The 1,097,288-nt window shown below is 42.1% G+C and overlaps 4 protein-coding genes, 4 long non-coding RNA genes and 4 pseudogenes across 13 annotated transcripts; 5 read left to right on the plus strand and 7 right to left on the minus strand.

Annotated features, from left to right (window-relative positions):
* The first annotated feature begins 4,420 nt into the window (after positions 1–4,420).
* On the plus strand, positions 4,421–15,708 carry LOC125102888 (uncharacterized). Its single transcript, XR_007128222.1, has 3 exons — positions 4,421–4,531; positions 7,335–7,478; positions 15,124–15,708. It is a non-coding gene; the product is annotated as an uncharacterized LOC125102888 (long non-coding RNA).
* A 96,593-nt stretch (positions 15,709–112,301) lies between these two features.
* Positions 112,302–820,580, minus strand: CDKAL1 (CDK5 regulatory subunit associated protein 1 like 1). 3 transcript variants are annotated; one of them, XM_047732825.1, is made up of 16 exons: positions 820,483–820,580; positions 819,626–819,664; positions 803,689–803,870; positions 801,613–801,725; positions 716,238–716,322; positions 652,181–652,277; positions 628,361–628,409; positions 590,093–590,213; positions 514,622–514,725; positions 419,578–419,744; positions 386,950–387,095; positions 330,885–331,065; positions 291,613–291,675; positions 196,828–196,911; positions 193,442–193,606; positions 112,302–112,523 (listed from the first exon to the last, which is right to left on the minus strand). In XM_047732825.1, the coding sequence occupies exons 3-16, from the start codon at positions 803,856–803,858 to the stop codon at positions 112,521–112,523; spliced, it is 1,548 nt and encodes a 515-aa protein (XP_047588781.1). In that variant the 5' UTR covers positions 803,859–803,870; positions 819,626–819,664; positions 820,483–820,580; the 3' UTR covers positions 112,302–112,520. The 3 variants fall into 3 exon arrangements, with proteins under 3 accessions (XP_047588781.1, XP_047588779.1, XP_047588780.1); XM_047732823.1 differs by lacking the exon at positions 112,302–112,523 and adding an exon at positions 167,056–167,619; XM_047732824.1 differs by lacking the exons at positions 112,302–112,523; positions 819,626–819,664 and adding an exon at positions 167,056–167,619 and having other exon boundaries at positions 820,483–820,567.
* Positions 410,294–429,400, plus strand: LOC125102109 (uncharacterized). 2 transcript variants are annotated; one of them, XR_007128054.1, is made up of 3 exons: positions 410,294–410,374; positions 412,108–412,177; positions 427,691–429,400. It is a non-coding gene; the product is annotated as an uncharacterized LOC125102109 (long non-coding RNA). The 2 variants fall into 2 exon arrangements; XR_007128055.1 differs by lacking the exon at positions 427,691–429,400 and adding an exon at positions 412,442–412,564.
* On the minus strand, positions 417,714–417,793 carry LOC125103344 (uncharacterized; annotated as a pseudogene).
* Positions 623,748–624,602, plus strand: LOC125102108 (40S ribosomal protein S3a-like; annotated as a pseudogene).
* A 17,508-nt stretch (positions 820,581–838,088) lies between the features above and the next one.
* On the minus strand, positions 838,089–838,710 carry LOC125102696 (60S ribosomal protein L13a-like). Its single transcript, XM_047734116.1, has one exon. The coding sequence runs from the start codon at positions 838,686–838,688 to the stop codon at positions 838,089–838,091; it is 600 nt and encodes a 199-aa protein (XP_047590072.1). The 5' UTR covers positions 838,689–838,710.
* A 19,352-nt stretch (positions 838,711–858,062) lies between these two features.
* E2F3 (E2F transcription factor 3) lies at positions 858,063–934,103 on the minus strand. Of its 3 annotated transcripts, none has more exons than XM_047732988.1 (7): positions 933,044–934,103; positions 870,323–870,434; positions 868,886–869,087; positions 867,260–867,418; positions 864,342–864,456; positions 862,888–863,023; positions 858,063–861,751 (listed from the first exon to the last, which is right to left on the minus strand). In XM_047732988.1, the coding sequence occupies exons 1-7, from the start codon at positions 933,437–933,439 to the stop codon at positions 861,489–861,491; spliced, it is 1,383 nt and encodes a 460-aa protein (XP_047588944.1). In that variant the 5' UTR covers positions 933,440–934,103; the 3' UTR covers positions 858,063–861,488. The 3 variants fall into 3 exon arrangements, with proteins under 3 accessions (XP_047588944.1, XP_047588943.1, XP_047588945.1); XM_047732987.1 differs by having other exon boundaries at positions 868,886–869,105; XM_047732989.1 differs by lacking the exon at positions 933,044–934,103 and adding an exon at positions 931,830–932,212.
* Positions 926,403–926,519, minus strand: LOC125103475 (uncharacterized; annotated as a pseudogene).
* Positions 934,104–935,627: 1,524 nt separating the features above from the next.
* LOC125103336 (uncharacterized) lies at positions 935,628–935,717 on the minus strand (annotated as a pseudogene).
* A 34,259-nt stretch (positions 935,718–969,976) lies between these two features.
* LOC125102345 (uncharacterized) lies at positions 969,977–984,927 on the minus strand. The gene is made up of 2 exons (XR_007128110.1): positions 984,797–984,927; positions 969,977–970,025 (listed from the first exon to the last, which is right to left on the minus strand). It is a non-coding gene; the product is annotated as an uncharacterized LOC125102345 (long non-coding RNA).
* LOC125102344 (uncharacterized) lies at positions 972,350–984,945 on the plus strand. The gene is made up of 6 exons (XR_007128109.1): positions 972,350–972,866; positions 972,914–974,690; positions 975,528–975,645; positions 976,844–977,132; positions 981,953–982,162; positions 984,825–984,945. It is a non-coding gene; the product is annotated as an uncharacterized LOC125102344 (long non-coding RNA).
* A 54,207-nt stretch (positions 984,946–1,039,152) lies between these two features.
* Positions 1,039,153–1,039,989, plus strand: LOC125102343 (60S ribosomal protein L7). Its single transcript, XM_047733457.1, has one exon. It carries the CDS (start codon positions 1,039,173–1,039,175, stop codon positions 1,039,917–1,039,919), a length of 747 nt encoding a protein of 248 aa, XP_047589413.1. The 5' UTR covers positions 1,039,153–1,039,172; the 3' UTR covers positions 1,039,920–1,039,989.
* The last annotated feature ends 57,299 nt before the right edge of the window (positions 1,039,990–1,097,288 follow it).

Consider the following 1,097,288-nt stretch of genomic DNA (forward strand, 5'->3'; position numbering starts at 1 on the left):
AAGCTGAGCTTTCCTTGGACCCTGAGCAGTGGCATCTGGGATGCACAGCTATCGCCGCTGAGCTTTTGTGGCATTTCCATGGCTTTTCGTGTTTTTTTCCTAAGTTCTTAGCACTGTTCCTTTAGGTGCCTTCCCCTTCGCCAGTTAGAACTTCCAGACTCACACAGGCATTTTCTTCCATTTTTGTAGCCGACATCATACCTTGAAAAAGCAGGAAGAAAAATGGGATGAGTGTTGATAGTGGTTGGGTTGGAAGCGACTAGCCCTGGGTTTCTCCTTCCATCCCTTTCTTGAGTTCCTGATTCTGCACTACCCTCCACTTTATTTGGGGGGCTCATCTCTTCCACTTGGCTTCAACGTCCTCTCGGGTTACCGCACATGCCCTCTCTACCCTTCCGGGAACACTGGCCAGCTCACAGCCACTTCAACAGCGTTGAGAGGCTGTGTCAATTACTCTTTGAGAGGGAGAAGCAGATGCTGCTTCTCTTCTTGTGGTGCTCAGATACCTGTCATCTTAAGAGACACTTTGCTTCTTCTTGCTCTGATGAGGGTGGCGACCAGCCCGATCTCCTCCAGGAGCCACCTGCCCCTGGTACACAGAAGCTTCTCACACCTTCTGATTTCGTGGTTCAAAACATGTTTCTTGCGTGCTCTTAATTAAAGCATTTCTCTTATCACTCCCTGCTGCCGGGCAACTTAAACCAGCCATTATGTCAAAGGAAAGAAAATGAATTAAAAAAAATTCAGTTCTTTGTGTTTTATCTCCATTTTTTTTTTCTTAAAAGGAACTTCTCCTATTTGATTCCTGTCAGGTTAGGGAGATAGTAGCGATCTCTTCTGAACATGGGCTTGTCTTCTGTACTCTCTCCACACCTTCCTGTCATCTTTCTGGCAGTAGGAAGACTCGGATTTGTCTTGTGTTTAAACTCATTTTATGAGTGGGCCACAGAAAAGAGACTTCCTCCTGCTGACATAAGTATTCCCAGGATAAATGAACGTATCTTCCCATCAGTGGCCAGAAATAGATTATTTTTAAAAACCTCAGTGTCCAGGGGTGCCTGGGTGGCTCAGGCAGTTGAATGTCTGACTCATGGTTTTGGCTCAGATCATGATCTCAGGGTCCTGGATCCAGCCTTGCATCGGGCTTGCACTGGGCAGGGTAGGGGTCTGCTTGAGATTCCCTCTCTCTCTTTCTGCCCTCCCCCACTCATGTGTGCATGTGCACGCTCACTCTCTCTCTCTCTCACAAATAAGTAAATAAATAAAATCTTTAAAAAAAAACCCTCAGTGTCTTTATATAATGGGAACAGCATAGTATTGTGGTTGTAAGTGTGGATTATAGGCGATATGTGTCCCTCCTCTCTTGTAAGAGCTGTGTGACCTCAGGCAATGACCTAACCTTGTTTTTCTCATCTTGACAACAGGAATAATAATAATACCTCCTCCTTTGACTGTAGTGAAGACTAACTGAATTTGATATAAAGCACTTGGAATGGTGCCTGGCACAGAACAAATGCTCACTTACTGTTATCTGCTAGTCACATGATATAAATAGTCCATGAAGGGTCCCATTGGTAGAAGGCCATTCACCCGCTGTAACTCCAGGACGATTCTGGGAATCTCCAAGTAAGATCCCAAACAAAGAAAATGTTTTGCAGTGTATTTCTACTCCAAGGCATTTTCCTCTTTACTAATCAAGAATTCTTTTGATTCAGCACTGTCTTGAAAAGATACTTATCAAGATAATAGTTCAAGGAAGGGTGTTCTTTAAATATGACAACTGGAGCCAACCAGATAAGCGTTTGACTTGTAATGTTTGGAACTCTTAACAACCTTGGTTTAAGCCTTGTGTAATTGAAAGCCATCGAAGTGGTGGCTGTTGGCTTCTCCACAGAAACAAAAAATCGTCAGAGGCCAGAGGAAGTTAAGACATTTGTCTTTTTACTGAAAGAATTTATCATCTTACATATAAAATGCGGCTGATTACTGTCAATGCCTTAAGCTTTAAGGAAATTAGGATACGGCTTGCGGAAGGAATTAAAAAGTATTTATCTAGGGTGCCTGGGTGGCTCAGTTGGTTAAGCAATTGCTTTTGGTTCAGGTCATGATCCTGGGGTCCTGGGATCGAGTCCTGCATTGGGATCCCTGCTCAGCAGAATTCTGCTTCTCTCTCTCCCTCTGCCCTTCCTATGCTTGTGCTTTCTATCTCTAATAAATAAATAAAAATTTTTTTTTTTAAGTATTTAACCACGGGCGCCTGGGTGGCTCAGTGGGTTAAGCCCCTACCTTCGGCTCAGGTCATGATCCCAGGGTCCTGGGACTGAGCCCCGCATCGGGCTCTCTGCTCAGCAGGGAGCCTGATTCCCCCTCTTTCTCTGCCTGCCTCTCTGCCTACTTGTGATCTCTCTCTCTGTCAAATAAATAAATAAAATCTTAAAAGAAAAAAAGTATTTAACCAAAGAATTTGCAATGTTCTATGTTAGGAGTGGGGAGGGTGGGGAAAGGTCACTGTTTCTCTTACTTCCATCCCATCAAGATTATCCTCCAATCTGACATTTCTTAATCTGAGTTTATCTTCCAGATCATTACTTTGTATTCTCAATGTTTTGCAGCCTTTAAAATTCTCAGTTAAAACTGCATATTGACATTAATTATCATTTTCCCACCTCCTGTATTTTTTTTCTTTTCTCCCACTATTTTGGTTGACTTGTTTCTTTAGTCCCTTCTCCATCACTATCTTTTAATAGTCTTTGACATCTCTTTGCATCAACCCAAGCTAATCCAACTTAATAAATCAGTTCTGAGTCTCCCAAAGGAGACAAATGGAAAAACAGGCCAGCCTATATCCTGGATTGTGGAAACCAAAGGAACAGCAACATGGAAGCAGATATTAATCTTTGCAGTATTTTTTCCTGAAAAACCACAAACTAGGCTACCAACCAAACAGATAATATTACAAATGCAGAGCAGATCTTTTAAGAGCATCATGCCACCAACTTCTCTTTTATCTGCCATTGGAATTTTAGAGCTGAAGCATGTGGAGATATTTCTCTCACCACTGAACATGATCTTTGTGGGTATAAATAGAGCTTCTCTTGACTTCTTTTTAAGGTAAATCCAAGCTCCCAGAATACTGAAACCTCTAGGTGAACTGGGATTTAAATTCAGAAGAAAGAAAAATAATAACAAGGAGAAGAGAATTCCAGGAACTTGGCTGCCCCATTATCTGAAACAGAAGTTAAATTAGTTCAAGGGAATGTACTTAAGACTTAATATTGCAACTTAATAGTTCTATTGTCCAGAATCACAAGTTGAGGGCATATGTGCACATTTGTTTAATTACTATGTCTGCGTGCATGTGAAACGTTGGCCACTTAGCCAAGAACAGGCTTATTGGGATTTTCTTTAAAGGCACCTCCAACTCTCTGAAATTGCTTGCAACTTTCCATTATTCATATTGTCTGGTGTCAGGGAAGCCTTGACTATTTAACACCCACCTGGAGGTTCAGTGACCATTCCTAAGAGACCATTCCAAAGCATTTCCATGGCTTTCCAAAACAGAATGGATGCTTTCTTCTGCTATGTATCTTGAGGTTCGATCATCAATTTTCAGCATTTCCAAAAACTCCCTTTGCACATAAAGCCCATCATAAGCATTGTTGTCATGTGTTTAGGCATTTTGTGCTTGAGCTAATGAGATGTACATAAAGGATCTGGGTAGAAATATCTTTGTAAGGTTTTTCTCTGTTCTTGTTTTAAACCCAGAATGCATTTGCTTTTTCTGCAAAAAAGAATTCTTTAGGTAGTTAGGTTTCTAGGTCAGTCCTCTGAAAATTTAGTTAAACTTTAAGGCAGGTGAATTGGAGTGTTAAAATCATTTCTAATTGTTTCTTTGGGAAAAACAAAGAACTAGTCCTAATGAATTTTGAAAGCAGGGTGAGAACTCTGCCCTAAATACAGTTCTAGTCTCCAGAGTTGTATTTCCTTTATATTCCTCTCCTTTTCCACTCAAGGACAGATGAGTTCTCTCTTCCCCTTTCCTTTTTAACTCTTTCCCAGGGAATTAGAATGGATTTCTTCTTCCCCTTCACGTCTCCTCAAATAACAACAGGACCCTCAGGGGGTACTGCCTAGCAGCCAGAACAGTGAATCCAATAGTGAACAGTGACAACAGGGTCAAAGAGAATCTTCCCACAGCCCATTCCTAGAGAGGGAATGTCTGATGTCTGCTGTGTAGGCCTTAGGGACCACTGGTAATAAAGGACAGACATGGCAAAATGATGGAGACAGTAAAAAGACCAGTGGTTGTCAGGGGTTTGGGGGAAGAAGGGATGAAAAGACAGAGCAGAAAGCAGTAAACTCTGTATGATATCATAATGGTGGATACATGTCATCAAACATTTGTCCAAATTCACAGAATGTATCACATCAAGAATGAACTCTAACGTAAACTATGGACTTTGGGTTGTCATAACCTGTTAATGAAGGCTGACCAGCTGTAACAAATGAACCACTCCAGTGGGGGATGATGGTAATGGGGAAGGCCTGTGCATGTGTGGGGACAGGGGCGATATGGGAAATCTCTGTACCTTTTTCGCAACTTTGCAGTGAACCTTAAACTGTTTTACCAAAAGTAAAATCTTAATTTTTTTAAAAAAAGGAAAAAAAGGGTCAGGGGGAAAAATATAGTGGAGCAATTCTGGAAAAAAAAAAAAAGCCACTAACATTGTACAGTAACCATAACCTTTCAGGGTAGATATGATTTCGCCTCCCTTTCACAAAGAAGGTAACTAAAGCAATGACTTAAACAAGGTCACTTGGTTTATCAGCAGCAGAGCTTAAGATTCTAAATGCTGGTCACTTCACGATATCAGCTTAATCTCTAACATGCAGCTGTCATCAATTATGCTACAATATAGTTGAAACAAATATGCAATCGTCTTAAAAGCACAAGTACAGAAATGCAGTACAAACTACTTTTTGCTGTTAATAATCAACTTGCCTTTGTACATTTAAGTAAACCAAAGTGAATGAAACTTAGTAAGTGCCTTTCTTTTCTTTTTTTTAAAGAATATATATATATGCTATATATTTTGTGTGTGTGTGTGTGTGTGTATATACATAGTATTATATATATTTACATATAAATATATATAGTAGGCTCCATGTCCCTTGTGGAGCTGAACATGGGTCCTGAACCCATGACCCTGAGATCAAGACCTGAGCTGACATCAAGAATCAGATGCTTAACAGCTGAGCCACTCAGGCACCCCTAATAGCATTCTAAATTTTAAAACATATTATTCTACTTCAAAAGTTGAATGCTAAGGGACTGAACATTTGAAAAGCATACTTAAGAGCATGTAAAATAAGAACTTATTACAGATATCAATGAATGACTGAGCATTAGGACTTTTATCAATATAACCTATTCCATTAATAAAGTAAGGGGAAAATATAGGATTATACTTTTGCAACTGATGCAATTCAGTAGGCAATCATAGTAAACTTTCTAAGTAAAATAAAACTGAAAAGGAATTCCTAAACAAGATAGAATATTTATTAGAAAGTAACAAATAATGAAATATTAAAGAAATTCTCATTAAAGTCAAATAAGAAAGAGCTATCCAGTATTACCGCTATTGTTCAAAAAGTGTTTAAGGACAGTTGGAATTGGTAGAGGCATAGCCAGAGAAAAGAGGGAGCTATACAGAGCTGGGGCCCAAGAAATCTGCATGAAGATTCCCCTGAGATGTGCATGGACTGGTCTTGACTCTGTGAATCCTGCTGGTGGGAGGCTGAGGGTTGAAGAGAGATATCAGAGATCATACAGAGCTTGAAGACACTGGGATTGTGGCCCAGTCCAAGTGGAGAATCCTCACTGAAAGCAGAAGGTATTAGATCAGGAAACTACAAACCCCTATCTATAGAGTAAAATCTATATCCTAGAGGAAGGGCCATACCCTAGGACACAGAACTAAAATAGTAAAAGGCCACCCTAAGAAAACTTAAACAACATCTGACTAGATCAAGATTGACTAATTATGTAACTGCTACCAAAACAAAACTCAAAACCCTTTAAAAGAAGACAGCATAATTAATTCTCCCTAGGAGGGTATCCTCTACAATGTCCAGCATGCGATCAAAGATTAATAGACTTTCAAGGAAGTAGATGGTATGATCTATAATCAAGGGGGGAAAATGGGAACAGATCCTGAAGTGACTTAGATGTTAGGACTAACAGAAGTAGATTAAAAAAAAAAAAACATTATAATATGCTTAAGGATGTGAAATAAAACATAGATAAATGTGAAGTAAGAGATGGGGAATCTCAGTCAAGATATAAAAAGTATAAAAAAGGGGTGCCTGGGTGGCTCAGTGGGCTAAAGCCTCTGCCTTCAGCTCAGGTCGTGATCCCAGGGTCCTGGGATCAAGCCCCACATTGGGCTCTCTGCTTGGCGGGGAGCCCACTTCCTCCTTTCTCTCTGCCTGCCTCTATGCCTGCTTGTGATCTCTGTCAATAAATAAAATCTTTGAAAAAAAAAAGTATAAAAAAGAGCCAATGGAAATACTAAGCTGAAGAACGCAATATCTGAAATAAAAGATCCATGGGATAAGCTTAACAGCAGATTGGACACTATAGAAAAAAGTGCCAATGACCTTGAAGAAAGCTCAAGACTAATTTTCCAAATTGATGAACAGAGAAAGAAGACAAATAAAAATAAGCAAAGCTTCAGTGACCTGTGGGACAATATAAAGTCATCTAACATAGTATAAATGAAGATCTAACAGGAGAGGGGAGAGAATAGGGGGGGAAAAAAAGCAATAGTAGCTGAGAATTTTTGAAAACTGATAAAAAGACATTGATCACCAGGAAAATCATACCTAGGTATATTATAGTCAAAGAAATAAAAATCAAAGATAAAGCTGTAAAGCAGTCAGAGGGGAAAGAAAGAAACATTGGCTATCAGGGAACAGAGATAAGAATTATGTATGACTACTACTCCTAGAAAACAATGAAAGTCAGAAAACAATGGAATGAAATCTATAAAACACAGAGGGAAAAGTGGTAACCTAGAATTCTACAGCCAGTGAAAACAGCCTTTCATAAATGAGGTTTTAAAAAATTGCTAGAGGGGCGCCTGAGTGGCTCAGTGGGTTAAGCTTCTGCCTTTGGTTCAGGTCATGATCTCAGGGTCCTGGGATCGAGCCCCACATTGGGCTCTGTGCTCAGCAGGAAGCCTGTTTCCCCCCCTCTCTGCCTGCCTCCCTGCCTGCTTGTGATCTCTGTCTGTCAAATAAATAAATAAATAAAATCTTAAAAAAATTGCTAGAAAAAAGAAAGCTGAGAGAATTCATAGCCAGCAGATCCTCACTCCAAGAAATGCTAAAGGAAGTTCTTCAGACTAAAGGGAAATGATAACAGATGGAAACTTAGCTGTACAGAGAGAAATCAATACTACCAGAGTAAATATGTGGTAAGTTAAAAGAAAAAAAAAAAACAACTGCCATTTGAAATTCAAAAAAATTCTTTAAAAGAAAGTCGACTCTTTATAACAACACTGGGTTGTAAATTTTATAATATATATAGAAGTAAAATATGTGGCAATTCATAAAGAGCGGAATCGGGTATATGGAATTACACCATTGCAAGATTCTCATATTTTACATGAAGTGGTATGATATTAATTTAAGTGGACTGTGATGACTTAAGAATATATAATATGAACACTAGGGCAACAATTAAAAAAATACAAAGAGAGGGGTGCTTGGGCGGCTCAGTGGGTTAAGCCTGTGCCTTCAGCTCAGGTCATGGTCTCAGGATCATGGGATCGAGCCCCACATCAGGCTCTCTGCTCAGCAGAGATTATTATTATTTAAAAATAAAACAAAGAGAAATACCTAAAATATAAACAGATGCTCAATAAATGTTGCTTTTGCAATTGGATATCCATATGCAAAAAAAAAATGAACTTCAACCATTACCTCACACATGTACAGAATTAATCACAATGGGTCATAGACTTAAATATTAAACCAAAAGCTCTAAAACTTATAGAAGAAAACCGGAGGAACATCTCTGTGACCTTGAATAAGCAAAGGTTTCTTATCTTTTTTTTTAAGCAAAGATTTTTTTTTAAAGATTTTCTTTATTTATTTATTTGACAGAGAGAGAGAGAGAGAGAGAGAGAGAGAGCACAAGCAGGCAGAGAGGCAGGCAGAGGCAGAGAGAGAAGCAGGCTCCCCACTGAGCAAGGAGCCCGATGCGGGGCTTGATCCCAGGACTCGGAGATCAGGACCTGAGCCGAAGGCAGCGGCTTAACCCACTGAGCCACCCAGGCGACCCTAAGCAAAGATTTCTTAAGACACTAAAAGCAAGACCCATCAAAGCACAAACTGATACATTAATCAGAATTAGAAACTTCTGCATTTACAAGAAACAAATGAAGAGGTTAAAAACCTGAGAGAAAGCACTTGCAAATCAGATCTCTGGTAAAAGACCAGTGTCCAGAACATAAAAATCAGTAAGAATGCAAATTCAAATATTCCAAATTCAATATGGGTTTCAATAAGAAAACCACAACCTGATTTTCTTAAATGGTCAAAATTTGAACATTCACATCACCAAAGAAGATAAAACAGATGGAAAATAAGCATTTTTTAAAATGCTCAATCTTAGTCCTTAGGGAAATGCAAATTAAAACCACAATGAGGGGGCACCAAGCATCTGTCAGTGTCTTATAAAGTTAGAAGTCTACCTCCCTATGACTCAGCAATTCCATTGTAGGTATTTAACTAAAACCAACAACAAACGAACAAACCCAAACAATGAAAAAATGAGAAACTCCACAAAAACATGAATCCACAGCTCTGTTCAGGATGGTAAGGTAGGAAGACTTTGAATTCATCTCCTCTACACAACACACCAAATTATACCTATTAACAGAACAATTCCTCCAGAAGAAGAACGGAGGGCTGACTGAACAGCTTCTGAACACCCAAAGACAGAACAGTAAGAGAGACAGAGACACAGTGACAAAGGGAACCCTCATCTCTGACACCGTGAACTTCGGTTGGGAGGGACAGTACTCAGGGACCAGGAATGGATTCCTCTGTCCTTGGGCACAAAAAAGAAAAAAAAAAAGTCACAGTTTATGAGAGCAACTAGCATATAAAAGAGACAGCACCAGAACTCTGCCAAGCAGCAGAGGAGCTGCAGGAAAGCTCTTCAGATCAGAGGGGCTGGGGAACTACACAGTTAATGCCCCCACCCCACCTTCAAAGCCTAGACCAGGGCAGGATCTGGATACCACAACAGGTGGGTCTGGTCTTCACAGTGAGCTTGTGACCTCAGCAAGCCCAGGGTTTGCAAGTCTACACCAGCCCCCTTTTTAAAATTTAATTTAAAAGGCTTAAAATTTTTTAACTTGATTTTTAAAAATTTTCTTAATTTGTCTTGTCTTGTTTTATTTTGTTCTTTTCGGTTTTGTTATTTTTTCCCCTTTCTATCCTTTTTTCCTTCTCCCTTTTTCTTTCTCTTTTTTCTCTTTTTTACTTTTTTCTTCTTTTCTTGCATTTTTTTCTATTATTAGTATTATTTTCTTTTCTGTATTAAATGAGAAAAACAACTGTGGTTTAGAATAGTAACGAGCATATACATCCATAACTCTAGCCAGCCAACAAAATTTTGTAAGCTAGGAGGACGAGGCTGATACATTTAAAGTGCTGAAAGGAAAAAAACCTATAAGCAAGAATATTCTACCTGGCAAGATTATCATTTGGATTTAAAGAAGAGGTAAAGAGTTTCCCAAGCAAACAAAAGATAAAGGAGTTTATCACCACTAAACCTGCCTTATAAGAAATGTTAAAGGAACTTCTTTAAGCAGAAAAGCAATGGCTATAATTAGACATAAGAATATTATGAATAAAAAGATGTAAAATATGACATACAGAAAATCTGGAGAAGGGAGTAAAAAGGGAAAAGATGGGAAAAAGAAAAAGAAGCCTTCTCTCTCTTTTTCTAATGTCTTTGAACGTAAATGATCATGAAATTAATATAGACTTCTCCATTTAGGATGCTATATGAACATCATGGTAACCACAAACCCAAAACCTATGACAAAAACACAAAAAATAAAGAGAAAGAAAGTCAAACATAATACTAGAAACTCACCAATTACAAAAAAAAAGAGCAAGAGAAGGGAAGAAAGGAACAAAGAAGAACTACAAAAATAACTAGAAAAAAATTTTTAATGGTAAATAAGTACATGCTTATCAATAATTACATTACATTAAATGGCCTAAATGCTCCAGTCAAATAACACAGAGTGGCAGAATGCATTTAAAAAAAAAAAAAAAGACTCATCTATCTGCTGCCTACAAGAGACTCACTTTGGACCTAAAGACACATACAGACTGAAAATAAAGGGATGGAAAAATATTCACTATGCAAATGGCAGTGAAAAAAAAAAAGGTAGGGTAGCAATGTTTATATCAGACACAATAGACTTTAAAACAAATTCTGCAAGAAGAGACAAAGGGAGGCATTACATAATGGTAAAGGGATCAATCCAACAAGAAGATATACATATCTTCTTGTATGTACAACATACAGTTGTACATATCTAAATACCAACACTGGAGCATTTAAATAGATAAAGCAAATATTAATAGACACAAAGAGAGAAATTGATGGTAATACAACAATAGTAGGGGACTTCAACATCTCCCTTACATCAGTGAATAGATCATCCAGAGAGAAAGTCAAAAAGGAAACAATGTCTTTGAATGACACATTGGGTCTGAGGAACATAAGATATATACAGAACATTCCATCCAGAGCAATAAAATACAAAATCTTTTCAAGTGCATATGGAACAGTCTCCAGAATATATCTATATTAGACCATAAAACAATCCTCAATACATGTAAGAAGATGGGAATCATACCATTGTTGTCATCTTTTCTTATGACAACAGTATGAAACAAGAAATGAATCACAAGAAAAAAGCTGGAAAAAACAAACACATGGTGACCAAACAAAATGATACTTAACAACTAATGGGTCAACAAAGCAATCAGAGAAGAAATAAAAAAGAAAAAATACATGGAGGCGAAAGAAAATGAAAACACAATGGTCCAAAGTCTTTGGGACACAGTGAAAGTTGTTTTAAGAGGAAAGTGTATAGCAGTACAGGTCTATCTCAAGAAACAAGAAAACGCCCAAATAAACCCCATCTAACCTTATACCTAAAGAACCATAAAAAGAAGAACAAAGCCCAAGGTGAGTAGAAGAAAGGAAATAGTAAAGATCAGAGCAGGAATAAAAGACATAGAGACCAAGAAAAAGAAAGGAAAAGAAAAAAGGGGGGGGGGAATCAATGAAACCAAGACCTAGTAATTTGAAAAAATAAACAAAATTGAAAAGCCCTTAGCCAGACTCATCAAGAAAAAAAGAGAAATAAGTCAAATAGATAAAATAAGAAATGAAAGAAGAGAAGTAACAGCTGACACCACAGAAGTACAAAGGATTATAAGAGAATACTATGAAAAATTATAGGCCAACAAACTGGACAACCTAGAAGAAATGGATAAATTCCTAGAAACATACAATCTTTAAAAACTGAACAAGGAAGAAATAGAAAATCTGAGCAGACCAATTACCAGTAACAAAATTGAATCAGTAATCAAAAAACTACCAAAAAAATAAAAGTCCAGGACCCAGTGGATTCACAGGTGAATTCTCCCAGAATTTAAGGAAGAGTTAATACCTATTCTCCTCAAACTATTCCAAAAAAATAGAAGAGGATGGAAAGCTTCCAAACACATTCGACAAGGCCAGTATGACCATGAACGCCAAAACCAGACACTGCAGAGAAAGACACTGCAAAAAAATTAAACTACAGGCCAACATCCCTGGTGAATATAGATGAAAAAAACATCAACAAAAATATTAGGAAACTTCTTACAATAATAGAATAAAAAGATCATTCACCTCAATCAGATGGGATTTATTCTGAGGATGTGAGGATAGTTCAATATTTGCAAGTCAATCAAGTTCATGAACCACACCAACAAAACAGGATAAAAATAATATGTTAATATCAACAGTGCAGAAAAAGCAGTTGACAAGATTCAAAACCTATTCATGATAAAAACAGGGAACATATCTCACCATAAGAAAGGCCATATATGACAAACCCACAGCTAATATCCTAACTCAGCGGTAAAAAACTTAAAGGGTTCCCTCTGATGTCAGGAATAAGACAAGGACATCCATTCTCACCGCTTTTATTCAACATACTCCTGGAAGTCTGGGTCATAGCAATCAGACAAGAAAAAGAAATAACAGGCATCTGTATTGGTAAAGAAGTTAAACTGTCACTATTTGTAGATGAGACGATACTATACATAGAGAACCTGAGAGACTCCACTGAAAAACTACTAGAAGTAAAAAACACATTTAGTAAAGTATCAGGATACAAAACTAATACCCATAAATTGGTAGTGTTTCTATACACTGATTATGAAGTAGCAGAAAGAGAATTTAAGAAAACAATACTATTTACAATTGCACCAAAAAGAATGAAATACCTAGGAATAAATTTAACCAAAGAGGTGAAAGACCTATATTTCAAAACCACAACACATTGATAAAAGAAATTGAAAATGACAAATGGAAAGATATCCATGCTCATAAATTAGAAGAGTTAGTCTTGTTAAAGTGTTCATACTACCCAAAGCAATCTACAACTTCAATGCAGTCTCTATCAAAACACCGACAGCATTTTCTGCAAAGCTAGAACAAATAATACTCAAGTAGATATGGAGCCACAGAAGTCCCCAGATAGCGCAAGCAATCCTGAGAAGAAGAACAAGGTGGAGGTAGGTTTTAAGATATACTATGGAGCAGTAGTCATCAAAGCAGTATGGTGTTGGTCCCAAAACAGACACAGATTAAAAGGACAGAATGGAGACCCCGTAAGTAAACCCTCACTTTTATGGTCAATTAATCTATAACAAAGGAGGTAAGACTATACAGTGAGAAAAAGACAGTCTTTTTAATAAGTGATGCTGGGGAAACTGGATAGCTACATGTAGAAATGAAACGGGACCACTTTTTTTTTTAAAGAATTTATTTATTTATTTGATAGAGACAGAGAGTGAGCGCAAGCAGAGAGAGCTGCGGAGGGAAAGGGAGAAGCAGCAGGCTCCCCACTGAGCAGGAAGGCTGATGAAGGGCCCAGTCCCTGGACTCTGAGATCATGATCTGAGCTGAAGGCAGATGCTTAACCCACTGAGCCACCCAGGCGCCCTGAACCTGGACCATCTTCTAACACTGTACAGAAAAATAAGCTCAAAATGGACTAAGGAACCAATGTGAGACTGAAACCATAAAACTTTTGGAAGAAAACATAAGCAGTAATTTTTTTTTTAAAGATTTTATTTATTTATTTGACAGAGATCACAAGTAGGCAGAGAGGCAGGCAGAGAGAAGGGGGAAGCAGGCTACCTGCTGAGCAGAGAGCCTGATGCGGGGCTTGATTCCAGGACCCTGAGATCATGACCTGAGCCTAAGGCAGAGGCTTAACCCACTGAGCCACCCAGGCACCCCAGCAGTAATTTCTTAAAAAAAAAAATATATATATATATATATATATATATATATGTATTTATTTGAGAGAGAAAGAGAGTATGTGAGAAGAGGGAAGAGCAAAAGGAGAGGGAGAGAGGCAGGGAAGCAGACTCCCTGCTGACTGTGGAGCCTGACACGGGGCTTGATCCTAGAATCCGGAGATTATGACCTGAGCCAAAATCAGGAGTCAGAGGCTTAACTGACTGAGCCACCCAAGCATCCCAGTAATTTCTATGATGTTGACCTTAGCAACATTTTTTAAATGTCTTCTCAGGAAAGCAAAACAAAAGCAAAAATAAACTACTGGGACTACACCAAAATAAAAAGCTTTTGCACATGAAGGAAGCAGCAACAACAACAAAAAAGGGCAGCCTACGAAATGGGAGAAGATATTTGCAAACGGTGTATCTGATAAGGAGTTAATACCCAAAACATAGGAAGAGCTTATACAACTCAACACCAAAAAACCCAAGCAATCTGATTTAAAAATGGGCAGGAGGACCTGAATAGACATTTCTCCAAAGAAGACACCCAGATGGCCAAAAAACGCATGAAAAGCTGCTCACCATCACTCATCATCGGGGAGCGCAAATCAAAACCATAGCGAGCTACCGCCTTACACCAGTTGGAATGGCTAAAATCAAAGTGACAAGAAATAACAAATGTGGGTGAGGATGTGGAGAAAAACGAATCCTCTTGCATTGTTGATGGGAATGTAAATTTGTGCAGCCCCTGTGCAAAACAGTATGGGAGTTTCTCAACGAAAAGTAGAAATGGCATATGATCCAATAATTCCACTAGTGAATATTTACCCAAAGAAAATAAAAACACTTTTGAAAAGATACATACACCCCTATGTTTATTGCAGCATTGTTTAGCAAAGACGTGGAAGCAACCTAAGTGTCCATCAGTAGATGAATGGATAAGGAAAATGTGATACAAACACACACACACACACACACACACACACACACACACACACAGGAATAGTATGGAAGATAGCCATAAAAAAGGGTGAGATCATGCCATTTGAGAAGACATGGATGAACCTGGAGGGTTATGCTAAGTGAAATAAGTCAGACCAAGAAGGACAAATACTATACAATTCCATTCATAAGTGAAATCGAATACCAAACAAAACAAATCAACAAGCAAAAAACCAGAATCAGACCTTTCAATACAGAGAACAAACGAATGGTTACCAGAGAGAAGGGGCCAGAGGGTTGGGGAAAATGGGCGAATGGGACTGGGCGATACAGTCTTCCAGTTATGGGATGAGGAAGTCACAGGAATAAAAGGCACAGCATGAGGAACACGGTCAATGATACTGTCACAGTGATGTAACAGGACAGATGGTGGTTCCCCTTGTATGAACACAGCATAATATACACACGTATCAAATCACTAAGGTATATACCTGAAACTAATGTAACATTGTGTGCCAATTACACTTAAATAAAAAAAAACTTAAAAATATCTATCCATAGGAAGACTTGCCTAAGAATGTTCGTCGCAACTTATTCATAACAATCCCAAGCTGGAAACAATTCTACAGTCCACCAGCAGGAGAATGGGTAAAGTCGTGTCATGGTCACAGAATTGAATTCACTAAGCAACATAAAGACCACTACTAACACCCAGCAACACAGATAAATCTTAAACCCATTATGTTGTCAGACACAAATCACTGCACACCATATGAATTCATTTAAATGACATCTAAGAACACACAAAAATAATCTATTGTGATAGAATAGGATTTGCTTTTTGAAGGATGATTGACTGCAACAGGGCACAAACGAACTTTATAGGGTGAGGAAAATGTACATTTCTGTTAGGGTGTTGTTACAGGTGTCTATGTCTGTCAGAAGCCATTGGACTTGCACTCATTGATGGTACATTTCACTCTATAAATTTTGCCTATGTCAAAAATCAAACTCAAAAAATCATAATGATTGAGTGAATTCACAGCTTGGGCAGAAATTTTATTCTGAGTATCATATAAAAGGAAGAGATGTAAAATATGAAATAAATATTGTAAACTTGGCCAGATGTTATCATGTCGGGATGCTGGGGATATGGGGTGTTGAAATTTCATCTTCTGTGAATTTTCTGCATGTATAAAATATTTCAAATTAAAATAAATAAAATATGATGAAGTTTAAAATGTCTCTCCAACCAGGGTTGTATGTTTATAGTGAGGCTTCAGTCAGAGATCAGCAAATGATGCCATTGTTTTAAAAGACCCAGAAAAGAGAAATTCAAGCTTCATGACCCTGATTTCTGCAAGTAAAGAGTCATTATTCTATTACCACTTCACAGTATGGAATATCACCTTTGTCTCAACCCAAGATGGCAGTTTCCTAATTTGTTGGCTTTATTTTAATATTATAAATCTTATGAGCCAATGTTTCCTAGATGGGTTGATTTCTGCCCTGTCTTTTGTTTGTTGTTTCAATTTGCTCTAGAAATTTGGGCGTTTGCTTGTCTCACTCAACTGGAAAACCAAAACCAAGCCCTCTAGGTGATTTACACTTGCATTTTAAATGTAAAGAGCTCTCCAAGGGAATGGATACCATTGTGTACAATGCCATTCAATTGTTATCATTAAATTTCACTCAGTCAGACCTACCAGAGGGACCGTATCCTTGAGATTTCATTTTTGCACATTTCTCACATGGAGTTGACATTAAAAAAAAAAAAAAAAAAGATCAGCCGTGTAATTAGTGTTCTTACTTTATTACTCCACCAATTAGTGTTTGTTGAGTTCTCAGAGGGTGGGTGGTAAATCAGTCTAGCAATATCTGATTTGTTCAACAAGTCTCAGTGCTTTTTGCTAAACACAGACTCTATTCCATGAGGGAGGAGAATACGAAGATACGTATGAGAGAGCCACTATTCTCCAGGACTTTCCAATCAGAATAAACATATGATTCTCCAAAATAACTGGGATGAATATGAGAAACGCCTGAAGAAATGGACAAGTAAAGGGCTTTTGGAATTCAAAGGACCGAGAACCTTCTGGCACCTGGGAAGGAAAGTGTGGGTTATCAAGAAAGACGTTTCAATAAGGTTTTTAAGACCGAGGATTTCAGTAGCTGGGCAGAGGGAGGGAGTTATGGGGAGGCACTGACAGGGAAGCAAGGATGCCTCTGGCTGGGAGTCCTGGGGTGTAAAGATCCAGGTTGGAATTAAGCTAGAACAGAAAATGAGAGCAGAACAAGATTGTGTGCAATGCTCTTACCAGCAAGCGGTTGAAAAGCGGACTCTGATCTAGGATGAGGCGTTATATCAGATCATATAATATATCATGTCATATCATCATATCAAGTCATGTCACCGGAGCTGCAGAGGTAGAGCCAACATGGGAGTCACTTGCTTCAGGAGCTTGGGGATGTGTTAAGGACCCAGGTTCTTTCCATGTCTGGGCTCTTCCGTCCTGGGGGTTGGCTTATTTCCAGGAATCAGAGCCAAAGATGCGACATCCAAAGACAGACTTTGCCTCTCCCTGACACTCTCTGATAAGTAAGGAAATCTTTTCCAGAGGCTTCCAACACACTTTTGCTCACACCTCATTGGCCAAACTGTGTTCCCAGTGTATCGCAAAATGATTATTCTTAGACCAATCAGGGCCTCCCTCTTCTCCTGAGATGTGTCCCTAAGTGTGGGCTAAGTGGGACTTCTGCATGAAACAAGGATTCTATTAGAATAAAGGAAGGAGGAAAAGATGGAATTTGGATGGAAATCAGTCATATCCAGTATGGGGACCAATAGTTGTTACCTGCCTTCTATGTATAGGCACGGGGCTTGCTCTATATTTCAGTTTAACCCACGTGTGGACCTAGATCATGAAGAGCTTTTACAAGGGCAAGGCTGAGATCCTGGACAGCAGTCCACAGACAGGAAATGGCTTATGGGATTTTGAGCAGGGAAATGATATAATCAGAGTACGCTATTTAGAGACGGAGAAGAATTTGTGAAGATGGAGAAAATGCCATGTACCCAAATGCTATATAGCTACTCGTCAAAAATACGATGTCTAACTTTCATGCGCTTTCTTCATTCTCCATTTCAAGGAGCTCCCCACCCCCTGCATCCTTCCGTCTGGCACGTGGTCCGTTCAACCATGCACATCCCACCTTCCCGTCCTATGAAGCAGATCCCGGGGGCATACAGGATGGAATGGAGTAATAACCAGTGAAGTCCCATGCTACTCTGTCCGGCACTATTTCCCAGCAAAACCCGTACCTTTCTGTGCCTCGGGCACAGAGTCTGGTTCCGAGATTCTGCTTTTATCCACTTCATGGTATATTCAGCTCCCCCGAGTTCAGCCCCCACGTCCCTCTGCAATTTCTGAGCTCAGTTCTTCCAATTGTGTCATTCACTCTGGTTCTCGTCATCCCCTACGTCTACTCTTGCTCTTAAGACTTTCTCAGGGACGCCCTGTGGTCCCACCACGGAAGGTCTACCCTTCTTTTCGTTTGGGGTTTTCTGTATGCCATTTTGCCACTGCATCAGAACACACAACATCCTTGCTCCCCTGCACCAGAGGGAGTGAAGCTATTGAAATGTATTCTTACTTCTATTTGAGAGCACGAGCTGGGGGGCGGTGCGCAGAGGGAGAGGGAGAGGCAGACTCCGCGCTGAGCACGGCTCCATCTCACGACCCTGAGATCATGATGCCAGCCAAACTCAAGGGTCAGACGCTTAACCGAGGGGACCAGCCAGGCGCCCCAATATTTTTATCTTAGTACCACCAGACTTTAAAAGGGTCCAAAATAAATAAAATTTAGTGCTCAGGTCACCAAAGATGCTCAAATATAAACAGACAGAAAAGTCCTCAAGCAATGAGGTTGGTAACTCCTCTTTGAGGTGGTGAGTAACTGTTCAAATAATACTTTGGAAGTTATTTTGCAAATAACATTCTCATTTGCAGTCCAAGCTTTGTCAGTTATATCTCCCTTACATCTAGAGACACGTAGGAGCCGTCCTGTCTGTCATGCATTCTCTTTCTCTAGGAGCTCCCGCCCTGGGCCAGTCTCCAGTGGGAACTCACAGGTGGTGCCTTCCCTCAGGGAGGAAGGGAACAGGGAGTGAAGGCCAATGCCAGGTCCAACAGGAACCCTGTTTACTCCTCTTCCATGTCCCCTAAGCAAATCCATAGGCACTTGTGTGCTTGTTAGTAGCACTGTAAGTAGAAGCATGAGGAGAAGGTTCGCAGTGTTTCCAAGGGGCCACATTCTTGGAGACTGGGAATGAGTGAGGGCCATGGAAGAGAAGTGGGTCAGTGAAACAGAAGCTTAATGAGGAAACTGGGTGCTTTTCCCCGTCAAGGTCTGACTTCAGGATTTGCAAATGTAGGGTAACTCTCAACACCACCCCCCCCAACCATCCCCTTCTCCAACTCCTCATCAGCCTTTGGCCAGCCAACCAGCAACAGACGGAGCAGGAGGGGCTCTGTTTCAAAGAAGGATGGTCCCACACAGGGACACAGCCCTCGAATTAGGGTTCTGAAGCGATTCCCCCTGGGGGTATATGCGACCTGGGAAAAGTAGGTTTGTTGTGCTCCCAAGACGGGCCTGTCCTGATGGCACACAGTCTAGAAATGGAAACCCCAAGAGTCAAACCCTTTGTCCCAAACCAAAAGGCACAGAAGTTCCAGGAGTAAGAACCCAACACTCTACTTCAATTACTCCATTAGGAACGGACTGGCCTTTCCAGGGCACATCTGAGGCCCTGAACACGTCTGCTTACATCATCTATATGAAAGGAAAAAGTAGGTGGGATTTCCAGTGATCGGCTCCGCTCACAGGGTAAGGGACATCCTGTTCTGAGTGCTAAGTGTTCTTCACCAGCCTTTCCTCTAAATGCCTCTAGCATGTCTTCCTAGTATTGAACAAACACCCATTCTGCCTGGGTCACAGATTTTGTCAATACAAACCGAAAATGTGCAGTTTTTTTTTTTACCACCCCTAACAGCGTTCTTAATTAACCTGCTGAGAGGGTCAGCAGCACAGTTCACTGTTTGCTGTGTGCTCTCCAGCCACTCTAGAGTCAAGACGCTCTTTAAGAAGTACAGAACACTTGCCCCGGGTTGTTTTGTTTTCCAGAAAGAAGGAAAGAAAGCGGTGGAGGTGGGGAGGGATTCCTTACAACCACAGTGAATTTGACTTAATTGCTCAAACTTCCTTCTGATTGTTTTGCCCCGAGTAACAGCCCTTCCTTAACTAATAACTTTAATTAGAGCAACCACTAGATATAAAAGGGCACCTTTTCTCTTGACTTGGTCTGTTCCTGCAGACTTCTGATTATAAAACTGGGGACCGGCAAGTCACGTTCCTGGGTTCTCAGTAGATGGGATACGGGGTCCCGTTATGATACATGTGGTGTGTTTCACGCTCTGGACATTAGCCTGTCGTGGCTGAAATCGGTCTGCTGGTTTTGGTCTTTGAGGTTTGTCTGAGCCACTGGGGTGAGTGTGAAGCACACCCAGGTTCCTGATTCTCAGGGAACTCATCTTTAGAAAATAACAAAGTTGAGGACATTGTGTACCATCTTTACTATGAGTGTCAATTTCCCAACAGAACCCAAAGCCCTCTTTTCTTCTCAAGAAGTTTACCAGGATGGTGATGTTATTATAAAAAACCGAAAAAAAAAAAAAAAACCCAACCAGCTGTTTAACTCAAAGTCACCAAAACACACCCAACACAAGCCCGTTCTCTGGCTCTGTCCCCACAACATCTCATCTGACGGTGAAGGAAATAAACTTCTGTGTTCCGGGCTATGATACAGGATTCTTGTTACCGGCTGGTTCTCGGGCAAAGGCTCAGTAACAACGAGAAGCTACTTAAAGGATCTGTTTTAGCTGCGTGATTGCCAGGTGAGGCTGGTCTCGTGTTTGATGACGCATATTCAGGGGCTGATTGTGCAAGAAATGGTGATTTTTTCCATTTGTTTCTGCCTCCTGATGCACCATCCCCGCTCTCGGGTCCCCGAGCTGCCCTGCAAAGCTGACGTTTCTCTTGAAACTCACTCGGGAGTCCCACAGGCCCTCCCACTCTTCTGTAATGCTGTGGCAGCGGGAGAGGGGGTGCTTCTCACCCCCAGCCCAGCCTCCACCTCCCTCACTGTCGTATCCAATTCAGGAGCAGTGGGAAGGGCGGTTTACAGCATGTGGCCGCCATATGTGGAGGGCTGATGGGTGGGTGGGTGGGGGTGCACTTCCCATCCTTTCTGTCATGATGATGGACAGCCCCCCTGCCCACACACCACAAGACTTCCTCACAGCCTCAGCTGAAAAGCTGGATCCTGGCATCTGAGTTCCAATCAGTGACTGTATCTCCTTAACGAGATGCTGACTGACCGAAGTTTCACTTCTCAGAGTTCTTTCCTGGTCCCTCCTTTTATGACTGCTTTTCTCTTACTCGGGTTCATCATTTATAGAGACATATAATGGGAAATGGGTGCCTGGTTAGTCAGGATTGTTTGTGTTAATTTTTCAGTGAAAGCAGGTAGTTATTTAAAAATGTGCCAGCCCACTTCTTTATCCTAGAGATGGCAAGTCCTCTTGGGGGTCCCCTTGCTCTGAGAATAAGTTGACTGGAAATGGGTAAGTCTACACATGAGTCTCTGGGGGTTGAAGTAGACTGACTGAGATCTGCTAGCAGGGAAAAAACACCAAGGGTCACCAAGGGGGACTCACCATGATGGCAAAGGAAAGGTCTAGAAAGGTCACCCCAACCCCACCATCAGGGACTGGTGAAGAGGTGGTGCTGGTCTCGGGGGTGGGGGGACAGGGTGGGTGTGCAAGGAAATGCGAATCAAGACCTGTGGACCTTGACAGTGTGGTCTTCATCCTGCCTTAAAGACCCACTCAGCACAAAGATCCAGGCCAGCAATGGCATCATCACAGGAGAGGAGGGGGGAGGGCACTGAGGTGTGACTCTTCAGGTCTACAGTGAAACGTGGACAGAGCCAAAGCAACCACAAGTGGGCTACCTACTGGACTGGTCATCCACGGAAGTTCTCTCTCCAAAAGGGCTTCATTTCCAGAACTGAGTAATCTGGATCATGTATACAGAGGGATTGGATAGCCTGTCAAGCTCTGGGGACCCAAGCTAGATTTAATGCAAAAGACAAAAGGTTGCGGCTTCCTAGGTACCCAAGGCGGAACTCCCATTATTCAGGCTCATTTAGAACCAAAAGGGATCAGAGAGGTCCCTGAGCTCTCATTTTGCAGAGAAAACCTGATCATGAGCAAATCCGCATCACCCCAGCACAAAGCAATGAATGGGCAGAATGTGCCGGGAAGACACAGAGCTGACGGCTGCCCTAGGGCCGTTTCCATGGTCATAAGTTGTAACGTATGGTTTGCTTCAAACTCTCTGAGATTCAGGAGGGTGCAAAGTTTAGCTCTGGAATTTCCAGACGACTGAATTTTCCAGTTTTGCACATTGGTACAGATGTTATTGGGTTTCCTCTAGTCACTAGGATGGCCTAGGTGTTTGTTGATAAGGTAACTACAGACATGAACCTCTTATTTTTTACCCTAATCCTGGAGCTCTGGTCCTTCTTACATAACTTCCTAGATAATCATGCTTAAACCCTAACGTGGACCTTGAGCGCCACCCAACCAGCTTCCCCCCCACCCCAAGTAAACTCCATTCCTCCTCCTGAATTCTCTGTTTGGAGAGCAGCACCCGCCAGCCTTCCCCTTCGGCCCACACAAAGTCCCACACATTCCAGCCCCTCAAAAGCGACTGTATTTCCTCTTTTCCATTCCCACTGCTGCTGCGGGTCCTAGTAGGATCTAGCCATCTTCCACCTGCACTGCGGTAATTTCTAACTGGTCCCCTGGGGTTTGATCCCATTCCAGATCTTTTCCCATACTGCCACCAAAGAGGTTTTTCACAAACCCAAGTCAGAGGGGGTTATTCTTTCCATAGCTCTGTAATCCGTTAAGATAAGCTCCAAACCCCTTGGCGTGCGCCGAGGGCCCCCATGACCCGCCTTCCACTTTATTTCATCGAAGCCTTCTTCCGCCCGGTCCCCAGCCTTCCCCTTTACTGTCCGCCCAAGATGCCATGTCCTGCCACTCCAAGCTCTCAGGGGTGGCCGGCCACCTCTTTTTCACGGCCCCATTCTCTCACCGTGAGTTCCCCCCAACCGGGGAATGTCGGTCTACCTTTTAGCCCAGTGGCCACTTCCATCTTTAAAGACTCACTTCAGCTGCCGTCATCTCTCTGCAGTTTTTCTAACCTCTCAGTCCCCCTGGGGGGAAGATGGACGCTCCACCTTGTGCGTCCTGACGAAGCCTATGTAGGCGTCTGTTGCGGCGCCTCTAACACTGTGCGCAACGATTCGTTCCATGTGTCTCTCCCCAGGGTGTTGGGGACACCTTGATGGTAAAGAGCCTGTCTTAGTTACCACTGATTTTCCAGGACCCAGCACAGTTCCTGGCATACAGTGGGCACTTGGTGGTGTTTTCAAAAAGGAGAAAGGAAAGAAGGAGGGGAGGGAGGGAGGGAGGGAGGAAAACATAATGTCACAATATAACACCGTTCCACTTTTTTCATTTCCAGAAAAAAGACATGTGGGAAAACTTTGACTGCTATTTTTATAATATACTGAAGCTAATTACTACCCAAGGTGGTTCAGGAATTCAAATAATAGTGTGAGGAAAGATAAATATTATTCATTTTCATATTGTACCATGTGGCCATTGGTGGGATACCTCAATCTTTTTGTTTTTGTTTTGTTTTGTTTGAGCGAGAGAGAGAGAGAGACTCTCACACAGGCTTCATGCTCAGTGTGGAGCCCGATGCAAGGCTTGATCTCATGATCCTGAGATCATGACCTGAGCCAAAATCAAGATTGGGATACTCAACTGACTGGGCCACCCAAGTGCCTTGAGATAGCTCAATCTTAAGATTTAATATTAATCTTAGTGACTATGGTGGACATTGGTCATATGTTTGGCTGTCTGGATGCCCTTCCTATGTTTGGAGAATTGCCCTGTGTAGAAGTCTTTTGGGGAGGTGGAGTGCTTGACTGTCCACAGTAGCTGCAGAGATGGGCTACCCGTATTCTCAGCATCCCTTCCAGCTGGGGCGCAGACTTACCTGTGCACGGGGCTCGCTCATTACATATGCCCATTTAAGGATCGGGAGCTGCCCACAGTAAGGTATGGAAACAAGAGGATGATCCTTCTCTGGGGTCAGTCATGGTACCAGCAGCATCGGAGTTCAGCACCAGCAGCCACATGGACCACAGTGACCTGGAGGCAGAGGAGAGGGGGTCTGGAGCAGAGTCTCCATTGGCATGGTCTGCTGACAGACAGTAGTCAAGGGTCTGAGCTATTACTTCCCTCTGTTTCTGTCCAATTCCCAAATTTGGTCCTCCAGCTGTTCTAGTGGTTCTCTGAGCCAACTCATCTCAGTAAATTCCTTTTCTGCTTCTAGTCTTTTCTGTTGCAACTAACCCAAAACATCCATAACTCTTCGGTGATTCATCGATGCTTCTGGCTTCAAGGATTTGGGTCTACCAGTTGCATGATTTATATGAGTCTGGCTGATAAAATATCTCATCCACTGGTGAGTCAATGGTTAATTCATTCCACGTTATTAGAGAGATTTTTCCAGGCAGACTATTTTCCAGAAAAGCTTCCATGGGGCAGTTTTTCTTGCCCTAAATCACACTCCTTTGTGTTAGCACAGTGCCTGGCATATATTAAGCCCTTAATAGATACTTGCTGAAGGAACTAGTGAGTGATTATTTCAAATCCAGGAGGCTCATTTTGCTATATCAAATTTGGTATTGTTAAGGTAAAAAAACCCTACAGAAAGAAGTAGCAAAGATGGTCTTTTTTTTTTTTTTTTAGGTTTTCTTATTTTTGAGAGAGAGAGACAGAGAGAGTCAGAGAGAGAGAGAGCACAAGCAGGGGGAGAGGCAGCAGGAGAGGGAGAAACAGACTCCCCACTGAGCTAGGAGCCTGACATGGGGCTCGATCCCAGGACCTGGAGATCATGACCTGAGCCGAAGGCAGACGCCCAACCGACTGAGCCACCCTGGCGCCCCATGGTCTTTAAAGAGCATCTTTCCAGGGCACCTGGGTGGCTCAGTCAGTCAAGCGTCTGACTCTTGATTTAGGCTCAGGTTGTGATCTTGGGGTCATGAGATTGAGCCCCGCGTTGGGCTCTGTGCTTAGCAGAGTCTGCTTCTCTCCTTCTCCCCATGTGCTATTGCTCTCTCTCTCTCTCTCAACTAAATAAATCTTTTAAAAAAGAACCTTTTTCTACATGTGATTTGATGATGAGCCCACTCAAGAGTAGTGCTTACAGACACACTAGCAACTGGTTCGGTTCCACAAACGGTTATTGATCCTTCCGGATCCTTTCCTGGAACTGTTCTAGATGTTCCTGCTCAAACTATCTCTTGAGTTTAATCTCAAGAGATGAATCCCAGGGGTGCCTGGGTGGCTCAGTAGGTTAAGGGGCTGCCTTTGCCTCAGGTCATGATCCCAGGGTCCTGGGATGGAGCCCCACCTTGGGGCTCCCTACGCAGTGGGCAGCCTGGTTCTCCCTCTCCCGGTGCAGCTCCCCCTGCTTCTGCACACTCTCTCTGTCAAATAAATAAATAAAATATTCTTTAAAAAAAGAGATTAATCTCAAACTTAATCTCTGTGACCCTTGCTTTCCTCTTTAGCAAAATGGAAATGACAGTCCTTTCAGTCCTTCCTCAGAGGGATGTTACTAAGATCAAAATGGTATTGATGCTCGTTTCTTTGTGCCTTCACCGTTGCTGCTTATATTCTCAGCACCCCCTCCTCAATTTAGTTCAAAAAACCCTCATGAGTCCACAGTCTCTCATGCTTCATCTCCCACTCTGATCTGAGAAGCAAAGTGAGGGTTTTGGAGTGGAGGGGGGTAGGGGGTTGGGTAAGCCTGGTGGTGGGTATTAAGGAGGGCACGGATTGCACGGAGCACTGGGTGTGGTGCCTAAACAATGAATCTTGGAACACTGAAAAAATAAAATCAAATAAAAACAACAACAAAAACCCTCATGAGCCCGGTCTCTGCTCCACCACTGAATAAGTCACCGTGACACAAAGTTGAGGAAGGGGTGCTCTGCTCTCAAGGAGTTTACGGTGTAGTCAAGGACATGGATGGACCAAAACCCCAGGAAACACAGTGATAGCGGCAGACACGGCACTGCTGAGGAAGTACGAGGAAGGGTGACGAAAGGATGGAGACATCACAAATGTGAAAGGACTCCTGGAGGGGTTCTTGAGGGGAGTCTCTGAGATGGAAAGCTGGGCAAAGAGAAAAGAATGGACGTGCAAGAAAAAGGAACTACAGGGCAAAGGCGAACATGGAAGCCAAGTGTGTAGGGGGAGATGGGTCAGATCATGGTGACCATGTAGGTCAGGAAAGCGGCTTGGGACTAGGTAATAGGGAGCCTCTAGAGGGTTGTAAGCAGGTAGATATTCTTATTTATTTATTTATTTATTTAGAGCAAGTGTGAGTGGGGGTGGAGGGGGAGGGGAGGGAGAGAGGGAATCTCGGCAGGCCCCACACTTAGCAGGGAGCCCGATGCGGGGCTCGCACTGACGACCCTGAGATCATGACCTGAGCTGAAGGCTGATGACTGACTGGGCCACCCAGGTGCCCTCAAGCAGGGTTTAGAAGACATTAAACATGTTATGGGAAGTCCTGAACCTCAGGGTTCACCTTTGTTGTTTCCTAAACATCAAAACGGTACAAAGGGTTGAGCCGATGAGGATAAATGATCCCTCGGTACACACAGTCCCCGCCCCGCCATCTTCACATGGGATGGAGTCACCGCCGGTCAGACACAGTGCCCAGCACTGGGGTGTGATGTCATGATTCCAGACCACCTTTGATCCTTATTCAAAGAGCACACGAGTCATGGAAGGGCTTCTAGTATCTTCCCCGTCAGGAAACATTGTTGACCTGGTGTGAATTACTCACCTTTCTGGAATTCCTCAGATATCTGACCTTTTCCAGACAATCCTATTCAGCTGTTCAAAGGAAACTTTACCTAAGATTTCTCTTATTTCCACCCGACAGCCTACATACATCTAAATCAAATAGGGGGGGAAAGGAGCGAAGAGGATATTAGGGGTAAACCCATGATCGCACTGGCCAAAAATGTCGGGGGTGGCTGCCCCATTCTGCCGTATAGAAATGAGGCCAGACGGCTGTGGCACTGGGATTCAGATTGTCCACCCCCAACACATCTAATCTCACCCTGGGGTTCATGGGCTGGGCCAGCAGGAAGACTGTCTGAATGTGGAGTGTAGAGATTCAGACACGCTGGCCCCGTTCCCAGGAGGCCAGGTCAGGATGAGAATCAATATTTCAGTAGCTCAGGGTTAGGAAACACCCGTATCAAATCTTGTCCATTAAGGAAACAAACGCTAAACCTACAGACCTTCTGTATGTTGCACGGGCTGATAGGGATGGAGTGTTTGACTCGTCTGGAGAAACGGACCCCGTTATTCTTGTACTTTCTTGACAAGCAGAGGTTGTATTAAAAATTCTCAGAATGAGACTGAGGTTGCTTAAAGCCCCTGATAAGCAGCTTTTTGGGGTAAAGGGGAGACAGGGCAGGGCTCTAAATACGGTCAGATAGTCCTGTGTTATTTGGAAAATAAAGGTCACAGAAATCAAAAGAGGTAGAATTTGGCTTGGGTATGCAGTGGCCTTTGCTTGGATTTGACAGACCTCCCCTGGGGACCCCCTGCCCCAAACATTTGGAAAATCCAGGCAACCAACAGATAGTCCCAGCCAATTGGTACCTTTCCTGTTTGTATCAAAGGAAAAGCGTTGGACACACAGAATGATTAATATCAGCTCTCACACTGGGACATGCATCTGCAGGTCTAAGAGGGGGGATTCCACATTTATCCCTCTCCCCCTCAAAAATAATGAATGAAAGCAACTGTATTTAGAGAAGGGGTTTTCCTCCAGGAGACATTATGTCTCTCGTGTCCTAGGGCACACTCATTTCCTGTACCCACATGGGCTTTTCCTAGGGCACGCCTTGGTCTAGCACTTCCAGGTGTCCATGAAAGAGAAGAAAAGTGAACCAAAGGGTGGGGGTTGCAGGGAAGGGGGGAGTGGGGTGTGCGATGTGGGGTGTGGACAAGTGCAGAGCCTCAAAGATCTAATTGCAACTCTGACAAGCCTCAGATCAAAGGAGTCTCTCCTTGGCTCTTTGATCTCTTGATAACGACATTTAGCACCCTCCCCTGGCTGTGCCTGGGGCGGTCAGCCCTCCCTTCTCACTCCCTCATCTTTTTCTAGTTTAAATAATTCGACTGCTAAACATTTTCAAAAGGGTGGAAATAAGTAAGCGCTTTAAGATCCAACTCGTTTGCTAGATTTGGGAAAGCCTTGTTGCCGTACCAATGCCAGATTGGAGAATAAAAATAAGCACCGCGGAATCCTAGAAAAGGATGGTTATCACTTTTAACACCTTCTCTGACTCCCAGCTGGGCAGCCAGTACACAGAAATGGGGCGGTGACCACAACCTCACCTCCAGCGGTGCCTGGTGGGGCAGGAAGGGCAAGAGGTGGCCCCCGGTCCTTCTGCTACTAGAGGCAAGAATCTGAGTGGACCCCCACCACATCAATCCTTGCCCCTCCTTTCTCCCCCAAATCCCCAAGACAAGTAGAAGGGCCTCCCCCGTTGGACCCCACATCCTCCAGCGTCTTCCGGTGCTGGGTGCCCTCACCACTTGTACCCAGCACGTGCGGCTCAGAAGCAGCCTTTATTCTCAGGTCATGATCTTAGGGTTGTGAGATCGAGCTCCGGGTCAGGCTCTACGCTCATCGGGGAGTCGGCTCCAGACTCTCTCTCCCTTTCCCTCTGCCCCTCCCCACTGCCTGCGCCCTCCCACTCTCTCTCAAATCAATCAATAATTTTTTTTAAATGGCCTTTAATGAAACATTAGGGAGGGAGGAGAAAAGCCGTACCATGGAACTTGCTCCTACCATGAGATAATCCTAGGCTGCCAGGTTTAGCAAATAAAAATAGAAGACAACCAGTTAAATCTAAATTTCAGATAAATTATGAATTTTTTTAGCACGAGTATATCCTAAATATTGCATGGGACACATTAATAGTAACTAAAAAATTATTCCTTTACCTGAAATTCAAATTTAACTGAATGCCCTGTATTTTAAACTGGTAACCCTACTAGAGTCCTTCTGCCAAAAAACCTTGCTAGAGCACCTTGGGGTAGGCTGGCCTTAGAGTACAACAAAACTGATTTTTTGCCCTAGCCTTATACCTTCCGTGGTTGTGTTCAGGAGGTGGGAGAAAGGAAAGGGGCTAGTGTTTGCTGAGCCCTGTATATTCTGCGTCCCATATGATCCCCTCAACATCCCCAGAGGATAGGGACTGTAATTCCCCTTTCACCCTGATGCAACTAAAGCCCACGAAGGTCAAGGGGTTTGTCAGCTCAAATGACTACAGTCAGGATTCTAACCCAGGCGTCCCTAACTTCAGATCCGTGATCTGTCTCTAATTGCCAGAGTCTCCTTCTCTCTCCGCAATAAGGCACCACAGACCCTGAGGCTAATGGACTTGTTTCAACATAAACAGGCCTTTTTTCATTCCAAAGATATCTTTTTACGTTAATCAAAAATTCTAGATCTTATCCTCTAGAACTCTGTGTCCTGGCCTTCGAAACAGGGGTGTGGGAAACCCCACATAAGAGAGAGAAATTGATCTGAAAGAGGGTCCTAGGTGCTTAAGTGAATGGAAGACATGGTCACCTGTGATTTTCCTCACTCCAGTGAGCCTGTGTAAGCTGAATTCCAGCTAGGATGCCCGTATATTGTGAAACCCTGACTTCCTCGTTCCTGAGGGCAGTAGTTGTCAAATTTAAGGGGGCTTCAGAATGAACAGGGACGGCTTATAAAACACTCATTCCAGGGTCCAGCCCCCAGAGTTGCTGCCTCAGTAGGTCCAGGGGGAGGCCCAGGAATTGACATTTCTGACACGCTTGCAGGTAACTCCGATGCCCTTGGTCTGCTGGAGGGGTGGCAGGGGGAGGGGGTAGGTCCTCCTTTGAAAACCACTGCTCTAGGACAAAAATAAGACAGGTAGCCTGCACCCTTCACAAGTGTGCATTACGTCCCTTCGCTTTTTTGTTAAGACCTACATTCCTCCCTGCTTTCACTAACTGGAAGAAGCCCTAAGAGGATTTTCCCTTTTATGCAAAAAAGGCAAAACGTGAAAATTGTGTTCAGCATGTGTTTTGCAGTGAGCCCTCCTAAGGGAAGTGCACCCGGAGAGGTGACAGTGTCCCCGCGGAGCTCCTTACCCGGAGAACCATACTCAGCATCAGACCCCCAGAGCTCTGAACCATGTCTCCCAGCACCCGTATGTTATCTCTGTTTACTCTGGGTGTCCATTAGTGAGGTGTCCTAAGGCATCAGAAACGCCCAACAGGTAGTGGTCTGTGAATGCTCAAAAAACAAACAAACAAACTCTTTTCCTTATAAATTAATGGCAATTGCTTCTTTGTTTTACACCGTTTTCAGCTTATAAAAGGTTTCACAGGAATGGTCTACTTTTGAATAGTGGGGGAAACGTGGGTATGGTATTTGCACTTAAGTCTGCGTCCATGTTGGAATTCAAGGCTATTCTACGCCTGTCATTCCCATCTGTTGAAAGTCCCCTACAGTCCTCCCTCCTCAATGGAGTCTGCACCCATTCCCTCACTCTGTCATTCCCATGGTACGACTCAGGCGCCCACAATCTAGCAGACATTACGTGGAACCTCGGGGCAGACGGAGGAGGTGGACCCAGTTTCTGCCAGCACATGGGAGAGCCTCATGGAGACAAAGTGACAAAGATGCAGTGAGAGGTGTTATCCTAGAAGCAAGCGGAGAAAGGCTGTCACAAAGGAAGAGAGAAGAGGAAGGGAAAATTCTCGCTGGGCTTAGCCCTTGGGCTGAGTGTGAATTGTTGAAGACGGGGTTGCAGGAAGACAAAGTGGGGGAGGGACAGTCCGTGCAAAGGGAATAGCGTGTGCAAAAGTACAGAGGTGGGAAACAACAGAGCAAGTTCAAGAGCTGCAAGAAACGTATCATGACTAAGGTATATGGTCAACTTGATGGCAGGAGGAGAGGGAGTGGAGGAGGGGCCCAGCAGGCAGATCACGAGGAGGCGCTTGCTGTCTTTTCTTTTAAGACGATGATGAGGCAGTGGGTGGTCTGTAGGGAAGGGATGCCACTCAGGCCTACGATCTGGTGGGGTCAGGGGTGTCAAACGTAGAGGTGGTTGCCCTAGGACCCACTGGAGGTCAAGGGTGTGAATGAGGGTTGGGCTGTCGGAGCTGGATGGAGTAGCAAAGACTAAAGGTCTGAAAACAAAACCTTCATGTCCGCTCCTGCTGGCCTCCACTGCAGAAGGATCCTAGCTGAGTTTGGGGCACTGAGATGCATATTTCTGTGTGTTTTTACATTCCAAGTAAGTATGTGCCTTCAACCGAGCATTTCTGTCCCAGTAATTACCACCCTTCATACAGCTGCTTTAACTCTGCTGATTTTTCAGTTTTATTCTCCTCCTGATCGCCAGACACATTTTTATTCACCCCAAATCATTCCGGAGCTTCCTGGCTAGTAGAGGAGACAAGCAAATGAATGGAGAGGTGGGATTCAATGTAGTGCACAGAACAGTGGAAACATCTACAAAGACCTGTGAGGCTACAGAGAAAAGAAAGTTCGACCTAGAAACAGCCAATTGTACACAATTAATTTTCAAATTGCATTGCAATTAATTTGTGGACTTGAATAGAAAATATCAATTCATTCCCTCGATTGAAAATGACTTCCCAGAAGATTACAGATTTTTTTTCTTTATACAATGTCTCGCAGAACCTCTCTAGCACTGGCACTTGATAAATATATTTTGGTAATTGAGAAGATTAATTAAACTGTTTTAGCCTATTAATTTTCCTAGGCTATCAAAATTCTAAAATAAATAGAATGGCCTTCATTATCCAGCTTCCCCCCAAAAGCTAATATTTTATTTGATTTTTTAAAAAAATATTTTAACTTTTTAATTAAAGAATTAAAGAGAGAGAGAGTGCACAAGTAGGAGGAGCAGAGGCAGAGAGGAAGCAGGCTCTCCACGGAGCAGGGAGCCCAAAGCGGGACTCGATCCCAGGACCTTGGGATCATGACCTGAGCTGAAGGCGGATGCTTTGAGCTGAAGGCGGATGCTTAACCAACTGAGCCACCCAGATGCCCCTTACTTTTCCTTTTTTTTTTTTTCAAATGTTGTTTTGCTTGTGGTAAATGAAGGCGAGAGTATTCCATCAAATTACCAGGTACAGGAACCTGGCCTCCCAGGACAACTTGACTTTAAAGGAGCAAATGGGTGATGGCAGCCCTCACGGGAGGGCAGGAACACCAACATCCAAGACCTGCAGCTCTAGAAGATGAGCGCATTTTCAGAGCGCACCCTCACTCGTGGATGGGGAACGTGCAGCAGAACAATAAATCAATACAATCTCTTTAAATAAGGCAAGGTTGGAAAATCATCTTCCGGCAATTTGATGCCAAAGGCCTAACATGGAAACAAGACTTCACATGAAAGGCAAACCCTTCTCTGGGCGTCCTGCTGCCCATGAGGTCAGTGGCAAGTCCTAAGGACAGCAGCTTTCCCTCTGTTTCCATAGATGGCCTCTGCTGGGTCACCTCGGAAGTGCCTGCAAAGGGTCACTGTCTGCCTTGGAGAGCGGCCTGCAGCTCTCTCCATCGGGACACCGAGACCCTAAGAACCCTCCCCGGGCGCCGAGCCTTGACCTCATCACAGGGCCGGGGGGAACCCTCGCCTTCGCAGCCCAGGAAGGTCGAGGTGAAACTGAACTAAAATTAACTGTTAAAAAAGGAAGGAAAAGAAATCCGGTGGGATGATTTAGGATCTCCTCTCCTTTTGGCTCCTTGCACTGCATTAATGCACGATCGGTCGTGTTCCCAGTAAAGGAATTCAAGACTGGCCGGGACGGTCTTCGGCAGAGGGAAGGCAGCTTCCAGGCTTCACCTGCAGCTGCGTGAGGACCAGCCGGCCTCCGGGAGGGAACCAGGGCCAGCCACCGGCTGCCTGGGGGCCAGTCCCTTCCTTAGGCTCCTTCCCCTGCAGCCCCCGCCGGTCCGCACGCAGCGAGCATCCTCCTGGGTCACCCCGCCAGGGTCCCGGGGGTGTGTTTCTCAGAGCAGGCGTCCGTGAGGTTCCGTTTGCACAGCAAACCAAGGCGCTGGAGGAAGATGTTTGCAGCCAGGGCACCAGAGAAGTGGTCCATTCCGGAAATATTACAAAATAAATCGGCTTCATCTTGGCTGCCACCCCTTCCAGCTTCCATCCCCTGCCTTGGATCCCGGGGTCCTGCGTCCACCTGGGGCGCCCCCTCACCCCATGGTCAGGTTGTCTTCTGTCTCCACAGCAATCTGCACTTTGAACACCTCAGAAGCCTCTTTCCTTAAAGCCCGTGGTCCATCCAAAGGATCCTTCCTTTTCCCCGCCTTGGGTCTACTTCCTGGTTGTGTACCTGCCGAATTCCTTTCTCCCAGCATAACCGAGGTCCGGTGAGAAGCGCATCGATCAGTAATTCACACTAAAGTGTGAAGAGCAACCGCCGCTGCGGACACAGTTACTTGCTGGCCCCGCTCTTCTCTCTTGGAGCTGTAGTTCCAGCTGATGACCTGTTCCTCCAGCCTCCCTTCCCACCCAGGGTGACCCTGAGTTAGGGAGCCCCACGCCCATGACCGCTGGGGGCCTCTCTGAGAGTGCTATCCTGACAGAAGGGGACAGGCGCGTCTGACACTGTCTGAAATCCTACCCGGAAACACGCGTGTCCGCGGGAGGTGAGGACACCATGCTGCAGCCGTAAGACGGAAAGGGCGACAGGACAAGGAAAAGGCACCCACTGCCTGGCTTCCCTCATCTCCCTGTCTGGGACCTGGGATCTACCCAGGTCTACCCAGGAGCTACCATTCAGGCTCCATCCCTTCCAACGATGTTTAAGCGGAGGATGCAGTACTGTTAACTGGAGACACACTGTTGCACGCCAGACCTCTGGAGCGCGATCATATTAACTCTGAAACTTCGTCTTGAACAGCGACTCTCCCTCCTCCCTCCCCCCGGGGCCAGGCAACTGCCATTCTCCTGTTACCAGGAGTCTGATGATTTTAGATTCCTCCTGTGAGTGGAATCATGAAGGGGTTGTTCCTCAGTGACCGGCTTATTTCCTTTAGCTAAACCACCTTGAGGTCCATCCCCACTGCCACATAGGGTAGGATTTCCTTCTTTTCTTAAAGGCTGAATGGTATCCCACTGTACACACACATTTGATCTTTTAACCAGTTTTAGCCTTTCCCAGTCCTTAACTATGGCCAGGAACACACCCAGCCTTCCCTGTGGTGAAGGGAAGATGGAAAATACTGGAACTCGGTGACCTTCCCTGGCCCTCTCAACTCCTGAATCTTGAGTAACTCTGCTTTCAGGAACACTCTGTAACCTCTGCCTTGATGTTTCTTTCCCCCTGGTTATTACATAGTCAGGGTTCGAGTCTCTGTCAGAAAGACCTGGGTTCCTATCCCCACTTTGCCAGGACTGCTGGGTAACCTGTGATTTCTTTCATCCTCAAATTCTTTACTTGTAAAATGAAATCATGGCACATTTTATCACAGGTTGTTATAAAACACAAATGAGTTAATGTCTGAGTGTATAATACATTTTTTTTCTAACAGATTTTTGTTAGAGGGCGGATGAGCGGCAGAGAGAGAGGTGGACTCCCCGCTGAGCAGGGAGCCTGACACGGGACTTGATCCCAGGACCCTGAGATCATGACCTAAGCTGAAGGCAGATGCTTAACCCACTGAGCCACCCAGGCACCTGCATAATACGTGTTTAATGACTATGAGCCATTATTTTTCGGGTTTATAACGTCGGCAAAGATGCCTGTGCCGCCTGGGGCCAACCTTCCCCAACACCAGCAACTCACTCCCTGGGCTGACCATCTCCTCATCCCCAAACCCCCCCTTTATTCTGGAGAGGGAAAAGTGCATTCTTACAAAGATGGATTAAATTTGTTTCCAAAGGTTCAGTATTTTAGTGGAAGGAGCTGGGATAGAATGAGAACCAGAGAGCTACAGCAGAGGAGGGGAGAGGAGGCCGGGAACAGGGGGAGGGGGCTGAGGGCACGAGGGAAAGCGGAAGGAACGGGGACTAACATGTACGCTGGCCCCAGAGACAGCCCTAATTAGACTCTTTTCTTCTCTGTTGCTGTTTTTGCTTCCTTTGGTTTAAAAATAAAGTGTCCCATTTTAGCTCTCATTACGCCTTTTAATTTTCATATTTATAAGATTAAGATTGCATAACTTGCCCAGGACAAACTGTGATGTAAGGCATTTGATGTGTGTTAAAAAAAGGAAGGGGGGAAAAAAAGCCCCAAGCTTGACCCGAGGAGGCAAAATGCTTCTGTACTATGAGAACCTTACTGACTGAAGTTTCGGGATTGTTCTCTGAGGCAAGGAAAACCATCTTAAAAAACAAACAAGTTTGTATTCTGGGGCATTTCCCAGAAAAGACGCAGGTATGGTTTAGTAAGATGGGATTTGGTTTTGTTTTTGGATCTCTGGCTGGGTGGTAAAAGGTCAGCTCTGTGTTGTAATCCAGTCTACTGCCTTTCTCCCGTAATCCTAACCACAGCCCTCTCAAAGCTGGGCAGCGTGGCAATTAGTAAAATGAAATTTCGTTTTCTAAACATCTTCTCCTGGATACCTTAACAACTCTCTGCTGAGGTCTGAAATGTTCTGGAAAAACTCTGATGGTCGAAATGGTGGAATAATTTCCCTAGGAGAAAGTTGTTAAAACCCTTTCCCCTAAAAATCAGTTAATAAGATGGAAAGATGGGCCAAAACATGAGGTCTTGAGAATGGGTTTGGAAGAAAACGAAGCAGAGAGGTAGGGGAAGGAAGAGGTTTTTTAAAATGAGGGCTGTATCGTGTCTTGACCTGCAGATGGGCCTGCCTGTGGGGAGGGGTGTGAAAGCCCCCCAGCTCTGCCCCCGTCTGCTCAGTGCCCCAGAGCAGGTCTCAAGCATGGACCGCATGTCAGCACCATCCTGGGTCCTGGGCATCCAGACAGGGAGGCCCCAGCTCTGCTCTGTGGTCCAGGCATCCTCAGGTCAACGTGGAGAGGAAGCCACTACCCAGATGTCCTTGCAGGTGTCAGAGCAACAAATCCCAGGACAGCGAGCATTGTTAGAACAAGATATACGAACTCAGGGCCTCTTAACCTCCAACTGGTTGACTGTCCTTACTTCATCATTGCCATTTGTCATTAGTTCTGGCCCTTCTGGCCTCGGCCACCACCCTATTATCACTGTGAAGGGAAGCCACCTACACCCTCTATGAAATGAAAGCCTTGTTTTGACCCCCAACCTGTTTCCAAAGCTTTTGTGCAACAAAGTGAGATACACTGGCTTGCATTTCTTTCCTCTCTCTCTCTTTTTTTTAAAGATTTTATTTATTTGAGAAAGACAGAGAGTACAAGTGGGGTGGGAGGGGCAGAGGAAAAGGGAGCCGGATGTGGGGCTCAATCCCAGGACCCCGGGATCACGATGTGAGCAGAAGGCAGATGCCTAACCCACTGAGCCACCCAGGCACCCCGGCTTCTTTATTTATTAACTTTTATTATAAGAAGCCGGGAAGCAAAAAAACCACACAAAACAACAACAAAAACAGAAATGTAGCAGAGAAATGAAGAGCGTATATTGTCTATAAACCAGTTAATAAGCTCCTAAGTTATGGCACCAACTCTTGTTATGGCTGGAATTATGCTCCCCAACCCCCCAATTCCTAGGTTGAAGTTCTAGCCCACAGCACTCAGAATGCGGCCTTATGTGGAAATGGGGTCACTGCAAAGGTAATCAGTCACTGGAGTAGGGTTGGCCCTCATCCCGTAATGACTGGTGTCCTTATAAAAGGAGAAATTCGGACGCAGACACATGCACACAGGAGAACGCGGTGTGAACGCAAAGGCTGAGGCCTGGGCAGTGCTTCTAAAAAAACCAAGGAACATCGGAGAGCGCCAGCAACCAGCAGAAGCTGGAGGGGAGGCCTGGGGCAGGTTATCCCTCCCTGTCTCAGAAGGAACCAACCCTACCGACCCCTTGATCTTGGACATCCAGCCTCCAGACTGGGACAGTACATTTCTGCTATGGAAGCCCCCCAAGTCTGCGGGGTCCTTTGTACCACAGCCCTAGAGAACTCAAAATGTCCTTGTATTTAAAAATGCTGTGAACTATAAACAGGGCCCTCTGATCATGGAGAGTGTGGGGAGTGTGGGTGCCCCTGTACGCTGCAGACAGCGTGCTGAAGGCGTCACGACCCGCTCTGCACCTGCGAGATGGTGTGTGAGGTTCTCCTCATGTGAACAGGAATCTTCCTTCTGATTAAAAGTGAAATGTGTTTCTCAGTCATTTGCCCCTGGGTGAGTCTTGTCCACGTGAGGTTATTAGCAGGTTAATTTAGTCTCCAGGTTAATTTATGTTCCGCAGCTGTGGTCTGATGAAGACGAGAAGGGCCCTTACCGCCATTTCTAGCACTTGCTATTAGACCATCTCACCGTGTCCTTGGTGTCACTTTAATCTGCCCCACGCGTGCAGCCGCCTCCCTAAGAGCGAAGCAGATGTATGTGGAACTAAGGACAAACAGCTCCTGGGGCCTGGACATCAGCCTTCCCTCTGCCGTGCAATGGTCCTTCTGCACGAAACCCTTCCATATATTAAAATCTAGTACCAATAAGACGGTTACCGAGGGCTCAGTGGGAGTCCGGAAAGGCGGCAGGAATCTTTCAAAGCACCCACTGATTCCTTTGGGTTTTGTGACTGTAGTCGCCAGGACCGAACACCATTCCAGCAGACCCCAAATGGAACCGCCTGGATGTTAGCCAAAGCAGGCTGATTTGGGAAGGGTTCCTGCCTGGGGTCGCCCCCTCCTTGTGGCTCAGGGGCACTCGCTTCTGCGGGAAAACACTGACCTCAACAGGAAGGCCATACAGGTTGGGTGACTACTATCAAGCAGATTTTCTGAACTCGCTCTTGCCAAAATAACCCAGCCGGCTGACTACTGACAAGCGAGCTGCTCATGAATATACATTTCTTCTCGGAAATACGCATGAGGGGCGTCGGCTCTGCATCACCCTCTCCAGCCTCTTTCCGTATATTCCCTTCCCTCGCATCACCTCACTTTGATCTGGCTTTTTCCTTTCAAGCTCCCAAGCTGGAATTTCAACACAACCCCACCCCCAAAGTGGCTCCCTAGACGACCGGTCCTAATAATTTTTATAAACAGCAAAGACTGAAGTCGAGTACCACAGCGTTGAGCAGGGCAGACAATGACGGCTCTCCCTCCGTGTCCCCGAAGGCAGCAACTTGTGTCCAAGCTGCCAAGTGCCAAAGACAGCAGTTGGTGCTTAAAAGGAGAGAAAGGATGACCCCAAATGGGATCCAATATGTGGCGCCTCCCCGAGTGCCTTCCAACGGTCATCGCGGAACGGTGGGTTTCCAGGCAAGGTCATTGTAAGCCGTCGTTTGTGAGAAGAGAAGCTCTTGGGCCCCAATGGATGTGATTTGGCAATGAAATGCTGTGCGAGGGACCAACTCTTCGTGTCACACGGGCCCGCAGAAGATGCTTCTGAGCGTTCGGCCTGCGTTTTCATCCTCTGCGACTGCTTTGGCGTTCTTCCTGGTGAAGGCGAAGCCACACACGCTGGTCTGGGAGGGAGGAGAGCCCGGCGTCTGCAAGGAGAGAGGGGCTGGGTCTCATTCGTGGGGGCTCGGCCACCTTGCTCTCTGCCCGATCTTCAGGGAATTACCTACTCTAGACGGTTGCTGTGAGGGCCAAGGGAGCTCGTGTGTAAAATGCAAGCACTGACTGGGGGCAACGGCCCGGTGGGGACTGTTGAGCTGCCGTGTTTCAGACTGTGCTGGGCGCGCGGGAGACGTGGGTGGGGTGCACAAGGGCTCTTTGGCCGGACCCCTCTCCATTAGCTTTGTGGGGTGCAACCAGGACCTGAGCACGGGAGTTTGCCTCTCCTCCTTGTTGGGGTAGTTTTGTCACAGGCGGTCTAGTCAACATCCTAGTGGGTCCACACGTGCCTTTCCCTCAGAGCTGATGGTCCCCCCACTGCCCGCAGCTTCTCATACACGTTCCCAAATGCCATTCCCAGTCCTGTGGCACCACTGGCCTCTGGTGTCTTTCTCTCCAGCCCAGGCTGCCGGCCACTGTTGCAAAAAGTCAACAGGTGAATCATTCATCTACTGAACGTGTGTTTACTGAGCTCCCTCTCCGTGTGGAGGGTGCTTTGTGGGGAGGGACAGGGTGGTCGTGGTGGTCCTCACACCCCTCACACTCATGGCGAATGGGTCGTTCCACAGCGTGACGAGGGCTACGGAGGAAATGGCCAGATGCTGTGACTGAGGGTAACGGAGGAACAGGGAGACCATTTCACCAAAGTGGCCCTCGAAGGCCTTCCTCAGGAGGGACATTCAGGCTGAAACCCGAAGGATGAGCGGGGCCGCTGGAGGGAATGTGCCCGATGCTTGGGGGGACCCAAGGAGGCCTGTGTGTCAGGACTGAAGAGTGTGGGGGAGGGGAGCTACGACACAGGCCAGGGGCAGCTCACACGCTGGGGGCAGCTCACGCCAGGCCTGGCGGTCCGGGCACGCTCAAAATTTTATCCTCAGAGAAATGGGGAATCCCTGAGAGATTTTAAGTAGAGAAGGGACGTGAGAGGACTCAGATTCACCAAGACTCTCTCACATCACCCCTGAAATGGGGCCATTCTGGCACCCGGTCCTGTGGGCTTCTGCTGGTCCTGTCCTGTCTCGAAGGGGAAAGCTTCACCCTCGGAGGCCCCACTGGGGTCCCTCCCAGCTCTCCCCCTCTGCACCTCTGTGGCGGGAAGGCTGTCATTCTCTCCCTCTCTCATTGCGGTAGAGCAGACCAACATACCATTTAACCGTCCCACCATACCGAAGCGCACGGTTCGGCGACACTAAGTGCACTCACCGTCCTGTGCAAACGCCACCTGCTGCGCCCCCTCAGCACCATCCTTTCCGCTAAATTCTCTCCTCTGCGCCCCCATCAGCGGCTGCCACGCTGTCTCTGAAGGGACGCGGGGCCTCTCCCCTGCCCAGGCCTGTCCAACATTGATGTGAATGAATGAACGAACAAATGAATGTCTCTCTCTCTACATACACACACATAATACATGTATACACACATATTATATATACGTATATAATATACATGTATATATATTATATGTATGCATGTGTATACAGTAAAGATTTATGTATTTGAGAGAGAGAGAGGGAACATGAGTGGGGGGAGGGGAGAGGGAGAATCTCAAGCAGACTCTGCATGGAGCACGGAGTCTGATGTGGGCTTTGATCTCATGACCTTGAGACCATGACCTGAGCCAAAATCAAGCACCAAAGTTCAACCAACTGAGCCACCCAGGTGCCTCATTCATTCACTCATTCATGCATTTACAAATCCTTCCTTCAGTTATATCTTCCCTTGATGTGAGACTAAATCGCTCCTTCACTGCAATGCCTAGGTTCCCAGTTTCTCCGTGCTCTGCCTGTATGGCCCCTACCACCTGTCCCCCCAGCCCCAGAGCTCAGTCCCTGGCCCTGCAGCAGCCACACTGTCCACCGCCCCTTCCGCCATGAACCTCCTTGGTGCCTTGGCTTCCGTCCTGCTGTGTGGGAGCAGCCCCTCACACACGGAATGCTGCTCATTTAGGTCCTGTCCCCCCTCCTGTCCCTACACACAGACACCCTCACTTCTGTTCCCAGTCAGTGCTTTGACTCCCGGGCTCAGTGTGCCAGCTGGACATTTCCCCAAGGACGGCCCGCCAGCATCTCACACGCAACAGGTCCCAAACCAAACACATCATGTGCCCCCACCAGACCCAGCGTCACTTCTGGGTCACGTGTCCCAGAGGCCGTAATTGCTGCTGCCTTAGCTCAGGCCTTGCTGACCACGTCCCGTCACTATGGCTAGAGTCTCCTTTGTGTCTGACTCTGAGCTTCCCCTGCAGGAATCTGGCCTCTCTGTGGCTTCCAGCTTCATCTTCCTCAGACCTGGGCTCAGTCGCAGGGCTCCCCTGCCCCAACACATCAGTGACACACACACTGACATGCCTTCTGCCTGACCTCCACCCTCCAGCCCGCCCCTTAGTCTCACCAAGGACACCAGACTGGACCATGAGATGGTGGACATTCTAGGCCCCCTTCCCGGCTACCCCACCTGACCGGAGAGGCCTGTCGGTCTTCAAGTTCCTTCCAGCTGACGCTTTTCCTTCCTAACTCCTGCTCCGATGCCCTCTTCCCAAAGTGGCTCCTCCCTATCGAATGTTCTGGCAACTTTCCTGTTGACACCAAGCCTGTTCTTAGTTGCTCTGCCTGATGTTAATCCTTCCCCCTGCTCTCTTCTCCAAACCATCTTGCCTTGTCAGTAAAACTATGACCGGAAGCTGAGATGACTTCTGTGCCCTCCCCACCCACCGTCTCTGATCCTCTGGTTTCAGCAAAGGCCTGGCACAGGACGAAAACAATGGAGCGGGGTCAAAGCACCTGAGACCCGCTAGCTGTTCCGGAGGAACCAAGCACTTCAGCACCGAGACCTCACTTTATGGACCAAACTGATGATTTAGACACAGGAGTGTCCCCCAACGCCTAAGACAATGCCTGCTGTTCATAGAACAAGTTGACTGTTTCCACCAATAATGCTATTTACTTCCTAAACAAACAAACAAAAAAGTTACTTCCGGGACGCGACAGTCTTTTTCAAAAGGAGAAGTGTATATTTTCCCCCACTGTTTTGTTTTTTTTTTTTTTTAAATAACTGGCCACAACTCTGATTTCAAACCTGTAATCAAACGTGTGCTCTAAAATAAGTCACAGGGATGCCTGGGGGGGGCGCTCAGTTGGTGGAGCGTCTGACTCTTGATTTCAGCTCAGGAGCTCAGGTCCACGATCTCAGGGTTGTGGGATCGAGCCCTGTGAGGCCTATGTGCTCAGAAGTGAGTCTGCTTGCGGGTTCTCTCTCCCTCTCCCTCTCCCTCTACCCCTTCCTCCGCTCATACTCTCTCCCTCTCTAAAAATAAACAAATAAAAACAAATAAATAAATAAGTTACGTGAACGGAGAGTGATTTTTACACGCCGACTGAACTCCAGCTATAACCGTATGTCACGCAGACCACGGGCGTTCAGGGTTGGGATTGGCTTGTGCTCAACTGGAGCCCCTCAGCGGGGCCAGGGAGGCCTGGCCTCCCCATCTGCACAGACTCAGTCATTCGGAGGCTCTCGGTGGCCCTGGAAAGCCTGACGGAGTATAAACGTGGTTCCCAGTCTCCTCTGCCGACTTCCCAAACTCTCAGCCACATCTTCAGTCCCAGTCTTCCTCCCAGTGGAGCATCTGTGCCCTCAGACCTGCCGGGGTGCAGTCTCCCGAGGAAGGACAGCTGCCTCCCCCCCCACCCCCGTCCCTGCCTCAGCTTTCCTACAGGTTGTTCAGGGGAACATTCTCCAGATCAAACGCTGCTGATACTTGCTCACTGGATTGCAAGTGTGAAGGGTTCAAACCCCCTCGCCCAGTAAAATGCTGTCCCGGAACATGATCTGACCTACGCCATCCCGAAGAAGGCAGAGAGCTTTTTCTATTCCTTGTCATTTATTTCTATGTTTTAAATGTCTGCCTCGTACTGCTAACTCTCAGGGGCTAATCCTGAGGGAAAGGGTGAAGGAGGAGATGGCATGGACCCCGCTTCCAGATCCTTCTCACGATGTACGTGCCCAGAACCCCTCATCTTCTGGAGAAAGGATCCGACTTCGGGCACGTATACCTCAACGTGGAGCCCAGTGAATTCCCATCAGGGAGCCCTTGGGTGCCCGTGGACAGGGCAAACCCCTGGCCTCAGCCAGACCATGGAGTAAGAAGAGGAGGGAGGGGCGCCCGGGTGGCTCAGTGGGTTAAGCCTCTGTCGTCGGCTTAGGTCATGGTCTCATGGGATCGAGCCCCATGTCAGGCTCTCCGATCAGCAGAGAGCCTGCTTCCCCCTCTCTCTGTCTGCCTCTCTGCCTGCTTGTGATCTCTCTGTCAAATAAATCTTTAAAAGAAGAAGAAGAAGAAGAAGAAGAGTAGGGAGTACTGCTGGAGGTCTGTTTCTTGGGCTTAGCATGCATTTCAGTCCACGTGCTAACAAATCTCAGGGATTTTGGAGGTGGAAGGCGCTGTTCTCAATGATGGGCAGCTGGGGATTTGGGACCCGTTAGCATGCAGGGTATGGGAGGATGGAGATGGGGGTGTGTATGGGGGGTACATTTTGAAAACCAGGGGTATTGTTTCTAACGGTAAAGTCACACTGCCTTTGGGTCACACCACCTGAGTCTGTCCGTATATTCTCTCTTCTTGAACGAGCTGGCATATCAAATCTGTGCCAGTTTAGAAATTCTGGAAATAGTTCCGTCGCTGAGCTTTTGGAATGAGATGCTGGTGTCCCGAATGTGACAGCCCTCTTTCAAGGGCTTGAACTTCTTCCCACATTCAGTTATAACAACTCTACTTCAAGCACTGCCGGAGGAGCGGACGGCCGAGTTACACTACTCCGGGTTCCGCTCCCTCTCCTCTCCCTCATGTGCGCACAACGAATATACACCCCATCCACACACGGCTTCTTTATATAACAACATGGGCACGTTCTGCCACAAGGAGATGTCACGACAGATTTGAGTGATTTTTAGCATCCAGCTAAAAGAGTTTGTGGAACAGCCCATGCTGCATTTTTTTTTTTTACCAAAAATAATTCTCATATGATACAAAAATCCATCTCTTTCCTAAGGAGCATTAATATTTTCCAGCCTCAAGTGAAAGTTGGGTTTGTGTGTGCCTTAATTTTACACACACATGTATGTGTGTATATTTAAAATGTAAAAATATATTATACACAAATAGTATATATATATAGATCTATATATATATCTCTCCTTGAGGCTATCTTTCAGGGCATGGAGTATGAGAAAATCTTCTTAGCTGGGGCCCATCTCTCCTGCCTAACACTTTTTTGAAAATGATTTATTTACTTATTTGAGAGAGAGTGTGTACATGCGCATGAGCAGGGAGAGTGGCAGAGCGGGAGGCAGAGGGAGAAAATCCCAAGCAGATTCCACACCCAGTGCAGAGCCCAATGTGGGGCTCGCTGTGGGACTCCATCCCATGATCCCGAGATCACTCAGCTGACTGGCCCACCCAGGCACCCCCTCCCATCAAACATTTTTAATAGTTGAAGCCTGGTATACAGGAGGAAAGCTTTGACTGGTCGCATCCAGAAACCATGGCGCTCATGAAAATGCAAATTCCTGGGCCCTGTACCCTAGTAACTAAATCAGGATCTTGGAGCGGGGGATGCGAGCGTAGTCTGCATTTTGAACAGGGTCGCCAGGAGACTGTCACGGTCCTGATGCCCTATTCCAGAGCCTAAATATCACAGACCTCTTGTTGGAAGGCAGGCGCGTTCCTGCCAGGCTTAGGAAGTGCCTTCGTTGTCTGGCAAGGCTGGGTGCAAGGTAAGAGCCCCGTCTTCCCCTTCTGAAATATCTCACAGCATCTACAAGATGCTCTATACGGATATGTGCCTCCCGTTTCCCCTGCTTTTGATGGAGAGAAGAGAGGTCATGAAATGCCAGAAAAGAATGGGCAGGTTTCCCGCTAATAGCACTTCACCCTTTGACTCTTATTTAATTAGCCAGCTCGTGGTGATTTCTACTCCACTTTCCAGAGCCTTTCAGACTTCAGTTGGAAGGATGGTCCCACTTTGCTCTTCCACGGGCAAGTTACTGTCCCTAGACCAGCAGCAAAGAACTCTACCCTGAAGCTGAACTTCCGTCTGAACTTCTATGTCACCTTTCATGTTGGCTAAGGACACGCTGACCTCAGACTAATGGGAAATTCTTTCTAGAAATCAAACACTTGGTCAAGTAAGTGCAATAGGATGATTTGGTGCTGTCCACCCCCCACCATCCCGTCAGAGAAAGGGGATACTTTTTTTGTGCTACTTGGAATCACCCTCATTTTATTTTATTTCATTTTATTTTAAGATTTTATTTATTTATTTGACAGACAGAGATCACAAGTAGGCAGCGAGGCAGGCAGAGGGAGAGGAAGGGAAGCAGGCTCCCGCTGAGCAGAGAGCCCGATGCGGGGCTCGATCCCAGGACCTGAGATCATGACCTGAGTCGAAGGCAGAGGCTTCAACCCACTGAGCCACCCAGGCGCCCCACCCTCATTTTAATGAACCCTCCATAGCCAATGGAATTAAAAGTTTGGAAAAGCAGTATCACAATGTCTGTGGTGGCTGAAAACACCCTTCAGAATTGGAGGGAGGATATGGGAAGATAGGAAAAAGGACTCAATAATTGAAGAAGTAGTTTTTTGTATTGGTGATATAAGAACTATCGTCATCGTTACAAGGTTTTAGGGTTTGAATTCGGGATTTGTGCATTATCAAAACCACTGAGTTTATTGTCATTTTAATTTCTCTTTAATAGTCTAACTTCCATGCACCATCTAAAGCTGTATATTTCAAAATAATAATGCTGGGGCCAATTTTCTAACGAAAGAAATTCTTTAAAATGACCAATTTGGGGGCGCTTGGGTGGCTCAGTGGGTTAAAGCCTCTGCCTTCAGCTCAGGTCATGATCTCAGGGTTCTGGGATCACGCCCCGCATCGGGCTCTCTGCTCCGCAGGGAGCCTGCTTCCTCCTCTCTCTCTGCCTGCCTCTCTGCCTACTTGTGATCTCTGTCTGTCAAATAAATAAAATCTTTAAAAGAAAATGTTTAAAATGACCGTTTTTGAGTCACCAGCATTTGACAGTGCCTTATTTCAAATAAAAATCTCATTTTAGCTTCCCTTCATTGCAAGATTCTAGGCCTGGCTGGAGCTAAAATTTTCCTTTCCTGAGTTTGGTTGGAATTTCCATGAAGGTCAGGGTTGACCCCTGCAGCAGAGGGCTAGACAGGTCAGTGATCTGGCAGGAGAACAAAGGGCTCGGGAGGAACCCAGAGGCAAGATCGCAGACAATATTAAAGGACAGACCTACTCCCCCAAAACAGTTGAGCCTACCACGCCCGTACATGATGCAGAGTAACAGAAGGACTTAGAAACCGAGGAAAGGAGGAAAAACTGTTTTCTTTGGCTGCTTTTTTTGCCCCCAAAGATCCTCGAGGTTGCGCAAACACACCCGACCTATCTGGCTTGTTCCCAAAGCTCCAGACTCTTGAGCTGCTGTAAAAACAGCTAGGAGGGGCGAAAAGGCTTCTGAAAGGGACCTTGCCTGGATTCGGCCTGAAAGACTTTTACGTGCACCAACTCATTTTGTCCAGGTGGACGAGTGTGGCCAAGACGACAAGCACACGTGCGGGGCAGAGTGTCCCGTGAAGGAAAAGTCTCTGAGAGTGTTTGCGTTTTGAGGAGGAAAGAGAGAGAGAGAGTCATTCCAGATGTTGCTAACAGTGCTGAGCTATTTCCATAAAAAGCTGCAGGAATGGCATGAGCTCACATGGAAATAATGTTTTAACGAGCTGGGAGTGGTTCCTGGAGCTTGCCCCTCAGTTCTGCCCAGATCTAACGCACCCTGGGTCACCGGAGGAGCTGTCCTCAGGTACTGGGCTGCTTGGACCCGTTCAGCAGGACGCAGGTAGAAATGACCTCTGGTAGGAAGAGATGACATCACTGCCAGCCCAGGCAGGGGTAAAGATGCCTCCGATGGCCAAGAAGAGAACGTCTAGGGCTCTAGGTCACCAGAGAACCTCAGATGTCACCACTGAGATATGACCAGGGAGCCCAGATTCCGAGGACTTGGTGGAATCAAGTACATCTGTAGGCAAAGGAAGGCATCTTCTTTCCATAAACATCGGGTGAAATCTGCCGCTGTTTAGTTTTATGTGTATATGTGTGTGTCTGTGTGTGTGTGTATATATGTATATATGCGTGTGTGTGTATATATATATTTTATTCATTCTCTGTAATAAACAATCCTAGTGACATGCATCAATTTCACATGATTTCAGTGCTAATGAAATGTCATGATTGTCCGCTCGAATTAAAATCTTTTTATTTCAGGGTGAATAAATATGAAAGTGTTCTTTGAAATTAGGCTTTGAGCTAGAGTCTAGAGATCTTAAGGAAATTAGGTGATGCCCCTCCCCCCCAAATCCTAGTAGCGTATGATGACATAAAACTGTAAAAATACTCTCAGATGTGCCTATGCCTTAACCACATGATTACCAAGAGCTCCCACTCCCTGCAGGGCCTGTCCAAAACCCCCTCCACTGTGGACCCTGCAGAACTCAGACTTAAAGAGACAGCGCTCTGTCTTGGCCACTGTGGGCATGAAATTCTTCGCTTGAATACGTTGGGGAGGCTCTCTCCGATCTGTCCTGCTCCTGGGGGTGAGAAGGGTAAGAAGAGAACCTTCTGGACCAAAGTCCTAAGTCAGTACTACTGGGAAGGAGGCGAGGCTGGCTCCCTGCAGAGGGGTGTGGCGCAGACGGATGCACAGACGAGAGGAGGGCGCTGCTCTGAGTGCCAGAAACCGTCTGAAAAGCCAAATGGTGGGAGAGTGGGTAGAAGGAAGAGAAAACACTAGAAGAAAAGGTTGAGAATAGAAAACCACATGAAGGACGTCGTGGGTGTGGAAGGCGAGAATCTGGAATGGTTTGAAGCCTCAGTAGAATATTCAAGGGAAGGGAGATTTTACGGAGAAATTGGAGAGACACGTGGTGAGGCCACTGAGGACAGCACATCGGCTCTGAGGATGAGAGCGACACGTGGAGGGGCCCTTAACTCAAGTCCCTCTGAGGACAGCAGCAGGTTTTGTTGAGGACGTTGGCTATGACGACTCTAATGAGAATTAGCTTCGGCTTACGATTGTCCTATAAAATACAGGAGAGATGCTCCGTGGGACAGAGACACGCGGAAAGCTGTTATTCACCGTGTGTCTGAAACTCGCCTGTAGCCGGGTGTCCTGTATTTTTATTTGCTAAATCTGGTGACCCGGATTCAGTGCACAATGAGTGACTGTGATTACTCGTGCAAAACCAACTATGAAGTCTACGAAATGGGCTTCACGCCTGCCTCCTGATTCTTTTTCCTCCAAGGACCTGGGGGTGCGGAGGGGGATATGCTTTACCCTAATGTGGCTTTGGAAACAGCCTCTCCTGATCTCAGGTCTTCATGCCACTGTATTTACCACATACGGTGTATGGACCACAGGTCACACCAGCTGGGCTCTGGTGGCCCCTTCTCGTCCCCAGGCCCTTATTGCCAAGTCTCCCTCTCCCTTATGCATTTACTCAAAGTACAGTTGTTCAGTACTGAGTCTATAAATCACTGTAAGTTAACTTCTACAGGAGGCTTTGTTTGCCTCCAAAATATGCTTCAAAGGGCTTAATAACCTGTATTCCTCATTAACTTAGGAAAAGCTGCACAAAATTGCATAGTATCCTTTTTCTGTGCCATCATCATTCTCCCCATGGTGTGGCTTCCCAACTACTACAGCTTTTTCTCTCTCTTTTTTCTTTTTCTTTCTTTCTCTTTCTCTCATACACAGGAGACCAGGCCCTACGGAGCTTGCCCACACCTTCCAGAGGATTCAGGCCGCCGTGGCATTTTCCATCTCCCATCCCCTCAGCTGATGATCTTACCCTCTTCCGTGATGTCAACTCACAGCTCCATGGGGACGATCAGAACCCCTGTCTCCAGCTGTGATCTCTTCCCCAACTCCCAGACCTGCGTAGTCCACAGCTAGCCCCATCTGGCAGTATGTTGCCTCATCAAAAGAGCCAGAAAAAACATCTTGCGCCCATGGATTGTGGGCCATTCCTAAAAAGGCGGGGGATAGGAGATGAAGCCCCCTATAATCACAGGAAGTGGTTGACACTGGAAAGAAGAATGCTCTGCAGGTGGCCTTCTCCAGGCGCCCTTTGAAGGATAAAAGACCTTGGACTCGTGGAAGGGAGTTCCACTGCGAAGGGGAGATGTAGGGCAACAGCTCCATTTTCTGAAACAGAGGGGCCACGGGAGAGTCTCTGTGGTTCCAGAAAGAGACAGAAGCTCCCCCAGGCTTGACGGAGGACTGAGGGACAGAGAGGGGGCTGTCTGCCTGGGCTGTGTCTCCCTGAGGAGCTTTTCGTCCCTTCTTTTCTGTGGATGATGACAGGTGAGTTTTCATTTTGTTTCGTTCTGTCATGGGTGGTGACTGTAAGTCCTAGAGCATCCTCCTTAAGGATAAGAGTGGCGACATTTAGCCAATACTGTGACAGGCAGGGACACCTGAGAAGAACGGTCACCCCTGCGAGGTGAAGGTTCTGAAGGGGCAGATGGGGTCCGTGCCATGGATGGTTCTCACGACTCAGCACTGCACACCAGGTTATGGGCTAGGTTAATTTTCTGTGGGATATTGGATTTGGTTTGCATTTCAAAATCAGAGTTCATCAAATCTGCAGTGCAGTTGATTACCTCCCATTAAAAAGCCCGTCTTGTAGTCTCATCGCTGGGAAAGGTGTGTGTGTTGATACCTTCTTCGTGCCAATGCGAGGGATACAAATATAGGAGGTTCCTCTGGATTTCACTGAACTTCGCTAGGAGGCTGACACCCGTATTTTATTCTAAATCCTCACTCCAGTTTCTTGAAAAATGAGCCCCACTACCTACACGGAACTACAAAGAGGGGCCAGCCTTAGGAAAGTGTGGTTAAATTGTGCAGGTCCTTCACACGGGGACAAAGAGTAATGTAATGAATAAAGCTGCTTGAAACAGTATGTCTGCTGCTGACTCAGTCGCTCTTGAGGACAACTTTTGAGTCGACTTGGGAGCCGGGTTTTGTTTTTGTTTTAAATACCACCATACATATGCTGGTTTTTAAAGCGACATCACAGATCAATGACCCAGGAGTGGTACATCAGATCATAGAACCTGAGCTCTAGAAAACCATCACTTGAGACCAGCACATCGAAAAAATGAAAGAAGAAATGATCCTATGAAACAGCAAGTTGGCTTTGCAGAACTGAAAATCTCTCAGTCAACTCTGACTTTGGGTGATATAAGGTGACTCTGCCTTTTAAGGCAAAAGATTAGATTCAAAGGCAAATAAGAATTTCAGAGGAAGAACTAACAACTTCCAAACTTTTCCTCCTTCCTTCTTCTTTCTTTCTCTCTCTCTCTCTCCCTCCCTTCCTTCCTTTTCTTTCTTTCTTTTTTTTTAAACCTCTCACTTGCAAGAGACCAGGACCCCTGGAGGTTTTAAGCAAAGCTGCTGAGTTGTGGAAAGTTCTCATTCTTTTTTTTTTAATGGCCACACTAGATGGCCCATGCCTCAGGATAATAGACACAAAGTGGGGAAGGTATTTGTAAGGCCTAAGAGAAGTTTTTAAGCATTCACCCTGATTTCCAAATTCTAGAAGCCATACATTGCTCTTTTTGTTTTCTCAATGGTCAAATGAGGATTTTAGACAACACAGAGAAGGCCCGCAGAAGACGACAGATATTTTTTGCCTCATATGGAAAATTTACCTTATGTGGCAGTATGTTTGAGGCCAAGTGTGAACTTTGAGGATAGCATCTACCTGCCTGTTCCAAGGAGCACAAAATTTTACAACTGGAGTGATGTGTCTGAGTTGGAGACACAGTCCAAACACAAGCTTCTGGCTCCCTCTTGGGTCTGGAGCTCAAGAAGCCATGAAGGTGGCAAGAATCCTAAAGATACGTTTTTATAGCCTTGGGGTTGTGATCCCAGATGCTCCCATAACCACATGTCCTCTTAGTTTAATGTCTCCCAGCCAGACACTGAGAAGGAACCAGAAAAATCATGTCCTGGTCATTAGAATCAAAGGTTCCATGAAAATGCTTTTTTCTAGATCTTTCTCTAGAGGAAGCCATATTCAAGAAGGCCTGCAGAGGACAATGCAAGTTTCAGAGGCCAAGTAGGCATTAGGTTGGGGAATAAGACAAAAAGTCGCCAGAGTTTAGAACCCAGGAGGACTGGAGAGTCCATGCAAGGCCAACGCAAGGCGAGTCAACACAATGAAAGCATCACATAAACCCTACACGGAACCCAGAGGGAGACGCAGCTGAACAACGGCTCTCAGCTCTGGCCCAGCATTAGAGTCAACTGCGCCATGTGTTAATCCAAATTCAATACCCAACCGCTGTCCATCCAACTGATCTGCAGTTGGAACATGGGTATTTTTATGTTTAAAACAGGCAGAATTGAGAAGCACTACGCTAAAGATTTCTTAAAAAGTCAAGCTAGGGCAGATAGTGGTCTCATATCATGGTCAATAAGAGCTTAATCCTGGGGCACCTGGGTGGCTCAGTGGGTTAAGCATCTGCCTTTGGCTCAGGTCATAATCTCGGAGTCTTGGGATCGAGCTCCACATCAGGCTCCCTGCTCAGTGGGGAGTCTGCTTCTCCCTCTCCCTTTACCCTTCCCTGCTGCTCATGCACGCTCTCTCGTGATCTTGCTCTCAAATAAATAAAATCTTAAAAATAATAATAAGAGCTTAATCCTGAATGAGGCCGGGAACAGATCACACCTGGCTGGCAATGGACTGGGAGCAAGCAGATGAAAGTGGAACCAGACATAGCCGCTCAGGCAGCTGTGACTAGCCTCGTGAGAAAAGATGTCTGGGCCCAGGAACGTAAAAGAGCGCCTGATCCCAGTCTGCAGTAGTCATCTTGCTCTCATTCCCCAGGTCTACACACATAATCCCTTCAAAGTCAAATGGCCCTGCTGGCTCCACTCCTTCAGTGCCAGGCTATCCATCAGGATCATGGCACTGTAGTCTCCCATTAAACCCCCACTCACCCAAGGCCCCGCCACCTCAGAGGCCCTGAATCTGTGTGAGCTCAGTTACCGACCCCCGGATGTACCTGCACTCCCCCACCACTGTTCCCAGTCTCTATGGATTCAACACAAAGGTTTTCAGAGCTGCTCCATACCTGGCAGGAAAGAAAGTTACCACGTGTATGTTTCTTCCAAAAGTATCTTTGGGCATTGCATTCAAATCTTGTCACCTTCTTTCTTGTCCGATTACGCATACACTGAAAAGCACTGAGTTCTATCAAAGCCATTTTGGAGAAGTCAGTCACCGAGAAGAGATACATGAGTTTCTGGCCAAGTTCAAAGATGTCATGACTTCCTCCCAGGGTGGCTCAATGTATCTTCTTCTTCTTTTTTTTGGTAAAAGATTTATTTATTTATTTTAGAGAGAGAGAGCGAGAAAGAGAGAGAGAGAGAGAGAGAGAGTGAAAGCGTGAGCAGGGGGAGGGGTAGAGAGGGAGACAAGCAGACTCCCTGCTGAACAGGGAGCCCAGTGGAGGGCTTGATCTCAGGACCCCAAGATCACGACCTGAGCCAAAATCAAGAGTCAGACTGTCAACCAACTGAGCCACTCTGGCGTCCCTCAATCTACCTTCTAATAATAAACACAATCAATTCCCAGGTGATTTCTCTGTTTCATAATAATCTTCCAGGATTAACAGATTGTGAGTACTTTCCCACATAACTGGAACTTATGCTGTCGGTTATCATCACGCCTGCTGAGTATTTTAGAGTAAACCGACTTGGTAGTTGAAATTCTTTTGTGTGAGGACTCTGGGTTCTATTATTAGACCAATTTAGGAACCACCATCTGTTTTTAAAGCTGATGTCAGCAATTTCTAGGGTAGGGGGTATAATATATCCACCGGACGGATCCTTCAGGCTGTAACAATGTTCCCTGAATTGACCACTGCGTTAAGAAGACCAGCACTGATGGAATTATTTTTCCTTTGACAATCATACTCTTTTCCATGTTTCCCTCTTGCTTTTACTCTCTTCAATTCTCAAGAGCTCTTCCTGTTATACTCAAAGACACCCAGAACACAAAATGGGGACCTGCTCTCCCATTCCTTTAAGAAAGCCACTCAGAGCAGGCATGAACTCTTTTTTTTTTTTTTTTTTTTTTAATTTTATTGGAGGTTTGTGGCTTTGAAGGAAGGAGTCACACCGCAGACCACTGGGCCTCTGGCTACCTCCCTTGGCCCGCCTTTGTCCCCCTTCCCTACTATGCCACGCTGTAAAGAGTCAACGAAATTTTCCAAAAACAATGCTCTCCACGGAACCATAATGCAAACACAGGCTCTCCCTCTCATCTCTTTCATCTGAAAACTTTTACGAATCAATATTTGATGTATTTATTGGAAACAAAGGCTTTCAAACAAATTTTCTTTTTTCTTTCTTTCCTACCTTAAAAAAACAAAACAAAACAAAAACCATTTCTAATCACTCAAGGTCCAGAGTCTCCCCAAACCCACACTCTGAGTCTGGCTTTCATGGTACCCATCAGAAATGTCAAAGATCTGGAAGACGATTTTTCCCACCCTGGGAATGGCTTCCTTAGAACATGGATTTTTTTTTTTAATAGACTTTGTTTTTTAGAGCAGTTCACAGCAATATTAAGCGCCAAGCACAGAGAGTCCCTGTACAGCCTGTGCCCCGCATCACAGCCTCCCCGCATCAACGTCCCACACCAGGGGGAATGAATCTACACAGACGCACCGTTATTACCCAGTGTCCAGAGTTGACATTAGGCTTACTTCTGGTGAATGGAAGCATTCTTTTTAAAAGATTATTTATTTGGGAGAGACGGAGAATGAGTAGGGGAGGAGCAGCAGGCAGAGGGAGAAGCAGACTCCCCACTGAGCAGGGAGCCAGACGAGGGGCTCAATCCCAGGACCCTGAGATCATGACCTGAGCCGAAGGCAGAGGCTTAACCGACGGAGCCCTCCAGGCGCCCAAATGGAAGCACAGTTAGCACAGGACTTTATGACACCTGCTCTCTGGTTTGCACTCTGCTGGGTCTCATGAACTGAGGCTTACCCGGGATTCCCCATCAGAGGGCAGACCATCGGAGGGCAGGGACCTCAAGTCTGAGTTTTGTGCAATGCCAGCAGCCTTCAGTAATCTGCACAGCTGTTGAAATGGACTCATCTGAAAGTTCTAGAACGGAGAAACCTACGCACCTTCACGTTCCGGAACGGTTACAAGAATGATTTTCGACAAGCTGTCTGGGGTTGTTCTCGGGACGTCATGTGGGGGAGCTCTCAGGACAGGGATGACGGTGGAGCCTGACAAGGTCATGAAGCTGAACAGTGCCAGGAGCCGGGGGTTGAAACCGGACGCGCGGCGTGACGGTGTCAAGGAACCGGCTAACAAGGGACAGGGGTGTTGTTTAAAAAGGAGAGAGAGCTGTATCCCCGCTTCTTCTGTTCCATTTGGATCCTCAGTTTATTTCTGAAACAGTCTTAGCTCCAAAGCAAACACATCTCTGCAAATGTGCCCTGATGGGTGTGTCTTCACCCAACCAGGCAGTGACGGCCGCACGTTGTGGGTCCTCGGACACGGCCCCGGCTGCCGCGGACTTTCCTAGTATGTGGTTGGAAGCGGGCTGTGTGTGTAAACGATGCCAAAGCCTGAACTCACGTCAGTGGACACCTTCTCGGGGAGCTCACACACAACAAGTGGAGAACTGCAATGACGGTGGATCTTACTGTCTTGTAACCCCTAAAATTCCTGCTAACGCACGAAGTCAGAAAATAATCACAAGCTTTAGGACCTTGGAATCCAGGACGAGAGGAGGGCAATTGGCACTTGATCTCCATTTGTGGGAAAGCAGTTATTTTTTTTTTTTTTGAATCACTGCTAATTGAAATGCTCATTAAAGAATGAAGATTAACCTTTCCGACTGGCCTTTTCCACAACAAAGAAGGATCATTTTAACATAAGCAAGAGGAATGCTTCCCCTGATTTCCTTCCCCCTTTCCTTCCTCTCTTTTGAAGATTTATTTCAGAGAGAGAGCGTGGGGGTGGGTGGCACAGGGAGAAAGTCCCAGCTTACTCTGAGCTCAGCATGGGGCCCGACGCAGCACTCAGTCTCATGACCCCAGGATCACGACCTGATCTGAAACCAACACAGAGTTGGCCGCCCACCCTACTGAGCCGCCCAGGTGCCCTGTGGCTTGCTTTCTTAAAAATAAAGCTTCAGGGGCGCTGGGTGGCTCAGTGGGTTAAAGCCTCTGCCTTCAGCTCAGGTCATGATCCCAGGGTCCTGGGATCGAGGCTCGCATCAGGCTCTCTGCTCAGCAGGGAGCCTGCTTCCGCCTCTCTCTCTGCCTACTTGTGATCTCTGTCAAATAAATAACATTTAAAAAAAAAAATAAAGCTTCATCAAGCAATTTAACTTTGTAAAGTCCTATTTTAAGAATTATCCCCTTCGGAGGGTAACACTGAGGGTGATAACTTTCAGCATTTTTACTTCTCTGTGGCGTCTTAATATCCCAAAAATAATATGCATGGCTGTTTATAATTTTTAAACTTTGTTGGTAAATACATAAATATTGAAAAACACTAGGGTTCTTACAAGACAAATTAAGTCCTTTTTAAAAAAGATTTTATTTATTTATTTGAGAGAGAGAGAGAGAGTGAAAAACAGCATGAGAGGGAAAAGGGTCAGAGGAAGAAGCAGGCTCCCCACTGAGCCAGGAGCCCGACGTGGGACTCGATCATGACTTGAGCCGAAGGTAGTCACCTAACCAACTGAGCCACCCAGACACACCTAAATCCTTTCTTGAGCATCATTATAGACTTTTAAAATAGGGGTAAGTAGGTTGACTTATTTTAATGATAAAACAAACTATCTTAGACCAATTTGGCCATTTCATGGACACCCCCAGGTGTGGGAGGCAGTGGTATTATGGGTACGTGTGTAATGACCAGCTTTCCCACGGGAAGGAAAAAAGCCCCGATGTGTGGCATTGCTTATTTTCACAGTGGGTTTCAAGCTACTCTCTGATGTCATGAAGGCAGAGTTGGGGAGCAAGGTTCACGCTGACCTCTTCTGAGCCCCTATAGGCTAATGTGTACTCCAGCATAGCAGTGGGATGGCAGGTGCACACATGGGCACACACGCTCACCACCAGGGATGCATTATAATGCAATGACATCGCAGACAGACTCTGCAAAAATTTACCAGCCAACAGGCACACATATGGCACATGTTCTTGGAAGGGAAGTCAAGTCCCAGGTCGCTGCCCTTCTAGGCACTCCAACAGGCGCTTTCTGAGAAAGACTCATCTGAGGCACATAACCCCAAACCCTAGCAGCAGGATTCGGTTTCCCTTCCAGTGGCTATTAGGGAACAGAATCAGGGCCAAAAACGATGGCATTCCGCGGAGCGCAAGTGACCAGGCTTGCTGTGTCCTCAAGCCCCATCTGCGTGAGCACAGAGGGGCGGGGAGACCGGTCCCAGCCATCCCGTGTTTGTGAATGCCACTCGGCTGGCACTGACAAACGCTTTCTCACATCTCCTGTGCTGGGCTGCAGAGCTGCTGCTACTGGAGACAGCCAAGAAGGGAAGCCTTGGAGGAGCTACGTCGAGATGGGGGACGGAGGACTACCGACCGCAGTGAGCCCCCTCTGGGTGGGTGGTCCTGGCCGGAGTACCACACTACCCTGCTTCCGGGGGACGGGGGGCGGTGAAGACAGAAGAGAGCGGAGCAGCCCACAGAACATCCAGGGCTGAACGTCAGCATCGAGACACACGACGTCTGCACCAGTGCGTTCACGGTATCTCGGCCAATGTCCACAGCCACCGGTCCCTGACCTCGGGCAAGTCATCTACGCTTTGGAGTCTCCTGTCTCCTTGTCTGTAAGACGGAGACGGTGTGATTGAGTAGTAAGGGAAAAGGGCTCAGCGGTGCTGCCTCACACACTGCAGGCCACTCAGAATTTTTAAATACTTTTTGAGATTTATGTATTTATTTTAGAGAGGGAGAGAGCGCGCCCGAGTGGAGGGAGGGGCACAGGGTGAGGAAGAGGGAGAGAATCTCAAGCAGACTCTGCACTGAGTGTGGAGCCCCATGCGGCGGGACTCGATCTCCCGACCCTGAGATCTTGACCTGAGCCGAAACTGAGAGTCAGATGCTCAACCGACTGAGCCACCTGGGCGCCCCAGGGCACTCAAATTTTTAATATTATTATTAATCTTGACTAACTGACATCAGGCTGAAAAATCGTAGCTGATGACATGTGACAAGAAACTCTTTGAGGAGACCGTGCTTTATATCCCTCAAGTTTCCCCCTTCCTCCTCTCTCAATCCTATCATTTATTCTGAATCCAATTTCTTGAATCAATTTATCAATCTATCAACAATTGGTCTCCTTTATTTTGTTTCTTTTTCTTCTTTTTTTTTTTTACATTACACTGATTCCAGACTTGAGAACAATGCGGAGGCTCTGGGCAGGAACTGGGGGAAAAGGCAACATTATTATCATTTTTACTTTGAAAAAAAAAAAAAGCTAAAAACAGTTCATCGATTATTTGGGAAACGAAGATCTAGATTTGACAATCTCAGATTGTCACTTTTATTGACGATCGTGCCTCCTACCGTTTTAACCTAGTTTTTAAAATTCCTTTTACACACTCCGGAAGCATCCTGCCTGTCATGAGGAGCGTTTATTGCCATGATATGTCATGCCAAGAGATTTGCTGCTGCTGAGAACGTCTTTAGGGGATGACATGATTTAATGATTAAGCCTCCGTAAGTAAACATGGAAACACAAACATATGCAAGAAGGCAGCATCCATACACGCTCTCACGTTAACAAAGATTTTTCCAGTTCTGAGAAATTGGCCCAAATCTCAGGACTTTTCTTTGCTCTTTCCGTTGGTCTAGTTCCCTCTAATGCCCTGATCACACAAGCTGCAGAAGCGTCAAGTGGGGTGGGTCTGGCTGGCAGGCCTGTGACCGCAGTGTCCTTCTGCCCTGTCAGCACCAGCTGGCTGAGGGCCTGGGTGACAGGGCCTGGGTGACAAGGAGTGAGCAAGGGCACAGCACGGAGGCGGGCTGGCCATGGAGGGGAGGCGTGAGCTCATTGCTTCTCTGCTCCCTCTGCCCCGTAGGAGAAGGCTGTGAGGCCAGTGAAGGCTGTCTGTCCAGTCAGAAGACCCCCAGAGGCCCGGCTCTGAAGAATCCTTCAGGGCTGTGCTTGCTACGGATGCAGCCGTGCCTGTGTGGCCTTCCTCGGGGACGCCCCCCAGGTAGATGCCCCAAGGTTGATGGGCTGGCCCAAGTCACCAGTGACAGACAGCCTCCCACCCCAGGTTCTCCCCGGGGCATCATGCTAGGGTCTAAAGACCGAGAGGCAGGTATTAGGCTAATTCCTCTTTTATGTCAGAAAAGATATGCCCATACCAAATAAAGGGGAGGGGGGACTGCCCAGTGGAGATACTGAAAAGTCAGCTGGGCCAGGGGCTGGTGCCTCTGCTCTGCTCCACACAGTGCCGGGCAGGGGTTCATAGCAGGAGGGCACTCATGCTACCTGGAAGCTTCTTAGAATCTCCACCCTCTGCCCATTAGTGGGAGAGGGACAGTGAAAGAGCAGGAGGGGTTCCTACTCCACCTAAAGCTACGACAGGACGCCCTCCAGAGCTGGGGGCCATAGGGGGAGGGCAGATTCGAGAATGCCTCAAATGTGGAGGGGAGCAGAGCCATGCACCCTGCGGAGGTCCATCTCCAAGTGCACAAAATGGTGCCTCATTTTCAGAAGCATTTTTAGACCCTTCAAGAGCTGCACAGCTAGGGACACCGGGGTGGTGGGCGGTCTAAGCATCTGGCTCTCGATTTCGACTCGGGTCACCATCTCAGGGTCATGAGACCGAGCCCCTGCTGGGCTCCATGCTGGGCGTGGATCCTGCTGAAGATTCGGTCTTTCCTTCGCTCTCAGCCCCTCCCCCGCGCTCTCCCCGTCTCAAAAAGAAATAAAAAGGAAACGGTGCAGCACTAAAGACTGAGTCAGTGTAACTATAAATCCATAGATAACACTCTCTAAAGGAGAGAATCTTTTTCTTCCCCCTTAAGTAAAATGACTTGACCAGCTCCTGGAGTGAGGGAGAAGGGGTGACGGGGAAGCACAGATGGGGTCCGTGAGGCACCAAGGAAGAGTTCTGCAGAAGAAAGCACTGGGCGCCTAGTGTGGGAGGCGCTCAGAAGCGGGTAGAAAGGGAGGGGAGAGCTCCTTATGGTCTCCGGGAGGTCTGACTTCCCGTCTGTGTACTCAGGGACAGTCCCCTTGGCCTCTTTCCCTTGTTTAAGCTCCAGCTCCTGCCCCAGGTGTGTGTGTGTGGAGTGGGGGGGACCTTCCTCTGCTCAGACCCGGCAGCCAGTCAGGTTTCCAAGCTCCATCAGAGGAAATCCCTGTCACCTCCTTGTACTTCCCGTACAGCCCCAAGACAGTGTTAGAAGCACATGGAGATAATAAAAATGTCTAAATATGTATACAATAAAAGCATATAAGCCAATGGTTTTATAAAAATTTATTTTTACTGGGGCACCTGGGTAGCTCAGTTGGTTGAATGTCTGACTCTTGGTGTCCACTGGGGTCATGATCTCAGGGTCATGGGATCAAGCCCCGCAACCGATGCCATGCTCAGCGAAGAGTCTGCTTGAGATTCTCTCCCTCTGCCCCTCCCTCACCCCCCACCCCGCATGTGTGTGGTCTCTCTCTTTCAGATAAATAAATAATCTTAAAAACAACCTACTTTTACTGACTTTTCTCTTCAAGGGCTTTATTTCGCTCCGCCCCTAAAGAAAGGGCTGATACCGAAGACCAACCGTAACTCTATTAAAGATGCCTCTTGTTACGGGTTGAATTGTGTCCCTCAAGAAGATGTGCTAAAGTCCTAACACCCACACTTGTGAATGTGACCTTATTTGGAAATAGGGTCTTTGTGGACGTAATGGAGTTAAGATGAGGTCATTAGGCTGGGCCCTCAGTCCAACATTACTGGTGTCTTTACAAGAGAGGGAAGGACGTGTGAGACACAGACACCCAGTGGGGACGGTGGCCATGTGAGGACAGGAGCAGAGATGGGAGTAAAGCAGCCTCAAGCCCAGAATGCCTGGCTACCAAGAAGTGAGAAGCAGCAAGGATTCTCCCCAAGAGGATTCCGAGGGAGCACAGACCTGGCGACATCTTGGTTTTGGACTTCCAGCTGTGAGAGAACCAATTTCTGTTGTTTCACAGCAAGCAGCTTGTGATGCTTTGCTTTAGGCAGGCCCCTGTCCTTCCGAGGCGGGAAGGGGAAGTCCATTCCCTTGCCCGAACACCATGACCCTTTACTCTCTGTTCTCTGAGGATGAACTCCTTCCCAGAGACTCAATGGATCTTGGCGGGACCACCCATGGCCTTCCAGATACACCCGAGTCCTAGAATGGAGGACTCAGCCTCTTCAGCTGAAGCCTCTGTTATTTTTCTTGGAAACATGTCTTTTATTCCCTGAATGTTGTAGACAGAACGGCCCCCTCAAAACCTATCTTCGAAATTCTCATTTTCTTTCTTTTTTTTTAAAGAGATTATTTATTCATTTATAAGAGAAAGAGAGGACAAGTAGGGGGAGGAGCAGAGGGAGAGGGACGAGCAGACTCTGTGCTGAGCAGGGAGCCTGACAAGGAGCTCGATCTCATGACCCCGAGACCATGACCTGAGCTGAAACCAAGAGTCCGACACTCAACTGACTGAGCCCCCAGGCACCCCAACAACTTTCATTTTCTTTTTCTTTTTTTTTTTTTAGATAAAGATTTTATTTCTTTGAGAAAGAGAAACAGAGCATGAGTGGGGAGGGAGAGAGGGGGAAGGAGAAAGACCCTGACACGCATTCCATTCTGAGTGTCGAGCCCGACACGGGGCTCCATCCCACCCCCGCAAGACCAGGACCTGAGCCGAAACCAAGAGTCTGATGCTTGACCAACTGAGCCACCCCAGTGCCCCTAAAATTCTCATGTTCAACAGCATTTTCTGACCAACTGTCGTATACAACCCTTATTCTAGATCAGTGGGGGGTGGGGCTCAAAAGAACTAGAGGGTCTCTGCTTCCGAGAAGCTGACGTTCTTGCTAGAGAGCAGAGTTTATAGACGCGTGCGTGTTTGAAATGGGCTCTAAGTGACAGCATCTGATTCAATGCAAAAGGCAATGCGGGTCTTGGGCTCTGAGAACAGGGCCCCGAGATGCCAGGAGGGGCTCCCTGCAGATGGGCTTCAGGAACAGGAAGACAGCAGCAGGAGGGGGAGGCGGAATAGTTGTGGGGGGGGCAGTAATCCATCCACCTGCCTGCAGTGGAAGACCAGAGAGTCGAGAACAACAAAACATTCTCAAGATTGCAGAGGACTTTGCAATCTGAGCAGGAGGGGAACGTCCACTTGCCTTTGAATCGCTAAGGGACGTTGACGGCTCCACAGGGTCAAATGGGCAGAATGATAATTAGCTAGTCTGACCCTGAGCCTGAGCCTGACCCTATTTTACTCTCCAATTCTCTGAGTTTCTAAAATCCTTAGGGACTAGATGGGAATGCTCGCTTGTGAGAGCAACTCTCCGAAGATTAACAGGGCACTGGAATGTCAGGGCATCTCTCCAAAACATTTCGTCTCTCCTTGCCATAAAGAGAATCACAGCCTCCATGGCCGCACGTGGTGGGACGGCTGGGAACGCACGAGGTGTCTCAAGTGTGTTCCCAGAGACAGGCTCCGCAAATAGCTCTCCAAGCATTCCTCGGCCGAGAGTGGTGGATGCCAGATGCTGTTAGCAGCTCGAGACCGTGAGGACCAGAAACAGGGGCCTTCGCGATACCACCATAATCTAGCTCCTGGTGGGAAGGCTCCTATCACATGTACCCCCCTACTAAGGGGCGGAACAGTCTTCTTTCCAGGAAAGACTCTCTTGCTTTCGTGCTTTGCTGTTTGCCTGCATGGTCTGTGAGCCTCAGGAAGCTGAGTTGAGGGCACTGAGCTCCAGAAAGTCATTGAAATGGACTTGCGGAATGCTGGTCTCACTGAATGTTCCAGACCGTCTACAGGTGGAGACCCAGGGGTCCTAAACGCTAGCTCCCACACCAGCAGGACGTCAGGGTGAAACGTCTGGAAGGGTCACCAACAGGTCTCAGGGCTCTGTTAAGCTTTTGGGAACTGCCCTTGCAAGCGAGCACCTGTCCCTGAGGATTTTGGAAATACTCTGCCCTCAGCTGCGCTCGCAAGGATGCATTTGTGCCGAGCCGTGTGCTCTTTGCCCTTCCTTCTCCCCGGGGTGGACTGGGCAATCTTCCAGGATCTGCTGCCAGGGTCCAGACAGGTTCATCACCCCAGCGGTAATCAGAAGACAGTCCGTATGCACCTGTTCTGTCCCCTTCCTGCTTAGTCTGGAGACCTTCCCAGCTGATCTACCTGCTGAGGCCGGGCACAGCCACTTGGATACCCTGAGACAAGGACAAGAATCTGGGCCGGGGCCTCACCCCATTACCACTTCCCAGTTTCCCAAAAGGAAAGCAGAAACACACCTGTCTTTTCTCCTTCCACAGACATAATGTGTCCGTGAACAGAAATGGTTTTTTATTACAGAAAAGGAGTTAGCAAACTTTTTTTCCAGCAAAGGGTCAAACAATAAACATTTCAGGCTTTGTGAGCCTCACTGCCTCTGAAGCAATTGCTGAGTTCCCCATTGGAGTGCAACAGCAGCCGTAGACGATAATAAGCAAATGAGTATGGCTGTGTCCCAATAAAACTTTATTTACAAAGGGCCGTGCAACAGATTTAGTCAGCAGGCCATTCTCTGGGGACAGATGTACATACATAAGTCTTTTTGAGCAGCGTGTTATAATTTTAGGAGTGACTTCATGGACATTTTTGTTTCTCCTGACCCTGCCAGGCAGGGAGGCCAGGGTTATGTATACCCATTTTATATATAAGGCAGTTGAGGTCTCCTAATAATTTATCTGATGGCGACAGTTCGAAGATCACAGAATGCAGACGCAGACCCAGGCCTATTGTTTCAAAGTCCCAACATGTCTTCCACCGTGCCAGTGTGTCTCTCCCTATTAATAGGAATTACATGAAAGAGGAGTTCTGGAGTCACAGAAGTTTGGGAAACTCCACAGTAACTGAGGTTAAGGAGGCTTTTAATGTTTATTATGAATTTCCAAGTGGGGATTCCAGCATGCTGAGTTTTCTAAACTTATGAGACGCCAGACCCCCTTTATTCTCCTGACAAAGCAGCTTTTAGGACCCCATGCTTCTCGGATCAGAGTCTAGGAAATCCTTTACGAAGCATAAATGCAAGCCACGGAGAAGAAACGTCCGACTGGGAAATCAGAGAGGTTGAGGCCCCGTGAAGGCCACTCCAGACAGACCGTGCATTTTGACCAGACCCTGGCACAGCAGAGGGATAGCTGAACGGAACAGGGACCACTGGACCCCAGACCCAAGCTCAATGCAACCCAGGGAACCAAAACAAGCAAGGAGGCAAATGTGTTTTGTTTTGCTCACACCATATATGTCTCTGCTGCTTCTCCTTGCCTCGAGGAACCACTAATCTGATTAGTCACAGTCCAACTTGATGACTGGGCCTGTGCCCCTCGCACGAGTGGAGGGCACAGGCCCAAGCCAAGGTGCAGGCTGGGGTTTGGTTACGTCCGTAGCTCCTACAGAAGTGCTCCTTTTTTACGATGCCAGATGCCGGTTACAGCAAATACAACATTTCATCGAGCCGGTCGCAGACTGGGTGTCCTCTGAGAAAGGTTTAATGTTGTTTTCAAGGGATTTTGACTAGAAACCCAGGAATGCCTGAACCCCATCTGTAAACATCCTACCGCCCTTCAGAATCCTGGAAGGAGTGATACTAAAGGAACAAAAACAGGGTAAGAATCCCAATTCACGGGGCGCCTGGGTGGCTCAGTGGGATAAAGCCTCTGCCTTTGGCTCAGTTCATGATCCCAGGGTCTTGGGATCGAGCCCCGTATTGGGCTCTCTGCTCAGCAGGGAGCCTGCTTCCTCCTCTCTCTGCCTGCTTCTCTGCCTACTTGTGATCTCCGTCCGTCACATAAATAAATAAAATCTAAAAAAAAAAAAAAAATCCCAATTCATTTTTAATCATTGCACAAATGCTCCCAAAGAGGAAGCCCCAAAGCTGGCTTCCTATGGTCAAGCCAGGACTGGAGCCCACAGAGGAGGGTCAAGGTCTGAGAAGGCTTTGCTTCCCCACCATCATCAAATCCAAGAATCCAGCACATTCGGGCGTGCTTGTGAGAAGCTAGAGTTTCAAGTATGGCGGGGCCCCAACCGGGATCCTGCCTCAGTTTACTAATGATGCTGGACGTAGTGAAAGCAGACGTGCATGGAAGGAACGGCTTGCGAGCTTCGCAGGGTGGGGACAAGAAGACATGGAAGGGCGGAGCATGGCTTTCGTGTCACAGTCTAGGTCCCAAGTCCCACTGGAGCCCGCCGGCTGCACTCCCTGTTGCCAGCCAAAGAAGTTAATGCTTGTCACTCGATGTCCTCTGTCTCTTCATCGCTGGTCACCTCACCAGGGACTGTTCTGGGATACTGAGGACATTTCTCCCCTTAAGTCCTTAAGGAGCATGACTGAACAGGCAGTCGAAGAGTCTCTAACCGCAAGGAGGCAGAGGGTCACTGCCTCTGAAAGAGTGTCTGGGAGAAGCTTGCCAGGAGGTGAGGCAAACATGGGACGACAAGGTCCTTGATCGAACATGGGCAAGACAGTAGCAAAACCACCCTCCCCCTCCTTTTTGAATGGCTGCCCCTCATGCTCAGAGGCCCCTGAGAAGAGCTTGCAAGTCTCAGAGACCACAGGGTATATCTGCAAGAAACATGCAGATCTAGAGTACAAATTACTTCTTGTCATAAACAACGTGGGATCACATGCAGCTACCTTAAGACTTTTCTGGAGCAAAGTCAAGTATCCAAAAGAAATAAATGCATTTGTGCAATTCAGTCCGCCAATTTGTAATGATGTGCCTATTTCCAAACATTCTCCTGTGAGCGATCAAAGAGTTTTGGGCACTGTAGTGGCCTAGACGGCAGCCCCCTAAAGGGACGTCTGGGTCCTCATCCTTAGAACCTGTGATCTTTGAAAAAAGGGTCTTTGCAGATAGAAATAAGTAGTGGATCTTGAGATGGGGAGATGGTCCGGGAGTATCCGAGGGGGCCCTAAGTCCAATGACAAGTGTTCTCAGTGGAGACACATAGACAAAAAGGTGGGGTGAAGCTTGGGGCGGAGATGAAAGTGACGTGACACCAACTATGTCACGCCAGCAGTCCCAGCAACTAGAGCTTTGGAGGGGGCACAGCCCTGCAAGAAGCCCTGAAAGAATGAATTCCTGTGATTTTCAGTCTCCAGAATGTCATAATTTATTACAACGGCCATGGAAAAGGAATAAAAGCTCTCGGTTTTAAAGTGTATTTTTTTGTTCAATTTCAAACGTGTGCATGCGCACAGACAGGGTCACTCACACCGAGCTGCTGCAAGTCCACGCCTCCAGGTTCCAAGACCTCACGGGTGGCCCGTCACACAGACCTGGTCTCAGCTCCTCTCTCGGTTCTGGAACAGGCACAAAGCACCCCCTTGTTTACAGACGCAGCACTGTTTAGGCAGGAGGAGGGATGCCGGTGGAGAGGATGGGAACCTTCTCACTGGGACAAACGACGGGACTGGAGGTGGTCATGGACTTTCGCCAGGGACGTGACTTGTACTCCAGGGACAAAGTTAAGGTAATGCCACCAAACTCCTATCCGCCCTCCCGCTCTGCTCAGAACAGTGGGGACGACTCTGACAGCTCCTTTCTGAGCTACTAGAATGGGGCTCCACCTGGCTGCCTTCCTGGGTCTGCCATCCACTGTGCAGACCTCCTTATCCCCTCGCCCATTTAATCTAGGACGGTGCTTTAATTTGGTCTTGCTTCACCGTTTACCCAGAGTTGATTTTTGTCTCCTGTGAGAAACCACTGGGGCGAGGGTAGAGCCGGCGCAGGGGGGACCCAGGAGGATGGCTGAGCAGAGAAAAAATTATTTGGGTTCCCGACTTGCACAATTACATGGAAGGCTTTTTGTTTTGTTTTGTTTTAATCAATTAGGTCAAAAGGCATGGCAGATTTTGAAGGAATGAAATGACCGAAAGGCTCTTCCCAACACCCCCCACCTCCCTCCCCCCACCCCCAGTCAGGATTTGAATCAGCCCATTTCAATGAAGTTTCTGACAGGAAGGCACTTAATTTTTCTAATAAACAGGTATTTACCAAGAAGATAAGCCAATTCTAGGAAGCAAATTCGAGGCAGAAAGCAATAGGCAGCGTTCTCACCAGTCACTTTTCAAGTTTTTAGGGTCTGGTGCTGTATTTTTCCATTACCAAGGGGGAAAAAAAAAAAGACTATGCATAGAAAAAAGAAAAGGAAACTGGAAGTTACTGCCAAAACAGATCAGTTCCACCAAAAATGCACCAAAGAGCACTCTTTTCCCTGCCCTGGAAATTATGTGGCTCTCTCCACCCTTCTAAATTACACTGTCCCGATAGACTTTATTTTCCCACTAAATATACAGAATGGAGATATTAGCTGATAACATGGCCTGGGCTACTTTTGGCAGAACATGTATTATTATTATTTTTTTTTTTCTAAGAGCCACAACCAGGTTCTGGATCATAAGGCCTTTAGAGATTGTGGCCAGCAGTTCCCTGTTTTTGCAAAACTGTGGAGCCTGTCCCTTTTAGCATACCACAGATGGGACACAGAGGCTGCAGCGAGAGGCCACACAAAATTGTTTCAAAGGAATCCCAGCTCAAGAGGAAAGGGGTGCATTAATGCCGTATTGGATTTTGCCCAACGTGTGTGTCCCGTGATTCATGCCAGAGGAGAGTCCACCAATCATAAATATTCCAGACCCTTCGAGAAAAGAGGGACAGTGGAATCAGTCTCTAACTGAAAAGCAATGATAGGCTGGATTAGAAAACAGTAGCCAGTCGCCTCAGCATTGGTCCCAATGTGGGTTCAGGGTGTCCTGCTAAGAAGTCCGCCAACCTGAGAACCCTAGCGGGTCCCGACGCTCGCTTCCCGCTGAAATGAAAGCAGACGAGACTTCTAAACGGTGGTGTCGAATAAAGGCAGTAATTCATTTCCAGCTGGTACAATTGTTTAATAGAAGGCCGGCTGGGTCTCCTGAAGAAATACTCTCTCCTCGGCACCAAGGAAAATTACCCCGTCTTGAGGACCACTCACTCCATCCATACAAAATGTTCTCGACTTAAGGTACCGAAAGATTGTCAATGACAGTCATTTGCTATATGGAGGAAGGGGAAAAAGTTTCGGAGATACAGAGTAAAGCGAGCAGAAGGCTAAAGCCATTTTGCCATTGTAATAATTATTCTTGCAATGTTTTAATCAAAGGAAGCAGCCTGTCTCCCTCCCCTCATCTATATTCAAGCTGCCACACTCTGTAGGTGTGAATTTCCACGCCTTCAGGCTCTTACCCCTAGCCGCAGAGTCCCCGTCTGAGGACAGTACCTGGCGTTGCCCTTAATTATCTCAGTTATGCTAATGTGTGAGACCTGTCCCCAGTGGGAGAGATGGGTCTGTAGGTGACGATTTGGGCAAGGAGGGTTTCCTCTCTGTTCCGAATCTTTTCAACTTCAAAAAAATAAAAAAATAAAAAGGACTCTATACTGATGTGCATGGAAGAAGAAACAAAAAAATGACTCCGAAGCTCGGCGAGTAGGCATTTCCTTGAAGTCATTCGATCAATGGGGTTTCGGTAGTTTTATTTCTTCTTCCTCATAGGTGATCGAAAACAATATAAATATATAAAAAATATAAATGAATGGATAGACGAATGGTTTAAATGTTCTATACACAGAATACAGGGGATGAATAAATAAATAAATAAATTTTAGAAATTCAGCTAAATACGATAAACCAGGAGCATATACTTTCGAATGCAACAGGAGGGCATCGGGGGCTATCCATATAAAAGCAAATGGTGCTATTTGGTATTCAAAACCCTAAAACCAGGGGCGCCTGGGTGGCTCAGTGGGATAAAGCCTCTGCCTTCGGCTCAGGTCATGATCCTAGGGTCCTGGGATCCAGCCCCCATCGGGCTCTCTGCTCAGCAGGGAGCCTGCTTCCTCCTCTCTCTCTGCCTGCCTCTCTGCCTGCTTGTGATCTCTGTCTGTCAAATAAATAAATAAAGTCTTTAAAAACAAAAACAAAAAACCCTAAAACTGGTTGGTCTTTTGCAGAGCAGGATGGCAAAGCTTGCTAGTGTCCCAGGAGTCCTGGTCAGTTTTCCAGTTTTGTGAGCAGGACCTGCCGCTGGAACCCAGCCGAGTCTATCCAACCAGAGACTGACCATGGAAGTGAATTTGATCCGCTGGTCTCAGATCAAACCCAGGCAGGGTAGGTCCCCGTATCAGCGACAGGAGAGAGAGAAAAGTGTGTGTGTCGCTTTTCTTCAGCCCTGGGCTCCTCGTTGCCGGCCAGGAATTCGAGCTTTTCAGACGGTTTCCCCAGCAGCCTCATCGCTGGAAGGGGAGGGAGAGCACGAGGGCCTGCCTGAACGTCTAGGGTCTAAATCCAGCCCGTGTCCTCCCGTGCGCAGCTGCCGCTGATCAAACCGGTCGGTCTGCACCGGCCAGCTCTCACAGCCCGTGTGTTATGGCAGGAGGCAGAAGCCAGCGGAGCAGGGAGGTAAACAGGGGCCTGAGTAGAGACTGGCGTATGACCATGCTTCCAGAAGCATCAGAAGGCACCAGAACTTTCCAAAGCCCAGAGGGACCCTCTAAATGTGTGAGTCCATGTGCAAAGAGACCTCGCACAGCAGGGCAGCCGAGTGAAGAGGGCAAGGTCAAGGGTCAGGCTCTCCCCCCGACTAGCTGGGTCATTTGGATCTGTCACTACGTCCCAGCTGGGTGACTGGGGTAAGAAACCTAACGTCTCCAGGCCAACTTCCTCACCTCTTAAATGGAACGAATACATTAGCTCTTTCCTGGGGTTATCTAAGAATCACGGGATGTCAGGAAGAAAATTTATAAGCTACCAAATGCTGTACAGATGTCATTCCCTCCCACCCCCTTTCTAAGGCAAATCCTGTTTCTCTTTTTTAATTTTTTAAAAGATTTTATTTATTTGACAGAGAGAGACACGGCGAGAGAGGGAACACAAGCAGGGGCAGAGGGAGAGGGAGAAGCAGGCTTCCCGCTGAGCAGGGAGCCCGATGCGGGGCTCGATCCCAGAACCCTGGGATCATGATGGAGCCAAAGGCAGACGCCTCACCGACTGAGCCACCCAGGTGCCCCGCAAATCCGGCTTCTCGGTTCCGAGTACTCCTTATTTTCACCGCGGTCCTGGTCATGTCCCCCTCCCGGAGTGGATTTCAGTCCAATGTTCTGCTGAGGAAGTGACCCACCTCCTGGGTCACGTGTGAGGATTTAATTCCACAGAGAAAGAAAAAGCAACGGTCTTCTCCTCGTGATGGGGAGTTTTGCTTTGTTTTAAACAACAATACGGATCAGAAATGAAGCCAAATCAATGATGAGTTTGAGATTTCTGCCTAAAAAGCACTGGAGAGAACTATAGTTTGCAGTGTCTCTGATCAGAGACAAGCTGAGTGGGACGAGGGGACTTTTCGTGCCCCGCAGCTGGGGTGAGCCAGGGAGACGGCGGAGGGAGGAAGCGCGTGCCCAGGGGAAGCTTCTATGGGTTTCCCTGGGCCGCCGGCAAGGCCATGGAACTCGGGTTAGCCGCTCCCTTCCCCAGTGTCTGAACTGTTGCAAGATGACCAGATGTGATACGGAACACGCGGTTACATCCAAGTTTCAGATGGACAACAAATATGTGTTTTTAGAATAAGTTTGTCCCAAAGACTGCTCAGTCTGTTAGACGCCCCACGGTGACCCTGCAACGCAGTCTCATTTCATGTGTGTGGACGAAGCTGCTTGTCCCTACAGACAGCAGCAGAAGCAAGCCTAGGTGTGCCCCGAGGGGCTGACTCCCTGCAGACAACAATGCTAAGACTGGGTTTTTTGTTTTTTGGGTTTTTTTTATTTTCAAAAAAGCCATTGAACACACAGCACCCTGACTTTTTCTGAAAGCCTGTTCCCATCAACCCAGGAAACTACTGAGCCATGATTAGTGGTTGCTGTTTTAATACCAAAGCCTTTGTGTGCTTGTGGTCAACAGGAACAGCCAGCCCTAAAAGGTTAATTAATGACTCTCTCCACCTCCCTCCACTGACCACAGGATGTGAGAACAGGAGGGGACTCTGTCTGAGGTTGGTGATTTCACAGGATTTCCACCCTGACCTGACTTGAGATAATTAGGTCATCAATCCAGGAAGGGGCAGATTAAAGAGGGCTGAGGGAGAGGCCGACCAGGAAGAGACTTGGACCTCGGAACTCGGAATCCCAGCATATATGTTTGGTCACAGTCTCACGCTTTTGACCTCTGTCATTTGACCTCATCTACAATACAGCCCCAAGGATACCCTTGTCTTGTTCCACTTCCACAGCTGGGGCTCCTGTGGGGGGAGGGGGTGTCCATCCATCAGAGACACTCCATTTCTCCCCTAAGAAGGAGCAGGACTGGGAAATGTTTGCATGCAGATTTCTACGTCAAGGTTGAAGCAGACAACAACATCAAAAAAAAACCAAAAACCAAAAAACCCACATGGCAAAATTAAAGCCAGGTTGGAAAGAAGGCTGGAACGTTAGTTGTGTTTTAGGTGGATACAAGGGGATAGAGATAATACTCCGAGGTTTCAATTTCTATATTTCAATTTCTCAATTTCAATGACTATAAACCACTATTTTTTCTTTTTTCCCTTTCTTTTTAAATATTCTCACCTTGCACTATGAGACACTTGCACACACAGAGCATCATAAGAAGAACGCTAGGAGACAAGCTTTGTCTGTCGCTTTTTCCCCCCACACTTGGGAGCTGGCCAGAACACTCTAACTCTGTAGCTGGCCACGTCTCGATGCCTTGCAAAGTGTTTCTGGAACTCTTCATTGTACCCTCTTCTGTGACTTTCCTTTAACAGCACACACCAAGGGACTTTCCCCTCTGTGTTCGGCAGTTAGCGCTGAATCTCCCTGGCAAGGCTCTCAGTGACTGCACAATCTCACACCTGCCAGTGGTAGAAAGTTCTGGGAATAAGGACTCTGTGCCAGACATTCTTTTGGAGCACTTCACCTCAACCAGTCCCTCACTGTCCCAGCCATTAGATAAGTAACCCACGTTTTGAACTTGGTTAAACTTTTTGCAGCGACAGTGTGCAATAAGCACTTCCAAGATCTGAAGTGCGTGCCAAGGTCCTGGGGTTCTAACACTGGATCTCACACTGTCTTTCTTAATGCCTCAATTTTTATTTATTTATTTATTTATTTTTTGGTATCATGCCTCATGCTTTCCAGAGCGCCCTCACATCTGTTCCTCCTTTGTCCTTTAGGACAGCCTGGGCACGTTCAGATTAGGGTACATGTTTGCAGACTCTACCTCCTGCCAGGTTCTGTGCGAGGCATGTTCACGCATTCTCTCTCATGTGATCGTGCCGACAGCCTACGAGGTGGCTCAAGGGAAAGGTACCTACCAGGAAGACAAAACAACTTGAGGACCAGAGAGTGGCATGCCCGAGGGTTGAAAGCTCACCCTTTTCCATACTACATATAACCCGTTTGAAATTCTGTGCCTCAGTTACAATTCTTCCACTAACTATGGCAAGCCTAAGAAGTGGCACTTGAGCAAAGAAATAATATTCTACTGGCACAGATGTGCCTTCATGTTCCACTTAAACACGATAACCACAACCGGGTCCTTGTGCCCATTTGTGGCCTCTTGATTCCTGGACAAGAAATTGGCCTTTGTCCAGCGTGTGGGTGGATACTGCTTCTCCATGTTGTAGGAGCTGGGTGCCTCTGCTCTGAGCTCCCAAAACATCCTCATTTGTCTCTCTAGTATTTTATTAATAATAAAACTGCTACTATTAAAATTCTATATTCAGTATTTTACAAAAGTAATACAATATAAGGTGTAAAAGAAAAAAGCTAATCATCTACCCAATTCCATCTCCCCACAGTGGCCAGTATTAATTCTGTGCTAGGTCTCTGGACACACATTTCTCCCTGGTCATATACACACACAAGCCTATACTTCTATTTGAATTTGCTGGCTTGTCTTCCATGGAAAGAGATGCACACATTTTTCATTATTGCGAAACTCCTTTCTTCTTCTTCTTCTTTTTCTTTTCTTCTTCTTCTTCTTTTTTTTTTTTTTTTTGATTAATAATATCTCATGGATATCCCTAAATCTCATTCCCTAATTATACATACATAAACACACATACACAATGAGGTATCATATAAGAAGTGATGATAACATGAGAATTCCTGTTAATGATGATACCATAACTCCCCTTTTGATCTCTTTGTTTCTGGTTTTTGCCATGATGACACACAAAGCTGCAGTAAAAACTGTTGAAAGTGTAGGGGAGGAAAAGCCCAAACTTTTCCTCTACCCATTTAGGCTCTGTTCCTGAGGCCCGCTAATAAAGCTGACAAAAGACAGATTAACAGGAAAAGAAGTTTACTTCACATGCACACAAAAGGTTTTTTTATAGGAAAGAAGTGAGATGCCAAGGAGTGCTGAGGCCTGAAGGTATATATACTATTTTAAAAAAGGGTGAGGAAGTATGGGAAAAAATGACAAGACGAAGGCAAAGGGCTTTGGGCTTCTAAGAGTAGTAAGTTGTAGGAAGGTACATATCTGTAGAGACTAGTGGAAAACCGTGGTTAGGCTAGGCTTGTTCACACAAAATCAAGTAAATGTGGTCTCTGGTGACAAGTCATCTCCTCCTGCTTTGAGAGGGGGAAGTGGGAAGATCTTACCAAGGGAACATGTGCCCTGTTTTAGGCAGAAGAGGGGCAGGTGGGGTTCCTCTCATGACTCCTCCAATTCAAAATTATCCTTCTGCTGAAGAGGCATATTTTGGGGGTGGCATACTCTGGTCCTCTTCAAATGTATGTTCTTATATACTATTGCTGTGGGAGACATTCCCCAGGGTGCTGAGTGGAAAGTATATGTGTATTTTTTAGACATGTGGCCAGATCACTTTCCAAAAAATGGCAGCAACAAGTCACCATTCACACAGCAGTGTAAATCCACGAACACCCATCTCTTCCACATCCTGGCTGGCTTTTGGTGGGTGGCCCTTCCTTCTGTCCACCTAAAGGATGTACAGTGGCACCTCTTTGTTGTTTTAATTTGCCTTTTGTTCCCTACTAGGGAAGACTGAGCGTCTTTTCACATGTTTATTGACCATGTGCATTTGCTTTCTCTGAGTTCCCTCTAATTGTTGAATTGTTTTCCCTCTCTCCCTGGGGTGTGAGTTCTACCAGAGCAGGAACCAAGTATGTCTTCTTATTCTGATGGTTCTTTCTAGCTCCCGGCAAACAGTAGACACAAAATAAAGAGTAAGAGAATATCCTTCAACCTAGCATTTCTTCTCCCAGGACCAATATAGGAATGATAATGTCTATATGTAAGACTATGCCCATTAAAATACTCACTATAGGATTGTTTATCACTGAAAATAAAATACGTTGTGATATTTGATACAGAAGGAAGATAATTATGACGATAACTTTCATCTGGTGGAGAATCCTAGGTAGTGTGTTAAAAGTTTTTTTTTTTTTAATACTTTGTCCTGCTTAATCTTCACAATATATTATGTTTTATTTATTTTAAGATTTTATTTATTTATTTGACAGAGAGAGACCATACGTAGACAGAGAGGTAGGCAGAGAGAGAGGAGGAAGCAGGCTCTAGAGCGAGCAGAGAGCCCAATGCAGGGCTCGATCATGACCTGGGATCATGACCCGAGCCAAAGGCAGAGGCTCAGAGGGGCAGAGGTGCCCCATGCAGTGTTTTAATGGCTTTTTAAAACATAATATATTGGGGAACCTGGGTGGCTCAGCAGGTTAAAGCCTCTGCCTTTGGCTCAGGTCATGATCCCAGGGTCCTGGGATCGAGCCCCGCATCAGGCTCTCTGCTCAGCAGGGAGCCTGCCTCCCTCTCCCTCTCTGCCTGCCTCTCTGCCTGCTTGTGATCTCTGTCTGTCAAACAAATAAAATAAAATCTTAAAAGAAAAAACAGTGCATGCCCAATACAATCCTAACTGTTTAAAGAAATGCTCCTGTCTGCATAAATAACGGGAAAGATACACAGCACTGTTGACGGCAGCTTATTTGTGTGACTAAAAAAATACAGATTGTTTTTGCCTGTGTCTACTTTTATCCAAATCTTCTACATAAGAAGAAGCATGTAAAAAAAGCTTTCTCTTAATAATACTCTAGTATGTAGAGCTTTCTTATTTTTTATAAAGTGCATGTATGTATATGGATACACATATACATACATATACATAATATACTTTATTATATATAAGTATACATAAATGAATAACATAATAGATACCATGTATAATAACGTGTATATATGTGTGTGTATATATATATATATTCTAAATATACACAGAGACCTCTCTTTAGACACATGTATATATATGGATATAAAAACCAAATAAAGTCCTTTAATAAAAACTAAAGCTGATAAACACCCAGTGAAATAGCTCACTGGCCATCTCATTTTTCCTAGATAATATATTTCCCGGGGCTTGCTTCCCCATGAATGAGGTATATTTGTCTCCTCGGTCTTTTAGGGTTGGCCCAAAGGGCCATTAATCATTCTGTCTGGAGCTCAGAGAGAACCCTCTGGAAACAGGGAGAGGGGTAACAGGCGCGTCCAGGCTCAGCAGCAGTGATGAAGGTGCCCAGCCACTGGGATGGGACCAGGCACAGGCACGAAGGTAATGATGAAGAGGGTCATTTCCCGCCTCACTGGCCGGTGCTGCAGGTGAGGCCCCGCCCAGCCCACTCACGCCCTCGAAGGCGCTTCCAGCCCCTCGTGTCACATGAAACTGAATGAGATTTTCCTCCCAGTGGAAATCAAGGCTGGGACCCAGGCGGCAGGCCTGAAATGTGGTATAATGAGCGGCAGAACATGGAAACAATGAAGCAATGGACAAGAAAACATAAGGAATCTTTCCCTGTAGTGGCCAAAACACCCAAAACCCAAACAGATAAATAAATCAGAAATTTAAAAAAAAAAAAAAAGCCTACTCTGTTTGGTTTTGGTTCTCTCAAGCGTTTCACCCCAAATTCCCTCTCTGTGTATCAGTGACCTCAGCAGAAGTCCTCCTGTTCTCTGCCCCGAGAATATTCATGGGCTGGTTTCGTTTCCGGTAATTGACGCTGTTTCTGCGGACACTGTGGACATGCAGCAAAGCCTGGGCCTCCTACCGAGGTTCAAGGAAGCCTGTATGGAGACACAGTGCAAATGCCACAGGCCCATCCCCAAAGGATCGAAGTAAAAGCCGTAACGTAAGTACGGAAACTGGCCAAACCATGTCTTCTTCCATGGACTGTGGGTCCCTGGGGTCCACCACCCCCACCTGCTGGGCCTCTCTGACAGCTGGACACCAAGACACGACACGCCCCTTCTGGGAACAGTGGCAGGTGCCTGGGGGTGAGGCATTCATACACGTCCTCAGTAATATTCTGAAAATAAACTTCCTCTACTCAAGAGATTTGGATGTGCCCCAAACTAACCGCAGCCCCTCCACACGGGCCGCTATCCCCATAGAGGCGGGTCTTCACCTGGGGAAGAGGGACAAAGCGCCGCTGGGGTCTGGTCTCCATGAGCTCTGAATGGCTGTCGTCTCTTCTCCTTAGTGGCTGAGCCCTTCTCTCTCTACCCTTCCTACGAGAAGACTGTTTCTTACCCCACAGGTGTTCATTTGCCTAAGGAAGCCACCGTCTGTCCTACACCTGACCCAAGAGTGGACCTCGCCTGGTCCTGACTCTCTGGGCACAGCACTAGAACAAAGGGTGGGAAGTTAGGAAGCGGGGAGGAGGCAGGTGTGGAGGCTGGCGCAGCAGCAGCTAGCCCAGCCACAGGGGGTGATGGATCCAGGGGGCAGCACCCAGCACACAGAACCCCCTTCAAGGGCTGAGCAGGAAACTACAGAGATTCTGGCTGGAGCCGGCTCACATAGGCTCATGAAAGCCCACGATTCAGCTTTCTGGCAAGTTTGGGAGACAGCTAAGTTCCCATTTGGAAGTCTGAAACCCACCAGAGAAGGAGCACTGAACCATGGAAATCAGCAATACTCACTGCTCACAATGAGGGCTCTTCTGGGGTTGCTTGAGAACTGGTGGTTAGAACATTCCCAGGTGTTGGGCGAGGGGAGGCCTGGGTCCCCTCCTGTCTCGCCCACCCGCTGCCTGGAAAACACAGGGGCGACCCCAGCCTCCCTGCACCTCTGTTTGCTTCTCTGGGGGACCAGCACCGGGCCGATAAAAGGACACACAATAGGAGTTAATAATTTATGTAAAATGCTGGCAGTGCTGCCTGGCCCAATGTATTTTCCATTAATACGTATTTTTTAATACTTGAGGACACAGAATGGATTAAGACTAATTAAAAAACAAATTCACCCCCCCCACACACACACACACAACAAACCTGAAGGCTTAACCCACTAGTTTTAGGGTTCGAAGGCTACTTTACATGTAGGTCCCGGAACTTTTCAAGGACTCATCAGAGAGGCATAAGAGAGGGAAGAGGCAGCCGTTAAGAAGGCACGATGAGCGCAGTGGCTTCTTTGGCTGATGGCCGCTCTGACACGCACAAGCAGGGTTGGAGAGTCGGGAACCCGGGCCCAGCTAACAGACTTTCAGGGTCCACCCGAGAAGCCACATCCCTCCATCGCAATCAGTCCACGGTGCTGTCGCTGTCGCAAACACTCCCAGAGTATCTAATCTACAGATGCAAAGGCCCTCATGTGACTTCTCAGACGCGGGAGCCCAAGGTCACCGTGAGGTCCCAGGACGCATGTGGGGTTTCATCATGTCCCAGCCATCGCTCAGCCGGTGGCCACAGGTGGGGATTCAAGTGTGGATTCCTGCCTCCCCACGTTACTTCTGAGAGCCTGTGGCCCCCGACTTCCCTTGGACTCTGGTGACTCAGCTATTCATCACTTTGGGGGAGGGGAGGGGGTCGGCTTTGCCAAGAGTATCTTGGTCTCAAGCAGAAAACAAAAATAGATGCATTTCAAAACCATCCAAGGGTTGTGATGTTCTGATTTTTGAATCCTCCGCTCCCCACCCGCCTTCCCAGCCCATTTAAAAGAAATCCCTGCCATTTGAAATAACCACCTGACTCTCCTGAGAGGCTTTCCCTTGTGTTAGACAACAGGACAGACCCCTGCCCTTGCTCCGGCCACCTGCGTGTGACGGTCTCCCGCAAGCAAGAAAGTGGCGCCAGGGGGACCGGCAGGAGGATGTGGGGCAGGTGGCAACGGCACCATCACTTCCCCCAAGAAGAGACCACGTCTCCAGGGGCCGTTGGCCATGTCCCCATGACGTCCCGTCAGCACGATGCTCCCAGCACAGTTTTGTTGAGAAATGTCTTTTGTGCTGACAAGACCACGTGGGCTTAGACCCCACCCGTGTTTCCTCACGTTTCGTAAAGGAGAAAATAGAGCGAGAGGACACTGCTTCGGAGACACGCACGTCCTTGTCCATGATTACCGGCAGCAGAGCGGGCGCCTGAGAACACGGACGGCGGGCGCTCGTGGAAGCGACGGCCCGAGCACCAAGGAGCACCAAGCAGCGTGACATCAGTGGGCAGGGTTGCCGGGAGGCACCGAGCGGTTGATAAAGAGGCAGCATCACAAGGCACGAGGGTCCAAAGAATGCTCCAGCGTTAAATACGCATCGAGATGGAAGAGAGTCGTGTCACTTACGACCTGACAGCTCCTGTTGACAGATGCAGAAAGGCTGGCAAGGACATCGGAACAGACTTACATGGGCATAGGCGACAGGAGAACGGGGTCGATAGCTTGAATGTGTACAGGACACATGGGGGAGCTGGGCCATAGACCTCCAGACAGGCCCTCCAGAAGCAAAAGTGCAGTAGCTGGGCTACAGACTTCCAGACAGGCCCTCCAGCAGCACAAGTGACGAGGGAGAGACGAGCAGTGACAGGGACAGCAAAGCCACTGCGACTCTCTTGAGACCAGCCAGGAAATGAGTTTCAGGAAAGGGCAGTGGCGGAGGGGTGCAGGCGAGGCGGGTACACGAGATTCAGACCAGACAGGTTGGAGGTGAATGGACATGGGAAGAATTCGGGGCGGGAGTTAAGAGAAACCTGAACGAAACCAGAGGATCCTTCTAGATTTTGTGAGCCGAAAGACAGCACGCAGCGTGTTTGCCCCAGGCTGCGGGTGAGGGGTGAAGACAGAACAAGAGAAAGAACCCACTTTCTGCCCAGGCCATGGGTTGTAAGAGGAACACCTCACCCTAAAAATCTACTTTTAAGCAGAGTGCCCAGAATCCATATCCCAACAGATAACTTCTACTTCCGTAGTCCTCATTCCGTGCCACACATCGCAACTTTACAGCCTTCCAAGATTATATCCTAAAGAGGAAAATCCTTTGGATGCTGGCACTGGAACCCCTACTAGAAGAAAATAAAGAAAATGTCTGCTACATTTCAGGCATAAACAGCGATGAAAATCTGTCTCTTCGGATGGATGGCAGGGAGGGTGTGGAGAGAAGGTTTTCTCAGATTCTCGAAAGATGCTTTTAGACCCACAGAAGAGAAACCGTCAAATGTGGATGTTCCTGACAGCATCTCACAGCTTTACTTGGAGAAATGTTAGCAATGTTTTCTGAAATTTGGAGGATTTTCAATTACAGTGTATGGCTTTTTTTAATATAAAGCTATATTCTACAGAACTGGAATATGATTCTTAGGCTTTGTAAAAAAAATGAAAAAGAAAGAAATGCAACCATTCCACTTTGGCTGTTGTAGGTGCCTGTGTGGGGTGCACACACCTGTGGGAGGTCCCAGGACAAGTTCCATTATTGATTAGCAATGCCACATTGGGAAAATCACTCAAACTCTCCAACCTTCTGTTTTCCATCTGTCACCTGAGGGTGACGATAGTGTCTTATGGAAATCTTCGGGAGGGATATGGATCAAATCGGATGCAGGAGGGTGTTAAAGAGATTTAAGAACATAATCTCAAACTCCGGTGGCATAGCAGATGAACCTGATGTCGCCCGGATTCCTCCAGGGATGAAAACACCCAAACGACAGATAAAATAGAACATCTAAAAATGTAGAGGGAAAGGAGGGAAACGGCTGGGAGCCAGAGAGAAAAGAAAGCAGAGCCAGTGGAGTGAGTACGGGCTGAGGAGACACAGCCCCCCGACTTGACCATCGGGGTTTCCAGGGCCCACAAGGTAAGAGGTGGGAGCCTCTGCCTATAGAAGGTGGGGAGGGTGATGACAGCATCATGTCCTAAGTGAAGAGCCACCTCTGCCTTTAAAAGGGCTGTATTAGGGGCACCTGCGTGGCTCAGTCATTGAGCGTCTGCCTCCAGCTCAGGTCATGGTCCCAGGGTTTTGGGATCAAGCCCCATGTCGGGCTCCCTGCTCAGCGGGAGTTTAAGTTTCTTAAACTTTCTTCCTGGGTCTCTGAGCCTACACATGGAGCTTTGGGAGAAGCAGGCTGAGCTGAGCAGGGAGCCTGCTTCTCCCAAAGCTCCATGTGTAGGCTCAGAGACCCAGGAAGAAAGTTTAAGAAATCTTGCCCTGTATCAGGACCTTCAGTGGGGAGGGGGACAGATCACCCTCAAGAAAGAAAAGCCCAACCTTTTGCAGGCACCGGTGTGGGCTCTGACCGGATCTTTCCGCGTGGTATGGGAACAGGAAACTAAGAAAGTACCAAAAAGTGCTGGTTGAGGGCCACTGAAGTTTCTGGAATTCCACCAGAAATTTTAAAAAACTCCACCCCAAAACAACAAATTCGGGCAAAATTTTTACAAGTCAGGAAAGGGCACACATTTTACAAATCTTGCTGGAAATGAATATATATATATATATATATATATATATATATATATATATATATAATTTCACATGAAGAAAGTACGAGTCCTCGCACGGCATCAAATGCACTAGACCAGTGGTTCTCTAAGTGAGTTCCCTGGACCCGCAGCATTGCATCACCTTAGAACTTGTTAGAAATGCAAGTTTGCAAGTTTGAGATTATGTTCTTAAATCCTTTTAACACTTTCTGGCATCCGACTTGATCCATATCCCTACTGATGATTTCCATAAGGCAGACCTGCTGAATGAGAAACCTAGATACTCATGCCGACACACACGCTGTCCCCAGCCTTACACTGTTGGCATATGTTTAAAGCCCAGGTCACTTGCCTTCATTCCTAGAGGGACGTCCCACATCGCTTCCCCTCCCTGTGCTCTCCGTAAGGCTTGGCGTGTAGTTGGTACTCGGTACATTCTTATTGAATGAAAGCATAAATGAGAGCCGTGGGTGTCACTGGGCTACGTTCATTACAGAACAAACAAATCCTCGAAACCTACATTTGATATTTAAAATAGGGCTGGTGGGGGCGCCTGGTGGCTCAGTCGGTTAAGTGTCTGCCTTTGGCTCAGGTCATGATCCTGAGGTCCTGGGATCGAGTCCCACAACGGGCTCCCTGCTCAGTGGGGAGTCTGCTTCTCCCTCTCCCTCTACTGCTCCCCCTGCTTGTGCTTTCTCTTTCCCTGTCAAATAAATACATAAAATCTTAAATAAATAAATAAATAGGGGCAGTGGGCTGTTACCTCCAACAGGCTCAAATCCAGAGTGCATGTCTGTAGGGCAAAGAAAGCTGACTTTGCTTAAGGATCCTATAGCCTCTGCTAGGGCTGCCCTAACAAAGTCCCACGGGCTGGGGGGCTTCAATGACAGAAATGTGCCATCTCAGAGTTCTGGAGGCCGGAAGTCCGAGATCGAGGTGTCAGCAGCGTTGTTTCCTTGGGAGGGCTGTGAGGAAGAATTTGGTCCAGGCTTGGTCCCTTGGGCATCCCTTGGCTTCCTGGTGCCATTCCTTCCTCTACCTTCACATCACCTTCCCTCTTGAGGTGTTTCTGTCTCTGGCATTCTTTTCATAAGGACACCAGTCATGGGGACTCACCGCACTCCAGTATGACAGCCTTGTGACAACTAATTATACCAACAATGGCCCTCTTCTCAAAGATGGTCACATTGTGAGGAACCGAGGGTTAGGGCTTCAACATATGAATTTAGGGGGACAAAATTCAACCATAACAGATGTATCTGGCATAATATGTAAAATTTTAAATTACGTAAAAATTTTGAAATACAAAACAATGCAGTTATGGGCATATAAAGGCTTAGCGGAAGTATAAAAACATGTATGGGAGGAAAATGACCAACTTCGGCATAGTGCTTCCTTCCAAGGAGGGAGGAAAAGAAGGAAATGGTGCCTACAAGGGGTCTGGAAAGGGGATTTGACTATTTGCGCCATTCAGTTCTTTTATAATATGAAGCAAATATAGCTCAGTGTTAACATTTGCTAAATATCGATGGGGGGGTATTACTTTATTCTCTGTGTTTTTTTGCATATCAGAAATATTTCAAGATTTTATTTATTTAGAGAAAGAGAAAGAGAGAATGCAAGTGGAGGTGGAGAGGATGAGAGGGAGAGAGAGAATCCCAAGCAGCCTCCACGCCCAGCACAGAGCCTGGTGCAGGGCTCATTCTCACGACCCTGAGATCGTGACCTGAGCTGAAATCAAGAGTCAGATGCTTGATTGACGGAGCCACCCAGGCACCCCTGAAATATTTCAAAGTGTTTGTCTGTTTGTTTGAAAAGTAGCATTGAGGAAGAAGTGTTCGTCGCTGGGAGGAACAGGACATTAGGACAAACAGGACATTAGGACAAACTCAACTACAAGGCAAAACAACTTCACACAGGAGAAGATGACTTGCAGGGACAAATGCAAGGGCTTGAAACCAAGATCCGGGCCAGACTGCGGGAGGGTGGACATGTCCCATGTCAGGATGCGAGTTGCAGGAGGTGGGGGATGGGTCAGGTTCACACAGCCGAGATTAAGGGGACACGGCCAAGGTCAGGAGGGGAGGCGAGGCTGCCCAGTAGCTGAAGGTGACATCCAGGTGACCCAGGTCCAGAGCCGCCACCCAAACAGAGCAGCACCCGAGATCCAAACGTGCTACAATCAGTAAGCTAGTGCAACATCAGGAATTCTGTTCTGGGGAGCAGGACTGGATGAGAAATTTTGCCGTAGAACTCTAGAGAGAGAATTCTACAACCTCGCAACTGTAGCTTGGGAAGCGAATGACTGTCATTTAGCAGAGGTCCCCAAACAACAGGCGTCTGGGTGTGTATCGTTCTCCCTGCAATCTGGAGAAGACAGGCCTTGTGGGGGAGGGCGGGGTCTTAGCCTTGACCCTGTCTGCCTAATTCGAGAAGAGTGACTGTTTTCCAGGCCTGGCGCTAGGCGTGTGACAAGCAATGTCTCACTTCATCGTACAACAACCCCATGAAGGGGATACTATTATGTCCATTTCATAGATGAAGATGTGGAGGCCTTTTGGCACAGCTTGCTGGCGACCCAAGGCCAGGAGACGGCACAGCGGGGATCCGGTCCTGGTCTGTCTGGGCCAGAGCTCACCATCTCATTCCCTGTGTTCTGTGGTCTCCCGTCATTCACATGAAAAACACTTGCCTGACTGTGTGTCAGGCTGGAGGGCCGGCACCAAAGTCAGATAAAGGTCGCTGTGTTCACCGCACGTATGTTCTCGAAAGCCGCTGACCACCCCCACCTTAAGTAGCAAATGCAGGATCAGAGGTTTTTTAGCACATGCCCCAATGACCTTGGCCTGACTTTTTTTTTTTTTTTAAAGTAGGGGAGAAAGGCAGTTTGGGGAAGGGGGTGTAACCAAGAGGTTGTGAGGCAGGAGGTCCTGCTACATGGAAAGGCCAGGATTTCTAAAAGATACTTCTAATCGTTTTTGATGTGACAGAACTCTGACGATGACCTTTGAGCTGAGAGGAGGAGGTGGCCCGTCCCGACAGGGACGAAAAAAGCCTGGGGAGAAAAAAGCCAATTCAAAAAACTGCTTGTTCATGTCATGGTGAATCCTTAATGCTTTTAATGAAAATTCTTCTCCTTCACGAAATATTTTCTGTTTTAAAGAAGAACGGCAAATTAATACAGCATTTCCAATAGCCTTTAAGTCACGTTTAATTGGGGCACTTCCCTCCAGTGAATCGAAAGATGACATTCGTCTTCATTGCCTGGGCGGAATGTTAAACTGGAAGCAGGGATGAAATGTCAAGGTAAAATAATGCTGATAATTATTCTGAATGTTACATTCCCCTTGACCTTGGAATTTAAAGGGCCAAGATGAAGGCTTTTTGTCAAAAGTCAAGAAGTCATCTAGAGACGCTGCTGACATTTATGATTAATGTAATCTGGGATTATTAGGGGAGAAATGCAGAATATGATTAGCTTCTCGTATCTCGGTAATTCATTTTTATATCATTATAGAAACCATATAGTCTATGGACATAAGGAAAGCTGACATGCTGTGGATAATCCTAATCTCTAGGAATTTAAAAAGGAAACCTCTAGAGATAAGGAAGACTTTTTAATTAAAGCAGCAGTGACCAAATAATTCCATTTATAGGTCTGTAGTAAAAAGAGGGAAGAAAATGACCCCCATCTAAGGAAAGATAATGATTTCTTATGCATAATACACATGTGCACACAAAGGAAATCAAGCCTCTATCTGTCGGGTCCTGTCGCTTCAGAGAATTTTCTGGTTCATTTGCAGTGACAAGAGAGTGCGGCTCTGGGAAGGCTCCCCTGGCACCCAGCCCTGAGCTGGCAACTCAAGCGGCCCCTGAAAAATGAGACTCTGGGCGACGGCAAAGCACCTGACGGGATGGATGGCTTTCTATATTTGTTGAGGAAAATGCAAGCTCCCGTTTCAAATAAAGCTTTTGGCCCAAAGCTCTAGCTGGGAGAAGTGCAAAGGCGAAGGGGAAGGCCCCTCCCCTTGGTGACCCGGCTTCCCTGCCCCTTCACCCTGTCCCCTGCCCCCCACAGGACACAGCATCTCTGCCTGTCCCCTACTCCTTGCTCTGCCTGAAGCAGGAGTGCTTGCTGGGGGTGGGGGAAGGGATTGGTTCTTAGAAAGAAAAATAAATAAGACAGACTCACATGTAAATTAAAACCACATTAACGGGGCGGGGGAGGCTTTTGAGAGACAACTATGAAATCTCTCCCTTCTGGAATGGAAAACGGGATGTATGGCAGCTTTGAGCCACACAGTGAAGGCAGCCATACACTTCGCGCACCTGTACACGTGACATACAGGGATGTGATGTATAATATACTACATGGAAAGAAACGATCGCCTCCATTTCTCCCCCTGACAGGGATGGATGAGAGGTAGTGAGGTGAGGAAAGGCGAGGAGGTGAGACAGGGCGCAGGAGGCGGAGGAGGGGGAAGAGTGAGCGCGAGGGACAGAGGCCCACCTACAGGGGCTTCTGTCATCTCCCAGGACGGCAGGGGCGCTTTGGGCAGCTCCCGATCAGCCTCTGGCACCCGGGGTGCACAGTCTGGTGTAAAGACTCACTCTCTCCCGGACGCACCAGGTCTGCCGCACGCTGCTGGCTCTCGGCCGCGATGCCGGGGTCCGGGTGTCCCACGCGCCAGAGGCCGGATGGAGGCCAAAGGAAGGCTCGCGCCTGTGCACCTGCTGCCCCACCCCACAGGCACTTAGCGTCCTGACACATCATCGTTTAGGGGAAGTTAAGGGAGGCCTGTTTGGGAAGGAATCCCACGAGCATTTCTTAGGTTGTACGAAAGGTACCTGGGGAAACACATCAGAGTGACGTGCTTGCGAAATCCCAATCAGGTGGAGGAAACGGGGGCAGAAACTCCCCTGGACCAGTATCACCAGCTCGGGGACCGGAGAAGCCCTGGACGCCTCTGAGGCATGGTTCTGCTCATCCCAACCCCCTCGGTGTTCTGGTCCTTAGTAAGCACACTTTATTTATTGTAAGATTTTACTTATTTATTTGGGAGAGAAAGAGAGCATGTGTGGGAGGGAGGGGCAGAGGGAGTGGGAGAAGCAGACTCCCCACTGAGCAAGGAGCCCAAGGTGGGGCTTGAACTTGGGATGGCAGGACCAGGACCTGAATCGAAGGCAGACGCTTCACCAACTGAGCCACGCAGGCGCCCCCAAGAAGTGCGCATCAGCAGCACCTTGAAAAGCACAGTCATGGTCAGTCTGAAAGATGTAAGGGGAGAGATTCTCCGAATGTCAAATCTTGCCTATGCTGAGAGGCGGGCGGGAGCCATAACCGAGAGCACGACAACCTCACAAGTAGCTTCATTCCATCGCAACAAACATCACCGTGGAGCCCGTGCGGGAGCTGGTGAAGAAGCCGCCACAGGGGGTTGACCAGCAAACCCGCCAGCAAGCTGCTGCACAGGCATCCATGTGGGGGGCAGAGGGGGCGAGCTGGAGCAACCCGCATCCACCAGTCTCTGGGTGGAGGAAGAGGGGATAAGAGACCTCAGAGGAGGTAACTCTGGAGCTGAAGTTTCGCAGAAGGAGCAAGAGTTGCCCGCGTGAGGAGGAATGGGAGGGATGTCTGAGTGGGTGTGGGGGCAGGGAGGCTGTGGGTGCTCCCCAGTGGGAATTCCCACCGTGGGGAGACATTGGACAAAGCCCACTTCTCAACAAAGGGCACCAGTGTTCACCCAGTGGCTCAAGCTAAAGCCGTGCAGTCAGCCTTGATCTCTTATTTTCCCTCACTGTCCGCATCTACTCAAACTTTACTCCAGAATATGTCCCCAATCCATCTAGGTCCTTCCACATGGTACTTCCTAGCAGAAGCCCTGGCCTTTCTCCTCTAGACCCTGCAAAGGCCTCCTAACTTGTTCTGGGCTGAACTGTGTCCCCTGCCCCCATGCCCGGATTCATATATCGGAACTCTAACCCCCCCATACACCAGAGGGTAACTGCATTTAGAGATAAAGCCTTAATTAAGTGATGAAGTTAAATGAGGCCATTTAGGAGGCCCCTAAGGCAAACTGACTGGTGTCTTCACAAGAAGAGATTAAGATGCACGAAAAGATACCAGGGGATAAGAAAGTCTGGGTGAAGCCTCGCAGAAGGTGGCCATCTCCAAGCCAGGGAGAGACCTCGGGAGAAACCAGCCCTGCAGGCACCTTGATCTTGGACTTCCAGGCTTCAGAATTGTAGGATGTACATCTCTGTTGATTCACCCCTCAGTCTGTGCATCCTGCTATCCCGGCCTGAGCAGACCAACACACCTGTCTCCCTGCTTCCACTCAGGCCCTTTGAAATCCACGGCCCAGCAGCTAAACCACACCACACGACCACCCTGTTTAAAAACTTCCAATGGCTTCCCCTAGATTTAGAATAAAATACAAACTCCTTCTCCCGGTTCAAGAGGTGCTCCCGGTAAGCTGAAGTCCTTCTGATTTCAGATGCAATGTCATTTCCACAGAGAGGCTTTCCCTGGTCTTCAGTGTAAAGAGCCCATCACAAAATGTGCCTTATTTTCTTCATCATATCCATTCTGATCTGGTAGTTTCTTGCTTATGCAATGGTTTACTTCTGTGCCTCCCTCCTGGAATGTCAGCTCCTCCATTCTACTTCTACAACCTACATCTGTCACACTCTGACTCTTGAGCTCAGAACACAGTAGATGCTCAAATATTGCCCTGGATGAATGAACGGGGGCAGAGTGTATGACGTATCGGAGAGATGCAGGTAGTTCAGGGGTAGTTCAAGGAGGATGGAAAGGGAGGGGCCTGGAGAGGTAGGCAGGAATCAGGACATAAAGCATCTTACATGAGCAGAACATGAGGAGCAGGACCTGAAGTGTCTTATCTGCCCTTAACATCATGGCTGGGTAGAGCTGATGCCCCCCACCCCTGGCATCTGCTGAGCATTCTGGTCAAAGTTCCCTCAATCCCTACAGGATATTAGAGACAACTGAATAGTTCTGTAGCCGCAGACTGTGTTTTATAAGGGAGCTAAGGAGCCCCAGGAGAAAGGACCCAAATGTTGTCCACAATCGGGGATCAACACTCACAGACATGACTGATGGACCCTGGGGGTGGGCTGGGTCAGGGATGGAGCTGGCAGATGACGCAGGGACAGACAGCCACTGACTGGAAATTACCAAGCCGGGAATGAATCTGGAAGAATGGGTGAAAGTGCATGGCTGAACTTGAGTGACAAAAGGTGGAGAAGGTCAGGATCCAGTATAAGGTTCACATTTTCACCCATCCCCACCTCTCCCAGAGCACCTGGGTGCCATGGAGAGGAGGTGGTGAAAAGGAAAAGAGGTAAAATTTTCTCACTAAGGGCCTGGTCTGTCTTCAGTGGGACCTTTCCTCTCAAAGAGATTGGTACTTTCAGTGGGAGAGGGAGGCTGAGGGCCAGAAATGAGAGACAAATGGCATTTGTGGGGGAAAAAAAAATCCCTCAACAATGGGGAGTGAAGGTGAACCCTCACAGCCCTTTGCAGAAACCTGGAGATGTCAAGGGAGATGGAAGGGAGTCACAGCTGGAAGGGAGGAAGGCAGAGTGGGGGTGCTGGGTCCACATGAAGCCATCTTTCTCCTGCCGATGATGGGGAGAAATGAAGACTGGAAATGCTTGGACAAATGACCTACTGAAGACTCAAGTTCATAAAGCGAACAAGTATAAGCTTTTAGGCCTGGGGGAACTGATGAAAATTCCAAAGTGGGAATACACCCACATACCATTTTAAAGATCACTCTTGATGGCAAACAGAAGATAGACTTCAGCGAAGAGAGCTGGGGCTTCAGCCCCACGCAGCTAGAGAGCTCTGACTCTCTCCAACTCTGCGAGAATTCTGAAAAACTCCTCAGGGTGCCTAAATTTCAACTCAGTTTGACAATATGACTTTTATGATTTCAAATAATTGCATGGTAATTAATTGTGAGGCTAAAAGATTTCTCCCATTCAACGTCACTAGAATCCCCATCTCCATAAAGGAACACAGTGTTCTGGTATCTACAGATACAGCCGTTCATTAAAAGTTTGTAAATCACGTAAGTAAAAATCTTAGTAGTTAATTAGGATATTCTGTTTTTAATTAAAAATTATATGTTCCAACCTGATAAATCATCTTAATCATCTTAAAATTTGGCTCTGAAAGACTCCCAGTTGTTTCTGAACATCAAATCATCCCTCGTAGGGGAAAGATTTGCCAATTTTACCATTGAAAAAAAAAATCCTGAGACAGGTCCTGGCAGTGTTTATTTTAAAAAGTCAAAACTGGTTTGAGCAACAGAAATGTTTAGGCAACATTGTTTTAATAAGCTTATAGTCTCAGAAAGTGATGAGGTGGGAGAGGTCACTGGGATATAATTTCTAGCATGTGCATTTTTAAAAAAAAATCAGACTTACGATATTATATCATATATTTGTGTGCATTGGAGTGACAGAAGACAAGGCAGAGAATATATGTATGTATTTCATACACTAGAAGTATTGTCAAGATTCTAATGGAATACTCCTACAGTCTCATTATTCCTGAGATGGGCCAAACAAAATGTAATTACAACACATGCAAACTAGCTATATTATAATCAACCATTCTGTTCAGTTTCACTTTTAACAAAACAAAGGAAGTAAGGGAATTCCTTTGATTCTGTTTCTAAACTTCCACTGCTTAAAAAATGACACAAATTTGGACACGCTAATGCACATTTATGCAAGATCCCATTAAGCGGTCACAGAGGAAGGCCAATTACTTCTGATTCTGACAACACATCTCTTCCTGGCTAGCCCACCAAGGCTTCAACCAATTCCAAGAAGGACAAGATAATGGTTACAGTCTATAGAGATAATTCTCCTGTTCTCCACTTAATATATTCTCCTGCAAAGTTGCAAAAGGTCATTTCTAAAAATCTGCTGTGAAATTTGTATTGGGGGGAGGTGATAAATATTCTGTAAGAAAATTTATGATTGGAATGAAATATATTTCATCAGCGTCAGCACCAATTACACAATTACACAATACGTTTTGAAACAGTTGGCCGGCTACACGTCTTACTTCAGGATAAGGGTTGATGCCAAAACAAACCAGCATTTTAAACACCAACCAAAAGACTTCTTTTCTCCGGCTTGACCGAGATGTAATTGACATACAACACTGTGTTAGTCGGTGGTGTACAACGTGTTGTGTTATGTATTACGTGTTGTGCTATGTATTATAGGATGATTACTGCCGGAGCCTTACCTAACACCTTTGTCCCATCACATAATTATCCATTCCTTTTTGCGGTGAGACCACTTAAGATCTACTCTCAGCAACTTTCCAGTACACAACGCAGTAGTATTAACCTAATCACCATGCTGTACGTTAGAGCCTCACCATGTGTTCGTTCATCTTGGAACTGGAAGTTTTGTACCTTTTGGCCAACATCTCCCCATCCCCACCCAAACAAAAACAAAACCCAACAAAAAAACTCCTGGTAACTGGCACTATACTGTTTCTATGAGTTTAGCTTTTTTTAGAGTCCACATTTAAGTGACATCACACCGTATTTACCTTTCTTGGCTGACATATGTCACCTAGCAAATGTCCTCAAGGTCCATCCATGCTGGCGCAAATGGCAGGATCTCCTTCTTTCTCATGATGGAATAATATTCCTCTGTGTATGTGTGCATGTGTGTGTGTAAGCGTACCACATTTTCTTTATCATTCATCTATTGACAGATACGTTCTTTTTCCATATCTTGGCTATTGTGAATAATGCACTGAACACAGAAGTGCAGATATCCCTTCAAGGTCCTGTTTTCATTTCCTTTGGATATATACCCAGAAGTGGAATTGTTGGATCCGATGGTAGATCTATTTTTAATTTTTTTTTTGAGGAACCTCTAAGTTATTTGCCATGGTGGCTGAACTAGCTGATATTCTTATCAACAGTAGTGCACAAAGATATATCTTCTTAAGTAGAATGACTACTTAAATTTGCTGATTTTTAATTGGTTTTAGTATTTGGCTGTAAGAGTTTTAAAATATATATTATATATAAAAACTCCTGATAAGATTTGCAAATACAGGATTTGCATTAAGATTATATATAATATATATCGTGTGTGTGTGTGTGTGTGTGTGTGTGCGCGCGCGTGTGTGTGTGTGTGTAGTCTAGGTACAAGTGTTCTATCGGATTTGCAAATATTTTCTCCTCTGTGGCCTGTCTTTTAATTTTCTCACTAGTGTGCTCTGAAGACCAAAGATTTTTAATTTTTAATTTTGATGAAGTCTAATACATCAATTATTTTCATGGAAGGTAATTTTTGTGTTTATCTAAGAAACACTGGCTAACCCAAGGTCAAAAATACATTTTTCTATTTTTTCTAGATGTTTTAGAGCTTTAAATCTTAAATTTAAATCTATCATCCATTTTGGATTCATTTCTGCATATGGCATATGATTGAGATGGAGGTTTCTTTATTTCTATGGGGAAAAAATTGCCAACTGTTCTTGTATCCTTTGTTCAAAAGACTGTCTTTTCTCCCTGCCTTTATACTCTTGTCAAAATCAGTGGATAATAAATGGAAGAGATTATTTCTGGATACTAAATTTTTCCCCTTTAGTCTATTTGTCCTTTGTATGCCAATTTTATAGTCTTAGTTGCTATATCTTTATAGTGAGTTTTTAAATTGGGTAGTGTGTGTCAACTAACTTTGTTCTTTTTCAAAATTGTTTTGCTTATTCTAGGTCCTTTGCATTTCACATACATTTAGTATCAGTTTGCCTGTTCCTACCAAAAACACAAACACAAAAACAAAACCTGCTGAGATTTTGATACGAAGAGTGCTGAACCTATAGATCGATTTGGGGAGAACCATCATCTTAACAATATTGATTGTTCCAATCCATGAACATGGGATGCCTCTCCCTTTATTTAGACCTTCTTATATTTCTGCCAGAATGTTTTCCAAATTTTCAGCATAAAAGATTTGCTCTTCTTTGATTCATTTTTTTCCTAAGTATCTTACTCTTTTATTTTTTTTTTAAAGATTTTATTTACTTATTTGACAGAGAGAGATCACAAGTAGACAGAGAGGCAGGCAGAGAGAGAGAGGAGGAAGCAGGCTCCCTGCTGAGCAGAGAGCCCGATGCGGGACTCGATCCCAGGACCCTGAGATCATGACCTGAGCCAAAGGCAGCTGCTTAACCCACTGAGCCACCCAGGCGCCCAGTATCTTACTCTTTTAGAAGCTACTATAATTGTTTCCCAATTTAATTTTGGGATTGTTTGTTGCTAATACATGGAAAAATAATTGATTTGTGTATAGCTATTTTTTATCCTGGAACCCTGCTAAACACTAAACACTCTTACTAATTTGGTAGCTTTTTTGGTAATTTCCTTAGTATTTTCTACACAGAATTATATTGTCTCTGAGCAAAGACTTATTCCTTCCTTTCCATTCCAAATTTAACTTCTTTTTTTGTTTGTTTTATTTCACTAACTAGAACCCCCATATGATTTTAACAGAAGTGGTGAAAGCATTAGTTTACTTTTAAGTATTTTGTCAACTGTTAATTTTCCATATCTGCCATTTGTTAGGTTGAGGAAGTTCCCTTTTATTATGAGTTTTTATAATACCTGGGTGATCAATTTTATCAAATGCTTTTTCTGCATTTAATGAGATTATCATTAACAAATCATGTGAAGACTTTTTTTTGTCCTTTATTGTATTAATATGGTATGTTATATTGCTTGGTTTTGGGATGTTAAACCAATCTTGCATTTTGGGGATGAATCTCATTTGATCATGCTGTATCTTTTTTTTTTTTTTTTTTAGATGTTGCTAGATTCACTTTATGAGTATTTTTTTTAAGATTTTTTAACAATGTTAAAAAATTAACATTGTTAATGTTAATAGTGAATGTTGGCCTGTGGTTTTATTTTTTCCTTGAAATGTCTTTGTTGGCTTTGATATCAGGGCAACAGTGTCTTCAAAGAACGTTTTAGGAAGTGTTCCTTTCTATTCTATATTATGAAAGAATATGCCTAGAATTGTTCTTACTTCATCTTTAAATAGTTACTAAGATTCACCAGTGAAGACATTTGGGACTGGGATTTTCTTTGTGGGAGGATTTTTGTTATTATTTCAATCTCTTTAGTTGTTATATTTCTATTTAGATTTTCTACTGTTTTCCTACATTGATTTTGATAATTAATGCCTGTCTGATAATTTGTCTATATTATCTAAGTTGTCTAATTTATTGGCATGAAATTATATAATATTCCATTTATAGGGGCAGTGTTGTCCTTTCTTTCATTCCTGATTTAGATGATTTGTGTCTTCCCTCTTTTTTTTTTTTTTTTTTTTTTGGTCAGTCTAGCTAAAGGTTAATCAATTTCTTCATCACTTCAAGGAATCAACTTTGATTTTATTGAATATTTTCTTTTATGTTTTTGCTTTCTATTTCATTGATTTCTACTCTTCCTATTTCCTTCATTTTTCTTACTTTGGATTCAATTTGTTTCTTTGTTTTGTTTTGTTTTTTTGCTGGCTTACACTGGAAACTTAGCTTATTGATTTGAGAAGCTTTTTCTGAAATAGTTATTTAAACCTAAAAAAATTTCCTTTAAGTACTATTCCAGCTGTATCCGTGACTTCTTTGGTATGTTGAGTTCTCATTTTTACTCAGTTCAAATATTTTCTACTCAGTTCAAATATTTTTTTGCCCTTCTGATATCTTCTTAGATCCGTAGTATTATTTATAATTGTGTTAATTCCCAATAATTTGGGAGTATTCCTAAGTTTCTTTCTGCTATAGATTTCCACTTTAAGTCTGTTATGGCTGAATGGTTTCAATCCTTTTAAATTTAATAAACTTTTGACATTGCATATAGTCTATCTGGAAAATATTCCTTTTGCACTTGAAAGGAATATATATTGTGCTGCTCTTCAGTGGAATGTTCCATAAATGACCTTTTAGATCATTGAGGTCAAGCTTGACAGTGCTGTTCAAGTTTTCTATAACTTTGCTGAGTCTCTGTTTAGCTATTCCATCAATTATTGAAATGGGAGTATTGAAATCTCTAACTCTGATTGTTGAATTTGATATTTCTTCTTTACTTCTGTCAGTTTTTGGTTCATCAATTTTGGGGCACTGTTGTTAGATACATATACATTTATCAACAGTCATATCAGCTTGACTTATTGTTTTCTCATTTTGTCATCTTTTATCATTTATAATTCTCTTATCATTGTCTTCTACATACTAATAATTTTTGATAAAGTCTATTTTGTCTAATATTAACATAACTACTCAGGCTCTCTTAAGTTTACTATTTGCATGGTATAACTTTTTCTACATTTTTTATGTTCAATCTATTTGTGCCTTTGATTTGTTGCACACATCACACTGTTAGAGCTTGATTATTTATCCATTCTGGCAATCTCTGCCTTTTGATTGGGCTGTTTAGTCCACTCACATTTAATGAAATCATTTATTGGACTTACATTTGCCATTTTGCTTTTTGTTTTCTATGTCTCAAGTCTTCTTGTGTTTCTTTGTTTCTCTTTGACTACTTTATTTTGTGTTAAGTAGTTATTTTCTCATGTGCCACTTAATTCCTTTTTAAATTTTTTAACTTTCTTTTTGGGCTATTTTCTTAGTTGCTGCACTAGGGATCACAGTATGCATCTCAAATTATAACAATCTACTCCAGTATGATTCTGACCAAATTCTAGTAAAATACAGAAATTTGAGTTCAATCATTGTAGTTCCATTTCCCCCTGCTTCCTTTATATTATTGCCACACATATTACATGTATATATGTCATAAAACTAGCAATAGAGTACTACAATGATCGCTTTAAAAAATCTTAAATGCCTTTTAAGGAACTTAAGAGAAGAAAAGAGAAAATTTATTCAGTCTTTTATTTTTATACATACATTTGCTATTTCTAACCCTTGGGTTGTTTTTGTTTGTTTTGTTTTTCGTTTTCGGAGATTTTTTTTGTCATTGTTTTTGTTTTAGAGAGATCATGAGTGGAGGGACAGGAGAGGGAGAGCATCTTAAGCAGGCTCCATTCTCAAGTGGAGCCCAACATGGAGCTTGATCTCAGAACCCTGAGATCATGACCTGAGCTGAAATCAAGAGTCAGAGGCTTAACTGGCCGAGCCACCCAAGTGCCCTTCTAACACTTGGTTTTTTTTTTTTCCCTTCCCATATATTCTCCACCTCAACCTTCTCTTTCACTTCCCACAAAGTGGCCAGGCCATAGGCAAACACATGGTGATAATCACAGAAAACATCCTGAAACTAAAGACTGTCCAGAAGTCAGATTTCTGAGACAAATACGGAAAGGAAGAAACTTTTCCAAAAATGAGTCAAGTGCCACCTTCTTAAATAACCTCTTGAAAGGAATCTTCCTGTGTAAAACAAGAGTATCTCAGCTTATTGTTTCACATTCTTCTGTTTTGAGGGTAACTTACCACAACTCACGAATCTCATTCTTGAACAGTTGCTGATTTATACCTTCCCACAGATATTCCTTGCAATCTCGTTTGCTGTGCAGTTCTAAAATCCAGGTGTTTCCCTTTACCTCTCAATGAGCTGGTTCATTTCCTTGGTGTGATTACTTGGAATAGTCTCCCTCTGTATTTTTGAAAGAGAAGGTTAGCAGGAGGATATCTTTCTGACCAGCGGCCACTGAACCCAGACTGAAGTCTATATGAAACACCACCCTGGGAAAAAGAAATCCTTCTACATGCAAAATGTTTCAACTTTTCAACTCCAGGATAATTAGAACCCTTAGACTACTAAGTTTGTATTCTCAAAAGAACAGTAAAATAATTAGTCTTGGATCTATTAAGACTTGACTAAATGACTAAATGTTTCATTAAGATATAATTATGGTTTTAGGACATCACTTGGGAATTATTCCAACATGTCATTTCTGTTTGATTGTATATATTAACCTATGTATGCAGTTGTTTCATAAACATAAATATGTATTTGCTTTCTATTTTGTTGTTCTTGTTGTTCCTGCTGGTGGTTAAAATATTGCCGATAGAGCTTTTCATCATTTCAAAATAGGAATATAAGGTTTGGGGGCACCTGGGTGACTCCGTAGGTTAAGCGTCTGCCTTCGGCTCAGGTCATGTTCTCAGGGCTCTGGGACTGAGCCCCGTGTCAGGTTCCTGACTCAGAAGGGAGCCTGCTTCTTCCTCTCCCTCTGCCTACTTGTGCTCTCTCTCTCTCTCTGTATCAAATAAATAAATAAAGTCTCTCTCTCTCTCTCTCTCTCTCTCTCTATATATATATATATATATATATATAAGATTTGTAGATAATGAGGTCTCTGACAGTAGGGTCTGCCTAATTCAGTTGAAAGGGAAAAAAAAAAAGAAAGAAAAAGAAAATATAAGCTAAGACATGCTGGTGAGAATTGGGAAGAAGTCATCTGTGTCTGAAACCTTTGCTTAATCTGATTATTACCTGAGAGCAAAATCTTGGAGCTCAGCAAAGAAGGAAGAATGGAGAATGAGGTTCAGAGGAAAGTCTAAAGAAATTGTATATTAGTCACCAACAGGCTTTAATTAAAAAAGGTAAAAAGGACATTCTTCTCCTTCTAAACAAAAGGCCCATTGAAATGGAAACTAGTGATATCTTCAGGAAAATAGAAAGGGTTTGATGCAGAAAATAACTAACATCCTACACAGTAATATTTTGTTATTGCCAAACAGAAAGCAATAGTTCAAAATTTATCAAGCTTATCAGTTCCACCTAATTAAGGATAGAGCCAGGGGGTATCATAAACAAAACCCTAATAACTCACTTCTGAGCTCCTGGCCCCAGTGAAATCTAATATCCTTCTGGAAATGTGCTTGGTGGTCTCTGCCCATCTTGACCTCCGTCAAAAAGGCGACCACATGGAAACACTGTGCTCTGCTGAGGCCAAGGATAAAATTATTTAGAGATTACATTCTTGTCATTTATGACAGACTCTTGTCTCCAGCCAGAATATTGCCAGAGGATGCATGAAATTTGTATATGATTCTTGGAGAAAAAAGAAGGTCTATAGAACCTGGAGGAGTGTAATGTAGACATTTCTATTTCAATTCCTGTCACCATCTCCACTCCATTTGTTTCAAAATAAAGCCCAACATGCCCCCCAGAAAACCTCCCCTCTCGACTCAGAAGATGTTGCATGACGGAAGTTGTATGCTCATTAGGGTGCACGGACAAGGGTCACAAAAAGGTCTCCAAAGCTAAAATTAGGAACAGTTTAAATATTAGGGGAATGCAAATCTAGAAACAGTTGGACTCCTTACTGCACCTCATCTTCTACTCCTGCCCAAATTCTCTTTTTTTTAGAAGTCACTTCTTTTTTTTTTAATTTTATTTTTTATAAACATATAATATATTTTTGTCCCCAGGGGTACAGGCCTGTGAATCGCCAGGTTTACACACTTCACAGCACTCACCATAGCACATACCCTCCCCAATGTCCATAAAAGGCAAACCATAAGTGACTCTTAATCTCACAAAACAAACTGAGGGTTGATAGAAGTCACTTCTTATCCCCTTTCAGTCTACGGCCGGAGAGGAGAGTGTTATGGACTAAATGTGTCTCTTCAGATTTGCATGTTGAAGTCCTAACCCCCAATTCGATGGTGTTTGGATTAAATTATGTTTAGGTGTGATTATGAGGGGGGTGTTCCCATGATGGGAGTAGTATTCTCACTTAAAAAAAAAAAGAAGAAGAAGAAAGAAAGGAAAGAAAAGAAAAGAGAGAGGCCAGAGTCCCTGGAGAAAGAAATTTCTTTCTCCACCACGTGAGGACACAGTGAGAAGGTGAACATTTGCAAGCCAGGAAGAGAGTTCTCACTGGAACCCCACCACGCTGGCAGCCGATCTCAGACTTTCAGACTACGGAACTATGAGAAATAGATGTCTCTTGTTGAAGACCCCCAGACTATGGGGTTTGGTTATGGCAGTCCAAGCAGAGAGAGAAAGGGAGCTGGCCTTAAGAAGGGATGGCCACATCTCTGTGTCCCATTGAATGGTGGCCACAGGAGCCAGCAGCCAAGAGGAACAGGGCAACATGAGTCAGGCAGGCAAGACATCTCCCGCAAGAGTGCTTGTGACTGGAAGGGCCGGGTAGATAAGGGAGTCAGAGGCAGGAACTCCACTGTTCAAAGGAATCAAATGCAGCGGAGAGTAGGCAAGGACTGGGTCTACCTGGGGGTAAATCACCAGGAACGCTTTGGCCAAGAGCTCAGAGAAGCAGAGAGTGAACCAGAGAAGGGGAGAATGGGAGACACACACTGACTTGGGCGAGAAGTCATTCTGTACTCACAACAGGGCTGCAGATACATCCTGGATCTGCCTCCCTACAGGAGGTCAGGATCCTATGCTCTAGAGCTATGGAGCCTCCGTGATGCCTTCCAGCATAGGGAGCCTGACAAGTGATTCCTGGAAGTGGGACGGTCCCCACCTGAGGTGGTGATAAGCCCGGAATCCTAAAGTCTAGGCACTCAGAGGTAAGAGCAACAAGAGAGATCAGTGAGTTACCCTTCATTATGCAAATGAGGAAACTGAGACCCCAAAAGACTAAATGATATTTTCTCCCCAAGGTTACACCATTAGGAGTTACAAAACTAGTTCAGTTGCAAAACTTAATGCCCACGTCAGTGCTTTGCAGGTTACCCCCATGATATCTTCCCTTACACAGTGTCTGGAGACAATTACACATCATTTTGGCTTAGATCTCAGCATACTATCCAGCCACAATGTTATCTCAAAGAAATAATTCCTTAATGGAGAGGTACACTGGGGGCCAAATTATGGACGATCTAGAATGCAATTCATGGAACTGGATTTTCCTACAGGTCAAGTTTCTTCATATGAAAATTAAGGCTCCTGAAAATTATAAGTAAGGATGCATGCATGCACTCACACATTTTCCTAGAAAGAGCTTTTTTTGGAAAAGAAGAAGAAGAAGAAGAAATTACCATGTAGGTACATAAAGAACCACAGAACCACTGTTGTAGATAAGAGAGAGTAAAGCTGGAGAATGGCAAGACCCAGAATCTTTTCTCCCAGATTATAAAGTAGTTGGGTTCTGTTTATAAAGTTATGATTTTCAACAACCATCCTTACTTTTAAAGAAAGTAAGATTTTTTTTTTTTTCTGTCCCTTATACCCTCTCAAAGAAATACTATTTCTTCACTGTTAGAAACTCTTTGTGAACAAGTACTTCCAGGAATGTAACTCCCATTCTTCCTGATTGGAACCACATTGTCAGGATGAGGAATCCTGTTCCTAGGTCTGAGTATACCCAGGAGCTTCTTTTCGGGCAGACGGAGGAGAAAGCAGAGTTACCCAGTCTAACCCAGCATTCACCTAATGTTCCGGGAAACCATACGTCAGGCTCTGGTTTGCTACTCTGTCATTCTGCCTTTTCAGCATGCATGAGGGGAGACTTTCCTGTTCCCAGTCCATCTGCCGGGATTGCCCTCAGCAAAACTGAAGAGTGGGAAAAGTTTGCCTTCATTAGTCTCTGCAACCCTTCTAGCTTTGGGCTTCTAAAAATTGAGTCTGACAGCTAAGAACTTTGTGGTTTTCAAATCATATTGCCTGTCTCGCCATAAAATCCTACTTTTCACCAAGCTCTTTCTTCCTCTTTTCTGGACACCTTCAGCTCCTCCCCTCTGTCACTGCCACGCTGAGGCACAGAGTCACAATGGGGCCTGGAACATCTGTGCCTTTGGACATTTATATCAATGTGTGACATCTCCCAAAGCTGTAGAATTTATCTCTAGATGTAGAATAAAAGGCTTTATCAGGGAGTAATACTGTTAAAAAAAATTTATTTTGAGAGGTAGGGACATTTTCTGAATCATACCAGAGGGTCCTACCTGTAGGAAAAAGCTCTCTTGTCCTTATGCACCTGTAAGCTGGGCTACTGGAAATGTTCCTTTAACACAAAACATGTTTGGAAGGAAAATGAAGAGCCCTGATTCCAAAATAGTTACACAGGAATCACCACAAAATCTCCTCGAGTATGTATTTAAAATCTGTTGACAATTCTTCTCTAAGTACCAGTGTGCATATATAATGAATCAATCTATTTAGCACGGGGGAAAAAAAAAGGCTGAAGAAGAAATTTTCAGTTCTACATGCAAATGTTTATTTTTTTAAAAATGCACATGTTGCTTGGCTCACAGTTCCAGCCCGTATGTAGAAGATCACTTGACACCAGGACTCCCACAAGGAACTCTGAGGGGCCAGGAATTGTGGGCTCATTTTTCATACCAGCCAGAGAATTGTTTTCAATCCCTTCCACACAATTTTATTTGCAGAAGTCCTGCTAATGCAAACCATACTGTTTTGAGTTCAGTAAATAGCAAACACAAGATGACTAAGCCTTTTTAAAGATATTATTCCTCTGCTAACCTTGAGAGAGGAACCAGAACTCCATCTCAAATGCTGGAGGAACCCAAAGTCAACTTCCAGATCTCTCCCTTTCGTCCCTGGGGAATGCTAGCCTTCACCTTGATTGTTTTGAGGGAAGTGGCAGCGTTCTACCATCCCCAGTTTAAATCTGATGTGGTCATTCTCACTTTGCTCTGTCCTGATCAGTAGCACATTGCCAAGTTCTCTGTTTTTCTAAAGGCTGAGCAAGTATGGCTCACAAAACTTCACTCTGACAGGGAGTTTGAGGACTTCAAATCACATGGTATGTCTTGCCATAGAATTCTAACAGTGTAATAAAACATTATGCTTCCGTGAAATCTAATTTTGACCAACAAGTTACAGGCAATGGGTACTATCAAACAGGAAATTCCATAATCCAAAGAGACCATTTATCTATTTTTTGCATTTCAGAAAAATCCTTGATAGGATTTGAGTTTTTCCAGTTTTCTTCTATATCCATTGATCTGATGTGTGACATGCAACTTCCCTTTCCTGGCTTCGAATTCCATTATCTCGACAAGGGACTCAAAATACTTGCTCCTTATCAGAGAAGTAGAAAAAATATTCTAAAATGATCTTGGGTGCCACGGGATCCAAGATGTCAGAGTAGATGTATTTGTGACCCTTTTCTCTTGAAAGCAATCCCTAGAAACACCCCAAAACAACAAAGATGTAGGAATACAAAGTCTGTGTTTAGTGAATCCGGAAGATATCTATAACTGAAACAATAACACATAAAGACAGAAAGAAAACAGTGAAATGGTGGATACTGCAGAGGAGGTGAAGTTCAAACTTAAGTGTTGGTAGGGACAGCAATGCTGGGAAATAAGCCATTCTCTACCTCAGAAGTCCAGAGAAGGTACTGGAGATAACATTTTTCAGCATGAAGGAGGTACAGTGCGATAGGCAGTAAACACAGGAAAACTGTTTGGAATTCTGTTTGGGAAACAAGTCAATCCTGGTCCTCTTCTCAACCTTTATTGAGGAAAACTTCCAAAATCAAGAAAACTATAAATAAACACCCCCTCCCTCCAAAAAAACTCAGAGGAAATTAAGACAATGCAGGAAGCAGAAGATAACTTCAAGATATTACCTTTGGGAAACAAGAAGATACTGTTTAATAATAACAACAACAACAATAATAATCATCAGTCACATTTAAGAACTCCCAGAGTTGAAAATATGACTGCCAAAATTACAAGTTCAGTAAGGCCACTGGAAGATAAAACCGACTTTTAAAAAATGATAAAGATGGACAAGAGGAGGAAAAAAGGCAAGAAAATTAAGGGTTAGATGAGAATGTCCAACAATCAAATAACAAAAGTTCCAGAAAGAGCCAAGAGAGCAAACATTAGGGGAAAAAATAATACAAGACAAAACAATGTACAACTGAAGTAAGTGAAGCTTCATCTCCAAATAGAAAATGTCCATGGAGTGAGTATTTTTTTAAATGACATGATCACATTTCGGAGCTCTTGAAGCAAAGCACAGATCCCAAACACTTCTAGAAAGGGAACCTTGGTTATATACAGAAGAACGGAGTCAGAGTAGCATGGGGCATTGTGTTAGTCTGCTCAGGCCACCATAACAAAATAGTGTTGACTGGCTACCTTCAACAACAGAGATTTATTTTGTCACAGTTCTGGGGGCTGGAAATCCAAGATTGGTGTGGGAGCATGGTCAGGTTCTGGTGACAGCTCTGTTCCTGGCTTGCAGATGGACACCTTCTTGCCATGCCCTCACATTCTTCTGTACATGTAGACAGAGAAGGAGATCCCTCTCTTCCTCTTCTTATCAGGACACCAGTCCTATCAGATTAGACCCCATTCTTATGACCTCCTTTAATGTTAATTACCTCCTGAAAGCCATATCTCCAAATATAGTCATATTGGGGTCAGGACTTCCATAGATGAATTTTGGACAATTCAGTCCATAGCAGGCATCTCCATAGCAACATGAGAAGCTAGAAGAGGGGCACCTGGGTGGCTCAGTGGGTTAAGCATCTGTCTTCAGCTCAGGTCACGATCTCGGGGTCCTGGGCTCGAGCCCCTCATTGGGGTCCCCTGCTCGGTGGAAGTCTCCTTGCCTCTCTCCCTCTGCCTCTCCCCCCCGCCATGCTCTCTTTCTCTCTCTCTCAAATAAATAAATAGAACCTTAAAGAGAGAGAGAAGCTAGATGATAATGGACAAATACAAGGGGTGGGGCAGAGGTTGGAATTATCAGGCAGATAATTCCTCAAAAGCAGCAGCAGTGTTCAAAGGAAACCCTGCAGGTACAAAATACAACAAATTATCCATCAACCGTTTACATGACACGGTAACGAAAGTTTCATATATGGATTTAATTTTTTTTTAAGATTTTATTTAATTATTTGACAGACAGAGATCACAAGCAGTAAGAGAGGCAGGCATAGAGAGAGGAGGAAGCAGGCTCCCTGCGGAGCAGAGAGCCCAACGTGGGGCTCGATCCCAGGACCTTGGGATCATGACCCGAGCCGAAGGCAGAGGCTTTAACCCACTGAGCCACCCAGGCGCCCCTGGATTTAATTTTTTTTAAGTGATATAACTAAATTGAGACGGAAGAGAAAGGAGAGGAAGAGAAGTGTAAGAGCTTAAATACTGTGGATCAAAAAAGAAACTCAGTGCTGTCTGAAATCAATCGATCAGCTACAGCTCTATGGGTTGTGGCAGAGATACTCTCCGGTGACCCAAGTGTGAGATGCCTTTGGATGCCCCCTTCCTTTAAGTTAAAGTGGAAGCTGACTTGTTTCCAGCCCCCAGAATATGGCAAAGGTGAACAGAGTCTGCAGGTGCAATGAAGGTCCCAAATCAGTTGACTTCAAGGTAAACAAAAGGAAGATAATCCTTGGTGGGCCTAAATTAATCAGTTGAAAGTCTTTTAAAAGAGACCCCCCCCCCTTTTTTTTTTCCTGAAAGAAGTGAGAGGGCCGGGTGGCGGAGAACACCGGGTGGCCTTGAGGAGCTAAGGAGAGGCCACAGCTAATGCCAGCAGGAAAATGAGGATCTCAGTCCTAACTTCGGCCAGCAAGCATGTGAGGCTGAAGAAGGTTCTGAGCTCAGGAATGGAACACAGCTCAGCAGATGTCCTGGTTGCAGTTCCATGAGACCCTGAGCAGGGGACACCGGGAAGCTGTGCTTTGACTCCTGAACTACAGAATTAATGAGCTGAGAAATAGGTATTATGTTAAGCTACTAAGTTTGCAGCCACTTTTTATGCAGAATACTTAATACACAGGCACAGTATTTAGAAATATGAAGAAATGTGCCCAAAGGCATTAATATGGTTACCTTTGAAATGCTGGACCCAAGAGGGATGGGGTGGGCTGGCCGGTTGGTAGAGAAGGCCTATTTCAGTTGTTCTTGTCATAAGGTTTTTATTATTATTATTTGACTTTAAAAACTATATCCATGTATTACTTTGAAAAAAGAAAAAAAAAACACACTAATTTTCACAAAAGCTAACCTGAGGGAAATTTGAAGATTACAGGATGTCTTTCAAATGAAATGGGATAATATATGTAAAAGTGCTTAAAAAATTAAAAAGTACCGTACAAAGATAAGGCCTTCTAATTAAGTTTCAAAATCTCAGTCTGTTATTAACTGAATATTTGTGTTCATCCAAAACATCCATATGCTGAAATCCTAACCTCCGGTGTGGCTGTATTTGGAGACAGGGCCTCTGCAAAAGTCATTATGTTTAAGAGCAGTCATAAAGGAGGAGTCCTGATCCAAAAGGATTAGTGTCCCGAGAGAAGTGACACCAGAGAGCTTGCGAGAATGCCCTCTCTCTCTCCCCTGCACACACTGAAGAAAATCCATGTGAAGGCACAGTGAGAAGATGAGTGTCTGTGAGCCAGAAAGAGAGTCCTCTCCAGAAAATGAACCAGTTGGAACTCTAATCTTGGACTTCCCGTCTTCAGACCTGTGAGAAAATAAATTTCTGTTGTTGAAGCCAGCTGATCTCTGGTATTTTGTTATGGCAACAAAAGCAGACTAATGGAGAATCTGGTACCAAGACGCAGCTGCTATAACAAACACCTAAAAAACATGGAGATGGTTTTGGAATTGGGTCACGAGTAGTGGTTGGAAGGGCTCTAGGGTGTTCGCCAGAACAAGACTAGATTGCCATGAAGGGACCACTGCTAGAAACACAGCTGTTAGAGGTGACTCCGGTCAGGATGCAGAAAAGAGGAAAAAACACAGAAAGCCTCCATCTTTCTGAAGAATACATACATCATCATAAACTGAAGAATCCGGTAGGATCCTCCCTTTTGTTTGCCTTTGAAATAGGACTTGCGAGACCATTCTGATGAGATCTCAGACAGAAATGAGTAACGGGTCATGCGTAACTAGAGGAAAGGTGATGTTTGTTACAAGGTGGCAAAGAACTTGGCTGAATTGCGCCTGAGTGCTTTCTGGAAGGTAGAACTAGCAAGTGAACAACCTGGATATGTAGCTGAGGAGACAGCTAAGCAAGGTGTTGAAGAAGAGGCTTGGTTTCTCCCACTGCTTGCAGATAAAATGCGAGGGGAGGGAGATAAATCAAAGGAATTGTTTAAAAAGAAAAAGGAGTCAGAACTTGAAGATTTAGAACATTCTGGGTCTACCCGCATTGCAAAACTTGAGGAAGCACGTTCTGAAAACACTAAGGATGTGGTGGGACAACCCTCTGGTGAAACTATTAGGATGGGTGTGAACCACACATTTCGTCAGCTGTCTCAGAAGACCCCAGGATTACACCAGTGGAAATGCTGTTGGCTGGGACAAAAAGAAATGGAAGAGAAAGGAGTAGAAGGAAGGAAGGCTGCCACATGCCTTATCATTCAAGACGAAGGCAGAATGACCCCAGAGATGATTCAGAGATGCTCAGTCAGGGCTGCCATTCCCACCACTGCCCCAGAAGGCAAGATGGCTTCCACCTTGGTTTTTGGGGGGTCAGAGAGAGCTGCCTGTGCAGGTGGGGTGTTGGCAGAGAGTCAGAGCAGAAGGGAAGGTACGGGCCACCCTGAAGAGCCTACGGGTGCTCCCACCACCCTAGGGAGCCGGGGGGGGGGGCACAGTGGAGAACCAGAGAGGACCATCCTTGAACCTTAAGATTTCATGGAATTTGCCTACCTGGGTTTTGGACTCTCTTGGGGCTTGTCACTCCTTTCTTCCTTCAGATTTTCCCCTCTGGGAATGAGAATGTCTATCCCACTCCTGTGCCACTATTGCAGTCTGGAGGTCCATGATTTTGATTTCAGAGGTACACAGTGGCAGAGGAGTTCTGCCTCAGGACCAGTCTTACCTCTAGTCTCACCCGTATCTGATTCTAGTGATATCTAGATGGGACTTTGGGTTTTAGACTTTGAATTGATCCTGGAATAAATTAAGACTCTGGGGGCTGTTGGGATGGCATGAATGTACTTCACATGTGAGAAGGACATGAATTTGGGGGACCCAGAGGCAGAATGCTATGGCCTGAACTCTTGTGCTTCCCCCCCCCCCCCCACAATTCATATGTTGAAGCTCTCACCCTCAGTGTGACTCTGTTTGGAGATGGAGTCACTATGGAAATAATTAAGGGTAAGTGATGTTGTAACAGTGGGGCCCTGATCCAACAGGAGTCCTTAGAAGAAGAAACACCAGGGAGCCCCCTCCTCTCCATGAGTGTGTGGAGAAAAGGCCATGTGAGGACACAGTGAGAAAGAAGCTGTCTGCAAGCCAGGAAGAGAGCGCTCGCCAGAATCTGAAAGGGCCAGACCTTTCTTCAACTTCTAGCCTCCAGAACTATGAGAAAATAAACACTTATTCTTTAACCTGCATCATCTGGGGTATTTTGTTACAGCAGCCTGAGCTGACTAATACATGGTCCCATGTCCCGGCGTGTTTTGTAGATGAGCAGAACCATTTCTTAAGTTCATTCTAATTATTTAAATTTAAGAAGTACATTTTAATAGAAGACTTTATTTATTTACTTGAGAGAGGAGAAGAGAGAGAAAGCATGAGCAAGGGAGAGGAGTAGAGGGAGAGGGAGAAGCAGGTTCCCTGCTGAGCAGAGAGCCCAATGTGGGGCTGGATCCCAGGACCCTGAGATCATGACCTGAGCCGAAGGCAGACGCTTAACCGACTAAGCCACCCACCGCAAGAAGTACATTTAAAATGGAAAATACTCTTGTTCCATGGGTTGGAGTAAAAAAACAAAACAAAACAAAACAAAAAACAAAACAAAAAAAAAACAAGAGCTTCCTTAATATAATACACGAGTACAACTTGAAACCGCTATTGCTAAGTGAATATGGATGTATGGAAAAAGCAGCAAAAATGCCAAAAAGAACACAACAAAGCAATTATCTGCTAAGGATGTGCACGAGCAGTTTCACACAAGGATGCTCACCGTAGCACCGCTAGCCACAGTGAGAAGCTGGAGACAAGCTAAACGACCAATAATTAGAACATTAGCTAGATAATTTATGTCGCAGCCATCCGATAAAATATTATTTAGTCATTTAAAATCAGTTCTATGGGAATCATTAACACCTTAAGAAGTCATTAACAATATGGTTTAGGGGAAAACGTTACAAAGCAGTATGAGCAATACGGTCCAAAATGGGAATAGGTTTATATTTGCAAATGATCTATGTCCAAATGCCAATAGTTATCACCAGGTGGTAGGAGCAGAAATAGTTTTATTTTCTTTTTAGGGCTTTTCTCCATGTTCTAAATATTCTGCGATAAGCATTGCTTGCTTTTGTAATCTATACATGCACGTTTTTTTAAAATTTGGAGACCACATTATGATAATATTCTTTTCATTAGCTCTAAGAGAATTTGACAGGTCAGTTCCTATATTTTAATGCAGCAGATAAACTCTGAATTCACAGTTTTATCTAGCTCACGTTCTTCTTCTAGTCGATGAGAAACACCAGTGGAATTGCTCCAAATCACAAAGGCCAGGGAAGCTGCAGTCACGGGCAGTGGAGTGGACTGCGTGGGGCTCCGTCCGGGGGCTGTGCGGCTTCTCCTGTGCCCGGCTGCCCCCCATGTCCACCCCACGGCGCCTCCCTTCCAAGACTGGAAAGGTGTTTAGAACAGAGCAAATTCTTCGGCTGCGAACTCTCTGTTCTTCTAGGGACTCTAGGGGTTTGGGCAATGCTTTCTCTCCAAGATTTAAATAGAGTCTCCAAAGGAGAAAAGTATACCTCAGTTCTCCGAGCCTTTCTGCCTCCTGCATTCCTCCTCTTCCATGGCTTCTCCTTCGAGCAAAAAAATCAGGTCACTGAGAGAGGGAAGCACCTGACTCTCCAGGCAGTGGGTGAACCACCTCTGGGTGTGGGGCCGAGAACTGTGTGGCACTGCCCTCTTAAGGGCAGCAGATGTTCCCCGGGTTTGATAAAACTGTGGGACTACAGTAGTAATAATCAATTTGTTTCCATTTTCACTCACCAGCATTAGCGGAAAATACTCCAATAATCACAGATTTGACTCACTGATTCACAAAATTGTTTTAAAAAATGAACCATTTCCATGAAGAAAGGAAAGCGAATGGTGTAGACAATAATGGATAAGCCTGAAGTCAACTGAAAGTGGCGTTTTTTTCTCTCACGAACAAGGGAGGTGGATATACCATAATCCGGGTTACTCAAAAGCTTCCGAACCACCAAGCAAATGGGGTCTTTGTTCTAGACCTTCTCACTCAGCAGCAGCCCATGCCACCCCCACTTGGGACTTGTGTTCCTCCTCGGAAGCCCACCACAGAACGGCCCAGCAGATAACTCGGGTGATCGGGATATAGAAGGGATCCATGTCGATCATCTCAGGAGCCTCCAGGAACCTTCCAGATGATCCTGATGACTAAAGCAGTCTTCCCACTCCTTGCCTTATTTCCTACTGAACCCCCCCAGCCCCCGTCTTCCTGTCTCGCCACCATTCATCTCTTGTGAAGCAGCAACCTTAACTGAGTTGGTAGCGCTGCATCAGGCCTCATGTGTGGGATGGAATGCTGTGTTGGGGTGCAGAACGGGGGCTGCGGGCAGTCCCTCCGTGAGCTCTGCACTGATGGCTCCCTACAGCACAGCAGCACATCTTTACTTCAGTGAGTCTCAGGTGGTGGGGAAGAGTACATCCCCTGTCGGGAGATGGCATCAGAATAGAGACGCGGTGTGTATAAGTTGGCAAAGCACGTTTCATTGATCTAATGTTCATTGACAAAAACTCCCAAAGCCAAGTTCAATGACGTTGGTTTTGCTGGTGGCGATGCAGAGGATAAAGTAAGAAAGTATTACATGAGTCTGAAAAGGTGGAGAAACACAGCAGCATTGCAGCTCTAACTGAAGAAGAGAAAACCTAGTAAGAATAAAATAAAAATAAAACAGGGAATATATATGGGAATAAAATCAGAACACTCTGTGTGCAACCATCTAATCACCGATGTTGTACCTTTTTGCAAAACCTTCTGTAACGCCGCTGGGTATCAGATGAGAACTCCAGGTGACACCCTTACAGCTCTCTCGTGCTTACCAAGTCTTGAGACATCTTTTCTCTGGAGACTCAGCAGAGCTGAGTTCCTTTTTGACCCCAGAAACATAGATTAGTGGTGTTATAGGTAGAATTGCATCCTCCAAAAAGAGACATTGAAGTCCTAATCCTTAGTACCTCAGAAGAGAAAATCTTTGGAAACAGAACCGTTGATGATAGAATTAGTTAGGGCAGGAGAAAGTCATACTGGGGTAGCATGGGCCCTTCATCCAACATGACTAGTGTTCTTGTAAGAAGAGAGGACATACAGACACAAAACGTGAGAGAGCCATGTGATGCTAAAGGCAAAGATCGAAGTGATACGTATAAGCCAAGGGACACCAGGGCCGACCAGAAGCCAGGGAAGAACCCTCCCCTCAAGCCTACCGACAGATATGGCCTTGTCCACACCTTGACTCAGATGTGGAACCTCTAGAACTGTGAGAAAACACAGGTCTGTTGTCACAAGCTGCCAACTTTGTGAGCCTTTGCTCAGGCGGCCGGATACAAGTGGTCAGAGACCAATGGCTCCGTTGCCCCGACAGTCTGTAAGTAACACGGCCCACCCGGCGGGCAGCTGGTCTGGGTGAGGATCTCGGGGACCGATGGCAGGTGGTAAACCTCCAGTGCACAAAGTACCAATGCAGCACGTGGTCACGTTTAGTGATAAGAGCAGTGAGATTGTGCTGGTGAAGATGTCCAGACACAGCCGCGATGCCTGCTCTGCAGAGATGGGGAAAAGAAATGCAGTTTTCCACATGAAGATCTGGGTTCTAGAAAACACCCTGAAGCATCTCACCAAATGCAGCGCCTTCACCTGGAAGCCCCCCCACCCCCACGAGAGGCATCCAGAATCCCCACAGAATCACATGGAATCATTTTGATCACGTCTCTGTCGAGAATAAAAATGTTCTGCAGGTTGTGCCCAAAAGGCTGGAATATGCCTTAGTTGTCCCTATCTTCTCCACCTGGGAGATATTCTAGGCTTCCCGACACAGACTTCTGCCCACGCTTTCAAATCAAGGATCCTGTATTGAGCACGAACCATGTTCCAGATTCTACATTAGTTTTCTTTTATGCTTGCAGTCATGTTTAACTGTGCGCAGTCACTCATGTGCTGCGTTCCCGTGACTATGGTCCTGTGATACTGCCCTTCTAGAAAGACAGTGCAGCTTCCCTCAAAACCCATCCCGCGTAGTTAGGTAAGTCACGCTCGTGGTTTGGGAATCACTTGCACTTTGACCCACACGATGTTCCCTTGCAGGCAAGAACCAACCTGGGATCTTGTCCTACTGACCGCAGAGGTGGGCCAGGGAGAAGTTCCAATACCAGCCACTGGAGCGGAACTGGGAGACCACATCTGGGATCTGCAACCATGGAGGGAGCCAGACATCATTATTCAGTGTTGCTCATTTAGACTTTCCGGCAAGTGACACACAGACAGGTGCCGTGTGGTATATACACAGCGATCTAACTAAGGGTATGGGCTAAATTCTTTTTTTAAAGGAAAAGCAATTATGATCCATTTTAATTGCAATCCCTTAGCTTGTGCAGAACATTTCAAGAATCCATTATAAAATCAGAAGACACATATGAATTTTTAATAAAATCTAGAGAAGGCATAAAGACTATCATGCGACAACTAACACCCATGTTCCCACGTCCCCAGTTTAAGAAACTGGCTTCTCTTTTCCTCCTATGGTGGAACTACCAGAGTTTGAAAAGGACCTTGAAAGAAGACTGTGATGTAAGTCTCCGAAAACACAAGGCGGAGTTGATTAAAACTGGTCAAGACCGTGTAAATACAGAACTAAATGCGGCCCCATTCCTCTCGTCTGTGACACCTACAAACCCTCAGCGGTTTCTGAACCAGCTCAGTGTCAAACACAAGGTTACCGGTTGCCCATGGGAATATGGGTTAGCGATGCCTCTGTCCACGCAAACCCAGTCTCTTTATGTCAGACCCGCTGCCCGGCTCTGTGGCCGTGGGGTCTCCTGATCTATATTCCGTCCCAGCCTCAGAGCTCAACACTAACAGGGACATGCTGGAGGCACAGAAACCCCAACCCCAAAGTGTCTTTGATAGGGGATGATTGTTTGTGTGCCTGAGGTAGAATCATTCAGAAGCATCGACAAAACTCTAGCCAGGAAGGCTGAGGAAAAACACCTACACACACACACACACACCCCACACTCAGGAGACAGCTCCTAGACCTCCCTCCTAGAACCTCCCAGAACACCCTCCACAGGCCACCGGGACCAACTTTTCCGCACAATAACTCCAGCCTGCAAAAGCCAGAACCCATTTAAAAAAAAAACATCCTCCAGCATTTAGTAGATCAGTTTTCTCAGGATAATCACATCTTTCAAATAGACTTCTGTCAGCATTTTAAAGGATAAAGATGAATCAGGAATCTTGCTTTCAGAAAAAGGAGTCCATTCCTGTGATCTGCCGGCTGAAGAAAATCGTCCATTTCTGAAGTCTAGTCCTAAATGATTACTACCAATACAGTAATCTAGTAATCTGTCATAGATACTGAAAGTAGTTCTAGCTCACGTTGCTGCCAGTTAATGTTAAAAGCCTTTAACCTGTGTCTATCAGCTGATGAATGATAACCAAAATGTGGTATATCCACGCAATGGATAAAAGCCATCAAAGGGATTGAAACACTGATAGACGCAGACATAAAACCACATGTTTTCCATTTATATGAAATATACAAAATAGGCAAATCTGGAGAGAGTGCAGATTAGTGGTTGCCGGGAGTGAGGGGGGAGAGAAGTCGCTTATTTAATAGGTAAGGGGTTTCCTTCTGGGGTGATGAAAAGGTCTAGAACTAGATGGTGTTAACGGATAAGCAACATCACGAGTGTACTTCAGGCTGCTAAACTGCACATTTTAAGGAAGTCAATTTCATGTGTAGTTTATGATATTTATTTATTTGTTTATTTTATAGAGAGAGGATGAGTGGGAGGGGCAGAGGGAGAGGGAATCTTAGGCTGACTCCCCGCTGAGCACGGAACCTGACATGACACGAGGCTCAAGCTCACAACCCTGAGACCAAGACCTGCGCTGAAAACAAGAGTCTACTGCTCAACCGAACATGCCACCCCGATGTCCCTATGACAATTTTTTTAACCGCTGAGTTTCCATTTCCTGAGCTACATTCACTGATATATTGTCTTTGATACATTACGGGAAACAGAGAGAAACACTCTCTTGTGAAAATCTTTGCAGACGGAAACCTGTATGTAGGTGGAATTCAGGATCCGCCATGTTGACATGTAAGCGACATTCCAGAACCACTCAGCGGCCAGCATCGTTCATGACACCAGGCCACTGGGATGAGATGGTGCAGGTGGGAACTGTACTCCCACAACACACAGCAATCCCTGACTTCCCTCATTCTCTCTCTACCCCCACCCCTGGAGCAAAACTGCTCCCCAGATAAATTGCTAGTCACAATTTACAATCAGAACACTATTTAGAAGCATAAACAGGCAGTGCTGTTTGTTCCTAATGTATTCTAGGTACTTGATATGCTGCAAGCACAAGACAATTTTTTCACACGATCGAACTCCTTAGGGTCTGTCTTCCAGATCATTTTGTTGGTTTAAAATACACCATTGCTCAAGCATTGTGAAGTCTGCCCGTGTGCCTGGTGGGGAAAAGAAGGGCAACTCGGTTCACCGTGCTGAGATTTTTCTTTTATGTAAATTGCTTAAATTTCAAGCTACATCTTTTATTTCTTTCGACAACATCAAGCGTTAGCATGCCACTTGCCTCTCCGTTCCTAGGGATGAAGACTAGAAATCTTAATACAAAACATTAACTCAGTGGGCTGGTCCGGCAGAGTGATAGATCTTTGGAACTGCGGTGGCGAAACCCTGCCTGGGGTTCCTTAAGTCACAACGAGGCACTGTAGTTCCTTATTGGAACCAAGAGCATTTAAGTCACAAATATATCTAGGCGGAAAGCAGTTGTGGCAGCTCCTCAAATAGATGGTGGAGGGAACCACGGAGCACCAGTGCTGATGGTCCCTGACGCTAAAGGTGAAAATAATAGGTTAGATTAGAAAGACCTGCCGAGACCCCAAAAGCAATCAATGACACCTCAGAATTGCTTATGTGCACTGGGATCGCTCCTGTTTCACATGCAAAGCACACTACGTTAGCAACCAGATGGTATCTTCCTGATCCTGATGGACTTCCTAGAATTCCCGGAGACTCTTGCCTGAATTAGTTCACTTTCTCTGGCCAGCCTAATAAGATTTCAGCTAGCTGACAAGCCTGAAATACAAGGAAAAATGAATCCCAGCAGATAAGCACAACCATTTATTGGGCTTAATAAGAAGAGAGAGAAGGAAAAAGAAAGAACAGCTTCGACATCAATATAGTCGATACCTTTGAGTCTCATTTTTTTAACCCCTGAAAACTCATAAATCCTAGGTAAGGGGGGCGTGGATACCAGAGGTCAACTTTTCAACATGCTAGTCGCGTTATCTACCGTCACAGAACATATTACTCCAAAATGATGTGTCTTGAAACAGTAACATTGATTCTCCCTCAGTTTTTTAAGCTTCAGGAATGTGGGTGCAGCTTACCTGGGTCTTCTGCCTCAGAGCTGCTAACGGCTGCGATCCTGGTGTTGGCAGGGGCCGCAGTCATCCGAAGGCTGGACCAGGGAAGGATCTGCCTCCAAGTCGACTCAAGCAATTGTTGGCGGGAGTCAGCTCCTTGTGAGTTGCTGGGCAGGGCCCTCACTCTGTTCCTCCCCATGTGAGTCTCTCCATATGGCAACTCACAATATGGCAGCTGACTTCACTGAGCAAACATGGAGAGAACAAACAAACCAGAAGTCACGATCTTTTGCCCACATGTGTCAGAAGTGATATAGCATGATGTCATCCGTTTATCAGAAGCAAGTCACTAGGTTCGACGCACACTTAAGAAGGGGGATTGCACGAGGGCCTGAATACCAGGAGGTGGGGGTCACTGGGGCCATCTCAGAGGCTGCCTGCCGTCCCCCTTAAACACTTTTATCCTCTCCAGAGACTCCTTGCTGGCTTCTGCTTTAACTACTTCTGCCATGAAGAGCTAACTCAGAGTCATTTCAGAACTCCAACTACTTAAACAGTTCTCATGGCTGACACACCTGCTACTGTTTGGATCCATGAGATTCTGTTAAATACCCAGAAACTCTTATGAGACCCTTGAATTCAAGATATTTGTAAAGGGAGTGTTTGTTTGTTTGTTTGTTTTTAAAGATTTTATTTGTTTGACAGAGACACAGGGGATGGAACACAAGCAGAGAGAGTGGGAGAGGGAGAAGCAGACTCCCCACTGAGGAGGGAGCCCGATGCAGGGGCTCGATCCCGAGACTCCAGGATCATGACCTGAGCAGAAGGCAGTCACTCAACCGAGCCACCCAGGTGCCCCAAGGGAATGTTTAGAAATGGAAACTGCTCATTTGACAAGATCTGGGAAGTGCAACAGTGTAGTTATTATGAGGAGAACTTTTAACATACTTAGGACAATCTTCCGTGTCATAGCCATTACGGGCCAGCTGTGTAATGGAAAGCCAAAAACCATGACCACCCCTTGGCCAAGTTCCCCCAAATCAGCCCTATCCTGGGCTTTCCAAATCATTTTGGAGATGCATACAGTTTTGTTTGCTTATCCTTAAAGCTCTTAGGGGATGTTTAAAACAACTCTGGACCCGTGTTGTCTTTCTCGAGATTCAAAGGCATGGGCCAAGAGTACCTGCTTGGGTTCTGAAGCTTCCCAGAGCAAGCTGTAAAAGGAGCGGGGGCAGTGAGATAGCTCTGGTGATAAGTGGGAAAGGCCTTCCAATCAATCAGGAAAGAAAAGAGCCAAAGGACTATCACCCTGAGGAAAACAGTCACATCAAAAGCCTCAGAGGTCTTGATTTCCTGAGAGACTGGGTTGCATCTGGCTACAAAGGGTCAGACAGGCAAAGATGTGGACTGGAGACAGGCAAGTAGCGAGGGCAAGAGGAGTCAGAGGCCCGTGCCCTGGGTGGTTCCATTCACCCCGTTTCAATGGTCACAGTCGTCCTTTTGCCATAATGCCGAAAACCGCATTTAGGGTAAGGAATGCATGTGGGAGCTAGACGGGGTGGGAGGGGGAGGGGAGAATCGAGGGGAAACACATCAGTCTACTCCTTGCCCCACCCCTTCATGTTGTGTAAAGTTCCGTGACTGTGCCCTGAGCCTAAACTGGGGGGCAGTAACATTATTCATGATCTTAGAGGATTTAGAGCTAAAATCGAACTCGCCAACTTAAAAAAAAAAAAACAAACAAAAAACCACCAGATGAACCAGAACACTGAGTAAGTCAGGCGGGCATCGTGGTCAAGGGACAGCCGCAGCACTTGTACCCTGAATCTGTCCGCTGGGGAGGTTGTTTCCAAGGAGCACGACGCTAAGATCGCTGGGGGTGGGTTCCCGTCACTTTCACTTTTTAGCTTCTCTGTTGGCCGTTCTGCCCAGAAATGAACCACAACCTCCCCATGTGGCTGTCCGCAGCCTCCCAGATGAGCGCAGGCACCCACCTGGGCGGGGGTGGTCAATTTCTGTCTCGGGGTGGGGGGGGATCCTAAGCAGGAGAACCAAGAAGCTTGACGGCTGCGACAACTCTCGAATCGGCCTGGAGCAAGTTCAAGGCGCCCACTGCGCCTCAGATGTTGAGTCAGCACAGGACGAGCACAAATCCCAGCCAAGGTCGGGAACGCCCTCACAGAGCTGCCTACCACGCACAGGTGGGTTTCTCCAAGGTGTTCTGCGGGGAAGCGGTCGCTGTTGGCCCTTTTAGATACATCAGGGATGCTGGGTGCCGGCATAAAACAAACGTGAACCCCATCCTGCATGGTAACCTACATAGACACGCGAGCTGCAGAGCCAGGCTTCCAGAATCCAAAGAGCCTCCAGGCCAGTCAACTAGTCACCTCCAGCGAGTAGGAGGAATCCACATCCGTTACTTTGCACTGAGCACCTGCAGTGTAGGTCAAACACCAAGAACAGGCAGTTCCATGATTCCAGCTTAATTTCAAGGAACACGAAGGTGCCGTCTACCAGTCCGATCTGCCCCGGATCAGTCTCCCCCTGTTACCAAAGTCAGTGTTTCTTTTAGGAACGTCAGACTCTGTGGTTCACAGGTCACTAAACTGAGGCTCACAGGGCAGTTTGTACTTTCGGAAGGTCAATACTTTAAAGAAAAACCTGTTGCCCGATGAGGAGAAGGGAGCCATGGAAGGGTGTCCTCTCCAGTCTTTTCTACAGGAAGAAAAAGCAGGGTGGGCTTCTCCAAAGGGGGCTCCATAAATGTCCCCCGTGATCGGTCAGCTGGCATCGGAGGAGACCGGAGAGTACAGTGAGACCCCTCCACGCGTCCCTTTCTGGCCTGACTTAATAACTTGCTAATTATAATTGACTAAACACCAGGCTTCAACCCACACATGTCAAGACTCATTTCTATCACCCCTTTGGGTCTATTGTATACTACAGAGATGCATGCCGGGAAGAGTCCAATGGGTCACCCAAACATGGCAGACCTCAGGTCGATATCCCGATCCAGAATAGGAAGCCAGATGGTCCGAGAGCCTGGGGACGGGAGCAGGGATCTGAGGTCAAGCAGGCGCGGCAGGAGGCAGAACAAGGTCACTGAGCCCGGGTCACTGTGACTGTGCGCTGTTAGTGATAAGTGAGTGAGCACAATCCCTCCAAAGGGGGACTGCACTGGGGGTTGTCTAAACAGGGCTGACCTCACCCTTAGATAGACCTGCTGCCCAAACCATTTGAATACCTTCGTTTCTGGATGCCGCTGGTCTAATCCCCATAATTGGAGCTCGTGGCTTCGGGGGAGGAGGGCGGGGGAGCGATGGTGTGAGACAGTTTTCTAAAAATATGAATTTATCTAGGTGTAGGCATGATGAAGATGCAAAGAGGCAACAGAGCCTCCAGCAGTTTGATTAGCCTGTTGTCATTCTTGTCACCACCAAAGAGAACTGTCCTGGGAAATCAGCACAGGGAGAGGCCAAGTGTCTTCTCCAAGCGTCTTCTGAATTTGAAAGGCGGGCTGCAGACAGACCTCAGGACTTCTGAGCCCTAACTTGATGCCCTTTCCAGGTGTACCCAACTACCTTTAGATGCAAATTCTCAGGAGGTACACTTCTTCCCGTGGCCTTCCAGCAACAGATGCGAGACGGCGCTGTTTGGAAACACCCACAAAACTAGGCCCAACATTTCTTGAGATTGTTCTTGCCCTCAAGAAGCTTGCTCGGAGGGGTCACCCCTTCATCCAGACCCTGCTCGGAGACACACTCCCCACTGGACCCAGCTTTTTCTTAGCTTCTCGTGAACTGCCGTGGGGTTACCTGCTCAACCAGAGGACACCTAGTCATTTCCAAGCTTGGGTATCTCTGCCCCCTCCTCTCCCTCTGCCAGCTCACACGGGAGGGCACCGGACCCAGCCAACAACATTTGCCTCCGATCTTGTCAAGATGGAAGAGCCAGCCTGTTAGCAGTCTGTCCCCGTCCCCACGCATTTGCTAGGACAGATTTCTTCTCTCAACACTGTATTTATTACTGGGGCGTGAAACTCAAATCTGCAGATGTCTTTCCCACTCGCCTGCTGTTAAGAGTCTACTCAATAATTTAGCTCGCTCTCCCTAAGTACATTTGGTTTCTGCTGGCTGTTGCATAAGACGGTGTGGGAGGAATTCGGGGGTATCCTGCATTCCTCCCACCCTCTCTCCTGCCCCCTCTGTGCTTGGCTCTTGCCAGCGTTGGTTTGCAGCTGCAGGAGAAGCATCTTCTTAACTCCTGGGCAGCCACGACTATCCTGCCCTTCCACGGACATAGCACTCCTCTGTCTCCCCATCCAGAGTCTCGCAGCAAGTTGATGGTCACTTAAAAAAACCAAACACCAAAAACAAACAAAAAACCCCAAAACTGTCACAAGAGAAGACAAAACACTGGCAGCAGATAAGACAAAAGGAGGCACCAAGCTCTTTAATTGAGGTTCACGGAGGCAGGCGAATCCTAGCTTTTCGTTACCCCGCTGCGTCTGCTTAGCCACAATGCACGTGCTCGGCTTCCGGGCATCTATCTGTACTGCTAGAGGGAAACGTATTCGGGTCGCCCCGGTTCTCGATAAGATGGCTCAGAGGCATCAGCTGCGGAGAGACCAATGGTTACGCGTGTTGACAGAGTGCTTCCTGCACTCCTTGCTGTGTCGACATGCAAGCTCACACCACCTGGCATGTACCTGGGAGTGACCCACCGCCACACAGACAGCCCAAATGAAATGCCGACCCCCAGGAAACTCGGATTGTTTGGGGATGACTCGTTTCTCCACTCTAGCGTTTACAGCTGGAAATATCCCTCCATTGGCCGACTTTCTTACGGTACACCTATGGTTTCTGCAATGTCTTAAGCCATGAAAGGCCTCCTTTCCTAGATTAAAAAGACCATGAGAATTGGGCTCTTTCTACACATTATGACTTTTCATTTCCATGTGACATGAGCGTATGTTGGTGTATGCAGGATTCTTTTTTCTAAGAAAGAATCTAAGAAAAGGACAGCGAAACTTCAAGCGACCGCTCTTTGAAGAGGTGGGGAGAACATGGTGGCCAACTGAAGTTATGTTGGCCCGTGTGATGTTAATTTCCCCAGAGAGCTTACTTGCTTTCCTTACAAAAATGTGTAAGCACTATGTGGATCCTAAAATTCTTAACTAATGGGCCATTTTGTGATCCAGTAACACTGATCCCATAAACTCAGGTTCATAGAATCTGAAACAGCTGAGCGGACACTGGACACAAACTCAGACCTCTGGGACTTAGAAATATTTTCCTAAAAATGGTGAAATCCAAATAAAATCTGGGGTTGAGTTGCAAGTAATGTGTCAGGGCGCCTGGGTGGCTCAGTCGGTTAAGCGGCTGCCTTCAGCTGAGATCATGATCCCAGGGTTTTGGGATCGAGCCCCACTTTCGGCTCCTTGCTCGGCGGGGAGTCTGCTTCTCCCCCTCCCTCTGCCTCTCCCCCAGCTCCTGCTCTCTTTCTCCCTCTCTTTCTCAAATAAATAAAATATTTTAAAATATAAATAAAAGTAATGTATCAATGAAGGTTTCTTAGGTTTGACAAATGTATCACGATAATGAAAGATGTTAACATTAGGGGGAACTGGGGGACGGGTGTAGGGAATTCCCTGTGTTACCTTTGCAACTTTTCTGTAAATCGAGAATTGTTTCAAAATAAAATATTCATTTAAAACCATATACGTATGAGTGTGTATATATATATATATTTACATATATATATGTTGGTGTATGCAGGATTCTTTTCTCTAAGAAAGAATCTAAGAAAAGGACAGCGAAACTTCAAGCGACCGCTCTTTGAAGCGGTGGGGAGAACATGGTGGCCATGTATATATATATAAATTAATGGTATATATATATATATTTACATATATATATACACACACACACACACACACGTATATGGTTTTTATATATACACAATATATATGTACATATTATGGTAAAGACATAATCTTATAAATAAAAAATATACATATATTTTCCTCCATTTGGTATAAATAAAAGCAACACACGTTTTAAACTATGTATTACAAAGTAGCATCTTGCTATACCGCCTTCAGAAAAGACAAGGTAAGAAAGAGACACGATTCAGATGCTGCAGCCACCAGCTTGATGTCAGTACTCGTTAGAAGTTTCAGTCAGTCCCTGAGCACTTTATTCCCTCTGCTGTTGTAGGAAGAAACTCAGCCTTTGAAAGATTTCACATTCTTCAGAGAATTCCAGACTGCATGCCTGGAACTGTGAAGGCAGAATTGGTTTAAAATACTAGGGATAAGATAAACTGCCCGAGGAATTTCCCCTATAAAATGACCAAACCAGGAAACCTAAGTGCAAAGCTTTAGAAAGTCGGAGAAGTTGTTTCTTGGCAAGTATGGACCAAGCATTGTTTTATCTCCGCATACTGGATTTTCTGCTACTTGTTCACGCTAGCAGATCAACAAAGGCTGAATTTGGTGCAGTTATCATTAGTCTAGCCCTTTCTTTTTTTATCCCTACCTAAACACCTTACGGACTTCAACACGGTAGCTTCCAAAGGGTCTTGAAAATGGCCTGACCCATTCTTCTCGAAGCCCAGAGGTAGTTTTCAAATTAAACAAGGACACACAGGCGGAAGTCCTTGGAATAAACTGTGGCATAATTATAAGGTAGAATTACTCTTGATATCATGACCAGCCACTTGGCCAAGATCACCCAGCTGTTTGACCATGGAAGACGAAATGCCAAGGAGCCTGGCATGAGTCTTTGTGATTTAATTGTGGACAGTTCTGAATCCCACATGAGGAAGTGTTTAAAAAATAATCAACTGATTGCAATGTGGGCTCTCATCCCAAGCCAGACAGAGGGCACCTTCCCTTCTCAGGAAGAGTAAAGCCAGAAGAGAGAGCATTTGTTTGTTGGTTTGAACAGAGAGCAGAAAGAAGTCTGCATTTATTCCTAGGGGGGGATAAGGTAACTGCTATAAACTGCTGTGTTACATCAATTTAAAAGTAATTTTTCTGAATTAAGAGAAGACTGAGTGGGGAAAATGCTTCCTTTTGGAAATGTAATTCCTGACTGCGTATTTATATGCTGATACTCTTTGAAAGTGCACAAGCCGTCAGCTGCTTCATGTGCCAGCAACATCAACCAGGACAGGAGAGAAGTCATTCTTCAGTCAGTCACTTCCCTCTCGCTCGTGCCCTTCTCCCACACTCCTTGATCTCACCCGAATCCAAGCCAATGCCTTTAAAGACAGATAGGCATAAAATAATCAAGTTCCACGCTGAATATCAACAAAATCCATGGCCATGAATGGGAATGAAGGAGAACATTTCATTTCATATTTAAAAATGTTAAATTGGATGCTTGTAATTCCTCTGATTTAGTTTTTTTAATTAAAAAATTCAAGCTTTATTCAACATTTGCATATTCATGTCTCCATAATGTGCACTGATTGCATTAAAGGCGGAGAAAAAGCATGTAAGTGCAGCATAAATATAGTTACTCATCAAGTACGCCATCTATGTATGCATAGATAAATATTTCCAAACAAATTAACATACACCCGAGCACAGGTGCTCTGGCCTCACAACCCCACCCCCCAGCTACTTCAACCCTACTCTTCCTTCCATCAAGTTTCAAGAGCCAGAGCAGAGCACCAGCTTAGAAATCTCATAATTTGGCATTTTGTAGAATTAGTGAGTCCCTTTGCCAAAGTCTCTGATCAGTGACTGTCTCCGACCAGCAATAGTCAGGGGGAGCAAAATTCAACTGCACTCTTCATTAAAAACCAAAAAATACATCTTCCATAATTCAACAAAGACTTCCAATGGTTTGTACCTGCAAGTCATCTGGAAGGGCAGTGAATATCATGGGTTGGACATGGCAGACACCGTTAGTGGTCCTCACCCCCCACAACTTCTTGCTTATGGAATGAGGACTGTTGGAAGCAACAGCATGTCCATCTCTTAGAAGTAGGCTGTGTCCTATCTAAGCCAGAGGCTAGCAAACTACCCTTGGGCCAAATCCAGCCCACCACCTGCGTTTGGAAATAAAACTATTGGAACACAGACCCGCCCATTCATTTACTTATTGTCTGTGGCTGTTTTCACACTCCAAAGATTTGAGTAGCTGCAACAGAAAACGTATGACCTTCCAATTTCCTCCAACTCCCTTCTCCTAACTCCCCATGTCCTGCAAAGCCTCCAGTATTTACTGCCTGGCCCCAGACAGGAAGAATTTCCCAAGCCCTGGTCAAAGTCAACCCCAGCCAATGTCCTGGCCTCCCTGCAGCTAGGAGGATGTTGGATTGTATGCAGTAGGTGAGGAAGAAGTCACTGCCAGTCGCTACTTGGGGATAACAGGATAGATGATAGACACATTCACTGAAAGATGAATAATGGGAGAGCATCAGATTTGGGGACTGGAGTGAGGGAGGAAGATAGAAGTTCAGGACATAGGAATCTATGATTTGAGGTACTTTTGGGAAGTCAAGTAAACACGTCAATATACAAGTACAGAACTCCAAAAAGAGGTCTAGGGCTTTAACTTTAATTCAAAGGCTGCTTCTTGGGTCTTATCCCCTGCAAACTGGAATCTCCAGTTAAATCCTCTTACCCACTACTTGCCTCTTATGACTCCATCTTAACTCAGTTTTTACAGAACCGGCCTTTCTTGGTTCTCTGCCCACCTCTGTGGCTGCTTCTTTTATCTCCTTTGCCCACATTTTGTCCTTCATTCCCTAAATTGAGGGATTCTTTGGGGGTTTATCATCCCATGTTTTTGCTTCCCTCAATATCCTCGCCTAGAACAGTCACATCAGCCTCATAACTTGCAAGCAACTGACTTCCAAGTTGACATTTCTAACCTAGACTTCTCTCTTCAGCTTGACTTGTTGCTACCTGTAGTGTATCATGGCACCTGCCATGTTGGCAACTCATACTCTATGTATCTAAAATTTTCACTTATCTTCCTCCAGACAGAGAAAAGACACTGGCTGTAGAGTCAGAATTACTCATGTTGAGTCCTGGCTTTGAATCTTCCCAGCTGGGTGAGATCTAGCAATTGTCTTTTTTCTTCTTCTTCTTAAAGATTTCATTTATGTATTTGAGAGCAAGAGATTGAGAGTGCACGCATGTGCACACATAAGTTGGGGAGAGGAGCAGAGAGGGAGGGAGAGGGACCAGTGGGCTCTGCATTGAGCAGGGAGCCCGATGCAGGGCTAGATCCCAGGACCTGAGGTCATGACCTGAGATGAAATCAAGAGTCAGACACTCAATGGACTGAGCCACCCAGGTGCCCCAGAAGCTCCTGATTCAGAATAAATGGTGAGGAAGCCTAGAATGACTTTGAGAAGATAGCATTTGAGCTTGAAAAGTGGGGGAAAGTTCAGAAATTTATATGTCCTTCTTTTATAGGACCCGCCTGATCTAAAGCTGAGTATACACAAAATCAAACTAAAAGCAGCTGCCTCGGGCTTCCTGCCCGCTGTTGGGAAGCAGAAGATCGGAACACCATTTTTGCCTTTGGACCCCCCTCCAAACTTTATTCCATACTTGCTTGGTTCCAACCTGGTCCCGACCCCCGCTCCGCTGTCCAGAGCCCGTGCTGATTGCTGGGTGTCCAGCTCCCCTTATTCTTTGGCTGTGGCTGAAATCTGGGCTTTTGAGTTGGTTCAGATTTGTTCTCAGGTTTGCATCTCCTTTTCTTAGTCTTTGAACTCCTTGATTCAGAAAATTACATGGATGATGACTGCACCAAAAGCCAACTGTCAGTGAGCTTTACAAAGAGGTAGGCGTTTAAAGTAGGCTTAGGTCAAGTCGATCAGGGAACACAGACCAGGACACAAGGGACGGCTTGCAGGGGTGTTCAGTAGGACGGCAGCAGCAAAGCCACACCCTGGCTCTTCCTTGCCGTGGGGGAGCTCGGGCTGGGCACTGCGGAAGCCGACCTGACCATGTAGCAGAAGCGGGTGCCTGTTGCTCCTTTTTGGTTTTCTACGCTTTCTACTTAGTGTTTGCTCAGGGATCAGATACCAGCCTTCGTGTCTGACCTCAGATGAGTCCTTTTACCAAAGAATGCATTTCCTGACGTCATAAGCACTCAAAGGCCAGATTCAGGAAACTTCATTCATCTCCCTTTAAAAACCTTTTTCAAGGGGTTATCATTCCGGAGATCGACAATGTGGTCTATTTATTCCTACTCCTCAAGAACATGAGAAAGCAAACTAGATATTAGAAGGAAAAAAAAACAACACCACCATTTCTAAGCTGCCATGGTTCCAACAAACAAAGTGGAGAAGAAATTCCTTGTCGTTCTCTCACAGAAGCCAAACTCCCCTACAAGAGTCAAGGGGCAGAGTTCTTTCTCTGTAGTGATGACAAGACAGCTCTGCCAGTGACTGTGGGGCCACAGGCCTGGCATTTGAACAGGAAGGGGGGGCCAATCCTAAACGAAATCAAACTGTGAATAAAGGAGGGTTAAAATAAAAATTGACAGCACGGTTCACAGAGCTGGTGTGTGTCTCAGCTGCCTGAAAGTCGCTGCCATCATACGCCTTGGAGACAAGACATGAAAACTTGCCTAGAGAGCTATTGGCTGAGGAGGTTGTGAGAAGTGCACTTGCCTTCAGTTTTCGGGGCCCGTGACACGCGGAAGGTAAGAGGGGCTGGTGAGAATGTTGACAGGCTGATAAGTTTCTTTAGAAACAGCCTAGAAAGCCTGCCAGGAACGCAGGAAGCTTCATGTTCGGATTCAACAGCTCTACTCGCCGTCCTCTCTAACCGCAGCATCTGATTTGAAAAGAACCATTTCAGATGGGACATTGGGTTAGGAATCGGGAGCTCCGACTTCCTCTGCTAAGTGGATGTATAACCTTGACCGAATGCTTCACTCTCTGGGGCCCATGTGTTTCAAAGTGTATTTTCATCTTGGAGGAGAGAGGAGGGAGGCGGGAGACCAGGCTGGGGGGTGGTGCGAAGGGATGAGACTTGGTTGCTGGGTTTGTGGGCCTAGGCTGGGCAGACCCAGGGCCCAGAGATCACAGCCGTGCTGAATAGGATGTGGCCAGTGCTGCTCTAAAAAGGTTTTAGCTCCTCACCGCCCCCGCAACTGAAATATTTCCATCAGCTGTGAGCTGAGGAATGTCCAAGTCCTGGGCATCAGAACCTGAGAACGTGATCTTGTCCGGAAGAATGGTATTTTCATTTGTAATTAAGGGTCTCGAGATCAGATCATTCCAGATTGGGGGCGGGCCCCAGACCCAGTGACAAGTGTCCTTACAAGAGAAATATGGAGGGGGGATTGAGGGACTTGGACACACAGGGGAGACCACGTGAAGACAAGGGGAGGACCAGATTCTGCAGCCCCTGGTCAGAAACACCTGGAGCCACCTGAAGCTGGGAGCGGCAGGCAAGGGTCCCCCTCAGAGACTTCAGAGGGAGTGCGGCTCTGCACACCTTGACTTCACACTTCTGGCCACCAGAACTCAGAGGGACTAAGTTTCTGTTGTTTTAAGTCACACAACTTGGAGTGATTTGTTAGAGCGGCTCTAACAACACCCCTGGGAACAGAGCCGTCTAGCATCTCTTTAAAAATACTTCCTCACCTGCCCTGGGGTATCAAAGATGTTCCTCTAAACCAGCTCCAAACTAATGTAAACACAAACAGGGGCCAGGAACACAACTTTGTAACCCTACTGAGCGCCAAGCTATTCCTAGAAAGAAGAGAATTCACTGGCTTAATTCAGCTCCGAGACGAACACCAAAGTGGTGGAGGCCCTTCCCGCTGTTTGGTGACACGGACTGGAGGAGACCACAAGCTCTTGCTGAGAGAAGACAAGGTCCGCTGATGGCACAGAATGGCCAGGGAGGAGCTGGAGGCACTGGTCATTTGTGGTGTGAGTGCGTCTGGGTGAGCACATGCCCACCGCACACACTCCCCGACACAGCAGGCCTCCTTCACTTCCCCTTCCTTCACGGGGGTGCCCTTCATCCTCAGGTCTCATTCATTCTCTGACTCGTTAATAGGACAAGTGCGTTCTGAGCCCTGACAGGGGCTGGCCACCCCACATGCCCACCCAACTGCCCAGTGACCCACGCTGAGCACAGAGCCTGACTCAGGGCTCCATCCCATGACCCTAAAATCACAACCTGAGCCAAAACCAAGAGTCAGATGCTTAACCAACTGTGCCATCCAGGCACCCCTGTTTTTATTTTTAACTGCGGTAATATACACGTAACATAAAATTTGCCATCTTAACCATTTTGAAGTATAAAGTTTCATAACGTTTAGTATATCCCCAGTGCCGTGCAACCTGTCTCCAGGATGTTTTCATGTTGTAAAACTGAAACTCTGTTGCCACCCCCCTAGTCTCCCCACCCTCCCGCCCTGGCCACCACCATTCTACTTTCTGTCACAATGAATTTGCTCTAGGTACCTCATATAAGTGGAATCACACAGTATTTGTCCTTTTGTGTCTGGCTTCTTTCCCTTAGCATAATATCTTTGAGGTTATCCATGTTATATCATGTGGCAGGATCACTGTCCTTTTTAAGGCTGAATAATATTCCACTGCATGGACAGACCACATTTCGTTTATCCATTTATCCAATGATGGATATTTGGGTTGCTTCTACCTGTCCGTGCACAAACTAATTAAATCTGCTTACATCTTTTTTTGTGTGCCTAAAATCCTAGGACTTTTCTTTGCATATTTTCATATCTCATTTAGAACTATAATACATAATGTACTTGATCGTTATGAATGACCCTGAAGAGATTCCTGGAGGTGTAAACCAATCTTTCTCCAGGGGTTCCTCTTTTATCCAAAAATTCACCCAAGGGAACCCTACTGCACATTGATGAAACAATTTTTAGCAGCTGTATTCTTGTTTGGTCATGAAGAATGTACATAGCCTCTTTGCCAAAGGGTCTTGTTAATTATATACCTGAACTGAAATTGATTTCCACCTTCTACTGGCAGACATTCACTGACAAATACTTCAGTATTATAAGACATTGTTCTCTGGAGCTTCCAACTCCTCAGGTTGTTCTAATGGATTATTAATGGTATGTCTCTTATGGTGCAATCTGCAACAGGAAGGCTATATTCCTCATCCTTGAATTCCAGAGGGAAAGTCCTCTGTTACCTAAGCATGGCTTGAAATAGAGATTTGGGGTCCACATTTCCCCCAAACAGATTCTATAGATCTTATGTGCATTATAATGCTTGTATGTTGTCTTAATTTTTTAAAAGACAGTCTTTAATTTCCATTGAAAGGCTAAAGGGCATTTTTATGCCAGGCAGGTGGTCCCAGGCCAGATAGCATCTCAGAACAACCACTCCACTACAGAGGCCAAGGAGAACACAGAGACCACCACAGGAATAGAGGAACCAGGCCCTTCTCTGCCCTGACAGCCCTGCCCCAGATCTTCCTGGAAGTCACATTTGAAAAGACCAAAGGGAAGGTTGGAACTATCAAACAATGACCACTTCTCTGCATCATCAAAGAGGTTTCCACTCCATCAATTACTGGATGCACAACCTTGGCTCACCACGTAACCTTTGTATGCCTCAGTTTCCTCATTTGCCATAGGGGTTAATAGTGATACCTACATCACTGTGTTATAATTATTAAGTGAGTTGACATTCATGAAACTCTTAGAAGAGCATCTTGTACATATTTAGTTCTCAGCACATGTTAGCTATCATATTATTAGTAGGTTACTAGTTTGGACTGGATTAGAGCCAATCTCCTATCCTTTCCCCTCTCACTCCCTCCCTCTTCCCCAATTACCCAATGAGAACACACCGCGGATTTCACTAGTTTTCACTCCACTGGTATTTGTGTTGGCTGACACTGGCCCTCCAAGTTCCTCCTTACTCCCTATATCCCCACTGTTCCCAGCAGAGCTGATGGGGACCAGCAGCCAGCCCAGGCCTCTGCAGCTGCAAAAGGGCAAGACGCCAGCCCAGATCCCGAGGGCTGACCTCCACCTCCAGCTGCATGCTGGGGCTAACCCCTCTCTGCACTTGCTCTCCACTGGCCTGACTCCTCTCACCAGCCCCGACTGTCATGTGTGCACTCACGGCAACATCCTACAGCCACGGAAGTGCGTGCCAATAGCCAAGGCTCCTGTAGCTGCTTGTGGGCCTAGATTCAGCCCTGTCTCCTGTCACTGGCCTCTACCACTCAGCTCAACTACAACTAGATACCCTGCCCCCGCCGCTCTCAAGCCAACACTGGCACACCCTTGATCCAAACCCTGTCACTGGCCCCCACGGCCATGTGCATACCCGTGGTGAGACCGTGTAGCCACATGAGGAAATACTGATAGCCAGGGCTCCTGCGGCAGCTTATGAGCCCAATTCTAGCCTGTTTTCTGTCACAGGCCTGCATCATGGGGCTTACTTGCAACTAGGCCTACCAGCTGTATATCTGTGTGGCTTCTGGCTTGACTCCCAACACTGGCCTCACTGCTGGGCACCTGTGGCAAGAACCAGCAGCCATGGTAGTATAGGCTGACAGTCAGGGTCACCCCCCATGGTGACCACTGTGCCCTTGCTGCCTGCCCTGGTGCCCACCATTATGTGTGTGTCTGTACACCAGCCCCTGCCAGACCCAGGCACCCATGCTGACCCCCAGAGCCAAGCGTGTGTACACTGCCAGCTCTGGTCACCACTGCTGCCTGCTCTGATCCCTAGATGTTGGACTTGAAGGTGTTGCTGAGGACCTAATTAGTCTTTGCAGCCTCTTTGGACTCTCCCAGTGCTCACCAAGGACAAGGCAGTTTTCAATGCTGAGCTGATGAGGTACCACACCCTGTAGACCCAGAGCTGCCATATATCCTTGCACTTGGTGCCCTGACCCACTAGAACCTGTGTTATGGCACATTCCACCAAGCTGCCATCCACAGAGAAACACCTTAGTCCATAAAGTTAGTCCATAAAGTCTGTTAGAGGTCTCTGTTTCTTATAATGTGCACACACTTACTCAATGGCTACAGAATCATGAAGAATCAGAAAAACATAATTTCATCAAAGGAACACTGTGAACTTCCAGTAACTCACCCCAAAGAAATGGAGATACAGGAATTGCCAAACAAAGAATTTAAAATAATTCTTCAAAAGATGCTCAGAGAACTATAGGAGAATATAGATAAACAATTTAATGAAATCAGGAAAACTGTACAAGAACAAAATGAGAAGTTCAACAGAGACAGAAAACACTAAAAAGAGCCAAACAGAAATTTTGGAGATGAAGGAGTCAATGACTGAAGAACTCAAGAGAGAGCTTCAACAACACACTAGACCAAGCAGGAGAAAGAACCAGTGAGGGCAAAGACAGATCATTTGAAATTAACTAAACAAAGGGTCAAAAAGGAAAAAAAAAAAAAAAGAACAGGAATGAAGAAAACCTACATATTGGGCACTTTTAAGAAAACAATCTATGCATCACTGGAATCCCAAAGTAAGCAAAGGAGAAAAAGAGTAAAAAGCTTATTTAAAGAAATAATGGCTGGGGCACCTGCTGGTTCAATCAGAAGAGCATGGGACTCTTGATCACAGGGGTGTGAGTTCAAGCTCCATGTTGGGTGTAGAGATTACCAAAAAATATAAATAAACAAAAATTTAAAAATTAAAAAATAAGAAATAATGGCTGAGAACTTCCCAGACCTGGAAGGCTTGGATACCCAAGTTTGTGTAGCTGAAAGGTCATCCCAAAATTTCAATCTAAAATGATTTTTTTTAAATTTGTACTGCCTTTATTTCAGCAAAACTATTAATTATATTCCTATAATCAAAGTGTGCACATAATTTTTATTTCACCTATAGTATAACATTTCTTGAGTCATTGTAGTTGCAAATAGCTTCTTAGGAATTTAAAGGCAAAGAAAAGTTGTAAAACAGCAAGAGAAAAATACTTCTCTGACGTAAGGGAAACTCATAACAGCATCAGAGCTGTCAGCAGAAATCTTTGCAGGCCAAGAGAGAATAGGGTGATATATTTAAAGTGCTAAAGGGAAAAAGAAACCTGCCAACCAGAAATATTTTACCCAGAAAAGATGTCTTCCAGAAATGAAGGAGAGATAAGGGCATTCTCTAATAACTAAAAGCTGAAGTAGTTCATCACAGCCAGACCTGCCTTAAAAGGTACACTAAAGGAGTTCCTCAAGCTGAAACAAAAGGGCACTAGCTAGTAACTTGAAAACATATTTTAAAGATTTTATTTATTTATTTGACAGACAGAGATCACAAGTAGGCAGAGAGGCAGGCAGAGAGAGAGAGGAGGAAGCAGGCTCCCTGCTGAGCAGAGAGCCTGATGCGGGGCTCGATCCCAGGACCCTGAGATCATGACCTGAGCTGAAGGCAGAGGCTTTAACCCACTGAGCCACCCAGGCGCCCCTGAAAACATATTTTAAAAATGCAATACCAGGGACACCTGGGTGGCTCAGTTGGTTAAGCCGCTGCCTTCGGCTCAGGTCATGATCCCAGCGTCCTGGGATCGAGTCCCACATCGGGCTCCTTGTTATGTGGGGAGCCTGCTTCTCCCTCTGCCTCTGTCTGCCACTCTGTCTGCCTGTGCTCGCTCTCTCTCTCTCTCTCTCTGACAAATAAATAAAATCTTAAAAAAAAAAAAAAAGCAATACCAGCAGACAATACACTGGCAAAGTTGAGTATACAGTCAGATTCCGAACACTCTAATAATGTAATATGGATATGTGCTAACCACATAATTCTAGCAAAAAGATTAAAGGACAAAAATATTAAAAGCAGCTATAGCTATAATAATTTCACAATGGATACACAATTTAAAAAGATATAAATCATGACATCAAAAACATAAATGTGGGGAAGGGAAGTAAAAGGGTGGAGTTTTCACATGTATTCACATTTAAATTTTTATCAGTTTAAAATAAACTGTTTTTTTAGAAGATGTTTTAAGTAAGTCCTAGGGTAACCACAACCTGTGGTAGATAACATAAAATAAAAAGAAGGGAATCAAAGTATACCGCCATCAGCTCACAAAGGGAGATAGCAAGAGAGGAAGAAAAGAAACAAAGAAACTGCAAAACAGCCAGAAAACAATTAACAAGAAGGCAATAGTTGGGAGGGGGTAAGGGAATGGTGAAATAGATGCAGGGAATGAAAAGTACCCTTATCACCGTGAGCAATGAGTAACGTATAGAATTACTGAATTGCTGTATCGTATACCTGAAACTAATATAACACTGTACATTAATTACATTGGGATTTAAAAATAAATAAATAATTCTTTTAAAAAAGAAGGCAACAGACCTATCAACAATTATTGGAAATGTTAATGGATTAGTCACCAATCAAAAGGCATAGAGTGGCTGAATGGGGACAAAACAAACTATATGCAATCTGCAAAAGACTCACTTTGCCTTCAATGACACCACAGGCTAAAAGTGAAGGGATGGAAAGAGATACCCTACAAAAATGGAAACCAAAGAAAGCAGGGGTAGCTATACTTGTATCAGACTGATAGACTTAAGTCAAAAACTGTAAAAAGAGACAACAAAGGCCAGAGTACTAGGTGGCTCAATTAACCATCTGACCCTTGGTTTTAGTTCAGGTCATGATCTATGGGTCCTAGAATTGAGCCCCACACATCAGGCTCCCTGCTTGGTGGGAAGTCTGCTTTTCTCCTTCTCTGTCTGCCTCCCCCTTCCCCTAAAATAAGTAAATATTTTTTAAAAAGACAATGAAGGTCATTATTTATTGACAAAGGGGTCAATTCATCAAGAGACTATAATGACTGTAAATATATATGTACCCATATTGGAGCATCCAAATATATTAAACAAAACTAACAGATCTGAAGGGAGTAAAGGATGACAATACAATAATAATAGGAAATATCAATATACCACTTTCAACAGTGGATACATCATCCAAACAGAAAATCAATAAGAAAATACTGGATTTGAGCTTTACTTTAGACCAAAAGGACCTTTTAGATGTATATGAAACATTCCATCCAACAGCAAGTAGAATTAATTCTTCTCATGTGTACACAAACCATTCTTGAGGATAGATCATATGTAAGGTCATGAAATAAGTCTCAGCAAATTTCAAAAGACTAAAATCACACCAAGTGTCTTTTCCAAGCACAATGATATGAAACGAGAAATCACTAACAAGAAGAAAACTGGAAAATTCACAAGCATGTGAAAATTAAGCAACACATTCTTGAACAACATAAAATCAAAAGAGAAATAAAAAAGTATCTTGAAACAAATTAAAATGGAAACACAATATACCAAAAAAAGGATGCAGCAAAAGCAGTGCTAAAGGGAAATTCAGAGTGAAAAATGTGTGCCTACATTAAAACAAAACAAAGATCTCACATAAATAATCTGACTTTATACCTCAAGGGACTAGGAAAACAAGAATAAAACTAAGCCTAAACTTAACAGAAGTTAGGAGATACAAAGACCAGAGCAGAAATAAAAGAAATAGAGAATAGAAACATAATTACAAATATCAACAAAACTAAGAGTTGCTTTTTGAAAAGATCAACAAAACTGACAAACCCTTAGCTATACTTACCAAGAAAAAAGAGAGAAGACTCTAATAAATATTATTATAAATGCAAGAGGGCACATTACAACTGATAACATAGAAATACAAAGGACTGGGGCACCTGGGTGGCTCAGTCGGTTGAGCATCTAACTCTTGGTTTTGGATCAGGTTACGATCTTGGTGTCATGGTATAGAGCTTGCATTGGGCTCCATGCTCAGTGGGGAGTCTGCTTGGGATTCTCTCTCTCTTTCCCCTTCGGCCCCTCCCCACCGCTTGCACATGGGCTCTCTAAAATAAAATAAATCTTTAAAACAAATAATTAAATAAATAGATATACATCAGAAACTGCTATGAAAAATTATGCATAAACAAACTGGGCAACCTAAAAGAAATGGACGAATTCCTAGAAATATATAAACTACTAAATCTGAATCCTGAAGAAACAGAAAATTTGAATAGATAAATAACAAGTTAGAGGACTGAATCAGTAATTTAAAAACCTCCCAACAACAAAAAAAAAAACCAAAACAGATGGTTTCATGAGTGAATTCTAGCAAACATTTAGAGAAGGAGTAATACCAATTCTTCCAAATTCTTTCAAAGATATTAAAGAGGAAGGAATGTCACAAAACTCAGCATTACAAGGTCAGCAGTACTGATACTAAAATCAGAGAAGGAAACTACCAGAAAGGAAAACTACAGCCAATATCCCTGATAAATACAGTTGCAAAAATCTTCAACAAAGTGCCAGCAAACTAATTCAACAGCATATTTAAAGGATCATATACCATGATCAAGTGTGATTTATCTCTGCAATGCAAGGATGGCTCGACATTTGCAAATTAATCAATGTGCTACATTGCATAATAAAATGAATGATAAAAATAATACAATCATCTCAATAGATGCAGAAAAAGCATCTGACAACATTTAACATCTTTTTTTTTTAAAGATTCTATCAATTTATTTGACAGACAAAGATCACAAGTAGGCAGAGAGGCAGGCGGGAGTGGGGGAAGCAGGCTCCCCGCTGAGCCGAGAGCCTGATCCCAGGACCCCAGGACCACGACCTGAGCTGAAGACAGAGGCCTCAACCCACTGAGCCACCCAGGCACCCCTTAACATCCATTCTTAATAAAAACTCTACACATTAGATATAGAAGAAACATACTTTGACATCATAAAGGCCATATATAACAAGCCCACAGCTAACACCATACTCAATGGTAAAAGGTTGAAAGCGTTCTCTTTTAAGATTAGGAACAAGAAAGTTTGCTACTCTCATTACTTCTATTCTACATAGTACTGGGAGTCCTAGCCAGGAAATAAATTACTAGGTAATAAAGAGAAATAAAAGGAATCCACACAGGAAGGAAAGAAGTAAAACTGACTCTGTTTGCTGATGTCATGATATTGAATGTGAAAGTCCTAAATGCTCCAGCAAAAAAACAAACAAACCAACAAAACCAAAAAGACTGTTGATTAATAAACAAATTTAGTAAAGCTGCAGGTTATAGAATCAATACACGATTATCAGTTGTGGGGCACCTGGGTGGCTCAGTTAGTTAAGAGTCTAACTCTTGATTTCAGCTCAGATCATGATCTCAGGGTCATGAGATAAAGCCCTACATCAGGCTCTGCACTGGGTATGAAGCCTGCTTGGTATTCTCTCTCTCTCCCTCACCCTCTGCTCTTCCCTCTCTAATAACAAATAAATAATAAATAAATAAATATCATTAGCATTTCTATGCACTAACAGCAAACTATCTGATAAAAAAAGAAAGGAAATTCACCTTTATAGTAGATTCAGAAACAATAAAATATTTAGGGATAAATTTAACCAAGGAAATGAAAGACCTGTACACTAAAAACTATAAGATATTGATAAAAGAAATAAAAAGAGACATAAATAAATAGAAACATATCCCATGTTCATGGATAAGAAGAGTTCATATTGTTAAAATGTCCATACTGCCCAAAACCATCTATGGATTCAATGCTATCCCTATCATAATTCCAATAGTGTTCAGTTCTTCACAGAAACAGAACAAACAATCCTAAAATTTGTATGGAACCACAGAAGACCCCAAACAGCCAAGGCAGTCGTTAGAAAGGATGAAATTGGAGGCATCACCACTCCTTATTTCAAACTATATTATAAAACTATATTAATCAAACCATAGGGAACTGGCATAAAAACGCACACAGAGGTCAACAGAACAGAATGGAGAACCCAGGAATAAACCTATTCATCTAAGGTCAATTAATTTACACAAAGAAGATGTGAATATATAATGAGGAAAGGATAGTCTCTTTAATAAATGTTGGGAAAACTGAACAGCCATATGCAAAAGAATGAAACTGGCTTACACTATACACAAGAATTAATTCAGAATGTGTTAAAGACCTGCACATAAGACCCGAAACAATAAAACTCCGAGAAGAAAACATAAGTAGTAAGTGCTTGACATTAGTCTTTGTGATGCTTCTTTTGACTTTGACACCAAAGGCAAAGGCAACAAAAGCAAAAATAAACAAGTGGGGCTACACCAAACTAAAAAATTCCTGTAAAGCAAAAGAAACCACCAACAAAATGAAAAGGCAAGCTACCAAATGGGAAGTAATATTTGAAAATCGCATATCTAATAAAGGGTTAATGCTCAAAATACATAAAGATCTCATACAGCTCAACAGCAACAAAACAAAACAAAAACCAATCAATTAAAAAATAGGCAGAGGACGTGAATAGACATTTTCCCAAGGAAGACAAGCAATTGGCCAACAGGTACATGAAAAGGGGCTCAGTGTCATTAATCATCAGGGCAATGCAAATCAGAACCACAGTGAGACATCACCTCACAGGTGTTAGAAGGGCTATCATCAAAAAGACAAGAAATAACACGTGTTGGTGGGGATGCAGAGAAAAGGGACCCTGATGCACTGCTAGTGGGAATGAAAACCGGTGCAACCGCTGTGTAAAACAGTAGGGAGGTTCCTCACAAAATTAAAAGTAGAACTACCATATGATCTAGCAATCCCACTCTCTGCATCTAACTGAAAGAAATGAGATCAGTGTCTTAAAGAGATATCTTCACTCTCATACTCATTACCGCATTATTCACAATAGCCACATCATGGAAATAATCTAAGCAACCACTTAGATGAATGGATAAAGAAAAGGTATATATATACAATGAGATATTATCCAGTCATAAAAAAAGAGTGAAATCTTGCCACTGGTGACAAGGTGGATGGACCCGAGGGCACTATACTACGTGAAATAAATCAGAAAAGGCCAAATACTGTGTTACATCACTTATCTGCGGAATCTAAATGCATTGAACTCATAGAAACAGAGTAGGTTGGGGCTCCTGGAGTGAAGGAAGTGGGGAGATGTCGGGCAAAGGGTTCTAAGTTGAACACTGTATCGTATATTTGACAGTGGCTATGGAAGTAGAGTTTTGGTGTTCTCACCATAACAAAAACAACAAAATGGCAATTATGTGAGCTGAAGATTGTGTTAACTAACCTTATTGCGGTCAACACTTTGTTGGTACATAGACATGTACCAAATAATCACACTGTGTACCTTAAGCTTATACAATGTTACATGTCAATCAGATCTCAATAAAGCTATTTTAAAAGTCTACTAATCCCGCTCATGAGGACAGAGTCTTACCAGCAAATACCATCACCTTTGGGGATAAAGATTCAACATATGAGTTTCACTCAGACCAAAGGAGGGAGCAAGGCCAAAAACACAGGGAACCTAATGAAGACGCTGAAAATATGTGTGGCATAGGAGCTGGCTGGTTTTTCCATTTTGTCTGAGAATTGACGGTGCTGATCTGTGGGTACCACCTGGAGACAGGAAGACTGTGAAACCACACAGGCTTAAGAAAGAAAGAGGTGCCAGCCATGGAAGCCTTTCCTCACAGTGTCCTCCATCTTAAGCCAAGTCCCACATGAGCATAAAGAGTTAGTTCCAGAAGAAATAAACTGCTAAATCTTCTGTCCAGCCCCTTGTCTCAACACTCTGTCCCCCTTCCCATTATTCCTTCCTGCTAGACCCTCCCACTAATTCTCAATGATACCCTGCGCTTATCTCTCATCGCTTGTGTAAACAGCTTTCCGAGGTAATGAAGGAAAGATGTTGGCTCTCATGGCTCCTAAAGCTGCTTGTAGACAACTCCATTTTGCACAGCCTCCTTCCATATAGTTTGGCCCTTGTTTCACACCATGGTGATCTGAAATCTTCCACAGCAGTGATGAACCCAAAAAAGGATTGTAACGTGAAGAGGTGTGCTTGTAAATCAAAGGTTTGTGTCCCATGTCTGAAACCTGACATCTTTAGAAAATGACAATTGTAGCCTTTTTGAGCATCATCACCGAACAAATGTGGAGATGTGTGACATTTTCGGTGAATGTAATCAAACCATAAGGCCGATACGGAATCCCTCTTGGCTTCTGTTTTGTGACCTGTCAAATAAGAGGGTTGGAATAGTTGGTCTCCGAGTCCCTTATAGTTCTTACTAGTATAATTCTGCTAATATGGGAGGGCCTGTGGCAATGGTACCTGGGATTCCCAAATCTTTCACAAATTTGTATCCTTCGTCCCTGTCCACTCTTTAACCCAAGTCCTCCCACAACCTGCGAGGATGGCAGAGAACCTGCCTTTCCTCCAGGCTGCATGGTTCCTCCTCTGGGGCAAGGCCCAGGCTCTGCAAGAGAGGGAACCAGCTTCCATCTTTGAAGCTCAGGGAGCAGGAAGTCCATTTGGTTTAGGAAGTGGAGGGCACACGGCCCCCAGTTTTTCAGGAAAGGCATGCTTTGGAGAGTGACACTGTGATCTCTGTTCCTCATTTGGTCCCCAGTGTTTGTTCTTATTAACTGGACATTGCCATAGATGAGGGATGTGTGATGGATGCTTTGAGCATTCTAGCAACATCATGCGTTTACTGAGGACCTGCCAACGCTGGGCACTCAGCTTAGCTACACTTTCAATCTTGTTTTTTTTTTGTCAGTGCAAATGGCTTTCTGAGCCCATTTCTCTTTCTTCCCATCTCTCAGTCATGGGTTTCAAACTGACCTCCTCCATGAAGCCTCCAGAAATCATTCCAAGTCAACAGATACCACATCTCTACTTAGAATTTCCTTCTGTTTATAAATGCTATGTCACATACTCATTTTCAGTATCTTTAAATACACTTGTTATCTCCTTCAGATTCACCATTTCTCTCCAAATCTGTTAAAAGTTACATGTTTAGAAGTGGCAATTTTTTTTTAAAAGATTTTATTTATTTGACAGAGAGAGAGAGTGTGTGTGTACAAGCGGGTGGAGCAGGAGCGGGAGAGGAATCAGGCTCCTTGCTGAGCAGGGCGCCCGACGTGGGACTTGATCCCTGGACCCTCAGATCATGACCTGAGCCAAAGGCAGACACTAAACAAAAGCTACCCAGGGGCCCCTAGAAATGGTATTTTTTCCCAACATCTCTCCTGCTCTTTATAAACACCCTCACTACCTGGGTTATCTGATGGTTTTGATCCAGTGTAATTTTGTTAACTTATTCAGCAAAACTACTACTAAACTCCTACAACAGGCAGGCACAAAAGAGACAAATAAATGGAACACAGTCCCAATCTTTGAGGATTTCAAATTCAATTGAGAGAAAAGTTCCAGTAGGAAATACTTTCAGGGAAGTGTGAGCAAAGTTGTGAAAACAGAAGATAGAGCAACAGCAACACACTTTGAGAAAAAGTTAGGAAGGCCTGGCGGTAGGGTGGGGTAGGGGGGAATGTGTGAGTGAGGTTTTGAAGGACAAACAGGAGTGCCTCACCTAGATTAGAGGAAAATGTATTCTGAACAGAAGGCATTATATGTGCAAAGGCACAGAATCATTAGTCGTCCAAATTTGACCCAGAAAATAATGAAACCCTCAGAGGAGCTGGAAGGAGTTTACATGGAGATGACTGGCAAAGGGTTACTGGCTTGGCAAGGCAGATTGGCAACATGTAGTGAGAACTTTGTACCCTAAGCAGGGAGGTTTAGACATTATGCGCTCAGCAACCAGCAACCAGTAGTGATTCATAACACCACCTTCAGCTCTAAGGTTTTTAAAAAGATTTACTTATTTATTTGACAGAGAGAGTGGAAAAGGAGGGGAAGTAGCAGGCAGAGGGAGAGGAGGAAGCAGGTCCCCCACGGAGCAGGGAGCCAACTTAGGGCTGGATCCCAGGACCCTGGGATCATGCCCTGAGCCAAAGGAAGACACTTAACTGAGTCACCCAGGCACCCCTAAGATTTTTTTTAATAGAAATACACTTAAAATTTCTGGTTTGGAAATTATGGTCAGGATATGCACAATGTTCAGGATAATGTTAAGACATACAGAAGGCACTAAATCCATCCCCATGAATGTAAATTCAGGGAGTCAGAAGGAAGGAACCACGAAAAGAGAGGAAGAGGCCACATTTATCACTTTTCCAGATCTCAGCTGCCTTTGCTCATTCCACCAAGATCAGGAGGTTCTACAATGACACAAAGAGAAGCTATTTTTCCTCAAAAAAAACAACTCTGTGCTTCCAAGCACTGCGATGGCTTAGTTATCACTGTGAAGGCACTGTGAAGCACCTGGGGCGACCCAGGGTCGAGCTCGTCTGCTCTGCCCCCCAGCTCTCCCCTTGTAGCTGAGGGGACTGCGTGGAAGCCACACTCACACATTCGCTTCCGACCCGGCGAGGGCTGTTGCGATGCCCCTGTCTCATAGTGGCTGATGAAGTGACATCCCTTTATCTAGACATCACTGCGGAGGTGGAGTTATTATAGAAGTATATTTTGAAACAGGGGCGCCTGGGTGTCTCCGTCAGTTAAGCATCCTACTCCTGATTTTGGCTCAGGTCATGATCCTCAGGGTCCTGCGATGGAGCCCCGTGTCGGGCTCCGCGCTCATCGGGGGGTCTGCCTGAGATCCTCTCCCTCTGTCCCTCCCCCTGCATGTTCTCTCTTTCTCTCTCAAATAAATAAATATTTTAAAAATATTTTGAAACATGGGGCACGGATGGTTGAGCGTTTCTGCAACACTATCTCAGGTTTCGTCTCCTCCTCCTTCTCTTTCTTCAAAGAAAGAATGCAGTTAAAGGAATCCCTAGGGCGAGACCCGGTTTCAAGTCCCAGCTCTGTCACTTACTATCTGTATGACTCAGTCAAGTCAGTTTACTTCTCCGGGCCTCAATTACCTTTCTGTAAAATGGGTTGTTGTAAGGGTCACGTACAATAACGTGCACCAAGGGCCGAGTGCCTGTTACAACACAGTGCTTAATACATGGGACCTATCATTATAATGAACTCCTTCGAATATTCCAATCTCCAAAGCCTCTGGGTGACCTCCAAGAAAGACCAGAGGATACAGAACACGCCCGAGTGACAAGTGGGGGATTATCCAGACAACTCCCTCCTTGCATTTGGTTCCCCTGGACTCTGACGGCCAGATCTGGGTTCTCAATTTCAGAACTTCCTTTCACAGTGACTATCAGTGAGTCTCTCCAGTCTTATCCCTTTTGTCCTTGCCATAAAACTCATTGTGTTTCCCAAAGTGGCCTTAGCTTAGCCTATCCATAAGCAAGCTTCTGGGTCAATGGCTGAGCTCTGGAAATGCTTTAAAAGCATTTTAAAAATCCCTAACAAGTCCTCTGAAATGACATATTCTGCCATAGGTGAGACCATCCAGTTCAAACATAAATGAAGCAATCATGTTAAATTATTAATTGCTATTAATTATAAATGAGTGGAAGAAATAATCTCATACTGGCTATGACCTCTTTTTAAATTCAAAGCAGGCAGATCAAGAACACAACACACTTTCTTCACCCTTCCAGAATAAGCAGGAGAGCACGAACACAGGCAAGATTCACTGAGAAATTTTCACTGAGAAAATCCGGGCGCAAGAGCATGAACCACTCACAGGCCGGCCCCAGCAAGGAAACCGATCGAACCGGGAAGGGCTGCTTCCTCCTCCTAGCCAAGGCCCCCCACGCCCCACTCCCCACAATTAAAAGGTGCCATCTCACCCACCTGTTGGATGAACAGGGCTGGAAGCTGTAAAAATGTCCAAGGACAGAAAATCGCTTACTAGTCCTTCACAATCTGTATGTCAATTGCCGGTGTTTTTCAAGCCCACAGAGATGGAGGGAATTCCCTTCTCTGAGCAGCTTCTTGTCTGTGTCGTCTACAGGCCCAAGTGATAAGGACTCCAAAGTTCCAGCTGTTAAGATCAGGCAAGGCAGGGGTGCCTGTGGCCCAGTCCGTGAAGCGTCCGCCTTTGGCTCGGGTCATGACCCTGGCGTCCCGGGACTTGCTCGGCCCTCGGCTCCCTGCTCAGCCGAGAGTCTGCTTCTCCCGCTCCCGCTCCCCCTGCTTGTGTCCCTTCTCTTGCTGTCTCTCGCTGTCAAATACATAAATAAAATCTTTAAAAAGAAAGAAAAAACAAAGCACAGACAAGGCAGCCCACAGGGGTTCCCATCCGCGCACCAACGAGCCGGAGCTTCCCAGACACACGGAGCCGCGGATTCGGCGGTTTTCTCCGTCTGGCCGCACACTGGAGTCACCCGGGGCGCTGGCGAGACTCCCAGCACGCGGGCTGCACGTGGGGCTGGTGAGCTGTTTCCCGGGCGCTGGCGTCCCGTGTCCACGGCGCCCACAAGCTCTCAGGTGGCGCCGCTGTGCAGCCAAGGTGGAGCCCCCGCGGGCGACAGGTGCCGATGCGAGCGGTCCAGCCCGTGACCTGGCCTTGCTCCCAGTGTCCTGGGAGATGCTCGTGGTCAGAGCCCTTCCCCCGGGGGGAGCCCTGAGTAATGGGGTCATAGAGGAGGAAGGAGATGGTGCAGATCTAGACACCCCGGGGGAGGGCGTACTGCAAAGCGGAGAGAAGCCTCCTTGGCGATTCGGGGACCTGCGGTGAGGCCCCGCCCGCCTCCGCTGCCCGCTGTCTGTGCGAGAGCCGCGTTCGCGCCCCTTCTGTCCCGACAACACCGACAACACCGGCGTGGCTCCCGCCACAACGCGCCCAGCTGGAAACACGACACTCCCAGCTTCTTGAAAACAGGAGCACACCTGTGACGGATCTCCCACCAGGGAGATGTTAGCAGAAGTCATAGAGTGAGGAGCTTCTGGAACGCTCTGGAAAGCTCTTCACATACGTGTATATAAAATGAAATACATATGTGAACTATTTATGTATGTATTTATATATTTACACATAATTATATCACATATACATGCATATAGCCCTTTTCTAGAATATGTTTATATATATATGTATGTATCTAAAACAAAGTAAAAGTATTGTTTTTCTAGCATTTCAAACCCAGAACATTCCTTTATCCTCCCAGCCACCCCCAAGGGTATGTTTACGTGGGTTTCCCTTCCCTCCCCTCTCCTCTTCCCTCCTCTCCACTCCCCGTCCCTCTTCTCTTCTCAGTGTTTGTATGGGTTTCTTTCCCACCGAACACTGTGAGTTAGCTGCTTGTGGATAAGGCTGTGCCTCTGTCATCTCATGGCCCCATTACTCAGCAGAGCTTAGCACGTAAGAGATATCATTACATTACACAGAAGACAGGAAGGAGAAATGATAGATATGTCCGGAGAGGGACAGGAACCCTTCCTTGGGGGGACATTTTAATGAAGAACAGTTTGTAAACAACTTCTCATGCTAGCCACTAGGTCGTGAAGTGAGCTTAAGGCAGTCTTGTAACGCAGATTGTGTATAAAATGATTTATGACATACGGGGCATTTTAAATGTGGGCTCTTTGGAAGTAGTATGATTCATTGTGGAGTTCAATTCCTCTCCAGCCCTAGGTTTCCTCTCCAACCTTTATCAAGCAGCTCGATAATGCTTGTCAGTCAGCTGACTGACCCGCACAGCGACCAGAGGGGAGCATGTGGGACTCCAGGCACCTGTCTGGGGCCCCGGGGCTGCTGTCCTGGGAGGTTAGAAGAGCCCCTGCATTGGTGGGGATGGGCTCTGCCTCAGTCTCCAAGCAGAAGCCAGCCTCCTCTGGCAGGGACTAAACAGGGGGCTTTATTGAGCACCTACTGTATGCCAAGCCCTGTGCTAAGTGCTTGGGATGCGTCATCTTCTTCTGCTCTCACAGGTGTCCTAAAAAGAAGGTGACAACCATTCCCACTGTACAGACAGGAAAGAGTGGTTGAGAGGGACACACCTGCACCCTAGGTCGGGCTGGCAGCAAACAATGCAGCTGGATTCAAGGTTAAGGGGAGCCTCAGCCACAGAGCAGCATCCTTAACTACCAGGCAACACTGTCACCTGCACCTGACCTGATCTGGCCTCCTGAGGGAGTGGGAGCTCCTGCAACCAGTGCTACCCCCACTCACCGACTTCCTTCAAGAAAATACAGCCATCTGCAGTTTTCTTTGTCTAAATATTAGCAGGTCCTGTCTCAACTCTGCACAGCAAACTATTTCCACATTTTGATAACTTTAAAGACTGTTAATTATGTTTGGTGAGATGACATGTAAAATGCCGGCTCTCGTGCCCAGAAAAATGAAAAAGCCTATATTGGTCTCTTTCCTCCTTCCTTTGTTTAAGAACAATGCGTGTCCCCTGGAGTAGTACTGTAAGTGTTGGGTTTAGTCAGTGACAAGGATTGAGACAGTAAGATACTCTGTTATTCTCGCCATGTGTCATTTCAGATGCTTCGAGAAACTATCAAAAGCAATTGTTGGGGCTCCTGGGTGGCTCAGTGGGTTAAGCGTCTGCCTTTGGCTCACGTCATGATCTCAGGGTCCTGGGATCGGGTCCCGCATAGAGCTCCCCGCTGAGTAGGGAAGCTTCCCCCTCTGCCCCTACTGCTTCCACATGCTTGTGCTCCCTCTCCTTCTCTCACTTTCTGTCTTTCAAATAAATAAATTCTTTTTTAAAAAAGGCAGTTGTTGAAATTAGATAATAAATTGGAATTTTCTCCCCTATTTTCCAGCAGTTTCCTTTCCCCCTTCCTTACCTCCAGTCCTTTTTCTCTAATCCTTTATGACAACAAGATGATCAGTTATAAATGACAGTGTAGGGAGAAGGGAGTGGCTGAGAGTGGGGGGAAGGGGGGACAGTCCTGGTGTGACTTCCTGAACGACAGTGAGGGTCAGAGCGAGCCTGGGTCTCCCCCTCCTGTTCTTTGCTCCTGTGAACAGCCAGTGAACTTACGACTTGTTTTATCTGAATTAATGTTTTGTGGCTCTGACATTAGAAATGTGCTGATACTGAAACCTCTTAGGAAAAAGTTGACAATGAAGAGAAGTAAATCCATTATTTTGTAAATACCTGGAAGGATAGGAAGGCCCAAGAACCTCAGATCCTTGTAGGAAGCAGGTCGAAGAATTACCTTTAAATAAATTAAATGATCTCACAGATAATTCTCCTCTCAAAAAATCCACAGTTAGACAGTAATAGCAAATGCAACCTAAGTCTTTTTCTATATAGATATAAAATACAAATACTGATGTCTAAGGAAACTTACTTTGGAGAATCTGATTAATCTTAAGAGCTTATCAAAATAAATTTTCTGCCCAGCCAAGTAAATCGCAATTCAAAGCAAATCTCCACTGGTAATTTGAAAGTTATCCCCAAAGCTATTTTGAAGCTTTTATCAGTCCAAATACTTGCATTCATTCACAGAAGATGAAAAATAAGATTAGTGTTTGTTAAGTAAAATTATTTGACTGGGTGATTTGGAATGAGGCAATGATTTACTAAATTAAGAAAAGAACAATAGTTGCTAGGCAATTAACACCACAGCTTCATAATACTGAATGTGGTCTTGTTACGATACTCCAAATATAACATTATTTTATACATACATGATTACATACATTATTTTACACATAACGTGATACAACTACAATGGACCCTTGAACAACACGGATTTGAGGTGTGTGGATCCACTTACGCATGGATTGTTTTCAACAGATGCAGTAGTTTTGTAAATGTGTTTTCCCTTCCTTATGACTTCCTTCACAACATTTTCTTTCTCTAACTCGCTTTATTGTAAAAATACAATCTGTAATATATGTAACACCCCAAGTCTGTGTCAATCTACTTCGTACTTATCAGCGGGAGGCTATTAGTAGGTACATCTGTGGGGTCTTAAAAATTATGCCCGATTTTCAGGGACACCTGGGGGGCTCAATCGGTTGAGCGTCTGACTCTTGATCTCGGCTCAGGTCAGGATCTCCAAGTCGTGGGATCGAGCCCCGCATCGGGCTCCGCGCTTAGTGCGGTGTCTGCTTGAGCCTCTCGCTCCCTTTCCGCCTGCTCCTCCGCCCACTTGTGCTCATTAACTCTACATTCTCTCTCTCTCTCTCTCTTTAGAATAAATAAATAAATGGAACCTTAAAAAAAAAAGTATGCCTAATTTTTAACTACGTGGGAGGTCAGTCCCTCTGACTCCCTCATCATTCAAAGGTCAACGGTACACACTGCATTGCTGGCCAACGATGTCCAACTCCCCCAAACCACGGAACACTTATCCTTGCTAGTTTCGAACACTCAGAAAAGAACACTATCTATTGGTGTCCAAAATAAGGCATCCATTGTCCACACTGATTAACACAACCTATCCACAGACTACCATTTCTTTTAACGAGGAATGAGGGTGCAAATTAGGTAGCAACCTTGGTCACGCAGCTGTTGACTGAGCATCCTTTCCAGTGCTTTCTGATCGACTTCACACTGACATATGCAAAGACGACAGAAACAACCACAATGATTATATTGGGATGGCCTAGGGGGTATCCTGAGAAGCCAGGGAAGCCCATGCTTCTATCCCAGGCCTGCCCTATACCCTGCAAGGTGAGGAAATCACTACTTGGGCAGGCCCCCAGGTGGGAACCTGGTGTAACCATTTTAGTGGATAATGGAATTTGGGGGCAACGGACATGGTTGTGTGAGAGCAGGGAATGTTGGGTGTTTATTTTGGGTTTATCTAGAGTGGCACCCCAGAAGCAGCGTTCTTACTCACACTCAACTCTGGTTGCTAATTGTTAAAGTTCAGGAATACAAAAAATGACTTTGAAATCTATAAATGTCCATTCATTTGAATCTTTTCCTGTAGAACCAGAGCATTTTCTTTGATGACGACCCTAGGGACTGGAATCATCTCTCTTGTACAAGCCACATCGCTAAGCACCACCTTCAATGTCCAGCTTCTGCTTCTTTAAAGACAAGTGGGAATTTGGTCACTGTGGTGAAGAAATCTGGGTGCAAGCTCCTCCTGTCTTTACCTAGTTTCTCCCTCGATTGCAGGTATCATCCTCACCATTTCTATTAGTCACCTACATATCTCATCACTTATGGATATCATGTCTTCACAAAGCTTTCAATGTAGTTTCCAATAAAATCATGACCACAAGTCTCCTATTCAAACTCATGTTTCACATTCATAATATGATTTAAAGAAATTATAGAGCTATGGTAAGTAAAATGTCATTTTGGGAATGACCTACCCATTTCTTGGGAGTAGAAGTCCCAGTATAGAGCACAGAAGTTCCCAGAGCCCTTTCATGGCTTCCAGGGGAAGGATAGCTGGTCAGGGGTGTTCCCTAAGTCATGGCTTGCTGTGAGAGCATCTCCTGAACTTCCTAGTTTGGATATGTATGTTTTTGTTGATGGCGCTTATTGTGTATGGACGTTGCCTTCTACATGTTTCCTTCTCCTTTGACATTTACATGTTTCACACAGTGTGCAGATGATAGAATGATCTGTACTGTAGCTGCTCAGAGGGTACACACACTGGAGGAAACTGTGAAGGGCTGAGAGAACAGTGGCTCTCTGCAGAGTGGCTCAATGTTTTCCGATAGCTTTTCTTTGTGATTGGTTGTTCGTCACAGCACAAGAGACTATTATAGTGGAAATTGCTAGACAGGCTAAAGGAGCCACAGCAGGGGCTGGGGTGGGGAGTTGGTTCTCCTGTGAGTCTAGTGTGGTCTGTGATTTAGGACTATTTTCTTCCTTTGGGTATTCTGATATTTACTAATAAAATGTGTTCAGACATTTTTATATTAAATGCGTGCCACTGCCTAGACCTATTTAATAATAAGTTTCAATAGTAAGTTTTCCTTACAGATGAGAGTCTTCCTTGGTGCTATTTAGGGGTGTGAGATGGTAGAGAGTATGGGGGGGGAGAGCTGTGTGTGTGTGTGGGGGGGTCACATTCATATTGATTCAGTTTCCAGAACTCATGAACTATGGTGTCCTCTATGAAACAAGAAACAATTCTGTGTTGCCTCTTTAAAAAAAAAGAAAGAAAGAAAGAAAGAAGAAAGGAAAGAAAGAAAAAACATATAAACAGGAACACAATGCTATTATATAACTATTAGAATGCCTAAATTCTAAACACACACACACGAAACCACAAAAAAACAAACCAGAAAACCCTGATAATACCCACTGCTGGTGAGAATGTGCAGCAGCAAGAACTTTCATTTGCAAAATGCTGTAGCCCCTTTAGAAGATAGGTTGGCAGTTTCTTTAAAACCAAACATACTCTTATAATACATTCCAGTAATTATGCTTCTTGGTATTCACCCAAATAAGCTAAAAACTTAAATCCATGCTAAAACCTCCATGCAAATGTTTATAGCAGCTTTATAGGTGATTGCCAAAACCTGGAAGCAATGAAGATGTTCTATAATAAGTACATCGATAAACTGTGGTATATCCATACAATGGAAAATATTAAAAATAGTTGAGCTAGCAAACCAAAAGAGACATGGACGAATCATAAATGCATACTGCAAAGTGGGAGAAGCCAGTCTGAAGAGGCTACAAGCATATGATTCCAACTATATAACATTCCAGAAGATTCAATACCATAGAGATGGCAAACAGATCAGTGTTGCCAGGGAATCAAGAGATGGAGGACAGGACTGAATGGGTGAAGCCCCGGGATTTTCTTTTTTTGGTCAGTAAAAGTACTCAGTATGATACTGTAATGATGAATATAAGATATCATGCATCATCCAAACCTGTAGAAAGAAACAGCACAAAGAGTAAAACCTTAATGTATGCAAATTAAAAAAAATCATTTGGAGGTCAGAGGATCCCAGGAAGAAATGCAAAATATGGCAAAAGAATCTGAATGTATCCTAAATATATGAAACAATCTCATTGAAGGGGTAGTGGAGTAGTTAAGAGGTATCTATCTAATTAACTTTGGAAATAAGTAGAATCTGTAAAACTAAGGATTATGGAAACGCTACCAAAGAACTGTACTCTGGTTGACAAAGTGGCTTTCTGCAGGGATTCAGGTGATAATGCTATAGATGTATTCTGGAACAGATCAATTAAGTTAAGGGGCAGTGAATGGTGGGAGCCAGGTTTCTCACTGTTGGAACAACAGTTTATAGAAAAGCAAGGAGAAGATAGAATGATATGCATGGTAATAATTTACAGCTGAACACATCAGAATGAACTCACATTTTTTAGCTAAATATAGATACAGATGGCTACATATAGAAATAGTTATAGAAATTCCTATACATTTACTGGCTGACACACATTTCCTTGCTCTTATCAATGAGAGGGCTGAAAATCCATGACACCCCCATAACAAAGAGCACACATCACATCCACGTCTTGGTTTCTAAAACCATTCCCTAATCAAATGAACCAGGGCTTCCTGGAGAAACGACTGATTCTAGGACTGGGGCAGGAAATATACTAGATGATCCCAGAGCATCTTACAGTGCCAGAAAGTAAGGAAGTGCTCAAAACAAAACAAAACCCAAAACAAAATCCCGCCACACTGATGGGGATATTTCAAAGGCACTCAGGTGCCAAGGGGAAGATCTCCTAACAGCCAAAGCTTTGAGCAACAGAAAAAATGAAGTTGTACTGGATTATAGCCCAAAGAATAAAATAAGTATCCATGAGCCCATAACTGATATAAATAAATGACTGAATAAATAAATAAATGGGGAAGAAAGAATTCCAGAAGAATTCCAAATTATTCATGTAGGTACTCTGCTGTCAGGCGGTTGGAACATGACCCCCGTCCCCCAATTCCTGAAGTGTGGGCTGCCCATAGTGCCTTCTTCCCAGAGTTGGTAGGCCCCTAGCTCATCATGCATCATCAGAACGATTCCTGGCTGAGCTGGCCAAAGCTGGCCAGATTGTGAAGAGGGTGAAATCTCTTTTTGTCTTCTCCACTGGGCTCCAGGACACGTTTAGGGATCTTCTTCAGTAGAACAGAGCTGTTTTTCTCATTGTGGAGCAAAGCTGATCTGGTAAAACTCCAACACCGTAAGGGTGGGACTTCTACCTTGAAGTTAAGGACCACCTGCGTCCAAACTGCCTGAGGAGCTTGCTAAAGACACACATTTCTGGGTTGCAGCCCAGACTTCTTTAATCACTCTTGGGTTGCAAGGGGGAGCAGTGAACAGGAGGTTGGGAAAGAGTGAGTGGCACAAGGGCCAGGAATTTCTGTCTTTAAAAAAGGAGATGAGGTGGGGGGCCCTGGATGACTCAGTTGGTTAAGTGTCTGCCTTCAGCTCAGGTCATGATCCCAGGGTCCTGGAATCGAGTCCCACAGGGGGCTCCTTGCTTAGCGGGGAGCCTGCTTCCCCCTCTCCCTATGCCATTCCTCCTGCTTGTGCTCTCTCTCTAACAAATCAATAAATAAAATCTTTTTTTAAAAAGTAGGACGTGATTCCTACATTTGGTATTAATGCCTGAGAATGGCATCTATAGGAATCAACCAACCCCTCCTGCAGAAACAGAAGGTTTACTTTGAGAGAGGATGTCAACAATACCACAAGGAAGAAATCAGCCCATTTCAGAATAGGGACATTCCATAAGACACCTAGCCTGGTTTCTTTCGCAAGTCAGTGACATAGATAAAAAGAAAGTGATTAAAATCAACTTAGCAGACACTTCAGACATAAACTAATCAAATGCAGTGAATCTTGTTTGGATTTTGATTCAAACAAACCAACATCAAGGCAGTATTTTAAGACTATGAGGGAAATGTAAATATAGGCTGTGTATTGGTTGATATTAAGAGATGAGTGTTAATTTTGTTGCGGTGGTTATGTAAGAGGATACTGTTCCCTATTTTCAGTAGCATACGTAAGTTTCTTGGGGGTAAATTACATGATGTCTAGTGTATGTTTGAAAATGCTCTGGCAGGGGTTTCTGGGTGGGGCGGTCAGTTGAGCACCGACTCCTGATTTTAGCTCAGGTCATGATCTTGGGGTTGCGGGATCGAGCCCCTTGTTGGGCTCTGTGCTGGGTGTGGAGCTTGCTTGAGATTTTCTCTCTCTCCTTCTGTCCCTTCCTCTCTCTTTCTCCAATTAAAAATGATAAAATAAAATAAATAAAATGCCCTGATTATATGTAAAAGTGAAGCAGTGGGTAGGGGAAATACATGAAACAGGTATGGCCACACGGTCGATGGCTACTGAAGTAGTAGATGCACCGGTTTTGTTGCACTCAGCAGCTCCAGATATGTCTGGAGATTTTTATAGTAAATTGTTGGACATCTAAGGAAACAGGAATGCATAATCCAACGGGACGAGTTGCCAAAGATGGACTTCTAGGAAAACAGTTTGGCGGCTCCTCAGAAAGTTAAACATAGAATTCCCATACGACCCAGCGATTCCACGCTATGTACACACCCTGAAGAACTGAAAACAGACTCCACCGAATATGTGTACATGCGAGTTTGCAGCAGCACTATTCACAGTAGGCAAAAGAGAGAAACAGCCCGAATAGCCATGAGACAAATGGAACGAATGGATAAATGAAGCGTGCCATACACACTCACACACACACACACACACACACACACACACACACGTATTATTCAGCCATAAAAAATTATGCCGTTGTGATACATGTGACAGTCATTATTCCAGGTGAACTAAGCCAGACACAAAGAAGGACAAATAGTGCAAGATTGCACTCCTTGGAGGCTTGTAGAACGGGCAAATGCACAGACAGAAGGTCGAATAGGTCGCTGGGGGCTTGGGGCAGGGGTGAGGAAAGAGAACGAAGAGTTCCTCTTCCACCGGTGCAGTTTCTGTCTCTGGGATGAGGACGTTTTGGAAATAGAAGTAGAGGCAGTGTAGCATTATGGATGGACTAAATGCCAGCGAAACACTCACTTTTTAAAATGGTTAATTTTATGTTGTGTGACTTTCACTTCAATTTAAAAATACAAGGTGTAATTCTGACCATCAGGAGTAGGGATCCTGGAGGGCAAGTTCAGGTCCCTCGCACGCACGACCTCCTGCAAACATCAGCAAACTATATTGCCACATTTAGCCATTTTCTCCATGACCAATGGAAAGGATGTGTGATCAAGGGAAAATGTAACCCATGACCCCTCACATTTCCAGGACGCTATGTTTTATAAGCCTACACAACATTTTACTGACATTAGCTTCTTCGATTCCTCGGAGGGGAGTTTTTCGTGTGATTATATGCACTTGGGGCTGGAGTCCTCATTTCAGAAAAACTCCTGTTGAGGTTTAATTGAATTAAACCCACAGACTCAGACTGAATTTTAATACATTACGGATCATCGTTGACATCATTATTCTAGTTAACAATCAGATCTGTCTGATAGCGGAGTAAGGGTAGAAATAACTGTCAGCACAAATGGCTTCCCTGATACAAATACCTCGAAGACGGGAGAATGTCTCGACACTAAATTAGTCCAGAAAAAAGAAAAGAAATGGTTGAAAAATAAAAGGTGCTCTACCTCTGTACTTACTGAAGTAATACAGTAAGTAACCAGTACACCAGCTGATGGTTACTTAATCACTTCTCATTTTACATAGAAGATGAATCCAAGGGCTCCATTCCACTTCCTACTTAATCTCAATAACTCCTTTGTCTTTATACACCTTCTTGCAGGACAATCTTATTATCTTTTCTTCTCATCCCAAAACTAATTTTTATCCATGTTGTAATCACTTGGATCCCTTTGCACGATTATTTCCTCCTGGCTCACTTTGGGGTCGGACTGCAGACAGTACGACTCAGAATGAGCAGATGGTGCTCTCCAGGGGGTGGGCCTCTGTGGGTCACCCGGGGCACGGGGGGTGCTGGGGTATCCAAGAGGTGACGGTGTGGGGCGGGGGGACGGTGGTGAGAGAGACAGAGGCTGCAGTAGAAATTTAAATTTCTCATCATCTGAATCTTCCTTTGTCCCAGGAACACTGATGTAGCAAGCCTCAAGGTAGCCTTGGACTTTTGCCTGCAGATGATCATTTCATTAGAGTTTTTCAAATGTAGCTGGAGCAGGGCTCGTTACTCCCAGAGTGGATGCGTGCTGAGCAGGAACAGTGGGAAGAATTCTTTCAAAAGATGAAACTAGAGGTTGATAAATTCACACAGTGGGATTTGGTAAGTCCTGCTTCCTAATTTTCCTCCCCCAAATTGGCCAGAGCAAAAGTAACAAGGAGAAAATGAATGAAAAGCTTCCATGCTCCTGCCTGGGTCCCAGAGCTGGGCACTCGGGAAGTGGGGAGGACGCACGGGCCTGGGTGAACCGTCGCCCAGCTCCGCCCAGTCAAAGACCCTCATTCATACAGGCTGTACATTTCTTCACCAGAAACAAAGGAAAGGAGCTTTACTCCTGTGTTTTCCCTTGTAAGCTCCTATCAGAGTCCAGGGAATAAAGTGAAAAACACAGTCAAAGAGGTTGATGAATTTCTCCGCCAGATACTTCTTACCCTATTTTCAAATTCAAGAGTGAGGCTACAGGAAACAGAATAGGCATCCTCACTGAGACTGGCCAGGTCCCTAAGTATGGGGGTGGGGGACGCAGCCCAGGGAGGAAAGCTGACCCTGGAATGTGGCCTTGACACCTTTCCATTGATTCTTTTTTGGTTGTTTTTTTTTTTTTTTTAAAGATTTTATTTAGTTATTTGACAGACAGAGATCACAAGTAGGCAGAGAGGCAGGCAGAGAGAGAGAGGAAGGGAAGCAGGCTCCCCGCTGAGCAGAGAGCCCGATGCGGGGCTCGATCCCAGGACCCTGAGACCATGACCTGAGCCGAAGGCAGAGGCTTAACCCACTGAGCCATCCAGATGCCCCGGTTTGTTTGTTTTTTTTTAAGATTTTATTTATTTGTCAGAGAGAGAGTACACACAAGCAGGCAGAGAGGCAGGCAGAGAGAGAGGAGGAAGCAGGCTCCCTGCCAAGCAAGGAGCCCGATGCAGGACTCGATCCCAGGACCCCAGGACCCCAGGACCATGACCTGAGCTGAAGGCAGCGGCCTAACCCACTGAGCCACCCAGGCATCCCCCATTGATTCTTTTTTGTTTTGTTTTGTTTGCTTTTTAACTGACCAATGCAAGCCCCAGTCCACAGCCTTCGTCAAGCAATGCTAAGCAGAATTTCACACTTTTTTCATTTTTCTTTTTCAGATTTATTTATTTGAGAGAGAACACGTGCACAAGAGAGAGCATGAACAAGGGGAGGGGCAGAGGGAGAGAGAGAGACTCTCAAGCGGACTCCCCGCTGAGCACAGAGCCCGACTTGGGCTGAGATCATGACCTGAGCTGAAATGGGGAGTCAACGCCTAACTGACTGAGCCAGGCAAGTGCCCCCCCCAAAATTTCCTTTAAAATAGATACACTGGGACGCCTCGGTGGCTCAGTTGGTTAAACAGCTGCCTTCGGCTCAGGTCATGATCCCAGCGTCCTGGGATCAAGTCCCACATCGGGCTACTTGCTCGCCAGGGAGCCTGCTTCTCCCTCTGCCTCTGCCTGCCATTCTGTCTGCCTGTGCTCGCTCTCTCTCCCTCTCTCTCTCTGACAGATAAATAAATAAAATCTTTAAAATAAAATAGATACACTGGGGGCACCTGGGTGGCTCAGTGGGTTGAGCCTCTGCCTTCGGCTCAGGTCATGATTTCAGGGTCTTCGGATCGAGCCCCGCATCAGGCTCTCTGCTCCATGGGGAGCCTGCTTCCTCCTCTCTCTGAACCTGCCTCTCTGCCTACTTGTGATCTCTGTCTGTCAAATAAATAAATAAAATCTTTTAAAAAATAAAATAAAGTAGATACACAGAAGCTCCTGGGTGGCTCAGTTAGCTAAGCATCTGCCTTCCGCTCAGGTCATTATCTCTTGGCCATGGGTCCCTCTCTCTCTACTGTTCCACCTGCTGTGCTCTCTCTGTGTCTCTCTCTCTCTCTCTGATAAATAAACTCTTTAAAAAAAATAGACACATAAATAGATAAATACATAAAATAGACAAGTGTAAGTTTCCAAAGTTAACTGACTGAGGGCAAACTACTAAGGAAACAATTCTGCCGGTGGCTCTTGGCTGTGACCAACTCATGAACTCATGAGGGTTCCAGGTCGGATAAAGCCTTCCGTTGGCGGACGGCAGCTAATATTCAGCATCTACAATGGGAAGGTCACTGTGAAGGGCACTTTTCACACCTGGCCCCCTCCCAGCCCTGCGAGGAGGGTGTCATGAGCCCTAAAGGACAGAAGGAAGTTGAATCCGTGAGGTTAAATTTCACTGTGTAAGATGACCTAGTAAGAGAAGCCAAAATCTGAGTCCAGGTTAATGACCAAAGCTCTATAAAAAGTTATAACTCTCGGGGCACCTGGCCGGCTCACTTGGTGGAGGGGGCAACGCTTGATCTCGGGGTCATGAGTTCAAGCCGCACGCTGGCCCAAGAGCTTACTTAGAAACAGTTTTAACTCCCTCCTCCCAGCTTCCTCCTAGCACAGCAGGGCTGTCCCCTCTGATCTGTGACAAGGCCTTCGGGAGCCGCCGTGAAGGGCTCCTGCCCCGTGTCCATCTCAGAAGCGGTCCCCTACTTCCTTCTCTCCCCATCTGGCTCATCCGGGAGCTGAGCCCCCCACCCTTTTTTTCTCCATTTCCAGCCTGCACACTTCTCCTCTCTCTCTCCAGAACCCTTGAACTTCAGCTCCATCATTACGAAAAAACCCATCTTCCCCCACCTAGGGCCCTCACGCGTTCTGCTGGGAGCGGGCCGTGCCCACTGACCTCGGTGCGAATTAAAACGTATCAGAGATCCCAAGTTTGCAAGTTGTCGGACCTCCGCTTCCAGGAGGAGGAACTCTATTTTCGCTCATACCCCAGCAAGAGATTAGCAGCTTGAAATCGCTTTGACAGCAGTCAGCGTCTCCACTGCAGACCGCCGGGAGTTTTAATTCCAGCCTGTGAAATTGTAATTGCTTCTCAAGGAGAAGCACGGGATCCTGGGTAATGGCCACAGCCAAGCTCAGTGTCAGAGTTACCAGTTGCTGCCACATCAGATATTACTTGCTGTTATTCAAAAATCACTCCAGCTTTCCATATGGGAAGTAGAACCGGGGAGCGAAAGTAAATTAACAGACACTGTCAGCTGTTCGTAACATCACAGACAGCCGCGTGACAGGGGCGGGTGGCCTCCCATCGGAAAAGGTACCTTGTTTCTCTTCTTTTGGTGACGATAAAGAGTTTCACAAACAAATTTCATGACTTAAGGTGTGCGGCTAAATGATGTCATTGTTAAGCAAAAAAATGATCTGGTCCACGGACACGATAAGATTAAAGCTGCCAGTTCCTGTTCACTCCTTCCTGGAAAGAGCTGGTGGGGTGGGGGTGGGGGTGGGAAATGGTCCCGAAGAGCAATTACAATAATGGAGACAGCTAGTCCGTGTCAGGCTGATGCTCACGACCGATGAAAATTACCTGCAAAGGGAAGGACTTGGTCCCCGCCACCTCTGAAGACAGGGCAAGTTCTGAAGAGTGCGAAGCCGTTCTGAAATTAATTTTTTCTTCTTTCTCCTGAGGGTCAGACAGGGGGAAAGGGGGCGGAACACCATTGCTTAGGGAAACCCACACCATCCGTGGTGCTGCTTTTTTGTTTTAGTCATGACAGCAAATTCACACGTAGGCTTTACTTTTCCTCATTTCATGGTTTTTAGGGCAAATTTCATGTATTCGATTTTACTTTTTCAATTAGAGAAACTTTGCCCTTAGGAGGTCCTTCTGCATGGGATGTATGTCTTCTCTTAAAGACGACCCCACCGCAGTCATGTCTCCCTCAATCCTCCACTCCTGTCTCCCCAAAACTCCCCGCTGCCCCTTGGCCCGGCTAAATCAATCCCCCGCACCCATCTGATGATGTACTACTTGCTTGTTAGGTTAGAGGCGCCCCCTGTGCTCGGACAATTCCCTGTATTTTCTGCCTTGAGTGGTTAGAGCACAACTGGCTCCTCGCCTCACAAAGGTGGGGACAGCATCTGTCTTGCTCACGGCTTTTGTCCCCACGCCAAGCACAGCGCTGGCATAGACCAAGGACTCACCAAACACGTGCCAAGTGGTCTTGCCCCGTCAGAAGTCTCCGTCCTGCACCCAGAAGAGATTCCCTTTCTCCCCTTAGGCACCTCCCAAGGCTGAGCCACCTGTGTTCCTGGTCTCAGGGCATCCCGTGCCCCGCCCACCATCCATCCCCCTGCTGGACGCCACCTGATGTATGGGGCAGCCCCACAGACTCCAGTTTGAGAGTGGGAAAGCACACTGGTTAGCCACAGGACTCGAGAACCAGACTGCCTGGCTTATAGCCTTGGCTCCGCCAATTACCAGCTAATAACCCTGACACATCATCTCTCTGTGCCTCCGTTTCCTCGTCTAGAACAATAGTTCCTCCTTCAGGGGGGCCACAGGATTAAATATGCAAATATATTTATGGTGCTTGGGAAAGGGCCTGGCTCTGCATAAATGGTAGCCACTATTACGATGATGAAGACGAGGAGGGGGAGGAGGGGAATGTTACTACCACTATTACTGCCACAGGCATCAAAGGTATTTTGGGCTCTTGCTTTCTGTTCAACCTTGACTCCGGTGCCAACCATGCCTTGAACTTGATCTCTAAAACCAACAGTGGCAAATTTCAGTGACTTCAGCTTCCTCCCAAGTGGCCACCCAGGACCCATCTCCTTATTTTTGTTCCATTCCAGTCCTCCCGCCATGTCCGTTCCTGGATTTCTACCCTGGCTTCTGGTTCCTGCTCCAACAGTAGCACAGAATCTCCAAGGACTATGGCTTAGACTCTTTGTGTCACTACTCCCTACCTCCTGTTACAAAGGCCATGATCCTTAAGCCCAACGACTAAGTACTGATAAGTTTCCCTACCCACAGAGAGTGTTAGGATGTTTTCTCAAAGTCGCCCACAGTGAAAGGCGGCGCTTCTGGTACCAGAGTCAATGGAGTGAGGTAACCATCCCCGGGCACCCTGGGTGGTCCTGGGACCACGGGCAGTGAGCGACGCTAGTGTATGCTCTATAACCTGTGTGCTCTGAACAGCTACGAGCCGCTGCAGGGAATGTGGCCCAACTAAAGATCCCAGCCCGGATATAGGGTAAGTGGTGCCACTGGGTCAGATTTAGGAAGAGAAGGTGGAGGTCTGGGTGGGGAGAAGGCAGAGATTTCAGATCTGGTGCCCAAAATCAAGAATCGTGATCAGTATATTATAAAATATAACACAGTTGTAACAAGGAGTCTATAACTCAGAGTATAAGGAAAACGAATTCTTTTCATAATTCCACTCGAGTTTCTCTTTGTAACTCAACTTTTTAAAAAAGATTTTATTTATTTGAGAGAGGGATGGAGTGCATGAGTCGGGGGAGGGGCAGAGGGAGAAGCAGACTCCCCGCGGAGCAGGGAGCCTGATGCAGGCCAAGCCCAAGACCCCGAGATCAAGACCTGAGCTGAAACCAGATGCTTCACTGACCGAGCCACCCAGGTGCCCCATATAACTCGATTTTTATAACACTATTCCAGTGGAAAGACAAAAGTCAATCCGGGTCCATTCAGCACAGCTCCCCCACCCCCACCAATCTCCTCCCATTGCCTTCTCTTTGCCTTTGGGGCTAAGAAATCAGGGGATGGAGACAGTTGTAGGGGATACCTCTGGCCCAAGCTGACACTGTGCTCATAGACACTTTCTTAGCTGTGAGCGGAGCCTCCAGGAACACGCTCAGTTAGGATACAGGTCCGGACGGAGGTAGGTCTAGGGTTCTACCCCAAAGCATCTCAACGCTTAAGAGAACACTTACGTTCCCTGTTTAGAAATGCCCCCAACTAGAGGGATGGCATAGACAAGTCACTCAACTCGTTCTAACTTGAGTCTGTCCGACTATAAAATATGGGGGTCCAACTCCATGGTTTCCGTGAGCCCCTCTCGCTCTTATTCTAGGCTGACCTGTAGGTAGGGTTACCATCCCTGCCTCTTCAAGCAAAACCAAGGTCCTAGGCAAAGCACAGAGCAGCTCACTGATCCCTTTCTGTCACGTGCCGAGAAAGCAGTTTTTTTGTGCAAACTATTCAAGTCTCAACTCCAATTTCAAATATTTCTGTAAGAAAGTTTAACTCTCTGACATTAGGGAGAAACAGAGGCTGTTTGGGATTGATGAGCAGAAGAGGTCTGCTCACAGCAGAAAGAAGTGACTTTCTGGGAGTTTATGTTTGTGACACAGGTGTTGCTTTTAATATTAACTGAAGTTACTATAGCTCCTAGATAGACCCCTTGACTTTGCCACAAAGCCTGAGGAAAAGCTGGTGTTAAATTGCTCCCCTCCCTACTCTCCTACTTGTATGTGTAAGGCATTACATATATTCTTCAACCTGAAATACAACATTTTTAGCTACTGAATTTGCTTGCAGCTTGTCGAATTCTGATTGCCCAAGGCAATCTGGGTTGATGAGATTACATTTTTTAGACTGCTATCCAACCAACTCCTTCCTTTGGTAAGATTGCCTTGGAACTTTTCACCTAACTACAGAAATCTTGGGAGGATGCTGTGTAAGAGGGAAAGAGAGAAGAGGGAACTTAATTGGAGATGTCAGAATCTTATTTTGCACAGATGGGGGCAGAGCGTTTCCACACAAAAGGGATGTATGAGTAGAAAAACCACTGGAGAATCAGAGACAAGACATGACACGAAAATAGGAAAGGTGGGGAGTGGTCAAGGATGACAGACCCAACAGAATATCCTTCAAAGGTTTGCAGATCATTCTCTTAAACGAGCCAAAACCCAACCTATCTTGAGAACATGTAAAGGTAATTTCGGAAGATCCTTTACTTCCTCCAGATGGGACCTGGACTCTCTAAGCCCAGTCTCCTGGTTCATTTTCCGCCTGACTTCTGATTTCACTCTTGGAACCAAATGAGACACGAGATTAACTATTCACCACCGTTTCTTGGGTGAGAGACTGGGCTAGAGTCAGGTTTACTTCCTCATACCCAAAACAGGGATTGGAGACCAAATTATAGTCTAGTTTTTCTGGCCTTAAAACTATGACATGTTTTAATATGTCAGTGGGCCAATAACGAGGAATTTAGACTTCTCCTGTGAAGGTTGGAGCTGAGGGTAGCGAGCCATGACTGGGTGACTATGGGCAGCAGAAGGCCTCCCTGTGTATCTCAAATGACACCAACTAAGATGGCAGAGGTCCTGCTGGCTAAAAACAAACAAACAAACAAACAAACAAACAAACAAAAAAAAGAGAGACAAAAAGCCAGGAACGTTTGTTCTCGAAGGATCACAGCCTGAGATGGTTATCACAGGTGGCTTTTTGGTTAAGTCTTCACATCCATTTCTTGGGAAGAGAGCACATGAATCCTTAATGGAACAGGCGTACTAACAGAATCTGAGAAACAGGAGATCAAAACCAGAGAGCTGGAGTCACTCACTTGAATGGCAGTAGGTACCCAGAGAAGGAACAGGTGCTGGAGAGATAGAGGACTGCTAGGTCCCCAGATGCGGTTCAGTGTGCCAAAGATAAGATTAAGGATCAAAGATGCTCAACTACAAAGACAGGAGCTTGACTCTTAGTGAGGCATTTTCTTAATTAACATAATGATGGGGGGAGGTCCACAGACCAGATTATGTGTTGGGTGTTACAGCAACAGTCATAGGACAAAGCCACCCCCGAATCAGCAACACCAGTGTCAGTAACAGCAATGACAAGAACCATCGCCAACCAGCTGGCTAAGCCGAGGTATGCTCACAGTTCTCCTGGAAATGGACAAATTCAGAAGCTTAGCAGCAGGTGGAAAACTCATGATGAAGTGCAGAGATTTAACTGTACCTAAGCCTGCCTTCGTGGTCTTGAACAAGTGGGTATTACCTTGTATGTTTCCAAAAGTATCATCTAGGTTCAGGTTAAGAGGAACCCATTGGCTTGGAGCATCAACAGGAGAACCAGCTCTCCTCTGCCTTGTCAATGCTTATCTTTCCAAACAGGAATCTCTTTGGAGCCTACAATGTTTAGAAGACGGTTTAGAAGCCTGGAGTGGCTCTTCCTCAACTATCAGATGAAGTCTAGATTCCATCAAAAGTGGTGCCAAAATGCTTCACAAATGTGACCTCAGCTTATGTCTTAATTTCCAGTCACTTCCCTTGCGTATCTCTCCCTCTAGCTACATTTGGTCTCAAATTTACCACGCATTTCCATACTTCAGTGCTTTCTAGTCTTGGTGAAATACGCATAACGGAATAGTTATGTTCCGCATAACAACGCATCACAACAGTTATGTTGTTATGTGTATAATTCAGTGGCATTAAATAAATCTAGTGTTGTATGTATAACCATCAACACGATTTATAAAACCGTTTCATCACACCCAACATAAACTCTGTACCCATCAGGCAATAACTCCCTCTTTCCTCCTCCCCTCGGCTCCTGGTACCTTGCATCCTACTTCCTGTATCTATGTATTTGTCTCATCTAGGTACCCGCTGTAAGTGGTATCATACAATACTTGTCCTTCTGTGTCTGGCTTATGTCATGAAGCATCATGTCCTCAAGGTTCATCCATGTTGTAGCATGTTGTCAGAATTTCACTTCTTTTTAAGGCTAATATTCCATTGTTAACTACACTATGTAGTGGAGTTCATCTGCAGTGGACTTTTGGGTTGCTTCCACCTTTTGCCTATTGTGAATAATGCTGCCATGAACATACAGGTGTACAGGTATCTGTTAGAGTCCCTATGTAAAATTCTTTGGATATACATAGACACATATATACATATATACATATATAACTAGAATAGAATTGCTGGGTCATTGGTAATCCTAGGTTTAAATTCTGAAGAACTGCCAAGCTATTTCCTACCAGGGCTGACCCATTTTACATTTTCACAAGTAATACAGGAGGGTTCCAATTTCTCTATACCATCAACATTATTTTTACTATTGATGGCAGCCATTTTAATGGGTGTGAAGTAATAACTCACTGTGATTTTGATTTGTACATTTCTTTAAAAAAAAAAGATTTATTTATTTATTTGTGGGGGGAGGGCAGGAGAGAGAGGGAGGGAGGGAAAATCTCAAGCAGACTCCTCACTGAGCATGGAGCCTGACTCAGGACTCGATCCCAGGACCCTGAAATCATGACCCAGGCTGAAATCAAGAGTCAGCTGCTTAACTGACTGAGCCGCCCAGGTGTCCTAATTTGCATGGTCCTAATGACTAATGATAGTGAGCATCTTTTCATGTGCTTATTGCCATGTGTATATCTTCTTTGGAGAAATGTCTACTTAAGTCCCTTACACATTTTTTTTTAAGTTTATAGCACCTGTGTAAGTGGGAGGAGGAGTCTTCAAGCAGATTCCTCGCTGAGTGTGGGTTGAGTTATAGGACTTCTCTATATATTCGGGATATTAATCTCTTGCCAGAGATAGGATTTGCAAATATTTTCTACCATTCCATAGGTTGTCTTTTTGCTTTCTTGATAGTGTCCTTTGATGTATAAGTTTTTAATTTGGATGAAGTCCAAATTTTTCCTTTTGTTTCCTATATTTTAGTATCACATCTATGAAATCATTACCAAATCTAAAGTCATGAAGATTTTCCCCAATGTTTTGTTTTCTTCTAGAAGTTCTGCAAATTTAGCTTTCAAGTTTATTTTGGTCTTTTACCCATTCTGAGTTTATTTTCACATATGGAGAGCAGGATAAAAGTCCAACTTTATTCTTTGGTAGTAGATACCCAGTTTTCCAATACCATTTGTTGAAAAGTATGATCTTTTGTATTGAATGGTTTTGGCTCTCTTTTCAAAAATCAACTGACCATATACATGAAATGTTTTTTCCTGGGGTTTTTTCTACTCTGTTCTATTAGTCTATAGGTCTGTTCTTTTTTTTTTTTTTTAAGATTTTATTTATTTATTTGACACACACACACACACAGAGGGAAGATCACAAGCAGGCAGAGAGGCAGGCAGAGAGAGGAAGGGAAGCAGGCTCCCTGATGTGCAGAGAGCCCGATGCGGGGCTCGATCCCAGAACCCTGGGATCATGACCTGAGCCAAAGGCAGAGGCTTTAACCCACGGAGCCATTAAGGTGCCCCTATATGTCTGTTCTTATCCCAGTACCATATTGCTTTTATTACTGCAGCCATGTTGTCAGTTTTGAAGTTGAGAAGTATGTGTCAGTCTTTGAACGTTATTATTATTTTTAAAAGATTTTATTTATTTGACAGAGGTCACAAGTAGGCAGAGAGGCAGGCAGAGAGAGAGAGTGAAGGGAAGGAGGCTCCCCGCTGAGTGGAGAGCCTGATGCGGGGCTCGATCCCAGGACCCTGGGCTCATGACCCGAGCCAAAGGCAGAGGCTTTAATCCACTGAGCCACCCAGGCACCCCTATTGTTATTAATTTTTTAAAGATTTTATTTATTCAGAGAGACAGTGTGTGCGTGCAAGTCAGGGGACGGGGCAGAAGGTGAGAGACAATTCCAAGCAGACTCTATACTGAGCACAGAGCCTGATGTGGAGCTCGATCTCATGACCCTGAGATCATGACCTGAGCTGAAATCAAGAATCTACACAACCTACTGATATACAGCCTACTGAGTGACACAGGCAGTCTGAACTTTGTTCTTCTCTTTCAAGACTGTTTTGGCAATTAGGGGCCACTTGCAATTCCATATGTATTTGAAAGTTGGTTTTTCCATTTATGCAAAAAAAAAAAAGGCTGTTTTGATAGGTATTGCTTTGAATCTGTAGCTTGCATTAGGTAGTGTTTTAACAATGTTAAGTGTTCTTTTCAGTGAACATGGGATATATCTTTACATTTATTTATATATTTAAAAATTTCTTTCACCAGTGGCTTATAGTTTTCAGCACACAAGTCTTTTCTGCCCTGGTTAAATTAATTTTTCAGTATTTAAATGTCTAGATGCTATCGTAAATAGAATTGCCGTTTTTAACGGTTCATTGTCTGTGTATAGAAACACAACTCATTTGTGTGTGTTGATCTTATAATCTACAGGTATGCCAAATTTATTAGGTCTAACAGGTTTCTGTGAATTCTTTTGGATTCTCTATACATAGGACCATGTCATGTACAAATGTAGTTTTACCTCTTCCTTTCCTATTTGGGAACTTTTTATTTATTTTTCTTGGCAAATAGCTCTCACTGCACCTCCAGTATAATATTTTACAGAAGCCAGTGAAAGCGGGCATCCTTGTCTTGTTCCTGATCTTAGGGGTAAAACTTAAAGTTTTTTTTTTTTACCACTGAGTATGGTGTGAGTTGTGGGTTTTCATAAATACTGCTAATCACATTGAGGAATTTCCCTTCCATTCCTAGTTTTCTAAGAAGTTTTTGTCATGAAAGGGTGTTGGATTTTGTCAAATGCTTTTGCTGTGTCAGTTGAGACGATCAAATGTTTTCTATTTCCCCTCTAATTTATAACTGTGATATATAATGTTGATTGATTTTATGTTGAACCATCCTTGCATTCCTGGGATAAATCCCACTAGATCATGGTAAATAATGGTAAGTAATCCTTTTAATATGCTGTTGAAATCAACTTGCTAATACTTTGGTAAGTATTTTTGCATTCATATTCGTAAGGGACATGGTTTTCCATTTTCTTTTCTTGTGGTATCTTTATTTGGCTCTAATGTCAAGGTAATGCTGGCCTCCTAGAATGAGTTAGAAAGTGTTCCATCCTTTTCCATTTTTTGAAAGTGTATGAAAAGGACTGGTGTTAATTATTCTTTATACGTTTGTGAAGCGACTTGCTCCAGAACTTTTCTTTGTTCATGCCTTTTTCAGGGCAAAGTCTAGGGTTTAAGGGAAGAAAGTCTTACTGCAAGGCATTTTCTTAAGAGTGCCAAGGTCCACAAAAGAATTTTCCTAGGGACCCCTGCTGATACAACTAGTTCAATCTAATCTTCACCCACCATATATGATTTTTTTAAAAAGATTTTATTTACTTATTTGAGAGAGAGAGAGAACATGCACAAGCTGGGGGTAGGGGGAGAGAAGCGGACCCCCTGCTGAGCAGGGAACCTGACTTGGGGCTTGATCCCAGGACCCAGAGATCACGACCTGAGCTGAAGGCAGATGCTTAACCAACTGAGCCACCCAGGCAATCCTTACCAGATATGTTTAAATTACTTCCGGCTATTTCAAAACATATCATACCTGTAAGAGTAAAGGCATCACACAAATTCCTCCTGCAAGGGCAGAGACTCACAAGATAGCACCAGGAGCTACATTCAAAACTGAGTGTCATATCAGAGTCATTCCAAACTGACTCTTCAAGGGAGATAATACTCAATTTAAAAGTAAGCTGTAGTTTGTAACTATCCTCATTACGTATGCCTATAGTATGTGGATGATATACTTCAGTTCACAAAGGTTGGACCCAAGTATAACAAGTCAACAACATGCCTTATATCTATTTGAAAATCTCCAGGTCTCTTTAAGAACCACATGTTTTATTCCTCTTTATGTGAACTGTGGGTAAAAACAGAAGTTAGAAGTTTGAAACTTGGAATCAGACAGCCTGGAATAACATCTGTAGATACTAGATTAAGTAGGCATATTAAAAGCAGATTAGATAAACCTAAGAGTTAAAATTTTTAGTTCTTTAGGCTTTTCTGAATTTCAAGTTTTCTCTTACCTTAATCCAAGGTTGGGTTTTAAAAATATATTTATATATGAAATACATAAATATGTATATTTACATATGAAATACATAAATATATATATTTACATAAATAGATTTTTTTTTTCTGGGCACTTGCCTCATTAGTATCTATAAGTATATTCTGATGTCCATTAACTAGGAAGACTATAAGAGATTGAATGAAACTCTTTGCTTCAACCTCTACACGTTTGGGATATTTTGGCTACAGAACCCCAAGAAACAGTACTAGTAGGAAATAATTGACAGAAAACTAATGAAAAATAATAGTGTCTGCATTTCCTTTTACCCCCAAGGCAGGGTGGGGGAGGGCATGACTGCTAGGTCTCCCATTAATCTGCTTGCTCTTTTCATCTTTGGCCATGGAAAATCTCCTTCTTGATCTTAGACCGGCCACCCAAATCTGTGCCCCACACCATTCATTAATTTGATCTCCTCAAATACAGCTGCAACCCATTTTCTTTGAATTTTTCTTCCTTTGCTGCATTTGTTAGAATTAGACTCTATGTCCCTTGGGGCAGGACTCTTTTTATTCCATATATAATTCTTTTGGGTGGTCGTGTGTTAATATCAGAATTTAAAACCACCTAACCTTATTTATAAAATTGGTTTTCATGTTTAAATGGCTAAAGTAAATCATGAAAGGGGAAAAAATTATGGTTGCCAAGGACATACTACTTGATACATGTGATCTCATTTCATCTTTCAGTGACCCTGCAGGAGAACTGTCTCTCTATTTTACAGATGAGGCTCAGAAAGTGGCCTGGCTGCAACTTAAACCAAACGTTTGCTGATGTCAAAAACCTCTCTTTATGCTCTTTCCCTAAACAATCTGCCTCCAGTCTGTACTGAGGTCTGAGGAAACTACTGAGGTCTGAATCCAGTTGGTTCAGATCCTTGACTCCTTGATGGCTCCGTAACTCAAATTTTATAGTTTCTTTCCTTAATTGTTTTAAAGATTTATTTATTTGACAGAGAGAGCACACATGCTCATGAGCGAGTGGGAAGGCTGAGGTGCAGAGAGAGAAGGAAAGAGAGAATTCCAAGCAGACTCCCCACTAAGCACGCAGCCCCACATGGAGCTCGATCCCTGGGCCCTGAGATCATGAACTGAGCTGAAACCAAGAGCTGGACGCTCAACTGACCCAGGCACCCTAAATTTTACAGTTTCAACACCATAAATTCTAGCTTGGTGGTTAGGCAGGTGCAAATTTATTAAACATGTGCTATTAATAAATTAAAAAACGAAAGAAAAATATTTTGAGAAATAATTAGGACCTCAGCTTAAATATAAATTTGGCATGGGTCCTCTAAATAGGTCACACCACAGAACTGAAGTTCTCAAGCTTTCTTGATTCATGCCATACCTAGGCCAACCGAAAGAGCTAACCATCCTGTTTACTAAGTAGCAAGGTACTAACAACTTAATAAATACTTGTGTCTTAAATACCTTACAAAAATTTGTGTGAAAAAAGTAATACAATTAAATTGAAATAAATATATTTTTGTTTTATTCTAAAATTACCATCATTACGTATTAATGGAACATGTGCATCTGTTGGGCACTGCACAACTTCTCAAACCATGGTATAAGATCGTCTTCAGTTCCTGTTCCACATTTTCACTTGATACTTGCTTTTCTGTCACAGCAACTGCCTAAAATCCAGTCTTAGACACAGCATCATGGAAAAGTGTGCATTCCAATGTTGAAATCCAACCATTTTGAGCGACTACTTTGCATGGTATCTGACAGATGTCATGGTTTCCCTCAGACGTTTAAAATATCCTGGGGTGCCTTAGGGCCCAGGCAAATCTTAAGAATATCTTTCCACCCTCTTTCTTTTTCTCTTCTTTCTCTCTTTTCCTCCCTTCCCTCCCTCTTGCCCTTCCTTTACTTTCCTTTATGTTTGTGTTATGATGATAAAACTCGAGGTTCATTTGTAACTCCAATTCTCTCCCCATGACTGAAATCTTCAACCTGGACTGAAGTCAACAGGAAAGCATATGTTTTGACTGAAAGACATATGGAAATCTGATGTTTAGACACATTTCTCTAGCAACAAAGCAAAGTTTTCACCAAAGAATTTTTTTCCGTTATCCAACTGACTATCTCCCACTGGATGAACCAGGGAAGGCAGAACGAAAGAGGGAGAAGGAGGGAAGGAGAGAGGAAAAAAACTTGATTAATAAAACTTCTTTATTTAAAAATGTGATGTACGAGGTGGGGACTTTGAGAGGTGATTAGGTCAGGAGGGTGGGGCCCTCAGCAATGCAATCAGTGCCCTCACGAGACACGGACACCGTCCTTCTGCCACGTGAGATGCATAAGCATTCGGCTGTCTGTGGAACAGGAGGTGAGTCCTCACAAGATACTAAATCTGCCGGTGCCTTGACCTTGGCCTGTCTCGTCTCCAGAATTATGAGAAATACATTTCTGTGGGTTATAAGTCACCCGGTCGATGGTGTTGTTATAGCAGCTGGAATGAACCAAGACAGGTCTCTTCATAGCTTCCTTTTCAGCAGGAAGAGTCACTATTTAAAAAAAAAAAAAAGGAAAAAAAGATTTGGGCACTAAGGGAAAATCTGAGGCACATCAGCATTGCATTCACAAATGGCCAGTCAACCATCTTGTCATGGCTGACTCCGTACGCGTCAGGATGGTCTACGTCATTCTAGGCCGACAGCAGCTTCACACAAAAGAAGTTCCTTTCTTGTTTTATCCACTTCCAGCACGTGCTGGTGCGGGGCTCTGCTCCTCGCACTCCCTCGGAGGACTCAGGCCGAGGATAGCTTCGTCCTGATGTGGCGGGAAGAGCATATGGCGACTGTACCCTGGCTCTTTCAACATCTGCCTCGAAGATCTGACCCTTCCACTCCCCTTGCACTGGCCGACACAGGTCACGAGGCCAGGCCCAACTCCAAGGGGATAGGAGACGTGCAGGAGCACCGTGGGCAGGAAGGAGAGGAGGTAGAAAGGGGACGGCCTTCCTGATGACCACACTTGCTTGGAGGGCTCCCAGGCTCATCCTGTCCACGAGAGAACTGCACTGTCAGCAACAAACACACCCTTCCCCCTTCTCTCCCTCCTGCAGGAGGTCATGGGAAAAGGCAAGCTGGACGTGTAGACCCTAGCCCCCATCTAGCCAACTCTCACCAGGATGGCAAATGTTGCACATGACCTGGTTCCTGTTATGGGACTTTTGTATTTTCTGAACCTCTGAGCAAAATGAAGCTGCAGCCCAACTTGGGGTCAGAAACAGGAGAGGTGGCAGGGGTGACCCTGTATGGCTGAAACGATCCTTGAGAACCCCCACCACAGTGGGGGATGGGCAGTGGGGCTGTTGGATGGCTGGGTGTGCTCATCGTTCACAGGAAGGATGGCTCAGGAGAGCAGAGTGGAGGCAAGAACAACTTAAAGGGTAGGAGGGGATGAAATAGGGTATAGGTAAGAGGGAGACTGGGGAAAGGGTGAGATGGGGAGGACGAACACCCTTTTCATCTCTGGTCAGTTAGGGGCACAAAGCTCTTCTTATGTCCCACACAGTGTGACTCATAAGCATCCCAAATGCATGTCCCCCTGGGGGGCTCTGGGATGGGCCCGGGTAGGTCATCTGCATTGGAAATGTGAGTTCCTCTTAGAAGCACACATGTACTAACACTAGCTTTGTTTTGCTTGTTTGTTTTGTTAGCTCACCAACCGATGACATAAATTATAATTTGGATTCCTTAAAAGACACCTAAAAGGAGGAGCTGAATGGGGGTGTGGGTTTAAAGATGAAATGTCCTACGGTAACCAGAGGGCACCTGATTCCCCTGGGCCAATACGATCCAGATAACATTTAAATTCTGGTGTTCATAGGATCACTTAGTACATCGAATCCTTTTATTGTGAAATAAATCATTGTATTTAGTAAATGCCAGTGATATCAGGTAGAGAGAATCATTTGATGTCATCGATCAGAACCATCAGAGAAGGGGCACAGCTGGTGTGAGACGAATCCAGTTTTTGGAAGTTCGTGGCTGCCAGAGAAGCAGGTAACTCCCCACACTTCTCAAAATGTCACCGAGAGTCCTTTACTTGGTGACTCTCCCTGTGCATTCCGAGAGAAGTCTTGTTCTAAACACAGGTTTCCCTATAAACTTTCCAGGACCACATCTACTGTGGAAAATAAGCTGTTTGTGGCATTGGGACTCCACACAAAGCATCCAGAGAAAGATACATTTTTAAATGTTTATTGAAGACTCAAAATTCTTCCCACGTCAGGAAAAGATGACCGGATCCACTGTCCAATTAAGCTCTGACTTGAAGACTGGAGGCTTGAAGAAAAATGCAACCATTTCCTGCTGCAGATAAACTGAAAGGAGCTTAATGTGAAAGATATGCCATGGCAATAGTTAGTAGGTGTCATGTCAAATAACGGATGGCCCAACGTGATGGGAGACAGGGTAAGCCTCATAAAAAGTATGGCTGACTCGGGGGCAGAGACCAGTGTAAATTCCGGCTCCTGGAGGACTGATGTGGTTGCTTTTCTGTTCGGTACAGATTTTAATTAGAAATGTAGTCTTCCTCACAAATGGTTCCATTAGTTGTGCTTTAATTATAGACTTTGACCAAAAGAGCCAGAAGGAGGGCAAACAGAGCCAGGCCTACAGACACCCCCAGTGCACAGTGTCCACGGAGCTTTTGCAAGTGGAGCGCCATTCTGGAACTCGCAGGGTCCCGCCGAACCGTGGAAGTGTGGGGCACTGAGCTGAGGTGAGTCCCAAGCCTTTTTCTGAAGTCCTATGAAGATGGAAACATAGAGGGGAAAAACGTGATTTTAAGATACAGAACAGGCCTACTGTGACTATCAGTCAAGCATGAGTCTCTCAAGGAAGGTTTTTTGTCTTTACTGAGATGTAATTGACATAGAACATTGTTATTAGTTCAGGGGGGCAGCAGAAGGATCCCGTGTTTTATGGACTCCAAAATGACCCCCACAGTAGGGCTGCTTATAATGTCGAGAGCCACACATAGTCATAATCTTTTTTCTTTTGATGAGAACGTTTAGGATCTCCTCTTGGCAACTTTCAAATATGCAACATAGTAACTATAGTCACCGCCCTATGCTTGATACCCCCAGAGCTTACTCAGTGCTGTAACTAGAAGTTTCCACCTTTCCACCCTCTTCACCCACCTCGCCCACCCTCTCCACACCCCCACTCTGGCAACCACCAATCTCTTCTCCAGATCTATGAACTCCATTTTTTTTTTTTTTTTTTTTTAAGATTCCACATATAATCGAGCCCATATGGCATTTGTCCTTCTCGGACTTAATTCACTTAGCGTAATTCCCTAAAGGTCCATCCATGCTGTTGCAAATGGTAAGATGTCTCTCTTTTTTATGGCTGAGTAAGACTCACATATACAGACTGCACACACACACACACACACAGGATATATATTACACATCTTATTTGGATAAAGAGACCGGACATTTAGGCTGTTTCCATATTTTGGTTACCATAAATCATGCTACAACGAACACAGGGGTGAGTGTTTTCCCTTTCTTCAGATAAATATACAGAAGAGGAACTGCTGGATCATATGTTATTTCTGTTTTTAATTTTTTGAGCAGCCGCCATACTGTTTTCCACAGCGGCTGCACCAGTTTACATTCTCTTGCAACACTGCCCTTTTCTCCACATCTTTGCAAACACTTGTCATTTCTTGCCTTTTTGATAACAGCCATTCTGACAGGTGGGAGGTGATAGCTCACGGTGGTTGTGATTTGTGTTTCCCTGATGATGAGGGATGTTTAGCATGTTCTGCGTACCTGTTGACCAACTGGATGTCTTCTTTGGACAAGTATCTACTCACATCCTCTGCCCATTTTTTTATCAGATTGTTTTTTCGCTAGTGAGTTATAGGAGTTCTCTATATATTTTGGATATTATCAGGTATCAGATATATGATTTGTAAATATTTTCTCCATTCAGGTAGTCTGCTTGCTTTGTTGATGGTTTTCTTTGCCATGTAGACGCTTTTTAGCCTGATGTAAGAAGAAGCGATTGCGTAATAACTTCTCCAACATAGACACATTCAAACACCCACTGTGGGCCAGGTAGTCCCAAGTTAGGTATGAATAAATCACATTTCTTTGCCTTGAAGTATCAGGCCAAGTTCATGATTTTCCAGATAATACACAAAATATATATGAGAGGAAGAGAGAGAGAGTTAGTTTAAGGAGAAACATAACATTTATGTAGCGTGGAATCATATAAAAAAATGTACCTTTGGGAGATGGAACCATATCTACTCAGCAAAAAAAAGAGAATGACAGAGGAAAACTATGGAAGCTGTTTTATTCTGCAAACATATCCCTCCGGGTGGAGAGTCCCAAGATGCCCCAAACATGAAGAGGGAGCTGAAGGGTGTCGGGTGCCACAGGGACAGGCCCACCGCACTAATTTCCTGGTAGTTTGTGTTCCCTGATGCTTTTTACTGGGGGGGTGTGCAGAGGTGTGGGGAGGGGGCACCCGGCTGTCTCAAGACGGTTCTAGCTTTTCAAAGCATAACTTTAATTCTATTACATAAGATCTCTGTCTTATCTACAGGCTTTAGAATTGCTGCCTCCCCTGCTGAGACCTGAAACACTACTCAGAGATGGATATGGAAGCGGACAGGAGGGTGTGGACGCGAGGAACAATGTGGGGGGACGAGGGGGCAACCCAGAGACAGGACAGCATAAGGCATGTCTGCGGAAGAACAAGAAACCCACAGCAGCACAAAACATGTTTCAATAACCATTTTATTTTGCTTATTCTTGCTTCCAAGCTCCCTAAGACCCTCTTGTTGACACCTGCGTCCTCTGGGTGGGGACTGGGAGTTGCAGCTCACCGTGCACAGTAGATGCAAGGAAACCGTACCTTCCAGAAGGAAACAGTGGCCTGAAGGCACAGGGTACGCCAAAGGGAGGGAAGAGAACGGGAGTAGAGGATCCAGTGGTGAGTCGAGGCGGGTGGTGATGAGCATCTATGTTAGGATGGTGGCAGATGTACCCCTGGAGAAGGAGGGACCACGGACTTTTGATGGAGAACCCACAGGACCTGAGTTCAGATGAGTGAGTAACAAGAGGTATAGAGAATACGAAGGGGGAAATGAAAATAACTTTCAGAATCCAGTTTCCACCAGCTAATGCTTCCATGTGAGAGACATGCAAGGATTCTTGCTTTGATGCTAGGGGACTCGTTGCAAAGTCAAAATCAAAAACCGAAAAACAAACTGCTAACCACCGGATAAATCTGCCAATCCGGTGCCAGTCAAATTAGGGCTCACTTCTGCGCTCCACAGGTATCTGAACCGACCCCCTGCTCGTGTCCATCCCTTGAGAAGGGGACACGCAGCGGAACAGACGAGCTTTCTTCCCTGCGGGGGCGGGGACAGTCACCAGAGCTCACAGGTCCACCCAAAGCTGCCCCTGCCTCAGGGGACCGTTCTCTCGTGAATCTGGCTTTCTGTGTGACACTCTGGAGCTAAGAATATGCTGACAAACTTTTAGTTTGCCTAAAAGGAGTCTCAGTATCTCAAGGACAGCCCTCATCTGGACCCGGCAGCCAGCCTCGGGAGAGAACGTAGTTCTTCTTTGCTGCAATGACATCAGGGATGAGAGTTCTTCAAAGCGGCGAGGCTCTCTCTCTACTTCACCCTCAGGCTTGGCCCTGCGGCTGCGGGCATGGAGCAGGGACACAGCGGGGACCCGGGAAGTGTTTAGATGTGACCGAGTGAGTGAATGGGAGTGCACATTCCAGAGGACAGGACACATAGATGATTAAAAAACGTGCCTCTCCGTGTCTCTCGTGACCTGTGTGTCCTGTGATGGGTGCAGGGAACGAGTCTACAGGAATCCTAAGGTGTTTCCCCTAGAGATTAAAGCTTCTTAAATTTGGATTTACGAGACAGACCAACTTTGAGAGGCTAATTCATGTCTCATCGGCCCAAGTTTGAGATTTTTGAGACGCACTTGGCTTTGAAAAGCCAGTGAAGACTACAGACTGTACCCTGAAAAATGTGGGGGTGCCTGTGCCCATATGCACTCAGCCCCACTCACACCTCCACTTCAGAGAGCCCAGCTAGGAGTCCAGCCAGACAGTGTGGGGACTGACGCTTTCTGTTCAGGAAAAAGTATGAATACAAAGTTAAGTACAGGGTGTGGAAGGGGCCCCTCCCAGAGTGAGACCCTGAAACGCAGTCTCTCCTGGCTTCTGGAAGACTCCCCCTCTGTTCTGCCCATCGGTCTGCATGCTGGACCCTGGTTCTACATCTGCCATTCCAAACTGTCCCTTGGGGATCGCTGGCGCCCAGCCAGGGGTCAGGCGGCCCTGAGCAGGAGGAGGCCACGTCTTAAAGCACTGAGCATCTGTGTTTATAGAACCTTCTGCTTCCCAAAGCTGCCTTGTAGCTAATGTGTTTGCGTTCTCCACCTTGACCTTCGATGACTGTTCCACAAAATTTCTGCTCCTTTTTCTAACTCATCTATCATAAAATTTTGCTCCAAATATGAAAGTTACCTAGTGAATTACCAGAGTGGATGACCTGCAGATGTGTTCTTCCCTGGGCATTTCCTTATCCCTTTCCATACCCCTCCCACCACCCAATCCCAGCAAACAGCTAGTCTGTCTGAAGGTAAGGGACCCTCCCATCCCCAGGGGCCGGGCCTGCAGCACAGAATCTCACAGACAGCAGCGGGTGGGGCAGCTGCGCCCACCGGCCCCGCCTTCTCGGGAAGATCAAGGTGGGGACCTGACAAGCAACAGGGCAGGAGAAGGACGATGCCGCCTGTCTCTATCACACTGTGCTTGTTTTACAACGTCACCTTTTACCGATCCAAGATCTTGATTAAAAGAATTTGATGATACATTTTTAAATATAAGATTGAGAAAAAGACTTCTCAGCTGGCAGCGGTCAGCAGGGAGCTAGCTTTGTACATTTCAATCGTCACCAGCACTGTGATGCTGAAGGAAAAGTAACTTAAAAATTTAGGAGGGGCGCTGGGGGGCTTAGTGGGTTAAGCATCTGCCTTTGGCTCAGGTCATGTTCCCAGGGTCCTGGGATCGAGCCCCGCATTGGACTCCCTGCTCAGCGGGGAGCCTGCTTCTCCCTCTCCCTCTGCCTGCTACTCCCCCTGCTTGTGCGCTCTCTCTCTCTGACAAATAAATAAATAAAATCTTAAAAAAAAAAAAAAAAAAGGAAACAGAAGGACTGTCTCTTGAAGTCCAAGATATTCCAACATTTCAACATACAACTATGGCAGACCTCTATACAGTCAGAAGCAACATTCATGAATAGGAAATACTGTAGCATTTCTATGATGCAATTTACACAAAAAGTGCTCTTAGGTGATATGATGATAAGTAACCGATGCTAATATAAAAGTTTATATATGCACACACACAGATTTAGAGAAAAACTTAGTACGGCCAATAATTCCGGGAAGTAAACAAAAGGTGCAAACCTTCCCTAAATTTCTTAAACATTATTACCAAAGGTTATTAATTCTTGAAATTCAAGATGCACTTCCCTCTCTCACACTGTGACACGCCCACTATGGGAAATGTTATTGCTTGCTAAAACTAAGAAAACACCAACACTCAAACTTACACATTTTAAGAAATCAAACTCCACTTAGAAATGCCTTTTTCAAAACAGAAATTTGAAACGAGGCAGGATAGGACCATTGTTTGATCAAAAAGATCCCTGAGTGTATCCAGTTATAGCAAACTAAGGACAACCCTGAGAAAGTGTTCACTTTGATCAATATGGGCTATTTCTCCCACCCCCATAAATCTCACTGTTTCCTTGATTCATCTCTAAACATTCTTGCTAAGTCTTAAAGTATCCTACTAATTTTCAAAAGTATAGCTTATCAAATCCTACTGAAGTAATAAATCTGTTAAAGCAGAACCAAGTAGCTACACTGAAAACAATACCAAACAAAAACCACTTTGATGTTTAGGAAATCTATGGATCAGACTTCAACCAGGTGGAGATACATGAAGACTTCAGAAAAGAGAACGCAGTCCGGCTAGATGGTAACGACAGTCCATCTTGAATTCTGCTCCGTGAGCAGCTACCGGTGCATGGCTGGGAAGAGGCAAGGGAGCCCTACGACACCTGAGCACATGCGGTGCACTGAGGCCAAGTGGGACCCGTGCTGGGGCTGGGAGCACCTGGGTTCTGGACTCTAATCCCACCTCCATCTTAGGAGTTGGGGGCAAATGACTTAGCCTCTCTGTTCCCACATAAAATCGCTTAAGAAATGGAGCTACTGTTAGTATTTTCACATCACAGGGTGTTAGGAGGATCAAGTGAGATAGGCATGTTAAGTGTTTTGAGCACATAAAAACTCAAGGTTAACACATTTCGTGGTGTTCTGAGGTCCTAATGGAATTGGCAAACTATCTCAGATACTCTTTTTGTGAAATTAGAGTCACTATTTTATTTGCTTCTCAAATATGGTTAATTGATCTAGGCTATTCCTGTCCCTTCCCCATCATCAGGAGACACACGGTATATGACGAATGGGCACGGGCTCCAAATTCTGGCAGGGCAGACGCTGAATCCAGGGTCACACATGTGGCGGCTGTGTGACCTTGGGCAAGTGGTTTAAAGCCCTGAAGTCCTAGTTACCTCTTCTACGAAGCAGAGATATCAATATCTACCATAAGAGGATGTCGAGGGCGCCTGGGTGGCTCAGTGGGTTAAGCCGCTGCCTTCGGCTCAGGTCATGATCTCAGGGTCCTGGGATCGAGCCCCACATCGGGCTCTCTGCTCAGCAAGAAGCCTGCTTCCCTCTCTCTCTCTCTGCCTGCCTCTCCGTCTACTTGTGATCTCTCTCTGTCAAATAAATAAATAAAATCTTAAAAAAAAAAAAAAAAAAAAAGAGGATGTCGAGAGGGTTTGGAGTGATCTGCCCAGTGCCCAGGTCGGATGCCTGGAATGCAGAAAGTCCACATGAAGGGCTATTACATCCCAGGAGCGTGACCCGGAACATGGAGACGGCCAGAGTTCCCCACAGCACCTGTCACCAGCACAAAGACGAAGACGTCCTGTCCTGGGTACTCCCTTCGCGCGCTAACCCACGACGGAGAAGCTATGCCTCCTTCTTTGGAGTGAGCCCTCTAGACCGGTTCTTAACTACAACCATCTCATACATGAAGGTAAACTTGAACTCCACAATTTACGAAGAGGGGTTCACCATCACATGTTCCAGGGGCTCATTTTTTATATCTGCTTTTTCCTTTGATATTTAGTTTTGTTATAACTTTTTTTTTTCCCAAGGAAACTAAAAAGTAAAGGGGTCCCTCTTGATCCCACAAAGGTTTTATGTTCTGTGTCCTGCCTGAACCAGCCAGTTTCCCTCCGCCCTCTGTCTGCCCCTTACTTCCTCTTGTTGTTTTCCCAGGGCTCAGTCAGACGGGACCTCCTGTAGGAAAAACTCTCTCAACCAGCACCAGCCCCCCATGAGTGAGGCGCTTCCCCTCCATAGGGCTGGGCATCCTGCTGGCCGGCCCGAGTCATGGCACTTGTCAGTGGTAGTAAATGTCCCATCTGCTCCCACGTGATCCCACGTGCACTCCAGAGGAGCCCCACCAGCACGTGTCCCAGGCCCCACATCTTGGTGGTGGGAAGTGCTGGCTGTAAGGATATCTGCCTTTTTACCTGCTCCTTAGTACTACAGATGCACATTTTATACAGGGGTATAAACTGCCATTTATCTATCCTAGGATTTCTTACTAGACTGTGGGCTAGATGGAACAGAGGGTCAACCACCATCTATACCACATTGTATAACAATAAAATAGCACTAGAGGGGAAAAACTTGCCAGCAGAGAAGTAGCATGGTACACTGGTTTTCTATTGCTACTTCAGTAAATTGCCACAAACCTCAGGTTTTAATACAAATCCATTAGCCTGCAATTCTGGAGGTTGGAAATTCAAAAAATCAAGGTGCTGGCAGAGCTGCATTCTTTCTGGCAGTTCTAGGGGAGAACTGGCCTCCTTGCTCTTTATCTAGCTTCTAGAGGCTTCCTATATCCGTTGGCTTGGGGCCTTTTCTCTCGTTTCAAAGCCAGTAGTATAGGCTTTTCAATGAGGATCCTTGTGATTCACACTGGGCCCATGGGGATAACCCGGGATAATTTCTCATCTCGACCTTTGATTGAATCACATACCTGAAGTTCCCTTTCGCCATGTAAAGCAGCACATTCACAGGGTGCTGGGATCAGGACGTGGGTTGTCTCATGTGTGTGTGTTGTGTGTGTGCACGCGTGCTTGTGTGTGTCTGTGCATGAGCACGTTGCTGCTCCTGGCATATGTGATTTCCCCATGTTCTCACTGTCCCACCGGAAGGTGTGCTCAGTTCAGGCAGAGCTAAACCAGCTACAGGAGAGAATGCTCCAGCAGACCCAATGTTCTCCGTGTTACAGGGAAAAGGGGCACCAGGCAGCTCTGGGGGGACGTGCCGCTGGCCGGCCACGAATCCTCCTGGTGGAGGAAGACGGGGCCTCCAGGCTCAGCCTCTGCTCACGCAGATCTGCTAAGTCACCGTGTTTGTCCTGCTCATGGCTTTTTCGGCCAAAAGAGACAAGGACCTGAAGGAGGTGGTCAATGAGTGTTCTCTGAAGGGGTATTTGTTCTTCTGTCTGTTCCTTTCCATTCTATATTTATATTTTTGTACAGGTGCCAACATCCTGCCCTTTTTTTGGGAGCTGGCTGGGCTTGGCCTTCCAGGGGAAAGTCATGGTGCTCAGAGGCCTCTCCTGCAGTTCCTCCCTCAAGAATATTTATAACTTGCAATGCGTGAAACGGCCACAGCACCAGAAGCCTAACGATCCAGGAGGACAGGTGGACCACAGCCTCTATATAAGAACACCACGGAGACGAGAACCTTCAGGCGCTGGTCACCACGCGCCCGACACCGTTCTAAGTGCTCTAATGTGCAAACTCATTCCCCCCAAGTGCCCAGGGAGGCTGTTAACGTGACCCAATCCCAACCTGCCCACTGACGGGGACGGCTATGTGCAGCGAAGCCCATGCGAGGCTTGGCTTCAGTCCTGCGAGGTTCAGCCTTGGTGATAACACATCAGAGGTCCATTTCTAACGCCAGACAGAGAAGTGAGAAAACCCAGGGCACGGCACGCCACACAGTGATCGGGATGGGGATTCCTTCCAAGCCGACTTTACCCACTTTACCTGCCGCTGCATCTCACAGACGCAACGGTGTTGTTTTGTGTTTCTCGGCAGAAAGCCGTTCTAGGAAAGCCAGGCCAGGCCCAACGCCCTGCAGGGTCGCTGCACCCCACCTGTCCTGCAGTTGTGAGCCATGCTGACACTCTGTAAATGGGACCTGGAGGTGGCACAGTGCTGCATTTTCTCTGAAAACACACACACGCACGCACACTCTCAGTTGGTCTGCTCACATTAGAACATGTTGCAAAATGTGTTTTAATGAGGAACAGTTGGTCTGGTTCTGCTAAACCAAAAGATATCCCTGGAAGAGAGTCGCCACCTGTCTTCCCATCTTGCCGTGCCGCGTCTAAATGAGTTCTGCTGTCCCCGACACCTGCAGGTGTTGCCAGGTCGACGTGCCAGCTGCCTTCCACGGGTTGACAGACACCCTTGTCCCCGTGCTTCAGGTCCTCACCAGCTACGAGGACATACAGGGGAGTGAGGATGCCAAGCTACCCTTCTCACTACTTTTCCCGACGATTCCTCAAACTGGGAACATCGTAATATCGTATAATTAGGAGCGCCCGATTATCTCTGAACCAAAGATCTTAGTAGTTTCTAGTTCTTGAAGTCTCTGTGGAGAATGTTCTATGCGTTGTCCATCAGCCTTGTCGGTACACTGGCACGTAATGAGCTCCACAAATTAAACCCGGAATCAGTTACACCTTTTCATTTATTTGGGGAGAATATTTCCGGATAAAACATCTGCCACAGAGTTACATGCTGAGAGCACAGACCTGTCAGCCTTTCTATATCACTTTTGGGCACTGGCTATTCTAAATTTGACATTATTTGTATGTAATTTCCCGCACAACCTCTCAGCTCAAATGTGTAGTTGCTATCAGGTCATTAACATCACAAAGAAAGAAAAATTTAAATCAGAACACACCCGCACACGTGAAATCACTATGATTGTGTTTTAAGTCTTGTTTTGGTGACAGCAGAGTAAATACAAGGCTTTGCTAATAAGGCCAAAAATAAATTATTAAACTATCTGCCATATGATCAAACGCATTTCGGATTATATTCTGAATAATTCTACCTTCACATTCACCAAAGGAAGAGCTCACATGTGCGTCTGCCTGGTCTGGGCAACCCTCTCTTTCAGGACGTCCAACCCTCTGACTTGAACCCAGCCCCAGTGGAAGAAAGAGATACTCACACCAAAAATCAAAGCTCGGCATCGACGCATCACCTAATGATTATTTTCTGTGAGATCATAATTTGCCCGACTCAAGAGATTCAAAAACAACTCTTAAGCTCTGAGTGTCTTTTAATGGGTTCAAAATATTACGTGTAAATTTTTCTCATGGCTCAAAGGCATTGTTAGGGCTGGAAGGGGAAGCTACTGGGGATGAAGACAAAGCTGTCTGATAGCTCATAGCTCAAGAGAAATTAGAGTTTAGCATCACCGTCTTGTTTTTTTCCTTTTTTCAACTGAGCCTGCACATATGGCCTATGCAGAAAAGCTATCAACACCAAATATGTGATCAATGTAAGGAAATTATGTTAAAATATACATTCTGCAGTACAGTATGTTATCAGAAAAGACCCTCAAAATCTCCTGACTCTATAGAGTCTGCTTTAAATACAGTTATCTCTGAAAGTTATCTCTATTGTGAGTGCATTTTAATTCCCAAAATACATAGTTAAGGAAGCACCTCTTAATGTAAGTACCCTAATGTTAACTGTTGCCTCAGACCCCAATAATCCGGAATGAACAATGGTGGTTCCAGCCTTCGTAAGGCCTCCTCACAGTTGTAGGCTTCTACCTGAATTCTGCCATCCTTTTTGAAGTTCCTAATCTTTTTTTATCTTGACACCCTCTGTCCATTCACATGCCTGACTCTGGCCTAGTTCCTGGCTTGTTACATTTACCAAATAAATGCATGGGCCACAGGGTAGAAGAAGGGGATCTAGAATTAATAGCACAGCATAAAATCTTTGCCCATAGTGGGATGTTGTCATTTGTCTATATGTAACCTCCTTAGTTCTACAAAAAACAAGGGGCTGCGAGCTCTGCTTGAAGGGTATGTTATCAGAAGTCTGGCATCTTAGCCGGGGACGCATTTATTTTTGCTTCTTATCCACTGTTATTTAACTTTTCTTCTTCCAAGAGAAGGCACGTAGAGAAGACTTTCTTAATAGCCCCACTTAAAACCCAAGCTATTTCTTTACTATATCAAAATATGGAAATTAGGGGCACCTGGGTGGCTCAGTGGTTAAGCCTCTGCCTTTGGCTCAGGTTGTGATCCCAGAGTCCTGGGATCGAGCCCCACGTCGGGCTCTCTGCTTAGCGGGGAGCCTGCTTCCCCCTCTTTCTCTCTTCTGACTGCCTCTCTGCCTACTTGCGATCTCTGTCAAATAAATAAATAAAATCTTTTAAAAAAATATGGAAATTACTGTAGAATGTATATGTGGGTCTCTCTTTCATTAACTCAACATTAGCCATGGAGGTAAATGCAAGTACACACATGCGCACGCACACGCAAGGGACTGGACATAAAGAGGGGACCAAAAGGCTCCTGAGAACTGTGAAGTTGGTCCTCACCATGTTCATGATGATGGCGGGAATCTAACTCCTTGAAACACTGGCTGGAAGCCCGCATCTGCACATGCTAATGTGGCCCCACAGGCGAGGACAAAGCTGAAGAAAGGAAAGGTGAACTGGGTCCAGATGCTTTCCTGATGATGAAGTCTTTTTGATAATCTCTTAAGCTCCAACTGAAACCACCCTCGTCCCATGAAGTGTATACAGAAAGCTGTGAACTAGGATGTCGACAAACGGAACAAGCAGGTGTATGAAAGTTAATCTTTAAGCAAGCAATTCAACTCAAAATCATTACTCCCGAGGATTTCTTCCCACTGGTAACCGTGAGAGTGCGCTGGCAGACGTTTGTGCTTTAAATGAGAAAGAAGTCGTGGGTGATGTTAACCGCTGTTACCCTGCAACCCTCCCACTCTGCTCTGAGCATCATTTTCAGTGACACTGGGAATATGGTTCTAGCATCATTGAGCTCCATGAACTGCATACAATGAATAAAGGAGATGGCAGGTGCTTTGCCCTGTCCAAAGAATCTCATAAATGATGAGCTAACATGTAAGATGTTTTCTATTTGGAATAGGGATAGGTTTCAAAAAGTAAAAAATAAACGACCCTACCACATGTCACTGAAAATAGCAGAGAAGATTAATACAAGGAGATTTAGTTGTTTGTATCACTGTAGAAGTGTGGTGGGCAACCTCCAAGATGGCTTCCAGTGACCTCCGCCTTCTGGTATTCATATCCTGGTGTAACAACTTCCCTCTCTTCCTGACTATGAGCTGATCGGCTTTGCTTTAATTAATAACACTCAACATACATGATGGGATGCCACTTCTGAAATTCGGTCACCAAAAAAAATGTGGCTTCCCTGTTTCTAACTCTCTCTGCTTGCTTGCTCTGAGGAAAACCAGCTGCCACATGGTGAGGTGTCCTACGCCAAAGCCCACAGGAGAAGGGACTGAAGGAGGCCTCTGACCAACGGCCACGAAGGACCAAGATCTCAATCTCACAGCCCGTGGGAAACGGTACCCCACCATCCCCAAACAAGTGAACTCAGAGACCTTTCAGGTAAGATGACACTCCTGGTCAACACCCTGACTGCCGCCTCCTGACAGGCACCGGGCCAGAGGCACCCTAGCTAGGCCTGTGCCCAGAGTTCTGACCCACAGACGCTTGGAGATAATGAATGTTTTTTGTTTCAAGCTGCTAAATTTTGAGGCAATCAGTTACACAGCTTTGTTACACAGTAATGGGCAACTAATACAAAAAGACTCCAGATAGAGGGCTGGAAACTGATTCACATATATGTCGAAATGTGATTTTTATAACAGAGGCATTTCGGGCCACTAGGAAAGATGGCCTTTCAAAATTTTCTGGAACAATTCATTATACACACATAAAACAATGAAATTTGATCCCTACCCACCATCCTTAAAAATGAATTCCAGGTACATTGATTATTTACCTGGGAAAGGCAGAACTGGAAACATTTTAGGTAATATGGGCAGAAAAACCTTTCTAACCCACAAGGCAGGGAAACCATTCTAAAATCACAAAAATACATGAAGTTCTAAGGCGCCAATGAGAGGGTAAAAGACAAGCCACGAACGGAGAGAAGACACGCGCTTCACATACAGCGGACTGTAGATTGTTATAGTGTGAAGAAATTCTAAAAATCAAAAAGGTATCAACTCAACAGAAGAAAATGGGCAACAGACTTACACAGACTCTTGAGCAGAGACGAGATCTAAATAAATATCTCAAAGGAATCCAACAAATGTATATGCATATGCCGACCTCATGTGTAATTAAAGAGACCCAAGTTAGAAACAATGAGACACCAATTCACAGACGCTGGGCTGTCCAAAGGCAAAGCCATCCAACAGCTGAGATTAGCTGGCTTGCTCTAAGCTTTGTGGTTGCGTCATGAGGCACTTAGGGTGGTGATAGTTAACTGATACATAAGGTGGCCAGATAGTTGGTCCTACAATCCTTTTTGGAAAGGGACAGCTATCCATCTATCCATCTATCTATCTACGCATCTATCCATCCATCCTTCTCTCTTTCTCTCTCTCCATCACAAATCCAACACAAATACACTCATTTATTCACTCAGCAGACATTTCCTAAAGATTTGCTCTGCCCTGCCAGCCACTAGACATTAAAGACAAAGAAAGGAATGAAGCAAAATATCCCCGCACTTATGTTTTTTCCATTTTAGTCACCGGAGGCAAAGAAACACAGAAGTATGTGTTGTGTCTGACTGGGAGATTTTCCACAGAGAAAAATGGAGTAAGGATGGGGGAGGGGTTCTAGGTTGTGCTAGGGGTGGTTGTTATATAGAGACCTACTCCGGAAGGAATCACTGATAAGGCGGAATTTCAGCAGATGAATGAAGGAGATGACAGATGTGTCACACAGGCATCTAAAAGAGGCAGGTTCCAAGCAGAGGGACTGGCGGGTGGGAGTGACGCTGGTGTGTTCCATTCAAGGAGCAGCACAGAGACCAGTGTGGCTGGTCCAGCACACTCAAGGGCTAGAAAGGTCAATGATGATGTCAGAGGGACAATGGCGGGGCCAACATACTAGGCCTTACAGGCTGGGACTTTTGTTTCCACTGTGAGCATGAGGAAACTCAACATGAAAAAAAAAAAATTTATTATGGTAAGATATATAGAACATAAAATTCACTATTTTAATCATTCTCAAGTGCACAATTCAGTGGCATTAATTATACTCGCCACATTGAACAACCATCACCACTATTCCTAAAACTTTCTCATCATCCCAGAGACTCTGTATCCAATAAGAAATAGCTTCCCATCTCTACCTCTAGCCCCGTATAATCTCTAATCTACTTTCTGCTTCTGTAAAATTAGCCTATTCTAGATCTTTCATGTAAGTGGAGACATATGATAGTTCTCCTTTTGTGCCTGGCTTATTTCACTTAGCATGTTTTCAAGGTTCACATGGTGGTACGTGTCAGAAATTCGTTTCTTCTTATGGATGAGTCCAATTCCATTGTATGTATATATCACATTTTGTGTATCCATTCATTTGCTGATTGACACTTGGGTTCTTTCCCCTTTTTGATTATTGTGAATAACGCTGCTACGAATACTGGTGTACCACTATTGGCTCAAGTGCCTGCTTTCAGTTTTTGGGTACATATGCTAGGTCATATGGAATCCTTGATGGTTTTAAACATAAGGGAGACACGATCTGATTTATATAGAGGGTAGAAACAGGGAGACCAATTAGGCAGATTGTGTTTATTTTCAGATAATATAGTACAACACAGAAGAGGAAATTACCTCCTACAAGAATATCTACAAGAAACAGATCTGTGGCAAATAACACTATCTTGTACCATCGATGTTCGGTGATTTTCAGAAGAACGGACCTCATCTGAAGGGATCAGAGAAAAGGAACAGCTACTCAAAGTCAGTGAAAAGGGGGAACTTAAATCATGATCATGATTATTTATTTTAGGCAACTGGACTTTACAAATGCTCTTGCTGGTGATCCATGTACCTGAAAAAACAGTGACCAAGTCCTCTTCTCATGGTATGTATGTGATTCGGGCAAAACATAACCCATGCCCATGGACACAATACCATTCACACCCTGATTATTTGGGCCCAGAGAAATCTCTGCTATTACCATGGCCCCAACTTCACACCATTGATCTGTTCCTATGTGTCAGGTAATGCTCTGAGAGCTTCCCACACATCATCTCATTCAGCAAAACCACCCTGTCAGATAGATTCTATTACCCCCAATTTATGCAAGAGAAAACACACCAGAGAGGGTAAGTGATCAGCTGAGGACCACACAGTTAATAAGGAACAGAGCCAGAAGTCCAAATCCACACAGGACGACTCCACAGCTGGTGTGCTTAAGACATACTCCATCTTTCAGAACGGATGTCTGCAAGAGAGAAGCCTTGGGAGCCAGAAGCTTCTGGAAGGAAAATGCTAATCCTGATAAAGTATGTCTGCCATGGTTCTTTGCTTTTGTGGTCCTGCCTCAAGCAGGGGCAAATCTGGAGGGCACTGCATCCCATTTTTTTTTTTTTTAAAGATTTTATTTATTTATTTATTTGACAGGCAGAGATCACAAGTAGGCAGAGAGGCAGGCAGAGAGAGAGGAATGGAAGCAGGCTCCCCGCTGAGCAGACAGCCTGATGCGGGGCTTGATCCTATGACCCTGGGATCATGACCTGAGCCGGAGGCAGAGGCTTTAACCCACTGAATCACCCAGGCGCCCCACTACATCCCATTTTTATAGGTGGACGTCCTACCAGATAACTGCTGACTTGACATATGGCTTGAATATTTATGTTTCTCAATAATTTTATAGAATTGCACTGGGGAGACAGAGGGGCGGGAGAAAATTTATTTCTCCAAAACCCTTTACATTTAAAACGCTGTAAACTATGTTAGAAAAACAGAAACATCCGTAGTTCTATTATTTGAGGCACATCTCAGAGTTAGTCCTCTGAGTATGACAGGCTGTCAGATTCATATTTAGGAAGGAAAAGGGAAGAAAACGCAAATTTATGGTTAGAAGCATCCCAGCTCTAAAGTACTCATCCTTAGAGTTTCCACGAAAAGAACTTAAATTTGCAAGATTATTATCAACTTAAAAAGGGGCTTTTGCAATGTGCTTATCAAGACGTCGAATGACTTCCAAGAATAGGTTCTGTAGTTTGACTATAATTTTTCTTTTTTAGTCCTTGAAGAATATACTAATATCCCAAGTTGCAGTTATAGATTTATTCTCAACTTCCCTGCCTGTGGTGGAGAAACTCTCCATTCCATCCTGCATGTCACCGAGAGCCAAGTTCATTCAACAAACATGTGCCAAGTGCCAGCTACGAGCCAGCCGCTGTGCTGGGCCTGAGGGCTGGTGGTGAGCAAGACAGACAGGGTGGCCCAGTGCTCCTCAGTTTTTCTTCCCACAGATGATTTTCACAGTTCTGCTGGTGCTCAAAGACTTTCCAACCGGCCATGGCAGGCACTTCGAGCATTTGCTTGTATCTTCTCCCTACTTATTCATAAGTATATATTTCCCAAACCCTTGAAGTAGGTGGGGCCACGCGAATATTCTGGTCAATTGTCATGAACAGAAATGTGATCAGCCACTCTGGCGCTGAGGGATGGAAGAGTTGTCTCTCCAGCAAACCTCTGCTTGCCATCAGCCTGGGTCCCTGAGGGACTGCGTGGAACGGACTGTCCCTGATTCCCAACGGCCCCCCACGAGGTTTTCGATGTGTGGCAGTGTATGCAGGATGAAGCCCGAGGTTCTGGAGTTTATGTGTTCCTGTAGCAAAGCCCAACTTCTGTCTCGTGCTATTTGCCTTCAAAAACCAGAGGTCTCCCCCTCCCCAGGGGACATCATTTCCCACCGCCTCCCACCTGCCCGCATCTGAGTACAGATGCCCACATAAGGCCAGCTGCATTCCTGTGTTTTCTGTCCCTTGACTTGTGTTCCTTTCACACTGAGAAAAATCTTCTTCACTTGCTGCCTTGGTCCTTTCCACCCTCAAAGTCCAGTTCTAAGCCCAGCACATCCATGACAACCCCTGCAGGGGAAACTGTTCCAACAGCCTCTTCACACCACTGGGTCTCCATGTGGAGGATTCTTATCACTACAGACTCTGGGGACCATCTCCCCTTCTCCTTCATCCCTGGACGCAGGCTTGAGAGCCAGGTTCCACACCCAGTGGCCATGCCGGGAGGGACGGACTGTGGAACGGGCTCTGTGAGGAGGAGGATGGGCGTGGGAACTCTGCCATTGAGGTACAGGGTGGGGCCAGGAAAGACTTCTTACTGGCACCTTCTGTGTGGTTCTGGGTGTTGTCGTTCCAGCAGCATCTACGTGCCAGCCCCTCCCACAACTCTGTGAACTGTATCCCCCCTTTCTGTTTAAACTAGATGAACATTTTTCTGTTGTTTGCAAAGAACCCTGACCCACACATCCACCAATACCTCCAACCTTGAGAGGCTTCCTAGCTTCCAATTTCTTATTGAGCACTTGTTATCTTACATATTTTGTTTCAAACATACATATCTCCTCTTCCCCACTAGACTTTCCTCTCCCTGAGGGCAAGGACCACGTCCTAGACTTCTGCACCCCAAGCAGCGCTTAGAAAAGTACTGGGTCCACTTTAGAAATTGACGGGATGACCGTGTGATTCATCTTCTGAACCAGAACATGGTGGGGAGTAAAGAGAGGGGCACCACGATCAGTTACATCAGGACAACAGGTATAAAGCAAGACTGTCCCAGGCAAACTGAGACACGGCCATGCTGTGCTAGCTGATGGAGGAAGCGTAACATAGCCAAAGTGAGAGCATCAAAGTGCAGTTCAGGACACACGAGTTCAAACCATCGCAGCAGATACTCCTCTCCTGGATTCTCCCTCCTCCCAGTTGGTGGGGACAAGAGACTGGGCCTAGCTGACCTTTCATGTTCGGGTGTTGCCGAGATACCACTTTGGTTATCTAAGAAAGCTTTTTCTATTTGGTGCTTTTATGATGAAGAATACCTTTTGTTCTTAATGAATTCATTCTAGACTTGGTAAAAATCACCCATAAAACTTTCACCCCCAGAGCCATTATGTTGCCCAGGGCAGCTGGTGTACATACATAAGACCCCTCCCTGGCCTACCAGGGTCCCGATGGAAGAAGAGTATTACCAGAACCACACCCAGACTAAAACCTCCTCAAAGGCCAGGATGCTGTTTGTTATTTGTATTGCCAACATGTGGGCCGGTGCGTCGATAACATTAAAGTTGGTAAACGCTGAAACCCACCATAAGATGCCAGCATCAGGCACATGGCGCATGTGTGAACAATCCAGTTTCAGGGGGCCTAGTCTCTTTCCTTCCTTGCTCTGGGCATCTGCCTCTGCCTCTGACTGCAAGCTCGCTGTGCCTTCTACTCCCCCCTGCAGTATGGACGACAGGTCCAGAGGGGGGGCAGCACCTGCCCCAGTCCTCCCTCCGATGCCTCTTGCTGAGCAAGCATAGCAGCGCTCCTGTGTTCAGCTGCCGTGGCCGAGGCTACAGGAATACAGTGAGGGAACATGGGTAAAAAGGTAGCATCGGTAAACTTCATGCCACACGCACAGGAGAGGGTCACTGACTGGGAGCCATTATTGCTATGAAGGCACAATTCTTTCCGTGATGCATGCAGTTACCCTCCCCATGCCCCAGCACCAGGCCTCGGGAGGAGGAAATTATCGCCAGTGGTTGCACGAGTGGTGATGCAAGAGGCGTGAGAGCAGACTGCTGAGCAGCGGGACACTCAGGTGGTACTCTGGATGGTGACCAAACAGGTACACAAAGGTACAGCAGACACACCAAGTGCATCCTGAGCTGACATAATCACAACGACGAGTTCAGCTGTAATGCCAATAAAATACACAGCTCAGCAGCACGGAATAAAATCTACATATCGAGACAGCGACACCCAACCACGTCCTAACGGGCGGGCAGAAGACACTGATGGGTGTGGCATGAACGAAATGGACTTAATAGCCAGTGTACTGTGTTTTCACGGTGGGTGACACCAATTTAACATATGGGCGATGAAGAAGTCAATCTTATATCAAGTTTAAAAAGAAAAAAAAAAAGAGGAATGAGAAAAACCGCATGGGGTTGGAGCCAATATCTCAGGGCTGGAAGGAAAATAGGAAGGAACACACCCTCATTTGCTTCTAACACGGTTAGCTGATCTGTTTGAAATTAGATCCACTTTCAACTGTTTTAACTTAATTATTAAGCCATTTCTTAACCTCGTGAACGCAGTTTTCATGTGCTTTCAAATCTGGCCCTGAACTAATAGACCCTTTCACTTCAGTGGTTTTGGAAATGAATGTTAGATGGAGAGGAAAGCAGTTTTACGGTGCTTTTGTAAGGGTCAGAGCTCTGAAAATATAGTATGGTTTGTACATAAAACTCAGTCCACCTGAATATCCTGCTGGCCCTTTGGGAATGAAGGCAAACCGTGCCACCCTTTAAAAACTCCTGCTTCCTTTCCACGGGCAGTCGGCTGTGCTGGTGCTGAGCCATCTAACTGCTCAAGCGAATCCATTACTGGGATCAAAGTCTCAACGGATGAGAAACAGGTGGCAGCCAGGAACCCTGGGGGCAACCTTCCCATTGCGTCTGAGAAACGGAATGGTAGGTCCAGCTCTCCGTTCTAGAACAGTTGCCATTAGAAAGACACATAAAAAGAAAGAAATGTCCGTCATGAAGAACACCCGAGCTCTGAAATTGCTGTGGGGCCTCTTTCTGCTCATCGGTTTTTCTCATTATGTGGAGGGGCTGCCAAGTTCGTCTGTTTTCACCCGCCATTTTGTAGGAAATCGACGGCTGATGATTGCAACTATCTTTGTTGTTGTTGTTACGATTTATTTGACAGAGAGAGAGCACTCCCAGGGCGGGGGGATAGAGGGAAAGGGAGAGAGAGTCTTAAGCAGACTCCACACAGAGCACAGAGCCTGATGAGGGGCCCGATCTCTCGACCCTGAGATCATGACCTGAGCCGAAACCAAGAGTTGGACGCTCAACTGACTGTGCCACCTGGGTGTCCTGTTGACAACTTTTGAAATGATCAAAGGTTGGGCAATTTTTACCTTCTCTGTGTCACTGTGTGGAATGTATCACAAATTAATAATGATAACATTAAGAGGGGCCAACCTTTATTGACAAGCCATTTCCCCGTAGTCCCATGAAGCAGGTACTATTATCCATGTTTACGGAGGAGAGAAAGGCAGTGGAGAGAGGAAGAGGAGTTTACCCAAGGTCATACTCCTTGTAAGTGGTGAAACAAAGATTCAGACACGCGTGTTCAGAATCCAGCATCAGTGTTCTTAACTGCTGTACAGTACTGTAGAGTGAAAGCCAATGGAAGCAAAGTACCTTTTAAAAAAACACTGACGTTAAAAAAAAAATAAATTAAGACCCAGGAAATCACTGATTTTTAAAAGTACACTTACCGAATCCCTTTATCAAATATTAACACACCTGTGATACACCAGGCACTCTGTCCACATTATCTAATTTAATCCTCTGTGGCTTGATTGTGTCCGTTTTACAAATGAAGAAACTGTGATTTAAGGAAGTTGTACAGGAGCAGAGAAGCGTGTAATTCCGATCTGAACCCAAACACAAGAGACTCCAAATCTCGAGCTTCTTCCATAAATCACCACCCCCCACCCCACCACCACCTCTTCCTTATTTAAAGCAATCCTTTCCTACTAGGAATAAACTCAAAAAGAGAAAAACTTTGCAATAAAACTCACTACTTAAGTTTGGAATCAGAGAGAATTTTCTTCCGATTCAGGCACAAAATGGCTCTGACTTCTTAAGTATCGATCTCAGAGATGGTAGGATTCAAGTGATTTGTTAGAACATGGGCCACAAGAGAGGAAAGAGCATCAGGAGTAAAACTAGTTAGCTTTGATCAAGCAGGGGTAGTGTTCATACTCTCCTGTCTTCCTAACACAGGCTGGTAACGCGAATACCACTTTCCACAGAACGCAGAAAAGACAGTTAATACCGTCCATTTTCTCCTCATTTTTTCTCTGCATCCGGCACAAGCCCGCAGTGGTATGCAGAAGACAACTAACTAAAGCTGTGAAGTCATCGGTAAGACTCTTGCAACTCCAAAGGGAAAGGTGGTATGAGCCTGGGCTGAAAAACCTGGGCCTGACCTCACACCCTTCAGGATGGCCACTACTGAAACCCAAGAAAACACCACATGTTGGTGAGGATAATTACCTAACCACTCCTCACCTCTGACCGGTCTACTGTTTCTCTGGCTACCTAAATACTTTGAGGTCATCCCGCCTCTCTCTTCTTTGACCGAGAAGACGCTGGGTTTCGTACAGGGTAATAGTATTCAACTTAGAGACAAGAATAACACAGACTCTCATGTATTTTGCTGAAGAGCCTAACAAAAATCATTGTAAACATCCATTGAATTTTCATATACTGCTAGGCAGTAACTGTCAAGATACACTGTGAAAAACAGCAAAAGTGTCTACAATTTATCTAGGACGGAGGTGGCAAAAAACATGTACATGTATGTGTTTATATTCTTAAAGCAAACCCTTGGAAGAATAAGCCAAAAACTAAAGCAAACAAAATTCCTTAAATAGGTAAGAGAAGAAACAGGGTGGAGAAGACAGAAGGTGAACTTCTCAGAACATACTTCCGTAGATTTGATTTTGCTAAATATTTTACATGATTTTGAAACAAAACTAAATTTTTTAAATTCCCCCCAAATTTGAAAATAAAGTGGAACAAATGTTCCTAGCAGAGTAGTCACTGGCTGGTACAGCCGTACAGAGAGGAATGATTTCGGCTCACTTGAAAACCACCCTCTGCCCGTACATCCCTTGAGAGAAATACCCAGCAACAAAAACACCTGTAAAACCACCTCCCCACCACCGCCACCTCAACTCAGCTCCGTGCTCAGGAGTCACGCTGTAGGTGATGGCGATAGTACGGTTATTCGTGGACAGTTACGTGAATAGCACAGGACACAGCCCGTGAGTACTTACGCAAGGTGACGAGGACCTGGGATTTTCAGTGTGGAAGAAAATTAGTTACACATGTTAAAGGTGGGTGACAGGTATGTGAGATGTATTATGCTTGAAATTTGCTACAGTACAAATTTTCCATAACTGAGTTAAAACAAAACAACTCCTCGATGACGGCTCTTGGGTAATTTTTCATATTATCAGGTGGTCACGAATCTGGTGCAGTAGGCGCTGTTTCCCCACGGTTTTTCTTCAGGTGGCATGACTGGATGGCATGGCAATTTTCTGAGGAAACTTCAACTGTGTAAAACAATCATCGCACTGAACAGGATACGTTATGACACACTTGGGCTCTACGAGGGAGTGTGGCAAAAATATCACCCCTCTTCAACACCTTAAAACTTGTGCTTTTTCTCAGGGTTCCCATGCCTCTGGCCCTTCCCCCTAAGTATCCCCTCCCCACAGGCAGGTGACGTTTGCATGTCCTCACAATCATTTCTACAACCCACTTCAGGAGAATTATTAATACGCAGATGAGACAGTCTTCACCATCCAGGGGGATGCGGTCCCACGCTTTCTGAAGTTCGAAGTGTGGAAATTTGGCCTTATTACATTACAATATTAAAACTGCTTTTATAAATAGCAAACATCTTTCCCACTTGAGAATCATTTTCTTAGAAGAGTGGTTTTCAAACTTGAGCAGGCACCAGTATTACCCAGAGAGCTTATTAAGAAAACAGGTTACTGGGCCTTGCTCTCAGAGTTTCCGATTCAGGTCCAGTCTGAAGCCTGAGAATTCGCCTTTTTAACAAGTTCCCAGATTTGCCGATGATGCAAGTCTGGAGACCACACATGAGAATTATTATCCAAGAACATCTATGAAAACGTATGTGTCCCTTGCTTCCTCCTAAGAACAAAGCCCCCTGATACTTTCCATATAAAAGTTCATGATCTCCCCTTTCTTTGATTTATATCTGTCCTTTGAATTCCATGATGCTTTCCCCTGTTTAATTATTATATAACCTTTTTTTGAAATTAATTATCCTTAAAATGATACTTACTCAGAAATGTTCCCCATTAGCTTATAGGTAGCTGTTTGCTTCTGTATTCCTTAAAAATATTCAGACCAATTTTGCTTCTTTCCTATCACCCTCTCTTTCTAATTCTCTATTCCTTTAACCAGACTGAAAGGAAAGATGGGAATAATCATGAAAGATGTTACCATACGCTGTTTCCTAGCACATAATTTCGTAGAGGACAGTAACCTTTGACTTTATTACTGCTCGCCTTTTCTATCCTGTTGTGGTCACTCACTTATAACCTCAAAATAACAAGGCCTGATGTTTATTAATATTTATAGAATTCAATGCCCTGCCACAGGGTAGGCAGTCAATCCATTTTTGTCAAACAGAATATTTCCATCACAGAATCCCAGAGACAACTGAGGTCCAGGGAACCTAAGTGATACACAAACGGTCACAAAGTCTGTTACCACAAATGCCAGAATGCTATAATCTGGATCCCACGATGCCCACCTAGGTTGCGCTCCTTTCCCCAGTCTGTTCTACTTCTCACTACTTTTATCAGAAGACGCCAACAGGACCTAAAGGGGGACAAAATAACTCTCAAGGAGCGTCGGGCTAAATACTTAGAGAATAATCATAAAATTCTCAATGAGGATAAATGCATTTACTTCGGCCAATAATTTCTTAACACAATATTTTGCTTTAGAGGATTTGACCTTTTCAGATGTCTTTACAAAGTGTACAGGGGAGGTCGCCGTTCAAGACAAACTAAGGAAAAACCTACAACATGCAGAAACACATTCCAATGGGATGGGTCCTCTGGTCCTAAACAGACGATCGTATATAGAAATCCACTCCCCTCGCTTACCCTTAGACAGCGTGTACTGCATGATGAGGGCTAAAACAACGAAACACAACAACAATGATTAGTACCAGGTCATCTTCAGGGTTTGCTCTTTCTAGATGCAACTAGATTTATGGGAAAGGGACTTTTGGCAGCTGGTCGCTATGTCCCAGGAACAGTATTAGTTGGCTTACAGACACTACCAAAAGGACTCCTTTCAATGACCCTGCGAGTGAGACGTTAGTCTTCCCATTAAAATGAAGACCAAATGAAGCCTGGCAGTTGCATGGTTAGGGGAAACTGGCAAGTCCAGATGCAAACTCAGGTCTGTCGGACCCCAAGGTCATGCTTCATCCACAGAGGAAGCAGGCTGGTTCTGTCATTCAAGAGTTCCAGAACCTTTACCGGTGCTCAAAGAGCTTAACGAGTCTGGGACGTGATTAAACTTCTACCCACTTCTCTACTCTATAAAAGTGGGACAAGCTGTTTTCCTCCTGCTTAATTTATTTTGGCTTGTGTCATCAGCAAAAACATTTCTAACATCAGGACACATTGACTGAAGAAGGCTTTTTGACCCTGAGCTTGGCATATCTTTAAAAGCTGACAAGTAATGAAGTGTAAGGCCACGCTCAGTACTAACATACAGGAAGTCACAAACGGTGATGGAAGCCTGGCCTGATTTTCCCTCGAAAGTCCTAACCCTTCGAACCCTTGGCTTCGTGAGTGTGGCCCTGCCCCTTCCTAGAAACCGAGGAGGGCCAACACACAAGTGACTTTTCCTCATCTCATCCAGGATCTGGGATAGTCCCATGCAGAGAAGGTCTGTTGGCAGAACGCGTTTTCCAGGCTGGAGGGAGGGAGGAAGGGGGACAGGAGGAGGCTGCCCCCCAGAATTTAAATGGCGCTGTCCTTGTAGCAGATAACACGACAGTCAAGGAACTAACAAAAGGGTATTGCTTTTCTTTGTTGAGAATAATGTTTCAAAATGTTATCCTTTTCAATAGACCTACATCGAAGGAATTAAACAATCATTTGCCCACCACTGCCATTTGCTGTGAAATCCTTTTCACTGTGGCTATTTCAAGTCAACCTTGTAATACATACTCTGTAGAAAAACAAACAAACAACAACAACAAAAAGCCCACTTCCTTTAAAAATCTCTCAAGGATTAGCTAACACATCAGAAGCCAAATCTTTAAGCAAGAGAATTTAAATTCTGGATTCTAGTGTTCCTTCCTGGTCATCCATCCCAAATCTCTAGGACTTTTTTTTTTGAAGCAACAGCAATCGTTAATGGCTATGCTTATCAAGTACTAGAGCTCACTCCTGGCTGAGCGGGACGACACACAGTTGGCAGGGCCTGGGCGAAGGCGAGCCTGCGTCACTCCATGTATCAGTCCGAAGGCCGTGCGCGCTGATTCTTCACGTGCCCCTGTCAGGCTCACGAGAGGCGTCACTCATGTTTGGACCCCAGAGTCCATCACCACAGTGAGTGAGAACACAGATAACAGCACCCTCTTTGTCGCTACGCTCGATGCTTAATTAACATGCCCGGGCAGTTTATTTTGAGGGGAAAGATAATACACACATTCAAACAATCGTGGAACTCGATGGCCAGATAAATATCGCTTCTCATTTTTCCGTTCACAAAGTCATGGCTGCACACTTTTTTGTGGAGTGCTTAACAATTGTGTTGGAGAAAGGACATCAAATGATGCTTAGAAATGTGATACACATTTTCATTTCACACCCCATCAGCTTTTACAACTGTAGCTCAATGAAATGTAAGAGGGAGACTGGCAAACAGCCAGATTTGCACCGAGGTATACAAGAGGGGTCAGGTTACTTTTTTATAGAAAGGGAAAAAAACTGTTTAATTTTCACTCCACATGACTAAAGCAGATATTCAACAAACAGCCTGGAGAGAGGCACTCACACCACACACACCGACACGCTTTAGTGCCTGTTTAACTGCAGGCTCTCACTGTATTATCAACAGCTTCGTAAAGCAAGAAAACCTTCCTCTCCTCACCCTCTTCCATTCAGGATCTCCTGACACAGAAATGCCCTGGATCAGATGATCTTCTGCGTTCCACCTTCCACCTGAAAATAATGCCTTTTGCCCTCCACGGCTGGCCTAGAAGTAGGAAGGGCTCATTCCCTTTCCAGGAGGAGCAGCAAAGCTAAAGGCATCAGCAAAACCGCATCTTTCTAATTCAGAGTTCAGTCTGTCAGGAAGGATTAAAGCCTCATGCATACATAAAGAGGGAACTAGAAATGATAACAGAAACACGGTCTGGAATCTCTGTGCTTCTGCAGCCGCTGTTTTACTGGCAAGGTAGAGAGAAAAGCGTCTTTTACTCACCTCTGTTAAACCTGAGACTTCTCCCTTTGCTAATGGTTTGCTGATGGATGGCGTGTATACTTTGGCGTCTGATACTGGCTGCCCTTTCATGAAGTGTTTGCCTGATTCGTAAATGTCCACTTCGATCATTTTCCCCATGAATGTGGGGTTCTTTGGCACTAAGACCTTTAAAGAAAAATTCAGAAGGTTTAATTTTAACGAAATAAACTTGCCATTTTAGAGCACTGTTTTAGATTTATAGGATGACTGCAAAGGAAGCAGAGGAGTCCCGGATACCTCAGACCCCTATTTTCCTATTACGAACATCCTACCACAAGTACAGTACGTTTGTCACAATGAATGAACCCACACTGATGTATGACTATCCACTGCAGTCCATCCTTTATTCGGACATCCCTGGTTGCCTCCTCACATCTTCTCTCTGTCCTGAGATCCTATCCCGAGTAGGCTCCATCTTCCAGCTGCTCAAGGATCTGGAGATCTTGTAGGCAAGGAAGGTGTGTGTGGGAGGAGCCACAGGCTGGAGACAATGCTCCTTCCTCGGGATGCCTGCTGTCCTCAGGCATGTGGCAGGCAGACCCGGGAGAGCCCCCAGCAATCAAGCCAGTCGCTTTTGGACAGGCCTTTGATATGCTGCTCTCGGCTGTCCCATGCAATGAGGAAAAGTGAGACAACACTGATGAAAGCCTTATACTTTCATACCTGCCAAGTCAGCTGTCAGAATCATGGTTTGAATAGACACTTCAGATAAAGGACCGCATGTTCGTGTGTGCATGAGCATGTGTATATGTGTGTGTGTGTGTGTGTGTGAGAGAGAGAGAGAGAGAGAGAGAGCATGGGTGTGTGATTTGGGGGGGGCAGGGAGCAGAAGAACATTTAAAAGCCCCTTTTTAATGGCCCAAATGTTGGTGTTGGAGCTAAATGTCTCCTCTGACTAACAGCTCCCATTCCCGTCTCTCGCTCTGTCCTGGGACGGGCACGTTGGTTCCTTCTACCTCTCCAGATGATCGGCGGCTCTGAAGGCTCCTTTGGCTAGTTCACAGGGAACTGTCAGACAGTCTCTCTCCGCTCGAGATTTCTAACAGAAGCACTTGTTTACCTCGAGCAAACGTTCCCCTCCTTGGGGACCCGGAGGAGGTTTGCACACAGCGTGTCTCCCTCACGTTTCTGTGTCGGGACCTCAGCGGCTTGCCAGGCTTTTCAAGTCAGGATCCAAAACAAACAGACTCATTCCAACCTAGTAATACTGTCATTTCTAGATACCATCTCCACTTCTGGAGCTCATCTTATTTAGAAAAATCATTCCTCTGACATCTTTGATACGCTTCGCTGTAGAGACAGACAAGCTGGAGGCGAGCCAGGGTTCCACGGCCGACTTCTCTGGGAGGCGAAGTGGGATCTGGGTCTTTCTGGGTTTGATTCTTTTTATGACCACTGAGTCCATGGCCTCATCAAAGGAGAGGAAAAAGGTCACCTGGGCGCTGAATTACTCACAGCAAGCACATGAACTCAAAGAGCTTTAGTATCAGAATATGAAAGCCCCTTTAAATCGGTTTTTATAAAACAAGAAAATCTCTAGAGTAAACTGTCCCTGGGAGATGTGGTACCATTCTGGGGAGAAATAACTCTCCTTGATCTGCTGCCTTGATCTGAATGAAGGGCTCAGTGTTATTTTCCCCCTCCAGTTGTAATAATTGGAAAAAGCCCGGCTGCTTTAAATTGGAGGAAACAGCTAATGAGGCATGCCATTGCCTTTAAAATGAAGGGGAAAAAAGTTTCCTGCTGAGGCAGAAACCCAGATGGCAGAGAAAAGAGAGGGAAGAGTCGACCAAAATACAATCGAGTTCCTCCCCAGGGCCGAGCAGGTTGGCCTGAATAGGAAAATGGCTCTTGGGAGCCAACTAATGAGATGGAAAATGGGGAAGAAACTCGGCTCCGGCATCGAGTGCTGGGAACCCTTCCTCTGCTGTCGTTTCTGCCGGGTATGGAACAGGGCACGTTTAGTCTGGGCCTGGAAAAGTTCCTCCCGCATTTCCTGAGGACTCAAGGCCCAGTTTGGGGGTTACTCCCTGGGAAGCATCAGCATGGGAGGTCTCTCCAACTACGGCTTCCCTGCTTTCTGACAAGGGTGGGGGGTTTCCCTTGCCCCCCCTCCCCTGACTCACCCACCCTAGCCTGAAGAGGCTTCCCACACTCTAATTTCAGCCACAACCCACAGGGGAAAAAAAAAAATTCACTTCTTATTTAACGAGAAAGGAACAAAAAGTAGTAAAACACATTTGGTATTAAGAAAAGTTAATAGTCGGATGCTTGGGTGGCTCAGTCGGTTAAGTGTCTGCTTTTGGCTCAGGTCATGGTCCCAGGGCTCTGGGATCAAGTTCTCCCAATGGGCTCCCGGCTCGGCGGGGAGTCTGTTCCTCCCTCTCCTTCTGCTCCTCCCCCTGCTGGTGCTCTCTCTCAAATAAATAAAATCTCAAACAAAACAAAACAAAACAAAACAAAAAACCATTAACAGAGTCCAGGAGTGACCTACAAAATCCCTATGCCCATGGAGAGTCTCCTGTCGAGTTGGGGAGAGCCCCTCTCTTCCTGGGCCTTTTCCAGGGCCACGGCCCCTGAAGGAGGCACTCTGTATTCTTCAGTCGCTTCTGAACAGCTCCCCGTCTTGGGGGAGTGGAATCCCAAATGTTGAGAGAGAAGCTGGGCGGGCCGGCAGTGCGGCGAGCCGGTCCAGTTTACAAGGGAGGGCAAGGCCGCTGGCCGGTGGGCAGGCTCGGCCCGTGAAGATGATGCTCACAGTGAAGCTGGTTTGATCCTCATGCTGGTCTCCAGAGCTGGCCACATGAGCTGAATCCACAGAATGGACTCTTTCCCCTTGGCCCCCAGCATTCTCACCAAGGTGGAAGTTAAAAAACAAAAACAAAAAAACCCCCAAAAATCCTACAACTAAACAGAACTGAAAAAAACAATTGACCGACTGACCACCTGAGTGAGAGCCAGGGCCCCGGGAGGAAATCCCTGCCCTTCCCCGCCGAAGTGGCAGACATCCTTCCTGTTCCCTGGACAGAACTTTCCCCTCTCCTCTGCCAGGCTGTGGGAATTCCGGCAGCGAGGACTACCCATTCTCGCCTCCTAAAGCCCACGGCTGGTCCCGGCAAAGACGACTGAAGACGAAAACACACTTACTCCTTTGCAGAGGCATTCTGTGGACGAAACCACAGAGATAAGGCCCCTGTTCATCTAGCCAACCCGATGCTCTAAAATGCCCTTGCTATGACAGGACTCTACAACCCTTCCCTCCTTTCGGTTCCTTTTGCTTAAGGTGATTTGCTTCACAGCCCTCTCTCACTCCGGAGAAAGCATCAGGCCTCGGAAGTGTCGCTCACCTGCTCGTAGAATCGATTGTGGGCAACGTAAAACTTGGAATCAAAAGACTCTTCGGTCACTAACACTTGTTGTCTTTCGCCAATCTGTGGAGAGAAGGGGAGAGAAAAGGAAAGGTAAGGGCAAACACCTGAGAATCCAAAACAAAAGTGCCAGCCCAGACAGTCCTGACCCAGTAAGCGGTGTCCTTTCGGAGTTAAAGCGGATTCTGGATTGCTAGTTACTGAGCAGCTAATAGAAGAACCATGAATTCAAATTTCCTGAAAGACGCTATTATCTATGCACTAATATAAAACGAGCCTAGCATGAAATCTTACTTTCTTACATAACTATGAAACAAAACTTAACTTCCTCCTTCAGCATAAGTAAGATAATTAAGGCCTCTAACACACACAAAAATCTTCTAAGTATCACTTGGTTTCTCCAAGCAACGTTGCAAAACAAGCCAGAACAAGCTGCTTCTAATCCAAATTCATGAAAATATTTTGGCAATGGGGAAGAGTAGTAATAAACATTAATTTGAGTTATGAGGGATGTAACACTAAAGAAAATGCCTCAAAAACTAGTCATTAAGTCCCTGCATCTAGACATTTCACACATTGCATATAACTCTTCAATTACTGATTAATTCCTATGGCTATTTCCTTATTAAATACGTTTATTCTCTCATAAGCAACCGTCTCTTCTTTGTTGCAGCCATGACCCCATGTTCATGTTTTATTTTTTATTTTATTTCTTTTAGGAAGAAAGACAGCAAAGATATGGGACTGTTAATTCTCTACAGGATTGATCTACATTTACGGTCTAAGCACACATCTTTAATAACCAAGAAGTTAAATCAACCAAAACATTGGTTGAAAAATGTGAGCAGTCGAAAACATTCTACCACTTCCAAGTTTCGTCCACTGTGAAGTACAACATTTAAAGCACCAATTACTTCTTTCTAACAAGGTTGTCAAAATGTCTGATGTAGTAGCAACTAGCTACACGGAATGATTGTGCCTAGAATTATTTTTGCCTTCACTGCTTGATAAACACAACTCTCTGTATCAAAGCACATGGACAAGAAGATTTCAAAAAAGCCATCCCTAGGGGCGCCTGGGTGGCTCAGTGGGTGAAGCCTCTGCCTTCGGCTTGGGTCATGATCTCAGGGTCCTGGGATAGAGCCCCACATCGGGCTCTCTGCTCGGCGGGGAGCCTGCCTCCTCCTCTCTCTCTGCCTGCCTCTCTGCCTGCTTGTGATCTCTGTCTGTCAAATAAATAAATAAAATCTTAATTAAAAAAAAAAAAAGCCGTCCCTATTCTCATATGTAAGGACTTGTTACCGTAGTCGGGCAGTTAGGGTTTAGGAAACGTAAACACAGCTGCACTAAACAGACCACCTAACAATTAAAAACAAAACACCAAACTCTCCTCTCCATCATACGATGCCAAAACCTAAACACACCATAATTTACTATCTTTTTTTACTATCTTGTTCAAAATGTAGCCCCCTTAGCCAAAGGTCGTAAGGTCTCTAGGAGGATACTTACCAGGCACTTCCTTCACTCCCTGAAAACTAATGAACTTTCCTGCCATATTCACCCCTTTTGAAAATCGAGTGGCAACCGAAGAACATCTCCCCAACTTCTCCATTGAATGGGAATGGCTGTTTATTTAACAAGACTGATGAATATTGGTTTTTACTGAAGTATATTCTTCTGGAGGAAAACTTAGCATGTTTGTACACATTTCACAGTGTGAGTTGCTTATGACTTAGGCTAAGTATCTGTCAATGGTTCTTAAGGAAATCTGCAATTACACTTCATCTCACATTAAGTTTTCGGGAAACGAATCTAGCAACAATATGAGATTGTTGAGCCCCTGAGACGGTTGCTGCTGCTTCCGTCTTGTTTGAATGAAGGTGGACAGCTGTAGTGCGCACTGCTGGGCTGTCCTGGCTCACCTGAGTAACAGCCACGTGAGCTCACACAGACCCAGAGTCGCGGAGACTTGCTACGCGTGCACGGCAGAGGGCGGGGCTTCTGATCAACCACCAGAGAACTATTTACAGTTGAGTATTTAACTGTTATTTGCCACAAGGATGCAGGGAAATGGCTATGTGCGGTAATTTACGGTGGCAAACATCTTCCTGTCACCTCTTCTGTCCCCTTAGTCATGCATCCTGTCTCACCAGAGAGGTTCTTAAAGTTCCTAGAAAGACGCAAAGCAAAAATGAGCATGAGGAAGCCAGGACTTGGATGAAAAGCTGCTGTAATCTATTCCAATCCCCTTAAAAAACTAACTAAAATGAATAATAAATGCCCTTCTCGATATATATATATTTTTAAAGAATGAAGTTGCAATGAAGTGACTATCAGAAACAACCTTTAAGAGAATTGACTATTTCCCATAACCTTAAAAACACCCATGACATTAAGGAGCGGGGGTGGAGGGGGTAGGTTTCAGGTGGAACTCGGGGGGGAAAATTTAAAAAATGGACAAACTCCTAAGAATATGTGAGAGGTTGACAATGAAGTGTTTCATAAAGATTGTGACTGGTAGCACAAATTAGGATGCCAGTGGAATCACGAACCCAAAGAAAGGTCTAGAACTGGCGTCAAGACAGCTGGAACATTCAAGGACAGGAGGGAAGGGGATGCCTGGAGGGAGGAGGGATGGTCAAAGCAGGGGTGTGGCCTGCCCGCATAACCTGGCAGAGAGGAGTCTCAAGGAGGGTTACTTAAAAACACTAGCCACTACATGTTTGAAGCAGATGTTAGATGGGAGGACACAGGGTCTGAGTAGATTATTTTGAAGATAAAAGAGAGGTGAGTACATTTACTCATCGCAAAAAGGAGAGGTCAGGAAGTAGCAGGACATGGGAAAAGGAGAGAGTTCCAAAGTTCTAGGTCCTCCTTTGTGGTAGATTGGTAGGATTGGGACGGGTACGCCCACAAGCTTCCCGATGCAGGAAATATGCATTCTGAATCTAGGCTCACTTTCCCTGAAGTCAATGTAAGCTTCAAGCACACAGCTATTTTCTTGCTGCACTTAAAAGTAACATGATCTCGAATACCCACAAAGTCCTTCAAAAAGCTGTCGAGAGACCTGAACCCCAACAAGCCCACCAAAATCTTCCCAACAAAGCCCTTGTTTTATAATCCTAGAAAGATAACCCTTTTGTTTCTGATTTGTTTTACAGATGTATAATTTATAGTTGGTTAACTAAAATGTTCACTTAGCTTCCTCAACATTTTTGGGTGTAGGAAGGTGTAGGAACTTGGGATGGGAAGTTACGAATTTCAGGGGGAAACTGAGTTTCCTTTTGAGAAGTCTGACGTTGTGGAAGAAGTCAGGACTCCTGCCAAGTGGCGGTCAGTCCTGCTCACACAAGGTAGGCTTACTTCATCATTTATTCCTCAAATGTCCATGGAGAAAGCTATTTTTCTCAGGGCAAGCAGAACTTCACTTAGTCTATTTTAATCTAGCTTTAAAAAGATGTTTCATGAAGGGCACCGGGGTGTCTCAGTCGGTAGAGCATGCAACTCTTGATCTCAGGGTTGTGAGTTTGAGCCCTACGTTGGGCACAGAGCATACTTAAATAAATAAAACAATAACAAAAAAAGGATGTTTTATGAAAAATGAATGATAAAAATGGTCTTGTAAAACCATTCTTCTTCCATGTCACAGACTGTGTCCCCAAAGTGAGGCAAAGTGTAGGAAAAAGGCTTCACGGGATCCTGCATTACTGATGATCTCACAGAGCTGGATACGAAAGAACGCACCTGGTACAGTTTTCCAGGCCTTGTTGGAAAGATGTGACAAGGGGTCTTATGGTTAGTTATCTATTCATTTATCTATGAAGTCTGGAAATAAAGGCAGGAGTCCCATAAACGGACCAGGAAGTGAGCAGCTGAAGTGGGTTTGGCGATCTCAGGTTTCAAAGAGAGGAAACTGAGGCCCGGCCAGATGTGGTGATTTGCTCTGGGGCGTGGGCAGAAGAAGTAGTAGTCCTGGAGCCCCTCCTACTACCTGGGCCCTTCCACTTGAGTGCTCACTGGAGAAAACCTACACCATCAGAGATCTGATTCTGCAGTGCGTGACTTTTCCTTGAGCAGAGAAACATCTGCGACAAACAAAAAGGAATGTTTTTAAATTCAAGTTTTGGGCAGAATTTTCAGTACATTACATAATCAGCTAGCCATGTTATTTGTGTCACATCTATGCTTAAAATTTCCCAAGTGCCCGAAAGTTGTGAGAAACATCAGTTCTAACCATATGGCCAGATAACACACATAAAACAGCCTTGCGTTAACAAAGCAGTGGTTTCCGGCAGAATGTGGCTGCTGAATGAATGCTCTTTCGAGTATACTCTGTTTCTCCTTTGTCCTCAGAAAGTTCCTACCTGACTGAGTAAGGACTGAAGAGAGACACTGAACAGAACTGCTTTCAGGCCGGCACACAATACAACCTTAACCAAAGACCGTAGAGTTGGTGGCCTTCACTTACATCGGGAAGAAATGTTACTTGTGTACGACTCCCTTGCGCTAGAAGAAGTAGAAGGTTTCTTTTAAACTTCCACAGATGACTTCAAATATAAACTTCACACAAAGTTTATTTTTTCTTTCTTAGTCCCTCCCTAGCCCTCCACGTCCTCACTTCTGTTTTACTTATAGAGGAAGCCTGGGATAAGGCTTTGGAAAAAAATTCCAATTCAATCTCTACTGGAGGGTTAGGTTTGAAAGATCTCGGTATTTCAGTGTTAACGGCTCAGTATCCAAAAAAACATTCACAAAGGACAGATGCATATTTGAGTACCGGTATAAGAGAAATATTTCTTTCTTGCAACAGTTATAGGAAGGTAAAGAAATTATTTTGCTTCCCCTGAAGAGTTTCTAGAAATTAATTCTTCTGTCCAATAGCCTTAGGGGAAAAAAGGAGATTAAAACACATATATCAAAAGCTCTCATAATTATTTATATCACATTCCTAATAAACTTGAATATTCGTTTATCCTACAAAATGTTCTGACATGCAATTTCTGCAGCTAAGTTGTTGAGGGTTTCTTTCTTTCTTTTATTGTTTTTCTTTGTTTTTTTGGTTTTTGTAGAAAATAAAATACAATTTTTCTACCTGACTGGTTTCTGAATGCATGACTCTGGGAAATGTCAAATGTCTTTCTTTAGTTCCAGTCAAATTAGTTTTTTTCCCCCCTCCCCTAAGCCGCCTGGAACATGTTAAACACAAGGCTGTGACCTTAAACTCTGAAATAATATTTCTAGTGTCTGTGCAAAAGCCTGCCCTCACACACACCTTTAGACTAATTACTGCCGTGTAATGTTGCTGGTGAACCACTGTAATTACACTTGGAGAAAAGTATGGTCTTGTTCTTTCCTAGCTAATGAAAATGATAACCTTTCCATTTTGATTCATCATTCCCAACAGGCAGAGCGTGCGATGCTGGGTCTCCAGGGTATCCGGTAATTTTCCTGACTGTTTATACGCACTTCTGTTTTCTGGCCCTGCAGACGCTGGAACGAAAGAACCAGGCATCCTAATGCTAACAACAGTCAACACTAATAATAGCAAGAACATTAACATTTAATATCATCCTTACTCGACAATTCCATTCCATAATGAAAGGGCCATGACACAGGAATGTGTGTCAAAAAATGATGATGGTGCAGAAAACAAGTAATGGGACTCGAAGTCCGTCGTATTCAAAATGCTTGCTGTCCGTTTGCTGGTCTACCTAGAGATTCTTGAGAGACGTTGGCTGGCTTCTTCTCAAAGGGGCTGATTCGTATCTGACTCTAAGACAATGACTGAAAATACATTTTATCAGACTTTTTAAAAACAGTATCTTCTGGGTGAAAAAAACCAAATATTAATCTTTAGCTCTCCTTATTAACAGGAATAAATATATGCAAAAGAAAAAGAATGTTCCTTTGAGGTAGAATATCCATTCCCGGAAGTAACTGACCTATGCTATGAGTACCTCAGTGGTCCTATTGTTCCTCCCTCATATTTCAGAAGAAACACCAAGAAAACTGAAAAAAAAAAAAAAAAAAAAAGGCTTTTTGCAAAAGTAGGGATGCAATATACAAAGGCCAGATGCCAGGGATCTCTGGAATCCGATCAGACTACGGCATTTCTTCTAATAGCAGCCCTGTGGCCCGTCTTCTTCAGTCGCTGGCCGGCTTGATTTCTGTCTTGTGCCCACTTCAGCAAGAGAAAAGGGAGAGAAAAGGAAGTCTTTTCCCACTAAGAGGTAAAAATCCCATTCTAATAACAGAGCTCTTTTCATCTGCTGGGTGAGAGCCAACAGTAATAGTACAATAACCATGTTTTATTCATCTGGTTAAAATAATTCTCAACAGCAAACAGTTATGTGACAAATGCCAACCTGATCCCTTTGCAGTATTAGAAATGTATACCTGGGTGCTTACTGAACTGCCAATTCAAAAAACAGCCAAGTTTTAACCACCTGCCTGTAAATTTTCAGTATTCTAGAACATTCTAAGGTGTTGCCTACAATGCTTTTGTGAAGATTTTTTTTTTTAAACTGTGTTAAGAACACAGAACATGAGATCTACTCTCTTAACAAACAGAGATGAGTGGCCCTTTTTAATCACAAAACTAGCACAAAGTATGTTAGATCTATTTTTCCCACATCAGGTAAGCTTGACAATGCCCAGGCAGTGTAGGAAGGTGCTCAACAAACATTTAGAACTATCTCAAGTCGCAAAGCCAGATGCTGCCAGTAGTATCTATCCATGAGATCTTATCAATGGGATGACTAAAGGGGGCCATCATGAGATACATGTGCGGAACACTCTTTTATTAAAAGTTTGATTCTAAGATTAAATGTTAATCTCCACGCACTTCCACCTTCCCCATCTTTTCACATTGGTCTCTACCAATCATGACTCTGAACATCTGGGCCACTCTTCTTTGACGGGCTTATCTTGGGGCACAGAAAGTGACCACACTTACGACTCAGGACAGTTGAACAGATAACCCTCCTGGAAAGTGTCTTTAGGATTTGTGTTTAACTGATGACACAGTAAACTAGCTAGATTACAAAGAGAAAGAAAGAAGAAAGAAAGACCACTGGGTTTTAGATATTTGGTGTTTACGTAATTCTACTAATATGCAGTAATTACTTGCCAATCGTCTTCACATCTTCGATCAAAAGTACTGAGTGAAGATTGCTGAGAGCCTAAACACTACCACCACAAACAATACCACAAATGTATTAAAACAGTATAAGCCTCAGAAGAATTCAAAGAAAGGTCCAGACAGTTGGTGGAAGAAAGGTATGGGTATGGTACATAGGACAATTTTCTCTGTGGTGAGAAGAAGGCTTCTTTTCAAATACTAAATTAGAGGAAAGGACGGATAAGTTCTAGTATAACCAGGCTCTAGATATGAATTTTTGGAATCATGAATTTCAGAGTTGGCATGGCTGGAAGAATGAATAGATCATTTAGTACAAATATATCATTTTATAGATGAGAAAACTAGGGCTCATTAGAGACTAAGTGTCAAGGCCAAAGTCACACAGCTTATAATATCTTATAATAGTACCATAAAAAGTGGATTTCACCCTGACCATTGTTTTTCCGCAAGTCAATTGCTGAACTGCACTAAGCCTGCACCATCCAGTTCAGTGGCCACTAGCTCAAGGCTGCTGAGCCCTTCAAATGTGGCAAATCCCAAGGGAGAGGTGCTATAAAATACATACCAGTACAACACAATCACGGGATGTCAAAAATTTAACATGAATAAAATAATATAAGCTATTCCATGAATTTTATGCTGATTACATGCTGAAATATTTTTGACATATGGAGTTAAACATATTATTAATAATAACTTCATCTGGTTTTTTTTTTTTTTTTTTTTTTTTTGGTCTTTTTTTAGTGTTGCTACCAGAAAATTTAAAATACTGTGTGGTTCATAGGACATTTTTACTGGACAGGGCTGCTCTAAACCAGTATTGGCTAGTTTTTAAGGATTTCACAGAAATCCTCCCTTTTACTATTTCAGAAAGGACCATCCTAGTCATTTTTCAAAAACTAGTCATTTTCAAAAAAATTGTTTTTAACTCATCACAAACACTCATAATTTCAGTAATCATAAAAATACAACAGCTTAATTTTAGAAAAGAACGCACACATATCTATCAATTATAAAGGCGGGATTTTCCACCTGGTAAAATCCTCTTTTTGACCCTTGCATTATTCTTGTTTCCATTTTTCTGGTCGATCACAGTCTCCCCAAAAGCGAAGGCATGAGCAACTTGCTTGTTGTTTTTAGGGAGATTGAGGCAACCAAGAGGAGGTCATCTGAATTTTCCACTCTGTCCTTCCCCATTTTGGGTAGCTGCAAACGTGGCCTTTTCAAACAAACAAACAAACAAACAAACAAACAAACAATGGTGTTTGGACTAAAAAGGCAGAGATCGAGCTATTCACAAATTCATTTTTCAAAAAAGCCCAAAATCAATGTCCCACATACATACTGCCTTCGGTAGGAGACATCTCCCCCTTACCAACCCTGTTACCAAAGAACTCAGCATAGACGTGAGCAATAAATTACACCCACCATCTTTCAACCATTTGCCAGCCAGGATTGAGGCGGAGGGAGGCAGAAAGGATTAAGCAGAAATCAAAGACAGCCAAGCTCTAATGGTGTCTAATTAGCATTACAAAAGACGCTGCCCCAATCTTTCAGCAGCGGGCAATACATCTCATTAAAGAAGACTGAATAACAATTCTTCTCTCCTGCTCTCCTGCCCCCCTCCCCCACTCTCTTTCCCTACCCCCTCCCCCCCCCCCCCCCCCCCCCCCCCCCGCCCGCCCGCCCATACTCCTTGGCTTAGCTCCGGGAGACCCCGAGAGCTCAGTCCCAGCCCTTTTGTCTTATTGGCTGGGCTTTCAGGCTGCAGGGGAAAGAGCCTACTTGTATTGCTGTGCACCTGCATCTCAGTGATTTATTCTGATTTTCTGTCCTGCCATGAAAATGTAGCTTCTTCAAGCACATACAAGTTCTGCTATGCAGTTTATGGGTATAGAATATTATGGAATGGCAATGATAACCTCAAAAAAAATGGATACTAGTTCCCCCTAAAACGTCTTTATTTAAAGAAATTGATTTCTCTTCACCAGGTCTGTTTTCCCCCTTTAATATTACTCCGCCGTCTCAGAGTTAATGAAGCTCAACTGAAATTCTACCCAATTTTATTGCAACCGGTAGTTAGCTGCGAGTGTGCGCGTGCGCACACGGCTGCATACGCGCATCGGGGAATTTAAACTAGTCTGGTTCAACGCCATCCTCTGTCCCTCTTTGCTCTCGAGGATAGACAAGCGCAAAAATATGTATAAAATCCAACCTGAAAAAACTGAGGTTACAGATGAACACGGTAGTTTTTGTATAGCAGGTGGGTAGTTTTTATATAAAATGTAAAGCGCAAATAAAAGATCCTATGTAAACCAAGAACAAAAAAATATCCTGCCACGGTGAGCACCAAGAAGGATGGAAGCTTCAAGTAATCCTACGCACTCTTTCCTATCAAGCTACTGTGGGGGGAGGACTGAGTGGAGAGAAGAAAAGGAAAGGTCCCAGCCACTGAATCCAAACAATTCTGAGCTTTATTTTTTGATCAGGAACACCTTTCAGAAAGGAATCTAGTTCTGCGGGCTGCTTTGACTTCTTTTTCAATGGCCTCTTCTGCCAAACGCACTATTACATAGTCTACTGAAACCCGAGCATTGCCAGATCTGTGCGAGGCTCTAGTAGGAGCTCTTGATAGCTACCAACACTCCATGGCAGAAACCAAGCCAACTCGCCGCACAGCTGAGAAAACCTCACGGAACCTATCTGGTCTGTTTGGATCTTTCCAACTGATGCAAAGTTACTGTATTGCAGGAACGGAGAGACCTTGAGGAGTCAAGCCATTAATAAGAGCGCAGACCGCTGACCTGGGGTAAGACGTTTGAAGCCTTCCCACACCCGGCGCCTAGTAGCTAGGGTCCAGTTAAAATAAACCTAAGGGTATCACTTAAATCATAAAAGGCCTTTTTCTCTATCTGGCGAACTATTCAGCATTCACGAGCTGGTTTCCATCGTCTGTCCTACAGTTAGAGTGGGTTTTTAAAAATCCTCTCTCCCACTGAATTTTTGTTTCATAGATCACAGTGCATTTTGTTTTCCACTTCTTGTCTATTTCCACCTTGAAGTGTTACCTGTTAAGGGCACCCAAATGTATTGCATTAGTATGAATTCCATACTGCTTTATCTTTTAAAGCACAATTGTTGTGTATTTTAACCCACAGTGACCCAATTTCTCCTTAAAACCACAGCCCCAGTCTAGAACCCTGCATCTCACCAAAGGTTTCTGGGTACCATGCATGGTACAATCTCCTTCCCTTTTAAGATAGACCCTAGCCAACCGGAGAAGAGCTTGAGGAGGACTAATCAGGAAATCAGGATGCTTTCTGCCATTAACTAGCTGTTTTAAGCAAATCATTTCCTTTGTGGGGGGGCTCAGGTTCCTCCTCTAAAAACAAGGCAGGGGGATTTGAAATCAGCCATCTGTGAGGCCCTTTCTGGCTCGCATATCCTGTGTTTCTAAATTAGGAGTTCATGAAGGACGCAGGACTCGAGGAGTCCTGCAGTGACACAGAGGACCCCCGATGGACAGCAAGGTGCTTTTGGCCATGGCTGTGGTGGTGGCAGGTAGGCAGGGGCTGGGACCAACGGCTGGCTGTAGCCTGAGAGCCCAGACAGTCTCAACACCCCTGGGCTCCCTCCTTCCTCCTCCAGAGCTGACACACAGTCTAGGTTTCATGTTTGCCAAAGGGCAAGGGTGAATGAGGAACGGATAGGAGTTAACAATTCAGGGACTCGGTTCACCTACGTGAAAGAAATAATTAACACCATTACCTGGCTCGAGCCTTGAGTTTTCAGATTAATAACCCAGCTTCTGGGAGCCCGCGGATAGGCAGGAGGAGTGTGATTACTATCAGTGATACAGCTGATAGCACTCCTGCGTCCGCCAGGAGTCAAGGTGGAAATTTCCTGCACCTTCCATTTACTGGAAGCAGACAGCTCTCTGGGCTGAGACACGGTCCCAAGTTCACCATTACTACTAGAGATGGTTGATTCAAGCAGCTGGGAGACGACTTTAATTTCAAGTAGAGGAGTGTCTTGCGGCTCCATCCAATTATTGCTTCAGAATGGGCATAACTTCCCGAAAGCAACACTTGGAGTCCATGACGATTCAGAGTCGAGACTGTTGCTAAGTCAGCCAAAGGAGGAGGCAGGGCAATCAGGGTCCCAGCCTTGAGGAGTGCAGGCCTACGGGGCCTCCTGCCTCCTTCTGGAACAATCTTGCCTGAAAAGCAGAGATAACTCTTGTGGCTCCCCTTTGCAAAGCAGGACTCAAAAGGATTTCAGAGAAGGAAGACAAAGCATATTTAATGGGGAGATAGGAAGAAAACTGTCCAATATTGATAAATGTACAATTCACGTTTCAGGACCTATTGGAAAGATGAATTATGCTGAAAAAGATCCTGACCAGCTCCTTGTCATTTCTAAAACATGATCCTATGCCTGTCTGAAAGAGTTAAGGCTGTATAAATATTTATCATCCTTCTTTCAAAAGGATAAGAAAAATTCCTTTTGCATACATGAATTTCAGATCGCTAAGCAAACATCAGGATATGGTCAGAGGCCCACCATCTTAATGAGGATATGGTAATGATAATGTGTGTATGTGTGTGTGTATTTTTGCTATGGCTCGCTGATGTGTGATCCAAAAAAAACCTGGAGATTTTGATTTTCTACTTCGGCATGCACAGACCTGAGAAGAGTTAGTACTCTCCGGGGCATATGGGTGGGATGACAGGAATCCCATCAAGGGCTTACAGTGGGACTGGAGTGAAAGATTCATTAAAAGTGATAAATAGGATATGCTTTTCTTAATGTTTTGCAATTGCATATTCAATATAGTAGGCCAGTGACTACGCATTTTAACTGTCTTTATTTTTGCGAGAGCTGCCAGATTTTAATTACAGATTAAACAGTTATTTGCAAATGAGTACCTCTTCATTAACATATCAGAATCATAATAAACAATTCTCTGCTACAAAACAGCACACAGAACAGTGTGAAGTTGAAGAACAGTACATACAGTACATACAGATGGCGTTACAGCAGGGCAAAACACCCTCCTTGCCTTGGGCACACTGATCGGTTAAAAAAATTCTAAGGGCAATGACCTTGGAGAAAGCTGGCAAGATTCTGAATGTTCTGAGATTGGAGATTCTGTTTCTTTTGTTTGTGGCCACGCCTGGCTCATAGCAGGTTCTCAATAAATATTTGCTGAATGAATGAATGAAAGAGCCAGCGCTCTGGAGGAGTATATAGTTATATTTTTGGAGTTATGTGGTCACGTGCTGATACATTTTTTTTTTTATAACACTGCTAAGCTGCAATCAGATCATCTAGGAGGTTATTCTCAAGGGATTTAATTCTGTAATGTATTGAAGGGCCATGGGAGAAATGCTTTTCTCACTGCCTTCATAACATATAACAGCTGTAATAATCTTATTTCACATTATTCCTCATTTATTTTTATTAAAGACTTAATTTTGTTTTAGAGCAACACTGAGAGGAAGGTTCAGGGGATTTCGCAGCCTCTCCCTGCCCCGACATGCACAGCACCCCCACTGACGAGTCTGTGTAGATCTGCTCACTGTAACCAGGGCACCACTCTGGGGAAGGATGTCCACAACTATCCCTTATTGTTCATCTTCACGTATACTTTTGTTGCTTCTAACTCATAAACGAAGAAACACAGAGAAGCGAAGTACCTTGCTCAAGGCTACTTTGTGAGCTACAGCTCCCTGGAGCGCCTACCAGGCCCAGTGCTCTCCCAAATACACAGACTACATCCTCTCTTTGCTACATTATTTGTGTCCAGAACAAGGTACACAAACACACACAAACTCCTTAAAAAAAAAAAAAAAAAAAGAGGTACTCTAATAAGCACACACAACACAGTAACGCAGAAAAAGATGAGAAATGGAAAAGTCATTTTCGGCATCATTCCCTCCATAGAGAAAGATGGAACATAATTAAAATATTTTCTCAAAACCATCACAAGAGTTTCCTGCTTTGGTGATAACATATCAAATATAGAACTGCTGATGTCAAGATGCGCACCAAGAAAACCGTCTTCAAGGACTGACTTCAGGAAGAAGATGCCCTAGCCTTCCGCCAGTCAGAGATGGGAGACGTGGGGAAAAGGAAAGTCAGATGGGGGAGTTTCTCAAATAGCAGATCATCAGCAGAAGACAAAACCACAGAAGCTTCTTCAGAAGCTGTACTTGTTCCCCCATCTTTTTAGGGGACGTACAAGATAAGTACAAACTGATAAGGCAAATCAGCAGCCCCACGGACCATTCACACCTAGGCGAGAAAAAGTAACTCGGGTAGAAGTTTGAAAATTCAAAATGTTAACCCAGTTTCCTTAACAGTTATTTCAGAGGGGCTGAAGGGTTCTAAAAACCTTGGAGCTGTAGGAGCGGATCCTACTAAGCCCGCCGGCGTATTACTGCTGATACATTCCTTGGGATCATGAGGACTGGCAAGTGGTATAAAACTTAAAGTTCTCAGATTTACGGTTTCAAGGAATGGTTGGGGGTGGGGGGGCGAGTTATGATAAAGTCGGAACAATCAGATGAGGACAATCTCATTCTACTACTTACTTCTCACCACCAGGATGACAACCACAGACCTTCCCTACCACTGCTTCCCTTCCAGTGCTGGGCTCCCAGCTTTCCCCTATTTCTTCACCAAATGCCCTTGCTCTATAGATCAGGAGCCTAAGGCCAGCTGATGTGTTCTTAGCTGAAATCAGGGTTTATAATGGTGAACCTGAATGATTTTTTTTTTTTTTTGAGCGTTCTAAAATTCAGAGTGATAGTAATCTATTACTTGGAGTATATGTAAATGTAATTATACAGCAAATAGAAATGTTGTATGAAGGTGAAAGTTAATAGCTTAAAATATTCCATCATAAAAATTTTATTCCTAATTTAAAAAAAATACGAAGATATATTATAAATAAATGATGACTTTCAAAATCTGCAGCTTGCCACAAAGCTAGTAGGAAAAAAAAAAACCCCAAAAACGGATTTAATGCTAATTATTCACCCCCTCCCTCCCCAGCATTTCCTAGAAAACACAGAGGAAATGCCCCCTGAGGACCTACTTGCTCACCCCTAACTGAGCAACTTCACCTTCAGCACCTGACTTTGTGGAGTGTGAGTCCTGAGGTTACACGAGGCCCAGGCTGATAAATGAAGGAGGCATCTCATTATTAAGAAGTAAACCCATCATAATGGATTGCGGATTCAGGGCCATTAGTTTTATAAGCCTATTTCGGTAATGTTTCCATTCTGCTCTCATTGTCCCTCACTCTCCTCCCTCCCCTCAGCTTCTCCATCACCTCCCCACCAAGCAGTGCAGGCTTCCTGAACCCTCTTCTTTCTTGGAAAATCCCAGACCTTCTTGGCAAAGGTATTTCGGACTTCCCGCACCCTGAGAAGAGGTAAGGCAAGCCCAGCAGGGGCCGGCTCATGGCACACGAATTACTTCCCTTCTTTCACAATGACTTTAACAAGATCATCTTTCATAATGAGATCCTGCCCTTTCCTCCCATTGAAAAGCCTTATGTACAAGTGAAAATTAACATTAAAACAAGAAAACAAGTTTAAAAAAAAAAGCTAAAAAATAGGGTCTCCTCTTCATTATCTGAGTTCGGAATGACAGGGGGCATACATCACATTAACAGCAGGTCCATGTTCTGGTCACATATCTATCCGTGGGATTACCGCATCAATGTGAAACATTTACAGAGAAACAATGAGCCCTTGCTTTGTGAAATAATTTGATCTTATAAACATCCTTAAATATACAGCTCCTGCCATATAGCTCAGAATGACAGTAAGAAACACGACTGGATCCTTTTCCCTCCCACCTTCCCCTCTCCGCAGTACACTGCCCTTGCCTGGTACACTGTGATTGCCCCTTTGCATCTCCATTTCTCATCATCACTGCCCAAAGCTTGCAACACTGGCTGCTACTTTCTTTTTTAAGTCATGTTTTCTTATGTAGCTGCCTGACTGAAGCACCAAGGGATGATAAGACAGGTTGAGTTCCAGCGAGATTCTGACTTTCGTTTGGACAAGTGATTCATCTCAGCCATCTATAAAATGGGGCAAGCTTGAATCTAACCATCTTCGAATTTGAAAGCACATGAAACATCAGTGAAAACACAACAGAATACAAATTTCACTTCTCCCACTGATTTATTCAACATTTCTGGGTAAATTGTTAGGCTCTGAGAACATTTGTATCAAAAATAAACTATTACTCTATGTGTTTGCTTTCATTATCTTTTTGGGAAATCATCAAATACGATCAGTAAGTGATGATTCTTCAATTTCCTTATAGAACAAATGTTTGAATAAATTCAGTAGTCGTTTTTGAGATAATATATCTCCTTGCTACTAAAAAATAATAATAATAATAATAAGATCAGATGAAAACCTTAAAATAATACCAAGCCAGGTTAAAGATCATATCACACTCTTTAAATCAAGCTTTTGGTTTTGTAAATCAAGTGTTCTGGTTTTGTTCAAAACACCTACTTTTCCCTCATGTATCCTTTTTGGTAGCTAATGAAAAGAGGGTAGGAAAAAAAAATCACATAAAGTTTCCAAACAGAATTAGGCAGTTAAATCAAATCTATGAAAAATTCTTAATCATTACAAACTAGAACTAGGTCTTTCTTGTATTTGATAACAGATATGCCCTCTACAAAATGAAGCATGCGTGTGGGGTGGGGGGTGATGTTCAATTTATCAAAACAGTAATTATCATGATATATAAAAACTAAGTGTCATAAAAATGGAAATAAGCCAGCGTATTAAAGTGGAGGGGTGGGGGGAAGAAGAAAAACCTTCTAAAGTAAAAGAGAATAGGCCGAGTTTTAAAAACAACACAATATTTTATAGATTTGCATTCTGTTCTAGCCTGCTTAAATTAACTGAGAATACCCAAAAGTCTAAAATAGCATATTTCCGTGTGATTTTAATTTAAGAAGGAGAAGCCTTGCTTATGTAAATAATTCAAACGAACAGCAGAGTTGTGGATTTTAAAATCATAATTCTTCTCTAATAGGCAGGGGACAGTGAGGATTGCTTTACAATCCTGTGGAGACGTTCTCAGACCACAGGGGCGGGGAGAGCCTTTGCCTCGGCTCTCCCTGCGTCCTGAGATGTCCCATTCTAGCACATACGTGTCACCCTTCATTCCTTTATGGGCAGCTCCCTGCGCACGTGACTTCAGAGCAATGTTTCCGACTTCTTTATGGAGACTGTAATTTACAAAACACCCCCAGGCGGATCACACAGTTCAGCACCCGGGAGATGAGCCGTGTGTTCAGCACACCCACCTGCCTTCCTTACACAACACGTGGAGGGCAGCCTTTCACTTCTTTGTGTTTCGTTGCTTGGGCCTGCAACAGCCACACTCAGTTAATCAGCAGGAGCGCTCATCAACAATCTGGTTTTCGACTGGGGAAGGCATAGGGAAAGGTTACTTTCTTGCAGCGGTACTCTCCCATGAGAAACCAAGACCAAAGCTTCCAGACATTCATGCTTCTTTTATCACACAGTCTTAAATAAAATAAATGTCTGTTCCATTTCAAGAGGTTTGCTAGGAAAGAATCTTCATTTCGTTTTGTGTGTGTGCGTGTGTGTTTTGTTTTTTCTTAACAGATACCTATAGCAAGCACTTTACAAATGTTAGCTAGTTCGATGCTGGAAACCACCTCCCGCTGCAGGGACTTTGTCATGCGGCCACTGAGGCCCAAAGGCACCAAGTCCCTTGCTGGTAAGTGACAGACACTGCCTGAGTTCAAACCTGGAGGTCTGGGTCCGGAGTCTGAGGTTGTAACAACCCTGTCACACTAAGTCTTCAACTTTTTTTTTTTTTTTTTTTTAAGAGAGAGAAAGAGTGGGTAGAAGGAAAGGGAGAGGGAGACAATCTTCGGCAGGCTCCGCATCCAGTGTGGAGTCCAACATAGGGTTCCATCTCGTGACCCTGAGATCGTGACCTGAGCTGAAATCAAGGGTCAGACGCCTCACTGACTGAGCCACCCAGATGCCCTGCTACCTCTTCGATTTTAAAGATGTTACGATTTTAAAATTATTTTACTAATGCTTCATTAATCCTGGGGAGCTGATAACCACAATGTGGTCTGCCTTGGAGTTAAAGTGGGCCCTTTCTTATTAAAAGGTTTTTGCTGAATCAATACACAATATTCACAACTTTAGTAGGAGTCAGAGGTCAAATGACGGCTTTCACCAAGTCACCAAGGGATCAAAGGGACTATGCAGCTAAAATGCTGAGTTCGATGCTCATTTATTTATTAGTAATTTAAACAGGTCTTATTATTTTAAATGGACAATCAGTGTACAACAGAAGACCTACATAACCACGCAGCCTTTGGAAATGAAAGTAATGGGTTAAATCTTTCAGGGTAAGAGTGGAAGCTAATTATACCTTAAACCTAAGCTCTCTGGTCACTGCAGCTGGGCACTCAACCCGTCTCTGAGCTTCCTGACAATCAAGACCAAAACCAAGAGATGAGCTCCACTGTTTCCAGTTTGGAAAGCAAACTCAGTAAAACCCACAGATTAATACTTAGAACCTCTTAGGAAATAGATTTTCTAGTCAGGGAAACCTATCTCATTATTCTGTGAGCATTCTGTGTATTCCTTGCCTAGGAAAGTACTTTGTACAAAAGAGCTGCTCCACAAATGCACATTAAAATAGAAGACAAAAACGTCCTGCGACCTAAGAATATTTTTGGCTGTGTGACAACAGTTTCAGCTCTGTCATATCATGGGGTCTCCATTAATGTGCGACTAGATTAACAGCCTTGTAATGGGAACCTGGCCTCTACCTTAGAGCTCCCAGATCCATTCCCCATAATCCACCTGGAGAAATATTTTAAACACTCAAGTCTGGTCATGTCGCGCATCCACTTAAAACCCTACAATGGCTCCCACTGCTCTCAGGAGAAAGTTACCACATAAAGCCCTACTTAATTTTTTTTTTTTAAATTAGTGCACTGGAGGCCATCTAATGAAGATGTCATAATTTATTTAACTTCTTTCCTATTAATAATGTCTGGCTTGTTTCCAATTTTTGGTTATTACCACCGCCAACACATGCCTCCTTGGACACACGAGTATTTCTCTAGAAGGGGGATTACTAGGTTGAAGGAAGAATATTTAAACTTATGATTTTCACATGTACAACTAAACCGGCCTACAAATAAATGGCTTTATCAATTTCTACATTCCCACTTTGTACAGGAGGGCTTTCTTTCCTACCCTCAGCACATTGTCTATTATCAATTAAATGAAAACAAAACAACTATGCTAGCATAAAAGGTGGACAAATATTTTTGCTGTGATTTTCATTTTCCTAGTTGCCAGAGACAGAACAAACACCCTTCATATGTATTCTTGAACTCCTTGCCCATTTTTCTGTTGAGTCATAATTACTGAATTACAATTACTGCAAATATTTTTTTCCTGGTTTGCTGCTTATCTTTTAACTTTCAAAAAATTTTGTTTTTAATTGAAGTATGGTTGATGTACCATATTATATTAGTCTCAGGTGTACAACACACTGATTTGACAGTTACATACATTACGACATGCCCACCGTGATTAAGTGTGGTTACCATCTGTCTCGACCACTTATCCTTTATCATGTCATTCATTATATAGAAGCATTTGTTGTTTTGTAGGTAAAATTTATCAAGACACCCTGGTGGGCCTTTGACTGAAATTATATGGGCTCTATAGAATAATATGGGAAGAGCTGACATTATCATTATTTTAAATTGCTCTATCCAGGAATGTGTTGTTTCATAACTTAAATATATTTTGTGTTTTTGAGATAATTTTTTGAAATCTGGATAAAATAGATTCTACATTCTTTGAAACGACATTAGTTTTCATCATGAAGGTCTTGTGCATTTCTTGTTAGGTTTATATGTAGGAAATTATGTATTTGCTTAGTTTCTTTTGTGAATGAGGTCTTTTTCTATTACATCTATCTATCTTATGTATCTCTTTTAACACTTGTTTACTTTAAGTATCTCTCAGGCAGGCAAACAAATGTACCATATATTAAAGAATCAGTGAGTGATGGTGGGAGGCAGCCAAGTGAGAAATGCTTTTGATTTTTTGATTACTAAAGCATTATACTGACAAGGAAAGAAGCGAAACTAGAGTTAAGAGAAACTAATTCATAATTTTTGACTTTAAAAATTCCAGAAAATGACAGTGTCTATTTTTTAGAGAAAACAGTCTCCCAGAAAGTCACCTAAGGGTGTTTCCAGGTCTAACTTCCCGCTTAAGTCACCTGTGTATTTTGTAGACTCTTAAAAAAGACAAGTGGTTCCACAGCTTTCCTTAATTGCCAGGTTAGAATGGAGCAGACTGTTCTGTTGTATTACTAGTTAATTGTTCTTAATCTTTTACAGTAGTGCCTAATTGATAAATTAAGCTTTATCACAGGTATATCTATATGGAAAAGAACTTCATATATAAGTTGGTATTATCTGTGTGTCAGGCACCCAGTGGGGATTCTGGAAAGGATCGCCTGCGGATACGAGGGGGGAACTTCTAGAGTTGTTTTTCTGGTTTAAGAATGTATAATGAACTCAATGTATCATTACTCAGCTTCACCAATAAACTCATGACACCTCTTGTTTCACATAATGCCAACATGTTACCTCCCCAGATTTCTTTTTACTTTGGATGCTCTTCATCTACCTCCCTCGAAACATCACTTTGCTTTCTGTACCTATGAGCCCGTGTGAATATTATTTAAGATTCCCCATTGTAAGAGAGAACCGATGGGATCGGTCTTTCTCTGACTTAGTTTGCTTTGCATAATCTTTTCAAAGTCCATCCATGTTGTTGCAAATGTCAAAATTTCATTCTTTTTTGATGGCTGCATAAAATTCCATTGTATGTGTACATATGTATGTATGTATGTACACACGTACACACACACACACACACACACACCCCACTTCTTCACCTGTTCATCCACTGATGGACAGTTATGTTGTTTCCATATCTTGGCTATTATAAATAATGTTGCCATGAACGCGGGGATGAGACTGCTTCTTGAGTTAGTGTTCTCCTCTTCTGCAGGTAAATACCTAGACGTGGAACTGCTGGATTAATTCTATTTTTAACTTTTGAGGCACCTCCATTCTGTTCTCCAGAGGGGCTGCACCAGTGTGCATCCCCCCAAAACCGCATAAGGGCTCCTTTTTCTCTACATCCTTGCCTGACACTTGCTATTTCTTCTCTTTTTGATAATAACCATTCTAACGGGTCTGAGATGATATCTCAATATGGTTTTGATTTGCATTTCCTTCATGATTAATGATGTCAAACATCTTTTCATGTATCTCTTGGCCATTTGCATGTCTTCTTTGGAAAAACAGATCTTTTTCCCATTTTTAAGTTGAATTCTTTGTCTTTTTACAGTTAAGTTGCAGAAGTTCATTATGTATTTTGGGTATCAGCCCATTATCACCTATACGATCTGTAAATATTTTCTTCCATTCAATAGGTTGTTTTTCATTTTGTTGGTTTCCTTTGCTGTGCAGAAGTTTTTAAAGTTTGATATAGTCTTACTTGTTTATTTTTGCTTTAACTGCTTTTGTTTTCAGTGTCAGATTTAAAAAACCATCCCCATGATCTGTGTCAAGCAGCTTTTACCACCTATATTTTCTTCTAGGAGTTTTACAGTTTCAGGTCTCATGTTCAAGTGTTCAGTCCCCTTTAAATTGATTTTTGTGTATGGTATAAGACGTGGTCCAGTCTCATCCTCTTGCATGTGGGTGTTCAGTTTTCCCAACCCTATTTTTTGTAAACATTCTTTTTAAAGATTTTTATGTATTTCTTTGAGAGAGAAAGAGAGAGCGCGCGCGTGCGCGCGCACTCATGAGTGGGGGAGGGGTGGGCACAGGGAGAGAGGGAAGCAGACACCCCGCTTAGGAGAGAGCCTGATGCGGGGCTCATACCAGGACCCTGGGATCATGACCTGAGCTGAAGGCAGATGCTTAATCAACGGAGCCACCCAGGTGCCCCTTCCCAACACTGTTTATTGAATGGGCTGTTCTCTTCCCATTGCATAGTCTTGCTCCTTTCTGGTCAGTTAATTGACCATATACGTGTAAGGTTTATTTCCGGGTTCTCTAGTCTGTCCCATGGACTTATATGTCCTTTTAAACTGTCCTTTTCTGTTAATTTTGGTTTTGATGGGATCTTGTAGCTGGTTTATACTCAACTGTCTTATTAGTTTTTCAACTAATTCCATTGTATTTCCTGTAATTGTATACTTATGTTTTCTACTAGAATAAGATTTTCATGATAACAGAAATTATTTCTACCCTTTCACATTACCGTGTTCCTACTACTTAGCACAACTCCTGGCACACAGCAGACAATACATATTTGCCGAATTGAATTTAACATGTAAATTCAGATTTTTCATATATATATATATATATATATATATGAAAAATCTGAATTTTTCATTCATGAACATGAATTGATACATACATATATATATATATGAAAAATCTGAATTTTTCATTCATGTTCATGAATTGATACATACATATATATATGTATGTATCAATTCATGTTCATTTCTCCCTACAATGGTCAAACTTCTTGAAGGAATTAACTTAGGATTCAAACTTACCAAAAACTTAATAATTAACCTATGAAAATAACACATATGAAAATTAAATACACTTTTCTAAATAATCACTGAGTAAAGGAGGAAAGAAAAACTCCAAATAAGTAAACTTGAAAATGAAAAAGATCTGGGGCGCCTGGGTGGCTCAGTGGGTTAAAGCCTCTGCCTTTGGCTCAGGTCATGATCTCAGGGTCCTGGGATTGAGCCCCGCATGGGGCTCTCTGCTCCGCGGGGAGCCTGCTTGTTCCTCTCTCTCTGCCTGCCTCTCTGCCTACTTGTGATCTCTCTCTCTCTCTGTCAAATAAATAAATAAAATCTTAAAAAAAAAAAAAGAAAGTGAAAGAGATCAAAACAGTACATACTAGATATGGAAAAACTAGATTTGGAAGAATAAAACAAGTAACAAATATTCCACTTTAGAAATTAGAAAAACAAGAACATCCCAAGAATAGCCATACCCCAAGAAGTGCAGGAGAAAAGAAATAAATTAAAAACAGAAATAGAAAATGCAAAAATATGGACAATTAACCATGCAAGCATATTTGTGTATATATAAATGTGTGTGTACATGGGGGATGGAGGGGGTTCTCACAAAAACAAAACACAACACAGCACAACAACAAATCAATACTGAAGTACACAAAACTTCAGCAAAACCAATCATGGGGAAAAGACCATAAAAGACAAACTGGGGGAATGAAGACGGCATGAAAGAGAATATTGTACACAATGGTATGCTAAAAATGTGAACAAGAAAATCGACGTAATGTGTAGTTATTATAGGAATGTATTATAGAAATGGACTAAAACAGAACAAGAAAAAGGGGTGCCTGGGTGGCTCAGTGGGTTAAAGCCTCTGCCTTTGGCTCGGGTCATGATCCCAGCGTCCTGGGATCGAGCCCCGAGTCGGGCTCTCTGCTCAGCGGGGAGCCTGCTTCCTCCTCTCTCTCTGCCTGCCTCTCTGCCTACTTGTGATCTCTGTCTGTCAAATAAATAAATAAAATCTTAAAAAAAAAAAAGAACAAGAAAAAAAGAAAGCCAATATTCATACAAGTAATTGAAAAGGTTATAAAACGATTTCTTCTTCAAAGACTCCAGGCAAGAACGTTTCTGAACTCTTAAACTTTTAAGAAACTGATAACCTAATGCTCTATGAAACAAATCCAGAGCATAGAAAAAATACGGCTGATTACCCTACTAGGTTTTAGGAAGCCAGCATCACTATGACTAGAAACAACCGAAAAGAGAAACATGAAGAAAGAATAATAAAGATGAAGATTAAGACCTTATAGTAAAAAACATGGTTAAAAGGACAGGTCCTGGATTTGGAATCCCAGCTTTGCCATTTACTAGCTTTGTCCCTTTGAGTGATCACTTTCCTCTGTGAAGCCCCAGATCAGAAGGGTTAAATGAAATAATCCATCTAGCATACTTAGTATCCTGTGGGCAGCAATATTTTATAGTTACTATAAAATAAGGTCCCCTTAAAATATGTAAACATTTGCATCCTATCAGTGTGTTCATTTTCTGAGAGGAAGGTTCATGGTTTTGATGGGATTTCTAAGTGACTCATCTTCATCTGCCCCACTCTCCTGCTCAATTTAAGACCCACTTACATGAATCGTTCTTCTGAGTATAGATGCAGAACAAAAATCTGGATACAATATAAGCAAAATAAATACAACAGCACATTAAAAGAACCACTCCTCAATAACCCCCCACCCCCAGAATTAATCTTTAAAACTAAAGCTACTCTGGGGTGAGAGTGTACACAGGGCAGCTTCTCTAGAAAGCAATTTGGTAGCATCTATCAAACAAAAACCCTTTAACCTGATGATATCTGTACTCTTCAACCTAGTAATTGTGCTTCCAGGAATACATCTAAATAAAATGGCCATTGAGACCAAAAGATGTGTCTATAGGTGTGTACTATGGGATAACTTATAGTAATAAAACATTGGCAACAATCTGTCCAACAATAGAGGAATAGTTAATAAACAGATGCATCCATTCAATGGTGTAGTCTGTAGCCACTGAAAAAAAAGGGTCTTGAGAACTTCAGTAACACAAAACAATGCTCAAAATATGATTTTAAAAAATGAGTTAAGTCGCCTGCATCATAAAATAAATGAACACAGTCCAAAGGAAGGAAATACACCAAAAAAGGTCATAATGGTTTAACTCTGGGTGGTGGGATTATGGGTCATTAATATTTTTTCTTTCTTTTTAAAACATTTTCCAGATATTCTATAATAAGCATTTTATTATTTTGAAGTTTATTTATTACCTAAGTAATCTCTATACCCAACATGGGGCTTGGACTAATGACCCCAGATCAAGAGTCACAAGGTTCACTGGCCAAGCCAGGTGTCCCTATAATAAGCATTTTAAAAAGCAATCATACAAGAGCTATTTTGGGGTGTCTGGGTGGCTTAGTTGGTTAAGCATCTGATTCTTGACTTTAGCTCAGGTCATGATCTCGGGGTCATTAGATCGAGTCCCATGTCAGGCTGTATGCTGGGTGTGGAACCTGCTTGAGATTCTCTCTCTGCCCCTTCCCTCAAAAAAAAGGCTACTTAAGGGGGGGGTGCCTGGCTGGCTCAGTTGGTGGAGCAATCAATTTTAATCTTGGGGTTCAGGTTTAAGTCCCACATTGGGTGTAGAGATTACTTAAAAAAATAAAATCTTTTTAAAAAAAGTTATCTTGGGGCACCTGGGTGGCTCAGTGGGTTAAGTCTCTGCCTTCGGCTCAGGTCATGATCTCAGGGTCCTGGGATCAAGCCCCACATTGGACTTGCTGCTCAGCAGGGAGCCTGCTTCCCTTCCTCTGTCTCTGCCTGCCTCTCTGCCTACTTGTGATCTCTGACTGTCAAATAAATAAATAAATAAATAAATAAATAAATAAAAATCTTTTAAAAAGCTATCTTTATGGACAGGGTGGCTGTGTTATGGACATTGGGGAGGGTATGTGATACGGTGAGTGCTATGAAGTGTGTAAGGCTGATGATTCGCAGACCTTTATCCCTGGGGCAAATAATACATTATATGTTAATAAAAATAATAAAAAAGCTATCTTAAAATACTCTACTATTAAAGCTGTATAACCAAATGGATAATCAGAGTTACTGTTCCTCATGTTGTAACTTTTGCTTATAATACTATTTCAGCTTTCTATTTATTATTAAGAGAATTTAAGAATTCTGAGAATTAATGAGAGAGCTGCAGGCAGAGTATTACTTGATGTCTCTTCTAAACAGCTGAAGAGAGTGGGCTCAAAGCCACGCAATCCGTTTTGGTAATTCAGGGTACTGTCTTTCTCAGCTTCTATGCATGGTATGAGGTTTTCCCTCCCTTACATAGGAAAAGACCAACAAGGGCGCCCGGGTGGCTCAGTGGGTTAAGCGTCTGACTCTTGCTTTCAGCTCAGGTCATGATCTCAGGGTTGTGAGATCGAGCCCTGCACTGGGCTCCATGCTCAGTAGGGAATCTGCTGGAGAATATTTGAGAGAGCAAGCACGGGAACCCCTGCTCACACGAGCTCTCTCTCTCTCTAAGTGAACCTTAAAGAAAACAATTTATCAGCGAAAGATGTTCAAGGCCTCAGTAACATTTTAGAAACACGGTCACGATTTTTCGTTTCGTGCTTTCTAAAGAAAGGAGACCTGCACACGAAGTCCTTCAGCGGGTACTATACATGGAACAAGGTGACATCTTCTCTCCTAACTCCGGCACTTGCCCGGTCCGTCTTTTCGAACCTACAGCAGGGTCCCGGGGACCCCCGGGCAGCAGGCTCGCAGGCGTGCTCCCAGACAAAGCCGCAGACAGCAGCCGCTAGACTCGCTGCTGGGCTCCGCAGATCATTAGCTGTCTTTGCCATTACTGTGCTTCTCTCACTGGTCGGTATGAATTCATCTACATTCATCAGACATTTGATGGCTTTTCTATCATTTTTTTTCCCCCTCCTGTCAGACACCTGACAAATCCACTGAGGGTTACGCTAGTCGGTAAATATCACTTTTTAAATTATACAGGTTTTCAGTGGGGACCCAGGTGCGCAGTATCTGTAATATCTGCTCGTGCCTGTTACTGTCATGGGGTGGCCTTTGTAAAATATTCTAATTGTATATATATTTTTAATGTCCAAGTTGTGGACCATCTTATTTCGCTTCTTCTGGCTTTCCTTTCGTCTGATAAAAATGATCCTGCGTTGGTTCCTGCTTTCCCTAAATAAGTAATTTCTTCATTGCCTCTCACATGCATTTCTCACAAGTCATCACTGACCTGGAACCCTGTCTCCCAGCCCAAGAGGTCTGTCTACATTAAATCAGCTGCCTTGGCACTTACATATTTATGCTTTGGTGAAGGAGGATATTTATAAGGAGGAAGAAAGGAGAAAGAGAGAGGGATAAGCGGCGAGATGGCTGTAAGAAGGAAGATGGAGATACAGAAAAATATTAAAGCACTGTTGGTTTGGGTGTAAATGTATCAACTACAAGAAACTGCTAAAACCCTGTTATTTACACAGACTATGCATACATTAGAAATTTTTTTTTACGATATTATTTATTTATTTGAGAGTGAGATAGCGAGAGAGAGAGAGAGAGCATGAGTTGGGGAGAGGGAGAAGGAGGCTCCTCGCCAATCAGGGAGCCTGATGTAGGGCTCGATCCCAGGACCCTGGGATCATGACCTGAGCCGAAGGCAGACATTTAACCGACTGAGCCACCCAGACACCCTAGAAATTGTTTTTATAGTTCTTTAAAACTATGTTACTTGTACAGTATCTGCTCCAATGAGTTGTCTTTCCAGGCTGGCTGACATTTTAGGACCTTGATAATGACCCATCTTGCTCTAGTCTCCAGTGCCCTTCCTAAGAACACTGATGAGCTAGCTAGAGCACTGGGATGTAGCTCGTGTGGAACCTGCTTCTCACCAGGAGTAGAAGGCCGAGTTCACTGGCGTCATGAGCCATCACCTTCCCAGAGAACGCGCTGATTGACCTGATCTCGGTTTCTGCTTTTGTATTCACGTCACAAGTCACTGTGCTCCCTTGTGGTCAACCGCACTCTTGGGCTACGTACAGGGCATCCCGCCAAATGCAGCCTGGGGTCTCACCCACCACTCCCTGGGCTTCCTGTCAAACAATCATGCTCTGCCAAGTCTGCAAAGTGGCCTGTCATCTAGCCGCCTTCTTGGGGATGCACGTCTAGAGTCTGTTTATCAGCACGCAGCGGGTTTCAAGGGCTTCTGTGGAATGAGAGGAAAGCAGGCCTCAGAAGCTCAGATGGATATTCTCCTACTGGCCTGCAGGTCCTTGTGTCTCTGTGAGTAAGGCTTCTGAAGCCCCATATTAAATGAATTTTATCAAATTGAATGGAATCTGTGACAATCTTAATTTTCTTCACTGGCAGTGAAGAATAAGTTGGACAAGCTGCTGTCCGCTGGCCATCCACTTATAACATACCTTGAATCTTGGTCACTTGGTCAGTTTACAAGCTTTGCAGTAGTCACCAAAGACTGGACATTCCCTTTGTGCCCCAGGAAGGTCACAGAATAGAACACAGAGGCTCTTGCACTCTCCATAAATTTGATGTGAATAGAGTGTATATTCTTGAGCATAATGAAGTCTAAAATTATTCGATACTTTAGGTGACACAGGCTAAATGACAAAGTTGGGAGTTGAGAAGCCATTGTGAGATAAGATCCTCCTTCCATTTTAAATTAGTTGCTGTCTTTGTTTCTATGAATTAAATATTTTCTGATATTCACTAAATAGTCTTTGCATGGTTCATGTGACTAGGTGATGGTAACTTTTGGTAGTATTTTCATGAGAAATAATTAAGTCAATCAACTGTCAGCTTCGATGGTACATTTGCCAGGAACATTTTGGAAAGGCAACTTGAAAATTAAAATGTAACTGCAGGTCTGAGCCACTTTTTGCCTGCCTCGGTCCACCAGTCACTTTCTGTTATCCTCAGTCTCTCCCTACTTGTCCCTTTTCTAGCCTTAAAACTGGCAAGAGGATATTCTTTACAAAATCCAAATCTAAGCCTCTGAAACTTGTGAGTGGGTCCCATCACTTCAGCATCAGGTTCAAATCCCGCCCACGTGCACACTTTTCACTTCACTTCCCTCTTGGGTGTAAAACCTCCTTTTTGGAACAATGCTGAAAAGCTACACGAAGTTCTCTGAACATGACATGCTTTCTCATATATCTGTACCCTGACATTTACTCCTCTCTTCCTAATTCAATGATCAGGTCAACTCGTGCTAGTAATAAAAGCTAATTCTGGGGCAGGCACTCTTCTGAGTATGTAAATGTGTCACTAAATGTGGATGATACTTACAAAGACTCTATGAAGTAAGTCCCGCTTTTATCCTTCATTCAATGAGGAGGAAACTACCTGCACAGGCAGGTGAAGTTACTTTCTAAAGGTCACATGGGTCATAAATGGGAGAGCAAGGATATGAATCAAGGCAATCTGCTTCCCGAATTCCCTAAGCACTGATCTAGTCATTTTTTGTTTGTTTGCTTGCTTGTTTTTAAATAGGCTCCACACCCAGTGTGGAGCCCAAAGTAGGGCTTAAACTCATGACCCTGAGATCAAGACCCGAGCTGAGATCAAGAGTGGGAAGCTCAACCGACTGAGTCACCCAGGCACCCCAGCATTGAACTCTCTTTTAAAAAGTTCAGCTCAGGCTTCACTTCCTCTGTGAAACTGAAGTCATCCCCATCCTCAGGGAGGTAAGACCCCCTGTTCTCCATTATCACACTGACAGCATGCCACGTAATGTTCCATAATTTTCTTTTATAAAGATTTTATTATTTTTTTAAAAAGATTTATTTATTTATTGGAGAGAAAGTCAGCAGGAGGCAGGATGAAGGGCAGAGGGAAAGGGAGAGAATCTTGGGCAGACTGTGCTGAGCGTGGAGCCCGATGCGGGGCTCGATCCCAGAACCCTGAGATCACGACCTGAATCAAAATCAAGAGTTGGAGGCTTAACTGACTAAGCCACCCAGGCAACTCCGTAATTTTCTATAATGCATAATACTGACTCCCCACTAACCTCCCTGTCCAGGACAGTGATCAGTTTCCTCCTCAGCACCTGACACATGCCTGGGCATAGTCAATGCTGAAGAAATACCTTTTGACTGAATAACATGAAAAAGCTTATTAAAATGAGAACAAGACTGGCTCAGTTGGAAGAGCATGTGACTCTTGATCTGGGGGGGGTTTGAGTCCCCACGTGGAGTTTAGAGATTACTTAAATAAACAAAAATCTTTAAAACATAAAATAAAACAAAATGAGAACAATATGTCAACACAAAACTTTACTAATCTAGGTTCTTCTGATGGTTCTCAAAAAGAGTCTTTAACTTCAATATTTCTTCCCCATGAAGCAAAATAAAGAAAATGGGCTTATAAATAGTTTTTTTAAAACCCCAAAATGTAAATAAAAGAAACTATTAACTTGTTTGTTGTATTGTTTCAGAACTATTCTGAGTAAATAAAAAATAATTTCAACTATTCTCTGGCTCTTTATAGTCTGACCTTAAAACCCGATAATAATTTTTTAATAACATTAAATTACTGTAATATAATAAAACAAAAAAAATAAAAATTAAATTTTTCCTGTAGCACAGGAAAATCACGGCATCACATTTTAGGCGAGCTGGGGATAAAGCAGCTGATGTGAGGAGTGGAGTCACCGCTCAGAAACTCTCAGGAAAGCCTAGGAACTTAAATAAAGACAAGATGGTTTTTCTTCTCAGGAGGCATAAAATGTGAGGAAGGGGATATTGGAAGGTTGTCTTTGCTGCGGTCAAAGCTGTGGTCAGTCCCTTTGCAATAAGGTTTTGGTCAGGGAGAGGGTCGTTCTTCTGCAGAAACACTTGGGGAAAAAGGAAAGAAAGTGTTTTTTGCCTCCATACCGATTAACCACGTCATAGCTGTCTGTTCCGTTCCTTTCTGTTGAAAAAGTCTTTAGAGGGTGTGCTAGCTGAGGTCACGAAGACCAAAAAGCCAGATCCCTTACCTCGAGGAACCTTCCAGCTTAGGGATGGCGACAGACACAGAAAGAGATGCGATGCATTGCGTGCGTTCATGCTCTGGATAAAAGCAGCAAGCACAGGGACGGACCACAGGGGCTGGCGTGCTGATGTGCAGCCGGGAGCAGTTTTCCAGAATGGGTAAAAAAGTACTGAGGCGGGTCAGGCTGGGAAACCTGGTTTAAGCAGGAAAAGGCAATAAAAGAGGAGAGGACATCCTTATCTGAGACGGTGAGACTCCTCGGACGCTGTATTCACGTGGGTAGGCTTCTCAGTTTACCCTGTAACATTAGTGAAGCGTTTCTACCTGGCTTTCCTTTGAGGGATCAATGCCACCAAGACAACGTCCTTTCAGGACAGGAAATGGTGGGCGTGGATGATGGCAAGAAGACAGGGGCCAGTGCAGGCCTTCGAGTATTTTGTTCAAGGACGTGGACCTGATTCACTGTTGGTATGAGGCGTGGCAGTGATGTAGTGATATCTGTGTTCTGGCTAGATCTATGCTTCTTACTCTTTTGGATTCTAAATGCTAGTAAAATTGTATGTGTTGGGGGGAGGTAAAAGATGTTTTTATTTGAAGTGTGTTTATAAGGTTAAATACTTTTTGTTTTATGAGTAGGGACATAACTTTTTTGAAACTTTAGTATCTATGACCACATGAAATATTAGTACTTCATAATAAAAAGGGATTTAAAAGAAGTGTCTTTTAAATAGTGAATTTAAACTGACTGTATTGTATGATTCTTTATTTCTCTTATGTCAGATTAATGAAAACATCATTCTGGACCAGGATTTCCTAGTCCAAAAGTGAGGAGCCCTGGGTCACATCTTTCTGGGCCTGTAATTTAGACAGGGGTAGAGAGGCAAGGCTGTGGGCAGTGGGCGGGCAGCTGATCATTACAAAAGACAGCATCATTTTCAGATTACAAAGCTTAAGAATGATCGGCTTTGGGAGTCACCTGCATTTACCTTTTTTCTGAGTTTCCTCGAGCAAACGTCTGGGACCTAGGAGCCTCCACAGAACGAGAATGTTGGCTGATGGGTTAGAGGGTTTGAGAGCTGTTGACAGGAAGGAAGGCGACAGGGGTGGCCAGAGCCAAGGGGGAGGGCGGTGCCTTGAAGTCAAGACGCTCCAGTACTTCCCTCCCCATGTGGTGGCCTGTTCTCTCCCTGCCCCCGGCCAGTGTTGGTTCTGAGTTACTGGGAAGGCCAGGAGACCCGGGTCCAGTTTCACGTGGCCAACACACTGCAGACAGGTGCGCAGCGGGGCAGGGGACGGAACTGAACCCCAGGCAGGGGGCTGACGCTCCGGAGCCCAGACACGACCACCACCTCTTCCGTCTGCTCCGGAGAAGGGCCTCCGTGTGCGAGCTGGGTGGTGGGCCAGGGACCCCGATGCGTGCAAACAGATGTGCTCGGGGTGCCCTCACTACAAGGGGGGAGGCCAAGGCGGTCTCACTGCAGAGCCTGGACAGTGAACAAGAGGCAGGGAAGCGACGCACAGGGTGAAGCCTGATGGAGTCAGGTGGTTTCGGTGCTTGTTTTCAATATTAGGGCAAACTCTCTACTGAGCGGGATTTCCTCTAACTCTAACCACGGGGCCGAAGCTGCTTCCAGGGAAAATGGGGGAATGAGTCTTACGGTTCAGAGCCCCAGTTGCTCTTTTTCAATCGAAGGTCCAGTTTGGGGAAACGTTGGTTTTCCTGACCCCCTGCCCCCAATGATGAACCCTTCTGGGGAATTAGGAGTCAAGGTGAAGAAAAGATGGCAGGTGTGTCCTAGCTGCTGTCCTGACAACCAGGCAATGGTTCTGGGTGCGCCGCAGACTCTAGAACAGTAGATTAACGTTCCCTGATTACCAGGGATTACTTTTAAGGCAAAATTTGAAGAAATTCTGTGGGGTCAGTAAAGTTCAATACCTCGTAGTATCCACAGACAGAATTTCGGTACCAAACAAATTAATATTCAGGGGGGGAGAAAAAAGGATCAAGAATCAAAGATACCATACTTACTAATACATTTCAGACAGAATTTTTCAAAAAACAAAGATTAAAACTGAAAGGACACTGTTTGACCAGAAGACAGCTACTCACCGTTAGAAACCACTGCAAAATTCACCCTGCCGGGTCCTGCCTGGAACCGCCCGAGTCTGCTTTTTGAGTCAGTAAAATCAAACTGAAAACCTTTCTAAGATTTAAATGGATCTGGCAAATTAGTCACTCACAGTTTTGACATTTGAAACCAATCTTTCCCTTCCTATCAAGGCATTTCTCAATCTCAAGCCTCTCCTTCCTGTAATTAACACTGTTTCAAGAAAATATCTGCGTAAACAGACCCGTGGAAGCTGTGTCTTGTATTACTTTGTAAAAGCCTCACGCGAGGCACAAAGACATTGGAATTCAAGGGCTGAATTAATGAAAATGGCACTTTGTACTTTCCATTTGAACACATCTTTCCCTAGCACCATAGCTTAACTTCTTTCTAAATGTAGCTTTTAGTAGAAAATGACAATTATGAGCCCTTTGAGATTTAAAATCTGAAACTCAAATGATCAAGCCTTAATAAAGGCCTAATAAATTCCTTTATGTGTTATATTATGGCTGCTTAATTACTCCAAGCCCATAAAGAAAGCAATGTAGAAGCAGTGTGTGTGTGTTAGCTTTACAGACGAGTGATTTTGGGGACTCTTTCCTCTAAATTTAATTTCTATGTATACATTTAAAAACATATATTCAGAAACATTGTGAATCTAAAACACAGATCGCGCCTATAAATACACGAAGTGGGTAAGTTCTCTTGGAAGGCAGACAGTGATTACAACCACCACAGAGTTCTTTATCTCAGAACAGAATATTCCCAGTTCACTGGACATCTCCTTATTATTGCCAACACTTCATCTGTTACATTGATAGGAAAGAGAGATACAATTTGCTTGTTGGAACCATCATCTCAATACTGTTTTTCTGCAGAACATAAATAATCTTTTAATGAAGCAGGAGGAAGTCGCTGTTACTTAGAAAATGGGCTTTGCTTATCTATTGCTGTTTAGGAAAATACTGCAAGCAAGATTATTTTTATTCTGATAATGTCAATCTTATACAGCATCTTTGGAGGGGAGAAAATACGGCCTTGTCAAGTGCCTGAGGAAGATGGGCCCATGTAATAATAAGGTTTCTGCAAGGTCTTTAACTCGAGGGAGCAGGGAAATTACTCCCTGCTGACAGGCAATACTGGGCTGGGGTCACCGGGTCATCTTCCCTGGGCATCTTGACCTTCCCTTGACTGCACCTCCCCCCCCCCAACCCCAACAACAAAGGGGGCTTCCCGTATGAAAACTGACTCATAGTTTCCCTCAGTTGGCGTCTTCTAAATTTCCAGTAGCTATTTTCTGGGCTGAATTAGTTTTCAAGTAAAAATACGTATGTGTCCAAAAATTGTAGTGAATAAAAAACCGTTCTTCTCTTTCAAAGGTAAAAGACAGAAAGAAGACAAAAAGTTAGGAGGCTCACATACATCTGAAAGCCAAAAGGTTCCTAGTGATCCTTCGCTGAAACTTTCAAACCTGGGAATGTTTAGTTTCAAGTGGATCTGCCAAAATACGGGTAGGCCACGAAGATGTTACAGACGGACCAGAGAAGCGAAGTCTTTCTCAGAAAACTGTCCCAACCGGACAAAAGCAAACAGTAATCGCAAACCACAAAGAACAAATCCTACACATGTAGTGTCATAGTGTAGTGTTTTTGTTTTGTTTTGTTTTGTTTTAATGTCTCTTGCTCTGTAAATACACTGGTCGGAAATAATCAGGTCTCACCATGAGGATCTTTTTTAAGAGCAGCTGGGAAGTCACTAGTCTCCCTCTCTTGTGTAGATACAAACATATCCTGACACCCAATCTGCGCTCAGTGGAACTACAGGGAGATTTCTACATCTCCTCCTCGGGCCTGACACAGGGCTGTACATTGCAGACACAAAACCAAGGAGGCAGGATCTCAACAGAGCGGGAACTAAGTGGATTAGGGGTCACGGTCAAGAGAGGCTGTCTGTGAGAGATGTGTAGACCACGGCGAGTGAGGACATGCTTTCATAAAAGAGAATATATTATGGATGTGATTATCTTCATTTAATTTTTCCACAAGTCTTCACTGAGCCCGTGCCCTGTGTTAGGCACTAGGCTGGGCTCTGGGTTTAGTGGGGCGAGTCAAACCACACTGGGTTCCCGTCTGTATGGAGCCTACAGTCTAGCGAGGGAGGGGACTGTGACCAGAGCATCACACAAATGCAGGGGCACCTGCTAACGGATGGGTGTTGAGAGCAGTGTCACCTGTTGCTATGAGAGTGTAGGGACAGTGATTTGATCCACTCAGAGAAGTCTGCAAGAGGTTCTCTGAGGAGGCTCTGGGGTTGCGATCTGGCAAGGTGACCCGGAGCGAACGTGGTTAAAGATGAGCCGAGCATGTGGGGCAGGCAAACAGCAAGGAAAGGCCCCATGGTGGGAAGGAACAGCACTGCTGGAGTGTCTGCAGCAGAGGGAGCCAGCGGAGAGACTCAGCCTCACACACACAAAGGGGTTTTGCCTTTTTCCTAAAAGGAATGGAAAGCCGCTGAGGAGTTTTCAGTGGAAAAGTGATATAATCAGATTCGTTAGCACAGAAGAACATTCTTTTTTTTTTTTTTTAAGATTTTATTTATTTATTTGACAGACAGAGATCACAAGTAGGCAGAGAGGCAGGCAGAGAGAGAGGAAGGGAAGCAGGTTCCCTGCTGAGCAGAGAGCCCGATTCGGGACTCGATCCCAGGACCCTGAGATCATGACCTGAGCTGAAGGCAGCGGCTTAACCCACTGATCCACCCAGGCGCCCCAGAAGAACATTCTAGTCTCCCTTCAGGGATGAGGCTTGAGAAGGAAACTAGAATGAACTCAGAGCGAGCTGCGGTCCAGGCAAGAGAAGGGGGTTCCCCAGGCCAGAGATGGTTTTAAATAGAAACATGCAAATGTGTCCTGGTCTGTAATCAGTGTCGTGTTTTCCATTGGCAGATGTTTCTTTATCTGGACAAGAGATTTTGAGCTGTATCTTAGAAATGAGAGTATCTTTTGGCACAATGAACCTTTATCCTGGAAAGATAAATCATATGCAATCGTATGTATGACTGTAATTATAGAAAGCTAAAAATACATAAGTAGGTACATGTATGATTCTAATGGAAAAAAAACAGAGGCTAGAGGTTGAAGATTGAAGCAGGAAATTCATGTGCATGTTTAGTTACTCTGGACTGAGTTTTAAAGGATGCAATATTTCTATTTACCTAAATTGAATCACTCAGATTATAGACCACGTTATTTGCAGTTAGCGATGAAATTCACACTACGTTTCCAGACTTAAACTGTGAGTACTTCTATGAATACCATCATACATGATCTGCCTGTGATTACGCAAGTCTCAACTGAAGAAACATGGAAACAGATAAGGAACTAACACATATCCCTAAAACAGACTGCCTGTTTACGCTCCGGGAAGGGAAACTGCGGGGCAGAAACCCGTCCCAAGCTTTAGTAAAGAAGATAACTGGTGCCTGCAAGTATCTGGCCTGTAGTCTTCATCGGGATCATGTGAGACCCCCTCCCCCTGCACCCCTACCCCAGGAAAGCAGGGACAGCATATCAGGTCCTTGCAGATGCTGAAAGCTGAAGGAAACAGAAAGAAAACCTTTGACATTCTGTCACTGGGCTGACAGGACAAAACGAACTGTAATAAACACCAGTTCGAGCAGGATAATTTGATGTATTGGGTCCTTAAGCTTCTCCAGATGCTGAACTCGGCTTGGGACGTGAGATAAGAGAAGGGCATTTCCCTCCAAATAAAGTCAGGTTGGGTGAAATCAGAGAAAAGAAACCTCCTTGTAGTATCCAGAAACTGGTTCACCCACTCACATATCCTCAGATACCTGCATCAACCCACATACAGAAGGGGTACGATATTCACACGCTACACACACCTGTAAAACACTGTACTGACATCCACGTCTACAGGAGAACCCGCCCGCCAGCCTTCAGAACCACGGTCAGACCAGAAAGAAAATCAAAGACTCCCGAGGGCTCTTCCCTCGGAAATCGCACTACACCAACAGTAGGCTCCCTGAATATCATATGGCTCTACAACTATTACAAATAAAATGCTTCTGAATAACATTTCTTTTCCAAATAAACAAGCACATGCAGACACAGATTTTGACTGTGAAGATTTAATTCACAACAGAAGGATGTTGCTTCTGGAGTGAGAAGTGAAATCACAGTCCCTCTGGGCACAGCCAGGTGTCTGCCAGTTTCCCATAACAAGGCTGAGTGATGTGCTTGCATTTTCAAAGACTGTTTTGTCTCAGTAAGGCCAGTTTAGGTGACTGGTGGATGTCATAACGAAATAGGAGTACCACCAAACGACTGATTTTAGTTAGGATGACTCAGAACCAACCAAGCAGCTTGCTTTCTACTGGAGAAGCTTTTGACTTAGTTTTTCTTTACATTACCTAAGTTAAAAAAAAAAATTATAGAAACAAAAATAAGACATCAACAGAAGCATATGGTTTTGTAATTACAAGCCACACCGTGCTTGTGTAATCAAGAATGACGAGAAAAGACCATCTTAGGAACGACAGTGAACGGTGATTGGCTGTCTGTTGTCTTGTGGTGAAAGGTATTGAATTAGTGACTTTGTATACACTTATTTTGTTTGAAATCCTGGAAGGGGATTGCCATTAGTCTCATTTTTAACACTTCTATTTCAGAGCATCGAAACAAATTTGTCCAATGTCTTAGAGCTTTCAAGTGCCAGAGCAGGGATCAAACTCCTATCTGCTGAATTCTGCCGACCTCAAGAGCTCATCTCTTTCCACTCTACCCGCCATCTTTCCAAAATATCATTGCAGAAACAAAGAACAGGGTGCAGAGAAAGAAATCAATAAACACATACTAAGAGCCAAATTAATGCATAGCTAAAATGTGTTTCAATCCTAGGTGAAAAACCAACCCAGGCAGAGAGTAGACCCTTTTCCCTTGTCAAAGTATACCAGACATTCAGGGTTCTTTTCCCACCGACTGCAAATGGCTTGGTGCGATGGCAGGCATACTGACCCTGCCCCTCAGGGTCATGTGATCACTCTGTTCCTTTCCAGCTGTTTGATTTCTGTCATTCTCAGTCCACGAATGCTTTAGTGGCTGCTTCTCTTGCTAACCTAGCTGTGTCTTCCTTCCTGCACAATCCTTCCTCACAGGCTTGTCCCACCACTGTACAAATGACACCGGAAACTTCCCTTTCTTTCTCATTTCTTTGTTCTCACTTCAGTGTTTTAGAAATTAAAAAAAAAAAATAAATGTGCATATATATATATATATGGGCACACACACAGAAATAAAATCACCTGGGATTATGCCATGGATAACTACTGTTAACATTATGGTGTAAACAATTCTGTTTTTTCCTAAGTAGATGCATAATAATTACTATTTTTATACAATTGCTATCATGTAGATATATTATCTCATAACCCTTTCTCAATGTTTGATGTATCAAGGAATACATTCCCCATCATTCAAAATTCTTTTTCAACATGATTTTCAGTGACTGTGTGGTTTTATATCACATGAACGCAGCATGTTTAACTCATCACCTAGTACTGGATTTTAGGTTATTTATAATATTTTATTATTATAAACAGTTCTGCAGTGAACATCCTCACAGATTCATATTTACTGAGACTCGTGATGGTTTCTTTAGAACACATTCCTCGGCCCATCTGGAAGGCTCTGATACTGTCAGGTTGCCCTCCTTACACATTTTACGTATTAAGTGCTAACGCCCAGGAAACTGGTAACTTGAACGTAAAGAATAATCGCCACCTGCAAAGTGACTTATAAGTGAATCAACTAATCCACTCCCCAAATGTGCATTAGCCTTCTAAATGTTCTAAGTCTTGGGATGCAGCAAGTAGATACCGTCCTTGGTCTTAGACAGCTTTCATTATATCAAGACAGAAAATGAAGGAAGGAATAACAATAAACTACGAAAAGTACAAGAGCGGGAGGTCATGAAAATGGAGAAGAAGGGCTGGATTGGGAGGGTGAGTGGCGGAGGAACTGGAAGTCTTGGGATGGATGGGGTGTCCTGGGTGGGGTGAGGCTTCTCAGCAGCTCTTCAAACCAAGTTCCTCACCCTTCCTGCCGCCACGACTATCCCCCTTATCTCCCCATGCTTTCTATCTTTATTTCTAGTGTGAGAGGAGTCAAACAAAATATGTTATTTCCCAAATCCCCTCACAACTATAAAAGAAATCTCTATTAAACAGAACAGCTTTGTAACTCCCTGTATGCCCCACCCCCACATACACACTGATTAAAACAGAATAATTCTGGAGCAAAAGTAGAAAAATAAGGCAATTACTTGGGGGAAAGTGCTTTTCTACAAGATTAGGTAGATCAGAATTATGCTTTTTTTTTCAGAACTAAGTTTCTAGATATAATCAATACGGCAAACAATGTTCATGAACATAAGTGGCTACCAAAATTGGTCAGCAGCAAAGAGCTGGAAGGCTTTTAAAAGGAAGCAGGCAGAGCACACAGTAATTGTAGTCTCGAAATAACTTCATGACCTCTGCATTTTAATATTTAACACAGCATAGCATTTAGCAACCAACGAAGCTAACAACTTCTACGGAGCACGCTACTTTTCCACTTCGTATAGATGAGAGCCAGACAATTAAGACTTATTTAAAGATGATGTCCCATGAGTCCTGGGCACACCACTGCTCTAGAAACAGCACTCCCTTTTCTCCCAAAGAGCAAATGTATTAGGACTGGAAAATATATCAAGACTCTGATAACATTCTGGTCTTTTTAAATAAATACACAATAGTATTGGTACAAAGATAATAAATCATGCACCATTTGATTTGTTTAAGGTATAGGACACTTCCCATTTAAAGGAGTAATGTAGGGGTTAGAGAGAGGGGATACTGAATCATATGTGATTCCTTACAATGGTTTTACACGTGGTAGCTTCTCTGTAATTAACTTGAGGCACACACACAAAAAGCAAAGCCAAGCCTTCCATCACACACATGTATGCACGAGTGTGGCTGGTAACACAGGGCACTGATCTGGTGTTTACCTTGGAAAGTGTTTCTCTTATTTCTTCACATGTATTAGTTTCATCATTAAGAAAACCCAGTGGGAAAATGTATTTTTATGACTTCTCTTTTACGGATGAGGAAACTGAGACACAGAAAAATTAAGTATCTTTTCCAAGAGCATTTAGCTAGTAAAAGGCGGGGCTGGGCATTAAAGCCAGACATGAATATCCACAAAACTCAGATGGCAGCTGGGGTCCCACTACCCCTTTAGATCTAGGCTCTAACCTCCTGCACTTGGTCTTCTGTACAAAAAGCTCAGTGCACTTCCCCAAATGACTTCAAACATCAAGGAGGAAGGGACTTGCATTCCCAAGGTCATATGTAGCTCCCAATTTCTGGCCTTCTGACCGAGTTCTGCAGGTTAGTGCACACAGGGGAAAAAAATGCCAGCCACCTCAAATTGAATACTGGTTCCTCCCCCCACTACTTGTCCCTCCTTTATCACTTTCTCTCATTTACACTGAAAGAGTCCCTGCATTTTCCTCCTGCAGAGCAGTTAGTTCTAACCTCCTACCTCAATGCCTCAGGTTCTCACTTTGTCCGTTCAACTATTTATCAAGACGGTGTAGACACCCTCTAGACCGGTCCGCAGAAAACACTGCTACTGACGGTTATGCAGCTGCCGTAATGGAACAGATCTGGAGCATGTTCACGGACTTGTCAGAAGAGACGCAGAGGCAATCCAAGTTCAAATGACAACCAGGTTAATTCATGAAAGTCTTAAATAAATCCATACGGGAGCAATTATTTTTCTTTGTATTTGAGACTCCATGGTTAGAAATGACAATGCTTGGCGCTAAAAAGCAAGCACATACCTCCACCTGCCAATGAGGTTGTCGAAGTACAGAACAAACATTAAAAAGTCATGTCAAAACACTATTAGGAAAAATGGGTTAGGAATAGAATTGGGGGCACATACAAATTACCAAATCATATGTATTTAACTCCTATGAAAATGAATTCTCCAAACATCTCCTACTTCTGAACCTACTTCTGAATTATTCACATGCCTTTATATACTAGGAGCAGATTCCAAAGAATGGGGGCACGGAGCGAAAAAATAAATTTCAGAAAACGAAATGATGTTTCACAAACCGCTGGTATCATAAGACTCAACAAAAATATTCCTCGAGCATGGCTGCAAGGCCTCCTGGATTGAGACGTGTTCAATACCCTCCCCCCACCTGCCCTGTCCCCCACCGGCCCCGGAGCTGAGCAGCTGCATGAGACGCCCTGTGTTTAGGGCACTGTGTCGGACAATGACCACGAAAGAGAAAAAGTAATTCCGTTTTTGAGAAACAGTCTTTGCCTTCAAGACGGTTTCACAGCAACTGAAGAAAAACTGCATTAAGCATTATAGATGGATGTATAAAACCTACTCCGTAATTTTGAGCAGGAAATGAGTACAAGTTCTAAAGGAGAGGCATGGCTGGTACGGGCTCTAGGAACAGTGTGGCCCATGTGCTCCCTGAGAGCAAGGACTGCCGAGAGTAGTCACCGTGTCCCTTGGATTTACTTGGGGAGTGTTTGCGGGATGAAGGTCTCTGGAGGTGGTTACTTGTTGAGGACGCGGTCGTGAGCTGTTTAAGAGGACGGACTCTGTCTTACTCAACTGTATGCCCTTCTGACTTGGCCCAATGCCTGGTACCTGGGTGCTGCGTTCCTATTTAGCAATTTAATGGGAATTAGAGAAGGCATCAGGTTAAACTGGAGGCTATGCCCATGCTCATTTGGAAGCCCAAAGGAAGGAATCCCAAAAAAGGGAGACAAGGGCTTTGTCAGGGAAGACAGGAACCTCGCCTGAGAAAGGAAGGAAAGAGAAGATCATGTGGGACGCGCTTCCCGTGCATGCAAGGGGGAAAGAAATTTAAAAAAAAAAAAAAAAAAAGGTCACAGATGTCTTCATCTTCTCCCTGAACAGAAATGACCATCCCCATCTAAAAGTGCACGGGTAATTGCCGGCCGACTGTCAGGATTACTTCATGGGAGCAAGGGTGCTGCGGTGAGTGGGATGGAGCCTTGAAAAAGGCCGAGGCTGAGAATAATCATCGGGTGTTTCTGGGGTGCGGCTGGCATGCTGGAGAGGGCTAGAAAGTTAAAAAAAAAAAAAAGATATGAACTATATTTCCCCAAACCTACGCTTTAATTGTTCAGTCGTTATCAAGAACTGTGCTAGGCACCGTGGGGAATGCAGAGAAACAAGATATGGACCCTGTCCCTGAAAAGGTAAATAACAACGTGGAGAGATTTCATGGCAGGATGTGAACAGAGGCCAAAGCCAGTGGGGCAGAGAAGGGCCAAACGTCCCACGACAAGAACCATATTCGTTGTTCCTTCCCACACTGGATTCTACTCATTCTCTCCACTACTGTTTTTTTAGTGTTTATTTCCTGGCTTATAGTCAATAAAGTCATTTTCTGGCCTTCACAGTGGAGGAGTTATTTTAGTAGGTACTGGGAGTTCTTCTTTTGTTTGTAAAGAAACGGCTTGTCAGCAAGGTTCACCGAACGGAACAGGTCGCCGAGCTTTGGCTGAGCACCAGGTCGGTTCTTGGGTCCGCGGGATGGGCTATTTTAAGAACTACTCTGTGCAAATACAGACCGGTTTCCCGGGGCTACATGACCAACAACTGGAGTTCCCTGCTGTCCATCCCCACCAAGGCTGGGTTGGAGGGGGTTAAACTACAAGTCAAGTTATTGTTGCTTCTCTTGTGATTCAACACAGCTTTTCTGTAATTCTCCAGAGCTAGGAGGCTGACAGCATGGATTTTTATTGAAGAAATGCTATGACATTTGTTCTAAATGTCACATTTCTCCCCCACAAACTAAAAATAGCATGTCACCCTACCCCTACCCCTAATAAAATTGTTGGCTTGGAAATGACATTGATAAGCAAAATGAAGCATATAACCTTTTCTCCCCTTTTCTATAAATGTTTTATTTATTCCTGAGTAACATTTGGTATCTTTTGTGGGCTGAGATCAAAGGGACAGATCAGTAAATTTTACTGCTAAAGGAGTCTTTACGGTATGGGACTGTCATTTTTAAAGCGTGTTCCAGGCAGGCACTGCTGTCATTCGAGTAGCGATCTAGTGACTGACAGAAAATATCTGTAGAAATAATGTGCGCTCTCATAGTAATGTGACATTTTATGAGCAGTTTGACTGTTTTCATTACTCTGATTTCAGTCTGGTGAGGAGTAAGTTAGAAAGGCAGCGGTGGAATGTGGAAAGCCTGTCAGAACGGAGCCGATAGGACAACCCTGAAATTGAGCTGCTGTATTTAATAAGCTTTTGTGGCAAATTATCGGAAGGCGTTTTAAATATTAAGTGGACTTGAATGCTTAATCTGGTCAATTCCAAGGTCACTGGTTTTATGGATAAGAGTCCCCGGTGAGGGCGCCTGGGTGGCTCAGTGGGTTACGCCGCTGCCTTCGGCTCAGGTCATGATCCCAGGGTCCTGGGATCGAGGCCCGCATCGGGCTCTCTGCTCAGCAAGAAGCCTGCTTCCCTCTCTCTCTCTCTCTGCCTGCCTCTCCATCTACTTGTGATCTCTCTCTGTCAAATAAATAAATAAAATCTTAAAAAAAAAAAAAAAAAAAAAAGAGTCCCCGGTGAACCGGCCGAGGAGCTGAAGTTTTGAGCAAACTTGGCAGAGGCCACACTTGCCTTCACGACCCTTTACCAGGTACTGTTCCCAAGGTAGAGACTTACTTTATAGAGCACAGTGTTCAGTACAGCGAACTTTGTATCTGCACTCTTCTCTTTGGTGGTGGGATTGTGTAAAAAGAGCGTACTTCCAGGGGCACCTGGGTGGCTTAGAGGGTTAAGCCTCTGCCTTTGGCTCAGGTCATGGTCTCAGGGTCCTGGAATCAAGCCCCACATCGGGCTCTCTCCTCAGCAGGGAGCCTGCTTCCTCCCCTCTCTCTCTGCCTGCTTCTCTGCCTACTTGTGAACTCTCTCTGTGTCAAATAAATAAATAAAATCTTAAAAACAAACAAACAAAAAGAACGTACTTCCAGAAAGCACAGTCCTGAACCCCAGGCCGGGGGAGCAAGCTTGTCCCACAGTGTTTGCCCAGAAATCACCAGCACTTACAGCATGGCAAGTAGGGAACACCGGCTTATACAAACCACACACCCATTTTTTTTATCTTGCTCCTGGAAGCGTGTGCAGTTTGGTAAATGGGCGGTGAATGTGGAAATCCTATACATCCTTGCTACTCATCTGAACTGGGGAGTTCAGGGCCTGGACCTGCTGGCTATGTTAGTGACGCACAACCTGGAATTCCCAAAGCACTTCAGGATTGGTAGATGGGATGGATGCATTTATTTATTTATTTTTAAAGATTTTATTTATTTGACAGAGAGAGGGGCAAGAGAGCACACAAGCGGGGTTGAGGCATAGAGGGAGAGGGAGAAGCAGGCTCCCCACTGAGCAGGGAACCCGATGCGGGCCTGGATCCCAGGATCCTGAGACACGATGTGAGCTGAAGGCAGATGCTGAACTGACTGAACCACCCATGTGCCCTGGGATGAACCCATTTAAAGAATGAATTTAGCCAACTTTCCAGTGTTTACATCTTCATGTGGCTTCTCTATTGTCCTGTTCACGGTCACCTTCAGAAAGGCTAGAAGATGTCCCTCGACATGTTCAATTCCTTTAATTAGCATAATCTAGGGCTACGACTATAAACCGTAAGGTTGTGTGGGAATTTGAGGATTTACAAAGGCTTTAGGGTGCACAGCCAGCAAATGTGAAGACCACTAGATACAAATCATTGCAAGCAGACAACTGGAACCCTATTTCCATTGTCTACTAAACTGATTTTATTTTAGAAGTTCCCCTTTTTAAAAATGTCTTATACTTCTACATTTTCTATTTTGCCGCAACTCCTTGTCCCCCACATGCTTACTTATGCCCCAATTCTTTAAGGGAGGCTTAATCTTTGATCCTAAGATTAGTCTGTCTTAATCATTTGTACCCTAAGCACCCAGAGTAGAGCAGGGAAACCATACATACTGATACTCCCTTCACGATACGAAAGCCAATGTCTCTCATGATTCCAGATGCAGAAGGTCATCCTAGGATTCTAGGACTTGACTAGAAATTCAGTCTTCACCTTACCTAGTTTTTAATTTTCTTAGTCAGGAATAATTTTTTTTCTATCTGAAAAGTACGTGCATGCTGTTTTGGCTAATAGTCCGGAGCTCGCATTGCGTCTTATATGCCTGCACCACCCTCCCCCCCATTTATGATCGACTTCTGTGGACTTTTCATCAGGATAGCACAACTCTTTTGAAATTACAATCAGATGCTTTAAAATTTCTGATCATCCTCTCAAATTCTGAAAACACAATCAGTGTGCTCTTGAAAAGCCTACAGTAGGGGTTACTAGCAAAAAAGGGAAACCATATCCCAAAAATCTATATTAAAAAAAAAGATAAAAATAACAACTTATTTGGAACTAAAAGCTATTTCCATGATCTGTGTTCTGTTGAAGACCTACAAAACACTGAAAAATAAATGTCCGAGTTTTATAAAATAATTACATATTCTTCTGTGTATATTCTATTGTATAGGAAGGAGGCGACTTAGATTTTTGACTAGCTCACGGCCATGCTTTCTATTAGATCAGATTTTTTTTTAAAACAATGAATTAAGACTATTTTTTCCAATTATTGTAGCTTATAAAAGACAGGGCAGGGAAGTTCCCAGCTGTGGAAGTCCAGCATTTCCCTCCATGGCCCCTCGGTGAAGGCACAGTCTCCTCGTTTAGTTCACTGACTAACACTCCCACCTTCTTGTCTGCCTTCCCATCTCCCTCCAAAACAAAACATTTATTAACCGAAGCTTCCAACTGTGACAGAAATTACAGTCATGTTAATGGTACAGATGGTGTAAAAAATGCAATCTAAAAACATGATTAAAAAACTCAGGAGCTAGGTAACCCAAGTTCATCTCGGATATGGCTGACCAGACATCTATGAGGAAGGAAATACACGTTTTTGGTTAATTAATTTGCTTTTATCCATCCCTGTAATTAGAACATGCTTTTCCCCTACTTAATCCTAAAACAGTCATTAGATTTAATAAACCTTTCTCGATTGCCACAAATGAGAAAATGAATTAGTTTAAAAGTAAGTATTAAGCTGGTATTAGCAGTATGATTGTAACATGATGTGAGTAAAAATGTTTTTGTTTAATTATTCAAGATTAAATAATATTTTATAGCTTGTTGCAAAAGAGTATACAGGGTTTTCTTTTTTCCTTCTTCCTTATGTTGTTCATACAGTCATACAAAACATTACTGTTGCCTCCACAGATTACACTCTACCAAATGGAAGTCATTATTAACCGCTCTTTCCAAAAATCAACCCATAATTAGCTTCTTCGCAAGTCAAAGTAGAGACAGAATCCCACACGACCAAAGGAAGAGAGGGTGGTCTTGGTCACGCTAACTGAAAAGCTTGGCTTATATGACTTTCAAGGCTCCTGTGAACGGACGGTAGAAGCAGAGATGTAAAGGAGCCTCGTCATTCTTATTCTTCTAACCTCTAAGTCTTTGTGTGGCCTGTGCTCTCAGGGACCCCTGCATGGCCTCCAAACTCCATAGGTCCCCAGCACACTCTATTTGCCAACATGGTAAGAGAGTTCGTTATATGTGTGGTGGTGCTACTTTTCACATTTCAAACAAGTGAAAAGCAAAACACTATAAAGTTAAGGACCCAAGCCTTCCAGACTTTCATCTTGTTGAACATTCTCTGTATTAAATGAAGTTAGTCTTTCTTATATGTCCAGAATCCTGATGTTTCAGGAGCATTATCAACAATAGCCAAGTTATGCAGAGAGCCCAGATGCCCACTGGCTGAGGAATGGATAAAGAAGATGTGGTGTATACACGCAACAGAATATTGCTCAGCCGTCAAAAAGAATGGAATCTTGCCATTTGCAACAACATGGATGGAGCTAGAGGGTATCATGATAAGCAAATACTTCTTGGTCAAAGAAAGACCACAGGATTTTACTCTTATGTGCAAGTTATGTAACAAAATAGATGAACATGGTGGGGGGGAAGAGAGAGGCAGACCACAAAACAGACTCAACTCTAGAGAACAAACTGAGGGTGATTGGAGGTGAGGTGACTGGGGGGGAATGGGTTAACTGAGTGATGGGTATTAAGGAGGGCACTTGTGATGAGCACTGGGTTTTGTATTTAAATGATGAATCAGCAGGCTATGCACCTGAAACTAATACTACACTGTTTGCCAACTAACTGGAATTTAAATAAGAACTTGAAAAAAAAAAAAAAAAACCTGGAAAATTATAAGTCAGACCACTATAAGTTGGGGACTGTCTATAGATTTTTATTCTGCATTTTGGTCAATAGTAGCATATATATATATATATAACACACATAACAGGTGACTGCATATATATATATATATGCAGTCACCTGTTATGTGGTTAATTAATGTGGTTAATTAAAGAGAAGTATCAAATAACTACTAAGAAAAGAAGCATCTCAGTAAAATGACTTCATGCATTAAAACAACCCAAGGTGGTCCTCACCTGGATGGCGTGATGCCCTCATAGCAAAACCATTTGTTGGACGGCAGGTTGTGGGGCACTGACATTTCCCCCCGTCAACTCCCTGCCTGTGCCTGCTGAAGGGGCCTTGGGTCATGGCATCCACAGCTACTATGGCTTACGGGCCACGGGCGACTGTGGGCTCCCTCAGCTGTAGATTGGGACCAGGACTATCAGGTGGGAAAGTTCAGGAGACAGGAGGTTTATCTTGATCACTGGACCGCAGCAGAGACTTGAAGGAACGCTGCACAGGAAGGTAAGTTCGAGAATACATCAGAGGGACCAGTCTCTCCCAGGAATAACAGTAGAGGCTCTAGAAATGAGCCCACATAGTCTCCTCACTCTGAAACTCATAAGGTTAAGAGTGAAGGCAACAGGCTCCGGGTGGGTCTTGCTGCATTAATTTTGAACTGAACCTCCTTTGAATTTGTAGGATAGATTAGAAGGGTTAGGGTCAGAGATCAAAAACGTTTTTTCCTCCGGGGTAAGGGATATACACTGCAATATTTGGGGGAATGGCGCTCCATGGAGCTGTCAGTCGGTCATGGCAGCCCCCTTATTATTCTTACTTCCGAGTGGGTAAAAACCCAAGACCCAGAAGGTGCATGTTGGCTCTCTGGCAAAGGCCTGGTCCCTGACTCTCAAAGCAGTATTTGATGATAAATTTTCTCTTACTAGGCAACCATATTTCACACCGTCCAGACCCACTAAGTAGAAAGGTGCAACTGTGGATACAAAGAGTTTAGAAATGCAGAATCTCCAAGCTACTTCTCCTATGCATGTATTTTAATAAGAAATGTTACATTCCAGTCCTCCATAACTTTTAGAAAATACCACTGCGTTGCCTAGTGTCACTGGTACTGAGCTACAGGATCAGCCACAAACCAGCCATGTGATTTTAGAGATTTTCTGAGTGTCTCTGAGCCATGGCGGCCTCATGGCAAAATGAAGGTCAGATAAGATGAGCTCCCATGATTCCTTCTAGTACTAAAATGACTTGATTTCATTCTATTCCCTAATACCACAGATTGCAAAGTCTGATTTACTATTCTTTGTTGAGATTAACTATGAACGCTCCCTAAAAAGAAGCTGGGAATTAAGAATATACTGCTCCTTTATAAATGAGGTGGCAAACAAGGGATGTGTGTCAAGAAGGATGCTTGACCTAGGGGTTAATAGAGAATTCCAGTTTTCCGGGATGTTGCTAACACAGTTTCACAGGAGGGAAAAATATATATATATATCCTTTCTAATAATAATGTTACAAAGCTTTTGGGATCTTTTTTTCCCTTACTTTTTAAGGGGGTATCACAGAGGAGAGATATTTATTCTCAGTGTGAAAAGATCAGCTCAGTAAATGAAGACATTTACATGATTACTTTAATTTAAAATTTTTATAGACTTTCTGCTCTTCATCATTAAGAACAAACATGAAAATCTGCACACTTTGAACAGTCAGGACATTGTTCCGGGGAAGGAAGATGTGCCTGCCTGGAAACAGAGGCTGTGAATCGCATGCATGCAAATGAGCTGAACGCCTCGGGGGGCCCTGCAGACCTCAGAGAAAGAAGCAGAGGACAGGAAATCCTTAAGGCTCTGGGTAACCTAAGGGGACATGACCACCTAGAGCTCACAGCAACACAGGGAATTCTGGACCCCTGACAAAGTTGCAGTCACTTTGTATAAAGCTCTGCTTTAAATCAAATAAGAATACTTAAAACAGGAAATCTTCGAAAACAGATGAAGCTATCTCCCTTCTCCCCTCGCCCCAGCCTGCGTGGTCTCGCTTCCTTCTTTAAGAACAGGTGCAGCAGTCCGGACTGTCCCTTTGCAGAATCCATGCCTACTGTGTGACACAGGGCTCCTGGCTCATGGCACAGAACTTGCCACATGCTAGTTGTTTTAGAAAGAGTTGTTAATGGAACACACAGGACTTCACTCCTGGGTAGGAAAAATGCTGAACTCTTGCTTGGGGGAGCCCTGTTTCGTCTGGCCTTCCCAACTGTGGGACTGACGGGACAATTGGCAATTTTATGCCCATTTTCACCCATCAGAAAACTGAGGATCACGGAAATTGCTCAAGAGAATACAGTGTGGTAGTGAGAAGATTCTTAGACAAAGTGCTTTGCGTGAAGCACTATCTGAATGAAAGTGAGTAACATTTCCCTGCACTATGGCAGAATTTAAAGCTTCAAATAGAAGAGTATTTTAGTTTCTTTCTGAATATGATGTGCCTACTAAAATTTTGGTGTTTTTTTCCTTTTTTCACCTTCAAACTCCCTCTTCCGTGAGCTTATAAATAAGGAAATGCTCCCTCTATCCCAGAATAGGAGGCGGTTCAACCACAGTGAGATGCACGCTGATCTATGACCTGAGCTGGTCCAGACAGGCTGTCACTGGGCGTTCAACACAGAGCAGCGAGCTTCACAATTACCCTCCTGCCTGGGGTCCCCGGAGACACAGGTCTGGAGAATTATGGCATTCAAAACAGTGTTTGGTATGATCAATAGTCTTTTGGGTCGACTTAATGTGGAAAGAAAACAGTATTCAACAATTAGGCTGCCCACGAGCATTCTCTGTAAGAGGGCACAGTTGGTCATTTTTATGGTTTAATAAAACTGTATTTGCTTTTGTTTATGACAACACATCAGGAAACTGAAACATCTCATATGGAATGGCAGTTGGCAGGCAAGACGATACCAGCTTTAAAAAAGAGCCCAGTAAATTAAAAAAACAAAACATCAACTTCTATTTAAACAACATCAAGCCAACTTTGCTTAAAAACGAACAAAAAAACTTTTGTTGGAGGCTGTCATCTTCATTTTTTTCCCCAATAAAGAAATGAACAGAAGAGCTTCTGCGATGAAAAATCTTAAAGGTTTACATGGTTCTACCTTGCATTCATGAGACACATTTATCATGACAGACACAGTCGCTTTGATGATACAACGCTGAAGTAGAAAGAAAAAAAACAGCCTACAAAATAGAGATATGCTGAGGGAAAAACAAACTTGGAGAAATTTATCATTGCCTGTGTTTTTTAACTTTCCAAATCACCATATACTGACCTATATAAACTATTGGTTCCCTTTTGTTTTTGGTCTTCTTGAAAAATTGTGTCTTGGGCTTTGAGAAATAAAATATGACTAGATAAAATATGAACTTACAGATTGGTTTCACCAGCTGAGAATGAGGATTAGGCTGAATCAGCAAATTAATTACCTTCTTTACGTCTGAGGCCTGATGGTATGATCATTTGGCTACATGCAGCATAGATCATGCATTCTCCTCCGCAACAAGGCAAATTAGAGATTGATGCTTCTACTCCAAACAAAGCAGACACGCGTCTGGCAGGAATGTCTTCTACACTAGTTAGGACTCTAGTCAGTAAAGCTTATGAGTCTGATCATTTGACACTCCGAGGCCTTCTACATCCACCATCTTTACGAGGGTCATTGTGTTTCTTATTTAATAGTCAGTAAGCGCACTGCTGCCATGACCATGTCTAACTTCTTGTAATAATTCTGTAAAAATTACGTTTCCTTGCTCGAATCTGCACACAAACGAGTTCGTACTTATGCTTCAAGATGGCTTTACTACAACGCCTACTTCCCTTTCTTACTTAGGTGTTCTAATTGTATTCTTGCCTAAGCTTCTGAGTCAAAGTCTCAACATAACTGGTCATCTCTGAGGTCTTTGTCAGACCTGGCCCTGCCCGCACTCCTCATATCCTGGTCATGTCTTTGACGGCCTCCCAGCTGTGCCACCACACGTCCTGCTGCTAAAGTGAACACGGGCCACCCCATTTTCTGTGGCGCTCTCCCGAGACCCCTGGCGTACAGGCTTGATCCACATAAGCAGACTTCATTTTTGGTTTTCTGCTTGGTCCTGCGGTTCTGGTAAGGTGCTACAGTCTTATCCAGAGCTCGAGAGTCAGAGGGAACCCTAAACCTCACCACTTGCCCTTCTCTCAAACAGCCACTCCCTTCCCAGGAACCAAAGAAAGAAAGGAGAGAATTGGCAGAAGTTTCTGCTTCATTGGCCCCCAGTACGGAAGCTGGTGAGAAACTCATCATTCTACTGGACCAGGGATGCTCCAACTGCCTGTGGTGAAGACCAGCTATGGAAAAGAATGTTTGGAGTGCCTGGGTGGCTCTGTGGGTCAAACATCTGACTCTTGGTTTAAGGCTCAGGTCATGATCTCAGGGTCCTGGGGTCAAGCCCTGCATCAGGCTCCGTGCTCAGCAGGGAACCTGCTTGAGATTCTCTCCCCCACCTCCTCCTTGTGCGTGCTCTCAAGTAAATAAATAAATAAAATCTTAAAAGAAAAGAATGTTCTCTCCTTTTGTTCTTCTTTTCCTTTCTGAAAAATATTTCAGATCCACCAGAAACTGATTTACTTCTAAAATAGAATAAAAATTAGTGACTAGAAAAGTTAAAAAGCCTTTTTATTGTAAGATTCAAGAGACCTAAAATTATTGTCAAATCCCTAGATCTTACTCCAGCTTTTGCAGTTGCCTTATCTGAGACTGGCCGGGCCTGAGGACCATGTTCCCAACAGCCCTGGACAGGGCCCCTCTGTTTTCATGCCCCACTCATAGTCTTAGAGCTACTGTCAAGTCTGAGCCAGCCCCACGGTAGGGAGAATCTTCTATCCCTTCTTCTTACCTCGTCCCTACCTTTGCACAAGGCTTCTTTCCCATCCACAATCCCAGCGTTGCCAATATCCTAGCATGCCCCATGTTGGGACTCTTCCTAGGTATGAAAAGTGCATGGTTGATATTTGCTGAATGGACTAACCCTTGTCTAAAAATGTCACCGATTAATTGATTCATTCAAAACATTATTCATTAAGTGCTCAGTATGTGTCAGGCACTGGGTTAGTTCCTAGGACATCCAACTGGTTGTTGAATAGTTTTCAGTCTAGGGAAAGACAGAAAGCAAACAGACAACCTTAATTCACTGGTTTAAATGTCACTGTGTGCTTCCAAAGAACCTAAGAGTGCCTCTTAGATCAGTCTGGGTTTGTAACCAGCAAAAGCTTCCTGGAGGAGATGGTGCCTGAGCTGAGTCCTGAGGGACCAGAAGACATTCACTAGAAGAGAAAGTAGGACAAAAGCAGAAGAAACAAAATATACAAAGATAAAGAAGTAGACAGAGTTTGGCATGATCAAGAAGTAGCTCAGTAACGCTTAGACACAGAGTACAAGAAGGGAGTGGGAACAGAGATCTGAATAGCAGGAAAGGCAGAAGTTGTAAGGAACCCAGTGTTTCCTAGTGAGGTGTATTAGTGGTATTGCGAGTACGATTTTTTGCTGTGAAGGGCTGTGATGTGCCACATTCAAGATACTCAGCATTCCTGGTCCCTGGGCACAATCTCCAGGATACTGTGCTGGTGACATCAGCCCTACTGAGAACCTTGGGTAGATGGATGATTTGGTTAAAAACTAGACAAGTCTTGGGGGGCCTGGGTGGCTCAGTGGGTTAAGCCTCTGCCTTTGGCTCAGGTCATGATCTCAGGGTCCTGGGATAGAGCCCCACATTGGGCTTTCTGCTCAGCGGGGTGTCTGCTTCCCCCCCACCCTGCCTGCCTCTCTGCCTACTTGTGATCTCTCTCTCTCTCTGTCAAATAAATAAATAAACCTTTAAAAAAACAAACAAACTATACAAGTCTCTTAGGAAGATGCAGTGGTACCAATCTGCCTGAATTCAAGTGTTACCCTAAATGTCCAAGGAAAACCACATCAGTTATGCCCCAGGGATTTCCAAAGAAAATCACAGTGGACTCCGCTAGTGTTTATATCTGGCGTCTTACACGAGTAATTTGCAAGGAACTTTACCATGAATTCAATTCCACTTGGCAAGTATGTATTTAAAACCTATGAAATGTCAACTACCAGTGAGTTTCCTTTCAGGGAGTTTGAAAATAGAAGATGGAGTCTCTCCCCATGAGAAATTTACAGTCTAGTAGCTAAGACACAATTAAGTAAACACACGAGACAGTACATAATCCAGGGTTTGCTGGTGTATTATCCACAGGTTTCATGGGAACATTTAGCAATTGAGTGGATTCCTCTTTATTCCTGCTTCTTGATTTTTCATATCTGACCCACATCCTCTATCAGAAGAGTACAACAGAGAAAGACACGGAAAACTGGCAGACAGCTGAGATTCCTGACAATTAACCTGTGAGTCTTCCCAGGGTTCCCCTTAATTATGGATTCTGGAGAAAAATACTACTCTAGCTTATCTGGGAGAAACAAAAATATTTGTTCCTGTAACATATATCCTAATAATTGAGATTTTCATTCACTTTCACATATTTTCCACAAGTGAAGATTCTAAAGAAAGGCACAATAACACTGATCTTGCACTGAAGGTAGAAACTATTTTTCTCTAGTTTTCCCAGCCCTTTTATGTCTTTCTCAGGAGACGCTGATGGCCAGAAATACCCACATCTTTAGCTGTGCCGTGGGTTCCATCTGCTGCTCTGTTTCCAATGCCCTTCCTTGATGACACTATGCATTTGACCGGTCACAAAGTATAATGGGCTTCTGCCCGAAGGGAACAGTTTCCAGTGATTTGTGGGTCTCTTTGCTGGGGTCACAAGTCATCACAAGTAACCTCTTTAAAGGGGAAAAAGCCAACTCGAAGTTATAATTTTCAGGGACACTTATAATTGACAAGTTCCCGAAAGTCTGTTAGAAAACAGGAAAGTTCATTAATACATGAGGATCAACAATTAGTAGTTAAGACTTGGGCTTAAATCCTTTTCTCTTGAGTTAACATGAAAATAGCCAGGGAGATTCTCATATTGACCCTTTTCCATAATTTATATCTCGTAATGGAAGTGTTTATCACATTCTTTCCTGAAAGCAGTCTTGACCGTGGATGACTGGAGACAGCAAGAGGTTGTGGCAGTCACAGGCAATGAAAAGGTCACGCAAAGGGTAAAGGAGACACCGACTGCTGGAAGGGGCAAACTTTATTTCACAATTTTCTCCAGGGTTGGATCTGACTTTGACTTTATGTATAAAAATGGGTTTGCCTGAGCTAATCCATGATGTGTGTATGTTTTCATTATAATGTATTTTTCTCAACTGCTATAGAATTATGTGAGAAATAAAACATGAAAATATTTAATAATTCAGTATTTCAAAGTGTCTAGACGACTGAGCATATTAAATAGTAATTGTTTAGAAGGAAGGAAAAGGAAATGGGCAGGAGATTTTATGAGTACTTACTTGCAATGAATCAGTTGTTCTCAGAGGTTTATTTCTCCCCAAAAGTAGATACTATTTTCCCTATTTTACAGAGGACAAATGTGAGACTCGGACAGATTGGGAAGTGTGCCCCAAGTTTTAGAGCTGGTAAGTGAGAGAATGAATGAACATTCCATGCCAGGTTCCCCTGAGCTGGCAGACACCATGCTGCCTAGATGTTTTAGCAAATGTGGACCCCAGAAATGTTAGAAAGGAAACTATGTTCATGACAGAATGGGCGTTTAAAAAGCTTTGGGTTGTGGCTGTCTGTGGCTGAAATGACAAAACAATGGTTTCCCTAAGCTTACGCGCATGCGTGCGCACACACCCCGATAATGTTGGTGGCTATGGCTGAGCTACTCGATTTATCTGGAGGAACTGTTCTCTTTTGCGTGACAAGATGTAGATGGCTAAAAGCTTATTTACCCGGATCCTTGGGGATTGAGGGCCATAAGCATCATTTGAAACAAAAATATGACTCCGTAATACACGTGAGGGTGAACAGCTATGTTATTGTTCAAGGGAGAGAGGGGACATGAATAAAACACCCAGAACAAAACCAAAATGAGACAGAAAGAAGGTGGAAACGCAGAGTACCAGGCACATGTATGTGTCACCTAGAGAAGGGTTCTAGAGATGTTTATAAACAATACACAGGGACTGGACATTGAAGAGCTGTGATATTAAGACTTCTCGCTCTTGGGAAAAATACGGACACCATGGTGTCTAAGTCCCTGGATTCTGATAAGCATCTTCCCAACTCATCCAACATTTAGTGACATTAGCCGTTTAAGAGACTGTCCTTTCATGATACGAGGCCTCTGCCATCAGAAAATAAGGCACATAAACAGCAATCGTGCTGTCATTTTACCCCACAAACAGGTTCTCCTAATGAAGAATACTAATGAAATTATTGCTTTAGAGAATAAAACCAATTCACATTCTGTTTTATTAAAAAAAAATAACCCCACATCATAAAAATAATGACTCCTTCAAAGATAAGTATCTCATATACTTAGAAGAATATCTCATATATTTATCATATCAAGGCCTTTTCATGGTTTCACTACATTGAAAACTGTAACACACTGTGGAAAAGAAAGTAAGTTAAGAAGGGCAGATCGCCTTTGGCAGTGAGGGTCAAGTGCAGCTGGTAAATAACTGAAATTCTCATAAATGCTGGTACACAGGTTGATCAACTACTACTAAAAATAAATAGCTTTTTTTCTTAAATAGCAAGAACACTATCTTCAACTTCAAACAAAATTACTGCAGTGTCCTTGGTTAACTATGAGATGAGGAATTCTCAAAAGAGAATGTTCCCTCCCCATTATAAACGTGATGAGTCTTGGTGACCTTTGGTTCACATTAATCCTGCGAATTCTGCCTAATGCATGGCTGTCCCCCACTCCGGCCCCTTCCAGTAGCTTCCTGCTTTTATTCCAATCAGTGTATTCAATGGTTGCGGAGACGGGACAGGACACATCGGTAAGGAGGGCTGGAGTGGTGAGGAGATGGCAATGGTAGCCATCAGTCTTGACTGTCAGTAACCTTGGAGGCCTCTGGGAAAAGCAGAGGGCAAATAATTTATTATGGTATAGGAGAGATAGCTAGGAAGTAGCTCCTCAGAATTATCTTTATGATCGGAAATTGAGTCAAAAGAAATAATATAGGAGTGTGTGGTGTTATTAAGAAAAAAGCCCAGGACAGTTACTTGGACAGGCATGTGCTCAGTGTTTGGGCTCTGATTTAAGCCAGATGTGAAACCCAGAAAGGTAAGTTGGGACCATTACGTCCTTGGCGAATTGGTAGACACCTGTGATGGGTTGAGGGGGAAAGAACGAGCATGTTTAGGTCTTAGGGGAATGAGGAGTAAGTGTATCTGACTCAAATAATTAATTAGTCCTCGTCCACACAACTGTTTTCAGGTGTGAAGATAGTACCGCGTTCCTTGTGCTCTCCAAGTTTCAAATGACCTTCAGGTAAACTTTTATAATGGTGTTCCTTTAGAAGATACTCATGCACTGGTCTTAACGCTATTAGTGATGCTACAGTAACTGATAACTGGTGTTCGTGGCATCGGACAGGACTGGTAGAAGTAAAAATAGCTGTTCACCTCTGTTCTCCCCAACACACTGTGTGTTGATGCTGGGACCACGGGAGACCTTACTCTCTGTGGCTGAAAAAAACCAATGAATGCGCACTTTTGTCAAATTTCATATAATGACTAGCCCCACTGACAATGCTGACTTCAGGGCACGACTTACACTATCTCCAGACATAAAAATCTGCCCTGGGATACTAGGAATAGCATATACAGGATACCTGACTTCACCTAAAGTCAGAGGGCACACAAAACAGAGTCTAGAAATGGAAGCCATTTTCTCCAGATCTGAAGAACCATACATCTGCCCGGGTGTCCTTCCCGCAGTCCGGAAACATTAACAAATGTTTCAGATTCAATCATGATGGGAATGTCCATCTATTGATGCTAATGCAAAAATGCAATAGCGTAGACTCATGAAAACGTTACACATTTTAAAATGACTTGTGTTTTGCTATCTCTGTATTTGAACGAGGTGCATTTGTCCTTTTGGGGATTCGCTGTGTTTTGTAGGGAAGTCTAACGATGACAAGGTGTGGAAGAAGGGGGGAGCTGTCTAGTTTGCTGACTTGTCACATCTGTTCCTGCCCCCCGCCGCCCCCTGCGTGGCCCCCGTTCTCCTGTTCTCCAATAAGGAAGTGAGGCACCGGCCTTTGAAAGCTGTCGTTTTGGTGCTGCATCCCTGAACTAATAAAACGTTTTGGTTTAAAAGTCCACCCTCCCATTTCAGTCCTATCTGTCCGAGCCTTAGAATGAATGTCCTTAATTTTAAGGAAGCACAGTCTAATAGCTTCTATGTTGCCCAAAGAAAGAAATTAAATTATGCTGTATTTATTTCTCTAGCATATGGTCCTTTTATAGGGGAAAAAAAGAGTGTTCGGCTTCTGCTGTAAACTCTAGAGGGACCTCATACGAGAAAAGGACCTTCAGCAGCCCCAGGAAACACACGTATTCACCATCACGCCGCTTCTTCAATTTACTGTGATGGGCGGAGGCTGGATCCCAGTGCAAACATTCATGAACAGAACAGATGAGGTTCAGGGAAGTTCAGTGAACAAACGGGACAGCACCTACATTTTCACAGCATTTCTCAGTTTCTAACGCAGGGAGCTAACTCATTTGAGCCTCTGAGCACTGAAGGTGGCCAGCGCGGGGATGATGTCTGTCTTACGTAAGAAATCTGGTCTGAGGTTCTTTGAGATCTTCCTTTTTTTTTTTTTAGATGAAAAGCTCACTAGGACTATTACATCGCAGACGGAGGGCTAATCTGGAGACAGTCCAGCCAGCCTGAACTAGTCGAGTGTCAGAGCCAAGGCTCGAACCCCTGCTTCTCAAGGCAAACTCGGGGCTTTTTACAAAGTCCTAGAACTACACCAGGTTCTCATGGTCACTGGCCTGCCTGTTTGTATTATGGATTTCCTGCTCTCCAGCATGTCCATGCAGCTTTCTCAGCGTGAATGTATTTACAAACAAACAAACAAAAAATTCATAGGATGAATTAAGCAATGATGGGATGGAAAGTACTGATGAAACAGCTAAAAATACCTCCAAAAAAAGAAATGGATGAACTGAATATTTAATTTTACTGATTTTGCTCCTAAAGTGATCCTTGTTCCCTAGCGTTATACAGGCTGTCTTAATGTCTTCAACTGATAAAACATCAGTTTGTACCTGTGCATTACATTTTGTGGAGCGTCTGGTGGGGGGGGGGGGCCTCATTGCACGCACGTGACTAATTAAGCCTCCCTGAAATTATGTGTTAAACAGAAGCTGCGGTTTACTTATTTCTCAGCAAAAACTAGGATCATCTGCCTTGTTTCCCGTGCATCTTCCCATGATTGATTACTGTTCCAGTGCGGGCTGCAGTTCGCATTCTGCAACACGTGAGCATTAATCTGCACTCGTTCTTCAATAGTATAATTCATTAAAATACATACTTTGAATCTGGGACACATACAAGAAGATGGAACCACAGAGGGATATAGTGCTGTTACGACAAAACGTAATTAATAAAACAGAGACTGTGTTTTATGAGGGTATGGTTTTAATTTGCTACCTCAAGAAATCTGCTCTAGCAATTCTGCACAAGGTAACCTCCCATGAGAACTGAAATCCCCTTACCCTCCCTCCGCTAGGTACTGAAAGGATTATGATTAATGCACACGAAATCTCTCCTAACTGGGAAAGGTCCTACCCAATTTCTGAAACCAAATTGAAGCTACTGAGAAGTATGACGGTCCTAAAATCTGGAGCAAACTTTGACTTGTGAATTCTTCTCCTGCCTCTCCTGGTCTGTCTGTCTCTGTCTCTCTCTCTCCTTCGCTTCTGGATGTTATTACACAGCAGGGGACAGAATGTGTCAAAAGTGGGCCCAGCTGGGGACGGCACCAAAGGGCAGGGCCACACACACCCCCAGTGACCTCAGCAAACAGATGACCTACACTGAAGGCAAGCAGTTCACATGAGAAAAAGGGAATCTGTGTCACAGCTTGCATTTAACCTGTATTTTAAGAGGCAGTCAGAAATATAAAGTAAATATGGGCAGGAGAAATATTACAGACATACGTCACTCTAAATTCATTTAAGACAACAGCAAAATTATATATGTTCACGTCGATATGCACATGGTCTTCTTTCTCTTAATTCCTCAATCTTCATCAACAAATGTACTAGTGGGAGGTTAGTACAACTAAAAACAGCATTAATGGGTCGCATATTAATATTTATGTTTTACTATATAAAGACCTTGCATACATTATGACTCTGTTTTGCAAGCTGAATGAATAACTAATGTTACATTATGTATGGATACATATTAAACAGACATGTCTACACTTTCTTAGTTCAGGATATGATTAATGCAGCCTATCAGAAGCCAGATGGTGCAGAACCAGAACCATCAATCAAAATGAAAAGACCACTGCGTGCTATCCACAATGAGGTTCTCACAAATGGAGATTCTGTTCACAGACCCTAACTGGTAATAGGCAGAAAACGCCAAGAACATAGCTGTACTGTCCCACTGGGATAAAAAAGTCGCAGCTCAGGGTTGGCTAGATAAAAAACCTGGTACAGGAGCGCTCACTGCTGGGGCCCTGAGCGGCAGGGCTGAGGAACCCGAGTTAACCAAACAGCCTGTCCTCAAAACTTAAAAAAAAAAAATTAGAAGCTTTTAAAGTATTTTAATAATGTTTGAACTGATGACAGTATCTGTCAAACAGGACCCATTTCCCATATGATTTAGGATGGGACAGTGCCACATGGTAACAAGGCAGCTGCCACTGTCTGCCTGACTCGTGAGTTGGCATCTCGTCTCCCTTGCGCGCACTTTATTACGAATAACCCCAAATGCTTTAGTGTTGCTTTCCAGCCTCTCTCCCTGGAATCTGTGGGAAACAAGTTTCATCTCTGTTATGGTTAATACTAATGACTGTTTAGGGGGGAAGTTGTAGGGAGAAAGGTGGTCGAAAGACGTTTCCTGTTCCTTTAACAGCTTTACATAAAAATAACTATAGGAACACAAAGTGCTTTGTCTTTGTAAATGGATCGCGTGTGCTTAGAAAATGTTAAATAATCCCCATGCGCTGTGGGACCTGAAAAGAAAAAAAATAAATAAAACAAATATATGGGTTCCAAATCCTACTAGACACTGAAATACCATTTGGAATTCTGATTTTTGTGGAGTTTTGGGAGGGAGACAGATATGCAGGCAAGGAGAAAATGCCAAGGAACACAAACTTCTTTCAGAAGAGATATGTAGCAAAATGAGATAAATAATACATTAAGATCCACAAATATAAAAGACTAATAGGAGTGGAAATATTTGGAAAATCTAAAGATATTTCTGCTTTACCAAAAAAAATTATATTATGGCCTGCGTAACTTGATATGTAAGATAGTCTGGAAAGAGAACAGCCCACTTTACCTTTGTAGCAATGATGAAAACAGCAGTGACTTCGTCTATCGATATACGTTAAGACCTTAAGTGGAATCGTGGAGCTTGAGATTTTAAAAATCTGGGTACTTTTTTCTATTTTCGTTATGTTTTAAAATAGGACTGACCTCCCAATTTAAGTGAAATTTTGTTATCATCTTTTCCCTAAAAATCTGAGCATTTTCCACACTGTAATAAATTCTGTGCAAGTACTACTCATTGGTTGGGTACTACCCCACAGCCATGCACACTGCGACTGACATCATATAGTTAGTCTCCTCCGTGGTGGAGGTTTAAGTTTTTGTTCTCTCCCTCCTATTATTCAATAATACAGTGGACATTACTGTGAGAGGCGGCATTTTGGTCTTCAAGACTATTTCCTTAGAACCGATGTTCAGAAGCTGACTTGCCGAGCTAAGTAATACAAACTTTAAGGCTCTTTCTTACACTTATATTCTCATCTACTATTCAGTAGTCTAAATTTAAAAATCCTTAGTAATTTTATAGGTGAAAATAATACTTTGTCGTGAATTAAATCTACATTATTTTAATTACCAGCTAGGTTAAGAATTTTTCTGTGGTTAACAACTGTTTTCCTTTTTGAAGTCTTACTGATGTCTTAGAAAATGTATCATTTTTATCTCCCATAAAAAGAATTACAATGTACTTCTCCTTGGAATACTGAATTTGTTTAATTACCTGAAAACGAACTGAACTTCTTTAAAATATTAAAAAGTATTTTTCCTTAATTCAGACCTTGCATACATTAGGACTCTGATTTGCAAGCTGAAAGAGTAACTAACCTTACGCTCATTTACGAGTAAGTAGACAGGCCCGTGCCTTCTTAATTCAGGAAGTGATTAATGGAGTTTCGGGTCTCCTTTGACACTAGTTCAAATCAGTGAAGATTTAACATAAATAACTAAGTGCTCTGAACGGATCAATAGCGTTTTAGAGTAACCATCGGGTTTTTATGTTTTTTTGTTTTCTCGTTTCCAGTGTTGGGAATGCTAAAATGACAGCTGTCTTTTGCAATGACCCCCTCCCATGGAACACGTGTCCGGTTTACTTCTAAAACCTGCACATCAGGCAGCCAGCATCAAGTTCTTTTTGACTTGAGCATGTTAACTTTCTGAAATACATGCGCTAATACGGACCTACCAAAGTCATGAAGATGCATGTTATGAAAGAAAAGTATTTGTACCCCAAACAAAGAAGACCATACCATTAAATGGCTCAAGGAGACAGTCAAAATTAAACTGATACGGAAACTGCATTTCTTTCTAGAACTGGATGTAAACACCTTAAAGGTATTACCTATCATGAAGAACTGGTAGTTCCAAGCTTCGGTGACTGACTGACGGATTTTTTTAAGATTCTATTTTTTTTTTTTACATATTTTATTTATTTGACAGAGAGAGAGTCACAAGTAGACAGAGAGACAGGCAGAGAGAAAGGAGGAAGCAGGCTCCCCGCTGAGCAGAGAGCCCGATGTGGGGCTCGATCCCAGACCCTGAGATCATGACCTGAGCCGAAGTCAGAGGCTTTAACCCACTAAGCCACCCAGGCGCTCCCTTTAAGATTCTATTTTTAACGCATCTCCACACCCGATGTGGAGCTTGAACTCACCACCCTGAGATCCAGGGTCCCGCGCGCTACTGACCAAGCCAGTCGGGCGCCCCAGAAACAGTTATATTTAAAACAGAGAATTCATTTATAATTATCACAGCCAACCAGATTTTGAAAAAAAATCCAGAGTCATCCAAATTTCCTTTGGCCCAGTCATAGCCTTGTTAAAAGAAAGGAATATTTACTCGTTTTATTCTTCGTCACGGTAAATCCTAATATAAAACGCTGATGATTCAGAAACACAGACACGTAATATTGGCATCAGACTGAATATACCGTTGAGCAGCTGCTCACTGAACTTCGGCGTCTCACAAGCACTGCCCTGTACTGTTACGTAGTCTTTGGGCACACATTTTCTTAAGTTCTACTGTGGCAGCTAGTATCAAGGGAAAACCTCAGGCAAGAGACTTACAGCCTTGTGACAAAATAGTTAAATAGAGTTCTAACTGGCAGGTCTTTCTCATCCTGGCATTGGTGATTTCTGCCACACCAACCCTCGCCACTGTATTCCCTGGGTGCCGGATGGCTGTGGGAGGTCTGCCAGGGGGGAGAGGAATTACCACTAGCTGGGCCCGTTCTGTGGCTTTCTGCCAGTGGAAAAGTGAAATGGGAAAAGCTGCAGTTGCTTTCTTTTATACAAGCCCACAAGAGGTCTATATAACCCAAGAGTGGTGGTCTTCTCCTAAACCACTTTCACGTCTGCGATCTGTACGCCTGGCCACTGATAAAAACCAAATAAGCCAGAAATTCACATTTCGTGGAGCAAATCAAGTTTAAATCAACCTCAGGGGCTTCAAATGTTAAGTCCAGTTTGCCAAAAGATGGAATGTGCTGGAGTTCTGAATTGCAGAATAATTGGAAATAAAAGGAGCTTTCATTCTGTAGAATGAAAATACTGAAAATCAACAACAGCCGCAAACAGAAGCAAACAACAATGATCAACGTCCCCCCCTCCCCCCCAAAACACCTCGTGGTGAAATGAAAGGCCTAGGAGACGAGGAGGGAACAAATCTGATTTTAAGGTACGGTTTTATTATTAGCTAGCTGCCTGTGCTACTTAACTCCTGGGGGCCTTGGTTTCCATATCTAAATGAGAAAGAAAGAAAAAAAGAAGGCACTGAATTAAGCCAACCTCACAATTCCTACCGCTGAGAGACAGCACAATGCAGGACACTGTTGTGGGTGTAAGCGAATGCTGGCCCATGTCAATTTGGCTACAGGACACTGACGAGACGACACACACCTGAGCAGGTTAGATCCAGTTGAGGGATCCTGATGATAAGTTCTAGTATCCGATCACAGGCGTGCTTTATTCATAATAAAGTCACTTCACTGCTGGGAGTCTTTTATAGCTAGTTATAACAATAAATGTTTACTGATGACCTTGTAAAGATAACTACAGCAGCTAACATTCACTGAGCACTTACTACATTCAGAGCACTGTTCCCATCTCTCCCACATGCATCTTCCTTTTTCCTTCCTCCTAATAACCCCACAGGGTAGGGACTGCTTTTCAAAATCTCCGTTTTAGACATCAGCTCAGAGAAGTGAAGTAAATTGCCTACGTTATGCACAGCGAGTAAATGGCAGATTGAAGCCCAGGCGGGAGCACTTCTCTGTTTGAAAACTGCCCAACATAGTTTCAAAGCTTACTGGGTTTTGTAAATTTTATGGTACAATGGTCCATCATGCTGTTCAATGCCCCTTAACAGCAAGAGGGATGGGACACATTCTATTTAGAAATTTGCCTTAAGAAAAGGTCGTCACTCCTCTTGAACGAGACACTTCCCATTATTAGAAAACGAAAGCACTTGGCTGTTTATCTACCTGCTTTTGCTCCCAGAAGCCCTGACCGCTACTGTCACCGCAGACATGACTCCGATTTTGTGGGTGAACAACATGGTTCTTCGTACTTTGCTCTAAGATATAGTATCCTATACTTTGAGGTTTCAGACAAAAACAAAAATAAAAACAGAACAGGTTTCAAGTAATAAAGGCAATGTGTGAGTACAACAGAAGTACATTTTAATTATAATGATATTTTCTGTGGCCAGGCAAAGTCAACCTGGTGAGGTAGTGAAATAATAGATCACAATTACCTGTGCCTTTTTATTACATGCTTTAATGAATATTACCGCATTTGATAGAATGAGTGTCAGAAAAGACAGGTATTATATCTGCACCTAGCAGACAATAAAACTACTGATTAGAGAAAATAACTTCTCCAAAGTCAAGTGACAAAACGTCAATTTGAAGTTAGTTCTTCAGACTCTATTTGCCATACTTCTTTTTTTTAAAAATATTTTATTATTTTTTTTATAAACATGTATTTTTATCCCCAGGGGTACAGGTCTGTGAATCGCCAGGTTTACACACTTCACAGCACTCACCATAGCACATACCCTCCCCAATGTCCATAACCCCACCCCCCTTCTCCCAACCCCCTTCCCCCCAGCAACCCTCAGTTTGTTTTGTGAGATTAAGAGTCACTTATGGTTTGTCTCCCTCCCAATCCCATCTTGTTTCATTCATTCTTCTCCTACCCCCTTAACCCCCCATGTTGCATCTCCTCTCCCTCATATCAGGGAGATCATATGATAGTTGTCTTTCTCCAATTCACTTATTTCGCTAAGCATGATACCCTCTAGTTCCATCCACGTCGTCGCAAATGGCACGATTTCATTTCTTTTGATGGCTGCATAGTATTCCATTGTGTATATATACCACATCTTCTTGATCCATTCGTCTGTTGATGGACATCTAGGTTCTTTCCATAGTTTGGCTATTGTAGACATTGCTGCTATAAACATTCGGGTGCACGTGCCCATTCGGATCACTACGTTTGTATCTTTAGGGTAAATACCCAGCAGTGCAATTGCTGGGTCATAGGGTAGTTCTATTTTCAACATTTTGAGGAACCTCCATGCTGTTTTCCAGAGTGGTTGCACCAGCTTGCATTCCCACCAACAGTGTAGGAGAGTTCCCCTTGCTCCGCATCCTTGCCAGCATCTGTCATTTTCTGACTTGTTCAATTTAGCCATTCTGACTGGTGTGAGGTGATATCTCATGGTGGTTTTGATTTGTATTTCCCTGATGCCGAGTGATATGGAGCACTTTTTCATGTGTCTGTTGGCCATCTGGATGTCTTCTTTGCAGAAATGTCTGTTCATGTCCTCTGCCCATTTCTTGATTGGATTATTTGTTCTTTGGGTGTTGAGTTTGCTAAGTTCTTTATAGATTTTGGACACTAGCCCTTTATCTGATATGTCGTTTGCAAATATCTTCTCCCATTCTGTCAGTTGTCTTTTGGTTTTGTTCACTGTTTCCTTTGCTGTGCAAAAGCTTTTGATCTTGATAAAATCCCAAAAGTTCATTTTTGCCCTTGCTTCCCTTGCCTTTGGTGATGTTCCTAGGAAGATGTTGCTGCGGCTGAGGTCGAAGAGGTTGCTGCCTGTGTTCTCCTCGAGGATTTTGATGGATTCCTTTCTCACGTTGAGATCCTTCATCCATTTTGAGTCTATTTTCGTGTGTGGTGTAAGGAAATGATCCAATTTCATTTTTCTGCATGTGGCTGTCCAATTTTCCCAACACCATTTATTGAAGAGGCTGTCTTTTTTCCAGTGGACATTCTTTCCTGCTTTGTCGAAGATGAGTTGACCATAGACTTGAGGGTCCATTTCTGGGCTCTCTATTCTGTTCCATTGATCTATGTGTCTGTTTTTGTGCCAGTACCATGCTGTCTTGATGATGACAGCTTTGTAATAGAGCTTGAAGTCCGGAATTGTGATGCCACCAACTTTGGCTTTCTTTTTCAATATTCCTTTGGCTATTCGAGGTCTTTTCTGGTTCCATATAAATTTTAGGATTATTTGTTCCATTTCTTTGAAAAAAATGGATGGTACTTTGATAGGAATTGCATTAAATGTGTAGATTGCTTTAGGTAGCATAGACATTTTCACAATATTTATTCTTCCAATCCAGGAGCATGGAACATTTTTCTATTTCTTTGTGTCTTCCTCAAATTCTTTCATGAGTACTTTATAGTTTTCTGAGTATAGATTCTTAGTCTCTTTGGTTAGGTTTATTCCTAGGTATCTTATAGTTTTGGGTGCAATTGTAAATGGGATGGACTCCTTAATTTCTCTTTCTTCTGTCTTGTTGTTGGTGTAGAGAAATGCAACTGATTTCTGTGCATTGATTTTATATCCTGACACTTGACTGAATTCCTGTACAAGTTCTAGCAGTTTTGGAGTGGAGTCTTTTGGGTTTTCCACATATAGGATCATATCATCTGCGAAGAGTGATAGTTTGACTTCTTCTTTGCCGATTTGGATGCCTTTAATTTCCTTTTGTTGTCTGATTGCTGAGGCTAGGACTTCTAGTACTATGTTGAATAGCAGTGGTGATAACGGACATCCCTGCCGTGTTCCTGACCTTAGCAGAAAAGCTTTCAGTTTTTCTCCATTGAGAATGATATTTGCGGTGGGTTTTTCATAGATGGCTTTGATAATATTGAGGTATGTGCCCTATCCCTACACTTTGAAGAGTTTTGATCAGGAAGGGATGCTGTACTTTGTCAAATGCTTTTTCAGCATCTATGGAGAGTATCATATGGTTCTTGTTCTTTCTTTTATTAATGTGTTGTATCACATTGATTGATTTGCGGATGTTGAACCAACCTTGCAGCCCTGGAATAAATCCCACTTGGTCGTGGTGAATAATCCTTTTAATGTACTGTTGAATCCTATTGGCTAGTATTTTGGCGAGAATTTTTGCATCTGTGTTCATCAAGGATATTGGTCTGTAGTTCTCTTTTTTTGATGGGATCCTTGTCTGGTTTTGGGATCAAGGTGATGCTAGCCTCATAGAATGAGTTTGGAAGTTTTCCTTCTATTTCTATTTTTTGGAACAGTTTCAGGAGAATAGGAATTAGTTCTTCTTTAAATGTTTGGTAGAATTCCCCCGGGAAGCCGTCTGGCCCTGGGCTTTTGTTTGTTTGGAGATTTTTGATGACTGTTTCAATCTCCTTACTGGTTATGGGTCTGTTCAGGCTTTCTATTTCTTCCTGGTTCAGTTGTGGTAGTTTATATGTCTCTAGGAATGCATCCATTTCTTCCAGATTGTCAAATTTGTTGGCGTAGAGTTGCTCATAGTATGTTCTTATAATTGTCTGTATTTCTTTGGTGTTCGTTGTGATCTCTCCTCTTTCATTCATGATTTTATTTATTTGGGTCCTTTCTCTTTTCTTTTTGATAAGTCTGGCCAGGGGTTTATCGATCTTATTAATTCTTTCAAAGAAACAGCTCCTAGTTTCGTTGATTTGTTCTATTGTTTTTTTGGTTTCTATTTCATTGATTTCTGCTCTGATCTTTATGATTTCTCTTCTCCTGCTGGGTTTAGGGTTTCTTTCTTGTTCTTTCTCCAGCTCCTTTAGGTGTAGGGTTAGGTTGTGTACCTGAGACCTTTCTTGTTTCTTGAGAAAGGCTTATACCGCTATATATTTTCCTCTCAGGACTGCCTTTGTTGTGTCCCACAGATTTTGAACCGTTGTGTTTTCATTATCATTTGTTTCCATGAATTTTTTCAATTCTTCTTTAATTTCCTGGTTGACCCATTCATTCTTTAGAAGGACGCTGTTTAGTCTCCATGTATTTGGGTTCTTTCCAAATTTCCTCTTGTGATTGAGTTCTAGCTTCAGAGCATTGTGGTCTGAAAATATGCAGGGAATGATCCCAATCTTTTGATACCGGTTGAGACCTGGTTTAGGACCGAGGATGTGATCTATTCTGGAGAATGTTCCATGTGCACTAGAGAAGAATGTGTATTCTGTTGCTTTGGGATGAAATGTTCTGAATATATCTGTGATGTCCATCTGGTCCAGTGTGTCATTTAAGGCCTTGATTTCCTTGTTGATCTTTTGCTTGGATGATCTGTCCATTTCAGTGAGGGGAGTGTTAAAGTCCCCTACTATTATTGTATTATTGTGGATGTGTTTCTTTGATTTTGTTATTAATTGGTTTATATAGTTGGCTGCTCCCCAGTTAGGGGCATAGATATTTAAAATTGTTAGATCTTCTTGTTGGACAGTTCCTTTGAGTATGATATAGTGTCCTTCCTCATCTCTTATTATAGTCTTTGGCTTAAAATCTAATTGATCTGATATAAGGATTGCCACTCCTGCTTTCTTCTGATGTCCATTAGCATGGTAAATTCTTTTCCACCCCCTCACCTTAAATCTGGAGGTGTCTTCGGGTTTAAAATGAGTTTCTTATAGGCAACATATAGATGGGTTTTGTTTTTTTATCCATTCTGATACCCTGTGTCTTTTGATTGGGGCATTTAGCCCATTAACATTCAGGGTAACTGCTGAGAGATATGAATTTAGTGCCATTGTATTGCCTGTAAGGTGACTGTTATTGTATATTGTTTCTGTTCCTTTCTGATCTACTACTTTTAGGGTCTCTCTTTGCTTAGAGGACCCCTTTCAATATTTCCTGTAGAGCTGGTTTGGTGTTTGCAAACTCTTTCAGTTTTTGTTTGTCCTGGAAGCTTTTAATCTCTCCTTCTATTTTCAATGGTAGCCTAGCTGGATATAGTATTCTTGGCTGCATGTTTTTCTCGTTTAGTACTCTGAATATATCATGCCAGCTCTTTCTGGCCTGCCAGGTCTCTGTGGATAAGTCTGCTGCCAATCTAATATTTTTACCATTGTACATTACAGACTTCTTTTCCCGGGCTGCTTTCAGGATTTTCTCTTTGTCACTAAGACTTGTAAATTTTACTATTAGGTGACGGGGTGTGGACCTATTCTTACTGATTTCGAGGGGGGTTCTCTGAACCTCCTGGATTTTGATGCTTGTTCCCTTTGCCATATTGGGGAAATTCTCTCCAATAATTCTCTCCAATATACCTTCTGCTCCCCTCTCTTTCTTCTTTTTCTGGAATCCCAATTATTCTAATGTTGTTTCATCTTATGGTGTCACTTATCTCTCGAATTCTCCCCTCGTGGTCCAGTAGCTGTTTTTCCCTCTTTTGCTCAGCTTCTTTGTTCTCTGTCATTTGGTCTTCTATATCGCTAATTCTTTCTTCTGCCTCATTTATCCTAGCAGTGAGAGCCTCCATTTTTGATTGCACCTCATTAATAGCTTTTTTGATTTCAACTTGGTTAGATTTTAGTTCTTTTATTTCTCCAGATCCCGAGAGGGTTTCTCTAATATCTTCCATGCCTTTTTCGAGCCCGGCTAGAACCTTGAGAATCGTCATTCTGAACTCTAGATCTAACATATTACCAATGTCTGTGTTGATTAGGTCCCTAGCCTTTGGTACTGCCTCTTGTTCTTTTTTTTGTGGTGAATTTTTCCGCCTTGTCATTTTGTCCAGATTAGAGTATATGGAGGAGCAAGTAAAATACTAAAAGGGTGGCAACAACCCCAGGAAAATATGCTTTAGCCAAATCAGAAGAGATCCGAAATCGTGAGGGGGGAGAAAGGGGATAAAAAGAGGTTCAGAAAAAAAAAAAAAGCAAGAAAAGAAACAATTAAAAAAAGAAAACCAATAAAGAAAAAATCAAAAAAGGGAAATATATATATATATATACATATATATATATGTATATATATATATATTAGATAAACTAGTTAAAAAACGTTAAAAAAGAAAAGGGTAAAAGTTAAAAAAATTTAGCAGAAGAAGAGAAAAAAAATTGAAAAAGAAAAAAAAATTAAATTAACTGCAAGGCTAAAGAATCATGGGGAGAAAGCCATGAGTTCCGTGCTTTGCTTTCTCCACCTCTGGAATTCCGCTGCTCTCCTTGGTATTGAAACTGCACTCCTTGGTAGGTGAAGTTGGTCCTGGCTGGGTTTCTTGTTGATCTTCTGGGGGAGGGGCCTGTTGTAGTGATTCTCAAGTGTCTTTGCCCCAGGCGGAGTTGCACCCCCCTTACCCGGGCCGGGCTGAGTAATCCGCTCGGGTTTGCTTTCGGGAGCTTTTGTTCCGTGAGCACTTTCCGTAGAGTTCCGGAGGCCGGGAATGAAGATGGCGGCCTCCCGGTCTCTGGCCCGAAAGAGCCGAGAGCCCGGGGCCCCACTCCTCAGTGTGCCCTCAGACAACAGCGCCCAATTACTCCCGTCACCCTGGCCTCCGGCCACGCTCCAAGCTGACCGAGCCTGTGACCGGTTCAAGGTAACCCCGAGCTGAGAGTCACTCCTCGGCTCTGTCTCTGTAGCCGGCTTCCCCGTTCTAATACTGGTAAGCTCTGCGACACTCAGACACCCCCGTTCCTTCTGTGATCCTGTGGGACCTGAGGCCGCGCTGACCCCCCCACCTGGGCTTCACCCCAGTTAAGCCTCTGGAGCGATGTCCCTCAGTCCCTTTAAACAGACTTTTAGAAGTCCTGATTTTGTGCTCGGTTGCTCCGCCGCTCGCCGGGAGCCGGCCCCTCCCCCCACGGTCTATCTTCCCGTCGCTTTGGATTCACTTCTCCGCCAGTCCTACCTTTCAGAAAGTGGTTGATTTTCTGTTTCTAGAATTGCTGTTCTTCTCTTTGGTCTCCCGTTAGATTTGTAGGTGTTTGCAATCTTTAGATAAGCTATCTAGCTGATCTCCCGCTACCTGAAGTAGTCTCAGCCTGCTACTTCTCTGCCATCTTGACTCCTCCTATTTGCCATACTTCTAATGTTTAGTGGAGTAAGTTTCATTATGAGCAAAAAAATCAATAAATTCACAAATTCAATGACAAAGAGCGATTTCTTACATTGGTTATAAAAATATGTTGCTTAAGGGGCACCTGGGTGGCTCAGTGGGTTAAAGCCTCTGCCTTCAGCTCAGGTCATGATCCTGGGGTCCTGGGATGGAGCCCCGCATCGGGCTCTCTGCTTAGCGGGGAGCCTGCTTCTTCCTCTCTCTCTCTGCCTGCCTCTTTGCCTACTTGTGATCTCTGTCTGTCAAATAAATAAACAAAATTTAAAAAAAAATGTTGCTTAAGAACATAACTATTTTTTCTTGCATTCAGTTCACTAGAAATCCAAAATGGTCCGATATGACCTAGCAATTTCATTATATGTATTTATCACTATACATGTATGTATGACATTTTATATTAAAAGTATATGTTCACACGTTGAGGAAATCCTTACAGATAAATATTATGGTCATTTATATTATCATGAAGATTCACGCTGCTTTTTCTGTATTCATTCTTCACTCCTTTGGGTATTGGTTTGTGCCCCTTCCTCCCTCACTGTGTAGCCAATGTGGCTTAAGTGGGCTAACTGTACCCCCGGCTGCTGGGGTGAGAATCCTGGCTGGCTGAAGTCGATCAACACATTAACTCCAAATTCAGGGACGTGCATACAACCCACATCAGTCAGGTTTGATGGAAGTTTGGTTGAATCTCCCAGGCAGTGGCCTGCTCTCCCCTCTATATTTGGTAGCATGACGTGTGATGAGTGGGGCTGCAGCAGCCACTTTGCTAACTCTAAGGAGGTGAACCTGAGAATAGCTGACAGAGCAGATTGCCAAGCGATATAACCAAGATTGCTGGAGATAACTCCCTCTGAGTTCTGAATCAAGCCTTGCTTAATGCAAAATGTATCCTGATATTTTAATTAAGAAAGCCAATAAATTATAAATACAAATGATCTCTTTGTTGAAGCCAGCATGAGTTGGGTTATTCAGAATATAGCCCTAAATAAAATAGCCAAGAAGCCAATTAACTAGGATCCTTAGTGCTATATCATATTATCAGATTAAGAACAATATGGGTAAAACTAGAAATTCAAAATGGTAGACTCAGGTCTGCAGTTTGGACTACTGAAACAGAAGACCAATTCACAGGGGGTGTGCACGCCCACACAGTACAGGTGGGTGTATGGTAGCCGAATGATAAATGTTTAGGGCAAGTGCCAGAAGACACGGGGAAAGGACCTGAGAGCAATGCAAAAAAGGATTATGACCAAGGGCTCGGCTAAGATGGCAATGCATGACTTGATAATGACACCAATTATCATAATCTCATTTAGAGCATTTGGAAGTGACAGCACATGCACACACACACATACGCAAGTTGTGCAGACACATGGAACCCAAGCGTTGTATATTTTACGGCAGCCCACGTGATCCTAACATGCCACTGAGTATCGAAGAGGCATCGCTCCACTATGAGGAGCCTGTACACGTTCCTCATATGGCTGCGACAGGAAGCACGTCCTGCTTTCAGAGCCTTCTCCTTCACTTTCTATAAATGGAACATCACTGGGAATAGAAAAGATGGCTTTCAAATATGGACCATGGAAATCCAGTGGCACCACTGCTTCTTCACACAAGCTTCCTAATTTACCACGTGTGCAGGGAGTATTGAAGATGCCTCAGAAATGCATCTGCCAAATACCTGTGTGAGGGACAATCAGACCTTGGAAAAATATCACCTTCATTCTTTAAATTGCCCTTTACTGACCATCTACTGAGCATCTACTTTACTGAGCATCTGTGTCAGCCACCGCACTGTGGTCCTTCAGGGCCTCAGACCCTACTGACATGATGCCCGTCCTCTGGAAGTCCACAGTCAACCCGGGGAGAAAGACCAAGGAGGCTGGTGAAGGGACACCTCGCCCGGGGCAGATGGAGAGGAGATGACGCCAGGGAGGGCTTCCTAGAGGACATGGCTGGCTCTGCCTTCTGAAGGGGAGAGATGAAACTGATGAAGGAAGCAATAGTAGGTCCAAGAGAGAGAAAGCAGTCTATACACAGACACGGAAAACAGAGGCTCTGAGTGTGGAGTATGTGGGGTGGCCTATCATTTGGTAGGGCTAGAGTACGAGGTACAAGGGAAGGAGCTACTGGCCATCAAGGGCCTTAGGCATCATGCTGGGGCTTTTCTTCTGTGAGGAACCAACAGCTGGGAAAGTATTTTACACATGGGCTTAACACAACGTGCTCAGCATTTTATAAATATTCCCAGGAGAGCAGTGAGAGAATGCACTGGGGTTTGGGAGAACAGCGAGGGTGGAAACGGGGAAGTGGGTCTGAGATAGATGAAGAAACCCAGCAGTGGACTGCCGAAGGCCTGCCCAGAGGCAAGAGCAAAGAAGACAAGGCCTTACCTAGATGAATCATAGCACAGATTTGGAATAACGGGACCAAATCAAAGTATCTGGTGAAGGGAGAGGAAGTCCAGGATGCCATCATGGTTTAGGGCAATGGAGCCGGAAGGATGTGTTAATGTGCATCAAGGTAGTAAACACAACACCTGCAGAGAGAGAGGGTCGGGTCAGCCCCGCACACAGTCCATACCGCCGAGGCACCACCCAAAAGGAAACACCTGGAGTCTGCTGCGTGGACGCTCCAGGAACAGAACCCTGGTATGCCTGGGCTTGAAGAGGAGCAGTGCGAAGAAGTCTGGAGGGAGAGGCCAAGAAGGCGAAGGAAGAGCCGGGTAGAGATCAGTTCTCCAAGATGCATCATTGCCGCAGGAACTTAGTATCTGACCACGATGAGAATCTACACCAGGCAAGTGTTTCCGCCATCCCTGAGGGAAGTTCTAAATGCATGTCTCTTACATACTCAAGATCTGTTATTAAAAATACTAAATTTGGAAAAAAGATTTTTTTTTCATCCGTGAGTTAAAACCATTTATCTTTATTTAAAAACGAGCACTTCTATGTGTTATAATGAAAGTGAGAACTGGTGAATGCTTAGGCCTTTCAAGTACCTGAAGGGGAGGCTGGGCCACCAACGAGGCCGAGAAAGGGATCGCGGATGGACCTGAGGGTTGCCAGCCGCTGACTTTCCGGGGGCACGGGCTTAGTGTTCGTCCAGCCACCATTCTCATCTGTGGTCCTAAACCTTACTGCAGACTGTAACAGTATTCCAGTAGGAAAGATTAGGGTTGTCTCCCTTTTTTTTTTTTTTTTTGAGCAAATTTTCAGGAGTTGACCTTATCTTCTTCAAGAAACTGAAAGGTAGGTGAGTGTGAGCTTAAATAAACACATCTGCAGATAGATCTGTGAGAAAAGGGGACTTCTAGAACATGGGGAAGTGACCTTTGCTTCCTTCCACGGCAGGCCCCAGAGCAGGGACATGCTATACTGATTTTTCAACAAGACTCTGACTTGAATACTTTATCGACTAAATGCAAGGTAAAAGCATTCACATTTAATTTCTGAGTATACTGGAAACCATTCAAAGAATTTTAAGGCTAGTAAGAAGGTGGGAAAAATAATATCAGCCAGAAAACATGGGCTGTTTATGGAGAATTAGGTTACGCCAGCTGATCTATCAGCCGATTATATTTTCATCACAATGTGCATCTCTACCTGCATACGTTTATGTATCTAATCTACATATACGTACATACAAATATTTATTAAAACACACACACAAAGTCTGCATTTCACATCTTTCTTTTTAAAGTGACTAAGTCAATATTACATTTTAAATTCTGGAAGTGTCAAAACAGACCTATTTTGCACAGAAATATTCTAATGCCTGTAACCACGCTAAATAAAGCAAGGTCTTTCAAATCAATCAGTCTGAAGTGTGAGAAGGCTGAAATTCAAAAAGCAGAATGTAAAGGATATATACTTTATATAATACTAAAACCTTTCTGAAAGTCCACATCTGTAGAGCTAGGAAGAAGAAAAAGCTTCCAGCTCAGGGTCAACTAAAAAAGTACATGGTACCTTCAAAATAAAAGGTCTTATTTCATTATTCTTTCTGTAGCGGATGCATAAAGAGAGCCCAAGACTATCCAGCTGTAAAAAGAATATACTGTATTTTTTTTTTAAGATTTTATTTACTTGACAGACAGAGAATAACAAGTAGGCAGAGAGGCAGGCAGAGAGAGAGGGAAAGCGGGCTCCCTGCTGAGCAGAGAGCCTGATGCAGGGCTCGATCCCAGGATCCTGGGATCATGACCTGAGCTGAAGGCAGAGGCTTTAAACCACTGAGCCACCCAGGCGCCCCAAGAATATACTGTATTTTTAAAAGGCAAACTCTAAAATGCAGGACTTACATAAATCTTTTCACATTTATGACTAATTAATCTTAACAATACCTTTTTTAAAAAATCTTTTAAAATTTTCATTGTTATAGTCCTGTTTTATCCCTTCATTGTATCTAACCTTATTTTTTGTATACATATAGGTTTTGTTCTTTAAAATTTTGGGATACAATTTCTTCTAAATAGATCAAAATATACCCTAAATATAGCACATGGCTTTGTTTTAGTCACCAGCCTGATCACATTCTCTCTTTTTCTTTTTCCAACCACTTATTAATTCCTTTTTTAGAATCTTTTTTATTTCCATCTTTATAGTCATATTCCATCCCTTGTGTTTACCCTTTCATTCATATAAATACATATATATACACATATATATTGATATTTATATTTATATATATAAGTTTTCCTTTCTTTTAAATTTTGGGAGGTAGTTTCTTCTAACAGATCAGAATACACTGAAAATCAAGTGGGTGGCTCTGTTCTATTCACCAGTCTAACATATACATATATATATATATATGTGTGTGTGTTTGTGTGTGTGTGTGTATGTGTGTGTATAAATATTTTTTTAATTTCTTAAATTTTCGCTCCTTTCTTCTCCCCCCCATTTCAGGTTTCTTCTGATTTGGGTAACATATATTTTTCTGGGGTCATTACCACCCTTTTAGTATTTTCTTCTCTCATTCATATATTCCTAACTGGATAAAATGACAAAGTGGAAAAACTCACCACAAAAAAACCCAAAAAGCAAACAAACAAACAAAAACAAGAGGCAGTACCAATGCCTAGGGACCTAATCAATACTGACACTGGTAATATGTCAGAACTAGAGTTCAGAATGACGATCATCAAGGAGCTAGCTGGGCTCGAAGAAGGCATGGGATCCCTTTCTGGAGAAATAAGAGAACTAAAATCTAACCAAGTTGAAATAAAAAAGCTATTAATGAGGTGCAATAAAAAATGGAGGCTCTTCTATCTGCTTCTTCTATCTGCTAGGATAAATGAGGCAGAAGAGACAATTAGTGATATAGAAGACCACATGATGAAGAATAAAGAAGCTGAGAAAAAGAGACAAACACTACTGGACCATGAGGGGATGATTCGAGAGATAAGTGATACCATAAGACAAAACAATATTAGAATAATTGGGATCCCAGAAGAAGAAGAAAGAGAGAGAGGGGGGCAGAAGGTATATTGGAGCAAATTATAGTAGAGAATTTCCCTAATATGGCAAAGGGAACAAGCATCAAAATCCAGGAGGCACAGAGAATTCCCCTCAAAATCAATAAAAATAGGTCAACACCCCATCATCTAATAGTAAAACTTCCAAGTCTCAGTGACAGAGAAAATCCTGAAAGCAGCTCAGGACAAGAGGTAACATACAATGGTAGAAATATTAGATTGGCAGCAGACTTATCCATAGAGACCTGGCAGGCCAGAAAGGACTGGCATGATATATTCAGAGCACTAGAAGAGAAAAATATGCAGCCAAGAATACTATATCCAGCTAGGCTACCATTGAAAATAGAAGGAGAGATAAAAAGCTTCCAAGACACACAAAAATTAAAAGAATTTGCAAACACCAAACCAGCCCTATAGGAAATACTGAAAGGGGGTCCTCTAAGCAAAGAGAGAGCCTTAAAGTAATAGACCAGAAAGGATCAGAGAAAATATACAGTAATAGTCACCTTATAGGCAATACAATGGCACTAAATTCGTAAATTCTTATCTTTCAGTAGTTACCCTGAATGTAAATGGGCTAAATAACCCACTCAAAAAACACAGGGTATCAGAATGGATAAAAAAATAAGACCCATCGATATGCTGTCTGCAAGAAACTCATTTTAGATCCAAAGACACCTCCAGATTTAAAGTGAGGGGGTGGAAAACAATTTACCATGCCAGTGGACATCAAAAGAAAGCTGGGGTGGGAATCCTTATACCAAATAAATTAGATTTTAAGCCAAAAACTCTAATAAGAGATGAGGAAGGACATTATATCATACTTAAATGGTCTGTGCAACAGAAGTTCTAACAATTATAAATATCTATGCCCCTAACATGGGAATAGCCAATTACTTAAACCAATTAATAGTAAAATCAAAGAAACACATCGACAATAATACAATAATAGTATGGGACTTTAACATCCCCCTCACTGGAATGCACAGATCATCTAAGCAAAAGATGAACAAGGAAATAAAGGCCTTAAATGACACAATGGACCAGATGGACATCACAGATATATTCAGAACATTCCATCCCAAAGCAAAAGAATACATATTTTTCTCAAGTGCACATGGAACACTCTCTAGAATTGATCAGATCCTGGGTCACAAATCAGGTCTCAACTGGTCCAAAAGATTGGGATCATTCCCTGCATATTTTCAGACCATAATGCTCTGAAGCTAGAACTCAATCACAAGGGGAAAGTTGGAATGAACTCAAATACACGGAGGTTAAGAGCATTCTACTAAAGAATGAATGGGTCAACCAGGAAATTAAAGAATTGAAAAAATTCATGGAAACAAATGGAAATAAAAACATAACTGTTCAAAAGCCTTGGGACATAGCAATGGCGGTCCCGAGAGAAAAGTATATAGTGATACAAGCATTTCGGAAGAAACAAAAAAGGCCTCAAGTATACAACCTAACCCTACACCTAATGGAGCTGGAGAAAGAACAGCAAAGAAAGCCTAAACTCAATAGGAGAAGAGGAATAATAAAGATCAGAGCAGAAATCAGTGAAATAGAAACCAAAAGAATAGTAGAACAAATCAATGAAACTAGGAGCTGGTTCTTTGAAACAATTAATAAGATTGATAAACCCCTGGCCAGATGTATCAAAAGGAAAAGAGAAAGGACCCAAATAAATAAAATCATGAATGAAAGAGGAGAGATCACAACCAACACCAAAGAAATACAAAAAATTACAAGAACATATTATGAGCAACTATACGCCAGCAAATTTGACAATCTGAAAGAAATGGATGCATTCCTAGAGACATATAAACTACCAATACTGAACCAGGAAGAAACAGAAAACCTGAACAGACCCATAACCAGTAAGGAGATTGAAGCTGTCATCAAAAATCGCCCAAAAAACAAGAGCCCAGGACCAGTCGGCTTCCCAAGGAAATTCTACAAAACATTTAACGAAGAATTAGTATCTTTTTCCTGAAACTGTTCCAAAAAATAGAAATGGAAGAAAACTTCCAAATTCATTTTCTGAGGCCAGTATTACCTTGATCCCAAAACCAGACAAAGACCCCATCAAAAAGAATTACAGACCAATATCCTTGATGAACACAGATGTAAAAAATTCTCACCAAAATACTAGCCTGTAGGATCCAACAGTACATTAAATGGATTTTTCACCATGACCAAGTGGGATTTATTGCTGAGATGCAAGGTTGGTTTAACATCCTCAAATCAATCAATGTGATAAAATACACTAATAAAAGAAAGAACATGAACCATTTGATACTCTCAATAGATGCTGAAAAAGCATTTGACAAAGTACAGCATCCTTTCTTGATCAAAACCCTTCAAAGTGTGTAGGGATAGAGTGTACATACCTCAGTATCATAAAAACCATGTATGAAAAACCCACAGCATATATGATTCTCAATAGGGAAATACTGAGAGCTTTTACTGTAAGGTCAGGAACACGGCAGGGATGTCCGCTATCTCCACTGCTATGCAACATAGGACTAGAAGTCCTAACCTCAGCAATCAGGCAACAAAAAGAAATAAAAGGCAACCGAATTGGCAAAGAAGAAGTCAAACTCTCACTCTTTGCAGATGATATGATACTTTATGTGGAAAACCCAAAAGACTCCATTCTAAAACTGCTAGAACTCATACAGGAATTCAGTAAAGTGTCAGGATATAAAATCAATGCAGAGAAATCAGTTGCATTTCTATACACCAACAGCCAAGATAGAAGAAAGAGAAATTAAGGACTCAATCTCATTTACAATTGCACACAAAACCATAGAATACCTAGGAATAAACCTAACCAAAGAGGCATAGAATCTGTACTAAGAAAACTATAAAGTACTCATGAAAGAAATTGAGGAAGACACAAAGAAATGGGAAAACATTCCAAGCTCATGGGTTGGAAGAACAAATAGTGTGAAAATGTTGATGCTACCTAAAACAATCTACACATTGAATGCAATCCCTATCAAAATACCATCAATATTTTTCAAAGAAATGGAACAAATAATCCTAAAATTTATATGGAAGCAGAAAAGACCCCAAATAGCCAGAGGAATGTTGAAAAAGAAAGCCGAAGGTGATGGCATTAAAATTCCAGACTTCAAGCTCTATTACAAAGGTGTAATCTTCAAGACAGTATAGTACTGGCTTAAAAACAGACACACAGATCAATGGAACAGAATAGAGAGCCCAGAAATAGACCCTCAACTCTATGGTTAACTAATCTTGGACAAAGCAGGAAAGAATGTCCAATGGAAGAAATACAGTCTCTTCAACAAATGGTGTTGGGGAAATTGGACAGCCACACACAGAAAAATGAAACTGGACCATATCCTTACAGCACACACATAAGTAGACGCCAAATAGATGAAAGATCTCAATGTGAGACAGGAATCCATCAAAATCCTTGAGGAGGTCTCTCTCTCTGCCTGCCTCTCTGCCTACTTGTGATTTCTCTCTGTCAAATAAATAGATAAAATCTTTAAAAGGGAAAAAAAAAAATCCTTGAGGAGGACACGGGCAGCAACCTCTTTGACCTCAGCCATAGCAAATTCTTCCCAGAAACATCGCCAAAGGCAAGGGCAGCGAGGGCAAAAATGAACTACTGGGACTTCATCAAGATCAAAAGCTTTTGCACAGCAAAGGAAAGAGTCAACAAAACCAAAAGACAACTCAAAGAATGGGAGAAGATATTCATAAATGACATATCAGTTAAAGGGATAGTATCAAAAAATCTATAAATAACTTAACCAATCGCAACACCCAAAGAACAAATAATCCAATCAAGAAATAGGCAGAAGATATGAACAGACATTTCTGCAAAGAAGACATCCAGGTGGCCAACAGACATAGGAAAAAGTGCTCAGCATCACTCAGCATCAGGGAAATATAAATCAAAACCACAATGGTTAAAATTAACAAGTCAGAAACTACAGGTGTTGGCGAGGATGTAGAGAAAGGGGAACCCTCCTACACTGTTGGTGGGAATGCAAGCTGGTGCAGTCACTCTGGAAAACAGTATGAAGGTTCCTCAAGTAGTTGAAAATAGAGCTACCCCATGACCCAGCAATCACACTACTGGGTATTTACCCCAAGATACAAATGTAGTGATCCAAAGGGGCACGTGCACCCAAATGTTTGTAGCAGCAATGGCCACAATAGCCACAATATGGAAAGAGCCTAGATGTCCATTCATCCATCAACAAATGAAAGGATAAAGAAGATGTAATATATAAATAAACATGCACACACACATATGTATACACACACAATGGAATACTATGCAGCCATCAAAAGAAATGAAATCTTGCCATTTGCAACAACATGGATGGCCCTAGAGGGTATTATGCTGAGCAAAATAAATCAATCAGAGAAAGACAATCGTCATACGATCTCTCTGATATGAGGAATTTGAGAGGCAGGGCGGGACGTCATGGGGGGTAGGGAAGGAAAAAAATGAAACAAGATGGGATTAGGAGGGACACAAACTCTAAGAGACTCTTAATCTCAGGAAACAAACTGAGGGTTCCTGGGGTGGGGGAGGGATGGGGTGGCTGGGTGATGGACACTGGGGAGGGTATGTGCTATGGTGAGTACTGTGAATTATGTTAGCCTGATGATTCACAGACCTGTACCCATGAGGCAAATAATACATTATATGTCAATAAAAATAATTAAAAGAAAAGACAAAATCCCTGCTTGTATTCTAATAAGTATAAATTTGCATTAATAACAATAATGATAACAGGGCCATCTATTGAGAATGTCTTATGTGCTGGGTGCTAGTATTGGTGCTGATGTTTTAATAACTATAATACATAGCTACTATAATATATATTTTATATATATATATTATATATATGTTATATTATATATGCAGAAGCAAGCCTGAAGTCGAGCTGCCTTTCACAGCTCGACTATATATATATATATATAATATACATATATAATATATATAATAGCAGCATATATATACTATATATATAATGTATGATATATTATACATATAATGTAAAGGCCTGCCCCTCCGAGAGGAACTAGCTTGTGGACCCCGGAAGTAGGGGCGGGGCAGGCCGGGTGAAGACGTCCGATCGGTGTGGCATGGGTATATCCACTGGGTGAATTAGGATTCAATTGGCTACCTGTGTAGGAGCGGGGCTCAACCACCCCCATAAAGGCTGGTCTGCGAGGCTGGCGGGGAAAAAGAAGAAGGAGAGCTGTCAGAAGAAGAAGAAGGAAGAAGCAGCAGCAGAGGAGTCGGTGGGAGCAGCAGAGAGGGGAGTGGCGGGAGCAGCAGAAGAGTCGGCGGGAGCAGAAGAAGGAGAGTCGGCGGGAGCAGAAGAAAGAGAGCTGTGACAGCTCTTGTAAGAGCTGTGAGAGTGTGACAGCTCTTGTCAGAGCTAGACAAGCCGCCGGCAGCTCCGACGCCCGCAGCCCCGCCCACATCGCGGCTTCGGCAGCGGCGCCGCGGAGAGCAGTGGAGCCACCAGCACTCCAGCAGCAGTCCGGATGCCAGCGGTCCCAGCACTCCAGCAGCAGCCGAGCCGCCAGCGGTCCCGACGCCAGCGGCCCCGCCGACACACAGCGGGGAACGGCCTAGACGCCAGCAACCTCGCTGCGAACGGCCTCGCTGCCAGGAGCGGCCTTGATACCCTGAGCCGCAGCCTCGCTGGAGCTGCGCCATTCCGGGGAGCGGCTTCGTCTGGAAAGAGGCTTCCTCGGTGAGCAGCCCTGCGGGAGGCGGCATCGTCAGGAAAGAGGCTTCCTCCAGAAGGGCCTCTTTTTGGGAGCAGCCTTGTCCGAGGAGTGGCCTCGCCGGAGCAGCCCTTGTCCGGGGAGCAGCCTTTCCGGGGAGCAGCCCTGTCTGAGGAGCGACCTCATCAGCTGCGGCCTCGTCCTGGGAGTGGCCTCGTCCAGAGTGGCCTCATCTACAGAAAGGCCTTGTCCAGAGCAGCCACGTTGGGAGCGGACTTGCCGGGGTCATCGTCGTCACCTTTTCGTAAGAGACAGCCCTGACCGGTCAGTTTGAGTTTTGATGCTTGGTGTGAAATAAAGCTTTGTTTGATTTTTGCTTTAATCAGTCTCGTTCTTCGATCACGGACCCTAACAATAATAATAATAACTATAATTTTACTAAAAGAACAAGAATTCATTGAGCATTTACTATGCACTGGGTACTCTTCCAGAAGTCTTCCACTTCACCCTTATGATGGTCCTATAAAGCAGATACTAGCAAATTTCACTAATTCTAAAATGTGTATTTCTTGACATTTTTGCACCTCTTGGTTTGAGAAGTGTCTTCTAAATGAAATGGTGTCTTCTAAGATGGTGTCTCAACATTATAATGAGCAATGCTGCTTTCCTTCCTCAGTATTATATAAATTAAGGGCAAGACTTATAATTAATAGTGTTTCAGAGTCTATGAAATACAGTATTATTCTCATTTTATGGAGGAAACAGAGGTAAAGAAAACAAGTATCTTGGCAAGGTCACACAGCAGGGCAAGGTCGAGATAGCAATGTAAATTAAAGACCAAATTATTCTTTGTTGACTAAGAGGAGAAGATTTTAAAAGTTAGTTGACACAGCATGTAGGAGAGGGTGTGAGGAAACGCTGTTTTACCTTGAGGGTGGGAATGTACTTTGGAACATCTCATTGGGTGGGTAACCTGCTATCCTTATGATTTAAAACACACTCACCTATGATAGAGTCATTCTACTTCTAGAAATTCATCATATGGTTGATATTTACGCAGACATGAAAGGACACGTTCGTGAGATTATACACCACGGCACTATCTGTAAGATTAGAAGATCAGAAGCTACCCGAAGACCCATCAGTACGAGTCTAGCTGGATATGGCCAACACCTGGTACAGAATACATCCATTTACTTTTTCAAAAAGGGATGAGGCAGTTCTTTATGTGCAGGTTGAAATCATTTCCAAGACGTGCAATCATATGAAAGAGGAAACCTAAGAATTTGTATCTATGTTAATATTTGAATAAAAAAGCAAGTGTCTATATAAAACACAGATAGGTATGTGCTTACGTAGGTAAAAATAACCCTAGAAATAAACACATAAAACCAGAAACCGTGGTTGCTTCTGGAGAAGTGAATAAGGGTCTGTAACGGTGAGGAGGAGGCTTTCTTTGATACCATAGTAAGCGTTCTGTTACTGACTTTATAATCAAAAACGGAGAACAAACTTAGTACCCTCGCCCACAGCTGTGGCCGTTACTCCTGGAACATTCCAACTATGTAGTGACACGGGCAGAGCCTCAAACCGGGAATTAAGAAACTGGGTTTTAACCCTGTATCCTTGGGATGATGGGTAAGTGCTTTTGTATAGTTATGGTAGGCAGATCAAAAGAAAAGTAAAATACACTTCCTATATACAACACATTAAATTCTGATCCGGAATTCAGGGTCCTTCCTTGGAAAGGGGGAAATAAAAGCAAGATGTGATCTCCGTCCTGCAGACATCCACAGTGCAGCAGAGTGGAACAGTTAGGCCAATGATAATATGTAACAGAGCAAAGTAAGAAAATGCAGTGTTTGCTGTCATCTCCCTCTACTGCCCCGCTGGATTATGAGCATCTTAGCCCCGTCACTGTGCCTGTCCTCCAGGGAAAAACCCACATTTATTGGATGGAGCTGAATTCTCAGAGCACGACAAGTCAAGTAATAAAGGCCTATGTGCGTCAGAGTGGTAGCGTGAGATCAATTTTCCTGGGGCATCCGAGAAGGGGAAATTAAACTGAATTCGGAAGAATAAATTCAACAGGACAAAGGAACCTGTTCTCACCTACGCAGTGGAGATGGGATGGGGGTGAGGTAGGATCGCAGGAACTCTAACGGCGTTCCCAGCTCTACGGTTAAGACTGTATAATCGGAGGGCGGACCGCTGTGTCCAGCCGTCAGTGACTTGCTCCGGTGGAAGGGAAGTCCCAGGACTCAAGACCCCGCATCAAGACCCCAAGGAGACACATTATGGAGGGCAAAAGGCAAGAATATCTAAGAAACAGTGGAGAGATGCAAAAGTGGAAGGTAAGAAAATATGAATGCCAAGGATGGACAGGGGAAGGTAATCAGCCTGCACCTAGAGACAACTGAAAACAGGAGAGTGTGAAAAAGGCCTGGGACGATGGGGTGGTGGAAAAGATCAAATGAAACCTTAACCCGCGACAACTTAAAATTTTAAATTAGATCAGAAAAAGAAAGTGTTGATAAGAAATAGTGAGGGGTGAAGACAAACAAGCAGCTTTAAAATCATCCCCCTCAAAAGAAAAAATCTTAAACGGAATTAGAGATCTGTTTTATGCACAGTAGCTGGTTATTATACTTTATGGTAATTAAAAATGGATAGTCTCCTTTCTTACCCATGTGTGTTCCATACATTAACGGAGCTAAATTCAAAAAGAACTTGAGTTTTTAGAACTCTCTCATTTTTATTTGACACGTGTGCCTTTAAAATATCTCCGGAATTCTGAAAGGCACCCCAAGGTAGTGTTGAATAATGGAAAATATTAGCAGTCATTAGAAGAAGCTAGTTAACTTTTTTTCCCCCAGATGCTAAAATTCCAGTTTTCCAATTTCAAGATTAGAGTGTTAATGTATACACGAGAAAAACACCACAGATGCTAACTGTAATCCCGTTTTCTTAATGTTGCACAAAAACCCGTGAGAAAGTGAATTATTGGCCTGTGGAAATACTTGCATTTCACTGTTTTTGGCCAAAGAATTCTGGAAATCGTGCAAGTCTGACTCTGTATCGCAGGTTGGTAATCATATGAGAGGGGTGTACAGACCGAGGCCTTTCAGCCACTGTTAATGATGTGCTGAGGAAGACACAGGCCAGACCTGGGGAGCCCATTCCGCAAACAGCATCAACCCGCAGCCCACCAATCACAGGACTCTGGACAGTCTTAAAACTTGAGCAGTAGAGCTAAAAAGAGAGAGAGAGAGAAAAGAAAAGCAGAAAGAGCTTCCTCCTTCCTCTAGTGACTGCTACGTTACTTGCCACGAGCATCACCAGCATTAATGTTTTTCCGTACATCTCAACAGAAATAACTTCAGCTACGAAGAAGTCATTAATTATGTTTTATGATAAAATATACTTCCGAGAAACAAAGTGTGATTTTCAGGGGGGAAATGAAAATTCTTATTCCTTGAAAATAAGGTATGGGTATGTTTTAATTTAACTTCTGTTTGCGTCTTCCAAGCAATTTCCCAGACAGATTTCCCAGGGTAAAATGCTGTTATAAGATTTTAGAGAACTAAGGTCAAATAAATAAGTTGTTTTTTCTTCTTTTTAAGATTTTATTTATTTATTTCATAGAGACACAGCAAGAGAGGGAACACAAGCAGTGAGGAGGAAGAGAGAGAAGCAGGCTTCCCACTGAGCAAGGAGCCTGATGTGGGACTAGATCCCAGAACCCTGGGATCATGACCTGAGCCGAAAGCAGATACTTAACAATCGAGCCACCCACGCATCCCTTATCTTCTTTTTCTATTTAAGTGTGTATTTAAATCCTACTTAGTTAATATACAGTGTAATACTAGCTTCAGGTGTACAATATAGTGACTCAACACTTGCCAACATCACCATTGCTCATTACAAAATACCCTCCTTAGTCCCCATCCTCCCACCCACCTCCCTTCTGGCAGGTTCTATCTTCTTTTTTTTTTCTTTCTTTTTTTTCTTTTTAAGACTTTATTTATTTGGAGGAGAGAGAGAGAAAGAGAAAATAAGCATGGAGGAGGAGCAGAGGAAGAGGGAGAAACAGGCTCCCCACTGAGCAAGGAGCCCAATGCAGGGCTCAGTCTCAGAACCTGGGATCATGACCTGAGCGGAAGGCAGATGCTTAACAGACTGAGCCACCCAGGCATCCTAGTTCTATCTTCTTAATTAAAAATATCTGTCATATGTGTCAGTCTTTGAGAGGAGGCCAGGCATGGTATACAAATAAGGATGGGATGAGGAGTAGGAGCAAATATTCTTACGTCCTTAGCACCAAATGCAGGGGAGGTTTTAAAATCATTTTTTAAAAAATTTCATTCCATTTTGGGATTTTCTTTACTTTTCATCTTCCTGTCTCAATTTGCCAAAGTGAACTATGTCATACCTGTGCTGCCTGGGTTGCCAGATAAAAAGAGCACACCAAGGTGCATATTAATTTTAGATGAATGAATGAATTTTCAGTATATCTGCGTCCTACTATTGTGTGGGGCTTAATTCATATAAAAAAATGCTCACTGGGGTGCCTGGGTGGCTCAGTGGGTTAAGCCTCTGCCTTCAGCTCAGGTCATGATCTCGGGGTCCTGGGATCGAGTCCCACATCGGGCTCTCTGCTAGGCAGGGAGCCTGCTTCCTCCTCTCTCTCTCTGCCTGCTGCTCTGCTTACTTGTGATCTCTCTCTCTGTCAAATGAATAAATAAAATCTTAAAAAAAAAAAAGCTCACCGTTTAGCTGAAATTTGAATTTAACTGGGTGTGCTGTGTTTTATTTGTTAATTCTGGCAACCCTGGCATACCGACTGGCTACTATGCCAGACACCTGTGTTGTCCCAGTGGTAGTGGGAAAGGCTGGTAAGCAGTCGTGCACAGTGGTGATGAGACACAGTCAGGGTTGGGACAGGGTGCAGAGACTAATGACGGAGGACAGGCAGGGTGACTGGTGGAACAGTGTAGGGCAAGCCCAGGGGTGGCTGCAGGGCACCTTCAGCTCCTGGTACAATGCTGTTCCTCTCCCTGCCCTTGGCTCACTTCCGCCCTGTGCTGGTGAATTTCGTAGAGACGGTACGCAAGCAATGGCAGGAAAAAAGGAGACTCCTTCAGGTTTGAGAAATAATTTGAAAACACAGTAACTCCCGTATCTATGTAAATGTTCTTTTGATTATTTTTTACCAATACTTTCATGTAGTGCATGTTGGCAAAGGATTTCAATATGAACTTTGCTTCTTTCCCTATTACTAAGATTTCTGAGAGTGCTTGGGTGGAGAGGTGGAGAGGAGAGAGTAATCTACTAACTACGACGTTCTTAACCCCAGATGCAGGAAACTTCCCAATTTCTGCATCATGACCCCGCCTTCCCATAAAAGGAAGTCACAGTGCCAGCTGGGGTCCGGGTAAGTGGCCCAGGACCTCACCCTACCTGCTTCTAAGCTGCTCTGCTACTGTTTTCCCATGCCGACGTGTCATGGCTTCAGATGACTTTCTCCTCAACCTTTCTCAGTGGTTCAGACTCTGCCTTACCCTATTTCTCTGGCTCGGACACCTCCTACCCTGTTGGTCCTGAAGAAGGCAGGCAGGAGTGCGGGAAGGCAAGACGGGGAACAGAGAGCGGGGCCAGCCTGATCTGTTGGTCTCTGGTCATACTCGCCCTGACATCGGTTTTACTCAACACATCTCGGCCCCGGGCTGATGGTGAATCAGCCAGCTGGGCCCCGGACACTGGGGGTCAGGGTGGTGGTTTTCAGGATCCGGCCTGGCTGCTTTACTGTCTGCTTCACCAGCAGCTCAGTCCACGGACTCCTCGATGCTCTTCCCCTGCTTCTGACTTCGGTCCCTTTCATTCCCTCTCACACTTCTTTCTTCCTAGAGCTCACCTACCTAGAATTTGACTCTGAAATGGCGGGGGCCGGGAGGGGAGAGGCAGGGAAAGAAGGGTCACTTTGACCATGACCTTAAAGGTCAGTCCACCTTTTATTAGAGCATCTTACACGGTGACTCTTTAGCTACTCCTGGTACCACGGTGATGAGCCTGGACTCTGGAGCCTGACTGCTCTGTAACTTATGGGCTCTGTGACCCTGAGCAGTGAGGGGATCTCCCGGGTCTGTAAAATAGGGGATAACCCGAGTCCTCACCTTATAGGGTCGGTATGAAGAGTAAAGGACTTCTGCAGGTCTGTAAAGCTTTGGGGATAGTGCCAGTTACATGGTGTGCACTGTATACCTGAATAATAATAGTAACAACAACAATACTAAAAGGTCCCCTCAGATTCCATTCTCTTTGTCAGTCCTCAGGGTGCTGGCAAAGCAGGAAGCTGGCATCCACCAGGCCAGGATCTATGTCTGCCCTTTCCGCCTCCTTCCGTATCCCCCGTCCTTGCAGTTCCGGTCACATCATAAACTAACGTGTAAAAAAAAATGCTTGGGTTTTAGATCAATGTCATTTTAGAAGGAAAAGAGAAAAATACAGAGAGTGGCAAAGCGATGCTCAAGGAAAGCTGTTGAGTTAGACTCAACTTATCACTCGCTGCGGAGGGTTAAATATGAAGACGACGCCTTTGGGTCAGGCTGGCACAGATCAGGAAGCAGAAGGGTAGCCAGACGCATTTACTGCTGAAGGAAAACCCTGCTGAACTACGTCTGCACCTCGATCATGGCTCTAGGATCCCCTTGAGAGGGAAGACATTTTAACAAACGGGAGTGCAGATTTATAGCGGGATGTGCTTTAGTGACGCGCTTTGCTTTGAGGCTGAGTTTGTCGTTCGGCTTTAGGGTAGAGATCATGGGATGTGAACGGGGGTTTACTCCTTCCTGAAGTACTCACTTCCCCATGTCTCCCGGCTCTACAACAGTAAGCAACTCGACCAACTGGGCATTTATCCAGTCGTTCCTGATACTTAGCAACATCTCCCTCCCCTTTTTTAAAGAAGATTTTATTTATTTATTTGACAGAGATTGCAAGTAGGCAGAGAGACAGGCAGGCAGAGAAGGGGAAGCAGGCTCCCCGCTGAGCAGAGAGCCCGATGCGGGACTCGATCCCAGGACCCTGGGATCATGACCTGAGCCGAAGGCAGAGAGGCTTTAACCCGCTGAGCCATTCAGGCGCCCCAGCAACATCCCCTTTTTAAACATTTTTTGGTCTTCGCCAAAGATGGAGAAGAGAGTGAAGTGCACAAAAGGCTTTGGACAAGCTATGCAAAGCGTGGCGTCAACACGCCAAGTCAATAACTTGTCTCTCTGCCCGCGCGCGCCGTGCAGATCTGGCTATGGTAAAGTGCCGCATCCGTTAAAAACCGAATGTGCTATTTCCAGACAGCAGATAGCTCGAAGCTCAACAGGGCCAGCAGGCCGGGATCCAAATTCCCATCTCCCCTCGGGAGGAACCACCCAAACCGCTGTGTTGCGACATGTTCCTCGCAGTGCAGGGGATGACGACGGCTTGACCATACTGCGGCTGCCTTGGGACTGAGTCGAATGGCCGTTATTCTCCAAACAGAGAGAGCTGGGTAGACGGACTTCTGTTATCTTAAATCACTAGACAAATCCGACTGATGGAAAAATGTAGATCAATATGGGATTTCTAACGCGAAACTGCCCCTTTCGCCCCAGGTAGGACATATGTATTTATGGAATTCAATGCCGCAGGGACTATAGTCTCTCAGGGAAGGGAGGATGGTGGCATATCCCATGACTTTTTTTCCCCAAGACTTTAAAAATAAACTTTTGCTGTACGCTTCTGTCCACATGAAGCCACAGACAATATTTTTAAACATTTTTTATTAAATCATATTTCATTGCACACGGGGAGGCATGAATTCCCAGATGTGTTTGTATTAATAGCAGAGTTTAAGGTAGCCTTAGGAAGTGTGGGTTATGCAAATACAAGTCGGAATTTTTTGTACATTTAATATCGCACTTAAAAATGCACTGTACCGATAAGTTAGTCATAATTCTTCTACTCAAGTTATGCCTAGTGTACTCTTTAAGATAAAAATGTGGTGTACTTTGAGGTTTTTACAGTATCTAATGATATAAAAAAGTAATTTGGGGGAACATGGATTCTCTGCTCCTTTTTTCTGCCTGCACACAGTATTTCGTCCTTTACCCAACTATGTTCAACCCCTCTTACAATTTCTCTGTTATTAAACCACGTTCTACAGTAATACTTCATTCATCCAACCTTTAAAAAAACAGCTATTCCTAAGTTTCCAAGATAAATAATACCTATCCTTAAAATAGCAGTATTTCCAAAAATAGACCATATACGTCTCTACTATCCTCAAACATCTGCCTCTTCATGTAATTCAGGGCCAATTATTTTACTCTGGGACTCCGAAAATGGGTAGGGATCTTTGGGTATTTGGGTCCAAATTAAGTGGTCCTGGGTAGTGGCACTTCTGAGTTCCTTTGTTGATGACTTAGCGTCTTTATGGCCTTGGCCTTGCCCTCCTTTTAGCCTGCTGCCAGTTTTTAATGGAGCTCTGGCTTCTGGAAGCCATAACCACACTCTTTGTAGCTGCTGCTGGGCTGGATTATTTTGGGGGAAGCCAGACATGTACGCCTGTTAGAAGTATTCTTTTTAAAAATGGACTGCTCGTGGATGGGGGACTTGAAGAAGTAACGAGGTGGGGGAAGAGAATTAAACAGGGAGGTGGACAGGCTCCTGGGTCCTGGCTGGCGGGCGGGCAGGCAGGCTTTGAGCCGGGTTTCAGGCGGCGAGACTCCCGCCCAGAAGGCCCCTGGCTGTGTAAAGCACTGATGTCGGTCTCCTATCTGCTTGTACAGTAACTCATACACAGCTGCTTGTGGGGGCACATAGGAATTTGTGTACAGCTCAGCTGATGTATGTCTGTGTTGGTAGAAAAATTCTTAAAATAACACTAGTCCCCAGAAAAACCCCACAAAAAAGCCAAAAAGGAAAAGCCAATTCCACCAACATGGCTTTACAGTAATGTTTCTTCTCTCACATGTGTTTATGTATTTATGTCCATGAATATAGAAAATTCTGAAATAATAACAGTCATTCCAAGAACATGAGATGTTCACTTTATAAAATATAGAAACTGTAACAGTAACCCGTTTAAGACTCTCTTTTAATGGTGGAATATATATAAAGTTACAGAGAATAACTGTGTTTAGAGACTAAACTATCCAGATAATAAAAACCACCACAGGGGCGCCTGGGTGGCTCAGTGGATTAAGCCGCTGCCTTCGGCTCAGGTCATGATCTCAGGGTCCTGGGATCGGGTCCCGCATCGGGCTCTCTGCTCAGCAGGGTGCCTGCTTCCCTCTCTCTCTCTCTCTCTCTGCCTGCCTCTCCGTCTACTTGTGATCTCTCTCTGTCAAATAAATAAATAAAATCTTAAAAAAAACAAAAAAACAAAAAAAAACAAAAAAAACCCACCACAGACTGAAACAGAATTGTGTACTTTTTCTTCCAATTTTCATATTTTATAATAGCTTTTTAATGTTAGCAGATGATAAACATCTGTGTTTACCTAATAAACTGAGATATCCCCCCGAACACATAACTCTGATAAAAACCTAACAAGAAAGAAAAAAGGGGGGTAAGGAAGGAAATAAAGAGGGAGAGAGAGAGAGAGAGACATTTTTATATGCATGGCAATACTTCTTTCGGACCAAAGACAGAAAGCACATGCTAATAAGCAGAGTTTTAATAAAAACTGTTCTAATTATAGCCCTACTCTGCTTACCCGTAACTTATCCAAAGAAAATATTCAACCCAGATACATGGAAGGGCTCTGACCTGTAACTTTTCCTGGTAGTTAGGATGATGTGTTTTCAGAAATTACAAGCTATGTTTATTATGTGTTTATTAAAATAACAGAGGACAACATACAGAGCACAAAATAAAACCAAATTACCTGCTGCTTTGGATTCTCTTTACCAATGTTCCCTTTTATGAAGACAGAAAAATGGGAATTGGCTTTCATCAAGCCATTCTCTTTAAGTCTGTATTACAAGAACTGGAAACAGTTTTTTATTTTGTTTTTTTTTTAATGGTCATGGAACCAGAGATAACACTGCAAAATGAAATTCTTCCCATCTCCAGCCAAATTTGTCTTAGAGTATAAAAAATAAATCAGGTAATTTCCTTAAGACTCATTTGGAGCGCACATTTTGCTCTAAGCTTTATTTGCTTTCTGCAACAGCATTTAAGAGAAACCCAACTGACCATTTACAACGTAAACAGTGGCTTCAAAGGACGATCAAGAAACACACCTGGCCTCACTCAAACATCACTGGTATATTTAACCCGGTGACTCTACTGTGCCTGGGGTCAGGCAGGAGCAATCTTGGCTGGGCTGGGGGAGTTGCGGAGGAGAAAAGAGCAAACACAGCTGACTCACCACCGGGAAGAGAACGGTTGGACTCTCCTTTGTAATTACCACTGTTTTAACAGTTTCTAGCAGGCCGGGCTATCATTTCAGTGACCCACTATAATTTGGGATGAAACCCTGGGAAATGATGCCAACTTTAGAACAGAAGCTGCATTTCTGAGTTGACTCAGCATAAGGAACCCACTGAAATGCTGAGTGTTCCTTCTTTGGTATAACTTTACGTCAAGGGAAAAATTAATGATAAAAGGAATCTAGCTAGAGAGGAAACAAATACCACAACGTTCACTCCCAGGAAAATTTCCATCCATGTTAACAAAAAAAAAGAAAAAAGAAAGAAAAGAAAATATTCAGAATAGCATGATGAACCCCCATAAACTCATCATTCAGTTTCATTCATCATCGACACATGGCCAGTCTGATTTTACTGTATCCTACCCACTCTCTGCCTTGCATTCTTTTTTTTTTTTTTAAGATTTTAATTATTTATTTGACGGACAGAGATCACAAGTAGGCAGAGAGGCAGGCAGAGAGAGAGGAGGAGTCAGGCTCCCTGCTGAGCAGAGAGCTGGATGCGGGGCTCGATCCCAGGACCCTGAGATCATGACCTGAGCCGAAGGCAGAGGCTTTAACCCACTGAGCCACCCAGGCGCCCCACATTCTTTTTTTAAAAGCACGTCACAGACAGCCTATATTTTATTTTATATAAGCTTTCATTTATAACATGTATATATTTAATTCGAAGATCACTACAGAGATCTCACCGAGCACGGGATGCTTAAGCCAACTCTAACCACATCTTACAAAACATTCTATGTTAAAACCTATCTGCTTAGAAAGCTAATTTGTTGAATATAATTGGGTACTTAAAATGACAAAGTAACTTGAATCATGACCTCCTTGTTGTATTTTATTTATGGGGGCGGGGGACGATTCTAAGACCGAGAGAGCAGTGTCTGTTCCTCAGCCCCTGTGGTCCTAGTCGTTGTGGACATTGACCCACAGCAGGAAAGGTTGACAGTGACCCAACGAGACGTGTCTGGATGGAGCTGGAGAAAGGGGCAGGGGCTGCCTGGAAACTTTCCCCCTTTCCGTCCCTACACATGCAGAATGAAGTAGAATGCCAACAGGCCAAACCTTTGGAACTTCAAAAATCACTCACCAAGCAGTCCAGCTCTTTACAATAATTTATTACCGATCCTGAAGCAAAGATCAAAAGGAACTCCGTCTAGCACTTATACTCAACTCCTCACTGCCCAATGACTAATTGGTAGAGGAATGAAGTCTTCACAAGGGAAGCCAAAATAATCTGAGGTGACTTTGATACAATGCCACAAAGGACATGAAGAGGAAGCCGGTAGAAGCTGCAAATGGCTAAGTTCCATTTAGAGTTCTAATAAAAGAATAATGGAATTTCCCTTAACTGTGAATCAAAAAATGTTAGAAGTGGGCAAAATTTACACAAGTCGGGCAAGACCTTTGATTTTTCAAAGCCTTTTGTTGTTCCTGAATGTTGACTTTAGCCATTGCTGCATATCTGTTAATTAAATTAAATGGCTTCATCTAAAACACTACAACTCTCCTATCAGGAATCCGGCCAGCCTCCTTCCCTTTGCTGGCATGTTCCTTATCTGCCGGCACCTTCTCTCTCTACCGTCAGGCATTACTGGCTCTCCTGATCTCTTTCAAACAAATTGCCACATTCTGCAAAGGGATTGGTTTAACTTGGAAAATGCAACATGAAATGATATCATTTTTAGTACTGTAGATTGTCATGGTCACATGAAGGATAAACACAAGCTTTCACAAATTGTTGGTGCTTAAAGTCAATTGGTCACTACAGAAACACTAGAAGCTACTGAAAATCTTTCAACTTCTATGAACAACTGGCACAGTCTTTTCCTCCTGAATCCAGACATCTCCGTAATTCTCAACTGAGGAAAATAGTTTTCACACTACTTATTTTGGCTAGTTAAAAAATCCCCACCACATGTCTCCTTGTAAATTCACAGATCAAGATTGAAGTTTATATTAGCATTTCAAGTGTGCAAATTTTTTGTTCGCTTCTGAAATCACCTCGAATTAACAGATTTCCTGGAACCTTTACATGATGCAGAAGTGGTGCGGGAGCCTTGGGAACCCTGTAATATATTTCCCCACGATGATGTGGTGGTGAGAGTTTTCTTTAAAGACAGTCAGGTGTGCGTGCGTGTGTGTTTTTAAAGAGCTCTTATGCAAATAGATGGTGAAATGCTTACAAGTAAAAAGTTGTCTGGGAATTCTTCAAATACAGGGAGTGAAGAGTGTGGGGTACAAATGAAACAACATGGGCCATAGGTCCTTCAAGTTGGGGGACAAATACGTGGGAGTCTCGGCACTATCTGGTCTTCTGTGGGGCAAAACTTCTGGAAGCAGGCATTTCAGGTATTATGTTATATACTGCTCTTCCTTTGGGATTTTATCCAGAGAAAATAACTCTGTTAGGAGCAATGGAAAGCCAAAGCGTTGGTAAGGCCTATCTCAACTGTCTTTACCAATTCAAAAGTTAAGTTCATTTCTTCAGCATTTGGAAAGAAAAAACCAACCAAGTAAATAACACCCCCAAATCTGTCTTTGCCTCATCTTTGCGATTTCAGGAACAACGTGTAACTGGATTTTAATGTGAATAAAACGTAATTATTTTAGTTCAGAAATGAAGAATTTTTTGACTTCTTTAGCAGAGATAAACTGCTGACAAGTTAAAATGGAAACACAAATGTAATTGGAAAGCATACTTCAAAATCACTATCCGCTGGCGGGAACTATGCTCTATGTTCAGAAAGACTTGAATCCAACACACAAATAACATGTTTCTCTTACCTTGTGATCATACGGACTGTAAGAATGGAACACCCGGGAAAGGTCTTTCGTTCTTTGTTTTTTCTGTGGAAGAAAACACAAACACGTGAGTTGACAGGTGACGAAAATATACACGTGCATAAGTATCTAGATGTCTGTCTATGTATCTCTCTGTCTACCTATCCACCTGCACGAAGACATTGTTTAAGAGGTTCTTCCTTGTGCAGAGTGAGGGACCACAGTGCCAATCCGGGATACGGGGTTGCAATCAGAAATCATAGCCACTTGATGGCTTTGTGGGTCATTGTCACAGACCAGCGAGGAGACCTTTTCCTGGTGGTTTCAGAGTTGAAACAGTAATCATCATCAGAAACTCTATTTTCAAACACATGAGATTAAACAGAAGAGACAACACTGAAGAAAAAAACTGAGACGCTTGGATTTCACTGTAGTGCCAACTGCTGTTACCCGGACCTGGACGCCGATGTGCGTCCAGTGAAACAGGACACCTTCCCCTGGCTTCCTAGTCACAGCTCAGGCCTCTGCCTGAGACTGCCTTTGTTCTGTCCTGCCGTGTAGCCCAAGTGCCTTGCGTGGTGTCTCACACGCAGCACTCGAAGCTATTTGCTTAAGGAATAAACGAATTCACCTGACTTAGACAGGCATATCTATAATGATGACATAAGCCTCATAGTTGGTGATGAAAAGAGAAGCCTCTTTTCCTGCTAATGAGATGGTTTTCTCCAACTGAACCCACTACTTGAGGACCGTCTCTACCTCCTGCTCCCCAGTGTCTATGACAGGGGGAGGGGGGAGGGGGGGTTCTCTTCTGGTCGACAGGAAGAAGCAGCTTGTTTTCTCATACTGAGACCTGTCCACTCATCAGAACCACCACGGGAAATTCTGCATGTGGTTCTAGATCTTCTGTGCATGTATTTTCACATACAATTATTACTTTCAAAGAAAGGGGACCGTTCTGTCTACACTGTCCCAAAACTGACTTTTTCCAACTTCACAACTGGTCCTTGCCAAACTTAAAAACCTGTATAACCAGATCCGTAATCCCTTACACGGGGTACTGAAATCCAAAACTGCAATCTGAAATTTTTTTCAGCATTTCACTTCCATTTTTTCATAAAATGATCATCTTGGCACAAACATCTTTGCCAGCTTGACAGTGTGCACTTTTCTCAGAAATAATACATTGTACCGGTGTAGACGCAGAGTCAGATAGCCCGGCACGCTGATCACCTTGATGGATAATGGCGAACGGCCTCCTCCCTCCAAACCCTACCCCGATTTGCCTTCCCAGCAAGAGTGAACGAGAGAAGGGACTGCCGCATAAGTCGGAAATTCTTCATTTCTCTTTTCCATGTAGAGGTTAGGATGTTTCTCGATTCACTGAGCAGATGAAACCTCTTTAAAACAGAGATCGAACATCTTCCCAGGTGCCAATTACAGAACTGATTTCTTCTACGTCGTCGAGTTAGCCCACGACTGTATCCTGCAATGCTGGTGCGAGCGTGGTCTCCTGTCCTTACTACCAACCCCATCTTGCTCCTCGCTCCACTCTGCTGTTGCTAATCCAACTGCCAGATAGCCGAGTGGCTTCTGTCTTCACGTGAATGGATCCTTGCCTGGTATTCAGGTTTCCTAGGGAAGTCTTTCTGCATTTCCTCCTTTTAAACTCCAGTGTCTGCCTGAGCACATCTGTCTCACCTCCCCAGTGCCAGGGATCCTAGCAGACCCTCCAGCCTTGGGCTCTCCGTGACCTCTGGCAGCCACTCGGCTAAGCAGTTGAATCCCGAATTAGCTCGGATTTGAGATCAGAGTCATCTGTGCGCCCAGTTGCCCCATAGACCAGTTTTCCTATTTCCGAATGATTCCAGCTGGCAGGGCTGCAAGTCCCTTGGCTTTGTTTCCACGTCACCCACTAAACATCACCCCCCACTGCAGCCATCCCAAACCCCCACCTCCCCTGTCCACCTCGGAAGTGGGCTTCTGACCATCCCGACGCTGAAGCAACGTACGGCTTCTTTTCCCTCCGAGGGCAGGGCTGAGCCTGTGACTGACTGGGAACAGTCCCCTGACTCTCCAGGGGCCCCCAAATCTGTTCTGAACTAGTCACGGGCTCACCAAAGTTTTCCTTAGCTTGTGATTTTCTCTTTTCTTTCCATGTACCCCCTTAGCTGTATAAGAGTTCTTGGGTTATACTTCAATCAGAAGAAAAATGAAGGATACGAACATTTCCTTTGGTAGAAGACTCACTATAAAACATGGGGTGAAAATTTTTTCAGGAAGGAAATCATGCTAGGAAAGATAAAACACAGAGCATATCAGTGTTCAGTTCAGGAGGTGTCCGAGAGACTGGTTTGTCCCAAAAAAGCTGAGCTACCTGCTTGAGTTGGCGGGTGGAAACGGAATATTCAGAGGTTGTTTGGTGTAACATTTTCATGTGGTTGTGGTTTTATATCTCTGTTTTGACAGCTAAAACCTATACATGCTTTTTACTGTAAGCTACCTCAAATTATTTTGGGAAGGAAGTGGGGTATAAATGACAAGTAAATAACACAATTCGGATTAGCACCCAAAAGAAGCCAGCAAGGGAAAAAAATGCTCTTCTTTCTGACAACAATTTTAATATATACAAATATGGGGAAGTCTTGGCTGGGAATCCTGAAGGTTCTATGTGTTAGTTCGGTTAACTGGAAACTACAACTGTTTTTCCTGGGAGGTCAGAATCATACAGCTCAGTGGTATATGTTCAGGGATCCAGAATAGGGCTTGACAACGGGTGGTCCATGGGCCCATCTAGCCCTCCGCCTGTTTTTGTAAGTAACATTTTACTGAGACACAGCCACCAGCCTGTGTCTGTGCATTTGTTTCTGTGTATCTATGACTGCTTCTGTGCTCGAACAGCAGAGTCGAGGGGTTCCCACACAGATCCTATGGCCCGTTAATTCTAAAGTATCTACTCTCTGGCCCTTTACAGAAAGAGTTAGCCATCTCAGATCTCAAATCGCTATCTTGGACCATGTCTACTTCTGGCAATAGTCCCCTGACCCCAAACCAAATGAACAACCATCCAGCAAAAGTCCTCTCTCCTTCCACTGCATGAAGACAGCGTAAGAACGGATCAGAACCTATACCCGAATGCATCAGAATGAACCTACCAGGCCAGAGATCCGTTAGCTGTCTTGCTACCAGGATTTTACTTTTGGGCATTCGATGTTCAGACAGAGAACATTATGAGTTGGTTTGCAGAGCATGTGGACATAGATACGGGACTTTCAGAGCCTTCTGCATTCACACTGTGAACCACGCGTGACAGAAATGCTGAGATTCTTTTCTAAACTCTAGTGCCAAAGCCAAGGAAAAGCTTTCATGTACAAGGGAATGGCCATTACCGCCAGTGAGCCGGCCTCTCATAGGCAGACACTGCTACGAGTCCTGGGCTACAAAACTTGCTGAGCCTTGCTATCAGCAGTTTTAACTGAAGCTAAAAGCCGAGCCAAAAATGGAATAATTAGATACTTTCCTATTGCATCATAGTGTGTGTCTATAAACTACCTCCCACTTTTTAGCCTGTTAAAACAAACATCTCAGTCATGCAACCACCTGTTAATTCTCTGAGTGTTTAAAAAGTAAACATGTTGAACAAGGTGTGTGATGAACTTGAAACGAGGGTGGCCAAGTACAGTAAGTATGACAAACATCTCCCTCGGAGCTAGACAAGGGTCTTCGAGTCCCTTTCCCTGTACCCCCTGGGGTACAGGCCTCAGGGATGAGTCTGTGTGGGGTGTACCTGAGTCTAGAAGATGAGGCAGTCTGAAAATCTGGTCAAACTTGGAGATTCTGGAGAATTTCCATCCCAGAGGTATTTCCTAAACTGCTTTTATATTTCACACTCCAAGAACAGAAAACACTGATGACCCCTTTAAGACCCAAGTTTAAACTCCTTTTCAGACAAAACCAAACAAAACTAAAGGCCCCAGTGGAGCATTTTTAACAGTTCAGGTTTCCAGACAATGGAATCATTTCAATTTTTATCAAATGGATACAAGGAGTTAGATCTGAAAGATCATGCAATGAAAATCTGAATTTTGAAGGTGAGGTTACATAATCAATTAAATCGTAACAATATCCACCAGTTTAACCCAAAAGAATCCAGTGCTTTCTGTGCTCATTCTCTACTTGTAGATAATACAATATAAATGTTTCAGGACACTTTGTGGTAAGAGCAGGTTTGAGTTTCAATATACTAACTTCCTGTTTCCAGTTCCCCGTGTAAGAAGCTTGGAAGACACTGCTCTGGCCTAACAAGTAACAAGCGAACAGACTGAAAAACCAACTCTTTTTTGGATGCAGAAGGGAGGGAAAGACAGAAAATGCCCCCAGGACTGGGGGAGACCACTAAGTCAATATGGGGAATGTGGCTTCTGGAGCATCCGGAGCATGAGCAGGAAACCTGGAATGGTAACGGAGGGATTGCTGGAGGCTCAGTGCAGACAACTCTGTTAAGAACTTCAGGACGGGGTGCACCTGGGTGGCTCACTGGGTTAAGCCTCTGCCTTCGGCTCAGGTCACGATCCCAGGGTCTTGAGATCGAGCCCCACATCGGGCTCTCTGCTCTGCGGGGAGCCTGCTTCTCCCTCTCCATCTGCCTGCTTCTCTGCCTACTCCAGCCTACTTGTGATTTCTATCTCTGTCAAATAAATAAATAAATAATCTTAAAAAGGAAAAAAAAAAAAAGAACTTCAGGACGATACAGTCATAAGGCAGGAGTGGGTGGTCTATAATATCCTGAGATTTGCCTCTAAGAGCTCAACCAGGTTCTCATACTAAATATCAGAGGAAAACCCCCTGTGGCTGCAGGCACAGGAAGGGTAGGAAGAGGCACTTTGAAATACACCAGAGTACTCTGTTTTCAACAAGGCCTGCCCTCTGGGGGGAACTTGTTAACCAGAGTCTTATCTCCTGGGGTATTATTAGAGACTAGCTAACCTGACAAGGGCAATACCCAACTTCAGTCCACTAAGCCATCCTGTTTCACCCAAGAAGGGAGGAAAAACACTGAGAAAACCTGTTTATAGTCCAGAGGCAGAGTCACTAAAAGACTGAGATCTCATCGTTGGACTCTAAGATGCTTCTCCTGTCCTTACACCTCACCATATTACTAAAGGCCTATTTGCACCAGTTCCTTTTACCCAGTACATCATGTCCAGCTGTCAAGAAAATTTACAAGACATACAAAAGGCAAAAACACAATTTGAAGAGACAGACCAAGCTTCGGAACCAGACATGGCAGAATACTGGAATTTAGACTGGGAGTTTAAAATATGTTGAGGGTTCTAACAGATAATGTAGACAGTATGCAAGAACAGATGGAAAATGTAAGCAGAGAGATGGAAATCAAAGAATCTCCCCAAAACCCTAGGGATGAATACTACAGTGCAAATGAAGAATGCCTGTATAGGCCAAGTAGCAGATTGAATGTGTCTGAGGAAGGAATCTCTAAGATTGTAACAATAGAATCCTCAAAAACCAAAAAGATGAGAGAGCAAAGACAAAAAAAAAAAAAAATCCAAGGACTGTGGGACAGCTACAAAAGGTATAAAATATGCATAATGGGGACATCATAAGAAGAAGAAAAAAAAACACGAAATACTTGAAACAGTAACGACTGAGAATTTCTCCAAATGAATGTCAAACACCAAACCACAGATCTAGGAAGCTCAGACAACACCACACACAATAAATGTCAAAAAAACCTGTTCTTTGGTATATTATTTTCAAATTATAGTAAATCAAAGATAAAGAAAAATTCCTGAAAGAAACCAAAGGGGGATGGAATTCCTTATCTATAGAGGAACGAAGATAAGAACCATATCTAATTTCCCAGAAACCACACTGGCAAAAAGAGAAATATTCAAAGTTTTGAGGAAAAAAACCCCACCAACTCAGAATTCTGTACCCTGCAAAATTAGCCTCCCAAAATGAATAGATAAAAAACTCCTCAGAGAAACAACTGAGGGAGTTTATTTCCAGCAAGCCTTGTTTGCAGGAAATATTAAAAGAAGTTCTTTGGAGAGAAGGAAAATTTTATAGGTCAGAAATCTGGATCAGAAGGAAGAGCACTGAATACGTAGAGAAGAATAAACTGCAGGTAAAAGAAGTTTTATTTTTCTTTTTCTTAATTGATCTAACAGATAACAGCTTATTCAAAACAGTAACAGCAAAAATATATTCAATTATGCATGTTTATGTATATGTGAAATGAATGACAATGGCGCTAAGGGTTGGGGAAAGAAATTAAGATAACTGTGTCATTGGGGCACCTGGTGGCTCTGGTCATGATCCCAGGATCCTGGGACTGAGCCCTGTATCGGGCTCCCTGCTTGGAAGGGAGTCTACTTCTCTCTCCCTCTGCTCCCCGCACCCCCCACCCCACCAGGTTGTGCGCTCTCTCTCTCTAATAAAAAAATGAAATCTTTAAAAAAAATTGTGTTAAGGTACTCACACTACCCCAAAAGTTGAGTTGTTACATGAGATTTTATTTATTTATTTATTTATTTTATTTTATTTTTTGCTTGGTTTGATTGGAACAGCATACTGCAAACTCTAGGGCAACCACTAACACGGGTTAAATATAAAGGTATAACTGATATGCTAGGAAAAGAGAGTTTCAAGCCACTTATTCTTGTCCCCTTGTTGGCAGGGAGCCTGGAAAATGTTAACCAATCGACTAGCAAATAGCAGTGGAAATTAAGAGTGAAAAGACAAGAAGCCAAGACAACTCATTAAGTGGGCATGCAGGTTCTGAACAGGTTATCTTTGTGTCATGCAGGGGCCCTTAAGACAACAAGGTAATCGATGATGGGGGTGGAGTATCTAGGAGGGTTAGGTTCTAAACAAATTCCAAAAAGAGACCAGAGTCAAAATTCTAGGAAATAAACACCAGGGAACAAGAACTGGTCTGTTACTACTTGCCAGAGACAGACATTTAGCAGGGAAGTCAGGGAACCACGTCCTGAGGCAGAAGGGCCAACACAGCAAAGGTACAAGGTAAAAACGAATGACTCAGGGCTTCAGGGGTCCTTGGTGGGACTAGTCAGGAACTAGGAGAACTGCAGTGAGGACAGGGCTTAGCAAGAAGCACTGAGGCACTAAAGCCAGGGATAAGAAATGAAGTAGCCAGGAAACCTTAGGAGGTTAGTGTTAACTATCCAAACTGTGGTCTGACCATAAGGCAGGTCTGATGTTTGCCCTGGGATCTTTGATTATACTTCCTGCAGGAGCAGGTTCCCCGTGCCAGGGGTGGGCGATGCTGAGCTTATTAAACTCAGCCTGTGATGTGACAGCATTTGGTTGAAAAGGGAAAATACTGGAGAGTTTAGTTTTTGATAAAAGCAGAAATAAAAGAACTGGGTCTATAGACAGTGGATGCCATTTATAAACTGTAGGAAAGCAGGCTGGGTGTAGGTGCCCAGAGGGAGGAAGGAAGTAGCTGTGTGAAAACAGAGAGATGGCTAAGTGGTTAGAGCACATACTGTAAGGAACGGGACAAATGATCCCATTTGTGGTCCAAAAAGCGCTTCCTCATGGTGTTAGGGATGGAGCAATCATGCGAGGCTAGAAGCTGAGTGTGAGAGGCTGTGGCCATGCTTTAGAGAAAAGGACAACATCCCATCCCAGATTCAGCTAGGGCGAAGAGAGGAGGTGGGTTAGATTGACAAAAAGCAGAGCCAGGACAGATGGTGCTTGGCGACTCATTAGGTAAGGAGTACAGTACAGGGAAGAACAGTGGAGACTAAGATTTGGGGCTTGGCTAACCAAAGGGAGAGAAGTGCCCTGTATCGGTATAAGGAATCCAGGCAAAAGTAAGTCTTGAGGAGGAGGTTAGGGAGGGGAATTCAGGTTTGAAGGGAATGCGTTTGAGCGGCTGGCCACGAGACACCGGGGAGATAATAAGAGGAAGTCAGCTAAGGACAGGGCGCTGGAGGAGAGATGGGGCCACAGATGTGGTAGTCATGAGGCTGCCGGTCTAAATGAAAGCAGGAGGGGTGCGATCACAGGGCAAAGCCTCCAGAACAAAGGAGGCAAGAAGACGAGAGAAGGTTGGGGTTAATATTCCAGCAAATCACAGCTCTCTGACCTTGGGCAAGCAATCCGCTCTGGACCCCCTATGCGACCGGAGGGAGGGGAATACAGCCAGGGGTTCTCAAGCCTCATTGCGGTTGAAACCAATGAGGAACCTTTAGAATATACCAGTGTTCTGGTGTGAATCCCCAGTGATGCTGAGCTAATTGGCATGGTGAGATGCAGACAAGGGTAATACTGAAAAGTTCTTGGGTTTTCCAATGTGTGGCCAAAGTGGAGAAGCACTAGCCAATATAGGATCCCAGAGGTCTCTCCCAGCCTCTGCCTTCCAGGTGGGATCCCACTGTCCTTCAGCTTTTGCCGTTCTGGGCTCTGAATGCCATCAAGCATTTTCACTCTTAATCTCCATATTATGTCTGCAGCTTTGCCTTATTTCCCAGCCTCTTCCTTGACTTAAAAATGAACTCTGTGCAGGAATTCCTCTGGGGCACATTGGGGCTTTGGCTGCAGAGCACAGACTACTGTTATGTATTTAGTTCCCTACTTAGTGAGCACTTCTGAAAAATTAATGGAGAGCTAACTGAACAGACGTGGACTTTATTTTGTTATCAATGTATAAAACACCAGAAACTTAATTAAAAGCACTTGACATTATCAGCACTCAATCACAATCTCACTTTGATACTGGACATATTCGGATGGTGTCCCTAAGAGGATAATAATCATTCAAGATCAAAGAAGAAAGAACAGGTCCCTGGCATCTAAAACAAGAAACCTCAAAATTCAGAAATGAGTTAAAAAAAGACAAAAAATCAGTGATGTGAAATACACTTACTATACCTCAAATACTCAGCAAAACAGACAAACTTCAAAATGTCACCTGCTTTTCCTTCAGAAGGCATACATGTAATATTTTTGTGTTTGGTGAGAAATGGTACTGTGAGGAGAGAAGGGAAAATAAAGAAAAATCGGTTGCTCTAAGTCTATATACATTTTCCACCTCTTCTGTCCTAGTAAGATCTGGAAGGTAATGGACATGACCATAAAATGGTGCCAATTTGGACCGTACTCTTGAATTTCCTTTTCTGCCTCCAGTTACAGCAAAGTCAATGAACGTTTCAGGTTCTTTAGTGTTTGGAATCTATGGAAATTCCAAAGGGGCACACCGTGTAAGCATGTGTCAGAGGACATGAAAAACAGAATTCTCAGAGTGGATGTTAGCAAAGGGGCGAGTGACTGCTCACCCATTGTTAACGGTATTCAAAAAACCCCAACCAGGCAAATGTGGAAATGTACCACTGATCTCTGCCTTTATGGTTTCTAAAATAACCTTAGTGGAATTGTAGGTACAGTGATCAGTACGTCATTTTCATTGTGGGTATGCTAGAGGCACAGGGACACCATTTGTCCTGGAGGTCCTTGACTGGGCTACCAACGCTGGAGGAAAGTATAAACAGGGAACTCTGCATTAATTCAGCTGATAATATAAAGTGTTAAGTAGCCATATCTTCTTATATCAAGTTCACCTTATTTTCTAAAGAGAACATTTGTTTGCAAGGAAAGGTCATTCTTTGGCGACAAAGGCATGACCCAGCACCAGAGAAAGGAAGGAGACAGAACTATTCTCCCCTGGGAGGTGTTGCCAAAATGAGTAGCCATTACAAGCAGTTACTTCTTATCTGGATTACTGTAGTACTACTTTCTTTCCTGGCCTCTCTGGGTCCACACTTCACCGTCCAAATCAAGAGCTGATGGAAAATGCAGCTAACCACTGATTTTTGTACAGTCTGTGATTTGTTTTTACAATTTTAAGCTGGAAAAAAAAAAGAAAGAAAGAAAAAAGAAAACCTCCAAAGAACAAGAGTACTGGTGACATGTGAAAATGATATGAAATTCAAATCCCCACCAACCTTTAGGGAACACGGTCAACCACTCAAGCACTGTCTATGGCTGCTTCTGTGTCTGGTGGCACGGGAGAAGGGCTATGACAGAAACCATGCGACCTGTACGCCAAGCACATGGACCACCTGGCCCTTTACACATAGCTTGCAAACCCTTGCCCAAAATCACTGGAGTCTGACCCCAGCTGCACAGTGGAAATGCCTGTGGATCGAAATAATACGGATGTCTCGGTCCCCTTGCCATGTATTCTGATGGAACCGATCTTACTGGGGATCTAAGTAGTCTGACAAAGCAAAGCAAATAGGTTTTAATCTAATTCCTATTAAATGTTCTTTCACATCATTTTAGTATTGGTACACCAACTCATAGGTATAAAGATTACCCCCCTGTGAAAAGGTTTCCCTGTTATTTTTAATAAAACATTCCTTTAACAAAAGACAAGATCACTTTTCTTACAAGGATACTTTAGAAGAACTAGCAGTTACAATGTTGAAACTCTGGGAGCTCCTCCCACCATCACAACCCAGCAACAAATTTGTTTCCCTGAACTACACTGTATTTTTTTCTTCGGAGTTTTACTAGGTTCTAAGTTATCTGAAATTAGGGAGAGGCTGGGGACAAATGGTTTTATTTAACTTTTTCCTCCCTGCTTAATAATGTCTGGTACCTGTAAATTATTTTAAGTAGGGACCAACCGTACAGTCAAAAAAAAGCAAAAATAGGAAGCCTGATTAGAGGTGTGACTCGGGGAGGGTAATATTTTACAGGTGTCTCTAACACACACAAGGTGGGTTTATCTAATGAGTGCCCTGGAGGTCTCTGCACTTCTGTATTATCATCAAATGTCTCTCTTCCTTTTATTTGCAGGGAGGTGGTAATGGGCCTTTACGAACATTCCCCATGGACACACCTGGGAGTCCAACATCACGAAATACGGAGTTGGGCTGTCCGGGTCTGCACGAACTCTATTAACGTGCTGAGCCTCATATCAGCTTCCAGAAGCTAATCCGCAGAGCTCCCAGGGGAGAAATGATGAAAAAAGAATGAAGGAAACGAAATTTCTCTGACCTACAGATAAGCTGCTATCCAGTTCTAAAAACTGATCAAGACCAATGCATCTTCTTCATGACTCCGCATAACCCCTGGCGTCACCCCATTGGAAGAGAAGCCTGACAACTGTTCTGGGCCAGTGACTGCTGCCACTCCAGATAAGCCCACAACTCGTTTTGATTATGATTCCACGACTGGGAGCGGGCGGGTCAGACACGCCATCGTAGGGCCGATGACTCGCCTACTTTCTACATCTAATTTAGCACCTATTGTAAAAAAATCATTTCTATCAACGATACGCTACCACTGATCTCTCTCTCTGCCCCATCACACTGGTAAGAGTCTAAAATTCATTTCAGGGGTGGCTGGCTTTTTGACCTGTCTCCTCCTCCAGTCCTGTGTCAAAAATGGACTGATTTTTGTTCCATATATTAAACATATACATTTTCCTTTTTTTTTTTTTTTTTAATCTTTGGCCTTTATGATCACAGAGCCTGTATGTGATGACCAGCAGACAATTTAATATACAGTTCCATCTTCTCCCTTCTCTCGTCCTCACACCACTTCAGAAATTGGGGGATTCTTTTCTATCCCATGGAGCAAGGTTACTGCACAGAGAGCTAGGGGGTGAACATTTCTGAGGCTGGCGCCGTGCCCACAGGAAAGAAGGGTACAGGTATGCATGCGAGGGGGCGGGTGCCGGGGGAGAGATGTTGGCCGAGGCCTTAGGAAATGAGAACAAGGGCAAGGCAGAGGAATGTGAAGTATGAGGTTTCCCTTGAGCCCATTCCAACACCCCGAACAACCCTTGTTATTTATAATCCATGTTGTATAACAGCTTTCATGAAATTAACCTATAATTAGGTTTTCACACAAACAGGGGAAAGCTGCCCAGACGATGTAGGTACCAAACGACTGGCCTGACCATTTTAAGTCACGAGAAAACAGGTAGAACGGGATGCTGGGGCTCTGTCCACCACCAAGGCTCTGCCCCTCAGGGTATACGCAAGCCTGTCCACTCAGCCTCAGGTACCACCCCTGTCCCCCGCCCCGGTGCCTGTCTTCCCCCCTCTTCAGAGACGGAGAGCTAAGAAGTGAAAGGGCCCACCATCTACCTATTGCATGTATCCTATGCTTTCTGCTTTTTCATTAGGAGAGGATCCTAATGGGGTTTTTTGTTGTTGTTTTTCCTTTTCTTTTCTTTTCTTTTTTTTTTTTTTTAAGATTTTATTTATTTGGGAGAGAGCGAGCGAAAGCGAGAGAGATTGGGGGAGGGAGAAGCAGACTCGCCGCTGAGCAGAGAGCCCGATGCAGGGCTCGATCCCAGGATCCTGAGATCATGACCTGAGCCCGCAGGCAGTTGTTTAACCGACTGAGCCACCCAGACGCCCCTGCTGCTGTTTTTAAGAAAGGCCTACAGGCTTAGCACGTGCGCATGTTTGGGCTGCAAAAGGACAACAGTGCCTTGGAAAAAACTCAATCAACTACCAGGCCGTGAGGGTTAGAGAGGAGTTCTGCTTAAAGTAGCTTTCATCAATCCCAAAGTCTAAACAGTTTTTGGACATTTATAGAGTCTTTTCTATTTTCCTAGTGCTCCCAACTGTATTTTAACAACAGGCACTCGTGTACTCAAAGATTTCCTGAATGTCTGCTCTGTGCATTTGGATCAGCAATTAACCCCCCTCCTTCACCCGGTGCCTGGATCTGCTGGCTTTCTCCATCACAGGAGCCAAGCACCGTAAACTCCTTCCTTTTGTGTTTTATTTCAGAGCATTGTTGGACGCTATCAGGCTATTAACTGCGGGGATGTTGCTCTATGTCCTTGTTCAATGCCAGTGTCTTCCTTGCTCTCCGTACTCATGTGTACCTACAAACTCACCTCTGGGTTGGAGAGCATGGCTAGGTGTTTGTCTTGGGGTCCTTTGGGTGTTTATGTTGCTCGGTTTCAGTAACTCCGTTAATCCTAACCAGCCACCCCCCGCCCCCACTGCTGAATAGGCATTTGCTTATTTTTTTCAGTTGTTTACTAGAATCAGTGACGCACGCAAATATTCTAAAAGGGTCAACCAGCTCAACAGTTCCCAGCTTCCCGTCCCCCTCTCTGCTTCCTTAGAAATCATTCCCCTTCAGCTCTTTTAGTTTATTCTTTCGGTATTTGTCACCATATTGCTAAATAATGTGTCTTCATGGTGATTCTGAATTTTTTAGGACTAGATACTCTCCACTGGCTTTCCCATACAGCAGATGACCTTCCCTTCCCTCCCCCTCCTCTGCCCACCCCATCACCCGTGTTCCCCACCTCCACTTCCCAATACAACTACATCACAGACATGCCATTCAGCTCTCTAAGAGCTATGATTACATGTCCTTTCCTGTATATTTTATTTCCCTGGGAGTTAAAAAAAAAAAAACAACTCATTTTCTATTTGCTTGCCTATGTGCGTATCACTAATTCAACCTCAAATTCTCCTCCACATACCTGAATCACTCCTCAAGAATATAATTCCCACTAAATGTTTATCCTTTTCATTTTCTTGAATAAGTTTCTCCCAGTGCTTTGAAGCCTGCTTTGACTTAGTCCGGATGCTCCAGAGCTCTGAGGAACGGTTCCGTTCACCGTCATCCTGGAGACTCTGTTCTTCTCTCTGCGTTGTGTTCCGTTTCCTTTCTCTTACATCTTCCTGCTGAGTGTCCTCTCCTGTTCTGATGAAGTTTCCTGAGCAGGGAATGTGCTGATTGATGCTTTGGTGGGATAATAAATCCTAAGATGGAAAGTACTTTTTTCTTTTTCTTTTTTTCCCCAGAATCGAGAAGGCATCACTCATTTGTCAATCGCGTGCTGTTAAGACATTTGAAGCCGTTCTGATTCCTGGTCCTTGGAATGTGACTGGTGTAGCTCTCTTGTCTTGACGTGTGTTTATTTCTCCTTGTCCATGATGCTGGATCTAGGGTGACCGCTTTCAGTCCGGCCTGTCATGTCCCTCAGTCATAGGAAATGCCCTTGAATTAGTTCATTGACAGCTTCTTCCTTCCCTGGTCACTCTTTCTGGAACTCCCACTGTTTGAGTGTTGGGCTCTCGGGCATTGGTCCTTTGCTTCCCCTTCTTCCTCTACTATTTTCTACCTCACTTCTCTTTGTTCTGTTTCTTGGGAGAGTTCCTCTACTCTATCTCATGACCTTCTCTGAATCTTTAATTTTCCTAGTATTTTTTTAGTCTCTAAGTATTGTTTCTGTTCTTGTTTTTTTTTTTTACATGTCCTGATCCTGTATCATGAATACAATACCTTTTTGCATTCCTCTGAAAATGTCAAAGATACGTATTTTTCTAAAATTTTCTTCTCCCTGAGTAGTTCTGTTTCTTCCCCCCACCCCTTCCTACTCCTCTGTTTTGGTCCTGTCCTTCTTATTAGTTGGTGGCTTTGCTCAGACATCTGCAGATCCCTGATTGGGGGCTCTGTCAGTTAGGCACCTGACTCTTGGTTTCAGCTCAGGTTGTGATCTCAGGGTTGGGGGACTAAGCCCCATGCTGGGCTCAGTGCTCAGTCTACTTGAGATTCTCTCTCCCTCTGCTCTTGCCCCCGCTCGTGCTCTCTTGCTCTAATCAATCGATCAAACAATAATTTTTTAGGAAGGGGGGGTAAGGACAGTTACGGATTAAACTGCTTCTCTCCCCAAATTCCTATGATGAAGCCCTAACACTCAAAGGGACATATAGGGCCTTTGAGGAAGTACTTAATTGGTGGGGGGGAGGGCACCTGGCTGGTTCAGTCAGTAGAGCATGCAATTCGATCTCAGGGTGGTGAGTTCAAGCCCCACATTATGAGTGTAAAAGCCAACTTAAAAAAAAAAAAAAGAGGAGGAGGTAATTAAAGGTAATGAGGTCATAAGAGTGGGGCCTTAAATCCAGTAATGGGACTAGAAAGGGAAGAGAGACCCGAGACCTTTCTCTCCCTCTATGCACTCAGGAGAGGAAAGGCCATGATAGACACAGCAAAAAGGAGGCCATCCATAAGGCAGGAAGGAGGGTCTCACCAGAAACCAACCCTGCCAGCATCTTGATCTTGGATCTTCACACTCCAGAATGGTGAGAAATACATTCTGGTGTGTGAGCCACCAAGTCCGTGGTATTTTGTTACAGCCGCCCCTGGAGATGAACGGAGGGACTAAAACACTGACTGAAGGTTCTGAGCCGATGGCTGGGCTTGTCAGAATGAGCCTTACTATGGAGGTTCCTGGCTGGACTGTGTAATTCTGGGACGTCTGATGCCAACATCTTTCCAGTGTCAGACTGGTCAGGTTTCCCAAAGAAACTTTTCCAAATCCTTGCTGGGAGAGAAAGGCGTGCTTGAGTGCCAGCATCCGAGCTGCACGAAGGAACAAGGAGGGCATGTGATCTCTTCGTACACACAGACCGTACCTCGCCCTCAACTGTGCCTGGCGGCTTCCTGTCCAAGGACCTTCTATATTCCTGGAGTTAATTTTATGTGTCAATTTGATTCCACCAGAGGGTTCTCAGACATTTGGCCAAATAGGTGTATCTGTGAGCACGTTTCTGGGTGAGATTAACTTTTAAACCGGTAGACTGAGTAAGGCAGATAGATGGTGCTCCCTAATGGGAGTGAGCCGCATCTCATCTGCTCAAGGCTCGGACAGAAAAAAAGCCTGAGTAAGGAGAAGTCCTCCTGAGGGACGGACTGGGCTGGGCACAGGTCTTTTCTGACCTCTGGACTCGAACTGCACCCCTGGCTCCTTTTGGGCCTCCAGCTGTTAGCTCTAGCTGTCACTTACACTGCAGGCTCCCCTGGGTGTCAGGCCTGTGGATGTGGGAATGACACATAGGTTCTCCTGGGTCTCCAGCTTGCTGACAGCAGGTCCTGGGACTTCTCGCACCTCTCTCTCCCCCCATGTGTGTGTGTGTGTGTGTGTGTGTGTGTGCGCGCGCACGCGTGCACGCACACATACACATCCTACTGGTGGTCCTCTTTCTGTGAAGAGCTCTGGCACATTGCCCCTTCAGAGAACAAGCCTCTAGTCCTCTGTTAGGGAGGGGGAGAGGCTATGGCCTGGAAGCCTCAGCAGGGGAGGTGACGGAGAAATGTTACTGCTTCATACATGGTTTTTCAACAATTTCCCTTATTTTAGTCCCTTCCCTTCCTGGCTTGTTCTCCTTCCAGCGGTGAAGCCAATCCTTGGGCCGCGCAAGGATTCTGGGGCATATACATTAGGCTGCTTCTCGGTTTAGGTTTTGGCTTTTCTGTGCTGCTGGGCTGGTGTTTAGGGTTCCCTAGGGGGCTGAGGCCAGCTGTCGACCGTCCATCTATTTTCTTGCCACCACAATGTTGTTGTTTCCTCTCCTGTTTCCTTTAGCCTTGCGGGTTAATAATATGTGTAATGAAAGCCTCTGCACTGTAGTTTTAGAAGGATTTGGAAGAGAATGAAATTTCATCTATCTAGAACTTTCTTTTCAAACCTGAAGCCAAACTTATTCTTGGACAAACTGTCAGTATTCTTTAAAAAAAAAAAACCAAAAAACCCCAAAAAACCTCTTAATTCACTTAGTTCACATATTACGCATCTGGAATTTATAAGTTTCTCTTTCAAAAGAATCAATTTCAAGAACAAAGTAAGCGATGATCTAATGTTAGAACAACTGACATTAAATGTGAAGAAATTTGGGATAACACTAGAAGTTATTTTTACGTATTCTGTTTATTCACCTTTCAGAGATAAACAGCCACACACACACAGCATCCCTGGGTTCTGGAGGCTGTGTAAGAGTAAATAATCCCATAACCTACAAGATCGGTCTCTATCAGTAAAAGGCACCTGTGAAAGTGGCATTTACAACTCTTTTTTGTTTATTTCCCCCCAATACAACAGATTCTGTGTTTTCTGAAGACTATGTTCAAAGACAGAAGGAACTGTGTTCTAGCTATGAAAAGGTGTTAAAGTTGGGCCTTCCCTTTTGGCCCATTGGGCACTTACAGTCAGGCGTAACCTACAGCCTTACCATGCTGCCCTTTGTAGGGCCGCCATAAGATCAGATCAAATGTCAGCAAAATGCTTCACAGTGTCTGCATATAGTAATCACTCAATAAATGTCACCTCCTATTATCAACATGCAAGCTTCTTCTTTAGTCTTCTGGTGACCATAACTCTGTAATAGTTCAATAATATCTTACTGCAAGTGAAGATTTAACAGACGTCTACTCAGCCACAGTTACAAAGACGGGAGCCTCATAAACTTTCTTCATAAATGACCAGACGTGTGTCTCTATGAAGTCAAGGAACAACGACATGTTGTAGACCAACACCTGAAAACATCATCAAATTGTTGTTTTCTAACCAATGCTTCAGTTCATATGGAAATCTCCATTTCAGTTGGTTGTTTCTATATGTTTTCAAATTTTCAAAAGCAAAAAATAACTCCAGCATCCTCCGATCTCACCTTCCAGAATTAGAATTGCCTTTATGGCTTATTCTGTTCCACGTACCTCACTCTGGCTTATAAAGTCTGACCTGTACTCTGACCTTCGTTCATTGCGCCTTCCTGCATTTCCTACAGGTGTCCCTCCCTCCCCTACAAGACTTGAGCCATGATGTCTTCCCTTTGGTTTCTCCATGCTCATCTGTTCCGAAGGTCTCTGTGTGAAAGCCACGGCTGGCTCCTGGTTCTGATCAGAGTTCACACACCACCTCTACAGAGAGGTAGGTCTCTGCTGACCAACATAATAAGTCTCCCCAGTCTTTATTTATTATATTCATCTATCAATTTGCAACATAACCTCTGGTATTTTGCTGATTTTTTTTTTGTTTGCTGGTTTCCTCCCTGGCTAGAATATACGCTTCCTGGGAAGAGAGTCCTTGCCGATGTTGCCCAACACTGAGGAGTCAGGTGCATAGGAGAACTCAATAAATATCTGCTGAGCGAACGGCGGAGAAAAAATCATAAAGGCAGTCCTCCTGATTATATACACTTGGCAAAAACCTTTAAATCTGCACTTAAAAAATATGGGAGACAATTAAGTTTTCATGTCCTTATGTACAGTTTCTTGGGTCCCTTCTATCAGGCTTGGCAAGTCTTTGACATGGGGCCTACTGAAGAATACTGGGCCTGGAAACACAGTTTTTAAGGTAATGAAATTTTATTTTATCTAGTAACCAGGAAGTAAAAGCTCATTTTTAACTTTTATTTTTGGTTCATTTTTTAAACTATTAATATTCCGGGCCAAGATGAAAAGAGTACTAACCACTGATGATCTTAACAATTACACAGGTATTAAAAGCAAGACAAAGGGCCCCAAACAGAGTCGTTTGCACTAGGCCCCACATTGCCAAGCCAAGACATAATTACCGTTCTTGTAACAGCAATGTACTCTGAAGCCGGTCCGTCAGCAATCACCTGATCAGCACCAATTAGGTCATTTCCCCGGCAAGACTCCCGCCATCCCCTGAAGGAGAGTAACCTTGTAACACACATAACCCCCACTCCTGCTCCCTTCTGCCTCTAAGTCTCTTGTTTTGTACAGCTCCTCAGAGCGCCTTTCCGTCTGCTGGATTGGATGCTGCCCCATTCATGAACTGTTGGCTAAAGGCATTAAGGTCTTTAAAATTTACACAGGTGAATTTCATTTTTTTAACACATTTTGTATGTGTTTTTTTTTAACACATAATTTGTATGTGTTTTGTAGATACACATATACCCTATTTTTGTTTTCTCTCCCTGCCCCCATTAGTTTTGCTGGTGAATAGGTCTCTCTCTCAATCTCTCCTTTTTTAAGGCAATCTCTACAGCCAACTTGGGGTTCGAACTCATGACCCCGAGGTCAAGAGTAGCATGCTCTACCGACTGAGGCAGCCATACACCCCTTTATTTGTTTTCTTAAACTGAAGACATTAATGCCATATAATTGGTTCTTAACCTTTTGTGGGATAAGGATCCCTTTAAGAATCTGATGAAAACCAATGAGTCCCTCCCCAGGGGGGAAATACATATAGACTCTTAGACTGTTCTACACAATTTCAGTTTCCAGACCCTCAGAAGCCTTTGGGCACAGTAACCCAGGCCAAGAAACTCCTGTGTGGTTTTTAATTCCCTCTAGAATCTCCTCAAGGCATAGGGATTTTAGAATATTCATCTTACCACCTGCTAAGCTCAGAATGCCAGCTTATCTTTTTTGTTTTCTATTTTAAAAAATCAAGAAAAGTAAATGCTGCACTTTTACCTCCCGGAAACACGAAATACTGTAAAGCTCTGTGGTGATGGTTTTGTGCGCACAGATGACAAGGCAGGGGTGTCACTTAGCACTCTTTACATCATGCTGATTTGCAATACTCTTAGTAACACAGTTTCAATTCAAAGACAGAAACAGTGTTGTGGAGCCGAGTATTAATAAAAGCAATTAGTAAAATTTAAATGCAGTTCTTAACTTTTAAACATATGGCGCCCTATAACTTTGTTTTTAACTTGGTGGTTTGGAAATGGGCCATACTTTTCCATTATAAATGGTGGTTATACAGCAAAGGAAACGGTCAACAAAACTAAAAGACAACCGACAGAATGGGAGAAGATACTCATAAATGACATCAGATAGAGGGCTAGTATCCAAAATCCATAAAGAACTTATCAAACTCAACCCCCAAAGACAAATAATCCAATCAAGAAATGGGCAGAAGACATTAACAGACATTTCTGCAAAGACGACATCCAGAAGGCCAACAGACCCATGAAAAGGTGCTCAACATCACTCAGTATCAGGGAAGCACGAATCAAAACCACAGTGAGATCCCACCTCACACCAGTCAGAATGGCTAAAAGTAACAAGTCAGGAAATGACAGGTGTTGGTGAGGATACAGAGAAAAGGGAACCCTCCTACACTGAATGCAAGCTGGTGCAGCCACTCTGGAAAACAGCATGGAGGTTGCTCAAAAAGTTGAAAATAGAGCTACCCTACGACCCAGCAATTGCACTACTGGGTATTTATCCTAAAGATACAAATGTAGTTGTCCGAAGGGGCACATGCACCTCAATGTTTACAGCAGCAATGTCCACAATAGCCAAACTATGGAAAGAGCCCAGATGTCCATCGATAGATGAATGGATAAAGAAGATGTGTGTACACACACACACACACACACACACACACACACACACACACACACACAATATGGAATACTATGCAGCCATCAAAAGTGAAATCTTGCAACAATGTGGATGGAACAAGAGGGTCTTATGCTAAGCGAAATAAGTCAATCAGAGAAAGACAATTATCATATGATCTCACTGATATGAGGAATTTGAGAAACAAAACAGAGGATCATAGGGGAAGGGAGGGAAAAAAGAAACAAGATGAAACCAGAGCGGGAGACAAACCATAAGAGACTCTTAATCTCAGGAAACAAACTGAAGGTTGCTGGGGGGGTGGGGAGGGATAGGGTGGCTCGGTGATGGACACTGGGGAGGGTATGTGTTATGGGGGGTGCTGTGAATTGTGTAAGACTGATGATTCACAGACCTAATAAATAATATGTTACATGTTAATTAAAAAAAAATTAGAAGAAAAAAGAAAAAGAAAAAAAGTCTGTGTGACTAGGAACGAATTTAAAATGAAAAAAAAAAAATGGTGATTATCTTCTGGTAGACCTTTCAAGCTGGCAAAACCCAAAACAATAACACAACGACAACAAACAGTCCAGACAATTATTCAACCTGCAGAGCATTTGCCTTGGTTCAGCTATACTTAAGTGCCACTTACAACCTGCTTTCTGGGAGTGTTCTTCCAGTATCAGGCCACACTGGATTAATCTCAACATGCTCTGTCTCTGCTTCTGTCCCATATTCTGAAGCAACTGTCTTTGTTTCTGAGCTGACTTTCTCTGTAAGGTTTACATGACCAGTGTTTACTGGCCAGATGGTATAGCACGCTGTTCTCAAGAATGAACCTATTTCTTTAAGTTCGTGTCTTCATCCAGCCTTATTAGCAATTATGTGGTCAGCCTACACTTCGTCATTCACTCAACAAGCACTCACTGTTGGTGTCTCCATCTATGAGAGACGTCCAATGATGGCTGTTCAGTGGTGGTGGACAGAGAATAAACAAGGACAGGAGCAAGCCAGTCAAGTGACAGAAATCAGTCTGCACAGTGCTCTGAGAGCCCATGGACGGTTTTACACATGCACTCCAAAAGTATATTAACATTTTTGGACAAATCTGCTTTTTGGGGGGAAGAGTGCGTATGTATGGGTGTATGGCAACAAGCATTACATATAATCAGATTCTCCCAAAATGTCAAGAACCATTGGCCTAGAACTAGGGATGGGTGAAGGTCTCTTACAAACTAGTCGCCTAGTAACCATGGATGCCAAAGTGCTTTAAACACTCGATGTTCTCATAGGACTGGCCGAGCACTACAGGGAAGGAGTAGAGGACAGTGACACAGGGAGAGGTGTCCTTGCTTGCTCACCGCACCTGACAAATGGGAAGAGCAGAAGTGAGCCCGGCTCTCCCTCTTTAAAAGGCAGTTACACACGCACATCCTTTGGGGTCTGGAGCTCCATTTTAGGGGGTTTCTCAAAGTTTCAGTTATAATCCACATGTAGTTCATCTCCCTTACAAGAGTTTCAATAAAAAACTCTTTCCCCCACCTCATTCTCTTTCCAATGATGCTTAGCATCACTCGCTTGGTCTTTGATAGAGTACCAGGCACGTAACTTGCCCATAATTTCATGCAGTTTATACCGTTTTGCTTTGTGAGACCTAAATGCCGAGAGGGAAGACTCCACAAGACCTACTGAAGGATAAGCAGACAGATAGGGTCACGTTAAAGAACACCAAGAGATAATTAGCAAGAGAGTCAGTAGGCCACAGGAAACCACCCTAATCAATGCTTGGTTCATCAGTGTTTTGTTTCCTGAAAAATATACATATTTTTTGGACCATGACATCTAGATCTAACAAACTGGTTAAGAATTGAAGATGAGGGACTATGACGGCTTTTAACTTCTAAGTTTCCTCAAAATTTTCATTCTGTGTTTCTCCTGTTTTCAACAGAGATTAACAAAAAGGTCAAAGTGTGAAAGAAATTTGGGCACAGCAAGGGAGAGCTTACACCCTGGATCTCACTTGAAGCTGGTCTTGGGGTGAAAGACAACATGGCAATTAGTGGAGAGGCAAAGGGAGCAGGTTAGAGATGAGAGACAATGCCAGAGCTTGACCCTCAGCATGGACAGATACCCCATAGACAGCCAGAACAATACCAGTGTCAGCCTACGGCCCCTTTTCATTCACCCATTTTGCCCTTAGCATGGAGGAAGCACTGGGCCATCGCTTTCCCTCACCAAGTCTCAGGGAGCAGATTCCTACATCTTTAAAGCAGCCTTGCTGGTTAACGCATTTTGCCTTTAAATGAATAAGATTTTGGCTCTAACATTCTGTATTTAAAATAAAAAATCAAGGATTCTGTATTTTAATCAAGTCTCTTAGAGCTTTACTTTAGGCCCTGTTTTTCCTTCTCCCTGGCCCACTATAATTTCTTCTTCTAAGTGGTTAGGAAGCAGAGGACAGAGCCAGAATTGCTTGGTTTAAAATCCCAACTCCACCACGATCTGTGGAACTCTGAACAAGTTCCTTTTATTCTCCGTGCCTCAGTTTCCTCAAATGTAAAATGGAGGATACGAACAGTCATTCCCTAGGGTTACTGTGAGGATGAAAGGCATCGATATTTGTAAAGCACCAAGACTGCCTGGACTACCCAAGGGGCAAACCACCAGCATCGTCCAGCTCACAGGTCAGAGGCATTCTTCCTTCAAAGCCTCTCTTGTTCCTTCTTTCTACCTGATTTAGATCCACCACCAACCTCTTTGACCTCATAGCAACACTATTTCTTCAGCCGCTCCATTCCCGCCTGCAGCCTTTCTCCATTTTGATGAGCCCTACATGTGGTTTCTAACTTCATTTCCTCCAACACTACTGAAATCGGGCCACTCCTCTGCTTAAATACAGTGGCTGTTGCCTGTGGACTACAGGTGATGGCCTTCTGATGGCTCAGCTTGAGATCATTAGCTAAGAACATTCTCAAGGGCTAGCAAGGTTGTGTGTGATCAGAGAGTCAAAATCCCCTTGACGGGCCCCAAAACACTTCCCAAAAGGATCCTTCTCATTATTCACAACAAACCTTGCATTCTAGAAGGACTAAATTTCTCATCATTTTCTAGAAACACCTGGTGCCTCACTCTTGGTACCTCACCTTAAAAGTTCCTTTTCTCCTGACAGTGACTTTGATCATTTCACTCGTAAGGCTGAGAGTTTTAACTGCCCTTTGTATCATTATAGCCATCAAGACATACTGCCTTGTATTATCGCCCTTTATGCCATCCTTCTCCTCCTTTCTGGATTATATGCTGCTTGAGACGAAGGAACCACCTAGAATGGGAGCATGCCATTAATATGGGCAGCAGCACCCAGCCCAGCCCCTTGGTGTAGAAGTTTATTTGACATTAGGTAAATTAATTCGTGTTATCCCAACTGCATTTCTCACCATAATTTTTAATAAAATATCAGTAGTTCTGATTGCCAAAGTGATCAAGAAACTTAAACCATTCCCCCAAAGCCATGTTTTGGGTCATGATGGTCAATGGGACAGCCGTGGTCACTGTTCAGGAGTGAGGAGTTCTGCAGAGAACCCACTTCCCACTTCCCATCTGCCCTTGCACCACTAATGGCTGCTAATAGAAGATAAAATCAAATTAACTTTTTTTACAGTGGTCTTTACGTTCTTTACTAGGATAGGATTTCAGGTACCTGACACATTATTCATTTGGGTAACCTTTGTAAAACTTTGGAGAACACACTGATTTTCATTTTAATAGCATTTGAGTGACTCTGGGTTAACTTGGTAAGAAGAATGAAGAGTTCTGTTCTCTGGGGCCCTCTGTTAAGAATTAGTATCAAGTTAGTTGGGAAAAGGGCTGTCAGTTACTGCTTTGGATTAACTCTGTATGGCCTTAGTAATATCATTCACATGTTTTTGTGCTTGATTACAGAACCCACTGGAATTTACCTGTAGAATCTTTCCTTTACCTTTTTCCATTTGATTGTCCTAACAAAACACGTTCAAAGAACCCAGAAAGTGGTTGGAGAGGATACTCTGTGATTTCCTAGATAACAAAGGTTGAGAGGAAAGGGAGTAAGGGATATAGCAAACATGGAAAGTATTTCTGATTCCAACAGAATGTCTTTGACACTCAGTAATATTCAGAGAGTGAGCTGCTGAGTTGCCATCATAGCATTTCGAGAGTAACATTTCACTCATCGCCTATGAATTTCTCCTAAAAATTAAAGATACTTCATCCATTAATTTTTCTAGCTCCTCTTGGGTCACCCAAGTTTTGATCCATGCAGTTTTTGAGGATGAAAACTCTGTATGTACTGTCTGCTGTGCAAATATACAGATACTGCAAAGAAATAAATTTCCACCTTTCCAAGTTTACTTTTCCCAACATGTCACTGCACCCTCAACTGAAGCATCTCACTTAAAAAGAGAATAGTCTAACCATTAAAAACTGTTAGAAATAATACCAAGATTTAAAATGAATGAAAACTAAGGAATGAAAAGTCTTTCAGACTATGTTACTGTGGAGGCCTGTCCATTTTAAGACGGAAAGTGTGAACTCCACTAAGATTTCCGAGGTCTCGGGGCCTACTCTTTTCCTTCTTCCATGATTCCATCACACACTTGGGGTTAAAAATTCTTACCTCACAATGGGTAACTACAGAGTGGAGAGGCCAGCTGACCCCTTAACCAAGTGATCAAAGTTAGCAGCACCAATAGGGATGAAAGGACCCCAGGCGCCTCCAGATGTGACGTTCTGAGAAGACCAGAATATCATTCACGTAGTTAAACAGGAATCTAATCACGAGAGAAACGAAACCCAAATTGAGGGCCATTCTATCAAATACCTGGCCAGTATTCTTAAAAAATGTTAATAAATCATGAAAGATTTAAAAAAAAAAAAAAAAGCTGAGGAAGTGTCTAGGTTCAAGAAGATGATGAAAACTAGAGATGTGAAAACTAAGTTAAGACTCTATCCTGAACTGAGTCCTAGACTGGAAAATGAGAGCTTGGGAGGATGCTGCTAGGACTCTGGAAAGACTGGAATATAAACTGTAGGCTAAAGTCTTGTACCCACATTGAATTTCCTCACTTAGAAAACGCTATTGTGATTACGGAAGATTCTCGTTCTTAGGAAACACTCACTGAATCCGAAGCAGTAAAGGGGCAGGATATCTGTAATCTACTCTGAAATTGTTCAGGGAAAAATGTCAGCCCATCTGTGTATCTATCTAGCCAGCGATTGGGAGAAAGCAAATTTAGCAAAAATGTGGAAGCTTGGCAAAGGGTCTGCTGGAGATGTGCTATTCCTACCACTTCTCTGTTAAGTTTAAAATCATCTTAAGGAGTTTACCATTTTTTAGGGCCTATAAATAAAAACTCACTGCTATAGTAGAAAAATCGAACTTTGGAAACCAGTACTTTTTGGGTCAAAATGTTCTAAAATTATTTTGAATTTCTGGGATAAATGTTTATTTTATGGCTGATAAGAGCATGGAGCAAAAGGAAAGGAGAGCCCACATCTCAGGCGTTTCCACTTAACTGTTATAAAACCGGGGGCAAATTTACTTTGCTTTTTTTTTAAAGATTTATTTATTTATTTGACAGAGAGAGATCACAAGTAGGCAGAGAGGCAGGCAGAGAGAGAGGGGGAAGCAGGCTCCCCGCCGAGCAGAGAGCCCGATGCGGGGCTCGATCCCAGGACCCTGAGATCATGACCTGCGCCGAAGGCAGCGGCTTAACCCGCTGAGCCACCCAGGCGCCCCCAAATTTACTTTTCTTTGAGCCTCAGCTAGTTTGTCTGTAAAATTAAAAAAAAAACAAAAAAAACAGATACGTAAAAGTATGGTCAGAAGAATAACATGGGACAAAGTACATGAAAAGCACAGACTATGTTTCTTTCTGGCACACATTAACATTCAAACAAAGAAAGCTTCTTTCCTCTACCCACATAACTTTTTTTTTTTTCTTAATTTAATTTTTTTTTTCAGTGTTCCAAAATTCATTGTTTATGCACCATACCCAGTGCTCCCATAACTTCTAATCTTACAGACCACTTCTACTTTATTATGAATAGCAAAAAGAAAGCCTCAGGACATTCATCTTCCATTATGAGCTATCAGAACATAACTAGCACAGTGTATTTTATCCATTTGAATGCTTATCTGCTCATATATGATATTTTAGTCCTTAATTTTGAGATAAACATGGTTCTAAGAGGCAGGAATTAGAAAAGCATGTCACGTTAAATTGCCAAATATATTTTGTTGACCTACATACACATTTAATATTAGCTCTATTACTGGGAACTATACTGATAGGTCCTTTGGAAGGTTATAAATATGACGTTATTAATGAACCATAGTTATCACAGAAAAATAATAATATAAGATCAAAAAATAAGTTAGATCATTATAAGGTTCTTTTATCTCCAGAAGTTACTCCAAAGAGTCTACTCACTTCTAAAGTTGCTAATAAAAAGTGAATTCAAATTGAATATTACAATTTTAATAAATCAAGTTCATATAAAAGGCATAAAAGAATTATGTAGATCCTTGCAATTTTTCTGAAACTTATATAAAACAAGGTACGTAATCACCATAGGAAAAAAGTTAGAGTAAAATATAATAAAGATGACTTTCCAAAGGATAGAACTTATATTCACCTGATTTAATATGAATTCACTCAGTCCATCTCAACCCTATTACCTACCACACTTCAGCATCTGAGAGAAAAAAACCACCTATCTCCCTACTGTTTTGTGGCAATTAAAATTCATAAAAGAAGCAAAATAAAAATAAATGTCAACAGGAAAACCAAAAATTAATCATAAGAAACAAATCGAGTGTATTTTTTCTACAGAAGTTTTCTTTTTGAACAATCTTCTGTAAGCTGACTACAAAGCACAGAAAGATTACTATCATCAAATTTAAGGCTCTGAAATCATACTGGACTCTCTGTTGTCCTAAAGTTGATTTATACAAACCATGCGTCCAAAATATAGTCATCACTGATCTTTTTCTTACAATGGCTTGTAATTAACAGAAGAGTCCCATGAAAGGACTTTAGGTATCAACCAAAAACATCTGTATCCTTCTTATCTTTATCATCCTAAACAAAGAGCAAGTTCACGGAGACTCCATCCTGGGGTTAGAGGCTACCCACGCCCAGCACAGGTGTAGTCCCTTGGGTCTGATGAGGCGAAGCTTATATGCAGTGACTGCTCATCACTGCCGGTCAGGGCCCAATAAAACGTCGGGCAGTGCTCCGTGGTAGGCAGGCAAGGGTCAGATTTAGGAGACAGGAAACTAGGGGTAGCAGTGAGGGTACCTGGAGAAAAGCTGGCATTTTCTGAAAGAACGATTCAGGCTGAGAGGAATCAGGAGCATGATTTTTATTTTATTTTATTTTATTTATTTATTTGAGAGAGAGAGAGAGAGAGAGCGTGAGCGAGGAGAAGGTCAGAGGGAGAAGCAGACTCCCTGTGGAGCTGGGAGCCTGATGCGGGACTTGATCCTGGGACTCCAGGATCATGACCTGAGCTAAAGGCAGTCGATTAACCATCTGAGCCACCCAGGTGCCCAGGAGCATGTGTTTTTGAAAAAAAAAAAAAAAAAAAAAAAAAAAAAAAAAAAAAAAAAAAAAAAATCCCTTGTGGCAGGAAACAGAAATAAGGACGTCACTAGTGATGTCTCCCCGAGCTGTTCGCTAGGTCCCTGAGCAGGTTCCTGGATGGTGAGGTACCCCACCGGCCGATGGCCATGTCTGTCCTTTATACCCCAAAAAGACTCTCCTCTTAGAAACAGCACTTCATTTCTTTCATGAGATCCTGATAAAACATTCTGCTTTTATTTACTCCAGACTAATCATATTTGTCAAATTCTCTAATACTTCTATTTCAAGATGGAAGACAACCAAAGGGCTTAATAGTACTGGCCAGGCCAAGGTATTATCAACATTGGCCGACTTCCTGCTACATGACTAAGGCTGAGCAATTCTTGTTATTTTCACATTCTTCAAAGCTCCAGACATTATCACCCTGTTTTCCTTTACTCTTCCAGTGTGAGAATGTGATAAAAGGAGAAAGTACTCAGTTTTAAAAGGATTTAAAAAAGAATGCTCCCCCATCAGAGCACCAGCTTCTTCAAACACTCCCAAATTCAGAGTTTTCTACAGGTTCAAAACACACACACACACACACTCATGCACACACAGTTGATAAGCTTATCTTACCGCACTTAGAACAAAAACACAAAAAAAGATAAAGAGGCTACAAGGAAAAAGCCAATCCTGTAACCGCCATGTAGAAAGAGTTTGGGAAGAGATAAAAGCACGTAGGTGGAGGGACAGAGAACAGACAAGGGCAGGGGTCTGGAGGGTCTGGCATTTCTCCTTCTGAGTAGAAGAGGCCTAGGCCTGGTCTAGGAGAACACCAGCAGCGCCAGCAAGCACAAAGGCAGAAACAGGATGTAATGCCCTAAATTTCTGGCATGTTCAAGGGTCCTTATAAAATGTTCTGGCCTACCAATATTTGTCCGTGGGCCTGGAATCAATCAAAAACCAACAAAGTGACTTCTGGACAGCAAATTAATATTCTCCACGGAACACAAAATTACTTTGCTGACATGGAGCTAAGTCTAAGACTTGGAATTATTAAGTCCACAGGAAAAGTACTTATTGAAGGTCTCAGGAATAAGTCCCAGAGACTTCTTAAAACTGCCCTATTAAGTCTCCAGACCTGTCTTGTGCAATTTCCTAACTGGGCTTTCCAACTCTTTTATTCTTTGTCCACGGCACCGAGAATGAGCTTTCAAAAACAGACACATGACCACCGCTCGTCAGCAGCTCCCTCCCACCCACAGGAGAGGCTGAGGCCACGTCTTGTGGCTGATAAGGCCATTTAGTCTAAGGTTTGCCTGTGCCTCCCGGCCCATTCAGTGACTGTACTAACCTTACACTTGCAGGCTGCTCTCTAGCCCACGAAGAACAAACGGAAAACTGCAACACACCTCACTGTCCTAAATATCATGCATTTTTTGCTCAATAAATGATCCATGTTGTCTGTATTCCCAGGGCTCTTCATGTGCAGCTCCTCCTGGGGGGCTTGGGGCAGGGGAGATGAACATGGGGGCACGCTGGGAGCGCCAAGCCGCCGGGCACTGTGAGAGCATAAGGTGTGTTGGGTCTTGCAAGACCTGAGAGTGGAGAGGGGGTGGGAGCTTCTCTGTGAGATCTGGGTAGGTTAGGTCATTAGTCTGAGCCTGGGTTTCCTTATTTGCAAAATGACTAGTAAACTGTGAGAGTGAAATTAGGCAATCCCCACCAAGGGCTCGGAGCAAGGTTGGACGTACGCTGATCGCTAAATGAATGTTAATTCTTACCACTTTCTGTCCTGGCATTATAATGGTGAGGCCTATAGACACTGTGCCTGTTGGGGAGCAACAAGGGTTGGTTTGCACAGACCTCGGAACAAGCATGTGTCACCCATGACACAGCACAACCTGGGTAGCATAAAGCTGAAAGCAATGCATTTATCTGTCTCAAAAAGCTAGACAATGCCCTCAGTTCAAACTATCCCACTGTGGGCATATTAATTTCCTATTTATTGCTACAGTAACAAATTAGCAAACTTGGTGGCTTGAAAGAACAGATTTATTATCTTAACAATTCTGTAAGCCAGAAGTACAAAATGGGTCTTACGGGCTAATATCGAGGTATTAGCAGAGCTGTAGTCCTTTTGGAGAACCTGAGGGAGTATGTGTTCCTTGGCTTTTCTGGCTTCCAGAGGCAGCCTGCATTCCTGAACTGCTTGTCCCGCCCTGATCTTCAAAGCACAGGGCTCTGATCCTCTGCTGTGTCCTCATACCTCCTCCCTAGGACTTGAACCCTCATGCCTCCCTCTTCTAAGAACCCACCTGACTACACTGAGCCCACCCAGATAACCCGCAACCATCTGCCATTTCAAACGCATTAACTTAATCACATTCTCCAAGACCTTTTTACTACTGTGGTAACACGTTCACAGGTCTGGGGATTAGGATGTGCTGTCTTCCAGGGGCCCATTATTCTCCCTAGCACAGCTAGGCCCACGGCTGCCATTCTGAGCCCTCATAAACCACCAAATGAAGTATTACGTTTTAGTATCCCTAGTCAATTAATTGATTATGCAGGCAAAAAGTTTTCAGATTCATAATAGAGTAAAAGATAAAAGAATTGGGAGATGCAGATTACATACTTCGAAAAAGAAAAGCACTTAGACTTTCAAAAAAAGACTGTTTGAAAGTTGACCTTATAACCATATGATAGAGAATCAAAGATTATTAAGAATTTCAAGGGCCTGGGGCACCTGGGTGGCTCAGTGGATTAAAGCCTCTGCCTTCAGCTCAGGTCATGGTCTCAGGGTCCTGGGATCGAGCCCCGCATCGGGCCCTCTGCTCAGCAGGGAGCCTGCTTCCCCCTCTCTCTCTGCCTGCCTCTCTGTCTACTTGTGATCTCTGTCAAATAAATAATTAAAAAAAAAAGAATTTCAACGGCCCTTAGAGATATTAAATTCAATTTTCTATTTGTTAAATGAACAGCATCTCAATAAAAATTCACACAAGGTAGAAGGTTCCCAACCAACTCTCTGGCTTAGAATATAGATCATTCTTTCCTTCTATTACTACAGAGTTTTCATGAGAGACTAGTAAGTCATCTGCTGAAGTTGATACACAATAAAACTATGGTCAGGCTAAAAACTCTATCCAAAATGGAAGTAAAAAGAGAAATAATATGCCCAGAAAGTAATTTAAAAGATTAACTGTATTTGGAGGGATCAAATACAATTAATTGCAGAAGAATCCCAAGATATTCCTTCTAAAAAAAAAAAAAAAAAGAAAAAGAAGTTAAAATGAAAAGGATGTTGAGAAAAGGAGTGTCCCTCCAGGTGTGTTTGGGAATCGGTTTAGAATAAAGAATGCTAGACAATCTGGAGTGTGAAGAACCCTGAAAATATTTTTACCTCTCCCCCAAAGAAAAAAGCTTAGTTTAAAAATAGGAGAATGTGTAAACAATGCGGTTATCTTATCAAGTAAGGCAAAAAAGCTGGGATGTAAAAAATGGAAATTAAGGCAAGTTGATGTACCTGAACAAAGAATTTTAGCAACATCTAGAAAAAGTGACAAAGCTCTTTCTGCGTGCTGTGTTTCTGTTTTGCCTTTCAAGATAATGTCCTGGACTCACATGCAGCTGAACTTGGGAGAGCCGTTATATGTCACCGGATACGCTCTGTATATGATTCAGGAACAATTCCTTACTCAACATCTGCTCCAAGTGGTGGCCCTGCCCTGGTATGAGCATCTCCAGCAAAAACTCAGTCCCTCCCAGGGAAACCTTCTGTGGACACTTCCAGCAAAGCTGCCTCTGTCGACCCCAAGGGTAGCCCTTCTAGAGCTCAGGAACCCTAACCCACACTCCTCAGGGCTGAGTCCAGAAGAGTACCATGGCCTTGTCATCCTTGGGGTAAATATTCTAGAAACTGCAGCTAAATGAGTTATGGTTCTTTTTATGCTCACACATATCTCACACAAACTTACTCTCTGGTTCTAAGATGTGAGACAAGCAATCGGGGATTTACTATCACAATGTAACATTTTAAATCAATACAAACATTCTAATGGCCACTCTTGCCACCTAAAGAACTTTCTTTTTCCAGGTCACAGGCCTCTTAAAGATTTCAACCCAACTGCATTATTTTTCATCAAAATTTTCTTAGAAAGAAACTCTGGAATTGATAGCTAAGGATCCAAAGACTTTTTAAACTTAAGTGACCTTTTCTAGGCAGACTAAGAATCTCAGCAACAGTTTGAAAATACTGTTAGAGTTACTTAAGATTAATGAAGACTAATGAAGGAAGACTCAATCGAAAAGAAAATATAAACATGCAAATTTGACCTTTCATCTAAAAGTCTAAGGTCACTCTCGTTTAGCTTAGGGGATCTTACTATTAAATCTCTTATACATTAATAATCTTGCAAAAGCTAAGAAAAAAATAAATTTTAGTTTATCTTGTTCATGAAGATACACTGCCTAATTTATTTTCATTCTAAATTTAATAGAGTTATGCTCTTTTTTGGGGGCAGGGAATTCAAGATTAGAGAAAAATTCTCCCCTCCCACCAATGCAAATACAAAACTCGGTTGGGCTTTATCCATTTGGTGATTTAAGTGATTAAGAAATACACAGAATTTGGTTCATTTATCAGAGCTCTACCAGGAAACATTTAAAACTGGAATTTATTTATATTAATACTAGGAGTCATATAAAGGTAGTTATGAAAAAAGGGGAATTTACACTGAAATTCTCTATTTTACGTCATTTATGCCAGAGGGAGAACAGTTTCGGGGCTTAGTTTTGGTGAAAATACAGTACGTCTAAGACAACAAGAGACCATCACTGAGCGGCACTCTGCACCCAGAAGGAGCTGTGACTTGAAAACAGCAGAATTTTTTTTTTTTTTTCAATACTAGGTTAGAATCTACCTTTACTGTTGATTTTGTGGGCAGGAAAATGGGAAGTAAATTAGGTAAGAAGGAGCTGCTACCCATCGGCAGCTGTGTTTTACTTGAGTGAAGTCTGCTTGCTAAGCGGTTTCATCAAGTACCTGAAAGACGTAGACGCTTGCTCATGTTTGAGAAATTTAAGAGAGCCATGAAGAGTCAGTGCACATCCTATACCCTCTCCCAGACTGCAGGTCTCTAAGGTCTCACCATTAATGTTTAATTCCCCTTATTCAAGGTCCTGAATGTGGTAAGGTGAGCCTCTTCTGGCCACTGTTCTTACCTGGAGCAAAACTGCACGTGGCAGAGAAGGGCTGTGGACTGCCTTGTATCTCTGCTCCCGAAAAGATACTTGGAAGTACTTCACCCCCAACACCCCAGCATGTAACTTGATCTGAAAAGAGGGTCACTGCAGAGATGCCTCATTAAGATGAGGAGTCGGGGGGGCACCTGGGTGGCTCAGTCGTTAAGCACCTGCCTTTGGCTCAGGTCATGATTCCAAGGTCCTGGGATTGAGCCCTGCATCAGGCTCCCTGCTCAGCGGGAAGCCTGCTTCTCCCTCTCCCACTCTCCCTTCTTGTGGTCCCTCTCTCGCTGTGTCTCTCTAGCTCTGTCAAATAAATAAATAAAATCTTTAAAAAAAAAAAAACAAAACAAGATGAGGAATCGGGTGGGTCCCTAATCAAATCCAACTGGGGTCCTTCTAAGGAGACAGTCGTGGGATGACAGTTACATAGGGACACCATGTGACAATGGAGAGGAGGAAAGATTCGGCTATGTGGTCCCGAGGGAGCAGGCGGCCTGTTTCGACTTCTCGTTTCTAGAACGGTGGAGCAATCAATGTCTGCTGTGTTCCATAGAAAGACAAACTTAAACGCACGTTACTAAGCGAAATGAACCAATCCGAAAAGGCTACTTACTGCATGATTCCAAGTCTATGACATTCTGGAAAGGGCAGAATGATGGAGACAGTAAACGTCAGTGGCTGTTAGGGAGAAGGGAGGAATGAACGGGTGGAACGCAGAGCAGGAGCAGGGAAGGGCAGTGAAGCTAGTCTGTTCGACCCTCTAACAGTGGATACACATAATTACACATTATCTAAACCCTCAGAACGCGTGTGTAAGCCAAGAAGAGAATGTAAGGGAAGCTATGGAGTCGGGGCGATAATGATGTGTCAGTGTAGGTTCATCAGTAACAAATGGGTGGGATGTTGATCCTGGGGGTACGTGTGTGGGCAGGGAGTCCATGGGAAGTCTGTGTCCTTCCCATGCAGTTTTGCTGTAAACCTAAAACCCCTTGAAAATATAAAGTCTAAAACAGGACAAGAGGTTCTGCTATACCAGGACCAGGTTATTAAGATCTAAAAATGTAAGGAAGATGTTAAGGGGCTAGGTCGAAAAGAGAAAAGATAAGAGGAAAAGCAAAAGCATCTGAAAGGTGATTTTAAGCAGTGAGTCTTGCTTCTGGCGGAGGCAAACGAGCTGGTATCAGACCAAGGATCTTGCCAACAACAATTAGAAAAGGTGAATAAAAATGTATGATGTTCTGATTCAACATCAAAAACTAGCAAGACTCGAGAGAAGGGAAGTCCGTGAGCTTAGCACCTGGAGCACTGTTTCCTTCTATGTCTGTATTGGTTTGTAAGCAGTAGCCAGGAGGCCAAGGAACCGAGCAAAAGCTATGAGACCTAGAGGCCACGCAGAGCCTTCGTCATTCTCATGAGCCTGGGGAGACAATGATTAGAGTTGAGAAAAAGGCCTGGTAAGCACCACAGACTGTCCGATAAGGCCCTGAAGAGGTACACCGGTCGGTACGCTGCATGTGGCTGTCTACCAGCTCACGAGAGCTGACTATGTACATCTCTTTCCAATTCCACATTCATGCGGGCCACACAGGCAGTCGGAAACTGGCAGCAGTCGATGGAAATGAACAAATGCCACAAGGAAGAAGCCTTCCCACCGAGAGTCGGTCATGCACTGCCCAGCACATCACTGGCTGCATTCGAAAAGGAAAGGCAAACCAGAAATACACCAAACCTCAGAAAGGCTGAAAAAGAGATTAAAAAATCAATCTCAGACCAGTTACAATAATCAATCCTTAGAGCCTGGCGGAAGCACAATCAAATCCTCCTAGGAGGAAGATACATTACTGTCTAGAACCTATTGTTTAATTTTGTTTTTAAACAAACAATGGTCACCATTTAACAAAAATGATCAGGTACTTGGAAAGAAAAGGCAAATGAACAAAATGAAGAAAAAAAAAAAAAGAAAAAAGGACTACAGAAACAACCAATATTACAACCAGATACTGGAGAATTCAGAATGAGCTTTAAGATAACTGAGTAATATGTTCAAAGACTACAAAGGAAAATATGAGGAATTTTACCAGAACACTAGAATCCATGAAGAAAAAAACAAACTGTATTGCTAGAAGAAGAAATTAATTAACTAAAAATTAGAAATTCCATAGGTGGGTTGGACAACTGATTGAACACAAATGAAGAGAGGCTTAGTGAACCAGAAGACCACCTCACAAATATTAATGCACACACAAATTGCTTGGAGATGCAGACCATGACAGAAGGTCTGGGGTGGCAGCTGGGGGTCTGCCTTTGCAGCAGCCCCGTGGGGACAGCAGTGTCCCTCCCCGAGGGAACATGGTGTGCTACTAATGCTCTTGTTGGCCCAGTGACTGCTGTGAATATCAGGAAACTAAAAAATGGGAAAAGAGAAAAAAAATCCAGAGACCCAAAGAGAACAAAGAATGAAAAGTATAAAAAAGGATAGTGTAGACATTGGGGAACATAATGAAAATATCTAACATATATAATGGAAATCCCAGAAGGGATGGAGAATGGAGCAAAAGGAATCCCTGAAGACAGAATGGCTAATATTTTGCAGAGTTGATGAAAGAGACTAGGGTGGAGTGAAGAAGCCCCAAGAGTTCCAAGCAGGATAAATATAAAGAAAAGTACCCAGCAGGGGGCTATAGGAGAGAAGGGCTCATATTCGGAAAGCTATAAAACATCACTGAGAGAAAGAGGAGATTAAAATAAAGAAGAGATACTTTATTCAAAGATGGAGAATCAGATATTCAATGTCAATTTCCCCTCAAGTGATCTACAGAATCAAAACAATCTCAATCAAAATGCCAGCAAAATATTTTGGTGTAAGTTGACAAATTTCAAAAGGCAAAGGGCCAAGAATAGTTAGGACAATGATGAAGAAAAAGAGAGCTGAGAGGTATATACTGCAGTGTCAACAGTTATTATAAAGCTATGGTAATTAACACTGTGATCTGGTAGAAAGATGGACAAACAGATCAAAAAACTAGGGTAAAGTTCCAGAACAGGTGCACACATACAGACAGACACCTGATTTATGATAAAGGGGCCCAGGCAGAGAGTGGGCAAAGATGAGATTCCATAAGTCGCATTAACTCAAGTGGATATCCTTATAGAAAGCAAAACAAACAAAACAAAGCAAAACTCTTGACCTCCACACCTTATGGTGAAACACAGATACATTCCATGTGGATTAAAGATGTAAAGGTAAAAGGCAAAACAGTAAAATTTCTTGGATGAGTACACTGAGGTGTGTATTCATGGCGGTGTGGGGAAGTAACCTGAAATAGGACCCCAAACAAAAGGAAATCTAATAAATTCTACCATATTAAAACAGACTATGTCTGGTCTCCAAAAGACACCAGTAAGAAAGTGAAAAAACTGGTTAAAGAATGGAAGATCTTTAAATTACCATGACTTGAACTCCAAACTAACAAATAATTCCTACAAATCAGAGGAAGGGGAGTGGGGGAGAAAGGAGGCAGGCAAACCAATAGATAAATGGGCAAAAGGTTTGAATAGGGGCTTCATGAAAAACTATATCCAAATATTATATCCTTATATCAACAAATAAGTATTTGCTGTCATAAGTTAATAGGGAACTATAAAACCACCATTAGATTACAGTGCATTCCCATGAAAATGGCTACTAACAGAAACATAACAATGCCAAGTGCTGGCAAAAATACAGAGCTACTAACATGATTATATATCGCTGGGGGAAATGTAAATTTAGGCAACTATTCTAGAAAACTATTTGGCAATATAAAGCAGATCCACTGTATTTCTATGACCTAGAGGTTACACTCCTTGCTACACACCCAGCAGACATGTTTGCGTCGATGAGTCAAACCAAAGGTCTAGAGAAGAACACTGACAGCGGTATTGGTCACTGTACTGATACTGGAATGCTGAACATACTGAATTGTATTTCCACATCAGGATGGATAAATGTGCATGCGATAGAATACTATACAGCAATGAAAATGGATGAACTATAGGCACGTGCAAAGACAGACGAGTCTCATTGCCATAACATTGTTCAAAAAAAAAAAAAGAAAAATCTGGGGGCTGGAAGATGCCGCCCCAGGACAGCTGGTGACTGACTATTTCAGGGCAGATCAGAGGGACTGTCACAGCGCCTGAAATAAATACGGACAATCTCAAATGAGCAACAGGTTCAACTCCAGGAAGAGAGATGCACAGATTTTTCACATGTGAAATCTCGGGACATGTGTATTATCCTCAAAAGCTGTATAATAATAAACCACGAAGAAAAAGATGAAAAATTATTTACTGCTAAAGCTAAGTGTTTTATAAATTCAGTAGAAAAAGCCATCTCTTATTAACCCTGAACAGTGAGCCTAAAGACTTCAGGCAACACTGTGTGGCAAATATTACTTTCACTGAGAAGCAAAAATAATAAGAATTACATTAAAAACAAAACAAAACAAAACAAAAAACCCAGACATTCAAACACTGATAAATTCTTCCATTTATATCTAGTTGAAGAACAAGGCAAGCGAGTGTCTGGTGTTACTCTAAGGGACAGTGCTTTCTGGCGGGGAATGGGAGAGAATGGATGGGCAGGGTAGGAGGGGGAGCTCTGGGCTCTGGGCTCCAGTCATGTTCCAGGGGACACGGCAGTGTTCACTTTAGAAAAATGTGCAGCTGTACGTGTTTCTGCAGGTAGGTTACAGGGCAAGAAACTTTCTTACTAAAGAAGTAAAGTTTAAGTAAGAATGGATTAAACTATAAGGACAAGAGACCAATAGTTTCCAGGACCTGGGGAGGGAGGCAGCAGGGAACTACAAAAAAGGTAAAAGGACATTTTGGGGAGCTGCTGGAACTGTTCTATCCCTGGACTGGGATAGTAGTTACAGCAGTGGATGCATTTATCAAAATTCAAAGAACTGTAGACCAAAAAACAGGTGAATTTTGCCATATGCAATAGAAGCAATTATAATTTAGATATAAAAGTAAGGAATTAATTTGCCTTATTTTTATGTTTGTGAAAAGTTGACTTCCATGGTGCTATAATCTGTTCTTTTCATTGATTAAATTAGAAATAAAATTAAACAGTCTACCTGTAAAAGATTTTCTTACCTTTGTATACACAGAAACTTGTCAAATAAAAATGTCAAAATTTTTGTGAAAACAAAGAATGATATTCCCTACAGTTTTGGGGGGGAAACCAGACTTTAAAATATATTATATCTATGCAAATAAAAAATACATTTGGTATGTTGAAATAAAAAATCTGTATGTTTTAGGCTTGATATTCACATATGGCATAATAGAAAAAATAATAAGCTCCGGGTTATTCCTTTTAGTATTTATTCATGTAAGCTTTGAGGAAAATTAATGGTAGAGCATACTTTCTTTTAGTTATTTGAAACAAAACAAAAATTTCAGTTAAAAACCTATGACTTCCTCTTAAAGCTTATTAACATTTTTTCATCTTTGGCCAATGAATCTAGAAATTAAATTACTTTAAGAACACTAATTTCTGAGGCATTCTGAAAAACAGGCTGCCTTTACTGGATCTCAAACTTTTTCACATTCATTTTAGATTATCTTATTCTAATACATTTCTGAACATGGAAGGATGAAATTAAGTTGAGGTTCATTTGTGTGAAAGCAACACAAATCTGAACTAGACAGACAGATAGCAGGTACCAAATCTGTTCCATGGAAAAGGAGGGAAGATGTGGGGCCCCCAGTAAGGAACAAATTATGGTAATCAGGGTAAACATGAAGCTTCTTTTGCTCACAGATATCTAAATGTAAGCTTCTTTTCAAATATCCAAGGATTTCTCTTATCAACACAGGTGATACCAGATTATTTTTTCCCCAGTGTCATCAGAACCCCACTTCTCAAAAGAAAAAAAGGTGATATTTTAGGGGCCTAAAGTTACTGAAGTCATCCAAGGTCCCCTGCCCCAGCCCCCATCTTGAAAACTCTCCACACTGTTTAACTTAAAAGTGATACCATGAGCCAGCTGTGTTTATTTATTTGAGAGACAGAGAGAAAACACAAGCAGGGGGAGCAGCGGAGGGAGCTGGGCAGGGAGGCGAATGTGGGACTCGATCTCAGGACCCTGGGATCATGACCTAAGCCGAAGGCGGACACAACCATCTGAGCCACCAGGTGCCCATGAGTCAGTTGTGTTAAGCCAGGCAACAGAGTTGCATTTTTGTAGCTATTGGCTGACGAATCTATTACTTGTTACAAGAGAAGTATCTTACCACTTGGGCTGGAACTTGTGCCATTTTCGCAGCAGGAGTTCCGGGTCTTGGGTAAAACTGGTTAATAAAGAGGCTTGGAAATTTGTACTCTTCCACAAGCTTCACTGTTTCTTGAAAATCTTGATCTGTTTCTCCGGGAAAACCACAGATAATATCTGTGGCCAGAGTTATTCCAGGAACTCTAGAAAACAACACAACAAACATGTTGGAAGCTGAATACAATCCATAATTATTCTATTTCTTTGACATTCTAAATGCCATAATTCCTTTTAAAAATAAATTTTGTTTTTTAGGAAAGGGACATTTGCAATGAGTATTTATAGAGTCCTACATACTGAAAAAGTTTATGGGTAACAGTGGTCCCTGTCATCCTGAAGGGACACTCATTTTTAATTCTTTTGAATGTCTCTTTGTTCTTTTTTTCTATATTTTAAAACTGATGCTTATTCTGCTATTTCCAGACTTACTGATATTTAAGCAGCATTTTACTAACTTCTCTACTATGGTAAATGAAGATTTAGCCGCTTAAACTACTCTATCCATCCCCTCCCAATATAATCCCTGCACAGTTTTAAAATAATTGTATTTGCATTAGTATAAACTGCAAAGATACCATTCACTGCAGAGCCAACTGGTAAACCTACCACCATGTTTTCTTTTGCTACAATGCTTAATTTTTCTGAGAGTTAGTAACAGTCTCTTAAAAAATTTTTTGCTGCATTTCTAGGTACCTATGTTCATGTTTCCATAAGCTCCATCATATTGATCAAAAATCAATACTGTTTTCCAAACACTCAATGTGCTACACACATAAATCATGGATACTTTTTTTTTTTTTTTTCCTGCTGGAAATGCCATTCCTACTTTCTTCAAGTGTGTGTTGCTTTCATAATGAACTGGGTTTCATCCTTCTATGTTGCTCTTTGGTTTCCTTTTTTCCCCCCCATTTCCCTTTCTCCTGAATCCTATGTATTCTTATTTCTTGATTACTCTATTTTGCTTAATTCTTCTGGAGAATTCTTTCAGGAACTTCACCAAAAAGAATGCCAGGGAAATTTTGTTGTTACTGTCTTAGCATATCTGAACATGTCCTAATCCATACCATTGACTGATGGAGCGGCTGTGCACAGCACTCCATAGGGAAAAATACTGGCCATCGGAATTTCATACTCTTTTTTTTCTTCTTTTTTTTTTTTTCATGCTGGCAAGGTTCTGATGAGATGTGCAGATTCACTCACACAAACTATGTTCTCCACTTTCTTTCTGAAAGCTTTTAGGAGATTAATTTTATTCTTGATGTTTTTACATTTCATGATAATAGGCCTTGGATTAGGCATATAAATCTTTGTACAGGCACAGCCTGAACACTCATGGTCTTTAGGTCTAGCACATTTTCTTATGTTACCATTTAATCATTTGTTTTAGAGATGCAACCTCTTTTCTCATATTCCTAAAGATACCAATTAAGTTTTTTACAAGTTTTCCTCTGCTCACTGCAACAGTGCCCATTTCCTCCAGGTTCTTGTATGTTGGTCCCTCTCACTCATGGCTGAGATCTGCCATCAACAAAGAGTGACCCTGCCCTTTAATATTAAAGAATAAATCATCGAAAGCTTCTCATCACAGATCGATTGGGTAACAAGCTGCCTTTGTTTTTTGATAAGTCCACATGTTAGCATCTTGGATGTCTTTTCTCTGTGGCTCTGGAGTTTCTCCATACGTATGCTACAATATTCTACTGTGTAATAACAGTGTAACAACGGAATAAGATGAACACTATTCACAACTCCAATATTATTCTCAACCCATAAACAGGAAAAATAGCTTCAAACATCACAAACTGTAAGGAACCTGACTATGTCAATTTTTCTATCTCCTAAATGCAGGCCTGTATGGATGAATAAAACAATGTATCTCATTTAAATATGTTAGATATTTGGAGGCATAAAAGAGGACAAAGAATGTGGCGAAGGGAAATCAGATTATTGGCTGCCTAACACAAGCGGCATCATAAAAACAACAGCTTTCCATACCTTGTTTGGATAATACTTTAATGCCTGTGTGAAAGGAGAATGACACTTATTTTAAAAAATATTTCTTTCTTGATTTCTAGTTAGTGTTACTCAGCTGTTAATTTGGCTGACCTTGAATTAGTGAGATAAGTTCCAAAGGCTGGAGCTTTTCTCTGTGATGGTAAATAGAAAAAAGAGGTAATATGCATAAGAGAAAAATGAAACCATTTTTTAAGTTTTATTTTTTGTTCTGATACAAAAACATTCTTTCTCCTTCAAGGGTAATTTATCAAAATTACACTTGAAAACCATGAAAAACATGTTTTTGCCATAAGCTGTAGATTAAAAGACCTTTTTCTAGACTTACTAAAGCATGAGGAATAGAAAAAGTATGTCAATAACTTTAATCAGCAAATGTTTACACTTGACTTTTAACTACTCCTGAACAAAATAAATCCACAACTAAAACTATAAGTAACAGACCATAGCAGAAATGACAGAGTAGAATCCAGCTCCCCTAGGAAATTTAAAAAAAAACACACCTTAGAAACTACCTGTGAAATATTATAGAAACCAAGACAACTGGTTATTGTCCTAGGCTATGAATCGCAATGAACTTGGCACTAGATTATGGGGTATTCCCAAAGGAAAGTACCTTACTGGTTGCCCCTACCCCCAAGCTCCTTGATCCAGGATAGCCGAGCTCAGTATTACACAAGACATGCTTACTTTGGCATGAAGGTTGCCAGTGAGAAAAGACAGAACTTTACAGAAGTCATTTTATTATTTTTTTTATTTTTTTTTTAAAGATTTTATTTATTTATTTGACAGAGAGATCACAAGCAGGCAGAGAGGCAGGCAGAGAGAGAGGAGGAAGCAGGCTCCCTGCTGAGCAGAGAGCCCGATGCGATGCGGGGCTCGATCCCAGGACTCTGAGATCATGACCTGAGCCGAAGGCAGCGGCTTAACCCACTGAGCCACCCAGGCGCCCCCAGAAGTCATTTTAAATGTTAAAAAAGGGGACGTTCAAAGTGTGAATACATTTGATAATCTATGCAAAAGGCTGACTGGTATTCAAGGGAGAGGGTGAGTAAACTATGACTTTGTGACTTAGGTTAGCCAGTATTTAAAAGTAAAAGCAGTTTAATTGGTTTCAAAGTATGTAAGAATATAAACTGATTGCCTATAAAAATGTTTTCAAAGTGAAGACTACACTTTAATGTTAAATGAGGCTCATCTATACATTAACTTTATACATGCAAATGATGCTTCTTAAAAATACTTTGGCTTCTTAGGGGAACCAACTAAAAAGACTCTTATTTACACAGTTAATTTGCCTAAGTAAATAATTCTCTTCAGCTCATAAGAAAATACAGGAAGTCTGAAGTGGACCCAATTCTAAATTAATTGTATATGATTTAAGTGGCTATGAGGAAATTATTAAGGACTGTAAAATAGAACATCAGTCCAAATATTTAATATGCTAATTGTGAATAAATGCTGTTTTGAGAAGCAATGAATTTTCAAAATACCAAAATTTTAAAAAATGATCATTTCCACATGTATATTGAAGCTGTGAGTCTAATGAACATAATTACCAGGTATTCTATGCTTTTAAAATTTAAAAGAACTATATTTATTTTTTCATAGCAGTACTGGAGAATAATTCTGAAAGAAGATGAAAACGAAAATGTTCAATTAGCTTAAATAACACATACATTCTGACCCAATATTTTTTCTCATGTATACAAGCTTTTTACTGGCAAAATGGGTTCATTAAGTAACTTGGAAATAGAACAAATGAGGAAGATTCCAATTATGCATCCGCCTTGGCAGAGGTGGTGCTAGGATCAGTTATCCAAGTCTACCAAGAGGGTATCAGGAGGGTATCAGGAGAGTACAACCTCCTTGCTGGCCTGAGGCAAAGAGAGCCCCAAAATATTTCAAGACTTTATTATTTATAATGAATAAAAATAAACACAGACCTACACCTACTTTACATGCCGTACTTGAATCATCTCAAGACTTCCACACTTGCAATTTGGTGTTTTACTGGCAAAAAAAATGAGAAAAGGATGATTCTATTCATGCTTAGAACAATAAATGAGCTTCAAATTCTACATGTGAAAAAATTAATACTAATACATGTGCTATTTACCTCAAAAGAAAGACATAAAAATAATCGGAAAAAGAATCAAATTCATGGTAATGATGAGGCATAAACATATGATTAAAAGAAACATTTTTTTTTTTTTAGTTCTGAATGAAAGTAAAAACATACCTCAATCTATGGGATGCAGCTTAAAGAAATCCTTAGGAAGAAATTAATGGATTTAAATGTTTGTGTTAAAAAGAGAGAAACTCAACAATCTCAGCTTCCACCTCAAGAAACTAAAAAAGAGGAGCAAATCAAACTCAAAGTAGGACAAAAAATAAATTACTAAGTAAAAGTTAAAAAAAAAATCAACTAAATAGAAAATAGAGGGAAAAAAATCAGTTAAAGTAAAGGTGTCCTTTTTTTTTTAATTTTATTTTTTATAAACATATAATATATTTTTATCCCCAGGGGTAAAGGTGTCCTTTTGAGGAAAAACAATATAATTACTAAACTTAGCTAGACTGAGAAGAAAAAAGAAGACACAAATGACCAACTTCAGGCAAGAGGAAGGAGGCAGCAGCACAGATGCTATCAATATTAAAGAAATACTAAGGATATATGTATTACAACTTTATGCCAATAAATGAAAAATTTAAACTGAAATGGGCAAACTTTGTAAAAGACATAAATTAATAAGAGATTCAAGAAGAAACAGAAAATCAAAAGTCTTTTGTCTACTACAAAAATTGTATTTATAATTAAAAATCTTACCACCAAAAGAAAACAACACAAAACAATGTAGGCCCAGAGAGCTTCACTGGTGAATTACAGCAAACATTTAAGAAAGAATAAAACCAATTCTATGGAAACTATTTCAAAGATAAATGAGAAAGGAACTTATTGTATAAGTCCAGCAAGAGTCAATATAAAAACCAGAGAAAGAGATCAGAAATAAACTCCAAACCAAATCTTTTTTTTTTTTAAAGATTTTATTTATTTATTTTAGAGAACGAGAGATAAAGAGAGGATGCGCATGCACTCAAGCAGGGGGAGGAGTAGAGGCGGATGGAGATAATATGCAGCAGACTTTGCACTAAGTGCAGAGCCTGACTAGGGGCTCAATCCCACGACCCCAATATCATGATCTGAGCCAAAACCAAGAGTTAGACACTCAACTGACTGAGCCACTCAGGCACCTGCAGACCATTACCTTTTATGAATAAAGAGACACTTAACAAAAAATTAGCAAACTGGGCCCCAAAACATATAAAAAGGTTATTTATCATGATCAAGTTTTAATCCCAGGAGTGCAAGGTTGGTTTGACGAACAAATTGTAATTAATGCAGTAAGCCACATTAAAAGGATAAAACTTTCATGGTGATCTCAGTACATGAAGAAAACTCAGTTGACAAATCCAACACCCATTCATGATGAAAACTCTGTGTAAACAAAGAAAACTATCTCCACTTGATAAAGAGTCTACAGCTGTTATCATAGTTATTGATGAAAGACTGAATGCTTTTCCACTCAGATTAGTAACAAGGCAAGGATTTCTATTCTTACTTCTATGACTCAATATATTATAAAGATTCTAGTCAGTGCAAGAAAGGCAAGAAAAAGATATTACAGACATATGGATTGAAAAAGTAAAAGTAAACTTTTTTTTGCTGGTCTTGTATCTTGTTTGTGGAAACTCTAAGTAATCCAATGAACCTACCAGAATAAGTGAGTTTAGCAGAGCTAAAGATTAATATATAAAAATCTAGTGTACTTCTTATATTAGTAATGAACAGTTAGAAAATGAAATCAAGGAAACAATTCCATTCCCAATACCATAAAAAACACTCAGAATAAATTTGGAAAGTGGAAGACCTGTACTCTAGAAACAGAGAACTCGAAGAGATTTTCTTAAAACTTACTGAAATTAAAAAGTATCTAGGGATGCTTGGGTGGTTCAGTCGGTTAAGCATCTGCCTTTGATGCATAACCAATGATGCCCTGATGCCTTCAGATCATGGTCCCAGGGTCCTGGGATCGAGTCCCACATTGGGATCCCGGCTCGGCGAGGAGCCTGCTTCTCCCTCTCCCTCTGCACTCCCCAACACTCATGCTTCCTCTCTCTCATGCGGTGTCTCTCTCTCTCTCTCTCAAATAAATAAAATCTTTAAAAACAAATATATAAATAATATCTAAAAAAATGAAAAAATATATATATAGTTTTCATAGATTGGAGGATTTTACTGCTGGTAAGATTGCATGTGCCCTCAAACTGATACACAGATTCAATGCAACTGCCATCAAAATACCAGCATGGTTTTCTGTAGAAAATGACAAGCTGATTCTAAAATTATATGGAAATGCAAAGAACTTAAAGTGCTCAAAGCAATTTTGAGAAAGAACAAAATTGGTAGAATGGATGAATCTGACTTAAAGACTTACTATAAAGCTATGATAATCACAACGATGTGGTATTAGTATCAAAAGACATTAATAGAATGGAACAACAGAGTCCAAAAATATACCCATACATCTATACATTTATGGTTACTTAATTTTCAACAAAATTGCCAAAGCAATTCAGTGAGATCAAGAGACAATGTTTTCAATCAATCGGGTTAGAGCAAACGGATACCATATGCAAAAGCAAGCCAGCAAGCAAAGGAGCTTATTGGACCTTTACCTTACATTGTACACAAAAAGCACTTCGATATCAATCTCAGATCTAAATGTAAGAGCTAGAATTACTATGTTTCCAGAAGAAAATATGGGAAAAAATCTTTGTGACCTCAATGGAGTTAGGCAAAGATTTCTTAGCTCTAACACCAACACCAAAAGCACAATAATAATATTTTAAAAATTGGATAAACTGGGCTTACTGGGAAAACACCATAAAGAAGATAAAAAGATAAGCCATAGACTGGGAAAAAATATTTGCAAACCATCTATCTGACAAAAATATTTGTATCCAAAATACCTTAAGAATTCTTATGGCTCACTAACTAGAAGACAAACAATACAACTGTGCAATGGGCAAAGCATTTGAACCAACACTTCACTAAAAGAAGATACATGAGTAGCTGATAGGTGTAGGAAAAGTCGGCTCACATCGGTCGTTATCGGGGTCATGCAAGTTAAACCATGTAAGATGCTGCACATCCAGGGGAATGGCTCTATTGAAAAAAGACTAAAAAAATAACAGACATCGATGTGCCGCTGGAGAAACGGAAACCCTTATTCACCGTAGGTGGGAATTCAAAACGTTGCAGTCACTTTGGAAAACAGTGTGGCAGTTTCTTAAAAAGTTAAACATATTCTTACTGTGACTAAGAAAGTTTACTTCCTAGTTATCTACCCAAGAAAAATTAAAACATGTGTCCACACAGAGAATTTTATGTGGATTTTTTGAGCAGCTCTCCTCGTAATAGCTCCAAACTGGAAAGAGTCCAAAAGTCTGTCAACCAGTAAATGGGTCAACAAAACGCCGCATGTCCATACCATGAAAATTTACCTCCAAAGGAACGAGAACCAGCTATGGATACAGCACCACACAGACGAACCTTGAAGACCTTTCTTAAGTAAAAGAAGGAAGACACAAAGGATTACTTACTGTTTGATTCTGTTTATCTGAAATTTCTATCAGCAGTAGAACTACAGAAACAGAAAATAGGCATTTAGAGACTTTTTCTCATCACTAACTGCACGGTGATGATGGCTGCAGAAATTATTAATTTGCTAAGAATCTTCAGAGTATACACTTATATTGGGGGTTATATATGTTATCTAAAGTATACCCAGAACAAAAGTGGGTATAAAAAAAATCCACTCTTAAAAGTGGGAGGAGGAAAAAAAAAAAAAAAAACGCCCTTTGTGAAGACAAGAGAGATAGCAGGAATCCCCCATTAAAAACTCTCAAAAAAGTCCTAATAGGGGCACCTGGGTGGCTCAGTGGGTTGAAGCCTCTGCCTTCGGTTCAGCTCATTATCCCAGGGTCCTGGGATCAAGCCCCCCATTGGGCTCTCTGCTCAGCAGGGAGCAGAGAGCCTACTCTCTCTGCCTACTTGTGATCTCTGTCTGTCAAATAAATAAATAAATAAATCTTTAAAAAATTTTAAAAAAAGAAAAGAAAAAGTCCTAATAGCTGAACTTCTGACAGGATGTAGTCAAAGAATTAAATATGGCCAAATAGGAGGGAAGGGCAGAAACAACAAAAGACAAGGTTAAGGTAGAAAGGAAATTACCCAGAGCATGACATCACGAAGGACTGTGTCCCAGCTACCTACAGATGACAGCAAGGAATCATTCTGTTCATCCTGAGAGAATAAACTTAAAGAGAATCAACATGACACCTTCAAGTAAATTTGAGAAAAATCTCAGCAGTTTTAAAATGATCATCATGCATTTATGAAAACCAATTCTTTTTTAAGATTTATTTTATAGCGAGGATGCATGCAAGTGGGGGTGGGGGGTCAGAGGGAAAGAGAGTCTTAAACAGACTCTGCACTCGGTGTAGAGCCCCATGCGGAGCCCCACGCGAGGCTCGATCCCACAATCTGAGATCATGATGTGAGCTGAAATCAAGAGTCAGACGCTTCACCGACTGAGCCACCCAGGCGCCCCATGTGAAACAATTCTTAAAGGACCTGAGCTGGAAGAGAAAAAGCACCTAAGCATTAGGGTGAAGGGTGAAAAGCCAGAATGAGTCACTGAGACAAAGCAAGACTGGTGCGGCTTGGACCATCCCTCCTCTCTTAGCACGGCTACCGGGGAGAAAGAGCTTCCCCTTGCTCTGTGATGAACGTGTTGCATGCACTAGGGCTAACTACTTAGCTTTAGTCTGCTTTGGTTTCCTGGGCTACTGGAAGTTAGTGCACATACTGACTGCTCCCAACGGCACCTGCCACACAGCTATGTCCGATACGCTTTAGCTATTATTAGTGTAACCCTGTCAAAGAAGTACCTGCCACCTCTTTTACAATACTAAGTGCCAGGCGATGTGTTAGCAACTTACATGTTCTTTACTACAACCTCCCGGTACGGGAGCCTCTATTTCCATCTCTCCGAGACACAGGGAAAGTCCCATTAGGGAAACAAGAGGGAGAGGTCGATTGCCCCTGGTTGCAGAATCAGGAAATGATACGGCAGCCTTATCTCTACCCACGTTACTGAAGTGTCCGCAGAACTGAGGTCCTGTGAGGATGGGCTGATCCTAAATTTACATTAAAAATATTCTGTAATAACAATATTTGCAGAGCAACTTAATGCAGTAAGTAAAACGTGCCTGTATCTTTGGAACTGTGTTTTAAAGAGAGGGTAATTGTGGTCTCAAAAGGTTAAATGATTACCAAAGGTCACCAAAGCTATTGCTGGAGGGATCATAATTCAAACCCAAACCTTTCCACCTGGTCGGGGCTCTTTCTGCAACTCTACCCTGGTGAATACAGAGGCATTTAAAGCCTAAGTGGTTATGCGCTAAATTTATTCTTCATAAGACAGCTTCTTGTTTCTATCATTATCGTCACTCATCAGGACACAGGCAGATGAAATTATCCCTATTTCCAGACGGCTCAGAGAGAGGAAGCAGCAAGGAATAGTATCAGTAGAAAGAAACGAGATTTTAAATCCAGACCGATCTGAGCCCACAGCTTCTAGCCAGGTATCCCAATTTAAGTTACTGTTCAGGGCCTCGGATCCCTCTCTTCTACATGACGGGGATAACAACACATCCTTCCCGGACTGCTGTGAGATCAAGTGGAAGGTCGAATAGAAAGCATTCACAATAGCAGCTGGGACACAGGTGCTTCACAGATGCCAACCTGCTCTTGTGCTCCTTAAGGGACTAGTGCAGGTGAGGAACACCGCCACACCACAGACCTTGACCCTGGACTCCTTCACCTTCTACCAACCCCTGCAGCCTGTATCCCTCTCACGTTTCTTCTGCATTTTGTGCTGTGGGTAAGTACTAGAAGAAAACTATATAAGGACTATATGGTCAGCATGTGAGAGACAAATGAATGGCGCTCACATGACGCGATCAGTTTGATACTCTCTATCACGGAAAAAAAATCAGAAGACACCAACATTTGGTGAACTGATTTATGTGTTAAGTATAAAAAAAATCCCCAAATGCGCTAGATATGAATAATATTCTGGCTGTAGTGCAACCTCACAAAATTCCTAAAATATCTAACGAAGGAATTATACTAGTACTTAGTTTGCTTCTGGAATTTTAATATTAAAACCACACAAACGAAGACTGGTTAACACTAGATGAAAACTTAAAACTCACTAAATATAAATAAATAAAATAAAAGTAGCTCAGGTAAGTTTTTACTTACCTTAACTGGCGTAGTCAGGAGTTCTATATATAGTTTTCTCCTTGGTGAAGTCTGCTCAAATGAACAGATATCTGTCTACCTGTGCACCCATTTGTCTGTCCCATCTGTCCATCCATCTGTCCCTCCATCCACCCATCCACCCATTTATTTCTCTCTCTATGGTATTTGCCATTTAGGGACCCAGAATTACTCTCCTACTGGAAACTCGTGAGGGGGTGGTGTGGATCTACAGTGTGCATTTCAGGCAGGCACGCTTATAATGATAAGAGTTTAAAGAAACACAAATGAAATGCCAACGCCAGTACAGTCCTGTCTTTATGTCATTCTAGGGTTTCTTCTCTTGGAGTCTGTGGACTCCTTAAAATTGCATGCAGCAAAGAAAAAAAAAAAAAAAAGAATTGCAAGCAAAATTGTATGTAGATATTCCAGGGGGAAGGGACTATACATTTCTTCTGATTCTTAATGTCTTCTGTGACCCAAATATGATCAGGAGATACCTTGGTGAATGCTTCTGGATCCACCGAAAAGTATTAGGGAAAAAAAAGAATAGGTAACCTTTGACCTAATGATGGTGTGCATTAGACTTTTTTTTTCCCCCCCAAACAGAAAAGGTTCACCTGACTAATCTGAGTGAAATCACCCTCTTTGCAGTCTGGAAGCTGACTCACATTGCTGTTTTGTTTTGTGTGCAAATAAAAAAATGGTCAGGATGTTGTCAATTTCAAAAAGCTCAACGTCACAGAAAGTCCGTGATACAAACTGGGTCCCACTCTGTCGGTTACTGTATTACTTTGGACATGATGAAAACTGGTGTTACTCCTGCCATCTCTTAGCCTCGTACTTGCATATTCTTTATGGTGTAACGGGCTCTATGTCCAGAAAGTACATTTGGTTCCTTTGCAGTTGTGGCCCCTTTTAAGGCCTTGAGAAAGGAGGCATGACAGGAGGTCAGAGGCTGGGAGCACAGATATGCTTCAGTGTCTCTGAAAGTGGTCCCTTGCTGCCGGGGAGGTAGCAAGCCTGGGGTCGGTGCTCCCGGGTTCTAGGAACACAGACTCCGTTCCCCTGCCTCTCCTGGCAGTGACTGCTTTCAGTGCTTAGTCCTGTCTGGTTCTCTGTACTTTCCCAATCTTCTAACTTCTGTGCTGTAAATGTCCTGCATTAAATATCCTCCGGGAGATACACCTGGCATAGTTTATCTTCCTGAATGGACCTAGACCCAAAACATCAAATTCAACAATGCCCATATTCTGTGACCTTGATGAAGTGACATTGACACAGACCACATTGTCTTGGGATAAAGCAACTGACTGGAAATAAATGATAAGAAGATGGGGTTAGTAAAACCTCGATGCTGTTTGTTTGGAAACTGAATACAAAGAATATCAATGTATTCCTATGAATGAGTATCTGTGATCTTCAAACTAGAACACACAGAATGTGTGACCTTTAGAGAGAAATTTACATCTATTTGGCTGAAGAAACTGTTTTCAAATATTAGTCAAAATCTATAGGTAATTCACATATTCATTATAAGTGATATTTATAATCAAGGAGAGACTTTTAAGGACTCTCACTGAGAAAAATGTAGTAGCAATTAGATTTTTTTAAAAAATCTTTACCTCTCTTCAAAAGTAATAAAACTACTTTTAATATGCTGAAAAAAAATCCAGATGGCTTATTTTGTTTAAATGTGGCATACTTCTAGTTTTGGGAATAAAAAAAGGTAGTATGTCTAAGATAGGAAAAGGAAAAAGTATATGAATAAAAGGACAAATGACTTGCTAAGGCTCTGCAAATCTCTGGCTATTCTGAGAAAGCAGAATTTAAAATGGTAAAAAATAAATTATTAAATACCAGTGGTTAAAAAGTGATCAAGTATGTGGGAAAGTGCTTCTGAAACTCAGAAAGAAAAATGACCATCACGAAGGCCAGAAAAAGGGAGAGGGGGCCACACAGACGCACATGACACCAAAGAATTTCGTGTCACCCATTACCATTAGTAAATCCAGCATAAATCATGAATATATAGTTGGGCTTCCAGTGAAAAACAAATGAATCATCACTGTTAACTAAAAATTAAATAAATACTATGTAAAGTAAGTTTTTTATGCTGTAACACTACACTTGCATTCCACAGCAAATATTTTGGAATAAGCACAGAGCCTTACATAAGACCAAAGATACTGCTTTAAAAAGTGTAAGTAAGCATACTGGATAATATTGTTATAATATTTAAAAGGAACCATATTAAATCTCAAAGAATTTTTACACATCTGTTATTAAAATCATTTTATGATATTGCTGGTGGAAGTGAAGGTATTTACTATCTATGGTACTGTTAACACAATTCTTATATGAGTTTTTCTGTTTCTATGGTAACATGAATTATAAGGTTCAATGAAGCCAGATTCAGTAATGTGTATTTTTCTGTTATTCAAGGTGAAAAGGAAATGAAACATTTCCAACATTCATAAACTGCAGCAAATGTCTGAATTCCATTTAGAGATAAGATGATAATTACTAAAGTAATTAGAATTCTTCCTGGATGGAATTATTTTGCACACAGTGGAAATTTAGATTTGGGAATGAAAGCAGGGACTAGAGTATATTCAGCATCAGTAATTAATTACAACCAAAACCAATATGGTATTCTGATACCTTGGAACAGACTATACCTTCTTCTGTCTGCTTCTGATGACAATGCGAAAGAAGACTGTCCCCCCACCCCCATCCCTTAAGTCAGAAAGATAACATGGGCGAAATCATTTTATTCAAGAGAAAATCCAATTACAGAAATAATCAACTTTTCCTTCTTGCTTTATTTTTTTTTCATATTTGAAAGGGCATTCACATTAGCAGAACCAATTAAACGAATATCAGAACAGGGCAAAAATCATAAAGTTAGGTAAGTTTCTTAAATCTTTTAAAATTAAACTTTGAAAAAAAAAAAACACTTATTGAAATTTTAGAGACTCAAACCCAGATCATAGTATTCCTTAATAGGAAAGCGTGATTGGAAGGTGGCTAAATGTCAGGTCTTGGGAAGAATAATTTCTAAAATTATATGGTCATAATGTAGTTGCCTCTAATACCCAGCGCACTATAAATAAGAAATCAGGTAAATTTTTGCTTTTAACGAAAGTGTTGTCATCATCAAGAAATGGTACTCAGAGATATTACATTTCAAGTTTTCTGCCATCCTAAAATGCAATTTGTATAGTAGCATCATAAATAATACTAAAAATAATAGAGAGAGCGCGAGCGAGTGAGCATGGGACAGCAGGCATCAAATCAAAACACAGTATAGCATGATTAACAATTATATTCTTTACTCCTTATTAGTTGAACTCTCATTTTGTTTGGTTTAAATTCAGTCTATCCTAAATATCATTATCAAGGGTTGACACACTATGGCTCAAGGATCAAACTCAGCCACTGCCTGTTTCTGTAAATAAAGTTTTATTAGAATACAGCCACACCCACTCATTTACATGTTGTCTAAGGCTGCTTTGGCTAGAGGAGCAGAACTGAGTAATTGTGACAGCTGCAACTGAGACCATGTGATTCGCAAAGCCGAAACTACTTATTGTCTGCAGAGACTGTAGCCAACCAGGCCCATGACTCTGATTTTCATTAAGTACTCCCAGAGATGCTCCAGGGTGAGTTTGAGGGGACAGTGGGAGCATATGATGTTCCCCAAAACACAGCCGCAGCCAACACTTCCCACTGTCACCAAATACGCACCGATACAGTTCAAATCAGTACTTCCTCCCTGAGCGGTCCTGGTCCGTCACCCAGGAGCACCTATCCCTACAAGTCATAGCTGTAGCCTACCTCGCAGATGAAGTCTTCGCTGGTTTTCTCTCTGTGTCTCAGTGCAGTCACACTCCTTCCTATACACCTAGGATGAGCCTGTTATGATCTGCCTGGTACCTTTCACATCTGTATCCTTGTCTTATGCCTCCAAGTAAACCATAAGCATCCGTTGGTCAAGGATGGGGTCATGTTCATATTCTTATACTCTGCAGGAATGAGGCAGCACACAGAACTCATGGTGACCAATGGCTTAAAGGTGACGGGGAAGGGAGAACAGGGCAAAAAGACAGCGAGATGAATAAATGAACTCGAAGAGGCAACAGGCTATACTCATACCTATTACTGATTAATCCCCATTTTCTCTCACATCAGTCTTGATATTCTACTTACAGACCTAAAGGTGAGTTTCTAGCCTTCATCCATCTGGCAGCGGAAGAGAAGAGGCAATTCGGAGGGTGTTTTAAATGGCAGCCTTCTCCTTGGGACAAAGGCTAGCCAGCTGCCGCTTCCATACTACCTGTTGGAACTGGCCTATCCTGCTTACAATGAAGGCATTTTTCTCAAGTGTGTGTGTGTGTGCGTGTGTGTGTGTGTGTATTCGTCGTTTCACCTTAAATTTCTAGCTCTAGAAATAACTAAAATACTGACAGGGATTCAACGCTTATTTTAAATAACCTGAGTTTACTTGCAACTTTTGGTTTAAAATTGTGCAGAAAGGGGTACATGCTGGAAACCCAGAAGCTGAAGACGTAGGAGACTTGGAAGAAGAGTCTTCATTCTGATTCTACATCCCCGCTGCTCTCCTGTTTCTGGAGGTAATATAGCCCATCATTCAAACATCGTTTCTTGGCTAGATGATATGGTCTTGGCCAAGTTCTGGGCAGGCAAGATCCATGAGGCTGCCGTGGCTGCCGTGCCAGAGAAACAGCAGGTGGTCACAGTCCTTTCCTTACGAAACGCACAGGAAATGTGTCTGGTCATGAGACACTGCAGCTTTCATTCAAAGGACCTGTCCCTATCGGTGACGCGGCCTGATGGATCCCCAACTGGACGAATTCTCCACCTCCGAAAGGGCACTTCCAGTCTCACGCCACACCTGGCTAGCCGGCCAGTGGCAGCTGCTCGTCGCCCGGCCCAGCCACGCAGCCCTGCCCAAGGCATGCTGCCCCAGTCCTGAACACAGCCTGAGGCTCTTCCTGATTGTGCGTCGCCCAACAACCCAGTTCTTGCCGTGACAGCTCTCAGGGGGCAGCCCGCCTCTTACGACCCCCAGATCAGCGGCACTGGGACACTGGGCATCGCTGTGATGCTGGCGGTAGCTGATGCTAAACCAAGAAACGGTTCAAACACCCAAGTACAAAGTCACTATCTCAGGGACCATCGGGACACTGCAAGAACCCCCAAAGTCACCGTTTAGAGAACAAAACATCCACAAACTATGCACACATGAACGAGCTCAGTATTAGGTTGAAACGGCGGCATTTTTGACACCAGCCTCTCTGACCCACATCGAACACGTTGCCAGGCACTCATGCCAGTGTTTTTCATAATATCGACTCGTTCAATCCTCGAGGCAGCTCCTGAGATAGCTAATATATCCCCCATTTTATAGACGTGGCAATGGAAGCACAAAGCAGGTGTTTTCAGAGACTGGGATCTTGAAAGATAAACTGCCTCCCACCGATGCTGGGCAGCAGAATATGAAAAGTGCCAGACGGTATTCCAATAAGGCCTCTCTTCTTAGAAATGGTACCTGTCAGGTGTCCTCAGAGTAAGTCGTCTGAGACTCTCATCTAAGCAGTCTTTTTTTTTTTTTTTAAAGATTTTTATTTATTTATTTGACAGAGAGAAATCACAAGTAGGCAGAGAGGCAAGCAGAGAGAGGAGGAAGCAGGCTCCCTGCCAAGCAGAGAGCCCGATACGGGGCTCGATCCCAGGACCCTGGGATCATGACCTGAGCCGAAGGCAGAGGCTTTAACCCACTGAGCCACCCAGGTGCCCCGAGACTCTCATCTAGAAGCACGAATGCGAGCAGACTATCTCATAGCTACTTACCCACAAAAATACCCACTTAGCGTTATCTTCTCAGTCATTTCTCAGTTATTCAGTTACTTGGTCCTATGTTAAAAAGGTGCTCACATACTTATCCTTTTAGCCAGTGAGAAGAAACATAGAAAAAAATACCCTTACCAGATCTCCGATCTGTGCCTCTAGTAGCCAACGAAAAGATTCATGACAGCTCAGATTTTTATCACTTTTTCAGTGGTACCAAAAATGAGCTAAGGAGACGGGGCCCCATGAGACTGAGAAACATTAATAGACATAAGTAGCCTTTTGCTCCCAGAGGCAATGAGAAAACAAGAAATCCTGTTAATTTTTAACACTTCATGCTGTGTCCCAAGCCATGTCGGGTCTAGAAAGTCTTCCTGATGACATCACCTTTGGCAAGAGAATCTGAGGGATATTGAGACAACCACAGTGGGGTCTGATACCAAGTCCTGAGAGGTTCCGAGCCTGGCACGGAAGTCGAAGGATCTCCATCTTCCATACCATTCACACCCAACCAATGGCTATAAAGACCCATGAAGGTTCACATGCTGATACTCCTTTTCTGCTACAACATGGACATCGAAACAACCTTCTTAGAAGGAAGGAGGGATATGTTTACTTCGCAGAGATTCTGGGAGACGGAAGCATTGGCACAAAGAAATCAGGCTCTGAATACTGACTCCGGCCTCTCCAACCTGCTAAACTGAATTGTTCTCAGGAACGACAGCCCGTGCCAAAGATCTTGGTGCAACGCTGTCTGAGACACCAGTACAGGAGAAAAGTTTTGTCCGTGACCACCAATGTTAACAACAAGGGTGATGCTGTCTAGGAGGGGACGTTGTGGGAAGGTGCGCTAGACGGAAGCCTGATTTAAAGACGATTTGATTCAATCCAATGAACACAAAATGCACACCTACAAGTAAAGGGCCAAGAAAATGGCAGCACAGCCCGCTAGCAGGCTGAGCACCATTCCCAGCCACCACTAGAGGTGAATGGTGACGGGGCTGACGGTGTCAAGCTCAAAACAACACCAGGGTATGGGACAAGGATGGGCGGTGGAATACATGGGATTATGAGCTTTAAAGAAGGTGAAATTAGGAACCACACAGGGGTGGGGTGGGAGTGGGGACCAGGGAGGAGGTAGGAGCCACAAGGAAAAAATGTAGAGGTCTGAGGGCATGGTCGGGTCCACAGAGCCTGGACTGTCACCTCCTAACATGGAGTCTGCTGAGATGAACTGAAACGAAGTGTGGTATCGTTAGAATTTATATTCCACGTCAATCTATGTATGTGGCTCCAATTACAGAAAACAGCTCCTTTAGCAAACGGCTTTAAGAAAATCAATTTCTGATCAAAACAGTAAATGAAGAGACCCCAGGTGGTAAGAGACAGCCAATGACTCTCTCGTCACAGCTAAGTTCTAAGACGCAGGCTGCCTGAATAGAGCCCTCTCCCCCTCAAGACAGAGTCACATTCTCTAGGTACCCTGAATAAGAATTGTTTTTGGTTACATGATGATATTTTTATAAAATGTGCACATTAACAAGCTGACTATAACAGAAAATCACATGAGAATGATACTGAGAGGTAAACGCATGCACTGGCATTAAAATGGGGGGCGGGCAGAGTGATTCCTAGATATGGGAGCACAGGGACACGCGGTAAGAACATTCAGACACGGCACACTCTGAAATGAGTCCAAAACGCTTTACGGAAGGAAGGAAGGAAGGGAGGGAGGAAGGGAGAGAGGAAGGTCTTTGAGTATTTCTACTTGGAAGTATCTCTCAGGACGGGAAAATGGGATGAAGAAAGAACCATCATCACACATATTTGGGCACCTGAAAGGACATTCTATGTTTGTGGAGTTTATCTCTCTAGTGAAATCTTTTTTTAAAAGATTTTATTTATGTGTGTGAGAGAGAGAGAGAGAGAGCATTAGAAGGGGGTGGAAGAGGCAGAGGGAGAAGCAGGCCCCCTACTGGGCAAGGAGCCCGGTATGGGACTTGATCCTGGGATCCTGGGATCAGGACCGGAGCCGATGTCAGATGCTTATCAGCCTGAGCCACCCAAGCGCCCCAACATTATTTTTTTTTTAGTGTTGGCAGAGGAGTCCCTCTGGGTTTTGATGGCTTCTCAAGGAAAATTCAATTCCATCAATAGCATCAATTAAGTTGACAATAAATGTGACAGTCAGCTTAACCAGTATCCCAGAAGGAGGCCCTTCTCTGTCCGAGCCCTGTGCTACACAGAGACAGGGAAGTGCTGTCCGTGCCTTGGCAGATCGCAGTCAGGTGCAGCCCAGAGAAGCAGTAGCAGTGATATGAGTAGCTCCGGACAACGTCTACACTGCATTCTGAGTCAGGCACTGCTCTAAGTGCTCTCCCTCTGTTAACGCATCTAATCCCTCGGCAATCCTACACGGTAGGTGCTAATATCATCCTGATTTTACAGAAAGGAAATTGAAGCTCAGTAAAGGTGTGTGACCCCCCACCCCCCAGCCCCGGGGCCGTGAAGTGAGCAAAGGGCAGAACCGTGATGTGCATCACAGGCATCTGGGTTTCAAAGTCTGAGCTTTGCCCTCATTGCCACACTCTTTGTTCAGGAATCACGAGAATTCGCAGCCTGGTGCTTCCGTGCTACGTGGGCGCTGTAAGGAAATGCTACAGTAACACAATGCAGAGGGCAGAGAGATGCGAGCAGCCTTTAGGGACGTGGCTCGGAGGGCAGAGGGCAGCGGTGTCCACCAGAAATCGAAGGCGAGTGACGCGTAATTTTAAGTTTTCTAATCATTGTTTTAAAAGGAAACGGAAACATTAAAAATACATAACCCCAAAGACATAAAATATGATCGTTTCGACACGAGATCAACACGAAAACCAATGAGATGTATTTAGATTTCTTTTGCCATCCTCATCTTTGGAAGCTGGTATGTCGTTTCCACTTGGACTTGCTACCTTCCTCGTGCTCCGCGAGCAGACGTCCGCGGCTCCGGCACTGGACAGCACCAGAGAGAACGGGAGGAAGCATCACAACAGAAGGAAGAAGCCAGAGCGAAGGCATTCGGGCAAAAAAGAAAGAAACCGGGAACAGCACAGGATGTGGCATGCGGGAAGAGGAATACGGGAACCACGGGCTAAAAAGAAGGTTAGGACCAGCATGTCAAAGTGTGGCAGTAAGGCACTGCCAGAGGTTTCCAGAGGAGCAGCACGGTCACACAGTGCATCAGGAAGGGGACGGCAGCCGTGCAAGAAGAATGGCTCCTGAGACAGAGGGATGACAGGGCATGAGACAGCGATGGCCTTACCTAGGCCAGCAAGCGTGGGGACGGGATGGAGGGGGAAGGGGTGTGGCAAATGGACAATCCTCCATACGGGGACTGGGGAGTGGCCGACTTGGGTGGAGGCCTGTGTGGGTGGAACGGAGCAGAGAGAGTGACCAAGGGAGGCAGCGGGACTCTAGGACTGAGGCCTGGGGGTGAATGAAGGACAGGAAGGCTACTAATCCAGACACCGAGCACAGTACCCAGCGTCAGGAGAACAGTGCTCATGAGGGCAGGGGCCGGGTTGCATCCCCAGGGCTTGATTTATACTGAGGTTCTAAAAATACGTGCATTAGCAGAGGAGCAGGGATGGGGGCAAATACCCACAATGGTGGGGGTAGAGCAGGATGGGCAGGACATAAACTCAGGCTTAAAAGAAAAGCAAGATGACCAAGTTGTAAGAAACACCGAGGAGGCCATAGTATAACTTAAAATGGATTAAGACTTGAGCGCTTGGACTGAATTTTCCCTGGTACTGAAAAACATTCAAGGGATAAAAATAGTGTCAAAGAAAGAAAGAAACAAACAAAACTAGGAGGAGGGAAAAGACTTGCCCTGAAAAGCACATTCCATTCTAGGTGACTAGTCCCTTATTTAAAGTTGGAACTGCTATCCACGCAACTGATTCTATTAAAATCGATTTCACTGATGAACATGAACAATACGCAAATGTGTCTCTGCACATTGACTACCAGAATGTGATGTTTACAGTTCTGTGTGCTACTAACCACACAAATGATAACCTGGAGATACATTAAACATTAAGACCCTATCAGTAAAAAGTTTAAATGCTACAAAAATCTTTATCAAATTACGCAATGGGTCAATTATCAGAGGTGTTATATGTTGTACCTTATAGTATTTTAAAGCAAAAAATCTGAAATACCAAAAAAACATAAAATTTTCAGAGTTACAGTGAAAAAACCCAAGATAGAAAGGTAATTTGATGCAAAACCTGTATTTTGTGAAATTGGAAATTCAGTTTAAAGGAGTTACATGATTTTAAGCCTGAGTTTTTATTCAAGCCGTCTGTTTCGATTACTTTTTACAAATTTAAATCTGCTGATGATGTGCATATTTCCAATAAATACAACAGCATGAGACTCCATACTAGCAGGACACCTGCTAACATCTTTTATTCATGTACGTGTTCTCGGTGCAAAGCAATTATATTATTTCAAATATTTTAAAATGTTTTCTATTACTGACTAACATAACTGCAGGTCCCCTCACAAATCATCACTTTCCGTTTGCACTCCCTCTGTCTAAATCTCGGAGAAGAAGACTTATTTGCGGTGTTGTTTGCAGGAGTCCATAATAGCTCACAAGTGATCTCAGTCTGGTTTCCTTGCATCTGATTGTGGATGTGAGAATATAGCTTCTATCAAATGCAAGAAAAAGGCATGCATATATAGATTTTGTTTCTTATCCTTGATCCAGCTCTCTGGAAATGGTTCCCAGTGTCATGAATTCAGGAGAAAGCAATAAGTGTTAAAAGCTAGTTATTCTAAGTCCGAACACTGTGCAATTGTCACTCGTCTCCCAACAAGGGCTCCTCATTACAAGGGCAACCGATGGTCTTGTCAGCTTCCCATGTGCAGGTGTGGGCAGAAAGGTACATGGCGGGTGGGGGGTTGCTTCAAAGAGTGGGGAGGGGGACACGAGGCGTTTTTGTCATCTTTTTCTACATTTGTGCAAATGGCAATCATTTAAGTATAGTTCCTAATTGAAAACAGTTTAAACCTGAAGGGCGATGAATATGAATTTTAGTCACTTCATTATGGATCTATCACGCCATTCATTCGTAGTACAAGTATTTGGGGAGGGGGGAAGGTTAGCTCTGAACGTGAGTAAAGAAATCTTATTTTAGGCACTGAAATAATGACCCCAGTGTATGGAAATAATTTTTGATACATCTGAAACTATTCACTGACATATTTCTCAAGTGAATGGAGATTTTCAGTGAAGCTACTCTGTCTTTTAAAATCCATTATCTCTAGGACTTACAAAGTATTAACTGTAGCTAGTAGCTCATTGTTAATGCTTATTATTTCCCCCATCTCCTTCTCATTGAATTTTCTCAACGTTGGTGACTACTCAACACAAAGATATTTTTAATCTCAGTTTGACTGAGAGACTCTCATCTGAAAGAAATTAGTCTTACACGATGCTTTATCACATAAGGGGCAGAGGACTTCAGACCATTATTGTTTTATGACTAAAAAATGAGTGACTTAAGACAAAAAGCTCAACATCCTTAAACTTCATTTCTATTCATTCTCTAATAAATACCATCTGTTGTGTACTTTAGGGATATAATACCCGTCAAAAACTCCATCGTATTATGAGAACCGGCACCAAGTTGATCTGAAATGCATATTTGAACAGATGTGTTTAAATTACATCTCCGTCTATCCACATGCATAAATTCAGAGCAAGCGTGTGTTGATTTAAAATGCATAAAAAAAGGGATTTGGAGATGCATCAAAAGTGAACAGCATCTCAATGGATCAAGGCTCACATTACGAAAGGTCATTACTAAAAATAAAGTTTGCATTTATTAAGGGTCGCACCAGGGGGCTGCTGTTCGTGGGAACCGACTTAATGTTTGCTGCACGAAATCAGCCACTGAAACTAATTTTTTACAACTCCTCCGTGTAAAACGTTAAAACTGTCATGCATGGACAGAAAAAATGCAAAAGTAGACATCAAAACAGAGAAAATTATATGACACGTCTATTGACTGACATTGGTTCATATGGCTCAGTCCCCCCATGTTTCAACCAGACTTTGCATTTCTCTAAGGAAAAAGCATCTGAGCGATTTCTGTAGGCATAATACTGTTCTGATCCCATTTTTTACAGGTATGCTTTCAGAAATTATGATTAATTAAATCTTTTTGGAATTACGAAGTCCATCCATGTTTAGCAAGAAATTAAACACAGAGGAACACAAGTGTGAAGGGCCAGATCTTAAATGTTTTCTGTATTCCACCAGGTGCTAATTTCTACGCCGGCTTTTCAAAAGCATCAATATAAAGCTTCACGGCGAGCTGCTGAGAGCAGGGCCCGTGCTCCACAAGGTGGTCAGTATAATAGTAGAAGACAAGTTACTGAGTGAAATCCCCAGTTGTCAATATCACCAACAAACAGCAAACTGACTGATACTATTTCACGCGACAGCTTCTTCAATGAGGAAGTCGAATGGGAGAAGAAACGTGTAACACGCCTTTGGGAATATTCCTTCTCAGGTAAGACTACTGCCCAAACCAGTGCTCAGGATATTAGAGAATTAAGACTTTCTTGATTTGTAGATGAGGGAAGTAAGGATTACATCTAAAACCAACAGAAGAGAAAAGCTTTACATACTGGCCATCTTTCAAATAAACCCTTATGATGCTACAATACGGGAGGGCAGTGTAAGGAAAAAAAATGGAATGACCGTTTTGAAAGGAATTTCAGATCTGTACAAAAAGATCTCTGAAATGCAAAAGGAAATCAGCTTTTTCAGAGTGCCTCTTAAAGGTGTGGATGCACAGTTCTTCTTCCTGAGAGATTCAGAAAAGTCTCTGAAGCCTGAATCAGTCCAGCAAGGGACAGAAATGAAAGTGAGCATGGCTGGTCAGAAGTGTAATGTATCACTGTGGGAAAAAAATTCTTCTTCCTTTTTATTAAACTCCTAAATATCTTTTAGGTTATAATTTGTGCTAATCCTTCCATTGTTCCCCCACAGCCTCCCCGCCCCAGCCAGCCATGCGTGCTCTCTGTGCCCTGCTTCGAGCCCCAGAGGCTGACCCGATAGGGAACCTCACGCAGGCTCCACGTCTCACACGGTATAGGCCAGCCCCATGGAACTTCCAGTCCCTTCTCTGAAGACCCAGTGCCCTCTAGCCTGTAGTCATCAACACCTACAACATTCTCCCCAGTGCCCCTCCAAACCTGCGGGGCAGAGCTACCTCCCACTCACCACTGATGCTTCGACTTAAAGGGAGCACTTCCTCTAGGAAGGATTCCCTGAGCACAGGCTCTATGTAGAGCCTTTTCTGAGCTCCCAAACACTGGATTTCCCAATATGCTATTAGAATTGCTGGTTGTTTCTAAGGTTTCTCCACTGGACGTGGAACTCCTGGAGGACAGCGGCCACGTCTATCTCAGGTGCTATATCCCCAGGGTCCAGAGCAGTGCTTGGCATAAAGTAGGTAGTTAATAAATATTAATGAGTCAGTGAAAGACTCATCAGTTCCCTTTCAAGGAAGAGAGTCACATCCCATAAAAAATTTTTATTGAGACCTGACTGTCAACTTCTTAGTTGAAATAGGTGAACTTAAATGTGATACATTCAACAAAATATCCCAGGATAAATGTAAACTACGGAATAATCTTCCAAAGCAAGTGTTGAAGCAAGACAGAACCACGACAGAACAAATACACTTGGAGACTTACCCTACCCAGATGTGAACTTTCCCCCAGAGTAAAGGCTATCTACCTGTGGCTATTAAAATGAAAATAAATTAAAAGCAAATAAAAGTTAAAATTCAGTCCCTCATTTGCACTAGCCGCCTTTCAGGTGTTCAGAAACCACCTCTGGCCACCTTCGACCATATTCAACAGCACAGATACACAACATTTCCACCGCTGTAGGAAGTTCCACTGTCCTGTTCTAGAAAGTTGAGATCCTATAAATAACAGCACTCAAAAAACTATGTATTTGAGGGGCGCCTGGGTGGCTCAGTGGGTTAAAGCCTCTGCCTTCGGCTCAGGTCGTGATCCCGGAGTCCTGGGATCGAGCCCCGCATCAGGCTCTCTGCTCGGCCGGGAGCCTGCTTCCTCCTCTCTCTCTGCCTGCCTCTGCCTACTTGTGATCTCTCTCTCTGTCAAATAAATAAAATGTTAAAAAAAAAAAAAACTATATATTTGAATCTTTTCTTCATTTTATAAAATGGCACTGATACAGATCACGTTGCTGTGAGGATGAAACGAGGTATTTAAAAAGACTTAGCTTGGTGTCTGATACCTAACAGGTGATCACACAGGCTCCCCGCCTTTGCTCAGAGAACGGCATACCACGTGTTCCCCAGCTGGGCTAAAAACAATGGTTTTCTGTGTGTTCTGCATGAAACAGGCCACGGGGGCAGGGCCTGAGTGGCACCTCAGGCCTGTGGGGTGCTACGTCTCCCACCCCATGACTTTTGAAATGAAGCGACTCCAGACTGAACTGTTAGAGACTGGGTGTCCATTTGAAATTATTATTTTTTTTTTTCAATAACGGACTGTGAGGTTAAACACACGAACTTAATACATGTCAAAAACAAAAACAAAAACAAAAAAAACCCAAACAACAAACCAATCAGTGTCCTGTAAGATGTCTCCAGACTAATGAACGGCAAGCAAGTAAAGCCCATCAGAACCCAGCTCCTCTGCTCTCATCTCCTCCAACTACAGTGCTCTAGCCACAAAGTTGAGGACATTGGGACCAATACCAATGCCAAGAGTCAATAGAAAACCCAGGGGTGACTGGGTGGCTCAGTCGGTTGGGTGTCTGCCTTCGGCTTGGGTCAGGATCCCGGGGTCCTGGGATTGAGTCCCGCATCGGGCTCCCTGCTCAGCAGGAGCCTGCTTTTCCCCCTCCTTCCTGCTCATGCTCCCTTCTATCTCTGTCTCTCTCTCACATAACTAAATAAATACAATCTTAAAAAAAAAGAAAGAAAGAAAAGAAAAGAAAGCAAATGACTTTGAGCCGTAATCTCTGGCTCTGATGAATCAAGAGACGTTACTAATGCTGTTGAGTTATTTGTATTTGTGCAGTCAATGCCAAAACTGAAGTGCCCAAAATTAGCTCCTAAGAATAGTCTGCACGGAGCCACTGGAGGCAGGAACGTTGTCAAGCAAGTTGAGGAAACACTATTTCGTTACGACCTGAAGTGGAATCTGCTACGATGTGTCACAGCCAACGGCAGTGGAGACTACGTGCGGAACACACACACACAAAGGCTCAGACAGACTGTGAGCTTCTGAACCTGAAAGCCTGGGACATTAATTCTGCAGGGACTCTGGGGAAATGTCTGACTTTTACATGATACAGAGCCAATAGTGTCAACAGGGAATTCCGCACACTCTGTGGACTTAACTTTTATCAGTTTGAAGGGTCTTGAAAATTAGCTTTTGTTAGAGCTGCGATAACGTTTCACAACGAACGCGACCGAATATTACATGACAAACAATATTTTCATGCAGAACTTAAACTTCAGTAAGGTCATTTTTAACAGTTAAGATGTTTAAATCACAAGCAACATTAAGGCATTTTGTATACACTCCAGGCTGTCAACACTTAAAGCGTTAAGTGTACTTCCTCTCCATTTCCGCACAAATCTGCAGCATATTTATTTTTCTGAGCACAACCACAGTGCCAGCATTTTCCAGGTCTCAATGCGAGTGCAAAGGAAATGTCTATATTTAAAAAAGTCCATTTAACTCTGCGATTGAGGAGCTCTGACTTAACCTTCAGCTAGAAGGGACTGATATGCTAAAAGGCAAATATCAAGAAAAAGATCTAATACAATTCTTTAAATCCTTTTCACGTGACAAATATGTTCAGTTAAAACCATGAGGAACTGAGATCCTGAACTGATATCAATATTTGACATTCCTATCTGGATAAAAGGCATTTTCAAAAAAACACATAAGATCTCATCATAATTAACATTCACAAGGGAACACAAGCAATTGGTTTTGACAATAGGGAACATTAGACCATGAGTCTCAATAAGTGAAACGTTATCCAAATGAAGTAATTCCATTCTTCTTACAAGCAGATCTATATTTTAAACGTAAGACTACACAATTATATTTTTATCAATAAAAAATTTGTGGAAATCTGTTTTCCTTATAGATAGACGGTACATAGATGGACAGTTTATTCTTCATTTCGGGTTTTGGTCTATGAATTTGAAAATATCACCTGGTCCTTTACCAATAAAGTTCACTGACCCCCATGCTTCTTTAATGATTCTGAATAGTTTAAAAGATATATAAAAGTAAAGTTTTCCTCTCGAATATGAGTTACACTCAAAACAAACTCTATGGCTGCTGTATTTTTTTTAATAATAAAGAAATGCATCAGAGTATAGGTGATTCCCAGCAGGGTATGAGGCTTTACTTGGAATAATTCTATAAAGAGAATTCCAGTGGATTTTCAATAAGCTCCAGCTCCGATTGTGGGTCTCAGAGTTTTGCTATTGAGAACTTTTGAGGTAATATTTAATGTTAACTAAATATGATATGTTCCTGTGATTATATGTTCCTGTGATTGCCGAAAATTGATGTTGACAGGAAGATGCTGAAATAAAATCTGTATTGCGTCTCAAGCACAAACATCAAATGCACAAACAATAACAGAATATTTCAGCATGAAAAGTTCTTAATATGCTATTTCAATTTTCTCTATTTCATTAAAATAAGCACCAGTAAAAGACATTATGTATTCACGTGTGATGTATAGACAATCCACCAAATTGAAAAATTAATAGATTAAAAGATTTAGAGAGTAATTGAGTATACAATTCACAAATAAAATTCTTAAAATGAAATGTTGTGCCCTTGTGCCTTTTGTGTAGATAGGGAAAATGTCATTCATGAATGGCTCATATTTGATTTCTCTCTGTTTATCAAGTTAAACCAAAATTGGTTATTTTAAAAACAACAACAAAATAATTTCCTAAGATTAGATTATCCATTCTTTGCTTGGATGAATGAACAGTCGTACTAAACTAATCCTATGTTCACGTGAACAAGTCTTTCATGTGCTGAACTTGTAGGCAGTTTGTCTTGGCCTGATAACAAAACAGATGTTTTCCTTAGCGATTTCCCTAGCTTTATTAGGTAGAGACCCGCCTTGGGATCAAGCTACGTGTGTGCTTTAACAAACTGTGTTCATCTCTGTAAGACAAAGCCTATCAGATTAGCTCATCCAGGGAGCTGCCTTAATTGGCCACCTATTTTAAATCAAACAGGTGTGATTCTAAACACTTATTTTTATTTTATAAATATATTTTATTAAAAACGCATCAAGGATCTAAAAACCTCCAGAGATGAGACAGTGATGGCTCCCAGGGAAAGCTGGGGAACACACAATTAGGAGTAAGAGCTACAGAGCCAACAAGCAGTCACAGAAGATGACACGGAAGGTGGAGACCATCTGGGAGCACCAGAATTTTGTCTGTATCCACATATTTCACTGTCGCTTGGTTTAATTTTCTGTATCATCCTCCCAGATTCTGAGAAACACATTTGCGCTTTTCCTCATAACTGTGCTCTACATTTCATCCTTCTAGAACTCTGCTGGGCTTTCTTATCCTTCATACTTACTCCTTTCTCTAGCATTACCTTATTCTTCCCCATACTGGGGCTCACCTCTACTAAGGAACAATTCAACCAGCTTGTCTTGCCTGACTCCTCTCTCCCCTTTCCCTACCTGGTTCCAAATATTTTCCCTTCTTCCTTTCCCTTCCAGACTTCTGGAAAAATATTCTATCATTGCTGCTTCTGTACAATTAACTTCCTGATAAATCCTCTATAACTTGGCTCCTGCCCCAACACAGTGATGAAATGATCTCATCACTGGCAAATCCATGAATGTTATTTTCTGTCCTAATTCCACTTGACCTACTTACTGTATTTGACACTATTAATCATCCTTTCTTTCATTGTTCATTTGACAAATGATGTGATGGGGTGAGCTTAGGGTCCATGGGTTGTCAGTGTATGAACGGCATTAGGATGATAGAAAGAAGCAGCTGGGAAAGACGGGACTTGCAGGAGCCTAAATGGGAAGGACTGTGTGTCTACATTTACCCTCCAAACACAGACCCTGTTGAGTGGAAGTGAGAGGTGCTATTAATAAATATGGTAGGACAGCAGGCATAAACCAGGATGGTCCTAGGCAAACAAAGAAAAAGGTACTGGAGGAAAAAGGGCTAGCTGACTCCACACCATCAGGAAACTTTGAGACATTGAACTATTCTCCAAATAGTATTCAAAAATTATGCAAATAACGCATATAAAGAGATTAGGGCTTGGTATAAAAGCACAGGAGTGAAAGGGGTTGTTTGATCCCTACAGCACAGAGTGGACTCAGCCACGGAAACACTTTAACTGGGTTTCACCCACCTCCAATCCTGACCTCTACCCTCTAAGATGTATTTTTCTACCTTATCTCCTGACCAAGCTGAGTCATCATAACCCTAGATAAGGCATCAACTAAAGCATGGTAGGCAGAATTCTAACATGGCCCCCAAATTCCCCGGCCCCTGGTGTGTGGGTAGCTTCTCCTGGTTATGTAACCAAACACTAAACTAGCTGTTGCTGGGAAAAGATCTTGCAGATGTAATTAAGGTCTCAATCCACTGACCTTAAAGTAAAGGAGATTATCCCCATGGGCCAGACCTAGTCAGGTACCTTTTAATAAAAACCAAGAGATTTTTTTTGCCATTGCTGACAGAAAGGGAAGTCAGAGAAAGGCCTCAGGCTGGCCTAGAAGAAAGCAAATATCCACAGTAGGAGCCATCTCTGGGGACCGCACAGCCAGGAACTGTGAGTGGCCTCTAAGAGCTGAGGAGAGTACCCAGACGACAGACAGCAGAAACACAGAAAGCTCAGTCATTTAGCTGCAAGGAAATGAAGTCTATCCAGAACCAGTAAGGTCAAAAGAGAACCCTGAGCCCCAGAAAAGAACAGAGCCAACACCTGAATTTTAGCCTAGTGAGAGCCCGTACCAGACTTCGGATCTACAGAAACAGCAAGATAACAGATTTGTGTTATTTTAGGTCATTAAGTCTGTGGTAATCTGTTACACGGTGAGAGAAAATGAATACACAGAGAACAGAATGAGGAAAGCAGTAGACCTCTACCTCCGTCAGCTTCAAAGCAAAGAGAATGTGCGGAAGGAGGACTGAAATCAACTCTTCCCCCCCAGTTACGAGCACCCTGGTGGAGGGGAACTCGGGGGTCAGGCTAAGGCCTCCTTTTTGGTGTATCTCCTTTGTACCTCAATTTTCCCCCATGTTCCCTCTACGGTTTAGTCTGCACACTGAGGAGAACCGCTGACTGGCTGTGTGGGGAAGATGAAATGAGACTAACGTCTACATGGTACTATGACACCGCCCGGCACCAAGCCAACCCCTACATGGTAACTATTACCCTTGTTGGAAACGGGGGAGCTAAGTCAGGGCCAGGAAGCATACCTACGAGGAGGTTCTTTCAATAGTCCAGACAAGGTATTTTACTGACAGACCCTGTGGGTTTTTACCTTCTTCACAGGGACTCCATCCTGCCCTATCACCCCGCTGCCTTCAGACTCCCTCCTCTCTGGGCCCACCGGCTTCTTTCATGGACTCTCCAATTTATCCTCAGTGCCTGTGTGTAGCCCCCCTGTATTTCTTCCTCTCTGGCCCAATTTAGCACCCGAGGCCACAGATCTCCACCTCAGACTCCCGAGGCTTTGGCTGACTCTGCTCAGGCTCTTCCCCCAATGAACAGTATTTTCCAGAACACAGTCAGCATGGAACCCGGCCCTCCTCTCCTCTCTCTGACTGTTAGGGTTCCCTTCAGTCCGGCTAAAGAGAGGAGAGACACAGAGAGGCAGGAAAGATGTGGAAAATGGCCAGTATCTAGCCACATTCCGAGCATGGAGAGGAGGGGAATGGTGGTGGTCCTTGTTGGGAGGCCCCGTCCTGCTGCTGAGCAGGTCAGGTAAAGTCGTGGGACTATCCCTTAGATGGATGAGACTGACGGGCTGTGGCTATTATGAATATGGAGAAAGAGTCTGAAAAAGAAAACAGACACATGGACACCCCAGAGGGCTCCACAGAGATCCAAGAATAGGACACCTTTAGTCAGGTTTAGGCCAGGCTTCCCAACGCACGTATAGCCATGGAGGTGGGGGGAGAGGGAGCTGGTAGCAGGGCCAACGCTGAGGGGTGGGTAGGACTCGAAGTAAAGGAACGCCAGAGCTATTATCAGAAGACATCCCTAAAACCCAGGCCAGGTGGAAGCCAGGCGATTTGAGAATTGGGAGAAATTCATGATGGCGTTCATGATGAGGAGGGAGAACGAGAAACGGCTGAAATTCACTGAAGAGGTACGGTTCACCGTCTGGCAGCCGGCAGTCATTGTAAATGGACAAGACAATATATAAAGTCATGTCCAGCAAAAGATAAAGTGTCCAGAAATAAAGCCATTTTCTCTGATAACATCTTAATTACGACCGCGTATATGTCTGGCTTCATACCAGACCGTCTCCACTTTCCTCCAAAGTGAATTCCTGGAGAATGCATCATAAGTCTCTCTTTTTTTTCATAAGAACAATAAAACCATGGGTTGCTACCCTCCTGGTTGTGACTTGGCATTGATTATAGATAAGACCAAAAATAAATCATAAAGCAAAGACACAATAACAAACATGTATAGTCATTTAGAACAGTAAAACTACTCCAAGTTATTACAATGAAGAATTTTAGAGCAGAAGTGAACATTCGAGTTTGTGCAGCCTCTTCCTCTTAATCAAAAGATGAGACTCAAAACTACAACAACAAACTTATTTCCTGATGCCCAATCACATAAGAATCCCGTGAGGTGATACATTGTACAGAATACTTTGAACATGCAAAGATATACAATTTACTTACAGTGAATCTACAGAACAGAAAAATGTCACCTTACTGGATGAGAGTTTTGTATTACCTAACGTTACAGTATTACCTACAAATAGCTATAATAAATCTTACCTTGCTTCTACAGTCACCACTTCAAAAAAAGAGAAGGAATTTTTTTCTATTAATATATAATGTATTATTTGCCCCAGGCATACAGGTCTGTGAATCATCAGTCTTACACAATTCTCAGTACTCACCATAGCACACACCCTCCCCAGTGTCCATTAGCCAGCCACCCCATCCTTCTCCCCTCCCCGCAGCAACCCTCAGTTTGTTTTGTAAGATTTAAGAGTCTTTTACGGTTTGTCTCCCTCCTGATCCCATCTTGTTTCCTTTTTTCCTTCCCTGCCCCCCGTACCCCCCGCCCTGCCTCTCAAATTCCTCATATCAGAGAGATCATATGATAATTGTCTTTCTCTGATTGACTTATTTCACTAAGCATGATACCCTCTAGTTTCATCCATGTCGTCACAAATGGCAAGATTTCATTTCCTCTGATGGCTGCATAGTATTCCATTGTGTATATATACCACATCTTCTTTATCCATTTATCTGTCGATGGGACATCTAGGTTCTTTCCATGGTTTGGCTATTGTGGACATTGCTGCTATAAACATTTGGGTGCATGTGCCCCTTGGGGTCACTACATTTCTATCTTTAGGGTAAATCCCCAGTAGTGCGATTGCTGGGTCGTAGGGTAGCTCTATGTTCAACTTTCTGAGGAACCTCCATGCTGTTTTCCAGAGTGGCTGCACCAGCTTGCATTCCCACCAACAGTGTAGGAGGGTTCCCCTTCAAGGAGAAGGAATTCTTAGCCAACTCTTTACATGACAGAAATTGGAAACAATCCAAATGTTTAACAATGAGCAAAGAAGGGAATGTAAATGTAATGATACGTTACAGAAGCTCTAGAAATGATGAATACGTGCACAACAGAGAATCACGGAAATGTATATTCGGAAAAATGACGAAAGTGAATATAAATTAATAGGAGTTTTGCAGCAAATTCAGAGAACAATATAAACAGCTGAAAATTAACCTTTATTGTATATATATATATATATATTTTTTTTTTCTATAAAGTTGTTCCACGTCCATAATATAAACCAACAAGAAGCAAGCAGATAAATGAGCAAGCTGTTTCTAAAGTTTGGAATGAAGCTTTCTTGCTCTTGATGAATTTCTTTGCAGCTGGAAATAGGAGCAGGGATTTATAAAATCATTTTACTATTTATTTATTTTGAAGAGAATGATTAGAGCACTTAAGTATTCAAAGAATGCCCTAAAAACTTTCGTTTCTAGGCCCTTGAGAAAATAATCCTTTGAATTCTTTTTGTTCATTTCATTGCTCATTACCTTCCTAGTCCCTAAATAAACAAACCAAACTCTCTATGTCTCCAAATGGAAAAAGAAGTCAGAGGGGGTGGCCTGAAAGTTTTAAAGGAGGAAGAGTAAGGCCAGTCATCCACCTTTGCATTTCTTTAAAACTTACTTAAATTTATAATAAAACAAGTAACACCAAATCAAAACAAAAAAAACTAAAGCAGACAAATACGACCTTAAGAAAAACTGAACTGGGAAAAAAAGAAAAAAAGAAAAACTGAACTGAAAATACATTGAAAAGCATAAAGATAAGAGTATGCTTAATCAGAAAAAGTGTGTCTATTAATTATAATGATAAAAGATTTTATCTTAGCCCAGTTCTATAATCCAAAAAGCAAAAAAGAACTTGGGGAGGGGAAAGAATGGGGTGACTAAATGTACAACTGACAATTAACCAGAACCAATTTTAGGGTGATTTAAAATGTCCTTTCACGTCAAATTTATAAGGATTAAAGTTCTATCAGAGAAGTGGGCTTTTAAAGCTTGTTGATACATCTTTTTTTTTTTTTTTTTTAAAGATTTTATTTATTTATTTGACAGAGAGAAATCACAAGTAGGCAGAGAGGCAGGCAGAGAGAGAGGAGGAAGCAGGCTCCCTGCTGAGCAGAGAGCCCGATGCGGGGCTCGAACCCAGGACCTGGGATCATGACCTGAGCCCAAGGCAGCGGCTTAACCCACTGAGCCACCCAGGCGCCCCGCTTGTTGATACATCTTTAAGAGGCAACAAAATACATCTTTATTCTATGTATTCTTCAGGTAACACAATATTAAATTTTCTGCAATCCATGATTTATTGGTAGCACAGTTGTGAGTAATGGCAGAGGAATGGTAGAAGGAGGTGGAGCCATGCATCCCGGTACATGGCCTAAATTGATCCTCGCATTAAACCAGACAGTGAGAAGACTTTGTCCTTGGACTTTTTCTGAACGGTGACTGCCATTCTCTCACCTACACTGAAAAAAGAACGAGGAAGAGAGAGGTTCCACAGGCCACCGACGAGGGCATGGCGCGTTAGGAAGAGCATCGCAGCAGAATTTTGACACAGTCTCAGTATTAGGAACAGCTTCGTTCCTGGGACTTTTTAATCCCACACAGTCTGTTGTACATCGTGTAACTGACAGTGTTTCTGTCTTCGCACCGGCTTCTACAAAGCCTGTGGTCAAATACTCAGCACCAGTCAAACAAGCTTCTATGACTAGAGGACACATGGTTTTGATAGTAAGTTCACCATTGGCATCATCTTATTTTTTCTACTTTAACGTTCTTTCTCTGGATTTCTTCAAATGCATTTTTTAAGAATCCTGCATTCTGCACATTTGTCTATAAACCACCCAATTCCTGAGTGCAGGTATAAATAAATGAGTTGTGTTAATAATTAAAATCACCGACTCATGTCACATTATCAAACTGCTCCATAACGTTGTCCTAGGAAAAGAAAACTGCTTCTAATATTTATACTTTTTAATGGCTCATCTCTCAAATTTATTCTCATCTCATAAAGTTAGGTAAAACCCAGCAAGTCTAAGTACAAGAAAATATGTATATCTTCCTATTTTCTTGGTTAAAATATAACTGCCAAGTTGTTTTTTATTTACATATTAATAAAAAAGGAAATGCACAGACTAAAATTCATGAAACATTTTTCAACTGAAGACGGTTTCCCTCATTTGAAGATACCATGTAAACCAAAGAAAAACCATTGTAACTTTCTCTCCCGCATCCCACCACGGGAGTAACTAGCGTACCCCATTAACGTGAATGACACTGGGGAGAACGATGAAAGGGTCATGATGGGTCTGTTCCCATTCTGCCATGGAAAAGTGAAATGGGTACGATCCATGTAAATAAAAACATATTGTGCCATGCTGTTTATTGTTTCTATTCTCGTGAAAATTTGCACTCTGCTCTAAGACAAATGAAAACGAAACTGGAAAGTCAAATAAGAAACAGGGAAATGTTTAGCAGACAGTCTCTCCATGACAACGTTCCAGTCATCAGCAAATGGAACTGTCCATAACTGAGAAGCAAGTCACTGAAATGACTTGAAAACTTTCAAAGTCTTAACAGGGAAGAGACAAGGCTCTGAAGTTTGATAAGAGAATGAAAGAAGAGAATTTATTTAAAAGGGTTGAGCTTTCTGGCTTTCAGTACTGAGAACTAATTTACAGAAAGAACACAAAGGCCATCCATGAGGGAACTCAGCAGTTCAAGGTCTCCTGAGCCTCGGGGCCAGGCAGGAACAGGAGGGTGTGAGCTTACAACCGCCTTGGATCGCCCTGACATTCAGTTCCTCACAGCACCTTGTCACTAAATTAAGGTATTGTCTGATCAGACCTACTGAAACAAACATGCCCATCTAGGGCTTTAGATCACCTCCGAGTCAACACATTCAAACTGGTATCCAAGGGGTAACAAATTTTCATTTGGGTGCGTCTAGATTTTAAATCGCTACTCCTTATTTTCAAAGGCTAAAGGTGGGGGGAAAAATTGAATTGTGTATTGAGAAACACCTTCAAACTTTTTTTAAAGACTCACATTAAACAAACTGCTAATACTGTGCCCACACTTAACCTCATGCTTTTAACCTTAGATCACTCGTCAAACCAGTGTTTAACCTGAATGATCTCATCAGAAGGTAACAGGGATGATTCATGCTGATGTAATGTGATTCCTGCTCTGCTCTAGCCTCAAATACACAGGACAGCTGTGAGTCCCCCGTGAAAATAACACAATGTTGTGCAGCTCAACAGCACCAACACAAGTTGGAAATGCCTGGAAAGCGCACGGTCGGCATCCCAGCAGGCAGGCGGCTGGAGGAGCCCAGCTACACGCGAGCGCCGGGGAGAAGCCGGGCCCCCCAGCACAGTCCAAGTCAGACAGAGGCCACCAAGGCTGCCATGGGCAGGAGGGGACCGTGACCACAGGGATCACCCTCCCCCTGCCCCTCGTCACACATGGAAGAAGCTGAGTTTACTGGTAATGGCTCAGAGCTAAGCCAGCTGACCCAAACTGGTCTCAGGTCCAACTATGAGTCAAGATCTTTTGACAACTTAAGTCAACAGTCCGGGCGCAGTCAGCCCGCCACTTACCTGCGTTCCCGCCACCATCTATTGTTGAAACGAACTGAAACTGATTACATTCTCCCAGGACACTGGGCAGCGGCCAGGCCCTGAGCGTCTTAAAGATAACTTACCCCCTGGACACAATGCTCAAAATTCACTCTGGAAACAGGCACAAGCCTGTGGAATGACTCCAGACAGTATTTTATGTATTTATTCTTAAACAAACTGCATAACAAGATAATGTTTTACACCACCCAGAGATTAGGAAGTTAATTCTGACTTTCCATGCAACAGAATGTTATACATGGGGACCTAGAACCATTCCACACACTGGTAGCTTTTCTAAAATGTGTTGGTGGGTCCTGATGAAAACAGGCAACTTCTGCTCAGGGGCGACGGGGCTGAAATTTCTTTCTGCACAGAATATCTTGCCCACTGGCCTTTCAGAGTTCCTAACATATTCTCTGTTACTCTTTCTTTAAGATATCACAAAACCATGGCCGAAGGCAAATTTTATTTAGGAAAGAGGCCGACGGGCATAATCACCCAAGGACTCTCCAACAGAAATGACTTCGCGCAGGATTAAGCACCGGTGACAAGGGCTGTGAGGAACTCCAGGAAAGCAGGGGCTTACAAGGAAGAAGAAAGACTAAATAAAGTATTTGGAAGACTGACACTACTGGGGGTCAAATTAGGGTGTGGAGTGAATAAAGGAAGAAAGGACTAGAAAACAGTGATGAGAACTCTGGTCTGGGAAAAAGTGTCTAATTTCAACCCCGAGGACCCCAATTGGTAGCATCACTCTTGGAGACACTGGTGAGCATTGACCAAGATGTAACCATTGCTGGGGGTACGGCGGGTGGCTCAGTTGGTTAAACTTCCGACTCCTGATTCAGGCTCAGGGTTGTGATCCACGATCTCAGGAATGTGGGATCCAGCCCTGTGTTGGGCTCTGCTCTCAGTGGGGAGTCGGCTTGAAAGCCTCTCCCTCTGCCTCTCCCCCCACCCCCCACTCGTGCCTATACACACTTGCTCTCTCTCTCTCTCAAATAATTAAATCCAAAGTGTAACTGTGGCATACTCATTCTGCTCTCCCAATCTTCTGCATGGGCTCTGCCAACTGAACTATGCTTTTAACCTCAGGAGACATTTTATAAAAATCTGTGAGAAAGAAAATAAAACAGGAAAATGTTTTCAGTGGTTTTTTTTCCTCCTCCACACTGATCTTTTATATATTTTAGATTGAACAGAAACCATGTGCACTGGTTTCTGTCTTACAAGTATCAAATTTCTTTATTTTTTAAGTCTTGCTTAATGACTGTGTTCTGTGTTGAAGGGGTGTTTTGTTATTACTATTTTTGGGAGAAAAAACAGCAGCAATCATTTATGTAATGTGTGCCAAGCATTTGCGAGTTGTCTACCTTAATGCATATTATCTCATTTAAATCTCCCACCAGCCTTTACGAGAAGGGTATTATTATCCTCATTCTACAGATAAGAAAACCAAGGTCAGAGAGGTTAAGTAACCCGATCAATATCACAAAACTGGAGGGGATTTAAACCTCGTTTATCTGACCCTACACCTGTGCTCTCAATTACTGGGCTAAATTAAAGTCTCTATCATCAGTGCTCTGACTGTGATTACTCCCACACAAAAGTTCTTGCTTGCAGGAAAATTATGACAACACCTCACTTAATATCTCTACCAAAGTGGCCCAGTTCACAAAATACTTAAGCTTGAGCATTCTTCTCTTTCTTCTTTTTTAAAAAATATCATAACACCTTTGAATTTGCTAGAGTTGCTTTCTGTCGAAAATTGTAGAAATTAGTTGAAGGTGTGGGGTTATCTCCAGTACAACCAACTTACATAATTCTGTTTGACATTTTTGAGAGAAGCAACTTATGTAGTTATGTCTGACATTTTGAGAGAATGAGCCATGAAAGAAAACCAGAGAACCACGTGGCCATTAAATATATGTGGGGGGCAAAAATGAACTTTTCTGGGCTTTGGGTAAAAATGAGGGCAGGCAGGGCTACAATCTTTAGGCTGTCTTCTAACTCCATGTGTTATGATCGTATTCATTAATTTCTCAACCTTTTAATTTCTTTCTCATATCTCATCTCCCTGAATTGTTTTCCTTCCTCCCTCCCTCCCTCCCTCCCCTTTGTGCTTGCTTGCTTTCTGGAGAAAAGAATGAAAGAAGAAGAGGAAAAGAGAAAAAAACACGCTTGTTTCTGATAAGATTAGCACCCCAGCTTCTAAAACTCTGAGATAGTATCATTTAGGATACTGGTGTTAGCCTATTTTTACTGCGGAGATGAAACAGTTATTGGGTAAGGAAGGAAAAAAATGAGTTAATGCCACTATAAATATGATGCTTTGACAGAAGTTAAAAAATGATGCTAGGAGCAACTATGAAGATTCTTCCTTCAGTACAAGTAAATTAAATGGGCTATTTTGTTATTTAGCATCTCCTAGTGGCCTGCTGGTACACGAACCACTTTGAACATTGGCATGAACAGGTTACATACCACTTCCTGTTGTACGGATAATGATGCCTCTATCTAACTAACTAAGAAAATAATGTTTTCCTAAGCTCTCCATAATGCACCCTCCACACGACAGCAGGCCATCATCCCCCCGCAGCAGAGTCGTGGGCCGTGCTACCACCAAGGGGCTGTGGGGGCTCCTGGTCGAGGCGTTATTTAAATTTCCTGTAGGTAATCACAGCCCACGTCGCTAACATCTCTGCTGTCTAGCCTCTAGTCTGGATTGCTAGTGCAGAACAACACTCCTTCAGGAGCTCTGGTTGTACCCACAGCACCTGAGAAGGCCACAGAAAGAAGACCATGTGGGATCTCAAGGAGGAAAATGGAACGCGTACCCAGGGCTGTGACCAATGGGAAACCAGAGAAAGGGTTTCTCTTAAGAGAGAGAAGAGAAAATGAAAGGAGTAACTGGATGATGACAGCAGACGCCAATTAGTTACAAAATGAAACAACTCTGATCAAACAAGAAGTGTGACAGATGACAGGACAAAAGAGAGAAAATAAGGCAGGCTGGGTACAACCTCCCTTTGGCCGCTAAGAACATACATCTAGTTTATATGAGGAGAGGACTTCATTTAAATGACCTAAGAGGGAGTGTTGAACAAAAAGACTTCATATCCTACCTTCATGAGGAAAAAACTCCCCATAATAAGTAATAAAAAGTAACACCTGAAAACAAAATGCAAATGAGAAAGCTTGTTGTGTAATTTTAGCCCCTTAAAGGTTTGCTTGACCGAAGAGTTAATCTTTACCAAAAGCATCCAATGTCATAATCTTTGCGAAAGTGTAGCCAACCCTTCTATTTTACATTTAAATATAACTTCCATTTTTTAGAAACTTATTCCAGTACTTAATAACATTCAGGATTTCATTTTTATAAGAAAAAATTATTTTAAGGCAACATAAAATAAATAGGCATAAGCAAAATTGCCACACATAGATATTTATGCCTTAAGGATCAACTTTGGTTTTGGCACTTTGTTTTAGGTAATGAGCAGCAAATCAGTTCATTTGGAATTATCTTTTATTTTTCTCAGCAGCTCTTATAGCAAAAAATCAAAACAAAACAAAAATAAAAACAAAAAACCAGAAATCTGAAACCCTATCTTAAAACACACAGTATGGACCAAACAGAGGCTGTCCACCTAATGCTTGACTAAATTATCAGATTTATTTCTCTTGGCTGATATGATTTCTAGAAAAATAAGCGTGGGCTCTATGTTTAGCTGTCTCCACAAGAAGTTCTATTAATCCATATATCTCTTAAGCAGGCAATATTCTGGCAATTTATTTAAAGAAGGTGTAAATTCATTCTGCCCTTTCTGCCGGTGCACCAAATACTGCAATGGTTTCCCCAAGGGAGACTGTACAGAGAAAGCAGAGACTCCTGTTTGACCCCTGCTGGCAATCAATTTATGGCCTCGAGCACAAAGCTTCATAGCCCTTGCGATTCTATATTAGCTCTTGTAACTCTTGGTATTATTCTTATTCATATAAATGTCAAATTCCTATCAGTAACCTGACCCAAAAGTGTTCGTAACCTCAGTTTACACCCTTTAAAACATCTGAGAAGTGGAGGGACTAAATTAAATTTTATATGTTTTAAATTAAACACCCAAGAAAGGGAATTAAAAAGAATAGTTTTTGCTGCTAAACGTAGGATGCCACACTGTGTGAAGGTTGATAATTTAAGAAATACGGACGGCTTGGAAGAGTAAGCTGTCTTATGATAAAAACGGAAGAATCACTGTTTTTCAGTAAAGGGACAGCAGTGAAAAATTAAACCAGAGCATGGAAGGCAACTGATTCTCCAAGACTATTTTCTGTACAATTATTTTGCCTGAAAATACAGTGCACATCAGTGTGAGGCTGCTGGCAGTGGGCTGTCTGCACTGACCCAAGCCCCAGAGGCAGTCATTTCTGTCCATTTCCGAGTCCTGCTATACTAAGGTGATGATGATGCTGTCACAAGGACTGGAGAGAGGAGGCTGTGATGGGTAATGGGCCCTTTGGTTCCCTTGACCTGACCTGGGACGATATTCTTCCCAAGGCAGCCTGCTTCCTATAGGCTTTTCTACTATAAGATTCTACAAGATGCCCTACATTCTACAAGCGAGCCCTAAGATGACAACAGAAGTCATTCGACAATGAAGTAAGCACTATTCTTCATATGGTAAGCACTATTTTAGGTGCTGAAGATACACACACATGAAAAGCCTCACCAAGTTATATGGGGGAGGGGGAGTCTTTAGCAGGGAGACCATGTACCCATGCACAATGTGGTAAGTACCATAATGGAGACGAACTACAAGGAGGTAATGTATGTAAAATACTTGGCAAAATGGCGGACGGTACAAATCAGTCAATGTTAGGTGTATAATTCCTGCTGTTACTCCTTCTTTTAGTGAAGGTAATGGGGGAGCTATGGAAGAATTTTTGTAAAAGAAATACAAGGTTTGTATTTTAGAAGAAACATCTCTGGCAATGCAGTGAAGAAGGGTAGATTGTAGGGAGTGAGCCTGGAGTTGAGGAAGGGATTTGGGAGGCAACACAATTCAAAAGAACTTTCTGACTGAGGCAGCAACAATGGGATGGAGAGGCAGACATGAGTCACCTGGCCGACCAAAGTCACGGGACCTGGTGGCAGATTAGACTAGGTGGGAAAAGGCAAGAGGTGAGTCCAAAGAACAAAAAAGTGGTTCTGATTTGGTTGGATGAATAATGGGGACTTTTACTAAGATAAAGAGCATGGCGGAAAGAGCAATATGAAAGGTAGAAGCCCAAATGGAAAGTCCTCATTCTTCAGAAGCCAGCCAGACAGGCAGACGGATGGACGTGATGGACGTGATGGAGGGAAGACGGGGATGGAGGGGAAGAGGGAGAGTTGGGGGAAGGGATTGGGACAGAAAGTGATTGAAGGAGGAGGGGTTGGCCAACATAAGAGGGAAGAAAAAGAAAGATGGAAGGCTGCTTGCTGGAGCCCACAGTTGAGAATTTAACCAGAGCAGCAACAATGAAGGAGTGTGAGGAGAAATCAGACCAGAGGATCAAGCAGCGGAAGGACAGTGGGGAAGGCGGAGGCAGGCAGCAGAGGAGATCACTGTTCAGAGAAAGTGGGCTGTGAGCGAGAACACAGCACACAGAGGCAAGAGGGAAATGCAGGCTCAGTGAGGGGTTTCTGCGAACAGCAGCAACGGCAAAGTGGAAGAGAATACAACTCATCAGGAGAAAGCAAAGAACAGGTAAAGAAACCACAGAATTTTTGAGTTAGACTAGAATTTAAATCATTTCGCTCATCTTTTTTCTTAGAGACAAGGAAACTGAAGGAATCCCAACTCACATCCTGCCATTACGATTAGAAATAGCAGAAAAAGATTTGGACCGTCCATTCTAAAAAATATTTACTAACTAGGGTTGCCAATAAACATTGAAAAACCTGCCTCTCATAACTCACAATAAAAAAAATCTTTACAAAGGATTAATAAATGACCATATTGTATTTTTCTCTTTAGGGTTAAGGAGGCTTCAAAATTTTTAAATTTACTTACTCAACCTATGTTCTCTTTTATAAAGATAACTGGCCAAAAAGAAATGTCTTGAAAGGTTTCAACCGATTTATATCGGTAATTAAATGTTCCTTTATGGGGGTATCTGGCTGGGTCAGTCCGTGGAGCGTGGGACTCTTGGTGTCGGGGTTGTGAGTCTGACCCCCATGTTGTGGGTAGGGATTATTTAAAAAAAAAATTTTTTTAAATCATAAAAAAATATTCTAATATGAATGTCACTAGAGAATGTAGTTTTTATATTTTATAGAATAAAGATCAGACTTTGAATCCCAGATACACCACATATATTCCTTCTCTGATCTTTAGTTTCTCACCCTAAGACATAAAAATAGCACCATGGACTCTGCAAGGTTACTGGGCGAGCTAAATGAAATGATGAATTCCAAAGAACCTACCACCCCATAAAACGCACTCTACTCATAGTAGTGCTTCTTGAATTATTTGTGGTTAATAACCAGTCTTCCCTCTAATTCATTATGCACTGCTACATTTTAAAGACGACGATGAAAGTGAATTAAATTTGATGTCTTGCAAATGCTAAATTACTGGAAAAGTTTCTACGTGCTTACGTTTGGTTTCGGTGGCAATCTTGTATACTGATGACAAGTCTGCAGACAGATGGGCCCTGGCCACTGAGCCATTTTTGCACAGCACGTACGGTGGGAGAACACAGCAGTGAAAGGCGCCAGCTCCAGTAGGAGGCAACCTGGACTCCAATTCCCCTGGCCCACCTACTACCTATGCACTTTCATGCTTGCTGCTTCCTCATCTGTGCAATGTGGAGGTCAGTAAGTAACACCTCTTCCCGGGCGGTTGTAAGAATTAAATGACTTTCTCCATACTCACCAACCTGAACAATGACTGGAACGTTTTATTATTTATTTATTTGGAATATTTTAAATGCTCAGTATTAGAAATTAATATAATTGTTATTTGAAAGGAGTGAGCATGAGTGTGTGTGCATATCTGTATGTACACACACACACACACACACACACACACACACTAAGTCATGGCTCTAGGGTAAATATTTTTTTTTTTAAAGATTTTATTTATTTATTTGTTAGAGAGAGAGAGAGAGAGCATGAGCACAGGCAGACAGAGTGGTAGGCAGAGGCAGAGGGAGAAGCAGGCTCCCCGCCGAGCAAGGAGCCCTATGTGGGACTCGATCCCAGAACGCTGGGATCATGACCTGAGCCGAAGGTAGCCGCTTAACCAACTGAGCCACCCAGACGTCCCTTTAGGGTAAATATTTTTATGCTAGGGCAGTTAATTTGCGTATTTTTTTTTTGTAACTTGGAAAAACATGGAGATTTATTTTAGCCAAGGAAAACAGAAAATACTATGTCTTTTATGTACAAAAACAGTTTTAAAAGTCATTAAAATTTAATCAGCTGTTTTCTTCTTTTTTAAGCTCTCCAATGTACCACGATTCTGAAAGTTCTCAAGAGTCTTCAGTTGAATTTAGTTTCTTTTATAATTTTAAGTACAATTCAGGGAATTATACTATAAAAGTTTTTAAGATGCAATCTGACTTTTTTCTAAGTACAAAAATGCTCTTCAAATTTTAATTATATCAGGATTCTTGAAAGTACAACTTTTTTAAAAGGGAGAAGGGTTGCCTGGGGGTCTCAGTCATCTGCCTTTGTCTTGGGTCATGATCCCAGAGCCCTGGGATCAAGGCCCGCGTCAGGCTCTGGCTCTGGGGAGTCTGCTTGAGGATTTTCCCTCTCCCTCTGCCCCTTCCCCCACTAAAATAAATAAATAATTTTTTAAAAAAGAATAAAACCCAACCGGGACTGTTGATAAGAGTTAAAACTGAACAACAACACTTTTTCCAGAAAAAAATCCTCAAAAGAATAATGGTATTTTTCTAATCACACAATTAGTCATTATTGCACAGTTCAACTAAAATGGTATTTTCAAAAAAAAAGTTGAATGCTTGCTCTTATTTATATGGCTGGACTAAAACCAACTTACTCTAAATAAGGGAAGAGGAATCTGTTCATTTTAAAGGCTATTAGTAAGACACAGCTGATTTCATTGATCAAAATAGACTTAATTCCTCTTAAGGGACAGTTCTCAAACTGTAACATGAGAGCATTTTTAAAAGCACAAGTGGCAGAGACTGGTGGAGGCCATTCCCTTCCCTTCCCTTCCCTTCCATTCCCTTCCCTTCCCTTCACCTCCCACAGAGATTTTTAGCCAGATACATGGAGGTCTGGAAGAAACACTATGACTTCCCAGTTTCTCTGGCACATAGAAATAGCCATTTTCTACTCGAAGAGACGTAAGTGCAAGTGTCAGGTCAACTCCAAGACAGGAACTGTAAGGGTAGGGAAGGAGAGAGGTGCACCTTTCCCTTTCTCCTTTCTGCCAGCTAGGATGGCGACTTGAGGGACGGGTCGTAAGCAGTCACCAGGGACCATGGTGTGGGAGCTCGTGGATAGCTAAGCAACAGGACAGAGCTCTGGGTCCGCGCTACTGCGGACCATCCCACTAGGGCAAGACGACCACCTACTAAATGTTTTGGGGTTTTCCCACCTATCTTGTTTGAACTATTTTTTGTTTCTGGTCATTGACAGCCCAAACCAAATCGATCTACAGCTGAATACTACCGGTGCCGGAACCTGAAAGGTGGCACTAGCTCGGTCGTGCCTCAGGCTTCAAGTACTCTCACTGCAGACCCGAAAGCTAATTAGCGTCGTGTGTTGGCAAAATGCTTGGTCAGACTGTCAACCACCGAACCTCAGTAGACAGACCAAGTGTTAACTAAGTCTACAGCAGCAGAAGTGCTAGAAAAAAAAAATCAGAATGACAAAATTAGCCTGCTCCTTCTTATTGCTCTCAACAGAGAACTCAAGACTAGGAGTAGCCAGTTGCGAGCTGAGATTTAAGGAAAATCTCTGGGTTCGAGAGTTATAATCCAATTTGACTGAGAATCCTGTGATTTTTGTGGTTTGCAGGTTTGCAAAAACCCAAGCAAAGCAATTTTAAGGCTTGACTACAATGGCACCGCTCCCTAAGATAGATTAGTGCCTCACAGTATACTGACCCAGTTTCCTTACAGCCCTGGGATGCAGAGTGTTTCAGATGGCCTCCAGGAAGTTGTCCCGAAATTCAGAGTCAGGGTAGAAGGGCATAAGATTGAGGCCAATAAATAAAATATAGAGTCTTCATGTTCAAAACTATGTCCAGACATGATTTTTGACTAATTTGTTCATGGAACTGACAAGAAATATATAGATGGGGAGCATACTAAATTTTTTAAGGGAAGTGGGTTGCCAACGATGCATCAGGTTGGTCTGCATACAATGCATACGATGTGTCTGTACAACTCTTACAGCAATTTCCAGGTCTGACATCAGCACCAGAAGGAAGCAGGCATGGAGGTAGCAGAACCCAGCCAGAAGAGCATATTCTCTAATGCCCAACTCAGACATGGCCTTGGAGACCGGAGCAATGGAGGACGATCAGCCAGGAGTTTCTCCTATAGAAGGTTATCAGGGTTCATGGGATAGGGTAACAAAGAATGTCCTTCAGTGCTAGGGCAGAAAGTCTTCATGATTCTACCAAACAGGATTTGATCATTCCCACTGAACAACAGCTGATGTGTGTTTCCCACTCCATAATTTTTTTTATTAATTTCAGAGGTAGAGGTCAGTGATTCATCAGTTGCATATAACACCCAGTGCTCGATATATCACGTGTCCTCCCTAATGCTCATCAACCAGTTATCACGCCCCACCCTCCAGCAACCCTCAGTTGATTTCCTAAGATTAAGAGTCTCTTATGGTTTCTCTCCCTCTCTGATTCCATCGTATTTTATTTTTCCTTCCCCTCCCCTATGTTCATCTGTTTGGTTTCTTAAATTCTACATGAGCCAAATCATATGATATTTTTCTTTCTCTAACTTATTTTGCTTAGTATAATACACTCCAGTTCCATCCATGTTGCTGCAAATGGCGAGATTTTGTTCTTTTTGATGGCTCAGTAATATTCCATTGAGTAATATTTTATTCCATACCACATCTTTATTCATCCATCTGTCAATCCCATTCCCCCATTTTTAAAAGGAACTTTTAAAAATTATGTTCTAATTTCTACTCTACTTTAAATGGACTTTGGACCTTCTGAAAAGGACAGAGCATTGACCACAAAACATGCATGTACAAAAGGACAGACTAGACAGGGCTTGAGTTATCTCTCTTAGACAAAGGGTAAACTCTGTGTGTAGTAATAAGGTGGCCCAAAGGGGGAGACTGTGGCAGACTTCTAACCGTTTTCCAATCTCACCTCCCCTTATCTCCAACAGAGCCCTGGGTTTTCAGATGGGCAAAAGGTCACTCAAATTAAAGACTTCATTGCTTAGCCTTTCTTTCTGCTAAGTGTAGAACACATGACTAGGTTCTGACCAATTAGATAAAAATCAAAGTGATAAAACATGTAACTTTCAAACAGGGTTTAAAGGGGAAGAACACATATCATTTGTTTGTCCCTCTCCTCCCTACAGACTGGAATGCAACTGTGATGGCTGGAGCTGAAGCAACCATCTTGGACCATGAGATGAAAGCTATATCCTGCATCCCTGACACGCCGGAGATTATCACAGCTCTGTCGCTAGCTCTGGACTTTATTTTTTTTTTAAGATTTTTTATTTATTTATTTGACAGAGAGAGATCACAAGTAGAGAGGCAAGCAGAGAGAGAGAGGAGGAAGCAGGCTCCCTGCTGAGCAGAGAGCCCGATGCGGGACTCGATCCCAGGACCCTGAGATCCTGACCTGAGCCGAAGGCAGCGGCTTAACCCACTGAGCCACCCAGGCGCCCAGCTCTGGACTTTATTTCTGGGACTGAACAACCTCTACTTTCTTTATGCCATTACTTTTTTTCTGTCACTCTGAGACAAACCAAACTATAACTTTTATACACACAAATATACATATATACACATACGTGTGGTTAATTGAGGTAAAGCCTTTCCCTGTCAGTAGATTTTATATCATAAACAAATCAAAACAATAAAGTATAGTCATCTGATTTTCTGTGAGACCTGTAGTTCAGTATTTCCCTCTCGTCCATGGAAAGCCTATAATAAACATTTTTTATCTGCTCCCCTATACTAGAGTTAATCTTGGGGTTTTACTACACTTACCAACATTATGGCTATACATATTTGTATAATATGAACCATGATTTAAGAATGCCAGTCTCCAGAAGATAGGCATCAGGTTTTACTTAGCTTTTCATATTCTACATGTAACAAGTGTCTGACATATAGTCTATAACCACCAAGTATTAGTTGAATAAATGCAACTTTGGCTCCTTTGAAATTCATATCAATTCACAACAACTTTTTTGGTTCTATTTCCAGAATTTAAACTGGTCAGATCTCAATAATCCAAAATTCAATTTTTAAAAACAATGATGGGTTATATTACCCCGTCTTCTTCCTATTGTTTGCCGCTGACCTTGCCTTTCAGTTATTACTTCAAAGTCTCATAGAACGTTCCAAACTACATGCACTGCATATGCTCCCTTGATTTCTTCCTGGTTTTTGATAAGGACATAAGGTCCGCGAGAATCAGGAGGCCTCAGGAAATGGCCATCAGGGAATGACGACAGGGATGAGTACAAGGGGTGCGAGTGGCCAAGAATGGACTCTTCTTGTGGCAGCAGCGTGTGACGACATGGGTCAGTGTGAGGAACTAAGTCTGGTTAGGGGTGGGAATTTGAGCTGGGTATTAATATAGTTGGTTCCAGGAAGGAAGGATGAAAGGACATAGAAATGAGGACGTAATAAAGTTTTTGAGACACAGCAGACTATGTAGGACAATAGCTCTGCAACACGTAAGCCTTAGGACAGCGTTTTACTTGACTCATACACACACTTCATGAAGTCACTCTGTAGTGTATAGTTAAAGGTGTTGTTACAGATAGACCAGTCATTATCTACTGGTAGTTTCTCTCCCTGTGCTGACAATCAAAACTGCTTCCTTATCATCACCTCACTCAGGGACTCTCCAACTGGATGGGGAGTGAAAGCAAAAAGAAGGGGATTCCGACTACAGAAAGAGTAAATTTTTGGAAGAAGCTGTGTCTAATCTAAAATTTTCTATCTGATAATATAGCCCATCCCTAATTAGAAAATTACAATCATCCCAAATGTTTCTAAGAAGACTGGGAAGGCCAGATGCCATGGCAGCAATGAAAAAAAGTTTGGAGGTTGACATGCTGGCACGTGAATCTGAATTTGACCAGTTATTAGCACGGTCACTTTGGGCAAAGTCACCATATGCCTTAATTTGCTCACCTGTCACATGGGGTAACAATATTTCCTGTCTGGTGTGAGCCATTGTGAAAATTAAATGAGCTAATCTACATAAAGTGCTTAGCACATTGCTTCCAACATACTATACACTCAATAAATAATGCCTTATAATTATTGTTAGCTATTAGCCAGCAGGAGCTCACAGAACACAGACTCTCTACGAATGCAGAGGTTGATGGTCTACGAAAGGGAATATATCAGTTTCTCTGCAAAGAGCAGGGGATTTTCTTGTTTATGAAAAAAGAACTTTAATTAAAACAGACTGAGAAATATTCCCCTAAGCCTTAATCTCATTGGTTCCAGAGCGAGCACCATTCATGCAATGACTACACAGTATGCCTGCCTCCTGCTCTCCTGCCCCCAGGGCCGTGCGCACAGGGTAGCAGAGGGAAGAGAGAGGAGGACAAAGGGAACGCTGTGCTAGGAACCTGGAATGCAGTCAACAGAGGACCACGGAGACTGCTCGGACAGGGGACAATACAGTATCTCAACAGCTTTTGAACACTTACGGTATTGCGGACAGAATCTTAAAAATACCTTTTCTTTCCCCTCTAGCACCTGCTGACAAGAGCCAACTTTAGTTGACAGCTGACCCTTTACCATTTTCATTTTCCTTAACTGCTATGTCCCTTGGCTTCTGCGGTGTCATTTCCTCCTGTGTGTCCTCCTACCCCGGTCTGACCCCGCCTTTTCAATCTCTGTCACAGGATCCTCTCACCTTTACACGCAATCAGATACTTGTGTGCCCTAGTCCTCTGTTCCCAGCCCTCCATTTTCCAGCTCCAGGATGATCTCCCCACCCACAGCTTCATCTACCACTTAAAAGCTAATTACTTCCCTACATTTCTCTCTAGATCCTCACCTCCCTCCTGGGCTCTTGGCCCCTATTTTGCATAGCCTGCAGGGGCTCTCCCCTGGATCTTCTTTTCAAATTCATTTCTATTTTAAATTGCATTTCAAATTCAGTATGTCCCCAACCAAACTCATGCCTCCTACCCAAATTCCTCCTTCTTCTCGTTTCCCCTCTTGGTTACCCAGACCATCTTCTACTACGCCTTGGGATAAAATACCAAGAAGCCAACCTTCCGCATCCTCCCTCCTAAGCACACACTGTAAATCTCACCTCACCCACATTTGCTGAGTCCACCTCACTGGCTCCATTCCTAGGGTGACATGCCTTCAACGGGAACCAGGGTACAGCACGATGACTGGCTTCTGACTCAGACATCCCGTGGCCTTAGTTCTCACCAAGGTTCCATCACTAATCGCCTGACCGTGGGCAAATTACATAACATCCTTGGAACTGAAGGACTAAATAAATTAACCTATGCCACCGCCCTCACGGCAGTGCTTGGCACCAAAGTCAAACTCAAAAATATTAGTTACTGGTTTTGTTACCATGACCATATTAAATATTACCAGCGGTGTTGGTATTATTGCATTTATTACGGTGCTGAACACAAAACTGATAAATTTTTTAAAAAGTGATTAAATCAATCAGTAGAATCAGTAGGGAGAGAGCTACACGGCACAAACTGAAGATCTAGTTCTATTATGCATTAAATCACTGTGGGCTCTCACCAAGTCTTCTTAACCAGTATGAACCCTGACGTTCACTTTAAAAAGTGCAGGTTAAAAATACCTATCGTACATACTTGGCTGGGTTTCTGTGACAACATCATGACATAGTACATGAGCCCTGTGGAATATGAAAAGCATTCTATCAAAGGAGAAAAGCGCACGACCAGTATATGATTTCACAGTGTGCGATCTGACCCTTGTGTTTGTAAGAAGATGGAGAGAAAACGTAAAAAGGATTAAGGGAAGGCAGCTTCTCTGTTTCTGAAAGGAAAAACACAATTGTATCATAAAGGAAATATATAAGGTAGAGATTAGGAATGATGAGATTTCTCTCTCGACCGAGCTCAATGGAAAAATGTAAAGCTAAATCAACAGAAAATGTAATTACCTTCAAACTAATGAATCACATTTAGGGTAATCCCAAAATAATATGGTGTTTAGCACATGATGTCAGTGTTTTCCAAATATAAATATAATAAATACTATGGTCAAAAAGAAAAAGTAAATGTTTTCCTTGCTATATAACTGTTCAAATGACATGCATTCATTTTCTTGAAATAATGTAGAGTTAACTAGGAAGACAGAGAAAGAGAAGAGAACGTCACTATTTCAGAAAGATATCTGACAAGAGAGAGAATAGTGAGCAAGGCCTTAGGGACACCCAAAACATCCACATAGTTAAAGATATCAGAAAGGATGAGATAAAGCCAGAAAACAACTTTGAGGGAAGTATTTTCCCTACATTATTTGGGAGGTGGTTATTCAGTGAACAGAAACACATCTGGGAACGCATCTGGAAGGAAACTTAATTACCTAATCCTTGCCGAATCGTTTTTTTTGTTTTGTTTTGTTTTTTGTTTTTGCAATTTCTTTCCCTCTGTTCTGACAAATACTGTTGCTTGTGTTTCCAAGCCACTAGGAATAAAACTAGATATAAAAAAACGGAATAAAACACAAATTTAGCACAATTTGGCCTTTCATCAGATTCTGTTCCAGTACAGACACGTGGGTGACTGGAAACTCATGAAAAGAAGAAGAAGAAAAAAAAAAAAAAAACTCAGGATGTTAATGAGTTAGCATCTCTCTTTTTTTTCCCCCCAAGAGAGACTGGAAAAGTAGGTCAGAGGACAGGCTGTGCGGTAATGAGAGAACTCTGGGACTCATTGACAGAAACCACCCCGCCGAAACCAGCCCAACTTTGGGTCCCCGTGCCCCTTCACTGCCTGAGTATACAGTGGAGAGATCGGAGGACAGAACTTTCTCTGCAAGGCTGTCTGCCCCCCTCCAGTGAGCTCTCCCCACTAAAAGCTCCTTAGTTACTGGTTGTGGAATTTCACAGGGCAATCTCTGGGTACAAGAAGCTCGGGGCTGTGCACACATAGCATGATGCTCAAGGTTAATATTCTATAAGCAACATGACAAATTAACCCAGAATTACACAGCACGTTAACAGATGATAATGGCAAATGCTGCGGAGGATAATATTACAGCATTAAAAGTCTACACAAAGATGCCACAGTAAGGCACAACTTCAGATCTATGTAACTTGCAGGTAAAAACATAACCGGTCGTTACTTCATTCAAAATGTATTTACCAAGTGAGGGGAACGGATCTTGTCTCCCAAGTTTAAGGTCTGGTTAGCAAAAACTAAAAAGGCCGCTGGACTTCCAACAAAATAATCTCCGAAAACAAATAGGTCTTTTAATACATAAAGTGTTTCACGTCTTAAAATGTATCTATCAACAGGACACTCTTAGTATTTCTTTCACACTTCAGTGTGTGAATTTGAGGACTTAGAGTTTTTCTTACTTAGCACAAGAACATATGCTTGAGAGAACACCTCTGCATGTTGTAACTTTTTGAATATATGTGAATAACGGTTTTATGGTGGGGAGTGACTGCGTAAATTCAATGCTGTTCAAATGAGGGGAGCCCAATCAAAGTCTACCTCCAAGGTCCCAAAGTCCTAGGAACCCAAATTACATCATTCTCAAAACAGCTAAGTGAAAAATCCTCTCTTTGGGAAGTATCTCTTTCAAAATTACATGAAAAAAATAAGAATAATGATTCAAGTCTTATACTTAAAAAAAAAAAAATCCCAATAAGATAACACAAAAACCAGGGCACCTGGGTGACTCAGTGGGTTAAGCCTCTGCCTTCAGCTCAGGTCATGATCCCAGGGTCCTGGGATGGAGCCCCTATCGGGCTCTGCTCAGCAGGGAGCCTGCTTCCCCCTCTCTCTATGCCTGCCTCTCTGCCTACTTGTGATCTCTCTCTTTCTCTCTGTGTCAAATAAATAAATAAAATCTTAAAAAAAAAAAGATAACACAAAAACCAGCTCAGTGACCATTAATGAAAGCAGTTGCACTTAGGAGGTATTTATTAAAAATCACAAGAATGGGGAGGCTTGGGTGGCTCAGTTGGTTAAGCGGCTGCCTTCGGCTCAGGTCATGATCCCAGAGTCCTGGGATCAAGTCCCACATCGGGCTCCTTGCTCGGCAGGGAGCCTGCTTCTCCCTCTGCCTCTGCCTGCCATTCTGTCTGCCTGTGCTCGCTCGCTCTCTCTCCCTCTCTGTCTGACAAATAAATAAATAAAATCTTTAAAAAAAAAAAAACTTTAAAAAATCACAAGAACGTACATCTTTCTGAACCCAGAAATGCACCTTTGTGATGGCAGCTTCCTTCTTCATCCCTGCAGCTCCCATTAGGTGGTTCAAGAAACCATCTTCTCTGTTCATATGAAAATATCAACTTAGTTAATTTTTCAACTGGATTAATCAATCGGAATAGAATAATTTAAGTCACATGATTGTCTGCTCAGGACCAGCTGTTTTAAATTAGTATATTAAGTAATTTAGACACTTTCCTTCACAAAGGTAGCGTGATTTAATAAATTCCCATATGCCTCAACGTGTGCCAGAACCACTGGGTTATCTTCCATCCAGCTGCTGTTACGGTAAAGGCTGCCAACTTTCAACCAACTGAAGAGAATAATGAATCAACTTCAACTTGGCTCGTAAGTCAACTTCTGTTGCTCCCAGCTAAAACATGGGCCAGTTTCAACTGTAAAGAAAATTAATTAAAAAGATTTTACCTCCAGCATCTCAGAGACATGGCGTCACGGCCACGGCTGAATTCGGAGTTTAAAAGCCTGCAGCCCACAGTTCGGATGGCCGTGTTACATGTGATAGGTTGTTTTCAAAATTGGATTTTTTTGATGAAACAGATTAGGAAATGCCCTCTCCCTAATGCATAACATGAATATATAAGTCTCCCATTGATGGAGAGGAAAAGAAAATCAAGATTCTTAGCTGTTAAAGGCTCACTAAGAAAAAAGGAATAGGCTTCAAAAACTTCAGAAGAAACAAGACACTGGTTCAGGAGCCTAAAAAGCAGATATAAGAGGAGAGCGCCACACAAACCACTTTAAGTCAGAGTCATTTTAATGAACACACGAAAGCAAAATGACGGTATGAGGCCCTCTTTCCAAAAAATGACAGGATTTTACTGAATTTTGATAAAACGCTAGCCAAAACAATTTTGTGCTGGATCAGTTATCCAGATTAGCGGTTCTACCATAAAAATCCATGAAACTCTGGTGTTTCCTATAAGCCCTAATCCATTTGGCACAAAGCTATGCTGGTTTTTTACAGGAAAAGTAAGCAAACCGTGAGAGCAGAAACCTGCTAAAAAGACTTCATTTATTTCTAAGTTGGATGCAGTTGAAAATTGCTCCCTGGGTGGGTGGACTTCCCCGGAAGGACGGGAACACTTTTTCACAAGAGCAACAGTGGGGGGTGTATTGTCTGCACACGGGTGAGCGCGCGGAACTATGCGTCATAAGCAACAGGACAGACTGGACGAAAGACACAATTTCATGGTTCTGATGAACTGTCTAAAACCATGTAAGGATCACCTTATTAGTAGTCATAATTTGATTTCTTCTTGTTTTCCAAAGAGTCCCTATAAGTTTTATCAGGATTATCATATTGTCTGCCTTCTACATTTTTCTAATATATCCTATAAATTGTAATTTAAGTATGGAATTATATACCAAGGTTGCCTGAGTTCTCACTGTGCACCTCCAAGATAGAGTTTTAATAAACCACTTCTCAAAGATGCTATCAAGACTCACACTATCCCAGGCCGGTGATAATACACTTGAAACCGGTATTATGGACAGATGGGCTGTGGGATGGGGTGTCTTCTCCAGACATCTCCAATATCCTCTCCAGGGATCTCTGGTATTTCCAGGGCTAGGAATACTGGCGATCCTAGGGTGGAGCACCCGGTTCTGCATCTTCCAGACAGCAGAGTAGTTCTAGAAAAGCTACGCAGATGTCTCCGGGTAACTCGGAATCCAAAGAAAGGACAATGAGTTTCAGCCATGAACAAGGGCAAGAGACTACTCTAACACTTTGATGTGATCATCTTTTGACATCTCAACAGCTCATGGATGCTGTTGAAACTGTTCAAGATGCAACAGATTTAAAAGGTCCATCTTTGGAACAACATAAAAGGCTAGAACTTATTGTGAAATTGTTGTCCATTTAGAAGGCTGTAGTAATTCCTCAAACAACTGAGTCAGCACTCACCCAAGTAGAGGAGAAAGAGAGGTGTTGATTCCTTAACCTCACTGAATCACATTAATGCAACAAAGCACTTGGAAAGTGTTCTAGTCTATTCTGCACAATAGGATGCATGTCTACACTTGGCAAAATCTTGTGCAACAGGTATGAACTGTGCACATTATTTGCTATCGTCCTAGTAATAAGCAAGAGGCAAGAAATTTCACAGGTGCAACAGTATGTTTGCGATTTTGAAAATATTCCATTCACCAGTGCCAACGTGCCCAAAAGGACTCTCTCACATGAGACAAGTTCACCTACCACAAGCTAGAATAAATGCAAAGGAGGGATACTGGGCAACTTAACAGACATCGGACATAAAAATTCTTATTCTTTGGCCCTGACCTCAGTTCTCTTTAAAAGTAGAAAGTATTACAGATGGTAGAGATCTGTCATTATTCTGTTTTCTGCTTTGAAGGCTGTATATACTTAATGATTATAATTATGAAATCCTAGATTAAATATGCCTTCTATTCACTGATTTGAATATTCGAACAATTAGCTCTGTTTGTTTGAATGCACACAAGTGTCTTTATTTCTAGTGGTTAGGATAATCAAGAAATGCCTAGAGGTGAAAAAAAATTAGAACGACGTACAGGAAAGATGAGGAAGCAAGGAGAAAGTAAATAGAAGAAGAAAAAGATTTTAAAAGATTTCTATGTAGTCAGGATAAGTCACTAATTGAAGGTGGAAAAAATAATTGCTTACAATTTGTATAAAGCAATCATATCCATGTAGCACTTCGACATGGTACAAAGGTACATAATTATAAACAAGAAGATGGAAATAAAAAGTTGTATCTTAATTATGAAAAACAACAGAGGAAAAAAATTGTGGAAAAAAATTATGGAAAGTAGGAAGACCCATGCCACAAATATGCCAAGATAAATGTTCTCCCCCGAGGGGAGAACAGTGCCCTAGACTTGAGAAGGTTTTGTATGACCTTGGCCAGCCCTACTATTTCCTGCCTTGTATAATCACAGAAGGCAGTCAGTGTTTGGTGATGATGAGAAGTAGGATTCTAAAGAATATAATTATGGGCTGCAAGTGTTTTCTGTGGAAACAAAATGATCATTCATGTTTAAGATTGTGTAAATATGCCTTAATTTTGGTCAACAGCAATTTCAACCTTAAAAAACAGAATCCTTAAACCTTCTTATAAGTCACAATTCTCCAAGTAATCTTCAGGGATAAAAGCAGAGACTTTCCAGATACTCGTCAAAAAATGCTACTTGGTAGAAAACAGTCTATTCTGTAGTGACACGATTTGGCCTATCTCCACATCAGAACCAGCTCAGCACCTCGAAGTCCACATTCAGGGAGATTTAAGCAAAGCCAAAGCAGTTTTCATCTACTAGGTCAGGTATAAAAATGATCACAATGCACACTAGCTTAGAGAGACCGGCAATCTTACCCAGATTCATGGTGTGCCGTGCACAGATGGGAGGTGGATATAAGAAGAAACCACATGAAGGCTCCCTAAGGAAACAAAAAGCCTGGGGAAGCTTCGAAACTCTCGCCTTCTCACTGGTACCTTTAACTCTGGCTACAATTAGTGCATTTTTGCCACATGCTTTTGAAAGAAGAAAAGGAATGGTTATTTTCTTAAGTACTAACAGACTTACTTCTCTTTCAGGAAATCCACAACTCTTTTGAAGTCAGCCACGCAGTATTCTCTCTTCATTTCCATGAGTACAGTGTCAGAGGCAGACTGGACCGGGATGTGCAGGAAAGCATAGACTCGGGGATGATTAAGGATTTTTGCCATTTCCTTAAAAAAAAAAATGGAAGGAGAAAACATTAACCATTTTAAGGAATTAGGTAATGGTTTCCTTCAGAGCAACACTCACAGGGGCAAGCAAATAAACAAAGCTGAAAACGGACGCAGCCGCTCTTCAAGCAAATGATAATGGGTACGACTCCATGATGACTCCATGATGACTTTCAGAGGATTCCACACAAGGCTTACTTCCTCACGCTCATTGTCTCTCTTAGGTAACAAAACGAAGGTAAAGCCATAGAATCCCTGAAGAGCAAGGTTTCTGAGGGCTTCAAAATAACCACCACTCCTCCCTTGACTCAAAGAAGTTTCATATTCTGCCTTACTACATTAGCCGGGAAAGGGGCAGTAGTTAAACAGTTAAGACTCTGTTATCCTGGGTACTTGAATAAAATCTCCAAACTTGAGGCCAGTCAACAATTTTTTTTTTTAAATACTTAAGAAGAAGAAGAAGGAACATATAACCTGTTTCTTTCTTAGCTAGCCAACAACCACATATTTGTTGAGCATCTACAATGCAAAAGAGAGAGCATCACTCAATGAAGCTAGCCTGTTGGCCTTGGGTCACCTGCGGACATCCATGTAGAGTTGGGGAGAAGGGAAGAACAGGAAGAAGAATGTAGCTGGCAAAGTCAGAGCAAACTGGAGTGAAACAAATCAGGAAACCCAGAGGGTATTTTCTGGAATTCCTCAGGAGATACAAACGCAGGCAGGAAGAAGAACAGAAGGAGAGCTGTGGTAACGTGAGCATTTACAAAAGCAGTACAATACCAGACTGACTGGGCCCTTCTCCTCTGCCGCACTGCGGACTCACCCGTTGGAGGGCTGGGGAAGGAAGGGAGAGGACAGGAGCGCAAGAGAAGAGGGGCACAGGGGAGTGATGGGGAGAGGACGCCTACAAAGAGACCGAGAGGTAAGTATGTTGAGGAAGGAGCTCCTCTGTGATAACTCACCCGTAACTAGTGATTTTTAGTTTTTAAAGGACCGTGTTTTCCAATCTGTTACTTCATTTTCATTCTTGGAACAGTATTTTGAGGATCTTAGGTGGAGTGAGAGAACCAGCTAATTCCACAGAGTCACCTCCTAGTTATTCAGGGACCAGTCAGGCACACGTGTCAACCATGCCCTGTGTGTCTCTACCGACTGCCAACACGAGGGCTTTTGCCAACGTGGAAGAAAGAACAATTAACTCAGATCTGTCACCTTCTTAATAATGCCTTAGTTGTTGTTGTTGTTTTCTTAAGATTTTATTTTTTATTCATTTATTGGACAGACAGAGATCACAAGTAGGCAGAGAAGCAGGCAGAGAGAGAGGGGGAAGCAGGCTACCTGCTGAGCAGAGAGCCCAATGTGGGGCTCGATCCCAGGACCCTGGGATCATGACCTGAGCCAAAGGCAGAGGGTTTAACCCACTGAGCCACCCAGGTGCCCAGTGCCTTAGTTGTTTTAAAAAATCCCTTTGGATGACGAAATTTAATAGTCTAGTAATTTTACTCATGGATATGTTTTATCGATAATTTCTTTTTTTTTTTTTAAAGATTTTATTTATTTATTTGTCATAGAGAGAGAAGCGAGAGTGAGCACAGGCAGACAGAGTGGCAGGCAGAGGCAGAGGGAGAAGCAGGCTCCCTGACAAGCAAGGAGCCCGATGTGGGACTCGATCCCAGGACGCTGGGATCATGACCTGAGCCGAAGGCAGCTGCTTAACCAACTGAGCCACCCAGGCGCCCCTATCGATAATTTCTTTACTAGAAATTAATCGGTATATATGCAGCATTTTATACATACATATACGTATATATGGACAGATAGATACATATAGAGAGATACACATTCGAACTGGAGTCGCGTAGTTTCTTATTTAACAAAAAAATAACTGGTTAACGCATTATCTGTTCATAAAACTGTTACATTCCCTGGCTGGGTATCTCGCCGGGAGGCTCCTTCCTACCCTAACTCGGGACCTAACTGTGTATGAGGCTGCAAGGCAACGCTTACCGTTACGTACCCCACAGTAAACGTGCTGGCTTTCTGCCATGCGTCTGCACCTTTCAGGTCTCTCAGGCCTGAACATCAAGATTCATAAACAGTGTAAGACAAATCTTTGTTTTTTTAAGGGGCAGGACTCTGCATTTGCTAACTTTCAACATACCTACTGTGATAAATGATGATACCTTAACAAAAAAAAAATGATTTGGGAAATGAAATTTCACTCTCTTTCTCTATGCCTTGGTTTCCTTATCTGTGAAACAGAGACAGTGGTAGTACCTACTTCCTAGGGCTACTGGGTTATAGGGAAAATAAAATAAAATAATTCAGTATGGGGGCACCTGGGTGGCTCAGTGGGTTAAGCCTCTGCCTTCAGCTCAGGTCATGATCTCAGGGTCCTGGGATCGAGCCCCGCATCGGGCTCCCTGCTCAGCAGGGAGCCTGCTTCCTCCTCTCTCTCTCTGTCTGCTTCTCTGCCTACTTGTGATCTGTCAATAAATAAATAAAATCTTTAAAAAAAAATAACTCAGTATGTGCTTATCTGTAAGTACTCAAAAGACAAGTTATCTAATATTCTTCTTCTTCCTTGCAAAGTATCTGAAGTTCATAGTCACACATGTTCATACAGATTATTGGGAACCTTAAAAGAACAGCTTTTCAATATGCTAGTTCCCTTAGCTAGTAAGTGAAGGAGAGTTAACCTTTGCTAATTTTCATACAATAGACTGGAAAGGGGATCCCAGCAACCCTGAGCCTGGGCCAGACAGGGGAGTGCAGCTTTCCCAGAAACCCTCAGGGCGGCCACCACTGCCAACTACTACTACTACTACTACTACTACTACTACTACTACTACTACTACTATTATTACACCACACAGGATACTGCCCCGGATAAAGTCTTCCCTGTTACAGTATGACAATTTACAAATTAAAACTTTATAGCCAACAAGTAGGAGAAATTCGGTGGGTTTCCCCTTTGGCTCCCAAAATAAGGCTTCCCACTAGTCATTACCTTCAGCTTCGTACTAGAGACTTTGCAATTTTAGAATGGTAGGCACCAGAAGACAAAATAAAAATAACCCTGCCCCTTAATTAACGTCTATATTTCTCCTCCTAAAGGATTTAGGACTTAACATAGATTAACATACCCCAAAGAGACAAAGTACATATTTTTGGTTCTGTTTTTAGTTCTATTCCTTTTCATGAGAACTCAACGGGTTGGTTAAAGACCATTTGGTCTCTTTCCCCTTCGAAATTCTTTTCGTTTTAAGGGTTAGCTTCCAGTTACAAGTTCTCTGGTGTCAGAGATTACTCCCTCTATGATTCCTCAGCCGCTGTGCCTGGTGTGATCCGAATGAATTCTTGGTTCTGCCTTGCAATTGAATAGAGATTCAATCCCTACAAGGGAAGCTTAACAGGAGCAGGGGATTTGGTTCACTCCTCTCGCCGGATCCCCAAAACGGCTAGTACCGTGCTAAGTATATCACCAAACCATACATATATCTGGGTCAAAACCACATAGACATCCATACAAAGAGATTTAAAATATAAGTGCTATTTGATAGGAAGGCAAATTTTCAGTTAGTCACAGTTCAGTCTGGCTAAAGCAGGTAACACATATTCACGCAGGTAAACAAACATATGATTGACCTGCTTTAATTTTTGGTGGTGAAAAGTCACATGTTAATAGATAGCTAAGTACAAAGTAAAAATCAGACATTTCATAGGTAGCCACCTCCCCCATGGGTTATATTTCTAAAGTCTGTTGTAGCTGTATATTGGAATCACAATGTATTTTCTTATGCAAGTAATTTATAAATGACATGTGGGGTCAGTTTAACCAAAGGAAAAAGGAGCATTTAGTTCCAAAATGTGGCTAACAAGAGAATGGCAGTCATGAGCAACCCTGAGTTCTGAGCTGGTGGAGAGAGTCTGAGTAGTCAGGCAAGTCTGCTGGTTGGCAATGTGCCCGCAAGGGGTGTGCCTGTGTGTGTGCATGCGTGCGTGTGTGTGTGTGTGTGTGTGTAGCTCTGCTAGCAACTAGCATGGAAACAGTATCTCTTTTAATATAAGGTTATTTATAGTTTAAGGGCAAATGTATCAAGGCTGCTCAGCATCTAGACAGTGACTGCATTATAGGCAGAGACTACAGGATGGCTAACCAAATCGACGAATCAGTATTTCCATCCAGTGCTTTTACATGGAGTTCTCCTTTCATGAACGGTAACCATCTCAATGTTAAATAACATCTCAATGTTATTTTTTTATGAACTTAAAAAGCAAAGAAGAAATAACGAGTTGAAGAGAACAGGCTTAATTTTAAAAAAGCAATTCTATGTATGGGTACATTTTCATTTTTAATTTTATTTTTGAAAGAGAGAGAATGCCTGTACGTGTGTTTTTGGGGTGGTGGTGCGGGGAAGGTAGAGAGAGGGAGAGAGAGAAACAGGCAGGCTCCATGCCCAGTGGAGAGCCTGATGCAGGGCTTAATCCCACAACTGCGAGTCAGACGCCCCAATGACTGAGCCACCCAGGTGTCCCTGTATGGGTACATTTTTAAAAGAAATGTTCAGTTTCATTTTTGTTGCTCTGCAGTCATCAAATCAATCATTATATCCTACCTGGATTTGAATAGGTACTCTACCAGCTTCACAAGGTCATTCAGTGTGTGAGTGTGTAAAACGTATTCATACTTGCATTCAGATGCCTGTGCACTCATTTTGATAGTTAACCATCCAAAAGCCTTCTCAGAATACAGCTTCGTTAGAAAGTATATGCATATTTAAAATGCTAACCTTCACCATGCTATGTTTTCAACTAAACTAAGACATATGATGAAGCAAAAAAAATTACACCGTTATCTTTAAGCTTTGTAAAAAATAGCTTATTTGAGATAAAATTCAAATGCCACACAACTGACCTATAAAAAAAATGTATGCAATTAAGTGCTTTTTAGTATGGTCATAGGATGGTGCACATCACCGTAGTCTAATTTTAGAATGTTTTCATTCCCCGGAAAACAAATCCTGTACCCACCAGCAGGCTCTTCCCATTTTCCCCATTGCATAACCCCTTTCCCTGAGTGTGAAACAGCCATCAATCTACTTTCTAACTCTGTAAACTGCCTATTCCACACATTTCATATAAACAGAATCATTAGTCTTTTGTAACCGGCTTCTCTCACAATGTTCTCAAGGGTCACCCATGTTGAAGTATGTAGGTATTTTTTTCAATTAGGTAAAATACAGGAATTCAGAATTTATGAAATGTGCCAATTCATGCAAGAGTATTTCAAATGTTGTGAATATCATTAGCTTGATTAAGGCAGTAAAGCAAGTTTGGTCTACACTTACGGACTTTAACAATGCAATCTAATGGCATAAATCGAAGAGAGAAGAGTTGTTAAATACAGAATCTTACTAAGAAAAACTATAACAGATACTATAAAAGATGGAGGTGATGTTACAAAAATTTCTTTTAAAAAAACTTCTCTTAAAAATAGAAGAACTGGGGGTGGGACCTACAAATCATCATTTTTTGGTTCCCATTGTTTTTCGTTTTATGATGGTAAAATATATATGATATAAAATTTCCCATTTTAACCATTTTTGAGTGTACGATTCCATGACATTAAGTACCTGAACAATGTTATGAGTCCATCACCACTGTTCATCTCTAGAACTTTCTCACCTTCTCAAACTGAAACTCTACACCCACCAAACAATAACGCCCCATGCCTCCCTTCTCCCTGCCTTTCATACTAGTTTCTGTCTCTATGAATGTGACTATTCTAGGCACCTCACATAAGGGAAATCCTACAATACTTGTCCTTTTGTGCCTGGCTCATTTCACTTAGCGTAACATTTTCAAAGTTCACTCGTGCTGTACCAATATTATGTTATTCTAAATATTGCTTTTCCAGGCTCCTGGGAGTCCTCTACTCTCAGTGCCAGGGGACAACGTAGAGGCTTCCATTAGCACTTGTTTCCCTGTTCCCCTGTCCTGTAATTTTACCAAACATACTCCACCTCAATGATAGACCTTACTTGTCCGCATCTTGCAATTGCCTTGAGAATGCCTGAGCTTTTAAATACTTCAGTTATAGGTGAATGAATGAATGACCCAATTAATTAGTCAACATGGTTATATTACAGTAAGTCCTTACAACGACTTCTAGCTAAAGGTCAAAACAGCAATGCCTGCGTTCTAGGAGATCCTATTTCTGGAGTCACCTTCAACACTCGGAAAGTCATGTAAGTCAAGATAAAATAAGACCAGAGTCCTATTTCATCCATTACTTCATTAGTGACACTATAACAGCCACTAAGTGAATTACCAGCACCTACATTTACTCAGCAATCTAAAAATAAATTATCATTTAATGGCATCAGAAAGTGAATGAGGGAGCCTAAGAAGAGAAGAGTCCCAGTCTTTATATCCCAAGTGAAGAGGATTAGATAGTGAGAGCAGATTCTAAATCACATTTGGTCTGTAACTTAATTATAACATGGAATTCACTTCTAAACTGCAAAGAGTTAACATATTCAGTATTTGTGTTAAAAGAAGTTGAGACAAATATCTGTTCTAATTAGCCTTCACAGAAATGTTAAAAGGACTTCAATGCTCCTTTACCATTACCACTTCATCTAAGTGTCACAGTCAATAATCAGACTTTACATTACAAAGATAAAAATATACATTAATACTAATGTCAGGATGCTAAGAGTTATAATTATACACACATTTATTTTCAACTGATATTATCATTACTCTATTTTATAATTATGATTCTGCTCTGCCATCACCAAGAAATCAAAAGAGAGTGTTTGTATCCTGACGGTGGTGATGGTTACATGAATCTCTAGGTATGTGAGAATTCATGAAACTCGAACACACACGATTAAGTCCATTTTACTGTATTAGTTTTAAGACAAAATAGCAAAGAGGAAAATTTACAGTAATAAATCTGTTGTGTTTTAAACGCTATATGATATGAACAGGTATGTCCTAAAAACCAAAGGTATAATATACATATAGTTGTCTTCTTTCTCTTGAAGTTAGTCTACTAACCACTAAAAGAACAAATCAATACTTGATCAATTTAATGGGGAAAGTGCATCCCAGTTAGACTGAGCAGTCAGTGAAAACAATTCTATTGGCTTCTCTCAAGCCTGATATAAATAATTAAGGAATGTGATGGAAAGGCAGATTGCTAATTTTTTTTTTAAGATTTTATTTATTTATTTGAGAGAGAGAGACAGCATGAGCAGGGGCGGGGCAGATTTCCCTCACAGGCAGCCAGAAGCGGGGCTCCATCCTGAGCCTGGGAGGGGGGAATCATGATCTGAGCCGAAGGCAGATGCTTAACCGACTGAGCCACCCAGGCACCCCCAGAAAAGCAGCTGTTAAAGACTTATTTTAAAATATTTAATTTATTTATGGTCTAGTTATTCAAAATGAAGCTAACTTAAGAGAACTTTCGCTTCAAGCATTAGGTGGTCTACAGTAAAAAAGAACATTCTAGTGACTTAAGTGCTCTGGTCAGAACTGTCTGGTAGGGAAAGGATGCAGCTAAGCAAGGATTTATTAACCATCAAACTATGTTTCTGAGACCAGGGATGCCGAGAAGACAGTAAGCCCCTCTGCATTTTACACCCACGGAAACCTAGAATGGCGTCCCTCTGTGAAGGAGCCCGATGCCTGCATCAGGCGCTCTGCTGAGCAGCTTGTACAGACCTCATCTGTGCCCTCATCTCAGGATACACGTATTTCTATTATTTCTGTGGTAGACTGTGCACTCTTTGCCAAATACCCTGGTTCCCCCTTCCTCTGGGAATTCAGGAGCAGCTGTGGGACTTGAAAGGCCAGTGAAAGTGGGCAGAAAGGACAGGTGCTCCTTCTGGGCAGATGGCAGAAAACCAGGCGTTCTCGCTGGCTCTCATTCCCCCTTCTTGTTCGATCCAAGTTCTGAAGCAGAGCCTACCTGAACGGGGCTTCGGTCAAGCTATGACAGGTATTTAGCATGAGCAAGGAGATACATTTTTGTCGCTCTAAGACACGGACATTTTTTGAGATCATTTGTCGTACAGCAGAACCTGATGCATCCCACCGCCAAGCTGTCACTTTGTGGATGAAGGAAACAAACGTTCAAAGACATTCAAAATGCGTTCACGAGGAAGAGTAGTAAGAGGACTAATGGCACTCAGGACCCATGCCTTTCAGACTGCAAAGTCCTTTTTCTGAACCAGTTTTCAGGAAACACTGGAATGGAAGCGTGTATCCATTACAAAGGGAGAAATTAACTATTAACATGGGCAACAGACGATTTCATCCCAAATGGAGTTCAATTTTCAATGACAAACAAAAATTTTCCAGGCAAACCAGAAGAGGCAACACATAACATATCTCAGTATCTTAAGATACAAAGCTGTGTATTTTGTACAAGAACCCAGCAACCTGCTTTTTTTTTTAGCCTAATAATATCACTTATATCTTTTAAAGTATATTTGGGAAAAATAAGTACACTCGGGGACCACTTAATGTTTCTCTACCTATTTACTCTTTTATCAAATACACCAATTGTAATACTCTTTCCTGAAATCATTTTAAAGAGAGAATTGTTCATTGAAGGATTGGGTTTATATAGATCTTATGAAGCTGAAGCAGATACACACCTTTGGAAAAAAAAATGCCTAAAGTAATTCGCATAACATAAAATAACAAAAAACTCCACTTCTTTTCAAAAATGAACGTATAAAATGAATTTTTTTTTCTGTATTATGAAACTAATATATTTTCATTTTTGAGATTTTGGAAAACAGAAAAACAGAATAGGAAAAATTAACCATAGTTACAGCAATCACTGTTCAAAGAAAAACACTCCTCTTATTATCATCTTCAAACAATTAAATTATAAAATTTTATCTGTTATTACCCAGTGGGCTTGGAAAAACTGAAATGATTTTTCAAGCCCAACCAAAACACTAAGCTTAACAATATTTCTTAACAATACATCATTCCTGGGAGCTCAATTTCTTCAATAATGAAAGAAGAAACCTTTCTTCTAAGCAGGGTCCAAATCACCCAGGCACTTATACGCCAGGGGCTCATAATGCTGCCACATTAGCATAACAGGAGAGAGAAATCTGAATATGAAAACAACAAACAAAGGGGAATCAGAGATAACAATCAGCAAAACATCTTGGAATCATTCCTGAAGAAGTTACTACCATTAGAGCAATGTTGTCCCTGGAGCTAGGATAAGAGAGTGAAAAAAATAAATAGACATGAAAGAAATTTCTTTGTTTAAGAAGAACATAACAAATGGGAATGAAGGTAAAAGGAGAGAAAAGGACGGGGCACTCTTTCCCCACTCCCAAATTCACCTTAGAAGGCCTTTGAGAGGGGCACCTGGGTGGCTCAGTGGGTTAGAGCCTCTGCCTTCGGCTCGGGTCGTGATCCCAGGGTCCTGGGATCGAGCCCCACGTCGGGCTCTCTGCTCCGCGGGGAGCCTGCTTCCTCCTCTCTCTCTGCCTACTTGTGATCTCTGTCTGTCAAATAAATAAATAAAATCTTTAAAAAAAAAAAAAAAAAAGAAGGCCTTTGAGACCTTTGGTCTTAAAAACATGGACCATAAGCAGCATTTAATTGGAGTGATTATAAGGGGAACCAAAACCATTCCCACCCTCTCCAAATCACACCCCCGTGAGTGGTGAGAACAGCGGGAAGAGTGATGGTGATGATGCGGTGATGATAAAAACATAGCAGTTCGCATCTTCCTGGGTTAAACCCTGTGCTAAGTCACACTCATCGCATTTAAACTTCTGGACAAAGTTAGGAAGTGGCTTTACTCAATCTAATACTAAGAGAAGTGAACTACCTTGCCCAAGGGACAAGGGCAGAGCTGGAACGTACACACCGGCATGTTGACCCGGGAAAGGTACCAGAATATGACACCCCAAAATACATCTCTTCGGTGTATGAATTCTTCTCAGTTAAAGGCAATTAAGAATCAGCAGGCCCCCCCCCCCCCAAAAAAAACCAAACCAAACCAAACAAACAAACAAACAAAAAACAAGAATCAGCAGACCCAGGAAGAGCTCTAACAACCAGGGCCTTCATTTTCCTTTTGTAAAGGCAATTTCTACTTATAAAGGAAATTGTCATTTAAAAAAAATTTTTTTTATTAACACATAATGTATTATTTGCCCCAGGGATATAGGTCTGTAAATCATCAGGCTTACACATTTCACATCGCTCACCATAGCACGTACCCTCTACAGTGTCCATAAATTTGGAAAAAAGAAAAAGATGTAAACATGGACATTCCAAACTAGGAAGAGGAGGACTTTCAACACCCCTTACCAATGATGAAAACCCAACCTTAGATCTGCATTGCAAACTTTACTCAAGAATCCTTGTTAATCATACTTTTCCTGGTCATCTTCTCTTAATTTGGAGATTAAGCCTTGAAGCCCCAAACCCATTTTCTTTCCTTTTAGCATAGGATGGCATATAAACCCGAATTCCAAGCACCCATTTGGGTTGCTGATTGCCAGATGCTTCCATGCATACATGAGTGAGGCACTGTTAATTTCTGTTCTACTCCTATGAGTCTGCCTTTGGCCGGTCTAACTGATAGAGGCCCCCCTAGAGAACTTGAGATGGGTAGAGGAGAACCCCGCTCCATCAAATGTGTCTCACAAAGGCATCGTTCCTGCAGACCGATGTGTGATCATCCCTAAACCTAAAACTATTCTTGAGGAATAGCACAAACCAATTCACATGAAGATGTTAACAGTCCTCTCTGGAAGCAGGGTTAGAAAGAAGCAGTGAAGAGTGGGCTCTTTAAACAAGATGCAAAATATAGACAGAGATCAGTCTCTATATCGATATATCAAAGGCGATTTAAACTTTGTTAAGTTGCAAAATTTTCTTTATATGAAATTTATTAGAAATGTATGGATTTTTTTCAAATGTCTCAAAATGTATAAACACCTCTTATTATATTACTTGAAATTAGACAGTAATAAACAAGATCTTTGTAATCTTTTGCTGCTGAATGGTATGAAATTTGAATTCACTGATAAATGTGTATGGGTATATCATTTTTATAAGGCAACAAGGCAAGGCATATTTCCTCCTTGTTCTACTTTAATTGTTTTCACTTGGTAAAATTGGCTTCACACGTCAGTTCTTTAATTGGAACTGAAATGAAAGCATCTCCAGTTACTGCAGGGTAGGCTAGCTTGTCTAAGAACACCTTGTCAGAATATTTGATATTCTAACCTGCTGCTTTTTTAAGTACCATGGCTCCCAAGTTACAGAATCAGATTATCTAGCGTATAAAAAAAGATCAGGAAAAACTACCATTTGATGAACCGAATTTACCTTTTAATACTTGAGCTAATTTTTTACTGTTTTGTTATTTTTTTAAGCAAATAGAAGTTAATATTCTATGCAGTTGAAATAGATTTCTTCAAATGAGCAACAAAAATGAAGATTTATTATCCTCCTTTCTATCAAAGCCTATGGCCTTTACAAATAAAAAAATCTGCTGCAACTTTATTGCAAGTTTCTGGCTAATGATAATAGAAGCAATCATTTGATACAAAAGTATTTTCAGATCTTAAATTTTGCCATTTTTATAAGATTAAACTACTTTAAAAAAAAAGAGTATAGCTTCTGCAATTCATCTTGAGAAGATCCAATGTGTCATAAATAAAGATTATTAATAATTATGTTTACCTGCCTTTAGAACCGGATAAACGTAGGTCTATGTAACAATGATTAAGGAGATACAATGCACCAGATTACAGGCTAACAATTTCCTACTGTCTTAGGTGAGAAAAATGACTTCCAAATCAAGTACTCTGTCCTTTTTAAAAATATTTTAAAATTAGCTAGAGATTGAGAATATAGAAAACAGAAAGGAAAAGAAAGAACTATATCACAGATAAGTCTAACCAAATGCGTAATATCCTGAAAGACCCGGGATGGAGGATAATGGTCAGCATCAAGAGTTTTCTATATAATGTTGGATCATTTCTCTGGTCCTATCCTCAGAGGACTCCAACTCATCTCTCCTTAGAACTACGCAATGGCCACAGTTCAGAGGATATCTAGGAAGAACAGGGAATTATTGCGAAAGGTGTCAAGAGCTGGGAGAACACATTCCAGATGAAATTTATCCCAAGTATCCCCTGGGTGAAATTAACACTCTGGAATGTCTTCTGAGTGAAATGAAGAAAGGAAAGTCCAACCCTGTAGAGGTGTAAGAATTACACATTAAAACTACTCATTCGAAGCTAAAGCCAAATGGGTGTTTAATTTTATTTTTTCCTTAATAAACTATTGAGTGACTTCCCACAATCTCTGGCTGTATAAATGAAACTGGAAAATGAAATTTGTGGAAGAATGGATAAAGGAAATGTGATATATACTGCGTTTTATGTACACACACACACACACACATAGGAACATATCCAGGCACTGAAAAAAAAAAAAAATCCTCCTACTTCCAAGAATCTGAATGGACCTCAAGAACATTGTGCTAAGTAAAATAAGCCAGATCTTAAAAGTTCTCATCATAAGAAAAAACTACTTGTAATTATATGTGGTGAGGGCTGTTAACTAGACTCGCTGGGGCTATTATTTTATATTATATACAACCATTATGTTGAATGCATTAAAGTAATATGTTAAATGTCAATTATATCTCAATTTTAAAAATGATTCTGCCAATTGGATTGTGATGATGGTTGTACAAGTATACAAATTTACTAAAAAAATTATCAAACTGTACACTTAAAAGAGGATAATCTTCAAGCCCAAAATGCAGAAATTTAGGCATAAAATATTTAAAGTCGAAGTTTACTTAGAGGCACATACCAGGTCATTGAAAAAGCCAAAATAAGAATCACAAATATCAAATTACTAAAATACATTGCTTCTTGGTAAAATGAGGTGCTTGTATCAACTCAACAAAAGATGTCAAATCTTTTTTACATACGATGTGGAGGGTGAATGTGGGGGTGGGGGGTGTTAACTAAAATGTGGAATGTTGTAATTGTCTAGCAGAGGTATAAAGTGTCCTTAGTAAGAATTGAAAATATACTATTAATTCTTTGTGTACACTGGGAAAGACCCAATTGATCACTGAAGTGTGGACGGATTTTTAGTAGGCGGGAGTACCTTGGAGGTACCAATGGAGTTCCATTCTAGACAGAGGGTGACATTTGGCCAAGGGTGAAAAGTCTAGAGCATGTTCTGGGCAAAGCAGAAAGTCTCTTTTAAATGGAAGTAGGTTACTTGAACGTGGGTATACGGTAGAGGTGGGAAGGAGAGTCATCATCGGAAAATGAGATGGGAAAGGCAGGGTAGAGGATCAGCCTAAGGCGTAGGATTTTGTTTTGCAGACAAGTCAGTGGTTTCGAAACGTTTGCTTGGTATTACCCCGAAATAGTTTTTTGAAAAATCATGTGCCACTTCATACATTTTTTATTGACACTGAAATTTGTTTCACGATAAGTTTAAATAAGTTGCAAAGTTCAAATATGGAATTGTAAAATAAAACTGTTACATCACCCTGTTTAATGTATTCACTGAAATATAATAAGAAAATTGACATTCTCTTTTTTTCTTTCAATTTGAATTTTCTTTCTACTTCCTCCACAGAATTTTATCTAATATGTTCTTAAGCTTGAAAGTCTACTGATCATTCTAACCATCCTTCTCTGTATCAAAATATGTGTGTATGTTAAGATAAAAACATCACCGTAACCAACAAGGCTCTAAGTATTTCTAAAGAACACTTTTTAAAAAATTGAATTGTCATTCAATCACTAGTACACAATTCATCAAAACAGCATAAATATTTATTAAGCATAAATGTAAAATTTTATTATAAATGCATTCTTCAATGAAATGGTCTGTGAGGGCGGTGGGCCTGGGAACTCCGTGTGTTGCCTTGACAAAGGCAACTCTTTGTTTGGTGACGTTCCATAAAGGTGAGAGGGAGGTGTGGCAGGAGACCCAGCAGGAAACCTTCGCTACAGACAGATCAGGTGTAGGAAAGAGCACAAGTGGAAATGGATTCATTTTTAAAGACCCTTGCCTGCTAGTTTGTTTCCCTCTCGGAATACAGTACAGTCACTGGAAGACAGTATGGTTCGTTAGGAAGAAGTGTGTGACATGCACAGTGCAAAGGGACATATGGGACGTAGATACGGCAAAATATCTGAGACTTCTGAGGGCTGAGTGATATAAGAAACACACAGCAACTACTGGGGGATAGTGGATGAGTATAAGAAATTCACTGATTTTGAAACTCTGCAGGAAAAGGTTGTAATTCTTTGGCAAGGAAATGCTGAGCTTATTTTTTAAAATGGTGATATAACTACATATAACATTATATTAATTTCAGGTGTACAACATAATGATTTGATAGTTATGTATATTGTGAAATAATCACTACAATAAATCTAGTTAACACGCCTCATCAGACATAATTACAGATTTTCTTCTTATGATGAGCTCTTTCAAGATCTACTCTCTTGGCAACTTTTCTCTTTTTCATTTAAAAGATTTTATTTATTTATTTGAGAGAGAGAGAGAGAATGAGAGAAAGAGGACAAGCAGAGAGGAGGGCGGAGGGAGAAGCAGGCTCCCCTCTGAGCAGGGAGCCTGATGCGGGGCTCAATCCCAGGACCCTGGGTTCATGACCTGAGCTGAAGGCAGGCGCTTAACCCACTGAGCCACCCAGGCGCCCCTCTCAAAAACTTCCCACATACAGCACAGTATTGTTAACTACAGTCACCGTGCTGTGCGACACTCCACAGTACGTCCTCACGCCCTGTTTATTTTATAACCGAAAGTCTGTACCTTTTGACCATCTCCACCCATTTCACCCACTCCTTCATCCCCCATCTGTTCTCTGTATCCACGAGCTCGTTTGTTTCTTTGTTTTTAATCCCACATCTAAGTGAGATCATATGGTATTTGTCTTTCTCTGTTGGGCTTATTTGACTTAGTATAATGTCCTCAAAGGCCAACCAGATTGTTGCCAGTGGCAGGATTTTCTTCTTTTTTTAATGCCTGAATAATATTCCTAGTAGAAGGATAAAGTGTTACTGTATCTATAAACACATTTTCTTCATCTGTTCGTTCATTCATACATATCTTACTTTTTACACAGGAGAGTTTTTAATGAACAGTTAACCAGAAATAATTTGTCATCATTTTACATATGAAAAGACTAATTATGACTTCTGTTAAATTTTAGGTGCCTAAAACTCTTTTTTTTTTAATATTATTTATTTATTTATTTGACAGAGAGAGAGAGATCACAAGTAGACAGAGAGGCAGGCAGAGAGAGAGAGAGGGAAGCAGGCTCCCCGCTGAGCAGAGAGCCCGATGCGGGACTCGATCCCAGGACCCTGAGATCATGACCTGAGCCGAAGGCAGCGGCTTAACCCACTGAGCCACCCAGGTGCCCCCTAAAACTCTTTTTTAAAATAATCAAGGTATAAGGAGTTCATCTGACAGGTCAAATCCGTTGAAGAGCAGAGGATACTGCTCAAAAGCTATGCTAGTGTCCAATCGTATCTTAATTTTGCTGTCCAAAGTAAGACATATTTTAAACAAATGAAAACTCCACATTCAAGAAAAAAAAAATCCACACTCACTGTTTCTCACATTTTACTACTCAGGTCTCTAAATCAACAACAATAATAAAATGATGATTAAATTCGTTTTAATTTTTTACTGAACTTTAAAATGTGCAACATGATAGAGCGATTCCCACGGTCCACTTAAAAAAAAAAAAAAAGTACCATATTACATCACTCAGTAATAAAACTGTTAACTTGTAGCCCAAAGAGAATATGAAAGCTTGATAGTTTCAAAAACAGCTCAACTTTATAGTTATCTGTATGTCTACCTTCACATTTAGTTCCTGCTTTTATTTTTTACACAAACTATTTTGTATTACTAAATATAATAAATATTCTGCAGAATGAAAAACTATAATACAAGGCCTCCTTTAATCCCATCTGGATATAATAAAGGAATCGAATTTTGAAATGGCAGGACTGTGAAAGGAAAATTCTACCTTTAATCATAACAGAAACAGCTGATTGCCCTTTTTCCTAAACTCTGGCACCTACTAATAACTGTTAAGAAAAACACTAGCCTCATGTGGAACTCTGAGTCAGTGGGGGATCTGAAGAGCCACAGACTGGTTGAATCCGTTTCAAGCTGACTTTACAAAACCCAGTCCAGAGTTGAACCTTTGCAACATCATATGTGGAATGTCCTTTAGGATTCTGATTACGTAGTAGCTGAGTAGCCACATCTGTGATGCATTTACAAAACCAAAGCCGTTGCCAGTGAAGTTTTTAGTGTTTCATCTTTTAAGAACATACACTTCTGGTTTAGTAAAACCTACCCTGTCTTAATAGTCCAAATTTTTAGACTCACTTCCATGTCTTTGAGTCTGGAACTATTTTCTCTTCCTTGAGTGAGAACAGATTAATTTATTCAATTATTAATCCATTAATTATGTACATAAGGGAAAAACTTATTAAATAACTTTAGGTGACTTATTAAAAAGTCAAAGGATGAGAAAACTGGGAAAAACCTAAGAGATACACAGATCAAACTGCTCTCCCACCACCACAACTTCTGGGGAAAGATAAAAATTTAAAGAGGTTATATGACTTGCCCAAGGTCACAAAGTTAAACTGGGTTAGAAGAAGGGTTAGATTAGAACCAAGGTCTTCAGATTTTCAGAACTGTGAGTGCCTTCTTAAATGCAACTCTTATAAGTTAAAATTTATGACAGGTTTCATAATAAAACACTTTTATTACAGATTTAACCAAGGTTCACAAGAATATATTCTAACAGTATATGTGACTTACTGAGTCTACCATTATATAAATATATTTAATATAAATAAAACCACTACATTCCAAATGTTTTCATTCTCTTGAATAGGCATTACTACATCAACCACCCACTGGGGAAAACCAACCCCAATCCCAAAAACCAATCCCAAACACCTCCCCATTTGTTGAGGGATTAAATACTGGGTCATTCAAATACTGGCCATTCAAAATCTATTTAGAGGAACAGTGGCAAGTCTCATACACGGCTGGCAATTTCATTAAGGCCAAACATCTGCTGACTCTGTGAGCCAGCAACTCAGCTCCTAGCTATATACCCAGGAGAAATGAGTATATATGTTACCAAAGGACACACGTAATGTTCATGTAAGCTTTATTCTGAATAAGTGATATCCAGAAATCATCCTAATGTTCAACAGGTGAGTGACTGGGGAAAAAAATATGGTGTAGACACACCATGGAAGAAAGGCCAATTCCCCGAACACACAACAACATGGAGTCTCCCACGGACATCCTGTGGGGCGAACAAGATGGTGGCACTACAGCAGCGGCCCAGGAGAATACTGGCATACACCTGTCTCTGCTTACAGGGATTAGTTCCTGTGAGCCACTCCACCCTCCTCCCCGCTCAGAAAGCCTCCTACTGCCTTCATGAGTCCTGCTTCACTCCCTCCCTGGACAGCTTTCTCCTTCCCTAGAAGGACTTCAGATTCCGTCTGCGTCTCTCATCAGAAAATACTTCCGAGTTAGAAACTTCCTGATCCAAAAAACACCTTTGTTCAGGAAAATAAGAAACAAGTTCTGTACTTTCAGATCTGATGCACTGTTTTAAGATAAAATTCTATGCATATTCATTCGTTGTTCTACCGGTGTTACTCTATATCAGGCTAAAACAAAATACTAGATCTACAGAGGATCCCACGAAGCACTGTGGACACATTATTTAATATTCTTTGCATAGGGTAACTGCTATTATGACCCAATTGATATCTGAAAACATTAAAACCTGGAGAAATGTGAAAATCTGTCCAGTGCCCCACCCAAAGCAACAGCACAGCCAGGACAGTTATCAAAGAATGGCCCTGACCTCACCAATCAGCAACACTCAGTTCTGTTTTTACGGACTCCCTCTGAGTTCTCAAATCCAAGATCCTTGCTCAAGACAAGAGAACAGAGACTCATGAGCTACCCCACACTGAGGTCCCGGTATTAACACGGATAACACATGTTCCAAGCAGGAAATGTACCTGAAACTGAGGAAATGGACAGAGGTGAAGGTGGGGTAGGCTGGCAGTAAGAGCAAGAGGGACAGAAGTAGGTTAATGTTTATCCTGTTTTCTTTTGACAAGTTCTTTCCAGAAATAGTAAGGACTTTGAGAAGGAGAGACATACAAAGAAACTTACAGGCTTCCATCAGTAAAACTGAGAGTAAACAAAAGAGGAGCTGGTGCCTTGGGAAACTCACGAAGGCTCACTCAGAGTGTGGAGAGCACCCCAAGCCCGGTGTGACTGGGAGTTGATGCTAGAGGGGGTGTCCGAGGAATCATGGAGCCGGCCACCAAAATGACCCCCAATTCCTCCAGGGCCATAGGCGGGGAACGAACAGAGTCCATCTGCAGACAAATCATCTCTTGAACAACACAGAGATCGTTGTGATACAGTTTTCTGCAATGTTCACTTTTATACTGCATTATTTACAATATGAAAAGCATGTGAAAGTATGGAGGGCCATGCTATCCGAGGGAATGCTTCTTTCTCAGGTTTTAGATGGTGGATGCAAGTCAAGGAAGTAATTCCTCACACTCGCTACAGAAACTCTTTGTACTCATGGAGTCCATGTGATTTAGGCCTCACGGACAAAGTTTTCTATAAATAGGATATAACCTTGAAAGCAAGTGTTAAGATGATTAGTTCAAACCAAATACCAGATAATGAAATGGCACTTTTTTTTAAAAAATGATACTTTTTTAAAGTTTTAACCCACATCAAGTAAAATGAGTTTGAAAAGATTTCAGAAGGCTCAGAATTAGAAATCAAATGGAAAATTTTTAATGTCTCATTCAGTAAAATCCCTTCAAAATGGTGTTCCCTTTTCAGAAAGACTTTGATGTGAATGAAGTGATCAAGATTCAACTAAACGAACAGATTAATGACAAAACGGATTTAGACTCAGGTTTTCTACTTGTATGAACACTTTCCTACAATTATGACCCATTCACAATGGAAGAAGAATAAATAAAATCATATAGATATTTTAACAAAAATGTTGGTAATAAAACTGAGGCACTTTAAAGTCTTTGTTTCTTTTCATGATGGTGAAACAATGTGCTGCACATTTCAAAATGACTCATTAATCCCTGGTATTAAATATCTCTGAATTATCAGTATAAGCAAGTATTTTTCAATGGTTTATTGCAAATCCTAAAGTTTATAGCTGCTAGTTGCCAACTGGGTATCTTTTTAGTTTAGTAAATCGACATCAACAGCAAACATCTTCTTTCTGATTAACAAATGCTTAATCAATTGATATGCAAAGTTTTCTGGAGGGCTACACAGATGATGGAACATAGCCTTGTGAAGGGCACATCATTATCAAGAAAACAAAGCATTTTTAGAAATCAAGACAAACAGAAACTTCAGCAACATAAAAGATACTGATTGTAGAAGTTGAATTATCTATTAGAAATAAAAAAAAACTATTTGATAGAGTTTTTAATACAAGAATCAATTAAAAATAGAGAGCGAGAAGCAACCAACTGCCATAGTCAAGATTCAGTCTATGTATGCCACATTACCTCCTATGTGTTGCCCAGAGCTGTGAGTATCTAATGAGGTATACATTTTATCTCTGTGTTTTCTGTGAGGGTGATGTTTGTTACAGGCCACTGAGAGACTCAATTAATAGTGATCTTTTGCTGTCAATAACCTTCTAATGACATGAGCTCCTCCTCAAAAGCGTTAGGAGGACAGAAGGCACCATAAGTGATTGATGGCACCTTTGACATGGAACACAAAAATTAAGCAAGAAAATTGTCTAACCCAATACACTAATGGCCTGACAGATATATAGGCGGCCCGTTTCAAGGCATAAATAATATTTACTGACATCAGAAGGAATGGCAGAGTGAAGACCTCTGAAAATCCTCTCCTCCATAGAGGCAATGAAGATCGTGACAAAATGGTCAAAATCAATTTTTTCAGAATTCTGGAAATTAACTAAAGGCTTGTAGCTATCTGGGTAGCCTTTATGCAAGGAAAATGGAGGAATCCTGGTAAGAATAAAGAGCTATGAGGAATTTTAAACTTGCCCTTTCCTCTCCTCCCACTCCCCCAGTTCTGCGGTAGCCTTGAAAACCAACAGCCTCTAATCATGGTGAAAACCAGCAGCTGGGCAGCCACTGGAGGGGACAAAAGAGGGTCAGAACTCCTTCAAAGCCCTATTCCAAGGAAACTGTCATTATCTGATCTGTCTAGTGGTTCTATGGAAGACTCTACTCACTCAGCTTGCTTATTTAACTTGACCTGGCACTCACGTAGTGAAAAACAGCCTTTTTCCCAGGGGCATTTGTCAAAAATAATCAGCTGCAATTGTTCAACATCAGGGCCGCCTGGGGCTGTGAATAAGTTAGGGCAAATGATAAACAAATCAAAAAGCTTAACAGGAAAAACTAGGGAATGTGATGTCCAGAGGGGGCTTTGAAAAACCCTGACATATTGTGAGGACTCTAGAGGGCTACAAGCACGCAGAGGACTGACTGTGTGTGTCAAGGTTATACCTGGGCTCGCTAAAAACCCAACAAGGCCCTCAGCTCTCACCTCTGGCTCAACCTGAAGTTTTGCACAAACAGGAAATAAAGCTAAAGGCATAGCTGTAAGCATCCTGACCAAGCATTCAGGACATGCTCCAGTACACTCCCCCGTGAAGAGGGAGAGATTTAAGGTTGAGGCACTTAAGAAAACCTCTACCCATCAGCTGACCACTAAACTAAGGGGATACAGACTTCACTATCTACACATAACAAAAATACAGACTTTACTGAATTAAACTTTAAAAAGTCACTAAACAAACAACAATAACAACAACATACTGCAGGCAAAGGAGGACTATTTGATTTCCAGAGCTTCCACACTATACTTAAATGCCTGTTTAAATATCTGGTTTTTAACAAAAAATAAAATATAAAACATGCAAAACACACAAGGAAAAAAAGCAGCCAACAGAAATTGTCCTGGCCAAAGCCCAGATTGTACTTATCAGACAACAACTTTAAATCATCATTTTAAATATGTTCAAAGAAGAAAAATATATATGTTTAAAGAACCAAAGAAAGCATGAGAATAATGTCTTACCAAATAAAGAGCATCAATACTGAGAAAGAAATTGTAAAAAAGAGCCAGATAGAAATTCTAGTAAGAAAAGTAAAACAATGGAAATAAAAAAAATTCACTAAAGAGGCTCAGTGGGAGATCTGAGAAGACAGAAGAAGAAGTCAGCAAACCTGAAGACAGGTCAACTGAGACTACTTTGACTCAAGAACAGAAAGAGAAAAGAATAAATAAAAATGAACACTGCCTCAGAAATCTGTGGGGTACCATCAAGCATACCAACACACAAATAATATGAATTCAAGGAGGAGGCAGGGGAAAAAAGGCAGAAAGAATATCTGAAGAAATAATGGCAAAAAACCCTCACAACTGTTGAAGAAAAACGTTAAAAATTCTAGACGCTCTGGTGAGATAAATTCCAAGAGATCTACCCCAGGTGTTTCACAATCAACCTGTTGAGGGACAAAGAGAGAATCCTGATAGCAGCAAGAGAGGAGAAACTCACAATCCACCAGGGATGCCCAATCAGATTAACAGCTGACTTCTCATCAGAAATCACAGAGGCCAGAAGGCACTGGCATGACATAAAAGGGGCTGAAAGAAAAAGACTGTTAGTCAAGAATTCTAAATCTAGAGATGTGATCCTCCAAAAAAAGAAGAAAAAAATTAAGACATTCCCAGATAAACAAAAACTGAGAGACTACATTGCTAACAGACCTATGTTAAAAATACTAAATGAAGTTCTTCCGGCTGAAATGAAAGGACCCTAGAACAGTAACTACAATCTAAGATGAAAAAAATAGAGAGCACCGGTAATGAAAACTATACAGATAAATAGAAAAGACAGTATAAATGTGGTTTCTGTTTGTAACACTTGTTTTTTAACTTATGTAATTTAAAAGACAATGGCATAAAGCACTAATTAGAAATGTGTTGATGAGGGGGGCACGTGGGTGGGTCAGTTGGTTAAGCATCTGACTCGCTTTCAGCTCAGGTTGTGAGCTCAGGGTCATGAGATGGAGCCCCACATCAGGCTCTGTGCTAAGCATGGACTCCCACTTCCCTCTGCCTCCTGCCCTACCCCCGCCACTCACACTCTCTCTCACTAAAGAAAAAAATACAAGAAAGGTGTTGATGGGCATACGTTGTACAAAAATATAATTGGTATGACAACAACAGCACAGAAGGGGAGAGGGAACTAAGGTATACATAAAAGGAAAGTTTTTGTATACTAGTATAAAATTGGTATTAATTCAAAGTAGACTGCTACAAATTAAGGTATTAATTGTAATCATCCAGGAAGAAAATAACTAACTATACACACACACACACACACACACACGGATATTTACATAGATAAAACAACGGAATTAAAATGACATCCTAGAAAATGTCTGTTTACCACAAAACAAGGTGGTTGTGGGTTGCACTGTGTCTCAAAAAAGATATATTGGAGACATCATCCCCAGTACCTGTGAATACGATCATTTGAAACAGGGTCCTCATGGATATCACCCAGTTTAAATGAGGTCAAACTTAATTAAGGTGGGCCCTAACTCAATGACTGGTATCCCTATAAGAAGAGGAAATCTGGACACAAAGACAGAGAGAACGCCATGTGAAGACTGACACAGAAATTGTGGTGACGTGTCTACCAGCCAGGGAATGCCCAAGTCTCCCAGCAGCCACCAGAAGCTAGGACAGAGAAATAGAACAGATTCTCAGTTCAGAGCTTCCATAAAGGAACTGAGCCTGCCAACGCTCTGACTTTGGACCTTTGGCCTCCCAACCTGGGCGAGAGTAAATCTGTGTCATTTTAAGCAGCCTAGTCTGCGCGGTACTTGGTTACATCAACCTTAGGAAACTGACACATGGGCAGTAACAGAAGAATAGAGGAACAAAAAAAAAAGGCTTTGTTGAGGCGGGAAAAAAATGAAGGCTGAATTTTTTTTTTTTTTTTTTTTTTTTTTTACAGTTACACGTTAATCAGGAGACCAATGTCTGAAGTTTCAACTGATCAGAATCGAGGCTGATATTCCATATGACGCGGGGTAACAAGAGCTGATATAAAGCTTGCTTTTTTAAAGATACATTTTAACATGTAATTAGGAAGTTCTTTCTTGGTTGCCGTATATTAGAGAAAGACTTATCCACAGTATTTCTCCGTAATCATACACTGCTTTACATGTGGCAAAGTTTTCAGTGATTTTTAAAAACATACAAAAATACATGCTATTAAAAAAACAAAACCAAACCAGAATGGACTTCCCCCATAAATTAATGAACAATTAATTCAAAATTACTTTCAGCATTATAGTTTGATTTTCTCTGGACCACATACAGCAACTCTGATACTGAAAATGATTGATTACACAGGGACCACTCGTGCCCATTTAATCTTTTTGACAGTTTTGCTCCATGACATGCAAATAAAGGAGTTCTTAACAATAATAATAATTTAAAAACCCTTATGTTTCCAATCTAGGGCACAATCGTTATTTACTGTTAAATGGCATTACAGAATTTCAGAGTTCAATTTTGAAACTTTAACATTTTCATGCCTATTATTATTGTGGTACGCAAAGGAAGATGTGGGGAAAAGAACAGACGCACTCTGGACCTAGGAGAAATAATTTAGTAGATTAGACATGAATAGAAGCAAACTAAGAAACTTCACTCTCTGGAAAATATGCAGAATGTCACTGTAGCATTCTATGAACCATTAACTTCATTACCAACCCTTCTGTTCTACACCGTGAATCATCTGAAAATTCCATTACCCACCTGATATAAAATATGAGGATTTCATTTTACTAAGTGCTGAATTAGCAAGTGCCTAGGGTAGCCTTTCATAAGCTATCAGAGCAAAGAAATCAATAGAGAAATGATCCTAGAATCAAAAGAAAAATATAAAGGAATGACCGTTGATTGCCTTGTGTGTTAGCTGCTCTCTGTGCTTATGAAGGAAAGTCAAACGCAGCCTTTCTCAATGGTTTGAGCATAAGTGACTTCCTAAATTAATGAGGAAGATAAAGCCCACAGATGGTGTATTGTGGTGTTTGAACTATACTAATTTTGACAGGTGACAGGGAAGCCTTCTCAGCTACTCCTGTGAAATTAAGGATTCAGGGGAATGGCAATGTGAAATGCCTTTTAAGATGCAAATTAAACCACATACATATCTAATACCCTCCTTTATAAATGGAAATATACACAGGAATACTAAAAGATGAAATAGGAACATTTGTATGCCATGACTGAAATATGTAAATTTGCAGGCTTCTCAAGTATTCTAGAATATTCCTGAAGTATTCTAGAAAGTATTTCATGTATATAATTCTCTATATATCTAAAGTATACTATATTACATATTATATATATTTAATAAGTATAATATATATTATATAACTTCTAATATGTATGTTCATATATATACACAGAAGTCTTTTGCTTTGTTAAAAGATATCTATAGAGAGAGACATATTTGACCATGGTGTCACTTTCTTTACAGAAGCATTTGCTGGGGCCTTTTCACTTATCATCTTGACACATGTTTTATCCCTATGTACTTTCCCTCTCAGGAAATGTCCTCCCAGGAAAAATTCCCAAAAGAATAAATATCCACATGTTATTGGATTTCATGAGCAATATTCAAAATTTTAGGCCACTGGCAAGGGAAAAATGATATTAGAGATTGAGAAATACAGACAGATTTTACTACAAAGTGGATTAAAGCATCTTCATCGTAACCAAAGATGATCTGATCATTTATACTCCCACACAGGGTCTAGACGCCCGGCTGTGCTATCTGGTAGTTCAGAATGGGGAACTGAGATAGCAGAGAAGCCCACTGGGTAGGTCTCTATAAATCACTGATGGCCATACAAATAGAATTGTTAAACCAATGCATTTTCCATTGTGCTTCCCAGGAAGACAGACGTAACTAATATTTTCAACATGAGGAACGTTCATCCACAAAATGGTTCATTTTCCCCAGAAAACATGGGGACCATAAAATTCCTGATGAAACCTATTGAGTCTGTTGGGTGTGAGGGCAGCCACAAAGAGTCACTTGCGGAGATCCCGACTGTATGTTTCTGAGTTCATTTCTATTCTAGGGCCTTGGGACTGCACAGAAGCGCGAGGCTTCACCACCCAGAAGGAATATTGTAAACTGAGACTAGAGTAAGAAGCAACACGCTATGGAAGTTTTTCGGAGGGGTTGTCGGGTTCGAGAAAAGCTCAGGCTTCTTGTGCAGGGCTAGAGCTCAGAGGCTGGGAGATGACGAGGGATCAAGTGAGGGTCATAGTAATGACAGGGCAGAGATGAAAGGGTCTGAGACGGCCCCACTGAAGCTGTGCTGCTGCTCAGCCTAGGCCCATCCGAGGCTACAGACTGCAGCGTGGGAAAGGAGCCTGCATCACGCTTGCGCGGAGGAGTGTTTTAATTTCATCTGTCATCACAAGTCATCGAGTCATGTGGCAAACAGCGCTGGGCACTGCCCCACATCCTTCCCTGCCCTTCCCTCCCAGCACTCAGCATTAGGCTCCCAGAAAAGCCTTTCAGTATCTGAGGTAGGCTCCCCTCCCCTCGATTTTCAGAAAGGCACAAACTTTGGCTTCCAGTTTCAGACATGTCAGGGACCTCCTGAAATTCACAAATGCCAGGTTAAAAATGAAGCGCTGAGGATTATAATTGGCCGGAAAATGGGAGCCAGATATTTCTGCCATATCTGGATGGCAGACATAGATTTCTCCTCTCCACCTTCTTGCTTAAAATAAATCACCTGGCCTGTCCTTCCATTTATCAAAAAGGGGAAATATTTTATATACAACAGCACAAAGTCTGTTTGCATGTTTTTCTGTTACTCTGAAAAGCATAAGCCATAAGGAAAAATAATTTTAAGGGCCCCCGTGTGAATTACTGACTTCAGTTTAGAAATTCTGTATTGCTTTGACACAACAGAGATACAGCAAGTACGGAAATAAGCTATTATTTTGAAACCATGAGGAAGTTTTTAGAAGTCTGCAAAGCCAAACATATCATTAGTGCTCATAAATTACCATGTGGCATATTTATTGTCTTTTATCAGATAAATTAATTTTGATAAATATCCAATTAGGTTAGAATGCACGATCATTTAAGCAGAAGTAAATATATAAAAATCAAGGGTAGTGGAAAACTGTTGGTCATTACAAGATTTCTCAACCAAAAACAGATACAACACTTTAAATATCACTATTTAGGATCAATCTTACATAACATAACATAAATATACTAAATGTAAATCTTATAAAAAACTGTATGTTTTAACTGAAGCTAAATAAAATGTGGTATAATAGCAATGTGGATAGTAATTTTAGTGATATTTCCCAGAGTAATCTAAATTGAAAAGTAAGTAATCTGATTTGCTCATAACTCTGAATGTAGTTAGGTCCTTAATAACAAGTATTTATTTATGATCCAGATTAATCAACTTGCCCTCTCTGGACCAGGCTGTAAGTGATGTACTAAAATTCAGATACAATTTTAAGATATGTAGGAATCTTAAGGGAGATAACAGTTATTTTAGATTATTCATAACACAGGGAGAACCCAAACAGCTTAGATAAATAAAATCCATAGATCCTTCCCTTATCCCTGCCCGGTCAACAGCTTTAATAACTTTTCCTTATCAGCCAACCCATAAAATGAAAAACAAGACAAATTGCCTGATTTTAATTTCTCCTTCTTGACCATCCACTGCTGACTTCTCTGATGGGAGATTATAAAAAAAAAAAAAAAAAAGAAAGAAAGAAAACAAAATGGGAAAAAAACCCACAACAAACCAGTGAGAGCTAAGGAGCGGGAAGAAGAAAGAAGCTAAGAGCCTAGATGATCTATAAATTAAGTAATCATACAGTGAGCTCATTTGCTCCAGGTAGTTCTAAAGATACTATTTATCATCATGAATCCTAGCAGGGCAAATAAATAAAATGGATCCCTTAGATGGATCTTCCCTCACCATCTCATATCTCCTCAAAGAAGTATGACTCCTAAGCGAGAAACACACGTAACAACCATCCACAAAGTCTTCCAAAACCAGATGCCTGGCACAGACATGAAGCCACTGCCACGTTCAGGAGACAGGCAGTCAAGAAGAGCTAAGCATCATTCTGTCCACATTCATCAGGCCTGTCGTCACAGGCACCAAAGTGCAAAGAGGTGACCAAGATGGTCTCTCCCTAAAGGTGGTGACAGTTCTGTTGGGTTTACACGTTGAGTGAGGGATGCTAGAGCCGGGTGATGAGTGCCCACACAGGGATGCCAGACGGAGGCCAACAGAGCATGGCGGGAATCTGGGCGGCGGTAGAGAGGGCTCTGTGAAAGATGGAGGCAGCAGAAAGCGCCGTACAATCAGACAGGATAAGAAATAGTCCAGGGCGCCTGGGTGGCGCAGCGGGTTAAGCCTCTACCTTCAGCTCAGGTCATGATCTTGGGGTCCTGGGATCCAGCCCCACATCAGGCTCTCTGCTCAGCAGGGAGCCTGCTTCCCCCCCACCCTCTGCCCGTCTCTGCCTACTTGTGATCTCTGTCAAATAAATAAATAAAATCTTAAAAAAAAAGAAAAGAAAAGAAACAGTCCAGGTGCTAGCCAGTTATGTAATCTGACCAATAATTAAAGCGTTCTAAGATGTGGCTTCTATATCAATGAAATCAGGAGAATAACATCTCTATAGGTAGCTTGTTTTAAGAAGGAAAAGAATGTGTAGAAAGCAATCAGCGTGGTTTCCTGAAAATAACGAGCAGTCGACAAACTGTACTGATGTTATTATTAGGCAGTCTTGAAAAAAAGTCCCAGCGATTTCTGGTGCCTGAGGACAGGTAGCCACTGTGCCCCTGCCACTGGCCTCCAGACACCTTGTGGGGTTCACGGGTACCATGTTGCCTGAATTAATCCTTAGCTGTGGGCTACCTACAACCAGGAGGGCAACACGAAGCAACATGGTTCAAGAATGCGCAAGTTCACCAGTCACCCCGCCCTCTGTAAGGTCAGAGTTCACTCAAGAGGAATATGCCCAGGTTATTACCTCCATAATGTCAACAGGAGAGCAAACACAGCACAAAAACCTCTCTCATCGGCCATGGTGGGGGCCATCTATGCGTCAACGCACAGAGCAGCAAACGGCAGTACGTCTGATTCTGTCATTATTACCAACAGTCAACGCGTGGTGGGAACGGAAAGAGCAGAAGTTAAAGTAGAAACTTCAGGAGGATGAAAAAGCCACGGCATACAGGAGACATCGCAGGGTACCAAAGACGTGGGAACACAGGGATGCTTTGGTAGAAGGCATCCTGAGGCCCCCGTATGCCAAGCTAAAGAGCGTATCCTCTTCTTGTGGGTAATGGACAGGTCTGTAAGGTCTTTAAGATGAGCTAATAGGTTTCAATCCATTGTTTTATCTATTGTTTTGACCTCGTGTCCATACTTAGTAAGTACTGCATAAGGTTATACTTAGGTTTCTGCAATTCGAGGATGCTTTTCAAAGATACGTATATGTAAGTACAGTGTTTGAGATCATCTCTTTGTCAGCTATCTCATCATTTAAAATGCATCTCAAATTATTTTATTAAGGCAGGAATATGTTAAAATTAGGGTTTATAGATGTTCCGAAGAACACTTAACTACTTGCCTGTTAAGGATTAAGAATTTTCCTCCTTCCCTTTCATTCGCTACACATTTATTTAATGTCTACTATAAAGTGCCACACGTAATGCTAGACTTTTTTTTTAAGTAGGTTCCATGCTCAACATGGGACTTGAACTCGTGACCCCGAGTTCAAGAGTCACATGCTGTACTGACTGAGCCAGCCAGGCATCCCTAAACTCATGATAAAACCTTAAAAGTACATCCTATGTTAACTATAATATGAATCTTCTGTTCCTATTATCAACAGTCTATTTTTTTTATCAACTATTCTGTTCCTATCATCCATAGATCTATTTTTCCACATTGTACTTTTAAATAATCACAGAAACTTTGATATTTTCCTTTAAATGATTTCACCTTTGTGGGGTATGTGGGTGGCTCAATGGGTTAAGTGTCTGACTCTTGACTTCAGCTCAAGTCATGATCTCAGGGTTGTGAGATTGGGTCCCATGTTGGGCTCCATGCTGGGCACAGAGCCTGCTTAAGATTCCTTCTCACCCTCTGTGCTCCCCACTGCTCTCTTCCTCTCTCTCTCAGAAAAAAAAAAAAAAAAAGAAGAAGAAAGATTTCCCCTTTAAGCTGTTTAACTAAATACATATATACAAAAATAAGCAAGCAAGCTGGTAAGACATTTTAAGGAAGATCGCAAAGTCCAGTGAATGTGAAGTAAACAGAACAATGGAGAAGGAAAAGAGCCTGGTGAAATCCTCTATAATTAAAGTCTGCAGCCTGAAGCATCTTCAGAAACCTGAGAAGGCATTTTCCCACCAATACAATTCTCAAGGAACCCTCACTGTGAGGGTTTTAAAGCATGAGGAGTTGTTTCAAGAGTGGGTTCTTTCTATCCCCACAGTTTAAAAGACATCACCATCTGTCATTCACTGGTGTTATTTTTGTTTTGATTTTTTTTTTCTCCCGTTTCTTTTTTTTATCTTATTGGTGAACTCTCTCCAGCACTCTTTAGATAAGTCAGGTGATTTCAGTAGCGTGCCCTCGGCTTAGTGAGAGGAAAACGAGGAAGCACAATGTATTGGTGGGCACGGGCCGAGGCTCAGCACCGCTTGGCTCCCTTCCCTGACGTCCTGTTTCACATGGGGGGGCCGGGGAAGGCTCTGCAGCTCAGTTCCCTTTCCTGTTACACAATGAATGGTGTGTCTGGGGAACAGGGTGCGCTCTGGGCTCTCCCGCTCAGGGGAGAGTGAGAAGAACTGCCAAGGCCACGGTGTCCAGATGTCAAAGGAAGCTTTTTCAAGCTTGTACTTTCGGGTAGGCATGGGTCTTTTTCCTCTTGTACACTTCGGCTCGTTTGTTTCCTTTTCTCTGTTTTCCCTTGGATTGCTTTCTCCCTTGGTGTGGTGCGACAGGGCTGGGTGACTCCCAGCGTACCAACGGCAGAGGAGTGAGTGGTTTTTCTTCGGGACAAACTCTCATCCTTGAAGTTCACTTACTTTGTCATCTTCTGCAGCCTCTTCTGACCCAAATGTTAAGACTCAAAAGTTTGAGGCTATAGAGGGGGCTCTATAACTTATTTTTTGAAGAAGGCCCTTCCTTGATTCATTCTTGATTCACTCATTTACTGAACCACCACTCGGTCGGGTACACCTGGAGACGGAAATGATGAGGTCCCTGCCTTGTAAAGATGACAGTGGAGGAGGGAAGGCCAACGTGACAGATACCTGACAGCGAGAGGGTTCAAAGGGTAACATCATGACAATCAATTAGCAATAATCGCGCCTCGGATAAACCTCATTGGCTACGATACTGCCACTGCGCAAAGCTACATCATGACAATCAGAACTTGCTGTTACCCCAACCACGACGTATGAACTAAACATCTGGTGTTTTTCCAGGTGAAGTGTAAAGCTATGTTTAGCAACTTCCGCTGATTTCAGAAGCTCTCCTGGAGCATGCGTGTGGAGGTCAACAGCTCCGGCACTTCTTCAGATGCGGGGCAGAGGATCTACTACAAATGCAGCATTGGCTTCCGTAACCTTGCAATTAACAGACGTGCTGAATTCATTTCAAGATGTACTTTATTCAGTCATCTCAGAGCCTAGGCATGATTTTCCCCTTTATGTCTACTCCCTACTTGAACTTTGCTGATTCTAGCACTACGGTTCCCTCGGTCCTCGCTGAGATCTGTTTCAAACCACACATCTAGCATATCGCCCGGTAGGTGCCTCGCATTTACTTCAAATGGAGCAGGACTTGGCCATATTTGATTTTTACAGGAAAGTCACTTGCTTTCTTCAAGTGTTGGGTCACAGGCTTATGTGTAAAGTGACACATCTGCAACTTGCTTTTCAATAGCAAATCTTAACAGTCCCCCACTGTCCAAAGTACTAAAGTTAACCTATCATATCCCTTTACCAAATAGATCGGGCTGGGGGATATGTGAATAACAAAACTGAAACTGCTGGATTTCTTCGCTGTGTATTTGTAATTAACAACCAGATTGCTACTAAATCTGTTTTCAGAATTTCTAAAAGACGTTGCGGACGTAAAGGAGGCTTTTCAGCACAACTTCGACTAGTACAGGCTTCCCATCCAGTCAACAGAAACAGTCTTGCCATTGTTGACTGTTCATTGGAATCTGGGCATTAAATTTTAGCACCTATGCTTGCTTTTAGATTCGGGAATTTTTTTTCCTGCACGAAACAACTGTAAAGGACACAGCAGATAAAAATATAAGCCCTTTGTTTCTATACTTTGCACGTGATTTTCCAATAGCAGTTATCAGATTTCTTATCCAGAACTGTGGGTCCAATGTAATTATTTTATTGCTCAAATAGCTGTCATGAATCCTGGCATGCGCTTTTTCACTTAAATGTCCCTGTTTCTTGCTCATATTTACTGTGGCATTTGTCATCCGATGCCAGGTACTTGGACACGTGTCCATTTTTCTAGCTTCACGGTAAGCTCCTTGAGGGTAAGCGCCTGACCCGGAGAAGGGATACAAATGAGACGAGGCATCTCCCGTCCCCATGACCCCTTCGTGTTCACGGTGACCACGAGAGAATCAAGGAGAGGAATACCAAGCTGTGTCTCTCTAGGATCCCACTTCATCCCTAACCTTCCCCAGACAAAGGGAGGAGATTTAAAACACCCTCACACTTACAGCCCCACACCCTTACCGCCAGGGCGAACAGTGGTTCCGAGACCGTGCTCACGGCCGGATGCAAAATGAATGCAATGCCGTAGCGCGCCTGAACTAGACTAGACCAGGGCACCGAGCGGAGGAACCGAGGCACACTTATGCCACGGGAGTCCGAGGGGCTGCGAAGAAGAAACAAAGAACTGTGACGAGAGGGCGAGCGCTGGAAAACCCAAGCAACGTTAATCAACGGAGAGCAAGCAAAAACAAGATGTGCAGACTGACACAGAGGAGGGTCTGAAATTCTCCACTCATTCTAGTAACGCGGGACCACAGAAAAATGAAATAAAATAATAATGATCATGTGCAAGAGGTTTTAAATGTAACGGTACGATGCTGCTGAGGCTGCCACACTGTCTTGGGCTGGAGCGTGTCTGTGTCAGCAGGGAAATGGGGCGCTTTGCCTTACCTCCAGATGCTCTAAAATATAGGGTGGATTTGTCATGCCAAGCCTCAGCATCGCTCCCTCAGGGATCACTTCAACCAGTTTCCACAGCAGTGCGGGGAGATCGGTGCCAATGTCTCTGCCGTAAGCCCCCGTGTCTTCACTGGTCAACCATATCTCACAAACGCCCTCTGTGAATCAAAGGAGATAATGAACAAATCCGCTGCAGAGCTGTTTCCTTCATCATACAGCTGCTCGCTCTTTTTAATGCAGTATTACTCAACACCATTATGCGGGCAGGCGGGGTATTCAACTGCAGAGAAAAAGCAGCTTATCCCGTGGTGGCACTGGGTTATTAAGTTCATTTTACGAACACCAGAGAGTTACCACAATGCTGTAAATTATCAGTGCGTCCTATGGAGTGATTAACATTCACAGCCAATCAATTCAGCCGCACTTCCTCCGGAGCACTTTGATCAGGACGCAAGCGACAATCCCATCACAATGAAGACCTACTTTCTGGAGCACCGTGAGCCTTGGAACTGAACAGTCACGGCACAGGAGAGGTGCTACCAGGAGTTAACTCACTCATCAGTCAGTCTGTCGCCGACCCAAAGAAAAATGTCAAGTGTAGTTAAGGTTTAACTCACAAATTATTAATTATGAGGTACCCATTTCTCCTGCAGCCACTATTCTAATTTGTTTTCTTTATTCAATTAAGAATAGAGTGCTCTACATTGCGGTGTTCAAAGAAGTCGGTTGCTGTATCAACTAAGTATTTGTGCTGAAAAACCCGTTTACTGACAGCCTGCGTCCTGTTTTCCATCAATCAGACTTTAGGAGAACGCGTGTGTGTTTTGTTGTTACTGTTATTACGGAGAATCCTGACTTCAAATATTATGGCCTAAGCTAACATCCTTTCAAAAATCAAAAAGAAACACGTCTGGATAACCTAGTATTATTTAAATCGAGTAAAAGAGAGTTAGCAAGAGCCACCCAGGTTTTCAGAACCTTTCTGAAAGCATATTCGATTAAAGGATTAGCCTATTTTAAAAGGCCAAATGATTCACACAAAGCTAAGACCAACAGTCAAACAGGCCTGTGAAATTTGTTCATGCTAAAGTGATTTGTTGCTTCAGAAGAACCTCGGCACACGCACCAGGCCCACAAAGACGACAGCCTGACCCAAAAGTATACATTTCTAGAAAGAGTCTTCAAATTATAATTTTAAATTGTCCTCAGTTGATGGAAGAGAAGAATTAAAAAAAAAATACATTTAAATATTCCCAGCCAAGGGAGACAACAAACAAAACACATGGCTTTTGTGTGAATGTGAACCTAAAAACCTACAGAAAAGAGAAGCGGAAAGTAAAGACTTTTACTCTCTTTAATGCCTTCCACAGAGGTGGAAAAATACACATGAAGCTGAGATCTCCAATAAGTACTCTTTCCTCTAGAATAAGAGATATATTTACTTTACCCAAAACCAGCCAAACCACATAACAACATGTTTCACTTTTCCCTAGGGTCTATCTTTCTGAGACATGCACATCCTCAGACACACCCGTACAACACAGAAAATACAAGGATAGAAACAAAATTTTAGTTTCCTGCAATTAAAGAATCAATAACTTAGCATAGAGAACTGGAGGCATCAAGACAAAAACAAAAACAAAAACAAGAAAACAGCCCTATTTAAAAAGTTGGAGATGTTTTCAGAATCTGCAAATCAGTAGTCCTGTGAATACACCGGTTTTCTCTATTTCAATTAAATATGTAGTTCCAGAAATCAATAAACATTTGCTTAGTTTTAATCATTTAATAAAAACTTTTCTCTTCAAAAGGAATAGTCTGCCATGCTCATAGGTTACCTTTGTAGTCAGACAGTTTTATAAATATTCCCAGCACATGGAGTAAATATTTTTCTATTTTAAGAAGGGTTGCAATCAGTGGTATTATCTTTATTTGAATATTACATATGCCATCAGACAGTGGACTCCTACAACCTTTTTTCTCCCCCCGGTTTGTTTTTAATCTTATCACAAAATCCACTCCAGGAAAAGAGATGGCTAAGTAACAGCATATACGGATTTTAAAACACTCTGAAAGAGGTTATAAAAACAGGACATTATCCCTGATTTTCCAGTTACTGGCACTTGAGCAACACAATATGAATATTTTAAAATGAACAGAATAATTTTAATTTATAATTTTTCCATCCAAATGGTTCCATGTTACGCCTTATGTAGAGAGAGCGAGTTCCTGGAACAGTGCCTTGCTGTTGCTAGATGAATATAGAAGGGGGAAAAATCACTATGAATAGGAATGGAAATAACATCCATGCAGAAAACAGCAGCCAGCTCTTAAAGCCGCATAGGTGGGGACCAATAGCCCCCTGGTGGGCTGAAACTTCAAATTAAATCACATAAAGAGGAAGCAGCTGTAACACTAAATCAGAGCAACAACAGGAATAATGGTCTTGATGTCTCCAAGATCAAGGCTGCTAAAATGCTCTTTATAACAGCAACCTGGGTTAAAACATAGTGAAATGAGAGCACATGTGCAAAATGTGAAATCCCAGGACTTTTGGCAAAGCGGGCCTTGCCAATTCCCTCCCAAAACGTGTCAAAGTTGATTCTGCTCTTAATCAACGTGAGAAAGTCGGATTTTGCAAGGTTCTATCTCAAGAATTCCAATGAGTTCTGATCCTTCCAATCGTGAGGATATAGAAAGTCATCTCACACTAACGGTGAAGCTAAATGCGGAATCCACTCCCTGCCATCCTTTTCTCTGGGAAGTCTGGTGATTACTCACTGTGCAAGCGGTTCCTGTCAGGTCCGCTTGCATCTGAATTCACCAGGGGAAGTGCAGGCTGCAGTCTGTGATCACTAATGGAGGCTGGGACACATGCATGCTTCTAGTCGCACACTTAATTGGCTATACTTATGGACAGAAGGGCTTGCCTAAACAGCTTCATTCCTTGAGGACTTCGGTTATGAGCTATATTCCTTTGCACATTCGTTTCTTTATTGGTCTATCAAACATTTATTAAGCCCTTCCCTACTATGTGCCCTGCATCAATTCCAGCTCATGACAGATATGGATTCATCATTAAGCTTCTGTGAGCTAACACTGGCTATTATCCAGGAGCTGGCAAGGGGACATTAACAGACACCCTGGGAACTTCACATACATCCCTATCAGTGGTGGGGGCAGGGGGGCGGGGTGAGCGGGAGGCGGGGAGTGCGGGGGGGGGGGGGGGAGGGGGGGGGCGGGGACTGGAGAACACAGCCCCAGACACCAGAATGAGAGGCTAGCTGGGCTTACTCAGGGGGGAGGATGATGTCAGCCACAATGAGATAGGCCCAGTCTGCTCTCCAGCATGGACTGTGATGAATACGTGTCAGGAAAACAAACACATGAAAAAAAAAAAAAAAAGATGCAAGCAGGAAGAACTGAGATAAGAGGAATGAATGCCCAGTAGAAACTCCCAGGCCTGTAAAAATAAACACGTGCAAAAAAAGGAAAGTAGGCGGTGGAAAAGTAGGACAGAAATTAGCTTTTTATAAGCATCTGAGGAGAGATTTTACTTTTTCCTAAAACTGTTTATCCATCTGATTTTTGTTTTCCTGAGATTGTTCATTTTGCCTTTTCTAATGAACATCAGGCTCATCAGATCATCTATCTTCCATTTGTTGTTGTTAATTCTGGTGAAAAGATGAGCAAATACTAGGAAGGAATGAAATGTGTCTTACCAGGGAAAGTCCTCTAAAAGTTCAATTATTAGAATCCATTATCATTTTGCCCAAGTAATTACGGACCAGCCTACAGTTGAAATGCACAATATTTTGCCCGAATGGAGAACCACCCCCACAGCTGGATTCTGATCTTTGCTCCAGAGAAATCTGAGATGACAGAGGACAGAAAAAGGAGAAGACATAAAAGATTAACCAAAAAAAAAAAAAAAAAAAGATAATATCCTCAATAAAAGAGTCTCACGACAATGAAAATCCTTTTTGAAAATCAAACTTTGCCAAAACTCAATTTCAAAAGCTTAGGACTCACTGTAACTGGCCCTATGTAGGGGCTTCAATGTAGTAGATGCAAATATGGGCAAAGACTGATTTCATCTAATCAGAGAACTGATTTTTTCCTCCAGTGGCTCTGGCTTTATCGTTTGGAAAATTTCTACCACACAAAGGTGATTCATTTGTTCCACTAGGAATAGAGTCTCTAAAAGTAAGGATTACAAAAACAGGAAAACTGTAAACAGTGATTAATGGGATCAAAAGGGAACGACAGCAGATAGCCAGAAGATCTTTATCCACGACAAACAATTTTTAAAAAAAGTTCACCTCAAAATCTGCTAAGTCTTTCTTCTTCGGAACACGCTTACCATCCTCTTCTCCTTCTGTCTTGTTCCCTTCGTGCCTGCCTTTGCCCTTCCCTTCCTTCTCTTTTTCCACCAGCCCATTCCAGAGCTCAATTTCCATCTTCCTCAAAGGCCAATAAGGAATATGAATTAAAAACAGAGTATGTTGTATTTATTTAATATGCATTCAATTCTCTCCTCTTAATTCCAGATCCTCTGTTTTAAGGATGACAAGGGCACATTAATTAGATTTTTATGGTTTGTCTTTTTCTTAAAAAAAAAACTTAAAAAATTCACAAATAGGGGTGCCTGGGTGGCTCAGTGGGTTAAAGCCTCTGCCTTCGGCTCAGGTCATGATCCCAGAGTCCTGGGATCGAGCCCCGCATTGGGCTCTCTGCTCAGCAGGGAGCCTGCTTTCTCCTCTCTCTCCCTCTGCCTGCCTCTCTGCCTACTTGTAATCTCTGTCTGTCAAATAAATAAATAAATAAATCTTAAAAAAAAAAAGAAAAGAAAATTCACAAATAACTATGAGTCTCTGATTAAGCACTGGAAGGGTCATGGAAATTTCTTCAGTGGTGATGTTTTTAAGTAATAATATATATAGCCAGTCCTCCACCTAATCAATCTATTCACTTAATAGTGAATTAGACAATATAACTTCTTTGATCCCTCTAATCCTATTATTGGATGCTCAAGGGTTTTGTAAAACAAACAAACAAACAAACAAACACCGCTGAAATGACAATATTATTAAAGATAGCATCATAACAGGACCAACCATGACTATCCTGGATAGAACAATGACATACCATCAATTACCTCATTCTTCAACTATATTGTTTATACTATTGCAAACTAACAAAAGTTATCACAGGCATGAAGGTGTTTTTGCTAACTTTTTATTTTGAACAATGTTACATTTATAGAAAAATCTCAACAGTAGTACACCAAACAACTAACACACATACTTGGGTTTGTTTGTTTCTTTGTTTGTTTGTTTTTCCCTGAGAGTTAGTTGTGGACGTTGTAGCACTTTAAATCTCAATATGTCAGCATGTACCTTCTGAGATCAAGAACACTCTGTCTCATAATCACAACACAATCACCGTTCTCCGCAAACCTACCACCGGACATCACTCCCACTGTAGGTGAACTGAATTCCTTGTACTTCTTTGTGCAAGTCCTGCTGCTCAGGCCTCCGTGAATTCGCATATGCTGTTCCCTCTAAAGTGTCTTCTACTCTTTGCATAATGAATACAACCTTAAGAGAAATTTTCTTGACCACCCAGACTAATTTTGATGCTCCTGTTCTGTGCTCCCAAGCATCTTATATAAAATTTTGTATCACAATGCATTATAGTTAGTGGTTCGTTAGGATGGAAGCATCTCCAGACAGAGGTACCAAAACCTCACTAACAAATGAATGCCTAAGACTTACTACACTGCATAACACATAGGAAGCATGCGACAAATTTTGGTTCCATATACATATGGATGTACATGTGTACATGTACATAGAGTATGTGCACAGGGGTATACTACATTCTGTATCAGGCAGTAAGGAAATAACAAATTTTCTTTGGACAATATGGAAATGCAGCTTGAATGCGGCAAAGTGTGTTATACCGTCTCTTAAGTTCTCCATAAGATCAGCAGCCTTACTTAAAATTTCCTATTATCCTATAAGGACAACTGGATAGCACAGCAGGTGAATATAAATTTTTTTTTTAACCTAAAAGTAAGATTTTCCACTTATAGGTAAGTTCAGAGAGATCAACTATCCGCAAGACAATTAAACTTTAAAATTATCTTTTTTATTGCGTTAATAGCAAGAGTTGACAGAGTATTTGCAGAGCACCCTGACCTCTGTGATTACAATGCAACACAGAAGAGAAGTTGTTGACATAAATTGATCATGTTGTCGTTAAACAAAAGCAACCTGTTTAATTTATTTCTTTCGAAAGGTCATAATCAGAGAGAATACTGTTTATTTTCATACTTCTACAAGAATCTGGAAATAATGGAAAGCTAAAAGCAAACTAAACAACACAAAAGGATGACACACTTTCTGAAAACAAGGCATCTGACTCCCCAGGCTCCAGAACCCGCAGTAAACCTCAGTGAGGGAGATTAAGTTTATCCTAATCCCAGTGTGTTTTAGGCCATATATGGGCTTTTCTAATGCCCCTAGAGAGGACCCAGACAGGAGTGTCTATGAATGGGACCTCTGGTATTTTAGCAGGATATGCAGAGAGATGTTCTATGGTCTTTAAAAAAATCACAACCGCTTCAACTCCCAGAAGTCCAAACATTACAGATAGAAAAGGAAGTCAGAAGAGGGAGAAAAGAACAAGAAGTCCACAACACAGTATCCTGTGCTCAGAAAAAAATTAGTATCAGGTGATCGTAGAGATGTTTAAAAATTCCTCTAGATTCCAAGACGAAGTTCAAGAGTTACAGAATAGTTTAGAGCATAAAAGAAACTAAAGAAGCAAAGCATTTTGCACTACCTGGGCCAATGAACCCAACTACAGAATGAAGGACAAATAGAACTTAAATTTTAAAAGGACAGAATATCTTTATGACTAATGTTTTATGGTCCCAAATGTCTTTCCCCAAAGTGAACTACACCAAATCTATAGTCAAGTGGGACTAAAAATACTGCAGCTATCTTTACGGAAATTCGACCTTGAATGTAAAACTTAAAAATTAATCATTTCAAGGGCTTAAATGGCAGATACAGCTTTCTACTTTCTATCACATTCTTCGATTCAGTTTGGAGGTGCATGAGGAGGACAGCGTAGGTGTTCTAACACAAATAACACAACATCCATCCATTCACTCATTCATCGCTCATTCTTCATCTAGCAAGTATCTGTTGAGTATTTTAATGTACCAGACACTGTGCTAGATCTTGAGTGAAATTTATTCACATGAGGGATATAATAAACTAAAAGATGAATAATATACTGTCAAGTATGAGTAAGTGCTATAAGATGTCTAAAAGCAGGAGAAAGAATGAGTGATAACGTGGTGGGTCAGGACATTACTTTTGACAAGGAGTAGTTGAGGAAGACTCAGGATAACGCGAACCATGCATGAACCAAGGCCATGCACCACGTGCAATTAGCTGAAGGAGGGGCACTCGCAGCAGAGGGAACCTAAGATCCAGCATCAGCATGTTTACGGTTCCCAGGCAACCACAACGAGGTCAGTGTGGTTGGGGTGACGTGCTGTCAGAGAGGAATTTGTGGTGAGAAAGAATTAGAAGATGGGAGCCAGTGGGGGCATGAGGTTCAAGTTCACCAAGCAGAGCTAAGGAAACAAAAATTACATGTTGATAACCTATTCACTGTCATGGGCAATGAATATGCAACATGTATATTATACTTGCTAGTGAAAGTTCTCAATAACTCTGTGTTTTAAGATATTTTCGTGTGTAAGCTCATGAATATTCGGTGCCATTTCAGAATTCTCAAATCACTATATTTGGTAGATAAGAAGAAACAGGAAAAGGAGTAACAGTTAAGGTCAATGTCCAGTCTATCTTAAGGAAATTACCTTCTTTTGCTCTTTTTTGGGAGGGAGAATTTGTTATAACTGATCAAAATGCCTGAAATCAGACTCACAAAATTAAACAGGAACAAGTAAAAAGGAATCTAAGACCAGTGACGCATATAGGCCAGTAAGTTGGTAGCACCAAGAGGGAAAAGAGGGAAAGGAGCTGGTGCTGGCCTTTTTATCTATTCTGTTTCCCTTCAACAGAACCTAAAGATTACTAAGGAGACCCCAGCTTCTATCTTCACATCATTTAAGTTGACATCCAACAAACCAACATTTGCCAAAAACTCAGTCTCCAGAGTCTCAGCCACTGCTACAATCTCAGAAGGAGGAACAAATAAGAACAAGTACAATAAAATCCTTTGTTATGAGGCAGGAAAAAATTCATTTTTCCTTCATTAAAGAAAAAAAAGGATCATCCCCAAGAATCTACTACCCACACACCAAGTAACTATAGTGACAAATAGCATAATTCAGTTCAGTTTGGCTCCTTTTAGCTACTATACTTCGGCAACTGACCAAAAAAGTGGGTTAAAATATTCTTTAAGTGTACCTTTATCAGGTCTGATGTCATCGAAATCTGAAGATTTTTTTTCTGGTGAACAGAAAGTTAAAAAAAAGGCCGGGTGGGGGGCGAGGGATTGGATGATGAGAACTGTCCCTACATAATGAAAGATTGAGGTGCAACTCTACGAAAAGAAAATATTTTAAAGTTTAGAAGTTCTGTGGAAAAGCAAGTAGTTGTGTCTTAAGGAAAAAAGAATAACCAGAATATGAAGGTTTGATACATACCCCACTTATCAAAGATTTAATGGTCAGATACCTGTTCAATTCAAAATTTCTAAAAAGAAATTGCAGGTGGTATTAATAAAAGGTGATTTTACCACCTATTATACTAAAATAACATATATACCAATAATCAACTCTGTAACTTGAGCAAACCATGCTAATCAAAATTTTATCTACCAATGGGTATTTCAGCGGAGGAATATATAACATCCAGTATAAATTGTGGACTCTGGTCATACTGATGACAACACAAAATTTTAATTAAAAGGAAATATAGTGAGGACTCCCATTTCCACGCACAAAGAATTAACTATTACAGGAACTGCCTCAATGCTATAAAACAACTAGAAAAAGTGGTAACATGTATGAAATAACAATCACCAGATGAGTAATAACGGGCAGTAAGGGACTGTGATTTTTGAAAGAAGCAGACAAGGAGAATCCTATAATTACCCATCTTACTTCCTAAAGGCATTTTCTAGGCCACAGTGCAGGAAAGGGGAAAGCAAACAGAGCCCAAAGATCTTGCTGAGTTGAGAAGAAAGAGATTGAAACTCAGAAAGCTAGACTACACGGGTTTAAATATTATAGACAAAAGAGGTGCACAGAGATGGAGCTCCAAAGATCAGCTGAGGGCTCCCCTCAAGTTCTGGGCTGAGTAATATCTGGACATGCATGAGAGGAAACTAAATCCCAAGGCTGGCGAAAGAGCAAAGCAGTGGGCCACGCAAGTCTTAGGAGTCATGCAGGACCAGGAATGATTTGTGTTCCCAGAAGTCAACGGAAAGATCTTAGAATATGTGACTGAAGGGATAGAGTCCTTAGAAGGCTATTTTGCCTTCATGGTTGAGAAAAATTTGTGTTCTACTAGAACCTGCTCTGGACCTATACTAACAGACCTTAAAAGAAAGCCCCCCCAAATTAAAGTAATTTCAAATAACTGAATTCTGTGAAAGAACAAAGTCCAAAACTCTTTAATGGAAAACAACAAAATCTAATGTTCAACAACATGAAATTTAAAATGCCCAGCATCCAAACAAAAATTATCAGGCATGCAGACAGGAAAGAAAACACTGACTACATTTATAATCAGGAGAAACACCAATCAATAGGAACAGAGTCATAAATTACAGAGATGATGAAATTAGCAGACAAGGACGCTAAAACAGCTATTGTAAATGTGGTCCATATCCTGAGAAAATGTGAACATGATGAGAAAAGAAATAGAAGATATTAGAAAAAGACGCTACCGAAACTTCCAGGGATGAAGTTGAAAACAGAGCGACACAAACTATCCAAAATGAAGCAAAGGGAGAAAGAATGGAGAGTAAGAATGAGCAGAGAACAATACCAAACCAAATTACACACACATAATTAGATTCCCTGAAATAATGGCTCAATTATTTCCAAATTTGGTGAGAAGTATAAACCACAAATTCAAGAAACTCAATCAACCTCAGTAAAATAGAGATAAAGAAAAGCACACCAAAGTGCATTAAAAACAAATTGCTTTAAAAAAAGAAAAAGAGTAATAAAGAGAAAATTTTAAAAGCTATTGGGGGGTGAAAAGAGTGAGGACGACACTGCACAGAGGCTCAAACATAGCACAGAAAACTTTTTGTCAGAAACCGTGCAATCCAGAATGCAACAGAGAGACATCCACAAAATACTGAAAAACTACCCTAGGCTTTTGTATTCAATGAAAATTAAAAAATAGCTATTAATATGAGGGCATAATAAAGACTATAGACAAAGCTGAGGGAATTCATTACCAGCAGACCATTAGTCTAAAGAGTAAGAAAAAAAGATCTTTAAGCAGAAAAGAAATGATTCCAGATGGAAAGAAGAGCACCAGAAAATACACAAAGGAAAGGACAGTATCAGAAATTGGTAAACTTGTGGGTATATAGAAAAGCTGTTTTTCTCACTTTTTATCAGTTCAAAATATAATTGACTGCTTAAAGCTAAAATAACACCAATATATTGTGGGGTCTATATGCAAAAAAAAAAAAAAAAAAACACAAAAAAGAGAAGGAAGGAGGTAACGGAAGTATATAAACGGAAGTATATAATTATAAGGCTCTCATACGATAATGAAAGAGTGCCATATTATTTAAAGGCTGACTGTGTGTGGTAAGTCAAATGTGTATATATGAACCCTTGAGCAGCCCACAATCAGTCAGTCAAACAGAGGTATAGCTTACATGGGATTAGTGGAGATAAAATGGAATCATAATACTTAATCCAGAAGAAGATAGGAAAAGAAGAAAGAAGAAATGGTGGGAATTATAATAAACTATGGATGGAATCATGGAAAGATACACACAGGAGACTTCAATATTATCTTTAGTTTTTAAAAAGGTCTGAATTGAATATGATAAAATGTTAGAATTTGATACAACTAGTAATTTTTTAACTGTTAGCTTCTAACTAATTGTGTTAATTTTATATATTTTGGAAATGTTTTATAATTAAAATGTGAACAAGTAATAGTCCTTGTGATTAAGTAAATATTGGTAAAGTCCATCTTTTTTTTCTGTTTCATAAAACACTTGAAAAGAAGCTAAATCAACCAACGAAGTCAGTATGCTTTAATTTAAGTGGTTCTATAAGCATAATTAAGTGCAATGACCTTTATTAAATTCTGCTATCTGAGGCTACTCTAGATAGCTAATATTCAGTATTTAAAAATAGAATGTTAACTCTCCTCTAGCCTAAGGGGAAAATGTGAATGCCACTGAAAAATAACCATCTTGCAGGGGTAAAAATGATAATTTCTTATTTCTCCATTTTTCAAAGAAAGATAAAATACAGTTGTTTGGTGACACTGAGGAGAACAACAACCCAATACTCCAATGACCTCGTCTTTTTCCTTGCCCCAATTATTCCAATTCAGGGCTCTCTAATCTGTCTCCAGATATGATATAAGACTTTAATAATTCTATCCTTGAGAGTGAATTAAGATCACTTTTCTCTTCTCTTCGTGATCTACCAACTGGCCACTCACCATGATTCACTGAAAACAGATTCCATTCGATTTTTTTTTGTTTTGGGTACTATGCCTAACACAATGCATATTAGGATAATTAATCGATGTACTTGAGTAACAAACACAAAGGTAATTGTAAAAATCACATTTGTCCGGTTAGAAAATGCAAGACTTTATTCACCTCATTTTATAAACAGAGACTCTGAGGATCAGAAAGATTAAATGGACTTTCCCAAAGTTATATAAAACCAGTAGTAGAGCAGGGAAAAGAATTAATATCTTAACTACCAAGAAAGGAACTCGAACATAATGCCAATTCAGTGAATCAAAGACAACCTCTATACAACTTTGACTATAATTATGGCAATATGACAAGTACCAACTAAAATCACAAAAGAAAGAAAGCTTTAGTAGCATTAAAAATAAGAAATGACGGAAGAAAACCAAAACAAAGCATAAATAAATAATGAGACGCATTAAGAGTATCAGCCTGAGCTATCCAATATGGTAGCCATCAGCCATATGTGGCTAAGGAGCACTCAAAATACAATTAGTGCAGACTGACCTGTGCTGTACGTGTACAAATGCTGAAGCTATGAAAAAAGTATTTAAATATTAAGAATGTTTATACTGATTATAAGTTGAAATGATTACATATGCATACACTGGGTTAATTAAGAGATCTTCTAAAATAAATTTAACCTGTATCTCGTGACTTTTCTTAACGTGGCTAGCTAAACAGTTTAGATTACTTACATGGTTCACATTATATTTTTATTGGATAGCACTGTCACACAGCCTGTACAACTATCTACAATGAAGAACTGAAAGAATTAATATGAACTTCAACTTTAATTATACTTTCTCCTAAATAATCAAGAAAAAACTAAAAACTCTTCAGTTAAATAGCCTGATAGGTAAAAGATGTTATACCTTATATATTTTATATTTCATTTACTTATGCTTGTTTCGCTCTACTTGATTGTCTTGCTGTAGTTTAAGAAAACTGCAAAATACTGAAGTTAATAAGAAATGAGATTAAGAAACTCTCAATTCTATAGTTCTACGATTTTGTGTTATCATGTTTAAGTCAGCTTGGACTTGCACATTTTATATAGTTCACAATATTCAAGAAAATACCAAGATCATTAATCTATTTAAAACTCTACTCAGCAGCACCTGGGCAGCTCCACGGGTTAGGTGTCAGACTCAGGTCCTGATCGCAGGGTCGTGAGTTCAAGCCCCTCACTGAGCTCCAGACTGGGTGTGGAGCTTCTCACTACCGAAATATATATCCAGTAATGTAGTTTTTGCTGCAAATAGCATTTCCGAGCATGAGATATTCAAAGATCTACAAATTGCCTCTGATTGTAAACCATTATTTATCTTATAACTTCACCATGAGAAAACAAACATAGAAAATGGGTAAGATATGTGAATCGTATATTGTTAATCAGAACATGAGTTGAATAAGAAATTTTTAAAAGCTCCCAATCTCCAAGTCTGACTTACACAACTCTTCTTCTCTGAGAAAAAAGGAAATATCATCACCAAACCACTCATACTAACTTAATGAAAACTAATGTTTACTACCCCCAGTAACCCTCCATGAAACTGTTACAAGGAAACTCCCCACCTTTCCCTCCATTCCTGCAACCAACCTATTACTGTGGTATTATTGTCTAACCACGGAGAAATGATTTAAGAAGAAAACAGAGTATTTGCGGTAATTACACTGGCCCAAACTCAGCCCGTTACACCAGATTACTGTTATTTTTTATAAGTATGTTGGTTAAGTTTTTAAAATGTGTTAATTTAACTCTATCAAGTCTGACAAATCTCTTCCAGGGAAACCCATTTTGATACTTCAAACCTGAATTCACTTAAATATTCTACAAAACCCTTGTGAAAAACATTTTGTATTCTCAATTGGAAATTCCCTTATTCATTTGTGTTATTTCATGTGACTTCAGCTGGCGATGGATGAAGGTGAGGTCCCAGAGGGTCTCTTTCATTCATTGTTTATTTTAAAGATGTCCAACAGAATCCATGGAGAGGAAATTACTCAGTGAATATAGAAGGAAGGGGGACCCAGCAGAAGGAAAAATGGAGAGAAGTTTCTCATTCTAATATACTATATAATTTATTTCTAATTATGCTTATTGTATATTGTCTCTCCACACCACCCCTAACTAAGATGAAAGCTACAATAAGACTGAGATTTTCATTTGTTTGGTTTACCGATGTGTCTCCTGCAACAGAACGGTGTCTGAGACACTGCCAAATGGCCAATCTGGGACAATTTGAGCAACAATATAAATCATGATACTAATGGAATTTGAAGCACAGAATAAAATAAATATTTACACTTACATAAATAAATAAAGGGAAAAAGCACAGATACTCCTGATAACATAATTGCTCAATTTAAGAGGAGAGATAGAAAAATCCCTGTCTGCAAACACCGCGGTAATAACTGTTGGAGGTAAGAATCACCAATGCATGTTAAAGTTGGTGAGCAGGAGTTGAAGACAAACAAAGTAACTGCATGGTCTTGCAGTTTATCCCTGCAGGGTACTTACTGAGAAAAATAATGAACTTCATAAGGGAGAAACCTGGTGATGCAATTTTGATTGAATGATAAAAATGAACCCCCCCTGTAGTGAGCCATGTCAATGTCATGTACCTGGATGACCTGAAGAGTGCCCAACATCACTTTAACTGTGTTCCTGCCCAAAATACATAATTCGAATTTATTCATGCAAAAGCATGATACAAACCCATCTGAGAGAGGTTCTATAAATAAATGGCCAGTACACACCGTTCAAAAACATCAACGTTATGCAAGACGAGGAAGGATAAGATACTGCCCCAGACGGGGGGTTAAGAGACTGGGGGGACATAATGACTACATGTCAGATGGCTTCTTCAATGGGATGCTGGGCCAGAAAAAGGAACTCTGTGGGACAATGGGGAACATTTGAATAGCGTCTGCAGATTACACAGCAGTACTAGACCAATGTTAGTTTTCTAGTATTGATCATTGTACTAGGGTCATGGAAGATAATTCACTTTTGAGCAGGGTGGATAAGGGTAAACGCTAACTCTCTGTACTATTTTTGCAACATTATTGTAAACCTGGATGTATTTCAAAGTAAAAGTTAAAAAGAAAGAACACCAAGGGGCGCCTGGGTGGCTCAGTAGGTTGAGCCTCTGCCTTTGGCTCAGGTCCTGATCTCAGGGTCCTGGGATCGAGCACCGCATCAGACTCTATGATCAGCGGGGAGCCTGCTTCCCCCTCTCTATCTGCCTTCCTCTCTGCCTACTTGTGATCTCCCTGTCAGATAAATAAATAAAATCTTTAAAAAATAAAAAATACATAAATAAATAAAGGAAGAACATCAAGACAAGGAAATGGTTACCAGGACCCGAGCCAATATCTATGAGAAGCCTTAGCAATGGCAAAGAATACTCTATACTTGAGGTATTAAACTCAGACGTAATGAGGATAAAATATATCACACCTATGTTTATTGTTATATTCACTAATACAAAAAGAAATTATGGGATGCGGTACAGTGGTGGATAGGAATCAAACACAGCATTTATATCTGAGAAAGAAATTGCTGGCAGGTTGTCAAGAAGCTCTTCCAGGTCAGAGGGCGGGGAAACAGGTCTGGGATGTGGCCTGAAGACCCCCAGCTCTGCACCCAGATGGGACAGCTTTAACAGATGGAGGAAAGACAGTGGGAAGAGTGAGGGGGGGAAAGTGTCTGGCCCCCTAATGAATATACTTCAACGTTGCCTTAGGAAACCATACTTCTCATGATAGTTCTCACTTACAGAAGACTAAAGTTAAAGAATATTCATTACAAATTACAAGGCTATTAAAAGTCATTAGCAATTTAAAAAAAAGATGTTACACAGTTCATCTAAGAAAAAGCATGTACAAAAAGTGAACTAAATAAAATTTTTTTTAATGCAGTGCTTTATAATGTGCCTTAAAGATCTATCCAAGCAGTGAGTGAGACAAGGAATTTCACAAATGAAGAAAATCTTCAGAACGTGATCGTGGATTCCCTCTCGGTCAACATATTCCACGAACATTAACTGAGGGAGATCCGCTGGCCAGGCACCATGCTTCGAACACAAATATGAAGGCGGCCCCGGTCCTGCATCACAGAAGCACAGCGTCTAGCCTCATGTAGCAGCAGAGGCAACTTGTATTAACAAAAACAAAACAAAACAAAACAAAACAAAACAAAACAAAAAACCAAGCTTTGAGTGGGTGTCCACATCTAAAATTCTGCTCCCACCAGGAGACGATATCCCCTCCAGACCTCTTTCCAGAAACGGCCTAGTGATTGATACCTGCTATGATGTGCCAAGTAGTTACAGCCCTATCTTGCCAGGTGCTGCTCTCCCACACAGGGACTCTCCCACCCTCAAAGCTATTCATTTGTTTTACCGGAGTCATTTGAAATATTCTATTTTAAATCCACTTACTGATCCTTGGTCTTTTCAAGCTACTGTGATTAGTACCACGGTCCATATAATGCTCTGAACATTACTGGCATTCAGTAAATAACAAATTGGCCTTACTATTAAAAAAATAAATAAATTAAAAATTGAACAATGAACCTAGGTTGTAGAAATTGTTATTGACCACAGAATTGCTGTGACACTAAAAGCTATTTTACCATAAAAGGCCCTCAAATTATAAAATATGCAAAATACCTTTATGCAAGAAATGTACCAAATATTCTAAGACTCAGAGTGCTTAAAAATATTCACCCAACTGGGATGATTTCAGATTAAAGAAAATAAGGACTGTGTAATTATATACACTTACCTTGACAAATAGAAAGCAATCTGTGATTAGAACATAGCAATTAGTTACAAAATGCTTCACATGGATTTAATTACCCATCAGTCTACATGTAGCTTAATTACTTTTATCTCATTGCATCAGTAAAAGATTTCTGCCTGAGGCGACTGCCAGTCATATATTTATAAGGCTTCTAGACTTTACAGTGAATACATTATAACATTCAGGCAAATGTGCTAAAGTTACAGTTACAGAGGCATTCTTAATTTTGAGTCTCTGGTTTTAGTTCATAAATGTCTCGTCACTTTCTTAGAGTCAACTATCCTCAAGCATTCCTTCACACTGACACTGTCACCTTTTGGCTAAACAATGTTGTTGACATACACATCACCTTTGTTTATTCTAATCCTGTAAGAGCCCAAGGAAAGACGGAACAACAATCTTATTGCCCACGGCAAATGGTACTCTATTCTCCTGGGTAAGGTAAACACTTACATTCAGAAAGGAGATCACCCTTTTTCAGGACAGAGGAAGAAAATCCTTTTACTCAGTGCGACTCTGTGGATTATAAATTTGGAAAGACGGTGGCTTTGTCAGATTTTTTTGTGATTCAGAGTGGGAAGCATGGTCTTCCATTTATACAGTTTTGAATTCAGCCAACCAAAGTTTGATTCCTAGCTCCTTTGACTCGATGTCTTTGGGTGAGTCGACCTGAGTGTAAATAATAACCCTTTCACTTAAACCTGTTGAATTCAGTAACAAAAAATACCTAGTAGAGGGTTTGGCTCAGAGCAAATATACATATAATAAAAGTTAACACTGTTGGCTCACTTCCCCTAAGAGAAGTTTGTGTAGATTACAAGAATTTATCAGAAGAAGGGGCCTCTTTGGAACTAAGTAAAAATACTCTCCCACCATTTTTAAGGGAACATCTTTAGTGTTGGTTGGGAAATTAGGTTCTCTAAGAAGTGAGAGTGCTCAAGACTGGAATTCAGTGTAGGGGAATCCGGATTTATCCTACTTAAAGCCACTGAAGAAACTCCTGCTTGTTAAGGAAGGAAGGAAGGTTGTCCCGCCAGAAGGCATTGCATCAACTCAATTTACGGAGATCTATGCAGGCTTCCTACAGGGCTCACAAGGTATCAGGAATCCCTTCACAATTTCTTTTTTACCCAAACCAGAGTTTCTTCTGCTTCTGCTTAAATACAAACAAAATCAACAAGAAAAATGGGCGTCTAGTGCTACTGAGTTTAAGTATTCCCCAATGCATGTTAAAAATTCAAGAGAGAAGGGTGGACAAGATTCTAATGAAGTAGGTCCAAGATGTCTGAGATGTCCAAGACCACAAACCCTGGCGATCCTGATAACCGCACTTAGAGAAATGCTAGCTTAGGGCTCAGAAGAGTATACAGCAACTTAAATATGTTTAGTTACACAATCCTAAAAAAAAAAAAAAAGATTTCATGCCTTTACAAGACATTTAAAACTCCCTCCTTGAATTTAGTTAACTCTCACGCAATGATTTCATACTTCCCAATTATTAATCCCCAAAAGGAATATAAGCTCCAGATTTTTTAATAAAGATTTTATTTATTTATTTATTTATTTATTTATTTATTTATGATAGAGTGAGAGAGAGAAAACATGCAAGCTGGAGAGGGCGAGGGACAAGCAGACTCCGCACTGAGCATGGAGCCCGACGTGGGGCTCGATCTCACGACCCTGGGGATCACGAGCCAAGCTGAGATCAAGAGTCAGACGCTCAAGAGCATGTGACACAACGACAGAAGATTCTATGGGTATGGGAGTCCTAAGTACAGGGACAGAACGTAAACGCGTGGAGACAATCTATACTGTAAAATCGATGCCCTGGAGATTCTGTGAATTTCTCCTCCTTCACCTGCGGACGTCAAAGCGAGCTGGAGCTTCTCATAGGTCAGGGTGTGCGCGGTATTCATCTAGGTGCTCTCAGCTCGTCACACAATGACTACCACACACGGCAAATAGTTAACTAATATTTGCTGAGGGAAGGAAAGTCATGGGTAAGACAGGAGGGAAATACTTTACATATGCAACTTGATGGGCAACTGGGAATTTTAAAACAAAATTTTTTTTCCTATTTCTGTGGGTAGGAAATCACTTTCTAGAAAGTGTTCTAGAGATAATCTGCACTTTAATCTCCGTGTGGCTTGTCCGAATAGTTCCCGCCCAACGACGGCAGGATAGCTTTGTTTGGAGATAGCCAGCGGCCAGGGCAGGCTCACCACCCCAGTGCCGACACTTTACCAGCCAGAGGACAATGAGAAGATTAGTATCTCCTGAGACTGGTCTGTAAACGGGGCACAGTGACTTGGGATTGTTACAATTCAACTGTAACAACCGATAGATTTTCCACGTTGCACAGGACCTGATAACCTGGAGCAGGGCCAATTATTACAGTGTCTCCTCCAAGCTGAAGTAGCTTCAAAATGAGTTGTGACAAGGGGCACACCTGGGTGGATCAGCCCATTGAGCGTCTGGCTCTTGGTTTCCACTCAGGTCATGATACTGCGGGTTGCAGAGTCGAGCCCCACGTGTGGCTCCACACTCAGCGGGGGGTCTGCTTGAGATTCTGTCCCCCACCATCAGCCCCTCCCCCTGCTTTCTCTCCCTCTCCCCTCGCCCCTCTCCTTCTTTAATGTATGTACAAATAAATGATGTATAACTAGAAAAACAGTACATATATCCCAACAAATGTACATCCTTACATATCAGTATAGCACGGTGACCCGTGCTAGAGTAAGTTTAGTTAGAGGCAGCCTGGGTTAGAATCCTGCCCCTGCCATGCACTAGCAACGTAGCCTTGCATAAGTCAACTACATGTGTCTTAGATTGCCTCAACTGTGAGACGAAGAAAATTATACCCACACCTCACAGGGCTGCTGTAAAGATTAGATGAGATAATCCATACAAAACAACTCCCAGAGTAAACAACAAATGTTCACAATTGTTATGATTACATGAGATAACAAAGTAATCGTGAGGGGCTGTGGACCCATCCCAGGTCTCAACAAGGGTTTTGTTTGGTGGACCAGGGGCCATTGCCTTGGGAAATTGGAAATGACAATATGTTTACTAAGGCATATGAGTTACTCTGGAATTTCCATTTGGAGAAGAAAACTACTTCTTTGACAGTAAAGTTACAATAAAAAGGATAATTGTGGCATAGCCTGTTCAGACCTATATGCATAAATTGCCCCATTTGCAAATGGGAATTACCCAAGCACAGAAATAGAGCTTGATACAGGGCTTTAAAAACAATAAAGTTAATTAAAAGAAAAAAAAATACTTTTTATAGAGTTCAAAAACAAGTTAATTTTTCTCAGATTCACATTTATAGTGTTAACAGTCAAGGAGTTAAAAAAGCAATGAGATAAATGCTTAAAACCACTTCAACTGACTTCTCCTAAATAGCTTTCATTAGTTTGGTTTGAGTCTGCTTTTTAACTCACTTAAGTGTTTTTAAAAATAGATTTGTTGTTTTAATGAAGCTTTTCTCGGCTCTTTTTGTCAAGAAAAGAAGTTCAGAAATCACTTACGCTTTTGATTCAGAAAATCCAAATCAATTTGATATGGAAATTTTCTTCTAAACCAACTTCAGGAAGATGGGTCAAAATTAAAAGGAAAAAAGAAAATATGGTTTCATAGTATTTAAACAAGTACCAAAATCCTAAGCCAGGAGCTCACACCCTGAAAACAACTGTGCCAGATCGGTGCCTTTGGTCCTTGTATTTCTTAGGTCTGACAGTAGACGCTGACAAGGTGGTGTTTGGGGGACGTGCGGGTGCGGCTACGGTCTCAACAGCCCGTCTGCCATCTTGGGGAGCACACCTGCACTGACCTCTGACGCAGACAGGGGCAGATCTTCAGGACTTGTGTGTGCCGGCCACCATTAAAGACAAAAAGAATGAATCAGCCCATGCCAGGCCTGCTACAAAAATAAGCAAAACACCCTACTTTGATGATTATGGAAATAAAAGAATAAGTCAAAAAGCCAAAGTCACTACTCCTGATATCGAAATACAGAAAGATTATTCAAAGATGAGATAAGATTCAGATTCAGAGGAAACATCCAATCTGCCACCATTCCTTCCTGATGAAAAACTGCCCACGTTAGAATACTGCTATCTCACCGCCTTCTTGAGTAGATCTTATTTCTCCCACATCTGCTCTTGCTGGGGACCATCTCAGCCCTTCTGGGTTCTCCCTTCCATTTTCTCCTACATTATACTGCTCTGTAGACCACTATCCTTCCCCCAAGGCTAGCCTTTATTACCAGGATGAACGGGATACCTTTATGTGCCCCCTGTCCAAAGAAGACCTGGAGAACCCCCAAAGGAAACCAGGAGACGAGTGGTTGCCTACATTCAACCATCTGTTACTAATCTGCTCAGGAAAGCCAACCCCATCGAGTCTGGATCTTAAGTGAGGAACCTTTCACTGTCTACTGGGAACCCTCCACGTTGTCTGGAACTGCCAGGATTTACTCTAACAAATGGTAGAATAAGGAGAGGCTACATTTCTACTGCATAGAGTTAAAATTAGGTTGAGGAGGCATCATTTCACTTATAAGATGTAATGAATATTGACTGACTGAAACCATATTTTCTTCTTCTTCTTTCTATCTTCAAGCTAAGATGGAACGCAAGAAAATATGCCCTAGATATCATGAATCTGGGACACTGGTTCATACGTACTTTAGGCTGAATACATTTTTTGTATGGAAAAAAATTCATATTTTTTTCCAATTCCAGGATCAGGACATCTAAATTCTAAATGGATACTGGAAACCCCAGGGACAGTCCACAGTAAGAGAAAGGGTTTCTGCATCTGGAAAACAAGGAGATTAGACCAGGCTATATAGCTCAACTTGTCTGCATTAAACATCCCCTTTGACACTGATGGAAGTTTAAGGATCCCCTTTTAAAAGGAAGCCACATATAAAATACTTCTTAACAGTTCAAGGATTTCATAGATTCTTAGAAGCACATCTGTGGAAAACTTCCTGGACTACATTTTCAAATGAGATGCCACAGTCAGTGCACAGAACAAGGCTTCCGTTCTTTTTAAAATTTATTTATTTATTTGTTTGTTTATTTGTTTATTGAGTGTTAGCAGGGGGAGGGGCACAGGGAGAGGGACAGAGAGAATCTCAAGTGGACTCCACACCCAGGCCAGAGTCGGACGCAGGGCTCGATCTCAGGACCATGAGATCATAACCTGAGCTGAACCAAGAGTCAGATGCTCAACAGGTTAAGCCCCCCAAGTACCCCCATAAACAAGCCATGTTTGAAAATAAAGATCTATAATTTTTACCACTAGAAAATCAGTTTCTTCACAATCCCACTTAATAACTGCTGAACAATTACTTGAGAAGTACAAGTTTAAAGGAACTCTGAAATTATCAGACTGCCCAAGGCAGTCCAACGTACCCACACATTTCACATAATTGTAAAATAATTACTCTGTCAGCCAAGGATGGTCATTGCTGATTGTCAAGTGACGTAAGTAAGTACTTACTCCAAAAGCCACAACGTCTCTGGCTTGAGGTTCTGAAAGCTCTTCCCAAACTGAATGAAATACACACTTAAAGCAACTGTCTGACAAACCAAGAAACGGAACTCTGAACTGTAGAGAACACACTGATGGTCACTAGAGGGGAGGCGGGTGGGGGGATGGAGGAAACGGGTGACGGGGATGAAGGAGGACACTTGTGATGAGCACTGGGTGATGTATGCAAGTGGTGAATCACTAACTTGTACACCTGGAATGATTCTGTGATCATATACCTGAAGAACCATGCTAAAAAGGCAGGGAGAGGAAAAGTAACTGTCTCTGAAACTGCACTTTCAGAGACAATCATGTCCCTTTTCCATCAAATACAGACCATTTTCTTGGAAAAAACAGAACAGGGGCTTTTGGGTGGCTCAGTCAGTGAAGCGTCTATCTTCAGCTCAGGTCATGATCCCAGGGTCCTGGGATCAAGGGCCACATCAGGCTCCCTGCTCAGAGAGGACCCTGCTTCTCCCTCTGTCCCTCCCCACTGCTTGTGCTCTCTTTCTCTCTCTCTCCCTCTCTGACAAATAAATAAATAAAATCTTAAAGAAAGAAAAAACAGAATAGGACTGGTTAGGAAAGAAGCATCTTGACACTCAAGAGTCAAATGATACCATGAAGATTAATAAATAATCTTCCAAGAATTTTCAAAAACTTTGCAGATTTACTTTTTATATCCAAGAAAAGAGAGTAGCTATTAAAGACAGAGAGTAGTTTTTTTTTTTTAACTTTTTTTCTTACAATTTTATTTATTAGTTTGACAGAGAGAGAGCACAAGCAGAGGGAGTGGGAGAGGGAGAAGCAGGGTTCCCGTAGAGCAGGGAGCCCGATGTGGGACTTGATCTCAGGACCCTGGGATCATGACCTGAGCCAAAGGCAGATGCTTAACAACTGAGCCACCCAGGTGCCCCCAGAGAGTAGTTTTTATGATGATTACCAAAGAAGATAATATAACTAAAGATGTATAGTTCTTCTAAGCTTAACTAGAAGACACCATTCTGAGGGGAAAAAACTGTTAACGTTCCTAGATTTGGGCTCACTCGTTACCAAAGCAAACAGCAATCAGGAAAGTGAAAAAGCACATCCCTCTTCTAGACACCTAGGATGGGATTCCCAATGGAGCTTCCAAGCTCTAGAATTCCAGAGTCTAGGATAGATCTTCCTGTCCACCAAGGGTCAAAAATTGGATTTCTCCCTTTATTTTTGTTACCGTGGTTCAAAATCGATGGAAAGGTAATATTAATGCAAAAGTGGTGTACTCCTATTGAATTATTAATAGGCAATACAACTGTAAATGTTTTTGTTCACCATTCTTCAGTGCCCTTGCATAGAGTTTTAAGACGGGAGGTGCTGAAGCATGAAGCCTGTTTGCAGCCGCTGCTTTTTGCAATCACAGTGCTGGGAATTGGTGGAATTCTTGCCTCCTTGGGTTATTATCAGACATTGTGAACTTTCTTTGAAAGCAGACTATAAATTCACGAGAGGGTCCCTTTCTTTCAATCAAGGAAATGTTTAAAATGACCCCCATCTGCCATTTTAATGTATTCTTCTCAAAGACTGCCATAAATATTTAATATAAGAAAGGCACTGTTTAAACACAATGAATAGCTTATGAAATTAAAGTTGGCTGACGGATTACACTGTGTACATAATGCACTGTAAATAATGACAAAGAAAATATGAGCAGCATTGCTAACCTTCTCATGCTTCGCCTGACATTTTGTAAGGAATATTCAAAAGATACTTAATATGAAGGTCAGCTTAATTGACATCAAAGGGTGACGAAGTTTATAGAGTTGTTCTATTCTTGATCCTCTCCGTAACATCTTTTAGTGTGTTTCCTCCCCGTAAGAATCCCATCTAGGTTTTCCATTGCTCGGGAAGTTTCACTTAGCCTGCTAACTCCTTCCCAGAAAGCCCCAGAGCCAGGAGGGACACTTTCCATCTCCTCCCTGGAGCAGTCTCTTATATTTAAACGGGAATCAGCACCTAACCCTAGCCTTGTCGGCGGAAGATATTCAATACGTATTTACCAAATGAGTTCACACAGAAGTTTCACTTTCTGTACTTTCTCTGTGGTTTCAGCGGCCCGTTGTCAACAGTGATCTAGAAGCAGATGGTTCTCTTTCTGACATGTTGTCAGAGTCGCGAGTAGCCGAACACTGTGTCACAGTGCCTATGTCAGTCACTTCCCTACGTGCCACCCCACAGGCATTTTATTTTCTCACATCATCACAAGCAAAAGAGTGAATAATAGTATAATAAGACATTTTGGGAGAGAGAGAAACCACACTCATGTAACTTTTATTACAGCATATTGTTAAAATTGTTCTATTTTATTCCTGTTGTTACTTTCTTGCTAAGCCTAATATACGAATTAAACTTTATCACAGGAGAAACATAGTACATATGGGGTTTGGTACTGGCCACAGTTTCAGGAAGCCACTGGGGATCTTGGAGTATATCATTTGTAGAGACTATTATACCATTATTATCAGATGCAATTATACACCACATTCGAAATTCCTAAGAAAAGATGTTCCTTTCCTTTCTGGTACCATCACAACAACCAACCTGCACATTTTCCGCTCATTAATATTCATTTATTCTTACTCTCTGTTAACAGGAATGGGAGAAAAGCTGATACCTCTTTTCCTCATAACTCCTAATCTCTAGATTCTTCTGTTTAATCAAATGATTTTGATTTCTTTTAATTTTTCTGAGAGGTGCTACCCAGATTTTTCCCCTGAGGGGTTAATGCCAAGCCTCCATTCTTTACATAAACAACTCTATAGGCCAACATACCATGTGTCTATTGATGTTTTGACAAAACCTTCCACAGTTAATTCAGAATCTTTTATTCTCTTGACACCATCAATTTATCCCCTTCTATATTTTTTTACTCCAATTACTAAGTAAAATGAAGTACTGTTTCAAGCTAATGATATTATCTATAGAAAACCATCCTCGGGCTATTAGTGGAACTCTTTAAGGGTATCTTTCAACAATTTCCTAAAATTCTTCTGGTAAAAATATACTGGAAACTGTCAGTTTTTCACTTATGTCAAGGTAGTTAATGTGAATTTCTCTCCCATTTTCAGGTAGGCCATCATTCCATCATAAAAGAGAGAAATAAAATTGATCTGATTGCCAGTATTTTTCAAAGAGTCATAGTACTTACTAACCAACAGCACTGGCTTGGTGTTTTTGACAAGTGGTTGTGGTACTACTATCATCCCGATTCTTATCATTATAGATTAATAGATAATATCTACTTAAAGGAGGATTGCTGTATATAATGAAACCTAAAACATCAACAATGTAAAATACACCTTTTTTGTTATAGGTCAATTATACAATAAATCTGGAAAAAGGAAAATATACTTTATACAATGTACTTCTAAAGGGGAAAAAACACAAAATACTTCCAAATAATTTTAAAACTCCCTCAGTAATAAGACGTACCCTCATTTGGATATAAAAGTATCCCCATTTAACTGTAAAAATCAGTGTACCCTAAAATTTATTAAACAAAGTACTATGGTTTTTTGCTCTTATAACATTATATCCCATAGTAAGTACATTTCTGAACACCACTAACATAATATTGACAGCGTAACCCAGAGAGTTAACTATGTAACATAACAGGTGAGTATGTTAACCAATTTTCTCTATTAGGATTTTGAAATCTTAAATAGCTAAGAGTTTATATGCACATGCATGCTTTCGCCCCTCAAATCCCTTTTAAAATCACTTTGTCTTCTTTTGTAACTTCTCATCTGCCTTAACAGAACATTTTTAAGTCAAATACCACTCTACCTAATAAATACTCTGAATGCCTAGAGCTTAACTCAAGACATACATCTTAGACATAAGTTATGTCATCCCTTCATTTTACTACACAAAGTCAGATGACATACAGATGCGGTTTAAACTACAAACCATTTGGTAAATGCTGGAAATTTCCGTGCGTTATTTAGATTCACTAAAACAACTGATTTTCGTAATAAACAAAGGCTGCCTACACGAGAGAGTTATTGCTTGAATGAAGTTAAGCTCAGAGAGTCAAGCCCTACTTGTCTGCTCTCACACTGGTGTCGGGTCATGCTGGTATCAGGCAGACCTTATAGACGGCGGACTCCTGTTCTGGGTGATAAAGCGTGGAGGTGTCTGACTCAACCGATCACAGCCCTGTACGGATGCTGGGTACAGGGAAATAAAGCAGCCCTCAGTTTAACCTTATTTTCTTTTAAGGTAGCAGCTTGCTTCTACCCTTTTCCACAGAACAGTGGAACGCGTGCACGTTCTCATGCACACACACGCTACTGCATGTATGAAGACTCAGCGTTTTCATTCAGACCCTGCTCCCTCACGTGTCCTTCTCAGGTGAGGTCACGGGTTTCAGTTCTCCCTCAGCCCCACACCAACTTCTCGGCAAGTAGGGATAGCATAAGAGGGTAAAGAAAGAAAAACTTCAAAATCAGGATTTTTTTTGTCACCTCAAACACGGAAAGGTTTCTACAGTGCTTCCTTTTGTGTCTGCATTTTGAATATGTGACTAATTATGGCAAGTACAGCAAACCCTTTGAATGCTGGGGGGGCAATGATTTATTCAAAAACAGAGTCTGTTCCTCAAATAGAACCAGAGGATTTAAATAAGTTTGAAATCACTCTTCTCTCTGGCACTGCCTCAGAATGTATGCATTTATCGTAAAACCAGTTTGAATTATGTTCAAATAGCCTGTTACGCCTTATTCAAAATATTCTGTGCTTCTATGCACACAGTTCTGGAAAATCTATTGGCAGCAATCCTTCACACTTACAGCATGCAAACATATTAGGGCTTCTCAACTAGCTGCAAATCAGGCCCAGCATCTCCCAGTCTGAGAGGAAACGTTGAAAAGTTTGACATATTCCTCCTTCCTAAAGCAAGAAAATCATAGACATTACTGTCGTTACTGAGAAACAAGTCAAAGAGGGTTTAAATACTCCACTGGGCCTTCTCTTAGCCATGTGCTGCTTTGGCCAAGTATGAGGAATGGAAACCAGAGAAAGTAAAACTCATCTAGGAAAAGGACTTTCTCAATAGGGAGTGAAATGAAGTGAATGTCCAATGTCACCAGCTGCTAGAAGTTCAATAGCCTGTGAAATCAAGCCACAAAGCTGATCCAGGGGTTAAGAACAATTCTTGGGAGACCTAGATGCGGACGGGCCATGGGGCTTTTCCACTCAGATTCTATGAAGTTCAGGATAAGCAGCAATTAATGATTCCTAAGAAAAAAACCTTCGGCTCCTTCAATTTCCTTCAAAATTACTCTGAAACGTCAACGTAACATAGACCTGGAGAGCCATGAGAGAGTCACATGACCTCTCTGAGCCCTATTTTCTTTGTAAGATACAGGTAACAAAGGGTCTGGCTGTGTCGTCAAAAATCATTTGCGTGATACCCTGAACACAAAGACTGGACCCAGCACTAAATAAATGAAAGCTACTATTATGATTATTTTTTTATTTTTGTAATAAGAAATTTTAGGGAAGAAACTTTCAGTTTTATATGAGAGAGGCTTTAACTAAGGGAACCATCTGAATCTCAAGAAAATGAGGCATTTTGCAATTGGGATCCTATTACTAAAGGAACTTGGCCTCCTGACTGCCACATTCCTCAATCACGGGGTCAGTAATTCTCTAATTAAAGGGTAAGTGGGACTCTCAATATGAGAATGAATCTGCTAAACTAAGAGTATCTGAATAGTAATTTTATAGGTATATAGTTTCTGGAAGCATATTTCATTGTAAGTGCTTTCCTGGGAACACTGTTCACGAACTATTAGAAAATTAGCATCATTGTTTTAATACTAACTAAATGGAATTGTGGATGGGCATACACAATCCTAAGAACAATAAAAATAATTTTGATTTAGTTACTTCTGTATATAGTCGACAAAGAACCTGATTCTCTAAAACTTTAAGACTTATAGTCTTAGAAATAGGACAAAAGGCAGTCAGAACAAAAAAAAAAAAAATGGTATTGAAACCTAAAATTTTCTAAAACCAAGACAAAAATTACATATACTTTAACTTGTCAATCTGGCCTAAGTCTAACCCATCCTAGTCACTTCATCAACTTTGATCTGTACCCTCAGCCCACTCTGGAGTTCAGCTTTTCCCATAGTGGGCTCAAACCTTTAACCCGGGCTCAGTCTCCCTGCCTCGGTTATGTGCCTACCTCCTAGGGCTAGTCCTAAAAATGTTATCACTCATTCAAGTGTTAGCCTAGCTCTTGTCCTCTGCCCTGACCTGTCAGTGAAACGTGGCCAAACCAAATTTAGTCTGGGCGCCCTAATGAGCTGCTCCACGATGCCAAATGGGCATAGACAGCCTTCAACTACTTAGTTGTAAGCAACAGCAGCAGCTGATTCTGAGTAATCACACAGAAGACGAGTGTATTAAAAGGACACTGAGAATGAGGCTCAACATTAAGCTTCCAGGAACAGTGTATAATACAAAGCCAAAGAGGCCTAATGAGAAAACAATCCTTTTTTCTGCGACACCAACATGAGAGCCTGTCCACATGGCCATTTCCAAGAGCAGACACCGCTCCTCCTGCTAGCAAGAAAGGGATTATAGTTGGACCCTCCACCCGCAAGTTGCTCACTTCCAAATTCATGTTGGTGGAAACTAGGTCACATTTCTATGCTCTCCAGCAGAGGAGGTTAGCTTTCTGAGCTCTGTCCTGGGGACGTGGTTTCTGCAAGGTTGGAACCATGCTAATCATTCCAAGAGTGTTCAAAAGGTGCTGGGCAGCCAGAAAATACGACTAATGCCAACTGCACAGGGTTATAAACGGCCACAACCAAATAAACACCCACATAAAGAAAATGAGGAGTCTTTATCCCTTCATCCTAGAAAAGAGACATGTTTTGGAGCAAATAATTAAATCATAAATACTGCAAACCAACATGGTTTGGCTACAGCAATGTCTCCAATCATGATTTAAGTCTACCATGAACAATGGAGATGAAAACTCTACAATATTCTTAACTACCTAAGTGTCAACATTTCCAGTAACTCTTAGTTGTCCTTAACCTTTCCAAGTCACAGAGGCAAAGCCAACGCTTCAGACACCCTGTAATGACCTCTGCCACATCTTGGCTAATTCTGCACCCCTTCTTCCTCCCTTTCCTTTTACCTTCAGATACTCAGTGATTACTGACGATTTTGTTTTCGCTGAGTTCTCAAGGAACATCACTGCCGTCAATAAGCATGTGTGTTCAAGTAAAAGTGCTTCTGTAACATGAACACTTTGTTCTGACTCAGGAAGTACAGAATTCCAGGAACACACACACACACACACACACACACACACACACTATCGCTACTGGCCAATGCTAGAGTGTAGGAATGCTCATGAAAACTAAGCACCGGCACTCCTGCCTACGTCGGCATCACAATGTTTACTGGGATAAACACAATGAAGAAGGGCTGATCGCTATTTCTTCAAGCCCCATAACACAGCCTGACTTTATGTAGCTTTTCTTCTGCAAACTACATGTAGGGACAGGAATATGAGTAAGTAAAGAGACCAAGAAGTGGAAGTAAGAGAATTATCACTTGCAGGTTGAAGTCCAAAACAAACAAACATGCATGCTTATGCCTTGAAAATGAAGAAGACACACCCAAAATTTCAGTGCCTTCTAGCTAGGTAAAATTATAGAATAAGCACATTTGATTGTCCTTTGCATTTTTTTAATGCAAAGAATAGCATATTAGGTAGGAAAATAGGCAGACTTGTTGATTGGAGTATAGTCCCCTAAATACAACGCTTAATCATACCTTATCCCCAAAATTAATTCAATCAAGATCATGACTTTCATGGATAAGGAATGTGCAGTATATATACTATATACATAATGGACTATTACTCAGCCATCAAAAAGGACATCTGCCATTCACAGCAACATGGATGGAGCTAGCGGGTATGATGCTAAGTGAAATAAGTCAGTCAGAGAAAGACAAATACTATATGATTTCATTCATACGTGGAATTTAAGGAGCAAACAGGTGAGCCAATGGGAGGGGAGAAAAAAAAGAAAAAGAGAGAGGGAAACAACCCGTAAGAGTCCCGTAGAGAACAAACTGAAGAGTGATGAGGGAGGTAGGTGGGGAAATGGGCTACGTGGTGATGGGGATAAAGGAGGGCACCTGATGTGATGAGCACTGGGTGTTGTAAGTGAAGAATCACCGAATTCTGCTTCTGAAACCAACATTGCACTATATGTTCACTAAATAGAATTTAAATAAAGATCTGAAAAGAAAAAAAGATTATGACCCATTTTCTTTTCTTTTTTTTTTTTTTAAAGATTTGTTTATTTGAGAGAGAATGAGTGAGAGAGAGCATGAGAGAGGAGAAGGTCAGAGGGAGAAGCAGACTCCCCAAGGAGCTGGGAGCCCGATGCAGGACTCGATCCTAGAAGTCCGGGATCATGACCTGAGCCGAAGGCAGTAGCTCAACCAACTGAGCCACCCAGGTGCCCCTCATTTTCCTTTTAAAAGTAACTCTTTTGCAAGTATGTTTCCTGGAGGAAGTTTTAAATCAGGGAAAAAGCTTGTGATGTTTGAATGGCACAATCGTCTCTTTTAAAATGTATGTGGTCAGGACTAAGGCAAACTCTCTCACCATTCCTTTTCAACATCATATTAAAATTACTAGTTAATGCAATAAGATAAGGAAATAAAAGGCATATAGATTAGGAAAGAAAACATAAAACTGCCTTTGTTCACAGATGATCCAATCATCTATGTAAAAAAACCAAAAGAATCGACAACAACAAAAAAACCCTCTTGAAACTAATAAATGATCATAGCTATACTTTCAGACACAAGGTTAAAAAAAAGTTAATTTCTTTCCTATATAACAGCAAATAACAAGTAAACTTTGAAATTAAAAATATAATGCCATTTATATTACTAACCAAAAAAATAAAATACTTAGGTATAAATATAACAAAATATGTATAAGACCTCCATTAGGGGGGCGCCTGGGTGGCTCAGTGGGTCAAGCCGCTGCCTTCGGCTCAGGTCATGATCTCAGAGTCCTGGGATCGAGCCCCGCATCGGGCCCTCTGCTCAGCAGGGAGCCTGCTTCCTCCTCTCTCTCTGCCTCTCTGCCTGCTTGTGATCTCTCTGTCAAATAAATAAATTAAAAAAAAAAAAAAAAGACCTCCATTAGGAAAACTATAAAAGTCTGATGAATAAATAGGTATTCTAAATTCATAGGTAGGAAAGCTCAATATTACCCACGTTAGTTCTTCCCAACTTGATTTATGAATTCATTACAATCTCAATTAAAATCCCAGCGAATTATCCAAAAACTGCTCCTGAAGTTTATACGGAGAGGCAAGAGATAAACAGCTGGCTAACGGAGAACAACAAAGCTGGAGGACTAAAGACTTAACAGAAAGCAACAGTAGCCAACACAGTGCAGTATTGTAATAGATTAAAAAAAAAATCGATAAAAAAAAAATACAGAGCCCTCGACCCGCCCTAATTAGTCAACTAATTTTTGACAAGGGAACAAAGGCAGCACGATGGGGGGAAAATGGTCTTGTCAATAGACGGTGCTGGAACAGCTGGACATCCACAGCAAACACCTGTCTAGAAACACACACCACATTCTATTGAGAAATTAACTCAGAATGGATCACAGATCTAGGTATAAAATGCAAAACTACAAAACTCCAAGGAGATACAAAGGAGAAAATCTAGGTGACCTTGCATATGGCAATGACATTTTAGATACAACATGAAAGAAACCATTGATAAATTAGACTTGATTAAAATTAAAAACTGCTCTGTGAAAGGCACTGTCAAGAGAATGAGAAGGCACAGACTGGGAGAAAATATCTGCACAAGGCATATCTGATGAAGGACTATGATCTAAAATATATGAAGAATTCAACATTCCACAATAAGAAAATCAACAACCCAATTAAAAATGGACCAAATATCTTATCAAATACTTCACCAAAAAAGATACAAAGACAGAAAATAATTATATGAAAGGATGTTCCAAATCGTTATGTCATCAGGGAAATGCAAATTAAAACAACAAGTGAGATACCACTGCATATCTATCAGCATGGTCAAGATCTGGAACATGATAACACCAAATGCTGGGGTGGGTGTGTAACACTAGAACTCCCATACACTGCTGGTGGGAATGCAAAACAGTATAGCCACTTTGGAAGCCACTCAGCAGTTTCTTCCAAACTAAATGAATGTTTACCAGCAATGGTGCTCCTTGGTATGTACCCAAAAGAGTTGGAATTTTGTGTCCACACAAAAACCTACAAACAGACATTTAGAGAAGCTTTATTTTAAGATTTTGTTTATTTATTTGTTTTTTATTTATTTTTTAATTTATTTTAAAGGTTATTTATTTATTTATTTGACAGACAGAGATCACAAGTAGGCAGAGAGGCAGGCGGAAAGAGAGGAAGGGAAGCAGGCTCCCTGCCAAGCAGAGAGCCCGATGCGGGGCTCGATCCCAGGACCCTGAGATCATGACCGGAGCCAAACACAGAGGCTTTAACCCACGAGCCACCCAGGCGCCCCTAGAGAAGCTTTATTAATGAATGTCCAAACCAGAAAGCAACCAAGATGTCCTTCAGCAGGTGAATGGCCAAACTGTGGTCCATCAGACAATGGAAAATTATTTAGCATAAAACAGAAATGAGCTATCCAGTGATAAAAAGACCGGGGGAAACTTCAGTGCATATTACTAAGTGGAAGAAGCCAATCTCGAAAGAATGATTCCAACCATAAGACATTCCGGAAAAGGCAAAACCATGGAGACAGTAAGAAGATAAGAGGTTGCCAGGGGCAAGGGCAAAGAAGGGGAAGGGATGAACAGGCAGGGCAAGGAGGGTTTTTAGAACAGTGAAAATACTCCTATGATACCATAATGATGGATACAGGTGATTATACAATTGTCCAAATCCATGGAACGTACAACACCAACAGTGAATGATAATGTAAACTAGGGACTTTCCGTGGATGTGTCCGTGGAGGTTCATCAACTCTAAAAATGTACTACTCCGGTGGGGATGCTGGCTGGTACTGGGGGAGGCTGTATGTTTGGGAATGTGGGGGTTATATGGGAAATCTCTGTAACTTCCTCTCAATTTTCTTGTAAACCTAAAACTTCTCTAAAGAAAAAAAATTAAGCTTTTTAAAAAAGTAAAAAGATGGGAAAAGGTATATAAACACCAGTCAAATGAAAGCTGGAGTGGGTATAAAAATACCAGAAAAAGTAGATTTCAGAAAAAGTGTATTATCAGAGATTATGATACAGAAAAAAGCATTTGGGGGGAAAAATGCATTCCTCAACCATGATCAAAACTCTTAGCAAATTAGGAAGGGAAGTAAATCTCCTTACCAAAAAACAATCACAACATACATCATATTTAATGGGAACAGCTGAATACTTTTTTACCTAAAAGATTATGAACAAGTCAAGGATATTTGTTCAATCCGCTTCAATTTAACATTTCACTGGTAGTCCGACCTGGTACAGTAAGAAGGAAAAAGAAACAAAAGGCACACACATTGGAGAGAAGGAAGAACAATGCGTTTATTTGCAGACAACATGGTGGTTGTTATGGGTACTTTTGTCTGCCTCTCCCACTTTCCCCCCATTCACCTATTGAAGTGCTGACACCCAGCACCTTAGAATGTGACTACCTGGAGAGAGCACATTAGAAAAGGTGATGGAGTCACTGCGAAGTCTTTAGGGTGGGACTGAATCCAACCTGACTGCTGTCCTTGCACCAGGAAATCAGACAAACAGAGAGACACCAATGTGCGCAAACACGCAGAAGAAAGCGCCGTCTGCAAGCCAAGCAGAAAGACCTCACCAGCTACCAGGGCTAACACTTTGATCTTGGACCCCTAACCTCCAAAACTGTAAGAAATAAATTTCTGTTGCTTAGGTCACAAGATTATTAAAGCTTTAAGATATGTGAAGGAAAAATGAGCAATCGTGTAGCAAATATACACAGTATTTTAAATTTTATTCCTTAGTTCCATAAATGTATACCGAAGCCTACCACTGCAAAGGCATTCGATTGTATTGCTTGTACCACTGTATGAATTATCACCAGAATTCCTCCTTTCAAAAATATGTTACTCTGTGCAAACCTATGTTAGGACAAAGGTATGTAGAAAGTATACTTTCAAGAAGACACAAATGGACTAATGCTCTTAGAATACTCGAGTGATACCCTCACAGATAAGCACAGTATCATTGCTTCTTGATGTTTTTCATTTTTCAGACCTAACATATCAATGTCCTTTAAAATTCCACTTAATTTTTACTTTGTAAAAGATCCCGTGAAAGCTCCCTATTTCCTCCTTTGGAGATGAGGGATCAAATGCCTCAGGCAAATGGCTTCTACAAGGATCCACACCCTCTGCTTCTGAGGGTCCCTGCCTACTACTTCCCCACAAATAATCCTCTTCCATTAGCCTTTCTCCTCACTCCCCTTCACCTCCATGTTCCCTACAACTTCAGGGCTTTACTTGTGACTTCTTCTGCCTCCTTGCCCACTGATCTGCCATTTTCAGTGACTTCTCTACTATCTAAAGATCTTTCACTTCTTTCTGCCCTTTAGACAACTTGTAATTTTGAAATAGATTTTGATTCACACAGAAGTTACAGAAAGAGTAGAGTTCCCTTGTACCCGCCACTCAGATTCCCCGAATGTCATCGTATACAACCATAAGATCAATGATCAAAACTAGGAAACTGGCATTACTACAATTCTGCTAACTCAACTACAGGGCCTTATTTGGATTCCACCAGTTTTTCCATGAACTTATCGGGGTGGGGGGATTAAGAGGGGGAGGGTCTTTCACACAAATTCATGTAACCACCACCATAGTCAGCATACAGAACTGTTTCATCACCTCTCAAAACCTCCCTTATGCTATCCATTTATAATCATTACTCTGCCTACTCTTAAGTCCTGGCAATCCTGTTCTCCACTTCTATAATTTTGTTATTTCAGGAATATTCTATGTAGACTCTCACAGTATGGAATCATTTGAGATTTTTTTTTTAACTCAACATAATGCTCTTGAGATCATTTTATTTATCAATACTTTGTTCCTTTTTATTGCTGACCAGTGTATTCCACTGTATAAACTGGATACACCACATTGTTTGTCTATTCATGTGCTGAAAGACATTTTGGTTGTTTCCAGTGGGAGCTATTGCAAATAAACTTGCTAAGAACAGTACAGAGTTTTGGGTAAGCTTAAAATTTCCATTTCTCTAAGGTAAGTACCCAGGAGTGGGACTGCTGGGTCACGTATTACCTGTGCTGCTTAGTTTTTATGTGTCAACGTAGCGAGGCTGTGGTACAGCGTTGTCTGGTCAAACAGCAGTCTAGATGTTGCTGTGAACATATTTTTTAGATGTGACTAATATTTAAATCAGTGTAACTTGAATGGAGTGGATTATCCTACATAATGTGGTTGGGTCCCTTCCAATCAGCTGAAAGCCTCAAGACAAAAGACCACGGTTCCCAGAAGAGGAAGAAATTGTGTCTCCAGACTGCCTTCAGACTCAAGACTGCAACACAACACCTGCTGGAATTTCCAGAACGCCCTGGAATGCAGATTTCTAACCTACCAGCTTCCACAATCGTGGGAGGCAATCCCTCAGAATCAATCAATCAATCAATCAATCAGTTAATCTGCATATATGTGCGTGAGCATGTGTGTATATATGTGTGCATGTGTATAACTGGTTCTAGTTCTTTGGAGAACTCTAAGGACCCTAAGACTGGGAAGTGGGCAGGGATATCTGTCCTTCTAATTTTTTCCTCTTAGTTAATAATCTGTGATTTTCAAGATATAAATCAATTTATAATAAATGAGTGTATTTCTCAGATATCTGCATATTGGCTAGCCTAGGATTAAAATTTGATAGAGATTCAGTGAATATGGTATAAGAACATTTTATTATAAAGTCCATTAGTATTTCACCAAGTAAATGCTGTAAGCAGAGTAAAAGAGACTATCCTATCTCCAATTTTACTCGCTGTGGTAAACTAAGGACTATGTTTAGGTGTGCCATGTGAGTCTGGAGGTGAACAACACCTTCGACATACGTGGCAGGCAAATGTTCTCAAAGTAGGACAAGAGCTATGAGAAAATCTACACATGACAAGGTGAGAAAACGGACTACTGCAGACGTTTGCAGGGGGGGTTACATGAACCTACAAAAAGCTCATCATGCTCTACGCAGTAGTAGCAGAGTATTTTTAGAACGTGCCTTAAATCACAGTGCTTTAGAAAATAATGCAGGACTAGACAGGCAGTGTTAACATCTCTGCCAAGAGAACAGTCATCCAACAGAACAACAAATTTGTATTGAGTAGTTGTTAAGTTTAAGCATTAAGGATAAAGCAATAAAGAAAATGTCCCATGCAGGGCGCTTGGGTGGCTCAACTGGTTGAGCATCTGCCTTTGGGTCCAGTCATGATCCCAGAGTCCTGGGATCAAGTCCCACGTCAGGCTCCCTGTTCGGCAGGGAGTCTGCTTCTCCCTCTGCCCTTCACACCCTGCTTGCGTGCTCTCTCTCAAATAAATAAAATCTTAAAAAAAAAAAAAAAAGAAAAGAAAATACCCAATCCAAACTCTCATGAAATCTACACTGGGCTTGGCTGGGGTGAAGGGAAAAAAATGAACAGACATATACTAAATGAGACTGTGGTAAATTCTTATGAGAAAAATTAACACGAGGTAAGAAATGGAAAGATGGAAGCATGGGTAGTAGTAGGTGCTACTTTAGAGAGGATGGACATGAAGATGGCCCTGAGGAGGTGACATTTAGGGGAAACTTAGACTCCTTAAAGCCAGGAAATACCTCCCACAAGAGAAGATGGAAAGGGAGATCCTCAGAATCCTTGTAGAGAGGTTGACCCTCTGTTCCCCTACCTGACCACTTGAGTCTCCAACTTATTTCATGCTTATGGGGCTCTCTGGTTTTCGTAAGGTGCCTCTGACTTAATTCGGAAACACCTGCCTCATTCAGCCACCCCTCAGTGAGGACACCGCCCCCCTACTCCTCATGGGGCCGGACTCCTGCTTGCCTGACCCTCGTTTAGGAACTGAAGACCTGACCAACAGACCACTACCCTCATCAAATGACTCATCTGCCGAAACGAGGAGACCAACTTCACCCCATGAGGAGCTTGACCCTTTACCTAAGGACTCAGTCCCGAAAAGCCTGCCGCTTCTCCACCCAGGCCAGGAAAGTCAAACAGGTTTAAATGAACTCCAATTTAGATGAAGGCAATAGAAATAAATACTCATGAAATGGAAGTTGAGGTTTGAGGGAAGAAGAGTACTGGAATTTTTATGCATTTGAATAAAATAATAATAATAATAATAATAAAAACTGCCCAGCAGTTTCCTGGGAAAAATCAACAGCAGAAACAGGAGCTTCTTCATTCACATCCACTCAAAACAAAATGGCAGAGGATCATGGGTACATCAATCACCATGTGGCAGAAAAATACAAGAACTATCTAACTATTGGGTGGTCCTTCTCAAAGGAGAGTTGTCAGATCCATCTGACTTTGATCTCTCATTCACAGAAATAGCCTGGAGAAAGTTCTCCACCCCATAAAAATAATAAATCTCAGAAGCCACACACTCTGCAGGCCAGAAGTCACCTCTGGTGAGAAACCCTCTTTTCCAATGCACCAAGCAGACATTAACTGTTCGAATGCGGGGCTGGAAACACCACAGTGAAAACCTAAAGGGACAGAAGTTCCGCACTACAAAACTCAGGGGTTGGAAAAGACAGAGGAAGTGGAAGAAGAGGGAGGTAGAATCTACTATGCCGTGCTCAGAAAGACCACACTGCCAGCAATCCTTCGGAGAAACTGGCACGCATTAATAAGAGCATTAAACCCAGAAACTGAATCTGACTATGTCTGTTCTGGTCTCAGGGCAAAAACAAGAAGAGCATATAAATAAAAACGTCTGTAAAAATGTGAAAACCTTACTTGGATCCAATTCTTCCAATTCTTGGTAAAACTCATGAGCAAAGACATTCTGGGTGACCATGTACACGTAAAAGATCACGGATTCATAGGCACATATGCAAAATTAGCATGTAAACCAAAATATATCATTCTAGAGCAAAAACTAGCCCCACAAAGTAAGTAGCCTCCTTTCTCTCATATAGTTCTTTGTGGAGTTGCACAGCCGGTCTCGTCTGGTCGTAAAGCTCAGTGCGTGGGACCAGATGACTTGGCCTTGATTTTTAGCTCCACCACTTGGTAGCTACTGTTTGACTCTGCTAAGACATTTTCTCTTACTGAGCTTCGGTTTTCATTCGTAAAACGGAGCTGATCGACAGGACCCAGCTCACTAGCTATCTTGGAGATTAAATTAGATCATGGACATACAGTTCTCTGGCCATGGCAATCCCTCTGCACGGAGCGTTATTACAAATATGTGCACACACATATTTCATGTTTATGGTCCATATAGTCTCTATTTATATGGTAATAAATGTTGGTAAATGTTAACTTCTTAGTCAGGGACTTGGGTACATCATTTAAATCTCTCTGAGCTTCAGCATCTTGATCTGTAAAACAGATATTGTGCCATTTATCCAGCCTGCATTCTACAGATTTCCCGCCCAATGACAGAGCTCATCCGCCCAGTTTCCGTGGGGCTTTGCTCACTGGTTTGGTAGGGTTACTTGAACAAACTACCACAAAGCACCACCTGGCTTGAACAACAGAAGGTCCGGTTCCGGAGGCTAGAGCTCCAAGACCCAAGATGTTGGCAGGGTCGGTTCCCTCCCAGAGCTGTGAGGAAGAAGCTGATGCCACTTCTCCTAGCTTCGGGTGGGCTGCTGGCAATCTTTGGGGTTCTGTGGTTTACAGAAGCACCACCTGACAGCTGCCTCCATTTTGTCACAGCATTGTTGCCATGTGTCAACGAAAATTCCCTTTTTTATAAGGACAGTAGTCACACTGGACTAACGCCTGTTCTAATGACCCTGTTTTAACTTGATGACTTCTCTAAAGATACTGTCACCACATCTTGTCACACTTTGAGGTGCTGGCACTTAGGACTTCCCCATGACGCAATTTAACCCATAACACCATGATTCATCAAAAGAGCCAGGAAATCAGGGAACAGAGAGAGAGTGCGAAGTGGCCCCCACGTTTTGGCCCAAGAGAATTCTAATCCCTAGACCTCTGTGCAAGTCCAAATGGTTGTTTCTGCAACACAAGTCTGTTTTGTCCGGTGCAGGATGGCCAGATAGAACATCCAGTTCAATGTGAATTTCAGATAAACGACGAGTAACTTTTCAGCTTAGGTATGTCCCAGGATCCTCTTGTATTTTCACTTGCTAAGCTGACACGCGACCCACACCAATGGGCTGTTTGGTGGATTGCCACACTGAGCTAAGGGTCAGACAGCATCGCCTGAACTCTCCCAGTAAGAATGACCTATGGTGCTTGTGATCCACACAGATTCCCAGACTCCATCCCCGACCCAGAGAATCAAGACCTTCCATGGAAGGAGTCTGGAAAGCTAGAGGTTTAACCTGCAGCCGGGTGATTCCTGTTCCCAAAGGCATGTGGGAAGCTCTGGATCTGACAAGGACAAAGAAGAGTTCAGGAGCTGTTAGTATAAGAGCTACAAGGAAGAATGATCAAATCAAAACAAAATCTAGAAATAAACAGGTGAGAATAATAAACATTCTTCTAAGTTAGAACATGAGAATGCAGGAAATAGGAGGAGGTAACCACAAATAATTAATGCTTGCCTCCTGGGGAGCTGGGAGTGGGCACGATAACTGTGTGAGTCAGACTGTTTTCTCCCGGGCGTTCTCCGCCAGGTACAAACCTGCGAAACTCAGGGTGCCCGATAACCAAGGCTGTGTCGTGGTGGAAATGAGGAGCTGCTGTTCTGCACCCTCACCCCTGGCACGATACCTCTGCCTCCACCTGAGGCCCGCCCAGGAGTCTGTGCCCACTGCCTCCAGACACTTAACCTCCCTGGCACCAGGAAACTCTCCTTCTCCCTACAAGTGGAGGATCTGAGGGCAGAACGCTACCTCATCTGTGGGTGGTCTGGGTACAGCTCCAACTACCGAAACATGCTGCAAACAGGGAGGAAAAAAATAACAAGCAAAAAACCAGGGCAAATGCCACATTAAAATACAATCTGTGTTTTAAGTTGATTTAATGAAGCATCTAGATCATTTAAATATATCTCAATGACAACACACCCAATAATAGTTTAGAGATGAAGACGACAGGCCTTTTTAAGAAACGTATCATTGGTCCACAAAACCTAAGTACAGTGAATAAGATCTGTTTAACTCTAAAAGGTGCAGAACTATGATATATTCTTTGATCCCTTCATCAATTCTGATGACCTAATCCCAATTTTCATCTTGTATTAGATATTTGGGAATGATTCCCAGGCTCTGTGTAATTTGAACTTTGTCCCACAAAGCCTTAAATTCGATAAGAGCATCATGCACACAAATCACACACAAGACACAGACGTGCACATTTTTGTCACACGACAGCTAATTTTAGCTTTCGGATTTTAATTTACAATGTCTGACTTTTTACTTAATAGACTTTTGTTTGTTAGAAAAAGATGCAGCAACAACAAAGGAGAAACCACCAGAAAGTCTGAAAATTAAGACAGATCCATATCACATCTAATACTCATTCAGATATGTTGCAGCAAGACATCCAAAGATAGAATTTCTGTGACAAAAATGAATAATATTCTTATAACTACAGCTAAACCAGCACTATCATCAAAAATATAAATGAAGTTTCCTCTTCGAAAAATACCCAAGAACTAAGAGTATTTAAATTTTAATAAAAAGATTCTGTCACATTACAATTGCACTGAGACAAACTTCAGTGGAATCAGACTTAATATGTAACACAGGGAATCTACTCACCAGAATCTGTTACTCGGGATAAAAATGTTTATTGTAAAAATTAAGTTCTTGCTAACTGGAGAAAACCTTGTTCCCTAAGGACATGGTAATATCCGAAGATTGTAGAACGTTTCTTAGTTTTCACATACATTATTTCTTTTAATCTTCATAAATAAAGAATGTAAGGATAAGAAAATTAAGTATTTATATAAAGTCACACAGCTGGATTATGACACAGCCGGTACAAAAACCTGGATCGGGTGATGTCTACTCTGGAGGGGCCTTTTCGTTTGCTTACCAATGAAGATTCAAGAAGGAAGCCACTGTAATCAGTCATTAAACTTGTACCTATAATTCCTATGTATCTTAAAGAAAATATGACTTTTTTAACCAATACTAAATATTTTCAAGTAATTTTACTTAGACCCATCCAAATCTAATAAAGACATACTCAACTCTTATTAAATTCATCTTACATAATCAGGTCTGCCATTTGTCTTCTAGTGAAAAATACAGTAGCCTTTCTTTTGTCTCCATTCAGTAATTCTAATTAATGTGAAGTGCTAGGACAAAAAGGTCAGCTTTTAGGAGCGCCTGTTATGCAGATCCCATAGGTGGTGGTTTTCCATCTCCAAGGGCTCAGCTAGAATCCTCCAGAGGTTCTTCCGGGTTCGGTCCTGGGTTAAAGCTGGCCCAGGGAGGGACGCTCACGAGGGAGGGATGCTTCCCAGGTGAAGCGACACCACCACTTCTCTGCATGAAGGTCACCATGACCAGAAGGGGGGACAAAGACGCAGAGATGCCAGCGGGCACAGGGCTAGCCTCATTCTCCTCCACGTTGCTTCCAGCGACGTAGAGACAAGCTGGCCCTACTTTTACCCAACAGGAGCCCAAGACCCACCACTACATGTGGGGCAGCAAGCCCCCAGAGGCGACTTCCTCTTCGCCATCCACTGGGCCTGGCTTCTGACTCCCTGCTGTACCCTCCCAGCCCAGCTCCACCCCCTAACCCCAACACACTGTGGAAGTCCTAATTCCCATAATGAATCCCTTATCCAGTAACTCACAGTGGTTCCAGTTCTCTTGCCTGACCCTTAACTCATACAGTTACTGACCAGACCACAATTGTTGAGAGGATTAGCCTAGGATTTTTCCCGAGTTACTATTCTTGTCTTCATAGTCAACTCTATGAAGTCTAAGTCTAAGTCTAAGAAGACTACTTCTTCCAAACCTAAAAGGGTTTACGTTTTCATGAAAAATCAAGAAAGCCCAACCTGTCCTGTGATGTGAATCCACGGGGACTTTCATAGAGTTTCATGACTTTCTGGGGGGTGGTTACAAGCACTTTCAAATAAACCATTTTTTATTTAGAAGCACCACCTCTGTTACCAGCATTTTCTCCCCTTCTCTGTTACTATGTGCAAGTATACAGAAAATACAATCATGATTAAGCAATCAAACTAAAGCATATAGGAATAGAAACTCATCTCATCTTTTTTAATAAATATAAGAGGGCACCATAAAAGCAGCAAAGCTAAAAGAGGGAACATCAAGACCAATCTCTGAAGGCTTCTAAAATGATGCATATTACTAATGCTCAATTATAAAATCTCAAAGGAACTCGGGCTGAGTAAAGTAATGAGCATGCATTTACCGACTCCAGCAGCACTTTATTCAAGAACACATCTCCAAATAATGATGCTTGGGAAGATTAAAGGAGATAGTGTTTCAAAGACTCACATCTTCAGAAGAGCTTTGAAATAAAAATTAAGAGATTCAGCATTAAAGGGGTATGTGCGCGTGTGTGTATGTGTATCTTGAATCTGTGCATTTTTCTCCAACCTCACTGGGTCTAACACTAGGTCTAGCACTAGGTCTAACAACGTGATTTCATCAAATAGCCTCTTGTCTGATCCCTGCACTTAAACTCTGGACCCCAGCAAAGTGTTCTCCACACTGCAGCTTCTCATCTCTTAGAAATGCAAACCAGATGATGTCATCTCACTGCCTGGAGCCTTTGGATAAAACTTCCCATTGTTCCTAGGAGAAAGGTCAAAATCCTTCATCTGCTATCGGTTATAAAGGTAAGGCTGATTCACAGCGGCAGAAGTAAGGTGAGTGCTTACTCTCGGTAGATGACTGAAGTGTAAGAAACTGCTTTCTTAGCAGCTGGGAATGTCCTGTTTCTTAATCTGCATGCTGGTTCTGTGTTTCATGCGTCTTGATTTCAGTTTGTAAGAAACATGAAACTTGTACCATTATGATTTGTGCATTTTTTGGTATATATGTTCCATGTATAAAAATATTAAACAAGGGGCACCTGGGTGGCTCAGTGGGTTAAAGCCTCTGCCTTCGGCTCAGGTCGTGATCTCAGGGTCCTGGGATCAAGCCCAGCATCGGGCTCTCTGCTCAGCAGGGAGCCTGCTTCCCTTCCTCTCTTTCCGCCTGCCTCTCTGCCTACTTGTGATCTCTGTCAAATAAATAAATAAAATCTTTAAAAAAAATATTAAACAAAAATCCAGAGAGGGCAGAACCCAGACTTTGCAAATCTCGGAGGCGCCTGGGTGGCTCAGTGGGTTAAAGCCTCTGCCTTCCACTCAGGTCGTGATCCCAAGGTCCTGGGATCGAGCCCCGCATCGGGCTCTCTGCTGGGCACGGAGCCTGCTTCCTCCTCTCTGCCTGCCTCTCTGCCTACTTGTGATCTCTGTCAAATAAATCAATAAAAAAAAAATCTTAAAAAAAAAAAGGTAATCTCCCACACAAACCCCACCCTCGTTTCTGTACATCAGATAAAAGTACTCCTTAACCTGCGTATCTTCTGGACCACCCGCTGCCCACACACTAACCCTCCCTCCTTCCCTCAGACCCACCCACGCCAAGCAAGCACTAGTGAGGGTGTCCTCTCGTCATTTCAGGGGCACCCTAAACGTTTATTCCTATTTTAATACATGAGCCCAAACAGACATTACGTCGTCAGTTATGGGAGGACAGCGCACCGATTTCCAGCACATGCCCGCGACTTGAACTACTGCGGACGACACAAGCCCTTCCGGATAATGTGTTTTTTGTTTTTTTTTTTAAGATTTTATTTATTTATTTGTCAGAGAGAGAGGGAGAGAGAGCGAGCTCAGGCAGACAGAGTGGCAGGCAGAGGCAGAGGGAGAAGCAGGTTCCCTGCTGAGCAAGGAGCCCCATGTGGGACTCGATCCCAGGACGCTGGGATCATGACCTGAGCCGAAGGCAGGCGCTTAACCAACTGAGCCACCCAGGCGCCCCAGGATAATGTTTTTTAATTTAATTTTAATATTTAACTTTCAGAGAAAAACTACCGCATAAAGGATGGTATTCTACCACACATTCATAATTTCCTCAAAGAATGTTGTTGTCCCTTTTCTCACGTTTTTGCATCACATTACCTGAGCAGAGATGGAACAGTAAGATTTTGAAACCGTTTCTGTGTTTCCCTCTTTTACCAAGAAATCCATTAGCAAAAGCAAGGTGATTCCACGAAGAGAAAGTTGGAAAGGACTCTACCCTACAGGTGTTATTTAAAAAGTTGACAGTTCTGACAAGGGAGCAGATGTTTCGAGGGGAAGCTCTTTGAATAAGCGTAACAGTTAATGACACTCAGCCTCATCATTAAGCTCAACAGCAGCCTTTTTCACTCAAGTAGCCTATGGATGATGTGCCCCTAGCAATACCTACTTGTGGGGATGGTGCTTCAATTTGCATACTGCATCAGAGCATGCAATATTTAAACTGAAAACACGGGAGGCCACGTGACAGTGCTGATTAGGATACAAGTCTTTTTTTTTTTTTTTTTTTTTTTTTTTTTTTAAAGATTTTATTTATTTATTTGACAGAGAGAGATCACAAGTAGATGGAGAGGAAGGCAGAGAGAGAGAGAGGGAAGCAGGCTTCTTGCTGAGCAGAGAGCCCGATGTGGGACTCGATCCCAGGACCCTGAGATCATGACCTGAGCCAAAGGCAGCAGCCTAACCCACTGAGCCACCCAGGCGCCCCTAGGATACAAGTCTTGAGCTTTTCACCCTTTACTAAAGACTCGAGATCCGCACTGAAGTGTATTATGACAGCCGCTTGGAGGCTATCTTTTAAATAGCAGGGGATACCAAAAAATTGTTGTCATAACACCATTTTACCTACTTGGAAAACTGCGTTAGTGTGATTCTAGGTATGTGTTTACTTACAACTTTTCCTGAGTATTGGACCAAACACTCACCATCTGAGGAAGCATGACAAATTCTCTATGGGTATGAACTGAAGGGGAAAGGGCCGTTCAATCTTGAGCTTCTGAGAACAAAAGTTCTTGCAGTTAAAATTTAAGGCCTAGATTACTGGGAAGGTCAAGTATAACTTTAGCTGTTTCCCAGGGTATTAAGAACGGAGGGCCCAGGCAGCATCTCTAGTCACCTAACATTTTATCAGTGCTTAAAGCTAACACAGCACTTTGAGCATGTCTCCCAGGACCCCTCTGCTTCTGTTTCTTCATCCACAAATGCTGATGTTAGTAACAACTTCAAAGGATCATGGTGAGAAGAAAATTGAAATTAGTGCAATGTAAAAGACTTAGAGCATGAAACCTGGTAAGTATTATATCCCCAGGAAATGGTTTTTAAAAGCAGCCTGTTCCTAAGATTCATCGCACCAGGCACTAGATACGCTCTGCCCTGAAGAGGACACCCCATTAAGAGGATGTAGCGTGACGAGGCAGCTGGAGAACTGGAAGAGGAAGCATAGTTCCAGCAGACTGTGTCTTGTTTGTGTCCAGTTCACTAGAACTAGTTCTACAACGTGTGCAAATCACTGGGCCCCTCTTGCTCTCAATTTCCATACAAAGAATATATGGAATTTAGTAAGACCATGTCCAAAATACTCCTTGGCACTAGTAGTGTGAATGTGGGGAGTTCTGGGAGCCATATTTAATCTTAGTAGAAGTCACTCTGAGCAAACACGTATTAGGAGGAAATTGTTTTACAAAAAGTTTCATCACAAGATTAGTCTAAATACAGAATCTATCACTTATGAGAATAAGAAAATGCTTAGGTATGATTGACTTTACAAAACATTGTTTTATTCAGTAATCTTCAGGATGGTATTCTTTAAATACTGTTTAGTTTATCAGGACTCTCGGTAAGTGTTCCTAATCCTACTGAATCCAATGTACTTAGAAAGAGACATTGGGTTTCCATCTCAGATGCCAAGAAAAACAGTCCTTAGTCAAGAGTAGGCCACTTTAGAACAATTACAGTATTTCTGTAAATATGAGTTCACTCCTGAGAAGAACTTACGGAAGCCTAAGCAGGAGACCCCTCTCAGAATGAGTCACATTGAGGTCAATCTGCTCTGGTCATTATTGTCTAATCTGTCTAAAAAATCTCATTCAGACTAGCTTGACTAGAGAGGAATAGCAGGAGAGACAGGGGGAAAAAAAGGCGGGGGGGGGGGGGGGGAGAGACAGAGATATGAACAGAGAGCAAGGACCATAAAGGACCAAGACAGTATCTGGAGGTACAGAGAAGACGTAAGAATCAATGAAAGACAAAGGCAGAGATATGCAGAAGCAAATGAAGCAAAACCCAGACTAAGTAAAAACAGCAAAAAGAGCCCATGTAGTCCTCCACTGCAGAATCCAGGTGTCACAAACTAAAATATATCCAAGAGGAACTGGCCTATTCTTTCCCACTGGAAGAAAATGAGGAAAAAGCTGTTGATTAACAAGACTATACCCTACAGAGCAGCCACATTTTCATGGAATTCTCTGTAGATTCAGAAACTTAATTTCATCAATTCATCAGACCTTGACTGACTCATATAATCCAATCTTCAACAGACTGATGTATTAGTTATGAAGCCATTTAACTGAAAAATGAATAAACCACAGAAAAAAATAACAGCCACCAACATATCCTCTTACTGTGTAGCACTAAAACTACCAAGTGCTTTAACTAGGTATTATTTTTAATTATTTTATCACAGGGAGGGAGGAGGAATTGATTCATGTTAATTGTAAGAAAAAAAATTATGGACAATCACTATAAAAAATTCCATAGGATATAAAATTAAAATAACTAAATTTCACTACTGAGAGATAACCATTATTTTGTTTGAATCCAGTCTTTTTTTATAGACACATAGAAACACCATTTTTCCCTAAATAATTGGCATAAGATTTTAGTCGCTTACAATAAAATCTGATTTATCATTTGATTATAAAATTGAAGATCTGGTAGGAAAGAGACACAAAATGAAGAGTTATTTCTAGGAAGACTTTCCTAACAGATAGTTGTTTTGCTATAATGCAGATATATATGCTGTTGGAGGTACCTGACTGGCACCAGATTCCCAAGGTCAAAGAGGCCCTGGAGAAGGTCGACCGCCTCCCCTTTCAGGGGCACGGCATCCCGATCACTTCCTCCTCTGAGCCTGCCTCTGCCCACCCACGTGACTAGGCTGTTCACTTCACCCGGACATTAGCTGCTCTTCTTGGAAGCTCCATCTGACTCACGTCATTTCTGAACAAATGCCTCAGCTGAATCATCTCTAACGAAAGGCGATTCAGACTGGGGTCTTCTTGGAGACCAAGGCTCAAGGCAACAAAACAAAGTAACTGACTTCGTGTTTCCCACTCTTTTCTCAAGACTGGTGGCAGTAGGAGATGAAGAGGAGAGTGCCAGCCTTCACCCATATCTGCCCTTTAGATCCCACAGTTGGGTTTGGTCTAAGAAGGTCATCCTTTCCATAAAGAGAATCATGTCTCCAGTGGAAGCTGGTTTCTAACACTTTAAATTAATCGTCTGGACTGTTTCAAATTAACATAATTAGTGTAGTAATCCTGAAACCAGCAGAAGTTAAAAATCAGTTTCCAAATCATTAGATACGTTCAGCCAAGACAGTCAGACTTCTCAGCACTCTGCCTAGTAGGTCGTATCACATACTCATCCATCTTTTAAGTGTCAGAGTCAGAAGCGCCTGGGGAGCTCAATGGGTTAAGCCTCCACTCTTGATTTCAGCTCAGGTCATGATCTCATTGTCATGAGATCCAAGTCCTGCATCGGACTCCACACTCAGAGGGAAGTCGTCTTCTCTCCCTCTGCCCTCTCCTCCTACCACCAACTCACACGTACTGTCTCTCTAAAATAAATAAACCTTTGAAAAAAAAATAAGAAATGTCAATTTTAAACAGATTTTTTAAAAAAATTCACTACTGGGGCGCCTGGGTGGCTCAGTGGGTTAAAGCCTCTGCCTTCGACTCAGGTCATGATCCTAGGGTACTGGGATCGAACCTCACATCGGGCTCTCTACTTAGAGAGCCTGCTTCCCTTCCTCCCTCTCTACCTGCCTCCCTGCCTAATTGTGATCTCTGTCCGCCAAATAAATAAATAAAATCTTTTAAAAAAAGACTCACTGCTACTAATAGGAGTTTCAAGTCTAAAGTCCTATTTCTTTTCCTTTAGCGGTAGCATGTCTGAGTAAAAAACAATTTCTGAGACCCAGCCTCTGAACTCAGGAACATGTTAACCCGATTGAGTTGAACATAACTGATACTCCCAAGGCCACAGTTCTCTGAGAAGAGGGCTTTATTCTGAGAAAGGTAGGGAGTCATCATCATGGTGATTTCTCTGGCTCCATACTCCATACCCAACTTGGTAACATCTAAGAGCCTCAGGCTCCAACAATGAGGTAAAGAAGCCTAAACTATATTTAAATGTTAACTGAAAAATGAAAGAACCATGTTAATTTGATGAGTTCACAAATCAAACTCAACTATATACATTTATTTCTCAACCACAAAACCCAATCCATGGCTTTCGTTACTGACTTACGGTATTCTTTACCCTTCATTGAACAGCGCAAAACACTCGTCCAACGAATTGTGAAAATATGCATCTTATATCAAAGGGACATAATGTAAATATTTTACCTGAGGCTTTTACCAAGACGTCATTACCTATTTTCCCACATCCCACTGTTAAATTTCATAAGATGATCTCAAAAGGAACGAGATTACTTCTAAGTTCCAATCTCTTAATTTTGATCTGTCAGTGCTCCCTTTCAGTGGCTGCCCAGAATGCTGATTTTCCTTTCACAGAGCTCCAGGGGTACCGGAGACCAGGCTGTATGGGGCAGCCTATTGGAAGCTGTAGTGAAAACAGGAAACTAAGCCTTGCAGCTTCCTCAAAAGGGCCGCTGGGTAAAGGAAGTAGAGAAAGATGATTTTAAGGAGAGACTATGAAAATACGCATACTTCCCCAAGGCAGTCCTGCCTCTGAGTGTGTATTTGGGCTTGCCTTAGGGTAGGTTACTATGGAAAGCCATTCCCTTTCTTTCCGGGAATGATTATAAGTAGTGGCAGTTCAACAAAGCCAAAGAAAAAGAGACTTGACAGACCACCACAACTGCCAATGTCAGGTGTTCCTAGAGAACGGAAATATCCTAAAGGAAATGACCAACCCAGTGATGCTAAATACCTCCTTGAACAAATGCATCACTGCCTGTCTGTCCGTCTAGTTATCCACGCACCCATCACGTCACACACAAGGACAGAGAAGGTCTTTGAACTTTCCTAAGTGGAAAATCTCTGATTTGAGAGTAGCTTTTACAAAGCGGGTCGTCATGCAAAATTCTTAAAAAAAAAAAAAAAAAAAAAAAAACCTTAAATTTAAGACTTTTTAAAAATTTAAGGCATTGATGTGTTTTCTCCAATCACTATTTAAAGAGTTATGTACTATATATTTGAAAGCACAACAAAAAAAGAAAAAAGTATAAAATGTAAAATCAGAGATTAATCTTCCAATTTCTAATCACAGTTAATTTAAGACCATCTGAACGGTGCAGTAATAAAAGAATTTTTGTTAAATCTGTACACTGATTTACAAAACAATACTTAACTAAGAAGTAGTGAAACTGATTTTTTAATCCACTGAGCCACCCAGGTGCCCCTGTGAAACTGATTTTTTAAGGAATCAAATAGGTGAGGTCAGTAATACCCTGAACTAGGAATTACCCATCAGATTGATTCCAAAATCCCATTTGAGATACCCAGTACACAGCCAATAAGCAAACCAACTACTAATGTCCTTGACGACAACTGCATTCTCCTCTTGATTACAATGCACTTAGTATACGATTACATGTCAAGAAGTTTAAAACATGTTTCCTTTCTGTGTATTTACATTTCATTTATAATCACACCACCTGAATGCTTTGACAAGGATTGTTTTGTTAGCATAAAATAATGTTCATTTCTGTCCAGGTAAGAAATGTTCAAAGTCATATACCCAATCTTTTTGCTCACACACTACGACACTAGTCCTTCTCCCCCACCCCCACATCAGTTCTGAAGCACTTGGCCTGTTGTTAAGCCCTTTCCACACAATCTTCTCATTTGACTCCTACGATGAGTCCATTAGGTTGGTTCGGTCACTTTGCAGACAGGCAACTGAGAAGAGAGAGATTAAATAACTCATCCAAAGTCACGTAGATTCAGCAAACAGGAGAAGTGATTCACCCGACTGCAGAAGTACTTGAAACCATTATACATTTGACACACAACCAAAGAGAAAAGCCAGGAAACAATGCAGATAAATGCAACTAAGCACACAACAGAAAATTATGCAATATGGCAAATATGCCTTAAACCTGACATTATTTTCCCCCAGGGTCAGGTCCTCCCCACTCAAATAACCCAGCCTCCACATTCCATAGATCCTTTCCTCTTTATCGTAATTACTGAAAAACAGTTGCTACAGGCATAAGATCTGAACTGAATAAGCCAAGCGCCGTTTAGATACACAGTGTGGAGGCAGGTGCATTGAACCCTATTGTTCCTTTGCTCCGAGGCAAGCAGAAGGCCAGCACACACCTCACTGGCAGTAAGCTATAAACGGCATTCGGTGCAGCAACTTGAGTGCATCATGATTACCTTACGGACTCCAGTCAAAATCCCAAAGAATTTAGTACCTGATTAAGATGTCCTAATGTGCTTGTCTTGTGATGCCAAGTCAAAAACATCAGCCATTAAAAATGAGGCTGCACAAAGGGCTGCGTAGTTGGGATCATTCCAGACCCACCTACAGGGTCATGCTATTCTGCTCTCAGCAGCTGTTTCTCCTTACCTGAGGTGAGGCAGGTGCAGCACAAAAGCAGCGAGCGACTCTGCACCTGCTCCCGCAAATCCAGCTCAGGTAAATCAGTAACGCTGGCCTTTGGCAGCCTGTTGCCAAGAGCAGGTGTTTGGTGGAAGACCTGGAGATTCTCATCCACTTGACTTTGGCGCTGCTGAATTTCACTCAAATTACCCAATTTGATCAGACTCTATGAACACAAATGCTTGAGGCAACCTCTTCCTCAAGGTTTGCCTAGGAAGACCCCGTCAGAAGATACGGGGACAGGATCTTAGCAGGCCAAGAGAGACGTGGAGAGCGAGCATGAGGGAAATGAAAACTCCTTACATCAATTTTCAAGGAAGAACTGCTTTATTAACTCCGGAGGTTTGTGCAGATGAAAAAGGGTTATAAGTGTATATTGTAACTTTTTATTAGAGAAGAAAACTCCACATGTATGCCCAGGTAGACAGGATAGGACAAGGAGTCCCCAAGACTCAGGAACCAGCTTCAACAACTGAAACACGGGGCTGCCCATCCACAGGTCTACCCGCACACCCCAGCCCCCCTACCCTGGCAGCGGGTTTTTGAGGCAAGTTGCAGATTAGGTCGTTTCATCTACAACTACTTCATGATTACCACACCTCATCAGCATTCAGTTTTTTAATTGTCCCTTTTTCACACAGTCTGTTGGAGTAAGGATCCACGTATGACCCACACACGGCAATGTTCTCTTAAATCGGGTCATCTTCAACGTGGTCCTTCCATCTCTCCCTCTCCCTACCCTATCATCTCCCTCCCCCGACCCTCCCACCTCTCCTTTAGGAAGGAACTGTGTCTTTGCTTCTGTCAAGTTTCTCACGTCTGACTTCACTAAGAGCATCCCTCAAGTGTGGTTTAGGATGGCCCCTTGTCTTCTGCATTACCGTAAGCAAATCTGAGTTCAGCTTTTTGGTAAGGTTTCCTTATGGAAATTTTCCTTATGGAAAATTAACATTTTTGTTTATTTGAGAGAGAGAGAGAATGCAGGGGGAGCAGCAGGGAGAGGGAGAGAGAGAGAGAGAGAGAGAGAGAGAGAGAAGCAGACTCTCCACTGAGCAAGGAGCCTGATGCGGGACTCAATCCCAGGACCTCGGGATCATGACCTGAGCCAAAAGCAGACGCTTCACGGACTGAGCCACCCAGGCGCCCCCGGAAACAACTCTTTTTAACAGAGATACACAAGAAACAGAAGTCAGAAAAGTGCTGAAGAAAAGGAAAGACACGAAACAACAGAAACTCGAAGGATACGGTCAGTGAAAGCAGAGGCAGAGCTCGGGGGAAAAAAAACTCTGGAGGTTAAGATCAATTTTACAAAGAAAAACAATCATCAAAAAGGGGACGAGCCCCATAAACACCCTGGAACTCAGCAGGGCGGGCAGCACAGGGGGAAATGGGAAGGAGCACAGGGTGCCTGACACCCCACTTGGTATCACCTTCTGTGTGGCACACAGCGCGGCGGGTCACTGTCCCCGTGGTGAGGACAGGCTGCGGCACGGCCACCGGGCTGCTGGGAAGGAGCCTGCAAGCCAGAGCCTTCCAAGCCGGTTGCAGTTCAAGATCATGAGTGCCACACAACGGGTGACAGATCACAGGAGGAGGGACGCAGGCACAGGGCGACCTCGCACCTCCGTACTAGAGGAGACACCTGTGAGCCCTTCAGGAGAAGGGCTTCCCGAGAAGCCAGACTGCAGCCAAGCGCGTTCCCAGCCAAGGCGTGGGCTCTGTAGCCAGCATCTACAAGCTTAAAGCATGCCCCTGTCACTGCCTGTCTCTTTGACCGAGGGCAGATTACTTGCCCGAAACAGTTTCCTGATCCGTAACAGGAGAGAAGAACAGCACCTCCAGCTTTGGCGAGGATCAGACAAGTAACAGCCACAGCATTTTAGAAGGGTAATCGATTGGAAGACCGTAACTGATAGTAACATCGTACATTGTTTTTATTATTGTCGTACTGAATTAAGCAATTACTGGTCCCCACTAAGGATTACAGGAGTATTTCCTGTCTGGTGCCTTTAGTGACAGTCTGAAGGCAACATTTCCCAGCAGTTTGACACAATTTACTTGATATACTTGTTGAAAGGACAAATTTCATGACCCCGTCCCTCCCCCACTGAGACAGAATCTCTAGGAAGAGAGGGTAGGAAATCTGTATTTTGGACCAATAGTACAGGTGATCCTTATTTGAAGCAATATAAAAGAAACACTGGAGAGCTCAGGAAAGAAAAACCTGACCGTCACCAGACAGCTCTGAAGACAACTTTATTTCCCATCAAGAGTGTCTGAAGTTAAAATGGACATCAAGAGAGAAATGTGACTTTATGCATATTCTTTCATTCCTGAAAACGTATCAGAGTATTCATTGCACACTATTTCTTCAATCTATCTTGCTGAGGTGTTTTTTGTTTTTGCTGTTTTGTTCTTTTCACAACCGCTTACAATGTTCAAATCTGGGCACCAACAATGTTCTCATTACTCTAATGACATTCTGGAGAAAGGAAAGCTTACTAAGACACCATGCGCACAACGTGCTCAGGGTCTCCAAATTGCTAATCAGGCAGTAAGAAACATCAGGCAAGACATAGCTTCAAGCACATGTTACACACATCGTGAGGACACTGTACAACATGGGGCTCTACCTGCCCCAGGCCGGTGGTGACAGCCCCATAGGACATATGGTGGTTTTATGCCATCAAAGCCCAGAATTATTTTTTTTCTTTCTATCATGAAGTACATTTTTTTTTATTTGATGCAAAATTTACATAAAATGAAAAACGCAGATCCTAAATGAGTTTTGGCAAATATAACCTAAACTCTTCTCAAGATCCAGAACATTAGCACTCCTCTGAAACCCGAACCCACGTACCCATCAATCTTCACTACTCCCTCCCCCGCCATATCCCAGAGACAACAAATATATTGAACATTTCTCCATCACAGATGAGTTTTGTCGGTTCTAGAGATTCATATAAATGGAACCATGCCCTATGCACATTTTGTGTGATGCTTCGTTCATCTAGTATGTTTTTGAGAAAAATCCCTGTTATTTCGTATTCATGTCTTTTAATTGCTAAATAATTCCACTGAGGGCTGCCTGGATGGCTCAGTCGGTGGTGCTTCTGCCTTCTGCTCAGGTCATGATCTCAGGGTCCTGGGATCGAGCCCTGTGTCAGGATCTCTGCTCAGTGGGTGGTCTGCTTTTCTGCAAACCACCCCCCCCGCCCTTCCCCCATGTCCATGCTTGCTTGCTCTCTCTCAAAATAGTCCATAAATCTTGAAAAAATAATAATACTCTATTGTATAAGTAAACTACATTTTGTTTATCCATTCCTCTATTGATGGACACATGGACCATTTCCAATTTTTCTAGCTATTATGAATAAAATGGCTACAAACATTTCTGTTAAATCTTTTGTGACCATTTGTTTTCATTTAAGTAAAATGAGTAGAAATGCTGGATCTTTAGGATAAGTACATGCTTGCTTTTTTAAGAAACTGGCAGACCTCTTCCTAACTGGTTGGGACCCCCAACTTCCAGCAATAATATATGAACGTTCCAGGTGCTCCGCCTCTTTTTCAACACTTAGTGTCGTCAATCCTTTCAATCCTGGCGACTGTACTGAACGTATAGTGGTATCTTCCTGTCATTTGAATCTGCATTTCCCTGACGACTCATGATAATGAACACTGTGAAGGGGACTTACCACTCTTTTTATGTCTTCTTTTGTGAAGTATCTGTTCAAATTTTTATCTGTTTTAAAATTCAGTTGTCTTTTTATTATTGGAAAACCAATCCTTTGTTAAATGTCTTTTTTTTTTTTTAAGGTTATTTATTTTTGAGAGAGAGAGGAAGCAGACTCCCTGCGGAACATGGAGCCCAGGATCATGACCTGAGCCAAAATCAAGAGCCAGCCACTCAACGACTAAGTGACCCAATGTCTTGTAAGTATCTTCTCCTAGTATCTGGCTTGACTGTTCATTTCTTCAGCTTTTAATTTTAATTTTACATTTCAGTGACATTTATTATAATCACAACATTGTGCAACTTTTAACCATGATCAACGTCCAAAACTTTGTACATCCCAAACAAAAACTCTGTATCCAAAGCAAAAACTCCGTATTACTTCTTGCCTCAGTCCCTGCTAACCTCTAATCTATTTGCTGTCTTTATGATTATGTCTACTGAAGATACGGTATATAAACAGAATCGTACAGTGTTGGTCCTTTTGTATTTAGCTTACTTCACAGAGCGTAATGTTCTCAGGGTTCATGCTGTATACCATGTATCAGAACTCCATCCCTTTTTATGGCTAAATAATGTTAAATTGTATGCATACACCACATTTTCTTTATCCACCTGTATGCTGAGAGACAGGTTGTTTCCACCTTTTGGCAATTGTGAATAATGCTGCAGTGAACATGGAAACAAGTATATGAGTACCTGTTTCCAATTCTTTCAGGTATAGAGTGAGGGATAAAACTGCTACATCATATGGTAATTCTACATTTAACTTCTTGAGGAAGAGCCACGTTTTACATTCCCACCAGCCTCGTATGAGTGTTGCAAGTTCTCCATGTCCTCCCAACACTTGTTATTTTCCATTTTGTAAACCACAGACATTTTAGCAGGTGTGAAATGCTATCTCTCAAAGTGGTTTTACTTCGCAATTTTCTAATGACTGCTTTTAGGCAGCTTTTCAAGGGCTTATCTTCTTCAAAAAAAAATGTCTACTCAAATCTTTTGCCCATTTTCTAATTGGGTTGCCTTTTTGTGGCTAAACTGGAGGAGTTCTTTATATATTCTGGATATTCAATTCATCGAATTTATGACACAAGTATTTTCTCCCATTCTGAGGACTATTTTTTCTGTTTCTTGATAATGTCCTTTGTTGCATAAAAGTTTCAAATTTTGATGAAGTTCCATTTATCTATTTATTCTTTTGCTGCTTGTGTCTTGGTGACATATCTAAGACACCATTGATAAATCCAAGGTAAAGGAGATTTCCTTTATGTTTTCTTTTAAAAGTCTCGCAGTTTTAACTCTTTACATATGGAGTGAGGCATGGGTCTAATTTCATTCTCTGCATGTGGAAATCTGGTTGTTCCAGTACCATTTGATGAAGAGACTACTCTTTCCCCATTGAATGGACTTGGTACCCTTGTTAAAAATTAGCTGGCCATAAAGATACGGGTTTATTTCTGGAATGCCAATTCTATTCCATTGATCTATATGTCTATACCTACGGAGACACCACACTTTTGAAATGTAACTCTATAACAACTTTCAAAACTGGGAAGTGCGGGTCTTCCAAATCCATTCTTTTTAAAGATTGTTTCAGCTATTTGGGGTTTGTGGTTTTGTTTTGTTTTGTTTTTGCAATTCCACATGAATTTGAGAATCAGCTTTTTTATTTCTGCAAAAACAGCTGTTGGAACACTGATGGGGATTGTGTTGAATCTGTAGATTGCTCTGAACAATACTGACATCTTAATATTAAGTCTTACTATACATAAACACAAATATCTTCCCATTATTTAAGTTTTCTTTAGTTTCTTTCAGTAATGTTTTAAATTTTCAGTGTATAATTCTTTCACTGTCCTGATTAAATTTATTCCCAAATGTTTTGTTCTTTTAAATGCTACTACAAATGAAACTGCTTTCTTAATTTCATTTTTGGATTGTTCACTGCTAGTGCACAGAAAAACAACTGGTTTTTATGTACTGACCTTACAACCTACAACTTATTTTAGCTTTAGTTGCTTTCTTAAAGATTTTTGAGCTATTCTGAATACACGACAATTACATCTGTGAATAAAAAGAGTTTCGTTTCTTCCTTTCTAATATCGATGCATTTTACTTTTTTTTCTTTTTTGAACCTAATTGCTCTGGGTAGAACTTCCAGTACAATATTAAATACCAGTGATGGAAGTAAGGATCTTTGTCTTATCCCTAATCTGAGAGGGAAAGCGTTCAGTCTTTCATCATTGAGTATGATGTTAGCTGTGGGTTTTCATAAATGCTTTTTATCATCTTGAGGAAGTTCCTTTCTATTTGCACAGTATTTTGCTTTTTGTCTTTTTTAGTTTTTTGATCATGAAGAGGTGCTGGATTTTGTCAAATGCCTTCTCTGCATCAACTGAGATGATCATGTGGGGGTTTTTTCTTCATTATTTAATGTGGGTTTTTTTTCATTGAAGTATAATTAACACACAAAATTATATTAGCTTCAGGTGTACAATATAATGATTCAACAATTCTATGCATTACTCATTGCTCATCACAATAAGTGCACTCTTCATCTCCTCTGTTTCACTCACATCCATCTCCCCCTCTGGCAACTACCAGTCTGTTCTCTGTATTTAAGAGTCTGTTTTTGTGTTTGTCTTTTTTTTTTCCTTTGTTTCTTAAATTACACATGTGAAATCATGGTATTTCTTCTTCTCTGTCCAATTTATTTCATTTAGTATCATACCCTCTAGATCCATTCATGTTTCCATGCTGTTGCAAGTGGCAAGATTTCATCCTTTTTATGGCTAAGTAACCTAACACTCTGTGTGTGTGTGTGTGTGTGTGTGTGTGTGTGTGTGTGTGTGACTTCTTTATCCATTCATCTATTCCAGGACACCTGAGTTGCTTCCATATTCTAGCTATTATAAATAATGCTGTGATAAAAATAGGAATGCATACAGCTTTCTGAATTAGTGTTTTTGTCTTCTCTGGGTAAAAACCTAGTACTGGAATTGCTGGATTGTAGGGTAGTTCTATTTTTAACCATTCATGGAATCTCCACATTATTCTCCACAGCGGTTGGACCCCTTTCACTTTGCATTCCCAACAACAACACACAAGGGTTCCATTTTCTCCACATCACCACCAACACCTGTTATTTCTTGTCTTTTTTATTTTAATCATTTTGACAGATGTGAGATAATCTCACTGTGGTTTTGATTTGTATTTCTCTGATGATTGAGTATCTTTCCATGTGTCTGTTGACCACTTGTTATGTCTTCTTTAACAAAATGTCTACTCAGGTTCACTGCTGATTTTTAATCAAGATCATTTGAGTTTTCTGTGTTGAGTTGTATGAGTTCTTTATATATTTTGGATATTAACCCCTTGTTGAATATGTCATTTGCAAATATCTTCTTCCATTCAGTAGGTTGCCTTGTCATTTTGTTGATGGTTTCCTTTGCTGTGCAAAAGCTTTTAATTTTGGTGTAGTCCCTATGGTTTAATTTTGCTTTTGTTTCTCTTGCCTCAGGAGACATATTTAGAAAGATAATTTTATGGCCAATGTCTAAGAAATTACTGCCTGTATTTTCCCTAGGAATTTTATGACTTCAGGTCTCACACTTAGGTTTTTAATCCATTTTGCGCTTATTTTTAGGTATGGTGTAAGGAAGTGGTCCAGTCTCATTGTTTTGCATCTAGTTGCCATCCAGTTTTCCCAGCACCATTTGTTGAGAGACTACCTTTGTCCCACTGTATACTCTTGCCTCCTTTGTTATAAATAAATTGGCCATATATGTGTGGGTTTATTTCTGGGCCTTCCATTCTGTTCCATTGATCTCTGTGTCTATTTTTGTGCTAATACCATAGTGCTTTAATTATTATAGCTTTATAGTATATCTTGAAATCTGGGATTGTGATACCTCTACCTTTGCTCTTTTTTTCTCAAGACTGCTTTGGCTACTCAGGCTCTTTTGTGGTTCCATAGAAACTTTAGCATTCTTTGTTCTAGTTCTGTGAAAAATGTTGATGGTATTTTCATAGAAAGTGCATTAAATCTGTAGATTGCTTTAGGTAGTATGGACGTTTTAACACTACTGGTTCTTCCAATCCATAAGAATGGAGTATCTTTCCTTTTGTCTCTGTCATGCCCAATTTTAACGATTTTATTTATTTATGTGACACAGAGAGAAGAGAGAGCAAGCATGAGGGCACAAGCAGGGGGAGAAGCAGGAAGAGGTAGAAGCAAGGAGGCCAATGAAGGGCTCCATCCCAAGACCCCAAGATCATGACCTGAGCCAAAGGCAGATGCTTAACTAAGTCAAAGGGTGCCCCATACTCAATTTATTTAATTGATGTTTTATAGTTTTTAGAGTACAAGTCTTTAACCTTATTGGCTAAGTTTGTTCTTAGGTATTTTATAATACGTTGGTGTATTATACTGATCAATTTTCCATTTTTAACCATCCTTGCATTCCTGGGGTAAGTCCCACTTGGTAAGTCCCACTTAGTGGACTTACCCCAGGAATTTGAATATGCTATGGAATTTGATCTCCAGTATTTTTGCTGGTGATTTTGCCACTATATTCTTATGTAAAATTGGTGTGTGATTCTTTTCTAATGTCTTTGTCTGGCTTTGATATCAGGATAACGCTGACCTCAGAAAATGAATTAACAGAAGAAGTTCTCTCCTCTTCTACTTTTTAAAAGAGTTTGAGAAGGATTGGTGCTAATTTTTGCTTAAAATTTTGGAAAAATTCACCAGTGAAGTCATCTGGACTTGGATTTTTCTTCACAGGATATAATTAGTTTTTCAGTAAAATCCTTTGAAAGATTTCCTCCCACCATCATGTTATTATACAGTCTTATAAATACACAGAAAAAGCTGAAATAATTTTACAATAAATCCCATATAACCACCACCTAGATGCTGTAAGCAACATTTTATATATACTCATTTATGAATTTCAAAGTATGATGCAGATATCAGTATACTTCACACCAAATATTTCAGCAAGTTTATTATCAACTTGAACTGCCACTAGCTACATGTGGCTATTTATTTTTAAATTAATTAAAAATAAGTAAAACATTCAACTGTTCAGTTGTATCAGCCACACTTCAATGTTCAATAGCCACATGTGGCCAATGGCTACAAAAACACGGGAGGAATATGTCATCATATTCACAGAATTCTATCCATATTCAAGGGGAGGGGATTACATAAGTTATGTAGAGAAGCGGGTGAGAATCTTGGGCACATTTCAATTCTGCCTGCCACATGTAGGACAGATGCCTGGAATTAGTCATAATTATCTTGACTAAAATCCAACAACTGGTTAAAAAAAAAAATCAGAGAAATATGAGAAGAGGCACATGCCTGTAGTTCCAATGCAATTCCTCACTGCTCCATTTCCCATCCAGCCACCTACTGAAAGTTGGGTTTTGTTGTTTCCTCAGCATGGATTTGGAAAGCTTCTTTTGGAAGAATCATTGATGGGGCCATATACCAATTTGTGTCAGAACTCATGTAATATTTGAATTATCTCATTTTGTCTAAACCTCAAAAATGACTATAGACTTTTCTACTACAAAGAAGGAGCAAAGAAGCCACACAGCCTATACAAATTCAGCAGGAAGAGAGAAAGATCAAAAGTCCAAAAGAAGAGACTAATTCTCACAATATGAAATGTAAATCAAAAAAACATTTTCTTCAGTTCTGAAACTTGTTCTCAATAACAACGCAGAAAAGGACAGTAATTCTAGAAATCAGAGGAAGCCATTATGAAAAGAAAATACAGCACAGTAAGTGCAGACTACATGAAAATGAAAAACTGATGAAGAAAATCAGAAACTGTCTTAGAAAGTTCTCATAAAAATCTGTATGTGAATGTTTATAGTGACTTTATTCATAATTGCCAAAACCTGGAAACAATCCAAAGATCCTTCATTTATCTGGTGATCAGATAAGCAAACTGTGGTGCATTCATACTGTGGATTACCACTCGGTGATAAAAAGGAGCGAAGAGACCACAATATGGATGAATCTCAAACACACTATGCCAAGTGAAAGAAGCCAGACTCACCAGGCTCACTACTATTTTTTTTTAAATATCTTTTTATTTATTTATTTGACAGACAGAGATCACAAGTAGGCAGAGAGGCAGACAGAGAGAGAGGAGGAAGCAGGCTCCCTGCTGAGCAGAGAGCCCGATGCAGGGCTCGATCCCAGGACCCTGAGATCATGACCTGAGCTGAAGGCAGCGGCTTTAACCCACTGAGCCACCCAGGCGCCCCCCGGGCTCACTACTATTGATTCCATTTACAGGACATTCTGGAAAACGCAAAACCATAAGAGAAAACAAATTTGTGGTTACTAAGTCTTGCAGTGAGAAGAGGGTTTTACTACGAAGGGACAGGAGGACATTTTTGCAAAGGGTACAGCTGTTTCATATCTTGATTGTAGTGGCAGTAACAATTTCCAAAAAGAATGAATTTTCAAGTGTGTGAATTTAAAAAAATTTTTTAACTACTTTGGAAGCAGAAACTGGAGATTTGAGACTACATTAAAATGAATGGAAGATAGACTTAAGAAATAAAACTGTAACAACAACAACAAAGAAACAGCAACATGCTAGCAGATAGGAAAAACATCTCATGGAGAGCCAATTTAGGAATAAATGGAGGACCAAAAGAAAAATAGAAACAATATGATTGTTTACTTAGAAAGCCCAAAAGAATCAACTAAAAAGCTACAGGGTTAATAATGAATGAGAAAGTTCAATCAAATGTCTAGATAAATATAACAAAATCAATACCCTGCCCATCTACATGTGATAAAGTAGATAACAGAAAAAGAGAATCCATTCACATGAAGAAGAGTATGCTAACAATGAATTCTTAGTAAGAAATGTAGAGGATAGGGAGACAAAAATGAAGGTTTATAGATTTATATACCATATACACAGAATATATGCTTATAAATATATAAGTTAAGAAGGATGGAGCACCTGGGTGGCTCAGTGGGTTAAGCCTCTGCCTTCGGCTCAGGTCATGATCTCAAGGTCCTGGGATCAAGCCCCACATTCTGGGATCACATCCTGGGATCAAGCCCCTGCTGAGCAGAGAGCCTGCTTCCCCCTCTCTCTCTGCCTGCCTCTCTGCCTACTTGTGATCTCTGTCTGTCAAATAAATGAATAAAATCTTTAAAAAAAAAAAAGAAGAAGAAGAAGAAGAAGAAGGAATCTTATGCCAATGGAGAAAAGGTCTCTCTTCAGTGTTTCCTGAAGTATAATCCCAGACCGGCAGCATCATTATCATCTTGGAGCTTGAAAGAAATGCAAATACTCAAGGTTTTACTCCAGACCCACTGACTCATAAACTCTGTGGATGGGGCCAAGAAACCTGAGTTCTTAACAAGCCCTCCTGGTGACTGGGAACCAAGATGCTGCATTGTTGGATGGGATCACACTGGATGGAGAACCACTAGTCCAATGAATGAATAATCAACTTTCAAATACAATTTCAGACCCACATTACATATGAATCCCAGGGCTTAATGTATATTGTATAAGTTACAGGTCACGGAGAAATATACAAATAACAGAAAACCAGTATTACGATACATTATGACACCTTGGTTTTACATTAAAATGTTGTAAAAACTAGAAGAATTTTGTTTCTTTGACAGGGTTAAAAAAATATGCAGAACTACTATTACTTCACATTCCCAGTCTAAGTATTCTGGAGCCCTTGGCAAGCTTCTTCACATTGATGTAGGGAAGGGAATTACTTACAGAAATGCCAGTATAACAAAATATGCCTGAATACTTCCTTGTGTGATACGCAAGCACAGAATTTACACACACACACACATACACACACACACACATCAACTATTAAAAGTCACCACCTCTGAAATAATTAAAACTACCATCTTGGCACACAAAACAACATCTTCTGACAGGAAGACAATGGCAAGAACATGGTAGACAACCCTGCTCATAACATGCAGAAAGGCCTGAAACCAAGGAAGACAAGAGGCAGATAGATTTAAAACGCAGGAAACAAAATATTAACAAAGGTTGGAAATACAAAAAAAGACAATCAGGATCAAACTCTCATGCTGAAGTCAGAAAACGACAGTCAGGGTAAACCACTGACCAGGGTACACTCGGTCGTCCTCTTGGTTTGGGCAGGTGGGACTATCTTACCGAACATGACTCCAGGACACAGGCAGCAAACAGCAGGGACCATTGAACAGAATGGGAACCACAAGCCCAGGAGCTCAGGGATGACTGTTAGAGCCAGAGAGGTAAGAGAAGTCAGAGGAGGTTGGGAGTGAGAAGTGTAGGAAATCCACGAAGGATAGAAGGAATGTGCTGGTATCAGGTGCTGAAGGAGAATGAAGTTTAAACTTCAAAACCCCCAACAGAGACAAGAGTAAACCTGCCCCCACAAGAGCCATTCGTGTCTCCCACATGACTTTCTGAATCTCAGGTTCCTATCTATAAACGTAGGAACAATGTGTCTACCCAAATTGTTTTGAAGGTTACACGTCCTACAAACTGGTGAAGCACCTTATACACAAAGACAGGACATATTATTCATCAAGAGTCTTTTTTTAAGCACATCTGAGCAGTTTTCAACCACACCCTCCTCCTCCTCCTCCTACCAGACTGTTCTCTGCTGCTTCTAGGGAGCCTTGCATTGTCAGTGGTACAAGACACTCTGGGGCTCCACAGAAGTGGGGGGAGAAACCAGCAGCACGTGAGTCGAAAGACAATGCACACAGGTCTCTATCCCCTTAGCAGTGAAACTATCACTGATAGGAGAGATTTATTTAAAAGTGAGTCAAGAGATAGGGTTGTTGTGGTTGGGTTTAAGGATGTATTGCTCCAGCACTGAAGGAGTCCCAGACACCAGTGGAAAGCTGCTGCAATGCAGGAACGGGGGCAGGGGAGGCTCTGCGGTCAGTCAGCATATAAAGAGCAGAACAAAGTCTGTGGGGAACAGGGGGAAGCTTGGAGGGGCGCACAGGTAAAAAGGGCATTCAGTCTTGCGGTTCTCAGTTACTCTCTGAAGTCTCAGACCCCACTGCATTCCACTAGCAAAACTTTACTTAGAACCTAAATGACTACAACACTAGATGGGATCCTGACCACAACATCTAATAGTCTAGGAGGGGGGACAAGATGTAACGCTAGGAACTACAATGCCATGGGGAAGAGTGTCAAATGGGGAGAAATTATTTCTAGGAGAAATCATTGCAAGATTCAAAACCAATGCAGCAACTTTGAACTTGGCCTGAAGAAATGAAGGAAACCAGGGCAACAAAGACCCACCATCTTGGTAGAGAAGTCTGAAACACATACACAGAAAAGTATCTGTCCATGAGTTTGACAGGACAGCAGAAAGGGACGTGGCTGGGGCTAAGGCTGGAACGAAGGACCGCGAATGGCCCCAATCTCCAGGTCAAGGAGCTAGGGTTGGGATCAAACAAAACCAAACACAGACACTTCAAATAGTCCAGGGCTGAGTCAAAACAACGTTTAAGAGTTTCTGCTTCTAAGAGAAGGCAGGCTCAATTAAGAGTGACCCCAATCCACACACTGAAAAGGAGAACCGAGCCGTGAGTCATGGGTGGATGAGTAACACTAAGAAATGCACAGAGAACCGTTTAGGGTCACAAAAAGGTTCTCTGAGTTCACACTGAGCTACAGCTGAGGAAGCAGACTCAGGGCCAGCTGTAGTAATACGTGGTGAGTCACCAGCAAATCAGTGACACAGGTCTTAGGCCTAAGGGAGTGAGCTCAGGCTGGCCTGGGTAATGGTCGGACAGATACATCTCGGTCCTGCACAGCCTATAAGGACCCCTGGGAATTCTGTGATGGTGAGAGCAGAATGGCCATTTTGGACACAGGGAGATCTGAAAACTCACAGGGATCCTTCCACCATTATTGAGTAAAAACTCCTTAAGTGTGGTCAGGTCTTAGATTGGAAAGGTTTATAAGTAGCATGCACAAATCAGTCAGAGTCAAAATCGCGGTTCTCATTTAACCCCTGAGGCATTTTCATATCCCTGAGTCATAACTGCTCATACAAATAAATTTTTGGTAAAATGTTCCGTATTTTGTATCACTGCCTGTCCAAAAGCTTCCCTAGCCACACACGTTTTCCCTATCATAGCACGGACCACATCACAACGTTAGGCTTGTCTGCTCTGAATTCCTAGCGGTCCACACCAACCCCCTTCCAACCTCATCAGAACGTCAGTTCTGCAAAGCCAGAATTGTCACCACTGTGTCTTCCAATAGGTAGTACATACTGCAGACTAAACCAGTGTGTTGATTAAATACGTGTATTGACTTCTGGCTGGCTCTGGCTAGTATGTAAAATTTTAATATCTGGAAGTCTAATTTATAAGAAGACTGACAATAAGGAGGTAAGAGGGACACACACACACACACACACACACACACACACGGATACTCCAGCTTTCTGTTACTACTTATTGAATTAGAATATACTGAGTTTGTATGATCCTGACAATGTGAAGATGTCAAAGTGTTTCAGCTCCGAAGCAAACAAAAAACTTCCACTAAAAATTTTTCCTTTCAGTAAGTCCACACCAAGGGAGAAAATAATACTAAAAGCATATTAACCAGAAAAGTCATTTCATATCTATGAAATGAACACACTACCATTTGAACACAGTATTCCAGAGGAAATGGTAAGCTTTCACATCTATTTCTTAGTTGCTATTCAAAGTATCGCAGACCTTAACACCCTATGGGAAATCAACAGATCACCTGCATAAATACGTTGTCGCATTCTTCCCTGTATGTCCCCATTTCCTGGGCCAGATGGACAGTATCAGACTGAGGTGGCTTTCCATGGAGTATAAATTGTCTTAACAATTCTACCAGGTAGATATTATCCCTCTTTTACGGATGAGGAAATCTCAGAAAGCTGAGGCATTCTGTTTGACAAGATCACACACCTAACGAGTGACAGCGTCTGGATTCGTATCTAGGGATGTCTGACTTCCAAGTTCACATTCTTTCCAAGAAATCGTTATCTCCTCTGTGTTCAAAAATAAAAGTCCTTGTAACTGAAATACAAGGAGAAAAAAAAATATTAATCTAGAGCCCCAAATTTCCCAGCCATGTACAAATATTGTTACTGTGCCTAAAAATAGCTAGATAAGAGAAGACCGCTTGTTTTTCCTCCCGAGGAAGACCTCCATGCTGATGAGCAGTGCCGTCCTCAATGTTCTGGCCCCTTAGCAGCAAATCCCCCTCATTCGTTCTGGTAACATCTGTACACAAAACACACCCCTACTGCCTGTCCCATGTGGAAGAATCTCTGCTGCTTGAAACTCCAACGACTTCTCTAACCACCAATGCGGCCCTGTCCGCTGAAGCTCCTGGTTTCTTATATTTATCGGAAGCTCCCACCAGTGTGTTGAGATCCTGAGTCAGCCTCAAGAACCCCAGCAGCAGCTGGTAAAATGGAATGCTAATTCATTACAGATGGCAAAACACTGCCTCCATTTTCATTTATTTACATTTCCAGAAATTTTGAATCTACAGTTAGATTGCCAAATTATTTTAACATGTAAGTTTAGCCTTTTCAATTCAGTCTGTGCTCAATAAAAATTAATGTTTATATGTTAAAAATTCTTTCAACAAGCCCAATTAGTCCTATAGTCCCACAGTTTATATTATAAAAGCTATTTAAGCTGGTAAGCCTTTTTTGAATTTATTATACAAGCCACACACAGAGATGGGACAAAATTAGGCCAAATCAAACCAAAATTTTTCAAATATTACTGTTAGATTTAAGGATAATTTTCAGTACCTTTGTATTTTCCACAAGTGCTATGTTTAGTAAAGTGAGACTAATAAATTAATAATTATAGGATGATTAAATATCTTCATAAACCTTGTTTCTTTTTTTTTTTTCACTAGTTAAGGTAATAGAGACAGAAAACACATCATTACTTGATTTTTAAAAGCCAAGTGAACAGAGAAAGGAAATACCCAAGTAAAATGCTTATAGCACTGCTGCCCCCTCCTGGAAACAGTCTTCCAACCCCCCCCTCCCGCCCCCACCAACTCAGAAATGATAGTGAGGATGAAATATTTTAAATGTAAATACTGAAACATATTCTAAGAGCTTCTATCATTTCTTTGCCTTATCAATTTCAAAGGTCTACAAAGACATATAACTATCAGGTGATATACAACCATTCTCAAATCCCCAGTGCTTCCTGGGCAATGATCTTGCTACCTACTTACTACAGGGGCTAGGGAACATTCATTCTGAAAGGCTTTAACCTTGCTCCCATCGCTTCAAAATTTCTCCAATACTCTCCTTGCCCTTTTTTGTGTGAGAGTAGGAAGTGTCCTGCCTTCTGTGTCCTGACAGTCCTTTCCAACCTGCCTTGAAACGGCTCCCCCATCAAATGAGATCCATCTCTCTGCTAGGATTAAACTCCTTCCACTTCCTTTTTCCTTGTCATCTAGAAACATGCACAAAGAGTAAATGTAAAATGTAAATTATTCTCCAATGTGAAAATATTGTCCCTGAATATGATTTCATCATTTACCACACCGTATCTGTTCTCCTTTCCATGGCTGGGGGCACCAAAGGTGGAGTTCATAGGGTTGTGGCAATGTCCCCTGACGCCACTCCAAACCCCAATTATTTCCTCCTGCATCTTGGGTCCAATGCCCTTCAAGGCCATACAAATAAACACAGCTCTGAGTGAAATCAGTGTGTTTATTTTAAAACCACATGTCCCGACCTGGGACTGCCACCCCTTCAGCCCCTTCTCCATAGACTTCTGGACCAGACATGACTCCCTCACCTCCAAACCCTAGCCACTTTGATTTGTCCACCTCCCCTTAGCTACACACGTCACTGCAATCCAATGTCCCCCGCAATCACCCACCAGTGGCCTCGTGGAAGTTAAGAGAATCCTGGTTACTTAGATTTTTTTAAGTCTCCAACAGTACTAAAAATTAAGCAAGGTCAAAACAATGTTACAAGAATTGTAACATGAAACAGAGCTGTGCCCTTTAAAACGTCTACAGAAATAAACATAATGACTAAAGGCCTGCGAGGCTGGGTCTGCGGTCCTCCGGGGCCTGCCTCTTATGGGCCCTGCTCTAAGGCCCCACTTCTCAGCACCCACTTGAAGGACACAGTGCTACCGATCACGGACCACACGGCACTGATTCCTGGGCTACGTGAATTGGGCAGGTTATCTGGCATCTTTTTGATTCAGTGTTCTCACTTATAAAATACAAAAATTGGAGCATATACTTCACAGGGTTCTTATGAGACAACGGTTATAAACATAATAGGCTTAAAACTGTGCCTGACATAGAGTAAGTTCTCCTCCTCTCTCTCTCCCCCTCCCCTCCTCTCTCCCTCTGATCCTTCTGATACATACCTCAATTACTATTATCATTACCACCATCATCTCAGCGCTTCCAGGAGCAGATTCCAGGCCCTGCTCTGGTCCCAGACACCTGGGGTAACAGTTCCCACACCTGCATTTTTGAGAGGCTTTCTCAGGTCACGGTCATGCACACTAACATGTGGAAATGACTACCGTGACGGAACTGTTCTTCTAAGATAATCAGTGAGCTCATGTCACGTCAGCGACACTTTCTTAATCCTACTCAACCTCTGCAGAACAGCCCGCACCTCTTCAGCTTCACTGCTCCAATGTCTGATTCCCAAAGCTTTCATTTAAACTTGAACTTCATATAAAATATATATATATGTATATATATATATATAATCACTTACTGATTATATATATATATTGTCTATTTTAACAATTACCAATAGCAGCATCATTCACCCTATGTGTGTATACACACACACACACACACACACACACAATTTTTAAGTAATTTCCACACCCAACATACAGCTTGAATTTACAACCCCGAGAGCAGAGCAGTCACCTGCCCTACCGACTGAGCCAGCCAGGCGCCCCGAACCATGAACTTTTTAAGAGCGACTCAGATGAGAATTCGGAATGGGCAGTTGTATTTTTCTGCAGAGACGTCCAACGCCACACTGAGCCTAAGCCTACAACTATCCCTTCCTCTAAAGCAAGCTGCTCCTGTTTTGATCTCAATTTCTATTACTGACACAACCTTTTCCAGGCATTCAGGTTACAAATCTCAGCCCTTTGGGACTATGTGTGTGTTTTTTTCCCTCATTTTCCAATTTTTCAAAATCCATATTCTAAAATCTTTTCTTTCTTTCCAGTAATTACAAAATGATGGTGAAGCTTCTCAGCTGTGGACATAAGGCTTCCACAGTTCAGCCTTTACAAAATCCATCACATGTTGCCACGGGCCTGGGGATGCAGGCGGTGTGGCATTCCTGACTTAAAACATGCAAGCCCATATCTCTCTTCGCCAGCCCAGAACGGGAATGCCCTTTGTTCCATATCCATCTACCAAATCCTACATGTCCTTAGAATCCCATCTTAAAGGAACCTTCTCCATAGCCCAGTACCATCTTGAAAGCCAAAAACTCACCTTTCTCTCCCCTCTGATGATTCTTGCTAATCGTTATTTTTACTTAGTTCTGAGTACAATTTTGATAAACAAAACTATAGTAATGAATTAGCCTTTGGAAATATAATCAGAAATGTGCGTATTAGGAAAAGTAAGGTTTTTCAGAGAATAAAAATAAGTGCTGCTGCTCTAAAATACACATTTTGAATTAAAATATTGTCAACAACAAAAGATGCTCAATATGTTCCAGAAAATATGACATTTTTGTGATTATTCCCTTCTATGATCAAAGATACATAAAACAATGAAACCATAATCTGTAAAGAATAGGCATGGGTCTTTCCTGTTGCTCCATGCTTAAGCAAAGTAATTTTCTAGATTTTAATTTGGACATCTACTGCCTCTTGGCCACTGCATTCAAGAACTCCAAACCTATTACGCTCCTAAGCACTCACTGTTTACAGGTAAAGGGACAGATCAACCATTTGTAAACTGAGTCTTAGAGACCTGGGACACAAAAGACAGAATTAAGAGGAAATAATATTAATTTATGGGAAGCTCATATTCTAATTCAAATAAAACATGAAGTGTATTTGCAATCATAGTCAAGTGACAAGGAACTACTTTGTATAAAACTTTACAACATAACTAACCTTACAGAAGGCGATCAACAGAGGTAGAAATGAAGGGCCCAACGACAAGAGGTCTTGGTCAAGGCCAACATAACACAAACCTGCTGGTCTGAATCATCTTTGGATTATTTCGCTGGTGTTGATAAGTGGGTTTATTAGTTCTGTCATTGTTGGTGTTTATACCTTTTCCTTCATTAAGAAGGCCTAGGTGAAAGTTACCAGTACTCTATCAAGAATTCTTTTTTTTCCCCCCAAGATTTTATTTATTTGTCAGAGAGAGAGAGAGAGAGCACGCAAGAGAGCACAGGAGGGGGAGCTTCAGGCAGAGGGAGAGGCAGGCTCCCCCCGCTGAGCAGGGAGCCGGATGCGGAACTCCATCCCAGGACCCCAGGATCATACCCTGAGCTGAAGGCAGATGCTTAACTGACCGAGCCACCCAGGCGTCCCAGTCCACCAAGGATTCTTACCCTGCATACAGAAACCCTGAATGTGTTCGAGGACAGGCAAGGGGGTGGGGGGTGGGGAGCAAGAATGTCAGAACTTGGATGAGGAAAAAAACCTGTAACTCTTGGTTTTCACTAACCTTTGGCCAAAATTTGGCATTTCTCCAATTATGAATGTGGGTGACAAGTAATAGGTATCTGTGGCCCCCAAGATTTGATCCATAAGAAATCACAGTTTTATATCACATTAGTTTTTCCAGATATTTTGAAATAGTTAGAAATATCACTCCTGTAAAAATTATGAGAATCATGAGACACACAGCTGCATCTTAATGTACTGGTAAACATATACTATTATATCACAAAACTGTCCTTTCTTTATACTGATACTGCTATTTCAGTGTAGTTTGTCTTCTTATAATCCTACGTGTTTTATTTTATGCATTTAAAAATATCATCATGAGGCACCTGGGTGGCTCAGTCGGGTAAGCCTCTGCCTTCGGCTCAGGTCATGATCCCAGGATCGAGCCTGGCATGGAGCTCCCTGCTCAGTGGAGAGTCTGCTTCTCCCTTGGCCTCCCCCACTGCTTGTGCACGCTCTCTCTCTAGTGAATAAATAAAATCTTTTTTTAAAAAGTTACGAAAAATAAAAATATCATCATGAGAAGTAATACAAAGGTATTTCTCCCATTCATTAATGCCTTTCATCTGACATTTCTTGTCTATTAACCATCCTCGATCGGGGTAGGTATATACCCATCCTTGCCTTTGAGGAATATGTGGTACTAGTAGGTCCAGGATAATGACTTAACTCTGCATTTTCCTGTGTAATGGTTGCTATGAAGGAAACAGTATGGCACAGATTGTTAAACACATTTGCTGGTCAAAATAACCACCCACTGAGGGCCGCTGCACAGGCCTGCGCCAGGAATGCATTATGGTGAATTCTCCCAACTCACGCGAGGCAAGGAATTAGTATTTTCAGGTTACAGATGAGAAGACTGAGGCGTGGAAAAGTTCAATTACTTGCTCAAAGTCACACACCCGGCTCACAGCCAAGTCAGGATTCAAACCCATCACCTCACTGCCCAGGCCTGTACTAAGCTCACAGCCTGGAAAATATGTAATCTTGCTAATCTCTGTTCAATGTCCAAGGAAAAAAATCCTGGTATTCAAATACTCTGAACACGTACGAGTAAACTTCAGGAGAGGAGTCAAGTACTGCTGGCGTACTTTCTGTCCATCCCTGCACTGTATTAAATAATCATCAAGTAATTTCCCGAGAAATAATTTCGTGGAGTTTCCAGCCTCCTCTCATTTGCTGCCATAAATGAACTTATATAAATAGGAAGGAGGGGAAGATGGGATACAACTTATTAATCTTTTAATAAGGAACCATATTCAAGGTAAATGCGAGAAAATTTTACTTGGGCATCTTAAAGCACTCTCTCCCGTCATGGAGCCAGAGGTCTGTGGACCAGACTGTCGGAGGGCAGCCCGGTCGTCGACAGGAAACCTCTCCCAGACTCTGTGCCACCACCCCGACCAGTACGGACCGCAGAGACAGCCCTGCGAGCGAGCATTCATGGAGTCTGTGGAAGAAGCTCATATTCCTCCCCCCTTCAATTTCCATTTTAGGAAAATTCATGGAAACAAAATGACAAAATGCATGGGGATTCTCTTGGTGGAAAATTTTAATAGGGGTATTTTTACTGTTTCTACAAAGCTCTTAAAGAACCACTCAGACTGTACAAATATTATTTTGCATTTATTAAAAAGATTGTGAAATCACTAATCTAATGTCAACTAAATGTAACCACAGACTCCAGAAGATTGCCCAAATTATTCTGACACACTGTACTCTGCTACAGAAGGCATAAGATAAAAAAGGTGGCCATTGGATGTCACTTTATTATTACTCTTTGTTACATAAGTACATATTATAGATTCCATTAAAACCTTTCATGATATTAATATTCAGATTAATAAGGAAAACAGCCATATGTGAACTATACATACACTCTAGGTACCTTAAATATGCTATTCTGAATGTTATGTGAAAATATTTGTAAAAAATTAATTTAGCAGGTTTAAAGCATTTTACTTTGCTACAATATATGCGGGCTTGGATGTCATTTTTCTGGTTCTTTTTCTAGAAACCACCATAAACATTCCTAAGTGTACAGCCACCTCAGTGGCATTAAATACATTCACACTGCTGTGCAACTCTCACCATAATTTCATATTCTCCAGCTTGACTGAAAAATAAGTTTTTGTTCTATCTGAGGCAAAAACTAAATCAGCCTAGAGAAATAAAACATGCAATTTTTTAAAAATTACCAAAGAAAATGCACTTTTGTAACCATTTACTCTTTTGGATGGACATCCTACTGTTATTTATAGATTATTCTGGAGGACAAGGTCCATTTGGCCAAATTGAACAGCTACTCAGACTATTTTACTGAAAAATAACAACATAAGTGGTGACTCATTTAGAATCAGATGGTCATGTGGACATTACTAAGGCCCGTCAGCTTTACTCCAAACAGGGGGAAAAAAAATAAAAATCAACTTGATGGTTTGTTTTAATATATTTCACCCAGCTGAGATTGTGAGTAACATCGTATCAGTACCATTGCTGAAAGCAACTCCCCACTACACTGAGATGAGATACCGAACAGATGAAGTGCTGTTCAAAGTCAACGTAGCCCAGACTTAGGGGACAGAAGAATTAATGAGAAAATGAGAAGCTACCAGATGGTGCTGCCGGATTCCCCGCCGCACGTCCGCCACCTCAAGCAGCTTCTAGCCATGCGAAGCCCCAGGGCCCCACCTGGTAGCAGCATAATTACCCTAAATGTGCACTTATGTTTCATTACACCTTGGCCATTACCATGTGCACTGATTACAAGTATCAATCCCTTTTCATTTTCATACACCTCTGCAGTTCCACAGCATTCAACTGTGAAAACTCAGCACTCCACGAGCTCCTAACATGCGGCCCATGCTGATAAAACCACAGAGGGTAAATTATTTGTCACTCTACAGGGTGCCAATTCAGTTTGATAAGGATGACATCATCCCCATTTTACCAATAACAATGGCACTAACAAGAACGTGTAATCAACAAACCTCAGTCCTCCTCGAGCCGGAGCCCTGGCAGGTGCAACTCTTTTTATGCTAAAAATAAGCCAACATTAGCTTCCAGCTCAAAACTATTTCTTTTATCACAATGCTAAGCAGAAGTTGGCTTCCATAAGGCCCTGCAGCTGCTGCGGCCGCCGCTCGTGCAGATGCCTGCATTAATTGTATCAAGGACATACTGAAGTAAGTGCTTATTCAGCACAATGGCTATTGGGGAGCAGCTGGAGGCACAAGACAAACTGTCTTGGAGAGAATGTACCAACCCAGTGTGTAAATTACAATGATGAAGTACAAAGAGAGTCTAAGTTTAAGGGTCTCAGAGAACGGCAGAATAGCCTGAAAATTCAGCAGGATCAATGGAGTCCGACCCAAAGCGTTTTCTAAATAAGAAACAGACCCTTTCAGGTTTCACTAAAACCACTTTTAGGATGGGGGCTGATATTTAGTAAGGCTCTTTCAACACAGCAGAAATAGAAAGTCATCCTTAAAAACATCAACAGTGTCGATACTGCCCTTCCTAGAAGGATACTGTCGTAATGTAATTCCCCTGGGGGGGCGGGCGTGCGTGCGTGCGTATTTCAAAGAATTCAACAGAAATACAAGCGTAACATTGTTTATTACACAGCAGCAACATGTGGCTTAAAAAGAAAAGGCTAACATGGCTGCCTTTCTTCCTGACCCCCTCACTACTTACTTATTCAGGCCCCCTCTATATATCAGTTTTATGTTTTTAGTCATTTCCCTTCCACTTTCTAACCTTTCCATTAGTGAGCAGAAGTGAATTAATGGTGATTAAAGGCTAGCCCAGGTGATAGGTAATTATGGAGTTCTCAATCATGCCCATGTGGGTGGGGATAGAGGAAACTGATCGATGAAGAGACTGCTGAGGCCAAGTGTGCCCCTGGAGAGGAGGGGGATGCGAGGTGAGAGCAATAGGCTCGGACTTGAGCCTCCGGTCCCACATCACCAGCAGCCTTCCCTGAGGTCTCCCTCATAACACGCACCCTCCCCAGAAGGGGCTCTGCTGGCCACACTGCTGCACGGGTTCTGAGACAGGCCTGAAGTATACAGCGGGCTTACTACTAATACCTCTGTATGCCCAGTCCACCCGACTCGTAGTGGACAGCGTGACCAAAGTGCTTTCTCTTCACACCACAGGCAGCCCTCCCCACACAGAACACACTTCAACCAAAGAACGTGCTTTCTGAACTTTCACAGAATGACCCACATGCCTGGTAAAGAATCACACATTTACAAAATGCGAAATGACCTCAAATCGAAATAACTAAGTATTTGTGAGACTTTTCAAATTTTCTATTACTAATACAGTAGGTCCTTACCATCCAGAGATCTCCAAATTGACAAGGGTTATACATTAATAATCAGCTTTCCTTTAGGTGACATCTTGGACACAAAACAAAGATTGAGTAATCTACAACTAAAAAACCACACAAGACTCACTCTCCATTACACTGAGATATGAATTTTAAGTGCTGGCTACACTCACTGAGCAGACAAATGACTTGATCCACCATTCCAGTCTCGGCCTACAGCTATTCAAATACAAATTCAAGCCTCAGAAAATTCAAATTGCTTCTTTCCACAGATTTTCAGGTTATCAAGAAACAGTTAAAAACACGAGCGGTAAGTCTTGAATGCCAAAGGTCTACCATACAAGTCCATCATATGTGGCAAACGCAGTTGGCTTTCAGTTTAGCTAAATCGAGAAAAAAGAGTGTTTCCCATGAAGAGGCTGGGATGGACGGGTCCCAACACTGCAGGCAACAGTAACTGTACTTGTATTCAGCGCTGGGAACCAACACTTCACTGCCTCTGTAATAATTTCCATTTTTATGTAGCATTTCCTAGCACAATTGCCATGATGCTAAAACGTTATTACAATCATATTCAAACCATTATATCATCTGCAATCCCATAAAATAACAATTAACGGTATGTCTTCATTCAAATGATATATAGGTGAATTTTAAAGTTTCTAACCAATTTAATCATAACAGACACAACTCAAATGATTCCATTCACTTACCCATGACCTTACAATCTATAAAATACTATCTGCGTGAATATTCTAGGATTAGAAAAGATAAATTTTAAAAGAATAAAAAGAAAAATCGGGTGTCAACCATAAAGCAAGACAGCTCTGCCCAAAAGTCTTCGGGTTGGTTTTTTTTTTTTTTTCCTTTCCTGAAACAGTGTTTTTTTTTCTTTGAGTGTATTTGATATTTGACAGATATATTAGCTCTCAAGCATCATTTATCATGTTTATTTTTAATAGGTTTCCCTTAGAACAGCTGCCTAAGATGCTAATCTTTTCTTTTTTCTTGAGCCTTTTGTAAATATTTGAAATAGCCATTCATTAACAGTTGCACATTTATTCAGTCCTGTTGTACGGCCTGTGAACTGGAATTAGCTTTTATTTTATTTTTTCTATCTCTTGGCCAGACCAGAGAAACCCTGCTGTTTGGGTTCAATCTGTCAAGGTTCAAATTATCCTCCAACTGAGAGCTAATCAAGGGCGTCTGACCTGGTTTGCAAATAAACTAGGAACAAAAGTGGGTTTATTTTTTTCTTTCTTTGGAGCACTGGTTCTCAGAAAGTAAAGCAAAACAAGAGCTAGTCACAAATGCAATTTGCTTAAAATTAAAAACAGGCACAACTGGCAGCTGAAGAACTGGATTTACTCCGCGTTTCTGAAGTACCCCCTTTGGCTATGGGTCCATTTTCTTTCTTTTTTTAATAGGAACTGGTTTGCAAAGACATTGCAAATTCACATGCATAGCACACCTAACGACAGTCTGTGGCATGAGGGGAACACGGATTTTAGGCAATCAAGCTAATCTGATGGGTATATCGGAAGCTTTAAGTACTCCATTGACCCCAAGCCTCAAGTTGATATTTATTACATGTAGCGGAACAAATCTTTCGTGTACCATGAACATCATTACTATATCCATTTTATGTACATTTCTAAAATACGAAGTAGAGAATTTTCTTTTCTTGTCTTTAAATTTTTTTTAATTAACTAGAGTTTACCCAAAACCTGGCATTCCAACCCACGGCCCCGAGAGCAAGAAATGCACGCTCCACTGACTGAGCCAGCCAGGCGCCCCAGAATTTTCCTTTAGTTTGAACATATTTAATCTCCAAACTTGAAAAGAGTTAAATATTTTTCACAAATTAAGCAGAGTTAGTTTTAAACGTACCTTAACAAACTACTTAGTGAATGCACTTAAATAGAGTCTTACTCACAAACAAATAATATTAGAACACTTTCTCTTGTATGGTAGGGTTCCTGGAGCCTAAAATGAGTGCTGGGATCTGATTTTCAGCATTCTGTTGACTTTGGCAGGTTTCAATCTCTTGAAACCATAACGGCCAATGAAACTGAAGACCTGTGAAGTGAGCCAGTGCCGCCAGTCAAGACCACTGTGACTGCCCACCACCAAGGGCTTGTCTCAAAATGATCACACCTGATGGAATGAGCCCAGTTATCACAATAACCCACACAGCACTACGGTGAGCACTGCATTTGCAGTATCGAGTATCTGAGTACAACGCCTTCCCTGAGGCGCAGACGCTGCGGGCCAACGGGTGTGGGCCCACCCGTGAGAAAGTGTCCCTCACAGGACTCCTGCTCAGACTAGCCATGGAATCTCTCTGTGCTTCTGTGGAATGGGGCTGAGAACGCCAGCAGCTGCAATTCACTGGGCGAACGTAATGATGAAGAGGCAGATGTAAAAGCCCAAAGAAAATTATTTGGTGCCTACTTCTCAGGCAGTCTTATTAATAAAGGGCCCACAAAACAGTATAACATCTGAATTATACATATAATCCTACTTGCATTCATCAAAAAAAAGTAAGACAATAGAACCAATGATGTGTGAAAAGTCCATTTCATGTTTCTGGTGGTAGGATATAATAAACATTTTGCACCATATGAAATAAATTTTTTGTTTTCTTGGTGACAGCCATTCTGCTTCCTGGAGTCCACATTTAAGAATGATCAGCAATACGGTGGATGAGTACACAATTAGATGTCAACAATGAGCTGATGCCAAACTTGAGAAATACCTCACCTTATTTAAAATACACCTTACTTAAAATAATGGTCCTTACTCACCTTACTTAAAATAATGGTCCAAGTTTCTTCGTAGTTCTCCTTTTATCTAAATTAATCTGAACAAGCCAGCCATCTCTAAGTAGAACTTTATAATCCAGCAAGTTGTTTTAGTGAAGAAAAATACATATTTGTTTTATAATTTGTTATCAAGCCATACTTACAAATTACAAATTGCTTCCTTTAATGTTCCAACCTTCTCAACGGAAAACATCGAGTGTATACAGCATTTCGCTGTCACAAATCCTCCACTTAACAGGCACTTGACAAATGTTGGTTAAATAAATAACAGTAACAACAATTAAGATTAAATCGCACACTAACCTTGGCCAATGTGCTACGGGGAAAAAAAAAACCTCAACCAATCTCTTGTATTTACTCAAGGTAAACTATTTTAAATGTTATTACGTCAAGAAATATACAGTAAAATGCAAAGCATCAGTGAATCTCAGCAAAAACATTACAGATTTATAAAATTCACAGGTGGTATAATTTTCACGTAATTGCGGTATTTATGAATTTATAAAGAGCACTTGCTACCTGAAAACTTAGCTGCATAAATCATATTGCTGGAAACATTCAAATGCTGGGCTAACACACTGAAAGAAATTATTTTAAAAATCTATTCAACTTATTCTCTCCTTAGCATAGTACCAAGTTTCTCCTACCCACCCACCCCCGTTTTTTTACCAAAACTAATTACATAGTAAATCATATCTTCAAGTCAGTACAACTGTAAATGAAGGTCAGACTGTTATGTATAAATTATCTCAAGTCTGAAAAACAGAGCCTAGATGTAACCAGAGTAAACACAGATGTAAAAACAGGAATGAATTCACTTGTATCCAGTATGCAGCAGCCCGCTTTTTCAAAGAAAACAGCTATTACCTTTTTGGTTCCAGCTTTCTTCAACAATTCCTATGCTGAGCACTCACTTTATTTGAAATATTATCTAGTTTGCCACTGTGTTACTGTATTATAGGATGGGTATGCGTTACTATTCACCAAAAAAGAATAGTTTTAACTGTGCCCAATCCACATTATCCTCTCTAAATTACCTCACATCTGTGAACAATCCATCTTTCTCTCATTTCCACTCAAGGGCACTGGCTGACTAGTCCTTCAAAGTCCAGCATCCATAGCCAGACAATGAAGAGATTCACTCAGAGCATTTGCTACTTCCGCTCCGTAAGGCGAGACCCAGAAGTTTCCCGTCTACAGTCAAAAGGATCCTAAGGGCGTGTGCGCATGCATGCAAAACACAGTTACTGAACATTAGCTGCGATGCAAAGATAAGACTCAGGCAGTCCTCGTCACAGAGGAGAGAAAGTGGAGGACACACACACTGAAACAAATCACTTCACCTCGACCTGGCAAGCACCGTCCTGGATGTCTGAAGAAAAAAATTCTGTGACTGAAGAACACGTTATGTGGTACAGAATGCTGAGAACTGGTGGCTGAAGAGATTTAAGGCCAAAAGGCGAAGGGTCATGAATAACCTGCCATCTTACAGGCCCTTTTTACTCAGTGTGATCTCAGGCCCCACCCAAGTCCTAAGAGGATCAACCCGCAGGCTAACAAAGTCCCTGAGTGACCTGCGTGCACTTCAGGCGGGAGGAGCACATCCAGGGTCCAGCGTTTCTTCTGAAAAGCAGCCCAGGCATATGCTCGTGGAAGCAGGTGGAGTGTGTGAACAAATGCACAGAACACAGTTGCCAAGGGGAAAAAAGTCAACTGAAGTGCCAACAGCATCTTCTTAGGCATCGACTTCTTCTGTCCCTCCTCCTCTTTCTTGCTCTCTCATTATATGGTCAAGAATAACATATTAGCAACTGAGCGTTCTCAAAGTATCACAGACTTAGCACTACATTGGCTTGGCTCATACTCATGCAGATTGGCTAAAGGGGAAACTGAGGCTGAGGAAGAAGAAACCAAAGGGCTGTCTCAAGGCCACAGAGCTAACGAGCTACAGAAACAGCAGGTAACCTACTCCGTCTTAACCAAAATGCCACGGTACCTCAGGATTACCTGAGTCCAGTGACATAACGGCTTACATACTGGACTGTGAACGGCAAAGTGCTGATTTTTACTTCTCTCTGTGCTTAACAGCTCCTAGTAACACGCCAGTAATTGTTTAAACCATAATCCTATTATTACCACCATATTTCATTTAATGAGAAGCAATCCCGGATATACAGGGCTAATCTTTAAAGGTGTTCGAAATATAATAAAGGTATTATGAAATTTTTATATATTAAAATACCATTCTTACAAATATCTAACACAGTATCCTCATGCCTGTACAACACACTGCACTAAAAGTTAGTGGCTTAAACCAATAATTGATTAATACGATCCTGCTCAGCTAGGTGGCTCTTCTGATCAATGTGATGGCCCAAACACTCAACACGGCTCCTTCGCTTACAAGTCTGGGGTCTCCGAGGAGAAGCGAGAAGACCTATGGGCTGGCTGCATGTCTCTCGGCTCACAGGACACTGCCAGTAGGGTAGCTGGACCTCCGAACGAGGTTGCTCGGCGCTCCAAGCAGCATTCCACGAGAGTAAGCCCCAGTGCACAGGACAGTCAAAATCCAGTGGCCAAAGCGAGACCCAACGGCCCAGCTGACAGTCACTGTGGAAGGTCCCATCTACACCAAGTACAAAGACTAAGAAGTGGGATTAAATGAGAGCCACCAAGTTAACAGACTCCCAAGATGTTTCAATTGTTTATCCACAGGATTTTAGGGAGAAGAAAACATGAACTGTTAAATACTTCAGATAATTTTTATGCCAACAGTGGGCTTTGTCCACTGTACACACAGCCTTTAAACCCTGAGTCTAGTCAAGCACTCAGCCAGGGGCACGTAACACAGCCCTTTCTAATTAACTAGCTGGGACTTTCCCCCATTTGCTCTCCATGTGATTGCAGAAACAATCCACTCCCCTGGTTTCACACTCTTTGGCTTTGATCTCTGACTCTGATCATTCTGTTTTGATGCCTTTCTAGGCTCCCCTTCTGGGTCTCAACTTTGGGTTCCCACCATCATTCTGGGCCGTGATTGTTCCGTGTATCAGCTGCACGTGTGAACGCACAAAGCCTGTGGCAGGCATGACTCACGGACCACTGCTCCTATCCCAGCCCCAGTGCTGACGCTGTCACTCCACACCCACTGCAGAAGGAATTCAGAGAAAGCAAACAGGCTTATCCTAACAAGATGAGAATGCAGACAGCCATCTATTTACACATAGCTTTTGTTGCTTATGTTTTGCTCTAAGAAGAAAATAGCATACCTAAGAAAAGTGTTTTTAAATAGATCTAAATAGAATCCACTAATGTGTGTTATAATGTGTACTTGCCTCCATTCAACAAGTATTTACTATGGACCAGTATGCCTTGTGCTACACCATGCTCTAAAAAATCCAGGGATGAATAAAACAGTCTGTCTGTCTACTGTCTCAGAACTTTTCCTGAATCAAGAAATGAATAAACAAAAGGGTATAAAGTACAAATCATAAGTGCTTTGGAGGACATGTGTGATATGACAGAGAATTAGAAGGAAAGGGCTCCCTTAAATAGGGTGGTCAAAGATGTGCCCCATGAAGAGGAGACATTGAAGCTGATCCCTTATCATGAAAGAGACAGCCGTGCAAAGACCACAGGTAAACAGGTAAACCTTTTCAAAGGAAGGGAAAAGGCAGTGCTCTGTTCAAGGAACTAAGGGAAAAGGGTTGGATGGTAATGGGCTGGAGAGATAGGGAGGCAAGAAGAGTTGGGAATGGATAACCCAGCCAGATCACGTGACCCCTCCTGGGGGTCACATTGCTGCCGAGTTCAATTGTATTTTCCTCCAAATGCAAGCCACCTTCCATGGACTCAAGCAAGTCTCTGGTCTTCTGAAAGCTACCACTTAGTCTTCTAGTCCACAACTTTCCTTTCTCCTAAGCTTCTCCTACTCACAGGTCTTATCCCCCTCCCAGTCCCACCCTCTGAACTACCTTTCAAAGAAAAAGTTCTTAATGCCATTCCATGGAGCAGAAGCACCTGAGGATAGTGGTGAAGGAACGGCGGGGCGAAGAGGAGTTTAGGGAGGTTCCCTGTCCTCCTTGGGCTCCACATTCCTCATCTGAAAATGAAGGGTGAAAGACAATTGCAAAGGCTTACCCGCTAGCTGGCTCTTTGATTTATTCACAGAGCTGCCATTTCAACCACAGAGCTGGGCAGGAAGCAGATCAGGTTAAGCCAGGGGACGTCCAGATTTCTCCTCATCACAAACAGCTGATCATTTGTAAAAAGTAAATTCTCAGAATATCAGGCTAGTCTGTGCTCAAAAAGAACCCACCAAGTCCAGAGTTAGGTTCAAATAAGTTTCAGTTTATCAAGTGTTCCAAATGGTCATATTTCTATTTTCCATATCTCAGTCAAGAAATAAAAAGTGGCTCTATTTCAAATATGCGTGATTTAATTTTCTAAATGGAAAAACTCTGATAATTTAATATATGCGATTCCTTAAAAACAAAGTCTATTGTGTTTATGCAGTCTAAAAGGGCAGGTACTTACAGAAAATTCAGAAAATATTAAAAGCAAAAATAATATTAATATGCTTTTTGGGGCGCCTGGGTGGCTCAGTGGGTTAAAGCCTCTGCCTTCGGCTCAGGTCATGATCCCAGGGTCCTGGGATCGAGCCCCGCATTGGGCTCTCTGCTCAGCAGGAAGCCTGCTTCCTCCTCTCTCTCTGCCTGCCTCTCTGCCTACTTGTGATCTCTGTCTGTCAAATGAGTGAATAAAATCTTTAAAAAAAAAAATATGCTTTTTGTCCCTCCATTTAAAGTAACCTATGACTTAATTTCTCCTTTTTTCCTGTACTTAATTATTTTTGCTTGCTTAATAAAAAGTTGTGACTGTATAGCAAATATGATTTTACAACCATGTTTTTTAACCCAGTATGAAAAACTTTCCAGGTTATTATAAACCATAAACATTAACATTCAAAACTTTGTAATACTGCATCATGCAAATATATCACGGTTAAGTGCTTTCTGAACTACAGAAATGTGGATTTCAGCTACCAATATAGATTTAGCATTTCTTAAATTTATTCTTCTCAAATAAAGAAAAATAAATAAAGGCACACACATCTCGAGGAAATAAAGGTATTTTACAAACTACACAAATGGACATATTCTTTCTATTCCTATAAAAACGAATTAGCTAATTAATTATTTCAATCATGTTGCTACCAGCAGGGAATTATTTCCACAATATGCATATATTTGTTTTATAAAATATGTTTGAGAGTGAAATGCTCCTATGTGCCTCTAATTATGATAGTGTGATACTCTGCTTTGAAAGGCTCGACCCAAACTGAGTCCAAAAAGGGATATTTAAAGAGAGGAAAAGCAATACGAATTTCTATACCCAAAAGAAACATACTACACCCATCCTCCCCCCCTCGCCCCCAAAATTCTAGGCTGATGATTCCCAAACCTGTGCGGCTTCTAAAATAAATGTTCCCCGGCCTCCAACTAGCTCACAGAGCCAGGACCTTTGGAGGGGGAGCCTGGGAACCTGTATTTGGCACTCTGCACAGTACTGCGAGGGGAGGCCGGGGGTGGAAAGAGGGGCGCCCGTGCCCACACTACCTCTATTCTGTGGGAAGAACAGGCACAGAGTTTTAGTTTACCGCCTCACATCGACGGTGTGTTTCTTCTCCACTCCCAATGAATATTTTGATTCCATGACTCAGTGTATTTTATTTAACGAAGAAAGTTTTCTAGACAGAAGTTTCTAGAAGTGGTCCTTACCACATGCATCTGAGTCATCTGGACTGATTCATCCGAAAATCCAAATCCCTGGGCCTGTGGCAGACCTACTGAATTGGGAACCGGGCAGCATGTCTTCCTTCTTCTTTCTTCATTTTTTAGATTTAATTTATTGATTTAGAGAGAGAGAGCAAAAGAGAGAGAGTGTGGGCATGCAAGTGAGAGGAGGGGCAGAGGAAGAGGGAGAACCGCAAATAGATTCCTTGCTGAGCGTGGACCCCAATGCGGGGCTCGATCTCAGAACCCTGAGATCAGGACCTGAGCCGAAATCAAGAGTCTGACGCTCAACACTCTGGGAGCAAACCGGGTGCCCCACCCTTTTTTTTTTTTTTTTTTTAAAAGCTTCGTTTATTTTACAGAGAAAGAAAGGGGTGTAAGAGAGGGGAGGGGCTGAGGGAGCGGGTAAGAAAGTGCAATTTTAAATACATACCCAAAGGCCCAGGGTTATCCACAGAGACAGTAAAGCTTAAGACCCACATCCACAGATGATGGTTAGTGCACCGGCCTTCACTTTCCTAAACTAGAACCCAACAGATCAAAAAGATCTAAGTGGAGAATATGGTCATCTAATCGTTCGCTCTTTCCCTGATCCATCCAATTCATTCTTTCAGCAGATCTTGCTCATTCTTCCCCAAATGTATTTCCACAGGTTAAACCCTCTTACCCCCAGGTTCTCATCCTTCTTTTGTTGACACCAGAAATGATGGACTAAAGGGGGCTTATTCTTTAAAGGCAGCAATCCAAATCAAACTCTAGCTTTTTTATATTACAAGTAACAAGAAATTTGTTGAAACTCACCAAGAGAAACATATATATATATATATATATATATATATATATATATACACAAAACACAGAGAGCAACAAATAAAAAGAAGCACAGAAATTTATAACCTCTGCACAACAGCCAAGGTCCCACTAACAAATATTTTTTTCATGCAGAAAATTATGCTCGCCATACCTGACACTGTGCAAGTATGTTTATTGCAATTTAATATCCACACAAGCAGGAGAAGAGATTTAATAATTTTTCAGCTGGAATGAATTGACAGCCAGTGGTAGAAAACTGCAGAGTCCACAGAATCGATGAAAGCCACTGGTATCACAAAGCAGTACTTCTGCCCAGAAAACATCTCACAAAGGTCAGGTTTACAAACCACCAGGTAGCAGTATCACTTTCACATCTTTCCAGGGCTATTAAAATTCCATTAAACAACCTTCCAAAACTAACTTGCAGCCTTTAAAGTTCACCAAAATGATCCCAGAGACAGATCCGCCTCAGTTCAGATGCTGAAAGCAAAACCTCTGGTTAACTTCTATCCCCTGTCACCAAAATAATCTTTTGCAAAATTCCGTTCAGAAAAAGAAAAAAAAAAACTCAAAGCAAATATGTATTTATTTACAACTATATATGTGGACCTAAGTGGGATGTACCCACTTAGTGAGAATGATGGATACCCGTCAACTCTCAGGAAACAGTTTCCAAAAGTAAGTTATTTCTGTTGTAGATCTTGGAAAGCCGCCACCACGAAGTATCTAGTGTCATAAAATCACGCCTGCGTTATGAGACACAAGTACTCAGTTACGCCTGAACAACAGCTGAAACGAAGCAATACCCCTTGCCCACTTTAAAATTGAGCTTTTCCAGGCGGTATTTTCACTACAGGTTCCAAGTCACATATGGAATTTCATCAGGTCCCATCAATTCAGGATTAGCAACTCATCCAACATTTACTGAGCACCTACTAAGCCAACACGCACACTGCCACATGCGCCTGACCCCACACTCCCTGAGCTCCGGGCTCAGCCTTCCAGCCTAAACCACAGATGGAAGGGAAGGGGAAACGTGCCACGGAGGACGGGGGGTCTCTATCTCTGGGCAGAGAGACATGGCCAGAGTTTTCATTAAGTGCTTTAGTTTTCCTCCCGAAGACATAAACTTCATCATGTTTATTTGATCTCAAAAGCAGAAGGATTTGCACTCAAGCAAAACAGAACACAGGCACCTTCGGACCATAACAGAGAGCAGGGAGCTCTGCCGCCCTGCTCAGACCGACACCCGGCTGAAAGCGCTGCTTTACAGCAGGAAACAGACCATGTGCTCCTCTGAATCAGTGGTCTCTGCCTCTGGAAAAATCACTTTCTTGAATCCGTCAAAAAATTTAAGAATGCATCCCCATAGATCCAGATCATTAATTATATTCATGCGCTTTTGTACGAATGCATTATGTACAGTATGAAATATACACAAAAGGAAAATTCCAAGGAGGAGAAAATACAAGTAAACACAAATGTTACTATCTTCTTCCTGCACGCGGATGCATCATCTCCCAGGATGACCCAGGGTTTGTACACCCTGTCTCTACAGTAGGATTCCTCTGTGGTTCCTAAGGGCTTCGGACGTGGGACCAGGGCACCACAGAGGCACAGCTAGTGAGGATGGATTGTTTAAGCCTCCCCAGAAAGCCTTTCACAGTGTGAAGCTTTTCAGGGCTCGGCTACAAGTTTTAACCGGGAATGCCAAAAATATGCAAATTTAAGAGAGTAGAGAATGTGAATTTCAGTGTGAGAGGACCCTGCTGAGAAGTACCACACCTCTTGGCACTCTCTACACGAGCTCACATGTGAAAATCTTCCAGATCGAACACCAAGCCGGGTTTTTTCTCCTTATAGACAACAAGCTTTCCAGAAGTTTGGAGTCTACACAGCATCTGTGACGATGGCCTACTTTCGATGCAAATCCCGATGCAAATCAACACTTGACTTTTCTGTTCTCATTTGTTTTCCCACGTCTCGTTATTTTCAATATAATTCTTGATTATATTCAATACTTGCGTATTGGCAAGTTGTTTTGTAGAACACAATGGAGCCCCAAAAATACCACTCCCATAACAGCGGGGACTGATGACACTCCAGATTTCCTATGGACAGATACAAAAGGTATTCCCGGAAGCTCCCAGGTTTCTGTACGTTGGGCTGTATGTTCTCTGAACCAGGAAAATTCAGAGAATTATGAACAGATACCATTCTGCCCAACAGCCTCGGGACTGCATCCCTGTTCCCACGTAGAAGGTAAGCTGTTTGCTCAAGGGTCAGCAAACTTGACCCAGTGGTCTCCCTATCTTATCAGCAGCAGTAACCAAAGGCTGATTTTAAGAATGTACGTCATCCTCCCTTTTCTAAGGCATGTGCCTATTAGCAGAAACACGAGCTGTTTCTGACAAATGCTCAATAAATACTTGTCGAATGAATGGAAAAATAACAACTATATAGTTGCAACAGTTAACTTGAGTGAAGGAGTCACTGGCCAGTGTGTTTTTTTTCACAGACCATGACGCTAGCATCACAGAAACCCCAAGACTCAGAAGGGCAAGTGGATTCTACTTAGGACCCTAAGCGCGCTCCAGTGGCGGTGGCAGTGGCTGGCCACGGAGAAGGCTTGCGAGGAGAAGCCCTGGCTGACTGGTGACAGGGGCCCAGAGTCAGGGAAGGTACAGAGGTAACCCAGGGGTGGCCAATTTGTGGACACCGCCCCAGGCCCATAACAGACGTTCTGGAAATCCAGGTGCTTACGCATGTTAAAAGGACCAATGACTTTTGTTACCCGCTTCCTGGTTCTGGGGATTTTAGCCTTCATTAGCCCCACGTGCTATCCTGTCCTTCTAAACTGGGAGGAGCCCCTCAATGACAAGAACCATGTATTTGTTGTTTTGCTTTTCATCTTTTTATTTCCCAGACAGCACAGTAAACAATCAGCAAGTGTCAGCTGACCCTTTTGTGACACCTTAGGGGATAACAAAAATCAACACCCCTTTTAACTTAAATAAGCACCTTTGCATTCAGAAACCATCCTGGGGGTTGGAGGGTGTCAGCAAACTGACACTTGTGTTGCCCCTCCCACCTCCCTAAGTCTGATCCTTCCTTGCTTAGCAACCGGAGTTTCCTCTTCAAGATCCTTCTCAGTAGAGGGGAAGAAGGTGAGTTCATTTTACGGCTTCAACCAACAATTCTCAAACTACTGGTTCTCGACTCTAGTTCTCAGCTCTGGCACTACGCCAGACTCACCTGGATTCTAGAAAGTGCAGGGCTCCCCATCATAGGACGTGTGGCGCGACTGATAAAAACGGGAACTGCCAAGTGACTAAAATGAACAGCCAGACTGAGTACAACGATCTATTCTAGATCAACATTCGGCCCTCCTTCTCTGATGGATCTGTGACATATATTCGAATATTAGAAGCAACGGGAGGTTCTGCCAGTCTTCCCTAGTTTGTTTAGGTTAGCTTTCCCCAACGGTGACCAATGAACCCTGTCATCCCTAATTCCCGTTATAAATACAGCTTTAATGGAACACAGCCACGCCCATTCGTGTATGTGTTGTCTGTGGCCGCTTTTATGCTTGGGGGGCAGAAATGAGCAGTTGCCAACAGAGGCCTTAGGATCCACAAAGCCTAAAAAACTCACTAGCCAGCCCTTTCAAGAAAGGACTGGTGTGTTAAGGAGTTACAGGAATCTCCCATTGTCCCGAGGTTCACGTGAGGCCACTCTGCTTTTAGGAAAGACCTACATAACTACCTGTTTTCTGCTAACTGCAAGGCACCCAAAGAGGATTTTTGTTTTTACGCGCCCCCCCCGCCCAAAAAAAGAAGAAAAAAAAAAAAAAAAAGCCGTGCATGAACACAGCCGTCCGCACCGTTAGCAGCCCGGCTAACAGCAGATCATGAGCCGGGCGCCATCCTGGGGAAGGAGCTCGGAGGGCCACTGGCTGTCCGGCTCAACCCTGTCCTGAGCACCGGGGCTCAGCTCTGCTGACCCACTGGCAAAATGTGTCTGTGCTTAGATATCAGGAGAGCCTGGGAGGGCTTATGTTGGGGGTCCGGGAAACACTCCAGATTTTTTGCACATAAATGAACAGTAATTGCTTCTTTGCTTGACGCCCCCTCGGCTTACGGAGTGTTTCCCGGGCACGTTCTCCTTGCGCAGAGCGCGGCAAACCGGTGCCCCCAGAGAAATACCAACGGGAAGCCGGCCAGTTCGGGGTTCTAGAGGTTCCGGGGCCAGGCCTCCGAGGGGAGGGGCTCACTGAACAGGGCCTCACCTCTACTCTACTAAGACCGGGCTGGCTCGGCTTTTACTCTTCAAATTTCATTTGAAGAAAGGATTTCCCTTATTGCTTAAAAAAAAAAAAAAAAAAAAATAAGGACTTGAGCACCACTGTCCTAGAAACTCACAGATCCGAATAGACAAAGACCAGGTAAACTGTGCTCTGCTTTGCCAAGGACAGACGTAACTAGCATTCTCTGAAACTAAGTGATTAATGTCGGCTTATTTAAACTGAATGTCTGACACATAACCATTTAGGCATCAGGTCCTCCTATCCGGTTACAAGTATCATGCACACCACATATGAGTAGCTGTCCCCTTAAAATTTTTTTGAAAAGTTACAATTTAATATTATATTTTGGGTTTTTTAAAGAATCAACAGAAGACAAGGCCATGTGCAGACTATATCTTGAATTTCTATATATGACCAGCTAAAAGCAATTTTATACTTCTATATATATTTTATATGTTATATTTATATTTTATATGTAGTATTTTAATATATTGTATATATATTTTTATTACATTATTCAATGTCTCTTATGAAAGGAAAATAATTCTTCTTAGTGTCTACAGCCTCGAAACATGTACCTGACTCATTATAAACTATATACTTCCTTTTACACACTCATATCAAAGTATATAAACCGCTGTATTTCCTTATTCTTCTCTAGAGCCAGGATTCACCAGTTTGTAAAATTATCTTCCCTCTTTGCAAACATAATACAACATTTTATATCACTTTTATTTTCAGGATCCATTACATGCACAATCTTGTATTTTTTTTCTTTTTAAAGATTTTATTTATTTATTTGAGAGAGAGAGAGAGACAGCGAGAGAGGGAACACAAGCAAGGGCAGAGGGAGGAGAAGCAAGCTCCCTGCTGAGCAGGGAGCCAGATGCGGGGCTCGATCCTAGGACCCCGGGATCATGACCTGAGCCAAAAGCAGACGCCTAACGACTGAGCCACCCAGGTGCCCACATGCACAACCCTTTAATGTAAGCTGCCTAAAATCCTCCTTGGAAGTTGACAGTATATAACAAACACTTAAATTAAATTATTAATCCTACAGAAGAAAGAAATCTCTCTATGTCAACACAGCACAAATGAAACCAGGAGTAAACAAGACATTGAAATAACTGCCATATAAATTAACAGGATGTAGTTATTGGTCTCCTTTCCGATCTCAGATCAGAATCAATATACAGCAATCACTGCTAACAGCGATGAGTCAAACGTGGCTTGATAAAAACTGTAAAACTCGACGATCCAAGTTCATACATCCGAAAATCAAATACTGCTCATGTCCTTCCCTACATAAAAGGTCAGGAGGTAATGTCTTCTAGATGCATTTCATAATTAATCTTACACACAAAAAACAGCAACTTTGCAAGTCTCAAATAAAACAGAATTCATTTTTTTAAATTTCAACATTAATACTAAAATCACTAAACACCAAGAAACTCTCTCCCTGCTCTGAATATTTCACCTTAATTTATTTACCTTCCCATAACCGGTTTATGCCACTTACCCTGCAAGGGTTTTCAGATTCATGAGGGAGAAAAAAGTAGCAACACACAAATGAGATCTAGAAAAGCACACAATTGCTATAAAAATAGCTCATCCATCATCTCCACATTTTGATTCCAGAGGCAGCAGTGAAAGGTGCTGTTTCCACACCACTCACCCAGCACACTTTGAAAGGTTTGCTCCATCACTTATACAACTGAAACTGATTGATTAGCTGCTAGAGAAAAATCAATACAAATATCCTAGAAAACACTAGCTTGTAAATTCATTCTGGCCCCAACAAAGTCCTGGTCACAGCCTGACATGTTTTTCTAGATATCTAAAATGCAACCATGTCAAACCCCGGTCCCCGAACCCCACGATGCCCAGCAATTTTTAAAACCTGAATCTCAGCAGAGGTGAGGAGGTGAGGGGGAAGGTTTCCCCACAGGCTGTTAGAACAATGAGAGGAGAAACTCAAGTTACGTGATAAATCTTATACTCACATTCAGGACTGGCCACAAAAATGATAAACACATTGAGAAAGTGAAAATGTCAAGGGGACTGGGTTGAGAGAAAAAGTGGGGGGGGAAGGCAAGGAAATCAACTAACTATAAACTAAATACATACATATTACATATGTATTAATGTATTATACATATTAATGTAATGTACATATTAATCTATTAATATTATACATATTATATATGCATGTATTTCTTGTAAAAGGCAAACTAAAATTTCTATTTAAAAATATAAATAATTTTTATTTTAATGCTATCCATTCAAAATTTAATGAGCTCTCTCAGTTTCTGGCAGCTGAATGTATAGTAAGTATATTTTTGGTGCTTTGGGAATCCACTGTACATTCAGAATGATTCCACGATTATTTCAGAATCTCTTCTGAATGCTCCCTTCCCTTTTGGTCAGCCCTTAGCTTCTCCACTCATTAGACCACCATGAAATAAATTTATATGAATATAAAATGTTTCATAAATATGCTATTCAGAAAGAAATTGTGCTCTTATTCTATCATAGGCCAGGCAATCTGGGTTCTATCCCCATTCTACAACTGGTAAAGAGTTTTTGAAAGTCATTTGGTATTCCTGACACAAAGTCATCAAAAACTTTAAGAAAAAGAAAGGAAATGACCTTTCAGGATGGGAAATTAACTTCCACAGACAGAGTAGCTCTCATCAAATTTATTGGCAACATATTTAAAAGGGTCTTCATCTTAAAGCAGCCTTTCAAAGAACCACATTGTTTATTATTAATTATAGGGCCATTTAATAATAATGGTATCGTGCAGAATTTAAGGGGTTCTAGCTCAAAGGATATTCCTAACACCTGAATTATTTATAATTAAATATGCAAAAATCACAGAGATAAGAGAGAATTTCTTCTATTTACCTTCATAATTATTCTTCACAATTTTAAAAGTTCACATATAGAAAATGTGTAAGATCAGTAACATCCCAATGTCTTTTGCAGAAAAAAAGAAAATGAACTCAATCCCTTTAAAATGTAAGCTATCAACAGGCACCTCCTATAGTGGAAAAAGAGTATACGGCCATTTTCAGCACAAGTTTGCTTTTCTCAAATTAAGAGAATGAAAGGTAATGGTCACACTAAATAGTTTCTATCTACAGAGTCCTAAAATATGTTTTAGCATCAAAAGAAAAGTTGTCATTTGACTCTATTCGTTAATGCCTGTTACAGATTTTCAATATTTTCCCTCAAAATTAGACTTCTTGGGTTCACTTAAATTCTTTCAGTTTAAGCAGTTTCAGTAGCATGTCTTCTTCATAAGAAGAACACAGCCAATTACTTCCTGTAAGTTATCTCAAATTCTAACAACAAAGAATATGAAACGTCACAGTAACAAGGAAACCATGGCCTGGAGGGGGCAAGTACCTTCTTCAGAGTGGCGTGGCTGGTCAGCAGCAGAACACTTTCCATATTTAAACTCTCCTATGGCAAAGAGCATTGAATACCTAACTACTTAAAGTTCTCCTAACCATCCTGCCTTGCCTAGGAAGTTATGACCTCAATATTTTAGTAACACTACCATACATGAATCAAATGAGCTCACCAGTCCAAAAGTAGCAACTGGTTTCAACTCTAACACACAGATACCAAGACAATGGAAGTTACACAGCCAACATTCCAGGGTCAGGAATAAAAAGGCAACACACCTACACACACATACCCAAACACACGCTCATGATGATGAAAGCAATACTAACTGGATCTCTTCGAGTGCTTTCTCTGTGAGTAAACAAACACTACATCGCTGCTGACCTCGGATACAGTCTTTGTAACACTCACCTTAACTGGCTCAACCCACTTTGGCTATGACGATGCTAAGTGACAATAAAGTCTGAACGAAGTCACACCCTGTACTTCCACTGCTCAGAGGGCATTTCTAAAGATAAGTAACATAAATCAGAGAACTAAGTTGGATATCTTTAGGAAAAAAATCTACAATTAGTTTATAAAAACTGATTATTCCTTTCTGGTTTTCACCTCAAGTCAAGTGTAATACATAAATGTGTCCAATTAAGGAGGGCACGTGATGTAATGAGCACTGGGTATTATACAAGACGGATGAATCACTGAACTCTACCTCTGGAACTAATAATACACTATATGCTAATTAACTGAATCTAAATAAAAATCAATCAATCAATGTGTCCATACTAAGTCGTGAAACAATCACATCAAAATGTTAGGAGAGGTTATAGGTGAAGATAGATATAAGGGAGCAAAGAGAATACCTTCACTTCCTAGATGGTGATTTATCAGTTGTAGATCTTTAAAATAAATTTTCAGAGTCAAGTGAGAAGATGTTTTAAGACTTACATTTAGCTGCGGAGAGAAATGCATAATGTTGGAAAAGTACTTGGAAAGAACTAATTCATACGCCTACCAATTTGCAGTGTTTGGTGGATAGATCATAGAGTTTTAATATCCCCATTTTCTGACAGATACATGGAAAAATAAACACCAATTTAGAATGCCAGGAAAGGCATCATTTTTCAAATAGATGAGGTTTCTGTGTAAATGTATGCCCTTTCTGAACACGCCTTAATGTAGTCATGTTGTACAAAAGACAATCACTCAGACTGTTCTTCATATTAGATAATTACCTGGCTCTAAAACAGAATGCTGGCAGGAGTCAATGAGCTGCCTCTTGTTTCTTGTTCAATATAAGCTGGATGTGAATGAAGGAAGGGACTGAACTCAGGTTGTAAAAATAGAACAAATTTGTTGGGAGGTGTTCATAAATCAATCAAGGTACTTTTCTCTCTATTATGAAGAGCATTCCAAATTCATGTTGATAAAGGCTTTCACAGATTAAATAAAGAAATGTGTTCGGAACACATACTATCACTTCTAGGGTGTGAAGTACTGAAAGTAGCACTCCAAATTACTCGCTAAAAGGACAAGTACATTGCCAATAACTATTAACCCGCAAGATTATGAGACAATAGATTATATCATGTTGGGTGTAAAGACACACCAATGTTATACACACATATTATAAACAAAGACAAAAGAGAAAGTCTATGGTTTAAGCAGTTAGTGTCAACACAACTGTGACTCACATTAAAGATAAGTCTCATTATACACTGAGAGATACCTAAACAATCACATTTTCCAGCAAGTGATGATTTGGAAGCAGCTGGCCACCTACACAAAGAGTTATTCTCATTAGGTCTCTTTACCTGTACCACTCTTTGCTGGTCCACAGTTCTGCAGATAAAGAGGGTGATCTTTTTTCTTTTTTTTTTTTTTTTTGAGGGTGATCTTTATTGACCGATAGTAAAATCTACCTTTTTCAAGGCTCCTGGAAATACTTATTCACTCTACATTCCAAATGTCCAAAAACGACCAAAGAAAGAGTTGGAAATCTTGAAAAGTAGTTCACTCAGTCCGCAAAAGTCTTCATGCACATTAGATGGTCATGGATTTCATTTTTATTTTTTATTTTTTGTCTTTTCTACAAGTGACAGTGGGTGATGAAGTTCAAAATACATCATAAGAAAATGGAAGATGGAGGGGCGCCTGGGTGGCTCAGTGGGTTAAGCCTCTGCCTTCGGCTCAGGTCGTGATTCCAGGGTCCTGGGATCGAGCCCCACATCGGGCTCTCTGCTCCGTGGAGGGCCTGCTTCCCCCCCCCTCTCTGCCTGCCTCTCTGCCTGCTTGTGATCTCTGTCTGTCAAATAAATAAATAAAATCTTTAAAAAAAAAATGGAAGATGGAAAAGTAGTAAAAGAAGAGTAATATGAACACTAGAACCTGGTTGGTTGAATCTGGTAACATTTCTGTTACATAGGCTAAAATATTTATAAACTCTCCAGAAAGCTAAAGCAGCATCATGTATTTAAAGTGAAGGGTTGGGACGCCTGGGTGGCTCAGTTGGTTAAGCAGCTGCCTTCGGCTCAGGTCATGATCCCAGCGTCCTGGGATCGAGTCCCACATTGGGCTCCTTGTTCATCAGGGAGCCTGCTTCTCCCTCTGCCTCTGCCTGCCATTCTGTCTGCCTGTGCTCACTCTCTCTCCCTCTCTCTCTCTGACAAATAAATAAATAAAATCTTTAAAATATATAAATAAATAAATAAAGTGAAGGGTTATTTAGAAGAATATTATAATTTATTAAGAAGGCTAAAATCGCACATAATTCTAGAAAATCTTACCTTGAAAAGACTGTTTGGCTCTTTCTACTAGTTCTTCTATTGGGTAACTGGCCAAATTTCCTCTGGCGTGTTTAGTTTTGCAGTAGGTACAAGCATTGAGGCACCTGTTCAAATGAGGCAATAAATGAGGCTCAAATTTTTTAAAAAGATAGTACGCACTTAACATGGGAAAAGACCTAAAACATACACCAAGATGTTAATTTATAACACGTGCCACTTGAAATGAGAAACACTGAAAAACCAGTATCCATCATACTTCATACTTACTTTATTTCCACAAGGCACAGAAATTTACAACGTGCAATTCTTTTAAAGCTTCAACTATTCAAAAATAATTGCACAAATCACACAGTATTATCTCCAAATGAACATATCGATGAGGAACAAAGTTTATAAATGCTTACAGTGTTTAAGTAATCAAAACAAATTCAAGATCCACATTTTTTTCTAAGCCACTGACATTGCTTGGTCACTATAAAAGTAGAAATTTAGTATTGCTTATGTATACTGTATTACTTAGAAATAATAAAACATATTCACTCAACTTTCAACTAATGATATAAGAATAAATAGGCAACATAGCATTCTCACAACAAAATATACCCTGAGAAATTTTCAGATAACATTTTTCACTCCTGAAGTCAGAAAAAAATACATTAAAACAAATCCAATGAATACTCTATAGGATTACATTAGAGAAAGTAAACAAGGAAAATGACATTAGTTTTGAAAAATAAAAAAACAGATTTCCCAATTGTCTGTAGATATAATAAAGAATTATCTTTGAAAAACTAAAATATTGGCTCTACTCTCATAATTTTTAAATATAATTTAAATAGATTTTGTTAACATAAAAAAAAAATAGTTACAACATAATATAACAGTCCTATGCCAAAAAGGCTCAACAACATTGGACAAAACCAACAAGGAAGTAACTCTTCATTGACTCAACTGCTAAAATGAACAGCAAGGTTTTAAAACACCATTATAATATAAATGTTTTAAAATTTCAAAATGAGAAAAAAATGAACTTTTAATAACTGAACCTGACCAATGCGTAATTTTGTTAATATGGGACTATGAGATACATATGAATCACTGTACTCAGCGGCCAAATATGCAATGCTTAATTTCTTTTTTTTTTTAAGATTTTATTTACTCATTTGAGGGAGAGAGAGAATGAGAGAGAGAAACAGTATGAGCAGGAAGAGAGTAAAGGGAGCAAACGCCCCACTGAGCAGGGAGCCTGATGTGGGCTCAATCCCAGGACCCTTAGATCATGACCTGAGCTGAAGGCAGACGCTTAACCAACTGAGCCACCCAGGCGCTATGCAATGCTTCATTTCTGATAATTTTTGCTTGGCACTCTTAAGTAACACATATATTTTCAAATGATTTTTACTGTTTATCCAACCACATAACCTTAAAAAACTACCATTCTTTTCTTCCTAAGCTGTGTACATTTTTTTTTAAGATAAAACACAGATTGTGGTCTCTCGCTTAGGAGCACAAATTCTAGTCTCCCGGTTGTTAAAGGTCTTCTCTTCTCAATTTCCATCTGTTTTATAAGAGGGGAAAAGAGAAAACTGTTGCGGGCCTCTCTCTGAGAGGATAACACACTTTTGTTTAGTTTTGACTGAGTATCAGACACTATTCTGGATGTTTTATACCCATAATCTCATTCATCGTTCTAGAGTTCAGTGTTACTATCCCTATCTTACAGATGAAGAATCTACTTCAGAAATGTCTGATCATCACCTGACACCACAGAAATACAAGGAGACATAAGCTACAGAGCTGTTCACAGTAGGTAATGTAGAAGAAATCTAGAAGAAATGCACGAATTCCTAAAAACATACAACCTACAAAGATTAAGTCATGAAGAAATCGAAAACCTGAATAGATCAGTAACGAGTGAAGAGACTGAACCATATCCCACTGTGGAAAAGCACAGGACTGGATAGAGTTTTACTCATGATTTTTGTCAAACATTTTAAAAAGAATGAATACCAATCCTTTTCAAACTCTTCCAAAAAGCAGAAGAGGAGGGAATGCTCTCAAACTCATTTTATAAGGCTATTATTATCCTGATAGCAAAGCCAGATAAGGACATTGTAAGACAAGAGAACTACATGTAAACATTCCTCATGAATAGAGATGCAAAAATTGCAAGAGAATACTAGTAAACAAAATTCAACAGCATACTACTGGAAGAATCATATACCACGGTCAAGTGGAATTCATCCCTCAGAAACAAGGGTGGTTCAACACACACAGATGAAGAAGTGTGACACAACACATTAATAGAATTGAGGACAAAAATCACATGTTCATCTCACAGATACAGAAAAACTGACAAAATTCAACGTCCAGTCATAATAAGAACACTCAACCAACTGGGTGCAGAATACTGTACCACGGGACAATAAAAACCATACATGACAAACCCTCAGCTAACATCAGACTCAATGGTGTAAGGGTCAAAGCTTTTTCTCCAAGATCAAAAACACGACAAAGGCATCCACGCTTCCCATTTCTAGTCAATCACACGCATGTAAGTCCTGGCCAGAGGAATTAGATAAGAAAAATAAATAAAAGGCATCTTAATCAGAGAAGAAGTAAAATAATGTTTGCAGGTGACATGATTTTTTGAGAGAGGAAAAAAAGACAGCAAGAGAGAGAGAGGGAGCACAAGCAGTGCAGGGAGAAGGAGAAGCAGGACTCTGGGATCACGACCCGAGCCCAAGGGAGATGTTTAACAGATTGAGCCACCTAAGCATCATTACAGATGAAAAGATCTTATCCATAAGAAATCCTAAAAACTCTGCCAAAAACCTGTTAGATCTAATCAATGAATTCAGTAAAGGTAGAAGATATCAAATCAACATACAGAAACAAACAAACAAACAAACAAAAACAAAAACAAACAAACCCCTGAAAAACCAGTAGTATTTCTATACACTAACAATTTATCGGAAAAAGAAATACAGAAAATAAAGTCGCTTACAATAACACCAAAAACAGTAAAATACATAAGAACATTTTTAACCACGGAGATAAAAACCTCTACACTGAAAATAATAAGGCAATGATGAAAGAAACTAAAGAAGATACAAATAATTGGAGAAACAGTCCATGCTCAGGGATTGGGAGATTTAATACTGTTAAAACGTCCATACTACTCAAAGATGTCTATAGACTCAATACAATCCCTATCAAGATTCCAATGGCATTTTTTTACAGATACAGAGAAAATAATCTTACAATTTGTCTGGAACTACAAAATACTCTTAATAATAGCCAAAACAGTACTGAGAAATGGGAACACAGGAAGCATCACATTTCCTGATTTCACACAATATTACAAAGCTACGGTGATCAAAACAGTATGGTACTGACTTAAAAGCAAATAGACAAGTGGAAGAGAAGAGCCCAGAAACAAACCTGTGCGTATACACTCAAGTAATATTTGACAAAGGAGCCAAGAGTGTTCGGTGGGAAAAGATTGGTCTATTCAATAAATGCTGCCGGGAGAACTGGAAGTTCTCTTGCAAAAGAATGAAACTAGATCACTGTCCTATGCCACTCACAAGAATTAATTTGAAATGGTTTAAAGATTTAAATGTAAGACCAAAAACCATAAAAGTTCTAGAAGGAAACACAGGAAGAAACTTCCTTGACATGGGTCTTGGCAATGATTTTTCAGATGTGACACCTTAAAGCACAGCAACAAAATAAAAAGTAAGCAAATAGGACTACATCAAACTAAAAAGCTTCTTCACAGCAAAAGAAGTGATCAACAAAATGAAAAGGCAACCTACGGATTGGGAGAAAATATTTTCAAACCACACATCTAATTCATAATATAATAAGTGATTCAAATATTTGATTATTATTCCATAATAAGAAATTCCTAAAATCCAATAAGGACTTTATGTTCAAAATATATAAGGAACTCAATAGCGAAAACAAACAAACAAATAATCCAATTTAAAAATGGCCAAAGAATCAAAATAGACATCTCCAAAGAAGACATACAAATGGCCAACAGGTACATGAAAAAGGGTTCAACATTACCAGTCATCAAGGAAATGTAAATCAGAACCACAATGAGATATCACTTCACACATGTTATGAAGGCGATCATCAAAAAGACAAAAGATAACAAGTGTTGGTAAGGATGTAGAGAAAAGAGAGGGAACAGCTGGCCACTGTTGGTGGTGATGTACACTGGCGCAGCCACTACCAAAAAACAATACGGAGGTTCTACCAAAAGTTAAAAATACAACACGCATATGATCCAGCAATTCCACTTCCGAGTATATATATCCAAAAGAAAGGAAATCACAATCTCGGATGTCTGCATCCTCATTGTCAGTGCATTATTCACCAAAGCCAAGAAACCACTTCAGTTTGTCCAACAGTAAGTAGATGAACAAAACTACGGTAGCATGTGCACATATCCACACATACACAATGGAACATCATTCATCCATAAAAAAGAACATCCATTTCCAACAACATGGATGAACACTGAGGGCTTTACTACGCTACGTGAAATAAGTCAGAGAAACACAAAGTGTGTATGACTTCGCTTTGTGAAGATCTACAAACAAATGTGAGATCTACAAAAAGGTGATGAGATCTACAAACAAATTCATAAAAACAGAGAAGAGACTGGTGGTTGCCTGAAGTAAGGAGTGGGGATGGGAAATGGGTGAACACAATCTAAAGGTAGAAACTTCCAGTTACAAGCATAGTTAAGTTCTGGGAATGTAATATACAGCATGGTTATAATTACCAACACCGTATCTTATATTTGAAAATTTCTGAGAGCTAGATTTTCAAAGTTCCTATCACAAGAAAAAAAATGTTAACCATGTGCAGGGAAATCTGTTTACTAAACTTACTGTGGTAAGCAATTCACGATATAGACATAAATCATTGTGTTGTATACTCTGAACTTATACAATGTGATATGTCAATTATATCTCACTAAAAATGGGCGGGGGGGTAGTCCAGTAAGTAGCTTGCTCAAGACATGTAGTTGAGGTTCAAATCCAGGCCTGCCGAATTTCAAAGTTCATGCTGTTTCCATACAATCTGACTGCCCAGAATAAATGTGTGTCAAACACCCTAGTTACATACAGATGCAAATAATAAACTCGGCAATCATCTGACATGAGATGCAAGTAATGTAGCATATGGATTCAAAGATATGTGACCAGTACTATCATCCCGTATATGAAGTTAGTTGTCTAAAGCATGTGTTTCTCACCTTTATTCTTTAGAAATCTAAGACTAAGTTTCTTTTCTATCCACTGGCCCCAAGTTATTTCACTCTTCTTTACAAATTGTTTTTCGTCTTCTTGCTGGCTCTGGGGCAAAATATGTCATCTCATTTGATATGCCATATCTTTTTAAATTCTGTTGCTCTCTGAGGCACCTGGGGGGCTCAGTCGGTTAAGCGACTGCTTTTGGCTCTCAGGTCATGATCCCAGGCTCCCTGCTCGGTGGGGAGCCTGCTTCTCCCTCTTCCTCTGCTGCTCTGCCTGCTTGTGTCTCTTGCGCTGTCAAATTTAAAAAAAATCTTTAAATTCTATTGCTCAGGTTCTCTCTGCCCTTCTCAGGCACCATAGTAACATTCAACGCAGCAAGCCCTACCATTCCTTCATCTATAATATCCCCTTATGATGGGCAGTTGTCACTCAAGGTAAATCAGCATTCTTGCAGAGAATCTGCTCTCTTTGCCTCCTGAAACTACTTCAAGTCTCCTGACCCCTTTCTCTTATTTCTATTACCAATGGAAAGCTCCATAAATTAAGCAGACAATCTTAATAAAAGCTACTACTATTTCTGACTTGGGCTATTTCTTTTTTAAATTTTTTTTTTTAAGATTTTATTTATTTATTTGACAGAGAGAGATCACAAGTAGACGGAGAGGCAGGCAGAGAGAGAGAGGGAAGCAGGCTTCTTGCTGAGCAGAGAGCCCGATGTGGGACTCGATCCCAGGACCCTGAGATCATGACCTGAGCCGAAGGCAGCGGCTTAACCCACTGAGCCACCCAGGCGCCCCTGACTTGGGCTATTTCTTAAAAGTAACTATCTTGAGGGACACTGGACTGAAGAAGGGGAAGGAAAACAGAGGAAGTGAAGGGAAACATGTATTTGGAACATTTATAACATGAATGAATGAACACATGTAAAGTATTTAGAACAGTGTCTGTACCTAGTAACTGATTGGTAACTGTTGGCCACTGTTTGTTTAATGTGACTATACTAAACAATTCTATAAAGAAATAATTATGCATTATCCTGTTCCAGGTATACCTAACTTTATGGAACAGATGTACCGCTGATGGGTTGGCTCAAACCAACTGTGGAAACCAAATCGTGTTTTCCTACGTGCTCACTTAATAAAGGTGGAAGTATACCCCCATGGAAAACTCCCTATTGAAAATCCACTAGAACATCTTAATAAAACAGGGTGATATTTGGAAACACTTATAATAATCAAAATAAGCCAGTAAGTATATTACATTAAGAATTAAAAATATTCTTCACTAAACTGCTCCCCTAGGGTTAATTAGGGTTGTTGATGTGATATGTTTTTGAAGTTCTAAACTCTTTATTGTATAAGATAGGTTCATCCTTATCTGCAGTTATCAAAACATATTATTTTGATAAAGTGAAAATTTCTATAAAGTGTGTTTCTTCAAGCATGTTGTAACAGCACAATCTCAAGCATTAAATCTGCTAAGCCTTACATTTAAAAAAGAGAGAAATCAGTTATAATTCACAGGAAAAATAGGTACAACAAAATCAAAAAAGAAAGAATGAGTTTTTGATGACACTGAGGTTGAAAACAATTCCCTCCACCAACAGGAATTACAAGAACCAATTATTTCGACATGACAAGCTTCAAACAAAATAAAGGGATTCATCATAGAAACCTTTACGAGATACTTTCGGTTATCTGTAAACAATTAAATAATTGTCTGGGAGTAGGAACATCAAGCCAATTTCTTCAACCGTCAGAAAACAAAAGATCTTTGAAGGCTGACTGTTGCAAGCCAAAACCAAAAAGAGATGCTGTGAAACTTCGAGGAAGATGGAAAATCCTGAAGAGCCCTCAACTGTTCTGACAGAAGAATGAAGGGAGCACACCCCACCCACCACTCTGTGTACGGACGTCCCATGGCCACAGGCCAACAAGGAACTAAACACCTCAAAAGCAGAGACAGATTCAGCATCCAATTTAGCAGTGTAACTCGTAAGTCTTAAAAAGCATCTGTGGCAGAATATTTTTCAGTTACGGAAGCCAGAGAGATGAAATAACAATTTTCACAAATTAAAATATTTCAAAGGGCTCAAATGCATAACAAAATGTCAAATTTAATACCTAAACTACAGAAAGCAAATGAAAACTAAAAGTTTGAACATATTTAGTTTTTTTTTTCTTTTAAAGAGCATCTTTAAATATCACAAGTTCTGAAATAATTTAAAAATCAGAGTTATACTTCTAAAAAATTCCCCATACTGATACCGTTTTTTATGGGGAAGGAAGAAAAGCTTACGTGACTCAGAATTCTGTTTCTCTCTGTGTTTTAGGGTCAAAAATAAATTTAAATACCCCAAAATACTATTGGGGACTCAGACGTTAACACGTTAAAATAGCATATTCAGTTTCGTCCACATAATTCAATCCATATTTACTTTTAATCAATTGACAAAGTACAATGCTCCTCAAAGCTTCAACCTTACCAAATAATAAGCCCCTTTACAGAGCTAAACTTTACAAAAATCATGCTGTAGCACCTGCCATGTTCTTCCACATCGAAGTAAAATGAAGCTAACCAAACCAAACCAAACCAAAAAACTCCTCAAGAAACAAAAGGTTCACACAGGACAGGCTGTGCTAGACTTGGCTGTTCATAGCCTATTGTGAGCCCTGATCTTGGTTTTCAAAGTATTTCCAGGAAAAGCCTTTTGATCTTTTAAGCAAATGTAAGAGATAATCCTATCATCAGGATCTGATTAGATCTTCAAATGATAACATAATACCTGTTTGCCAAGCTCGAAATCCTGACCAAGCAAAGAAAAAATGACATCCTTAAAAACTAACAAAATACAGTTCAAAAACCTTAAGTTTCCTGTGGTCAGGAAACCTCCAACCTAGACTGAATCTCTCCACTGGGGTCACCAATTCCATCTTCTGTCCCCAACTCCAAGACCTTATTCTAACAATTACGGCCTCTCTCTTCAACTGCTACCTTTCTGAAGTTGCTTTTCCTTTAGAAAAAGAAAAGAAAGGAGGGAAAGAAGGAGGGAGCTTAGCAGCAGCCAAACCTTCTCCTACTTACACTGAATTCAAACACAACTGCCAACTCTATTTTTTTCTTCTACCTCCATTAGCTACGGGGCCACATCCTTTGCTTCAAAAAGATGTTCTAACATATATAAGCTCTATATCCTTACTTCCCATTCCTTTTAGCTAAAACAAATTACCTTTATCATCACTACCCATCAATCTGTGTAAAAAGCACCACACCTTTAAAATCACCTGGTTTGGGTAGGGGGAGGGGGGTGGGGAGAGGGTTGCTAACAATAGTAAAAGGTGGTTGCTTTCCATGGCTTCATTCAGCCTCACAGAAATCCTGATATCAGCATTTTTATCACTAACTTTCAGAGAGGAAACTGAAGTTGAAAAAGATTAAGAAATTTACCCAAAGTTACATAGGCAGCTCAATAAAAGATGAATCTAGCTTTTTTTTTTTTTTAAACTAAACTCTACACCCTACCTGGGGCTTGAACTCGTGACCCTGAGATCAAGAGTTGCATGCTCTTCCAACTGAGCCAGCCAAGAGTCCCCACAAATGCATCTATCTTATCTGAAACTCCTTTATCACTGATCGTACTTTACCTCCCTTAAGATGCAACTTACTGTGTGTAAGAACATATGATGGGTGGGGAGGATCCTAGGAGATGGTGGACTGGGAAGCTCCAGGAAAGGGTATCCTCACTGCACCCCCAGAATCTGTCTGATGGAACAATTTTGGAACCCTGGTGTCTGCTAACAGCTTGCAACTTACAGGGGAAGATCTGAATGGCAACTTTCGGGTAATTTCAGCTCTTAGCACAGGAGCAGCTACCCATCCTACCCATGCCTTAACCCTAGCCATGTGTTCCGACAGCAGCTTACACACAGCATGAGGGTGGTAGGGTGGGCAAAAAGGACCTTGCCCTCAGAGTATCAGGAATGATGCTCTGATTGCCACTTCTTATCACAGAGGCTCAAAATGAAGAGGTGACTGCCACTGATGCACCTGCCCACACTGTTAAAAGTCTCTGTCTCTCTAGCTGAAATGACTGTAAGGAGATTTAAAGGGCCAGCATCCCACCTATCCCTTCATTTTTTCGCTTTTTTCCCTTTGGGGAGCCCAGGTATTAATTAGGACACTCAAAAACAACTGCACATATGAGCAAAATTAGAAGGTGACCAGATACGCCCAAAAAAGGATCAGAAAAGACCCGAGAAGATCTTACGTTCATATTTCAGGCTGATTTTCACCACAAACAAAGCATACAACAATTAAAAAATACATAAACAATAACAAAACCCAGCAAAACCTGTGAAGGAGGAGAATCTCGTTTCCCAAATTACCACATTATTAGATTCAACTGTCAGTTGTTGGAAGAAAAAAAAAATCACAAGACGTACAAAGAAAAAGGAAAGTATGTCCCATTCAAAGGGAAAAAATATGTCAACAGAAACTGTCCCCAAAAAAGTCCTAAGGCAGATCTACTAGAAAAAAACTTTAAAACAGCTGTCTTAAAGATGCTCAAAGAACCAACAAAAAAATGTGGAAATCAAGAAAACAATCAATGAAAAAGTGGAAATGAAAACAGAAAGCACAAAAAAAGAAATTCGGAGCTGAGAAGTACAAGAATCAAAATGAAAAATTTACTAGAGGGATTCAGCATCAATAACAAAACACATGGGAATGAGCTGAAAAGGAGCACAGGTTTTACTGTTACTGACATTAAGCTGGTACACATTCAAATTAGTGTTAGAACTTTAGAATGTTATAGGTAACCCCCATGGTAACTATAATGAAAACAGCTACAAAATATAAACACAAGGAAATGAGAAAGTTACTTAAAACTTTCACTATAGGGGCGCCTGGGTGGCTCAGTCAGTTAAGCGGCTGCCTTCGGCTCAGGTCATGATCCCAGAGTCCTAGGATGGAGCCCCATGTCGGGCTCCTCCGCACTCAGCGGAGAGCCTGCTTCTCCCTTCTCCGTCTCCCTTTGCCGGCCGCTCTGCCTACTTGTGCTCTCTCTCTCTGTCGAAATAAATAAATAAATAAAATCTTTAAAAAAAAAATTTTTTTTTCATTATAAAAAATCAACTAAATGCAAAGGAAAACAAGAATGCAGTAAATTAGGGGCAAACCTTTATAAGGCATACAGAAAACAGCACAAAGACAGAAGTCAGTCCCTCATCAGTAATTAAATGCAAATGAATTAAACTCTCCAATCAAAAGACAGAGGCTGGCAGAATGGATAAAAACACAAGCTCCAACGATATGCTGTCCATAAGAGACTCACTTTAGATCTAAAGACACAAACAGGTTGAGAGTAAAATGATGGAACAAGATATTCCAAGCACTTATTACCAAAAGAGAGCAGTGGTTGTTATATTAATATCACACACAACAGGCATTAAATCAAAGAATGTAATGAAAGACAAAGAAACACATTATAAATTGATAAAAGATCTAATACCAAAAGAAGATATAACACATACAAATACTTACACACTAATGACAAACCATCAAAATATGAAGCAAAAACTGACAGAATTCAAAAAAGAAGTAGTTTTATAACAGTAGTTACTTTAATACCCTCTCAATAATGAACAGAACAACCAGAAAGAAGGAAAGCAGGCACAGAAAACCTAAGCAATACACTGAACCATCTAGAGGTAACAGAACATTCTACCCAACAGCAGCAGAATACACATGGCACATATTCCAGGACAGACTGTGTGTTAGGACACAAATTAAGTCTCCGTAGATTAAAAGTATCTTCTCTGAGCACAACAAATGAAGTCAGAAATCAGAATACAAAAATTCACAAAACTGTGGGCATTAAACAGCACATTTTTAAACAACCAATGGATCAAAGAAGAACATACTCACTAATGAAGGAAAACTAAAATAACCCCACACGAAAACTTACAGGATGCAGAAAAAAACGGTACTAAGGAGAAAATTTATAACTATAAACACTTTTCTCGTTTTAAAACAAAGGTCTCGGGGCACCTGGGTGGCTCAGTGGGTTAAGCCTCTGCCTTCGGCTCAGGTCATGATCTCAGGGTCCTGGGATCAAGCCCCACATCAGGCTCTCTGTTCAGCAGGGAGCCTGCTTTCCTCTCTCTCTCTGCCTGCCTCTCTGCCTACTTGTGATCTCTGTCAAATGAATAAATAAAATCTTTAAAAAAAAACTAAAAATAGGGGCGCCTGGGTGGCTCAGTGGGTTAAAGCCGCTGCCTTCGGCTCAGGTCATGATCCCAGGGTCCTGGGATCGAGCCCCGCATCGGGCTCTCTGCTCAGCGGGGAGCCTGCTTCCCTTCCTCTCTCTCTCTGCCTGCCTCTCTGCCTACTTGTGATTTCTGTCTGTCAAATAAATAAATAAAATCTTAAAAAAAAAAAAAACTAAAACTAAAAAAAAAAATATCTTGTATCAACACTCAACTTGGTAACTTAGGAAAAGAGAAAAAGAAGAAGAAACTAAAACCAAAGCTAGGTGAAGGAAATAATAAAGATTTGAGAAGGGATAAGTGAAATAGAGAACAGAAAAACACGAGAGAATGAGAGAAAATCAACAAAAAAGCTGGTTCTGAAAAGATCCACAAAACAGACAAACCTTTAGTTACATGGCCTGAGGGGAAAAAAAAAAACACTCAAATTACTACAATCAGAAATGAAAGTGGGACATTACTACCAAGTCTAAAGAAATACACAGGATTATAAGAGAGTACAATGAACAACGGTATACCAACAAACTGGATAACCTATTTGAAATGGACAAATTCCTGAAAACACAAAACTTAACCAAAAGCAAGTCTTGAAGCAACAGGGAATCTAAATAGGTCTATAACTACTAAACAGCTTGAATTAGTAATCAAAAATCTAACAAAGAAAAGGCTGGAACCTGATGGCTTCATTGGTGACTTCTACCTAACACAAAGAAGCAATACCAATCCTTCTCAAAGTTTTCCAAAAACTTGAAAAGAAGGGAACACTTCTTAACATATTCTAGAAGGGGAGCATTACCTTGATAGTAAAGCCAAACAATGGCACAAGAAAAATTACAGACCAATATCCCTTATGAACATGGATGCAAAATCCTCAACAAAATACTAGCAAACATATCTCATTAGCATAGTAAAAGGATTATGCATTAAAATCAAGTGGGATTTATTCTTGGAATGTAAGAATATTTCAGCATATGAAAATCAATCTATGTAAGGGCACCTGGGTGGCTCAGTTGGTTAAGCATCTGCCTTCAACAAAAACAGACACATAGACCAGTGGAACAGAGTAGAGAGCCCTGATATGGACCCTCAACTCTATGGTCAAATAATCTTCGACAAAGGAGGAAAAAATATACAGTGGAAAAAAAGACAGTCTCTTCAATAAATGGTGTTGGGAAAATTGGACAGCTGTGTGTAGCAGAATGAAACTCAACCATTCTCTTACACCATACACAAAGATAAACTCTAAATGGATAAAAGACCTCAACGTGAGGCAAGAATCCATCTGAATCCTAGATGAGAACACAGGCAGCAACCTCTTCAACATCAGCCACAGCAAATTCTTTCAAGATATGTCTCCAAAGGCAAAGGAAACAAAAGCAAAAATGTATTTTGGGGACTTCATCAAGATCAAAAGCTTCTGCACAGCAAAGGAAACAGTCAACAAAACAAAGAGGCAACCCACGGAATGAGAGAAGATATTCGCAAATGACAATACAGACAAAGGGCTGATACCAGGATCTATAAAGAACTCCTCAAACTCAGCATACACAAAACAGATAATCATGTCCAAAAATGGGCAGAAGACATGAACAGATACATCTCCAAAGAAGACATACAAATGGCTATCAGACACATGAAAAAATGTTCATCACTAGCCATCAGGGAGATTCAAATCTAAAACACACTGAGATACCACCTTACACCAGTTAGAATGGTCAAAATTAACAAGACAGGAAACAACGTGTATTGGAGAGGATGTGGAGAAAGGGGAACCCTCTTACACTGTTGGTGGGAATATAAGTTGGTACAGCCACTTTGGAAAACAATGTGGAGATTCCTTAGGAAATTAAAAATAGGGCTCCCCTAAGACCCTGCAACTGCACTACTGGGTATTTACCCCAAAGATACAGATGTAGTGAAAAGAAGGGCCTTCTGTACCCCAATGTTCATAGCAGCAACGGCCACAGTCAGAAGAGAGAGAGTCAATTACCATATGGTTTCACTTATTTGTGGAGCATAACAAATAACAGGGAGCACATGGGGAGATGGAGGGGAGAATGAGTTGGGGGAAATTGCAAGGGGAGATGAACCATGAGAGACTATAGACTCTGAAAAACAATCTGAGGGTTTTGAAGGGGCAGGGAGTGGGAGGTTGGGTGAGCCTGGTGGTGGGTATTATGGAGGGCACGGATTGCATGGAGGACTGGGTGTGGTACATAAACAATGAATTCTGGAACACTGAAAAAAAATTAAAAAAAAAAAAAAAAAAGCATCTGCCTTCAGCTCAGGTCACGATCCCAGGGTGTTGGGATCCAGCCCGAGTCAGGCTCCCTGCTCAGTGGGGAGTCTGCTTCTCCCTCTCCCTCTGCCTCTCCACCCCACTCATGCTCTCTTATGCTTTCTCTCAGATAAAATCTTTTTTAAAAAAATCAATCCATGTAATATGCCACGCCAACAGAATTATGCAGAATAACACATGATCATCTCAACTGATGCAGAAAAAGCATTTGACAAAATTCAACATCTTTCTTAATGAAAACAATCAATAAACTAGAAACGGAAGAAAACTTCCTTGGCACAATAAAAGCCATTATGTGAATAACAGTGAGGATCACAGTCAAGGTCAAAAACTGAAAGCTCTTCCTTTACAGTCAGGAACAAGGCAAGGATGTCACTTTTCCCTGCTCAACATAGTTCTGGAAGTTCTAGCCTGAGCAATTAGGCAGGTTCAAGAAACAAAAGGCATCCAAATTGGAAAAGGAAGAAGTAAAATCATCTGTTTACAGATGATATGATCATCTATGCAGAAAATCCTAAAAATATACCCTAACATACACTGTAAGAATGAATGAACCCAGCAAAGTATCATGAACAAGAGTTAATATATAAAAATCAGCTGCATTTCTAAACACAAACAATGAAAAATCCGAAAAGAAAATTATAAAAACAATTTCGTTTACAACCACATCAGAAAGAATAATATATTTAGGAATTAACTTGATCAAAGTGAAAGACTTATATAATAAAAACTACAAAATTTTGCTGAAAGAAACTGAAAAAGACATAATGGAAACATACTGCATGATCATAGATTGAATAAATATTGTTAAAATGTCAATACTACCCAATGTGGTATACAGATTCAAGGCAATCCCTGTCAAAATCCCAAAGATGTTTTTTGCAGGGGGGATGGATCTCAAGGGACACCAAATAGCCAAAACAATCTTGAGAAGGAATAAAACTAGAGTTCACACTACTGATTTCAAAACTTATTGCAAAGCTCTACTTATCAAAAATAGTTTGGTATTAGCACAACACAGACTTATAAGCCAGTGCAATAAAATGGAGAGCCCAGAAATAAACTCACACATACATGTTCAAATGATTTCCTCAAGGGTGCCAAGCCATTCAATGAGATAAGGACATTCTTTTCAACAAAGGATGCTGAGAAAACCAGATATCCACATGCAAAATAATGAAGTTGGACCCTTTCCTGACACCATATAAAAAATTAACGCAAAAATGCATCAAAAAGCTAAACGTGTGACCTAAAACAACGAAACTCTTAGAAGAAAACATAAGATAAAAGCTTCCTGACCTTGGATTTGGCAATTATTTCTTGGATATGACACCAAAGGCACAGGCAAGAAAACAAAAAAACAAACTGGATTTAAGAAAAATTAAAAATTTCGTGCGCCAGAAGATACTTTCAACAGAGTAAAAAGGTAACCCACATAGTCAGAAAAAAATTATAAATCATATATTTGATAAGAGATTAACAAATTACAGAGAACTCCTAAAACTCAACAACAACAAAACAACCCAATTCAGACATGGGCAAAGGACTTGAACCAACATTTCTCCAAAGATATACAAACGTCCAATAAGCACATGAAAACAGACCCAATATGACTACTCATTAGGGAAATGCAAATCAAAACTACAATAAAATGTCATCTCACACCCATTAGATTGGTTACCAAAAAAAAAAAAAAAAAAAAAAAAAAGGAAACATTAAGTGTTGGCAAATATATAGAGAAACTCGTGCACTGTTGATAAGAATGTAAAATGGTGCAGCCACTGTGGAAAACAGTATGGCAGTTCCTCCAAAAATTAAAAAAGTAGAATTTACCAGCAATTCTACTTCTAGGATCTAGCAATTTCACTTCTAGGTATATATGCCAAAGAACTGAAAGCAAGTCTTGAGGAGATATTTATACACCCGTTATCTGTAACAGCAGCATTATTTATGATAGCCAAAATGTGGAATCAACCCAATGGCCACTGACCAATGAAAGGATAAGGAAAACACACTGGACTATTATTATTCACCCTTAGAAAGAACGAAAATTCTGTGATGTGCTAAGATGTGTATGAGTTTTGAAGACAATCTACTAAATGAAATAAGCCAATCACAAAAAAAAAAAAAAACAAATGCTGTGTGGAGTCCACTTATATGAGGTACTCAGAGTAGCCAAATTCAGAGGCAGAAAGTAGAACGGCGCTGCCAGCAGCTGTGGGGAGGGGAGAATGTGGAGTTATTGTTTAAGGGGTCCAGAGTCTCATTTCACAAGATGAAAAGAATTATGGGAATGGATGTTGTGATGATTGCACAAAAATGTGAATGCATTTAATACGACTGAACTGTACACGTAAAAAGTTCAAAAGTTCAGATGATAAAATTTGTATTATGTGTATTTTACCACAACAACAAAATGAAAAATACATGATTGTGTGTTTAATACTCTTAGTGGCTGACAATTTACTTAGGGAACAGGCATTATTTTACTCATTTTACTGAGTGTCATAAAATCCTACACAGTGCCACGTACACAACTAGAGTATCCATTCCCAAAGCTATTGGTGATTTCATAATAAACCAGACCAGCTGTCAAGTCAGTCCCTGGCTACAGAGCCATAAAAGGTCGGCTGGCATTTATAACTGGATCTTCTTGGAAACAAATCCAGTAAGATACAATGAGGTGGCGAAAGGGAAACCAGGAATGGAGAAGACGCAAGGAGACCATATAGATCTTGCCAGATGAAAGGATGAGCTGCTTTCCTGTCTTCAAGGTCAGGCAGCTGGGAACAGGAAACGGAAGCTTACAGACTAGAAGGATTTGGCCAGAGACCATACACAGGATACAAGCACAACGCAATGTGTATACCATGTCAAATACACTAGCCAGTAAGAGAAATCAGAGGGCCAAAGTATTCATCAAAGACCATCCGTATTCAATGTACATTTTCCATCAGCAGTTCCAGACCTTGAGATGTCAAGAGACCTCAACTTTAAAATGCACGCACTTACACCTGCCCTACCAAATTGGGCGCCAACTTTTCATTTTGCCAAGTAAAGACATTAAAAAACAAAACAAAAGTCAAACTACCCTGTACTGTCATTATTTTATTTAAAAAGAGCCCATTTCAACACCAAAATAGGAGGAATATCATGATAAAAAATCAAATATTTAGCTGCAGGAAAAATTCACTGTATTTTCTTTATATTTCACCAGAGACCAGCAAAAATCCATCAAGGTCTACAGAAACCATTCCTGCAGATGATTCGATAGCATCTACCTAAGTTGCCTTACATTTCTATGATAACCTCTAGAACTGAAGATACACAGATAAAAAATAGAAAAGGAAAAAAAAAAGGCATCGCTGAATATACTGGCCTGGGTCAGATGACATACCAATTAATACACAGAAGAAATATAAGTAACAATAATTCCAGCTGGATTCTGAGCTTGTTCTATTTCTAGCCAGTGGTTTACTCCCTGGGAGACAAGGTCCCACACCCATAACAGCAACAACTGTTTTCTGAATGTATTGACCAAAATAGCGTGGTGGAAGATGATGAAATTCTGTCAACCGTAAGGCACATACTTTTCCAAAACTTTTCTTCTATTCCACGTACAATGCCATTTTTAGTTTCCTAAAACAATAACAGCAGTACAAAAGATTCATGTGAAGCTATTATCAGCACCGTTCAAAGAGACCACTGAAGATACCTGCGGCCACCAAATTGTACTGACTAGTGAAGTACAGACAGCTGGGCCATGGGAGCTGGGGAACCCCTACAAAGCGACTCTGTTACAGACTTGAATTAACTTATCAGTATCCACGCTAGGGGTGGGGAGAGGGGTAACAACAACAACACAAAAACAGGGCTCCTGAAGGCAATTATTTCTCTCCTGCCACAGTAGACTTTACTTAGGCACTGTGTGTATATGTCATATACAGCAATGTGTGATCAGATTAAGGCATATGTATTTGTAAGAAGTAAACATATGTGACTTATCCCTTAAAATATAATTCTGCCATGTAGGGCATATCCCCAATATACCTAAAGTCAAAAAGCAGTAACACACACTCTTTTAAAAAAAAAATATAACCAAGTAGATGTATATTTGTATATAAAGCACAAACACACACACACATACACACACACCCAGTTTCCCCTTCTCCCACCACTAAATGTTCTCTACATTTTGGAGGGGATTTTTGTTGTTACCGCTTTGTCTTGGTTTGGGTTTTGGTTTTTCCTTTGGGCTGCTTCTTCTTAGGTACAAATATCGGGGCCCCTTACCAACTACAACCACGGAACCAAAGAATGTGGATTTGTAAACAATGGTACTATTCTTATCCTCCTGAGCTGAAGCCAAATTCACATGATGATATCAGAAATATCATTTATTGGGGCGCCTGGGTGGCTCAGTGGGTTAAGCCGCTGCCTTCGGCTCAGGTCATGATCTCAGGGTCCTGGGATCGAGCCCCGAATCGGGCTCTCTGCTCAGCAGGGATCCTGCTTCCTCCTCTCTCTCTGCCTGCCTCTCTGCCTGCTTGTGATCTCTCTCTGTCAAATAAATAAATAAAATCTTTAAAAAAAAAAAAAAAAAGAAATATCATTTATTTACTTCCTGTGGCTCAACAGCTCACACTTGCTGCTATCAGCCTAAGGAACACTAGAACCCCACTTCCAAATATCCTAAAGGACAACACATGGACGGAAGACCGAGCTGGGGGGTTAATCCCCTGAAGGCTTCACCCCCCCACCCCCCTACACTAACCCTAACGGCAAGGACAACAACCCCTGATTCGTAGAACTCAGAATATATTAAAAAGTAAAGACCTGGGACGCCTGGGTGGCTCAGTTGGTTGGACGACTGCCTTCGGCTCAGGTCATGATCCCGGAGTCCTGGGATCGAGTCCCACATCAGGCTCCCAGCTCCATGGGGAGTCTGCTTCTCCCTCTGACCTTCTCCTAGCTCATGCTCTCTCTCACTGTCTCTCTCTCAAATAAATAAATAAAATCTTTAAAAAAAAAAAAAAAAAAAGTAAAGACCTGTCAGCAAAGAGAGCGTATTGTTTCTGCTTCCTCAGCGGCCCTGGAGGCTGACGTCTGCCAGGGTGAAATTTCACAGGAAACACTAGCCAAAGCTAATTCCATAACCTCTAACAGGTACCACATTTTGGCGCTTGGGATAAAAGGTATTGTTCTTTTTTTTTTTTTTAAGATTTATTTATTTATTTATTTGACAGAGAGAGATCACAAGTAGACGGAGAGGCAGGCAGAGAGAGAGAGAGAGGGAAGCAGGCTCCCTGCTGAGCAGAGAGCCCGATGCGGGACTCGATCCCAGGACCCTGAGATCATGACCTGAGCCGAAGGCAGCGGCTTAACCCACTGAGCCACCCAGGCGCCCAAAAGGTATTGTTCTAACACGGGTCAAAACATCCTGCGAAAAAATAAAAAAGAAAAATCTTATATTTCAACTGTGTTGAAACTAGAAGGCTAAATTCAGATAACTGTCTAACCTGTGTGGGAAAATAACAAATTGTTTGGGTCAAATAATGGTGTGAGTAATTATATAATGAAGAGAAAGGAGGAGTTTTAAATTGAAATGGAAAAGTAATGCCTCAGCATTTATGCAATTACCCACCATTTTCATTTCAACAAATTCTCCAAATTTGAATATTTCAACTCTCATTAGCATTAAAATAATCCAAGTAAAATTCAACCGCCTATCTCTAGCTTTTGGAGCTCACTAACTAAAGCAGGGCCAAGACAAATACCAGTTTATCAGAGATAAAATGAGTGAACCAGCAGGTCCTTAATGGACAGACACTGGCTGCCCACCCTTCCCACACCTCCTGGAAGAAAAGCTTTTCCCACTGGGGCCTCAAGGTTTAGTGCACACTCCCCTTCATATATATTACCCCTTATTTCCTCGAAAGACTGTCCGATTCCCTCTTGATTCGGAAACAACTCTTTTTCTTTATTGGGACAAGAGGGAGTGATTAAAAGCTACCCCCCCTTTAAATAGAGAATTCAATCCTTTTTAAAGAACTATTAGGCTGTTTTCAGAAACATGAGGACAGAAAAGGGATTCTGTGTCTCAGATGAAGGGAATCATGTAAATGCAAGAACTAGAATAGGAACATTAAAGAAAAATGTTTTTGAGTTGAGCAATATGCCCGCTGAGAAACCCCCTTTCCAAGAGGCAGAGGTATGCACAGGTTATACCCCAAGGAAGCTACCCTCTGAAGGAGGCAAAGGTAAGTCTTAAGCCGCCTCTGGCTCCCCAGCAGGCCAGAGTCACACAGGCAGACATCAAGGTATGGAATGTTTCCTTTGTTTTAAAAAAAATCAACCAAGGCACATACGTAAGACTGTTTATCCAAATATTATCAATCAGGCTAGGTACCTAAGTGCTCACAGCTCCCAAATAGTACAAAATAAACAATAGGAAATGCTGTATATTAGCATTTCCCAGAGTACATTCCTTGCTGTACCTCAAATGTTCACTTTCCTGTTTTTCAATAGATCGTATAGGAAAATCCTTTCTTATATTCCCAAATATCTCCTATCCTATTGGACGTTTTTATCTTCTAGATTAAATAGTGAAAACTGGTTCATGTTGAGATTTTTCAAGAGAAAAACATTCTAGCTTGGCTTCATAAGTCCATTTCTAGGGAAGCTCCCTGACTGCCAACAGGAGTGAAAATTGGTTCACTTCAGAACCTGTTAACAAGTGTTAAAAACCCTTATTGTATTTTCCCGAATATTCCCCTCTATTTCCAGTCTAATAAACATTCATGTTTAAGTGTTCAATTTGTATACACTGTATAAAAAAAATCTTTCCGGGGCACCTGGGTGGCTCAGTGGGTGAAAGCCTCTGCCTTTGATTCAGGTCATGATCCCAGGGTCCTTGGATCGAGCCCCGCATCGGGCTCTCTGCTCGGCGGGGAGCCTGCTTCCCCCCCACCGCCCCCGCCTGCCTCACTGCCTATTTGTGATCTCTATCAAATAAATAAATAAAATCTTTTTAAAAAAATCTTTCCAAGAACCCAGTCCTAAAAATAAAACACTCTGGACGGCAGAGTAATGAACAGTCAGCTAATAGTTGCACAACGCTTACTGTGTGAAAGGCACTGTTTTAAGCACTTTGCATATATGAAAGCACTTTTAATCCTTATATCAACTTCATAAAGTCTGCGTTTTTATTGCCCTTCTTTTACAGATGAAGAAACTGAGGCAGAATGAGACTAAGTAATTTATTAAAGGCTACTGATGAGTGGTGAGACTGGGATTTGAAACTCAGAAGCCCTAGGTTATGCTACTTCAGTACACAAATCAAAATGTGCTACACGAACACACACTGCTTCCACTGATATGTCCTGACATCCACGACCAAATGTCAATCCTAGGGCATTGGAATTTCATCATGACAGGGGCTCCTGGGTGGCTTGGTGGGTTAAGCGTCTGACTCTTGGTTTAGTTCAGCTCGTGATCTCAGGGTTGTGAGGTCGAGCCTCAGGCTCCATGCTCGGAGTGGAGTCTGCTTGAGACACTCTCTGTCCCTCCGCCCGCCCCCCACCACTTGCTGCTCATGCTCTAATAAATCAACAAATCTTAAAAAAATAAATGTACACTTTGATCACAGTTGCTATAGGAATGTATCTGTGAAGTCAAGAACACCGAAGGTTTCTTGTGTTGCTTCGTCATCTTTCCCTCCAGTCCCTCTGTCACCTCTCCACCCCTAGACACATCACCTGTCCCTTCTCTCCCTCTTCGTATACATGATAACTTAGTTTTGTAGAATTTTATAAAAATAGAGCCATAGGGTATATACTCTTTTTTGCCTGACTTCTTTTGGCCATCTTGCGGAGTGTTATCAACAGTGCACTGCTTCTGAGTCCTGAGCAGTATTCCACGGGTTCCATGTTTTGCCAACTTCTCCTCATGAGGCAGGGGTCAAAAGAGGGAGACAGAAAGCCTGGACTTGTTTTTTCTTATTTGCTTCCTGTCTCTTAGAGGCACCCGTTTCTAACCCCAAAAGAGAGGGTCTGTCGTCTGCACTCTTTTTTTTTTTTTTAAAGATTTTTATTTATTCGACAGAGATCACAAGTTTAGGCAGAGAGGCAGGCGGAGAGAGAGGAGGAAGCAGGCTCCCGGTGGAGCAGAGAGCCCGATGCGGGGCCCGATCCCAGGACCCCGGGATCATGACCCGAGCCGAAGGCAGAGACTTTAACCCACTGAGCCACCCAGGCGCCCCTATCGTCCGCACTCTTAACCAAAGAGCGAATACCTTAAATGATTATGATTGCTTCAAGAAAAAGAAAGGTAAGTATTATAAAAATTAAGAATGAAGAAATGTGTTGCCTGCTCTCTATAGCCTAAAAATAAACTTAGGCTGAAAGCGAGAGGAGAAAAAAAAGAGAGGTCCTCTCTGCCTCTATAAACCCCCCAAAAGCTAAAATTTCAGTAATGTGGACTCTAGCATGGTCAAAACACAAACCAACCCACCAACCCACCAGCCAACCAATAAGTCAAGTTGTGGAAGCCAAGCTAAGGCTTGAGAAAGCAGAGGCTTAGAAGTTAGAGATTCTCAGGAAGAGGAGAATGGAGCCAGGAGGACACCTAGCCCCCCACCCAGGGTCCTTTCCCCAGCAGCTACCGCTCTACCCCTCCTAACAGGTGTACCCTTGCCTAAAAATGAGGACAATAAACTTTGTTGTGAAAAGGCAGTTAAGATGCAGCCTAAAGGCAAGGAACAAGCCAAGGCCAGGATAGGGCAGTGGCTTTTATATTAAGAACCCGGGGGGCGCCTGGGTGGCTCAGTGGGTTAAAGCCTCTGCCTTCGGCTCAGGTCATGATCCCGGGGTCCTAGGATCGAGCCCCACATCGGGCTCTCTGCTCCGTGGGGAGCCTGTTTCCTCCTCTCTCTCTCTCTGCCTGCCTCTCTGCCTGCTTGTGATCTCTGTCAAATAAAAAAAAAAAAAAATCTTTAAAAAAAAAAAACAAAAACAAAATTGGAGTTTCCCCTTAAAAAAATAAATAAATAAATAAAGAACCCGGGGTAGGTGGAGACTTCATTCCCAGACAGGCAGAGAGCAGATGACCAGGCAAGGTCTCTGACTATGGTTACTGCAAATGCAACTGATCCTAAACCAACTGCAGTCCACTTAGTTTTTAAGGGAGTTGATTTGCCAATGAAACCACAAAAACCTGTTGAGCATCTAAGTCGATGGTTCTTAAACTAGAAGGTGCATCTGATGCTCTAGGAGGACAGATCGTTGGAGCGCCTGTTCTGATGCATTAGGTCTGGGGTGACACCCCAGAATCTGCTAAGTTTCTGGTCCGTGGACCACACTGAGAACCACTGCTCTGACTCAAGCTGAGGTCCTTCCCTTCCAATCCCGTGGGCAAGGTAAGAGAGTTACTAGAAGCTGCTCAGTCCTTCTCAAAGGCCACAGCAGATGTGCCATGAGGACAAGGGAAAGGAGACGCTCTCAGATATCAGCATCACTTGTTGTCAAATACGCGAGGACATGAACCTCCTGCCAGTCCAAGGGTACTCATCACTCCTGGGCCAGGAAAGGGTGAGCGTTGCTCACTGTGCATCCTCTTCCGTTATCTCCTTTACAGATGGAAACCTGTACTATGACCACGCTGCTCTTGCTTGAGCACCAGGAACAGACATGTTGTTGTTCTGCCACAGGGCTGCAGGTCCACGAGGCACTCCATCAGATCTGAGAAAGACAACCTTGGGTCACCTAAAGATCTTGGGTCTTGGAATGAGATGAGAAGCTGAAATGTCCACCTCTGGGGGAGGTAGTGAGAGTGTTTCATCTACGGGCAAAGTTTCATTCAGGACACACATAAGAGGAAGAATATATTTGGATGTTTGGGAGTGAAAGGCTGAACTATAGGGCATGCTGTTAGACCTCTGTCCTGGACGGAGTCCCATTCCCATCCTGAAGGAATACTGGTTTTGTCATCCATGAAGCTCAAGAGAAGTTATCTACAGCACCAATTCTAGAGTTTTCTAGGGCACGGTTAATCAAAGAGAAGTCCCTTTTCCTCTTCTAATGAATGGTTAGTCCCAGAACTCAGACCTAAGCCAATCAGCACATGGCCATTAGTTCATACATGGAAAAAGGGTAAAATTCAAGGAAATGCACAGAGAGTTTGAAGAACGCATTCTTTTGCTCTTAAAATACTGCCCCTTTTTTTTTACAGCGTAGGAACAAAAGACTAACGGACCCTGAGGCCAAAAGCCAGAGGAAGGTATAGCCAAAGAAATCACTGAGAAATGCAGACAAAGCCACTGGATTAAGGCGTAACTTTTAACCTTGAGTTATGCAAGTCATTATATTTCATTATCATTAGGAAATCTGTGTCTGCTGTTGAAATGTATGGATCCAAATAACCAACAGAGCCACCAAACCCCACTAAGAGTGCTGAAGAACCAGTTAAATAGTGTTTGCACAACAGTTTTGTACCTTCCTTAATCTGAACCATTTTCTTTGCATTTCCATGCTTTCTAGGTGCCAACTGTGAGTAACGCCTCGTACTGGGAGATTTTGAAATTTACAGGATGGACAGTCCTTCCCTCCAAATTAGAAAAGAATCACCGGGTTAGGACATTATAGAAGCTCTATAAAGGATGTTTGGGTAATTTGCCAGGTTTCTAAATCTGGAGAACTATTCTAAGACTCTGGAATCATAAACACCGCCATGTTGATCACCTCAGGGGGGGGAAATCATCCCCTTAAAAGATACATCCTTCTAGTTCAATCCTAATGTTTTAAAAATAAGAAATGGACACCAAGTGATTGAGCTAATTAATTTGAAAAAGCAAAAATCATGTTTTCTAAGATGTAACTTCAGCACTGGTTGTTCTCCACCTTTTCTCCTGCCCAAAGACAGTGCTGAGCTGTGCCCCAGTCCCACCGACGGCAGTGGCCCTGAACGGGAGGAGAGGTGCAGAAAAGGTGGGCTGTCAGAGCATCACTAGTCTAGCCTTACCAGACTTACTAGTAGAGTTCTATACAATTTTCTTTAGTTTGTTTTGGATTTTTAAATTTGGTCCCAAATTATAGGACTCCAAAATTCATTTACTAAAAAAATTCTTTGTGGCACAAATTCTCTGCCTTAAGGAATAAAATAAAAAGGTGCACCTGGATGGCTCAGTTAAGCATCTGCATTTGACGCTTGATCATGATCTCCGCAGCCTGGGATGGAGCCCTGCATGAAGCTTCCTGCTCAGCAGGGTGTCTTCTCTCTCTCTCTCTCTCTCTACCCCCCCCGCCGCCCCTCCCACTGCTCACTTTCTCTCTCAAATAAATAAATAAAATTTTTTTAAAAAGAAGCAAAATATAAATAGTAGAATCTTGAATAGTATTTTAAATTACCGTGTTCAACTTCATGTAATTTTAAAATGTTACGGGGCCAAAAGATAATGTTGAACTTTTCTTTGTCATTGGGTTTGTTTCACTTTTTTAAGGATGTAAAAGGGAGTCCTATTTATTTCTACTAACAATTAATGTATTAATTTTTGCTAGTTATCATTCTAAAGTTAGGTGAAAAAAACTCCAGCTATGATGATGTCATTGGTTGATAAGAATCCATTTTAAAGAACAACAAACCTATTTTAAAAATCTGTTTACATAAAGAAATCCATGATCATATTCACACTGAAAATAGTTTGTTCAAGTACGTAAAGGTGCACAGTAGCGTCTGCTGGCCTGTAAGCAAAGCCTCTTCCATATAGATGAGAAATCAAAACTAGCGCCAACCTACCACACTCTCAGTGCAGAATTTAATGCTGCTTGTTGTGTTTTGTCATCTCAGTCTTCTTGTGAGCCTGAAAAATAATACTGTTTTCCAAGGCCACGTGAACATCAGACTCTACCTAATGCTACAGTCACCTACTTTGCGTTAACCCAGGGAACTGAACTTAAAGGGCGATGCCTTGCATTTCATCTACCCAGAGAGGTTCTGGTGGAATGCGGAAACAGTGGATGGGCCTAAGTCACCTCTGTAACACATTAGTCACTGTATCAGGTGTGTGGGAATTAAAGTGAATCTGGTGAGGACCAAATAGATCACCTCGAGATTTTGATGAAATCTAATGACTGGTTCGTAAAATAAAAAATGCACACAACACAAAATTCTACAGACAGCAGGAGTGTAGCCAGTGTGGACAATGGTATGCTGGTCTCTCAAAATACTTGACATAGAATTACTATGTGATCCAGCAATTCTGATTCCAAGTACATACACCAAAGAAATGAAAGCAGGGACTTAGACAGACTTCACACACCAATGTTTAGAGCAGCATTCGTCTCAATGGTCAAAAGGTAGAACAACCCAACCATCCATCAATGGAAGAACACATAAACAAAACGTGGTATATAAATACAATGGACCATTGCTCAGCCTTAGGAAATGTAATTCTATACATGCTAAAACATGGATAAATCAGAAGGAAACACAGTGCATGATCCCACTTACATAAGGTAGAGCAGTTGTTGGGGTTAACATAGAGCATGAAGTCAGCCATAACACCCGACTTGCTAAAATGTGACACAGAGGCCGCTGGGGGCAAGGGAAGGTGTTGGAGGAGGACGGAGACTTTTGGAATGCCCAGGCCTGCGCGACTAGTCTGCCATAGGAATGCCGTGGGGAGCTACCTTCCCCAAAGCCTTCTTAGCCCCAACAGGTGCCCCGTGATCTAGGAGATGCATGCATTGTCCCCTAAAGCTATGTGGAGCAGAACTTGTAGAACAATCTGATCAGCACGTAGTATCTTTCCTATAATCAGACTCTTCTATTTTCTTTAAGAGCCCTTGCCACACATCACTTGCTTGAGAAACAGAGTAATAAAGACTGATGATTACCCTGAAGCACGAATAAAGGTGAGAGCAAAGAAGAGCAAAGGGTCTTCGTCTCGCAGCGTGGACCCCTTTGCCCTCTCCTCTCTTTCACAGCAAAGTCTAGAGTAGCCATTCCCAGCAAGCAGTCAAGTTCATAAAGAGGGAACATTGAAGAGAAGTTGCCAGGGCAGCGGGGTGTGGGGAGTTACTGTTTAATGGGTACAGAGTTTCAGGCTGGAATGATGATAAGGTTCTAGAGGTGGACAGTGGTGATGGACACACAAAAATACGAATGCACCTAACGCCACTGAACCAGACTCCTAAAAATAGTTAAAATGGTGAATTTTATGTTCTGTGTACTCTACTACAATATAAAAACAAAAGAGTAAAAGACTGGTTCATGACAACGATGCATCATAAAAGCTTCAAAAAAAAAAGTAAAATTCTATAAATAATTTCAAGAGTCCACAGATCACTTGAAGATCAAAAACAAATCCCAAGTTATGAACTCCTGCTGAAGTTCCACACAAATATAATGCAACAGGCACCGTAGGACTTTTTATAGACATTAGCTTTCTGTGATCCCTGCAAGGACTGCCAACAAAATCCCATGCCTAAAATATAATGAAAGTTGATTAAAACAGCAGAAGTTTTTCTCCTGCTCTGAAGTTGTCTTTCCCACACTAAAATAGAGCAACAGCAATCCACATTTGTTGTTTATGTTTCATCACTGTTTTCAGACAGAACAAGAGATCTGCTGCCTACACACCATTTCTCAGCATCAACACCCATTTCCTTATGCAATTTTAAGTTCTGTTGGCAGGTTAGAGACATTTTTTCCAACCACAGACAAAAACTTCTTTTGATATAGTTTATGTGAATGTTCAAGGAAATGTTCCCAATTAAAAAAAATAATACTATTTAAAACAATAATATGGAAGAGTATCCACAGTCAAGAAAACTTACTTAAGTGGTAATCCAAAGAAAACTAAAGTTCCAGAGATAAGACATACAAGACTTGGCAGTTACTTGGTTGAAAATCACCTGTCTTTATTTTTTCAACCAGGAACCTAGGAAATGTTAAAAGAAGTAAATCCACCCCCCCCCCAAAAAAAGCAAAACTCCACTACTGGGTCTTCCACACAGCTCTACAGATAACCTTTTTGTTTTTAGCTTGTTTTGGATGTTTTAAAACTGTACTTTGCCATTGCCCTTGATAGTGAAGTGTTTCACTTCAACTGTTCATTTTTTTTTTTTTTTTTTTTTTTAATTTATTTGACAGAGAGAGATCACAAGTAGACGGAGAGGCAGGCAGAGAGAGAGAGGGAGGGAAGCAGGCTTCTTGCTGAGCAGAGAGCCCGATGTGGGACTCGATCCCAGGACCCTGAGATCATGACCTGAGCCGAAGGCAGCGGCTTAACCCACTGAGCCACCCAGGCGCTCCTCAACTGTTCATTTCTTAAGAGTTATAGATGAAAAGTGGTGTCTCACTGGAAATTTTTAGTTTTGAAAATTTAAATCTTAGTACACTCTTTTAATATATGGTAAATAAATCTTTGTTGCTATTAACAAATTTTTGTAAAACTAGACAATCACAAAGGTGACCAATGACAGCTAAGACTCATATTCACCTACTAGCCAGTGCCAGGCCCTATGCATATATACACCTTTTTTTTTTTTTTTTTAAAGATTTTGTTTATTTACTTGAGAGAGAAAGCATGAGAGAGAACACAGTGGGGGGAGGGGTCAGAGAAGGAGGGAAAAGCAGGCGGAGGATGAAGCAGACTCCCCGCTCAGCAGGGAGCCCCATATGGGGCTCAATCCCAGGACCCTGAGATCATGACTGAGCTGAAGGCAGACACTTCACCAACTCAGCCACCCAGGCGCCCCCACCTATGCACTTTATATACATTAATTAAGTTAATCCTGAAAACAACCTTGGGAAGCAGTACTACTACTATTCCCTGTTTTACGAAGACAAAACTGAGGCCTGGAAAGATACAGTTATTTGACAAATAGCACAAAGATCATGGAACCAATTAAATGGTGGAGCTAATATATAAGCCCAGATCGTCTGCCTCTGACACACCTTCTCTTAACCATTACACATAGCACCTGTCGTAATATATGGAGAAAATAAAGATGATTTTGATAATGCTGAACAAGTTCTTTAATAATGTAATATAAAATATTTCAGTTGTCCCTTTGATCACAGTATTGTTTGCTCTCCTAAAAAAATACAAACTACTGCATTAGAGAGTATAATTCATAGGATTAAACACATTCGTGGAATCTAAATTTTTGGTACAACGCGTGACCGAGAAGGAAGTCACAGAGACTGAGGCCTACTTCTTTATTTTAATCTTCCCTTAACTTTGCAATCAATATCCAAGCACAAAAACAATGTCAGTGCCAACAGGATTGGCAGTTCCTCAACCAAGAAATTATCCCATCAGTCCATAAAGGGAAAGCATAGATGACTAATCAAACTTTCATAAACAGACACGCAGTTGAAATTTTTAATATATTAACTTCTAGATGTTGAAGTAGGTAAGTTGTCCAAAATAATTAGAGGTTTGGAGGAAGGGCTTAGTTCATGATAACGATGACTCACATGTGTCTCACAGCAAAACAAAAACCACCAGACGTTTATCTCTTAAAAAACAAAAGACACTGAGTCTGGCACCAGCCTGCCAAGCAAGAAGTACCACGTGCAAGTCAGACACTTGTGTGCCGTTTAAAAATAAAAAAGGGAGATAGGCATGTGATGAGTGATGACTTCTAAACCTGACCTTCTCTGAAATATACAATTCCATTTATAACTTCCCCCCCAAATCAAAACACCTGAAAATAGCAAGTTTCACAAAAGAAGCAAGAAAGAAAAACAAAAAGGAAGTTTTATGAGCCAGAGGATAAAATATCTTACAGTAAGAAACTACTGTATTTAGGGAGAAAGAAAGAAAGAGCTTTTGGTCAAGGTGGCTGTGTTCATTCGGCATTCACTCCCCATTTCCATGTAGAAGTACTCAGGGAGGCCAATGTCTCTCTCCTCAAAGTGACTAGGCTGAGTCCACTAGTAGGGGACTGGCTTCTGGTTAGAGAAATTCTTACTCAAAACTCTGGTTTCTGTCTCTAAGGAGAAAGGCTACACACAGATTGAAGGTTGCCACATCAATTTAAATGTAGATTCTGTTGGAAGAGAACATTACATCATTATATGTAGCAAGAACACGTCTTCCGAGACCAAATTCAGGTCTGTGAGTAAAAAGAAAGTTAATCTCCCCAAAATGTAATGCAATGTACTAATCTTCCAAAAAGGATCTAAAAAAATAAAATGGAGAGGAGCTATAAATCCAACAAGGAAATATCATAAAAAGAGACTGCAGGGGAGTAGGGGGCCTGTCAGTACAGTCTGCCTGGCCATATTTGGAACTTGGCAATACTTTCATTAAGTCACAACTAATAATAACTTGAGGATCAGTAAACTGGGATCAACTTAAAATTCATTAATTAGCCCTGAATTGTCAGTAACAGTTTTTAAAGTATTTATAGTAAATACAGCTTGTCGCTAGGGATCTGCTTTCATGTCACAAGTCCTGCCAAGAAGAATTAAGCCATACTTTAAAAGTTCATGAGAGCTGTCATAAAAGCACAGGATGTGATATGATGTAATACTGCTTACAACTAAAGTAACAAAATGAGAAAAACAAACAAACAACCCCCCCCAACCAGTCCATAGCATCTAAGCACGGACTCTCTGTATCTGGTCTGAGACTGGGAGCAGATCCTTCACGAAGCAGCACCGCATTCCGACTAGAGCTCTGGCTACTTGCTTTCCCACCGACAGCCCCTGAGGACCCAGCTTTGAAACCTCTGCCTTACTAGGTTCGAACTTAAGCCGCCTGCCATTTAAAAGACACAGTCAACACACACTTACTGAGCATATAAAAGTGATCAAGCTGTAACAGCAAAAAAGAAAATGATCCAGGAAAGGAAAATTAAGGAATGAAGGGGAAGAAAGGAGAAGAACCAGAAAAGGGCATACTTGGAGGCTAAGAAACAGGACATAAGGGGTAAGAAGGAATGACAATTTCAGGTGCATTTGAGAGGTCAAGATTTGATCCATGAGACAACTCCTGGGAGACAGAAATATAAAAATGAATTCGGCTAGAATTACTAATTAGTTACAACTTTTCTCCTAGAAGAGCTAAAAATCCTGCTTCTTTTTACTAATTATCAAATATCCATAGCATTTTAACAGTCAAGATTTTTTTTTAATTTTTATAACTTTTTTTAAGATTCCTTTTTTGCGTAATCTCTACCCGCCCCCACCCGGCCCAGTGTGGGGCTCAAACTTACAACCCTGAGATCAAGAGTTGCATGTTCTACCACCTGGGTGAGCCCAAGGCCCAAGAGTCAAGAATCTTTTAAGCAGAGATAAGCAAAACATATCACACCTTCCTCATGGGCGGCTCCAGGAAGAATGGGTTACATCTGCACGGGCCTCCTGCTAACAGACCGTAGGGGGGGCCCCCACAGTCCCTGCCCTCTGGTATTCATGCCCCTGTGTAATCTCTTCCCCTTAAGGATGAGCAGGATCTCTAACTTGCTTCTAATCCATAAAATATGGCAAAGACGTTAAGATGCCACTTGAATGATTATGTTAACTAACACCTGTACAACAAAGAGACTCTCTCCTCTGATGGCTCTGAAGAGGGAAGCCGCCATATTGGAAGCTGGTCTTTGGAGAAGGCCACACAGCAAGGAACTGAAGGTGGCCTCCAACTGATCATCAGCAAGAAACTGAGGCCCTCGATCCAACAGTCCATAAGAAACCAAAAGCTCTCAGCAACTGTGTGAGTTCACAGGAGGGCCCTTCCCGGTCAAACCTTCCAGTGAAAACTCAGCCCTCAGAGCCACCCTGGTGAACAGCCTTTCAGAGGACTCTAAGTGGTGCGGACCTCTGCCCTTCCAACGCAGTGAGACAGGAAACAAATGCTGTCTTACAGGCTGTGTTTGCAGGGACATGCCATACAGCAAGAGCTAGTGCAGGCCCTTGAGAATGGTCAGGCCCTCATACAATCACTTGAGAGTCAGAAGATCATGGTCCTTCTGACAGAAGATCAAGAGGGTTCACATGCCCTTCCCTACACTACAAACTATACAACCTAAAGCATTCGCAAGAGCCGTAGCAGCCATGGCAGCAATGGACAAGACTAACCCATTTGGTAAACTTGTTTCGCATTGAATCTGCTTGAGAGTAGACTCAGTGGCAATCCCAAACCTTAACATCATAACCATCCAGCTCGGCCAGCCACAGAAATACCATAGAGCACAGCTTTCCAAACCGTGGCTTGTAATCATCACTTACTTTAATTATTAAACTAGAACAGAAAATATTAGACTGTATCACATCAATTCAAATCAATTAGATCAAATCAATTCTATAATTATTGAGGACCCACTCTGTATAAAACACTGTGTCATCAGAACAGTCTAACGGGAGGAAAGAGACAAATGCACAAGTAAGTATACACAACAATACAACAAGGAGCAGAGGAAATGTCTAGACCAAGGAAGGAAGGACCCACAGGTGGAATGGGGACCAGGACACCCTCCTGAGGGAGACAGCATGGTAGACGGGCTGTGAGTAAAATGGTAGGATTTCACAAGTGTAGAGCAGGGGCTGGGGAGAGGAATGACACACTCTCCAGAAGGAGATAAGAGCAAAGTGCCTAAAGACATGGGGGGAGGAAAGGGAAATGAGAGTGTGCGTGTGTGAGTGTACAGGAGAGCAGGGGTTGTTGAGACAGAGGCAGGCTGGGCAGAAGACTGAACACCACAATGAGAAGTTTGTGTTGATCAGAAATGCACAGCAAAATTTTAAGTACACTGTGTCAGAGAAAGTGATGCTCTTTGCCTTTTGGTCTTGTGTGATGTGATTCTAGAACTGTTACCTGAGAAGCATCGCTAGGGCTAGACGGCTCCTGCAGCATCTTCTGATTACAGACAGTGGAACTAACACCATCCTAAAATTTTAGGTGTCGTCCTGCTACCTTAATCACTTATAGAACTTCCTTGTCCATTCTGCTTTTTGGTATTTTGTAAAGAAATCAATTTTGTGGAGATTGGTCAATATCGATTCATTCGCTACTTGCTTTCACAAACACTGCTTCATTGTAACAACTTTTAAAATGGTGCTTTGATCTATACCCTAAAATAGAGAACACCATCAACTCTCTATAATGCTCTGTATCAGGAGCTGGCAAGCTTTTCCTGTAAAGAGCCAGAGAATAAGTATTTTCGGCTTTGAGGGCCATATGGTCTCTGTCTCAAGTACTCGACTCTGCTGTGCAGTGAAGGTAACCACAGACTTTCTGCAAATGAGTGAGTGTGGCTGTGCTGTAATTAAACCTTATTTACAAAAACCGACAACAGGCCAAGTTTGACCCAGGGGCCATGGATTGCTGACCTGGATCTATATTTTCTTTCATTAATTTGCTTTCACTAAAGGGGGTAAAATGTAACTCTTTCCTGAACATTGGAATTAAATGACATAATTGTATCGATCTTACTGATGTCATATTGCACGTCAGGTACAAGCTAAGTCTGTGACCTCCGGTCTATCAGAGTAACTTCCAGAAATGCAAGAGATCATCCAGAAGAAAATTCTGTCAGCTCTTCCTTTGATAGACACCCACAAATCCAATCTCTCCTCACCCCTCTATCGCCATTCGACCCATCCATCCATTCGGTCAATATCTACCAAGAAAGACACACTGTGTCAGGTTCTGTCCAAGGGAAACATTAGAGAACGAAACCAAGAAAATCCCTGCCCTGGAGGAGCTTATATTTTGGCAAGAGATGAATATGAATAAATAACAACCCTAATAAGTAAAGGACATGGTATTATTAGAAAGTGAGACAGACAATGGAGAAGAGAGATGGGAGGAGAGGGGGAGCAGGGGTGGAGAGATGTCGGGGCAGAGGGAGAGTGGCAATTTCAAGCAGTGTGGTCAGTGATGGTAATCTTCCTGGAGGGGCTCACACTACGTGGGTCACTTCCATAATTTCTTCCCCAGACCAGTGCAGCAACCTTCTGGTTCTCTCTTCTCCCAGTCTGGTTCCACCACAGAAATGCTTCTGAAATGCCCATCAGGTGATGCCATCCCCCTGCCCAAGCCAATTCCCACAGCGAGTGAAGAAATGCCAAAGCCTGATCTGGTTCCTGATGATCCTCCCATCTCACCTCCTACCACTCGGTCTCCCCCTACCCTGGCCTCCTTGAGGTCCCCTGCCACACACCTTCCATTCAAGGTCTCCTGCCTCTGCCTGAGATGCACCTTCTCCATATAACCCACAAAGTTCACTCTCTCACTTTCTTCGTATCTCAGATCAAAGAGCACCACCTCAAAGGCCGTCCCTAAAACTCCCCTGTCCAAAACAGCCCCCTGTAATAGCCCTACGTCTCCACTGGCAGCTCTATTTTTCTCGTTACACTTATGTTACAGAATAAGTATCATAATGAGTGTACCTACAATGTTCCAAGCCTTTTCTAAGGAAGTTATGGATATGAATTAACTTGTTAATTCTCTGATAATTTTATATAGTCTTTGGTTTACCTGTTCGTCTGTTGCTTTCACTAGAAACTGAACTCCTGTGAAGATAGTGACTTTGTCCCCAGTATGACATCCCTAACCTTTCAAACCGTGTTTGGCACAGAGGAGACGATCAACAACATCTTGGAATGAATGCATGAATGGGGGCTGCTTTATAAAAGAGCGGTCAGAGCTTTCCCAAGAACCTAGTGAAAGAGCGACCAAGCCAAAACTTGAGTCTAAGGTGGCTGGAGCCCGGAGCCCACGCTCCTGTCCAGTAGCTCTTAAGGCATGTCCTGGTGGGACCAGAAATAAAGAGGTCAACGCAAAATCTATGCATACAGATGGAGCCAAATCACCTCACGATGCTGGTGGGAAGAATAAACAATATCCGCGCTTTCCTTAGAAAGGCCTAGGTACACTCATTATTATTTATTTTATTGTAAAATAAATTTATGCCCGTTCATCCACTTCTCTACCACCCTCCACTTCCCTCCCTCTGGCAACAGCCAATCTGTTCTCTGCATTTATGAGTTTTTAAAGAAAAATTCTACATATAAGAGAGATCATTATTTGTCTGATTTATTTCATTTAGCATAATGCCCTCAAGGTCCATCCATGTCTCCCAAATGGCAAGATTTCATCCTTTTGAATGGCTGAATCATATTCCATTGTAGGTCTCTACCACAACTTTATCCGTTCATCCATGAACACGTGGACAGTTTCCATATCTTGACTGTTGTAAATAAGGCTGCAATGAACACGGGCCAATATGCCCAAAAGTGAAATTGCCGGATTACTGCTCCATTTTTAAGTTACTGAGGCGCCTCCATTCTGTTTTCCACAGTGGCTGCACCAAGCTACATTCCCACCAACGGTACAAAGAGTCCCTCCTCCTCTACCACCAATACCCACCACACCACCATTATCACCATCATCACCACCATCGCCATCATCATTACTAAAAGGAGAATGGCTTCCAGCCATGAAAACCTGACTTCAGCCAGATTAAAGGTACTGGCGTAAGCACAGGCACAAGAGGAGGTGTGATGAGGGTGACACTATGCTTACTTTCAGGAGTTCTGGGCAGCACCAAGAGAAAGCAGGCACAAACTCTTAAAGGGAATCACTGGCCCCATGACAAGCTGCCCACCAGACTTCAGCCTTGCACAGTGGCATCCCCAGGGAGAGAAAGCCTCTTCGAGGTGGGGCGACGAGGGGTACTAAGCAGCCTCCATTGTGCACGGCATCAATGAAAGGGGCAGGCGAGGCCTGAGGAGTGACCTTCTTAAATACTGAACAAAAAGGATATCTAAAATTTTTCAGCATGGTTATTTACTGCTATCTTCCTGTTTCTATAATAAAAATCCACATGTGAAGCAGAATATAAAGAAAAAATATTCATACACATTTAAAAAATCTTCATACTTTGCATTTTCAAATATAAAAGAGTCTCCTTTGTTTAGTGATCAAAACTTTCAATACAGCGTAAGATGAATGTGTGTCATGATTTTTATAGTACTTCATGCCTGAATAGCTGGTCACCTTAGGACAGTATCTAGTCACTTAGCGTTTTCTGTCACTAAATGTATGAAGCAAAGTTTACATTATCAGTTTCACCATTAGGAATACAGAAGACAGAGTCTTAAATAAATAAAATTAAAAATGTATTTGCCAATCAATTAATATACTGCTACTTCTTTACAAAATTTTAAAAAATTATATTCGTAGCTACTTGGAGTCAGAAGGCACCTACAAAGCACACCTATCAGACACAAAAAAATTATACTTTAGTTCTTTTGCCTGTCAAATTAAAAGAGACATTTCCAGGGCGCCTGGGTGGCTCAGAGGGTTAAGCCTCTGCCTTCAGCTCAGGTCATGATCTCAGAGTCCTGGGATCGAGTCCCGCATCGGGCTCTCTGCTTAGCGGAGAGCCTGCTTCTCCCTCTCCCTCTCCCTCTGCCTGCCTGCTTGTGATCTCTCTCTTTCTTTGTCAAATAAATAAATACAATCTTTAAAAAAAGAGAGAGAGAGACATTTCCTTATAACTTACCTCAAACTTTTTTGTATAGCTATCATCTTGGCCAAACTATCCATTAATAAATAGGTTTAAAAAATACATTTTTTTTAACATCGAAGCACACAAAACATGGGAAAATAAGACAGCAAACATCTATAAATCAAAGTTTCGCTACAATGTGTGCTAGCTACAGAGAAGGGGGAAAACAGAAAACACCACTTGAAAACAGTACTAGCAGAAATGATTCTTAACAACAAGATTAAGTGAGTAACTTGTAAACACAAATCAAATACTCATTCAACTAAATGATGGTTTTAATATGAAGCATAAATCAACCAAGCATGTGCTCATTCATGAACTGAAGAGACACGTATCCCTCTGTCAGTTAATAACAGAGAGAGGATGGAGAGATTTTGAAGGCATTCTCTAAAACAAGATCCTAAGCATGTGCAGTCACCACAGGATGTCACAAGAGGGTGAGTGAGGTCCCTCTCTTACCACTCCCTCGTGGAGGCACCATTTCACTGCGGCTTCACAGCAACAGCGACACTTTAAGATATATATGTCCTAGACTGGAATAGCATAACATACTGATAAGAATTTCACCATGAACTCCTCAAGGTTTGTGTAGGTTTAGCACACCTGCTCTAACAGCGCCTACTCTTCTATTCTAAAAGAAGCCCGACGAAGCCAATGCCCTGAATGGGAACTTCTGTAATGGCGCTTCCTTTCAGGGGGCATAAGACAGATCTATAATTGTTTTTAAGTAACTGATTTCAACGACAAGAGATAGAAAAGTAGCATCAGTTCAATTTTAATGAGAAAAAAAAAAATTATCACTCTTCTTACACACAAAACAGGCCAAAAAAAAAAAAAAAAAAAGATAACCGGTTGATACTGGATTGCCCTAATACTGATGATCTGATAATGTGAAGTCATTGGAGTTTACTGCTCCGCCGTCTGTGAGTAATGATTAAGGCACAAATGTAGAGACGGACAACATTATTACCACAGAACAGATTACAGGACTCAGGTCAGAAACATTCCTCAGGTGAAGAAAATGTTAACTCCAGTTTTATACATGTTATCAGAAACCATAATCTAGCCCTTGATTGTGACAGCATGACATTTGGTCCCACAGGACCAAACAAGAGATTGTGAAAGATTCTGAAATAAGTCATCATCACAGAAATGACTCATGAGTTTGGGGAGAGCACGTCTGGGAAAAGCTGACACCACAATATGAACAATAATGTAAATGACTTCTTGGTAAAGAGCATTTATGGGGACGGACCGTAGGGCTGCAAGCCTCAGAAAAAAGAGTAAGAAGACCTTTTCTTTAGGAACAGGAAGCTTCCTTGAGAGCCAGGCACTTTACGTTATGATCATGTTCATCTGGTCTCCCATTATTTTCAAAAAGTGTTCCATAATATGAAGCAATATTTTCGCAAAAAAACTATGGTTAATTTCCACGTTGATGTAAAGCACAACAACCCTTAATATAACAGTCTTAATAAGTAATAATACATTTGTGCTTTGTTGGATCACATCAAGTTGATTAGAAAAATAGTGGGTCTGGCCCTTGCTGAAGATGAAGGGCGACTTTATATCACTACAACCCTTCAAATAACAATAACCAGTCAATTCTAATTCAATAACGTAAAACAAATAAGGAGTATTAAATAAAACCAGTTTGAGAATGAGCATGACACCTACCGTCTCTGACCCTCTGACAAATAGAGAGCTTTTTTAAACCTATAATTACTATGAATAGCTTGTGTGTGACTTGAGAATTTAAATAATTAAAAGGGGAAAAACTAGGAAAAATTTCTCTTCAACTCTTAAAAATGGGTTGCCTGACACAAGGCTCAATAGAGGTTGTTGACACACGTATTTACACTGGAGCCTGCAACTACGTATATTAACAAAAAGAACCAGAGCTGTAAGCAAAATCATGGAAATTCAGGCCTAAATTCTAGTTCCAAGTATACCAATTTTTCTGATAATTAAAATGGGTGTAGGGGCGCCTGGGTGGCTCAGTGGGTTAAGCCTCTGCCTTCGGCTCAGGTCATGGTCTCAGAGTCCTGGGATTGAGTCCCGCCATCGGGCTCCCTCCTCAGCGGGGAGCCTGCTTCCCCCCCCCCCCCCCGCCTGCCTCTCTGCCTACTTGAGATCTCTGTCTGTCAAATAAATAAATAAAATCTTTAAAATGGGTGTAATACTTACCTTTCAGACAGTTTGAGGAACTAAACAAAAGTAACATATATAGTGTCACACAGTGTGTCATTCATAATGTCCCCAAAGACTGTTGTTGGGTCCCTGCCCACACCCTGCCCTCCACCGTCCCCTAACTAGACCAATTAAAATGCAAAGTGTCAAACAGCCAAGGCCATAAGGAATTATGCATTCATCATAATACAGAAAAGCCTGCTGGGTCAGTCAGCTGAACACCCGACTCTTGATTTCGGGTCAAGGCATGATCTTGGGGTTGTGAGACCGAGCCCCGTGTCTGGCTTTGCGCTCAGCGAGAAGTCTGCATGAGATTCTCTTCCTATGCCCCTTGCCCGGATCTCTCTCTCTCTGTGTGTCTCTCTCTCAAATAAATAAGTAAATCTTTAGGGGGGAAAAAAAAAGAATAGCCATTGACTCTCGATATACAAGGGCAGCAGCAGGGTTGGCCGAACAACATTTGTTAAGGAAATGCGGAATACGACTAGAGCACACCACGAGATCTATGAGAACCAGGGTGGACGCCATGAAAAAAGTCCGGAACGGTTTGCTGATCAGACTAACCACCACCAACAATAAAACATTCAAGCCACTGCTACTTTCTTTTTAGTGTTCTGATACCATTTGATTAACTCTACCTGCTTTTTTATGATTCTTGATTTGAGTCTGAAAAACATCACTTTAATTCTATTCACTTATTTATGATGCAATTAAGTAATTTTGAAGAACGGTGTAAGAAAGAGCATTCTTGTCTTCTAAAATTAACTGAGAACTAAGCTCTGAAGAAATTTACTGAGCTCTGCTTCTCTAGTCTATGATAATGCTTTGTTAGGTAATGATGGAGATTTGTGTTGACGGTAGACCCTCCGTGTAGCTGGCTGCTAGTACATCAGAATGCTGATACACTCTAGTAATGATTTTGCCCAGCAGCAGACCCCAAAACTCCCCTGTAGAAATGACAGTACAAAGAAGGCCTTGAAATAAAGAGAAAGGAAAATAACAATACTGTACCAGGTTGAATAGTATACCCCCAAAATCCATACCCACCCAAAACTGTGACAGTTCTTATTGCAAAACAGGGTCTTTGCAGATATAATCAAGTTAAGACAAGGTCAAATGGATTGGGATGAACTTAATCCAGTGACTGGTGTCCTTCTTAAAACAGGAAAATTTGGACACAGACACAAAAGAAAGGCAGCCATATGAAGATGAGCACACTGGAGAGAGTTATGCTCAGAAGGAACATGGCCCTGTGTACACCTCGATTGTGGATTTCCAGCCTCTGGAACTGTAAGAGAATACACTTCTCTTATTTTTGGCCACCTACTCTGCGGTCAATTTGTTACAGAGGCCCTAAGAAACGAATACAAGTATGTGCACAGAATACTGATTTCATTCGTATTAGATTAATAGGCAATTATACGCACACCAACATATGAAATGTGGCCAAATTGTTAACAATGCCTATATCTGGGTGGTGAACTCACTGATTTTCACTGTATTATTTCTGCTTGATCCAAATTTTCTAAGCCTTTTTTCAATAAGCATGTTTACTTTTAAAATCAGAATAAAAGCCAATAAAGATGGCTATAAAAAACTAAACTAAACAAAACTAATCATGTAGCAAGGCATAAAGAAAAAAAAAATTAGACAGGGCAAGGAAGAAATAACCATGAAAACAGAGAACAATTTTAAAAATTAATTTAAATTTAATTAATTTTTAAATTTAATTTAAATTTATTTATTTAATTAATTTTAATTTAAAGATAAGAAACTACTTTGCACAAATGTAAAATGATTTTGAAAATCTCGATGAAATGGCTAACTTTCTAGAAAGATACAAGTTAGCAAAACTGACCCCAGAAAAGACAGGAAGACCCCCCCCCAAAAAAAATCCATCTACTAGAGCAGAAATAGTGAATCTAAAGTACTCCTTTCTCTACTGAGACTTTAAGAAATTCGATGGTACAAGTGCTATATAAACTATTCTTAAAAACAGAGAAACAATTATCCAATACTTCGCTTATTAAGCAAACATCACAATAATTTCAAAACTTCACAAAGAATCCCAAAAGGGAAGCTATAGCCATTCACAGGAATATCAATGCAAAAAATGCTAAATAAAACACTGGCAAAAAGGCTTCTGCTTCAGGACAAGATGGAGTGATGGGAAACCATATGTATTATAGGGTTTACAGAAAAGAAAAATGTAGGATGACAACTGAATCAAGAAGGCAGATATAACAGCATGCTGCTTATGAGGTTCTTAAGCAATGTGAAGTGATAGAACTTGGAGTTAAGTTGTAGTAATTTAAATATAAATACTGTAAACTGTAGAGCAACTACCAAGAAAATGAGATCAAAATAAAGAGACAGAATAATAAAAATTCACATTTCATGCAAAAGAAGGCAGGAGACCAGGAAAAAAGAAACCAAAAACACATGGGATGAACAGAAAACAGCAAAATGGGGCGATTAAATCCAACACACCAATAACTGTATTAAATATAAATGATGTAAACATACCAATAAAAACAATGAGGTCAGCATTTCCCGGATATAAAAGCTAAGTTTCAAGAAAACTACAGATTAAAATTTCCCTTAAACACAAATTTTAAAATTCTTTGCAAAATTTTAGCATACTTAATCCAAAAATCCATGATAGATAGTACGCCAAAAACCAAGTGGGTTTTGTACCAGAAAAGCAAAGGGGTTTACTATTTAAAAATCCACTGACGTGAGGCACCTGGGTGGCTCAGTCGGTTAAGTATCTGACTCTTGATCTCAGTTGAGGTCTTGATCTCAGGGTCACAAATTCAAACCGTGTTGAGCTAGCTCCACAATGGGTGTGGAGTCTACTTAAAACAAAACAAAAACAAAAAACCCTCTACTGATGTAATTCACTACATAAAGTGCAGAAGACTAAAAGAGAAGAAATAAGCATGTGATCATCTCAGTAAATGCAGAAAAAGCATCTGAAGAAACTAAACATCTATTTGTGATTAAAGTTTTAGCAAATTATGGGGTGCCTGGGTGGCTCAGCCCGTTAAGCATTTGCCTGTGGCTCAGGTCATGATCTCAGGGTCCTGGGATGGAGTCCTGCATCTGGCTCCCTGCTCTGCAGGGATCCTGCTTCTCCCTCTGCCTGTCACTCCAACTTTTTGTGCTCACTCTCCCTCTCTCTGACAAATAAATAAATAAAACCTTTAAAAAAAATTCTTAGCAGAGGCACCTGGGTGGCTCAGTGGGTTAAGCCTCTGCCTTCGGCTCAGGTCATGATCTCAGGGTCCTGGGATCGAGCCCTGCATCGGGCTCTCTGCTCAACGAGGAGCCTGCTTCTCCCTCTCTCTCTCTGCCTGCCTTGCTGTCTGGTTGTGATCTCTCTCTCTCTCTGTCAAATAAATAAACAAAATCTTTAAAAAAAAAAATTCTTAGCAAATTAGAAATGGAATCAAACCTCCCCAACCACAATAAAACCCAAAATTAACACTACCTTAAATGGTGAAAGACTGGTACTTTCCACCTGACATCAGGAGTAATTGTAGCATTCTTAACCTTCTATTCCACATTAGGCTGGAAGTCTTGGCCAGCGCAATCAGCCAAGAAAACCAGTCTAAAGAAGTAAAACCATCTTGTTTGCTGACAGCATGATTATCTGTATAAAAATTTCCAAAAAAAATCTACAAATCACTACCAAACTTAGTAAGTAGGTTTAACAAGATGTTAGAATGTATACAAAAATCAATTAAACTTCTATATAATAGTAATGAGCATTTAGAAATTGATTTTTTAAATGCTATTTATAGTAACACCCCCTAAAAAAACCTTAAAGGTAAATTTGACAAAAGATGTGTAACCCTTGTTAATAAAAACTACAAAACACTATCAGCATTAAAGACCATTAAACAGAAAATATACTATGATCATAGATTAAAACACTCAATATTTAAAGATGTCAATGGTCCCAAAAATGATCTATGAAATTAATAAATGTGATTGAAAATAATAAAAGAGGACATTTTTGGCAAAAGCTGAAAGAAGATTCTAAAATTTATAGAAACACAAACGATCTAGAATGGCATAACTGAGTTTTCAAAAGAAGAATGAAGCTGGAAGACAAGCTATGAGATTTCAAGCAACACTAATCAACGCTATGGGCGAATGATACTGAGGGAGACACAGGGGTCAGTGACACAAAATACGCAATCCAGAAACAGACATGTGTATACACCATCTGGTTACTGACAAAGGTTCCAAGACAAGGGGAAAGGTTTCTTCTCAACAAAGAGTGCTGGAACAACAGTACATCCAAGAGAATGAACTTCAACCCTTGCCTCACACAGCATGTAAAAATTAACCAAAAATGCATACATCATAGACCTAAATTTAAGGATTAACCAATTATGGAATTTCTAGGGAAAAAGAGAAAATGTTAACAAACATTTTCCAGTCCTCAAACTGGACACAGATTTCTTAAGTAGAACATAGAAAAGTATAAATCATATTTTAAAATATGATAAGGAAGACTTCATCAAAATTAAAAACTGTTGCTTTTCCAAAAAAACAAGGTTAAGAAAATAAAAAGACAAGTCATATAATGGAAAAACTATTTGCAAAATATGTATCCAATGAAGAACTTGTCTCCCACTCTTTTTTTAAGAGAGAGAGAATGAGCACGTGCAGTACGAGAGGAGGCAGAGGGAGAGGGAGAATCCTCAGCAGGCTGCACGTCCAGCAAAGAGCCCAAGCCAGGGTTTGATCTCAAAACGCTGAGATCATGACCTGAGCCGAAATCAAGAGTTGGATGCTTAACCAACCGAGCCACTCAGGCACCCCTCCAACTTTATATACATATAAATAACTAAATAGTATGCCAAATAAGCTAATAAGAAAGGACAAAAGATTTGAGTAGGCTTTGACCTAGAACGACATATACATATTCAATGTCATCAATCATTAGAGAAATAAAAATTAAAAGCATGACATATAATTATATGCCAGCTACAATAGCTAACAGTGACTTTATGAAGTGTGGGCAACAACAGAGAGCAACGGGACCTATCACAAATGCCAGTGGAAACATACAATGGTACAACCTGCTCAGCCCATTCCACTTCTAGATACTTAACTAATAGGAAACGAAAGCAATTGGACCCCGCATAACTGAGATCAGTCTGATAATTCTGAGGCTCTGGAAAGGTCCCTTCGCCCTGTCCACCATGTGAGGACATAGAGAAGCCAAGGGCTATGAACCAGGAGGAAGGCCCGCACCACTAGGTGACCATGCTGGCTGGTCCCTTGACCTTGGACTTCCCAGCCCCCTGAGCCGGGAGCAATAAATTTCTGTTGTGTATAAACTAGACAGTCGGTGCTATTTTATTGCAGTAGTCCAAAAGAGCTCAAATAGCACAGGTTAACAGAAGTAAGATAACTGGACGCAAGCACTCTGGTATGTTGCAACAAGTAGTACACACCACCTGCTAGCAAGTATTCTCGCCAAAATTCTGAACTCTAGATCTAATTTCCACTTTACAGCAGAAACCCAGGATAAAGAAACATATTAAATAACACTGTGAGGAGGCAATAAGCCAATTGTGGAATACGAGAAGTTCTAGGACAGGTGAAATGGTCTCCTCAAATCAGTTGTTAAAAAAGAGAGAAAGAAAAAAAGAAAGAAAAAGCAAGAGAAAAAACAAACAACAGGTGAAAAAATACTTAAGAGGCCATGTGAATAGTTAACATTGGCCTGAGCTGATGCAGATGTCCCTGGGAGTGACCTCAGGGTCCCTCTTCTCACACTTGTATCCTCCGAAACATCAGAGCTCAGGCAAGTGCAGAACTTGTCTGCCTCACTCAGATGGTATGTAGGCCTTGGTCCTACTTACTAGAATGGTCTAAAAATTAGTGAAAAATCAAGGCTGAGTCTTCACTGTGCCAAGCTGGCATCCATACGTCTTGGCTCCCGACCACAGCAGTCAGAACGCTCACTCCAGGTGACGGTCTAAAGAAGCTGTATATGAGGATATGTAGGTTAGGCTTCCGGATGACATGACGATGCTGGGACTGCTACGTCTCCTGCCCTTGTTCTTTCTGCGCATCCGAATAAAACCAGTATTGAAGCCATCTGAGTCTTGGGAGCCTGGTGGCCAACCTGGACACATAACTGGTGCTGCGGTGCAGACATGTCAACCAAAAGTAATGTGTGGCTCCCTTCGGGTCTTGATTCAAAAGAACCAACGGTAAAGACGGTGGGGAGGAGCAGAAAAGGGAGAATAAAAAAGAGCATCAACTCTGAAAGTTTTGAGACCGACAGGGTCTTTGTTGATAGTAAGAAAATCTATTAATTTTATTTTAGGTATGACAATGGCACGTGGGTTGGTTTCTCTTCTACTCTCTGTTTTTCTGTTAGCCCATAAAGAGAAGGAAAGGGGCCGCTGGGTGGCTCCGTTAAGCATCTGACTCCTGAGTTTGGCTCAGGGCGTGATCTTGGCGTTTAGAGATCGAGCCCTGCATCAAGCTCTGCGCCCGGAGCCGAGTCTCCCTGAGATTCTGTCTCCCCCTCCTTCTGAAAGATCTTTTCTTTAGGGAACATAGCTAACGTATTTATCAATCAAGCAATACGATGTCTGGAGTGTGCTTCAAAACAATCCAGTTGTGCAAGAACAAGAAAGGGGCAGGGGAAGGCGTAAGACAGATAAAATCGTGCGGATTACCCATTAGTTGGTAGTTACTGCGGCCTGGCGAGTACGTGAGGGTTCCTTATACCACCCTCTTTTCTCTTTGAAGTTTTCCATAATTAAAAAAATAAAGGAAATGTGAAAGAGTGAAAGGGGAAAAAGTGGATCCAAAACCAAGGATATGTCCACCTGTAAGTTTACGTACGTCTTCAAACTGACTTGCTGCTTCCTTTTCCATATGAGCTTTTCTTTCTTATTATATACAATTGGGATATGAAACATAGTGTATACTAAGACCTCAAAATTAAAAATATCTTTCTTCAGGGAGTTACATATCTTAAAAAAGAAAAAATCAGCTAAGAATACAATAACAAAGAAGACAGACACCTGGGTGGCTCAGTCATTAAGGGTCTGCCTTTGGCTCAGGTCATGATCCTGGGGTCCTGGGATCAATTCCCACATCAGGTTCCCTGCCCTGCGGAGAGTCTACTTCCCCCTCTGCCCCTGCTCATGCTCTCTCTTGCTATCCCCCTCCCTCAAATAATAAATATTAAAAAATAAATAAATAAAAAGCATGAGTCCCATCAATCCCCAATTCTCTGTCACTGGATAACTCTTCAAGAACTAGAATAACTCATCTCGAAGTGACTCTTCCTTTCTAAATATATCTATTCTTCAACTATTAACCCTCCAATTAGCTCATTTAATGTTCAAATGAACAAATATTTATGGAGCATTCACTAGGAGGCCCTCTGATGAGCACAAGCAAGGGCAGAAAGGAGAGTAGTTATGTCCCTCCTCAGGCCACAGACTCCAGATACAACGTTACTACTAATGGGTAAAGACACCAGTGCACTAAATCCTCTGCTCATAGTTGGCTAACAAAGAGATATACCTAGTCATCATGTTGGATTTCTAAACTTGGTTTCAGAAAAAGGCAAAAAAAAAAAAAAAAGTTAAAAATCATCAGTGATAAGAAATAAAACATCTTTCTTTCCCATATTAATTTAAGCTAAAGAAGGAACGGCCCCGATACTAAACAGCAATTTGAAAGGCACAGTGTATTAAGGAGGGGAAAGGGGAGGGAGGGAGAGAGAGAGAAAGAGAGAGAGAATGTGTGGAAGGAAGAGCCCTGGGAGTGATGGCTGGGAGTGGGAGCTCCAGCTCCAGCTGAAGAGTCTTAATTAGGAAATACTGACCTTAGATGTCTGTTACAGTAAGTTGTTTTGGAAAGAGTCCTCGGGCAAAAAGATCACAGATTTTGTTATGCTTTCCACTGTAAACAAGCTTTTGCTTTCCCCCTGATAAAAACACTGTGGTTTCTGCAAGCAGCATCGATGCAGCCAAAATGCATGTATGCTGTTTGCCTTCTAAAAAGATCTTCTAGATTCTACTGCAAGTGCTGTAGCTGAGAGTTAAAGTTATACACAGTGAAAGGGGATTTTATCACGCAGCCAAGAAGAGAATGTGAAATATTGCCCTTAGTACAAAATCTAAGAACATTAGTTTCTCAGTGACCAGTATGTAGTTCACCAACTCCATGAAACATTAGCCTTGCTTCTCAATAGGAAACACAGTAGAAAAAAGCATTTATTTTCTGAAGGAATACAGACTACATTAAAAACCACAACCATGGTTTCTATTACCCTCTCACACTACTGACAGCAAATCCAGCCCCAGTTTTTCTCCTGAAACCCAGACCCAAATATTTAACCGGCTGCTGACAATCTTCCACAGGCATCTCACACACACACACTCCCCAAAATTCAACTACTCATCTTTGTCTCACCACCAAACCTGTTCTCATTTGCACTCCCTGTCTGCAAGAATAGGGCCAAAATGCCCCGGCCAGAGACCATGGGCAGCATGTCTCTCTCTTTCCATCACCACCCCCTTTCCACATCCAGTCGACTAACAAAGGTGTGGCGATTCTTCTTGGTAAGGGGATAGATAGTAAATATTTTTTCAGGCCGGGCTTTCTAAGGCAAAAGGTAGTATCAAGGTTACTATGTATGTACTTTTATAATGAGAGAGAAAAAATTCCCCAAGCTTTTAATCAACAAAATTCAAAATGTATTAATAACAGAATACAATTAAAAAAAAAATACAAACCTCCTAAGGAGTAGAATGGAATACTTTCCCGGTGGGGCAAAACATTTTACTTAATTTGGGTTCAAAGTTAATGTCCCCCACCATCAAAATTTGGTTACAAACACTCATCTGGTTAATACTGGTATGTGAAGAGATGTTACTAATTTCATCTTTGAAAATGTCTTTTCACACAGATGGGTAATGGCAGATACTGATAGCAACACACAGGCACTGCGATTTTAATTGAGCAAATTCATCACTTGGACAGCATCCACCCAATTCTACTCTTGATATCTGCCTTGGAGCACATCATTACAACACAGATCAATCACTTCTAAGGAAGGTAGGTGGGAGTTCACTCTACACACTTAAATAGGTTTTTAAGTATAGACGTTTCCTTGGCTCTGGCACTGAGGTCCAAAACATGCTGCTAGAACTTGTAGTTTGAGCTCAGAAAATTTATCTGCTACAAATCTGGGTGGGACTAGAGTGCTTGCTTCTTCGTTTGAGTTTGGACAGCATGTGAAGTGTGGAGAGAAGCCCAGCATTACTTGTGATGTAAACACCAGTTGCTATCAAAATGACTTTACACACTAGGAGTTTCATTTGAGAGTTCCATTTCAAGTTTTTCTCTTTTTTTTAGACTAGGCTACACACCCAGCATGGGGCTTGAACTCACCACCCTGAGATCAAGAGTCTCATGCTCTACTGATGGAGCCTGCCAGGCCCCCCAACTTTTCACTTTAGATTAATTTCATTAAGAAGTATTATCAAATCTTTGGCAAAACCTAATTCAAAGCCACTTAGTGTTCGGTAACAGCAGTCGAGAGTGATTCTTCTCATTCAGAAAAAGTTCACCTGCAGCCCCAACAGCCTCCAAAAAATCACAGGAAAACTCCGCCCCTGCTGAGTTACCAACGGCTGTGTCGTAGGGCAAGTCAAGACTTTTAGCTTTAACCTCTGACAAAAATTCAGGGAGCTAACAAAAGCTAAATCTGTAAAGAAAAAAGAAAAAAAAAAAACCGGAACTGCAGTTCCAGTTCAATACACAACAGATGCAGGTATTTTCCTCCAAGTGTCTGCTGATGAATAATGAATGACTCTACATTTTAAACACCCCATTTTCCCAGTTTGTGAGTCTGAGACTTCTCCTGCCCCACACGTATTTCTACCGTTATCTGGTGTGACACATCATAGCAGATTCCGCTTCAGCTTGTACAGAATCACCGTCTTCTTCATTTTCTTGTCCGTATCCTCACCTGGAACTGCCCACCCAGGGCTGTTAGAGAACCTAATCCTTCCGCCACTTCACATTCATCACTCACCCCTGATGACTCATCAAGAGCCAAGGAAACCCGCCTGCAATCATTCGTCTAGTTTCTGAATGAACTGCCGACGGAGCCCCTCGTGTCCTCCACCCCGTGAGCAATTGCTCTCACCTCACATGTAATAACCACATTTATTTCCAATGGACGCACTTCTCCGGCTGCTCCCATCAAGTGTGACTCCGTGAAATCCCTGATAAGAGGCTTCCATTCTTGGCTTGCAAAAGCGCCAATCAGACACATTTGGTTGCCGCCTCATTCTCATTGGCTACTTTTGTAAAGCAATTCTGCAGCAAACAGGTATCCCATTTTAAATGGTGTTTTCCAACTGCTGCTTTTTCTGTGAACTGGGACTACTGTGATGGGTGCTTAGCCTTTCGGGGGCAGGGCACACTGAATTCTCCTAGCTCGGAGTGCCACTTCACAAACACAGTGCTCTGCCTTCTACTTTGATGACAAAATAATCCACATTCTGCCTTAGAAGTGAGATATTCGAAGCGTACTTTTGTCTTCTTCTGTTTCGGAAAGATGGTAATAAAAAATAAAGTAAAATTTAAAAAACACCAGCACTATACATCTACTCAATACGCTGTTGCGTGAGTTGTAAATGCAGTCTGTCATGTGCTGAGCAGCAGGGCAATGGCTGTGAGTTCCTTTGCTTCGGGGGACCTGAGGCCACCCACCTATCTGGCCACTAACTAGAAGGACTCACAGCCCTCGGGAGACTGCTGCCCTGAGGGCCATAGTTTTGCCCAGCAACCAGCAAGAGCCAAGGACACAGCAGAGGATGACTGGAGGGATCACGCACAGGCTTCTTACATTTTTCCTCTTGGGAGAGGCCTATGGAATGAACTCCTTCCTCCAGCAGAGACAGAGCAACACACATGTACCAGAGTTCAGCCTAGGCCAGCCCACTGGAGACACAAACGGCAGGATTTGTACTTTGGGCTGATCACAGACATGTCACAACTATCAAAACTACAGACTTCCCGTTTAATTAACTTGGGTAAAATCCTAAAACCAGGAGCCAGAAAAGGGTAAGCCCCACTTTCCATCCCCCTCACCCCTGGCAAGGCATCCCAAGACCTCCTACAGTCACTTTTTGCTGCACAGCACCATGTACATTCTCTGGCATAACCTCTCAACTCAGCCAGCACAGCACAAAATGAGTCACAGCCCACAACGTCAACAACAATAACAACAACAACAACGGAGTGATTATAGCTGTTTCCCATAAAACTTTATTTAGTGCTTGTTTCAGTAGCACATATACCAATAAAACTTTATTTATGTGGGTTGAAATTTAAGTATCTTGTAACTTTCATATCATGAAATACACTTGTGATTTTTCCAAGCTCTTTAAAAATGTGAAAACCATTCTTATTCTTGGCTCATGGGCTGTTCCAACAAAGCCAGTGGCTGGATATAGCCTGTAGGGTATAACGGTCCCATCCCTGAACTAACAAATCACCTGTGTCCTTAGTCCCAGTTACTCTTGCCACTCACCTACTGCCTCTCTCCGAGTTCATATGACCATATTTCCCTCCTGAATTGTTAAAATTCACTCACGACTTCTTTACTCGGCACTGCCTTCTTCTACCTAGCACTGTAGTTGACACATAATAGGCATTCAAGATAATCTTACTCAATGCCTCTATTGCCATTCCTAAACTTTTAAAGGTATCTTCCAAATATGTGGCCGTTCTAAAATGGCATGGTGTAGTTCTATTCAAAGATGTGACAGAATACAATAAATGTAAACAGAATAGAATAAAAAAATACGATCTTGGAAAAATGTGGCACAAAGGATCTAAATATCACAGGTCAAGTTTTTCCCTCCTAAACAAGACTTAAAAATTAAAATTCATTCATCTTCTGGTACCCTCCTGCCTTTGAGGTGGTGATAGATTATTCTTCTCGGTACTTCCACCCATGTTCTTGATCCCACACGCATTGGGAACTCACTTTACTGAAGAGGCTTGCTTCTCATTTGGATTTCCTTTATCTCCAACACTTATTTCTCCTGAATACAAAAATTCTTCTATCTCCCTCATGATAGTTCTTCTAGAAGTAATTTTTTTTTCCTTTTTCTATCTCCTTATTTGGTTGGTTATTTATTTTATAGGATGTAGAGGATGTCATGTATAGAACATGAATATATTTTCAGTATTTTAAAATAAAATGAAGAAAATCATTTGCTAAAGAAAAATAACTCACACTTTTTAAAGGGTTTGACAGCAAATACTGGTGGTAAGAAAATATCTTACTAAGTATGCTGTGTAACAGCACACTTAAAAATACGTAACACAGTTAAGAAAGACACCACAGAACCAGCTAAAGTAACCTATCATTTCCATCATTCCGTAGAGAGAATTCATAGCTTTTTTTCTTAACACAGCAAATCAGAATATTTACCAACACTTTATATTTATACAAATTTATATTTATAGAGAACACTTCCTTATAAATCAAGGGTGCTACTATATCTGCATTATGAATATTATATAAATAATATCAAAGCTACAGTTTATTAATAGATCCAAGTTACACAGGTATACATATGTTAAAACTCAGGAAATGTGCTCTTAAGATGTTCATATCCCATTGCTTCTACATTTTACATAAAAAATGCAAACAAATACTGACCTCTAGTAAGTGACACGTCTGATGAAGCATTTAGAGAGAAGTGTTCAAATGTCTGCAATTTAATGTGTTGAAAAAAATAAGTTGGATTGATACATGGTTAGAAATTGAGAGAAGAGTAAATATGTGATACATCAAGGGTAATAAAATGTTAATGATAGACTCTTCACTGTGAAATTCTTGCAACATTGCTGGTTATTTGACATTTTTCATAATAAAATTTGGGGAAAATGTACCCACGCCTCCGAGGGTGCCATCCGCAGATCCTCTTTACAAAGCCCGAAGGCCTATCTTGGCAAGCCGTGGCCTGTACTCCACTCACTGCCAAAAACAAAGATCTGGACACCCCCAGATATAGGTGGGGCAGCGGTGCCTCTCACAATTACATGTAATGATGACCCACTTTAACTGTGTTTTTTTTTAAGTCGTCCCCGTGAGTCTGCATTAACGTGGAAGCGTTAGTATCCATAGAGGATGACTCCACTAGGGGTCACGGTAGTCATGTCCACTAAAATGGAAAGCCAAGCCTAGTCCCCAGTGCTTCTGGAATGATGGGGAAGGCAGAAAGTGGTGTGGCTGAGCGAGACCAAGAGCTCACATCACAGAGATGGGGCTACTCTGGGGAGGGGGGGCCCTGGGACTCTCCAATGCACCTTTTGTATTGCCAAGTCTGGTGGTGAAAACTAACAGGAAGCCCCAAGGACCTTTCTCAGGCAAGCCCACCCAGGGAACCAATCCCTCAGAAGTGAAAGTCTGGGCAATCTGCGCCCTTGAAACTCTGGCCAGCCAAAGGAAAAAGGGACTAGGTAGAAGAGCAAGGACATCCTAAACACCGCCTCCTAGGCCAGCTTTTAACAAGAGTCCCTGAATCTCTAAGGATATATATATCTCTAAGAATATATATATATACATATACATATATGTATATACATATATGTATATGTGTATATATATGTATATATATATATATATAGTTTCAAGGATTCCGGAACCCCATCAAAATATACAAAACCCTTAAAGAGGTATGTACATATGTCCTCCCCGCTCACCCCGCCAATGAAGGTGTCTATGGCAATCACCAGTTGTCAGTTAAAACTGGCAACAACAACAACAACAACAAAATCACTGACTGGGGGCGCCTGGGTGGCTCGGTGGGTTGGAGCCTCTGCCTTTGGCTCGGGTCATGATTCCGGGGTCCTGGGATCGAGCCCTGCATCGGGCTTTCTGCTCAGCAGGGAGCCTGCTTCCTCCTCTCTCTCTGCTTGCCTCTCTGCCTACTTGTGATCTCTGTCTGTCTAATAAATGGATAAAATCTTTAAAAAAAAAAAAATCACTGACTGAACTGTATTCACAGATGTAAGTGTATTACATAATAAGCTATGTACAAGGATGACACCAGTAACTCCCTGTTGATAAACCAGTTGGGCTGAACTGCCTGTCACAGTAATTTTCCGCATTGTATCTTCCATTCTCTTACTTATATACCGTCTGACAAACACTAAAGAGCTCTGTTTTATGAAGAGTCAGGTAACGTGTGAAGTCAGATGATTCACAACAAATATAGATATTAGCCCTATGTTCCGATCACGTACCAGTAACTGCCAAGAGGTTTCAATACAAAAACCTCAAGAGTACATGTACACACACGCACGTGCGCGCACACACACACATACACACACGGTGCTAAAAAAAAAAAAAAAAAAAAAAGGAAAGCAAATTAAAAAAGGTGTTCTCTGGTAGCCTGTTACTAGCAAAATAGAATCTGGCTTATACTCTCTCCTTGTTTTCTTCCCTTTTCTTCTCCCTTCTGATTTTTCTTTCCTTTGTATTTTCAGGAAGATACTAAGGTGGTAGGTGAGCAAAGAAAATGTGTTAGGGGAAAAGGGAAGGAAAATTGTGGTATCATTAAAACATGTTTCAATTCCTATCCAGCATTATAAGAATTCAAGAAGCTGCTCAGGATAGTTTGAGAAATGTTTCACATATTTAAGAAAACATCTTTGCAATCAAGATAGAGTTTCTATGTATACCTGTGTGTCCCCTCCCCCCACAGGACTCTCTCGCCTGCGGGAACCACTGCTCCGGGAACCACCACTTTTCTAACTATAGATCTGTCTGCATTTTCTCTAATTTTATGTGGATGGTCCAATGCAGATATGTGTAATGGTTTTGTCTGAGTTCTTCTGCATAGTTACTCTGAATTTCATCCATGCTTTTGCACGCATCAAAAGCTAATTCCTTTCTTTGGCTAGGCAGTATCCTATTGTATGCCCGTGTCGTAATTTGTCCTTGCATCTGTGATAGACAGTGAGTTGATTCTAGTTTTTGGTTATTACAAATATTTCTATGATCATTTGATTTTTTTAAAAAATGCAGCAGCAACAGTTTGTTGTGTGTGTGCTGGTCCAACAGGTCCAGGAGAGCTGAACACTCCTAGGTACTATAGACTCTGAATACAGAATTCTCCATGCTGCTGAGCAGCCACCATTACACATTTTTATAGCCCCTGCAAAAAGGAGATTGCAATTCTTCCATATACATGATTAGATGATTACATGGTGAATATAAGGACCTGATTTTGCAGTATGTATTTAGACAAAAAATTCTAATTTAAACAAGTCATTATGATAAAGTAGCTACAAACTGTTGTACTTTTGGTAATCTTTAAAGAAGTATTTATGTATGTATGCATGTAAGTAATCTCTACCCCCAACATGGGGCTCGAACTCACAACCCTGTGATCAGAAATCACATGCTCTTCCCACTGCGCCTGCCAGGTGTCCCAGCTTCTGCAATTTTTATGGGCACAAGCTCCAAAGTGATAACAATTCCTTTCTTTATGCAAAGAGTAGCAAGAAAAACTGCAAGGTGGGCGTGCATGCATGCATACAGGTAACACAGACAGACAGGCATTGGCTTGTGAGCCAAAAACCCTTTCTTCTGTGACCGTGACCTTTGTGTCCTAACAAAATTCCATCCTCTCCCATCCCCAAACTCACACAACAACAGAATACTTCTGAAAGTTGTCTTCCAGTCAACAAATGGCAACTGGCAGGAACCACCAAAATGAAAGAGCATCTTCTTTAATGGGAAATGACAGCAGGTAATTAAAAAGTTTTATTTAATAAATCAAATCATGACATAATCCTGCCATTTAAGTGTCTTGTTATTCATCTCATCTTACCTTGAGGTTACAATATTCCACTCACCACTGAGGACAAATTCAGTAAAGACTTCACTTACCCTTAGAAGCTGTTCCAAAACTAAGTTCTTCTCAAATATACAAACCCAAACCGACCTCTCCCTTTGTCCGGATGACTTTGCTTCCTACTTAGATGAGGCGTAAATCTTTTTTCAAAAATTTCAATCTCCTACTTTGGTTTTCCACCTAAATATTTCCTAACATATTTTTTTCTTCACAGAACCAATTATTTTTTTAAAAAAACCTGTAATATGGTAATTTCTGTAATTAATTTCCTAGAGAGAGTATAGTTCAGTTCTATGAATTTTAGCACATGCATAAATATATGGAACCACCACAGCAATAAGAATACGGAAGAGTTCATTCACCCCAACACACTCCTTCCTGCTCTCCCTTTAATCCCCCCCCCACCTCTAAGCACTGGAAACCATTGATTTCTTCTCCATCATTACCACTTTCTCTTCCCATGAATGTCATGTAAATAAATCATACAGATAAACCTTTTTAAACTGGCTTTGTTCACTTGGCACAACGCTTTTGAGATGCATCCAGGATGCAAAGGGTATCAATCATTCATTCATGCTTCCACGCTCACCATCTACTGAATGGATGTAACACAGTTTATTTATCCATTCACCCCCTGAAAGACATACGAAATGTATTTGGTTTTGGACGATTTGGAAGGGAGCTGTTACAAACACCCGCGTACAGGTTCTCCTACGAAGTCTTCATTTCTCATCCGCACAAATGGGATCAATGCTCACGAGGTAAGTTGATGTGATACTTTTTAGAGAAACTGCAAAACTGCTTTACAAACTGGCTGTATCATTTTACATCCTCACCAACAATGTGTAAGAATTCTGTTACTCCTAAGCTCTGCCTGATACTGTTAGGTTTTCTTAATTTTACCTAGTCTAATATGTAAGTTAGCCTAGTAATGATGCTAAAAACATTCTTAGTGCTTATTTGCCATTGGAATATCTTCATTGGCTTAGCGTTTGCTCACGCCTCTTGCCCATTTTTTAAATGGGTTTTTGTTTTCATGCTGAGTTTTGAGAGTTCTTCTGGATCTTACTGCTATGCTTGGGTATGGTATGTAAATATTTTCTCCCGGTCTGCACCTTCTTCTTTACAGTATCATTCACAGAGCAAAACACATTCATTCTGACAAAGTCCATCCTTTTACCTTTCATAGGTCATGCTTCGGGTAACATATCAAAGAACTCTTTGCCTCACCACAGATCACAAAAATGCTCTCCTTATGTTTTCTTCTAGAATACTAAAATTTAAAATTTCACATGTGGATGGTTAATACCAGGGCTAATTGTCATTATCTGTGAGGTTTAAGTCAAAGGTTTTTTTTTTTTCCTTTTTTCATTTTCCATATGGCTAACTATTGTTCCAGCAAATTTGATGTTTTCACTGCTTTCCTGTTGGACAGACAAGGCACCTTTGTCAAAAATCAGCTGGCCATCCTGTGGGGTTCTCTTTCTAGACTTGCTGTTCTGTCCCCAATGAATTATGTGCCTATCCCTTCACCACTATCACATTCTCTTGATTGTTGCTGCTTTAGAATAGCTTTTAAATCAGAGTGGTGGGGGGCACCTGGGTGGCTCAGTGAGTTGAGCTTCTGCCTTCGACTCAGGTCACAATCTCGGGGCCCTAGGATCAAGCCCTGCATTGAGCTTTCTGTTCAGTAGGGAGCCTGCTTCCCTCTCTCTCTCTCTCTGCCTGCCTCTCTGCCTACTTGTGATCTCTCTCTGTCAAACAAATAAATAAAATCTTTTAAAAAATTAGGGTGGTGTAGGGGCGCCTGGGTGGCTCAGTGGGTTAAGCCGCTGCCTTCGGCTCAGGTCATGATCTCAGGGTCCTGGGATCGAGTCCCACATCGGGCTCTCTGCTCAGCAAGAAGCCTGCTTCCCTCTCTCTCTCTCTCTATGCCTTCCTCTCCGTCTACTTGTGATCTCTCTCTCTGTCAAATAAATAAATAAATAAATAAATAAATAAAATCTTTAAAAAAAAAAATTAGGGTGGTGTAATTCCTCCAGTTTTATTCTTTTTGAAAACTATTTTAGATGGCTCTAGTTCCTTAGTCTTTCCTTATAAAATCTAGGGTCAGGTTATCCATAACTGAAAAAAAAAAAAAATCCAACCGTAATTTGTGTTGAAATTACTTTAAATCTATAGATGTACATGGGAAGAATGGATAACCTTTACCACGTTAAGTCTTCCAAATCACAACATCATATGTCTATAATTTTTTTAGGTATTCTTTGATTTCTTCCATTGCATAGTTTTCAACATACAGATCTCAGTATGACGTGTTAGATTTATACCTAAGTACTCATACCTAAATAATTTTTCTTGGAGCTCCCGTGTAATTGTTTAAAATTTGGTTTACAATTGCACGTTGCTAGTATGTAAAAATAGGATTGCTTTTTGTGGGTTTACATGGCATTCTTATTAAAGTCACTCATGAGTGCCAGGAGGTTTGTTGTAGATTCCATGGGATTTTCTATAACTGTGCCGTAACATGTCTAATATTGACTCCTTTGGAAGTAAGAACTCAGATAGTTGCCAGTTTTAGAGGCCATGCCTAAAAACAAGGCTGACAGGGTCAACTGTGGTGGCCAATTCGGTGGTAACCATCTTCTGATCTACTAGTTCAGTCCCCCTCCTTTGCCCTTGGAACTGTGTGGTCATGGTGCTAGCATGTCTCACACACAAACCCAGCCAAGCAACAACCAGTTTGACATTCGAGTGACAGGTGCTCTACATGAGAAAGACAGAGCACTGTCAGAATCCTGTTACACACTTACTCCTTGTGTTTCTCTTTAAAAGATAACCGAATTAACTGTAACTTATGCAGCAAAATGCAAATTTCGCAGCAACCCATAGTAAAAAAGAAGTCAATGCAACGTAAGGAAACGTGAAGTGAAAGAAACAACCAACGTCAAAATGAAGTCAATTGGTGATGATCTTCCCACAAAACTAAGATTCAAGAAGGGAAATCAGGCAAAGAGAAGAAATCAGACTTTCTCAGCCAGTGTTCCAAGATAATTATCTACAGAAAATAATCTGAGCAGTTATTTTCTAAATTCTCCCAAGGATGGTACACAGGTATTTACCAATCTAGAAGTCTAAGAAAGAAGTTAATTCATTTTACACAGTGACTGCTGCCGAACATTCAAGTATTAGGTTCAGGCTTCATTCTCTCACAGAACACACCCTGAGAAACACTGAAAGACATACTGAGGAAACGAGAGAGACTTTAGAATGAAAATACACCACTGGCGTTTAGAAACTGAGTCCTAAAAAATTGGGGGGCGCTTCCATTTGCTAGTCACTATTAGATGTTAAGGATACAACACACACAAACCTACAGGGAAAAAGAAAGGTAAAGAGTAGAATCAGAGACACAGACAGGAAAGGCAAATAATGCACGAACAGAAGATGAATGTGAGGAGATACAAAGTCTGGAATTCTTTTTTTTTTTTTTTAAAGATTTTATTTATTTATTTGACAGAGAGAGATCACAAGTAGACAGAGAGGCAGGCAGAGAGAGAGAGAGGGGGAAGCAGGCTCCCTGCCGAGCAGAGAGCCCGATGCGGGACTCGATTCCAGGACCCTGAAATCATGACCCGAGCCGAAGGCAGCGGCTTAACCCACTGAGCGACCCAGGCACCCCAAAGTCTGGAATTCTTATGGAGGTTCTCAAACAACAAAAGAGAAGCCTTGAGTCGCAATAGCCTCTTTATCCCATTTAATTCAATTCTCTTAATAGAAAGATAATTTCGCTACGTTCCACTGTTCATTCACCAAACATTAATGGCCAAAGTGATACCATTTTCTGGTGTTTCAACCTATATATACTTCAATACAAACTAACATAAAATATCGATTATACGATGTCTCGCAGACAACAAAAGCTTCTACTCCTTCCCCAAGCTCTAAAATCCTGAAGTGAAGGTGTACCACCCATCAGAGTAGCCTCTTCTGTCTGTCACAAACCAAGCTCTCCTATGAGCGGGTGTGATGTGCAGGGCTGCCAGACTCCAGGGGGCCTCAGTTTCATCATCTACGAAACCAAAATTTTTAATCTCTAAAATCCTTTCCAGCTCTCATAGCCTCTGAATATATGAATCTGCCCAAAGGGTTTTTAATTATCCAAGAATAAAGTTGTAGGGAGAAGGTGTGTGGGCAGTTGGTATCTGGCCACAGGGCTACAAATAATACAGGAACTTATTAAATAGTTTGCAAAGTCTATCCCTAATTAAAAGAGGTTTTTCCCCTCATCTTTGACAAGAAAGGCCTCAGACCATTCTCATTAGTTGGCAAGAGGTCTCGGGCAATACAAACCACTAATAAAGAGTTTAGATCAACCTGCAGCTCCCTATGCAAACTGTCGTGTTATCCCACCATCCATGTAAACATTCAGCAAGCACATGTTACGAAGGACACACCTATATACTTTCAGTGGATATATTTAAATTCAACTAGTTCTTTCTCACCTACTGCACCAAAACAAGGAGGTTTTTTTGTTTTTTTGTTTTTAAGATTTTTAATTATTCCGGAGAAGAGCACACATGTATGCCAGCACACAAGCAGGAGGGGCAGTGCGGGGAGAGGGAAAGAGAAAGAAACCCCAAGCAGACCCCCCACTGAGCACAAAGCCCCATGCGGGGCTCGATCCCAGGACCCTGAGATCACCACAGGAGCCAAAACTGAGAATAGGACACCAACTGACTGAGTCACCCAGGTACCCACAAATGGCATTTTTTAATAAAACACCCTAATTATATAAAAGTCAAAGATGTGGGTTCCAGGCATTACTCCATCCATACACTCACTCATACAAGTGTTTGGATGGTTCAGTGACCTGATTACCCAAAATGGCTATGTTGTTTTAGAAAGAAGGAATGAACATACATGGGGTTAAAAAATTAAAGAAAACGCAGTCTAATTAATGATGAGAATAATAATAGCAATCACTTATACAGTAATTATGATTTGCCAGATGATATTCTAAACTATGCATAGATATACTTAATCCTCACGAGAAGCCTATGAAAGTTATTATTATATATTATGAACGTTCCCACTTCAGAGATGGAAACCCCGATGCACAAACTTGCTCAGACTTACACAGTGAGCAGCGGTGCCAGGATTTAGACCCAAGCAGTTTGGCTCCAAAATTACACTCCTTATACTATGCCCAATGGCCCTTTATATTCGGTATATGAAGCTTGCAATTTTTAGCTACATTTATGCTAAGATGGTAGCTCTGGGCACATTATTTAACCTCTTCAACATCAGTTTCCCTAAAATGGGGATAATAATGAAAACTTTTTAGTGGAATAAAGTATGTATCCTCTTAATTGTTAGCACTGTAAATGGCAATGTTTTAGAAAGCAATTTGAGGGGCACCTGGCTGGCTCAGTCAGGAGAGCCTATGACTCTTGATCTCAGGGTGAGTTCGAGGCCCATGCTGGGCTCAGAGCCTACTTTAAAAAAAAAAAGAAAGAAAAAAGCCAGTAGAAAGTGCTTTGAGTTTATATTATATTACCTTGTAAGAACCCCATGAAAGCACTCTTTGACATAATTCCACTTCTGTTAATTCATCCTAATGAAATATACTTGCAAATCTATGCTTTATAATATGCAGTAGAGGTGACCCTTGAACAACACAGAGGGGTAGGGGCGCCAACCCCCTGCACAGTCAAAAATCCACATAAAACTTTTGACTCCCCAAAAGCTTAGCCACTGTTGACCAGAGAAGCCCTACCAATAACATAAACAGTCAATAAACGCATATGTTGTTTGTTATGTGTATTATAAACTGTATTCTTACCAAAAAGTAAGTTAGAGAAAAAAACATGTTATTAAGAAAATCATAAGAAAGAGAAAAATACATTTCCAGGGCTGTATGAATGCTAATTTAAAAAATTCACATGTAAGTGGACCCGTGAGGTTCAGAGAAAAGGCTCTTCCAAACGTCCACTCTTAAAAATAAATAAAATCCACAGCTGATCATTCTATACTAGATGCAAAGAAAGAAACAGTAACTGATGGTACTGAAGACCGAAATGTCTAAGAAATCAAAATATCTTCACGATAATGGCCCCTCAAGGATGGACAGGATACACAAAGATAGAAGAATGATAAGGGAACTGAGCAATAATTTCGAGAAGACAAAGGGATTGCAAGATAAGAGACATCAGAAAATACGGGTATGGCAGGCTCAGTCAACCAAAGTGGTCCAGGAACCACTAAGATCTAAGCAGTGCCGGGTTAGAGAAAGCAAACTAAGAAATGAGGCAAGCCATAGCCATGCTGTGTCCGGTAAGTGCTGTGGGGTAGTACCAGGAAAATATACTATGTGTGAGTCATAGAACAGTCGTACCATGAGCACTGGATTCTGAATTAGGGCAGGTATGGATAAGGACTTAAAAATGAAACACCGAAGAAACCTGGGAATGCCTGTACTATTTTCTCCTCCGTCACCCACTTATGATAATCTACCCTGAGAATTCATGGTAACAGGTCACAATATGCCTCCAAGGAGCCACTAGTAGGTGTCTCTGAACGCCAATGAACCTCACGCCGGGGGCACGCTGAGCCCCACTCTCTCCTGGTGGACATCTGGCGCAGACAGACGTCTCTTTTTCGAAAATCAGTTCAACGTGTCAACACCAGCGCTGCTGTTGACAGTGTCTCTGTCTTTATTGATCTGCTTCTTATTTTATACATAATTGTAAAATTTAGGTAGGAAAATAAATAAACCTAATAGTGGAAATAAGAATGAGAAAGAAGCTAGGGTTGCCGAAAGGTGTCTGAACAGTTTCACTCTTTGGAAATAAGATCAGAGGCTCTTAGTTTAACAGAGTAAGCAGAGAATAAACGCTGAAGGGACCATAGGTTGCCCAAACTCTATAGTGAGAACAGTGTGTGACCACCGTGAATGAATTCTCAGAGGTAATCCATTAACCAAGAGGGTCCCACCAGCTCCCACATTCCATGTGGTGAACACTATTGTGGGACAAGCCCGTTTGGGGCCATCCTATGTTATTTTTCTATATATCTGTGGTCATTTCTAGGTACACGACCCTAAGTCACAGACACATACACTCCATGGAGACTAAAACAGAATTATTTACCAGTTAACTATGCTACACTGGGACTCTCAGGGGGCAGGGATAAACTAGGCAGGCCTTGCTTCTTTGCCTGCGCTCGGAGTGCCTGATACTTAACAGAGAGTCTGCGGATGTTTGCTGAAAAAATGAGCGAAGGAGCAAAGGCCAAACGCGTATACAGACAAACCAATGAATAAGGCAGACCACCAATCTTGAGGTCCTCCAGGCACAAGGTGCTACTGGTCCTAAATAAATCAGTCCATCCTTACATACCATTCTCATAAATCTGTAGAGGGACGTCGGGGGAAAGAACCAGAGAGATAGGGAAAGGGGGTGAGGGAGGAAGGGAACAGTCTTAAAATCCCGGTTCAGACAGTTTACGTTTTCCTCAAGAACTATAATGGGGGCGCCTGGGTGGCTCAGTTGTTAAGCCTCTGACTTCCGCTCAGGTCGTGATCCCAGGGTCCTGGGATTGAGCCCCACATCAGGCTCCCTGCTCCGCGGGAAGCCTGCTTCTCCCTCTCCCACTCCCCCTGCTTGTGTTCCCTCTCTTGTTGTCTCTCTGTCAAATAAATAAAATCTTAAAAAAAAAAAAAAAGAAGAAGAACTATAATGGAACGATACATAAAAGATACTTTACAGGGTAGAAAGACCTTCCTCAACCCATACTACCTCTCACAATTAATAGCTATTTCAAGGAGAACCTAAGAAGAACCATAAAATAGACATCACAAATCACGAAGCTTCATATGCTGTTGGAAAACACAGAGCAGGATTTTAAAAAATGACCTTGCCTTAAACCCAGGTTCCTTAGTGAATTTACAGAAAAACAGACATTCCTCACAGACTGCTTCATCAGATAAAGTAAAAATAAAAAACTATTGCCTTTTTAAAAAGCCAAACAAAACATTCTGCTTTGTCAGGGTTACGAAAAATAAAACAACTGGTGTTACCATGCTGAGATGTAGAAAAAAGAAATTTTTTTAAGTGGTTTCCGGAATAAGTATGAGACATGTATTATTTTGGGGTTGAAAAATTGACAAGCCTTTATCCACAATCATATGTGTAATCCAATTATCCTTAATTAAAGTTGCGCTAGACAAGTTTTAGAGGGTTTTTTTTTTTTCCCCTCCCTGATAAGGATTAGAAAGTAAGTTTTCTTGAAGCAACAGGAAAATTGACAGATGGAAGCTCTTTGGATATAGCCACAACCTCCACTCCCAACGTGCCCTTCCCAGTGCAACTCCTTTTCATGCACCCTAACTCAAGCACTGGTTAAAAAAGAAAAAAAAAAAAAAAAAAAGAAGAAGAAGAAGAAGAAGAAAGGAAAGACAGGCAGACAGATGCAGGAGACCTTAATCTCTAAATCTGTGTGATTTAAGTCCCAAACGAAAACATCAAACTAGGGAACCCACTCCACTGGACAGACCGAACGCACCTTGAGAGGCACGTGACCAGGATCCTCACCCACCTCCTTCTGACAGGACATTCTCCTTTTAAAAATCTGGGGCCCACCGCATCACCCCCAGGTTTAGTACAACATCCCCCCCGCCCCTCCCGTAGTCTCAAACTTCAGCTCCCACTGGCATTCCTTTCAATTAACTCAACAACTGCAGTCTGAATGGAAGGATAAAAAACTGAACCGGCCACCGCCGACCTCGGGGTCTACAGGAAAAAGAACTGGTCAGATGAAGGGGTTCAAGTCCCAGGCCTGCCACCGACTACTCCGTGGTCCTCAGCAAACTGCAACCTAATTAAGCCTCACATTTCTCTTCTGTTTCATTGCAAAAGTAGTAAACTTAATAATGATTACAAGGAATGGATGCTATAGGCTAGGCAGTGTGTTAATTACTTTAACAGATGATCTTTCAATTCTCACAACACTATGATTATCCCCATTGTGCGAGTAAGAGAATAGAGCCTGATGGAGGGCTTGAATAATTCACACAATATCACACAGCAAATGATGAAATGAGGAGGCCCAGATTAGAACCTAAGCAATCTCAAGCCCTCAAACCACCTCTCTCTTTCCTCTCCCTCCCTTCTCTCTCCTTCTTCCTTCCTCCCTCTCCCCCCTTCCTTCCCTCTCTTTCTCTCTGTCTTCCTTCTCCCTTTCCCTTACTCAGAACACCACCACACTTAACCGACTCATCATTCCCTGCAGAGGACACGGCCTGCACACATTCCCCATATGCGGCAACTCAACACCACTGTTCATGTGTGTTTTCCCACCAGCTGAAGTTGCCTTTGAACCCACCGAGGAGATAAACCTTGAGCCACAGTCTGCAAAGGCACTTTCTGTGAAAGTCCTTAACAACCGCCACGGTCCTGACCTAACGGTCTCCTCCCGTACTGTGGCACTGACAAGGCTCTAATCGTTCAGGACTCGTTTCACTCTCCCGTGGGAGCCTCCAGGGCAGACGCCAACACCAAACGGACGCATCCATCCATCCTCACCACGTAACTCACGTCCCACCACATCTGTTGAGTAAATAAATGTCCAGACAGGGGGCTCTTTGGTTTTCTTAATGAACAAGCAGAAAAGACATCCACACATGCCATAAAATAAAAAAACTTTCTAAACTGTAAACACATCTGTAACTATTTATAATTAACGTATCTCCTCGCCATCACAATCCAGGAACTAACCTGAAGAAAGTGTCAGCCATTCTACTCAATTAACCAAAACCTAAGGTTTTCTTAAGCTTCACCCAAATTTGAGTATTTTTAAATTTTCAGGTTTTTTTTACCTTCCTCAAACCGCATATTTGTGTTTAATTAGAAAAGTAGTAAGCAAGGTGTACTTTTTACTAAGAGCAATGGTATATCCTCCAACATGCTAGCATTTGAAATGCTTTTTTAAAACCAACCATTTCTTTATATATAGTTACTAGGACAGTTATACATTCATCCCAAAATTTTCATAAAACAGTGATAACATAAAGAAGAATTTACAAAATTTAAGATTAAATCCCCATCCTAATATGGCCTAAAATTTCTAGCTGGGCCTCTCATTCAAAGGCATTTATTACACGAGCATTTACATGTTCTACTTAAAGATAATTACTTCACAGGTGTGAACCAATAGTGCCATCCACTGTTCTTACGAGTGATCTTTCCCAAATCCAGTTTTATAAGGCACTAAAAAAGAGATTACTTTAAAATCTCATGTCAACAGTATTTAACTGAAAATAAGGTATTTGGGAATTTCATCGAAGATATCGACAAAGTGGCAAATTTCAGGACAACCAGTTTTTGGATAAAAGTAAAAATGTAACAAGTTCAAAATTGCCATAAATACTTCAATTTCACACATTTAATTGTTTGAGATAAGTTCCACTTCATTCATAGTCCAAATTACCATATTCTCTTTTTCTGCAAAACGATCGTCTAGAGCAAGAGAGAAGTAATTAGAATTACACTCCAGTTCAGCCAGAAAAAATGTTCTGCATTTGAGTAACACTGCTGTCACTAAAATACTAAAATATTTATGAGGTGAATACTGTGAGCAAGACACTATACCAAAAGCTATGGGAGAAACTAAGATTAAATTTTTCTAAGTCTGTCATTCACTTAACAGTGAACAAGTGATGTTGGCGATTGATAAGCGGATGAGGGACCGAATGAACTGCAGCCCCAGAAACGTCCTCTCCTGCACAGTACAAAGGATGAAGAGAGAGGCACCTGGGTGGCTCAGTGGGTTAAGCCTCTGCCTTCGGCTCAGGTCATGATCTCAGGGTCTTGGGTTCGAGCCCCGCCATCGGGCTCTCTGCTCAGGGAGCCTGCGCACCACCCCCCCGCCTGCCTCTCTACCTACTTGTTATCTCTCTGTCAAATAAATAAACAAAATCTTTTTTAAAAAAAGGATGAAGAGAAAGGAAACGGAGGAGGAGTCTCAGGGAATAGTGGTAGAATGGTAGAGCAACATCAAAATTCAAAGGAAAATACTTACTAAAGTACTCATACTGTGCCAGGTGACACATGTAATAGGTAGCATGTGTCTCCGTCAGCAAAGAGATCAGCTCCAAGAGGGATCTAATTTATCTGAGCCACCCAGCCAGAATCCAACACTGTCTGCGACTCCAACCCCAATGCAGAACTCTCTCCAATTCGCCACGGACTCCACTGCCTTCTCCAGGAATCAGCTGATGTCACATTCCAGGCTCGTGATCAGGAGATAAGGTTCTTGGCCTCCATAAGTTTAGAGAAGAACGAGAACAGTAACAGCTCTCTGCTCATCTGAGGGACATGCTAAAAGAGCAGTTACAACCTCTCGATTCAGGTCCCATATGCCACGTGAGGACTTCCATAGTTTACTTCTGAAAGAATCTAATGTAAAGAGCATCATCCAAAATGTGCAAGTCCTTTGAAGCTACAACTCCAAAGAACAGTGTCTCTTTTCTAGTGATTAATCAGCAAGACTACCTTCCAGAGATTACCTGTGGTCAGGAGCAGAGGCTTTGCAAATTAGCATCATAAATGACAGAAATAAGTTTTCACTTGTGAAAGTAGTGCCCAGCTACTAAGGACACAGGGCTAACTCCTAGCACAAGAGGTATTAGAAACAAGATCTAATTAGTGAAATCAGTGGCACTCAAGGTAAGCAGAGTGGCTAAAATAGTCTCCACAACATGGTAAAGGGTCTTTTTACAGTGTTTCTCAAACTATAGTTACAGGCAGGATTTTGATTTCCAATCTCCTGTAAATCATTATTTTTATAAAACACAATGAAAATTAATTCTAAGATATTGCAGCAATGGTAAACTATCTTTAAAGTTTCTAAGGTGTTTGCTCTCAATTTCTCCACCCGTCACAGAGCTGCCATCAGTAGTTAATGACCCACCTCTGGTCCATGAACCACACTTTGGGTCGCCCTGGCTTGGACATTAAGGATATTTTTCTGGCTTGGTCCCTCCTGGACCGTCACTCCAGACACTGGCAGAGGATTCTGACTGAGGCCGACCACACTGTCTCACTGGACTCTAACGAAGCTTTCATGCAAGGTGTGTTTTAATCACCCGAAAGGAGAGAGAATAAGGACTTCACCAGGCTTGTAAGAACAGCTGGACCGTGCCAGCTTGCTTAGTAAGTTCTTATTACAGATTTTGGACTGGGACTTGCTATCATTATAGCCTGACAGCTGGGTTATAAGGAAGCAACTAATCCCCACTGGTAGGGACTACTGTCTATCAAAAAACAAAACAAAACTAAACAAAATCCTAAGATTTAGCTGTACATAACGAAATTGGCTTGGGTTAATTTGCAGTCATCAGTGCCTGATACACAAAAAGCCAATAGAGACCCGTAATTTTTAAATAAGAGAATGACTATATAGTCTGCCAAATCCTTTCTGGGAAATGTCTTATCTTGGGATTCTGCCTCTTAGAGAGAGGTATTATGACCTTCTAACAGCTGTGTCTAAGGATGGCACCGAAGCTGAAGGAGCTATTCTCAAGACAGCATATTCAAAAGAAAGCCATGATTTATATCATCAGGACATTGGAACAACAGTCTAGCATGAACTAAAAACAAAACAAAACAAAAAAAACCTTAATCCTTTTACGCAATGCTAAGATAAAAAATTCAAATCATTACTGAATATACTAAAATATGCAGTCATTTTGAAGACATTTTAAGATTTTCCAAACCTTGTCCTCACACAATATGAAAAGGATTCACCCTAGTGAGTGTGATCCCACATATATTCAACCTTGTAATGCGCTTTCTTTAGAACCTTAATTAAAAGCTTTTTAGCATGCTTCTAATTAAATATCTAAAAATGTTTCTTTATACAATGTAATCTTCTGAAAGCTCTAACTTAACAGTAAGAGAAAAAGATGGAATTTGAGGTTTTATTTTCCGCACACGTACTGACAATGGCGTTAGTCCTGTTGGAGGTTAAAGGCCATGGAAACCGTTTTACTGGGTGGCCACCACTGCAGCTCATAGAGGGGCAGTGAGGAAGTGCCTGAGTGTCTCACAGCTCTCCAATTCAAGGTCTGCGGGTCCCTGCTGTGCACCCTTAGCCCCTAGAAAGATAGTCATACTGCGATCTAAAATCATTCCCTAAAATACAGAATAGAAAGAGACCCAAACCCTCCACATCCAGGAGCTGCAATAAAGTCTGTGTTTAGAGCTGTGTGTTTTGGATTAGTTCATTCCATGTAGTTACCTTTGCATATATGGTAATACCTAACACAATACCTGGTAATGTGTAAGCACATGATAATTGTATTTTCAAATGTGATTATGTCTAGTTAATAACGATTGCATGTTGGGGCGCCTGGGTGGCTCAGTGGGTTAAGCCTCTGCCTTGGGCTCAGGTCATGATCCCAGAGTACTGGGATCAAGCCCCGCGTTGGGCTCTCTGCTCAGCGGGGAGTCTGCTTCCTCCTCTCTCTCTGCCTGCCTCTCTGCCTACTTGTGATCTCTGTCAAATAATAAATAAAATCTTAAAAAAAAAAATACTTTAAAAAAAAAAATAACGATTGCATGTTGTAATCATTAGAACCAGAAAGGTAACAAAATGTTATTAGTCGTGATTATATTTCTCTAAAAACAACTCCACTTATAAAAAATAGTCATTCTTTCATTCATTCAAATTCAATTCATTCAAATTCATTCATTCAAATGTTTAGAAAGCACCTATGAATCTAGCACTGGGATAGAGAAAGAAAGTGAACACACTCAAGTTAGCTTTTTTCCCTCAAAGACATGATGCTACAGTTGGAAAAAAGTAAGATACTTTAAAAAATGATAATAAATTCAAGTATGTAATCTCAAAGAATATTAGGTGCCCCCATGAAGATTCCCATATACCATCATTTTATGTCTGACAGATGGCAAGTAACAAGAAAACTGAGATAAATCTTAAAAGAGAAAGTATTAGTAAAATATTACAGGGTCAGACAGTTTTTTCTTAGATTTGCTCAGCCCAGGGGAGGGTTATTCCCTTCAAACTAGGGATAATCTGATAATAGGACTTAAAAAGCGATACAACTTCTATCAGAACGGCAAAGCAACATCCAACTCTGGGCTTTGGAGGAGCAAAAATTGCCAAGAGACTGTCAAGACTGATGACTTTAATAGTGACAGAGAAGGCACAGATTTTCTTTATGGTCCACTTTCCAACTTCTGACTTTTTGTCTCTACAATACCTAGGACCTTCCGTCTCCACTCCTAGGAAAAAACAAGACAGTCACACACATGGGCCCCTAATAAAACCTGAGCTTTCCAACCTCAGCACACTACTTCTGTCTATGCACAAAATGACTCCTTATTATAGGGACCACAGTGTTGGATGGATCCTTTTTTTTAAACTCTACTTCAGAACTATAACCCCATTCTACCAATTTAATGAGAAAAATGAAGCACTTTGGCATAAATCTTCAAATTTTTATCTTTACCTCAGAAACTAGCTTATTTCCGGCTGGATATTTAATTCAAATCTAGCATGTGATGTCACTTCCAGTTTACAGAAAGTACGTGGCGTGGAATAACAACCGAACACCAACACCAATGGGAGGAGAAGAGGGGAGAGGAGTGCTGATAAATCCTCGGGAGGGAGCCTGCTATTCCCATGAAGAGCTCACCCCATCTCGAGTCAGGGCCATCAAAAGATCACAGTATACCAACAAAACATAAAGGGACAAAACACAGAAACACTACCCTCTATTTCACCTGCTAGCACAAAAGAACAGAACCACTTTCTATACAATCCATTTTTTTAGATCTTTAAGCAAAAGAACTCAGTCCTACCCTTAGGCTTACTCATGTCCTTTACTCCTCTGTCTAAGGAGGCACAAAAGTGTCCTTCATCCTTGCCAAGGCTTACCCTTCCATCTGTATACATGATCCTACTGAAACAGTTCCTGCTGTCAATATATTTCTGTTCCTCACCCCCTGCCTCTAAACAGGCCCAGGCAGAAACATCTTTCCATTCTCTAGAGTCCGCTTCTCTGCCTTTAAACTCCTCAAAAGAGTAATCTTCCTGAAGCAAAACTTACTAATTTTGAATCTGGTTTTTAATTTGCCCACTCTCCTGAAACGGTTCAGCTATGTCAACACAATTTCCCCTGAAGGGGCCGAAAGCAAGTGATGGGATGACGCTCCCTATTCACAAACCTTCGACTCCGGCTACTTCTAGTTCACAGATGACTCCTCCCATTTCCTATGCACGGGCGGGCATCGAGCACTCAACCTTCAGCGACTTACCCACTCACACCTCTTCTCTGTGGCCTTGTCCTCCCATCCCCCACCGTTCTTCGGAACTCCCAAATCAACGGTTACAAGTAATTCCACTGGGGCATGCCAAAGCCCATTTTTTAACTGTGACACAGTTCTGCCATCCTTACTCTTCATTCCTGGAACTACATTCGGGCCCTCAGGCCTCCCTGGCGGGCTCGCTGTAATGGTCGCATAAGTGAGCGCCCCGCACCTGTCTTCCAACACCAACCCACATTACAGGCTGGTACCTGAAACATCTTCCTACTGCCCAGCTACGATTATTTCTCACCTCTGCTCCAGACATCAGTGGCTCTCCTTATCCTTTACTACCTGAATTAAGTGTAATTTCTCACCCTGGGGCAATTACACTCTTCACACAAAAGATGATTTATCCCACTTTTCCTTGCATTGGAAACATCAGACTGCCTGGAGAAAATTACCTTCTTCACAAACAACTCCCATGGTCCACTCATACACCTTTGCTCATTCTTTTCTTTACCTACCACTTTCTCATCACACCTGTCCTACTCCCTGGAACTATGCATGCCAACTGGGAGTGAAAGCTGACATTAAAATATAGAGAGTATCCTGGATTATCCAGGTAGCTCCAGTGTAATCACTTAAAAGGGGGAGAGGGAGAGAGAGTCGGAGGAGAAATACAATACCGCAGGCTTTGAAGATGTAAGGAAGGGACCATAAGCAAGGAATGTGGGTGGCCTTCCGAGGCTGAAGAAAGGAAGTAAACCGATTCTCCCCAACAGCCTACAGAACGCAGCCCTGCCTATACCATGATGTTAGCACGGCAAGACCTGTGTAAGAGTCTGACTTCCGGAATGGTAGCATAATAAATCTGTGAAGTTTCAAGTCACCCAGCCAATGGTCATTTGAAACTGACTATACCTCCATCCAGAGTCATCACAATTCTACCTGTCCTGCAGGGCCCGATTCAAAAGTCTCTGTAATGCAAAGATCTTTTGGTTCCCACGAGCTCCCTCTCTGCCAGCCACCCTGGAGAGGCTTCCCTGCTCCTCTGCACCCACAAAAGTATCTGACGGACGTTAACAGGTAAGTCTCGATCTTAGCCACTTACCAGATACGTGACAATGTAAAGTCCCTTAACCTCTCTGCACTTGACTTTCGTCATCTACTGAAAACCAATCTGATGAGGCCGTTGTGAGGATTCAATACAGGAAAGAATATGCATTTCGAAGACTCGTGTCTGGCACACAGTAGGCACTCAGTTCGCATCAGCAATCACCATTAACTTCCTTCTCACCTGTTTGTCAGAGTCGCGGTCACATCCCTGTCTTATCACCACACCAGACAGACACGTGCCTCGCCACGCTTCCTCGGCAGGGCGTCTCTGCCGCACGAGAGACAGTCTAGAAACAGGGGCTGTACTAGGCAACCGGCAGCTAACCTCGAAAAGCTCGCCTCAGAAAACAAGAAGAGCGCTGGAAACTGCAGCAATGACTCGAGCGGACCAAAATTTATATACTCGACACAGCAGCTATAAACAGAGATGAGTAACTGGATGCCAGAGAGAGGGTTTAGGAGAAAAGATAAATGTTGTTGAAGAAATAAAAGGCACCCTCGTTATAGACACCGTGATCAACTACGCAATTCCCTCCGCTCCTCCAGAATCTCGCATGACCTGAAATATTTGACTTTTTCACCGGCAAAGCATTAATACAGTCCTTACGCTCCTTTAGAAATGTAACAAAGCATAACAACTTTGTAGACTCTAATAGTAACTTCACCAACTTACTAACATACACAATAAACCTTGCCGCTAATGTGAGCCCTTTCCCAAATGGAGAATGGACAAATTATATGAAATTTAAGATGCCCATTTTTAATTTGAAAGCAATAAAACTTTGACAAGATTTTGATGGAAAGGATTATTTTCTCTTGAAAGAAATACTTATGGATATCCCTCTTTCAAAACATCTGAATGTAAGTTTAAAAAAAAGAAAAAGCAATGAGCTGCACCAGAGGTAAGAAATAAAATCCAAGCTAAGATGTTAGGAGTGACACCGTGACAAATGCCCACGGGGATGCTCTCACCTGAGAGCAAATGATAAGGCCACAGCTGATTCAGGGAAGGGATTAGTAGTCAGGGAGGGCTAGAAACTCAGATCTCATCCAGAGATAGATAGTATGGACTAAATTCTCTTAACAGCAAAGGCATATTTGCTAATTTACTTACTAAGGGGCAGTTCTATATGGTAATATGAGAGAGTGATGGCAAATATCCAGTGAGCTTTAAAAGGTTTACAGTAGGGGCGCCTGGGTGGCTCAGTGGGTTAAGCCGCTGCCTTGGGCTCAGGTCATGATCCCAGGTCCTGGGTTCGAGCCCCACATCGGGCTCTCTGCTCAGCAGGGAGCCTGCTTCCTCCTCTCTCTCTGCCTGCCTCTCTGCTTACTTGTGATTTCTCTCTGTCAAATAAATAAGTAAAATCTTTAAAAAAAATAAAAATAAAAGGTTTACAGTATAGGGACGACTGGGTGGTTCATTCAGTTAAGTGTCCGATGCTTGATTTTTGGCTCAGGTCATGATCTCAGGGTCTTGAGATCCAGCCCCGTGCCAGGCTCTACACTCAGCAGGGAGTCTGCTTGAGGACTGTCTCTCTCCCTCTCCCGCTGCCCCAACCCCCACGCTCATGCTCATGGGGGTGCATGCCCTCTCTCTCTAAAAAAAATCTTTAAAAAATTTAAAAACCTAAGAGTTTATAGTGTAGCCTCATTTAAAGAAACACTAAATCCAAAAGAAAGGAAACCCAAATAAAATACCTCAAAATGTTTCACGTAATGCCATTTAAAATGACTACCTAAAGCAAATTTATCAACATTTCTTATGGCAACAAAAGACAGTGATGGCCTTAAAATAAAACATGTATAAATAAATAAAACAAATTATTGACTGCATACTCAACTTTGGACCAGACACTGACCTCAGAGATAATAATATAATGATACCTGAAATACTTCCAGAGCCCAAGTAGCCTACAATTTAAAATAGAAATTATGCAGTCTTACAGGACCATAACCAAGATAAATAGGGAATATGGTAGGTGCATAGTGGAAGGAGGGATGTATTCAACCCAATCACGGAGAAAGGAATAAGCAGTCACCCCAAAAGAGCACAGGGAAGGATTACCAACATGGTGAATGAGGAAAGGCTAAGACATGCCAAGGACACCAGAGGGAGTGCACAGGGGACTGCAGTCAAGACAGAGGAGAATCTTGAGTTTGGGAATCTCAAGCCGCTCAGTGTGACTGAACCCTAGAGGGTGAGGCAGGGAGCAACCACATGAAGACATACGGAGAAACTAGAAAAATAAAGCGTCTTTGAAAACCAACAGTTAAAAGCAACACTCCAGAGGTCAACAAGAGGGGCAAAGTCACCTTAAAGAAATCAAACGGATCTATTTGACAGACCCTAAAATATTAACATGCGTAAAGAAATGTATCTTGGCAAAAAGGGGATGATCAATCCTACATGGGGGGAAAAAAGAGAGAGAGAGAGAGATTCACACAAACACTTGACTTTGCCCTCCTAAAGACATTGTTCAGGAGAAAGCATGCTCAGCCAAACTCCAAGTATTACTGTCCAACTGGTAAGGCAATCTGTTTTGTGAAGAGAATTTAGCATAAACCCATTAAACTTTCAAATTATAAAAATCAATCATTCATTCATTCAGTAAGTAAATATTTATTAAATCCCTGCTGTGTATGTTCTTCCGTATTCTTAGGATACAGTGGTAGGCGAGAGAGTCGAAAATTCCTGCCATCTTGGAGCTTATGACATGCCAGTGAGGAGAGACGATTAAAATACAAATGAACTCGTATCTATTTCAATAATGAGAAGTGCTACAGAAGAAAATAAGGCAAATATGAACGATGGGGAATGTGGGGATATGGCGATTTTAGGTAGAAAATCAGGAGTAAAAAGAAAAACTGCGGTACAACTGAAAGGAGCAGGAGAATGGAGACAGAGGGAGAAGCAAACAGCCTTATGCCTCTGATTTGGCTCAGGCTCAAAAGCGAGAATATATTAGATGCTTCAGGCAATGTGGTAACGACATTTCGCACTACTATACCCTGATTTAATCACCGGTCTCTGAGCTTGAGGAGTGCAGGTTTCTGAATCTTCGGTGCTGAAGGCCAGACGTTGGCCCCAGACAAATTCACCAAGGCAAATCAAAGTCACCCCAGGCGGCTTTTAGGGAAAAACCAGATGACTTCTTCAGCCTTCCCTGATCCTTGGCAGTAGTGAGAAGGATTAACCAGAAGGTGATAAAACTAGAGAAAAGATGACCAGTGACGACAGAGCTGGGAGTGTGCGGGGGGGAACGGAGGCACTGCTTAGGGAGAGGAAGAACGATGCTGGAGAAGGAGAAAGGCAAGTTCACCGGCTCCCCACGGGAAACAGCATGAAAGATGCAAAGGACAGAGGAAAACAACACTAAAAAAGAGGGAAGGAAGCTGAAATCAGAAAGAAGCAGGACAGGGCTGCCTGGGTGGCTCAGCTGGTTGAGCGTCTAACTCTTCACTTCAGCTCAGGTCATGATCCAGGATCGTGAGTCTGAGCCCCACGCTGGGCCCCGGGGCTCCGCATACGGTCTGCTTGAGAGTCTCTCCTTCTCCCTCTCTCTCTACTCACCCCACCCATGCGCATTCTCTCTCTTAAATAAAATCTTAAAAAAAAAAAAAAATAGGGCAAGATAGCTTAAGCCTACGCAAGGCCGTTTGATGAATGGAGCGACTCCCATGATTTAAAGAACAGAAGGCCTTTGCCTCATCAGACTTTCAGACTACACTAATATTGACGACAAAGTCCATTAATGCAAATAAAACAAAGTACAAACGAGCTCACCAAGAGTCAATAGTAAGGTCAGGAACTTCAGACTAAGATATGAAATTAAGAGTGCTTAATATTCAGTTAACAATGCTTATTTTTAGCTCAAAGCTCATAAGGGCAACATTTTATTTTATTTTTTTTTAAAGATTGTATTTATTTATATGAAAGAGAGAGCGCACAAGCAGGGGGAGGGGCAGAGAGAGAGGGAGAAGCAGGCTCCCTGCTGAGCAGGGCACCCAACGCAGGGCTTGGTCCTAGGACCCTGAGATCATGACCTGAGCCGAAGGCAGACACTTCACTGACTGAGCCACCCAGGCACTCCAAGGGCAACACTTTAAAACATGAATTTCAGAGAGTTCATAATTAAAACATGGTTAGTATCTCAGGCATTATTTACTATAATTCTATTGAAAAAACAAAGATGATGGGTATATTAATCATTCCAACAACAAAACTCTTTTTAAAAAATATTTTAACCCAAGGGCATGGCTGGAAAATGAAATCCAAGTTTGTTAACAAGAAGATGTCAGAATAATATTAATCAAAGGCCTAAGACCCTGCTGCAAATCAATGTGTAACTTGTACGCAGGGAACCTCTAAGAGGGAACTATCTTCGTGTGATTTAGAACTTTTTGATTTTTTTTCTTTCCCGTGAAAATGTTCAACTGCTTTATCCTGTCCCATGTCCAGAGGTAAAACCTGAATTCACGGAGTATACTGAGTATTTTATGGGTAAGTCTGAGAGACACTTACCCGGTATTGATGGAAATGATTTCTATCAGCGGATTCTTCCTGATCTTTGGCAAATCCAATCGTGCCCCCCCCAGGCGCTTTCCATTGTCCTTTTTCTGACCCAGCAGTCTCACAGAGTGACCTCCAATGAAAGCATAAAAATACACGACAGCGTCAGCCACAGAACTTCAATTGACTGCTCTCAACAAATGAGTTAATATTTTCATGTACCTTCTGTTATGAGACAACAAAATATACATAAGATGGAGCCATTGACCTAAGAAATACTGCCAAAGGGAAAAACAGCTGTGTGCACATCCTGCAGTCAAAGTTCTTTGCTTAAAATATTTGCACATTTCTACTGTACCCATGATGGAAACAGAAACATCCTCAGAATGTCATTCCATAAGGTACGCATGCTCTCCAGCGGGGACCAAATATGTAATGAAGCAGGAAGAGTTTACCTGACCACCAGGCCTGCCAACCAACTCACTGTTGGGGAATTAAAAAAAAAAAAAAGTGCAAAAGCAAACTATCTGCTCAAAGCAAACAGCACATCAAAGAAATAAAAAATTAAAAGGCTGGGATAAGGTGATACTTTAGGGTCAGATTTTTTTAAGACAAAAATTTTTAGACTTATTTTTTAAAACTATTATGAAAGAAAAACAGACTCTTTCTAAGAGCCATGAAAAATTTTATAATTTTGAAATTTTGAATTGCAGTGGTAGAAAATACGGGAGAACATTACTAAGACTTCCCATCCCCTTCAGATTCTCCAATTATTATTTCTTCCATGCTTACTTTGTCCTTTGCTCATTATATATGTAGTATTTTTTTATAACTTCACTGAGGTACATCCTGTAAGATTCACTCCTTGCAAGTATACAACTTAATGATTTTTTTTTCAAAGACTTATTTGACACATAGAGAAAGCTCCCACACACAAGCAGAGGGAGCAGCAAAGAGAGAGGGAGAAGCAGGCTCTCCTCTGAGCAGGGAGCCTGACCCAAATCTCAACCCTAGGACCCTCGGATCATAACCTGAGCCAAAGGCAGACGCCTAACCAACTGAGCCACCCAGGTGCCCTCAATTTAATGATTTTAAATTAACACGTGCAGTTGTACAATCATCACAACCCAATTTTAGAACATTTCCATCACCCTAAGAATTCCCTCAAGCTTATTTACAGTCCATCTTTGCTTCCATTTCAAAATACATCACATCTGCTGACCAGCTGGCGGACATCTGGACTGTTTCCAATTAATACCTATTAGAAAAATGCTTGCGTCTACGAACATTCACATACTAGTCTTCACGGGGACATACGTTTTCATTTCTCCTGGATAGACTCCCAGGAATGGAACTGCTGGGTCATGTGGTCAATTTCTGTTTAACTTTATAAGAAACAACTGTTCTCCAAAGTGGTGGTACCATTTTATATCCTACCAGCAACGTATGAGGACTTGAGTTTCCCCACATTGTTAACGAAGTCCTTATAGTTGCAACTTTTTTGACAACAGCCATTCTAGTGAGAAGTAATCCAGTATTGTGGTTGGAATGAACATGCATTTCCATAATGACTAACGATGTTGAGCACCTTTCCACGTGTTTATTAGCCATCTGCACGTCTTGTGTGGTAAAATGTTGGTATGGTTAATTTTTATGTGTCAACTTGACTAAGCCACAGGGTGCCCAGACACTTAACCAAACATTATCTTGGGAGTTTCTGCAATGGTGTTTCTGGATAAGGCTGACATTTGAATCAGGAGACTGATTAACACTAGTGGGCCTTATCCAATCAATCCAAGACCTGAATAGAACAAGGAAACTAAGAGGAAACAACTCCCATCTGACTGCACAGCTGGGTCATTGCTCTTTGCCCAGCCTTCAGATTCTGACTGGGATACAGGCTCTTCTTAGTCTTCTTCTTTCAGCTGCAGACTGAAACTTACACCATCAGCTCTACTGATTCTCTGGCCTTTGGACTTGGGCTGGACCTACACATCAGCTCTCACGGAGCGGTGGCTTTCAGACTACAGTCTTTGGAATTCTCAGTCTCCAAAATATCTCCATAATAGTGTGAGCCAATTCCTTATCATACATTTCTCTTCAACAAACCCACCCACCCACACACCCTATTGGCTGTTTCTCTGGAGAACCCTCACTAATAAAAATGTCTACTCCAGGAGTCGACCAGTATTTTAACTGGAGTAGCTGCCTTGTTATAGAGTTCTAAGAATCCTTTATTCTGCTTACAAAACCTTCGTCGAGTATGTGATTTGTAAATATTTTCTCGCAGTCTGAAGCTTACAGTTTCACTTTCATGATAGTATCTTTTTAAAAGTAAATGTTTTTCAATTTAATGAAGTGTACTTTCTCAATTTTTTCTTTTCTAGCTCATGCTTTTGCTATTCTAGCTAAGAACTCCTGGCCTAGCCCAAGGGCACAGATTTCTTCTGTACTTTCTTCTCGGTGTCTTACTGTTTTAGGTCTTAGCCTTAGGTCTAGGATCCAATTTGTTACTTTTTGTGTATAAGGGTCTATACCCTTTTGTGTGTAAGGGTCTAAGTTCATTTTTTGCATATGGATATTCAGTCGTCCAAATGCCATTTCTTTTCCCTCCTCCCTCTTTGTGCTATTGTTGTCACACATATCAACAGCTGCATAAACCCCCAAAACACAGGGCCATAATTATTGTTCTAAACAACTGTATAGTTTTTGTTGTTGTTGTTTTTCGGGGGAGGGGGCAGAGGGAGAGAGAGAATCCTAAGCAGGCTTCACTCCAGCACAGAGCCCAACACAGAACTTGATCTCATAAGCCTGAGATCATGATCTGAGCCGAAATCAAGAGTCAGGCGTTTAACTGACTGAACCACCCAGGCGCCCCACAACTATTTAGTTTTAAAATCTTTACAAAGGACTTAATATTTAACCACATATTTAACCATTTCTAACAATCATTCCCTCCTGCGAATTCAACTTATCATTTGATACTACTTCCTTTCTGCCTGAAGAACTTTCTTTACTATTTCTTGTAAAGGAAATCTACTAGCAACACAGATTCTTTGCTTATTTGAGAGTCTTTATTTTGCTTAATTTGTGAAAGATACTTTTGCTAGATATAGAATTATTAGTTGACAGGTTTTTTTCCTCTGAGCACTGAATAGAGCTGATCCTTGAACACTGCAGAGGTGAGCAGTCCCAACCCCCACACAGCTGAAAATCCACATATAACAAAACTTACTGCTAATAGCTTACACTGTTTACCAATAACATACTCAGCTAACAAATATTTTATATGTCATATGTATTACACACTTCTTACAATAAAATAAGCTAAACAAAATGTTAAGAAAAGCACAAGGAAAATACACATACAGCACTGGTCTGTAAACAAATCCATGGAGAAGGGGACCACACAGTTCTAAAACTATGTCGTTCAAGGTTCAACTGTCAAAGGTCACTGCCTTTGACACTGTTGCATCTGATGAGAAGTCAATTATCGATCTTAATGTTGTTCCCCTTGTACATAATGTGTTACTTCTTTCTTATGCTTTCGTGGATCTCTGTGATTTTCCTACCTGCAATTCAGGTAGCTTTTTGGCTCCATAAAGTAATGGTGTTTTTTTTGTTTTGTTTTGTTTTTTTCATTTTGTTTTGTTTTGTTTTGTTTTAACAAAGTTTGGGAAGTTTTCATACAGTACTTTAAAAAAAAAATTGGGGAGGGGCACTTTTTCTGTATCTCCTTCTGTGGCTCCGTGACACACTAACTGGTCTGCTGGATGCTGCCCCACAGGTCTTTGAGTCCCTGCTGATTTTTCTTGTTATTCAGAGTGGATCATTTCTATTGATCTGTCCTCAAATTTACTGATTTTCTTCTGCCACCTCAAACCTGAAATTGAGCCCCTTGAATGAACATTTAATTTACTGTACTTTTCAATTTCCCCTTGGTTCTTTTTTATCCTTTCCATCTTATTTGTGATTCTGTATGCATCACTGCCATCATCCTTTCCTTAAAGGCTTTTGACATGATTTTACTTAGTACTTGGGAGTCTTTGCTAATTCCAACATTTTTGGTCAAAGACAATCTATACTGACCGGTTTGTTTTTCTTCCTGCATATGGGTGTACTTGCTTTCTCTGCATGTATCGTAATATCTTGTTTAATACAGAACACTGTAGATAATATATTGCGGCAAGTTTTAATTCAGACGGCACCCCACCAAGGACTGTTGTTGGTTTTCTTTACTAGCTTACCTGGAGTAAATCTATGAAATCTGTCTCTCTACAATGAAAGGTTGTCCTTGTCCCTTCTTAGTTCTCCATCCCCACTCCCCTCCACCAAGCCTGACTTCTTAGGGGTCAACTCTGTATCTGCATAGCTTTTTATTGAGGAAAGAATGGTCACGCATTTGTTCAAACACCACAAGCCAATGAGGTTTCTATCTGCTGATGGAACTGTGGATGAGCCAGTGAGGTCACTCAGAGTTAGGGCCATTTTTGGGTCCGACCCCACCTTCCCGGGATGTGCACGCAGGCTCCAGCAGGCAGGTGAGCGTGGGTGGCTGGGCCCACTCCAGACTCTGCTGTGCGTGTGCACAACCCCCAGTCAACTAACCGTCCGTGGAGACTTAGCAAGCCTCCTATCACTGCCGCACCTTCAGGAAGTTCCTGTTCAAATCCTGGCTAGTCCACCTGTCCACTCCTCACGCCAAACAGTCCCCCAGTTTCAAGAAGGTAGATCCACAGACCCTCCCTGTTACTTGCCATCAAAATCTCCACTTTAACGAACAGTTCTTCAAGTCAACTGAGCTGCTTGTTTTTAACTGTCCAGCTTTACTGCTGCTCAGGAGATCTGCTGACCTCCACACACGATCATGTAATAAGCAAATCAAAGCCAACTTTTTCAAAGCAATTATTTAAAATAACTTCAAATACATAATTAGTACAATTATATATATATAATGTATATATATATACATAATAGACAATTATATACATGTTCCATCACCCTTCGTTTCAGAAAGATACATTGCTTCCATGTCTGTCTTACAGATAGCTTTTCATGACCAGAAGTAATAAAACCATCAGTCACATCGTTTTTGCAGTAATCACTTTAATAAGAAACATTAAGTCCTTCATTCATTCTGAAAATTCTTGCTCTGCTGTAGAAACATAGCTGGAGTCAAGCAAGCATCTGGCACACCAGATTTCACAGATCTTCAAGATAAGTTCAACTCTTCAATCAAAAGTCCAGTTAATGAAGAGGTGAGCAAGACTGGCATGCTAACATAATAGTTCTCTGAGAGATGCCAAAAGTTCAATAATGACTATGCAAAGGCATGCTATCTCCACACTAGCATGAGACAAATTTCATTATATCCTGCTGAGATTTCAGTAAAATGCAGCCTGTACTAATAACATTAGATAAATTATTCATCTTCACTATCTACATGCAAATAAAGGAACATATCTCTGCCTGATGATATAATGAGTTATTTTCCAATCCAATGATTCATTAAAGAGCAGGAGAACTAACAATAGTCTGGGTTTTTTTTTTTAATTGAAAAATATAGTACACTGAAGACAAAGTAGGAAATAACATAAAAGTCCCTCATTATATCTGGCCAAAGATGAAAAGAAGAAAATTCAACCACAGAACAGTTGTTTTTTTTTTTTTTTAATGGACTAGAGGAATGAAACTTTTATTTGCTATAAACTAACTCATTTAAGAATCCTGTGCAAACAGACTGCTGTTTCAAATTAATTCCCTAAGTGTAGAGACCACAGACTAAAAACATATACTGCAAATCATTACCTCTCGATGCACAGTTATCAATAATGAAACCATCTAAAACAAATTGAAATTTGATAGACTAAAAAATAAAAGTGAGGTGATGTGTTTGGGAAGAATAGGAGAGAAAACAAGAACGTTGGAACAGGGAAACATGCTCAGGGAATAAAGATGTGAAAAGTAAAAAAGGAAATTTCTGGAGCAATTTGTGCTGCAAATGAACATGCCATTCTTACAACAGGACCACGAAGCAAGGAGCACAATTACACACTCACACATTGCTTCTTTGTTTGATCCCTTCTGGCCACTGAGGCCTCGCACTGTGATGGGGAAAGCATGCAGCTCAGTGAATACTGATTTATTTTGTGACTACCGTGAATTTCATCACCCTTCATGGCTAGATTGAAGAGAAAGGGGGGGGCGGTGTAATCAGGACAACAGAGTCTGAAAGAAAAACAGAGTGAAAATACCCGTTTTGACATCACTTCAATCACACAGAGGAAGAAATTAAAGGAGTAAGTATTAATAGGAACAGATGGGAAGAATGATGCTCAGTATGACCAGATCAACTGATAATAACAGGAGACCACCAAGGAGATGGTGATAAAGACATAAAGTGATTAAAACAGAGATAAGCAATTTTAATATGAAGATTTAAAAAAAAAAAAAAAAAGCAGATTGCCTTAATATGCAGAATGGGACACACTCAAATGCAGTATTTCTGAAATCTTTTGTCTTTTCCATTCTAAATGTAAATTTACATTTCATCTCCTATAAATAACGGTCAGATGTGTCTCAGTGGGTTTATTAACCATCTTTAATAAACATCTCCCTAAGTCGCTACTCAGCAATGTCACAAACTTCACCCCTGTTAAAAACAAATTTAATTTTAAGCCTGAGGCTTTCAGCGGTTATTTTTCAATCGGCTACAAAACCTTGATTCTGTGCTGGTTTTTACATTTGATCCAGTCCACAAAGAATGTTACTAAACAATTTTATGAGCTAAAATTATTATGTATTGCAAAATTTTGAGCCAGAAGCTAATTTTTAAACATAATCCATCATTATATGCATATTTGTAAATTCATAATAAGGAAAAAAATCTATGTGGGAAAAAAACGGGTCTGTTTTGTACAATAATCGCTCTATTAGTTGAATCAATATTCAATGCTGTGTCGAAAGCAAAATATCTTTCCCGAATTCCACAGTGCTAAACGTTGAGAACATTATGGAAATCGAGGGGTAACATTCCACCCATGTCTACTAGAAAGACAGTCTGTCAACATGTCAGGAAGGCAATTACAATGGTCATTCACAAACAGAAAAGAATCAACCTCCGGAATATGAGCACATATGTTAATTGAGTAATAGAAACAGGATTACCTACAAAATACATATTTATTAATTAAATTGTTTCGACTCGCAAACCAATCTTCCCTCCTTTGATTCTCACAGCTAAAGTGGGTTGTACAAATTAGCTTCGGGATATCATTACCCATCACAGAAGTACCAGTGAGCGGGTAACTTGGACGGCTGTCGTTTATTCCCCCTCTTTAATTTTCCCTGTTCTTCTAAAGGCTCTTTAAATGCCCAGACTTTGCTTCAATACTTTATTCAACCCACCAATTTTCAAAGGCCATTGTTTCCTTAACATGTGGCCACCCACCTTCTACCAGCACCAGAGAGGTCTCATGGCAAGTTTTCTTGGTATCTTACTAACTGCTCTCACCGCACACAAACTCAGTCCTATCAGCAATGCATTCAACGGACCTGTGTGAACCCCAAGCTCTGGGTCTGGCTACTGGAAAACTTCCTCGTGAAGCAACCCAACAAAATGCAAGAGGGAGAGGTAGGAGATTGGCAGAAAAATCAAGCCAGAAGAACAAAGGATAAATGTACTACAGATACCCATTCTCACTAAAATAAATGCAGTCACATCAATTTGAATATTACTTAAGAATATTAGAAAGGAATGCTCAAGGGGCACCTGGGTGGCTCAGTCATTAAGCATCTGCTTCCAGCTCAGGTCATGATCCTGGGGTCCTAGGATCAAGCCCCACGTCAGGCTCCCTGCTCGGCGGGAGGCTTGCTTCTCCCTCTCCCCCTGCTTGTGGTTCCCTCTCTCACTGTGTCTCTCTCTGTCAAATAAATAAATAAATATTAAAAAAAATAAATAAAAAGGAAAGGAATGCTCAATTTATTTATTTTTTTAAGATTTATTCACGGGAGAGAAAGAGAGAGAGAGCATGAGCAAGGGGAGAGGCAGAGGGAGAGAGAGAAGCAGACGCTGTTCAGAACAGGGAGCCGGATGTGGGACTCAATCCCAGCACCTGAGCTGAGGGCAGACACTTAACTGACTGAGCCACCCAGGTGCCCCAGGAATGCTCAACTTCATCTGTTCCTCTGCAAAATGTTTGGAATTATTACATGACATATCCTCCACAGGCACTTTCAACTGCCTAATTAATGAAGACAAACAAAAATGTGTCTCTGCTCAATCCAGTGTCATTCCTCAGAGGCAGGCACCTCTCAAGCAAGCAAGAATTGTCTGACGGTCATACTCGAGTGTGACCTTCCCTGGCAATAATTTCATTTTAAAAGGAGAAAGCGAAGTAAAACTTGGATTTAGTGGGAGTAACTTGCCACAAGGCGAAGCTGGAACACCCTATAGGAAGGGCCAGAACGGACTCAAACACACAAAATCCTTCCAATTCAAGCCCCAATTTCAGCTTTTAAGATTTCAAACAAGTATGAAGACTTTAAATGTGAACCAGAACAAGGACACCTAGGAAAAGATAATAAAAGAAGGAAAGATCAGTCAGACTCAGCTGCCCAAAGAGACGGAATTAGAAGCGTGAACCGAGTGTAAGTGGAGAGAGGCGGACTACGGTGCTGTATGGACATGCATCTCCAGGGGTGAACAAAGCGTAAGGGAAGCGGACACCTTACCCGACGGGCAGCTGGGTTGGAGAGGAAGCTAAAATGAGGTCATAAGACAAAGTTTAAATCCCTGCCAGTTTGAGGATCATTTAATGTCAAAACTCTTGCTGCACACAAAGGGTACCTACACTGTAATTAGAAGGATGTGAAATTTATGTATGATCCAAAACTACAGAAGATTTTAAAACAGTATTTTCTTCACTTTGCAGAGCACTGCTGGCACAACTGATAATGACAATCAGTGTAAGGTCGCCACATGAAACGAAAGACACACATCACAAATAATCCACGTAAGCAAAATGTCTTCTTACCCTAAAGGAGACACCTTCTGGGGGCAAGTTACCATAAGCGCTGAATGTTGTGTTTTAATGACATCTTTTGCAAGCTGTTGTACCTTTTATGACAGTGGGAGATTTGTGTGGTACCAATTTATTTTTCCAAATGTAAATTAAGTGTACATCAAAACATGCAAGGGTTAGTGGCAGTCTCACGTCAGTAATTCCACGTTAGCAGGACCCGTAAAAGAACTCCTTAGTTCACTGGCTGGCTGGCTATAACCGGCTCTTCCGAACTATAAATTTGCAAAACAGCTCCGAGGCTTTAGTGTTTACAGCAGTAACGCAATGTCTGCTTCAGTTTGGTATGCAGAGCAATCCACGGTCACGACACATAACTTAATGATAGCCCGTGCTCAAACCTACGTTCTGAAAGTACTGCACCAGGTGACAGAAGCAGAAATAACAGACCGTACGCTACAGGGCATCCAGGCCGCTAGGACACGAGAACAGTGAAATACAGACACACGGAACCTGTAAAGTACAAGCTCCTCGTGAACTTTCACAAACTGAACTTTTAAAAACTGAAGTTCAAATTCCCACTTTCAATCGCGAATGAAAATTTCAAGTTTCCTCCTGTTGTCATTCAACTCAAGCCCATGTGAAGCGTGACAGAAGAGAGACAGGAAGGGAAGGAAATTGGAGAGGTCCCGACTACGGACCTTGAAACAGACCTGGTCTGCGATTCACTTCCTCTCCCGCCATGAGCTGAACACACTTCTACTGTGGCTGTCTCACGGCAATCGATACGGGAGGAGGTACAAAACAGGGCACCTGGGGCGTCCTTGCTGGCTTTAAATTCACACTCTTAGTCCTCAGCCCCTTGGGAGAGGTGCTCTCACTGGCCTTCTATAAAATGATGACAATGGGCTAAGCACAGAAATGTAAGGAAAACAAAGATGCGTATTTTATAGCATAGCATAATACAGTAATGCATATGCCTAACAGAAACAAAAGTTCCGCGTATTACAGACAAGCTTTAAAAATGATGTATGCGGGGGGCGCCTGGGTGGCTCAGTGGGTTAAGCCGCTGCCTCCGGCTCAGGTCGTGGTCCCAGAGTCCTGGGATCGAGTCCCGCATCGGGCTCACTGCTCAGCAGGAAGCCTGCTTCCCTTCCTCTCTCTCTGCCTGCCTCTCTGCCTGCTTGTGATCTCTCTCTGTCAAATAAATAAATAAAATCTTTAAAAAAAAAAAAAAAAAAAAAAAAAAAAAAATGATGTATGCGGGGTGCCTGGGTGGCCCAGTGGGTTAAAGCCTCTGCCTTCAGCTCAGGTCATGGTCTCAGGGTCCTTGGATCAAGCCCTGCACGGGGCTCTCTGCTCAGCAGGGAGCCTGCTTCCTCCTCTCTCTCTGCCTGCCTCTCTGCCTGCTTGTGATCTCTCTCTGTCAAATAAATGAATAAAATCTTTTTAAAAAATGATGTAGGAAATATTATTTTATCAATATTGAAACACAACATAAAGACTTCCAAAATATACCTTTCCCATATGCCAAAAAAAAAAAAAAAAACCAACCCTATACTGTCCTTAGTACCGCCACCACTGACTTCTGTCCGAAAGCCATGCAAGGTCTCAAGGAAAACAGATTTGCAAAAATAACTGGAATGAAGCGACAGAGATGGGCTGACAAGTGTTTCTAGGAACGGCTGGGGACCGTGAGACTAGGGTCAACTCTCCCGGGAAAGATCCGGGGAGGCTTCGCAGAGAGCTGGCCTTGCTGGGTAAGCAAGATACAATTTAAACAGATGATTATACGTATCTCACAGTACCTCTGGACACAATACTACTAACACAGCGAGCAGAATTCGTTGCCGAATTCCTGCCTGTTGCTCATCTTCCACTTTTTAAAACCAATCTAGTTAAGAGCCTATCGCAAAAACCAGATTTCACTGCAAAGATTTATTAAGACTTGGCATGAAAGAATCCCACTGTGAACACCACACCTTCAAAGATGACAGTATTTCTAAATATGGTTTATGAAGGAGAAATTTTGTGGGCTTGAGATGCATTCTTAAATCTAATCCAAAGAGTGATCAAACGTTATTTTTGAAACTTAATTTTGAGAAATTACAATTAATGTTCATGACGGGATGCTAAAGACCGAAAGTTCAAAATCCTTCTCCTTACAGCTTCATTATTTATCTAGCCTAAATACAAAGCTGAGATAGAAAACACAGTCCATAACCTTAAAAAATATGGATTATCCTGACCCACCCATTTAAGAGTAAAAAACTATAAAGTGTACTTCAAATAAAAACCTTCAAAAAGTATCCCTAATATACACACCCAAGAGAATTTTCTCTGTAAAACCTTTCATTAGCTTTTTATTGGTTACATCGGCTTTGTATTGGTTGCTTAAGGTTAAAGTATACTTTCATTCTCTCATTTCCTAAATTAAGCACCTTTACAGAGAAGTAAGACTCAAGTATTCTAGTTACAATTTTTTTTTTTAAATGAAACAAATCTTGGGGGCACCTGGGTGGCTCAGTGGGTTAAGCCTCTGCCTTCAGCTCAGGTCATGATCTCAGGGTCCTGGGATCAAGCCCCACATCGGGCTCTCTGCTCAGCGGGGAGCCTGCTTCCCCCTCTCTCTCTCTGCCTGCCTCTCTGCCTACTTGTGATCTCTTTCTCTCTCTGTGTCAAATAAATAAATAAAAAGATTAAAAACAAATAAATGAAACAAATCTTTACTGACTCCTTACAAAAAATTACTTTGGCACAAAATGGAGATGCCTAGTAAAACTAAGGGAGGAGCGGGGGAAGAAACAGATCACAGAGGAAAACAAGAAATGGGAAGGAAGGAAATGTGTAAGCCGGGATGCAAAAGGGAATGAGAAATGGAGGAGCAGTGGCATTCAACAACAGGCATGAGGAAAGGAGATGAGGAACAGGCCTCACTTTCTCACTCCCCTCCAGTCAAGGTAAGCAGCTTAACAGAAAGTAAAGAACACGAGATTAGAGAACTAGGTTTCAAATATAACACACTGCTGCCTCGCTGTGTAATCAGTAATACCAGGGTTCCTGTGGAGTACAAATGAATTAATGTATACGGAAAGGGTGAGCTACAAAGAGCTAGACAGAAGTTAATTACAGTTGCTACTATAATTAATGCAATTGTAATCCTATCAAGATCTACAGCGCTAATGACGTTTTTCAAAAGCAAGGAGGAAAAGAGATTTTCGAAACTTACAAACACTAGATGTTAAAGTCAGAGCCCATTTATTTTTTAAGTTCTGGAGGGCTAAGAAATAGGTCACAAATAATTGCACTGATGATGATAATCAAATTTGCGAATGATTTTTTTTAAATATATAAATTAAAGAAGATTCAAGGTCATTCCTATTAAATCACTCATTTGCATCCTGATACAGTTTCTTGAAAACTGAGGGACGAGGAAGAAAGCATCAACAGCGTGCCAGAACCGCACAGGATCCTGGGTAAGTCTAAGTATCTACGCCTACAGACCAGTGCCTGTTGCCCCAACCCAGGACACCTAAGTGACAGGATCCTTATCAGGCTGCAACAGTGGCCCCCATAGCAATGCATCTAGGTGAAGGGCCACACGGCAGACCCTCTAAGCCTCGGTTTCCCCAAGTTCTGAGAATCCACTCTGCCAACCCCCTTTCTGGCTAGGAGCCCCTCTCAGCCTCCATTCTTCTCTCCGCAAACACACTCGACAGGCCCTGCTCCGGGTGATGTTCTCACCTTCCACTAAATCCCCTCGAGTTGCTTTTTTCCTCCAGCAATCCTAGTCACCAAGATGAAAATGGTCTATCCCAAAGCGCCCAAAATAAACACGCCCCAGGGCAGAAGTGAAAGTTGGTTCAAAGAAGCCAACAACTCTGAAGCAACATGGGGAAGCCCAGTGCCCATCAGCACCCAGGATGGGGTTACAGCAGAACGAAGTAAAAGCAGACGAGTCCCAGAACTGCCACTGCATGACTTCAAGACCCTCTTCGCTGGAGAATACAGAAATATACAAAAGAAAAAGGCATGGTATGTCCTTTACAAACATTTTCAACTTCATTTTTTTAAGGAGGAAGGCATAGGGGAAAAAAAGTAAAATCTGGCAGAAGGGGATTAGGATGTGAGAAAAAGTGTCTCCCATTCTAGTAACTTTGGCTAGAGATCACTGTCCAAAATGTCAACATTTCATTCTAATGACAGACTCTGAAAGTCACTGGTACAGTGCAGACTCAAACACTACTGGAATTTCAGAGCCAAAGGAACCTTCCATGTCACACAATTCATAACTCCAGAAACAGAACGGATGAGGTTGTATGGGTTGCTGAACACGACATTGTTAAAAGAAGAACCAGATATTTCCACACTCTTCATACTCTGAATCCAGGATTCTTACCTCTCATGGCAGCAGACTTAGAACAGTTTAAAGAAATGGTACATCTGAGTGTTGGGAGTTACGATAAAGATTTCATGTGTCAGAAACTACCTTAGAAAGACATTTCAATTACTACATCTTCACTATTCTATAAAATGTACGTTTTGTTGCAGAACAGTAGTTCTGATAAACCTCTACTTAAAACCCACCCATAGTTGATAGTCTAAATGGGGATTTTGCAAATGAGTTCCCTGACCTCGAAATAATAATTACAGGAAATTGGTAACTTATTCTCGAAGTCTCAGTAGTAATTGCTACATATAGGCTACATGCTTTGTAGAGTGTTACAGAATGAATTTTTTAAAAGAAAAATTTTTTTAAAAAATTTTTTTAAAAAAAAAATGACGGGCACCTGGGTGGCTCAGTGGGTTAAGCCTCTGCCTTCGACTCAGGTCCTAATCTCAGGGTCCTGGGATCGAGCACCGCATCGGGCTGTCTGCTCAGCAGGGAGCCTGCTTCCCCCTCCCTCTCTGCCTGCCTCTCTGCCTACTTGTAACCTCTCTCTGTCAAATAAATAAATAAAATCTTAAAAAAAAAAAAAATGAATATCCCCAAACATATACAAAATGTTAAAATCAAGAAGCATTCTTTCTCTATGCCAATTATTATCAACATTAGGTTTTCTTTTTCTTTTTTTTTTTAATTTATTTATTTGACAGAGAGATCACAAGTAGGCAGAGAGACAGGCAGAGAGAGAGGAGGAAGCAGGCTCCCCACTGAGCAGGGAGCCCAATGTGGGGCTTGATCCCAGGACCCCGGGATCATGACCTGAGCCGAAGGCAGAGGCTTTAACCCACTGAGCCACCCAGGCGCCCCAACATTAGGTTTTCTTTTTTTTTTTTTTTTTTTTTTTTTTTTTTTTAATTTTTTTTTTTTTTTCAGCATAACAGTATTCATTATTTTTGCACCACACCCAGTGCTCCATGCAATCCGTGCCCTCTACAATACCCACCACCTGGTGCCCCCAACCTCCCACCCCCCACCCCTTCAAAATTCTCAGATCGTTTTTCAGAGTCCATAGTCTCTCATGGTTCACCTCCCCTTCCAATTTCCCTCAACTCCCTTCTCCTCTCCATCTCCCCTTGTCCTCCATGCTATTTGTTATGCTCCACAAATAAGTGAAACCATATGATAATTGACTCTCTCTGCTTGACTTATTTCACTCAGCATAATCTCTTCCAGTCCCGTCCATGTTGCTACAAAACTTGTGGATTCATCCTTTCTTTTTTTTTTTTTTTTTTTTTTTTTTACAGCTTTATAAACATATATTTTTATTCCCAGGGGTACAGGTCTGCGAATCGCCAGGTTTACACACTTCACAACACTCACCATAGCACATACCCTCCCCGATATCCATAACCCCACCCCCTCTCCCAACCCCCTCCCCCCATCAACCCTCAGTTTGTTTTGTGAGATTAAGAGTCACTTATGGTTTGTCTCCCTCCCAATCCCATCTTGTTTCATTTACTCTTCTCCTACCCCCTCGACCCCCCATGTTGCATCTCCTCTCCCTCATATCAGGGAGATCATATGATAGTTGTCTTTCTCCGATTGACTTATTTCGCTAAGCATGATACCCTCTAGTTCCATCCACGTCGTCGCAAATGGCAAGATTTCATTTCTTTTGATGGCTGCATAGTATTCCATTGTGTATATATACCACATCTTCTTTATCCATTCGTCTGTAGATGGACATCTAGGTTCTTTCCATAGTTTGGCTATTGTAGACATTGCTGCTATAAACATTCGGGTGCACGTGCCCCTTCGGATCACTACGTTTGTATCTTTAGGGTAAATACCCAGCAGTGCAATTGCTGGGTCATAGGGTAGTTCTATTTTCAACATTTTGAGGAACCTCCATGCTGTTTTCCAGAGTGGTTGCACCAGCTTGCATTCCCACCAACAGTGTAGGAGGGTTCCCCTTTCTCCGCGTCCTCGCCAGCATCTGTCATTTCCTGACTTGTTAATTTTAGCCATTCTGACTGGTGTGAGGTGATATCTCATGGTGGTTTTGATTTGTATTTCCCTGATGCCGAGTGATATGGAGCACTTTTTCATGTGTCTGTTGGCCATCTGGATGTCTTCTTTACAGAAATGTCTGTTCATGTCCTCTGCCCATTTCTTGATTGGATTATTTGTTCTTTGGGTGTTGAGTTTGCTAAGTTCTTTATAGATTTTGGACACTAGCCCTTTATCTGATATGTCATTTGCAAATATCTTCTCCCATTCTGTCAGTTGTCTTTTGGTTTTGTTCACTGTTTCCTTTGCTGTGCAAAAGCTTTTGATCTTGATAAAATCCCAAAAGTTCATTTTTGCCCTTGCTTCCCTTGCCTTTGATGATGTTCCTAGGAAGATGTTGCTGCGGCTGACGTTGAAGAGGTTGCTGCCTGTGTTCTCCTCGAGGATTTTGATGGATTCCTTTCTCACGTTGAGATCCTTCATCCATTTTGAGTCTATTTTCGTGTGTGGTGTAAGGAAATGATCCAATTTCATTTTTCTGCATGTGGCTGTCCAATTTTCCCAACACCATTTATTGAAGAGGCTGTCTTTGTTCCATTGGACATTCTTTCCTGCTTTGTCGAAGATGAGTTGACCATAGAGTTGAGGGTCCATTTCTGGGCTCTCTATTCTGTTCCATTGATCTATGTGTCTGTTTTTGTGCCAGTACCATGCTGTCTTGATGATGACAGCTTTGTAATAGAGCTTGAAGTCCGGAATTGTGATGCCACCAACTTTGGCTTTCTTTTTCAATATTCCTTTGGCTATTCGAGGTCTTTTCTGGTTCCATATAAATTTTAGGATTATTTGTTCCATTTCTTTGAAAAAAATGGATGGTATTTTGATAGGAATTGCATTAAATGTGTAGATTGCTTTAGGTAGCATAGACATTTTCACAATATTTATTCTTCCAATCCAGGAGCATGGAACATTTTTCCATTTCTTTGTGTCTTCCTCAATTTCTTTCATGAGTACTTTATAGTTTTCTGAGTATAGATTCTTAGTCTCTTTGGTTAGGTTTATTCCTAGGTATCTTATAGTTTTGGGTGCAATTGTAAATGGGATGGACTCCTTAATTTCTCTTTCTTCTGTCTTGTTGTTGGTGTAGAGAAATGCAACTGATTTCTGTGCATTGATTTTATATCCTGACACTTTACTGAATTCCTGTACAAGTTCTAGCAGTTTTGGAGTGGAGTCTTTTGGGTTTTCCACATAGAGTATCATATCATCTGCGAAGAGTGATAGTTTGACTTCTTCTTTGCCGATTTGGATGCCTTTAATTTCCTTTTGTTGTCTGATTGCTGAGGCTAGGACTTCTAGTACTATGTTGAATAGCAGTGGTGATAACGGACATCCCTGCCGTGTTCCTGACCTTAGCGGAAAGGCTTTCAGTTTTTCTCCATTGAGAATGATATTTGCGGTGGGTTTTTCATAGATGGCTTTGATAATATTGAGGTATGTGCCGTCTATCCCTACACTTTGAAGAGTTTTGATCAGGAAGGGATGCTGTACTTTGTCAAATGCTTTTTCAGCATCTATGGAGAGTATCATATGGTTCTTGTTCTTTCTTTTATTAATGTGTTGTATCACATTGATTGATTTGCGGATGTTGAACCAGCCTTGCAGCCCTGGAATAAATCCCACTTGGTCGTGGTGAATAATCCTTTTAACGTACTGTTGAATCCTATTGGCTAGTATTTTGGCGAGAATTTTTGCATCTGTGTTCATCAAGGATATTGGTCTGTACTTCTCTTTTTTGTTGGGATCCTTGTCTGGTTTTGGGATCAAGGTGATGCTGGCCTCATAAAATGAGTTTGGAAGTTTTCCTTCTATTGCTATTTTTTGGAACAGTTTCAGGAGAATAGGAATTAGTTCTTCTTTAAATGTTTGGTAGAATTCCCCCGGGAAGCCGTCTGGCCCTGGGCTTTTGTTTGTTTGGAGATTTTTGATGACTGTTTCAATCTCCTTACTGGTTATGGGTCTGTTCAGGCTTTCTATTTCTTCCTGGTTCAGTTGTGGTAGTTTATATGTCTCTAGGAATGCATCCATTTCTTCCAGATTGTCCAATTTGTTGGCGTAGAGTTGCTCATAGTATGTTCTTATAATTGTCTGTATTTCTTTGGTGTTCGTTGTGATCTCTCCTCTTTCATTCATGATTTTATTTATTTGGGTCCTCTCTCTTTTCTTTTTGATAAGTCTGGCCAGGGGTTTATCAATCTTATTAATTCTTTCAAAGAACCAGCTCCTAGTTTCGTTGATTTGTTCTATTGTTTTTTTGGTTTCTATTTCATTGATTTCTGCTCTGATCTTTATGATTTCTCTTCTCCTGCTGGGTTTAGGCTTTCTTTCTTGTTCTTTCTCCAGCTCCTTTAGGTGTAGGGTTAGGTTGTGTACCTGAGACCTTTCTTGTTTCTTGAGAAAGGCTTGTACCGCTATATATTTTCCTCTCAGGACTGCCTTTGTTGTGTCCCACAGATTCTGAACTGTTGTGTTTTCATTATCATTTGTTTCCATAATTTTTTTCAATTCTTCTTTGATTTCCTGGTTGACCCATTCATTCTTTAGAAGGATGCTGTTTAGTCTCCATGTATTTGGGTTCTTTCCAAATTTCCTCTTGTTATTGAGTTCTAGCTTCAGAGCATTGTGGTCTGAAAATATGCAGGGAATGATCCCAATCTTTTGATACCGGTTGAGACTTGATTTAGGACCAAGAATGTGATCTATTCTGGAGAACGTTCCATGTGCACTAGAGAAGAATGTGTATTCTGTTGCTTTGGGATGAAATGTTCTGAATATATCTGTGATGTCCATCTGGTCCAGTGTGTCATTTAAGGCCTTGATTTCCTTGTTGATCTTTTGCTTGGATGATCTGTCCATTTCAGTGAGGGGAGTGTTAAAATCCCCTACTATGATTGTATTCTTGTCGATGTGTTTCTTTGATTTTGTTATTAATTGGTTTATATAGTTGGCTGCTCCCACGTTAGGGGCATAGATATTTAAAATTGTTAGATCTTCTTGTTGGACAGTTCCTTTGAGTATGATATAGTGTCCTTCCTCATCTCTTATTATAATCTTTGGCTTAAAATCTAATTGATCTGATATAAGGATTGCCACTCCTGCTTTCTTCTGATGTCCATTAGCATGGTAAATTCTTTTCCACCCCCTCACTTTAAACCTGGAGGTGTCTTCGGGTGTAAGATGAGTTTCTTGTAGGCAACATATAGATGGTTTTTGTTTTTTTATCCATTCTGATACCCTGTGTCTTTTGATTGGGGCATTTAGCCCATTAACATTCAGGGTAAGTATTGAGAGATATGAATTTAGTGCCATTGTATTGCCTGTAAGGTGACTGTTATTGTATATTGTCTCTGTTTCTTTCTGATCTACTACTTTGAGGGTCTCTCTTTGCTTAGAGGACCCCTTTCAATATTTCCTGTAGAGCTGGTTTGGTATTTGCAAATTCTTTCAGTTTTTGTTTGTCCTGGAAGCTTTTAATCTCTCCGTCTATTTTCAATGATAGCCTAGCTGGATATAGTATTCTTGGCTGCATGTTTTTCTCATTTAGTACTCTGAATATATCATGCCAGCTCTTTCTGGCCTGCCAGGTCTCTGTGGATAAGTCTGCTGCCAATCTAATATTTTTACCATTGTACGTTACAGACTTCTTTTCCCGGGCTGCTTTCAGGATCTTTTCTTTGTCACTAAGACTTGTCAATTTTACTATTAGGTGACGGGGTGTAGACCTATTCTTATTGATTTTGAGGGGGGTTCTCTGAACCTCCTGGATTTTGATGCTTGTTCCCTTTGCCATATTGGGGAAATTCTCTCCAATAATTCTCTCCAATATACCTTCTGCTCCCCTCTCTGTTTCCTCTTCTTCTGGAATCCCAATTATTCTAATGTTGTTTCGTCTTATGGTGTCACTTATCTCTCGAATTCTCCCCTCGTGGTCCAGTAGCTGTTTGTCCCTCTTTTGCTCAGCTTCTTTATTCTCTGTCATTTGGTCTTCTATATCGCTAATTCTTTCTTCTGCCTCATTTATCCTAGCAGTGAGAGCCTCCATTTTTGATTGCACCTCATTAATAGCTTTTTTGATTTCAACTTGGTTAGATTTTAGTTCTTTTATTTCTCCAGAAAGGGCTTTTATATCTCCCGAGAGGGTTGCTTTAATATCTTCCATGCCTTTTTCAAGCCCGGCTAGAACCTTGAGAATCGTCATTCTGAACTCTATATCTGACATATTACCAATGTCTGTATTGATTAGGTCCCTAGCCTTTGGTATTGCCTCTTGTTCTTTTTTTTGTTGTGAAGTTTTCCGCCTTGTCATTTTGTCCAGATAAGAGTTTATGAAGGAGCAAGTAAAATACTAAAAGGGTGGCAACAACCCCAGGAAAATATGCTTTAGCCAAATCAGAAGAGATCCTGAATTGTGAGGGGGGAGAAAGGGGATAAAAAGGGGTTCAGAAAGAAAGAAAAAAAAAAACTATTAAAAAAAAAGAAAGCCGATAAAAAAAAATATATAAAAAGAGGAAAAAATATATATATATATTAGATAAACTATTTAAAAAACGTTAAAAAAAAGAAAACGGTAAAAGTTAAAAAAAATTTAGCAGAAGAAGAGAAAAAGAAAAAAAATTGAAAAAGAAAAAAAAATTAAATTAACTGCAAGGCTAAAAAATCATGGGGAGCAAGCCATGAGTTCCGTGCTTTGCTTTCTTCTCCTCTGGAATTCCGCCGTTCTCCTTGGTAGGTGAACTTGGTCCTGGCTGGGTTTCCCGTAGATCTTCTGGGGGAGGGGCCCGTTGTAGTGATTCTCAAGCGTCTTTGCCCCAGGCGGAGTTGCACCGCCCTTACCCGGGGCAGCGCGGAGTCATCCGCTCGGGTTCGCTTTCGGGAGCTTTTGTTCCCTGAGCGCTTTCCGTAGAGTCCGGAGGACGGGAATAAAGATGGCGGCCTCCCGGTCTCCGGCCCGGAGGAGCCGAGAGCCCGGGGCCCCACTCCTCAGTGCGCCCTCAGAGAACAGTGCCAAATGACTCCCGCCACCCTGGCCTCCGGCCGCGCTCCGAGCTGACCGAGCCTGCGACCGGTTCAAGGCAACCCCGAGCTGAGAGTCACTCCTCGGCTCTGTCTCTGCAGCCGGCTTCCCCGTTCTAATACCGGTAAGCTCTGCGACACTGAGACACCCCCGATCCTTCTGCGACCCTGCGGGACCTGAGGCCGCCCTGACCCCGCCTGGGCTTCCAGTTAAGCCTCTGGAGTGATGTCCCTCAGCGGAACAGACTTTTAAAAGTCCTGATTTTGCTCCGTTGCTCCGCCGCTCGCCGGGAGCCGGCCCCTCCCCCCGCGGTCTATCTTCCCGTCGCTTTGGATTCACTTCTCCGCCAGTCCTACCTTGCAGAAAGTGGTTGATTTTCTGTTTCTGGAATTGCTGTTCTTCTTCTCTTCAATCTCCCGTTGGATTTGTAGGTGTTTGCAATCTTTAGATAAGCTATTTAGCTGATCTCCCGCTACCCGAAGTAGTCTCAGCCTGCTACTTCTCCGCCATCTTGACTCCTCCCCAACATTAGGTTTTCTAAGGAAAGGTTGATAGCATCACCTTATAAACAACATCCTACAACTGTCTGATCAAATAAATTCTCCTCTCAAACAAAATTTTCAAGAGAAAGAGAAAATCAGATTTAAATTTCCTGTGTACTCTGACTTGTCAAGTTTATATTGTCAGTTTTTTTCGTGTGGCTATGATATAATACATGATTTAACTGGCAAAAAAATACTCATGTTTTGGGACCCCTGGGTGGCTCAGTGGGTTAAAGCCTCTGACTTCCGCTCAGGTCATAATCCCAGGGTCCTGGAATCGAGCCCCACATCGGGCTCTCTGCTAGGCAGGGAGCCTGCTTCCTCCTCTCTGTCTGCCTCTCTGCCTACTTGTGATCTCTGTCTGTCAAATAAATAAATAAAATCTTAAAAAAATACTCATTTTAATAGATTTCTCAAGGATGATCATGATTTTTATGCATATTTTCCTTGGACACTGAAGTTCTTAAAAAAAAAAGATTTTTTATTTATTTATTTGACTGACAGAGATCACAAGTAGGCAGAAAGGCAGGCAGAGAGAGAGAGAGAGAGGAGGAAGCAGGCTCCCTGTGGAGCAGAGAGCCCGACGCGGGGCTTGATCCCAGGACCCTGGGATCATGACCTGAGCTGAAGGCAGAGGCTTTAACCCACTGAGCCACCCAGGTGCCCCTGAACACTGAAGTTCTAATACACCTTTAACATGACCTGGCTTTCACTTTCTATTTCTACTGGTTTCCACTTTCTCTGTCTTTATGGAAGCCAGCTATAACGTACTCATGGAGAATTACCAGTACAATTTACTATCGTGTTAGGAAAACAGAAGAACAGCACAATTAACCTACAACTTCACCCTCTATTTGAAAAGTGTAGTGCAGCTGCTAGTATTACTTAAGTTGATAGTCTCAACGATTCCTACTACATTTTGCCAAACAAAAACTGCATTCTTTAAATGAAGATTAAAACTCTTCCTAATGAATACAAAGCATGTATATGAGATGTGTGCTGGGTATTGAAAGCAGTGTGCCACGTGCTGATTCTCTTCAAAGGTAGCCATAATGAAGGAAGAACACTGGATGCAGAAAATTTTTTTACATATGTTAAAGTATTTTAAAATCATATTTGTTTTCATGCTTCTATGAGAGCTTCAAAAAAAGACTAACTCATCCACTTGGCATATTTTGCTAAATAATCCTATCACGGTAAATAGAAATTAGAATCTTTGGACTCAGAAACTGGTATACCTCAGAATACCAAATAGTTGAAATGAAAATGATATTCAAACTTAAAAATCAGGATGTTCAAACTTAGAAACTGTTTTCCATTAACAGTTTCACAAAATCTAGACAACGGTAGTATATACACCTTCAGAGAACTCGACAGTGTCTGTAGTCTCCCCTTCACGCAGTCTGCTAAGACGAGCTAAAGATCTCCGAGAGTGGGAGCCGGATGTCACCAAGATGGCGACAGGTCGGGCCTGACTTCACTTCCTCTCCCAAGAACAACCACTGTTCAAGAACAAGAAATCACGGAAGGAATCCTGGAACGTGGGATGAGGTGCAAGCATCCCACTGCGCTTCAGAGACCAAGACAGACTGCATATAAAAGAAGTAGCTGCACACGGATGGCACCGCCCCTCCCCCAGTCAGCGCAGCACCAAGAGGAGAGGTTTCTCAGGCCACCGGTCTCTCCAGGGGGAAAAGAAAACCCCAGAGGGGTCAATCCATCTCCCCCATATCGTGGGTCATTGGTGGGAGCCCCTACTCTCATCTCACACCACAGGGGTTGCCGAACAATCTGTGGGGCCCAGTCACTGGGAATCTTGACTATGACAGAGAAGGGGGAGGAAGGGCTTGCAACGGCCAGCACACGCAGTGCCCACGTAGTGACTCCAAAAAGCAGCTACGCTCAGCTGCAGAACAAACTGGCTGCACACGATGCAAGGGAACTAGGCTGGGTATAGACCTGCCTGATTCTCATCCTCAGATGAGGAATTCTGCTGGCCCTAGAGCCAGGCTGGCCCATGCCCGGGCAGGGTCCTGACTCAAAGCCCCACGCAGTAGGAAGTGCCTTCCGGTCCCATCCAGAACAGAAGGGCTGCTGACAAGACCTGGAAGCTACGTGGCCAGCGAAGAACAGGCGGACACACCCTGCTCAGTCAGGGAATGTGTTACACCTCAGCTTGAATGAAGACAAAAATCAAAGAGCTTTACTGGTTTTAGAGCTGTTTCTCCTGCTGTGCCTGGGTAGGAATCTAATTCAGAGCCCTGCTCAGGGCTGAATACAGCTTCAGCCTGTCTAACCACAGACACTACCTGGGCCACACAGGAAGCTGGGGGGCCCATTCAACAGTCCTACAGAAGGTGACACTCACACATACAACACAGCCTTTCCCCACCTGCCGAGCAAACCTGGTGGGCTTACCTGACCAGCAAATTCAGTGCACACTCAGGCCTGATCCAGACCCCCAAACAATGAGCTATATAGCTCCTAGGCCCTTCTTTGCTCTCTGCCAGGGCAGACAAGCTAATTCCTAGCCCCACCTATTACTGAATACAGTTCTAAGTCCAGACCATGGACTTAGGCATCAACAGAGCCCATTCTACAGATGCCTCAGATGGGGAGGTAACCAAGTCCCATCTAATTGTTCTCAGCAGGGGCACACGCCCCCATCCCCAGGCTCAGAGTTGCCTCAACCACAAAAGATCATATTAGCAGGCCCTGCAATTGCCAATGACATTATCACCAAACACACCCAGAAAACCAAACGGAGCTGACTGGTAAAGAACTATCTCTATCAAAGGAAACCTATAAGCATGGATGATAAGTCACCAGTTAAGATGAAGTGTTAAAAGTTTAAAATATTTTATTTAAACTTCACAGTAACCATAAGGAAAAACTGAATTACACACAAAAAAAACATGATATACAAGCCAAAACATACTAATACCAAAAGATATCAAAACACACAAAAAAGGAGAGCAGAATAAGAAATAAAAAAAGGTCTACAAAGCAACCAGAAAACAATGAACAGAATGGCAACAGTACATGCTTACCTATCAACAATTACTTCAGGTCAGCTGACAAGATGGCGCTGGAGGACTTAAAGTTCACCTCATCCCTCCAACACAACTGGGTAACACCCACATCAATGTGAATAACTCAGGAAAGGATCCAAAGATGGCAGAACACACTCCACAACTAAAGGCCGGGAAGTGGACACATCAAAGAGGGTAAGAAGGGCAAAGACTGTGATCTGGGAGCAAAAGGGAATGTGGCATCGCAACGGGGAGGGAACTGGTGGGGCTTGAAGAAGGGCAGAAAACAGACTCTCATATGGAGGCCCAGGAATGGAAGGACATGTCTCTGTCACATTTTTTCCTTCAAGGTGACAGGTGCTGAATAGCACGAGTTCTTAAAACCAGTGGGACTTAAAGCCCGGAATTTTACAAATCGGTAGGCTCAGCTCTGCTAGAGTCTGGAGGACTCTAGGAAACAGAGTCCCCACTTTTAAAGAGACAGCACAACAAACAGCCTGAGCAGATAGAGCGTGGAGCGAGCAATTTGAAAAATGGTGGTGGGGTCGGAGGGAGCATATGAAAGGAAGAAGGATTTGCTCATCTCAGAGCATGGCAGGGAGACCCCTCGAGAAACAAAGGAGCTGGCACGAGCCATTTCCCAACGCAGCCTCATCGGCACATAAACAAGGGCCACCTGCAGGAAGCAGTGCAGAACCCAGACTCCGTACTTAGCATGCTTGCAGAAAGCATCCCCCACCTGTACCCCACTTCAATGGTCCGCCCTTCCCAGTCACTTTCCCAGCACTGCAGGTCCCTCCTCCAGAAGACTGGTGCGAGTCCTGCCAGCAGCATGTCTCCTGACCTGCGCGTTTTGTAGGACCTCTGCTCAGCGCCAACTGAGCGGCAGGAGCGGTTCACGTTTCACAAGCAGACCAACCACACAACAGGCAAAGAGAGCATCTGCAGACCACTGGACTGAAGGAAAAAGAGGCCAAAGACTCAACAGCAAAGCACATGCAACACACATAGGAGACACTCCATGTAGAGCCAGGCCCTGGGGAACACAGGACACTGCACTATGGGACCTCTTCTCTTCTCTAGAGCCTATTATCATTGAGAGCAAGAGAAGTAGCTGACTTTCCTAACACAGAGAAACATGACATAGGCGAAGTGAAGAGACAGAAACATCTGCCAAATGAAAGAACAGAATGAAGCCATGGCAAGAAACCAAAGTGAAATGGATATAAATAACAAATGTGACTGAGAACTTCAAGAAGTCATCATAAAGATACTCATTGGACTGAAGAAAAGAGTGGAGGACATTAGTGAGACCCTTAACACTAAAATAAAAAGAAAAACCAATCAGAGATCAAGAACACAATAAATGAAATCAAAAATACACTTCATGGAATAAACAGCAGGCTGGATGAAGCCACAGAATTAATGACCTGGAAGACAGAGTAACGAAAAGAAACCAAACGGACCAAAGGAAAGGACAGAAAGTTATACAAATTGAGTTTGTATAAACAGTGTATAAATTCAGTTTGTATAAACAGTGACTCCATCAAGTGTAATTACATCCACATTATCTGGACCTCGAAAGAAGAGAGAAAGATAAGGGGGCAGAAAATTTATTGGAAGAAATAATAGCTGAAAACCTCCCCAATGTGGGGAAGGAAAAAGATATCCAGATCTAGGAGGCACAGAGATATCCCCCCAAATTCACATAAGGAGGTCCACACAAAGACACATAGTGATTAAAATGGTAAAAAAGTAGTAATAAAAAAAAATTTTTAAAGCAGCAGGAGAATAGAAGACAGTTACATAAAAGGGAAGCCATATAAGCCCATCAGCAATTTTTTAGGAGAAATTTTACAGATCATTAGGGAGTGGAATGATAAATTCAAAATGTTAAAAGGGAAAAATCTACAACCAAAAATGCTCTTCCCAACAAGGGTACCATTCAGGATAGAAGGAGAGATAAATTGTTTCTCGGACAAACAGAAACTGAAGGAGTTCATGACCACTAAACCACCTCTACAGAAAATATTAAACGGGACTGTGAGTGGAAAGGAAGGCCGTAAGTGAGAGTATGAAAAGTAAAAGAAAAAGAAAGAAAGAAAGACCACAAGAGCAGTATAAAAGTAAGTATTTCTGTAAAAATCAGTCAAGGGACTCATAAAATAAAAGTATGTAAAATATGATACCACAGACCTAAAATGTGTGTGTGTGTTTGTGTGTATCAGGGGAAAGAGTAAAGAATGGGTTCAAACTTAAGAGACCATCAACTTAATACAGAATGCTATATGCAGAAGATGTTATACACAAAACAACGGTAACTACCAATCAAAAACCACTAATAGATACGCAAAACATATAAAGAAAGGCACCCATATACATCACTAAAGAAAGCCAACAAATCATGAAACAGAGCAAGAGAAGGATCCGAGAAAATCTACAGAAACAACCACAAAACAAGTACCAAAATGGCAATAAATATCTATCAATAACGACTTTGAATGTAAATGGACTAAATGCTCCAAACAAAAGGCACAGGGTGACAGAGCAGATTTAAGAAGCCAGGACCCGGGGCACCTGGATGGCTCAGTGGGTTAAGCCTCTGCCTTCAGCTCAGGTCATGATCTCAGGGTCCTGGGATCGAGCCCCGCATCGGGCTCTCTGCTCAGCAGTGAGCCTGCTTCTCCCTCTCTCTGCCTGCCTCTCTGCCTACTTGTGATCTCTCTCTCTCTCTCTCTCTCTCTGTCAAATAAATGAATAAAATCTTAAAAAAAAAAAAAAAAAAAACCAGGACCCACCTATATGTGGCCTACAAGAGACTCATTTCAGACTGAAAAACACCTACAGATTGAAAGTGAGAGGATGGAGAAACATTTATCATGCAAATGGATGCCAAAAAAAAGCAGACAGCATTACTTATATTGGACAAAACAGACTTTAAAACAGTCTATAAGAAGAGACAAAGGAGGAGACTATATAATCATAAAGGGACCATCCAACAAGAGGCTATCACAATTGTAAATATTTGTGCACCCAACATGGGAGCACCCACATATGTAAAACAGTTAATAACAAACATAAAGGAACGGATCAATAATAATACAATAATAGTAGAAGACTTACTACTTACCTCAATAGATCATCCAAACAAAAAAATCAACAAGGACAGTGGCTTTCAAAGACATGGACAAATGGATATAACAGATATATTCAGAACACTCCCTCATAAAATGGCAGACTATACATTCTTTGCAAATGTACTTGGAAAATTTTCCAGAATAGGTCATAAAATAGGCCAAACACCAAGTCTCGACAAATTCAAAAAGATGGATCCATACCATGCATCTTTTTTGACCATAACACTATGACACTAGAAATCAACTCTAAGAAAAAATCTGGAAGAACACAATACTTGGAGGTTAAATAACATGTTATTAAAAAATGAAAAGGTTAAATCAAGAAATCAAAAATTAAATGAAAACAAAATGGTCCAAAATCTTTGGGATGCAACAAAAGTCATTCTAAGAGTTTACAGCAACACAGACCTACTTAAAGAAGTAAGAAAAATCTCAAACGACCTAACCTTATACCTCAAGGAGCTAGAGAAAGAACAAACAAAATTCAAACCCATCAAAAGGAAGGAAACAATAAAGATTAGAGCAGAAATAAATAATATAGAAACAAAAAGAAATAGAACCTATCAATGAAACAAGAAGCTATTTCTTTGAAAAGATCAACAAAATTGATAAACCTCTAGAAAGACTCATTAAAGAAAATGAAAAAGGACCCAAATAAACAAAATTACTACAGAGAAGAAATACAAACAACTGTAACAGAATCATTATGAAAACCTATATGCCAACAAATTGGACAACCTATAGCTGAATTCCTAGAAACATACAACCTACCAAAAATGAAGCAGGAAAAAATAGAAAATTTGAACAGACCAATCAATCACCAGCAATGAAACTGAACCAGTAATCAAAAAACTCCCAAAAAGCAAAAGTTCAGGACCAGACAGTTTCACAGGAAAATTCTAGCAAATATTTCAGGAAGAAATAGATATTTTAATTCTCCTCAAACTGTTCCAAAACAAACAGAAGAGAAAGGAAAGCTTCTAAATTTATTCTGAGGCCAGTTTTACCCTAATACCAAAATCGGATAAAGACACCATAAAAAAAGAGAACTACAGGGGCACCTGGGTGTCTCAGTCGTTAAGTGTCTGCCTTCAGCTCGGGTCATGATCCCGGGGTCCTGGGATTGAGCCCCACATCAGGCTCCCTGCTCAGTGGGAAGCCTGCTTCTCCCTCTCCCACTCCTCTGCTGTGTTCCCTCTCTTGCTGTATTTCTCTCTGTCAAATAAATAAAATCTTTAAAAAAAAAAGAGAGAACTACAGGCCAATACCTCTCACGGATATGGATGCAAAAATCATCAGCAAAATATTAGCAAGCCAAAACCAACAATATAGTAAATAATCATATACCATGATTTATTTAGTGAGATTTACTCCCAGATGCAAGAGCAGTTTAATATCTGCAAAATAATCAACGTGATACATCACATCAATAAGAGAAAGGATAAAAAACCATATGATCATTGCAAAAGATGCAGAAAAAGCATTCAGCAAAGGACAGCATCCATTCATGACAGAAACCCTCTGAAAAGCAGGTCTAGAGGGAACACATCTCAACCTAATAAAGGCCACATATAACAAACCAACAGCCAACATCACACACAATGGTGAGAAACTGACAGCTTTACCCTTAAAGTCAGGAACAAGACAAGAATGGCCAGTCTTACTACCTTCATTCAACATAGAACTAGAAGTCCTGGCTGCAGCAATTAGACAGCATAAAGAAATAAAAGGCATCCAAAAACTGGTTAAGGAAGAAGTAAAACTCTCACTATTTGCAGATAACATGATACTAGATATAGAAAACCATAAAACCTCCACCAAAAAACTATTAGAACTGATAAATGAATTCGGTAAAGTCGCAGGATACAAAATCAATGTACAGAAATTTGCTGCATTCCTACACACTAATAATGAGGGATCAGAAAGTGAAATTAAGAAAACAATCCCACTCTTCTCTTTGCTTCCTACTCTGGAAGCAGCAGTATTGAAGACAGCTGGTTGCTGTTGTGATGGGTTTGAGTGCATCTGACCATAAAACAATCTTATTAGAAAAAGTGGGGAGGAAGGGAACAGGAGGAGAGAGGAAGACCTCTTCTCCCTCTCACCACACACTGAGATACATCTCAATGGTCTCTAACCTTGTTTGTAGGGATTCTGTTCGTGAACACCTGGAAAGGCAAGTGGCCTTCAGATTATACCAGCTGAGCTAGCATTGCTGACCAACTATTGCAGGCTCTAGAACTAAAAACAACCCTGAAACCATTAAAAAAAAAAAAAAGAAAGAAAGAAAGAAAGAAAACAATCCCATTTATAATCACATCAAAAACAATAAAATATCTAGAAATAAACTTAGTCAAAGAGGTGAAAGGTCTGTACTCTAAAAACTATAAAACACTGATGAAAGAAATTCAAGATGACATAAAGAAATGGAAAGACATTCCATGCTCATGGTTTGGAAGAACAAATATTGTTAAAATATCCATACTACCTTTCATCACTGGCCATTAGGGAAATGCAAATTAAAGCCACAATGAGATACCACCTTTTGCCTGTTAAAAAATGACCATCAAAATATACAAGAGATAAATGATGGTAGGCATGTGGAGAAAAGGGAACCCTTGTGCATTGCTGGTAAGACTGTAAACTGATACAGCCACTACGGAAAACATTATGGAGGATCCTCAAAAAATTAAAACTAGAACTACCATATGATCTAGCAATTCCACTTCTAAAAATATACCCAAAGGTGATTAAAAACACATTCTCACAGAGATATCTGCACTCCCATATTTAAAGCAGTATTATTTGTAAGAGTTAAGATACAGAAACTACCTTAGTGTCCATCAATGGATGAATGGATAAAAATGTGGTATAGATTCACAATGGAATACTATTCAGCCACAAAAAATAAAGAAATCCTACCATTTGCAATAACATGGGGGGACCCTGAAGGTATTCTGCTAAGAGAACTAAGAAAGACAAATACTGTATGATCTCACTTATACGAGGGGTCAGAGACGTGGAAGAGGAGGAAAGAAAAAGCAAACTCCTAGTAAAAGAGATCAGACTTGCGGTTATCTTAGGCAGGGAGTCAGTGGAGGAGAAAAGAGGGAAATGGAGAAAGGTATAAAAGGTACAAACTTCCAGTTAGAAGATAAACGGGTACTAGGGATGTAATATACAACCTGATGACTACAGCTAACAGCACTGTATGGCATACAGGAAAGCTGTTAGGAGAGTTAATCCCACCACAAAGAGAAAAGTTTTCTTCCTTCTTTCCTTTTGATTGTTTCTATATGAGAAGGTGCAGGTTAGCTGAACCTGCTTCGGTAATCATTTCACAATATACAGAAATCTAACCATCGTGCTGCTATATGTCTTCAACTTACACAGTGATGTACGTCAATTATTTCTCCATAAAACTGGAGGGGAGAGAAACATCACAGAGATCAATGCATCCAAAACAGAATGAAAAGAGGACAGAGTTAAAGGAGGGGAGAGGAGGGAAACTGCAGGGGAAGCAACTCATACTGACCCCTAGAGGCCACGTAGAAGTTTACCTTTTACTCAGTTGGGGGTGGTTGGAGGGGGGAGTACCACAGAAGTTAGAGTAAAGGAGGGACACTGGGCCCATCTGTGTTTAAAAAAAAAAAAAAAATTGTAAGAGTTAACATGAACATCCAATTCTCAGGAGGCAATTCCTTGTTAATATTTAAACAAGGATGAGGCCACATTTCCAGACAGATCAGTGGGACCACTAATAGAAGGGTTGGGTCATGAGAAGCCGGAGGGGTTCAGGCTGAAAGTAATTTCCTTTCCTTGTTTTGAACAATTAAATCCAGTGAACCACTGTAACAGTGTGTTATGTGAAAACTCTAGTAAGATCGTCAAACTAACAAACTATTCAACACCATGTACCCTCCCTTGTAACCCCACCCCAGAATGAAGAAGCAGAGGTTAATGAAAGACCCAAGACTTCATAAAAATTAATTCCATTAATAATAAAAGGTGGCTTCAAACCCATATAAAAATTCATCTTTGAACAGAAAAGGAAATATTAAGTGATAGGCACACTAAAGCAGTGTAAAGACAAACCAAAAACATACAAAACAATTCTGAATCATAAAGCATAAGACTACCTGGGGGGGGCACACTTAAGTGTTTATTTTAGCTTTAGAAGCTTTCAGGGAAGAAAAATATTAGACAAAATGAAAGATACAATGGATTAAAAAATTCATTCTAGAAATACTGTATACTGAAGTATAAAGGGCAAGAAAGTAAAGTTAGAATCCTACTGCTAATCTAGGGGAACCATGAGAGGGGATAATGAGGTAAAGGAAGAGGAAAAGACAAACTGACACATTTAAGAAGGTGGCAAAATGCAATGTTTGCAAAACTATAATCATGTATTAACATGGCACTTAAAATAGGCTCATTGAAAAAAAAAAAAAACCTAAATAAACCACGGCCATAAATTCCTGGCTTCTTTAGTTATTACAAGAGAGAAGTTATCACTTATTTAATTACACCAGTGAGACTGGGAAGTATTCCCAATATGTAAAAGCAATGTGCAATACCTTCCAGCACATTCTGCCTACATAATAGCTGTATCAGCAATTACACATATTGAGAGGATGCAGAGAAGGGTCCCTTCAAAGCATACTTTGAAAATCATTTTACTGAATTACTTTATTCAAGGCAAATTTATTTTTTTTTTGGAAAATAAATTATTTTATTGAAAAACAAACCCTAAAAAAGTAGACGAGCTTTTGCGGTCTAATACCATCCCAGATGGACCATGTTGAATATCCACGCTCCAGTCACTGACTCATTAAGTTTGGAAAGCATCCTCATGCACATCTCCACGGGATGTTTGGGAGGCTGCTCAGTTATTAACACTTAGGAAAACCACGCTTGATGGAGTTCTGCCGTCCAGTCTCAATTCACAAAAAGTTCATACTCTGAATTCATACCAAAGGCAAAGTACAAAATCTGACAGAGTAAAGATGAACAGCAATGTGTTAAGTAAGAAGGAGCTATTTGGTGTAGTACCCTGGGAATTTAGGTCCGTCTAATCCAAGATTGCATCAATTACTGAGAAGTTAAGGGAATCGGAAAATCAATTAAACTTGCAGATTGTGCCATATTGGGAAAGTCTTGAATTACCGACACTGGAGGCATTTTGAATTAGACTGAATGAAATACCAGCAAAGTTTTAATAACAATGGAGACCTCTTTTATTAGAAGTTGACTGGGAAAGAAATATGACTTAATAACAAAAATATTTCTAATATCAACAAGCAATATTTACTTGCAATCAATTAAGTTATCCTGTAGTAATTGGAGGCCATAATGTACACATATCAGAAGAAATACAAACTTACACTCCCTTCAGAGCTTTCATACAAAAAAAAGTTTTAGTGACCCTGTAAACCCAGACTAAGACACATGAATACTTTAAAAGAAAGAATTACATATAAATCCTTTTAAACTATACTTCTTCCCTCCGAATTGGTTATATGCCTGGTTGGATTATCAAGATGATACAGAGGAAAATCCTAAATTCACTATAATCTGTTCTCTCCTAAAGCAAATGCTATAAATGAACGGAATTTTCAGGCCACTATTAAAATAGGGAGGATTCATTCAGAATAACTTGGAACTTTCCATTTTGTTCCAACCGAGACAGATACAAATGAATATGCTTTATATAGTTTTATGTTAATCACAATAGTTAAATGCTTTGGGCACCAATGTAGCTTATTGATACATTTTTAAAACATGACTTGGTATAACATAAGTAGTAAGAACAAGGCAAACAGGCTGTGGCAGAAGCTGTCCGTCCAAACCCCCTTCAAGGAAGACATATGAAGAGAGCCCAACAGGAATCCAATGCGGAAACAAGACAGTTGTGGCAAAATCCCCTTGTCAGGCTGTATTCCATCTGGCCCTTCTGGCCAAGACTCGCTTCTCCATGGAGCATTTATCAATCAGGGTCCCAGCAAAGCAGATGGCACACTGCATAATTGAAGAGGTTTTAATAAAGGGACTATTTACTAAGGTTTGGCAAGGTTAGGAACACCAGCAAGAGACAATGCAACGCTCTGAGGCTAGCAACAGCAGGGTGCTGTTTCCACCCCCGGGCCTGAAAAAGCAAAGGAAGGGAACAGAAGAACCCCAAGGAACAGAATAACAGAGTGGGCCACCTGACAGGACCTGACCGCTGAGGGAAGCCCAAAACTAGCAGAAAGAGGTAAGGGGAGAGTAGGAAAGCGTAACAAATACTCCTGTCTCACACTCGGGTCATACCTCCAACCTCCAGTGGGAAAAAACCACCTAGACACAAAATAGCAAGGGTCCTACTGACGTAATACACACAAGTCAGCCTCCGTGAACACACGTCAGGGTGGAGAAAAGATCTGTAAGAGTAGACAGAACCATCCACTCATGGGCAGGTCCCTCAGAGAAACATAGAGCAAGCTGCAAATTCAGCACCTGAAACATCAAAGAGCACATTGTTACAGGCCTTTTGGCTCCCCGAGCAGCACCATGGTGGCTGGGAAGAACAGACACCTTACAAAAGGCAGCAAAAAGAGAGGCAAGAACAAAGTGCTTGAGCCATCTTCTAAGAAAGACTGGTATGATGTGAAAGCACCAGCTAGCTTCATACAGTGTAAGAAATACTGGGAAAAAACACGAGTCACGAGAACTCAAGGAAGCAAAATTGCATCTGTTAGCCTCAAGGGTTGTGTTTTTGAAGTGAGCCTTGCTGATCTGCACAATGAAAGAGTTGCACTTAGAAAATTCAAGCTAATTGCTGAGGACACTCAGGGCAAAAAGTGCCTGATGAATTAGCACGGCATGGATCTTACCAGTGACAAGATGTGCTCCATGGTCAAAAAAAATGACAGACCGTGATTGAAGCTCAGGTTGATGTCAAGACTACCGATGGTTATTTGCTTCGTCTATTTTGTGTTGATTTTACTTAAAAATGTAGTACCAAGAGGTCCACCAAATTGAGAAAAAGATGATGAAATCATGACCTGAGATGTGCAAATGACTTGCAAGCAGTGGTCAATAAATTGATTCCCGGCAGTATCGGAAAAGACACAGAAAAGGCCTGCCCATCTTTTTATCCACTCCATGATGTCTTCGTTAGAAAAGTAAAAATGCTGAAGAATCCCTGCTTTGAGGGGGGAAAGGAATGTTCATGAAGCTTCATGGTCAAGGCAGTAGATCTGGATATGCTACTGGGGGTGAGACTGGTGTCAAGTTGAACAAACTGATGGATGTGAGCCACTAGGCCAAGAATCTGTTTAAAGTTCAGACATTTAATGGTGACAGATAAAAGATCTTGTAATATTTAAATTTTAAAAATTTCTTGGTATAGAAAACCTACACATTTGGTGTCAGAAGTACTGTCAGTATAGAAAAACATAGTTTACCTTTACCTTCTATGATTTCCTATAGAAATTCTATCTCTCAGAGCCATCTGGCACCCTTCAGAGCACAATATTACTATCTGCTGTTTTTTATTAGACTTTGTTTTTTAGATCAGTTTTAGGTTCATGGCAAAATTGAGCAGAAAAGTGCAGAGTTCCCATATACCGTCCCCCCCAAGCTGTCCCTACTATCAACATCCTCTGCCGGAGTGGAACGTTCGTTGTATCAATGAGCCTGCCCTGACACGTCACAATCACCAAGAGACCACATGACAATGCACTTGCAGCGCTGAGCATTCCCTGGGTCTGGGAAAATGCGCAACAACATGAATCCACTATTACAATATCAGACAGAATACCGCCAGCACCCCAAAACATCGCTTTGTACTCTGCCTATTCATCTTGCTGCCCCAACACTGGCAACAGTGATCTTTCTACTGGCTTTGCCTTTTGCAGAAGTCACAGAGCTGGAATCACACAGTGTGTAGCCACTTCTGATTGGCTTCCTTCACTTAGTAACGTGCATTTAAGTTTCCTTTATGTCTTCTCATGACCCCATAGCACATTTCTTCTCAGCACTGGACAATATTCCATTGTCTGTACGGACCACAGTTTATCCATTCACCTACTGAAGGACATCTTGGTTGCTTCCAACTTTTGGCAATTACTGAATAAACATCTGTGTGTAGGTTTTTGTGAGGACACGAATTTTCAGCTTCTCTGAGTACATGCCAGGGAGCATGGTTGCTGGATCGTACGGTAAAAGTGTACTAGTCTTGTAAGAATCTGCCAAACTGTTTTCCAAAATGGCCGTACCATTTTGAACTACTGCCAGCAGTGAATGAGAGCTCCTGTTACTCCACACCCTCATGAGCATTTGGGGTTGTCAGTGATCCAGATTTTAGCCATCCAGATAAGTGTGTGGTGGTATCATGTTTTAACTGCATTTCCTTGATGACCTGTGAAGTGGAGCATCTTTTCATATGCTTATTTTCTATCTACGTCTCTTCTTTGGTGAGGTGTCTGATGAGGTATTTGGTCCATTTTTTAATAGGGTTATTTATTTTCTTATTGTTGAGTTTTTTTTTTTTTTTTAAAGATTTTATTTATTTATTTGACAGAGAGAGATCACAAGTAGACGGAGAGGCAGACAGAGAGAGAGAGAGAGGGAAGCAGGCTCCCTGCTGAGCAGAGAGCCCGACGTGGGACTCGATCCCAGGACCCTGAGATCATGACCTGAGCCGAAGGCAGCGGCTTAACCCACTGAGCCACCCAGGCGCCCTCTTATTGTTGAGTTTTAACAGTTCTTTATATACTTTGGATAATGGTCCTTCACCAGATACACCTTTGGCAAACATCTTCTCCCAGTCGGTAGCTTATCTTCTCACTCTCTCAACAGTGTCTTTTGCAGAGGGGAAGTTTTTAGTTTTAGTAAGTCCAGCTTGTCAGTTACATCTTTTCTAGCTCAAGCCTTTAGTGTTGCCTCTAAAAAGTCATCACCACACCCCGGGTCGCCTAGATTCTCTCCTCTGCTAACTTCATCACCATTAACTGAGTATATATATATCCATACCGAGTAGCCATCATGGAGCTGGTTCTTACAACAGAAGATGAACAAGGCAACAAAACCCTCAAGCATCCTGAAGCACTGCTTCCAGAAACTCCGTCAACCTCGAACACAGTGACGCTCGGATGGGAGAGATGAGAGCGGTCACAGTACAGCGGCACAAACGTAGCATCAAACTCGAGCACACAGGCCCAGAGCACACCTGCCCAGCCGGATGCCAGGCCCGACCCTGCCACCACCAGCTGTGCGCCCCTGTGTCTCAGCTTCGTCATCAGAAATGTGAGGAACATATTTACACCCGCTTCACGTCCCAGTGCTGCTGTGAAGATTAGTCAATGTAACCCCCGTGGAAGGCCCCGCGTCCCGCCTCCCGCACCAGGACCCCACAAGAAATGCCGGCCCTTGTATACACTCCGAGGTGGGGACTCACGTACACAGTCTGACAAACTCAGAAAAATGATCGCTGCTTTATGTTTTTAATTGCTGTATTTCATTTTATTTTGAAATCTCAAAGAAGATTAAGGTGTTGTCTAATTCTCATGTTCTACGGCCAGCCAATACAGCAAGGAGCCAAAGGAAATGAACAACAGCACATGGAAGACGTCAGACTGAGCCAGCAGGGAAAGTGTGCGGTTAAAACCCCAGCGTGGTGACAGGAGTCCATTTTCTTTTTTTTTAAATACACAATTCCCACTTATAACAAAACAATTAAAATTTTAAGTGAGAAGCTCAATTCATGCAATATTTCAACATTGCATTACTGGTTTTCATTTGTACTAATCTAACAGAGGAAAACCAACTATGAGTATTTAAAAATTAAACCGTAGCACTGAGGATAACTTACTTCTCAGCGGCTTCAGTAAGAATCTGGTCTGAAGAACCATGGCTAATGAAACAAAGCATCAGTTCTATTTTCCAGTGTAACTACAAAAATTATACGCAGGAGAATATCAAAATGGAACACTACTTTTTAAAGTACTTGTAGGAGCACCTGGCTGCCTCAGTCAGAAAAGCATGTGACTCTTGATCTCAGGGTTGTAAGTTTGAGCCCCATGCTGGGTCTATAGATTACCCAAAAATTAAAAAAAAAAAAAAAAAAATTTAAGTACTTTTAAAAAGCATATGGGCAACTAATTAGGTGATTAAAAAATATGCACACAATGTCAACTGTACCTCAATAAAGTTACCCCCAAAACCCAAATAAATAAAATCATTTCCTTATTTATTTGTTTGTTTATCTGTTTATTTATTTAAGTCAGCTCCACACCCAGCGTGGAACCCAATACGGGGCTCAAACTCACAACCATGAGATGAAGACCTGAGCCAATATCAAGAGTCAGACATTTAACCAACTGCCTCACCAGGGCATTCTTCATTTCCTTATTTTAAAACTGATTAAATTATGTCTTCCTGACCTGAAACTTAAATGAAATCTATTTCACACCTGACTCACTTATAAGCCAATCAATATATGCCTCCCATATCAGATTGGTGAACACATGAAACAGTCAAGGACAAAATGTTAATCATTTTATGTGTAAATAAATGTTAAGTGATATTTTTATAATATGGTTCACACAATACAGTAGTTCCCCCTTCTTACCAGCCAGGGGATATGGTCCAAGACCCCCAGGGGATGCCTGAAACCATGCACAGATAGTACCAAATCCTATACATATTGTGTTCTTCCCTATACATACACACAGATACGACGAAGTTTAATTTATAAATTAGGCCCAGTAAGAGATTAACGGCAATAACTAATAATAAACTAGAAAAATTACAACCATAGACCGCAATAAAAGTTATGTGAATGTGGTCTCTCTCTCTCTCAAAATGTCTTATTGTCCTCTCTTCATGATTCTTGTGATGGGAAGCGAGGTGACCGAGGTAGGCATTCGGACACAGGGTCAGGCCACGATTGACCTTCTGACGATAAGTTAGAAGGAAGACCATCTGCTCCCGGACATCAGTCGACTGTGGCTAACTGTACCCAGAAAGCAAAAGTGTAGATAAGGAACAGGGGACCAACCACCATATACACCTGCTTATCCTACTTGGACAATTACCTTTAATGGTTTCCTCCACAACTTCTACCACTCGATCTATCTGTTGAACCTAAAAAGAAAACAAATTGTTAGACAAGCAATTGACATGGATGAGAAACATTAATTTGTGTCTACCCTTCTGCTTGAGTCAGTGTATCACATTTTCTAAGCACACAAATGTAGGTTTTCTTTAATTAATGCATTGGGAGATATTATAAAAAATATTCTGTATTAATGTTTTGTGTTACAGTGAAGTATGAAATTACTACTCTCCTGTCCTCCAATGATAAAGGAAGAAATCATAATACATTTAAATAAACTGCCTGGAGTTCTGGTAGCATAGCCTATCAACATAAACTCAACACATCCTGAGATACAAACTGACATTTAATTAAAACATGTCTCTTCACACACACATTCTCTTCTTTTCATTCTTTAAGAAAAATGGCATGAAATGACAACCCACACAAAAGGACATGCTGGTATTAAGGAAATCTACCCCAAATTCTAGGCTTTATTATTCTAACCCGGAAGTAAATGGATATTTACTGTGCGCTGGTCACTGCCCTCATGTCAATGGGAGACAGAGCCAAATAGTAATGGCTCCTATCCTAGACACCAGTGACTAAAGGAGAGCTCCCCGGGGTGCCATGGAAACACAGAGGAAAGGTAATAAATTGTGACTGAGTGATCTAGGAATGCTTCTCAGGGAACCAAAGAGGGCTCTTGAGGGATACACCAGATTAAGACAGGAGAAGCCCACTAAGGAGACTGAGTTAGAATGGCTAGGGTGTAGAAGGAAAATGAAAAAAACAAAGGTTGTAGTGAGAAGCTAAGGGAAGAGAGAAAGTCGAAACAGAGTAAGTCCTAAGTTGATACTACTCATGCCTTAAAATCTTCAAATCATTTGCTTTATTATAGAAGAAATACATGTTCATTGAAAAATTCAAACAAATTAGGGTGCCTGGGTGGCTCAGTGGGTTAAGCCTCTGCCTTGGGCTCAGGTCATGATCTCAGGGTCCAGGATCGAGGCCTGCATCAGGCTCTCTGCTCAGCACGGAGCCTGCTTCCTCCTCTCTCTCTGCCTGCCTCTCTGCCTACTTGTAATCTCTCTCTCTCTGTCAAATAAATAAATAATCTTTAAAAAAAAAAATTCAAACAAATGAGAAACATAAAAAGGAAATAAAGTTACCTGTATTATCATACATCCTCTATTTCTACTCCTCAGATAGTATCATTCATAATCCCTTAATAAGTAGGTACCAGACATCTTCCAATGCAGAACATTTATATATAGCTCTGCTCTGTCCTTTCTTACAAATTACAAGATAAATAGGTAGACAGATAAATGAGAGGGAAAATAACAGACCTGCCTCTTTATTTTTTTCTATACAACATCAATACATAGAGGTCTACTTCATTTATTTCACTAGCTGCCTAGTACCTCATGTATCGATAGACCATAATGCATTTACCCATTCCCCAACTGAGAGACCCTTATTTTTAATCTTTCATTATCATACAACGATGCTGCAATGAACTCAACTGAGTAAACACCTTTTTAAAAAGTGCAGTGGCAAGTCTCTTTTAAATATTCCCTTGGCCTCACTGTGCTATGGGAAGTGAGGAAAAGACTTGAGAGAACACACCCGGATTCCGCTCTGCCTCTGACCACTCAGCCCAGCATAAGAGTAGCAGCTTCACTAACTACTGAGAAACTGCCAAAGGCAAAGTAAATCTCTGTTGGATCGCAGATCCCAAACAAACCCACCTCACTGGAACCACTGGAACCATTAGGTTCTGGTTTTATGAAGAGAATTCATGTGGCTTCCTTATAGAATGTGATCAAAGCCAGAATAACGGGGTTCGAAGAGGAGGAAAGTACCCAATAGGGTCAAATGCAACAGAGATAGTAAGTTCACATAAAGACTGGAATATAAATGCCTGATCCAACAATGAGGGAGTCGATGAGCTTAGGGGAAGAAGTGAGGTCACAGTAATGAATCATAACTAAGAAAATACATAAATAGAGCCTACTCCTACAGATGGATGGAAAGGAGGAGACATGGGTAGGACAAGGAAAGAAGAGTTGACCAAATTTCCCAGTGGAATGGGTATGAATAACCAAGATATCAGCTGAGGATACAAGACAAAGAATAAAAGTAGCACAATATGAGAAAATCCAATGGTGGAACAAAAACAGCAAAGTGTTCCTATGTAGCTGGAGATCTAATAGCTCAAAGGGATCACTGCATCCAGTCTTACAACATACGGACTGGGAGGGAAGCAGTATTCCTAGAGAGTCAGAATTTCTCTGGAGCGGTTAATTACAGGCGGAGCAGTCAAAAAAATTACCAAGTTGGGGGCCAGCTAAAACTGTAATATTCTTAGAAGAAGACATTGTCATAAATGTAGGTGAACCTTAGGTTAGATGGTGATGTTTTAGATATTACACCCAAAACATAAACAATAAAAGGAAAAAGGTAAACTGAACACCATCAAAATTGAACACCATCAAAATTAAAACCTCTTGATACATCAAAGGACACCACTGAGAAAGTAACAAGACAACACAGAAAACAGGAGAACATTTTTGCAAATCATAAACATAGTATGACTCAGATTTGTATCTAAAATATGTAAGGAGCTCCTGTAATTCAATAATAAAAAGACAAATCATTTAAAAATGGGGAAAAATGAGTGGCTTAGTTGGTTAAGCATCCGACTCTTGATTTCAGCTCAGGTCTTAATCTCAAGGTTGTGAGTTCCAGCCCTGCACTGGACTCCACACTGGGCAAGGAGCCTACTTTAAAAAGTGACAGAATAAAAATTAAAGTTAAAATGGGCAGGGGAACCTAGGTGGTTCAGTTAGTTAAACATCCAACTCTTGATTTTGGCTCAGCTGGTGATCTCAGGATTGTGGGATAGAGCCCTGCATCGGGATCTGGGCTCAGTATGGAGTCTGTTTGAGACTTTTTCTCTTTCCCTCTCCCTCTGCCCCTCCTCCTGTTCACACACTCTTTCTCTCTCTCTCTCTCTCTCTCTCTCACACACACACACACACACACACACATACACTCAATTCTCTTTCTCTCTTTCTCTCGTTCTGTCTCTAAAATAAATAAATGAGATCTTTAAAAAAATGAAAATGGGCAAAGTCTATCTGAATAGACACTTCACCAAGGAAGATACACAAATGGCCAATAAACATATGGAAAAAAATGTTCAATACCATTAGTCAACCAGGGAATGCAAATCAAAATCACAATGGAAGAATAGGGAGCTACTATGTATTGGGTCTAGATTTTCAGTTTGTTAAAATGAAAACATCCTGGAGGTGAATGGAGGTGAAGGTTGCACAACCTTGTGAAAGCACTGAAACACACCTAAAATTAATCAAAGTAGTAATTTTTATGTTATATATATTTTACCATAATGAGATACTACTTCATACCCACTAGGGTGGCTATAATCAAAAGGTGAGATGACAAGTATAGGCAAAGATGCAGAGAAACTGGAATCGTCCTACAGTGCTAGTGGGAATGTAGTATAATGGTGCAGTTGCTTTGGAAAATAGTCTGAAGGAGCCTCAAATAGTTCACAGAGTCACAGAATGATCCAGCAATTCCCATTGTAAGGATACACCCAAGAGAAAGAAAAACAGACGTCTACACAAAACCTTACAGACAAATGCTCACAGCAGCATTATTCAAAATAAGCAAAAGGTAGAACCTACTCAATTCTCATCAACTGATAAAGAATCAAAAGGTGGTACAGCCATACAAGGAAATATCGTGATACCATCAAGGGGAACAGGAGCCAGAGTAGTCCCCCCTTATCCATGGTTTCATGTACCCGCAATCCGGAACCAGATGGTCCTCCCTCTGACATATCCTTAGAAGGTCCACAGACTAGTTCACGGTGCTACATCACTCGCCTCATTTCATCCCATCACGTAGGCATTTTATCATCTCACATCATCCAACGAGAAGGATGAGTACAGTAGGATGACTAGAGTACGTGAAGATATTTTGAGAGATAGACCACATCACATGTTACATTACGTAATACATTACCTTCCATTATATTATAGCACATGATTACAATTGTTCTATTTTATTAGTAGTAATTGCTGTTAATCTCTTGCTTCACCTATTTCTAAATTAAACTTTAGCACAGGTGTGAATGTATGGGAAAAAACCACAATAGATATAGGGTTCAGTATAATCCATGGTTTTAGTGTGCACTGTGATCCTGGAATACATCCCTCACAGATAAAGGAAGGGGCTACTATATGCTGAAACAGTATGCTAACTGAAGCCAGACCAAAAAAAAAAAGTCAAATATTGTATGATTCCAGGTATATGAAATGGCCAGAACAGGTCAATGTTCAGTGACAAAGTAGATTAGTGACTGCCTGAGGACAGGGCAGTAAAAGAAATGAAAGAAACTGCCAGGGAGTGCTGAGTTTCTTTTTGGAAGGATGAAAAAATACTACAATTGATTGTGGTGATTGTGGCATAATTTTGAATATATTAAAAACCATTAAATTACACACATTATGTGAGGTCACTGTATAGTATGTGAATTACAGCTCAAAAAAAGCGGTTATTTCAAAAATAATTATATGGGCCCACCTAGGTGGCACAGTCAGTTAAGTCTCCGTGTCCTGGTTTCAGCTCAGGTCCTGAACGCAAGGTCATGAGATCAAGCCCCATATCAGGCTCAGCACTCAGCTCAGAGTCTGCTCAGACTCCTTCCCCTTCTCCCTCTCTCCCCGCCCCCCACACTCTAGCTCTAAAATAAGTAAATCCTTTAAAAATAATAATAATTATACAGGTTGGAGGTACTCAAATGTTCTAATGCTGAGCTAATGAAACTCAAGGAAAAACTAAGGAAATATTCCAAATTAAAGGAGCCTAAAGAAACCTGAGAACTGAATGCAACTTGGCATCTGAAGTCTTTCTTCCCCTCTAAAGGACATTATTAGAAAACAGCTGACAAGGGCTGAATAAGGTCTGCATGCTAACTTATAGAAGTGTATCTTTGCTATAAAGTTATACTACAGTAGCATGCAAAAAAATCCTTCTTTTTGAAATATATATGTATTCAGAAGTAAAGGGGCATGTTTTCATCTTACCCTCCAAGGGATCAGAAAAAGAAGTGTGTGTGTGTGTCTGTGTGTGTGTGTGTGTGCGTGCATACATACATAAGAATTATAAGCAAATTTGGTAAAACAGAAACATCTGAGGAATCGGGGTAAAGGGTACATGGTAATTCCTTTTGTTTGCAACTTCCCTGTGAATGTGAAATTATGTCAAAATAAAAGTTTAAAAATATGTGTGTGTGTGTGTGTGTATATGTATGTGTTGAAGAAATAAAAAGATTTTCTTTTACACTGATGGTCATACAGAAAAAATATATCCTGATTTTTAAAGTACTGATTACATTTGCTTTATGGTAGAAAAATCGATGTTCTCGTGTGTGGTGTAAGGAAATGATCCAATTTCATTTTTCTGTATGTGGCTGTCCAATTTTCCCAACACCATTTATTGAAGAGACTGTCTTTTTTCCATTGGACATTCTTTCCTGCTTTGTCGAAGATGAGTTGAACATAGAGTTGAGGGTCCATTTCTGGGCTCTCTATTCTGTTCCATTGATCTATGTGTCTGTTTTTGTGCCAGTACCATGCTGTCTTGATGATGACAGCTTTGTAATAGAGCTTGAAGTCCGGAATTGTGATGCCACCAACTTTGGCTTTCTTTTTCAATATTCCTTTGGCTATTCGAGGTCTTTTCTGGTTCCATATAAATTTTAGGATTATTTGTTCCATTTCTTTGAAAAAAATGGATGGTACTTTGATAGGAATTGCATTAAATGTGTAGATTGCTTTAGGTAGCATAGACATTTTCACAATATTTATTCTTCCAATCCAGGAGCATGGAACATTTTTCCATTTCTTTGTGTCTTCCTCAATTTCTTTCATGAGTACTTTATAGTTTTCTGTGTATAGATTCTTAGTCTCTTTGGTTAGGTTTATTCCTAGGTATCTTATAGTTTTGGGTGCAAATAGACTCAAAATGGATGAAGGATCTCAATGTGAGAAAGGAATCCATCAAAATCCTTGAGGAGAACACAGGCAGCAACCTCTTCGACCTCAGCCACAGCAACATCTTCCTAGGAACATCACCAAAGGCAAGGGAAGCAAGGGCAAAAATGAACTATTGGGATTTTATCAAGATCAAAAGCTTTTGCACAGCAAAGGAAACAGTGAACAAAACCAAAAGACAACTGGCAGAATGGGAGAAGATATTTGCAAATGACATATCAGATAAAGGGCTAGTGTCCAAAATCTATAAAGAACTTAGCAAACTCAACACCCAAAGAACAAATAATCCAATCAAGAAATGCGCAGAGGACATGAACAGACATTTCTGCAAAGAAGACATCCAGATGGCCAACAGACACATGAAAAAGTGCTCCATATCACTCGGCATCAGGGAAATACAAATCAAAACCACCATGAGATATCACCTCACACCAGTCAGAATGGCTAAAATTAACAAGTCAGGAAATGACAGATGCTGGCGAGGATGCGGAGAAAGGGGAACCCTCCTACACTGTTGGTGGGAATGCAAGCTGGTGCAGCCACTCTGGAAAACAGCATGGAGGTTCCTCAAAATGTTGAAAATAGAACTACCCTATGACCCTGCAATTGCACTGCTGGGTATTTACCCTAAAGATACAAACGTAGTGATCCGAAGGGGCACGTGCACCCGAATGTTTATAGCAGCAATGTCTACAATAGCCAAACTATGGAAAGAACCTAGATGTCCATCAACAGACGAATGGATCAAGAAGATGTGGTATATATACACAATGGAATACTATGCAGCCATCAAAAGAAATGAAATCTTGCCATTGCGACAACGTGGATGGAACTAGAGGGTATCATGCTTAGTGAAATAAGTCAATCGGAGAAAGACAACTATCATATGATCTCCCTGATATGAGGGAGAGGAGATGCAACATGGGGTGTTGAGGGGGTAGGAGAAGAGTAAATGAAACAAAATGGGATTGGGAGGGAGACAAACCATAAGTGACTCTTAATCTCACAAAACAAACTGAGGGTTGCTGGGGGGAGGGGTGTTGGGAGAGGGGGGTGGGGTTATGGATATTGGGGAGGGTATGTGCTATGGTGAGTGCTGTGAAGTGTGTAAACCTGGCGATTCGCAGACCTGTACCCCTGGGGATAAAAATATATGTTTATAAAAAATAAAAAAAAATAATAAAGAAAATAAAAAAAAGAAAAAAAGAAAAATCGATGTTCCCCAGACATAAGTTAATCGCTGGGTGGTGGTGTGGAGGATCTCTAGGACTTTAAGAAGTATCTACCAAATATTAAGACAAAGAAAAAAAAAACAGCATTTGATTACAAACACGCAAAGGGATGGTTCAGTGAATGACCTAAAGAAAATACTGTGCTGTGCCCATTTCTAGTGAGGAGGATATTTGAGGAAGTAGTCGGAGAAAAAGAAAGAAAGGGAAGCAGAGAAGGATGGCGGAGAAGAGTCAGGAGAGGGGGAGTTAGAGGAAGAGGGGAGTTAGGAGGCAAAAAAAGCCCAAGCAGGAGGCAGGGAGAGAAGAAAAGACAATCACGAGAGAACAAACTCAAGATTCACACACAGTAATGAAGAATATATTGAATTCATTCTGGAGAGAAAAGGAAAGCTGTTCTTAATTAATACTATAAATTGTAGCCCTGAATACACAAGAGCTTAGTTTCTGGCATATAATTCAAATAAAATAAATAAAACCATATCTTGTGTCCTTCAGGCACTTGGTTATAAATATACAGAAAAAAAAAAGGCTTGCAGTATGTATGTACTGACTCCATATGTTCTCGACAAGGAAGAAAGGAGTCTGTGAACAAACAATTCATAAATAACATTAATGAGTCACTCTGCTGCAGAACTTTTAAAAGAAATCCATAAAGATATTTTATTCGGCTATTACGAACTACTCTGAATTTATAACTCGACACATACTGAAGAAACAAACCTATACCCAGTCACCTACAGCGAGTACAAGTGCTGTTCTGAAACGTCCTAAGTGATTGGAGCAGTGCTACCCCAGACCTTCCTGCAGTGATGGAGATCCGCACAGGCCAAGCTGGCCAGCACGGTGGCCACGAGCCCCACACAGCTACTGTGTACTGGAAATGTGGCTACCAAGACGGAGAAGCTAACCTCTAATTTTGATTAATTTATACAGTTCCGCGCGGCTCCTGGCAATCGCAGGTTTAGGGTATGGCTAAGACAGCCCCCCAGCTCATGGCAATCGGTGACAGCAGCTCTAGGAAACCTACGCACACCTCAGACACAATCTGGTCAACTGGGGTAACAAGTCTGAGTTAGGGTGCATTTGGAAGTATCTCTTTTTTCTGAGCGAACTGCACCACTGCATGACCAGGGGAGACGCAGGGAAAGCTAACATTCCCTGAGCAATTACTCCGTCCCAGGATCCGTGCTAACACGGCACCTGCATTGTCACATTTAATCCTCACGACATTCCCAGGCAGTCGACAGCACCGTTACTTCCGAGGCTAAGGGAACTGAGGCATAAGGACATCCAGCTAACGGCTCACCAAGGATTTTTAAGGGATCTTACCGAGGGATGGAACATGGGTGGCACGCTTCATGAATTTTCCTTTTCTACACGCATGGAGGTCATTCCTAAATGATCACAGAACGCGATACAACCAAACCAGGACTTTCAAGAGACCCCGGTAATAGCTACTCCTCCAGACCTTCCCCCACAGATCACCCCTGGCATGCATGCATTCCCTTGACAAATGTCTGTTAAGCGCCAACAAAGCACAAAGCACTGTTCTGGGGACATGATGGTGGAAAATACAAAGGCCCTGCTTCGGGGGGCCTTCCGTTCTAATGGGGGAGGGGGCAAACCATGCAAATAACTGAAATGTTCATTTCTGGTCATGACGGATGCCGTGAAAAAAATCAAGTCTGCGAGAGGCCGGAAGTGGAGAGGGCAATTTTGCTACAGTGGTCTGCATGAACCCCTGAACAGGCAGCGTCAATCCTGGGACCTGAACTCTAAGACAAGCATCAGCATGAAGCTCCAGGAGCTGAAACAGAAGGGATGGTGAATGAGGGGCACAGCGACTGGAGAGGAGGTCAGATGATCAGAGGAGGGAGATTAGGTGAGACGTTGTACCTCTTACTGTGCTGTTCAGATGCTATTACACCCGCGCAAGGGAGTCGCTTCAGGGTTAACGGAACTATTGCAACAGCACGGCTCAGGGTAATGCTATTGAAAACGTACAAAGACTACTGTTCACCTGTGTTTCTCTACTATTTGGTCTGAGTCTTTTTCTACTTGCACGCATCTGGCTGGGATTTTACTATTTCTAGACCTCATCCCAAGACACCTCAAATCCTTTTACAAGAGACGTTAATACATTATAGGTACACATTAATACAGATCCAAAGGAATTCTCTCATGGGCTCTCCTAATTCTGACTGTATGTAAATAGGGCAACCTGTCTTTACCATTCTAATTAAGAAATATCAGACCAAAACCTCAAAACCACCTAAAACTCCATCAACCTTTAAAAAAAAAAAAAAAGTTAAAAACTATGCTATATAAAGTCTTTTCATCAAATGTAGGTCTAAACTTTCCACTTGAACCATAATAGGAGTTTAATTCAATAATCAGCACCTGATAAGTTAAAGTTCAATATCGACTTCTCTGCAAAAAAGTAAGACATTTTTCTCTCTAAAATTTTTTCTCCAAGCTGTGAAGGAAAGTCCCTACTTCTATACATGGTGTTGTAAGAGAGCTCAATGTCCCAATCTCTAAAATTTGAGGAAGCCCATAGCAGTCACTAAGCTGACCATACTACCAAAAAAACGACTAAATTCACTAGTCTGTGAACAAGTTTGCTCATGAAGTACATAAAAAAATACTGGATGCTACACATGGTTTAACTTCTTGAACAAAATCTCATTTCCCAATATAGTTTTATCCCCTTTCATCTCTTCACTGAGAAAAATTCTTCCCCAATAGTAGGAGCAGCCCTTTCTCCAAAAATTACATGGCGGACATTCCACACATCACTAAAAGCTTATTTGCTACCTGAATGGTACCATGAGTGACTAACATTCAGTGAGAGATAAGATTTACTGATTGACAGATAAGGCCAGGCTAGAGGGATACCAAGGAAAATGGGTACCCATACCGGAAACTTCCTCCTCTTAAATCCAGTTAAAATACCAGTGAAATTTCTGTAGTAAAAAAAAAAAAACAACTCTTTCAGCAATTGTACCAAAACTCAACATTTGCTAAGCACAAGTGCACAGATACACATTTTGGAGATATTAGAATATGATAATCCTATTAAATAAGAGGACAATGTTAAAAAGTAAAAAAATGACTTTTAAAGTGACATTGGAGAGGGCACGGATTGCATGGAGCACTGGGTGTGGTGCAAAAACAACGAATTCTGTTACGCTGAACAGAAACTTAAAAAATAATAATAAAATTGAAAAAATAAAAAAATAAAGTGACATTGAAGTTAAAAAGAGATAACAAAACCAAAACACAAATGCACACGAGAGACGTAGAACATCAAGTAATAAATAATGCTGTCCCAGGCAAGATGTTCAAGTTCTAAGCCCCAGAACCTATGACTGTGTCCCCTGCCCTAGCAAATGGACCTCACTGATGTGATGAGACTCACCTGGATTCTCTAGATGGGCTCAACCCACTCACATGAGTCCTTAAAGGTAAGTGTCCCCTGCGTGGGACAGAGAGAGACACACTGATGAAAAGATCCGAGAGAGCACCGCTGGCTTTAAACACGGAATAACAGGCCCCAAGCCACGGCATGCATGTGGCCTCAAAAGGCTGCAAAGGGCAACGAGAAAGCCTCTCTCGCAGAGCCTCCAGAAAGAACGCAGCCCTGTCAACACCTTGATCTAAGTCCAGTAAAACCCGTATCCCACTTCTGGTCTCCAGAACTATAAAATAATAAATATGTGCTGTGTATTTATTGTGTATTGGGTATAAGCAACTATATTTGTGGCAATTCATTACATATGTGGCATACAAAACTGATGCATTAATTAAGAAACCAACATATGAGGGCGTCAGCACCATGAAACAGGAAAAGAGAAATTTAAAAACAAACGCTCTGGGAAAAACAGAACATGGAAAAAAGTAAGTTAAATGCATACCTTATATGTAACATTCACTCAACAAATATTTATTGAGCCAGACACCATACTGAGCACTGAAAGTCATGTAAAATATCTAAACATGTAAAATAATAAACAACAAAGTCCTTGGCTTTAAAGGAATGTCCATCAGAGTAAAATGTAAATAAACTGAGAAGTTGAATTAATCCTTTTCATACTTTAAAAAAAAAAAAGGTTTAAAACAGAGAGAGAGAGAAATGCATACTTTATCAGACCTGCTCTGGGTTCCTGGGAATATAAGTTTTAAGTCTGGAAACCACAGAAGAATCTCATTGCCGACTCATCACTCCCCTACCCCAAATTTCCAAGTTTCTAATATCACAAAATTTTAAAAAGGCAATGAAAAGCGATAAAAAGACAAATCTTTCCCCCATGTTAAAATAGGTTGATTTCCTACTGTTCGGTTGCAGGAGTCCTTTACATATTCTGGATATAAACTGGATATAAACTGTTTGAGAGATAATGTGTTTTGCAACTATTTTCCCCCTAGTCTATGGCCTGCCTTTTTCATTTTCTTAAGAGTATCTTTTGAGTGGGAGCAGCCAACTATATATATATTAATTATATATATATATTTTATATATTAATAACAAAATCAAAGAAACACATCAACAATAATACAATAATAGTAGGGGACTTTAACACTCCCCTCACTGAAATGGACAGATCATCCAAACAAAAGATCAACAAGGAAATAAAGGCCTTAAATGACACACTGGACCAGATGGACATCACAGATATATTCAGAAGATTTCATCCCAAAGCAACAGAATACACATTCTTCTCTAGTGCACATGGAACATTCTCCAGAATAGATCACATCCTCGGTCCTAAATCAGGTCTCAACCGGTATCAAAAGATTGGGATCATTCCCTGCATATTTTCAGACCACAATGCTCTGAAGCTGGAACTCAATCACAAGAGGAAATTTGGAAAGAGCCCAAATACATGGAGACTAAACAGCATCCTTCTAAAGAATGAATGGGTCAACCAGGAAATTAAAGAAGAATTTAAAAAATTCATGAAAACAAATGATAATGAAAACACAACGGTTCAAAATCTGTGGGACACAACAAAGGCAGTCCTGAGAGGAAAATATATAGCGGTACAAGCCTTTCTCAAGAAACAAGAAACATCTCAGGTACACAACTTAACCCTACACCTAAAGGAGCTGGAGAAAGAACAAGAAAGAAAGCCTAAACCCAGCAGGAGAAGAGAAATCATAAAGATCAGAGCAGAAATCAATGAAATAGAAACCAAAAAAACAATAGAACAAATCAACGAAACTAGGAGCTGGTTCTTTGAAACAATTAATAAGATCGATAAACCCCTGGCCAGACTTCTCAAAAAGAAAAGAGAAAGGACCCAAATCAATAAAATCATGAATGAAAGAGGAGAGATCACAACGAACACCAAAGAAATACAGACAATTATAAGAACATACTATGAGCAACTCTACGCCAACAAATTTGACAATCTGGAAGAAATGGATGCATTCCTAGAGACATATAAACTACCACAACTGAACCAGGAAGAAATAGAAAGCCTGAACAGACCCATAAGCAGTAAGGAGATTGAAACAGTCATCAAAAATCTCCAAACAGGGCGCCTGGGTGGCTCAGTGGGTTAAGCCGCTGCCTTCGGCTCAGGTCATGATCTCAGGGTCCTGGGATCGAGTCCCGCATCGGGCTCTCTGCTCAGCAGGGAGCCTGCTTCCCTCTCTCTCTCTCTCTCTCTGCCTGCCTCTTTGTCTACTTGTGATCTCTCTCTGTCAAATAAATAAATAAAATCTTTAAAAAAAAAAAAAAAATCTCCAAACAAACAAAAGCCCAGGGCCAGACGGCTTCCCGGGGGAATTCTACCAAACATTTAAAGAAGAACTAATTCCTATGCTCCTGAAACTGTTCCAAAAAATAGAAATGGAAGGGAAACTTCCAAACTCATTTTATGAGGCCAGCATCACCTTGATCCCAAAACCAGACAAGGATCCCATCAAAAAAGAGAACTACTGACCAATATCCTTGATGAACACAGATGCGAAAATTCTCACCAAAATACTAGCCAATAGGATCAACAGTACATTAAAAGGATTATTCACCACGACCAAGTGGGATTTATTCCAGGGCTGCAAGGTTGGTTCAACATCCGCAAATCAATCAATGTGATACAACACATTAATAAAAGAAAGAACAAGAACCATTTGATACTCTCAATAGATGCTGAAAAAGCATTTGACAAAGTACAGCATCCCTTCCTGATCAAAACTCTTCAAAGTGTAGGGATCGACAGCACATACCTCAATATTATCAAAGCCATCTATGACAAACCCACCGCAAATATCATTCTCAATGGAGAAAAACTGAAAGCTTTCCCGCTAAGGTCAGGAACACGGCAGGGATGTCCGTTATCACCACTGCTATTCAACATAGTACTAGAAGTCCTAGCCTCAGCAATCAGACAACAAAAGGAAATTAAAGGCATCCAAATCGGCAAAGAAGAAGTCAAACTATCACTCTTCGCAGATGATATGATACTATATGTGGAAAACCCAAAAGACTCCACTCCAAAACTGCTAGAACTTGTACAGGAATTCAGTAAAGTGTCAGGATATAAAAATCAATGCACAGAAATCAGTTGCATTTCTCTACACCAACAACAAGACAGAAGAGAGAGACATTAAGGTGTCAATCCCATTTACAATTGCACCCAAAACTGTAAGATACCTAGGAATAAACCTAACCAAAGAGACTAAGAATCTATACACAGAAAACTATAAAGTACTCATGAAAGAAATTGAGGAAGACACAAAGAAATGGAAAAATGTTCCATGCTCCTGGATTGGAAGAATAAATATTGTGAAAATCTCTATGCTACCTAAAGCAATCTACACATTTTGTGCAATTCCTATCAAAATACCATCCTTTTTTTTTTTTCAAAGAAATGGAACAAATAATCCTAAAATTTATATGGAACCAGAAAAGACCTCGTATAGCCAAAGGAATATTGAAAAAGAAAGCCAAAGTTGGTGGCATCACAATTCCAGACTTCAAGCTCTATTACAAAGCTGTCATCAAGACAGCATGGTACTGGCACAAAAACAGACACATAGATCAATGGAACAGAATAGAGAGCCCAGAAATAGACCCTCAACTCTATGGTCAACTGATCTTCAACAAAGCAGGAAAGAATGTCCAATGGAAAAAGGACAGCCTCTTCAATAAATGGTGTTGGGAAAATTGGGCAGCCACATGCAGAAAAATGAAATTGGACCATTTCCTTACACCACCCACGAAAATAGACTCAAAATGGATGAAGGACCTCAATGTGAGAAAGGAATCCATCAAAATCCTTGAGGAGAACACAGGCAGCAACCTCTTCGACCTCAGCCGCAGCAACATCTTCCTAGGAACATCACCAAAGGCAAGGGAAGCAAGGGCAAAAATGAACTATTGGGATTTTATCAAAATCAAAAGCTTTTGCACAGCAAAAGAAACAGTTAACAAAACCAAAAGACAACTGACAGAATGGGAGAAGATATTTGCAAACGACATATCAGATAAAGGGCTAGTGTCCAAAATCTATAAAGAACTTAACAAACTCAACACCCAAAGAACAAATAATCCAATCAAGAAATGGGCAGAGGACATGAATAGACATTTCTGCAAAGAAGACATCCAGATGGCCAACAGACACATGAAAAAGTGCTCCACATCACTCAGCATCAGGGAAATACAAATCAAAACCACAATGAGGTATCACCTCACACCAGTCAGAATGGCTAAAATTAACAAGTCAGGAAATGACAGATGCTGGCGAGGATGCGGAGAAAGGGGAACCCTCCTACACTGTTGGTGGGAATGCAAGCTGGTGCAGCCACTCTGGAAAACAGCATGGAGATTCCTCAAAATGTTGAAAATAGAACTACCCTATGACCCAGCAATTGCACTGCTGGGTATTTACCCTAAAGATACAAACGTAGTGATCCGAAGGGGCACGTGCACCCGAATGTTTATAGCAGCAATGTCTACAATAGCCAAACTATGGAAAGAACCTAGATGTCCATCAACAGACGAATGGATCAAGAAGATGTGGTATATATACACAATGGAATACTATGCAGCCATCAAAAGAAATGAAATCTTGCCATTGCGACAACGTGGATGGAACTAGAGGGTATCATGCTTAGCGAAATAAGTCAATCGGAGAAAGACAACTATCATATGATCTCCCTGATATGAGGGAGAGGAGATGCAACATGGGGAATTAAGGGGGTAGGAGAAGAGTAAATGAAACAAGATGGGATTGGGAGGGAGACAAACCATAAGTGACTCTTAATCTCACAAAACAAACTGAGGGTTGCTGGGGGGAGGGGAGTTGGGAAAGGGGTGTGGGGTTATGGACATTGGGGAGGGTATGTGCTATGGTGAGTGCTGTGAAGTGTGTAAACCTGGCGATTCACAGACCTGTACCCCTGGGGATAAAGATATATTATATGTTTATTAAAAAAAATAATAATAATTAATAAATAAATAATTTTTTTTAAAAGAGTATCTTTTGAGAAGCAAAAATACTTAATTTTGATGAAGTCCACTTTATCAACTTCTTTTCTTTCATACCGTAAGAAATAGGTGCGCGTGTGTGTGTACTGTCTCCTAAAAAAGTTTCCTAACTCAACATCACCAAAAGAGAGGGGAAGGTAGTAAAAGATTTGAACACTTTACCAAAGATCTACCGATGGCAAATATTCACATGAAAACACACCAAACATCATCAGTCAAGAGAGAAAAGCAAATTAAAAACTACAGAGAGCTATCACTACACAGCTAGGACAAACGCTGAGATGACTATACTGGCCATAAGAACTTTCAGTGCGGACACGAAGCAACTGGAACAGCTGGTGCAAAACAAGATGATGTAGCTGTTCTGGAAAACACTCTGGCAGTTTCTTAAAAGGCTGAGCAGATGTTTACCACATGACTAGAGGCAATACCACTCCTGCGTACTGACCCAAGAGAACACAGACACGAATCCACACAAAGATCTACATGTGAATGCTTACAGGAGCTTGAGCCTTAAGAACCCAAGATCGTAAGCAACACAAATTTCCATCACCCGGTGAATAGATAAACCATGGCACATCCCTAAAATGAAATAATTCTAGGCAATAAGCAGTAATGAACTATTAATAATCACAACATGGATGAAAACTGAATGCATTAGGCTAAATGAAAAAAAAAGCAAGTTATTGCTGTATATTTCTGTATTTCTGTAACATTCTGAAAATGGCAAAATTGTAAGGACAGAGATCAGAACCACAGTTGCCAAGGACTGTGGGTATTTGTGTCTGGCAGGGGGCGAGGGTGGGGGAAGGGAAGGTTCAACTACAACAGGACACAAGGAACTTTCTGGTGTAATGGAAACGGTCTCTCTTAATTGTTACCGTGCTTATATAATAGTGTACATTTGTCAAAATTCATCAAGGATAAATTTCTTTATTAATTATGCCTCAATAAATCTGCATTAAAGAAAAAAGATCAGTACAACTAACATACAAGAAAATATTTAACAAATAATGAGTACAGGGCATGGATCACACTGTTTCTAATGGTCAGTTTTCCAGGCTTCACGACGCCCCCCGTCTTTCACCCTGTCCTGCTGGGTCCCCTGTAAGCATTCCATGCGCTGCAAACTCCTCCTCTTACACTAGCCTATTCTTACCCCTCGCCTCCATTGCTCCAAACTACACATCTTAAACCCACCCCCTCCAGATTACACTCAGGTCAGGACACACTCCTCGCCATTCCTCTCCCTTCCAGGTGCCCTGGCCCACAGGTACTTTTCTTTAGATATGCTGTTGCTTCTGCTGAAAGCCTTTCCTCCTCTCTCCATCAAACCACTACTCAGGCTCTCAAGCACAAGTCCAGGATGGTGTCACCCTCGGTGTGCCCACAGGACTTTGTCCCTCTGCACATTTATCCATGATTATTTGTGGCTCTCTTCAGATTTCACGGTTTTTAGGGAAAGGATATTTTATTCAGCTCTGTGTCTCTAGCAAACACTTCTTGTCCCAGGCACAGAGGTGTGCTCAATGCTCATTCTATTAGCAAGTGAATGAAATAAAAATTAAAATAATAATAATAAAACTAAAAATTAACAAGTCGGGAAATGACAGATGCTGGTGAGGATGCAGAGAAAGGGGAACCCTCCCACACTCTTGGTGGGAATGCAAGCTGGTGCAACCACTCTGGAAAACAGCATGGAGGTTCCTCAAAATGTTGAAAATAGAGCTGCCCTGTGACCCAGCAATCACACTACTGGGTATTTACCCTAAAGATACAAACGTAGTGATCCGAAGGGGCACGTGCACCCGAATGTTTATAGCAGCAATGTCTACAATAGCCAAACTATGGAAAGAACCTAGAAGTCCATCAACAGATGAATGGATAAAGGAGATGTGGTATATATACACAATGGAATACTATGCAGCCATCAAAAGAAATGAAATCTTGCCATTTGCAACAACATGGATGAAACTAGAGGGTATTATGCTTAGCTAAAGAAGTCAATCGGAGAAAGACAACTATCATATGATCTCCCTGATACGAGCAAGTGGAAATGCAACATGGGGGGTTTGAGGGGTAGGAAAAGAATAAATGAAACAAGATGGGATCGGGAGGGAGGCAAGCCATAAGAGACTCTTAACGTCACAAAACAAACTGAGAGTGGCGGGGGACAGGGGAGGGAGAGGGTGGTGGGATTATGGACATTGGGGAGGGTATGTGCTATGGTGAGTGCTGTAAAGTGTGTAAACCTAGTGATTCACAGACCTGTACCCCTGGGGCTAAAAATACATTATATGTTTATTAAAAAATTTTTTAATTATAAAAATAATAATAATAAAGCTAATACAAAGAGAGCACTTACTATACGCCAGGCACCATGCTAGCCACGTGACATGTTAACTGATTTAACCCTTACAAAACTCGGAGTTAGGTTCTATTATTATTGCCCATCCAAAAAGGAAGAAACTGAGGCAGAGAGAGGTTAAGTGACTCGTATAAGGCCACACAGCTAATACATGGTGCCTCAGGGATATGAACCTATGCAGTCTAGTTCCTGAATCCATGCTCTTAACTACTACGATACACTATTTTTTACTCTATTTTATACTTGAATAACTGAAGAATGTGTACACATACAGGTTAAATTAGAAAAGACCACAAAAGAAATAACAACGTTATCTAAGAAGGTACAAACATCAGTGGGCTTTTAAATTTACATGTCATTCTGTTAAGATAGTGCCTTTTTGACAATTATAGGTTAAAAAAAAAAAAAAAGGTAATATAACAAAATGACATACGGGAAGCCATGAAGTAGAGACAAACAAAACACATTTCTCAAGCTTTGCCCTCAATATCCAAGCCACGATTACTGCGACATTGTTCCACTTCATAAATTCATTTGCCTTTTACAATATATGACAGAAATCTTCTCAAATATAGCCTCTTGCAAATGCTACTTTATTTATACACATAATTTCCAAAATTAAAGTGTCCCCATTTGAAATACCCGCCCTGCTGCTTGACTTTTCACCATTAGGGTAGCCTGCCTAAGATGTTCAAACCACTGTAAATCAACCTGGTTGACAGTCCCTGAGAGAAGAAGACACCTGCGGTAAGCATCATTGAGGTTCAGCTCTCCCAAGAAAGCTGTGCACCTACCTGCAGGGCTCACAGCTGGCAAATCAGGAAGTTCTATCATTTACAAATTTTTTGACATTAAATTATATATTCTGCTGTGAACTACATGTTTTCAAATGTTGTAACCTGTGTATTAATTCCGTTTATTTAGGATTTCTAGAGTACACAATCATAAAGATGAGCCTAATGAATCAAAAAGATCAAGTTCAAATGCTGTCCTTGTTTAGTAATTAGCACAGAAAATCAACATAAAATGTACAATTTAGTAAGCATGCTTTCCTAAACAGAGTATAAACCAACCTTCCTACTAAATGTCACGCATATTAATAATGACTCCTACAATAATGGAGAAATAACACTACCTTACAAAGAACTGAAGCAAGTAAATATTGTCTCACCCACCTATCCCCAACACCACTTCTAACTGATAGACATGAAGTATATTCTCTCAAAATATACCTCAGCCTTCAGAGGAGATTCCTTCCCAACTACCCAATCTTCCTCTGGTCTTAGGGACCCATCCCACCACATTCTCTAGGACAAGGGATGTTCTAGGCTTAAATCAGGTGTCACTAAGAACTGGAATGTAAGCTCTGTGAGGACAGGGCTCTTGGATGATCTGATATACTGGCATGTTTCCGGCACGTGGCAGCTACCCCCTAACAGGTCTTCAGAAAGTTCTTATTAAGGGGGAAAGGATGTGGCAGCCCAGGGATGTGAAGTCAGGCTTTCTGAGTCCCGAAGTCTACTCTTCTTTTTTTCTACCAGCCTTTAACAGAAAGCATCATGCTTTCTGGTTGACTCATCTAAAAGAAACTTTCCTGCCAATAAAGCTGAAGAGAAGGAAAGGAACATTCGAAAGTAGAGTCACAAGATCTTGGACCCACCTACAGCTAGACACAGAGTAACCAAAGTAAACAAATAACAGCAGTGACTTTAAAAAAAAAAAATGACACTGCATGAAAACTCTTTCCAAGGGGGATGGTTAACCATAACTATTTGCCCCCAAGAGACATGAAATTTTTCACTGTGACCTAAAATGTTTCAAGATCCTGAAAAAAATTAAAAAGGTCCTGATTCTATATGGGTTACCTATAAATACATGTGTTCTGGATATTAGATACAATTTCATTTAAGCAGTCTAGGAAAGAAGTTTTGGTTGCAAAAAGGTCTTTTTTATTGAAGACAGGGGTGTTTTTAAATCTTTTCTCCCTCTTCTTCCAATGTAAAAGAATTAGACATTTTTGTGCTCCAGAATGGGGAAAGTGTAGAGGTTACTGCCACCAAAGCCAGTTCTTCTGGACCCAGAGGCAGATAGGTTTTGATATTCTGTTATTTTCTTTTCATTCACCACCATACAAATAATATTAATTACAACTAGGTAATACCAGGAGACAGTAGGAGAGATGATAATAAAATGCCCAGGAGTCTGACAACTGACCGCTGCGTGCCCTCACTACACTGCTCTCTCTCATTATGAAAACAAATTAAACGTCCCATTTCTAAAGGCTGATACCGATGGAAATTCACATTACCATGGCAGTATTATCCTTCTTAATTATTAAGAATCTTCTTTTTTAAACACTTACGCCATGAGTACCTGCAAACATGGGAACAATATGTCTTTTGAACTCAGGTGTGCACTAAGTAGCTTCTCAGCCACTAATCCCCACCTTTTTATCTCAGTCACTTGGTCAAAAGAATCGACACAGCCTCCCTGGACTGTGGGGTGACATGAACAAATCCTGGCAGATGGGAAAAGCACAGAATGCAGTTACACGGGTTCTCTCTTCCACCTCTATTAAAGCCCCATGGCACACTTAGTCTGTGAGGGGAATTTTGTGAGGGAGTAACAGTTTTCACTCCATCTATTAAAAAAAACTGCAGTACAATGCCTAAAACTAGTTTCCTAGATCAATGAATTTAAATATCACTGTATTTCTTTTCACACTTCAGAACTTTTTTCTTTGTCTACATCAATATAATGCATTTCTTTATTTCAGTTAAACTCACTGTATTTCAGAAGGTTTCTGTTTCTGTAGCAATTCTAACAATTATCTTCAGAAACAGGTCTTTTCAGACACCAGTCATAGATGCATTTGGTTTCCTACTGCAGATTTTTTAAAGTCCAGGTTCTGTGGACATAACTTTTAAATATAAAGAGTCAGTAATGATAAATGTTATATAGCTACCACAGAAACAATTGCTCTATAAAATGATGATTACAAAGAATAATCCTGTATTTTAATAATAATACTAACTGCTGATATATAATTAGATTACAAATCAAACACTGTTACAAACAGTGTGATTTCGCTTTTTGGAAATTTTTCACAACATACTGATTTGAAATTAAAATAAAAAGCCATTTATGGGGGGCACCTGGCTGGCTCAGCTATAAGAGCATATGACTCTTGGTCTCAGGGTTGTGAATTCAACCCCCATATTGGGTGTAGAGATTACATTTAAAAAAAAAAAAAAAAAAAAACCACCACAATGGGGAAAAAAAAAGGCTGCAGGGAATCAGCAAAGTTGTAATTACCATGTTTCAGTGATGGAACTATGAATATTCTTTCTATTTCCATTTCTAAATATGTGATCTTAAGTTATTTCTATAATTATAAAGAAGGAAAATACATAAATCTAAAGAATTTTAGTGGTAATTAAGTGAGATTCAGTGACAGAACAAAGAGGGTGCTAGACTAAATGGGGGGGGGGATGTTATTTGCCAAAGCCACAGTTGCATATCATCACTGAAAATCGTCTTCCCCATCAGCAGCACTGGGCACGCTCCCTTAGAGTCTCCCCTACATTCTAACATACACCGAGCTCTTCAATGCACACAGTGGAGCTCAGGAAACTGTTACAATAACGTACACAAAGAAGAGGCTTTGCCAGACTAAAGAAATTATCCTATTCCAGTAACTGAACTCCTAGAGATGAAATTTAAGATGAATCCTATACTTTTGCCATATTCCATCCTCAAACAGAATTCTAACGAGTTTCCTGTTTCCCTAACACAGCAGGACTATGTTTATGGAGAAAGTTGGTCTCACATGAACAGATAACTCAGGAGTCCATATTCATGTCATTCCTTAAACCAAGAGAAATCAAAAAGTAAACAGACAAATGTGAAAACAAACTAAACTTCTCAAACATTCAGGTTCTGTTTAACATGAGAATGTTTGTTCAAAGATTATTAAATGTGCTATTGGGGCAAGGATTTGACAGCAGAAAACAAGTTCATTACACTAAGAATTCAGTATTAAAAGCTGTTAATGGCAGGGCACCTGGCTGGCTCAGTCGGTAGAGTGTATGACTCCTGATCTCAGGTTGGAAGTTTGAGCCCCACGCTGGATACAGCCACTACTTTAAAAAAAAAAAAAAAAAAAAACCTTTAAAAAAAAAGTTGTCAACATTACTGTTGTATATCAAATAAGGAAAAACCCAATAAATCTTATTCCAGATGTCAATTATTCATATTACTTTTCTATGAGTGTACTCTGTTATATTATTAAGATTTGTTTTTTGGTTTTTTGTTTTTTAATTAACAAAGTCTTTTTTAAAAGAGGATTCCTGGGACACCTGAGTGGCTCAGTCAGCTAAGCATCTGCCTTTCACTCAGGCCATGATCTCAGGGCCCTGGGATCAAGTCCCACATCCGGCTCCCTGCTCAGCCAGGAGGCTGCTTCTTCTCCCTCTCTCTGTCAAAAAATTAATAACGTCTTTTTAAAAAAATAAAATAAAAAATAAATAAAAGAGAATTCCTGAGCATACTGAGCACAGCCCTAGAAGAATGGCAGAAAGGAGGAAGTGCCACCACGTAGCCAACAGTGACTGAATGCCAACGACCTTTGCGCATTTTGTGAATAAGACCAGTAACAGGCAGCAAGTCTCCCGACTTCACGAGACCAAGAGCAGGAAGATTCTTTCCTTCAGTCAGTCACCGAACACTGAGTGCCTACTGGATGTCCGGCATCACGGGAAAGGTTGGAGAAACTCAGTCAGCTTAAAAAAAGACTGAAAAGTGGTCACTGTGAAGTTAGTGATGTAAGTAGAAAGGTGGCCTTTATCATAAAATTAGGTAAGTGAAAGTAAAATCATAACGCTGTGAGCTGCTGAGAGGGCAGAAGACCGGCAAGCACAGTGGGCACAGGGAACCGAGGCACGGGACGATGGGAAGACACGCGGAGTGGTCAGCGAGGCTTTACGGAGCGGGTAACACTGGAGGGTGACCCGGGGGATGAATGTAAGGGAAGGGGCACGTTCCACAAACAGGCATCTGTGTAGTGGGGAGATGATAAGGAGTTCGGTGGGATGTGAGAATTACAATCATATGGCAAGAAATGGTACTGGACAGGCAGACAAAGGCCAGGTATCAGGAAGGGACTTAAATTCCGTATGGCTTTTTATTGCGTTTGGTTTTTTTTTTTCCTTAAGGAGAAAATCAAGAATATATTTTTGTGGACGCCCGGGTGGCTCAGTTGGTTGAGCGCCTGCCTTTCGGCTCAGGTCATGGTCCCAGGGTCCTGGGATCGAGTCCCGCATCGGGCTCCCTGCTCCATGGGGAGTCTGCTCCCTCTGACCTTCTCCCCTTTCATGCTCTCTCTCACTGACTCTCTCTCAAATAAATAAATAAAATCTTTAAAAAAAAAAAAAAAAGAATATATTTTTGTGCCAAGGTGAAAAAGTTACAGAGACGTGACGAAATTTCAGCAGCAACGGGGCCGGTATGTTGAGGAGAGATCGTCAGAAGCGTAACATAGCTTGTAAGTGACACAGAAAAAGCAAATCAAATGTGGACCAAGGCCGTGTTTCAACAGCCCAAGATGTTCTTTTGTCCCCTTCGGGTAAGAGCTTACCCCTATGATGCTCAGTCCTTTAAGGTAGTCCTGCCGAGGCTGGGCTTGGGGAACGCATCCAGCTAGCACTATCTTCTTGTTCTCCTCTTGAGCTTTTCTGAAAGATTGAAGAGAAAACAGTGTGATCCTTTTGCTCACAAGTATACCCTTGGAAACTGATGTTAGTGCGTACAAGTTGTCCAAATCCTAAGAAGACCTTCCACCATGAAACTGGATTTTCTTACAACTGCACAAAGAAAACATATTATAATAAGACCCCTGCACTATGCCTCTACTGGTCTTACCACCAGAGAAAACAACATCCAACCTGATCATGTCTTTTGTTATCAGCCCATTACAAAACCAAAGAACTTACTCATACAGAATTCTCAAGGACATAAGTCATGCTTAAAAGCTACTTTCTATTGAAGGACATCTCAGCTCCTTCCACAATTTGGCTATGGAGGATAAAGAAGATGTGGTTCATGCATACAGGAGAATATTACCCAACCGTCAGAACGAATGCCCACCGTTTGCATCGACAAGAATGGAACTGGAGGGGATCATGCTGAATGAAACAAGTTGAGCAGAGAAAGACAAGTATCATAGGGTTTCACCCATATGTGGAACATAAGGAATAACGTGGAGGACCACAGGGGAAGGGAGGGAAACTGAATGGGAAGAAATCAGAGAGGGAGAGAAACCATGAGAGGCTCTGGACTCCGGGAAACAAACTTGGGGTTACAGAAGGGAGGGGAGTGGGAGGATGGGGTAACTGGGTGATGGGTACTAAGGAGGGCATGTGTGGTGATGAGCGCTGGGTGCTATACGCAACGAATGAATCACTGAGCACTTCATCAGAAACTAATGATGTACTATACGTTGGCTAACTGAACATAATTTTTTAAAAAGCCACTTTCTAGACAGACAAGTTACCCATTCAAATAAGTTATTTTAAATAGTAATGAAAATGTACCTAAAACTCATTCTATGACTTCCCAGTGCTTTGACCAACATAAAAGTAAATATATACTTTTAAACACTGAACAGAAGTTTAAAAAATAGAAGCCCATTTTAAAATGAAATTCTGAAGTCTTCCATTCTTTTTCAAGTATGTGGGCTTTGGGGTACCGTGTTTTGTTTCCTTTGTTTGTTTCTCTGGATGCTCGGTTCTAGGCTTTACGCACCATACTGTGTCGCTGGCTCCACCGGCCATCTTTACCTTTCTAAAACCAACTGAAGTTAAGGGTATCAGCAGCCCAGTTTCGGGACATGTAACTCTTAGAACACACCACCATGAAGTGAAAAGTTTCTACCCCTGGCACGCTCTTGTTTTTCAACCTTTTCAACCGTACAAACTCAGAGCCGGAGGCCAAAAAAAAACAAACAAACAAAAAAAAACCCTGGGATTAACAGAACTAGCTATTTGTGATCGACAACCACATCAAAACCTTCTGGAAAGTATGCAGAGAGCAACTAAACAGTAAGTAGAGAATAAAACATTATTTTAATATCATCTGTGTTTCATTTCAAAACTTATTAGAGACCTTTGGTATAATTCTTCCATTTGGAATCGGGGGGAAAAAAAGAAACTTGTTAATGGAATAAAAAAAAAAATCTGAGTTTGATAGATCGCTTTACACATCCAAGAGAATTACTGCCTCGCTCTACCACCTGGTTTTACTTTTTTATCCATGCCATGCACATCACTACACACAAACACCTTTCTTCTGGTAAATGTGAAACACCTTATCAAACAACAACAGATTTTTTCCATTTACAATAAATCTATATGAGGAAGTAACATCTGGTTTCCTCAAGACTTTTAACTATAACACCTAGAATCAGAGCAAACATCCAAGGGAGTCTCTAAGGTCACCAAGAGTTACATGCAAATTAAAAGGCCTCCCTCCCATAATGTGACTCAATTACTTAATTATTAAGCACATCGAAGACATGATATTGAGAGCTGAAGGGAACACAGTAAGGAAGAAGACACGCACTTTGTGCTCTACAAGCTCATGGTTTGTAATGGATGAGATGTAAAAGAACATCAACAACACAGCAGCAAATACAATGCCCCTTGTGACAGAAAGCTGCACAGGCGACAAACATCATGGAGAAGAAAGGAATATGCAGACAGAAAAAGACAGTACAAGGATCCCAAATAAACTCCTGCAGTAGTAGGAGAAGGTGGGACAGACAGCAGAGAAAGCAGCAGGCAGCTGTTCCAGCATGGACAAAGACAAGAAGGTCAAAAGTAGGAGGAAAGTATTATACTCCAGAAAGTATTATACTCCCTATTTTAGGGAAACTAGTAAAGCCTCTATTATGGAAGGAGACTTAAGAAAGAGGCTGGAGAGTTTCTGTTTAAGTTACTGGGCAATGGGGAAGTGTCTGATGGCAGCATGGACACAGAGTGGAACCAAACTTTAAGAATACGACACTGCTGGCAAGATATAAAAGGAAACACAAGGGGGAAAGAAACAAAGAGATGAGGAAATTCACAGAATGCTCTAGGCAGGGATGTGGCGACTGAAGGCATGTGGAAGATCCAAAAAAGGAAAGATTAAAGGAAAGGAAATTAGTTCTCTTGCTAGAATATACCTGAGGAAAACCCCAAGGAAGAATCAAAAGTCTAAAAGGCATCAGCAAACATCTTCTATAAAGAGCTACATGGTAAATAGTTTAGGCTTTGCTACTCACAGGTCCTCTGTTGGAAAAGTCTTAACTCTGCCACCTTAATGCAAAACAAACCATACATTTTGTGTGTGTGTGTGTGTGTGTGTGTGTGTGTGTTTTCCAAAGAAGCTTCATTTACAAAAATAGACAGCAGGTCAGATTTGGCTCAAAGCAGCAGCTGGCTGAGTCCTGAGATGGAAGGCAACAAATTCACAAAGGCCACACTAAATCCAAGATTCCACTAATGCCCATCCAGTTTCTGGAAATTCAAGTCACCAGCTGGAAACGAAGCTGGGGGAGATTTTCGCAACGCAGTCTAACGTGACCGTTGAAACAGTGGATAGAACAGACACTAAAGGAGTGGAGGGAATCCGACTGAGTACAAAACATTAAGCCTCTTTAGAGATGTAGAATAAATACACAGAATAAAAATAATAAAAATATTAGTGTGGAAAACGAAAAGGAGATAATATCACCACTGACAACCGTACTTCAACAACAGCAGCAATCATGGCTAACACTTAAAAGGCACTTCGTCAAGTTAACCATTACACCGTTAGCTGTATTTGAAAACAGTGCAGCCGATACGTGTGACAATCCAGGGAAAATCTTCTCGTGACATTATAAACACTAAATCAGGTCATAAAACAGTCCAAGGCTGATTTTAAGGGAGTAAGCAGAACACCAGAAAATTAAGAGGGAAAGTTCAAAATAGAGATGCTTGCGTAAGGAGTTTAGTTAGAATACTAGTTCATGCTCTTACAGAATTTGGATGTAAAATGCTAGGGTATACCAGAACTATAATCAAAGCAAAAATCATAGCCCTGTTATGGAATATTAATGTCACACTTTATACATGACCAAATAAAGTAGCAAAAGTTTCAACACAATTTCTCTGAGTCCTCTTGTTCTAAATATTCCCTTTTTACATCCTATTCTTTTTGTTTGGTGAGCTTTTGTTCAGGTTAATAAAAGCCTGTAAAACAATTTCTTTAGAAACGAATCCAGCACAGACACATTTTTAAAAGATTTTATCCTTCAAAATATGAATGTTGGTAACAAAAATACCTCAAGAAACTTTAAAGTAGCATGAATTTCTGTGTCCTCATTTTAAATAGCCTTGAAATGTTTTTTTTAATAGCCTTGAAATGTTAATTAAAACAAAAATTACATGTAAAGTTAATTCAACATAATCATTCTTATTTTCTTGAAATACACTTCTAAATTAGAGACATACCATTGACTAGAGCACTAACCTGAGCGATGCAGAAAACAAAGAAATCTTTTCCTCTTTTCTGCCAACTACTAAATACAAGAAATAATTTGTACAGAATCTTAAAATTCACAAAAGCATAGAAAATAAATGTGGTATAATATCATTCGCTTTATTTCATAAAAGAGAAAGTTAAGGAGGCACCTGGGTGGCTCGGTTCAGCATCTGCCTTCAGTCATGATTTCAGGGTCCTGAAGGAGTGCCACAGAGGGCTCCCTGCTCGGGGGTTGGGGGAAGGTCTGTTTCTCCCTCTCCCTCTGATCCTCCCCATCCCATTTATACTCTCTCTTTCTGTCTCTCCCTCTCACTCTCAAATAAATAAATAAAATCTTAAAAAAAAAAAAAAGAGAGAGAGACAGAAAATTACTATGATTCAAGAAGATAGTGAATCTTAGGGCCACAATAATTGTGGCCCTAAGTCCACACTTTGAGTTAGTACTGGAGCTGGGATGGGCGCCCAATATTCTCTGTTCCTTGAAGATCAGATCTCAGGACATAAACTTGGGTTTTGATCATGTAATAAATATTAGAGCAAACATTTCTTGATTGAACCACAAAGAAATTTACAGGATTATAAGAGATCAAACGTCTTCAAAGTAGAAACACAATATTGGACAGTTCACGTTTTCCTGAGTTTTGTGCACCGTCTAATAGGAGTAATAAACTCCTATATACATCAAGGGAAAAAACAGATCTCTACAAGCAGTGGGTTGGGAGGAAATGCAGCTTCTCTCTCTATGTTCTTTTCTCCTATTCCTAACATCCTTCCTGCAACATGATGCTTAATCAATACAAAAACACTCATGATGATGACTAGGTCTTCACCCAAAGTCTTCTTTCATGAAAAAGTATTTCTTAAATATGTATCTGACTTTTACATTTCGGGGGTGGGGGTGGTAGGGGCAGAAAGAAAAGGGGAGGGAGAGGGAAAATCTTAAGCAGGCTCCACGCCCAGCACAGAGCCAAACACAGGGTTCAAGCTCAGGATCTTGAGATCATGATCTGAGCCGAAATTAAGAGCTGGACTTAAGCGACTGGGCCACCCAGGCGCCCTAAATTTTTACATTTCTAAATGCATACTGATATAATCATGAAAACTCCTCCTCACAAGAGCACTAAAAAGAGAGTCACATTCACCTGTTTCTGTACACAGCAAGCGCAGTCTTCACTACTCTAGAGGTGAGTATTCTCTGCACTTAAATATTCAAGGAAGAGAGGATCTACTGGAAGTACTCACAGCAGGCAACAGTTATGGGAAACACATAAAACATCCCAGCAAATAAGGCTCCGTGTGTGTGATAAACCGCGATAACATGACGCCTTTCCTAATCCTGGAACAAGTCGCTGAGGCAGGTCATCTACAGCACTGCCACTGTCCACCCATGTGACTACCGCCACAACTAGGAGGGGTGGGCTGGGGGCTGCCGGAAGCCGAAAATCAATTACTCTAAGACTTGATGGGATTTTTTTCAATCTGAAAAAAATATGTAATTCAAATACGTAACTGGGGATAGCTGAAGACCTCCAAATCCACAGTAACCAGGGACAGAGTCAGGATCTCATCAGGATGAGACTCCGTCGTATGTTAACGAAATGAAAACTGGAACACAACTGCACATTTTATGCGCTGTAAGAATGTTATTGAAAGGGGAGGAGTCCCCGGGCACCTAGAAGAGTCCAAAGGGTAAACATGTCCCAACATCTGTAACGGCGACAAGCAAAGTAGGCCTCCACGGTGACCAGAGCCAGAGCAGTCATTTCTTCGAAGTGAATCCGGGCACAGCAAACGACCACACTGGGGTGAACTGACCATACAAAACCAGTCAGAGGATGCCCACTTGAGTTCACGCCCAGTGAGCTTGCTTTATTATGCTGACTGCCAGGACCAACAGGAACTTCTATCGATAAAGTCAATAATTCGGCATTTTATCTCTTCATTCTATCACCCCTTCACTCCCCACGTGCCAGACACAAGGAAAAAGAAAGACAAAAGGACAGTCCCTGATCTCCAGCAGTTCACAGTCTAGTGAGAAGAAGAAATGGGCCTTAGAGCCCAGGTTCTCTTCTGTGAAGAGGAAGACGGGAAGTCTGGAGCGGGCAAGGAGAGCCGCGAGAAGCCCCGTGGGAGAGTCAGCACGCACCCCTGCAAAGAGACTCCAGGACACATGGCTGCGAGGGACAGACGGTGTTCTTTGCAAGCACTGCTGTGGAACTCTGACACCCAACAAGGTCCCTGAGAGACGCAGTCAGGGACACAGAAGAGGCTGAGCAAAGCGGACCATGGTCCGCCTTCTCGTCCGCTGTAACTTGCTACTGTGCTTGTATGTGCTTCATGCAGCAAAGATCTGTGAAAGGTTTTATTTGAAGAAAGGGTTCGGTGACTTTAAATCAAGGGGGTGGGAGGGAGGTGAGCATAGGACACAGACTTTTTCTTAGCTCCACTGAGATGTAACTGCCAAGGGCAGAGACTTCCGTGCAGAGGTTAGCATAAAGAAAGTTGATTATAGAAAAATGGAATTTCAGTAAGGAGTGTAAACAAGTTTTTAAAAGAAGCTACAAGAGAAAAGTGTAGACAGAAGACAGAAGGTGAGACCAAAGACAGGAGGGATGGGAAGAAGCAGAAGGAAATCAGAAAACGGGTGCTGTGCTCGCACACTGGGCAGAGGCCAAGGGAGAGCACAGGAAAGAAAGCACCAGGTCGGCCTAACCAGCCTCATGGCTCCAGACGGAAGCAAGAGGTTTCTCTCTGAATCCTCCCAGGCTAGTTGCTACAAGTCACTCTCTCTGCAAGTCAGAAAATTAGCATTTTCTCAGAAATGGGGACCTCTGGGAGGAATTCTAATTCTGGGAGGTTGGCTGCTCTTGACCATGGTCAGGTACGCCTGCATTAGAAACTGAATGAGTGAGGCTGTTATTATGAATTTGGTCCCCAAGCCCATTTAACTCTAGGTCAGTCTACAAAAAGTCTAATTTCTGAATCAGCAAAACTAAGGATCGTACCCTGAAATATACTGACCACGCCTAGTTATGCCACATGGAAAGGCAGCTTGACACGACATACATTCCCGCTCAGTTGTTTTCCCAAAACTCACAGAATTATGCTTCCTACATCCTCTTCCCTTATACTCAATCCATCGGCAAACCCCGCTCCCTGGACCTCAAAGGGAGGCCCAGGTTCCAACCATGTTTTCACCACCTCCGGCTACCACCCTGGTCGAAGCCAGCAACATTTCTGCCCCGTGTCCTTCTGTCTTTGTCCCCATTATCGTTTCCTCTCACTCAGCACCGCTGTCGGAGGGATCTCTGTAAAATGTACACAGGAACAAAGCACCCCCTCCTCAGAATCTCCTTATGGCTCATCATCGGACAAAGATGAAAGGGCCAAGTTCTTCAAAATGGCCTCCAAGGCTCTGCTCCCCCCACCCCCAGCTCCCCTCCTCCCTTCCCTGCTTCCCTACGTCTCTAGTGACCCCCACTACTCTTTCCCAATCGCTCTGCTCCAGCTACGCAGGCCTTCTGCACCTCCCCTGTCGTGCAGAAGTCCACCTGCTCGCCTCCCTTCCTCTGCCGGGTCCTGGCGCGTGGACCATGTCACCAAACCCGTGGCACACCACAGCAGCACCATAGCTCCCTGCACTACTTGCCTGCTCACGCCACCTCTCACCTTCTCCTCTCCTACATAATTCTTAAAATTTTTTAAATAGTGCGTTCCCCTATCTGCCCCCACCACAAGAGTGTGATTTTCATAAAGGCGGGGATTTGGGTGTGTGTTTTCTTACAGAAGTATCCCCAGACTTAGAATCTGGTGGAGGCGCCAGGGTGGCTCAGCTGGTTAAGCGTCTGCGGCTCAGGTCATGATCCCAGCATCCTGGAATCGAGTCCCGCATCGAGCCCCCTGCTCAGCAGGGAGCCTGCTTCTCCTTCTGCCGGCTGTTCCCCCTGCTTGTGCGTGCTCTCTCTCTCTCTCTGACAAATAAATAAATAAGATCTTTAAAAAAAAAAAGAGAGAGAGAAGTAGAAGAAAGAACGGAACCTGGTATATTGTAGTGGCAAGAAGGGGAAAGGGGACACGACAAGTCCAGCCACAGAGGAGTCTATGAATTCCGACAGAGGTGTATGGAGGAACAGGACAGTCACCTGGGAAACACAGTAGCGAAGTGACAGAGCCCAGACTGAAGCCAGAGAGCCCAGATCCCCATGCTGGCTCGGTCACTGTGGACCGCAGGTGAATTACTTAACCTCTGGGAGCTGTAGTCTGTTCACTTGTAACAGAAGTAATTACCTCATGAAGCTGTGAGACTTAACTGGGGTAATACATAAAAAGCACTTTTAAAAAGTGCTGGCACACCGTAAGAGCGTTATAAAGCTCACTATTATTTGAGAGCCTTATGGAGAGCTACAAGGCTTGAGTGGATAGACGGTTACATGGTCGTGAAAAAACATCAAGTTAGAGAACAGGATGGAAACTATGTCCCATTTATACAAAGAAGGTATTAAGAAGACAATGCATACAATAAATCCTGAAAGGAAATGTTCCAACTTGTAAACAACCACCATGTCTGTGGGAGAAGAAATGAAGAAAACAAAGGCTGTGTTGAAAACCTGCCCCTATAACAGGGCAGGGGAGGGACTCCCCAGCAGCCAGACCAGCTCCTGGGACGGTGTCATCCCAGGATTAACGCCTGTCAAGGAAGCAATTCGTGGCATGTTCCTCCTTACATACTTCCCTAACTTGCCCTGGGTCACCTCAAAGAGCTCCCCAACATTCACAGAGCTCCTTCTAGATAGGATGGTTGCCCAACCGAACAGATTTTACCCAAATGGTCCATGTTTCTTATAGTATCCCTCACACGCAGTCATGAGGCTTCTGCTTTACTTCCCAGAGGCAGGGAGCTCAGTGTTTCACAGTTTCCTAAGTACTCACTGAACACTTGCTTTTGCCCATTAGTTCTTACTTGTAAAGTTCACTTCCAGACAGCGTCCACTTATTCACCCAAATTCGCCCTTTTTTACCCTCAAAGACTTATCCCCCACTCTGGCCTACATCCCAAACCATGTTTGGTCAAAACAACACATGATCACTGTAAAGGAAATGTCTCTGAAATATCTGGACAGCAGGCTCACAATTCCTATGGCACCAAATGCAGCAAATCTAATTGAACCTGTTGCTGATGCCTTAATCACTGCAGATACAGAATTTCACATCTGGGAGAGACACCCAAAACTTTCTAGCCCTCTCATTCACTTTGTAAAAGAGAAAACGGAGGATCGGAAAGATGCAGCAGCTTGCCCAAGGTCAAAGTAAAGACAGAACTAACTGCCAGTCATCCATCGCTGCCCTTTGCTTCAATCTAATGACGCCCGTCCCGGGGTTACCGAGATCAGTGAGGCGGTGTGACCCCATAATCAATAAGCTCAGGAAGCCAAACAGATGGATCCTTCTCTTTCGTTGGCTCTTACCTCTCAACATGTCAATTCTAACTTGTCTACTCAACTCTCCCACCGCCACTTCTAACTGCCATGCAATGAGTTTATGATGCTTCCGGGGTAAAGGGGGACCAACCAACAACCTCTTTCTATACATGATTTTCACAAATTCATTAATGAAATATTTTGCAGTATTATGGGTACAGTGCACGTTTAGAAGCTTGTCAGATATCAAGAGGAATTTGTGCTTCAAGAAATACAGATGAAATTGAAAAGAACAAAAAAAGAAAAACCCTAAAATATGCAAATTGAAGAGAAATACAAATGGACATTTAAGTACAAGGGTGGTATATTAATAAGTACAAATAAATTAACAGACTTTTTTATAATCTTAAAAAAGTGGCCACCAAAACTTTTAATCAAAGAACTCACCAATAAAAAAGGGGGGGAGGGAGGTAATCCAGATGTAGAAATATACACATCTGTATATAAATCATACACATGTAGTACTAGAACAGTATGTTGTATACATACAACAGTATGTTGTAAAACACACCTTAATAATAGGATTTCTGTAGTGAATTACTGTAAATCCGTGTTTTGAGTTCAAACAGGAAGAAGTGATTGCAGGCTCAAATAAAGGGTTAGCAAACCTCCTACAATCTGGTGTCATGCTAACAATCACCTCGAACCCTCTTTAGTCACTGAAGAGGACCAGAATATGCCACAAAAGACAGTACTTTGCCAGGAAGATTATTCTGAGCTGAAAGCAATTAAGAAACAGCAGTAACAGGAAAAGAGACCCCTCCCCAATTAGGCTAAGAGAAGGATGTAAATTTCTGCTTGTAAAGGCACTCGCCCCCTCCAGTACCAGGAAAAGAGAACGAGTATAGAGACAACTCAGACCGCTGGACTCCACGTGTCACCAACCCTTCTACACAGCCCTGATTCACCACACATTTCCTAATCACATTAGCATCCTTTCCCTTTCCCAAAGAAACCTCAAACCCTTTCTCCTTTGTCTAAACTCTTCTCTACTCCTTATCACCTTTGTTATGACGGTATATAATCTCCAAATTCTAGCCTCCTGCTTGAGTCCTATTTCTTTATGAATAACCCTGTATACCTAAATCTTCCTCCCCCCCCCCACCCGTTAATGCATCTTTTAGTAGATTGATTCCCAGGCCAATGAGGGGATTTTTTTTCCTCCCCTACATTAAGAAGTTTAAGGTCCTGATAACTTCCTGTGTAACTTTTGGATCCAAGGAAAAGTAAGAGGAGTGAGGCCCATGAAAATCTGACCGCTGGAGAGAGGATACTTCACAACCTTTAAAACTGCACTAAGATGACCAGCACTTACCATCTGAATCAATCACTTCCTTCTTGTTAAGCTAATCAAAACAAGTAAAACACTTACTTCTTCCTTAAAAGGATTAACACACAAAATTACCTAAGATTCTGACAGATATATTCCGATTATGGAGAACTCGTTTCATAAAATGAAAAGCAAATTAGTCCACCTCCCCTAAGATCACCATCCTGACACTCTTCACAGCAAACTCTTCCGATGGTAACGTCCTTGGACGGAGCAAAGACACAAAGAGAGGAAGGAAAAGGGGAAAGAAAGGAATCCCCAGACTCTGACTATATCAGAAGACCTTAATAAAGTGACACTGAGAAGAGACGCCCCTATCAGCTCTTCCATCTTTTCAATTTACTGTCCAATTTGCACATCTCACTGTACTTTAATTATCACACTGACTGAGAAAGACGAAAATTAAATTACAATAGGAATCTACATATATTGAGGAGGGAATGAGGGAAATACACACTTCAGGTTCCAACTGGGAACTGAACAAAGGGACCAAAGTTTGGAAAGAAAACGCGCAGCTGGGTTTATTTCTAATCCCTCCTGCATACCACGTGAGCCGAGCATCGTGAGATCGTGAGATCCCACCCTGGTTTCTAGGGGGAAACCAACTGCATTTAGAATTGGCCTATAGGGCCTGAACAGTTACCAGAAACGTATAAACAGTTCCTAAACAAGATTTCCACGTTCTTTTTTTCAAAGCCACTCTTCCCAAGAGGCGTTAATATAAAAGCTGATCCCCTGCAGAGGGGAACAGAAAAGCACTTTGTTATTTAAAAATCATATAATAAAAAGGGCACCCAAGTAAAAGTCAGAGTTGTCTCCCTGACTAATTCATACAATCATGGAATCCCTGCCCACAGACGCAGGCAAGAGAGGAGAAACTTCCTTCGAAACTGCCTTAACTGGGCTCCAGCAAGCTTTAACACCCGCGTGATCACGAAGTTTCACTGGAAGGGCAAGAGGCAAAGAATATGAGTATCTCAGAGCACTACCAACAACTCATTTGTAACATATTCTAGGTGAACTAGCTGATTTGGAAAAATCACGGTCCTACATTCTCTGTCCTGCTCCTACAGTAACAAAGGATTCAGAATGTTCAGCGCTGATTTATCGTACTGTAGCTCTTACAACAGACACCTCTCCTGACTATGTGCTCCTTGAGGGCAACGCCAGGATGGGATTCACATTAGAAACATTTTCGAAAGACTTCTTGAAATTTAACAAATGAAAGAAAAGCTAAGACTAGAAAATAACACTAGGGTCAAACATTAACTCGAGTTGTGACTAAGAAGCCATGCTTAGGTCTCTTAAAATTTCATAAAGCCACTGTTAAACAGGAATCTATCTTTTTCATTATCAGAAACAGATGATCCAATCAGATGAACTAACTAGGTGATCAGTGTCAACATCATTTATCTAAATTTGAATTTTATGGAAAATCCTAGTAGGATTTTCATTCACAGATCAAATAAACAGTTTATAACAATTATTATCATATTCTTAAGGATTATTTTTTAGTGTTTATAAACACTTAACTCTCTCCTTTGTCCCCTCCATCACTCTTTAAAAAAAAAAATTCTATTTAGTTTACATCTTCAGAAATGTAATACAGCTATTGCTTATAATTAATCTGACCTCAGATAGAAAGCTATTGGTAAAAAATGCAACTATTTTTTAACTTCATGAGGAAAAAAAAGTCCTTTTTACAGGAGCACCTAACATAGCTGGTCACAGACAAATCTTGGGGCAACTGGCTCACTTCTAGTTCCAAAAAGCAAAGCAGTGTCCGTGAAATAGACAATGCCCTAACACCAAGGTAAAAGGACAAAACATCACGGGGCGGTGGTGGGGATGGGGAGTGGCCATCAGGCTTCCACTGTTTGCAATGCCCGCCAGAAGACAAACGTCACAGCGCTCACACTGACTTCCATTCAAATTATCAAGTGGAATGAGCAAACGAATGGCACTCACCGTTTAGCAGCATAACTTAAAAAAATGAAAACATACTACAATATACAACAACAACAAAAAAAAAAAACAGGTTTTCTTCATTAATACCTCTGTCCGGTAGGAAGAAACTAAAGCTCAGCAGTCTATAAAAAGGGACTGGGTGCTCCCTCTAAAGCATGTAAGAGAAAAGAACGTGTTCAGACTGCCTCTTCTACGCTCACTGTCCCTAGGAGGAACAGCAGTAACAATAAAAAGGCTGTATGGGGGCACCTGGGTGGCCCAGTTGGTTAAGCAACTGCCTCTGGCTTAGGTCATGATCTCAGAGTCCTGGCATCGAGTCCCGCATCGGGCTCCCAGCAACATGGGGTGTCTGCTTCTCCCTCTGACCTTCTCCCCTCTCATGCTCTCACTCTCTTTCACAAATAAATAAGTAAAATCTTTAAAAAAACAACAAAAAAAGGGCTGTATGTATATACAAAAACAATATGTAGGACCGCCATAATTAAGTTTTTATACAATCAACTAATAGTTACTGAACAATCACAGTGTAGCAAGTGAAAACTATTTGGGATGCAAAGTTACATGTGCTGAGGATGAGAAGACTGGGTTTACTTTAACTGCATAATCGCATTAATTATCCATTTCACTTTACAGGTACAAACAAAGCATGTCAGTTCTTAGGATTTTTTTTTAATTATTAAGGCCAGAGGCAACATCTGTGGTTAATTTAGAAGTTTCATATATCCCTATGGAGATTTTTCTCTGAATTCTACTGAAATTAGTCAATTAATTTCTCCTTAAGTAACTGCATATTTTACTGGTGCATAGAAGTGAACATATACCTACATATATATGCATATACATGAGAGAGACAGAAAAACAACCCTCTCCTGCACTGAGGTCACCCCCTTTCAATCTCTGAACTAATAAACAAGGTACTTCATATTATCTGTATTTTTACACATACAGAAAATTAGATTACTATGGTGACATAAATAATATTTAAAATTTGTTCAACTGAAGTTAGAAACCAAAGAAATGGGACCTGAAAAAAAAAATAAGAAAATTATATTCAGAATGACTGCAGAAAATGACTTGCAGAAAAGCAAGTTGTAACGGGAACAACAGCTGCTGTCAAGAGGGGTGTGAATTACTATCTTCTGAGTCTTTCTAAAAGATAAAGCCAAATTAGGTAGTTTGATCCCAGGGCTGAGATAACCAAATGAACAGAAGCACCTTATCGCAAAATTCTACAGAGAAGAGAAACACACACACACACAAATCCATAGCATGATGGAGAACTGGGGAAAGGGACTGTAAGTAACCCAAATCATGGAGCAAACTGTATAAAACTTCAAAATGACAAGGTGATTTTTCCAAAGAAAATCTGGAAGTCAAAGGTGAAAGGAGCCGAGAAAGCTAACCTTCCTAATCAAAGATGCACAAACACTGACTGACGTCCCCCTGCCCCCACAGAGAATGGCTTCTAGAGTGAGCAGGAAGTTAAGGCCTGAGCACAGCTCTCAATATAAAGCAGCTCTTAGAGATGGGCCCATACATATCAGCACTGCGACCAAGCAGACATGTGCGACCAAATGACTTCAAGCCACCACAGGGCACCCAAATCACCACACCTAAAAGACCAGCATCTCCCCTATTCCCAAAAGGAAGCCACTCATGATCCTACCATCACTTCTATCACCCCCTAAACAACTAGGGTCAAAGCTCCTAACACATTTACCATATTAGCATGCTGACAAAGAAAAATCAAATTAGCATCTCAATAAAAGCAGAAAAAGCATCTGACAAAGTTCTACATCCATTCATGAAAAAAACTCTGCAAACTAAAATCAGAGGAGAATTTCCTCAACTTGAGAGAGACTATCTATAATAAACCAAGAGCTAACAGGTTTTCTCCCTAAAATGAGAAACAAGGCAAAGATGCCCACTCTTACCACTTGCATTCAATATTGTCCTAGGGACCGTGGCTAGTGCAATAAGGAAAGAAAAGGGATATAATCCAGCAAGGGGGTGGGGGGCAGTAGAGGAGCGTTTTCACAAAAGAAATGACTGAGTATATATAAACTTCCAAAGGAATTTACTAAAAAACTACTAGACCTTATAAGTTAGTTTAGCAAGAACACAGGATTCAGGAGAAAGTAGCAACTACTGAAGACAGGCAAAGACAAGCCAGCATATGAATAAGAAAAGCTCCTTAGATGGGGAGAGAGGGCGGAGGAGAAGGCAGAGGAGAAGAATACTAAGAAGAATACTAAAATTATGATACTAAATATACTAAAGTATACTAATATTTTATTATACTAAATATGATAGTTTTTATTTATCATACTAAATATGATAAATATTTATAAATACTAAATAAACTAAATTTATCATACTAAAATATGATACTAAATATACTAAAAATACTAAAAGAATACTAAAAATTATGATTCAAGAAAACTTACTCAGAAAAATTTTAAGAGATTTCACTTACGTAAAAAAATTAAAAGAGATTTAAGAGATTTCACTATTGTAAGATCACACTACATACCTGAGAATATTGCCCCAGAACAACCAACATCAAGACAAATCTAATAAAATCACTGGATCCTGAAGAAAAAGAAAAAACTCCTTGGAGCAACTAGGCAAAAAGAGCACATGAATTTTAAGAGGGAAAAATATTACACTGGACTTCGAAATGAGTGCACTGCACCAGAAAGAAAATGTGACCCAAGGATTTTATATCCAGCAAAATTGACTTTCAAGTATAAAGAGCACTACCATCAACATGCCATGCTCAGGGCCAACACGTTGTTCCCCGACACCTTTCCTGAAGAACCTACAAGGAATGCACTTCAAACAACCAAAAAATTAACTGAAAGGATATTTACATAAGGGTAACTCAGAAAAGACCTCTGGGTGGCTCAGTCGGTTAAGCGTCTGCCTTTGGCTCAGGTCACAATCCCAGAGTGTCAGGATCGAGTCCCGAATCAGGCTCCCTGCTCAGCGGGGAGTCTGCTTCTCCCTCTGAGGCTCTCCCCTCTCATGCTCTCTCTCTCACTCTCTCACTCTCAAATTTAAAAAAAAAAAAAAAGAAGAAGAAGAAGAAGAAGGCTATCTATATATTGTCTAGTGGCAAGCACTAACATATAGTTATTTATGGAATAAATACCAAATAAGGGTTAAGAGAGAAGAGTAAGTACGTAATGGCTACATGGTTTGAGACTGTAGATACAGAACACCCATTATAAATATTGAGGGGGAGAATGACGATTTGAGAAAGAGGTCTTTTCAACTTTTTCAGTAATCATAATTTGGTATATGTACATGTATTATTATTCCAAAACTATGTGGGATAAAGTAAAGCAGGATAAAATTCATGAGGACTAAAGGATAATTCCAGTTCTATCATCCCCGATGTCCTTAAGAACTACAATTCTTGATCAAGAAGTAAGGAAATTAAAACAAAACAAACCCCTGTAGTCTTAAAAGTAAACTGGAAATATCAATATGAACTCAGTGAAGTATTTTATCTTAAAATATTTGTGCGTTTGTGTGTGTGTTGTATGTGTGTGCACACATATGTGTCTCCACTGAAAAGGCTGAAAAGGCCTAGAAACAAAGATTAACACAAGAAGTAAAACACCCAGGTGTGGTTATGAAATGCCACTTTCCATTAAAGAAACCAGGGCCTCTTAGAGAAATGGCTGATCCCAGGTCCAGGATGGGAAAGGTACATGATGTGCTTGGAACATCTTCTCACACCACCCGAGAGCAAGGAAGCTATCAAAGAGCACCAGGGTCATGTCAAAAAGGACTCAAAAGCCAATCTAAAAGGGGCATGGTGGTCAAAGATGGGACAGTTCAAACCTGGAGGAGAGCTACAATTAACTGAAGCCTTTTTCATGCGTTTCTAATCATGTATTTTTTAAAAAAAAAAGCAGTTTTCAGTCACCTTCTGAGAATGACAGGAAACTAATTTATTATCTTGGAAACCAGGTAAATAGAAGACTCTAAAATGTACTGCGCCTTTCCCTGTGAACTGTACTAATGAACAAACAGTAAATGCGCGGGAATCCTCTTATAAAGTTATTACAGCCAATTTATGACAACAAGGTGATAAAATAAAATATCACCATTTCCACACTGCGAAGAAAGAATGAATCTGGATGTTAAGCATCTCTGGCTGGTGGCATCGAGAAGCCAGAAACACACACACAAGGACAGACTACAGTGCAGCCGAAAGCCCCGCCAGGCCCCACTGACTCCTCCAGGCTGCAGGACAGAGAGAGGACAAAGGACCGCGGCGAGCTGCACCCCAAATACACCAGCAGCGCACCCCAGACCCTGCAGGGCCCACATGTCAAAAGGCCCAGGTTCTTCCAATGCAAACTGAGGAGGGCACATGCAGATTAAGAGAGATTTAAAGCACGGATCAGGTTTTTAAACATGAGCAGGACTGAACTTTACTGTCTAAAAAGAAACCATGGGTGACAAAGCCGTAAGAAGTGATGACTACAAAAGTCAAGATGGGGGGGGAGTGGTTGGGGGGACCGCCTGTGGAAACACGGCAGGGTTACCAGTGTGGCTCAGCAACGGGCTCGTTCTCACTCAGGCCAGGGTTTACAAGGAGGTGGAGGTCTGCCTGAAAATAATGCACTGACCTCCCTGCATTTCCGTGATTTGTTAATCTCTGATCGCATTTTATAATAAAGGAGTTAAAAATAAAATGAATAACTAATTAAAAAAATACTCTAGAACTAAATAACCAGAAATTCCCCAGTCAATGAAAAGGGGAAGAGAAGTAACACTGTGGCAGCCGTCTCCGAAGTCTTTAGAACCTTCCTGTATGTCTCAGAAGCCACCCGAAAGTGGTTTTAAACCAGGGTGTGTGAACAGGATGCCCCGGTTAGCTGGAAGCAGCCCGATGTACGCTCGGAGAAACAAAACTGCATTCTGGCCTCCGACCATCCTCGTCCCAGGTCAGTGGAGCGACAGGGGAAAGACCCAATAATTCAGAATTACTCAGGAGGAGATTTCAAAGAGAATGAGTGTATTTTCTGTATTTTGTGGAGACTGACGAACATCTTTACCCCAGAAAGGACAGGGAGATTAAAAGCATGGAGAGTGCACAGAGCACACTTCTGTCTGCTCTGCCGCACCGTGTATGTGCGGCCTCCCTGGAACTTTCTGAGAGCATAAATGTAAGCTCCAAGAGGTCCAGGGAGAAGCACCCCGCGCTCACAGCCCAGGAACCTAAGCTCGGCTCCTGGCTGCACCTGAATGCACAGTGAGACCAATCTTCCTCCCCGAGCCTTATTTTCTCACAAAGACATGGAAAGAGTAAAAGAGGATCAACTCTGAGACTGACTGTAGCACTACAAATCCATGATCCTAACAGGGAATACTTGTCCCACAAAGTAGTAGTGCCCACCAGAATTCAACAAGGCTAACACAAAATACCACAGCAGCAAATGATGTCATTAGAAATTATTTTCATTTCCAAATATTTACACTTTTTATAAGAAAAACGTAAGATTTCTTGGAAACTGCCCCCCAAAGCTGCAATCTATGTGCGGTACTTTACACGTAGCTGATACACGAAGAAAGTTTCTTTAGTAGATTTGAAAATTAGCAAATAAAAAATGTAAGAAAGAAGTTTTATTGTCATATTTTAAATTCTGGTTCGTTCATGTATTCATTGTAAAACTGTGATACGAGGGAAACCTTGTGGTTTTTACAAGTTTGGATAAGAAACCATTAAAAAACAGGCAACACATTCAGCTTTCCTTTCTCGGACCTCCAGTTTGGAGCGTGCAAATTTCAATCCCTCACATCAAGGTCCTGAATATCCAGGTCACTACAACTAAGTCTTTAACAGGGGAAAAACAAACAAACAAACAAAAACAAAACAAAAAAAGGAAGGAAAAAAACAAATGTAAGATGACAGGTAGGAGTCTAAGGGGTGATCCTGTGCAACTGTCCCTGTTTCTAGAGAACATCCCACTTTAGATTTTTCCAGAGCGACTTTCACACACGTCATGGGCTGCCTTGTCCCGTCAATCCCTGTGAAGAATCTGGGTGATGCTCACTTTACAAACCAGGAAAATGAGGTTTGGAGAAGGAAGGTGGAAAAGGGAATACAAGAGAAAGAGACAAATTAACCTTGTTCTCTCCTACTTAAAGTCAAAAGAAGCATGTGGGAGTGCTTGCAGAAAACAGAATGTACAGAGAAGATCTCTACCTTCTGAAGGAGAAAAATGATTACTTGTCTTTAAAACCTGAACCAAGGGGCACCAGGGTGGCTCAGTCAGTTGGGCATCTGCCTTCAGCTCAGGTCATGATCCCAGGCTCCTGGGATCGAGCCCCGCATGGGGCTCCCCATTCAGTGGGGAGCCTGCAGCTCTCCACGCTTGTGCTCTCTCTCTCTTTCTCTCTCTGTCAAATACAGAAATAAAATCTTTAAAAACTTTTTAAAATAATAAAAAAGAAAACCTGAACCAAAAAAGTAACTCCACTCGGGTCTTTGTTAGAGAGATCAGCCAGTAGATTTTCATAACGTGGAACATTCTACTGTGTACTGAATGAGTATTTAACTACCCTTAAGTCCTGGAAGCAGCTAGATCCCACAGAATGAGCGAATGAGAATACTAACCTGAATGAAACCGTCCTTTCCTATTACATCCATGGAAAAATTAGAGAAATTTGGATTTCAGTTCTTAATTCAGTGCTTTCTTCACAATAGCATAATGCTTCCATGTGGCTTATTAAATATTTACTAAGCATTGTTCAACAAACAAAATGATCCATTACTGTATGTTCAAGTAAATCAGAAACCTTTTAGTAAGTTAAGGTAACAGATGCACATTACCTTATATATTGACTTATTTTTTTAAGTAAGCCTCACTATGTCCTCGCTATCTTTTTCCACTTTTCTAGTCAACAAGATTTCATTTTATTTAAATAATTGAGACATATCAATTGTTATCAGTGCAAACACACTTAAGGGGGCGTCACAGTTCCAACCAATTTCTACATAGCTACTTTCTACTTTACAAAAACAATGCCGCATGTCTATTTAATAAACTTGGGAAGACAGAATAAAAATTGTCACTTTTTTTTTTTATTTAAAGGCCGTAATTTCCCTAATGAAGTAATTATGATGATAATGTTGACTTCACCTAGCACCCTCTTGGTTATGAACCTAATTACTCTGGGAAGTCTTATCTTGGAGTTCAGGAAATCAACAGTCTTTAAAAATGTATTTATAAAGGTTAATTCACATGGGATTTTAGTGAGTAGTGCAGTTGATCCCAACATCTATCTCACGTGAGATGATTATTAGCCCGAGCCAAATGCTACAATTCCACCTCCTTTGCTAATGTTCAGGGGAGAGTAGTCCCAAGTCAGTTTGGACCAACGATACATAAAGAAGTCTCGCTCGAGTTGTCAAGGAACAGAAAGTCAGTCTTTTTCCCACTAGATATCAACAAGAACTATATGGACCTAACTGTTGCTCCCGTCCTCATAGTCACAGGAAGAACAAGCTGTAGGGATGAACCCAAGAGAGCCAAGGGAAGAGGAGAAAGAACAAACGAACTTGGGTGTCTCAGGACTCACTGAGCTCAATCAGCCCACTCTGGAACCTTCCTGGACTCGTGCGAATCACCCTCTTCTTTACTGCTTAAATGAGTTTCAGCTGAGATTTCTATTACTTGCAACAAAAAGCATCTTAACTGATAAAAGTAGTAAAATCAAGTCTAGGGACTATAAGTACCAGAAAGGAAAGAGACTAAAAACCTACATTATGGGGCGCATGGGTGGCTCAGTGGGTTAAGCCTCTGCCTTCAGCTCAGGTCATGATCCCAGGATCCTGGGATCGAGTCCTGCATCGGGCTCTCTGCTCAGCGGGGAGCCTGCTTCCTCCTCTTTCTCTCTGCCTACGTCTCTGCCTACTTGTGATCTCTGTCAAATAAATAAATAAAATCTTAAAAAAAAAAACAAACCTACATTATTACAAGAAGAATCACTCCAAAGTACTTCCTCCCTCATTAAATGGTTCAAATACCAGCCAAGGTTCAGAAGGTTTTCTATAGAGCGAAGGAGCTCCATGACTCTCCCTAGAAAGTATCTGACTTGGTAAACTATCAGAAAGCTACAGCATTTCTAGTCTTTCATATTTTTTTTTAAGTACAATCTACCCCTTAACGTGGGGTTCAAACTCATGACACCAAGATCACGAAGTTATATGCTCTACAGACTGAGCCACCCAGGTGCTCCCCCCACCTTTTGAAATTTATGTTAACCTATTCCTTTTAAAAAAAGAAAAAAAAAGTCACTGGGCGCCCAGCATACTTCCAGGCTCTGGGGATATAGCTGTAAACAAAGCAAAACACCTGCCTCTGGACCGTCCCTGCACCAGGGAAGGAAATATAATTAACAAGTAAATAAACAGTTCCTCGTGAATTTTGTCCTACTGTATAAAACTCATAAACACCCAAGCAAGTTCCCTCATGACCAATAAGTATCATGAACAATCAGGGTAGAGACAAGCAAGAGGACTTCATGAACTCTCCCAGTCAGGTGAAACAGGTAAGGCCTAGAAAACAAAGAAAAAAACTGATCAAGGGAAAGAAACCAGACCGGAATGGTGGAGATGCAAAAGGGAAAGATGGAAAAAGAACAAGACTATGACATCACCAAGACACACACGCACACACAAAGGATAAAGAAATGGAGGTGTAAACAGCATCTGTTTCAACTCTTTTGTAAAACACAGAGACCAGGACAAATGGGATGGTCTAGAACCCAAGATCTTCTGACACCTCGCTTTTAAAAACACCTACCTCAGACCAGAAGAAAACACCAAAGTTCCCAGCCCACATCGTGGAGTCCTTCAAAACCACAACTGGCTTTCCAAAACCCCCCAACACCATAACCCACATTCCAGGGTTGAGCTAAATCCAACTTGTCTCATGAGATGGCCAAATGGGCAACAAACACCCTTTTTATTACCTCAGACAGAAAAGGACAGAGACTCCTGCATCCTTTCCTATGTCTTATATGTAATAAATGAGGGCTTGTAAAGGGAAAACTGATGAAAGAAAGTTCCCAAACTGATAAATATCAGATTAAAACTTAACATTAAAAAAGTATCCAAAGTCTCAATCCTTCCATACTATGAAAGTCTCAAAGTACTATTAGACAATGAAATTGATTGACTTGGCTTCCTGATTTCCTCAGAAGAAACTTAAGGAATTGCTACTTTGCCAATGAATCACTTCACAACTTCAAGTAATAAAGAAAAGTAAATTAAGTTACCAGGATATGTCATAATAAACACTTGACTAAATGGCCCCCTCTACTAGTAGTCAGTTTGTATTATTTTAGAACAATAGGCCCCTGCAATTTTTAAGTGCTTCCCTACCCTTATAATATACCACATATTAAGATGATTTCCTTCTAATCATAGGGCAATAGGTAGCATCACTATTGGGAAGCCTGAGACCAATCCTTAATACCAAGAACAGAGTGAAGAGTTTTAGCCCAAAGCTGTTTTAAAATGTCTGTTTTTTAAGATATTTGGCAGGAAGCTTTAATTTTGACTAACATAACATAATAAAAATAAATAAATGTAAACATTTAATCAGTTTGCAAATATTGAATTTGAGCACCTACTTTTTAGAAAGGACCGTATCAGCCACAATTAATGCAATTTAAATATAGGAATTATCCTTAAATACATATGGGATATTTGGTTATTCTTGATCACAGAGGATGGTAAAAATGACCATGCCTTATAAACAGTGTGACCATATGTCCTTGCCTATGTCTCTCATCCCAGCATTATTATGAGTGGCTGTCACTCTCAAAGGTGTCCCAGGTTGGTCACTGAATTACAGGGTTACCCCACCACAGTGGGTAAGCAGACAGGTGCTATATGGTAGCTAGTTACCATAATGCCAAGTACAACTAGATCTTTTTTTTAATGTTGCAGATAAGACAAGGCTACCCCTAGATAAAATGCAAAGGCTCAGATGTTATATCAACACATTAAAAGCATTCTGTGATTGCTGAATAATAACTTTAAAAGGGATTTGTTTTCTTAATTCAAAAACCCAGCAGTCAAATATTCCATCATTCTACGCTACCAGATTAATGGGTTGCAACTAACCCAGGAGGATCTCAACAGACACGTGACCAAGGAAAGAACCAAAACACTGGGGCCACTTGCCAGACTGCCACAGAACAAAGGCCTAGCAGGTGGCCATCCACTGCTCCAAATTAAATCATGCTGCACAGAACATTATCTCCATCATTGTATAATGTTGTTTTTGTGTAATGTTACTCCTCACATCCAATTTTCAAAATTAAGACAAAATTGTTTTTGATGACAGGCAAGCCACAATAGGAGATAACAATGATCAAAATAACATTGTTCGAGACTCAGTGAAAAGGGCCCCTCCCAAGTCACAGGAGTAATCACCAAACCCTACCCACTCCTCACCCCAATATTTGTTCAATGAAGCAGTGCCATAACTGGAACAAATCCCGAGGCCTAGTTAAACACCAGGTGGTATACTAGGGTAGTTTTTTGTTTTTTTGTTTTTTTTTAAAGTAACAGATGGCTCAAACTTTTCATCTTTATGACAAGCAGCATAGGACTTATGCAAGTGAAACTGTCTTCCAAGTACTTTGTACAAGTAATACAATTAGTCGTGTGACTCATCGCTTCACATCATAAAGAGAACAGCAGGTAAGACAGATGCCGGACTCCTGGATTATTTATTACTTTGTGTAATATATATCAATAATATACATAAGCATAGACATACACATATATATTTAAATACAGTTATTTACCTGATGGTATTCTGTTTCTTCTGTTATGAGGGGGCTGAATTTAATGAATACTTAGGACTGAGTGGATAAAAGTAAAATGTTACAAATCTGAAATAAAGTCAGGACTAAGGAGAAGAGTGTGTCTAGTTTCACTAAATTTGAATTGTAGGATATTTTTCATGGAAATGTTAGAGTGAAAAGTCAGCAGAAGCTGGTTGGGTCAATGTAAGGGCATCTGAAAAGTACCTCAAATTCACCAGAAGCGGTTAAAAAAAAAAAAAAAAAGCATAACATCATAAAGCAAAAGAAGTTAGGTTGCACGATTTTTTTTTTCCTTTCTTCCCCTTCTCCCCCCGCGGCACAACATTCCAGCCAAGGCCCAGCCCAACAGCTTTGCCTGCCCACACTGGGCACGGCTACTGAGGGGGGTGGGTGTCCCTCGATCAAGCAGCAGAATTAAGGTAAAGGAATCTTCACAGGACAGCCACAGGGCTGTAAGTGGAGAGGGCCCGCCTGTCCCACCCCATTGTCCTAGCCTTTACTGCCTCCTACCGTCCAGTCCAATGGGGAACAGATGGGTGGTCAGGAACATGCCCTCCCCATCACCTCATTTATCCTGTGGCTGCAATCAAGGGCTTGGGGACCCACGGGTAAGACTTGCCGTCCTGGGAACAGCTAGTGACAGAATTAAATGTTGGAGGATGTCGATAATGGCCTCACCTGTGGGCCCAATGCATAAAGCAACCTCTCTTTGAGCACAGATCACCTAAGCCACCACATGGGTAAAGCAACGCAGAAAACAAACAGAGCAGTAATCCCGAACAGATTCGAGAAGGGGTGCTCTACTGATACATGTAGACCAAGGAAAAGCAAAGCCATAACTTTTTACTGGAAATTACATCTGCTTGAAAACCAGTACCAAAGTCCTCTAAAAATCCACAAACTATAGAGAGACTCCTAATACACTTTGGGTTGGCCTGAAAATCGAATTACCATAGATATTATTACTCCTAAGGAAAAATGCATCCTCAACTCCAGCAAGTCTTTGCAGAAGAACTTTTTTAACCGAACCCTCCTTCCATGTGGGCACCTGCCCTCCCAGTGAAATACTGCTCCGAATGCTACGTTTGCCTTGTTTTTGTGTGGTGTTTCAATAATCGTTACTAACTGCTGAGTTTCAGAAACGCATACTGTTTCGAGTACCGCAGACTTATGATAGTTGTGATTGATGGTGTTCTTTATAAAATATATATTTGGTGAATAAGCTTAATCATCCTCTTGTGCCAGAAAAAAAAATCACTTATTGACACCCATCTGTGTCAAAGTTGAAGGAATCACCACAAAAATGTGCTCGTTAATATTTTTTTTTTAAAGATTTTATTTATTTATTTGACAGAGAGAGATCACAAGTAGACAGAGAGGCAGGCAGAGAGAGAGAGAAAGAGGGAAGCAGGCTCCCTGCTGAGCAGAGAGCCCGATGCGGGCCTCGATCCCAGGACCCTGAGATCATGACCTGAGCCGAAGGCAGCGGCTTAACCCACTGAGCCACCCAGGCGCCCTGTGCTCGTTAATATTAAAATAAATTAAAACACCATATATATTGTCATTTGTGAAATGAAAAAAAAAAAAAAAACAAGTCAATTATTTTTAAATATCTACTTTTGCTAAAGCATATTACACAAGCCCTAAGTTAATTAGTTCACACTTGGGGTCAGGTACCTAGCATGCCTCACAGTTATAAATACCATGATCAGTGTTTCTACAATTTCAGGAACTTGACCGTTTTGTAAAACACTTCCAGGAAAAATTAACACTTGGAATAAAGCGGACTTTTAAATTTACAACTATTAATTATCAACCTACTTCTACTCTCCCCTTCACCCTAGTACAATGAAAAATTATTGCAGGCTATGCACATTTTAATTGAATGTGAATTGTTATTCTCATTTTAGTCAGACTTTCTGACCCATTTATTCCCAACCTCAGACTCTCTGTTACAAATTCATCGGACGGCCATCCCGTAACGGGTATTGGCACGCCATAAATTCAACAACTTATCCAGGCCTCCGGGCACTGGACTATACCATGCAGAATTCCTTTTTGAAAGAGTAGATGACAAAGAGATTCACAGAAGTGAGATTTAATTCGAGGAACAATGAGCAAATTAACTCTATTATTTCCTGATTTCCGGTCTACAGCATCTTCCATAGACCCTTACGCTCTACTTCTGTACTACTGTCACTGCGCAAAGAATTTAGCTTGGGTCCACGTGACTTCACCTCTCACCTGGAGGCAGAGCCTTGTGCATTGTGTAGAAAACAAACACATCTCCTCCCATTTCCCTCCGGCTCCTTGGACACCAACCACGATGGCTTCTCTTTGTTTTCCCTTCAACAACCGAGCACACACCCATTCCAGGCCTTTTACACTGCTATTACCTCTGCATGGAACATTCTTCCCCCAAACACCCCCATTGCCCATTACCTTATTCATCCAGGTGTCCGCTCAGACACAACCTTATCAAAGAACTCCTTCCTGACCACCTATCCAAAATAACACCCCCATCTCTCCCAAGTCCTTTCTTTCATTTTCTTCATGGCCTCTGTTACCCAACTGAACACAGTCTATCTCTTCTCGAACTACAACGGAAGCTACTTTTAAAAATCAAAAACTTGCTTTACTGACTGTTATGTCCTCAGGACTTACAGTGCACTTGGTGCAGCTCGATAAATGACTGAGTAAATGAATGTTTAGAGCTCAAAAGTGCTCTGTGTTTTTTTTCCTCCGGCAGCAACAGCAATTGAAGTGCTTATTTCATATTTTATTTTATCCGGTGCTTCAATCCCAGTGCCTAGAACAGTGCTTACTCTTGAGACATTCAATAATCATGTTAGATGAATCCTACAATACAGGCCTGCTACTTTCAAATGTTCTCCAAATTGAAAACAACAATAAAAACGTAGCATTATTAATGTTTCATGTGATCATTAGACGAAAGTTCACTATTTCCCTAATAACTAAAACTTTTGGCAGTTTTCAAAGTTTAAATTAACACCATAATGGACCATATGTGCACATCTGTGCATTAAATATATTCCTGAAAATATCATGTTTAAAGCTAATTAAATAACATCGTGTTTTTATGCTGTCATTATAATCTTCCCTCCAAAAAAGCTGTAGCCCAAATATAACCAATTTTTTTATTTTATTAATTTTTGCTAAAATTATATGTTTTGACTAACTATATTATTTCTTGTTTTCCCATTAGCTATATTATAATCTTCCCCAGAAACAGCTGTTGTAAATGACATAATAAAATCATAGCCCCACTGAAGTCCTAGGCATCATAAAATTTTCATTTCATTCAAATGGAACAGTAACTTATATAAAATATTTGCAAAATCATCAAAAAGCCATATAAATTGCGAAAATCAATCACACATCTAATTCCCTTTGTTTTCAACAAAAATAACTTAGACCACGTAAAAGGGGTTTTTTTTTTTTTTTTTTTTTGGTTTTTGGTGTTTTTTTTTTTCTTTTTTGGACAGAACCTTCTACATCAAAATCATCACTTTTGGGGCGCCTGGGTGGCTCAGTGGGTTAAAGCCTCTGCCTTCGACTCGGGTCAGGATCCCAAGGTCCTGGGATCGAGCCCTACATCGGGCTCTCTGCTCTGCGGGGAGCCTGCTTCCTCCTCTCTCTCTCTCTGCCTGCCTCTCTGCCTACTTGTGATCTCTGTCAAATAAATAAATAATTTAAAAAAAAAATCATCACTTTTTTTTTTCCTATAAAATGCCAGGTGATAAATACTTCAGATTTTGCAAACCATATGGTCTCTATCACAGCTCCTCCACTGTGCCCTTACAATGTCAAAGCAGCCACAGACAGTATACAAACTAATGAGTGCAACTATGTTCCAATAAAACTGTATTTACAGAAACAGCCAGTAAGCTAGATCTGTCTGCAGTCCAGTTTCCCAACTCCTGGTCTACACCACGCCTTCTGAACCAACTTCACTCAACAAAGCTCAGAACAGCCCAGCTCTGAGTCCACTATGTGCCAAGTCAACCTACAACAGGGGTGGATTTTTTCCCATATATTTAAGTAGTGAGATTCTCAGACAAATGAAACTCAACTCTTCCTGCTTCTCTCTTCCTAATTAGAAACAAAGAGAAAGCATAGAGCTGGGACACCAAACAGTACAAGAGTATCAGGAAGGTAGAAAAGGACCCTTTCTTCTCTCTATTCTAGGAAAATTTTAATCTCTGGGATCTTTCTACTTCTTGTCCACTTTGTAAAGGGTCTCGGTGCTGTAGGCTTCACTTACGTCACCCACCCTGGCATTAGGCCACGATCTGCCTCTCAATACGCCCAGGGCTTGAAAAATGTCTCTCTTCCTTTTCTAACTGAACTCTCATCCTTCAATAAAGCTGATCACTACTAAAAACAGGGAGACAAACTAGCTGACTACATTAAATCAAACAAAATGTGAATTAAAGGATGGGTAACCATCCAGAAAACTCCTCCTGCGGACACCTGGGATATTTCCTTTATTAAGAGTGGCTGGGGGAACATCACAACTCAAAGTTCTTGGGAGTCCCCAGTGAAGAGGAAACAGTGCAAGAACATGGAGGGAACAGAGCACAAGGCAAACCACCCCGACCAGATCAACACTCCACCAGTCTCTCCTCGTGTGGTTCTTTCTCCCCAGGTGTGTGCACTTGTAATCCCACACATCTTCCAGTCCGAGGGGCATCAACTCAAATGTGTGGAGGCAGGTAACAGAAGTAACTAAACCACGGGATGGTAAGGGCCGCAGCAAACAGAAGGACGGAGAAGGGGCGCCCGCCACCCAGCACCGTGAGCTGCAGGAACGCAGGCGCAGTACTGCCATATCGTCCGTGTTTCTAAGGAAGCTAGAAATACAGATTCTTATGTGTGGGTCTGTCAAACTTTCGGAACACTGTGCAAGCCAACGAAAACACGTCTGTAGGTTCGACAGGCCACCAGCCATCAGCTTTTTATTTCTGCTCTCGCAGAATCCTGTCCTTTCCAAACTGCAGCTTTCCGGGGTGAAAACACGGGGCGTGGAGCGGAAGCTGCCGGCAGTGAGGAGGATTCTTTAGGGATCAGTGACGAATCTGGTATTTTTAAGGTGGGCCACTGCCTGATGGAACCCAACGGTGATAAAATTGCATTAAAAATTCACTTTACTCTCTATAAGACCTAAAAAAATTACCACTCATGTATTCCCAGACATAACTTCATACAAAAGTCAGATATGCTCATAAACTAAAAAAATGTGATGTTTTAGAAGTAGGTACCATAAAAAGTAAAAAAATAAAAATAAAAAGCCAGCCCACCCTCCTCAGAGGTGACTGCTGAATACCATTTGGTGCTGGGTGATTTATTTCAGTCAGGGTGCAAATCAATTTTGGAATTCATCTATACAAGTTCCATCTGGCCCCGAAGTCGTATAAAAGGTGGCTCAGTGGGCATTTTCTTTCTCAATATACTGCATGTAGTCCTCCCTTTGCAGCTGGTATCTAGTCTGAATCACTAGAAACGTTCTGTGGCAGAAGGTGAATTTCATACTATAAAACAAATCTGAGCTTGCCATGAAATTTAGGCTACTTAGCTCAGGTCAGACCTGTCACAGGTCGGGCCTGCCAGCTGCTGTGCGACTTCTGTTCTAGCTTCTGCCCAGGCCTGTAATTATTTACAGTTTTGCACCTGTCAAAATCTTGAAACAATGACTTCCCTTGTTCCTCAGGCTTTACACACAGTTAAATGTACTGTTTCAAAACTGAACACTTAAGGCATACATGCGAAAGGGGTCACAGTCGTTGAGGGTTTTTTGAACTTTTTTTTTTTTAAGCAAAAGTAAAATAGAAATGAGGTAGAAAACATAAATTAGGTTTTGATGGTTAATAAAATAAAGCAGCTATTTCCAATTTTCACGAGTAAAGGAATTACCCATGAGTTGTTAAAAAATTAAAAATAATAACCAACACTTAATCCAAAAGCCAGACCTCCCTAATCAGAATTTAGAAATAGGGAGGATGGGTACATACATCTTTCACATGGGCTCGGGAAAACACGGTTTCTAAAAGTACTGAGTACAGGGGCTCCTGGGTGGCTCAGTGGGTTAAAGCCTCTGCCTTCGGCTCAGGTCATGATCCCAGGGTCCTGGAATCGAGCCCCGCATCGGGCTCTCTGCTCAGTGGGGAGCCTGCTTCCTCCTCTCTCTCTCTGCCTGCCTCTCTGCCTACTTTGTGATCTGTTTGTCAAATAAATAAATAAAAATTTTTTTAAAAAGCAATTTTATAAATAAAAAAAAGTACTGAGTACAAAAAATACAACAATATAACAAACTATAACCATCATAATAAGAGTGACTACTGTTACTGCTGCTAAATATATAATATGGGGGGGGCTAGTGCTTAATGATTCCGTAGATGGGTAAAATTAAAGTACTAATAAATAAAAAGGTGTATTAAAGAACTAATAAATCAAAAAATGTAAAGGCAATCAACATTGAGAAAGTGCTTCTCTGGCCTTCCTGACCAACCCCTCTGACTAGAGCTGATTCTGCAACCGAAAGAGACAGAGCTCCGGCTGGCACAGCTTCTCCTCTCTGGAGTTATGCAACTCTAGCCAGAAGGTGTGTATTTCTTTAAGAAATCAGCAGCACTGGGCAAACAGGGTGCATCTGGTGAACACATGTCCACATACAGGTAAACACATGATTTCTGTAATTACTTCCAATACCATCTGTCAGGCAGGTAGTTCAAAACCTACTCAACAAGAAAGGCAGTTTGAAGTAATTTTTAAGCAAGTATACTTTTCATCTGCCTAATAAAAGTAAAGATCAAAATACAAACCTAGAAACCTGTCTCCTCTCTCCTGACTTAACCTAGGGCAGAGGCAAGGCAGGTTCATTCTTGTAACTAAAACAGAGGATAATCCTACACTGGTTAAGAAATGCATGAATCTGATTAATTATCATCAAAAGAAATTTTCTTGTGATTAAAAATGGCAGTAATTTATTCATCAGTAATCAATAACTAACAAGACTAGTCTCTCTAATGCATTAAAGCGTGTCACCTATCTGCAAAACCACCTCACCACTAATTAAGGGATAAACTATTCCAGTGACAAATGCTTTGAAATGTTTCTCAATAACATTAACTCAGCTTGAAAAACATAAACCCAAATGCAAAAGAACACAGGAAAAGAAAAAAACACAGCAGCAAAGGAAAAGGAAAAAAAAATCCAATTAAAGATTTTTCCCACTTCAAAAAAACTGGTTATTTGAGAGGCTTGCAAAAATTATTGCAGTTCTGCCTTAAAGTGTATCTATAAACCACTGGCCTTTTCATTTGTCTGATTTATATCAGTCAAGCATTTAAATAAAGTAAATATTACCATCTCACAAACATCCAAAGGGAGGCATGACAGGAATACCAAGGGCTGAATTCTCCCAGAAAAATTTAAATTTTTTTAGATTCAGTTCCCTTACTTGTCTTTAACACAATTTCCTCCATGGCAAAACTGACTAATTTAAATGCTGCTTTCTTGCTTTCCCCCACCTCTCCATTCTGAGAATGAAACATTAGAAATAAAATTATTTAGTATGTACCTCTGATATAATGAGAGTGGCACTTCACTTCTGTGTCCTCCTCCTGAAAACCTATGACCCCACTCTAAATAGGAGAAAGACATCAGACAAACCCAAACTGAAGGACATTCTACAAAACAGTTGACCTTCTAACAAAACAGTGCTCCTCAAAACTGTCAAAAACAAGGGTACTCTGAGAAACTGCTACAGACCAAAGGACACTAGGACGACAAGATAATTAAATGCAGTGGAGCACCCTAGATGAAATCCTGGGGCAGAAAAAGGACATTCGGGAAAACCAGTGGAAAAAAAAACTGAACACAGTGCAGTGTTCAGTTAACAGTAATATACCAATGTTAATTTCACAGTTGCAATAAATGCATGTAGCGATGGAAAAGGTACCAAGAGGGTAAACTGGATGAAATGTATACATGAATTCGATCCCTGAAGCCTCTGTAGTAAAGTGAAAATTATTCTAAAAAAAAAAAAAAAGACTGTCTAAAAATGTGTTCACTGGGGACTCTGAATATTCATTCAACCAAAATCCACTGATCAGTCACTAAACTGCAGCCACATACAATACAAGGCGCTGGGGTCAATGCGAGCACACAGGACCACCACAACACTGAGGCTCAACTCCACTACTGATGGGAAAAGGATTACAAGCAGGTGTGTATGGAAGAGGGTGTCTCGATGACATCAAGAATACAAATTAGCGGGGTGTCTGGGTGGCTCAGTGGGTTAAAGCCTCTGCCTTCGGCTCAGGTCATGATCTCGGGGTCCTAGGATCGCGCCCCACGTTGGGCTCTCTGCTCAGTAGGGAGCCTCCTTCCTCCTCTCTCTCTCTGCCTGCCTCTCTGCCTACTTGTGATCTCTGTCAAGTAAGTAAATAAAATCTTAAAAAAAAAAAAGAATACAAATTAGTGTGTGCTGTCACAATACTGGGACATAAAGAAAGAAATGTTTATGTAGTTCAAATGTTAAAATTAAGGGCATTCGGTTGCTCTACTCAAGAATGCAAAGCCCAGGGCAGTCAAGTTAGAATCCCCATTCCAGAAACAGCTACTATAATTACTTCATTATCAATATCTCCAATAAGAACCTTCGGTTGCTAATTAGCATACTGTGTCAGAAATGAGTTCTTATTGGTAAAAATCATAGCTTGCTGGCTGGCAGAATTCTTGCTAAAAATAGATTTTCACTTACTGAAAGTAACTTGCTGGAGGGTTGGGAGAGGATTAGGGTAATGCGTGATGGGCATGAGGGAGGGCACGTGATGTAATGCACACTGGGCGTTATCTGCAACTGATGAATCACTGACCTCTACCTCCAAAACCAATAATACATTATATGTCAATTAACTGAATTTAAATTGTAAAAAATTAAATTAAAAAGAAAGTAACAGTATTCAAGAAATGTAGACTGACTAATATCGTCAGAGAAACTACACACTTCTGAGTGAAGAGGGCATAAGAATTAGTGAGCCGAGGGGCGCCTGAGTGGCTCAGTTGTTAAGCGTCTGCCTTCGGCTCAGGTCATGATCTCAGGGTCCTGGGAAGGAGCCCCATATCAGGCTCCCTGCTCAGCGGGAAGCCTGCTTCTCCCGCTCCCTCTGCTGCTCCCCCAGGCTTATTCTCTCTTTCTCTCTCTCAAATATATAAAACCTTAAAAAAAAAAAAAAAAAATTAGTGAGGCCTGCAGCCTTTACCCTTAGAGACGGCTCCCAAAACTTAAGCTCTAAAAGGTCCTGTGTCCAGTCATGGGTTTAGGAAGATTCTCTGCTGCTTAATGTCCAATATGCAGGTAACAGAATCCTACTTCTAAAAGGTCACTGGGTCGCCTGGACGAACCCTTCCTACAAAGTGGTACTCGAGGCACTTATGAGCACAGAGATCTGAGCCCTCAGCAAGCTGATAGAACAAACTGTACTGGTTGCTTTGGGCCTGCTTCCCCAATGAAAGATTAATATATATCTCTGTGTGGATGAATGTGATGTGAGCCTTGCAGATAAGATCCTCCCCCACCTTGAACTTGTTTGGCAAAAACTACGTGTTGTGAATGACAAGGCTCTCTTATGCCAAGTCGCCTTACGGAAAGAGCTTCAAACTTGACACCCAGGCATGGCCTTCCAAAACGGTAACTGAAATTGTGGGAAAACTTGAGTGTTTGCGTATGGGCTTCTTTTTGGTAGGGGGGAGAATGTCCTTAGGTTTTATCAGATTATTAAAAGAGTCTGTGACTCAAAAAGTATTAACAACCATAGGCCTGAGTAATGAATAACCAACTATTGTTTTTTTCTATTAAAAATCAGTTTTCCCTTAACTTATGCAATTTATATCCCTCCCCCCTTGCAAAAAAGTGGCCTTCCAGTTTCTTCTAAATACCACATCCAATTTTATCTGTTTTTGAAAGGTAACTATTAGGAAATACAATTCACCTGACATTTCAAACATCCCTCCCAAAGCAGAAGCCAAAACTTTCTTCGAGCAGCCGTTATTTGCACACAATGACGCACTGTGCCTTTCTTTAATGTCAGACCATTTTACCTGAAGATATAAATTACTTGTACACCTCAGTGGAGTTAGGTTTTTCTCTATTTTTTAAACACAGTCCCTTATTTCAGCCATGGTTTCACAGCATCTTCACGCTAGGGGAGTTTCCAGTTCAGCCAGCCCTGGGAAAGAATGACCTATCTTCTCCTTTTGGGTACCTCTTTGATGAATATTATTTCATCTCCAAAGACCTGGCACAAGGAAGCAATGTTCTACAGAGTCACCAGAAATGCTGCTAAAGGTGAGAGTGCCATCTCGTTAGCCGAACTTCTGATCAGGCAACACGCACACAGTAACTGTTTTTGAACCCTCATGAGCAGACATGGAGAATGTTGTAATGAATTACAACGGAACATCATGAAAAATGGCGCTGAGTCCTCACATCATACACTGTTCAGCACATACTGGCTGAGTCAGGTCCTAACTGGGGAACGCTGGAATGAAAACGGGCGGCAGAAAGGATCATGGATTACTTATCAGAAGTTAGTAAAAGGGTCACACAGCACTGACTCAAATGCTACAGAAGCTCTTATTCCGTGACAATACCTTTCAACCTAATAGATCTTCCATTAGAAATAATTTTAGAGCTACCTGGCCAAAATTTAGATAATTTTGTTAAAACATTTAAAACACTTTTAAAAATAAAACATTTTTTTTCCTTTACTCCAAGCATGTAACAAAAGGAGTTCAAAGCACAAATGTCTGTCTCCTTGCTCTAGAGACAGCCAGAGGAAGGTGTCCTTTTGTTCAGCAAACTAATAATTTTTGTTTTCTCAAGACCGGGTTTTATTTTCTTCCCTAATTTCAGATGCCTTTAGTGATGTGATTTCTTAAAGAATTCCTGGTCTGGCCTGAAGACCTCCTGGGAGCCTTGCCTGGGAGCACAGGTAAAGGCTGAGTAACCTGGAATTCTCTTTATTTTGTCAGGACAACTCTGGAGCCACGCAGGTTGTACGACTTTGGGGAAGAACACTATTTCGTTTTTAGGGTTCTCCTCGGGATCAGTCTTTAAAGGAGGAGGGCCCCTCGGGTGTGCCGGCCACAGAGCCGAGGAAGGTGGTAGCGGCTTTCTCAGGTCTATTTTTAAGGCATCAGTGAATCCACTTACAAGAGGCATGTGGAACTGTCAAACTGACAAAACAGAGAGTAGAAGAGGGATTACCAGGGACGGGGATCGGGGGTGGGGATGGGAGGTTATTGTTTAATGAGGGATGGAGTTTCGGTCTGGGAGGATGAGAAAGCTCCAGGGATGGGTAGTGGCGATGGCTGTACAGTAATGGGAATGTACTTAATGAATTTTTAAAAATGGTTAAAATGGCAAATTTTATGTTATCTGTGTTTTACAAGAAGGTATCAGTGAAAACCAGGAGGGCCTGCACACAGCCTCGTGCCGCACGGGCGGCAATCCAGAGTACACCTGCACGGCCAGTGCAAAGGGGAGCAAAAAGAATGATGGCGGGAGCAGGACTGATGGCCGAGAAGCGGGGTGGTGCAACTGGGTCAGCAGAGAGGGAGATACCAGAGCTCCCTACGGTGTAGAGATACTGCTTCCTCCAACTATAAACTGACCACTGAGCTCAGCTCAAAAAGAAAGCGGTGTGTATTTATGAACCTCTGGATGGACCTATAACCTGAGCAGTAGTCAAGGGCGATTCTGATAGCGAGCCCTTGCCCCACCTGGAACAAAAAGGAACATTATGGAGAAGAGATCCAACAGATGAAAAAGGGCCACTGGACGATAGGCCAAATGTCCTGGATATCTTCTAAGAAATAATTCTGGATATTGCTGTCAGTATCAAATTTCGTCTAGAAGCACGAGAACATCCAGTTCCGAAGGCACTGGACAACTTGATTTTTCTCCCCACATTCCTTAGAGACACACACTATGTAGCTCTAGCTGGAAAAGAAGCACCTGGGCATTACACAGGGACTTGAAAAGATTTTCTACTTTGCATTAGAGGGAAAAAGCACTGAAAAAGGCCTTCATTCTGGTTTTTATGTCTGTCACCACAAGGGGTCAGGACATATTTCGTTACCTTCATGGGCTGTTTGGAGAAAGGGCAAAGGATCATCTCTCGCCCTGGTTCCTATGACCTCTGCCCGGCTGATGCTTCACCACAGAATTAATATAAACATGGAGAACATGCAGACGATGTGGGAGTAGAACCTTCTCTGCACAACTCCAAGGATGGTATCCTGATGCCCGGGTAGAGGGGTCCACTCTTCTCTTTCTGTGGAACTCAAGGGGCTCTCCCTGCCTCCAGAATTCAAACTGTGCCTCCTACGAAAGTAGCCGCAGGCTCTCGGAAAAAACTCTTGCCAAGCATGACTGTTTACAAGTTAGTGAAACGAGGAACTCTCCTGAGGTTAGCTCCTCCAAGCTGAAGTGTAACTAGGTCTTATGAAAAGCTTTTAGGGTAGACTTCAAGCACCGTCATTAAATGGATGAGACGTGACAAGAGAAGGTAATAGCATGTCCGTGGTCTTGACCTTCCAGGAAGTCACGGGCGAGAGATTAAGGCTGCGCTTGCAGGCGGTGCTAGGAAGACATCAGTAGGAGGCACGGTAACTACGGAGAATTAAGTACAGAACATCTGTCTTGGAAGAAACGCATCTATCTGGAAAGGTAATTTGGTCATTTGTCCTGTTCTTCACTCTGTGTTTCTGAGAAAGAGGAAAATGGTGGTTGTTCTTCTTGTCTTGATGAAACCCACAGTTCAAATAGCTGTTGTTGTTGTTGTTCTAAGAAAAAGCCTGAAATCAATACAGCTTTTACCGCATCTTTCAAGTATCACAAATAAGTCTGAAAAATCAGCCGGCATCTTGCTGATTCCGGACGGCTCAGATCTTACTCATCAGCATGCTAAAACACTTGTTTTTCAGAAACATAGACACCAACCAAAATTTTTCTGATATCCCCGTTTTCAACTGTTGTGGCTTGCTGAATCAAAGTGGCTGAGTTTGATACAAGTTCGATGTCATTTCCTTCGAGCATTAACTCATCTCTCTGGGTTTGGGATACCGAATAAGCAACACCCGGCCTCATCCGAACCCCACAGATGTACTGTTGGCCCAAGAAATTCCAGAGTTCAACAGGAGAGCCATTCTCCTGAACAACAGCTCTGACGGGGAAGCGAGCATACACGGACCCCATCCTGTAGTGGAAACCCAAGGCACTGCTCTCAGCCATGTTCCGTCCTTGACTGGAGAGAGTGCAGACAGTAGCCAGCTCTGTTCTAGCCCCACCATTTGTCATCTCAGAGCCTCTTCTTCTTCCCAAGGAGACTGAGTTCTACGTCAATGGACTGATGTCCCTTCACAGGGTTCCTCTGGGGACCTTCAGAGTAACAGTGTGTCCCTTCAAGGTGATATGGACGTTTTCTGGAAATGTTGACAGTCTCACTGCTGAGAACGGGCTTCACTCTTGCGGTTGATGTGGCCAAGAGCTAGGTCAGAGTTCTATAAGTTTAGACTCAGAGGGATTTCAGTGACCTCATCTGAATAACAAAGAATCACCTTATCTCAAGTGGCTAAAGTATCCGAAATGATGTCTGACTGACCAGAAAAGGCATAAATATTTACACACTTAAAATATTTGTCATGGGAATGAGAAGAGAGGATGACATGCGAGAGGCTGCCCTAGAGCCTCGAGGGCCACCCCCTCCAATGGCACCTGAGATCTCACGCCTTGCTCTATGGCAAGTTCTTAACACTGTGGGCAGCTCCAACATCTCTTAATTGTGACCCCTCAAAATACTGTTTTTCCAAATTTGTCCAGAAGGTTTTTGTTAAAGGAAGACTTACCTTCTGGCCTGCTAAAACCACCACTAACAACACCCTAAAAAATGAAGCCTCAAAAAGTAAGGTGTCCTAAAGGAAAAAAGGCAAAATGATAATTACTATAAAGTCTCAGAGCCCTATTCCCTAGCAGTGAGCTTTCTACAGTGGCTTTCACTTTAGGCTTCATGATTTTCAAACCATAAGAATAAAGAAATTTCAGAGTTCCAAAAACAAACTAAGTCCTCTGTGACCCAGACAGAAATTCTCTGTAATACCAACCAAAAACCCAGAGCAGTTCTGAACATTATAGATAAGCACTTAAAAGAAGATGAACAAAACCAGAGACGAATTATACTTATTTCTTAGTTGTAGACAGAATTCACAAGATCCCCTGATGTTTGGGACTCCAAACAGAAAACTACCTAAAACAGTTATAAAACTCCAGGTGAACTCTGAGGGTAAGTAACAAACAGAGAATACTTCCATGCTAGTCATTTCAGAAGTCTTTAGTCATTTTGACACTTTTCAATTCAGAGTAAAATCCTGGCAAAGAAAGAGTGTAAAGTGTCCTTGACTTCATGTCATCATATGTTCTCTATGAAGGCTGACTTGGAGGACAAATTTTTAAAAAAAGGAAAAACTCAGGACACCTGGGTGGCTCAGTCCGTGGAGCACCCAACTTAATTTTGGATCAGGTCATGATGCCTGGGTCATAGGCGAGAGCCCCATGACAGGCTCTGCACTCAGCGGGAGTCTGCTGGAGATCCTCTCTCTCCCTCTGCCCCTGCCACTCCCCCTGCTCATGCGCTCGCTCACTCATGCTCTCTCAAATAAATAAATAAATCTTTAAAAAAATAAATAAATGTTAAAAAAAGGAAAAACTCCTAATAGGTAGACAGTAACCTTATGTAAACATCCCAGTGTCCTGGTATTAACAACAAAAGCAATACCTTGGCTTCTCTACTCTAGGGGTATGTCCTCCCCATTTTGGAGACAAGTAGGAGGAAAGGAAAAAAAAACAGAATGAGGCATATACTAAGCCACCCTTACACTGCCGTGGAGCCCACACTACAGTATGTGATACGCGTTAACAACAGGAGGGCTGCTGTCCCCCCTTTCCGTAGCTATGACTCTCACATCCCTCTGAAGATACACGGCAAGAGAGGTGGCAGGGAGACAAACTGGCAAGCGCTGAGGCCACTGCTTAAGAGCATTAATAAGGAAGTTTAATAAAACTACAGAGTCAATTAAGTGTGTTTGTTCTGCCAGCTCGGACTTTCACACAGGCTGGTCCTCCTGCTCCCCTTGCCTCAGACCATGATGCAGAGCAAGCTGTATTATCCATCACCTCTAGGGCCCCGCCAAGCAGAAGGCAGGCTGGCCCCGCCACGCCATCTGCACGCGCACCTGCGCCCAGCAGCAGCGGCTGCTCACAATCTGCCGGCCCAGAGATGCCCTGGCCCAGAGGGCACCACTGTAAACTCAGAGTTTCCGCAGGAACTAGTCCAAGGATTCAGAAAGAAAAGCAGGAGAGGGCCAAAGACAAGAGACAGGACGACAAATGGTAGCTTATATATGCAAACCACAAAACCTCTAGGGCAGGAGTCATAAAGCATCTAACTCACCTATAGTTCCTAAAGAATTTGAAAGTCATTATTTTCTATTCCCTTGGATAAATACTTCATTTTATTTTAGAAATATAAGTCATTATTTATGAGCTAAATAATTATAGCATACCACAATCTCAATTTCCTTTTTTTTTAATACTCACAAAAGTACTCAAGCAGACAATAGAGGGTACACAAGGATATTATTAAATTCATACTAGAACTGCAAAACCTGTTCTCAAAATTCGAAAGTAAAATTTAATCTTATTACTGTTTGCATGAGCATGATAAAGAAGTCCTAACTTTGGAAAGTTCTCTTATAGCTTATTCTCAATATACAAGAAGCTCATATGCGTATACTTGAAAGACATGAAATCTAAAATAAAGACAATACAAATGGTAACTAACCCAAATATAAAAATATTAATTTCACTGGTTATCAACGAGACAGATATTAAAACAATGAGCTATCATCCCAATCCCCATTAAATTAGCAAAGACAAAATTAGGAATTCCAGTGGCACAGGAGAGAAAAGCGTCTCCCCCTCACTCTCACACACAACTAGTAAGGAGGTTGATGGGTATATCTCGTCTAGAGAACAATGAGACAAAACATATCTAGAATTCTTAAAATGCTCATTCTTTGACCCCAAGTTCCACCTTTGAGAATCTGATCTACTTAGTATATAATAACCAGAAATGGACACAAAAAATTATACCCAAACTTGTTGATTTATTTGATGGTTATAATATAATTATTTCAGTAAGTGATATACTGGATAAAACCTAAGTACTTGGCCAAAGAATGTACATAAATAATAGATCTCTAAAATGAAACATTATGCAGCCATTTAAAATTAATATATCATGGGTTAAACTCATTTTTTTCAAGTACGATACAAAAATACTACAAAACAATTTCCTTTATGTCAAAGAGAAACAAATACAGAAAAAAGATTAGAAAGTCATATACCAACATCTTAACCATTGTAACCACTACGTAAGGGGGTACAGGTGACTTTTAAATTGTATTTCCCAAATGTTCTACAATCTGCAAGCTACCGTTTTATAATTGGCTAGTAAAATAGTTTGAAAAGTCTATGGATCAACAGCCAAAGGTATTTTTAAAAATCATCTATTTTAAACACTAAGATCAGCTTCATAAAACATGAGCCTTTATAATAAATATAGCATTTCTTATTCAATTCTGAATGATTCCTAGATAAAGTACCTATGACTTTGAAAATCAATGTAACAACATAAGCCTTTAACAAACAAAAATCAATGACAAAGAAAACACAATTTATCCCCAGATGGGATTATACAACAGTCATAAAATGGACATTATGGTTTTTTCCTCTGTGATTTCCTTTCCCTAGAAATAACTGTGGGAGGTGAAAGAACCATTTTATTAATTCCAACTTTGAAGAGGACAAGACACTATTCATAAGCAACTTTCTGCTAACAGATAAATCTCTAAGGATAAATACAACTAGGATTTTTTTTTAAATTTTTTAAAGATTTTATTTATTTATTTGACAGACAGAGATCACAAGTAGGCAGAGAGGTAGGCAGAGAGAGAGCGGGAAGCAGGCTCACCACTGAGCAGAGAGCCGGATGCAGGGCTTGATCCCAGGACCCCAGGATCATGACCTGAGCCGAAGGCAGAGGTTTAACCCGCTGAGCCACCCAGGTGCCCCACAACTAGGAATTTTTAACGAAATGCTGGATTTTAGGGCTCTCTACTGGACCTACACTAACTATAATGAAAAGAAAGCATCAGAAACATACCAAGTTTTTAAAAAGTGAGAGAGAAACATACAGAAACTGGTCTAAGTTTTACCATCTTCTGAACATGTATGGGTCTTTGAAGTGGGACAGACCCAGGTCTGAAAAAAACTCCGTCACTTCCCAGCCACGTAAACCTGGGGGAAGATACTTCATCCCTCATAACCTACGTGCTTCTGCAGGTTTATCGTAAGGCTAAGTAATCAGAGTATGCAGGAGTACTTCACACATTACTCAATAAAAGCTATTATTTTCCCTCAGAAGCAATGTTCACTGGGTAGAAGCAAGGAGTAAAGAGCATAATAGAAGATTTGAATCAATTCACTAGGCATCTGAGAGGCCCTGCAGGACACTGGGCACACTGAAGAAAACCGGAGCTCGCAGTGTGCAGGGAGAGAAAACACAAGCCAGCAAAACGTTACAGGGCAGCTACGGTAAGTACGGGCTGCTCTAAAGACCTGTAAGTTAGGAAACTTCACGGGGGCTGGAGTTTAAGGAAGACTTTGAGAGAGAAGTGCTGTTAGAGCTGGATACCAGAAAAATAAATGTTATCCAGTCAGAAGGAGGAACAGAACATCAGCCATGTGGCCTGCAAGATCGGGGAAAGGAGGCAGGATGGATGCTGTCCCAGCAGCCACACCATACGGTCCACACAGCCACCAGCCACGGCGCCTCATGCCGGGAAGGAGAGAGGAAGGAGGGCTGCACCCTTCCTGCCCCTCCCACCTTGCGGTTTCTCTCCGGCGCCCTCTACTGACAGAGCTAATACTGCAGAGACTAACAAGGGAGAATTACTTCAGGTTGGCTTCTGGTCCCATAAAGACTGTACAGGGGGCTGAGAAACTTTAAATTGGTAACTGGCATACTGTCTTTCCTCTCAAGTAAAAGACAGGACTTGGCCTTTTTTTTTTTTTTTTTTTTTAATCTTTGGCCTCTAACACAATGTCTGCCACAGAGTAGGAATTCAATAAATTTGCAGAGCAGGGTAAAATGGAAAGAACACAGAATTCCAATGCAGGCTGTCCAGTCACAGAGTAAGGGGGAAGGGGAAGTAGGAGGAGGAGTAAGATACCCAAATAAGCAGCAGGAAAAAAAAAAATGGATTTCCTAAAGGTGGGCATCCACAGAGCTGTTTCTACCTAGAAACATTTCAGACTCCAAATCACACTTTAACAGTGTTCTGTAATGTCCTTACAGGGATTCATCCACCCCGAGACGCCATCCTTTCACGGGACTGTAAGTGCATTCATGACAACTAAAACCACTGAGCTAAAGCGGGCCACCAGGAAAGACACTTGAGCTAAATATTCCCAATCACTGTGACGCAACAAACACAACTGAAGCCATGTACCCTTCCCAACCTGCTTTTTCATTTCTGATTGTTCATTTCAGGCACTAAATTGTATCCTTGGCATCAAAGACTGTTATTTTCTTAAAATCACATCCTGATGTTGGAAAACTTTGATGATAGAAAAAGATGCCTCGGGGCGCCTGGGTGGCTCAGTGGGTTAAGCCGCTGCCTTCGGTTCAGGTCATGATCCCAGAGTCCTGGGATCGAGTCCCGCATCGGGCTCGCTGCTCAGCAGGAAGCCTACTTCCCTTCCTCTCTCTCTGCCTGCCTCTCTGCCTACTTGTGATCTCTCTCTGTCAAATAAATAAATAAAATCTTTAAAAAAAAAAAAAAAGAAAAAAAAGAAAAAGATGCCTCTTTGCAGGTTAGTAAACAAGAAACACAGCTTTAAACACTGCCCTGTTACAAACAGCCTCACCTTGCTGAACAGAAACATCAGTGTTAAATTTCATCTTTCAGTGTTCTTTAAGGCAAAAGAGTCGATCCAAAACTGCTCTGTGATGCCAGCTTTCTACATAAAGCTACTTGCGGGAAGTAAAGATTTTCTTTCAGTCAGAATAAAGGGAATCACAGATGTAGACAGTGACAGACAACATTCACTGCTCATAAAGTCTTACTTATTGAAAGAACAATTCCAGACAAGTGACAACCTGCCCTAGTTTTAACCATCTTAAAAAAAAAAAAAAAAAAAAAAAAAAACTAGTCCTAGAATAGTCATGGTTTAAGCAATGAATGTAAAGAATCCAATACTGCTAACAGTGTTTTCTGGCAGGAAATTCATCCTCAGTTTTTCTTGGTTTGGCACACATTTATAAGAAAACTAACTTCAAATATAATGTCTTTTTTTTTTTTAAGTAATCTCTGCCCAACATGGAGCTTGAACTCATGACTCTTAAGATCAAGAGTCACACGCTCAAAAAAAAAAAAAAAAAAAAAAAAAGAGTCACACGCTCCTAACACGTGGAGACTAGTATTACAATTATTACAAAAGTTTTTAAAATTCAATGTAGTATATTCTAAAATATGTTCTTCCAATAAATTCCAAAAGCAATGTTCATTCATCTTTCAGGAACTACAAAATTTAATTATACCTGAGTCTGTCCATAAGCCATTCAACACAGAATAGAACTGTATCTAAAGATCTGGTCGAAAGAGGCTTATTTTCAGCTCTTTTTCAGAAAGGGTCCATGTCCCCAGTGCCTCTTACAGTATCTAACAGGAAAGAGCTGAGTGACAGCATTTGCTCAAGAAATGGCTAAAAGGATCTCTCCACGTGGTAGTCTATTCTACGAGGTGGCCAATGGCATGGACAACAATGCCACTCATTCTCTGCTTCAAATCCACAAGTTACTAGTGGGAAAATAATTCATTTATTCTATCCACCACTACTGATCATAATGAACCCTTTGTGAATTAGTTCCAAACAGAACAAAACACTACCCACATATAATTTCTATTCCTCATAATAAGCTACGTCTTGCCTGAATGGTAGCACTTAAGAATAAAAATTTAAAAAAAAAAAAAAGTTTTTGTTTTTGTTTTTGTGTTTTCCTGCTCTGTCTGGAATGTTCTTCTCTTACTGACTACGAGTAAGTATTACAGAACTCACCCGATGTCTATATTTAGACTTACGCCTTCAAAGGTCCTTCCCAACCAGCCCACCCCAAAATGACGCCATCTAAATATAAAGATCCATCCTCACACTCAAATAAAAATTTAATAGGGGGTATTGAAGAAATGCGGTAAAACAATCAAGATAATAAAAGTGAGATTAAAAGAAAAGTTAAAAAATAACATCAGAAGTGGTAGAATTAGAAAACAGGAAAGAAGGAATAACATTCATAAAACTGGAGTCCCAACAGAAAAGCGAAAAAAAAAAAAAAAAAGAAAAAACCACAGAGGGGGGTAAAACAAATATTTAAAACTATAATCCAAGAAAACTTTGCAGAAATAAAAGATCTGAATCTACATATTTGAAGTGCCAACCAATGCCTGGAAGAATTTACCTGAACAGTCAACTCCCAAATAAATCTTAGAAAACTCTTGGGTTTCAAACATAAAGATAAGCTCAAGGCCTCTAGGAAAAAAAAAAAAAAAAAAAAAAAAGACAAAACAGGGATGCCTGATGCCTGGGTGGCTCAGTCAGTTGAGTGTCTGCCTTCCGGTCAGGTGGGTCCTGGGATCCAGACGCACATCAGGCTTCTTGCTGAGAGGGGAGCCTGCTTCTCCCTCTGCCTGCCACTCCCCCTGCTTGTGTGCTCTCTCTCTCTCTCTCTCTAATAAAATAAATAAAATCTTTAAAAAAAAAAAAAGACACAACAATGAACAGAGGCAAACGAATCTGATTGGCATCAGAGTTGTCTAAAACAAAACACAATGCAAAGCAACAAGGGAACGGGCACTGTTTAGAAATTGAATGAAAGTGGGCTGCCTGGGTGGCTCAGTGAGTTAAGCCTCTGCCTTCGGCTCAGGTCAGGATCTCAGGGTCCTGGGATCGAGTCCCACATCGGGCTCTCTGCTAGGCAGTGAGCCTGCTTCCTCCTCCTCTCTCTCTCTCTCTACTTGTGATCTCTCTCTGTCAAATAAATAAAATCTTTGAAAAAAAAAAAAAAGAAATTGAATGAAAGAAAGTATGAATAATGGATTTTATATCCAACCAAGCTGTCCTTCAAGCATCAATGCCTTGTAAAAACTCTTTTAAACACAGAAGAATCACTATCCTTTCTCAAAGAATCTAGCTTAATGCACCTATCATATGAAAGGAAAAAGAGTGATAAGACCATTCATACACATAACTAAATCTATGATGAAAATAAAGGTAGAGACATTAACCTTTGAAAGTTGAGATTAATATGCAAATGTTATATGTCCTAACAAAACGGAAGTAATGCAAAAAGAACGGGAAGAAAAGGGGAAGGAGTTGAGAAAGTAAAATAAGTTCTTTGGTTGACAAAAGCCGGAAGTTAAAGGGTACCATTAAACTCTAACACAACAGAAGGTAAACAATTCGATGGGTAACAGAGGATTACAGGCATTTAAGAGGTACAGAGACAAAGGTAACCACAGAATAATATAAATGTTCCTAAATAACATGTCATTCATTTAAAATAAAATACATCTCCTAGAGAAACACAGCAAATACAAAATAATGTAGAATTATAAAATACGACCACACACTTGAGACCAAATGTATCAGCCATATCGACAGAACAACAAGATTTCAAATCTGGCTCGCAAAGCAAGACCCAACTCTATTATACATGTAAGAGACATGTCTAGAGCACAATTCAGAATGGCTAAAATCAAAAGGGTATACAAAGCAGTAACAAGCAAAAGAGAGCAAAGCAGAATTCAAGCCAAAAGACTTAACCATGAAAAGAGCACTTTAATTCTGAAGCTACAATTGACAACAAAATTGGAACTTATAAATATCCATGAATGAAATAATGCTGCAACCACCCCTTATAAAACTGAACAGCAGTTGGAAGTATGAAAGGATTTCAGTCTAACATAGAGCCGGATGATATGAAATAGAAAATATCCCAAAAGAACCCGCAGAAAAAGGGAGCTAGCTGAAAGACGTTTCCAGTAAATGCTGATTTACAGAAGATAGAGACTTATCTCCTGTCCAATGAATATCCTCCAAGAAGTTCCCCCCTCAAGCCAATGAGCTTACTGCCAATGTAATGAGGCAAGAGAGATAAATTAAAGGATAAAAACTGGTAAAGAAGAAAGGAACCTCTATTTGCAGATGAAGCGACAATGCATCTAGAAAATCCTTAAAAAATTTATAAAAATTGATGATAAAAAAATTAAGTTAAAATATAAAGTAAAAACAGCCTTCGCGGGCACAAACAATAACCAAGTTGAGGACAAAAAATAAAATCTTCATCAGAGGTAGAGAAAGCATTTAAGATAGCAAACAAAAACCATAAAATTCTTAGGGATAAACTTCACAAGCTATATCCCAAACCGATATTGGGAAAAAGACTAATACACTCCTGAAAGTAAGAGAAGCAGATCTGAATAAACGTACCCTCTTCTATCCTTGGGTGGGATGAATCAACATCATAAAAATATCGGTTCTCCCCAAGTTAATTTATGATTAATTTTTATTTACCCGGAAAAGTACCAACCGCTTTTGTCATGGAGTTAGAAAAGTGATAATAAAGTTCATTTGTAGAAACGGACATGCAACAATAGTGAGAGAAAAAAAAACATGAAAAATGAAAGACCACAAAGAGAGATTAATTCCACGAGATATCATAAATAAAACCTCCATAAACACAGAGTGGACGGAACATAAATAAAGAGACCCGTGGCATAAGGCGAGAAGCCCAAGTTAGACGTAGGTCAATCTGGAAATGTAACGTATGATAAAGATGGCATCTCGAAACGCTGGGGAAAAGATGAAATGTTCAATAACGAACGGTGGGACATTTAAAGAGCTATTTGGACAGGACGAAAGCAGAGCCATAGCTCAACAGTGTCTTACACACACACCCCAAACGGATCGGTGATGCAAACACGAAAGAATGATCCCAAACAAGCACTAGAGGAAACCATGAGTGTCAGCTTCCAGAAAGGCTATGGTCAAATTAGGATTCGATATCCAGGAGAAACTGGAGAAAAACATTTTATAACTGTAATGAAGTATTTTACGTGTCACTAAACACCATAAGCCTAGTCAAAAGGCAATTGAAAAACCGGGAGGATGTGTCTGTTGTGACACATATTACAGACAAATTATCTGTAATACATAAAAAACTTCCAAAAACTGAGACAGAGGATAAGAAATAAGAAAACGACATGAACAATTAACTAAGATATAAAAATGGCCAAACATAGAATCGGAGATGGCGAGAAATGAAAGTGGTCACCCTGGGACACCATGCTCCCCTACACTGTTTGAGGGGCTGCAGAACTGTCCAAGGTTCATACATTGCCCTTTAAGAATGCAAATCCGCACAACCCTTTTGAAGAGCATTTCGGTAATATCTCTACGTGCACTTACCTTTCAACCTAGCAATCTCCACTCTAGAAATGTATCCAGAAGACACCCCTCCAACAACATAAACATCTGTGTGCCAAAGTTTACTTGCTGCAGCGTTTTTCGGAATTACGAATTAATGGAAACAACCTAAATGTCCACACACAGGAATACCACAGATTAAACCCTGCTGCGGCCACAGTGGAGTAGGGGACAGCCACACGGAAGAATGGGGACAATCCCTTACCACCTGATACAAAGTTCATAGGCTGTAGTACAGAATAAAAGAATATCTAAAATATGTTATGTTATCAGTTAAGTTAAAAAAAAAAAAAAGGAATTTTTTTTTTCAAAAGATATTATTTATTTATTTGAAGATAGAGATCACAAGTAGGCAGAGAGGCAGACAGAGAGAAAGACGGGGACGCAGGCTCCCTGCAGAGCAGAGAGCCTGATGTGGGCCTTGATCCCAGGACCCTGAGACCATGGCCTGAGCCAAAGGCAGAGGCTTTAACCCACTGAGCCACCCAGACGCCCACAAAGGGAAATTTTTAAAAATTACATAGATTCCACATCCAGAATTTGGTACAATTTACTCTGTGAGATTATGACCCACAGAATAAATAATCATGAGTCCATACGGATATAAATAACTAAAATGAAAAAAAAAAAAAAAACAGTTCTTCACAGTAGAATTGCAGTTAATAAAAATAAAAGGCATGACAGAAATAGGAAAGTCACAACCTGACGTGTGCTTGTATGTGGAAAAAAGCAAGAAGCAGCCAGAAACTACTGGGAGATAGAGGGGATGAGGATGAAAAGAACAGAGTAATGGGGAGGGCGGGAGGAGTGACAGGGCAATGATCCTTCTCTCAGTAAACTACGTAGCATAGTTCTGAGGCTGAAAATCATGCTAATGTTTCACATACTAAAAAAATAAAAAATACAAAAAAATTAAAACCAGACAGGAAGTGGGCAGAATCCATAATGGAATACAAGTGGCTTCAAATGAACTTAATTGAATCACAAATTAATAACATAACCACATTCAATCTAACTTTGGAAAGTAACATTTTGGCTACATCTTGCAAGATGAAAGACAAAAAGGACTTAAACATTATATTCCAGTTAGTAAAATGTCTTTTTCATAGGAGATTGGGTTAGTAATTCCAAAATGACTTTATATGCTTAATAGGATTAAAGAAATAACATATACATGGTGGGAAATGAGAGGTTTGTTTCTCGCAGCTCTAGAATGGAGTTACATATAAGAAAGGAGGGAAGGCTAGAAATAAACCCCATGCAGTTGAAATAGAGAGAGTACTATGACCTCAAGCATGCTTCTCATGCTTCTTCTTAATACATACACAGATAAACAGATACAGATACAGTCTGTACACATATATACATCTCCTAACTCTGTCCACGAACATTGCCTAGAAGCAATGACACCCCGCTAGCAAAGAGCATACGAATTAGGGGTCTTTATACCAGTCGCCAGTGATAGGACCAGGATCCATGGAGAAATGGCTCCATTCAGGACTGAAGCTAGGTCTATCCCATGCACCAGAAAGGAGTCACTGAAAGGAATTTACACTGGTCAACGCCAGAACAATTCAAGGAATAAAATAATGATAGTAAGAGATTATTATGCTCCACAAAATAAAGAAATAACCTTGACTCTATAATGAAGTAAACAGAAAGGAGTCCATGCTCTTCCTTATAGCAAGATTCCAATTAATTAATGTAGACACATGGTGGAAATAGAAAAATCACCGCTTGATAAATACTATAGTATTAACTGTTGCAGGCAAGAATAATCAATGGCTAAATTTTATGGTGAAAGCATGATGAGAAACAGTATTTGCATAATCTCAAAGTATCACCAAATACTTATTCATTCCAAAGGGGACAATAATAACTGTATACTGGAGAATGGCAAAAGCCACCAACTTAATGAAATAAATTTAACAACTAGTTACTATATGTTAACGTTAACTATAAAGAGACATTACAGCACCCAGAATCTCCTCAGTATGACTGACGCACGGAGGACACAGGTCTGTCATTCTCGTAGTCTTGATCAAATGCACAGCTGAAACTAATCATGAGGAAATGCCAGAAAAGCCCCAACGAGGCAGCATTTTACAACATAACTGACGAGTAGTCTCCAAAAGTGTCACTGTCATAAAAGACAAAGACAGAGAAACTGTCCCAGATTGAGAGACATCGGCATGACAACTAAATGCACTATGAGATCCAAAATGGGGCCCCTGAACTAGAAAAAAAGACAATGGGTGCGTAAGAACTGTCTAACCGTTCATTGTACTGGATCGATATTCATTTCCTGTTTTGACAACTGTATTATGGTGATGTAAGACACGGGAGCATCACAGAACTGCAATGAGGGGTCTGGGGGGGGGGGGGTCTCTGCACTACTCCTGCATCTCTTCTCTAACTATGCTATCATTTCAAGGTGCAAGTTAAAAAAAGTTAGGGCTCTATCAAGTCCCAGTCAAAACATGTCCATAGACAATATTTACAATAACCATTTACTAGGAAAAACACTGACTGTCCATCAGAAGGTAAGTGGTTAAATAAAATATGTACATAAGATAGAACACTATTTCTAGGAATCCATGAATAAGAGCACAAAGAAGTATTCTATAAATCCATAAATGAAAGGATGAAGAAGCTTTATCTCTAGCTGTATGGAATTATTCCAGAATGTACCACTGAAGAAAGAGAGGAAAGAAGAGAGAGGAGAGAGCATGGAAGGGAAGCGGAGAGTAGATGAAGAGCTGTTGTGACGCTTCTGGCTGCTATCAACAATAATGTAATCGGTGATTATATCCCTATCCTTGCAGACAAGTCTCTTCCTATCAGTAGGGGAGAGGGTCATAAAACAGAATTGCTAAATCAAGGGGCATACATATTTTTTATTTTTATACCTATCAAAAAATTACTTTCCCGGAAGATGGTAGTAATTCAAATATACTTGGATGTACCAGCAATGTATCACATTTCCCCACAACCTTAGGAGCACAGGATCTCCTGGGGGAAGAAAATCCAACATACTCAACAAAATACAGCATCTCATTTTAATTTGTGTTTCTCTGACCACCAGTAAGGATGAAACTCTTTCATGTTTTCCTGCATTTCCTCCTCTACATATTGCTTATTCATACCCTTTGGAAATTGCCCAATTAAGCTGTTTCATTCAAGGAGCCCTTTGACATTATTCATTCATATATATATATATATATATACATATATATATATGAATACATATGAATAGATATGATTTTTTATATATGACTTTATATGTTCCTATAAATAGAAATCATTCATACATACATATAAATTTTATATCTTTAAAAATCTTTGGGTTTTTTTAAAATACTGATTTGGGTGTTTCAGGCCATACAGAAATTTAAACCATTAAGTCATTAAATTAATCGAATCTTTTTGATTATGATACTGGAGACTGCAACTGCCATTAAGTGGACAGAAGTCAGAGGTTCTATACGTCTTCTAATGATAGGTTTGTCCCATATAAAGAATTCCATATGTTCTGTATGAGTTCTCAATGTCTCACTGAACATTCAGGTAGATTAAAAAAAATACTAATAATATCTAGAATCTGCATCTATTTCACATATAAACACAATGCATTTTTTAAACAGTTTCAGGAATCCAACTTTTATGAAAAAGGAGGGGGGGGAAATCACACTCTGTTGCACTGAGAACTTTACCAAGACTAGTCATCTGCTTGAGAAAAAGGCACATCACTAGGGAAGGGCATTCTTGGTATTTAAGCTAAGAAGGCTATACATATACAACCCGCCTTCACTCCTCTCACATTCAGTGTGCTTCTAGATACACACATTCCTTGCATTTCCTATGGTATCTATGCCTGAACATTTACATTTTTAAAACATATTATTACCTTATCAAGATTTTGGTTTTCCCCTTTATGGTAATTCTATTCAGAGCAGTGTTGTTATTATGTGTATAGGTAGATTATATTATTTATGAATTTCACCTCAGAATAATAAAGGGTACAGTCCAATGTACTTGTTACACAAAAGGATCACAGAGCCTGCCAGGATCAGAACTACTGCCCTCAGATTACAGGAGAGTGAAGATTTCCCTAATTCCAGGTCTTTGGCCTTCTTCTTCTCCTCCATTAGGATAAGGGTCGTCCTACAATCCCCCTACACAGTGAACCTTCTTCCCAAGACCCAGTGTCTCAGTCCCATCAGTGCTCTCCTCACACATCCAGTTCTAAGGCTCAACCAGTTGCCTGAAGTTACGTAGGCAGTAGGACAATGAAGGCATCAGAAATACAAACTCAAAGCACCATGTGTCCGGGTTTGCTCAACGAATACCCATCAGTTCTATTGTAATTTTTTTAATTACCATTTTAAAATTAACTTGATCAAGCATACTAAAATCTTTGTTATTTATTAAAAATGGTAAAAATATCAAAAGAGTAAATTAACCTATGCTTCAACCCCGATGACCAAAAAAAAAACTATAAAATACGCTGACATTTTCTCATTCAAAGAAAATAAGTCTTTCTCTTCAGTAGCTATCATAAAACACTGACATGTGTTTAAGGAAAGCATCAAATTAAACTTTTTAGTTTTGCCATAAACTTTTCTTATCTAACCCCTTATAACAGAAAAGAAATTTTATGGGCTAGAAAGCCCATCACTGCCTGGCACAAAGGATGAGCTGTTGATTCTAAAACATACTGTAAAGGAGATCCCTGACATACACATTAATTTGTACTTTTCCCAGCACAGTTTCTATCATGGGATTCTGTCAGTTTCTTTCTTTCTCAATGCATCTACACTGAGAAAAGCAGACAAGCATGTACGCACAGACATTCAACAAAAGAAGAAAAATACTAAAGAATGGGTCATTAGAACATAAATTTGTCTGGGTAGTTCATAACAATGGTTCAACAGTGTATCTCTGCAAGGACACAAAAAGACACTGTTGCTGAATGTTCAGGGTACATTCCAGGGTGAGAATTTGATAATCCTTAACTTTCTTGTAATAACAGCCAATGGCTCCAACCTACAGAAACTCTACAAGTTTTATAGGGCTCTTCCCATTGGTTAGATTCTTTTTTTTTTTTTAACATTTTATTTATTTATCCGAGAAAGAGAGAGAAAGAGAGAGATCATGAGCAGGGGGAAGGCATAGACAGAGAAGCAGACTGCCCACTGCCCAGAAGTCCAACGCGGGACTCGATCCCAGGACCCTGGAATCATGAGCTGAGCCAAAGGCAGACGCTTCCCGGACTGAGCCACCAATGAGGTGCCCTCCATTGTTTAGAGTTTCAATGGTTACTTCTAATTCTCCACTTTTTTCACATTAGATGTACAACACTAAATTTCTATTTCAGTGAAAAACAGTATTGTTCTCAGCAGAAACAAACTTTTTAGAATTATGTAAAATAGTGTTTTCTAACATTTAATTATAGACTGTATTTAAGGCTCAACCTGTCTTCTACTTGGTCATTTAATTCGATGATATTGAATTTTAAACTCTTGTTTTCTATCTAAATTCTTTTAAACTTTCTAGTTTCTAAACCAGCTTTATAATTATTGTATCACAAAACTGAATCCTAGAAACAATGAGATACCTTCCTTAATGGTTCCATGTCAAGTATGTTACCTGCAGGTCCTAGGATCAGAAAGTAATTGAAAATCCCAGTAAGTCCTTATCATCATTACCATCATCATCATCGACAGTAGTAGTATCAGTATTAGTGTGTGCAACACCTAAACCATGAACTCCTCCTACATATTTTGTTAGTACCTCATCAAAGCCAGATCAGGATAACAAAAAAGAGAAGTTCTCAAGTGGCACCTATGTTGTTTCCTAAATGTTCTTAATAAAGAAAACAGGAGAAAGGAGGGTCATTTGTCTAAAAGTATATTGAGAAACTAATTAATACACGGATCCTGACAAATAAACAAAATCTAGGGGCGCCTGGGTGGCTCAGTCGTTAAGCTGCCTTTGGCTCAGGTCATGATCAGGGGGTCCTGGGATCGAGCCCCGCATCAGGCTCTCTGCTCAGTGAGAAGCCTGCTTCTCCCTCTCTCACTCCCCTACTTATGTTCCTCTCTCGCTGTCTCTCTCTGTCAAAAAATAAGTAAAATCTTTAATAAAAAAAAAGAAAAGAAACAAAATCTGTTTTTTGTCCCAAAGATTATAATCTACAGCAAAGATATCAAGTTAGCCCCCAGATAAAGTTCTCCCTTCTCCCTCCAACAGAACCCCAATTCTATTGGAGCAACAATGTAACCAGTCCAAAACAACAATCTATTTCCTAGCTTCCCTTACAGAGCAGTCATACGATATGGTTCCAACCACTGGGCTATATACACACAGTCTTGAGTGGGACTTCCTGTAAATCTTCTTTAAAGGAGGGACAAAGTCAAGGGGCACTGTCCCATTTGGTACTTCCTCATTTTTAGAAAATACATATAATGGCTGGACAGTAACATTCACTTTACACCGTAACAGAAAGATCAATAAAACTGCAAAGACCTAGCAAGTACATCCTTAAATTGGTAAACCAAAGCCGGCAGCTTCCTAACGATGGACTTCACACGTTACGTGGGGAAAATAAATGCCCCATCTTATTTAAGCCTCTACTTTTAGAGTTTTCTAGAACATGCAGCCTAACTTAATTTCTAAATGATGCAATCTATCAGAAAACAGGGATACAGAAGAAGTTCTATGAAAAGCTACAGAGGAAGATACCTGTTCTGACAGAGGCAGGGGAGAGAGGGGTCAAAGGGATAAACAGAGAAAGAAAGCAAACACATGACCCAGTTCATTCATTTGTTCAACTCTCACGGTCAAGCACCGTTACCAGAGCAAGTTCTTGAGGGGCAGCCACCCTGACATGAGGTACAGACACAAGAAGAGATGGTTCAATACAGGGTTCCCTATATAGGGCAGCCATCCACAGCCATCCACAGCCATGTGGGGTTGTGTCTACAAGGCCTGGCATCTTTTTCTAAAACCCACAAAGGTGCTCTCCGGTCATCAAAGCCTGTATTCAAAGGTGCCTTAAGGATTGGCCTCAGCCCTTGAGCTATAAAAACAGGAATAGAAATAATCATAAGGTACTTTGAATAGGATTTGCCTCCACAGATGAGGCTATCAGCCGAAAAGTGCAGTCGCATTTTACCTGTGCATTCTGTTTATTCTGCACAGCCACATGACCCAGTTTTCCATGGTCACAGACAACCAGGCCTTAACGTGGTCTAAGATCGAAGCAACCCTTCAAACTGGCCCAGAGGACACCTAAGTGCACCCGTCCACAAGGAACAGAAACAGTTAACATGTACGGTCTTGGTATCATGTACTATAGGTTTAAAGGTCAGATGGTTTTTTATTTCATTTATTACCAGTTATTAAACAATACCACTGACTGACTAAAAATTAAGAAAGATTATGTTTCTTACACTTAGAGCATACAATAAGGGGAGGAAAAAAACACAAGAGTCTTTTTCTCTGTTGTCTAAACACACACACCAAGAATAAGTAGAATGTCTTTGAAACCAAAACAATAGGAAATCACTCTTGGCTGAAAGCACCAGCTCAGATCGTGTTGATTTCTTCTTTAATCCTGCTAAAGCAAGTTTCTGCATGCTTTCCGGGGCCTCCACCTACAGAGCTGTTAGGACAACAGCCAACACATATATTAAATTACGTAAGTATTCAATGCTATCAGCCAGCTGTTGCCGGTACATAATACACTGACCTCTTTCACTCACTCTCTTGCTTAAAATGGCAAAAACAAAGCGACTGTTGATGTAACTGTCATCATGAAATATGCAAAATACGATTCACCAAAAAGACTTTAGATAACTGCAAACTTGGTTTTGCATTCTGAAGTGGCTTACTACACCTGAACTGCTTTTTCTCCTTCGGATTTGCAGAATAAGTTACTAATCCTTCAACTGTGAATTTAACCATTCCCTCCTTTGGTTTTGCTTAAGTCAACCAGAAGTTCAACCCCAAAATACACTTTCTCCTTTATTTGCAGTCACGTTTCTCCCTGGGATACAATACATAATAATCTCCCTGTATTCCCCTTCATCTCCATGTTTTTCCTTGGCTAGGGGACAAGCAACCTAAAGCCTGTAACAAGGAATGAGCCAAAATCTGCTCTAACCTACATGACTCTTACCCTTCATTTTAGGGATCAACAGAGAGCTCTTCATTTAGGTTTCCAGAAAGCATGTTGTTCCAACACCATTATTTACCCCAGACTAGCTGATGGGGAAAAAAACATATAAAGTCCTTGCAACAACAGAAAACAGACTAAACAGAACCATGACTTAAGGCTTGAATAATACGAATCACACCTGGCATGATGATAAGACCTAATGCCTAAACAACTTCTCCAGAGAAATGTGGTCTTCAACAGTATCACTGTCCGCAGAGATCTTACTGTGTGACTCCCTCACAACGTCCTTTCTCAAGTTCACCTTACCAACGCTTCTGCTTCCTCCCCTGCAATAGCCATGCTGATTTTTTTTTAATTTGATGGCTTATCTGATGTTTTTTTCTCATTCTGTGAAACTGAACAATTTGATACTCAAATGTAAAATAAATGTACAATACTAACATAGCTACATTATGTGTAACATACCTAACACAGAACAGTACACTCACAATGACATGCTGATGCACAGATAGAATGAGGCTAAACTCTCTTCCCCAAAAAGGAAGAATCAGTTCAATCTGACCGTACAAACATGTGTTGAGTAATTAGTTGCATGTCAAACTCAAAGCCAAACCCTACCAGGTTTTTATCTACAACTTTTTCTTCTCCTCTGACTCCAGATGAGATGCTTCAATTGAGCCAAGGGGCAAGGTCCTGAAGCTGGCCCAGTTCATTTGTCAAGGAGAACAAGGTCTTGCCATTCACAGCTGGACTTCTGCCAGCTTGACCAAGTGACCAGGTCAAGAAGTGACAAGAATTCCTACCCTACAATCCAGCAATGGCACAACTGGGTATTTACCCAAAGGATACAAAACTATTGATTCAAAGGGATACATGCATCCTGATGTTCACAGAATAGCAACAAAAGCCAAATTATGCAAAGAGCCCAAATGATGAATGGATCAGCCCAAGTGATGAATGGGTAAAGACGACGTGGGGCGTGTGTGTGTGTGTGTGTACATATACATAAAATGGAATATTACTCAACCATCAAAAAGAACACAATCTTGCCACTTGCAATGCTATGGATGGAGCTAGACTGTATTACACTGACCAAATTAAGTCAGAGAAAGACAAATACCATATGACTCCACTCATTATGGAATTTGGTGGTGGGGGGAGAAAAGCAAACCATAAAACTAAGACTCTTAACTACAGAGAACAAACTGAGGGTTACTGGAGGGGAGGGACAGGGGGATGGATTAAATGCATGATAAGAGATTAAGGAAGGCACTTGTGATGAGCACTAGGTGTTGTAGGTAAGTATGAATCTATAAATTCTACTCCTGAAACTAGTATTACATAAAATGTTAACTAAATGGACTTTAAACAAAAACTTGAAAGGAAAAAAAAAAAGATTTCTGACACCTTTTACTACTTCTCTCTAGAAAGAAAATGCAGGCTAACAATGATAAACACAAGTTTCTTACCTCACTTAGGACAAGGGTCAGGTTTCTTCCTAGTTTATAAGTAAAATATAAAAAGAAAAGAGCATGATTTCTTAAAAAGAGGCTCCTTTAATACAATATCTGAAAATCAGAATTCTGTCTCTCCTCTTTGCAAATATATACGCTGTCTCCGACAAGGGATTCACAACGGCCTTGGGGGACCATTCTTAGAAGAGTTGACAAGCAGTCTATTAATGATTTCTGTTTCCTAAGAAAAGGAAGATCAGAGGGTCAAAAACTCCATAAAAAAGAATTATCCTGAGATCAGTAACCTGACCTCAAGACTCACAATCTAGTAGAAGGCCAAATATGTAAACGGACAATAAAATGTAATATTCAACGACAGATGTTTGTATGGGATCAAGAAGTAGCAGAGAATAGAGGATGATTAACTCTGTGGACCTTGGAGGTAAAGGGTGGGAATTAGAAGGGAGATGACCTTACAGATGATATTACTTTTGATATGAGTTCCAAAAGCTGAACAGGTTGCCAGGCAGGACTCTGTGTGTGTGTGTGTGTAAGGGCACACACGGGCATACAGGCCTGCATTTGGGAGAAAAGGGAGCCTATTCCAGGGAAAAGGAAGACCATATGCAAACACGAAATCCTACCATGTCGGGGAGTAGAATTCTGTGAAGGAGTGGCAGGAAAATAAATTAGAGAGGGAGGCAAAAAAGAGATTTTGTACAGAGACCTTGTTACACTAAGAGATTTAATCTGCCTCCCGGGGCTGGGAAGGACCCAGCCCAGGGTGTGAAGGAGGGCAGAGCACAGACTGGCAGGAAAGCAGCGGAGAACAAGCCGGAGTTCTGCCGTGAAACGAAGAGCAAGAGATAACGAGGACCCGTAAGGACAGCGGTAACGACAGGCACGCACGAAAGGGCTCCCGCCAGATGTGTGTCTAGTTCATGGCACTCTGAGGAAAGATGAGAAAAAAGAGGTTCGCTGCAAGTTCCCAGAGAACGTTTACTACCACGTAAGGACCGTAACACTAATTAACATCAAACAAGAAAAAAAGAGGAAGTAGAAGTCTCAGAGGAGAAGGAAAAGGTAATTTTTTTAAAAAGATTTTATTTATTTGTCAGAGAGAGAGTGCACAAGCAGGGAGAGCAGCAGGCAGAGGGAGAAGCAGGCCCCCCGCTGAGCAAGGAGCGCAATGTGGGGATTGATCCCAGAACCCTGGGATGGATCATGACCTGAGCCAAAGGCAGATGCTTAACCAACTGAGCCACCCAGGTGTCCCAGGAAAAGATATTTTAGAAGTAAAGGAATCAAAGAAAACTCAGAGACTATCTAAAAGAGGACAGTGCAAGCCAACAGGACAGGCAACAGGAGGGGACACAGCAGCTGGGGAAAAGGTTCCGTGCGATAACCAGATGTGTCTGGGAGTCATCTGAATAGAGAAGGCCGGGAAGCAGTGGGATGCACAGGTCTGGATCTTGGACAGGAAGCTAAAGGGGTCGGAAACAGAAATGTGCAAGTGATCAGCACACAGACAGTATCTACACAAGTGAAGGAGATGAGCGGGAAAAATGATAGGAGGAAATGTAAACTCATGTCAGCACAGTGCTGTTCGGAGACCCACACCTGGTCTACGACACATACTCAGCCCAATGGTCCAAAACTCCAAACTAACATTCCATACGGAGGGAAACCTTCTGGCGAGCAGGGAAGACTGAAGCCACGAGGCTGTGACTGATAAGATCACACAGGGCCTCCGGTGGCTGCCACCGACAGTTTAAGCAAGGACCTAAAATACACAATGAACCAAAGGCATCTCATACAACTAGAGAAGCCAGAACTAAAACATCTAAGTTAAAAAAAAAAAAATTCCACAATGTACGGTATAAAAACTAGTTTAACAGAACAGCTTGCGTCACCTGATCTGTGTTTTGCAAAAGGCCCAACTAAAGCCTACTGTTACTTTTGCCTTTCAGTGCCAATTATTTTTATTAGAAAAAGAAAAAGATAACTGATTGCTAATGAATCTAGGTTAACAACAGAATCAGTCAAGTTTTTTATTTCCTTATAAGCTTGATAATTACTAACTGAAAGGCCAAGCACTTCTCTGTTCTTCCTAAATTAGTTTTAAAACATTTCACAAATCCAGTTTGAAAGGATACTATCCCAATGAAGAACTCCAGGTTAAATCTACGTAAAGCATAAAATTCATTTCATAATAAGAATGACCGTCCATTAACTTCTATGTTCTGTCAACAGAACATCCTATACCCAAAAGATGTTACTCAAAGTCAACACTCTGTCTCAATGCAAACTTTTCCTCTTTGTTCACTCCTCCTTATATCCTAACTGTTCTTTCGAGTAATTTCACTCAGATGTCTAAACCATCCCTTTAACATTACCATTTATTTCTATAGCAAAGGTGGTTCAAAGAACTAAGTGATTCTTGTCTACCCACTATCAGCATGGCTAAACCACACTGCCCATTTGGGTTAATAATGCCCAAGGTCAAACAGAGGTTGACAGTCCATGATCAAAGCAAGCTGGCTATTCTTTCTGTCATTTATATAGAACACACAAGATGTGTTTATTTTTACCAGCCTCTGAATGACCTCCTTTAGGTGGCACAGAAAAGATCCCACATCTCTATAAAGCATTAACCAAAGGAGTTTTCTTATTTGATACTCTCATTAAAAGCAAATTTTGTTTTTTTGAAACTTTTGATCTTTTTCATTTATTCAAGAGCCCCTCAAGTTAAAGGCCATATTGTCTAAATCAAATTGGTGTAATGAATAAAACAAGGACAGGGCAACTAGCAAAGGCTCAAGAAGAAAGAGTATACATCCAACAGGCTGCCATCACAAAATATGGGGCTCATTAGCGACTTTCTTCAAAACTACTGAAGGCAACAGCATCTAAGATTTCAAAGTTCAAAAGGCAGCCCCTTCCCCCAAAAAATCACTCAACTCCATTTTCACTACTAACACTCCTACTCCTTATCAATCTGAACACTAGTAACACAAACACTGTAAAAACCCTCATAATCCGATCAACTAGAAGAGAGCCAGTATAAAGCACTGAGCAGCCCAGCCTACAGACAAATACAGACGGCCATCTTCCTATCCAGTACGTTACTTTGCCTAGATTAGGAAATTATTTAAAGATGGAATATTTTATCATCAGCACTAGTTATAAAATGAAGACTTCCAAGTAATTTTAAGCCAATATTCTCTTTGGCCAGCCTTAAATAAAACTTCCCACAATACACAGCGTGAAGTTTGACCACCATCACCACCGGGGTCGGGGGAAGGGGGACAGGAATCAGTCCATGGCTACCTTGTCAGGATTACACAATTCATGGATCTGAATCAAGGAGATCAATGATTCAAGAATCTTGATACCAATGGTATCAATCACATAAAAGAGGGTAAATCCCTTAAAGATATCTTTCTTCGTTCCTGTTAAAATGAGATGGTTGACTGGCTGGTGGCTCAACAGAGAGAAAAATGAGATGATAAGTGATTAAAGACAAACTATTAAATACCAGACATACACTGGAAGAGACAAAAAGGCAGAAGGTCAGAAATGACGACACTCAGGAAATGAGTGGCAAAGTGACGCCATCATTATTTGTGCAAGATCTAGGCTCACCTTTGTGAATCTCTAAATTTGAGCTTAAGGGATTAAGTGAAGCAGAACAAGGAGAAGGGAAATAGTCCATCAGACTCTCCTAGAATTTCAGTGTTGTCTCACTACATCAGACTCTCCTAGAAATTCAGTGTCTCTCAATACGTTAAAAAAAAAAACCCACGTGAGAGAGGAGGCTTAAGGGAAAGGATACAGTGTAACGTAAGGTATGTGAGATTTTACAAAGTATCCATCTTCATTTTCCTTTGTGGGATGGTGATGACCAGGGAGAAGGCATCGGAATGAAGGGAAAAACTTGACAAGAGAAGGTAATCTATCACTGAACGTCCCTAAATGTACACATGTCCCTTGAATTTGACATTTTCTCAGTGCTAATTGTGTCTTTTAGCCGATTATACTTATTCTGGAAACAAAGCAAATGCTAACATAGGTGTTCTGTTAACAAGAACTAGTTGTGATTATCAAAAGCCTTCAAAACCATTAAAAAAAAAGAAGAAGAAAACATTTAATCACCTGTAACCCTGTTTTTACACTTCCTTTCAATCAAGCAGAAGAGCGCATTAAAGGAACCTATGCTGGCCGGCACCAGCTCTGCAGTGGTTCAAATGACAGCTCTCTTACGGGATCACTTCACCGAATCATTCGAACACCGGGTCATTACTGAGAACCACACTCACTGCCCGGTTCATGTACATGACAAAACCCACTGACACAAGCTATATTTGAGGTTCTAAATAAACTTTGAGAAACAGTCTAGCAGCACAGCCATTAGTTACATTACAAAATGGAGAATCCGAGAAACTAAATTCTCTGGATTCTGTACTGAGGGGGTATCAGCAGCACCAAAATATCTTTACATCTTATTTACCCTTCTCAGAGTTAAAGAGTAGATAACCCGGGGACATGACAGACTTCTCAGGAAATGAAAAGCATTCTTTCGAAAGGAGCAGCATCTGGGAATCATCATTTGCGGCTCGCTGTCACTCCTCCTCCTCCTCCTCCTTCTGACCACAACTCAACTCCCCTGTGCCCACCCTGCATCACCTCCACCTCTTCTGCTTCCCACCACAGTGCCAGTAAGAACTCTTCTCCATTCCTTCTGTAGTTTCTGACTTGAGGATGCCATCCCATTCAGCTATCACTTCTATGCAAAAAAATATAAAATCCTTATCTCTCAGTCCTGGTCTCTGATAACGGCTTACCTGACAGCTTTTCCTGGGAAGCACAGCAATAAAATGGTTAAACACAGTGACTCTGGGCTGCCTAGGCTAAAAGTCCCCACTCCCGCCTTTATGACCAGCCTTAGAGAACTTCCTCTGGAAAAGAGATGCTTAGTCTGTAGAAGCAGAATAAAACTGTCACCTACAAGTCAGGGACAGACTGAGAATTGCGCTGGGTGATGCCCAATTAAGGACAGCATTTTGGACGCACCCAGCACTCAGAAGGACTTGATAAGGATCAAACAGGACCATCACTTTATCGGAGTACTTAGCTGTGGCTTCAAATAACCAAAACACGTCTTCCCTCCAGCTGCACTCCCCATTGGGCACTCCCCACTGCATTCAAGCCAGTGGGTCTCGGAGTCACACTCGACAATGTTGAAAGTAGAAAGAATTCTTCCTTCTTCAGTCAACTCCTTCCTTCCAAATCCAAGTGCCTCTCCGGGAGATGAGGCCAACAGCCCCTCCACTAGCATAGCTCTCACCAGCCACAGGCCCCTGATCTACGCTCATCCCCGCATCCAAGCATCCTCGCACTGCTCCAGGAATCAATCCCAAGAGACCAAGAGAACAAACACAGCTAGAAAATGAGTATTTCTTTTAAATTACTTTGTATCGTAGTGTAACAACAACAAAAAATTACTGCACAGGTAAAAGGGGAATGGACAGATTTTAAAATAACAATAATAATAATGGTACTGGGACAATGCAGCTGTCCCTACATTGTTAGGAGAAAAGATCTGAAACATGTACAGATGCTAGAGGAAGAAATTACACACTTCTGGAGGGTCAAAGGAGACCTAAATACCTTATTCACGAACTGGAAAACTCAAAATGTAGAAAGATGCCAATTCTCCCCTCAAAGTCATCAAGATAGTCTCTCTAATGACAATCAGAATCACAAGAGTATTTTCCTTGAACTTCGAACCTGGTATTAAATTTATATAGAAGGACAAAGGACTGAGAAAAGCCAAGATACTCTTGATATCTACCAAATATTTTGGCTTAGTATGAATCTGCATTAATCACTGACTGTGTACAATCATGCCAGAATAAAGAAAGAGGTCAACGGAACCAGAGAGAGAGTCCAGAGACAGACCCAAACATCTACGGACACTCAACATGACAGAGTGGGCAATACTCAGAAAAAGGGAAAAGAATGGATTTTTAAGAAACAAGAAAAGATACTGAAGAAATTCAGTGATTACATGGAAATAAAATAAAATTGGACCTTCTTCCTGGGACCACACCACAAAAATTAACTCTAGATGGATTACAAATTTAAATGTAAGAAGTAAAAACCATGAGACATTTAGATGACAATGCTAGAGAATATCCTAACTTCAAGACAGAGAAAGTTTTCTTAAATAGTAAGAGCACAGACTCAAAAGAAAAAAATAAATTTTAACCCAGAATTTCTCTTCATCTTAAGATACCATCAAAGAAAGTGAAAAGACAAGTCACAATTGATGTTTGCAGCCTGTATAACACGGAAAGATTAGTAGACAGAATACATATAATAATCCCACAAATAATAAAAGACAACTCAACAGGAAAAAAATATTTAAAAAGCCATTTCACAAAAAAAAGTAAGTCCAAATGGCTAATAAATGTATGAAAAGATGCTCAACATTATTAGGAGTCACGGAAATGCAAATTAAAACCAAAGTGAGATATCACCTGTACCACAAGACTGCAAAAATTTAGAAATCCGACAATATGAAGAGTTGGCAAGAAAGCAGAACAACTCCACACATCCCTTACCACTCAGAGTAAACACTGGCACGCCCGTCCATGAGAAGGAGCTTGACATTACTAAAGTCTGAACACACACACGCCTGTGACCCAATAATTCAACTCTTAGGTACATAAACTAAAATAACTCTTGCACAGGCACACCAGAAAACACGTTCAAAATATTCACAGAAGTGTTCATAAAAGCAAAACGCTGGGAAAACTCTGATCAGTAGTAAGACAAGTAAATGGTAACAAATTCATTCAGTGAAATGTAAGAATGACCAGTGATCTCACATCCATCAAAGGATAAATCTAAAATCCTAATGAGGAAAATGTAACTTCTTACAGTAAAGCACAGTAAAGCTTCATTCTTTATCAGATAAAGTCAAACAGTATAATCTTACAAGTCCAACCTCTACTCTTTTTGATACATACTAAATATTTATATTAGGGAATTTTTTTTAAATGGATTTCCTGAACTTATCTTCACTTATATTTAAAAAACAAACAAACAAACAAACAAACAAAAAAAAAAACAGGAAAAAAAAACAACTTCCACTTACTTAATTGAGTTTCTAAAGTGGTCTTCAGCTGGATTTTTTACAGTACAACTATTCAGGAGCCATAAATCTGCGTCTGATGCATTTTCTATTAAAAAACAAATATAAAATAGAAATTTCAGTATCACACTTAATCACAGCTTACGTGCACAGCACTGAGACAGACAGAGGCCGTGGCAGTCACGTAAACCCATAACTGCCTGACACAAGGTGCCCACTAGACAGCATGTGGAAATATGTGTGAGAAATATAAAAACATATACCCTGCGCTGTATCTTTTCATTTAAAATATAAAGAAAATAAGCATTTTCTTCCCTTATATTCAATACTTGAGAGTATTTTATTTTATTTTATTTTCAAAGATTTTATTTGTTTATTTGACAGACAGAGATCACAAGTAGGCAGAGAGGCAGGGAGAGGGAGAAGAAGAAGCAGACTGTCCACTGAGCTGAGAGCCCAATGTGGGGCTCAATCTAGGACCCCGAGATCATGACCTGAGCCGAAGGCAGAGGCTTTAACCCACTGAGCCACCCAGGCGCCCCAATACTTGAGAGTATTTTAAAACTTCCAAAAACTGAAGTGGAACCGGCCTCACCTTCCTTCTGAGTAGGCAAACTCATTGCTCCCTTTTGGGCTGTGTCAGTACGTTTCAGGCACAGATATTTTCATATACCAAATATTCTGCAGGCGAAGAAGTTATTAAAAATATACTTTGCCAGGGCACCTGGGTGGCTCAGTGGGTTAAAGCCTCTGCTTTTGGCTCAGGTCATGATCCCAGCATCCTAGGATCGAGCCCCGCATCGGGCTCTCTGCTCAGCAGTGAGCCTGCTTCCCCCCGCCCCCGCCTGTCTCTCTGCCTACTTGTGATCTCTGTCTGTCAAATAAGTAAATAAAATCTTTAAAAAAATATATATATATATATATATGTGTGTGTATATATATACACACACACATATATATATATATATATATATACTTTGTCTTCCCTGAAAAAGTTAATGATTTACCTCAAAGTGAAACTTTCATTCCTCTCACCAATTTGATCAAATATTGTTCTGTATGTGGTCCCCCCCGCAACCCCTACTGCATCCGCAGGGACACATTCCAAGACCCCCCAGGGGATGCGAGTAACCACAGATAACAGGAAACCCTAAAGATGCTATAGGTTTTCCTGCACATACAGATCTGTGACAAAGTTTCATCTACAAATTCGGCACAGTAAGAAAATAACAGTAATAATGAAATAGAACAATTATAATCACATACTGTAAAAAAAAAAAAAAACTTATGTGAACAGGTCTCTCTCTCTCCCTCTCTGTAAAAATACCTTATTGTACTCTGCTCACCCCTCTTCCTGTGCTGCTGCGAGATGGTAAATGCCTGCGTGATGAGAGGATAAGACGTCTATGTGAGGAGACGAAGGGATGTGAACACATGCGCTGGGATGCAGCGGCACGCCGCTCCTTGACCTTCTAGCAATATGGCACGGGGGCGGGTGGAGGGGGTCACCTGCTTCTGGACTATGGTTGACCACAAGCACCTGAAACCGCAGGTAAGGGAAAGGGGCCGCCTTACTGTGATAAACTCGCCGGCAAAGCAACCAATAACCGCAACCCATCCAGTTTACGAAAGGCCTTTGTAAACGCCTCACGTGTTCACTGCTATTCCCACTACCTTGATGCCTAGCGGGACACACTCATTAAAACGGGACGACCACAATGAAAGGAAAACCAAAACTGAAAACCGCAGCACCTTCCATGTATGCCAATGTAGGAGCAGAAGCTAAGGTCAGCGACATGAAGAACCAGGAGGACAAACGGATGTCTGCGTGCACATTCCCCTCCTGGGAAGGGAACCCCAAGTGACAGCATGATGCCAAACGGAGGGCGAGCACATCAAAGCTTCTGGTGAACTGACAAAATTTTTTTTCCAAACATCTGATTATAAAAATCGTGCAATATTTTTATAGAGACAAGAACAAAAAATTCTTGAATCAACTAAAAGCAAGGGAAGGTGCTTATTACTATTTATCCCTCCTAACCTGTCTCACTCCTCCCATTCCTATCCCCCAGTCACACCTCACAGTCTATGTGCCCTCCCAACAGCCAGAGTGATCCTTTCCTTGAGAAATCTGGCCATGTCACTTCCCTGCTCAGACTCAGAAATGATGGGTACTTACTTCCCTCCCCTAGTTCCCTTCCAATCATTCCCCCCAATGGCACCTGAAGACATGCCTCTAATCTCAATCTTCTCATGACTTCCAGTGGTGTTTGAGGACTTTCCAGATTCCAACCACCAACCCCACGTCAATATTAACTTCTCCCTACATTCATCTGTCCAGCCACACCAAACCACCCGAAATTCCTAAGGCCTACACTACTCTATCCGGCTAGAGTATCTTTGTTTCCTACCTACCTGGCTCACTCCTCCTCATCCTTCAGCTGGAGCCTGAGGTCTCCAGCTACCTCTTCTCTGCACTCCCACGGCAGACTGGGCATAGACTGTGCTAGCACGTTACACTCTGTACTACAATAACTCATTTTTCCAGGCTATTTAAGAGACGCTGAAGACAACATTTTTATCTGCTGCTCTCTGAATGTACAGGGCCTAGCACAGTGATGGGCACAGAACAAGCATTCAGACATCCTGGGACGACAAACGAGCACAAGTAGGTTCAAGAAGAGAGAAGGGTGAGAGCTAACGTGGGACAGCATGCATACAGCACTTCCACCATCTGTTAAAGCTCTGCAGGCAATGCTAATCTTCAGGAATAAGCTTCAAAGTTGCCAGTTTATTTAATAAATACTTAGGGCTGAGACTTTATCTTGTTCACAGCTATACGACCAGCACTTACTATGTACAGCCCCAGCACCTGGTAGGTATCCGTTAAACATGCACTGAGTGAACGCTGAACTGTGAAAGACGACACTGAACTATGAGCAGCGTGTGGCACAGATAAGGAAGGGTCATGAATGTCTGACCAAAAACAGGATAAAAATTAAATAAATAAAGACTAGGCAGTTACTTAAAATAAACAAATAGGGGCGCCTGGATGGGTCAGTCAGTTATGTGTCCAACTCTTGGTTTCAGCTCATGATCTCAAGGTCGTGAGATCAAGCCCCATGTCAGGCTCCACACTCAGCTCGGAATCTGCTTGAGATTCCTGAGCTCAGCATGGAGCCTGCTTGAGATGCTCTCTCTCCCTCTGCTCCTCTCTCTGCATGTGCTGCCTATGTATGTGCGCTCGCTCGCGCTCGCTCTCTCTCTCTCTCTCTCTCTCTCTCCAAAATAAATAAATATTTTTAAAAATTAAAGTTAAAAAAAAAAAAAAAACAGCAAAAACCTAAAAACGGAACTATCTGTGCCAGATGCCAGCTTTGTATCCTGGCACATTCTTCTACTCAACCCAGCAACCTCTCACAGTACAGATAACGCTTACAATACAATACATACCACAACAAAGCCCTCTCGAGGAAAACTCCAGCAGTAAGTAAGGCCAATTATTCTACTTTGTCTGAAATGCTGTCAATGTTGGAACGTACAGACTTTCAAAACAAATTGAATGCTATGCTTGGTGATCTAACTGCCATCAACAGGGATCCAATGAATATACCAAAATGCCTATGAAATTACCCAACTTTCTGACCACCCCTCAAAAGAGAATGTCCTTTCCAATGAACACAAGAGTTTCTTAACCAATTATTTCCAAACTCAGTTTTCTGTTAGTATATCTTAACTTATTATTGTCAAAACACACTATCTACAAGCAAAAACCAGTCAGTAAACCACCATAACACAATGAGGATTTACTATACGCCAGGCTCTCCTCCAGGCACAGGGGAGATGGCCGTGAGAAGAGTTTATACCCTCAAGGAGTTTAGGTCTTGAGGAGGAAGTCTGATGAAAACAAACAACAGAAAAACAAGGTAATTTCAGGTACTGGTCAATGCTATTAAAATGATAAGAGACATTAATGGACAAAGAATAATTAGGTCAGAAGAGTTGAGACTCAAGTAATAAAACACCATGCAAAGACCATGCAAAGACCAGAAGAAAGAGCATTTTAAGAAGAACATCCTGCAAGTATAGAGGCCATGAAGTAAAAGTGAACTTGTCACGCTCTAGGACCAGAGAGACCACTGTAGCTGGACTGGACACTGGGAAAGTGGGGACAGAAAAGTCGGAGAGGCTGGCAGCGACCAGAGTATTTGGCAAGTTAAGAACTTCACACTGTATTATAAAATTACAAGAACTCACCATTGGGTTTCAAACACCTCACTGCTACTTTGGAAAGCCCTTTCTAGAGGTGCCAGGAAGACTACGGATGGGGCAAAAGTAAAGACAAATGGGGAAAAAGTAAAGGCAAGAAAACCAGTTGGAAGCTGATGCACGGGTGTAAGTAGGAATATGTGAAAGAACATGGAAAGTTGCGATGGCAAAAGCAAGAAGGCAAAGAGGGGCCTATTTCGGAGGCAGAATCAAGAGAATTCACTGACAGATGAGAAAGGAACAGTGCAAGGAGGCATCAAGTAGGATTCCTAAGCACATGGAAGGAATCTGGGCCTGAGCCTCAGTTGTTTGTGGCGCCGTTTACTGAAATGAGGAAAGTTTAGAAAGAAACAGATTTGGGGACAAGAGAACCAACAGGGCTCTTGGGGGAAGGGGGCACACTCTGTCTGAGTCCCTATAAAATATCCAACTAGAAATACTGATTGGCTTGGTATAAAAGAAACAGAAGCTCAGGCGAGTCTTTCAGGCTGCATAAACAAATGTGAGAATCAAAACCCTACAGAAAATACCTGAATTTACAGAAATGGATGAGCTCACCTAACAAGGAATTACAGGAGGTAAAAAAGAGGACAGAGAAAGCAGTGGAAGACAGAAAGATCTTGCAAAGAAGGGAAAAGGGTATTGGAAAGGAGCAGCACATAAAGAGCATTTAAAAAAAAAAAAAGAAAACATGGTGTTACAGAAATCCAGAGAAAAACGTATTTGAAAAAGGACTATGTTATATGTTGAAAGTTCGAGAAGGATATCTGCATCTCTGTGCCAACCCACAGTCACTCAAAGGCCCTGCTTTACTAAGTAACACAGAAAACAAACACTACAAAAGGGGAGAGAGGAGGAACTCTATATGGCTGTTTGCCAATAAAGAATGCAAGCTCTTTATTGTTTTGCCCCCTTACAAACACATTTTCTGGGTTTTCAGATGCCAACACCGATCAGAAACACTATCGACTTAGTAACAGCTCTTCAAGAGGCGTGGAAAACTGCAGTCACATTCTTATCAACTTTAAGCTATATCCCAACCTCAAATATTAAAATTCACAGGGTAGGAGTGAATGGCACCTGAAATAGAAAGAAGCTAGTTTAGCGTGGCTGCCATCTAGAACAACCAAGGAATGCCAGAAGACCTGCCTTCCCAGGACCCCATCACCCAAAATTAAATAAATGTTCAACCATACTACCACTGGTGGATGACTTGGTTATCAGATTAAATATCAGCAAAGAGAAAGTTAAACCTTATGGTCTGGCTTTAATCGGAGCACTCATGTCAGGTTCTCCAGTGCACTGGACGAGAAGCAGTTAGAGAAGAAGCAGTTAAGAAAAAAGCACTAGGCGAAGGGGCTAGAATGAACCAGCAAAGGGAAGGGCAGTCAGAAGACACCCAGCTTGGAGGCTTGAAGAGGATCCAAGAAAGATGTCTACCTTTCTGGGATGTGGCCTCCAGCACAAATAACCTGATATGCAGATGAAAATCATCTGCCCTTCAGTCAAATATCGCCAGTGCCACAGCTGCGACACCAGGGCTGGTCTGGAAAGGAACAAACGTCGGACCAGCCAGATGGAATCTGGGCACCAAGACTGGACAATTTTCAGGCTTCCACTATGACAAACAGTGCTGTAATGAATAGTACGGTGCAAATACCATCTTGTATTGTTCCCAGATTACCTTTGGAATCAAGTCCCAAAAGGTGGGATTGTTGTCCTAGGATAAACTCATATGTCAACCCATTACCCTTTCAAATTCCTCTCCAAAAGAGTGTGCCACCTTGCACTTCAGTGAGCTATGCACGAGTATGCCCACGGAGTGTGCTATCAAACCTCTGTACTTATTCCAATCTGCCAAAAAACTGGATCCAGGGAGGCTTTAATACGCATGTCTCTTATTATGAATGAGTTGAACATCGTTTCATATATTTCAGGGTTATTTGCAATTTTTGTTAATGTTTTCCATTTGTTCATGTCTTTTGCCCCTTTTTTTTCCTCGGGTCAAACAGTCATTTTTATCTCAAGTTTTAATTACTAATAAATACACACACACACACGAAATATTAATTCTTTGTCTATGATAGATTACATTATTTTTTCCAGTTTGTCAAATTTTTTATAGACTATCTTTGTATATTCTTATTTCCAGGACATCAGATTCAACAACATCTTCTCTTACTGCTTCTGGATTTTGAGTCATAATTAGCAAGTTTCCTCAATTCCCAGATTACTCAGGAGTTTGCCAATGTTTTCTCCTAATACACATATGGTTTTACATGTAGATCTTTGATCTGTTAGGAATTTATAATGATACACATTGATCTCACTCAATTTTTTAAATGCAAAATGAAATAAAACCTCATATTCTCCTATCACACTGGAAAATATTAGAAGGTATGATATTATTTAGAGTTAGTAAAGGAACAGAGAAACTGGCAACTTTGCTGATAACAGTCTACACTCAAGAAACTCTTTGGAATGCCAATGTGGGAAAAGCTCTCAAAAATTTAAATGTGCATCAGAATTTCTCTAAGACCGGCTTGTAGAGCTACTTGTACCACACACGTGCGTATTTACAGACACACATATATGTACACATACAAATATACACACATATACAGAGACCAATAATCAATTCTTAAAATCTCAGTGAACATAACTGACAAAGCAAAAAATCCAGAAAGCCTACATATCCATTACATGGAAAATGTTTCAATTAATTATGAGACTGCTAAAATACTACTGAGCTGTCTAAAAAGCAAGATACACCAGTAAATGCTGATTTATAATAATCATTGTTAAATCATCAGGTAAAAGACAGCAAGGTACAGACAGGAGATCTTGTTATTTGTTTTTTATGAAGGGAAATTCCATTCTAAGGAAAGAAAACTTCTGGAAGCATATACATGACACTGAGGTGTTTGCCCTTGGGAGCCAGATGAAGGGCGAGTTGTTCATGTACTCCTTTCCTATTCATTCTCTCTTCTGTCTTCAAGCTTCCATGGACGTTCCTTTTACAACTGTATAAAGTGTAATCCTGAGGAGGGGCACATGAATATTTCATTTATATCCATCTGTACGGCTTGAATTTCTAAAAGTATGTATTGCTTTTGATCAAACCTTTTAATTTTTTTTTAAGTTTCCTTTTCCAGAGAGCTTAGAATCAATAGTGTTCTTTCATTTTAAGGTGAGAATATAAGAAGCTATTCCCCTGCTGGGATCCATCATGAAAACAGTGACCTGATATACATTTTCTGAGAGACTTCTTTCCCCACTGCTAAAAGCTTTTGTACTCACTGAACCAAGGAAAATGATGGTCATTGGCATACCACCTACTTTGAGTGTGAGGAGAGAAAAACAAACCACTATTTGTTTTAATCAAAATGCATTACTTTCCAAACTATTTCTTTATATACACAAGAAAAATTGCTTTTAAATCTAAAGTAATAAAAATCTGATTAGCAGTAATGACAATAGCTAGCATTACTGAGTACATATCATGCATCCAGCAATGAGCCAAGCAGATCATACTCACTTTTTTCCCCTTAATCTTCCCAATTTGAGGTGGGTTCATTTTTACTCTAATTGTAGACAGGGAATCTAAGACTTAGAAAGGAAAAGTAACTTGCCTAAAATCACACAACAAGGGGTAGGTGGCCCAGGATTAGAACTCCAGACAAACTGACTCCAGAGACTATAAACTTAAGGAAATTAGAATGCCTCATTAGTGGCTCTTTGCCTCTTGATCAAAAATAATACAGACAATATCTAAAAACAAAATAAAGAAGTATTACATGGCCTTGAGGTTGCCTCATGATATTTCTAAGACAACTAATAATCAGGCTTCAAAAGGAACTGTTTGGTTATTTCCAAAATTTCCAAGATCTTGAACATGTCAGCTCTTGGCCTTCTATAATCCGTGGGAGACATGCAAATAAAGAGAGAATTAATGATGAGCACAGGATTGTTACTCCAAAGCACGGGCTGACTCTCACAGCGACAGATCTCCCCATCTCCCTGCAGGCTTGCGCAGAATGGCCACATTACAGAGGAGATGGCCATGGTTCGGTCAGCACTACTCAGAGCACAAGGTTTATCTTACACAACTGTTCCACTGCACAGTCACCTAGAGGGGCAGCAGGAAACGGGGAGAGGAGCCTATTCGTGGATTTAAGTAAGGCAGTTAAGCAAGCTTATGCAAAAAAAAAAAAAAAATTCACTAAGAACAAAATGAAGGGGGGGAATGTTGATTGTTTTAAACCCCGCAAGCATTTTGAGGGAGTCTCTTTACCACAGAAGTCTGGAAGACAAGTCGAAACAGTTTAAATGTCCATTATGCTTAATCATGCCCAGAGAGTTGTATTTTTGTGATACAAATCACTGGACGCCTACTACAAACTCAGAGAATACAGTATGCTTTAGTAAGAGAATTTAAAAGCACCGTTAAGGTGCACATTTAAAAATAATTTCTTAAAAGCAATAAAAGGCAAAATAAATTTCTGCAGAATGATTAATATTTTTCCTCTTCATCCCATTCGTTGTTCTCCATAGCAACTGTGTAATACAAAGAATGCAGTAACCGTGTTTGCAAAATCTGTTTTACAAAAGCAATTAAAATGATCCATAAGGGGAGCACCTGGGTGGCTCAGTTGATGAAGCGTCTGCCTTTGGCTCCGGTCATGATCCCAGGACCTTCAGGATCCTTCTCCCTCTGTCCTTCCTTCCCCCCACCCTTGCGAGGCTCATGCGTTCATTTTCTCTCTCAAAAAAATAAAATAAAATAAAATAAAAGCTTTAAAAAATATCTCCATGAGGGGCGCCTGGGTGGCTCAGTGGGTTGGGCCGCTGCCTTCGGCTCGGGTCATGATCTCAGAGTCCTGGGATCGAGCCCCGCATCGGGCTCTCTGCTCAGCGGGAAGCCTGCTTCCTCCTCTCTCTCTGCCTGCCTCTCTGCCTGCTTGTGATCTCTCTGTCAAATAAATAAATAAATAAATAAATCTTTACAAAAAAAAAATATCTCCATGAGATATCCTGCCTTTAGCCAGCTAGGGTTGGAGCAGTAGGAGGATGAGAAGAATAAAACGGGGAAGGAAAAGGAGGAAGAAGGAGGGGAGAAGAAGGGAGAAGGGAGAGGAGAAATGAAAGAAAGAGACAAACTATCTCCGGTCCCCAGTCGGAAACAGGGCAAGACCTGACGGTGTGGTGGGCTGGGGACTGCCCGGTGCGCTTCCGGGTGGAGCACAACACAGGCGATCCTATGGGGAAGCACTTACTCCCGGAGATGACTCATATAATAAGTTTGTTCTTTTAGAACAGTCCTGCTGAGTGTTTCACAGAAATAAGATGAAGCCACGGGTCAGCTTGAACTCTGTTTACTGTATGAAGGGAAAAGAACATGTTTTTTTCCTTTTTTTTTTTTAAAGATTTTATTTACTTATTTCACAGACAGAGATCACAAGTAGGCAGAGAGGCAGAGAGAGAGATAGAGGAGGAAGCAGGTTGTCCGCTGAGCAGGGAGCCCGATGCGGGACTCGATCCCAGGACCCTGAGATCATGACCTGAGCCGAAGGCAGAGGCTTAACCCACTGAGCCACCCAGGTGCCCCCTGTTTTTTTCCTTTTAAATGACAAATAATAGTGGCAAAACTCTACCAATAACTATTGAAAACTGATCTCCTCTCGGGAGATATAAAAGCCCTTTCTGGAAAAATAAGAGAACTAAAATCTAACCAAGTTGAAATCAAAAAAGCTATTAATGAGGTGCAATCAAAAATGGAGGCTCTCACTGCTAGGATAAATGAGGCAGAAGAAAGAATTAGCGATATAGAAGACCAAATGACAGAGAATAAAGAAGCTGAGCAAAAGAGGGACAAACAGCTACTGGACCACGAGGGGAGAATTCGAGAGATAAGTGACACCATAAGACGAAAACATAAGACGAAACAACATTAGAATAATTGGGATTCCAGAAGAAGAGGAAACAGAGAGGGGAGCAGAAGGTATATTGGAGAGAATTATTGGAGAGAATTTCCCCAATATGGCAAAGGGAACAAGCATCAAAATTCAGGAGGTTCAGAGAACCCCCCTCAAAATCAATAAGAATAGGTCCACACCCCGTCACCTAATAGTAAAATTGACAAGTCTTAGTGACAAAGAAAAGATCCTGAAAGCAGCCAGGGAAAAGAAGTCTGTAACGTACAATGGTAAAAATATTAGATTGGCAGCAGACTTATCCACAGAGACCTGGCAGGCCAGAAAGAGCTGGCATGATATATTCAGAGTACTAAATGAGAAAAACATGCAGCCAAGAATACTATATCCAGCTAGGCTATCATTGAAAATAGAAGGAGAGATTAAAAGCTTCCAGGACAAACAAAAACTGAAAGAATTTGCAAATACCAAACCAGCTCTACAGGAAATATTGAAAGGGGTCCTCTAAGCAAAGAGAGACCCTCAAAGTAGTAGATCAGAAAGAAACAGAGACAATATACAATAACAGTCACCTTACAGGCAATACAATGGCACTAAATTCATATCTCTCAATACTTACCCTGAATGTTAATGGGCTAAATGCCCCAATCAAAAGACACAGGGTATCAGAATGGATCAAAAAACAAAACCCATCTATATGTTGCCTACAAGAAACTCATCTTAAACCCGAAGACACCTCCAGATTTAAAGTGAGGGGTTGGAAAAGAATTTACCATGCTAATGGACATCAGAAGAAAGCAGGAATGGCAATCCTTATATCAGATCAATTAGATTTTAAGCCAAAGACTATAATAAGAGATGAGGAAGGACACTATATCATACTCAAAGGAACTGTCCAACAAGAAGATCTAACAATTTTAAATATCTATGCCCCTAACATGGGAGCAGCCAACTATATAAACCAATTAATAACAAAATCAAAGAAACACATCGACAAGAATACAATAATAGTAGGGGATTTTAATACTCCCCTCACTGAAATGGATAGATCATCCAAGCAAAAGATCAACAAGGAAATCAAGGCCTTAAATGACACACTGGACCAGATGGACATCACAGATATATTCAGAACATTTCATCCCAAAGCAACAGAATACACATTCTTCTCTAGTGCACATGGAACATTCTCCAGAATAGATCACATTCTTGGTCCTAAATCAAGTCTCAACCGGTATCAAAAGATTGGGATCATTCCCTGCATATTTTCAGACCACAATGCTCTAAAGCTAGAACTCAATAACAAGAGGAAATTTGGAAAGAACCCAAATACATGGAGACTAAACAGCATCCTTCTAAAGAATGAATGGGTCAACCAGGAAATTAAAGAAGAATTGAAAAAATTTATGGAAACAAATGATAATGAAAACACAACGGTTCAGAATCTGTGGGACACAACAAAGGCAGTCCTGAGAGGAAAATATATAGCAGTACAAGCCTTTCTCAAGAAACAAGAAAGGTCTCAGGTACACAACCTAACCCTACACCTAAAGGAGCTGGAGAAAGAACAAGAAAGAAACCCTAAACCCAGCAGGAGAAGAGAAATCATAAAGATCAGAGCAGAAATCAATGAAATAGAAACCAAAAAACAATAGAACAAATCAACGAAACTAGGAGCTGGTTCTTTGAAAGAATTAATAAGATTGATAAACCCCTGGCCAGACTTATCAAAAAGAAAAGAGAAAGGACTCAAATAAATAAAATCATGAATGAAAGAGGAGAGATCACAACGAACACCAAAGAAATACAGACAATTATAAGAACATACTATGAGCAACTCTACGCCAACAAATTTGACAATCTGGAAGAAATGGATGCATTCCTAGAGACATATAAACTACCACAACTGAACCAGGAAGAAATAGAAAGCCTGAACAGACCCATAACCAGTAAGGAGATTGAAACAGTCATCAAAAATCTCCAAACAAACAAAAGCCCAGGGCCAGACGGCTTCCCGGGGGAATTCTACCAAACATTTAAAGAAGAACTAATTCCTATTCTCCTGAAACTGTTCCAAAAAATAGAAATAGAAGGAAAACTTCCAAACTCATTTTATGAGGCCAGCATCACCTTGATCCCAAAACCAGACAAGGATCCCAACAAAAAAGAGAACTACAGACCAATATCCTTGATGAACACAGATGCAAAAATTCTCGCCAAAATACTAGCCAATAGGATTCAACAGTACGTTAAAAGGATTATTCACCACGACCAAGTGGGATTTATTCCAGGGCTGCAGGGCTGGTTCAACATCCGCAAATCAATCAATGTGATACAACACATTAATAAAAGAAAGAACAAGAACCATATGATACTCTCCATAGATGCTGAAAAAGCATTTGACAAAGTACAGCATCCCTTCCTGATCAAAACTCTTCAAAGTGTAGGGATAGACGGTACATACCTCAATATTATCAAAGCCATCTATGAAAAACCCACCGCAAATATCATTCTCAATGGAGAAAAACTGAAAGCTTTCCCGCTAAGGTCAGGAACACGGCAGGGATGTCCGTTATCACCACTGCTATTCAACATAGTACTAGAAGTCCTAGCCTCAGCAATCAGACAACAAAAGGAAATTCAAGGCATCCAAATCGGCAAAGAAGAAGTCAACCTATCACTCTTTGCAGATGATATGATACTCTATGTGGAAAACCCAAAAGACTCCACTCCAAAACTGCTAGAACTTGTACAGGAATTCAGTAAAGTGTCAGGATATAAAATCAATGCACAGAAATCAGTTGCATTTCTCTACACCAACAACAAGACAGAAGAAAGAGAAATTAAGGAGTCCATCCCATTTACAATTGCACCCAAAACTATAAGATACCTAGGAATAAACCTAACCAAAGAGACTAAGAATCTATACTCAGAAAACTATAAAGTACTCATGAAAGAAATTGAGGAAGACACAAAGAAATGGAAAAATGTTCCATGCTCCTGGATTGGAAGAATAAATATTGTGAAAATGTCTATGCTACCTAAAGCAATCTACACATTTAATGCAATTCCTATCAAAGTACCATCCATTTTTTTCAAAGAAATGGAACAAATAATCCTAAAATTTATATGGAACCAGAAAAGACCTCGAATAGCCAAAGGAATATTGAAAAAGAAAGCCAAAGTTGGTGGCATCACAATTCCGGACTTCAAGCTCTATTACAAAGCTGTCATCATCAAGACAGCATGGTACTGGCACAAAAACAGACACATAGATCAATGGAACAGAATAGAGAGCCCAGAAATGGACCCTCAACTCTATGGTCAACTCATCTTCGACAAAGCAGGAAAGAATGTCCAATGGAACAAAGACAGCCTCTTCAATAAATGGTGTTGGGAAAATTGGACAGCCACATGCAGAAAAATGAAATTGGATCATTTCCTTACACCACACACGAAAATAGACTCAAAATGGATGAAGGATCTCAATGTGAGAAAGGAATCCATCAAAATCCTCGAGGAGAACACAGGCAGCAACCTCTTCGACGTCAGCCGCAGCAACATCTTCCTAGGAACATCACCAAAGGCAAGGGAAGCAAGGGCAAAAATGAACTTTTGGGATTTTATCAAGATCAAAAGCTTTTGCACAGCAAAGGAAACAGTGAACAAAACCAAAAGACAACTGACAGAATGGGAGAAGATATTTGCAAACGACATATCAGATAAAGGGCTAGTGTCCAAAATCTATAAAGAACTTAACAAACTCAACACCCAAAGAACAAATAATCCAATCAAGAAATGGGCAGAGGACATGAATAGACATTTCTGCAAAGAAGACATCCAGATGGCCAACAGACACATGAAAAAGTGCTCCATATCACTCGGCATCAGGGAAATACAAATCAAAACCACAATGAGATATCACCTCACACCAGTCAGAATGGCTAAAATTAACAAGTCAGTAAATGACAGATGCTGGCGAGGATGCGGAGAAAGGGGAACCCTCCTACACTGTTGGTGGGAATGCAAGCTGGTGCAACCACTCTGGAAAACAGCCTGGAGGTTCCTCAAAATGTTGAAAATAGAACTACCCTATGACCCTGCAATTGCACTGCTGGGTATTTACCCTAAAGATACAAACGTAGTGATCTGAAGGGGCACGTGCACCCGAATGTTTATAGCAGCAATGTCTACAATAGCCAAACTATGGAAAGAACCTAGATGTCCATCAACAGACGAATGGATCAAGAAGATGTGGTATATATACACAATGGAATACTATGCAGCCATCAAAAGAAATGAAATCTTGCCATTTGCGACGACGTGGATGGAACTAGAGGGTATCATGCTTAGCGAAATAAGTCAATCGGAGAAAGACAACTATCATATGATCTCCCTGATATGAGGGAGAGGAGATGCAACATGGGGGGTTGAGGGGGTAGGAGAAGAGTAAATGAAACAAGATGGGATTGGGAGGGAGACAAACCTAAGTGACTCTTAATTCACAAAACAAACTGAGGGTTGATGGGGGGAGGGGGTTGGGAGAGGGGGGTGGGTTATGGATATTAGGGAGGGTATGTGCTATGGTGAGTGCTGTGAAGTGTGTAAACCTGGCGATTCGCAGACCTGTACCCCTGGGGATAAAAATATATGTTTATAAAGCTGTAAAAAAAAAAAAAAAAAGAAAAAGAAAAAAGAAAGGATGAATACCCAAGTTTTGTAGCAACATGGACGGGACTGGAAGAGATGATGCTGAGTGAAATAAGTCAAGCAGAGAGAGTCAATTATCATATGGTTTCACTTATTTGTGGAGCATAACAAATAGCATGGAGGACAAGGGGAGATGGAGAGGAGAAGGGAGTTGAGGGAAATTGGAAGGGGACGTGAACCATGAGAGACTATGGACTCTGAAAAACGATCTGAGAATTTTGAAGGGGTGGGGGGTGGGAGGTTGGGGACACCAGGTGGTGGGTATGGTAGAGGGCACGGATTGCATGGAGCACTGGTTGTGGTGCAAAAATAATGAATACTGTTATGCTGAAAAAAAATAAAAAATTAAAAAAAAACAACAACAACAACAAAAAAATAATTGACTCTCTCTGCTTGACTTATTTCACTCAGCATAATCTCTTCCAGTCCCGTCCATGTTGCTACAAAAGTTGGGTATTCATCCTTCCTGATGGAGGCATCATACTCCATAGTGTATATGGACCACATCTTCCCTATCCATCTGTCAGCTGAAGGGCATCTTGGTTCTTTCCACAATTTGGCGACCATGGCCATTGCTGCTATGAACATTGGGGTACGGAAGGCCCTTCTTTTCACTCCATCTGTATCTTTGGGGTACATACCCAGTAGTGCAATTGCAGGGTCATAGGGAATTCCGCTCTATTTTTAATTTCTTGAGGAATCTCCACACTGTTCTCCAAAGTGGCTGCACCAACTTGTATTCCCACCAACAGTGTAGGAGGGTTCCCCTTTCTCCACATCCTCTCCAACACACGTTGTTTCCTGTCTTGCTAATTCTGGCCATTCTAAGTGGTGTAAGGTGGTATCTCAATGTGGTTTTAACTTGAATCTCCCTGATGGCTAGTGATGATGAACATTTTTTCATGTGTCTGTTAGCCATTTGTATGTCTTCATTGGAGAAGTGTCTGTTCATGTCTTCTGCCCATTTTTTGACATGATTATCTGTTTTGTGTGTGTTGATCTATAAAAAACTTCTCAAACTCAACACACACAAAGCATTATTCTTAATGGCCAAAAGAGTGGAAAATGCCCAGATGCTCCTTAACTGATGGATAAATACAATGCGGTATATATCCATACAAGGGAGCATCAGCAGACAATGAAAAGACAGGAAGCACTCACGCAGGTTACAACAGGGACAAACCTTAACAACAATATGCTCACTAAGAGAGGTCGGTCACAAAGGCGCACAAGTCATAGGATTCCACTTAAATAAAAGATCCAAAGAGGCAGATCTATAGTGACAAAGTGGGTTGGTAGCTGCACAGGGCTGGAAGGCTGGGCAGACTGAGGGGAACAGCTGAAAGATGTGGAATTTCCAGATGGAGTAATAAATAGGTTTTAAATTGAATGCGGTGACAGATGTACAACTCTATGAGTAGCCTAAAAGCTACTGAATTGTACACTTTAAATGGGGTATAATATGGGAATTCTTAAACTAATACGGTTTTTTAAAAAATAAAAAAGGGGCGCCTGGGTGGCTCAGTTGGTTAGGTGGCTGCTTTCGGCTCAGGTCATAATCCCAGGGTTCTGGGATCGAGCCCCGCATCGGGCTCTCTGCTCAGCAGGGAACCCGTTTCCCTCTCTCCCCACCTGCCTCTCTGCCTATTTGTGATCTCTGTCTGTTAAATAAATAAATAAAATCTTTAAAAAAAAAAAAAAAAAAAGGAAATATGAAGACAAAAAACCCACTAGAGACAACCATGAGCCATATCCTCATTGCTCTCCACTTCTGGGCCCTCTGCCTTAATGTTTCCTCCACCACTCTGCCCCCAGGGACCTCCTACCCAACCCTTCAGAGCTTGGTTACATGCCACCGGCCCCGAGAGGCCTTGCCTACCCTCTTCAGAAAGAGGAAGGCACTGCTACATCTGTGCCCACGGACGAGCTTACAGCACACCGTAGCAAATATTCCCAGATGTCTCCCAGGACGTGACCTTTAATGGACTATTCATTCTAAATCCCCAGAGCCATCCTCAGAACTGCAAAGAGAGTATGTCCTCACTGTGGATGGATGGATGGATGGATGGGAGAAAGGAAAGAAAGAACAAACGAATAAACAGGGTAACAAAGGAAGGAATGAACAAAGGAAAAAAACAAAAAATGAAAGGAAGAATGGACATGCAAGCAAAGATCAAAGACACAGAAAGCCATGTAAATGAATTAAGCATCAAGACCAAACAAGAGACAGACTAGTTCCTGTCAGCAGTCAAAAAGTTAACATGAGGGACGCCTGGGTGGCTCAGCGGGGTAAGCCTCTGCCTTCGGCTCAGTCATGGTTTCAGGCTTCTGGGATCAAGCCCCGCGTCGGGCTCCCTGCTCAGCGGGGAGCCTGCTTCCCCCTCTCTCTCTGCCTGCTGCTCTGTCTACTTGTGATCTCTCTCTCTGTGTCAAATAAATAAATAAAATCTTTAAAAAAAAAAAAAAGTTAACACTTTGAGTAGAAGCTGGTGTCAAGCTCTGATAGAGAATCCAGTATTTGTCCCAGGAGAGCATCTTGTTCTAAAAGGAGCAAAGACCACGGCAACCTTTCAATCTATCGAACACTGTATACCAATAACAAAATTACACTTAGAAAAATATCACAGAAAATGCTTTTTTTATCAAACAGATATTAAGCAATTTATGTGTATAGTGATAATTATAGAAAAAAAGTAAAAGAAAACAAAACAAAACAAAAAAAACCTATGCATTAAAGTAGATTGAAAGGAGACATACCAAAATGCTAACAGCAGCTACATTTAAATAATGGAACTCCTATTCTAGAGAACAGGTCTTCCTAGATTCTAGAGGCTTTCACACGAGTCTGGGCCTGACAAGATAGTGCTTCTGCAGGCCTCATCTCTGCCATCTGGAGGGTCTCACAGAGACCCTCTGATCTCTGTGAGAGACATGTTCTCCATGTCTCTCTGGAGATTACAAATTTATTATTAAATTTGTCTTATTGTCATTATTAAATTTGTCCTATTGTCTTATTGTCAAATTTATTATTAAATTACAAATGTCTCTCTGGAGACATGGAGAACATGTCTCCAGAGACATGTTCTACAGCACCTGACTAGCTCATCCGGAAGGGCTGGCTCCTAGGCGAGCTGGCTCAGACCCCAAAAGTCTTCTTCATCCAATTATTCAGCAGCGGCCCAAGCTTAGACCTGGCAAGCTAAGGTTCCAATGTTGGCCTTGAAGAAGGCGGTTTCAATAGTTTGGGGATTAAGTAATAAGGGCCAAAGGTACACTGTTAATTATGGGAAAACAAGGGCTCGAATAGCAAAGAGAGTTTTGTAAAAATAAAAGAACTCGCAGCTGCCCAGGTATGGGAGATGACAGAGGGGGGAATTACAGGTTTCTGAATTGGAGAACTGACACGAAATGTGACATCAGTAACACAAGGAGAAGCGCCACGGAGAAGCAGGTCAGGGGAGGAGAGTGCAGCTTCGGACTGAGCCGTGTCCACTCCACGAGGACTAGTCAGTGATACACGCCAAATGACTGTGCTATGAGCAGTTGTGAAAGCATGAGAGAACTCATCTAAGGTCAGTGATGCTGATGTCACCAAGGATGACAGAGAGCAGGCAACGGGGTGAGGCGGACTACTGTACGGCAGGGGTAAAAATCACCAGAAGATGGAACTATGTCCCATAGACACCGTGAGTGGGCAGGACTTCAGAAGAGTGTTTGCCTGATTGAGTAATGGTGACAGAACAATGGCCCTAGCTCGGCAGCTCAAAACAACACTAGGCTGACCTCTCCTCCGCCTTATGAATCAGACGGAATTTGCCTACAAGTCACAAGTGCAATTAAAATGCTTGACTTAATTTCCTACAGATTTCAATTTGACTATGCAATAAATTAGAGCTAAGTAACCACATTTGCATAGCATTTTACCACTTGCAAAGCATTTTTAAATCCATTACCTCATCCGAGCTCCGCAACAGCCCCATGAGGTAAGTATTTATAATCTCCATCTTATGGATGAGGAAACAGAAGAAAAATGTGGTGACTTGCAAAAAGGCCGCAGAAGCGGGAAAGCAGGAGGCAGGGCCGGGATGGATCGTTGGCTCTCGAGTTACAGGGCAGCACTCGGACGCTGCACTAGTGACTTCCCGTCTGAGGAAGGGACTGTCATGTGGGTTGTCCTCGCCCCCAGGGACAGGGATTATTTCTTTCATGATGCCCAAAACAACTAAGCTTTGCACATTTATATATTATACTCACCTATTTTTCTCTAAGGAAAAGAAATTTTACATTTAGAATGTTACAACTTACCTCTAGTCCTCATGAAAAGAGCTATGAAGTAGAAAGAAGAGGTGAGAAAGCAAACAACGGAGGGCTGATGACGAATATAAAAACCAAGAGAAGGCTAGACTTCCGCGCACCCTCACCCCACTTCCCCTCCAGTTCCCTCCAGTCTTGCTGGACCAGGCAGGCGGTCATGCTAGGTGGCACGGAGAGACAGCGGGAGGAGGAACATCAGGGCCCATTCGCGGAGAAGAGGGCGTCAGAGCACAAGCAGAATGCGGAAGGCATCTGAGCGGGAGGACAACAGCACAGGCAGCAGTGCCCAAGAAACAGAAGGTGGGGACGGTATGAAAGAGAGAGGTCTGACCTGAGGCATCACAGGCAAGCACAGAGTGCACCCATCACGGCAGGCAGCCCAGCCCAGGGTCTGGGAGCCTGAGAAGAGCAAGAGGGGCATCGCTGAAGGGGACAGCCCGGCCTGGGCTGCCAGGGCTAGAGTCCAAGGAGTTGGGCAGGTGCATGCAAGGGCAGCCTGGCAGGGGGAGTCAAACCCAGGAGAGGGGAAGCGGGCACATACATGGGATGGTGCCTGTTGTCAGAGCATACACAGGGTGAGGGAGGTAGTGTGTGTGTGCAGGACGGTGGCCCCATACGGTTTTAGGAGAACGTATGCAGAAAGTGCTGGAATCCAGAAGGCACAAGCAGGCATCCCTGTGAAAACACAGCAAGGTGCAAGAGTACAGGACTTCCGGGGAGGTCAAAGTTTGATGAGGAATAGGAAACTGACATACTCCCCAAAAACCTTCTCACGAAATATATATTAAGGGACAAAAGTAACTGTAGTGTCAAAACTCAGCAGACAGCACCTTAACAAATTGATCAAAGTTACCATCAAACCAATAATGGGACAAATCAAAGTCTGGTCCCATGCGACAGGATGCGCAGAGAGGAAGCCAGCATCACTCTCAAAGAAATTCCAGCCAGAGATGCAAAACGTGAACCTACACATGAGAGCCATCAGAGCAACACAAATCAAGGGACAATCACCCAAATTACTGGCCTGTACCCCTCAAACATGTCAGAGATAAAAAGGCAAGGAAAGAGACCAAAACTGCTTCAGATTAAAGAGTCTTTGAAGGGTACCTGGGTGACTCAGTGGGTTAAAGCCTCTGCCTTCGGCTCAGGTCATGATCTCAGGGTCCTGGGATCGAGTCCCACATCCGGCTCTCTGCTCCGCGGGGAGCCTGCTTCCCTTCCTCTCTCTCTGCCTGCCTCTCTGCCTACTTGTGATCTCTGTCCGTCCAATAAATAAATAAAATCTTTAAAAAAATAAAAATAAAAATAATAAAAATAAAGAGTCTTTGCGAGACATGACAAGTCAGTGCAAAACGGCATTACAAAGTGGGTGCCTTGCTGTGAAGGGCACTACGGGACGAACGTGACCATGGACTGTGGATGAGGTGGCAAGAATGTGTAGCTTAACGTTGTGGTTTTGTGAAGAGTAACTCTGCAGAAACTCTGCAGACACTAAAGCATGTGGGGGTGAGAAACACTGAGCAAAGAGCTACCTAAAAAATGTTTCAGAAGGACAGCTTCAGTACTGCTCTTGCAACTTCAATCTAAACATCTTTTTTAAAAGTTTCATTTTTGAGGGGCGCCTGGGTGGCTCAGTGGGTTAAGCTGCTGCCTTCGGCTCAGGTCATGATCTCAGGGTCCTGGGATCGAGCCCCGCATCGGGCTCTCTGCTCAGCAGGGAGCCTGCTTCCTCCTCTCTCTCTGCCTGCCTCTCTGCCTGCTTGTGATCTCTGTCAAATAAATAAATAAAATCTTTAAAAAAAAATAAATAAAATAAAATAAAAGTTTCATTTTTGAAACAAGGAGTTTGGAGAAGCAGTCTGCTCAGCAATACAAGAATATATAGCTGACACCGAAGAAATTGCAACGGGAATGGAAAGCAGCATGAAATAAGGAAGAGGACTCTCTATCCACATGGAGGTATTTTTTTTCCCTGATAGGAAAATAAGTGTCAGGGTAATGGGTACAATGTCAGTGGCAGGACTAATAAAGATACTGACAATGTGGGTTTCTTTAATGTTTAGATTAAAGGAATATTTATTTTAAAGGTCCAAGAGGAAAAAAGAAAAGAATATTCACATGTAATGATTTTCATAAATTTTTTCCTATATAGAGAGAAATAAGTAAAGTTGATTCAGAGTCAGGTAATTTAATTTCTTTGGTGCCTTTATTACTGTTACGTATCAGATAACATTCAGACTTTAACATTTTACTATTCACATGCTACCTTACTGCCAATTAAAAAAGGTTAACCCAGTTTCTTTCATAGTATTTTTAAATATCCATAAGACATTCGACACATATGCAGGATAAAAATACTCATAAACGAGGGAAAAATAGTATTTTCCTCAAACATGAAAAAAGCATCTACCAAAAATCCTACAGCTGACATCATACCTAACGGTGAAAGACTGAATTCTTTCCCCCTAAGATCAGGGACCAAGCAAAGATGTCTAATGTCACCTCTCACATTCAACATAATATAGGAAGGTCTAGATGGTGTGGGAAAGCAAAAAAAAAAAAAAAAAAAAAAAAAAAAAAGTGACAAAATACATACCAATCAGAAAGAAAGAAATGAAACTCTTTCTGCAGATAATATGAATATGTATGTAGAAAATCCCATTATTTGCAAAAAAAGTTAAAAATTAAAAAATAAAATAAAATTCCTAGAAATAATAAGTGAACTCTGCAAGGTTGCAGAAGATAAGACCAACAAACAAAAATCAACTGCATTTGTATATACTAACAATCAACAAGGGAAATCAAAATCAAAAAAGCAATACCACTTACAACTGCCCCCCCAAAATGAAACACTTAGATTGTATAAATCTAACAATCTGTAGGCTGAAAATTATAAAATTTTGTCAAAAGAAATGAAAGGAGGCCATTGCCAGAAAGACTTGCTCCGGAGAGACTCTTGGATTAAAGGAGTCAGTAAAGATGCTGATTCTCCCCAAACTGATCTATAAGTTTTAACACAATTCCTATCAACATTCCACGAAGGTTTCTGGCACACGTAGATAAACTTATTCCAAAACTTACATGGCAAGGGAAACACCCTAAAAAAATAGCCAAAGGACAAATCAAGTGGAAGGAATTAGCCTACCCGATTTCAAGACTTCTTCTAGCTATAGTGGTGAACACGTTGTGACCTGGGGAGACCCTTCCCGGGAACATAAGCAGGGACAGCAGAAAGGCTCACTAGGAATTTAATCCATGCCAGAACAGGAAGTCTTCAACATTCACACTCCCCACTGTATGGTGTGTTTGAGGATCAGTTTCTAGTGGGGAGTTTCTACTTCACCTGTTTTATAAGTGGGAGGACTCGTCATAGTCACCTTGTTCCTTTATCTGCAGCACTTTGCTGGATGTACTGGGAGCAGAGACTCTCTATTAGCTGGCAGGGTCAGCAGAGAGCAAGCTACAACTGGACCTGATGGAGACAGCTGTACATCAGACAGACAGCTTGGACTCAGAGGGAGATGCAGTCCTGGAGAAGAACAGGGATCCTCCCCCTTGGAAAGGTGGTGCCTGTATCCCTGTAAAATGCGGTCAGAAGAAAAAGGATATATCTGGAGTTTGGCCAGCCAGAGTGGTAGATTTTGTAGATACTGTTAGCAAATACAACACCCATGTTCAAACCCCTTCTTCCCTTCCCAGATCTCTACGAGAGGCTGGCCAAGCTAAATCCCATCTTCAAAGCCTTCCTTCCAGGGGCGCCTGGGTGGCTCAGTGGGTTAAGCCTCTGCCTTCGGCTCAGGTCATGATCTCAGGGTCCTGGGATCGAGCCCCGCATCGGGCTCTCTGCTCAGCAGGGAGCCTGCTTCTCCCCCTCTCTCTCTGCCGCCTCTCTGCCTGCTTGTGATCTCTCTCTCTCCATCAAATAAATAAATAAATCTTTAAAAAAAAAAAAAAGAAAAGAAAAGAAAACAAAGCCTTCCTTCCAGGTGGGGGTGGCCATGTGGAACAGGTGACCTCCCACACTTCGGGGCAGGTCAGCTGTGCTGCACTGCTTCCAGGAAGGCTGTGAGGTAGAGATGTTCTAGGAAAGCTTTTGGTTTCCTGGTAAAATGAAGAGATGCCACTGTCAGTCCACGCCTGTCCACGGTGCCTCCAACAGAAAGCCAATGTCTCCAGCAGGAGCAACCACCTTGTGACCACGAAGAAGGCCAAGAGAACTACAGAACAGCCTTGACGCTGCTGAGCTCCTAAGTCAATGTCAGCAGGTAATGACCTCCAAACTTCTTTTTTTTTTTTAAGATTTTATTCATTTAACAGACAGAGATCACAAGTAGGCAGAGAGAGAAGGAAAGAGAGAGAGAGAGAGGAGGCAGCAGGCTCCCCGCCAAGCAGAGAGCCCGATGCGGGACTCGATACCAGGACGCTGAGATCATGACCTGAGCCGAAGGCAGAGGCTTAACCCACTGAGCCATCCAGGCGCACCCAAACTTCTTTTTCATGAGAAAAATAAGCCCTCGCGAGTTGAAGCCACTGCTGATGAGGTGTTCTGTTTCGTGCAATGAAAAGCATCCCTATGTTTACTGCAGCACTATTTACCACAGCCAAGCTACGGAAGCAGCCCGTGTCCATCCACAGGTGAATGGATAAAGAGGTGGGAGGTGTGTGTGTGGGGTGTGTGTGTGTGTGTGTGTATACACCTAGAGGGTATTACGCTAAGTGAAGTAAGTCAGAGAAACACAAATACTATATGATTTCATTTATATGTGGAATGTAAAGCAGAAACTGAAAGCAGGAACAAACCCATAAATACAGAGAACAAGCTGACGGTTGCCAGATGGGAGAGAGGTGAGGGGATGAGCAGATGGGTGAAGGCGAGTGGAGGGTTCAGGCTTCCAGTTATGGAATGAGTAAGTCACAGGAATAAAAGGTACAGCACAGATGCATTCCACATGTCAGTGACATGAAACAGCATGATATGGTGGCAGATGGGAGCTACACTTGTGATGAGCAACACATAATGTACAGAGAAGTGAAATCACAATGTTGTACACCTGAAACTAATATAATAATGTCTGCCAACTACAATAAAAAAATAAGAAAAGCATCCCTAATATATTAGGGTACTACGTTACCTTATAATAGATTATTAAAATATGAACAATGATTTACTATCACATGAACACTAATATTTCTAATATATATTGTACCTAATATATCTAGAGCCTTTCGGGGTACTTTCAAAACGAGTATTAACTTGATACTATGTGTTATAAAGTACATTTCCATGGATTATTTCACTTACCCTCTCAGGACCTCAGTTCCTTTCTCTCATGCAACATGTATTTTTAAGTGGCTACTACATGTTAAGCACCCCTCTAGAAGCCAGGAAAACAGAAAGTAATCAGGATTTAGTCAAGACCTCCACTTCCAAACCAGCTAACTTTCTAGCAAAAAAACTTAATTGCAACATGAAACAGACAGGAAATGCTCTATCCTAACACCAACACGTAAGGGACAACAAATCTTGGTCTGGCATATAACACAGGCATGGGGCAAGGGAGAGAAAGAATCCAGGAAGGGGGTTTCTGAATGACAGCCCTCTAAGTCAGTCAGCCTAAGAAGGAGATGAGGGGAGTAGTAACTGTGAATTTAAAAGTTAAATAAAAAAATAAAAGAGGTATGGGAAAAAAGCATACTTAATCCACATCCTCAAGCCTCCCACCCAAAGTAACAGCAGCAAAGTAAACACTGATCCTAACTCTAACTTTAATGGTTAGGGGTAGGGGAACACAATTAAGGCAGGTCTCAGAGACAGGGCTATTGTTTTAAGCCCAAACCAGGAAAAAAAGGCTAATAATAAGCTTAAATAGGTGAAAGGGGTACAGAATCCCCCAATTACAATTTTACAGAATCCGCTTAATTTTTTGAATGGAACAGTCCACATTTTCTTCTATTTCAGAATCTTCATTTCAGCAAAATCTGTTTGTGCTGAGCTCTACCCAGAAGCAATTCGTTGACTCTATGTGCCTTCCTTCTACTTAATCCCACAGGGAAAATAGATCTAAATATTACAAATCACTTAAGAGGGTTAAAATACACAGACTGCATTTGAACCAAGTATGTCTAAAGGCTTATTAAACTGTACCTTATAGCAATATATTGACTTTTTATACACGACCTATATAAGGGGACTCAGAAAGCCCTAATTTTCAGGAATTTATCATAAGCCACAAAGACATTAAAACTTTTCAATTAATTTAGTGAATCTCACACTTTTCCCTAGTGAGAACTGTGGGAAGGGAACATACCAGCCTAATACACTCACCTCTGGAATTCTTGTTCAACTGACCAATGCAGCAAAGATTAAGCAGGGGCGCCTGGGTGGCTAAGCTGCTTAATCGTCTGCCTTCAGCTCAGGTCATGATTCCAGGGTCCTGGGATCAAGCCCCACATGGGGCTCCCTGCTAAACAGGGAGTCTGCTTCCCCCTTTTCCACCCCCTCCAATGTGCACACTCCCTCAAGTAAATAAATAAAATCTTAAAGAAAAAAAGTTAAATAGACGCATACAAACTGAACACTTTAATTCACCAATAAATGTTTCTCTTTTTTTATATTTGCCAGATGGGAGGGAGGTGAGGGGATGGGCAGATGGGTGAAGGCGAGTGGAGGGTTCAGGCTTCCAGTTACGGAATGAGTAAGTCACAGGAATAATTCTTTATAAAGAATTTATATTCTTTTTTTTATATTTGACATAGAAGAGAACCCAGGTAAATAATTTAATATTCAAAAAGAGTTTGCTGAAATAGAACAGAATATGTAACTATTTCTAGACTACAGTTACAAAAAAAGATACTAATCTCATCTATGGTTTACTCTTGCAAAAGGCTATACCTTCCCCAATAGAAATAGAATCGTTTTTCCCAGGAATTAACTGTCTGTAGATCTTTATCCAAAATGCTTCAGTTCTATTTTTTTATAACCAGAGCAAAAACAAATATTGTCTTTTTATATTAGGTATGTTAAGTATTCTGGGAAATCATGTTACTACTCAGAAAAAAAGAGGAAGAGAGGATAATCGTAGGATCTATGCCAAAATCACAGAAGCATAAAAGACAAAATTTCGTTTCAACAAAATCATGATTATAAAAGAAACTGTTTCTATTCTATAACCCGCTCTAATACCACTTGCTGATGTGAATATAATAAACTCAATTAAACAACAACAACAAAAAAACTGGCTTCCATACACTCTGTAGAAATAGGGTGCCATACAGAACGAAGTACAAAAGCTGATGTAAAAAACGTTAGTACAAGTAATTTTATAATTTGAAATTCTTCATAAATTTCCATGTCTCATTTTTTTTCCCAGTACTTCCTTCACTTGTGGAAGTGGATGCATTTATCTATCAATTCTAGCCCTCAAATTCAATCCGCGCGATCACAGCCCTATTTCATGAGTCTGTGGGAGTCAGGATAGTAGTGAGGTGTCAGGAGCATGGAAGAAAGAGAAGCAGGGATCCAGCTGCATCAAAGGCAGGACTTCTGTATTGTGCATACAGGACAGAGCAGCTCCTGGACGCCCTAGTTCCTACCTGCCTACTCGCTCCTGAGTCAGATGACGAGAAGCATCTCTGGGAGGGAGGAAGTCTTAGCAAAAACAGTCAAACGAAAACCTATGAGCTCTCCTAACGAGTCCTCTAAACAGACTGCTGGGGCACCTGGGTGGCTCAGTGGTTAAAGCCTCTGCCTTCGGCTCAGGTCATGATCTCAGGGTCCTGGGATCGAGCCCCACATCGGGCTCTCTGCTCACAGCAGGGAGCCTGCCTCCTCCTCCTCTCTCTCTCTGCCTGCCTCTCTGCCTACTCGTGATCTGTCTGTCAAATAAAAAAAAAAAAAAAAAATCTTTAAACAGACTGCTGATGGGGACAAAACATCTGTGGGACAGGAGCTGCCTCTGTGGATCACAGCTCTAGGTCTTTGCCGTGTGCTGACCACCAGCTCCTCATCTTAGTGGTCACACCTTAGTGGGTACCAAATACCTATTCATAAATTGAAAACAAGCCCCTTGGATTCGGTAGTGAACTCTCCAGATTACAAAGATCTCATCTCAAGAAAAGAATCCCACAACAGGCAGCATGGAAAAGGTTTTCCAGTCTCCCAAAGAAAGCACATCAATAAGCCAATACTCCTTCTTAACTATATATTTAATCCCGACTACCATTTATTAAGCATGTTCCTTTGTTCCAGCTTATAAGAACTTAATTTGCATAAATTCATTCAATCCTTACAATAATTCCATGAGGCGGGTTACCTCCATTTTACAGATAAGGAACCTGAACTTAAGTAAACTTGACCAAGGTCACACATTACCAAGTGGTAAAACAGCAATTTGACTTTGGCAGTCTGGCTATAGACTCTGCAACCTTTTCTTTTTTCCCTTCAAGTATTTATCTAATTTTCCAGTTAGTCAACATACAGTGTCCTATTAGTTTCGGGTGTATAATTTAGTGATTCAACACTTACATACAACACCCAGTATGCATCACAAGGGCCTTCCTTAATCCCCATCAGCCATTTAATCCATCCCCCCCAAGCCACCTTCCCTCGGGTAGCCATTAGTGTGTTCTCTAGAGTCAAGAGTCTGTTTCCTGTTTGTCTCTCTCTATATTCCCCTCTATGTTCATTTGCTTGGTTTCTTAAATTCCACACAGGAGTGAAATCATATGGTATTTGTCCTTCTCTAATTGGCTTATTTCACTTTGCCTAATACTCTCTAGCTCCATCCACATCATTGCAAATGGCAAGATTTCATCCTTTTTGATGGCTAATATTTCTGTGTGCACATGTGCGTGTGTGCATGCGCGCGCACCACTTCTTTATCCATTATCAGTCTATGGACATTTGGCTCTTTTCATAGTGTCGCTATTGTTGATAATGCTGCTACAGCATCAGGGTGCATGTATCCCTTTGCACCGGTATTTTGGTATCCTTTAAGTAAATGCCTTGTAGCACAATTGCTGGATCATAGAGTAGTTCTATTTTTAACTTTTTGAGGCACTTCCACTGTTTTCCAGTGGAAGTGGAAAACAGCTTGCATTCCTACCAACAGTGCACAAGGGTTTCCCTTTCTCCGCATCCTTGCCAATACTCGCTGTTTCTTGTGTTGTTGATTTTAGCCATTCTGACAGGTGTGAGGTGATAGTTCGTTGTGGTTTTGATTTCTTCTCCCTGATGATGAGTGATGTTGAACATCTTTTCATGTGCCTGTTCGCCATTTGGATGTCTTCTTTGGAAAAATGTCTATCCCTATCTTCTGCCCATTTTTTATCTGGGTTATTTGTTTTTTGCATGTTCAGTTTTTATAACTTCTTTACATATTTTGGATACTAACCCTTTATCAGACATGGAGAACACAGACAGTAGCCTATAAGACATGGGATGTAGCAGCTTCTTACGAGATATATCTCCTGAGGCAAGGGAAACAAAGGCAAAAAAAAAAAAAAAAAACTACTGGGACTTCATCAAGATAAAAAACTTCTGCACAGCAAAGGAAACAGTCAACAAAACAAAGAGGCAACCTTCGGAATGGGAGAAGAGATTTGCAAACAGACTCCACAGCCCTAACCACCACTGCTGTCAGATGTATTTAAAAGCACATCAAAATACATCAGTAATAACATAAGCGTCTATTATCTAGTACTATTTTTATGTTAGACACCATGAAACCAACAAAACCTATCGTACTAAATAACTAACCTCTGCCTTGATTTACTTGGTTGAACATAGACAGCAAACATGTTGCACTGAATGAAAAATGTTTGAATCAGTGTGCTGATTTACTTCTGTAAACTATAGCAATAGACTTTATCTTAACAAGATCTGAACATAACATAGCAATTTCCCTTTCCTGTGAGTCTGGGATAGTATAATGTAAAGGATCCCATTTTAAAACCATTAATACCCTGAATAACTTAAGTGCGTAAGTCTAAGCTAGCAAGCTATGTTATGTCGTATCCCATTCCCCGTATTCCAAATGGACCACTGCATAAACTTACTACTTTTCTTTGCTTACAAAGTCAGCTTATAAAATGATTTAAGACTTGTCAAAAATTCTTCTTCTTCTAAAATAAGGGTATAGATTTCACTGCAACTTTAAACTGTTACCAAAAATTGAATGGGCTTTCTGCAATGAAACCTGACTGCAACAGTTTACATGAAGAGAAGTTATGTATCTGCTTTACCCTGGAAATGTACAGAGTTATATTTCATTGCCTTGCTAACAAAAAACAAAACGAAAAAACAATCCATCTTTTAATATACTTTTCTTCCCCCAAAAAGTCCATACAAAACCAATATAATTAGCCCCCACAAATAAGCTTAGGCACAAAAACATTTTATTGAAAAAGCCTAGCAAATGCAAGGGGTCTCTTCCAGAATAGTAAAAAATATATATAGGATGTCTGTGTGTGTCTGTGTGTGTGTGTATCAGTGTGTCAGTTTCTAATGCAAATGATATCTAATCTTCTTTATAAAATGAAAGCCGTGCTAGATAACAGCTAAGGTAATTCCAGATTCCAATTATACTTCAATGTAACTAGTAAATTTGAGGAAGCAGTAAGGTACAGTGGAAGTGACTTTGGGAGGAAAATGTGTTAACCAAAGTGAAAGAATAATATAGAAGCACTGAACCCATCTTTATCTTTCTTTTTTTTTTTTAAGATTTTTACTTTTTTAAGTAATCTACACCCAGGATGGGGCTACAACCCATAGTCCTGAGATCAAGAGTCGTGTGCTCTTGTGACGGAGCCAGCCAGGCGCCCCCGAACCTTTTCAAATCTCAATGAACTAAACAAAAGAAATAAAATAAAATTAGTAAAGAGAAACACCACAAGTGTTCTAACCTGGTAAGGAGCCAAACTTAATCTATCAACTTTTGAAGAATGTTACCTGGAAGTAACCAGTAAGACCAGTAAACAAATGAAACTGAAAAGAAAATATTTTGATAATCAACCCAATGCTATTCCTCACTCCCTTTGCTCACATAATCCCTGCAAAATCCAAAAGCAAGACTATGAGGATGAAAAGGAGAAAAAGAAAATTCATAAACACCTCATTAATAGAACCCAATTTTTGTTTTAATAAAAGAGAATTTGAAACATGTGAGTAAGAACTTAGGAAATTCAATATCCATGAACGTTTGATGGCATTCTTCAAATCTTCACTCCGCCAACACACTAGTTGTGTGACATTATCAGATCCTTAACCTCTGGAGCTTTGCTGTTTTCATCCATGATGTGGGGATAATCTTGGTGGTGGCGTCAAGATCAGTAAAGATGATCTGTGCAAAGTTGCCACTAGGACAGAACCAGCACTGTAGAAGCTTAACAACTAGTACATATTTTTTAATTCTTTAAAAAATTCTTTAAGAGGGGTGCCTGACTAGCTCAGTCAGTAGAGTATGCAACTTTTTTTTAAGATTTTATTTACTTGAGAGAGAAAGAGAGAACGATGAGGGGGTGCAAGGGAGAGAGAGAAGCAGATGAGCGGGGAGACCAATGAGGGACAAGATCCCATGGGATCATGACCTGAGCTGAAGGCAGATGCTTAACGGACTGAGCCACCCAGGCGCCCCAAGCATGCAACTCTTGATCTCCAAGTTGCAGGTTCAGGCCCCACATTGGGTGTAGACATTACTTAAAAATAAATTTTTTTTAAATTAATAAATAAAGAAAATTATTTGAGATTCTGGATAAATAATTATTTTCAACAGTTCTAAATTTCGTATTTCTAAAAGGATGTTAAATTTACAAATGAGAACATCTTCAAGCTACCTTGTTAAATACACACTGCCTGGGCACCTGGGCACCTGGGCACCAGTGGGTTAAAGCCTCTGCCTTCAGCTCAGGTCATGATCCCAGGGTCCTGGGATCGAGCCATGCATCGGGCTCCCTGCCGGCTCCCCCCCACCCTCTCGGGCTCTCTGCTCAGCAGGGAGCCTGCTTCCCTTCCTCTCTCTCTGCCTGCCTCTGCCTATTTGTGATCTCTGTCAAATAAATGAACAAAATCTAAAAAAAAAAAAAAAAAAAAAAAAAAAAATGCACACCACCTGGTTAATAATGTCCCAAATTTAACCATTTCCCTCCTATAGATTGAGATAGTCTTGTGGGTTTTTCTCCCTCAAATAGAAACTATGGTTTTTAACATATGAGAAATTAAGATTTTCAGCCCAAACTTCATTTTGCCTATTTAGCCAACACGTATGAATTAAAAGTAGGGCTGAAAACATACCAGAAGGATACTGAGAAATTCGAACATGGGAAAACTGAGTACACTTGCCATGGATAATTTACTTATTTTCAATACAAGGAGAAAAGAAGATTCTTTAAGTTTATTCAAGTCAAAGAAGAGAGGTGTGACTAGTTTTCTACGAAATAACTCATTAAGAGATCATGCTATAACATTTTCAAGTCAGTTGAACACACAAAGAAGTTAGGGAGATATTTATTTTTTAAGCCAGTTTATGGTATTTATTTTTTCAAGATCTTATTTAAATTCCAGTTAGTTAACATACAGTGTAACGTTAGGTTCATGTGTGCAATCACGGTGATTCAACACTTCCATGCATCACCCAGGACTCACCCCAAGTGCCCTCCTTAATCTCCATCACCTTTTTTACCCATCCCCTACCCACTTCCCGCTGGTAGCCATCAGTTTGCTTTCTAGAGTTAAGAGTTTGTTTCTTGGTTTGCCTCCTTCTTTCCTCTTTGCTCATCTATTGTTTCCTAAATTCCACAGATGAGTGAAATCATCTCATACTTTTCTTTCGCTAATTTCACTTATCATAAAACCATCTAGCTCTAGCCGTGTCATTGCAAATGCTGAGATTTCATTCTTTTTTATGGCTGAGTAATATTTTGCTATATATGTGTGCATGTGTGTACATATACATATATATATATATATGTACACACACACATCACATCTTTATCCATTCATCAATTAATGGGCACTTGGGCTGTTTCCATAGTTTGGCTATTGTAGATAATGCTGCTATAAACACAGGGGCATATGTATCCCTCTGTTTTTATATTTTGGGGGTAAATACCAGTAGTGCGATTACTGGATCAAAGCGTAGTTCTATTTTTAATTTTTTGAGGAACCTCCATACTGTTTTCCACAAGGGCTCACCAGTTTGCATTCCCACCAACAGTGCACAAGGGCTCCCTTGCCTCCACATCCTGGCCAACACCTGTTGTTTCTTGTGTTCTTTTTAGCCATTCTGACAGGTATAACCTGATATCTCACTATAGTTTCTTTTTTTTAATTTCCCTAATGTGAGCATCTTTTCATGTGTGTCTATGTCTTCTTTGAAAAATGTCTATTCATGTCTTCTGCCCATTTTTTAATTGGATTATTCATTTTTCACTATTGAGTTTTTAAGTTCTTTATACATTTTGGATACTAACCCTTTATCAGGTATGTCATTTCCAAATATCTTCTCCCATTCCACTGGTTGCCTTTTAGTTTTGTTGACTGTTTCCTTCACTGGGCAGAGCTTTTTATTTTGATGTAGTCCCAATAGTTTATTTTTGCTTTTGTTTCCTTTGCCTCAGTAGACCTACCTAGAAAGAAGTTGCTATGGCAAGTTAGGGGGATATTTAAAAGCTGAAGCGGAATATGGAGACTACTAAAACTCAAACAAATAACTAGACAGAAGAAACCAATGAGATAAACAAAAGAGCACCTTCTCACATCACTTTTTGGAACTGCAGGGCTCTGGAAGACCAAACCAGCCAAATACCTATGGGACTCACTAGACAGTGACATAATGTGACATATAAACACACTGAAATGGAAAAAAAAAAATCAGGGAACTGTGGAAATGTTCAAAAAATGAATTTCAAATTGGTGCAAATAGTAACTAAATGTGTGCAAATAGAAACTAGTGTGCAAATAGTAACTAAAATCTATATTCATTTTGTATCACTACAAGTAAATACCAGGTAAATTCTGGTGAATACCATGGCTATTTAATAAAAATAATTTCTCATTTTCAGAAGAATTTAATAGATGTACAAAACTGTGAACCGTATTTTAAGTTTCTGAAGCTGTCTTTGGAGAACAAATTTGAAGACATAAACGAATTATCAAGAATAAGCCGTATGAGGTTAGCTCAGCTTTAAGAAGATTAAATTGAAAGGAGACTATACAAACTATATACTATACACGCAATCTAATTGACAAAGTATAGTTATGCAAAATGTTGGGCCCATTTGGCATCACAGAAGTATATTTTCTCACATGAAACTGACAACATGAAACTGAGCACTAACTGTAATGGTACAATTCTACGATCAGATGGGACATAGGCCCTGACATCCTTACTCTCAAGACTGCAGTCATTAATTTAATCAAAACATTATTAATTTCTAGCATGAAGCCTTCTATTCCACAGTCAAAAATAGATTAAGCAATATGTGAACTGCCTGTGTAGCACACTCCCCTGCTCCCATCTACACATTTGGCTACATTTAGCCACTGCTCACAGTTTTGTTATTCATGCAGCCTACACACAGACTGCTCATGATGTGACCCATTAGTAAAGTCACCTGGACACCTCTGCACTAATAAAACATTTCAATACCCAGGTAACACAGAAGCAGGACCCCTAAAAACAAGTGCAGGAAGAAAGCTTTACAAGGACACAACATGGAACAGCTGAAAGTCTAATATGATATCACCTTCTATAGCAATTTACTACTAATAAGAATGCAAAGACACCAGATGTTAGCCCCGAAAGTGTCTTCCCTTGAATTTGGAATAAAAAGTCATATATTTAACTTATCTTTTAAAATATCCATATTTAAGAGCTGCATACAGAAATTACATAAGCATCAAATGACATGATACCTGAAATGACTTTAAAATCCTCAGCAAAAACAGAATAAGAGAAAAGGAAATAAATCTTAATTATTCAATCCGTTGATAGGTATGTGCAGTTCACTCACATATTCCCTCTACCTGTATGCTCAAGCTTAGCTCTTAAATATGAAAAGGAAATAAACATAATTCTTAAATATGAAAAGAGAATACAAATGCATATAGGAGTTTCATGTATGGTAGAGGTGGCATTTCAAATTAGAAGAAAAAAATAATGACTCAATAAATGGTATCAGAACTGGTTAGCCATCAGCAGGGGAGGGGAACACCAGGAGAAATGGTGAGTCATGGAGTGGGGGGGAAGAGAGTTGGGTCCATAAATCACAGATAACACAAAATAAACTGAATATAGGTCAATTTAAGTACAAGAAATGAAACCATTAGAGTAACAACAGAAATAATCAGAGAATTATAATCATCACTTTGAAGTAAAAACCAAACATTTCTGTCAAATGTACAACAAATAATTACTTTCTCGTGGCCAAAACTACCATAAACAACAAATACAACAAAGACTGGACGATCTGGAAATCGTGTCACAAAAGTTTACTTTCCCAGTTAGAGAATGCCTACAAATCAGTAATCATCATCTACTGAAAAGTGATAAATGGATATGGATAGGTCACAGAAAAGGAAGTAAAAATAGTTCTTATGAGAAATGCAAATTAAAAGACTGAGATACCACTTTTCATTCATCAGTCTAGCGAAGATGAAAAAAGGCTAATAATACACTATGTTGGCAAGGTTCTGGGGAAACCAACAAGCTCATACATTGATAATGGAAGTATAAATTAGTACACTCTCTACAGAAAACAATTAGCTTATATCCATCAAAATTACAAATTCATACACCCTTTAGCACAGCTATTTATTCTATATATGTATCTACACATGTGCAAAATGATACACACACACACACACACACACAGAAGTGGGTAGCCCTACAGCAGATGTGGTCAGAGAAAGACAGGAACAAAAACAAAATGCAGATCTAGAATTGAGGCCTGGTTAAATAAATTATCCTACATCCGTAAAAGAGAACACAGTTCTACTTTAAAAAAACAGAAGAAGAAAATTTGTAATGAAATGGCATTAAACGATCACCAAATCATATTGTTAAATGAAAATGGTGTCAAATCACATGTGTTGTATGCTAGCTTTTACATAAACGAAGGAAATAAAAAAATGTGTGTGTGCACACATGCACAACTGTTTATATATACAATTATTCTTATAAACCAAATCCTTCTTTTGTAGAAAGAGAAATTGCAATACTGGGTTTCTTCAGAAAGAGTTGGTAGCTGGGTCGGATGGATGGAGTCTTGTCAGTGTGCACCCTTTGGCTCCTTTAGAATTTTGTACCATGTGAACAAATTAACCATTCAAAAAAATTTTAATATTCTTAGTTTGAGCCAAAAGAGTGACAGCAATAGTAAACACCAGAGTCTTGATTACATACACCATCAATTTTAAACTGAAATACATAACAAATGTGTTGGGTCCTGAGTTACAGAGAAAGCCTTCCCTATCCAAAATATACCAATGAATTAGCCTCCCCAAAATATTACTGCTTCAAAATACTCTTTCATCTCTAATTTGCTCTCACTGAGACTATCAGAATCCCTCCTACATCCAGCGAGGCAGAAGGCCCGATCAACTGTCCATTACATTTGCTAGCCTAGATTATTAAGAAACAATAGTTTGCCAGCAATTTTTCTCTACACTAAAGTAAGATGAGGAAATGATCACAACTGGAAGAAAATTATCCCAGGGTGGGCTGATGTGAACTAATGCACTCTCTCTGCCAGAAAGGAGGCAACAAAAGTAAAAGAGAGTTAAGTGGTTAAAAGAAAACAATCTACAGCAGAGAAATGTGGGGAAATTCCAGAAAGGTATGAAAGACGAGCCCAAAAAGTTATTGATGATAAAATGAAAATGTGGTCACCCTAATATATACAACCAATATTATGTATGTGTAAATATTAAAAACTCAAAAATATATTAATAATCTGCACGAAAGTGTGAAATGCTAAGAATACAGAGTTCTTTAGGTACAGTTAATGTACATATGGATCTTAAATATGCACTAAAGTTAACTGCTACCTTGTATATTTTTAGGGTACCACATCGAGGAAATTCCAGAAAGTTAAGCAAATAAAAAATATGAGAGAAAACTTAAAAGACATAGATGACCAGCCCACAAAGGCTACCATATATAACAGGATCGACAGAGAGAAAAAGAGCAAGAGAGAAAAGATGAGAAAATAAAGAACAAAATTTTAAAAACAAACAAAAAAAAAAACTTCCTAGCAGACGTGAACCTTCTTTTTTTTTTTTAAGATTTTTATTCATTTATTTGAGAGAGAGAGACAGTGAGAGAGAGCATGAGTGAGGAGAAGGTCAGAGGGAGAAGCAGACTCCCCTGGAGCTGGGAGCCCGATGCGGGACTCGATCCTGGGACTCCGGGATCATGACCTGAGCCGAAGGCAGTCGTCCAACCAACTGAGCCACCCAGGCGTCCCAGACGTGAACCTTCTAACTGATAAGGCACAGACAGCTAAACATGGTAAATGAAAAATCATCCACACGTGGAAATACCCTTCTGCGATTTCAGACTGAGGCTAAAGTTAAGGTCCTATACATTTTCTAAAAAGGAAAAATACAAACTGATACAACAGAGAGAGAAAAGACTGCCGTCAAACTTCATACCTATTAAGTTGAACTCTAAAAGAAAAGAATGCCTCAAAGATCTGAGGGAAAATTATTTCAACCTCAGAAGTTAGACCAATGCCAAAAGATTAGGCAACATTTCCAGTCATGCATGTGCAGCGAGCTTTACTACCACAGACCTTTTCTGACACGATTATTCAAGACAGATTCTAGGCCAAAGTTAATTCTGTTGACGTATTTCCCCACCTTCTACAGTTTGCTCACTTTTGTTGTCATCATGTGGATAAGATTTACTCACAGAAGACAGAACGGGAGAAAGGTGAGGAGAAAAGAGAGGGAAGGAAATCTCTGATCTGAGTATCAGTTATTGGTCCTATAATGAGTTTCGGGCAGGAAAGCTGACTAAAGAGGAGACCACACGTAATTCCCAAGTCAAAAGTATTTAATAAAAATCAAAGTGTTTCAGGAGCCCTGGCAGAGGGAGCAAAAGACAGTGACAGCACACACCCACTGCCACACACGCAAGCACGCTCATGCACACACGCACACACACAGAGGCTATGAAGAACTGCCTCCGCCATCCCCTGGCAGGGCCCGTCATTCTGCAAGAGTCTCATACATGCTGCAGAACATTACTTCATAATACACATAAAGTCAAAGACCAGAAGAGGATCCATTATAAATGTCTAAAAATTTTTATTTTTTTTAAGATTTTATTTATTTGAGGGAGAGAGAGAACATGAGGAAGGGAGGAGCAGAGGGAGAAGGAAAAGAGTCACCCTGCTCAGCGGGGTGCCTGACATGGGACTTGACTCATGATCCCGAGATCATGACCTGAGCCGAAGTCAAACCCTTAAGACTGACTGAGCTACCCAGGCACCCTGACGTCTAATAATTTTAAGACTTATTTTATTAGTACAAAATCATCCCAAATCCAAAAGTCTATGAAAAATCTTTCTCGTTGGGGCACCTGGTTGGCTCAGTGGGTTAAAGCCTCTGCCTTCGGCTCAGGTCATGATCTCAGGGTCCTGGGATCGAGCCCCGCATTGGGAACTCTGCTCAGCAAAGAGACTGCTTCCTCTCTCTCTCTCTCTCTGCGCCTGCCTCTCTGCCGACTTGTGATCTATCTCTCTCTCTCTGTCAAATAAATAAATAAAATATTTTTTAAAAAATCTTTCTCGTAAAGGTGTTCGCATCCTTGCAAGAACACCTTTTCCAACTTTCATTACGCTCAATGCAATCACCAACCAAAACCACCAGCAGTGTGACAGCACTAAAACAAAGCATAACGTGCAAATCTTTTTGAATAACTTAATCATGTTATTTATTTTTTTTTATAAAACATCACCCTTGCTAAGAGTAGATAAAGACACTAAACAAGCATTATCCTGGGCTCTCCAGAGCGGGTTTCCCAAGGTAGCGCCAGTTCAGGTTGTTTGACCAAACCAGTTGTAAAGCACTGGGCCGCAGGCAGCCTCGGGCACGGTCTCATTTAGTCCACGCTTGAGAGCTAAAAAATAACTTGCTTCCTCTCTCTACTAGTATCAGTCAAAGTTTTAACAGATGGTGCTGTTAGATGAGGAAAGTATACTACTGAATACAACTAATGACTAACCATATGTCCGCAACAACATAGTGTTCTTATCAAGGATGTAACACACTGGATTTTGTTTACTTGTTTATTTCGGGATAGATGAAAACATCATGCCATGCAGTTGTATACACCGATACTAAGTTGGAACCAGGAACAAACCTGCAAAGTGCTAAAAGGAGGAGCAGACCCTCAAATTCTTAAAATTCCCAGCCTCGTAAAGAATACAGAGTATCCCAAAGAAAACAAGAGTACACAAAGTGCCAATGTCACCATCAATGCAAATTATTTTTATTAGTTCGAGAACACTCTCCGCTCTGGCCACAGACTGTTGACAGGGCTAGAAGTAAAACCACGCATGAGATCGACTTTAAACTTCTCCTTTCCTTAGTATCCTAGAATCTCCCATACACAGGTTCATTTCTCTCAGGAACCACAGAACACAGCTGGATTTAAACGACTGCGAGCTCTCTGTGAGGAGCTATCTCGCATACCATTATCTGTGGTATTTTTAATAATACATCAAAGCTGAAACAAACAAAATGCAACCCACACACATCCAGGCACTATTCTATTACAAACACCTCCACCCCCAGGAAAAAGAGCCAAACACCTGTAGCCACCATCCCCTCTATTAATAGCTCTGCCTCCATAGTGTTTAGATTGTGCTTTGAGCTCAGATGATTTTCTTGGTGAAAGGGGATGTTCTGAATCTTTCTCCTACAGTACTAAAGTTATGACTCCAAGTGCCACCTGATTAAAAAAACCTAGGACAGGCTGTGGATCATTTAATAAGAAGGCATAATTAAGTGATTAAAGTCTGCATTTAAAAATATGTAACAATCTTATCTAGAAACACATGGGGCCATTTCAACAAAACAAGTATGGGCATTTCAACAAATATAATAGGGAAAATGCAAAACCCGGGTGAAAAAGGCTTCCTGGTCCATACCATATGTTAGTTTGGTAACCAGAAGAAACTGATAACCTAAGAACTACTTTCAGTTCAGTTTCTGCTCTCTACCCAAGAAAGAAGGTAACAGACAAATAAACTTTCAGAAAAAGCAACTACGAACACACAACCTAGGCAATGGTAAGGTATCAAGAGCGGGAGTCAACACCCCAGGCACAATCCCCACTTACTGCCTAGCACTGACCCTAAGTGAGCTACCTAAGCCCCAAACCCTTCATCATTAGGATAGATTAACACTACACACCTCACCAGATTTGTCAGGAGGGCGAGAGGAAGACAACGTATGTATAGCACTGGCACAGAGTAAGGCAAAAAGAAGCCAAATAAATAAAACCTCACTTCAGAAAACTCACACAAACAGCCAGCATACCTTTTAAAACCTCAGTGGGAGACAGGCAGTTTTATTTTTGCCCAGAACGGAAAGAGATACTGTGAAGTTTCATGAAAGTTAACTTTCTTCCCCAAAGAAAGTTCAAGAACCTTCCCCACTTTTGCTCATGTCTAACTCTTCTGTAGCATTTTAGGATCAACTCCTTCAGACTGATAAGATTTTCCAACACACACTAATTTTCCAACACACACTAAGCAGACCTCAAATAAGTTGATAACACACACAGAAATACATCCTTATGACAAGACCTTAGGAATATTGTACTTTAAAGCTTCTCTTTTGATTCTTTGCTTTTCTCATTCTGCATTTATTCACAAACTATTCTTTGGCGCTCAGATAAATGACATCCAGACTTCTCTATTACCTGCTTGAAATTCTACACATTCAGCTTCTCTGTATATACAAACTTGCAGAGGCAATCAGGTCAATCTTATCTGCCTTTGCTCTTCCCCCATGCTCTCCAACTTACAAGGAAAAAGTCTGGAGAGACACAATCTTCAGTAAAAACAAATTATCTTGCCATGATAAAGAAGTGGTGATAAATTACCAAAAACAGGTTCCCATTATGCAGAATGCTTTCCTTTTAACTTTCTAAATAATCAACATGGGTTTTGTTTTTGTTTTTGTTTTTTGGTTTACTCTTAGCCTATTAAGTGTTCCATGAATACGTCATCTTAAGCATGATGCTAAAAGCTCCCATCTGAAACAACCAAAAAATTTGCCAATACATAAAACAACAGTTTTTAAGATATTGAACATCACATGATGGACAATGACCCCTGGGGGAAGGAGGGATACAAACCCCGTGGGTCCCAGCTTACTGCCTTGAGAGCATTTCCATGTCTGATTTGTAGCTGACCAGGACAGTCCTGAGGACTGCGCCATGAGAAGACTGGAGTCCAGAGTTCACGGGATCCGTGATTTGCTGGAGTCTGCGGGACAGGGCACTAGAGACAGCTACATGGTAAGAGAATTCCAGAGATCTGCAGAAGGTGCTCTCCAAATTCTCTGTCCGGGTCTTAATCAATGGGTAATGAGAAAGCTACCCAAAGCTAGGGGAAGAATGATGAGAAAGAATGGAGGTAACAGTGCCCAGAGCTCACTCAGGGCTGGAAGGAATGTCTGTTTTCTCCAGTCAAGCGGGAAAACCAGACTTGTGGGAATACTTAGTAGAGCACACAGAACTGAGCACAGTTCTGCTCAGGCTCAAAAGGATCACACTGTATCCCAGAACAAAAATGAAGAGTATTTATAGGAACAAAAAACTATCCAGAGCAATGTCAAACATCCAATCAGAAATTACCAAGCATAAAAAACTACGGAAAATAAAATCCCATAATGCAGAGAAAAATCAGTAAATCAAAATGGACCCAGAATTAACACAGATGTTAGACTTAGAAGACACACACGCTAAAAAATTATAGCTGAATTACATGCGTTCTAAAAATTAAGCACAGACCTAAAGATTAAAACAAAACCAAAACCAAAAACAAAAACCCCAAACTGGAGCACGAAAGACTACACTGTTTCAGCTGCTCTGGGTTCTTCACCCGGCAGTATGACCCTAACATTTACTCTCGAGAGATCGGAGGCGTTAATCATCTGCTCTTTATGAACTGCTGTCGGTTCCCACTAACCTTTAACTCCTGGGAATGGAAGTACCAAAAGGTAACTCAGAAAACCTCCTGAATTCCAGATTTTGTCTCCTTGACGCCACTGTATAACAGAATCCAGTTTCTCCTCAGTAATCAGGATCAATCACTCTGGCAAGTAAATTAGCCTTTTTCCCCCTATTGGCTCAGTGATACGAGGACCCCAAAATGGCCAAGTGGCAGCCTCATCTTCCAATCCAACATACCCAGTGTTGTGTCCCCTGGAGGAAACATCCTCCTTGCGGACTAAGATCTCCAAACCAGCAGAACCCAGTATTCCCAGGACAGGAAGCAAAAGTTCTACAAGTGGATTGTTAGGTATCATAGCGAGAAAAACCCCCTCTCACTTTCAGTCCTTGATTCCCAGAACCATGAACTCTGACTACGGGAGAGACAGCACCACAGAACTCAAAGTTCATCCTGTATCCTGTAAAAGAGAACCCCATCCTTCGATGACTGTGTCTCTCAACTGGTGCTATAATGAATTACTGAGTAATTACTGAGTAATCAATTCCACCTCTCAATTAGGCCGGCTACTTTCAAGTAACGGGATACACGGCACATGGCAAGACTAGTAAATTCCAAGGACATAAGCCCACTCTACACGGTCCTTGTTGTGGAGTTCATTCCAAGCAGAAGCAAAGCAATACAGAATGCCCGGACGGTGGGTAAGGTATATTCTGTGAATCCACGCACGGTGGTGCTAGCAGAAGCACCATAGGCAGAGAAAGAGAATTTGTGGGAAGAGTCTGTGGCTATTCCAGGGACTTTGAGGCTGTGATGGGCAAGGTCCCCTGCAGGGCAAGCGTCTCTTTTGCGGTGCAGGAGCACGCACAATCCAGGGGGCATCCAGTCTCCGCGGTCTGTGGATGTGAGGAGTGGGCCATCCACACACCCTCTCCCTACACTTCCTCGTCACCGTCTTCAGATCCTCTTCCTTCCAAGTCCCTGATCATCCAGACAAAATATGAGAAACTGCCCAGTAATCAATGTAGGTCTTTATCTCTGGTCACCTACTCAAAATACGGTAGGAAAACACACACACACAGCTCAAAGTTCTGCCCTCTAGATCTCCTTCATCACTGTCATTCATGGTCAGTCTTGAGTGGGGCTTGTGTGCTACAATGTTTGCTTCTGAGTGGTACCAGTATGTCATACAGACTCATTTGTAAACCAGGCTCAAGTTTTTTTCTTCTTTGTTCAACGGGTCATAAGAACTCCCAGGAGGCCACAGGCATGGTCTGAAGGAAAAAATGAAACAGAAGTTGGCCTCAAAGCTTCCTGAGCCACCTGCTCTTACAAGCCAGCCACCCCTTCCAGACCCACCCAAGTTTGGCCTGCTGTATACCATCTCTATTTGATAACAGAGTCTGGTGTCCATTCCCACCCTACGGTAAAATGGGTCAGACAAACACCTAATTCATGAAGGGAATCTCAGGCCACATGGTCACCTGATTGCTCACAACTGGGTATTCAGTCTCTAACGAGGCCTAGTACAAGCCAGGAGCTGTTTCTCTAAAGAAAAATCATTATCTGCAGAAGAGGACATAGACTTGCATCAAATTCCTCGAGGTCTGCACTGTGGCTCTCTTACTGGGACTTGCCAGAGGCAAATAATAGGGAGAAGAAGGAAAAGGTAGGAGGGAGAAAGTCATAGAATACCACCTTTGCTCACAATATCCTCCTTGTTTCTAAACACAGTGGGAACAGATGGATGCCACTCCCTAAACCTACACCCCTCTGAGATTTAATCAGTATAACAGGGCTATAGTCCCAAATAATAAAGGAGACCCAGAGAAAAGATTACCAGTGAGTTTCTCTTCCTTGCCTTGAGAAACTGGATGTGACCACTTCCCTCAGATTAGAAAAGAATACAATAAATATGGTTAAAAGGAGTTGGAGGCCAAGATGAGTAAGAATTAAGTGTCTCCCTGTACAAACCAGCCCAGGTAACTGATATCCCAGGGTAATGACAGGACAAGCAAGGGAAGCTTGCAGAACCTATCGGTAATCTCAGAGGAGAATCCCAGAGAAAGAATCTGGAAACACAAGATGTAGGCATGGATTCCAATTCTCTCCAAGCTAAGGGAAATTGGGTGACGTGCCCACTTGCCATCAATTCTCAAAGGACTATAATTACACCATCTTAAAGATGGTTTAAAACCACCACAGAAAGAAATCACTAGCCAATGAGGAAAAGCCTAAAATCCTAAGGCCCAAATAGCAACAAAGCTAATTTCAATTCTTCCTAAGAGTCGGGAGACCTTCCTGATTCAATGCTACCCCTCTTGGAAGATAGAGAGTAAACCAATTAGCTAACCTTGCATATTATAACTGAAAAGAAAAAAATTTTTTAGTAAGGGTTAAAATCCAACAGTCCCAGGGTGTTAAGAGTTGAAAAGGGCTTTGGATGTGTTGAAAGGCCTTCCCTTACATGCTGAATGACATACCATGGGAAGCTGAAGGGGATATGGTAATTCAAATCTGTGCTCCCACACTCAGTAGGTATGCATTTTTAGCACACTATTTCACCTCTTCACTTAGCTTTGGCATCCACAAAATAGTATAAGAAAGCTATCCACCCTCATCGCTCTCTTTTGAGAACTACATGTAAAGTACACGTGCCTCTCACACAGCAAGCCCTTACTGTTACATGAGATACTATTATTCACTGTCAGTGGCCTTGGTCTGCAGCAGGACTGAAACACACTTCTGCATTAGGTTTTCCCACCTCCCTTCTCAATCACAACTGTTCCCATCCAGTATCCCAGGAAAGTTCTGCGTGAGCCATCCGCACGGAAGGAGGACAGTGCAGACGGTGGTGCTGGGTCGAATAAACAAGATCTGGATTCCAGGCTGCCACTGATTCTTTAACTTGGCACAAGGTGAAGGTGTCCCATTCTACACAGGCCTCAGCTGTGTTAGCTATAAGACACGCGAGAGTTAAATGCTATCAAGAGTTTCTGCCTCCATTACAGTTCCATAGCGCATGTTAAATTTTGAAGGTTGGCATCATGAGTATGCCAGTACTGAATCCTCCTAGCTGTTTGCTCACACCGTCGTCATCTTCATCCCCATCGACTACCAGCTCACCACCAGAGAAGCAGCTCTGAGAGCCCTGATCTCTCATTCTCCGAGGACAAATGTAAACCAACTCTCAGTTTATTTTTTTTTCCTTCCACTCATTCAACTCAAAACTTTAATCACCACTTACTACCCTCCCTCCAAAGCAATCTTTTGTTAAAACAAAGTAAAAACTTATTATCCTCAAACATTAACTACCTAAAGGAAAAAAATAAGCATTATGATCTTTATCATGGACTCCCACGCGGTGCTACCCCAAGTGACCAATGTCACTGGGTTAATCTCCATGAACTCGAACTTTAAAAGTTGCCACCATTTGCATTTAATTATGTGTTTCTGCTCTTTCTCAGAAGTACTGGGACTTTTAGACTTATATACAAAGCATTTATCAGTAACACTGACTTTCTCAGTAATCTGACCAAACTGTGTGGGCCACAGGGAGAACAATGCAGAAAGAAAACTGAAAATTTAGCAATGCCATCCAAGGGAAATTGCCAGTTCCCTCAGGGGATCTGGGATCAATGGGACTAAGGACATGACTGTTTATCTTTGAGCACACCACAGAATCTGGGAGTGAAAATCATGCCAGGTTTCACAGAGGAATACCCTTCTTTATAGAACACATATCCTAATCTACTATTGTACATAGAGTGAATTTTACAAATCTAATACTTTAAATAAGCACTAAGAGTGCTTGCTAGCCAGACATAACTTATAAATACTGTTTAAAATACATACTCGCCATCCAGGTTTTTTGTACATCAGGAGAGTTGCTCAAGGCAACCAAAACTTTATAAGTAAAGTCAAATATCTTGAGTATTATTTAATTACCATCTCATTAAAATCTTATTTTAAAGGGCACAGACGACTCCCCTGATAAAAGAAGAAAAACTTTAATAGAAATTGTATTATTTAAGGACTGATGTTTGTTCAGTCACCACGCTGAAAGTGGTACCCTCCTGATTAAAACACCTTTGTTAGGACAAAGCATAATGACTTCAGTGAAACTGACAGAATCAAACTGTTCAAATACAGAGGCCTAGTCAATGGCCTAACACCCTTACCAATATATTGACAGGAGGTTTAACCACAGATGGAGAAAAGTAAAATAAGGGTGTGATTTTCCTCTGCTTTTGCAAATCTGAGGCAATCAATGTTCTAAGAAATAATCAACCTTTGTAAATAGCCAGGAACTTCGTCTGAAAAGATCTGTACCTGCGCTGCCCCCGGTAAACCATTCCACACGCATACCCACACAGCGTTTAATAAAAAGAAGCACCTTCCCCGAACCACAAATTTTTTTTTAAAAAGACCAAATAATTGGGAAGTTATCAGTTAAGGCCAGAAAAGAAAGCCTGCAACAAAGCAAGAACCAACATAAAAGGGATAAAGTTACTATAATTTCTTTCAAAATCATCAAAAAAATCACAAGCCACAAGCCCCTCCTGAATGATGGGCCTACCAAGAATGAGAGCCGCACAGAGAAATTTTGATAGAGCACAGCTGCTAGGATTTGAAATATGCTATCCACCATTTCCAGTGTGAAAAGGCAAACCGTCAGACATGTTTCTGACATTCTGACAGGATACCACAGTTAATTTCCAGAAAAGATTATCAGTACACCAAATGCGCTTAGATAATTTTTCACCACGACAGTGGGACTTGCGCTTACTACATAAGGAGTTAACGTCTGCTCACTATACCTTACGCTATCAAGACCAATTTTATGCAAACTTTCATCAACTGTAAATGGAGTTAGGTTAATAATCATAGGTGTCGATTCAATATGCAAATTAGATGTAAATACCTAAAACAGAGTTATCCTGAGAACATCGCCTGTCATAGAACCTTTTTATTTGGTACACACTATAATCTTTCATATCCACAGCATTTGAACTCTCAACAATATACAAAGCTCAATGAGCCAAGTCATTATGCAAATTTTACCAAAAACTCCTCTGAGAAACACAAACAAAAAATACAGGTGGTAGTATTTGTATAAAGCACCCAGTGTTTGCATGAGTGAGTAAGTTTGCATAGGATGGGTCAAACAGAAACAATTCCAGAAAGGGTAGGTCTTCTCCAGGAACTTTCTCTTCTGAAGATGAAGCAAACATGTACCCTCAACCTGAAATAACAGGGAAAGGGAAGGATACACAAAACTCAATGCATGGTTCCCAAGTACAAAAATACTGTGACTTTGTTCTTTCCAAGTACTTATCTAATATCTAATATTTACTATCTAGTACCTTATTATCTCTGGACTTCCACTTTTTAAAACATAATAAAGAAAAAATAAAACAATAGAATGTAATAAAGGAGAGAAAAAAGATACGTGGCTATATTTGCATTTTTACAAACTATGGAATGATACACAAGAAACTAATAAATGTTTTTACCTGGAAAGAGTAAAAGAACTGAGAAATTAAGGTATTCAGATAGAAACAAAACTTCTGCCTCTAAGTCTTTTTATATTCTAGGCACTTTAAACCATGTGAAAATGTGACCCATTCTAAAGATCAAATTAATAAAAATGTAAATAAAATGTGAAAATAAACCACAATAGCATAAAATATTTTTTTAACTGTAGAAGCTAAAGATGGAATTTTAACATTCCAACAGGCTGCGATTAAATTGAGGCAGACTAAAAAGCATTAAGTACATTTTATAATTATAGTTTTATAATAACAAAAATACTCACTGAGTTCTTTTGCTATATTCAAACCCCAAGAGTATAAAAGTAGAAATGCCAATGTTTAAATATATGAAAAATAAATGTCCCCTTTCATCTTCCAGGGGGTGAAATCATATAGCATGTAGAAGATCTATTTTAGTTACCTTTATTCTCAGTGCTAAAAACTAATCGTTAAGAGTTGATCAAATTAGCTATTCAAAATGTTTAATGTGACTCCAGTTCGTATGTATATTGTAATGAACACAACAGACATTTCTGCGTAGGCGGTCATTGATGCATTTAAAATGTGTCTGCGCTCGTGACAGGAGGTCACGTCATTAATGACTTGCTCTAGCAGGATGTGTCAGACACGGAGCACGTGCCACACTTAATGTAAAAGTTCAAACATATTCTCTCTCTTCAAAAATGGCTCTAACCTATTTTTCTGTCATCACCATACAGCCTTCAAAATCAATATTAGGCTCAGTAAGCTGAGGGTTCCGTTTAGAAACAATTTTGCCTTTTGGGGCAAAGAAAATCAGTATGTGACATTAGCAAGCAAATTTACTACAAAACTAGCTGCCAGCACAGCCTTCCCTAGATTCCCAATTATGCCAACGCTTTCGGTAACTAGACCCATTTAAAATATTAGAGTCTAAGGAAATGCAACTTCATCTTTCCAACGCCGCCTCCGAAGCTCTTTGAATCCATTAATGCCTGTGCGGCATTCTATGGTCCCCAGGCCATCGGGCTAAAAGAAAAGGCCTGCAATTCTTACTGCAGGCACTACCATGCCTGCACCGTGACTCCAGCTACCGTAACAACCTCAAAACAGATATTAATGCACAGAGGGAAGGGAGTAGCAGATAGGAGAGAAAAGAGGAAGGAAATGTTGGCTCAGCACTCACATCTTTTTTGGACACTCAGTAGTGGGACCCTAATGATCCCCACCATGTCTCTCTCAGCCTGCAATTAAGAGACATTTGTTTCAATCACGTCTAAAGCCCTAGAATCCCAAAAGAGTTCCTCCTTTTAGAAACTCTCTAGATATCCACTTAGCAGGATACAGTTAATACTACAATGTTAGAGGAAGGAAAAAGGAAAACGGCTATCAGGCAGGGTTTTCAAGAGGAAACAATTTAAAAACTACCACGAGGATCAGTAAACTTACAGCACCCCACCTACTCTACCTGATAGCAGGCCATTTACATACCCTATCTTTAATCCTCATGATGACTGATTAGGCACCACATTACACAGTCTTCCGTATGAAGATGGAAATCAGACTGCAAGTCAGGTAAGCTGGGAGAGTCACTCAACTATGAAAAGGACAAACCAAGCATTCGAACGCAGACCTAATCTGTTGATACTAACAAAACAACATCGACACAACAGCAGTAGCAGCTTCCTCCTACTAGGAGTTTCTTCTCAGTACACTGCTAAGTATCCTGAATATTTCCATTTAAATTCATTTCCTAATCGTAATAACCGAATAAAGTAGGTACTCTTTTCCTACTTTAAGGATGAGAAAACTGGGTACAGAGAGGGCAGACAATGTCCTCAAGGTCACACAGCAAGTAATGAAATGGCTCTTGCACATAACACAGCCTGGGACCATCACACACCCACTTACCTGCTTCCCTCTAATATCTTGCCAATGCTTCAAACAGAGCAATACAATTCTACAGTCAATGACTGACTCTGTAATACTTGCAAACATAAATTCAGGCTTTATCCTTCATATTTCATTGAAATGAGAGAAAAACTACCTAAAAGAATAATTAAGAAAGTGTTTTTCATGGTATAGTCTTCTGAAATTCAATCCCACTGATGTCAATGAGGAGGGCCCCGCTTTCCGAAAGAACGGAGAGGCAAGTCATGAATTATTTTCTAATCAAACAAGAAGTATTACAGGATCCTAGAATGTTCCATGAGAATACCCACCAAAGGAAACTTGAGAAACAATAATTATTAATCACAGAATTAAAGAAACAGAAACTCTACTTACAAAGTTAGGCCTTTCAATTTCATAGGCTTTCAGTAAGAGTTTCGATTACATCTAAAATCAAATAGGAGGCAAAATGAAACGCTTTCTCCTTAGCAGGAGTGTATGCATATGTATGATATTAAGTGAAAAGGAGAAAACAGTGGAGCCATCACTGAAGTAAAATCTCAGCATAAATATGCAAGAGAGTGTGATACATGTACTTTACTGGCTCTGATGCTATCTAGCCTGAACATTCATAGTATATGGATCGCATAACAAAAGGTGAAGCAAATTTCTTAACGTACCAGAGTAGGTATTTGGAGAGACAAAAAGACCACCAACAATTTCACACAAGACAACCTGAGCGAAAAAAACGAACAAGATACCCTTTTCTTGTAATGGTATTTTTACTATTATGGCCTGAACTAGACTCTGATTCACGTAAAGCCACAAAAGTCCAAAATTATATTTTCATTTCTAAATTTAAGTATTTAATCCTTTTTAAAAAAAAAAACATATTTATTATGAAGTGAAATTTTCTTTTTTTTCTTTTTTTTTTTGAAGATTTATTTATTTGACAGAGAGATCAATCACAAGTAGGCAGAGAGGCAGGCAGGTGGGGGGGTGTGGGGGAGCAGGCTCCCCGCTGAGCAGAGAGCCCGATGTGGGGCTCGATCCCAGGACCCTGAGATCATGACCTGAGCCGAAGGCAGAGGTTTTAACCCACTGAGCCACCCAGGCAACTCCAAGTATATAATCCTTTCAAACAAAAATGGATAGTAGCTAAACTATACTCAAGGCATCCTAATTAATTTAAGCTTCCTAGTCTACTCAAAGAAAATAACAAGTCATGCTTAGGACTATTATATCCACAAGAAGCAGCAATAAAATGTAAAATAGATGAAAATATTTTAAAAGGAGATCTCCTTCCATCCACAACAACTATCTTAGTAGAAAAGCAGAGCTTGAAAACAACAAACAGAACTCAAAGTATAATTTTACTAATTTTTGCCTCTGAACTTTTGAATGACTGCCAAAAAGACCTAAGCAAAAGGGGGAAAAAAATGTTAATTAAAAAAAAAAAAAAAAAAAAACCACCTCTGAGCTACTTAAAGTAGAAGTGCTAGAGGGAAAAACTGAAAATAGAAAGAAAACTTCAAAGAGATTCTGTAATCGAAGATGCCTTATTCTTGACTGCCTCATCTCAGAGATTAAAGAAGATTTTTAAAGCTGTTCCATGGACATAGAGATCAAACATTTATAAATGTTTATAATTTTACAAGTCCTAAATTCAAAGGTGGGCTTGAAGAAATAAGAGTAACACAGGCAGCTAGGAGGAAAGATAAATTTTCTTGGATGAGGGAGGGATGAAGAAAGTGGCTTTGAAGAACAGACTCTGTGGGTTGTAGGAAAGAAAAGAGTATTTTTGAAAAGCTCATTCATCACCTACAATACATGATGATGAACAACAACATGTAATGAAAAGGGAACTAGGGGGCAGTGTCAAATCTATTTCTACTGGGTTTTATCAGCATTAAACTCATTAAGTATTCACCTAGTATCTACTTTGCAGCAGTCCAAAATTATCATGTAATCTTGGTGCTTTTCTTTCAAAATGAAAATCCCAACAATTCAGATTTGTAATTTCTGAAAGTTTAAGGGCAGTTAATGAATTTTATTGTTTCAGCTTTCTGCAGAACACCCATCCCATAATGAGAAAAAGAGGACAGAAGTAGGAAAGAAAATTAGATCTCTATCAATAAAAACTGATAGAAACTGACATTTCTACTGATGCATTTTTTGCATATCAATCTCTTCATTATGAAATAATTAAACATACCATTTAAAGTCCTAGAAGAAATAGAGCTGTACTTGAACCTCCTACCACTTTTCTCTCGTTGCAAGCAGTAGACACCACTATATTACCATATATGGTACCCGGAGTTCCCTGAAGGAAGTGAGAGCATCTCATTCATCTTATTCTTTGCATCACCAGTGCCCAGCGTGGGACCCACCACACAGCAGAACTCATACACCAAATGTCATCATCATTTAAAACAAGGTAAAGCTAAAAAGAAAGTCAGTCACATAATTTTAATTTTTCTACTAAAATTAGACACATGTCTATTGCTCGTTGGAGGCCTAATTCCAACTTTATTGGCTCTATCAAGTCTTCCCAATTCCTGAGGCTGAAAGCATTACGGATTCCTCTGTAACTACAAGAAGCCTTCATTCATACACCAACAAAAGTACATCACCTTGACTCCAATTACTATTCATTAACTAAATATTGACTGAGTGCCTACTACAGGCTGGCAACTGCTCTCGGCTCCGGGGCTACAACCGTATCAACCACATGAGGCCCCTCCTCTCCCGGAACTCACATTGTCATGGGGAAGAAACTGATCATGAACCGATAAATACATCGGGTGGTGATCAGTACGCAAAGGAAATAAAGAAGGCTGGAGACAGAAAGTGAGGGAAGGCACCATTTCGTAGAGAGTGCTCAGGAAAGAACTCTCTGATGAGGTGACGTCTGAGCACACACCTGAAATGAGGGAACACAACAAGTGGATACCTTGGAGAAAGAAATTCCAGGCATAAAAACAGGATGTATGAGCACATGCTTGGGGATGCTCAAAGAACAGCAAGAAAATTAGGGTAACAGTGTTAGCAGGTGAAGTCAGAGAAGCAAGAGGGGTTCCACTTCTCTTCACACCTCTGTCGTCATGAATAAAAAGTTTGGCTTTCACACATGTGGCTATTTATATTTAAACTAATTAAAATTAAATAAAATCTAAAGTTCAGTTGCCCCCCTTGCACTAACTGGATTTTAAGTGCCTGACAGCCGCATGGAGCCGTAGCTGCCATAATAGTATAAAACAGAGCATTTCCATCCTGCAGAAAACTCCATTAGATAGCACTGGGAAACGGGAGCCGAAGAGTGAACTAATCTGGCTTAGGTATTCAAAGAATCCGACTGCTATGTAGAAAACAGACTGATGGGGGCCACAGGAGAGAAATCAGGCAACTATTATAATCTAGCTGACATGATGCTCAACTAGACCAAGGTGGTGGCCTAAAGGCACGTGATAAAAACAACAGGACTCTGGCTATCTCTTGTAGGTGGAGCCAGCAGGATTTGCTGATTCAATCTGGGAAAGGAAAACAAGAGTAGTTATCCTTGATTCCAGAATTTTTGCCCTAAGCAACTCACAGGACACCAATTTCTTCTATTGATATAGAAAGACTACAGAGGAGCAGGTCTGTGGGAGAGATTGGGACTTTTAGACATGTTAAATAGACACGCCGATTAAAGACTCAAATTCAGGGGTGCCTGGGTGGCTCGGTGGGTTAAGCCGCTGCCTTCGGCTCAGGTCATGATCCCAGGGTCCTGGGATCGAGCCCCGCATCGGGCTCTCTGTACAGCAGGGAGCCTGCTTCCCTTCCTCTCTCTCTGCCTGCCTCTCTGCCTACTTGTGATCTCTCTGTCAAATAAATAAATAAAATCTTTAAAAAAAAAAAAAAAAGACTCAAATTCAGATGATACATAAGCAGAGAGTCCGGGGTTCAAGCGAGAGATCTGATTTGGAAAAACATGTTTGGGTCGTGTCTGCATACAGAGAGTACTTCAGAGCTCTGGAGTTCCATAAAGTTCCAGCTAGTATAAGTGGAGAAATAAAACAAAGAAGTACCTGGGGGGCTGCAACATTTGGATATCCTAATCAGATATCATAATAATGAGCAGGAACCAGCAAGGATGACTGAAGGAGCAGCCAGTGAGATGAGAAAAGATCGAATAACCAAAAGGAACTTGAGTCCAGGAAGCCCAGCAAAGGTATTTCAAGAAGAAAAGAGTGTTCAGCTATGTCAAATGCTAACAGTTAAAGACTGTAAGACATGGATTCGGAAGTCACAGCTGCACTTGGCCACGCAGAGGTCACTGGTGAACCTGGCAAGAGCAATCTCAGTAAAGGTACCTGACTGGAGTAAACTGGAGACCGAAGGCGAAGCAGAGGGTATGAACACTATTTATGAGGAGTTCTGCCTCAAAAAGGAAGAAAGAAATGTAGAAGTTGCAGAGGAATATGGCATCAAAGAAGGAAATTATTTTAAGATCAGATACGTTACAGCATGTCTGATGATAGGAATGGCCTAGTAAAGAGGGAAAATAATCCAATAGAGAAAGGAGAAAAGCTTGCAGGAACGATGTCCCAGAGCAGAGAGAGGGGATGAGTGACAAGGGACAGCGCTGGTCTCAGGAACACACACCGTTCCTCAAGGGCAGTGGTTGGATCCCAACGTGGTTCATGAAGCAAATTCATGCGGGCAGGGAGATTCAGTTTGGGGAATGTATGGGTATTCTCTTCCAATGGTTCTACAGCTGTGTGATTCACTGGGCTGACCGCTTTTCAGAAGAATAGACTGTGTCTTGGTCCTCTTTGTGTCTCTAGCACTAGCAAGCTGGCACACATTACATTATTCAAGAGTTCCACTGAACAAATACATTCTCAAAACTACCCAACTATCCAGGGACCTCAGCCTAAGCCTTGATAAGTGCAGGACTTACTAGTCAGTTCTGTGCTATAGATGCTCAACGTTCCACAGAAGAAAAGGCATCACACTCTCCCCAACCACAGCCGCACCCATCCCCACCCCGCTCCCAATGCTGCCGCTCTCGGATGGAGTAGGAAGGATGTATCCATTTCCAACCTACATGTGCAGAAAATGCTTCCTGCCCATTGGACTGAAGTCCCCAAATGGCAACTCTCCACTTTGATTTTGACTGACTCCCTCAGACACTAGTCTGTTTACTCAGAACAGACCAACCGGTCCTACTCTTGCTTGGAACGTAACTGCGTTCCTTTTCCTTTAAGTCTACTACAGGGCACCTTCCCCATTGTGATCAAACCTGACTCCTGTGTGGTATTTCCCTCGTAGCCTCCCAGACTCACAGACACTACAGAGCCCTATTTACAAAAGCCTTTAGGAATTGTAAGGATTTTTAAAATAAGAATGAGATTAGAACTAAATATACAAGATGTAATTCAATTTCCTGAGCCCCTTTCTAAGAGTAAGGATATTGAAAACAAATCAAATGTGAAATATGAGTACTAACATTTAAAAAAACAAAAACAAAAAACAGCAGAACACTGCCAACATTACTGGTGTTCATTAAAGGGGCAAAGTCATATCCTCTAATCCGTAATACATCTGGGCTGTTTCCTATGCTTACTTTCCTAGCTTAAAGTAGTATTTTTAATAAAATTAAATCTGTTAAAATTTGACGATAAAACAAAATATCCTTAGTCTCTCAAAAATTTTGTGAGTAGCTAAAATTGAAGTCCCCGGTAGCTCGCCGTGATCGTATAGTGGTTAGTACTCTGCGTTGTGAGTAGCTAAAATTGTTCATAAGAACCATTCTCTGCAACGAGCATGCTGAAAACTAATGGGGAGGAGAGCTCTTTCTAACAAAAGTGTCTGATTAGATAAGATAATGCAATACATCTATTATATCTATTGTAACAATACCATTCACACCACTATAGCTAAGACTCTTAGCATTTCCATTATAAAAACCTGTTTTTCAACTCTGCCACCTGCCAGCCATTAAAAAAAAAAAAAAAAATTGCTCTCCCATAGCATTCAAGTGTTGATCCTGGAAACATTTCTACCACCACTCCTACTAAATGTTTTTGTTCTTAGATTATCATGCAAATATTTTTAGGAGTGTATTTTAGCTTTCCACATTATACAGGTCTGATATCAAATATTAAAGTTTAATCTGCAAGCAATAATCACTGAAACTTTCATTGCAGGAATACATCAGTCTGTACTAGAGATCAATTTGGTAGCCTCTAAGCCATTAGAACATTAGTCTCACACCCTGAATAAGTTACAGATATTTATGGTTTTGAAGACAGCAATAGTGGTAAGTATTCTTCACCTGACAAAAGGGGGAAAATCTAACAAGACAATATGAAACAGAAAAATGTGAAAATGAAGAAAGAGGTAAAAAGAGCTAAATTCATGGCAAGGAAAAGCAGTACACAATGGTGACAGTATACCAACGGAAAAAATAGGCTCAAGTACTACCTATCTATTCTCCCCAAGACGTGTTAGCTAGCTACTAAACAGATGCTCGAATGCAAGGCATGGTTTATTTTTCCTCCTAAAATTATGCCTCAGAAAAGATGGAACTGTTTTATATTTCTAATAAAATCCACGCAGAGATCTTTCTTATTACCAGGAGCTCTTTCTTACTCTTTCCATTCCCTTACTTTGAGTAACAGACTATCACTTGGAGAAGACATTAGCCTGAACAACAAGACCTCTGAAAGCCTAGAGAAGTCACCAGAATCAGTAAGAACAGCTGCAGTGAGATTTAACCCTGGTTTAACTCCTAGGGATATTACCTCACACTGGCAAGTATTGCATTTCCTTTTAACAAGTCTTTCGAAGATTAATTTTTTAAAAGCATAATAAATGGTTACACTATAGAGATCAACATATATGCTTCCACAGGAGGAAAGACAAAACCAACTGTTCTTTAATTTTAAGAACAGGTGCCTGGGAGAAATTTCTAGAGACCGTATCATGGATAGATTCTAAATATGCTGAATTCCAAACAAGTCAAATGGAAATCAAGTCTAGAAAACTGTGTCGGTCTAATCAAAAAGTGATTCTAGAGAGGAAAGGCCGGGAAAGTAACAACTTCAAAATCATTCCATTTAATGCCATTTTAACTATGCATATATAACTTAACTAAATGTGAGGCTATCTGACAATTTCACTGGACAATTTCACCTTCATTCCTAAAGTTTATACATTCCACTTAATCCAAACAGTTTATTAAGTCTTCTCATTGGGAAAATAAAGCATCATCTTATATTGGGGTCATCCATGTTTTGCCACCTTCGATGACTGAAAAAATAAAAACAATGACCAAATCTTTTCATTTTTAAAATTACTTCTTTCATCCCGTAGCACCGTATCTCAGATATGTTGAACAGTTAAGCAACATGTTAACATTTAGGTCACCCACACAAAAAGGTCTCTGCCAAATGTCTTGTGAAAGAAAGAGAGGACTTTGTGGGTCACATACATAAAGAAAATACTTCCTCTCCAAAAAGTAATTATGAACTGCTAGGTTTGTTTTTGAAAATAACTTAATCTGTATATCTGTATGTACATGTTTTTAAAGAAGGGGCGGAGGTGGGGACTGGACTTCCCAAACCCAGGGTCTCCAAGACGGCCCTGCTGGGTTTTTCCAAAAGGATTTAGTATTTATTGTTAAAAACCATGCTTAATCCTTAGGATGAAGTTAATGTATGTAAGCACTCAGAATAATGCCTAGCACACAGTAAAAGTTAAGTACATTTTAGATATTACCATGAATTGCTAAGCCAAAAACCAGGGTGTTAAGGTTCTAACATTATTTACTGACTTGTACTTTATTGCAAGAGGCAAAACCTGCAATTTCATGATATTTATGAGAAGTCGCAGATATGTAAAATACGGACTCTGGAGATCAGACTTCGACGATTACCAGAGGCACTCTGTATTGACTGTCAGTCTCTGCTGCTCCGGTCTGAAGGCTGCTGAAGCATCCAGCACTAATGACTCTGTCACATTACTTGGATCTATTTAATATCAGTATTTCATGAGGAGCAGCATTAAAAAAAAAAAAAAGATTAATGAAAGTTGCAATAAATTAAGAGCTCCATATAGTAAACTTTTTTCAAATACTTAACTAAACTCTAACAATAGGAAGTATATTTGGTGTGCCCAAAACATTAGCTTAACATCTTCAAAAGTCTTAAAAGGATGAATACTTTACAGGAACGCGGAACAGAACTTCATCTCTATGTCCCCCAGAGCATCAAACTCAGTATCTTCTACGTGGGAAGTGTACGCTCAACGGGCCCTATAAAAATGGCCCCTTCTGAAATTCAAAGAATTATAAGGCTTCTTACTAAATCAAGTATCTTATGAATCGGTGTATGAGAAAAACAGTCCTTCACCAGACAACTATGTATTTAGAATAACCATCACGAACAAGAAGATATAAGGCACATTTGCTAAAATATAAATATGTGATAACCCATTTTCTCCAATTATAGTAAAGCATGGTAAAATGGAAGTCTGGCTTAAAAAACAAGGGTGAATGACAATAACCCTATTTTTGAGGTTTTGGGGTTGTTTTTGTTTTTGTTTTTCATAACATCCACTGTTGGTGGGAAGCAAAGAGACCTATCAAGACCTATCAATGAACTTATCAAGGGTTGACCTAGGCTCTGGAGGCTGAGCTACAAAAACACCTTGGATCCTCCTAGAAATTTTAATAATGTATTTTAAGATGAAAAAAGTAAAAGGCTGAAAAAGTATCAGTGAAACCAACCTAACTGTGAGTTGAGGAGAGAGACGCAGGGGTGACAGCACAGCAATAAAGGGAAGAATAAAACCCAGAATGTTTAACCGGCAGTGGAGAAAGGTGATGACCATTAGTGGCCTATCTTATAGCCTGGAGAGGGGAGTCAATAATATAAAGGAACTTCATTTTAAAGACCAAACAGAAGTAAATAGTAACCACTCCATAAATGACAAGAGAGCAAAGCAACCCAGAAGGCCCAAGTCCAGAGAAGAAACCCCACAGGCCTGCATGAACCAGGAGTGGCAGCAACAGTGTCCCCTGGACATGGGACACACATTTGGACACCTTCCCAGATTCAAGAGTATCAGAGAGTGAAACAGACACGCGGGAACCTCTGCTAGGCTCATTCATGAACCAACTGACTAGAACTTACATTCTAGCCTCCTGATCGCTAACTTCTATATACATTATTTTTATTAATTCTCATAACCCCAGAGTTGTATGAAACTGATACTCTCATGACAAACTACTAAATGTCACAGATGTTCTAGGTGCTCAAAAATAACTGAAACCCCAAATGCTAAATTCACAAATATCAAGGACTTAGTGCACATGTGTTGAATCTTTCCGAGGACAAGGACCCCTCACGGTGATAACATACTTTCAACTGCCAATGACTAAGACAACATCCAGTATATTCCTTGCAGTAAATTCGGTGAGTCTCCCACCCCCAGGATCTACAGACAGCTCACTGAGAAGCTTCGATCCACTACACATACAGGCTTGAATAAGCACAATATTGGTCCCATGATTAGTTTTGCTGAGGTTTAAAATACTCATTTTATTACTGCACAGATTCCGTATGTAAGTAATGTAAGTAGTTCCTTCCTAAGTATCCTCCCCAGCACAAAAAAAAAAAAAAAAAAAAAAACCCACTAAAAACCCCACCATGCAACGTCAAGACCTACTTTATGAATCGTAAGAGTCATAAAAGTAAGCTCCAGTCATTACATCTGTTTGGATATCGTCAGTGCCTACTAGCCCCGCCAATACTCACCCAGCATCATCACTAGGATGAAAAAAAGTAAGAAACGTGGTTAGGTGTGGGGGGGTGTGGCGCACAGGGGTAAGTCTCTGAAACCAGACTGCCCAAGTAGGGATCCCAGCTCCACTCTTGCTACCTATGCGACTCTGGTCCAGTCCTAAAATCCTAAAATCTCTGAGCGCCTCACAGCCTCATGTGTGAAACAAAGATTCAAAAGGAAAAATCGGTGCTTTGCAGAATTATGAAATAGATGTGAAGCAGTTAGGAGAGTGTCTGTAGGTATTACGGAAGCGCAAGCAAAACCCACCTACACATAAAAATTCAGAGCTAGACTGATGTAAGTCTGAACACAAACAAGGGCATCACGTGGTCGGAAGCATCTCTGAGAAAGTTAACGTGACTCTTCCTACGTACAAAGGCGATCTCTTCGCAACCAGCGAGAGGGGAACCTGAGCTCAACTCCTGCAAAGCTTTTCCCACCCAGTGCGGCCTTCCCACTGCCGTTCCACGGAGAGTTCCTGAGGACCTGCCACAAACAGCACTCAGTCCTGAAGAACACAAGCAGAATTTCACAACACATGACAGCTTCTTCGGGCAAACATCAAGTCATCATCAGATGTCAAGACTCTCACCGAGTACGTCTGCCACAGAGAACTAAGCAAGCACAACCACGGCAGGAACCGAATATAACACAGGCCCAGCCCCTGGTTTAGGGGCTGCTGCTCCAGAAATAGGAGTTCGGGTCATTAATTCCATTAACAAAACTCCTAAAAAGGCATTCCTGGGGTTCTCAGCTTTAAGGTAAAACTAAACTTGTATTTGGCTGCTAATGTATACGTCTCCGTTGTCAGACGCAAATGAAACTTCCACCTGCAACAACATGGACGAATCCCAAAAACACGGGGAGGGAAAGCAGCCGAAGACGAGAGCATGCACACCATGTGACGCCGTTCATGTGGCGTCCGCAGGAAAGAGGGGGCAGGGTCAGCAAGTGGGAACTATTCCCCACCTTCTCTGGGGGGTGGCACATGGATGCGTACGGTGGGGATACACTCATGGAATGCTTGGGACCTGGTACATTTTATTGGATATAAATCATGCCAGAATTTTTTTAAAAATTTAAAAAGCAAATACATCTGTATATGCTCTGGGTAATTTCAAGGAGGAACATTACATACAAGTGATTTAGGAGAGGAAAGATGAGAATAATTGCTGGAGAAATACAGAGTCAAAGACTTCCAAGTTATGGTCCAGGAAGGACATGCACATGTATTTATTCTTTTTGTTAAAACCACACCTAAGAACAAAACCTACTCCCCATCCACCCTTTTGCCTTGCCTCTCGCCATCTCCTACCGTCTTACTTCTCTTCACTGGCTCATTCCTGCACTCGTGCCGGGAGTCCGGAGCCTCTGCTTACAGCACAATACGAACAGAGTTAACGAAAAGAAGGCCTATGAATGCTCAATCAAAACAGCAGTGTTTTTATTAAAGAGACCAGCAGCTGTGTGAGCGGGGACTTGTAAATGCATCTGTTCTACAGGATTTTATGTTTAATTCAATTTGCTCAAATGAGAGCAGCAAGGCCCTGGAACTATGGGCTAGACAAGGAAATAGTTTTGCTCACCAGAATCCTACACTGGAAGGGGGATGGTCAGAAAAGAATCGTACCTACTCATTCGTTCACGTATTCATGCCACCAGCCCTCAGCGAGCACCTAATCCAGCCCAGCCGTCGGGCACGGTGTTGGGACCGCGAGGCTGCAGCACAGCCCAGTGGAGGTGGCAGACATCCGAACAGATGGTTACAACACCCTGGCAGGTTCAATAACACACATGGGCCCAGGGTGGGTATGAGGAAAAGCACAGAGGAGAAGATTTCCTTTGCAGGCTGAAGCTCAGGCAGAAAGGGAGAATGGAAAGTGTCTCCCATCTACTCCCCACTCCGTACAGAAGGGAGCTTCAACATAACCATAATGTTGTACTTCTGACTTTGGGTAAGGGGTATACTGCTGTCCCTGATTTTATTTGCTTAGTCCCTTTCTCTATCATATAATTCATAATAAAAAAATTTAATGCCATCCACCACATACTATCTGCAGCCTTTGGAAACCTTCACCACCAGCAGCTCCTTCTCCCATGACAGATAGCTTAGAATTGCCAGGTTAGGCCACCAAAAAGAAAATAAACGGGGAGAGACAGACTAGGGAGTTCTCTTGTGATGGCCAAGGAGAAGGCCTGGGCAGGCACAAGGCAGTGGGCCCAAGATATCCGACTATACTGGGAAATTTTTAAAAAGCTACAAAATGGTTATGCAGAACATATTCCAACTTCCTTTTAAACACACACAGGGAAAAATCAGAATACAGCTCTGCCACAGAAACAAACAGTTTGCCACCACTCACTCCATTCATTCTGATCTCGCACCAAACACTCCCTGAGCACTCGCTCCATGCCACATACAGAGACAAGAAGGGGGCTGCCTCCAGACTTTCTACATAGAGTCACATGGGAGGAGAGAGGCAGATGAGCTGGCCTCTAGAGGTCAAGTGACAGCCCCCACGACAAGGACAGGCACAGACGCACCGCATGGTCCGCAACAGGGCTCAGAGGGAACCAGCAAGCACTAAGCTTCACAATATGTACCATCCTCACAGCTCACACCAATAAGCTTTGGAAATTTTGCAAAATACATACAGGGAAAGAAGTCAAATGTACCTTGAAAAAATTTTTAATTATTAAAAATGTATAAAAATTATAAAAACTTAATCATACAGAGTAATAGCTGATCTCAAAGAGTATGAAATTCTCAGTAATTATGATACAGCACTCATTCCCCTGTTTAAAACAAGTTCCACTGACCCTGAACACCGCAGAGATTAAGGGTGTAGAACCCCCACCCCTTGAACAGTTGAAAATCTGCATCTACCTTCTGAATCCTCAAAAACTTAACTACTAATAGCCTACCTTTGAAGCCTTATCAATACCACGGACAATTAACACATACTTTGTGATATACTGTATTCTTACAATAAAGTAGGCTAGAAAAAAGGTTATTGAGAACACCATAAAGAAGAGAAAAAAGACTTACAGTGCTACACAGTATTTATCAAAAAACATCTGAGTATAAGCAGACCCACACAGCTCAAACCCATATTGATCAAGGATTGACTTTTCAGATCAAGTTTTTTGAAATCTTTATTTTTCCATCTTAAAAAAACTGTTTAATATAAAACATTTTTTTAGGAAATTTTTTTAAAGACTCTATTTATTATTTGACAGAGAGAGAGAGAAATCACAAGTAGGCAGAGAAGCAGGCAGAGGGGGAGAGGGGAAGCAGGCTCCCCACTGAGCAGAGAGCCGGATGCAGGACTCGATCCCAGGACCCTGAGATCATGACCTGAGCCCAAGGCAGAGGCCCAACCCACTAAGTCACACAGGCACCCCATAAAACATATTTTTTTTTTTAAAGATTTTATTTATTTGTCAGAGAGAGAGGGAGAGAGAGCGAGCACAGGCAGACAGAATGGCAGGCAGAGGCAGAGGGAGAAGCAGGCTCCCCGCCAAGCAAGGAGCCCGATGTGGGACTCGATCCCAGGATGCTGGGATCATGACCTGAGCCGAAGGCAGCTGCTTAACCAACTGAGCCACCCAGGCGACCCTAAAACATATTTTAATGTAAATTTTATATGTATACACACACACACACAGACACACATATATGTAGCTAAGTCAATTTAAGGTACTTTTCAGATTAATTCTTTTTAGCTGACTTTCTTCTCCTTCCTGTACTCCTGCTATAATCCAGGGTGCTGTAAGAACAGTGCTGCTTACACACCTCTTCCACTTGAGAGTTTGAAGGTAAGGGACAAGACAGATATGTGATGTTTTGATAGAGTGTGTTGCCATGGAAATGACTGGCTTGTTCCTTATGAAGCACCATGACCTCATTGCAAATGAAAAAGGAAAAGGATGATTTCTGAGGATTCAACTGAGAGAAAAAAATAATAGCTAGAAAAAAGAATTCAAAAACTAAAGCGACCATCTGGAAAATACTGCAATGTCAAGTGCTATACAGATATATTTTCAAAGAACTTTTAAAGCTCGACCTCCAAAATGGGAACCCTATTTTAAAAAAAAAGGTTTAATATTATCATGAAGATAAACCATTTAAATAACATGGACCTGTGGTTTCTAAATAAATATGTGACAGCGTCAATCCTGACAGACTGTGAGCAAAATCCTGTGACTTTCTGTGGCTACATTATAAAATTAAATCCACATCAGACTTTTTCCTTCCTAAAAGCAGCCTGCTTTTCTCTCTCTCAATCTCTCTTTTTTTTTTTTTTTCTGATGCCCCTGTTTATACAGCTTATCCCTTATCACACTGACAAGACTGGGAACTACAGCAGATGGTCCCCCCAGACATAATTCTAACAGGTTTTTTGTGCAAACAAAAGATAAAGAAGGCTACAGCAATGATTTACTGATATCTAAAGTTGAAAACTGACAAAACACAAACTGCTTTTTTCTTACTGTTTGAACTGTTTATCCTTTAAACTACCAAGACAGATATGGCCAAAATTAAATATGATTTCAAAACTATAAAACCAAATACCCAGTTTTAACAGCCATTAAGTTCTGTCTTTGAGTTACCAAAATGTCCTAAATCACATGTTTTTTTAAACACTACCCACCATTCTCTTTGTAACAGCAGAAGAAGAAAATATTTGTAAATTTGTCTTATAAATCCTACTTAGTTGCTATGCTGTGAAATAAACTACTCATCTGGATTTTTCTTAAGCAAGGAAAATGCATTTGAATTAAAACCTCCAAAATATTTTCCCCCAAAAAAACTAACTGAAGAATGAATTAACTGAACCAAATCTGGAATCTCGGTTGTAGGGCTAAAATGTATCTTATTTCAAAAACATCTACCAATTGAATATAACACAAAATCAAATGGAAACTGTCCCCCAAATTCCTCATCCTTCAAGATGAAAGAATGTTTACACCCCACACAACAGAAGCACCCTCATGACAACCTAATGGCAAAGAGCGCTGTGTTTACGGTGTACCTGAAAATCCACCAAGAGCCCCAAACGATAATATATAATGAAACTGACAAGCATCTGAAATAAACTACCCAGACATCAAGCAAAAATACACCAGACAGACCCACAGGGCTCTTTTAATGTAGGTCATGATTGTCAGACCATAGCAAAAACATGGTGACCCTTGATAAAAATTAACCTTGATTATATGTAATCATGCACATATTTTGCTCTCAGTAACCAGCCCTCTGAACTAAGTCCATAAAACGGCAAGAAGCGGAGGTCACCGTCTGCTGTGCACCACTTTTCACCAAAGAAAATGTCTGCCCTGTCAGATTTCTATCAATGAAGGTACAGGGATAGCTTCCATCAAAATATCCCAAGACCTCTGGACTCCACAGTAACTCTTACTTTCCAAGAGGTCTTATTACTTCAGCCCGATGCACTGATTTTATAGTGTGTTTGTACAGATGTACAGATGAGTCCATAAAAACCTACATGTATACACATTTCCGCTAAACCCCTTCATCTTTCTAGAGGTATAACATGCTGGGTTTTGTGGCAGAATTATAAAAGCAAGCAAATTAGAATCAGATAACAAATAGCAGGCCGAACTATGGAATCTGGTACATAGTCTCTTTTTGTAGAATTCACTCACAAAGTCTCTGACTGGGGGAGAGGTGGTGTTAAAATGCTGATTTTCTAATTAATCCAAGCTCATACAAGCTTTTATGTAACCTTACAGGAGGACCAAAATTCCCCATGCAGCAGAACAAAAATGACTATGTTCACATGATCTAGACAATTTATCCACAGCTAGTTAATTCAGGTAGTGACAACATAACACTAATCAAACCTGCATTATAAATTTTAAAGTATGAGCCAGCTAGTTATACTGCCTTCTACAGCCACAAAGCAGATGTTTAATTTTGCCAGCCAATCATCACACATGAGAACTGAAAACAGGACCAAGTGACAGACTATGCTCAAATCAGTGTAAATCCATTACTACTGGAAGAGCAGTGGGTCAAAAGGTTCACCTCTGTAGGACATACATCATTCTGTGGAAACAATAGGTGTTCTCTGTACAATGTTTCCAAATCCAATCTAAATCCCCCATACCATGGGGAAAGCACAGATTTTCCTAATGTTAGGGATATCCAAGACTCAGGAAACTATATATGTATTAAGTATAAACTAACAGTTAATACCTGATGGTCTATATATACTAAACCAAATATTATATTTTTTTCTGAACAGAAAATAAATTCTATCAGACACAGAAGGAATCTAATTCTGATTTTTACAGCAAAAGTATGGCATTTGTAATGCTAAGACAAAATATCAAACGTCCAGGAGATAGAAATTAAATGCAGCACATGTCCTTTAAAAACATATTAGATTCATCTGTATCTGCCATCGTTTTGGAGAATGGAAAACCCCCCTAGCTGAAACATGTTGGTCAATAAATATAACTTGAGATCTTTCTTCGGAATTAAGCTATAAAAGTGTTATGAAACCTGGCTTGTTACACGTAGCAACAGCAGCATACTATTCTCATTACGGTCACTCTACACATATTCTTAATACATAAATAACCAACATCGACAAGCAAAGTAAAATAAGAACACCGCTGAAATCCACAATGGAAATTTTCAATCTGAAAAAGTAGATCTAACATACTTTCTTAAAAAGGCAAACAGGAAATGTGTAACAATGAGTTGTGCAACATGGGCCTTAAAATCCTGAACTCACTAAATGTCATCGTATTAGTAGGAGACTCTGGCTAAAAGCTAATTTAATACTTAAATGTTAATATAATTTCCCCATTACTACATCTGCCATGAATGTTTTTGCAACCAATAAAAGCAAGTTTAGAAAATGGTATGTAAGAAAAGAAAAATCCTCCAGTAATATCCTTGTTACACAGATAGCCACAAATACACACTATTTCCCAGCCTAGTTTATTAAAAATTAGTAGCATGCTTTCAAAAAGTGGTGATTATCTGAGCAGAAATAAAGAAAGAAATTAGCTTAATAAAAATATCTAAAAATAATATAACCAAAATTAGGCTACTGCCTTGCCAGACTTGAATATATAAAAAGAGTGTAATTTTATTTAAAACATGCAAAGACTAAATCCTAAAATAATTAATTTCTTCAGGCACCACAAGACAAGTGAGTCACAAAAACAGCACTGGATAAGTCTTGTTACAAATACTGCAGTGTGGACCCATACATATGATAAATAAAGTATAAGAAAGCACTCAGCATTTCTATGTAAACTGCTTCTGAAGGATTATTATGGAATGCACACACTGGCTGAACTTAGAGTGTTCGGGTTTTAAACATTAATTTACTTTGACTATGTGCATGTCAAAATGAAAGATTGCTGTCTGGATGCAGACGGGCCGTATTAATATTGAACACGGGCCTTCACTTCAGGTCAGCAGTCACTGCCAGTCTACTTGAGCAAGTGGTCAGAGTAATGTACTCATTAAAATGGATGTGTTACAAGGTTATCTCCCCAAAACAGCTCTCAAATAGAGGTAGCCTTGAAACTGAAGCATTAGATATGCTAGAACCAACCTCTAATTGTCACAAGTCTGGAGAAAATTGAACTTACTCTCACTACCTAATAACCAATAAATTCAGTTGCTTTCATCAGTATCTTGGGAGAAGTCAGAGTTTTAAATTATACGAAGCTAACCGGGCCGCCTCCAACAGAGTTAAATGCTCTTGAACCAACCTACACAGACTGAAGGATCATTTTAAATCTTGAAGCCAAATGCGGACTTTTCCTCATTTCGGATGCCTCACGGTGTTTCTTAATGAAGTAAAATGTTATTCCTTTCATTTTTATTAACTCTATTCAAATTATTTTCCACTTTAGTGAGACAATAAATTTCAATTCTCCAGACTAAAGGCTGACTTACCAAACAGGTTTTCCCCCCAGATTAAAAAAAATTACATCTGACCTTCAGTATATACAATGGCATGAGTAACCACCCCCCAAAAGCTCAAATACTTTTTAATTACTTTTCAGCATCAAGGATAAATCTTCCCCATTTATACCTGGTCCACTGAAACAAGATCGTTTTCTAGCTCAGACGTTCATTCCTCTCTCTCCCAAGTCACCCAATTATTTCCACTAACAGATAATTCTTCATTTTAATAACATTTTTAACATATATAAACTATGGTCTTTGCAAGTGTGTTTTTCCTCCAAAACATGCTGATTCACTTTGTACACAAAAGCAGGCAGGGTCCCCAAATTTGTAATTAATCATTTTGCAATGCTTCATTTCCTCATTATCCACCCCATTACTAGATAAGGGGAAGAAACGGGAGAAGGAAAGGTCAACAAAGACAGAAGTAGGGATCTTCTCACAGGTATGGGACCATATCTGTCTTTTTCGCTGACAAATACACAGCACCTAGCAGCAGGTAACAAATATCTAATGAAAAAGTGAATTTATAAAGAACAAGAGAACACTGAGGTTGAACTCGCTCATTTTATGCATAAGTAAACTGAGGCTCAGAAAGATTAAATGGCTTGGCTAAGATCCCCAGGCAGACTGGTCAACCTCAAACAGAGTCTCACTCAATGGATACTCCTAACCCCAACATTTTTCTTATTCATTCTCCCACCTATAGTACTCACTCTTCAAGATCAACACAACCCTCTTTCTAGAGATTCATAAAGGTTTCCCCTTTACAGAAATAGAGATGGAAAGTAATCCCTTCCCAATCAGGGGGCTAATTTTCTAAAACTTCCCATTGCAAAAGAATCTATTTGGGGGGAATTTTAAGATCTAAGGGAAGGACAGAACAGAGAGACCAAAAGTAGAAAAAGAGCCCACAGAGGAGCACCTGGGTGGCTCAGTTGGTTGGGCATGTGATTTTTGGTCTCCGCTCAAGTCTTGTTATGAGGGTCATGGGTTTGGGCACCACATACTTTAAAAAAAAGAGAGAAAAGAGAGAGAGAAAGAGAAAAAGAGGAAGAAAGGAAGGGAGGGAGGGAGGAAGGGAGGGAGGCAAGGAAGAAAGAAAGAAAAGAGAAAAATTCATGAAAGCCCCTAACCACCGACATGGATGGAGCTAGAGGGGATTGTGCTGAGCGAAATAAGTCAATTAGAGAAAGACAATTATCATATGATCTCTCTGATACGAGGAATTTGAGAAACAAGACAGAGGATCATAGCAGAAGGGAGGGAAAACTGAAACGAGAGGAAACCAGAAAGGGAGACAAACCATAAGAGACTCCTAATCTCCGGAAACAAACTGAGGGTTGTTGGAGGGGAGGGGTGTGGGAGGGATGGGGCGACTGGGGGATGGACACTGGGGAGGGTATGTGCTATGGTGAACGCTGTGAACTGTGTTAAGAACGATGATTCACAGACCTGTACCCCTGAAACAAATAGTACGTTGTATGTTGATAATAAAAAAATTTTTAACTTGCTACAATATAACAAAGATATCACACTAAAAGAAAGGACTAAGTGACATTTTACACTTTCCATTCATAATGATGAATACTGCATTTTTAAGGCCAATTATCCTTTGCTTTTGAGAAAATTCAGATCTCCCTTCTACAGTCTCATTCAAACATGAGAAAATTTTTTGACTTGCAACAGATAAAATACATTCTAAGATGCTTTAACTGTATGTAAAACCTTTGTAAGTCCAATCGATCCTTTCTTACTATAAGAGATTCCTATATTTCTGGGGTCCTACAAAGTTCCAAGGATACTTCAACACAGATCTCAACTGTCTCCAGGCTCTCAAATACAAGATGGTAAATACTGGGGCCCAAAAGTATCTCTGTCTTCAGGCTGAAAGGTTAAAACCTCTACCGTAGGACGTATCAGCCATTCTTCTTCCTCCTAAATTCCCAACCCTCAATTTCCTCTTTTCTAAATTATCTCAAAAAGAGGTGATTCAGATATACCTAAGGGGAAAAAAATCTAATGACCCTGAAAGATTACATAAACATCAATTTAATACAATCTACTAGAACTTCACACAAAGGGAAACTGTACTGGGAGTGGAGGAAGAACCTTTAGATTTGGTAGCTAGTTTCGTACTCAGATAAAGGATTTCTCCATCCTCTATAATACCTTTAGGTTTAAAACAACATAGCACCAGAATTAAAGCATTCGAGTGGCTGGCAGTCAATGCTAATTAGTATGACATGCTTAGACTTATCAGATGGCCCATGACCTATTACCATAAGGAAATCGAACTCCAAATGTTCTTGACCAAAGTAAAAAAAAGCATTTCTTTGGCAGGTGGCGGAAGGAATGATGAGTCAGGAAGAAATACTTAACACTGGCCAGATGCCTTAAGGTATCACCAGTAAGAACAGGAAAATTAAAAGAACCAATTGAAGGAACTAACAAAGAACAATGTGCCCATTTTATTTAGTCACTTTAAGCATGAAATCTATACTCACAGTGCCCATGAATCACAACATTTGTAAAGCACGAATAAAGCCATTTACTGTAGGGCAGGCTCATAAAAGAGTCCCAAAAACTTATAAAAGAACTATTCGAACTAGAAAAATGCGAAATTTAATTCTTTCACGTGGTAAGAAGTCGTCAGTAATTTACACCTAACAGTAAAAAAGAAGAGCAAAACGCAAAGGAGAAACCAACTCTGGACATAATTGTTCAGTACATTTTACTTGTTGCTCATGAATGACACGAATATGGATGTTACTTCATCAGCCAGCACTGAGAGCTTATTATAGGCCAAACATGGTAGTGGGTCTTATGAATAGAAAAGCTGTGCTCAAGTTCAGTCTAAACAGGACAGAGAGGGGGTTGTGAACACATAATCCCAACAGAGTCTAACAGTGCTACAAGCAGAGATAAAGATAACCCTGGTGCAAGGAGTATGGTAAGCTTGACTAGGGGAGGGGGTGATGGGAGGGAGGGAGCCGAGGTAGGGATGTCCAACAAGGATTCGCACCTGACGTTTCTTAATACAGCACTTTACCTCTTTCAAAGTACGAGAATGTGTGTGAGAAAAAAACATGACCTGTCCCTCACACTTCTGGAAAAGTCAAAATGGTTATTCCATAGATGAGAAGTGTAAAAATACGTTCACTGACCAAAGATAAATAAGTTCACTAATAACGTCATCTCTGAAGCAAAACCTCAAATCCTCCGACTCCCAATCCCTGTTCCTCCCATGAAATTACTCCCTTCTGCCTCGACGGGTCCCCAAGAAGCCACCTTTTATGTGTTACCTCCATATTCTCGTTAGCCTCATTTCCTCATTAACACTCACCACCAGAAAGAGATGTGCAAGAAACACAAAACCATTTCAGTAGGTTAAAATGAATGAAACGCACATTGAAAGTCCAGTTTGTTCCAGAGATTCAAATTGAAAACATTTCTATTTAACTGAGTTTTCTTTATTAATAGTTAATAAGAGCTAACACTTATCAACCACTTATGAATTTTCTCAACACTGTAACCCATTTTAGAGACGAGGACTCACAGGCTCAGAGAGGTCTGAGAAATACTCATTTGGTTATGCCAAGCATGCTAATTTAAAAATTACCCCAGGTTTTTCAGACATTTGAATGGGTCAGTGTCTTTCAGATCAAAGTGAGACACAAAAATGGGAAACAACAATTTCAAGGCAAAGCTAAAGGAGCATTACACTTGCAGATCAAGGGCTAAGTATAAGAAGCAAAAAATATCCCTCCTACAATAAATATTTTCCATGGAAAGGATAAATACTTTCTATGGAAAGGATAAAAATAATTTATAAGGAGTTTCTAGGAAGAAGAAGAATTAGGTGAATTAATTAAAGTAATATAAATTTTTATTTTCCTTCTACGAAATTTTTATTGTAATAAATTAAAAAATATATATTTTTTCGTTCTCCCACATGTTTCAGGCCTTGGCCATCCTTACCCCTTTTTCTACCATGAGGCCTTGAAATTCTCAAATCACATAGAGCAGTTTCCTGCCATGGGAATTTTGAGACACATAACGCTCAAAGTGTACAGAATAGAAAAAGTGCTATAATAAAATGGTTTACTTCTTAAAAACTGCCTATGCCGTCTATTTCCCATTCTTGTGATATTTTCTCATTGACATTTTCAAAGACTTTTTAAAAATCAAAAGGTATTAACAGGCCCTGCTTCATAATACCAATGACCCAATTCTCTTTCCTGATTAAAAGCTGACAGTATCTGGAGTACTTACTACTCTCAGTGTATATTCAGATGTAACAGTCTTATTAAAATTATGTCCATTTTATAATCCCTTCTATTACTAATGCATGCTTAAAGAAAAGGATTCTAAGATACATTTTCTTGTTCTTTTCCAGTCCTTGACACAGACTGGTGAGGGGTACTATGGACTAACAAGCACATTCATCCAACACAGATTACCAAAATTAAAAAGCTGTAACATATTAACATATCTAGGCCACACAGAAGTGTCACGAGGTAAAATCATCAGCATAAATTAGCACATTATTATAAGGCATCTACAGGAACCAGATAAAATCTCTATGATAGATCTTTTTTCATAACAAATATATAATACTATTTGATTGGATTTCATTTAATCAAAAGTATTATTTGCAGGAAAAGTATTGCTTGTATATCATCACATTTTACTACGTCAACTTCCCTGAGAAGGAAATTTGAAATTAGGGAGAGCCTGGGTGTGTGTGGGGTTGGGGAAGGGGTAGGGTGGAGAAGGGGAATTCTTTTTAAAGCATTCTGTGAACATTTGCCTTTCTCCATTTTACATTTTTGCAGAAATAGAGAGTTTTTTAAAAGTCATTCTCAATGTACTTTTCTAATTTCCTTACAAAAGTCTGAAAGCACAAAGTCATTTAGGAAAATAAACCTTTGTTATTTACCAAATCCACAGAATTTTACATCTACACACATACACAAAGGGGAAAGAGCAGATTCATTTCTTGCATTTTAAATAATTAAAACATTGACCTCTACAATAATGGTATCCTAAGAGTATGGAGGTATTAATGTGTCATACTACATTCCTTCTATTTCTCATACTATTCACAGGTCACGAAACAGCTGTCAAATACTGGAAGAAAATATCCAAATAATAGTCTTTAGCTATTGGAACAGTTGCTGAATAATCAAATCCTCCTCTCATTATGCATTTTTAAACAACTCAGACAAATCACATATGTATCATATTACTACATCAACAAAGGCAGCAACAAGAGTGAACACCTAAATGTAAGCACACACATTTTCATGAACATAAAACAAACCTCTAACTGCCAGGTGTGTCCTCACGTCCCCCAAACTACATACACTCAGTAACTGCGACAGTCACATTAAGTTCTCAGAATGACTTTTTCATGGAGAAAGAGGTCTCTTTAGTTCTAAGGCCTGCATCTAAGGAAGTGGTATTGAAGGAAAATTAATAAAACTCAAAAGGGCAAGTTCTGTTAACTCCAAACATTTTCTAGTTTTCAATCAAGGGAACAGTGGAAGCACACTCACAATTACCTTAGGTTTTTTAACTTTGCCCCTCAGGCAAGAGTCAAGCATTTTATAACATTAGTAACAGAGGTGTTCTGTGCTTTTCTACTTCCAGCAAATATCATTGATGAATTCTGTCCATACTGAAAACCAACTACAGACAGCTTCCACTGGACATGAAAACATCCTCGTTGTGTTCTCCTGCTCGGGCCATAAGCTACGGTAGCTGCACATGCTCCATGAATGAGCAATCAGGAGGTTCTCGCCTGACTGTAGGAGACGTATACGCCCCATCCTGCTGCATCAATAACCCTCACTTCTAGTCACATGCCTGTTACCTGATTTCTGCATTTCTCACCTGAGAAGCTATTCATAGAACCTAGATTCTCCTCTCATCACATTACTACCAGCAGGAAATTCAAGCAATGACAGATTCTGCTAAATTTTCAAAGGTACTTTTAACATAAAAGAACATTCCAGAATGGATAAACCTACATGGTGTGACCTAAAAGCCTACACAAATCATTTATTTATGGCTGTTATGGTTTAATCACTGGACTGTTTTTAGAGGCTTAAAAAAATTAATGGTTTTTGCTATACAAAAGCAACTATGTTTTCCATGAAACATTAGCTGTCACATTAATACAAGGTTTTATCATTAATTATACTGGATTATACAGGAATTTATGTCTACAAAATTTTAAAAAACTGAATTTCCAAACCATCTCAAAATAAAAATGAAACCTGGTCCTAGTAAACCCTACATGAATTAAAGATCCATTTACAAAACAGAAAATTAAATGTAAAAAATATAACCTCAATTTAATACATTTGCAGATAAAACATCCAACACATGTCCTCATCAAAAAGCAAATTAAAAATATTAAACATAGGTCAACAGCGCCACCTTTTGGTATATTTAGGAACTGAGCTCCTAAATTGTACAAAAACCTCTTTAATGCAACACAGATGAAAGTAAAGCAAGAAATTTAAAAACCATCCGTTTACAGTTTACTAAGAATAAAGCTTAATCAATAAATGAGTTATTTATCTTTTGAATTATAAATATTTTCAAAAGCTAAAACATCACCTCATGTTTGTTTACATTTTCATTTCAACTTTATGAGGTTGGTTGAACAACGCTTCATTTAAAAACAAAAAGAACTGTCAAGGCTCAGAAAGTTTTAATGACTGACCCAAACATCCCTCAGGTGAGAATGAGCCATCACTGGCTCAGAATTGCTAGTTTCTAAATTCCTACATTAATTCCTAAAACATTATAGAAGAAGTCAAATCCTAGAATTATCCTACGTTGCAATTAATGCATACAGTTCTACCCTGTGTAAGATTTTGTAAAGTGGTTGTTTTTACAACGTTTTTTGCAGACATGTGCAAATGGAAACATGTTTATAGTTACATTCCTCCACGAAGGATACACAACACAGACTACACTCCCGGAGCAGTTCGCACGTCACAAACACAACCACCAAGTCTTCATCCAACAGTCTTCTTCCTATCTCTATGCTGCTAGAAAAACCTTCACGGCAAACTGCAAAGCCTCCTCACTACCTTCTCTGCCCCACCCCAGGAGATACACAGCTTGCACGTGATTTGCAACTCACCTAAGTCACCTAAGATTAAAAGCTGCTCCTAAAGAGATGAAAATGATAATCTTCAAATACTCTCTCCTAAGCTTCTCTGCCTTAATTTGATCTCGTATTTAGAAGTCTCTATACCACTTTCAATGTCTTCCATTTTTACATCTTTCAGCGATTTCCTGACTGGTTTTGTTAGACCTATAACGTATGTACCCTGGAACACCCTCACAGGTCCTTTATTCTTCTGAGCTGGCTGACAGCTCGGCTCTCACACAAAGAGCACAAAATACTCCCAATGATCTTTGTCTGTGATTCACTTGTTACCATGAATTTGACTCCAGCTGCACTCATCGAGTACTTCCTTACAGAGACTTCAAAATCACAGTTCATAGGTAATGACTCTATCTTAAATGACCCAGCAACTCAATTTAAAAAAACAGCAACAAAGAAAACAATAGCTAATATGATGATGGCTAAAAAATGGTTGTGGAAAACACTGCAAGAGTCAGAGCAGGGAGGGAGTCAGAGGGAGGGCCAAGGGCACTGCTTCTTCCCTGAAACACTACGCCATGATCCAAGGCAACAGTTAGACCTTAACCCAGAAATGCATTTAGTGCAGGAATGAGCCTCTCCTCTTACTTGTAACATTTTCAAGAAAAAGGCACAGTGTAAGACACGGAAGTTGGTAAACTGAGCTATTTCTGAAAATGACTTAGAAGAAAGAATCAAGCAAAAACATGCGAAGAGTAAGTTTTTTAGAAGGATTTCATTTCACCCTATAGCTCCTTTCTCGTAATTACAAGGGCGGGCTGCGCACCCTCAAGAGCAAACGACATTCGGTGTCTTCTCTACAGACTCTTAATTGCTTTCCCCCTTTTTCTAACTGGATGAAAATCCCATTTTGAAGGCCCTTAGTTTTATTGCTCTCCCTGCTTTAGTTCCTGGGTAGAAAGGGAAAAAAGAATGAGAAAGGGCCTTTCCCACTGCCATCCTTAGACTATGTACCCTTACCAACGGTCACAAACAACTGAACATTTGAATACAAGTATTAGTCCAAGGTCACCTGTCTCTGTCTCTGCAAATATATGGAAATATATTACAACCAAACTTTACTAGGTATGAGGAAACATCGACATTTCTAGTACTGAATTCAATCCCATTAAATTGAAAGCAATTACTGCTCACAATTTAATAAGGATGGATTAAATTAGATTTCTGATTCAATATAATTTGTAGTGTCCATGTCAGGAAAAGCGATAGTATTAGGATCTTATCCAAGACCTGTCAAGACTACACAGAATGGACGTGACATAAACCTAAATAGATTCTACTTGAAAACTCAAGGGACTCACATACACACACAGACACACACACACACACGCACACCCCACATTTATTTAACCTTTAGGATATACATTAATATTTTGTCCTGCTAGAAAGATAAGAAGAATGAAGTTATTCAATATAGACAAAATAGCATTTTTACTGGTTCACTAATGCACTTAAATTAAATTCCTACTCTGTGCCAGGTCCTGTGCTTAATGATAATAATGAGAATCCATGGGGCGCCTGTGTGGCTCAGTTGGTTAAGCATCTGCCTTCGGCTCACGTCATGATCCGTAGGTCCTGGGATCAAGCCCCATGTTCTCCCACTCCCTCTGCCTACAGCTCCCCCTGCTTGTGCTCTCTCACTCTGTCAAATAAATGAATAAAATCTGTTTTAAAAATAATAAGGATAGGGGCGCCTGGGTGGCTCAGTGGGTTAAGCCGCTGCCTTCGGCTCAGGTCATGATCTCAGGGTCCTGGGATCGAGTCCCGCATTGGGCTCTCTGCTCAGCAAAGAAGCCTGCTTCCCTCTCTCTCTCTCTGCCTGCCTCTCCGTCTACTTGTGATCTCTCTCTGTCAAATAAATAAAAAAAAAATAAAAAATATTTAAAAAAAAAATAATAAGGATAATCCAAACACACACTGAACACTTTACACATACATATACATTTAATCTTTAGAAAAAACTACCACTGTCTTCATCAAGTAAAAAGGATACTGAGGCACAGAGATATTGTCGTTTGTGCAAAGTCATACGCTACTACGCACCAGTAGCTACTTTTACGGTCTAGCTTTAATAGCGGGCTACAGTCTCCTCCTAAAAATTAAACGACACTTGTCTCTGAGATGTCAAAGGCAAAGATGACTAAGACAGAGCAACACACATCCACTGGGAGAGAACATGTAAAACAGACAGGAACTAATGGAGGGAGGGACCACTTCCTCTCCGCCTCGAAGCCCAGGAATAAAAGGAATGCAGCAGTGGAATTATACACAAGCAGACTCCATACACTTATTAGAACTGGGACCGAAAATGACAACGTTAGCTGATCTAACAGGTATAGTCACAACTGGCTCACACACACACACACACACACACACACACGTATGACATACATGAATCTGTAACACCATAAAATTCTTAGAAACTCTTAAATTTGAGAATCACCAGGTTGCAAAAAACGAACGACCACAAGTAAAGTCTCTGCAAAGGCCTGGACATTCAAATCACCTCCCCTTCTAAATGAACCATCAAAAACATGTTGGTCAAGTGAGAATGGCAGGAAATTTTAAAAGGCTATAGTTTACGGCACTCTCTTTAAAAATTAAGCTTCTTTAACCTTAATATATGTTAAGAGATTTGAGGATTAACGAGCTACTCAAAATGCATCTTATGCAAAGGTTAGTTTTTAGGAAGTGTCCAAGCAATGTAATGGTAAAGGTAATAAATGTTTGTCCTCAGATCCAGAAACTTCCACCTGAGTAAGCTCCTGTGGGCAAGACGGCAGCCACGAGAACAAACACAGTCAGGGCCAGAGCCACGAAGATGTCAAGCAGTGAGTCAGTCCCTGAAGGAGCATTTCTTTTTTTTTTCACATCTGGTCTCCGGCATACATGTTGCAAGCAGATTGTACACGATCCATGCTGCTTCTGAGAAGGTCAACTTGTCTAATTCTCACATAAATACTACTACAAAGTTTAAAAAGTAGTACGTTAGAAAAAAATATGGTGTTAACAAAGTTAATGACTTCTGATAATTTTATGGGAGGACTACTTGTGACAAGAAATTCACTTTTCATCTATCTCATTACAGCCACAGTGATCACGCAATGGAATACTGCCATCTATTGTCCAAGAGCTAAAAATACATCATCTTTAATCCAAACCCACTGAATTGCTCAAGGCCAGAAAGAGCCCACATTGAGTTTACACACATTCAGGGGTCAACATCTCAAAAACAGTTTTTCCCCAAAACTCAAAAGACAATAACACAAAAAATAGATTTTTAAGTGAAGCGCCCATGGTTATTTATCAAATACCCTTTTCCTTACCAAAAAAAAAAAAAAAAAGAAAGAAAGAAAGAAAGAAAGAAAATTAAAATTTAAACAGACTATTTCTAAATAATTATCCAAACTAAAGTTTTACAAAATCTCAAAAGGTAATCTGGATCATTAAGCAATTAAGGAAATATCAAGTTCTGAAAATCTTTGGGCCTATGTGGATTTTTTTTCTCCTAAAAAGTCTAAAATATTAAAAGTAGAAAGTTGTTCGATACCAGAATGCCAGCAATTTTAAAAAGTAGTCATCTTCACACAAGTTAGCACTCCACAGCAATTTATTCACAAAAATACAACCACACATGAATTGAAGTATTAGTAATCCCTACATGGTACAAGACATACAAACAAGAATTAAGTAACCTAGAAAGGTCAGGCCAAAAGTGGAACAGAATGAAACATGATATTCAAATTCCCAAACACAAAAAGACAATCCTTTCCCGGATCTACTAGGTAAGAAAATAGAAAGAGTTCAAAACTTTTTTAGAAATAAGTTACCACATAAGTTTTTAACTATTACCGGTATTTCACTTTGGATGTAATACCAGGCTAAAGAAAATTATGACCTAGAACCAACACATGGTAGAATTCACAAGTGTGAATTAGACTATCTCTTTGTCTCTTTAAAAGGTGAAGATTCTAATCAACCGTGCAAGTTTACTCACAAACAGAAGGAGAAAATGCCTGGAATTTTTAAAAAAAAAAAAAAAAAAAAAGGTTGACACCTAATTAATTTGTACAGATAACCCACAATTTAGTACAAAATCAAAACTAGTGATTATGCCACTTAATAAAATGCTGATTCAAACACCTGTCATTTTGTGCTTCACATGATAAAGGGAGACTCTTGGGGGGCACCTGGGTGGCTCAGTTGCTTAAACACCTGCCTTCAGCTCAGATCATGATCTCTGGGTGCCGGGATCGAGCCCAACAGTAGGCTCCTTGCTCAGTGGTGAGTCTGCTTCAAACTCTCCCTCTGCCTCTGCTCCTGCTCTCTTTCTCACTCACTGTCTCTCAAATAAATAAATCTTTTGTTTTGTTTTTTTTTTAAAAGGAGACATAGTAAAAAAAAAAAAAAAATACACCCTCACCAAAAAAAAAAAAAAAAAAAAAAAAAGAGGGGTGCCTGAGTAGCTCAGGTCATGATCTCAGGGTCCTGGGATCAAGTCCCTCATTGGGCTCTCTGCTCGGCAGGGAGCCTGCTTCCTCCTCTCTCTCTCTCTGCCTGCCTCTCAGCCTATTTGTGATCTTTGTCAAATAAATAAATAAAATCTTAAAAAAAAAAAAAAGAAAGAAACTTTATGTGCATTCATACTTTAATTATGTACACAAATGTGAGTTCCAAAAAAATCCAAGTCCAAAACACAAAAATGTAGCTTTAATATCCTTAAAATGCTACTGACCCGTAAGTGTGGTCCTTGAATGTATTCCTTACACAAACATCTACATGTATCAATCTAATATATCCCATTAAAATTTAAAGATATTTCAAATTAAATGGCCAGGTCCAGGAAACAGGCTTTCACTTTGGATATTCAATTATAATATTAATTAATATAATAATTAATGTATAATATAATATAATTGATTGATATCATATTATCTCCTATACCATATAAACTAGTAGTACTTATTTCTACAAGATTAATTTTTTTAATTCAAACATAAAATGATATATTCTGATAGATGCAAAAATCCTCAATAAAATATTAGCAAACCAAATCCAACAATACATTTTTAAAAGAGTCATACACCACAATCAAGTGGGATTTGTTCCCCGGATGCAATGGTGGTTCAATATTCACAAAACAATCAACGATCAACACGACAGGTCACATCAATAAGAGAAAGGATAAAATCCACATGATCATTTCAATAGATGCAGAAAAAGTATTCGACAAAGTACAGCATCCATTTGTGATAAACACCCTCTGCAAAGCAGGTTCAGAGAGAACATACCCGAACATAATGAAGTCCATATATGACAAACCCATAGCCACCATACTCAGTGGTGGCTTTCCCCTACGATTAGAACAAGACAAGTATGTGCAGGCTCACTACTTTTACTCCACACAGTACTGGAAGTCCTATCGGAGCACTCAGACAACAAAAAGAAATAAAAAACATACAAATTGGTAAGGAAGAAGTAAAATTCTCACTATCGGCAGAGGACATGATCTAAATATAGAAAACCCAAAAAACTGCAACAAAAAACTACTAGAACTGATCGATGAATTCAGTAAAGTGACAGGACAGAAAACCAATGTACAGAAATCTGTTGTATTTCTTTACACTAATAATGAAGCAGCAGAAAGTGAAATTAAGAAAAAAATCCCACTTACAATTGCACCAAAGATAATAATATATCTAGAAATAAACTTAGCCAAAGAGGTAAAAGACCTGTACTCTAAAAACTATGAATCAGTGATGAAGGAAACTGAAGATGATCGAAGAAATGGAAAGACATTCCATGCTCATGGGCTAGAAGAACAAATATTGTTAAAATGTCTGTACTATCCAAAGCAGTCTACAGATTTAATGTAATCCCTAACAAAATATCAACAGCATTTTCCACAGAATGAGAACAAACAACCCTATAATTTGTATGGAACCAAAAAGGACCCCAAATAGCAATACAATCTTGAAAAAGAAATATAAAAATGGAGGTTTCACAAATTCCAGATTTCAAATTATATTACAAAGCAATGGTAATTAAAACAGTATGGTACTGGGGCACCTGCGGGGCTCAATCGGTGAAGCACGTGACTCTTGGTTTCAGCTCAGGGCACGATCTCAGGGTCATGAGATCAAGCCCTACAACAGGCTTCACACTCAGACAGAGTCTGCTTGTCCCTCTCCCTCTGCTCCTCCCCTGCTCATGCTCGCTCGCTCTCTCTCAAATAAATAAATAAATCTTTTTAAAAAAGTTAAAACAGTAAGGTCCTGGGCATGAATACACAGACATAAACCGATGGAATAGAACAGAAAATCCAAAAATAAACCCACAATTATATGGACAATTAATCTTCAAAAAAGGAAGAATAAATACCCAATGGGGAAAGACAGTCTCTCCAACAAATGGTGTTGCAAAAACTGGACAGCCACATGCAAAAGAATGAAACTGGACCACTTTCTTACACCATACACAAAAATAAACTCAAAATGGATTAAAGACCTAAATGTGAGACCTGAAACCATAAAAATCCTTATAGAGAGCATAGGCAGTAATTTCTCTGAGATCAGTAATAGCAGTATTTTTCTAGTTAGGTCTCCCGAGGCAGGGAAAATAAAAGCAAAAATAATTTATTAGGACTACATCAAAATAAAAAGCTTCTGCACAGCAAAGGAAACAATCAACAAAACTGAAAGGCAACCTACAGAATGGAACGAGACATGTGCAAATGACAGACCCAATAAAGGGTTAGTATTCAAAATATATAAAGAACTGATACAACTCAACACCCAAAAAACAATCCAATTAAAAACTGGGCAGAAGACATGAACAGACATTTGTCCAAAGAGGAGAGAAAGATGGTCAACAGATATGTGAAAAGATACTCAAAATCACTTATCATCAGGGAAATGCAAATCACAACTACAATGAGATCGCACCTCACACCTCCGAGACTGCCTAAAATCAAAAACACAATAAACAACCAGGGTTGGCAAGGACGTGGAGGAAATGGAACACTCTTGCACTGCTGGTAGGAATGCAAACTGGTGCAGCCACTGTGAAGAACAGCATGGAGAGGTTCCTCAAGAAATTAAAAACAGAACTACAGGACGCCTGGGTGCCTCAGTGGGTTAAGCCTCTGCCTTCAGCTCAGGTCATGATCTCAGGGTCCTGGGATCGAGCCCCGCATCAGGCTCTCTGCTTGGCAGGGAGCCTGCTTCCTCCTCTCTCTCTGCCTGCCTCTCTGCCTACTTGTGATCTCTCTCTGTCAAATAAATAAATAAAATCTTTAAAATAAAATAAAAAATTAAAAATAGAACTACTCTATGATCCAGTAATCACACTACTGGTTGGTTACCCAAAAAATATGAAAACACTAACTCAAAGGGACACATGCACCCCTATGTTAACAGCAGCATTATCTACAACAGCCAAACTATGGAAGCAGCCCAAGCGTCCATCAATTGATGAATGGATAAAGAAGAGGTGGTGTGTGTGTGTATTTACATACGAAATTTATATATGAAATTTATATATGAAAAAGAATGAAATCTTGCCATTTGCAACACAGAGCTACAGAATATTATGCTAAGTGAAATACATCAGTCAGAGAAAGACAAATACCACATGATCTCACTCGTATGTGGAATTTTTTTTTTTTTAAAGATTTTATTTATTTATTTGTCAGAGAGAGCGAGGGAGAGAGAGCGAGCACAGGCAGACAGAATGGCAGGCAGAGGCAGAGGGAGAAGCAGGTTCCCCGACGAGCAAGGAGCCCGATGCGGGACTCGATCCCAGGACACTGGGATCATGACCTGAGCCGAAGGCAGCTGCTTAACCAACTGAGCCACCCAGGCGTCCCTCGTATGTGGAATTTAAGAAACAAAAGAACGGAGGAAAAAAGAGACAAACCAAGAAACAGACTCTTAACTATAGAGAACGAACTGATGGCTACCAGAGCGGAGATGGGTAGGGGGTTGGTTAAATAGGTGATGGGCATTAAAGACTACACTTACCATGATTAAAAAAGTAAATGTTATTTCTGACTTGACATTACCACAAAGCATTTCTAAAACAGAAACAGTAAAAACTCTTCAAACAAAGCAGGTCCTACTTCACTGTATCATAAAAGGATACATTAAGAGCGTGACCATTTACTAAAATAACTTCTAACAAGTAACACACAATACGAAGGCTTTTCCTCTGCCAAAAAAACAATAAACTTTTCATCTGCTGGAATCCACATCTAGTTCGTTCTCACGTCCTTACACCTCCTAACACTATACCCTGTAACACACACCATGATCAGGCCACACTTATAGAATGAATAAATGATCTACAAATATATGAAGGAACTATTAAGAACCACAAAAGCCCAGCAATTTAGAAATGATTTCTCTGAAACTGGGGGCAACTAAACAAAATGCCTTATTCCAACCTATGTAAGCTTATCACAACACTCCACGTTTGTAACTCACATGCTTCTCTTACGCCTATGAACTAGAACCTCAGTCAAGGGCTGCACAATGGACTTTTTTCCACTAACCAAAAAGCACATGCTATGTTTATTCACAGCTGGCTCAGGCGTTAAGCATCTGCCTTCAGCTCAGGTTATGATCCCGAAGTCCTGGGATAGAACCCCATGGCAGACTCCCAGCTCAGCAGGGAGTCTGCTTCTCCCTCTGCCTCTACCGCTCCCCCTGCTTGGGCTCTCTCTCTTTCAAATGGATAAATAAAATCTTTAGGGGAAAAAAAAAAAAAAAAAAGAGGCATTGGACAAGAGCTAATTGCTCAGAGCCTCTGTCAGATTTCCCTATGGAATAATTACATTCCTGGGTTCACATAGTAAAAAGCAATTTTAAGTATATACCCACATAATCTCTCTTCTCCCCAAATAGTAAAAGCATCTATTATTGGTAACTGAAAGCTAATTCCGAACATCTTATATACTGTTTCCAGAGATCTGTGTATATTTCACATAACCTGTATTTTATACCTATTCACATCAATTATAAAGTTAAAAGAAAATATTTTCGGTCTACATTCCATCAATAAAACATGTCAAATTATTTAGCAATAATAGTTTTTATAAACTCCCACCATTCCACAGTAATGGAAGAGACTACTGGCACAGATAACCCAGAAATCATTCATCTCATATATTCAACCTAAGTATAGACTCTGTAGAGATTTCCTTTAGAGGTCTTACAGAAGCTCCTATTGTTCATTCTTCCTGGGCTACCGCATCTGACCAGGGAGAAAAGAGATTCCACAGTCTGGGGCATGCAAGCCAGACTAGAATTAAACACACACTACAACTTTCTAAAGTGGGGATAATCAACAGTACATAATGTCAATACAAATACATACAGACAATACAACTATATAAAAGTAATATACCACATTAAGAAAAATGAATTTCATATTCAAGTGATTGCTCCCTTAATCCTCCCTTTTCACTATTCCCAACTAAGCAGCTAAAATGTAACAAAACCTAGCATTCTTGTATAAATACACCAGGACAATTGTTTTACCTTTATTATTTAGAAAAGTACTGTAATAAGACCAAATACAATCTGCTAATAGACTAAAATTTAAATTAAAATGCATTAGATATTTAATGCCACCAAGGAAAAGTCAAGCTAATTTTTTTAAATGTTTCAGGAGATAATCTCACAGGCTACTGTCCGAATACCCAAACTGCACCATCAGGAAATACTAAGGCAAACCCACAAACTTACACTAAAAATTACTAATGAATACAGAAAAATAATCCCCTTTTTTTAGAGAAATAATTCTAAAAGCACATTTTGATACTTTTATCTAAAGAACAAAATTTAATATTAAGGATGATTTCACTGTCTAAAGATTAAATGACCAAAAACGCAGAGTAAGACATTCGGATTATTTAGTTGCTGAAGGATAGACTGCTAGGAAAGGAGTTTCCAATCCTCCCAAAATCTCACAGGCCCTCTTGAGGCTAGGACTTTGCCAATCACACAGACAGTAGGAGCTAGAGAACAGTGGTCTCAGTGTTTCGGAGCGACAGAGACCTCACTGGGTGATTTAAGGTAGGACACAATCCCTCCATTCTCGTTTGTAAAGTACAGATATCAACACTTCCTCATCGCCCAAAAACTAACTAAGGTAACATACAGAAAGCGCTGGGCCAGTCTCTGTAACAAAGCATTCAATTATGACCCCATTCAATGTACACGCCGCCAGCAACAGTAACATGGATGTGTGTACGCGCCGGTTACTACATACACGTATTTCCCAGCTCAGTCCCCAGAGAGCACCTAGGAGCACAGACACTTCATGGTGGTGATGAGCACACCTAGAGTCCACAGCCCTGGTGTGGCTCTCAACACCATCCTTCTTGTGAAAGCAATCAGAACTACCTGGAGAAGTGGCTGCTTCCAAGGCTACGGAAGGGGAAATATGAGATTAAAACATCTTGTGGTGTCAGAAAATAAGGAAGTGCTCAAAAAAATGGGCACATGTTGAGAAGACACGGGAACCAGCCTGAATGAGGCCCTATGGCCAAAGCCGGAACAATACAAGCAGCAGAATTAATAATGACCATATTGGACCATAACCCACAGAAGAGAATATTCAGTATGTAAATTCATACTGATACACATAAATACAACAGGGGAGAAAGGGTAGTCTTTCCTTCCAGAAGAATCCCGGTGAGTAAGTATAGAAGAAAAGAAAACAGATAATCACCACTCAACAAACAGTATCGTAATGACTGCTGCAAACAAGTTCCATGGACAGATACTAAAATTATCAAGATATTAAAATTAGTAGAGAAAAGGCTGAGGAGAAATAGGATATTTACTAATTACAATGAGAAAAAGTAGTAACTTTACTATGGAGAAATCTGGCAGACATAGTCCACTGGTAATAAGACATACTGATTCATGAGAAACTATGATCCATCAGGAACCCAATGGGCCCTTCTCGCCAAGACTGCATACATAACCTTACGCTAATCATGAAGGAACATCCGACAATGCAAGGTGAGGGGCATTCTACAAAATAACCAGTAACTCACTGGTTTTCCTCAGCAGTCCACAGACATAAAGAACAAGAAAAAACTGAAGAACTCTCACAGACTGAAGGAGACTAAGGAGACATTACCAATAAATATAAAGTGAGATCCTAGATTGGATCCTGGAACAGAAGAAGAGTGTAAATGGGAAAACTCGTATAATTCAAATAAGATAAGCAGTTTAGGTAAGCGTATTGCTCTAATGTTAACTGCCCAGTTTATTAAACACAGTATAATTATGTAAGATGTTAATATTAGGGAAGCTGGATAATGGACATATGCAACTATAATTTTACTACTTTTCTGTAAGTCTAAATTCATTTCAAAATAGTTTTTGGAAGTACTTTTAAAATAGGATATCTGTAATTATCCAGACAATGTGTAATAGCTATCATTTTGTTTTGCCTTAAAATCATTAAATTACGTTAAAATATTTTTTAACTGTTAAAACTAAAATACATATCTCTGAAAAAATTAGCTCTGAAACATTCATTCAATAAAATGCATTACAGATTTCATTACCTGTAATTTCATATCCATAAGCAGCTAGTTGTCCAGCCATATATTCTCCATCTGAATTATTATGAGAACAACCCCATGTTCGCAACCAAATTTTCTGTATGCCTGGAATGGTGCTGCAAAATAATAAAAAAAAAAAGTAAGTCTCATCAAGGGATTTTTGGAACAAAAAAAAAAACACAAGATGATTTCTGAGCATATCATTCAAAAACACAGCAATCTATTCACAATCTATTCATGAAATACACCAACTTAATCCAGAATCAATTGCTACACCAAGTCTATAATCAAAATAAAATAACCACGGGATTCTTTTTTTTTTTTTTTAATTTGACAGAGATCACAAGCAGACAGAGAAGCAGGCAGAGAGAGAGAGGGAAGCAGGCTCCCTGCTGAGCAGAGAGCCCGATGCAGGACTCGATCCCAGGACCCTGGGATCATGACCTGAGCTGAAGGCAGAGGCTTCAACCCACTGAGCCACCCAGGCGCCCCTAACCACAGGATTCTAAGTTAAGACTCTCTATATAAAATTAGATCTCCTTTTTCTCCGAATTATATTTTAAATTAAGTCTCTCTACATAACAAGATCTCCTTTTGCTCAGAACTGTGTTTTAAATTCAGTACTACTAATGTACTATTGCAAAGTTAAACTCATAGGAGGGTAATACAAATAACAACAGCAAAGAAAATGGTTCTAGCAACAGAAGCAAAGAAAGAAAAAGTAAGTATATCTACCTGCTCACTGACTCCTATATAATAGTTACAATCTTTATTTTATAACTAAGATATAAGCAGCTGACTCAAAACAGAAAAACTATCACCCTCTAGCAGAATTAAAAATATCCCATGTATAGAGTTATAAAAATGTAATATTTTTAGGAAGGGAAAAAAAGGACTTTCAACTTGGACTGCCCTAATAATTTGAAATTAAACAGAAATTACCTTAAAGACATTCAAAGCAAATTTGATAAACTTCAGTCATTAAAATATAAGGACAGTTTAAATTCACAGATTTTAAAAGCTTACTGTTCCAAACAAAATAACCAAGTGTATTAAAACTTTCAACAATTAACTAGCTAAACAAATGTAAGCATATTAAAGCCATAACAACTGCATAACCCTTTCTGGCTAGGTTGTCTTAGAATTTCACTCTACAGACCTAACATAATAAAACAGCATGAATTTATTTGTGCCCAACGCCTTTAGCTGATCCATAAGTATTTGTAAATTTCTTAAGAAAAATGAAGTACCCAAACCAACAAACCACCATCTCAAGAATTCAAAATTCCAGGAAAAGTTTGAATTTGGAAGTAACACAAGATTCTATACCAACTACAGTAGTGGAATCAAAGATCCTGGGGGCAGTGGAGCGGGGGCGGGGGGGAGATCCTGTTTGTGCCAAATAGTGCCCTTGGCCCTGTCTTCAAGAAATACGCCATCTCACATTTTTTTTTTTTTTTTAAAGATTTTATTTATTTATTTGAGAGAGAGACAGTGAGAGAGAGCATGAGCGAGGAGAAGGTCAGAGGGAGAAGCAGACTCCCCATGGAGCTGGGAGCCCGATGTGGGACTCGATCCCGGGACCCCGGGATCATGACCTGAGCCGAAGGCAGTCATCCAACCAACTGAGCCACCCAGACGTCCCTACATCCTTTTCTTTTTTTTAAGAAATTATTTTGCTAAATTTAAAACCATTCAAATAGGGGCGCCTGGGTGGCTCAGTGGGTTAAGCCTCTGCCTTCGGCTCGGGTCATGGTCTCAGGGTCCTGGGATCGAGCCCCGCATCGGGCTCTCTGCTCAGCGGGGAGCCTGCTTCCCCCGCCCATCGCCAACCCCCTGCCTCTCTGCCTACTTGTGATCTCGGCCTCTCTCTGTCAAATAAATAAATAAAATCTTTAAAAAAAATAAATAAAATAAAATAAAAATAAATAAATAAAACCATTCAAATAAAAATAAAAATCTACATATCTGCTCTCAAGAGTTCAAAGACTTTCAGAAAGAGACATTATGTATATCACATCCGGTAGTACCAGTTTCTTCCCTGAGCATACTGAATATAATTTCAAAACAAGAGCTTACCTATCACTTGGTGGACTGTTTTCCTCTTGCAAATATTTTTGGGTGTTTCGCTTTCGTGCCTTTGGAACAACGTGCTTTCGTGCAGAATGCCTATCTTGTGGCTTTAAATCTCCCTGTGACACAATATCTTCTATGTCATCCAGTAGTATGTCGCAGGACGCAGAAGGCATCTTCTCTATTATCTAAGAAAGTTATAAACGACAGCAGCACATGAGTCCCTCAGAAATCTGTTTAACAGAGTATCACCTATAAAATATTCCCGCTGATCTCGAGTCTAATAAAGCCTTTACATTTAACCTTAGGTTTACAAAAAACAAAAAAGATAAAGAAACACAAGGAAACAATCAGACAAATCCTACTGATAATGGGACATCCCAAGGTTCAAGTGATCTATCCCCTCAACAGATCAGTATCTCAGAGAAAAAAATAAGAAAGGGACTATTCGTGGTTAAAGAAGACTCAAAAGCCTAACAACTAAAGGTAATTCACGTTCTTGATAATATCATACTTTGTCCAACCAGCTGTAAGACATTTTGGGGACAACTAGGAACATCAGAATATGAAGTGGGTGTTAGGTAATATTACAGTATGGCTATAAATCATTAGACGTAAAGTACCATCCTTACGTTTAAAAATCTTATTTCTGACAATGTATACATGACTTTACTTTTTATTTATTATTTTTAGAAAATCTTCTTAGAGATGCTTATTAAGTATTTGGAGATTATATATCATTATGCCTATAATTTACTTTAAAACAATAAAAATACATAAGATATATGGAAAACATTTACAAGTCCTAAATCTAAGACATAGGTGTGTTGGTGTTCCTTATCCAATTCTAGTTTACTGAAAGCTCAAAATGTTTGAAATTAAGAAAAATGTGGATACAGCTTCCAGGAAGACAGCACAGACATACTTTTCCCTCCCTCCTCCCACTAAATACAACTAAAACTAGGGATATTATATATAAAATAAACATTAGAAGACTTTGAAAGGCAGAGAGAAGGAGGTAAACTGGCTAGGGACCTGGGAACCCAAGGAACAACACAATGGTGAGTCGCCTGGGGTTTCTTTTGCCTTCTATATCCCAGACTTGAAGCTGAAGAAGCCAGCAACCCAACAGATGCAGACAATAAAAGCCCCCCCAAAGGCTGTTCTCTTTGCAAAGAATCAGAAAAGGTGTGGCCTAGCGAGACAAAAATTTTCAGACAATAACCATTCTACTCCATAAAACAAAACATAAAAAGTCCCACAAAACACAAAACCGGAGTCCCACCTCCTGACTTCTACTGCTGTAATGAGGCACCCCAAAACACTCCACCAGGACAGAACCAGAGTAGGGACTCTGGACTTTCAAACCAACCAACCCACCAGTAAAGAACCTCCAGGCCCTCCCCACCCACTCAGTGAAAACCAAACTGGTAAACGAGTTTAAAATCAAATTCCTATCAAAATCCCAGCAAGATGTCTCATGGACATAGATAAGACTGTTCCAAAATTCATACGGGAAGATTAAAAAAAATTAAAATATCTGAAATAATTGTGAAAAAGAAATAGTGGGAGGAACTGGGCTGCCCAATTTTCAGACTCATCATACAGAGACAGTAATCGAGACTATGTGGCATTGGAGGAAGAACAGAAATACGAATCAAGAGAACAGAACAGAGACCTGCAAACAGACCCACACAAATATGCCAAGGGATTTTTCATGAAAGTACGAAAGCAATTCAATGAAAGAAAGATAAATTTTTCTATTAGTGCTGGAGCAACGGGACGTTTATAGACCAAAAAAAATGAACCTCAATCTATTTCACTGTTTACACAAAAATTAACTTAAAATGTATCACGAACTTAAATGTAAACACTGTAAGCTTTTGGGAAAAATCCTAAGAGAAAATCTTCTAGACTTAGAGCTAGGTGAAGAATTCTTAGACCTGACACCAAAGTGCAACCATAAAAAGAAAAATTAATAAATCCAGACATCACCAAAATTTTAAACCTTTGCTCTGCAAAAGATCCCTTTGAGAAGATAAGAAGTCAAGCTACTGAGTGGGAGAGAATGTTTGCAAACCACCTATCTGACAAAGGATGGTATCTAAAATTCAAAACACAATAGTAAAGAGGTCCCTGGCTGCTTCAGCCGGTGGAGCGTGCAATTCTTGATGTCAAGGTTGTGAGTTCGAGCCCCATGTTGAGGGCAGAGATCACTTAAAATTAAACTCTTTAAAGAAAAAAAATTGTTAAAAAAAATACAATTAGTAAATGGACAAAGAACATAAAGTCATTTCACCTAAGAGGATACAGAGAAGGACAAATGAGCACATTTAAAGATGGCCCACATTACTCATCACCAGAGAAATACAAACCCAAACCACAGTAAGGTATCACTACACATACCTATCGGAATGACTACAGGACAAACCAGCGAGAACATTAAAGCCGACAAGGATGGAGAAAAACTGGATCACTCACACACTCCTAGTGGGAACATAAAATGGCACAGCCACTCTGGAAAACAGTTTGGCATTTTCTTAAAAAACTAATCATGTGACGACCACGTAATCCTGCAATTACATTTGAGGGTTTATCCAAGAGAAATAAAGACATGTAGAGCCTCAACACAAATGGTGACAGCACAAATGTTTCTTTGTAGTAGGCGAAACCTGCAAACACCTAGATGCCCCTCAGTGGGTGGTATGGGCAAACAGGCTCTAGCACCCGCATACCACAGACCACCACCCAGCAACAAAACACCTACAACCGGTACCACAGCACCTGGTTCAGTCTCCAGGGAATGATAATGAGTGGAAAGAGCCATGCCCGAAAGGTTACATACTCATGGTTCTATTTATAGAATATATTTGAGACTGAAGTAACAAAATTACAGAAATAGGGAACACAACAGAAGTTAGCAGGGGTTAAGCAGAGGAGGACAGGGGAGAAATGAATGTGACTATCGAAAGGCAACAGGAGCGATCCTTGGGAGTGATGGAAATGTTCTCCATCCTGACTCTGTCAATGTCAGTCCCCTGCGGTAATACTATATTACAGTTTTGCAAGATGTTACCACTGAGGAAAACTGGATAAACCTTATAGCATCTCCACATAATTTTTATTACTGAAAGTGAATCTATAATTATGTGAAAATAATTAAGAAAAAAGTTATCTGGAAAGAAAAAGGAATATACGCTGAATGCACTGACTGAATACTACTACTACACTTATGAAGAAGTGCTTCACGGGGTCATTCATTAAGCATCTGCACCTCCATGAGTTTGGTGGTGTTACTGTCCTCACTTTAAAGAGCCACCTGAAACACAAAGAGCTAACTTACCCAATGAGCCCAAGCCTATTTGCTACTTCATGTAGCCTCGAATGCCTACGTGATGTAGGTATACCGAATGACCACTAGTCCTCATCTGGGTTGCCCAAACCAGTGTTAAGGATCCCTAATACTCCCTGTCGGTCTCAAGCCTCTCAGACAAATCTTCCCTCTCTTCTCTTGCCTCATCCTCCCATGAACAACTTTCAATTAAATGAGCAGTTTCCCGCCAGGATCATTTTGTGCCCTTTACTGTAACAGACTCTGTACAACTGTAACAAATTATGCCCAGTAAATCAGACAAACCTGTGTTCAAAGATAGTTCTACACTGGTAGTAAAAGCAAAAGATTAAAAATAATCTACTAAAGATTGGTTAATATGTGGTTAACATGTATACCGCATTGTCCTGGTGGGGCTGCCTATCACTCCTCTTTCCCTAGACACAGGAATGCACCCCAGGACCCAAGCCTTTAAAGTGACCCATCTCCCGGCCACAATAAGTGGTTCAGGGATGGACGTGACAAGCCCAATCACTGGAAACCATCAAGAGTACTTCTATGCCAGAGCTAACAGGAGAGACGGCTTCCCTTTCACTGAAGTGGCTAAGTAGGGAAGATGTCAGACTGAGGATGCTGGGGGCCATGCTGCCCACCATAGGGCAGAAACTGCCTAGGGAACAAAGCGTAATGGGGGCTGGAGAGAGAACACTGACAGTATTTAAACACCTGGATTCAAAGCCTGTTCTGCCCAGTTATGTGAGCCAGTAAATTCCCTCTGTGGCTTAAATTAGTTTAAATTGGGTTTTCTGCTCTTGCAAAGAAGAACCCTGGCCAACTCAGCAAATTAGGGAAGGAGAAATAAACTAAGTTAGTCTTTCTGAAATTGGTTCTATTTATTTCAAATATGAACGATCAGTGGGAAAAAATGGTTCTGTGGTCAAATAAATTTGGGAAACTCTGCCTCCTTACAGACTCCCAGTATTCATTAGTAGATCAAAGACTGTGAAAAGCTGCAGTAAAGAGCCTAAAACTCATTTATCTTAGGAGTTTTCCGAAAATTAATTTCTCACAGATCTCCTCTTAATGAGGCTAAAGATGGTACCAAAAACAGAAGGCCTGAATGAAGCAGACCCTCAGATCCCTTCCCACATTCTGCACAGATGGAGGACTTCCTTCTTTTACAGGGAAATGCTTCTCTGCCCATGTACTCTGCCTACCAATCTGTTCCTGTAAGTGAATGGTCCACCACCCCCCAACCAAGAACAATCCTTCTACTCTGACTTACTCAAGCACGGCCTCCCAGCAATCACTCCTCTTCCTGCAACATCACGGCCTCCGTACCAAATCATTACTATCTACATATAAACATGATGTTATTCCACCCGCTGAACAAACACGATGTTATTTCTCCTACTGTATCTGGACTCTGCTTGCTCCCCGTACTACCTCAATCATATCCCTCTCCCTCAAAGAAAAACTCCTTATCCATTTGCAACAATGTGGATGGAGCTAGAGCCTATTATATTGAGGGAAGTAAGTCAGTCTGAGAAAGATGAATACCATATGATTTCACTCATATGTGGGATTTAAGAAGAAAAAAAAAAAACAAGCAAAGGATTTAAAAAAGAGATAAGAAGACAAACCAAGAAACAGATTCTTAACTCTAGAGAACACACTGATGGTTTCCAGAGGGGAGGGGGGAATAGGTGATGGGGATTAGGGAGGGCACTTGTGATGAGCGCCAGTGATGTGCAAAAGTGTTGAATCACTCTACGGTACCCCTGCAACTAGTATTACACTGTATGTTAACTCAATGGAATTTAAAGATTTATTTATTTATTTGCGAGAAAGAGACTGAGAGAGAGAGAGAGGGCGTGCATGAGAAGGGAGAGGGTCAGAGTGAGAAGCAGACTCTCCGCCGAGCAGGGAGCCCGATGCGGGACTCGATCCAGGGACTCCAGGATCATGACCTGAGCCAAAGGCAGCCGCCTAGCCAACTGAGCCACCCAGGCGCCCTAACTCAATGGAATTCAAATAAAAACTTAAAAAAAAAAAAGAAGAAGAAGAAGAAAAACTCCTGTGAGTTCCAACTCAAGATGGTGCTGTAGAAAGACTCCAAGCTCACCTCCTCCACAGAACACACCAAATTACACCTATTAATAGAACTCCTCCTCCTAGGAACAGAGAGCGAGTGAGCAAGTATGGAACGACCACAGACGGCACGGCAGGAGAAGAGCAAGAGAGACAAAGACACAGCAACAGAGGGAACCCCCACCTCCAACACTGTGAACTGCAGTAGGAAGGAAGGGACAGTACTAAAGGACGAGGAACAGATCCCTCTGTCCTTGGACACAGGAAAAATAAAAAAATAAAAACATGGTTTAAAAGGGCAACTAGCAAGGGCACCGGGGCAGCTCAGTCAGGTAAGCATCTGTCTTTGGCTCAGGTCATGATCCCGGGATCCTGGGATCAAGTCCCGCATCAGGCTCCGCAGGAAGCCTGCTTCTCCCCCTCCTGCCTCTGCCCCTCTCCCGCTCCTGCTCCACCACTGTCGCTTGCTCTCAAATCAATAAAATCTTTTAAAAGAAAAGAAAAAAAAAGAGCAACTAGCATGAAAAAGCAACAACCCTAAAACTCTGCCAAGCAGCAGAGGAGCTACAGGAAAACCTCTCCAGGTCAGAGGGGCTGGGGGACTACAGTTGATGCTCCCACCCCACCTTAAAAGCCGAGACCAGAACAGGGTCCCGACTCCATGATGGACAGATCCAAGCCTCCCAGTGAGACTGTGACTTCAGCAAGCCCAGGGTCCATAAGCTCACACCAGCCCTAGATGTACCGGGGCACACAAAAAAAAGCCTGGGTTTAAAAAGGCCAAGGAGCTACGGGAATTCTCTCTGTCTCCTCACCTCAAAAGGCGAACTGAAGAAGGGTCTGGCTGCCCCTAAGAGATAGATTCCAACACCATAACTGGAGGGTCCCAATGCTGTAACTGGCAGGTCCAGTCGCCACAGGGAGCTTGTGACCTCAGCAAGCCCAGGGTCCACAAGCCCAAACCAGCATCCCGTGGTGCTGGGGCAAAGCAAACAGGCTGCAGTTTTGTGTTTTGTGTGTGTGTGTCTGTTTTAATTTTTACTGTTTATCTTTGTAAAATTTGACTTATATAGCTTATATTTTTTTCTTTTTGGTTTTGTTCTTTTTTCATCTTTTTTTCTTTTTTTTTCTTTTCTTTTATTAATTTCTTTTCCTTTAAAATGTTTGTTCTTTATCCTTTCTGTAAAAAGCCACAGTTTAAAAGAGTAACTAAGCACATATAGCCACAGCTCCAGCCAGTCAGCAAAAGTCTGCAAGAATACACGGTCTGCACAGGAGTCATCTTTCTTTCAACTTTTGGAGAAGGAACCCTTTTGCCTAATTCATAGAAACAAACACAAAGGTCAAGAAAAATGGGGAGATAGAGGAATATGCTCCAAAAGGAAAAAAAATAAAACAAGGAAAAAACCTCAGTAAAAGAATTAAATGCAACTGACTTAAGCAAAATGCTTGATAAAGAATTTAATGTAATGATCATAAAGATACTACGTGGGCTCAAAAAAAGGAATAGAGGAACTCAGTGAAACCTTCAATATAAAGATAGAAAATACTAAAAGAACCAATCCAAGCTGAAAAATACAATAACCGAAATAAAAAAACACACTGATGGAATCAAGAGTAGGTTAGAGGATCTGAAGAACATATCAGCAATCTGGAAGACAGGATAATGAAGAGCACATGAGCTGAACAGCAATGAGCAAAGAGTTCTTATAAAAGGAGAAAATATTAGGAGATCCCTTGGATAACATGAAGTGAACAAACATTCACATTAGAGGGGTCCCAGAGGGGCGCCTGGGTGGCTCAGTGGGTTAAAGCCTCTGCCTTCGGCTCAGGTCATGATCTCAGGGTCCTGGGATCGAGCCCCGCATCGGGCTCTCTGCTCAGTGGGGAGCCTGCTTCCTCCTCTCTCTCTCTCTGCCTGCCTCTCTGCCTACTTGTGATCTCTCTCTCTCTCTCAAATAAATAAATAAAATCTTAAAAAAAAAATAAAAAAATAGAGGGGTCCCAGAAGAAAAAGAGAGAAAGGTACAGAAAACTTATTTGAAGAATAACTGAAAACTTCCCTAACTTAAGGAGGGAAATAGACATCCAAGTCCAAAGAGCAGAGTTCCAAAAAAAAGAACCCAAGGAGGTTCATACCACAGCACATAATAATTAAAATGTCAAAGGTTAACGATAAAGGGATAATCCTAAAAGCAGCAAGAGAGAAACAAAAAGTCACCTAAAAGGGAATCAAGGTAAGGCTATCAGCTGATTGTTCAACAGAAATTTTGCAGTCCAGAAGAGGAAGGTATGATATACTCAAAGTGCAGAAGGAAAAAGCCCACAACCAAGGATATTCTACCAGGCAAGATTATCATTCAGATTTAAAGGAAGAGAAAGAGCTTCCCACACAAACAATAGATAAAGGAGTTTATCACCACTAAGCCAGCCTTAAGAAAAATGTTAAAGGAACTTCTTTAAGTGGAAAAGAAATAGACATAATTAGACATAAGAAAAAGTTGTAAAATATGACAACATATATACAAATGTGGAGCAGGGAGTAAAAAGAGAGGAGGAAAAAGAAAAAGGAAAAAGATTTTTTTTCTGTCCTTTTCAGACTGTGTTTGAACTTAAATGACCATCAAATTAATATGAACTGCTCTTTACTTAGTATGTTATTTATGAATCTCATGGTAACCACAAACCCATGAGAGATACACAAAAAACAAAGAGAAAGAAAGCCGAACAAAACACTATAGATCTATACCAATCTCAAAGAAAGAGAGCAAGAGAAGAAAGGAAGGAAAAACTACAAAAACAACCAGAAAAAAAAAAATTTTTAAATGGTAATGAGTACACACCTATCAATAACCACTTTAAATGTAAATGACCTAAATGCTCCAAACAAAAGACACAAAGAATGTTATTTTTTATTTATTTTTTTTTTTTTTAAAGACCCATCTGGGGTGCCTGGTTAGCTCAGTCAATTGAGCATCCAACTCTTGGTTTCAGCACAGGTCATGATCTCAAGGTCATAGAACTGGACCCTATGTCAGGCTCCATGCTCAGTGCAGAGTCCACTTGTCCCTCTCCCTCTTCTCCTCCCTCTCAAATAAATAAATAAAATCTTTAAAAAAAAAAAAAAAAAGACTCTTCTATATGCCACCTGTAAAAGACTCACCTCAGATCTAAAGACATGAACAGACTGAAAGCAAAAGGATGGAAAACATCTGCCAAGCATACAGAAGCCAAAAAAAATAAATAAATAAAGCTGGGATAGCAATACTTCAACAAAATAAAGTCTTTAATAAGAGACAAAGGGCATTATATAATAATAAAGGGATCAATCCAAAAAGAGATATAACAATTGCAAGGATCTATGTACCCAACACAGCAGCACCTGAATAGATAAAGCAAATACTAACAGACATAGAGAGAGAAATTAATGGTAGGTAATACAATAACAGTAGGAGATTTTAACACCCCACTTACAGCAATGGAGAGATCAGCCACAGAAAATCAAGAAGGAAACAATGTATCTGAATGACACAATGGACAAGATGGACGTAACAGATCTCCATCCAAGATCACAGAATACACTTTCTCTCCAAGTGCACATGAAACATTCTCCAGAATAGATGACATATTTGGCCCAAAATCAAGCCTCAATAAATTTAAGAATACTGAAATGATACCATGCATCTTTCACTACAATGGTATAAAACTAGAAATAAATCACAAGGGAAAAAAAACTGGAAAAAACATAAACACGGGGAGACTAAACAACATGATACTAGACAACCAATGGGCCAAGAGTCATCAAAAAAGAAAGTTAGGGCACCTCGGTGGCTCAGTCAGCTAAGCATCTGCCTTTGGCTCAGGTCATGATCTCAGGGTCCTGGGATCAAGCCCCATCTTGGGCTCCCTGCTCAGCGGGAGTACTTCTCCCTCTCTGCTTGTGTACTCACTCTAAGAAATAAATAAAATCTTTAAAAAAAAATTTAAAAATACATGAAGACAAATGAAAACGAAAAGACAACAATTCAAAATCTAGGAGACACAGCAAAAACAGTTCTAAAAGGGAAGTATGTATCAATACAGGCCTACTTCAAGAAACAAGAAAAAAAAATTCAATCTAACTTTACACCTGAAGGAACTAAAAAAAGAAGAGCAAAGCCCAAAATGAGTAAAAGAAAGGATATAATAAAGATCAGAACAGAAATAAATGATGCAGAGACTAAAATAACAGTAGGGGGAAAAAAAATCAATAAAACCAAGAGTTGGTTCTTTGAAAAAATAAAAGTGAAAAATCTTTATGGAAACTCACTGAGAAAAAAGGCAAAAGGACCCAAATAAATAAACAAGAGAGAAGTAACAACTGATACCACAGAAATACAAAGGGTTTTAAGAGTATACTATGAAAAACAATATGCCAACAAAATGAACAACCAGGAAGAAATAGATATATTCCTAGAAACACACATAATCTTCTTAAACTGAACCAAGAAGAAATAGATAATCTGAATAGACCACCTACAAGTAATGAAACTAAGTCAGTAATCAAAAAACTACCAAGAAATAAAAGTACAAGACCAGCTGGGTTCATTAGTGAATTCTACCAGACACTTAACACATAAATAATTAATACCTATTCTCCTCCAACTATTCCAAAAAATAGAAGAGGAAGGAAAGCTTCCAAATACATTCTAAGAGGCCAGCATTACTCTGATACCAAAACCAGAGACACCACAAAAAAAGAACTACAGGCCAATATCCCTGATGAACATAGATGCCAAAATTCTCAACAAAATATTAGCAAACCCCATAAAACGATACATTAAAAAGATCATTCCCCTTGATCAGATGGGAATTATTCCTAGGATGCGAGGATGATTCAATACTCATATACCAATCCACGTCATGAACCACATCAACACGACAAAGGATAAAATTCATATACTACCTCGATAGATATAGAAAAAAAAGCATATGACGTATAAAAAAAGTATATGACAGAATTCAACATCCATTCATGATAAAAACTCTCAACAAAATGGAATTAGAGGGAACATACCAAAACATAATAAAGGCCATATATGAAAAACCCACAGCCAACATCATCCTCAATGGTGAAAACTTTCCCTCTAAGGTCAGGAACAAGACAAGGGTGTCCACTCTCGCCACTTTTATTCAACACAGTGCTGAAGTCCTAGCCACAGCTCAGACGAGAGAACATAAGTACATCCACACTGGTAAAGAAGTTAAGCTGTCATTATTCACAGATGACACGATCCAGTTTTGGAAGACTCTTATGTTTCTAGATACATCCCCTAAGACAAGAAAAACAAAAGCAAAAACAAAGTACTGGAACTAAATCAAATAAAAAGCTTTTGTACAGCAAAGGAAACCATCAACGAAACAAAAAGGCAACCTACTGAATGGGGAAGATATTTACAAGTGATATATCCAAAAAGGGGTAATATATACAAAATACATAAAAAGCACATACAACTCAACACCAAAAAAAAAAAAAAAAAAAGCCTATTAAAAAATGGACAGAGGACCTAGATATTCTTCCTAAGACAGATGGCCAACAGACACATGAAACGATGCTCAATATCATTAATTATAGGGAAATGCAAATTGAAACCACAATGAGCTATCACCTCGCACCTGCTAGAATGTCTAAAACCAAGAAGGCAAAAATGAACAAGTGCTGGAGAGGAAGAGAAAGGAACTCTGTGCGCTGCTGGTAGGGAATGTAAATTAGTACAGCCACCACGGAAAACAGCATGGAGGTTCCTCAAAAAATTAAGAACAGAAACACCAAAGGATCTAGTACGTCCACGAACTGGGTATTTACACAGGGAAAAGGAAAACACTAACTCAAAGATACATGCACTCCTGTGTTTACCGCAGCATTATTTACAATACCCAAGACATCGAATCTTGCATGGATTATTGCCAATTAGTCTCCCTATGTCAACCCTTAATTCCCAAAGGACATTTTCAGCACCAGAAGCCAGGGATTCCTTTAAATCCTAACTTCATCTCAAGCTTCAGACTGCCAATGGTATTCCATCTCAGTAAAAAACCAAAATCGCGGGGCGCCTGGGTGGGTCAGTGGGTTAAGCCTCTGCCTTCGGCTCCGGTCATGATCTCAGGGTCCTGGGATCCAGCCCCCGTCTCTGCTCAGCAGGAAGCCTGCTTCCCCCTCTCTCTCTGTCTACTTGTGATCTGTCAAATAAATAAATAAAATCTTAAAAAAAAAAAAAAAAACAAATCGCTGCAAAGATCTGCAAGGACATGTACGATCAGCCTCTTGTCACCTCTCTGACCCTCTTTCCTACCATCCCCCTTCTCCTTCCACTCAACACACGAGCTTCCTCATACCCACCAGTACACACTCATCCCACAGTCTTAGCCTCGTCTGGGATGCCTTCTGGACTTTGTTCAAGCGTCACCACTGAAACCATTATGAGCAACTCCCACCTCACTGTGCACGCGTGCGCGCTCTCTCGCGCTCACTCTCACACACACACACACACACACACACTTGCTCTCCCACTTCCCTGACTTGTCTCCTTACCACAGCAACTTCATTACCCACTCAGAGGTTCTCATTAATTTTTAATCTTTTTCTACCAGAACATGTACTCCACGAAGGTAAAGGTTTATTGTTTTACTGAGAGAGAGAAAGATACAAGCGCGCATGGGAACCAGAAGGGCAGAGGCAGAGAGAATCCCAAGCAGGCTCTACACTCAGCAGAGCTGGCCACAGGGCCCGATCTCATGACCTGAGACCATGACCTGAGCCGACATCAGGAGCTGGACATTTAAGCAACTGAGCTGCCCAGGTGCCCCAAAGGTAAAAGTTTTTGTGTGCTCTGTTCACTGCTTTATCCCAGCAGTACCTAAAACTGCAGCTAGCACATCACAGGTTCTCAATAATTTTTTTTTTTTTTTTACTGTAGTTGACCAAGTCTAACAAGATATGGCCCCTGGCTACTCCCTCTGTCCCAACTATACTAAACCTTTTAGATATTCGCTAAGTATGCCAAACCGGTTTCTGACTTGGAGGTCTTCACACCTGTTTTTTACTGACTGGATTATCATGCCCCAAATATTTGTATGGCTCTCTGGCCACTTCTCTCTTCAAATGACACCTCCTTAGAGAGGCCTCTCCTAACCACCGCATCCAAAGTAACCACACAGGGACGCCTGGGTGGCTCAGTCAGTTAAGCACCTGCCTTTGGTTCAGGTCATGATCCCAGAGTCCTGGGATCGAGCCCTGCATCAGGCTCCCTGCTTAGCAGGGAGTCTGTTTCTCCCTCTCCCTCTGACTGCTGCTCCCCTTGCATGTACACGTAAGCTCTCGCTCTCACTCGTGCTCTCTCTCTCTCTCTCTCTCTCTCTCCCCCTCTCTCAGTCTCAGGCAAATAAAATAAAATAACCACAAAGAGACCAAGCACCCACACACACTCAAAATGACCTCTAAGCCGACACTATAACTGCAGAACATAATTCCATCGTTCTCACTGCAGTGTAAGCTCCATAAGGAAAAAAGGCATTACCTCTTTCTCACCACAGCATCTATGACACCTGTAACAATGCCTCGCCCAGAGCAGGCACATGGTATTTGTCGACCGAGTGAATGAATTAATAAAATGCTTAAGGTAAATTTAGCTAGTCTCTCTATAACATAGGAGGAAATTCTGACACTGGATGTGAAGTTGAAGCAAATATCTAATAACCCCCAAAGTTTCTTCTATCGCTATTCGTCCATGAAATAAATAAGGTGAGTGACAAAAGCTAAGACCAGATAGTACCTTCAAATGTTACTAAAGAACGCCTGAAGGATTCTGAATTGAAAACCATATTTCTTAATTACATATTTTTTTTGAAAATTGGGCTGAGTCTTTTTTTTTTTTTTAAAGATTTTATTTATTTATTTATTTGACGGACAGAGATCACAAGTAGGCAGAGAGGCAGGCAGAGAGTGAGGGGGAAGCAGGCTCCCCCCTGAGCAGAGAGCCCGATGTGGGGCTCGATCCCAGGAACCTGGGATCATGACCTGAACTGAAGGCAGAGGCTTAACCCACTGAGCCACCCAGGTGCCCCTCTTAATTACATTTTTAACATCCCATACAGCATTGTGTATGGACCCAAAGAAGGGAAAGAGAACAGAGAAAGAGAGATGAGATGGGCCCACTAAGAGAGAGGCTAAGCCTCTCCTTTTACAGAACTGAAGTCCAGAGAAAGAAAAAGATTTGTGCGCCGACAGAGCTAGAATTAGAACCCAGGCCTTCTCTCAGCACCACGCTCCCCCATAGCTGCGCCTCACTGGCAAAGCCCGGACCACGTGAGAGTCTAATGCTATGCTAAGAAATAAAGACACTCCAGGAAAAAAGGGATAAAGGAAAAACCGGCACGCAAGAAATGCAAACAGCCAATAAGCAGCAGAAATACTGCTCGAGCACAGTAACAGCAAGTGTTGAAACAATAAATTACTTTTGTCTACCCACTGCTTAAAAAAAAGAAGACTGTCAAAAGCCCTACTGCTGGCTGAAAGTATGGTAAAACTGTTATATCCTTTCTGGAAGGCTTTCTAGCAATACCGACCAAACTTTAAAACACATATATCCTTTGCCCAGCAATTCCATCTCTAGAAATTCACTTCAGAGAAACAAAGGAGACAAATACAAAAGCAGGGGATGGTAAACCTGGCCGCTTATCACAAGCACGTTAAAACAATCTCACTCTGGGCGCTGCCCTCGGCTCTGCTCATGATCCCAGCATCCCGGGATTGAGCCCCGCATCAGGCTCCTTACTCAGCAGGGAGTCTGCTTTTCCCTCTGCCTGCTGCCCTCCCGCTTGTGCTCTCTCTTTGTCACATTAATAAATAAAGTCTTTAAAAGAAAAAAAAAAATCTCACTCATCAATAAAGTTTTTACTTCCCACAAGCTGGTAGGAGGAATTGTTAGCCCTCAGAAATTTATAAATGAGTCTTGGGACTAAGAAGAAAGCAAGACAATATTTAAAGGTAACAACAGAATCATAAACTTTTTTCTCAAAAGATAAAGGAATTCAAGTTCGATAAAGGGAATAAAAATCATCAGTAAAAAGGGAGATACTAAAAATGATGAGAAGAAAAAAATATCCTACAGTAGTATGATTTCCATGTGTGATTTATTAGGAGAGCTTTTATAGTACCAAATATCCAGGTCCCATTCTGAATTAGTATCTACAAGAGTGGCATTTAAGAATGTTAACGCAGGGGCGCCTGGGTGGCTCAGTGGGTTAAAGCCTCTGCTTTTGGCTCAGGTCATGATCTCAAGGTCTTGGGATAGAGCCCTGCATCGGGCTCTCTGCTCAGCAAGGAGTCGGCTTCCTCCTCTCTCTCTCTGCCTACTTGTGATCTGTCAAATAAATAAATAAATAAAAATCTTAAAAAAAAAAAGAAAAAAAGTTAACGCAAATCCTGCCCAGGTAATTCCACTAAACATTCCTGATTGAGATCCACCATTCTCCTGGACAGATGTTCTCAATCTTGAGTGCTCACTGTATTCACCTGATAAGCTTTTGAAAACTATGTACAAATGAGGAGCACCTGGGTGGCTCAGTGGGTTAAGCATCTGCCTTTGGCTCAGGTCATGATGTTGGGGTCCTGAAACCCAGGCCCTGCATCAGGCTCCCTCCTCATCAGGGAGCCCACTTCTTCCTCTGCCTGCTCCTCCTCCTGACTATGTGCTCTTGCACATGCACTCCCTTTCTCCTTTTCTCTCTGACAAATAAATAAATAAAATCTTTAATAAAAAAAAAAATCTTAGGCTTCAAAGGACACCATCAAGGAAGTGAAAGGACAGGTCATACAATAGGAGAAAATATTTGCAAATCATATGTCTGATAAACATCCAGTATCAGAATGCAATAATTATCGAAGTCAACAATAAAAAGACAAATAACCCAATGTAAAATATGACAAAAGATATGAATACATATTTCTCCAAAGAAGGTGTACAAATGGCCAACAACCACATGAAAAGATGTCAACATGATTAACTATAAGGGAAATGCAAATCAAGACCACAATGACCTACCACTCCACACCCACTAGGAGGGCTAAAATTAATTAATTAAAACAGCATTCACTAGGATGTAGATTAGGCCACCCAGAAAGAAAGAGAAAAGGATTAGGAACCAAGCCTTAAGGGAGTCCAAATTTAATTGCCAAACGGAAGAGAACCAGCCTATAAAAGAGACCAAGAAGCAGCAACCCCAAAAGGGAGAAAATCTGTAGGTGACAGAAGGCAAAGAGAACATGTCCAAGAGGCCAACAATGTCAGTGCTTCTGAATGTAGATGAAAAGTACAGTGAATGAAAAGTCTCTTAGATTTGGTGATATAGCATGATACGCAGAGAATGATATTTCCATAGGCTGATGGTGGCAACATTACTAAGAAACTAGGCTGCCTTTCTGAACTTTCTAATGTGTGTAACACTTCATGCAAGCATAAAAAGTTTGAAATAAAGGAGTACCTTGATTATCTGCAATTGGTCTCAAATCCTCTGGGAAGTCTGGAAAATAAAAACGGATTAGAAAAAGCGTGCTCCCAGCAAGTTCACAAACCCACAGTTAAGAACTCCTTAAGACTAGCTAAAAGGGATTAGACTTCATTAAAGACTGCCTTGTGCAGCAAGGTGAATGATGTTCCACACTACTTCCAACTTCGCACCGATCTTACGGGTCAGGTGTGTTTACATCCACCATTATTTGCCATTTCGGTGGTGGAGCGTCTGGCCACAGTTATAAACATCACCCGAACCCAGCACTACAACACGTCTGCGTTATTCGAGTAATTCCAACTACAAAACGGAAACTAGGCAATGAGGTAGATATACAGATCACCATCCACGAGAAAAACACTGTTGCCCCGAGATTCAGAGGGAGGTTTTATGAGTAAAAGGAACAAAACTGAAAAACCACAAGACATTGGCCCCTGTAGCCAACTTCAGTTTAAATTCAGGAAATACAGCTCTGTTAAAAGCTACGTAACCGCGAAAGCCTCGTCCCATCCCACAAATTCGGCACAGAAAGTGGGAGAACGAATGAAATTAGATTTGACAATAAGGAACGAGGCCCCTTAAATATTTCTTACACCCTTCCAGCACCTAACGCCAACGACTCGGTCCTCACTTCTGGCAGCGCTCCACGCCTCCCAATTCCCCCCACCCCAGCTGGCAAGTCCCCTTTCAACTACGAAAACAAACCAGCAAACCGCCCGAGAAAGACCGAAACTGGAGAAACAGGCTCCACCATTAAAGAAGCTCTAGCCACGCTCTGCCTCACACTGATCCACCCGCCACCCTGAGCCAGAGATCAGGAAACAATTTACCAGCCCAAACAGAGAGAAGCACACGCTGTTCTGCGGCTACGGGAAACACTTCAGATGGAGCTCGCCATGACACATACGTCCCGCCACGTCTATTTGCGCATGCTCGGCGACGGTGGCCCGAAGAGGTCAAATTGCATCATCGTTGAAAGTGCGAGTTCAGGTCTAACTTGTTTTGGTAAAGATTACAGTCGGAATTCCTTTGATTGCAAGAGTGAAAATCGACACCAAAACCTGAGGTTCTTAAAAGCAGTTAATAGTATCTTCTGCTGAGCTTTTAGTACGTGACAGACACCGTATTAAGCGCTTAACATAAACATTATCTCCCAACTTCTTCTTATTATTATTGTTATTGTTATTTTACAAAAGAGGAAACAAGGAGTGTACGTACTTGACTGAAGTTACTATACTAGTAGTAGCAGTCCCCTGTGCTGAATTCAATTTTGCCCAGCTCTGAAAGAACCCATTCTTTTCATTACATTTTACTTACTCCCTCAACCTTTTGTGAAAAGAGATCATATTGGAGAAGGGGGTAGAAAAGGGCAAAGATCGGTTGAATTAAACAGTATAGATCATTTAACACCAAGCAAGGGGTTTTCTTAAGGCTTGGAAGGCAGCTAAACTGTAAGGCAGTTTAGCAGAAAGAACTTTCATGGAGTATACTGATTCTGACCTAGTTGCCTTCCATGTGTTTTCTCACTTTATTATTTCTTACTCAGGACACTGTGCTTGACCTTGTTTACTGAAAGAGCATCTCCACTTTAAAAAACGAAGACAATTAGCTATGAAGAAGACAGAAATCATGAGCTTTATTGCTAGTGTAATTCCTTCTAATTACAATGCTACCCTTTGCTCGCCATATCCATGAAAAAAAAATCCAAACTGTGACATAGAGCCCACTGCAGTCCTCACCCAGCTGAATCAGAATTGTACCTTTACGCTGCCCCATCTCTTTCACTGTAATCCCACTGCCTAGCACATAATCTTCCACTTAATGGCCTCTCCATAGGCTATCTTAACTAAGAGTGACTGACCCCCAAGATCTAGTTGAGTTCACGAAAGAAGTTTTACTGAGTACATACCACATGATCTCAGGCAAGACGCTGGATGCTAGAGCTAGAAGGGGGGAAAAAGACAACTACCTCAAGGATACTTCAAGGATATAGTTTCAGTAGAAAAGAGCAATCACCAGGCACCTGGGTGGTTCAATGGGTTAAAGCCTCTGCCTTCGGCTCAGGTCATGATCCCAGAGTCCTGGGATCGAGCCACTGGGATCGAGCCACTGGGATCGAGCCCCGCATCGGGCTCTCTGCTCAGCAGGGAGCCTTGCTTCCTCCTCTCTCTCTGCCTGCCTCTCTGCCTACTTGTGATCTCTGTCTGTCACATGAATAAATAAAATCTGGAAAAAAAAAAAAAAAGCAATCACTTTGGAAGAGGAATGCCCAGGGACCTGTGGAGCACAAAGGAGAGATTCCTCCTCTTACATACATAAGGAGGTCATGACTCCTCATGGGGGAAAAGAGCAGTGGAAGATGTTCCAGGTGGGGAGATAGTAAGAGTGAGTGCGCGGAGGCCTGAAGTATAAACTCTTGTATATTGTATCTTGTATATATAAACTCTTGTATATTGTATCTTGTATATATAAACTCTTGTATATTGTATCTTGTATATATAAACTCTTGTATATTGTATCTTGTATATATAAACTCTTGTATAAAGGGGGGGTGATAGGAAAAATGCAGGGACCACATGAAGGTGAGCCTTGTTTGCTACAATAGACATTGGACCTAATTTTGGATGTATTAGGTAACATGAAAGTGTCTGAGCAGATGATTCTTTCAGGAGGATGGGTTTGAGGACAAAACTTCAGACATGAATAAATATTGAAAACCTAAATGGAGTTGTTGGCTGTGAAGAATAGGGAAATGGAAGGGAGGACGCTTTTAATAGGAATCATTTGAAAAGCCATTTGACCCTACCTCTAGGAATTTATCTTACAGAAATGTTCACAGTTACACCAAATGGCATATGTGCCAGGTTATTCTTTGAAATGTTGCTTGTAATAACAAAATACCAGAAAACCTCTTTGGCTTCTGAACAGGGAATGGTTAAATATATTTATGGTATCTATACCTCTCTTAAGAAAGAATAAGGCTGCTTTTAATGGACTACCCAAGTCATTGTTAAGTGGACAAAGAAAGTTGCAACGTAGTGTTTACAGTGTATATACACACCTGTGTGTGTGTGTGTGTGTGTGTATACACATTGACTACAGGAAGATTTACTTTTCCCTGTATTACCTTTCTTAACTTTTATTTTTGTATCATGCCTGTGTACTACTTATTCAAAAAATAAAGATACAGTATGTAAATAAAATCAAAATGGCACTTGATAATTTATAATTTACTGGTTTATAAATAATCCTATAAATTAGTAGTACTATTATTATTGTATCCTCCTTTTTTAAGATTTATTTGAGTGAGAGAGTGAGAGAGAGCATGGTGGTAAGGAGCACAGGGAGTTGGAGAGAAAAACTCGAGCAGACTCTGAGCTGAGCACATGGAGCCCTATGCAGGGTTTGATCTCACAGCCCTGAGATCATAACCTGAGCTGAGACCAAAAGTCAGCCACTTAACCAACGCCCCACCCAAGCAACCCTCTCTTATCCTTTTTTCACAGAAAAGAAAACTGAAACTTAGATAGTCCTGCTCTGGTCTTTCTTAACAACTTTATATGAATACTTCAAAAGAAAGAAACTGTATACTATCATTAAAAATGCAAAAATTCACACAGAGAAAAACACTAGAGAGAAAGCAAAAATAAGGGAAATGTACAATAAAATCTGTAAGACTTCAGTGATCAATTCCATTCTTTATGTTTGTCTTTACAGTGAAAATTGAAAAGAAAATGTAGACAACAATGAGGTTACAATCTTTACTATCTCAGCCATTAACCAAGAAAGAAAGAATGAAACATGAAAGTTATGAACACTTAGATCCACATATTTTATTTAGTGTTAGCTTACAATCTGAGTCTTTAGTTAGTATACTTACAAATTTGTCCCAGTCGATGTCTTTTCATGAGAAATAATTCTGCACTTAATTCGCCCTTGAAAAATACTAAGAAGTATAATGAAGTTTTCTGTGTAGAATATTAGATAAGTTTAGTGGAATGAGATTTAAAATGTATTTTTTTCAAGATTTTTATTTATTTATTTGACAGAGATCACAAATAGGCAGAGAGGCAGGCAGAGAAAGAGAAGAAGAAAAGCAGGCCTCCTGCTGAGCAGAGAGCCCGATGCGGGGCTCAATCCCAGAACCCTGGGATCATGATCTGAGCCGAAAGCAGTGGCTTTTACCCACTGAGCCACCCAGGTGCCCCAAGATTTAAAATGTATTAATCTATTTCCTACATGAGATCAGAAAAGTATGAGTGTTCTCAGTTTTTAAAGTTCAGCGGGTCAACACGTATTACGTGAATGTATTATTATTTACATTAGCTTCCCATCTCCTGTGACAGAAAGCTAGCTGTAATTTCATCAGCAAAAAAAAAATGAAAGGAGGGGCACCTGGGTGGCTCAGTCATTAAGCATCTGCCTTCAGCTCAGGTCATGATCCCTGGGATTGAGCCCCACATTGGGCTTCCTGCTTGGCAGGAAGCCTGCTTCTCCCTCTCCCACTCCCCCTGCTTGTGTTCCCTCTCTCACTGTGTCTCACTCTGTCAAATGAATAAATAAAATCTTTAAAAAAAAAAAAAAGAATGAAAGGAACACATGAAAATTGAGGCTAGACCAGGGTTTTTGGTTGGATCTGATTAAGCGTCAGAGTAAACTCCCCAGCTGAAAACTATACAACTAATGCAGTTTTTAGGAAGGCTTTTCAGGTGTTGGTTTTCCTAAAGGTTTGAAGATCAGGAAATAAGTTAGGACATTATCACAACATTTAAATACAAACCCAAGGAGAAAGATGGTGACAGTTGAGATAGAGAAGACAGAAAGTGTGTCAAAAGAAATTTTGCCCCATACAGGTGACGGCTTCAAAAGAGAGGACAGAAAGGAAGGACACTGATATTCTTAAGTAAACTGAAAAAAGATGATATGAAAACATGATGTGAAATAAATGAAGCTGCTGTTGGCTTTGAACAAATGCTGAATTTTCTCCACGTCATCTAACCGCTAGGGGTCAGAGCGCTGTCCTTGCAATAATTCAGCTATTTCTATTCTTTCGGTTTGCACAAATAGGTTTGACTCAATTCTGTAATTAATTTTCTCTTTTGATTCTTCCACTCTCAGTATGAGTGGTTTGGGGGCTGTGCCTGTGGGCCAGCCCAGAGCAGCAAGAAGCCCACATCTCTTTGCTGCTGGGCAGGTAACCCACACTAGGACTTGCAAGGCTGGTAAATTCTGCCTTCTCCGTCTGCCAAGAGAACCTGCAACTGGAAGTTTCTGAAACTACCAGGTGGAGAACACCTGCCTGGGGCCCAAGCTGTTTCACAAGAAAGTAGATCTGGATGATGAAGGGAGAAATCAGTAAATTCTGAGGACAGCTATTAACCCCCCTAATATATCCAGCTTGCTTGAAGCTAGGTTTACTTGTGAGTTGTTTAGTTCTGTGAATAGGTAAATTCTCCCTTTTTATTTCTTAAGCTAACTTGCAACTGAAAGAGTACTAGCTAAACTTCTTAGTTTTACATATCCTCTTGATTTAAAAAAAAAAAAAAGCAGAGAAAGAAAGATAATTTGTATCTGTTGCCTAACTCCCTGATTGCTTATAAGTATTTGTGGGAATGCGTGCAGGAGGAACATAGAGGGAAAAGGGATCTGCCAGTGCAAAGGCTCTAAAAGCTCTAACACATGGCGTGTTCAAGCGACAGCAAGACGATCAGAAGGGTTTGAATGGAGTGAGTGTGTGAATGCATGAGTAATAAGAACGGAGGTCAAAGAGTCAATGAAACCAGATCATGTATACCTTCATGGGCCATAGCCAGAACTTTGGCTTTTCCTCTTAATGAAATGGAAGTCAACAGAGGGTTATGAAGAGAGAAGTGCCTCGAGGAGGTAAGTTAGAGATAACTGTAATAATCCAGGGGAACACAGATGGTGTCCTGGACTAGGCAAGTAGCAGTAGATGTGATAAGAAGTAGTTAGATTCTGGACATACTTGAAGACACAGCCCATAGAATTCCCTGGAGATTGGATCTAGAATATGAGAGGGGAAAAAGAGAGATTCAGGATGATCCCCAAGTTTTTAGCCTCAACTATAAGAAGGATGAAATCATCACAATTTGGAATAGATTACTGAAGGGGGAGATCAGGAATTCAGGGCTTGTTTCTTTCCCATTCTTTTTTACCTTTTATTATCAGTTTTTATTTTGAAAGAATTTCCAAATTTTTTTAATTTGGAAATTTAAATTTTAAAGTTTAATTAAGTTTTTAGTTAATTTTAATTTAATTAATTTAAATTAAATTAAATTTTATATTAAAATTTAAAGTTGCAAAAAATAGTACAATGAATTTATGAATAATCTTCACCCAGTTTCCCCAGATGTTAACATTTTATATAACCCAAGTACAACAGTCAACACCAAGAAATTCACATTGACATGATACTCTGAACTGTCCCAGTGTGGGACACTTCCTCATTCTTTCTCTGTCTTTTTTGACCTTGACACTTTGGAAGAATTCTGATCAATTATCTTGTAAAATGTCCCTCAATTTGAGTTGGTCTGATGTTCCCTCATGACTAAATTCAGGTATGAAATACTGACAGTACTCCTATACAAGGGATGCCATTTCCCTCTCAGTCCATCACAATCAAAGAGGCACATGATGTTGGAATATCTCTCTACTGATGATGCACTTTGAACACTCGATCTCTCCAATGGAAAGTTACTATGCTCCCCTTTGTTATTAGTAAGTGCCTTGTGTGAAGATCCTTTGAGAGTGTATAAGTATCTTGTTTCTCAGCATCCACCCATCCACTAATTTTAGTACCGCTTAATGATTCTTATAAGCAACAATTATTACTGTGGTGTTTGCCAAATGATAATTTTCCATTTCCATCATTCCTTCTACCTTTATTATTAGATGAGCTGTTCCTCCCCATCATTTATTTATCTGCTCAATTATTTATTTATATTAATATGAACTCATAGATGTCTATTTTATTTTTGGCTTTTAATCCATTACTACCATTATTCTGATTCTCCAATTATCCCAGATTTGGTCATTGGTCTTTGGGATGGCTTCTGTGTTCTTTTGACAAGTCTGGGTTTTTTTGTTTGTTTTTGGGGGGTTTTTTAGCACTTACTTATTTTTTTGGAACCACAAGATTCTCCAGGCTCATCTTGTGCTTTCTCTACCCCTCCGAATCAGCCAATTCTTCAAGAAGGAATGGCTCCTTTTAGTGAGAAGTGATATTCACAAACCAAGATGTGAGCACCAAGTATGCTCATTTTTAATAGGTGCCGTTGCTTCAGAAGCTCAGTTTTGAACTTCTTAAACTCAAGATACCTTTGAGACATCCAACTGGATTGTTAATTTGGCAGTTAGATAGATGATTCTGAAGTTTAGGTGAGAAGTTTGGGCTGCAGACGTTAATTTGGGAGTCATTGGCATATAGCCGACATATAAGGCCAAAACACTCAATGAGATTAGCTATGGAATGAACATAAATAATGAAGAGAACCAAAGACTGAGGCCTGGTGCACTCCAATATCAAGATGAGGGAGGGGGTGCTTAGCTGGCTTAGTTAGTACAACATACAACTCTTTTTCTTGGGGTCATGAGCTCAAGCCCCACATTGGGTGTAGAGATTACTTAAAAATTTTTTTTAACTTTTTAAAAATAAAAAAATTAAAGATGAAGGAAAAGAGGAAGAGCCAGTAAAGAAAACTGAGAAGGAGCAACCAGGGAGGTAGGAAGAAAACTAAGAATACAGTATCCCAAAAGCAAAATGATAAAGGTGCATCACAGAGGAGAGAACGATCAACAGTATCAGATGGTACTGATAGGTCAAGTAAGATGACTGAGAATTAATGATGGGTCTGAGCACCCCGGGAGGACACTATTGGTAGAATGGTGTGGGTAGGAGTTGAACGAAGTGGATTCCAGGGTGAAGGATGGAAGAGAACCGGAGATAGAAGGTATAGAAAATTCTGCAAATGCTGCAGAGGAGCAGAAATGTTGGACTGTAGCAGTGGAGAAGGTGGGTTCATAAAGAAGGACTGTTTTACAAAGCACTGTATGTTAACTATACTGGAATTAAAATAAAAAAAATAAAGGAGAAGGGAGTTGAGGGAAATTGGAAGGGGAGGTGAACCATGAGAGACTATGGACTCTGAAAAACGATCTGAGAATTTTGAAGGGGTGGGGGGTGGGAGGTTGGGGGCACCAGGTGGTGGGTATTGTAGAGGGCACGGATTGCATGGAGCACTGGGTGTGGTGCAAAAATAATGAATACTGTTATGCTGAAAAAAATAAAAAATTAAAAAAAAATAAAGGATTTTTTTTTAAAGATAGGAGAAAACAAAAGATTGCTATATGCTAAACAAGAACAAGGGCATGGAGATGGAGAAATTGATGATATAGTACGAAGAGGTGGAAACCACTGAAATGATATTCTTGGGGAAAGATAGTGGCTTTTCTAAGCATTGTCTTATCACGGTGCTTGAATAAATAAAGGTTGTTCACCTACTTTAAAAAATCTAATACATTTGGCTGATGTCATTTTAAAAGTCAAACTTTAAAAAATAAAACAAAGCTAGCGCTCTCTAAGGAGACATTAGCAGTGACCATCAAGGGTGAGGTGTCTGGGTGGCTCCGTTGGATGAGCCTTGGGTTCTTGATTTCCACTCAGGTGATGATTGCAGGGTCCTGGGATTAGAGCCCTGCCTTGCCTCCACACTCAGTAGGGAGTCTGCTTCTTCCTCTCCTCTCCTCTGTCCCTCCCTCTCTCCTTTCTCTGTCTCAAATAAATAAATCTTTTAAAAAAGAAAGGTCAGGGACGCCTGGGTGGCTCAGTCGGTTAAGCCGCTGCCTTAGGCTCAGGTCATGATCCCAGGGTCCTGGGATCAAGTCCCTCATCGGGCTCCTTGCTTGGTGGAGAGCCTGCTTCTCTCTCTGCCTCTTCTGCTCTCTCTCTCTCTCTCTGACAAATAAATAAATAAAATCTTTAAAAATTTTTAAAAATTAAAAAAAAATTAAAAAAAGAAAGGTCAACTAGGAGTGCCTGTCCAGCTCAGTTGGAAGAGCATGTGACTGGATCTCAGAGTCCTGAGTTTGAGCCCCACATTGTAGGGGAGGTGGGAGATTACTTAAAAATAAATAAACAAATAAACTTTTTTTAAAAAGTCAGCTAAAATAAAGGTGCCTGAGTGGCTCAGTGAAAAGAACATGATCTTGATCTCAGGGTTGTGAGTTTGAGCCCCAGGTTGGGTGGAGAGATTACGTAAATAAATGAATAAATAAATAAAATCTTAAAAAAAAAGAATCAGTTAAAATATTATGCTGAAAATATATTTCCCTGGCAAGTATCAGAATGTGGTCACTTCCAGGAAGATGTGGAAAAAAGAAAATCCTTTTTTTTTTTTTCTTTTTTAACCATAGGACATTCATGGCTTGTGTTTAAAAATAAGAAAAATGCATCATTAATGCTATTAGCCACATCTCTCACTGGCTTCTTTCCAAATATTTTCTTACAAATGACAAATCTATAGGGGAAATTCAGAGATTTGCAATTCCACTGAGAACAAATCTCTGTGAGTGTGAATAGTAGAAACAACAAGGGCCACTAAGGGTTTTGCTCCTCAGAAACTCGGCCAGAGAACAGAACACTTGCAGCCCCTGATCTTACGAGAATTTTACTCTCTGAAACTGTAGAGAGACCAAGTTTACATTGAAGCAGCTAGGAGGAGAAGAAGGAGAGGGAGTATTTCATTTTATTTTATTCAGTTTTGGTGTATTTGGTTTTTCTCAATTTCTCGAATACTCCCATTAGGGTTGTTGCTCATTCAAGGAGAGTAAGAGCCAGATAAAAAGAAAAACTAAGCCAGGACAAAATAAAGGAAACAAGTTTTTTACTTTTTGTGTGTTCTCGTATTTACCCTCTATGATTTCTCAATAAATAATTTGTAAGGAGGCAGAAAAAAATATTTAGTAAAAAGGTACTCAGTGAATAATTATAGCATTTATATTCAAAGCATATTTAATTATTTTATGCATAAATATGGGCAGAATTCATATCTACATGAATTTGCTCAAAGTAAAACTATACTCGTGAAGCTGATTTGTTTTTACATAACTATGATGTTTATTAGACAAAGAACACATATAAATTTATTTTGATTTTTTAAGTTTATTTATTTTTATTTTTTATGAGTTTATTTAATTGATTGTTGATTATCTTAACTAATGGAAGTAAACAATGCAGTGATTAACCCAAAATTATCTAACGTCTTTTACATTTGACTTTGAGAAAAAGTTTAATATTTAGCAATGACTGTGGAAATTTTTAATATTCTAAGACTTTTTTATTTTTTATTTATTTATTTTAAGATTTTTATTTATTTATTTGACAGAGAGAGACACAGCAAGAGAGGGAACACAAGCAAGGGTTGTGGAAGAGGGAGAAGCAGCTCCTGCTGAGCAGGCAGCCAGATGTGGGGCTCAATCCCAGGACCCTGGGATCGTGACCTGAGCCGAAGGCAGACGCTTAACAACTGAGCCACCCAGGCATCCCTCTAAGATTTTTGTAAACTTCAAATACAGCAGCAAAAACATACTGAGCAAAACCTTACTTACCTCATAGCCTGGTCCTACACAAGCTACACTCATAAGAAATAGATGGTAATTAATCACCAAGAAATTTGTCAGCTTCCTTATCTATCATTTAGCAACTATGTCAGATAATCCTTGTTTTTTCTTATCCAGAAGAACGTACTCTAATTCCTTGTAGTTCAGGTAGCCCTGGACTAGTTCAGCCTCTACTGGTGGGCAAGAGAGTGAGACCATTTCCATCAGCACCGCCTATTTCTCTGACCTCAGTACTGGATTTCAGGAGTACATTCAACTCCTGCCTAGTCCATCAGTTCATCCTATCCTCCCTGGCCATAGGTTCATAGATGGGTGCTACGCATCACCTGCTGCCATTTTTATAAAAGACGACTATGCACTTCTGGCCCTAGTTGACCTGGAATTGACTTCTGACCAAAACTGGGCCAATCAGAGTTCTTTCCCCATGATTTCAAAGTTGAGACTAAGAATATCCAGTCCACATGGTCTTCCACGTGACTATAGGAGGACAGAAAACCTTCTAGAAGAAAGAAGCTGTCAGGAAGAGAAAAGCAGAGATGAAAAATGAAGAGAGAAGTCGTGATTCTGGTCCTCTCAAGGCCAGGCTGCATTGGCTTTTGTTTTGTTTTGTTTTGTTTTGTTTTGTTTGGAAGAGAGTTAGAGCAAACTCATAGGCACACACAAGCAAGGGGAGGGGCAGAGGCAGAGAGCCAGGGAGAATCTTAAGCAGGCTCCGCACCAGAGTGGAGCCTGACACAGGGCTCAATCTCATGACCCTGAGATCCTGAGCTGTGCAGAAATCACGAGTCAGATGTTTAACTGACTGAGCCACCAGGTGCCTCGGGTAGACATTCTTGACCCTTGGTCCTCTGAAGGTACACATTAGAATCTTCAGGTTAGTTTCTTTCTTTGAAGCTAGCTCCAGCTGGTTTCTCCTTGTCAGTCAAGAATCTTTATTAAATTCTGCATCCCCTGAAGGTAAGCAGAGGAGAAGGCAGATGACTATAGCGACCGAGGGTTGGGAATTTGTAGGACAGATTGAGTAGAGAGGGATAAGCAGGAAAGGAAACTGAAGGTACCAGAGAGAACAAAGTTGAAGTGACTGAAAATGAGGGTCGAGTTGAGTTTGAGAAGAATGAGAATCCAAAATGGTTTAAACCCAACTAGAGGAAGGGAAAAGCCTGGCGAGCTGGAGGGCAGGGTTAGATGAATTTGCTGCTTTGTGGGAGTCAGGAATGGAGAGGAAGGATGTGGTCTCAAAGTGAGATACCAAAGGTAGAAGAGTCCCAAACTGTAACAAGGTCCAGGATGTGGCTAGGAGAGGGGGTTGATGAAAGGAGTGAAGGGTTGGAGTAGAGGTTCAGGAACTCTGGCAGTAAGAGACAGAATGTACAATCTACCTAGGAAAGTGGCCGTAGTTAGGTAGAGAAGAATGTGAACCAAAGCCCTATGTGTACGTGTTTGTTAGAAATACGGGAAATTGACAGAACGTAAATTATATTGGAGATTTTAATTCTCCACTGTCAATAATGAGAGACTGAGAGCATGAAGTATTGTGCAAAGGGTTGAGATATCTCCAAATAGAGAATTAATTGATATTTGGAATCAATTAAATGAAGCTGAAGACCTCTATTTGTAGTACATACAAAATGTCCTCTAGGCCATCACTTGTGATAACAACAGAACTTAATAATACCAACATAAAACAAGAAATTTAATTACATGAAAAAATTTAAAATTTTCCTAAATAACAGACTTACTAAGGGGAAAATTGAGAACATAATAAAAGTCTATTTTAAAATAATATTAAAAGGACTTCAATACTTATTCACGATGTTATTATGTAATTCATTGAAAATAATAGTAAAAAAATACCTCTCAAAAGCTTTGAAATGCAGGAAAACTCTTCTTAGAAAAAAAGCAGGCTTTTAAATTAATTTATTACTAATAGACACCTAAATAAACATTCAATTTAAGATCTTAGAAAGAAAATTTATAAATCCTGAGTGAAGTAAAACTAAAACAGATGTAAGTAAATCAGAAATTAAAGATGCATGAGGGGTCTGGGTGGCTCAGTTGGTTAAGCGTCTGACTCTTGGTTCCATCTTAGGTCATGATCTCGGGATCCTGGGATCCAGCCCTGCACCAGGCTTGTGCTCAGTGCAGAGTCTGCTGAGGACTATCTCCTTCTCCCTCTGCTCCTCTCCTGCTCTCTCACTCTCTCGTTCTAAAATAATAAATAAAATCCTTTAAAAAAACGAACCATACACTAAAAACCATGAAATTTATTGTATGTATATAATACATGAATAACGTGGCTTTAAATAAGTTTTTTTAGGGGCGCCTGGGTGGCTCAGTGGGTTAAAGCCTCTGTCTTCAGCTCAGATCATGATCCCAGTGTCCTGGGATGGAGCCCCGCATCCAGCTCTCTGCTAGGCGGGGAGTCTGCTTCCACTTCTCTCTCTGCCTGTCTCTCTGACTACTTGTGATCTCTCTCTCTCTATCAAATAAATAAGTAAATAAGTAATCTTTTTTTAAAAAAAGGGGTTTTTTTAAAGATTTTATTTATTTATTTGACAGAGAGACAGCAAGAGAGCGAACACAAGCAGGGGGAGTGGCAGAGGGAGAAGCAGGCTTCCCGCCGAGCAGGGAGCCCAATGCAGAGATCAGAACCTCAGACAGACGCCCAACGACTGAGCCACCCAGGTGTCCTGGCTTTTAAAATTTTTTAATAGAGAAACTATTAAAGAATAATGCTAAAAAGAGCAAATAAAAAGTGCTTTTACCAGAAAATATCACATAACAATAAAAATTTAAATACTGTGTTAATGGTCTGAAAACAAAAAGCAAGATTAAAAGACAAAAATTGGAGAAACCAGACACAAACATCAGTATAAGTAATAGTTTATTAGTAACTCTTCCTTTTCCTCTCTTCCTTCTCTTCTCTCCTTTTGTCTTCCCTTCCTTGTTCTGCCTTCCTGAAAGACCTGGTTAAAAAAAAAAAAGTCATTAGACTGAGGAGTATAAAGTGAAAGAGCCATTGCGGAAAAGAGTGCGGCTGTTTCTTAAAAGATGAAACTTGACCTTACCGTATAACCCATCAATCTCATTGCTGGACTTTCATCCCAGAGAAATGAAACCTGTGTTCATACAAAAATACATACACGACCATTCATAATAGCTTTATCCGTAATACCCCACACTGGAAGTAACCCACATGTCCTTTCATAGGGGAACGGCTAATCTATGGTACCTCCACCCCGTGGCTACCACCCAGCAGTGGTGACCCCGCGGAGGATGTCCAAGTCAGTGTTGGGTGAAAAGGATATCGACGCAGGATGGCACCAGTATCAGCCAGGCACAGAGTACTGAAGCCCAAGGGGAGTAAGAACAGTGTCTGCTAAAGCGGGGAGGATGTCAGACTCTAAGTGGGGTGAGGAGGGCTCTATGACGGGAACAGGCACAGTGGCCATCATGAGAGACCAGCTATGTACAGGAGGATTAAGCAGATAAATTCATATACACACCATAACAGGAGGCAAGTCTCTTACTGTCAAACAAAACGATTAGAAAGAGGAAAATAAGGGCACCTGACTGGCTCAGTTGGTAGAGCATGTGACTCTTGACCTTGGGGTCATGAGTTTGAACCCCCACACTGGGCATAGAGATGACTTAAAAAAAAATAAGAAAATAAGAATGAACCCTGTGGTATTGGATTTGAACTGGAGATTTCTGTATAAGTTTGTTGTTAACATAACAGTAGACACAGAAGTAAATATAAATGTGTACAGATGTGTGTATACACAACGTATGTATATGTACCGATTTTCTTAGGTAAAACATGTTCAAATCCTAGGAGGGATCATACCTCAGGTAAAAATGGATTTAGAACCTCAAATAGTTTGAGCCAGCGCCCACCTCTCTCAGCCTCTTGGCTCTGTCATTCATGTTGACTTTCATCTTCATTCTCAGACTCTCTGCAAGGGGTCAAGTTGGCTGTCACCGCTTCAAGGCCGATTTCCCGATTCCGGTCCAGAAGAAAACGAAAACATGTGCTTTTCACTCAACAATCTTAAGACAAACAAACAAACAACAAAGAAGTCTCACCGTGTATTATTGACTCTGGATCTCGTGCCTGTCTTTGCATTATCAGGGGCATGGAGAATGCAATGCACTGATTGGCTAAGGCCGAGCCACGCCCACCCCCGGAGGCGGGGCTGGAACCAGCTGCTCCAGAAAGCCTCGGGGCTGGTCATGCAGGACAAAGCGACAACAGAGGAAGACAGGGACACTTTTGCCAGAAGAACGATGAGCGGGTGCTGGGTAGCAAAATGGATTTTCACGATTCAATTTGTTTCTTGACATTCCCACATACCCTTCTTCCCATTCACATGCTTTAAAACCTGCCCACACCTCCATACCCGAATACCGTATGTAACCAAAACACAACCTCACCGCCCTTAAAACAGGACGCGCAAAGTTCTGTCTCGTGGCTCCCCTGGAATACTTGTCGCAGCTCTCCGGGTGACTTCACATAATCCAGCAAAACCCACCTCAAACGATAAAAGTAACAGAGGCACCCACCAACATACCTGATGTATTATGATAATAATGGTAATAAAAAGAACCAAGAAGTGTGTCGGCTGTGGAAGAACGACCATCAGGTCTGCTCTCAAGGAAGAACATGCTGCCCAGCTGGGAAGAGGGCAGCTCGCTAGCAGCCTCCTTCAGCAGCACCTTCAGGACTCAGCTGGGTAGCTTCTCGGCTGAGGCCATGCTCTTCCTGGGCCACCGTCCCAGGCAATGATGAAGCATGACAGGCTTATTCATATCTAGCCGTTTCTGTGCAAGGCAGGCTACTCTAACTGCAGTTTTGCTACAGAACCATCCAATGCACTGACTTGGGCTTTGTATGATCTGCACGGCCCGAAGGCTTCACCCACCCACTCCAGCTTGCTCCCCTTTTATCCTTTACAGATATTACTCCTGATAAATCTCTTTTTTAGAGTATCAGATGTCCTGTGGATACTTCCCCACTGCCTAATAAATGTTTGCATTTCTAACTTCACCAGCATCTGCTTTCCAATAGACTGGAGTTGACACCACGCTATTCCCAGCATCAGAATGCCCAGGGAACAGAGTCAAGAATAACAGCGAGGGAGTGAGGGGCACATGACCGGTTCAGTCAGTAGAGCATGTCACCCCCTTTTTTAAAAGATATATTATTTATTTGAGAGAGAGAGAGAGAGTGCATGTGAGTGGGGGGGGTGGGGAGGTGGGGGGGCAGAGGGAGAGGGAGAGAAAGGGAAAGAGCAGACTCCCCGCTGAGCTTGGAGCCCAACGCAGGGTTCAATCTCATGACCCTGAGATCATGACCTGAGCTGAATTCAAGAGTCGGATCTTTAACTGACTGACCACCCAGGTGCCCCAAGCATGTGACTTTGATCTTGGGATTGTAAATTCTAGCCTCATGTTGGGTAGAGAGATTACTTAAAAATGAAAAATCTTAAAAAAAAAAAAGTAATAATAAAGTGGAGTAGTGATCTGCCCATCATCTTGGTTTTTTTGTTTCCCAACCCCCATCAACACTTCTTTGGAAAAAAGACAAGTAGAAAAAAACAGAGAGTTGTCTCCAATCCATAGCATGTATCATATACTACTGATAGGAATAGCAAAGTCCCGAATCTTGGAAGTGAAGTAATTGGCCAAAACAGTCCCGTTTTCTCCAAGGCCACATTTAAGATGGACACTGGGGAGGGTTTCCCTTCCTGAGGTTATACTTTCTCAGCTACTAATAGTATGACAAGAGACTTAAGGGTGAAATGATCACTAGTCTTTATGCCAGACTTGGGGTTTAGTTAGCTCTTGCTTCTGTGCAATTCTCTGAGCTAATAACCAAAGCCAGACAACTAGTTGAGTCTAGAACTGGACCTATGGGATTCTGTTTCTTAGCAACAGAGTCCAGAGCTCTGTTGTTCTTAGCTTAAGGGCTTCATCTCTACATCTATCTTAAGAAACTTAAAATAGTGTTCTTGGGTAGGTAGATGAGGCTAATCTGCTCCAGGCCTGGGTCCCTACCACATTGTTGTAATTGGGAATTGCCCACTTTGTCAGGCAGAAGTGCATTAGGAGAGCTGGTTGGATGGGACCTGTAGGATTAGGAGTGTTTTTTAAATATTGATTCTAGCTCTTAGATATCAGATTGAGCCACTATCAACCTAACCTCCTCCTTTTTGGAGCACCATCACATAGGCCACAAGAAACAGCCAACACACTCTAAAATTCTTCCATGTTGTATCTTTTAACATTCCATCCTTTGGCAATAAATAGTTCTAGTCCCAAGATAAAATACATGATAGTCATCTAACCAGCTCTTTCTTACTTTAAGTTAAGGGCTATAAGAGTGGCCAACTTTCCAGTCTAGGAAAGAAGGGTGTCCACTCTTACGAAAACTATCCTTAACTTAGCTAATTCTACAGTTGAGTGTCTTTTACACTCCAGTTTTGGTATGAGCTGTGTAATCATTTAGAACTTCTTTCTAGTTGCCAATAACAAAAACCACAATCCACATTGGCTTAAGGAAAGAAAGATAAGCTATTGGCTTATGGTACTGAAAAGTCTTAAGATCTTCAGGGGCACGTGGCTGACTCAGTCAGTAGAGCATGCAACTCTTGATCTCAGGGTCATGAGTTCACACTCTACATTGGGTATAGAGATTACTTAAATAAATAAACTTAAAAAAAGAAAAGAAAAGAAAAGAGAAAAGATCTCGCTTCAATCAAGGCTGGGTTCAGCAGAAGGTTAAACCAAAACATCATCTGGAAATACCATCTAAATGTTTGTCTTGAGAAGGTTGGGCTTATTCTCTGACCCCATGAGAGAACTATCTCTAGAATCATCTCCCCAGTTCAATTCAGTAACAAAAAAATGTGTTAAGGTGTGACTTTCAACAATCCCAGCAAAAGCCTCATTTCTTTTTGTTAGCTTGATTGGGTTACATCACTGTCCGTGAACAGATTCACTCTGGCCAGGAGAATGTAATATTCTAATTAGCCAGACTGAGTCTCATGAATTTCATTTTTTTAAATAACAGCTTTATTGAAATATAATTCACATGCCATAAAATTCACCCCACATGAACTCTTTGGAAGTAGAACACTGAATTAATACCACCTAGAGCACCTGGACTAAAAATTCAGGAGGCAAGCTCTCCTAGAACAAAATTCACACTGTTATTAAAAGAAGGGTGAAAAGAGTGTGGCCACCAAAAACTGAGTTTAAGTAATGTGAACCTATTTTCTAAGGATCCCACCTGACATATTACAGCTTTGCAAGGTTCACTCCTGGGTTATCTCCTGGGTTGTTCCCTATGTGAAACATCCTATGAGATTTGGCCCAAGACAACTTACTCATTGCTTTTCTACAAATGTTTAAAAAGTCTTAGGTCCAGGTTTATATCCACAACTCTACCTGGTTCCATGTTTCCTGTATTATTGACACAAGCTAAAAAAAGTCTTATGAACTTCCTTATTTAAGACTCACTTTGGGGGCACCTTGGTAGCTCAGCTGGCTGAGTGTCCAACTCTTGGTTTCTGCTCAGGTCATGATCTCTGCATTGTGAGATTGAGCCCCACCTTGGGCTTGATGTACAGTGCCCAGTGTGCTTAAGAGATTCTCTCTCTCCCCGTCCCCCTCTACCTCTTCCCCTACTCATGCAACTGGTGACAGCATGTATGACCTCCCCACCCCGAATAAATAAAATTTTTTTGAGGAATAAACAGTTTTATAATGTTGTTTTAATAAACAGCATTTAATGGGCTCAGACCAGGAATCCGTGGATCTTGAGGTCCTCTGAATATTTATCAGTTTTCCTCTCTACATTCTTTTTGGTCTGTATCTGTAACCTCATGAGCGGCTTTTTCTTCTGGTAACGGGTCTTGGCCTTCTCCTTCCTCTTCTCCTCCAGGGTGGCTGCCACTGCCTGGTATTTCCAACCAACCTTGTGAGCCAGGCGCCCCAAGAAAACCAACTTCCCTGTAGGCTTCATGTGCACCGCTGTGAGGGTAGCAGGAAGCACCATCTTCTTTTTCCTGTCATAAGGTGGTGGGATTCCACCAAACACCTTGAGGAGACCCAGGGCAGCCTGGCCTCGCTGGGTCCTGTGGGGCAGCAGGCCTTGCACTGTCTGCCAAAAGACGCGGCTGGGTGCTCGGAAGTGGTGGGGGCCGTGGGATGGGCTGGTGTTCATGTGCTTGTGGAGGAAGGCCAAGTACTTCAACTTGTTTCTGTAGAAATTGCCAGAAATGTTGATGCCCTTATAGTGCATGACTACAGCCTTCTGACTCAGGAACACCTGTTTGGCCATGATGGCTTCCAGGTGGCCCAGGAGATGGCCTTGGCCATCCAGCACCAGGGCCATCCTGCCCCTCTGCCATCTTCGGGAGCCGCCTGGGAAAGTTAAATAAAGTCTTTTGGCTCAGTCACTCATAGACTGAGTCAATGGCTCAGCTGGTTTAACATTGGACTCTTGATCTCAGCTCAGGTCTTGATCTCTGGGGGGTGAGTACAAGCCCCACATTGGGCTCCACACTGGGCATAGAACCCATTCAAGAAAAAAAAGTGGTGGGGCGCCTGGGTGGCTCAGTGGGTTAAGGCCTCTGCCTTTGGCTCGGGTCATGATCCCGGGGTCCTGGGATGGAGCCCCGCGTCGGGCTCTCGGCTCAGCAGGGAGCCTGCTTCCCCCCCCCTCTGCCTGCCTCTCTGCCTACTTGTGGTCTCTCTCTCTGTCAAGTAAATAAATAAAATCTTTAAAAAAAAAAGATTTTATTTATTTATTTGACAGACTGAGATCTGAGTAGGCAGAGAGAGGTGGGGGAAGCAGGCTCCCTGCTGAGCCGAGAGCCCGACGCGGGGCTCCATCCCAGGACCCCGGGATCATGACCCGAGCCAAAGGCAAAGGCTTGACCCTCTGAGCCACCCAGGCGCCCCTAAATAAATAAAATCTTAAAAAAAAAAAAAAAGAAGTAGAAGAAGAAAAAAGTGGAAACTCTCTCCCCCCACCACCGAAAAAAACCCAGAAATATCCCTGTGTCAGAACAACAGGAACATCAAAGGGAAATTTTTTTTTTTTTTCAGATTGTTTGCTTCTCATTTTCCCATGACATCTATAGTAAAGTCCCTTTTATTCACTATCGGTTTATGCAAGTAAATTCTTGAAGGAGATGAGGACAAGGACACAACTGCCTTCTAACTCCTGACAAATGGTAGCAATAATTGTCTTTATTATTCATGACAACCATAACAAATGGCGCCTTTTCTTCCCCCATGAGAATGCTAATGCAGCCGCCTTCCTCAGGTAAAACAGATTTCTTTTTACCTGCTTCTTGGCAGAACAAAGCTCAGGACCCCCAATTATGAGAGGCCATGGCTCCGTTTGAGTCCCATGTGAGCGGGGACACTCTCTGAGGTAATGACAAGGAAGCTGAAGTCTAGAATAAGAAGCCAAGGGAAAGAAGGAGTGGGAGGAAGCACGAGAGAGCATTCCAGACAGAGGCAACTGCAGCTTCAAAGGCTCCAAGGTGGGGAAAAGGACAGGGGAGAGTAGAACTTATGAGTGGGCAGAGAATGGTCAGGGATGAGAAACAGAGATCACCTATGCTGGGCCTTCTATACTACTCACCATCATGGGAGGCTTACTGCCCTCAAGGAACTTGTCAGGGATTACGGTGTCAAACTTCCTGATGTTCAACATTGACTAAAGCTTGGTTGACAGATACAGTATTAATAAAGGATTGCCTTCAGGGTATGGAGCACATGCTTGTCTCTAAAAATCTATCCGTCAGTTAAGTCAGAAGAATTGAGAGCCAAACTGCACTGTTGAAGGTACTGTGACTTAATGCCACACAGCCAAATTAAGGGACACATGGCAGCTGGTATCCAAGATGACTCCCATGATGCTCGTCTCTCTCCATTCTCCTCCAACACTGAATCTGGCTGAGAGGACACTGAGGAAATGACACTATGTGATTTCTGAGGCTAAGACATAAAAGATATTGTAGCTCCCATCACTTTCTTTCTTGGATCATTCACTCTGTGGAAGTCAGCAGTCATGTCCTGAGGACAATCAAGCAGCCCTATGGAGAGGTCCACACGGGAAGGAACTGAAGTATCCTCCCAGTCATGGCACCAGTCAGCCAACCATGAGAGTGCACCATCTTGAAGTGAACCCTCCAGTCCCAGTCAAGCCTTCGGATGACTCTCGCCCCGGCGGACATCTTGATTACAACAACATGAGACATTCCAAACCAGAACCACCTAACTAGGCGGCTCCTGAATTCCTGATCCACCAAAAAGGCGTGATATGATGAATGTTTATTGTTGGTTTAAACCAATACCTTTTGGTATTTTGTTAGCAGTAAATTAAAGCAGACATGAGAAGAAACAATCCTAACACGCTATTTGTTACAATGACAATAATGAATTTTGGCAAGTTACTTGACCTTGCTACAACTCAGTTTTTTTCCTGTTGTGACTATTATTTTTTAAATTTTAATTTTAACCAAATCTGCTTCTGCTCCCATTTTTCAAAATCAATTAGCAACACAATGATCCCGAAACCTGGATATTATCCTTGACTGATTTTATCCTCATTCCTTACCTCCAATCTAATAATTATGTCCTAATGATTATATCTACTGAGTACTTTCAGACTATTTTCTTTATCCCATATCTTAGTTCAGGCCTCCATCAAATCCCATCTGGACTATTAAATATACCTCTAAATTGTTTCCTGCCTCTAATCTTATTCCTCTCAAAACTGTTTCTTACACTGCAACTGGTGGCCCACCTATAACCCAAATATGATAAAGCCATTATCTGGTGGAAACCTTCTCCCAGCCCTCTAACAACTCCATAAAGTCCGATCTCCTCAGCATTACCAGTAACGCCTGTCAGGATCTGGCCATTGCCTGCTTCTCCTCTTATTAACATGTGTCTCAAGTGTCAGTTCTCTTATTTGTTGCCTTTGTTGTCTCTGTTCCACAGCATTGATTTTTCTTAAGAGTTTGGTGGTTCTTGCTTTTGTTTTTTTCTTTCTTGCTAATATTTGTTTGTGGTTCTAGATTCAACAGTTTTTTTCCATGCCCAAATCAGGCTTTCTGGTCACCTATCCCAGTGAGTTCACGTTTTGTTTTGTTTTGTTTTGTTTTGTTTTATGGGGGGGTATTGAGTGATGAGGAGGAGCAGAAGGAGAGAGAGAGAGAGAATCTTAAGCGGGCTCCATGCCGGGGAGTCTGACGTGGGGCTCAATCTCATGACCCAGAGACCATGAGCTGAGCCGAAACCAAGAGTTGGACCCTGAACCACCTGAGCCACCTGGGCACCTCAGTGGGTTCAAGTTTTGATCACAGAACACTGATTCTGATGATTGTAGGTGAGAGGTGAATCATGTGACAAAGACGAAGCATGGGGGCATCCACACTCTGAGAGCAGACATTAAAGGCACTGCACAAAAATAAACGGTTAAAGAATTCATAGGTGCCTTTTCCACTCAGGCTAGGCACTTGGTCCTGGCACAGCGAGATCTGTACCCTCTCAACACATGCTCCCACTGCTAACCCCATTCAAACCCCAGAGAAACGCTTCTCTTCCCTTGTGTCCACAACCTTGAAACAAAAAGAGACTAACCTGTCCCAGTGCCATGAAGGTTTGTGAGTTGTGCCCTTTCGAGTTCAGAAATAGGTACTGTTTCAGCACGGAAGATTTGAGAGGCAGAATCACTGAAGGAAGAAAAAATACAAATTAATTATCATGACAAATCCTTCCTCTCAAGATGAATGCAATAGTTTCTTACATAATGCAGAATTATTTTCTAAGAAGGCTGGACATCCATTTTCTCCCTTGCCTTTGTGAATCTGGAGGTTCTCTTGAATTAGATTTTTATTTATTTTATTTATGTAAAGATTTTTATTTATTTATTTACTTATTTGAGAGAGAGAGAAAATGAGTGAGAGAGAGAGCACGAGAGGAGAGAGGTCAGGGGGAGGAGACTCCCTGCCGAGTAGGGAGTCCGATATGGGACTTGATCCCAGGACTCCAGGATCAAAATTAGCTCAGTATTTGAAACACTTGTACATGACAGCTGAATAAAATTTAGCAATGTTGAATAATTCATATTGCTTTTAAATTTCTATACCTATGTTTAGAACATAATAGGCATGTAACATGATGCTGATTCTTTCTATTGACAACTAGATGGACAGTGAAAACTAAATTTTTAACTAGCTTTTGGTGTATTTTATTTAAAAATTAATAATGGTTAAACGAAATTTTTAAAAATTAAATTTAAATTTCAGCTCTAAAATAATTTGAGTAAAAAATCCAATACTCATGAACTTTGTAGTTTGTCATTTAATTCTGACAACTGAAAATATTTTAGAAGAAAACAGCATTTTTGAAAACGTATGAAAAATAATGATCACATTTACTTTAATTTACACATTTTGACAAAAGCAATGTAAATTTTGTACATCTTAAAGATTACATTTTATTTTTACTGGTTTCTGCTCAGTTCATGCTTTCAGAGTCATGGAATCCAGCCCTGTGTTGGGCTCTGTACTCAGCATGGAGTCTGCTTGAGTTTTTCTCTTTCCCTCTGTGCCCCCACACCTCTTTCTCTCTCAAATAAATAAATAAAATCTTTAAAAAGTTAAAAAAATATGTTTTATTATTCAGGAGGATTTGTAAAAGTAGAAAGATAATATATATACATGTACATGCACATATAAAATATATGTACAGAGAGAGAGCAAGTAGTTATGAAGGTAGCTTACTCTTAGCTGGGGCCCTCTACCTATCCCCTAAAAAGTAGTTGGGTTTTTTTTTTTTAAGATTTTATTTATTTAGGGGCGCCTGGGTGGCTCAGTGGGTTAAAGCCTCTGCCTTCGGCTCGGGTCATGATCTCAGGGTTCTGGGATCGAGCCCCGCATCGGGCTCTCTGCTCAGCGGGAAGCCTGCTTCCTCCTCTCTCTGCCTGCCTCTCTGCCTACTTGTGATCTCTCTCTATCAAATAAATAAATAAAATATAAAAAAAAAGATTTTATTTATTTATTATTTATTTATTTATTTGAAAGAGAGAGAGCGCACGTGTACAAGCAAGCAGAGCAGTAGGCAGAGGGAGAGGGAGAAGCAGACTCCCCACTGAGCAGGGAGCCCGATGTGGGGCTCAATCCCAGCACCCTGAGATCATGACCTGAGCCAAAGGCAGATGCTTAACCAACTAAGCCACCCAGGCACCCCCTTCTCTTTAGAGAGTAGTGTTCATGACTTTAGTTTGGAATTTACCCTCCTGCATAATCTTGGCCAAAATCTAGAGTCACCAATGGCTCTCCCTTTGCTTTCCAACCCACAATTCTAACTTGGACCCTTCCCTGACAGGCTTAGGAAAAAACATCCTCAGGCCTTTATGCTGGAAGCAAACTCTTGGCTAGCAGCATGGGGAGGGGAGGGAAATCCAAGAAATCCAATGATCTGTTCCAGGTCAGATCATTCAATAATTGTAATAATGCCGTGTCCAGGCTCTTCTCTTTTCTCCTATTTATTGACAATGAACTTGGGGTTTCCTTAGGAAAATCTGTTCTTACCCTTGAGATATCACTGAAGTGACCCTCTCCTGTAAGTATTTTGGCTACAGTTCCTCTGTCTTATTTCTTTGTTAATCTGATGCTATCAGCGGTCTATTTTCCAGGAATTCTTTAACTCTTTTATCTGCTGCCTACAGCCCTTCTTAGATTTCTAGTGTCATGAATTAACTGCTTTTAAAATATCTTTCCTGACATTCCAATGGGCATATGCACAGGAAGGGAAATCATTGTTTGTGTTTAGCATGTCATCTTAATTCCAATATGTTTACTGACATTTTTCATCCCATTGCCTAGAGCTCGTGACCTTTAGCGATACCAAGACGCTGGAGTTTTCTGCACGCACACATGGCTGGGCCATGCTTCTATGCCTTTGGTGGAGTGATTTTCTCTTTTTTCACTCAAAAACCCTTACCACCTTTCTTGATCTGGTGAACTCTTACTTATCCTTCAAAACTCAACCCAAAGCACTCTTTTCTCCAGGAAAGAACTAACCAACCAACTAAATAAAAAAAATAAAATAAAATTTCTGAGACATCTCACGTTGGGTTAAGCCCCCCTTTCCCTGACATCTGTGTACAGTATATCTCTGAGGTTGCCAGACAAAATATTTGAGGACCACTTCTACTAAAAATTGTCTATTGTTGATCTGAAACTCGAATTTAACCAGGCATCCTGTTTTTGTTTTTCTTTTCTGAATCTGGCAACACTAAACATTTCCTCACTCGTTATACTGTATGGGATTTATCTGCTGACATGTGTACCTCTCCCTTGGGTACTGAAAGTTTCTTACAGGAAGGAACCATGTCTTATTTTGGTGGGGAGTTAGTGCAGTGGGAGTGTGGCATGGAAACCATATTTTTTTTTTTTTTTTTTTTTAAATCTCTGTATCCTTAGAGGCTGACACATTGTGTGACCAGGTTATATTCCTTAGGCTCTTTGGGTGGCAAGTAATGGAAACAACAAACTCAAGCCCAATTAAGCAATGAAACATTTATTGTAAGGAGAATTCCTGGGCAGCTGGCTGCAGGAAGCATATGGAACTCATTGCTCTCTTCATTTCTTATCCCTGCTTCTCTAAACTGCTAGAATTCTCTCTTCTGTAATTGCAGTGGCTTTCTCTGCTACTCAGTGCATGGGGTGGATGACTATACAGTACTCCAGAATGGTTACATTATCAATGCTCCATCAACATTTGCTGAATTGAATGACTTTTGTTGTTTATGACATTTACACAGTGTTATTTCTGTGAAGATTCTCAGAGAGACTGTGATTTCAGGATCTTAGAACCGAGGAATAGCTAAGACTTCTCCTGAGCCCTGGTTTGCTTTATCCTATAAACCCTGAACCATGTAACTGTTTGCTCTTTTTTTTTTTTTTTAAGATTTTTATTTATTTATTCGACAGACAGAGATCACAAGTAGGCAGAGAGGCAGGCAGAGAGAGAGGGGGAAGCAGGCTCCCTGCTGTGCAGAGAGCCCAACGAGGGGCTCGATCCCAGGTCCATGAGATCGTGACCTGAGCCGAAGTCAGAGGCTTAACCCACTGAGCCACTTAGGTACCCACTGAGCCACTCAGGTTTTTCTCTTTGTCTTGGTTCTAAAGATGTTGGAGTTGAATTAGTGTTTCTTTTCTAGCAAACATGCAGCGCTCAACAGATGCATCATGCTTGCTAATCTCATCGCTATCTACATATTATCTTTAAGACAACTCTCATTTTATGTTTTCTTTCTTTCTTTTTTTTTTTTTTTTTAATAATCTTTGTGCCCAACATGGGGTTAGAACCCACAACCCCAAGATTGAGAGCTGCAATCTCTACTGACTGAACCAGCCAGGTTTGTCTCTTTTTTCATTTCTTAATTGCCTCTCTTTTCTTGTTTGTTTTTTAACTTAACTATTGTCAACATGCTGTACATTACATCCCCAGAACTTATTTACTTTATAAATAACCCCCTTTCAACCCCCTTCACACAAGTCACCCACCTCCCCACCTCCTGCCTCTGGCAACCACCAGTCCGTCTCTGTGTCCATGAGTCTGGTTTTTTCCAGATTCCACGTATAAGTGAGATCATAACTGTATTTGTCTTTCCTTGTCTAACTCATTTCACTTAGCAAAATGCCCTCACATGCCATCCAGGTTGTTGCAAACGGCAGAATTTCCTTCTTTGTTAAGGCTGAATAACTTTATGGCTAAATATATATCACACTTTCTTTATTCATTCATCCATCAATGGGTTGACTCTTAGAGATTTCCATGTTTTGGCTATTGTGAACAATGCTACAGTGGGCCTGGGGATGCATATGTATTTTTTTTAAGATTTTATTTATTTATTTGACAGAGACAGAGATCACAAATAGGCAGAGAGGCAGGCAGAGAGAGAGAGGAGGAAGCAGGCTCCCCGCTGAGCAGAGAGCCCGATGCGGGGCTCCATCCCAGGATCCTGGGATCATGACCCCAGCCGAAGGCAGAGGCTTAAGCCACTGAGCCCCCCAGGCACTCTGCATATGTATTTTCAAGACAGTGATTTCATTTCCTTCAGATAAATACGTAGAAGCGGAATTGCTAGATCATATGGTAGATCTATTTTTAATTGTTTGAGGAAACTCCATACTGTTTTCTGTAACGGCTGTGCCAATTTTACATTCCCACCAGCAGTGCAAAAGTCTTCCCCTCACTAATTTGTTTTTCAGTTTATTTTATTTAACGGCACTGTATGGAAAGAATATGAATTAGTAAGGAAAGGAAGCAAACACTTGCAATATTCTTGATCCACTACTTCTCATAGAGCAAAGACCAACTTCCTTCATTCCTTCCTTCAGTGATTCTGAAATGAGCAGTTTGTTTTCAGGAATCATCATATGATCTGATTCCCACACCCCTTCCATTGTGGCATTTCTGTATATGGTTTTAGAAGAAACTCAGCCCATATTAATCTCTCACCTTTCAAAGCATAATGTGAGTCAAGTACTCAACGCTCCAGTATGTTGTTAAAATACCTCTGGGCATCTTTTCTTTTTTTTTTCCAACCAGCTTAAAACACTCTTCTTCTACCATCTTAAAATTTACGCTATTGGGGCACCTGGGTGGCTCATGCGGTTAAAGGTCTGCCTTTGCCTCGGGTCATGATCTTAAGGTCCTGGGATCGAGCCCTGCCTCAGGCTCCCTGCTCAGTGGGGAGCCTGTTTCTCCCTCTCCCTCTGCCCCTGCTCACATGTGTGCACTCTCTCTTTCTCTCGAATAAATTAATAAAAATCTTTGGAAAAAAATAAAACTTAACGCTGTTTTCCTCAGGTCTTCAAAAACTTTCACTCCTGGAAGAGGCCCTTTGTCTAGTGGTGGCAGAGCTGAAAAGTGAGGCACAGTAAGAAAGAGTTACTGAAAGCCAAAACAGAGCCAGGAGAAGGGTCTTTGTGGTAATACCTGAATCTGTGCAAAAAACATGGCTGGCATTAGAATTTTCCTGAACAGTCTGGAAAGCCTCCTTAATTGTGCTGCTATAGAATTAACTTCGGGAGGTTGCCTCGAAACCACTCTATTTTGGATAATTGAAGCAATAGAAACTTTATTTTTATACTTAACTTTGAGAGTTGAGGCTTTCTTGTGTTCCTGCAGTATCCTGAAAGTGGTCCAGGGCATGGCAGCTTTGAGTGGTGGGAGAAGGGAGAGGACGGTTTCTTTTATGTCACCCCCTTGCCCTTGTAAGGAAAATAGTCATCCTAAAACAAGAGAAGCTTTCATAAATAACGTAGAATTCCATTATAAGGTTAGCACTATCTATTTCAGTTATGCCAAATATTTGCCAAAAGAAATAGGAGAGATAAATATTGGTAGTTTTTCCATCAAGAGAGTATCTTTGTAATTTTAATTTAAGAAGCTAAATAATTAAAAGACGAAAATACGTATATTTCCTGAAAATGTTCATACATTCCCACTACGTATTTCCCCCCAAAGTGCAATAAACAGGATAGAAAAAGGAAGGTTTTAAACTGAGTTGGGGGGGTATTTCCACAAATACTTAATAGAATATTGCTTTATTGTCTCTGTTCTTCCATGAAGCACGTACCGTAATGTTCAGAATGGAAACAGCAAGGACCAAGATACCAACTCCTAACACTGGGTGGTGGGAGGGAATTGGGCTTGGGGGACTGGCAGGGTGGGACAGCTGTATTTAAGCCGTGTTCCCACAGACTGTGATAGCCCGAGACACAGGGGGCCCCAGAGAGGGCAGGAGTAAGAGAGAGCAAAGATGCTGCAAAGTAAGCCATGGAATTTGGAGGTGAGACTGAGACAAGAATAAGACAGCAAGAATGGCTCAGGAAAGTCTTTCTCACTCCAGCCTCTCCCACTTCCTGGTATTTTCATGAAATTACCGTGGAAGTGGGGTGCCTGGGTGGCGCGCCTGGGTGGCGTAGACAGTTGAGCAGCCCGCTTTTGACTTTGGCTCAGATCATCATCTCAGGGTCCTGGGATGAACCCCACATTGTCAGGCTCCGTGCTCAGAAGGGACCCTTCCGTCCCCCTCCCTGCTCATGGGCGTGCACGTGTGTGTGCTCTCTGTCAAATAAATAAATCTTTAGGGGAAAAAAAGAAAGAAATGTCTATGAAAGCAGTAGAACACACAGGGCAGATCGCTGTTCCTCAACTCTTCCTGCTATCACCAGGCTCTCCCTTGTTGGCACCTCTCCATGAGCAAGTGGAGCCTGGGGCCTTTGAGAAGGTGGCTGAACCCCACTGGACAGGGCCCCGGAGGAGAAGCAGCTTTCATCAAGGACAGTTCCTAGCCCTCTGTCTGCACCCAAGAGCACTTCAGAGAAGGGTTAAGCACAGCACTCTATAGGCCTGATGTAGTAAAACTAAATTTTTTTCTGTCTCCTTGCTTCTCTTCTTCTTCTTCTTCTTCTTTTTTTTTTAAACGTTTCTGATTTATTTCTTGGCTTAGAAAAATAATAACAATTGTAAAGCTTTGCCTTTCTTTTAATTCTACCAAATTCTCGACATTTATCTATCAGAGGTCCTCACTGCGGTGCACAGCAAGCTAAAGAAAAAAAAGATGGGGACGCCTGGGTGGCTCAGTTGGTTGGGCGGCTGCCTTCGGCTCAGGTCATGATTCCAGCGTCCTGGGATTGAGTCCCACATCGGGCTCCTTGCTCGGCGGGGAGCCTGCTTCTCCCTCTGCCTCTTCCTGCCATTCTGTCTGCCTGTGCTCGCTCTCTCTCACTCTCTCTCTGACAAATAAATAAAAAAAAAATCTTTAAAAAAAAAAAAAGAAAAAAAAGATGACTTCAACCTGCGGTGTGTTATTCCTCTCTATTAATGAGCCATACGACGGGCTGTGAAATACCCCGTTTGGTATTCTGAAGACCAGTTCATTGTCAAAGACCCGGTCGATCCCTTACCTGATCTCTTCTTGGGCATTTTGGGGCTCAACGTTAAAAACATTTTAGATATGTAATAATTTTACATTTAAACAGGTACATAGTAGCATGAAAGTTTTGATACTTAATAATAAAACAAGACCTGTGAATTCACCAGGTAAGGTAAGCACTATTGATATTGATTGATACTGTCTTTCTGGATCCTGTTTGGTGTTGCATGTCAAGGGTCGTCAACAAACCCCAGGTGACCTAGATTTTCTTCTATATCCTTTTCACATCTTATGGATTTGTGTTTCATGTATTTAGGCCTATGATTCATTCTGAGTTAATTTTTGTGAAAGATGTGAAGGCCAGGTCTAGATTCTTCTTCTTCTTCTTTATTTTTTATTTTTTTTTAAATTTTGCATGTGGGTGGCTGGTCATTCCCTCATCATTGACTACAAAATCTGTTCTTACTCCATTGAGTTGCTTTTGGGCCTTTGTCAAAGATCACCTGACTCTGTTCTCATGGATTTATTTCTGGACCCTCTATTTTGTTCCCCAGATCCATTTGTCTATTCTTCCACCAGTGCCATACTGACTCGATTACTATAGTGTGACCGTAAGTCTTCAAGCTGGATAGCCTCAATTATCCCACTTTGTTCTTCAGTATTGTGCTGGTTATGCTGGGAATTTTGCCTTTCCATATAAACTTTAATTACCCACTTTTGCTGCTATCCACAAAATAACTTGCTGGGATTTGTTTGCAACAAATTCTTTCAATATTTATCTGTCTGAAAAAGTTCTTTTTCTTTTTTTTTTCTTTTCACTTTTGAAGGATAATTATTCTGGATATACGATTCTAGGTTGCTAGTTTTTTCTTTCAACACTTTATCATCAACACTTTAAATATTTCAAGTTACTCTCATCTTGCCCACATGATTTCTGAAAAGTTCAATGTAATACTTATCCTTCCTCTTCTACAAATAAGGTCCCCCACTCTTTAGCTTCTTTCAAGATCTCCTCTATGTCTTTCATTTTTGGCAGCTTGTATATAATGTACCAAGATATGGATCTTTTTTCCTCCTCGATCCTATAAGCTTCCTGGATTATGGTTTGGTGTTTGTTGTTACTTTTGGAAAGTTCTCAGCCATTATTTTTTTTTAATTAAAAAAATTCCCATATAATCAAGATACGGTGTTCTTTTAGTTTCAGCCATTATTACTTAGACTTTTTCTTCTGCTCCATTCTCTCCTTCTCCTTCTGGTATTCTTACTGAGTATACGATGCAACTTTTTATATTCTCCTACTCTTCTAGGATCATCTGTTTCTTTCTTTCTTTCTTTCTTTTAAAAGATTTAATTAATTTATTTATTTGACAGAGAGATCACAAGTAGGCAGAGAGGCAGACAGAGAGAGAGGAGGAAGCAGGCTCCCCACTGAGCAGAGAGCCCTATGCAAGGCTTGATTCCCGGACCCTGGGATCATGACCTGAGCTGAAGGCAGAGGCTTAACCCACTGAGCCACCCAGGAGCCCCAGATCATCTGTTTCTTTTTCTCATTCTCTTTTTGTTTTTCAGCTTGAGAAGTCTCTAGTGACCTATCTTCAGGCCCAGTGATTCTTTCCTCAACCATGTCTAATCTACTAATGGGTCCATCAAAGATGTACTTCATTTCTGTTTCAAGTGTTTTCAATAGCATTTTTCTAGCATTTCTTTAAAAAAAAAATTATTTATTTATTTGAAAGAGAGCATGAGTGGGGGTGGGCGGATAGAGGAAGAGGGAGAAGCAGGCCCCCTGCTCAGGATGCTGACACGGCTCGATCCCAGGACCCTAGGATCATGACCTGAGCTGAGTGCAGACACTTAACCAACTGAGCCATCCAGGTGCCCCTCTAGTATTTCCTTTCTTAGAACTCCCATCTCTCTGCTTACATTGCCCATCTGTTTGTGTTAATAAGGCCCATTTTTTTTTTTTTTTTTTTTTTTTTTTTTTTTTTTTTTTTTACCTTAAAGCCCTTCCATCTTAATCACAGTTATTTTAAAATCCCAGTCTCATAATTCTCAAACTGAGTCTGGGTCTGATGTCTCTTCAAACTTCATTTTTTTTTTCTTTTAACATTCCTTGTCTTTTTTTTTTTTTTTTGCCAGAAGTCAGACATTAGGTATAGGATAAAAGGACCTGAGGTAGAGAGGCCTTTAGCGTGAGCTTTTATGTTTATCTGCTTAGGAGTCCTGTAGTCTGTGGTGCTATTTCCTATAGCTGTGGTGTCAGTGGCTAAAATTTCCTCTTGTGTCCTTGTTTTTGTCTTTCCTGTTGTCTTTCAGTTTTCCTAGAGACCCTCCCTTTTAGATAAAGGCTGTGGTTTACAGGTCTTTCCATTGTAGTTCCCTATTATTATACACAGTCCTGCTGATGTGGTGGTAAGGTGTGGGAGATGGAAAGCATCCTATAATCCTATGATTGGGTATCATTCTTTCAGTGTCCCTGGACTGAGACCTCCACCAGGATCTCAGGTATTTTTGTTGTTGTTGTTGTTTGTGTTTCTTCATTTTTTTTTTCCTGCCCCTTAGGTGGGACAGGAAGACTAGAAGTGGCTGGAATTGGGTATGTCCTTTTCCCCACATCATTTAGGCTCTGACCAAACTGTTTTCCTCAAGAGCAGGCCTTTGTTAAGGAGACTAGAATGCTCTGGACATATTTCAAAATAGCTAGTTTTCCCCTCCACCTGCTAGAAGCAGAAAGGAAACATTATCTGATCTTCACTCAGAACCTGGTGGGGCTCCTAAAGGAAAAACTGGTATAAGTGGGAAGCATCCTCCTAAGAGTGGGCCTCAGGGGACTTTTATCTCGATGCTCAGACCCCCACAATTAGTCACTTGATTTTTAGGTTTTCATACTATTTGCTGGTTCCAGTGGCCATTTGTGTTCTGGGTATGCTCTGGTTCTCTGTATTTCCCTTTCTGTCCAGTTTTCAGGGCAGGAATTTGTTCTGGATCTCAATTTTCTGATGAATCCAAGGAGAATTATTGATTTTCACATTGTTCTGCTTTATTCTTGCTCTGAGACAACTTCCACACTCTTAACATGTTGGACCAGAAACCACCCACTGCCTTCTTTTGTACAGCTGTGAGCTGAAAACAATTTTTCGCATTTTTTAAATGGTTGAAAAGAATCAAAAGAGAATATTATTTCACGACTAGTAAAAATTATATGAATATCAAGTGTTAGGACCCATCATTGTTTTATTAGAATACAGCCATGCTCACTTATGCACCTGCTGCTTCTGGGCACTTTCATGCTGTACAGGCAAGCTGAATGGTTCGACAGAGACCTTGAGGTCACAGTGCCTGAAACATTTAATATCTGGCTCTTTACAGAGGAAAAAAAAAAATCTAATTCCTGCTCCCTATCGCTTATTTTTTTCTTTTCTTTTTTTTAAAAGATGTTTTATTCAAACTGCAATGTCACCTTTTGGAGTGTCCCTCCTTTTTAAAAAAAGATTTTATTTATTTATTTGACAGAGAGAGCGAGAGAGCACAAGCGGGCCAGGGGATGGGGGGGCAGTAGAGGGAGAGGGAGACACAGACCAGGAGCCTGATGTGGGGCTCCATCCCAGGACCCTGGCATCCTCACCTGATCTAAAGACAGATGCTCAACCATCTGAGCCACCCAGGTGCCCCTTAATATTTCTTTACATATTTTTTAATCTCCTTTTCTCCCTGTGCTACATTCTTGGTAATTTACTTTCCAGTTTATTATAACCTCCTTAGCCGTATCTAATCTGCTGCTTTAGCCATCATCCCCCCCCCTTTTCTTCCAGTTTTTTTTTTTTTTCTAAGATTTTATTTATTTATCTGACAGAGAGAGATGACAAGCAGGCAGAGAGGCAGGCAGAGAGAGGAGGAAGCAGGCTCCCCGCTGAGCAGAGAGCCCGATGCGGGGCTCGATCCCAGGACTCTGAGATCATGCCCTGAGCTGAAGGCAGCGGCTCAACCCACTGAGCCACCCAGGCGCCCCTCTTCCACAGTTTTATTTAAAAGTTTTAACATTGTATTTTATCCTTTCTCTAATCGATGTGGCAGGTTTTGATCATCTCTTACTAAGCTTTGAGTAAGTAATTTCTGTGATACCGTCTTTTATTTCTTTACACATTTCATGTATGTTTATTCTATATTCTGTACCTGATAATTCCGTTGTTTGAATCCCTTGATGTCTAAATCTGAGGTCCCTGCTTCTGCTCCTGGTGCTGGATCGTTTCCTTATGTATTTGATGATTTTTGGTTGTGAGCTCAGATTTGGTAGATCGAGTCTGTGGTCCTATTTAAGGACCTGTCCAGAGAGGATTTTGCTCTGCTGGAAGCCAGGGGGATGATTAGCACCTGGAGCACTAGAGCCTTCTTCTAATTTCTCTGGCTTAATCTGGGAATCTGAGGTTCAGTGCTTCAATTTTTCTCTGTTGACCCAGGACATCTTTCCCTCCATTCCAGCATCAATATTGGCGACTAAATTGGTGACCGTCTTTAGGCACACCTGGCTTTCCCATGTGCATGCTCCTCCATTTTTTTTTTTTTCCTGCTCAGTTTTCTTTTTTATTCTTCTAGCCAATTAGGAATTTCCTGTAATCTCAGCAAAATTTTTTTCTATGCAATCTCAATGTTTTATAACATGAGGGTTTCCTGGCTATCTAATCTGCCATATTGGTAGGGCAGGAGTCCTATCCAATTCTTTGTTCTACACTTATGACTAATTTTGGCCCCCACTTGTTAGTTTATCTACTTCCTAGGACAAGGTAAAGGAGTTATTTCCATACTTTCTACCTTCTCCTTTCCTTAGTGACAGCCCTGTGTCTGCCCGTGTCTTCAGCACTTATTTTATCCCCTTAACAGACACCCAAGCTCAGAGTCAATAATGATGGTATCTTCTCTTTGACCAGAGAAACACCTATTCTTTGGTTTCTTGCCAAGGACAGAATTTAGCTGTGGCTCTTTTCAAGCATCTTGGCTCTCCTGCCTCCTCCCATTTCTAAACATACACAACGTCTATTCTCAGCCCTAACCCACTTAAACACAATCTCTTTGTTGGCATGGTTCAATTTTTATTCACTGATGTCATTATTTCAGGTCCTTCCTGTGGAACCACAATGTTCTTTCTTGCTCTTTGGGTCTCCACAGAGTATGGCTTAAAGCTAAGTGCTTTTCTTCCTCAGTTTACATCATGGCGCATAGCTTGTTCTGATACTTTTAGGTTGATTAGATACTTCTGTCCTTGTCGCCATCAGTTATGAATAGCTTTAGATGAACTAGACGAGGTATAGGAAAATACTCTGTAAACTATAAAGCTCTGTACAATGCTGAGGATGGTTCAGGGATAAGACACACAATATAGTTTAGGTGTTAGCTGAGGCAAATGCCCCTGACTTTGGTTATTTGAAAAAACTGTCTTAAGTCCTTCTGAAGCTGAAAAGTGGAGAAAGGGAAGAGAGGTCTGAGTCTTTCAAGGGGGAAATGGGACATCCTATCTAGAAACAGGCACCTCTGAAACGTGGTGTGGAAGAGTAGAAGAAATTATAGTGCTTGTGGACAATCTGGATGAGGAAATCTCAGAAGCTATGTGAATTCAAAATGACGAATTAACCATGACAGCCAGCCTATGGTTCCAGGGCTAAAAGTTGGAAGAGGCAGGTTTGCGTTGTGCATGCCCGAGTGGGGCAACTAAGCCTTATGGACGTAGCAGAAAGAACCTTGGACTAGGATGCTGGAGACTTTTTTTTTCCCCTGATGAAAAACAATTAATTGCTGTACTGTCACATGATGAAACCAGTTCCTTCTTAGGAGGTTGCCTTGCAGCTCAAATTCTGTGATGTGATCATCATTACCAGTTGACATGGTTTTGTCTTGAGTCAAAACATGAGGGCTTGAGTAATGGTTGGCTTTGTTATTAATTCCCTGGGTTCTAATTCTTGTTTCTGTGGTCCTGACTTGTATGTAGGCAGTCCCTGAAGGTGATGAAGGAATGAGAAGACACAACCTCTTTCCCCTCACAACTACTGCCACCTTCTCCGTGATGTGGTCCATACCCAAGTTGCAAAATCTCCCAACAGAAGCACGAATGTCGTTCCTGAGGCACATTCCTGAGAACGTGAGACTTTGTTCCTTCTGTTTCCCTTAGCACTTCTCAGACACTTATGCATCAGGAACTCCAGAACTTTTTAGATAGTGCTCTTCACACACATGAAAAGCATAATCGTAATTTTTAGTGTTAGAAAATATTTTAGAATATTTTAATAAATTGCTCTGTTCGTCTTTCTGCCTTCAAGTCGTAGATTTAAGGGCACCGTGGAAAGTCTTCTCTGTGTATTTTACAGATCATCTCAATCTGCTGCTACAAAGGTTACTTTTTTTTAACTTCTGATTGACTCCTGGCTGATTCATTCTCAAAAGCCTGTATGAGAATTCTCACTAAATGTCCCAATGCATGACCTACCATTTACACTTGTTTTCCTTCACGATTCGGGGTTGTTGTCCTGGTTTAGATGGAGGTTCCCCAGTTCCTAGGAAATGAATCCACTGGTTTATTCACATTTGAGTCATGCTTACCCGGGCAATGGACTGTAACCACTCCCACATCTGGATGCAGAGGTCCAGGGCTGGGAATTGCCCCCACACCATCCCGGATCAGAATCTCCCATTTCTGTAAAGCTCTCCATAGTAAGGCTACATCCTCTTTCCATTTCTGTTTCTGCCTCTATATCATCTGTCCTTCCAAGTCTTTTAAATATGGCTTCAGAAAGAAAAATTCCTTATTCAAGATCTGGGCTTCAGTATTTACTTCCAGCTAAAACTTGCTTCTCCCCCAACAAGACTGTAAGCTTCTTCTTGCTAATAGGATCTGTGCCTTTTTCTGTGTGGACTCCAGAAACTACAACAGTGCCTGGCATATAGTAATTGCCGAATCCTTCAGTGACTAAGTGAGTTAATGATTTCTCATAATGGACCCTGAATGAGTGAGTTCAATGAGCTTCTCTATTATTTCCTATCTCTTAATATTCCTGAGACTGACTTCAAACTTTCTCAAGTACAACCCATCTCTACAACAATATTTAGGGTTGCCTGGCTGGCTCAGTCGATTAAGCATCTGACTCTTGATTTCAGCTCAGGTCTTCATCTCAGGTTTGTGAGTTCAAGCCCCAGGAAGTACCTCTCTTCACTGAGTTTATATTTTAGAAGTAGAGAAACAACAGATATATTAGCTAGTGATGCATGCTTCAAGAAAACATAGAGCCCTCGTATAAAGCACTTAAAATGGTACCTGGCATTCCAATAGCCAAAAGGTAGAAACCACCCAAACGTCCATTAGCTGATGAATGGATGAACAAAATGTGGTCTATCCACACCACGGAGCATGAGTCAAGCACTAACAAAAGAATGAAGTACTGACGCATGCTGGGCCATGGATGAACCTTGAGGATGTTACGCTAAGTGAAAGAAGGCAAATACCAAAAGGCATTTATTGTATAATTCCATTTGCAGGAAATATCCAGAATTGGCCAATCCATATTGAAAGAAAGCAGATTAACATTTGCCGGGTATGGGGGGTGGTTTGCTGGATGCAAGTGTATGGGGTTTGGTAATGGGTATGTGTTTCCTTTTGGGATGATGAAATTGTTCTGGAACTAGATAGTGGTGGTCATTGCATAAGACTGTAAATGTACTGAATGTCACTAATGGTAAATTTCATGTTATGGGTATTTTGCCACATTAAAAAGAAATAGTGCTTGGCATAATATAAGCATTCAATAAATTCAAATAGAAAATAACCTAGGGGTGGGCTGGCTGGCTCCATGGATTAAGCATCTACCTTCGGCTCAGGTCATGATCTCAGGGTCCTGTGATCCAGTCCTACGTCAGGCTCCCTGCTCAGAGAGGAGTCTGCTTCTTCCTCTGCCCCTCTCCCTGCTTGTGCTCTCTGTCTCTCAAATAAATACATAAAATCTTTAAAAAAATTACCTGGGTAAAATAAATTGTTAAATAAATTTTTAATCACTGGAACACTACGCAGGCTTTGAAGACCGTGAACATGGTCTGTAAGTACAAACATGGAAAGATGTCCAAATCTACAGTGAGAAAGAAAAAGAGCTGCGGAGGAGTCTACATGGTACAACTTATGTGAAAATACACATGCGCACACATGTGTCATATGCCTGGAGAAAAGTGGATTGGAAGTAGACGCACAGGAAAAATGAGGATAGTGGTTTCCTTCGGGGTGAATAGGTTGTGGGGGCAGGGATGGCTTTGTTTGCGTACTTTATACCCTTGCGTATCGATTGCCGGCTTGCGTGTGTACGTACCATACGTAATACGCTGGAATTTTAGATGATGAGCTCAGGCTGAAGAGGGCACGATGGCCATCCAAAGATCCCAACCTGCTCAGAGGTGGCATTTCCAGGAACACGGAATCCAGGACAAGGGTGGTTAATTACCCATCGTGAGAATTAAAATGTCTTGGCTTCATAACTCATTATGAAAAATAAAACTGGACTTGCCACGGAGAGTAAAAATCCTTCTGCATCTGAGAGTGGTTTTTGCTGCTGGTCAGAGACGTGGCGAATTCTTCCACTTCTCCAAGGGCCGGGCACACCGCAGGTGCTCGGCAAATGTCTGGGCACTGTTCCTCAGGTCCCACATACAGGTGTGTTCTCAGGCTTTGGGGCCACCTTTCTCCATGCTGAAGCACGTCTTTAAGAATGAAGTTAATGCAGGAATGTAAGATACCATTAAGAAAAGCCGTTTACAAGTCTGAACTCTTAAAAAAAAATCATTTTATTGATCCTTTAACCATACAAAATTTATTCAAATTACACCCATTTGAAGTGATAAGATCACAGCTAGAGAACAGGTTACCCTGTAACAAATCTATTTACAAAATCCATCATAAAAGCTTTTTTTTTTTTTACATTATATTACATATTTTCTTTTTTTTTTTTTTAACTAGCATACAACACAAAGCTAAACCGATTAGTAGTTTGCCTACTCCCAATTTTGGGAGAAATACTTCCTCTTGACAAAAATCACGTACCCCGTAGGAAAAGAAATTCCCACAATCTGACAATTGCCACTCGACTCACTCTGCAAGCCATGTTCCTTCAAATCCCTCCTCTCACACGCAGGCTGCCATGCACGCATCTGAGTTCTTATTTTCTTTTTTTCCTGAAAGCTAAAGCTTTAAATACTGCAGTTTTATTTACAGATCTACACTTAAACAACAAAAACGGAAACGAGAACCACAACAACAACAACAACAACAACAAAAAAAAAACACCCAGAAACAAAATAGAACAACTCTTAAAAAATTACAAACCCGCTAGAAAATATTCTGGCAGTGTTTACAAATTAATTGCTGTTTTTTTCTCTTTTTTTGTACAAAATCGCTAGATAATGAAAGTGTGAGGAGACTACGTATCAACTTAAATAAAACGATCGCTATGCACAGATCTGTACATGTGAACACACGCCTAATACTGTTTGACAGCTCATGTGTTGCCCTTTGTACACTTTTTCTTTTGTAAGGCTCACGCAGTCATAATTCGCACACGTGTAACTTTTAGCCATTTCATGTGTGAGCGTTAATAGCAGCAACTCAATGGTACCAGAAAAACCTGCATACTTAGTACTCAAAGTAACACAAATACTGTAGCACTAACCCACTTTGGGTGCCAGATACTATGTCAGAAAGGAAAAATGGGCGATGCGAACAGAACACAGCATGGACGGCTAATTCACGGACACCAAGCTCAGCCCACTAACTGGAAAAATCTTATGCATGAAGGAACTCTTAAGACTTATTAGTATTCCTTTCATCTCCAAAACAATAAATACGGCATTATTACATTACGGAAAGGCGTAACGAGAAAGTCAACAAAACACACAACAACCTAGCCAGGTGAGAGCTCAGTCTTTAGACTTTGGAAACAAGTCAGCTTCGTGCAGCTGGCAAAGAGAATCGTTACAGAGCTGGAAGCAGAGGCAGCTAACCAGATGAGATAAATATGGGAAATGGGGAAAAGCTTGGCATAAATGGTTTCCCATACAGGAAAAAACCCCACAGTGCATTTCCAGTAGGCACTTGACACAAAGCTCCCCCTCCCTCCCCCACCCCAAAGCTTCATCACAGACCACACTGCTGTTTGTACCAAAGCCAGTGTGTGTGAGGGAGGAGGCTGGGGACAGAGGCCGAAGAAGAAAAAGGAGGATAATGTGCACCTTTGTTTTTCTTCCCAAACATACACCCACGCATACCCACACAAAGAGTTTAAAGTGCTGGTGTCATTCGTTTTGACCCCACCACCACTTTGCATATTGTGGAAATCTACCTTGAGTAAACTGGCTGGGGCTTTCGTGGTTTTTTGTTTTGTCTTGTTTTTGTTTCGTTCTGTGTTTTTCCTAAGGGATTATTTTCGATTCCGTTAAACGCACGAATTGAGTGCTACGGTGTCAGGCACATAGCATTTCAATTTAACTGTTTTCGTTTTGAGGTTTTTTTTTTTTTTTCCACCTGACTCCCTCGTTTCCGTCGTCTTCAGGATCCAAGCAATGGACCTGAGGTTCCATGCCATGTGCCCAGTGGGAGAAGGGTGCCTCCCCAGGGCCGATGGGAAAGCCATTCTTGGACCTAACTGGTAGGATTTGCAGCTGACACGAAGCCTCCAACTGGGGGACACCGTTCCTGAAGAGTAAAGTGGGAGACGCCCTGGCTTCTATCGCTTCTCCTTCCGTGTAATGACTTCCCTTGGTCCAACTGACTCCTTCGTAGAGGAAGGGGAATGGGTTCTGGGCCAGGACGATCGCAGCCCCCGATGCAGTGGGAGCGCCCTGTTCTCACCAGCTTTTAAGTAAATGCCACTGACACAGTGGGGATATCTTTGTCCCCAGAGGCCTCTCCTTCTGACCCCATCCTGAGAAGTGGTCTCCCTGAGTGCAGAGTAAGAGAGCCCTTGCCCCAGTCACAGGGCCGGGAAGCCCAAGGACGGAGGGATCCACACCTGCTGCTCCTTGGGACTGCTATGTCATCTGACCTGGTTCTCCTCTCAAATGGGCCACCCGTGTCCGCGAGCGAGCCCCAGGACCGGCTGGCTCCGAGCTCCCGTCCTGGGAAAGGAAGCAAGGGGGGGTGACACTTCTTGCAGAGGCTGTTAAACCTTAGATCACACACGTTTAGATGCTCTGATCAGTAGAGGTCCTCTACGTCTCTGCTTAAATAATGTGAATTAGCAAAAACCGTTTCAAAGTAAACAATTACATTGAAATGGTGCTGGGGGCCACAGGAATGCTTAAATGGCAGCTAAAAAAAAAAAAATTAAAAAAGAATAAAAATAAAAAGGCGAAAACAATCCACGGAAAACTCCTAAGTAAGCATTTGCTACAAATCAACTTTAAACTAACAAATACGTTGGGGGCAGGGGAATGGGAGTGGTTAATGGAGACAGGAAAATCCACAACAGCTTCCGAGTGGCAGAACTCTACTGTTCTTCTGTATCTGCAACAAATATCGGAAAACAGGTTCTTCGTCCGCAAGGCTGTGCAGGTTCTCTTGACCTCCTACAGGACACAAGGTCCATAGCTTACACTGAATTATGACAGTAATTTAAGTATTCCTAAGAAGAGCTGAAGAAATCCATTTCATACTTTGCATGACTTCAAGTTTACAGTTTCTGCCGTTCCGTTCCATATTAGCAGACCCCAAAGACATGCGATCCGCGGAGAAGGCACGGCTTGAAATGCTATTAAGGAAGATTGCTGTTCTCGAGTGGGCCAGGTGGCCAGACCCCATTCCACAGCGCATCCGTCAGGCACAGCAAGCCAATCCGGGAGGGAGGGAAGAAAAATACGGGTGAGAGACACCTGATTGCACATTTTCTCAATTGCTGACTCATCCAGGAGATTTTTGGAGCCTGGAGCAAAGCAGGGCTTTCCCAAGGGAGCCTGCGACTGTGCGTTTAGACAAAAAAACAAAAACAAAAACAAAAAACTCCCCCCCCCAAAAAAAGGCAAACACCCCCTCCCCCCTTTTAAATTCATTAAAATGTCAGCTTTGTTCTGAAGTTTGTAGTTTACTTCATGATACTATCTCGGAGGAAGAAGGTAGGAAGGGACAACACTGCATGACAGATGTTCTGGTTCCATAATAAAAAAATATCGGTTTATAAGGGGAGGTCACACAAAGCATAATCAACTACACATGAAGTCTTCCACAAGCGGGAGCTTCTCCAAATCATAAGCATCAAAGAGATCGCTAATGCCTTCTTCCTCCCCGAGGCTTAGGAGATAGTCTTCTTGGAGCAGGGGAGGCAGTAAGTTCACAAATGGTCCTTCTAGGTTGGAAGGAATTTGGTCCTCAGTCTGCTGTAAGAGGTTGGCTGGGGAGGCCAAAGGAGAAAGGTTTGCCATAGAAATCGAACAATCGCTATGTCCTGAGTTGGTTGAAGCCAAGTCTGAAGGGGAAAAAAAAAAAAGAAATTGGAGGAAACCGAAAAATAAGTTAGGAGACAAATCACACCAACTTGTTGGAAGACTATGCACGGGGCTGTTATAAAAGCCGGGACCTTCTGGAAGGACAATCAGATGCCACTGTGGTCCAGCCCATCTCATGCACAGTGACTGACAGCCTTTCTCTGTTCTCGTCTACCTCACTCAACTTTTGGGATGCCTACGGTTAGCAAACAAGAATACAAATCGTTTCAAAGATTAGAGGCTAACAAGTTCAAACACTTCTCTCGGCTATCAGCTGGTCAATATTTAAAGGAAAACAAAACAAAACATACATGCTGAAAAGCTGGCTTCGTCGTAGGGATTCAATGGATTTTCACTTAGTCTTTTTTGAACAACTAACTTTTTTAAAGATACTTCTTAAAAATACACGTAATAAGACATAGCCACTTTGAATGTCTGTGGCGAAAAAAGGTGATCTTTCATTTTACCATCTGAGCTGCCATGGCAATTACAGTGCTCAGTGTTACAAATCAGACCCGAGTCACTTAAATCGCTCCAATTCCTGCGGCTATATTGGGAGACAGTAATGGGAAAGGCTGAAGACATATCCCCAGTCTGAAAGTGGAAAAAGGGGGAAGAACTTAAGATACTCCCGGGGTCTTCCTCCCGTAGCTTGTCCCCAGCATCCCAGGGGGTGGGAATGAGGAGGGGAGCGGAAATCAAGTTCAACTTCTTTGACAAAAGGCTCTTGGCTCCAAACTCGTTCCCTTTTGCTAACATGATCTCAGAGGCATCAGGCGAAGGTGTGTGGCCAAGTGTAGCTGATGATTCATTCAGACAGCTCACAGCTTTACTCCGCGCCCCAGCGGGCTTTCCAAAACACCGTAAGGGAAGCGATTTCTGCCCATAGCAAAAGCCTGAGGGACTCCGTCTGTGGGCGGAGGAGTCATTGGCTCAAGACCATGATTTGATTCTGTAACTAGTCAGACCGTCTTTGAAAAGAAAAAAAAAGTTACCTTAATAGAGCTAAATAGCATTAGTTTTTGGGTCTTGCCTAGGCATGTGGTTCCGGCACCGGATCCTTCCGGTCACCTTCGTTTTTAATATAGTTTCCGAATGACAAACGTGGAATTTTTACCTTTGGAAGGGGGTTTCGGGATATTCCCATTGTGGTCTTGGTTGTTTGTTTTCATTGGACTGTGTGTTTCTGTCTCTTCTGGACACAAATAAACCTCAATGGGCCCTTGGGTACTTGCCAAATGTATTTGTAGGCTCTATCGACAGAACAAGTGAGAAAAGTTCAAACTGAGACATGAGAGCTATAGTAGTTTTCATCCAGAAATGGGAAATGAGGGTAATTTTCATTGTTCATTTTGCTTCTTCCCCGGTAGCCTCTTCCCCGCTCTCCCCCCATCAAGTGATGACTGTCACCCTCTAGAGGAGGGGCCGGCAAACTGCAGCCCGAGGCCGAATCCAGTCCATCAACTGGCTTTGTAAATAAAGTTTTATTGGCAGAGAATCATGCCCTTTCCCACTGTTAACGGATTGCCTCTGGCTGTTTTGTTTTTCTTCTCTCGGGCTCCAATGGCAAAGTTGTGCAGTTGAGTAGAACCAACAGAGACTTATGGCTCACAAAGCCAAAGATATTTACTCTCTGGCCCTTTAAAGATAAAGTTCTTCGACCCCTGCCCAAGAGGAGGTGAACTGTGTTCTTTAAATATATTCCTCCTATGCAAACTATGAAAAGGTCCTCCAAGTGTTTCAAAGACAGTATCTCCATATTGCTATCACCTTTACGGTGAACTTTAATAACCACTGGATGAAGAGTATTAAGTGCTAGGAGCAGTGTTTAATAAGAGAATGCAGCACACTAACAACTAAAATTCTTCTTCATCTGGGTCATAGTTCTATTATTATCATTTAGGTGAGAACTCTACCCTAGATGGGAGCTTGTGACTCTCACTCTCTTTTTATTTTCTACGCATTTTCTGTTTGCTACATTTCTTTATCTTATAGTTAGGGTCCAGGCGTATATTAGCAAAGATTATCAGAGACTAATCACAAAAATATGCTCCCTACTTTCTTATAGTATTCTTGTCTACCAATTCAGCCAAAGTCATATGTGATTTCTTAAAAGTAAACATGTTTTAAAAGATAAATTCTTAAGATGTGCTACGATAAGTTAGGGAGATACTTTTTTTTTTTTTTTTTAATTAAAGTTAGGGAGATACATTAAAACACTTATGTCTCTATTCCTGGTGGGGAAGAAATCCAAGGCAATCAACATGAAATTCCCCAACGGTTGAAATCAGTCAGAACCTCCAGATACCAAGTGTTGAGAAAGAAAAAGTACTAGAGGGACAGGACACCATACCCTGCATTCAAGGCCCCACGATGTTAAAATTAGACTTTTGAGACACTCGATATGTACTGAACTGTTGAAATGTTTTTGAAGTTCTAGTTAGGTAAAAGGGATGGGAAAGAACTATCGAGTGTCAGGAGAATGCATACTTTGACCACGCGTCAATGATTCTTCAACTTCGGGCACTCCAAAAAGATCTCTGCAGATGAACAAAGATGTTATCTCCTTACCTCTATTGGGTCAGGCACTTCAAGTCTTGTTTCTGGAGGGGCTTTGACAACTATAACAGTTTGGTCTTTAAGGCCACTAATTTTTCGAATATCTTGATATGTAACGTAAGCTAACGTAGTAACTGTTAAGGAATGTAACCTTTTATAAGACTGACAGAACAGATGCATGGAAAAATTTTCAAGTATTTTATGACTTGTAAGAATATACTGGTCTCTCTGTCTCGATCTTTAGACACATGGGATCTCTAGCAAACCTTTTCTGCTTGATACTCAAAACAACAAGACAAATCGATAGCGTTCTCCTACTCATTTCTAAAAAGCCCATGGTGATGTAGAATGTTAAACATGGAAATAGAATAGTTAAATTATCAGAAGAAAACCCAAACCCAGTTTGGTGGGGATTTCCTAGCACGGACATTCTGTGAACTTTGGTGAAGTGGTTCTATCACTCAAACTGAAAGATGGCGGATCTCAAGTTACAGGGGGAAAAAAAAAAAAAAAAAGGTAAGCTCTATTTGCCCTTATAATTTTTGGAACTCTGGTAACTTCTGTCTGCTGCTTGACCATTAGCAAATGTCTGTAGCCACGCACATGAACACACGAGTAGCCAACAGACACTGTGGTGGAAGAACTCAGAAAACGGGTCAGGCAGACAGCTTGTTTTCTTAAGGGCACTTGGGCTGGTTGTGATTGCATACTGCCTACTGATAAGAAAGTCATCATTTCTGTTAGAAAAAAGTTATCCTTTGTACGATATCACTATCACTATTTCAGTGTTCACAAGGAGGGAAGGCAGCTTCTAAGTGCTCTGCAACCTGAATTAATTTGAGAAACACTGTCGCAGGAAACGAGAGTGAAAGAGTATTTCACTACCCTTGGTCATGACTTCTGGGTGCTGAACAATTCTTTTAAGTGTCCTGGTGGCCGAACCTAAGAGGATATCATGAAAGACTATGGTACTTACTACATGATAAAGAATATTCATGCAAGCTTGCCTGGAGAGACGAGTTTTTACTTGGCACTAAAGGAGCTCACATAGTTCTCTTGTAAGAGTCACATAACTCTCTTCTATAAGGGACACAGAGTGACATAAATAATGTACAATGTCTTTAGCCTGTTGTGTTTTTTATGTTAGCCCACAAAAAATGCCTAGGATAAAACAGCAAATTACATGACTCAATGAAGACCTTTCTGCAGGTAATATAATATTAGAAAATAGAGTCTGTGATCTAACACATTTCATACAGAAATAAGGTTTAGAGAGTTAGGAGGAAATGCTTCTCTTAGAACAGTGGCTTTTAATTAGAAATTGATGGAAGCTAGGAACCCTACTGTGCAGAAAAAAAGCACATTCACCCCAGATCTGTATGTATTTTTAGGGATATCTATCACAGATTGTCTTCTTTAAGTCTTAATGGTTGAGATGACAACAAATTCAGTGCTGAGCTTGACAGGACAGCTCAGGCAAGAGTTTGGGTCTTAGGTCACCATGTACTTCATCAAGGAAGCCAACTGTTGCCTCGATACGAGACTTGACAGTTCTGAGTTTTCACTGAGAACATGGAAAAACTGATAACCAGGTACCTACCCCATAAGTCCACTGTCAAAAAGCTACGTGACAAGTACTTATTAAAATAAAAACTCATCTACAGTTACTCAACATCCTGCAGGAAGGAAAATTTCAACACATTTGTGAACAAGCTGTACCACATTGGGAACCGAATGGCAAATTGAAATAAATTGTGCAAACACGTTTTCTGATCTTACAAACTTAAAAGTACTTCCACTGTGGCTCCCTCCTGAATTTGCTTTTTTTGGGTTAGCAGCTCCCCGCAAGGAAGCTTTCAGTGTCTGCAACAAAAGCCCCAGAGGAAGCTGATGTTGTCGACGAGGCTGTAAGCTGCACATTCCAGAGAGCTGCCAATCACATGTAACCACCCTGTCTCGTCCTCCACGGAGCTCCCAGCTAAAGGGTGAATGAAACAGCTCGACTAGAGTATTCTTGTTTATTCCCCCATAAGCCCACTCTGGCTGCCACTGGGGGTTCAAATCACCACACCTCTTCTCCACCTCACTAATCATCGGTGGGCAAGATCAATCCTGTGGTCGACAGAAAACGAGTAATCGCGGTTTCAAAAAACAGCCTCAATTGAACAATAAATGTCCCCCTACCCTCCAAGGGAAAGCCTCTCAGACATAAAAGGTAATGTGGAACAATCAGAAGGGGGGACACAACTTAAGAGGTAGGGTTTCTTAAAATACGGGCTTCATCTTCTATGCGTAACTGGGAATATTGCAAAATCTTCTCGTCAACGCGACGAAGTCATCTTTCTCCCTTTTTGTCGGAAGTGAGATGATGAGCAGCGAGTTCTCCTGTGACGGCCAACAGATTGACAAGAACTGGCTTTTAAAACTATTTCTAAGGACCAATGTCTGTAAATGGATGGATAGACTGAGACGTCTCAGCAATCGGGGGTGGGAGGGTGGGTGATTCAGAAATCAGTTTCTGGTGTTGAACATCAGCATTAACGCATGGTTAGAGGCTACAGAATGATTTTTCTAGGCTCTTCGTTCCTTCAGCTATAGCTCAGACAGATTCAACAAATTCCCATTGCTCCAATATCTGATGAAAAGAAAATAGAATGTGAGAACCCCAACAGTGACAGCGAACGCCCACCAGAAATCTGGGGAGACAGAGAGGGAGCTGCTGGTTGTTGTCATTAATATTAACGCTGACACCTTATCTATCTTAGAACAGTGCTGCCCGACGCGCTGCGTGTATCCGTATGTCCCCAACCACACGTGAAGAACATGCGTTAACGAGAGTAAAATTCTACCTGTGCAGAAGAGTCAGCCTGTCAACACTGGCTGTGTTCTAGAAGGCACTAACCCCCAAGGAACAGGTGCACAAAGGATATCTTTGGTTCTCTGAGTCTTCGGTTAGCAGTTTGAGGTCCAGGGTGCAGCTTTGGATCAGTTCATCTAATTTCTTCTCTTCCTGGCTGAGCTCGGTCACTTCCTTGGACAGGCCTTGACACTGGGCCAGCATGCCCCCATCTTCAGACAGACTGCAGCCCCTGGGAACCCAAACACAGACTCTTCGTAACTGCTCGGGGTCAAGGGGGAGAGCGTGTGGGGGAGGGGCAGTGAGAAATGGTCCTTTTTTTTTTTTTAAATAAAGATTTTATTTATTTATTTGACAAAGAGAGATCACAAGTAGGCAGAGAGGCAGGCAGAGAGAGAGAGAGAGTGGGGGAAGCAGGCTCCCCGCTGAGCAGAGAGCCCAATGAGGGGCTCGATCCCAGGACCCTGAGCCAAAGGTGGAGGCTTTAACCCACTGAGCCACCCAGGCACCCTGCCCTAGAAATATCCTTTTGAGTAAGATGTTCCCCCTTGACACAGGAGGACACACTTGTTAGCCAAGTGTTAACATCAGAACATTTATACTTTTGTATTTACTTTTTGTCCACACAGTCCTTCACCTCTCACACTACAGAAATTAAGTGGAGGGCAAAAAAAACCCAATAAACCCCCAACACTGTAATTTCCAGGTTTCCTTCCTCCAGGAGGCCTGTTTTTTCAGAAGGCTCAAATTCAAAGGGCAAAAGGAGGAGCCCCTGCCTGCCACATGCCCCCCGGGAGGAAAGAGAAACAACGGGTGGAAAAAGAGGATAAAGAGATATTGAGAGATAGAAAAATGTGAAAGAAAAGAGGAGTGGTTCAAATTCAACAGAATATCATTCGGGAAGCACAAAAGACCTAGGTAGTTTCTGCGGGTCTTCTAGCAACCACGGAGAAGGAAAAAGGAGGTTAAGGGAACAGATGTGTGCGCTGTACACATGAACAAAGACCACTACCCAACAGGTTTCTCTAAACCACAGGCCAAAATGGGTCACTGAATTGTCAGAAAATTCCCTAAAAGTACAAAAAGTTCCCCATACTCAAGTCATGTTTGAGGGAGTCTTTTCTCCAAGCCAGCCTATAACAGATTTGTTCCTTTCCACAATGCCTTCATCGTTCCTCCTAAAATACCGGCCACACGAGTGCTCCGTCCGCAATCCACAAACGAGACTAACCATACCCTGGGTCACACGTGTCGGTGGACAGGGGCATGTGTTATCATCCCTGCGTTCCAGAAGGGACTGAGGCCTCTAAGTCTTGCCTCTATTTATGCAGAAAGCGAGCTGACCCGCCGTTAGAGCCACGGATGATGATACGTGGCCATGGGACAGCTACACGGCTGTGTTCATACAGAGCCGTGGTTCATTTCCAAACCCCTGTTAGAGATGAGCCGGAGACATGGGCCATCATCCTTCAGGTGACACACGTGAGCACACGCGGCCTCCCGGGTGCAGAGGAACAGCACCTTCATGGAGTGGGCAGGGACCCCCTTGCCTGAGGCCAACTCAACGTCTCCGACCGCATCTAGAGGGCAAAGAGCCCTTGGACTTCGGCTGGGGGCTCAGGGGCAGCGGGGAGGAGCCCACGGAAGCAGCGTGGGCGTGAACGTGGTGCCGGGGCCCGGGGTCGTGGCTCGTACTCACATCCACTGCACGTTGTTCTTCGACTTCTTCTTGATGAGGTGGATGCCTTCTAGCACGTTGGTGATGTCGTAGATTCTCCTCTTCTGCACCTTCAGCACCTCCGCCGCCTTGTTCAAATCCAAGACCCCGTCGGGGGACTGGCTCAGCAGCTGAATGAACTTCTTGGTGAGCAGACCAAGGGATGTGTCATACCGTGTTTTTTCTGAGGGAGATTTTGGAGCTTAAAGAAAAACAAAAGCCGAGCGGGTGGGGGGGATAGGGGGAAAGGTAAAGAAATGAAGGGTTTCTCCGCAGGTAGGCGAGCCCTGTTTCCCGCTGCAGCCCAAGGATTAGCATCCAAGCAAAGCCACGGCCAGTGTTCTCGGTAAGTTACAGAAAGCTAGGAAATGGCTTTATTAGAAAAGGAAGGGACAGTACGAATTCACAACGCATGAAAGCGTTGTGCTGTGATGTTCCCAGGAGCTCCAACTTGGCCTCATCCTCCTCCCTGGGTCTAGGGAGGTGTCCCGCACATGGCAGGCCTCAACATTATCTGTTGAACGAATGAAAACGTGCTATGGTCTCCAAGCACCAGCACGTGCAGAGCCCAACCCACGAGGGCCGGGGCTGCGAATCTCTCCTGCATTTCATTTTCATGATGGGGGTGGTGGGGGGTACTCAGCCCAACCCCCCACAACCAGCTCTGCAGGGTCCATGGTCTGTGTGTGGCTGGGACCTGGGCACCAGCATTCATGTCAATGAAGAATACCCAACCAGCCTTTCCATCGACTCGCCCCATCCCTCCTGCATGTTAGGTCCTCATTCAATACCATATTTAAGCTGTTGGGCAGGTGTTCATTGCACAGGGTTTGGGACGGCCCGATTCGTAAACTCCAGGAAAGGGGAGAACAAAGTCTAATTTAGCATCTCTGTTAAACACCAGAGACATAAAGGGCTATTTCATTGTTTCCAACCTATTTCTCTCTCTCTCGTCAAAGAAACAATCAGTGGAAAGGAAAACGAGCTGCCATGGTTAGGTTTCAGTCCATTCTGACAGTGCCTTGTGCAGAGCCACAGGACGAGGCGGGCGCAGACCTGACCGACCCTGGCACCTTTCTACGCCCAGGGAGCCTGGTCTCCAAAGTGATGTCCATGAAGGGAAGTTAAAATTAAATTTGATTATAGAATGGTGCCAGGGAGCTTGTATTCTGAGCTGAAAAATGACACTGCACACATTTAAAAAGGCCTCCTCCCGAGTCAGTATTCAGGGACCGAAGGGACCCTACAGTGTCTGTGGGGTGTCTGCAGATACTGTTATTTTCTGGATGGGAACAGAGAGAGAAGTAGAAAAGGACACAACGTGCCACAATTATCCCCACCTTGGCACCCTCTCAGCCAGCAGCTTTGAAAGGTGGGAAGCCCACACCAAGGAGAGTACGAGACCAAAGGGATCCTTACTTTTTGGACTATCTGGACTTCGCAGGGCGGCTCTTCCTTTGCCCTTGGGGGTTTTTAAGCCATCAGCGAGGTACTGATGACCGCTTTCTCCTAGCTCCAGCCTTCGCTTTGCCTGCAACGGGAAAGTGCAATCGTTCATCACCGGTCACGTGGGCGATCACAAGCAGTGGGGCTGCCTGGGACCCAGACCAGCCAAACAGCCTGCTGGCCCCTCTGCTCTGCCTCACCCAGGACCCTGTCATGCCCCCTGGCCAGCTGCTGGCTCCAGGTCTGCGCCGGCGCCGAAACGCTCTTCACCTGCAAGGGATTACCTGTCTAGGCTCAGACGGACCCGTCCACTGGTCCTTTAGGGTTAGGTCACGGGCCACTCTGCTTACCCCTTTCACTGATTCAACACTATGTGCCAGGCGTGGGATGAGACAGTCAGACCACAGCAGACACCCTGGAACGTAAATTCGCTTTTCCCTTGCGACACTCAGCCACCGACCTTCACTCATCTCTGATCTGGGTTGGACTCTTTCCTTATGCTCCCTGCAAACCCTCTGTGTTTCTGTGTATTATAACACTTATTGGCTAGAAGGGTTATTTTACTTATCTGTTTCTCATTTCCTTTAAGGCAGGGACTGTTTCCCATTTATCTTTGTATACCTAGGGTTTGGCAAGCAGCCTGGGTTTCTGTAGGTATTCAATCACTCTCTCTCTACACATATATTTATGTTTAAAGAAAGAGTGATTAAACAGTAACACAGCTAGTCACAGACTGCAAATGGTCATTCATCAGAATAACAAAAATGCAAATGCTCAATCTTGGGTTTCCACTAGTATTCCTGTCTCCATTTTTGTCATCAAACCAGACCAATGAGGAGTCTTCATTCAGTTTTTTCTTTTATTTTAGGGAGGGGCAGGGCAGAGGGAGAGAATCTTAAACAGCCGCCATGCCCAGCATGGAGCCCCCCCCATGGGGCTTGATCTCAGACCCTGAGATCATGACCTGAGCTGAAATCAAGAGTCGGACGCTTAAGCGACTGAGCCACCCAGGCACCCCTTCATTCAAGTTTTTCATCTAATTTAATTTTACTTAAAAAATATCCATTTAGTGTCTGTGGACTGGGCACTGGTCTTAGCGAACAGAGGTAAAGCAAGATGGGTAAGTGCGTCTGCCTCCCTAGCCTGTAGAGTCCTAGAGAGGAGACAGATAATTAAGTAACTGTTGTGTACTAACTAACCGTACGGTGGGATGGGTGTTTGGACAGGAAGGCCACTGACTAGACACCCGGCATGGCCACGTTCTTCTCGTGAGGGGACGCACAATTCCAACATAACCCCTCATGACATGGAAACGGAGGGATAACTTATCAGCTGAGGACAGAGATGCAGCCTCTCTATAGAAAGTTACCCGCGAATCTTGCTCTGTTCTCTCCACCAGTCCCCAGCCGCGTGTGGCCTCCCCGCAGCAGCATGTGCTCGAAGTAGGAAATACACGCTGGAGGTCGAAAACTTAGCACAGGAAAGGGTAAAGGATCTCACTAGTCATTTTTACACAGATTACATGTTAAAATGATACCATTTTGGCTTTATGAAATATGATTAAATCAGATAGTATGAAAATTAGTATTCTATCTATGTATAGAATTTTTACCCTGTGGCTTGCCTTTTTTCTGTTGGGCAATGCTGGGCTGAACTTCACTCTAAAGGCCTAGGAATGACATCTGGCAGATTTCTTAACATCATTTTCCCCTCCCAAATATTCGGTCAAATCCTTGTGTGAGGCTGTTGTGACGGTTGGCCCACCAAACATGCCCTCTTCATGAGGCAAAATCTCCCCGATTGTTTTGGGGGAGCAGTCCTCCCCGGTGCTAGCCCAAGTGTGTTGTGCCCCGACGAGACCTCGGCCTGGCTGATCTTTGCCCCCCCCCAAAATGGTGACGGTGAGCTGCATATGACCAAAGCGGGGTAAAAAAACGCCAACCCGGGGCGCCTGGGTGGCTCAGTGGGTTAAGCCGCTGCCTTCAGCTCAGGTCATGATCTCAGGGTCCTGGGATCGAGACCCACATCGGGCTCTCTGCTCAGTGGGGAGCCTGCTTCCTCCTCTCTCTGCCTGCTTGTGATCTCTCTCTGTCAACTAAATAAATAAAATCTTAAAAGAAAGAAAGAAAAAAAAAGGCCAACCCCAGGGATTTTTCTGGAACTCCCGGCAAGGAGGTGTTGTGCCTTCCCCAGAAGGCTGACATCAGCCAGAAGCCATGGAGAATGGAGGGCCCACAGGGGCGAGTGGAGTGGAGAAATGGAGAGAGAGGGTCTGAGTCTGTCCTTCAAAAGTCTGAATCAAGGTCATATGCTAGGAGCCACGATTGGTCTTTGCCTCAGATTTCTCCGTTGCATCAGCCCATAACATCTCCTTTTTGCTTAAAGCTCTTCGAGTTAGGGAAATGGAAGTGTGGTGTTGCAAGTGACAGCCTGTGGGGCGGGCTGAGTCGAGCTGAGCCCTGGTGCAACGGGGAGCTGGCAAGCCTCATTCCGGAGTGGCAGAGTGGGTGGGTCATTTCTGGGGCCTTCAGGAAATTACCTACAAGAGACCTCATTTGAAGCTTGCCTGAAAGTCGAGGGGGGAACAGCTTTGCTAAGGAGGCCTTTTCTCTCCATAGAAAGCAATCGGAGAGATACAGAGCTGTATTCCCTCCAGGTGAAGGGCCCCGGAAGGAAGCCGAATGGGGAAAGAGCTTGGGACCTAGAACTCTTGGGCCCCGGAGTCTCAAAGTCTATATAATCTCTCCGAACACTGGCAAGAAAGAACCACCCACAGGCTAGCCGCCTGGGGGCACATTACTTTTGTCTTCCCATCAAGGCTATTGTTCCAAATTGCTTTGAGGCAAAGGCCTATGGAAGCAGTAAACTGTAGGCTGGGGAAATTCCCGGAGATCTGTTGCTAAGAGACAGAGGTCCAACTTCAAGGACCAGGACTAGGCAGGTTGTGTGCCTTTGGATAGTTGATCCGATCTAAATACACGTAGAACATCTACAAAATCTTAAAGGCAATTCTACTGCCAGAGAATCTTTAAGTCCAGAAAGCAAAGGTCTAAGACAGCTCAGCCTCTAAGGGAATCAATCACCAAGCCCCTATGTCTACAGCAAGAAATGAGCAGTGGAGGGAGGTCAGCCCCAGCAAATCCTCCTGGAGGGTAGAAACTGAGGCGGTCCTATGGGCTGCACCAAGTCTCCCAGTGCCTGGAATTTACTTTGGTGCAGGAGACAGGGCACGCTTTGGGAGGTGATCACTGTGTCATCTCCCTTCTCCCACTGGACGCTTCTGGTAGGGCTATCCCATGAGCCTTCGTCCAGGGTGCAGTGGTAGGGGCTGAACGGATTTGAGAGGAACACACAGTACTTACTACCTGTAGCTCCTAGACCTGGGGACGGACGGGCACAGTAACTGGGCTCTCTCTTGGAAAAGGGCCAAACACTCTGGTCTCTGATGGAGCAGCGTTATGTCAACGCTTACCTTAACAAAGGCAAGTACGCATGCCTGGTTAAAAAACCCAAAAAACTGGTTGGGAGGTTTTAAACAGTCCAGGTGGTCTCTGCTCACACCAGGGCAGATGGAAATCTCTCTCAGTCAGAGAGAGATGTTTGTTTGCTTAGGGTGACCATTTCCCTGAACTGGGAGTTACCCTGTTTACAAAGAGACCTTCATATCCCAGGGCCCCAACGGTAAAGCAACACATCTACCTGGTGCTCAGCAGAAGGCCAAGCCATCGGGTCCTCACTGAGAGTAAAGGCTGGACAGGAGGACTGTGCCGCGGGTCACCCCCACTGTTATGTTCCTGAGGCATTATCAGGGGTGGCTTTTATTATAAAGGAACCATGTGCTAATTTGAGAACCTCAGCTCAAACGGAGATGACGTGCTATTGTAATGAACAGTTGTACTGTTAAATTTCTGAAAATGTATATATAAAAATAATAGGAATAACTGTCAGGCAGCCAAGCGGTGGGCCGTGAGGGGGAACATGCAGTTTCTGCCAGCCTGGCCCTGATTTTTCCCTTCGGGGAAGAAACTTCTCCACAGTCTTTGGTTCAGGTGGTTTCTTTGTCTCTCAGCCTGACAAGCAAAAACCCTGATGAACAACATCTTAGCCTGACCCTTCCCATCAGGGGCTCAAAGGAGAGGACTGCAATCTGGGTCCACCAATCACTGCATTCCAGTCCCTTGGCTAATGTGCCTACGACCAAGGCAGGAGAATTAGCCAGTGCAGGGACTTTGGTTAGAAACGGTGGGTTCTCGTCACTGGGAGTTCGTACAATGTAAGCCTAGAGCCACCAGGGTAATGAACCAACATGGAAGCAAAGAGATGGAGAGAGACTGAGTCCCAGTACCTTCGAGGGAGGTGCTAGATAGAGCCATGCCCAGAAGCAGGTCTACCCAAGACTTCCATTTGTGCGAACCAACACATTCCCTTTCTTGCCAGAAGAAGACTGAGTTAGATCACCGCCATTTGCAACCCCTTGTCCCTAAAGAGCCAGCCTGTCAGCATTAGCCAGAACACGAGAATGTCTGAGGACGACACATCGTCACGCACCGTTCATTGCTTTCCATCTCATCATGCGATCTCATTTTCACGACATCCCCAGAAGGTAGTTGTTATTATGATGTCCTATCCTACAGGAGAAGGTGGAGGTTTAGAGCGCTTAAGTAACTTTTCCGAGATCCCACAGTCAGTAAATACGCATACTCCAAGGTTGGTGCCTACAACAGCTTTACGGAATGACTGTGAAAACCTGCCACGTAAGAATATTTGAAAAGTTTCACTAAACCGATGTCACCTTACTTTATGGTAAACATAGACTTTTACTTGTTCCATAATTTTTAAGAACTTTCCTTTACACAATAAACACACGAGGAAATTCAAAGAGCGCAAATGCGTTTATGAGAAATGCACGTCTCTCTCCCTGCTGCTGGTCCTGTTCCCTTTCTCTAAGGCAAGACTGTTCAGTTCCTTCGATAACCTTTTATTTATTTTTAAAAGATTTTATTTATTTGAAAGAGAGAGTGAACACACAGGTTGGGGAAGGCACAGAGGGAGAACAAGAATCAGACTCCCCACTGGGCAGGGAGCCTGACGCGGGGCTCGATCCCACGACCCTGAGGTCACGACCTGAACTGAAATCAAGAGGCAGACGCTCAACCAATTGAGTCACCCAGGCGCCCCTCCCCACCCTGATACCCTTTTAGACAGACTACAGAATTACAAGTATGTATATAGGTGCACACCACTGTAACCTATAAAGAAATTGTACACAAATGATAGTAAACCACACATTACTCTATTCACACATCTTCAAGTTTGACCTGTCGGTACACAGAATGACTTTATTTGTCATAGCTACAGAATACTGGATTAATTTGTACACCATGATTTATTTACCTAACCAAACACTTACCAAACGACACCCAACGCTCTTCTAGAAATGACTACATTTTCCCAGTAAGCATTCATGACAGCATTTTGGGGTAGCTATTACCATATCCACCTCGCACCGAGTTAGAGAAGGTAAGGATGTACCTATTGTCTCCGTGAAGTCACAGACACCAGGATTGGAGCCCATGCCTTCCCTGGACTGATGGAAAGGTCCCTCCTCTGTTGCCATAGCAATTTTCAGGGCACCAGGGCCTCATTTTGCCATCATAACTCACGTATATGCTACCAGTTTCCTCACTGGACCATGAGCTCAGGTCTTAAGTAGCCTTGCACTGGGCATGCACTCAGTCGAGTTTATGTATCTATTTTGAATGAACCAAGCAATAAATTCCCAGTCACTTGGCAGGTATGTTGTAATGCATGTGTCTAGGTAGACATGTGTCTGTACACATATACATATGCTGGAGATTAAGCTCTACCTATTTGGAAAGGTTTTCAAGAAGTGCAAAGGGGGAAAATTAAAGGTGCAGAAGGATACATAAAATGGGATTTTATAAGGGTAAGAAAAACTATAAAACATACACTTTGCTCTAAAAATTTCCAAGTATCCAGAGAGGAAGAAAGTCTGGAAAGATCCACATCATATATTAATGGAGGTTATCTCTGAGAAATAAAATTAAATACAGGGTAATGATTTCATGTTTATAGTTCTATAATATTTGATTGTATTTTACAAAGCAATGTGTACATATTAAAGCTATACCTTCTAAACTAGCAACTTAGCTCTTTGGAGTATATTCGGAGAACATTTATGTTGGTTCTAGGGTTTGTCTATTAAAAACAGCACAGCCAGTTTCTTGAATATTTTTATGTTTTGCCACATATGTCCAACATGAACACCCAATTACAGGAGAAAAATTCACTAAGTTATTGTACATTTATATAACGGAACGTTATGCAATTAATAATGACGTACATCTATATATAAGTTTAAAAGAAAAGTAGGTGTGAGTAGTAAAATTTTATTTTTGTGGGGAAATTATATGCATAGAAAGAATGGATATCTAAGGATATATAGCAAGTAATTTAAGGGTATTAATCTTGGGGTGGTAGGATTACAGTGGTTTTGTTTTTGTGTGTGGGTTACTTGCATCACAAGACAAAAATCACTTCCATTTGCCATTTGAGGTTAGACAAAAGAAAGCTGCTGGCTTGTTCTTTAGGCTGTTGAAAATCTTATGTATCATTCAGTAGGTATGGCTCTGAGTTCTCAGCAGAAATGGGATGGATACACTATCAGAAAGGCATCCTAGGATCATGATGGGGAGGGAAGTGGTGTTCTTATCTACCATTAGACTGAACCACAGGAAAAAAATTAAATCGAGAAAAAGGCATAGCCTGCTGTAGTTCACAAACTGAGCCCTAAAATAAACTCCCTTTACCCCAGTTCATAAGAGACCCAAGCAAGGGAAAGAATGGGATCTACAATACATTCTGTCTCACGGCCAAAGACGAAACAGGGCATTTTGAACAGAGGAAGAGGAGAAACCGACGATGGAAATTAGATAAAAAGAATGAGGGCCAGGTTAGGTTCATTAGTGAAATAACCCAAAGGACAGACTCTTCATCCAGCTCCAGACCAGAACACAGCTGAATCTTCCTTGGATTCTGGCCATTAGGTCGATAGGTTAGGGCAGGAGGATTTTAAGAAAGGACTACAAAGCTTCCCGTTCCTACATAGGAACTCAATTTTTTAAAAAAATTTTATAAATTTTATTTATTTTTATTTGACAGAGATCACAAGTAGGCAAAGAGGCAGGCAGAGAGAGTGAGGAGGAAGCAGGCTCCCTGTCAAGCAGAGGGCCTGATGTGGGGTCGATCCCAGGACTCTGTGATCATGACCTGAGCCGAAGGCAGAGGCTTTAACCCACTGAGCCACCCAGGCGCCCCGGAACTCAATGTTTATTAAGTGCCTGCTGTGTACCAAGCCCTGCACAGGCAGATAATTGACTGTAAAAGGCGATATGGTGGCCCCTGCCATAAGGGACGGCACGCAAACCAGGAATGGGAAATGCATGGTTTGGACAGCAAGGAGCCCGTGGCTGGGGGCAGGCTGGCAGGGGGGCTGGATGGACAAGAAGAGGGTGGAGGTCTGGAGAGGGTGGTTAGAGGGGGTGGAGCTTGAACCACGACCCGGGAGACAACGGGCTCTGTCCTGCACAGAAGGGAGTGGGAGTCCAGGACCATGAATGTGCAGAGGCGCAGAGACGTGGAGGGCCCCGGGTCAGGGGTGCTGGTGGGTAGGGAGGGGCTTGGGTGAAGAAGGAGCCACATCGTCGGTCCCTTCCGCGCCGTGTGGCTACCGAACCACACTCCGTGTCTCCTTTTCCTGGAGATGAGGGTACCTAGGACGAACAGCTCAAGGTCGTCCTCTCCAGCCTCCCTCAGCCAAGGCCACGTTCAGAATCCACGAGAGCTGGGTCTGTGTCTGAGCTATTAGGTGGGAAGCGGATCAGAACCCGAATTCTCCCTGAGACCTGCATGCCACACGGGCATGCAGAAGGCCCCGACCATGCATGTGGAAACAGAAGTAGCAAGCGTGCGTTTTACCTCGAGGAAGAACGCCGCATCCATCATGCATGCCAGCCCCACCGGTGGGGAGCGGAGGTCTCTCTCCTCCCCACGCCTCCGCCCCCGCCAAATCCCCCCACCACTGGGGACCGAGGATGGCCCCCAAACTTGGCCGTTTTTCTTCTTTTCATCTTTAAACTACAGATCTAGGGCATCTTAACTTCACCATAACTTATGTTTGTGGGCTGGTCTGGGAATCTAACCACATAACGTGCGAGGGCTTCTCAGGGAAAAGAAAGCCTGACTTGTGGGACGGAATCCGTTGACTTAGACACTGGTCACGGCATCCCTTTCTAAAGGCATCTGCTTTTTTAAGAGTAACTGGAGACAGGGAGCCTGGCTGGCTCGGTTGGGACAGCCCAAGACTTTTGATCTCAGGGTCGTGAGTTCAAGCCCCACGCTGGGTGTGGAGCCTACTAAAAAGAGAAAAAGAATAATTTAAGACAATTTAAAAGAAAAATCAGTGTACATGATTTTTTAAAAAAATCCACTAGTTCAGGCAGCTTCTAGTGGCTCCCTCCCCAGGGAAATCAACTTTCCTCTTTCTCTAGGCGGTCGACTCAGCATCTCTAAGGAATAAGCTTGGCTAGCTACTTCTGGACAAAAATGTCCAGCACCCAGTGATGACAATCACCCAATCAAAGATGACCTCACCTGTGTACACCCATCGTAGCTTTTTCTCCGTCCTCTCAGGTGTTCAAGTCAAGTCCCCACTTTCTCTCCACCTGAAACTCTTGGACCTCTGTCGAGACTCTTGACTGTTCTGCAAGCTTGTTGTAAAGCTGTCGTGCTGTGATCTTCCACTCCCTGTACCGTGTTGAAGCCTGACGAGGACACCTGTCACTTTGACTGCCCAGCCTCTGAACCTTCCCTCCTATGGTTAGCAAACTCCCGACTCTATCAGTCTCGGTGGGAGGCATAGTGGCCTTTCTATCTCAGGTGCTGAAGGCTCCGCGGACTTCCTCCTTGCTTGCCCAGAACTGGGGCCAGGCCCGTTACCTGTGTGGGACTGACAGACACATTGGCCCCGGGACCTGGAATCTGGATTGCTCTGGTAAACCAGCAGGCTGTCTGGTGATGGCTGCTGGCGCCCGGGAGAAATCACTGGGGTTGCTGGACTCGTTCTGGGGCTTGACATCTGGGCTGTGGCTCTGGCTACTGATCCTTCCTTCGTTCCTGCCTGTTCTCCAAGTCTGGTGCTCTCATCCTCCATTCCTCCAATAAACGCCCTTTCTGCTTCAGTCACGTAGGGCTGTTAACCGATGGCTTTCCGAGAACACACCCAAATGATGGTACGGAAGAGAAAATCCGAGTCCTTGCAGATCTGAAGTGTGAATTTCATGCCCACGCTCCACGGGTCAGCTAAGTAAAGGACTTAACGCGGAGCACCTATTGCCCTCAGAACCCAGAAGTCACTGTTCTGGTGGTTTTTAAACCCAGTGTTGATGATGAGAAACCTGCAGCCACTGATTCTCATTTGGCTGAAGCTATTAGATTTCTAACCTCCCTGAAAGCCTCCCGGCCTGTCTGACATTCATTGTGACATTTCATAACAGCGACTCAGCTGTGTACCTTTTCTTGCTCATGGTGCGAGGGACTCCTGGGCTCCTAGAACCCACACACGTGGCCTTCAGCTACAAGAAATATTTATGTTGTAAATCATCTCCTCCCGTTTCCTGTCATCTCCCTGGAATTCCCATTCTTCTTAGAGTGATCCTCTAAAGCTCATATTTTCTGTTTTTCCATTTCTTTGCCTTTTTGTGCTACTTAGCTGTTCTTACATCAGATTTAGCTGCCATTCACTAATTTTTTTTTTTTTAAAGTTTGGGCAACTAGACTTTTAATATCCAAGAGCAATTGTTTTGCTTTTGCTCTGTGATCAACCTATTTTTATAGCATCTTGTTCTTTTATGAATAGGAGAGTCTTTCCTTCGTCACTCATTATTTCTTTTAAAGTTTGCTTTTGTTTCCTATTCAATCTATTTTCTCCACTGTCCTCTTTTCCTGCTTAAAGAAAAAAGAAATCTTGGCCCGACTCGATTATTGCAGTCCTTTTTCAAATGTCTAGTCCCTATTTAAGTGACACCTGCAGGCTGTGTGACTCAGATTGAGGTGATATCCTTAAATGCCAGAATGGAGCTAATCCGTTTATTTCAAGAAGATTTCTCAAAACCTATCTGGCAGAGGAAGACTCCTGGATTCTACACAAAGTCCTTCCTGTCAACTCCTGTTTTTACCTTTGGTTTTGTCATACCTCAGCTTTTCCAAGGCAGACCAATGTTCTCTCTGGCCCGAGCTTCCTCTGTTTTTTTTTTTTTTTTTTAATGATTTCATTTTTATTTGAGAGGGCTGTGGGGAGCAGCACAGGGAGAGGGAGAAGGAGAAGCAGGCTCCTCACTGAGCCAGGAACCCGATGTGGGACTCGATCCCAGGACCCTGGAATCATGACCTGAGCTGAAAGCAGTCACTTAACCAACTGAGCCACCCAGGCGTGCCTATTTGTTTCTTTTTTAAAGATTTTATTTATTTGACAGAGAAAGAGTGCACACAAGCAGGTGAGCGGCAGAGGGAGAGGGAGAAGCAGGCTCCCCTCTGAGCAGGGATTTTGATGTGGGACTCAAATCCAGGACCCTGTGATCATGGCCTGAGCCAAAGGCATTGGCTTAACTGACTGAGCCACCCAGGCGCCCCCTCTCTGTTCTACTTTACTGACTTCCACTCCTCCATCCTTTCTCTGTGTTCCAGAAATCTGCTGAGTGATCTTGTCCACTACAAACCTCACTCTCATTTTCAGTGATTTTTTAAAACTGTTTACTATTATTTTCATCAGGCTTCCAGGGAAAGGAGATATCTCAGTTTGACAATGTGCCTTTCTGAACCAGAAGTGTCTGTGTATTTAATTCTCGTTTATCAGCAGGTGATACCGACTACTCACCGTGTGTAAGGCACTGAGCTAGGCCCTCCCCATGATAAAGGCAATGGCTCCTTTTGCATGCAAGGGGAGCTGAAGCCCAGACATCCTTCCTACCTAAGTCTCTACCCCAATAATTGAATATGGATTATAAAAAAGCAAAAATCTCTGAAAGCCTTTTACAGATTAATTCTGTATCTGTACCAAATAAAGAATAAGTGAATAAGAAGCTTAAGAGAAGGGCCTGATTAATAAATTAGATTAAATGTTATGCAAATGAGGTGAAAATAAGTACTATTTTTAATAATGAGAAATACAAGTGATGACCTTTCCTAGCATAACCATCGTGGTCTCTAGAACAGAGAGGGCAAAAGGTTTTGAATCCCCCACACAACGCTCAAGCTTTATTATTCCCTTTGAAGCCTGCACCTCACATGCTTTTGCAGGAATGCAAACACGGCCAACTGCAATTAAAGCACTACCTGAGAAGAGAGTTTTAAATTCAGTCACATTACCCAGTTCATCATGTGTTTTTCTTTTAAGTTATTGCTAACCTTAAGGATATAGTTATTGCCCATAAAACAGAATTTAAGAATTCTTCTCTTCTGACAGCCTCATTTCCAGGTTGGATGTTGGCACAAAGGATTCACACTAGATTCAGTAATGGCCAGTTACAAAGCGTAGGCTCTGCTGCTCAGATATCTCCCCAAAAGGGCATACTTGAGTCTCCCACTGGGGTACTATTCAGTTTATCTCCACTTTCCTTTCCAACTCCTAGTTTTTGGTCTTAGGAATTTACCTCATTTCAACACCAATGGAAAAAAACCAGGAGTTGATGTTTTTTCTATACAGGGCCAGGTAGTATATATTTAAGACATTGTGGGACACGGTCCTGTTGTAGTTCCCTTCACTGTTCAAAGTAGCCATAGTTCATAAATAAATGGAAATAAATGGGCTTCCTTTTATTCCAATAAAGCTTACTTACAAAATGAGCTGGGAGCCAGATTTGGCCCACAGGCCACAGTTTGTGGACTCATGGGATAAACCATTATCCTTGTACAAGTTGATTTATGTTTTTCTTAAAGGGTATTTATACTGCTCATACCAAATACTGAAATTTTATGAAGAAAGCCAATCATCTTTTTGGGTAATGGAATTTTGTCTCTGTCATACTTTGTGTTATATGTGATACACACACACACACCCCAAAGTATATAAAGCATATATAAAGTATAAAATATATATATATATATATATATATATATATATATATATATATATACATACTTTGGGTTATATGTTATATATATATATATATTTTTGTACTTCCTTGATATATATGTATATAAATGTGTGTGTGTGTATATATATATATGTACATATATATATGTACATATATATCAAGGAAGTACGAAAAATACAAGCAAATTTGAGCTATCCGTTTGAATAGCTGAACCTCAGCAGGAAACAATGATAATTAAACACACGAACATACTTTGTTTTATGCCCGCAACCTTCAAAGCTAAAGAGATAATTTATAGGTGCAATGATGAGCTATAAACAAATTCTTACTATGGGTTTGACAGATCAATTTTAGAGAAGATTAACTGCTTCATGACTTAAATAAATAAAAAAAAAAATCTCTCAGCAAACTTCGTCCCATTGAGTTACTGTAGAAACATCAGACTAACTGTTCCGAATCTCAACCAGACTTCAGAATGTAGTTGCTAAAACAGCTTGCAGGACAGTGTGAGCACCTTAAATCTCAGAAAAAGGGCACACATTTAATGATCGCTGTGGCTCCAAAAGACAGGGCACTTGGTCCTGGTGGACACAGTTTTACAAACTGTTCCCTGGTACAGAAACATGATAAATGGACTCCAAGAAGGAAGAACACTTTTGAAAGATTTATGAACCGAGGAACTAAGAAGTTCCTCTTAAAGAGGTGAAGTGTTACTATCCGATCTTTGTACAACTGACTTGAAGACCAAAGACTGCTACTTACCATGCACTCAACTTTCGTTTAGTGGCAAACTTAATTCCTGTCTCTGAGAGTTGGGGAGTTTCTGGGTTGTAACACAGTAAGGAGGAACCCGGTTGGAGGCCAATAAACTCCCTGAGTTGAGAAGATGGAACAGAGAGTCCAGGGAGATCAAAGGAGCTCAAATTTGGACAGAGCCCTAAAAGGGGAGAACTGGTCAGAGGCACAATCTTGAAAACCTGTGGAGGGTCCCTCTTGAGAATCCAGCAGAATACAGTGTATGTGTGTGAGGAAACTCCCTAAGGCCAGGAAACACACCTGAAACAAATAAGAAAGAGAGAGTGCCCAGAGTTCCCATGGGGCCTGGAATTATAAAATTGTAGGCACACTGTTCCTGCAATTGTTCCTAGCAGACAGACTTTGTGGGGGGAGGGGATGGACGATGGGACAACACACCAAAAAGTGAAACCAAAACAAAAAGCAGCCTCATAACACAGAGGCACAGGTAGAGTACTCAGAAGGGTGTTGCTGCATTGGCGAGGCGACATTAGCCCTAAAATAAATACTGCTCTGGTCCCAACCTACAGAGCAAGAACTGAAAGATCAAACTATTTCTAAGAAAACCTAAAAGCATCTCAGAACAAAATTGAAGAATATTTACAGAAATACAAAAATGTCCAGCACACAATAATGACTATCAATCAACCAAACCTGGCTTCCAAGGAAGCATGAAAATATGACCCAGATTCAAGAGAAAAATCAATCAAAACTGACCTAGAACTAACACAAATGGAAGACTCAGTTGACAAAGACAGAAAAAACTTACAAGTTAATATGACTATATTCCATATGTTCAAAAATTTAAGGGGAAGTCTCAGTGATTTAAACCTACAGATACAATGAACTCAACGAATCCCAATTACAAGGAAACACAGAGAAAACTGTAACAAGGCACATCACAATCAAATTCCTCATAATCAGTAATAAAGAGACAAATTTCCAAAGCCAGTAGGGGCTAGTGGAGGAATAGGTTACAAAAAAAACAAAACTGAGAATCCTCATTTGTAACAATGTAGCCAGAAGGCAGTACATCTTTTTAAAAGTGAAAGAAAAGAAACTGTCAAACTAGAATTCCATACCCAGCAAAAACATCTTTGGAAATCCAAAAGCAAACAGATACATTTCCAGTGATACAAAAGCTGAAGGACTTTTTTCTTTTTTTAAAACCAGAGGATCCACAATAAAAGAAATATTAAAGGAAGACCTTCAAGGCAGAAGGAAATGATGCCAGCTGGAAATATGGATCTATACAAAGAAATGAAGAGTCTCAAAAATTGTAACTACATGGCAAATGTGTGACTTCTCCCCTTATATTTAAGTCTCTGTAAGACAACTGACTAAACAAAAATATAAATTACATCATGGCATTTATAATGTATGTGTACATGTACATGTATACATGACAATACTAGCATCAAGGCTAGAAGGGGAGGTAAGTGGTATACTCTTAAGCATACCTAAATGAGTAGGGGTAAGAACAAAGAGCCAAGAATAACCAAGACAATTCTGAAGAAACAAGAAGAAGGTAGAGAGACCTTGTATTGTATCCAAACTTGTACTGCAAAACTACAGTCATTAATGAAATGTGTACTGGCACAGGGAGGGGCAAACAGATGAAGGGAATAGGAGGGAAAACCCAGAAACAGTTCCACATGTACATGGAAATATCATGAATTCCAGACTGCTGGAAAGGATGACTATTTTTGTTTATGTCTTTGTTTTTTTAAATAAAGATTTTATTTATTTATTTGAGAAACAGAGAGAGAGAAAGAGGGAGAGCACAGGGGAGTGAGAGGGGGGAAGTAGACTCCTGCTGAGCAGGGAGCTCAGTGTGGGACTTGATCTGAGCTGAAGGCAGATGCTTAACCCAGGTGTCTGAATGTCTTTTTTTTGTTTTTTTAAATTGAATTATATTCAATTGACACACACCACAACATTAGTTTCAGGTGTACAACATAGGGATTCAACAACTCTTTACATCCTGCTATGCTCACCACAAGTGTACCTACCAAAGAAGGACTATTTAATAAAGGGTGCCAGGACATCTACTGATCTGAGAAGAAAAAATATAAAACTGGATCTCTACCTCAAACCACAGACAAAATTCCACTGCAGATCTAAATGAAGGGACTAAACTTTACAGCTACGAGAAGAAACAAAGGAAATATCTGGCTTCAGGTTTTTCTTAAGAAAGAAATGCACAGATCATACATGTGAAAAACTACATTAAAATTAACTCTGGTCATCAAAAGACCAAAATGAAGGCAAGCCACTGGTTAGGAGAAGATACATGGAATGCACATAACCTCCAAAGAATTATAATTCAAAAAAAGATAAAAGAATTAGTAGAAACTGGTAAGGAAAGGGAATATAACCCAAGAGAAAACAGATGTAAGACAAGAACAGTACTCAGAAGAGGGTACTAAATGGCCAAAATATTAAAATACATAATCAGGGAGATGTCAATTAAAAAGAAAGAATCCTGAGTGCCTGAGTGGCTCAGTCAGTTAAGCATCTGGTTTCGGCTCAGGTCATGATGCCAGGGTCCTTGGATCAAGCTTCACATCGGGCCCTCTGCTCAGGTCTACTTCTCCCCCTCACTCTCTGTTCTCCCTCTCTCTCAAATAAATAAATAAATAAATAAAATCTTAACAAAATAATAAAATAAAAAGAAACTTTTCACACTTGTCAGATTGGCAAAACCTACAAAGTCTGGAAATACCAGGTGTTGTAAACATGCAAAACTGTTACACCTTTTTAGTGGATGGGGGTGTGGGGGTTAGGGGGTGCACGGGTACCCTGTGAATGCAAGTTTTGTCCATACTTAGTGAAAACCATCAACAGCTCAGTATGCACCATAAACTCCTGCACTCATGCCAAGGAGGCGTGGACAAGAATTAGTACCGGGCTATTGTCATCAACATGGGTAAATCACACAAATTTTGAGTAAAAACAAACAAACAAAACCCACTACAGAACAGACATGGTCTCCTTACATAAAACTGGAAAACATTGAAAACCTTATTAAATAGCAATACGGTACTCCATACGTAGTATGATTATACACACAAAAGGCACAAGTAGAATAGAATAAGAAACATAGAAAAGAGAGAGGAAAAAGAAAAAGTCATTAGGGAGAGAAACAAGAATCTTCAACTGCATTGTTGTTGATGTCATTATATGGTGCTATTCTCTGAAATATTTTCTAGTAGAATTTTAAAAATGTAAGACGAGTAGGAGTCAGGGAGAAGTATGGGTGTGTGACCCACTACTTGGAGGGTAATCTGGCAATATTATTAACACATTTTTTTAAAGATTTTATTTATTTATTTGACAGACAGAGATCACAAATAGGCAGAGAGGCAGGCAGAGAGAGAGCGGGAAGCAGGCTCACTGCTGAGCAGAGAGCCTGATGCGGGTCTTGATCCCAGGACCCTGGGATCATGACCTAAGCTGAAGGCAGAGGCTTTAACCCACTGAGCCACCCAGGCACCCCAGAAATAATATTTGTAAACATGCACATCCTTTTGACCCCAAAATTATATTTCTGGAAATCAACTTATCCTAGAGAAATACTATAAAAACATGCACAGGGAGGCATGTGCAGGATGTTTATAACAGTATTCTATTCAATGGGGGAAGTTAAAAAAAAAGCCAACCCTCAATGTCCAGTGTCCATTAACAGGAGGATATTTAAGGAAACCACTCTGTATTACACACCCACGTTGGAGAACACTGTAGCAGTCTATGGTGAGAGCCATCTTTGGCTTTATCTAGTGACTTGCTAGTAAGAACAAAAAGCAATTCACAACAGTATTGGCGGTAGGATTGCCTCTGGAAAAACAAAACCAGGCAAGGCAAGGCCTGGCAAGAAGTCTGTCAGCAAGGAGGGAGGAAGTCAGTGTCCTCTACTGATGGAAGGTGTGCAAGAATACATATTTCGGGGCGCCTGGATGGCTCAGTCCATCAAGCATCTGCCTTCGGCTCAGGTCATGATCTCAGGGTCCTGGGATCGAGTCCCGCATCGGGCTCTCTGCTCAGCAGGGAGCCTGCTTCCTCCTCTCTCTCTCTGCCTGCCTCTCTGTCTACTTGTGATCTCTCTCTGTCAAATAAATAAATAAAATCTTTAAAAAAACAAACAAACAAACAAACAAACCAGAAAACAGATTTTCTGCCTTTCCTTTTAAATTGGTAAAAATTGAATATAAACGGAGGAGGGTTCCTGGGTGTGGCTCAGTCCATCAAGCGGCCAACTCTTGATTTGGGCTCAGGTCGTGATCTCAGGGTGGTGAGACCAAGCCCTGTATCAGACTGTGCTCAGCTGGGAGCCGGCGTGAGAGTCTCTCCCTCTCCGTCTTCCTCTGCCCCTCCCCTTGCTCGTGTGCTCACTCTTGCTAAAATCAATCAATCAAGCTTAAAAAAAAAAAAAAAAGAATAGAAACAAAGGAAACACAGGTTAAAAACACAGTAACTACCTAGGCATCAAAGAAATGATGAGAAATCAGATGAACCAGAAGTTGAAAGTAGGGAGAGTGTGGGAGCGGGGGGGGGGGCTCCTCAAAGAACAGCAAAGGACAAAGTTCAGTGAAAGAATGAATGGATGACCACAAGGAAGGAAGGAATGGGGGTGGGAGCTTTAGGATTTTAGAATTAGTGGCCGTTTCTATAGTCTCACTTCTCTACACCTCCCTATAATTCGATTAACTCCCAAATTTTTAGAGAGGAAACTAAAATATATCCAGTGCCTACTGTGTACTTCCGTGTATGATTGACCCTTGAACACAGGGGCTAGGGCACCGACCTTTCCCACCTTTCCTTGTGCAGCCAAAAATTACATATAACTTCTGGCTTCTCCAAAACTTTACTAATAGCTTACTGTTGACTGGGCGCCCGAGAACACAGAGTTGATTACTACACAGTCTGTAGTCATGTGTACTATATACTGTACTCTAACAATACAGTAAGCTCCGGAAAAGAAAAAAATCGTAAGGAAGAGAAAATACATTTAAAAGTACCATACCGTATTTATTGTAGAAAAATCCACATATTAGTGGGCCTTTAATTTGTTAAGAGGAAAATTTCTTTGTATTTGAAAAGATTAGTGTATAGGCAAAGGGGATTAAAAGGTATAAACTTCCAGGTACAAAATAAGTAAGTCCTGGGGATGAAAAGTTTTGATGAAAAAAACAAAACAAAACTGATGTCAACATAGTGACGTCAGTCCTCAGACACACGGACTATTTGGAAGCAATATTTAACATAGTTTGTTGGTAACAGGAGGATTGTAGATTCGTCTCTTTGTCTAACGGTAAGAATGATAGTTGGCTTCCACAGCTGGTGTTCCTGGGATCAGTGAGTCCCCACAGATAATCCCTGTGGGTCCAGTCCTCTCCCTGGGGTCTTCCTCGAAAATCACGGAAGAGCAAACAACTGGAAAACCTGACGTAGACCCCAAATCATTTGATCCTCAACACGGTATATAAAAGGATTAGGCCACTCTGGTAGTGGGCGAGTCACCACACAACACCCAGGAGTGGGGTAGATGATGGACCTTCCATTATCCTATTTGGTTTTTCCCCAATAACTTCCAGAGAAGCATCCTAGAATTCTCTTTCCAGGAAAAAGAATATTAAAAAAGCACCAGCCACACAGAGAAGCAAATTTGGCTCCTTGGTTATGGCAGGCTTTTACCGACAGGCCGACGGCCATTTTCAAGAAATCTCCTAGAGTTTCAAGGATGGAATGGAACCCAGACAGGGGAATCAAGTTACACTGAAAAGACATGGATTGGCCCAAAGACAAGACTTCAACTTGTAAAAAGCAACAATTACCAGGGAATAGAAATTTGCCTCCCAATGGGACCACCATGAGCTTTCTGAGGCTGAGGAGATGGTCGAGGAGGGGGGAGTGGAGAAGAGACAGACCAGGCCGGGAAGGTAGGTAGGCAGGGCCAAGGATGGGCTGCTGTGGCTCCCAGGGTTCCTGCACTAGGACTTACTGCTTCTGCTTGACCCAAGACTTAAAGACCCCTCAACCCAGAGAACTCAAGGGTGGATGTTCTTGGTCTACAAGGCAAAACAACACCACCATCAAAGCAGAAGCAGTGCAGGTCTCTGAAAGGAGCCACATGGCTCCACTCGCGTCCCGTACTGTGACGACGGATTCCCCAGGGTCCGATATGTGACTTGGACGTTGACTCCTCTTGGACTAAGGGGGCCAACATTCTGATAGACATCATGACTTGGGAGCCTCTGACTTACCTACTAAAGGTTCACGAGAAGGTGCTGGCTTTTTTCCTACGTTGTAAGGAGCTGCAGCCTTCGAGGCAGAGAAAAAAAATCCGACTAGAAAGGCCTACGACTGTGACTGCTACTGAATGCCTATGAAATCATGTTCATTTTCCAAACGCATGGAAGATGGTCCTGGAAACATACTAGGAGTAAATGCTATGAAGGATGTAGGATGGGGGCAGTGATGGTACAATAGCTTGGAAGAGACACAAACTGGGTAAAAACGAATTAAACAAACATGCAAAGAAAAATGTTCTTCAAACGAGTTTTGAACAAAATGCTAGGTTAGTGTGCCATAGGAAAGGGATGATGACCATGTTAACTTTATTAATAAAAAAATTTAGTAACGGGGGCACCTGGCTGGCTCAGTCGGTGGAGCGTCCAACTTGGTTTCGGCTCAGGTCATGAGATTGAGCCCCACGTCTGGCTCCGTGCTTGGCAGGGAGTCTGCTTGGCATTCTCGTTCTCCCATTCCCTACTCATGCTCTCTCTCTCTCTCTCAAATAAATAAATCTTTAAAACAAATCGGTAACAAGCTAGAAAGTTTATCAAGGACCCGAGTCTATCCAGCAGCTCTGTGATTACGGGGAAAGCAAGAGTTGACCTGAACAGGGTTAAGGTTAAGCCACATGGAGCCAATGAGACCCTGTCGGGGGACACTGACTGAGTGGCAGGTCCAGCAAGGGGACCGCTCTGATGGCCTGCCTCCTTTTTAACAGGTGCGTTTTTTCCCCTGCTCATTTACCTCTTTGTCCTTTAGCCTATATACCTTAGAATCATTCCAGGCAGGGCGCCTGGGGGGCTCAGTTGGTTAAGCCTCTTTGTTTCAGCTCAGGTCATGACCCCAGGGTCCTGGGATGGAGGCCCTGTCAAGCTCCACGCTCAGAATGGAGCCTGCTTGATATTCTCTCTCTCTCTCTCAAATAAACAATTTTTTTTTTTTACATAACTATCTACATAAAAAAAAATCTTAAAAAAAAAGTCATTCCAGGCACCAGATGTTACCTCAATTGATATTTGTTAACTGGGAAACTGAAGAGAGATCTTAGGACCCCAAAAAGTAGTCCACTTGAACCTGTCCCGCTGGAGAACAATTTCTCCCTAATCTATACTTACTTCTAGAGGTAGGCAAGGGGTGGGGAGCACACCAAGGAGAAACTCCCTTCATCTCTGAAACCCCACATCCATCAGATCCTCCCACCGTCTCTCTACCTGGAAAGCTCACCTGCAGGCAAAGGGAGTTCCCGAACTTGACATGCACGGCTTTCTTCATGAATGACCCCAAGTAAACCTCAAAGACCTCCACAGGAGGTCTCACCTGAGAATTCATCTAGAGTTTTCTATTGCCTGTGTCAACTATTTTGCAGTTAATCATTACAAATGCAAAATAAGTGCCTACTTACTGAAAAAAAAATAATGAATGCTTATCTGTGTGATAAATAAAACTTCAAGATCTCTACAGATCAGCTGACATTTACTTATCTGAGAATATTAGCTTTATAAAATAAAATTAGACAATCAAAAAAAAACCCTACCTCAGTAGTTTTATTAATCATGATTAATGAATCTTGTAATTACCTTGGCACTTCCCTCAACTAATGGACTGACAATCTTTTATAAAACCTATTTCTATTTCTACTCATATGGTGATAGTATTGCTCACTAAAATGCACACACACGTAGGCAGTGACTTCATAAAAATCACGGAAGAAAAGAGGACTGTATGAACTACCTTTCAAGTTAGGAGAACACTCTTTATGATGATATTCTCAGAGTGGTTTATAAAGGTGAGCAAAAAAGAAACTAGATGAACAGATACATTAAAATGCATGTTATTTCCATCATATTATATAATTCTCTTTGACAGTTTGCAAAATGTAACTTAAAAAAACCCCAAACAACCCTTTTTTCCACCTGTCAGGCTGTGGAGGAATGGCAAGACTCGGAACCTTCCAGGGCCTCAGCTTCCTCATTGTACAAAGTGTACAGAAGACCAGGCATATCCCCGAGAGTCTCGGGAAGCCTCGCCCATCAATAAAGTTTACCTCTTGTTCACATGCACTTACCACCTCTGAGCAAGACGCCCTACCCCATGGTGTACAGACCAGAACCTGGAAAGTGTTAAATTCACTGGAAATTTGTACTTGATTAGTTACCAACATAAGGTTAAGGGAAATCGATTTCAAAAACCATTGCAGAATCCTAAGGAAAAATCTCATACTGCAAGTCTCTTGATCTGTGGCTTAGTTTGTGGCCAAACACAGAAGCTCCTGGTTCCCCTGCTCCTTGCCCAGCTTCTCCTGAGGTGTGGCCAACACACGCACCCACCCCAGATCCCTGTGAGCTCTGGGTTCCTAAGAGTCTGGTTTTGGAGTTGACAGGAGTTGTAAAAGGGATGACAGACTCTCCTTCTGTCCCCACCTCTATGACCACAGTGTTTATGACCAGACGGCACCTTTGTCAGAGCAGTTGGGACACCCTTGCCCCAGGGCCACTGTGAAAGAACACTGACATTTTTTTTTTTTTTTTTTTTTTTTGAGCAGTGCCCTGTCTACAGGGAAAGCAGGATGTTTAGAAAGTTTTGCCCTTCATCCTTCTCTCCCTTTCCAGCCAATTCTGACTCACTATGAGGAAACGGGTACAGCAGGGTTCGATTAAGAGAATCACCAGCCGTTAGGAGGGGCTGTTACCTACTGCTGTGGACAAAACAGTATTCCAGAGCAAAAAAGGCAGGAAAAGGTCCAAAAAGGACCACAGCTTAGATAGCAGAAGGTGCTGGGGCTGGAAAGTTTCCAAGAGAGGGTCTGAATCCATCTGCTTAATGCATCGAAGTAGAGCCAGCGGGACTGCCTGATACCGACCCCTGCGCCCCCCACCCCTCGTCACTTCCCCTGCAGCTAACAAAATCGGCAAGACTATTATAATGAAATACAGAGGATGCAGAGAGGAAAGCTTGCCTCTACACGGGTTCTCCAGAAGATGAGAAAGTCATCCAAAAAGGAGGTAATTTGTTTCAAGCAAGTTGCTATTTCAACTACAAGGGTCTCATTCTAATCGCATTTGCCGTTTTCAGGACCGTTTCCTAGCACATGCTGTCTGCTCCCTGTCACAATCAAAATCACTTTAAGACAAGCGCATGAGTCCTGCTTCTTGAGCTGGGTGAGATATGCACGGGAATCAGTAGGAAACTTTGAAAAGTCTGATGCCTGGGTCCCACCCTGAGATCCTGGTTTAGGTATATGGGTGTGGTCTGGGAGGCAGGGTTTTAAAAAGCTACCCACCCCGCTGATTCTACCATCCAGCAGTTTTGAATCACTGCTCTAAGCTGAACCCGGGTTGGCAATTAGGTCCAGAAGGTACTGCTGTTTATGCCAAAGCCCGCCTTCCCCTGCCAAATGTAAGCATAGTTATGGTGTGGCTAACAGTTATCAGAGGCAAATATGAATTGTGTTCAGATATCAAATTATTTTTAAAGGCAGACGGGCAAAGAGCGACAAGGAACAATGACCCTTTTGTGGAGGTAAGACAAGTTTTCAAGGCTACAACACTTCCTAACATATTATAGAAACCAGTTTTGCTGGTTTTTTATTATAGGACAAAGGGAATCACTGACCCAATCGCAGAATTTTGGATGTAAGATGTTCTCATCCAAAGCACTAGTGAGATATCTCTGTGACTTCTGGAAAAACCCAGGGAAGTTTTCTACTTGAAGAACACCGCGGATGAAGAACAGACGTCGTTGTTTGGTGAGGGCTGTTCTGTGTTTTCCTATCAAGAGGATAAGGACCCAAGCCCATCTACCAGGAGCACAGCACCACGGGGATGTAGGGCTCCATCAAGAGATGAAATGTAACTTGGAAGGCCACAGGTCTCAAACTTGGGCCAGCTCAGAACCTTCTGGAAGGTTGGTTACATGCAGAGTATCAAGATTACTCTGGTCTGTAGGTGGAGGACAGGAGTGTGCCCTCCTGACAAGTCCCCCCCGTAACGCCGAGCCTGCTGGTCTGGGAGCCACCTTCGAGAACCCTTGTTTTAAGGGCTCATGAGCCACATGTTTCTTGAGCAGTATCAAGAAATGTTTCTGCCCTGCTTCAGGCTTTGTGATAGATACCAATTACTTTGAGTGAAATGACACATTGTCTTAGGTTAAATCCTAAGATGCCAGGAGGCAAAACTGTATCATTTCCCTAGAGCAGATGGGTTCGGTTAACATCATTCATTCGCTTGTGACTAAACATCACTTTGGAGGAGAAAGTGGAAGAATTGTCTTAATTGTCTTAAGAAAGGGACCTAAACATTCTCCCCCAAATACGTTCATGCATGGTTTGTTTCACAGGGCAGTGGGGGCTCTTTTTCATTGATAAAAATGTTTATTTTATAATGTGGCATTTAGGGGGAGGCAAACGTGGGCTTTTTAACTCAGAGATTGGAGCAACTGAGATAACTGGACAAAAAAAAATAATGTTGAACCCATACTTTATAGAACAGGGCATAAACCTCAAATGGTGCAAATATTTAAATGTAAAAAAATACCCACAGAAATTCTGCAAAAAAAAAAAAAGGGGGGGGTCAACTTCTATAAGCATGTGTGGAAGGGGCAGAGTAGAGAGTACTTTCTAAGGGACTCCGAGTCTGGGAGCCGTAAAAGAAAAAAAAATGCAGAAACTCTGCTCATGGAAATCACTGTATGGGACATATAAAACCTCAACGACTAAGAAAACTAACAGAACAATATTTGGGGATCGTATCAGGGACTTAAAGCTAATTAGCCTCCCTATTATAGAAAGAGCCCTACAGATCAATAAGAAAAAAAATCAACAGACCAACAGAAGGCTAAGTACAGGGACATGTAGTTCACACACACAAATACCAGTGGCCCTTACACATAACCGATGTCCAGCCTCATACTTTAAAGGAAGCATACGCATTCAGACCGTATCAATGATCTAGTTTGCATATCAGATTGCCCAAAAACCAAAAGGGGAATGACCCCCTCTGTTGGTGAAGCTCTCCTGAGTTGTTGGTAGGAATGCAGAATGATCTGGGAAGGGGGATCAACACCACCCCAGAGTCCCACGCACACATCCTTTGGCCAGAATTCCGAACCCCTCGCAGTTAATGGCCACCCAGATACACCTGCTCTGTAGGAATGGGCAGATGGACCACTTTGTTAGGAACAGCCGAAGGCTGACAGAATCCGAGAGTCGGCTCACAGGAGACTGACTTGGTAACTACGGTGCAGCCATACAATGGCAGATAAAAAATACCAGGCAGTTCTGCATCGTCTAGAAGGCTCCTGAGAGCGCACACTGGATGTAAGAGGGAGGCAGAGAAGAATGTAGAGTTATCTTTTTCTAAGAGAAAGTAAGAAATATTTAATTTTTTGAATTTGCAGAAACAGTGGATGAATTCACAATAAAGTAAGGGGAATGAGGCACAGGAGGAAAGCCTCGGGGGAGGTGGGGCATGGGCTGGAGAGCAGGATTTTCCAGCACACCTTCTTAGCAAGTTCCTTTATAACAGCTATCGAAATCGAACTGTTAGCTATTTCATCAATGAGAAAACGGTATATCTGAACATTTTTTCCTTTACATGCTTTCAGCACCAATTCAAAGCCACACACACACACAAACGCACGCACGCACGCACGCACGTCCCTAAGTACTTAGTAAATACCAGTCAAGCGATAGGGCTTGGCCAAAGTTACTGACCTCCAGGAGGCCAGACATCCATGGCAAAGTCCACTCTGCATACAAGAGCTTTCCCGGACAGCATTTACGAGGGCCTCTGAAGAGGAAAGAAGCCAGGCTTTTCGTTTTACTGGATCATTCAATTTCTATAAATACTCTCTTCCAATTAAGCCAATGAATTTACATTTCTTTGGAGCCTATGCTTTTAAGTGAAGCTCGGATATTGGCCCTAGAATGTGTCTCACTTCGCGGTTACTTTCCACCCCCACCTTTGTTTTAATAAATAAGCCATCAACATCGGCGCCTGATTATAGACTTCAGGAACATAAAATTCCCCAGATCAGACAAGAAATACGATCTGCCCTTCCCCCACCTCCCCTGCCCGTCTCTTACCTAACTCAGAGTGAGGAAACACCTTCGGACACCCGTACGAAGTACAGCACGAGGAGTGTACAAATGTCACGGTAACTGATGCGCGCTTTTACGTACTCCCTAAAACATCCTATTGTCCTGTCATTCCCTATATTTAGGCTGTTATATATAAAATATATAAAATTTTAATATAAGCCTTATATAAATGTTATATAAAAATTTAATATAAATCTTATATAAATGTTATGTAAAATTTTTTAAAAATAAAGACAAACACATTTAACTCACTCTGGGCACACGCCAAGGCTCCGGAGTTACAATTCTAGGACTGTTTGTCCTATCATCAATGAAGGAAAACAAGTCTGCTGACCTCCCCAGGACTGACGACTCCCGATGCCAGGAATTTCCAGGAGCATGTATGCCAGGGGGCCAGGAACATGCCAGTCCCGCGAGCGCTCCTTGGAGACCTGATTATCATTCCTCTGGAGATGTTTCTAAGCTAATGCATGGAGAGCACCCCTGACAACCGGCCAAAGAAGCCCACAAACTAGCTCTTCGGCCTCCCTTGTGCCGCATCTGATGTTACCGCCTGTGATCCCCCCAGAAAAAGAGAATGGGCTTGGACAAGGGAAAAGCTTTCCCCGTCCACCTCGGGACTGACACTTGAGTAAAACCCTAGCTGTTGTGTCACCAGGAAGTGGAAAGGAGTTTTCCAGTCCTCACTCGGTGTGTGACCCTGGGCAAGTCACTTCCCCTCTCTGGAGGGGCCTCCGTTTGAGCTTTCCCAAAGGCAGGGGTGGCACCTGAGGTCTCAGGAAGCTCTTTCCCAGCCACACGAACAGAGACCGGAACTTTAGGTGGCTTAATTCTGCTAGCGTCCTCCGTCACTTGAAATCCCCAGTTACTGGAAGAATAAATTCTGTCAGTGACTGTGGGTTCTTCTGCGGGTGACTGTTTGCGATGAATGGGTGTGTGGTCACCCAAAGTGTGCATAAAGTGACTTCAGAGTCTAATCCTTTAGATTTCTGGCTCCTGATTATACAGCAGTCTCCACACAAGATGACCTAATATAAAAATAAATTCTCTATTTCATCCTGTCCCCTATCCTGGGAGACTGGATCAGTGCAAATCACGGACATTCTAGGGGAAAAAAACCCCAACTCCCAGAAGATTGCTGTGGTTCGCCATCTGGTGTAAGCGCGAATTGCCTCCATGACCTGTTCACGTTTGGAAACCCAACAGACAAAGCAGTAGCTTGGAGTTAGGATTACATTTCTGGGCTGGGGGTGGGTTGTCAGAGACAAAGCAAAATGTTAAGACTTATTGGTTCTGCCTCTGTTTGTGTGTGTGTGTGTGTGTGTGTGTCTCTCTCTCTCTCGCTCCCATACATACACAATAATGCAATGTTGCTTGGCTCATTTGTCCCTTGGGCAAGAAACATCACAAGAGAGGCGATGCCCTGCCCCCACGTCTGCAGACCACCAGGCATTGCGAGGAGCTAGTCCCCTTCAAAATGACATTAAACAGGGCAACAGGGAGGTTCCTCTGTCCTCTCTGCTCTGCGGGCCTACCTCTTTCGGCCAAAAAGAAAACACAAGCTAATACATAAATCTAACTTATTACACTGCTTCCTGATATTACCCAAGGAAGACAGTTTAGAAAGCAGTCATCTTTGGGTCCAAGGTGGCTGCATTTCTTTATAAAGATGCGGTATAACAGAGACATTATAGGAAACTGCTTTTTCGTGATTGATTATTTATCTGCTTTCACTTTCCAGTTTCCCTCTAACCGCATGTGTTGTCTATCCCGTCAAAAATACTACAGAGTGTGGATTACCAATGTCACTTTCCATTTCCTCGTCCAGAAATGGACATTTTCCATCGGGGCTCAGCAGGGATTCTGACCCTCAGTGCTGCCCATGGAGGTGTCCCGTATGCCCTCCTCTCCCCGTGCCTTCAAGTAGAGTCCCTGCCCTTTTGGCAAAATGATCACAGGTGGTACGTGCTGAGCCTCTGTTGAGAGGGAGATCGCTGTGTTAAGTTACACTGTCCCCCACCTTCCAAGTCACAGATGAGGAACCCGAGCATCAGCTGCAAAGTGGCAAAGTGCAGACTCGAACCCGTTGTTCCCAAGACTTAGAATAAAGTATTGAATGGTTAAGAAAACGTGTTTTCTCTGCATCGTGTTTTTTTTGTTTGTCTGACATAAACTTTCATATTTTCTAAGGCTCTTGCTTCTGGGTGGGGATGTGGGGAACAAACCATGATGAGCGATGGGGTCAGCACGCAAGCCGCCTGCCCCCATCGGGGTCTGGGCACCGCTGCAGGAAGGAGCTCACAAGCGAGGGAAGACAGAGGAACAGGGCCACAACCTGCCCTCAGGTGGAGGCGGAGGGCCCCCCAGGGACCGTGCTGGATGCTACATGTTCTTCTCTCGTGAAGGAACTCAGAAACGGGCAAGCCTCTCATCTGTCTAAGGTGTCCACTGTGCAGCTCTGCTGAAAACAATGGACACCTGGAGGATTTGAGTGAGCTTGTCTCACAAAGACTGAACTTGGTATGAATCATGAGTAGCTAGTATTGCAAATCTCCTTACCTAAAAGCACTGCATTGAATCATAAATACGTGGAAGGGACCTACGATGTTGGAGACCCCACGGGCATGCGAATGTGTAGCTTTTAGCTCTAGAAAGCTTACGATCTAGTGGGGAGAGTGTTCTATCATTCTAGTTTCTTTTTTTCTTTTTTTTTTTTTTTAAAGATTTCATTTATTTGAGAGACAGAGTGAGCAGGAGTCGGGGGAAGGGATAGAGGGAGAGAGAAGCAGACTCCCCACGGAGCAGGGAGCCCGACTCAGGGCTCGATCCCAGGATCTGGGATCATGACCTGAGCTGAAGGCAGAGGCTTAACCCACTGAGCCACCCAGGCGCCCCATTATTTTAAAAGCTAAACAAGGATAAAGTGGCAATAGGAAATTGAAGTAAAATAAATAAAATAACTAAGTTTTAGTTGGATGGAAGACATACACTATTGGAGGACACAGTTAATTGTTATTAACAACTAATTTCTATAGGCGATCAGGCTACCGGAATTCCCACGGGCTGAGAGAGGATCTGGAGTGCCACGGTTTCCAAGCAATGATCAATAACCACGCTGGGGATTTCAGAGGCACAAAGTGCACGTTCTGTGCAGAGCTGAAGGTCTGGGCCAGCCCTGAGTTAGGGTGCAGGGTAACCGCGTCCACATGCGACCCGGTATCTCCAGGAAGAGAGGAAGAATGAGCACAGGGATGTGCAGACATCTCTGTCCCCACGTGGGTCCCCCCTCCCCTTGTGCGGAGCTCCGAGGCTGTCCAGGCTCCCCCGCCCCTCCACACTGCACCCCCACGGGAATTCTTGGGCAGGTCCCAAGTTCCTCGTTGACTGGTTTCCTTCTCTGCCCAGAGAAGAGAATGGTGCTCATGAGTCAGCTGCTTCCCACCGATGTTTCAAAGGTTAAATAAAAAGCGGATTGAGGTTTCTAATAAAAATGATTAATCGAGAAACCGAAATGTTTACTAAAGGTTCTCCCTACGTTGGTCAGCGAGAACACTTGCGACCAGATGTAAATACGCAGGTACACAAACACATGCATAATTTAACGTGTTACAACTTTTCAAATAATTCTACACTCTGCTTGATTTACTGTTACTACATAATGATAAAAAGGCATAAAGAGCCGAATGTTAGAGAAACTCCAGTAATTCCAAACTTCGCTTTAAGAAATAAAGAAACAAAGAGCACAGAAGTTTCCAAGATAATGGGTAAAATAATATCTGACACACGAGGAGCCTTTCCTTTGGTAAGCAGCACAAGATAAATTTTTCATTTAGATGAACCAGCAGCTATTAAGAAGCTGGTTACCAGGATAATGAAAAGACTCACGGGCAGATTGCTTCTGGAGGAGGCGGGGGGAGCACACATCAGGCCGGCTCCCTTTACAAGCGAGGAGTGCAAAGAGCATCCCCGCTGAACCTCACAGCCACGGGCAGCCTTCCGGCACCCCAGGAACAGGCCATCATATTCAACCAGTAAAGGACAGAACAGGAATGACCCCTTCCCCCAACCAAAGCCAACCTGCCAGTGAGCAAAAGCAGTCACTCCTGGGAGACCCTGCGACAAATGAGGCCTGGCAAGCCCACGGGTTAGGTGAGAGCCAGAGGGGGTCTACACAAGGGTCTCCCCCTCGTGCACCTGCTGCTGGGAATGGGAAATGGGGTAGGCCTGTGGGGGACAGTGGGGAGGCTCCTCAAATCCTGAAACGGTTAAACACAGACATAGCCGACGGTCCAACAATCTCACTTCTGGGATTATACTCGAAGGAACTGAAAGCAGAGACTCAACCAGATACTTCGATGCCAATGCTCACAGCAACCCAGCGGTGGAAACGACCCTTCGAGAGAAGCACGGATGAACAAGGAGGGTATATACACACCACAGAATGGCATTCAGCCCTTAGAAAAGAACCCAATTCCGACACATGGTAGGACACGAACCAACCTCGAAGATGCCAAGTGAAATAAGACAGACACAAAAGGACAAATATTCTGACTCCCCTTAGACAAATATTCTGGAGTAATCGGGTTGCTCGACAGTGAGCGGGACGGTGCTTGCCCGGGGACTGGGAGGAGAGCGGAATGACCGTTCATGGAGTGCTGCAGGGGGTCGGGGAGGGATGGTGGAGAAAAATCTAAACATGGACACTGGGGGTAGCTGCACAACATTACAAATGTACTTAATGTCACCGAGTTATACATCTAAAAATGAGAAGTTACCACAATAAAACAAACCAAACAAGGATTCCCGAGGGATCTCCTCACCCCTGCCTGCCCACACTGGATCGCAGGGTCTTCCCACCCCTGCCTCCAACCACCCTCCTTCTTCTTCCCCGACACGACGAATCCCGGCACAAGTAGCTCCAATGAATCTGGGAGCCAGCGTTTCAGCAGGAGGCCTGGGATCCTCGCTCCTGTGTTCCCCTGGTGGCCCCAGCCTATGACCTCCCCTTCCAAAGGAAACTAAGTCATTCCTGAATGAATTTTCACACAGACGGTAACTACCAACACTTAAGATTATTTTGGAAAGAAACCTTCAGTTTCTCCAGAAGGTTCCAGAGAACAGAGCAAATCCCAAGTAGGAAAAGTGGGATTTTTCTACTGGTATCATTGACTTCCTTCCAAGAAGCCAGGGAGACAGAAAAGGGGCCAAGCCTCCCATGAGCCCTGAGAGAATCGTCCACTCTCCCCAGCTCAGAGGCCACACCTCCTCCTGTCTTCTTGGGGCGGACGGCTATGCTTCGCCAGCTCTCACTGCCTTGATCGCAAGTAGGCAGGGGCCGAGGTAAAAATTCATGGCGGCCATTTGCTTCCACTGAGGAATTCTGGGAAAATGTCCAATGGAAGATACTAAGTTATTATCATCTTTTTGGGTAACCCACAGACATAATTCTGATTTCTTTGGTAGTAAGAGTCCTATCACAAAATACGGCCTGGGTAAGGATTTGCGGGATAAAGACAGTGAGAAAACAACTCCTTTCAACAAAATGTAATGAGGCCCGCAGTGTAATAACATGGATAAATTGGAGGGGGTTCAAGGAGGTGCAGCGAAGGGTCAGGAGACAAGATTCAGGGTAGCGTGTGCCCCAGCGAGGCTGAGGAATGGACAGCTCAAACCCAAGCACACCGAAGGAAAAGTATGAGGTGGTCAGAAGTTTAAACCTCTCTATTATGCATGCTTAAGTAAGACATGCTTGTGAGGTGAGTGAAATGTGTACTCTCTCTCTCTCTCTTTGTGTGTGTGTGTGTGTGTGTGTGTTTGTTTTTCCTTTTTCTTTTTTTAAAAAGGAAACATGAGGTGGAGGGGGATGGTTGCGGAGGCCCACGTCACTGCATTTGCCATCAGTTGTGGGTCTATGGAAGGAATGGCGGTATTCAAGTCAGATGCACCAGAGAAATGGGCAAATAAATCAAGACAGAAAGACACAAACAAAAAGGAACATCAGAGCAAGCCTGTTCCTCCTCCCCCACGGGCAGCCTGCTTCGTCAACCCATGCTCAGAGGTGGTCTCTCCATTCTAGAACTCGGTTCCAGAATCACAGCCAATTTGCGTTCTGTTCTGCACTGGCAAAGTAGTTCTTCACTGCTACTTATTTATAATTTAATTCCCCCGATGGTTCTAAAAACAAGGGAAGAAATATTTCCAAACAAAAATCATTATTTATACAGCTGGAGTCTCCATTTAGTGAGGAAAATTAGTAAAAAAATGTTTGGTCAGAATTTGAGATAAGTTTGAATGTTTCACAGACCCTCCTCCCATCAACTTCCAAACCTCCTTCAGTCTATTTACGTCTTTCCCCAAGTCAACAAGGGAAGCCCCCAATCAACTAAATTAATGGCTGCTGATCTGGGTAGCTCCTTTGGCAAGGGATGGAGGACTTCTGAATCAGCAGTAAAAATAGCTCCATTAAAATACCATCCTGATATGTAAGTTCGTTTTTGTTTGAAAATGGAAACAAGCAACGTGCTTGCATGAGGAAATAGAAGACAATTAGTCAGGCCGGGGTCTGAGAGCAGAGGGCTGAGGAGACAGTTGGCAATTATCTGGCTAACTTAACCAGATAATCCATGCCTAAAAATTCACTCTGGTGCCCAAATTGCCCAGACTGGCTATATTCATAGAAGAACTAAAGAGTATAATTACCAACTCTCCCTCCAATCTGTGCTGTCAAGGCTGTGCCGAGGTGGGTTATTCCCAGGTGATGAGTGTATCACATACTGTCCCGAATCCTCCCTTTCCCGCAGTGCGGAACATGCTTGGATTTTCAGTGTTGAGCCTGAACATTTGCTCAAGTGTCTCATGGCCTTGTAGGATTCAGTTATCCTACACACTGAAAAAAATATCAAAAATTTCCAATAGGCCAAGGGATTGACAAAATATACTGGAGGTAATGCTTTAAAAGTATACATGTGGAGACAAAGTTTGGATGAGGAAAGGGAGATGCTCTAACGCCTCGCAGGAATTCGAAAGGAAAAAAAAATATCAAGAGTAAAAATAGGGAAAGAATTTGCAAGATTATGCAAATGAGAGTCAGCCCAAATTTGAAAATGTGCCTTTTAGCTTTTCACCAAAGTGTGAGACAACTCTCACACTCCGGTAGCACTTTGTGTCTTTTTTTTTTCTTTAAACCAGGCCCTCCACCATTAATCCTCACCACTGTGAGGGGAATGGTGTTATTCCCATTTTATGGATTAAGAAAACAGGGCCCTCGGATTTGCTGATGCAGAGCTAATGTGGAGGCTGAAACTTGAACCCAAGTCTTCGGAGTCCAAGTTGAGTGCCCTTTCCGTCGAGCCGTGCTAAGGGCTCAAGTTCACGCAAATAAAAATGATCAGGTTACCCGGTCAAATCTGTGGTATTCGCCATCCCGGAGAATCTTAGAGTCAACACATGCCACTAAAGAAATCGTATAAGCAGGCCCGGCTCGAGAACACAGAGAACACAGACTGTAAGGGAAGGTGGGCTCACGAGGGTGGCTCCCCACTAGCTCGGTCTGCACCTGGACTCGGTTTCCTAATCAGTAAAGAAACGACCGACTAGAGAACCCCCCAAGTCCTCTCAACATCAAGCTGATGAGAATGTTAACTGGCTTCAGTTTTTTTCTGTTCCCACCTACCCAGAATTTGGTGTCAACCAACATTCTAGCTCCTTCTGGACTAATACACGTGTGCCCAGGTCAACGGCTCCCGACCCACCTTGACTACATGAAAACAGGGTTCCAAAATGCATTTGACCAACTTTTGCCCAACGTGAGACGTAAACACTGTACAAGCACTACAGAACAAACACGCTTAGAATTATTCAGTGTTTTCTGTAGGTGACTACGTTCGCCACGCCTCCACACTTGATTTGTGCTGGCCAAGTTCAATCCTGTTCGGGTAGATCTAGAGACAAACACGACTCCTTCTCACTCAACGCCGTTTCCATTGCTGATAATTTCGACCCAAAAGCACCAGTCACCTGTAATGGGCATCAGCATGTTGTCGGGTCCAGCCAGGAGACCCCAGGAGCTCATCCCACCTGGGAATATAGACTTCTGTTATTTTCAAAGAGTACAGAAGATGTTCCCACTCCCTAATTGTTGTACTTGCTTTTAAGTCTGTATTTGAGCTTTGCTTGAATTCAAGGGCTTAAAGGGTGGGCAGTGTGCTCTCCTCACCTTCACGCTTTCTCCCTTCTGCCTGGTACTTTTGTGTGTGGCGGGGGAAGGGCTACTCCCATCGAGGGAACGCATCTCATGCACGGATAAAGAGGAAGAGATAGGACCTCCATTTAACCCTAATAGGAAAAATTCAAACACTCCTTTTCTGTGAAGACGATTCCTCAATATACAATCTTTGTTTGGTAAAGTGCTCTTTTTCCGCAGGGGAGGCTGAGAGGCACAAGTGAAAGAACTCTAATAATTGCTGTTACTGGGGTACCTGGGTGGCTCAGTGGGTTAAAGCCTCTGCCTTCGGCTCAGGTCATGATCCCAGGGTCCTGGGATCGAGCCCCGCATCAGGCTCTCTGCTCAGCGGGGAGCCTGCTTCCTCCTCTCTCTCTGCCTGCCTACTTGTGATCTCTGTCAAATAAATAAATAAAATCTTTTTAAAGAAAATTGCTGTTACTATTATTGCTCTATAATAACAAAAGGAGCCCATGATTCTTACCTCCAGTCTCCCTTGAATTACAGTATTTGGTAACTCAGTGAGTGTTAGTGATGTTCATTGCCCCCCCCCCACTTTTTTTCTGTTAGCAAATGGGCTTGGTGAAAGTTCTTTCTTGATTACACTTGATTACACTCAAGTGGTCTGGGCTCACCATCCCTTCGAAGGCCAAGCAATACCCACGTTACCACCTATTGGGGGCTCACTGTTAATTTTATACATGACTTTAGGCAAGTTATAATTGACCCAGGTCTCAAATTCTTTCTCTGTAAAAATGGGGCTACTCCACTAAACTACTTCAAAGTGGGAAATAAAATAAAATAAAATAAAAACGACCACGAAATACTCTGAACTGGTCCATCCCGACCTCACCTATCCAAGGCCACCCCCAATTGCACACCTGTGCTGTGCAGAACGTCCAGGGCAGGTGTCCACTGATTTGGCCCTAGTGCCATTTTCTTGAACCTGCCCCTTCATCACCTGACCGTCACGCCTCATGCCAGCCCCCCTTCCGATTCCCCGCCCCTCTTCACCTGCTGTGCTCTGGTTATATGCACGTGCCTTTGCTGATTTCGAAGACCCACTGCTCAGTGGGTCGGTCACTCCTACCGAGCATCATCAAGCTTGTGGCCGTTGAATGGGGTGTTTGGACAAGAAAGGAATGATCGGCTCCCTGACCCCCTTCTGGTCTTAAAGAAGTGGAGCTCCAAGGTCCCAGAACTAATAACTCCCTAAAGGCATTCTGGAAGAAACCCGGGTCTCTCGACAGACTTCCCAGTAACACAGCAAGCAGCACGCTTTGGGTAATGCTGAAAAGCCCACCGCCACATGCAGACGCTTCCAGCAGGTTCAGGGGCACGGAAGTGAGGCTGATACATGACTCGTGCATTTTCTCCCGACACTCTGATATCACAGTATAAACGGTATCTCATTACGCCACACATCACAGTGTCTTCAGGTTCAGAGACTCTTAGATCTCAGTGACCAATCCACCCCCTAATTACATGGATCACAAACCAACGGACCCGTTGGGAGGTTTGCCTGCTGCTTTGTGCCCAGCGCACCAGAATCCAAGCCTTCCGACTCCCACTACTGTGCTCCTTTCTTTAAACCACACCAGGGACCGGCTCATGGTTATTTTCCTTTAATAAATTCTGGCCACAAGTGAATTGAGGCTGTTTTTAATTACGGTCTTCACCAAGAGATGGTTTGGAAAGCTCTGTCCCTCCCACAAAGCAGGACAGGCTTGTTCTGACCAGCTGTCCCCCGATTTTCCTGCTCGTCACTAAGGCTTGTGATACCCTCGTACGGTCCTGACAAGTGTGACCACACTATGAAAAAAAGAATCTTGCGCAGAAAGTCCATCTCAAAATTTTCAAAAGAACAGGGATGGGGAAACAGGTAGAGAAGAGGAAGAGGAGGAGGAGATTCTAGAGGAATCAATAAGCCTAGAGCAGGGGTGGGATGTTTTCTCATAGGAATCCTCACTAATACAATGTAAGCCAACGTGATAGGACCTCCCTATTTTTGCATAATTCCACCAGGGATCCTAACCTTTTTTTGGTGGCATGGACTCCTCTGGCATTCTGGTGAAGCCTATACACCCCTTCTCAGACTAATGTTTTTACAGACCTAAAATAAAGCACATAAGATTGTAAGGGAAAACACTCTGTACTGAAACATAGCTATTCAAAATATTAAAAAGCAATTCATGATACAGTCATCTATGTACTTTTTATTAATGCAATAAATAAAAAGATTCAGTAGCAGGTTTAAAAAGAACTGTAATTTTTTTTTTTTTAAAGTAGGCTCCACACCCAACCTGGGGTTTGAACTTGTGACCCTGAGATCAAGAGTCACTCACTTCACCGACTGGGCCAGCCAGGCGCCCCCAAATTACTGTAATTTTGCAATGGTGATGAGTGTGCACAGAGTACACAGTATTTCGAGGTTATCTGCCAATAAGTGATAGCAAAACGTGATACGGAGAGATCTGTGATTTCTGTGGGTGGTCAAGACACAGGCCAGTCTTGATTTGGAGGAAATGCAACATTTCAGTTGGAGGGTCCTAATAGAAAGAAGCAAGATCTAGAATCCAATTTGGAGACCCAGGTGAAGGACCCCACACTGGACAAGGGTCCCCATGAGGTCTTACTCACCTACGATTCCTGAGATCTAATGAGCAGGAGACACGGCACAAAGTAGACACTCAGTGAATGTTGGAACCCAGTCAGTAGATAAGTCTGACTTATCTGCTGGGTGACGTTCCAAACTCCAGACCTCAGCTGGTGCACCAACGGCCAGCCGACTTCAACCTCTCCGTTCCTTTAGCAAATACACGGAGCAGTCAGTAAGGGTCAGGCAGTGTTCTAGGCACTGGGTGGATGCGAGATCCAAACTTCAGACAGGGATTCATGTTCGGAAAATAAAACACGCCAAGAGGATAAAGTGTGATGGGCGGGGGAGAGGTATCTTAGACTGGATGGTGGCAGGGGCCTTTCTGAGGTATCAGCAGAGTCTGTGACGACCAGGAGCCAAGGTCGCATGGGAAGTGGGGCAAGGCCATTCCAGGAGGAAGGAACAGCAAGCGCAAAGACTGTGAGGCAGGAAGAAACTAGGCGCAGGCCCTTCCTACCTCGGAACTTGCCCTCTGAAAGGCTGCTCTCCTCTCTGGCCCTGGGTTCTCAGCAGCACAACACGGCCCAGTCCATCCTCCTCCACGGGTTCGGTGCTCTGGGCCCCTCACTCAAATACAGAAAAAGTTCCCTGTTCCTCAATATGGCTAACCATACCACACCCTGTTTAACATTTCCCCTGACTCCCCTCCCTCACACAAACCCTCTGGCTTCTTCCAAGACCCTGGAAAGGAGGCGGTGTTCACTTCCTCTGGGCCCTTCCCTTCTTCCCTTCATTGCTCACATTTTCACAAACTCCAGGCCACACTGACCTCTCACATCAAAGGGTTTCAGGGCAGAGGTTCCATAAACCACCTCATTCAACCATACATCTAATAATCTGACCATTCCTTCAGTGACAGAAAACTGAATCAATCCCCCTGAAGTGGCCCATCTGCCCTAAAGTTCTAAGTTCATGATCTGTATCGTAGTTGGTCTCAAACGAACTTCACACTGTTCCCTGCTGACCTATGCCTCAGGGTCTTGTCTTCTTATTTAGCCTTTTGGCTCCTTCCGGCTAGCAGCTCCCTTGCCCTGCCTTCTTCTCCAGAATGTATGGAGACGGGCTGCTAGGTGAATTGAAAGGAAGACAGCCAGCTAATGTAATTATTCCCCTCCAAGCTCACAGACCCACCTCTCCAAAGCCCTACAAGCCAGGAAAGTTTTGTGGAAACAGCCACAAACTTGAGACCCACTATGACAGGGTAGCCTATATTCTAGATAGCAGTTTTTCTTCCTCACAGGTGTTACCGGCTCAATTTGTTCCCGCCTCAAAATTCGTATGTTGAAGCCCTTAACCCCCCAACACCTCACGATGGGACTGCGTTCAGAGACAGGCTCTTTAAAGAGGGGACAAAGTGGAAATGAGGCTGTGAGTGTGGACTCTAGGCCAAAGAGACGAGTGTCCTCGCACGTGTACAAGGGACCATGTGGAGAGGCAGCAAGAGGGGGACCATCTGCCAGCCAAGGAGAGCAGTCTTGAAGGAAACCAACCCTGTTGGCCTTGGTTAACCCAACCCTGATCGTGGATTTCCTGGGCTCCAAAACTGTGAACAATAAATTTGCCGTGTAAGCCAGCCGGTAGGTGGTGTTCTGTTAGGACACCCCAGGTAAGCTCATGTGACAAGTGTCTGAATGTAGACGTTTCTGGAAACAGAGACCAAGACAAGGACTTGGGTGCAGGCAGTTCATTCAGAAGTAATCCCAGGAAGCGGGAGTTGGGGCACAGGGAATGTGAGGCAGGGGTAGGACTTCAGGGCGTGTGAACCCAGTCATGGCTGTGGGTGATGGGGGCTTGACTCAGCAGTGGGGCCCCACGAACTGTTCTGGAAGGCAGGGAGATTAACCCACTGGCTTTCTCCCATGCCCACAGGGTCAGGGTTGCCTCCAGGGATGCTAACGCCCTCCACGTGGGGGTTGCGGTCTTTGCACCAGTGACCCTAGAGAAGCTCCTTGGGAGAAAGCAGAAAGTGACACTCAGTGGAGGGGAGAATCTGAGCCCGAAGGACGCTGGCTGACGCACTCAGATGTGACTGAAACTAGAGGCAGGCCACTGCGATGTGCTGTGGGACCAGAGGGAACGTGCAGGTACTTGACCGCAGCTGGCAAAGCAGAAACATCGTTAGGGCAGCTCGGGGCAGCGGGAACCTGGAATGGACCCACTTTGAGGCCACAGAGATGGGAAGACGCTGGCATCTGGAACAACAGCTTTCCTCCCATAAAGATAAACTTGGATGCTACCCCATAACGGAGAGGGGAGCCTGAGGGCTCCTTGCTCGGGCACACCGCCTTTCAGCAGACTCCTACAATTCTGCATTTTTCATGAGAATTCTTGTTGGGCTTTTGGGCCATTTCCTAAAGCTAATCTAGTTCTCTTGTAATCAACCCATTCCCTTGGTTGCAATCAGCCTTTGAGCTCTAACAAGAATTCTGCCCACGATGAAGAGAACATGCTTAGAAACTCTATGATCTCACTTAAGTTTTAGGTAATGCCTGGAAACCAAACCAGAAAAAGGATTTTCTCTCCCATCCAGATTCCACCTCTGGAATCAAGTTCTTAGGTCAAATACAGGGCCCTTCTGGAACACGAGGTATGAGATTTCTAACTGGTGGATTCGAGCCACCTTCGAAGACCAAGGAATGTGATCACAGAACAAACTTTTTAAAATTCCCTTCAGAAATTTCGTTCATTCTTTAATCTCTGCCCTGGTCATTAACTGTCCCATGTTATGGATGAAGGGACTGAGGGCCTTAAAAGGTGAAACCATTTGCCCGAGCCCCCAAAACTTCTGAGCCAAATTATTGCCTCAGGTTTATTATTGAACAGTTTCATGAAGTCCAACATCCAAGATAAAGTTATGCGGGGAGATGCCAGACATGAGTGGTATTTCCTGGTGTTTTCCAGTCCCGAGTCCTATCTTTGGGGTTGCCAGATTTAGCAAATAAAAATGCAGAACCCTCAGCTGAATTATAGTTTCAGACAAACAACAAATAATTTTTAGTATACCTCAAACACTGCACAGGACATACTTATATTAAAGGCATTTGTTGTTTATCTGAATTTCAAATTGAACTTGGCATCCATGTTTTCTACGGCAAGCCTACCGATCTTAATATTCCAGAATGGAAAATTAGCAAAATTAGAATTTTAAAGTAGAATTTCTATTTAAAATACGAACTTCCTGTTTTCACTTTGATAAAGCACAGCAGAATGTTCGAAGCATGAGTAGCTAGCACAGGCTGCTATTCTAACAGTCAGGATTCATTCTAGAACTGAGGGTTCACTCCAACAATTGGGTCGCTCAGTTTGAAAGAAATAAAAGTTTCAAAACACATTATGAAAGTTCCCTTAGAAATCAGCGTGTGTAAGAACAAGAAGTCACGTATTATTTGTATAAAAAAGAGTAACTGACAGTGTAAGAAGAACATATTCATATAGCCTGCCACGGTTTACTTAACGCTCCCAAAAACGAAAATATCAATGACGCTGCTGGGGGGAGGGCGGGCACACCAAAAAGAAAGCTGTTACAAGAACTTCTGAGCAGATCTGAGAGCTTTCTATACCTCACGCTAGAAGACAGAACTAAACCATTTCCTTTCCAGCTTCCTCTGCCCCTTACAGTTTGAAAGATGGTCCTAGATTTGTAGGATTCTGAAGATTTTTCATATGGAAAACCAATACACCTTAGAAAAGGAAAAGACTGAGGACTTTGCAGTAAAGGGGAGGGGGTAAGCCTGCCTCTGGCTGGAAGAGAATCACCCCAGGGCATGGCTTCACAAATTTAGCACTAAGGATGTTTGGGCTCCAATAATTCTCTGTTCTGTGGGGGGCTAAACAGCCAATACCCACGAGATGTCAGCAGCACCCCCGCCTTCCCTCTGCTCAGTTACGACAACCAGACACGGGAGCAGACTTGTCCCCAGTTGAGAACCACTGGCCTCGGAGAACCTTCGGCGTCCTGGCTCTCCCCTGGCAATTGCGCCGTCCTGAGTTCCAGCAATTTTTAAAAATACCATTGCAGGACAGCTTAGAATAACACGAGTGAAAGACAGAGAGCGAGAACCACAACAGAATTTGCGCCAAAGCCGCACTGATCGAAATGGTTCTAAATGTAAGTACGATCTAATTAAAATAAACAGGTCTATCAATCTAAAGATGCTTCTGGATGTCTGTATACACAGGGAGTCGTGTGCTACCATGACGTTTTGACCCGAGACCTGTTCTTGGCCTGTCTCTCCAACTTCCTAACCATACAGAGTAAGCGCGAACCTTTCTGCTCACTTTCCACATCCCGGGCCTGCGTCCTCGTTCATTCTTTAATCTCTGCCCTGGTCATTAACTGTCCCATGTTATGGATGAAGGGACTGAGGGCCTTAAAAGGTGAAACCATTTGCCCGAGCCCCCAAAACTTCTGAGATTAGACCAAAGTCTAATCCTACCTCAGCTTAGAGGGGAAAAGAAAGTCACTGGCTGCCTCTGACCTTCATTCTGTTTCCTCACCTGGAACCTGGAAATGACATTTCTTAGTATTTGTCATAATCGTTGTAAGATCTCAGAGGCCGTTTCCTGGGTAGTTGGAGGGAAGGGACCAAAGTCCTGGCAACCGGCAAGCAATGAGATTCAGCGATTTCTGGGTGAGTGTAACATTCACCCAGTCTCGCTGCATTGGCCTGGGGCCCATCTCAAAGGCCAGGAGAACCACGCCCTGAGTATGAGATCTACTTAGACTTGAAAATGAACCTGTGCCACTCACTTTGAAAGAGCACTATCAGGAATGCAAATGTAAATAGTAAACATCATAATTAACCCTTAGGACTTTGAAAAGTGGAGAAGTCAGAGACACCAAGTCTGGAAGGGGAGGGGTGTGGCGAGTGGTGAGAGGGAGGCAACTCGCACTCTGGGGCTCCCCCCTTGCACAAGGTCTGAGTCACCTCCAGCGGGGCCCCAAATGCACAGCGGCAGACGAGTGGCCACCTGGGGCAGCGAAACCTCCCTGAGGCCCCCAAGAACCCCGGGGCCACGGTGGTGGGGTGGGTGCCTGTGGCTTGAGTGGACAAATCACACAAGGTCTAAGTAGAAGGAGTCTTTGAAGATGAGTCACATTTGACAAGGAACAGGATCCTAGAGGTGTAAGGCTGACTGACCTTGTCCATTCAGGCTGTGACCCCTGCCAGACACCAGGTGCCCCGAGTCTGAAGACACAGCAAACTCACGCACCTTGGCGCACCTCCCTGCCCCCCCTGTAAGCCATCACCGCGTACTCTGGCCCGCCTCCAGCCCAAACAGAGTCACATTTGTCAGGTACCGATTTTGCAGTAGTTTCTGGACCAAATTACTGTTTTGAACCTTCTAAGAGAAAAAGGACCACATATAAAGTGTGTCGGTAACCCAGTCCAGGAAGCCGAAATAAAACATTTAATCTTTGGGTTACAAAGTCTCGTTAGGGTTAAGGAGTAGCTGTGGGAGCAAACCCTGGGAGGTTCTGGATTCCTTTTATATGGCCAGAGATGCAATTAGTCTGCGGTCAGCTCACTGTACCTGGGGGAGGCAGGCAGCCTTGGTGGCAAACGTCGCTCTACTTCATTACAGATGTGAATACGGCTAACTCGCACCTTCTTTGGGACTTGTGACTCTAAACCACTTTCAGACACAGGCAACCCCACTCCCCCCACGCGTCACAGCGGAGAAGGTACAGTTGGGTGGTCTGGGTGCCTGAAGACCACGGACCATCGGAAGAGAAAAATGTCCCACCCACCGTTTCCTGAAGTCACATTTAGATTCTGGGTCTAATTTCAACAGATATCAGCACGGGTGGAACTACAGTTACAGTGAGCGGACAGATCATTTGTCAAGAATGGAAAAATCCAGGATGCCAGGGCAGTTGTATTGGAAGAAGTGAGAAGACATTTGGAAGGCAACGAGGACGACCACTAAGGGAGCAGGCAGAGCCGAAGCTTAAAGCCTGGGAGGGACAGAAAGCCCAGGTCAGAGGAGGTGAAGCCACAGTTATGAGTGGCAGCAGTCACCACCAACGCGACCCCGGCGGGCGCACCTGCAGCCACACGTCCCAGCCCTAACTGCGGACAGAAGGAGCAAGGCCACACGGCAGGTGCTGAACAGATAATAAGATGATTATACATTCACCTCTCAGTCGCAAAGGAAACCTTGCCGACTTCCACAAAATTAAGACGGCCGTTATGCAGTGAAAAGGAGAATTCTTTGATGAGGTGCCTTCTGTTTTATAATATAAGATCGGGGAACACAGACGGGACAGAGAAATGAATGACGAAGGCACGATGATCTATTTTTACAAAGGCCTGTAAGATTTAATAGCGATTCCTCTCTCCTTACCACCGGTGACGGTGACGGTTGAAGAAGAAAAAGTAAATGAAATGATTTAGGATATGAAAACAAACTTGACCCACCAACTGCCAATTTAATTACACGTACACGCGAAATTCACCGCGCACCTAATCATTTACATTCTCAAGTAGTATTTCAGCGCGGCTCGTCTGTTAGGTATTTTAAATGATAATTTCAGATGGACTCACTGTCACAGGCCTCTGGGTCCTTCTGACACACAGAATCAATATACTCCTACTAATAAATCAGGATACTCTTCCAAGGCTCCCGGTGGGCGCTCAGCCGGACTTCTGTTTGGGAGGCTGATCTGAAGTTCTCCAAAGAAAATTACTTCCCTGATGTTCACCCTCAAGAACAGGAGGCACCCGAGAGAAACTGAATCAAGGGGCAGCCGCCTGCAAAGGCAGGATCAGCCTGGCCGGGAGACTGATTTAGACGTGGAGGAAAAAATGCCCCAGTTTAAGTTCTCCTCTCCAGCCACGTGTTTCCAGATGCGCCAAGACCTTTGTTCCTCCCGCAGAGCTCACACGTGTTGCCTTTTCTTTGAAAAGGTAGTCAATGGCTGTTGGGGGCGGGGTGGGGGACGGGGAGTGTGACGAGGGCCCTTCCCGCCAGAATGCCCTGGAATGTCCTGGCTGAGGGACACGGCGGTTCAACAACTCCAGGCCCAAGAAGCATGGAGCTAAGCCATTTCCCCCTCCTCTCATTTCTGTGTTACACCGGGGTCCCGCCGTGACCCATGTCCTGGATGGGAACAACTACCCTGAGCGAGGCCGGATTTTTCAACCCTTGCTGCCCCACCGTGGGAGTGCTTGGGAGGGCTCTCGTTGGCTGGGACCAAGTGCTGAGCCCCACCGAACCTCCCTGTGCTCGTCTACCAGTGAGGAAGGTTGCTCTGGCAGAAGCAGTAACACGCACAAGATGCTCAAGGCCACGGCTGGCATAGAAAACTATTCAATAAGGCAGACAATTGTTATTTTCTCGTTACCTGAAATTCATAGTAGATGGGGGCGCAGAGAGGCCTGGTGGTAAAACTACAACAAAGTATAATGTTGAAAACTGTAATTTTAATGAAAGGAAAAAAAAAGGTATAAGATGAGAGGGGGTGAAATTTTCCCTATTTATAGCAAAACATACCATAAAGCTACCGTATTTACACCAGTGTGCTCAAGGGAGCAGAGAAGGTCCAGAATCAGACCAATACGGATCCATGTGCGTGTACACACACACACACACTTTTGTAGGATAAATGTGGCATTTCTTTCTTTTTTTTTTTTCTTAAGTAATCTCTACTCCCAGTATGGGGCCTGAACGCACAACCTGGAGATCAAGAGCTGCATGCTGTACTGACCGAGCCAGCCGGGTGCTCCAAAAGTGACATTTCAAACTCATGAGGAAAGGCCGAGCTATCAACAAAGGGCACGAGTCTGACTGGCTGTCCGTTTCGGAAAAATATAAAGTCAGGTCCCTAATGTACACACACAACACGCCCCCTTCCAATCTTCCAGTTTAAAGATCCAATCTTTAATCTTCCAGGTTAAAGATCAAAATAACAAAAATTATGAAGTCGGGAGGAAAAAAAAACCAGAATATTGTTATCATTTAGGGATTGGGAAAGACTTCCCAAAACAAGCCACCAAACTCATAAACTGTTAAGATTATAGTTTTATATGTTTAAAAAAATGAGCAAAACTTTGCTGGAGAGAAATATTTCATAGGCAAAATAGGAAAGTGACAAAAAGGGGAAACTATTTACTACACACACACACCTGAGAAAGCCCAGTATCTATAATGCATTAAAAATCCAATAATTCCAAAGGAAAGTTATAAAGAGCCTTGTAAACAAGAAATGATAAAGCATTACACGAGGCAACTCACAGAAATACAAATCGGGTCACAGACGCTTCACTTTATCTGGAAAATGAGGACGATAATCCTACCCAATTCACAGGGACGCTGAAGCCGAAATTAGTAAATTCCCTGAAAAGTGCTTACAACCATCCCGGCACAGAAATACACTCCATAAACATCAGACGGTAGCAGTAACGGAAGTTGCCGAGGTGGAGGTAACTAGTATCCATTTAGAAAGAAAATAAATAAATAAATAAATAAAAATCAGAGATCGCCAGTTAGCATCCCGGGCAAAACTGCAGAAAGACTAATGTTATACCAATATTGGAAAGAGTGCAGGAAAACAGGCATGCTCCGTACCTGCCCGGAGGAGACACACACTATGTACAAAAACACAGGCACAAGGACAGTTAAAACTGGCAAGGACAGAGAGCACAGTGGCACGGGAGGAACTCCATTCACTGAGCAAGCAGTGCGGCCTGGCAGGGAGTACTGGTGCGGGACTGGGTGTGCTGCCCCACTCGGCCGAGACTGTAAGCCCCAATTTGCACCCTCGTATAAAATATATATTTGCAAATGAACAAAAAAGGGACAGGCCAAGCTGTTATTGTGGTTACATCCAGGAAGGGAAGCAGGACGAGGAGGGAGGACAGGGTATTTAAAGTTTAACCTCACGGACCGTCTTTGATTTCTTTAAATAAGCAAGCATGTACTAAAAACAAGTATTTTCTTCAAACAAAGGAAAAAAGGCAACAAAGTCAGTGTTTCACAGCAGTCATCAGTGGACACCTGAGTAAAGGACAGGGTCCGTTAGGTTCCTTCAAGAGCTGGGCTCCAGAGAGGGGTTACCACAGCTGGACACTAACTAACAGGATCATTCAACTTGAACCTGAGGTCTCTAATAACCTCGGGGTCAGGAATGCCAAGGAACAGCGATGCCAGCAACCGGCCATTCCATGTCTCAGGGAGGGCAAATGAGTTCCCATACTAACTGATCAGTCTTACAAGTCTGGTTTGCACAGCGAAGTTTCCCAGGCAATTGATCGGAGGTCCTGATCATGCCAAGTGGGGGCCTACACAGATTCCTACTGAGATCCCTTCTTGGAGGGGCAAAAACAGCAGGAGACTGTCCTGACCTGAAAAGGACAGCCAATAAATGGGCCATTTCAACACCATCATCCTTGTATTACAGCAAAGGTAAAGCAAGACCCAAAAGAGCTCACGTCTGGGCAACTCGGACCCATCAGATGTGACAACGAACGTCTGGGTCCGTTTAAAAAACATTCGTGAAACTCAACAACGGTAGACAGCATGGCTAACTTCTTTTCCCCCTCAAGGCGGGACAGGAGGACCACACCCGACCTGGTTTGGGAAGGATGGTAGCAGCTGAGTCATGCTAGACCTTCAGAAGCAGCAGACGTTGAAGGGCCACACCTCGGCCACCCTCACAACACCGAGCAGCAGACATTGGAAGTCAAGGGCTTCAGAAAAGCTAATCTTCACACTCTGGAGCAAAGCAGGAAGCAAGAAATGAGTAGCGCCTGCCGTATTTTCTCGACCTCTGTAATGCCATCGACCGCAAATGGCAAGCTTTAAACTGTCAAACTTAGAACCGTCCCAGTCCCCAGAAGTTGTTTTGGCTGCAGGTGGATGGAAAGGGGGCGGAGTTGCCCACCGAAGGGCCAGGGAGACATTTTTAGAAAGAGAACCACCAAGACAAACCTGGGCCATAATCAAGCCACATGACCCTAAGCAGGCATTTTCCAGACATTCTGTCCTCAAAAGAAACTATCGTTCCCTCCCAAACACTCCTTTTAACATGGGTAGCAGGTGATTAGAATTTATTAACTGAACACAGGTTTATTTAGAAGCTGACCCTGGTTTGGGCTGGTGCAGAAGTAAAGAATCCCTCCTCATGAAGGGAAAAAAAAATCAGGTTAACATCTTTTTTATTTTCAAGTTTCTAAGTTTTATTTTATATATGTGTATATATATATATTTATTTGTTTTATTTTATATATACATACATGTATATATATATGTGTGTGTGTGTGTGTGTGTATCTATATATATTTTAACTAATCAAAATTTCTGATTCCATGGTTTTGATTATACTTTATACGATGGGGAATCATACCCATTTCAATCTGGGGGGGGGTTTCAAACTTTCCACACAAAGAAGTGTGCCACCTGTTCAATGCCTTTCCCGGGGAAGGGGCAGGAACGGTGGACAGTAACTGAGTGCCCGGCCACTCCGTACCCAGCTCCAGGCTGGACACCTTCCCGTGGTCTCTCATTTCATCTGCTCCTCACAATATCTTTAAATACCCAAATTACCAGACATGGAAGGAGAGCGACCGTTTCGTTTCCAGATAAGTCCTGTACATCTGGCTGGCAATTTGGTTATAAAGATTTTTAATGGTGCTAGATAAGAGGACCATCAAGAGGGAGGGAATTAAAAGGAGGAAAATATTTGTCAACCAAACATGTCAACAGTCTCTGGAGAAAAGGGAGGGAAGCAGTTTCCCTGTTTGCTGGATGATGAAAAGCCCAAAGAAGGCTAAGAATTTCTGTTGCTGCGTTCTAGGCCGGCGTCGGGCAGGATCCTCTCGGAGTCCTCCGGTTTCAGGGAGGGATGCCAAGCCCAGGGAGAGATCAAGGGGTACTGCCAGTTTCGAACGGTCTTGATACACCCAAGACTATGGTTTGTAAGCTCGGCTGCCGTGAGATTGGCACTCAGTGAGCAACGCTGCCGCACAAACAAGGCCCTAGCATTCCCCGGCCCGTTCTTGTGGAGAGCTGAGAGCTGGCTTTTCTCTAACGGTGCCTTTCAAACTTGGTGCCCCAGAATGATGGGGGCGGGGGCAGAGGGGGCGCTGTTTAACCCCACACTGCGGGTCCCACCCCAGAGTTTTTGACACGGGAGGTCTCGGCTGTGACCGGAAAGCCTGCAGTTCTAACATGCTCCCAAGTGTTTGCCCTGGTCTGACACCCTAGAACCCAAGAACCACTGTTTGTTTGTTTTGAAAGACCAGAATCCATCAAAGATGGGAACAGGCTATTTATGATGTGGAAAAATCTTGATCAGGTCCGATCTGAGCCCCCAAGGGCAGGGGATTTTGTCTGTTGCTGTATACCTAGCGCCTAGAACAGGGGCTGGCCTACAGCGGGTGCCCTACAGAACCCCCAGGAAGTCAAAGCAGTCGGTAGGGCTCCACGGTGGGTGCGAGTGAGCCAGGGAGAGAGGCTGCAGACGCGCCAGCTACAAAGGGAATGGCTGCTGGTTTGTTTTTTTTTCCATGGTCACAACAGTATACATTTTTAAGTATTTCACAACCAGCTCTCCAGGAAAAAAAAAAAAAAAGCCTGAATTTGTGGCATGTGCCATGTTCCCCGGCCTAAATCCTTCCTCCATGGTCAATTACCAGCCATCCTCGTGGAGTCGCCGGATGTGGAGTCGGGAGGGGTGAGCACCCCTGGGGTACCAGTGCTGTGCGGAGCCCACGCCTGGCCGCCCAGCATGCTCTTCTCGGCATGTTCCCGTCCTTCCAGCCCTGCAGCCCAATACTACTTCAGAACGTGAGGTGATTGATATGCACATTCTTGCTAAAGCATTTGATTCTGAAAACCCAGAACTCAGATTTTGCATGTTTCAGCAAGCAAGTCTGAACGGAAGACTGAGCTATATCATTTTTTTTTTTTTTATTAGTAGAAAGGAAAATTGGGTCACTTCTAGGGGATGGAGAGCTTGACTTATTTCTGTTATCTCCTCCTGTGTGCACCACAGTTAATGCTGTCACGTGCAACATATAATAAACAAGATGTTAAAAAGAAAAACCACCAGGTTTTTCTCTTCATTTACAGATGTAATCTTGTCTTCAACAATGTGTAAATTTCCTGGTGGCTGATATATTTCAGTGTTTGGATTGCACAGTTACTACATATGATGAAAAATGTATATTATGCATTTTTTCTTATTAAGTATTTGATGCAAATTAATATTTCTCAGTTGACATTGATTCACGTCTGCTGGCTTATTAATAACACACGAACAGATGTTTCTTAAATCTCTAGACTCCCAATTCTTTTTTCCAAGAGTTTTACCTTTCTAATTTCTTTTTCGATAGGCACATTTAGGATTATTTTATTCCGAGCATTTATTTTTATTTTTATTTATTTGTTTTTTTAGAGAGGCAGGTGAGGGAAAGGCAGAGAATCACAAGGGATTCATGCTGAGCACGGAGATCATGACCTGAGCCAAACCCAGGAGTTAAGACGCCTCACTGACAGAGCCACCTGGGTGCCCTGTTATTTTCATATTTAATTGAATATAGTTGGTACATATGATGATAGTTTCAGGTGTCCAACACAGTGACTCAAGAGTTATTGGCGCTGGGAAATGCTCACCACCAAAAAGTGTAGCTATCGTCACCGTATGAAGTGGTTACAGTATCACTGACTATTCCCCAAGCTGTACTTCTCCTTCTAAGTTAGTCCTTCTGACTAACTTATTTTATAACTGCAAGTTTGTACCTCTCAATCCACTTCACCTTATTTGCTAACAGCTGGTCTGGGCTGGAAGGTAGCCTTCTACTTAACAATGATGGTACTGCTACCAACAGCCATACAATGACGGCCACCACTCCTGAGCTGACCAGGTGGCCAGCCCTGACCAGCACTTGACACACATCATGGCATTTGACCTTCATTCACAAGAGCCCCTGAGGTAGGAACCCCACTTCGGGTGAGGGAGATGGGGGTGAGAGGGGAAATTATGCGCCCAGATCATCAAAGAATGGTGCGGTCGCACAGGGACCAACAACCACGCTGAGAAGGAGGTCCTGAGGTCTGTCTTGATGACCCTGGTCAGTACGTGATAAATGCAAAACTTCCTCGGCCTTCCCTGAGCGGCAGATTTTGATCCTTTCTTCTCCAAGTTATGGGGAGGCTTTGAGGGGCCGATTCACCGCACACTGGGCGAGAAACCAGACAGGGTTTCTGCAGGCTACGCAGACCGTGTTTTCTCTATATCCTCTACCGAGGGTAGGAGCACAGCTCTGGGGTTCACGGGAGGGCAGGCACCCCAATATTAAAATCAAGCTATGAGAAATCATTTGCTTTGAAAATCTCTACCATATTTTAGAGCATTAATACACAGAAGATGTATCTATCTGCGTGATTCCATTTCTGCCTTACCTTCAAGCTCTAGTACAACAGTTCTCAATGGGGGTGGGGTCGAGTTTGCCCCCAGGAGACCCTGGCAATGTCCAGAGACAACCTTGACCATCCTAACTGGAGGGGCTGCTGGCTTCAAGTGAGGGAGGCAGTCTCCCGCCAAAACATCAGTGGTGCCTGAAATCCTGCTCCATTTTCAAACGCCCTCAAACTTTCTGTCCTCTTCCAAGTTTGGATACCTAAGAAACCCCACTGATACCATCGTCCGGCCTTCACTGTCTTTTATCTTGCCTTAATGACTGAAGAACATGTTCCATCTTGACTTTCTCCTGATGAGGGCAAGGACGTCCTGGTTGCCTCTGAATGCCTCAGAACACAGGGGACTGTAATCTGCACAAAGTGGGGGTGTGTATCTGTCCAACACTCTGCTTTCCCTGGAGTGGGGTAAAGATACCGAGACTTCAGACTCACCAACACTCAGGAGTTTCTACTGTGGAGGCGAAGGCGCGGCACAGAAGAAATCAGGAACACACGTTTCCTATAAACGCTATCTCATTTAATCCTTCAAACCACGGAAGGAGACAGGAAACACTATTTTAGGTACCTTCAGCTCGGATGTCTAATTTGTAAAAGGTCACATGCTGGTAAGTGACAGAGCCTGTTTCTGAGGCCACATCTTCCAGCCTGTGCTCCTTCCGTGCCCCACCGCCACGGCCCCGGGCTCTGGGGCCGAGAGCCTCTTCTCCTACTGAGTCCCGCATTTTTAGGGAGTCGGAGATACTAACAGGGAAAACAGCAACGTGAAAGGTTGGAAACTTTACATTATCAGTGTGATCGTCACCAGTGTTGCTGCCCGATATAGCCACTAAATTGGTCAGTTCACGGAGTGCTGCAAATGGGCTTAAGTGCACGTTACATATTTAAAAATTAATTATAAAGATACTTAGAATTTACAGGAGTCTTTCCTCCAGAAGAGTACTCAAAGACTCATTTTTAAATGCTAATGTGCTAGAGCTTAAGAAAGTTCAAGATTTTTTTTTCTTTTTTTAATCAGCAAAATCAGAGAGCCTGGGAAATGACCGTCCAAAGAGGCATCTTAGTTCAAGACACAATTATGTGACCTTTCTTTTTATGCGCAGCACTCTCTAGCTGGGTCTCGCCTTCGAGAGGGTGCAAACTGGGGGCTTTCTCAAAGCAGCCAGGATCCAGGCCCGGACCTGGTAGAGACAGGATAAATAACGTCTGATGGCTGGTCTCTGGGAGCCTGACAGTATTGATCCCCGAACCAACCTGATGGATCTGTCTCGTTTTCATATCACACAGGGAGAAGTGAAAACAGAGAAAGGTTTTTGTGGCACCATATTCATTTTGGTTGTTGTTGTTTTTTTTTTTTAAAGTGAGGGAGACCAGCTTTTGGCTTGACATTGTTCTTCAAGACACCCATCGTGGCCTCTTTTCCGAAGCCACGTTTCCAGTGCATGGCCCTAGCCTTGTAGGAAAACTGGATGGCCTGTGGTGTCACTCATAGATAACCATTTCCTCCCCACAGCGTGCGGCGCGATGGAAGACACACTCAGCCCCATCCATTCCACAGTCCCAGGAGCGAAACCTCGGGGCAGTCTACAGTCCTTTCCTTTCTTTTTTTTCAGAATCGCCCTCACTTTCATCCTGTCTACTCAAATGGTCACTGTTGCTGTCCTGCTCCCAGACGCATGAGATCTACAGCACCCCTGCCCTAAATGGTGTGACCTGGTTCCCTTCCCAGGGAAGCTTCTTGGCTTTGGGTTCCCTTGGTAACCTATTCCAGGCAGCCTAGACCCAAAAAAGCCTTCCTACTACAGGGTCAAGTAAATCCTCCGAGGGCACGACGTGCAGCCTATCGCACGGTATGCTATGTTCCTAGCCTGCGCTGGCACCCGGCGTGCGGCAATCATACCCACTCAGACCTCCCGAGACAAGGTTCTCGATGCTTTGGAGCCCCTTCCAGTTTCACCCACTTTGGGGTTTGGGTCATCCAGATGGTCTGCCTCCGCAAGGACCTGAAAATACAGGTGAAGGAACCACAAGGGGCGGGCCTGGGATCCAGTGCACCTGGCTCAGGTTTCCGGGGTCTGCTGGGCTATTCCCTCCGACTGCGGAAGGAGTGGAGAGGACCCTAGAACACTCGACATGGGTTCTGCAGGCAGCTTTAGCCCTCGTCTGGCCGTTCCAGCTTCCAGAACCTTTGCCTGTGCTCCCCTACTTCCAGCGGTCTTTGCCAAACATCCCAGAAGATCAGGAGATCTTGGTATTTCTCTCTAATTGAAGAGGGCAGAGGGAAAAGCCTGGAACACGTGCTACAGGCAATTCCTACTATCAGGTAAGCTTGGAAAAACACCAGGCGATTTCTTGGGGACAGGCATCTTGAGTTTCTGCTATAAAATGAAAACTGCATCGGGAGACCGTGGAGGATAAAAGCCAGGAATGAGCTGAGACTTTGCAGGCAGGCCCTTCGGGTTCCGTTTCCACGGCTCCCCTCATTAACCCCTCACGGTCTCTCCCCGTGCAGAACGAGCCTGATGATAATACCCACTTCACAGGCTGTTATGTGGATAATGTGCTAATGTGGGGAAAGCACTTAGTTCAGCGCCCTCCACACGCGGGCACTCAATAAACATTAGCTATTATTATCCCAAAGACCAGAGACTGCTGAGTGGCAGCCCTTAAGCCAAATCTGTCCTAGAGACCTATTTTGTTTGGCCTGCACATTTTCCTATTTAATTGAGCCAACATTTTAAAACTGGTAGATTTCTGGCATTTTAAGAAGGTTGCAGATACGGCAACACGCAGGGCCTGCCTTCCCCTCTGGCAGACACTGCTTAGGGCTGGGTCCCGGGGCCCCCCTTTAGATAGGGCATTTCTTCTGTGCTCAAGCACAGCCCCCCCATCGCTCATCCTCCCCCCCTCCCCAGCCACGACCGCCCTGCCTGACCCTCTTAGGAAGGCCGGTCCCTATGCTAGACCAGGACTACCAACACGGCCAAGGTTAGGTCCTGTTACTCCGCCATATTCACTTCAGCCCAGCTGGTCTCTCCTTATGTGACCTATATTCCACTCCCTGCCTTTTGCCTCAGGATGCGTCCCCAGCCACCAACAACCTCCTCAATGCTCCCTCTCCACCGAGCTCCGTAGTTCCAACTGACAGCACGCAGCAAAACGAGCTGGGACACTGATAAAAGGAGAAAAGTTCCCATGTCTGGATCGCAACTTCAGGGATTCTAATTAATGGGGGGGCAAGTTCTCGCATTTTTTGAAAGTGCCCAGATGAATCGAATGTGCAGTGCACCCTCGGGTGCTCCGGGGCCGATGGCCCGAGAGCTCCCTGTCTCTGGGCCCGGCCAGCCTCGCGTGGACACCGCACCGCTGAGGACCAGATGAGTCTTGTTTTCCTCCTGTTCCATCCTGCTCGCGAGATCACCTTGTGTTGAAAGCCTGTCTCCCCAAACAGACTGTCAACTCCGGAGCGGGCGGCTCACGCCTCGGACTTCTGCATCCCCCAGCAGAACGGCCAGGGTGCAGAGCGCACCGGAGCGTCCACCGCAAACGCGTCACCGCAATCTGGGTCTACGGGGTGGTAGGCGCTGTGGGGACGACGCGACCAGAACACCACCTACACCACCGACCGGTTTCCTGGGGCCGCAGGAACGCCGCTGAGGAGGCTGCAAGGAGGCGGTGGGCCGGTGGGAACGAGGGCAGCAGAGAAGCGGGGTGGAGTGGGAGGACAGAGAACCCATGAGCAGACGAAGGCACCCGAGGGAACCCTGCAGCCAGCCGAAATGCTGTGCCGGGCCAGCCGCTGAGCGGGAGGAATGGGAGGCAGAATGGGAAAGGTGAGATTTCACCGGACCTCGAACGCCGGGAAAAAAGGTTGTAATTAACCTGGTAAGTCCCAGGAGCAGCAAAGAAAGGCAGCGATCCTGGCATCCTCCTAGAAGCCAGCCAGAGGGAGGTGAGAAGTGAGGCGAGCTGGGGAGGGGACAGGGAGGTGCAGAGGCAGGCTGCCTGACTCTGGAGAGCAATGCGACCCTCCCCCCGGCCACTGGACAGGGCCTCCATGCTGGCCGGGGTCTGGGGTGCTCAGACACCCCGATTTCTGCCATTCAGTCTCAAGCCATGGCTTACCGTGCAGAAGTGAAATCACGCTAACGGTGCAATTCATGTTAGCAGTGCAACTTTATTAACACATTTAATTGGAGAAATGAAGATTTTCGTCACGATGCTACTATGATAGTAGTAGAGTAGTCACGATTACTACTCTTATAGTAAGAAGCTTATTATTCAATCCAAGTCGATGCATGGCTTATAAAGACACAGACCCTGATGACCAGGTCAGGAGAAAACTGCCCCGTGCATCACGCCTCCTCCTCGTCACCACCTTTTGTGGAGGTGTAACTGGGTTTAAGGGAACACTGGGCTAGTTAAGAAAACAGGCCACAAAGGACAGTCCAGAGGATGGCCATGGAAGGGGAGCCAGGTCCTGCCGTGTAGCTAGGGAACACTCTCACCAGCGCTCCCTAAGCATTTCACAAATAGAAACTCATGCAGTCTTCCTAACCCCCCAGGGGTTAGGAACTAGGTACTATGATCTTCCCATTTTACAGGTGAGGAAACTGAGATGCAAGGGTTGGTGCTAAGCCCCAAGTCACAGAACTGGTGCGCAGAGCCAGAGTGAGAACCCAGGTGCTCTGGCCTCCATCATCTGACCCTCATACCTCCCCTTCTTGCCTGGATTCAAGGTGAGGGTGCCCTCTGGCACACATGAGCCTCCCCCCCCTCTCTCCTAAGGCCTGCCGGACCCAGCGGGGCTCAAAGGGGATGGGGTTTGGACCCCCAGGGCTACAGCTCTGATTTCCTAGCTCTAGAGCCTCGGAGCATCAGAAACAGCAGTGGGCAGAGGGGGTGAGCCCTCTGGGCTGAGTTCCCTTCCTGTGACCCGTGTCCGGAGCCACAGCCACTGGGGTCATGAAAACTAGAGCATGCCCACAGAGCCAAAAGGCTTTCCGGGACAGCCAGGCATGGGCTGGCCTGGAGGACCAAGGGCATTCGGCTTCTCCCTGCCTGGAAGACGGACTCCGTTTACCAAAATATCTTCTGGGAAAAAGTTTCCCTGACAAGCAAAACTGCTGTCTCGGTGCTCCTGAGCACTCCCGGCCTCTCGGCCATCTCTGCACGCAGCCCTTGCGGGTCTGTGGGTGACACACAGGCCACAGATCCCAGCCCCTAACGAAGGGATGAACTACAGCCCCACCTCAGATCAGGTTTCACTTTTAGGCTCCAGGGCTTGAAGTGATTCTATTTTTAAGTTTCCTCAGTTCCACCCGTAAAAGAAGACATTTTAATGAAACGTTCTGGGTTTTAGGGGATGGGGACTTCCTCCGAAAGCGCTAACTGACCAGCCACTCGGTTCAATCAGGAGTGTCTCCTGCGGGAAGAGCCTCTAGTCCCGCGTGACCGGGCAGGCGCCTCTGAAAACCTGTCCAGTAACTCCGGACGTGGACGGCCCCGGACGAAACTTCCAGCACCAGAGCCATCTGGTGCCCCTGCCCTGAAGAAACTTTCAAAAGTCCTCTTAGCTTCTTGTCTCTGTACGTTTCCCCTTTCCAGAACCAGAAATGTCAGATACACGGAGAACGCGCTTGTCAGTAACAAAGCTTTAAAAACACTATCACGTTGTTGTAAGAGTCCGTCATTCCTTCCATTTAAAAAAAATTCCCTTTCACTGAACATCTAAAGTCGCTTCGCTTATTCCGAATAGTTGACAATGAGTTGTTACTCCAAGACCAAGTGTTCAAAGGATACTTCCATATGTGCACATTTACCAAAAAAAAAAAAAAAAAAAAGTAACCCCTCCTGAAGGCCACTAAAATGTACTCTATACATCCGATTTTTCCCATAGAGGGCACCTGAGACATCGTTAACTTTTTCTTGGTGAATGAGGCTTCCTCTAAGAATTCAAGTCTCCAATTTCAGTCCTGGCTTGGCCATGAGCTAGCTTGTGACCTTGGGCAAGTAACTGAACTCCACTGGGGCTGAATTTCTTCACCTGCAAAATGAAGGGGATCGGGTCAGAGAATGACTCTGTCGCGTTACAGCTCTGAATGTCACGAGTCGAACGAAGACCATGGGAACCATCGATTATTGCCTGGGCTAACCTGGAGCCTTATTCTTCGGGACTGTTGAGTTATCAGAATATTCCCTGGACCCTACAGCTAGCCCCAGACAGTTGGGCCAAAGGCAATTACAGTTGACCCTTGAACAATCCAGGTTGGAAGCACATGGGCCCACTTCTACGAGTTTTTACTTATTTCTTCTTTGCAGTGCTAGCAGTGTCTTTTCTGTTCCTCGTGATTTTCTTAACATTTTCCTTCCTCGGGCTTATTTTAACACGGTGTGTAATACACGGGCAAAATCCATGTGAACTGTGTTATTAGGGAAAAGTTTTCAATTAGCAATAATCGCGCCTTGGATAAACCTCACTGGCTATGATACTGCCACTGCGCAAAGCTTAAACTGTGTTATTAGGAATCAGTTATTAACTATTGATAGTTAAGTTTTGGGGGGAGGAGTCAAAAGCTATACTCAGATTTCTGACTGCGTGTGCGTGTGCGCGCTCTGTTCAAGGGTCAACCGTACTTTTCTTTCCATCCCTTCCCTATTCCATCAGCTGTCCATTCTCCCCATCAGCCTCCAGTGGGCACAGACCCCCGCCTTAGTTCACAAATCTAAGTAATGGTCTGCTTTGCTCAGGTTCTCTCCAGCAAAGCAAAGGGCATGGCCTTGGTGATACAATCTGGCAGTCAGTGGGCTTTATTTCCTCTTATTCAAAGCGATACTGCAGGTGACTGTGGCCGCCATGGCCACAAGACTGACCCCCCAGTTAAGGTCCAGGGAAGACTAAGAATGCATTCTTGCAACTCGTACATTCCTGGAGTTCTCAAGACACACTGCTCTATGGGGGTGGGGGGAGCGTTTGAAACAAAAGTGACAACAGAAAATGAACCAATTTCCTTCTTATTAGAGCAAAAGCGCTGTGCGTTATTCATCGACATTAACCCCCCTCCTGGGTTTCCTGTCCCCACCTCAGCTGTTGCTTTTCTAAGCTCTCTGTTGTCTAACTTTTCTTCGTGTAAGATACATTTTCCAAGTCACTCTATAAGCCAAAAGAGCGGATCAGAGGAGGAGGAAAGAGATAGCATTAGTGGTTTCCTATATTTACTGCTTTCCTAGTTTATCTTCCCTTCTTAGTCCCATGAAAAATGATTAGTAAAAAAAAAAAAAAATGGTTCTTAGTAATTGTAAATACAGTCCCTAAAACACTATTTTTAAGCTGCTAACAAGCATGAAAATACGCATTAAACCACATGCTTAGTACCTCCAAGAATTCAGGAAAGTTCCTCTCTTTAAAAACCAAATGGAAACAGAGAATCTGATAAGAATTGAAATCTGCTTCTACGCTTTGCACTCTTTGGGGTGGTATCATGGGCACGGAGACGGAACTCGATATCCCAAGCACAGGCCCACTGCTGGCTTTCTCTCATCTTGGGTTCAAAAACGTTAGCGAGAAAGAAGGTGGATGCAAAGGAATGGGAGCTTGTGACCTTGGCGAAGGGGACAAATGGAGGACAAGTCAGAAAATCAGAAAAACGAACGATGGATATCTGAAGCTTTGCCAAATGGGTCCCAGTCCTATGGAAAGGGGGGTGAAGGCACGGGTGGGATATCTTTGGGGAAGGCAATCAAGACAGAAGAGGTTTCATTTGTCTTGTTTTTTGTTTGTTTTTTTTTTTTAAAGATTTTATTTATTTATTTGACAGAGAGAGATCACAAGCAGGCAGAGAGGCAGGCAGAGAGAGAGGAGGAAGCAGGCTCCCTGCTGAGCAGAGAGCCCGATGCGGGGCTCGATCCCAGGACCCTGAGATCATGACCTGAGCCGAAGGCAGTGGCTTAACCCACTGAGCCACCCAGGCGCCCCTGCCTTGTCTTGTTTTTAAAGTAGGCTCCGTGCCCAGCCCAGTGTAGAGCCCAACACAGGGCTTGAACCCAGAGATCAAGACCTGAGCTGAGATCAAGAGTGGGACACTTAACCAACTGAGCCACCCCGGCGCCCCAAGACACAAAAGCTTAAAGAAAACTACTGCCTGAGATCTCTGAGAAATGAGAAAACAGCAACTCCCCACCTCCACCCCCCTCCGCCTTTAAATCTCCAGGTGCTGCTGTTTATTCACGCCTAAGCTTTGAGTATTATTTTCTGTTTTCAAGTTAGCTTTACACCGCACAACATTAATCGCAGAATCTACTCTTCCAAGAGTTACACAAGGTGACGACTTATAGGGGAAAAAAAAAAAACCTTTCCTGTTCACGAGCTTGGGTTCCTTGGCTCACAGTGGCACAGTTAAGGGTGCTTTGTTTCAGAGGATGATTAGAGGGGCACCCTTGGTACTGATTATAGAGGAGCTATTTGTACTGTCCAAGTCTGGGCACTGCGTTATGTTAAAACTTCCCTTTTGGGGTATGTAGTGACTAAAAATTCTCTCCTAGTTTAAACTTGGCACCAACCATATAGCTCAGCAGAAGCAAGATTATTGAGTATAGAACCACAGGAACCCGGCGTTTTTCTTTTATACTTGCACAGGAAAAAGCAGACCCAGCTACAGCATCTCTGGTTTGCCCATTCCCACACCGAGATTTCAAGTGCTGTGGGTTCTTTCCCCAAGTATAATCAGGAGGCTGCTGTGACTGCTTTAAATTAAATCAGATGTGAAAGGCTACTAGTCTCTCGCATGAATAGATCCCAAATTTTCTAGGAGGAGGATGAAATAAATTGCACCTGCTTTTTTACAAGAGGTGGAAAATGATGAAGCCCCTTCTGCTTCAGAAAATAGCACTCTGGGGCGCCTGGGTGGCTCAGTGGGTTAAGCCGCTGCCTTCAGCTCGGGTCATGATCTCAGGGTCCTGGGATCGAGTCCCGCATCGGGCTCTCTGCTCAGCGAGAGGCCTGCTTCCCTCTCTCTCTCTCTCTCTGCCTGCCTCTCCGTCTACTTGTGATCTCTCTCTGTCAAATAAAAAAAAAAAAAAAAAAAAAAAGAAAATAGCACTCTGGCTCCGGTCCTCGACAGCGCTCCCATCTCCCATGGTCCACCCGCTGAAAATGAGGTTACCTAGAGCACAACTCGGCCTTGCTGACAGCTGAAAGCCAGGGGGCACAGACGGCACCCCCAAGGGAGCAGGTCTGTGGGGTCAGGGGAGAGGTGGAGGCCCCGCGAAAAAGTGAGGATGAGTTGATCTCAATTTATCACCACTCGGGGCACAAGATCATGTACAGGCCGTTCAACATTATCTCTGTATAGTCCTGTCCTACGGACATGTCCCTGTTTTACCCATGGATCAAGAGCCAGGTTCTGCGGATTTAAATACCCAAATAGGGGCGCCTGGGTGGCTCAGTGGGTTAAGCCTCTGCCTTCAGTTCAGGTCATGATCCCAGGGTCCTGGGATTGAGCCCCGCTTCAGGCTTTCTGCTCAGCGGGGAGCCTGCTCCCCCCCCCCCCCCCCCCCCCCCGCCTGCCTCTCTGCCTACTTGTGATCTCTGTCAAATAAATAAATAAAATCTTAGGGAAAAAAAAAAGCCTCTGCCTTCGCTCAGGTCACGATCCCAGAGTCCTGGGATCGAGCCCCACATCAGGCTCTCTGCTCTGCAGGGAGCCTGCTTCCTCCTCTCTCTCTGCCTGCCTCTCTGCCTACTTGTGATCTTTGTCAAATAAATAAATAAAATCTTAAAAAAAAAAAACAAATGAATTCGGTATTGTTAATTACATATCACCTTAGAAAACTTTCAACCCTTTTACTCTCATATGGAAAGAAGGGAGTGTATGCAAAGTCTTGAACTATTTCTCTAAGTTATAAAAGAAATAACATTTCTGAATGCTGATTTTGTTGGATATCTATTTGCCTGGCACTGTGTGAAGAGTATTACATGCATTATCATACTGAACCCTTCAAAAGAAAAAAGAACCTCAGTCTTAACCTTGCTATTGTTCCTATTTTACAGAAGAGGAAAGCTTTGCAGAAATTAATTGATTTGCCTAAGATCATAAAACTTGTAAATAATAGCAGCAAGATAGCTAGTAAGCTATCATATATTTTCTCCCACTAAAAAAAGGTGAGGATCTGTTCCTGTAAAAAGTTGTTACACGTCCTTGAGAATTGGAACCAGGTGGGTCTGCAAATCTGGCCAGCAGAACAGAGTTCTCAACCTCTTCTTGGACACAAAGTATTTAAATGGTTTCTGTGCTCAGCCAACCACTTAGCTATCCCCAAGCTATCTTCTGCCTCAGGGAAAGAAGATGAACAAAATTTCAAGACTTAAATAAAAGTCTAATATAATTTTGATGAGAAACTCAAACCTTATCTTCAGCGCTCATGGCTTTGGAGTAATAATCTCATGGAAAGAAAGAAAAAGTTTTGAAATAACTTGGAAGACAGGATCGTTTTTATACTTTAAAGACAACGAACTACATGTAAGTTTGGCTAGACAGTTTTGGAGCCTTGACAAGCAGGCTAAGATTAAAAAAAAAAAAAAGAACCCAGCAATCTGGTGGTCTCATAATCTCATAATTTCCCATTATCAAAACTCCTCTTCCATAAATCTGAATGCAATCCAAGAAACATGTCAATAGCGGGCTGTTTCAGATTAGGTTTATAATGCAGTAAGAGAACTGTGTAAGGGGCCAGTAAGCTTGAAAAAATATGCTAAACGTGTTGAGGTGGTCAGACGAAGTTAACAGCATTTAATGCTAAAAGCATGGAATATTCTTGTGCCTGAGATCCAGCATCCTGGATACAGTACATGAGCAGGCACTGCACTCTACCTCCCCCCTGCTGGCAGACCCTTGTCACTAAAAAACGATGAGCTGCTCTGAGACTATATGAGACTATATCACGCATCCTCAGCAAGTATCCACCGGGCTGGAACGCAGTTAGGATCCAACCATGGGAGAAATTGGAAAGAGTAAGGGAATTACAAAATTTTCATTATCCCACAGTCCATCTCATTTCCCAAAGTACTGTCTAGGTGCTGACTTCCTTAAAGAGTCCTGCAAAATCCCGATTCTCCAAAAAAAAAAAAAAAAAAAAAAAAAAAAATACACCCATTTGGAACCGAGATAAGGTGAGGTCAACGACTGGTATTATCAGCCACAGGCGACTCGGGTTCGTTTCTAGTCTCGTGGGGGCCCAGCCTCACCACGAGGGTGAAGACAGGAGGCATGGAGGAAGGGAATGAAGGAGAGAGAAAGGGAGAAAGGGGAGAGACCTCCGGGCCACACTTCTTTCTAGTATCAACAAAAAGAGAAGCCGCATACTGACCTAAATCATCTCTCAAAGGCGCTTTATAAATTACAGGGACAAAGGGAGGGGGTGGCGGGTGGCCTGGGAATCCTACAGACACCCTACCCTCTGACCCGCCCCCTCCCCCTCCAGCACAAGGGAAGCAAGACAGAAAACAGAGCTCAACTCGGCCATTGGCGAGAAGCCCCCCCTCCGCTTTTCGATCGCCCATCCATCGGCCCCCTGGGAAAAAAATACACGTAAACACCATACCCACCCCCTGGGGCGGACACTCCCGGCCCGAGGCTCCTAGAACCGGAGGCCGGGGCATTTACTTAGTTAGATTTTTCTTGCTTACTCATTTCCCTCAAGCACCCAACCCCCCGTTCCCACTCCAAAACCCCGCTCAACCGCCTACCCCCACGGCTTCAGCCCCCAACAGAATCCGGTGCCCCCGCGGCGGCGGCAGCCCCCGAGCCGTCCCGGTCACTAACCTGCTGCTGTAAGGGCATTTCCGAAACCAGCCTGGCTCCGGGGGAGGTGGGGGGGGCCGGCTGGAGAGGGGGCCCGGAGGGCCGAACAGACCGGCGGCGCCGGGCGAGGGCGGGCGCCCGTGGCGGGGGGGGGGGGTTAGGGAGAGCAGAGGGAGGGTGGCCGTGCCGGGGGCGGGTGCGAGGGCGCCGGGACCGTCCCAGGCCAGGGAGCCGGCGAGCAGGAGGAAGTGGGTGCCCCCCTCTCCCCCTCCAGCGCCCCCTCCCGCCGCCGCCTCCTCCCCAGTCACAGGCGCGTCCTCCGCGCACGTGTGCGAAACGTCACCGGCGGGTCCCGGGGAGAGGGACAGACCCAGGCGGCGGGACGGGAACACGGCTGCCCCCGCCCTCCGTCGCCGGGGGGCGGGGAGGGGGACAGGGCGGGGAAGGAAGGGGCAAGGGGAGAGGCGGGTCAAGGGCAGGCCCGGGGCCCGGCGAGGAAGGCCCGGGCGCTCGGGCCACGCGGGCGCCGCCGCGGCCGCCGCTAGGATGCGCCCAGGCCGGGGCGCCTGGCCGCGAGTCCCTCACCCCCGGACAGCCCACGCCCCAGCTCGCACCCGGCTTCCAGCCCCACCTCCCCCGCCACCCCTCTCCGCCTCCCCCAGCCCCTTTGTTGCCGGGAGTTACAGATCCCAAAATGTGTCAAGCGCCGCATGGCAGAGCCCCTGCGCCCCGAGCACGCCTTAGGGACCCCCGGCAGCCAACGGGCCTCCGAGGCCGGCGGGGGGCCATCACCCCAACAGTCTCCGGGTTTCCAGCCCCCAGAGTCCCCCACTCCCCAGTTCACGACTCCCTCCCCCACCCCCTTCTCCATCCGGGGCGTGACCCCTTCCTACGCCCGAGAAAGAGGAAGCTTCGAGTTGGAGGGGAGGGGAGGGGGGGGTAGGGAAAAGTGCAGGAAAAGAAGGGGGGGCCGCAAAAAGTTTCGGAGTGTTTGACGTGGTCCGCGCCAAGGCACTCCCCGCTGCCCCGCGCGCCTGGCGGAGCCCCCCGACCCTCCGGGCGCAGGGGGGAGTGCACAAGTCTAACAATAAAACCCAGTCGGAGGGGCAGCCGCCGAGGCCCACGACGCTCGGCCCCGCGCTGTCCCGGGGCGGCCCGCAGCGCGCCCACCACCCCGCGCCTTGCGAGCCCACCTCCCGCCCGGGCTGGGGACGGTGGGAACGGGAGGGCATTACCGGAGGGCCGCCGCCGCCGCCGCTGCCGCCGCGTCCCAGCGCTGGTGGCTGCTGCAGCAGCCCGGCTCTGCTGGAGGGTCCGTGCGGCGTGGTGTAGAGGAGGCTGCCGGCGGTCTGGTCCGCGCCGGGGGCACTGGGGAGGAGGGGGCCGGCGGCGACGGCGCCGCTTTGGAGGGAGGAGGTACAGGAGGTGGTGGAAGTGTTCGTGGTGAGGATCTGGATGTACGCGCCCGGGGCGGCAGCGGCGGCGGCGGCGGCGGCGGGGAAGCCGGGGCTGGCTAGCAGTGCCCTTTTGTCCATGGAGGCTGCAGCGGCGGCGGCGACGACAGCCGCCCCCTCCCCACCCCCGGCGGTCACCAGGTACTGCTCCAGGGCGGGCTGGATCCCCTTTCTCATCTCTCGCTCCTGCTCTTTTTATTGCTATGGTATATTAATGTATTGTTTTCAATTTCTTTATTATTTGCAGTCGGAGTTTCCAAGTCTCTCCTCCTTCTCTCCTCCCCGCCCGGCGCTTCCGAGCCCCTTCTCTCTCTTTTCTTTTTATTTTTCCGCACCGCACGGGCCCCGGGGGCCAAAAATAATCGGGGCTCTGGAGAGAGGAGGGTCCCGGCCGCACGGATATCGGGCCCCGAGGGGGGATGGAGGCGTCGGGGGCGGCCGATGCAACGGATTGCGAGGCGGCGGCGGCAGCCCGGGTGCTGCGGCCGGCAGCTGAAAAATGGCTCCAGGAAGCTGCTGCTGACAATGAATGAAGGGATACGGTTTACGCGCCAAGGTCCTCCCGCGAAACTCAGATTTCCCGCCGGCTTTTCAAACCATATTTGCATATCCCCGCCCTCCAACGCGCCGAGGCCCGTTCCCACAGCCCATTGGGCCGCTGCCTCCTTACTTAACTCCCAATCGCGGCGCAGGGCCGCGACTTGCCGGTTTCCGTTGGCCACCGTGCATCATGGTTACCGGGGCTACAGAGGCTCTATTTGCATAAGTCTCCTTGATTGGTCGAGGGAGAGCAGGGTTTTTAGGAGGTGGGGCCAAGCCTTTCCTTCTCTCCCACGGAAAACCACGCCTTGTCCAAGCTCCGCCCGGTCCCCGCCCGCGCGTCGGGCGGGGGCTGCTGACCTGGGCAGGCGCTCAGCGCCCCGCAGACTCAGTGAGGATCTGGTCTGGAGCGTAAGTTTCGCTTTTAGAAATCGTCAAGGTGACCAAGGGGACACTCGCCGGAATTCTCCTTCCTCTGGCCAGTCAGTGTAGTAGATGTGCACGAGCTGGAGGTTCTCCCAAATACGTTCCAAAGGCAAGTTGGACCACGCGGACGATGCCCGGCAGGTGGGCACGGAGCCCTTTAAATCGTGGGTTTCTCTTTTCCTGAATTCCAACCAATGCCGCGGCGAGAGCTGATCCCGAGGCCCAGGCTGATCGACAGAAGCATGTGGGCAGACGGGATCGTGGGGGCAGAAGGTTCGGCTGACGCTATTGCGGGCACCACTTGAGTTAGCGTTCCAGATCCTTCCTGGTGGCTTCATTAGGAGCCTGGATGGGGTCGAAGTGACAATTAACTCTGCAAGGTTTGGAGCGAAAGCTTACCACGAGTGTTGGTTTGAGTCCCGCGGACGCCCCTCCCCCTCGACCCCTCCCGGCCCAGGAGCACCCAGGGCATTTAATCAGGGCTAACCTAGGGCTGATCTGCGGGTTTCCAATCCGCCAGGCAGGAACCCGAAGAAGTGCACGCTTCCCACGATGACGTCTTGCTCCCAGCCAACGCTGCGCGCCCAGACACCGGCGCTTGACAATCTCGGTTTCCTACCAAGTTCTCCGTCAGAAAGCAAACGCGACGATTGAGACTCATTCCAAAACATTTTTAAAGACTTTTTTTTTTTTTAAGCATACCATAAGCGGTTACCAGAAGTCTTCATGGCCGAATGGACTAATGTATGGAAGTCCTTCTGTATGGAAGGGGAATCGAAGATTGCCCCTGTGAGACTGGACAGGAAAAGGGACCCCTGCAGGAATGTAGGGAAAGGTGTACGTGTCAGTCGTCATTTACCATTCCAGTCGCTGAGAATTGTACAAAACAGCCGCTAAGCCGGTGTTCACGGGGTGATGAGGGTTGCGATTCTTCGTGTCCGGATCCAAAACTTTATTATTGTTATGATTCTTATTATTAATAATAATTTCCAAAAACGCATATACTCAGTATTATGAAAGGCCTGGACAGATAGGTCAATGGAGGCTCGGACTCCTTAATACTTCAGTCCTGTTACCTGGTCAAACCTGGCCTCTGGCTCAGGAAGGTTTTGCGCTTACGTGCCAGCTATTTGAGGACACGTGGCCTAGTCCCCAAACATTTACTGACACCTATCATAAAACTGACGCTCTCTTTAGGGCAGATTAGATGGTACTCAGAGGTACTCAATTCTTTTGGACTAGAGGTGTAATGTATTAGCAATTTCCCTGATTCTGTTCCATGGATGCCACTTTCCACCGTGGGTCACTACGGAGAACCCTAGTACTGTAACTACGTGGATATTACCCGCTGTGGGACATGGCTGGCGGCATGCTTGTGGTGGTGGCAGTGAGGGTTGTGGGGGAGTCGTGACGGACCTGCATTTTCAATTAGCAATAATCGCGCCTCGGATAAACCTCATTGGCTACGATACTGCCACTGCGCAAAGCTTGGACCTGCATTTTCATGATTAGAGACAAGCCCAGGGTTTGGAACTGAAGGCAAAATCCCAGCTAGAGCACCCAGCGAGTTATTACGATGACATTCACAGAGGACTGTGTTCACAATCCAGATCCACACTGGTGATTCTGGTTTAGAAAGCTTTGACATCCTTCTCCTTTAGCCAAGTTATATTTTTAATATAGGGTATTTGGTAGAAAGCAAACGTTTTGTCCTTTTAGGTCTCACGGCAGAAAATAAGATGCTAAAATTTGAGGTAGGCTGTTGATTTGTAGACAGGGAGCATGTTTTGGTAGAAAGATAACGGGCTTTGGAGCCACTTACTAGTTACATAACTTTAATCTCTAAAAGCCTGTTTTCTCGTATGTTCTCTGGGAACTCCTATTGCAGTGCCCATATTACAAGGTCATGATGAAAGAGGCAATAGTAAATGTAAAGCACCGGGCGTAGAGCATAGCAGGCATTCGATAAGTGGGAGCTATTTATGATTCTGTTTATTTGTGTGACTGTGCTTTGTAGCTCTGTGGAGTCCAGTCTGACTCCCAGCCTCAAATCTTCCCTTTTGCCCTTGGATGTCCACTGGCCACGCAGCTTAGCTTTGTCCCAGAGTAGGAGCACAGGCATGTTCTTGTTAGTAGGGATTCTGGAATCCCGACCCAGAAGTTCAGGGTAATAAAGTCATCTCTGCTGCTCGTCCGACTCCCATCTCAGTGGCTCTTGGCTAGCTCCTAAGTCTGAGACTTCCTATCCTTCTCTGGAAGGTCAGACTGATCTAGACTAGAGCCAAACTGCTCTTGCCAATCAGCACCCTCTTTCTCTTGCTTCAACAGTGGCCCAGGCAGCTAGCTGTTACAAAATGGGCCTGCATAGTTGGTTTGAATGGTGGCCTCTCAAAAAATCATGTCTTTATCCTTACCCCTAGAACCCATAGTGTGAACATATTTGGAAAAAGGATCTTTGCAGATGTAATTAAGTCAAGAATCTCAAGATCCTTTTGAACTACCTGGGTGAGCCCAAAGTCCCACGACAAATAAATCCAATGACAAATATCCTTGTAAGAGACACCCAGAGGAAAGACACAGAGGAGAGACTTTGAGAAGGTGGAGGCAGAGACTGGAACCAGCAGCTCCAAGTCAAGAAATGCCAGCAGCTACCAGAAGCTATAAGAGGCAAGGGATAGAATCTTCCACAGAGCCTGTGGCGGAAGCAGAACCCTGCCGACACCCAGATTTAGGACTTCTGCCCTCTGGACCGGTGAGAGAATAAATTTCTGTTGTTTTGAGCTACGCAGTTTGCGATAATTTATTATGGCAGCCCTGGGGGACTAATTCAACCTGTTAGCCTGCCTACCCGAATCTCAAACTTCTTCACGGCTACTCACATGGTTTTGTGCTGATGCCAAGAGACCATTCCTTGCTGGATACCACCAGTGACACTAATTGTCAGCCAGGGCTCGAGCCCCAGTTGAAGACTTTCCAAAGTAGACTTATTGCAGACTTACCTAAGGAGTTCGTAAAAATGCAGGTTCCTGAGCTCTCCCCAGTCCTAATAAGTTGGAATCCTTTGAGTCAGGACCCAAGAATCTTATTTAACAGGTCCCTCCAGGTTAATATCTTCCAAGTATTAGAGGTTGAGAGCCAGAGTCAGCTGTGTGACTTTGGCCTTCTTCCCCTTATTTCCTCTTCTGGCTACAGCTGGAGTTGCCGTTCCTGTGCTCAAATGCCTTGATGGGGCTTTCTCATCCTCCTGCCCCTTCTCATCCTGCCAGTTAATGTAACAAGTTTGGAATTCCTAGTCACTCACGTACACACACAAATACATACACATACTATATATATTATATATATATATATAATATATATATATATAACTGGATGTCTAATCCTCTCTAAAAGTCCTCATTTTCTTTTTTGTAATTTTTAAATTTTTAAATAAACGTATAATGTATTATTAGCCCCAGGGGTACAGGTCTGTGAATCGCCAGGTTTACACATTTCACAGCACTCACCATAGCACATACCTTCCCCAATGTCCATAACCCCGCCACCCTCTCCCTACCTCCCTCCCCGCAGCAACCCTCAGTTTGTTTTGTGAGATTAAGAGTGTCTTGTGGTTTGTCTCCCTCCCAATCCCATCTTGTTTCATTTATTCTTTTCCTACTCCCAAGCCCCCCACGTTGCGTCTCCACTTCCTCATTATCAGGGAGATCATATGATAATTGTCTTTCTCTGATTGTAAAAGCCCTCATTTTCAATTTCAAAATACAGTTTTGCCCACATCCATCAGACCGATAGAAGTAATTCCCAAGAAACAGTACCATTAAACAGTTTTGTGGCAATTCGATATTGAATCTTCAGATAGAAAAAGCGTAGGCTCAGGAAACGAAAGGAACTGCTCCTAAACCCAGCAAGTCTTTGGAACAGCGGGAGGTTTAAATTGTGCCTCTAATCCCAGTTCTGCCAAACCAGGTTGCCACATTGTGTTTACAGTATACGGCTTTAAAATTTGAGGGTCTGGAGAAGACTAGTTTAAGAATTTAGGGATTTTGTAGTGCAGTTCGGTTAGTTGCCCACATAGAAATAACATTCTCTGTTTTATCTTCCTGGTTAGGAAGAGCCTGTCCAAAAGCCATCACCACATCCCACACTAATAACGAAATTTCTAGGTGCTTATCCTAGAAAATCGACCATTATGGTTATTACAGATTGTGGGTTAGATACCAGCATCGAGTTTCTTGTCTTCAGCTCTTTGTCCAGGAAGGTACTGTTTGGATTGATCTCTTGTGTTTTTATTATTTATTTATTGAAGCTTTTATTTAATTATTTGAAAGACTGTGTGTGAGTGGGGAGGGGCAGAGGAAAAGGGGGAACAGAATCAGAAGCAGATTCTGCACTGAGTGCAGAGCCCAGCTCCAGGCTGGATTCCACAACCCGAGGGCATGACCTCAGGGGAAACCAAGAGTCAGATGCTTAATGGATGGACCCACCGAGCCGACCCTTGTGTGTTTAAATAAATCTGGGATGAACTTCGTTACAGAGCGTGGCTCTCAGTCACCTCTAGTGAACCTGTCTCTCCGACTGGAGCCCAGGAATGTGCCTTATTATAAACAGGCTAATTGGGGTGCGGGCAGTCCTCAGGACGCAATTGGAGAAACACCCACAGGCGTCCATCCATGACCTAGCAATCTCTTGCCCTATAAATTGGCTTCTTGGGCAACTGTGACATCAACTTGCAGTCCCTTTCATAACCTGAAAGGATATGACCACAGCCCCCGGCCTCCCACCAAAACTTAACCATCAGCCTGATGTTTTTAAAGATTTTATTTTATTTATTTGTCAGACAGAGAGAGAGAGAGTACACACAATCAGGCAGAGAGGCAGGCAGAGGCAGAGGGAGAAGCAGGCTCCCTGCTGAGCAAGGAGCCTGATGCGGGACTCGATCCCGGGACCCCGGGATCATGACCTGAGCCGAAGGCACACGCTTAACCGACTGAGCCACCCAGGAGTCCCCAGCCTGATGTTTTTAGTCTTTACTTCCCTTTAGGTTTTTTAAACTTTCATCATTTAAATATGCATCTTTAGAAACGATAGTTTCATCTTGCCCATTTAAAGAAAATGCTGATATGTCTTTTAAGTCTCTTTTGATCTATGGTTCCACAACCATCCTTTTATTTTCCTTAGGATTTATCTGGGCGCGTGGAGTGGGTTGAATGGTGGCCCCTGCCACAAGATATGTCCTTTGGGACCTTTGATTTTGACCTTTGACCTTTAGCAAAGTGGTCTTTGCAGAATAATGAAAGTAAGGATCTCAAGAGGAGATGACCTTGGATTAGGATGAGCCCTAAATCCAAGGTCAGTTAGTTTAGAACAGAAGGGGAGAAGAGAAAGGCAGAGGAGATACGGGAGCAGAGGCAGAGAACGAAGGGATGTGTCCACAAACCAAGGCACACCAAGGACTGTCTGTAGTCACTGGCAGCTGGGAGGGGCCATGGAGCAGATTTTCCCTCAGGAGCCTTCAGAAGGAAACAGCCCTGTCGCCATCTTGATTTCAAACCTTGGGCCTCCTGAACTGGGAGAGAATAAATTTTTGTTGTTTTAAGACTCCTAGTTTGTGGGCGTTTGTTATATCAGCTCCAGGAACTCATTCAAGGAATTTGGGCCATTTAACCTCAAGGCCTGAATTTGGCAGAATGCGCCCTCTCAGTGCAGTTACCCCCTCTGCTCTGTCTCCTGCATTTCCTGCAGATTTTGCGGCTGGATCCATAGTATGGACCGGACTCGGGTTTGATTCCTTTGGCAAATCTGAGGCGCCCAAGGCCATTTTAGCCCTTGTTTTGTCCTCTTAGCGATCATTCATGCTCCTTATGTTCTTTTTCCCACCGTATTTGTCCTCAGTACTTTTCTGTCTGTGAAATTTGTTTTCTCAGACTTGAGTGAGAAGGGTTCAGATAAGCTTGTCTGTCTTCACAGAGCTCCATACTCCATATTGTCATGAGGAAGGAGGCTTACTTTCTGAGATTTCCTTTGGCGACCCATCCACCCCTATTCCAGTCTAGTGTAAACCTTCCCTTTTCTTCTTCTGCCTTGTGCCTGTCCTGGTCAGTTTTTGTTTTCTTTTCTTTTCTGTTTTTTTTTGTTTTTTGTTTTTTTTTTAAGAGAGATCGAGCCTGTGAAAGAGGTTGTGGGAGAGGGAGAGAGAGAATTTTAAGCAGCCTCCACGCCCAGTGCTGAACCCAACTTGGGGCTCGATCTCATGACTCTGAAATCATGACAGGAGCCGAAATCAAGAGCTGGACGCTTAACCAACCGAGCCACGCGGGGACCCCTTTCCTGGTCAGTTTTGTATCCACCCTAGCCCGCCCTACTTGGTGTCTCCCCGTCTTGAAAGGGAACCCTGACGGTTTTGAGAGGCAGAGACTAGACTGTTCCTACCAGACCATCCTACCACGGTCCTTGCTCTCACCTGCTCCTGGGGGGCAGAACCTCCCCCCCAATTTCAGCCACTGTTACCATGCCACTTTGCTCACATTTCTGAAGTTCTGATGGCTCTTTGGGCATTGTTCAAAGGTCCAACAGGCACTACCCTGTTCTTTCTTTCTTTCCCAGACACAGGTGCTGATACCATGCAGCTCTCAATGGCACTTGGTGGTCTGTTCCCTCTCATTTCTGTTTTGGGACTCGTGGGGTTACTCTGTCACCAAAGTTTGTCATAAACATTGCTCATGGGTTTCTGGTTTTCCTCTGTAGATGTCCTTTCTCTTTTCATACGGGCGTAAAGGGGAGATTGAAGAACAATGCTGCCTCCTCACCATCTTCCGATTTACCTTTCCTTTTTTTTTTTTTTAAGTTTATATTTTAATTTTAGTTAACATACAGTGTTATATTAGTTTCAGGTGCACCATATAGTGATTCAACAATCCCCATCACCTACATCACCTATCTTCCATCCTCCCGCCCTCTGGTAACCACCAGTTTGTTCTCTAGGATTAAGAGTTTTTCTTTCTTTCTTTCTTTTTTTAAATAAGAATTTTATTTATTTATTTGAGAGAGTGAGAGAACATGAGAGGGAAGGTCGGAGGGAGAAGCAGACTCCTTGCCGAGCTGGGAGCCCGATCAGGGACTCTATCCCAGGACTGAGCTGCAGGACGTTGCTTAACCAACTGAGCCACCCAGGCGTCCCTAAATTCAAATTTAAATAGCCATGCATGGGCTAGTAAATCTAGTATAGGCTAGTGAATGGGCACATGCTTATAGGCTGTGGCTTTTCCCAATTCTCTATTTGCAACCTGGCCATTTTCCCTGAGTTTCAAGTATGAAACTTCCACTGTGTTTCCATGAACATGTCCTTAATTTGCATGGTCTTTACTTTTGTGAACTCTTACCGCAGGCTCCAAATTCAGTTCCTAACGTGAAACTGGCACCGGACTCCAGTCAGTTCTACTGCCAAGATGATCTTGTCTACTTTATCTCAGACACTTTAATTGGATCTAGACTACCTCCACAGGCAATGAGATCTAAGTGAAGTTTTTAAAATGTCAATCCAACCAACTTTGTCTTTCTGGGGCTCCCCATGACCTGAGGAATTAAGCAAGACTGATTTTCTTATCTCAGCCTACAAGTTCTCAGGTTCTCTCTCTAGTCCCACCCCACATCATTTTCCCACTGGTGACAAGCACTCTGGCCAAACCAAACTACCTGGAGTTCCTCAAATGCTCTTTCCCTCTTCCATGACGGCTACAGCTGTTTACTTGGAAATGCCTGTCCCTTCCTGTCAAAGTTATACACTCTTACTCATCTTTGAAGACTCAGCTCAGGGAACACCTCCTCTGCTCATATCCAATGTTTTTCATCCAGCCAATAAATGTTTATCAAGCATCTACTTGGTGCCAGACTCCAATTTAGAAACTGTGGCTGTGAGAAACAGACTTAAACGTGTCTTCTCCAGGCTTGAAGATAGAGGCTAGCTAATAAAGAATAATAATGATGTCATTATAACTATATGTAATAATACATTATAAGTCTGTAATGCAAGGCAGTACATGGTGCTTTCAAAACACTACAGAAGGGCACCTCATGTGGGCTTAAGGGAGAACTTAGGGAAGGCTTCCTGGAGGAGGAAATAGAGGAATGAGTAAGAATTAATTATGTAATATAGAATGGGAGCAGGGAACGTGAACGCATGGCTTCTTAAAGGGAATGGAAGAGGTTCACCAGTATCAAGATATTTGGAGTTTATCCCGAGGGCAATGACTAGTTACTTAGACAATGTGTGACATGAGAAGATCTGGTCTAAGGAGGGCCCCTCTGGTTGCAGTATGGGTAATGTATTGGAGGAACCAGGACTATGGCAATAATTTAGGTCAGCGAACCCTGGCTCCAGGTCAAATCTGGCCTAGGTCTGATTTTATATACCCTGCAATCGAAGAATGATATTTTAGCTTTTTCTATTTTTGAATGGTTGAAAAAAAAATCAAAAGAGTATATTCCATATCAAAAGAATATATCCTATGACACATGAGAAATTAAATGGAATTCGAAGTTTGGTTTTTGTTAATAAAGTTTTATTAGAGCATCACCAAGCCCATTTGTTTATATATTGTCTATGGCTGCTTTGGGGCTCCAAGGGCAGTGTTGAGTATAGTTGCAATATAGTTTAACCCACAGAGCTGAAAATATTTGTCTGGCCCTTCACAGAAAGAATTGGCCAACCTCTGATCTAAGTGAGACATCATAGTGAACTAGACCAGACCACCCAGGCAGATGGAGATGTCTTCTCTTTTCCATAACATATGACTTAAAATGATAATCTGTTGATTTCTTTTTTCTTTTTTTTTCTCTTCCACTGAACTGTGAACATCTTGAGAGCTGATATTTTTTCTTCAGTTAACTTTGACTTTTGGTACTCACCACACTGTACCTGCTTGGTCAGTGTTTGCTGGAGAAATAGATGTATGTAGATTTACATCGGTGTGGCTTGTAGATATCAGAAAGCATCCACTGCTTTTGCTTGCTGACCCCTAGTCCTCACTGCCAGGAACCATGTGATTTAGTTGAAGGCAAGCCCTTTTATCCCCAGTCTAGGGGTAGGAATGTAATCCAGGCCTGTCCAGTAAGTCTTTTTAGGCTTTGCTTTCAACGCTTGGAAACTCATGGGGACATCTTTCCTTTAATTTAGTGTTGCCTAGAGTTGACCTTAACTTTCATCCTGCCCCAAATTGGAAGAATATCCATGAGGAAAAGTGAAGGTTTATCCCTCTGGGTACTCACTAGTCTTGTTCTTAAGTGGTATGCACACACACACGTAACACCCAATGTCAAGGGTGAGCAGGTAGGTTGGAGCATCCTGTGTGCTCTTTGGAATGCCGTTGGGTGGAGAAGGAGCTCTAAGAGAAAGAAACAGGAAAAGGAAAAGAAGAGCAAATGCAACAAGTGGAAGGCAAGAGGAAGAAAAGAAAGAGGTAGAATGCAGACCTATGGCAGTGCCCTGTACAATTGTCTCAAATGCCATTTATTTGCACAAGCAAAATCTAAGATAAGCAGTAGGTACTTTGGAAGCAATCTGAATATTTTTAAGACATTGGTTATGATTTATCAAATAAAAAATATCTTAATTTGTGAGCACTTTACAATGATAAAGCCTTATGCTTTTATATTAAAATATTCTTATTTTACAAGCAATATACAGATACATTCTTGTTTAAAGTTTAAGCAAATATATATTCACGATAAACAGCAAGGCTAGGTGCTTCTATCCTCTAAAAACCTAGGGGTTTTTACCCTCTCTAACACAGCGGATGACAGATATATTATGTCAAGCACAAAGCGTCATATGTGCTAGATGGCAAAGTTTCTGATTGGGGGTTCATACTCTTGATTCAGTGATCCTTCTACACACCGTGACACTCTAATGGGGAGCGCAGTAGCCTATAGACACGCTCTGAAAGTGGAACGCTAGTCTAACCTGAGAAGCCAGCTTCTCTAGAGAGCAATGCCTGGTTTCCAAGTCATTCTCAAATAAAATCACAGATCCCAAATATCATGGGTTGAATTGTGTCCCCCTAAAACAGATGTGTCCAAGTTCTAACCCCTAAAGCCTCAGAATGTGACCCATCTGGAAATGGGGTCATTGCAGATAGAATTAATTAAATTCGATGAGGTCATACGGGAAGAGAGTGAGCCCTTAATTTCATATGACTGGTATCCTTTTAAGAAAATGGCCATATGAAGACACAGAGGAAAAATGTCCTCTGATGATGAAGGCAGAGATTGGGGCGTGTAACTACAAGCCAAGGAATGCCAAAGCTTGCCTGCCGACTACCAGAAGGTAGAAGAGGAGTTTTAAAGTTTTAAAAGAGGAGTGTGGTCCCAACAATATTTTGATTTCAGACTTCTAGCTTCCAGAACTCTGAGACAATAAGTTTCTGTTGTTTTTAACCTGCCAAGCTACAGTGTCTCTAGATACCACTACACCAGGTAAATTCTACATAACAGAGGTAAAAGCTTTGCTAACGACTTACTTAAAAGGTGATCATATTCTCTTGGTCAGGGTGACATTTCCTGTTTATATCTTCAGTTGCTCAAAACAAAGCAAAAGCTCATTAAGAGGCCAGAAATGGTATGATTTTTATCTTTCCAGTACTCAACGAGAATTTAAGAGGTCAAAGAAAAAAGAATACATCCTTGGTTTAAGAGAAAATAGTCGATCTTTAATCCATGAGGTTATTTTCCTCAATATCTTATAAAAATTTTTTAACTCTGAAGTTATTTTGTTGAAAACATATAAAGAAATATTTACACATTATTGTTGTATGAGAACATTTACAATTTGAGCTACGGCAGAAAATTTACAAAACATGAATGCTACTTGAAGTGTGTATTATTTTTTTTCTCTCCTTGCGGAAGAGGGCTTGCAAGAAGGTCCCTGAATTTTTTTCATTGAGCTAGTTTTGTGCTGGGGATGACCTGTATGTAATAGTATGAGGGAAAGGTCCTTCTAGTTTTAATGTATCTCCTATCTTAACTACCGTGGCCTAATATTCCTTCCCTTAGAGTCATTTCTTTGGGCTAGAGAACAAAGATGAGGGGATTCTCTGCAGAGATTGTAATAATTAGGACACCTGAGAGAGGTAATAGATGAGGGCTTCGATTCTCCATGGCTCTTGTCTCATTAACTGGTAAGCATGGAATAATTTACTTGATCTGCTAAAATTTACCAGCAATGTCAAAGAATCTGGATTGGAGAGACTCATTTTGGTGGTAGAGAAGGCACAATAATAAGAGCATGGAGGGTTGTTGGAGAGACTAGTAGACTCCTTATTTGGACAACGTCCTTAATGTGGATAATGTCCTTCGATGGATGACATTCTTACCTGGACAACATTCTTACTTGCACTTACCTTCACTATCTGGAAAGGTCATCCCCTCCCTCGGGCTAACCAGCTTTAGGAATGATGTTCCAGAACAAGTAAGAATGGAGGTCCACCCGCCAAAGAGCAGATGGAGCCATGCCATTGATGAATGACGGTGGGGATGGGTACGAATGCTATCTTCATACCGTAGTGAGGAGGCAGGACACACAGTGGGGCCTTGAGTAACAGTATTCTAGGAGTAGAAAGATGGGAGTTGGTGCTGATGAGCGAGGTCAGCAGAGAGGGAACAGGGAGAACAAAGGAGAAAGAGACCCTCAGAGGACCACCTTCCCTCTAGTTGGTTTTATCTAGAGTTAACCTTTTTCATCCTGCCCAAAGCTGGTGAGATATCCACCAGGAACAGTGAAAAGTTGATTTCTCTAGGTACCCATTAGTCCTGTTCTTGCAACACACACACACACACACACACACACACACACACACACACACACTCAGAGGACCCCCTGCGAAACTGTTCACTCTGAGGTAGTCATCCTTTTGAATGTGAACTACAAGAGGAGATAATCTGCCTGTCTCCTTTAACATCTTTCCTTCTCTTTTCAGACGACCACAGGGAGGGGGGTAGGCCTGTGGGATCCTTACAGAGCTCCCCCTCACAAGAAGCTGGAGGGGCTTGTTGAGAAGAGGACCTTGTTTTATACATTCAGGAACGTCTCCAGAAACATCTGCCGATGGATTGATTATGTCTACACGGCCCATCAGGTCAAATCCATCCAAAGTATGTACATATAAACATCCTGCTCTAAGACCCATTTCTGACATGTCATGTTGAATATAAAACAGAAGGAAATCAAGCCAGGCAACAAGCACAAGTCCTTGTGTCCTGCACCGCCGGCTTCAGAACCAACGGCACAGATATGCAGGGGCTAATATCCTTCAGATGAGCAAACGTTAAAATCTGTGTTTGCAAAGAAATAGAAATGACTTTCTGGAGGGAGAAGAGGGTGGTGGAAAGGGGGGTGGAGTAAGAAAGAATGTGAATTATGGGAGGAACATCTGGTTCTCTTAAAGAATAAAACCTAGAAAAACAAAACCTGGGGGGCTGGAGGTTCGGTTTCTGTGGATGATAGCTTCATGAGAGCTGGGACTTTGTCCTTTGTCACAGCTGAGACCTGGGATATCTGGTGATATCCATCACCAGAAATGTGTATTTGGTCTCTGTCTCTGTTCCTGGCACAGAGCTCCTACTCAGCCCTACCCCTTGGCTGTGGGTTGAATCAATCACCAGTGGTCAATGATTTAATCAATCCCGGCTAAGTAACAAAGTGTCCAGTAGAAACCCACAAGGATGGGCTTCAGTGAGCTTCTGGGTTGGTGGGCACGTGGAGATTTGGGAGGAGTGGGAGGCCTGGACTCCCATGGAAGCTCCATGCCCTTTCCCCACACGTTGCCCTATGCATCTCTTCTATCTGGCTTGTTCTGGGTTGCCTCCTTTTATAATTAACCAGGATTCTAGTAAGTAAATTGTCTCCCTGAGTTTTGTGAGCCACTCTAGCAAATTAATGAAACCCAGGGAGGAAGTTGTTGGTCAGAGGCAAAGGGGAGAACCTGGGTGTGTGATGGGCATCTGAGGTGCGGGTGTGGGGGCAGCCTTGTGGGACCGAACCCCGTCTCCCTCCACGTTGGAAGTGGATGTACACTCTTCTTAGACCCTAGTGCCACAACAGGCATACGATAAATATTTGTGGAAGGAACAGAAGAAACTCTGGAAATGATTTCCTGCTTGTGAGGAAACCCATTAGACCCACGTTTTGTTTTGTTTTGTTTTTTTAAATCAAAGGGTTGTTTTGTTTTGTTGTTTTAGATGTTGAATTCTCTTTTCAAACAACATCTTGCTGAATGTAAATAATGGCAGAATCACACTCGAATACAAGTTCAAATGGGACATTCAGTGCTGTCATCTAAGCTCCTCTCCCGGTCTGCCTTCTTCCTTCCAGACGCTCCAGTTCGCTAGACCTGGGGAGAGGCAGATCTAGGTGTTTGGAGGGGATGGAGAGGCAGGTTGGGAAGGTGCAGCTCCAAGACTCCCCTGGGTGCTAGACTGGATGCACCACAAGAGCAGGGAGTCCTCACCTTTTATCCCTCACAACTCGAGGGCCACGTTCACTGGAGTTGCCTACACTGTGTCCCCTGTTTCTTCTACTGCCGCTGTAGGTTCATGGTCTTCCAGGCTTCCCTCAGAGCTGATTTTGGATTCCAAGGATTGTGAGAGTCATCAGAGATGTCCAGTGAATGTCTATTGATGTAGTCTAGCATTCTCAGAAAATTTGGGGACAGGGCAGAAAGGTTTTTTTTTTTCTTCATCCAAGATAGAACTTTCCCCCTTTGAAACGTCTCTTTCCGACATTTTTCTTCCCAGCATTCCAGTGGATGGGGAAAGACAAGTATTTCTTTCCCTTATTTAATAGATGGGGAAACCAAGAACTAGAAAAATAGATCCGTTTACTCCTTGCCAAAAAGACAATTCAAAGCAGAGCTGGGACTGGCTTCCGTGGACATATTTACAGTGATTGGCTCTCCTTGAGCCATAAAAAGGAAGATCTTTTCTCACAAGAGTACATTAGAATCAGCCCTAATATAAATGTCTTCTACTCCACAGATAGCTGGTAATGTATAGTTATGATACGATCTTGTGATTTTGTAGAGCAACAAACACCATCTTATATTTTATTTCAGAGATGATAAACTTTACAATCAGATAATGTTATTTTATACACTTCGGGTCCCTCAGCCCCTTTCAAAATGCTACTTAGACTTTTCCTATCAACAGTATTTATATACTGCATTTCCCATTTATTTTCATCAAGCCTGTTCTCTCAAAGATTCTAATAAGCTTCCTTTGTAACTGAATTCCTCTATTTCCTTTCCAGGACCTATTAAAGAACAGACCTCCTCTGGAAGGCACAACATTTAATGTATTAGTTTACACTCTGATTCTCAGACTTCTCAAGATAACCTTGAAAGGGCATCCGCTCTATAGCGTTCTCTAATGAATATCATGGGAACGTGCACATTTTGACCCAAAGCACGAGAGGAGCTCCTTTGGAAGTTATCCCAGATTTGGGTCTGCGGGATCATAAGAATGAGTTTATTTATGGACAATGATTATGTGAAATCTTCTGTAAAAATACAGAAAATTCTAATCATTGCCTTACTCTCAAGCATCTCTCCTCAATCTGAGCATAATTTCTTTCAGTTTTGATCAGGATGTGTGATGCATAACTAATGGGCTTCCCACTGCCATCTGGCAGACTATGTAAGTTCACAGCTCACACTACGGCAGAAGCAATACCACAAGCCAAATTTAAAGTAGAAGTGGGTTATAGGACAGTTGAGTCTGTAAGAAAAATTCTCATGTAAACTCCGGAAATTCTTTGCGGTGGGACAGCCGTTTGTAAAGTGTGTGTACATTTCCATAGCCTTCCGATAGGGTCCTTCACCTGTACTGACAAAGGTAAATCTGAGCTTACATTTGGTTTACCCAAGAAAAGTTTGCTCATTTGTGAACTTTTGAAGCTTTCTTCCATTTAAAGCGCTCATTTATCACTAATTAGAAAACAATTTAGTTATATTAGGAGGGTGGATTCTAAGGACTTGCTAACTTCTAGCTTGAGAAGATGCCCATGTATATTAACCAATCTTCAAAATTGTAATTATGAATAATAATTATAGGAAAGCACCTTAATGGACTTGCTTGACACTATTGTCACTGTCAGTCTTTCTTCACCTCCAGGTGGGTCGCTCCACAGTGGTGGAATAAAGGAGAACACTGGCAATTTCCATTATTTTTGAGGTGATGTATGCTCTTTGTAATTCTTGCATAATATCATTTTTCCCTGAAGAAGTACTTACTGAGGGGCACCTGGGTAGCTCAGTCAGTTAAGCCCCTGACTCTTGATTTCAGCTTGGGTCATGATCTCAGGGTCGTGAGATCAAGCCCCGCATTGGGCTCCACACCGGGTGTGAAGCTTGCTTGAGATTCTCTCTTCCTCTCCCTTACTGCCATGTCTTTTTCACATTATCCTGTTCCCAGGTCAAAACCTATCTTTCCATTGCATCCACCCGTACTTGCTGTGATTGTAACTTAAGCAAGCCAACTTATATTTGCTTAAACTCCAAGGAGGAGTCGAATAGCTACTTCATTGGTTCTAAAATTTGCCTGACAATTTTTAAAAATATTTCTGCAATAAAATGAGTCTACCACTCGATAGCACATTATGGTTAACTGCAACTGTATTTACATAACATTCATACTAACGAACTGGTACATCTTTTAATTGATGGCGTCTTCAACTTGATCAGATAGGGGCAAGTCACCAGGAGAGTGCAAGGTGCTGAGTCTCAGGAACTACTTGAACCAGAAGCCCAAACCCTACTGGAACTCTCTGTCCAACTGTCTTCCCTCATTTGGATTGGCTACATTTCTTTCACTGCAGACTGGCTTCCTTGGCATGGGAGACACTGGGCTACCAATAGCTTCTTAGTTTTGTATCTTCTGGGTTCTGCAGACTGAGACACAAATTCAAAACTACTACGAGAGGAACTCCTTGTCTTCATTCGGGTCAGGTGCCTGTCCTGAGACAGCCACATTTGGCGGGGAATATGTAGTGAAAGAATCATCAGGAGAATAAGTGAATAAGAAAGGTCCTAGATAGAAGTCGTGCAGACGGGAGGGGTGGTGGGAAGTGCACTTTTCAGGAGCAGAGAAGTCATCTATATGAGGATGTGATCAATCATCTTGCTTCAAGAATGTGAAATCTTTACTGGTCCCATTCTTCTCGTCATTCCCTTTACAACGTGACCCTCTATTTCTAATCCTGCCCTCATGTTTAGGACACATTGCAAGAGGGAAAATTCAGGAAAAATAAAGATACTTCTAGATCACATCTACCCCCTGCCCCCTTATTCACAGAGGGCAAAACTTTATTGAATCCCTAGGGAGAAAAATGTGTATGCTTGTAGCAGAATTAACCGTTCATGTAGGACGTACTCCAAACCCTTCTAGACTGTACTGCCGGGGCAAGCAAGCTAAACATCCATTTCTCAGGCTCCTTTGCAAGTAGCTTCCACCAGAAACTTGGAAGGTGGTATGAACAAGATGAACTAGCAGCCCATCGGGAGCTAGGAGCTTGCAGTGGGGACTGATAGTCACAACTCTGTCGTCCCAAGTCTTCAATAGCAGCCAAGAGGTTCCCTGGTGTCGGACGGGTTCCTAGGGTGGTTGGCTATTCCTCCTGGTGGCATTGTTTCTGGCTGTGTGCCCACCAACTTCTTTCTGACCCTCTCAGAAATTCAACAAGCCCAGAGAGCAAACAATAAATCCATTTCTGTTGAAACTAGCTAAAAAAACTGGACTCCACTGTTGGCCGCTCAGATCCCTGACTGATACTCTCACCTTGTCAGCAAGAACATTAGAACTTTTTCTTTCATCACTAAAATACTAAAGCTTCGGTCTAGTGGAGACGTAGCTGCATGGAATCAGCTTTCTAATCTTTTATCCTTCACATCCACATTTGAGCTCATATGGTCTGTTCACCCACATTATCTCCTAAGAGATGGACAGAAGTGCATAATCTGAAGATTATTTGAAGATGTAGGATAGCAGACACCCTTCCTTAGAGAAACACATGCATAAGGACATATGGTCTGGAGTCCAATTTACTAATCCATGACTTTGGTCAAGCTGTTTGACTTGTTTATGCTTCCATCTCTACATAAAATGTAAAAAGAAGACAGAAGTACCTATCTCAAAGGGCTGTTTTAAGGAATAAACTAAGCAATCCATGCAGAATATTTGGGAAGTTGCCTTGGGTACAATAAACTCTCAGTCAACATTGGCTATCATATCATTTACCTTTGCTGAGTGTAAATCAGTGTATCCTTCTCAGAGGACAGTTTGGCAGTATCTTTCAAAGCATCTATGTACTTTGGCTAAGCCATTGTGCTTTGTACCTACAGAAATATGCCTGCCAGAACGTTCTTCAGTGGGGAAAATAGTTGAGAAGATGGTATCATATCATAGAGCACGGGGCTGCCAGTTAAAATATCATGGGAGTCTGAAAACTCTACTGGGAAAGATCACCCATATATGGTCCATTGACTCAACAAATATTTATTGAGAACTTGACTTAGCCTAAACTGTTCCAGGTGCTGAAAGTTAAAACTATTAAAACATGGGATAGGCCACCCTTCTAACCCATGCGTTAGACAATTATGTTAGAAAATTATCTGGACTTGTGTGCAGATGTCTCCTGGGCTATGGTCGCCTCTGCCAGGTAGTAAAGGGGTCTCAAGCTGGCTGTCCTCAGGCCACCCTGTATGGAGGCAGGGGCTTGCTTTCTGACATCACAGTTCCTTATGTATCCTGGCTCCATCTTGGAGGTCTATAAATGTCCTGAACCTTTGGAAAGGGCAAAATTCTAAGGCACAAACAGCCACCATAGCTGCTGGACAGTTGGTGGCTGTCCAGCTGGCTGTTGTTTATAGAAAGCCCTTGCCGCAGGAAAACCAGAAGAACAACTAGAGTGTTTGTTGGCTCCGTTTACTCAAAGGGTTGCTGAATCCTCTGCAGACGCGGAGACCCTCCATGGCCCCCAGGAACTCTCTGTTGCTCACAAGGGAGGAAGATGGAATCTCTCCTCTTGGATGGATGTGGTGGCTTCAGGTCCTGCCCTCATCTTGACTCCCACAGACCCCCTGTCATGTCCTGTCCCTTCTGTCCCCCCAATTCCTAACCAGTCTCTGGTGGCAAAGAAGTTGGCCTCTTCATGCATTTTATATCCAAACCCCTGTTTGTGCTGCAAATATTTCAGGGATTTGATTAAGACACACAACATCAAGATTTGGGAATTGGGAATTTTATTTCAGGTCTTTGGGATTCACAGCTTTGATCATGTGTCATCTTGATTCCTGCAACCTCCTTGCCTTTTAGTCCTGCTTTCATGCTGTGTGTATATGGGGAGTAGGACCAAAAGAGTAAAAAAATCCCAGGAATTAAAAAAAATCAGAAACTACTACAAATATTAAGGACAAAACCACACTGATTAATATACCAAAATATTATTTCAGCACCCACAGAAGAAAATCCAGGAAACCTGCCTGGGTGTTAGTGGGATTTACCTGTGAGGAATGGAGGGGGTTTGATAGTGAGGAGAAAGCAGACTGCTTTCACTCTGAAAACTTGTTTTGGTTTCTTTAGATTATTTATGGACATATTTTAATGATATCTTTTGGGGGCATCTGGGTGGCTCAGTTGGTTAAACGTCCAAGTCTTGGTTTCAGCTCAGGTCATGATCTCAGGGTGGTGGGGTCAAGCCCATGTCAGATTCCACGCTCGGCATGGAACGTGCTTAAGAGCCTCTCTCTCCCTCTGCCCTCCCTTCTCTCTCCCTCCCTCCTCCCTCCCATCTCTCTCTTTCTCTCAAAAAAAAAAAATATATATATATATATATATATCTTCATAATTAAAACTAATGATAAAACACAACAGTTTCCCACTCAGGTCACAGTGTTTAGATCTTGAGGCAGATGTCGGGTGTGTGGGTCCTGTGCTTCTCACCCCTTTGATCTTCTCCTCTGCTCATTCTTTTTACGCCCAAATCTAGGCCACCCTTCTTCGCCTGGCTGACTCAAGATGCCTCTCCTAGCTCACCTGCTCAGGAAGTCTTTCTGGATTTCTGTCACGCTGCCTCCTCCCCCAGGCTGGGCTGGATAACCCTTCCTGAGTCTGTCTGTGCTCTCCACAGACTGTCATACTCACCAGGTGGCCTTAAAGATCTGTTTATGAGTTTGTCTCCCTCTCTCTACAAGGATAGAAACTGTCTCATTCATGTCTGTGACTCCAGATCCTACCACAATGCCTGCCACGTGGGAGTGTTCAGTACAATGTTTATTTGAATTCTGTTCCTGCATCCAAGCCAGAGAATTGCTGTCCTGACCTACTATAAATATATGCAGATGCAAAAGAAAAAAAATTCTAACATCAACTCCTCTTTCCCTGCGAACAGACACTTGTTTTTTCTCTATCTATCTTTCACATCAATGGCTCCAAACTTCCTCACGTTCCAAAGGCGAACTTCTGTTCTAAATTTACCAGAAGATTCGGACCCTCCCCTCATTCCTCTAGTCCTAACCAATTGTTGAGGCTCATCCCCCTCCAGTGCTTTTGGAAGCACCTTCTTCTGTCTTCCCTTGAACCTATGTTCAAGGATTTCATTCATTACCACTACTTTCTGTTACCTCAAACACAGCTGGGTTGGGCACGACTTGGTAAACTCCAGCAAGATGACACATTCTTTCGTTCTACCATTATCGAGCACCTGCTGTATGCCAAGTTCTATGCTGAATTTGAGGCTCCAGAGATAGATAAGAGGCATTCTTTGTCCTTGTAGCAGTTAGAATCCCAGCAGAAAAGAGATGGCACTGTGTATTGGGTCATCTGAGGAGAATGTAGAGTTTAGGGAAACAGCATGGGATAGTGTAGTCCCCTAAGGCTGATAATAGTGGGAATTACCATCCTTAGACCTGAAATGAGGGGAGGATGGGAGGCATAGCTGCTGGAACATGGGAAACAGAGAAGTACCAGCAAGCTATGTAGGGACAGTGCGGCCTTAGTTCAAGGGCATGGTCAGCTGATGGCAACCTGGCAAGGAGGACGCTGGGGAATAAATACCTTGACTTCACTCTCCTCACCCTGCAATGCCCTTTCCCAACCAATTGGAAACCAGTGGAAGAGGAAGTCAGTGGATGCCGTCTACACATGGGCCTCCTGGAACAGAGCAGGAAGGAGGAGGGTAGAGCAGACCTGGACGGACAAATAAAAGGTATCCTGTGGGTCTTCGAGGAGACCAGTACCTAACTGGGGAGGGAAAACTAGTACCCAACTGGAAAGGGAATCAGTATCTAACTGGGGAGGGAAGCTAGTCAGGAAGGATCAGATAAGTTTTTTAGAGAAAACAAAGTAGAGATGGGTCCTAGAGTACAGGTGTGAGATAGTTGGGCCAAGGCTTGGTTTAGGGAGGAGGCAAGAGCCAAGATATGGAGAAATAAAATATTGTGATTGGAATCTCATGAAGTTCATTGCTGAGTTTGGGGAAGGGAGCATCAAGACCATATTGAAGAGGGAAGCAGGGGTTGGATGATGGGAGGCCCACATAAATTTATCCAATAGATCATGGGCAGCAAATGGACAATTTTTTTTCATTAAGATATAATTGACATATAACATTATATTAGTTTCAGAGGTACAGCATAGTGATTTGGTATTTGTATATATTGTGAAGTGATCCATCACCATACATAGCTACAGATTTTTTTCTTGTGACAGAACTTTTATGATCAACTCTCTTAGCAACTTTCAAAAATGCAATGCATTTGCTATTGTACAATTGTACAATTTGCTGATTGTACAATAGCATGTACAATTGCTATTATACATGCAATACACCATGTATTGTTGTGTACAATGTACACCACACTGTACATTGCCTCCCCGTGACTTTTTTATGTTACAATTGGAAGCTTCTCCCTTTTGACCTGTTTCAGCCTCTTGCCGCCCTCCCCCATTTTGGGCAACCACTAATCTGTTCTCTGTATCGATGAGTTCATTTTTTGTTTTTCAGATTCCACCTATAAGTGAGATCAATGGTATTTATCTTTCTCTGTCTGACATTTCACTTACCATAATACTGTCTAGATGCATCCATGTTGCTGCACATGGCAACATTTCCTTATTTTTTATGGTTGAGTAATATTCCATCATACGTAGATACCCCATCTTCTTTACCCATTCATCCACCAGTGGGCACTCAGGTTGTTTCCATAGGGTCCTTGGATGAGGGACAGCAGATGGATGGTTTTCAACAAGACCGTGAAATGGTGATCTCGGCCATCAGATGACTTTGAGACTGTGGGAAGCATGGATTGAGGAAGGCAGGACCAGAGATGGGGAGATCAGAGACGGAAGACCAGAGTGATGGTAGAGGAGAGAGATGATGCATCAGGAACCTAGGCTGGAAAGGGGGTAATGAACGCAAGGAATGTGGAGGAACCAAAGTGGCACATCTCAGGGATTGGAAATGCAGGTTGGAGGGCAAGGACTTATCAAAGATGACACATGGGTTTCCAGCTTAGGTAACTGTTAGATGATGGTGAGTCCCACCGCCCATCACTGAATAAAGGGGAGAAGGAAGGTTTCAGTTTTGTCCATGGGACATCCAAGTGAAATTGTTTAGCAGGTAGTTGAAAGACAAAGAGTCTATACTGAAGGGAACAGATTTAGGAATTAAGCAGGGAGTGCTGGCGAGAGAGAAGGAGGGAATGTGTAGGATCCAAAGGGACCTTGTTTCTAAAGGAATATATGTTTCAAGAAGCTTGATATTTGGATACCTTTAACTCTCCCCTTCCTTCTTGCAACGCTACTGTTACAGTGTCCATGGACTTGTTTTCCCCTGGTCTTTCTTGTTTTGTCACTCTACTTCTTTCTTCCCATGATATACCTCCATCTCTGTCCCCTAACCAGGCACACCCCTAAAGTACCTATAGACCCGTCATGATTCTAAATTGTAGTCATTCTTACTGACTTGTTCTAAACCCATCTAAACACTCATGATGGCCTCAGGGGTGGCCTCAGAAGCTCCCAAGATGTGAGATTGTTTCCTCTCTCAAGCCTATGTGCCTTGGGGAGGGAGTTCTAGCTGTACCAATATGGCTTTCAGGCGCTATCCTCCATAGGAGGGCCCTGGGACCCTCCCCCTTCTTCTCTTCACCATTAACACCTTCCATGTACCAGCAGGTGGGTGTGCTGTAGATAAAGCATTGATGATGATGACGATGAAGAATAAATATTTATAAGTAATAGACCATTGGAGGTAGGACCATCATAGACTTCTTCCCCTCCTATTCTCACAAGTTTTCCAGACATGCATACATTAAAAATTTAGAGAAGGTTTTGGGGAAGTTTGATACAAGTGAGTTGCTTTCTTGGGGCTTTCAAAATCCATCATCCTCCCCATGTGGGAATTATTCTAGGGCAATGAGCTGTAGAACACAAGACACTGAGTCCAGATTGAAAGCTTCTAAATCACTGCTTTGTAGGCCAGATGGCTCTTTGGAAGCAATATTGGGGCTTATTATTGGGCTGATTGTTAATTGGAGGAATATTGCACTCCCCACAGTAATCTAGTGACTACAAGACAGATCCCTCCCGTCAGGAATTCATTACAATAAATGGCCCATTCTGCCTCCTGTTAATTTAATCTCCAATCCACTATGCGTCATGTTTGTGCGCTCTAATAGAATATGGAGGACATCCATGCTTATGCTACGTCTGGCCGAAGTTATGGTCCAGCTTACTCGTGAGTCATAACTGTGTCTGTGTTAAAACTTAGCTGCGAGCCGTGTGTGCCCGTGTGGGTGTTTTATGTATGGGTGTTGTCCACGGCCTGGGAAGTTAAACCTGTTGGGGAAGGGATTTGCACTTACCTGTGAGAAAGATCTGGAACATTTCATAGAAACCGGATTAATTGCAACTGGTTCTTTACCTGTAAAGCAAGGTTTGTGAACAAAAGAAAGTATAAGCAGATGGCAGGCCCCTTGCTGCTCGCTAGCTACTCTCTGGGGGAGAGGAGTGAACAGCAAAAATCAAAGAATTCTCCCTGGATGGGAAGCTTGTGGTTCGTTCTCCTGTCTACCTGAATGGGTATAGAATGGGCTTATCCTGCCTCAGAAGAAGAGCAAAATGTTTTCCCCCCCGCCTCTTTCTTTTCTTTTCTATTTTCTTTTCTTCTCTGTCCTTTTCCATTCCTTCCCTTCCTTTCCCTTCTCTCTTTTCTTTTCTTTTCTCTTCTCTTCTTTTTTTTTCTTTTTTTCTTTTTTTTTTAGTAAAAGCTAGCAAGTAGTATACTAGATGAGAGAATGGATTCTGGAACCAGACCACCTTACGGGCTGTGTGTGCCTTGTGCCATTTGTAAAACGAGATGATAATAGTGACTGTCTCATAGGGCTGCTGTAAGGATTAAATGACTTAATACATTAAAATAAAACTTCATAGCTTGCACAGTGCTACTCAAATAGCCATCTTCTCCCTGAAAGGTTCAGCAAGGATCCTCAGCCTGGAGATGCCCCCCTTGCTTGAATCGCACAAAGGAATATGGACCGGGACCTCCTGGGCTGAGCCTTTAGAGGACGCCCCCGTGGGTGTCCTCACTGATTCTTCTGAAGGCCCTGATCACTGGGTGGCTCTGTATCGCCTTTGAGCCTCTGGCAAGGGCAAGTCTCTCTTTCCCTGGAGTCAAGTGCTCATGCAGTCTGCAGTCTGCGGTGTGTTTGTCTTTTGTTAGACTCCGTTTTTGTGCCCCCTCCTCCCCTAGCCCTGCAGGCCCCGGGGCCTCTTTTCATCTTGCTCAAGTTCAGGCAGCTCTGTCAAACCCCGTGTTTGCTCTGAGGGAGTGTGGGTGACTCCGTGACTGCCTTCCGACCTTATCTGAGACCAGTTTGTTTTCCCCAAAGTGCCATAAGGGGCAGGCTGCGTGGTTCCCGTTTCTCTGCGCCCCGCGGGCATGGTGGGGGCTCAGCACGCATTCTCCCATAGAACCCCGGAGCTCTGCGCTCATTTCGATTTCCCAAAGTTCTTTCCTCCTGGTGGGTTTCATTTCCACAGGCTTTGGATCCCTCTGTCGTTAGGAGGGCAGGCCTGGAGCCCTCCCACCAGCGCTGTCCCTGTGGAATGTTTGACCGAGTTGTCATTCCCTGCTATCAGGGAACATAGCGACAACAACGCGCGGATGGGCGGTTTGCCGATTGGAGGGTTGATGACAATGCTTAGCGTTTCGTATCCTCGGGGAGAAGGAGCCCGCGTTGGGAACCCTACCAACAAGCCGCCCTGGTGAGCTCCCGAGTCGTGTGTCCATCCCGGACCACCTTTTTTGAAGTTGATGACATCGGAGTGTGCCTCTTTCCTCATTGGCTGCTGGAGAATTTCTGGAGGGCTTGCTTTGACTTTTTATCATTTTCTTAGGAATTAGCAATGAGGCAGCTTCTTTGCTTCATAGTTGTCCAGAAGTTATATTTTTCCCTTTAAATAGGAATGGGACCTTTTCCATATGCAGTAGAAACCCTGACTTTATCAGGCTATACCCTATTTGCCTCTTTTCTGACCTGGCTTTTTTCTTCACGGGGGTCCACACACAAGCCAGCAACACTTCGACGTGAGCCATCTGGGCACGTGGCACCATATATTATCTCCATTTCAAATCTCTCCCCACTAACCGGGGTTGTGGTGGAGCAGAGAGTCATTTCAGCATCCCATACAATCCCATATAACCAGCCACAGACGTTGGTCTCCCTCAAGAGCGGTGATGTAGTAGAGTGATGACCCCATGGGCTTTTGGAGAAACACTGCTTGGGTTCAACTTCTGTCTCTGCCACTTAGTAGCTAGCTGTGCAAACCTGAACAAGTCACTTCATTTCCCGGGCCTTGATTTCCTCATCTGTAAAATGGGATGATGGTAATTCATCTTACCTACCTATTAGAGTTCTGTGAAGCTTAAATGAGTGATTATGGGTGATGTGTTTAAAATAGTGCCTAGCTCTGGCGCCTGGCTGACTCAGTTGGTAGAGAATGCAACTCTTGATCTTGGGGTCATGAGTTCAAATCCCACATTGAGCAAAGAGCTTACTTAAAAAAAAAAAAAAAGAAGACAAGAAAGAAAATGGGGCCCTTGGATGACTCGGTTGGAAGAGCATCTTTCATCTTTCATCTCCAGGTCATGAGTTTGAGACTCATGTTGGGTGTAGAGATTACTTAAATAAATACACAAGTTAAAAATAAAATAGCGCCTAGCTCATCGTAAACATTCGGGATGTAGTAGCTACGGTCTCCTTCTCTATTCCATTGTTGTCGACTGTCTGACCTAGCTATTTCCAGCAAGTCCTGGTCTTCACGGACCGAGAGGAGCAAACATACTTTTACTGAGGAAGAGTGACGTCGAAATATAACCTATTTCTGCTGATAGAGATGGGAGTAGGCAGGGGAAGAGATGAAATAAAAGTGGGAATTATAAAATGGGTGATGGGCACACAGAAGTTTTGTTCCTCTATTATTTTCTCATTTCCATGCGTATTCATTGTCCATAGTAAAAAGGTACAAACAAGAGGAGAGGTGAATTCTGAACCGTATCAGTGTGGATAGAGTGCAGCGAGCCGGGAGCCCTACTAGCGTCTGGGTGGAAAGCCAGAAGGCTACAAGCTGCCTGGAAAATAGTCTGACAGGATATATCAAGAACTCTAAAAACATTTGTTCTAGTTATAATTGCTGCATGAAAAATTACCCAGAAACTTGGGTTAAAACACCGTTTTATTATTAAAACAAAACAAAACAAAACAAGAACAAAAACAAAAACCCACACCATCATATGAAGCTCCCAGATTCTGCGCATCAGGAATTCAAAGAGTCGGGACGGATAGTCTGTTGCATGGCGTGGGGGGGCCTCAGCGGGTAAGATCCACAGGCTGGGTGGGGGTGACTCAGCGGCTTGGGCTGCAATCTTCTGACTGTATGTTTACTCCCAAGTTTGGTGCCTAGACTGGTGTGACCCAAAGAGTAGGGCCTTACTGGGCCCCTATGTGGTCTGGCCTCCTCTTGGCATGGGGGCCTTGTGGTTGTCTGGTTGGTCGTGCGGCGGTGGTGGGGGCGCCGAATGTCAGTGCTCTGACCATCAAAGTTCAAAGCTCACACAGCCTCACTTCTGCTCGGTCTGTTGGTTGAGGTTGTCACTAGCCTGCCCAGACCCCAGGAGAGGGGGGAGTAGACCCCAGCTCTCTCTGGGAGGGGTGCCAGAGAATTTGGGGGTCTCGTTTCGAAACTGCCTCAGTGCTAATGACTTCTGATGTAGTGATTTCACTTCGAGGAATTTATCTTAATGAAATTATTCAAAATGTGAACCAAGTTTTGTGTGTAAATAGATATACGTATACATAGAAATTTCAGTATAACTTATAACAATGAAGTATTAGCAATAAACCTAATGACTCACAATAGGAAAAGAATAAATAAATGTTGGCTAAGGGCAAAGATCATGTAAAGCCTTTAGTGATTTAGTACATGGGGAAGTGTTCATATTTTAATTTAAAATGATAAATGTGAGATTCATTCATATAAATCTAAATAACATTTAAATTTAAGTAAACATTAATTTAAAATGATAAATGTGAGATTCATTCATATAAATCTCATATAACATTTAATCTACCATGTTTTAAAAAACCTGAATTGCTAGGGGCACCTGGGTGGCTCAGTGGGTTGGGCCGCTGCCTTCGGCTCAGGTCATGATCTCAGGGTCCTGGGATCGAGTCCCACATCGGGCTCTCTGCTCGGCGGGGAGCCTGCTTCCCTTCCTCTCTCTCTGCCTGCCTCTCTGCCTTCTTGTGATCTCTCTCTGTCAAATAAATAAATAAAATCTTAAAAAAAAAACCTGAATTGCTAAAAATTGCATAGACAATGACAAGAAGGAAACATATTAAATATTAACAGTAACTATCTCCCAGCAGTGAGATTATGGGCACTTTAAATTTTTTTCTTTATCATTTTCTGCTTTTCCAAAAATTTCAGCAATTGGCACGTATTGCTTTTGCCATCGCAACTAGAAATTCCAATTTATTGGGCACATTAAAAAAATAATACTGACTCTTAACCATTATGCTTGTTACATTAAACTGGAAGAAAACACTTGCTGCCTTGATTAAAACTTGCATTTATATCACCACGCGTACACCCTCGGGGATGCCAAAGGGGGATGGGTGAACCGAACAGGATGGGCAGCATTTTTCAGAATCCGGTTTCGGCCGGTCTAGGTCTCTTCCCTCACCCTATCCCCTCCATTTTTAGGACTGACAGACGTTCTCCTCTCTGCTCAGAGTAGCTAAGATCTGGCAAGAGAGTGTGTGTTGCCCTCAGGACATTTGCACATTCCCTATCTGTTCAGAAGACAGACGACCAGGAAGCTAGACCCCAGCCCCCAAGCCCCAGCTAGGAGTTTTCCTCTGCAATGAACTTTGGTTCTTCAGTAAGTCTTCCTGGCTTTTTTTTCTAGGACACATCCTCCTCTCTACCCCACATGCATAGGTCCTTCCATGCCCAGATCCTACTACGTCTTTCCCTGGGTTTCAGGGAGTCCTCTGCTCTGCTGACCGCCTGCTCCCTTTTTCAAGGGCTACAAACTGCTGGCCCTACAGTCTTATCTCTTTTCATCGCCTCTGCGTGCTGCACCTTTACCAGTCAGTTGATGAGATTGGTTGTAAGTGAGCCTTGGTGTCTAGACTCATCAGAGGGCATCCCTGGCACCTATCTGCCCTGAAATCTGTAGCTTCCAGTACCGCTCAGACAGCTACCTTTGTTCCCATCTCAGCCTCCAAGCAGATGACTGTGCTTGGTTCCAGTGGTACCTGGGGGCTCAGGTGAACCTCCCATGATGACCAATGCCATCTCTCTTTCCCCAAGACTACAAAACCCATCAGTAAATGTAACAGATGGATAGACCTGAGTCCCATCATGCAGTGTGGCTCCAGATGTAGTTTTCCCATAGTCTGTGTAATAAATGACTTCTTTAAAAAGATTGCGAACATTTAATCAGTTAATACATTCAGTAGGCAACACTTGAAATAAACTAGCTCCAAAGCTATGTGTTATTACTGGTATTATCTTCCTAACAGTCTCGTGGTCGGACTCACTGATAATAGTGCTTTCATTTTAATATAAAATTCCTCAGGATAGTTTTTAAAACAGTTAGAGTAATCAAACGTACTCTATTTTGTTTTAGATCACCTAGAATTAATACCATTGGGCATTTTAGCGTAACACAAAATTGTCTTCTGTGTGAAGAATCAGCTGTCCGTGTCCTTACTTTATGGTTTGTTTGATACTATATGAACAGAGGATTAAGGGGAGAGACGAAATATAGTTTAGGATAGAAAGGGAAATGGTTTATGATGCAAACGCTGACTAATATGGTTAAATCATTTGATCCTCTTAAAGGCTTTGCAAACTGGGAAAGATTTTACTCTCTATCCCAACCCAGTTTCGATGACTGAATTGTTTACACACTCAAACAAACAAAGTGTCATCTTTGCTACTTGGCACCACAAATGTTCTAGTTCTTCTGGAGGTACGGTAAGGTGACAGGATTGCTGCTTTGGTGATAGTTTGACCATGAGACTTTCGTTGGCTGAGGACTTGTGAGTAGAAATAACAAGATGTATCACTTTTGGATGAAGCTTGGGGAATGGGGGTGTACTCTGCCACATTTTATGCCTCTGATGGGTTCAGATGGAGGTTTTATGACCTGGATGTTTCCAAGTACCTGGATGAGCAGAGTCTCCCCAACCTGCATCAGACATGGAGTGAGATGGAGAAATGTACTTATGAAGCCATTGAGATTTCAGGATTGTTTGCTATTGGCACATAACTGAATCCATCATGACTGGTAATAGAGGTAGCTAACTAGCTGGTGGGTAGGTGTGTCCGTAGGTAGACAGATATGCAGAGAGATAAACATTCAGATATCCTGGTAGTAGTTGTTCATGGGTAGGAAAGTCGGTCTAGAAACCATGACTCCAAAATTCCTACTCTCACTTTGACTAATTAGTCTACTAGTCACTATCTTTGATTACAATTCATTTGAATCCCCTTTCTCTGAGTTAAAATTATATTTCAATCCTGTTGATTATTTAGAGTTTTTGCAAGGTATTTTCAGTGGGGGGGGGGACAAATTATAATGCAGGGTGCACAGTATGGCTCGGTTTTTGCCAAGAAAAAACTTATATGATTAGAGAAATGTCTGAAAGGCTGTATTCCAAAATATAAACTGTAGGGGGAATGCAGGTGATTTTCATTTTCCTTGTGTATCCCATGTTTTCTACTTAAAAATAGAAGCACCTGTCATGAGCTTCTATTGCTTTTGTTCTGATCAGTGTCCATGACTTCAGGTAAATACCCTATCTTTGGTCCATGTGATTCTGGATGTCCTGACAGCTAAGCATTTCTCCCTTCCCACCTCACTGCCTCCGCACCCCACCCCACCCAGTGTGAAGTGGTTACATATCATCTGGCCTCGGCCAGTCACATGCTCTCCTGGAATCTGAACCTCTGTACCATACTTGGAATGATTTGTGGCGCTGTATCATCTGGTGGCAATGTCAAAGAAAGATTCTTTGGAAATTTGTTGGGTTCTGTCTTTCTTGAGGTTTTAGGAGTTACTTTAATTTTAGGGTTATACAGTTTCTTCTGTTCATTTTTCTAAAAGTTTTATTTTAAGTAATTTCTACACCCAACGTGGAGCTCAAATGCATGACTCCAAGGTCAAGAGTCCCATTTTCTACCTACTGAGCCCACCACGTGCCCCTGTTCATTTTGTCTTTGGTCTGAACTGATTTGGGGGTTTGCAATGAAAATATTTTTACTAACACAACGTGTATTACATGTTTGGTTTACAAGATTAACAAGATAAAACATAAAGAACGAATTTGTTCTGTCCTCTTGCCCATGAAGAATTAAGTCACGGAAACTTTTTAGGCTCTTTATTCTTCCTTCTTTCAAGCCGGTTGTGAGTTTTAGTGAGCTTCTTTTAAGAATGAGCAAGACATTTATAATCAGCTAGGGCTGGGTGTATGTGTGTGCGTGCTTATGGGGACACGTGGTGTTGCGTGATAATCGGAACGTAAGCTGAACTTATGTGAACTCAGACGCACTGGGAGTACATGAGTCAAGGTCATACAGGCATGTGTGTGTGATGCTAAAAATGGTGGGTCAGTATCCTTCCATTCTAGCTAGCCACCCACCATTTCATCCACACCTCCTAGTTCTATTATACGAACATATTATTTCTGGCTCCTTTCATGTAGTGACTTGGACTGCCCCAAGCAATGGACCTTCCTAGCAATTTGGTCCTATGCTCTCTAGTACCTTTATATCAAAGGGACCGTATTTCCTCCCTCATTCCCCATTCACTAAGTATTTGTTGAGCAATTGCCATGTGCCAACAGATGTCCAGTTGCTGGGGATCCAAAGCAAGTAAGACAAGACTCTGTCTTAAGTTTCTGGGTTCATAAGGACCATGGGAAACATACCTAGACCCCTTTGGAGGCTAACCAAGATAACTCTGGAGACTTCCACACCCCCTACTTCCACAGGAACAGGAGTCTGGTAGTCATTAATGTTACTCCCCAATATTTCCGGCTCTCCTCCTTTAGCGCACATGGTACCATTGCATACCCATTCCTCTGGAAGTTAAGAGCAGTCATGTGACTTGCTTTGGCCAATAGGAGGTCAGTGGAAATAACATGTCACTTCTGGGAAAAAGCCTTGGTGAACAAGTGCATAGTTTTCTATGTCAGTGACTGGCCATGTTCTAGATGTTGAGGCCCTTAGCCTGGGTTCCATGATAAGGATGATTTGGAATAGAGCCCCTGACACTGACCCAAGATAGACAATTACATAAACGTGAAAAAACTTTCTTGTTTTAAGCCACTGAGTTTGAGAGTGTTTATTACCTCAGCAGAACCTAGCCTTCCCTGATAGATACAGTGGGCATTTCCCAGACCCGGCAAGAGGTTTTGTGGCCCTGAACCAGGCTATCTAGTATGAGTTGGGACGGGGCGTCCTGGTGACCCTGCAACACTAAATGAACAAAGGTAACACTGAACTTACTGTAGCTGGAATTCCCAGAAAGAACAGTCCTTTCAAGTTGAGTAATTCCTCCTCTGCTTCAAAGGGGCCGCCTCACCTTGCCATCAAAGTCTTTGAAAGAGTAAAACCCAAGGGCAGACCTACTTGGCAACAGTAGGTCCATACCTGATGAAAAAAAAGGGACCACCCCTGAGAACCAGGATTAGAACTGTGTGTAGCAAAACAGACCTAAAGACAGTGGGCAAACTGGCGTGCCCTACTGAGAGTTTCTAATCTTGAAATCTGGGCTTCCCATTTCACTCTGCACTTAGAATTTAGAAATGGCTGAAGCCATTTCTGAGATGTATTTCAACAGAAAAAAAAAATGGACCACATCTTTCTTATCCGTTCGTCCGTTGAAGGGCATCTTGGTTCTTTCCACAGTTTGGCAACCGTGGCCATTGCTGCTATAAACATTGGGGTACAGATGGCCCTTCTTTTCACTACATCTGTATCTTTGGGGTAAATACCCAGTAGTGCAATTGCAGGGTCATAGGAAAGCTCTATTTTTAATTTCTTGAGGAATCTCCACACTGTTCTCCAAAGTGGCTGCACCAACTTGCATTCCCACCAACAGTGGAAGAGGGTTCCCCTTTCTCCACATCCCCTCCAACACATGTTGTTTCCTGTCTTGCTAATTTTGGCCATTCTAACTGGTGTAAGGTGGTATCTCAATGTGGTTTTATTTTGAATCTCCCTGATGGCTAGTGATGATGAACATTTTTTTCACGTGTCTGATAGCCATTTGTATGTCTTCATTGGAGAAGAGTCTGTTCATATCTTCTGCCCATTTTTTGATATGATTGTCTGTTTTGTGTGTGTTGAGTTTGAGGAGTTCTTTATAGATCCTGGATATCAACCTTTTGTCTGTACTGTCATTTGCAAATATCTTCTCCCATTCCGTGGGTTGCCTCTTTGTTTTGTTGACTGTTTCCTTTGCTGTGCAGAAGCTTTTGATTTTGATGAAGTCCCAAAAGTTCATTTTTGCTTTTGTTTCCTTTGCCTTTGGAGACATATCTTGAAAGAAGTTGCTGTGGCTGATATCGAAGAGATTACTGCCTATATTCTCCTCTAAGATTCTGATGGATTCCTGTCTCACATTGAGGTCTTTTATCCATTTTGAGTTTATCTTTGTGTACGGTGTAAGAGAATGGTCGAGTTTCATTCTTCTACATATAGCTGCCCAGTTTTCCCAGCACCATTTATTGAAGAGACTTTTTTCCACTGGATATTTTTTCCTGTTTTGTTAAAGATTATTTGACCATAGAGTTGAGGGTCCATATCAGGGCTCTCTACTCTGTTCCACTGGTCTGTGTGTCTGTTTTTATGCCAGTACCATGCTGTCTTGGTGATCACAGCTTTGTAGTAAAGCTTGAAATCAGGTAACGTGATGCCCCCAGTTTTATTTTTGTTTTTCAACATTTCCTTAGCGATTCGGGGTCTCTTCTGATTCCATACAAATTTTTCGATTATTTGCTCCAGCTCTTTGAAAAATACCGGTGGAATTTTGATCGGAATGGCATTAAAAGTATAGATTGCTCTAGGCAGTATAGACATTTTAACAATATTTATTCTTCCAATCCAAGAGCATGGAATGGTCTTCCATCTTTTTGTGTCTTCTTCAATTTCTTTCATGAGTGTTCTGTAGTTCCACGAGTACAGATCCTTTACCTCTTTGGTTAGATTTATTCCCAGGTATCTTATGGTTCTTGGTGCTATAGTAAATGGAATCGATTCTCTAATTTCCCTTTCTGTATTTTCATTGTTAGTGTATAAGAACGCCACTGATTTCTGTACATTGACTTTGTATACTGCCACGTTGCTGAATTGTTGTATGAGTTCTAGTAGTTTGGGGGTGGAGTCTTTTGGGTTTTTCATATAAAGAATCATGTCATCTGCGAAGAGAGAGAGTTTGACTTCTTCATTGCCAATTTGGATACCTTTTATTTCTCTTTGTTGTCTAATTGCTGTTGCTAGGACTTCTAATACGGGTGAATGGATAAGGAAGATGTGGTCCATATACACTATAGAGTATTATGCCTCCATCAGAAAGGATGAATACCCAACTTTTGCAGCAACATGGACGGGACTGGAAGAGATGATGCTGAGTGAAATAAGTCAAGCAGAGAGAGTCAATTATCATATGGTTTCACTTATTTGTGGAGCATAACAAATAGCATGGAGGACAAGGGGAGTTAGAGAGGAGAAGGGAGTTGAGGGAAATTGGAAGGGGAGGTGAACCATGAGAGACTATGGACTCTGAAAAACAATCTGAGGGTTTTGAAGGGGCGGGAGTGGGAGATTGGGGGAACCAGGTGGTGGGTATTGGAGAGGGCACAGATTGCATGGAGCACTGGGTGTGGTGCAAAAACAATGAATACTGTTAAGCTGAAAATAAATTAAAGAAAAAAAAAGAAATAAAATGGTGTGGACGTCACTAGAAACTAAGAAAATGCAATGCAAAACAGCACAATGATCATTTTCTTCCATTATTAATTTGATGAGATATTTTAAAGGTCTTGTGCGGCCAAAGGGGATATAAATTCCTATAGTCTTTCTGCAAACTGATAAGATAGCAGATATCAAAAGCCTTAAAAATAAAAAAATAATAGTAAAATAAAGAGCTTTAAAAACATGTCTGCTCATTAATCCCTTCTTGCACGGTAATAGAATTTTTAGCTGGGCTACTCGGACTTAAGATGATATTCCCAGCTTTCCCTGCAGCTGAGAATGAGCACATGAGTAAGTTTTGGCCAATGGGACGAGAGCAGAAGGGATGTGGTGCCCTCCAGGCTGAGCTGTGAAGGGACACAAGTGGGGTCTCTCGTTTCCCTTTTTTTTCTTTGTCCTACTGTCTAGAATTCAGATCACTTGGACAAGAGCATCATCTAGGGATGCTGAAGCCTCAAGAAAGAAAGAGCCTGGGTCCTTGATATCATGGAACCAAAACCACCATCCCAGCTCTGACTTTATCCCAGATATAAATACATGTATGTTAATTAAATCCCAGCATGTCACATAAGTGGCCAAAAATATCCCAACTAATGCAGCAGAATCCCTACTTTTGGAGATTTATCCTCAGTCAGTAATTGAGGGTATGTGTAAAGATGTAAGCAACAGCGAAAGCTATCACAGACCTTATGTGAAAGTTGCAAAGAAACTACTAATGGTTCAGTTAAAGAAATGATACTGTATTTGTAATAACTTATTATAGTTTACAATGGAATACTAGGGAGCCATTCAAAATTATTACATATAAGAATATTTATTGATATAGAAAAACATCTATTTTTTAACTGCAGGTGTAAGATGAGAAAACGAGCCTGTGTAGAAAATCTCAGCTTTGGGGCACCTGGGTGGCTCAGTGGGTTAAGCCACTGCCTTCGGCTCAGGTCATGATCTCAGGGGCCTGGGATCGAGTCCCACATCGGGCTCTCTGCTCAGCAAGAAGCCTGCTTCCCTCTCTCTCTCTCTCTGCCTGCCTCTCCGTCTACTTGTGATCTCTCTCTGTCAAATAAATAAATAAAATCTTTAAAAAACAAAAAAAAGAAAAGAAAATCTCAGCTTTTCTCTCTCCACCTGCAAAGAATTCTGAGTCCTGCAGCTTTATCTCTCTCCCTCATTCTTGTGGAAGGACAGGTCTTGCCAGATGAGCTTTCTTAGGCTTCTGTCTTGAGAACTGAGAGGAAAGAAAAAGGGGGAGAAAGATATAGGCACATTGCTAGGGCTAGGAAGATATTTCCTGAAGGGTTTTGAGAAAGGAGAGGTGAGCTGTTGCATGTGGGAAAGTGGGTGGGAGAAGAAAAAGGGGATTTTGAAAAATATGCCTGTGGACCATATGCCTCTTCAAGGTGTTTGGGCTGAAATGACTTCAGGCTGCTATGAAATGCAGGCATTGAACCATGAGGTCTCCTATCGTGGACATAGAAATGGGTCCTGAAGATATATATCGAACACTCAGGGTTTTTTCTTTTTTGCTTTTTAGCTAAATTTTTCTCTGGGTAGGTAAAAATCCATCTTCTGCTTTTCAGTTTTCTGCTAGCACTTCTCCATTTGTAATGAAAAACAAATGCTTAGATGTATTTTTTTAAATGGCTGCTGAGCCTCGCTAACAGAAGCGGAAACATAAATTCATCCTGTCCTTTTCCCTTAGCACAGGGAGAGGTGAGGGGAGAGGAGGGGGTAAGTTCTCACCTCCACTTCTCAGCAACACACACCCCTGTCTGCTAGAACCTTCTACATGTCTTCTTCTGCATGCTCTGAGCCAGTTAGAGTCAGGCCAGGTGGGGCATGTCCACAGTTCGCCAACCACCCAATGGTGGAGAGGATGAGGGAGCTTGGTAGCAGTCTGCTGCCTTGTTTCTGGGATGATGGGACCGTAGACACCCACCTGGGCATCTGTGGCAGGCCCTCTCACTACCTTACCAAGTCCCCACCCTACCCAACAGACCTCCTGCTCCCATTCCTCGTTTTTATTTTGGTAGGATGGAAACGCAGCTGGTTGGAATCCTGGTCACCATGACTCTCTCTAGAAAAGAAATGAACTCTACCTGTGGAATTCGTGATCTATAGCTGTGGCACAGAACATTCTGGTGCCCCTTTTTCCCCCACTTCAGGGAGGATCTATGAGAGGCAATGGAGGAGGTCCCAGGTTCTGGTAATCCCAACATAGGAAGGAAAGAGAGAATGGTGTTTTGTTAGTCCACATCAGTGAGAATTGATTAAATCTCTTGCTTGAATATTTTTAGCTATTCCTGTCCCCAGGGAGATGTCCTGAAGTCTTCTGGGCAGCTAGAGAGATAAAATATAAGGAGTATGGCAGGAACGCTTGGGCACCATTGGTGGGAATGCAAATTGGTACAGCCACTGTGGAAACCAGTATGGAAGTCCCTCAAAAAATTAAAAATAGAAATATCATATGCACTACTGGGTATTTACCCAAAGAAATACTAATTCAAAAAGATATATGCACCCCTATGTTTATTGCAGCATTATTTGCATTTGCCAAGGTATGGAAGCAACCCACGTGTCCATCGATATATGAATAGATAAAGATGGGATATATACACATCACACATGTAAAGGAATCTTAAAAAAGCCACAAAAAAGAATGAGATCTTGCTATTTATGACAACATGGGTGGACCTAGAGGGGATTATGCTAAGTGAAATAAGTCAGCAGAGAAAGACAATTACCTTCTGACAGCACTTACATGTGAAATATAAAAGAACAAATGAGCAGAATTAGACCCATAAATACAGAGAACAAACCGATGGTTTCCAGAGGGGAGGCAGGTGGGGGATGGGTGACACGAGTGGAGGGGAGTGGGAGGTACAGACTTACAGTTATGGAGTGAATAAGTCGTGGGAATGGAAGGCAGAGCACAGGGAACACAGGGAATACTGTGTACAGTATTGCAAATCTACTTGACCTAGGCAATACAGAGGCAGGTATTTCAAGTCTACTCTGCGGTGTATGGTACAATGACACTGTGACAGCATTGCATGGTGACAGATGGTAGCTACACTTGCCGTGAGCATCACACAGAGACTTGTTGAATCACTACGGTGTACACCTGAAAGTAATGTTACATTGTGTGTCAACTGTGCTCAGATTAAAAATTTAAAAAGAGGGTGGCAACCGAGGTCATTCCATCTATAGAGGACCCCCTTTTAGCGAGCTGCACTTGCTGGAGACTTCATACCGAGCCTTTGTTCCATGACGTATGTCCCAGTGACTGACCTGGAGCGTACTCTACACGTACAATTGTAGCTGTGGGGGAGATGGGAGGATGAACAAGAGAATCCATAATTACTGTGGGAGGACTATTTCAGCAGGTCACATGGAAAGTATTAGTCAGCAGTGGGCCACTAACCTGCCCAGTCATCTGGGGGACGTGGGGTATAGTTCCTGGGGAATTGATTCCCAGCTCTGTGAATGCATTTGACCTTCCTGGGGCAGGTGCGGGCCAGAGGACCCATGGACCTGAATGGCACAGTTTTAATAAGGGTCTTCATGAGTCTCTCTGGGTTTGCAATCATTCCAGAGAGCTGGAAAATTCCCAAGATGGAGAAAGCCACCATCTTGACGGCCATCTGAGGATGTTATAGCACATATGACAACATGTGCTATGCTACTTCAAAACAGAACAGAATGCCCTTGAAGACCCATGGGTAATGAAAGTCCACGTTTCTTAGCACTGTATGTGAATGGGTCATGGGAGCAGAACACTTTTTAGGCAGGACCGCCTGTTATTTGCAGGAATCAGTGCAATATAAAAGTGAGGCCCTTTGTTTAAAAAATATTACGAATTTTAAGACAGAAACAGGGGAGCATTAAATCAACCATGGAGTCCTTCTAAGCATGAGGTCCTTGTGTGACTCTACAGGTTGAACGCCCATGAAGCCGGCTCTATTTTAAACATTCCCAAGAGAGTCTTTGAGATTGGCTGAAGAGGGAGAGGGCCAAAGCAGGGTTGAGCTATACAATAATTACTGATACTATTCTCTTTCCTGCTTTAATCTCTATGGTTTTACTAGGTATTTCCTCATGGACTATAAAATTTGCCCATAGGCACATTTGCCCCCCAGCTACCAATTCATTTCTCTCATTCTCTTCATAGCCTAACTTCTCAGACGCCCAGGCTACAATAGCTATTTCTGCTTTTATTCTGATTAGACAGTCAGCAACATTTAAAAATCAAATTTTGGGGGCGCCTGGGTGGCTCAGTGGGTTAAGCCGCTGCCTTCGGCTCAGGTCATGATCCCAGGTCCTGGGTTCGAGCCCCACATCGGGCTTACTGCTCAGCGGGGAGCCTGCTTCCTCCTCTCTCTCTGCCTGCCTCTCTGCTTACTTGTGATTTCTCTCTGTCAAATAAATAAAATCTTTAAAAAAATAAAAATAAAAATAAAAATAAAATTTTGCCCCCCACAAATCTACCAAATCTTACCAGTAGGGCTCTCGTGTGTGAGTTAGGGGTACTTCTAACAAGTAACAGATAATCTGGCGTTCAGCGGTATAGACCAACAGGAGTGTATTAATTTTTCTCACATTTCAGGAGGTCTGGAGATAGGCAGTTGCAGATGTTGGTTTAACAGATCAACCTCATGAGGATCCACATGACCCTTTCACCACATGCTTGTAAGGTTTCCCCCACTCCCACCCTGCTCAGCTCCCAGAATCAAGGCTGGAAGGGGAGAGAAGGAGTAATGTCAACCATGTCCTCAGTCCAGATGGAAAACAACCCCCCCAAAGCTAAATGGCATCAAAACAACCATTTAATTATGCTCACAGATTCTGCAGCATGGGAGCATGTACAGAGCACAATGGGGAAAGGTGGTCCTAACCCACCATGTCTGGGGTCTCAGCTGGGAAGACTGGAAGTCTCAGTTCAATCATGGGGCTGCAAACCCTGAGACACATCCTTACTCCTAAGCTTCATGGTTGGTGCTGTTGGCCAGAATGTCTAGACCCAGTCTCTCCATGGAGTGTCCTGGTATAGGCTGGTTTGGGCTTCCACACAGCATGGCCGCTGGCTTCCAGAAGCAAGTGTACTGAAAGAAGACGTGGAGACGCACAGCATTTTTGTGATCTAACCTCACACGTCACGATGTCGGTTTCGGTGCACTCCGTTGGCTAAGACTAAAGAAACACCTCCCTCCAGGGTCAAGGGAAGAGGACATTGACTCCACCTCCTCCTGGGAGTTCTACAATCACTCTGTTGGAAGAGCACCCCTGGTGGGAGATACTTTTGCGGCCATCTTTGCAAAATACAATCGACCCCAAATTCTTTTATCAAGAAAGCAACACTTTCCCAGAAACCAGGCTGCAAAGTGACACTTTCATCTCATCGAACCCATCTAGGTCACATGGGTGCTTAGTGCGGAGGGAGGGTGAGGAAGGCAGCATTTGACTTTCAAGTCTCTTCGGTGGAAGCTGGTGTGGGGGAGGGGAAGGGATGATCTTTAGGTAGGGGATCAGCAGAGTCTGTCACGCTCCCACCCACGCTCCCTTCAACCACTCCCTCCTCTCTGCTCTTTGTTCTCCACACAGGCTTCTAGATAGCGCCTATAAAATTTTTACTGCATTTACTTATTTGTTTCTTTCGGCTATATTCCAAGCCCTTTCTACACAGACTGGGAATTATTCATCTTAGCCTCTCCAAGGTCTATGCTCTGCCTGGCACAGGGGAACGTTGAATACAACCCTTATTGAAGAAATGGCAGGTAAGGTTCCAGAATTTCCTGAGTAGACTAACTACTAGACTTAGATGTTTTGGGTCCAAGATTATGAATAGTTTTAATGGAAAGACAGAAAAAAGTCCATCTTGAGTATCCACGATAGCTAACTCGCCTGGCGGCTTATAGATACCAAAGGAAAAACCCAAAGGTCCAGAAGATTCTTTTCAGTAATGATAATCCTAACTCCCTTGTTTTATGCAGAGTGGTCTTACCAACACCATCCTATTTGTTTCTCATAACCAACCACTTCGAACATTCAGAAGGGCAGATATTCCCATTCGGTAAAAGTATCTTGGATTTAAGGCTAAGTGAGTTGTTCAGGCTAATATGTGCAGGAAAGCATGGTAATCTCTTTTTTAAATTAACCACACATACAGTTTAAGTCTGGAAGCCTGTGTGATAGATTGTAAGCATTTAGTGCCTACTCGGAGTTGGCTCTGATTGTGGTGCAGTTTCTGAAAATAACCATGAAGTTTAAAATTACAAGTTTGCATACACACATTGAATATATATATATATATATATATATATATATATATATAGGCATTAGGATAACATACATACATCACACATAGAAATATATATAAAACCAAGTACCATTTACCTTGAAGTTATTTGACAGGATTATGTACGACGATATTCTAGAAAAATAGCTGTGATTTTCCTTAAACATAATTTTCTCTCCAACGTTTGGGTAGAGTGAGGTCTGTTTGCAAATTTGGTTTCACCCCACTCTTGCATGCCTGGCTTCTGGCCTTGGCAGTGGCGGAAACATGGAAGAACAGTAATTCTTCTTTTTCTCAGGAAGAAGGAGCGGGACAGAACTGTTAAGAGCATTAACTCAACAACATGTTGTCTTTGCCAGGGGACTAGGGAGCGTCCTACGGAGCAGAGCCAAGGAAAGGAACAAAAGCTACCCTGGGTCATCCTAAAAATGTTTCTGCACTTCCCTTGGAGATAACCCCTCCTCTGTGTACGTTCAAACAAGGGAGTTGGAAGTGGTGGTACGAGAATGATGGTTACCGGGAGGACACGTCAGGGTTAATCATGAAGGAAATGAGCGAGGTACCTAATACCAGGTGAGTCAGTATTCCCTAGGCTCTGTTTGAAGAACAAGTGCTTAAAAACCTATACGTAGAGTCATTCCTATTTCAAACAAACAATTTGGATCTTTACCATTTCAACCCAGTAATTCACGGTGAATGGGGTGACAGATCTCTCCGTTTCTTTTACAGTATTTATCTTATGTTCCTGTGTAAGAGTATCAGTATATAAACCCTCAAGGTTCCAGGACCAGGGGCTGCAGGGCTCATGGTGGAGAGGGACAAGGTCTTACTTATCTCTGTGTCTAGCAGAAGCCCCGCACATAGCTTTGTACTTGGTAGCTTAGTAAATGTTGTTTGAATTGAATAGTTCTGGGTAGAGGCTGCTAAGACAGATAATAGAGACTTAATTAGGTTCAATCAATATATCATAAAATTCCTGGGGAAATTCAATTATAGGTCCAGGCTATGAAGGTAAGAGCAGAGTCTAAAATGGCCGGGGTTATGATCTATCGCTTTTGGCATTCAGAAGATCTTGACCCCCACATCCTGGTACTGCAGGAAGTGAAACAAGGATCCGGCTAGCAATTCGAGGGGCAGCCTTAAAATGCTTGAAATGCATTTTCGAGAATGCTCCATGCTTTGGGCCGCTTTTTAGGAGTAGCAGTATCCAACCAAAAAAGCACATTCCCTGTAGACCAGATCCTGGGTATGGCACAAAATATAATTCCCAGTGCCCAGAAGTCAGGCATGTCACATGCAGAATATCTTTATGCCCCTGATGGACACTTATTGTAATGTTGTATGACAACCATGATAAGGGTGAATGAACCTTGAACCAGATGGCAAATAAAAATTACTTTTCGTTTTCAGCAAGCCCTGGGTAGACGACAATGGCTCAGACTCCTGTCTTCTTCCTCATTTGATGATTATGATCCCTGACACCTGAATGGGAGGTCAAAGTTTAAGAGTGTGCCTCTCTAGAACTCAGGTTTGCTAGAACCTCCCGTTCTTGCGACATCTGGCTGGTAGCAGATCAGACAGCCACCCCCTTCCGTCGCGCTATTTACCATGGCATCAACTCTTATCTCCAAGTGGCCTGCCTGCTCCAAGCATGTCATCCCCAGCCTGAACCTCTGATCTGAGCTCAGTTCCATTCAGTGATTCATTCCAAGTTGATTTACTGAGCATCTACTAGAGGCCAGATAGTCTCTCTGGTGGTTGAGCTAGAATGAGATGTGATCTCTTCCCTTAAGGAGCTCCCAGACTCTTAGGGAGAGAGAAAGGCCCATATTCATGATATAGGGTTAATGGGGCTACAATAAATCATAGCCAGAGGGGCGCCTGGGTGGCTCAGTCGATTAAGCACCTGACTTTTGGTTATGGCTCAGATCGTGATTTCAGGGTCGTGAGATCGAGCCCCACACTGGGCTCCATGCAGGGTGCGGTGCCTGCTTAAGATCCTTTCTCTTCCTCTCCCTCTGCCCGTTCCCCCACCTGCGTGCTCTCAAAACCAAACCAAACAAAACACAAAAACAACAACAACATTAAAAACATAACCAGAGGATTCTAGAAGCACCAGCGAGTTTGGGATGGGACCTTCCATAGGAGACAACTTTCCTAGTGGTCATCTCCACCTACCTAAGACTCAATATTTCCTAATTTTCTCTCCAAAACTTTCATTGCAGGCCACCTGGGTGGCTCAGTTGGTTGAATAATCGACTCTTGATTTTGGCTTAGGTTATGATCAGGGTCGTGCCATCAAGGCCCACATCAGGCTCCGGCCTCAGCAGGGTGTCTCCTGGAGATTCTCTCTCTCTCTGCCCCTCCCCCCGCACTCGCACTCTTTCTCTCTCAAATAAATAAATAAAATATTTAAACAACCCTTTCATTGGGGCGCCTGGGTGGCTCAGTGGGTTAAAGCCTCTGCCTTCGGCTCAGGTCATGATCCCAGGGTCCTGGGATCGAGCCCTGCTTCCTTCTCTCTCTCTCCGCCTGCCTCTCTGCCTACTTGTGATTTCTGTCTGTCAAATAAATAGATAAAATCTTTAAAAAAAAAACAAACCCTTTCATTGCTTCCTAATTTTTTGCACTTTGGTCCCTAGTGCTACTATTTACCCTGCCCCCCACACCCCCCCCCCGCCAAGCCATCAACCATTAGGTTTTATCAGTTCTTCCCTGCATTTCAGCTCAGAGCCTTTGTTTTCTGTGTCTCCCCATCACAATCCCAAGCACCTGGTGTTGTCAAAGTTAGGAAACCCAAACAAGCTAACCAGCTCCAGCCACCCACTCGTCCACGCCCCACCGCCTTGCTCTCGGGCTTGCGGAACTAGCCTCCTAGCTAGCCCGGGTTTGCCCAGACGGGCCCCCCGCTGGATGTGTGCCTGGCACCTGGCTGGTTTGATCATGTGGCTTGTGGATGAAGGGGGCAGGAGACAGAAAAAGCTCCGCAAACCTGGGAAACAGGATGCAGTCCAAGTGAGTGCGTAGCACCTAAAGAGGCAGGAGAGACCAGTAGGTACCTAGGGGTTTCTGGGAAGGCCAGCCGGGAAGCAGCAGTGACCAGAGGGACAAGATGCTCAGGTGAAGAGTAAGGTAATTGTATTAATTTGCTATGGCAGTTGTAGCAAATTACTGTAAACTTGGTAGCTTACAGCCACAGAAATGTATTCCGTCACAGTTCTGGAGACCCAGAAATCCGCGATCAGTGTCACAGGGTCACCCTCTCCCCAGAGGCTGGAGGGGAGAATCCGCTCTCACAGCCCCCAGGCTCTGGGGACTGCTGCTCGGCTCAGAGCTGTGTCGCTCCCATCTCTGGCTTCGCCGTCCCACTGCTGTCCTCATTCTGGGTCTTTTCACCCTCTGCTTCTCTCCCATAAAGACACATGTGGTTGCATTTTAGGACCCATCCAGATAATCCAGGATAATCCCATGTCAAGATCCTTAATTTAGTCTCATCTGCAAAGACCGTTTTTTTTTTTTTTTTTTTTTTTTTTTTGCCACATACAGTAATGGCCACAGTTTCTGGAGATTAGGATGCAGATGTCTTTTTTTTTTTTTTTTTTTTGGTAGGATAGGGGAAGTCATTATGAAGCCTATTTCAGTGATAAAGTAAATTTGAAATCACGATCCTGGCTTATACATCTCACCTTGCGGTTATTTTCGGACTAGAGCTGGGTTTGGGCCATGCGGATGAAGCACATGGTATTTCTTTCCCGGGGAAACAGCATGAGCAAAGGCCCAGGGGCAGCTGTGCAGATGTAGGGAAGAGACCAAGGACTAGGCCAACTCCACTGGAAATGTCATGTGTGTTTTGTCAGAGTGCGTGCTCAGACTGGCTACATAATTAAAGAGGGACGAACTAACATAAAAGCAGGAGCTGTTGAGGGCTGAGTCCAAGTAAGGGAGAATGTTGTTGCTTCCTGCACGGGAAATGGCATCTTGGAAGCCTTGTTGCAGGAGGATAAGTCTGCCCTCTCCTTGTAAAAGCCACTCCCTTCCTAACTGAGAAGCTTTATGCAGAAGCTTAAATTAATGCTCCAGATGCCCAAACGCTATCTCTGGAGGCCACGTCAGACCTTCCTCTCATCATGTTACTAACATGTGGAGCCTTACACAAAACTATGAATAAAAATCTAATTTCTTCAACAGCCCACCCCACCCTTGATGATTTGGCCTCTGAATGGCTCAACATCAACTCCTATTTTTCACATTCCCCGCTGGCCCCCTTTCAGGTCTTTGAAGATGTCTAATTCATTCCCGCTAAAGGGTTTTTGAATGTCCTTCCCCCCCACCCCTTTCAAATGGTCTTCCTACCCTGTGTGGTGCTGGCCCTATCCCATCCTTCGAATCCTACCTAAATGCCATGGTTTCCAGAAGATCCCCTCTGGCCACCCTATTTAAAATGGCTTCTTGGGGCGCCTGGGTGGCTCAGTGGTTAAAGCCTCTGCCTTCGGCTCAGGTCATGATCTCAGGGTCCTGGGATCGAGACCCGCATCGGGCTCTCTGCTCAGCGGGGAGCCTGCCTCCTCCTCCTGTCTCTCTCTGCCTGCCTCTCTGCCTACTTGTGATCTGTGTCTGTCAAATTAAAAAAAAAATAGTAATAAAGTGGCTTCTCTGTCCCTGGACCAGTCAGCTTCCTCACAGCACTCATCACTATTTGTAATGGCGTGCCTTTATTCTTGTACGTGTTTCCTGTCTGCCTCATAGCTTTCATGAGGGAAAACCATTTCTTCACCATCATGCACTCAGCAAGTGTTGTTTTAGCACTTGTAGTGTGTCGGGGGCCATGCCAGCTGCTGGGAGCCAGCAGTGAAGGAAAAGGCCCCTCTGCTGTCAGAGGGCTCCTGTTCCAGTGGGAGGGAGGCAATAACTGTGCATGTAAATATATAATGTACCAGGTGGTGATGAGGGCCAGGAAGAAAAATCTAGCAAGAATAAGGAGGTACAAAGTTCTGGTGCAGAGAACTGCCTTTTAACATTTTTTTAAAAAAGATTTTTGTTTATTTATCAGAGAGAGAGAGAGAGAGAAGTGAGCAGGGGAAAGGGCATGAGGGGAGGGAAAGGAAGGGAGAATCTTAAGCAGACTCCACACTGAGCATGGAGACCCACACGGGGCTCAATCTCATGACCCTGAGATCATGACCTGAGCAGAAACCGAACGCTGGAAAGTTAACTGAGTCACCCAGGTGCCCCCAGAATACTGCTTTGACATCTGAGCAGAGAGAGACCTGAAGGGATTGAGGGATCAAGCCACGCAGATATCTGGGAAAAGCTTTTTCTGCATAGAGATAAGAGCAAATTCGAAGCCTCTGAAACAGGATTAGTTTGGCCCGTGTGCTCAAAGAAAGCAAGGAGGCCAGAGTGACTGCATGGGAGACAGCAAGAGGAGAGTGTGGTAGACCTGATAGATGCAGCAAACACTTTGGATTTTGCTTGGAGAGACATGGAAGTTGTTGCCCGATTCTGAGCAGTGGGATGAGAGGCTGCAACTTACATTTTTCAATGGCTGCTCTGGCTTTTCACCTGAGAATAGACTATAGGGGAAGGCGAGAATAGCAGCATGAGACCCATTAGGAAACTATCGCAAAAATCCCCCATATACAATGGCAGTGCCTTGACCCAAGGGAGTAGAGGTTGGGTAGGTTTAGGGTCAGAATGTGGGTATATTTTGAAGTAGAGCTGATAGGACTTGCTGACAGATTAGAAGTGGGATGTGAGAGGAAGAGGAATCAAGAATGATTCAATTTCTTTCTTTTTTTTTTTTTTTTTAACCGGAAGGATGTGTTCTCAGTATTCCAAGTCAGAGCAGATTTTGGTCGAGAGACCAGAATTTAGCTTTGGATATGTGGCATTCGAGATGCCTAGGAGATATCCAAGTGGAAATGTTGAAGAGAGAGAGGAATTTATAAGTCTGGGGTGTGAGTGAGAGGTTGGGACCAAGCCAGGTCACAAAGATGAGGTGTTCTCGGCGCACAGCCATTGGAACAGAGCAATAACATGGGGACTTTGTGACAGTTCAAAACATGAGGTCTAAAGACTGAGGAAATGCCCGTATTCAAAGATCAGGGCCAAGAGGAGCTAGGTAGGATGAAGGACTGAACAGTCTATTGGGAAGAAGAAAGATAAAGTCATGCCTAGGGGCCAAATGAAGCTAGTGGTTCAAGAAGGAAGGAGCCATGGGCTCATCGAATATGCTAGAGAGAACCACACATCTGTTTTGTTAGCTCTTCTCTTCAGTGTTGGGCATGTCATAGATGCTACGTAAACGTGCCAAGAGATGAGGTGAGGCTTGTATCCTTATTATTCTAATGAAGGACTAACTTTCTAGTTTCAGAGGTGGAGATGGAGAAGGTTTTTTCATCTAGATGAGACCCGATCCCTCCATAGTGCCAGCTGGTGAAAAAATAAGGAGTTAAGAGTTTCTGTTTCTCAGGGAGGGTGCATAGGTGGCTCAGTTGGTGAAGCTTCTGACTTCAGCTCAGGTCATGATCCCAGGGTCCTGGGATTGAGCCTTGTGTCAGGCTCCCTGCTCAACAGAGAGTCTGCTTTTCCCTCTCCCTCCACCCCTCTCCCCTGCTCGTGCTCTCTCTTTCAAATAAATCAGTAAAGTCTTAAAAAAAAAGCGCCTATTTCTCAACACAGGGAGGAACCATAAAATGGTGATGAAGAAAGGACTAGGAGAGCTTCTCAGCTGCCGAAGTGAGGATAAGTGCCTGAAGGGAAGAGGGACAGCTCTTCCTTGACAGATCCAACAAGGGGTGAAGGGAATGTTCATGGTTTCACCAAGAGCCATCACCCTCCCTCTCACCACAGAAGCTGACCCCTCCATGACCTGCCAGAGGTCAGATTCCCGCCCAACTGACAAATCATAGCGGGGGTGGCTGGTCCCTCAGGAGCTAGAGCCCCTTGAACAAAATTGACTCATCAATTTGGCCTAAAACAGTGCTGTCCCATAGGACTTGAATATGAGCCATGTACGGATCTAAAAGACTTAGCAGTCCCATCAAGAAGTAAAAGGAAAAAAAAGTGGAATTAATGTTAATAATATATCTTATTTAAGCCAACATATCCCAAGTATGATCATTCCAACAGGCAATCAATGTACAAAATATGGAAGAGACATATTGCATTCTTTTCCCTTTTTGTCACAGTCTTTCAAAATTGGTATGTATTGTACACTGGCAGAACATCTCCATTGGATCCGGCCGTGTCTCCAGGGTTCGGCAGCCCAGTGTGGCTAGGGGTTACTATCTGTCGCCCACCAGTGGTCAGACACGTAATCCAGCCACTCACCTACATTTCCAATGAGCTATGGGTGCTTCAATTTGAAGCTGCCTTAGCAGACTTATGTCCATACTTACTGGTATTAGCTTCTTCAGGGGAAAGCTGGAGACCAAAGGACGAAGATCCCGGAGGTTGGGGCCCCAGGGAGGGGAAACTGTGCACACAGCATCCCTCTCCGTACCTTTCGTTTCTTTCTTTCTTTCTTTCTTTCTTTCTTTCTTTCTTTCTTTCTTTCTTTCTTTCTTTCTTTCTTTCTTTCTTCTTTCTTTCTTTCTTTCTTTCTTTCTTTCTTTCTTTCTTTCTTTCTTTCTTTCTTTCTTTTTTTTTAGATTTTATTTATTTGAGAGAAAGAGAGAGAGAGAGAAGCAGACTCCCCATGAAGCTGGGAGCCAGATGCGGTCTTGATCCCAGGATTCCAGGATCATGACCTGAGCCAAAGGCAGTCGCTTCACCAACTGAGCCACCCAGGCACCCTCTCCGTACCTTTCTAAGACCATCTTCCCCATATCTAGATGCCTGCAGTTCCCAGACGCTAGGACCCTCGGATCCACAAAACAGAACTGGATGTCTTAACTAGCACCCGTGAAACCCCAGGGTCAGCAGAAAGAAGAGAACAAACACTGTGTGAGCTTCCGCCTTTTCCTGATTCCTTCCCGAGGCTTCATAGTCCTACAAATGCTCCCTCTCCTTCCCTCGCGCTGGCTGCCCCGTGTCTGGGGAAGGTGAGTCCTTTGGGAGAGTTGCAGGCTCTCCGGAGATGGAGGGCTGGACACATGAGTTATGAGTGAGGGATCCAGTGTGTTCCTTGTCCTACAGCGCTTACATTTAAACAGTGATGTCTGGGGAGAAGGATGTTTAATTCAAAGAAATTGATATATAATGGTGGAATTTTAGGTACCATGGATTCTCAGTCTAAGGAGAGGGGATATTTTTTGCAGAGTGTCTACCAGTTCTCAGTGTCATGTGCTACTTGGTTACCTAATCCCATATTCCTTCCTTCTTTCTGCAAAGGGTGGTTGGACCTTGCCCGTAGGCTCGGTGTTCCTTGAGCTGGAAATGAGGGCCAGGAAGTTGGCACGTCACAGCTGGTCCTTCTCTGAATCTGAACACCTGTTTTTAGAAATCGAGCCCCTGTTTTTTCCATGTTTTTTCCATGGGACCAAGGCCACCGCTAGTCTATGCCTGTGTCTGCACCACCCAGCTTTCAACCTGCAGGCTGAGCGCTATCCCTTTTCCCGTGGTAATCTGGGCCAGCCTGGCCATGTATTAAAACTCCCCCGTTTGCCTCCCTCCCTATAAGTGTGGTTGGGATTTAGTCTTAATGGTAGTAAAGTTCTGTTTATGAGGCATCTATAATGGTGGTGGGCACGGAGGGAGCTTGGTGCCTCATACACATTACGTCACCTAATTTTTGTGCAACTGTTCCAAGTACACGTTGTTATCCTCATCTTTAAGATGAGGCAACCACAACTCAGAGATATTAATTAACTGACGATCTCACAGCCAGCACACGGTAGACTACTTCGTCTGAGTCCAGAGCATAAACCAGATCCCGCCAGCCCACGGTCTTGCTGTCCAGGCTGGTATTTGGTAGGGTTGGGATTGATCCAACATGTTCAAGTTTTCCTTCTCATCTTGCGTGGGTGTGCCTTGTCTCTGTGGCTGGGCTTCTGTCCCGGATCCTGACTTTTACTCCTGGGACTGAAGCTCACCCTGACCCCAGTGGACTTCGGGGAGACCCCTGCCTCCTGCACCAGGGCTCGGCTACCTCCTGTCCCCCAGGGCCGCCCCTGTTCCCTCCAGCTGCTAGATGGACTCTTGTGAACCGCGTACAACCCTCCTGCTTGACTACATTCACGATCCCGACCTGGAGATGGTTGTGGCCATGTACTATCCTCTCCTCTTTAAATGGCTCAAGCCCATGTATGTTAACCCATGATGGGCCTGCTAGAGGTGGGAACCCCCATCGGGACCCACACTTTGTAATGAAATTGCTATGAGAGGGGTCCTGTGTTCCCCGACCCTCCACTCTTCGCCCCTTTTGCCTCATTTCATGATCTCCCTTTGAGCTCTTTAACTTAAAACATAGTCTCAGTCCAACCCCTGTTTTCTGACCTAGCATTGGATTTGCTATCTAAGATTTCATATGATTCCCAGGCTCTGCCTTCAACCGCGCCTCACGGAAACACTGCTGGGAAAGATGTGCCGGGCCCCGCGACCTACCAGAACGTGTGGGATTTTGCCCCAGTGCATTTTGCCTGGCTTCTACCCATCGGAGGAGGCAGGGATCAGGCTCCTGCTGGCAGATTTGAACACTGGCACCGACCCATGTTAGACCCTAGTTTGTGGTTTGGACAGCTGGCTCCTCTCCTTGGGGCCATGCCCAAAACCAAATGAATCCCTCTTGCTTGGTCGCTGCCAATTTTCAGCTCATTTTTCCAGTGTTCACCTACCGCTGAGATCCTTGCATGCCCTGTAGCCAAATCAGCCCAAAACATAGCATCCACTTTCCCCCGACTTTCAGAAAACCCCCGCCTAAACTCCTGAGCTCTGCTCTCACTTTAGGACTCCCTGTCGATAGTGCTAGAGACTGCGTGGGCTTGCCAGCACCCAACGTCTGGCTCTCGCCTACCACACCGCCCTCCCTGCTTTTGGTCCGTCCACGTAGGGACCTCGCCAACACCCACTGCCTGCGCGGACGGCTGCCGAACGCCTCCTCCAGACACCCAGCCAGACCCAGCCTCTGCCTCCCCAACACTCACCACCCTATAACCCCCGTGGCTCCAGTCATGGGTTCCATGGGCTGGTCTGTCTGGTGTGTCTGGTCCTGCCCATTCCTCATCTGGCTTCTCTTCTTGGCTCCGATGTTTAAAATCCAATTGCCATGAAGGCACTGCCTGCCTGCAGTCCAGAATATGTGGGACCTGCCTGGCGCTCTTCTCATTCATCTTCCAGCATCCCCCCTGCCCCCCACACTGGCTTGTATTGATTTCAAGAGGCTTCATACATGTACATCATCTCCTCAATTAGGTTTTGAGCTCCTTTAGGTTAATAACTGTGTCTTATCCTGAACTAATGTAATAGACATCGAGCCTACTTGTGTCTTTAGCCCTGCGCTGGCTCCTAGGGTGGGGGTGAGTGGGTCACGGGGAGTGGGAGCGCGGCCTCATAATTCCCAAAGTAGCCTTATACCTGGAATACACCTGTGAAAAGAAATTTGTCCTTGACACTTGTATCTGGTATCAGCACGAGACCGCAGAACTTGCCCCTGACCTTGACCTTGTATCTTGGCCTTGGCCTTGTATGTTCAAGAATACCCCTGCCCCCTTGGTATATGTTCGGTAGCCGGCACTTACCTTTGATTTAAACCCTTTGTCCGTGTAGCTGGGTCGCTTCATGGCTGCAGGGGAGAACGTGTGTCTGGCAGAGAGATCCATTGGTTTGAGAAGCTGCGAGACCGTGAGGTTCTCTGTGCAGGGTCTTAATGTGTGAGAGCTGCCTGTTCCAGAATTTCTCCAGAAGCTAGCAAGAGTCCTGAACCAGTCGTCATTTTCGTTTTGCCGGTCTGACAGGATTGGGAAGGTCCGAGAGCCTTAGGACCAACTTTTCTTTCTTACCTGATGTTTTCCTGCCGGCACGCGGTGGGCTGTTCATTGCCTAGAGTTGGAAAACAGTTTGCGTGTACAACTGTAAATTTATTCATCCTTTGAATTTATGTAAGGTTTTTATACACAACTTTCAATTCCTTAAGAGATTACAACAAATTTTGGTTTGCTCCTGTCATGTGAGAACATTAGGCCTGGCAACGTGTCACTGGGTGAGGGAAATAAAGTGCTTTAGCGGGGGAAAAAAAAGAAAAAGAAAAGGGGCCTTATATAGAGAGGTCATGTGATTGATCGTTCAAATCGGGAGACTTTCGAGAATGAAAGGGGTCCTAAGAATAACTAGTGACGGTAACTGGTCTCCAGCAAGTGCAAACCAGGACTATCATGAGAACCTGGGAATTTTGGCACACTTTTTACACATGGTCTGGTGTGGCCTTTGCAGGCTCAGCACACTGAGCCGTCTTATGTGCAAGGTCTGGTGGGTGGCAGTGCCCGGCTCCTGACTCCCAGGCCTTGTTGTTTCTCTTGCCTTTCATTTGAATCTTTGTCCTTTAGAAATCTGTAATCTAGTAACCAACGCACAAGAATCAGGGGGAAAAAAAACAGACAATGTATGTCAGTTAACTGCCAAGTAACTGATACGGGCAAGCACTTTTCAAATGGTGTTCTAGAATACCCCACTGTTTCTCAGGCTGTCCACAGAGGGATGACAGGGTGACCATATCCCCACTTCTATCTACCAGAGTCCCTCCGCTTAGACCTGCTTTCCATACTGGCTTCTGTTAGATTTTTGTGCTCAATAAGTTTTATGGCCTTCAAAAGCAAGGAATCTTTTGGTAGATAATAAATAGAATGAAAATACAAGGAGGGAGAGACTCTTCCTGTGTCTGTAGGCTTTTAGAAGCCAGGGTACTTAACTCAGGGCTAAAATGATGGGTGTAATTTAGATACTTCTAATGTTCTCCCAACCACATCCAACTCGATATTGTGACCCAGGTTGTTGCTAAATAGATACTAGTTGACTTTTTTGGCCCTCCCGTACACACAAACACATTTTGTGGTTTAAAAAAGTGCTATGATCATAGCTAACCAACATGACCTCATACTTTTTTCTTTGATTCCTGCTACCTGAATCATTCCACATCCTTACTCTTCCTACGTGACTCCTAACACACGCACAATAATGATACACACACAATAATGATAGTTGGAGGATCTTTGTCTAGTAGCAGGGCCTACTTTGCCCACCATGATGGAGTCCAGCTGACTTGATTCACGGTGGCGGTGATGGCCGCTGATGGGGGTGTTGTGGTGCAGCTTGAACACAGACAGGTGGGCCGGGGGAGGGGGTCAGTGATGCAAGGCTGGTTATGGGTCTGATGGCAGCTAACTCCCACCCATGGAACACCATGGGCTTGTCCCCATTCACATAGGAAATGGAATTGCTAATGAGCTCCTTCCATGCTGGGAGCTCTCTGTGCACATCTCTGTGCAGGGCTCTGTTACACCTGCAGCTGAGTGAGCCTGCAGGGAACCAGGGAGGCTCGGAGTCAAGACGGACTGGGGCAGCTGCTAGTAATCCCAGCTGCCTTGATGGATGTAAAGAAGTGCAGACGGGCCACAGGGTTCTCCTGCACCAGACAGAGGAGGAGATGGAAGAGAAACTGGTTTAGGTCACGTCCAAGTCCTTCTGGCTTCTAGGGTCATGGTGGTGTCAAAGGACACCTAATAAGCTTCGGCTCTAGCACAGTTTTTAGTGAGATCTGTGTGCGCGGTGCGCCTTGACCCTGGAGCTTCACATTACAGCACTTGCAGAAATTGTTGAGTTCAATTTCATCCCATCTACAAAGGTTTTCTATTTAAGAAAAGGTAACCGATGCAGTTCTCGAATCTTCAAAGATCCACCACTCTGTCCCTCTGGGGCCCTGGAGGAGGTGGAAGGAACTCTGCCTCCCTCCTCTTTGTAAAGAGAGGAAATCAATGCTCTCCTTTCTTACAGGCGCATAAAGCTCTACCACATGCCGACCAGAGAACCAGACTGCCTGTACTCATTCAAATTATAAATGGACACCTGGTGACTTGCCACTTAGTGCCTGGTATATTATGCCAATGTACATAAAATAAGCAGAACGCTTGACGGAGGTCAAGTTATCGCCCATCATTAGTGACAAATTGCCTTGAATTCTCTCTTGCACCCACAGGGGCAATAAATAGCCTTACTTATTTATATTTTAAGAATTTATTTTTAAGCAATCTCTACACCCAGCGCCAGGCTAGAACTTACAACCCCCAGATCAAGACGTGCATACTCCACCGACTGAGCCAGCCACGTGTCCCTAGCCCTCTTTATTTATTATTATCATATAATGCATTGTTTGTTCCAGGGGTACAGGTCTGTGAATCATCAGTCTTACGCAGTTCACAGCACTCACCATAGCACATACCCTCCCCAGTGTCCATCCCCCAGTAGCCTTTATTTATTTATTTAAGATTTTATTTATTTATTTGACAGACAGAGATCACAAGTAGGCAGAGAGGCAGGCAGAGAGAGAGGGGGAAGCAGGCTCCCCGCCGAGCGGAGAGCCCGATGCGGGACTCAATTTCAGGACCCTGAGATCATAACCTGAGCCAAAGGCAGAGTCTTAACCCACTGAGCCACCCAGGCGCCCCAGCCTTATTTATTTTTAAACACACCTTCAAATAGTTGTTATTCCTTGAGTATAACAAGCACTTTACATACCTCACCTCGTTTTTGGCTTTACCTGGATGCTAGGAAGTGGGGATCCTGCACCATTTTATAGGAAATCGAGTGACTCTCAAGGCATCAGAGCTGAACTCTGAATCCACGTCTCCATGAAGCCCAGTCTCTTTTTTTTTTTTTTTTTAAGATTTTATTTATCTGACAGAGAGAGATCACAAGTGGGCAGACAGGCAAGCAGAGAGAGAGAGAGGAGGAAGCAGGCTCCCCGCAGAGCAGAGAGCCCGATGTGGGACTCGATCCCAGGACCCTGAGATCATGACCTGAGCTGAAGGCAGAGGCTTAACCACTGAGCCACCCAGGTGCCCCTGAAGCCCAGTCTCTTGACCAACACTCTCTACCTCCTACCAAAGGCTTCACCAAACATTGACTCTTTAGTCTCAGGACTTGGTTTTCACAATACTTTTTTTGGTTCAGGAGAGAGCACCTAGGAGACCCTGCATCCTAAAAGGTAATTAACGCTAAATAGATGCTCCCCTCGAAAAAAATGAAACAAGATGGGATCGGGAGGGACACAAACCCTAAGAGACTCTTCATCTCAGAAAACAGACTGAGGGTTGCTGGGGGGAGGGGTGTGGGAGGGATGGGGTGGCCGGGTGATGGACATTGGGGAGGCTATGTGCTATGGTGAGCGCTGTGAACTGTGTAAGACTGATGATTCACAGACCTGTACCCCTGAAGCAAATAATACATTATATGTTAATTAAAAAAAAAAGGAAATAAATGCTTCCCCTCTTGGAAGTTGTGATATGTTTCAAGAACAGATGACATGATCAGGAAGAGTCTGGCATTTAGTGCAAGCCATAGGAGCTGTTGTGAACATTTTATTATTGCCCACCAAAAGCATAACTAAGGCCCAATGATTCAATTTTTCTCTCGCCTCACCGTGACAAGGCATTGCAAAGACATTTCATTATAACCCCTAAGGGAAGTTACACTCCTGGGAAATGAATAGTTATGTAACACTGGCTAAAAAAATAAAAATAAAAAAATTCACCAAACTTAGACTTACATCAGGGTAGGGCAGACATGCCTCCTGGAAATCAGTGCTGAACAGCATCGAACCTGCACCCTGGGCACCCATCAACCTTTGTATTTTGATTTTGCAATATTTTGTGCTCCACTTATCAACTTAACTGCGTTTCAATGTTATGTCACAAGAATCCTGGCTCATGTCTTTTAGCGAGTAAAATAAATGCATCTGTGAGCCTCAGGAACACAAACGGGAAATCAATTTATACAGAGAGCCAACAAAGAATTAGAACAAAAAAAAATTCTGGTGTCAGGAAGAGAACCGACATCCGGTACAAAAATGAGAACAGGAGTTTAAGGAAGACACAAAGAGCAACAGCTTGTAGAACAAAGGTTAATAACCAAACTGGGTGGGTCTGAGCTTCTATAAATACGAGTAAGTAAAATTCTGAGCTGACTGAGAATTGACATTGGACTTGATTCCCAGCGCCCTCTTTGATGTGTGCGACTTTGAGAAACCCAATTATTCTGTGCCTTAATTTCTTTATCTGTAAAATGGAGTCATTGACTGCCTACTCAACTCCCCTTGTGGTTATAAAGATTACCAAGATAAGGGTTACAACACCCTCTGAGGAAATGTACTGCACAGATCCAGAATACTTTTGTTATTAGAAGCAATGCTATATTTCACTTTCAATTTCCTCTGACTAGAGTGTGCAAAAGTCATATTCTAAGACAAATCATCAGGCGTTCTTTGGCTCTACCTATCCTGGTAATTACTTCCCCATCCTCTTTGTCAGGATCTTGTTTGGAATGCATGAGAAATCAGAAGTTATTAGTTACTCCAAGGTTTGCGTCTGATGCCTCAATTGGAGTACATGTCTACATTTAGAGTCTTAAATTTCAGGTTTATTTAAAAAGCGCATGGGTGGTGAAAATAGGAAATTGGATATTTTATCTTGTGGAGCACACTCTTTGTGATAAAGATCAATCATGGTTACGTTCAATGTAAAATTTTTAAGGAGTGCATTGATTAGGAAGATAGGAAAAATTAATTATTGTAGGAAAACAAAGAGGATTGCCAGCATCCTATTAGGCTAACTTGGCATCTGAGTTTTATAATATAAGAAGATTCAGCAAGCTGCAAGTTCTTTTGGGGAGTGATGGAACATGGCCTTCAGAACCACAGCAGCCCGAATTAAGTGTGTCTTCTCACAGATACGATACAGGGCTTAGCTACTGACTTACTCTTTCCGGGGTATAACATTTTCTGGTCAATTAGTACAATACTCTGAGATGAAACGTTACCAGGGCAGCCATAACTTGTTGGAACAGAAACTGCTGCCATCTTGAAAAACCACCGGTCCTACTCTCAAGATATCCACGAGATACATGGTGGAAAAGAGGCCACAGGCTCCTTGGGAAGAGGATGGAGTGGGGCACCTAGAAGATAAGGTTTCAGTTCTGGCATTCTTTTCCTTCCTGTCCTCCATCCTGGTGAAGCAAGGCACCTGGCCCAGTTAGTGTCTCACCCAGGACAGCTCAGGTCCAGTTGAGTTCTGTGGACCCAGCTAGGAAGGCCTGGGCATTGCCTTCTGAAGAGCTCTACCTCAGCGGAAAGAGCGTAGACTGGTCAGGGTAGGAGAATAGAAGGCATGTTGTATGAGAGAGGAAATTATCCAGCCTCAAGTGCAGCTTACGGGGCTGGAGTCAGAACTCAGAGAAGAGGAGCCAAAGGGAAAAGAAACCCAAGTCAGGCCTCACTTAACCCATACCACCAGGTGCCTGGGGCAGGGCACTGCTCCAAGCACAAGTCTGCACCAGGCAGCACCTCCTCCTTCAACGATAATTTGAATAAAGACTTTTGAGTTCCTGAATGTGCCAAACGCTATGTTGGGCAGTGAGGATCCCATGTTATTCTTGGTCTCTTACTCTCCAACCCACTTTTTCTTCTGGTAATAACAATATGAAGTTCTTTTAGGGAACCACTCCCACCATCCTTGCTCAACCCCTGTGGTTTAGAGAGTCTCCACCCCCTGCTCCAGGGACAGAGAAGGTGCCTCAGGGCTGGCCAGTCACCTGCACTGAATCCCCCAGCTGGTGATTGGTTCAGAGATGGCAGAGTCACTAGGGTTCCTCCAATCAGAATAGAGCCAGAACTGAAGGTGGAAGCACTGGGAATTACTTCCTCCTGGGATTACTAACAGTGAGAATGAAGTGAGCTGGAATTGCCAGGACCTACCGCGTAGCTCCTAACCTACATCGTGGGAGGCAGAGCTAAGATGGAGAAAAATGGAATTCCAAAGATATTATTAGAGCTTCTGGATCCAGGCCAAATCAGTGTGACACTAACCCTGAACTTTACAATTGTATGAGCCAATGGTTTTGCTTTGTTTTTTTTTTTTTTTTCCTTTTCTTTTTCTTTCCTTTTCTTTTCTTTTCTTTCTCCTTCCTTCCTTCCTTCCTTCCTCTCTTTCTTTCCTTCCTTCCTTCCTTCCTTCCTTCCTTCCTTCCTTCCTTCACTCTTCCTTGGCTTAACCCAGTTTGAATTAGTTTTTATATCCTTTGTCACCAACAGTGAAAGAATTTTGATAGAGACACAGAAATGAAAAGACATCATTCCTGATATTGAGACTGGAGAACTGTGGTGAGGGCAAATTTAGAGATACATTCCCAGTGTGGGGGGTAGAGCAGAGGGAGCACCTGATTCTGACCAGGGAGTAAGTTCCCATGGCCTGGGGAGGGTGATTAGCCCACACTCCTCCTGACCATAAGACATACAGTCTCTCTTCCTACATGCCTCAAGTTAATTAGTTTTAGGAGGACCCAGTAGTCTGGAAAGAATTTCTGGCAACTCCTTTTCTTCTCCAATTTCCCCTAGTCTGTGTATTTCATTAACTGGTAGATATTACTGAAGACCCTATGGTCAAGTCAAAGATTGTGCTGGTGAAAATGACAAGGGGAAATATATTTTTCTTTCTGTGGTGAGGCAGAAATTGCCATTAAACCCCCTCCAGAGCAAGAACAGGTCATATAAATTACCACCACCAACAAAAAACCCATAACTTATGGCACTGTCTGGTATTTCTTATGGTGGGATAGAATCTTGGAGATACTTCTGAAGCCCATTAAATTCTTGGATGCATACAGCTCTTGTGCTCTCCTCCAAGCTGGACAGCCTCCTTCAGCCTGTGGAATGACTGCTGTGGCCATGATGTGAATTGACAAGATTTGCTTGATAAAGACTGGCAATTATCTCTAGCACACAGTGTCTCTGGAGTTGCAGGCTGGCATGGAGGAGGCGGATAGTGAGGTGGAAAGAATGTGACCTCAGAGTCAGATGGATCTATTTTGATTTCTTACCATGCCCAATCAAGATAATTAACTTCTGTGAACACTGATCTCATTCATGCAACGGAGATAATAGTAGCTCACTCCCATGGTCTCTGCGAAGCGTGAACAGGACTGAGGGCCTCACACTCTGCTGGTCACATTCTGTACCACAGCTCAGCTTCCTTGCAGCGGTCCCACTGGAGTGCAGACTCCCGGAAGAGAGAAACTGATCTTTCACTCCTTGCTTGCCCTCAATGCCTAGACAGTTCCATGGCATAAGGTAGATGCGCCATGAAAGCACTGTGTAAGCAAGTGGATCCGGAAGCTTAACTGCTTTCCTTTCCTCAGCATCTGCCTAGTGCTCTTTCCGAATTTGGAAAAACATGAAAGTGCTGATTGGAATCCCCTGGCCAGATTATAGAGCTATCCCTCACCATCTTGTCTTGGCTACACATCTGGAGGTCTTAAACTGGCTCTGAAGGTGGAGGAAGATATTTCAGTGGCTCAAAAGACATTGTTAGACTGGCAGGTGAAAAGGCTAAGTTGACTTCCTAGAGCTAAAAACACTCAAAACATCAATTTCCGGCTGGGATATCTTTTTTTTTTTTTTAAGATTTTATTTATTTATTTGACAGACAGAGATTACAAGCAGGCAGAGAGACAGTCAGAGAGAGGAGGAAGCAGGCTCCCTGCTGAGCAGAGAGCCCGATGTGGGGCTCGATCCCAGGACCCTGGGATCATGACCCGAGCTGAAGGCAGAGGCTTTAACCCACTGAGCCACCCAGGCGCCCCAGGCTGGGATATCTTATTACATTATATTTGTATTACGAAGGGGCAGCTTTAAACTCTTGAGAAGTGAGACCCCCAAATCACAGTAGCGTATGCAAGACAATTTTGTTTCTCAAAGAAGGAGAAGGCTAGAGGAAGGTGGTCAAGGGAGGACAAGATGACACCACAAAGGCATCAATATCCAGCTTCCATCTGGCTTTCTCCTCCGCCATCCTTGGCATGTGGCTTCCAACTTCACAAGAGGCTGTGGGTGCTAAAAACCTCACATCCCAGTTGGAGGGTGGACAGAGGAAGAACGAGTCCTTGACAGCTGAGCATACCCCTTTCGAGAGCTTTTCCAGGAGCCCTGTGCCAAGTCTTCCATTTCCACTCCTTGGCCATTCATGCTGCAAGGGAACACGGAGATAGAGCATATGTTTTTAAAGCATGACATATTTACGCTTCCCAAATATAGAAGCAAGGGAAGAACAGAGTGAATGCTGGCAAGGCAATTAGCAGTCTCTGACCGATTATTGTATCAAAACGAGTGAACGACGATAACAGAATTCATCCATCCTGTTAATTTATGGAAAAAGTCTTGGACGGATGAAAACGCGGGCTTGGGGAGGCTCTGCTTGGCCACCAGCTCCCAGAGCACCATTGCAGGACTGGCTGCTTCGTCAGCTGCTGCTTCCAGAACCCCCAAACCATGTGGCCTCTGCGCCAATCAGCGTGCTGCTGGTCTCCGAATCACCACACGTCTCCACGAGTGGGCTTGCCAGAAAAGAAGCCCCCTCCGTGTACATGGCTTCCTTCTCGTGTGGCTTCCTTCCTCCTTCCAAGTTGCGCAAAGCGAGTCTGTCAGGATTAGTGTTCTGTGAGGAAGCCCAGCTTCCTACCAGGTAGAAAGTAGGTTCGAACACATGTTGAGTAAACCAACTGGCCATTTTTGCCCCAGTAATTTAACCTGCTGATACCATACACGAATTTGCCATTTTCAGGAACTGCATGTCCTTCCCTTTAACACTCCTTCCTTCATTTAATGATTGACTTAATCAACATGATCTGGTACATGCTTTGCGTCTGCGTCATGGAAGGAGCGAGGCATAAGAGATGAAGTTATGGTCTACACTGGGGGTGATGTGATGGCCGGTAGTGAAGTGATTTGTGGAGACCTGGAAGATGCCTGCAAGCACTTCTCATGGTCAGCCCTTAGTTTCCAGAAAAGACCGCAGTCTCCATGCTTGCACATCTCCCCACACGTCAAGGAAAGCCAGAATTTGAACTTTCATGCTAATTCTTCACGTTCTTAAAATCAAGGATTTTTTTTTTTTTAACACTAGCTGGACTTCAGAATAACCTTGAAATCTTAAAAAAAGAAAAAAATGCTCCAGTCTAATCAGGAGATAAACATCACACAAATCCCAAGGGAGGAACATTCTACAAACACCTGATGGGTATTTGTCAGGACCAAGATGAAGGTAAGTCTGAGGGACTGAGATGACCAAGTGAAGCCTCAGGAGACAGGACAGCCAAATGGAACATGGTAACCTGGGTGAGATCCTGGAACAGAAAAAAAAAAAATCACTAGGGAAAAATGAAGTCTGAATAAAATATGACATCAGCGAATGATACCGGGTCAATACGGTTCACTAATTGCAACGTAAGATGTTAAGGGGGAAAACTGGCTGGCCGTGTGATGTAGGAAAATAGTCAGTACTATCTGCAATAATTCTGTGACTCTCAAACTCTCCTAGAATGGAAAGTTTATATTCTGATGTCTGTATTCTGATGTCCTTCTCGGACACGTTTAAGCAGAACCACTTAGAGGGTAGGACGGAGGCAGTGACATTTTGGGGAAAGTTTTGCAGGCGGTTGTAATGTACAGTCAGGGTTGAGAAGCAGCCCGTTGCATTTGGCAACTGACTCATGTATTTTAAAAACACTGTGATGGTAAAACAAAACATCTGTGGGGCCATATGCAGCCTGTCACCACCAGTTTGGGAATTCTACTCTACACTTTCAAGAAAATTATAGTATAGTTAGGGAGAAACACATATAATCAAATACAGAAGTAATGGCTGAAATTTGTAGAGCATGTGAGCCTCAAAGAAGCCGTGGGGTTCAAGCGGGAGAGGGAGGGATGGTGGTGGTTAGGGGAGCTGAGCTCCTGACATCTTTTCCCATTGTTCGTCTATTTCCTTTCCCCGCGCCTTGTCTGCTATTACTGTCCCAGGGAGGGGGAGCGGGGGAATTACTTACAATCCAGTGGCTAATCAGACCGACTTCTCCAAGAGTGGTCATTGGCCATCCTGGCTGGTGTTACCTGGGAGCTTCTTACAAATGCTGACTCTTGGGCTCCGGTCCAGAACAAATTCAATTGGAACCTGCATTTTAATAGCATCTGTGGGTGATTTATATTCACATCAACTTTTAAAAAAAGATTATTTATTTGAGTGATAGAGAAAGAGAGCACGAGTCGGGCAGGGAGAAAGGAGAAGAGGAAGAAGCAGACTTCCTTCTGAGCAGGGAGCCCGATGCGGGGCTCGATCCCAAGACCCTGGGATCATGACCTGATCTGAAGGCAGACACTTAACCAACTGAGCCACTCAAGCGCCCCTATATTCACATCAACTTTTGAATAACACTGGTGTCACTAACTCCTCTAAATCAGGAAGGGCAATTAGAAACTTATTCCAGCACTAAGAAGAGGCACGGAGGAGAGGGGAGAAGGACAAGAATTTAGTCCTGAGTGTTGGACTCTCTCTTCAAAGTTGGCAGAGGGTGTAGGAACAGCCAGGCAGGGTTGAGGCAACCCCGAATACTGGGGTAGATTCCATGTTTCCTCGGGTGTTATCTGGGAGTGATTCAGCACATCATCACTTCTGCCATGATGCAGGAACAATAGAACAGCACTGGCGGAGGTGGGTCTGCATTTTTGAGGGTGGGGCAGGGGTCCCCAGCCTGCACACGGCACCGAGGGCACCCGGAAGCTCTACATGCCTCAGAGCAGGGCTGCTCATGGGCCAGAAATCCAGGGACTGAGAAGGTCCCCTGGTCTCTGAATGAGGAAGCTTCAGAACGTGGGGACAATGCCAGACATCATGGATTTCTGCAGTTGGTATCATCACAGCGTCCAAACAACCAAGTTGGACAAGACCTTATCTCAGCAGCAATGAGTTCTGTGCATTCAGAAGCTTAATAAGGCAAGTGAACTGCACACAGCCAGGCAGGTGACAGACACATGTCACCTCACAGCAAGAACGAGCCGTATTTCCTTGCATGCGGTGCCGTCTTGTAAAGTGGTGGGGGTTGCATGAGTTCCTATGAAGGGAAAGAAACCATCTGATGGGGAGCTGGAACCTTCCCTATCTTCCTGAAAGTAGCAGCATTCAACCTAAAGAGACTGCTTTACCTTTCACTGGCCAATTGGGGTACTCCCGCTCCGCTGCTGCCCTCATTCGCAGGAAAAATAGAATACAGAGAAGAGAAACACGGCAATGTATTTTTGTGTATCTGAGCCGACGTGCGTGCATTTCCTGCTCTATCAGGAAGGTCTTATAGGGCAGGGAACCTTGAGTTAAGGTTAAAAGATGAGGAGTGTTTTTCAGGAGGACAGGAGTGTGGGGTGGGGCCTTCTTGGCAAAGACACACATCATGATGGACTTGACCTGCAAATCGTCCAGATGGTTAGAGCATGGGGTGTGTGTGAGGGAAGAAATACACTGGTAGGTAGTGTCAGATTTTGGAGGACTTTGGATGTTAAAGTCCTTTGGATCTTATTTCTATGGGTCATTCTGGAGAGGGGGACGTAGATTGGGATTTCAGAATCAGCACCCTGGCAGCACTGAGGAAAGCGACTTGGAGGAGGAGGATGAAGGCCCTGGAAGCAGAGACCAGTTAGGAGGATCCTACATGGGAAAAGGGCTGGAATAAGGTAAAGAAAGGAGTCCTAGGTTTACTGTAGGGGCGGTGCTGTCCTTTTGGGAGAGAAGGCCTCGCAAGAGAGAGGCGGTACGACACGTGGCATTTGCCAGCAGCTGCCTAAACATCTCCCCGTTGGCAGGCACTCAGACTGTTTGGAATATCTTGTTATTAAAATGCCACCATGAACATTCTTAGTTTGCTTTTTTAAATTTATTTATTTGAGAAAGAGAGAATGAGAGCGCACAAGCAGAAGGAGGGACAGAGGGAGGATGTCAAGCAGGCTCCTCGTTGAGTGTGGATCCCGACTGGGGGTTGGATCTCATGACTGTGAGATCGTGACCTGAGCCAAAATCGAGAGTCAGATGCTTAATGTACTGAGCCACCCAGGCCCCATGAACGTTCTTATATAAATTCTTATTTTTAAAGTTGAGACGTTTTGTTTTCTAAAAATAAATAATAAAATAAAGCTAAATAAATGAAATTTGGAGGTTTGAGGAGATGGATTCTCCAAGTTATGACTCTTTTGCTCACGTGCAAAACAATTTCGTATTGTTTTTAAATATTGTCAGATGGCTTTCTGGAAAGATACACCACTTCATAGTTGACCCGATATTGTTAGTACACCTGTCTGCATACAGGTCTGCTGTATTGGATTTTTATGATATAGATCAACTTTAGGTAAGTTAAAAAGTGGATCATAGAGTTATTTAAATCCTGATTTTCACAATGAATGGTAAGCCTGTGAGTTTTGTATATATTTTTGGCTGCATTTTTTTAAGGCTACTTGTTCATCTCTTTTGATACTTGTCTTTGCTTGAAAATAGTGACACTATTTTCACACACACTCCATGGCTACAAAACTCTCACAGCTTAAGTTTTTAAAATAGACTTTCTTTCATTGTACAACAGAGGTAGTTAATTCATGATTCTTTTTTTCTTTTTTTAAGATTTTATATATTTATTTGACAGAGATCACAAGCAGGCAGAGAGGCAGGCAGAGAGAGAGGAGGAAGCAGGCTCCCTGCTAAGCAGAGAGCCTGATGCGGGGCTCAATCCCAGGACTCTGGGATCATGACTTGACCCGAAGGCAGAGGCTTTAACCCACTGAGACACCCATGTCCCCAATAGATAAATCTTTAAAAAAGTAAACTAACCATGGGCCACTTTTCTAGTATGGTGTTAAGTAAGATTAATGACAGAGAAATTTGACATGTTCCTATATTTAAGCTAAACTTTTCTAATGTTCTGCACTAGGTGTAATAGTTACTATCCACTTTAAATATGCACTCTCGGGGCGCCTGGGTGGCTCAGTGGGTTAAGCCGCTGCCTTCGGCTCAGGTCATGATCTCAGGGTCCTGGGATCAAGCCCCGCATCAGGCTCTCTGCTCGGCGGGGAGCCTGCTTCCCTCTCTCTCTCTCTCTCTCTCTGCCTGCCTCTCTGTCTACTTGTGATCTCTCTCTGTCAAATAAATAAATAAAATCTTTAAAAAAAAATAAATATGCACTCTCTATCAAATTAAGAAAAATTGCTTAACAATCAAGAAAATATTTTGTATTGAAACAAATACTTTATTTATATCTATTCATATCATTATGCAATCCTTACTCTATGATACAATGAATCATCTTGATGATGTTTTATGTGTTATATTAACCTTGCACTCTTGGACATCCTCAGTGATAATTTGTTTTTGGATGCTTGGAAGAATCTAATTTTTAATTCCTTCCTACCTTTGGTCCCTCATTTCCTACCTCCCTCCTCCTTTCTCCCTCCCTTTCTCTCCTCCTTTCTCCCTTTCTTCCTTTGCATCTGTGCTGATAGTTACAATTGTCTTCTTTGATATTGGCCTCCAGCTAGGGAAACACATGCATGTGTTACTTGCAAAGTCAGCTCAGAAGAGTGTTGTCTTTCCTGGTTTTCTGAAACAATACACGATCGAATTGTTATTTGAAAGATCTGCTGAGTGAGGTGTCTTGTTTCCTCCTGTTCTTATGTTTTTATTATGGTGGAACAGCTTTTCCCAGTTTTTATAGTTAGTTCTGTTGGCTTTTCTCCCCTCAGTGATAGTAAGTCTTTTCTAATAAGTCATCTTCTTTTGCTAATAACCTCTTACAAAGGGTCTTGGGAAACCTCATGAGATGTTCTTCCCAAGGCTGCACCGGTGGGAACGAGAGCCTGCATTTCTGCTAGTTCTCTTTGCTTGTGTATTTTGTGTTTTTGAAAACTCCTCCATTTCATTTTGGTTATCGACTTTTTAAAAATTTGATGGAAAACAATAGTCCTCTGTTTCAGCAAAACAGAGAACTTTGGTTCAAATAGCAATCACTTCTTTCTTATACGAATAGTACTAGTTTGGGTTTTCCTCTTACTTCCATGATTAATACTTTTAAAAAATTGTCAACTGGGGTGCGCAGATGGCTCAGTTGGTTAAGTGCCTGACTCTTGATCTCAGCTCAGATCTTGATCACAGGGTTGTGAGTTCAAACCGGAGTCAGGCTCCTTGCTGGGGTGTGGAACCCAATCAATCAATAAATCTACAGACTTTCTGTTATTGATTTTATTGCTTTTCCCTATTTTAATCATGCTCAGTTTATTTGTTCTCCATTTCTTTAGTTTCTTGTGATGATTTTTTCCATTTTAAAAACAGAAAATTTATAAAATAAGAAAGATTATGACTCAGTCCCAGAAACCAAAGACAAATATGATTATTTTTGTGCATTTAGTTGTGTATTATTTCTATAATTTTGTGTCAGCTGTATATACAACTTTATATATTGTGGATCATGTGTGTGTGTTATACTGTATGAATATATTTAAAATATATTGAAATTATGTAGTAGATTTTGTCTGATTTAGGTTATTACTCAAGAGATTGGTTTAAAATTTCAATCAATTCTACTATTGCTCCTTATTTCAAACTGAACTCCTTTTTAGTTTGGGAATGTGGTATACAGAAATCTCTCTTTTTTTCTTCATGTAAAGAATTTTTTGTGCCTTCTTTGGTTGATATTTCTGATGACCCATTACAATGGAAAAAGTGTATTAATTTCTTCTATGATTCTGCATGTCTGTTAATTCCACCTAATTTATTATACTAATCAACTCTATACTTTTTTCATTAAATCCAGTTCCTACTGATTTGTCATGTGGAACATTGACATTTCAAATTACAATTCTAATTTCTGCCTATTTTCGTCCTTGCATGGTGTTCTGGTGTCCTCAGGCTTCTGTTATGTATTATACCATTTACTATTATATAATGACTTTATTCATTTCACTTTGAAATCAGACAGTGAGATAACCACTCTTACTTTTCTTATCATCAAACAGGCAAACCATGTCAACCCCTTCCGTGGCGTTTTTCCCAAGCATGTTCCTTGGCATATGTATTGATTTCCTGGGTCTCCAAGAGCAAAGTACCACAGGCTGTGTGGCTTAAACAACAGAAATTTATTATCTCACAGTTCTGGAGGCTAAGTCCAAGGTCAAAATGTTGGTGGGGTTGGTTTCTTCTGAGGGCTGTAGGAGAGACCGTTCCATGCCTCTCTCCCTGGCTTGTAGATGTCTGTCTTCCCTCTGTGTCTCTTCAACTTGTCTTCCTTCTCTGTGTGTTTTGGTGTTCAAATTCCCCCTTTTTATAGGAACACCCGTCCAATTGGATTAGGGTTCATCTTCATCCCCATTTTTTTTAAAAGATTTTATTTATTCATTTGACAGACAGGGATCACAAGTAGGCAGAGAGGCAGGCAGAGGGGGAGAGGAGAAAGCAGGCTCCTCGCTGAGCAGAGAGCCCGATGTGGGGCTTGATCCCAGTACACTGGGATCATTACCTGAGCCGAAGGCAGAGGCTTTAACCCACTGAGCCACCCAGGCGCCCCTCTTCATCCCCATATTAACTTCATTACCTCTGTAAAGACCCTGTCTCCAAAGAAGGTCACATTCTAAGGTCCTGGGCATTGGGACTGCAACATATAAATTTAAAAAGTAAAACACTCAGTATATGATGTTTGGGGGGATACTCAGTTCAATTCTGTCCCATTCAACAATCTTTATGAAGTATTCCGTGTGCAGTGGGTCCAATAACTGACCTCGTCATACTCTTTTCTTTCTTTTTTTTTCTTTTGCCTCTCCTTGTACAACGTATTTTTATTTTTACTGTTCTTCACTCATTCATAGGCTTTTAAAAAGTGTGATTGGAACTCTATATCTTCTTGAGATGATAATAATGATGATGATGGTCTTATTTAGTTATTTTTCTAGCATTTTCTAATATTAATTTCTTAACACAGTGTTTATTATTTATTTCTATAAGTTTCTCATACAAACTGATGAGCTTTCTCTCCTGGGGATAAGAAGTCAAAAAGTTTTCTGTGAAGGTGCCATCCATCAGCGGTGTGTTTGTGTGTTTTCCTTTACATCTATCAGTCTTCTGGATAAGCTTTGTTTGAAGAAGCCATGGATGAGTTCTCTGTCTAGATTCTTGTTACTGGGCCTGGTGCATCCATCCCCCAGCTGCTGGGAGCATGGGCTGCTTCTGACTCCTGGCTGCCCCCTTGTCCAAAGAATTGCTCTTAGCATGGGGCTGCCTGGAGGTTACAGCCCCACTCAGCAGCCCTCAGCCAATGGTCAGCTGTTAGGATACAAAAGGCTGGTCCCTTGCCTGAAGGGTCATGGACTCTGAAGTATAGATTGGCTCCTGGTCCCTGGGGATGAGGATGAAGCTAGAGCCAGGCTGAGACCACATCTTTGTTCAGTGTTTCCACCTTGCCCTGTCCCTCTCCCTGCCCCCCAACCCCCGCTCCCCATCCCGCCACCCCACCATGCCCTTGCTCCAGGAGCATTTCCTCCACAAATCATTTGCACAAAAATCTCCATCTCAGGTTCCATTTCTAGACCAAGGCTTCCTTAGAAGGGTTCCACAATCAGACACTATGTAAAAACTCATGGATCCAATTCAGTTATGTTGTGATATATCTACTAGGGTAAATAGGACTTCTGGTGGCTCTAAGGAAAGAAGTTAGAATTCATCTTTCAGTGATTTTCTGGTCATTCTCTTAGAAAGGTCCCACTGGAGATGGATTTTGATCTGCTTTTATAAGAGGAATAGCAACCATGATTTTGGAGAACCTCCACCCAAGGGGACGTAATCCAACTGAAGCAGATGCCTCGGACTCTGATGTTAAATTGTTCAACGTCTTCTCTAGGGAATACTACAATATTAATCCTTCTTGTTTGTTTCTTTTCTTTTCTTTTCTTTTTAATTTTTATGTGCTTTCTCCGAAGGAAGACCAAGCTGGGAGACATCAGGCTCAGGCGTATACGGAACAAGGAAGGGAGACGATTGGGTCAGAGGAGCATGGAGGGAGGTGGTCAGCTCTCTCCCCTGGGCATCATGGGTCCCTCAAACTCAACACGTATGACACAGAAATATCTTGTCCATATATCATTCTCCTCCTCTTCCCTAGTTGGATAGATGATGTGACCATCTACCCACTTCTCTTGTCAGACTGTCACTCTGCCCCTTTCTCCCCAGAAGACAACCTAACATTACCGTGCCAACTGTGCCTTCTAAATATTTCTCAGCTGCATTCACTTTTCTCCATCCCCTCTCTCACTAATCCTGTCTACACTGCCATCACATCGTATCTGGGCTGTGTGACAGATTCCTGACTAACATCGTCCATCCATTCCCTACAGTAGCCACAGTGTTTACTGAAACACAAATCTGAGGGTGCCTGGGTGGCTCAGTCGGTTAAGCGTCTGCCTTCAGCTCAAGTCATGATCCCAGGGTTCTGGGATTGAGTTCCACATCGGCCTCCCTGCTCAGCGTGAGCCTGCATGCCTTCTCCTACTTAAAGCCATTTATGGGGTCTCCACTTGCCTCAGGATCAGCCTTATCAATGCCCATGTGACCCCACTTCTGCCAAGTTTCACTATAACTTAATCTCCCCCAAGGCTCATCAAGGCCCCCTTTCCTCAGTTGCAACCTGTTCCTCTCCTTCCACCTGCCACCACACAGGCAGGTCCCTCTTCCCTCACCCTGCGCTCTTCCCCCAGCGGACTCCCACTCAGCATTCAGCTTCCAGCCTCTGCTGACACCCACCTGCCCACCCTGCTGCTGGACACTTTTTTTTTTTAATTTCAAATTATTTTTTAAAGTTTTGATTTAAATTCCAGTGAGTTCACATACAGTGTAATGTTAGTTTCCGGGGGTACAGTGTAGCGATTCAACACTCCCCTACATCAGCCGGGGCTCATCTCAACGAGGGCCCTCCTGTGTCCCCTTCACCCACCCCCCCATCCCCCACCCCTGCCCTCTGACAGCCATCACTTTGTTCTCCGTAGTAAAGAGTCTGTCTTGGCTGCTCTTTGTCTCTCTTTTTCCTTTGCTCATTTCTTTTGTTTCTTAAATTCCACATACACGTGAAATCATATGGTATTTGTCTTCTTGGACTGACTTCTTTTGCTTAGGATAATACCCTCTAGCTCCGTTCATATTGCTGCACATTTGCCTTCTATGTCTGAGTAATATTATAATATTACATTGCATGTATGTACCTCGTCGTCTTTATCCCTCATCTGTTGATGGCCACTTGGGTTGCTTCTGCAATGTGGCTATTGTAAATCGTGCTGCTATTGTAATCATGCTGCTATTGGGGTGCATCTATCCCTTTGAATGGGTATTTTTGTATCCTTTGAGTAAATTCCTAGTAGTGCAATTGCTGGATCACAAGTAGTTCTATTTTTAACTTTTTGAGGAACTTCCATCCTGTTTTCCAGAGTGGCTGCACCAGCTTGCATTCCCACCAACAGTGCAAGAGGGTTCCTTTTTCTCTGCGTCCTTGCCAATACCTGTTGTTTCTTGCATTGTTGATTTTAGCCATTCTGACAGGTGTGAGGTGATATTTCATGGTGGTTTTGATTTTTATTTCCCTGATGCTGAGTGATGTTGAGCATCTATTCATGTGTCTATTGGCTACCTGTATGTCTTCTTTGGAAAATTGTCTATTCTTGTCTTCTGCTCATTTTTTAATTGGATTATTTGTCTTTGGGTGTTGAGTTTTATCAGTTCTTTATTTATTTTGGATACTAACCCTTTATCGGATATGCTGTTTGCAAATATCTTCTCCCTTTTTGTGGGTTGCTTTTCAGTTTTGTCAATTGTTTCCTTCTCTGTGCACAAGCTTTTTATTTTGATGTCATCCCAGTAGTTTATCTTTGCTTTTATTTCCCTCGTTTTAGGAGATCTATCTAGAAAAACGTGGCTATGGCCCATGTCAGAGACGTTACTGCCTGTGCGCTCTTCTAGGATTTTTATGGCTTCAGGTCTCACATTTAGGTCTTTCATCTATTTTGAGTTTATTTTTCTGTGTGGTATAAGAAAGTGGTCCAGTTTCATTCTTTTGTATGTTGCTGTCCCATTTTCCCAACACCATTTGGTGAAGAGACTGTCTTTTTTCCATTGACTATTCTTCTTGCTTTGTCAAAAGTTAATTGATCATATAAATGTGGGTTGATTTCTGGGTTTTTTATTCTATTCTGTTGATCCTTGAGTCTATTTTTGGTCAGTATCATGCTGTTTTGATTCTACACATACGTAATATAACTTCAAGTCCAGAATTGTGATGTCTCCAGCTTTGCTTTTCTTTCTTAAGATTGATTTGGCAATTTGGGGTCTTTGGTGGTTCCTTTCAAATTTTAAGATTGTTAGGTCTAGCTCTGTGAAAAATGCTGTTAGTATCTTGATAGGGATTGCATTAAATATGTAGATTGCTTTGGGCAGTATAGAAATCTTAACAGTATTTGTTCTTCCAATCCTTAAACATGGAATATCTTTCCATTTCTTTGCATCATCTTCAGTTTCTTTCATCTGTGTTTTATAGTTTTCAGAGTACAGGTCTTTCACCTTTTTGGTTAAAGTATTCCTAGGTATCTTATTGTTTTTGGTGCAATTGTGAACAGGATTGATTCCTTAATTTCTCTTTCTTCTGCTTCATTGTTGGTATATAGAAATACAACAGGTTTCTGTACATTGATTTTGTATCCTGCAACTTTACTAATTCATGTTTCAGTTCTAGCCATTTCTTGGTGGAGTCTTTCAGGTTTTTGATATAGCGTATCATGTCATCTGCAAATAGTAAAAGTTTTAGTTCTTCCTTGCCTATCTGGATGTCTTTTATTTCTTTTTGTTGTCTGATTGCTGTGGCTAGGACTTCCAGCACTATGTTAAATAGCAGCGGTGACAGTGGATGTCACTGTCTTGGTCCTGACTCTAGAGGAGAAGCTCAGTTTTTCTTCATGAAGGATGTTATTAGCTGTGGGTTTTTCATATACAGATTTTATTATGTTAAGTGTATGTTCCCTCTAAACCTACTTTGTTGAGGTTTTTTTTTTTTTATCATGAATGGATGTTATACTTTGTCAAATGCTTTTTCTGCCTCTATTGGAAGGATTGTATGGTTCTTATCCTTTCTTTTATTAATGCAATGTATCATGTTGATTGATTTCTAAATATTGAACCACCCTTACAAACCAGGAATAAATCCTGCTTGATCATGGTGAATGATTTTTTTTTAACATGTGTTTGGATTTGGTTTGCTAGTACTTTGTTGAGGATTTTTGTATCTATGTTCATCAGGGATATTGGCCTGTAGTTCCTTTTTTTGTGGCATCTTTATCTGGTTTTGGCATCAGGGTAATGCTGCCCTCATAGAATGAATCTGGAAGTTTTCCTTCCTTTTCTTTCTTTTTTTTTTTAATAGTTTGCAAAGAATAGATATTAACTCCACTTTAAATGTTTGGTAGAAAAAAAAATAAAAAAAAATAAAAAAAAATAAAAAAAAATAAATGTTTGGTAGAATTTACCTGTGAAACCACCTAGTCCTAAACTTTTTTGGAAGTTTTGGATTCTGCTTCAGTTTCATTGATAGCAATTAGTCTGTTCAAATTTTCCATTTCTTTGTATTTCAGTTTTTGTAGTTTATATATTCCTAGGAATGTATTCATTTCTCCTAGGTTGTCCAATTTGTTGGCATAGGGTTTTTCATAATAATTTTCTTAGAATGATTTTTATTTCTGCCATGTTAGTTGTTATTTCTTCTCTCATTTATGATTTTATTATTTTATTTATTTAGGTCTTTTCTCCTTTTTTTTAAAAATAAGTCTGGCTAGAGGTTTACCAATTTTATTAATTTTTTTCAGTGAGCCAGCTCCTGGTTTCATTGATCTGTGTGAGTGTGTGTGTGTGTGTGTAAGTTTCTGTATCATTTATTTCTGCTCTAATATTTATTATTTCCTTCCTTCTGCTGGCCTTTGTCTTTATTTATTGCTCTTTTTCTAGTTCCTTTAGATGTACATTTAAGTTGTTTAAGAATTTTCTTGCTTCTTGAGGAAGGTCTGTATTGCTATAAACTTTCCTCTTAGCACAGCCTTTGCTGCATCCCAAAGGTTTTGGACCATGTGTTTTCATTTTCATTTGTTTCCATGTATTTTTTTATTCCTTTTTTTTTTTTTTTTTAAAGTAGGTTCTATGCCCATGTGGGGCTTGAACTCACAACCCTGAGATCAAGAGCTGCATGTTCAACTGACTGAGCCGGCCAGGTGTCCCTCTTTTATATCTTATTTTATTTCCTGGTTGATCCATTCATTGTTTAGTAGGGTGTTACTTAACCTCCAAGTGTCTGTGGTCTTTCCTGAATTTTTCTTGTGGCTGACTTCTAGTTTCATAGTGTTGTGGTCAGAAAAGGTGGACAGTATGACTTCAGTCTTTTTGTATTTATTTGTTGAGTCCTGTTTTGTGGCCTATATGTGATCTGTTCTGGAGAATGTTCCATGTGCACTTGAGAAGAACATGTATTCTGCTATTTTAGGATGGAATGTTCTGAATATACCTGTTAAGTCCATCTGGCCCAGTGTGTCTTTCAAAGCCAGTATTTCCTTGTGGATTTTCTTTTTCTTTTTTTTTTTTTTTTAAAGATTTTTTTTTTATTTATTTGTCAGAGAGAGAGAGGAGAGCGAGCGAGCACAGGCAGACAGAATGGCAGGCAGAGGCAGAGGGAGAAGCAGGCTCCCCGCCAAGCAAGGAGCCCGATGTGGGACTCGATCCCAGGACGCTGGGATCATGACCTGAGCCGAAGGCAGCTGCTTAACCAACTGAGCCACCCAGGCGTCCCATCCTTGTGGATTTTCTAGTTAGATCATCTGTCCATTAAAGTAAGTGAGATATAAAAGTCCCCTATTATTATTGTATTATTATCAATTAGTCTTTTTATGCTTGTTATTAATTGTTATGTATTTGGGTGCTCTCAGGTTGGGTGAATAAATATTTACAATTGTTATATCTTCTTGTTGGATTGTCACCTTTTTATTATATAGTGACCTTTGAATCTTGTTACAGTCTTTGCTTTAAAGTCTAGATTATCTGATATAAGTATTGCTACTCTGACTTTCTTTTGACATCCATTTGTAAAAAGAAGTTTAGAAAAAAAAATTTTAAAAAGAAAAAATATTAAAAAGAAAATATATAGGGCACCTGGGTGGCTCAGTGGGTTAAGCCACTGCCTTCGGCTCAGGTCATGATCTCAGGGTCCTGGGATCGAGGCCCGCATCGGGCTCTCTGCTCAGCAGGGAGCCTGCTTCCCTCTCTCTCTCTCTCTCTCTCTGCCTGCCTCTCTGCCTACTTGTGGTCTATCTCTGTCAAATAAATAAATAAATTCTTTTAAAAAATAAAAAGAAAAAGAAAAAGAAAATATATATATTAGACTGGTGAATAGAACAGAGTCACCCACTTAATTTGGGGAGTATTTTGGTCTCTTAGAAGAAGCTACCTCCCAGAATTTTAAGGAATGAATACACACACACACACACACACACAAAATAAGGGTAAACATGATGAAGGGATGGAATATGACTATAAAGACGAAAAATTTTTTAAAAAATTTCTTAAAAAGGAGTTGATAAGATAAGTTGGCTGGGAGAATAAAGAAAAAGAAAGTGGAGGGATTTTGCTCAGGCTGGACACTAGAACAAAGCCCAGTGCTAGGTTTAGGGTATATTTTGATCTATTAGAAAAAGTTGTATCCCAAATTTTTTTAGAAGAAAAAACCCTATGTGTATACAAAAAATAAAGTTAGATACAATGAAGGATAAAATATGACTATAATAATGAAGTTTCAAAAAGGATTTTTTTAAATGAAAGATATTGTTAAGATAAACTAGTTAAAAAACGTTAAAAGAGAAAAGAGTAAAAGTTAAAAAAATTTTAGCATAAGAAAAAGAATAAAATTAAAAAATTAATTAACTTTGCAAGACTAAAGAATAATGGGGAGAAAGCCATGAATTCCATGCTTTGCTTTCTCCTCCTTTCGAATTCCGCTGTTCTCCTTGGTAAGTGAACTTGGTCTTGACTGGATTTCTTGCGGATCTTCTGGGGGAGGGGCCTGTTGTAGTGATTCTCAAGTGTCTTTGCCCCAGGCGGATTTGCACCGCCCTTACCCGGGGCCGGGTTAAGTAATTTGCGCGGGTTTGCTTTCAGGAGCTTTTGTTCCCTGAGCGCTTTCCGTAGAGTTACGGGGGACGGGAATGAAGATGGCAGCCGCCCAGTCTCTGGCCTGTAGGAGCCGAGAGCTCGGCCCCCCACTCGTCCATGTGCCCTTGGGGAAAAGCACTCAATCCCTCCCGTCTCCCTGGTCTCTGGCCGCGCTCCGAGCTCACCGGCCAGTGACCAAGCGTTTCTGTCTCTGGCACACAGCCCCGCCTGGAGTCTCCAGACCCAGCAGATCCCTGCACACTTCCAGGGCGTCTCCCCAGATCTTGTGGGGTCTCTGCTTACAGAGCAGTGGCCTGACTGTGCCATGGACCACAGTTTAAGGTAACCCCGAGCTGAGAGCTCACTCCTCACCTCCATCTCTGTAGCCGGCTTCCCCGCTCTAATTTAACCTGTGAGCTCTGTGACACTTAGACACCCCCGATCCTTCTGTGACCCCACATATCTGAGACCACACTGTCCCCGCGTGGGCTTCACCCCAGCTAGCCTCTGGAGGGATGTCCCTCAGTGGAGCAGACTTTTAAAAGTCCTGATTTAGGGACGCCTGGGTGGCTCAGTTGGTTAAGCAGCTGCCTTCGGCTCAGGTCATGATCCCAGCGTCCTGGGATCGAGTCCCACATCGGGCTCCTTGCTCATCAGGGAGCCTGCTTCTCCCTCTGCCTCTGCCTGCCATTCTGTCTGCCTGTGCTCGCTCTCTCTCCCTCTCTCTCTGACAAATAAATAAAATCTTTAAAAAAAAAAAAAGTCCTGATTTAGTGCTCCATTGCTCCGCCGGGAGCTGGCCCCTCCCCCGTCGTCTATCTTTCCGTGGCTTTGGATTCATTTCTCTTCAGGTCGTACCTTTCAGAAAGTGGTCAATTTTCTGTTTTTTTTTTTTTTTAATTTATTTAAAGATTTATTTTTATTTATTTGACAGAAATCACAAGTAGTCAGAGGCAGGCAGAGAGAGAGGGGGGAAGCAGGCTCCCCGCTGAGCAGAGAGCCCGATGTGGGGCTCGATCTCAGGACCCTGAGATCATGACCTGAGCCGAAGGCAGAAGCATCAACCCACTGAGCCACCCAGGCGCCCCAATTTTCTGTTTCTATAATTGCTGCTCTTCTTCTCTTCGATCTCCTGTTGGAATTGTAGGTATTCAGAATGGTTTGATAAACTATCTCGCTGATCTTCTGTTACCTGATGTTGTCTCAGCCTGCTACTTCTCCGCCATCTTGACTCCCCCCCTCTTTTGACATCCATTTGTATAATAAATATTTCTCCAACCCTCACTTTGAATCTATAGGTGTCTTGACGTCTAAATTGAGTCTCATATGGGCTCATATAGAGGGACATATAGCTTGGTCTTTTTCCAGCTATGCATTCCATATAGGAACATATCGTTGGGTCTTTTTTTTTTTTAATCCAGTCTGACATCCTAAATCTTTTGATCGGAATGTTTACTCTATTTACGTTCATAGTAATGATTGATCGGTATGTATTTATTGCCGTCTTATGACTTGTTTCTTTTTATTGTTTCTGGAGGTTTTCTCTGATCCTTTCTTGTCTTTGTCTCTTTCATGTATTGTTGATTTTCTTTATTGGTACATTTGGATTTCTTTCTCTTTATTCTTTGCATATTTATCAGTGGTTTTTGGTTTATGGTTACCACGAGGCTTGTGTATAACCTCTTCTGTATATAGCAGTCTATGTTAAATTGATGGTCCTTTATGTTTGAACCCATTCTAGGCATTCTTGTCCTGTGATCCCAGAGCCTCGGTGTTCTCCTTCATCCCCATAGTCACACATCATTGTTGGCTGTCCTTCTGCCTCACAAGACTTCAAGAGCTAGGAAGTCAGGAACATGTGTCTCCTTTCGTCCACCATCTCTCTAGTGCAAGGGCTATAGTGAAGACACTGAACCTTTGTGCCAATCAGAAAAAGGCCCCCCTCCATGCAAGGGTTTTTCTCTTTCATTTTAGCAGGAGCCGCATGCCAGAATAGTAGAGTTTGGGCTAGATTGGGCATGCCTTTGCCCTCCTTGGTCAGGTACTTTTGTGCAAAGCACAGACCACACAACCATACACATTGATCTTGTAAAGCAACAACCCAGTGCTTTGTGGGACCTAAGAAAAGAAGAAACCCACAAGTAAATTTGGGTTATCACTGAGATCTGTGTCAAAGGATTGCTTATCCTCCCTCTATAATGGAATGCATATCTGGAAAGACAGGAAAACCCTTCAGAACCAGTGAAAGAAATTTCAAAGCAAGAAAGGGAGGTCTTGTGACCAACTCACATATCTAATAGGGCTGTCATAGCATTGTGTTATAGTATGATTGGTAGCATTTTTTTATTAGTAAGTTATGCAGAAAATAATGGTGCATCTTACAACCTACAGCATCCTGGATTTGATAATATATAAAAATCAGTTAGGGGATATATTCAGTTGCATGTAAGAGAAACTGTACTCTACTGGCATAACCAAATACAGTTTATTTTTCTCACATGTCAAGAAGCATGGAGACAGGCAGTCCTGGGCTGGTCTACCAACTCAATGATGTACTCAGATTCTGTCTCTTTTCCTTCTGTCCTCAGCATGTGGCTTTCTCATGGTTCCCTCAAGGCTCACAAGAGTGGATATTGAATTAGCAGCTAGCAGTGTCTGGTGCACAGTGGTTTCCATTATGGCCTTATCTATTTAGTCTTTTTTTTAATCATCCTTAAGTTCTTATTCTTTATTTTCTGTTTACCATTTGTTTTTCATTCTTAGCAATTGCTGTGTTATTTAGCTGTGATTTTTGTTTGCTAAGTGGACCATCAATGCCCCACTAGTCCTATTCTTTATGAGTTCCTGGAGTTGTTTTGTTGTTTCAGTGTTTACACATTTGTTGAGACCTTTCTGTATTGCTGTATATCCTTTTTTTTTTTTTTAAGATTTTATTTGTTTGTCAGACAGAGAGAGAATGAGAGAGTGTGCGTGCACAAGCAGGGGGAGCATCAGGCGGAGGGTGAAGCAGACTCCCCACTGAGCAAGGATCCCAATGTGGGACTCGATCCCAGGACCCCAGGATCACTACTGGAGCCGAAGGCAGACACTCAACCGACTGAGCCACCCAGGTGTCCCATGTTTGTTCTTTATTTTATACTCCCACTCTCTTCTTTATCTCTCATAGCCTAGTTAGTACCAGATGATTTCTTCTCACATTGGAATCTTCGGGGAGTATCGCCAATCCCACCATTGTGCATAGTCTGTCTTCTGCGATTTTGCTCTCCCCTTCAGTTTTATGATGCTTTTTATTTGATTTTTATTAAAATATTTAGACTTGCTTATTGTTTTGGAAGCTTGTCTTTGTTTTTGTTGTTGCCATATTTTCCTTTATGGCCCCAGAAATTATAACTCGTGTGTGTGTGTGTGTGTTTTAAGGATTTTGTCAGAAGCAAGTAACCTGAACTATTGCTCATGGGATTTGTATGGCTATCTAACAGGACTAATTGTGTAAAAACACAGGTATTGAGAGCAAGATTGGAATCTTCAATTCTTTTCTTTTCATCTAGTGTCAATTAGCTTAATTAAAAAGACTGTGCTTCTGGGGTGCATGCCTGGCTCAGTGGGTAGAGTATATGACTCTTCATCTTGGGGTTGTGAGTTCAAGCCCCACATTGGGTGAAGAGATTACTTTAAACATTTTTTTTTAAAGGCTGTGTTTCTTACTATTATTATGTATCATCAGGGATTAACAAATAATGGCTTAGGAACAAACTCCTGATCATCACTTGTTTTGTGAGTAAAATTTTAGGGGAACACAGCTATAACCATTCATTTAAACCTTTTGTGCCACAAATTGGGGTTAAACAGTTGCGACAAAGACCATTTGGCCTCCAAAGGCTAAAATGTTTACTATCCGACTTTTAAAACAGCTTGCTGACCCCTGTACCAATTTAATTCTACAGTAGTCCTTTGAGGTATGTATCATAGCATCATTTAAGCTGAGAGAGGTTATGCGATCTGCTGAAAGTCCTATAACATGTAAACAGCAATGCCGGGATCTGGTCCCAAATCACTATTTATGCTATGCCTGTTTTACATACATAAAGCCATTTTATTCTCAAAAAAATCCTCTCATTCCTCTTTTGCAGATGAGAAAACTGAGGCTTAGTAATTTGTCCAAGTCCATATAGCTGGTGAACAGAAGAGGCAAGATTGGAACCCACGTCATCCTACAGCATAATGGCTCTGCTCTTTGTACCAGGCTGCACTGCCTCTAAATATTGTATTGTTAGATATGTTGTATTACTTCTCAAACATTCCTTGAGCAGCAATGATTTGATCCTAATTTTTAAAAATTGTGTCGTGGAATTAGGGTCCAGGTCCTTTCAGAATTAAAAGGAAAACTGCTGACAGGGGTTGACAGGATTTTTATTTTTATTTTTTTTTAAAGATTTTATTTATTTATTTGACAGGAAGAAAGAGAGCACGAGCAAGAGGAGTGGAAGGGAGAGGGAGAAGCAGGTTCCCTGCTGAGCAGGGAGCCCCACGGGGGCCTGATCTCAGGACCCCAGGGTCATGACCTGAGCCGAAGGCAGACACTTGACCAATTGAGCTGCCCAGGTGCCCTGGGGTTGGTGGGTTTCAACAGGTCCATTTTTGTCCCTTCAGCACCAGGTTTTTCTGATTCTTAAGGCATTTGGTGATGCCATTTACCTAACAAAGCAGTCACTACAGCAACTTGCTAAGCCTGAGCTAATTTGCTGCGTTCTAACACTACCATTCCCTCTATTTTTTTTTCCCCAGATTATCAGGCAATAAATGCAAAATTACTCCTTAAACAAAGTCACTATGTAATCCCATGAGTTTGATTGCAAGCATACAGTTTAAAAAGGAAACTGGATTCTCCTTCCATATTCTTTTGACCTTTGAACATGTAACATTAAAAGGTAATCGTCACTTTATGGTGTTCAAAGATTCTTGTTTTATCAAAGTACACATAGGATGCATGAGACAAGTAGGTACCCACATTCAAACTGTGCAGGGTTGGGTTGTAATTCCATCTGGCTTCGTGGGAAGGAATTGGCCGCCAGATGGAAGTTAGTAGAACTAGAGAGACAGCGTCAGCAGCAGAATAGGAAAAGAGGCTATGATAAAGACAGAGAAAGAAACAGAAATCCCCCTTGCAGATTTCCAAGTGAGTCTTGCAGCACAAGCAAGTGACACGACGGACATAGAGACAGGACTGTGGGGCCAGTCCTCACTGGCACACCTGATGTGTGAGGTTATCATTGTGCTTGTGTTACACCTGGGAGGGTAGAGGCCTCCTCCGGAGCCTCACCAGGAAAGCACCTGGTAGGGGGGGTAGCTTGGAGAAGGGCACACAGCAGGACTGAAGTGTTTGCGCACCTGCCATCCTGTGACGGAAGAGCCTCTAAGATGAAATCTTTCATCCATGACTTCCTAGGCCTGGTAATGCCTTTTGTTTCCTTGTCGGTTTGCTTGTGTCCCATAAGAACAAACAGCGTGGGCTTGCTTTGTAACACAGACAAGAGTGCATTTACCCATTCCTTGTTAGGCACCTTCAAAGAGGCAGCATTTTTATTTTTTTAATTTTTTTTTTAGGCTGGGAGTCCATTCTATAGAGAGCGAGCAAGAAATAGAAAAAATACTTGTGGGACAAGGGGGTCCCCTTCTAATTATATTTCTGCAAGTCTCCTGTTTACTTTCCAGGCAGCCCTGAATCCAGCCCCAGGGCACTAACAAGCCACAGGTGAAATTCACACCAGGCAGTTTCCTGGGGGGTTGGAAATTGACACCAGTAATTCCCAACGGGCTATTTTTGCAAAGGTGTAAAGTTTATTTTCTTAAATTACTTGGAATACACTTCCCCATGATTTTAAAGGACCAGAAAGGTCTAGCAGAAGGTATGAGGAGATTGTGAGTCTAAAGACTTTTTGAAATTCGTCATGGCATCGGTCCTGAGTACTCAAAACGTTGCTATTGTCATTGTCCACACTGCAACAGGACAAATATTCAACAGATCGCTGCTTCTGCCAGCTTCCACGTACCACTGAAAAAAATAATCTGCAGAATTGGTGGGGGAATCTAATGATGCATTCAATGAGAAAAGAACCAGGTGTCCTTTCGTTTGTATTAGACAAAGAAACAAAGAAATTCATTCATGAAACAAAAATAGAGACTAGGTCATAGCAGAGAAAATTCATGCTCTGAGAGACCAGCTGGATGACCCTGAGTGACCACGGGAGAGAGCCACTGATCTGAAGGAAAGTGACCCAATGGGCTGCTTTCCTGGCTCATTTTTAACAAAAGGTTTTGCCTGTGGGTGCTTAGAGGGGTATGGTAGAAGTCAGCTGGTTTAGCAAGCTTCTAGGATTTTCTACCACAGAGAACATTGACGCCATTTTCTGACTTACATGATTAACAAAATAGAAGACATGATTTAAGAAATAGGTAGCAGAAAGAGGACAAATTGGGGGTGCCTGTGTGGCTCAGTGGGTTAAAGCCTCTGCCTTCGGCTCAGGTCATGATCCTGGGGTCCTAGGATCGAGCCCCTCATCCGGGAGCCTGCTTCCTCCTCTCTCTCTGCCTGCCTCTCTGCCTACTTGTGATCTCTGTCAAATAAATAAATAAAGTCTTAAAAAAAAAAAAAAGGCAGGCTGGGTCTGGGCATGCTGGGGTTGGTGTTGCCACAAACTGCCTCCCAGCAGACCATCCCTGGAACCTGAAAGAGTGGCACCAGCTTCATTGTTTTGGGTTTGGGTTGGTTATTGAAGGACCAGTGCCCAGACAGTATAAGACCTTAAGTCTAGCCTAGCTTCTTCACGAGGCGCTGCTTTCCCCAGTGTGGAAACGATCAGTTGGCTGGGGGTGCGAGCGTAGAGACTTTCTGAGGGTGGTTCTGGGCAGGCAGATCGTCACCAGGTGGTGGCCGGGAGAAGAGGAAGCTCCGAGGGTGCTAAGGGGGGGTTCTAACAGCCCCGGGGAAAGCCAACGTCACCTGTTTCATAGCGTTTCCTGGGCTGGTGGTAATTTCAAGAAGGAGGACAAAATACTGTTGACACATCTGCAGTGCTGTGTCCTGCAAAGCTAGGGCAGCGAGGGGTGCCTCCGGGTTTCAAAGGCCTGCTGTCTGTATTATTTGTAAGACCGGGAGGAAAACCGCGAAGCGTCTAAGAAACGACCCATTGTCAGCAAGACCTTGACTTTTGAATTGATTCACACTGTCGCTCGGGGGAGCTTTGCCCTCTGTGTGGTGGCACAGGCTGGACCGTGATCTCTGTAGAATGACGGAGACAGGCAGAGCCAGCAGATGGTTTACAGGGATGTGGCCAGGGCGCTAACAGCAACTGAGCCCAGGGCTTGCACTTGGCTTAGTCAGCCAAGACCTTTCCAGACCAGGGCCAATAGGGTGTTCCAGGGTCGTGTGAGGACAGGAGCAGAGCCCGAGTCCTGGCTGGACTAAGCAGATTTCCCCTAATCTCCTCAGCACGTAGTCACGGGGGAGCAGCCCTAGAGAGCTGTACCGATTCTCCACGAGTGTCTCTAATGCTTTGTAGGATTTCGGGCCCCGAGGAGAGTTTCTGTCATCTTTTGGTGATATTCGGAGCTTATCAAATTAGAAAAGTTTTCATGTGGATGGAAGTGGTCTTTGTATGCCAAAGTTCTAGGGTTTTTTTTTTCCTTTTTTTTTGTTTTGTTTTGATGTCAATCTTTTTTTTTTCTCTTAAATTCCAGTGTAGTTAACATACAGTATTATATTAGATTCAGGTGTACAATATAGTGAATCAGCAATTCTATACATGACTCAGGGCTCATGGTAATAAGTATACTCTTAATTCCCATGGCCTATGTCCCCCATCCTCCACCCTCCTCCCCTCTGGTGACCACCAATGTGGGCTCTAGAGTTAAGAGTCTGTTTCTTGGTTGGTCTCTGTTCTTTTGTTTCTTAAATTCCACATGCGAGTGAGATTATATGATATTTGTCATTCTCTGATGGACATATTTTGTTTAGCATTATACTCTCTAGATCCATTCATGTTGTTGCAAATGGCAAGATGTCATCCTTTTTTATGGCTGAGTACTATTCCATTCTTCATCCATTCATCTATCCCTGGGCACTTGGGCTGCTTCCATATTTGACCATTGCAAATAATGCTGCTATAAACATAGGGGTGCATGTATCCCTTTGAATTAGTGTTTTCATGGTTTTTTGGGTAAATTCCTAATAGTGTGATTGCTGGATCAGGGGTAGCTCTATTTTTAACTTTTTGAGGAACACCCATACTGTTTTCCAGAATGCACCAGCCTGCATTCCCACCACCAGTGCAAGAGGCTACCTTTTTCTCCACATTCTCGCCAACACTTGTTAACTGTGTTTTTGATTTTAGCCATTCTGACAGGTGTGAGGCGAGAACTTATTATAGTTTTGATTTGCATTTCCCTGATGATGAGTGATGTTGAACATCTTTTCATATGTCTTGGCCATCTGGATGTCTTCTTTGGAGAAATATCTATTCATGTCTAATGCTCATTTTTAAATTGGATTATTTATTTTTTGGGTGTTGAGTTTTATGATTTCTTTATATATTTTGGACTAACCCTTCATCAGATATGCTATTTGCAAATACCTTCCCCCTTCTTGTCAGTTGCCTTTCAGTTTTGTTGATGGTTTCCTTCGCGGTTCACAAGCTTTTCATTCTGATGTGGTCTCAATAGTTTATTTTTGCTTTTAATTCCCTTGCCTCCTGTGACATATCTAGAAAAAAATGTTGCTACAGCTAGGGTCAAAGAAGTTACTACCCACATTCTCTTCTAGGATTTTTATGGGTTCAGATCTCACATTGAGGTCTGTAATCCATTTTGAGTCTAATTTTGTGTGTGGTGTAAGGAAACGGCCCAGTTTCATTCTTCTGCATGTTGCTGCTCAGTTTCCGAGCACCATTGTTGAGACTTTGCCCACTGCATATTCTTCCCTGCTTTGTCAGAGTTTAATTGACCATATACCTGTGGGCTCATTTCTGGGTTTTCTATTCTCTTCCATTGATCTATGAGTCAATTTTTGTGTCAGTGCCATACTGTGTTGATGACTATGGCTGTATCTTGATATCTGGGATTGTGATACCTCCAGTTTTGTTCTTCTGTTTCAGGATTGCTTTGGCTATTTGGGGTCTTTAGTGGTTCCATACAAATTTTAGATTATTTATTCTAGCTCTGTGAAGAGGATATCCTCTTGGTATTTTGATAGGGATTGTATTAAACATATAGCTGGCTTTGGGTTTTAACAATATTTGTTCTTCCAACCCATGACCATGGAATATCTTTCCATTTCTTTGTGCCATCTTTAATTTTTTTAAATCAATGTTTTATAGTTTTCAGAGTATAGGTCTGCCACCTCCTTGGTTAAGTTTCTTCCTAGGTACTTTATTTTTTTGGTGCAGTTATAAGTGGGATTATTTTTCTTAATTTCTCATTCTGCTACTTCATTGTTAGTGTATAGAAATGCAACAGATTTCTGGATATTGATTTTGTATCCTGCGACTTTACTGACTTCATTTATCTGTTCTAGAACGTTTTTTGGGTGGAATCCTTAGGGTTTACTGTATATAGTATCATGTCATCTGCAAATACTGAAAATCTTACTTCTTACTACCTCTGTGCCTCTTACTTCTCTCTTGTCTGATTGCTGTGGAAAGGACTTTCAAAACTACGTTGAACAAAAGTGGTGAGAGCAGACATCCTAGTTCTTTCCTGACCTTAGAGGGAAATATTTTCCCCATTGAATATGATGTTGGCTGTGGGTTTTCCATAAACAGCATTTATTATGTTGAGGTATGTTCCCTCTAAACCTACTTTGTTGAAGGTTTTTATCATGAATGTTTTAGGGTTGTTGTTTTTTTTTTTTTTCATAGTTGATTGTCACTGTATAAAAACTGAACTGATTAAGAAAACCTTATACGAATAGTTCCTAATTGGAAGAGAAGGTGTTGAAGATGATTTTATATATATATAAACTGGCCCCAGCCATAAATATTATATATATAAAATATATAAATTGTATATATAAAACTAGACCCTACCCATGGATGTAGTATAATATAATATATAAATATATAAATTATGTATATAACTGGGTCCCACCCACAAAGATTCTGATAGATCTCATCCCATCCCCCAACCCTTTTAACTTGAGTTATGGTTACAATTGCATTTAGATGTGGGAAACAGACAATACATCTACAATGGTTTAAACAAAAAGAGAATAATTTTTTCACACAATAAGAAATGTGGAGTTGGCGGATTTGGTTCAGAGGTCAGACAATGGCAGTGCCTGTCCCCTGTGGTGCCCTTGGCTTTTTCCTTCATAAATGCAAGGTAACTGCTATCTTGTTCCATTCTTCCCATTAGCAGGAGAGGAGAACGCGAAGAGGGGCATGCCAGCTTTCAAGCAGCTGCCTGGGGAGACTTCTGCTTATGTCTCTTGGGTCTGAACCAGGCTGTAGGGAAGGATGTCTAGCAGGAAGGGGACAAGAAGAAGACACTGGGAAGGGTTGGGAGTAGCCATTCTGTGAATCCACCAGAATTAGTTTCTGGGTTGGTGAGAAAAACCAGCAGCTCTGGCTGGTTGACTATCACCAGTGAGGTGATCCTTTATTCTGCCTCTAATGTAAAATTTTCATTGTAGGAATTGGTCGTTAAATTTTGGTCCTTACGGACCCCACCTAATAATAGTTTTCCATGAAATAGGAAACTCATCCAAGAGAAGTCTGTGCATGGTATCAGAGCCTGGACTTTCAATCTTGAGGCACCAGTGGTCATAGGTTTTAGGAATGTGAATTCTTGGATGTCAGATCTTTATTCTCAAGCAGTTCCTTAAATACTCAAATGAGAGATAAACTGTGCTGAGATGGAAAAAAGACAGAAAACTCAGTATCTGACAATAGCTTCACTGGGTGGAGTAGAGTGTACCGGCAGGATACGCAGATGGCTCTGTTCTTGGTCACCTTCGGTGCAGTCGTCGTGAGCAATTTTTTTTAAAGGGCCTCCACTGAATTTATGTATATATGTATGTATGTTGCGTATGTATTTCTATTTTATAACGGTGTAGTTAACATACAATATTAGATTAGTTTCAGGCGTACAATATAGTGATTCATAAATTCTTGGCATGACTCAGTGTTTTCCCTGATAAGTGTCCTCTTAACCCCCTCAACCTACTTCGCCCATCTGCCCACCCAGCTCCTTGCTGATGACCATCAGTGTGTTCTCTGTTAAGACTCTGTTAAGAGTCTGGTTTTTGGTCTCTTTTTTCCTTTGTTCATTTGTTTTGTTTCTTAAATTCCGCATATGCCTCAAATCATACGGTATTTGTCTTTCCACCATGAGCAATTTTGAAGGAGTCCTTCCAAGGATAGACCAAAAACAGAAATCAAAACAATTGCACGTAATTATGAACTACTTATGCAGATGTAGAGGAATCTGTCTAGTTCTGCTTCTGCCGCTGTCCTGCGGTGTGACCTTAGGCACGTCAGTGATGTCTGTGGGATTTTATGTCCCCACAGGTGAAATGATGAAGCTGGATGAAGAGATCTCTTGTAACTATAAGGGGAAATGATGTTCCCATAAAGGCTGAGAAATTATTTAATTATTAAATTAGATGGATTACAAGGGCGCCTGGGTGGCTCAGTGGGTTAAGCCGCTGCCTTCGGCTCAGGTCATGATCCCAGGGTCCTGGGATCGAGCCCCGCGTCGGGCTCTCTGCTCAGCGGGGAGCCTGCTTCCCTCTCTCTCTCTGCCTGCCTCTCCGTCTACTTGTGATCTCTGTCTGTCAAATAAATAAATAAAATCTTAAAAAAAAAATAAAATAAATTAGATGGATTACAGAATATATGGCTTAAGGTTTGGATAACATCCCTTAAAATTGACCCAGTTACAGTGACATAAGAAAAGCAGGGGGTAGCATTATTTTACTTTTTAAAAATAGTTTTTTTTTTTACCACAGGAGACTCTTAATCTCACAAAACAAAACTGAGGCTTGCCCGGGGGAGGGGGGTCGGGAGAGGGTGGCGGGGTCATGGACATTGGGGAGGGTATGTGCTATGCTGAGTGCTGTGAAGTGTGTAAACCTGGCGATTCGCACACCTGTACCCCTGGGGCTAATAATACATTATAGGTTTATTTAAAATTTTTAAAATTATAAAAACAAATAAAATAAAAATAGTTTTTTAGGAGCACCTGGTGGCTTAGTTGGTTAAGCATCTGCCTTTGGCTTAGGTTATGATTCCAGAGTTCTGGGGTCGAGTCCCACACTGGTCTCCCTGCTCAGCAGGGAGCCTGCTCTCCTTCTGCCAGCTGCTCCCCCTACTTGTGCTCTCTCTGGCAAATAAATTTAATAATAATAATAATAATAATAATAATAATAATAATAGTTTTTTTTTAAGACTTTCCTGCCTTCCATACACAGTTTTAAAAACATGACCACCTTGGCTGAATAAAACGTATGAGTCTGAAATTAATCGGTAGCATTGCACATGCACATTTAAGTTCTTCACTTTTTAAAAAGATTTTATTTATTTATTTGTCAGAGAGAAAGAGAGAGCGAGCACAAGCAGGGGGAGAGGGAGGCAGAGTGAGAAGCAGACTCCCCTCTGAGCAGGGAGCCCGATGCAAGACTGGATCCCAGGACCCTGGGATCATGACCTGAGCTGAAGGCAGCTGCTTAACCACCTGAGCCACCCAGGACCCCATAAAATTTACTATTTTAACCACTTCTAAGTGTACAGTTGGGGGGCATTACCTACATTCTCACTGCTGAGCGCCACCAACATCCAGGTCCAGAACGCTTGCATCTTCTCAAACTGGAACTCATTAAGGACCCGTTACTCATGAATCCCCATTAAACATCAACTACCAACCCCTTCCGCCACCCAGCATCCTACTCTGAGTCCCTATGAATTGGACCATTCTAGGTATCTTATAAGCAGAATCGTATTTTTGTCTTCTTGTCTCTGACTCATTCGCTGAGCAATAATGTCTTCAAGTTTCATCCATGTGGTAGCCTGTGTCAGGCTTTCCTTCCTTTTTAAGGCTGATTAATATTCTCCCGTTGGACTATACATTTTGTTTATCCATTCAACCATTGGTGGACACTCGGGTTGTTTCCACCTTTTGGCTCTCATGAATAACGGTTCTGTGAACATGGGGGGACCAGTATCTCTTCAAGTTGCTGTGCTGCTTTCCATTCTTTGGGGTAAATGCCCAGAAATGGAATCGCATGGTCACATGCTAATCCCCGTGGGTCTATTTCGAATGGTGGATATGGCAGGAACCTCTGTAGCTCTGCTTAACATTTTTCAGTGGTTTCCTTCTGCCATCAGGACAAAGTCCAAAGTCAGGTGGACACAGTTCAGACATTCCATACAATCTCACCTTGGGCCATCTTTCACAGTCCCCGCCACCTCGTTCTAAATTCTAGTGAATTTCTTCAAATTCCCAGAATAGGCCACACTCTTTCCTCTTCAGAGAATTGTCCCCTGCTCTCTCTGTCTCTTTCTCTCTCAAATAAATAAAATCTTAAAAGAATAAGGGGGTGGTGGCTTGGTCGGTTACACATCTGCCTTTGCCGGGCTTATGATCCCAGGGTCGTGGGATCAAGTCCTGCGTTGGGTTCCCTGCTCAGCGGGGACTCTGCTTCTCCCTTCCACTCCCCTCTGCTTATACTCTGTCTCTTTCTCAAATAAATAAATAAACTCCTTAGGAAAAAAAAATTGCCCCCAAGCCCCAGCTGACTTGTACTTCTTAGTTCTCTCCCTTTTGGGGAGCTTCTCATCCCACCAAGTTCATGGTTAGGTTTCTTAATGCCACCACCCTATGAGCTCCCTAAGGACCTTGCTTTCCCTACCATGTGGATGGCCTGTCCATACAGTGCTGTCCTCCTGTCATGCTCCGTGTTGCCCTAGAGGAGCTACGTTCTGGGTCTGATACAGACCTAATACCTCCAGGTAGAGTGTTTATTGAGTAAATGAACAAATGTGGACACACAATAAAATGACAACCTGTCCATTTCTTGAGACAGTGCGTTGAAGCATGACTTACAAATGAAAACACCTCCAGGGGCCTGATACCCCAGATTGTGTGATGCTGAGGGTGAAGGTAGAGTCATGTAGAGAATGGGGGTGGGGGACCCGTGGCTTTCCAGACCTCCTCTTCTCGAGTTCAATGCAGTGGGGTCACCACTAGCCATGCATGACTATTTAAATGAAAATTAATTAAAATGAAATAAAATTTCAAGTCAGTTCCTTCACGAAACTAGCCCCATTTCAAGGAATCAATGGGCAGCCACACGTTTGTTGGCTACCCCACTCCACAGGCCAGATATGGAACATTCTCATCATGGCAAGAAGTTCTTTTTTTTTTTTTTTTTAAGATTTATTTATTTGACAGAGAGAAATCACAAGCAGGCAGAGAGGCAGGCAGAGAGAGAGGAGGAAGCAGGCTCCCCGCTGAGGAGAAAGCCCGATGTGGGGCTTGAACCCAGGACCTGGGATCATGACCTGAGCCGAAGGCAGCGGCTTAACCCACTGAGCCACCCAGGCGCCCCAAGAAGTTCTATTCAATGGGACCATTGTAAGGAGTATATGTCCTCCCCAGAGGCATTCAAGTTTAAAAGTGTTGAACACCGTGCTGTCTGAGCAGCTGGCACTCTTGTTTTAATCCCCCACTCTCAAAATTGAATCTTCTTTAAAAAAAAAAAAAGACTGTATTCATTTATTAAAGAGAATGAGCAGCGGGAGAGGGAGAAGCAGACTCCCCACTGAGCAGGGAACCCGATGTGGTACTCTATCCCAGGATCCTGGGATCATGACCCAAGCCAAAGGCAGACGGCCAATAGACTGAGCCACTCAAGCGCTCCTCAAAAATGAATCTTTTTTTTTGCATATTTAAAAAATTAACATATGATGTATTATTTGTTTCAGGGGTACAGGTCTGTGATTCATCAGTCTTACACAATTCACAGCACTCACCATAGCACATACCCTCCCCAATGTCTATCACCCAGCCACCCCACCCCTCCCCCCACCCCCAGGAACCCTCAGTTTGCTTCCTGAGATTAAAAGTCTTTTATGATTGGTCTCCCTTTCTGGTTTCATCTTATTTCATTTTTCCCTCCTTTTCCTATGATCCTCTGTCTTGCTTCTCAAATTCCTCATATCAGGGAGATCATATGATAATTGTCTTTCTCTGACTGACTTATTTCGCTTAGCATAATACCCTCTAGTTCCACCCATGTCGTTGCAAATGGCAAGATTTGGGGGGTTTTGATGGCTGCATAGTATTCCATTGTATTTATATACCACATCTTCTTTATTTATTCATCTGCTAATGGACATCTGGGCTCTTTCCATAATTTGGCTGTTGTGGACATTGCTGCTATAAACATTGGGGTGCACATGCCCTTTCGGATCACAACATTTTTATCTTTAGGGTAAATACCAAGCAGTGTGATTGCTGATAGAAATCACACTCTATTTTCAACTGTATTGAAACTTTTTGAGGGTAGTTCTATTTTCAACTTTTTGAGGAACCTCCATGCTGTTTTCCAGAGTGGCTGCACCAGCTTGCATTCCCACCAACAGTGTAGGAGGGTTCCCCTTTCTCCGCATCCTCGCCAGCATCTGTCATTTCCTGACTTGTTAATTTTAGCCATTCTGACTGGTGTGAGGTGGGATCTCACTGTGGTTTTGATTTTGTATTTCCCTGATCCTGAGTGATGTTTAACACTTTTTCATGTGTCTGTTGGCCATCTGGATGTCTTCTTTGCAGAAATTCCTGTTCATGTCTTCTGCCTATTTATTGACTGGATTATTTGTTCTTTGGGTGTTGAGTCTGATCAGTTCTTTATAGATTTTGGGATACTAGCCCTTTATCTGATATGTCATTTGTGAATAGCTTAGTGTCTGGACTAGTTGTATGTTTTTACATCACAGTCTAATTCTGTAATTGATCAGATTTTCATCTTTACGCTGGTGTCTAAACATTAAGAGCCAAATGTGACCCAGTGGTAGCAAGTGAGCCAGACCTCATTCTGTGCATAAAACCCTCAGCAGAATCTTAATTTTCCTAGTCCTCCTCCCTTAAGAAAAACCCAATGGCATGTGTTTTGTAAATATGTTTTTCTCCTTGTGAATCGAATGTATTTATTTGGTGCTGTAGCCTATCCCGTCGTATATATGCACTAGAGTTTAATTCTCGGTCCCATTATTGATAGGCATTTGCGTTGTTCCCAGTTTTCCCTGTTACAAACAAGGCTAATGGCTGTCCCTGTGTGTCTGTCTTTGCCCTGGTGCATGACAGCATGCCGAGGGATGGAACCACTGGGCTGTAGCCTGGGCTTATTCTCTAACCTAAATGACTTCCCCACCAGCTCTGTTTGAGAGTCTCACTCATGCCTTCCGCGATCATTGGGACCTGTTATAATACCCATCAATAGAATGGGCTGAAATGCTCCACTGTTGTTTTGTTTTGCGTTTTCCTTAGCCTCTCGTCATACTGTGTGTATTTCCATATGTATTTGCCTGATTGTGTTTCCTCCTTCATTGAGTTTCCAGGACACATCATTTCAGCCCATTTCCTTTTTTTTTTTTTTCTCTCCCCTGGGTGTTGAGTGCATTTAATAAACATGTAGAGAAGCAAAACTTTCTAATTAGCTCATAAACTAATAACAGAAAAAAGAGACATGGATTGGATCAATTTTGATAAAAGCTTTTGCATAATTGGTAGATGTCATTTGCCCATTTTCTGGGTTGTTTATCATCTTATCGATGGAAGGGAACTTTGTAAATCTGCTTTCAAAAGTCACAGCTTTCTTGGGATATTATGCACATAACCATAAAACTTAGCCTTTTTAAAGTGTACAATCTAGAGTTGTGTAACCACCGCCACCATCTAATTTTGGAACATTTTCATCACCCCAGAAAGAAACCCTGTAAGCACCAGCGGCCATTCCCTATTTCTTCCCACCCCCATCTCCTGGCCCCAGGCAACTACAAACCCGCATTCTGTCTCAATGCATTTGCTTATTTTAGACATTTCACATAAATGGAATCATATAATAACATCCATTTGGAAATAAGATGGGGGTATAAATGAATACTTCGATGAGTTATAAGACAATTTCGCCTTTTTGAATTATGGAAGTGGCCTGCCATGCTTAGATGCATTTTCTTTGCATCTAAATCTATTTTTTTCCTCTAACCTAAGTTAGAATGATAAATATATACATTTTACAATCTGCCTTCCTGATTCCTGGCACCTTTTCACCTTCAGGGATTTCCAGAGATCAACATCTTCCCTTTGAAAAGGCTTGGCCTGAAGCAATTCGTAGTCTAAACACAGCTCTTGGAAGAGCAGAGCTAAAATTCAGTTTTGTTTACATTTGGCTGAACTAAAAGGGGTCATTTTAAGAAAGAGTCAAGGACTGGAAAAGGAAATGGCCCGGAATGAGTCTAAAAGATTTGATGTTTAAAAATTAGGGAACTTTAAGGGAACTTCCAGCTACTACCAACCGCATGATTAAAAAGGAATCCCACAAAGTGTTAGGGTAATGGGTCAAACCAGAGTTCTTTAGGGGCAAACATCAGAAAGTATATGTTTCTATGTATATGTAATACCACATACAGGGCAGAAGTGAAAACGCAGACCATAAAGTTCTTCTAGGAAATAACATTCCTTGAGAGTTGAAGATGGGGCCCCGGAAAAGAAAGGGCAGGTCGTATTGAATGAGCAGCTTACAACCAGAAATTTTCAGCCCGTAAAACAAGAAGGACTGGGTCAAATAGAACTGAAAGTTTAATCTAACCATTAAGTCAACTATAAAGCTCACATGTTTTATTTTTCTAATTTTTCCAAAGCAAAAAATGGTGGTGGCCATTGATTTTCCCTGTACGTTCTGAGAGGCACAATGGTGGTTTTAATGTTATGGATTGAAAGTTCCATATCGTGTCATTTTCAGTGCACGTATCTTCCTGTTTCTCTGCTGGGTTTTAGAAATCCAAGTTATTTGAACATGTCTTTCCACGTGAAGCTGGTGTTATTTCTTTCCCCTAAAATATAAACTCTCACAGAGGCTTTGTAAACACACCCAGCACTTCACACATGCCCACAAGGGCCTGACAAATGCTATTTGCTTCCAGACACAGGGAGGGACCCTGGAGACTGTTATACATACATGTGTATCTTCTCCCAGGAAGCATATGTATATCAAGACCTCTGGGGCCGTGTTAGATTTCAGCATAAATAGGATTATAGACTAAATGCAGTGTATATATTTGACTTGAAACCTCCACTTCTTTCTCGCTGGTTAGCCTCTTCTATTTATGTTGCTTTTCAAGAGAAAATTGTCCAACCCTCTAGTGGTTTCCTGAAGAAAGAATAAGGAGATTCAGGAAACAGAGTCTAACACTTCAGTAACCTCCGCTAACTGTGGGACCACAGTCCAGACCTGAGCGTATTTTTAGGAACTACCGTTTGTGATTTTCAGGCGCGTGTAAACTTGGGCTGTGGGACCGGTGTTTCCAAGCCAGGGACCTCCTGGTCTGTGTTTATGTCTCATTCGTGACGGACAGTGCAGACACTAACACTCAGAGCGCCAACGCACGCCCAGCAGATCGTTTGGGCAAATAGACCGGAAAACGTGATCAACATCTTTTCTTTACTAATATGCTCATCAAGAGTTTTTGAAGGGACGAGCCTGAGCCTGGGTGAAGCTTCTTTTGCGGGCTACCATACTTCAAAGTATTTAAATTAGAAAGATTCAGTCAATAAAGAGAAGGTGTGTTCCCCAGGCACTTTACCAAAGAACTCAGCTCTTAATTGGCTGCCAAAAAGCACACTGGGAGCAATTAATAGCCACAGAAGCTGTTTAAAGGACATGTTAATTATTCATCTTCCTAAATCTCTCCATTTCTGTTTCTGCATTCTTACATGGCCTACGAGCAGCCATACTTCTCCATACAAGTGCTTCCTAAACTTTCCTGTACCAGATACCTGGGCTCTGTTCTATGCCTTCCCCACCCCTCTCACCCACCATTTTGATTTTATTGGTCTGGGACAGGACTTAGGAATTTGCATGCATGTCCAGTAGCCCTAGACGATTTTGACCCCCATGATACTGACCACCTTTGAGAAACTGGACCTGAACACATCAAAATTTTCTATGTGTTCCATAGATTATGCTGCAGATGGATTACGAGGCAATTTCCTATGGGGGCACCTGGCCAGCTCAGTCAGAAGAGCATGTGCCTTTTGATCTCAGGGTTGTGAGTTCAAGCCTCACACTGGGTGGAGAGATGTCTTAATCAATTATTATTATTTTTTTTTAAATAAGACAATTTCCTATGAAGAAAATTTTGCATCTCTTGCCAAACTATTGTTTTCATGATGTTATTCAGTATTTTTATGGGTCTTTTATATAAGAAATGATGTGACAAATTTTTTCAAAGATTAATTTATTTATGAGAGAAAGAGAGAGAGAGAGAGAGAAACCCAAGCAGACTCCTCGCTGAGCCCAGGACCTGATATAGGGCTTGATCTCACCACCCTGAGGTCATGGCCTGAGCTGAAACCAAGGGCAGACACTTAACCAACTGCTCCCTCCAGGCATTCTCTGTGAATTTTCCCACTAACAGGAAAAAGTTTTCCTCTCCTGAAAACCTGATTTTCTTCCAACTAACAGCCAAAAGAATAAAAATTATCTCGCTGCTCCCCACCCGTAGAATATCCCGGGGAAACTCAAGAGAACAAAAAAGTATGTCATTTGAGTTCTCCACTGGATATTTTCTTGTTCTCTTCCTCAGTAGGCTTCTGAACTTTTTTTTTTTTTCCCATTTAGGTTTTAGCTATTCTGGTACAAATCAGTTTTTATTGGTTATAATGCTTTCTGAGAAGTAGGGAAGAGAAATTATAAAAATGTAAGTAAAATATTTAATATAATTGTAGCTTCATAATGTTACCAGTAATTCTCTTGCATTCAACTGGAAACCAAGGTCCTGGGTTGACCTGGGCTGCCTTTCTGGTTCACCACGATGCTCATGCCCATGGGCTTCTGTCATTCCCTGAGGGCTCATTATCCATTATCCTAACTGAGCTGGCCCCATGGTGGTCTTTCTGTCCACTTTGCTTGTAACCCTTCTTCACCAGCTTTCTCAAATTTAACAATGTTGCTTAAATCTGCTGTCTTCAACAATGTCTGATATTTTGTCTTTATTCATCAAAAGAATTGCATTTATTTTCCCAAAACTTTTATCACCCAAAAACTGGAAACAACTTTAAATATCCTTTAGTGGGCAAATGGGTAAATATACTGTGGTATATCCATGTAATTGACCACTGTTCAGCATTATAGTAAGTGAAAGAAGCCAGTCTCAAAAGATTATATACTGTAAGATTGCACTTGTTCGAGATGTGGAAAAAGGCAAAACTATAGGAACAGAGAATAGGTTGCCAGAGATTGGGGTGGGGAGAGGGTCTGACCAGAAGGAGAACACAAGCAAATTCTTTAGGGTCTTGAAAATTTCTGTGTCCTGTTTGTGGGGGTGGTTACAAGAATCTGTGCCTGTATTAAAATTCACAGGATTGGAGATGCCTGGGGGGCTCTGTCGGTTAGGCATCTGCCTTCAACTCAGGTCATGATCCCAGGATTCTGGGATTGAGTCCTGCACTGGGCTCCTCGTTCATGGGGGAGCCTGCTTCTCCCTCTGCCTGCCATTTCCCCTCCGTGTGCGTGCTTTCTCTCTCTCTGACAAATAAATAAAACACGTCTTAAAATAAAACAAACAAAACCTCATAGGATTGTACACAATGTGAATTCTATGGTGTGTAGAGTATTTAAAAAAGGCAAGCCACAGACTAGGAGAAAATGTTTGCAAAACATATATTTATTAGAAGACTTATAACCAGAATTGTAATGAATTCTCAAAAGTCAATAATAAGAGAACAAAGCAGTTAAAAACAATGGATGATTTTTTTTAAAGATTTTATTTATTTATTTGACAGAGAGAGAAGAAGAGAGAGAGAATAGGGAGAGGGGAGAAGCAGACTCCCCACTGAGCAAGAAGCCAGATGTGGAGCTCAGTCCCAGGACCCTGAGATCATGACCGGAGCCCAAGGCAGACACTCATCTGACTGAGCCACCCAGCCACCCAAAAAATGACGAACGATTTGAATAGACATTTCACCAAAGACAATATACAGATGGCAAGTAAACACATGAAAAGATGCTCAACATTATGGTTAGAGAAATACCAATTAAAACATCCATGAAATATATCTGTTCCCATTGTATTGTTGTATATGTATATTAATAATATTAGTAGTAATCATTAATAATATTATTGTATTATTGTAATAATAAAACAAAATAATAATAATACAAAATAATAATAATAATACAAAATAATAATAACACAAAATAATAATAAAAAAGAAAAGAACTGACAATACCAAGTGCTATTGAGGGTTCTACCTACCCTGGAACAGTCCTACCTGCTGGTGGGAATGGAAGATGGTTACAGCCACGTTGGAAAACAGTTTGGTGTTTCTTCAAAAACTAAGCAGGGCACCTAGGTGGCTCAGTCAGTTGAGCATCTGACTCTTGATTTCAGCTCAGGTCATGGTCTCAGGATTGTGAGATGAGACCCAGGTTGGGGTCTGCAAATGGGCATGGAGCCCGGTTAAGATTCTCTCTCCCTCTGCCCCTCCCCACTTGCTTTCTCTCTCTCTCTCTCTCTCTCAAATAAATAAATAAATAAAATAAAAATTAAGCATATCGCATGCTCCAACAATTCCACTTCAGTGCCTTTATCCGAGGAAAAATGAATACAGATGTTTGCATTAAATCCTATACATGAAGGATTGTAGCAGCTTTATTCATACTTGCCCCAAATTAGAAACAATCTGAGCATTCTTCAGCCGGTAAGGGGATAAATAAACTGGTTCATCTGTGCAGTGGCCAAAGAACAAACTATTGATACATGCAACAAAACGGATGAATTTCAATCACAGGATGCTAAATGAAAGAAGTCAGGCTCAAAGCTCATCTAACTGGATGATTCCATTTATAGGACAGGCAGAAAAGGAGAAAAGTATAGGAACAAGAAACAGATCAATAATTGCTGGGGGTGGAGGGAGGGGTTGACTAGAAGGCACACAAGGTAATGTTTCAGAATCCTCTAACAGTTCTGTGCGTTGATTACGATGGTAGTTCCATAACCATGTGCATTTATCAAAACTCAGAGAATTATACACTGTAAAGAGTAAATCTTACTGTGTGTCAGTTATACCTCAAGGACTCTGACTTAAAAAAAATCAATATGGCCCTCAGAGCTGGAAGAACTTGGCATGATGTAAATTTCACTCTCTTTTCTTTCAGTGTTCTTTTCTTTTCAAATCAGTTCAGTCATGTATCACTCGCCATGCGAAGCATTTCTTGAACTACAACAGAAGTTTAACACTAGGTTTCTGATCTCCAGTTGTTAATAATTAGGAGGACAGGCATTGCAATTTAGACTTTATCTGGTAAGTAATAAATGGTCCTTACAGAGTCCTTAAGTAGAGAGATGACTAATGAATGCACCATCTTAGGTCAATCAGAATGTTTTGCATTGTATACATTGTAGCTGGGAGGTACTGAAGGGGGATACTCTTAAGAAAAAATTCAGCTAACCTACAAGAAGGTGGGTGAAAAGCATGTAGAAGGGGGCGAGGCAGTGTTGGATACCCCAGAGTCAGATCAAGCACACAGTCAGGGACAAAGCAGGGGCACCTAAAAATGAGAAATACCCAGCTTTGTGAAATTGCACAGACCTTGCCAACCTATAAAGAAGGGCACCATACCTTTTTCTGTATTAGGGCCAAGTTGTAATCTGTCTCTTTGTTTCTTTCCAGCAGAGATGGACAGGAAAGGATAAATCTAAGGACACTAACAACAACAACAACAACTAATAATAATAGTAGTAGTAGTAGCAATAATATAATGTCAGGAATGAAGTAGAGAAGGAATAAACAAAGTTATGATCTCGGAAGAATATACGGGGGAAGGGGAAAGATGACGGGCTTGAAAGGAGGAGGCTCCTGGGTTTTGTTTTGGACCTCGTGTCGTTTGATGTGAGAATGGGTCATTCCGTTTGGAGATTTTCTCTTTTTTCCAGCAGCCCTGGGCTCCTTTGTTGTTCTGGAACAAGCCAGGCATATTTCTACTGCAGAGCCTTTGAACTGGCTATTTCTCTGCCTTCAAATGCTCTCCCCACCCCCACATGGTATCTCCCACACTTTCTCTAATTCTTTCCTTAAGCCCCACCTCTGAATGAGGACTACGTGACCACCCCATTTAAAACTGTAACTGGCTTTCTCAAGTTCTATATTCTGCTTTCTTGTCTTCTTTTTCCTAGTGCTATTATCTGCCTTCTAGCTTGTGTTATGTACTTAGAATGCCTTATTTGCTGTATGTCTTTCATTGCTAGCATGCAAGCCCATAATTGCAGGGATCATTCCCAGTTTGGTTCAGGGATGCATCCCAGGCACCTAGAAAAGTACCCAGCACACCATAGGTGTTCAATAAGAATTTGTGAATAAATGAATTACGATAATGAATGTTTATGGGACATATGCTTGGTTAAAGCACTTTACCAAATGCTTTACATTGAATCCTTACTGTCATTCTTGGGCAGGGGGTTGGGGGGTCCTACTCTTTGTCCCATTTTACAGATAAGGACACAGAGGCTCAGGCAGATTACAAAACTAATCCAAGTTTACATAAAGCTCACAAGAGGTGAAGCCAGGGTTCAAACATAGAAATGCCTGAGCCCAAAGCCTGAATCTGGCCTGCAAACCCTCATACCACCTCTTCACTGGGAAGCGCTTGGAAGCCCAGCACATTCTTGGTTGACAGATCGTATCTGCAGGACGGATTTGCAGTGGAAGCCATTTGAAGGAATGAGTTATCCAAGAGAAACCTTGTCCCAGTGGCCTGGAGAGACAGAAAGGCTGAGGCAGCTGCCATGCATACTTTCGAAAGATAATAAAACTGGAATTTGAACCCAGAGTTTTCCCTCTTCAGCGGTTTATAAGGATGACAAGGTTTAAATCCACATTTCCCCCTCCCTTCCTTTCTCAAAGGGAAATGCAGGCTGAATCCCTTTTATCCGGCAACTTTCGGCAAAGTCCACCAAAAATAAGATTCCCTTAATGCTGGCACTTACTGGGATTGTTTTATGTGAATAATTCGTTTTGTTTCTGTTTCACCAGACAAGACCCCTTTACCATTCTGTATACCGTAGCTCTAAGATTCACTATAGATAATGGGACTGACAATACAAGAGTAGTATTGGGGGGGGGATCGTAATTGGGATCCTTGTTTTGCCAATTCTGGCAGCAGCCCCAGGTTATAACAGTATTTTCTAACCCCTTTGGACAGGGATTTACTCTTCCGGTGTGTTTTTAGGGCAAGATGACCTTTCACTCCCTTTGGATGAGCGCCCTCTTGCGGTGGATAACGAGTTTGCACATCTCCGTCCAGCTCCAAGGCTCTTCGGGAGCCATGAACAGAGGAGTTTTGTCTGTATGGTTCTCTGACATCCCTGCTAAAAGGAAGTACACCCTGCACGATTTTCCTTCTTGAGCGGTCCCTGGTGTGCTTTAAACATAAAGGCAAATATGCCGTTTTTATTTCTAGGCTTTTCCACTGTATATTTGTATGCCAACTGTTGTTACTGTGACCGATTTTAGTTATAATTGGTTTCTCTATCTTATGGAGGGTAATTGGTGACTGAGAGCAGAAAAACATTTGAGACAAGTTTAACGAGGCTTCACATTTTAAATGATAAACTCGTCCTTTACCCAAACAACTCTGCATTTTTGTGTTAAAAGCATAATATGAGTGTCAGACTGAGAAATATCAGAATGTCTTGGGATTGGGAGTTCATCTCATTTCAAAGCTGTCTTAAGGTCAGGGAGAAAATGGCAAAATCTGGGGAGAGGCAAGAGGGTGAAGATTGTGTAAACCTTTGGAACATGTCTCTCATGCATGGCTGCTTGAAACTGTGCTTCCTGGAAAATGATAACAGAGAGAGTAGGTATTGATCCCTTGTCTTGATTTTAATTCTGCTATATAATGGCTGCCATTTTAACTTCAGTAAATCAAGGGACAACGCCTTACACTTATTTCATGATACCCCAAAAAGGTCCTGGGTCTTTGGAGTCCAACAGAATGAAATTTGAATCCAAACTCTGATACTTAGCAATATGACTTTGAGTAAATTACTTCATCTCCTTTATTGCAACCAGGGGACATGAGCCACCATGTTGTGTGGTCAAAGGAGGTCATGATGATAAAGGGCTTCACCTAGTGCCTTTCACTTGGAAGTTTACCCACTCGCTGCTGATTTATTATAATCTGGTTGGGATGACAAGACACACACTAAAATACTAAACAGGCAGACAGGGTGTAATAAATTGAAAATTATTTGATGTGTACAACACACTTTTCTTGTTGTACTATCAACTTCTCTTTGTGTTTGGATGCTCTCTCAGTGTGTATAAATTTAGAATTGTTATATCTTCCGGGTACATTGAATCTTTAAAAAAAATCTTTGTGTGATAACCCCTAATAATATTGTCTTCTTAGACCCTATTTTGTTTGCCATTGCCCCAGGTATGCCAGTTTTTTTTGGCCAATATTTGCTTGGTTTTAAGTCTATGAGTACAAATCTGCAGTTCTGAAAACCATAAAGCTCCCAAAACAAAGTTTTTCTCATAATTTATTAGGCAGCAAAATCTGCACTATGCTGAGGTGAAGCTATTCTTATCCTACTTGGTGTGAATATTTGTTTCTTTCAGAAATATTATTGTGTTTGGTTATGAGGTGAAGCCTTCAAACCCCAATGAGCGTGTTACATAAAATGTAACATATGACCTATTTAATTTCTTAAAATTAACCTGAATTTGGAAACACGTTTGGTTCTATGGTTTAAGTTAATATATGCATTTTGGGATTTGGTTATATATATGCATTTTTTTCCTGTGTTCTCATGTTTTAGATGTATATCTTTAAGTAGCATTTAGCTAGATTTGTGTTCATCTAATGTGATAATTTGTCCTTTAAATGGGAGATTTTGTCTATTTACATCTGTTTCTGATGTATTTGGATTTTTTTCCCCTGTCCTCTGATTTATATTGCTTCCTGATTGTCCCACCTTATCTATACTTTCCTCCTTTCCAACATCCTACTGGATTAATGGACCTTCCCTTTCTCTTTTTTCCAAGTTTTTGCTCAATTAGCTAGGAAGTTATACCCTCTTTATCCCTTAATTATTCCTTCTGAAATAATTTCATGCATTTTTAATTTACAAAGTCCAAAATTAATGTCTTTAGCCTGTGCCTCAAAAATTCCAAAACATTTCGGGGCACCTGGGTGGCTCAGCAGGTTAAAGCCCCTGCCTTCGGCTCAGGTCATGATCCCAGGTTCCTGGGATCGAGCCCCACATCGGGCTCTCTGGTCAGCAGGGAGCCTGCTTCCTCCTCTCTCTGCCTGCCTCTCTGCCTACTTGTGATCTCTCTGTCAAATAAATAAATAAAATCTTTTTTTAAAAAAATTCCAAAACATTTCATTGCTTCAGATCTGAACGCTCTCAGCTTACTCTGTTTTCTCTTGCTTATTTACTTGTTATTTTATTAAAGGGTAATTAGCATACCGTGCTGTATTAGTTTCAAGTGTATGATATAGTGATTCAGCAATTCTGTGCGTCGCTCAGTGCTCAACACAGGAGTACACGATTTTCCCCTTTGCTGATTTCCCCCATCACCCCACCCACCTGCCCTCTGGTGACTAACGGTTTGTTCCTGTAATTTAGAGTCTGATTTTTTGTTTGTCTCTTTTCTTCTTTGTTCTTCCATTTGTTTTGTTTCTGAAATTCCACAGTTGAGTGAAATCAGATGGTACTTGTCTTTCTCTGACTGACTGGCTTCACTTAGCATTACACCCTTCATGTCCGTACCTGTTGTTACAAATGGCAAGATCTCATTCCCTTTTAGGGCTGAGTAATTAATATTCCATTGTGTATGTATACTACATCTTCTTTATCCATTCATTTATTGATGGACATTTGGGCTCTTTACGTAATTTGGCTCTTGTAAATAATGTTGCAATAAAGGTAAGAGTGCATAAATCTTTTCAAATTAGACGTTTTGTATTCTTTGGGTAAATACCCATTAGTACTATTGTTGGATCGTGAGTAGTTCTATTTTTTAACTTTCTGAGGAACTGCCACACTGTTTTCCACAGTGGTTGTACCAGTTTGCATTCCCACCAACAGTGCGTGAGGGTTCCCTTTTCTCCACATGCTTGCCAACACTTGTTTTTTCTTGTGTTTTTGATTTTAGCCATTCTCACAGGTATGAGGTGATATGTTGTGGTTTTGATTCCTGATGATGAGTGATACCGAGCATTTGTCATGTGTCTGTTGGCCCTCTGGACGTCTTCTTTGCAGAAATGTCTGTCCGTGTCTTCTGCCCATTTTTTTAAATTGAATTATTTGTTTTTTGGGTGTTCAGTTGTATCAGTTCTTTATATGTCATTTGGATATGTCATTTGCAAACATATTCTCCCATTCAGTAGGTTGCCTTTTTGTACTGCTAATGGTTTCCTTCACTGTGCAAAAGCTTTTTATTTTGGTGTAGTCCCACTAGTTTAATTTTGCTTTTGTTTCCCTTGCCTGAGGAGACATATCTAGAAAAATGTTTCTATAGCTGATATAAAAGAAATTACTGCCTGTATTTTCTTCTACGAGTTTTATGGTTTCAGGATTCACATTTAGGTCTTTAATCCATGTTGAGTTCTCTTTTGTCTATCATGTAAGAAAGGGGTCCAGTCTCATTCTTTTGCATGTGGCTGTCCAGTTTTCTCAACATCATTTGCTGAAGTGACTGCCTTTCCCCTGTTGTATATTCTTGGTTCCTTTGTTATAAGTTAATTAACCATATATGCATGGGTTTATTTCTGGGTCTTCTGCTCTGTTTTTTTTTACCTATGTGTGTATTTTTGTGTCCATACCATATTGTTTTGATTATGACAGCTTTGTAGTATATCTTGAAATCTGGGATTAACAATACCTCCAGCTTTGTTCTTTCTCAAGATTGCTTTGGCTAGTTGGAGTCTTTTGTGGTTCCATACAGATTTTAGTATTATTTATTCTAGTTCTGTGAAAACTACTGCTGGTATTTGATAAGCACTAAATCTATACATTGCTGTGGGGTAGTATGGACATTTTAACATTTTTATTTTTCCAACCCATGTGCATGGAGTATATTTCCATTTGTTTGTGTCATTTTCAACTTCTTTCATCAATGTTTTATATTTTTCAGAGTACATGTCTTTCACCTCCTTGGTTAAGTTTCTTTCTAGGTATTTTATTCTTTTTGGTGGAATTATAAATGGGATTATTTTCTAATTTCTCTTTCTGCTTCTTTATCATTATTGTATAGAAATGTAACAGATTTCTGTATATTGATTTTGTATCCTGAGATTTTACCGAATTCATTTTTCAGTTCTAGCAGTTGTTTGGTTGAGTCTATAGGATTTCCTATATAGAGTATCATGTCATCTGCAGATACAGAAAAATTTACTTCTTCCTTAGGAATTCAGATGCCTTTTATTTCTTTCTGTTGTCTAATTGCTGTGGCTAAGACTTCCAGGACTATGTTGAATAGAAGTGGTGGGAGTGGACACCTTTGTCTCGCTCCTGATCTTCAGGTAAAAAGCTCTGTATTTCACCACTGAGGATGATGTCAGCTGTGGTTTTTTTCATGTGTGGCCTTTATTATGTTGAGATTTGTTCCCTCTAAACCTAGTTTGTTGAGAATTTTTATCACGAATGGATGTTGTACTTCATCAAATGCTTTTTCTACATCTATTGATATGATCATATGGTTTTTATCCTTTCTCTTACTAATGTGATATATCATGTTGACTGATATGAGAATTTTGAACTATGTTTGCCTCCCTAGAATAAATCCCACTTGATCATGGTGGATGATTTTTTTAAATGTATTGTTGAATTCAGTTTGTTAATATTTCATTGAGGATTTTGCTTCTATATTCAATGGAGATATTGGCCTGTAGTTCTCTCTCTCTCTCTCTCTCTTTTTTTTTTTTTTTGTAGTATCTTTATCTGGTTTTACTATTTCAGTAATGCTGACCTTGTGGAATGAATTTGGAAACTTTCTTTCCTCTTCTGTATCTTGGACTAGTTTGAGAAGAATAAGTATTAGTTCTTTTAATGTTTGATAGAATTAACCTGTGAAGCCATCTGGTGCAGGACTTTTGTTTGTTGGGAGTTTTTTTGATTGCTGGTTCCATTTCATTACTGGAAATGGGTCTGTTCAATTGGTCTGTTTCTATTTCTTTTTGTTTCAGTTTTGGAAGTTATATGTTTTGAGGAATTTATCCATTTTTCCTAGGCTGTCCAATTTGTTGGCTTATAATTTTTCATAATATTCTCTTACAATCTTTTGTATTTCTGTGGTGTTGTTATTTCTCCTCCTTCATTTCTGACTTATTTATTGGAGTTCTCTCTCTTTTTTTTTTCCTTGATGAATCTGATTAAAAGTTTACCAATTTTGTTGATCTTTTCAAACGACCAGCTCCTAGTTTCATTGATCTGTTTTATTGTGTTTTTTTTGGTCTCTAGTTCATCTGTTTCTGCTTTGACATTTATTATTTCCTTTCTTCTACTCTCCTCGAGTTTTATTTGTTCTTCTTTCCTAGCTCCTTTAGGCATACGGTTAGGTTGTTTTCTGAGATTTTCTTATTTCTTGACATAGGCCTGTATTGTTATAAAAGTCCCTCTTAGAATTGCTTCTGCAGCATTCCAAAGATTTTGGACCGTTGTCTTTTCATTTTGATTTGTCTCCATATATTTCTTTATTTCCTTTTTGACTTGTTGGTTGACCCATTCATTAATTAGTACCATGTTATTTGGTCTCCATATATTTGTGTTCTTTCCAGAATTTTTCTTGTGATTGATTTCTAGTTTTATACTGCTGTGGTCAGAAAAGACGCATGATATGATTTCAGTCTTTTTGAATTCACTGAGACTTGTTTTGTCGTCTAATATGTGATCTGTTCTGGAGAATGTTCCATGTAAACTTGAAAAGAATGAATATTCTGCTGGTTTTGGAGGCAGTGTTTTATGAATACCTGTTAGGTCCATGTGGTCTAATGTGTCATTCAAAGCCTGTTTCCTTGTTGACTTGCTGTCTGAACGATCTATCCATTGATATAAGTGGGGTGGTGAAGTCCCTTGCTATTTTTGTATTACTCTCAATTTCTCCCTTTATGTCTGTTAATAGTTATATGTTAATAGTATGTCTGTTAATAGTTGTGGTTAGGTTCTCCCATGTTGGGCGCATAAATAGTTACATTTGTTATATTCTCTTGTTGGCTTGTTCCTTTTATCATTATGTACATTATGTACAAAGAAGATCATGTTCTTCTTTGTTTCTTGTTATGGTTATGTTTGTGCTTAGTCTTACCAGGGATCCGGTTCCTAACTGCATCTCTGTCCCTTTTCTGATGTGGCCTCTCAGTAAATAACAGTGTGGAAAGTCTCTGCTGCCAGTCTTTGGGCCATTTTCAAAGTGAGTTCCACTGATGTGGCCATTATCTCAGTGTGTCCATGAGATGAGGTGAGTTCAGGGCCCTCCTGCTCTGCCATCTTCCTAGAACCAGTTACGTAGTGGTTTTAAACCATAAAAATTGGATATGGGACTTCCTCTTTTTCCGGCTGGAACCATGGAGGGTGCAGAAGAGAAGAAAAAGAAGGTTCCTGCTGTGCCAGAAACCCTGAAAAAGAAGCGAAGGAATTTCGCAGAGCTGAAGATCAAGCGTCTGAGGAAGAAGTTTGCTCAAAAGATGCTTCGAAAGGCAAGGAGGAAGCTCATCTACGAAAAAGCTAAGCATTACCACAAGGAGTACAGACAGATGTACAGGACTGAGATTCGGATGGCGAGGATGGCGAGAAAAGCCGGCAACTTCTACGTACCTGCAGAACCCAAGTTGGCGTTTGTCATCAGGATCAGAGGTATCAATGGTGTGAGCCCAAAGGTTCGAAAGGTGTTGCAGCTTCTTCGCCTTCGTCAAATCTTCAATGGCACCTTTGTTAAGCTCAACAAGGCTTCAGTTAACATGTTAAGGATTGTGGAACCATATATAGCATGGGGATACCCTAACCTGAAGTCAGTGAATGAATTGATCTACAAGCGTGGTTATGGCAAAATCAACAAGAAGCGAATTGCCCTGACAGATAACACATTGATTGCCCGATCTCTTGGTAAATATGGCATCATCTGCATGGAGGATCTGATTCACGAGATCTATACTGTTGGAAAACGTTTCAAAGAGGCAAACAACTTTTTATGGCCCTTCAAATTATCTTCTCCACGAGGGGGGATGAAGAAAAAGACCACCCATTTTGTGGAAGGTGGAGATGCTGGCAACAGGGAAGACCAGATCAATAGGCTTATTCGAAGAATGAACTAAGGTATCTACTATGATTATTTTTGTAATCGGGCCAGTTAATAAAGGACTACTCTCAAATGGAAAAAAAAAATTGGATATGATTTTTTCATGAAAATGTTTATTTTGATTTACGTCTCTGTTTACCAATTTGTCTGCACATCGCCATTTATCTAACACGTGTATCTGAAGACTTACTATAGGTCTAGGGACTCAAGAAGTGAAGAAAATAAAGTCCCCGACCTTCAGGGACTTTCAACTCATGTTAACGGTCCCTTCCTATACCTCTGATTTTCCTCCTGGGATCATTTTCCTTCTTCCTACACATCTTTTAGAAGTTCCTTTACTGGAGGTTTGTTGAATCAATTATTTTTGCTTTTTGAGATCTAATTCATGGGCCACAGCGTTCTCCCACTTAAAGTATACAATTAAGTGGTTTTTAGGACACTCAGACGTCTGCGCAATCATCACCACAGTCAATTTTAGGGTATTTTCTTTTCTTTTTTAAGATTTTATGTATTTTTTTGACAGAGAGAGAGAGATCACAGGTAGGCAGAGAGGCAGGGGGGCGGGGGGGGGGGGAAGCAGGCTCCCCGCTGAGCAGAGAGCCTGATGTGGGGTTCGATCCCAGGACCCTGAGATCATGACCCGAGTGGAAGGCAGAGGCTTAACCCACTGAGCCACCCAGGTGCCCCTTAGGGCATTTTCAAAAAGAAAACTTGTACCTGTTAGCAGTCACTCCCTACAGAGGCTTGAATGGTTTCCCTTAAAATTCATGTCTACCTGGAACCTCAGAATGGGACCGTATTTGGAATACAATCTTTACGCACATAATTAGTTCAGATGAGGTCATACTAAATTAATATGGGTCCTAAATCCAATGACTAGTGCCCTGCTAAGAAAAGGAGAGGGCACACAGAGATAAACAGAAAAGAAGGCAGATTACATGAGGCAGCCATAAGCCAAGGAATGCTCAGGATGGCCCAAAGCCACCAAAAGCTAGGAAGAGGCAAGGAAGGATCCCTCCCTAGAGCCTTCAGAGGGAGTATGCTCCTTAGATTTCTGCTTCTGGCCTCCAGAACTGGGAAAGCAAACCATTTCTGTGGTTTTCATCCATCCAGTTTGTGGTAATCTGTTATGAAATGAATACACTTCCCATTCTTGTCTCTCAGCCCTTGGCAACCATTAATTTATTTTCCCTCTCTATGGATTTGACTATTATAGACATTTCGTCTGAATGGAATCACGTGGTATGTGGCATCTTGTATCTGGCTTCTTTAACGTAATGTTTTCAAGAGTCATCCATGTTATAGGCTATGTCAGTACCTCATTCTGTTTTATGACCGAATAATACTCCATTCTAAAGATACACCATAGTTTGCATATCCATTCATCACTGGATTGATATTTGGGTTCTCTCTACCTTTTGACTATTATGTATAATGCTGCTATAAACATTTATGTACAAATTTTTGTGCAGGCATATTTTCATTTCTCTTGGGTATACACTTAGGAATGGAATCACTGGGTCACACGCTAACTCTACATTTAATTATTTGAAAAACTGCCAGATTATTTTCCAGAGTAGCTACACCACTTTACATTCCCACCAGCAGCGAATGAGGCTTCCAATTTCTATACAGCTTTACCAACATGTGTTGCTGACTTTTGGATTCTAATCATCCTAGTGGTTGTGAAGTGTATCTCACTGTGGTTTTGATTTATATTTCTTTGATGAGTAATGATGTTGAGCCTTTCTTCATGAACTTATTGGCCATGTGTATATCTTCCTTGGAGAAATGTCAATTCAGATCCTTCACCCAATTTTTAAATTGGCTTATTTGCTTTTTTATTGTTGAGTTTTATGTGCTCTTTATATAATGTAGATAAATGACCCTTATCAGATAATATGATTTTCAAATATTTTTTCCCACTTGTGGGTTGTTTATTAATTTCTTGACATTGTTCTTTGAAACATAAATGTTTTTAATTTCTATAAACTCGAATGTATCTTTTTTTCTTTGTTGCTCATGCTTTTGGTGTCATAGTTAAGAATCCATTGACAAGGGGTGCCTGGGTGGCTCAGTGGGTTAAAGCCTCTGCCTTTGGCTCGGGTCATGATCTCAGGGTCCTGGGATCGAGCCCTGCATCGGGCTCTCTGCTCAGCAGGGAGCCTGCTTCCTCCTCTCTCTCTGCCTGCCTCTCTGCCTACTTGTGATTGCTGTCTGTCAAATAAATAAATAACATCTTAAAAAAAAAAGAATCCATTAACAAATCCCAGGTTATGAAGACTTACTCATATTTTTTTCTAAGAATTTTATAGTCGTAGCTCTTACATGTAGGTCTACCCTTCATTTCTAGTTCATTTTTATGTGTGTTGTGAGATAAAGGTTCAATTTCATTCCTTTGCATGTAGCTTTCTAAAAGTCCCAGCATCTTTTGTTGAAAAGACTGATCTTTCCCCATTGAATGATCTTGGTCTCGTTGTTGAAAATCCTTTACCCATAGACACCTAGTTTTATTTCTGAATGCTCAGTTCTATTCTGTTGATCTGTATGTCTGTTTTTATGCCGTCAGAATTGTATTGATTATCATTGCTTTGTATTAAGTTATAAAATCAGGAAGTGTGAGTCTTCCAACACTGTTGTTCTTTTCAAGATTGTTTTGGCTATTCTGGGTGATTTGTAGTTCCATTTAAATTTTAGGATTGACTTATGAATTCAAGCTGCATGGAATTCTGTTAGAAATTGCTTTGAACCTGTAGATCAATTTGAGGAGTATGGCGATCTTAACGATATTATGTCCTCTGATCCAGGAACATCAGGTGTTCTTCCGTTTATTTAGATCTTTAAACTTTTTTTCAACAATGTTTTGTAGTTGTCAGAGTACATAGTATTGTACTTCTTTTGTTTAATTTATTCCTGAGTGTTTTCTTTTCAATGCTGTTACAACTGGAATTGTTTTCTGAATTAAAATTTCAGATTATTCATTGCAAGAACATGGAAATACAGTTGATCTTTGATATTGGTCATGAATTGTGCACATTACTGAACTCATTTATTCTAATAATTTTTAGTGGAATTATTATTAGGATTTTATATATATAAGATCATGCCATTGTCAAAAAGAGATAGTTTTATTTCTTCCTTTCAAATCTGGATACCTTTTCTTTTTCTTGCCTAGTTGTCCTAGCTAGAATTCCCAGTACAACGTTGTATAGAAGTGGTGAGGACAGACATCCTTGTCCTGTTCCTGAACATGAGAGGAGATCCTAGTTTTTCATTATTAAATATAATTATAGCTGTGAGGTTTTCCTAGATGCCCTTTATCAGGTAAAGGAAATTCTCTTATCTTCCTATTTATTGAGTTAAAAAAAATTTCTGATGTAGTGTTTGAATTTTGTCATATGCTTTTCCTACATCTAGTAAGACGATCTTGTGGTTCTTTTTATTCAACACATATGGTGTATTACATTAATTGATTTTTAGATTTTAATCCCTTTATAATCCTAAGATAAATTCTATGTGATCATGGTGCATCACTCTTTTTGTATATTGCTGGACCTAGTTTGCTAGTATTTTATTGAGGATTTATACGTTCATATTTATGACACCACAGTGGTCTTTAGTTTTTCTTTGTGATGTTTTGTCTGGTTTTGGTGTCAGGTTAATATTGGATTCATAGAATGAATTGGGAAATGTTCCTTCCTTTTCTTTCTTCCTTTCTTTTTCTTTACTTCTTTCCTTCTTCTTTCCTTCCTTCCTTCTTTCTAATGTGAAGAATTGGTATTAGTTCTTCAAATGTTTGATAGATTTAGTTGGTGAAGCCATTTGAGCCTGTGCTTTTTTGTGTATGTTTGGTGGCGTTTTAATTATAAATTCAATCTCTTTATTTGTTATGTGTCTATTCAAATTGTTTATTTCTTCTTTTTAAAGATTTTATTTATTTATTTGATAAAGAGAGAGAGTGTGTGCACAAGTGGGGTGAGGGACAGAGGGAGAAGCCAACTTCCTGCTGAGCAAGGAACCCAATGCAGGACTCAATCTCAGGACCCTGAGATCACGACCTGAGCTGAAGGCAGACACTTAACCTACTGAGCCACCCAGGCATTCCTGTCTATTTCTTCTCCAGTCAGTTTTGGTAGTTTGTGTCTTGCTAGGAATTTGTCCATTTCATCTAAGTTATCTAATTTATTGGCATACAATTAGTCACAGCATTTCTTTATCATTCTTTTTTTATTTCTGTAAGATTGGTAGTAGTTTCCCTTTTTCATTTCAGATTCTGCTATTTTTATTCTTCCCTCTTTTTTCCTTTTTCAGTGTAGCTTAATGTTTGTCAATTTTGTTGGTCTTTTCAAAGAACGAGCTTTTGGTTCCTTTGCTTTTTTTTTTTTCCCTCTATACTTTCTCTATTAACTATTTCATTAATTTCTTCTCTAATCATTATTATTTTCTTCCTGCTACTTATTTTAGGTTTAGTTTGCTCTTCTTTTTCTAGCCTGAATGTGGAAAGTTACATTATTGATTTAGGATCTTTGTTCTTTGTTAATATATACATTTACTACAGTAAATTTCCCTCTAAGCACTGCTTTAGCAGCATCCCCTAGGTTTTGGTCTGCTATGTCTTCAGTTTCATTCATCTCCATCTTCCTTCTCTTTTGATTTCTTCTTTGGCCCAACTTACTAGTTTTTCTTTCATAGGTCATCCTTTTGATGTTATACTTAAAAAGTCATCACCAAATGTAAGGTTGCTTAGATTTTTCTCCTTTGTTATCTTCTAGAAGTTTAATAGTTGCATTTTACTCTTTAGGTCGGTGATCCATTTTGAGTAAATTTCTGTAACAGGTGCAAGGTCTGTGTCTAGATTCTTTTGTTTAGTTTGTTTGTGGATGTGCAGTAGTTTCAATGTCGTTTGTTGAAAAGACTGTCCTTTCTCCATTGCATTGCCTTTGCTTTGAATTGTCTTTTGTTACTTTTTTTTTTTTTTTTGGCAGTTCCTCTAGAGTTTACCATTACTTCTGACCTTATCAGAATCAGCTTCAGATTCACATGACTTAATTCCTGTGAGATTTAGAAACATTAATCCTACTTAGTTCTATTCTCTTTTCTTCCTTTTTTGGTGCATTGTCGTTATACATATTATATTTATAAATGTTATAAAAGAATACATTGTTATAATTATTACATTATATAATATATAATATTTTATGTAATAAATATCAAATAATATATCTTATGTCTTTTAAGGAAGCTGAGAGTAACAAAGAGAGCAAGTATATATCTATAGCTTTTGGTCTGTTAAGCTTACTTAGAATTTGTTGTACTCTCAAAAGCATGTTATGATTTCTGTTTCTCTCCATTTGTTCTTGTGGAGTTGCCATCTGCAATCATTTTCTTAGTCCAGTACAGCTTTGCTCCCACTCACATTTTTTGTGCTCTTATTGGTAAATATATTACATTTACATATGCTGTAGACCCAACAAGGCATTATATAAATATTGTTTTAGATGGATTGCTTTATACATCAGTTAAGTTTATAAAACCAAAAAAAATGCATTTATTAGTGTCTTTTGTAATTACATATTTAGCTTTCTCAGTGTTCCTTGTTTTTCACATCAATTCAGATTATCATCTGGAATCACTTCCTTCCAGCCAGAAAATTTTCTGTTAGTATTTCTTGCAAAGCAGGTCTGTTGTCAATGAATATTCTCATTTTTTGTTTATCTGGTAACGTCTTTATTTACTGTTTACTTTGAAAGACAACTTTGCCAAATATAAGATTATTTTGTTTTAACTGAAGTATAACTGACATACAATTCCCTTTTAGTTTTGGGTGTAAGTCCTAGTGACTCAATATTTTATGCATTATGAAATGATTCCCACTGTAAGTCTATTACCATCTGTCACCGTATGAAGTTATTACAATATTGCTGACTGTATTCCCTATGCTATGCTTTCCATCCCTATGACTTACTTACTTTATAACTGAAAGTTGTACCTTTTAGCCTCCTTCACCCCCCAACACGTTCCTACTCTGGTAGCCAAGGGTTTGTTTCCTGGATATATGAGTCTCTTTCTGTTCTGTTCTATTTGCTTTGTTTCTTATATTCCACATACAATATTCATCTCTCTCTGCTTTACTTCACTTAGCATAATACCCTTAGGTCCATCTGTGTTGTTGCAAGTGGCAAGATTTCATCCTGTCTTATGGCTGAGTAATATTCCATTGTATATATATATACAAAATCTTCTTTATCTGTTGATCATCTTTATCCCTCTATGGATGGAGATTTAGGTTGCTTCCATGTTTTGGCTATTGTAAAGAATGCATGGAACGTATTTCTTTATTTGCACATATCTCTTTAAGTTTGTGTTTTTATAAATAATACCTGGAATTGGAATTGGTGGGTCATGTGGTAGTTCTACTTTTCATTTTTTGAGGCACCTCCATGCTGTTTTCCATAGTGGCTGCCTCAGTTTGCATTACCACCAGCAGTGCACAAATGTTCTCTCAGCTCCCTATTCTCACCGATGTTTATTTTTTGTCTTTTCAAAATAGACATTCTGACAGGTGTGAGCTAATTCTCATTGTGGTTTTAATTTGCATTTCCCTAATGGTGAGCAACTTTTTATGTTTCTGTTGTCCATCTGTGTATCTTCTTTGGAGAAATGTCTACTTACGTTCTCTGTCCATTTTCCAATCGGGCTGTTTGTTTTCATATTAAGTTTTGTGAATTCTTTATGTATTTTGGACATTAATTTCTTATTGGATGTATGATGTGCAGTTATCTTTTCCCAATCAACAGGTTGCCTTTTCGTTTTGTGGATTGTTACCTTCTCTGTGTAAACGCTTTCAGTTTGCTGTAGTCCCATTTGTTTATGTTTGCTTGTCTTGCCCTTGCCTAGGAGACTCATCTAAAAAAATATGGCTAAGACAGATGTCAGAATGCTTACTGGTGATGGTTTCTTCTAGGAGTTTTATATGTCAGGTCTTACGTTCAAGTCTTTAATCCATTTTGGGTTTCTTTTTGTGTATGGCATGAGTGGTTCAATGTCATTTTTTGCATGTGGCTGTCCAGTTTCCCCACCAATATTTACTGAAGAAATGGTCTTTCCCCTTTGTGTATTCTTGCTTCCTTTGTCATAGATTAATTGACCATAGATGCATAGGTTTATTTCTGGGCTTTATATTCTATTGTATTGATCTATGTATCTGTTTTTATTAGTATAGCTTTGTAATATAGTTTGAAATCAGGGATTATGGTACATCCAGCTTCGTTCTTCTTTCTCAAGACTGTTTTGGCTATTCAATGTCTTTTGTGGTTCCATAAAAATTTCAAGGTTCTTTCTTTTAGCTCTGTGAAGAATGTCATTTGTATTTTAATAGAGATTCCCTTGAATCTGTAAGATGCTTTGGGTAGCAGGGGCATTTTAGCAATACTAATTCTTCTAAGTCATGAGCTTGGAATATCTATTTATTTGAATCTTCTTCAGTAACATCTTAGAGTTTTCAGAGTACAGGTCTTTCACTTCCTTGGTTAAATTTATTTCTAAGTAGCTTAATCTTTTTGATGCAATTGTGAATGGGATCCTTTTCTTAATTTCTCTTTCTTTTTTTTTTTTTAAAGATTTTATTTATTTATTTGACAGAGAGAGATCACAAGTAGACGGAGAGGAAGGCAGAGAGAGAGAGAGAGAGAGAGAGAGAGAGAGAGAGAAGCAGGCTTCTCGCTGAGCAGAGAGCCCAATGCGGGACTCGATCCCAGGACCCTGAGATCATGACCCGAGCCGAAGGCAGCGGCTTAACCCACTGAGCCACCCAGGCGCCCCTTAATTTCTCTTTCTGATAGCTCGTTATTGGTGTGTAGAAACACAACCAATTTCTGTATATTAGTTTTGTGTCCTGTGACTTTATTTCATTCATTTATTAGTTTTAATAGTTTTTGCTATTGATTTGTTGGCGTATAATTGTTTGTACCAGTCTCTTATGATCCTTATTTCTGTAGTGTCAGTTCTAACTTCTTCTCCTTCATTTCTCATTTTACTTATTTGTTCTTTTCTCTTTTTTTCTTGATGAGTCTGGCTAGAGGTTTATTGACTTTTTCATCTTTTCTAGGAATCAGCTCTTGGTATCACTGATCTTTTTTTGTTTTTGTTTTTGATTTTTTAGTCTCTATTTCATTTATTTCTGCTCTGGTCTTTATTATTTCCTTCCTTCTACTAACTTTGGGCTTTGTTCTTCTTTTTCTAGTTCCTTAAGGTACAAAGTTAGATTGTTTATCTGAGAATTTTCTTGTTTCTTGAGATAGGCCTGTATTACTCTGAACTTCCCTCTTAGAACTACTTTTGCTACATCGTAGCAGATTATCAGGTGACAGTGGTGTGGGCCCTCTGTGATTGTCTTTCTGATAACTAGTTGTTAAATTCTATTAATTGCTGGCCAATTCCTCTAAGCCTCCCCTCCCCCAAGAGTGCCGTGGGACATAAATTGCCCCATAGACCAAACAAATGAAATGTGGATTCCTTGGAAAAGATAGTTCCTAAATCAGTGCTTGAAACTTTCTCTAGACCCAGGAAGGCCCCTCCCCGCTGCCTCTTTCTCCAGTTCTCTCAGGTAAACCAGCCAGACTACAGTTTAGTCTTTATGTCAAATGTACCTACCACTCGCCTCCCAATCGCATATCAACACAACCTATACCGTTTTTGCGAGTGCCTGTAGACTTGAATTTCTCTACACTGTTGCAAATGAAGTCAGTACCTTTTTAGACGAAATTAGGACCTATCTGTCTTGGGCCTGCTTCTCTGTAAACCTCTGAGCCTGGCTCCGGATAAAAGGGATAAAAATGGCATACCTCTCTCTGGGCGACACCCCCACTTTGAGAGCTGAATTCTTGGTGGTAGAGGGGGACAGTAGCCCCAAGTGTTCTTAGCTTGTCCTAGCATGTCGCCACTTTGAGAGCTGAGTCAAGGGCCATCAGGGTCTTGGTGTCATCAGCAGTACTACATGCAAGGGAGAACCTCCAGCCCCACAAATGGGGTTTGGGTAGAAGAGAGCCTCACTTCTCAGCCATTCTTCTTCTTCTTTTTTTTTAATTTAATTTATTTTCAGAGTTCCAAGATTCATTGTTTATACCCCACACCCAGTGCCCCATGCAATACGTGACCTCCTTAATACCCACCACCAGGCTCACCCCACCCCCAACCTCCTCCCCCAAAACCTCTCAACCATTCTTGTCTAGAACTTTGCCTCAGTAACGGGTAGCTGGGGACAGCAGGAAAAATGCTGACATCCTGCTTTTGCTGGGAGGACAGACCTCTGGCTGGGAGCTGGGGCAAGAGTAAGCCCACATTCTCCATGGCACCAGCCTGGAATGGAGTTTCTATCTTGCTGAGTTGGGATACGGTAAAGAGGCTGTGTTCAAATCACACACACTCTCTCTATTCTTACTGAATTTTAGTAGAATTTCTTGAGTACATGTTTCTTTATTTGCTGTACTTCTTGGGTCCATTTCTAGAGACTGCAAATGGTTAGTTTTTTGGCTTTTTTTTTTTAAAATTTAATTTAATTTTTTTATGTGACAGAGAGAGAGATCACAAGTAGGCAGAGAGGCAGGCAGAGAGAGAGGGGAAAACAGGCTCCCGGCTGGGCAGAGAGCCCGATGCGGGGCTCGATCCCAGGACCCTGAGATCATGACCTGAGCCGAAGGCAGTGGCTTAACCCACTGAGCCACCCAGGCGCCCCTTGGCTTTTTTTTTTTAAACTGTCTATCCAGTTTTGCTGGCTGGAGTGTGGGTCTGCAGAGTTTCTCACGTGTCCCTCTCAATACCCACTAAAGGCTAATTCCTAGTTCTCTTTTAATCTGAAAATTATTCTTTCAGATTAAATTCAGGTGTGAATGATATAAATTTTTTTGAGGGAGTGCTACATAATTCTAGGTTGATAATTATTTTCTTTCAGCATATATTTTTCCACTGTCTTCTGGACTTTCCTGTTGTTAAGAAGTCTGCTGTCCGTATAATTTTAATTCCTTTACAGTGATCTGTCTTTTATCTCTGGCTGTTTTCCCCATGTTCTATAAACATAAAAAAAAGTTCTATTTAATATAGTATAATATAAATGTACTATATGTAAAGCTGTATGAATTTTGGCAAATATGTACTACTCCTCAACCATCACCACAATCTAGACATTGAATATTTTCATCATCCCCAAGAGTTCTCTAGTCCACCTTTGCAATGGAATTTCTTGCCCTCATTCACAGTATTTGCCCTGCAAATACTGATATGTCCCTTTAGTTTTGCTCTTTCCTGGATATCACATAAATGGAATCAAACTGTATGTAGTCCTTCAATCTGGTTTCTTTCTTTTAGCATGATGTTTTAAGAATTTATCCATGTCGTATTTTTAATTTGTTCCTGTCTTGTCCTGTCCTGTCTTACTAATTTGATCGTGTGAGGTATACCACAAGTTCAGTACCTGTTCACTTGTCGGAAGATATTTTAGACTGTTTCCAGTTTTGGTGACTATAAAACTGCTATACACATTTACATATAGGGCCTTTGTAGATTCATATCTTAATTTCTTTTGAATAAATAGCTAGGAATGGGATTGCTGGTATTACAGTAAGTGTATAGTTAACTATAAAAAAATGCCAGACTGTTACCTAAAGTGGTTGTACTCGTTTGCATTCCCTCCTGCAATGAGTGCTTTTTAGATGTTTCCTATCTTTGACTTTCTAAAGTCTTACTATGCTGTGTCCAAGGGTTGTTTTTTTCCTTTCCCCAAATGTGAGGATGTATACCTGTTATCATTTATAGGAAATTCTTAGCTATTATGTCTTCGAGACAAGACTGTTATTTCTACTCTCTTCTGCAGAACTCTCATTACATGGACTGTAGGCTCTCTTACTCTAAAATACATGTCTCTTAACCTTTCATATTTTTCAACTGCTTTTTACTCTGTACTAAATTATGGGCAATTTCTTCAGCTCTGTCTACCTGTTACTTGTCTTTTTGTCTATACTTTATCTGCTATTTAAATGTCTACTCTGTTTCTTCTTTCAGTGATTAATCTTTTCTTTTCTAGGATTTCCATGAGGTTCTTTTTCAAATCCTCCTAGGCATGTTTAATTGTATTTGTTCCTTCCACATTTTAAAATTCCAACTTTTGGGGCACCTGGGTGGCTCAGTTGTTAGGCATCTGCCTTTGGCTCAGGTCATGATCCCAGAGTCCTGGGTTTGAGTTCCACATCAGGCTCCCTGCTTGGTTGGAAGCTTGCTTCTCCCTCTCCCATTACCCCTGCTTGTGTTCCCTCTCTCGCTGTGTCTCTCTCTGTCAAATAAATAAATGGAATCTTTAAAAAAATAAAATAAAACAAAATTCCAACATTTACATCCTTAAACATTGTGTGTGGTTATTTTATTTTATTTTTTAAAGATTTTATTTATTTATTTGACAGATAGAGATCACATTCAGGCAGAGAGGCAGGCAGAGAGAGAGGGAGGAGGCAGGCTCCCTGCTGAGCAGAGAGCCCAATGTGGGGCTCTATCTCAGGACCCTGAGACCATGACCTGAGCGCAAGGCAGAGGCTTTAACCCACTGAGCCACCCAGGCACCCCATATGTGGTTATTTTAGACTCAGATAATACAATATCTCATATGAAATTCCAACCTCGGAAGCCATTGGGAACTCTATGCCTTTGTTTGTTTTTTTCTACCAAGTCTTGTCTGTGGGGTTTCCTTCTCCAAGTGTTTCATACATTTTGATTGTGAGCTCATATTTGGCAGAACTTAATCTGCGGGAATTTGGGAAAGCCTAATAGGAGGATGTTTTCCTCCAGAGAGGGTTTGCATCTGTTTAGTTAGACTTTGGGTGGTGCTAAGAACCTCAACTTATGATTTAGCATCTAAACAAATATTTAAATTAAAAACCTAGATCTGCATCAAATTCTCATGGGAGTTTTTTTCTTTTGTCCTTAGTAGATAGATTTTCTTGTTGACTTGCTCTTGCTCTAAGCAGAGAGTGTTTCTTCTAGTCTACCCTATCACAGAGTGCAAGGACCATTCAAAGTCCCGCATTTATTAGTGTATAGGGTCCCAGGTTCAGAAGTCTTCAAGCTACCTTTTGAGAGACTGTAGCCTGGTATCCTGGTCCCCGGACCTCTGACTGTTGATCCTCAAAACTTTACATTTCTGGAATTAGCATTTGCCCCCAGGAAAGCCCCAGCTTCAGTACTCTCATACCATTCCAGGTTCAGGAACTTCTACATTTTATTTCCTTGGATAGGGAGTACTCTGGGATTTATATTTTGTAATTTAGCAATGTACTGAAAACGTATTTTTGATCATTAATCCAGTATGTGCGCGTTTTTCAGCAAGATGACTTCTTAGAATATCTAGATGGGGGGCACCTGGGTGGCTCAGTGGGTTAAAGCCTCTGCCTTCGGCCCAGGTCATGATCCCAGGGTCCTGGGGTCAAGCCCCACATTGGGCTCTCTGTTCAGCGGGGAGCCTGCTTCCCTTCCTCTCTCTCTCTGCCTGCCTCTTTGCCTACTTGTGATCTCTGCCTGTCAAATAAATAAATAAAATCTTAAAAAAAAAATATCTAGACGGCTACCCTCCTGTCAATGGGAATTCTGTAGTTTCTTTATACATTTAACTACTGGATGTTTTGGGTATTTCAAATTCATTTTTTCTTAATCCTCCTGTAAACTTTATGGGTCTTGTCTCCTTGTGCAAATACTGGTGGAATTTCTCTAGGTTATAGGACTAAGAACAAGATTGTTGGAGCACAGGGATGACATGTGTCGCTTTAAGAGAGCCAGCCAAATTGGGCCCCAGAATGCCTGTGACACATTATCAGGATGTTGTTGCTAAAACTTGGTACCACCAAACTAATTTTTGTCTATCTGATGGGTCGGAAATGGCATCTGCTTACTGTACAAATTTGCATCTGATTACCAATAAGAGAGCATCTGTTCCCTTTTTTTTTTTTTGCCATTTAGAATTCCTTTCTTGGATATCAATGGTGCCTATCCTTTGCTCATTTTATATATAGTTGGTTTTTTCTCATTGATTTATTATATGTCTTTATAGATCCCTTTTCAGTTATAGTCTAAGTAACTTCCCATTCTGTGTGATGCTATTTTGTTTCATATACCCATGAGATGAATCCAATTTTTTCTTTATGGTTATGCTTTTGGGTTTTGTTTATAGACTTCTTCCTAACCCTGAAGTCAAAAATATAGTCTCCTATATTCTCTTAGTACTTTCTTGGATACTTACTGATGTAAAGATCTTCATTTTTAAAGATCTGTGATTTAAATCCTCTGTTCCTTCTCCAACTTTTTACTATGTCAGGAGAGAGCATTTTAATTTGGGGGTGGAGAGAAGTGTCAGGATGGTCAATAAATTTAGCCCATGGCCCATTTGTCACCTTGAAAACTCTCTGACCCTTTGAGTCTCAGCTCAAGAACGTTCTCCTCTGTGAAGCCTTTACGAACTTCCTCAACTGAGCTTTAATTCAATATACATTTGTATTAAACATGTTTTGTATACCGGGCCATTTCCCAGAAGCTTAGGACACAGTGTTGAATAGAGTTTATATTTCAGTGGAGAACTTAACATGTTAGCCAGACCTAGGCACACATTCTCTTATGGTTCTTCTGTATGCTGGAAACCTCCACTACAGTAATTATTATTTTAATAGAATAATGCATACATGTGGGTTCCTGGGTGGCACAGTCGGTTAAGCATCCAGCTCTTGGTTTCGGCTCAGGTCGTGATCTCAGAGTCCAGGGATCGAGCCCTGTGTGGGGTTCCGTAATCAGCGGGAAGTCTTTTTGGGATTCTCTCTCTCCTCTTCCCTCCGCCCCTTCCCCCACTCTCTCTCTCTTTCTGGAATATATAAATAAAAATCTTTAAAGAAAGAAGAATACATGCATAATTTTCTCCTCCATCAACCCATCTCATGGGCTCTACCTTTACAATATAACCAAAATCTGACTATTTCTCAAGAATTTCGAAATAACTTCCATCTTGTGCCTGGAGTATGTCGTATCTTCCCTCTGATCTCGCAGCTCCTTAACTCTTCTCTTCTCAACGCAACATCCCAAGCGATTTCAGTTGGAAAGATGCTAAGAAAGACCTCAGAGGGTCCAGATGGGGTTCTGATGCCCACCTCCTGGACTGTCACTGTGATTGGGAAGTGGGCTCTCCATTGACCCAGCTTGGATCATGTTCCCTTCTTTGGACAAGAGGGAGAAACTTCTGTACCAGATGGTGGCTTAGCACAGACATGACCACTGATACATTTGTTTGCATTGGATAACTCTTACATCAGGTCCCCCTAATCCTACCACTTTTCGTTCCTTCCTAGTTCTTTACTAAGGAGGAGGGATAGCATTTGTCACCTTGGCCTCTATTCAACCTCTATAGAGGTCACCATGACCTCTAGTCAACACTGTGTCCTAAGCTTCTGGGAAATGGCCCGGTATACAAAAGATGCTTAATACAAATGTATATTGAATTAAATTCAGTTGAGGAAGTTAGTTAAGAACCCCACCCTGGGGTGTGTAAGTGTGCACAGGTAGACAGACTCACTAGGATCAAATGGCTACTCTACCATTCACTAGCCAAGCAATCTTTCTATGCAACAGCTTCCTTGTTTATAAAATGAAAATAATAAGAGTACCAACTCGATGGGTCTGTTAATAGGATTACATGACTGATATGTAAAGCCCCTAGAACAAACCTGGAATTCGAATACTTAGTTGTCACTATTACTAACATAGAGGTCACTGGAATAAAACCATAAAGACAACCTAGTATATAAGGACATTTTTCATGATATCTTCATGTCCTTTATGGACCACCAAGTCTGTGAAGCTATTTTCCGTTCTCATCTTTTGCTCAGTAGAAGATGCTCGGTGGGGCTCCGAGGCTGCTCTGTGTCTTAATAGGCTTCCACCCCTGAGTGACTGTCGTCCTCATTTTATGATCCAAAACAGCTTATCTCAAGTAAATAAACTTTTACTGTAGAGTCCTTATAAGGGCTCAGAGATAAAGTCTCACTTGAAAGCCCACACGAAGCAGAGCTGTGGCTTTTGCTTAGCTGACTTGACCTGGTCAGCTCCCTATTTCTGAGACTTCTCCCTTCCCCTTCACAGCAATGGCCCTCCTGCCCTTTGCGGTTTCATGTCAGTCAATTTGTCCTCAGACCCTTTGACCATCACAGACTTCTCATTCCTAATAGAGCATTTCTAAAGCCCAATAGCGTGTTTACTTCCCTTTCGCCTTTTCAATTTTTAAAAAATAAATGCTTTCCTTTGCTCCACTACACAGATCTTTAGGTTCCTCAAATGTTGGTTCAAATTCCACACAGCAAATACTGTTTGTGACTCTACTGTGTGCCAGGTCCTGTGCCTGCTATCACTCCCTTTCTTCCTTTTTCTTTCCTCTGCCTTTAATTCTCTCTTTCTAAGAGTCCTTGATAGAGGGAATCACAACCTTTTAAACAATTTTTAAATTTTTTAATAAACATATATGTATTATTAGCCCCAGGGGTACAGGTCTGTGAATCGCCAAATTACACTCACAGCACTCACCATAGCACATACCCTCCCCAATGTCCATAACCCAACCACCCTCTCCCTACCCCCCTCCCCCTGACCCCCTCAGTTTGTTTTGTGACATTAAGAGTCTCTTATGGTTGAGGGAATCACACCTTTTAATACACATTTTAATATTGGAATAAAATTGTCTTAGTTGTTGAAAATACATTCCTAACTACATCTCCAGGCATTAAAACTGTGTGAGAGCAAATTCCAGTTGAGAAGGATTCCATCGACTTGACTCTATGTGTCTGCAGTTAGTGAATTCCATAGTATGGATTCATTATTCTCAACTAATCTTTTTGTTGCATTTATTCAGTTCTGAGTTTTGAAGTAATTCTTCATACTTTTAATGAGAGATACCTGAATCAGATAAACCTCTCATATCACTCAGGGTTTCTAATTAGTTGCTGAAGACAGTTAAATCAGTTAAGAACAGACTAAGACAAAAGACTATGCACCTCCTTGCACTTTCCTATATTCTTTTTTTTTTAAGATTTTATTTTATTTTTTTTTAAGTAAGCTCAACACCCAGTGTGGGGCTTAAACCTATAACCCCAAAATCAAGAGTTGCATGCTCTACTGACTGAGCCAGCCAGGTGCCCTGTACTTTCCTGGCTTCTTAAGGTGAGAATACTACTAACTCACGAATGGAAGATAGGTTAGATATCAGTCAACTTCTTTGAATACGTTACCATGTAACTTAAGAAAGACATGATTTAAATAACTTATCATAATCATAATCATTGGGAGGGCAAGGATCCACAGATAGATACTGTACTACATGTGCAGACATTTACCTAAATATATTGCCTCTCATTCTTTTCAGAGAGGGTATTAGAATGCTGATCAATGTCTATAAAATGGTACCTACTTATTAAATGGTTATTTTCTTGGATGACATGCTAGGTCTTTTGCAGAATCAGAAGAGAGAGGATTGAAGAAAAAGGAGAAGGGACCACACCCTGAATCTTCTTTTTTAAAATCCCACTCACTAGCCATTCATTAATTCATCACCCATTGGTTGAGCATCTGCTATGTGTCGGATACCGTGGTATGAGCTGAAGACTTAAAAGATGAATAACAGAAAGCTTTGTCCTTGCAAGTTTGGCTATACCACCGGGGGAGACAGACCTGTAAATGAATAATACAGCGAGTAAAGACTAATAGACAATTGTTGTGTGAAGGGGACGCAAGGAAGGACTCACTGTGCATAGTGGGGTGTCAGGAACATCCTCCTTCATGAGTCTTTAAGGGATTCAGTGAGAAGTTGGGGGATAGAGAAGGGCAGTTCTGGAAGAGGAAATAGTGCAAAGACTGTGGTGGTTTGAAAGAGTGCGAAGATGTTCAGAAGCTGGAGGGGAGCTCGAGGTAAGGGTCATGTGGGAGGAGAACCCGAGAGGAATCTGGGAAGGCGCCATGTTTCATGCTAGGGATTTCAGACTTTCTCTTGGAAGAAATGTTGTAATGATAATACATGGGAAAACAATTCGATTAGAATCTAATAGGAAATTGTAGAAATACTTAGTGAATAAGACACTGAATCTACAGGGGTCATTGAGCAATTACCCTTCAGAGTACCTTTTTGGGGATGTTCATTGAAACATTTCTGTTCAAATAAGTTAGAGAAAAACTGCATCCTCATTTTCCTTCTGGAGAAATTTTATATATCAGAGCTTACTAGTGGCTCCATGAAGACCGGCATTAGAGATGCTTGTGTTAGTTTATTTAACTCAGAATTTCCCAAACTTGCATGCACAGAAAATGACTGCCAGAGGAAATGTTGGATATCTGGTTTAAAGTTGAATTTCAGATAAATAGTGAATAATTTTTAAATAGAAGTAAGGGATATTACATGGGATGTGGTATATGGAATTAGAATTCTAAGGGACGCTTGAACAGTGCTTTACATTTCAAAATATTTTCTTTTTATAAAATATTTTATTTATTTATTTGACAGAGAGATCACAGGCAGGCAGAGAGAGAGGGGGAAGCAGGCTCCCTGCTGAGCAGAGAGCTCAATGCGGGGCTCGATCCCAGGACCCTGAGATCATGACCTGAGCCAAAGGCAGAGGATTAACCCATGGAGCCACCCAGTGCCCCTCAAAGATATTTTCTGATGTGTTTCTGATGAGACAAGAAAAAGACTACACTCCCCAGAAATCTATGCATCCCTAAGGTCTGCTTGATGATACGTAAACCTCTTCATATTAATTGTGGTAGGTACTAAATATTTATCTATTGTGTGTGTGATAAGAACTTTAAAATCTACTCTCTTAGTAACTTTCAAATATATAATACAGTATTATTAACTATAGTTTCCATGTTGTATGTATGTTATATCCCCAGACTTATTTATTTTAGAACTGAAAGTTTGTCGGGGTGCCTGGGTGGCTCAATCGTTAAGCATCTGCCTTTGGCTCAGGTCATGATCCTGGTGTCTTGGGATAGAGTCTCATATCGGGCTTCCTGCTCAGCAGGGAGCCTGCTTCTCCCTCCCCAGCTCCCCCATGCTTGTGTTCCCTCTCTTTCTATCTCTTTCTGTTAAATAAATAAATAAAATCTTAAAAGAAAGAACTGAAAGTTTGTACCTTTTGATTCCCTTTATCCATTTGGTGACTCCCCCTCTCCCAGCACCCCACTTCTAGATACCACGTCTGTTCTCTGTATCCGTAACTTTGAGTTTTGTTTTTTAGATTCTACGTATAAGTGAAATCATATGGTATTTATTTTTCTCTGACTTATTTCACTTAAAATTATACTCTCTAGCTCCATCCATGTTGTTACAAATGGCAAGACTTTCTTCTTTTTTGTGGGTAATATTATTCCCTTGCAGATAAAAAACCATCTTCTTTATACATTCATCCATTCATGGACGCTTAGGTTGCTTCCATATCTTGGCTATTGTGAATACTGCTGCAGTAAACATGGGGGTACAGGTTCTAGTTAGTGTTTTTTCTTCTGATAAATACCCAGAAGTGAAATCATTGGATTTTATGGTAGTTCTATTTTTAATTTTGTGAGAAACCTCCATACTGTTTTCCATAGTGACTAAACCAATTTACATGCCCACCAGCAGTGTGCAAGGGTTTCCTTTTCTCCAAATCTTAGCCAGCACTAGTTATTTCTTGTCTAATAATAGCCATTCTACCAGGTGTAGAGTGGTATCTCATTGTGGTTTTGATTTGTATGTCTCTGATGATTAATGATGTAGATCATCTTTGCATGTACCTAGTGGCCATCTGGACGTCTTTGGAAAAATGTTTATTCAGATCCTCTGCTCATTTTTAAAACAAATTGTTTATTTATTTTGCTGCTGAGTTGTGTGAATTCTTTATATATTTTGGATATTAACCCCTTAACAGATAATATGATCTTTTGCTATTTCATAAGATGACTTTACATTTTATTGAAGATTTCCTTTGCTGGGCACTTTTTAGTTTGATGTATTCCTACTTGTTTTTGTTTTTGTTGCCTTTGCTTTGGTCCCAAATCCAAAATATCGTCACCAAAAACAATGTCAAGGAGCTTATTGGCTATACTTTTTTCTAGGAGTTTTGTGGTTTCACATCTTATGTTCAAATCTTTAATCAATTTTGAGTTAATTTTTGAGTATAGTGTAAGTGGTCCAGTTTTATCTTCTGCATGTGGCTGTCCAGTTTTTTCACCAACATTTGTTGGAGAGACTATCATTTCCCCTTTGTATATTCTTCTGTCCCTTGTCATAGATTAACTGACCATATATATGGGCTTCTGGTTCTGTTCCATTGATTTATATGTCTGTTTTATGCCCATGCCATACTGTTTTCTTAAGTCTCATAGAAAATGTATTGTTATTCTCTTTTTTTCTATTTTATTTTATTTTATTTTATTTTATTTATTTATTTTTTTTAGTATCATTGGCTCACAATGTTGCATTAGTTTCAGGTGTACAACATAGTGATCTGGCAAGTTTATACATTATGCTTTGCTCAGGATGAGTGTAGCTATCATCTGTCACCATACAACACTATCACAATATCATTGACTATATTCCCTGTGCTGTAACTTTCATTCCCATGACTTACTCATTCATAACTGGAGGCCTGTGCATCCCACCCCTTTTCATCCATTTCGCCCAGCCCTTCCTCTCCGGCAGCCATCTTTTTTTCTTTAATTTCTACAGGTCTGTTTCTGGTTTTTTGTTTATTCTTTTTTCTTTTCTTTTCTTTTCTTTTTTTTAGATTCTACTTATGAGTGAAATCACATAATACTGTTGTATTTTGATTACTGTAGTTTCATAATATAGTTTGAAATCAGGAAGTGGGATGTTCAGTGTCTCCAGCTTTGTTGTCTTTTCTCAAGATTGCTTTGGCTGTTCAGGGTCTTCTGTGGCTCCCTGCAAACTTCCACATGGTTTGTTCTATTTCTGTGAAAAATGCCATTGGAATCTTGATAGGGATTGCATTGAATCTGTAGACTGCTTGGGGTCATGTTAGCATGGCCATGTTAGCAATATTAGTCCTTCTAATCCATGAGCTTGGAATACCTTTCCATTGATTTGTGTCTTCTTTAATTTCTTTCATCAGTTTCTTACAGTTTTCTGTGTGCAGGTCTTTCACCTCTTTGGTTAAATTTATTCCTAAGTATTTCATTCTTTTTGGTGCAATCACAAACGGGACTTTTTTTTCTTAACTTCTCTTCCTATTAGTTCATTGTTAGTGTGTAGAAATGCAGCTGATTTTTGAATGTTAATTTTACATCCTGCAATGTCACTGAATTCATTTATTAGTTCTAACAGTTTTTTGATGGAGTCCTTAGGGTTTTCTATATAAAATATTATGTCATCTACAAGAGAGACAGTTTTACTTCTTTCTTTCCAATTCGGATGCCTTTTTTTCTTTTCCTGCCTAACTGCTGCTAAATAACAAAATCCAACCAAGTAAATTTGAAGATCTAGGGGCATCCGGGTGGCTCAGTCATTAAGCGTCTGCCTTCTGCTCAGGTCATGTTCTCAGGGGTCTGGGATGGAGCCCCGCATCAGGCTCCCTGCTCAGCGGGAAGCCTGCTTCTCCCTCTCCCACTCCCCCTGCTTGTGTTCCCTCTCTTGCTGTTTCGCTATCAAATAAATAAACAAATAAAATCTTTTTTGAAAATTTGAAGATCTAATTGGCTTTATTAAATGATTCATGAACCAGGCAGCACCCCATCTAGCAAGTAGAGAGGCACCCCAGGGAGTTGTACACAATGGAAGGTTCTTATAGACAGGGGGTGGGGGTCAAGAAAGTTATTAGTACAAGAAAAGGATTGTTCCGGAGGAGGCTGTTAGCTAGGGAAAAAGCAAAGTGTCTTATCTTGCAGATGACCTCATCTTTCTTTGGGGGGATGGAGAGGACCCAGATGACAGACTCATTGGCGCTGATGGAAAGACAAATTTCCTGACTGACTGGTTAAGGCCACATTTCTGAGGAGGTTGAAACTGCAATTACATTGGGTATTAAGTCCAAGTTTGGGAATTCAGTCTAAGTGACACCAATTTGGGCTCATAGTTTTTTTTTTTTTTTTTTTTAACAACTCCCTCCTTTTGGTCAGACTCTCAGTTTAACTGAGAGATAAGATCAAATCTTAAGGCATGAAAACCACTCTTGGCTACTGCTCTAGTTCAGTTTTTGTTGCTCCTTTCTGTGGTATCTATAGATCATACGGTTTTTACTTGGCCCTTGTGATACTCGTGGGTCATAGCTTCTGGCTCACATTCTTCAAATTGGTAAATTTTTTTCTTTCCTTTGATGTTCCAGTGTTAGGGAGATCACTTGCTTGGTGGTTCATCACCGCAAACCAGGCATTTCAAGCTTTTGAGAGAAGACAATGCACCAGGGAGATTATTATGATTACTATAAGAGGATAATTCCCAATATTTGGAGTGCACTTTAGAGCCATTGTCCTCAAGACCTAAATCATTCAAAATCAAATAAGTCAAAGAAAGGCTCCATGGAAGGAGGCTCTTTTTAAAGCCAAGCAGCTTGTTTTTATGTAATTGAATTTTAACTTCCCCAGAAGCATTAATCCAGGCATAGCATGTGATGTTGGACACAGAACAGACACCTCCTTGCTCAGCTAAAAGATAATCAGGAGATACTCTATTACCAAGGACAACTTTGGTCAGAGAATCTAAAGATTTTTGTTGGGCTGCTGTTGCTGTAGTTTGTAATGATTTTAAGGATTAAGGAGGTTTTCAAAAATTAGATAATTTATTTGAGAGAGAGAGAGAGACTGAGTGAGGGGAGGAAGAGAGGAAGAGGGACAAGCAGATTTCACAATGATCATGGAGCCCAGTGTGGGACTCAGTCTCACGACCCTGAGATCGATCTGAGCCAAAATCAAGAGTGGGACACTCAACAAACTGAGCTACCACATGCCCCAAGAATTAAGGAGTTTCTGATGATAGCTTCATTTACCTTTATCCCTAACCAGGGAAATAGGAACTTTCCAACAGAAGTGTCCTTTTTCATTCAACAGTGAATTTAGGGGAGTGACAAATGAGATGTCTTATTTTGCTCATGAAAAGCTAGAGGCACAGTTAGATATTTTTTCTAGCCTGACATAAAAGAGGTTACCCCTGCTTAGCAGTGGCCTGGGAGACGAGGGTGCCATCCTTCTAGGCCAATGTCAGAGTAAAGGAAAGGAAAAGAAAGAGAAAAGGTTTTATGTTTAAAGTATAAAGCCTTGATCCAGCGTCTTGACAAAAAAAGACCACCTCCATGTCAGCTACTTCTTCCTCATCAATTTTGTTTGGAGGTCTCTAGTATCTTTCAGTTTTACAGCAAGATCAGTCGTCAGAATGTGGTAGGCTTCCTTTTAATGGCATCTCTGGTGATGGTTTAGAATACCAGTCACCAGGCTCTAGACTTTGACTTACAGGTGCATTTGAATTAGGATCCAATAAGGCTTCTTTAACCTGTTGATGACAGCCTTGAGCAGAAAATCTTAGAGACATAGTAGCTGGTCATACTAGCAAGAGAAAACAAGGGATCAGTAGAAGGTTGCATTCTGGTAGAATTTCAAGATTTTCATAAGATTTCTGTTAAGACTCCTATGATTTATGCAGTGAAGTGCATATCTTGATCACTGGAGATAGTGGAAAGTGCACCCCAACTGGGAAAGAAATTTATTATTATTATTATTATTATTATTACTTTTTACTGTGAGGGCATCAGCCTTGTGACTTTAACCTACCCAGAAAACTCATATAAAATAACAAGAACATTTTAAAAACTCATACTAAGTGGTAGTATAATTAAGTTCAGTTTCAGTTGTTAAAATTCTGTAGAAGTCTCTACACCAATGTCTAGTCATAATCTGAGTCATCTTAAATGTACTATGGTCGGTGAAGAATTGCAAAAACCAGTAAATTAGGTTTGTCAGGGAGCTTAGAAGAACCAAGTGACCAACTTGGACTTCTCATCATCCTGTTTACTGAATTTACAACCATTATTTATCTATATTAATTTTTTTCCCATAAAACAGACTGTAACCATGTCATAATGACATTAGGATAACAAGAGTCTGGCAAGGAGAAGACAGTTTTTTGCAGAAGCAGAATAGACTTTATCTACCTGTACTACAATTTTATAAATATAACTAAAAAGGTTAATTTTATAAATTGAAAGGTACAATTTTATAAATATAACTAAAAAAGTCTTAATATTTATTTCTTTGACAGTATTTTCCATGTAATTTGCATATTAAATAAGGCTAATTGGTTTAATGAATCTTTTGGAATACTCCAGCTTCAAAAGTTTTGGTTTTTTTTTTTTTTTTTTTTAAGAATTTGATTTGGGCAAGTTTGTCAAAAATATCAAAAAATGTTTTTAAACACTTATCTAAATAGGATCATAGATTGTTAAAAACTTAGTATTTAAAAAGTAAAGAAACGTAATCTTATCAAAAGTAGACCAAAGTCCGGGCGCCTGGGTGGCTCAGTGGGTTAAGCCTCTGCCTTTGGCTCAGGTCATGATCTCAGGGTCCTGGGATCGAGCCCTGCATCGGGCTCTCTGCTCAGCGGGGAGCCTGCTTCCTCCTCTCTCTGTGCCTGCCTCTCTGCCTACTTGTGATCTCTGTCTGTCAAATAAATAAATAAAATCTTTAAAAAAAAAAAAGTAGACCAAAGTCCAAGAAAACTTTGTCCTTTTAACAGACAGTAGACCAAATTTTAATTTTGTATAACTGAGTGCAAGGAGTTTGCTGCTTGGGATGTATTAAACTGAATACAACCCAAGGGAGTATTAGAAGCAAAGAACCTTTATCACTTGTTACAAATAAGGAGACAGGGAGATAGCTCTCAAAGTGCTGTTCTGTGGAGTTAGCACAGAATTCTTTATTCGGCGTATTAAGGGGCAGGGAGCTGGCATGTACATTAAGGAACTCACCCATGTTCTGTCACTTAGGCACTTTGGCTCATACAAGTCTAGCATGTCAGCATGCTAGTGCATACATCATTTTTTTCCTAAAAATGACAGGAAAACCAACCATAGGAGGAGATCTTTGTATTATAATGATCTAAAGGTAACTTTAGGACAACTCAGGGGGGCTTCTGCGCAGGTCCTCAGCTCCAAACCTGGTCAGACTGGCTCAAATGAGAGGCTACCAGGCAAGACACACGTAGCAAGTGACTATCAAATGAAACAAACTTGCCTCTCCTTGGTGGGAACTGCTGGTTTTGTAAGACAAAACACATTCTTACCCTGCTTTTGTCCTTTCCTCCTCTTCATTCTGCTGATAGCTTTCAGCCTTCTGATTTAAGTAACTTCCAGTTGGATCCTAGCTAACATTTGCACCAGCTTAAGCTGGATATTAAAACTGACTTTAGGGGCGCCTGGGTGGCTCAGTGGGTTAAAGCCTCTGCCTTCGGCTTGCGTCATGATCCCAGGGTCCTGGGATGGAGCCCCACATCAGGATCTCTGCTCAGCGGGGAGCCTGCTTCCTCCTCTCTCTCTGCCTGCCTCTCTGCCTACTTGTGATCTCTCTGTCAAATAAATAAAAAACCTTAAAAAAAAAACCTGACTTTAATTTTAGCCAGCTTGACCGCACATTAAAATTTAAATTTTTAAAATAAATTTCTATTTTTTCTATATTCTCATGTTGTCTTTAGTTTTCACTTGAAACCAGCTTCATTTTATGGCAAAATTATTATTATTTACATATCTCATATCTCATTTTCCCGCATATGAAGATGTTTCTCTTACTATTTTTAGTAGTTTTAATTACATATCAATTAGAATTTTTAACTCTTAGTCATCTTGGTTTCTAGTGAAAACTAAGCAATGGTGAGCAGTCTGTCATATCAACATTTTTTTAAATTGCAAATTTATGGATGCATTTTAAAATTTTCAGAAGCATATGCCTTTTTAATTTATTTTAATGTAACATTAGCATATCTAAATATTTTTAGTTTCTCTGCAATAAGAAGCCAAAAGTAGATATACCTATATTTAGTAATTAGTATTCTCGTATTTTGTCTAATTTGGAAATGATTTAGATATCTAATGAGTTTAATTCAACTCATTATTTAACTTAGCAAAACTTTTAAGATTTTTAAGTTACCAAAAATATTTGGGAAAACTATTGTTGGGGAGGAAGAAATTTTATTTTCCCTTTAAGGTCCTGGACTAAGAATCTAAGAGACAGATTTATGGGAGAATATCAAATTTTGTTTCCTACATGCAGAGACTCTGCATAGACATGAAATGTCAAGGTCAAGCAATATGAGGCTAATAGGACAATCTGAGCTAAAGGGAAGAGTAGAGTCTGGGGAAACAAAGGGGGAGGAAGACCATTAGAAGAAGGTGAAGGGAGGTGTTTGGAAACAAAGGTTGCCCTGCTATACAGGTTACTTTCTTAGATAAAGAGGTCTCTCTATTAGTTGGTACAGGCAGGCTGTTAATGGGGATGGGGGTAGATAAAGGGCTCTTCCTGAATCTGCTGGGTTTTGACTGTTTTTAACTCAAAATAATCTTTATGCCAAAGTGGCCCATCTTGGGGTGGTTTGCCTTTGGCTCCTACACTTTTTGGAAAATTTACCTAAACTTTTTATTTAACCTACTTGTTTTTATTTTTTTATGCCTTATTTATTTATTTATTTGAGAGAGAGAGAGAGCAAGCGAGCACACAAGTTGGGGGGAAAGGGCAGAGGGAGAGGGAGAGAGTACTTGGGCAGACTCCACACTGAGTGCAGAGCCTGAAGGGAAGCTCAGTCTCATGACCCCGAGATCACAATTTGAGCTGAAACCAAGTTGGCCACTTAACCATAACCTACTTGTTTTTTTTTTTTTTTCAAAGATTTTATTTATTTATTTGACAGACGGAGATCACAGAGAAGCAGGCAGAGAGCGAGGAGGAAGCAGGCTCCCTGCTGAGCAGAGAGCCCGATGCGGGGCTTGATCCCAGGACTCTGGGATCATGACCTGAGCTGAAGGCAGAGGCTTTTTTTTTTTTTTTAAGATGTTATTTATTTATTTGACAGAGATCACAAGTAGGTAAAGAGGCAGGCAGAGAGAGAGGGGGAAACAGGCTCCCCGCTGAGCAGGGAGCCCGATGCGGGGCTCGATCCCAGAACCCTGAGACCATGACCCGAGCTGAAGGCAGAGGCTTTAACCCACTGCGCCACCCAGGCTCCCCAACCTACTTGTTTTTAATAATTAAGTTTAGATTACTTACAAAAACTTTATTAAGCATTAGACAAAGTCAGTCTAAGCTATTATTTTTTGTGGATAAATCTTGTAAGATAACATAAACTTATTTGACTAGTGAATGCAGGTAGAATAAAAATTTTATATTTCATGTCAGTAGCTCCAAAGACATATTTAGTTTTGTAGGGGCCAAAGGAAGGCAGCTCCAAGACGGACCACTTTGACATTGAGATTAATCTGAATTAAAAGCAGTCAAAACCCAGCAGTTCAGGAGAAGTTCCTTCCCTTCCCTTGGCTTAAGAGAGTTATTAACAAAGATCTATCTTTACCTAAGAAATTTATCTGCTTATAGGGCACCTGTGTTTTCCAAATACCTCCTTTCACCTTCTTGTTAGTGATCTTTCTCTCCTTGGTATCCTTAGATCACTACCCCTCTCTTTAGCTCATATCAATCTTGTTAACTGACTATTTTTGGAATTTTCATGTCTGTATGGATTTCTTATACAAACACTATTAACTTTTATTTTCCCCTGTTAATCTGCCTCATGTTAGTTTGATTCTAAGTCCAGCTAGAAGAATCGTGAAAGGAGGATGAAATTCTTCCTCCCCAACATTTTGATTAAACCATCAATCACAAACTAGCTTTTATATAAAATATTTTCCCAGATCATATGAACTTGAAAAGCATTTGGGTTAGTTTTTATCACTTTGAGTTTTAGAAAGCACAATCCTTACAAGCACTTGCCTTCAAATCAACTAAATAGACTTCTTTCACAAATTATTGTTAGCAATACCATCACGAGGTAGAAACACATTTACAACACATAGACACACATAAACAGATAGATACCAACTTTAAAGCTTCTATTTAATTAATTTATTTATTAAAATATTTTATTTTTTAAGTAATCTCTACGCGCAATGTAAGGCTTGAATTTACAACCCTGAGATCAAGAACTGTATGCTCTACCCACTGAGCCAGCCAGGTGCCCCAAAACCTTCAGTTTTGAAATTAATGCCTTGAAATAGGTACAGAATTTACTAGTCTTAGAAGTTGAATCTGAGTTTGTTTTTCTAGTAGATGGAATAAATTAAGGTTATTGATCTAGGTCTAGATCTAAGGTTATTGATCTAGTCCTTTCTAGAAGGACTTTTGTTCTCTTAAGGACAGAAGTTTTACAATACTTACATGCTCTTTGAGATAAATACGGGAGATTTTGGAATTAGTAAAGAGGATTGGTCTTTGAATTATTTTTGGAACTATACCTCTGGTCCTATAAAGACCAGATTTGTAAAACAGGACTGTTTTTAGTTTCTGAAAGAATTGGGCTGTTGCCTAAAACATATTAAATGACTCATACATCCATCTTCCTATGAGAAAGTCTTTTTTTCTGGGTACATTTAACTTAGGGGAGAAGGCCTAAAAAAATTTTTTTTATCAGGCTCTGAATATCAGCTTTTAATTTGGCCATATTTTTGATTACAGATTTTGAAAATCTTTTTAAAATATCTTGTTAGGTTTTAGCTGGGACAAACAGTAAAGATTTCTGGCAGTATATAACAACCTCATGGGCCTAAGAAGCATCCTCAAAGAGAGTGTAAAAGATACTATTTTTATAAGATCTAGAGCCACTCCCAAAGAGAGCCAAAGAAAGAACCAAGGCAGGCGGAAAGCCAAGCCATGTTCTCAGAATGTGAAACAAGATGAGCATGAAGGAAACAGCTATTCCCAGGAGAAAAGGATCAATAACCAGTGGTTTGGGATTTGGAAAGGAAGGAACACTGTGAAATTTTATTTCCCTTTCTCAGCTGGGCTCAGGCGGTAATCTGTTTTTAAAACAACTTTTGAGGACTCTCCCTGGGTTTAAGAAATAAACTAGGGCCCCAGGTTAGCCTTTGACCAGGGGATGAAAGACCCCTGAGGACGACCACTGTAACCTCAGGGGGGTTTATTTTCAAAGGTAACCATGTCTTCCAAGTGGAAAGGCCATTCAGACAGGAAGTCCACTGAGTACTCAGGTGAGAAGGACAGAGAGAAGCAGCACAGTTACAGCCTTTCGTCCCAGGTACTGCTTAAAATTTTAATTATTTCATTAACCTTTTGTTACGAATCTTTCAATGAAACTATTGTGGAATCTTGAAGTCTTTTGGAAGCTTCTGCCTACCAGTTAAAATGGGCATCCCATTCTGTTTACTTAATTTAAGAGCCTTTACTCTTTTTTTTCCCCTAAGATTTATTTATTTGGGAGAGAACAAGAGCGTGAGTGTGCGTGCATGAGTAGGGAACGAGAGAAAGAGAGAGAGAGAGAGACTCTCAGACTCCCCACCGAGCACGGAGCCCAGTGCGAGTCTCCATTCAGAACCCTGAGATCAGGACTGGAGCTGAAATCAAGAACTGGACACTTAACCGACGGAGCCACCTGGGTGCCCCCCCCCTTTTAAGAGTCTTTTAAGTGCCCTTCTTAAATGAACAATCTTGTCTAATTAGAACAGTCCCCATAATGATCACCCTAATTTACCATGTTTTTAAAATAATTTCTTTTATATTCCTAGACACATTTAACTTCTGGGTTTGCTTAGATATGGAACAAAGAGGCGTGCTGGAGAGCGGTGCACTGACTTTAGAACTTAAAGATCCCATGAGCCAAAGCTTTGGGTTTCTCGGAGCTGAAGTAATTAATAACCTAAACGGGGTGTGCGGTTTACAGTGTGCCTTGTGGCAAGGACGTTTTCTTGAGCTCGGCAGGTGACCCAGGGTCGATCTTCCTTGTTGCATGAGCAATTTATCCTGTCACGGGAGTCCTCTTGAAGTGGCAGGCGCTATTAACAGCCTTGAAATGCTCCATTCGTGCCCACTGATATTGTGCCTTTTGGCCTCTGAGATCCTACCAGCCATGGCCACTTACTTATACAGAACAAGACAAGCAGACATATGCCTTAATGGATCAGCCGTAGGGCATCCTGATCCTGTGCCCACCACCACCAAGTGCCCTGAAATCTGGCTGAGGTCCTGCCGCTCCCCCCACCCCCCGCCCCAGGGAGCTGTGACCTGAGTGGCTAGGGCCGTGGCTCCAGGCTGACCAGTCTGCCCTCTCAGTTAGGCTCCAGGCACATATGCCATCTCAATGGACTCAACTGTCCCCCAGCACAAGTTTACCCACTCTGTTAAAAGAAAGCCCATTAGATCAGGAGCTCAGTTGTCTCAAAAGACAAATCAGACTGAGAGGAGCTGAAGCATAGACCTTGAAACTATGAGAAAGACAGCGGACCCAGAGAATCTGCAGGTACCATGCCTGTGTTTATCGCTGTCCCCAAATGCTGCTGGAAGTTTGCTTCCAGTACCCTCACTGTCATCAGTTCTGCTAAATAACAGAACTCAAACAAGTACATTTGACAATCTAATTGGCTTTATTAAGTGACTCATTTATTAAGTGAACCGGGCAGTACCCCGTCTAGCAAGTAGAGAGGCACCCCAAGGAGTTGTACACAATGGAGGTCCTTATAGATGGTGGGGGGTGCCAGCAAGAAAGTTATTAGTACAAGAAAAGGATTGTTCCAGAGGAGGCTGTTTGCTGGGGAAAAGCAAGGTGTCTTACCATGCAGATCACCTCATCTTTCTTTAAGGGATGGAGAGGCCCCAGGTGACAAACTCACTGGCAGTGATGGAAAGAAACTTTCCCCAACTGACTGGTTCAGGTGAGAGTGCTTGTCTTGTAAAATGGTCCTGAAGTATTCCCTCTTCTTTAGTTTTCGGAAAGACTTTGAGAAGAGTTGGCATCCATACTTCATTTAATGTTTGGTAGACTTTACCAATGAAGGCGTTGGGTTCTGGACTTTGGTTAGGACCAGAGGTATAGTTCCAAAAATAATTCAAAGACCAATCCTCTTTTTTGTTTTTTTGATTACTGATTCAATGTCTTAACTAGCAATCGTGTCTTCAGATTTCCTATTTCTTCATGATTCAGGCTCTCTCTCTCTTTTTAAAGATTTTATTTATTTATTTGTCAGAGAAAGAGAGAGAACAAGCAGACGGAGTGGCAGGCAGAGTGAGGGGCCCAGGGCAGCACTCAGTCAGGACCCTGGGATCATGACTTGAGCCAAAGGGAGATGCTTAACCTACTGAGCCACCCGGGTGTCCCCCATGATAGGCTGGACATTTATCCATTTCTTGTAGGCCATCCAATTTGTTGGCATATAATTGTTTTATAGTTGTGTCTTATGATCCTCTGTACTTCTGTGGTATCTGTTGTGATGTCCCCTCTTTCATTTCTAATTTTATTTATTTGAGTCCTCTCTCTTTTTTTCTTGGTGTCTGGCTAAAGGCTTATCAGTTTTGTTCATCTTTTTAAAAAATTTGGTTTATCTTTAATGTGGCTTTTGTAATTTATACTCTATTTCTTCATTCCTCAGTAACTCTATGCTACTATAAATAAAAACTGCCCTTGTTATTGATAAAGATATATTTCCTTCCTGGTGATAGGGTTTAGTTAATTAAGTAACTTAATGATTCAACACACTCGTGTTGATAGTCTACCATGTACCAGGCACCGAGGATATAGAAATGTACAAGGAAGATATGTTCTGTGTCTTTTTTGGCATTTACAGTACAACGGACAGCTTAAACCAATCTGTGGTCCTCTAAACTGAGCTTAACCTACTAGTCCTTCATGATGTGGTTCCAGACGTCTTTTTAGCCCCACCTCCCACCAACCCCCAACCTGCCCTTTCCTCTAGCCATATTTGCAGTTCTGAAGGCATACTGAGCTTCTGTACCTCTGACCTTTGCAGGTATGAGGACCTCTCCTCAGAATGCCTCCGCTCTCTCCTTCACACCTCGCCTTTTCCATATCATCCTTGGCCTTCGAGATTCAGTTTAAGCATGACTCTCGAAAAGTGTTTCCTGTCACCACCTCCCCCAGTCTGATTGCATGCCCTTTTTTGGTACCGAAAGTATTCTTCCCTACCCAAATAGAGCTCTATCAGAACATTTGCCAAATAAACTTGCTGTAATTACTGGTTTACTTGAGTCTTTTCCCACATTAAACTCCTAGCGCCTGGAGACCAAGGTGTGAGTCTTCTTCCATTCTATGTAACTTTGTATTCTTACCACCTGGCATCAGTCCACCCATATATTCTGGAAGTATTTGTTGAATTATACATTGAGAGTCACTGTCTGTCCATCTGATATGGTAGAACCCCATCCATATTCTCTATTGTCATCACAATGCTGAATGATCCTGAAATGAATTGTCAGGAAAAAAATATCATTGTTTTCCATCTTGAGAACTATAGTAGTATATCAAGTTGAAACAGATAAGAAAAATTTTCCCTCTGAAGAAAAGGTTTAAGTAGTGCTATTTGTTGGTTTTTAAGAATCATAGACAGGCTGTACCTGGGGTCATTAGGAGGGGGCAGTTTGACCACAAAAATTCTTTGTCAAAGAGGGTGATTTATAAACAGTCATGATGATTTTGCAAATGGCAGCTGTGGCCTGCAATGAGGAACAATCTGTGTCTCTTCGGTGGTCATATAGTTCTACCTTATGCTCAGATAAGAATTGTTCTGAGTAGCCTCACCTATAAATGCCAAATGCCAGAAGGAAAGTTAGAATAATCCTTCCTTAGAGGATAATAAAGTTAAAGCTTAGTTTATTATGGGTTTATTGGAATCAGAGTTAAGAATGAACATGGAAGCATACCTCTTCTGTGTCTTGTTCTTTCATTCCATTTCCACAGTATCCATCTCTCCTGATTCTGTTTTTCTCACGCAGCCAAGACAGGGGAGTAGATGCACTGGGGCCATAGTTTAAAGGCTGAAGCCCTTACCATGGAGAGAGTAGCTTCCGCAGCAGGGAGCGTATGCTGTGTCCCTTAGGAACCCAAACAGAAACATCCCCCTCCTCTCCTAGTCACACCCCCTGATTTTGAGCAGTCATTTTAAAAACCTCAACCTCCAAGACTAACATGCAACCTAGCCACCCAGAACGGGCTGCCTGGGGCCTGACAGGCTGGGCCTGAAGACCCAGATGAGAAAGGATTTTTCTTGGATCATAATTTGAGGTTGTTGGCCTGGGAAGATGGGGGGAAGCCTGGGAAAGAAGGTCAGTAGGCACACACTGTAGTGTTGGAAAGTGCTCCGCTTTAACCTTTGAGGTGCAGTTTAGTTAAAGGACCAGGTGCTAGAAAAGATAATGGTTTGCAAGACAGATACAATCCCCACCCTTATAACAAGTCCCTTGCCCTTGTGGACAAGTAAATATAAGGAGGTGCAGACATGTCTTATGATAAGGGACTTATAAGATGCTAAAGAGACATCCTGGAGGAGAGGATAACATGTAGCCTGCTGATCAGAAGAAATAAATGAAACTGTCATGCCCATGTGTATAGAAGGGTAGATAGTGGCCTTGACTCATCCTGCTCCAGGGGGAAGAGTGATGTCAAGGATCTGCCTTGGGCAATGGAGAGTCTTTAGCCCAGGTGTCCCTGTCTTTTGTAGCTTCTCCAAGTAATTAATATGGTGAGGGAGCAGATGGAGGCAGTGGTGGTAGAATCAGTGAGGGCTGGCAGGGTCAGTGTGAGGAATGTCATGGTCAAGGGTGTGCCCAAGTGTCTGTTGTGCTAGCTGGGACAGCTGTGACTGAGTACCATCCATCGGGAAGTAAATGCCAGAATGCTGTCCCATTGGTGAGGCAAGACCATTAGCAGCCAAACGAGGCTGCAGAAAGGATAAAAACAACATGGCACCCCGGGGGCAAGGAAGAGCAGCCTGAACAACATCTGGGGTTTTTGAAAGGATTTACCTGGTTTCCATGCACTCCTTTGGAAGGAGAGGAATGAGGGAGGATCTGTCCCCGTCTTCTGAAGACTCTGTACTGGGCTGCGGATGTTTGTCACTGGAAAGGAATTTTCCTTATTGGGGCTCATCTAGACGGTGCGTGAACTTGTATTCTTTTCAGGGTGTTCTTTTATCACCATACTCTGCGCGTCCAAGCCGATAAGATGATGGAGTAAAATACCTATTTCAAATCATTCATGGAATGCACGAAGCCCCGACAATATGGTGATGGAGCCAAGAAGAGTCAAAAATATTCTACCCTTTTGTACAGATGTTTTGAAAACATCTGTATTTGTGGTTGTTGGCATTTCGCAAGGATGCTGTTGCCTAAGATTCCTGCTAGGACTGGAGCGCAGGCAAGATCCTGTGATTACAGGATTCCTTGGCAACTAAGTGCCTTAAACAGTGTTAGAAACAGACTATAAAACAGAAGTCTGGACCGTGTCAGGAGGCATTTAACAAGACTTCGGTGTCTATGTGGTATTTTTATGATTTGCAAAGCATTAAGGCAAGTGACCATGACAGCCCAACATAGTTACTATAGTAATAACCAGTGCAAATTTTGAGATCTACTACACATTTTTTTTTTAAATTAGAGATGTTTAGGGGTGCCTGGGTGGCTCAGTCAATTAAGCATCTGCCTTTGGCTCAGGTCATGATCCCAGAGTCCTGAGATCGAGCCCCGCATCGGACTCACTGATCAGCAGGGGAGTCTGTTTCTCTTCTCCCTCTGCCCCTGCTCATGTGCTCTCTAGTTCACTCTCTCTCTCAAATAAATAAATAGAAAATATCTTTAAAAAAAGATGTTTAGGGGCACCTGGGTGGCTCAGTGGGTTAAAGCCTCTGCCTTCAGCTCAGGTCATGATCTCAGGGTCCTGGGATCAAGCCCCACATTGGGCTCTCTGCTCAGCGGGGAGCCGGCTCCCCCCCCCCTGTCTACTTGTGATCTCTCTCTCTGTCAAATAAATAAAATCTAAAAAAAAATGTTTAAATATTTTGATAGGGCTGTCTCTAAAATATATCAAAATAGAGAATATTCATTAGTTTGCTAAATACTCAGACTTCACAAGGTCCTTTTTAAAAGACTCTTAAGAAAAAGCATTTAGACATTTAAATAAAAAGAGCAGCTGTTACTAGAGTGACTTCTTAAAACCATAATCCAACCTGACACCTTAATTTTCCTTTGCACTAAAAACAATAGCCTCTCGGGGTGCCTGGGTGGCTCAGTGGGTTAAAGCCTCTGCCTTCGGCTCAGGTCATGATCCCAGGGTCCTGGGATCAAGCCCCACATCGGGCTCTCTGCTCAGCGGGGAGCCTGCTTCCCTTCCTCTCTCTCTGCCTGCCTCTCTGCCTACTTATGATCTCTGTCTGTCAAACAAATAAATAAAATCTTAAAAAAAGAATTTTAAAAACTATAGCCTCTCTTCTGGTACTGTCAAGAATTATTGACATGAGGTTAAAAATTACTCTAGGATAGAGAGCACAACAATCTCTTTGACAGACTGAAGTATTAATATGTATCAAAGAAACAACGCTTCACTACTGACCAAATTCGAACCACTCTTGTCATCATAAAAGCAATAAATAATCAATCTTGGGTTGAAATGTGTGTTGTGCTCACCCCACTTCCAACATTTACAGGGCCCAGTGGAGAATACAAGGAGATGGTCACATGCCATAAATCTAACAGTCATAAACCAACCTAATGGCTTGCTCACCAAAATATGTTCTGTCCTTCTATATTTACAAATATACTTTCGTGATTGGAAGGCAAGCTCACATTTAGAATTCTTGGACCACTTTGTGTTGTATGTCAGCAATTCCCCTCTCCCAGGCCACCCTCTCTTCTTCTCACCACCGGCTTCATCCTATACTGTAGGGCCTTGGAGAATGTGGCCCATGTGGACACCCTAGCCTTGCACATACAAGCTCTCGCCACCTCTCACAACTGCCCCAACAGTTGTGCATGGCCACCTGCAGGTCTAGGAGTGGGTTTCCCACTTTTCTGTCCACCCTTAGACCAGACCTAGAGAAGAGACCAGTGCAGGTCCTGGAAGAGAGCTCAGGGTCATTGGGGAAGGGAATTCCAGGGTCTTGGGTACCTGGAGTCTGATCTAGAAAAGAGGTAATGGACACCTATTTAGCGTGTCCCTTTGGCCATGAAGGGAGGGCATGGCCAGAGAAAAGCAAGAGTGGGCTTTTTAAGAGTGAGCTCTAGGACAGCAGCCTCTCTTTTCCATTATCACAGGGTGGGTCCTGGGGAACTTTTCTGCACTTGACTAAGGCTAAAACCACCCCACCCCTATTTAACAGTGTTATCCTCTCCCACAGTCCCTTGTCTACTTCCCTGGGATAATTTTTATAGGCTTCTGGACAAACACTAGGTTGTGCCATCATTCATGGGAAAATAGCCAAAGTAGTTTCCAGATATTACTGGAAGTTTGGGCCTTAGAGAGGATATTGAAAGCAGAGAACTGAAACTCTCCTCTAGCATTTGTATACTTCTTAACATGGCAAACTTTCTACAACAAGCAAAGGCATGGACTCCTTATGTCGGGCCTCCCTTCCCCGTGTTGCCTGCACGTCTTGGTCCTCTGCCACCACGCTCTGTGTCACCTTTGCCTCTGTCTCACAGTTCTCTTGGCTCTGACCCTCGGTGTCCCCCCCCCCCCCCCCCCCCCCCCCCCCGTCTGCCATCAACAGTTTCTTTGTGGGTCAAGGCTTGACTAGATCTCCTGAATCCCGGTAAGCGCTGCTTTGCCCACAAAATGTTGATTCACCCCCCTCTGCCTCCCTCCCTCTGAGTGACTCATGGTGGTGGGGGAAGTGCAGAGGGGAGACCAGCCCCACCTGAAAACCTGTGCCTTGTGGATCCTGGAGATTTGGTGGCTCTGTACTTCACATTTGATTTTACTACTTCAACCAATGTCATCAGAGAGATGAGAATAAAGCTACTTGTTGACATTTTCTCGTTTTGTCTTGGGAACTAGAAAATGAGAAGAACTTTTTTTTTTTTTTTTTTTGAGGGGGCATCTCCCTTCCGGTTGTATCTTGCTCCTTCGCTCATTTCCTGCTGGGGCAATTTCAGGTTCAACCTGTTTTTTAAGTTATGAATCCCATGAGTGACTCAAAACCAATTTTGGGAGAGGGGGGAAAAAAAAAGCTAAGCTGGCTGTCTATAAAGTAGAGAATATGTATTGTTGGTTGTGGAACTTCTGGCAAACACCCACTAAGGCCTTATTCATCTATTCATTCAGCAAAAATATGTGGAAGCAAAAATATGCTTGGTGGATGGTGTCAGATAATTAAGTGCTCTTTTCTGAGAGATGCATTTTTTTTTAAGGTCAGATCCTTATTTTTGTCATGGCAGCAACAAAACTTAGAAGTTGTAGTTATTATAAATTTGCGAAATGTGTTGCTTTTTTTAAAAAAAAGGAAATTATGGAGTTCTGTTAACCCAGCTATACTATGATAATGAGTAGATGTGTTAAACATTAACTAAGTCACAGAGACCTCAAAGATGGTACATAAAACTTTTCAGTCTCACTAATGAGAAAAAGGAGTCTCAGAGAGGGTGAGTGACTTACTCTGCTGTGGTAGAGCCAGACCTTAAGTCTGGATCTTCCATCTTTTTTTTTTTTTTTTAAGATTTATTTATTTATTTGAGAGAGAGTGCACACACACGAGCAGGGAGAGGAGCAGAGGGAGATGGGGAGAGAGAATCTCAAGCAGACTCTGTGCTGAGGGTAGAGCCTGATGCAGGGCTCGATCTCACAACTCTGAGATCGTGACCTGAGCCACAACCAAGAGTTGGATGTCTAACCACTGAGCCACCCAGGAGCCCCTGGATCTTTTATCTTTCTGTGTGCAATGCCTTCTCCAGGAACAATCGTGATAGTTATTATTTATTACGAGAACAAGGCACTACTGGTATTCCTACATCTTTGTAAAATATCCATTATTGTTTTTAGAGACAGAGAAAGCAAAGCTAAGAGAAAATGTCACTTAAGCAACAATTTCCCAACTACCTAGTGGCAGAGCCAGGATTGGAAAAGCAAAATCTATCCTCAAGGTCACAATCTTTCCACAGTCCCACCATACTTGCCACCACTTTTCCATACCCGTTATGCTGCTGGGAGCATTTTCTTCCCATTGTCATCTTTTCTTGTATAACCAAGACCAAGTGCGGATGAATGGCAGTCTGTCTCCAACTTGATATATTTGTCTACTTGATCATTTTTTCCTTCCTTCACTCTTCTTGGTGTAAACACATTGAGTCAAGAGTTATGAAAGATGAACCAGTAACATACAGACCTGCCCCTTAAGACAGCCAGTGTCTGAAAGGGGATATAGGACTTGCTCCCAAATAACCACAGTATAAGATAGAATGTAACAACAAATTATCAGAAGTATAAAGTGTTACAGACTTTCCCCTGTTGGAGGAAAATAAGATCAGTTGACACCGTTTGGAATGTTAACGCGTTCTGGGGGGAAACAAAGTATCTTGCAAAGATTACGAGTTGTTTCACTCTTTGGCCTATAGGTGGGGAAAGAGGGCACATGCTCCTGGAGATTTTCTCTGAGAATGGTGTAAGTGCTTTATATCTGAGAATAATTTGAAATAATGAACTTAGGGGAAGATGAGAAAATTTGGATTTTCCAAATGGGTCCTTGGAACATTAAAAAACTGCTAAATTTCTAGACAGTCAGGCTTCAAAGATGCTAACTAAAATCAAGTGAACAACTAAAAATGTACAGTCATTACATTTGCTGGGTTCTTACCCTGAGTTACATAAATTTGAATGAATTGGTACATAAATAAACATTCAAATTTTTATGGAAATGAATGAAAAGTCAGGGGAATTGGAAGTCAGTGGAATGAGGAAGAGATTCAACTGGGCAAGAGCCACACTTTTTTTTATTTTATTTTTTTAAAGATTTTTATTTATTTGAGAGAGAGAGTTAGAGCATGAGCTGGGGGAAGGAGAGGGAGAAGCAGATTCCCCACTGAGCAGGGAGCTCGAGTGTGGGGCTCAATCCCGGGACCCTGACATCATTGTCTGAGCCGAAGACAGCAGCTTAACCGGCTGAGCCACCCACTGATTGCCCCCACACTCAGTTATTTTTGTTTGGATATTTGCAACCCTAAATGGCTATTCTATGAGGGGGGAAATGTAGAATCGGGGGTAACTGTCTGGTTTAGTCAGTAAGGCATGTGACCCTTTTTTCAAAAATTAACATAAAATGTACTATTTGTTTCAAGAGTACAGGGTCTGTGAATCATCAGTCTTACACATCACACAGCACTCACCATAGCACATACCCTCCCCAATGTCCATAACCCAGCCACCCCATCCCTACCCCCACTAAGAGTCTCTTATGGTTTATCTCCCTCCCTGGTTCCATCTTGTTTCATTTTTTCCCTTCCTACCCCCACTACCACCCCCTGCCCTGCCCTCTCAAATTCTCATATCAGAGAGATCATATGATAATTGTCCTTCTCTGATTGACTTATTTCATTTAGCATAACACCCTCTAGTTCCATCCACATTGTTCTAAATGGCAAGATTTGGGGGGTTTTGATGGCTGCATAGTATTCCTGTGTGTGTGTGTGTGTACACACCACATCTTCTTTATCCATTCATCTGTTGATGGAGATCTAGGCTCTTTCCATAGTTTGGCTATTGTGGATATTGCTGCTATAAACATTCGGGAGCACGCAACTCTTGATCTCATGGTTGTGGGTTTGAGCCCCATGTAGCAAGTAATTGAGTATAATGATTAGTTAAATACAAAATCTTTAAGAAATCTTTAAAAATATATATGTATAGAAATACATATATACATATATAGAAATACATATATATTCTTAAAGATTTTATATTTAAGTTATCATTACACTCAATTACTTGCTACATGGGGCAAGTATATGTATAGAAATACATATATAAGTATATATATGAAATCAAATATCTTGTGAAATAACACAAGAGCTTCATGATGTCTTAGGGCATTTTATCTCCCGGGAGGTCACCATATTGATGCTGAACTTAGTGTGGACAGCTGATTGGCATAGCACCCTATAGCCCAGAACTCCTGGGCTCAAGGGATCCTCCTGCCTCAGCCTCCCGAGTAGCTGGGACTACAGGCACGCGCCACCGTGCCCGGCAGGGCATTTTAAAGTTAAATTACTTAGACTAAAGGCAGGTAAGAATTTCAAAGCAAATTTAGATCTTTTTTTGTTCACAACCTAATAGTCTGGTGAATTCTAATTCTGATTTTGAGATTCTTGGTAAAAATGAAAAAGAAATGCACTGTACAAGAGAAAGGAAGCAGGCTCTAAGACTAACTAGGTTAAAGCCCATAGCAACAGAAGAAAATTATTACTCAGCCTTTGAATGCTGCCTTTAGATGTATTACTCCTGTGCTCATAACCTGCTATTTAAGTTCAAAGTTAAAGGATATCTGGGTGGCCCGATTAAGTGTCTGCCTTCAACTCAGGTCATGATCTCAGGGTCCTGGGATCGAGCCCCACATCGGGCTCCCTGCTCAGTGGGAAGCCTGCTTCTCCTTCTCCTTCTGCCTCTCCCCACCCCCACTCAAGCTCTCTCTCTCTCTCCAATAAATAAATGAAATCTTTTTAAAAAGTTAAAAGAATAGTCATAAAAACTGCAACTTCAAGAAAAAAAATATAAGGAGGACTTTATCTGTGATATTGTATTTCCTTAGAAACGTCTCAAGTAAACACGGGGAAAGTGAGAACAGTCATGATGGTGGTAGGTGACTAAGAGCCCTGTTATTTGTTCTCCCTCCTTTATTGTCTGTTTGAAATGCCTCACGATAAAACACCTGCCCACAGGCTTTAGGATGACTTGATCATTTTTTAAGTCATCAAATCATTCTGCATGCCCACTCTGACCATGGCTGTTTTGATTCACCACTGGGGGAATGACACCCACAAAGTGACAGTGTAAAGTGACTAGAACTGCCAACCAATCAGTGGAGTAGGGAAAGCAACTGGTAGAAGGAGTGGAAAATTGGAGGGGAGAACGACTCTGTTCTCGGTGCTGGGTCAGGGGTGTGGTGGGGGTGGGGCAGAGGAGATGCGGGTCCCTCCCTGCTCAGAGCAGGTTTTCTCACTGCTCGGTGTTGTGGGGCCCTTCTGGGGGATCCGGTGACCAGAAAACCAAAAATGCCTTTCCAAGGATCTTGGAAAAGTGTCCCACCCACAAAAACTTCTTAATTACTCTGTGAAATGTCACATCCGTTGAGTTTTGATTTTCAGAGATACAGGGAAATAAGACGTGTATGATACCAAACTAGGACACCTGATCATCTTCTACTTAGAGCAGTCTCCTTCTGTCTCAGCGTGTGACTTTGGGGTGAAGGCAGAAGATTTAGCTGAAGCCGGCCTTACCCAAAAGGATGGTGTTAAGGGAAAGCACTTCAGAAAGTGTCCAAATCTTCCAGGATGTTCTCTGTCCAACACTAGTATTCTGTGACTTGACAGTTTGCTGAATAGAATGTACTGTAGGCAGGCTTGGGGGTCCTCACAGCTACCGGATAGAGTTTCAGGCAAATTTGTAAACTAGGTGAGGGAATGTCCTATATCTAACATGAGAGACTGGGTGCTTTTTTTTTTCTTTCTTTCTTTCCTTTAGAGAGGGTGAGGGAGGGTGGGGGAAAGCCAAAGGGAGAGAGAGGAAGAGAGAAAACCCTCAGCAGTCTGCACGTCCAGTGCGGAGCCCAGGGCAAACCCTGACATAGGTCTCGATCTCACTACCCTGAGATCACGAACCGGAACCTAAATCAGTAATCGGGTGTTTAACCATCTCAGACGCCCTGAGACTGGGGGCTTCTGATGGACACTCAGCTAAGCTTCTCCTTGTGTGCATTATTTCATTCAACTCTCACACCATTCTTTAAGATACAAAGTTTCTTCCCTATTTTGATTATAAGGGAATAGGCTTGGAAGTTTAGGTAACCTGACAACAGTCACTTGGTGCACAGTAGAATCAGGATTTGAGCCCAGATCTGTCTGCTGTCACAGGTTATTCTCTCTTCAGATACCCCAGACCACCTCCCCTTTCTTCATGCTCATCTTTGGAGACTTTAATCTTACTTTATGGACTTTCTTTAGGACGATGCAGTAGAAGGGCTTGGTGGCATCTTAGGGCTGGAGTAAGATGTCCTTCCTCCTCTCCAAGTCAGTCGCTCTGGATCCTATGTCCTCATATGTCCTTGGAGACTTCGCCCATCATCACATACTTGGTTGACTGCAGCGTGTACAAGGTGTGCAGGTTGCCCATAGCCTTTGAGAAGCACCCCTGGGTTTGTTTCCCTTTACCCACCACGCGGTATGGTAGCAATTAGCCCTGTGTGGCTGCTGTGTACTTGGCATGAAGCTAGAGTAACTGACAAAGTGGTTTTTTTTTTATTTTATTTCATTTTAATTAATTTTCATTTTAACTTAAAACAAAACAAAACAAAACAAAACCTGAAGCAGTGTAAACTATTTTCCCATGAAATACAAGCCCACCATTTTGGACATATCTATACTGCACCTGAATTGTAGTGTCACACAACACAAGACTGTTGTGTTGTCATGCATGTGTGAGTCATCTAATATTACAAAAAAGTACATCATCTATCTGATGGGTCACCGGCTGCACTCAGTTTGAATTGATTTTACATGCACGATGTAACCCTGCTATGTGTTTATTTGGCTGTTTTATGTAACACTGAAATTCTTTGAAAAAAAGAAAAGGGACATCTTAAGGGGCAGGTCTGTAGGTATGGAAAAAGTTGAAATTTAAAAGGAAGGTGTCGTACTGATATTACATGGAACAGAGCTGTAGGAACTCATAACCACAACTGGAACAGTGATGAAAAGCAGGCTGGAAAGAGGTCGATCCCAAATTTCACAGGCAATGGTAATTGCAATTAGCTGAGGCACAGCAAAAAATGAAAAGCCGTCATGTGGGGGGTGGGAGGGGGAATGCACGTGTGCTGTTTTCATCTTTTCATATCATGTTGTACTTCTTAAAATGAGTTCCAGAGACCATTAATCAGGAGAGATGTTGTAAAAGAAACAAAGGGCGGTGGGGGGTTGTCAAATAAGTTCCAGAGGGTGGTGAATATTTTCTTTCTTTATTGGAGATTCATACAGTAACTTAGCATAGTATAAGCATTGCAATATCTGGTTAAAAAAAAAAAGAAATTTTTAAAACTCGATTTAACCCAGTGTCCCCTGACCCTATTTTACCATTAAAACTTATGTTCTACTTTGTTTTATGTGTTTGGATTACTTGCGGGAGCCCAACATGAGAATTGCAGCCAAGCGTGGTGACCCTTGTTCTCTGCAGTGAAGTCCTGGGCTGGGTGTTCTTGGCTAGTGCCCTGGCAGAAACTGGGCTTGTCCCCTTCTAAATGATGCAGGCAGAATTCCTTGGCCTTTGATGTGTTGTGAACAGAACCCAAACTAAATAAATAAGTTTCCAGGAAGTTGAGACTATGGGGATTGGTTTTGGCAGAGTCACTTGGAGGTGACAGTCATTCTGGAAGATGACCAACAACTTAAAAACATGCCCTCGGATGCCTTCAGCCTGGGGATTTTACTTCTGGGGATATGCAAACTCCTTCTGGAATTATCTTCTGGTTTGGATGGTGCTTGATATGGACAATGGAGTTTCTATGTTCAGCTCTGATAAGAAGAGAGGGGCCAACATGCATTAGGTGGAAAAGTTACCTCCTTAAATTCGGAAAGTGCTTAGAGACAGCTTAAGAACCATAGAATGATCTAGAACATTTTACAAACAACATCAATAAAGGTATTTGCAAAATGTGTGCATGGCGTGTTTTTAAAGATACTTCTCTGCTGCTCACGTTCCCTTACATGTTATTTCCAGGGGCGTTCGGCCCAGACTCTAGCCGGGATCTCTGGGAAGGATGGCACAGACGACTGGGGACAAGAGGCAGAGGAGAAGAGCAGCCTTCCAGATAAAGGTCAGCTGCTGTTCAAAGGTCAGTTTTTAGCAGGTGGCGGGAGGCAGGGGGTAGGTGCTGGTGACATCTGCAGGGAGAAGCTGAGCCCTGGAGTGAGGGGACGCCACAGCTCAGACAGGTCCAGCAAAGTCTGGCCCAGGGTTTTGCACTTCAGCAGGTCTCTCTGTGATGCATTTCAGTTCAGCTTCTGAATCAGTTGTCTTTTTCCAGCGTGGCTGTCAGTCTCTCTGTGAGCTCAGCCCCAGTCTCTGCCAATCTGGGATTTCATCTCTTATCCCTGAGCTTGCCTTGCACTGAGAGGGCTGCATTTTCTAGCACGTTCGGACACTGCGGGATGTGGTTCATCCATCTGACCTGCTTACCCATCTCCCAACAAGAGCACTTGGTCCTCCCAAGACCCCCACTGCCCATCTTCTCTGGGGCTTAGTGTCTGGGGGATAGATCGCTCTGAGCCCCGCTGTCTTCTCTTTACCCTCAAGCCCTGATTTGTAATAACCTTCCAAACTCCACATCTCCTCTGAAGCTTTCTGAGCCTCATCTTGCTTTCGCACGGTGGTAGCCAGGCACTCATGAGCTTTCAAGATAGTGTTTTTGTTGTTGTTGTTGTTGTTTTAAAGATTTTATTTATTTATTTGATAGAGACAGAGATCACAAGCAGGCAGAGGGGCAGGCAGAGGGGGTAGAGGAAGCAGGATCCCTGCTGAGCAGAGAGCCCGATGCGGGGCTTGATCCCAGGACCCTGAGATCTTAACCTGAGCTGAAGGTAGTGGCTTAACCCACTGAGCCACCCAGGCACCCCGTTTTCTTTCTTTTTTTTTTTAATGACGCATGTGGTGTGTAATACATAAATCAGTATTTTAATTCTGTAATGCTTTGCTTTGAGACTCTGCACGAGTATTCCAGGATGCAGTCACTTGTTCAAATTGTTTTAGATTCTCCTTTTGAGTCTCTGGCATATTGTTTGGAAATCTTTTCAATGGTAAAAGACCATCGCTCATGAGCAGGCCTAGTTTTTAGAATGAAAATGACTTTGAGCCCAGAATGGTAAATTAAATTGGTAATCAAATGGGTCACATGCACAGTTGAGATAGAAACAATAAAATGAGGCTTACATGATGCTATGTGTGTCATAATGCCCTTAGTCCTGGGGAAGGGGAGCCCCGATATGGGGCCCATGATTTAGAGGGCCCTGCAGATATCACACATACACTAAAAGTAAGAACAGGGGCACCTGGATGGCTCAGTGGGTTAAGCGTTCGCCTTCAGCTCAGGTCATGATCTCAAGGTCCTGGGATCGAGCCCCAGGTCAGGCTCCCTGCTCAGCAGGGAATCTGCTTCTCCTTCTCCCTTCCTTTGCCCATGCTCTCACTTTCTCTCTCTCTCAAATAAATTAATAAAATCTTTAAAAAAAATATAAGAACAAGCACATGGAATCTCTATCACTCAGGGTCCAGTGCTCAGCGCTGATGCGGTGAGACTGCTATCCTTGAAACATCTGTCCTTGTCATTTATACCATTCAGGCCCCGGGGAACTACTTCTTGGCAGTTTCTATACAATACCCTTGATGTCTTTGAAGCAAAAGGTATATGTCAGTGCTTCTGCCCACACTGCTTCAGGGAACCAGTTGGGTGGAACAGTAGATGTGCTTATAAGAGAAGAGATAGATTAATAAACGGGTCAAATACGTTTTCTTGGAGTGCAGAATGCAATAGCTTCTTACTTCGGGAACTGTCATTTCCCAGTTAGTGTCCACGCCTCATTTCTCCCTTCTCTTCATGTTACTATTTGTGACGGAAGTGGCAGTTCACAAATATTGTACATGGTGCCTGAGGGGCCTTTGGCAACATTAAATATGAAACAATTCATGTTACTTTTAATTATCTAGGTAGGTCTACATGTAACACATATGAAGTGTGATCTTAATTCTTTGTAGTAGCTACAAATGGACACTGAAGACTAAAATTGTGAGACACTGTATTTTTATAAATATTTAATAATGTTCAATGGAACTCTCAAAAAATAAAGAATTTCAATTTCAGTTATTTGTTTCGAATTTTAGTCTTCACTAATTATATAATCTGCCATTCATATCAAAAGGTGATTTTATTTTATTTTATTTTTTTTTGTTGTTGTTGTAAGATTTTATTTATTTATTTGACAGAGAGAGATCACAAGTAGACGGAGAGGCAGGCAGAGAGAGAGAGAGAGGGAAGCAGGCTCCCTGCTGAGCAGAGAGCCCGATGTGGGACTTGATCCCAGGACCCTGAGATCATGACCTAAGCCGAAGGCAGCGGCTTAACCCACTGAGCCACCCAGGTGCCCTCAAAAGGTGATTTTAAAAGCGTGGAAAAAAATGACTTCTCTGGAAAGTATATATATATATATAATTTTACCTTTTAAATTTTTAACTGTTACTTTAATTTACATTTTCATGAAAGTGCATTTAAATTATATATACTTTGATTACAAATTCACTTCATTTTTTTCATCTTCCCAATTATTCCATCAATAGAACACAAACGATGTGAAAATCTTGATTAGTACAACGTACTGATAGGAAGGAAAAAGAAGTTTTTTGAAATAAATAATTTATAGATTATATGTTTTCATTTTTTTACTCATCCAAGTTTGCCAACCCCTCAGCAAAATATCCAAGCTTGTAAGATAGTAACTAAACTCCATTGCCTTTGATAATATTGCTTTCAATCTTATGAAATCCAAGCCTTTACAGACAGGTTTTTGTTTTTGGTTGTTTTTTTTTTTTTTTTTTTTTTTTTTGCTTTTATTATGATGGTGTATTTGGGGGCACCTTGGGTGGCTCAGTGGGTTAAGCCTCTGCCTTCGGCTCAGGTCATGATCTCAGGGTTCTGGGATCGAGCCCCGCATCGGGCTCCCTGCTCAGCGGGGAGCCTCCTTCCCCCTCTCTCTCTGCCTGCCTCTCTCTCTGTCAAATAAATAAATAAAATCTTTAAAAAAAATTATGATGGTGTATTTGTCAAATGAGAAGAATGGGACATTTTATTTCACTGTAAGTGTGATTTATAACTCTTAGTTATTTAGACATATGGCATGTGGGTCTCAATTTGCACTGCTGCTGCAGGTTCTGCAAATGGTGGGCGTGATCTGGGGCTTTATAACAAACAGGCTCATATACTCTTTTGAGTGCTGCCATCTTAATGATGATACTTCCAAAGGCGACCTCCAAGGACAACGCTCACTTGCAGATACATATCTATTTAAAAATTACTTATTCTTCTTTATCGTAGTACTTCCCTATCACTGGTTGCAGACTTCGGCATGAACTATATACAAATATATATATATATATATATATATATATATCCCTAAAAGGTAATGCATAAATTGGACTCCTTGAGTGCTTTACAGGTCTTTCTATTTGAAAGATTGCTTGTGATCAATTTTGTATTTTAGAGCAAAGACTCCTGAGCAAAGCAAGTTATCATCTTTTTAATTTACCTATTCTTTGAAATCTATGCTTGGTTGAAACAGTGGTTCAACCCTAACACACATTAGAATCATCTGGAAAGGGTTGTTTTTTTTTTAAGATTATTTTTAGGGGCGCCTGGGTGGCTCAGTGGGTTAAGCCGCTGCCTTCGGCTCAGGTCATGATCTCAGGGTCCTGGGATCGAGTCCCGCATTGGGCTCTCTGCTCAGCAGGGAGCCTGCTTCCCTCTGTCTCTCTCTCTGCCTGCCTCTCTGTCTACTTGTGGTCTCTCTCTGTCAAATAAATAAATAAAATCTTAAAAAAAATTATTTTTAATTTTTTTTATTTATTTTTATTTATTTGACAGACAGATCCACAAGTAAGCAGAGAGGATGGCAGAGAGAGAGAAGAGGAGGAGGCAGGCTCCCCGCCGAGCAGAGAGCCCGATGTGAGGCTCGATCCCAGGACCCTGGAACCATGACCCGAGCCGAAGGCAGAGGCCTCAACCACTGAGCCACCAGGCGCCCCTCATCTGAAGGGTTTAAAAATATTGACATCCTGTCCTACCCCAGGTAGATTTTTATCTGATTGGTCTGGAATAGGGCCCAGGTCATCAGTATTTTATTAGTGTATTTTTATTTATTTCTTGATTCAAAGTTTTATTTTGAAATAATTACAAATTTACAAAAAATTACAAAAAAAAACCCAAAAAGGTATATGGAGGTCCCATGCAGCCTTTGCTTTGTTCCGCCCATGACAAGCTTGCATAACCATAGAACAATGTCACTTCCAAGAAAACGACACTCTGCTGAGTTTATTCAGATTTCTTTCTTTTTTTATTTTTTAAAGATTTTTTATTTATTTATTGTCAGAGAGAGAGCACAAGCAGGCAGAGGCAGAGAGAGAAAGTAGGCTCCCTCCTGGACAAGAAGCCTGAAGCGGGACTCGATCCCAGGATCCTGGGATCATGACCTGAGCTGACGGCAGAGGCTTAACTGACTGAGCCACCCAGGCGTCCCCAGATTTCTTTCTTTCTTTCTTTCTTCCTTTCTCTCAAGATTTTTAAAAGATTTATTTATTTATTTATTTAAGACTTTATTTATTTATTTTACAGACAGAGATCACAAGTAGGCAAAGAGGCAGGCAGAGAGGGGGAAGCAGGATCACTGCTGAGCAGAGAGCCTGATGTGAGGCTCAATCCAGGACCCTGAGATCATGACCTGAGCCAAAGGCAAAGGCTTAACCCACTGAGCCATCCTAGGTGCCCTTTTTTAATATTTTATTTTTATTTTATTCATGAGAGACAGAGAGAGAGAGGCAGAGGCAGAAGGAGAAGCAAGTTTCCCACGGAGCAGGGAGCCAGATGCTGGACTGGATCTCAGGACCCTGGGATCACGACCTGAGCAGAAGGCAGACCCTTAACTGACTGAGCCCCCCAGGTGCCCCGCGTTTATTCAGATTTCATCAGTTTTACCTATGCTTGCACGTGTGTGTGTTTCTAGGCAATTTTATCACATGTAGATTCATGTGATTACCACCACAATCAGCAGTGCCCTCCCCACGAGCCTCGCCCATGCCCTCTCCCTTGCCAACACCTGGCAACCAGCAATCCGTTCTCTCTTTCTGTAATTTGGTATTTCAAGAGTGTGATGTAAATAGGATCATGTGGTCTGCAGTATGTAACATTTTTATGTAACATTTTAGATTGGCTTTTTTCACTTAGCACAATTCCCTTGAGATTCATAGAAATCGTTGCATGTAACAACACGTTCTTCCCGTCGTTCATGTATGGACATACCACAGCTTATATAACCAACCACCCACCGGGGGTGTATTTGGGTTGTTTCCATTTTGCGGCTGCTTTGAATAAAGCTGCTGGGAACATTCATGTAATGGGTTTTTGTGTGAACCTTAATTTTTATTTCTCTGCCACAAATGACCAAATGTAGAATTGCTGGGTCATAGGACAAGTGAGTGTTTAGTTTTAGAAGAAGCTGTCAAACTATTTTCCAGAGTGGCTATACCTTCCCACCAGCAAATTATGAATAGCCCAGTTTCTCCGCATCCTTGCCAGCATTTGGTGGTGTCACTATTTTTTTTTATATTAACCATTCTGATAGGTGTGTAGTGATAATTCCTGGTTTTAATTTGCAATTCCCTAATCGCTGATGATATCGAACATATTTTCATGTGCTTATTCACCATCTGTATATCCTCTTGGGTGAAATGTCCCTTTGTGACTTTTGCCCATTTTTAAATTGGATTGTTAAATTTAAATTTTAAATTTACCATGAGTTTTTGAGAATTCTTTATATTTTCTAGGTTTTCTTATATTTTCTAGGTATTTTCTTCTGTCAGATATACGGTTTGCAGATATTCTGTGTGTAGCTCGTCTTTTTCTTCTGTCTTTCACAGAGGAAAAGTTTTTAATTTTAATGAGACCCAATTTTTCAAATTTTCTTTTATGGATCCTGCTTTTGGCATCAAGTCTAGGAACTCTTCACCAAGACCTGGGTCCTAAAGACATTCTCTCTCTCTCTCTCTTTTTTTTTTCCTAAAAGATAATACAGTTTCATATTTTATATTTACATCTGTGATCCATCTTGAGTCAGTTTCTATATAAGGTATGAGATTAATCTGAGATTTATTTCTAGTCCATGCATGTCCCATTGCTATAGCGCCATGTCTTGGAAAGACTATCCTTTCTCAACTGAATTTTTCTTCCATCTTTGTCAAGAATCAGTTGGGCGTATTTATTTATTTATTTATTTAAAAGATTTCATTTATTTGACAGACAGAGATCACAAGTAGGCAGAGTGGCAGGCAGAGAGAGAGGGGGAAGCAGGCTCCCCGCTGAGCAGAGAGCCCGACGCGGGGCTCAATCCCAGGACCCTGGGATCATGACCTGAGCTGGAGGCAGAGGCCTTAACCCACTGAGCCACCCAGGCGCCCAGTTGGGTGTATTTATGTGGGTCTCTTTTCTAGGTCCTTTTTTCTGTTCCCTTGGTCTGTGTATCTATCCCTCCGTCATTACCACTGTCTTGATTACTGTAGCTATATAAACTTTAATATCACGTAGAAGTGATTCCTTCTACTTTATTCTTTTTCAAAATTGCCTTAGTGATTCAAGGTTCTTTGCCTTTCCATATATATTTTATCATAAGCCTGTCTGTGTCTTGCTGGGGATCATCTCAGGAAATTTTGATTTAATTGGCCTTCAACAGAGCCTGACCTCGGTAATTTATAAAAACCACCTCCTCCCCCCCTCCCCAACCAGATAATTCTGATGTACAGCCAAGGTCATGAACTTTGGTTTAAAGCTAGACACAGCTAAACAAAAATTATTTGGGGGGCATGTGTGATCCAAGTGTTGGCTTGAAATTTTGAATAGGTGGGATCTTCTAAGAAAAGTGGATCATGAAATGAAATTTAAAGAAGTGAAAGGATGAGAAATGACAATCTCTTAATGGCTAGGGAGTCTCTCTTGAATCCTCATCCAAGGAGGTGGAAGCCTACGTTTGAAACAGTAGTTCAACTTAACTATTTTTTAAAAAATATTTATTTATTTTAGAGAGCGTGAGAGAGTGAGCAGTGCAGAGAGAGAATTTCAGCAGACTCCATGCTGAGCACAGAGCCCAGCGTGGGGCTTGATCTCACCCCCCTGAGACCCTGACCTGAGCAGAAGCCAAGAGTCGGATGCTTAACCGACTGACTCACCCGGAGGGGTGGGGGCGGGCTGCTCAACTAGTCCAGAAGCTCCAGAGAATGGAAAGAATCACTCTCCAGCCACAGACTTCTCACTGGGCTGGAACACACGGAAGACTTAGGTGCGGTCTTGGCCGCACCTACAGAGGCAACATTCTCTAGACAGGTGTGGCACAAGTTAAGAACGTGAAAGCCCTTCCTCCTCCCCAAGCATAGTGATAAGAATTGTTGGAAGTTTAAAGGATTTTAAAAGGTGGGTTAGCTCAACCAGGTATTTTGAACCTGGGCCACATTCAGAAGCTTATCTGAAAGGAAACCAATAGTGGCAGATCTGGTAATATATTTGTTGCTGTTTTCTTTCCTTTTTTTTTTTTTTTTTAAACCTAGAGAGTGCATGGGTGTGTGTGAGTGAGGGGAGGGGTATTGTAGAGGGAGAAGGAGAGAAGCAGCCTCTGGGCTGAGCACAGAGCATGATGGGGGGCTCGCTCTCACGTCCCCGAGACCATGACCTGAGCCGAAATCAAGAGTCAGATGCTTGGCTGAGCCACCGAGGTACCCCACTTCTCTTTCTTTCTTTCTTTCTTTTTTTTTTTTTTAAATGAAAAACTTTTTAGCTATATCCAATGAGCATCAATGTTATTATTTTCCTCACAATTTCCCTGTAATTTAGAGCGGTCGTTAGGGACTAAGTGAATATATGCTCCCTTTAAATCCTATTCATAGTCTATCTAACCCCTGCGATTAATACGTACATAGCTATAGAAATGACACTTATTTTTTTTAAAGATTTTATTTATTTATTTGACAGACAGAGATCACAAGTAGGCAGAGAGGCAGACAGAGAGAGAGAGAGGAGGAAGCAGGCTCCCTGCTGAGCAGAAAGCCCGATGTGGGGCTCGAACCCAGGACCTGGGATCATGACCTGAGCCGAGCCGAAGGCAGCGGCTTAACCCACTGAGCCACCCAGGTGCCCCAAAATGACAGACTTATTAAAAGAACACCATTTCAGAGCAAATTAGTCCTTTTCCTATCTCCGACAGCATACCATTATTTTTCTTGAGGCTGCTTTCTGTGGTGGTCACAGAACCGGGAAGGCGAAGTCTTTTTCTTGACATTTTCTTCCCCTTGCTCAGTTCATTACCTTCCCCCGCTGGTGGTCTCTCGCACAGGGAAGAAAACTGTGCCACCTGCCAGCACTGTCCCGCCCCTGGAGAACCTTGCTCATTCCTGGTCTCCAACACCAGCCATTCTGAAGGTCTGATGCAAAGACCCCCAAGTCTGCGTTTTGTTTTGTTTGTAAGGAAATGTGATAATTGATGAAGTCTCTGGCGGTGTAGGCCAAAATGTCTGGAAAACAATGTCTTTGAAATTTTATTTAGAAGTCCTCCTAAGTCACACCACCCTAAGTCACCACACATTTGCATCTGCTTCTGTTGACAGTGCCTTGTCCCCAAATCTTTCATTAGAGTGACCCACTGTGACAGTGTGTCGCGGGCATTCCTGTGGCTTTGGGCATCTCCGCTGTGTGTTGCAATATGGCCTCTTCGATGGTTGGTGCTCGCTTTCAAGGACGGTGCCTGGAGGCTATCCCAGCTGTTGGTTCTTTCCAGTGGCCTCTCCCACGGAACGTTCTCTGTTCTGTCAGCAGCCACAGCGTCCTCCTCTGTGACTTCTGACTTCACTGAGAAGGTGACTGACTGCTTCGGGTCCCATGGATGTTCCCCTTTTCTGGTCCTGCCATTCTCCCAATGAATGACACAGAAGCATTCCGGGGTCCGGCTTCTTGTCTGAAATTGCATGAGGAACCTTCTAAGTTCTGGACAGCCCATGAGGCATCTTTACTAAGAAATGGTTCTTCCCCTGACATACCTGTTGCTGCCTCTCTGCTCCTGCCTTAGTCTCACTTGTCAACCCCCTGCCCTGCTGCCCCTCAGTCCTCACTGCCTTCCTTGTCCCACTGTCCCCTTGCCCCTTCCTCAGCCAAGCCCCTTCTTCCCCTGCCTTTGGGACAGTCACTGCCCAGGCCCCAGTCAGTTCCATGCCCTCCTCATTTGCATGCAAGGAATTTAGAAAGTGCTTCTGTGAGCACAGCCGTGACAGAACTAAGAATCCGAGATTTTGCAAGGTGACTTAGAGCTGGGCTGCTGTTAGGGGCTTTGTCCCAACAAGAGCCCCAAACTGGCTATTGTACTTTGTGTGAGTCAGTCTTGCTCCGAGTTCACTGAAGCTGCTGACCGGTGGGAACCGTGTGTCTGTTTTTCCCCCCACATTTGCCATAAGCTTCATTGAGAACTGAGAAGGATGGGGACCCCTGGCTGGCTTAGTCGGTGGAGCTCATGACTTTGGATCTCGAGGTGGTGAGTTCGAGCCCCACATTGTGGGTAGAGTTTGCTTAAAAAGAATTGAGGGAGATATCATAGAGACAGCACAAAGACAGATGAGAAAAGAAAAGAGCGTGGGATTCGGAGTCTGTGTGGGTAGAATAATGGCCTCCCCAAAGACTGGCCACATCCTTCCTAATCCCCAAAGCCTGTGAATTAAGGTTGCAGGTAGAATTAAGGATGTTCATCAGCTGACCTGAGAGTCTGTCATCCAGGTGGGCTCAAGAGAATCATGGGGCTCCTTTGAAATACAGAGTCAGAAGAATCCGTGACAAAGTGTTGTGATATGAAAAAGACTTGACCAGTTATGGCTGGCTTTGAAGACAGTGGGCACCCACAGACCGTGGCCAATGCGGGCAGCTTCTAGAAGATGGAAAAGGCAAGAGGATATAAAAAAAAATAAAAGATAAAAAATAAATAAAAATTTAAAAAATAAAAAATTTAAAAAATAAAAAATTTAAGAAATAAAAAATTAAAACAATTTTTTTTTTTTAAAAAGGCAAGAGGATAGATTTTCTAGAGACTCCAGAGAGGAATGCTGCCCCGCTGACACTCTCTTTTCAGCCTGGTGAAACTCATTTTGGACTTCAGAACACCAGAATTGTAAGATGGAAAGTTTCTACTTCTACTCCTCCCCTGGTCCTGCTCGCTCTCTTTCTCGCTCGCTCTCTCCTTCTCTTTCTCAAAAATAAATAAATAAATAAATAAAATCTTTGAAAAACAAATCTGATGTTTAAAGCCACAAAGCTTAGGGTAATTTGTTACTGCCACAATAGAAAACTATAATAGAGTCTGGCAGTTTCCTTTCTGCTGCCTTCAAGATTTGTATGAATTTTGGGAGGCTACGTGACCTTCTCATCTTCGGAGCAGGTAGAATGACACACGCTTTGAAGGACTTCTATCAGGATTCTGGGAGATAATAATATGTGTACCTCTGGCAAAATACCCACACGTAGCTGATGCTTGGTGAATGTTAATTCTCTTTCCTGCAGAAATGATCATTTCTAACTTGAACTAGGGACTTCTTTTTTAAAAATATTTATTTATTTGAGAGAGAAAGAGCATGCAGCATGAGCAGGGGTGAGGGGCAGAGGGAGAGGGAGAAGGCAAGAAGCAGACTCCCCACTGAGCACGGAGCCAGATGCGGGGCTCGAACTCAAGACCCTGAGATCATGACATGAGCCAAAATCAAGAGCTGGAGGCTGAACCAACTGAGCCACCCATGTGCCCTCTAAGGGTTTCTGATAGATTCTTCATTCATAGTGAGTCAGCCTTTTCTTGAATACCCTCAGTGACATGATCCCATGATCCCAGTGAGCAGAGCTCACTCTGCTATTTTTGTTTTCCACGTGATTGTTGTTGCACTGTTCTCCCCAGGTTCAACGTGCTAGTTTTATTCTGTCTTTGGAGTTAATGGGAATAAATAGCCACGTGGACACTGCTAGATTCTAAAGTGCTTTGTGCAAGTCAGAAAAGAGACTACCTCTTTCCAAGGCCTTTTACTTTCCTCTGTTGGAAAATTATTGCAATGTATCGATTTTGTAGCCCTGGATGCTTTGTTGCCACCTGTCAGAAAAATGTTGCACTAGACGTACAGATCCGTGGTGTGTCTGAAGGGAATGGTGCCCCTTAAATGTGGCCCTGCGTGCTGGGTATCACTGTACATCCCATCGTGGGACCCTTGAGTGACCACTGACTTATACAACGATGCTTTCCATTTAGAGGTGCTTCCACAAGAGTGATCTAATTTGCTCTTCACAGTACTCTATGAGATAGGCAAATAGGATCTTCTTAATTTTATTAAGTGGGGAAACAGATTCAAATATTTCACAAATGCCAAAGATCACAGGGCAAATGTTGGGAAACCTTTATGACTTCCAACTCTCCTCCAATTCCTATTCCTTCAGTTTCATATCCTTTGTGAAATCAAGAGAACGTCCCCGTGATTTTGACAAGTGACTGATTAAAATGTTCATAAGGTCAGGCCTGCTGGATGAAGAAGGGGAATCTATTGAGAGATTCTTGGTGCTAGCAGCTTTGTCTGATACAATCCCATTCTCTTGAGAAAAAAAAAAATCATTATAACCATTTTACAGATAAGGACATAGATTGCTTGGCCAGTCGCTCAAAGTCCTGAAACCAAACCAATAGTGAGTATAGAGGGGTCTTTGCCTCCAGCTCTGTGTGCATGCGAACGCCCGGGTTTTCCTTCTTTCCCCTATGCTGCATCTCACACAACAGGCCTCAAATCTTTCTGAATTTTGGACTTCCTATTATTTCTTATAGGTCAATGTCGTATTTCCTTTGTGCTTGGTTACTTCCTTCCTTCCACCCTGAATATCTTTTTAAAAATCTGAGTTAAACAGAGCCTGCAATTGAAACTATTTCTTTAAAACCCCACGTCCAACCTCTACCCCTTTTGGTGATCATTTGCAATTATGAAATCAGAGTTCCTGACTTGAATACATCCCAAGAGCCCTTTTCCATGTAGAGGAGAACTTGCTGATTAATTGATAGTAGGCACTCAATGAAGATTTTTAGAATTTAATTTAGGGATTGCCAGGGACCCAGCATACTTGATAAACCTTATAGCCACAGGAATTTTAATTTTGTCATTGCTTTCATTGGAGACTACATTTTAAAGTTTCCTTTTCCTCCATTCACTTAACATGTGTATCACGAAATGAGGGAAGTTAAGAGGGGCACGGAGCTTTAATGCTTACTTCACATCCTTCACTCCTCCATTTTACAATTAGTAAATTAACTCAAAGGGATTGAGTAAACCTAACCGGGGCAGCTAGCTGGTGAGGACATCAACATTAGAATGAGAAAAATGGGTTCAATTTAATAGACATAAATATATCTGAAATTTAGAGCTCGAGTGGGCATTTTTTTAAAGATTTTATTTATTTATTTATGTGTGAGAGAGAGTGTACAGAGCGGGGTAGGTCAGAGGGAGAAGCAGACTCTCCGCTGAGCAGGCACCCTGATGCGGGACGCCATGCTGGGACTCTAGGATCATGACCTGAGCAGAAGGCAGTTGCCTAACCAACTGAGCCACCCAGATGCCCCAGGCATTTGTTTTTATTAAAAGTCTGATATCCAGGAGCTCCTGGGTGGCTCAGTCATTCAGTGTCTGCCTTTGGCTCAGGTCATGATCCCAGGATCCTGAGATGGAGCCCCACATCGGGCTCCCTGCTCGGCAGGAAGCCTGCTTCTCCCTCTCCCACTCCCCCTGCTTGTGTTCCCTCTCTCGCTCTCTCTCTCTCTTTCTCTCAAATAAATAAATAGAATCCTAAACCAAAAAAAAGTCTGATATCCATTGCCTCTTCTTTTGATAAGAGGACACTATTTTTTTTTTTTCTTGGAAAGTTACTCCTTCCCAACGTTCTTCCTTTACTTCACCTTCAACTTTCAGTCTGAAGGAGGATGGAGTGAATTCGATCCCAGCTCCGGATGGGCACGTGGTACAAGCCTGGCCAATCAGAGTGGTGCATTCCTTGCTTGGTTCAGGGTAGACCAAGTGACCCATCCTGAGGTGGGCCAGTGAGACTCAGTCCTGGGATTCCTGTCCTGTTAAGAGGACACTCTGGTTACTGAGAGGGTAAGACTTTTGGCCTGAATTGCGGGCAGCCATCTTCCCATCTTAAGGGGAGCATTGCGTAAGATTGGGGCCATTCTAGAGAAACACAAAGCCTAGATATGGCAGAAGACCAGTCCTGAAAACGTTGAGACCCGAGATCTGGAGGTCTTTGAGTGTGAATACTCTTAGACTTTTCAGTTATCTGACTAGTTAGTTATGTGACACAGTGAATCTCTGCCCTGTTTTTTGTTTGTTTCAGTTGAGCAAGAATACTTGAAATGGGATGTCTGTCACTTGCAACAGAAAGAAACAATGAAAACTTGATCAAAAAGTCAATTGACAAAGGATTGAGAGACAGAGCCTAACAGCTGTTTGTGTGGAAAAGGATCCTGGCAGAAAATCTTAACTCATATTCAGTTGAAATCTGATTTCCTGAAATAGGTAACATTAGGTCTCTGTTCTATGCTGAGGAACCAAATAAAATAATGAAAATTTACTTTTAAATGTACATTTATGGCAGGGATATAATTAACTTCTAGAAAAAGCTGATGATAGTTTCCATCTGCACTGCACTGGTCGTTTCTCATCTGGAAGGTTATTTTCAGTTTTCTGAAATGGTTTTCACAGAGACGGGGACAAAGAATCATGTCTCAGGAGGAGGGGGGGCTAGGATGGGATGAGATCTTAAAATCACACCATAATTGAAGGAATGGACGTTTAGACAAAAGGGGCACCTGGGTGGCTCTATCAGTTAAGCATCCAAACTCTTGATTTTGGCCCAGGTCATGATCTCAGGGTTGTGAGGTAGAGCCCCAGGTCAGGCTCTGTGCTAAGTGTGGAGCCTGCTTAAGGTTCTCTCTCTTCCTCTGCCACTCCCCATCTGTCTACCTTAAAAAAAAAAAAAAAGTTTAGAGGCACCTGGGTATCTCAGTCAGTTAAGTGACCAACTCAGGGTTTCAGTTCAGGTCGTGATCTCAGGGTCTTGAGATTGAGCCCTGCTCCATTGGGCTCTAGTCTTAGCTTGGAGTCGGCTTGGAACTCTCTCTCCCTCTCCTTGTGCCCCTACCCCCTGCTCACACGCACAAGCTCTCTCTCTCTCTCTCTCTCTCCCCCTAAAATAAATAAATAAATCTTTTTTAAAAAAGGAAGTTTAGACAAGAA

The sequence above is a fragment of the Lutra lutra genome, chromosome 6, assembly GCF_902655055.1.
Source record: "Lutra lutra chromosome 6, mLutLut1.2, whole genome shotgun sequence".
Lineage (NCBI taxonomy): Eukaryota > Metazoa > Chordata > Mammalia > Carnivora > Mustelidae > Lutra > Lutra lutra.

Coding starts and splice junctions, on each gene's coding strand:
- CDKAL1 (XM_047732823.1), bottom strand. CDS start 803,858: ATGCCTTCTGCGTCCTGCGACATACTACTGGATGACATAGAAGATATT. Junction 291,676..330,884: donor CACAAGTTCCAGCCCAAGTG/GTAAGATACTTC, acceptor TTTCTTCCACAG/AAAAAACAAAGAACGAAAGA. Junction 167,620..193,441: donor AAGTCTCAGGTTTAACAGAG/GTGAGTAAAAGA, acceptor CCATCTTCATAG/GACTTCAGAAAAAGGCTTGG.
- LOC125102696 (XM_047734116.1), bottom strand. CDS start 838,688: ATGGCCCTGGTGCTGGATGGCCAAGGCCATCTCCTGGGCCACCTGGAA.
- E2F3 (XM_047732987.1), bottom strand. CDS start 933,439: ATGAGAAAGGGGATCCAGCCCGCCCTGGAGCAGTACCTGGTGACCGCC. Junction 869,106..870,322: donor AAGTCCAGATAGTCCAAAAA/GTAAGGATCCCT, acceptor TTTTTCTTTAAG/CTCCAAAATCTCCCTCAGAA. Junction 863,024..864,341: donor AAGTGCCTGACCCAATAGAG/GTAAGGAGATAA, acceptor TTCTGTCGATAG/AGCCTACAAATACATTTGGC.
- LOC125102343 (XM_047733457.1), top strand. CDS start 1,039,173: ATGGAGGGTGCAGAAGAGAAGAAAAAGAAGGTTCCTGCTGTGCCAGAA.